Genomic DNA, 1,136,562 nt, shown 5'->3' on the forward strand with positions numbered 1-1,136,562 from the left:
TCCAGGTGGTGGCCGGACCCCAGCCTGCTCCGCTGCGGGTCCCTCCTCCAATCTGCCTCTCCAGAGGCGGCACTGACGGAAAACGGCCCATAACATTATTTACAATCCCACAAGTTCGTGGGTGGCCTGCAAGTTCTCGGCCTTGTCCATGAGTAGTCTCTCATGCAGCAACAAAACACAAAGGGTCCCTCCGGGGACAACTTGTCTCAAACGGACGGTAATCAGGCAGACAATCAGGTGAACACTCGGTTTGATTCATTCATTTACTTATTTACATGGTTAACACCTTGCACCCCTAGATGGTAGTTTCCCTGTACCTAAGTTGGGGCCTACCTAGGTTGGGGCATGTGGACCTTCTGGGCCCAATGTCGTTAGTGGAGGGCAGGGGAACAGAGAAAGCAGCTGGTTCCTCTTCCCGTGTAACAGATATGGCTGTTGGAGACCCATGGGGGTCGGGCATAGGTGCATCCCTGGGCGCTGGCTCAGACGGTTCGCTGGCGGTTCTCTCCGTTTCCATTTCTTCCATGGGTTGTGGGAACATTATCACCGGAACAAGCATCGCGCCATTCTGCACCGGCCAGTGTGCTGGAAAGTCACCCATCACTGTATGGATCACCTCTCCTTCCTTCTTCTCACTCGGTATCGGGACTGGAACTTGTCAGCCTTAAAGGGGGTGGACACCTTTTCAATTGATCTCTGGAGACCGTAGCCGCGGTTTTTCCTTTGTCGTGACTAATCCGATAGGCCTTTTCATTCTCCCATTCAGTAGGCTGGATGACATACGGGGTCTTCTCCCATTGATCATCGAGCTTACGGGTTCTTCTTTTCCGTTTCAGCACCACATCCCCGGGCTCAAAGGGGGTGGCGGAGGCCCGTTTGTTAAAGCGCTGTTCCTGTTTTGTTCGGCTCTGACACAGGTTCCTCTCCACGTATTCTTGAACCTGTCGGTACTGGATTTGCCGTCGGGCAACCCAGCCTGTAGTTCAAGGAAGGGCCTCGGGAGCTTCCATGTCCATTTCTAGGTCCACCGGCAGCTGGCCCGGTCGGGCTCTCATCAGATACGCCGGGGTACATTTAGTAGAACTACTGGGGACGTTGTTGTACATGTCAATCAGGTCAGGTAGCTTCTCTGGCCACAGGTTTTGCTCTTCCAGCGGTATCACCTTGAGGAGATCCAGGACCAGGTGGTTCATCTTTTCGCACATCCCGTTAGTTTGGGCATGATATGGCGTGGTCCTGATCTTCTTACAACCGTACAATTGACAGAATTCTTGAAATACTTCTGTTTCAAAGGCGGAGCCTTGGTCCATAAGCACCCTCTCCGGGTAGCCGTGCGGTCGGCAGAAATAGGCCTGGAGTGCTCTAGCCGCGGTACGGCCGGTCAACTCCTTGACTGGAACAACCACGATGAATCTAGAATAGTAGTCCACGATGGTCAAGGCATAGGTGTATCCGCTCCGGCTAGGTGTAAGCTTGACGTGATCCAGTGCAACCAATTCCAGCGGTTGATGGGTGACGATCGGATGTAGAGGGGCCCTTTGGCTGGTGTGGTCCTTCCTTCTCAGCGCACAGGGGCCGCACTCCCGGCACCAGGCCTCTACAGACTCTCGCATCCCACTCCAATAGAACAGTTTTCTCAGCAACATCTCCAGCTTTTTCCAGCCGAAATGCCCGGCACCATCGTGGTATGCTCGTAGGACTTTGGGCACGCTGGCCTGAGGGACCACCAGCTGACGAACCTTCTCGTGAGTTTTCGGGTTAATCAGCCCCCGATACAGCTTCCCTTCATGCAGGTATAGCCGAGCCCGTTCTTTCCACAGGCGCTGGCCTCAGAGGGAGCTGCCAGATCCATTCTGGAGGAGCCTTGCTCGATCATGGTCTTGACCAGCTGGACAGCAGGCGCTTGATCTTGGGCTTCTTTCCATCCCTGATTGGGTAACGGGTCCAGGTCCACCTGTTGTTGTTTGACGTATAGTTTTTCAACCGGCGGCCGATGGAAAGCAGGCAACTCGATTTCTTCGAGGTCGTCGTCTTCTGGCCCCCCATCTGGCAGGTGGGGCATCCGGGATAACGCGTCCGCGTTGGTGTTCTTGCGGCCAGCTCGGTATTTAATAGTGAAGTCGTAGTTAGACAACCTGGCTACCCACCGTTGCTCCAGAGCGCCCAGCTTGGCTGTATCCAGATGGGTTAGCGGATTATTGTCCGTGTAAGCGGTGAATTTTGCCGCTGCGAGGTAATGTCGGAACCTCTCGGTGATTGCCCACACCAGGGCCAGGAACTCCAGCTTGAAAGAGCTGTAATTTTCGGGGTTTCTTTCCGTGGGCCGGAGCTTTCTGCTGGCGTAGGCGATCACTTTTTCTTTCCCGTCTTGGACCTGGGACAGGACTGCTCCCAAGCCCACGTTGCTGGCATCGGTGTAAAGGACGAACGGAAGGCTGTAGTCTGGGTACGCCAGGACCTCTTCTCCCGTCAAGGCCGTCTTCAGCTGGTGGAAGGACTCTTCATGCTTCTCCTCCCACACGAACGGAGGCCCAGGGGCCCTGCCACCCTTGGTCTGTCCCATGAGGAGGTCTTGCATAGGCGCAGCCATCTTCGTATACCCCTTGATGAAGCGGCGGTAGTAGCCCACCAGGCCCAGGAACTGTCTCACCTCTCTCACGGTGGTCGGCCTCGGCCAGTCTTGGATAGCCGTGATCTTCTCGGGGTCTGGGGCGACACCTTCGGCGCTCACCACGTGTCCGAGGTACTGTACCTTAGGCTTCAGTAGATGGCACTTGGAGGGCTTCAGCTTCATCCCATATTTGGCAAGGGACGCAAACACTTCGGCCAGGTGCTCCAGGTGGGCCTCGTACGTCTGGGAGTATACGATCACATCATCCAGATACAGCAAGACGGTTTCGAAATTGAGATGTCCCAGGCAACACTCCATGAGCCGTTGGAAGGTTCCGAGGGCATTGCACAGCCCGAACGGCATGCTGTTGAACTTACAGAGTCCCATGGGAGTAGCGAATGCAGTCTTTTCACGGTCCTCGGGGGCGACCGCCACCTGCCAGTATCCACTGGTAAGATCAAGGGTAGAGAAGACGTTAGCAGTTCTCAGCACAGCTAGCGACTCTTCGATACGGGGGAGAGGATAGGCATCCTTGTGCGTTATCTGGTTGATCTTCCGGTAATCCACACACATTCTCATGGTGCCGTCCTTCTTTTTCACCAACACCAGTGGAGCTGCCCAGGGACTACAACTATCCCGAATGACCCCTGCCTCCTTCATGTTCCTCAGCATGTCTTTAGCGCATTGGTAGTGTGCTGGCGGGATGGGCCTATATCTCTCTTTGATGGGTGGATGTAGGCCTGTGGGGATATGGTGTTGAACCCCTTTAATTCTCCCAAAATCTAATGGGTGTTTGCTGAAAACCTGTCCATACTCTTGTACCACCCTGTGTGATGCATGGGTGTGGTTTCGGTGCCTATATGTAATTCCTGGCACCACGCCTCTAGGTGTTCGGAGGATATGTGGTTACTGACAGGGGATGCTGAGGTAGGTGGGGTGGCCTCGTGAATGGTGTGAGGGTCTAGGGTAAGCAACTTCGCCAGTGTGGCGTAACGGTGAAGCCTGACTTCTTCCTCCCCACAATTCAGCACTCTCACAGGCACTCTTCCTTTCTTGACATCAACCACCCCTCTGGCCGCCATCACGGTAGGCCAGTGTTCCAAAGGCATGGGTTCCACCATTGCCGGGTAGTCGCGCCCTTGAGGACCTACTGCTGCCCTGCACCAGATCATCATCTCACTTCTGGGGTGCACTACAAAGGGGGCCACATCCATCACCCTCACGCCACCAATTTCTCCACCCGTTGAATTCACTTGCTGCCGATATAGGAGGGCTCGGATCTCACGCTGCACAGCTCTCTGTCGGCCTCCTCCTGCTGTGGCGGCCAACTGCTGCAACAGACTCAGCACCTCACTCATACAATGCTCCATCACATTGGTCCCTAGGACTACTTTTGGGTTATGATCACTGGGTTCATTCATCACCACAATCATCCCTTGGTGTTTTAGCTCCGCACGTCCCACGGTTAGGGTCACTTGTTTGTATCCCATCTGAGTTAAAGGGAGTCCATTGGCTGCAACCAGGGTCAGGCTATCATCAGGGGGGGCAAGTTCATCAGTGCCCCAATACTGCTGGTACAGTGAGTATTGTATCGTGGTTACCTGTGATCCTGTGTCCAATAGGGCCATAAGCGGGATGCCGTCTACTGCCAGAGGGATGATGGGGCGAGCTCCGACGTACCAGTCTCGCCAGTCGGGGGGGCCGTTGGTGTCTACTCCTGAGGATTGGCCCTTGGCCCCAGTGGTTGCTCGTTTAACGGACACCGCCTAGAGTAGTGCCTGGGCTTGCTGCACCTGTAACAAATAGGAAGCTCATACCGTGAGTCATTGGTCCTTCTCCGCTGCATCCAGGGGACGTCCTCTGGGCTGTCGGCGAGTTGGATCCTCCCTGGGGGCTTGACGTTCGTCGGGAGCTGGAGTGCGGCGAGGATCTTGGTTAGGTCTCCATCCATGCGGCGGACCTGGGCAGCCAGCTCCTCCATCATCCCGGCGGGCGCTGCAGGGGCCGGTAGCGCCGGGAGAGTAGGCGCCACCGTGATGGGAGCAGTTTCAGCCGGCCATGGGGCCGCATCGGGGGTGTCTGGTGCTGGGGGCTGTAGGGCCTTGATGGCCCGCTCCTTCAATACTGCAAAGTCCAGATCCGGGTGCTCCAGGGCCCACAGCCGTAGCTGCTCGCGGTCCTCCGCGGACCCCAGTCCCTGCAAGAATTGTTCCACGAGCATCTTATTGCTGTCCACCTCGTTAATAGTATCTACCCGCTTCAGCGCACGGAGAGCGGTTTGAAGGCGCAAGGCATAGTCTCTTATATTATCTACAGGCCGCTGTCGGCACTGGTAAAACTGCATCCGCAGCTCCGCTTCCCTGCGGGTCTCAAAAGCGGTTTGGAGTTTCTCAAAAATGATAGTCACGAGGCCCGGTCCGCGTTGGTCCAGGTCTCCGTCTCCTGCTCAGCCGCGCCGGTTAGCTGCCCCAGCACTACCGCTGCCCGTTGCCTGTCCATCAAGGGGTATAAATCGAGGACCGGGCTAATCTTTTTCCGGAACACCTGCAAAGCATCAGGTTTCCCATCGTACTGCGGTAGCCAGGTAGCACCGGGCACATAGGGCAGAGAGAATGGCATCACCTGGGCGACCGCTGGACCCGCAGCCAGCCCCGCTCCTGCGGCCGGAGCACGGGCTGCCTCGTCTCTGTCTGCGGGTGCCACTGCGGCTGCGACCGCCGCTCCTCCAACGGCTCCGTCGGGCGCAGACATCTTCTTCCCGTCCCCACTTGGTACTTTCTAGCACTCTTTCTCTCTGGGGGGCGGGGCTTCTCCTTCGCCTTCCCTGCTCGGGGAAGACGCTCGAGCGGAAAATCTTCGCGCCAAAGATGGCGGCGCTTCAAATTTTTCTGCCGGACGCCGCCGGCGGGGACCACAAGGCGCACGTCCACTGGTAAGTGGACTGGTCAGATCCTGTTCGTGACGCCAAGTTGTCGCGGGCGGCGGGGCGCTGCGCTCGCTAACGCTCGGGTCCGGCGCTGCTGCTGCTGCTGCTCGGTGGCTCGAGCGGTGGGCCGGATCCGGGGACTCGAGCGGCGCTCCTCGCCCGTGAGTGAAAGGGGAATGATTGGTGTGGGGAGATTGTCCGTGACGCCACCCACGATGTGTGGTGACGGTGGCACCACCGGTGACGGGAATCCCGGGAGAGATGACAGGAGGGAGCGAGGATGTTTTCCACTCCGTGGGTAGGGGGGTTGGTGCTCCCGGAGCCCGATGGAATTGACGGGGAGGCTTGACTTGGTTGACTCCAATGGTTCCCCAAACGGTAGTCCGCTCCCCGGCGTATAGGTGCCATAGGAGCCCTTTTGCCCGCAGGCGCTGGCCCTTGGATCTCTAGCCTTGGCGGTGGCTGTATATCCTCACGGTGTGAGCGGTTGACTTCTAACGGGACTTGGGTTGTTAGGAAACCCCTGGGGTTCCGGTCACACTCGGTATTTGACCTTTGCTGGCGACTCCAAGCCTGGTCGGGGTCCGATGGCCCTGCCTGTGTGCTAACTTCACTCCGGTCCCCAGTTCGGTACCGGTGCGCCACCGCCCAACCCCGGTCCTACGGTTCTGCGGAGATCCGTCACTCCTGCAGACGGCCACCACCGTCTGCCAACCTTGCTGTAGGTGCGTGGGCTCCAACCCAGACACCGCAGTAGTTTACTCCTTCCACTTCCACCTCCAAACACTATCTACTCTCCTTTTCCCGCCTCCAGGACTGTGAACTCCTCGATGGGCGGGGCCAACCACCTGGCTCCGCCCCACCTGGTGTGGACATCAGCCCCTGGAGGGAGGCAACAAGGATTTTTGTTTGACTGCTGTAACTGCCTAGGGTGGGGGTGTGTGCATGTTGTTGCAGTCTGTGACCCCTGGCTAGTCCAGGGTGTCACACTCCCCCTTGGTAAAACGCTGACCGTCCGCGGGCTGCCCGTCCATCACCGGTTTTATTTTTACAACTGTAAAAGATAAATAACATTTAATATTCAACATATGTATATTTAGGAATCTTCCCTTACGGGAGGTGCATAGCTTTAACGTTGCAAACATTTTTATTAACATACGGACAGTTGTCTTCCGCTCTCCCACCCAAGCAACCTAGCCCTGGTGCTGCCCCTAAGAAGTGGGCAGCACCCCTTTACCCCAGTCCAGGTTCAGGCTGCCCGAGCGGGAACGGGTACGGTAATGCGCACCCGGATGTCACTTCAGGGGACCCCACGTCCAGGGGGATTCCTGACCCCCGGAGGATGGCCACCGGTCCAGGTGGTGGCCGGACCCCAGCCTGCTCCGCTGTAGGTCCCTCCTCCAATCTGCCTCTCCAGAGGTGGCACTGACGGAAAACGGCCCATAACATTATTTACAATCCCACAAGTTCGTGGGTGGCCTGCCAGTTCTCGGCCTTGTCCATGAGTAGTTTCTCATGCAGCAACAAAACACAAAGGGTCCCTCCGGGGACAACTTGTCTCAAACGGACAGTAATCAGGCAGACAATCAGGTGAACACTCGGTTTGATTCATTCATTTACTTATTTACATGGTTAACACCTTGCACCTTTAGATGGTAGTTTCCCTGTACCTAAGTTGGGGCCTACCTAGGTTGGGGCATGTGGACCTTCTGGGCCCAATGTCGTTAGTGGAGGGCAGGGGAACAGAGAAAGCAGCTGGTTCCTCTTCCCGTGTAACAGATATGGCTGTTGGAGACCCATGGGGGTCGGGCATAGGTGCATCCCTGGGCGCTGGCTCAGACGGTTCGCTGGCGGTTCTCTCCGTTTCCATTTCTTCCATGGGTTGTGGGAACATTATCACCGGAACAAGCATCGCGCCGTTCTGCATCGGCCAGTCTGCTGGAAAGTCACCCATCACTGTATGGATCACCTCTCCTTCCTTCTTCTCACTCGGTATCGGGACCGGAACTTCATTTGTCAGCCTTAAAGGGGGTGGACACCTTTTCAATTGATCTCTGGAGACCGTAGCCGCGGTTTTTCCTTGGTCGCGACTAATCCGATAGGCCTTTTCATTCTCCCATTCAGTAGGCTGGATGACATACGGGGTCTTCTCCCATTGATCATCGAGCTTACGGGTTCTTCTTTTCCGTTTCAGCACCACATCCCCGGGCTCAAAGGGGGTGGCGGAGGTCCGTTTGTTAAAGCGCTGTTCCTGTTTTGTTCGGTTCTGACACAGGTTCCTCTCCACGTATTCTTGAACCTGTCGGTACTGGATTTGCCGTCGGGCAACCCAGCCTGTAGTTGAAGGAAGGGCCTCGGGAGCTTCCATGTCCATTTCTAGGTCCATTGGCAGCTGGCCCGGTCGGGCTCTCATCAGATACGCCGGGGTACATTTAGTAGAACTACTGGGGACGTTGTTGTACATGTCAATCAGGTCAGGTAGCTTCTCTGGCCACAGGTTTCGCTCTTCCAGCAGTATCACCTTGAGGAGATCCAGGACCAGGTGGTTCATCTTTTCGCACATCCCGTTAGTTTGGGCATGATATGGCGTGGTCCTGATCTTCTTACAACCGTACAATTGACAGAATTCTTGAAATACTTCTGTTTCAAAGGCGGAGCCTTGGTCCATAAGCACCCTCTCCGGGTAGCCGTGCGGTCGGCAGAAATAGGCCTGGAGTGCTCTAGCCGCGGTACGGCCGGTCAACTCCTTGACTGGAACAACCACGATGAATCTAGAGTAGTAGTCCACGATGGTCAAGGCATAGGTGTATCCGCTCCGGCTAGGTGTAAGCTTGACGTGATCCAGTGCAACCAATTCCAGCGGTTGATGGGTGACGATCGGATGTAGAGGGGCCCTTTGGCTGGTGTTGTCCTTCCTTCTCAGCGCACAGGGGCCGCACTCCCGGCACCAGGCCTCTACAGACTCTCGCATCCCACTCCAATAGAACAGTTTTCTCAGCAACATCTCCAGCTTTTTCCAGCCGAAATGCCTGGCGCCATCGTGGTATGCTCGTAGGACTTTGGGCACGCTGGCCTGAGGAACCACCAGCTGACGAACCTTCTTGTGAAGTTTTCGGGTTAATCAGCAACCGATACAGCTTCCCTTCATGCATGTATAGCCGAGCCCGTTCTTTCCACAGGCGCTGGGCCTCAGAGGGAGCTGCCAGATCCATTCTGGAGGAGCCTTGCTCGATCATGGTCTTGACCAGCTGGACAGCAGGCGCTTGATCTTGGGCTTCTTTCCATCCCTGATTGGGTAACGGGTCCAGGTCCACCTGTTGTTGTTTGACGTATAGTTTTTCAACCGGCGGCCGATGGAACGCAGGCAACTCGATTTCTTCGAGGTCGTCGTCTTCTGGCCCCCCATCTGGCAGGTGGGGCATCTGGGAAAACGCGTCCGCGTTGGTGTTCTTGCGGCCAGCTCGGTATTTAATAGTGAAGTCGTAGTTAGACAACCTGGCTACCCACCGTTGCTCCAGAGCGCCCAGCTTGGCCGTATCCAGATGGGTTAGCGGATTATTGTCCGTGTAAGCGGTGAATTTTGCCGCTGCGAGGTAATGTCGGAACCTCTCGGTGATTGCCCACACCAGGGCCAGGAACTCCAGCTTGAAAGAGCTGTAATTTTCGGGGTTTCTTTCCGTGGGCCGGAGCTTTCTGCTGGCGTAGGAGATCACTTTTTCTTTCCCGTCTTGGACCTGGGACAGGACTGCTCCCAAGCCCACGTTGCTGGCATCGGTGTAAAGGACGAACGGAAGGCTGTAGTCTGGGTACGCCAGGACCTCTTCTCCCGTCAAGGCCATCTTCAGCTGGTGGAAGGACTCTTCATGCTTCTCCTCCCACACGAACGGAGGCCCAGGGGCCCTGCCACCCTTGGTCTGTCCCACGAGGAGGTCTTGCATAGGCGCAGCCATCTTCGTATACCCCTTGATGAAGCGGCGGTAGTAGCCCACCAGGCCCAGGAACTGTCTCACCTCTCTCACGGTGGTCGGCCTCAGCCAGTCTTGGATAGCCGTGATCTTCTCGGGGTCTGGGGCGACACCTTCGGCGCTCACCACGTGTCCGAGGTACTGTACCTTAGGCTTCAGTAGATGGCACTTGGAGGGCTTCAGCTTCATCCCATATTTGGCAAGGGATGCAAACACTTCGGCCAGGTGCTCCAGGTGGGCCTCGTACGTCTGGGAGTATACAATCACATCGTCCAGATACAGCAAGACGGTTTCGAAATTGAGATGTCCCAGGCAACACTCCATGAGCCGTTGGAAGGTTCCGAGGGCATTGCACAGCCCGAACGGCATGCTGTTGAACTTACAGAGTCCCATGGGAGTAGCGAATGCAGTCTTTTCACGGTCCTCGGGGGCGACCGCCACCTGCCAGTATCCACTGGTAAGATCAAGGGTAGAGAAGAAGTTAGCAGTTCTCAGCACAGCTAGCGACTCTTCGATACGGGGGAGAGGGTAGGCATCCTTGTGCGTTATCTGGTTGATCTTCCGGTAATCCACACACATTCTCATGGTGCCGTCCTTCTTTTTCACCAGCACCAGTGGGGCTGCCCAGGGACTACAACTATCCCAAATGACCCCTGCCTCCTTCATGTTCCTCAACATGTCTTTAGCGCATTGGTAGTGTGCTGGCGGGATGGGCCTATATCTCTCTTTGATGGGTGGATGTAGGCCTGTGGGGATATGGTGTTGAACCCCTTTAATTCTCCCAAAATCTAATGGGTGTTTGCTGAAAACCTGTCCATACTCTTGTACCACCCTGTGTGATGCATGGGTGTGGTTTCGGTGCCTATATGTAATTCCTGGCACCACGCCTCTAGCTGTTCGGAGGATATGTGGTTACTGACAGGGGATGCTGAGGTAGGTGGGGTGGCCTCGTGAATGGTGTGAGGGTCTAGGGTAAGCAACTTCGCCAGTGTGGCGTAACGGTGAAGCCTGACTTCTTCCTCCCCACAATTCGGCACTCTCACAGGCACTCTTCCTTTATTGACATCAACCACCCCTCTGGCCACCATCACGGTAGGCCAGTGTTCCGAAGGCATGGGTTCCACCATTGCCGGGTAATCGCGCCCTTGAGGACCTACTGCTGCCCTGCACCAGATCATCATCTCACTTCTGGGGGGCACTACCAAGGGGGCCACATCCATCACCCTCACGCCACCAATTTCTCCACCCGTTGAATTCACTTGCTGCCGATATAGGAGGGCTCGGATCTCACGCTGCACAGCTCTCTGTCGGCCTCCTCCTGCTGTGGCGGCCAACTGCTGCAACAGACTCAGCACCTCACTCATGCAATGCTCCATCACATTGGTCCCTAGGACTACTTTTGGGTTATGATCACTGGGTTCATTCATCACCACAATCATCCCTTGGTGTTTTAGCTCCGCACGTCCCACGGTTAGGGTCACTTGTTTGTATCCCATCTGAGTTAAAGGGAGTCCATTGGCTGCAACCAGGGTCAGGCCATCATCAGGGGGGGCAAGTTCATCAGTGCCCCAATACTGCTGGTACAGTGAGTATTGTATCGTGGTTACCTGTGATCCTGTGTCCAATAGGGCCATAAGCGGGATGCCGTCTACTGCCAGAGGGATGATGGGGCGAGCTCCGACGTACCAGTCTCGCCAGTCGGGGGGGCCGTTGGTGTCTACTCCTGAGGATTGGCCCTTGGCCCCAGTGGTTGCTCGTTTAACGGACACCGCCTAGAGTAGTGCCTGGGCTTGCTGCACCTGTAACAAATAGGAGGCTCATACCGGGAGTCATTGGTCCTTCTCCGCTGCATCCAGGGGACGTCCTCTGGGCTGTCGGCGAGTTGGATCCTCCCTGGGGGCTTGACGTTCGTTGGGAGCTGCAGTGCGGCGAAGATCTTGGTTAGGTCTCCATCCATGCAGCGGACCTGGGCAGCCAGCTCCTCCATCATCCCGGCGGGCGCTGCAGGGGCCGGTAGCGCCGGGAGAGTAGGCGCCACCGAGATAGGAGCAGTTTCAGCCGGCCATGGGGCCGCATCGGGGGTGTCTGGTGCTGGGGGCTGTAGAGCCTTGATGGCCCGCTCCTTCAATACTGCAAAGTCCAGGTCCGGGTGCTCCAGGGCCCACAGCCGTAGCTGCTCGCGGTCCTCTGCGGACCCCAGTCCCTTCAAGAATTGTTCCACGAGCATCTTATTGCTGTCCACCTCGTTAATAGTATCTACCCACTTCAGCGCACGGAGAGCGGTTTGAAGGCGCAAGGCATAGTCTCTTATATTATCTACAGGCCGCTGTCGGCACTGGTAAAACTGCATCCGCAGCTCCGCTTCCGTGCGGGTCTCAAAAGCGATTTGGAGTTTCTCAAAAATAATAGTCACCGAGGCCCGGTCCGCGTCGGTCCAGGTCTCCGTCTCCTGCTCAGCCGTGCCGGTTAGCTGCCCCAGCACTACCGCTGCCCGTTGCCTGTCCATCAAGGGGTATAAATCGAGGACCGGGCTAATCTTTTTCCGGAACACCTGCAAAGCATCAGGTTTCCCATCGTACTGCGGTAGCCAGGTAGCACCGGGCACATAGGGCAGAGAGAATGGCATCACCTGGGCGACCGCTGGACCCGCAGCCAGCCCCGCTCCTGCGGTCGGAGCACGGGCTGCCCCGTCTCTGTCTGCGGGTGCCACTGCGGCTGCGACCGCCGCTCCTCCAACGGCTCCGTCGGGCGCAGACATCTTCTTCCCGTCCCCACTTGGTACTTTCTAGCACTCTTTCTCTCTGGGGGGCGGGGCTTCTCCTTCGCCTTCCCTGCTCGGGGAAGACGCTCGAGCGGGAAATCTTCGCGCCAAAGATGGCGGCGCTTCAAATTTTTCTGCCGGACGCCGCCGGCGGGGACCACAAGGCGCACGTCCACTGGTAAGTGGACTGGTCAGATCCTGTTCGTGACGCCAAGTTGTCGCGGGCGGCGGGGCGCTGCGCTCGCTAACGCTCGGGTCTGGCGCTGCTGCTGCTGCTGCTCGGTGGCTCGAGCGGTGGGCCGGATCCGGGGACTCGAGCGGCGCTCCTCGCCCGTGAGTGAAAGGGGAATGATTGGTGTGGGGAGATTGTCCGTGACGCCACCCACGGTGTGTGGTGACGGTGGCACCACCGGTGACGGGAATCCCGGGAGAGATGACAGGAGGGAGCGAGGATGTTTTCCACTCCGTGGGTAGGGGGGTTGGTGCTCCCGGAGCCCGATGGAGTTGACGGGGAGGCTTGACTTGGTTGACTCCAATGGTTCCCCAAACGATAGTCCGCTCCCCGGCGTATAGGTGCCATAGGAGCCCTTTTGCCCGCAGGCGCTGGCCCTTGGATCTCTAGCCTTGGCAGTGGCTGTATATCCTCACGGTGTGAGCGGTTGACTTCTAACGGGACTTGGGTTGTTAGGAAACCCCTGGGGTTCCGGTCACACTCGGTATTTGACCTTTGCTGGCGACTCCAAGCCTGCTCGGGGTCCGATGGCCCTGCCTGTGTGCTAACTTCACTCCGGTCCCCGGTTCAGTACCGGTGGGCGACCGCCCAACCCCGGTCCTACGGTTCTGCGGAGATCCGTCACTCCTGCAGACGGCCACCACCGTCTGCCAACCTTGCTGTAGGTGCGTGGGCTCCAACCCAGACACCGCAGTAGTTTACTCCTTCCACTTCCACCTCCAAACACTATCTACTCTCCTTTTCCCGCCTCCAGGACTGTGAACTCCTCGATGGGCGGGGCCAACCACCTGGCTCCGCCCCACCTGGTGTGGACATCAGCCCCTGGAGGGAGGCAACAAGGATTTTTGTTTGACTGCTGTAACTGCCTAGGGTGGAGGTGTGTGCATGTTGTTGCAGTCTGTGACCCCTGGCTAGTCCAGGGTGTCACACATACACATCGTACCTTTCTCTAAAATTGAACGGCAGGTTGTTCAATGTTCCCGAGGTAGCACACATCGCACTGTGTGACACCCAAGGAACAATGAACAGATCTTACCTGCGTCCTGCAGCTCCCGGATGACAATGCGGAAGGAAGGAGGTGGGCAGGATATTTACGTCCCGCTTATCTCCGCCCCTCCGCTTCTATTGGCCGGCTGCCGCGTGCCATCGATGTGACGCCGAACGTCCCCCCACTCCAGGAAGTGGACGTTCGCCGCCCACTGCGAGGTCGTATGGACAGGTAAGTACGTGTGACGTGGGTTAATCGTTTGTGCGGCACGTTCAACAAATTGAACGTGCCGCACATACGATGGGGGCGTTGTAAATCGCATACGATATCGTATGCGAAATTGCAACGTGTAAAGCAGGCTTTACAGAGGTATTCCCATCTCCAAGATCCTGTCCCAATATTTAGTAGGTGTAAAAATAATTATATTAGCTAATGCTTCCAATCATAAATGTAATATAGGTCTCCTGATTCGCTGTCGCTGACCTCATGTGCAGGTAATTACAGTAGCTTAGGTATCCATGGTTACAGCTCACTCATATGGTGACAGCCAGTTACTTAGGTGCTTGTGATCGTCACCATGGAAACCTAAGCTGCAATGCCCTGCACATGAGGTAAGAAACATAGATAATCAGAAGAACTATACTACATTTCTACGTGGAGGTATTTGCTATTATTATTATTATACCTACTACATATTGGGATAGGATCTTGGAGATGATACCTCTTTAACCTGAGTTTTTCGAAGCCTTCTGTATTCTCCACTAAGCTGCTGATTTTGCTGGGCAATACCAGGGGTCAGCCACATATTTCTCCTACAGTAATCCATGATGTTTGTTTAGATGAATTGAAGGTAGGCGCCTGTAAGAAATTAACATTATTTGATGTCTGAAGTGTCAGACAACATTCCCATGATTAATGTTTAGTGAGTTTTTGATGCTGCTTACAGCAAAGTGGAAGGATTTATAGACCTCTCCGGCCACTGGGCTTCTCAGTGTAATCTAACCGTGGTGCGTGTCTCAGATCCGCAGCGTGTCCATTTCTCCTGCGGGTACACTAAATTTCTCTGTGCAGATTTTCCCCATAGACGTGTGTGACGCCCTGGCAAAACCAGGTAGTCACACATAGGCTACCGCATAACAGGCACGGTTCCTCAGGTACACAACAAACCGGGAGTGGACTCCCGTGTTCCAAACTGGGAAGTCCTATCTACAAACACCAGTGCAGAGGGGAAAGACGGCGACCACCAGCCCGGGTGGGGGACCAAAGTACAACCGGCCGCGGAGGCCGGCCACCAGCACGTTGGTTTACCAAAAGACTTGTGTGATTCATTTAAGTGTGAGTAACCAACTGTCGCGGGCGGCGGGGCGCTGCGCTTGCACTAAACGCTCGGGTCCGGCGCTGCTGCTGCTGCCGCTGCTGCTCGGTGGCTCGAGCAGTGGGCTGGATCCGGGGACTCGAGCGGCACTCCTCGCCCGTGAGTGAAAAGGGGATAGTTTTGTTTGGGGGTTGAGTCCGTGACGCCACCCACGGGTTGTGGTGAAGATGGGCACCACCGCTGCTGGTGACGGGGATCCCGGGAGCGGCGTTAGGGAGCAGCTGGGATGTTGTTCTCCCCCTCCGTGGGTAGGGGTTGGTGGTCCCGGGGCCCGGTGAGGTGACGGGGAGGCAGGGTTGGTGAGGTGCAGGGTTGCTGGGACAGCGCGGCGCGGTGCTGGATGACACTGGTGTACTCACTCAGCAATCGATACACAAAGTCTCCGGTAAACCAAACGGCTGGATGGACGGGTCCTGCAGCCGGCTGCAGTGTCTCTCTCCCCGGACAGGTGATGGCGGCTGTCTTTCCCTGCACTTGTGTAGTGTTTTGGCTCCGATGGCTTCTCAACGGCAGCCCGCTCCCTGGCGTATAGGTGCCAGAGGAGCCCGTTTTGCCCGCAGGCGCTGGTCCTTGGATCTCTAGCTTCTGGCGGTAGCTGTATATCCTCTGGTACGGACGGTTGCCTTCTAACGGATCTTTGGTTGTTAGGAAACCCCTGGGGTTCCGGTCACTCTCGGATTTGACCGTTGTCGGCGGCTCCAAGCCTGGTCGGGGTCCGATGGCCCTGCCTATATGCTTAACTTCACTCTGCTCCCCGGTTCGGTACCGGTGGGCCACCGCCCAACCCCGGTCCTACGGTTCCGCAGAGATCCGCTAACTCCTGCAGACGACTACCACCGTCTGCCGACCTTGCTGTCAGTGCCTGGGCTCCTACCCAGGCACACGCAGACGTTTTACTCCTCTCACTTTCGCCTCCAAAACTAATCTGACTCCTTTTCCCGCCTCCAGGCCTGTGAACTCCTCGGTGGGCGGGGCCAACCACATGGCTCCACCCCACCTGGTGTGGACATCAGACCCTGGAGGGAGGCAACAAGGGTTTTTGGTTGACTGGTGTAACTATCCAGGGAAGGGGGGGGGGTGGTGTTATGTCTGTGACTACCTGGCTAGTCCAGGGCGTCACACTATGGTGTCCAGTTGCCATAAATACAGACTTTACGCTCCTCTCACGGTAAACAATATAGACAGCACCGGAAGAATGTCAGTGGCACAGGATGCTGCTCATAGGCGTTACGGTCCTCCTCACCAAACTCCAACACGACTCCCCTTACAATTGACCGAAGTGTTTCCGCGGTGGCTCCTTGCTGTAACACACACCTTTAGCTTTTCCTTCTGTTCATAGACAGCATCTCCTCCGCTCTCCAAGGCCACAGCCGAAGACTGTTTTGCTATTGCTATAGTGACCAAACAGACAAAGGCAGATGCAAAAAAGCAGATGCAAAAAAACAGCTGCCCCTTGTGTGTAGTGTGCAACAATGCATGCAATGAATGGCAAATAACCATGTTGCATTGACAGTGGATAAAGCTGATCAATACACCCTCAGGCTATCAATTCATGTGACACTTGTGACAAATGTGACACTTCATGGACAAAGTACTCTAAAGGCCACTTTACACACAGAGATAAATCTTCAGCAGATCTGTGGTTGCAGTGAAATTGTGGACAATCAGTGCCAGGTTTGTGGCTGTGTACAAATGGAACAATATGTCCATGATTTCACTGCAACCACAGATCTGCCAAAGATTTATCTCTGTGTGTAAAGTGGCCTTAAGTAGTGACTGGTTTTTAGCCTCTACTTAGAGATTGGTGACAAATCTTACAGATGACATGACTTGGGTGATCCTTTGCGATGTCAAAAAAGCCCCAGGCTAAACAAGGCTTACAGTCCATGCGACCTGCAGAGCCACCACGACTTCTGCTCAGAGGCAGAGTTGTGGCTGAGGATTCAGTTCTTGATGTGCTTCCAGTACTTTGTCTCTGTCCAGGAAGACGCAACGTAACCTCGTCATCAGTAGCATCCTCCTCCACCTCCTCTGCTGACCTCATCGACTGGCTGACTTTGGTTTGAAAGTAAGTGGGGTCTCCAACCTCATCATCACCCTGTGTGTTTTCACTCCCCTTGTCCTGACTCCTCTGAGCCAACCTCTTCCTCCCCTGACTGAATAGTAAAGTTGTCGTTCCAATCAGGTATCTGAGTCTCCTCAGCATGTTCCCCATTGTCTCCACCAGGATGATTTACAGTTTGGGAATGAGGGTGTACATTATGATTAGCACCGTCTTCATCGGGTCCTGGATCCGACTTATAAAGCTTCTGGGCATCAGTGCAGATCATTTCCTTGTTTGGACTCACTGCAGCTTTGGGGCAGACCTCTGATTCCCAGGCTATTGTGTGACTGAACAGCTCTGCAGACTCAACCATCTCTGTTACCCCATACTCAGCAGGGCTGGTGGAAACTGGAGAGCTGTTAGGAAGCAAGTGCGATTGGGTTGACACCACAGAGGAATGTAGTATTTGGGATATTGAACTTGAGGTGGAGGAGAGGCCACTTTATGAAGCGCTTGAGATCCATTGAAGCAGCTGCTGTTTTGCTGGCTCATCTACATTTGTTAGCGATGGTCGTGTCTGGGAAAAAAGGGATCATAGTTTATCCAAGGGAAGAAGTACACCTGTTATTTTGGCTGGTAGTTGGTGTTACGAATCGGTGCCTCCGTAAACGCAAGCAGACTGCTGCGGTTCCAGTTGCGCCCAGGCGTAAGCTGCCATTTTGGGCTGTGCCTCGGGTCGTCCAGCTGGCTGCTTTCTCCTCCACATCTAAGTGTGGAGAGGCGGCTAGTGCGCATGCGTGTGCCGATTTACCCCAGCCGCAGCCTAAGTCCAGTGTTTTGCCTAGTGAGTATGCTCAGCCTGACTGTGCCATTCCTGACTGAGGCTAAGTCCTCAGTTCGGGCTACAGCGCATGCTCCCACACTTACTGCGAAAAGCCTCTTTGCACAGGTACTTGGACTCCATGCCGTGTCTCAGTCCTGTGTTGTGGCTAGACAGCATGCTGAAGCTGATAGTCTTTTTTCTGAGACTGTTGTTCATGCTACTGAGCATGCTCAGGCACTTACTGCATCAGAGTCTAGGTCCGGTAATGAACTCTTTGGCCCTGCCCTGTCAGGTGTCCTGATGACGTGGCCAGGCCACTCTGGACTGGCTTGCAGAGGCCCGCCCCCATGACTTGTCACCTCATTATTGTTGGTCAGACGATGACTGGTAAGGTGTTTGGGTCGTGGCTGCCATGAGGTCATCATTAAAGTGGCGGTTCCAAATAGGCTGCTGGTTATGCCACTGATGACGTGTCACTCTGCTTTTGTCTCCAGGAGGTGCATTGTGGTTCACCCTGGGTTGGGGCGGACCCAGGTTATAAAAGGGGCTGGAGCTAACAAGGAGGTGCGCAGTCTTCTATTATGCTCAGAAAGAGCACACCTCCATGTGTTGAACCCATTGCGGCTTTAGGCCAGAGGTAGGCAGAGATAGGGCGTCGGTGCAGGCCATCACCACAGTTGGTAACGCAGAATGGTTAAGACCAGTTCCTGTCCTACCAGTCCTGTTAGTGCGGCCCAGTGGCATTAACTGGGCTGCTGCTGCTGATGCGCCTGGTGTCCACTGGTGTGGCCCCTACGCACACGGACAGCGTACCCAATGGCCCCTGTGTTGTTAACCGGGAGTTCCTGTGCTGGGTGTGTGGACCCTGTGATGCTAACAGGGTTCCCAGTCTCCAGATCCGAGTTTCGTCTAACTCGGTTCAGGCTACTATTAGTTTCATAGCCACCCAGTTCTGTATCCTCCGCCTAACCTTCGTGTTGCCAGCATCTCCTTTGCCATCTGTGAGGACGGTGGACCCCGACTGGCGATTGGGATATATACCACCTTATCCTAATCTGCCAGTCCCCCCGTAACAGATGGTGTTTCTTCAGCAGATCTTACTGTGGCGTTCTGGACAAGCCAGGACGTCACAGGTACTGCAACAACACACCCCACACCCCGGTTAGGCACATCAGCCGCACACACAAATCCTTGTTGCCTCCCTCCAGGGGCTGATGTCCACACCAGGTGGGGTGGGGCCAGGCGGTTGGCCCCACCCACTGAGGAGTTCACAGTCCTGGAGGCGGGAAAAGGAAGTCAGATAGAGTTGGAGGGCAGGAGTGAAGTGGTAGTTGAGGAGCAAGAGCAGACTGACCGTGTCCGGGTACGTGGCCCGGGCATCTGAGAGCAAGGTTGGCAGACGGTGGTGACCGTCTGCAGGAGAGGCCGATTGACGCACAACCGTAAGGACCGGGGTCAGGCGGTGGCCCGCCGGTACCGGACCGGGGAGCGAAGAGAAGCCAGCACCATTAGGCAGGGCCTATGGACCCCGACCAGGCTTGGAGTCGCCGTTAAACCGGTCAAATCCGTCAGCGACGGGAACCTCCGGGGTTTCCCAGCAGCAAAGACCCGACTGAAGGCAACCGCTCAACCGTGAAGAGAAATACAGCTACTGCCACAGCTAGAGTTCCCAGGGCCAGGGCCTGCGGGCAAAAAGGGGCTCCTCTGGCAATTACACCGCTGGGGTGCGGGTTACCGGTGGGAAGCCATCGGGGTCAAAAACACAACACAGGTGCAGGGAGAGACAGTCACCGCCAACCTACCGGGAGTGACCACCGCAGCCGCCTGTGGGACCCGTCCATCCAGCCGCTTGTTTTACCAGAGACTCCATGTGCGTTACTGGCTGAGTGAGTACCACCGTGCCGTCAGGCACTGCATTGCCCCCACGACCCTGCACCTCGCCAAGCCCTGCCATCCACCTCCCAGTCGCCATCACCGGGCCCCGGGACCACCAAATCCCCCTACCCATGGAGGGGAGAGAAACATCTCAGCTGCTCCCTGTCATCGCTCCCGGGATCCCCGTCCAGAGCAGCGGTGGTGTCCCAACCTCACCACAAACCGTGGGTGGCATCACGGACTACATCCCCAAACCAAAACCACCCCTTTCACTCACGGGCGAGGAGCGCCGCTCGAGTCCCCGGGATCCGGCCCACCGCTCGAGCCACCGAGCAGTAAGCAAGCAGCAGCAGCGCCGGACCCGAGCGGTGGGTGAGTGCAGCGCCCTCCCCGCCCGCGACATTACTGTTGCTTAACCACCAAACCCACGGACACAAACTTTTTTATACTTTCCAACACACCTGTTCCACTTTCCACCAGCATATGGCCTTTTGCCACTCATTTTGTATATTTACTAATTTGCAACTCTGCAGGGGCACCATAGTCAACGCTGTCTCAGCACAGCAGCCAGCCCTCGGTCCCTCAGATGTAGACAAGTAAAAGACCATTTCCTACTAGCCATGACAAAACGTTGTGATTCCCTCTGTGCAGCACTGGTGTTTAGTGGAAAAGCCGAGCTAAGATTGCGTACCTGCTTCTGCTGATACTCCTCCATATATGCGTCCCTTTGTACGGCAGGATTTATTTTGCCAATTTTTGTCTTGTACCGGGGATCTAACAGTGTGGCAAGCCACTAGTCAGCATTACTTCGAATTAGGACAATCAAAGGGTCATGTTGTAGCTAGTGCAGCAAGAAGGCGCTCATGTGTCTTACGCATCAAGGCGGAACAAGTCCTTGCTGTGTTGGTGGCGGAGAGGTGAGAATCATGCCTCCTTCCTCTGCCCTCTTCCCCCAACCTCGCACAACCGAAATGTGAGCAAGCTCTTCCTCATCTGCTCAGTCTTCCATGCCCATCGCAAGTTCGTCCTCCATTTCTTACTGGGCTCTTACATCTTCCTCAACAGTTAGGCTGATACTATGCGCCCTTCTTAATTCATCTCCCCCACCGTCCCATGCCTGCCGCCATGGTGCTACTGACCGTCTGGACCTTGTAGATGTTGTTATCTCTTGCGCATATGACTCCTCCTGTAGTTCCTCCCATTCCTCTTGTCGCATCACCTGACTATGAATGCTGTTTAGAGTGTGCTACAGCATGTAGATGACCGGAATTGTCATGCCAATGATGGCAACGTCAGCGCCAAACATCTTCGTCGCCATTTGTAAACTTCGAAGAAGGGTGCATAGGTCCTTGATCTGAGACCACTCGAGCAGCGTGATCTGCCCCACCTCTGGATCTCTTTAGCCCAAGCTATACGTCATAACTATTGCAGCAGGGCTCGCCGGTGCTGCCACAGACACTGCAACATGTGCAGATTCAAATTCCAGCGTGTCGGCACATCGCATTTCAGGCGGTGAACCGCCAGACCAAAAGACTTCTGGAGCGATGCAAGTTGTTGGGCTGCTGGGTGTGAATGGTGGAAGTGAGCACATAGTGAGCGTGCCCGCTGCAGAGGGCCTTATAGGCGGGGATGGTGGTTTAAAAATTGCTGGACAAACAGGTTCAACACGTGAGCCATACAAGGCACGTGTGTCACATTGCCCTGACAAAGGGCCGCACCCAGGTTTGCATCATTATCGCACACGGCTTTTAAGTCACCATCGGAGTCCGCTCCATCAATTTGTACTCCGGTCGCCAGGTGACAACGTGTTCCTTTCGTAGATAGTGATGATGGGAAAGGAGTCGATGACATTCTATCCCTCTCTTTTTTTGCTTGGATCTGCACTCCCCACATTTGGCACAGGTGATTTTAATCAGCAGGAGACTGCAAGAGGGGTCAGCCTTTTTTTGCTCCCAGTCCACATATGGGAGCCAGTGGGAGGTGAGTGCGCAGCTCCTCTAACTGAGTGCTGGTACTGTGTAGTGGCCGCTGTTGTGGTGGTTTCGTGACAGTGGAGCAGTGCGGCCTGGAGTCTTGGGGGCTTTGCCTTGCAGCATGGGTGTTGTCAGGCACCAGGTTGCCTGCCCTGATGGTGCTTTGTCGCTGCAGCAGTGGTTGGTGCACAGTGCCGCACTATAAAGGTTTAGGTTAGGGAACCACTCAAGAGGTTTGCCGTGAAGTGGCAGTGGGCTTAATACAATCTGATCAGAATGGTAACAAAAGAACCTCATGTTCTGTTTATTAATTTTTTGCCTAGCGGCATTAGATCATTGTATTTTTTTGGGATGTGCGATCCATGTCTTTTTCTTTATAGCATGTTACATAGCGAGCGTGCCCGCTGCAGAGGGCCATATAGGCCGGGATGGTGGTTTACAAATTGCTGGACAAACAGGTTCAACACGTGAGCCATACAAGGCACGTGTGTCACATTGCCCTGACAAAGGGCCACACCCAGGTTTGCATCATTTTCGCACACGGCTTTTAAGTCACCACCGGAGTCCGCTCCATCAATTTGTACTCCTGTCGCCAGGTGACAACGTGTTCCTTTCGTAGATAGTGATGATGGGAGAGGAGTCGATGCCAGCGGCGCCGGTGGCCGCAGGTTCCACTCACCCATTGGGCTGGGTTACCTTTAGATATGCAGAACCACAGGCTGACTGTAGGTGGTAGGTGTCTCACAGCTGAAGTACCATCATTCAGCTACAACCAATGGGAAGACACCACACCCTTTTTTAGGCCCATCCTGTCTGCTGACCACTGCCACACATAGCTCTGAACCTCTGGTTCCTGTTCCGCCAAGTTCTGTTTTGTGATTTTGTGTGCTGACTACGGCTTGTTTCCTGACTACGTCTCCTGCCTGCTGTTTATGTACCTCGTTGCCCAATACGCATTTGACCTCTACTTGTTTTCTGATTAAGTCCTGGCCATCCGATTCTATTCCTGTTCCTCAATTCATGGTTTGACCCTGCCTGACTACTACTCTCTCGGACTGCAGCCTTCCACAGGTATTGATCACCTTGGGCCCTGTGTAATTCCAAATCCCTGTATAGGGGTTAAAGGGTTTCAGGGTTCTAGGGATCCTGCTTGGTGATTGGCTTCCCTCTAGCCTATCCTTTACAGCCCGTCTAAGTGTGTGGATCCAGGCAGGCGTTACACCGTGCCCTCTGCAGAAGGCCATGTAGGCCGGGATAGTGGTTTAAAAATTGCTGGATAACCAGGTTGAACACGTGAGCCATACAAAACACGTGTGTCACGGCGAAGGGCCGCACCCAGGTTTGCATCATTGTCGCACTTGGCCTTCCCTGGCTGCTGTTTGAGTGGAAACAACCATTGATGAAACTCGGTCTCACTCTCCAGAGCTTACCGTCCACAACTCCTCAGCGGTGTGACTAACATTTCCCAGACATTTCAAAGTAAGGAGTCGACCACCTGATGCCGTTGAGCTCTGCTGCCAGCATAGTAAGGAGGTGTGCGTGATTCCTTGTGCACAGTTACAACACCGGTGGCCTTACAATACAGGTTTTGAGCGGAGGTTGAGGATCTAGACGAGGTTGAGGAGGCAGAAGCAGTGGAGGAACTTCTACATACAGAGGAAGGATTGACACACAACTCGTGGGGACGGAAAAACCTGTACAGCAGACCCTTCTCCATCTCTCACCATAGTTACCCAGTGCCCAGTCAGTGACATGTAACGCCCCTATCCATGCTTATTGGTCCAAGTATCTGTGGTAAAATGCACCCTGTCACACACAGACTTTCTCAAGGAAGCGGTGATGTTGTGTGCGACATGCTAGTGTACCGCGGGCACGACTTTCTTGGAGAAGGAGTGGCGACTGGGCATCGGCTCTTGGGGCACTGCGATGGGCATAAGGTCTCGAAAATACTCTGTAAAAATGGTTGGAAAGGCAGCATTTCTTTACCAAACCGTTTGCAGATGCTGAAAGTAAACCTCTAAGCCATGTCATGCCCTTTGAAAATCATATAAAACACAGCAAGGAGACTCCAACCACAGTCTCCCTCGTTTCCAAAAATTGGGCCACACACACACCACTTCACTGGCATCAGTTGTCCCCCATTTTCAATCTTAAAGAGATGCTTTGCATGAAGCACTCTCAAAAATACACCAGCCTTTCGCCTCCCCTGGCTGACACAGGGGTAGAAAAGTCCTCTGTGATCCATGACTTATTCATCTTGGTTCTTTTTTCAAAAGCAAGGGGACTCCAACCACAGTCTCCCTCGTTTCCAAAAATTGGGTCACACACACACACACCACTTCACTGGCATCAGTTGTCCCCCATTTTCAATCTTAAAAAGATGCTTTGCATGCAGCACTCTCAAAAATACACCAGCCTTTCGCCTCCCCTGGCTGACACAGGGGTAGAAAAGTCTTCTGTGATCCATGACTTGTTCATCTTGGTTTTTTCAAAAGCAAGGGGACTCAACCACAGTCTCCCTCGTTTCCAAAAATTGGGCCACACACACACACACACACTCAGCTTTATATATTAGATGGGTGAATTACAGTTGCCTTTTATATAAGATTGGTCGTTAGGCAATCTTTGTGTGTTCGGATTGTCTGCATTCCCCCTTCATTGTTTTCATGGCCCCCCATGTTTCTCCTATGGGAGCTATTTTTTGATATTACAACCAAGCCCATTGAAGTAAATGGAGTCGAGGTGCAGCAGAGGAAACAGTCACTTATATTAACATTTTTATAACATTTCTGATTAAGAAAAGCAGAGTAATGTCCATTTTGCATAGTGGTGGGGTGTCCTGGAATATAAGAGACAGTGCAGAGCAAATCATCATTAGATGAGACGTTATTCGGCCCCAGAGCTAATCATCCAGCTGGCACAAGGCGGCCACCCCTCTGTTTATCCAGTGCTTCTCGGACTTGTCAGTGGGGAGCTCTATGGGGAGGACGTAGTTGGTGGAGTGTCCCGTTGTGGACAGCGTTCCTCGTCTGGCGCTGGTTTTGTACACAGGACAAAAGTATGAATTCTGTGGGACAAACTTGGAACTTTCTCCAGGTTTCAGCCATATAATGGGTAACGAGTCATAAAGAATTTTGGGAAGAGATTCTCCTAATTGCATCTTCTGTCGATCCCACCGAGCTCCTTCTAGGAAAAGTCCTTTGATATATGCGCCATCTTCTGGAGGCTTGTCTATGGTGTTCTCGTGAGAGGTCACCTGAAATTACAGATTGGGATTTGTAACACAAAAAATATGATTGGGGCTAAGATGCAACACAAGAAACAACCCAGGTAACTGTACTGTCAAGTAACGTTACAGAATAAGCTGTCCTGTGTGTATATGAAGAATAACGTTATCTCTGGTCATTCTATTACTTGTGTCCAATTTCACTAGTTTTTCCCTCTTCAGGCTCTATCTTTGTAATTGACTCTGAGATGGAGGGGCAGCATGGAAGACATTACATAACAGCAGTGATTCAAATAGATATGAAACCAATGATGGGGAGAGGCAAAAGACTTGTCAGAAAGCTCAGTATGATCTTTCTGTCTCCCTTTCCTTCTTTCTTCACCACTCCTCCCCTTCTTCTCTCCATAGATTCTAATAGGTTGAGCAACAAGACACCTTATTGTGCCGTCAGTTCATCTTGAATTGAACAGGATGGTGTTGAAGAGTTTTTTCAGAGTGGACGGTGAGTTCAGGAGTCATAGGAGAGAGCGGGGAAGTGGCTCATAAGAGGAGAAGGAAGCAGAATTCCCTGATAAGTTATATTACAAAGTATCTAATATTCGCCTGTACTATTGATTTATGTAAAGTTTATTGAAAGTACAGTTCCCATTTAATGTACTTGGTAGCAAAGTGCAATGGGATCACCATGAACCGCAGTAATCACAAATGTTACATCAGGTGACAGCTTATTACTCTGTACCGGATTAGGATTATGACATGGTCTGGGTTGAACCAATATCTTACCGCAAACTGGAATCCGATGTGGTCGATGGGAATGGTGTACTTTCTGGCGTAATTCTGGGAGACGCCTGTCAGGAATGACTGAGTGAAATAAAATCCTGAAATCCAGAACACCTTGGGCGGCCCATTGTCTATCCAGTCCTGTGAGGAGCATACATATCCCATTAGATTTCCAGATTAGTATTGGGTGGATTAAAGCCATACAAGTCACATAAATCCCTACATTGCCTCCACATTGACTACTCACACACATGGAAATATGTGCTGGCCCATCTGTCAGTGTATTGATGGCCGCCATCAGGACAGAACACCAATGTACGCCGCACGGAAACTATAAAGTTTACTTTTTAAAATGAAAAAAAGCCTTTATAATGAAGATTGCGAAGTTGGTTCCTAATCGGATGCCACTAATTTTATTTTTCATGCTGACCTTTATTACTATATTCTCTTCTCTCCTCCATAGACAAAATTTTAGGTAGCTCGAGAGGTTTCTCTTCATTTCAAAATCAGTGGGTCACGTGAACATTGAGAAGACGTATATAAGCCACCGCCTGTGTGCAAGATGTAAGCAGATGGAGATAAGAGAGGGAGTTTATGGGTCCCGATCATTTCTGACAACGGTCCCGAGCGTCAGAGTCCTGAGAACAACTACAGTTGGTGGCAGCTGGGACCCCACAATCCAATTTCTAGTGCTGTCTACGGTGGGGGGGGGGTGGATTTAATTTCCATTTAAATGAAATGGTTTCCTATGCTGCTCTGAGCGGGGATGGCAAAAGGGACTGAGAGAAGTATATGTCCACTTCTCCACGGATGAGAAACATGCCCGATATGTGCTCTGTGGTTAAGGGAAAAACCTGTGGATAGGTTCCCTTTATGAGCTGTGGCCACCACCAGTGAGCCCCTATATACAGCATTGCAGTATACTGTATATAAGAGCACAGGCCACTATGTAGAAAATAAAAATCACCTTTATAATACTCACCTAGGGGGCAGTCCGGTCCGATGGGCGTCGTTGCTCTTGGTCCGGCACCTCCTCCACATTGTGCGATCGCTGTCCTTTTGTCCAGCTCTATGTGTATGATGTGTCCTGCGTCATTCACAGAGAGGCCTCCATTGTGCTCCCGCGCAGGCACACTTTGATCTGTCATGCTGAGGGCAGAGTAAAGTACTGTAATGCGCAGGTGCGAGGTAAGGGCATGCGCACTAAAATACTATGATGTACCTGTACCGCCCCGCGCTCGGCTGCAGCAGAGCTGCTCGGATCCGGGCTCGTTGTTGGGTGGCTCGAGCGCCTCCGGACCCGGGGTCACTTCGCTCTGAAAGGGTGCTGGCACTACTTAGGGGGGTGGTAGGTAGGTGTACGGCCGGAGCCGTGTTTAAGTTCGTGACGTCACCCACGGGATGTGGTGAAGGTGTAGACACCACCGCTGCAGTTACGGGGCACCCGGGGGAGATGGTGATGCAGCAAGATGTTAACCCCTCCGTGGGCAGGGAGGATGGCCCCGGACCCATTGGGGAGAGTAGCTGGGCGGTGCAGGGCGGTGCGCGGCCGGATGGCACTGTTGTACTCACTGTTATTGACACACACAAGTCTCTGGTAAACAAAGTTGATGGTGGTCGGTGTCCGCAGCCAGCTACGTCTGGTCCCTCACTCGGTTCGGTGGTCTTGGCTTTTCTGCACCGTGTAGTGTATGTGTAGACTGCCTGCGCTTCAGCGACAGGAGTCCGCTCCCTGGCTGTGTGTATGTTGGAGGAGCCTGTTTGCCCGCAGACGCTGGTCCGTGGGATCTCTCTGCCTGTGCGGTGGTTTTCTATCCCCCTCGATGGGCTGTTGTCTTCAGTCGAGACTTGGGTGGGAAAGAACCTATAGTCCAGACCGCAATCAGTGAATTAACTCAGTCCAGTGTCTTCTGGACCTTGTTTCAGGGTCTGAGTACCCCCCTGTGTGCTCTGGTTTCCGAGTTGGTTCCCCGGGTCAGTACCGGCGGGCCACTACCCTGTCCCGGTCCACCACGGTTCCACCGAGCCATCTTCCCGGCTCCTGCAGGCTAGGCCACCGTCTGCCTCCTAGCCATGGTGTGCGGGCTCCGACCCCGGCACCTGTCAGACTGCAGCAGACCTGCTACACAGGCCTGCCTCTACTCTATTTCACTCCTGTCACTAATCTCACTAAAACTGAACTGTAAACTCAACTGACTGTGTTTCCTGCCTCAGGCCCTCTGAACTCCTCGGTGGACGTGGCCAACTGCTAGGCTCCGCCCCCCTGGTGTGTCCATAAAGCCCTGAGGGGGTGACTAATGTTTATAGTTTGGCTGGTTTTACCTTGTGTGGGACTGGTGGGGCGCTATCTGTGACTACCTGGCTAGTCCAAGGCGTCACATACCCTCAGCAGGGCAGATCAAAGTGCGCATGCGCGGGAGCACAATGGAGGCCTCTGTGTGATTGATGCAGGACACATCATCCACACGGGGCTGGACAGAAGGACGGCAACTGCACAGGATGGAGGAGGTGCCGGACCAAGAGCAGTGATGCCCATCGGACCGGACCGCCCCCGAGTATAATAAAGGCATTTTTTATGTTATACACAGCAGCCTGGGCTCTTATATACAGTATTCTAGAATGCAGTATATAAGGGCTCACTGGTGATGGCTGCAGCTTATAAGGGAAAATCCTGGTGACAGGTTCCCTTTAAAGATGAGCCTATGACCTGTTATGTACCTGAGACATTGCTCTCATGTGTTTACCTATGGGGGTCAGGTAAAATGTTATAGGCAGATTTAGATACTCAGGAGCGACATTGGGATGCATTTCTACTAAGAGCACCCCCTCCCCCTCTCTTTAGTGCAACACATTGCACTACTTGTGTTATCATTCCTAGCTCCTGTGGATGCTGTATTATCGCAAAGTCTGCATTGGACATTATGTTACACCCATTAATGCCAAAGGAGAGTATAATGTGGTGTGTTAAAAATAACTAATAATTAAATAGAGATGTTTCAATCTCAAAAAAACCTGGTAAAATATGTATTTATTGCTATCCTTATTCTAAAAAATGACAACACTAACATGTAGAAAATTACACATAAACCTATAAGTGAGTGTGCAGGTCTAATGTCCACATATATCTCATAGGTACATATACATCTAATAGGGCATGGGGCCCCAGCCGGCGGCAACCACGACCAAATAGGTTAATTAAACCAAAATTAAAATTGGTATTTTCTCAGAGAAAAGAGTTAAAAAGGTATTGTAAAAAATCACCCTTTTGGGTTTTTTGAGATTGAAACATCTCTATTTAATTATTAGTTTGCCCCTAGGCAATTTTGGGGGGTTTTTGCCTGCAAAACTAGCTGCAGATTTATACATAAACTGGGTTGAGCGCTAACCATTGTCCTAGGACATTTATATATTGTTCACTGTTAAAAATAACTATCACCAAATAATAAATAAATACTCCCCAAACCATCAAAAAAGGCTATTAAATAGATATAGGTACCGATTCATAGAAAATTAGCCAGGAACAAATATCATAAAATACACATCTTTATTAATGACAAATTTAAAAACATACAAATTAATGAGCAAGGAAATGGTGACAGGAGGAAGCCTAAAAGCACAGTGCTGATCTCCATAAATAGCGATATATGTTTTAAGTAGGAATTTAATAAGATGCAATTACACAATAAGGCCACCAGATGGCAGTATGAAGTAAAAAAACAGATCAGCGAGTGCCCACCTGCAAGGACACCACAGCAGCCACTGGAGGTATTATCCATCAATAGTGCCTCCTTTGGAGGCTGCCTACACACGGTCCTGATGGCATCAGGTATATCCATCTGCAATTGATCTTTGACTGTTATATTATTCTCATGTTCTTTATCTCATGCACTATTGATGGATAATACCTCCAGCGGCTGCTGTGGTGTCCTTGCAGGTGGGCACTCGCTGATACTTATCGCCATGACCCTTTATTTCTCTTTTAGTGCACTTTACTATTGACCACTCTTATAGCACTGATTGAGCATTTTATATATATATATATATATATATATATATATATATATATATATGTATATATATATATATATATATATATATATATATATATATATATATATATATATATATATACATATTATATATAAAAAATAATCTCGGTCTATTATATGCACTTTATATTTATATCTGCAATATTATATAGATATTCATGGAGATTTGCTTTTTTGGCTTGTGCCCATCTGTTTTTTTTACTTCATACTGCCATCTGGTGGCCTTATTGTGTAATTGCACCTTATTAAATTCCTACTTAAGGCCCTGTGCGCACTTACCGGATTTTCCGCGGATTTGCTGCATGTTTCGCTGCAGAAAATGTTCATAACATCTCTGCAGTGAATCACCAGCAAAACCTATGGGAAAAAAAAATCCTGTGCGCACTAGGCGGATTTTGACAGCTGCATGTTTTGCTGCGGGATTCCCGCAGCAAAAACAATTGCATGTCAATTCTTTTCTGCACATCGCTGCGGGATTTCACTCCATTGACTCCAATGTAATCGTGAAATCCCACAGGGAATAACGCAGGCAGCAAATTCTGTGCGGTTCACTGCGTTTTCCTGCGTTATTCCCTGCGGTATTTCGCGGTTTACCTCCGGTAATGTACATCGCTGCCGGCGGTTTTGCAGGGAAGTGATGTCATTACAGGAAGAGGAAGCCGTGCAGAGAGTAAACACACACAGATCAGACACACACACAGACATCACAGACATAGACATCACAGACACATAGAACACACATAGAAAGCAAACGGAAATATAGAAAACAAAACACGTGGGCTCCGCTGTATATTTACCGTCCAGCCGAGGTAAGCACACAGCGGCGGCCCGGTATTCTCAGGCTGGGGAGGGAGAGGGACAGGGTTAATGTCCCCCGCCTCACTCCCACCTCCCGCAGCCGAGAATATCAGCCGCAGCTGCCCCGGGACTGTCGAATGCATTATGCGGCAGTACCGGAGTGTCCCCGGCTCTTCCTACAGCCGTGTAGCAGTGGCAGTCAGGGTAATACAAGGAGTTAATGGTGGCGGATCACTGCCATTAACTCCAGGCTTGATCATGGCAGCGTCTATGTGACAGCTGACATGATCAACCCGTAAGTAAAGTGAAAAAACACACAGAAAAATCCTTTATTTTAAATAAAACACAAACAAGCCTCGTTCACCCTTTTATTAACCCCTCCCGAAACAAAGCTCCGGCGTAATCCACAGCTCCGGCGTCCTGCGCTGCTTCCATCCAGCCGCGACTGATACAGACACTGCTGAATACAGCCTCGCAGCGAGACAGCAGAGGTAACCACAGGGCATTTCCCACGGCCGGTAATGTGAACTCACTGCCGACCGTGAGAAATGCAGAGTGTGCTCACAGGGACTCTGTCTATCCCTCTATCTATCTATCTATCTATCTATCTATCTATCCCTCTATCTATCTATCTATTCTTCTATCTATTCTTCTTCTGTCTATTTCTCTATATCAGAATGAAATGACTTTTTTTTTTTTCAATGTGCTTTATTGCATTGAATGCAATAAAGCACATACCAACCCGCACGCGGCAAAACCGCGAACAATACCACGGTAAAACCGCAGCAAACCGCATGCGGTTTTTGGGTGCGGTTTGCCGCGGTTTTTTACCGCGGGTGCGGTAATCTTTGAATACCTGCGGAATTTTCTTGAGAAAATTCCATTTTCCAGTGCGCACAGGGCCTAAAACATATATCGCTATTTATGGAGATCAGCACTGTGTTTTTAGGCTTCCTCCTGTCACCATTTCCTTGCTCATTCATTTGTATGTTTTTAAATTTGTCATTAATAAAGATGTGTATTTTATGATATTTGTTCCTGGCTAATTTTCTATGAATCGGTACTTATTGGACATTATGTGTGGATTTTGATTCTTGGGAGAGACATGTGTATGCGCCTTTATTAAGAGTCCTTTGTGTGTTATTGTATTATTTGTGCTATAATTTGAACTCTTTTTTTGCACTATTGAAACACATGCAGAACTATCTTTAGCTCCCATGAATGCCCTATTATCATAGTAACTATATATATATATACAGTTAGGTCCAGAAATATTTGGACAGTGACACAATTTTCGCGAGTTGGGCTCTGCATGCCACCACATTGGATTTGAAATGAAACCTCTACAACAGAATTCAAGTGCAGATTGTAACGTTTAATTTGAAGGTTTGAACAAAAATATCTGATAGAAATTGTAGGAATCGTACACATTTCTTTACAAACACTCCACATTTTAGGAGGTCAAAAGTAATTGGACAAATAAACCAAACCCAAACAAAATATTTTTATTTTCAATATTTTGTTGCGAATCCTTTGGAGGCAATTACTGCCTTAAGTCTGGAACCCATGGACATCACCAAACGCTGGGTTTCCTCCTTCTTAATGCTTTGCCAGGCCTTTACAGCCGCAGCCTTCAGGTCTTGCTTGTTTGTGGGTCTTTCCGTCTTAAGTCTGGATTTGAGCAAGTGAAATGCATGCTCAATTGGGTTAAGATCTGGTGATTGACTTGGCCATTGCAGAATGTTCCACTTTTTTGCACTCATGAACTCCTGGGTAGCTTTGGCTGTATGCTTGGGGTCATTGTCCATCTGTACTATGAAGCGCCGTCCGATCAACTTTGCGGCATTTGGCTGAATCTGGGCTGAATGTATATCCCGGTACACTTCAGAATTCATCCGGCTACTCTTGTCTGCTGTTATGTCATCAATAAACACAAGTGACCCAGTGCCATTGAAAGCCATGCATGCCCATGCCATCACGTTGCCTCCACCATGTTTTACAGAGGATGTGGTGTGCCTTGGATCATGTGCCGTTCCCTTTCTTCTCCAAACTTTTTTTCTTCCCATCATTCTGGTACAGGTTGATCTTTGTCTCATCTGTCCATAGAATACTTTTCCAGAACTGAGCTGGCTTCATGAGGTGTTTTTCAGCAAATTTAACTCTGGCCTGTCTATTTTTGGAATTGATGAATGGTTTGCATCTAGATGTGAACCCTTTGTATTTACTTTCATGGAGTCTTCTCATTACAGTTCACTTAGAGACAGATACACCTACTTCACTGAGAGTGTTCTGGACTTCAGTTGATGTTGTGAACGGGTTCTTCTTCACCAAAGAAAGTATGCGGCGATCATCCACCACTGTTGTCATCCGTGGACGCCCAGGCCTTTTTGAGTTCCCAAGCTCACCAGTCAATTCCTTTTTTCTCAGAATGTACCCGACTGTTGATTTTGCTACTCCAAGCATGTCTGCTATCTCTCTGATGGATTTTTTCAGCCTCAGGATGTTCTGCTTCACCTCAATTGAGAGTTCCTTAGACCGCATGTTGTCTGGTGACAGCAACAGCTTCCAAATGCAAAACCACACACCTGTAATCAACCCCAGACCCTTTAACTACTTCATTGATTACAGGTTAACGAGGGAGACGCCTTCAGAGTTAATTGCAGCCCTTAGAGTCCCTTGTCCAATTACTTTTGGTCCCTTGAAAAAGAGGAGGCTATGCATTACAGAGCTATGATTCCTAAACCCTTTCTCCGATTTGGATGTGAAAACTCTCATATTGCAGCTGGGAGTGTGCACTTTCAGCCCATATTATATATATAATTGTATTTCTGAACATGTTTTTGTAAACAGCTAAAATAACAAAACTTGTGTCACTGTCCAAATATTTCTGGACCTAAGTGTATATTCTGTGCAGCCTTTCAGATCTAGGAAAGAGCATATATTTACATTATTCTCTTGAATATGCCATTGTGTGTTGTTTTAAATGTTTTTAAATGTGTGTCTATCTTTGTCCTTAATTTGTAAATAAAATAATTTGGATTTTATTTGGTGATCCCGATTTTTTGCATGCCATTCTTTTCTTAAAAAAAAAAAAGTTATACTAATTCCTGGCATGTTTTCGGCTGATCCCATCTAATTTAGTGGTGCCCTCTTTGCCACTTTAATCAAATCGAGCCTATGACCTAAAGATCAGAGCAAAATTCTTCAGTGGGAATATTCCACGTGTAGAGCACGCTCATAAAGTAGGTGTCAAGTAATTAATAATAATTAATAATTTTATTTATATAGCGCTATTAATTCCACAGCACTTTACATACATCAGGAACACTGTACCCATTGGGGCTCACAATCTAGAGTCCCTATCTGTATGTCTTTGGAGTGTGGGAGGAAACCAGGGTACCCAGAGGAAACCAACGCAGACATGGGGAGAACATACAAACTCCTTGCAGATGTTGTCCTTGGTGGGATTTGAATCAAGAACCCCAGCGCTGCAAGACTGCAGTGCTAACCACTGAGCCACCATGCCGCCCAATTTTTTACATTATATATACCTTGTGCCTAGGAAACCTCTTTACCTACCTTTTACTTTTACCTCTTAAGGCCAAATCATAAATAAACTGGAAAAAAAAATAATTCTACCCATTTTGGATATAATTGACGGTATCCTTATGGAATTCATTCAATTTCGATATGTTTAGTACTGAAATCTGCCACAAGAGGGCAGCACTTGTCTGTACCATGTATTCTGTGTGCAGGTCCCATTTTCTATAACAAAGCAGCCTGTACGTAACTGAGCGGAGTTCCTGGATAAAGTGTATGTAAATATGACCCTAAAGAACAATGGGTTAAAAACTCCGGAAAGACCCAGCTAGATCTGTATGAGGCACTAAAATATCCAATATTAAGAGGCGCAGAGTCATTGTACTCCAATAATCGCTGCTTCCAGCACAGACCGGCTGAATACTCATGAGACGGAAGAGATTAAAGTAAAAGGGTTCTCCGGGGAGTCAATTACCACTAATCCAGCTGCAGACTGGTGACAAATGTGCGCAGTCAATGAAGGGGGGCACTATATAATACACTGAACTGCTGTATAATCAATGAGATGGGATGAGCAGCGTCGCTATATATTATCAAGGGACGAGCATGATCAGCCTACTAAAATCCAGTTATAATCCTAGTCACAGTGTCAATAATAGCACTAGAGTAAATCTATACAATTTCCCTTCAGTGTGCAGCATGCTGTGCTGATTATGTGTATAATGGCTGAAGCTCCATTGTTCTTATACTGAGCTCCAAATTCACTGAAGTTAAATGGTAAAGTTCTGGCTTCCTGCAGTCACCACTAGAGGGAGCTCAGTGTATAAATAATATGCAGTGGGCTCTAAAGCTCCCCCTAGTGGTGGCTGCAGAGAGCCAGAACTGTGTTTGTTAAAGGAAACATGTCAGTCGCTTCATGCGGTCCAAACTGCAGGCAGCATGAATCAGGGCCAGGCTCCGGCTTTTCAGAGAGAAGAAACTTTAAAGACCCAGACAGGCACCATAACCTGGAGACAAGAGCAGTCCGATGCCGCAATCGACCAGCTCTTCCAGCACTGCTGTCTTAGTAATTGTAATGCTCACGGCCAGTGTATTGGCTGCGAGCGGAATTAGTAGACCCATTGGACTACCGGGGGTTCCTTCCCTTTAGTGGGAGGGGCTTAAGTAAGTGCCCACCATGAGGTGGGCAGTGACCGGAACTGTGGCAGCTGACCCCTAGGGCAGGTGACGGACTCAGGAATAGCCTGGTGTAGGTGGGGTGACTGAGGCAGGCTGGCCAGGCGGGTATGGACAGGAATAGTGGGCACAGCAGGGATAGATAAGTATGGGAAGGCAGGTACTGGAGACGGACACAGGGATAACAGGACAGGAGCTCAGGACCGGACAACTAGCTAGGCAGCAGACTGGAGACTGACTAACTGGAAGCATTGCACAGGCACCTGCCCTAATGGGAGGGTGCCTTAAATACACAGTGCCTCTCTCTTGGAAATGGCACACCGGCCCTTTAAGAGGAGGGCAGGTGTGCATGCATGCATCTTAGGTGCACTCCCAGGAACCCAGTGCGACATGTAGCGGGTCCGGGAGGGGAAGGAGGCAGCAGAACATGTGGATGGCAGGGGAAGGACGCGACCAGGCCGGGGCGGTGAGTAAGTCGGCGTCTCTGTAGAGATGCTGGTGCTACAGTAGTACTTGTATGGCACATAATGGGAACCTGGCACATAATGGGAACCTGGCACATAATGGAAACCTGGCACATAATGGGAACCTGGCACATAATGGGAACCTGGCACATAATGGAAACCTGGCACATAATGGGAACCTGGCACATAATGGAAACCTGGCACATAATGGGAACCTGGCACATAATGGAAACCTGGCACATAATGGGAACCTGGCACATAATGGGAACCTGGCACATAATGGGAACCTGTCAGGAGTCTTGTAGAGTAGTAAAACACAAGTCTAAACATACCTTCCTGGCTAAACTTGTCTTTTTCTACTATACCCAGCAATGTAACTATAGTTTGGTGACCCCTCCTCTTTAAATAACAATCAACTTTTTTAAGAAGTCTGCCAACCCTCTGTTATTCCTCCTGGAAAATACACTGACAATTGGACGTTATCATTCTCTTTGTCAATGTGGATGTGTCCTCACCCTGTCAGTCACTGACCAGTCAGTACAGAGAGTATCAGGCACACATCCAATGGAGAATGGTAACTCTGAGCTATCTAGATTTCCAGGAAGAGTAACAGAGGAATTGAATAATAAAAAAAGGTCCAGAATTATTTTTTGGGGGAAAATAAAGTATTTACATTTCATGAGAGACGATCAGTCTTTATTGTGTGCGAGCTGTAAGGTGAAATAAGACCTGGCATCACTCCCCATTACCTGTAGGAACTGCAGCCGGGACAGCAGGTCTGACACGTAGCTGCCCAGTGGCTTGAGTGACGGGTAGGACTTGGCTGCCCACATCGCGGGCACTCTGCCCACCAGCATGCTGTTGAATACGTTCTCCAGCTCCGATGACATCAGCACTTGGCCTTTCACGGCTTTGCCTAAATTGATCAGACTGCTCCGCACAACCTCAGTGAGCCTATGGCCGGGGAACCAGAGGGAGAAAAGACAGAATGAATTAGAGCTGGCAAGAAATTAGCCGCGGCATATGCAGCCTGTTTTATGTGATAAGTCAGAGAACCTCGGCTAGAACAAAGCGCGTGACGCGTCCCCAAACCCCGCGGGATAAAATGCATGCAAATCCAGCAGCAGGAGCTCGCAAGGACAAAACTGCTCGTGCCTTTTGGCTAAATCTTATGTACGTAGGCAAAGCTTCTGTGCTCCACCGGTGCCGAGCTACGTATTGGGCCACACTGTGCCGCAGCGGGCATACATAAGAGATAAGGGATCATCACCTACATGTCTCATCAGAGCTCTATGGAGAGGAACACAGTGATATCATCTGCATTAAAGAAGATGGAGGGAGACGGCAACAACAGTACCCACTGCCTCTGCATGGTCCATTGTGAAGTCAGGCCCCTCGGGCACCTGGCTATACTAGTGTTGTACATCTGAGCTCACCTTGTTGTGGTTCCTAATCTCTCAGCAGGCATTTACTATTAGAGTATCTTAATATAGAACACGAGAGCCTGATTCCAGCAATGTGTCACTTATTAGGCTATGTGTTGTAGTTGTAATACAATCAGCATTTTATCAGCAGGAGATTATCACTGCCAAACTACATGTCACATGCAGAGCAGTCAGGCTAATCTGTGTAACCCCGCCCCCCTCTCTGATTGGCAGATTGCTCACAGTGTATACAGAAAGCTGCCAATCAGGGGTGTGGGCGGCATTATACACAGACAAGAAGTCTTAGCTCTGCTATATCTACATCAGATAAAACAGGGATTTTTATCAAAACTACACCAAGCAGCCCAGTAAGTTACACATCTCTAGAATCAGGATCTCTTTCCCTACATTATCCTGTAAGTGTTATTATGTTATTATGCTGCAAGTGAGCTACTATTGTACATCTGAGCTCACCTTTTTGTATCTCCGCCATATTAGTTCCTAATCTCTCAGCAGGCGTTTGCTATTTAATATGAGAGTAGCATAATATAGAACACGAGATCTTAATTCCAGGGATGTGTCACTCATTAGGCTCTGTGTTTTAGTTTCAATACAATCAGTATTTTATCAACGAGAGATTATCACTGCTGGACTACACATCACCTGCAGAGCAGTCAGGCTAATCTGTGTAACCCCCACCTACCTCACTGATTGGCAGATTGCTGCCAGTCAGGGGTGTTGGTGGAGTTATACACAGAAGAGAAGTCTTACTTCTCCTCAGTCTACATCTACATCAGATAAAACAGGGATTCTATAAAAACTACATCAAGAAGCCTAGTAAGTGACAGCCTTGGAATCAGGCTTTCTTGCCCTATATTATGCCAATGTCATATTATATAGCAAAAACCTGCTAACAAATTTCCTTTAAAGGAGTTCAGAAATAGAAAACTATGCCCATTTTATACAAAACCAGGGCCATAGGTTATTTATGGTATACCAGCTGAGCCCAAATTACTTTAAAGGAAATCTGTCAGCAGATTTTTGCTACTTAAACTGACAGCTGAATAATGAATCGGCAGAGAGTCTGATTCCATCGAATTGTCACTTATTAGGCTGTGTGCTATACTTTCAATACAATCAGTGTTTTATCAGGAGGAGATTATCACTACAGAACAAGGTGTCCAAACCAGTCCAGTTAATTTATGTAACCTTTGCCCTACCACTAATTTGCTGCTGGATTTACATCCCCTGACCCCAACTAATGAATTACCTGTTAAAGCGGATTAGTTCCTGTCTGAGCACCGTGTTCATAGACTCCTCATAGATCACCGGGTACCTCTCCATCACTTTCTCCAGATTGAAATCACTTGGTAATTTATTTAGGATATCTCTTGCCAAATCTTCAACAATTTCCTGCCAATAAGATAGATAAAAGCATTGGAATAAATGGCGTCTTCCCTCATACCCCGAGCGACACGGCTAAAAGAGGACTGCACTGGGCTGCCATTCCTAAAGACAGAGGGCTAGCACTTTTACTAAAGGCTATAGGCACAGGATGGCACGAGGGTGGCGTTGTAGATGGAAATGTGGGGCAGTGTTTGTAGAGGAATAGGGCTAGCACGGTTGATAAAGGTATGGGGGCGACATTGGTGATTGAAGTATGTGGGTGGCATGACTCATATAGGCAAGGGTCCGGCACAAAAGATGGAAATATGGTGTTGCCACCGCAGATAGAGACACTGGGCTATCAGTCTAGGTAGAAGTATGGTGCTGGCACTGGTAATAGGTGCTTTGGCCTAGATCTGTAGGTCAGGTTCTGACACTGTTGATGGGTACATTAGGCTGGCAGTATAGATACAAGTTCTGTTCTGACACTGATGATAGGTGTTTTGGGCTGACACTGTTGATGGGTACATTAGGCTGGCCGTGTAGATAGAAGTTTTGTGCTGACACTGTTGATAGGTGCTTTCATTGGCACTGTTGATGGGTACATTAGGCTGGCAGTATAGATACAAGTTCTGTTATGACACTGTTAATAGGTGCTTTGGCTGGCACTGTTGATGGGAACATTAGGCTGGCCGCGTAGATAGACGTTTTGTTCTGACACTGATGATAGGTGCTTTGGGCTGGCACTGTTGATGAGTACATTAGGCTGGCCGTGTAGATAGAAGTTTTCTCCTGACACTGTTGATAGGTGCTTTGCTTTGGCACTGTTGATGGGTACATTAGGCTGGCCGTGTAGATAGAAGTTTTCTCCTCACACTGTTGATAGGTGCTTTGGGCTGGCACTGTTGATGAGTAGATTAGGCTGGCCGTGTAGATAGAAGTTTTCTCCTGACACTGTTGATAGGTGCTTTGCTTTGGCACTGTTGATGGGTATATTAGGCTGGCCTTGTAGATAGAAGTTTTCTCCTGACACGTTGATAGGTGGTTTGGGCTGGCACTGTTGATGGGCACATTAGACTGGGTGTGTAGATAGAAGTTTTGTTCTGACACTGGTAAGTGCTTTAGGCTGGCACTGTTGATGGGTACATTAGGCTGGCCGTGTAGATAGAGGTTTTCTTCTGACACTGTTAATAGGCGCTTTGGGCTGGGCACTGTTGATCACTGCACAGGCCAGGACCATTGATAAAAGTATGGGGCTGGCATTGTTTACAGAGGCATGAAGTTGGCACTATTGACAAAAGCACTGGGACATCACTGTGGGACTGGCACTATTGAGTGAAGCTTAAAGGGTTATTCACATCTCCAACATCCTATCCCAATATGTATTGGCAGTAATAATATTAATATTAGCAAATACCTCTAATTAGAAATGTAGTATAGTTCTCCTGATATTGCCATATCTCTTACCTCATGTGCAGGGCATTGCAGTTTAGGTATCCATTGTTATGACCACAAGCAACTAACTGTCACTATATAAGTGGCCATAACCATGGATACCTAAGCTACAATGCCCTGCACATGAGGTAAGAGACATAGCTAATTAGGAGAACTATACTACATTTGTAATTGGAGGCATTTGCTAATATTACTATTATTATTATTACGCCCACTACATATTGGGCTAGGATCTTGGAGATGGTAATAAGCCTTTGAGGCCAGTGCTGTTGATTGATACATGGGCCTGAGCTAGCATTGTTGATAGCGGCAATTGGGCTACCATTATTTATTAATTTAATGGGCCAGCATTGTAGATAAAGTATAAGGCTGACACTGCTGATGGAGACAAGGGTCTGGCACTGTTGATGGAGACAAGGGGCTGGCACTGTTGATGGAGACAAGGGGCTGGCACTGTTGATGTGGGCAGTCAGCTGGCATTTTTAATAGAGGCCTAGCGCTGGTCTGGCTGTGAGTGGACTTGAAACAGACGGGTGACAGTGATGTGTGGGGATAAAGATGGAGGACGCCTTTACTCATAGATTTTATCAATCATTTTCTATGAGACCCGTCCTCACCTGAGGGGATCTGCCGCTCCCCGTGGTTTGTCTGGGCAGAGTGAGAAGGACGCCATCAAATAACTGGTTAGTCTCCTGGTTGTCTTTAGTGATGTCCGCGTTCTCATGGAGGCCGAACACCTCAGGGTGAGTGATTATGGGCAAACCTCTAATGTAATCTACAAAGGTCTAAGAGAAAAGGAAGAAAGGGAGAAAACAAAAATGAGGTTTCTGGAAATCTGACACCACACAAGCGCATCTGAATGGTCTTTTATTTGACATGTTATAACAGATTCCTAGTAAAATCCGTCTCTGAGCAATGGCGAGTGGGCCATGATTAGTGATGAGCGGGCACTACCATGCTCAGGTGCTCTGTACTCGTAACTAGTGATGAGCGAGCACTACCATGCACGGGTGCTCGGTACTCATAACTAGTGATGAGCGGGCACTACCATGCTCGGGTGCTCAGTACTCGTAACTAGTGATGAGTGAGCACTACCATGCTCAGGTGCTCAGTACTCGTAACTAGTGATGAGCGGGCACTACCATGCTCAGGTGCTCAGTACTGGTAACTAGTGATGAGCGGGCACTACCATGCTCAGGTGCTCTGTACTCGTAACTAGTGATGAGCGAGCACTACCATGCACGGGTGCTCGGTACTCATAACTAGTGATGAGCGGGCACTACCATGCTCGGGTGCTCAGTACTCGTAACTAGTGATGAGTGAGCACTACCATGCTCAGGTGCTCAGTACTCGTAACTAGTGATGAGCGGGCACTACCATGCTCAGGTGCTCAGTACTGGTAACTAGTGATGAGCGGGCACTACCATGCTCAGGTGCTCAGTACTGGTAACTAGTGATGAGCGGGCACTACCATGCTCAGGTGCTCAGTACTGGTAACTAGTGATGAGCGGGCACTACCATGCTCAGGTGCTCAGTACTGGTAACTAGTGATGAGCGGGCACTACCATGCTCGGGTGCTCAGTACTCGTAACTAGTGATGAGCGAGCACTACCATGCTCGGGTGCTCAGTACTTGTAACCAGTGATGAGTGAGCACTACCATGCTCAGGTGCTCAGTACTGGTAACTAGTGATGAGCGGGCACTACCATGCTCAGGTGCTCAGTACTGGTAACTAGTGATGAGCGGGCACTACCATGCTCAGGTGCTCAGTACTGGTAACTAGTGATGAGCGGGCACTACCATGCTCAGGTGCTCAGTACTGGTAACTAGTGATGAGCGGGCACTACCATGCTCGGGTGCTCAGTACTCGTAACTAGTGATGAGCGAGCACTACCATGCTCGGGTGCTCAGTACTTGTAACCAGTGATGAGCGGGCACTACCATGCTCGGGTGCTCAGTACTGGTAACTAGTGATGAGCGGGCACTACCATGCTCAGGTGCACTGTACTCGTAACTAGTGATGAGCGGGCACTACCATGCTCGGGTGCTCGGTACTCATAACCAGCAGTTGGTGTTCGGGTTGGCGCTTCTCAAGCACCGTATATAATGGGAGTCAATGGGGAACTGGAGCATTTTTCTGAGAAAAAATGCTTAAGTCCCCATTTACTCCCATTATACTCGGTACACGAGTCGCACCCATTTGAGTGTCCAACTGCTTTTAACGAGTATCGAGCACCCAAGTACTTGGCAAAATTATCTTGAATGGACATGCTGTGAATTTTTATAATGTATAAGGTGACATTTTAGAGAAATTTGCAGAATTTCCGCAGCAAACTCGCTACAATTTGGTTCAGATTTGCCTACTGGAGGTTTTCAGCTAATGAAAGTCCAGTGGATAATTTCTTCTATAGTTTCATCCATCCGCATTCCACTGTTTCTGTACAGACTGATTGCAATTCCTGGACCTCAAAACAGCCTCCTATGAGGATGCAATGATAACCAATGGGAGTGTTCACACCAATGATTTTTCATATGGACCATTGAAAAAAGTGGCACCGTGCACCAGTTTTGTCCAATCTATGAACCAGACTAGTGCATGTGAATAACAGGCAACTTCTACTCTTGTCCGATATTTGCTGATGTGACTGTCCCATATTTTAGTGCAACCATCTGAACCAGGCCTTAGAGAACTGATGCAGATATGACCTATACAAGTGAATCCCGCAGAGGATCACAGCTGCGGAGAAGCAAGGAAGATTTTACCAATCTGATCTACATGCATCATATTTTCTCAATGTGGAAATTTGCGCATGGCGCAGTTTTTTACATTTGCCTGTCAATTTCTTTTGTGGAGAAATCACAAAATACAAATACAACACATACAAATTCTGCTGCTGATTTGCATTGAAATCCTAAGAGACCCTGATTCCAAAGAATTGGTGAAGTTTTAATAAAATCCCTGTTTTATCTGCTGCAGATAGCAGTTCTCTAAATGCAGAGCTCTGTAGAACCCAACCCACACCACTGATTGGCAGTTTTCTGTGTTTACTGTGCATAGGCGGAAAGAGGCCAATCAGTGGTAAGGGCGGGGTTACACATAGCAGATGAATATGGCAGCAGGTTTACTAGTCCTTTAGTGATAATCTCCTTCTGATAAAATAGGGATTTTAGCAAAACTACACTGAGCAGCCCAGTAAGTGGCACATCACTGGAATCAGGGTCTATGCCCCTACATGATGCTGCTCTCAGATTAGGTGGCCAAAACCTGATTCCCTTTATTAAAACCACTTAGCTGTTGTGAAGCCCTTGTACTACAGATCAGCATGTCTGTAGTAGTATTCTGTATGTACCCATAGAGTGCAGCGGTGCCGGACAGTGGAAACATACACTGCAAAGTGTGGGGCATATCAGTGGGATCGAGCTGGATGCACCCTGACTGCTGAGCCCGGTCTGAAGGGGTTAATTCCTCCTTCGCCATGCCCGAATCGTCCGCCCCTTGTTTGTGTCCAATCCCGTGTTTTTCCCCTCCTCCTGGTTTCCCATATAAAATCCCCCTTATTTCCTGGTTCGGTCTCTCCTCATCCGTGAGACCTGGAAGCTGCTGTGCTGCTGGTACCCCGGACACAGCAGCCTCTGGTGAGAGATGGCCGACGCGCTCGCTGCAGCGATTAGGGACAGGATCGGGAGGGAAGGGGACGCATGGCTTACCTCCCTCCTTGATGAGATGCGTCCTCTCCCTCCTGAGGCTCGGGCGGTTATCTCCGGCGGCAGGCGATCCGCTCGGCGTACACGCCCGCCGGAGCGCCTGAGTCCATCACTGCTGACGTCACGGGGCATGCGCACTCGCGCGCGCGCCTCGCGACAAGCTCCGCCCACTCCCCCTCAGCTTCCGACCGCGGCAGCCGCACGGCGTCTCTGTCCCACCGGTAACGCGGACCCACGGTCGGCAGCAGCACTGAACCTCTGCCCCCCTGAACCACCACTATACCGCTCACCACCAATCATGGGAGGACATCATAGCTGCAGCTCCTCATCTATAGAGGAGGCTGCAGACGCCGTGCTCCCACCCCCCCCTCCCTCCCACCCAGCCTGCACAAGTATCCCAAACAGCCCCAAACATTCATGCCCAACCTGCTTTATGTGCTGGGGCAGTAATAAGCCCTCCAGCACACATTAACCCCCAGATGCTGGTCTTGCCACCCATTATGCAGGGATCTGCGGGTGTGCAGCCAGCTGCGTCTGCCCACCCCCCATCTGACCTGTGCCCACTAGTTCACATTTCACAAGCCCCCGTGGTTGCCCCAGACCAGATGAATGCTGAAGCTCTCGCCCGCGGTCGTGGCCGCCGCGGCCACAGTCACCGCTCTGCCACACATTCATCTGCGTCATCTCACACCCCTGATCGCTCCGAGCGCCCTTCTAGGTCGCATGGGCGACATAGCCATTCCCGCCGTTCAAGATCCTCTCGGAGGAGCCGCCGCTCTCGCTCATCGAGGTGGCGCTCTCCTTCCGCCTCAACAACTTCTTCGGACGCATCCGTCGAGCCCCATGGACATCATCGTCGACGTCATCATCATCCGCAGAGGGAGTCGGTTCCTCCCACAGCGCGTTCGCAGCCCGTGGAATTCGTTGATCCACCACTGGAGCCTTATGTCGCCCCTATTCCAGAGGCTGGTGAGTACCAATACTCTGGGGCATGGGGGGATGGTGCGGGTATGGCAGCAGCCCTTAAAACACTCTTAGCGAATTTACAGCCTGCTGCGGGGGGGAAAATATTAGTTAACCCTTCATTTAACCCCCAAATTTCCAAACATCCTGACCCTCCCCCCCCCTCGAGCGGATATCCACAGAGATGCTTTCTTTTGTGGCGTTACCCCTTTGGGATCCCACTTGAACGAGGAGACTGTCCAAAAAATATGGGCCAATGACTATATCGATATATGGTCTTTGGTTTCCACTGATCAACATACAGTTGATAAAGAGCGGCGATCGGCGGATCGTCCTTTTGAAAGGAGGCCCAAAGTAGCCAGGTCCATTAACAACTGGCTGCAAGCTTTTGGTGTCATGGGATGTGTCATGGGACAGAAGCACCCCGAGCGTTGTTCCGAGATGTTCATTTATCTCGACACCATATACAATTCCTATAAGTCGCACGGGGATCTGCCTGGTGGCGTTACGACGAAGATTTTCGTCGTCGTTTAGCCCTCCAACCCCAGTTAGGTTGGGGGGTCAAAGCCACGGACACATGGTTGCGGCTAATGCTGGCACAGAAGGCTTATCAGCCCTTTCATTCAGCGGCCCCTAGCACCACCGCCGGCTCCGGCTCAGTGGCCGTTCGTAGACCCGGCACGTGCTGGTCATTCAACGAAGGCCACTGTCGTTTCTTTGGCCTCTGTAAATTCAAGCATGAGTGCTCTGCCTGTGGCGGTGCCCATGTAGCAGCCAAGTGTACCCGTCCATCCTCAAAATTGCCTACAAAAACGTCCAGCACGTCGGATAAGGACGCCAGTGAGCGTCCACGCGATGGGGCCGTGGCTCGACCAGTACCCCAATAAGGAGGCGGTGGCTCAGCTACGCTTTGGTTTTACCTTTGGTTTTTTCATCCCTTTTAATTTTTGTAGGGACCCCTCGTTTGCACGAAACCTAAAATCGGCGCATGAATTTCACCATGTGTTACTACAGAAGTTAGAAAGCGAATTGGCAGAAGGCAGGATCCGAGGCCCATTTTCTTCACCCCCCTTTTTCAATTTGAGGGTCTCTCCTTTGGGTGTTGTCCCCAAAAAGGAACCGGGCAAATTCCGCCTGATCCAGCATTTGTCCTACCCCAAAGGATCATCTGTAAATGATGGCATATCGGAGGCGGATGCCTCTGTGTCTTAAGTGTCTTTTGATAGAGCGGTTGTGCTTGTTCGGCGGGCCGGAAGGGGCGCGTTGATGGCAAAATCTGACATTGAGTCGGCCTTTCGGCTTCTTCCTGTTCACCCCGACTGTCACCATTTACTCGGATGGTTTGTCGATGGCTCTTATTATTACGACACGTGCCTGCCTATGGGCTGTTCGATTTCCTGCTATTATTTTGAACTGTTCAGTTCATTTTTGGAGTGGGTGGTGAGATGGGAGTCTGGCTCCCATTCCATCACTCATTACTTGGATGATTTTCTGTTTGTAGGACCAAGTGATTCCTCACACTGTCAATTTTTGTTGGATAACTTCTGTCGGCTCATGGCCATATTTGGCGTCCCCTTGTCACAGGAAAAAACGGTTGGTCCGGTTTCAACGTTATCCTTCTTGGGGATTGAAATTGATTCTGAAGCCATGATTTTTCGTCTCCCATCTGACAAAGTTTCGGCATTGCTCGCATTGCTCAAGGGTTTTTGTTCAGTTCGTAGTGTCACTTTACGCCAAATGCAATCTTTACTGGGCCTTTTGGTTTTTGCTTGCCGTGTCATGCCTATGGGACGTATTTTTTCTCGTCGCCTGGCCCTCTCCACCAGGGGTGTCAGGCTCCCCCACCACCGGATTCGGATCTCGGCGCCACTGCGCGCTGATTTGATTGTCTGGACTGAGTTTATTTCTCAGTACAACGGTCATACATGCTTCCAGGAGGATGACATAACTAATGAGGAGCTATCCCTTTTTTCGGATGCCTCTGGGTCAATTGGTTTTGGAGTAATTTTTGATGACCAGTGGTGCGCGGAACGTTGGCCAGATTCATGGCATGCTTTAGGCTGGGTTTCCAACTTAACCTTGCTTGAGCTTTTTCCCATAGTGGCGGCTGTCGCTATTTGGGGACCTGTTCTGCAGAATAAGCGCATTTTGTTTTGGACGGACAATATGAGTGTAGTTCATGCGATTAATCATTTGTCTTCTTCATCCTCTCCAGTGATTAAGTTACTCAGGTCCTTGGTTCTCAGATGTTTGGAACTTAACATCTGGTTTCGCGCTCGCCATGTCCCTGGTTTTCGTAATTCCACTGCTGATGCCCTTTCTCGTTTTGATTTTCAGAGATTCCGAGAGCTTTGCCCTCGCGCTCAGCTGGACGGCTTACCGTGCCCTGCCAGTATGTGGAACCTCCTTCTCAGCAACTGATCCCATTGGTGAGAGCTTCCGTGGCTCCTGCGACGTGGCAAGCTTATGGTAAGGCGTGGTCGGAATGGCTGAATTTTGTCGGGCAATCCCCGATTGACACTTCAGAATCTGCCCGTTTGGCAGTTACAGCTCGTTATTTGATCCATTTGCGTGATTTGGGTTTTTCCGGGTCTGTGGCCTGAAGTCGCTTAGCTGGCATTGCCTTCCATTTCAAGCTTCGCGGCTGGTCTGACGTTACAAAATTTTTTATCATCAGTCGGGCCGTTCGTGGTTGGTGTCGGTTGACCCCCCCGCCGGGAGCATAGACGGCCTATTTCCTTTGCACTGTTGTCTCGCCTTATTGGGGCCGTCCGTAATTTTTGTTCATCCCCTTTTGAATCCGCTCTTTTTGCGGCTTCCTTTGGATTGCCCTTTTTTGGCGCTTTGCGAATTGGGGAGCTCCTGTCCTTGTCAAAGCATTGCCCCGGCGGCCTCCGTCACGATGATGTTACAGTTTGCAACGGGGGTTTGCGCATTCGCATCCGGAAGTCCAAAACGGATCCGTCCGACAGGGGCTCTTGGATCCCCTTATTCTCTATTCCTGGCCCTGTTTGCCCCATTGTTTTGGTTAATGACTACTTAGCGGTGCGCCGCACTGGTGTGTCCTTCTTATCCCACGAGGATGGTTCACCACTCACGAAGTTTCAGTTTGTATCCCTCTTTCGTAAATGCCTTCGATCGTTTGGTTTAACCCCTACCGAATTTGGGACACACTCCTTTAGGATAGGTGCTGCTACCGAGGCTGCGAGGGCTGGTTTGTCCAACTCGGAGATTCAGCGCATTGGGAGATGGCGTTCTTCTTGCTTTGCGCGTTACGTTAGACCTGATTTATTGCTTTGCTAATTCTGTTTCTCTCCATAGGCGGTGCTAGGCCGGCGGTGTGGCTGTTGGGCCACTCTTACATTTTTTGGGCCGGCCAGAGAGCGGCGTATCGTCCGGGTGGAAGGCATCTTGGTTTTCGCGGCCTCGAGGTGCATTGGAGAGGCATCAGAGGCCTGATGTGGCCGCAGGTCCTCCCGGAGGTGGTTGGTATCGCTCAAGTTGCCGCGTCTCCGGTGATTCTACTCATACATGCCGGGGGCAATGATCTCTGTTCCTACCGTCTTGTGGAGCTTCTGACCACTATGAGGTCCGACGTGGATAAATTTCACGGTTTCTTTCCCGAACTGGTCCTTATTTGGTCGGAAATAATCCCCCGCATTGCATGGCAGGGGGCTCGGGACGCGGCAGCGGTTGAGCGGTCACGCCGTACTTTGAACGCGAGAATGTCCCGTTTCGTTCGCTTTAAGGGTGGCGTAGTCGTCAGACACAGGCAGCTGGAGGGGGACAACTCCAGCCTTATGTTGCCGGATGGCGTCCATCTGTCGGACATTGGCCTCGATATTTTCTTATCTGGCCTCCAAGATGGCATTGAACAGGCACTCCTTTTAATGGGTGGGGGTCGGAGCGCTGTCTAGGGACTTTGCTCCTCCGTGGCGGTCAGTTTTGGAATTGTGGAGGTCAAGCGAAGGCTGATTGCGCCGGGAGTCCGGCCTGGCATTACGCCTCGTCTTGACAACAGTATTGATTGGTTGGATATTTGCACAAATTAATGTTAAAGCTGTGACCGACCCCAACCCAGCAAAAGATGAGAGTTTTATATATGTTTGCACTTGATTATCTCTCCAATAAAGTTTACTTGTTTTATTACAAATGTGTGTTTTGTTCGGGCATGGGGGGGTTGGTTCTGGTGGTGGGTCTCAGCAGTCTATTCTTCTATACTAACCCCGTAGCATCATCATATAACCCCCTGGGCTCCTGTTCTCCATAACGTCATCATTACCATTATTGGAGTATACCTGTACAGTGTATATTATGCTCTATACCTGGTAAGTGCCATAAGGGGGGACGTAGTAAATATTTCCTTGTGAAAGCCTGTAATTGTCCATCTGTATATCCTCACTGTAGAATATTGAGAGCAGCGACAGCAGGAGACGTCTGTCCTTGTCATCTGTCACTCGCCCTCCGTAGTTACATTCACCTACAAAGACGTAATAATGCACTTATTAGTTCATGCCGAGAACAGAAAACATCATTTACAGGAAAGGACAACTCAAAAGGACATCAGCAACAGAAGTCATGGCTCCCTATAAAGTAACAAAGCTGGAGCAGCTGTTCTTAAATGTAAGAAATGTGCTGTTGTTCCTTGGTTATTCCTCCTAGAAATATTTATTATCATTATTATTATTATTATTATTATATTATTTATTGTCATTATTATGTATTATATTATTGTTTATGATTATTATTATATTATTTATAATCATTATTAATATTAATAATTAATAGTATAATGCTAAAATATTGTTATAATGATAATAAGTAATATAGTAATGATAAACAATAATATAATAATGATAATAAATAATATAATAATAATGTTAAAAAATAATATAAAAATGATAATAAATAATAATATTATATTATTTATCATTATTATATTATTTGGTATCATTATTATATTATTTTTTATCATTATTATATTATTTATTATCATTATATTTTTTTATTATTATTATATTACTTATTATCATTATAATAATATGTTAGCATTATACTATTAATTATCATTATTATTATTAATAATAAATAATATACATTTTAATAATAATAAAAAATATTAATAATATTAATAATAATAATGATAATTAATAGTATAATAATGCTAAAATATTATTATAATGATAATAATTAATATAATAATAATGATAAAAAAAGAATATAATGATAATAAATAATATAATAATAATGTTAAAAATAATATAAAAATGATCATGAATAATATTATAATATTTATTATCATTATTATATTATTTATTATCATTATTATATTATTTATCATTATTATTTTTTTATAATTATTATAATATTACTTATTATCATTATAATAATATTTTAGCATTATTATACTATTAATTATCATTATTATTATTATTATTATTATTATTGACACGGGGACTCGTGTATCCAATGGTTAGTTTGTTCATACATTTCTATGAGAAAGAACAAAGGAGTGGAGCATAGAAGAAAAGAAGCTCTGGTATCCATCGACTCTCCAGTTATATTGTCATGGGTGGGCTAGGATAGCAGGGGAGACCTGAACTGACTCTCAGGCTGGGATCCCTGCGCTGTCCCTTCTCCTAGAGGTAGGCTTGATGGTAGCAAGGTCTGGGCCCCTAGCGTGTCCCTGTCTCCTCACCTAATTCCCCCTTACCCCTATCCCTGGGGCAGGACACACCAAAATAACTCCCCTCCTCCCAAAAGACACAGACAGGAGCTAGAACAGAAAATCGATCACACTGCAAACAACGACAAATCCCTAACAATAAAGGCACAAGGGGAAATAAAATATAAAGGAGGACGAAAGGCACACCAAGGGACACTTCCACAACACACAAACAGCAGATTGCAGGTCACCATAGAGGATAGCCAAGGACACCGGATAATCGCAAGAGCATAAGCAGATGCTATCTTCAGCGACCTCCTAACAAACTAGCAACCTGTCTCTCAGAGAAGGATTAAATCCTACACGGCTGGGAGCAGTTGACACAACTCAGCCGACGCCTGGCAGAGCTGAGCACAAAAGAGAAACCAGATTACCTGTTGGACTCTGCAATGTGAACAGGGACTGACACCGTTGCTGTCACTCGCGAGTGCGGATCCAGACAGCACATGACATATAGAGAGAAGATGAGGCCTATCTTATCCAGAGCTCTTCTCAGCCCTGAGGACCCCTCACTCGCTTTTGTTACTAAGTTGTCAATTTATACAGTATTGTACAAAAGTTTTAGGCATGTGTGAAAAAAATACTATAAAACTGCTTTAAAAAATGGAAGTGCTAATAGTTTATTTTTATCAACAAAATGTAAATGTAAACTGAATGAATAAAAGAGAAATCAAATCAGTTTTTTGCCTTTACAAATTCTTCTATGTACCTGCCATATTTTTTAAAGGATTTCAGCAGGACATTTGTTCCAAACATTTTGGAGAACTAACCCCAGATCTGTGTCTTTCCATGTAATCCCAGACCTGATGATGATGATGATGTTAGATCAGGGCTCTGTGGGGGCCGGATCATCACCTCCAGGACTTCTTGTTCTTATTTACACTGAAGATCGTTCTTTGGTGACACTGCCTGTATGTTTGGGGTCGCTGTCCTGATGTAGAATTTACTTTAATGCAGACCCTCCACCATAATTCACTGCTGCTCGCAGACCCTTATTTTTGTGCCGATCTCCAGACCTTTAGCAAAAAAGCTGAATTCTGTTACGGCTAAATATTTCACATTCTGACTCATTAGTCCAGAGTACCTGACGCCTTTTCTTTGCACCCCAGTTCCTATGTTTTTGTGCATAGTTGAGTCACTTGGTCTTGTTTCCAAGTCGAAGGTATTTGACTGCAATTCTTCCATGAAGACCTCTCCCGGCCAGACTTCTCCAAACAGTAGATGGTGTAGGTGGGTACCCCTGGTTGCTCTCAGTGTCTGAGATGATGGCACTACTAGACATCTTCCAATTTTGAAGGGAAGTACCGGTAAGCATGATGTGTCTTCATCTGCTGCACGGTTTCCTTGCCCAATCAATGCATCAGTGGTCCTCATTGTTGCCCATTTCTTGTTGCTTCTTTGAAAGGCACATCTTGAAACCTCAGTTTGCTTTGAAATCTTTGCCTGGAAAAGACTTTGCTGATGCAGTATAACTATCTAGTGTCTTGTTACAGTGCTCAGTCTTGCCATGGTTTATGACCTGTGATGTGACAGACTAGCAAAGTCCTGGAGCCCCAGAAAGTGCTGATCTTAACATAATTGCGTCTGTCTGGGATTACATAGAGAGACAAAAGGATTTGCACAAGTCTCATGTGATGCCCCTGGACTATTCAGGGTGTCACAGGGTACTGCACTTCCTATTCTTTGGTGCAATACTCAATCCCTCATGGTTCTGGGTTCCCAACCTATGGTACTGCCTCCATCAGCATCCAAATTCCTAACCACACCTCACACCACACCCTGTCAGGCACACTAGTGGGCTGTCTAGCTGGAATAGGGCCGCCCACCTAGGGGTCAGGAAGACTGGTGGGAGGGAAGTAGAGCAGTGAAGTTGTAGCCCTCAATAAGCGAGGAGCTGGGGATTGGTGGCTCCCTGTTTGTGGCAGGTTGGGTCGCAGACGGTGGTCTGGGCCCGGAGAAGTCGGAGACCCGGTCGGAGGGTATTAAGGCTGGGTGCCTGGACCTGGTCTTGGAGGACGGGAGGCATCTGAGTCTAATAACCGGTCCAGGGCCGAAAGCACGGTGGGGTAAAGGACCCTAGGTCGGAGAGTAGCTTCAGGCAACCCGACAATTAACCTGTGGAGGATAGTGACTTTATGGACGGTCCCCAAGTAGCTCAGAAATCAGGGGCACTAGCGCAACAAGGGGGATAGGACTTTCCAACCCATGCAGCCCACAGAAATCCCAAGCGTGAGCCCTTGAGAGTACAGCTCTACTACTAACAAGTAGGGAGCAGGGCCCGGACAGCTTTAAGCCAACGGGCCACCAGAACACTTCTAATTTGTGCACGGAGGCAGGCTCCAGATCACCTGGCAGTACCAGAAGGGTCAGATACCCGGACGAATTCCCCCAAGAGGGCAGCGGCACCCAGAGACTTGATTTACCTTGTTGTCAGAGTCTGCTTTGCTGTCGCATCATCACCAACACTGCCTGAGTGAGTACGTGGTCCTCCCCTGCTCCCCACCGGCCCTGCGCTCCCCTGCTCCACCATCTTCCAGAATCCCGGGGCCTCCCCTACTCGTGGAGGGAACGTCATCTCGCTGCCCCACTCCATCTCCCCCAGGTACTCCCATTGGCAGCAGCGGTACTCCCCTTACCGCGAACCACGGGTGGCGTCACGAATTCTAACATTCCCTGTAAATACCCCCTTTCCATTTGAAGTGGCCGCGAGCCCCCGGGTCCGGAAACTCTCGAGCCACAGCAGACCTTCCCCGGATCTGAGTGGTTCGACCGCTGCAGGAGCGGCACACTCATACACAGTAGATTAATGGTTTGTTCTCCAAAATGTTTGGAACAACCTACTTGAGTCCCTTCAAAATCTGGGTGCAGTTGTATCAAGAAAAATTGATGCTATTTTGAAGGCAAAGGTTGGTCACACCAGGTATTGATTTGATTTGTCTAATTTTCATTCACTTTGTATTTTGTTTAGTTTACTTTTTTCAATTGTAAGATAGTGGCCGGTATGTACTACAGAGGTGGTGTAAACCTGGACGTCTGCTCTGGTACCTGTAGTGCCAAAAGATGTATTAGGGTATTCCAGGGACAGATTTTACAAGGAGCTAGAGAGGCGAGTCTGGCTATCCACATACCTCCGCCCATGGGTGTGTCTCATATGTTAAAATGGTGTTTGTTTGTTTGACAAATGGTCAGTGTGTGGAGGTTGTTATACCTCCAGAAGGAACCTCTGAGAGAGAGTGAGAATTCGCTTGACTTGACCGGGCAAGGTCAGTGTGTGGAGACTGGGATAATTCTGGGGTGAAGTTGTATCCGAACCAGTGCGAGCGTACTGCAAGTGAAACAGTGTTAAGCTGGAGGAGGGCTTATGTTATGTTCCTGAAAAAAGGTTTGTGTGGCTGAAATAAACCTGATAGACTTTTTAAGTGAAAGTGCACTTGTTGTTACCTCATGAAGCAAACTGAGTGTGTAATCCCATCACACAATTAACAATCCTATTTTTTAAAGCACTCTTTCTACACCTGCCTAAAATCTTTGCACAGTACTGTATATGCATGAACCAAATCATAACCATGTAATATTCTCATAAAATGCCTAAATTATACCTCCATACTGTCATGCTGTACAAAGGACTTGTAAGACGTAGTACAGCATATTCCCCACTAGGCGGCAGCAGAGTAATGAAGGAGAGTCAAAGTAACACTGTAACAGAAAGGAGGCTGAAGTACAGCAATGTAACTTCAGCAGGCAGTTCACAGGAGAACCACCAGGGGGAAATAGAGTAGTCAAGCAGTCAGAGTCTAGCTGGGAAATCAAGTCACTGCAGAGGGAGGATCAAGATCAGGTCAGAAAACAGAACTGAGGTCAGATGCCGGGAGATCAGGTATACAGAGGGAAACACAAAGGGCACAGGGAACAGAAGACAAGACCAGATGGTGAGGAGACACAAACATGGGAAGAGGATGAACCATGATGGGTAAACAAACGACAGGAGAGGGAAGTCAGGGACTGGGACAGATGGACGAACGGAGGAGGGTAGAGGTCAGGGCTCGGTAACAAGGAGTCAGATCAAACAGGAAATCTCACCAGAGCCAGTCACAGGCTGCAGAGCAAAACTATAACCAGCACTGGAATGCTGGTGCAGCGACCAGATATAGTGTCTCCTGAAACCAGAACGAGGCTAATGAGAGTTAACCCCTGACATGACCAGGCCGGGTCTGGGAAACTCTGGAGTGAGGAATTCCGGTCCTGGATCATGACACATACATGTAATAACTGCAAAATATTGCTCACTAGTACTGTAATGCCCTATTGTTACCCCTTAACCCTCTCTCATCCCCCTTTCCCTTTTTTACGGTTACATGGCTATTTGAGTCCTTTGACTCTCTGGTTATATCTCTATTGACTACTACAACACCATACGCAACTGTTTCTACAATTTATTCACACGTCTTTGGCAAGGATGATGCACCTTTTATCTTCTCTGCTTTAATTGCAATGTTTCCTTTTTTTCTATTGAAATGGCAGTATCCTTATACAATGGCAAACACTGAAGTGTAATTTCCTCTATTTTTCTGCTTATACATATTATGTTAAAATAAATAAAACTTTGATTAGGACAAAATAAATAATTTCGACGAGTCCTGATAGCATAAGAAAGTGAAGGTTGTTTATTTTTGTCATACAACCAGCTAATGAATTATGTGCTGTATTTCTCTTTTTAACATTTTACAGAATACATCTCTATGTAATTTATCAGCCGCTTTCAGTGCATGTTTTCGGATGAGAACGCTCAATTATATCATTGTCATGTTATTCATCCATCAGGCACCGCAGGAAAGAATAGCTGTATAGAAAAGTGGATAACAGCTAGTCACCACCCACTAGCTCAGAGACAACTGAAAATTAGGGAGAGCGCCTGCAGAGAAAACACTGCAGGATACAGGTCATATAATGGGCAGAAATATTTCTGTTCCACATATCTTTTATATATATATATATATATATATATATATATATATATATATATATATATATATATATATATATAATCTATACAGTTAGGTCCAGAAATATTTGGACAGTGACACAAGTTTTGTTATTTTAGCCGTTTACAAAAACATGTTCAGAAATACAATTATATATATAATATGGGCTGAAAGTGCACACTCCCAGCTGCAATATGAGAGTTTTCACATCCAAATCGGAGAAAGGGTTTAGGAATCATAGCTCTGTAATGCATAGCCTCCTCTTTTTCAAGGGACCAAAAGTAATTGGACAAGGGACTCTAAGGGCTGCAATTAACTCTGAAGGCGTCTCCCTTGTTAACCTGTAATCAATGAAGTAGTTAAAAGGTCTGGGGTTGATTACAGGTGTATGGTTTTGCATTTGGAAGCTGTTGCTGTGACCAGACAACATGCGGTCTAAGGAACTCTCAATTGAGGTGAAGCAGAACATCCTGAGGCTGAAAAAAAAGAAAAAATCCATCAGAGAGATAGCAGACATGCTTGGAGTAGCAAAATCAACAGTCGTGTACATTCTGAGAAAAAAGGAATTGACTGGTGAGCTTGGGAACTCAAAAAGGCCTGGGCGTCCACAGATGACAACAGTGGTGGATGATCGCCGCATACTTTCTTTGGTGAAGAAGAACCCGTTCACAACATCAACTGAAGTCCAGAACACTCTCAGTGAAGTAGGTGTATCTGTCTCTAAGTCAACAGTAAAGAGAAGACTCCATGAAAGTAAATACAAAGGGTTCACATCTAGATGCAAACCATTCATCAATTCCAAAAATAGACAGGCCAGAGTTAAATTTGCTGAAAAACACCTCATGAAGCCAGCTCAGTTCTGGAAAAGTATTCTATGGACAGATGAGACCAAGATCAACCTGTACCAGAATGATGGGAAGACAAAAGTTTGGAGAAGAAAGGGAACGGCACATGATCCAAGGCACACCACATCCTCTGTAAAACATGGTGGAGGCAACGTGATGGCATGGGCATGCATGGGTTTCAGTGGCACTGGGTCACTTGTGTTTATTGATGACATAACAGCAGACAAGAGTAGCCGGATGAATTCTGAAGTGTACCGGGATATACTTTCAGCCCAGATTCAGCCAAATGCCACAAAGTTGATCGGACGGCGCTTCATAGTACAGATGGACAATGACCCCAAGCATACAGCCAAAGCTACCCAGGAGTTCATGAGTGCAAAAAAGTGGAACATTCTGCAATGGCCAAGTCAATCACCAGATCTTAACCCAATTGAGCATGCATTTCACTTGCTCAAATCCAGACTTAAGACGGAAAGACCCACAAACAAGCAAGACCTGAAGGCTGCAGCTGTAAAGGCCTGGCAAACCATTAAGAAGGAGGAAACCCAGCGTTTGGTGATGTCCATGGGTTCCAGACTTAAGGCAGTGATTGCCTCCAAAGGATTTGCAACAAAATATTGAAAATAAAAATATTTTGTTTGGGTTTGGTTTATTTGTCCAATTACTTTTGACCTCCTAAAATGTGGAGTGTTTGTAAAGAAATGTGTACAATTCCTACAATTTCTATCAGATATTTTTGTTCAAACCTTCAAATTAAACGTTACAATCTGCACTTGAATTCTGTTGTAGAGGTTTCATTTCAAATCCAATGTGGTGGCATGCAGAGCCCAACTCGCGAAAATTGTGTCACTGTCCAAATATTTCTGGACCTAACTGTAATATATATATATATATATATATATATATATAGTGCCTTGCGAAAGTATTCGGCCCCCTTGAATTTTTCAACCTTTTCCCACATTTCAGGCTTCAAACATAAAGATAAAAAAAATTAAATTAATGGTGAACAATGAGCAACAAGTGGGACACAATTGTGAAGTTGAACGAAACTTTTTGCTTATTTTAAACCTTTTTTAAAAATACAAAAAAATGAAAATTGGGTTGTGCAATATTATTCGGCCCCTTTACTTTCAGTGCAGCAAACTCATTCCAGAAGTTCATTGAGGATCTCTGAATGATCCAATGTTGTCCTAAATGACTGATGATGATAAATATAATCCACTTGTGTGTAATCAAGTCTCTGTATAAATGCACCTGCTCTGTGATAGTCTCAGTGTTCTGTTTAAAGCACAGAGAGCATGGGTCCCCAACTCCAGTCCTCGAGGGCCGCCAACAGTGCATGTTTTCAGGATTTCCTTAGTATTGCACAGGTGATAATTTAATCACCTGCCCAGTTGATGATTCCAACACCCATGCAATGCTAAGGAAATCCTGAAAACATGCACTGTTGGCGGCCCTCGAGGACTGGAGTTGGGGAACCCTGACAGAGAGCATCATGAAGACCAAGGAACACAACAGGCAGGTCCGTGATACTGTTGTGGAGAAGTTTAAAGCTGGATTTGGTTACAAAAAATTTCCAAAATTTTAAACATCCCAAGAAGCACTGTGCAAGCGATCATATTAAAATGGAAGGAGTATCATACCACTGATAATCTACCTAGACCCGGCCGTCCCTCAAAACTTTCATCTCAAACAAGGAGAAGAGTGATCAGAGATGCAGCCAAGAGGCCCATGATCACTCTGGATGAACTGCAGAGATCTACAGCTGAGGTGGGAGAGTCTGTCCATAGGACAGCAATCAGTCGTACACTGCACAAATCTGGCCTTTATGGAGGAGTAGCAAGAAGAAAGCCATTTCTCAAAGATATCCATAAAAAGTGTTGTTTAAAGTTTGCCACAAGCCACCTGGGAGACACCAAACATGTGGAAGAAGGTGCTCAGATTAAACCAAAATCGAACTTTTTGTGAACAATACTTTGTGTAAAAGTAACACAGCTCATCACCCTGAACACACCATCCCCACTGTCAAACATGGTGGTGGCAGCATCATGGTTTGGGCCTGCTTTTCTTCAGCAGGGACAGGAAAGATGGTTAAAATTGATGGGAAGATGGATGGAGACAAATACAGGACCATTCTTGAAGAAAACCTGTTGGAGTCTGCAAAAGACCTAAGGGCGGCTTTGCACGTTGCAACATCACATGTGCGATGTCGGTGGGGTCAAATCGAAAGTGACGCACATCCGGCGTCACTTTCGACATCGCTGTGTGTAAATGCTAGATGATACGATTAACGAGCGCAAAAGCGTCGTTATCGTATCATCGGTGCAGGCTCCGACTTTTCCATAATTATGCTGCCGCGACAGGTACGATGCTGTTCCTCGTTCCTGCGGCAGCACACATCGCTGTGTGTTACGCCGCAGGAGCGAGGAACTTCACCTTACCGGCGGCTCTACGGAAGGAAGCCTGCCGTGTGACGTCGCTATGACGCCGCACGACCCGCCCCCTTAGGAAGGAGGCGGGTCGCTGGCCAGAGCGACGGTCGCAGGGCAGGTGAGTGCATGTGAAGCTGGCATAGTGATAATTTTCGCTACGCCAGCTATCACAAGATATCGTAACTGCGACGGGGGCGGGGACTATCGCGTGCGACATCGCAGCATCGGCTTGCGATGTCGCAATGTGCAAAGCCCGCCTAAGACTGGAACGGAGATTTGTCTTTCAACAGGACAATGATCCCAAACATAAAGCAAAATCTACAATGGAATGGTTCACAAATAAACGTATCCAGGTATTAGAATGGCCAAGTCACAGTCCAGACCTGAATCCAATCGAGAATCTGTGGAAAGAGCTGACAACTGCTGTTCACAAACGCTCTCCATCCAACCTCACTCAGCTCCAGCGGTTTACAAAGGAAGAATGGGCAAGAATTTCAGTCTCTCGATGTGCAAAACTGATAGGCACATACCCCAAGCGACTGCAGCTGTAATCGCAGCAAAAGGTGGCGCTACAAAATATTAACTTAAAGGAGCCGAATAATATTGCATGCTCCAATTTTCAGTTATTTATTTTTTAAAAATGTTTAAAATAAACAATAAATTTTGTTCAACTTCACAATTGTGTCCCACTTGTTGATTCTTCACCATTAATTTAAAATTTTTAATCTTTATGTTTGAAGCCTGAAATGTGGGAAAAGGTTGAAAAATTCAAGGGGGCCGAATACTTTCGCAAGACACTGTATGTTCCTTTTGGAGGTATAACAACCTCCACTGACCATGTGTCAAACAAACAGACACCATTTTAACATACATATAGACATTGCAGCTTATTCAGGTTTGCTTTAAATGATGCTATGAATGGACCGGATTCAACATGCGATTTATTGTTGTTTTCTATTCCTGTCTTGTGGCATTCGCCGATGTTTCTTTGTGTCAAATTTTTCAAAATCATGCATTTGGTTCATTAATTTGGTGCCAAATCCAAAAATGTCTCCCCTTCCGTTAACTAGTTTTTGCTACTTGTTAGCAGGAAAACTCATAAATCCTTTAAAATCCTTTAAAAAGTCGCAAAATTGAGTTCAATTGAAAACTCCTCCAGAAACCTTACTCTGGAGGAAAGAACTGGAGTGATATGAGCCAAAATATGGTAAAAATCGAAAATCATAAATGTGTCTAAAATATCTAGATAAGCAAAGTTATCAAGGCAAATAATAAGAATGCTTAAAGGGCACCTATCTCCTAGTCACCTGCTGGGCGGTCTGATACAGTCCACTCTGATGGGCGTCGCTGTTCTTGGGTCCGGGACCTCCGCTATCCTTGCGATCGCCGTCCTCTTTGCTTCATGTTGATGACACGCCCAAAGTCATCCACGCAGTGTCCTCCATTGCGCTCCTGTGCAGTGCATTTTGCTCTGCCGTTCTGGGCAGAGCAAAGTGGGCTTGCGCAGGAGCGCAATGGAGGACACTATGTGGATAATGTAGGACGCGTCATTCACATTCACATGAAGGATTGCAAGGATGGAGGAGGTTCCCAGACCCAAAGAACAGTGATGCTCATCGGACCTTACCGTATCGGACCGCCCCGCAAGTGAGTAGGTGACAGGTTACCTTTAATGAAGAAATATGACTTAAAAAGTGGCACAAAACATATAAAAAATAAAGCGTTAAATACTAAAGTCACTAAAAAAGGAGGTAATTATTTCAGAAAAGTGGAACAATGATGAATTGGGGACTATATGTGGTGTAAGATGGTGACTATGGTACCTGTAGTACTAAGAGACTCATTAGGGCATGTCTGGCTTTTCATATACCTCCACCCATGTGTGTGTCTTTTATGTTATAATATTGTATGTTTGTTTGACATATGGTCAGTGTGTGGAGGTTGTAATACCTCCAAAAGGAACCTCTGAGAGAAACAAAGGATTTTCTTTACCTGACCGGGCAAGGTCAGTGTGTGGAGACTGCTATGTCTCCACTTGGATACTTCTGGAGTGAAGTTGTGGGCGTACCTCAAGTGAAATGGACTGTGAAACTGTGTCTATGTTTTTTTAAGCTAGAGGATGGCTTGTGTTATGTTTCTGAAGAGTGGTTTATGTGTAGCTGAAAGAAACCTACAAGACTTTGTAAGTGTAAGTGTTCCTGTCACCAGGTTTTTGCTCCCTCATCTGAGAGCAGCATAATGTAGAGACAGAGACCCTGATTCCAGGGATGTGTCACTTACTGAGCTGTTTGTGAGAGAGAAAACTGGCAGCCAGTATCCAGGACTAGACTGTGAAATTCTCGATAAGCACATGTAGGTTTATATAATTTTATTGAGTTCTGTATATATCACTTATCAGGAAACTATTATTTTACCTGTCAGATAAGTCAGGGCTTGGAATGGCACCACCTCGTACTCATTGAGGAACATCTGGATCTGCCTCATGCTGATTCTCAGGTCGGACTCATTGAATTCATAAGGAATGTTCCAGCCTAAGAGAAGAAGAAGAAAAACCTTGAATAGACGCACGTCATCCATATGGAATAACACCTGAGGTGTATGAGTATTTGATGTACATATCTAGGAATAATGCAGCAAGCTTCATTGACCTATTGGTCCATCTCGGCGCTGTGTCAAGCTTTGATAAGGACGCACGTCACTGTCAGTATAATAACACGCAGCATATGACTACTGGTGTGATCCACACAATATATGACAATATAAATGGATGATCACTACCGGCAAAGACCCCCTTCCCAATACTCGCTCCATGTCTGTATGGATCTGGATTTAGATCTGACGACAGGGAAGAGTTACAAGTACATTTCCATTTCACGTCAAGATGACTCCCTAAACATGCAAAACAGTGGCCAAGCGCTCACCTACTAGAATGATACTTCGCAGTTAAAACCAGTCCAGGAATGGTTCTCCTAGTGCTGGGGACATCCAGAACCAGGGATATTAGTCTACATTTAAGTGAAGCCAGGGTCGTAACCCCTGTCTGATGGGCCCCAATGCATAACTTAGACCTGGCCCCCCACCTGCATGTTTGTCAGATGTATTGACCCATCTTGTAGCATTCCAGATCCTATGAAGACATTATACTAACAACAGGCCCAGAATGGGGGACATTATACTAGGAACGGGCCCACAACGGGGGAAATTAGAACTAAAAGTAGTCCAGGATGGGGACATTATTATAGGAATGGGTCAGGATGGAGGACATTATTACAGCAAGGGACCCTCATTATTACAGCAAGGGGCCTCCTGGATTGGGGATATTATTTCAGGAAAGGGCCAGGATCAGGAAAATAATTACAGCATGGGGGACATTATTACAGGAAGGGGCCAGGATGAGGGGCATTATTATAGCAAGGGCCCCCCAGGATCGAGGATATTATTTCAGGAAAAAATCCAGTATCAGGGACATTATTACAGGATGGGCCCAAGATGGTGGGCATTATTATAGCAAGGGTCCCACCAGGATGGGGGACATTATTTCAGGAAAGGGCCAGGATCAGGAACATTATTACAGGATGGGAGAAATTATTACAGGAATGGTCCAAGATAGTGGGCATTATTATAGCAAGGGTCCCACCAGGATGGGGGACATTATTTCAGGAAAGGGCCAGGATCAGGAACATTATTACAGGATGGGAGAAATTATTACAGGAATGGTCCAAGATAGTGGGCATTATTATAGCAAGGGTCCCACCAGGATGGGGGACATTATTTCAGGAAAGGGTCAGGATCAGGAACATTATTGCAGGATGGGCCCAAGATGGTGGGCATTATTATAGCAAGGGTCCCACCAGGATGGGGGACATTATTTCAGGAAAGGGCCAGGATCAGGAACATTATTACAGGATGGGAGAAATTATTACAGGAATGGTCCAAGATAGTGGGCATTATTATAGCAAGGGTCCCACCAGGATGGGGGACATTATTTCAGGAAAGGGTCAGGATCAGGAACATTATTGCAGGATGGGAGACATTATTACAGGAATGGTCCAAGATGGTGGGCATTATTATAGCAAGGGTCCCACCAGGATGGGGGACATTATTTCAGGAAAGAGTCAGGATCAGGTGTCGCGGGCGGAGGAGGGGACGCCGCGCTCTCCCACCGCTCGGGTCCGGCTGCTGCGGCCTGCTGCTGCTCGGTGGCTCGAGCGATGGGCCGGATCCCGGGGACTCTAGCGGCGCTCCTCGCCCGTGATTGAAAGGGGGTTTGGGTGTGGGGATTGTTTATTGTCCTTTCCTCAGCTTCTCTTCTTTGCTCCTCTACCACTTCCTTCCACTTCACTTCACTTCCCTTACACATCTACTTGTTTACTCCTTCACTTCCCTAGCTTAACTGCCTGGTTTTCCCGCCTCCAGAGCTGTGAACTCCTCGGTGGGCGGAGCCAACCGCCTGGCCCACCCCCTGGTGTGGACACCAGCTCCTGGAGGAAGGCAACAAGGATTTTGGGTTAGCTTTGATGTTCCTAACTGGGGTGTAGGGTGTGGTGGTGTTATGACCTGTGACCCCTGGCTTGCCCAGGGAGCGTCACATTCCCCCTTAGCAAAATGCAGACCGTCCGCGGGCTGCCCGTCCAACACCGGTTTTATTTTCTGAAAATATATAAAAGGTAAAACGGTAAACATAACAACTTATGACATCATCCCACATCGGGAGGTTCAGTACTTAAACGTTGCAAAACGGTTTACGGTTACGGTCTCCGCTCTCTCCCACCCAAGCAACCTGGCCCTGATGCTGCCCCTACAACCCAGGCAGCACCCCTTGACCCAAGTCCAGCACAAGTTACCCGAGCGGGATCTGTCCTTCCCCTCCAGAGGGTAGCCACCGGTTCCAGTGTTGGCTGGGCCCCAGCCGGCTCTACTGCGGGCCCTCCCTCCAACCTGCCTCTCCGGAGGCGGCACTGCGGAAACGGTAACGGTAAACAACTTATTTACAAGCCACTAACGTTTGTGGTTGCCCTGCAAGTTCACGGGCTTGTCCATGGAAAGTCCTCCATGCAACTTTGTAAACGGTCCCCTCGGGGACAACAATGCCGGCAACGGCCGGTTCCCAATCACGGTTGAATCAGGTGAACTTCATGGTTTCATTTTACTTATCATTTGCAACTTTTTCCAAACAAAACTCAGTGGTGGGCCCAACGGGGACGGTGCAGCGGTACTCCGCTGCCATTACTCCGGGTCCTCAACATCACCTGAGGGAGGGGGGCACGGCGCTTACACGGGACTCCTGGCTGCCCCTTAGCTTAGCGTCCAGCGCGAACCACCCCCCTCTCCCCACAGTGCCGGGTGTACTGCACAATGTCGCCCGGCATCAAGTTACGGCCGGGATGCTCCTCAGGCAGATGGGCATTCACATCCCGCCGGGCTATGAACACTTCGGCCTCCAGGCCCGGTTCATATATAAACCCATAGCCCCTGCGGACATCAAACCGCCTCACCTGCCCTTCGTACAGCGGGCCCCGGACACGGAACGTTGCCTGACGGAGGCTCTCTTTTTCTTTGATTGCTCGGGCCACCAGCTCCGCCTTCTTCCTCTCTCTCTCACCGATCTCCAGGCCCAGCGGTATCGGCTCCCTGTCCCAATACGGCGCTTCTGCGAGCTCCGGCGCACGAGTCGGACCCCGCGGGACATTCTGGACGCTGCCCACTGTCAGGGATCTGGGCGGCGGGTCCCGCGGTGTCTTGGCCTTGGGCGCCACCTTGCAGCGACAACCCGGCGCTACCTCAGCCGAGGTGTGGGGGATGGGCACAGGGGCTTTCCACTGCTGGGCCTCCGGCTCGGAACGGGTCATCAGCTCCGGCTCGGGGACTTTCTCGGGAGACGCCTCTGGTTCGGTTTTCGGGGCTTTCCAGGGCAACACCTCCGGTCGACTACGGGCTCCGGCTGCAGGTCGGCCCGCCGGGGCGGGCATGCTGGGTATCGCTACCGGTTGCGGTGGCAGCGGGCCTAGTGGCGGGGTCACGGCTTCCGGGATGGGTGGCGAGGGAGGCAGCAGGGGGAGAGGGCTTGGACCGGGTCCCGCAGCTGCGATGACCGGCCCTTCAAGGGCATCGGGGCGTGGGTCACTCACCCTCCCTTCCCCCGGCTTCCTCCTCGCGTCTCCGCACGGTCGCAATCACGTCCGCCATGTCGGCCTCCCACTCCTCCATGAGGAGCTGCATTTTGACCTGCAGCTTCTGGTAGAGCTGCGCGGTCCGGATCTCCACCCACGCCGCGGTTCCAGGCGCGGGGGCTACAGTGCTGCGGGACGGCATGAACATGTTGCTGGCGGCCTCTCCCAGGAACAAGATGTCTGCAGAGTCCTGGCGTCCCTGCTTTTATAGCTGCGTTCACATGCAGCCAGCCGCCATCGCGTCCCCCTTAGCTTCTTCTTGGCCCCTCCTCTATCGGGGCAGGGTCTTGGCCTTCGCGCCTCTGCTACTCGAGAAGACGCTCAAGCGGGAACTCTTCACGCCAAAGATGGCGGCTTCTGAAATTTTCTGGCCGGACACCTCCGGCGGTCACAAGGCGCACCTCTACCCAACGGCAGAGCGGTAACATCCTGTTCGTGACGCCAAGTTGTTGCGGGCGGAGGAGGGGACGCTGCGCTCTCCCACTGCTCGGGTCCGGCTGCCGCGGCTGCTGCGGCCTGCTGCTGCTCGGTGGCTCGAGCGATGGGCCGGATCCCGGGGACTCTAGCGGCGCTCCTCGCCCGTGAGTGAAAGGGGGTTTGGGTGTGGGGATTGTTTATTGTCCGTGACGCCACCCACGGTTGTGGTGATTTGTAGACACCACCGCTGCTCTGTATGGGGATCCCGGGAGTGATGGTATGGAGCTGCTGGATGTTAGTCCTCCCCTCCGTGGGTAGGGGGTTGGTTGTCCCGGGGTCCAGTGATGAGGTGGGTGATGCAGGGCTTGGTGGGATGCAGGGACGCGGGGGCAGCTCTGTGCCTTGCGGCACTGTGGTACTCACTCAGCCTGAGACGATGACACAGTTCTCGGTAAAACACACGGCTGGAAAGACGGTTCCCACGGACGGCTGCACTTGCTTTCCCCAGTAGTTGACGGTGACGGTCCCTTTTTCCTGCACCTAAGATAATGATGGTTGCGATGGGTTCCCACCGGTAACCCGCTCCCCGGCTTGGATATGGGCCGGAGGAGCCCTACTTTGCCCGCAGGCGCTGGCCCTGAGAAACTGGTGCCCTGGCGGTGGCGGTGTCTCTCTGTTACGGTTGGACTGTTGCCTTCAATCGGGACTTGGTTGTTGGGAGACAGTCGTCCCCTTCACTGACGGATTTGGCAAATTATGGCGACTCCTAGCCTTGCCGGGATCCGAAAGGCCCCTGCCCTGGTGCTGACTGCTCTTTGTATACCGCTCCGGTACCGCCGGGCCACCACCTGTCCGCGGTCCTTCCAGCAACTTCCAAGCAGTCACCCCTGCAGACAGTCACTGCCGTCTGCTGACCTTGCTGTCTCTCAGTCCGGGGCACACACCCGGACTAACTTCAGGCTTTACAAACTGTCACTTTCCCTTTCCTCAGCTTCTCTTCTTTGCTCCTCTACCACTTCCTTCCACTTCACTTCACTTCCCTAACACATCTACTTGTTTACTCCTTCACTTCCCTAGCTTAACTGCCTAGTTTTCCCGCCTCCAGAGCTGTGAACTCCTCGGTGGGCGGAGCCAACCGCTTGGCCCACCCCCTGGTGTGGACACCAGCTCCTGGAGGAAGGCAACAAGGATTTTGGGTTAGCTTTGATGTTCCTAACTGGGGTGTAGGATGTGGTGGTGTTATGACCTGTGACCCCTGGCTTGCCCAGGGCGTCACACAGGAACATTATTACAGAATCAAAGAGAAAAACTTTCAGCTCACCCATTCCATGTGCTCGAATTTATTTCTGCTGCTCGGGCTGCAGGTGCTGCTACCTGTGTGTAATGAAGAGAGAAGAGTTCTGCCCAGCGCAAGAAGGAGAGATATGCCAGTAAATTTCCAGATGCTTTATTCTGCTTGGTTTCCAGTAAAAACGATCATATAAACATATGAACAGTTAAGACAATGTCCTCCATGGATAGTGACACAACAGCGACGCGTTTCGGCTTCAAGTTTTTACTGGAAACCAAGCAGAATAAAGCATCTGGAAATTTACTGGCATATCTCTCCTTCTTGCGCTGGGCAGAACTCTTCTCTCTTCATTATTACAGAATGGGACACATTATTACAGGAAGAGCCCAAGATAGTGGGCATTATTATAGCAAGGGTTCCCTAGGATGGAGGACATTATTTTTGGAAAGGTTCAAGATCAGGAACATTATTACAGTATGGGACACATTATTACAGGAAGAGCCCAAGATGGTGGGCATTATTATAGCAAGGGCCCCCCAGGATGGAGGACATTATTTCAGGAAAGGTTCAAGATCAGGACAATTATTACAGTATGGGGGACATTATTACAGGAAGGGCCCAAGATAGTCGGCATTATTATAGCAAGGGCCCCCCAGGATGGAGGACATTATTTCAGGAAAGGGCAAGGATCAAGAACATTATTACAGGATGGGGGACATTATTACATAGGGAGGCAAACATGAATGTCTTCATAGGTTCTGGAACACTACAGGGTCCCATATATCTTATGAACATGAAGTTGGGGGCCCAGTTACAAATTCTGCATCAGGGTCCATTGGACTCTAGTTATGCCACTGGGTGTACCTCCAAGACTTCCACAACTTAGGGTCACAGGTATTTGAGATCTTGTGGTTCATTCACACAGCACAAGGGGGCACATGAGGCATAAAAAACACAAAGATGCAGTGTGGACACGTGGCTCACAGATCATTATTATGGCCACACATAGGGATAAGAACACATATACAGTATGTTAGTTTTATTAAAAGGGATGTTATGAGACAATGACTGTATTTCTTACCTTTTTTTTTTTTAATTTTCCATAACACTATTTAGAAAAACCTCTGAAATCTTCTTGCAATTCTCACTCTGGTCATTAGCTAAGAAGACTTTTTAGCAGTCATTATTATCACAGATAGAATTGCAATGACAGCTAACGCCTCTATACATAGTGGATAATAATATTTCAATTACAATACAATGGCACAGCTCACCTCCTCCCTCTCCCTTCACAATTACCTTTGCCTATATTAGAGCATGAGCAGAAAAGTCTTCTATACAAATAAAATCAGTTCTATTGCTGCTAAGCGGATACCTAAACTGCAATGCCCTGCACATGAGGTAAGAGACATGGCGATATCAGGAAAACTATACTATATTTCTAATTGGAGGTATTTGCTGATATAGTTACTGGGTTAGGATGTTGGAGATGGGAATACCCCTGTAAGTCCCCGAAATTGCACCCAGAGTGTTACTGTCTGCAGTGCTGATGCCACGTAGAAACGCTGCAGTCAATAAGCTCAGCAGCTCAACGCTGCAGTCAATCAGTAAGCTCAGCAGCTCAACGCTGCAGTCAAACAGTAAGCTCAGCAGCTCAACGCTGCAGTCAAACAGTAAGCTCAGCAGCTCAACGCTGCAGTCAATCAGTAAGCTCAGCAGCTCAACGCTGCAGTCAATCAGTAAGCTCAGCAGCTCAATGCTGCAGTCAATCAGTAAGCTCAGCAGCTCAATGCTGCAGTCAATCAGTAAGCTCAGCAGCTCAATGCTGCAGTCAATCAGTAAGCTCAGCAGCTCAACGCTGCAGTTAATCAGTAAGCTCAGCAGCTCAATGCTGCAGTCAATCGGTAAGCTGAGCAGCTCAATGCTGCAGTCAGTGAGTAAGCTCAGCAGCTCAACACTGCAGTCAATCAGTAAGCTCAGCAGCTCAATGCTGCAGTCAGTCAGTAAGCTCAGCAGTTCATGCCATCAACCAGGGCAGAGTTGCAGCACTCATTGATTGGCTACAGATAAAATTAGACACCAGGTGCAGTGGCAGAAACTCAGCAATGATCCTGGGAAGGGTGAGTAAAGCACCGACAGTTTTTTTTTAAAAAAAACAAACTGCTTCTGGGGACAGAGGTTTTCCGAAGCCAGAAAATCCCTTTAAATGCAAGAACTAATGTATAGGGAGGGACAGGGAAAACGTAGGGAAGGAATCCAGATAGAGCCAAACTTCCTCGTTTTTAGGGTATTCTTAAGGGTATTGATCTCATGATGTCAGCACCATATAAATTTCTTACCTAATGGGCCAAAATTGCGCCGTTCCTGAACAAGAGCGTGGAAGAAGCAGAGTCCAAACATGAGCTTCTGCCACATCTCTGGTTTCTGGCAGCTGCTGAAAAATACAGGGTCAGATATGGGGTCATTCAGATATGAGCGCAGCAGATTTGCTCGAAGGCCCTTCGGGGGTTCGTTGGTCATTTTGATGCCATTCTGGAGGATACTGACTGGAAACTTGTCTGAAGGATAACTGGTCAGCCATAGCCTGAAAGAAGAATTATTACTCTGCGTCAGGAACTGTCACACCGCGCCTCAGTGCTGGCGTCTGCTTCCACCACAATGCAATGACATTTCATCCAAATATCAACATTTACATAAATCCCAAACATTCGTGTATTAATAAGAACATTCAACGTCTGCAACAATTACTATGAATGTTTTAACACCGGATGCCTAGAACGAGATGTACAGAAATATAGATACGTAAAGGACTTTAAATGGTCAATGTCGTTTCCACAAACTTTGCATAAATCAATAGAACAAACGAGTATAAGAAACTTCATAATATAAATAATCTGATAAATATTCTTATTTCTCCACTTATGAGCCACTTCTCCTCCCCTGAACCCTCCTCCAATTCCTCCATCCCATTCAATACAAGACAGACTGCCAGCTCTCTGAGGAGTCAGATTACAGCTGCCCATTGAAGTCTATGGATATGGTGATAAATCATCTGGTAAATATTCTTATTTCTCCATTTATGAGCCACTTCTCCCCTAAACTCATCATTAACTCAGAAATTCCGCTAAAATCTATCTTTTACAAGACAAGACAGACTGCCAGCTTCCTGAGGAGTCAGATTACAGCTGCCTATTGAAGTCTATCAATATGGTGCTAAATCATCTGATAAATATTCTTATTTCTCCACTTATGAGCCACTTCTCTGCCCCTGAAACTCCTAGTTGACTAAGAAATGTAGCTAATATCCCTAATATCCATCTTGCTCAAGACAAGATAGCCTGCTAGCTCCCTGAGGCATCAGATTACGTCTGCCCATTGAAGTCTATGGATATGGAGGTAAATCATGTGATAAATATTCTTATTTCTCCACTTATGAACCACTTCTTTAAAATCCTCATTCACTGAAAAGCGCAGCTAAAATCCATCTTGCTCAAGACAAGACAGACTGCCCGCTCCCTAAGGTGTCAGATTACAGCTGCCTATTGAAGTCTATGGATATGGTGGTAAATCATCTGATAAATCTTCTTATTTCTCCACTTATGAACCACTTCTCCTCCCCTAAGCTCATCATTCATTCAAAAATGCAGCTATAATCCATTTAGCTCAAGACCAGATAGACTGCTAGCTCCCTGAGGAGTCAGATTACATCTGCCTATTGAAGTCTATCGATATGGTGCTAAATCATCTGATAAATATTCTTATTTCTCCACTTATGAGCCACTTCTCTGCCCCCGAAACTCTTAATTGACTAAGAAATGTAGCTAATATCCATCTTGCTCAAGACAAGATAGCTGCTAGCTCCCTGAGGCATCAGATTACGGCTGCCCATTGAAGTCTATGGATATGGAGGTAAATCATGTGATAAATATTCTTATTTCTCCACTTATGAACCACTTCTTTAAAATCCTCATTCACTGAGAAGCGCAGCTAAAATCCATCTTGCTCAAGACAAGACAGACTGCCCGCTCCCTGAGGTGTCAGATTACAGCTGCTTATTGAAGTCTATGGATATGGTGGTAAATCATCTGATAAATCTTCTTATTTCTCCACTAATGAGCCACTTCTACTTCCCTAAACTCATCATTCACTCAGAAATGCAGCTATAATCCATTTAGCTCATACCAGATAGACTGCTAGCTCCCTGAGAAGTCAGATTACAGCTGCCTATTGAAGTCTATGGACATGGTGGTAGGGGAAAAAGGAGCGAGGTGCAGAGTGAGAGAGGAAAAGACATAATACAGCAGATTTGTAATAACTGTCTTTATCTAACTTGTATGCTTGATACAGTGTTGTGTATTTACGGTACTCTTAATCCTCATTCAGAAGTCTGTCATTTTTGCAGATATATCATGCGCAGACCCGCCCCTCCCAAAAAAAAATCATGTACATGTCTGATCCGATCAAACTCGCCCATTCAAGTGACTAAGTATGTAAAAAACGATGCAATCCATGTGTCATCTTTCAATTGCCTGATTTTTTTTTTGAGAAACTGATAGCAGATGCTTTTAAAGGGACTCTGTCACCAGGTTGTTGCAACCTAATCTGAAAGCTACATAATGTAGGGGCAGAGATCCTGATTCCAACGATGTGTCACTTACTGGGCTGCTTAGTGTACTTTTGATAAAATCAACGGATAATCAGCAGCAGATTATCATTACAGGACTACTTGGTGTGCTGCAGGTAGTCCAGCATATTCATATTCATGAGCCCTGTATAACTGCTAGATCTGCAACAGAAAAAGTAAGTGACACATCACTGGAATCAGGGTCTCTGTCTCTACATTATGCTGTTCTTAGGTGGGGGAGTAAAAACCTGGTGACAGATTCCCTTTAAAACAAACATATATTAAAACCCCCCTTTTAAAAGGTCTTATAGTCATACGCCGGTGTGTTTTGGATTAATATGGGGGAAGAATTTATAGAAACCACTGACTACTTCATTTAGTCTACGAAACGGGATGTTATTGGTCATTGGCGGATTGGAAGAAGCAGAACATGAGCATTATGAAGGGGATCTCATGTGTAAGTTATGGCCGCACACACAGATAAACCATCATGTATGTTCCAGCTTGTATCCTCGCTGCCGCTGCCATTCATCTTCCCCCGCTGATGATTTGTATGACGGGTGTGAGAGAAGCTTTCTATGTTTTCTTGCTTACACTCTTATCAGTAATCTATTTGTGACATGCACATGATGGATGATACCCTAGAGCGGAAGAAAACGTCTACTCATCCCCAGCTAATCGCTGTAGGCCGCGCGCTGCGGTGACATACCTGAACTTCTCATTGGTATTCTCGGGCACAATAGTTTCCTCGCATATCTTTTCCAGGGATGGCATCCAGCTTGTGGCCAGGTGACAGTTCTGGAGGACTACCCAGGTCCCGTCCTTAATGGCTTGACTGATCATATTCGCCGCGATAGGCCCTTGGCCCTGTCCCAGTGAGATGGTTTGGATGTTTTCTCCTCCCATACCGAGGTCATCGGCAAACTTTAATAAACCTGAGAAGGGCAAACACATTAAAGACATGTAATGGAGTCGGGCTGACGATGCTAAGTTTGGCCTTTGAAGTCCAATTGTATGGCCGGAATGGATGATGTGGGTATATCCCCACCACCACCCATCTGAGATCAGCCTATGGCCAAAACTGATGATTTGGGTATAACCCCACCACTACCCATCTGAGATCAGCCTATGGCCAAAACTGATGATTTGGGTATAACCCCACCACCACCCATCTGAGATCAGCCTATGACCAAAACTGATGATTTGGGTATAACCCCACCACCACCCATCTGAGATCAGCCTATGACTAAAACTGATGATTTGGGTATAACCCCACCACTACCCATCTGAGAGCAGCCTATGACCGGAACGGATGATGTGGGTATAACCCCACCACTACCCATCTGAGAACAGCCTAAAAAGAGGCAGAACCTTGCAAACTTGATATTATTCTATACCGGACTTTATATTGGAGTGGCTAGCCTGTTAAACCTATGGCTACTATAGTCTACCCTAGTTCTTACACGTTAATTAGATATACTAGAACAGGATTACAAAGGTCCAGTTATGTTTTGAGACACTGACCATTAGGATAGTGGTGGCAACCCAACACACTATAGGGGCCTCAAATGTATTCTCTAACACCATCAAAGAAATACATTACATTCAGTGAGATATACAGATAACGGGTATATAAAACAGCACATATACAGACAAAAACATACAGAGAACACACCCTTTGGATATGGGAAACTGTCATACAGAAATATACATATTGTACTCATAACATTCAGAGAGAGCTGTCAATTACCTCTAGCAGTGTTGGGAAGAGCCGGCCTGGGAGGTGCTGGTGTGGCGCCCCTGACCTGGTCAGGCACCACAGAGTATTGCACCCATGCGGGAGCAATGCTTCCAGGTAATCTCCAAAGGCCAGGATGAGGTGCACACACAAACATATAGTGACCAGGCCTCCCACATCACCAGAGGGGACCCTTGAGTAGCCAGAAGGAGTTAACTTTCAATTCCCAGCTGGGGGTGTGTTCAGGGGCTGGTTGCTAGGAAGCAGGGCAGAGAGAGAGAGGAAGAGGAGAGTCTGGAGGAAGAAGTTGAAGTGTGTGGAAGGGAGCAGAGGAGCTCTCGTGTCAGACAGGTCCTGAGGAGTGCAGTAGCTGAAAGCGGGGGAGAAAGGAGTACCGTGGGTCGGCCTGAAAATCATCCAGAGAGAAGGGTGGCTGAGTACGGAGATCCCGGTATCCGAGCACACAAGGGGAACTAGGTCCCCAGTACAGGCAGCAGATCATCCAGAGCTGCTTAACCTACAGGTGGGGGGGGGTACTTCATGCCCTCACCACGACTACACAGAGCTTGAGCCAAGCAGCAATCACCAGGCCCATAAGGGGACAGGGCCAGAAGCCATCCCACCAAGGCCACGCTGCCGGCAGATGAGCCAGAGAGAGGGGAGCAGGGTGGTAACAGCTTCCCTGGAGGGGTCCTACCACGCTTCAAGCAAAGGATCCTCCTAAAACAGAAAGAGTGCAAGGAAGGCGAGTGGACAGCTACCCTCAGAACGGCCTCCTGGAATTCCTGGTTCAACCTGGTTATCACAGTGTCGCCCGGGCATCTCACCGTGACCTCCAAAAAGTGAGTAAACACGTTGAAAGACTTCTTGGACTGTGTTTGAGTCATTCTGCGACCTGTGGTCCCACACACCTACACAGGGCCCTGGGGCTTGCCTCACTCTCAGGAGGCTATTACAACTGACTGCACCCACCATCAGCCCCAGGCATCCCTTAATCTGCAGTGGCGGTCCCCACTGACCGCAATTCTGAGAGTGGCGTCACGACGTATCCGAAAACGAAGGTTCCCTACCTGTGACCAGACCGTCCCATCCCGTGGAGTCCCTAAGGGTAATACACTGCTGCACCGACACATACTAGCGGGGCTTCACAACTTCTGGCGTCACGAACAGGATAAGGACTAGACCTGTTCAGACAGGTGACCGTGTGCCTCAGAGGTCCGACCGCAAAAATTGAACCGCCGCCATATTGCCATCTTCAAAAGCGCGCGCTGCAGCCCGCGCGAGGGAGAAGAGCACCGCCCACGAAGAGGTGTGGCCGCCCCAGAACCCCCACAATTCGGAGAGCGTTCTGACCCAGGAAGTGGAAAGGGAGCGCGCAGATTTTTTTTGAAGAAAAATGGACGCTGCAGGAGGTAATGCCCCTGGTCAGGGCGACGCAGCCCAAGCGATGCCAGCCCCCGTCGCGCTGGACGCAGCAGCGCCTGGTGCCGGTGCCGCGGTCGCAGCCGCGCCGGCTGAAATCTCCCCCATAATGCCAGTTTCCTTACTGTATGTCCCAGGAGCGCAATGGCTGCCCCAATACGCCGGTAAAATAGACACGCTGACCGGGTTTAAGAAGAAGATCAGCACCCTGCTAGACATGCACGCGATGACTGGTAAGCAGAGGGCCGCTGTGGTGCTGGGACAATTGACTGAGCAAGTTGGGCTGCAGTGTGTACATCGCCCTGGCCAAAAACTGATGCTCTAGCAGGATACAGCTAAACCCCCACTAAGTGGAGACATCACAGGTGCAGGAGAAGCACATCACACACACACCTTCATGGAATGGAGGGGAGGTGACTGCTAGATGATAAAACTGCACACAAGTGGCTTGCATAGAGCGCTGTTCACATGCAGATGACACAGTCACAAACCCGCAGCCTATTAGGTAACGCCCTTCTATTAGATCAGGCGGGCTGCCAAGCCGTACTCCACTGTATATCATGCACGGACAGACACTCTACAATGCAAGGCCCAACAGAAAGGGGCCTGGCTGTATCCTGTACAAACAAAAAAATGAGGTTTTTGTTGGTATTTATGGCCATAAAACGTAAGCCTACACCCTCGTCAAGGGACCTCATGTCTGTAGGTCCCTACACTAAATATAAAAAAAGCAACAATAAGAGGATAATGTCCTCCAAAAATCAAGTATTACTCACAGCAAGTTGGGCTGCAGTGTGTACATCGCCCTGGCCAAAAACTGATGCTCTAGCAGGATACAGCTAAACCCCCACTAACTGTGTGCAGTTTTATCATCTAGCAGTCACCATTCCATGAAGGTGTGTGTGTGATGTGCTTCTCCTGCACCTGTGATGTCTCCACTTAGTGGGGGTTTAGCTGTATCCTGCTAGAGCATCAGTTTTTGGCCAGGGCGATGTACACACTGCAGCCCAACTTGCTGTGAGTAATACTTGATTTTTGGAGGACATTATCCTCTTATTGTTGCTTTTTTTATATTTAGACAATTGACTGAGGCAGCAGAATTGGAAGCTGAGTCCTGGACCAAGGATGACCGGAGCTCTGTTGAGACCATCTTTGCCAAACTAGCAGCTGCTTTCGAACACCGCACCGAGGGAGAGCTGAGGACGGACTTCTATAACTGCCGTCAGAAGCCCCAAGATAGTATAAGAGACTATGCCCTCAGGCTGCAGGCTGCACTACGGGCTCTCAAGCTGGTGGACCCTGTCAGTGATCAGGAAGGAAACCGGATGATGAAGGAACAATTCTTGCGGGGCCTGCGTTCTCCTGAGGATGGGAAGCAGATGAAGCTGTGGTCCCTGGAACACCCTGACGTGGACTTTGCCATTCTGAAAGACAGGGCAGTGAAAGCACTCCAACCTCCTGTGGACGCAGACCCCGTCGCACCAGCCTGGCCTGCCAGTTCCACGGCTGCAGGAGCGGAATCCTCCTCGCAGGCCCTGGTAACTGCAAAAGGACTCAACACGCCAGCAGAGACCATAAATACACTATCCTCCCAGGTGCAACAGCTCACTAAGGACGTCGCACAAATCCTGAAAGCAATACAGTTGCCCTCAGAGACCAAAATCCCTCATCGGATCCTGCTAGCTGACAACCCAGAGGACGTCCCTTGGATGCGGAGGAGAAGAGGTCCCCCAACCCGAGGCAGGAGCAGTGATCGCTATGACTCATCTGGACAACCCATCTGTCGTCGTTGCCAGGAGGCAGGACACTATGCAAGGGCCTGTCCTTTAAACGAGCCAAACCTGGGGCCGGGGGCCAGTCCTCAGGATTAAGAAGATCAGGCCCAAGTCGCTGCTGTGATCAGTACGTGGGTGGACGTCCTGTCCTGTCCATCGTCCTGGACGGGATCCCTACCCCGGCGTTATTGGACACCGGCTCTCAGGTCACCACGATCCCGTATGTCCTTTATCGTAGGTTTTGGTCGGACGACGATCTCCGACCACCGGACCCCTCCCTCACCATCTATGCTGCCAACGGACAACCTATAGACCAGATCGGGGTCAAAGAGGTAACCATAAAGGTGGGAAGGCAGGAAATGAAGGGACAAGGACTGATTGTTGTGGACACTGATATTAGAGAAAGGAACCCGCAAATGATTTTAGGCACTAATGTCATAGAAAATTGCCTAGGGGAAGTGTTGTTGTTGCTTCACCAGATTGTTGAAGGTGCTGAGGGCAGGTCGCAAAGAGCCTTGCAAAAGGAGATCCGAATCATTCTGAGGAAGCAACAGGTAAAACAGGCTGGCGGTGAGATTGGTAGTGTACGGGTGATGGATGCTAACCCCATTGTGATACCCCCACGGAGTGAAATGATGATGTGGTGTAGAGCAGCGGTAGGTCTCAGAGGACAAGATTACCAGGCTGTACTAGAGCCCACTCATTCAGACCACTGGCCCACGATTCTGACAGCCAGGGGGGTAGTTGATGTACACAAGGGACGAGTGCCTGTACGAGTGTTGAACTGTGGGGAGGAGGAAGCCAGACTACCAAGGTACGCTACCATAGCCAAACTGTTTACATGCTCAGATGACGCCATAACACCTGTAGGTCCCCTGACACAAGCTGACTCAAAAGAGGGCGAGACCTCCCAAAAGCAGTTAGAGGATTGGTGCCAGAAACTACACGTGGGGACTGACTCTACACCCGACTACCAGAAACATGGGGTTTACAGGGTCGTGCAGGAATACGAGCAGGTCTTTAGTAAGAACCCACTAGACTTTGGTAGGATCAAAGGGGTGCAACATCACATACCCACAGGCAGTCATCCTCCCATTAAGGAAAGACATAGGCCTATTCCACCAGCCCATTACCAGCGCACAAAGGACATGCTGAAGGACATGAAGGAGGCAGGCGTCATAAGGGACAGTTGTAGCCCCTGGGCGGCTCCCCTGGTCCTGGTAAGAAAGAAGGATGGCACGATGAGGATGTGTGTGGATTACAGACGGATAAATCAGATAACACACAAGGATGCCTACCCTTTGCCAAGGATAGAGGAATCCCTCGCTGCCTTGAAAGCCTCTAACTACTTTTCTACCCTAGATCTTACTAGTGGCTACTGGCAAGTATCTGTAGCAGAAGAAGATCGGGAGAAGACGGCCTTCACCACCCCAATGGGCCTCTGTGAGTTCAACAGCATGCCATTTGGACTCTGCAATGCCCCCGGGACCTTCCAGAGGCTTATGGAATGCTGCCTAGGGCACCTCAACTTTGAAACCGTCCTGCTCTACCTGGATGATGTCATCGTGTACTCCAAGACCTACGAGGACCACCTGAAACACCTGGCTGAAGTCTTTGAAGCACTATCCCGATATGGAATGAAGCTGAAACCATCCAAGTGCCATTTACTGAAGCCAAAGGTCCAGTACCTAGGTCACGTGGTCAGTGCAGAAGGAGTAGCACCGGACCCAGAGAAGGTCACAGTCATCCAGGAATGGCCCACACCTACTACCGTCCGGGAGGTACGTCAGTTCCTTGGCTTGGTAGGCTACTACAGAAGGTTCATCAAGGGCTACACGAAAATGGCAGCGCCTTTGCAAGAGCTCCTGGTAGGCCACCCAAAGAAGAGAGGAAAGATCTCCGGCCCGCCATTTCACTGGGGAGAAGCAGAAGAACACTCCTTCAGACAAATGAAAGGGGCCTTGACGGGTGAAGAGATCCTAGCCTACCCTGACTACAGTCTGCCATTCGTACTGTATACAGATGCCAGTAATGTGGGACTGGGAGCAGTGCTTTCACAGGTGCAGGAAGGCAAGGAGCGTGTGATTGCTTACGCCAGCAGGAAGCTCAGGCCTACTGAAAGAAACCCAGAGAATTATAGCTCATTTAAGCTAGAGTTCCTGGCCATGGTATGGGCTATCACAGAGCGGTTCAAGCACTACCTGGCAGCCACCAAATTCACTGTCTTCACGGACAACAACCCCCTGACCCACTTGGATACTGCTAAATTGGGTGCCATGGAGCAGCGTTGGGTAGCCCGACTGGCGAATTATGACTTTACTGTCAAGTATCGAGCTGGCCGCAAGAACGGCAACGCAGATGCTCTGTCCAGGATGCCTCACCTAGCAGACGAGGGTGAAGATGAAGATGATCTTGAAGAGATTGAGCTGCCAGCGTTCCATCGCCATGGAGCAAAACAGTGTCGGCAGTCGCGTGCCAACCGCCAAGAGGTGACCCTGAACCCACTACCTCACTACAACTGGAAGGAGACCCAGGAAAATGATCCAGCGGTAGGCTTGGTAAAGAAACTGATCAGCCAGCCTGGCGCCAGCCTTGACAAAGGAGCCCCACCTGAGGCACAGTACCTATGGAAGGAGAGGGGTCGATTATTCATCTATCAAGACAAACTTTACAGGAGCATCATTGACCCGAGGACGCATGAGAAGGTGTGGCAAGTGATTGTACCACAGAAGGATACGAGGATGGTGCTAGAAGCCTATCACAATGGTGCAGGCCACTTTGGTTGGAAGAAACTGGAGGCCCTACTTAAAGTAAGATTCTACTGGGTGGGCATGAGATCTGCCCTAGAGAAGTGGTGTCGAAACTGCGGGCCCTGCAATCTTAGAAGAAAAGACCAGCACAGCCAGAGAGCACCACTCCAGCCAATCCAAACTAAACGGCCCCTGGAGATCGTGGCCCTGGACCATGTAAAGTTGGCACCCAGCAGACAAGGCTACAACTACGCTCTCACTATGGTTGACCACTACTCCAGATTCCTGGTGGTAGTACCAGTCAAGGACTTGACCGGTCAAACTGCAGCCAAAGCTTTCCAGACACACTTCTGTCGACCACATGGCTATCCAGATCAAGTGCTCACTGACCAAGGACCAGCCTTTGAAGCTGAAGTGTTTAAGGAGTTTTGTAACCTATACGGATGCCAGAAGATCCGTACTACGCCTTACCATCCTCAGACCAATGGCATGTGTGAGAAGATGAACCACATCATTCTCGACCTTCTGAAGACTCTCCCATTAGAAGAACGAAGTCAGTGGCCGGAAAAACTGCCCGATCTAGTGGACATGTATAACAACATCCCTGTGAGTTCCACGAACTGCACACCGGCATACCTGATGAGGGCCAGACCAGGGAGATTGCCAGTAGATCTGGAAATGGGAGTTGAGACCCCTGAAGACCATCTACAAGGTGCTGATTGGGATTCCAACCGCCAAGCCCAATACAAGAAAGTACAAGAGTGTGTGGAGCGAAGCCTGACTCAGCAACGTGAGAAACAAGAAAAGGCCTACAATCGAAAAGCACCTGCTGTTCCTTTGATGCCAGGAGATATAGTTCTCAAAAGAAAGAGAAGACGTCATAAACTTGACAATCACTGGGAAGAAGAACCCTATACTGTGTTACCATCGACGCTTAGCAATGAAAAGACATGCCTTATCAGCAAAGATGGAGGAAAAACAACAGCTGTCGTTTCTAGAGATCGCTTAAAGAAATGTCCTGAACAACTAAGAATCCCTGAAGAAATTCCCAACCCTTTGCCAGTTCAAGAACCAAAAGAAAAGATGATCCATACTGTACTTGGAGATTTTCCAGCAAGTTGGCCTCAATACAATGGAGCAGTAGTTATTCCGGTTATTACATTCCCTCAATCTGGAGAAGTAAGAGACCCAGAAGAACCTGTTCAGAACCTGGAAGAGCCAAATGTAGCTGAAGCAGAAGACCATGCACTGGTATCAATACCCAGTACACCCATTATTCACATTGAGACACATACATCGGGTGGGAGGACACAACCTCAGACAGATGACAGTATAGTACTGCGTAGATCAACCCGCAGCAACTTTGGTCAGCTCCCATTACGCTATAGAGAAAGTACAGTTTAGTTCAAAGTGACTGTATGAAATGTAATGTTTAACCTGTTTACAGTTAGGTAACGTTTAAGCGAAATGTGCCCACAAGGACTATTGTGAGACCTCCTTAAAATGTTAGACCACTGGTTATGAACTGGATTTAACCACAAACTTTTGCATTGTAAAAAGTTACCTCCTTGGTATCAACCACAGAGTCTGCCTGTTGAGGGGCATGGCTCTGCACCAACAAGGGGGCACGCCTGTTTATGGGGCCTGCCCTCCAACACTCGGAAGCAGGTACGCCTGTTTATGGGGCCTACCTTACACCACTCTCCTCAGGAGAGGAAGATTGGAGGAAAGGTCTGGGGAATGTAATGGCCCAGCCCTGGTCACCAAAAGGACCGGCGACCTACCTCCTGGATGTTTTTTGGGTGGGGTTCGGACATGTGGGTGGTTGGTAGTGGAATGGTACCTGGCATGTTTAAATGTAAATAATTGCCCCTGTGTGGGAAAAGTTTGTATTTACCTTTTCTCTTGTCTTTGCAGCCCGAGGACGTGCTGATGATAACTAAGGGGGAATGTGGCGCCCCTGACCTGGTCAGGCACCACAGAGTATTGCACCCATGCGGGAGCAATGCTTCCAGGTAATCTCCAAAGGCCAGGATGAGGTGCACACACAAACATATAGTGACCAGGCCTCCCACATCACCAGAGGGGACCCTTGAGTAGCCAGAAGGAGTTAACTTTCAATTCCCAGCTGGGGGTGTGTTCAGGGGCTGGTTGCTAGGAAGCAGGGCAGAGAGAGAGAGGAAGAGGAGAGTCTGGAGGAAGAAGTTGAAGTGTGTGGAAGGGAGCAGAGGAGCTCTCGTGTCAGACAGGTCCTGAGGAGTGCAGTAGCTGAAAGCGGGGGAGAAAGGAGTACCGTGGGTCGGCCTGAAAATCATCCAGAGAGAAGGGTGGCTGAGTACGGAGATCCCGGTATCCGAGCACACAAGGGGAACTAGGTCCCCAGTACAGGCAGCAGATCATCCAGAGCTGCTTAACCTACAGGTGGGGGGGGTACTTCATGCCCTCACCACGACTACACAGAGCTTGAGCCAAGCAGCAATCACCAGGCCCATAAGGGGACAGGGCCAGAAGCCATCCCACCAAGGCCACGCTGCCGGCAGACGAGCCAGAGAGAGGGGAGCAGGGTGGTAACAGCTTCCCTGGAGGGGTCCTACCACGCTTCAAGCAAAGGATCCTCCTAAAACAGAAAGAGTGCAAGGAAGGCGAGTGGACAGCTACCCTCAGAACGGCCTCCTGGAATTCCTGGTTCAACCTGGTTATCACAGTGTCGCCCGGGCATCTCACCGTGACCTCCAAACAGTGAGTAAACACGTTGAAAGACTTCTTGGACTGTGTTTGAGTCATTCTGCGACCTGTGGTCCCACACACCTACACAGGGCCCTGGGGCTTGCCTCACTCTCAGGAGGCTATTACAACTGACTGCACCCACCATCAGCCCCAGGCATCCCTTAATCTGCAGTGGCGGTCCCCACTGACCGCAATTCTGAGAGTGGCGTCACGACGTATCCGAAAACGAAGGTTCCCTACCTGTGACCAGACCGTCCCATCCCGTGGAGTCCCTAAGGGTAATACACTGCTGCACCGACACATACTAGCGGGGCTTCACACTGGACTAGTCACATCTCTTGCTATGGACAACGACTGGATCTTTAAAAATGGTTGTCCACTACTAGGACAACCCCTTCTGATTCCACATGTTTCAAGAGGTGCTGAAGTTCGCGTTCCCGGGGCTCACTTTAGGCTGTGAAGTCATGCGAGACCTCCATTCAATCACCACCGGCTTCTGTCTCCCCGGCTTTAGACCAATCAACAGGAAGTGAGTGCTGCAGCTGTATCTCACTTCCTGTTGATTGTTCGTTTGGTCCAAAGGTGGAGAGATAGAAGCTAGCGGAGATTGGATGTGGGGCTCACGTGATTTCACAACTCAAAGTGAGCCCTGTGAATGCAAACCATCGCACTGATGGAATGATGCCGGTACGGGAGGTGAGTATAGGCTTTATTATTTTACCTGGGGGAAATGTGTGGAATCAGAAGAGGTTGACCTAGTGGTGGGCAACCCCTTTAATTAATCTTTCTACTGAAATGCCTGACAATTTCAGAGTGATATACCTGCAATTAAGCTCTGATTCATGCTTCTTGCAGTTTTGATAGCAGGAATTTCCTGTCAGGTTACCTTTAAGTGTGCTTATGGGGAGAATAACGAATAGCCTACTAGAGCCAAGTTATCATGTATGTTCTACATTGCTGGAGGATAGTTCCTTAAAGAGGTTGTTCACTACTTTGACATTGATGGCTTATCGTTAAGGGTACTCTGCACACTACAACATCGCAGGTGCGATGTCGGTGGGGTAAAATTGAAAGTGAAGGACATCCGGCGTCGCTTTCGACATCGCAGTATGTGAATCCTTTTACATACGATTAACGAGCGCAAAAGCGTCGTTATCGTATGATTGGTGTAGTGTCCGACATTTCCATAATTTCGGAAGGACCGATATTACGATGTCGTTCCTCGTTCCTGTGGCAGCACACATCGCTGTGTGAGAAGCCGCAGGAGCGAGGAACATCGCTTTACCAGCATCCCGGCTGCAATGCGGAAGGAATAAGGTGGGCGGGATGTTTACGTCCCGTTCATCTCCGCTCCTATTGACCGCCTGCCGTGTGACGTCGCTGTGACGCCGCACGACCCGCCCCCTTAGTAAGGAGGCGGGTCGCCGGCCAGAGCGACGTCGCATGGCAGGTAAGTGCATGTGAAGCTGCCGTTGCAATAATGTTCGCTACGGCAGCAATCACAAGATATCGCATGTGCGACGGGGGCGGGGACTATTGCTCTCGGCATCGCAGCATCGGCTTGCGATGTCGTAGTGTGCAAAGTACCCCTTAGGATAGGTAATCAATGTCTGATCGGCCAGGGTCCAACATCTCGCACCTCCACCGATCAGCTGTTTCCGGTCCTGGTGGCAGCAGCAGGCAGCTGGAAATGCTCAGTTCCGGAGCTGCTCCATCTTCTGATAGCGGCAGCGGCCGGGAACTGCACATCCGCCTACTATAGATTAGAATGGGAGGCAGATATGCAGTACCCAGCCACGGCCACTATCAGAAGACAGAGCAGTATCGGAACTGAACATTTCCAGCTGCCTGCTGCCGCCGCCGGGACCGAGAACAGCTGATCAGGGTGGGTGTGAGGTGTTGCACCCTGACCAATCAGACATTGATGACCTATCTTAAGGCGGGCTTTGCACGTTGCGACATTGGTAACAATGTGTTACCGATGCTGCAGCGATAGTCCCGCCCCCGTCGCACGTGCGATATCTAGTGAAAGCTGCCGTAGCGATTATTATCGCTACGGCAGCTTCACACGCACTTACCTGCCGTGCGACGTCCCTCTGGCCGGCGACCCGCCTCCTTCCTTAGGGGGGCGGGCCGTGCGGCGTCACAGCGACGTCACACGGCAGGCAGCCAATAGGAGCGGAGGGGCGGAGATGAGCGGGATGTAAACATCCCGCCCACCTCCGTCCTTCTCATTGCAGCCGGGCGGCAGGTAAGGTGATGTTCCTCGCTCCTGCGGCTTCACACACAGCAATGTATGCTGCCGCTGGAGCGAGGATCAACATCGTACCTGTCGCACCATCGGCATTTTGGAAATGTCGGAGGCTGCAGCGATGATACGATAACGACGCTTTTGCGCTCGTTCATCGTATCAAAAAGGTTTTACACGTTGCGATATCGACTGCGACGCCGGATGTGCGTCACTTTCGATTTGACCCCATCGACATCGCACGTGCAATGTCCCAACGTGCAAAGCCGCCTTAAGGATAGGCCATCAATGTCAAAGTAATGGACAACCCCTTTAAAGGAAATCTGCCACCAAGTCTATGCCTTCCAATCTGAGGTCAGTAAAAAATAGAGACAGAGACCCTGATTCCAGCACTGGGTCATCTCTGGGCTTCTTGCTGTAGTTTACTCTTATCCACTGCAGCGTTACTATTCCTCTCTTTAATGATTTGTTTAATTCTGCCCACACTGTACAGTTAGCTTTCTGCTCTTTGTCGTTACTTTATACCGCTTTCAGATAGGGTTGCAAGCGCCTGGTGATAGAGTCTCTTTAAAATAATTTTCTCATGTGGGCCCAAGGATCCTTGGTTCGCTAATCGCGTAGGTTTTCTTCAGATATGTATTCTTTTAGAGAACAATACAAATATTAATCACAGGATTACAGGGATTTACGTTCTGGAATATGTGAAATGCCTCCATTTAATGACAACCTGCTTGTACAAGCAAAAAAAGGGCAGCTTAGTCCTCTGTAATGTGAATGGAAGCGCGCACCTAATTTATGTAGCAATAATGGAACAACATTTCTATTAACGTCGTGATTCACCTGCCTTTCCGTTCCAGGAATTCAAGCACAACACACAGGGCGTAAAAGTTGTTCTATCGCAAAATTTGGTATTTTTTCCTAAAGAACTAGTATGCAAAGAAATGTAAACTCATGCAAATGAATCGGAAATACAGTGGTATATATACAGTATATATTGCCATGATCCAGGGTAGGTGGTGACAAGATGTGAAATGACATATCCGTACATAAAGGGGTTTTCTGAGATCAACATAAATTTCTGTAGTCACTCCGGGTGACTACAGATAGTCATATCTTGACAGTGTACACATTACACCCTGTTAGGACTCACCTATTTCCCTCTTTTGTGGAATTTTATTTATATAGTGACAACATATACTTTTTACAAGATATAACTCTTTACAATTAAGATACTTGCAGTCACATGAATGCCCGCCCAAGCTGGAAATAGAGGGGAGGCCTGACAGTGTGCACATGGCACACTGTCAAGATTCAACAATCTGCAGTCATAGAGAGAGACTACAGAAAATTTCTCACCAGGTTTTGCCACCTAATCAGAGCAAAATAATGGAGAGACATGACCCTGATTCTAGGTCTGATTACTGTAGTTTTTATAAAATTACAGTTTTATCAGCGGGAGATTATCACTAGAGGACTAGTAAACCTGCTGCCATGTAATCCTTCATATTCATGAGCTCTGTATAACCCCACCCACATCAATGATCAGCAGCATTATGCCTATGCACAGTGTACATAGAAAGCTGTCAATCAGTGGTGTGGGTGGAGTTATACAGGGTTGCGCACTGTGTATTTAAGGCACTCTCCCATTAGGGGAGGTGACTGCGCAACACCTTGAAATAGTCATTGTCCTGTCTAACTAGTTGTCAGGTCCCATTATTCCTGTACTCATCACCCTGTACCTGCCTTACCATACCTGTCTGTACCCGCCTGCCTGTCTGCCCCGGACTTCTCACCTGTACCTGCCTGCATCTGTGTCCGTACCAGAGTCCGTCTCCTGTCCTGGGGGTCAGCTGCCACAGTCCAGGTCACTGCCCTGGGAGTGGTACCTGGTGCCCCCCTCGCGGTGGGTGCTTAGTTAAGACCCTCCCACTAAAGGGTAAGCCTGGGTTCCCCCTGTGGTCCAGTGGGTCCACTAATCCTGCTTGCTGCCCCTACATTGGCCGCGAGCATTACATAATGTTTATTTAGAAAGCATTAGAAAATAAATATATTGCTCTTTGATTGAACTAAGATGTGGTCAATAAGCTCAGATGATGAATATTTTTTACCTGCCATAGGGTCGGCTCCAGGAGAAAGCACAAAAATCAATGGTGCACAACAGTTGGAATCATTATAACTTCCCACCAGGTCAAACGTTGGAGGTTCGATATATGTCTTGCCCATATTTTCTGCAATGAATTCCTGAACTGCAGGGACCATTTTGTCAGGGCGAAGACATCTGAGAATAACCATGCGATTCATTCCCGTTAATTTTTGCCATTCATCTGGGAAGGTTTCATCCTGGGGTCTTACGGAGTCATAGATCTTCTTCCATTTTGAAATATTGCTTTGAATGTGTTCCATAAAGCCGTTGAGCGGTTGGAGGTTGGATGCACGTACAATTTCAGACCAAGATTTATCCGACAGCCACTCAGGGGCAGGATTAGGGTAAGGATTGTCGAGGGCTACTCCACCAGTCAGGAGGAAGCGCCAGATTTCGTCATCTACTTTGTTGGCTCCTTTCATAATTCCTATGGTGAGGAGAAGTGAAAACAAGAGCTTGTCCTTCTCAAACAAAGACCGGCACACATTGTTGTAGGTGCTTTTAGTAAAATGATGTATTATGTTCGATATTCTGGTCTGAAGGTCATCGCTCTTTTCACTATGGGCGAGGGAGTGTACATAGAGGTTAATGAACCAGGTCAGAGAATACTGGTACATTGGTTCGATGTTCGCCAAATCAGAAATGCAGAAAAATGCAATGGATGAATGAATAGCCACCGGCTTGTATCCCATTCGGGTGTCATCAATTTCCTTCTCGGTTGCGGTGGCAATCTGCTGCTTCTCCGAAATTTCTTCAGACAGAAGTTTGGATGAAGATAACACTTTAATGGCGGTTTCATCTTCTAAGATGTTTCCTTTTGAGGAAGACAGAACTTCTAAAATTTTGTCCTCAATCTCCTTCAGCTGTTTCTTGTTAGTGGCACTTTCAACGATGAGTTGGTTCTTTTTGTCCTCTAGTTCTGGCTTTTCCTTTGCTGCTACTATGCCAAGAAGCTGGTCTTGAAGACCCAACGGCGTGATCATAAAATTCAGAAGACAAACCTTCACCGCCACTTCCGGGAGATAATGGGGATTTCTTAAACGTGTGGTCATATACATTCGGAAATCTTTGGAATACTCTATAATATTTTCACCAAGTCGAATATATTCAACCCCTTGTTGCTTAAATGTTTGTTTTAGTAATAGTGGCTCCAAGATGGCGTCTATTTCTTCTCCGATATTTTCGATCAACACTGGATAACCAAACTGGATGGCATTTTCTAAACTTCTTGTATAATTTGAGTCTGACAATTTGATGACCGAGAGTTTGCTGTTTTTTTCCATATTCTTAATCCACTTGTTGGCCTGTCCTTGAGGATCGATCATCAATGCCCATCGCCTGGAATTTGAAACAATAATACCGTTATCTATTGAGAATGAATCAACCGGTAGACCAGCAATTTGCCAAGCACGGATTTTGACGGGGTCGCCAAGGGTGGTACTTAAGCTGAAGTCATTTGAGCTTGGGATTTTCTTTTCTTTGCATAATACAAGCCACCTGCTTTGGCATTGTTGCCGGTAGTCTACTGTGAAGGCCCCAAGGTAGGCGACAGTACCGGAGGACAATAGGACATCACCTGTGAGGTTTGTATACTTTGCCCCTAACAATCGAGCAGCTTCTGTCCATCTATCTTTCTCTCCTCCAAGGCCACTGATAAGTTTCTCCGCACGTACAAGCTTCTGTGAGCAGATCTCTATGTTCTTCTCTAGCTCGGCCTTCTTTGCATTCATAGCTTGCAGGTCATCGTTCAGGGCTTGTAAGCGGTCTTCCACGGCTTTTAGTTCTGCTCGCTTTGTGTTCAGTTCCTTCATTTGGACGGCTAATTTCGCTTCAGCTTCTTTTAGACGTTCACGTTTTGGAGCGACCACCTTTGCGACACGATCATACACTTCCATGGCTCTGACCCACTTACACAAACCTTCACAGGCCGAAGACACGTTCTTAATGACGGAAGGTTGGAAGTCCTCATTGTTAATGAACTTTTCTCTAATTCTTTTCATAATTACAGGATTAATGTTATCCTTATCAAATGCTTTTAAGCTGTCTAGAAACTTCAGATCTCCAAGAACTTTCTTAGATGGACCCCAGAAGTCTTCCACCATTTTACCTGGTGAAAACAAGAATCAATATGAGAAGGAATCTTCAGACAATAAAACATACACTCAAACTACAAGGGTAAGGAGCGGATATGCTGCAGATTTTCTGTCCGCATCAGCAGTTGGGAGATTGGGCATGTATCAAAGTAGCAGCAATGATGGTGGATGAGATTTTAAAGGGAACCTGTCAGGTGCAATATGCAGCCAGAACCACGAGCAGTTCTGGGTGCATATTTCTAATCCCTGAATAACCATCCCTGTATCTAATAGCATAGATAAAGAGATCTATAGAAAAGTATTTCTAAAGGTCTTTTATCATATGGTACTGAGGCAAGCGACTAGTTGCAAGGGCGTTAGTTTCCATGGCTAGTCGGCCCCCTTAGCATGTAAGGACGCCACTGTGGGCGTGCCGACATGCTAATGAATGTGCAGCGCCAGAGGTCAATCTTGGCTCTCTGCTGCCACCACACCCAACGCATGGTCAGAAGTCCCAGACCCCTGGTCATGTGCGCTGTGAAGGCGGGTGTACGCGTCCTGGCTTCAAACTAGTGTAGTGCGCATGACCGGAAGTGGCTGGGTCTTCTGATCATGCGCACTGACTCAAAGTACGGCGTTTTGATTGTGTGCACTGAGCCAAAATTCAGCGGTGGCAGCGGAAGTGAGAGTGACCATGCCTCTGACGCTGCGCATTCATTAGCATGTTAGCATGCCCAAGGGGGCCGACTAGTCAAGAGAAGTAATGCCCTTGCAACTAGTCCCTGGCCTCATTAGCATATGATAAAAGATCCTTAAAAATGCTTTTCCTGAAGATCTCTTTATCTATGCTAGTGTATACAGGGACAGTTAGGCAGGGATTAGCAATATACACCCAGAACTGCTCGTGGTACTGAGTGCATATTGCTCTTAAAGGTTTCCTTTAAAAAATCTCATCCCCACACAATGTCAAAAATGTCTGTGCGGAAACTGACCTGCGGTATAGATTATAGACCCATAGCGCGTCTGTTTTTTTGTATATTTCATTGCACATTATATAACGGTAAATCTACGACAATTCCTTGGTAACAAAACATTCAGCTCTCTATTTATATCCATTTACCTTTATGTAAAGGGGGCTTTACACGCTACGACATCGCTAATGCGAACTCGTTGGGGTCACGGAATTGGTGACGCACATCCGGCCGCATTAGCGATGCCGTTGCGTGTGACACCTATGAGCGATTTTGCATCGTCGCAAAAACGTGCAAAATCGCTCATCGGTGACATGGGGGTCTATTCTCAAATGTCGTTACTGCAGCAGTAACGATGTTGTTCGTCGTTCCTGCGGCAGCACACATCGCTGCGTGTGACACCGCAGGAACGAGGAACCTCTCCTTACCTGCCTCCCGGCCGCTATGCGGAAGGAAGGAGGTGGGCGGGATGTTACGTCCCGCTCATCTCCGCCCCTCCGCTTCTATTGGGCGGCGGTTCAGTGACGCAGCTGTGACGTCGCTGTGACGCAGAACGAACCGCCCCCTTAGAAAGGAGGCGGTTCGCCGGTCACAGCGACGTCGCCAGGCAGGTAAGTAGTGTGACGGGTCTGGGCGATGTTGTGCGGCACGGGCAGCGATTTGCCCGTGTCGCACAACAGATGGGGGCGGGTACCCACGCTAGCGATATCAGTACCAATATCGCAGCGTGTAAAGCGGCCTTTAGGCTCACAAAAATGAAGGAGTCTTGTTGCATAGTTAAAGGGAATCTGTCACCAGGTTTTTGCTCCCCCATCTGAGAGCAGCATGATGTAGAGACAGAGATCCTGATTCAAGCGTCGTGTCACTTACTGAGCTGTTTGCTGTCATTTTGATTAAATCACTGTTTTCTCTGCTGAAGATCTAGCAGTTATATAGAGCTTAGGAATATGCTGGACTACCAGTACCTGCAGCATGCCAAGTAGTCCTGTAATGATAATCTCCTGCTGATTAAACAGTGATTTTATAAAAACTACATTAAGCAGCTCAGTAAGTGACACATCGCTGAAATCAGGGTCTCTGTCTCTACATTATGCTGCTCTCAGATTAAGTGGCAAAAACCTGGTGACAGATTTCCTTTAGGTTAAGCACACATATCATCCCATTCATTTTTATTTAAGCACTGACAACATACGATAATTGTCTGAATGCAGTATATATACAGTATATAGCATAACCATACTAATTTATAGCAGTAAATCTACGAAGGTTTATTCTTCATGGAAAAGGTTTGCAACTAAATACATTTTTAGTTAGCCAATCAATGTAAAAAATAAAATCTTTACCCATCGCTCACATTCAAAAGCCAATTTTTAGCTACATTTTTCCACTTTTAGTATGTGTGTGTAATTCTCAAATTTATTTGCGAAAGATGTCAAAGCAATTTACGTGCATGTGTGCAATCAATTTTCTTAAACTATTTTGTGAAAATCAATACTTTATATAAAGTGGTTATATGAGAATAGAAAAATAGGAGTATCTGTTTTGTTTTGTTTTTCTTCACATTAGCACCTGTCTAGTACATAGGCTGTGTCTGGTATTGCAACTCAACCCCATTCAATTTAAAGAGCGGTTCCAAATTGCATTTTTTTTGTAAAAAGCAAAGTAAATGCACAATATACAGAATAAGCCCAACATAAAGTTTGGTTCTTGCACCATTATCCATTTTTTTCCTCTCTATTTTCTTCCTCAATGTATCCAGCTTCATATACACTGACAAGCAAAAGGGTAACAATGTTTTGTACTTTTGACTTTCAGGCTCCATATCTCACCATACACTACAGCGTCCACTGTGAGATGACCTTCATTTTATAGACAATCATCTTGGCTATCTCATACATAAATTTGATTAGCAATTATTTAGCATATGATTAGTTATGCAGATCCTTGTTATGTCACTGCATTGTTACCGTTTTGCTCATAAAAATCTAAATTTGTATTATTTTGTTAGTATTTTGTAAGTCCACCTTTTCCTTTGAACACTGCCTGAATCATTTTGGGCATGCTATCAACTGAAATCTGCTCCCAGGTCCCTTCTACACGTTCCCGATGTTGGTGCATACAGGTCGGCTCACTTGCGGTTGAATACATCTTTTTCTTCAACTCTACCCACAAGTGTTGGATTGGGTTGAGGTCTGGGGACTTTGGGGACAATCTAGAACCTCTACTTCATTGTCATTGAACCATTTATACTCAAGAGTACGAAGTAGCGTGTCTTGTAGGATACTCACATATAGCTCAGCTTTGAGACCACCATCCATCCTGGTCAAAGTGTGAAATGTCTTTGGCTATGAAACAACCTCATATCATCAGGCTTCCTCCACAGAACTTGATAGTTCCTTCAATGTCTTGATCTGCTAGCTTTAATCCCTTGGTTCTTCCAGACCCATTTGCACCCATCAGAGAAGAAGTCTATTGACTTTCGTCTCACCTCTCCAAATCACCGTTGTGTTCAATCTTGTACTGTTGACTTTTAAGACTTTTTTGCAAACTCAAGACGACATTTCTTATGGTGATATTGAAGTCAAGTCTTCTTCGGGCCACCATAACAGACTTGTACACAGTGCTTGCATGGACGTCTGTGATCTCACTATTATGAAGCATGTGAGCCGCCTCCACTACCGTGTTTGTCGTGCCAGAACCGATAGACCTTATGATGAGACAACTTGTTGACTCCGATACTTTGCCTGGACGTCCACCTCTTGGCTTTTGACTGGATGGCCGGACTTCATTTTTGTATTCTTCCAACTGTCATGGCCTCACATAATACACTTTCTCTTTTTTTGGGAAATCTTCTTCATGGCTCCTTCTTGATTCAAACCAGTGACCTTTTGTTTGGAAATCAACATAATAACACACTGAACTATTAGGGAATGTGAGAACAGATTGTAATTATTAGTATATGGAAAGAAAAATATTTTTCCACCACTAGAAGCAAAACAGTAACAATGCAGTGACATGACAAGACTTTGCATAACTAATCATATGCTAAATAGTTGCAAGTTAAATGTATGTATGAACTAGACAAGATTGTCTATAAAATTAAGGCAGTCTCACGCTCAAAGCTTCACTGGATGGTGAGATATGGAGCCTGAAAGTCCAAAGTTCAAAACATTGTTACCCTTTTGCTTCTCAGTGTATATGTCTCCTTTGAGACCACTGTAGCCCCATAATTGAGTATATCCACTCAGCTTCCTGTATTCAGCTCGATCTTGAAGTGTCTCTTTCATTTCTGTCTCTTCTAAATACAGCTCAGCCAGAACTATATATCTACTCTCAACCACGTAGTCACAGCCTGATTCTGCAATAGAGCTTTCCATTCTGTCCCCTGTATTTATAGCCCATCCTGCAGTATATAACTTCTCTCAGCCCCCTGTATTTACAGCTCTATCCTGCAGTACATTAGTAACCACCAGACACACACTGCTTCTTTCTGGTACAAGCTTTCAGTGTAATAGAGAAGGCTCTGTCTCTTTCCAAGACATCATCACTCCCAGTAGAAGCTTAACTCTAGACTCAGCACAGCTATGATAGCAAGATACCAGCTGACAGAGACTGTATTGTGGAGGATTGTCCAGCGCACAAATCAATAAATATATGTGTACATCATTATAAAACCATATTGTGATTTTGGGAATACCTAATTAATGGGAGTTGCAATACCAGGCAAAAGTTAAGAAAAAGAGTGACGCACTTTTGACTGCTTTTTTTTAAAAAAAAAAAAAACCAAAACACTTTGACTTCCAGCTTTATTAAATTATTTTAAATTTCAAGCCTCATTTGCAGTATCCTTCACAAATATATTTTTTAAAGGCAACCTGTCACCAGTTTTTTCAGTATTGAATCAAAAGTAGCACCTTTTGCAGCTCCTGGGCTACATTCTATGAAGGTGCACCTTATTCCCTGACTCCCCTTGTAGATTACACAATTTCCTTTGTAAAATCTGCCACCACATATGTAAATGAACCGTTCTGGTTGGATGGGCATCTTCTTTTTCGGCTCTTGTCCCTCCTTTTGCCATCCTCCTTTGATGATTGATGTCTCCGTCATGATCCATGTAGCTGGGCAAAATCGCGTGCCTATGCAGTCATTCCCGTCTTGCACAGGCGCACTTCGCTCTGCCCCAATGCGGGCAGAGCCAAAAACATGGGTGCGCTTGCGTGAGCCGGTGAGTTCTCTCACAATCTCGAAACTGTACAGAGAGCTCACCGACTCGCACAAGCGCACCTATGTTTTTGGGTCTGCCCACATTGGGGCAGAGTGAAATGCGCCTGCATGAGCAGGGAATGACTGCGCAGGCACTCCTTTGCTGATTGACGTGGATGACAACTCTGTCATCATCCACATAGCGGGGCAAAATGAGCTGGGAATGACTGCGGAGACACGCAATTTTGCCCAGCTATGTGGATGATGACGGAGGTGTTATCCATGTCAATCAGCAAAGGAGTGCCTGCGCAGTCATTCCCAGCTCATGCAGGCGCATTTCACTCTGCCCCACTGTGGGCAGAGCCAAAAACATACGTGCACTTGTGCGAGCCGGTGAGCTCTCTGTACGGTTTCGAGATTGTGAAAGAGCTCACCGGCTCACGCAAGCGCACCTGTGTTTTTGGCTCTACCGGCATTGGGCAGAGCAAAGTGCGTATGTGCAAGCTGGGAATGACTGCGCAGGCACCCGATTTTGCCCAGCTACGTGGATCATGACGGAAGCATCAATCATCAAAGGGGGATGGCAAAAAGAGGGACAGTAGCTGTGTCGCGGGCGGAGGAGGGGACGCTGCGCTCTCCCACTGCTCGGGTCCGGCTGCTACTGCCGTTGCTCGGTGGCTCGAGCGATGGGCCGGATCCCGGGGACTCGAGTGGCGCTCCTCGCCCGTGAGTGAAAAGGGGTGGTTTGGTTTTGGGGATATTGTCCGTGACGCCACCCACGGTTGTGGTGATTTTGTGGACACCACCGCTGCTCTGGACGGGGATCCCGGGAGCGGTGACAGGGAGCAGCTTTGGTTGTTAATTCTCCCCTCCGTGGGTAGGGGGGTTGGTTGTCCCGGGGCCCGGTGATGGGGTAGGGATTGATGACAGGCGGGTTGCGGGGCCTGATGAGGTGCAGGGTCGCAGGGGCAGCGCTGTGCCGCACGGTACGGAGGTACTCACTCAGACCAATGATGATGACACAGTTCACGGTAAACAAGCGGCTGGATGGACGGGTCCCTCGGACGGCTGCGGTGTTGTTGCTCCCGGCAGGTTAGCGGTGACTGTCTTTTCTCTGCACCTACGCTCTCTGTACGGTTTCGATGGGTTCCCACCGGTAACCCGCTCCCCGGCTTGGATATGGGCCGGAGGAGCCCCTTTTGCCCGCAGGTGCTGGCCCTGAGAAACGGTTGCCTTGGCGGTGGCGGTGTTTCTCTCACTCGGTTGGACTGTTGCCTTCTGTCGGGACTTGACTGTTTGGAAACCCAGGAGGTCCCCTTCACTAACGGATTCGGCAAATTCACGGCGACTCCTAGCCTTGCCGGGGTCCGAAAAGCCCCTGCCACTGGTGCTGGCTTCTCTTTGCGTACCGGTCCAGTACCGCCGGGCCACCACCCGTCCACGGTCCTTACGGTAGACTCCAATCAGCCACTCCTGCAGACGGTCACCACCGTCCGCCAACCTTGCTGTCTCGCCCGGGCCACACACCCGGACGCTGTCAGTCAGTTGCTCTGCTACTACTTCACTTCTGCTCACTTTCACCTCCAACACTAAACTAACTTGTCTATTTTTCCCGCCTCCAGAACTGTGAACTCCTCGGTGGGCAGGACCAACCGCCTGGCCCACCCCCTGGTGTGATCATCAGCCCCTGGAGGAGGGCAACAAGGGTTTTGTCTAACCTTGATGTGCCTGCTGGGAGTGTGGGGTGTTGTGGTGTTGTTCTCTGTGGCCCCTGGTTTGTCCAGGGCGACACATTCCCCCTTAGTTTAATGCAGACCGTCCTCGGGCTGCCCGTCCAACACCGGTTTTATTTTCACCAACTGGAAAATATAAAAAGGTAAAACGGTGACAGACATACAGTTAAAATAACATCTTCCCACATCGGGAGGTACTCTTACTTAAAACATTGCGTAACGGTTACGGCTTCCGCTCTCAACCACCCAAGCAACCTGGCCCTGATGCTGCCCCTAAGCAAATGGGCAGCACCCCTTGACCCCAGTCCTGCACAAGTTGCCCGAGCGGGTTCTGTCCTTTCCAGGGGACCCACGTCCATGGGGAACCCCTGAAACCCCCAGAGGATTGCCACCGGTTCCGGTGGTGGCTGGGCCCCAGCCTGCTCCACTGCTGGCCCTTCCTCCAATCTGCCTCTCCGGAGGCGGTAACGGTAGAAGCCATAACAAAACATTTTTATTTACAGGCCACAAGTTTGTGGTTGCCTTGCAAGTTCTCAGGCTTGTTCATAGGAGTTCCTATGTGTAACTGGAAAAGGGGGGGTCCCAACGGGGACCAGTTGCCGGCTACGACCGGTTCCAAATCAGGTTGCAATCAGGTGACTTTTCACGGTTATCATTGACTTATCATTCATATCTTCAAAAACTTTCAAAAACTTTAAACGGTACTTTCAAACTTTAAACACACACTGGTGGTCCCAACGGGGACGGTGACAACGGGACTCCGCTGCCCTTACTCTGACTCTTCGGTGTCTGCTGGGGGAGAGAGTGCGGCGGACACCCGGGCCTCATTGCTGCCCCTCAGCTTGGCGTCCAACGCAAACCACCCCCTCTCCCCACAGTGCCGGGTGTACTGCACCAGATCTCCCGGCATCAGGTTCCGGCCTGGGTGCTCTTCTGGCAGGTGAGCATTAACATCCCGCCGGGCTATAAAGACTTCGGCCTCCAGGTCCGGTTCATAAATGAAACCATAGCCCCGGCGGACATCAAACCGCCTCACCTGCCCCTCATACAACGGGCCCCGGACACGGAAGGTCGCTTGTCTCAGGCTCTCCTTCTCCCGGATTGTACGGGCCACCATCTCTGCCTTCTTCCTTTCCCTCTCTTCGATTTCCGGGCCCAACGGTACCGGCTCCCTATCCCAATATGGCGCTGCTGCGAGCTCCGGCGCACGAGTCGGGCCCCGCGAGACCTTCTGGACATTGCCCACTGCTAGTGATCTGGGCGGAAGGTCCCGCGGTGACTTGGCCTTGGACGGCGCCTTGCAGCGGCAACCCGGCGCAACCTCAACCGAGGTGTGGGGGATGGGCACAGGGGCTTTCCTCTGCTGGGCCTTCGGCACGGAGCGGGCTGTCGGCTCCGGCTCGGGAAATCTCTCGGGGGGTGCCTCCGGTTCAGGCTTCAGGGCTTTCCATGGGAGCACCTCCGGTCGGCTACGGCCTCCGGCTACAGGTCGGTCCGCCTGGGCGGACATGCTGGGTATCGCTACCGGTTGTGGGGGTAGCGGGCCTAGTGGCGGGGTCACGGCAGCCGGGACGGGTGGCGAGGGAGGCATCAGGGCGAGGGGGTTCAGACCGGGTCCCGCAGCCACGATGACCGACCCACTAGGGGTACCGGGGCATGGGTCACTCACCCTCCCTTCCGCAACTTCCTCCTCGCGTCTCCGCACGCTCGCTATAACCTCCGCCATGTCGGTCTTCCACTCCTCCAAGAGAAGCTGCATCTTGACCTGCAGCCGTTGTTGGAGCTGCGCGGTCCGGATCTCCACCCATGCCGCGGTGCCAGGCGCGGGGGCTACGGTGCTTCGGGATGGCATGTACATCTTGCTGGCGGCCTCTCCCAGGAACAAGATGGCCACAGAGTCCTGGCATCCCTGCCTTTATAGCCGCGCTCACATGCGACCAGTCGCCATTTCGTCCCCCTTAGTTTCTTTCCGGCCCCTCCTCTATCGGGGCGGGGTTTTGGCCTTCGCACCTCCACTACTTGAGGAGACGCTCGAGCGGGAACTCTTCGCGCCCAAGATGGCGGCTTTTCAAATTTTCCGGCCGGACACCTCCAGCGGTCACACAAGGCGCACTTCCACCAATCGGTAGAACGGTAGGATCCTGTTCGTGACGCCAAGTTGTCGCGGGCGGAGGAGGGGACGCTGCGCTCTCCCACTGCTCGGGTCCGGCTGCTACTGCCGTTGCTCGGTGGCTCGAGCGATGGGCCGGATCCCGGGGACTCGAGCGGCGCTCCTCGCCCATGAGTGAAAAGGGGTGGTTTGGTTTTGGGGATATTGTCCGTGACGCCACCCACGATTGTGGTGATTTTGTGGACACCACCGCTGCTCTGGACGGGGATCCCGGGAGCGGTGACAGGGAGCAGCTTTGGTTGTTAATTCTCCCCTCCTTGGGTAGGGGGGTTGGTTGTCCCGGGGCCCGGTGATGGGGTAGGGATTGATGACAGGCGGGTTGCGGGGCCTGATGAGGTGCAGGGTCGCAGGGGCAGCGCTGTGCCGCACGGCACGGAGGTACTCACTCAGACCAATGATGATGACACAGTTCACGGTAAACAAGCGGCTGGATGGACGGGTCCCTCGGACGGCTGCGGTGTTGTTGCTCCCGGCAGGTTAGCGGTGACTGTCTTTTCCCTGCACCTACGCTGTCTGTACGGTTTCGATGGGTTCCCACCGGTAACCCGCTCCCCGGCTTGGATATGGGCCGGAGGAGCCCCTTTTGCCCGCAGGCGCTGGCCCTGAGAAACGGTTGCCTTGGCGGTGGCGGTGTCTCTCTCACTCGGTTGGACTGTTGCCTTCTGTTGGGACTTGACTGTTTGGAAACCCAGGAGGTCCCCTTCACTAACGGATTCGGCAAATTCACGGCGACTCCTAGCCTTGCCGGGGTCTGAAAAGCCCCTGCCACTGGTGCTGGCTTCTCTTTGCGTACCGGTCCAGTACCGCCGGGCCACCACCCGTCCACGGTCCTTACGGTAGACTCCAATCAGCCACTCCTGCAGACGGTCACCACCATCCGCCAACCTTGCTGTCTCGCCCGGGCCACACACCCGGACGCTGTCAGTCAGTTGCTCTGCTACTACTTCACTTCTGCTCACTTTCACCTCCAACACTAAACTAACTTGTCTGTTTTTCCCGCCTTGAGAACTGTGAACTCCTCGGTGGGCGGGACCAACTGCCTGGCCCACCCCCTGGTGTGATCATCAGCCCCTGGAGGAGGGCAACAAGGGTTTTGTCTGACCTTGATGTGCCTGCTGGGAGTGTGGGGTGTTGTGGTGTTGTTCTCTGTGGCCCCTGGCTTGTCCAGGGCGACACAGCTACAAAAGAGGACGCCCATCCGACCACAACGGTTCATTTACATACGTGGTGGCAGATTTTATAAAGGCATTTGTGGGGTCTGCAAGGGGATTCAGGGAACAAGGTGCACCGTAGAATGCAGCCCAGGAGCTGCAAAAGGTGTTACTTTTGGTTTAACACTCAAAAAACTGGTGACAGGGTCCCTTAAATACAATCCTTGCCAATATTTGGCTTTACACTACTCATAATAGGCATGTAAGAAGTGAATCAGTGGGTTGTCTGCTTGAGAACCTCCTCCGGTTGGTGAATATACTTGCATTGTCCCCTCACCTGTTCCTCCGGGGTCGGGCTTTCTGTCTGGTCTTATGCCTTTCATCACACAGATGCTCTCCATCACCAGTTTAACAGGAGCTGGGGGATTCTGCATAGATTTGACCAGAGTGATGTCAGACTGGTTCAGAGTATTAAGAGCGGATATTGCCGCCTCTAGGGCCGGCATGGCCTCTGCTAGGTCACCTTCACATTCATCCTGCAACATACATAAAACTAAAATGAAACACATTGGAAAATGTACAAAATATCAATAAACTTCACCTAAGATAAAATAAAGCAGTCAAACTATTCATGTAATTTAAGGGGTACTTTACATGCTGCGACATCGCTAGCATTTGCTAGCGATGCCGAGCGTGATTGCACCCGCCCCCGTCGCACGGCCGATATGTGGTGATCGCTGCCGTAGCGAACATTATCGCTACGGCAGCATCACACGCACATACCTGCTCTGCGACGTCGCTGTGACCGGCGAACAATCCCTCCTTTCTAAGGGGGGCGGTTCGTTCAGCGTCACAGCGACGTCACCACAGCGTCACTGAACCGCCGCCCAATAGAAAAGGAGGAGCGGAGATGAGCGGCTGGAAAATCCCGCCCACCTCCTTCCTTCCTCCTTTTCTGGTGGACGGAGGTAAGGAGATGTTTGTCGTTCCTGCGGTGTCACACATAGCGATGTGTGGTGCTGCAGGAACGACAAACAACATCGTACCTGCAGCAGCACCGATATTATGGAAAAGAATGACGTGTCAACAAGCAACGATTTTGCACGTTTTTGCGCTCGTTGATCGTCGCTCCTTGGTGTCACACGCTGCGATGTCGCTATCGGCGCCGGATGTGCGTCACTAACGAGGTGACCCCGACGATATATCGATAGCAATGTCGCAGCGTGTAAAGTACGCCTAAAGAACCACTCCAACATTTTTTTTATTCCACCGCTCTAGTGGTTGTCATGCTAGGTACAGGGAAGTACCAAGTGAGCGACGAAAGGTAAGGGAAGGGGACCCCGCGTCTAAGGAAGGGGGAGATGGTGACCCCTGACCAAACCTACTGCTGGTCCCTGGGGTCCCTCACCATCCTAGATAGGTTCTGCACCTATACGCCGAGTTGGATACCTGACCCTAGGTATCCCTAGTGCTGGACCCTAAATAGGGAACGGATGGGATGAGCTCTTTTCAACCCCACTAAACACTATAGAAGACACAAGGAGGACACACGAGGGGGGAAATGCATTAACTACATATCCATAGATAACTCACGCAGAAGTTCACCAACGATACTACAGATGAGAGCAAGCCACCTGCTTGCAACCTGAGGTAGAATGAACTGAATAATATCACCAGCACCAGTCCAAGGAAGAAGGGAGTATTTAAGCAGCAAGAGATGACTGATGATCAGCAGCTGTGTGGAAGTCGAGCTCCTGCTGGGTCCAAAAGGGTGAGAGCTGAAAATCCACCAGGAAAGCTACCTAGTACAATGAATACTAACAGCAGGAACAACAAAAAGACAGGGTGCATTTTGCGCAGCCAAACGCTGTGACCTTCTATTGCCAGAAACCACATGACTGATTGTGTTAGTGGTGCTTTAAATGCACGTCCCCCGCCCCGTGTTATACTCACTTTCCGCTGTCTTCATTTTTTTCCAGCTTCGTTGACAACTGGGGAGCCACAATTTGCAGATCACTAACTGTAAATCTATAAATTAGTATAACAGGACTGAAAGGGTTAAATCCATGCTGTCAATGAAAGAAACCAGGATGGATGAAAACCATAGTTTTTTCAGCCTATGCGTTTCAAAGCACGAGGCTCCTTCTTCAGGAACTGAAACTACATATCTTATGTCCTGAAGAAGAAGTCTCGTGCTTTGAAACGCGTAGGATCAATAAACATACGGTTTTCATCCATCCTGGTTTCCTCCATTGGCAGTGCGAATTTAACCCTTTCTTTCCTCTTATACTGATTTTTCCCACTGTTTTTTGTTTTGTTTTTTTTATTTACCATGTTCACTATACGGTAAAACTGACTTAGTAATGTGATTCTTCAGGTCCGTACAGTTAGGCAGATACCAAATATGTATTTTTTTTATTTACGTGATTAGAAAATTTAGAAATTTGTCTAAAAAAATTTGGGGGGTTGTCACCGTTGTCTGAGACACACAACATTTTCAATTTTTGAGATATGGGCTGTGTAATGGCTGATTTTTGTGCCCTGAGTTCATGTATCATCATATCACATGTTGGAGTAGATGCGCTGCTTTACGCCTCTTATTACAATGTTTTGGTGGCCAAAAACGTAATTCTGGCATTTTGCTTTTTTTTTTTATCTCGATACACTGTTTGATCAATTGGATTAATTTATTTTATATTTGGTAGTAGATCAAACTTTTATAATTGATGGGGTAAAAGATTTGCATTTTTAGATTTTTCTTCAGATTTTTAAAAACATTTTTTTTTACTTTTTACTGTAGTTAATAGTCCCTTTAGGGGACTTGAACTCGTGATCATTTGTTCGCTTGAACTATACATATCAGTGCATTAGCACTGTAATGTATAGCAAAAATCAGTCTCCTGTGAACGCCAGCTAAACGTTGGCTTTCACAGGACAAGCAACATGAAAAGCATGGGGGTCTTCCACAGACCCCTAGCTGTCATGGCAACCCATTGGCACCCTACAATAACATTATGGGTGTGTGGAATGACATGCCCTCATGCGGGTGTGCATTAAATGCTGCTGTCAGAGATGAACATTGGCATTTAACATGTTAGTAGCCAAGGGAGTGGCTCCGCTCCACACACAACTGTTAAAACCAGATGATGGCTGAATAAATCAGCCATCACCTTCCAGGAAAGTTGTGAGCTTGGTGTGCAAGTGTGCATCAAAGTCAGGGACACAACATATGTCATGAAGGGGTTAAAGGGAACCTGTTAACCCCCACCTGGCCTAAAAAAAAAAAAGAATGACCTGTCAGGGAGATTCGGATGGTGGTGTGCGAGTAAAGATGGAAAGAGGACAGAGAGCTATAAGTGCAAGACCACGCCCCCTGCACTTGTGCCTCATTTGCAGAAACACTGGATAAAGCATACCTCCCAAGTTTTAAAGAACAGAAAGAGGGATAAAGCATGCGTTGCGCTGAGGCAAATTTTGGCCACGCCCCTAGCCACAACCCAAACCACACCCATTTGGCAGTGAGGAATGTTCAGCAGATGCCCCGGACTGTGCATGCATAGCAGCCAGAACTCTCACATATTTCTATAAGCGGCACTATATGACATGTTACTTTTTTGTGTCTGTAAGGCCGTGTTCACACGTTGCATAAATCCGGTGTTTTTTGTTTTCTGCCGCTGTTCGCACCAAACTACACAATAACAATCTTCTCTGACTATTGCATCTATGCTGCATTTGTAGCACCCAGAGATATGGGGTACTCGGTTCCAGGTAGTGTACGTCTTGGGAATGTCACGGTGGTGGCCGTTACCCGGTTTCGTGCCCTGGGCCCTTTTTGTAATGGGGGATATTTACAGGGGATTGGTGAATAAAGTTTATACGTCACGCCACTTGCAGTTTTGCGGCTAAGTGTAGGGACACGCCGCTGCAGAATGTCTCTACTGGGGCTGGTGGTATTAGCAGCTAGTATGGTAGTCCCTCCGCAAGTAGGGTATTGCCCCAGTGGGTGTATGGTGCAGTGGGCGTTGAAAGAAGGAGTCCAGACAGGTATTCAGTGCAACTGGTTTACTCACTTTTCGGGTGTTAACTGGTTGCCCGAGGCCGGCTGGTTTCGCATTCAGGTCCACTTCATCCCAGTGCCTGTCTGGTTTCTCTGCACCTATCTCTGGTAAGTGGGTCCCCAGGGTATAGAACACTGGGGGCCCCCGTTTTGTGGTTTGTCCACTTCTGTCCGCTTGACGGTAGCGTGAACCCTGTGGGGTTGGAGTCTCTGGTCCTGTCCTTGGTTCTCCCTTTGCTACTGTGTCTTTGGATTCTTTAGGGTCAGCAAGGTCCTTGATGGTCCCCTTTGCTGTGCAGGTGTTAACAGGTTGGCTTGAAGCTCTTTCCTGTCCTAGGGTCCTGTACCCCGTCGGTGCGTAGTTCCGGGAGTACTCCACTGTACTCCACCGGCAACCACTTCTCCTGGGTACCAGATCACTGTTAACCCGAGTCAGGGAGTCACTTCAGTTCCACCTTCACACCTCTACAGTCACTGCTCAACTCTCCTTTCCACTGTCACTGCAATTCAGACTTAGACTGACTACTCTCCACAGTCTTCCCCTCCCACCTGGTGAACTAGTGGACTGAAGTGGCTCCACCTCTAGGCGGCCATCCATGGTCCCACCCTAGCTAGGTACCATTGTATTGGGGATTTGTTGGGGAAACTGGGAATACCTGGGTTTTTGGTGTTACCGGCACTGGGGTTCTGGGTCCCTAGGGGGGTAGGCCCTGCATCCTGGTGGGGATGCAGAACCTTGTAGCACCTTGATGGCTTCAGGGGCGCTACACATTTCTTATGCCTTTTCCCCATTATTTCTTGCGTTTTTGGTACAGATGCACCTATGCCTCTCAATAAAGCAGTGACTCAATGGTTGAGCTGCTGCTTATGGACAAAGAGCTCACAAGCTTATGAGCTCTAGCTCCAACCCAGGAAATCAGAGAGGGGAGGAGCCGGAAGAGCAGAGATCAGCGGGACTGCGGGAGAGCGCTCTCAAATCGGGACAGTCCCGCTGAATCCGGGACGGTTGGGAGGTATGGATAAGGGATTACTTTGGAACAGAGGCAAGAATTAAAAAAAAAAGAAGGTATAAATGTAATCTGAATTACAGTGACCTAACACAGACATGTTTGGTTTATGGTACAAAAATCCTGCTGAAAGGTTCCCTTTAAGAAGACGACAAGAAGCCAGGATGGGGCTGCCAATATGTTCAGGCAAAGAAATATAGAAAGCTAGTTCTAGTCATCCTGCTGTTAATAATTTCTAGTTCTATCAACTCTCCAACCAGTGCCGGTAACTACAAACACCATTTATATCAGGAAGAACAGAGGATTATCATCGATTCGTATGGTAATATGTACAGCAGGAATAAACAGTTGTATTGAACCCATAGGAGCCATGATATAAAAATAAAAATGCACTGGAAACTGTGAATCTCCTGCTTCTTAAGGAACATACTTCTGTATGCTAAGCTGACCTAAATAACTCAAGGATATCTGCAGCGCTGACAGCTCAGCAATAGGGAAGGAAGAAAACTTTTTCCTCACTAGCTGCTGCCGACTTATTTCACCTATACCATCCTCCACGGAATCATTAGCCTGAAGGTAAATACGACTAAGCCATTAGCAAGAACATAAAGTGAGTTTAAAGCCTCCTCACACTTGCAGTGTTAACAGTTTATCCTAAACACTGACCTCAGAGACAAATGCTGTAGAGGAAGAGGTTTTCTTTTTCGTGTTGCTTCTAAAGTTTCTTTATGGATTTGATACTGTAAGATGGTCACTGATAAAATCCTGGAGGAGAGATATGTTTCACTGAGGTTTATAGCCTCAGTGATGGAAATCCGGAAGCAGGGTAAAGTAGGTTAAATATTGAGGGTTAATAGGCCATGATAGTGTCACGGGGAACCAGGGTAACCGAAGCTGGACCTCTAAGCTGACCCGCAAAGTAGGGACTCTAAGCTGTCCCTTATCCCAGAGGTAAGCTTGATGGTAGCTAGGTCTGGACCCCCAGCGTGTGCCTAACTCTTGTCCTAACACTACTTCTCCCCATACCCCAGGAGAGGGCTGGGACTAGAGAAGCAAACCCCACAAATAACACAGACAGGGGAAAGAACCAAAACTCATACACACTGCAACCAGACACAAGGGAGAGACACTACAAAACCATGAGGAAATAAACACAGGAAGGGAATAAACTAACAACAGGGATATTTCCACAGCGCACAACAGGTCACCAAGTTCTGGATCACAACAATAAGGAATGATACACAACAGCAATGCTGAAGCTATATCCGGCGACCAGCAACAGGATCCAGACCTTTATAAAGGGTGAAGGTGGCTGTGAATGGTCATTAGCAGCCTGAGCTCCTAGCAATTGTTCACAAGCCAGGAGAAATTAACTCCTGCTGTACTGGAGAGCAGTGAAGCAAAACACAGCCAGCGCTCGTGACAGGCTATACAACTAAGAGATCTCAGACTGCTTGTCAGAATCTGCGGTGTGAACAGAATCCGACGCCGCCATGACCCCCAGTGAGTGCAAAGCCGAACAGACAGGGATGGGTTTTTGTGAACAGTAAAACAGATGGGTGGGATGTCTGTTCACATATCTCCACGCCAGGGTATGGTGTAGGGGTAAAATGGAGACCAGGGGATTCATTCAGGGGTCTGTGTGTATGGAGGTGTGCAGATCTCCATCGTAGTGATCGTGCTAAAGAGATGAATATTTGCCTGAGTGGGCGGACCCCCAGCAGTACATGGACTGTTAATTTCGGCTTGTTCCTTTATGATGGACCAAGGCTGTTTTGAGTGTTATTTTTCACTGGTTTATGAAGCCTAAATAAACCAGCTGCAGTTTAAATGAAAACCGTTCCTGTGATTAGCTTGACTCAAAGCCAAGCGAGCTTAACCTCCAAAATACATACACTTCTTACTTTTGAAAAAGTACATTTTCAGACTTATGCCCTATTTTTATTGCTTCATTTTATCATACAAAATGAATACAGGGCCATAGAAATACACTGCTATCTACAGATGTATCTCTATGTACCTGTATACTCTGCTTCTGGGCTTACTGCCTGCAATAGCAGGCAGTAAGCCCAGAAGCAGAGTATACAGGTACATAGAGATACATCTGTAGATAGCAGTGTATTTCTATGTCCCTGTATTCATTTTGTATGATAAAATGAAGCAATAAAAATAGGGCATAAGTCTGAAAATGTACTTTTTCAAAAGTATACCAAAGCTCAAGTATACCAAATTCTCCTTTCTTTTTTCAATGTGGTCTGTGACTTATTGTTGGAGCTGCTGCGTACAACTGTCATCAAGCCCAAAATTAGTAATGGGTAGGGGTCTATGAGATCCCCCCATCACTAATCCTATAAGTAAAAAAGAAATAAACACAAACACAGAAAAATCTTTTATTTGAAATAAAATACAGCACCCTCATTCTCCTCTTTATTAACCCCAAAAAGACCCTTGAAGTTCCGCCATTTAGCCACACGACGTCCCACGATGGTCCTGGCTCTGCTACATCCGAGCCTGGAGAGTCTGAAAACATTTCCGATCTCTCCAGGCTACGGAAAAAACTGACAAGGGGGACCAGGCTGGCAGCAGTGACGTCACTCAGTTCACCGGAGGTCATACCTGGGTTCCCACGATATGGCCTCTGGTGACCTGAAGCATTCTGGCTTAAAGTGCAGCCCCACACCCCGCCAGCCCTTTAACACTGACAGTGCCGGCCGGGGTTGGTGAGTGCAGGGCTGCCCTATACCTGACTCCCTGACCAGCACTGTCACTGTTAAAGTGTGAGGCCATGTCCCGCACCCCGCCAGCCCTTTAACACTGACAGTGCCGGTCAGGGGAAGGGGAGTGTGGGCCAACCCTGCACTCTCCGAGCCTCGGCTGGCAGTGTAACTGTTAAAGGGTGGGTGAGGTGTGGGGCATGGTCCTGCACTTTAAGCCAGAGTGCAGTACTCAGGTCACCGGAGGTCATACCGTGGGAAAACAGGTATGACCTCTGGTGAACTGGGTGACTTCACTGCTGCCAGCCGAGTCACTCTTGTAAGTGTTTCCTGGAGCCTGGAGACATCGAACATGTTTTTGGTCTCTCCAGGCTCGGATGTAGCAGAGCCAGGACAGTCGTGGGACCTTGTGTGGATTACGGCGGACCTGCAGGGTTGTTTTGGGGGTTACTAAAGTGGGGAAAGAGGGTGTGTTTTGTATTTTATTCCAAATAAAGGATTTTTTCGTTTTTTTTTTCAAATTATGTTTTTATTTACTTTCACTTACAGATCAGTATTGAAGGGGTCTTATAGACACCTGACATTTCTAATCTAAGGCTTAATTGCAGCTGTAAGATGCCGTTAACCCCTGATATTACCCCGATTGCCACCACACCAGGGCATTTGGAATAAGTCGGGTAAAGCACCGGGCTTGTCGCATCTAATGGATGCAACAATCCCGGAGTGGCTGCAGGCTGCTATTTTTAGGCTGGGGGGCAGCTTGATAAGCATTGGTCTCCTCAACCTAAGAATACCAACTCCCAGCTGTCGGGCTTTATCTTGGTTGGGTATCAAAATTGGGGGGGACCACACGCTGGTTTTAAATTATTTAAATAAAAAAAAGCCACATACGGTTCCTCCTGCTTTGATACGCAACCAAGATAAGCACATGAGAGAGAGAGAGTTGTCAGATGGGAATTTTTGTACTAATTGCTCCACCAGGGCCTTCCGGTAGCAATTTACTATCCATCTCCCCTGCAGAAAGGAGATATGAGAAGATCTCCTTGGTAGCATGGGTCGAGATGGGTGAACAACCAGTAATCAATGTTGACCAAATGTGTATAACGCAAGGGTCACAGGAAAGAGAGAGTGAGATAGACAGAAACAGGTATAGAGAGATTCTGCATTTCCAAATGCCTAACCCCTTTCTCAGTCCCACGGTGTGTATAAACCACACTTAGCATCCACATGTTTGGCATTTCTGTAGTGAGGAGAGCCCGCTTAATTTTACAGGGTGCGTGTCTTGAGAAGCATGAGCTGGGCATAATCTATGGTCACTACAATGTACTGGGCACTACAATGGCAGGTTTCCATTTTCACTCTGCAACATCCATTGCTGCTTATTTCTGGAAATCAACAATGGAGTCAAAATCATCACTACACCTGTAGATGAATTTCTAGAGGGGTGTAATTTCCAAAGTGGGGTCACTTAAAGGGGATTCTGAACGTACCCGAGCAAACCGATGCTCGGTCGAATATTGATCAGTGGCGGGCATGCTCGCTCATCACTAGTGATTAACTGATGGATAGAGGGACTGTCATTTCTCGCTGCTGTTTGTAGCAGGGAATGCGTATTGTCCCTGCATGGCCAGATACAATGAATACATTAAAGGGGGGCTTTACATGCTGCGACATCGCTAACGATATATCGTTGGGGTCACGTCGTTAGTGACGCACATCCGGTGCCGTTAGCGACATTGCAGCGTGTGACACCAAGGAGCGACGTGCATCGTCGCAAAAATGTAAAAAATTGTTGATCGTTGAAACGTCGCTCCTTTTCCAAATATCGTTGGTGGTGCATGCCGCTGGTTGTCCGTCGTTCCTGTGGCGTCACACATGGCTATGTGTGATGCCGCAGGAACGACGAACATCTCCTTACCTGCGTCCACCGGTAATGAGGAAGGAAGGAGGTGGGCGGGATGTTATGTCCCGCTCATCTCCGCCCCTCTGTTTCTATTGGGCGGATGCTTAGTGACGCCGAACGCACGTCCCCCTTGAAGAAGGGATTGTTCGGCGGTCACAGCGACGTCGCAAAAAAGGTTTGTGCGGGTGACGCTGCCGTAGCGATAATGTTCGCTATGGCAGGGAGCACCAAATGTCGCACGAACGACGGGGGCGGGTGCTATCGCTCGCGATGTCGCAGCGTGTAAAGCACCCTTAAGTCTCAACTCCATTCCAAGTCGCCATCTGGGTTAACATTCTACTCCCCTTTTTTCCGTACGTCTCGCAGAGTAGACCTGTATGACATACATTGCGCTGAATTCCTGAGGACTTACAAAATCTGACAAAAGTAGATGTAACTCCTTTAATGTATAATTCACACAACCTTTAGCGGTACAGTACAGTCCATGAAATAATGATTAGAGGAACCGCAGCCGGTGCTCTCCAGCTGATCGCGATGACAGTAACTACCGGAGTCTTTTTTATTTTTACGGCGAATAACGCAGCACCTGTCAGAATCGGATATCTAGAAAAAGTGCAGATCTGGTTTCTTACATTGCCTCTATGTAGCCCAAGAAGGTTGTCTGAGGTGTGACAATGATCATTATTAAAAGATCACCGCTGATGAAATACAAAGACAGTTCACTGCTGAGATCAATGCCGGCCTTGGAAATAATTTGCAGCCTGAAGCGGGTCCATGGTATTCTGGTACAGCCTATTAGCTCCTCACTCTGCGACCCTGCCTCTTGCTCGAGCATGTTTCACTTACCACTAAAAGGAATGTGTCACATCTGAAGACTTATATTCCTTTCATTATTTTATGTGATGTGACACTTTTAAAAAGTGGTCTGTGTCCTCCGATGTCACCACTGAACAGGTCAGCGCATGTCTGTACATGTTACAGGGTATGGACACTTTGTTGAAACATTTGTCTTCATTACAAATCTACCATTTGGTATCCAATTTTCCTTCTTGCTACGATCTTTGTCTTTTCTTTTTTTTTTCCCTCTAACTTTAATGTCAAAATAAAAAAAAGATTATCAAAATAAAAATACCGTTTTGTGTCTACAGCTTCCATTGAGACCAATGTGTCTCCATGGTAACGGACTACAAACAAACCTTGTGTAGTCTGATCTTGCAAGTCATATTGTGTCACAATTGTTTTATGCTTCTTATTAAAGGGAACCTGTCACCGTTTTTTTGCCTTATAAGCTGCGGCCACCACCAGTGGGCTCTTATATACAGCATTCTAACATGCTGTATATAAGAGCCCAGGCCGCTGTGTAGAACATAAAAATCACTTTATAATACTCACCTAAACAGTCGCTGCGGTGGATGTGGCTCAGATGGGCGTCTTCGTCCTCTGGTGCTGGCGCCTCCTCTTTTGGCCGTCTTCGTCCTCCTTCTGAAGCTTGTGTGCATGACACGTCTACGTCATACACACTCGCCGGTCCTGTGCATGCGCACTACAACACTTTGATATGCCCTGCAGATCAAAGTGCGCCTGCTCAAAACCTGAATGCCGCCGAGTGTGTATGATGTCAAACGTCATGCACATAGGCTTCAGAAGGACGACAGAGGTGGCGACAAAGATGGCCGAAAGAGGCGGCGCCGGCACCGGAGAATGAGAACGCCCATTTGACCCACATCCACTGCAGCGACTGGTTTAGGTGAGTATTATAAAGTGTTTTTTATGTTCTACACAGCGGCCTGGGCTCTTATATACAGCATGTTAGAATGCCATATATAAGAGCCCAGTGGTGGCAGACGCAGCTTATAGGGCAAAAAACTGGTGACAGGTTCCCTTTAAGCCTTTTGAATGTACAGTTGTGCTCAAATGTTTACATACCCCGGCAGATTCTGTCTGGATCCCAGAAACTCCCTCAGCTTTTATGCACACACAATGATTAGAAGCAAACAGGTCACAGGTGAGGATGTTACCTTTATTAGCCATTCAAACCCATTTGTGTCAACTTCTGTGCATGTTATCAGGCCAAAATCACCAGGCTTTGTGAACTTTTGATCAGGGTCATTTGGATGTTTTTGGTTATCATTGTAAGCTATAAAGAGAAAACACAATAAATTGTGTATTGTTTGACAATAAATGGCTTCACCCAACCAGCCAGTTCAGATCTCATACTTTGCACTGACGAGGGACAATTATCCTGAAAAGCATATCTGCAAATTGAGGTTCTGATCTGGCATAAATCCTAGGTCATATGAAAAGGCTCGTTAAAGGGCCACTTTTGACTTTTAGGATTGCTACTTCCAATAAGTGGCATTAGAGTTCGTCTCCTTCCTCACTGAAGAGACAATTCACCCAACCACTAACCATGAGTGGAAAAAAAGATATTGTGTTATCATTCATATTCTCTGAAAAAAGGCCAAGAAAGAAAAAAATCTGCCGGGGTATGTAAACTTTTGAGGACAACTGTATAAGAGGGATGAATGGATGATTGATGGAAGTATCAGTACAGGATCAAACAACACAGGCCTTGTGCGCAGTCTATTTGCATAAAAACAATAGGTCTGTATAAAAATTCTTGATACAAAATAGTAAGATTTTTTTTATAAAAAAAAAAGAATGGGCTCGATTCATCAAAGATTTCACAATAAAATTATGTCTTAAAAACTTTGAAAAATTGCAAAATTTAAGCACAACTTGGCGTTTTCATGTCAGTTTGTCCCAGTGCCAACACAATGGGAAGAGCTGGGCCGGACTAGGACGTGGTCAAGGCAAGACGCCATAACTCACCTAATTCACGATGAGCTGTGGTGTTCAGTACCTGACTGGAGTTAGATTTCTGGCATAGTGCACAGAGGCGTGGGTTGCTCATCAGGTATTTCAGATATCACATGTTGTCTGGCTCAATAGTGGCTGAACATCAGGACTACATCTGACGCTGTTCACAAAGCAGAGTCAGACACTCCACACGATGCTGCTTTTGAGTTGCACACACAGACTCAGGCATCGACCAGCTGTGCTCTGGTTAGTAATCAGGCCTGCAGGAGTTAATTTCTGCTAGCCTGGAGATTACTGCTTGAGCCACATGTTGCAGGAGACCTATCACGGTTGCCTATGCCCTTTTTAAGATGGTGGAGCCTGTTCTCCTATGCAGATGATAGCTTTATGCGATTCCGGTCCTTGTGCTTTGATAACCAGTTGCTGGTGAACTTCTGTGTGCTGTTTGGTGTGTTGTGGAAATACTTTTGCTATCTGATTATTTCCTCCCTTCCTTTAGTTTCCTCCTGATCACATATTGTCTATACCTCTATGAGTTTGAGTTTTGGTTTTTCCCCTGTCTGTTTATTTGTGTGGGATTAACCCCTCCTTTCTCGGCCCTCTCCTGGATGGAGGGAGGGGAGCCACTAGAACAAGGTTTATACAGGAACTAGGGTAAGGAAGGCGGCCAAAACATCATCACCTTCAGGTGTATCTTTTGGATCAGGGTCAGCTGGGGTCCCCCTAGCTTATGGGCCAGTTAAGGCTCTCCTGTCCCTAGTTATCCCATCACACCTCGTGACACTAGATTCATCACCTCTTCGTGAATCAGCAGCGTCTGACTCCAACATGCCCCATCATCAGGACCGACGTGAAGAACGCCGGTCCTGATAAATCGGGTCCAATGTGCACACTTACTTTATTTTCCTTCTAAAATATATTGCAGCAATGTAAATAAATGCTTGCCAAAACTCCTACAGCAGCACAGCCATTTATATGTGACTGCGTCCTGACTGCTGAGCTCTTGGAAGAAATGGATGCAAAGACGTGAAGACTTCCCAGGCTATACCACAAACTTGTCACCGGGCTTTCATGTGCAGACTGTTCTGCTCTTCTGTTTCACTATTCATGAAGGAGAGATGCATCTTCAGGACATCTTCAGCAAACGGATTCAACTTTTCAAAAATAACAAAGTTGAGACTTTTCCAGAGTGCTATAAAAAGACAACCCGAGCAAAAACAACAAAGCGAGATATTGGCAGTAAATGTTGCCGAGTGCGATTGCTAAAAGAAAGCTATAAGGAAATGTCTTATTTTTTATCCAGAGGAAGAAATGATATAGATCCCTAAGGATTTAATGAATACTCTACTATTATATGGCCAATATAACCAGTGTTAAAGGGGTTGGAAACTACTCTACAAGTCCCTTTCATGTGAAATATCTGCCAGATATATGCACTGTTATAAATACTTTGCTTTCTCAAATCGCTTTGTGACCTGAGCTGTTTTTCTGGCCACGTGATCTCTGTATGAAAATCACAACAAAATCTCCTTGAGATCTGGGCTCTGGAAACTAATGGGTGGAAGAGGCTTGCTGTGTGGGTGCTTCTATGCATACTGCTGCAGACACAGTTCTCCCTGCAGACACGGCTCTCCCTGCGGACGCGGCTCTCCCTGCAGACACAGCTCTCCCTGCGGACGCGGCTCTCCCTGCGGATGCGGCTCTCCCTGCAAACACGGCTCTCCCTGCGGATGCGGCTCTCCTGGCAGATATGGCTCTCCCTGCAGACACGGCTCTCCCTGCAGACGCGGCTCTCCCTGCAGACGCGGCTCTCCCTGCAAACGCGGCTCTCCCTGCAGACGCGGCTCTCCCTGCGGACGCGGCTCTCCCTGCGGACGCGGCTCTCCCTGCAGACGCGGCTCTCCATGTAGACACGGCTCTCCCTGCAGACACGGCTCTCCCTCCAGACACTGCTCTCCCTCCAGACACGGCCTTCTCTGCAGACACGGCTCTCCCTGCAGAAACGGCTCTCCCTGAAGACATGGCTCTCCCTGCAGACACGGCTCTCCCTGCAGACACGGCTCTCCCTGCAGACACAGCCTTCTCTGCAGACACGGCTCTCCCTGTAGACACGGCTCTCCCTGCAGACACGGCTCTCCCTGCAGACGCGGCTCCCCAAGTAGACACAGCTCTTGTACAGACACAGCTCTTGTACAAGTTCGGCTCTCCCTGCAGACGCGGCTCTCCCTGCAGACACGGCTCTCCCTGCAGACACGGCTCTCCCTGCAGACGCGGCTCTCCCTGCAGACGCGGCTCTCCCTGCAGACGCGGCTCTCCCTGCAGACACGGCTCTCCCTGCAGACACGGCTCTCCCTGCAGACACGGCTCTCCCTGCAGACACGGCTCTCCCTGCAGACACGGCTCCCCAAGTAGACACAGCTCTTGTACAGACACAGCTCTTGTACAGACACAGCTCTTGTACAGGTTCAGCTCTCCCTGCAGACACGGCTCTCCTTGCAGACGCGTTCTCCCTGCAGACACGGCTCTCTGTGCAGACACGGCTCTCTCTGCAGAAGCGGCTCCCCAAGTAGACACAGCTCTTGTACAGACACAGCTCTTGTACAGGTTCAGCTCTCCCTGCAGATACGGCTCTCTCTCCAGACACGGCTCTCCCTGCAGACACGGCTCTCCCTGCAGACACGGCTCTCCCTCCAGACACGGCTCTCCCTCCAGACACGGCTCTCCCTCCAGACACGGCTCTCCCTCCAGACACGGCTCTCCCTGCGGACGCGGCTCTCCCTGAGGACGTGGCTCTCCCTGAGGACGTGGCTCTGCCTGGAGACGTGGCTCTCCCTGCAGACACGACTCTTCCTGTAGATGAAGAGGGGAGCCAAGTGATGGTTGGCATTGCTTCATTAAATGTGTATGTCCATGTGATGCTCCTGTTGGGGTGTGCGGCACTTACAATTACGTCCGGTGCTATAGCAATCTTCTCTTGCTAGGTGCTAGTCGTAGATGGGGAGGGCAACACAAAGCACACAAGTCTCTTGTAAAACAATCAGGAACCAGTTTATTAGAGATCACCACTTCTCTCTACTTCAGACCCACAAGGCCACTCGTGCTGTCGTTGCTCTCCCGGAGGGGGGGGTTCTAGCTGGCACTCGCTCTGGGTACTATCCTCCAGCAGCAGAGTCCACTACATGCTTCCTCCCCCGGTAACCTTTCCTTGCGGCTGCAGTGTTTCACTCGGGCCCTTGGACGACTTAGCAGCTCCCGACCAGTTCAGTTGTTTTGCCGGCGGTTTCAATATACCCCGAAGTCCCGTAAATCTTAGGACAGTCTATAGCCCGTCCACAGGGTGAGGTCTTGACACACGGGAGGATTCCTCCCTTCCTGAACAGGCCCTAGCTCTTGGCCCTGTTTGCACACTTGAACTTCTGCCGCTAAACTGAACTCTAACTTCCTGTCTTTCTGAAACTACTCTGCTCACTCCTCCCTCCTTGTCTCCGTCTCCCTGGTAACCACGTTGCTACTTGCCCCTCTTCCTGCTCTATCCTAACAAACTAACTACCACTGACACCCCACTTCTGCACACTTCGTCCCTAGTTGCACTACACTAAAACATCCTATCTTATTAATACTATATCCAGTGCTTTTTTTGCGGTGGTACGCACCGGTACGGCGTACCGGAAAATCTGAAGAGCGCCTCTGGCTCTGTCCACATGGCTAATTTGTAAACTATCCAAATTAGCCATGTGGAGTGGAGGCACACGCCAGAGGCGTCTCTAGGGGGCGCTGTCGGGCTCCCTGATGCGGCGGTGTGGAAGTCTGCTGGGGTGGGAGCCGCTATTCTCTGAGCGTGGCTGTCACGCTGACAGCCGCACTCATAGAAAGTGCAGCGCGCGGCTCCCACTGCTCAATTGGAGCCGTGACGCCGGCGCTGACTTCCGGGTCAGAGCGACGGCTGTCATGTGATCAGGTCAGCTGATCAGACTGCTGACCCGGAAGCCAGCGCTGCAGCGCGGAGGCGGCAGAGAAAAGCTGAGAAGTGCTCCAGTGTCGAGCTGAAGAAGACACGGAGGAGGAACATTATTGGGTAAGAGGGGAGTATTTATGAAACTGTATGGGGGAGAGAACTATCTGTGAACACACTATGGGGGGGACAGAGGATGGGGGAGGGACCCATCTGTGCACACACTATGGGGGGGACAAAGGGTGGGGAGGGGGCAATATGTATATACATAGTATGGGTGGGGGAGGGAACTATCTGTGGACAGAGTATGGGGAGAGAAAGGATAAGGTTTCATGCATGGGGAGAGAGAGGATGAGGTTTCATGCATGGGGAGAGAGAGGATGAGGTTTCATGCATGGGGAGAGAGAGGATGAGGTTTCATGCATGGGGACAGATAGGATGAGGTTTCATGCATGGGGAGAGAGAGGATGAGGTTTCATGCATGGGGAGAGAGAGGATGAGATTTCATGCATGGGGAGAGAGAGGATGAGGTTTCATGAATGGGGATAGAGGATGAGGGGGTGATGCATGGGGACAGAGAGGATAAGGGGTGATGCATGGGGACAGAGAGGATGAGGTTTCATGCATGGGGACAGAGAGGATGTGGAGCGACCTGGAAAGAAATTTTGAGGACACAGAATAAAGAGTGACATGGTATGAGGAGCAAGTGGGCAGGATGGGGAGTGAGGTGGAAAAGTATATGGACACACAGGAGGTAGTGAGGAGACAGAAGGGATGAGAAGAATGTGAGGGGCACAGAATAAAGATTAGGTAGTAGAGGGGGGTGGTATGGAGAATGGGCAGAATGGGAGGACAGTGTGATGTTATAGCAAGGAGGGGGAGTGTGATGAGGGCACAGTATAAAGACTGGGCAGTATAAGGGGACACAGTGTAAAGGACACTGTAAACAGTAGGCTCAGTTTGGAAAGAGAGGGAATATGGAGGGCCATGTACCATAAGAGGGACAGTGTGGGTCATATTTTGTGCAGAGAATACTGTGAGGGGCCATTATTTATTCTGGGGCACAGGGTAGGGCAGATATTTTTAAGTAGGAGTATTATAATCATTGTGCTATTTTTAGGGGCATCATGTCGGGATGTGTTACAGAAGACCGGAGAAGATGTAAATCTGCAGAGATGAGATGTGAATGTGAAAAGTCATCATGGCGTCAGGACAAGATGAAGAATAGAAAGAAATGACTAGAGACAACATTATCTATAAGGTACCTGAATGTAAATGTTTATTTGTGATACTGACAATGTCTTATCATTAGGCCTTGGTCTCACTTGCGCATTGCTTCTGATGTGAGCACAATGGGATGCCCACTGATCAGCTGTTCTTGGTGCAGGTGTCCGGAAATGCTTATTTCTGGATCTGCTCCGTCCTCTGATGGTGTCCGCGGCCGGGTATTGCACATCCACCTCATTGATTATAACAGGAGACTGCTGCCACTATCAGAAGACGGAGCAGATCCAGAACTGAGCACTTCCTGCCACCACCGACACCTAGTGTAGGGAATTGGCGGGGTTGCCAGGTGCCGGACCCCGACCAGTCAGACATTGGTGACCTATCCTAAGGAAAGGTCATTAATAGTGATGAGCGAGTACTAAAAAGCTCGGGTGCTCGAGGCTCGGGCCGAGCATCCCAAGATATTCGTGTACTCGGCCCGAGCACCGAGCCCAATGTTATCCTATGGGAGACCCGAGTATTTTTGTGAACTGACCCCCAGCAGCATGTAGAAACCCTAAAAATGTCACAAAAGTCTCAGAAGAGTGCTCAAATGACATGGCAACAGCATGGGGAAGACACCTTGAAGCATTTATCACTCAAAAGTCACAGCTGTGAACAATTTTGTCCGCGTTTTACGCCATTTTTACGGACTCACCAGAAAACCTTCAAAAATGACACCAAAATGAATTTTCATGGCGGAAATGTTAAGGGCACATACCCAATAGTGAGATAGAGCTAATGTATGTTACTTTTTGAGATTAATACATGAAAGATTTTACGTAAAACATTGTGTGGCACTCCGATGTCCCTGAGAAGAGACGTACATAAAGGCCTCTGAGTCTAATGTGCCCATTTTGAGGAAGTGAGTCTTTGCAGTCCAAAATTGTGAGGTTCACCAATGCCCCTGCATACAGACGTGCATGAGGGTCTGTAAACCTGAAGTGCCCATTGTAAGGAAGTGGGTCTATTGTAGTATAGCCCTTAGGCAGGGCAGCCAAAAATTGGGAGGCTCCACATTGTCCCTGGATAGAGACGTGCATGATGGCCTGTAAACCTGAAGTGCCCATTGTAAGGAAGTGGGTCTATTGTAGTATAGCCCTTTGGCAGGGCAGCCAAAAATTGGGAGGCTCCACATTGTCCCTGGATAGAGATGTGCATGAGAGCCTGTAAACCTGAAGTGCCCATTGTAAGGAAGTGGGTCTATTGTAGTATAGCCCTTTGGCAGGGCAGCCAAAAATTGGGAGGCTCCACATTTTCCCTGGATAGAGATGTGCATGAGGGCCTGTAAACCTGAAGTGCCCATTGTAAGGAAGTGGGTCTATTATAGTATAGCCCTTTGGCAGGGCAGCCAAAAATTGTGAGGCTCCATGTTGTCCCTGGATAGAGACGTGCATGAGGGCCTGTAAACCTGAAGTGCCCATTGTAAGGAAGTGGGTCTATTGTAGTATAGCCCTTTGGCAGGGCAGCCAAAAATTGGGAGGCTCCACATTGTCCCTGGATAGAGATGTGCATGAGGGCCTGTAAACCTGAAGTGCCCATTGTAAGGAAGTGGGTCTATTGTAGTATAGCCCTTTGGCAGGGCAGCCAAAAATTGGGAGGCTCCACATTGTCCCTGGATAGAGATGTGCATGAGGGCCTGTAAACCTGAAGTGCCCATTGTAAGGAAGTGGGTCTATTGTAGTATAGCCCTTTGGCAGGGCAGCCAAAAATTGGGAGGCTCCACATTGTCCCTGGATAGAGATGTGCATGAGGGCCTGTAAACCTGAAGTGCCCATTGTAAGGAAGTGGGTCTATTGTAGTATAGCCCTTTGGCAGGGCAGCCAAAAATTGTGAGGCTCCACGTTGTCCCTGGATAGAGACGTGCATGAGGGCCTGTAAACCTGAAGTGCCCATTGTAAGGAAGTGGGTCTATTGTAGTATAGCCCTTTGGCAGGGCAGCCAAAAATTGGGAGGCTCCACATTGTCCCTGGATAGAGATGTGCATGAGGGCCTGTAAACCTGAAGTGCCTATTGTAAGGAAGTGGGTCTATTGTAGTATAGCCCTTTGGCAGGGCAGCCAAAAATTGGGAGGCTCCACGTTGTCCCTGGATAGAGACCTGTTAGGTTCTTAGTGCCTCCGTGCTTGCATTTAAAAACCGCACGTGTGTGCCTGTTGGTGGCAGCTTTCCGCTGCACTTGTGTGCGTTTTGCAAAAACTTGGATATAACGCACAAGTCTAGTGAATACACATCAGCACAGCATTGCAAAATGCGCAAGGGCGTTGTCAACGAACAAGGAAGTGGACGTGATGGTGGTGCAGGCAGAGACCGAGGTCGTGTGCAAGCTCTAATTTCGCCACAACAAAGGGCCACATCTACTCGCTCGCACATCCTGTCCCAAATTCTTGGGGACCGCAGCAGTACACCGCTCTTGAACCAAGACCAGTGTCAACAGGTTGTTAGTTGGATAGCGGATAATCCTTCCAGTCAGATTGGCACCACCACAAACACTCTGTCTTCCACACGGTCAAGTGTCAGTAGCCGTGATACTGCACCGCACATTTCAGAACCTGATCCTCCTTCCTACCACCAGGCCGAGTACACGTCCACGGACATTACTGATCCCACACTTGGACACTCGGAAGAGCTGTTCGTTCACGTTTCCATTCACACATTCTGGCCTCTCGCCAGCTCCTGTTGAAGTGGGCCATGACGAGATTGTATGTACAGATGCCCAAATATTTGAGCAGCCACGTTCTTACGAAGTTGGCAACGTGTCTCAACAAGGGGTGGACGATGATGAGACACAATTGTCAGGAGGTCAGGAGGAGCAGGGTGCGGAAGAGGAAGACGACGTGGTGGATGATCCAGTAACTGACCCAACCTGGCAGGAGGATATGCAGAGCGAGGACAGCAGTGCACAGGGGGAGGGAGGCGTAGCATCCCAACAGGCAGTAAGAAGCAGGGTGGTGGCCCCAGGCAGACGTCAGGCAACTGTTCCCCGGAAAAACACGACACAAGGTGCCTGTACAAATGTTAGGTCTTCCCGAGTCTGGCAGTTTTTTAAGTTGGCTCCAGATGATTCTAAAAAGGCCATTTGCAACACCTGCCGTGCCAGCATCAGCAGGGGTACAAAAACTAGCAGCCTGACCACCACCAGCATGATCAGGCACATGTCAGCCAAGTACCCGACTTTGTGGGATGTACAACAGAGTCGAGGAGCAGTGCTTGCTGATGTCACTGCTACGTCTTCGCTTGTTGTGCATGCGAGCCAATCCCCTGTCCATGCTGCCCGCGAACAAGCCTCCTCCGGCCCTGCACCTGCAGTTGCCCACGCAGAAATAACACCATCATCAAGCACGTCCTTGTCCCAGCGCAGCGTTCAGTTATCCATTCAGCAAACCTTTGAACGCAAGCGCAAATACACTGCCAACGCCCCACATGCCACACTTCTAAATGCTAACATTTCGCGACTGCTTGCGCTGGAAATGTTGCCTTTTAGGCTGGTTGAGAAAGAAGCATTCCGCGACCTGATGGTGGCAGCTGTCCCACGTTACTCGGTCCCCAGCCGCCACTATTTCTCCCGGTGTGCCGTCCCCGCATTGCATAACCACATGTCACAAAACATCACACGTGCCCTCAACAACGCTGTTTCAGCCAAAGTCCACCTAACCACAGACACGTGGACAAGTGCATGTGGGCAAGGCCGCTACATCTCGTTGACGTCACACTGGGTTAATATTGTGGAAGCTGGGACCCAGTCTGAGCGAGGGACGGAACACGTCCTTCACACACCAAGTTTTTCAGGCCCTACCTCAGTCAGGGTTTCACCCACACTCTACAGCTCCAGAATGTCATGCTCCTCAGCCTCCTCCTCCTCCTGCGCATCCTCATCCACTTTACCCTCCACACCAGTCCCAAGCTGGAAGTGTCGCGGGCGGAGGAGGGGACGCTGCGATCTCCCACTGCTCGGGTCCGGCTGCCGCTGCTCTACGGCTGCTGCTGCTCAGTGGCTCGAGCGATGGCCGGATCCCGGGGACTCGAGCGGCGCTCATCGCCCGTGAGTGAAAAGGGGTCGTTTGGGTTTTGGGGATATTGTCCGTGACGCCACCCACGGTTGTGGTGATTGTGTGGACACCAACGCTGCTCTGGACGGGGAACTCGAGAGCCTGTGACAGGGAGCAGCTTTGTTGTTATTTCTCCCCTCCGTGGGTAGGGGGGTTGGTTGTCCCGGGGCCCGGTGATGGGGTAGAGATGGATGACAGGCGGGTTGCGGGGCCTGATGAGGTGCAGGGTCGCAGGGGCAGCTCTGTGCCGCACGGCACGGAGGTACTCACTCAGCCCAATGATGATGACATAATTCATGGTAAAACAAGTGGCTGGATGGACGGGTCCCTCGGACGGCTGCGGTTGTTCCTCCCTGCAGGTTAGTGATGACTGTCTCTCCCTGCACCTAAGTTCAGTGTTGGTAGTGATGGTTTCCCACCGGTAACCCGCTCCCCGACCTGGATATGGGCCGGAGGAGCCCCTTTTGCCCACAGGCGCTGGCCCTGGGAGACGGTTGCCCTTGGCGGTGGCGGTGTCTCCCCTTCACGGTTGGACGGTTGCCTTCTATCGGGACTTGGCTGTTTGGAAACCCTGAGGTCCCCTTCACTAACGGATTTGGCAAATTCACGGCGACACCAAGCCTTGCCGGGATCCGAAAGGCCCCTGCCAATGGTGCTGGCTTCTCTTTGTATACCGGTCCGGTACGGCCGGGTCACCACCCGTCCACGGTCCTTACGGCAGACTCCAATCGGCCTCCACTGCAGACGGTCACCACATCCTGCCAACCTTGCTGTCCTGTCCGGGCCACACACCCGGACCAACTTCAGGCTCTTTGCTGTCACTTTTCTCCTCTCTACTACTTTCCTCCTTCCACTTCCTTAGCTTAACTCTCACTGCCTGTGTTTTCCCTCCTCCTTGGTGGGTGGAGACCAACCGCCTGGCTCCACCCCCTGGTGTGGACAACAGCCCCTGGGGAAGGCAACAAGGATTTTGTGTTTTGACTATGATATGCCTGCAGGGAGTGTGGGATGTGTAAGTGTTGTGCTCTGTGGCCCCTGGCTTGTCCAGGGCGACACAGAAGCACTGCAGCACTGCCTCGGCAAAGCGGCAACAGGCTGTGCTGAAGCTAATCTGCATAGGTGACAAACCCCACAATGCAGAAGAGGTGTGGACAGCTCTGAAACAGCAGGCAGATCACTGTCTCACACCTCTGAACCTAAAGCCAGGAAAAGTTGTGTGTGACAATGGCCGGAACCTGGTGGCGGCTTTGAGGCGAGGCCAGCTGACACATGTTCCATGCGTGGCCCATGTGCTCAACCTCGTGGTTCAGCGGTTTCTAAAGTCATACCCAGAGCTGTCTGATCTGCTGGTAAACGTTCGCCGCCTGTCTGCACATTTTCGAAAGTCACCTACTGCTTCAGCCGGCCTTGCCGGCTTTCAGCGCCATTTGCATCTTCCGGCTCACAGACTGGTGTGTGATGTCCCCACGCGTTGGAATTCAACTCTGCACATGTTGGTCAGGATATGTGAGCAGAAGAGGGCAGTTGTTGAGTACCTGCATCACCTAAGCCGTCGGGAAATGGGTCAAACTCCACACATAACACCTGAGGAGTGGAGATGGATGTCCAACCTATGTACCATCCACCAAAACTTTGAGGACTCCACCAAGATGGTGAGCGGCGATGACGACATTATTAGCGTCACCATACCGCTTCTCTGCCTTCTAAAATGGTCTCTGCTCAAAAAACAACCATGATGCATTGCAGGCGGAGCGCGATGAGTTTGAGCAAGAAACAGTAGTGGGTGTGGGTGATAACATACAGCCCAGCCTCGTCTCATCACAATGTGCAGTGGAGGACTATGACGAGGAGGAGGATGAAGACATGGAGCAACTCTCTGGCCAAATTGAGGATATGACATGCAGTCATATCCTCGGTTCAGCGTGGCTGGCCAGAGGACAGGGTAGATGATGAGGAGGAGGAGGAGGTGGAGGAGGAGGACAGCATGTTCAGTCATCGTGTTGGTCAGGATACTGAAGTGATGGCTGTTAAGAGTCTGGCACACATGGCTGACTTTATGGTAAGCTGCCTGTCTCGTGACCCTCGCGTTAAGAACATCTTGGCCGACAATCATTACTGGTTGGTAACACTGTTAGACCCACGCTAAAAGGAGAACTTTATGTCTCTTATTCCCGAGGCGGAGAGGTCAGGCAAAATGCAGCAGTTCCAGAAGGCCATAGTCACGGAAGTAGGCAAAGCATTCCCCTCACAAAACGCTAGCGGCATAGGTCAGGAATCAGTGGACAACCAAGGCGTACAGCCGAGAAGGGCACAAGTCCAATCCGCCAGAGGTAGGGGAACAGTCTTTAAGATGTGGGACAGTTTTCTCAGCCCCTCACATACCACAGCCCCTGAGGTGCGGGGTAGTGCCACAAGAAATCCTAAGTTTGCCCAGATGCTCAAGGAGTACCTTGCAGATCAAACAACTGTACTCCGACATTCCTCTGTGCCTTACAATTAATGGATATCCAAGCTGGACACGTGGCATGAATTGGCTCTCTACGCCTTGGAAGTCCTGGCCTGCCCTGCCGCTAGCGTTTTGTCAGAGCGTGTTTTTAGTGCCGCAGGTGGAATCATTACAGATAAACGCACCCGCCTGTCAACTGTAAATGCTGACAGGCTGACTCTGATCAAGATGAACAAGGGTTGGATTGGGCCAGACTTCACCACACCACCAGCAAATGACAGCGGAATTTAAAGTTTGTAACCGGAATTTGCCATGTACCTCCACTCACCCATGGTAACACACTTTTGGACTTTGGCTAATCGCTGGACTGCTCCTCCTTCTCCTCATGTGCCATCATGATGACCGTTACAATAGTTAGGCCGTTGTTTCAGGTATACCCCCAGTGGTAAATTTTTTCGCCCATTCTTTCAGAATGGGCATTACAACGACAGGAGCCCCGCTCCTTTGCAATGGGAACAATGTTTTGAAGCCCTCATGCACATCTCTATCCAGGGACAATATGGAGCCTGACGCTGCCACCGACAGGCACACACGTGCGGTTTTTAAATGCAAGCACGGACGCAATAAGAACCTAACAGGTTTTTAGGAGCGACAATTACTGAGAAGTCTGACCCTATCAGCCACTGCTGACTGACGTGTATTATACACTATACTTGTGTGTTATATAATAGTTTGTGAAAAACGCACACAAGTGCACCTGTACGCTGCCACCGACAGGCACACACGTGCGGTTTTTAAATGCAAGCACGGACGCAATAAGAACCTAACAGGTTTTTAGGAGCGACAATTACTGAGAAGTCTGACACTATCAGACACTGCTGACTGACGTGTATTATACACTAGACTTGTGCGTTATATAATAGTTTGTGCAAAACGTGCACCTGTACGCTGCCACCGACAGGCACACACGTGCGGTTTTTAAATGCAAGCACGGACGCAATAAGAACCTAACAGGTTTTTAGGAGCGACAATTACTGAGAAGTCTGACACTATCTGGACTGTTTTAGACTGTGTACACCAGCCCCAGATATGATGAAGGCTGGTATACGGTCACCACTAGGAATGGCTATATACCCTGCCTGCCTGCCTGTATACTGCTACAATAGTCCTGACAAGGACTCTTCTGGTCACTAGCCTGTATTCCGACCTGGCTATACCCTGCCTGTATATAGCAACAATAGTCCTGAGAAGGACTCTGCTACTGTACTCCGACCTGGCTATACCCTGCCTGCCTGTATACAACTTATTGTATGTCCTGAGAAGGACTTCTGGTCACACTGTTTGCAGCCCTGCTCCGGAACTAACTATAAAGGGCCGCAAACCTTTCCCTGAAGCAGCAACACTCTCCCTGCACTGACTGTCTGGATGGCTGTGAGCAGAGCACAGCGCGCCCGCCGGTATAAAGGCTCGGTCACGCTGTGCGGGCCGGCCAATCACTGCAATTCCACAACTAACAGGGCTGTGGCATTGCAGTGGTCTGCCAGCCAATCCCTGCATGAGGGCTGGCTCTCAAAAGAGCGCCAACATGCAGGGATGAAGACCACGAGTACAGCACGAGTATCGCGAGATTACTCGGTCCCCGCCGAGTAGCCCGAGTACAGTGATACTCGTGCGAGTACCGAGTAGTAACAAGCATGCTCGCTCATCACTAGTCATTAATGTTAAAGTAGTGGACAAACTCTTTAATAAAGTCTTGTGGCGTCTGACAAGGTAACGGTTACTAAGTTTTTATTTATGTTGTTAGGAGCATTAAAGGGGTTGTCCAAATTTGTGATGAGTCTGCAGCCACTCCTTGAGTCACTCTATGTGACTGCAACCTTCTGAATCTCACAGTGTGCACTCTGCACGCTGTCAGGATTCTCTGGTGCCGGCGGTGATAGTGGGAGGTTATGAAGCTGCAAGAATGCGGTTTACATAGATTTGGTCACGTGCCGAACAGACATGCTCAATGAAAATGAATTGACTGAGGCTGGACACATCATATCAGAATGTGGCCAGAAGTGTACAAATCTCATACTTGTACAAATAGATAGGGTAACAGATGGAAATTCAGTACAATGTAGAAGGCCACTCAAAATAACAATGAATAAATATAGAAGGCTGAGTTTCATATGGCCAAACATAGTTCCAAAAAATGACTAGTACACCCACGTAAATAAACAGATATTTATTACAAATAATTCACATATAAATAGGGGTACTGTTATTAAAAAACTGGATTCATGAAAGTATATAGCAGTGAAGAGTTAAAGAACTAGCAGAGATCACCCTTCCAGGGACCCAAACAGCATTAATCAAATGTTCTATATAGGCAAACATACTGCGCAATCCATAGGGTAAAGTCTCATAGTGAGGCCCACCAGAAAGTATAACACACAAAGGAACCCATGGGTTGTGCATGAATTAGAGCAACTGCTTACCCATATTAAGTGCCTATATAGTAGCTGTGTCCAGGGTCCGGTAAAGAAGAGGGAGGAACGTCCCGACGCGTTTCGCTTATAGTGCTTCCTCGGGGGGCGATGTGACCCAGTATAGTGTGTCCCATGTATATATACCCACCATAATTGTCTCCAAATGACCGCCGTCTAAATGCCGCATGCGCTGTGACTATGCCCGCACCACGCGCGTCACTTCCGGGTCTCCCGGCGGAAGTGACGCTCACAAAGGGAACGTCATCTCCCGCCGAGCGGAGCTCCTCAGTGCGCGCGCGTCTGCAGGCAGCACAGGGCATGCGAAGCCCGCGCGGCCATCTTAGGTAGTGGTGAGATCCCCATGTGAATTAAAGACCCCACTAGAGAACCTGCACAAGTAACTACCAATACCAATAGTGCCCTGTATCAGTCCGACCAAGTAAAGAGGGGAGCTCCGCCAATAGTAGAGCCTCTGGAAGACCTACGTACGTTTCTATATTAGAAATAAATAATCTTCATCAGGTCGGACTGATACAGGGCACTATTGGTATTGGTAGTTACTTGTGCAGGTTCTCTAGTGGGGTCTTTAATTCAATCACAGCTGTGCTTAATACTGCAGCAACCCTGTCTGGCGGTATGATCATAAAGTGTTTGGCAGATTATTAGGTAATATCTATATGTTGCCTTTGTACAATTGAGTGTGCTATACCCACATGCCTCATATGTATACACCTTAATCTATGTGCTATATGCTTAATACTGCAGTAATTCTGTCTGGCAGGGTGATTACAAAGTGTTTGGCAGATTGTTAGATAATACCCACATGTTGTCTCTGCACAATTGAGTATGCTTTACCCACATGCCATATATGTATACACCTTAATCTTTGTACCATGTCCTATGTGGGGGTAATCCGTCATTAATGTTTTAATCTGTTTTTAATGACTGTTTGGATACTTTCCCCACTATGTCTAATAAAATTTTGTAATCTTTTTGCACTAAAAAAACTCTTGTCCTCTTATCTCTAATCCTGAAACAGGGCTACACAAGCCCTATTTCAGGATACAGTTAGTTTGAGTATACAACTGAGGCTATGTGCGCACGTTGCGTACAAGCCCTGCAGAAATTTCTGCAGCGATCTGAAGAGCACATGTGCGCTTTAGATCGCTGCAGAAATGTCCGTAGTGAGCGCCGATTCCATGCGCTCTGCCTGCAGCTCCTGCCATAGACAGAGCAGGAGCTGCCGGCAAAGTGCAGGAAAGAAGTGACATGTCACTTCTTTTTGCGCAGCGCTTCGGCAGTAGCCGAAGCGCTGCGCTCTTAAACGCCACGTGCGCACGGCCCCTGCACAGTCTCCATAGACTGTGCAGGGGACGCAGGACGCATGCAGTTACGCTGTGCTACAAAGCGCAGCGTAACTGCATGTTTTTACGCAACGTGCGCACATAGCCTAAGGCTTAGTTTTGGAGTAGGACTTATCTTCAAGCCTACTCCAAAAAGGCTGGAAAAATCCTGCTAGGGCTTATTTTTGGGGAAATATGGTACATTTTATACTACCATGCTGTGTATATATGTGATAGTCTTCACACTTCTTGGAAATTATGATTTACTATGCACTGTCTCTGTGAGACAATACTGTTTACAACCTTACTGAAGGGTGTGAAGCTCATTTGCACATTAGTTTAAAGGATTTTGTTTTTTCCATTTACATCATTTTTTATCATTAGGCATACATCTAATGGATGGTATTCCAGGGCACCTTTTTTATTCTGTTTCTGTATCATGCTAATTACTTCTGAAATTAGTAAATGTTTCCATATAGATATTTTCTATATGGTGAATCCAGTGCTTCTCCTACCTGCTCTATACCTCCTTTCCAGTGTCCTGTCTGCTTGTGGCCTTCAGTGCTTCTCCTACCTGCTCCATACCTCTTTTCCAGTGTCCTATTTGCAGCCTCCAGTGCTTCTACTACCTGCTTTATACCTCCTTTCCGGTGTCCTGTCTGCCTGTGGCCTCCAGTGCTTCTACTACCTGCTCTATACCTCCTTTCCGGTGTCCTGTCTGCTTGTGGCCTTCAGTGCTTCTCCTACCTGCTCCACACCTCCTTTCCGGTGTCCTGTCTGCTTGTGGCCTTCAGTGCTTCTACTACCTGCTCCATGCCTCCTTTACTATCTCCTGTCAGCCTGTGGCCTCCAGTGATTCTACTGCCTGCTCTATACCTCCTTTCCTGTGTCCTTTCTGCCTGCGGCCTCCATTGCTTCTACTACCTGCTCCATACCTCCATTCTTGTCTCCTGTCTGCCTGCTGCTTCCAGTGTTTCTACTACCTGATCCATACCTCCTTTCCGGTATCCTATTTGCAGCCTCCAGTGATTTTACTGCCTGCTCCATACCTCCTTTCCGGTGTCCTGTCTGACTGTGGGCTCCATTGCTTATAGTCCTTGTTTGCCACGTGCCTTTACTGTTTGCAAACACAATGCCCATGGTCCATGTGCCCACCTGGACCTTGAGCTTTGAGAATCCACCTCACCAGGTGATCAGAAACACTTGTATGTTTTAACCATTAGTAGCTACAGATGTAGCAAGCAAAGGTACGCAAATAGCCTATTTACGTTGCGATCGTTAGCACAAAATGGACCTGTAGTTATTACAGAGGAGTTCCCGGAAGTCTTTACAAAACTCAGGGGTTACCTTAATCGCCTGAGAAGCCGCGGCCGCCTCGTTGGCCACCCTTTCATCGGCCGACACTAGTTCTCTCTTAGCGTCAACTTCCACCGTCTCCGATTCTATTTTAATCATCATCTTCTCCGTTTCGGCTGAAGTTTTAATCAATTCTGGTTGAAGCGCGGTAAGCTCTTTCTGCATAACTGAGACCTAATGCAAATTACATGAAGAGAAGCAATAATTATGGCAGCAATTGTTTGACTCAACAGACTCTGCCACAATGGGAATCATTAAATCTTATTAAACTCCGGATAAGAAAACAACGTAACGAAGAGGAGCGGAACAGCCACCTCTCGCTTATTCTTCACACCGTCATTTACACATGAAAAGGGCTTTCTTTTTATATCTAATTTTAGAAGATTAAGAGTTTAACAAGTGCGCAAAACAAATATACCGGGGAATAATAAACACATCGAGAAATCTAGGTCAGTTTACAGAGAATTAATAAAAAGGCAAGTAAACTAAGGCAAGCAAAAGATTATATCTGTCACACTGTACCCAAACTTGCCACACAAGAAACAAATCCACGTAATTCCGGCTTCTTTTTTAGCGCATTATACAAGATGTTCTAACATCATCTTCTTCTCTGGGTGACCCCATGCAGAAATTAACATGGTCACAAGTTCTTTCTTTGATGCCCCAGCAAGTAATAAGGGGGGGGTTTCCTGTTTCAGAAAAACAAATTGTGCTTTACTCACCCTCCCAAGGTTCAGCGCTGAGTCTCCGTCACTTCTCCGGCCTCCGGGTGTCTGTTATTGTCTGCAGTGCTGATGTCCTGTCGACAACGCTGCAAGCAATCAATACGCTTGTGCCGTCTACTCATCCAGAGTCGCCAAGCTCAGTTATTGGCTGTAACGGTGTCAACGCTGCAGACAATAATAGACAATGGGAGCAGCGGTGGAGAATCAGCGCTGGACCCAGGGAGGTTGAGTAAGGCACACATACTTCATTGGTAGACAGGGATTTTTTTCTAAAAACCCTTGTAGTCCCATATGAAATCTTGAGATGTTACACATGACATCATATACCTTTTTGATGTAAACAACCAAAGGAAGAGTCTATGAACAAGCAAGACTGTAAATTACGTGTAATCTGGCATCTAATGCTGGGCTGAGATGTGTTGACTGTGGCTGTTAGATGACTGCAGATCGGCTGTATAAGTCTAGTTTCACACTTGCGCTATTTTGACGCAAACGGAATCCGTCACTAATGTAGTACAGTTCATTTATTTACAGTGGAAGCGCGTTACTATGGCGCGTGTGTGTGTCATGCAGTACCCGCTTGTGTCCACACGATGTCGCGCTTCCACTGTAAATAAATGAACTGTACTACATTTGTGACGGATTCCGTTTGCGTCAAAATAGCGCAAGTGTGAGTGGGCCCTTAAAGCCAATTGTTAATCGCTTAGTGGCTGTTTAGACAGGCCAACCAAAATTTTATGTGCACAGAACAAAGTTTAAAGGGAACAAATAACCACCTTTTCATCCTATATACTATACCCTAATGGCTCTAGGATGCTGATTGAAACTATATCTTTAGTTGAGAACTCCGAGGTGTGATTGCAGAATAATCTTTGTTCATATCTTCAGAAATGACCTAATTTATGCACAGCCTTGAGCATCGGGAAAGGAGTCTGTGGGTCGGGTCCTCTGTAATGATTCCTCCTCCTGCTTTGCCTTCTTTTCTTTCGTTAAATTTTGTGCCGCCGCTGCCATTACTACTACTGTTGATGGCGTGTGTGCATTGCTATTCTGACATTGTCTTGAATAAAAAGACAACAGAATCAGCGCATGCGCGTACCACGATCTCCAGAGCCATTTTACTAAGGACACTGTGGAGATTACTATGAGCGGCGCATGCGCTGATGAAAAAATTATTCAATCTGTGCATGTGTAGCGCCCAACGGGGCAGGTGTTTTAGCCTACTCGTTGCCGGGTCGGGGGTGTAGATCCTCTGCGTCGTCATGGAGTGGCCTGGCCGAGTTCCGTTACCCTGAGGCGTACAGGAAGGAGGATTGGAGGGTGGCAGGGAGAATGGAGGTAGTAGTTGGAGGTTTAGGAAAGTCTATTAGATGATCGTGACTCCACCTGTGGTACGCATCCAGGGATGGGGGCCACCGCTGCAGGGTCTCTCACCGGGGCAGATGTTAAGTGCAGCTGGGATGGTGTCGCTCCCCACAGGTGGAGCGGGATTACCCCGGGAGGATGGCAGGGGTAGTGGTAGTCCCCATTGAAGCAGCAGCGCTGGTGGACGGCGCCGGTAAAGGAGAGGCAAAGGCAGGGGCTGCGGATCCAAGTCTTTTTACTCACAAGTAGTTCAGGCGCTGTCCCAGAGTACCGATCTCCGCCATGATGGGCTCCAGCCGATCCTGGATAGTCAGTGGTCACTGCCACTGCCCAAGAAAGTCTTTTAGTGAGGTGTCCCTCGGTTGCTATCCGGAACCCGGGCCGAGCCTCCTGCTCCAAGTCACGGGCCCATGAAGAGAGAGTAACACTAACTCCAGTTGTCAGTGCTAGGTGTTATCCGAAGCTGTGACCAGGAAGGTTCTCCCTAAAGTGTGTTGGTTGTGCCTACTTCTACCCCATATGGTGCCTGCCCCCAGTGGTTGTCCTAGTGACCGGGGAAGTCCCATGCTTCGTGATGGCTGGCTCCCCTGTCTGCCCTAGTCCAACTCCTTGTGAGTAAGCATCTGCTGTTGTGTGAGTGGTTTTGTGAAGGCACCGGCAGGTCAACCTCCTCCTGACCCGGGATAGATATTACCCCTGAAAAGTGGTGTAATACTCTGTGGTGCCTGAAGTTCAGGGGCGCCACACATGCACCAACACTGCTCATATTAGTCTCCACAGTGTCTTCAATAAAATGGCACCGGAGATCGAGGTAGGAGGTAGAAGCCTCTAGTTTGAAGAGCAAAGTCCTGGTGGTTGGTTTCCTTTATTATGATCTTTCGGTGGGCATAGACTACCATTTTATTGGCAGCACATCACCTGTACTTGCACGGGACGAAGTACTGCTAAGGACGATGATTTTTAAGCCAGTTTAAAAATCCTTGCATACAACAACCGAGCATTTATCTGGGGATTGCCGACCTGTTTAAAGGGTTCTAATGCAGTTCAAATTTGGAGAGAAAAGGGTTAATTAACAGCGCTGCTGTAGAAAGGAGGATCCATAAATATAACAAGTAGGGACAGAGTAAAGGACCATTGCCTCATATTAAGGGACTAAACCCAACACAATATCATGTCACTAAACAAAGAAAAACATGGGAATCATAGTCCAAATAACAATGACTATGATGAATCAAAGACTGATGTCTTGCAAATATATAAAAGATTTTTATTACAAGATTACATAACTACAAGACTAAATAATATCAGGGAATTATGAAGTACATAACATACAGGTAAAACACAGAGAGGGGATCCTGACAATGAACTACTATGGTCCAATCACCACTAATATGGGGGTGAAATTAGAGGTCCACATAACCATAGCTATTGGCCAGAATGCATCACAGAATATTCACCTATATTTACAACAACCATCAATAGGCATATATATAATTTACATCGATACTCTGTGTTTCCAATTAGGCACATTAATGAAAAGGTAGACTTAACTACTACAAAAAGACTGGGGACATGCCATAACAAATGTAGCAGTCAATCAACATAAATGTCCCCCAGTCTAATATTCAGCTAATCGCTGGTAGTATTCACTCACCCATGGTGGGATGGATGCCAGAGTTGAAAACGTGCCCCGACGCGCACGTTTCGTTTAGCTTCCTCGGGGGGCCGTGGTGTAAATAAAAGGAGTATCCATGTAGAAGAAATTATTTTATCTGCCTACACGTTTCAAAGCCTTATGGCTTCTTCCTCAGGACAAATCATATGTTGGTATATGATTTGTCCTGAGGAAGAAGCTATAGGGCTTTGAAACGCGTAGACAAATAAAATCCCTTCTACATGGATCCTCCTTTCTACAGCAGCGCGGTTAATTAACTCTTTTCTCTCCAAATTTGAACTCAATCAACACATGGGTTCTGCTGCTGAATTTACGCGATTACAGTGGTTGTGACTCTCATAACCACACCAGGTGAGTCTACCCTTATAGTACCTTTGCTAACAGTGTTCTAGAATAAGGCCCTATTTGTGCTTACTGTCTCTTCCAGCACTTTTAAAGGATTCTAATCAGCATTCTCCAATCATAGTTTAAATGAGACCTAAGAGCAAGGTGTGGAGAGATACTAGATATGAAAAGAAAAGATAGCTAATATCATGTAATCTACTAACACCCTGGTAGGGGGAACTTAGCCTACATTTTCTTCATATGCATCTGTATATCCAGCTCTTGGGATGGAAAGATTTATATTTCTATGTTGATCCTCTATGTCTGTCAGGCCTATCTGAATGTAATTGTCATGGTTGTCTCTTGGTTCCAGAGACTAGTGACAGGTTTTGGGCCAAAATCTCTTTGCCTCGAAACCCTGCAGTTTATATGTATTGCCTTTCCTTAGGGGAGCAGAGGGTTAATGTCTGTATTCGCTGCCAGCAAGCATTCTCAGGCTTGGACAGGAGTTAGGGTCACACTGGTGACTGAGACATCGCTACTATGAAGCGTACTTCTGAGATAAGGGACAGCGCAGGATCCCCAGTCTGAGGATCAGCTTAGGGTGCTTTCACACATCCGGTTTTTGCCATCAGGCACAATCTGGCTATTTGTGGAAAAACTGGATCCAGTGTGTGTTGCTGCCAGATCCGATTTTTTCATCATAGACTTGTAGTGGTGCCGGATTGTGCCGCATGGCATCGCGTTTCATCCAGTGTGCGTCGGATTCAGTGAAATTTCTGTGTCCGACTGCCGGAAAGGCAGTCGGACAAGGGAACGTTTTTTGTCACTGGCAAAAAAACTCACTGCGCCGGATCAGGTGCCGTGTGGCGTGTTGTAAAATGAAAGCCTATGGGTGCCAGATCAGTCGTAATGCGGCAAAAAATGCATTCCACCAACGGGTCTTGTTTTTTTAACTGAGCATGCTCAGATGTGTGAATTCCTTTCTGATTAGAAAATATCTCTCTCTGTCTGTCGATGTCGGTCTCTCTCTTTCTCTGTCGATTTTGGTCTCTCTGTCTGTCGGTCGGTCTCTCCATCTCACCCCCTCTCTCATACTCACCGATCACCGGCGCGGCGTGGTGCTGCACAGCTGTCAAAAAGCTCCCGTGGCTTATCCTGCTTTGAAAATGCCAGCCGCTCTTTATTCCAGTTCGCATTCCCTGCTGTCCCCGCCCACCGGTGCCTATGATTGGTTACAGTCAGACTAGCCCCCACGCTGACTGACAGCTGTCTCACTGCAACCAAACACAGCCACCGGTGGGTGGGTCTAAATCTTGAAGTAAAATAAATAAATAATTAAAAAAAAATGACGTGCGGTCTCCCCCAATTTTGACACCAGCCAAGGTAAAGCCACTCAGCTAAGGGCTGGTATTCTCAGGATGCGGAGCCCCACGTTATGGGGAGCCACCCAGCCTAAAAATATCATCCAGCAGCTGCCTGGAAATGCCACATCCATTAGATGCGACAGTCCCGGGACTCTATTCGACTCATCCTGATTGCTCTGATGCGGTGGCAAGCGGGGTAATAAGGACTTAGTGGCAGTTATGGGATGCCATTAAGTCCTAGCTTAGTGATGGCAGGTGTCTATGAGACACGCCCCCATCACTAAACTGCAGTAAAAGTAAATAAACACAAACACCGAAAAATCCTTTATTTGAAATAAAAGACATAAAAACACCCTCTTTCACCACTTTATTAATCCCCAAATACCCCTCCAGGTCTGACTTAATCTACACGAGGTCCTACGACGCTTTCAGCTCTGCTACATCGGAAGCTGACAGGAGCGGCCGTAGAGCACGACCGCTCTCTGTGAGCTCCACAGAGCAACTGAAGTGAGTTGCGCTGTCAGCGGGGACGTCACTCAGGTTACCCGCGGCCACAGCTGGATTCTCTGTACAAACTGCTACAACGGATCCATTTTTTTTTATCGGATCCGTCGCATCAGTGATCACAAAGTGAAATGTGCCTGACAGCAAAACCGGATGTGTGAAAGCACCCTTAGGTGGCCCACTCCTGTGACAGAAATTTACAATTTTTCTTGTAACACGATTTTTTTACCTTTGCTTTATTTCTAAATACAATTAATCTACAATTAATCAGATATAGCACTGGATAAAATAACAATATATATATATATATATATATATATATATATATATATATATAGGGCTGAGGTAGACAATAAGTGGCTTTCCTGAATAACTAGTTATTGCATAACAAACCTATAAAATCTGTGTGTAATAAGCGTCAATGTCATTCTTGGGAAGGGTATGCTTTCATTAACCACTAATTGGACAAAGCCTACAGCACTAGGGACAGGGTGCAATGAAAACTATTTTATCTATTGTAGCGATGTCCTTGCAAAAAAGGTATAATCGCCACAGCCAAGGTAATTCTCGTTTTCATTCATAGTCCTCAAGGAGAAGAGGCAATATAATACAAAGCCGGGCACATATTTCCCTTACGATACAAAGTAGAACCGAGGTCATTCAGTTTATGAGGCCAACTAGGCTCTCGGAGAATAACATTCATAGCAATAATCCAAGGACTTCACATAGTAGTACCGGAATTATCCATAAATGACCTCCTCCTGATTTTGCACTTACTTGAGAGGCTGCAAAATCTAGTTTCTCCAGACCAACAAGGTAGCGGTTCCTCATAGTATCAACTTCATGTCTTTTGCTGTTCAGCAGTGTCTTGAAGGTAAGGATGAGCTCTAAGTATGAGGTTGGTGTAACGTAGTTGTGTCTGCGCAGCGTGCCATAGTAGCTATCAGATAATTCTTTAACACTTTCTTGGAAAAGCTTGCACATGGAAACGACCCTAAGACATTGTAGAAACAGGCATACATTTGTTATTCACTATTGTAATAAATGTTATATTTTAAAGCAAAACTTCCTACTTTTTATTAGTACACAATAAAACTGGTAATTTCCTATTATTTGGAAGCCAATGCCATCCCTAACTAATGTCTGGGTGCTCTCCTCCATGTTAGGTCGGTTTCAGACGTCCGTGTTTAATCAGGTACCAGTCACACGCATGGTTATGGTCATACGTGTGTCACGCGTGTGACATCCGTGTTTGCATACATGTGACAGGTACCGGAGAAAACACTGGTCTGTGAAATAATTTTTTTTTTCCATATTTACCTGCTGTCTCCCGCTCCTGACGCCCGCTCATTATATGCATAGATTATTCACCGCACTCAGAAACTGGAAGCCGGAGCAGCGCGGGAACAGCGCCGGGGACAGCATCGCAGGGACAGGTGAGTATTCTGCAAGCAGAGTGACATCCAGGAGGTCATCGGAGTTCACAATGAAATCTGATGACATCCTGATGACCCCCCATAGCAGACACACATGGATACACCGAGCACATACACACACATAGCGCACATGCATGTATGCACTGACACACACACACACACACACACACACACACACACACACACACACACACATACACACTGCTGTATACTCATCCAGCGATGCGGTCCTCACCACTGAAGTCCCCAGCGCTGTCCCCTTTTCCAGCTCCACAGGGCACTGAATATTCAGTGAGTATAATGAGCGGGGGTCAGGAGCGGGAGGCAGCAGAGCCGGAGACAGCATCACTGGAGAGAGGTAAATATAGAAAATCTTTTTATTAAAAAGACCCCTGTTTTCTCCGGTACGTGTCACACTGATGTCACACGGATCACATAAGTGTGCGATCCGTGTGACATCCGTGCTGTCAGAGAAAAAACGGACATGCCTGCGTGTGTGCGTGTAGGGCCATGAGGGGTCACACGGTCCGTGTGAAAACACGGACGTGTGAGTAACAGCAAATAATAACATGGGTACGTGTGGCATCCATGTAAAAAACGGATGTCACACGTACCTAAAACACGGACGAAACTAGCCTTACAAAGTATCACCAGCTTTTTGGAGACAAAACCACCCATCCCAAAGGTGATGGAAGAAGAACACCTGTCAAAGGTGCTTCCTATCATGGTGGAGGCTGTTAGACCGGTCTGGTCATGTTCTCCTCCATCAGCAGCCTTTTTATGGATAGTTTGTGAGGAAAGCTGCATTAATAAGAGAAAGTCACCAATCCTCTTCAGCTGGGATCTGGACTTACAACCAGTCCACCTGGTTTTTGTTCACAGAGTAGCTGCTGGCTGAAGGAGTTAGCTTGAGGTTGGAAACAAAATTAAACAGCCAATAACTGGAGTATAAAAAATGGGAAAAATTTAGCAGATGTAGTAAAGTAAGGGGAACAGGCAGAGTCAAATACCAGGAGGAAAGTCAGAACATAGGCAAAGAAGCCAAGGTCAAAATCGGAGGAAGTCAAATATCAGACAAAAAGCGTGCTTTACACACAGCGACATCGCTAGCAATGTCACAGGTGAAACCACTAGCCCCCGTCGGTTGTGTGTCACGGATAAATCGCTGCCCGTGGCGCACAACATTGCTTACACCCGTTACACATACTTACCTGCCTAGCGACGTCGCTGTGGCCGGCGAACCGCCTCCTTTCTAAGGGGGCAGTTTGTTCGGCGTCACAGCGGCGTCACTAAGCGGCTGCCCAATAGAAGTGGAGGGGCGGAGATGAGCGGGCCGAACATCCCGTCCACCTCCTTCCTTCCTCATTGTGGGTGGCCGCAGGTACAGGGATGTTCCTCGTTCCTGCGGTGTCACACATAGTGATGTGTGCTGCCGCAGGAATGACGAACAACCTGCGTCCTGCAACAGCAACGATAATTGGGATAGGAACGACTGGTCAACGATCATCGATCTGGTAAGTAATTTTGATCGTTAACGGTCTTTCCTGCGTTTCACACACAACGACGTCGCTAACGAGGCCGGATGTGCGTCACGAATTCCGTGACCCCAACGACATCTCGTTAGCGATGTTGTTGTGTGTAAAGCCCGCTAAAGTTTTGATCTTGAATCAGATTGTGACTAAAACAAGAGGTATAGCAAACCTTAGTTAACCAAATAATATCTGGCAACTCCTGGGAGTTTAAATAGGGTGTGGTGTTGAGTTGACCTATTAGTCATAGCAGGGAAAACTAATTACACTTGCTGACTAGCTGTAAAAATCCTGGTCATCAGAAACATACACAACCTGGCTTGGTGGAACCACAATCCCCAACAATACTAATAAACTTGGTTGGATGGCAAGTACACCATCCAGTAAAGGAAGACAATTGCAACTCTGCACCACCTAGCAAAGCAGGCATCACCGCCTCATCTAACGCTAGCTTATCCATAGACTCCATGCATGGGTGCCTGGTGACAGCAGCCAATGTCATTGGAGCAGGGAGGTTGTTGCAAGAATCGTGAATGGCAGGTTGGTCAAATATTGCAGGATAGAGGGAAGTGCATGGGGCATCCACAGATTTTAGTTTATTGGTGGCAGTATTGTGTAGGTAATGATGGGAAGACGTGCTCTTCAATTTGTGGCTCTCTAGCTGTTGTGAAAAGGCAACTCAGAATACCTTGATAGCCTGCAATAAGCCATACATGTTTCAGACCTCAAAAGGGTGTAAGAAAATAGTTTATGTAACCCACAGAACGTCCTTAACCACTTGCACCACTTACTCTTTCCTAATGTCATCATCAAGATCCACATCTTCTAAGAACTTGTTTGCCACCATTTCTAAGGCATCAGTTGGCCAAGTCTGGAACCAGTCAATGGTGCAACAATTGATCAATGATGGAAACATTCTCAGACGGTTTCGGAAGGCATCACCAATGGGGCTCATTGCTGAAAGGAAAATAACATAAGATGTTGTCACAGTGCAAGGAGAAGAAGGCCTGGCTTGAACTTTGAGTTTCCTTACCCAACACAATGTGTAAATTAGCCTTGACTCTCTCGATGAAGTAGTTGTACATAGCCATAGGGGTAGCCTCAATCTTTTTCCCTTCCGTTCTTGCAATGGACTGCATTTTCTCAACTATATCTGCTTTCTCATCTGCTGGGAAAATATTAGGGACATCTCCTGTGTTTAATAACATGTTGATATCTTCAACGAACACCTCATCTTTAATTTGATTGTCACAAAACAAAAATACTGTGTTCTTCCCAGCCACCCCTGCTTGTAGCATCACTTTCTTGACGTCATCACGCCATTCGTTTATGGTATAATTCTTAGTTATTTCTATTTGAAAAAGCTCAAACGCGTTCATGAAGGTGGCCAGTTTGGTAGCGCTCTGTCTACCACTTCCCCCAATTCCAACCAGCAGCAGATGACCATTGTCTTGTTTCAACACCCGACAGATTCTTGAGATGTGTTCGATGGCGAACTTAAACATTACCAAAGACATCGGAGCCTTGCTAACATTATTAAATTCATCTAGGTAATATTCCATGACTGACGTTAAGTGTTTCAGGTCTGTTATTTCATCATATATTTTAGAGTCACTGTCAGGCTTAAAAAAGTCTCCAAAAAAGAGGCTTCGGATGTTGTCATCAACCACTTTTCCTGTTGGTGTCAAGTGACTTAGAACCTGAGAGATAAAAAAACAAGATTATTTGTAAGAATTAGTATTAGCAATCCAGTGTACCCCAGATTCTTGTACAAGGGTTAAAGGTGAAGGTAAGGGTCCTTTTGGAATCTGCCAGATGGAGTGGCTTGCACAGGTTGTCTGAGGCAACCTTTTTGAGTCTGTGGACTCTGACAGATGTGACATCAACCTCTCCATTCTTAGTATTGGGCAGTGGCACCTCCATAGAGTATGCCATAAAGCAGGGGTGGGGAACCTCCGGCCCGCGGGCCGTATACGGCCCGCGACGACTTTTTATGCGGCCCCCAGGCACATTCCCAGGGACCGCTGTGCTCTGGCAGCAGCCGCGCTTTTCCCGGCTGCCGGCCCTTTAAATCTCACTGCCTGATGCCTTGAGGGTAGATGCTAGAATGTACGGGCTCTATCCAGATCCTGACTTCCAGGACCTGACTGTAGCCCATACATTCTAGGCTTAACCCCGGCCTGTGCTAGTGTGCTACGGTGGGCGGGGTAAGCAGCACGCTGCGATATGTCACAGAAGAGCTGCAGCAGACTTACCAGCCTCCCGGACCTGCTGTGTGTGTGACTCCTCCTCCCCCTCACTGTGAGTACGCAACCCATCGCTGCCCCCCCCCCCGCTAAGTGCTGTGTACTCCCTCGTGCTCTGTGTACCCCTCAATGCTGTGTACCCCTAATGCTGTGTGTACCCCCCAGTGCTGTGTACCCCCTCGTGCTGTGTGTACCTCCCAGTGCTGTGTACCCCCTAATGCTGTGTATCCCCTAATGCTGTGTGTACCCCCCAGTGCTATGTACCCCCCCAGTGCTGTGTGTACCCCCAATGCTGTGTGTACCCCCCAATGCTGTGTGTACCCCCTAATGCTGTGTGTACCCCCTAATGCTGTGTGTACCCCCTAATGCTGTGTGTACCCCCTAATGCAGTGTGTACCCCCTAATGCAGTGTGTACACCCTAATGCAGTGTGTACCCCCTAATGCAGTGAGTACACCCCTAGTACAGTGTATACCCCTAGTACTGTGTGTGTGCTCCCCTAGTGCTGTCTGTACCCCTTGGGTGATGTCTATGCCCCCCCAGTGCTGTCCGCACCACCTAATGCTGTCCATGCTGCCACCAGTGCTGTCCATGCCACAGTCAGTGCTGTCTGTGCCCCCTTATGCTGTCCGTGCTCCCCAGTGCTGTGTGCCACCCCTCAGCACTATGTACCCCCCAGTGCTCTGAACTTGCTACTGCTGTCTGTACCCTCCCACTGCTTTCTATGCCCCCCAGTCTGTGCCCTCCTGTTGATGTCTATGCTCCCCCAGACTTCTCTGTGTCTCCCTAGTGATGCCACCTAGTGCTGTCCGTGCTGCCACCTAGTGCTGTCCGTGCTGCCACCTAGTGCAGTCCGTGCTGCCACCTAGTGCAGTCCGTGCTGCCACCTAGTGCAGTCCGTGCTGCCACCTAGTGCAGTCCGTGCTGCCTCCTAGTGCAGTCCGTGCTGCCTCCTAGTGCAGTCCGTGCTGCCTCCTAGTGCAGTCCGTGCTGCCTCCTAGTGCAGTCCGTGCTGCCTCCTAGTGCAGTCCGTGCTGCCACCTAGTGCAGTCCGTGCTGCCACCTAGTGCAGTCCGTGCAGCCACCTAGTGCAGTCCGTGCAGCCACCTAGTGCAGTCCGTGCAGCCACCTAGTGCAGTCCGTGCAGCCACCTAGTGCAGTCCGTGCAGCTACCTAGTGCAGTCCGTGCAGCCACCTAGTGCAGTCCGTGCAGCCACCTAGTGCTGTCTGTGCCACAGCCAAGGCTGTCCATGCCCCCCTACTGATGTATATGCCCCAGCCCCCTCCTGTGATGCATATGCCCCAGCCCCTCCTGTGATGTATATGCCCCAGCCCCTCCTGTGATGTATATGCCCCAGCCCCTCCTGTGATGTATATGCCCCAGCCCCTCCTGTGATGCATATGCCCCAGCCCCTCTTGTGATCTATATGCCCCCAGCATCTCCAGACGGAGACAAACCTGGAAAAGCAGCTGTGAGAAACAAGATGATCAATATCACCGAACATCACAGTCACACCAAACAGAAGCAGCTCCTGCCTCCACAGTAGGGGTGAGTTAATTAATCGTTTGACCAAATATAGCTGGGTTATTTTTCAAGTTGATAATGTTGTGCGGCCCCCAAAGGTTAGTAGGAAATTCCAAATGGCCCCCGGCAGTAAAAAGGTTCCCCACCCCTGCCATAAAGGAACAAAATGGGACAACCCCTCTTCTCACTAAGCAACGTCTTGTCATGCTCAATACTAGCAGGTTCTTTTGAAAAGTTATCATGTAGGATGCTCATGAATTATTTAGATAATCATTCACATTGTCTCTTCAGGGAGGGAGGAGACGAACTCTAGTGCCACCTATTGGAAGTAGCAATCCTAAAAGTCAAAAGTGGCCCTTGAACAAGCCTTTTCATATGACCTAGGATTTATACCAGATCAGAACCTCAATTTGCAGCCCCAGTGTTTCAGGATGATTGTCCCTAGTCAGTGCAAAGTATGAGATCTGATCTGGCTGAATGAGAAGCTCTACTGGGGTCTAAGGGGAAACATTTTCTCCTTGTGTAGACTGACAAACCAATCTGGCTGTCAGTGGTGAGTGGTGCTATAAGACGCCTCACCACTGACAGCCAGATTGGTTTGTCAGTCTCCACAGGACCGTGAAACTATACAGCTCTACAATACTTTCCCCTTCGGGACTCACGGCAGGAGCTGCTTTCAGCCTAAGGCTGAAAACCATTCCTCTGGGTCGGCGGTGACTCGAACTCCACCGACTACATGACAGGCGACTCGAGCAGAGGAGTGTTTTAGTAGGGATTGGGAATCTCCCAGCTCCACAACCAACGCTGTAACCAGTGTTGTGCAGGGTTGCACAACCTCCCCAAGTGAGCGGCTATACTATAACACCAATCCATGGTTCCCTGAAATCCTTCACATGCACTCTCTCTTTTTCCTTTTTGTGTAGTTAACACCAGTGACAAAGGCTCCTAAGCACATTAGATAAAAGTCAGCCAAACCTGACGATTTTAGCGGGATCTGCCAACCATCTAATGTATATTAATGTATATGGGGGCTTGTGGACTGTCCCCCAACAGATTATGCCGGAGGACATAAGGATCGGCCAGTTGGAATTTAATTGACCAAATGTTCTGTTTGTCAGGAAGATAAGTGTCACGGGTGTATCACATGTGACTGACCAACATGTGGTTTCTGGCCATCGTAGGTCACATCGTCTGGCTGCAATGCTCCCTGACTTTCCATTGTTCCTGCAGTCAGTATTCATTGGTATAGGTAGCTTTCCTGCTGGATTTATCTCTGCCTTTTGGACCCAGCAGGAGCTCGACTTCCACCAACTGTTGATTGTCAGCATTCCCTTGGTGTTTAAATATCCCTTCCTTCCTTGAACTGGTGCTGGTGATATTTTCAGTTCCTTCAAGCCGAGGTTGCAAGCAGGTGGATTGAACTCCTCTGTTGTATCATTGCTAAAAACTTTGCTGAATGTCTACGTAAGTCAACTGTAGATAAGCAGTTCATGCTTCCCCCCTCGTGTGTCCTCCTTGTGTCTTCTATAGTGTTTAGTGGGGTTGATGAAGAGCTCATCCCATCCGTTCCCTATTTAGGGCCCAGCACTAGGGACACCTAGGGTCAGGTATCCAGCTCGGCGCATTGGTGTGGAACTTATCTAGGGTGGTGAGGACCCCAGGGACCAGCAGTAGGTTTGGTTAGGGGTCACCACCTTCCCTTTCCCTAGATACAGGGTATCCCTTCCCATTCGCTTGGTACTTCCTCGTAGCTTGTGTGACATTGGAAAGAAAGGACAGCACTTCCCAAGTACCATTCATAATTGGTGACTCTGAATGTCAATGTTGGAAACAAAGTCCATGTGTTACGTCACCGCCGGAGTCTGCTCCAGCGACTTCTGCTCCGATCGCCAGGCGACGCCGTGTTCCTGCCGTGGATGGTGCTGGTGATGGGAGAGGAGTCGATGCCAGCGGTAAGCGCAGGCTCCGATCATCCAATGGGCTGGGTTAGCTTGGGATCTGCAGTACCGCTGGCTGACTGTGGGTGGCATGTGTCTCCAGCTGAAGTTGCCAGCGTTCAGCTACAGCCAATGGGAAGACACCACACCCTTCTTATTCCCCCTCCTGTCACATGACCACTGCCAGAGATAGTTCTGATTTTCCTGGCTCCTGTTACGTCCTATTCTGTTTGGTGATTCCTGTGTGTTGACTTCTGCGTGTTTTCTGACTACCCTCCTGCCTACTGTTTTTGTACCTTGCTGCCTGATCCGGATTTGACCTCTGCTACGTTTGCTGACTACATCATTGCCTGCCGATTCTGTCCATGTTCCGCAATTCCTGGTTTGACCCTGCCTGACTACTACTCTCATCGGACTGCAGCCTTCCACAGGTAGTGATCTCCAGGGCCCTGTGTAATTCCAAATCCCTGTAGAGGGGTTAAAGGGTTTCAGGGTTCTGGGGGTCCTGCTTGGTGAGTGGCTTCCCTCTAGCCTCCCCTTTACAGCCCATCTGAGTCTGTGGATCCAGGCAGGCGTTACACCATGGTGGCCATACGAAAGGACAAACCCACATCAATTACTGAGTGATAAAATTTCATCACATAAATAATGGGAATACTCATTTTCCCTTCTCTTTGCTTTGGCTGTGTGCTTGGTACTTCCCCGTACCTAGCGTGACAATAAGTCGCAGCAAGTATATAATTATAATGTTACATAAAATGATGATTCCATCACTCATTAAAAAATGACTGTTATTGTGAAGTTGTAATTGTTGCACCGTATAATGTATGTTCTAAGGAAACGTCTGTAATCCATATCTACATTCTCAACTTTGAACATATTAATATGCAAATTGTCTAAATCCTATTTAGTTTTTCCCGGCTATTTAACAACATAGATAATGGTTAAAGTCTTTGTGCAGTAAAATGAACACAATGAATCACTGAAGAAATTGTCCGCTATTAAAAAATTATTATCTGCAATGACTTTGTGTTTTTTTATTTTTATTTAAATAGTTGGTAACATTTCTAAGGATGATAAAATGAATAATAAAGAGAAAAAAAAACACTAAAAACTAGAAAGTGATTCACAATGTACTTTGAAAGCAGAGCTGATTCCGGCTTTCCTGCTCCATGAGGCGAGAATTGAAAAGGCGCCCCTCCCCGCGGTGCAATATAAACCGAAACACAATTCCGACATTGTTTCTTTGAAATTTGTTTTTCTGACATTCTTTGTGATATAGAAAAGACCTGCCAACATCATTTTCCAGGTCAACTTTTCCTTATGTCTCCATTTTCAAAAAACGTGCAACTTTTCTATTATTCAGTTGATGGAACCATTTAAGGAATGTATTTTTATTGATACCAATTTGGGGTACAGATGACATTTTATTAGTTTTTTTTATGCTTTTTTTGATAAGTCTATTTTTATTGAAATTTTCATCAAATCACAATCACATATAAAAGTAACTACGAGCATGAATAAAATATTGAGTAATACATCAGCCACATCTTCCTTATATCGATTACCCGATGACCCGAAGACAGACACAGTCTCTCAAACTCAGTATCTTGTCACAAAACCTTATAATATTTGTTGGAGTCCTCCGGGTTTATTTAAGATTTTCCACCTAGCTTGTGTCATCTCAGGATGTGGCTAATTAGATTACAAACAACATCGAAAAAAAAACCCCGCATTCCCATAGTAATAAGACAGATGAGAAAAGGGGGAAAGTGAGTAGAGGAAAATAAGATACCTAGAGGAATTAGACCAAGGGGTTGAGGGGAAGGGAAGGAGGGTATTTGGGTATGTGCTGTTACCGAAACAAGGCTTGGAAGTTCGAGGAGTCCTTAAACACCACCCAGGGTTGCCAGACTTTAATACATTTTTCATTACTACCCATCACCATTGCTGATAGTTCCTCCATGTGACAAATGTGTGACATCTCCGTCTGCCACTCCCCAATAGTGGGGGCCTCCGTGGTTCTCCAATGCCTCGGAATGACTGCTCGGGCTGCTATCAGGCAAAATCGTAAAAGGCTCTTCATTTGCTGCCTCACCAAGCCGGGAAGTATTGACAGAAGTGCCATTTTAATTGAGGGGGTGATGTTCTCGCCCGACATTTGGTTATATACTTGAAACACCTGAGACCAGAAGCTAGACAGTTTCTGGCATGCCCACCATATATGTGTTAGCGTGCCCTTGTCCCTTCCGCATCGCCAGCAGCATTCTGGGACTGATGGAAAAACTCTGTGTAATGTGGCAGGACACTGGTACCATCTTGCCAACAGCGTGTAGCTCTTTTCCTGGGCGCTGCAAGCTACTGAAATTTTGTGAGAGAACAGAAAAGCCTTCCGCCTCTCTTCCCCCGACAAACTGAGCCCAAGTTCCGTCTCCCATACTCGGATATACCCTGGGTCCTCCGAGCAGTGGGCCTCATTAATCAAGCGATATATGAGTGAGATCGAGTGTGCGGGCGGCGATGGTTGCAAAAATAATTTTTCGAATGGTGTAGACGTAGTCGTATCCGGAGGAGGTCCCCCTTGAGCCAAGATCGCACAAAAGAGTGCAGTTGCAAATATTCAAACCAGTTCAGATGAATGTTAGGGAATGTGGCCTGTATTTCCACGAAAGACTGCAGGTATTTGCCCGGCAGGATTTGCCCCATTCTTACATCTGATCCCCTCTCCCACCCCAGGAACCTATTCGTGTTACAACCCGGAGGGAAGCCTGGATTATCAAACAGGGGGGCTAGTGGAGTAGGGCTTTCCGAAAAGCTGCCCTTGCATTTTATGTCCTCCCAGGCCTCCAAGGTCTCCCTGAGCAGAATCCCACTCAAGTCTATCTGCTTCTTTTCCACTTCCTCCTTCTGAATCCATGGGAGTCCTCCCAGGGGGACCCGAGAAAAGGTCTGTTCCAACTCCACCTACTGCTTGGTCTCTTTATGGAATCGCCAGTCTATCAAGCGGGCAACCAGGAAAGCTCTACGATAGGCCTGTATGTCCGGTAACCCAGCTCCTCCCCTCTGCTTAGATCGGACTAGTGTCTTGTAGCTAATCCGGGGCTTACCTCCCTTCCAAACAAAGCGAATCAGAGCGGACCTCAAAGTCTTAAAAAAGGCCGGGGGTGGATTTAAAGGGACCGTCTGAAAAATATAAAGGAACCTAGGAAGGATATCCATTTTAAAAGAATTTATCCGGCCAAACCACGAAAGGGGTTTTCTATTATAGGTATCCAGGGCTTTGAGAGTTTTATTTAAGAGATTCTGGTAATTCAGGGGGTCCAGCAGGCTTACATTTGAAGGGACCGACACGCCAAGATATTTAATTGAAGTATTTTGTACAAATAGCAAATTCTGAGATCAGAAAGATAGTGCCCAATAGTCCAGTTAAGCAGAGATAATAGCAAGGACTAAAACTTAACTTTTAATTTATTTAATAAAATCGTTATTTAGTTCACAAAAGTGTAATTAGTGCAGTAAAACAAATGTGCCAAGTGGCTACAAATTAGAAGGATCTCACCCAGATCTTTTCCAAGGGTAAGGAGACAGACACACCGATCCGTAGTTGGTCATAGGCTGGAAGAACCAGGGTAGAGCGTTGGAGATGGTATAAAAACCCCTGTCATGCCCCTGTAATTGTACTTCTGCCCTGACAAGGGCAGCACCCAAGTAAGTTGTCTGCCCCGCAACCATACAAAAATAAACAGATAACCTCCTCCCGACGCGTTTCCCTCTGAATAGCCAGAGTTTCTCAAGGGAGACAAAAAAAGAGAGTGATCAACCTGCAATGGCAGGGATCACAGATCTGATCCACCAGTGATGGCAGGGATCAGAAAAGTAACCTATGTGTCCAGGTAAACGGTGGTGCATGGACACTGATCCCTCATTCCAATTAATACCCCTCTACCAATCCAATTTACCTTCAGCTGTGCAGTAAAGATTCACATGCACGATCCTCCATTAGCACTCACTGTAACAGCGTCTGAGGTCACTTCCGATCACGTGACCCATAGACTTCCGCGTTCCACTTTGGAACGCATAGGATTTCATTGGATAGGAGAGAACAGCAGGTACTCCATATGTGAGGTCATATCCGGTTCAGCGGACCTCGCAGTTCCATGTCTCAAAACACTCCCCATCCAATTGTATTGTACCAGAGGCGTGCCACCGCAGGTCAGGTGACACGCCCTGTTCAGGCCCGATAAGCACCACCCATACAGCGTGCAGCAACAAAAAAATATACATAGACGCCGCACATCAGGGCATGCAGATTAGCTACCGATTTAAGTAAAGGCAAAGCGCTGTATATTAAATGATCTTGCAGTATGCAACACATACCGCAAAGTAAAAGAGGCTGCGGAGGCAATGAGGAAACAGAGCACCAAAGCAGGGGTATTTAACCCCGTTGAGGCTCATAGAGAAGCTGAAAGTGAAAGGCATAGCATAAGAAAGGGGGGGGGGGGGGTCCAACATCATATATTAGATAGCAATTAATTGGATGCACTCCTAGATGATGTAGAAAGGGTACCAATCTATAATTGAGGAGAATACAGTGACAACCAGATTCACTGCACAAGATAGAATATACAAATAGGGGTAGAGGGGAAAGAAAAATGTCATTCCCATGTTAGAACACACTGGACCAAGGTTCACAAGGAGGGGTCCAGTAGTATTCCCCCTTTCTATTGGGCCTAGATATAGCTTATAATAAAGTGAGGGCCCACCAAGGGCTTAAAAGTAAGTGTGGTCAATGAAAACGATTGGCGCTCAAAAGGAGTCGCAAGGGGAAAGATTAGGAACACAGGTTATTAACCTTTCTGATAGAGCCCTCAATCACATGGAGATGGCGGTCCTTAGCAAGGGTTTGTCGTTTGTTCCTACAAATGACTTTTCAGCATTTGATTTCATTAAAGATCTTAATCTTTTTGCCCGCAAGTTGCGTTGGAAAAAATTCTTCAAATTGAAGGATAAGAAAATCTGTACAGATCTGGATATACCGATGGATATGATTGATGACGTGAGATTATTAGCAGGTCTGGATGATCCTGTTCCTTCTACCTCCGGTAAGGGTCCATTCACTACCCTAAAAAACCCCAGTACAAATATGCCACCTAATTTTTCTGATGTTTCGGTTATCGACATATTTTTAAATCAGGTGACGAATGATGTCCTTGCTCTGTCCAAAACCCAACTAGATAGGACTGGTGTAACCTCCGCACGAATGGAGCAGAGGAATAATCTCTCGAAAGCTGAAATGCGAGCACTCTGTGATCTAGAGAAGGATGCTACTATCATTATTAAACCCTCAGATAAGGGGGGGAATTTGGTCCTACTGAATACAACTGACTATCGTGATGTCTGTCTGAATATCCTGAAGGATACTAACACGTATTGTAAGATCTCGGGTAATCCTATTGTTACTGCTAAGAATACGCTGAGGGATATGCTCAATAATGCTGAGATTGATGGCTTGGTTAGCAAGGAAGATCGAGCATTCATGATACCCGATTTTCCACTGATGTCTACGTTTTACATTCTCCCCAAAGTTCATAAGGGGGTAAACCCCCTCAGGGGGAGACCTATTGTCTCTGGGGTGGGTAATGTCACGCAAAATGTTGGAATCTATTTGGACAAGATCCTCAACCCGTTTGTCATCTCCCTACCATCTTATATTCGTGACAGTTTGGATTTCATTAGTAGGATTGAAGATGTTGTGGTGGGGCCCAATACATTTCTGGCTAGCATCGACGTGGAAACACTTTATTCCTCCATCCCACATGACCTGGGAGTTGAGGCTGTTCAGTTCTTCCTTGCTACTAGGGGTAAACAGTTTGATGCTCACAATGAACTGGTCCTTTCTCTGTTGAAATTCGTTTTACACAATAACTATTTCCTGTTTGATGGCTCCACCTACCACCAGCTCAGGGGTACGGCAATGGGGAGCCCCTGTGCTCCCTGTTACGCTAATTTATTCCTGGGCTGGTGGGAGGACACCACGGTTTTTCAAGAACCCATGACACCATTCACTGACACGATTGATTTGTGGGTACGGTTCATTGATGACGTGTTCCTCTTATGGAAGGGTCCCCGTGATATGTTCATTAAGTTCGTGGACAAGCTGAACATGAACTCTTTGGGACTGTCCTTCACCCACGTCATCCATCCTGTTAGTTTGCCTTTTTTGGATCTGATGGTGACAATCGATCTAGAAGGCAAACTCAGGACGACGATCTATAGGAAACCGACTGCCACGAATTCGCTCCTCAGGTGGGAGAGTCATCACCCTCTATCCCTCAGGCGGGGTATCCCTAAGGGACAATACCTTCGCCTGAGAAGGAATTGCTCTGATCGGGGTGAATTTGTGGCAAATGCCGCTGACCTGAGGTCCCGTTTTTTGGAAAAAGGTTATCCAGATCGTGTCCTTAAACAGGCTTTCAGGTACTCTTTGGATCAGGACCGGACAAGACTTTTGACCCCACAATCAAAACGCAGTGACGTTGGAGGTTTAGTAAGGCTTATCACAACCTATACTAAAGGGGCCCCTGCCATCAGACATGTCTTGGAACAACACTGGGGGATCCTTGGCATGGATAGTGACATTGCCGACTATATTAAACCACAGCCAAGTATCACCTTCCGTAAAAATCGCTCATTGGGTGATAGACTGACCCACAGTCACTTTGTGCCACCCGTTGAGGGAACTACTTGGATTCCAAATAAACCACATGGCTGCTTCAGGTGCAGTTCGTGTGTTGCCTGTAAGAATATCAAGACAGGGAAGAATTACATCAGTACATCTACGGGTGAATCCCTTGACATCAGGGATTTTATTAATTGTAAAACCAAAGGTGTGGTATATTTGGCTACATGTCATTGTGGTATACAATATGTTGGCAAAACGATACGTGAGTTTTGCAGACGGATAGGCGAGCACATGGGGGATATCAGAAACGATCGTGATACCCCCATTGCGCGGCACATGAAACTACGTCAGTCAGAACAGAGAGGCCATTTTCTTCATGGGCATTTTGAAAGCCAAACTATCCCCTAGAGGTGGGAATCTTGATCGCATTTTATTACAAAAAGAGGCAAGGATGATTTTTCGTCTGAGGACCTGTCATCCAGATGGCCTTAATGACCAAATCAATTATGGATGTTTCATCTAATCTTAGCCTTCTGCAGTCGCTAGTCGTCGTGTCCTTTTTGAGCGCCAATCGTTTTCATTGACCACACTTACTTTTAAGCCCTTGGTGGGCCCTCACTTTATTATAAGCTATATCTAGGCCCAATAGAAAGGGGGAATACTACTGGACCCCTCCTTGTGAACCTTGGTCCAGTGTGTTCTAACATGGGAATGACATTTTTCTTTCCCCTCTACCCCTATTTGTATATTCTATCTTGTGCAGTGAATCTGGTTGTCACTGTATTCTCCTCAATTATAGATTGGTACCCTTTCTACATCATCTAGGAGTGCATCCAATTAATTGCTATCTAATATATGATGTTGGACCCCCCCCCCTTTCTTATGCTATGCCTTTCACTTTCAGCTTCTCTATGAGCCTCAACGGGGTTAAATACCCCTGCTTTGGTGCTCTGTTTCCTCATTGCCTCCGCAGCCTCTTTTACTTTGCGGTATGTGTTGCATACTGCAAGATCATTTAATATACAGCGCTTTGCCTTTACTTAAATCGGTAGCTAATCTGCATGCCCTGATGTGCGGCGTCTATGTATATTTTTTTGTTGCTGCACGCTGTATGGGTGGTGCTTATCGGGCCTGAACAGGGCGTGTCACCTGACCTGCGGTGGCATGCCTCTGGTACAATACAATTGGATGGGGAGTGTTTTGAGACATGGAACTGCGAGGTCCGCTGAACCGGATATGACCTCACATATGCAGTACCTGCTGTTCTCTCCTATCCAATGAAATCCTATGCGTTCCAAAGTGGAACGCGGACGTCTATGGGTCACGTGATCGGAAGTGACCTCAGACGCTGTTACAGTGAGTGCTAATGGAGGATCGTGCATGTGAATCTTTACTGCACAGCTGAAGGTAAATTGGATTGGTAGAGGGGTATTAATTGGAATGAGGGATCAGTGTCCATGCACCACCGTTTACCTGGACACATAGGTTACTTTTCTGATCCCTGCCATCACTGGTGGATCAGATCTGTGATCCCTGCCATTGCAGGTTGATCATTCGCTTTTTTTGTCTCCCTTGAGAAACTCTGGCTATTCAGAGGGAAACGCGTCGGGAGGAGGTTATCTGTTTATTTTTGTATGATTGCGGGGCAGACAACTTACTTGGGTGCTGCCCTTGTCAGGGCAGAAGTACAATTACAGGGGCATGACAGGGGTTTTTATACCATCTCCAACGCTCTACCCTGGTTCTTCCAGCCTATGACCAAGTACGGATCGGTGTGTCTGTCTCCTTACCCTTGGAAAAGATCTGGGTGAGATCCTTCTAATTTGTAGCCACTTGGCACATTTGTTTTACTGCACTAATTACACTTTTGTGAACTAAATAACGATTTTATTAAATAAATTAAAAGTTAAGTTTTAGTCCTTGCAATTGAAGTATTTTGCCATCGGAAGGGGAATTTATTTTTCAGTATTGTGACCTCCGCCGGTTTTAGGGATATATTTAACGCCTCCGTTTTGGAATAATTTATTTTGAAATTACTCAGATTACCGAACCGCTCGAATTCTTTTATTAATGAGGGGAAAGAGACCAGAGGTTGGGAGGTGTACAGTAGAAGGTCATCCGCGTACATAGCCATTTTGTATTCCCTGTGCCCAAGGCTCAGACCGTGTATATTGGGATTCCTCCTAATTGCCACCGCCAGATGTTCCATTACGATGACATAGAGAAGGGGAGATACGGGGCACCCCTGTCGGGTGCCATTTTTGATCGCTATCCGGTCGGACAGGGCGCCATTTGCTCTAACCCGAGCTGATGGTCCGGAATATAGAGCCAGGACCTTGCCAAGAAAATTCGGGCCCAACCCGATTTGGCTCAGTGCAGATCTCACAAACCCCCAATGCACACGGTCAAATGCCTTTTCTGCATCTATTGATAAGAGCCCCAGGGGTAACGATTGAGATGTTGCTCTTGCAATTAAATGTATCGTCTTGTTTTACATTGTCTCGGGCCTCCCTTCCCTGTACAAACCCAACCTGGTCTGTGTGTATTAAAGAAGGTAATAAGGGGGCCAGTCTATTTGCTAGGAGCTTAGCAAAGATTTTTACATCTATGTTTATTAATGAGATCGGGCGGTAGTTAGAAACCACCGACTGATCCTTCCCGGGTTTTGGCAGTACCGCAATATGGGCTTCCAGCGATTGAGGAACAAAAGGGGATGCATCCGATACCGAATTATAAACTCTCTTCATAAAAGGGGTAATTTGGTTCTTGAATAATTTGTAAAAAGCTGGTGAGAATCCGTCTGGGCCTGAGCTTTTCCCACTTGGGGAGTCCCCTATTGCTGCTGCTATTTCATCTTCCTCAAACCTGTCATCTAACCGTGTGATGGTCCCCGTATCTAACACTGGAAGGGGGGTTTCTGCCACATAACCATCTATGCGTTTTTGGAGGTCCTGTGGGGCCATATCCGAGTATTTCCCCTGTATACCATATAAGTCTGCATAGTACTCCTCAAAGATACCCAGTATCCTAGTGGGGTCGTGCGTGTCAATATTCTTCCGATCCTTCAGTTTAGGAATATACATGGCCTGATCCCGAGGATGAAGAAGGCGTGAGAGCGGCCGACCACATTTGTCAGAGTGTCTATACAACACCTTTCTAAATTGGGTCTGAAATTTAAGTAGTCTGCTGTCTAGTAATCAACGTAGAGCCTCCCTGGTTGTAGAAAGCTTGGCCAGCGTTTCTGGGGAAGACCTGGATTTATGAGAGGCTTCTAACGTGGAAATTTCCCTGAGAAGCAAGGAAATTTCTACAGTTTTTTCCTTTTTAATTCGTGCCCCGTGTTTAATTAGAATCCCTCGGATAACGCATTTAAAAGCCTCCCATTGGAAGGGTAAGGGCGTAGGGTCGGCTGCGTGTGAGGACACAAAAAACTCCATGGACTCTTTTACCTCCGCTATGCACCCCTCTTTATGCTTTTTTTAAGGGCTTTTTAAAAAAAAAACAAAAAAAAACAACTCAATAGTGACATTAGGATTCTTTTTTTACGCTAAAGGGTGCTTTACACGCTGCGATATCGCTAACGACATATTGTCGGGGTCACGGTGTTTGTGACACACATCCGGCGCCGTTAGCGACATCGCAGCGTGTGACAGCTAGGAGCAACGATCAACAATCGCAAAAAGGTCAAAAATCGTTGATCATTGACATGTCGCTCCTTTTCAAAATATCGTTGGTGGTGCATGCCGCTGGTTGTTCGTCGTTCCTGCGGCAGCACACATCGCTGTGTGTGACACCACAGGAACGACGAACATCTCCTTACCTGCGTCCACCGGCAATGCGGAAGGAAGGAGATGGGCGGGATATTCCGGCCGCTCATCTCCGCCCCTCCTCTGCTATTGGACGGTCGCTTAGTGACGCCGCAGTGACGTCGCTGTGACGCCGAACGCACCTCCCCCTTGAAGGAGGGATTGTTCGGCGGTCACAGCAACGTCGCTGAACATGTATGTGCGTGTGACGCTGCCGTAGCGATAATGTTCGCTACGGCAGCGATCACCAAATGTCGCACAAACGACGGGGGCGGGTGCTATCGCGCACGACATCGCTAGCAATCACTAGCGATGTCACAGCGTGTAAAGCACCCTTAAGGAATTCACCATAGCGGTTTATTAATTTTATATTTTGACAGATGAGACTTTTATGGAAGCACGCTCCAGGCTGCCAAGGCAACCCATCTGAAGCTTACTTTTGCATTGCAACAAGGGATCGATGGGAGCCGAAGGATGCAAACATCGGCGATCTCCTTCATTTAAATGCTGCTGTCAAAGATGGACAGTGGCATCTAAATGGCTAACAGCAGCAAGTAGAGCTTAGCTCTGGCCGCTGCTGTTAGAGACAGATGTCGCCAATGTAACATAGCAAGCATCAACCGTCAACGCCTGAGCCCGATCCAACCAACCCATGAGCAAGTTGAGTTTTTAGGTTGGAGACACCTCATACTGCTGCCTGAGGCAAAATGCTAATCTTCCCTAATGGCAAAAGCAGCCATGCATTGGAGGATTCAACATGTCCATGTATTCAACAGATGACACAATGTGCACCACATAATGCTTCATTGCAACTGAGGTGTTGTTTGGTCGATCTATAGATTGGAGCTGATCACTTGGGGATCGAAGCAGCGGACGATCCAGTAACTAGATAAATTCTCTTGTAGGGTTCTTATGAACAAAATGTGATTGTTTAAATCAGTGTAAAGGGAACCTGTCATATGAAGAAACACTATTAACCTGCAGATATGGGGTTAATCTGTAGGTTCATAGCGTTTTGAACCTGCCCAGCCCCTGTACTTAGAGCCCCGCTGCCGGGAGGAAATTAATTTTATTACTCCATGCAGCCTTCAACTTCCAGTCATAGAGGTGGCGCCAATCTAAGTTCAGTCACCGCCCTGTATACTATACTGACCAGTAACTGAACCAATGTTGGTGCCTTCCCTATGACAGGATCGTGTGATTAGATAAATTCTGGTGTAGTATTGTTATAATAAAATGGGATTGTTCAAATCAAATCACCGGTCATGTGAAAAAATGCTGCAGATATAGAGTTAATCCACAGGATAATAGTGTTTTGAACCCTGTCAGTGTATAGTGATCAGTAGCTGTAACTGTACCCCCTGCACTGACTGACAGCCTCCTCTAATGCTGAGCTGGCTGTCAGTCAGTGCCGGGGGAGCAATTACAGCTGCTGCTCTACTGTATATGGGCAGACACTTGGCAAATGAGATTTAATGTTGATAAATGTAAAGTAATGCACCTAGGACGGAGTAGTCCTATAGCTGCGTATACATTAAATGGAAGTAAACTCGGGGCTACAGAACAGGAGAAGGACTTGGGTATTCTCATTACAAATAAGCTGAGCAGCAGCACTCAATGTCAGGCAGCAGCTGCAAAAGCAAACAAGATTTTAGGGTGTATAAAAAGAGAGATTAGATCCCGTGATCCCAACGTATTGTTACCCCTCTATAAATCACTTGTACGGCCACATCTGGAATATGGGATCCAGTTTTGGGCTCCACATTTTAAAAAAGACATTCAGAAGTTAGAGTCAGTTCAAAGGCGGCAGCTAGACTACTACAAGGAATGGAGGCCGCCCGTATGATGAGAGGTTGAAAAAGTTAGATATGTTTAGCTTAGAAAAAAGAAGAGATCTCATTTCTATGTATAAATACATGTGTGGTCAATATAAAGGACCGGCACATGACTTATTTCTTCCAAAGACAATACTAAGGACAAGGGGGCACTCACTGCGAGTGGAAGAAAAGCGATTCCGACAGCTAAATAGGAAAGGGTTCTTTACAGTTAGAGCAGTCAGACTGTGGAATGCCGACCACAAGAGGTAGTGATGGCAGATACTATAACAGCTTTTATACAAGGGCTGGATGATTTCCTCAGTGCACACAACATTGTTGGTTATAAGTGACTTAGTGACCAAATGTAGAACTGGTGGAGGAAGGTTCAACTAGATGGACCGAGGGCTTTTTTCAACCTATGTAACTATGTATATAGAGTGGTGACTGAACTCACACCGGAACCACCTCTGTGACTGGAAGCTGAATGCTCAATGAATTTTCTTCCACCCAGCAGTGGGGCTCTGTGCCGGCGTCGGGCAGGTTCAAAATGTTACTACTTACAGATTAACCCCATATTTGCAGGTTAATAGCATTTTTTCATATGACAGGTTTTCTTTTAATCAATATACAAACTGGAATACTTGTCTAAAACCTGTAAATATAACCATATTAAAATATATCCATAATGGCTACTTTAAAAAAAGCAGTAGGGGTTTTGTTTTTGGTTTTGCAACCCTTGATCATCATTAGGTGATCTAGCACTCTCCGCACTCTCTTATATATAGCGTAATTACTTACATGCACTTCACACAACTGTTTTATTTTCTCCACACTCCAACTAAAATGTCACTCTGCTTCCTCCTCTTCTGTGCTCTGCTATCAATCCCATGATGCATCAGCACAGCATGAAATGACCAGCTAGAGCTAGAACCTACCCTATGTGCTGTGATATCATTGTAACCATTGTGAATGAGCTAACGTAATGTAAGAGATCATAGTTCAGTCTTCTGACTGTATAGTAATCATCTAACTGTGTGATAACAGTTGTGTGATCATCATCAACTGTGATATTTGTTTCTCTCCCTCACGTGTGGTACATTCCACATAATTTCATCAAGAAATTCTGGTAACTGAGATGGTGACCCCCTGAAGATAACATAGGGGGCTCGTTATGATCTGACTGAGGGTAAGTGTGCTATGAATTTTTAGATCGAAAGGAACAACTACTTAAGATAATACTAGCTGATTTATATATAGTGGGAGGCTAGTGGCAGGATGGAGTGCTACTTTAAACTTTACTTTTTTTTTACATATGAATTTACTTTCAGAAAAAGCTGGGTATGATGGCAGCAAAATGTCAAGACAAGTGGGTTTGGATTTCTCCCAAACCTCTTGGCTTTTTACCTCCTGAATATCCTCTTACAGAGCGATAATAGAAAGAGGTAATGGCTACAATCACGCTCTGGCTGTTAGCATTATTAATCAGATTTTCCTAAAAATAAACAACATTTTATGGAGTTATTTCATGAAGACAACCCATTCTGCTCTCTTAAGCCCCCTTGACACGTCAGTGATTCTGGTACGTATGTGCTAGTTTTTATACGTACCGGAATCACAGACAAGGGATGATCAAATACCTCAAATATTCAGCTTCGCGAATATTTGCTGAATATTTAAATTGCCGCTATTCGACTATTCGTGAATATTCGATGCGCAATGTAAGGCTATGGGAAACCCTGAATAACAACTATTCGGAACTATTCGGGCTTCCCATAGACTTACATTGCGCATCGAATATTCGCATAGTGGCAACCTATTCGGAAAATATTCGCGAAGCCGACTATTTGAGGTATTCGATCATCCCTAATGCAGACCCATTAAAATCAATGGGTCTGCAAACATATCCGTGTTTTTTCACATACGTGTCAAGTCAAGTCCGCCCTCTTTGGCAGCACTGATGTCACATGGACCACACGCTGATGTGATCTGTATGACATGTACCGGAGAAAATACGTGTCTTTGACATAAAATGATTTTCTATACTTACCTGTCTCCAGCGCTGCTGTCTTCGGCACTGCTGTCACTTGCTTCAGGGCCAGCTCACCATGCTCATTGCATATTCACTGCACCATGGACCCGGAAGCAGCAGCAATGCCGGAGACAGCAGCACCATGGACAGCAGCTCCAGGGACAGGTGAGTAAAATGTTCCTCCTCTCTGTGTGCTAACACAGCACACGGAGAACACACATGTACCAAAATCACGGCACACGGAGGGCCATACGCACCTTCAACACGTCCGTGAAAAAAGTGTGTGTTTTTCCACTGAGATGTGAAAGAGGCCTTAGACATAGAGGGATGTCTCCAGCATGGAACCCCCTCTTATACCAGCCCAATAATTAAGACTGGCTCCCTCTCAGTTAGTCCCAGCCTATCCATGTATTACATGGCCAGTGATTTATCTGAATGACTGTCTGGTTCCCTGCAGCCATCATAGTAATATCATAACTCCACAGTTGGTGACATCACAATTCTGAGCCATCCTCCTTAAATTATATTGTTTTATACCAACAGAACAAATCATGGAACTGCACCTTGTCAACACTCTGCTTAAAGCAATTAGAAGTTGTCTCTTTGACCATATGGAAGAACGTCTGCCTGTCGTCAGGATCAACCAAGCGGTCATAAAACACACGGTAAACCTCGTGTATCCAAAGTCTAATTAATTTATCATTGTCCTGAAAAACAAAGGAATAACATATCATAAAGATATTACAAGATATTACAAGATGATGAGATGAGAAAACAGTGGAAGATGCTGATTTTGTAGCTGGACTCTGTCTCCTACTTGAAGATTGTCTCTTCCCCCTCAGGATAAGGACATGTACACCACTCTCCAAAATGTTTGTTCTCTCCATCATCCAGGACCATCTCAACCTAAGATGTTATCTCCAACCTCCAAGGTATCATCTCTTACTAAGATAACACCACCAGATGCACCATTTTGGGTATTTATGGTACTATTTCTCCTTCCCTCAGATCTTAAAGCACCACTCCAGTGGTTCTTTATATTTTACTGTTGGAGTGGTGCTTTAAATCTAAGTCATCTGACCCCCTGTTTTATACTCACTCTTCGGCGACTTTACCTTCTATCACCGCTGGTCAAGTTGGTCTCATACAGTTTGTGACCTCTCATAGACTTGGATTGAGAACTTAGGACTAGAGATGAGCAAACACGAATAGTAAAGTTCGGGGTTTGTACCGAACACGGACTTTGCAAAAAAATCAGTGTTCGGAGTTCGGGTGCTTTACGTATGCAGACCATTTGAGTGAGCATCGCTGTGCTCGGGAACGCTCGGTGCTCATCCCAGTGCGGAGCCGCTTGGAGTATCTGAATGGCTCTCACTGGGGGTAACAACAGCGTTATCAAATGAGAAAAAACCTGCCCTCTCTCCCCTGGAAATTTTCTGTTTATGGCTGGCTGTATGTGGATAGAGAGCCAAACTGCTCAATGAGTGACTTCCAATGGGGGTTCGAATCACGTCCAGGTCTCGAACTGAACTTTCTCTAAAGTTCGGCTGAACCAGCCAAACCTGAACTTCAACGGGTCTGCTCATCTCTACTTCTGACATAACCTCTGACTTACAGCGAGTTAGAAGTTGCGGCATAAGATGGCATTGCCAACCCGGAGCGATGATGAAAATAGGTGAAACTGCCAGAAGGTGGGTTCAAGACAGGGGGCTTAGATTGAAAGCACCACTCCAGAGCTGAAAAAAAACAAATTCTGGAGTGGTGCTTTAAACTACTTCTCCTACTCCACATCTTCTCCTCCCTTTAGGTATCATCTCTCTCCAAGTATCTTCTTCTCCCTTTCGCTTAAATAATATCCCCCATCAGTGTCATCTCACTCTCCCCCCTAGTTATAAACACTCTCCCCATTCATAGGTACTATTTATCCTCCTTTTCCCCCAAGTATAATTTGCCTCCTCTAACCCCCATGGCATCACATCTCCTTACTCTTCCCTCCCCAAGATATCATCTTTCTCCCTCCCTTCAGGTATTATCTATCCCTTTTCCAACCAAGTATCATGCCCTCCATTATCACCTTTATCCAGTATAACCTATCTTCCTCCTTGAGCATTTTCCCTGTCTACTATCATTGCCCCCTCATTAGCATCTCCTCCAGATGTCACGTGTGAGAGGATACAATCAATCCATCTTGTATTCTCAAAGAAACCATCTTCTCTTATAACTGAATGATGTCATAGGGCTCAGCTAACACTGATGGGAGGGAAAGTTTCACATTTCTATACACATCCCTGCAGCTCTTATTGGTGCATAATTCAGAAGAGTTATTTCTTTGTTTGAGGTACTATAAACTGGTCACATGATGAAATAAAGCACAAACGTTCAGTATACCACACAGCTTGTGTGCTATATTGATTTCCCTAGCTCTCATAAAATAAATCTTAATAATTTGGAGTTCAATAGGCATAGAAGGAGTGTATTTCACTCACACACCCCTCTATTATTATCTCACCTTCTTACCCCATTCATAGAAAACCACTATCTTACCCACATAGGCCACATAGAATACTACAAGAGAAAGGCCGGAGTCACACTTGGGCGTATCTCACGCAAGTCTCTCATTGCATCACCCGACATGGCTGCACACTCTCCGGACAGAAGCATCTCAGGCGCACAAAAATACATGCAGCCAACCCGCTTCTGTCAGGAGAGTGTGCTGCCGTGCCGGATGATGCGATGAGAGACTTGCGCGAGATACGCGCAAGTGTGACTCCGGTCTAAGAAGCAGCTATGTGCAACAGAAGCTCTCAGCAGCACAGGCAGGCAGCTCCTGCTGCAAGTACAGTGCTGCAAGTATAAAGATAGGCTACCATGCCAACATAGAGAAGACAATCGATTTTTATGGCAAGAGGCTTTCTATTGGTAGCATTGGGTCCCCTGTACCCCTACTAAGCTAAAGCTTTCTCAGCAACTCCCACAAGGCTCATAGATACTTGCTAAAGACAAAGGGAAAGCAGTCAACACATCTAGGTCCTAATCTAAAGACTGTGTTACCTTCTCTCCCACCACGCTTCCATGAGATATGAATAGCAGTCGGGGTTTTACCAGGAATAAAAACACAACATTTTTTAAAAGGGAATCACAGCTTGAAACATGCATAGTATAATTACACTAAACCATAAAATATTAATTCTGATTTACCTGTAGGTGAGTGTGAGGACACAGCAGCACGCCTCGCACAACCCGGGAGAAATCTCGTAAGTTAAAGACATAATGAGATTTGGAAGGAGTTGGCAGGAAATTTTCAACAGCTGTCTTGTAAATGGCCATAGTTGCTTGTATCATAAGTTTTCCTGATCTGAAACAAAACACAATATTTTTCTTTCAAATCACAATTATAGCAAATTTCACTTTTAGATAATAATAATATAAATAATATAAATAATAATAATAATAATCATAATAATGAAAATGTGAACTATTCAATACCAAACTTCTCTTAATATACTGAGCATAGACTTTAAAATATAGCTATAATTTTGGCTCAACTAGCTACTTGTCATGCGATGTTCAGCTGTGCACGCACTTGGTGGCACGGTGGCGTCAGACTCTGTTCACACTACAGAGTATGACAAGCAATCTGAGGCTTCAGAATTGTTCAGCCAGAGCCGGGCGTTGGCTGATTTAGGTTCACTGGTCTCCAGCCCTGCAGGAGTTAATTCCTGCAGAATGGTGAGCAGGTTCCCAATTGCCATGTGCAGCTGTCTACTCCCTGTTTAAGGCACGGCTTTCTTCCAGCATGCGCCGATAATAGCTTTAGCATGAGCTCCAGCGTTTTCGGTCTTAGTGGTGATCCTGTTTATAGGGATCTGTGTTGCAATTTTGAGTGGTGTGAGAGTTCCCCAATTGTGCATTTACTTTTTTCCCTTTCCTTTGTTCCCTTTGTACACATTGTCTCACCTGTATATTTTGAGTGTAGTGTGTACGAGTTTTCGTTCTCCCTTGTCCGTGTCGTTTCTGTGGGATCTCGTTATTGTATTTTTCAGCCCGTCCCAAGAGTGGGGGAGAAGGGGAGTATATTCAGAACTTGGACAGGAGTCAGGGTCATGCTGGGGGCTTGGACCTGGCTACCATCAAGCCTACCTCTGAGATAAGGGACAGCGCAGGGTCTCGTGTCTGAGGGTCCGCCTAGGAGCCCCTGTTCTGTGATTACATACCCTGTGACACTACTTTGCGCTCCAATCTCTGCACTAAGAAATTCACAACCTCTCCAACCGGATCTAGAGTAACGGTTTTAGCCGGCTGCTGGTTGGAATCTGTCTTCAAAGCTCTTACAGGAGTATAACCCATGAAAAGAGAAAAGGTATCCAGATTTTAAACATACAAAGTCTTCTTTATTTGATTCCGATACAGGGCATTACACAGCAAACAGTGGGCACATGAGTAGGCCAACTCAACGTGTTTCAAGTGTGTTCAACTGACTTTGTACAGTTAGGTCCAGAAATATTTGGACAGTGACACAATTTTTGCGAGTTGGGCTCTGCATGCCACCACATTGGATTTGAAATGAAACCTCTACAACAGAATTCAAGTGCAGATTGTAACGTTTAATTTGAAGGTTTGAACAAAAATATCTGATAGAAATTGTAGGAATTGTACACATTTCTTTACAAACACTCCACATTTTAGGAGGTCAAAAGTAATTGGACAAATAAACCAAACCCAAACGAAATATTTTTATTTTCAATATTTCGTTGCGAATCCTTTGGAGGCAATCACTGCCTTAAGTCTGGAACCCATGGACATCACCAAACGCTGGGTTTCCTCCCTCTTAATGCTTTTCCAGGCCTTTACAGCCGCAGCCTTCAGGTCTTGCTTGTTTGTGGGTCTTTCCGTCTTAAGTCTGGATTTGAGCAAGTGAAATGCATGCTCAATTGGGTTAAGATCTGGTGATTGACTTGGCCATTGCAGAATGTTCCACTTTTTTGCACTCATGAACTCCTGGGTAGCTTTGGCTGTATGCTTGGGGTCATTGTCCAGCTGTACTATGAAGCGCCGTCCGATCAACTTTGCGGCATTTGTCTGAATCTGGGCTGAAAGTATATCCCGGTACACTTCAGAATTCATCTGGCTACTCTTGTCTGCTGTTATGTCATCAATAAACACAAGTGACCCAGTGCCATTGAAAGCCATGCATGCCCATGCCATCACGTTGCCTCCACCATGTTTTACAGAGGATGTGGTGTGCCTTGGATCATGTGCCGTTCCCCTTCTTCTCCAAACTTTTTTCTTCCCATCATTCTGGTACAGGTTGATCTTTGTCTCATCTGTCCATAGAATACTTTTCCAGAACTGAGCTGGCTTCATGAGGTGTTTTTCAGCAAATTTAACTCTGGCCTGTCTATTTTTGGAATTGATGAATGGTTTGCATCTAGATGTGAACCCTTTGTATTTACTTTCATGGAGTCTTCTCTTTACTGTTGACTTAGAGACAGATACACCTACTTCACTGAGAGTGTTCTGGACTTCAGTTGATGTTGTGAACGGGTTCTTCTTCACCAAAGAAAGTATGCGGCGATCTTCCACCACTGTTGTCATCTGTGGACGCCCAGGCCTTTTTGAGTTCCCAAGCTCACCAGTCAATTCCTTTTTTCTCAGAATGTACCCGACTGTTGATTTTGCTACTCCACGCATGTCTGCTATCTCTCTGATGGATTTTTTCTTTTTTTTCAGCCACAGGATGTTCTGCTTCACCTCAATTGAGAGTTCCTTAGACCGCATGTTGTCTGGTCACAGCAACAGCTTCCAAATGCAAAACCACACACCTGTAATCAACCCCAGACCTTTTAACTACTTCATTGATTACAGGTTAACGAGGGAGACACCTTCAGAGTTAATTGCAGCCCTTAGAGTCCCTTGTCCAATTACTTTTGGTCCCTTGAAAAAGAGGAGGCTATGCATTACAGAGCTATGATTCCTAAACCCTTTCTCCGATTTGGATGTGAAAACTCTCATATTGCAGCTGGGAGTGTGCACTTTCAGCCCATATTATATATATAATTGTATTTCTGAACATGTTTTTGTAAATAGCTAAAATAACAAAACTTGTGTCACTGTCCAAATATTTCTGGACCTAACTGTATGTTTAAGAGCTGGATTCCTTTTTTCTTTGCTTGGATTATGCTGTCCATGCTGAGGCTGAATTCTGAATGAAGTGAAGCAGATAATATGGTGAACTGGACTTTACACTCATTTCTTATGGGAGTAGCTTGATTTCTTCATGTAAATAAAAGAATGAAATAGTGCCCAAAGGAATGTTTAAGCAGGTTTTTGATGTCTCTTATTTATCATTTTCATCAATTTTGCAAGGTCAAATCAGTTTACATGTACCCTTTAAAGCTCGTTCATCATGCAAATCTCTTGAATATTTTCTTTTCTCTTATGGAGAGTTACTATCTACACAAAATTTTGGGTATTGTTATCAAGAATTTTTTTATACACTGAAGCCTTAAAGGGGTTGCCCACTATTTCTCCACTTAGCATTTGCCCTTCCCTTCGGGGTGGTTTGATGTAAACAGAGTATGCAGTGGAAAAGCACAGCTCCGTCCACTGTAGCGGCTATCGAGTACTATAGCTCAGCTCCTACTCTCTTCAATAAGAGATGATCCGCGGTACGAGGCAGCAGCCACTATTCGCTGTTCCGCTCCATACACTTTCCACATTCGGCCACTGCAGGTTATAATAGCTGATCAGTGGCGGTACCAGGTGTCAGACCACTCCCCTCTCAAGGGCAGGTCATCAATATATGGTATAATTAGCTGACAATCCCTTTAACAAACGGTTGCAAAAATGAACTGTTCCAACCATTAAAGAAGTGAATATATAGAGTTGTGCACATGCATGACCACTATTTTTCCCCCAAACGGTTAGTAACTGTCTCACCTAGAGGGATGGAGGATGAGGACCCCAAATAGGCGGTAGTCAGAGGTAGAAATCACATCAATGGAACATTTATGGCATATTGTAATGCTCGCGGCCGGTGTACGGGCAGCAAGCGGGATTAGTGGACCCTCTGGACCACAGGGGGGACCCGGGCTTATCCTTTAGTAGGAAGAGCTTAACTTAGGGGCACTTTGCACACTACGACATCGCAAGCCGATGCTGCGATGCCGTGCGCGACAGTCCCCGCCCCCGTCGCAGCTGCGATATCATGGTGATAGCTGCCGTAGTGAACATTATCGCTACGGCAGCTTCACATGCACTCACCTGCCCTGCGACGTCGCTCTAGCCGGCGAACTGCCTCCTTATTAAGGGGCGGGTCGTGCGGCGTCATAGCGATGTCACAGGCAGCCAATAGAAGCGGAGGGGCGGAGATGAGCGGGACGTAAACATCCCGCCCACCTCCTTCCTTACACATTGCCGGCCGAGACGCAGGTAGGAGATGTTCCTCGCTCCTGCGGCTTCACACACAGCGATGTGTGCTGCCGCAGGAACGAGGAACAACATCGTAACATCGGTATTTCCAAATTCATGGAAATGACCGAGGCTACACCAATGATACGATTACGACGCTTTTGCGCTCGTTAATCGTATCATAAAGGATTTACACGCTACGATTTCGCCTGCGACGCCAGTCGTGCGTCACTTTCAATTTGACCCCACCGACATTGCACCTGCGATGTCGTAGTGTGCAAAGTGCCCCTAAGTGCCCACCACGAGACGGATGCCAGGTACCACTCCCAGGGCAGTAACTTGGACTGTGGCAACTGACCCCCTAGACAGGTGATGGACTCAAGTACAGGCGGGATGACTGAGGCAGGCTGGACAGCTATGTACAGACAGGTATGATGGGCATGGCAGGGACAGATAGGTATGGGAAGGCAGACTCAGGTATAAGTAACGGACACAGGGATAACGGAATCTGACAACTAGCTAGACATACAGGACACTAACACAATGTGTTGCCTAGGCACCTCCCCTAATGGGAGGGTGCCTAAAATACATAGTGCTTCTCAGCCATAGGCTGAGATCATTTCCGGGAAATAGCACAATAGCCCTTTAAGAGGAGGGCCGGTGTGCACATGGGTGTCTTAGGTGCACTCCTAGGAACCCTGTGCAGCATGTACAGGGCCCAGGAGGGGACGGAGGCAGGAGAGCATGTGGAAGGCCGCGCGGCAGCAGGGGAGAATGGGACCCCGCCGGGGAAGTGAGTAAGTTGGCGTCCCTGCAGGGACGCCAGGGCTTCACATATTCTGTGCATGTTGACTGGGTTGACAATTTAATTTCCTATCTCAGATACGTGAAGACACACTGGGGTAAATTTCATAGGAAGAACAGAAGTCAACGTCAATCACTGACTAAGACCGCCCACTGGACTCCTAAGGATAGAAAGAGAAAGTATGGAAATGAAAAAAAGACAAGTTATACTGAACCTTTTCCGATAAAATACAGTTATTACATAAGAAAAGAGTCAGAATAACTTGGATTTTATTTATTAAATCGATGTTGATTCTAAGCGTAGGAGTCCAGTGGGCGGGGCTTTCATGTGGTGGAAAATAAAGTATACAATTCATAACAAATACCTCAAGAATGAAATATCAAATCCTTTGCCGAAGTGCCAGTCCGATATGGAGCAAAATATTTTAGTCAATGTTTCGTCGTCAAAGGCGTTGATAGACACTATATTTAGGTGCCGAGTGAAACGACCTGCAAAAAATAGAGGAATGTCACAGAAGGTAAATAAATCAGTTAGGATTGTCAGGAAGAGATCTGTATATAGATCTATGGTATAGAAAACTCATGCCGACATAACAGAAGGAATACACTATAGGAAACACAACGCCCGCGTAGGAGTAATTGTTTTCCGCTATCCAGCCAATGCCCTAGAGGTTAATAGTCATCGCGCAGTATATGAATATAGTAAATGCTCCTGATTCTTGCACAGTCATGTGTCGCTCATCAAATAACTATTCAGTTCTATGAGGAAACTTTTGCAAAAAGTGGAAACAGTCGGAGGTCACGGAATAAATCATCTACAGCGCGCTCCATTATGCGGCTTGTTGAGAGTCACTTCTGCTGCGCCGCTGTTTACGGGTTTCATGTTTTTTATCTGAAATTGCAGATATTTTTGAGGCCGTTTGACTCTGCTCGCTGCTCAGTTCAGTCAGACACATCATACATACTAATCCGATCATAACAAGAAGCGGAGATGAAAGAGGATACTCCAATATTAGCTGTAGAAGGAGGAATATTACTGTTATACATGCTCCGGGGCCGGGCGAAGGCACCAGACATAGGACATCACAAGTTAAAGGGAATTTGTCACCAGATTTTTGCTCCGCCATCTAAGACCAGCATAATGTAGAGACAGAGACCCTGATTCCAATGATGTGTTACTTACTGAGCTGTGTGCTGTCATTTTGATAAAATCAATGTTTTTTCTGCAGTTATACAGAGCTCATGAATATGCTGGACTACCTGCAGCACGCCAAGTAGTCCTGTAATGATAATCCCCTGCTGATTAAACATTGATTTTTATGAAAACTACACAAAGCAGCCCAGTAAGTGACACATCGCTGGAATCAGGATCTCTGCCCCTATATTGTATTGCTCTCAGATTAGGTGGCAAAAACCTAGTGACAGATTCCCTTTAAGACTTTGGGGGCAGGAAGTAATCATGCCCTAGCATGAGATAATTTCATTTATTCCGGACCATCACAAATCACAAACTAAAGAAGATGAACTGCAATGTATTCTGCATAAAGATGTAGCAGAGTTCAAACTGTCATTTCATGTAACTGGTGAATTAGTTCTGTACAGAATTAGGTGTAAAGGGAATCTGTCAGCAGGTTTTTGCTATGTAAGATGTAGGGACAGAGATCCTAATTCCAGAGATATATCACTTTCTGGGTTGCTTGCTGCAGTTTTGTTAAAATCACTTAAAAATCATGAAGGTCATATAAAATACAAACTGTAGTAGTATTTCATGTGGGAGGGGGGTACATTTTGCATCAAATTATTTAATTCATCAAAATTTTGGAAATTGTTGAGCACTATATGTATATATATATATAAATTTGGAATAAATAACTGCAATCAATCGCTTCCTATAACCATACACAAGCTTCTTAAGAGGGCTTTACACGCTACGATATCGTTAATGTTTGGTCGCCGGGGTCAAGTTGTTAGTGACGCACATCCGGCGTCATTAACGATATCGCAGCGTGTGACACTGACCAGCGACCTTAGGCGACCTCAAAAATGGTGAAAATCGTTCACCATGGAGAGGTCGTCCCAAAGTCAAAAATCGGTAAGGGTTGTTTAGCGTTGTGGTTCATCGCTCATGCGGCAGCACACATCGCTATGTGTGACACCGCAGGAGAGAGGAACGTCTCCTTACCTGCCGCCGGCCACAATGCGGAAGGAAGGAGGTGGGCGGGATGTTACGTCCTGCTCATCTCCGCCCCTCTGCTTTGATTGGCCGGCCGCTTAGTGACGTTGCGGTGACGTCGCTGTGATGCCGAACGTCCCTCCCCCTTGAAGGAGGGATTGTTCAGCAGTCACAGCGACGCCGCTGACCAGGTAAGCATGTGTGACGCTGCGTAGCGATAATGTTCGCTACGGCAGCGATCACAAACAATCGCATGCGCGACGGGGGCGGGTACTTACACGGTCGCTATCGCTAGAAATTGCTAGCGATATCGCTACCGTGTAAAGCCCCCTTTACTCCTTTCATCTGGAATCTCAGACTCTTCTTTATAAACTGCTCTGGGTCTCTCAAATTTGAAGGCGTCTTCTCTCAACAGCAATTGTAAGATCTCTCCACAGGTGACAATGGGTTTTAGATCCGGACTCATTGCTGCCACTTTAGAATTATCCAGTGCTTTGTATCCATCCATTTCTGGGGGCTTCTTGAAGTATGTTTGGGGTCATTGTCCTGCTGGAAGACGCATGACCTAGGACGCAAACCCAGCTTTCTGATACTGGACACTACATTGCCACCCAAAATCCTTGGGTAATCTTCAGATTTCATGAGGTTTTGCACACAGTCAAGGCACCCAGCACAAGAGGCAGCAAAATAACCACGAAACATCTTTGACCTTCCACCATATTTGACTGTAGGTGCTGTGTTCTTTTCCTTCTAGGCCTCATTCCATTTTCAGTAAACAGTAGAATGATGTGCTTTACCAAAAATCTCTATCTTCATCTCATCTGTCCACAAGACGCTTTTCCAGAAGAATTTTAGCTTACGTACATCCAGAAATGGATGGAAACAAAGCGCTGGAGAGTTCTGAAGTGGCAACAATGAGTCTGTATCTAAATGCTATTGAAAACCATAGAAGAGATCTTAATATTGCTGCTGGAAGAAGACGCCTTCAAGTATGAGACCTGGAGCCGTTTGCTAAAGAAGAGTCCAAAATGCCAGGTGAGAAGTATAAGAAGCTTGTTGATGGCTATAGGAAGCGATTGATTGCAGTTATTTATTCCCAAGGGTGTGCAACCAAATATTAAGTTGAGGATGCCAACAATTTCGTCTGTCCCATTTTTCGAGTTTTGTGTGAAATGATGTCCAATTTGCATTTTTTCCTCCTGCTTTGTATCTTTTGTGTTGTACAGACCAAAAGTTTGGACACACCTTCTCATCTGTAGAACAACTATTAAGAGGAAACTTTGTGCAGCAGGCCTTCATGGTAAAATAGCTGCTAGTAAACCACTGCTAAGGACAGGCAACAGTAGACACAAAGTGGATGAGGACGTCGGGCTTAACCCTAAAACGCATACCTGGGGCCTCGCAGGCCTGCTAGGATACTTGTTTTCTATGGTAGATTTCTATGGTTGTGCGTTCTAGGGTTAACTGTGCTAAAAAACCACAAATGCAGGAGATATAGTAGATTCCTTTCTTTATTTTCACAGGTCAACGCGTTTCAAAGGCATCTCCCCCTTCTTCATCAGGACAAAGAAAGAACAGCATAACCTATGCTGTTCTTTCTTTGTCCTGATGAAGAAGGCGGAGATGCCTTTGAAACGCGTTGACCTGTGAAAATAAAGAAAGGAATCTACTTTATCTCCTGGATTTGTGGTTTTTTAGCTCAGCATTAAGCCAGACTTCCTCATCCACTTTGTGTCTACTATTGCAACATCGGGGCTGCGGCTGACCACTTTATGCATTAATTTGCTCTATGCCTACAAAGGAGTTGTGCTTATCACAACTGTAACAGGTGAGTACCTGTCTTACCCTTTACACCCACCTGTCTAACGGATAAGACCCTATTTCGCTTCTCTTCCACAGCTTTGCCTGAAGGACAGGCAACAAGCAGAAGAGACTTGTTTGGGCTAAAGAACACAAGGAATGGACATTAGACCAGTGGAAATCTGTGCTTTGGTCTGATGAGTCCAAATTTGAGATCTTTGGATCCAACCACCGTGTCTTTGTAGAAAAGGTGAAGGGATGGACTCTACATGGCTGGTTCCCACCATGAAGCATGGAGGAGGAGGTGTGATGGTGTGGGGGTGCTTTGCTGGTGACACTGTTAGGGATTTATTCAAAATTGAAGGCATACAGAACCAGCATGGCTACCACAGCATCTTGCAGCGGCGTGCTATTCCATCCGGTTTGCGTTTAGTTGAACCATCATTTATTTTTCAACAGGACAATGACCCTAAACACACCTCCAGGCTGTGTAAGGGCTATTTGACTAAGAAGGAGAGTGATGGGATGCTACGCCAGATGACCTGGTCTCCGCAGTCACCAGACCTGAACCCAATCGAGATGGTTTGGGGTGAGCTGGACCGCAGAGTGAAGGCAAAAGGGCCAACAAGTGCTAAGCATCTCTGGCAACTCCTTCAAGACTGTTGGAAAACCATTTCCGGTGACTACCTCTTGAAGCTCATCAAGAGAATGCGAAGAGTGTGCAAAGCAGTGATCAAAGCAAAAGGTGGCTACTTTAAAGAACCTAGAATATAAGACATATTTTCAGTTGTTTCACACTTTTTTGTTAAGTATTTCATTCCACATGTTTTCATTCATAGTTTTGATGCCTTCAATGTGAATCCACAATTTTTAGAGTCATGAAAACAAAGAAAACTTTTTGAATGAGAAGGTGTGTCCAAACTTTTGGTCTGTACTGTATATATATATATATATATGTATATATATATATATATATATATATATACATACACAGTATAAATGTATGTTTTATTATTGCCTAAGATTAATTGCCTCATTGACTATACTTCTTAAAAATCTGCTCCCCGTTGAATGGTTCTTCAGTATGCGCCAGTCTAATTTATATCTACTCTCAAAATATTACTGAGTAATCGACAATGATTATGTTTTACTTCCAGAATATGTTATTACTTGGTGCAATATAAGGCTTCATAAATCTTGAAATATGGCTATAAACTTGGCAACGAGCGCTATATAAATTAATATGTGCAGTGAAATATTACCCCTGGGCAATGACATTACAGGTATTTACATCACGCTGGTAGGAATCTTTTTATTTTGACAGTTCAGTTAAAAATAATGAATTACATACAGTAAGACGGGGGAAGTCTATCTTCAATGGAGACTTGCTTTGTTTTCTGTATAATACATGTTTAGCTGTAATATTTTGTTATTTCTTACCAGTAATGTCATTCCTCCCACCTCCAGGGGGCCCCATAGCGGACAAAAATAAGACATCGACGATATCTAGCCGCGAGGTGTCCTTTCTGTCGTACCAGTGTCCGTGGTCTATGCACTGTCTCAACAGTTCAATTGGCGGCTGAGCTCCGTAACTTTCTTTTGCCGGCATGTTCAGATCATCTATAGGACAAAATAACGAGCCGCCATAACACAATTGAATATTTCTATGATTTCCTAAATAGTATAGTATTTGCAAAAACCTTTCTATATTCATAAAAATGTGGCATAATAGTATACTATGAAATTATTGTGGTTTCTGGCCATAGAAGGTCACGATATTTGGCTGTGCAGAATGCTCCCTGACTTTGTTTCTGCTGTCAGTATTCATTGGTATAGGTACCTCTCCTGCTGGATTCATTTCTCCCCATTTTGGATCCAGGAGGAGCTCGCCTTCCACCCCACTGCTGATCATCAGTATTCTCTTGGTGCTTAAATACCCCTTCCTTCCTTGGACTGGTGCTGGTGATATTATTCAGTAAATTCAAACCTTGGTTGCAAGCAGGTGGCTTGTACTCCTCTACTGTATTGTTGCTGAAAACTTTGCTGAACTTCTACCTGAGTCATCTGTAGATAAGTAATTAATGCATTTTCCCCTGTGTGCCCCCTTGTGTCTTCTATAGTGGTTAGTGGGGTTGATGAAGAGCTCATCCCATCCGTTCCCTATTTAGGGCCCAGCACTAGGGATACCTAGGGTCAGGTGTCCGGCTCGGTGCAAAGGTGCGGAGCCTATGTAGGGTGGTGAGGGACCCCAGTGCCCAGCACTAGGGATACCTAGGGTCAGGTATCCGGCTCGGTGCAAAGGTGCGGAGCCTATGTAGGGTGGTGAGGGACCCCAGGGCCCAGCACTAGGGATACCTACTAGGGTCAGGTATCCGGCTCGGTGCAAAGGTGCGGAGCCTATGTAGGGTGGTGAGGGACCCCAAGGCCCAGCACTAGGGATACCTACTAGGGTCAGGTATCCGGCTCGGTGCAAAGGTGCGGAGCCTATGTAGGGTGGTGAGGGACCCCAGAGCCCAGCACTGGGGATGCCTAGGGTCAGGTATCCGGCTTGGCGCATAGGTGCGGAACCTATCTAGGGTGGTGAGGGACACCAGGGACCAGGAGTAAGTTTGGTCAGGGGTCACCATCTTCCCTCTCCCTAGACACTGGGTTTTCCTTCCCTTCCCTTTTGCCGTTTGCTTGGTACTTCCCCATACCTAGCGTGACAGAAATTCCATTAGATAAAAAGAAAAGAGGGGGCAATTTAAAGGACTAAAATCCCGATATTTTATTAAGATTACATGTTAAAAAGCGATTGTGGATCAGGAATAGGATCTCACGCGTTTTGAGCGTCTTACACGTTCATAATCATAGATATATGATACATTACGTACTAATCTCCTAACAAATAGCTAAGATTAACCCTAAGGTTGCATTTTTAGTGGTAGCAGAGCTGAGGAACTTGAAGGAAGTCTATCACCCCATAAACACTAACTAAACCCCTTATACAGGTATGTAAATGACGGGCTTTTGGTGCACCCTGTATGTGGCCAATGGCTCAGAGCACCATTACACCCCCTTAGTTTGTATACTGAGTCATATCTTGATTGACAGCGCACGATGCAGCCGCCATCATATAATGTTATTGGCAGCGCTCACTATAGGCTCCTGTCTGCGGAATAAAGTAGATAGCAGCGAGCGATAGGAGCTGCCAATAGCACTATATAAGCATGGCTGCACAGTTCAGGCAGTGCTTGTGTAGCACCCACGGGGCAAGGGGTTACCCTTACTCGTTGCCGGGCTGTTGCGGGTCAGGGATGTCACAGGTCGCCCTGCCTGGTTCCATGGCCGCCAAGAGCAGTGAATTTCCCGCCATAGGCAACGGCCTGAAATGCACGGTGATGGATTTTAACAGTACTTACAATGACGCATGGTCAGGGCCAGACTTGCATTTCTGCTAATGGTGGTCATCATTAAAATGAGGCACAACGGGGGTCATCATTAAAGGGAACCTGTTAGCAGGTTTTGCAGCATAATATAGGGTAAGAAAGCGGAGGTACACAGAGGGCATTATGACTTTGTAGTGGTACAGAGGGGACACTGTTCCAGTATGGGGCACAAAAGAAGAGTATTATTATTAACACTAGAAGTCCCAGAGAGGGGTCATTTAACATGTCTACCATTGGAACCCTATGGAGCTCGAAATTCCTGGGACTTCTAGTGTTAAACAGAGCACAGAGAGCGTTATTGCTGTCTAGGCCACTGGTTATAGCAGTGTAGAGATGGAAGAATGGAAAGTGATCAGCCAAAAATGTCTGCATATTATATTCTGCAGAGTTGAGTAAAAGATGGAAGAAGAGGTCCTGGCAGTCTGGGCCAAATGGAAAACAAAAGTGATTGACTATGGTCAACGAGACCGCCACTAATATCTGCCATTATATGCTCACTGTATGGTGGTAATAGCAGTCTTAGTTTTTGCTAATGATCAGTAGGGTGGTATATCACTACTGTATATGCTGGTAATATTTGGTTATGGTTTGCAGTTATGATTTACCTCTTATATTGCAGTAGTGATGGTAAAATTGTTTTTGGTACAATTGTGTTTGGTAATGATCAATATGGGGAAATTCCATCACTATGTGATGTTATTATGGGGTCATAGGGCGGCAATAATATTTACACATATATAGCAGTATTGGTAATATTGGTCTTGCAGTATATCTTGATTTCCACCAATATCAGAGAGGGTCATATTTGTAATAGAGACTTTCATGTTGGGGGGGAATATATGGGCCTGTGTGCTTTGAAATGACTGGGATGAATTTCAGACCCAGTCAGGTCTTGTGTATGGTACAGTAAACACAGTAGGTAAAGTAGGGGCGTAATATGAGATTACTGACATCAGGCCAGTCCAAGCAGACACTTACCAGCACGATCAAACATAACAATAAAATTAATTTCTCTAGCTATGTGTCATGCGGTGTTCGGCGTTGCATTCGCTGGGTATCTTGGCGGCAGTGGACTCTGTTCACACTGCAGAGTCAAACAAACAGCCGGGGTTCCCTGAGTTGCACAGCCCGTATTGGGCGTTGGCTGGTAATGTCTTCAGTGCTCCCCAGATCAGCAGGAGTTAATCCCTGCTGGCTTGTGATCATCTGCCAGAAGCTCAGGCTGCTGCTTATTATCCTCAGCCGCCCTCACCCTTTATAAGGTTCTGGTTTCTGGGGCTGAGTGCCGGATATAGCTTCTGCTAGCTTGGTCCCTGTGGTTATCCTGTCCTATGGAAAGTTGCGGTTTTGCGTGGTGTGTGGGCTCTCCAATTGTGCATTTATTTCCTACCCCTTTTTGTGTTACTCCCCAGTTCACATAATGTCCCTCCTTTGTGTTTGAGTTCACAAGTTTTTGTTTACCCTTGTCTGTGCCTGTTTGTGGGATTTTCATTACTGGGCTTTCGGCCCGCTCCCTGGGTGGGGGAGTAGTATCAGGGCTTGGACAGGAGACAGGTTCACGCTGGGGGCTCAAACCTAGCTACCATCAAGCCTACCTTCAAGATAAAGGACACCACAAGGTATCCCAGTCTTATGGTCAGCCTAGGAGCCCCTTTTCCATCGGTACATACCCCATGACAGTATGCTACCACTATGATACCTCTATAGGCATGTTTTTGCTAAATTCCGGCAGAGCCGTGAATTTTGAACCTAGTTGTCACAGTCTTTTCTCTGTTGCAGAATTTTGTGACAGGTTCTGGGTCAGAGTCTCACTTTATTTTGTGAAACTCTGCTGATTAAATGGATTCCCTTTCCTTTTGGGAGGAAAGGGTGTTTCTGGTTGAGACCACACCCAAGTCCTAAAAATACCCTCTGCTTCCACCAGAAGGTACCGGTTATTTTCATCATTTGGTAGCTTGTCCAGGAGCAGAAAGGAGCTGGGTAAATCCTCTCACTGAGACTTGCGTTGTGGGCTGCAGCATTGTGCTTGCTGCAGCAGTTCTAGGTGTGCTAGTTGTATGGTATGGATGTTACAGTAGTCTGTTTTCTTTCCTGTCTTTCATGTTGTTTCCCTTTATTAAACCAGAGAAAGACTGGGAATCATAGTCAACACATATAAGCAATGCGTCAAAGCTAGAATCTTGCATTAAAAAAAAAAATTTATTATTATTTTTCCAAAGAGAGTTATACAGCAAGATTATAAATAGATCATATTTAATAATATATATAATTCACATATAGGTTTAGACAAGAGGGGATCCTGACATAAAACACTAAGGTCCAATACCAACAATGGGAGAGTTACAATATCCTATGACACTCACAGGGAGAAGGCCTCACATAGATTACCATCATTCAAGACATGTAGTCCAAATATCCAAGACATAATTACCATGCGGGCATTCAGAGTGTCAATAGGAATTAAAGTACATACTGCTAAAGGGGCAGGGGAGTTTCAACATGTGTTGCAATGACAGAATATAAAGTACCATCCCCTTAGTTATCCCCTAACACAATTAGCAGCAATGCAACATCAAACATATTTTACCCATGTTCAGGTGGATGCCAGCGTGGAGAACGTGCCCCGACGCGCACGTTTCGTTAGCTTCCTCGTACCAATATAGAAAGGGCCTTTGTGTTTGTATCGGCTGATGGTCTGAGGGAATACAGGATTAGGCATTACATCTCTTGCAGCACGGATTTTGTCATCTATTTAGCAAGATGCGGATGCAATTTAGCCTATGTAGGCTTAACATCTAGGCAGCTCCGCATACGCACGCAGGAGCACGTGCGCGACATTATAGCTGCAAGGGATGTGGTCAGTCTGGATTCCCTTAAGACCATCCCCCGACATTTTAAGGTATACCACGATTGCGACCCATCCTCTCTTAAGGTTCGGGGTATCGACAAACTCCACCTGGGCGCAAGAGGCGGTAATTTCAAACAAGCTTTGGCGCGCCTTGAGTGTAGGTGGATAGTCACGCTAGGGACTATGTCTCCTGGCGGGCTAAATGAACAATTGTCGTTTGCCCCTTTCCTTTGACCCATCAGACTCGTTGTGTTCTGGTTGTGCGACTTAAGGATTGTTCCTATTGCCTCGGCTTCATTTTAATTTTTGTGTTTTGTGTGTCTTTTGTAGGTTTTTATTTCTTTTCCAAAAATTCTTTTCCTGGGCGTAGGTTTCTCCTTGATGAATTAGGATTGCCATACTTTTTGATTTTTCTAAAAAATATTTATGGCGAATAGTGAAGCAGTCAGGCTGCATCTCATCTTGCTTACCAACTTCTATGAATGATGGATCAAGATTATATGAATATCCCTATATTGGATGGATTTTTTCTTCATCCTCGGTGATTTGTTTTTTGGACACCCTGACATGTATTTAGTCTAATGTAATGTCAATGTCTCTATTGTTGGATACATGTATTTATTAATTATGTATTTAAAATATGCTTTGATATTTTTCCTATATATTCAATATTTGGTACAAATGCATGTATCTATTATGATCTTATTACACCTGTAGTCAGGGGATATCTTTGGGTTAAATCAGACTATAATCTTACCCATTCATGAAAATTGCTTTACTATGTATCACATGTAAAACATATGATGAGATTTGCTTTACCTGGTCTTTACCGGGCTGTAACAGAGTGGCTTGATAGCTTTGTATATTTATATTGGGAACCTCCTTCTGGTTATGTATATAATGATGCAGTTTTTACAGTATGCTATTTTTAGTTCTACTGTTTTTCCCTGCATTGGTGAGTCCGTGGCGACGCGACGCATGCGCGGTGTTTCTCCCGACATGCTGGCGTCTGCCGGCTTCCGTACGGCGTGACGCGGGTGTCTGTGTGACGACACAGTAAACACCCGCGTCACTTCCGGGAATGCCCAATGACGCTTCCCTCTGTTGGGGATACACGCCTCCTATGCGTCCAATCAAGCGCCGCCACGTGTTCCCCTCTTCTGCATTTAAACCAGCTGCCCTAGGATGCACACATCACACCACGGCCCCCCGAGGAAGCTAACGAAACGTGCGCGTCGGGGCACGTTCTCCACGCTGGCATCCACCTGAACATGGGTAAAATATGTTTGATGTTGCATTGCTGCTAATTGTGTTAGGGGATAACTAAGGGGATGGTACTTTATATTCTGTCATTGCAACACATGTTGAAACTCCCCTGCCCCTTTAGCAGTATGTACTTTAATTCCTATTGACACTCTGAATGCCCGCATGGTAATTATGTCTTGGATATTTGGACTACATGTCTTGAATGATGGTAATCTATGTGAGGCCTTCTCCCTGTGAGTGTCATAGGATATTGTAACTCTCCCATTGTTGGTATTGGACCTTAGTGTTTTATGTCAGGATCCCCTCTTGTCTAAACCTATATGTGAATTATATATATTATTAAATATGATCTATTTATAATCTTGCTGTATAACTCTCTTTGGAAAAATAATAATACATTTTTTTTTTTAATGCAAGATTGTAGCTTTGACGCATTCCTTATATGTGTTGACTATGATTCCCAGTCTTTCTCTGGTTTAATATTGTTGCTAATTGGGTTTAGTAGTTTGGAATAAGCAATGACTCCATATTTTGTCCTTTTTCGCTATATTTATGTTGTTTCCCTTTGTGCACTTTTAGTGGCTCTTTTGTGTGTGGTTGTCGGTTGTATGAGTTGTAGTCGTTGTTACCCCTGTTTTGTCTTTATTTGTCGTGGGGTTGTAGACTTCTGTGCTTGCCCCTTTCCCCCGGTTGGTGGGTTGTGGAGGGAGGAAGGACAGGAGATAGGGCATAGGTTGGAGGCCTGGACCTCCCTATGTCGCGGGCGGAGGGGACGCTACGCTCTCCCACTGCTCGGGTCCAGCCGCTGGTGCTGCTGCTGCTCGGTGGTGGCTCGAGCGGTGGGCCGGATCCCGGGGACTCGTGCGGCGCTCCTCGCCCGTGAGTGAAAAGGGGATTTGGATTGATTGTGGGGATTTATTGTCCGTGACGCCACCCACGGCTGTGGTGATAATGGTGACACCACTGCTGCTCTGGACGGGGATCCCGGGAGCGGTGACAGGGAGCAGCTTTGTTGTTAGTTCTCCCCTAGGGTAGGGGGTTGGTTGTCCCGGGGCCCGGTGATGGGGTAGGGATGGATGGCAGGCGGGTTACGGGGCCTGGCGAGGTGCAGGGTCGCAGGGGCAGCGCTGTGCCGCACGGCACGGTGGTACTCACTCAGCCCAATGATGAAGACACAGTTCTCGGTAAAACACTCGGCTGGATGGACGGGTCCCACAGACGGCTGCGGTGTTGTTTCTCCCGGCAGGTTGATGGTGACTGCCTTTCCCTGCACCTAAGTACGGTTGATGGTTCCGATGGGTTCCCACCGGTAACCCGCTCCCCAGCTTGGATATGGGCTGGAGGAGCCCCTCTTTGCCCGCAGGCTCTGGCCCTGAGAAACGGTTGCCTTGGCGGTGGCGGTGTCTCCCACTGTTGGTTGGACTGTTGCCTTCTGTCGGGACTTGACTGTTTGGAAACCCAGGAGGTCCCCTTCACTAACGGATTCGGCAAATTCACGGCGACTCCTAGCCTTGCCAGGATCCGAAAAGCCCCAGCCAGATGGTGCTGGCTTCTCTTTGTGTACCGCTCCGGTACCGCCGGGCCACCGCCCGTCCACGGTCCTTACGGTAACTCGGATAGGCCACTCCTGCAGACGGTCACCACCGTCTGCCAACCTTGCTGTTCTGTCCGGGCCACACACCCGGACGCTGTCAGTCAGTTGCTCCACTACCACACTTTCCTCCATCCACTTTCACTGTCAAAACTAAACTGTCTGTTTTCCCGCCTCAAGGACTGTGAACTCCTTGGTGGGCGGGACCAACCGCCTGGCCCACCCCCTGGTGTGATCATCAGCCCCTGGAGGAAGGCAACAAGGGTTTTGTGTCTGACTTCGGTGTGCCTGCTGGGAGTGTGGGGTGTGTGGGTGTTGTGCTCTGTGGCCCCTGGCTTGTCCAGGGCGCCACACCTACCTTCAAGGGTACCAATGGGTGTTAAGGTGAGCGCAGGGGCCCCAGCCTTAAGGCTAGTATAGGTTTCCCTGTGTTCCCCTGGTCACCCCTGACACTAGTTGTATAAAAAAGATTTTATTCACGGTTGGTCATCCACTTTAAAGTAATAAAAGAGAAAAAATTCTATCAGTGTTAAGGGTGCGTTACATGTTGCGAGATCGCTAGTGATTGCTAGCGATGTCGCGACCGATAGCACCCGCCCCCGTCGGTGGCACGATATGTGGTGATCGCTGCCGTAGCGAACATTATCACTACGGCAGCGTCACACGCACATACCTTGTCAGCGACATCGCTGTGACCGCCGAACAATCCCTCCCTCAAGGGGGAGGTGCGTTCAGCGTCACAGTGACGTCACTAAGTGGACGGCCAATAGCAGAGGAGGGGCGGAGATGAGCGGGACGTAACATCCCGCCCACCTCCTTCCTTCCGCATTGCCGGTAGAGGCAGGTAAGGAGATGTTCCTCGCTCCTGCGGTGTCACACATAGCGATGTGTGCTGCCGCAGGAACGACGAACAACATCGCTACGTACGAGACAACGATTTTTGTTTTTTGGACGACCTCTCCAAAACCAACGATTTTTGTCTCTTTTGCGATCGTTTAAGGTCGCTCGTACGTGTTACACGCTGCGATGTCGCTAACGGCGCCGGATGTGTGTCACAAACACCGTGACCCCGACGATAAATCGTTAGTGATATCGCAGCCTGTAAAGCCCCCTTTACTCAATGGGTGATGTCCAGCAACACCTCTACTGTTTTTCCAAGATGAGCACCTCCAGTGGTTTTGTGTCATTTTCTATATAGAATACCAGAAAATGAATAAGATCTTAAGATCTCAGTGACACCACTGGGTAAATTCGATGTCTTTAACAATCATTTTAATTTAAGTTCATTTAAAGAATGGATGAAAAGAGCACACTGTGCAAACAGAATGTTCCCTGAGGGGGGCGTTTAATATTCAATACTTATTTAATCAATCATTGGAGAAGGTTCTTACCTACGAACACAACAGCTTTCTTTCCGACAGGCGGGCCATACAGGCCCTTTCTTCTACGATCCAGCTTAGAGAATATGATGTCCTGGGTCTGATTTGCTGACGTTCTGGCTGAGAAGTTGATGCAGTTGGCGATATATTTGTCTTTTGGAAGCTTTATTAAGAAGCTGTTGGTAATTGCAGATTTCCCTGTTCCCGTTGGTCCCACAAACAACAAAGGAACAGAATGTTCTACGTATAGGTTCAGGAAGAAGGTCTGTCTGGCAGTTTCCATGGTAGGTATAATAAGATCAGATACCTAGGGAATAAGAAACATATTTGGGGCGGTCTTCACAATTTTGCTCCTTCACATGTAGATATTTTCAGAGCTTTAAAAACACCATGTTTTTGCAATATATTTTGCTAAAGACGTACACTAAAGAGTAAGAAGTATTTGAAGCATTTATTAGTATTAATAATAATAATAATAATAATAATAATAATAATAATGATAAACCAAAAATCACAAAACGCTGTGGGTGAACTCAGTTTTTGTTCCCCTCAGATAGTACTGTATTATTGTTGTCATATCATCCTTCCCAACTTTTGAAAATCAATAAAGTTCTGTGGAGCCTCTGTTAGGAGTCTCAACAAAGAAAAATAGCCAGATATCCCTCCGGGAAAGACCTAGCCAAGGAGTATGGGGTGCTTTGCACGTTGCGACATCGCTACTGTGATATCGTCGGTGTCAAATCGAAAGTGACGCACATACAGCGCCGGAAACGACGTCGCAACGCGTATAGCCTAGATGCGCCGATAAACGATCGCAAAAGCGTCGTAAATCGGTGATCTGTGTAGTGTCGGTCATTTTCATAATGTCGCACCAGCAGGAGATACGATGTTGTTCCTCGTTCCTGCGGCAGCACACATCGCTGTGTGTGAAGCCGCAGGAGCGAGGAACATCTCCTTACCTGCCTCCACCGGCAATGCGGAAGGAGGTGGGCGGGATGTTTACATCCCGCTCATCTCCGCCACTGCGCTTCTATTGGCCGCCTGCCGTGTGACGTTGCTGTGACTCCACACGACCCCTTAGGAAGGAGGCGGGTCGCTGGCCAGAGCGACATCGCATGGCAGGTAAGTGCGTGTGAAGCTGCCGTAGCGGTAATGTTCGCTACGGCAGCTATCACAAGATATCACATGTGCGACGGGGATGGGTACTATTGCGCTCGGCATCGCTACAATCGGCCAGCGATGTTGCAGTGTGCAAAGTACCTCTTAGTCTCCATGCCACTGCTGTAAAGCTCTCAGACTAACGGATTATGGGATCATGCTGAAGATCTCCTCGTCATGCACAACAGGGGTTAAAATATTTCTTCACACATCCAATAATGTTCGCTACGGCAGCTATCACAAGATATCACATGTGCGATGGGGGCGGGGACTATCGCGCTCGGAATTGCTAGCCGATGATAACGATGTTGCAATGTGCAAAGTACACCTTACTCTTTTTAAGGAGACCACCATAACCACCATATTAAGTGGCCTTTTTAGTCAATATCCAACTCTTTGACGAGGTTAAAGATATTTCACTTGTCATATCTTTAAACTCATCAAAGAGTTGGATATTGACTAAAAGGGCCACTTAATATGGTGGTTGTGGTGGTCTCCTTAAAAAGAGCCACTCCTTGGCTAGGTCCTTCTTGGAGGGATATCTGGCTAGTTTCTGTGTTGAGACTCCTAACAGAGGCTCCACAGACCTTTATTGATTTGTATACTCCCCAGGGGGCAATGCACCTAGGATTTCACTGTGTTGAGCGCCTTTGCTGGCTGCCGGCAGTGTTTTCTCTGGCTGGTCTCCCCGACATCAGTGATTGTTTTGTCTTCCCAACTTTTGAAGAACAGAAAGAAAGATACATTTTGACCACGCTCCTAGCCACACCCATTTGTCAATTGGCAGACAGAGACATTCAGCAGATGCCCACGATTGCAGGGTGTAAACACAACTCGAGGCCTGTCCTCTGTATCCAGAACAGTTGGGACTAGGGATGAGCGTATTGATTAATGGGACTCAGGTCCAGAGTCCAGGTCAGTGGTCCCCGTGGCTGGACAGAGGTCACAAATCTCTTAACTTCCAGTGTCCCGAGCGCATCTTTTAAAGGCAACCTGTAAGGTGCAATATGCACCCAGAACCACTAGCAGTTCTGGGTGTATATTGCTAATCCCTGCCTAATCGTCCCTGTATACACTAGCATAGATAAAGAGATCTTTAGAAAAAGTATTTCTAAAGCTCTTTTATGATATGCTAATGAGGCTAGGGACTAGTAGTAAGGGTGTTAGTTTCCTTGGCTAGTCGGCCCCCTTAGCAGGTAAGCACGCCCCTGTGGGCGTGCTAACATGCTAATGAATAACGGAGAGTAGTGAAGTAGGGCTTTCAAAGCCACGCCAATGACCACTATGACCGATAGTAAGATTAATGTTACCTTTTATTACATATTCAGGTCAACGCGTTTCTGGAGTCTCTTCTCCCTTCCTCAGGACATACAGGAAAAAGTACATCAAATCTGCTCCATACATGCTAATGAATGCACAGCATCAGAGGCATGGTCGTGCTCACCTCTCTGCTGCCACCGCGCCTGATGCTGGATTTCGGCTCAGGGGATATGAACTAACAGGACATGAACTAACACCCTTGCGACTAGTCCCTGCGCTCATTAGCATATTATAAAGGATCTTCAGAAATACTTTTTCTAAAGATCTCTTTATCTATGCTACTAGATACAGGGACGGTTAGGCAGGGATTAGCAATATGCACCAGAACTGCTCGTGGTTCTGGGTGCATATTGCACCTGACAGGTTCCCTTTAATTACACAGGACTGGTGTGACGTCATCTGTGCCTCCTGCTCATCTCTAGTTGGATCCTGTGGATTTATTTTTTGTTTTTTCATTCATTCATTAATAGTCGTAACAGCCAGAACTTTCTCATCTTTACATAGATTCATTATATGATCAGACTGCTGCTCCCTAGGGGACCTAGTAAAATAAAAAAAAAAGTTGAGAAGTTTTATAAAATTAAAAAAAAAAAAAAAATAGAAGTTCAAATCACCTCCCATTCATCCCCTTTGAAAATTAAAAGGTTAGAAAAATAAAAAATATAAACACATTTGCTATCGCCACGTTCAGAAACGCCCGATTTATCAAAATATGAAATCAATTAATCTGATCGGTAAACGGCGTAGCAGCAAAGAAATTCCAAACACCGAAATTCCTTTTTTTCAGTCGCCGCAAATTTTGCGCAAAATGCAATAACAGGCGATCAAAACGTAGCATCTGCTCAAAAATGATATCATTAAAAACGTCAGCTCGAGACGCAACAAATAAGCCATTACTGAGCCATGGATCCCGAAAAATGGGAACGCTACAGGTTTCGGAAATGGCGCAAAAAGTGCTTTTGGACAAAGTTGTGAATTTTTTTTAACCACTTAGATAAAAGTAAACCTATAAATGTTTAGTATGTACAAACTCGTACTGACCTGAGGCATTGCACCCACACATTAGTTTTACCATATAATGACACGGTGAATAAAATATCCCAAAAACTATTGTGCGATCGCACTTTTTTTGCAGTTTTTCCACATTTAAAATTTTTTTGCTGCTTTCCAGTACACTATATGGTAAAACTTACGGTTTAATTTAATAGTACAACTCGTCCCGCAAAAAACAAGCCCCTAAACAGCAAGATTGATGGAAAAATAAAAAAATTACGGCTCTCGGAAGAAAGTCAGCAATAAAACCCCCAAAAAAACAGAGAAACGGAAAATCGCCCGGGGGTGAAGGGGTTGAACACAGAATCAAAACTTTTCAGTAATATTAAAAAAGGATTAAAATCCCAAATTCACATCTGCATAAAAAAATGCATCAAATAAAGGGGGAAACGCATAAAAGAATTGCAAGAAACGCGCAATAATCAGAGAAGATTATTATTGTGTTGTTTGGAGCAGACACCTACAGAAAAAAAGTAGTAAAGAAATACAGCATTTATTCTATGTGTGAACACTTCGTGAATGTTATATTTTTATTAAAAGTTTTTTGGCTTTAATAAAGAAAAATATTCAGTTACGTCATGTTTTTAGGCCATTTACCGATTACAGTAAATAATCTGATCGCTGTGTTGTGGGGTTGTTGTGATTACAGATACACCAACTATGTCCATATTATTTGCTGAATTGTGATGCTTATTTAAAAAAAATCATTAAAATATTATTGTAATTGTTTTTTTTTTTATTATTTCGAAGTTATCTTATAGAACAAAAAAAAAATCTCTTTTATTCTCCTTCTAGAATACAGGGACAAAGACATACAGTGCTCTGTACAATGTGTCTCTATGTACTTGTATAATTTGCCTGTGGAGTCAGAGGCTGCACTGCAGCTTCAAGATTACAGAATTCTCCCAGTGACATCAACAGAACCTGTAGCTCATTGGCAAGATTGTCAACTTGACTTGGCAATAAAAAAATCACAGACAGACAACATAGGACGGAGTAATCCTATAACTGCGTATTAAATGGAAGTAAACTCAGGACTACAGAACAGGAGAAGAACTTGGGTATTCTCATTACAAATAAGCTGAGCAGCAGCACTCAATGTCAGGCAGCAGCTGCTAAAGCAAACAAGATTTTGGGGTGTATAAAAAGAGAGATCCTATGATCCCAACGTATTGTTACCCCTCTATAAATCACTTGTAAGGCCACATCTGAAATATGGGATCCAGTTTTGAGCTCCACATTTTAAAAATGACATTCAGAAGTTAGAGTCAGTTCAAAGGCAGCAACTAGACTACTACAAGGAATGGAAGGCCTCCCATATGATGACAGGTTGAAAAAGTTAGATATGTTTAGCTTAGAAAAAAGACGTCTCAGAGGAGATCTCATTTATATGTATAAGTACACGTGTGGTCAATATAAAGGACTGGCACATGACGTATTCCTTCCAAAGACAATACTAAGGACCAGGGGGCACTCACTGCGAGTGGAAGAAAAGCGATTCCAGCAGCTAAACAGGAAAGGGTTCTTTACAGTTAGAGCAGTCAGATTGTGGAATGCCGACCACAAGAGGTAGTAATGGCAGACACTATAACAGCTTTTAAAAAAGGGCTGGATGATTTCCTCACTACACACAACATTGTTGGTTATAAATGACTTAGTGACCAAATGTAGAACTGGTGGAGGAAGGTTCAACTAGATGGACCGAGGGCTTTTTTCAACCTAAGTACAGTTAGGTCCAGAAATATTTGGACAGTGACACAAGTTTTGTTATTTTAGCTGTTTACAAAAACATGTTCAGAAATACAATTATACATATAATATGGGCTGAAAGTGCACACTCCCAGCTGCAATATGAGAGTTTTCACATCCAAATCGGAGAAAGGGTTTAGGAATCATAGCTCTGTAATGCATAGCCTCCTCTTTTTCAAGGGACCAAAAGTAATTGGACAAGGGACTCTAAGGGCTGCAATTAACTCTGAAGGCATCTCCCTCGTTAACCTGTAATCAATGAAGTAGTTAAAAGGTCTGGGGTTGATTACAGGTGTGTGGTTTTGCATTTGGAAGCTGTTGCTGTGACCAGACAACATGCGGTCTAAGGAACTCTCAATTGAGGTGAAGCAGAACATCCTGAGGCTGAAAAAAAAGAAAAAATCCATCAGAGAGATAACAGACATGCTTGGAGTAGCAAAATCAACAGTCGGGTACATTCTGAGAAAAAAGGAATTGACTGGTGAGCTTGGGAACTCAAAAAGGCCTGGGCGTCCACGGATGACAACAGTGGTGGATGATCGCCGCATACTTTCTTTGGTGAAGAAGAACCCGTTCACAACATCAACTGAAGTTCAGAACACTCTCAGTGAAGTAGGTGTATCTGTCTCTAAGTCAACAGTAAAGAGAAGACTCCATGAAAGTAAATACAAAGGGTTCACATCTAGATGCAAACCATTCATCAATTCCAAAAATAGACAGGCCAGAGTTAAATTTGTTGAAAAACACCTCATGAAGCCAGCTCAGTTCTGGAAAAGTATTCTATGGACAGATGAGACAAAGATCAACCTGTACCAGAATGATGGGAAGAAAAAAGTTTGGAGAAGAAGGGGAACGGCACATGATCCAAGGCACACCACATCCTCTGTAAAACATGGTGGAGGCAACGTGATGACATGGCATGCATGGCTTTCAATGGCACTGGGTCACTTGTGTTTATTGATGACATAACAGCAGACAAGAGTAGCCGGATGAATTCTGAAGTGTACCGGGATATACTTTCAGCCCAGATTCAGCCAAATGCCGCAAAGTTGATCGGACGGCGCTTCATAGTACAGATGGACAATGACCCCAAGCATACAGCCAAAGCTACCCAGGAGTTCATGAGTGCAAAAAAGTGGAACATTCTGCAATGGCCAAGTCAATCACCAGATCTTAACACAATTGAGCATGCATTTCACTTGCTCAAATCCAGACTTAAGACGGAAAGACCCACAAACAAGCAAGACCTGAAGGCTGCAGCTGTAAAGGCCTGGCAAAGCATTAAGAAGGAGGACACCCAGCGTTTGGTGATGTCCATGGGTTCCAGACTTAAGGCAGTGATTGCCTCCAAAGGATTCGCAACAAAATATTGAAAATAAAAATATTTTGTTTGGGTTTGGTTTATTTGTCCAATTACTTTTGACCTCCTAAAATGTGGAGTGTTTGTAAAGAAATGTGTACAATTCCTACAATTTCTATCAGATATTTTTGTTCAAACCTTCAAATTAAACGTTACAATCTGCACTTGAATTCTGTTGTAGAGGTTTCATTTCAAATCCAATGTGGTGGCATGCAGAGCCCAACTCGCGAAAATTGTGTCACTGTCCAAATATTTCTGGACCTAACTGTAACTATGTAACTATGTAACAATAATTTTACGCACACATTGGGAAACCATTATACATTATTATGATTATAAGTGATAAATATCTAAAGCCAATAAATGTGAAATAAAGACATAACCTGCATTCATAGTGACCTGTAAAAGGATAATTACAGCCAAAATAATGTATATAAGTTTCTTCAGCTTCAAAAAAATCATGGAACCCTTAAATTTATCTTATGGACAGGACAAAAAAAAGTGCCCAAATTTTGGACGGCTGGCAACCTAGGTCATAGGCTTCAGTTATTGACTACAATGTTGAAGGTTGTCGGTTCAAGTCCAATGGAGAAAAGAAGAAAAAAATACATTTCTTTTCATTGTTTTTCATTATTTTTAGCTATTTTATAGAAACATAAAAATCACCTCTGGAATACAGGTATGTAGAAATACACTGCTATATACAAATGTACTTTATAAACAACATATACATGGCTTAATTCAATAATCACTGGGGGAAACACAACCTGGAGTTCCCACAGGGGGGGGTGCCTACTTCAAAGAGCATTTTGAACAAAGAGGAGGGAAGAAAAAATGGCACCAAAAATTGTATGCAAAAAGTGTTAAATTTTATTCATATAAAATATATGAGGATACAAAATTTGTCATGGGAATAAATAGTACAATATCAAATAGAACAAAGAATAGAAAAAATGAGGAAACCTGGGGATGAGGAATGCAGGTGTGGGTAGAACACAAAAAGGGGGGGAGAAGTAAAGTCCTGCCCGTTGCCGTAACAGAGCCCTGGGGGGGGGGTGTATCGCTGGAGTGTATGAGTCCAAAAAATGGACCCCAGCCCCCCAAGGTAATAAATAACCCAGATGACCCTCCACAAAGGATGTATAGTCAAAAGTTAAAGTACATGACCAAAAGACAGGTAGACAAAGTATTTAGAAAAAGTATGAAGAGATAGTATCCACCAGAGTAGTCGTGAGGCAATAAAGAGGAGGCTGAACCGTTGTGTGTAATGAATGATTATAGTCGTGCAGCCGAGAGGTGCCCATTAGCACATATACGGCTAATAAAAAGTACACACACAATCAGGTCCTTTATGCCCGGACTAGTCGTGGAGCTGGAGAGGAAGGAAAATAAACACACATAATCAGGTCCTTTATGCCCAGACTAGTCGTGGAGCTGGAGAGGAAGAAAGGAAAATGTAAAGAGTCCCGTTAAGAGGGCAGATGAAAACATTTGGAAAGGTGTGCAGCCCAGCCCACAAAATGGACTAGTCGTGTGGCAGAGAGAGGAAGCAAGAAGGTACAGGAAAGAGAATAGTCGTGTGGCAGAAAAAGGAAGCAAGTAGGTACAAGAGAGGGAATAGTCGTGAAGCCGAGAGGTGCAGTACAGCACAATGACGGCCAAGGTGAAACAGGGAGGGAGAGGAGAAGCAAGTCTCTGGACCCACAATAGTTATGTGAGTCAAAGGAGAGTAAAAACAGAGAGAAGATGGGAAGAACAAGGACTACCTGTACGAGTGGAGGGAGGTGGCGGCAGGAGGACGGTCCCAACAGCTGTTTCGCCTGAACGCTTTTACAAGGGAAGTGGAATATAGAGTGGGGCTGACCGCTATATAACGGGGGCAGCACAGTTGTTTTCAATCAAGTAAAAATGGTGTCCAGACAGTGCGCATGCGCCGGAAGTCGAGGCCAGCGGGCGGAGCGAGCCGAGACCGCCGGGGGTAGTGCGCATGCGCGGGAGAACGGACGTCTCCATGACTCCCACGCATGCGCACAAGACGGCCGCGGCCAGACAACGCCACGTCAGCAGTCAACAGACCGGCAGATGCGCAGGGACACCAAGTGTGAGTGGAACAATGAGAGGGTAACAAAACAAAAATAAAAAAAAAAAAAAAAAAAAAAAAAAAAAAAAAAAAAATATTTTTATTCATTTTGTTTCTTTCATCCCTGTGTTTGGTTTTTTCATATAGGTTTTAGGTTTGTGGGGATATCCATTTTCTTTATTTCTTCTTTATTCCCCTTCCATTGGTGGACAACTTGGATGGCATGGATTGTCTGGATTGAAATATACCTGCATCTTATAACCATCAGTTCGCATATCCTGTTGATGTCTCGTCTCCTGATGCGTCCGTGCTGTCCATTCATCATGTCGCTCATTCCCCTATGTATTGTTCTGTATTACTCATTCCAAATGTCATTAATATTTTTGTTTTGTTACCCTCTCATTGTTCCACTCACACTTGGTGTCCCTGCGCATCTGCCGGTCTGTTGACTGCTGACGTGGCGTTGTCTGGCCGCGGCCGTCTTGTGCGCATGCGTGGGAGTCATGGAGACGTCCGTTCTCCCGCGCATGCGCACTACCCCCGGCGGTCTCGGCTCGCTCCGCCCGCTGGCCTCGACTTCCGGCGCATGCGCACTTTCTGGACACCATTTTTACTTGATTGAAAACAACTGTGCTGCCCCCGTTATATAGCGGTCAGCCCCACTCTATATTCCACTTCCCTTGTAAAAGCGTTCAGGCGAAACAGCTGTTGGGACCGTCCTCCTGCCGCCACCTCCCTCCACTCGTACAGGTAGTCCTTGTTCTTCCCATCTTCTCTCTGTTTTTACTCTCCTTTGACTCACATAACTATTGTGGGTCCAGAGACTTGCTTCTCCTCTCCCTCCCTGTTTCACCTTGGCCGTCATTGTGCTGTACTGCACCTCTCGGCTTCACGACTATTCCCTCTCTTGTACCTACTTGCTTCCTTTTTCTGCCACACGACTATTCTCTTTCCTGTACCTTCTTGCTTCCTCTCTCTGCCACACGACTAGTCCATTTTGTGGGCTGGGCTGCACACCTTTCCAAATGTTTTCATCTGCCCTCTTAACGGGACTCTTTACATTTTCCTTTCTTCCTCTCCAGCTCCACGACTAGTCTGGGCATAAAGGACCTGATTATGTGTGTTTATTTTCCTTCCTCTCCAGCTCCACGACTAGTCCGGGCATAAAGGACCTGATTGTGTGTGTACTTTTTATTAGCCGTATATGTGCTAATGGGCACCTCTCGGCTGCACGACTATAATCATTCATTACACACAACGGTTCAGCCTCCTCTTTATTGCCTCACGACTACTCTGGTGGATACTATCTCTTCATACTTTTTCTAAATACTTTGTCTACCTGTCTTTTGGTCATGTACTTTAACTTTTGACTATACATCCTTTGTGGAGGGTCATCTGGGTTATTTATTACCTTGGGGGGCTGGGGTCCATTTTTTGGACTCATACACTCCAGCGATACACCACCCCCCCAGGGCTCTGTTACGGCAACGGGCAGGACTTTACTTCTCCCCCCCTTTTTGTGTTCTACCCACACCTGCATTCCTCATCCCCAGGTTTCCTCATTTTTTCTATTCTTTGTTCTATTTGATATTGTACTATTTATTCCCATGACAAATTTTGTATCCTCATATATTTTATATGAATAAAATTTAACACTTTTTGCATACAATTTTTGGTGCCATTTTTTCTTCCCTCCTCTTTGTTCAAAATGCTCTTTGAAGTAGGCACCCCCCCCTGTGGGAACTCCAGGTTGTGTTTCCCCCAGTGATTATTGAATTAAGCCATGTATATGTTGTTTATAATTTGCTTCTTTTCTGTGTGTTTCACAGCTCCCTTTATGGCTAGCATGAACTTCCGGGCACGCGACCAGGCGTGGCTCACCCATTTGAATGAGGTCACAAAAGGATGCGGTAGCACAGCCCCCAATTTTAACACCATTGACGGGGGACCCCCTGAGGACCAGTCTTTGCGGACCCTCATGCACAAATACAAGGATCTCTACAAAAAAAGAACACGCATATGGTGGAACCGGGCTTTCCTCACAAAATATTTGGAGAGCGGTTGGATACCTCGCGGCCTGCGAGTTCAGGTTTTTCCCTCCTTCCCTGCACCAGAGGGGGACTTTAAGTCCACTTGGGAAGGTCATTTACATGCATGTTCTGTGAATCTCTTGGAACTTTTGTCCAAACAGAATACATCCACGCTTGACCATATGGAGAGCGAGCTCGAGACACTGGAGGCCTCTATCCAGAGCCTTTGTACTCCTGAGGCTTTGGCTAAATTTTATGATGAGGTGGGCCTGGACGCCCAGAAATGGGAGAAGGAGGTCTGCGACTTTAAATCCAAAAAATTCCAGCGTGACGCCAATGATTACCATACAAATAATGTATATAGGTGGAGTCATCGTTTTTCAAGGGGCAGGAGTTCATCCAGGCAGAGTCGTCCCTCTAGGTCCCGATCCACCTCGCTTTTCTCAAGTTCTTCAGCTGATGAAATACCTCCAGCTCCATCTGACAAGACACATCATTTACCGTACAATGGTGGTGTAACGACTCGCAGTCGAGGAAGGGAGCCACGAGTTCCACAGAAATCGGTGGCTGAGGCTAACACCTCCAAACATAAATTGCAGGTAATTAATTTGTCAACACGTGTCTTCTCAGATGTTGAGCTTGAGGTATTATCTATGGGTCTGAATTTCTGTCCCACGAATTCTTTTAATTTATTTTCAGCTTTGAAAGACACAAATCTCTTTGCTAGAAAAATCCTTTTTAAAAGGCTGTATTCTCGGAAACAATCACTCAGCGAGTTGGATCCGACCGAGAGGAATGCTCTGCAGGACCTCCAAGACCTTCTGGACGAGCAGAACCCCAATACTGGTAGGTCTCCTGACTTTCTCAAACCCAGGTCGACGAGGTTCCCCCCCTTGTCCCTCTGCCCAGCAATTGACATCTTCACTAGGCTTGTAACCGAAGATTTTAAACAACTTTCTACTGCACGCCGCTATGATAACCTTACTCACCATCAAAGATTGGCCATTAAACGGTTGCAGCTGTGTGATGATGTCGTTGTCAAGGCGGCGGACAAGGGGGGCAACATCGTCGTCTGGCCTGTTGATAAATATGAGAAAGAGGCCTACCGACAACTTCGCGATAAATCCACTTATGCGCGTCTCCCATGTAGTCCAATGACCTCCTTCTCCCTGGAGCTTAGGAAAATACTTTCTAAGGCCCACGACCGGGGAATTATTGACGAGAAGATGTTCGAGGGCCTGCTCACTGGCTGTCCTCGCGTTCCCACTTTTTACCTCTTACCTAAAATCCACAAAGATGCCCTCAACCCCCCAGGACGCCCCATAGTGTCAGGCATAGGAGGGGTTTGTGAACCCATTTGTAAGTTTATTGATTTTTATTTAAAACCTTTGGTTGAGTGTCTCCCCTCCTATGTCAAAGACACTACGGACGTCCTGCGGCACCTTGATGGCATCTTTGTGGATGACAGTATGCTCCTGGTCAGCGCCGACGTGGAGTCTCTCTACACCTGCATCGGACATAAGGACGGCCTGGAGGCTGCCCGCTTCTACCTCTCAACCTCCGGTCTTGATGGTACCTTGGTGGACCTTTTGCTCGAGTTGCTTGATTTTGCCCTGACCCACAATTTTTTTGTTTTTAAGGATGTATTCTATCTGCAGCAGCGGGGCACTGCGATGGGCGCGGCCTGCGCGCCGGCCTACGCCAACCTCTTCCTGGGTTTCTGGGAGAGGTTGGTGTTTGGCGATGGTTTTCCGCAGGCTAGCGCCCATGTGCAGTGCTGGCTGCGTTATATTGATGATATTTTTATTTTGTGGCAGGGCACCGTTGAGCAACTCGAGTCCTTTATGTGTGGCCTTAACAGGAATTCCTTTAACATCAAGTTAACTTATAGGTATAGTCGGACAAACCTGGATTTTTTGGATATTGGAATTTCGGTGGATCCCCAGGGGGGCATTCAGACGGACGTTTTCCGCAAGGACACGTCCGTCAATGCCCTCCTTTTGGCATCCTCTGGCCACACTCCCTCCACCATACGTGCCATCCCGACCGGACAGTTTTTGAGGATGAAGCGGGTTTGCTCCACTACTTCCAACTTTGAATCCCAGTCGTCCGATCTCCGATGCAGGTTTAGGGAGCGGGGGTACAGCAACAGATGTATAAAAAGAGGTTACCTCCGCGCCAAAAACACCTCGAGGGACCAGTTGCTCTGTTACCGACCACGTCGGCCGACCATGGATACTCACATCAGGTTTATTGGTACTTATAACCATCAGTGGGACGCAATGAGGGGGATTCTCGATAGGCATTGGCCTGTCCTGCTTACGGACCCTACTTTGGCCGATGTCCTGCCTTCGAGACCCCTCATGACAGCCAGGAGGGCAAGGAACCTCGGGGATCTTCTCGTTAATAGCCATTACATCCCCCCCCGCCTCAATCCATTTGGCTCTGGTGGCCCGATCCGTGGTTGCTATCCATGTGGCCACTGCGTGGCATGCCCCAACATCTTACGGATTTCCTCCTTTGTTTGCTCCAAGGGGAAGAGAACCTACTCCATTGACGAACGTATCACGTGTGCTTCCACACACGTGGTGTACTATGCGACCTGTCCGTGCTCCCTAATTTACATCGGTCTCACCTCACGCGAGTTGCGCGTGAGAGTTAGGGAGCACGTCAGAGATATAACTGCCGCTATTTCCGTGGAGGATGCTTCTCTCCTCAAAACCCTTCCTCGCCACTTCCGTAAATTTCACGGTTGTGACGCAAGGCTCCTGAGTGTACGTGGTATAGACATTATCCACGCGGGTATCCGGGGAGGCAATCTACGGAAGACTCTCGCCCAGCGGGAGTCGAAGTGGATTGTCTCCCTTGATACTTTGGTACCCAACGGTCTCAACGAGACCGTTAGTTATTCTCCTTTTTTGTAGAGATCTCGCCCCTTTCATCTCCATTGGCAGTTGGTGCCTTTCTTTGGACCCTTTCCATGGTCCTTTGGCCCCCTTATCGGTTCATATTTGGATATGGACCACACTTTTTTGTGCTTCGGTCCGCATGCGGGACCCCTAGGGGGTACCACTTTATATGGACACAAAATGTTTTTACATTGTTTTTAATCTCTTGTTGGTTTGTATTTTTATTCATTTTGTTTCTTTCATCCCTGTGTTTGGTTTTTTCATATAGGTTTTAGGTTTGTGGGGATATCCATTTTCTTTATTTCTTCTTTATTCCCCTTCCATTGGTGGACAACTTGGATGGCATGGATTGTCTGGATTGAAATATACCTGCATCTTATAACCATCAGTTCGCATATCCTGTTGATGTCTCGTCTCCTGATGCGTCCGTGCTGTCCATTCATCATGTCGCTCATTCCCCTATGTATTGTTCTGTATTACTCATTCCAAATGTCATTAATATTTTTGTTTTGTTACCCTCTCATTGTTCCACTCACACTTGGTGTCCCTGCGCATCTGCCGGTCTGTTGACTGCTGACGTGGCGTTGTCTGGCCGCGGCCGTCTTGTGCGCATGCGTGGGAGTCATGGAGACGTCCGTTCTCCCGCGCATGCGCACTACCCCCGGCGGTCTCGGCTCGCTCCGCCCGCTGGCCTCGACTTCCGGCGCATGCGCACTTTCTGGACACCATTTTTACTTGATTGAAAACAACTGTGCTGCCCCCGTTATATAGCGGTCAGCCCCACTCTATATTCCACTTCCCTTGTAAAAGCGTTCAGGCGAAACAGCTGTTGGGACCGTCCTCCTGCCGCCACCTCCCTCCACTCGTACAGGTAGTCCTTGTTCTTCCCATCTTCTCTCTGTTTTTACTCTCCTTTGACTCACATAACTATTGTGGGTCCAGAGACTTGCTTCTCCTCTCCCTCCCTGTTTCACCTTGGCCGTCATTGTGCTGTACTGCACCTCTCGGCTTCACGACTATTCCCTCTCTTGTACCTACTTGCTTCCTTTTTCTGCCACACGACTATTCTCTTTCCTGTACCTTCTTGCTTCCTCTCTCTGCCACACGACTAGTCCATTTTGTGGGCTGGGCTGCACACCTTTCCAAATGTTTTCATCTGCCCTCTTAACGGGACTCTTTACATTTTCCTTTCTTCCTCTCCAGCTCCACGACTAGTCTGGGCATAAAGGACCTGATTATGTGTGTTTATTTTCCTTCCTCTCCAGCTCCACGACTAGTCCGGGCATAAAGGACCTGATTGTGTGTGTACTTTTTATTAGCCGTATATGTGCTAATGGGCACCTCTCGGCTGCACGACTATAATCATTCATTACACACAACGGTTCAGCCTCCTCTTTATTGCCTCACGACTACTCTGGTGGATACTATCTCTTCATACTTTTTCTAAATACTTTGTCTACCTGTCTTTTGGTCATGTACTTTAACTTTTGACTATACATCCTTTGTGGAGGGTCATCTGGGTTATTTATTACCTTGGGGGGCTGGGGTCCATTTTTTGGACTCATACACTCCAGCGATACACCACCCCCCCAGGGCTCTGTTACGGCAACGGGCAGGACTTTACTTCTCCCCCCCCTTTTTGTGTTCTACCCACACCTGCATTCCTCATCCCCAGGTTTCCTCATTTTTTCTATTCTTTGTTCTATTTGATATTGTACTATTTATTCCCATGACAAATTTTGTATCCTCATATATTTTATATGAATAAAATTTAACACTTTTTGCATACAATTTTTGGTGCCATTTTTTCTTCCCTCCTCTTTGTTCAAAATATATACAAATGTACATAGCAAGGAGGCCAGGTTTTTTTGTAACTGTCTGTATACAAGGTGCAGGTACATTTTTACCTTTGCAGTAGGAGAAATTGTCATTTCCTCTTTGGTAATATAATCAGTCCATGTATTCCACTGTCCGCTGGAATGTTTGTGGAAATAAAAGTCATATACGGTTCCTGTGAATCAGAAGAATAATTAACGCTATACCTTTATATAGCGCCACATAGTTTTGTGGGCATTCATTATAAATGCATTGAGAGCTTAGAAGCTGCAGTGATCCCTGGGTGCAGATACCAATAAATTATGCTTGGAGACTCCACAACTCTTTAAGCTACATTTGATAACCAGATATGGCTTAAAGGGAATCTGTCAGCAGTTTTTTACTATGTAATCTACAAGCAGATGGATGTAGGGGCAGAGATCCTGATTCCAGATTCCAGCGATGTATCACTCACTGGGCTGCTTCCTGTAGTTGTAATATAATCACTGTTTTATCAATAGGAGATTATAACTAGAGGACTAGTTGTCTGGTACCATGTAGTCCTCTTACTCTGTGTAACCCCACCCCCACCACTGAGTAGCAGCTTTCTTTTTTGCTCCCACATGTGAGAGCTGCAAAATGTAGAGGCAGAGACCCTGATTACAGCGATGTGTCACTTACTGAGCTGTTTGCTGTCATTTTGATGAAATCAATGTTTTCTCTGCTGCAGATGTGGCAGTTATACAGAGCTCATGAATATGCTGGACTACCTGGCTGCAGTCAAGTAGTCCTGTAATAATAATCTCTTGCTGATTAAACAGTGATTTTATAAAAACTGCACTAAGAAGCTCAGTAAGTGAAACATCACTGGAATCAGGGTCTCTGTCTCTAGATTATGCTGCTCCCAGATTAGGTGGCAAAAACCTGGTGACAAATTCCTTTTAAAGTAGTTTTCCATCTTTAGACAGCCTTGCTATGTTCACTTGTGCCCATACATGACCTTGTGCTTCCTGTCTTTTTTTACTATTTGGACAGGATTATTGCTGTTTATTTGATTAGTTTACACCATACTTTCCAAATCTCCCGAAACATCCAAGGGGGTACTGGAAAAAGGGTAACCAAATTGGACTCCTAGTAGTGTCATCAGAGATCTGTCTGAAGTCTCCCAAAAATCAGCAATTCTGGAAAAATGTTGTGTTGGAGTTTGGAAAATTTCCAAAGGCTTGTGGTTTTTTTCTTTTTACTTATTGGGTTAGTAATGGGTGTGTCTGATAGACTCCTCTCCATTACTAACAAGCAGGTTTTGATGGCGGATGACAATACACAGCTGACATCAAACCAAATAAATATTACCTCCATTGCCACCGCACCAGGGAAATCAGTAAGAGTCAGGCAAAGTGCTAGAATTGGCAGATTTAATGTGATGTGCCAATTCTGGGGCAGCTGCAGGATGGTATTTTTAGGCTGGGTGGGGCCAAATTACTATGGATCTTCCCAGCCAAGTCACATTATATTAGACTTCATCTGTGTGCTTTACCTTGGCTGGTTATCAAAAATGGGAGAACCCCATGTCATTTTTTTTACATTTTTTTAAGCATTTAGTTTCTAGCAGAAACCATGCTGTTTACATCCATTTGAATGATTTTCTTAGCCGCCAGTCCTCCTGTTAAGGTCTTCCCCAAAATTTCTTGAGTTTCCCATCGAATTCAATTATACTCGTTAGTCTTACCAAGCCCATCCAAGCATCTGACCTGCTTGATTTGAGTAACGAGTACTCGAGCATTTTAGTGCTCGCTCATTATTATTGTCATGTCCCCACCGGAGCCCGCTCCTGCGACTTCTGCTCCGATCACCAGGCAAGTTCCCGCCGTGGATAGTGCTGAGGATGGGAGAGGAGTCGGTGCCAGTAGCTCTAGTGGGTGAAGGCTCCGCTCATCCATTAAGCTGGGTTTCCCTGGGATCTGCAGTACCACTGGCTGACTGTAGGTGGCGTGTGTCTACCAGCTGAAGTTACCATCATTCAGCTATAGCAAATGGGAAGACACCACACTCTTCTTATTCTCCCTCCTGTCTGCTGACCACTGCCAGAGATAGTTCTGTATTCCTGGTTCCTGTCCCTCCCTGTTCTGTTTAGTGATTCTGGTGTTCTGACTTCTGCTTGTTTCCTGACTACTCTCCTGCCTGCTGTTTATGTACCTCGATGCCATCTCTGGTTTTGACCTGTGCCTGATTTCCCTGAGTACACTCCTGCCTCGCGAGTTTGTCCCTTTTTGTGCCTCCTGGTTTGGATCCTGCCTGATGATCACTCTTTCCTGGACTGCAGCCTTCCATAGGCAGCGATCTCGTGGACCTTGTGTAATTCCAAATCCCTGTATGGGGGTACAGGGTTTCAGGGTTCTTGAGATCCTGCCCACTTGGTGGCTAGCCATAGTCTGTCTGTGACAGTCATCTTAGTCTGTGGTCAAGGGCAGACGTTACAATTACTTGCCTAACTGCCTATTTCCTGGATGCCACACGGCTAAAGTTGGCACACATAGTTTACACTCATTTTACAAGGACATGACAAGTCTCTTCTCTTCTTTTAGTTACAATAAAAACATTTACAATATGACTTTCCCCAAATATCAAGATTACCTCGCTCTGGAAACACATTGTTTTTTGTTAATTTAACACTTTTGGGTCGGGGGTGCTGGTCGTCCATTCCCATTAGTAGGTTACGGTAGAAAATATCAAACTTCCTTCTACTGTCTGTATTTATGGTTCCTCCAATAGTCCAGACCAAAGCAAACAGGAAAAGTCCTTGTAACCACAGTGTTATCTGCTGGCTGGACAGGGGCTCTCGGCCCTCCTCTTCAGACCTGACTATGTCATCTGCAACATAAAAAGCCATAAGCTGAGAAAGACGTGGGTATAACAGACAACGGCAGAGGTGCACCCAAGACACCAGCGCAGTATGTGGCTATGTAGACCGTAAAACATATATTGTCTAGATTTTGGTGTTTTTAGCCTGTTTTTGATTTGCACCAAATTCTTCTTTTACTTTGCACCTTTTTTTTGCTATTTTTTAAGTATTTGCCTGTTTATGTTTTACTATTCTGGCTGGGGTTTACGGTTTTGAGATGTTTTTTAGTGGATTTTTCATTTGCAATTTTTAAAAAGTCCCAGAATGTACTCCAATCTCCTCTGGAGAGATTTTATGTACACCTGCTTTTTCTTTTTGCCGCAAATATTAAAACATTTTAGTTGAACATGCAACTTTTCGCTCTAAAAAAGGAACAAAAAAAAGGTAAAAAAACATAAAAAAAGCACAATACACAAACCACTTGCACCATTTTAAAGAACTTTGCGCAAAAAAATATCAACGAACTTCACAAGATAAAAAAAATGTAACTAAAAAGGTGGCTTTAAAAAAGCCACAAAGGAGTTGGACCCCTGAGGATACACTAAAATGAGTGAAACTTTGTAAAATGGAAGATTTTGGGAATACAGTAGTGTGAACATAGGGGTAGACTATACTGGACTGTCAGTAATTGCCCAGTGTAAACCTACTCATCAGCTAAATTAAAAAAATCTTTCTACGTCATCAATCACCTCTTTTGGGCTCAATTATTGGCTGTCGGCAGGACATTTTCTCTTATAAACTGAGGATGTGCTGCTGACAAAAATGTAAATTGTATGACGGGGAGGGGGGCTGAATGATTCAACTTTTAGGTTTAATGACACAGAAAGCAGTTGCGGTATCAATTATGTATCTGCACAGATGACCGTACACATGAGGAAGCCTTTGGCGAAACAACTCTCTCCCAACCTCTACATACATATCACTTGATTGAGCATGTTTCCAATCGAGAAAGACCAGTACGCCAGACAGTAAAGGGTGGTTTACATGCTGCGACATCGCTAGCGATCTCGTTAGCGATGTGACAAGCCAGATCGCTGATAAGATTTGCCGAGAACGCAGATAGGTCATTTTTGTAGAGCCGGTCACATGCGCGATCTCGGCAAATCGTATGTGTGATCTGTCGTGTTACATCGCTAACGATATCGCTAGCGATGTCGCAGCATGTAAAACACCCTTAAGCCAGACTCTGGTACACGTCTTATCTCCCCTGAACACATAGGGATTCTTACAGTCCATTTCTTGGGAAGCCCCAACATACATCAGATAATCAACTTTCACCTAATGTGTGTGGAGGCTTTATTGAAAGTTCTTAGTAGTTAGACAAGGAGTAATTTCCATTTGAAAAAGATTTAGCCTATGAAAAAAAACATTCATCACCCATCCAGGGCCGAAAACAGGGCATTACAACTGTGACTCCTGTATGGGGCCCAGTGAGCAGAAGCCAGGAGGGGGGCCTGACTGCTGACAGCCAGGGCCCCTCTTCTTTCATCCGCCATCAGGGCAATGAGGGTGGCCCTGGCCACTCAGAGTGCTGCCCTCTCTCTTCTGTGCTGCACTAATTTTACCTGACTAGAACGGAGGCTGCAGGAGCTAAGAAGGTAAAGGACCTTCTGTCGAATAAATTCAGGACCTTCCAGGTCATCTGATTAATCATGTGCCGTATCACATGACCAAAAAGGTGAATTGAAAGTGTAGTATGTAGCTGTTCAACTGCTGCAGCCTCCGTGCAGGTCCCAGTGGCTCCTCTCCTGCTCTACACCAATCAGGAACTTCATGATGAGGTAATGTACCGTGTGTGTAAATAAATGTGACTACTGTAGGGCTGTGTGTGTCTATGTGCATGTAGTCTGGCTGTAGCAGAGCTGTGTTTGGCTATGTATATGGCTGATGATTCTGTTTGGGGCTCGTCATTTTGATAACCTAAAAAACGCTGCATGCAGTTTTTTTCGGGCTTTCAAAATGACAACTAGGGTTTAATGTTTGCTTGGTGAGGACTGTTTGCAGAATTCGAGATTTTCCAAGAGTGATGGTAGGACTGGGGAAGGTTCGAGGGGTGGAGGCAGAGCTGGGGTGGAAGCGGAGTTTCAAGGCTCAAGGGGGCCCAAAATTTTGGCAGTATGGTGCCCTGAAATATCTGGTGGCAGCCCTGCACCCATCCATACAAGATGTAATTAACCTATCACTGTGGCCCTGACTTTTCATAAAAAAAATGGTCAGTGCCATAGACAATGATTTTGTTGTAGCGAACATTGATGACCATTGCTCCATTCGAGGGCCGGCGTCAGCACCCGGCATACTTGGGCAAATGCCGGAGCCCTGGAGAGCTGGGGGGGCCCACTCGGCTTCGTCAGTTCTGCTGCCCCCGGGCCGAGTTCCGGGGACCGCAGTCCTTGGCAGGAAACTGTGGCTGCCGCCCCTTTAAGGCGCACAGACCACAGCGTTCGCTGCGTCCTCCTGGATTGAGCTTCATCTGTGGGCGGAGCTACCGCCCAGCGTCCTGCTCGGTCCCACAGATGAAGGAGGTGCAGTGCCAGCCAGCGACCCCCAGCGCAGCGCTGTTCCCGGCGCTGTGAGGGCCCCATCTCCACCGTGACGTGAGCGGTATGTGGGACACTCCCCCCCCAACTCGATCCGCATGTGCCCTCCCCGCCCCCCGATTTTTTGGGCCCTGGTGAACTGTCTGGGCTTCTCCCCCACATGATGTATACCCTGCCCCCCCTTCCCTGAAGCCGTATGTGCTGGCCCCCGTGTGTGTGGGCCCTGCAGAGCAAGGTGTGTGGGGCCTGCAGAGAAAGGTGTGTGGGCCCCGCAGAGCAAGGTGTGTGGGTGCTGCAGAGCCGCATGCGTGGGCTCCGCAGAGCCGCGTGTGTGGGCCCCGCAGAGCCGCGTGTGTGGGCCCCGAAAAGCAAGGTGTGTGGGCCCCGCATAGCAAGGTGTGTTTCTGTATGTCTGTATGTAGCAGAGCAGTATGTGTGTGTCTGTATGTATGCATGCAGCAGAGCAGTATGTGTGTGTGTCTGTATGTATCTATGCATGCAGCAGAGCAGTATGTGTGTGTCTGTATGTATGTATGCATGCAGCAGAGCAGTATGTGTGTGTCTGTTTGTATGTATGCATGCAGCAGAGCAGTATGTGTGTGTCTGTTTGTATGTATGCATGCAGCAGAGCAGTATGTGTGTGTCTGTATGTATGCATGCAGCAGAGCAGTATGTGTGTGTCTGTATGTATGCAGAGCAGTATGTGTGTGTGTCTGTATGTATGCATGCAGCAGAGCAGTATGTGTGTGTGTCTGTATGTATCTATGCATGCAGCAGAGCAGTATGTGTGTGTCTGTATGTATGCATGCAGCAGAGCAGTATGTGTATGTCTGTTTGTATGTATGCATGCAGCAGAGCAGTATGTGTGTGTGTCTGTATGTATCTATGCATGCAGCAGAGCAGTATGTGTGTGTCTGTATGTATGCATGCAGCAGAGCAGTATGTGTATGTCTGTTTGTATGTATGCATGCAGCAGAGCAGTATGTGTGTGTCTGTTTGTATGTATGCATGCAGCAGAGCAGTATGTGTGTGTCTGTTTGTATGTATGTATGCAGCGGAGCAGTATGTGTGTGTGTCTGTAGCAGTGTGTTCTGTCTGTATGTATGTATGCAGCAAGCAGTGTGTGTGTGTCTGTATGCAGCAGAGCAGTGTGTGTGTGTGTCTGTATGTATGCAGCAGAGCTGTGTGTGTATGTGTGTGTGTGTCTGTATGTATAAAGCAGAGCAGTGTGTGTCTGTATGTATGTATATATGCAGCAAGCAGTGTGTGTGTCTGTCTGTAGCAGTGTGTGTCTGTATGTATGTGTGCAGCAGAGCAATGTCTGTCTGTATGAATGCAGCAGAGCAGTGTGTGTGTCTGTATGTATGCAGCAGAGCAGTGTGTGTGTCTGTCTGTCTGTATGTATGTATGTATGCAGCAAGCAGTGTGTGTGTATGTATGTATGCAGCAAAGCAGTGTCTGTCTGTATGTATGCAGCAAAGCAGTGTCTGTCTGTATGAATGCAGCAGAGCAGTGTGTGTCTGTATGAATGCAGCAGAGCAGTGTGTGTCTGCATGAATGCAGCAGAGCAGTGTGTGTCTGTATGTATGCAGCAGAGCAGTGTGTGTGTCTGTATGTATGCAGCAGAGCAGTGTGTCTGTCTGTATGCATGTATGATGTGTATCTATGTATGTCCAGTGTATATGACTGTATAGATTTGTCTGTTTATATGTATCTTTGTGAGTTTGTCTTTAAATATGTATATGTACGTGTACGTATCTGTGTATGTGTGTGTGTCTGCGTGTTTATAGGGCCCACTGGGACTCTTCCGCCCGGGGCCCACAAAAACCTGGAGCCGGCCCTGCTCCATTCAATCAACCATCTTGTGATCAACAGAGGAATACCATTGTTTATACTTGACATTTATACCCTTTTCTGTGTCTTTTTTGTGAGTCAACTCTTTGAAATAGGTTCTTGTGTATGTCCCGGTTCTCAATCTAATGGACATTCCAAACTTGTATGGACCAACACACATGGGCAAGGTGACATAGCAGAAATATTGGCATGTGTTATCTCTGCCTCACGCAAGACATCCACAAGTCATCTTATTCTATAACTGTCTTGTGCACACAGCAATCATCCAGGTCAGAAATAGTTTACTGGGCCATCAAGAACCATTTCACTGGAATATGAGGAAATATAAAGAAAAAATATATAGCAGAATATCTCCATTTGTGATCTATTGATTGCACATTCTGTCTCGCTCCGGCTGATTTTCGTTATGGTGCTGCTAGAAAAGAAATCAAATGGTACAAATCTCCAAAGTTACAGTAAGCTGATTTTGATGAAGGCTCCTTTGGCAATCACCGGAGGCGTAGGAGTAGAGAAAGCCGAGACACCAAATGTGTCAAAACTCTGAAGGGTGTACAAATGGAGGTATTAGCTTCTCCTTTGCATGAAGTTAAAAAAAAAGTGGTCTAATCAATCACAGTCTTGATTAATCTCATACCTATGGGCTTTAGTTGTCTTCTGTGCTGGATAATATTAGGCCGTGAACAGCCATAGTTTGTCAAATAAATTCTCGCTGAGACTTTTTGCTGAGTTTTCAAATCAGAATCTGAGTAGAAACTCAAAGGGCTCATTCAGACGGTCTGAGTACGGAACGCTAAATCATGGACGGGCCCCTACTCTCCCATCCCAAGCGAGACAGCTTCCTATATTTCTATGAGATTGTTATGCTCAGGTCAGGAGACCTATGCTTAAGGGTGCTTTACACGCTGCGACATCGCTAGCGATAGCACCCGCCCACGTCGCTGTTTCTTCATGGGGGTGATCGCTGCCGTAGCGAACAATATCGCTACGGCAGCATCACACGCACATACCTGCCTAGCGACATCGCTGGAGACACCGAACAATCTCTCCTTTAAGGGGGTGGTTTGTTCGGGGTCACAGCGGCGTCACTAAGCGACCGCCCAATAGCAGAGGAGGGGCGGAGATGAGTAGCCGGAGCATCCCGCCCACCTCCTTCCTTCCGCATTGCCGGTGGACACAGGTAAGGAGATGTTCGTCGTTCCTGCGGTGTCACACACAGCGATGTGTGATGCCGCAGGAATGACGAACAACCAGCGGCATGCACCACCAACGATATTATGAAAAGGAGCGACGTGTCAACGATCAACGATTTTTTACGTTTTTGCGATCGTTGATCGACGCTCCTTTTAGTCAAACACAACGATATCGCTAATGGCGGGCGCCGGATGTGCGTCACGAACAACGTGACCCCGACAATATATCGTTAGCGATATCGTTGTGTGTAAAGTACCCTTTAGTCCATCCATTGTGGTCCAAGGTTTGACCAAAATCCACGGATGCCTACAAAAAGAGCCCATTCATCATTGCATTTCCACAACTTTTTTAGCATGAATATCTCTCAATTAGTGACATTTTTTATTTGCAACAACTTCAGCAAACAATCTGCGCCTTTTTTCAAGTTGGTTCATTTTTGTTTTCTGAATTTTAACGTCACTGTGGCTCTTAAAGGGAACCTGTCACCAGATTTTTCCCTATTAAACTAAAAGTATTACCATCTGCAGCTCCTGGGCTGCATTCTATGAAGGTGAACCTTGTTCCTGACTAAAATTGTAAACCTCTGAAATAACTTTATAAAATCTGACCGCCACGTATGCTAATGACCCGTGTGCGCCAGATGGGCGTGCTCTCTCCTACTGGCCTTGCTCGCCGTTCTTCTGTCATGATTGACATGGATGACACTCTGCCATCATCCACGTTGCTCTGCCAAATCTCGCGCCTGTGCAGAGTCATTCCCGGATCACGCAGGGGCAGTTTGCTCTGCCCCATCACTGGCAGAGCTGAAAACATAGTTGCCCTCGTGCGCGCCGGCGAGGTATTTGCGCAAGCACGAGATTATGGTCGGCGCTGTGCATGACCTCACCTGCGTCATCCTCGTACCTGACCATAATCTCGCACTTGCACAAATACCTCACCGGCGCTCGAGGACAATTATGTTTTCAACTCTGCCAACGATGGGACAGAGTGAACTGCACCTGCGCGAGTTAGGAATGACTTTGCACAGGCGCGAGATTTTTCAGAGCAACGTGGATGATGACAGAGTGTCATCCATGTCAATCATGAAAGAAGAACGGCGAGCAAGGCCAGAAGGAGAGAAAGTAGCCGAAAATTATCACGCCCATCTGACTAGATCAGGTAATTAGCATATGATCAGATTTTCTAAAATTATTTCAGGGGTTTACAATTTTAGTAAGGAACAAGGTGAACCTTCATAGAATGCAGCCCAGGAGCTGCAGAAGGGGATACTTTTAGTTTAATAGTGAAAAAACTGGTGACAGGTTCCCTTTAAAGATGGTTTAGACTGATTCATGAAATGCAACTTTTGTCGAAAGAAAGGCAAATTTTGGTGCAACTCTACTCCAGTACTCCCCTGGTGTGATATATTTCATGTATGCTAGTTAAAAAGTTACTTTATTTAACCCCTTATTGCTGAAGCCTGTTTTCACCTTCCTGACCAGGCTAAATTGTACAATTCTGATCAGTATCATTTTATGAGTTTTAGTTTTTTATGAGCTAAAAACTTTGGAACACTTCAACTGATCCCAGTGATTCTATACTGGGTTTTTTTCATGGGACATTGAACTTCACGATAGTGGTAAATTTAAATTTACATTTTTTACAATAATTTGTGAAAATATTGAAATTTTGTTAAAAATTTTAACTCCTGGGCCGAGGAGGAAATAAAAATGCATACAGACATTTCTAATAACTGCGGCAACAGTTGTTGCCTTCTCACCAAGCTGCTTGCCTATTGTTCTGTAGCCCATCCCAGCCTTGTGTAGTTCTACAATTTTTTCTCTGGTGTTCTTAGACAGCTCTTTGATCTTGGTCATGGTGGAGAGGTTGGAGTGTGATTAAGTGTGTGTGAAGGTGTCTTTTATACAGGCAATGAGTTCAAACAGGTGTATGTCACGCTGCTCTAGTGGGGGCCCTGAAGCTAGCTGGAGAGACACCTCCAATATGCAGTAAGCAGACAAACCCAGTAGAGGGTGATAGAATACAATAGAGTAGTCAGCAAGCCAAGTCAGTATCAGGATGTCTCGTCAATACCACAGAAAAAGCAAGTCGTGGTCGGGTGGGAGCTAAGGATACCAGAAAGTCTAGTAAATGATGTAAGGGAGAAACGGAGCCAAAGTCAGGAATAATAATCAAGGTCAGAAGACAGGAGGTCAAAACTACATGCAGGGATAGAGAAGTCACAGGACAGGACCTGGGTCAAAGGACAAGGTAGAGGAGACACAGGACAGAATCGGGGAGTCAGGGGTGTGACGGGGTATGCGACAGAGAAGTAAGGGATGCTAGGCCAAGGAACAATCCAAAGGGCTTTATTGGAAACACAAAGATAAAGCACCAAACATGAATATAAATCCTTAAAGTCTGCAAGGAGTCCACTACAAAACAACAGACCGGGGGCGCCTCCCGGTATTCCGACGCCAGGGAAAATTTGGCAATGGTCCTTATATGAGTTCCTTGAGTCCAACAGGGTGAACAACAAAACACAATCCCACGTGGCCACTGATCTCCAATCTGTAACCGTCCATACACAGGCACTAGGATCTAGCCTCAGCTATATATTCCGAGTTCTTCTCCAGCTGAGATCCAACTAACTGACTAACATGGGTCTCATTGTTCTCCTCTCCTGGGATCAGCCCCTTAGGTGGGCAGAAGGGCACACCTCCCCTGGACATTTGATACATGAAAGGATTCTAGACATTCTGTCTACCAAGTTGTGGATTGGAGGAGTCCCATGCTGAGAAGAACAAACAATCTCCCACCAGAAGCAGTACAAAGGAGGGACAGACTATTACACCATGAGCACAGGTGGGGGAGGGACACGCTGTTACAAGGGGAATGGGACGGATGAGCGGTACAGGGAGGACACAGGTCAGGACAAGGTAACTGAGAGGAAGGACGGATCAGAGCACACTCATGGAAGAAAGACACGCACGCTGCAGAGCAGGACTATTACTGGCAGAGTTCCGGAGGCAGCATCACCAAGATATGGCGGTATGACCTCCAGAACGAGGCAGAATGGAAAAAGCCCCTCCCATGAAACCAGTACCTCTAGAGAGAGGATACATGCTACGGCTCAGCAGCGACTGGGTCAAGCATTGATCATGACAGTGGAATTTACACAGGTAATGAGTGCAGAATAGGAGGACTTCTTAAAGAAAAAATAACAGGTGTATGAGAGCCAGAATTCTTACTGGTTGGTAAATGATCACATACTTTTTTCATGCAATAACATGCAAATTAATTATTTAAAATTCATACAATGTGATTTTCTGGATTATTTCTGGATTCTGTCTGTCGCAGTTGAAGTGTACCAACGAAAAAAATTACAGACCTCTCCAATCTTTGTAGGTGAGAAAACTTGCAAAATCGGCAGTGTATCAAATACTTTTTTTCCCCACTGTATATACACTTAGTAATAAAGTTAAGCACAAAGTCATGACCATTACATATCCAGTATGTGGATGGAAATTTCAGAATTCACATTATAAGACTAAGAATGAAATTCTGTGCATTTACTAATCTTGAGAATGAAAATGAACAACCGTACCGATCAAGCAGGTGTAAAGCCTCATCATGCTGTATGTCAGGTGGATGGGAGACGTCTGCACCAGAAATTTACATTCCAGACGGATAAAATTCAGGCATGGCTGAACGAGCCAGTTAAACATGTCATTAATCTAAAAGTAAAATAAAGCACAAGACAAAAGCTTGAAATTGGTAGCACTAAAAAATACGATAGCCTAAAATAACCCGGCAATCCTTTACGATACATCATAAAACCGGGAACACACTCCTTTGTACCTGTCAGATTTAGGGAATGATTACAAGTCTGCTCAAGAAGAAGAACACCACTCGAAGAATTCTTATTTTATAACATTCGAAAAAGTGCCTTATGGCCCTTGATGGATTGCGCCGGCAGGAGGAAATGTTTCTGATGGGACACAATCCACATATGGAATACATTGTATTTGTGGATCATTTATTAAAAGGGAATTTGTAAAATCATGTTTTTATTTTAAAGGGTTATTGACAAAAAAAACAAAACCCCACAAGTTAATTTGTAACCATAGAAAAGGGGATAAATTGATGGTCGCTATGAGTTGACAGCGGAGACCCAAGGAATCCTGAAAAAGAGACTCTGGATACCAGAGAATGGGAGCCCCGTATTGAGTGCGCACTCTTGGCCTCCACTCCATTCATTATTTATGGGACTGCTGGAAATAGCAAAGTGTACTTCTCAGATTTCTCCGGCAGTCCCACAGACAATGAATAGAGTGAAACAAAACAAGACAGTTGCAGTCTGAAATGCTAATGCTAAGCATGCAAACCATGGATGTAAGAATATAAACCTGTATTACTGCTAAAGGAAATCTAGGAAAAATTCATAAATTTAGCATACAAAAATGGCCATTTCTATATCTGCCCAGTAGCCACGTCAAGGCAATCTCATATTACGTGAAACCATGAATGTAAGAATATAGACGTGCATTACTGCTTAAGGAAATCTAGGAAAAAATGAGATATTTAGCATTTCTATATCTGCCCAGTAGCCACATCAAGGCATATTTTGTATACTGGGTATCTACTCTAACCCCTCTCTCTGGGTTAAAAGGCTCCTGCATATGGGCAACTAGGAACCTATTACTACAGAATAAAATTACCTGTGGCTAATGGGGGAGGGGTGCACAGTGAGAGGGCATGACTCCATAATCTAGACAGTTTTTCAACTGTTTAGACTGCATTTTGGGAGTGCCGTCAGTTTTTTTTGTTTAGATTATGTAGTCATGCCCTCTGACTGTGAACCCCTCCCCCATTAGCCACCGGTGATTTTATTCTCTAGTACTTGCCCATACACAGGAGGCCATTTTTGTATGCTAAACATCTCAATTTTTCCTAGATTTCCTTTAGCAGTAAAGGAACAGCCCAGACTGCTGCCCCGAAGGTGTTCAAGCTAGGGCAGAATGACTGAGGAGGTATGCTAGGCATTAGTCTCAGTTAAGGGGTTAATTGGTGGTGTTTGCTTTTGTGCGGGAAAAGTGTAGGGTGGAGCTGTAGGATCAGTTAAAATTTGGTGCACTGTAATTGGTTAGAGGGTGGTGTTTTGGGGGATGGTATATAATTCAGTTCCTTAGGGGGGATTCGTCATTCTTACCTGGAGGGTGACCAGAATCGCTCCCGCCCACCTGCCCTGTTGTGATTTTGGTCAACCGATGTGGCGAAGAGGATGCAGGTGACTTTCGTTGCAGCAGTCAGAGAAAGGGGGGGTATTTGAAGGTGGGGGTTTGCACAAAAGAGCGAGGGGTGGAACCCAGTGCAGGAACAGGTTACCCCTGGTGGTGCAACTGATTGGTGTAACATGGTTCCTTGCTGGGTTGAGTCTCAGTGGGACATTGTTTGGCCAACATTTGGCTAGGTGCCCTCAACCGGTGTGCTGCGGCTGAAGGCAGATGGTGGAGCTGATGTTGCAATTGAATGGTTTTTGGGAACCTTCATTTACCACTCCTCCTTTGGGTGCTTTCATTGGGTATTTAAAATGTTATTTATGCTTTCATGTTTTAATGTTGTTTAATAAATGGGGCTGCTGTGGCCTTTTATATCCAATGTCACGCAGTCTTTGTGTTTATGTTATATAAGAACTTGGAAAATGGGTAGGGGGCAATGGTCGGTCGAGCAAGGTAAGGCCATTTAGTCAGGCGTTCCGAAGTCATGCATTTATGGTTTGCATGCTTTAGTATTTCATAGCGTGCCTTTTTTGTTATTATATGCAATGTTCAGTTTGCATGTTGGGAGTGCCATCAGTTTTTTCTCTAGCCAATAAATACAATGGAGGCCAAAAATTTGCACCTCTGCTCCACTCATTACAGGACTCCCATTCCTGTGGCTCCGGAGCCCTGTTCTTGAGATCACTGAGGATCCCAGTAGTCAGACTAGGGATAACATGTTTTTCTGTTTTGTTTTAAATCTTTTAAATTCATTTTTCTTTTTCATTTTTTTGTGCTTCATTTCTATAGTACTATTTATATACAAAAAATAGTCCCTTTAGGAAAAAAATTCTAGACAAAAGTGAATAGTTCCTAAGTAAATAGGGTTGTCTTCTCCATGAGCTTTATAGCCTTTTATTCTGTCAGAACCAGAACCAAAGAAAAAAAGCGATCAGACTTCCTATGTGAGTAAGATATTTATTGATGCAAAGTATAGAGTACAGTGATAGACATACAAGGGGGTGTCCAATCCGGTGCGGACCACAAGAATATAATAGATTGAAATCAATATGTGGATCTCAACAAAGATAGAAGTTGTAAACAATAGCCATATCCCTGTATAGATGGCAATATCATTATGTGGAATGAGATCCATAAAAGCCCACCGCGGGAGACAGAATAATTTATAAATTAAGGCATGCATATGTATATACTAATGTTGCTTACCAAGTTGTCTCACCGCACACACAGGAAGGCACCCCACCCGACGGACGTGCGTTTCGGCGGATGCCTACGTCACCACCCCTGACGTATTATATTCTTGTGGTCCGCACCGGATTGGACACCCTCTTGTATGTCTATCACTGTACTCTATACTTTGCATCAATAAATATCTTACTCACATAGGAAGTCTGATCGCTTTTTTTCTTTGGTTCTGGTTCTGCTGTGGCGATTTTTCCATGGTCCTTATATACCACACTTTAGACTAACTTTATATTGCAGTATTTTCATTATTATAATGGTGTGGATGTTGAAAAATAATTTTATTTTATTCTGTCAGGCCTACCAGGTGCTCCTCCAGTAGTCTGGTGGGCCAGTCCCACCCTGGATCGTGCCCATCAGTCAATATGCCTTATTCAGGGCATTTAGATACAGGCTAGGGCTGAGGAACTGCCGCTTTGCCCCATGTAAGGGTAAATCTAGAAATTTCTTTGCGTATAGTCAAGTCGCGTATCATCATATCTCTTTTTCATTCATATTGTAAACATGGAAAAGGGCACAAAATCATCATATAATATACTAACCGTGTGTGGTCCTGGAAAGCCAAAGAATAAAAAGGTAAACAATATTTCAGTACATTCAGCACAATAGTATGCAAATTTACATACACGGATATGTACATATACTGTCTATAGGGAAATGTAATCATGTCTTCTGACTTTGCACCGGTATAGAGGATGGAGCCGCCGTCGGAGAACTCTACATGTGTTCAGCTTCACTTTCTGCTGCTGACATGATCATAAATTATAGATAATAAAACACATGGTTGATACAGAATCTCAGAACATCAACCATTTGGATAGGACGACCTTTATGGCACCTAGCCGACTCCACTTTAAAAATGTATAAACTTCATTGTTCTTTGATTTGTACGGATAAATCAGAACTGACTGTAATTATATCGGTATTGGGAAGAATTACAAAAACTAGTGAAAAGGAACGAGGCAGAGAACTAAAATGACGGGGCCTGTGAAATACTAGTAAAGAATCAACCTGAAACATACAGGGTTTCCTAAGTATGGTGTACAAAACAATAAAAAGGTAAATTCTACATCTACAACCAATGACAAAAAGCAAATCAAAACTATTGTGATGGTAGTGTAGGTGAAAGACCCATAGTGAATACAGGGGACTGTGATAGTGTGACGCCCTGGACCCCAGGGGTCACAGAATAACATCACACACACACACACACACACACACCCTTCCCTGGTAGGGAACATCCGTCAAACAAAACCCTTGTTGCCTCCCTCCAGGGTCTGATGTCCACACCAGGTGGGGCGGAGCCAGACGGTTGGCCCCACCCACTGAGGAGTTCACAGGCCTGGAGGCGGGAAAAGTAGTGAGTTGAGTTGTAGTTTGGAGTTGAGTGGAGTAAAAGTAGAGACTGTGTGTGTCTGGGTCGGAGCCCAGGCACCGTCAGCAAGGTCGGCAGATGGTGGTGGCCGTCTGCAGGAGTTAGTGGACATCTGCGGAACCATAAGACCGGGGTCGGGCGGTGGCCCGCCGGTACCGAACCGGGGAGCGGAGTGAAGCTAAGCACCAAGGCAGGGTACTCAGACCCCGACTAGGCTCGGAAGCCGCTGTAACGGTCAAATTCACTGATTGCGGTCTGGACCTCAGGGGTTCATTCCCACCCAAGTCCCGTCAGAAGGCAACAGCCCAACGCGTCGGGATAAGAGCCACCGCCAACGGCCAGAGATCCAAGGGCCAGCGCCTGTGGGCAAAACTGGCTCTCCCGACACGTACAAGCCGGGGAGCGGACCACCCGTGGGAATCCATAGGGGTCAAACACTTACACACAGGTGCAGGGAAAGACAGCCGCCATCAACCCGTCTGGGGAGAGTGAAGGCGCCGCAGCCGACTGCGGGCCCCGTCCATCGAGCTGTTTGGTTTACCAGAGACTCTGTTATTGACTACCTGAATGAGTACACCAGTGCCATCCGGAACAGCACTGCACCGTATCGCTGTCCCGCTTCTGCGCTGCCTCCCCGCATCGGCACCTGCACCTAGCCCCTACTCACCAACATCCATCCATTCATCCCCCCAACCGGGCCCCGGGACCAACCGCCCCTACCCACGGAGGGGCCAACACCTCAGCTGCTCCCCACCATCGCTCCCGGGAACCCCCGTCACCAGCAGTGGTGGTGCCCACCATCACACAACCCCGTGGGTGGCGTCACAACCGACATCCCACCACCAAACCTTTCCCTTTCACTCTTGGGCGAGGAGGCGCTGCTCGAGCCCCCGGGTCCGGCCCCGTGCTCGAGCCACCGAGGAGCAGAAGCACCGAACCCGAGCACCAGAGATTCCCCAGGCGAGCGGTGTTCCCAAAGAAAACCCCTCTCCGCCCGCAACAATAGCAGCAGATGAGTGGTGTATAGTGAACACTGGGGACTGTGATAGCAGCAGATGAGCAGTGTATAGTGAATACAGGGGACTGTGACAGATGTAGCTGTGCAGGGTTTACTGAATACAGGGGACTGTGAACGATGTAGCCGAGTGGTGTATAGTGAATACAGAAGAATGTGACAGATATAACTGAGTGGTGTATAGTGAATACAGGGGACTGACAGATGTAGCCAAGTGGTTTATAGTGAATACAGGGGAATGCGATAGATGTAGCTGTGCAGTGTATAGTGAATACAGGGGACTGTGACAGATGTAGCTGTGCGGTATATAGTGAATACAGGGGACTGTGACAGATGTAGCTGTGCGGTATATAGTGAATACATGGGACTGACAGATGTAAGTGAGCGGAGTATTGGGAATACTTGGGACTCCCTTTTATACGGTAATATACAGTGCCTACAAGTAGTATTCAACCCCCTGCAGATTTAGCAGGTTTGATAAGATGCAAATAAGTTAGAGCCTGCAAACTTCAAACAAGAGCAGGATTTATTAACAGATGCATAAATCTTACAAACCAACAAGTTATGTTGCTCAGTTAAATTTTAATAAATTTTCAACATAAAAGTGTGGGTCAATTATTATTCAACCCCAAGGTTTAATATTTTGTGGAATAACCCTTGTTTGCAATTACAGCTAATAATCGTCTTTTATAAGACCTGATCAGGCCGGCACAGGTCTCTGGAGTTATCTTGGCCCACTCCTCCATGCAGATCTTCTCCACGTTATCTAGGTTCTTTGGGTGTCTCATGTGGACTTTAATCTTGAGCTCCTTCCACAAGTTTTCAATTGGGTTAAGGTCAGGAGACTGACTAGGCCACTGCAACACCTTGATTTTTCCCTCTTGAACCAGGCCTTGGTTTTCTTGGCTGTGTGCTTTGGGTCGTTGTCTTGTTGGAAGATGAAATGACGACCCATCTTAAGATCCTTGATGGAGGAGTGGAGGTTCTTGGCCAAAATCTCCAGGTAGGCCGTGCTATCCATCTTCCCATGGATGCGGACCAGATGGCCAGGCCCCTTGGCTGAGAAACAGCCCCACCGCATGATGCTGCCACCACCATGCTTGACTGTAGGGATGGTATTCTTGGGGTCGTATGCAGTGCCATCCAGTCTCCAAACGTCACGTGTGTGGTTGGCACCAAAGATCTCGATCTTGGTCTCATCAGACCAGAGAACCTTGAACCAGTCTGTCTCAGAGTCCTCCAAGTGATCATGAGCAAACTGTAGACGAGCCTTGACATGACGCTTTGAAAGTAAAAGTACCTTACGGGCTCGTCTGAACGGAGACCATTGCGGTGGAGTACGTTACTTATGGTATTGACTGAAACCAATGTCCCCACTGCCATGAGATCTTCCCGGAGCTCCTTCCTTGTTGTCCTTGGGTTAGCCTTGACTCTTCGGACAAGCCTGGCCTCGGCACGGGTGGAAACTTTCAAAGGCTGTCCAGGCCGTGGAAGGCTAACAGTAGTTCCATAAGCCTTCCACTTCCGGATGATGCTCCCAACAGTGCAGACAGGTAGGCCCAACTCCTTGGAAAGGGTTTTGTACCCCTTGCCAGCCTTGTGACCCTCCACGATCTTGTCTCTGATGGCCTTGGAATGCTCCTTTGTCTTTCCCATGTTGACCAAGTATGAGTGCTGTTCACAAGTTTGGGGAGGGTCTTAATTAGTCAGAAAAGGCTGGAAAAAGAGATAATTAATCCAAACATGTGAAGCTCATTGTTCTTTGTGCCTGAAATACTTCTTAATACTTTAGGGGAACCAAACAGAATTCTTGTGGTTTGAGGGGTTGAATAATAAATGACCCTCTGAATAAACTTTTCACAATTTAAAAAAAAAATAAAAAAAGAAATAACATTCTTTTTTGCTGCAGTGCATTTCACACTTCCAGGCTGATCTACAGTCCAAATGTCACAATGCCAAGTTAATTCCGAATATGCAAACCTGCTAAATCTGCAGGGGGTTGAATACTACTTGTAGGCACTGTAACTACTCGAAGATGGATCCAATAGAGATGAACACTCCCTAGGATTTCACTATTTAGAGAAGGAAGAGAGGCTAACACAATACATTTCTTTTAAGTGTAATATATTTAGAATTTCTTTTTTTTAAGTCAGATCATACTATGAGATCTCGGAAATATCTCTTTACGCAGAAAACAAAGAGCGGAGCTACACTACCTGGATACCTGACAATCAAATATTCAGCATTCAGTCATTGTGTTATTATTTCATCCGGAGTCAGTGATTCTCTTACCAATTCCTTGTGTTCGCTCATCAGATGCTCCGGCAGAGCGCTCATGTAGGAATCTTTCAAAGGATTCCATCCAAGCTGGTGGGGCTCCATATAAATCATCCCACACCTGGATGAGAAAAACACAACACCCTCAAGCAAAAAGGATGACGCACGCTGGGAAAATAAGACAGTAACCTGACCATTTGAAGAAAAATCCAATTACCTGCTCACAGTTGCCGGAGAAGCTTGCTCCAAGTCAGCGGGCTCAAAAATTAAGCTCATCTTTGAATTCATCTGAATGATTTCACCACTCATCAAGCACAGCTAAAGGGGAGGAAAGCGGGCATGGTGCCAATTATCATATATTGACCATTCTTCACAGACGCCAAAACACCCATTTCGCTTTTCCGAGAATTCCCTCAATCATAATAAAAGCATGTGCTCTCGTATAATTTCATGGATTGTGGATGAATGTTTGCAATGTCAATTACATGTCACTAGTCACTTCTAACTAGACATCAATATACACATCGATAATAAAGAGTGAGAGGTGATATAATTATCTTACATCATCAATGAAATTAGAATAGAAGATCTCGTTACCTTCTTATTGTCGTCTAGGACCGTATTCATATTCTCAATCCAAACAGCATCTACCGGGCCGTCAAATACGATCCACTTCCGATCATCCGTAGTGGAGGACGCCTGCTCTCTGAAAGTAGTCGCCAGTACTCCATCCGTCCACTCGTGGCTCACGGGGTCAAAGCATCCATATAACTGACCCATGGTAATGGCTTTCGGATTGATCACTCTGAAGTCCACAGCAAATTCATCCATTGATTTCGCTGGTAATCAGCAAAAATAATGTCACCCAGAATCAATGTTTTCTAGTAGTTAATGTTACATTATTTAATGTCACCTGTTTTTCTTCCTTCTAAAGAAGACTTACAGAGAGCAACACATTCGACAGATATTTAAAGGGTTGTTTCACAGCAATGAAATTCATCTAAACAACAGCAGATCTGCAGTACTCAACAGCGACTACTAAGTAGTCTATAGAATCGTAGAATGTTAAGGGCACTTTACACGCTGCGATATCGCTATCGATATCGCTAGCGAGCGTACCTGCCCCTGTAGGTTGTGCGACACGGGCAAATCGCTGCCCGTGGCGCACAACATCGCTAACACCCGTCACACGGACTTACCTTCCCTGCGACGTCGCTGTGGCCGGTGAACTGCCTCCTTTCTAAGGGGGCGGTTCATGTGGCGTCACAGCAACGTCACACGGCAGCCGTCCAATGTAAGCGGAGGGGTGGAGATGAGCGGGCGGAATATCCTGCCCACCTCCTTCCTTCCTCATTGCGAGTGGACGCAGGTAAGGAGATGTTCGTCATTCCTGCGGTGTCACACATACCGATGTGTGATGCCGCAGGAACGACGAACAACCAGCGGCATGCACCACCAACGATATTATGAAAAGGAGCGACGTGTCAACGATCAACAATTTTTGACAATTTTGCAATCGTTGATCGTCGCTCCTAGCTGTCACATGCTGCGATGTCGCAAACGACGCCGGATGTGCGTCACAAACACTGTGACACCGACAATATATCGTTAGCGATGTCGCAGCGTGTAAAGCACCCTTTAGAGTTGGAAGTGACCTAGAGCCATGCTGTTCAGCTCAAACATTATAGTTGGAAGTGACCTAGAGCCATGCTGTTCAGCTCCAACGTGACGTGACGCCCAGACACAATCAGGTTGTCACAGGAGACTGCATCCATCTTCCAGATGCAGGATTCCCTCCTCCTTGGCCTCCAACACAACCCCGCACACAGGTACAAACACCAGCCACAAAGCCTAGTCACCCAGGCAGATGGTGACGCCCACCTAGGGGTCCTGAGGTGTTAGGGGAGGGAACACGTCAGTAGAGTGGAGGAGTTAGAGTTGAGCAGAGGAAGTGAGAGGAGTGGAGTGGTAGTCGGGGGTTGTAGCTCCCGGACTACCGGACTACCTGAGCTGACTAGGTGGCAGACGGCAGAGCAGGGCCACAGGCGACGGAGATCCGGTCGCCGGAGACCTTAAGTGGACCGGGGCAGGGTTGTAGCCCGCCGGTGCCGACAGCGAGAATTTGGTCCAGAGGCCGTGCACAGTCGGAGTACCCAGGGCGAGGACAGCTGCAAGCACCTTGTCAATTAGCCAGCATGTGACAAGGTTCCAGATCTTGCTCCCACGAGTAGCCCAGATAGAGCGAGACGGAAGCCTAGCGCGGGGGATAGGGCGTCTGCAAGTGCGTGCAAAGATCCCAAGGGTCAGATCTCGCGGGCAACAGCTCCCACAGCAAAGACACCGGGAGGGGACTTTTCCCGTTCCATGCGGACTATTCAACACGAGACACAAAACTAGAAGTGCAGGAGGAAGGGCCCCTGATCTGTTCACCGGTGTGCGGGACCTGAACACATCCCTCCTTAGGCTACCGGTATCCGGCACTTGGTTTACTTCTTGGACTTTGTGTGGTTTATTTAACAACAGTGAGTACACCGGTGTCATCCGGTCCAACCTGCAACCTGCACCCCAGCACTGCACTCCACCTACACCTGGGCCCCGGGACAACACCTCCCCTACCCGTGGAGGGGATACCATCCTGCTGCCCCACTCCATCAGCCTTGGGCGCCCCATGCCAAGGCAGCGGCGGTGTCACCAAACTATCACCGCAACCCACGGGTGGCGTCACTGACAAACTCTCCCCTGTAAATAACCCCTTATTACAGTTGTGGGCGACAGGCTGCTGCACGAACCCCGGATCCGGCTGCCACTCAAGCCAAAGCCACGATCCCGGATCCAAGCGCCTCGGGTAGCTTCCTCCTGACGTCGTCTGCGCCCCCGCCTGCGACACTTACATCTGTCTGACGCTGGCTCTGGTGGGGGTTCAGGGCGTTATGCGGGCGTCACACGAGACGATATATCGTGCGATATGTCGGCCGGGTCACGTCGTGACGCACATCCGGCATCGTTTGATATATCGTAGCGTGTGACAGCTACGAGCAACGGTGAATGAGCAAAAATACTCACCTTATCGTTGCTCGTTGACACGTCGCTCATTTTCAAAAAGTCGTTTCTTCTTCTCTGCGCCGGTGTGTTCATCGTACCGTGTGACCCCCCGGGAACGATGAACACAGCTTACCTGCGTCCCGCCGGCAATGCGGAAGGAAGGAGGTGGGCGGGATGTTTACGTCCCGTTCATCTCCGCACCTCTGCTTCTATTGGCCGGCCACTGTGTGATGTCGCTGTGACGCTGAACGTCCCACCCCCTTCAGGAAGAGGATTTTCGCCGCCCACAGCGACGTCGCTCAGCAGGTAAGTGCGTGTGATGGGGATTTAACGACTTTGTGCGCCACGGGCAACTAATTGCCCGTGACGCCCAAACGACGGGGGCGGGTGGGTGCGATCGCTCATGCGATTGCACGATAGATCGTCTTGTGTGACGCCCGCATTAGACCTCCGCCGATGTAAAATTGATCCTTGACTTATCCTGATCATCAATATCATTGTTGTGAAACAACTTTTTAAAGGGGGTGTCCAGTCTAAAATGAGAAGTCTGCTGTCCCTCTATGTGACTGTAAACTTGTGAATCCTCCCTGTGCATGCGCTGTACGCTGCATGGATTCGCCGGTTTCTGAGCCAGGAACAGGAGTCACGTTACCGCAATTGTCTGATATGCATGTTCTTGGCCACAACCTGATTAGTGGGCATTGCCCTACTTAATACAGATGTACTGAGCAAGACCACACCCATTAGACGACTGTGCCAACCAGTCAGATTCGCCCACTCCATACACATGTATTGAGAGAGGATGCGCCCACTAGACGGCTCTGGCTACTAGTCGGATGCACCTACTCCATACACATGTATGGAGTGAGGCTGCGCCCACTAGACTAGACTGTGCACTGCATGGATTTGCCGGTTTCTGAGCCGGGAATGGCAGCCACGTGACAGCATTGTGCGATACGCATGTTCCTGGCCAGAACCTGACTAGTGGGTGCGGCCTCCCTCCATGCAAGTGTATTGAGCAAGGTCGCGCCCACTAGACAGCTGCGACTACTGGTTGGATGTGCCCGCTCCATACACTTGTTTTGAGTGAGGCCACCCCCAATAGATGGCTGCACCTACTAGTCAGATGCGCCCACTCCATACACTTGTATTGAGCGAGGCTGCACCCACTGGTCAGGTTCTGGCTGGGAACATGGATACTGCACAAATGCGGTCACATGCCCTCCGTTCCCAGCTGGCTGAGAAACTGGCAAATCCATGCGGGCACAGGGTGTGCGCTGGGAGGATTCATGAATCTGCAGTCACATAGAGTGACTGGAGACTTAGTTTACACCCCTTTAACATGTTATGGAGGCATGTCAAAAGTTTTGGTTGGTGGGGGTTCATGTGCAGAGACTTTTACTTCTTGCTGAAATAACGGTCATGAAGCACTCTTCGCTCCCTTCAGACATGTGTTCAGATACATTCACATACTGGACATGTGGCCACAGAGTGTTTTTTTCCCCTCATAGTCGTAGGAAAAGCCGGAGGTAACCTGATGCAGAACGGATTCCATTATTTGGATCAATTCTGCCATCCAAACCTTAAAAACATATTGTAACCAGCATTGCTCTGTTCAGCTACTGATGCACAATGTGCACAATTTTATCTGTTGTGTTCGGCACAGATGTAAACACACTGGTCAGATAGTCCTGATAAATGTGGACAAACTGGGGGTGTGCCTATACTGATGCACTGAGAAGATGTGCTGGAGTAAAGCTCCTGATATCCTGAATGCCATCCTGAGGGTTTCATCCCTTCCTTGACCTCCTGTGGACCAAAACACTTGTTAAAGAAAGGCAGACACAGCTGAGCGATTGCGGGTCATCAATTTTCAGGCACCTTCCTGTTAGGGAATGTGCCCACGATCAGGACTCACTGAGTCCTGAACACAGTGAGCTCTGACCTGACCTGCAGGGCCGCGCGTCTCCTCCGCAGGTGAATGCAGGAGACCGCAGCTGCTTGTACCCACGATCAGGGTTCAGTGCGCTGCGGTCTCTCGCTTGTGTTCTCCCTATGGAGGGCACATGTGATTCCGCAGCAAACAATTGACATGCTGCGGTCTGGAAACACGCACCGCAGGTCAGTGTTTGCTGCGGAAAAACAAGCACTGTGAGCATGGGATTTCAAGAAATCACGTCCACTATGCTTGCACTGTACACTGCAGCATTTTGGACACAGCTGAAGCTTGCTGCATCCAAAACGCAGCAAACCCTGATCGTGGGCACGCACCCTTACGCAGGCTTTACACGCTACAACAAATCTAAAGAAGTGTCGCACATCCGGCATCGTTAGTGTTGTTGTAGCGTGTGACAGCTATGTGCGATTGAACGTAAAACCGTTCATCGCATACACGTCATTCATTTCCTTAAAATTGCACATCGGGTTGTTCAATGTTCCCAAGGTACCACACATCGCAGTGTGTGACACCCCGGGAACGATGAACAGATCTTACCTGCGTCCCGCGGCTCCCGCCGGCAATGCGGAAGGAAGGAGGTGGGTGGGATGTTTACGTCCCGCTCATCTCCGTCCCTCCACTTCTATTGGCCGGCTGCCGCGTGACGTCACTGTGACGCCAAACGTCCCTCCCACTCCAGGAAGTGGAGATTCGCCGCCCACATCGAGGTCGTATGGAATAGCTCTTTTTGGTGATCCGGTTCCCATGGCTCCGCTCACCAAAAAGAGCCGGCTCATTCGGATCGTTCTCGGCTCCTTATTATATATGTGTTCACCCCAGGTGAACACATATTTAAGATTATAATGACGCTGCTGAAACCACGCCCACCTGCAGCTAAACCCCGCCCACTTACAAGGGACCAATTCGATCACAGAGTGGGCGGAGTTTAGACACGGGTGGGCTGGGTTTCAGCAGCGAAAAGAGCCGTTTAGCGATTTTAGTGGCTCACTTTGGTCATCCGGCTCCTGTCGTTCACAGCAGGGAGCCGGATCTTTGTGTCGGATCGTTCGCGACCGACACATTACTACTATGGAAGGGTAAGTACGTGTGATGGGAAATAATCGTTTGTGCGACACGGTCAACAAATTGAACATGCCTCACATACGATGGGGGCGGGTACGATCGCATACGATATCGTATGTGATATCGTAAGGTGTAAAGCAGGCTTTAGACATCGAAGAAATCTGTCTGGGCCCCTGTGTTAGAGGAAGCGAAGGCCAAATTAGTGTCTGGTCCAGGAGCTGAGGGGAGGTAAGGAGTGTGTGCTGCGGAGGGAATTACTGGAGAGGCTTCTCCAAGCTAGTGTCTCCCAGCTGATTACACCTGCATGCTCAGGAGTTGACCTCATGATAAAGTGCAGTCATCCGTGTCTCCATTAACTCTGGTGAAGACCTGCTGGGCTGAGATGCTGCCGCCAAGTCCTAATGCCATTAGTTTGCCACTATCTTTCTAATGCCTAAAACATGAGTCCTCTGTAATCAGATAGGGCTAGTGACACTGTTTATGGACCTAAAGTGGTGCTTTCTGAATGAGACTTAAGGTGGCTTTACACGCTACGATTTCGCTACAGCGATCTCGTTGGGGTCATGGAATTTGTGACGCACATCCGGCCACGTTAGCGATTTCGTTGCGTGTGACACCTATGAGCGATTTTGAATCGTCGCAAAAACATTCAAAAACGCTCATCGGTGACATGGGGGTCCCTTCCCAATTCTCGTTGCTGCTGCTTGGGCGATGTAGTTCGTCGTTCCTGCGGCAGCACACATCGCTATGTGTGACACCGCAGGAACGAGGAACCTCACCTTACCTGCGTCCTGCCAGCAATGAGGAAGGAAGGAGGTGGGCGGGATGTTACGTCCTGCTCATCTCCGCCCCTCCGCTTTGATTGGACGGCTGCTTAGTGACGTCACTGTGATGCCGAACGAACCGCCCCCTTAGAAAGGAGGCGGTACGCAAGTCACAGCGACGTCGCTATGCAGGTAAGGCTGCTTTCACACTACGTTTATTTAACATGCGTCATGAACGTTTTTTTGCTGCAAAAGTGGATCCTATTTTTACAAAGAAAAACGCATGCAAACGCATGTGTTATTTTGCAGGATCCTGTCACTTGAAGTTTATGGGCGGGCATCGAAGTCATGTGATCGGGAGTGAGGGGAACTGAACGTGATAGACTGGGAGCCGGCATCTGACAGCTGCGGAGGCTCGTAACCAAGGTAAACATCGGGTAACTAAGCAAAGTGCTTTGCTTGGATACCCGATATTTACCTTGGTTACAAGCGTCCACAGCTGCTAGAAGCCGGGCTTCCTGCTCCCTGCACACGTAACCAAGGTAAACATCGGGTAACTAAGCGAAGCGCTTTGCTTGGTTACCTGATATTTACCTTGGTTACGAGCGTCCGCCGCTCTCAGGCGGGGGAGAGAGAGAGGAGAGAGAGGGGGGAGAAAGAGAGAGGGAGGGGGAGAGAGGGAGGGAGAGAGAGACTGATCACGCCAGGCTGGTTTCTGGGCATGCTCAGTAGTACAAGCAGGATCCTGTCTATCAGCATGCCAGCGTTCACATGCGTTTGCGTGCAGTATATAGATAGTATTTGGACGCAGCTCAAAAACGCTACAAGTAGCGTTTTTGAAAAAAGGTAAAAAACTGCAAGTCGCTGGATCCTCACTATAACGTACGCAAACGCATGTGAACGCATGTTGACACGAGTCCATTGCAAATGCATTGAAATTAAAACGCATTTGCACTGGATCCGTTTTTGCGTTAAAAAAACGTTCATGACGCATGTTAAAAAAACTTAGTGTGAAAGCAGCCTTAGCAGAGATCTAGAAGGCCGTTTTTTTGCTTTTTTTTTTGCATATGCAGTAATAAATTCTAATAAGTATGAAAAGGTAAATGAAGATCGGGAAATTCCAAATATAAAATCCAAAGTCTTTATTGAAGATCTATTTAAAATACATGCTCTGTTTAGCAAGTTGTCATCTCCATAAGGAAAAAAGCTTTCCCCTTAGACCCTGTTTTGCAAGAACACGTCATTCTTTACCTTTCTCTGCATAATACGCTGCGGGCAAATAACTGCATATAATGTGGTGAGTTCATTTATATTTGCTTATGCATTAATGTGTTTATTTAACCGTCCCCCAGCTAATTTAGAAATTACTTCTCCTTAAGCTACCCAGATGCTCACATTATATTTATGGGAGACTTTAATGTGGTTATGAATGATAATTTGGACAGATTTAGATTGGGAGGAACAACCCTTGTGACTAGACCCTCTTCTACTACTATGTCGTGATATATGGAGGGTAATGGATGGATGTATTTATGGTGAGCTTTCCACCCTGATACTTTATCTTGAATAGATCATGTTTCAAACCACAGCCCAGTAATACTTAAGGGGGCTTTACACGCTACGATATCGTTAATGTTTTATCGTCGGGGTCTCGTTGTTTGTGGCGCACATCCGGCGTCATTAACGATATCGTAGCGTGTAACAGTTTTGTGCGATCTAAAATGATTGCAAAAGTGGCAAAAATCGTTTGCCGTGGAGAGGTCGTCCTAAAACAAAAAATCGTTTATTTCTAATTAGCGACGTTGTTCCTCGTTCCTGCGGCAGCACACATCGCTGTGTGTGACACCGAAGGAGCGAGGAACATCTCCTTACCTGCCTCCAGGGTCTATGCGGAAGGAAGGAGGTGGGATGTTTACGTCCCGCTCATTTCCGCCCCTCCGCTTCTATTGGCCGCCTGCCGTGTGACGTCGCAGGGCAGGTAAGTCCGTGTGACGGGGGCGTAAGCGAGGTTGTGCGACATGGGCAGCGATATGCCCGTGTCGCTCAACCGACAGGGGCGGGTACCATCGCTTGCGATGTAAAGCCCGCTTACACTCCTAATGGATCAAATAGAGCATAGGCCTCCCTGGAAACCTAATCCCTTTTGGTTGACTGTCATGGGCTTCATTGAAAGGCTCCCTGATCATCTGTAATGTTTTGCAGCTGTACATCAAACTCCCTGAGATCTTAATTTATTTTGGGATATAGAGAAGGCATATTTTAGAGGTTGCTTATCTTCTACTATTTCATATATAAAGACTTCTAGAGAGTGTAGGGGGGACAAGGCTATACCAGCCCCCTTCAGAAGTAGCCAGCACACCTAAGGTTTATTGTAATGTAATATAATGTATGGTGTATCTTGTAAATGGCCACCAGGTGGCAATGTGGTAGTGACGGCTGTCTTGGCACCTGGTTAGGCAGACACAGGGTTAAGAGAAAAGGGCAGGATAGGATATAAATAGGACAGGATGCAGAAGGAGGGTAGGAGAGTCCCCAAGAGGAGATAGAAACAAGAGGCCATCATCGTTTATCAATTCAAGATCCTAAGGGTCAGCCCATTGATTCCGGACACGCGGGGTCCTGCTCTTAAGAGAACTGTCGGACCTGCATCCCCAGAAGCGGGGTTTAGTCTGGTCGGTCGGGGGTGGCGTCCATTCTTTCCTAGATAAGAAAACCCCTAAGAAATTCCCTGCGAGACTGAAGATCAGTTGGGCCCTGAACAGAGAAGGGTAAGTCCTGGCCAAAAGCATGAACAGAGAAGTGCTGTCGCACGTAGCCCTTCCAAAGCGCAAGCTAATTCTTGTGGGTGGGACGGATAGGCTTACGGACTATTTGAAGTGGTTCATGCAGCATGATGTCAGATGGGAGAATGATGGGCCTAGTGGTGTCCGATAGAGCCCAGGTGCCAGGAAAGCGGTCGATCGTGAAATTATATATGAAAGTGGAGTTTGGAGGGAACCCCATCGGAACCAGAAGTGGTGCCCGTGTTATGCGAATGCAAAATGTCCGTGATTTGAAGTTCAGTAAAGATCGGCTGTTTAAAGGAACTACACCAGTGTCTGCTTTATTGACTCAGAGAATGAATGGACTGTGGCGAAAGCATCCTTTCATTGGGGTGGCGACCGGGAGGCAGGGGGTTACCGAGTGATTGTGCTGCGGCCTGGTATCCCCTGCACACACGACTACCACTGTCTCCTCTAGCCGTCCTACAAGAGAACATGGATATAGAGTCTAATTTAGAGGAGGCAGAATGTACATACAGTGCCTACAAGTAGTATTCAACCCCCTGCAGATTTAGCAGGTTTGATAAGATGCAAATAAGTTAGAGCCTGCAAACTTCAAACAAGAGCAGGATTTATTAACAGATGCATAAATCTTACAAACCAACAAGTTATGTTGCTCAGTTAAATTTTAATAAATTTTCAACATAAAAGTGTGGGTCAATTATTATTCAACCCCTAGGTTTAATATTTTGTGGAATAACCCTTGTTTGCAATTACAGCTAATAATCGTCTTTTATAAGACCTGATCAGGCCGGCACAGGTCTCTGGAGTTATCTTGGCCCACTTCTCCATGCAGATCTTCTCCAAGTTATCTAGGTTCTTTGGGTGTCTCATGTGGACTTTAATCTTGAGCTCCTTTCACAAGTTTTCAATTGGGTTAAGGTCAGGAGACTGACTAGGCCACTGCAACACCTTGATTTTTTCCCTCTTGAACCAGGCCTTGGTTTTCTTGGCTGTGTGCTTTGGGTCGTTGTCTTGTTGGAAGATGAAATGACGACCCATCTTAAGATCCTTGATGGAGGAGTGGAGGTTCTTGGCCAAAATCTCCAGGTAGGCCGTGCTATCCATCTTCCCATGGATGCGGACCAGATGGCCAGGCCCCTTGGCTGAGAAACAGCCCCACAGCATGATGCTGCCACCACCATGCTTGACTGTAGGGATGGTATTCTTGGGGTCGTATGCAGTGCCATCCAGTCTCCAAACGTCACGTGTGTGGTTGGCACCAAAGATCTCGATCTTGGTCTCATCAGACCAGAGAACCTTGAACCAGTCTGTCTCAGAGTCCTCCAAGTGATCATGAGCAAACTGTAGACGAGCCTTGACATGACGCTTTGAAAGTAAAGGTACTTTACGGGCTCGTCTGAAACGGAGACCATTGCGGTGGAGTATGTTACTTATGGTATTGACTGAAACCAATGTCCCCACTGCCATGAGATCTTCCCGGAGCTCCTGCCTTGTTGTCCTTGGGTTAGCCTTGACTCTTCGGACAAGCCTGGCCTCGGCACGGGTGGAAACTTTCAAAGGCTGTCCAGGCCGTGGAAGGCTAACAGTAGTTCGATAAGCCTTCCACTTCCGGATGATGCTCCCAACAGTGGAGACAGGTAGGCCCAACTCCTTGGAAAGGGTTTTGTACCCCTTGCCAGCCTTGTGACCCTCCACGATCTTGTCTCTGATGGCCTTGGAATGCTCCTTTGTCTTTCCCATGTTGACCAAGTATGAGTGCTGTTCACAAGTTTGGGGAGGGTCTTAATTAGTCAGAAAAGGCTAGAAAAAGAGCTAATTAATCCAAACATGTGAAGCTCATTGTTCTTTGTGCCTGAAATACTTCTTAATACTTTAGGGGAACCAAACAGAATTCTTGTGGTTTGAGGGGTTGAATAATAAATGACCCTCTGAATAAACTTTTCACAATTTTAAAAAAAAAATAAAAAAAGAAATAACATCCTTTTTTGCTGCAGTGCATTTCACACTTCCAGGCTGATCTACAGTCCAAATGTCACAATGCCAAGTTAATTCCGAATGTGTAAACCTGCTAAATCTGCAGGGGGTTGAATACTACTTGTAGGCACTGTACATATCTAACCCTATAGAGGCAAATAAAGTGAGGTGGTTGTAGATTCAACATTTCTATACACAACATACTGATTCAAAGTCTAACCGTAAGTTGTTTTTTACTCGTCAGTCTTATTTTGACCTGACAAATCAATCTAGCAAACTATTGGCTTTTATGGTTCGTCAACATAATATGTTTAATGTTTAATGCTATTCTCAAGGTCGGAGCTATGGATGGCTCAATTGTAAGGTTTCAAATTTGAAAAATCGTAGAAAAGAGAGGGGCACTCACCCAAAGCAGGAAAAAAACAGTCCTTTATTTCACATGGTTAACAGGAGACAGAATGTGGTGGACCCGTAGAAGTGCTACTCCAAGCACGAAACGGCAGCCGTTGTCCTCGCATCCCACATCCTCTTTCTGTCTCCTGTTGTCCATGTGAAATAAAGGACTGTTTTTTCCTGCTTTTGTGAGTGCCCCTCTCTTTTCTATGGTTTTTTGAATTTGTTGCCTGTACTTTTTGGTTGGCACCCCCTGGTCCTTAGTCCTAGCTCTCCTTTCCGGTTAAGCTGCTATTGCTGAATAATTAGCTCTCATTGGAGTCAGTGGTGCTGGACTTTCTGCCTCTTGTGCCATTGCTTCAATAGTAAGGTCTGTAGAGGGCATTTTTTTCAAGCATATTACTCACATACTAGAAGGTGGCCCGATTCTAACGTATCGGGTAGTCTAGAATGTGTATGTAGGTTAGCAGATTGAATGATAAGGTAATGAATGGACTGGATGGGTTGGGTTTAATTTAGTATTCTTATAATTGTTTATTGGTTTTAAAATGACAAACAACAGAAGGAACAGTTTTAATAGATGAGTCTAATGTTTATTGATGTCCATGGCTTGTAATGAAAGAAGGCCATGAACAGTGTAAAGTTAAGTAAAAATATGCTGATGCTGTGATGTGGCCCAATGCTGGTATGTGCCCCCATCGTGGTGCAGCCACCATCCTGACATGTGCCCCCATCCTGCGGGGTAATGTGTGCGGGGGGTGGAGCCGAGCGGGGCCATGGCGCTGAGGATGTAAGTGCCGGGGACTGCATGGCTGGGGACAGGTGACTATCCAGGTGTGTTTTTGTGTGTGTGTTCAATGTATACATGCGGAGAGCGGAGTGTGGGGGGCGGAGCCGAGTGGGGTAATGTGTGGGGGGGGTGGAATGCGAGGGGGGTGGAGCCAAGCGGGGCCATAGCACTGAGGACATCAGTGCTGGGGACTGCAGCTGAGGACATCAGTGCTGGGGACTGCATGGCTGGGGACAGGTGACTATCCAGGTGTGTATGTGTGTGTTCAGTGTATACACGCGGAAGGTGGAATGCGGGGGGGGGTGGAGCCGAGTGGGGTAATGCGTGCGGGGGGCGGAGGCGAGCGGTGGGTATATGTCGGCTGGGTTGCCAGTGTGGGCTCCTGGGGGTGCAGCACTCACCGGGGAGTCGGGGCTCCGTGTGGGTGCGGGGAAAAGTGTCGGGCGTCGTCCTGTCGGCCCGTAGTTTGGGCTGTTCAGTTAGCTGAGCCGTTGGTCGCAGGCTCTTTAGCGCACGCGGTGTGGCGACGGTTGTCACTGTAATTACGTCATTTTGGAGCAAGACAGACAGACAGAAAAAGGCAATTATATATATATATATATATATATATATACAGTTAGGTCCAGAAATATTTGGACAGTGACACAATTTTCGTGCGTTGGGCTCTGCATGCCACCACATTGGATTTGAAATGAAACCTCTACAACAGAATTCAAGTGCAGATTGTAACGTTTAATTTGAAGGTTTGAACAAAAATATCTGATAGAAATTGTAGGAATTGTACACATTTCTTTACAAACACTCCACATTTTAGGAGGTCAAAAGTAATTGGACAAATAAACCAAACCCAAACAAAATATTTTTAATTTCAATATTTTGTTGCGAATCCTTTGGAGGCAATCACTGCCTTAAGTCTGGAACCCATGGACATCACCAAACGCTGGGTTTCCTCCTTCTTAATGCTTTGCCAGGCCTTTACAGCCGCAGCCTTCAGGTCTTGCTTGTTTGTGGGTCTTTCCGTCTTAAGTCTGGATTTGAGCAAGTGAAATGCATGCTCAATTGGGTTAAGATCTGGTGATTGATTTGGCCATTGCAGAATGTTCCACTTTTGTGCACTCATGAACTCCTGGGTAGCTTTGGCTGTATGTTTGGGGTCATTGTCCATCTGTACTATGAAGCGCCGTCCGATCAACTTTGCGGCATTTGGCTGAATCTGGGCTGAAAGTATATCCCGGTACACTTCAGAATTCATCCGGCTACTCTAGTCTGCTGTTATGTCATCAATAAACACAAGTGACCCAGTGCCATTGAAAGCCATGCATGCCCATGCCATCACGTTGCCTCCACCATGTTTTACAGAGGATGTGGTGTGCCTTGGATCATGTGCCGTTCCCTTTCTTCTCCAAACTTTTTTCTTCCCATCATTCTGGTACAGGTTGATCTTTGTCTCATCTGTCCATAGAATACTTTTCCAGAACTGAGCTGGCTTCATGAGGTGTTTTTCAGCAAATTTAACTCTGGCCTGTCTATTTTTGGAATTGATGAATGGTTTGCATCTAGATGTGAACCCTTTGTATTTACTTTCATGGAGTCTTCTCTTTACTGTTGACTTAGAGACAGATACACCTACTTCACTGAGAGTGTTCTGGACTTCAGTTGATGTTGTGAACGGGTTCTTCTTCACCAAAGAAAGTATGCGGCAATCATCCACCACTGTTGTCATCCGTGGACGCCCAGGCCTTTTTGAGTTCCCAAGCTCACCAGTCAATTCCTTTTTTCTCAGAATGTACCCGACTGTTGATTTTGCTACTCCAAGCATGTCTGCTATCTCTCTGATGGATTTTTTCTTTTTTTTCAGCCTCAGGATGTTCTGCTTCACCTCAATTGAGAGTTCCTTAGATCGCATGTTGTCTGGTCACAGCAACAGCTTCCAAATGCAAAACCACACACCTGTAATCAACCCCAGACCTTTTAACTACTTCATTGATTACAGGTTAACGAGGGAGACGCCTTCAGAGTTAATTGCAGCCCTTAGAGTCCCTTGTCCAATTACTTTTGGTCCCTTGAAAAAGAGGAGGCTATGCATTACAGAGCTATGATTCCTAAACCCTTTCTCCGATTTGGATGTGAAAACTCTCATATTGCAGCTGGGAGTGTGCACTTTCAGCCCATATTATATATATAATTGTATTTCTGAACATGTTTTTGTAAACAGCTAAAATAACAAAACTTGTGTCACTGTCCAAATATTTCTGGACCTAACTGTATATATAGATTATTTATTATATATTATTTCCTGGGTATGGGGAAATCGGGAGAGATAGGTGTCGGCCAAACGATCATTGGCCAACAGCTGTTTCATATGTATAGGGGCCTTAATTCAGATAGGTATTTTGAAAATGGTCACATTTCCACCCCAAAAAAATATGCGCTTTGACATCTCTTTTGTACAAGTTTTTAATCCCTACCGGTATTATGTAAGTAGCAGGTCAGTCATTTATCTTTAATACATTATACTATATGTTTTTTTAATCCCTTTCGAGTAATAGAAAAAATGCTCTTCTCTTATCTCAACTCACTAATTATTCAAAAGTTAGACCCAATTTATGATAAAGAACATGAAATTCTGATCCAATTCTTAGCTCTATTGACTTCAATAGGCAGTTTTCAGATCCAGAAATCAGAATTTAATTGACTGCTGTGATTTATTTACGAGAGATTTGTCCGAATTCAAAATTATTAATCTGAATGGGGCCAATCATTATAATAGGGTCAGTGCAGGGATGGACATACCCTTGGTATAATCTGTAAAGCCACACAGGAGTAAAGGAGGAAAAAGGGCCCATTTCTACCTCCAAAGCAGATGGATTTGTGCATTATGATGAGATATTGGACTGCAAAGGGCCCCTATTCTGGGGGCCTCTTCTGTCTGTATCCGCTCCTGGGTCACAGTCAGATTACGAGATATTTCTTATATAGACCAAAATCGGATAGGAATACCACATCATATATTAATATAATATATACTACAATTCCCCTCGGAATCAATAAAGTGTATCGCATTGTATAAAGCAAGCTAATAACCTAAGCATGTTTTGGGGAATGGGAAAAAAGCTTTGAAAAAAGCATCTTACAGTTGCAGCACAGTGGATGGGATTTATAGAAATCTAATGCCCAGTGTGGGGGGGTTTTACGCTGCATAAGCTGAACTGCAGTGCTTGGCGATGAAATCCACAATCAATGTAGATTTCCACTGCGGAAACACATACAGTATAACCCATACATGACTGTTTCAATAAAATGTCAAATATCAAGATATATAATAAACAAAGCAGCTTTAATTTAAGCATGACTTAATAAAACAATACAATACAAAAACTGCAGGGTCAAAAATGCGATAAAAACGCATGGAAAAAAAAAACTAAAAGAAAAAATGCAAGTAACCTAATTCATATTAAAAGGGGCTGTTAAAGTAAGAAAGGAGTTAACATTTTCCAACCTGCCAAAACCTGTTCTTAGGGGGTGGGATTTCACTTTTGTAACAAAGACTTGCTCAGGGGATGTGGTTTAGTTGGGTGGATGCTGGGAGTGTCTCTACTTATTGTGCAGTTATGTCTTCTACTATTTGCTATCATGTAAGAAATGCCTAAATTTATGCATAGTATATCTATATGTTGGAGGACTATAAATACATGAGGTTCATTAAAAATCATTTGGAGAGCTTTGTGTATTTCTTTAATTCTCACCGGCGCTGTAAACTGAATCCCAGAAACTTTTCATTCTAGTGGCAATTACATCAACAGGTGCGGAATCAAAAACTCACCAGATACTCATTGTGGAAACGGAAACTTAGGCGGGCTTTGCACACTACGACATCGCAGGTGCGATGTCGGTGGGGTCAAATCGAAAGTGACCCACATCCGGCGTCGCAGTCGATATCGTAGTGTGCAAATCCTTTTTGATACGATTAACGAGCGCAAAAGCGTCGTTATCGTATCATCGGTGTAGGGTCTGACATTTCCATAATGCCGATGCAGCGACAGGTACGATGTTGCTCCTCGTTCCTGCGGCAGCACACATCGCTGTGTATGAAGCTGCAGGAGCGACAACGCTGCAATGCAGAAGGAAGTAGGTGGGCGGGATGTTTACATCCTGCTCATCTCCGCCCCTCTGCTGCTATTGGCCGCCTGCCGTATGACGTTGCTGTGACGCCACACAACCCACCCCCTTAGGAAGGAAGCGGGTCGCCGGCCAGAGAGACATCGCAGGGCAGGTGAGTGCATGTGAAGCTGCCGTAGCGTTCATGTTCGCTACGGTAGCAATCACAAGATATCGCTGCTGCGACGGGGGCGGGGACTATCGCGCTCGACATCGCAGCATCGGCTTGCGATGTCGCAGCGTGCAAAGTACCCCTTAAAGTCACCAGAACCCCTATGCTTTGTTGGTTGGTACCAGTATATTTTAGGTCATCTTTACCTGTGTGTAAATCAGCGAGTGCCCCAGCCAGGACTTTATACGCACAAGTCTTTCCCCCCATAGGATCTCCAACAATCATGAAGCCGTGTCGCACAAGCATCATTTCATAGATCTGTAGTTTAAAAACAAGAAAAATGTATGAAAATAACTTCAAAATATCAGGCATGAAAACACATTTCTATGAAATCTTTTCATCTCATTTTACGGGGAAACATCTTGCAATTTCCTGGTGAGAACATAAGACTGTGCATCCTCGTTAAGACAGGAAAGGCTCCAAGACCGGCTGCTGACATTAGTAAATGGCTAAAGTCGGGATCCGATCTGTGATATGCACTTGCACCATTTATTTTCTAGGAGACAATAAGATTGAGAAATGACAGCTTCCTGTGCTTTGGTCGAATTGCTAATGTAAGCCGTAGATTAGGTTAGTACACAAAAAAGGATAATACTTTCCATGTATCTATGTAATGACAAAATAAAGAAAAAAAAAATGGTAGTTGAAATTCCAGATGCTGTAAGCAAAGTGGTAAAAAAAACCCAACCTGATATCGTTAGTAAAGAGTTGCAGAGTTGCTAGCTGAGAAAACTCCAAGAAAATAATACTACTGTGCTCAATTTCCATAATATCATCCAAAATATCCTAAACTGCTGCAGACACCTTAAAGAGGCCTTGTCGAGTTGGAAATGGTAGCTGATCTGCAGGCAGGATATTAAAGAGCAGGAGGAGCTGATATGCAGTGCCTTGAAAAAGTATTCATACGCTGTGAACATTTCCACCTTTTCTTCACAGCATGCCCACAGCCTTAAATTTGTGTTATTGAAATTTTATGTACTAATAACACAAAGTAGCAAGTATTTGTGAAGTGTAAAGGAAAATATATGGTTTTTTGAAAATGTAATTATATATATATATATATATATATATATATATATATATATATTATCTAATATACAAAACTGAGTGTATGTATGTATGTGTGTGTGTATGTATATCCGCTAAAGGAATCCGCACCGTCGCATTTACAATCACAAAATTTTGCAGACACCCCATGTGACTCAGGGAGCGTCATAGACTATAGGGTGCTTTACACGCTGCGACATCACTACCAATATATCGTCTGGGTCACGTTGTTAGTGACGCACATCCGGCGCCGGTAGCGACATCGCAGCTAGTGACACCAAGGAGCGATCATCAACAATCGCAAAATCGTTGAAAAACGGTGATCGTTGACACGTTGCTCCTTTCCTTAACATCGCTACTGCCACAGGTACGATGTTGTTCCTCGTTACTGCGGCAGCACACATTGCTGTGTGTGACACCACAGGAACGACGAACATCTCCTTACCTGCGGCCGCCGGCAATGCGGAAGGAAAGAGGTGGGCGGGATGTTACGTCCCGCTCATCTCCGCCCCTCCGCTTCTATTGGCTGGCTGCTTGGTGACGCCGCAGTGACGTCGCTATGACGCCGAACGCACCTCCCCCTTGAGGGAGGGATTGTTCGGCGGTCACAGCGACATTGCTGACAAGGTATGTGTGTGTGACGCTGCCATAGCGATAATGTTAGCTACGGCAGCGAGCACCAAATGTCACACGAATGACGCTAGCGATGTCGCAGCGTGTAAAGCACCCTTATGTGTTGATGGGACAATTTAACCCTGCGCTTTACAGTTACTTTCCAATAAAACTCCCTCCATTAAAGTTAATGGAGCTGTGAGCTACAGGTCATTAATAGCAGCTGTGATTGATTGCTATAGGAGCAAAATAAATTGTTAGGATAAGAAGCTTATGTGTGAGGTAATATGATGTCGGTGGGGAGACGGATAGAGAGAGACAGAAAGAGACAGAGACAGACAGTCAAAGAGACAGTGGCTGGCAGACAGACACAGACAGACAGATAGACAGACAGGGACAGACAGGGAAAGAGACAAAAACAGGGAAAGAGACAGAGACAAGGAAAAAGACAGGTAAAGAGACAGAGACAAGAAAAGAGACAGAGACAAGGAAAAAGACAAAGACAGACGGGCAAAGAGACAGACGGGCAAAGAGACAGACGGGCAAAGAGACAGACGGGCAAAGAGACAGATGGGCAAAGAGACAGATGGGCAAAGAGACAGACGGGGAAAGAGACAGACGGAGAAAGAGACAGATGGAGAAAGAGACAGATGGAGAAAGAGACAGACGGAGAAAGAGACAGACCTGGAATGAAACTGATCGGGAAAGAGACAGACGGGGAAAGAGACAGATGGGGAACGAGACAAACGGGGAACGAGACAAACGGGAAACGAGACAAACGGGGAACGAGACAAACGGCGAACGAGACAAACGGGGAACGAGATAAAATGGGGAACGAGATAAAATGGGGAACGAGACAGACCTGGAATGAAACTGACAGGGAAAGAGACAGACAAAGAAAGACACAGAGATAGAGAGAGACAGACACAAAGACAGACACAGAGACAGATACAGAGAGACACAAAGACAGACAGAGACAGACACAGAGACAGTTACTATCCCGGGCAACGCCCGGGTACTACAGCTAGTACATATATATATATATACATATATATATATATATATATATATATATATATACATACAGTTAGGTCCAGAAATAGTTGGACAGTGACACAATTTTCGCGAGTTGGGCTCTGCATGCCACCACATTGGATTTGAAATGAAACCTCTACAACAGAATTCAAGTGCAGATTGTAACGTTTAATTTGAAGGTTTGAACAAAAATATCTGATAGAAATTGTAGGAATTGTACACATTTCTTTACAAACACTCCACATTTTAGGAGGTCAAAAGTAATTGGACAAATAAACCAAACCCAAACAAAATATTTTTATTTTCAATATTTTGTTGCGAATTCTTTGGAGGCAATCACTGCCTTAAGTCTGGAACCCATGGACATCACCAAACGCTGGGTTTCCTCCTTCTTAATGCTTTGCCAGGCCTTTACAGCCGCAGCCTTCAGGTCTTGCTTGTTTGTGGGTCTTTCCGTCTTAAGTCTGGATTTGAGCAAGTGAAATGCATGCTCAATTGGGTTAAGATCTGGTGATTGACTTGGCCATTGCAGAATGTTCCACTTTTTTGCACTCATGAACTCCTGGGTAGCTTTGGCTGTATGCTTGGGGTCATTGTCCATCTGTACTATGAAGCGCTGTCCGATCAACTTTGCGGCATTTGGCTGAATCTGGGCTGAAAGTATATCCCTGTACACTTCAGAATTCATCCGGCTACTCTTGTCTGCTGTTATGTCATCAATAAACACAAGTGACCCAGTGCCATTGAAAGCCATGCATGCCCATGCCATCACGTTGCCTCCACCATGTTTTACAGAGGATGTGGTGTGCCTTGGATCATGTGCCGTTCCCTTTCTTCTCCAAACTTTTTTCTTCCCATCATTCTGGTACAGGTTGATCTTTGTCTCATCTGTCCATAGAATACTTTTCCAGAACTGAGCTGGCTTCATGAGGTGTTTTTCAGCAAATTTAACTCTGGCCTGTTTATTTTTGGAATTGATGAATGGTTTGCATCTAGATGTGAACCCTTTGTATTTACTTTCATGGAGTCTTCTCTTTACTGTTGACTTAGAGACAGATACACCTACTTCACTGAGAGTGTTCTGGACTTCAGTTGATGTTGTGAACGGGTTCTTCTTCACCAAAGAAAGTATGCGGCGATCATCCACCACTGTTGTCATCCGTGGACGCCCAGGCCTTTTTGAGTTCCCAAGCTCACCAGTCAATTCCTTTTTTCTCAGAATGTACCCGACTGTTGATTTTGCTACTCCAAGCATGTCTGCTATCTCTCTGATGGATTTTTTCTTTTTTTTCAGCCTCAGGATGTTCTGCTTCACCTCAATTGAGAGTTCCTTAGACCGCATGTTGTCTGGTCACAGCAACAGCTTCCAAATGCAAAACCACACACCTGTAATCAACCCCAGACCTTTTAACTACTTCATTGATTACAGGTTAACGAGGGAGACGCCTTCAGTTAATTGCAGCCCTTAGAGTCCCTTGTCCAATTACTTTTGGTCCCTTGAAAAAGAGGAGGCTATGCATTACAGAGCTATGATTCCTAAACCCTTTCTCCGATTTGGATGTGAAAACTCTCATATTGCAGCTGGGAGTGTGCACTTTCAGCCCATATTATATATATAAAATTGTATTTCTGAACATGTTTTTGTAAACAGCTAAAATAACAAAACTTCTGTCACTGTCCAAATATTTCTGGCCCTGACTGTATATATATAGATATGTAAAAATTGTGATGTGTATTCGTGTTTAGCCCCCTGAGATTGGATGTAGACGTCTGTGAACAGCAATTTTCAAGTCTTGTCACAGATTCTCAATGGGATTTAGGTCTAGACTGTGACAGGACCATTCACACACATGAATATGGTTTGATCTAAACCAACCATTGTAGGTCTGGCAGGATGTTTTAGGTTGTTGTCCTGCTGGAAGGTGAACCTACGCCCCAGTCTCAAGTCTTTTGTAGTCTCTAAAAGGTTTTCCTCCAGGATTGCCCTGTATTTAGCTCTATCCATCTTACTATCTGACCAGCTTCCATCTCCCTGCTGAAGAAAAGCCATCCCACAGCATGATGCTGCCACCACCATGTTTGATGGTGGGTATAGTGTTTTCAGGGTGATATGCAGTGTTAGTTTTCCAAACATGTAAAATTTTGCATTTATATCTTTTACATATTTAGAAAGCCATGTATCATTTCCTTTACACTTCAAAAATACTTTTATTGGCATATCACATGAAATCCCATATATTATACATTTAAGTTTGTGGTTAAAACATGAAAAACTGGAAAAGTTCAAAGGGTATGAATACGTTTTCAATGCAGGATAGATAGATAGATAGATAGATAGATAGATAGATAGATAGATAGATAGATAGATAGATAGGATACAGGTCAATAATCTCCAATGTAAGTGTAAGCCAAAAAATTAAAAAAGCAGCTGTCACGCTGGACACCAGGGGGTGACTGGATGGGAACCCCTGCACTGGCCCTCAGACTAAATGCACCCTGAGCTTTCCTTCAACCCAGAGATACATTTGATGGTAGTGAGGTCTGAGCCAACAGAGTTTCTGTATCTTCTGTCCAAGGCCCTGATGTAACTCCCTCCACACCCACCACTCAGGGGACAGGCCAGGACAGTAGTCACAAAATCTCACTGACAAATAACATAGACCGGGAAAAAACAAAAAACTCACGCACACCAGAAACAAACACCAGGGGGACCACAAAAAGGTGCGCAGGAGATAAATAAAGTAAGGAGACAGTGACTAAACAACGGGGTGACTTCCACACCAAATGACAGCATACAGCAGCAGAAAACACCGCCTTCATGCATGGTGATTGATGGGGGTTCTAGAGATTGGGTTCCCACAGATCCAGCAATTACGTCCTTTAGAAAGGAGCGTTTTAGGTGGAATACGTCTTAAAAAAATGACATAACAAGTAAATGTTGAGTAACGCTGGATTTTCTGAACACCTGACAACAATTTCCAACATTTTAGCAAAGTAATAAACGATAAGATATGAATTACTTCTTGTTCATGAGGAAGTTTGTAAAAGAAAATTTGATGGAGCAACATGGAATTAATGATGGCCCCAGTTGTAAAGATTTATGATCTCTAACCCTCAGTGTTTATACGCGCAGTAACTCCGATGTTCTAGATTTCCATAAAACAACCCAAGAGGACAAGGAAAATGATGGCTCTGCGGATGCTATGAATCACCTCATTAACCACTGTGTTTACACATTATTCAGCTACTTTATTACTTCTGAGTCTTTTGCTTCTGTCATTTACTAACAATTGAAATTGTCATTTTGCGGCAAGAAATAATGCCCGGTATCAGTTGCTTCAGCCATACATTCATTATATCCATAGTGCTAGGTAATAGCGGGAAGAAAAATGCTGGCCCACGGGGAAAAGCCGAAGAATATGGCGTATAATAAGGTAGCAGCTGTAATAAGGGATATTACTTTTGTTTGCTGACTTAAATGCTATACGCTGAGTAATCATAAATAAACTACAATTGTGTGTCCGAAGCTCAGTGTGTCTGCAGCTCAGTGTGTCCGCAGCTCAGTGTGCCCGCAGCTCAGTGTGCCCGCAGCTCAGTGTGCCCGCAGCTCAGTGTGTCCGCAGCTTAGTGTGTCCGCAGCTCAGTGTGCCTGCAGCTTAGTGTGTCCGCAGCTCAGTGTGCCCAGAGGCTCAGTGTGCCCGCAGCTTAGTGTGTCCGCAGCTCAGTGTGCCCACAGCTCAGTGTGTCCGCAGCTCAGTGTGCCCACAGCTTAGTGTGTCCGCAGCTCAGTGTGCCTAGAGGCTCAGTGTGTCCGCAGCTCAGTGTGCCCAGAGGCTCAGTGTGCCCGTAGTTCAGTTGTGCCCAGAGGCTCAGTGTGTCCAGAGGCTCAGTGTGTCCGCAGCTCATTGTGTCCGCAGCTCAGTGTGTCCGCAGCTCAGTGTGTCCGCAGCTCAGTGTGTCCGCAGCTCATAAATAGACTACAATTGTGTGTCCGCAGCAGAGTGTGCTCGCAGCACAGTGTGCCCGCAGCTCAGTGTGTCTGCAGCTCAGTGTGCCCGCAGCTTAGTGTGTCCACAGCTCAGTGTGCCCGCAGCTGAGTGTACCCGCAGCTGAGTGTGTCCGCAGCTGAGTGTGTCCGCAGTTGAGTGTGCCCACATCTCAGTGTGCCCGCATCTCAGTGTGCCCGCATCTCAGTGTGCCCGCAGCTCAGTGTGCCCGCAGCTCAGTGTGTCGGAAGCTTAATGTTTCCACAGATCACCTTTTCAACTCGATATTAGATTCACGAAGCCCAAGAATCCACATGGGACACTCACATGAAAAACTAAAAAAGTTGTGACATCATCCAGGGGTTCTTCAAAAAGTGTAACAATTTATTCTACTTTTCTTTTAATTTTAGATATATATGCACTGGGGTGTGGATGTGTCATTATACCATTTTTCCGCCAGAGAATGAGCAGAAAAGAAGGCTATAAAAGGACAAGCGCAAATAGGGTCTCATCTGAGAGGAAAAAGGGAATCAAGCTCACTGGGTTAGGGTTGTTTTGTGCCCACAACCATGAAATGTACTTGTAAAATGGCTGCTGCGGTCCCACGAGAAGACGGTAAAAAGAGGTTAACAGTCTGTGCTGCCAATGCAGGCGATGAACCATAAAGTATAATTATGTTAAGTGTTATTGGGTCTACGCTTTTCGATAGTGATAAACGTCTTCTTCAGGACATTAACTACTAGGTATCATAGTAGTTTATGTCCTGAAGAAGACATGTATCACTTGGAAATGCATAGACTCAATAAAACGACTTGGATTGTACTTTATGCTTCATCATCTGCATTTACTTTATACTCTGATGTGACATATCAGACTCTATGTATGTACCTCTTGTTATTACTGTGACTGCACACTTGTGCATAGTCAAGCACAGCATATCACTGATAGTTCCTGGCGTTAATATACCTGGGCTATCTTTGTTAGTACTAATATGTACTATACTGTATGCTCACTATGCTACATTCAAGTTACCATCTTTATGCATGATGTTTGATGTCATTTGTTGGAGATTCACCTATATTTACTTGCCCTCACTGTTGCCAGTACTCAACATGGTATTCGCGATCGCACTTCCTGGTTGCGGGATCGCGCATGCGCAGTATGGACGGCTCTCCTCCCAGCGTCCTCTGGGCGTACTGACGTCAACAAGGGAATTTCTCCCACCCAGATGACGCTGGAGCAGCCGCCCATGCTGACGCCGCGCCCCCATGCTCCATGGAACCGCGACACCTGCTGTTAATCCCACATGAGTACGACAGGTATATTAGACTCACCTTCCCCCTTTGTTGTCCACGGTCCCCTGAAGAAGTCACCACACGAAACACGTGTTGGGACTATCCCCTGGTGTGCCTGCCCTCCTTACTACTTTGGTAAGCTCTATACTGGGTGTTGGTTTTGTGCTGTGTGGTTATGTTTCAAGTGTAGCCGGTACATTGATCTGTTCAGCTGTTGACTTTCCTGGCTACACTGTTTTGTTCTAGTAACCCTTTCATAGCACTAACCACGCCAGTGAGCTACAATCGATTAATTTGATGTGATTTTGTATGCAGCCACTCTTGGGGAATTAATCACCCTCCATGTCTTTGTAACCTTTTGTATACTGACTTTATATCCATACCCTGTATTTTACTACTGCCTGTTCATTAAAGAATCTTTTATCTGCACACTTGTGCTTATGACTACCTCATTGATTTTGTGGCTATGAGGTATGGAGATACTCTGGCAAAATGAATGACTTCTATTCTCTTTGTTTACATATATGTCCCCAGAAGTCTTTGCTTCTCACCATTGATAAGATCCAATTTTACTGTTCTACGTTTTTCAATTGTATTTTTCTGTGTCTTTTCACAGTGTTGTTATTGAACAGTATGGACTATAGGGCCCGCGAAACGACGTGGCAGACCCAATTGAATAAGGTCTTTGACACCGAGGGTGAAGTGGATAACACGGCAGACTCTAGATCGCACAGGGAACTTTGCAACCAGCTTAAGCTTTTGTATAACCGCAGGATGAGACTGTGGTGGAATAAGGCGTTCATGCAGCGTTATGTCGACCGTGATTTAATACCGAGAGGCCTCAGGGTACAAGTTTTTCCCTCTTTCAATATCACGGATGAGGCCTTTAAACGAGACTGGGAGGACGCAGCCTCTGCGTGCTCTAAGTCCTTTATGCTCTTACTGATTAAAAACAACGAGGCCTCTCTCCGCGATCTTGATGGAGAGATTGCAACCTTATCGGATCGGTTACCCAAGGAACTAACGCCTCTGGAATTATCCAGTTTCAAAGAAACAATGGATAAAGAATTTGTTAAATGGGAAAAGGAGCTGGTCTCAAACAAAACTAAAAAATATCAACGGGATGTCACCGACTATAAGACTCAACAAGTATATCGCTGGAAGGGTAATGTGCGCCGTAGAAGGCATTTTGTTGGTTTGGCAGCCTCTGTATCTGCCTCCTCGATTTCTTCAGTGGAGGACGAGAACTTGACAACGCAAGCCTCATCGAGACCTGTGACCAGAGGGTTTATGGGGAAAAATCGATCCAGCAAGGCACCTTCTGGCCCCCCTAAATCCTCTTCGGGTGCAATTGCCAAAAAAGGCAATAGTAGCGAACTGGAGGTGATTAATTTGTCTCAAATTATACTTTCTGATGACCAGGTTGAAGTGCTGAAATTGGGGTTAACTTTTGTACCTGACTGTAACTTTGACCTTTTTACAGTTGCAAAGGACTTGAACCTGTTCCTCAGAAAATTGACCCTCCACAAGCTGCATTCCAAAAAGTCTGGTCCAGGCCTGCCCATCACTGAGGCTGAAGAGGAGGCAGTGCGTACACTTGAGGAATTGGAGGGCCAGGCATCTGGTGAGTTATCTGATATCTTCCCTATACATTTGCACCCGCGCTCCACCACGTTCCCCCCGCTTTCGCTATGCCCCCAGGTTCAAATCTTTCATGACCTTGTCATGGGAGATCTTAAATCCCTCTCCAAGAGCAACGTATCTAATAATCTTTCAGCAAAACATCAGCGGGCTCTTGGGGAACTGAAGAAGTTAGAAGGGGTTGTGATTAAACCGGCGGATAAGGGGGGTAACGTGGTGATCTGGCCTACCACCATGTATGAGCGCGAGGTGTATAGGCAATTGAAGAATGCTGATTTTTACCAGATGCTCCCTTCAAATCCGACTAACACCTATGTAACCCAGTTGACTCTCATACTCGAGAATGCTCTTACCGCAGGCACCATCACAAAAAAGATCTATGATGGTCTCCTTCCAAGGCTGCCGGTGACGCCCACGTTCTACCTATTACCAAAAATACACAAGAACCCTCGGGTTCCCCCTGGACGTCCGATTGTCTCTGGCATTGGAGGGCTATGCGATGCAGTTTGCAAGTTTATAGATTTCTATCTCCAACCTTTGGTTGAGACGCTGCCCTCCCATGTCAGAGACACTTCAGACGTCCTTAGGAGGCTTAATGGCCTGACGGCGGACGTGGGCGTATCACTGGTGACCTTGGACGTTGAGACATTATATACCAATATCCGTCATGAACATGGCTTGCAAGCGGTTGAGTATTTTTTGAGTATGAGCAACTGGGCACCCACCTTACAACAGCTGATTTTGGAGTTATTGGAGTTCATACTGACGCACAATGCCTTCACCTTCGGGGAACGGTTCTACCTCCAGCGGCGCGGCACTGCGATGGGGGCGGCTTGCGCGCCATCGTACACAAACCTCTTCCTGGGTTACTGGGAAAGGGAGGTTTTCGGCGGTGGCGTGCCGGCCAGCTCCCATGTGCAGTGCTGGCTCCGCTACATTGATGACATCTTTGTCATCTGGGGGGGGACCACCTCGGAGCTTGAGGGCTTTGTGCGTCACTTGAACTCCAACTCTTTTAACATCTATCTTACTTTTCATGCTGACTCCAATAAGGTGGAATTCCTGGATATTAATGTATCCATTACTGACCAGCGCTTTTTGTCCACTGACATCTATCGCAAGCCTTCCTCCGTTAATGCCCTTCTCCACGCATCCTCTGGCCATCCGAAATTTACTATCAATGCCATCCCCACGGGACAATTTATCCGTCTTAAGCGGATTTGTTCCGATACGGGGGTATTTGAGGACCGAGCCAATGAGATGCGTGATAGGTTTAAGGAGAGAGGCTATAGTGCGAGATCTATAAAAAAGGCATATAAACGTGCGAGGTCAGCTCCCCGAGATCGGCTCCTGCTGAGATTCAATCCCAACAAAACACACTGTATGGAACCCAAGATCCGCTTTGTGTCATCGTTCAACCGTCAGTGGGAACACATCAGAGGTATCCTCACTAAACACTGGCCTGTTTTACGAACAGAGCCCGTGTTTAAAGACACTCTGCCCGAACGTCCTCTCATGACGGCCCGGCGAGGCCGTAGTTTACGCGATATGCTGGTCCACAGTCATCATTTAAGACATAATAAATTACCTTTTTCTATTGGGCGACCCTTAGTTGGGTCGTTCCCCTGTGGATCATGCATGGCGTGTCGCCATGGTAATATTATCCGGGCAACATCTTTTATGTCCTCCAATGGCTCTAAGACATTTGATATACGACATTATATTTCTTGCAATAGCACGGGCGTGATTTATTACGCCACGTGTGAATGCAATTTAATATATGTCGGGCTGACCAGCCGGGAACTTAGAGTCCGGACGAGGGAACATATAAGAGATATCATGGCTGCAAAACAGGTCAAACTGGAGGATACTGACACTCTTAAGACTATTCCCCGCCACTTCAGGCTGCATCATCGATCGGACCCCTCAGGTTTTAAGGTAAGGGGGATCGACCAGATACACCTGGGACTGAGAGGTGGGGATATACATAAGATGTTGGCAAGGGCAGAGTGTCGGTGGATTTTCCTCCTTGATACCGTGATACCCAACGGATTGAACGAAAGACAAACTTTTGCGTCATTCCTATAAACCAATATGTCTCCTCCTCTGCGGTTTGTGATAGTAATTTGGTGCCTGGCTGGTTGCAGGTTCCATGTGCTGTCTATGTTTTTTCTGAGTCTTTTTAATATTTTTATGCCTATTTTTAACTTCACTTTTATGTGTCTTTTCCTTTTTCACAGTCCACTTTGTTCTTGTCTAATATCCCAGCCGGATCTTTCCATATTACCTGTTCTCAAGCTACTGTTTCAGGATTTATAACAGTGAATATACAGATATGAATAAGGAAAATGGATCTCATTATAAAAACTACTCTGGATTACCAATGCAGCGAATCCTGTGTTTTACAATATGGCTAACGCTGATGTCTGTACTTTATACTCTGATGTGACATATCAGACTCTATGTATGTACCTCTTGTTATTACTGTGACTGCACACTTGTGCATAGTCAAGCACAGCATATCACTGATAGTTCCTGGCGTTAATATACCTGGGCTATCTTTGTTAGTACTAATATGTACTATACTGTATGCTCACTATGCTACATTCAAGTTACCATCTTTATGCATGATGTTTGATGTCATTTGTTGGAGATTCACCTATATTTACTTGCCCTCACTGTTGCCAGTACTCAACATGGTATTCGCGATCGCACTTCCTGGTTGCGGGATCGCGCATGCGCAGTATGGACGGCTCTCCTCCCAGCGTCCTCTGGGCGTACTGACGTCAACAAGGGAATTTCTCCCACCCAGATGACGCTGGAGCAGCCGCCCATGCTGACGCCGCGCCCCCATGCTCCATGGAACCGCGACACCTGCTGTTAATCCCACATGAGTACGACAGGTATATTAGACTCACCTTCCCCCTTTGTTGTCCACGGTCCCCTGAAGAAGTCACCACACGAAACACGTGTTGGGACTATCCCCTGGTGTGCCTGCCCTCCTTACTACTTTGGTAAGCTCTATACTGGGTGTTGGTTTTGTGCTGTGTGGTTATGTTTCAAGTGTAGCCGGTACATTGATCTGTTCAGCTGTTGACTTTCCTGGCTACACTGTTTTGTTCTAGTAACCCTTTCATAGCACTAACCACGCCAGTGAGCTACAATCGATTAATTTGATGTGATTTTGTATGCAGCCACTCTTGGGGAATTAATCACCCTCCATGTCTTTGTAACCTTTTGTATACTGACTTTATATCCATACCCTGTATTTTACTACTGCCTGTTCATTAAAGAATCTTTTATCTGCACACTTGTGCTTATGACTACCTCATTGATTTTGTGGCTATGAGGTATGGAGATACTCTGGCAAAATGAATGACTTCTATTCTCTTTGTTTACATATATGTCCCCAGAAGTCTTTGCTTCTCACCATTGATAAGATCCAATTTTACTGTTCTACGTTTTTCATAGGTATCATAGTAGTTTATGTCCTGAAGAAGACATGTATCACTTGGAAATGCATAGACTCAATAAAACGACTTGGATTGTACTTTATGCTTCATCATCTGCATTGGTGGCGCGGACTGTTAACTTCTTTTTCCCTGATACATTACATCATTTTTTACCGTAGGTCACGTGACTATGTCAGTGCCCAAAGTTCATTGGTTGGCACTAGTAATGTCCATTCGGCCCCTACACAGGTTCCCCATGGTCGGCATATCATAGTGTTACGTGACCAAAATATACTACCACCCTTTTCTGTTCTCCTCTTCTCCCTCTGACATCCCGCTCATGCACTGTGCAGTCAAGATGCATAGAGGACATTTGGTAATCAGTGGTAATGTCCAACTGGTCCTACAACACTACTACACACGCTCCCAACCCAATGGTCGGCAGGTCATAATATGTGACCAAAATACAGTATTCTGTTCTATTCCCTGCCTGTCCATGTCGTTAGCATAGGTTGCACTGTCAAGATACCTATAAAGCTTTTGCCCGTTTACTGTCGTATACACCATTAGATAATATTGGGACAATGCTAATCTTAGCAGACACGGTATTCCATAACAGAACAGTGATCAATATCTGGTTTCTGGTCACTGGGGGTCCCCACTGCAGGGACCCCGTAATCATTACAACACTCTGAGTGAAGTGTGGAGAACTTTAAATGTTGCGACAAAAGAGGAAGCACCATACCACTCCAATAAATGGTGTGACGACTGCACATCTGGCCACTTGTGAACTATTCCTAATTATGCCAGACGTCCCTTTGTTTGGTGGATCAGGAGACATTGACCATTGTTTGTGTGGGACTGTTCGGTGTCTGCTTCTGTGTGTTAATTTGTAAAATGTCTGCCTTTAGGGGACAATTATGTCGACTAATCGAATCAGCGAACAATGAGGCTGCAGCCATGATTATTTTTCCCCCAAACCTGTGGGACACAATGCCCTAAAATGAGAGCAGAGAAACATAAAAGGGGCTTCTCCTGTCATTGTGTGTCATTTTACAGTACTTCAGCCTAGGGTCCATGGTTCCAGCTGGTGGATTATAGAGCTGCTCCACTGCCCTACACTGAGCCTACAAATTCAATTGGAGATCCCAGGTTGGGATAATCCAGTCACCTGGCTACGTACTTATCTGTGCTCAGTCAGCTTCATAAACTTGCTGCTATCTCCTCTAAGTTGTTGCCTGACAAAAGCGAGATGTTGCTGGCTGGGACAGTTGGCCCTGGATTCCCCAAAGTCACAAAGATTCTAATACCTAGCAGGCCAGAGGAAGGGTGAGACTCTGTCGTTTGTACCATCTTGTGTTCTAGCTGGGAACCTACTATATGTTGTTGACTGTTGGTGACCCAATAAAGTCTTATCGGAGTGTGGTACCTTCACCTTGTGTTATCTGAGTAGTGTTCTACCCACGGGGAAGGAGTACAAGCATTCAGTCTGTGTGGTCTCTCTAAAGTCAGCCAGGTCAACGGACTAGACCACCCACCTCGTGTCTCCACAAACGGGACTGATGGACTGGCAGGGATGGACAAGAAAAGCACTCAGCTAGTTCTTTTAGATTAACAGATACTGAAAGGAGGGGCAGGGTGCAGACTTGACCCCCAGTTAATTTAAATGCCTTCTAATTAAAGGGGCTAACAGTAAAGAGGTAATGGGCTAAGGTTCAAGTAATTGGTGGGGGTCTCAGAGATCAGATATTTATCCCTTAAGCCTGCTTTACACGTTGCAATTTTGCATACGATATCGTATGCGATTTGCAACACCCCCATCGTATGTGTGGCACGTTCAATTTGTTGAACGTGCCGCACATACCAGTAACCCCCCGTCACACGTACTTACTTTCCATACGACCTCGATGTGGGCGGCGAACGTCCACTTCCTGGAGTGGGAGGGACGTTTGGCATCACATCGACGTCACGCGACAGCCGGCCAATAGAAGCGGAGGGGCGGAGCTGAGCGGGACGTAAACATCCCACCCACCTCCTTCCTTCCACATTGTGGGCCAGAAGCCGCAGGTAAGATCTGTTCATCGTTCCTGGGGTGTCACACACTGCGATGTGCACTACCCCGGGAACATTGAACAGTCTGACGTTCAATTCTAGAGAAAGGTACGATGTGTATGCGATGAACGTTTTAACGTTCAATCACAATCGCACGTATCTGTCACACACTGCAATGTACCTTACAATGCCGGATGTGCGTCACTTACGACGTGACCCCGCCGACACATTGTAAGATACATTGCAGCGTGTAAAGCAGGCTTTATTCTGTGATAATTGTCCATTTTAGATATACCCCTTTAACGGGTGTGGTGTCTCAGGTCTACTGAGTATAAGGGTAAAGTAGTTCTCTTCTATGAATGACAGTTTGTTCCGTGGCCCAAAATTCTGGGGACTGAGACTTTATATGTGTCTTATATACTGTATATGCTGTATGTGCTTACAGATAGAGTATCGGAGCTTCTCTTATGTGGATGTGTGCGGAAAGATCAAATAACAACTAAAGCGGGCTTTACACGCTACGACATCGCTAATGCGGAGTCGTTGGGGTCACGGAATTCGTGACGCACATCCGGCCGCATTAGCGATGCCGTTGCGTGTGACACCGATAAGCGATTTTGCATCGTTGCAAAAACGTGCAAAATCGCTAATCGGCGACACGGGGGTCCATTCTCAAATCTCGTTACTGCAGCAGTAACGAGGTTGTTCCTCGTTCCTGCGGCAGCACACATCGCTGCGTGTGACGCCGCAGGAACGAGGAAGCTCCCCTTACCTGCCTCCCGGCCGCTATGCGGAAGGAAGGAGGTGGGCGGGATGTTACGTCCCGCTCATCTCCGCCCCTCCGCTGCTATTGGGCGGCGGTTCAGTGACGTTTCAGTGACGTCGCTGTGACGCCGCACGGACCGCCCCCTTAGAAAGGAGGCGGTTTGCCGGTCACAGCGACGTCGCCGGACAGGTAAGTATGTGTGACGGCTGTGGGCGATGTTGTGCGGCACGGGCAGCGATATGCCCGTGTCGCGCAAAAGATGGGGGCGGGTACCCACACTAGCGATATCAGGACCGATATCGCAGTGTGTAAAGTAGCCTTAAGTCATATCACAAAGCAAAGTAGGCCTAGTTATATAGCATTACCTGGATTATCTTCCCTATAAACCATGGAACAGGTTGCAGATTCATCTTGGCAATATTTTCTTTCAGGGCTTGAATAAAAAGGTCATAATCTGGTTTAGGCAGAACCACTCCAGGAAAAAGATCAGAAATGATGCCCTGTGAAGAGAACACAACAAGGATGTAAAGACCGCCGGACGTTAGCCATTCTTGCCATATTCTACCAGTAGTCTCAGGATCACATTGCATCAGATATGGAACCTCTGGACTTTCAATTCACTATGTGTACTGGCTCGTTTATTTGAGAGGAGCACAGCTCTAGAAGAACATTTTTTTTTGCTCTATTCTTTCCGGTCTTCTAACTGTATAATAGCTCCACAATTTTCACCTCCCCCTTATTTTTCCATGGTTTTCAAGCTTGTAGATCAGAACTTGAGGGGCATTTCCATAAGGTCACATACTTACTGTACCTGGTCTGCCTCTGCTGTTGTGCACTCCTGCTCTGATGGCGCTAGAGGGGTCAGAACCGGCCTCAGTACCCTGCTCATCATGAATATTTGTGGAAAGTTTACTATTCTGACCCGCTTGCTTCCTCTATTCCACCCAGCTACATCCCAAGGTTCAACTTGCTGATCAGTGTCATTACTGCAGTCAACCTACTGTACCTGGAAAATACAGTACAGTGGAACCTTGGTTTAAGAGTAACTTGGTTTGGGAGTGTTTTGTAAGACAAGCAAAGCTTTTTACAAATGTGTAACTTGGTTTAAGAGCAATGCTTTGCAATAAGAGCAAAAATCCTCACTGTGCACACTTCCGGTTCTATCCTTTCACTGCGCTCTGACCAGCTCTGGAGGTAACTTTCTGTACATATGCATTGTATACAGTTTACCATTGTACAGTACAGTATATACTATATAGCATGTCTATCAATTTGCATTTGTAGATACAGTATTGCACTTTTCTTTCTGCTAACCAGTGCAGCACATTACTTATACTATACCTCTCGCACACCAACAATTCTATTGTAAGCTAAAGTGCAGTTTAATTTGTTTTTATGTTTTTTACTGTATTGTACAGTATTTTGTGTTAGTGTACTGTAATAATGTTATATGAATACAGTACATTATTTTGTATTACAGTAATAAATTTGCATAAATACAGTAAATATTTTTGGGTTGTGAAACGAATTGTCTGTTTCAATTGTTTCCTATGGGAAAATTCGCTTTCATATAAGAGTAACTTGGTTTAAGAGCGCACTCCCGGAACCAATTATGCTCGTAATCCAAGGTTCCACTGTACTTATTTCCTTATAATAAGTACAGTAGAGACCAAATGTTTGGACACACCTCATCTCTAGAAAAACTATTAATAGGAGACTTTGTGCAGCAGCCTTCATGGTAAAATAGCTGCTAGGAAACCACTGCTAAGGACAGACAACAAGCAGAAGAGACTTGGTTGGGCTAAAGAACACAAGGAATGGACATTAGACCAGTGGAAATCTGTGGTTTGGTCTGATAAGTCCAAATTTGAGATTTTTGGATCCAACCACCGTGTCTTTGTAGAAAAGGTGAACGGATGGACTCTACATGGCTGGTTCCCACCGTGAAGCATGGAAGAGGAGGTGTGATGGTGTGGGGGTGCTTTGCTGCTGACACTGTTGGGGATTTATTCAAAATTGAAGGCATACTGAACCAGCATGGCTACCACAGCATCTTGCAGCGGCATGCTATTCTATCCAGTTTGCGTTTAGTTTGATCATCATTTATTTTCAACAGGACCATAACCCCAAACACACCTCCAGGCTGTGTAAGGGCTATTTGACTAAGAAGGAGCGTGATGGGGTGCTACGCCAGATGACCTGGTCTCCACAATCACCAGACCTGAACCCAATCAAGATGGTTTGGGGTGAGCTGGACCGCAGAGTGAAGGCAAAAGGGCCAACAAGTGGAAGCATCTCTGGGAACTCCTTCAAGACTGTTGGAAAACCATTTCCGTGACTACCTCTTGAAGCTCATCAAGAGAATGCCAAGAGTATGCAAAGTAATAATCAAAGCAAAAGGTGGCTACTTTGAAGAACCTAGAATATAAGACATATTTTCAGTTGTTTTACACTTTAAGTATTTCATTCCACATGTGTTAATTCATAGTTGTGTTGTCTTCAATGTGAATCTACAATTTTTAGAGTCATCAAAATAAAAAAAACTCTTTGAATGAGAAGGTGTGTCCAAACTTTTGGTCTGTACTGTATGTGCCAAATTGGGTTTTTTTCATGGGTTTTGTCTGATATAATGATGAACTAACAGAGTTAAATAGATGGGCAGAGTGCTCAAAAAGGGACTAACATGTAATCTCAACCCTATTTTAAAATGTGCAATTTTATTAATATTCATTAAAATGTATCCACAAACAGACAGACAAACATATAAATGAGAATGGATCACGTTATCCTTGTAAATAACCAAGGAGTTTTATATACACACTCACTTTAGGAAAGGGAAGGGAAACTAATATAGCCCTATAAGGGTAGTGTATCCCTACCTAACAATGGAGGGTATGACACCATAAGTTACCGGGCGCCCCCGTTCCACGTCGGCTCTCCCTCTCCCTGACCCTGATATAGGGATGGGATGGAAAGCCCTATAGTGGTGCTTGCACAGTACAATATATATGAGTTCCCAAATGGTAATACTCCTCCCTTTATTGTTTTCCTTAGATCAAGAAGGTATCAATTTACTGATCTACAACCAGGAATTCCTACTCATGATACTAGCACTGTACAAGACGTATAGACTTCTATTCCTAATAAATTATCTTTATGCAAGGTAGTGATCCATAAGAGTTATTTACAACCACATATGTTACAGGGTGGTATACCCCAAAAGTATATTACAGTCACCTAGAGTCATATCACAAGGGGCTCAGATAATCTCCCCATTATACCCCAGGAGCTGAAAGAAAAATGGGATACAGACACCCCTGCAAATTACTGCAAAATAGAAAAGGTTGCTCCAATCATATTCTATATAATATAGTATAACAGGGAGAAAAGATGAATTACTTCCCTGAGAAGCAGGAATCCAGGCCTGCCAGGCCTCAACGCGTCTCTCCTCTCCCTTCAGAGGTTCATCAGGAGGCTAAGGGGAGACGGCAGCGGGTCCTGTTCAATAACAATCCATGGCTGTAAGCCTATATAATGATGAGGTTGTGTTTTGATGAAGACAGAGGTCATTGTGTTGAAACCACTTTGCCTACGGCTCATGTCAATCCCACAACTGGGTGATTTGGACAGCAAGTCTGTAGACATTACTGGCATGTCAATATGTTTTCTATGAGTGTACACCAATCAGCCACGCCAATTAAACCACTGGGCGGAGAAGTAAATAACACTGATTATATTGTGAGAATGGCTCCTGTCAAAAGGTGAGATATATTAGGCAGCAAGTAAACCGTCACATCTTGACGCTGACATATTAGAAGCTGGAAAGATGAGCAAAGCGTAAGGATTTGAGCAACTTTGACATGGGCAAAAATGTAATTACCAAATTAATTTGTCATGTAATTTCGAAAATGAGGTCTTTTGGGGGGTTTTCTCGGTATCCTGTGGTTAGTATATACCAAAAGTAATCCAAGGAAGGTTTACAAGTGACAAGGTGATGGTCTCCCAAAGCTTATTAGTACATAAGCTCGGAGATAACTAGAAACAGGCGCTCTAGTAATTGTATCTCAGCAGAACGAGTTTAACCATTACATGAGGTCTTTTTGGGGTTTCCTCGGTATTCAGTGGTTAGTACATACCAAAAGTAATCCAAGGAAGGTTTATAAGTGACAAGGTGATGGTCTCCCAAAACTCATTAGTATATAAGCTCGGAGAAAACAAGAAACAGGCGCTCTAGTAATTGTATCTCAGCAGAACAAGTCTAACCAATCATCTTTTAAATGATGAAGTTAATAAGTGTAAATTTTACCGAAAAGCTCACAATGGACCCGGCAACGTCTTTTGCCTTACACTTTTGACATTTGAGTTATCGTAGATCACTAACTCTCATTTAGAATGTCAATAATGCCAGTCACGGAGATAATGGATGGATGCGTGAGAGATGGATCGTTCTTACACGTTCTGACAGTATAATGGGAGCATTGCAGGCTCTTACAGAGCTTAATAGACTTACTGGTATATGATATTACATGTGTGAGAAAAATCTATTAAAATAAGTGAGATGGTTTTGTGTTTTACAATAGATGACAGAAAATCCATGCACCCCCGTATTAATAAAAGTGCATTTTATTGGAGTGTTTACATCTATTAATGAAAGCGAAGAAATGTACACGGCAGTATTTTACCAAAACACTGTCACAAGTATATACCTGTGATGGAATTAGGGCAAGATAACACAAAACGGCAGAAGACCACACTGACAACACATTGTAAGAAACAACTGACGGTTCCATATGTGGTTTATATGGGTTTTATGCCGTTTCCATTCACTTTTTTAATTATTTTATGTGGTTTTGGAAAAGTTGTTATTTCTCTATTCATGAAAGTTGGATAAAATCCTCAAATGTGTAAGAAATATCTCAATTTGATAATGACCAAATTTATGTCTCTTGGTCCTTAACTTTAATTACCATATTTTTTGGATTATAAGATGCACTTTTCCACCGGAAAAATTGGGAGGAAAATGAGAGGTGCGTCTTATAATCAGAATGAACTTTACCAGGAGGTGGTGGAGAGGGGTAGCTTAGGCCTGCGGGGTGCTGTGCTGCAGTGCAGTGGGCTGCTATGCTGCGTGTGGTTAGGCAGAGGCATCCTGAAGATGTCGGTGTTGCGGGCTTCAAATAATAGCGCCCGAAGTCAGCGCTTGCGCAGATGAAGCTCTCAGCTTAAGATCTTATCTGCACACACTCCGCCTCTGGCCCATTGATCTCCCAGCAGTGGACTTAAGGAAAATGGCCCTTGGAAGTGGCGCATGCACAGATGAGATCTCGGCTTGTCATTGAACCGATCTGCGCACGCGTCACCTCCGGGTGCCATTTCTTTGAAGCCAGTTTCTAAAAGTTACCTACTTCCCAGCATCTGGGACATCCACTGGTTATACTGCCCGCAGTATGGACTTGCTCCACAACTGCCTCTGCCTCCTGTGACCCCGCTATACCACCACTGCCGCCACCCCCGCGGTAAGACAGCATTGGATTGTAAGACGGACACCATTTTTTAACCTTTTTTTTCCTCTAAATTTAGGCTGTGTCTTATAATCTGGTGCGTTTTATAAACCAAAAAAAACAGTAAGTGTGATTGTAACATAATTCCATGAAAAAAATTCTATGAAGAAGGCAGAAGTAGTTTATTACTACTTCTGTCTTCTACTTTACCAGCTATAGAGAGGTAAATGAGTGCTATGCAATGAGTAGAAGCTTCGACAATGCTGGCGATCACATATGATAGCTGGGTATCTGCCAGCATAGCAGGCCGGCTATGTTGTCACTGTAAGGAACTGATTTCCCCTGAAACTGGGGCTCCTATTGATGCCCCATTACAGTATTAGATAAAATAATCAAGGCAGAAAAAAAAAATGTTAACCAGAGACATTTTATCTTTTAGCAGACAAATAAGGTCCTTTCTTTTACCTAATTTGTTTCCTAAAAGATAAAACAAAATTACAATACATATATTATAATACAATTTCAATGTTGAGGAGTGTACACTTCTCAACATAATCACAAAGGGAAGTACACCCCTCACAGTTTTATAAATTGTTTATTATATCTTTTCATGGGACAGCACTGAAGCTCTGACCCTGTGATACAATGTACAGTGTCGGTGTGCAGCTTGTATAACAGTATAGATTTGGTGTCCTCTAAATAATTTATCATACAGCCAGTAATGTCTAAACTGCTGGCAACAAAATTGAGTACACCCCTAAGTAAAAATGGTCAAATTGTGCCAAATTAGCCAATTTCCCTCCCCAGTGTCATGTGGGTCATTAGTGTTACAAGGTCTCAGGTGTGTATGAAGAGCAGGGGTGTTACATTTGGTGTTATCACTCACACACACTCTCATACTGGTCATACTGGTCAAAAAAAGAATCGTTGCTCTACATAAAGATGGCCAGGTCAGTGCTCCAACTTGATAGCGACCCTAAACACACCTCTAACCACTGCCTTGCTAAAGAACCTGAGGGTGAAGGTGCAGGCTAGTCAAGCGTCTACAGACCTAAACCCTATTGAGCATCTGTGGGCAATCCTCAAATGGAAGGTGGAGAAGCGCAAAGTCTCTAATATCTATCAGCTCCGTGATGTTGTCATGGAGGATGGAAGAGGATCCAGCGGCTCCTGTGACGCTTTAGTGACCTCCATGCCCAAGAGAGTCAAGGCAGTGCTTCAAAATAATGGTGGCCACACAAAATATTGACACTTTGGGCACAATTTGGCCATCTTCTCTTAGGTGTGTATTCACATTTGTTGCCGGCGGCTTTGACAATACTGACTGTGCATTGAGTTATTTAGAGGGCAAACCATATTTATACTGTTACTGTCACACGGAGTTTTGCATGAACTTCACCGACTGTCATAGCAGCGTCAAGCACTGTTCACATTGCAAATTCTGACACTCCGCCCCATGGTTCTCTGGCATCTCTGATCAACAAAGCCAGACCTGGGCATTGGCCACAGGCCCCCTGCCAAGGATCGCACTTTCAATTGTATCTACATTTTGCAGATGATGATACCATTGAAAGCAATGAGGAGAGAAGTAGCGGAGTGCTCCCTCTCTCATCATTCTCCTATTGTGTCTGCGGCGCTCTGACGTGTCAGCACGGCAGAGCACGGTAGTGTCACTGCTGCGCGGCACTGTGCTGCTGAGATGTGCACTTTGTGCATAGTGGCAGAACATTGGACACGCTGAGAAAACCGGAGCAGCAGGGGAACAAGGAGAAGTGAGTATTTATGTATTAATCACGGTGGCCAGAGGACTGTGGGGGCTGCATACTACTATACGGGGGTTGCATAAAAGTATATGGGGGCTGCATATTACTATATGGGGCTGCATACTTGTATAGGAGAGCTGCATACCACTATATGGAGGAATATAAGGGGTGCATAATACTATATGGTGGAATATAAGGTGTGCATATTACTATATGGAGGAATATGTGGGCTGTATTATATTATATAGAGGAATATCGGGTGCGTTATAATACATGGAGAACTAGGAGGACTGTATTAAACTATATGAAGGACTATGGGGTGCATTATACTATGTGAAGGACTATGGGGTGTACATTATAATATATGGATAACTATGGGGAGTGCATTATAATATATGAAGAACTATGAGTGCATTAAAATATCTGGAGGACTATGAGGTGCACTATAATACATGGGGGAATAGTGGTGCATTAGGCAATATGGAGGACTACGTGGGGCCTATTATACTTTATGGAGGACTATGGGGGAGCACAGTATACTAAATGGAGGACTATGTCAGGTCCATTACTCTATTAAGGACTATGTGTGGCCCATTATACTATATGGAAGGCTTTGTGGGGCCCATTATATTATTTGGAGGACTATGAGGGAGCCTTTATACTTTATTTGAGGGCCAGTATACTGTATGCAAACATATATGCAGTGTGAAGATTTGTGTGGCATCTATCATAATGTGATGAGGGCTGTGTGGGGGCCATTAAACTATTTGGAGAGATAGTAGGGGTTATTATACTATATGTAGGCCCATTATACTGCATGAAGAGCTGTGTGGGGGTATCAGTTGGGGATCTTACTCTATCGGGGTTATCATTCATTGCCAGGGTAGTTGAAGGGGGGTACAGTAGGGCCATCATACTCTGCTTGTGTTGAATACTGTGGAGGAATTCACTGTGGGGTATCATACAGTGTTTGTGGGGCCCTTTTTGCTGTCATTATACCTTATGGCTGCAATGAAAGGGGAATATAAGGGCTTCAATAGGAGGAAAATTACTTTGTAATAAGGGCTGTAAAGTTGTGAAGTATGCTTCTGTGACCCAGCCAGATATTATTATTTTTTATTTTTTTTAGGGGGGGGGCAATTAGAAGCTCTGCTATGGGACCCAATGATTTCTATGTACGCCCCTGGTTGGTCTGTGTGTTTAGGTGTCCGAGAATATCTGGAAAGTGTTGCTTTTTGCTTGGAGTGGTTGTGCAGTTTACCAGTCGTCTTGTTTCCTCCCTGCCCTTGTTTTCCTCCTCTTCTTTTATTGTCTCATACTGCTGTGAGCACATCTTGTGTTACAGAGTTTTGGTTTCCTCTGTCTGTCATTACGGGGTAGAAAGCATACGCTTTATTTAAAATCGCACAATGGGGCATGAAAGCAATGTTAGAACTAAGTAATCAACGCAATTAAATATAATTTCCTTCTTTGAGGAATAAAATCTAGACAGAGGTGAACAGACCACAAGGAGAAAAGACTATTCGGTATACCTGCCGCATTGTAGGGAGAGGCTGTTGGACATATTTTCACGTCTTCTTACGGCTTGTGCACACGACTGATTATATTGGACGAGTGCAACCTGTGCTTTCCACAGATCGCACTCATACCCATGTTATTCTATGGAGCTGTGCACAAGTCCAATTTATTTCCTTGGGCTGAGAAAGAAAAATCGGTGACGTCTGATTTTGATCCATGTGCCAGATCAAAATTGGCAATGCAAATCTATGGATCCGTGGAAAACTTAGGACCGCACTTGGATGACATCTGAGTGTCGTCTCATTTTCATGGGCTGGCATAAAGATAGAGAGTGTTTTTTTTTTTTTTTCCTCTACCTCCGACAACAACTGATCCCACTCTGATCAGGGTCTGATGAGCATATTTTGTCTCAGGTGGAGACAAAACGATTGTGTGCACCTTCCCTAACTGCGGGATCCAGTCATGGATTATGTAGATAAGAAGGTCATGTTACTAGAGGGTCTTTTAAATGGCGCGATTATCGTCTGAATGGATGTTTGTACAAATTTTTAGTTCTCAATCCCTGCCAACGCTATGTCTAGGAACTAACCCAATTCTCATGTCCTTTGTTTTGACATCCATTGTCCTTCTAGGGTGGTTTACGCTTCATCACCATTCTACCAGCACTAGGGGTGCTGCAACTTCCTTCCCACCGACTTCCCAACATACAGTTAGGTCCAGAAATATTTGGACAGTGACACAAGTTTTGTTATTTTAGCTGTTTACAAAAACATGTTCAGAAATACAATTATATATATATATATAATATGGGCTAAAAGTGCACACTCCCAGCTGCAATATGAGAGTTTTCACATCCAAATCGGAGAAAGGGTTTAGGAATCATAGCTCTGTAATGCATAGCCTCCTCTTTTTCAAGGGACCAAAAGTAATTGGACAAGGGACTCTAAGGGCTGCAATTAACTCTGAAGGCGTCTCCCTCGTTAACCTGTAATCAATGAAGTAGTTAAAAGGTCTGGGGTTGATTACAGGTGTGTGGTTTTGCATTTGGAAGCTGTTGCTGTGACCAGACAACATGCGGTCTAAGGAACTCTCAATTGAGGTGAAGCAGAACATCCTGAGGCTGAAAAAAAAGAAAAAATCCATCAGAGAGATAGCAGACATGCTTGGAGTAGCAAAATCAACAGTCGGGTACATTCTGAGAAAAAAGGAATTGACTGCAAATGAGATTTAATGTTGATAAATGTAAAGTAATGCACCTAGGACGGAGTAATCCTATAGCTGCATATACATTAAATGGAAGTAAACTCGGGACTACAGAACAGGAGAAGGACTTGGGTATTCTCATTACAAATAAGCTGAGCAGCAGCACTCAATGTCAAGCAGCAGCTGCTAAAGCAAACAAGATTTTAGGGTGTATAAAAAGAGAGATTAGATCCCGTGATCCCAACGTACCCTCTATAAATCACTTGTAAGGCCACATCTGGAATACGGGATCCAGTTTTGGGCTCCACATTTTAAAAAGGACATTCAGAAGTTAGAGTCAGTTCAAAGGCGGGCAACTAGACTATTACAAGGAATGGAAGGCCTCCCATATGATGACAGGTTGAAAAAGTTAGATATGTTTAGCTTAGAAAAAAGACGTCTCAGAGGAGATCTCATTTATATGTATAAATACATGTGTGGTCAATATAAAGGACTGGCACATGACTTATTCCTTCCAAAGACAGTACTAAGGACTAGGGGGCACTCACTGCGAGTGGAAGAAAAGCGATTCCGAAACCTAAATAGGAAAGGGTTCTTTACAGTTAGAGCGGTCAGACTGTGGAATGCCCTACCACAAGAGGTAGTAATGGCAGATACTATAACAGCTTTTAAAAAAGGGCTGGATGATTTCCTCAGTACACAAAACATTGTTGGTTATAAATGACTTAGTGACTAAATGTAGAACTGGTGGAGGAAGGTTGAACTAGATGGACCTAGGTCTTTTTTCAACCTAAGTAACTATGTAACTATGTAACTATGACTGGTGAGCTTGGGAACTCAAAAAGGCCTGGGTGTCCACGGATGACAACAGTGGTGGATGATCGCCGCATACTTTCTTTGGTGAAGAAGAACCCGTTCACAACATCAACTGAAGTCCAGAACACTCTCAGTGAAGTAGGTGTATCTGTCTCTAAGTCAACAGTAAAGAGAAGACTCCATGAAAGTAAATACAAAGGGTTCACATCTAGATGCAAACCATTCATCAATTCCAAAAATAGACAGGCCAGAGTTAAATTTGCTGAAAAACACCTCATGAAGCCAGCTCAGTTCTGGAAAAGTATTCTATGGACAGATGAGACAAAGATTAACCTGTACCAGAATGATGGGAAGGAAAAAGTTTGGAGAAGAAAGGGAATGGCACATGATCCAAGGCACACCACATCCTCTGTAAAACATGGTGGAGGCAACGTGATGGCATGGGCATGCATGGCTTTCAATGGCACTGGGTCACTTGTGTTTATTGATGACATAACAGCAGACAAGAGTAGCCGGATGAATTCTGAAGTGTACCGGGATATACTTTCAGCCCAGATTCAGCCAAATGCCGCAAAGTTGATCGGACGGCGCTTCATAGTACAGATGGACAATGACCCCAAGCATACAGCCAAAGCTACCCAGGAGTTCATGAGTGCAAAAAAGTGGAACATTCTGCAATGGCCAAGTCAATCACCAGATCTTAACCCAATTGAGCATGCATTTCACTTGCTCAAATCCAGACTTAAGACGGAAAGACCCACAAACAAGCAAGACCTGAAAGCTGCGGCTGTAAAGGCCTGGCAAAGCATTAAGAAGGAGGAAACCCAGCGTTTGGTGATGTCCATGGGTTCCAGACTTAAGGCAGTGATTGCCTCCAAAGGATTCGCAACAAAATATTAAAAATAAAAATATTTTGTTTGGGTTTGGTTTATTTGTCCAATTATTTTTGACCTCCTAAAATGTGGAGTGTTTGTAAAGAAATGTGTACAATTCCTACAATTTCTATCAGATATTTTTGTTCAAACCTTCAAATTAAACGTTACAATCTGCACTTGAATTCTGTTGTCGAGATTTCATTTCAAATCCAATGTGGTGGCATGTAGACCCCAACTCGCGAAAATTGTGTCACTGTCCAAATATTTCTGGACCTAACTGTACATTACTCCTGCTATCATCCAACCCCAGTTTTATGAAAATTGAGAGCAGAGAGAAAAACAACCCACCTCCCTTCCTGTAATCTGTTAGGCTAGGTTCACATTTCCGTTGTTTTGCATCAGTCACATGCGTTGCTTGACGCTTGTGACTGATGCGTTGTACAACGGATGACAATAATTGGAATTAGAAAGCGTATTCCGTTGTAAAACGAGAGCGAGAGAACGATCAGCTGATCGCTCTCATTAGCCGGCCGCCGGGAGATCAGCTGATCGCTCTCAAAAGCTGGCGGCCAGGAGATGAGCTGATCACTCTCAAAAGCTGGTGGCCAAGAGATCAGCTGATCACTCTCAAAAGCCAGCCGCTGGGTGATCAGCTGATCGCTCACAGAAGCCGGCCGCCGGGTGATCAGCTGATCGCTCACAGAAGCCGGCTGCCGGGACATCAGCTGATCGCTCACAGAAGGCGTCTGCCGGGTGATCAGCATTCTAAATTCTAAGGATTCCGTTGCTCAAAAATGTTACAAGCTGCGTTCCTGCCGCCCGACGGTCAGTCGTTCCACGACTGATCAGTCGGGCGGAGGATGCAACGCAAGGGCATCAGTCGCAATCCGCCGCTCATACAAGTCTATGGGAAACAACGGAATCCACCAAACAGATTGCATTGTTTATCAGAGCGGCGGATTGTGACTGATGCAAAACAACGGAAATGTGAACCTAGCCTTACCAGTTTCTCTGTTCCTCCTACAGACAGATTACACTTGACAAAAGGCTAGGTTGCCAACAGTCCAGAAATTTCAGGACAGTCTGCAAAAATAGGGTACTATTTTGTCCTGTCCATAAAATTAAGGTCTCTGATTTTTTGGAAGCTGTAAAATCTTATACAGATTTTTTTGACTGTAATTATCATCATTTTACAGTTTAAAGTAAAGACAGCTGATGTCTTCATATCAGAATTATGGGCTGTAGATATTTATCACTTATAATCATAGTGGCTTTCTAATGTGTCCGTAAAAAATATTGCCTGGCCGTGATTTTTTGATAAGCGGTCCAGACAAAAAAATAAAAAAGTAAAACCCTGGCGGACTTTCAAAAACGAACGCAGAAGGAAAGTTTCTTTTGACTTTCCCATGATGCTACACAAAGAAGCAGTGTGTTTCAGGTGTGCATTAAAATATATCCACAGGTGAGTCTCTAATTAACTCAGATGTTGCCAATAAACCTCTCCTTCCTGAGCGGTATGATGGCTGGACATTCCCATCTTGTTTGTACTTGCATACAGTTGCTTGTACAGATGAACAATGCACCTTCAGGTATCTGGAAATTGCACCCAAGGATGAACGAGACTTGTGCAAGTCCAATCTCTTCTTGAGATCTTGGCTGATTTCTTATGACTTTCCCATGATGCTACACAAAGAAGCAGTGTGTTTCAGGTGTGCATTAAAATACATCCAGAGGTGTGTGTCTAATTGTGGCGCCCCTGCGGCTCCAGTCGTCACAGAGTACTGCACCTCATTTAAGGTGCGGTATTCGCCTCGGGTAAGGAGGGGGTTAATCACTGGTGTTTCACATTCACACTTTACATACAGCTTAGGAGCCTTCTCACTGGCGAGCTGGACTAGGGTAGGCAGCGGGTTGGCCATCACGAAGTATGGGACTTCCCGGTCACTAGGACAACCACCTGGGGGGCGGGTTCCACTTGCGGTAGAAGTAGGAGCAACCTTACTCAATCTTCAGTCAGTCTAGCTGGGACATCAGTTCTGGCCACACGACACCACCACCACCTTCTTCCTTTTTTTTCTTTCACAGGGCCTGAGGCTTGGAGCGAGAGGCTCAGACCGGGTTCCTCACTACTGGAGGGGCAACTCTTAGAAAGGACACTTTATAAACACCAGTGGCTTCTTCCAACTTATCCGAGGTCGACGAGAGCCCATCACAGCGGGTGACCGGTACTTCCCGGGTGAGCGGCATATGAGTCAGTAAAAACACCTTGAACTGCAGCAGCCGAGTCAGACTCTTATTACCGGCACTGTCGTCCCGCGCTTCGGCGCCAATGGCCACCGCCACTACAACCCACATTATCATCCTCCCCGGGGCCCGCTACACCTGTGGGAAGCGATACCATCTTTGCTGCTATTACCATCTGCCCTGGAGGAGCTAATCCCTAGCTGCGTACCACAGGTGGCGTCACGACAAACATCCACCTCCTAGCCCCCTTTTATTGTGGATACCTCAGGGCAAGAAGGCGGGCAGCGCCAACCGTAACATCCCCAACACGACATCACCGGCCTGGCGACAAGTAAGGTTAACCCCCTGCCCCCTGGGTGCCACATAATTAACTCAGATGTTGCCAATAAACCTAGCAGAAGCTTCCAAAGACATGACATCATCATATGGGCTGTCCCATATTGTTTAAATGCATACTACTCTTAAGGGTGCTTTACATGCTAGCGATAGCTAGCGATGTCGTGCGAGATAGAACCCGCCCCCGTCGTATGTGCGACATTTGGTGATCGCTGCCGTAGCGAACATTATCGCTATGGCAGCGTCACACGCACATACCTTTTCAGCGACGTCGCTGTGACCGCCGAACAATCTCTCCTTCAAGGGAGAGGTGCGTTTGGCGTCATAGCGACGTCACTGCGGTGTCACTAAACGGCCGGCCAATAGCAGAGGAGGGGCGGAGATCAGCAGCCGGAACATGCCGCCACCTCCTTCCTTTCTCATTGCCGGTGGAGACAGGTAAGGAGATGTTCGTCGTTCCTGCAGCGTCACACATAGCGATGTATGCTGCCGCAGGAGCGAAGAACAACCAGCGGTATGCACCACCACCGATATTTTGAAAAGGAGCGATGTGTCAACAATCAACGTTTTTAGACGTTTTTGGGATCGTTGCACGTCGCTCCTTGGTGTCACACGCTGTGATGTCGCTAACGGCGCCGGATGTGCGTCACTAACGACGTGACCCCAATGATACATCGTTAGCGATGTCGCAGCGTGTAAAGTACCATTTAGTGTATGTAAACTTTTGACTTTGAAGAAAGTAATAAAAATTATTCTGGCATTTGATAAATATAAATATTTTTGGTTCCTAATTGACCTAAAATGGGAAAAGTTTATTCTGATTTCATGTCAGATAGTGAGAAAAACCTGCAGATGTGTCTTTATAGATAGTGGATGTAAACTTCTGGCTTCAACTGTATTTTGCCTATTCATCACATTATCTCTCAGGTGAGATCAAATCGTTTGAAAGTATGGAAGACTATATAAGTTTTGAGTGGAAAGGCTCTTTTGCTTATTTCTGCAGTGAAGGAAAATGATGAAGGCGAGCCATTGTTCATATGATAAAGAACTTGTAACGACTCATTGTCTGATTACCTCGAAGAGAGGGACGTCTTGTGCCAAGAATTTCGCCAGGTTGACGTCTAGTAGTGCTCGCAGGAGAAGCACGCTCTCATCCTCTTCTGGATACTTAAGCTTCAGGTTGCCAGCGGCAGTGAGGACAGATTTCACGGCCCGCATCCCATAGTCGTAGTGGTGCTGAGATGACAGCTGCTCCGAGCACAGCCGGTAAGTGGCCACAATCTTCTGAGCCAGGCTGAGAAAAAAAAGAAAAGTAGATCATCTACACATGCAGAAAATCCCGTCAGGCTCATTGTTAAATATTCGGGATCGGATTTTGCTCTACCTAGTTCTATTCCACTATTTGTCACTAATAACAAACCTAATGCAAGTCTATGGAGAACCTGAGCAGTTTTCGTGAAGATTTCCCAGAAAAATGCTCGGGTTTCCCTTTGACTTGCATTAGGTTCGTTTTTGGTGATGAATACTGGAATAGAACTAGGTGTTCGGAGAGTATAATCCGAACCCGAATATTTCACTGTTCACCCATCTCTATTAATAATCTCATCAATATACAAAGAAATTACAAATAGAGAGTGCTCTTAGTCTGATGCGAACAATGATAAGTGCAGAAACTATAATAAGTTCTTAAAGGGAACCTGTCACTAGATTTGGGGCCTATAAGCTGCGGCCACCATCACTGAGCTCTTATATACAGCATTCTAGAATACGGTATATAAGAGTCAAAGGCCGCTGTGTATAACATAAAAAACACTTTTATAATACTCACCTAGGGGGCGGTCCGGTCCGATGGGTGTCGCTGCTCTCTGGTCTGGAGTCTCTTATCTCCGGTCCGGCGCCACCTCTCTGCTGCGATCTCCGTCTTCCCTGCCCAGTGTGGATTACGCGTCTATGTCATCCACACAAGTCAACATTGTGCTCCTGCGCGGGCGCACTGTGATCTGACCTGCTGAGGACAGATCAAAGTACTGTAATGCGCAGGTGCAAGGAAAGGTTAAGGACCGCCTGCGAACGCATACTACAATTCTTTGATCTGCCCTGAGTAGTGCAGATCATAGTGTGCCTGCTCAGGACCTCAATGCCAGCTAGTGTTGATGACGTAGGACACGTCATCTACACTGGGGTAGTAAGGAGGATGGCAATCGCTGCAGAGAGGAGGCGCCAGACTGGAGAGAGGAGGCGCCGGACCGGAGAGCAGTGACACCCATTTGATTTGAACCGCCCCTTACACGAGTATTCTAAAAGTGTTTTTTTACATTATGCAGCACGGCCTGGGCTCTTATATACAGTATTCTAGAATGCTGTATATAAGAGCCCACTGGTGGTTGCAGCAACTTACAGTCTCCAAATCTGGTGACAGGTTCCCTTTAAAGGGAATCTGGCACCTAATTTAAGAGCAACATCATGTAGGGGACAGAGACCCTGATTGCAGCGATATGTCACTTACTGTAATTTTCATAAAATCACTGATTTATCAGCTGATGATCAATGGAGGACTAGTAAACCCGCTGCCATGTAGTCCACCATATTCATGAGCTCTGCACACCCTCACCACTGATTAGCACCTTTCTGCATATGCACAGTGCACACAGAAAGATGCCAATCAGTAGTGTGGGTGGAGTTGTACGGAGCTCAGCATTCAGAGAACCGGCAGATAAAATTGATTTTATCAAAACTGCAGAAAGCAGCCTAATAAGTGACACGTCGTTGGAATCAGGGTCTCAGCCCCTACATTAGGCTGCTCTCAGATTACATAGTAAAAACTTGCTGACAGATTTCCTTTGCTTATTATTACACAATTAATATACCAATATTTTGCTAATAAAAAATACAAGTAAACGATGGAAGGTGGCCTTCAGCTATCCGGAAACGTCTTCTTTAGTAAATACTATTATTCCCCATAAAATAACAATTCCGGAGCACATTTTCTTAGAACTCTTCATAGTGATGTTCCTCTAATATTCCTCCTGGAAATGGATGAATAAATTATGTCGCACACGCCAGATTTAAAATCTATTGTATATACTAACATCTAGTTGTCAATTTATTCATACATTTTCAGGAGGAATTAAGGAGGATTGATGAGATCCATCAAAACGGGTTATTTTATGGAAAATCGTAGGATTTATGAAAACACACGTCATTGGCGTATAAAAGGAGTACCCACGCTCACTCAGCATTTTTCCGGGGTTCAATTTCACAAAAGATGGTCAGGATAAATGACAACTCAACTCCATAAATGTAATATTTCTATGTGGAATTGTAAAAAAGGAGCTGCTAGAATTGGTTTATCTTCTCATTCTCAAACTGCGGTGTCAGCGTCTCGGACATAGTCAATCCATAGTCAGCAGGAAATATAGATTTCCTAATGTACACGGTGAATCCACCACATTATACCATTTACACAAAGGTTCTGTTCTTATTATATACACATAGTGGAGCTGATAGTTCAACCCTGGAGAAATGAAGGATACTTAAATAAATCCCAAGGCTTATTAGAGAATGTGGACACCATAGAAGTGAGCGTGTCTTCATTTTATTAACCAAAGCAAGAAGTCACTGCAAACTGACAGACTTAATTCATCCATGGATTACACGGTTGTGCATTAATCTGAATGCCCCAATGTAATAATGGAGCTGCTGCAAAGGACATATTATCATGACCGGGACACCTAAGCTGACTCTCAAACTGCGGACCCAGCGCTGTTCCTCAGCTCAGAGGTACGCTAGATGGTACTGAGGTCTGAGTCGCCAGCATGACCCTAACTCCTGTCCAAGCCCTGGTGTAACTCCCCTCCCCCACCTCTACCCGAGGGGTAAGCCAGTACCGTAAACGCAAACCCCACAACTAACACGAACAGGGGAAAAAACAAAAACTCGTACACACAGCAATCACAGAAAAAGGAGGAACTAATCGTGCACAGGGGAAAACAATATAAAAAAGGGGGGAAAGTAAACAGACAACTGGGAAACTTCCACATTGTACAATAAGCACACAATAGACTGCTGCAGTCAGCACCAATGATGCAGCCAAAACAGCAAGTAGCAGAGAGGGCTTCTCTAGCTCCTTACACCTCGAGGCCAAGCTTCCAAATGAATGAATAACAAATAAAAAGCACCCTCTGCTGGAAGCAGAGGGTATACAGTTAGGTCCAGAAATATTTGGACAGTGACACAAGTTTTGTTATTTTAGCTGTTTACAAAAACATGTTCAGAAATACAATTATATATATAATATGGGCTGAAAGTGCACACTCCCAGCTGCAATATGAGAGTTTTCACATCCAAATCGGAGAAAGGGTTTAGGAATCATAGCTCTGTAATGCATAGCCTCCTATTTTTCAAGGGACCAAAAGTAATTGGACAAGGGACTCTAAGGGCTACAATTAACTCTGAAGGCGTCTCCCTCGTTAACCTGTAATCACTGAAGTAGTTAAAAGGTCTGGGGATGATTACAGGTGTGTGGTTTTGCATTTGGAAGCTGTTGCTGTGACCAGACAACATGCGGTCTAAGGAACTCTCAATTGAGGTGAAGCAGAACATCCTGAGGCTGAAAGAAAAGAAAAAATCCATCAGAGAGATAGCAGACATGCTTGGAGTAGCAAAATCAACAGTCGGGTACATTCTGAGAAAAAAGGAATTGACTGGTGAGCTTGGGAACTCAAAAAGGCCTGGGCGTCCACGGATGACAACAGTGGTGGATGATCGCCGCATACTTTCTTTGGTGAAGAAGAACCCGTTCACAACATCAACTGAAGTCCAGAACACTCTCAGTGAAGTAGGTGTATCTGTCGCTAAGTGAACAGTAAAGAGAAGACTCCATGAAAGTAAATACAAAGGGTTCACATCTAGATGCAAACCATTCATCAATTCCAAAAATAGACAGGCCAGAGTTAAATTTGCTGAAAAACACCTCATGAAGCCAGCTGGACGAGTGTGCTGTGTAAGGTCTCCTGCACTTACACAGCACACTCGTCCAGCGGCGGTTTGGTCCCGGCAGCATTCCCCTCCGGTTATACCGGCTTCATCCCTCCTCTTGTGCCTGACATCATAGCCTTACTGCCTTAGCATATGCTGGATTGCTCACCAGCTGACACAGCTCACATATCCCACCACCGTCCAGCAGTTCCTTCTATGTGTGGAACTAGGACCCAATAATAAGCGCCATCCTATGGTTATTTCTTTATGTTAATGTGACCGAGTATACGCTGGCCTTATATGGCACCATACACAAGGGTCTGGTTTCCATAGCGCATTTGACTATAATATCCAACATAGAGCCCTTGAGCCTGCACCAGTGCCCCTGACGCACTATACCGTATTTCCTTATGGTATGCAAGCTATCACAGTGAAGCACATATGAGACTGCATCCATTTTTGTAATTATCAGCCTCTTAGCCGAGTGTCCACGTACATTTGATATTGCATGATAATAGTCCATTGTGATGAAGGCCGGAGGCCGAAACGTCAAGTTTTTTGGACCAGATGCATATACGCTACAAAACATTAAGAACATGATCAATAAAAATTGGCATACTTTATTACCGCATTTTGCCTTTTCTTGGGAGTTGTAGTGTGCCGGGGTTGTCCTTTCTATATGTCACAGGTGACAGACAGTCATGTGGATTCGGGTAATAGAAGGTCACAGCATTTGGCTGCGGAGAATGCTCCCTGATTTTCCATTGTTCCTGCTGTCAGTATTCATTGGTATAGGTAGCTGTCCTGATGAATTCATCTTTCCCCCTTTTCGACCCAGCAGGAGCTCACCTTCCACCAAGCTGCTGATCGTCAGTATTAGTTTGGTGCTTAAATAGCCCTTCCTTCTTTGGACTGGTGCTGGTGATATTTTTCAGTTCATTCAAGCCTTGGATGCAAGCAGATGGCTTGTACTCCTCTGTGGTATTGTTGCTGAAAACATTGCTGAACATTTAGTGGTGTCATCTGTAGATAAGTAGTTCATGCTTTCCCCCCTGTGTGTTCTCATTTTGTCGTCTATAGTGGTTAGTGGGGTTGACAAAGAGCTCATCCTATCCGTTCCCTATTTAGGGCCCAGCACTAGGAATACCTAGGGTCAGGTATCTGGCTCGGCACATAGGTGTGGAACCTATCTAGGGTGGTGAAGGACCCCAGGGATCAGCAGAAGGTTTAGTCAGGGGTCACCATATTCCCTTTCCCTAAACACAGGGTTTCCTTTCCCTTTCACCATTCGCTTTGTACTTCTTTGTACCTAGTGTGACAGCAGCCATCAAAGATCTCATGGTTCTCGTGGTTCTAAGACACTGAACTTAGATGATCAGATTAGACTATTTGGTTCAGTAAAAGGCTATGTTCACACATTGCTAACCAAGGTGGCTTTTTTGTTGGGATTTTTGAGCCCACCAGAACTAAGGTGTCTGAGTGAGACAAAAAAAAGGGAACCTGATAATGACCATTATTTCTTAGGCCTCCTTCACACGTCCGTGTCTCCGATACGTATTTGGTCCATTTCCTCACGTGCCGGAGACACGGGCACACGTAGACCCATTAAAATCAATGGGTCTGTGCTCACATGCGTGTTTTGCCATGGACCGTGTGTACGTGTGGAGCATACGTGTGCCCCACTCGTAGACATGTCCGTTTTTCTCCAGCATCACCGATGTCACAGGGACCACACGGATGTGATCCGTGTGACACGCACTGCCTGTGAAATCAAAATAATTTCTGTACTCACATTCTCCAGCCCTACTGTCTCTGCCGCTGCTGTCACTTGCTTCCGACCCCCGCTCATTATGCTCATCGCATAGTCACTTCACTGCGGGACGGAAGCAACAGCAGTGGGGAGTCAGCAGGACCGGAGACCGAAGATCAGCACCACGAACAGCGACGCCAGGGACAGGTGAGTAGAAAGTTCCCATTCTCCGTGTGTTATCACAGATAACCCACGGAGAACACACGTTCACGGACGTGTGAAGGAGGCCTTAGAGAAAGAAGCACTAGAGCTTGTAAGGAGTGCCATGTAGTAAGCATGGCTACATACTATGGGGCACTCTGTGCTGTCACAAATGGACAACCAGTATGGCACACCCCCAGACCATGCACTTTAAATGCCATTTTCAACAATTTATAGAGGCATTTTAGGGGGTTAACAGCAGCAATCAGAGCTTCTCTCCTATCGCTGATGTTAATGGCAGATGCTGGCTGTGTAGGGCAGCCGACATCTGTTGACCGTTGTGTGGGATTATCTTGAAACTTGTTCCACAAATGTAAGACAGATATCAGAAAGAGGTGAAAACCTGGTACAAACTCTTTAGAGTGGTATCTACTACTAGATAATCCTTTAGCAATGTACCCAGGAAGAAGAAAAAACTTAATAAAAAATTATATTCTCCTTCGAGATGGACACTGCTCCTCCATTCTCTGCTCTATGTTACAAGCCAGTCTCCTGGCATCAACATCATGTGGGGGTGTCATGTGACCATAGCAAGCAATCAGCGGCTGTTGATCGGCTGCAGCGTTTACATTTTTTAGAGCTGAAGGAAAACAGCCATTATATAACCCCCATTGTATATTGATGGCAGGAGACTGTTAGTGTCATGGCCGTCTCTCTGTATTTTTAGACTAGTGACAGGATCAGGACTAGAGTTTCTCACTGTCATCTGAGACTCTAGATATTAAATGTGTTTTCTTTCTTCGGGTGTGGCAAGGGTTAATGTCAGTTTTCCTTGACAGCAGTTTCTGATTCCTGGGCAGGTGTTTCCGGTTTGGGACCACTACCAGTCCCTTTATTTACCCTCTGCTTTCAGCAGAGTGTGCAGGGTATTCTCTATGTCATTTAGATTCAGGACCTGGTGGTGGAAGGATCTGCTGGATCCCTTGCTATTGGTAGCTGTGTAGGCTACCACTTGTGTCTAACACTACTTGTGTCTAACTGCAGCCTAGTTGTTGGAGTAAGTCTGTTGTTTTTTGCCCCTGTCTGTCTTACCCTTGGTGTGTTGTTTCAGTGCAGGGGTGGGACTAGTGATCTTTACTTTCCCACTCATTAGCCAGGGCTCTCAGAGCTCCAGGTTCCTGTTCGGCGACAGGTGAGGAACCTTTATAGGGACTGGCTATGGGTGCAAGTTACACCGGCAGGTAAGTGGAGGAGATGTCCATCTTCCCTCTCACCAGCATAAGGACCACCATTGTTAATGTGTCCCCGGTGTACCTCTTGGTTCGATTGGAAAACCCCCTTCTGTTGTGTGTTTTACCTCATGCTGGACCTTCCCTAAGGCGGGCTTTGCACACTACGACATCGCAGGTGCGATGTCGGTGGGGTCAAATTGAAAGTGACGGACGCACATCCAGCATCGCATGCGATATCGTACTGTGTAAAGCCTAGATGATACGATTAACGAGCGCAAAATCGTCGTAATCGTATCATCAGTGCAGCGTCGGCGTAATCCATAATTACGCTGACGCGACGGTCCGATGTTGTTCCTCGTTCCTGCGGCAGCACACATCGCTGTGTGTGAAGTCGCAGGAGCGAGGAACATCTCCTACCGGCGTCACCGCGGCTTCCGTAGGATATGCGGAAGGAAGGTGGTGGGCGGGATGTTTACATCCTGCTCATCTCCGCCCCTTCGCCGCTATTGGCCGCCTGCCGTGTGACGTCGCTATGACGTCGCACGACCCGCCCCCTCAGGAAGGAGGCGGGTCGCCGGCCAGAGCGACGGTCGCAGGGCGGGTGAGTGCATGTGAAGCTGGCGTAGCACTAATTTTCGCTACGCCAGCTATCACACGATATCGCACCTGCGACGGGGCGGAGACTATCGCGTGCGACATCGCAGCATCGGCTTGCGATGTCGCAACGTGCAAGGCCGCCCTTAGTCCGTGCCATGGCAGTTAGGGAACATGGTGCTCAATTTGGAGGAGAAAAACCAGTCCAAGAGGTGCATCTTGATTTTTTTTTTTTTTCCTCCCTGGGCCCATTAATAAGTTTTTGTCCAATTATGGACAATCCTTTTCAAGGCCTTTAAATGAGTTTTACAGTTATCAATGCTCTATTGGTGCTATTGCTCCATACACAGGACTGCTTCCTCCAATGGTCTCCTGTCATCAACATCCGGAGGGGTCCTCTATCTCATGGTTGTTGTTTCTTCTGCTTAGATGAAATGTGAATTTTGCAGAGCCGATCCTTGTTCAGTAATTGTGTGCATCAGATATTGATGACAGGTAGATCGACAGGGGACAAAGCATGGAGTATGGAGGAGTGATGATCATCTGGGAGGCATCAATTTATTTTTTTGGGCCCTTTAATTAGAGATCGTCCTGTAGTGGAAAATCTCATTAAGACTGGATTTGCCATGAGAGAGAGTATGAATGAGAACTGTGATATTTTTGTTTCTCCTTTGTTCCATTTTTTTTGAAGGAAGAAAAGGAAGAAATGTGCAGAGATCACGATGCTCTAGAGACTAATAGATTGTCAGTGCTTATTGTTGCTTTGCTGACATGAACGTCAGAGCAATGATGCTAACGGATAGAGAAAGGTATACAGTTTTCCATCTTGGCTGAGGCATCTGGGAGACGAGAGCACTTTGTTGCTTAGTTGATTTTCCCAGTTTAAAGTGGATCTGTCATTTCACAACGCACGTTACATCTATCTGTAATAAGCTCGCTGCGCCTTCCTCACTTGGTGCTAATCTCCTGCAGTCCCACTCGGCCATAAATTCTGGTATAAAGGGGTTATTCAGGACCTTTTTTTTTGCTAACAATCTGCCAGTTCTACTCTGCAACGATCTTTCCCAACATCGAGCAGTCAATGACTGCTCCTATCACCGATTCTCACACTTTGTGTGGTGTCCCATTGACAGAGCAGAGCAGAAGAGAAGGAACTGCTCTGTCAAGGAAGCATCGCTGCCGACATCATGTTGAGTGACAATTGGCTCAGCCCAATACAATGTGGAGATGATGGTCAATCAACGTGATATCATCAGAGCAGAGTGAAGAGAAGTAACTGCGCAGTCAACGTGATGTCACAGGAAGCAGGAGAATTGCAGAGACGGTCAGTGACTGCACAAAGCCAAGAGAGAAAAGGGTTAATAAACCGCGCTGCCGTAGAAAGGAGGATCCATGTAGGATGAATGATTTTGTCTACGCGTGTCAAAGCCTTATGGCATCTTCCTCAGGACAAATCATATATATAGTGTATATGATTTGTCCTGAGGAAGAAGCCATAAGGCTTTGAAACGCATAGACAAATAAAATCATTCCTTCTACATGGATCCTCCTTTCTACCGCAGCGCAGTTTATTAACCCTTTTCTCTCCAAATTCAACTGCATCTCCACGTGGGTTCTGCTGCAATCGTATTTATGCCATTACATTGGTTGTGACTCTCACAACCACACCAGGTGAGTCTACCCTTATAGAACCTTTGCTAACAGTGTTTTAGGATTAGACCCTATTTGCGCTTACTGTCTCTTCCAGCACTTTTAACCAAAGCCAAGAGAGATCATCGCACAGTAGAACAGGCGGGTAGTTAGCAACTACCTGTTGATAAGTGTTTAGCCCCATAGAGAAAAAAAATCAGTCCTGAATTACCCCTTTAAGTGATGCACACATTTCTGCAGGCTTGAATTAGTGATCATACCTCTTAGCCCATGTAGTCATGCTTCATTGATGGAAAAATGAAAAAGTTGTTGATCTATCAAAACATTCATGATTGCTTCTACAAAACTTGTCTTTAAAGGTATTCTCCAAGAATGTGGCAAAATGGTGTCTCTGGTATAATTCAAACTGTATCCTTTCCTAGTCATGTGTCAGTATGAGCAGCAGACTGAAGAAATACAGCTCCCAACACCTGAGTGTCAACTCACAAGTGCTGTATCACATATACCTTAGTCAGGCGGTCATATCTAAAGAACTATATCTCTCCCTTGCTGAGCACAGCAGCTTTATCTGCAATATCTCCAAGATTATCCTTCTCAATGTTTATCTGTTTTCAAGTTGGGTGCAGTAAAGGTGGTGTCACACACAGCGACGGCGACAACGACGTCGCTACTACGTCACCATTTTCTGTGACATGGCAACGACGTCCCAACGCTGTCGCTGTTTGTGACATCCAGCAACGAGCTGGCCCCTGCTGTGAGGTCGCCGCTCGTTGCTGAATGTCCTGCTTCATTTTTTGCTCGTTTCTCTCCCGCTGTGAAGCACACATTGCTGTGTGTGACAGCGAGAGAGCGACGAACTGAAGCGAGCAGGGAGCAGGAGCCGGCGTCTGGCAGCCTGCGGTAAGCTGTAACCAAGGTAAACATCGGGTAACCAAGAAGCCCTTTCCTTGTTTACCCGATATTTACATTAGTTACTGGCACCGCCGCTCTCACGCTGCCAGTGCTGCCGGCTCCCTGCTCCCTGCACTTCTAGCCAGAGTACATATCGGGTTAATTACCCGATGTGTACTCCAGCTACGTGAGCAGGGAGCCGGCACTGGCAGCGGAGAGAGCACACCACTGGCTCCCTGCACACGTAGCCGGAGCCGGAGTACACATCGGGTAATTAACCCAATGTGTACCGTGGCTAGGAGAGCAGGGAGCCAGCGCTAAGCGTGTGCGCTGGTAACCAAGGTAAATATCGGGTAATGGTTACCCGATATTTACCTTAGTTACCAAGTGCAGCATGGCTTCCACAGCGACGTGTGTCATTATGATCGCTGCTGCGTCTGCTGTGTTTGACAGCTAAGCAGCGATCATAACAGCGACTTACTAGGTCGCTGTTGCGTCACAGAAAATGGTGACGTAACAGCGACGTCGTTGTCGCTGTCGCTATGTTTGAACACAGCTTTAGTCTCCATGCCACTGCTGTAAAGCTAAATGGGATAATTGAAGTGAGCACTAATATATATTATGAGTGCAAGCCAAAAAAATACATAATACATAAGGATAAGGCTGCACATCAAACTTAGATAATAGTATAATGCCATAAGCATACCGAAAAATATTGAAGCATACAATGAAAAATGCCACTTGCTAACTTGAAAGTGTGAATAATGAAATGCATACCTGTCATGAATATTAGGAAAAAGGAGATATTTAGCAATCGCATTGAAGTTTTTTTCTGAATGTGAACACAGCTCCGCCCCTTTCGGCCATGTTTTTTCCATCTCCTATATAAGCAAGTCCTTGGTTACCCCTCTCCACACACAGCAGTTTTTAATTGCAATGAGATGACACACAGTTAGGGTCATAGAGCTAGGGACCCCAATATAGAGATATACCTTAATGAGGTTTTGGGGCTCAGTTACATTGATCAATGCGATTGCTAAATATCTCCTTTTTCCTAATATTCATGGCAGGTATGCATTTCATTATTCACACTTTCAAGTTAGCAAGTGGCATTTTTCATTGTATGCTTCAATATTTTTCGGTATGCTTATGGCATTATACTATTATCTAAGTCTGATGTACTGCTGTAAAGATGTCAGACTAACGGATTATGGGGATGATGCTGAAGATCTCCTCATCATGAACAACATGGGTTAAAATATTTCTTCACACATCAGAACCTGAATCTGACTGAGCTATGTGTGATACAGCTCTTGTGTGTTGGCACACAGGTCTAGGAAGATATATATCTTGAGTCTGCAACCCTTACTGACAAGTGACTAAGATGAGCTGCAGTTTGAATTATACCAGGGATGCCATTTTATTTCATTTTCGGAGAACCCCTTTAAAGACAAATTTTCCTTCATCCATAACTCTTTGTTTTTTTCCATCAATGTAGTGTGACTATGTGGGTTAAGAGGTATAAGCACTAATTCAATCCTGCAGGGATTTGTGTATTACTTAAAGGGATTAGTCAGGAAAACCTCTTTAATTAGGAGAGTACAATATTTTTAAAGGGAGCCTCTCAGGTCCCTTATGCCCTCCAACCTAGCAGCATTGATACCTGTATGTCCAATTTCCCTCCCTAACCAGCCCTGTATAAAGCTATTCACTAATGTGGATGTTTAAAAAAGCAACTTATAACCCTCGCTGTCTTTATGCTAATAAGGATCTTGACTAGTCGAAGGGGCGTTGTTTCCCCAGACTAGTCAGTCCTCTTTCCATGTTTTTGCACCCCTGTAGACATGATAACATGACTTCCACAAGCCGAAGTCACCTCCAGCTCCTGGAAATCTTGTGCATGCACGTGGCTCATTTCGGCCGCAAAAGTACGCCTTTGAAGCTGGGTGAACACTTCCTGGTTTCATTAGGCATGACCGGAAGTTCAGAAGATGTGTACGTGAGCCATCTTTTGCACTTCCGGTCATGCGCAGTGCACCTAATGAAGCCGGGAAGCTAATGTAAAGTGATGGGAAAGGGGCAGTCATGGGCGAGAGTCATGGTGCTCAACTCACCCCGGCACAGTACATACACGGGGGGCAGAGTGGTGTATGGAGTGAGTGTGGAGGTCGTACCTGTTTGCAGCTGGGCACTCCGGGCTCCAGCCAACTTCCCTGGATTTCATTCACACTGTCCCCAACCAGTTAAAACTTGAACAGCTTTACTGAATATTAGGCTTAAACAAAGTTTACAGTCAATATTCACAGGCTTGTCACTACATTCTTTAACATGCAAGTTCTCTACTTCCCATTCCGGCTCTCCCATTCTGGCTGCAATCAGCGTCCCACCGGCTATCATAGAGGATGACTGTTCTGTTAGGAGCTGTGCTGCTTCCCGGATGGCTATGTGGAGGTCGCCTGAGTTATAGCTTATTTGTTCAAATGTAATAAGAATATATGTGTATATAAATAATCAAAATGTAGATGTAGTTGTATAATTATCTGTCTGTTTATGTAGCAATTGCACAGACCTATAGTATAATTCAAAGTTGTATAATCATGAAGGAGTTAACTAAAGATGATGAAGCTAGAATGTGAAGCTGTAAAAGTGTTATCAGTAATGTTCACACAGAAGGAATGTACGGGAGGGCAGGCAATGTGATGTGAGAAATTGGGGAGTGAAAGCACTCCTTGTTCTTCAAGGTTATTCGTGCTTACTTACTGTAAAATTGGATCTATCGAATTAAACTAGTTCAGTTGATGACGCTGGCTAAGAGAGAGCATGTCTGTGTGTTCATTGTCTTATATACATTGATATATATTGGCACTGATATACAGCTAATACGGCACCGTCTCTGAATATCCCAAACGAGGACTCCATTAGCAGTCTTCAACCAAATTCCTCCCTTGACAGTTTGGCGCACCAGCATGGAGCTCCTTAAAGGACGCATTACCGACCTGCAAATACCAATTGTTTGGATGTCACGGACTGAGACCTCCCTCCGCTCCAACCAGGCTGATCCCCTACAACCCTCGGTGAGTGTTACATATTTTATATTCACTGCCATTGTGGTTTTTCTTGGAGAGGAGGGAGTGATGGGCTGTGTATCCTTATCGGTGTTAAAAGGTTCATGATTGTGACTCAGGGGTAGTGCCCGCTGGAGCTCAGAGCACTGAGGTGTGGATCAAGTGTCACACGGGATCCAGAAGACAGTTGTTAGGGCAGGAAAGATGGTGGTGGCCGGATATAACTAGTTAGATATAACTAGTTAGACTGACCCGGTCTGTAATTAAAGACGCGGGGGGGGGGGGTTCCCGTGACTGAAGATAGGGATTAGGACATTAAATTTGATACAGTTGACCAAGTCCGGAGGTCGGGACATTCTTGTATATGCATGTACATTTTTGTACGTCCTCCTCCTTTCATGAGACAGATCCTCAATGAAAGAAGATAGGGATTAGGACAATAAAAAATATTGGTGCAGCTGATCAAGTCCGGAGGGAATACATTTTGTACCCCTCCTCCAAGCGCGGGATACCCTTATTACTATATAGCTGAGGAGTTCCCAGCTAGTATAGAGGTGTAGCCTTGAGTTCTGGCCCGACTCTAACGCTCACCGCATAGTCATAAATTAGTGTTCCAGACACCACCAAGATAGCAAAAATGTTTAGAACGGAGAAGATAAGGTTAAGAAACCTGAGGATTCACAGAATGGATTTAGTAAACATTCCTTAGGGAGGGGCACGTGCTGGAGACAGGTCAGCTGTGCATCTGTGCCCCGGAGATTTTCAGAGTATTATTTGTTGGTTGATGCTGAATTGTTTAACAGAATAACGCAGATATTGCTATCAGACAGATATATTGAGGTCAAAGAAGAGGATAAGCGAGGAGATGTTGTGTTTTTCTATATGTTACCCTAGATCCCCATTCTATTCCCCCATCCCGGAGATATTCACAGATGCTGCAGTCACTAGACAGCATCCCTTAACCCTTTCCCCACCCATACCCCTGGTCCCTCCCATACCTGCAATGCCGTCTCTCCCCTCACCGGCCAGTCTGCCGTCACGCTCCCCAGTTACCAATCCCCTCCCCTTGGATCCCCCTTTTTCCCCTAGGACACATAGTGAGCCTTACCCCAAACCTGACGAGGAACAGCCCTCATTTAAATATGTCCCTTTCAACCCCATCCAGTATGCGGCATTAATCCCCTGCCTGCCAGATCCCGACATTAACCCTATGCGATTTTATAGGAAGATGCTACAGGTCCACCAGTTATATTCAGCTGCTCGGAAAGACCTAGTTAATCTCACCAAGATAAATGCAGGAGACAGTTTTTGGCCCTTAATGGAACCTCATCTCCCAATGCCCCCAGGCACTGATGACACCACTTTCCAAAGTGGACAACAGTATTGTGCCGCTTTAAAAAGATGGGCTCAAGATTAATTGGTGTATACAAATGCGCCGCTGCAGCACCCGCCACAGCCCATGCCCCAACAAGGTCCAAACCCCGTATATGTAGCTCCCAATCAACAAAGCCAGCAACAGAATTGTTGGCGTTGTGGTCAGCCCGGTCACTATCAAAGAAAGTGTCACACCCCCAAATCTCAGTGTTTGGCCAGGAACCCTCGAAACCGTAACCAAAAATTGCAACACACAAATCCACAATAAAGGTGTTCCCTGTAGATTCAGTAATGATCTACCTGAAGCCAGGTGTGCCTTTTCCCAAAGTATCACAGTATCCCTTTAAATCAGTCCCAGGAGATTTCCCAAGATACTGTCCACAGCCCGGCTGCACCCAGGAGTCTGCCCCAACCTTCCCTAATGACACAGGGGGGAGCCCCGGACTGCTTGTTTTTGTTGCAGTGATTTCCAGTCCCAAGCCACCTATTTTAATGATGCTCTCGCACTCCTGCAGGGATGTGTGGGAGGGTATACAGTAGCTGCTGGTTATCACAAGTTGTAAAAGAAGAAAAAAAAAGGTAGTTTCAGCAGATTTACAAAGCTGTTTCTGTCTTATGTACTAACACGTTCTTTTTCCGGCTGGTGGAGTGGATTTTGTTTAATCCTTAGAGTTCAAAATTTCATAGGAGATTATCAATAGTATTCTGCTGCTATTTAAATAATTAAATTAATTTTGCAGGGAAAAGTGTATATTTTAAAATATACAAATTAGGTTGTTTTTTTTTGTTTGTTTTTATGGTAATGTTTTTGTTTTGTATTTTTGCATACCAACTGCCAATATTAATTAGTTTCCTTTTCTTTTGTAGATACAGAATATCTATGAACCCTGTTGTAAGGTTTCAAAATTTCCCAGTAGAGTATAAGTTATATTTATCGGTTGGTTAATCATATTGTTTACTGTTATAGACCTATACATTTTGCCAAAGTAGTATATAAAAACAAAAAATAAAAAGGGAGGAAGTAGATATCTATTAAATTTTTCCAGCAGCAGACATATTGGATAGGCTTTAAAGCAGGCCTTTCTTTTGCAACAGTTATGTCATGTTTATTGGATTATTATGAATGTAGGAATATATGTCTGTTATAGGAATGATCTAATCTATATTTCTTTTAGTTTTATTTTTATAGATGGAACAAGATGGTGGTCGATTCTGCACTGGATATGCTACAGGTTACACAACATGAGGTAGTCTAAATTTAAGCCACTCTCTCCCCTCCTATCGGTACAGGTGAAAGTGACGCATTAATGCCTCTCTAAATGGGTGGAGCAGTATTAGGTAAGAGTCAAAATGTATGTAGGATGTAGATATTTCCTCTTGTCAAATAAGCTAGGTACGCTGAAAAGAAAGTCTAGATCTGAGCTGATGGAATCGGATGGAGATCCCCGCACAGGTGCAGCTGACCAAGAAGCAGTTAATGGGCCTAGAGTTGAGGAGTCCTTTACCATGCATAAAGACCATGCCTCGGTGACAACTGTCATGTCAGTGACTTCTGTCACTCCTTGTGTTCTTAAATCCCTACAGGAACAAGCGAACCAACAAAGAGTGGAGTGCGAGACACAGGGAGCCAGCTAACTGAGGAAGGTCTGTGGATGAAGGGCGGTAAGCTTTCTCTGCCATAAGATCTCTTCTTAATGATGGCCCAAGTAACATGGACTAACATCTGTGAAAGTTGGATATCAGTGTGCGCTTTGGTGACGCCAGGGTTCAGTACCCAGGTAGGCAAACTCACCCGGTCTTGTGAAACACATTCTGAAAACAATGAGGAAAAACTGTAAAGAGTCCGTAGAAACACCCTGCACCTGCTCTACCCATTCTTAGAGACAGCAAACTGATTATAGATGTTTATCATGAGCACGTTGTATGCAAGTCTGTGCGTGTTGTGTAGATTTCTTTCCAGGTTTGGTCAGAGGCTTTCCAGTGCAGAAAACGATGTCATTGCTGAAAATCCAAGAACTAACAGAGTTAAATAGATGGGTAGAGTGCTCAAAAAGGGACTAACATGTAATCTCAACCCTATTTTAAAATGTGCAATTTTTATTAATATTCATTAAAATGTACCCACAAACAGACACACAAACATATAAATGAGAATGGATCACGTTATCCTTGTAAATAACCAAGGAGTTTTATATACACACTCACTTTAGGAAACGGAAGGGAAACTAATATAGCCCTATAAGGGTAGTGTATCCCTACCTAACAACGGAGGGTATGACACCATAAGTTACCGGGCACCCCCGTTCCACGTCGGCTCTCCCTCTACCTGACCCTGATATAGGGATGGGATGGAAAGCCCTATAGTGGTGCTTGCACAGTACAATATATATGAGTTCCCAAATGGTAATACTCCTCCCTGTATGTTTTCTTTAGATCAAGAAGGTATCAATTTACTGATCTATAACCAGGAATTCCTATTCATGATACTAGCACTGTACAAGATGTATAGACTTCTATTCCTAATAAATTATCTTTATGCAAGGTAGTGATCCATAAGAGTTATTTACAACCACATATGTTACAGGGTGGTATACCCCAAAAGTATATTACAGTCACCTAGAGTCATATCACAAGGGGCTCAGATAATCTCCCCATTATACCCCAGGAGCTGAAAGAAAAATGGGATACAGACACCCCTGCAAATTACTGCAAAATAGAAAAGGTTGCTCCAATCATATTCTATATAATATAGTATAACAGGGAGAAAAGATGAATTACATCCCTGAGAAGCAGGAATCCAGGCCTGCCAGGCCTCAACGCGTTTCTCCTCTCCCTTCAGAGGATCATCAGGAGGCTAAGGGGAGACGGCAGCGGGTCCTGTTCAATAACAATCCATGGCTGTAAGCAGCGTTCACGTGCATGAATGAGGTATTTAAAGCATGGCAGCAGGGGAAGGGGCGGTCACATGAACCAATCAGACAAAAGGGCTTCAGTGTCTGCAAGTTTCTACTGCACATGCCTGAAAAAAATCAAACACTAGATGCCTGACACACACACTGAGCATGCTCCATAGACCACAAGACATAGGGCACACAGAGGTCCAGGGGAGTGTCAGTGGTGAACTAAGCATCCAGTCATAACATGATAGGAGTGGCCACATGAAAATGTTTAACCATTGAAGCCACATACAAGCGCAATCACATGACAACGCAGCCAGAGGGCTTCAATGTCTACAGGTTAACACTGCGCATGCCTAAGAAAAGGCGAGCGTTAGGAATTTATAGCGCTCACTGCAAATGCCCAATTATCACATAGAGCACGGGGCATTAAATAGAAGCACAGATGCCCAGGAGAGTGCCAATAATGCAGGCCACATCCACACACATCAACACTGGTATGGAAATGTGAAAAACGTTTTAACAGGTGCGATCACGTGACCAAATAACGTGTCTGAAAAATGCCACTGCTTCAACACAGTAGGCAATAAATGTCTAAAAATGTGTTCTGCATATGCCCAGCAGCCTGTGGATAACAAGCGCGAGGGGAAAAACAAAACAAAACAAAACATGTCATATAACAATTGTGACAAAGGGGAGGGGCCAACAAGTGTAGAAAGCATAATGCTGCAAAAAATAATGGATCAAAATCCCCTTCCCCTAAGGGGGGTCATATTATAACGGCTTGATGTAAAAATTATTACAAAAATTGTGACAAAGGGAGGAACCAACAAATGTAGATAGCATAATGCTGCAAAACTTAAACCCTGAGGGGGTCATATTATAACGGCCTGATGTAAAAAATTATTACAACAATTGGGACAAAGGGGAGGAGCCAACAAGTGTAGATAGCATAATGCTGCAAAGATTAATGGAACAAAATCCCCTTCCCCTGGGGGGGGGTCATATTATAACGGCCTGATGTAAAAAATGATTACAACAAATGTAGATAGCATAATGCTGCAAAAATTAATGGATCAAAAACCCCTCCCCTGGGGGGGTCATGTTGTAAATGCCTGGTGTAGAAAATTATTATAACAATTATGACAAAGGGGAGGAGCCAACAAGTATAAACAGCATAATTCTGCAAAACTTAATGGATCAAAATCCCCTTCCCTAAGGGGGGTCATATTGTAAAGGCCTGGTGTAGAAAAATAATGTTAAAGGGGCCTTACCTATTTTATCAACACAGGAAGGATGGAGTATATACATCCAACCATACTGACTGGGACCAAAAACAGAACAATCTTCAGACTTATTATAACCCTATAAACTACACCAAGCTGCCCCTGCAGACAGCCCTAGACACTATTGAAAGACACTAAAATCAACCCCTTACCCTTACTCATGCCTATAAAGAGTCTCTTAATGGCAATAAGAAAAGAGACCATAGCTCAATGAAAAATTCCAGAGCTAAACTGCCGTGACTCACAAATTCCGAGTCAATGGGGAGTTCATATGCCCCGTCATACACAAATCTGCTCCTGGGCTGGTGGGAGGAAAGTGCCATCTTCACCGATGACTCCCCCTGGTGGATCCCATTGAGCCAGTTTTGGGGGAGATATATCGATGATGTTTTTATTATTTGGTCTGGCAGTAGGGACGAATTTAGGGAGTTCATGAGTTGCATAAATTCTAATCAGTTTGGATTATCCTTCACAAGCGAAATTCACGAAAACACTCTGTCTTTCTTGGATGTCACATTTACAATTGATGAGTCTGGATCCCTTGTCTCAAAAACGTATCGAAAACCAACTTCCACAAATAGTCTCCTGAGGTGGGATAGTTTCCATCCATGCCCCCTGAGGAGTGGAATTCCGAAGGGACAATATTTGCGCCTAAGGCGCAATTGTTCCTGGGACCAGGATTTTCATACGCAAGCTGGAGACTTGAGAATGAGATTCCAAGATAGAGGATACCTGGACAATATACTACGAGGTGCTTTTAAAAACACCTTATAGCGCACAAGGGAGTCTTTGTTACAAACAAAAACAGGTAACAATGATAAAGAACCCATTCGAGTCATTGGTACCTTTGACTCTCGTTCTGAACAGGTGCGCTCTATCTTCAATAAGCACTGGGGTATCCTTCTAACGGATCCGGATCTCCAGGATGTGCTCACCACTCGTCCTTCTATAACCTATAGAAGGGGGGCCTCACTAAGGGACCAGTTGGTGCATAGTTTCTACACGAGACCAACTCCACCAGGCACGTGGCTGGATAGAAAGCCATTGGGCTGCTACCGGTGTGGAAATTGCAAGTACTGCAGCTGGATTACAGTTACAAAATCTTTCTCCAGTGCCATTACCGGTAAGCAGTATGAGATAAGAGACTTCGCCAATTGTAAATCAAGTGGAGTGGTCTATATGGCCACCTGTAGTTGCCCCCTAAACTATGTGGGCAAAACGATAAGAGAGGTCCGAAGACGTATTGGTGAGCATATCGGTGACATCCGACAGAAGAGAGATACACCCCTGGCTCGTCACATCTGGGAGAGCCATGGTGGGAATGATAAGTGCGTAACGTTTGTGATATTGGAAGTCATTCGCCCTAACCTTAGGGGTGGTGATTTGGATAGGAAAATCCTACAGAAGGAGAGTCAGTGGATTTTCCGCCTTAGGTCCCAGACGCCCTTGGGTCTTAATGAAAGGCTTTCCTTCTCCCCCTTTCTATAATTTTCTGGTTCTGTTTAAGGGAGCCCTCTGAGTGTTGTGTGTGATCTTTGCTGTAGTACTGGGCTGGTGTTTTAACCTTCTGGACGGTGTTGTTATTGGGTTGAATACTTATGATAGAACCTTATATGCCCCCGTTATCGACTCGGAATTTGTGAGTCACGGCAGTTTAGCTCTGGAATTTTTTATTGAGCTATGGTAATATGACCCCGCTTAGGGGAAGGGGATTTTGATCCATTGTTTTTTGCAGCATTTTGCTTTCTACACTTGTTGGCTCCTCCCCTTTGTCACAATTGTTATATGACATGTTTTTTTCCTCGCGCTTGTTATCCACAGGTTGCTGGGCATATGCAGAAGACATTTTTAGACATTTATTGCCTACTGTGTTGAAGCAGTGGCGCTTTTCAGACACGTTAGTTGGTCACGTGATCGCACCTGTTAAAACGTTTTTCACATTTCCATACCAGTGTTGATGTGTGTGGATGTGGCCTGCATTATTGGCACTCTCCTGGGCATCTGTGCTTCTATTTAATGCCCCATGCTCTATGTGATAATTGGGCATATGCAGTGAGCGCTATAAATTCCTAACGCTCGCCTTTTCTTAGGCATGCGCAGTGTTAACCTGTAGACATTGAAGCCCTCTGGCTGCGTTGTCAAGTGATTGCGCTTGTATGTGGCTACAATGGTTAAACATTTTCATGTGGCCACTCCTATCATGTTATGACTGGATGCTTAGTTCACCACTGACACTCCCCTGGACCTCTGTGTGCCCTATGTCTTGTGGTCTATGGAGCATGCTCAGTGTGTGTGTGTCAGGCATCTAGTGTTTGATTTTTTCAGGCATGTGCAGTAGAAACTTGCAGACACTGAAGCCCTTTTGTCTGATTGGTTCATGTGACCGCCCCTTCCCCCGCTGCCATGCTTTAAATACCTCATTCATGCACGTGAACGCTGCTTACAGCCATGGATTGTTATTAAACAGGACCCGCTGCCGTCTCCCCTTAGCCTCCTGATGAACCTCTGAAGGGAGAGAAGAAACGCGTTGAGGTCTGGATTCCTGCTTCTCAGGGAAGTAATTCATCTTTTCTCCCTGTTATACTATATTATATAGAATATGATTGGAGCAACCTTTTCTATTTTGCAGTAATTTGCAGGGGTGTCTGTATCCCATTTTTCTTTCAGCTCCTGGGGTATAATGGGGAGATTATCTGAGCCCCTTGTGATATGACTCTAGGTGACTGTAATATACTTTTGGGGTATACCACCCTGTAACATTTGTGGTTGTAAATAACTCTTTTGGATCACTACCTTGCATAAAGATAATTTATTAAGAATAGAAGTCTATACATCTTGTACAGTGCTAGTATCATGAATAGGAATTCCTGGTTATAGATCAGTACATTGATACCTTCTTGATCTAAGGAAAACAATACAGGGAGGAGTATTACCATTTGGAAACTCATATATATTGTACTGTGCAAGCACCACTATAGGGCTTTCCATCCCATCCCTATATCAGGGTCAGGTAGAGGGAGAGCCGACGTGGAACGGGGGCGCCCGGTAACTTATGGTGTTATACCCTCCGTTGTTAGGTAGGGATACACTACCCTTATAGGGCTATATTAGTTTCCCTTCCCTTTCCTAAAGTGAGTGTGTATATAAAACTCCTTGGTTATTTACAAGGATAACGTGATCCATTCTCATTTATATGTTTGTGTGTCTGTTTGTGGGTACATTTTAATGAATATTAATAAAAATTGCACATTTTAAAATAGGGTTGAGATTACATGTTAGTCCCCCATTGCTGAAAATCCACATAATGCAAGTGGTATGTAAAAAAACAAACTAATAAGTTGTAAATCAATACGTGTTGTGTTTCTCTTTAGTGTGTGTTGTGTTTCTCTTTAGTAATAAACAGGTTCCAATGTAACATTTTTTTTTTTTGTCTAGCGCAAAGCACGTATAATTTTCATATGATTGATTAATTAGAGAAATAAACAAGTGTATTTTCTAATTCCAGATCCTAAATCAGAGTTAGTAGTATATGGTTTTCGGTCAGGAGACTGATTAATCCTAAAAGGACACAGAAATTTTGATAAAGCTCAACGGCAGGACAACATGGATTCACGCCCTGCATTGCAGAAGGGTCGATCCACCGGAGCTGCACTAAGTGTCCTGCTCATATTTATCCTTTACAAAAAGACCTGTACAGTCCCAAACCATCATTGCCGAAATAGTTAGAAGAGAGGACTTAGAGAACCTTGAGACATGGGAAAGTCCAACTACAAAGGGTGAGGACTCGCCTAGGGGTCCTTGGTCTCAAACCGGTGAAGAAATCCCATTCCCCTCTCCACCCATGTCTCAATGTTCAGTCAGGCAGGATTTCCCAACAGATCTTTCTTCCTCTTTTCCTAAGGGAACACAATACCCTTAGTATTTGGAAATGGCAGAAGTGAGTCAAGGGAGGACTGTTGAGGGTACGAATTGAGTAGTCAAAAATACTTAATTCAGCCATTTCATAGACCCAAAAATGTGGTTTGGTTAATGTAATCTAACCATTTACAAATGTTTTTGTCTCCTACTAACTCATATGAATATATTCAATAATTTTCCTTAATATAAAATGCTAGCTATGGATTCTCTCATCTCGGGAAAAGTTTTGGAAGAGCCTATCCCATCAGTCTGATGTCTTTCTGGCCTAGTCTGCTGAGCACTGGCAGTGACACGCAAGTTAACGTCACATCTCAAAAACCAATGGACTCGAAATAACCGAAGCAGAAAGCGGCCGCTATTCTACCCATTATGCCAGAAGGTTTTTTCCAAGTCTGCACCACAAACTGTATACATGAAGCCTCATCATGTTTTGTTGTTTTTTTTATCAAGAGCAGATAATCCAAGTTCACAAAGTGGCCCTAAGTGGACTAGCACTGAACAAGCATCTTCCTTTTTGTTTTATATCCGGAAAGAAGAACCATGAACAATTTGTAGCAAATGTCCTTTTGTTTTTTTGTTTTTTTAATTATGTGCTAATTTTTAAATAAGGTTTAGATTCAATCTTTTTTGATCAGGATAATGTGCCCTAATAAGAGTAATAACGCCAATTCTAATAGCCCCTATACATCAAAAAGTTATTTTTAATGTATAAAATAAGTATTTAAAGGGAGAGTTAAAGTCTGTAGTGTTAAATTAAACCGATCTCATGAAAAGCCCGCATATATAGATATAGATATAATTAAAGTCTCAAAGGCAATAAGTCACAAATAAGTCCCAAATAATAAAATATATCTCAATAGTAAAAATTTTAAAATTTAAGGTTAATAATATTCACAGATATTTTATTAAGGGGGGACTGTGGAGGTCGCCTGAGTTATAGCTTGTTTGTTCAAATGTAATAAGAATATCTGTGTATATAAATAATCAAAATGTAGATGTAGTTGTATAATTATCTGTCTGTCTATGTAGCAATTGCACAGACCTATAGTATAATTCAAAGTTGTATAATCATGAAGGAGTTAACTAAAGATGATGAAGCCAAAATGTGAAGCTGTAAAAGTGTTATCAGTAATGTTCACACAGAAGGAAAGTACGGGAGAGCAGGCAATGTGATGTGAGAAATTGGGGAGTGAAAGCACTCCTTGTTAGCTTCAAGGTTATTCATGCTTACTGTATAATTGGATCTATCGAATTAAACTAGTTCAGTTGATGACGCTGGCTGAGAGAGGGCATGTCTGTGTGTTCATTGTCTTATATACATTGATATATATTGGCACTGATATACAGCTAATACGGCACCGTCTCTGGATATCCCAAACGAGGACTCCATTAGCAGTCTTCAACCAAATTCCTCCCTTGACAGTTACACTACTTTCCCAGGATAAGTCATAGAGTCTTCTATCCTGCGGTGTCAGTGGCCCTGTCAGTCAACACCGACCCGCCGACTATCCGCACCGTTCACATTTGCCCATTTAAGGAGGGGGGATGCTGTCTGGTCCCTTGCTATACCTCACTGTAGCCTCCCTGCTGCCAGCTGCATCTTCTGGTCATCGTGGTTCTTCCACCTGCTGAATCTTGTCCTTGTTGACTGCCACACCACAGTGTTCCTCTCTACTACATCTGCTGCTTGTTCTTGTCTCGCTTACTCTTCCGTAACTGCCTCAAAACAGGAAATTCCTTTCCTATATCCCTTCCTGTGCTGGTGAGCTACCCCCTCACTTAACCCCTGCTGCCCTGTCACTCCCTATCCATCCCTTCTCACTAAGGGACCCGGGAAACAGTAACACCTGGTGGCAGCTGGCTGTAGTAGACAGGAGGTGATGTCATTCAATACAATACAATGCAGTAAAAGGAATTACACGCATATATACATTGCAATACCACAAGTCACCAGCTCGAAGTGGGGGCGGTAGGTCACTGGACACGTACATCACACATACATCTGGCTTCAAAGGCACACTGACACAGCCACAATGAGCTGATTGCATGTGCAAGATTTCCAAGTATTGGCAGTGACGCCAGTTTGTGGAAATCATGTTAGTACGCCCACAAGGGTGTGATAACATGAAAAGAGGGCCGACTAGTCTAGGGAAAGAATGCCCTTATGACTAGTCACAGGCCTTAATTGGCATAGGGACAGCGAGGCTTATAAGTAGTTTTTTTAAACAGCCATACTAGTGAATAGCATTATACAGGGCTGGTTAGGGAGGGAATTTGGGAATATAGGTATGAATACTGTTGGGTTGAAGGGAATAGGGGACCTGACAGTTTCCCTTTAAATTTATGGCAACATCAGAGGAGAAACTGATGACAAAAGACGCATTTATCTTTTTTATATGTATGATCAGCATTAAAAATACGCTAATCTACTAGGAGCCAGGTGATGCAAATATCTTACCATCACATCCCAATTCTACAGATCTAAATGTAAAAAATAAATAACCGTGACACTACGTGAAAGTTGCAGAAGTTGGAAGTCACACACCGGCGCCTGCTGCTCGGAAATATCACAATCCATCTTACATCTCTTCAGAAATCATTTTCCTAAAATTTGTACATTATCCCCTTGCTGTTTTCCATTACTATTCTATTCCATTACTATTACGGAAAAAGTTTATCTGCATGAAAAAGTCATTTAAGGTTCTTCTATAAAATAAGGCGTCTCAGGCAAATGGGATTCTAAATACATTTTTTATATTTCCATATATGTTGGATAACAGATAATGCTGAGAAATAAACTGTAAGAAGTTAGTGACATTGCTTAATGTATGTTGTGACTTGCGAGAAAGTTGGTAGCTAAGAACCTAACAAACATAAAGTGACAGTTAGTTCAGAAATATGTGCAAGTAAAGTTCAGCAATGCCCTGCTATTTGATTGACAGGTGCAACAGGAAGGGAATATGTGGGTCGGGTTTTGCTATCTATTCCCGCTCTTGTCAACCTATTTACGAGCATTGTGACGGAACGTTCAGAAACATTTTTGGTCCAAGTGCTGTCTGTTGTGAATGTCATCCGAGGGGGTGATGGTTTGGAGCTCCCTCTGGTGGTCAGGACTGGGGGTGAAGCTGACTGTGACTCAACAGGTGTGGGAGTTAATTGGGAGTTTGGGAAGCCCAATTACAGATCAGCCTGGGTTATATAGAAGAGCAGTGTCTGCTGTCTGTTGCCGGTGATAAATGTTTATCCTCAGTCTCTGAATTGGCTTGGAGTTTGTCCTTCCATTTATCCTGTGCCTGTACCATTCTAGATAAGTTGCAAGTTCTTTGCTTTATTGCCTGATCCACACCTAAGGGTGTTTTGTGTTTCTTTTCCTTTTGTTTAAAGTCTGTTTTCTTGCAGGAGAGGAATTGTCTTTCTGTTTTGAGGAGCATGGGGGTTCCCTCTCTGCAGGCCTCACTGCAGAAAAAGGGAGGTTCTCCTTGTTCTACTTGACTATTTGCACTTTTTTATTTCTTCTGTTTTTTTGGTATTTTGTTTCTCCCATTATTTACAAGAGTACCTGATATAGTGAGGGAGAGACCCAGTGGTCTCAGGGTTTTTGTATATCAGGAAATTGGTATTTTTCCGCAGGGTTTTGCACTAACCGCAATCAGTTATCTGTTGTGATCCAGTGACAGAGGAGGATCAGAAAAAGAGCAATAACTCGGAAACCCAGAAAATAACCAGAGTGGCTGGAACCTTAACGTACTGCAGACCTAATACTGACACACAACTAGAAGTAGCCGTGGGACGAGCCTACGATGACCTAGTCATCTCGACACAGCCGGAGAACTAAATACGCTAACAGAGAGAAATGTAGAAAAGCTAATCTGCCTCGGAGTAGTCCCCAAAGATATAGATAGCCCCCCACATGTAAAGATTACGGTGATATAGGAAAACACAATACGTAGCTAGAGAACAGAGTCAGCAAAGATGAGGCCCAAAACTATCTGCATAGGAAAGAGCACTGACTGCAGCCGTAAAAAACCCTACTAAATACCAGCACGCCTGACATGGAATAATACTCAGCCTGAACAGGCTCTCCCCCGCTTTATCAGTACTCTGGTGTTAAGGGCACTTTACACGCTGTGATATCGCTATCGATATTGCTAGCGAGCGTACCCGCCCCTGTCGGTTGTGCATTACGGGCAAATCTCTGCCCGTGGCGCACAACATTGCTAACACCCGTCACACATACTTACCTGCCTAGTGACGTCGCTGTGGCCGGTGAACCGCCTCCTTTCTAAGGGGGCGGTTCGTTTGCCGTCACAGCGACGTCACACAGCAGCCGCCCAATAGAAGTGGAGGGGCGGAGATGAGCGGGACGAACATCCCGCCCACCTCCTTCCTTCCTCATTGTGGGCGGCCGCAGGTACGAGGTTGTTCCTCATTCCTGCGGTGTCACACATAGCGATGTGTGCTGCCGCAGGAACGACGAACAACCTGCATCCTGCAACAGCAACGATATTTGGGAATTGAACGACGCGTCAACGATCAACGATAAGGTAAGTAATTTTGATCGTTACCGGTCGTTCCTGCGTTTCACACGCAACGACGTCGCTAACGAGGTCGGATGTGCATCACGAATTCCGTGACCCCCAACGACATCTCGTTAGCGATGTCGTTGCGTGTAAAGCGGCCTTTACTAAGATCCAAGAAAAACATTGATATAGAGAGGGGACTGAATATTGTACCAAGCATGACAAAACACAATACATAACAGAACATGGAGCAAGGTACACAGATACTCCCAGCAGGGAATAATCCAATTCCACCAGGAACTCCACACAGGCAAAATCACAAGAAAGTGAAAAGCCATAAGCAAAGGTACAAGACCAACTTATCTGAGAGGAGTTCTGGTAGACACAGAGAACAGGGCTGGTTTCAGGAAGTCTCTAGAACACAGGAAATACAATTGGGGACCGGCAAGGAACAAAAGGAAGCTACATAGTTATATAGGCCCAAACCAAATGGCCTGATTGCAAATCCTACTCAGCTGTCCAGTTCCCACTCAGTAAGTCAGCTGCATTACCAGCACTGACCACAAGAGGGAGCCCTAAACTGGAATCTAATTCAAATGTGTTCACAACAGTTATGTGTCTTGTCCTGTTCTATCTAGGAAGTCAGGCCTCACCTTTGCTAATCTATATTTCCTATCTGTGTATTATGTTTTCTTACATCACTGTTGGCTCTATATGTTGGGGGCTTTCTATTCCTTTGGGGACTGCTCTGAGGCAAGATAGGTTTTCTCATTTCTATCTGTGAGGTGTAGTAAGTTTCTCCGGCTGTGACATGGCGTCTAGGTGTGTTTAGGAACGCTCCACGGCTACTTCTAGTGTGCTCTGACAGATGGGGAATTGCGGTCAGCTCAGGTTCCAACTACTCTTGTGTTTTCTTTGTTTTTCCGCTGATGGCATTTTTGTGATCGTCCACGTTTACCAGATCATAACAGCTATCTGTTTCTTTTTGGCTGAAAATATGACATTTTTTTTATATGTCCATGTAAACTTAGGCCCATTGGTTGGAGACGTTTTGCAATTTTATTTTTCTTTTGTTGCCGAAAAAAATCCCTGATGGTAAAAATGGACTTACCGGCCAAACCCTGATGAAAATTGGTCTGATTTTTTTCACATACAAGAAAAAAACAAACTACCATTTGAATGAGATATTAAAAGGAGAGGATGAAAACACTGTAAAAAAAATTGCTTGGTCTAATAACGCTCAAACAGTCATTATCATTAAAGGGTTAAAAAGGATTTTAACAGCCATGGCCTATCACACGGGAGTGATGAACGCTTCTTTGTGTTTGTCGCTCTCAGGACACGCTAATAACATAGAAATCAATGTACAAGCACAACATAGCCAGGAGGCTACGTACATTGATGGGGAAAACGAGCTTGTGGAACGTGTTCAGATGTCGCATTCTTAGATACCTTTAGGGGGCGCTGTCTTATTACACTTAATTTCAGTCGGCCGGACATTGCAAATGTAATATTCAGATGAATCATGTAATACATAGATGGCTGCTGATTGTCAATGACATCCATGTATACTAATAGGGCTTATGATCAGAGGTCGTCCAGATTAGACATTGGGCTCTTTAAGGGCTCATTCACACCACAGTTTTTTTTGGTCCAAGTGCTGTCTATAAAAAACAAGACCACACTCGAACCAAAGTTATTCAATGGGGCAGTGTAGACGGGCGATTATTTTAACAGAATAAATTTGTGTGTTGAAAAAAATGGCAGCATGTACTGGTTCTGTCATGCTAGGTATGGGGGAGTACTATGCGCACGGCGGAAGGGAAGGGGAAACCTGTGTCTAGGGAAGGGGGGAGATGGTGACTCCTGACCAAACCTACCGCTTGTCCCTGGGGTCCCTCTCCACACTAGATAGGTTCCGCACCTATGCGCTCAGCCGGATACCTGACCCTAGATATTTCTAGTGCTGGGCCCTAAATAGACAATGGATGGGATGAGCTTTTCGTCAACCCCACTAAACGCTAAAAAAAGACACAAGGAGGACACACAGGGGAAAAAGCATGAACTACTTATCCACAGATGACTCAGATAGAAGTTCATCAAAGTTTCAGTACAAGCCTCCTACTTGCACCCAGATCTAGAATGAACTGAATATGACCAGCAAATGGGTGTATTTAAACTCCAGGGTAATACAGATGATAAGCAGCTGGATGGAAGAGGAGCTTTGCTGTGTCTTAAAGGGAAAAGGATGAAACCCAGCAGAGGAGATACCTAGTACAATGAATACAGACAGCAGGAACAATAGAAAGTCAAGGAGCATTGTGCACAGACAAACATCGTGACCTTCTATTGCCAGACACCACAGGACTGTCTGTCACCAGTGACAAGTTCCTTCCGTACACTGGATAATCATGTCTATGGGTGATTTTAAAAAAAAAAAAAAAAAATGGATGCTACACATATGGCATTTCATTTTTACAGATACATTGAATGCTTTAACATGGGAAACTGTAAATGTGTCTTAGCACTACAGAGTACAATTGTCTCCTTTTTGCTAATAAGAAAACCCTAAGATTCATTTCAAAGAGCGGATTATAGCCAAGTAGGAGAATACAGTATGTGACTTCTACTGACTTAATAGATTGCTTCAATCATGGATCGGAACTCAAGTTAATGTCGGCAGTACAGAGCAATTAAAGGAATTGATCGTACCGTGAAATATTTATCAGGAGGCAGATAATCAGAATGCTTAATCTTTCGTCAGCATCATTTAGTGATATTATGTACAGAATATTCCCTCTCTGCTTAATTTAATGCAAAGAGAAAAATTATTCACGTGTTCCTCTAATAGGAGTTCTGTTCCGTACTTTGTTTGATAAAGGGGTTAATATAAAAATCCCATCTCTTCTTCTAAAAAAATAAAAAAAATATTAAAAAAAATAAAATCAGTTCTCATTGCTGATGAATACCACCAGAATGAATAATCTACAACAAAATGGCCTTGTTGATTGTTCATCATCCATCTTCTCTTGGCCATGTCCCCCATCATTTGTTCGCCATTTTAGGAAGTTAATAATAATAATAATAATAATAATAATAATATTTATTGAGCACCATTGATTCCATGGTGCTGTACATGGGAAGGGGGTTACATACAGAATACATATATAAGTTACAGAGGAAGAGGGCCCTGCCCTTGTGGACTTACATTCTATAGGAGTTCAGCCTTATATTGGAGCGTGGCACCCTCCGTGGCCCCTTAGATCAGTGGCTGATTGGAGTAAGGGCTCGTTCAGATAAGCATAAAATTGGTCACTGGTCTGTGCGTGAGCAAAATGGGCACTGTGACCAATGCAAGTAAATGTGGTTTTTGATCCATTGAAGTTATCAAGATACTAAACTGTATTCTGCCTTTTATTATAAATTGTTGTATAGCAAATATAAAAATGGCTATTTTTGAGTCCATACATTATGTTAAGTTAAAAACATATTGTTGATACAGACAGACAATATATCCATTGTAACAGAAACCTTATGATTTACTTAGCTGAACAATCTGATGTTTTATGTGTTTGCTATGTACACAGACAGACAATATATCCATTGTAACAAACGCTGTGATTTACCAAGCTCAAATACCTGATGTGTATTCTTGGGAGATTTGAATGCTGTGGGTTTATTGCCCCATTGTCTGATATGTGGTGTATCTCTGATTCATCTAAGCCCAATGACTGGCCATCAATGGGCATGGATCAATAATAAGGTTTGTAATTTTTGTGCAAGTCTCTATTTTAAGGTAGCGTCACACTGAGTGACGCTCCAGTGATCCCGACAACGATATGACCTGTTCGAGATCGCTAGTAAGTCACTACATGGTCGCTGGCGAGCGGCCAAACAGTGAGATATTCCCAACGACGCAGCAACGATACAGCGACCCATGACGACTTGTGCAACGATATCGTTGGTCGCTGAGACCCTGTCACATAGCACGATTAGTAACATAGAGGCGTGCATCTACGTTGCCTTTTCCGCGCCCCCTCTGCTCCGATTGGTGGTCGTAAGTGCGTTGTGACTGGGCGGCCTTGCCTTTACTTCCATCTAACTATCAGAAGGAGGAACATGAAACGACGTGGAAGTCAGAAGTCAGAAGCCTGGAGAGCTTAAGATCCGCAAACCAGCACGCAAGTCTGGAGGTCTCTAGTACAATCTGAAAACCAGTATGTGCCCGGGAACAAAGGACGGAAGTGCGACCTTGTTGTCTTCTTTTCAAACAAAGCCGCAGTTGTGACCACCAATCGCATTTGAGGTGGTGCTGTAAAGGAAAGGCAAAACCACGCATGTGTCGCTGAGTTCTGAGTCCCCAACGAGGTCGCTCGTCGTTGATATGGCGTCAAACATGTTGCCCAGTGGGACACCAACGACCAAAAAATGGTCCAGGACATTCAGCAACGTCCGGCGACCTCACAGCAGGGGCCAGGTCGTTGCTGGATGTCAAACACAGCGACATCGCTAGCAAGATCGCTGTTGCGTCACAAAAAACGTGACTCAGCAGTGATGTCACTAGCGATGTCGCTTAGTGAGACGTGGCCTTAAGATCAGATGAAATATAGCAAAGACAGAAGCTCATGTACCTGCACCGTGAGGCGTCCGGTCCGTGTGGTATTTCCAGGAGTTCTTTGTCTATGTCATGCTTTTCTGGCTGCAGTTCCAGAAAGATGATGTTCAAAATCTCCTTGGTGATGTAAGTACTTAACCTTTGTATGTTGAATATACAAAAGTGTACGCAATATCCTACTTTTCCTTTAAGTTTGTATTTCATATTAACCTTTATAACAAAATTACTTGATTGCCTTCTTTAAAGTCGTATCTGAACCTTAGGCGGGCTTTGTACGTTGCGACATCGCAAGCCGATGCTGCGATGTCGCACGCGATTGTCCCCGCCCCCGTCGCAGGTACGATATCGTGTGATAACTGGCGTAGCGAACATTATCGCTACGCCAGCTTCACATGCACTCACCTGCCCTGCGACCGTCGCTCTGGCCGGCGACCCGCCTCCTTCCTAAGGGGGCGGGTCGTGCGGCGTCATAGCGACGTCACACGGCAGGCGGCCAATAGCGGCGGAGGGGCAGAAATGAGCAGGATGTAAACATCCCGCCCATCTCCTTCCTTCCGCATATCCTACGGAAGCCGCAGTGACACCGGTAGGAGATGTTCCTCGCTCCTGCGACTTCACACACAGCGATGTGTGCTGCCACAGGAGCGAGGAACAATATCGGACCGTCGCGTCAGCGTAATTATGGATTACGCCGACGCTGCACCGATGATACGATTACGACGATTTTGCGCTCGTTAATCGTATCATCTAGGTTTTACACAGTACGATGTCGCATGCGATGCCGGATGTGCGTCACTTTCAATTTGACCCCACCGACATCGCACCTGCGATGTCGTAGTGTGCAAAGCCGCCCTTAGTGTTAAAATAATTTAGCAAAACAATTGTAATGTAATTGGATGTTATATGGATATCATATAAAAGAAAATACTGCCATACGGATAAAATACTGATGGCATATGGTACTGACGTCAATATGGATGAAAAATCGTCTTATTTTTCTGGCTGAAAAACAGAAACTTTTGCCCATGCTCTTGTGAACCTGGCCATGCGTGTGCTCTTACCTTCTAGAATCCAAAAATCCCATTGAATAAAGGGATATTTCCCCGATAAGGGCATAGTCTGGGACCATCATAGCCACAGTCCTAAACAATGCCTGAAAAACAAAATGTATTCAACTTTATCAATACTTAATATTACAATATGTGTGTACGAACATGTAAAATCATGTTGGTCCATATAAAATAAGCTATGAAAAATAGCATTCCTTATAGCAACAAATTATAATCAGAACCATACCATACTTTATCTGTCAGCAGAAACCACTGAAAGGTGAGTGTCAAGGTCACAAAACCCACTCTCTCTGCTCAAGGAGATTATAATGAGAAAAACATCCAGAAAAAGTTATCTTTTAGCAGACGACCCTGGTTTGACTTAATATCCTATGTCATGTGACAAGGCTCTATAAAAAATGTGTAAGAGCATCACAATTTCTGTGGGCATCAATTTGTGTGGGCGCATCATACTATGTGTGGGAGCATCATACTATGTGTGGGAGCATCATACTGTATGGGAGCATCATACTGTGTGAGAGCATCATACTGTGTGGGAGCATCATACTGTCTGGGAGCATCATACTGTGTGGGAGCATCAAACTGTGTGGGGGGCATCATACTGTGTGGGAGCATCATACTGTGTGGGAGCATCATACTGTGTGGAAGCATCATACTGTGTGGGAGCATCATACTGTGGGAGCATCATACTGTGTGAGAGCATCATACTGTGTGAGAGCATCATACTGTGTGAGAGCATCATACTGTGTGAGAGCATCATACTGTGTGGTGGCATCATACTGTGTGGGAGCATCATACTGTGTGGGAGCATCAAACTGTGTGGGAGCATCATACTGTGTGAGAGCATCATACTGTGTGGTGGCATCATACTGTATGGGAGCATCATACTGTGTGGGAGCATCATACTGTGTGAGAGCATCATACTGTGTGAGAGTATCATACTGTGTGAGAGCATCATACTGTGTGAGAGCATCATACTGTGTGGGGGCATCATACTGTGTGGGAGCATCATACTGTGTGGGAGCATCATACTGTGTGGAAACATCATACTGTGTGGGAGCATCATACTGTGTGAGAGCATCATACTGTGTGAGAACATCATACTGTGTGAGAGCATCATACTGTGTGAGAGCATCATACTGTGTGGGAGCATCATACTGTGTGGGAGCATCATACTGTGTGGGAGCATCATACTGTGTGGGAGCATCATACTGTGTGGGAGCATCATACTGTGTGAGAGCACCATACTGTGTGGGAGCATCATACTGTGTGGGAGCATCATACTGTGTGGGAGCATCATGGGGGGAATGTAAAGTTTGCATATAATACTGTGGTGGGAGAATGTGGGGGAATCAGTCTGTGTGTGGGGGAATGAACAGTGGGAGAATTATACAGTATGTGTTTGAATGTAGTCTGGGCACATCATACTATTCATACTATGGGGGGTGAATGTGAGGGAATTAGCCTTTATATGGAAGAATGTACTGTGGGGGCATCATACTGTCTTCAAGGGAATATACTCTTGGGGCATCATACTATGTGGGGGGGGGAGAATGTGGAAGAATCAGACTGTGTGAGGGAATGTACAATGGCGGAATTATACTGCATGTGGGGGAATGTAGTGTGGGCACCTCATACTGTGTGTGTGTGTGTGTGTGTGTGTGTGTAGGGGGGGATCAGCCTATGTGTGGGCGAATATACTGGAGAGCCATTATACTGTGGGTGGGTGAATGTAGTGTGTGGAGGACAACATACTGTGTGTCGAGGTCTGTGGGGACATAATAGTGTGTGAGGGGCCATAAAAGCAGTATCGTGCTGTATGCGAATACTATTGGGCTTCACTATAAGCCATACAGTTAGGTCCAGAAATATTTGGACAGTGACACAATTTTCGCGAGTTGGGCTCTGCATGCCACCACATTGGATTTGAAATGAAACCTCTACAACAGAATTCAAGTGCAGATTGTAACATTTCATTTGAAGGTTTGAACAAAAATATCTGATAGAAATTGTACACATTTCTTTACAAACACTCCACATTTTAGGAGGTCAAAGGTAATTGGACAAATAAACCAAACCCAAACAAAATATTTTTATTTTCAATATTTTGTTGCGAATCCTTTGGAGGCAATCACTGCCTTAAGTCTGGAACCCATGGACATCACCAAACGCTGGGTTTCCTCCTTCTTAATGCTTTGCCAGGCCTTTACAGCCGCAGCCTTCAGGTCTTGCTTGTTTGTGGGTCTTTCCGTCTTAAGTCTGGATTTGAGCAAGTGAAATGCATGCTCAATTGGGTTAAGATCTGGTGATTGACTTGGCCATTGCAGAATGTTCCACTTTTTTGCACTCATGAACTCCTGGGTAGCTTTGGCTGTATGCTTTGGGTCATTGTCCATCTGTACTATGAAGCGCCGTCCGATCAACTTTGCGGCATTTGGCTGAATCTGGGCTGAAAGTATATCCCGGTACACTTCAGAATTCATCCGGCTACTCTTGTCTGCTGTTATGTCATCAATAAACACAAGTGACCCAGTGCCATTGAAAGCCATGCATGCCCATGCCATCACGTTGCCTCCACCATGTTTTACAGAGGATGTGGTGTGCCTTGGATCATGTGCAGTTCCCTTTCTTCTCCAATTTTTTTTCTTCCCATCATTCTGGTACTGGTTGATCTTTGTCTCATCTGTCCATAGAATACTTTTCCAGAACTGAGCTGGCTTCATGAGGTGTTTTTCAGCAAATTTAACTCTGGCCTGTCTATTTTTGGAATTGATGAATGGTTTGCATCTAGATGTGAACCCTTTGTATTTACTTTCATGGAGTCTTCTCTTTACTGTTGACTTAGAGACAGATACACCTACTTCACTGAGAGTGTTCTGGACTTCAGTTGATGTTGTGAACGGGTTCTTCTTCACCAAAGAAAGTATGCGGCGATCATCCACCACTGTTGTCATCCGTGGACGCCCAGGCCTTTTTGAGTTCCCAAGCTCATCAGTCAATTCCTTTTTTTCTCAGAATGTACCCGACTGTTGATTTTGCTACTCCAAGCATGTCTGCTATCTCTCTGATGGATTTTTTCTTTTTTTTCAGCCTCAGGATGTTCTGCTTCACCTCAATTGAGAGTTCCTTAGACCGCATGTTGTCTGGTGACAGCAACAGCTTCCAAATGCAAAACCACACACCTGTAATCAACCCCAGACCTTTTAACTACTTCATTGATTACAGGTGAACGAGGGAGACGCCTTCAGAGTTAATTGCAGCCCTTAGAGTCCCTTGTCCAATTACTTTTGGTCCCTTGAAAAAGAGGAGGGTATGCATTACAGAGCTATGATTCCTAAACCCTTTCTCCGATTTGGATGTGAAAACTCTCATATTGCAGCTGGGAGTGTGCACTTTCAGCCCATATTATATATATAATTGTATTTCTGAACATGTTTTTGTAAACAGCTAAAATAACAAAACTTGTGTCACTGTCCAAATATTTCTGGACCTAACTGTATATCTTGCCAAAATGGGCAGGTTTGGCCAACTGTTATTGTTGAGTTATTATTTATGGTTTTAAATTTGAATAAATAGAATTTTTATTGTTGGAATACAACATTAAAATAATGTCATCTGCGTACCTTTAGATTATCAGGCAGTTCAGCACGACCAGCGTAGCCGGGATTCATGGTGATGAATACAGAACATGTTGGGTTCAGTGTCAGCTCAGTTCCCTCAAATAAGAATGTTTTCATGTTTCTTATGATTGCCTGTTGTATACTGAGAATCTGCTGGGCCACTACTGACAAAACCTCCACCTGGTAATAGAAAGATATTACTTATATATATTTCATACAGTCATCCAAATACATAATGTGAGCCACATTGCATAGTACAATAAACATAATGCATAAACATGACACCTAAATAGAAAGAGCAAAATCAGCCTGTCATTCATCATTCTTCCAAATAGTGGCTTGCCATACAGACTTCACAAAGCATTTACAAAAAGTACATCCAGCTAACCTCTCTGTTTAGGATACCATCATCTGACCGTGCAGGGATCTGAATGGAGTCAGCCCGCTCCTTTGGTATCCACAATTTAAATGAAAAAATTCGATCCAGCACAGTTCCAGTAGATAAAATTAAAAGTCCTTTATTGGAAAAACATTAAAAGTCCATTATGCCATGCTGCGAGGACGCGTTTCGGACTAACTGTCCTTACTCAGTCTCAGAGTAAGGACCGTTAGTCCGAAACGCATCCTCGCAGCATGGCATAATGGACTTTTAATGTTTTTCCAATAAAGGACCTTTAATTTTATCTACTGGAACTGTGCTGGATCGACTTTTTTCATTTGAATTGTGGCTTGCCATACAGGTAGTTTCTCTCCTTGCCTCCTTTTTATGGCTTAAGGTTGCTTTACACACTGCGACATCGGTAGCGATAGCACCCACCCCCGTCGTTGGTGCAATATGTGGTGATCGCTGCCGTATCGAACATTATCGCTACTACAGCATCACACGCACATACCTGTTCTGTGACGTCACTGTTGCTGCCGAACAATCCCTCCTTCAAGGGGGAGGTGCGTTTGGCGTCACAGCGACGTCACAAAACGGCCGTCCAATAGAAGCGAAGAGGCGGAGATGAGGGGCCGGAACATGCCACCCACCTCCTTCCTTCCTCATTGCCGGTGGACGCAGGTAAGGAGATGTTCGTCGCTCCTGCAGTGTCACACATAGCGATGTGTGGTGCCGCAGGAACGACAAACAACCAGCGGCATGCACCACCAACGCTATTATGAAAATGAGCAACGTGTCAGCGATCAATGATTTTTGGCGTTTTGCGATCGTTGATCGTCGCTCCTAGCTGTCACATGCTGCGATGTCGCTAACGACACCGGATGTGCGTCACAAACACCGTGACCCTGATGATATATCGTTAGCGATGTTGCAGCGTGTAAAGCACCCTTTTGTCTTCTCAGAGTAAAATGGCTCGTCATGTTTGGGTACGTGCACACAGCAGAAATGCACTAAATACGCATATGCGCTTTTTACCAGTGGATTTTCCACATCTGATGCAATTCTATAGGTAAAATCTGCAAATAAAACTCAGCAAACTCACAAAAGAAACTGATGTTGTGGATTTTAAAGACACTGAATAAAAGAAGCACAGTGGGCATGAGATTTCTATAACTCCCATCCAATTTGTTGTAAGACGCTGTGTCACGAACAGCCGGGGAAGTCACTCAGATATCCCGCAGCTGTTCACTAATTTGTCACAGACAGGTTACTCTCTAGCGCCCCTCTTGCCGGCAGGCCACTTTTGGTACTGCAGGACAATGAACAGAATGAGGCTGCTGAGCGAATAATGCCAAATATTGGAGGTCTCACAGCAAGGGTAAATGTATATATCACCAATTCCCTCTAATGGAATATATATATATATATATATATATATATATATACCTCGGTACCCTTAATGATAGCACCCCAATAATTCTATGCAATAATAATTACGCTGCCACCACCCAACTTCTACAGGTAGTTGGTGACCCGTTTCAGATAGCAGAAGGCTTTTCGAACGGGTTTGGGTTCGTACATAGAACAGAAGGAAACTAACTATTACATTTTATATATTTAATCCGAGAATAGGCAGTGTTTAAAAAATATACAAGAATTTACAAAAGGGAACAATACAAATACATTATAGACAGTTACATAAAAATAAAAGGTATAACCGTGAAACTTACTAAACTCGTGCCATAGGTGTGACGTCCGAATTTAGGGAGGGAAGGTCTCCAAGAGAAGATGGTAGAAAGACGGCCAGCATCACCTCTTACTGATGCCTTCCAATACTGACTTTTCCCCAGAAAGGAGCTAATCGCTCTTATCCCTCAGGTAACCCACCTCTCTGTGACCTCATTTTACGGTCTCTTGTGGGCTGTGCCAAGATTGTCACAAAGTTCTTTAATTCTAGCTTTTCACATATCTTTGCCCCTGGGCCACACAGGTGAAAGATATTAGCATCATATTTTATATCTCAATTTTACATAGATACCAAACACAACGCATCTAGCATGATTTTACTGGCCAACACTCAATTGTCGTGATACCAGCGAACTCCCAGTCAAGCTAAACGGTGCGCTGGGTTCAGCGCTCCACAGGGATTCTAGCAGTATCTTTTTCATTTTTCTAGCATTAATGGGCCAGGTAAAAAACTGTATTAGGAGTTTTCCCTCCAACAGAACAAAAGGATTGTCTTTTCTGTGCATCTTTTGGCTGTAGCTCTACCCCCACCCGAGTGCTAAATACTTAAACTTTCAGGCCGATCAGATAATCGTCATGACGATCTGTGGGAGATGGTGGGGAGGGGGGTAAGGACCTTTCAAGAGTTTTACATGACACGCTGCGTTTGTTGCTCAGCGAATATACACAGTGTAAAAAACTCAACAAAAAAGCATCGTGGGCACTTGAAGGATTTGTCCACTTCTAGGACATCCCCTCTGATTCCACGTTTTCTGTCATGTGTCTTGGACAGGCTCAGGGCTAGCCTTTCCCTTACCATCTGAGACCATGCACTTTAAATGTGTTTTTTTCTTCAGGCACTTGAAGGGTTAACTACTCCTCTAGTGTAGCAGCAGTCTTGCTCAGCTATTAGTTGTTAATCACATCTGGACTGGACATAAAGTCTCTGTTTTCTAGAGAGTTTGCCGATTATTCAATTCAGTTTGGAGCTAGCTGAGGAGCAGAGAGGATGTGCTATTTGCTGTCTCCTGTGGTTTGTCGATAGTAGTGTGATTTTGTTATTACCTTCTTTCCCTTGCTACCCCTACCCATACACCTTTGGTTGCTCTTTGGTATAGATTTTAGGTATGCATGAGTTTTGATTTATCCCTTTCTGTTATTCTTTGTTGGTAGTTTTTTTTGAGATCTCTGTCCTGTCAGTCCCCTGGGTGGTGGGGACTCTGTCATCAGGGCTAGGACAGGAGTTAAGGCCAGGTTGGGGGCCCAGACCTCCCTACCTTCAAAGGTACCTCCGGGTGTGAGGGTGAGCTCAAGGTCCCCAGCATTAGAGTCTGCATAGGATCCCCCATGTTCCCTAGCCATCTGTTACACACCCCTGTTACATTTCCACCAGATAAAAAAAAGCCTATACTCACCTGCGTGGCCAGCATAGTTCCAGCAGTCCCGGGGCTCGCATTGCTGAGGTTGGGCACAGAAACAATCAACAGGAAGATGCACTCACTTTCTGTTGATTAACTGCTTTGTCCGAAGGCAGAGAGACAGAAGTCAGCGATGATTGGACGCGAGGCTAGCGTGACGTCACAAAGTCACGTGAGTGTGTCGCCCTGGACAAGCCAGGGGCCACAGAGCACAACACCTACACACCCCACACTCCCTGCAGGCACATCAAGGTCAGACACAAAACCCTTGTTGCCTTCCTCCAGGGGCTGATGTCCACACCAGGGGGTGGAGCCAGGCGGTTGGTCTCCACCCACCAAGGAGTTCACAGTCCTGGAGGAGGGAAAACAGGCAGTCTAGTTTTGGAGGAGGAAGTGGAAGGAGGTGAAGTAGAGAGATAGAGTTTGGAGAGGAAAGAGACCAGTTGGAGTAGTAAAAGTGGAAAGAGAAAAGTGACAGCAAGACAGCCTGAAGTTGGTCCGGGTGTGTGGCCCGGACAGAACAGCAAGGTTGGCAGACGGTGGTGACCGTCTGCAGGAATGGCCTATCGGAGTTTGCCGTACACAAAGAGAAGCCAGCACCATTGGCAGGGGCTTTTCGGACCCCGGCAAGGCTAGGAGTCGCCGTGAAGTTGCCGAATCCGTTAGTGAAGGGGACCTCCGGGTTTCCAAACAGTCAAGTCCCGACAGAAGGCAACCGTCCAACCGTGAAGGGGAGACACCGCCACCGCCAAGGGCAACTGTTTCCCAGGGCCAGCGCCTGCGGGCAAAAGGGGCTCCTCCGGCCCACATCCAGGTCGGGGAGCGGGTTACCGGTGGGAACCCATCGGAATCAACATAGAACATAGGTGCAGGGAGAGACAGTCATCACTAACCTGCAGGGAACAACAACACTGCAGCCGTCCGAGGGACCCGTCCATCCAGCCGCTTGTTTTACCGTGAACTGTGTCATCATCATTGGGCTGAGTGAGTACCTCCGTGCCGTGCGGCACAGCGCTGCCCCTGCGACCCTGCACCTCACCAGGCCCCGCAACCCGCCTGCCATCCACTCCTACCCCATCACCGGGCCCCGGGACAACCAACCCCCTACCCACGGAGGGGAGAAATAACAACAAAGCTGCTCCCTGTCACCGCTCCCAGGATCCCCGTCCAGAGCAGCGGTGGTGTCCACACAATCACCACAACCGTGGGTGGCGTCACGGACAATATCCCCAAAACCAAACCACCCCTTTTCACTCACGGGCGAGGAGCGCCGCTCGAGTCCCCAGGATCCGGCCCATCACTCAAGCCACCGAGCAGCAGCAGCCGCAGAGCAGCGGCAGCCGGACCCGAGCAGTGGGAGAGCGCAGTGTCCCCTCCTCCGCCCGCGACAACTTGGCGTCACGAACAGGATCTTACCGCTCTGCCGTCTGGTTACCGCCGGAGGTGTCCGGCCAGAAAATTTCAGAAGCCGCCATCTTTGGCGTGAAGAGTTCCCGCTCGAGCGTCTCCTCGAGTAGTGGAGGCGCGAAGGCCAAAACCCCGCCCCTGTAGAGGAGGAGCCGGAAAGAGGCTAAGGGGGACGGAAACAAGATGTCTGCGCCCGACGGAGCTGCTGGAGGAGAGGCGGTGGCAGCCGCAGTGGCACCCGTGGATGGGAATGGGCCTGCCCAGGTCCCGGCCGCGCTGGCGGGGGGTGCCGCGGTCCCAGTTCTCGCTCATGTGATGCCGTTCTCCTTGCCCTATGTGCCCGGACCTACCTGGCTGCCGCAGTACGACGGGAAACGTGATGCGTTACAGGTTTTCCGGAAGAAGCTTAGCCCGCTCCTAGAATTGTACCCCCTGACTGATAAGCAACGTGCAGCGGTAGTGCTGGGGCAGCTAACCGGTGCGGCTGAGCAGGAGGCGGAGACCTGGGCTGAGGGGGACCGGTTCTCTGTAGCCACCATCTTTGAGAAACTACAGACTGCCTTTGAGACCCGTACCGAAGCCGATCTGAGGATGCAGTTTTACCAATGTCGGCAACGGCCTGTGGACAGCATTCGGGACTACGCTTTACGTCTGCAAACCGCCCTCCGCACACTGAAGCGGGTGGACACCATCAATGAGGCGGACAGCAACAAAATGTTAGTAGAGCAATTTGTGCAGGGGATGAGGTCCTCGGAGGACCGCAAACAACTCCGGCTGTGGGCCCTAGAACACCCTGATGTGGACTTTGCTGTGTTAAAGGAACGGGACATTAAAGCTCTGCAACCCCCAGCTTCGGAAGTCTTGGAACCAGCCCCAAGGCCAGTTGAGACGGCCCCCGTCGTGGTGGCCCCTGCCCTACCAGCATCTCCAGTACCTACAGCTCCAAGCAGCACGATGGAAGAACTGGCTGCCCAGGTCCGCCGCATGGATGGAGACCTCGCCAAGATCCTCGCCGCACTCCAGCCTCAGACCAGATCCCAGCCTCCGGCAAAGATACAGCTCGCCGACCATCCTGAGGACGTCCCCTGGATGCAGCAGAGGAGAACCAATGACTCACGGTATGGACCCCCGATTTGTTACAGGTGCAGCAAACCCGGCCACTACTCCCGACGGTGTCCGTTAAACGAGCAACCCCTGGGGCCATGGGCCAATCCTCAGGAGTAGAACCCCATGGCCCCCCAGACTGGCGGGACCGATACATCGGGGCCCGACCCATCATCCCCGTGGCTGTGGACGGCATACCGCTGATGGCTCTCCTGGACACTGGATCACAGGTAACCACCATACCATACACATTGTATCAACGGCATTGGGAGACCGACGAGCTGGCTCCCCCAGATGCTAGTATAACACTGATTGCTGCTGATGGACTCCCATTGACCCAAGTGGGATACAAACAAGTGGCCATGACTGTGGGGCGAGCTGAACTGCAACATCAGGGTATGATTGTGATAATGAATGAACCCAGTGATCATAACCCGAAGATAGTGCTAGGAACCAATGTGATGGAGCACTGTATGAGTGATGTGTTGACCCTACTGCAGCAGCTGGCCGCCACGGTGGCGGGGAGCCGACAGAGAGCTGTGCAGCGTGAGATCCGAGCCTTGATGTACCGCCAGCATGTGAACTCGACGGGAGGAGAGATTGGTGGGGTGAGAGTGATGGATGTTGCCCCGTTGATTGTGCCCCCTAGGAGTGAGATGATGATTTGGTGTAGGGCAGCAGTAGGGCCTCAGGGGCGTGACTACCCTGCCATGATAGAGCCCATGCCCTCCGAGCACTGGCCCACAGTAATGGCCGCACGAGGGGTGGTAGATGTAAAGAAGGGGAGAGTGCCTGTGAGGGTGCTGAACTGTGGGGAGGAAGAAGTCAGGCTTCCCCGGTATGCTACACTTGCTAAGTTGCTCACTCTCGATCCCCACACCATCCACGAGGCAGTCCCCCCAACCTCACCACCGACTGCCAGCACTCACCCGCCCCAAGGAGAGTTAGATGAGTGGCACCGACAGTTACATGTAGGCACTGACGATACTCCTACACATCACAAAGAAGGGGTATACCGGGTGGTACGGGAGTATGAGCAAGTTTTTAGCAAACACCCCCTAGACTTTGGGCAGATTAAAGGGGTCCAACACCATATCCCCACCGGTGAACACCCCCCTATCAAAGAAAGGTACAGGCCTATTCCCCCTGCACACTACCAATGTGCCAAGGACATGTTAAGGAACATGAGGGAGGCAGGGGTTATCAGGGACAGCTGTAGTCCCTGGGCCGCCCCGTTGGTACTGGTTAAGAAGAAGGACGGCACCATGCGGATGTGTGTGGATTACCGGAAGATTAACCAGATAACGCATAAAGATGCTTACCCACTGCCCCATATTGAAGAGTCCTTGGCCGCACTGAGAACCGCAAACTACTTCTCTACCCTTGACCTCACCAGCGGCTAATGGCAAGTGGCCGTGGCACCCGAGGACCGGGAGAAAACTGCCTTCACCACCCCAATGGGGCTTTGTGAATTCAATAGTATGCCGTTCGGGCTGTGCAACGCCCCTGGAACCTTCCAACGGCTGATGGAATGCTGTCTGGGGCATTTAAATTTCGAGACCGTCCTGTTATACCTGGATGATGTGATTGTGTACTCCCAGACATATGAAGCCCACCTGGAGCACCTGGCCGAGGTATTCGCGTCCCTTGCCAAATACGGGATGAAGTTGAAGCCCTCCAAGTGTCATCTGCTGAAACCCAAAGTGCAGTACCTGGGGCATGTGGTGGGTGCAGAAGGTGTCGCCCCCGACCCCGAGAAGAGCACTGCCATCCAAGACTGGCCGAGACCAACCACAGTGAGGGAAGTAAGGCAGTTTCTGGGTCTGGTGGGGTACTACCGTCGCTTCATCAAGGGATACACGAAGATGGCTGCCTCCATGCAAGACCTCCTCGTGGGACAGACCAAAGGTGGTAGACCCCTCGGAGCCCCACTGATGTGGGAAGAGAGGCATGAGGAATCCTTCCGCCAGCTGAAAGCGGCCTTGACCGGAGAGGAGATCCTAGCGTATCCTGATTACAGCTACCCGTTCATCCTCTACACCGATGCCAGCAATGTGGGCTTGGGGGCAGTCTTATCCCAGGTCCAAGATGGGAAGGAAAAAGTGATTGCTTATGCTAGCCAAAAGCTCCGACCGACTGAAAGGAATCCTGAGAACTACAGCTCTTTCAAGCTTGAGCTCCTGGCGCTGGTGTGGGCTATCACCGAGCGGTTCCGCCATTACCTGGCTGCAGCAAAATTCACCGCTTTCACGAATAACAATCCGCTGACCCACCTGGACACGGCCAAGTTGGGCGCGTTAGAACAGCGGTGGGTGGCCAGGCTAGCCAACTACGATTTTACCATCAAATACAGGGCCGGTCGTGCCAACGTTAATGCTGATGCACTCTCTCGGATGCCCCACTTGTCGGAAGAAGGGTGCGAGGATGACGACCTCGAAGAGATCGAGTTGCCTGCATTTCACCAGCCACCAACTGAGAAGGTACATGTCCACCAACAACGGGTGCACCTGGACCCGCTGCCCAGTCAGGAGTGGCAGGAAACTCAAAACCAGGCGCCCGCTGTCCGCCTAGTCAAGATCCTGGTGGAGCAAGGCGCTGCTGGAATAGACCCTGCCGCCCCAGCGGAAGCCCAATGCCTGTGGCGAGAACGGACCCGGCTGTATCTACACCAGGGGAAGTTGTACCGTGAGCTGATTAACCCAAAGACTCATGAGAAAATCCGCCAGTTGGTGATTCCCCAAGCTAATGTACCCACCGTTCTACAGGCGTACCATGATGGTGCCGGACACTTCGGGTGGAAGAAGCTGGAAATGCTGTTGAGAGAGCGGTTCTATTGGAGCGGGATGCGGGAGTCTGTAGAGGCCTGGTGCCGAGAGTGCGGCCCTTGCACACTGAGAAGGAAGGACGAGGCCAGCCAGAAGGCGCCCCTACACCCGATTGTTACACATCAACCGCTGGAGCTGGTCGCCCTGGACCATGTAAAGCTCACCCCCAGCCGAAGTGGGTACACCTACGCTCTAACCATAGTAGATCACTACTCGAGGTTCATGGTGGTTGTCCCAGTTAAAGACCTAACTGGCCGTACTGCCGCTAGAGCATTCCAGGCTTATTTCTGTCGACCACATGGATACCCTGAGAAGGTGCCAAGGCCCGACCTTTGAAGCGGAGGTGTTCCATGAGTTTTGTCAGTTGTACGGCTGCAAAAAGATCCGGACAACGCCTTACCATGCCCAAACCAACGGCATGTGTGAGAAGATGAACCACTTGGTCCTGGGCCTCCTCAAGACATTGCCGCTAGAAGAGCGGAACCTGTGGCCGGAGAAGCTACCTGACTTGGTCGATATGTTCAACAATATCCCTTCCAGCTCAACGAAGTGCACCCCAGCATACCTGATGAGGGCTTGCCCCGGCCGGCTACCGGTGGATCTGGACATGGGATTGGAAGCCCCAGAAGCACTCCCTTCGACAGCTGAATGGGAAACTCGGCGGAGGGTACAGTACCGACAGATTCAGGAATATGTTGAGAAGAACTTGAGTCGGAGTCGGGAACAACAGGAGCAGCGCTTCAACCAGAAGGCGTCTGCTGGCCCTTTCCAGCCTGGAGATGTGGTGCTGAAGCGAAAGAGGAGGACCCACAAGCTGGATGATCAATGGCTGCAAACCCCATATGTCATACAGCCCACAGGATGGGATGATGGGAAGGCCTACCAGATCAGTCGTGACCAAGGGGGCACCTTGGCCACGGTTTCCCGGGACCATCTAAAGAAGTGCTCACCAGCATTGAGAGCAGCGGCTGAAGTTCCGGTTCCTCCACCAGCGGAGAAGGCAAAAGAGGTAATCCACACAGTGATGGGTGACTTCCCAGCGGACTGGCCTACACAGAACGGCGCGGTGATTCTTCCAGTGATACTGTTCCCACAACCTGTGGATGGAGAAGTGATGGAGGCGGTCAACCGTGAGCCAGTGCCAGTGCCCAGGGGTGAACCTGTGCCCAACTCCCCTATGCCTCCGCCTGTCCCACACGATAGCAGGGAAGAGGAACTGAATGTTCCCTCTGCCCCACTGCCTGTCCCCACTGATACCGGACCCCGGAGGTCCACTCGGCCCAACCTCGGTAGACCCCCACTTAGGTACAGGGAAACTGTTCTTTAAAGGGGAAAAATTGTGTGTGTGTTGAAAGTACCGTTTAAAAGAATGGTAAGTAAATGATTAAACCGAAGATTTACCTGATTGACAAGCCTTGATTTGAAACCGGTCGTAGCCGGCAACTGGTCCCCGTTGGGACCCCCTTTACAAAATCACATAGAAACTTCTATGAACATTCCTGAGAACTTGCAAGGCAACCACAAACTTGTGGCCTGTAAATAATTATGTTGTTACAGCTTCCACCGTTACCGCCTCTGGAGAGGCAGATTGGAGGAGGGGCCTGCAATAGAGTAGGCGGGGGCCCAGCCACCACCGGAACCGGTGGCAATCATCTGGGGGTTTCAGGGGCTCCCCATGGACGTGGGTCCCCTGAAAAGGACAGAACCCGCTCGGGCAATTTGTGCAGGACTGGGGTCAAGGGGTGCTGCCTATTTGTTTAGGGGCAGCATCAGGGCCAGGTTGCTTGGGTGGGAGAGAGCGGAAGCCGTAACCGTTACCGTAACGTTTAAGTAAGAGTACCTCCCGATGTGGGAAGATGTTATTTTAATTGTAAGTGTATTACCGATTTTACCTTTTCATATTTTTCCAGTTAGTGAAAATAAAACCGGTGATGGACGGGCAGCCCGAGGACGGTCTGCATTTTGCTAAGGGGGAATGTGTTGCCCTGGACAAGCCAGGGGCCACAGAGCACAACACCTACACACCCCACACTCCCTGCAGGCACATCAAGGTCAGACACAAAACCCTTGTTGCCTTCCTCCAGGGGCTGATGTCCACACCAGGGGGTGGAGCCAGGCGGCTGGTCTCCGCCCACCAAGGAGTTCACAGTTCTGGAGGAGGGAAAACAGGCAGTCTAATTTTGGAGGACGAAGTGGAAGGAGGTGAAGTAGAGAGATAGAGTTTGGAGAGGAAAGAGACCAGTTGGAGTAGTAAAAGTGGAAAGAGAAAAGTGACAGCAAGACAGCCTGAAGTTGGTCCGGGTGTGTGGCCCGGACAGAACAGCAAGGTTGGCAGACGGTGGTGACCGTCTGCAGGAGTGGCCTATCGGAGTTTGCCGTAAGGACCATGGACGGGCGGTGGCCCGGCGGTACCGGACCGGTACACAAAGAAAAGCCAGCACCATTGGCAGGGGCTTTTCGGACCCCGGCAAGGCTAGGAGTCGCCGTGAAGTTGCCGAATCCGTTAGTGAAGGGGACCTCCGGGTTTCCAAACAGTCAAGTCCCGACAGAAGGCAACCGTCCAACCGTGAAGGGGAGACACCGCCACCGCCAAGGGCAACCGTTTCCCAGGGCCAGCGCCTACGGGCAAAAGGGGCTCCTCCGGCCCACATCCAGGTCGGGGAGCGGGTTACCGGTGGGAACCCATCGGAATCAACATAGAACATAGGTGCAGGGAGAGACAGTCATCACTAACCTGCAGGGAACAACAACACTGCAGCCGTCCGAGGGACCCGTCCATCCAGCTGCTTGTTTTACCGTGAACTGTGTCATCATCATTGGGCTGAGTGAGTACCTCCGTGCCGTGCGGCACAGCGCTGCCCCTGCGACCCTGCACCTCACCAGGCCCCGCAACCCGCCTGCCATCCACTCCTACCCCATCACTGGGCCCCGGGACAACCAACCCCCTACCCACGGAGGGGAGAAATAACAACAAAGCTGCTCCCTGTCACTGCTCCCGGGATCCCCGTCCAGAGCAGCGGTGGTGTCCACACAATCACCACAACCGTGGGTTGCGTCACGGACAATATCCCCAAAACCAAACCACCACCCCTTTTCACTCATGGGCGAGGATCGCCGCTCGAGTCCCCGGGATCCGGCCCATCGCTCGAGCCACCGAGCAGCAGCAGCCGCAGAGCAGCTGCAGCCGGACCCGAGCAGAGGGAGAGCGCAGCGTCCCCTCCTCTGCCCGCGACATGAGCACCGGCACCGTGAGCCCTGGCACTGCTGCAACCGCATTGGCCACGGAGTTGAGTATAGGCTTTCTTATTTTGCCAGGAGGAAATATGTGGAATCAGAAAGAACGAGTTGTCCTTCTAATGGACAACCCCTTTGACTTCAAGGAAAAAGTATTATACTAGGAGCATTGAGTACATTGTGGATAAAATGTGGATAAAATCCACCACAGAAATTGACAAGTGGTGTCGATTTTAAATGTCAATTGATGCTGCCAATTTTCCCTAGAGATTTCAACCTTTGAAGCGCAAAGGGTGAATTTTATGGTCTGGAGCAATGTCATATCGAAATATCCATAACAAAATCTGGTGCAGATTTGACTTCTGTACCAATCCTACCACAATCCATAAATTAGTGTCTCTCCCTGCGCAGTGACACCGCGCATGCACTGTTTGCCTATCCTCACTGGCCACCATTGTGCCTCTCTGCTGTCCAGTCACCCTCCTTCTATATAATGTATCCATCAATTGTGTGTTAGATTCAGCCACGTGGTACATAATCATTACAGGGAATACCTACCTCTCTGCGCATGCTCAACCTGTGCAGCACGGAGGTGTAAAATTGCGCACGCTCGGTCTTGTTGCAAAGTAACAGAAAACACATTACAGAGGAAAAAAAAATGGTGGAAAAACTGTGACGAATGTAACTGGAACCACTGGAAACTGCGTCCAAATATAATAGGGGATACAAGCTCCCGTCACTTTTATTACCTGGTGGTCAGTGATCAAAAATATTTGAAAAATGAATATACTTAAAAAAAAAATGAAAAATGTTTTGGTCCAGGATCACTGATCCATCAATTAGACCTTGGAAATGGAAATACCCCGTTCATAGACTTTACCTCAATTCTGTTGAATTCATCGAAACAAGCCCAGGCACCAGACTGTGCAAGACCTTTGAAGAACTTGCCCATAGCTTTGTAGTCAAGGCCATCGGAGCAATTAAACACGACGCACTGCAACGGGAGACAAGAAAATAAGAATTCACTATTACATTAAACGGCTTACATTGTGATTAACATCTACACTATAATAAGTCAGGATTACTCCGTCTTCCCCCATTTAATTAAACAGGTAATTGGAAACAGGTAATTAACCGGAGGTTCTTGGACGAGACAAAACTGCAAAATGCGCAGACTAGTAGTTCACACATGACATGTAATTAGAAAAGCCTAGAAATAAATGGAACTCAGATACAAAGAGGTAAAGTCTGAAACTGGGAGGGGTAGGCATAGGTTACACGGACCTAACCTACAAGAGCAGGGCCATAGGTAGGAGAAAGGGATGGACAACCCCCCTCAGCCAACTACTTGGACAACCCCTCTCAGTCCATATGTTTCCCCACAGTAAAATAGTAGGAACACTAAGGCAGGAGTCACATGTGCGTGTGACTCAAGTGAGGGTCGCATCTCCCTCCCAGGCCGAACTGGCCACCCGCTCTCCAGACAGGAGGATGCAGCCTCATGTATTTCTGTGCAGCTTCATGTATTTCTGTGCAGCTTCATGTATTTCTGTGCAGCTTCATGTATTTCTGTGCAGCTTCATGTACTTCTGTGCAGCTTCATGTATTTCTGTGCAGCTTCATGTATTTCTATGCAGCTTCATGTATTTCTGTGCAGCTTCATGTATTTCTATGCAGCTTCATGTATTTCTGTGCAGCTTCATGTATTTCTATGCAGCTTCAGGTATTTCTGTGCAGCTTCATGTATTTCTATGCAGCTGCGCGCTCCTGTCAGGAGAGCAGGCGGCCAGTCCAGGTGGTGTGATGCGATCCTCACGTGAGTCACAAACAAGTGTGTCTCCAGCCTTATACTCATCTTCGGTGCCGTCTCTGTTCCAGCGATAATCGGCACTGGCTCTCCTGGGGCTCACGTGACATAACAAACACTACAGCAAATCAGTGGCTGTTTCACTCTCCCATCCTTCAGACGTAATTGACATCTGGAAGGTATTATAGAGCAGCCAGGGCTCTCACGTCCTTTGGATGTCTGATTTGTCTGAAAGAGGGCAAAGTGAACCAGTCATTGATTAGCTGTAGGGATTGTTATGTCACATGGGCCTCGGGAGAGCCAGTGCTGGAACAGAGCCAACTCAAGAGGTGAGTATAAGTGCTATTATTTTACTTAGGGGAAACATGGGGATTGAGAAAGAGTTGTTTAACTAGTGGAGACAACCCCTTAAAAACGAATTTTTTTTTCTTTTTAATTCTCCTAAATTAATAATAGACATGAAAAACTTTGTAATATATTTTATGAGCGATATCTGCTTCTTTCTCTTCTTTAGCTGATCGTTCATGCTCAATTCAGGGGTAAATTCAGTCTTCAGAGAATACAGATTTTCCCACTAATAAGATAGGTGGCCATTGGTGCTTAGAAAGTTCTATGGAGAACTGCAACTGTTGTTTCAGTAGAATTTATGTGTCTGACTCTAACTCCACCCCTCTCCATAGAATTTTAAAAGTACCAACTGTCCATCTCCTATCTCATTAAGGCCAGGGAAAGACAAGCATATGAAGAATCAGACAAATTATATCCATATCGCAATTCATGCATCAGTTGATTTATGTCTGTGTGACATCCATGCAGCATCTGATTTTAGATATCAACCATTTAAAACGTACAAGATAAAATACAAGAAAAAGACTGATGGCACATCCTACCTTTCTAATGTGAACAGGTGCAAACTGAACATGAAACATCGTAAGAAAAAAGAGATAGTTGCACTATGTGGTGCGAAGACATGTGGAAAAATGAATATGGGAACATAGACATGTATTACTGCTTTGAAAAACATGTAAAAATTGAGATACACACAAAAATGGCCAGTTTTATGTGAGCCCAATAGTCAATGACAAGGTGACCTCTTTTTATTGGGTCCCTACCAAACTAATGCCTCTCTTAGGGTTAAAAAACCTACAATTTATGGGCGTACAGGAATCTGCAAATAGAGAATTAGAATAACCTAGGGCTGAAGAGCAGGAGTGCTCAATTAGAAGGCATGACCCTATAATCTAAGAAAAAGACATGTCTATATTCCCATATTCATTGTTACACATATCTTAGCGCTACAGAGTACAACTGTCTCCTTTTTGTTACTATGTTTCATACTCAGTTTGCACCTGTTCACATTAGAAAGATAGGATGTGCCATCAGTCTTTTTCTTAGATTACAGGGTCATGCCTTCTGATTGAGCACTCCTGCTCTTAATTCTCCATTTGCAGGCTCTGGTCTGCCAATAAATTGTAGGTTTTTTAACCCAAAGAGAAGCATTAGTTTCGTAGGGACACAAAAAAAAGAGGTCACCTTGCCGTTGGCTGTTGGGCTCACATAAAACTGGTCATTTTGTGTGCTACGTATCTCAATTTTTGCATGTTTTCCATACCAGTAATGCATTTCTATATTCCCATATTCATTGTTCCACATATCTTAGCACTACAGAGTGCAACTGTCTCCTTTTTGTTACTATGTTTCATACTCAGTTTGCACCTGTTCACATTAGAAAGATAGGATGTGCCATCAGTCTTTTTCTTAGATTACAGGGTCATGCCTTCTGATTGAGCACTCCTGCTTTTCAGCATTAGGCTATTTTAATTCTCCATTAGCAGGTTCCTATCCAAGCATAAATTGTAGGTTTTTAACCCAAAGAGAGGCATTAGCTTGGTAGGGACCAAATAAAAAGAGATCGCCTTGCTGTTGGGCTCACATAAAACTGGCCATTTTTGTGTGCTAAGTAGCTCACTTTTTGCATGTTTTTCATAGCAGTAATGCATGTCTATATTCCCATGTTCCTTGTTCCGCATGTCTTAACGGTACGAGGATAAAATACAGTTTCCTAGGTTTATAGTGGCAATATATCCATAAACATTGGATACTACACAGGTGATCCGTATGGGTTCCGATTTTTTCTTAGGCACAGATAGACTTGAATGGGCAAGGCTAAGAAAAGAATAGCGTATGATGCAATTTATTTATTTTTGTGCTAATCAGCTCGTGGGCAGGGCCGTCCTTTAGGATTAGAGGGTGATACATGGGTACATGGAGAGTGTAAAAGTTTTAATTTGACCCTATTTTATAGTTGCTTACCAGCCAAACATTGCTGCACAGAAATAAAAGCAAAATGTTCCCAAAGTGTCCATATGCTTTAACAGTACACAGCAGTGCATAAACTGTGCGCGCGAGAAGCGCAGACATGTCACCACAAGCAATCAGTGGAAGGAACCAGATCATTACTCTTAATACAAATAATTAGGAGACAGACACATTTTCTTGCCGAGTTCTAATGATACAAATCACAACAAAAAGCAATTCTTATAGTAACAGGTCAGTCACGGAGCTAAACAAACTAATGGAGCAATTTGTCAGGCTTCATGCACTGTATGCAAAAGAAAATGAAATATAATAGTACATGAAGGATTACAAAATATCATTCACTTCAATGAACATCCCTGAGACAAAATAGACAAATTTACCCATGTTCACGTGCCTCCATCTGTATCTGTATACCCAGACTGTGGTGTATGGAGCACGACGTTTGTGTTTGAGGGGGAGGGGAAGTAATTTGAGGTTCAATGCTGTATTGATAGTTACTAGGACCTTCTAGAACGCTTGTTACAATGGCTTCTGGGAGTTGTTCTTGTTTCTGTGTATGGGCACAATTTTTTTTTTTTACTTAAAGCCCCACTCCAGTGTTTTGTTTTTTTATTGCAGAGCTGGAGTGGCACATATGTCATACGAGTGTCACGCTGTGTCTGGATACTTCTGAGGCTGTTCACACAGCAGAGTTTGACACTCAACACGATCCTGCTTTTGAGTTGCACAGACAGGCTCAAGCATCGACCAGCTGTGCTCTTGTTAGTAATCAGGCTTGCAGGAGTTAATTTCTGCTAGCCTGTGGACTGCTGCTTGAGTCACATGTTGCAGGAGACCTATCACGGTTGCCTCTGCCCTTTTTAAGATGTTGGAGCCTGTTCTCCTATGCCGATAACAGTTTTATGTGATCCTGATCCTTGTTTTTTGATATCCTGTTGCTAGTGAGCTTCTGTGTGCTGTTTGTTGCGTTGTGGATATACTCTAGCTTTCTGGTTATTTCCTCCTAATCATGAATTGTCTATACCTCTGTGTGTGATTACTGTGAGTTTGAGTTTTGTCTTTTCCCCATCTGTTTATTTGTGCAGGATCTACTACGTCTGTACCGGCCCTCTCCTAGCGGAGAGGGGGGCCACTAGACCAGGGTTGTTCAGGAGCTAGGGCAAGGAAGGCGACCCAAACATCGTCACCTTCAGACGTACCTTTGGGATCAGGGTCAGCTAGGATTCCCCTAGCCTGAGGGCCAATTTAGGCTCCCCTGTCCCAAGAGGTCTCATCACACCCTGTGACAACGAGTATGCGATTTCTTTTAATTTATTTTTATTGCCAAGAATTCATATGCAATTCATATGCTATGCGTATCTTTTCTCAGCAGCTATTGTGACGCCCTGGCCTAGTCAGGTAGTCACAGACATAACACCATACACCCCCTTCCCTGGACAGGTCACACCAGTCACACATTAAATCCTTGTTGCCACCCTCCAGGGTTGATCTCCACATCAGGTGGGACGGAGCCAGGTGGTTGACCCCGCCCACCGATGAGTTCACAGGCCTGGAGGAGGGAAAACACAGTAGTCAGTCCAGTTGTGGGCAGTAGAGTATGAGGAGTGAAACTGTTGGTGTCTGGGTTGGAGCCCAGGCACTTCCAGCAAGGTAGGCAGTCGGTGGTGGCCGTCTGCAGGAGTTGGTGACGGTCAGCGGAACCGTAGGACCGGGGTCGGGCGGTGGCCCGCCGGTACTCAGACTTCGACTAAGCTCGAAGCCAACCTTTAGTCAAATTTACTGATTGCGGTCTGGACCTCAGGGGTTCATTCCCACCCAAGTCCCGATTGAAGGCAACAGCCCAACCGTTCCGGATAAGCGCCACCGCCAAGGGCCAGAGATCCACAGGGCCAGCGTCTGCGGGCAAACAGGCTCCTCCGGCACGTATACGTCGGGGAGCGGACTACCGGTGCCCAGGCATTGGAATCAAGATACAAAACACAGGTGCAGGGAAACGACAGCCACAATCAACCCATCCAGGGAGAACACCGCAGCTGGCTGCGGGCACCGTCCATCCAGCCGTTTGGTTTACCAGAGACTCTGTCCATCTGTGTCTGAGTGAGTACACCTGTGCCATCCGGCACCGCGCTGCGCTGCACCGCAACCCTGTACCCTGCCAAAACCCATCCTGCGGAACCCTCCCTCCTACCGGGCCCCGGGACCAACAGCCCCTACCCACGGAGGGGTCAACACCTAGCTGCTCCCCTCTATCGCTCCCGGGAACCCCGTCACCAACAGCGGTGGTGCCCACCATCACCACAACCCGTGGGTGGCGTCACGAACTCTATATATACCGAAAAGTCCAATTCCACCCCCTTTTCACTTGTGGGCGAGGAGCGCTGCTCGAGCCCCGGGTCCGGCCCACTCGAGCCACCGAGGAGAAGGCACCGGATCCGAGCGTGATCTCCCCGAGCAGCCCCCGCGACGGGGAAGCTGGCCCCCGCCCCCGACACTATTATTCTACAATCATTCATAGGACTATTTATAGTGTTCTGTGCTACATAATGGTAATGTGTCAGGAGAAAATCTGATGCCATATGGGTGGTCCATGTGATGTCTACATTTTTTACCCCGCATCTATTGGCTTACATTGGCGAGTCTCGTCGGATTTACGCCACTCACAGTATACTGAGATTTGTTCCTTAGAGGCCGAATACAGTTGAGGTAAAAAAAACACAGATCTGCTCTGCCTCATTGATTAACATTGGTGTGAGTGCAATGTGTTTTGTTTTTTTATCGGAATGTACTGGGAGCAAACCCTTAGGGCGGCGTTACAAGGGACGATATATCATGCGATCGCATGAACGATCGCACCTGCCCCCGTCGTTTGTGTGTCACGAGCAATTTGTTGCCCGTGGCACACAAAGTCGTTTACCCCCGTCACACGTACTTACCTCCCGAACGACGTCACTGTAGGCGGCGAACATCCTGTTCCTGAAGGGGGAGGGACGTTCGGCGTCACAGCGACGTCACACAGCGGCCGCCCAATAGAAGCGGAGGGGCGGAGATGAGCCGGACGTAACATCCCGCCCACCTCCTTCCTTCCTCATTGCCGGCGGGATGCAGGTAAGCTGTGTTCGTCGTTCCCGGGGTGTCACAGGGAGCGATGTGTGCTGTCTCGGGAACGACGAACAACCGGCGCGGAGAAGGAGGAACGTCTTTATGAAAATGAACGACGTGTCAACGAGCAACGATATGGTGAGTATTTTTGCTCGTTCACAGTCATTCATAGCTGTCACACGCTACGACATCTCTAACGATGGCGGATGTGCGTCACAGAATCCGTGACCCCAACGACATATCGCCCGATATATCGTAGCGTGTGACGCCGCCCTTAATGGCTTATTCCCATCTCCAAGACTCTATCCCAATATATAGTAGGTGTAATAATAATCGCAAATACCTCCACTTAGAAATGTAGTATAGTTCGCCTGATATAGTCATGTCTCTTACCTCACGTGCAGGGCATTGCAACTTAGGTATCCATGGTTACATCCACTCATATAGTGACAATTAGTAAGTTGCTCATGGTTGTAACCATGGATACCTAAGCTGCTGTAATGCCCTGCACATGAGGTAAGAGACATGGATATGTGACGCCCCTGGACTAGTCAGGGCGTCATAGGGTACTGCAGGCTCTTTATCTCTTACTGCAGGACTCAACCTCCCATGGTTCGGGGTTCCCAACCTATAGTACTGCCTCCATCAGCATCCAAAATCCCAATCCCACCTTATACCACACCCTGTCAGACACACCAGTGGGCTGCAAAGCTGGAATAGGGCCGCCCACCTAGGGGTCATGCAGACTGGTGGGAGGTAACAGAGTAGTCGGCTCGAGGGAAGCAAAGGGAGAGGAAGAAAAGGTGTAGTGGTAGCCCTCGAGTAGTGAGGAGCTGGGGGATTGTGTGGTTCCTGGGGAGTAAAAGGTTGGGTTGCAGACGGTGGTCTGGACCCGGAGGAGTCGGAGTCCCGGTCGCGGGATATTGGGACTGGGTGCCTGGACCTAGTCTTGGAGGACGGTCAGCAGATCGAGTTCAATAGCCGGTCCGGGACCAAAAGCATGGCGGGGTACTGGACCCTAGGTCGGGGAGTAGCTTCAGGCAACCCGGCAATTAATCTGCATAGGATAGTGACTTTATGGCCTGTCCCCAAGAAACACAGGGATCAGGGGCACTAGCGCAACGAGGGGGATAGGGCTTTCCAATCCATGCAGCCCACAGAAATCCCAAGTGTGAGCCCTTGAGAGCACAGCTCCACTACCAACAAGGAGGGAGCGGGGCCCGGACAGCTTTAAGCCAACGGGCCACCAGAACACTTTGAATTTGTGCACGGAGGCAGGCTCCGGATCACCCGGCAGTACTATAGGGGACGGATACCCGGAAGGGCTCCCCCAAGAGGGCAGCGGCACTCAGAGACTTTGTTCACCTTGTTGTCAGAGTCTGCTTTGCGGTCGCACCATCATCAATGCTGCCTGAGTGAGTACATGGTCCTCCCCTGCTTCCAACCGGCCCTGCGCACCCCCGCTCCACCATCATCCAGAGTCCCGTGGCCTTCCCCTACCCGTGGAAGGCTCGTCATCTGGCTGGCCCACTCCATCTTCCTCAGGTACTCCTATCGGCAGCAGCGGTACTCCCCTTACTGCAAACCACGGGTGGCGTCACAAACTCTTATCCCCTGTAAATAGTCCCCTTTACATTTGAGTAGCCGCAAGCCCCCGGGTTTGGAGACCCTTGAGCCACAGCAGACCCCCGGATCCGAGCGGTTCGACCGATGCAGGGGCGGCACATTTGTCTCAGGGTAACTGGGCGCCCAGAAAGGCTAAATGCCACCATTAGTGACTGATCGAGGCATTAAAGGAATTAAGAACAGTGGTCTGAGCTCGCCTTAATGTGAGAGACAGATGCCGGCTACGAAACACAGCCATCATCTGCCATGTGTGATGTGCGCTCAGGTTCAGACACACTGACCCTCTGTATGACAGATATATAATGGAGATGTAATGGGTTTAATGACCACCGTCTTCCCACCGTTCAGTGAAAATGCTCAGTAAAGTAGTGATAACACAGATGAGATTACCTGTTTAGCCAAAGCTTTGGCCAGATCTTTTGTAGTTTCGGTTTTTCCAGTCCCAGCAGGACCCTCTGGAGCTCCACCAAGGCTTAGCTTGAGGGCCCCCATTAAGGTTCTAGAGAAAGGACAACAGTGTATTAAGAAATTCTGCTCTGCTACTGTACATACATCCTTGAGCATCTTATTCCCTTCTGAATTTTCACAATTTGGGCTGTCAACATGTATAAGATTGGCTAGTAAAAATGATGAAGCTAAACAGAGTAATATGACGTCAAAACCATGTAAATCAATGAAGTGACTGTATATCACTACTCAATATTGAAATATGACTTTCCACATTACATTAGCGCTCGTGTACATACAAGTACCCCGTACCTGTAACACCGATCAGTCAGTGGAGTAATGACAAGTCGAGGTGAATTGCCCAGATATTCATAGCCATATTTGACTTCAGTAGTGATCATTCTGACCACGACATCCCGGCCTTCCCAGTAATATCTCAGCTGAGAGATCCACTGGAAGTCACTCAGGCTGGATATGTTATCCTTCGCCAATTTAGCAACGACATCCCGGGCTGTAGAAGAAGAAAACATGTGTATTACGCATTGTTACAAGATTTCAGTTTTTTTCCTTTTTCTTTGTGCCTTTCTGTTATTTTTTTCCCTTTTGGCTTTTTCCAAAGGTGGAAGGTGCAATCACTCACTGTAGACAGATTTGTAGACAGATTTGAGCAGCTTGAGAGAATGACAGAGAACAGGCAAAGAAGCAACTTTTGGAGCTTGATTTTATGCTAAGCCCTTTGAAATCCGACCATGGGATTCCATTAGTATTATAGAGTACTGAAGCAGCGCTGATTGCGGTCATTGGCAATAGCTTATACAGAAGGATACTGGAAGCTGGTCGCCCTTGGTGTCTGGCCCCAGTAGAGACGAACAAAATAAAGACCCACAAAAAGAGACTAGATCTTCATACGGAACTTGTAGCAGACACATCCTTACATATTTCTTTAGTGAATTAAATACATCTCACTTTATTTTGTGCAGAGTTTGCAGAAGCTATTATCTCCTGAAGCCAAAAATCCCTTTATTCCATAGGAGGAATCCAATCAGGGCCAAGAGAGGGTATTTTGGTGCTCTAGGTAGATGAAGCCTATGGCACCCCTCTCCATCAATGCCTTGAAGCTAAAGTATTGGTCAGAGACTAAGGTAACAGAACTCCTAACGTATACCTCTCCGATGGGTCAGGAAACAAGATCGGATGACCACTTTTACTAACATTGTTACCTTTTTCGCTCCAAAATACCAGCAAAAGTAAAAACGTGTTGTTCTCTAGGTATGTGATTTAACAGGGAGTGCAATTTCAAAGTTAGATATATGTAAATTGCCTCTTCAGAGAGGAAGAGGACTTGAATTCTAGTGACACCTATCGGAAGTAGCAATTCTAAAAGTTAATATCAACCTTTTAGCTTGTGAGAAATTCCATTCCTGTCTCTGACCGGCAGTCACTTATGGTGCTTCGTTCTGAGAAAGTTCTCAGAACAAAGCTCCATAGGAATTGATGCATGTCATAGGACATTAAACTTTTGGATTATGTCAGAACTTCCAGGATTTATTTTTAAGTAATACATTGGTGAACAAGGACGTGTGTGGGAGTCTTAATTCAAATAAACTTTTATCCCTGTGTCTGTGTTTTTTAACTCTATACTTGCCAGGTCCTGTATATGCGCACTACAATACTTTGATCTGTCATGAGCAAGGCAGATCAAAGTGCGCTTGAGCAGGACCTCAATATCGGCGCGTGTGCATGACGTAGGATGCGTCATGCACCCAGGCTTTAGAAGAAGGAGGACAAAAATGGCCGAAAGAGGAGGCACCAGTACCTGAGAACAGAGACACCCATTCAACCAGTCTGCACCGCCCCTTAAGTGATTTTTACGTTCTGCACAGCGGCCTTGTCTCTTATATACAGCATGTTAGAATGCTGTATATAAGAGCCCACTGGTGGTGGCCGCAGCTTATAGGCCCCAAATCTGGTGACAGGTTCCCTTTAAGAATGCATCAGTTTTATTTTTTGGCACACAGAAATCCCAACTATGAGCTAAATTTATTAAGGACTGTGCACCTGTTAATAATTTTTGGCAAAACTTACTCCAGGTTTTTTTTTTTTGTTCAAGACTGGTATATGAAACGTCAATCTTGATAAGGTCACTCTTCATGATTTCACCTTCAGCCTTTTTCTTTATAACATATTTATTGAATGAAGTTGTTTGCCCGTTTTACATTCTGACAAACAAGTCAACATTATTACGGATGATTATTTAATCCCCATTATTATAGAAGACCATTTAATCGCCTGTTCACATTTACTCCTTGATCTCTTCTGAACATCTTTAATTACAGGTATTCTCTGGTAAATGCCATATAAATAAGCTGCACTCTGCAAGTAAATAATCCATTTGGGTCTTATTGCCTGCGTAAGGAGCATCATTACAAGGGCATTGGAAGGATCATGTTGGTTGATATTATTTCTAGGAGACGTACAATGGAGTGAAATGCCTAATTCTATGTCACAGTTAAATCATTTTCTGTGTAAAGATGGAGCTGGAACGGGGTGCAGCTACTGCAAGCCCGGTTGTGATGGTGGGATATGGGGGGAGGTGTATCATGTGCGCAGATTCCTATTTTAAGATTGGTTCACTGTCCATTATTTGTGCTGCTTGTGCGTACATTGTCTTGTCTGTAGGTAATCACCCCCCGTAGTGCAATGTTATAGCTTCTTTCCCTAGGTGTGGGGGGAGGTGGGCCTGGAATCCACCTATTGTAAACTCTCTGCTTACCTGGGGGGAAGAGTCAGTCTGTTTGAGAACTTGAAGAGAGAAGGAAGAAGATTGAACCTCTGAAGGAAAAGCTGCGGGTCCTCACAGAGATCTGAACATTTACCGCTTATTGGATTATATTCATATTTCTGGACTAATTTTACCCTCTGTATGGTGGTTTATGTTATGGACCATTTGATTTGCTTGGAATAAATGCTTATTGGGTTGTACAGCCACCTCTCGCTCTGTTGATTGTGTGATATGGGAGAAGGACCCCGTCACACTGGCATGACGGGTTTGAAAGAAGGAAGCTAGGAAGGGGTTAACTTTTAGTTTGGCAAGTACACCAGAGAGGTAAGTTTGTGGGGAGTGGGTTCGTTGTTAGGTCACATGGGTAAGAGAGGGTCAGGAATGATCAAGGTTAGATTATAAGGGGAGGGGTATACCAGGTTACCGTAAGATGAGAGGAGGACCTTGTGGAAATGGCCTTCACTAAGCATTCAGGACCAGTGAACATTGATGAACAGCCAGGGCCAGTGACAGGAACAACGCCATGGACCCAGCCATGATGTCCTCCTTGAAAGAAGCATCAGAGAAGCATGGCCGCGAGTGGCTGTAAGAACAGCTGGACTCTGCATTGTGCCCGTTTAGCAATCTACCGTACTCTCCTACCACATAACATCGTCCTCCGGAGAGCATGAGCCCAGATGTTCTTCACTGTTCCAGACAAATGAGGAGTCCGTCACCGCCCACTGTGATGTCGGCTGAACACACGGGAAGTGCTTCTGGTATGGGAAGCTAGAGTAGAGAGTCCCGGCAGCGGCGTGAATGCAAAGGAGGGGCAGGGCGTAGATCTGAGCGAGCCACTCTAATGGTCAAGATAGACATTGAGGCCACCTTTCATCTGTTACATGGTACATATTTCTGTTTGTTGGGTTGTATGTGGTATGGTGAATGTTATGTAGCCTGCCGCCTGCCAATGGATTGCTCCATTTCATTTTGCTACTTTGAGACTTGAAGCATATTTGTGGATCCGGTGATCAGGAGGTAATCAGGTCATCCATTATTTGGATGATTTTTTTGTGCATTGATCTGACTTTACTACATACAATTGAACATGTAGTGAGGAATTTTCGAGATTCCTCTGGTTCCTGAGAAAACGGAAAGTCCAAGAGCAGGAAGGTGCGTTTGAGGCTGCTACAGTCTCTTCTAGGGAATCTGAATTTTGGATCATGTTATGGGCCGGATTTTCTGCAGAAGATTGTCTAGGTCGGGCTATGTTGGGGGTTGCTATCCCCACTCATTTTATGCAAATGACAGCCAAACACAAAGCTAATTTGACAATTTTCATCCTTCTTTGATCTGTATAATGGTAGGTTAGTTTGGATGGCAGAGTGGGTTGAGAGTTCGCAGTTGGAGTTGTTCACAGATGCATCAGGGTGTCATGGTTTTCGTGCCTATTTTCAGGGGAGATGGTTTTCAGGTTCATGGCCAGATAAATGGAAGTTGAAAGGCTGGGTTCATAATATGACATTATTTGAGGGGGGTTTTCCAATAGTGGCAACAATCAAAGTTTGGGGTGAGATATTTAGTAATTAAATAGATAAATTCTGTTGTGATAATTTAGCGGTAGTACAGATAATCAACAATTTGTCCTTGTCTTCTGCCCCGTGACACCAGCCTCCTCAAAATTTGTGCCAAAAATCAGCAGCCATTGGTTCTTCTAAGCAGTTGCATAACAGACTCTGGAATTGTGGTAAACTGTTCTACTGTTTAGAGACACCTGCATAAATATGGCCTTCATGAAAGAGTCATCACAAGAAAACCTCTCCTGCATCCTCACCATAAAATTCAGTGTCAGAAGTATGCAAAAGAACATTTAAACAAGTGTGATGCATTTTGGAAACAAGCCCTGTGGACCGATGAGGTTAAAATAGAACTATTTAGCCACAATGATTAAAGGTATGTGTGGAGAAAAAAGGGCACGGAATTTCAGGAAAAGAACATCTCGCCAACCATTAAGCATGGAGGTGGATCAATCATGTTTTGGGGTTGTGTTGCCGCCAATGGTGCGGGGAACATTTCAAGGGTAGAGGAAAGAATGGATTAAAACAAATTTCAACAAATTCGTGATGCAAATATTACACCATCTGTGAAAAGGCTGAAGTTGATAGGAGGATGGCTTCTACATACGTATATTGATCCTAAGCACTCATCAAAATCCACAATAGACGACCTAAAAAGGAGCAAGCTGAAGATTTTACAATGGCCCTCACAGTCCCCGGATCTGAACATCATTAAAAATCTGTGGCTAGACCTCAAAAGAGCAGTGTATGCAAGATGAGCCAAAAATCTCACAGAACTGGAAGCTGAGCCAGGAATCTCACAGAACTGGAAGCCGAGCCATGAATCTCACAGAACTGGAAAACGAGCAAGGAATCTCACAGAACTGGAAGACGAGCAAGGAATCTCACAGAACTGGAAGACGAGCCAGGAATCTCACAGAACTGGAAGCAGAGCCAGGAATCTCACAGAACTGGAAGACGAGCCAGGAATCTCACAGAACTGGAAGCAGAGCCAGGAATCTCACAGAACTGGAAGACTTTTCCAAGGACGAATGGATAAAAAAGCCCTCAAACAAGAATTGAAAGATTCTTAGCTGCTACAAAAAGCGTTTCTAAGCTGTGATACTGCCAAGGGGGTGCTAGTAGGTACTAACCATGCAGGGTGCCTAATCTTTTGCATCAGACCATTTTCCTTTTTTGTTAATTTTTAAAATGTAAAAGATGAAAATATATAGATATATATATATATATATTATATAAAAATGAATGTGTGTGCGTGTGTGTGTGTGTGTGTGTCCGGGATTGTCATCTGCACTGTCGCAGCTACAGCCACAAAATTTTGCACACTCACACGTATGGACCCCGAGAGCGTCATAGGCTATGTTTCGAGGGGAAATTTTAACCCCGCGCTTTACAGTTATTCGCCAAAAAACCTGCCTCCATTAAAGCGAATGGAGCTGGGAGCCACAGTGCAGCCAGAACTTCAGAAGAATGCGCAGCCACGCCCTTATATGGAATGTTGGCATGTCACAATGCAGCCAGGGAAAGAGGCAGACACAGACAGGGAAAGAAGCAGACACAGACAGAGTAAGAAACAGACATAGACAGGGTGAGAGACAGACACAAAGAGACAGACACAGACAAACAGACAGACTGACAGGGAAAGAGACAGACAGGGAAAGAGAGGGAAAGTGACAGACAGGGAAAGTGAGGGAAAGTGACAGACAGGGAAAGTGACAGACAGGGAAAGTGACAGACAGGGAAAGTGACAGACAGGGAAAGAGATTGAGACAGACGGAGAAAGAGATTGAGACAGACGGAGAAAGAGATAGACAGGGAAAGAGACAGACATAGAAATAGAGAGATATATACAGAGGGGGAGACAGACAGAGAATGGGAGAGAAACAGAGAGACAGTTACTATCCCGGGCAGCGTCGGGTGCTATGTTGTGAGGCGAAATTTTAACCTCGTGCTTTCCAATTTACCAATCAATTTTGCCCCTATCTACATAATGGGGAAAAAGTGAAACGAAAAGTGTTGGGGGCAAATTGACAGCTGCCAGATGTGAACAAGGGAGACTTAAAGAATGAGAGTGATGGCGCCAAAGAGTATATACTGTACAGTTACTAAGGTTGGGCCCCGACATGGGATACTCACCACACTCGGGGATTAGAACACACACACACACAATGCGCCACACACTACCACGTGCTTGAACACATATATCACCCTCAGCACACATTTCACCACACATACACCAACCTCGCCACATAATCACCCTAAACACACACAAGTCTGATATTATCCTTCAAAAATAAAAATCTGATTAATAAGCAGCCAAACTACAAGAACAACAAATGTATCATATAGGAAATACGGCAGCTGTCAGCCACATGACCTGTCTATATGTGTATGTGTGAGCTAATATATACTGTCAGGGGGAGGGCTTTCTGTTGCCTGGAGATTTAGCAGGCTGCCAATAGCAACCAATCACAGCTCAGCTTCTATTTTGCTACAGTTAATTAATCTGAGCTCTGATTGGTTAAAGAAGTTGTCCAGTTACCAAAACTGATTTATTTATTTTTTTTATAAATCTTGCTATTATGTGCCTCTCCACACATCTATCACGTTATTTTACCAATATTACCTTTTATCATGCTCTAGCATAACATCTTCATTTCTGGCTCCAGCTCTGATGGAATTAATCTTTCTCTTGACTTCCTGGGTTCAGTTACTACAACTTAAATAATCCTTTGCAGTAACTAGCAATCTATCTCACACCCACTCTGACTGTTCCCTCCCCTCAGATCTCCACCACAACAGTTCCCTCCCCTCCTTCCTGTGTGCACTGCCTAATCATGGTAATAGAGCTTTTTTTTTTTTTTTTTGCTGCATTGTTCCAACTGTATACACTCTCACCTGAACAAGTCCCAGAGTGGTGAAAGATAGTGACATGCAGCACACTATGTGTCAGAGCAGAGCATGTCACTGTCTCCACTCTGGGACTTGTTGTGCAGGTGAGAGTGTATACAGTTGGTACTATGCAGCAGAAGTCAGAGTGGGGCAGTTAGTGACATGTAGCATCCGGTCACCTGCACAACAAGTCCCAGAGTGGAGACCGATAGTGACATATAGCACACTATGTGTCAGAGCAGAGCATGTCACTGTCTCCACTCTGGGACTTGTGCAGGTGACAGAGTGGAGCAGATTGGTCCCATGCAGCATCCGGTCACCTGTGCTGCTGGCAGGATTATATGATCACACTGCCGACACCACCCGCTCTCCTGACAGCTGAGCACAGCGGGCGGGTGGATAGTGTCACGCTCCCCGGGTCCTATGCTCCGCTGCCCGGGTCCCCTGCTCCGTTCCCCGGGTCCTCTGCTCCGCTCCCCGGCTCACCTGCCACGCTCCCCGCTCTCCAGCCTCCGGTGCCCGTACTTCCCAGGCCCCCTGGTCTCCGCTCCCGGCGCCCGACGGCTTCCCAGTCCCTGGCCGGCTCCCCTGCATCCTCCTCTCAGCTTCCTGCCCTGGCTTCTGGCACCCGGGCCGCGCGCATGCGCATTAGGGCGCGCGCGCGGTCACTGACCCTTTCTTAAAGGGCCAGTGTCAATTAACAGGAAATGATGCACACAGGTACAGGGTATATAGGGGGTTAATGTCCAAGGGAGCGGGGCCTGTTCTTCGTGTTTTCCCAAGCTAGGAGTCAGGTCTCCTTGTGTTCTGTGAGATACTTACCTCTCTGTCTTCTAGAGCCGATCCTGCATCGCCATCCGGTCCTGCGGTACCTCGAACCCCGAACGCTGCCCATCTGCCATCCTGACAGTCCGTATCATCTCGGATCCCTGCGGTGACCCGTCATCTCGCTCCAACGGTTCCGGACCCCGCCTGAAACCATCACGGCTTCCGAACCTGAGCCCCGTCACCCGGACCACCATCAGTGACCTCGTGGTCCCAGGGACTTTTCCATTTTCTCCTAGTGCACGGACTGTCCTGCTACCTACAGTGCTCCGGCTACCGGACTCCTTTCCCTCATCCGGGAGTTCGGCCCAGTGGATCCACCTCCAGGGTCTACCCGTCCATCTGGCCCTAACAGTAAGAACAGGCCATGGATCCCGCCGAAGCACTAGCGGCCTTGCATGAGGAACTCCAACGCCAGCGTGAAGTCCAGACCCGCATGCTGAACTTTATGACTTCCGTGGACACCCGCCTGACCACGCTACAAGCGGCAGTCATGTCTTCAACATCCCGAGCCTCCACTAGTCAAGCCACGACCCCCGCTCCCGTGGCTGCCTCTTCGGATGCTTCCAGACTGCGTTTGGCCTCACCACCCCGGTACGCCGGAGATCCCAAGACCTGCAGGGGGTTTATAAACCAATGCTCCCTCCATTTCACGCAGCTGCCACATCTGTTTGCCTCCGACCAAGCCAAGGTCGCCTTCATCATGTCTCACCTAGAGGGCGAGGCGCTGGCGTGGATGAACCCCTTGTGGGAGAAGGAGGAACCTATGACCAAGAACCTCCAGGAGCTCCTGCAGGCCTTTCGCAGCACCTTTGACGAACCCGGACGCGCCTCCGCGTCTGCGTCATCACTTCTCCGGTTACGTCAGGGAACACTGACGGTGGGTCAATACGCCATCCGTTTCCGCACCTTGGCTTCAGAACTCGGGTGGAATAACGAGGCCCTAACCGCCGCCTTCTGGGAAGGACTATCGGGTCGAATCAAAGATGAGCTGGCTGGACGTGATGTACCGTCCACCCTGGACGCCCTGATTACCCTAGCAACTCGAGTGGACATACGCTTTCAGGAGCGGTCCAAAGAGGTATCCCGTGAGAGACGTCCGGTACGGCATTCCTCTCCTCCACAGAAGTCCGCCGTACTCCAGTCAACGGCCTCTGGTGTCTCCGTCCATGAGCCCATGCAGATCGACCGTGTGCGACAGTCAGAACAACGTCGAGCAGAGCGGCTCGCCAAGGGTCTCTGCTTTTACTGCGGAGAGGGCACACACCTGCTACGCGCCTGTCCAGAGAGGCCGGGAAACTCCAAAGCCTAGGGTTGGTAGGAGAGGCCACCCTAGGTGCTGGGACTCTCTCAGACCCAGTTACATGGACTGTGCAAGTGACAACGGGAGAGACGCGGTTTACGGCTGAGGCATACCTCGATTCTGGGGCAGCAGGCAATTTCATCCAGCAGGCCACGGTGGACAAGTACCAGGTGCCTGTTACTCCACTCGCCAAACCTCTTGTGATTGCCTCTGTGGATGGGAGACCTCTCTCTGACACCATCTCCTGGATCACCAAGCCGCTTGAACTGCGTATCGGTGCTCTGCACACCGAGAACATCGCTCTCTACGTCCTCCCACATATGTCACATCAAATCCTGCTGGGCCTTCCCTGGTTGCGGACACACGAGCCTTCAGTCAGCTGGGGCACTGGCGATATCACTCGATGGGGGCCTTCTTGCCATGAGAGGTGTCTGAAGACCATACAACCCATCCGGCGACCTCCGGTTCCCGAGTCCCTACCGGGACTGCCCTCAGCCTATTGGTCCTTCGTGGACGTCTTTGATAAGAAGGAGTCCGAAGTACTTCCGCCACATCGTCCATACGATTGTGCCATTGACCTGCTCCCGGGAACCACACCACCTCGAGGACGGATATATCCACTGTCTCCAGCCGAAACAAGGGCCATGTCTACGTACATCACATAGAGCCTGGCTAAGGGATTCATCCGGAGATCCTCCTCTCCTGCTGGAGCAGGCTTCTTCTTCGTAAAGAAGAAAGAGGGTGACCTACGCCCATGTATAGACTACCGGGGATTGAACCTAATCACCGTGAAAAACAAGTACCCCCTGCCGCTCATCCCCGAATTGTTTGATCGGCTCAGAGGAGCTCGGGTGTTCACCAAGTTGGATCTTCGGGGTGCCTACAACCTGGTCCGTATCCGCTCAGGGGATGAATGGAAGACCGCGTTCAACACTCGCGATGGGCACTATGAATACTGCGTGATGCCCTTCGGCCTGTGTAACGCACCAGCAGTCTTCCAAGAATTAGTGAACGACGTGTTCCGGGACCTTCTCTACGTCTGTGTGGTGGTATATCTGGATGACATCCTTGTCTTCTCTCCGGACCTCCAGACCCACCGAGAGAACGTGCAACTGGTTCTACAAAGACTGAGAGAGAATCGTCTGTACGCCAAGTACGAGAAGTGCGTCTTCGAACAGTCTTCTCTCCCCTTCCTGGGTTACCTCATCACCGATACCGGACTGCAGATGGATCCAAAGAAGGTCTCCTCCATTCTCAACTGGCCTCCTCCTTCTGGACTGAAGGCAATCCAACGCTTTCTGGGGTTCGCTAACTATTACCGCCAGTTCATTCCTCACTTCTCGGCTCTGACTGCTCCTCTCTCCGCCTTGACCAAGAAGGGGGCTAATCCAAAGGACTGGTCACCTGCGGCCGATGCCGCGTTTGGCGCTCTAAAGCGAGCCTTTGCCTCCTCTCCTGTACTCCACCGTCCAGAGTTAAACCGCCAGTTCACCTTGGAGGTGGATGCCTCCTCCTCGGGAGCCGGAGCCGTGCTCATGCAGAAGTCCTCCTCCGGGAAGATGGTGACGTGCGGTTTCTTCTCCAAGAGCTTCTCCGCGCCTGAACGCAATTACACCATCGGTGACCGAGAGCTATTGGCGGTCAAACTGGCTCTGGAGGAATGGCGCTATCTTCTGGAAGGAGCAGTGTACCCTGTCATTGTTTACACGGACCACAAAAACCTGGAATACCTGCGGACTGCTCAGCGACTGAACCCACGGCAAGCCAGGTGGTCCTTGTTCTTTGCCCGGTTCGACTTCCAGCTTCATTTCCGACCCGCGAACAAGAATGTACGCGCTGATGCCTTGTCTAGGTCTTTCGTGCCCGTGGAACAGGAGGAAGAGACATCTCAACCCATCATCTGTCCAAGTAAGATTATTCCGGTGGCTCCTGTCACCCTGGCCCAGATACCGCCCGGGAAGACCTATGTCTCTGAGACTGACAGGCAAAAAGTCTTACACTGGGGCCATGCCTCGAAAACAGCCGGTCATGCAGGTCAGAAGAAAACATGGAGCGCTATTGTACGTCATTACTGGTGGCCATCCCTTCGCACGGACGTCGCCTCTTTTGTCTCTGCCTGCTCCTCCTGTGCCAGGAACAAGACACCCAAACACCTGCCATACGGCCGTCTTCTGCCTCTGCCCATACCCTCAGTTCCCTGGCAACACATAGCGATGGACTTTATTACGGACTTGCCATTGTCCTCCGGACACACAGTCATATGGGTCGTGGTGGATCGGTTCTCTAAAATGGCCCATTTCGTTCCTATGGCTGGACTGCCCTCTGCTCAGGAACTCGCGGACGCCTATATACATCACATCTTCCGCTTGCATGGCTTTCCATCACACATAGTGTCCGATAGAGGAACTCAGTTCACCTCCCGCTTCTGGAGGGCTCTCTGCAAACATCTGGGAGTGACTCTGGACTTTTCTTCGGCCTACCACCCTCAGTCGAACGGCCAAGTGGAACGGGTCAATCAGATATTGACCTCTTTCTTACGTCACTACGTGAACGCCCATCATGACGATTGGTCCACGCTGCTTCCTTGGGCTGAATTCTCCCATAATCACCACGTCAGTGAGTCCTCCTCCAGTTCTCCCTTCCATGTCGTCTACGGACTTCAGCCGTCTGTCCCATTGCCTGTATCCTCGTCCTCGGACATCCCTGCTGCTGATGCAGTACTCCGTGACTTTACAACCATTTGGGACTCAGTTAAGGCGTCCCTTGCACGGGCAACCCTGCGGATGAAGAGACACGCGGACAAGAGACGCCTGGATCCTCCGTGTTTCTCTCCGGGAGATCTCGTCTGGCTTGCTTCTAAGTACATCCGACTGAAGATACCATCCTACAAGCTGGGACCTCGCTACATCGGACCGTTTAAAGTCCTCGGCAAGATCAATGAGGTCTCCTACAAACTGCAGCTCCCGGCCACGATGAGGATACCCAATTCCTTCCACGTCTCCCTGCTCAAGCCGGTTGTCCTTGGTCCTTTCTCCGCTGCCGCCAGTCCGGCTCCTCCTCCTATTGCTGAAGACGACATCTATGCGGTAAGAGATATCGTGGCCATGAAGACCGGACGTGGTCGGCAGTTCTTCCTGGTGGACTGGGAAGGGTATGGTCCTGAGGATAGGTCCTGGGAGCCCAGGGAGAACGTGGGCACTCCTCTGATCCGTGCCTTCCTGTCCCGGTTGCGGGGAGGGGGGCGTGGGGGGGGGGTACTGTCACGCTCCCCGGGTCCTATGCTCCGCTGCCCGGGTCCCCTGCTCCGTTCCCCGGGTCCTCTGCTCCGCTCCCTGGCTCACCTGCCACGCTCCCCGCTCTCCAGCCTCTGGTGCCCGTACTTCCCAGGCCCCCTGGTCTCCGCTCCCGGCGCCCGACGGCTTCCCAGTCCCTGGCCGGCTCCCCTGCGTCCTCCTCTCAGCTTCCTGCCCTGGCTTCTGGCACCCGGGCCGCGCGCATGCGCATTAGGGCGCGCGCGCGGTCACTGACCCTTTCTTAAAGGGCCAGTGTCAATTAACAGGAAATGATGCACACAGGTACAGGGTATATAGGGGGTTAATGTCCAAGGGAGCGGGGCCTGTTCTTCGTGTTTTCCCAAGCTAGGAGTCAGGTCTCCTTGTGTTCTGTGAGATACTTACCTCTCTGTCTTCTAGAGCCGATCCTGCATCGCCATCCGGTCCTGCGGTACCTCGAACCCCGAACGCTGCCCATCTGCCATCCTGACAGTCCGTATCATCTCGGATCCCTGCGGTGACCCGTCATCTCGCTCCAACGGTTCCGGACCCCGCCTGACACCATCACGGCTTCCGAACCTGAGCCCCGTCACCCGGACCACCATCAGTGACCTCGAGGTCCCAGGGACTTCTCCATTTTCTCCTAGTGCACGGACTGTCCTGCTACCTACAGTGCTCCGGCTACCGGACTCCTTTCCCTCATCCGGGAGTTCGGCCCAGTGGATCCACCTCCAGGGTCTACCCGTCCATCTGGCCCTAACAGATAGTGTGATCACATACTTGCGGGACAGGGGGGATTTCAGTGGAGGAACCCCCCCCCTGTACTCCACACTGGAGCCCGTACCTCTCACAGCTGACGGATGGTAAGCGTGCGCTCTGCCTTCACCGCTCCACATTAAAGCTCTCCAGATCCTCCCCTCGATGCTGGGCTGTGACGAGCGGTAGTCACCGCCCACAGCCCAGTCAATCAGTGTGAGTGGCGCCGGCATCCTCTGACGTACCCGTCCAGTTTGAGAGCCCGGAAATGCCGGGACGTCAGAGGATGCTGGCGGCCACAGCTCCAGGGGGTCATGTGACAGGCACTGAGCGTGCAGGATAGCGCCGCTCAGTGCCAGAACTGGAAATACAAGCCAATGGAGAAGATGCATACAATCGAAAGTGACACTCATTGGGAAAATAAAAAAAATGGGTGAACCACCCCTTTAATATAGGCAACAATTTAATAATTACATTTCTATCTATTTGTTTTGTGGTTTTTGTGTGCAGAATACATTTTTATTAATACATTCTATTTTGTTAACAGCAGTTATTAACCCGGGCGAAGCCGGGTAGTACAGCTAGTATGTATATATATATATATATATATATATATATATATATATATATATATATATATTTGTGGTAAAGCCACTCACTCAGCCGTAGGGGATGAAACAGGAACACCTCAATGGTCGATTTTCACCTGGTTTATTCTTAGCAGACAGAGTCAATGAACCGGAGGAGAGCACTCCTCTCTCCAGCACAAAAAATACACAGGCCAAACAGAAGACCCCCGGTGTGTCCAGAGGCCTGACTTTTACCTCTGAGACCACACCCCAAGGTGGAGATATGCTGAACAGCCATCCCACCCATCTCATTAGCTGTTCACAACAAACCCGGCCCAGTTACTGTGGGGCCCCGAGGCTCGGTGTCGGTGCAGCGGTGCATTACCTTCAGGGACTCCACTCGGCTGGATCTCGTCACAGGTAGGAAATCCTCTATTTTGATTGTCGTGACGCCACTCTCAGAATTGCGGTCAATGGGGACCGCCACTGCAGGTTAGGGGTGCCTGGGGCTGATGGTAGGTGCAGTCAGTTGTAATAGCCTCCTGAGAGTGAGGCATGCCCCAGGGTCCCGTGTAGGTGTGTGGAACTACAAGTCGCAGAATGACTCACACGCACAAGCAGGATGTCTTTCAGGGATTTTACTCACTGATGGTGGCAGGGTGAGTAACCCGGGCGTAGCTGGGATGAACCAGGCTGGAACCAGGTGTCCTTCAGGCTGACTTATGAGGGTGGCTACCAACTCGCCTTCCTTAGCCCGTTGTGTTTTGGGGTAACCCCTGCTTGAAGCCCTGCTGGGGTCGCCCAGGGAAGTTGCTGGTGCCTCTCTCCCCTTCTTTTTGGCCCGTTTGCTTGTAGCCTGGACCAGGTCACTCCGGCTGCTTGCCTCCTGTGAGCTATGGGCCCTAACTTTGGCTACGTGGCTGCGGACTCTGTGGTGTTGTCTTGGGGGTGTAAAGTGCCCCCTCATGCAGGTTTGGCAAAGGAAAGGTGAATCTATCCCTGCACTGGGACCTGCTACCCGTTTGGGCCTGGTTCTCCCTGACAGTCTCCTTACTTTCCACTCCGTTGCTCTCGCTTTAGCTGTGTGTGGATTTCGGGCAGCACTCCCAGGTGACCGTTCTCCCCCGTCGGTAGTCACTGCGCGTACGTTGTCAGCATTGTGTAGAGCTACAGGGTCTGCTTCTGCCCTCCCTGAACTTCACCACTCAACTGTCCTCGGCTCACTCTTCCCTCCTCTCCTGTTCTTGCCTACGTCACCTAGCAACCAGGCTCTCTACCACACCCCTCGAGTGGAGATGGAGGCTTCGCCCCCTCCACCCCTCGAGTGGAGATGGAGGCTTCGCCCCCTCCTGGGATCCCCAGGGGTCCTCTCAAAGGTACATGTGTGAGACTTGATCACTATGCGCCTGTGTAGTCACACCTCGGTCAGCCTTCTGGATTACCTGTTTTGTACTGTCCCCAGCATGGGTGCAGTACTCAGTGGTGCCTGACCAGGTCAGGGGCGCCGCATTCCCCCTTAGTTATCACCAGCACGTCCTCGGGCTGCAAGACAACATTTTAAAATGCATAAAACAGTAAAACATGGTAAAACGTTTTAAAACCAACAGGTACCATACATCACCACCCTCCACCCACAAGTCCGTTAACCCACCCTAAACCCTCTCAGGCGGCAGGTCACCGGTTTCTTTTGGTAACCAGGTCTGGGCCATCAGCTTCCCCAGACCTTTCTTCCCATCTGCCTCTCCCGTTGGCCGCGCCTTCAGCCACTTCTGGCAGGATGTAGAGGCGGCTTTCATGGTCTGGTGGTTTCAGGGTATACCTGGCCTGGTGGAGCCGCGCCTTCAGCCTCTTCTGGCAGGATGTAGAGGCGGCCTCCACAGTTGGTGCTGACCAGGTACCCTCTTTGTGGTGGAGAGCCAGGCCCCATAAACAGGCGTGCTCCCTGGTAGTGGTTGTACCTCTGGGGTAACTATAAACACTGCGAGAGTTTGTGGCTATAGCCAGTTCATAGCCTTAAGGTTCATGGGTTAAAGTGCAAAAGGGTTTCTCACATAAGTTCATGTGGGCACATGCTTGAACTTGTAAACGTTGCAAAACTGTACTTTAACTTGCTGTATTTCTTACTTTACTTTACATGGACTTTGCTCCTTCTTCCTCCTTACCAGGGCTTGGGCCTGTAGGGCTGCGGCACCTGTTGCTTTCTCCATCTCTGTCATCATCTGTAGTGGTCTCATCAATGGGTTCTTTGTCTTTTCTTTCCTCTTCTTCTGTGTCTGTTTCTTTTTCTCTTTCTTTATCTTGTAGTGTTGAGACAGCAGGGTTTCTGTAGGGATTTCTGGGGCATGGTGTAACATCTAGTGCGTACCATCCGCGTTCTCCTTGATGTTTGGTGAATTCCACTGAGTCTCCTGTCTGTAGGTTTCTTCCTGGATGTCCTCTAGGTAAATGTGCTCTAACATCCCTTCTGTTCACAAAGATGCCTTCTTTCATTCCAGGTACAACTATAAAGCCATATCCTGATTTTAAACTAAAGTCTTCCACTACTCCACGACAAAGGGGGCCTCTGACCTGGGATTTAGCTCTCCTTAATGACTGCTTCTCCTCCAAGTCTCTGGCTGTGACTTCGTCTTTTCTATCTGGAGATTGCTGTGCAGGGGAAAACTTTGTTCTGCTGCGGCGCCGTGTCTTGCGGGCTGGGTCCTGCCTGGCTGCTACTTCACTGCTTGCAGGCTCCCAGGTGAGGTATCTGGGCAAATCTTCCTCAGCGGAGGATGTCGGGCCCTCTTCATCCCAGCGGGAGTACGGCAGCATCTCTGGCTCTTGGACTGGCGCTGCATCCACTGCTGATGGCTCTGGGGTCAACTTCTCAGCTTCCTGGCCTCCCCTCCCCCTTAGTTCTTCTGGGCACTCCTCTTGTGGCAGCGCTAGGGATGGATTTTCATCAGCAGGCCAGGGCGGGGGACTCTTTGGTATGAATGTTGCAGGAGTCTTCTTGTGAGTATGCGGAGGGAGCAGATACCGGTCCACCATCTCCTTTGGGAAGTGGGCCTCTAGATCAGCCTTCAGCTTCCAGTATTCGGGGTCCTCCCCCAGCAGGGACTTCCTAGCAGGGACTTCCTTGGGCTGGGGAGCGGTGTCTGCTCTGGCCTTGCAGGCCGGGGTAAATAGTTGTACGGTCTTGTCTTGGCGGGCCGAGCCTGGCATGGCAGCGGCCTGGTCTTGGCGGGCCGCGCCTGACATGGCGGCGGCCTGGATCAGCGTCGCTGTCGCAGTCTCAATCAGGGTCGCAGCTGGAGTCTTAGCAGGCATCGCTACTGTGGCCGGGTCTTGGCGGGCCGGGCAAGGCATCGCGGCGGCGGCCTGACTTGGCGTCGCAGCTGCGATGGGGTCTGTGCAGGCTGGACTGGGCGTCGCTGCAGCGATCTGGGCTTGGCGGGCCGCACCTGGCGTGGCTGCGGCCTGGTTCAGCACCTCACTTGCGGCGCGGACGAGCGTCGCTGCTGCGGTGGGGTCTTGGCGGGCCGGGCCTAGCATGGCGGCGGCCTGGGTCAGCGTCACACCTGCGGCGTGGAGGAGGGTCGCGGTGGCAGCCGGATCTTTGCGGGCCGGGCTGGGCATCGTTGCGGCGGCCTGGGCTCGGCGGGCCGCACCTGGCGTGGCTGCGGCCTGATTCAGCGTTGCAGCGCCGGGCGCCTCTTCAGGGACCGCGGGCATGGCAGCAGGGGTCGGGGCACTCGCGCTGACATGGGCAACACAGGACTCACCCATCGGTAACATCGTCGGGGCCTGAGTCGTCGCCGCTCGGTCTGGCACTCGTCGTGCGGTTCCCCTCTCGTAGGCCTGAACCGCTGCAGCCATCTCCAGAAGCTCCATACGTCCCTCTCGGATCTGCTGCACGATCCTCGCTTCCAGTCGGTTACTGAACTGGGCAAGCTTCCAGGACCACCAGGCAGCGGAACCCGGCTCTGGGCTCCTATCTTCAGACGCCATCTTCACCACGTCGTCGCCGCTCTGCAGATCTTTTCTCAGCAGCAGACCTCCGACTCTTCCTTGCAGTCTCAGTGCCAGTTCCTTCACCGCCTTGAACTCTTCTCCCAACAGCAGGCTTATCAGTTTCTGCTCTGCCTTTTCCAGCAGCAGGCTTCTGGCTCCCTTTCCTTCCCGACGTCTCTGAACGCCTCCGCTCTCATCACTTGCGAGGTCAGGACTCTCCAGGGGATCTCTGGGTAGCCACACCTCTTCGTGGGCGGTAACTTCTCCCAGCGCGGGCTGCTGTTGTTTTTCAGCGCGCTTTTCATGGTGGCAATATGGCGGCGCTTCCAATTTTCCAAGCGGACCGCCCAGGCACATGGTCACCTGTCTGAACAGGTCTAGTCCTTATCCTGTTCGTGACGCCAGATGTGTGGGGCCCCGAGGCTCGGTGTCGGTGCAGCGGTGCATTACCTTCAGGGACTCCACTCGGCTGGATCTCGTCACAGGTAGGAAATCCTCTATTTTGATTGTCGTGACGCCACTCTCAGAATTGCGGTCAATGGGGACCGCCACTGCAGGTTAGGGGTGCCTGGGGCTGATGGTAGGTGCAGTCAGTTGTAATAGCCTCCTGAGAGTGAGGCATGCCCCAGGGTCCCGTGTAGGTGTGTGGAACTACAAGTCGCAGAATGACTCACACGCACAAGCAGGATGTCTTTCAGGGATTTTACTCACTGATGGTGGCAGGGTGAGTAACGCGGGCGTAGCTGGGATGAACCAGGCTGGAACCAGGTGTCCTTCAGGCTGACTTATGAGGGTGGCTACCAACTCGCCTTCCTTAGCCCGTTGTGTTTTGGGGTAACCCCTGCTTGAAGCCCTGCTGGGGTCGCCCAGGGAAGTTGCTGGTGCCTCTCTCCCCTTCTTTTTGGCCCGTTTGCTTGTAGCCTGGACCAGGTCACTCCGGCTGCTTGCCTCCTGTGAGCTATGGGCCCTAACTTTGGCTACGTGGCTGCGGACTCTGTGGTGTTGTCTTGGGGGTGTAAAGTGCCCCCTCATGCAGGTTTGGCAAAGGAAAGGTGAATCTATCCCTGCACTGGGACCTGCTACCCGTTTGGGCCTGGTTCTCCCTGACAGTCTCCTTACTTTCCACTCCGTTGCTCTCGCTTTAGCTGTGTGTGGATTTCGGGCAGCACTCCCAGGTGACCGTTCTCCCCCGTCGGTAGTCACTGCGCGTACGTTGTCAGCATTGTGTAGAGCTACAGGGTCTGCTTCTGCCCTCCCTGAACTTCACCACTCAACTGTCCTCGGCTCACTCTTCCCTCCTCTCCTGTTCTTGCCTACGTCACCTAGCAACCAGGCTCTCTACCACACCCCTCGAGTGGAGATGGAGGCTTCGCCCCCTCCACCCCTCGAGTGGAGATGGAGGCTTCGCCCCCTCCTGGGATCCCCAGGGGTCCTCTCAAAGGTACATGTATGAGACCTGATCACTATGCGCCTGTGTAGTCACACCTCGGTCAGCCTTCTGGATTACCTGTTTTGTACTGTCCCCAGCATGGGTGCAGTACTCAGTGGTGCCTGACCAGGTCAGGGGCGCCACATTACTACAGATTAACCCTCTCAGTACCTAATGTGCTTGAGTATTACATCCAGGTTTATATCACTAAATGCAGAAGTCGCAGCGACACATATCTCCCCTCGTGCACGTCACCAGTAATCACATCACAATATATATATATGTTTATTAAAATACATAGGAAATGTGCCATCTTTAACTTTATGCCTTTTAGAAATCATTTATTTTTCAACTTGCTTAACTCTTCACAATAATATTTTGACCAGGGGTGTCCAAACTTTTGTATGCCACTTTATTCCATCATCACTCAGCGTTAAGTCGTGTATCTCTCTGGTTGAAAGTAATTCCTGAAATTATATCTATTGGCTGTGATAGCAAGATGTTGTTTTATGTCAGAGTAAATGTTATTTGGTGTTTTTATATGTTTTAATGGGTATAAAATCTATGCTTACTTTATGGGTCAATATTTTGCATTTAGAAAAAAAAATCACAGATATAAATCCATAAAGAGGGAGTTTATATAAAGCTAGGAGCTCTATGTTCGGATATAGAGCTTCAAATCCCATGCAGTGAAAGATTTAAAGGGATATTAACTTTTTTAGAAGTTACGGTATGCCCACTGATTCTGAGAACAAGAACCCCGAGTAAATGGAGCGGGGGCCTATCATGCACATTGCTGTTTCATTCACTCTTATCGGGGTGCGAAGGACCACCTGTCTCATCACTGCTAAAATTACCTTCTTGAACAGTGGACATCTTTAATAGGCAATTGATTGCTAAAAAAGGCAACTAGACTTCCGGCTCCTGCGCTGATCATGTAGGACACAGGACGCCTGAGCTCTGTCATTCCCTGCAGCTCTGACATATATACCGGACATCCCACCAGCCTCCCCCGCTCCATACCACCGGTGAGTGAAGTTGCTGAATGCAGGGATGTTCATGGGGAGCCGTGGAGATAATCACTTGAAACAGCGCGGTGAACTTCGCTCTCCCCCTCCCTCTCAAGATCTGGCAGCGTGATAAAGATGGCGCCGGAGCCTGCCCTGCACTAACATCAGATCTGTACACAGAGAGCAGGACACAGCTTACCTTGCACTCACTCCCCCAGCACTAAGCAGTTAACCGGCAGCAGAATAATAAATCTCCTGGAGTCCTGATAAGATATCAGCTGCAAACAACGCTACTGACAAGTTCTGCAAAGAGCAGAGTTAAAACGCCGGGAATCCCTGGGCCCTTCCCCCATCTTGTCCAGACCTGTGCTTAACAAGCAGGTGCTGAATCTCTAGGCATACAGAATCAGTGCAAAGCTCTGGAGAAAGTGAAAGAAGCTGAAGGAGGGAAGTTTAAACATACATCCCTGCAAAGTTTCAGGACAGTGAGAATTCATATAACTCTGGCAGGGGGGAGAAAGGGGTGAAAGTAAGAATAAACAAAAGGGGGAGCAGAATCAAGATTTGTCTGACAACCCACACTAAATCAGTGTCAAAACTTGCGTCCCTTCATTCACTATTTGATGGAAAGATACCTGCTGCGTAGCAGCTCCAAAACACAAAATCCTCATACATCCAGCGTACAGTGTGAAAAAAAGATTGTGACTGCCCATACAGAATTAAGTGTCCCTCGGTCACCTGAGAATACTCATCAGATGGAGATGGAGGATTCCACGGGGACCCCGGATGTATTCAAAACAGTGGAGGGTACGGATTATAAGCGTCTGGCTGATGAAGTCGCCAATCGTTTGCTACCTGACATCTCCGCTACAATTAAAGCATCAATAGCAAAAGCTCTCAGTGCCATACAGAACCAACTTGATGAGACGGTGGAACAGGTTGCGGCTATGGAAACCAAAATGTCGACGTTAGAGGAGGACTTCAGCTCTGACCACACTACAGTCATGCGTCTGGCCAAGGAGAATCTGATCCTGAGGGACCGTGTGGACGATCTGGAGAACCGCTCCAGAAGAAGCAATTTGCGCATTGTCGGCCTGCCTGAAACATACCCGGTTGGTGAGCTACGTACATTGTGTGAATCCACTATTCCTACAACCCTGGGAGTAGCAGGAAGGAGAAAAGTGGAAAGGGTGCACCGCATTGGTCCGCCAAGGAGAGGTGATGAGAGTGAAAATAACAGACGCCCAAGACAAGTCATAATGAAATACTTGGACTTCTCCGATAAACAGGAAATATTACAGGCATACAAGAAATTGAAACATCCCTTGGAGGTGAAAGGCTCGCGCATCTTGCTCTTCGAGGATTTTTCTGCGGAGGTCACACGGCAGCGGAGGGCATTCTCATACATATGCTCTGCCTTATTTAAGAGAAATATACGCTTCCAGTTAAAGTACCCGGCAACGTTGATTATCAGACATCAGGATGGATCCTACAATTCTTTCTCAAGTCCAAAGGAGGCAGAGGCCTTTATTGAGCGGATCAACAGTCCTCGTGACCTCAGGAATTCTCCAGGACAAGGGCGCAACGACTCACCGTACCAGAGAGTGACCAAAGGGAGCTCTGTGAAGCTCGCTACAGCTTCCCCGAAGGACCGGAGACAACAAAACAAGGAACTTAAGGGAACCTGAGACAAATAGACAAATGTCGGATGTATGAAGTTCAAGGTGGGACACCTGTTTTTGATTTAGGCTGGAGAAGCCGCAGTGGAAAAAGTTCAAGAAATCTGAGGCGGAGGAAAGGAAAGAGAACCTTTTTTTTTTTTTTTTTTTTTCTTCCTTCTCTCTTTCTTTGTAGGTGGGACACTCCTTTATATTGGTGAAATGCTATACAAGTATAAGGTTGACTGAGCTTGGAAGATGATCAGAAAAAAGTGAAGTCTGAGTATTATGGTATAGTTGGGGGGGGGAGGGGAGGGAGATGTTTGAAATGTTTGGGGATTTTGGATTCAAGTGAAGTAGCAGAGATTTTACACAGAGTTATTATTATTACTACTACTCTCGTTATTGCAAGTGAGCACTATGTTCAATTGTCTAATTGGTTGAATTTTTTTTTGGCAAAGGAGGGCAGCAAAAACATGGTAAACGAAAGGCAGGATTTCCATTTATTACATGCACTTTATGAGAATAGTCACCTGGAATGTTAAGGGGTTACGTTCCCCCCAAAAAAGAATTAAGATATTACGCCACCTTAATCGCCTCAAACCGGACATTGCGCTCCTTCAGGAAACTCATCTGGAAGGTTCAGACATGCAGAGGATGGGGAAATTGTGGGTTGGAGGAGTCTATGGGTCATCTTCAGTTAAAAGGAAAGCAGGGGTTATTACATTAGTAAGTAGGAGATTACAACATCAAGTCCTGGAAACATATGCGGACACGGAAGGTAGGGTTCAGATGGTCTCAGTGGAGATACCTGGAGGAATTTATAAAATCTTTAATATTTATGCCCCGAACGAAAACAACAAATCATTCTTTCAACGACTTGAGGCCAAAATTTTAGAACATGCCCATTTTAATCTAATAATTGGGGGGGATTTCAACTCGGTGGTATCTGTGCTAGAGGACAGGAAAAATGCTAAAGGCCCCCCAAATGTACCGCGCGGCCATGATAAAGTTATGCGTCCTCTGTTAAATGCCACGGCCTTATGGGATGCGTGGAGACTACTGCACCCTCAGGATAGGGAATTTACACACTATTCACATGCTAATAGCTCCTGGTCTCGCATTGACTACTTCCTTATTTCAGGGAACCTGGTACGTGCGCTCCACTCAGCTACTATCCAGGATTTGGTGATTTCTGACCATGCCCCGGTGGTGCTAGACCTAGCAAACATCTATCCCAGAGGAACGGACTATCTGTGGCGATATCCTTCCTTCCTTAAAGATAACGAAGATTTTTCCTTGAAATTAAAGGGATGGTGGACGGAATTTATGGTACATAATGATCAACATAAAGACACACCTATGTTATTATGGGATACGGCGAAGGCAGTATTACGGGGCAGAACGATAGCACATGTTTCCTATTTGAAGAAAAAGGCTCATCTTAAATTTACTGAAACCTCCCATAAATTGAGGGAAGCATATACTTCTTTTCAAAAGCATCCTGATAGGGACCATAGAGATAGATGGGTAATAGCCCAAAGAGCTTTTAATGAGTGGGCGGAAAAACGGGAACAAATGGCTAGGTCAATGCAAGAAGCTACATTACATCGCTTTGGAAATAAAGCAGGGAAAATACTGGCCAACTTAGCGAAAAATAGGACTATAACTCAGGGACCCATGCAAATAAAAATCAAAAGGGGGAGATACACAAAAACCCTAAGACAATAATTGAGACTTTAGGCACGTATTATAGAAACCTTTATTCGTCGGAAAAGGGAGACAAATTTCCTGATAATAATCTTTTATCTAAAGTGACACTACCTCGACTCACAGAAGAGCATCGCACTTTTCTGAATGCTAAAATTACGGGGGAAGAAGTATTGGGGACAATCAACTCCATGCATAATTATAAAGCCCCTGGCCCTGACGGATTTACGGGAGAATTCTATAAAACAGTAAAGGAAGAGATCTTACCTACATTACTAGAACTGTATAATAGCATACTAGACGGTAATGCGTCTTTCCAAAATAATAACCGGGCATATATAAAATTGATCCCTAAACAGGGGAAGGACCCGAAGGATCCGGGTTCGTATAGGCCCATATCACTTATCAACCTAGATATGAAGATAATGTCAAAGATTATGGCGAATCGTCTAGCTATAATTCTTCCCCAACTGATTTCCCCAGCACAGGCCGGTTTCATTCAGAAAAGATCAGGGACACTAAATATTAGAAAAGTTCTTCTTGTCCTGGATAGGGTTAACCTTCGGCCTCTGAAAGGAGAATCTCCCGCTTTGCTTACAATAGATGCCGAGAAAGCCTTTGACAATATTGAGTGGTCATGGCTTTATAGAGTTCTAGATGAAATGCGTTTTTCGGGGTCATTTTATACCTACATTAGAGAAATTTACACAAATCCGAAGGCTCAAGTTTACATTCCAGGATATCTGTCAGCCCCTTTTCCGTTACTGAAAGGAACCAGACAGGGTTGCCCCCTTTCCCCATTACTTTTTAATCTGGCTCTGGAACCATTGGTACGATTGTTATCTACACATAGCACCTTCCAGGGTATTTCTGTAAATAATAGACAAATTCAGTCAGCTTTTTTTGCAGATGACATTTTGCTTTTCCTTTCGAATCCAGCTCAGCAGGTCCCCGAGATTTTACAAATTTTGCGAGAGTTTGGAGCGTATTCAGGCTTCAAGATTAATGCGTCAAAGTGCGAGCTCCTATACCTGGGAGGGACAAATGTTCAAACACGGGAGCAGAACCCTTTTGAAGGAATTACAGTGGCTAAGTCATATATCACATACCTGGGAGTTAAAATAGGTAAGGTTCCGGCAACCCTTTATAGTCTAAACTATCCACCCCTTCTGAGCCAAATAGAGCAAGATCTTAAAAGATGGCACGACCTTCCATTGAACATAATTGGTAGAGTCCACCTAATTAAGATGATGTCGATATCAAAATTAATGTATCATCTTCAAACACTTCCCCTGCTTCTCAAGCATAAAGATATTGTCCAGCTAAATAGAGCTTTTTCACACTTCATTTGGAGGGGGAAACGCCCTCGTATAGGGCTTAAGAAGTTGATGGCATCTAAGGTTCATGGAGGTCTGAGTTTGCCGAACATTCGGGGTTACAATATAGCCTGTTTGACTAGATATATACTGGATTGGATTAAAGGCTCTAGGCATTATTCAGCGTTGGAGCTTGAGAGAGACTATGCACAACCTTGGGATCTGGTGGCATTGCTTCATACTAGGCAGGCTAATCTCCCAGTGAAAATCAAGCACTCTTCCTTATTTAAAGACACGATTGCAGCGTGGAAGGCGTTGAGGAAAAACTACAAACTTCCCCATAAAATATCCAAATACTTGCCTATATGGGGGAATCCAGAGTTTGTGCAGGGGACAAGCAATAAGCTGTTTGAAGAGTGGAAGGTGAGGGGTATAAGGACTGTTGCTCATCTCTTGCACACCTCAGAACCTAGATGGTTGAGTAGAGATGAAATTATAGCGCAGTATGGCCTGGGGCCTAACCAAGTAATCCAATATGACCAAGTGAGATATAGTATTATGACTCAGTTGCATGATGTGACCCAGGAGGTAGTATTTAACTCTTTTGATTGTCTGGTAAAGAACTCAATAACTTCATCATCTATCTCTTTTCTTTATGGAGCCATGCGTGATCTATTAATAGGACAGCACCCGGAAGGTTTATTTAAATCTTGGGAGAAACAATTTGAGGACCCGTCTATGGGGGTAAAAATTAGGGGAGGGTGGAATGCTCTTCGTAAATCAATTTTAAATGAGAATTGGCGAGAAACCCAATTTAGAATTATGCACAAGGCAATTTATGGTTTTAATCTCCCTCCATCAGCAACAAAGCCAGACAGGATTACGTATTGCCCTAAGTGTAAGAGTAGTGGAACTGATCTCCTTCACGGGTTGTGGTCCTGCCCCCATTTGAGTCCATTATGGTCACAGATCAAAAGTTGTATACAAAAGGTGTGGGGTCTTGAAGTTCGGCTCTCACCTGGGTTCGCTATTTTTCACCATTGGGAGGAGGGGAACGATACCAAAGGGAAGATGACTAACCCACCCAGACTTATACATGTGATACTTCTGGCAGCCAAGAGAGCGATACTAAAAAATTGGTTGGAGTCTAGGGTCTCCGCGATTGAAGAGATCTTGGGTCAGCTCATGCATCTTCTTGAAATAGAAGGATTGGATGCAGAAAGGAGGGCGGATAGAATACGACAGCACTTTAACAAATTGAAGAAATTCATACTGGCCTATTGTACTCGGGAGGAGATAGTCAGGATTATGTCACCTTTCAAAGACACAGTCTGGTATCATACTGAAAAATTGAAGGATACATTGGATGGCTTGGAGGTGGGGGAGGAAAGGCCGAAAGCTGACTAAAAGGAGAGGGGGAAATAACCGATTTGAGTGGGACTTCTTTATTATATGTCATTACCATGTTCACAAGGGTTCAATGGGGGGAATGATAAGAATGATGGGTTAAGGGGTCGCTGCTTTCCTTTGCTTTATCTTGCCATGTTACGGTTATTGATTTTAAAAATTGGTATGGAATTTGGGATGATCAAATATGACAATGTAATGTTGAATTTACAATGCTGAATTCGCTTATGCCAGTGTTATGTTATTGAAAAATTTGAATAAAAATATAGTTAAAAAAAAAAAAAAAAGGCAACTACCTGCCTGTTCTACCCGGCGCCGGAACAGAGCGGTCATTGACTTGTGACTCCCCTGGACTATCAGGTCGTCACAGGGTACTGCAAGCTCCTTCCCCTTAGTGCAGTATTCAAATCCCTCATGGTTCTGGGTCCCCATCTTACAGTGTTGCCTCCAACAGCAAATCAAATCCTATGAACATACTGCACTACACCCACCAGACACACCAGTGGGCGGCTTGAGCGGAATAGGGTCGCCCACCTAGGGGTCAGGATGGGAGGGTCAGGAGAGTGTCAGTGAAGTGAAGTGAAGGAGAAGGGAGTGAGGTGGAGGAAGCAGGCAGTGTCTGGGTTGCAGGCGGTGTCTGGGCCTAGAGGAGTCAGACCCCCAGTCGCAGGGGATTGAAGCGAGGTGCCTAGGACCTGTTAAGAGGATGGTCAGCAGCCTGGTCCTATCTACGGTCCGGGACCAAAGGCACGGCGGGGTACACGGACCCTAGGTTGGGGAAAAGCTTCAGGCAACCCAGCAATTAACCTGCGGAGAGCGGCGCCTTTATGGACTGTTCCCACTAGCTCCAGAATCGGGGCACTAGCGCAACGAGGGGGATAGGGCCTTACACATACGCAGCCCACAAGATCCCAAGCGTGAGCCCTGAGAGCAGGCTCCCACACTTAGCCACAGTGGGGAGCGGGGCCCGGCAAGTTCCAAACTACTGGGCCACTTCAGTAAATCATAACTTTGTGCCAGGAGGCAGGTCACAGAACACCAAGCAGCACTGCAGGGGACGGGACCCGGACGAGCTCCCCGTGAAAGGCAGCAGCACCTAGAGACTTGGTTTACCCGGTTGTCAGCATCTGCTTACTGGCTGAGTGAGTACATGAGTGATCTCCCAGTCACGGCACCCAGTATCATCTTCTAAACCTCCGGGGCATACCCCTACCCGTGGAGGGTAATAATACCTTGCTGTCCCAATCCATCACCCTGGGTACTCCCAACAATGGCAGTGGCGGTGCTCCTAATTACCGCACATCACGGGTGGCGTCACAAACTATCCCCTTTCACTGTAAATATCCCCTTTCACTTTACAGTGTGGCCCCAAGCTCCCGGGTCCGGAGACCCTCGAGCCATGAACGGACATTGCCCACAGATCCAAGCGGTTCGATCCGCTGCTGGGGCGGCACAGACTACTCTTGCCAGCGATTCAGCTGCCACATCAACAGAGCAGCTCTTCTTCCTGGCTGCTCTATCGGTGAAGCGTAACTGCCAGCATCATACTGATTGACAGCCGGCTCCCTGCAGTTAGGCAGCAGGGAGCTGGCTGTCAATCAACATGATGTCATAAGTCACGCCCCATCAACAGAGCAGAGCTGAACAGAAGTTGCTGCTCTGTCAACGTAACGTCAGCAGAAGCTGCAGAATTGTGATAGGAGAGGTCTGTGGATGGTCTGTGGTGGTGGAGATTAATACTGAGCACAACAGGGAGGTGGTTAGCAACTACCTGCCTGTTCTTAGGCACATTGTAAAAAAAAGAACTGGCTATACCCTTTAGGCTGTGCAAGCAGATTTGGTGCAGATTGTGGCCCAAATTTGCATGTCTATCTCTATGCCAGCTATGCCAGCAAAGTCAATGAGAATTCTGAAGTGCTGTGCGCACGTTCCTTATTTTTCGTTGCAGATAATATTGCGCAGCATGTCAGTTATTGGTGTATTTTTTCCCTGCGTTTTTTTTAACCCTTACACCCACTGACTTCATTAAGAAAAACACATGGCACAAAAACTCACCAAAAACATATGCATTTTTTGGTGCGTTTTTCAGCCAGAAGGTGCAGATTTGATGCAGAAATTTTCTGCACCAAAACAGCAATGTGTGCACATAGCCTTAAAGAAAACTGTCAACTGATTCATGCTACCCAAACTATGGGTAGCATGAATCAGAGCCTGGCTGCCAGATTGCCAACTATTATTTACTAATTTACTAAATGTAAACTGTTGTCATATGGATTGCACCAGGTAGACAATACCCCCCTTCGGCCAACATCATTTTGCATAAACACACTTGATCAAGGCCCATGGTAATAGTGTCATGCTACGTACGGGGAAGTACCAAGCGCATGGCAAAAGGGAAGGGAAACCCTGTGCCGAGGGAGAGGGAAGATGGAGACCGCTGACCAAACGTACTGCTGGTCCCTGGGGTCCCTCACCACCCTAGATAGGTTCTGCAACTATGCGCCGAGCCGGATACCTAACCTTAGCTATCCCTAATACTAGGCCTTAAATAGGGATCTGATGGGATGAGCTCTTCATCAACCTGTAACGCTGCCTGGATCCACAGACTCAGATGGGCTGTAATGGACAGGCTAGAGGGAAGCCACTCGCCAAGCAGGACCCCCAGAACCCTGAAACCCTTTAACCCCTATACAGGGATTTGGAATTACACAGGGCCCTGGAGACCACTACCTGTGGAAGGCTGCAGTCTGAGAGAGTAGTCGTCAGGCAGGGTCAAACCAGGAATTGTGGAACAGGGACAGATCGGCAGGCAAAGACGTAATCAGAAACAAGCAGAGATCAAAACCGGATCGGGCAGCGAGGTACAAAAACAGCAGGCAGGAGGGTAGTCAGGAAACAAGCGGTAATCAGCACACGAAATCACAGGACGAAACAGGAGCCAGAATTCTCAGATCTATCTCTGGCAGAGGTCAGCAGACAGGAGGGGAATTAAAAAGGGTGTGGTGTCTTCCCATAGGCTGTAGCTGAATGATGGTACCTCAGCTGGGAGACACCCGCCACCTACAGTCAGCCAGTGGTACTGCAGATCCCCAGGAAACCCAGACCAGTGGATGAACGGAGGCTGCGCCCACCGGCGCCACTGGCATCGACTCCTCTCCCATCACCAGCACCATCCACGGCAGGAACACTGCGTCGCCTGGCAATTGCAGCAGAAGTCAATGGAGCGGACTCCGGTGGTGACGTAACACAACCCCACTAAACAACTAAAGAAGACACAAGGGGGACAAGCATGAACTACTTATCATTAGATAACTCCAGTAGAAGTTCAGCAGAGCTTGCAGCAATGATACCACAACAGAGTACAAGACACCTGATTGCAACCTCGGCTTGAAGGAACTGAAAATATCACCAGCACCAGTCCCAGGAGAGAAGGGTATTTAAACACCAAGGGAATACCGTCAATGACCAGCTGGATGGAAGGCGAGCTCCTGCAGGGTCCAAAAGGGGGAGAGATGAATCCAGCAGGAAAGCTACCTATACCAATGAATACTGACAGCAGGAACAATAGAAAGTCAGGGATCCTTCTGTACAGACAAACACTGTGACCTTCTATGGCCAGAAACCACATGACTGTCTATCACACGTGACACACCCAAGACAGGTGGTCACATGACACAGCGATGGTATAGTTTCCCTGGTGTAGTCCATATGTCAATAGTTTACAATAGTTTGCAATAAATAAGCGCGTGATTTAAGGATTAAGTAATGCAATTGTGACGCCCGTGGACTATCAGGTCGTCACAGGGTACTGCACAAGCTGCCCATCCGTGCAGTATTCCGCCTCCCTCTTGGTTCTGGGTCCCTACTTAACTGGTGTTGCCTCCAACAGCAAATAAAATCCTAGAGACATCCTGCGCCACACCCACCTGACGCACCAGTGGACGGCTTGAGTGGAATAGAGTCGCCCATCTGGGGGGTCAGGGAGGGGAGATGAGGAGTGTAGAGAGTCGAGTCTGGCTGTGAGTGGAGATGGAGTTGGAAGTAGCCCTTGAGCTGAGAGGAACTCAGAGGAAGTCGGGAGTGGTGACTTCTGAAGTAAGTACCTAGGTTGCAGACGGTGGTCTGGGCCTAGAGGAGTCGGACCCCCGGTCGCAGGGGATTGTGACGAGGTGCTCAGACCTGTCGAGGAGGACGGCCGGTAGCCTAGTCTTATCACCGGTCTGGGACCGAAGGCATGACGGGGTACACGAACCCCAGGTCGGGGAGTAGCTTCAGGCAACCCGACAATTCACCTGAGGAGAACGGAGCCTTTATGATCCATTCCCACCTGCTCCAGAATCAGGGCATTAGCGCAAAGAGGGGGATAGGACTTTCCAACCAAAATGGTCCAGAAAATCCCAAGCGTGAGCCCTGAGAGCAAGCTCCCATACTTAGCCATAGTAGGGAGCGGGGCCCGGCTAGTTCCATGCTACCGGGCCATCAAGTTGAAGTCAAACTAAGTGCCAGGACGCAGGTCAAGGATCACCAGGCAGCACCACTTGGGGACGGGACCCGGACGTGCTCCCCTCAGTGGCAGCGGTACCCAGAGACTTGGTTTACCCGGTTGTCAGTGTCTGCCTATGAACTGAGCGAGTACAAGAGTGAGCCCTGCATCCCCACGTCACCCCCTCACCGAGTCCCGGGGAACCCCCTACTCGTGGAGCGTTACAACACCTTGCTGCCCCCGCTCCATCATCCCCGGGTACTCCCAATGGCATCGGTAGTACTCCAAATTACCACACACCACGGGTGGCGTCACGAACTATAACTCCCCTGTAAATACCCCCTTTTCATTCGAGTGGCCGCACGACCCCCGGGTCCGGAGACCCTCGAGCCACAGCTAACCCGGATCCGAGCAGCTCGGCTGCTTCCACGGGGGCGGTACACAATACTTTTCTGGAGGGTGATTCTTGAAGATTTAACCTATGGAGTATTGCAAGAACAATATAATGTAAATACTTTCACATTATCTTAATTTCTCTAATAATCTATCCATCGTCTATCTGTCTATCCGTCGTCTATCCATCTACCTACCTTATATTTAAAGCTCAATATAATTTTATAATGTATCTCATTTTTAATAAAACCATGAGGATACAGCTCTGTAATTTCTTACTGAAATATATTCAGGTTCTACAAGTTTTTGATCTTCCTTGGATTTTTGCTCTGCACCTTCTTACATGATGCAGAGGAGAATGTAATCATACCCAGCCATAGTGAAGTCTACTTCAATTTCAGAGAAAACTGCTAAACGTGTCATCTACAGTGGCAGTGATTTTGGAAATAGATCTTACCGTGTACATCAATAACCGTAAGGGCTCCTAAAGTTGCTCGCGCACCACCAGACAATTTTCCTCTGACCAGCTCCACTATCTCACTGATCTGCTTATTGCTTTTCTTCAAGAAATCCTGTGAAAATTCACGTAGAGAATGGCAATCGTAAAACTTATCTCCAGGAATATCGCAAACTGGTGTCTTTAAAGTGGCCAATTGTTTATTAGTCGAGATGAGGCCGATAGCCGTTGACAAATGTGCTCTGTTCAGTACCTTATATGCAATTCATGACAGACTAAATGATATAAAAATGAGCATAGTAACGGTAATAGCAGACACTGCGGGTCTGACTTACTGATAAAGTGCCCTCGGTAATAGCCTCTGATACTTCTTTAGTCCAATAAATTGAGGAAACGCATATAACGACTTGTCCAGGCCACTGAAGGACCCATTGCTTTCTCGGAACCTATGGGGACAGAAATGCCAGTGTTGTTTCACATAGAGATTGGAAGTCTAGAATTAGAATATCTCCTGATATTATACACTACCTATACATATACATTAGTGAAGAACTAGAAAAACTAAATGCCAATACAGAGGGAAAAGACAAACAAAGACAAGAAAGTCACTAGGCAATGGAATGGTCTTCCATAGGATATGACACGGTGGTTACACTCACTGCACTCCACTATGCCAACCAACGCCAACCAATTATGTCATATCCGGTCTGGGCACATAGCCAGCCTCCACTGTCACATCCGTTTCTTTCCTTATGTGACATGGCGGTTTACACTCAATGCGCTCCACAATGCCAACCAATGATGTCCTATCCGGTCACATGGTTGGATGTGACGTAGAACGCTGGGATTTTAAATAGCCATAGCTTTGTATACCCCTTAGCGCTTTTCCATAGCGGTGATTCCGCATATCCATACGTCTACATCTGTGAGCTACCATTGACCACCAATTTCGGTGAGAATATATTCTAATAAATGTTCCTCTTTGGTTTTTAGGCATTTAGTAATCCACATTTCGAACAACATCTTTATACTCTATACTGCATATGGTCATAAAAGGGATTCTTATTTCTACCGGTGGCCCTCCATGTACAAGATCCTCATCAAATATATATGTTATTTCTATGATTTTACATTTCATTTTTTTTGCCGGGGGGCATCTGAACATAAACCTCTATGGGGCCAGTGAAAAAAGGAAAAAACTCTATGTGAAAGGGGCCTAAGAAATTGGTAAAGAGGCACTGTCATCAAAGTTTTTATCCTCTTAATATATTACAATCACCATATTATACAGCACTGTGCACTTCAAATTGCTCATTTTGCCTTTTTAACTCATAAATTCTTCTCTTTTCTCTGCGCTATGTAGAAACAGGAAGTGTCTAGCCCCTGCATGTACCATTTCCCCCCTCAACCTCTGACCCAGCTGCTCCCTCCTACCCCTGTAAGGGACTTTTGTAGGGATGACTCATGCAGGGAAAAGAAACTTCCTATTTCTCCATAGAGCTTTGAAGGATTCCGTTAGTCAGTTTTTAATAACGTGATGTCATAGACCTAATGGAAAACAGAAGTATTAACTGGGTGGAAGGGCAAAATGAACAATTTTAAGATCACAGTGCTATATAATATGCTTATTGCAATGTATTAAGAGGATAAAAACTTTGATGGGAGTGGTTCTTTAATGTTTTCAGGCCTTCCAAATCTTGTAGGGCATGATAGACCTCAGGAGAACTGGTCAAAGCAAAGAACTGATGAGGAGTGTTACTAAATTTGGTGGACGCAGGTTGCATCCTTTACTTGGTAAAGCATCACTACAGTTTTTTTTTTATTGGACCACTGTAGTGGTGCTTTAAAACTAAGTCCCCTGAGACCTGTCTGATACTTACGTTTCCCCACTTTTATCCTTTTCCAGTGGCCCTTTGGTCTGTCTGCGCTGGAAAGTGACTAGCCAGCATCTCCAGTGTTTCATGGAGCGTGCCGGAGGTCACTCTTCAGTGAATCTCTATGGGAGCCTCATTCTGGCCTTGTTCTGGCTCTCATAGAGATGCATTAAGCACCTGTGACGTAGCTTTTGACTTCAGGCTGATCAGAAGCTATGGGCACAAGATGGCACCGTGGAACCGGCGCAGCGTCGATAAAGTATGAAAATAAGATGGCCCAAGGGGCTTGCACTACAGTGAGGGGGGGTGTAAAAAATGCATTTTTGCACTGGATGCTGATATTCATGAAGGGTATAAAATAAACAAGCACTCCAGAACTTTTTGGAGATTGTTGGATATCACAAGCTATGCATTTCTTATTCTCACTGCCCCCAAAAGTCTTAAATTGGAGATACTCCTGCTACAACAGCTTATACATACAAATTAGAAAAGGAAATTAGCCAGTAGGTTAGAGATTAAATTTACAGTGGCTAAACTGAATCATGACAATTACCAGCTATGGAGGTTTAAAGTAAGAAAGGTTACTGTCCAAAGATGACTTGTAGGAGGTCACTCCTATATAGAGATCAATAAGGAATGGTACGAATAGTTCAGACTGCAAAGAACCATTATAAGCTTAATAGTGGAGGATAATCAACTGATCCCCTTAAGACATGAGAACACTGTTAAAGGCATCTGGGAAGCACTGAGAAGTTGCAGAAGAAAACCAGTAAAGCAAGTTTTTTCTACTAAGAAAACTATACTGTCACGGGTTATGTATTGACGGGACATGTGCCCTAGGCTGGCACTCAGAGTAGAGTCCCTGCGCTGTCCCCTTATCTCGAAGGTAGGTTTGATGGTAAACAGGTTTGAGCCCCCAGCATGGCCCTAACGCTTGTCCAAACCCTGATCTTACTCCGTTTCTCCCACACCTTCAGGGTGGCCCAGAAAACACAAAGACAAAACCCCATAAAACAACACGGACAAGGGAGAAAGGAAACTTGTACTTACAGCACTCAAAACACACAGGAGGGATAATATGTGTAGTAGGAAATAACGTAAAAAGGGGGGAAGTAATGCATAACAGGGAAACGCTTGCACCACTCAAGCACAACAAGGATCACCATAAACAGGAAAATCACCAAGACTGGAATCATTGGAGCTAAAGCTGGAGCTATCCTCGGCACATTCAGGAAGGAAGCCATGCTTTAAATAGGGAGGAGACAGCTGCACGAAGCAATTAGCAACTTGAGCTCTTTAACTCCTGCTCCTGCAGAGCTGAAGACCAGTGAACCTGAACCAGCCGACGCCCGGCTCTAGCTGAACAAGCCAGAAGCTTTCAGGTTGCTGGTCAGACTTTGTGGTGTGAACAGAGTCTGATGACACCGTGCCAGCAGGTGTGCGCACAGCCGAACATCGCATGACATAGACAAAATGATACTCAGAATGAGAGAATAATGTGCAGACAAAATGATACTCAGAATGAGAGAATAATGTGCAGAAGCACATAAATTAATGCACAGATATGAAATGCTGGAAATAATTACACAAATGAGATCAGTGAGTGAGGATACAAGAAAACAGCAGCCTTCCCATATGGTGATTTATAAGAACACATTTACATAGATGAAGAAAGACTTGGTAAATTAAAGACTAGACTTAGCATGCAAGCTTTAGAAAATGATCAATGGTCTAAGATAAACCTCTACATCAAGGAAAACCAAGTAAATGAAGTGCTGACAAATGAGGACACAAAAAGACCGACAAAGGGATATTTCTGCTCCTTTATATGCACTATGTTTTTGTCTGTTTTGAGCAAGAAGGGAATGAATCAGGAATACTACAAATCCTAAAACAGAAGTGTGGGAGAAGAAGATGGTGTTTTTTTCTTCTAAACCAAAAGCACAAGATACAAGAATTAATTTGATTTGGATGGAAGAATGAAAAAAAACAGTGAAACCAACTACCTGAAGGAGATGAACAACCAAAGTAATTTGCTCCTTTCTCATTATCATAGTAATGACTTGGGTTGAAGATATTAGTTGCACTAATATGATGTTGATAATGAGCTTTGTGAAAGTTTTAATTAAGAGAAGTTATATATTTTGTATTTAAAAATGGGTTCTCTGCTTTAGATTACCTACTTTTACATTATGCCATGCTAGGCATACTATTAGATGTACAATTGTCACGATGATAATGGGATAGCGGGAAATCGGGGCTCCTAAGCTGTTCTTCAAGCTAGGGGGCCCTATGCTATCCCTAATCTTAGAGATACTCTTGAAGGTGGAGATGACTGAGCCTTCTTCCTGGCCCTGCTACTGACCAGTCCTGATCTGATTCCCTCTCAACTATCTCCAGAAAGGCTGGGACACCACACCTCACACAACAACAAAAAAAACTATTTCTGGCATGGGTGGAAGGATTCAATCAGCATAAATAGGAGGGGAACAGATGTGGTAGGCCTCCCCGCAACTTGTGATTAAAGAACCATGCAGACCAGCGGAGAGTAACGCTTGCTAGCCTGCCTATGAATCAGCACACAGCAGGTCAACGTCCGAGTCTGCCTGTGTTTATCCCAGACACCAGAGAAACCATCAGGCGCAGTGTCAGAATAGTCAATCTGAATGACTGTGGCCGAAGCTTTTGCAAAACTGCGTGTGACAATATATAAGCTCATAGTAAAAAAAAATATTCCTGGACAACCCCAGAAAGTTGCTAACATATTTATGTTTTTCAAATGCTATAGTAAAGGGGGTGAAACTTTGAGATTTGAGACAGAACTGGGGAACTATTGAAGCAACAAAGGCTAACATATAATTTCACCTATAAGTTTACATTTCACTGTCTGTAGTCTATGCCCATTAAGAGTTCTTTGGGACAATATGTTCTAAGACACAAAGTGGGAGAAGTAACAGCGTGAACACTAAGGCAAAGGCTTGAATTAGGTTTGCCATGCATATTAGTTGGATGTTGGCCAAATTATGCTTTTGCCGACAGCCATCTTAGTGAACTCCCGTACATAGGAGCCCTAAGTTAAGACTTTTGCTTGGCTACATCAAAATTTAAATGACGGGCAAGTATATGTCAAGTAGAGGCAGTCTTAATATAATCTTTACTGTATGACTTGAAGATGGTTTTGTAGCTCATGTTGAAATTCTAAGGTTGGGGCACACATTACTGTTTATTTGTATTTAATCTTCCTGATGCCTCCTTAAAAAATATACAGATTTGCATACATATTTATTTTTGTATCGTCCTAGTATTATACAGTCCAAATTGTCAGTGTTCAATGATATAACTGCAACAAGGCCTCCTCCTGCATTGTGTTATGGTATTCTTCACTTCACCCACACTCACTCCTTGTCCTGGGAATAGACATAGTCATGAAGTGGTGCATCTGCACCTTTAACTAAATCCCACTCCTACTCTCCGACGGACACACTATCCTCATTCAGGCACAGCGAACATATGAGTAAGATCCACGACGGGTTGAAATCTGACTACTGTTTTATGTTGTCCTCACACTTTGGAACAATTCTTTATTGCACTCAATAAACAGAGATATTTTTTTCTGCATACAAATCTTTGTGAAGTGTGGTTGTTCTCTACTTCTTTTGCTTGCACCTTTATAGTCTACCCTTAACTCTGGTGCCCAACTAATCTACCTCTCTTCTCGCTACTCTTCCACTTCTCCCCCCTAAAAATCCTTTCATTATCCCAAATATCCAGTTTAAACTACTAACACTGACCTACAAAATCAACCATAATCTCCTCCGTCTATCCTCAAACTAATCTCCTGTTATCTCCATTCCTCCCAAAGCCTCCTTCTCTACTCCACACTTATATGTTCTTCACCCAATCGCCTCCAAGACTTATCCGGAGTATTCCCCATCCTCTCTAATTTTGTGCCCCAATGTGTCCAATTATCCGCCACATTTGGAACTTTCAGACGGAACTTAAAAACCCATCTCTTCAAGAAAGCTGGAGTCTGCAATGACCTTGCTGCCACCTCACTACCACCAGGAGCTGCCACCTCACCACTGCCAGGAGCGGCCACCTCACTACCACCAGGAGCTGCCACCTCACTACCACCAGGAGCTGCCACCTCACCAACACCAGGAGCCACCTCACTACCACCAGGAGCTGCCACCTCACGATTACCAGGAGCTGCCACCTCACTACCACTAGGAGCTGCCACCTCACCAATGCCAGAAGCTGCCACCTCACAACCACCAGGAGCTGCCACCTCACTAATGCCAGGAGCTGCCACCTCACTACCACCAGGAGCTGCCACCTCACCAACACCAGGAGCCACCTCACTACCACCAGGAGCTGCCACCTCACTATTGCCAGGAGCTGCCACCTCACTACCACCAGGAGCTGCCACCTCACCACTGCCAGGAGCTGCCACCTCACTACCACCAGGAGCTGCCACCTCACTACCACCAGAAGCTGCCACCTTACTACCACCAGGAGCTGCCACCTCACCATTGCCAGGAGCTGCCACCTCACTACCACCAGGAGCTGCCACCTCACCAACACCAGGAGCCACCTCACTACCACCAGGAGCTGCCACCTCACTATTGTCAGGAGCTGCCACCTCACTAACACTAGGAGCTGGCCACCTCACTACCACTAGGAGCTGCCACCTCACCACCACTAGGAGCCACCTCACGACCACCAGGAGTTCCCACCTCACCACCAGCAGTAGCTGCCACCTTACTACCACCAGGAGCTGCCACCTCCCCGCTCGCCGGAGCTGCCACCCCAGAACCGCCAGGAGCTGCCACCTCACTACTTTTAGAAGCTGCCACCTCACCACTGCCAGGAGCTGCCACCTCACCACCAGCAGTAGCTGCCAGCTCACTACCACCAGGAGCTGACACTTCACTACCACCAGGAGCTGCAACCTCACCAACATCAGGAGCCACCTCACTACCACCAGGAGCTGCCACCTCACTATTGCCAGGAGCTGCCACCTCATTACCACTAGGAGCTGCCACCTCACTACCACTAGGAGCTGCCACCTCACCACCACTAGGAGCCACCTCACTACCACCAGGAGTTCCCACCTGACAACCAGCAGTAGCTGCCACCTTAATACCACCAGGAGCTGCCACCTCACCACTTGCCGAAGCTGCCACCCCAGAACCGCCAGGAGCTGCCACCTCACTACTTGCAGAAGCTGCCACCTCAGAACCGCCAGGAGCTGCCACCTCACTACTTGCAGAAGCTGCCACCTCACCACCAGCAGTAGCTGCCAGCTCACTACCACCGGGAGCTGCCAGCTCACCACCAGCGGTAGCTGCCACAAGCCCCAACTTACTGTCTCTTTCCCCATTATCCTATAGACTGTAATACTGCAAGGACAGGGCCATCTCCTTTCTGTCTGTCATTGTTTTTTTGATCACTGTAATTTATATTTGTATTTTGTATGTAACCCCTTTTTACATGTGCAGCACTATGGAATAAATGGTGCTAAAAAAAATAATAATTAATAACAACAACAAAAGCAATAATCATAATCATGTTTATTGCCCTGGTGCATGTGGTCATAATTTAGGACTCCAAAAGAAAACTGCAGGGAGTTATAAATGAAAATTTACTTTAAGGCTTTAAGGCACCACTCCAGTGTATTTTTTATTTCATTGCTGGGGTGGTGCGTTAACTCTACGTCCCCCGCACCCTGTCCTATATTCATCTCCAGCGTCTTTATCTGTCTCTAGCACAGTCTCAGGCAGTTTGTGACCTGCTAGCTTCTCCAGTGTTTCACGGAGCAAGCCAGAGGTTACAACTCAATGCAAGTCTATGAGAGCCTTGTTCTGGCCCTGCCTTGTTCTGGCCCTCATTGACTTGTATTGAGCGCTTGTGACGTATCTTCTGTCTTCCGGCAAGTCGGGATCAGAATGATGCCAAAAACAGGTAAAGACGCCAGAGGGTGAGTATAAGACAATGGGCAGGGGACTTAAATTTAAAGCACCACTGCAGCATTGGAAAAAAAAACAACAACGCTGGAGTTGCCCTTTAATTGTTTTCTGTGAGGCTACATTGAAGAACACAAGCTGGCTAGAAGTAAACTGAGAATGGGCCAGTACCACACGGAGAGACAAGGTTGGCGGGCACAGCATATAAACGTTCATTACAATGGTATAGCCAGATGGATTTCATTAGTGTGTAGCTCATACGATAAGCCCTTGCTGTGGCCTGTTAAGGAAAATGTTCCACCGCTGTGAGTTTACATTAAACTGTTTAATGTCTAGTGAATGCATTTTATTATGGTCAAGCTGTGCAATTCTATATTTTACTGATAGGCTGCAACAAGATACAAATGAGCTGGGCTGACGGATCTACAGGAAACTGTAGTTAATAATTCATTAAAATGTAATGTTCCTAACTCTCAAAGCTGGAGCCACGCTTCTTATCAGGCAGTGGAGAAGTGTTAATGCACCAATTACACAAAATCGTCCTTTTAACATGTTTAGGTATCAAAAACCTTAAGGTGCCACCACTCCTGTGCCAATTCTGCCCCCTCCAAATATACTGTCCTGGCTGCAGTTTGATGGTCTTACCTATAATGCAAATTATCACCTATTTTGCAACCAAAGGAAAGGTGATAGCTTGTGGATCGGTGAGAATTTGACCACTGAGAGACCCAACATTCTCCGGAATGGGGCTCCCATATGGCAGGAGAAATGCAATGAGGTCTGCGCATGTGCCTCACCGCGCCTAAAAAAATGAGAGATAGCTGAGTGCAAAAGCTTTGATGCGCTATTGGAGTGGAGAAGGTCTCCGTTCACGGGTACGCCTTGTCATTTTGCATTTAGGGACTTTCCAAGCTTCTGATTGATAGCGTCCAAGTGGTCAGAGCTTGCACTGCCTGAATTGAACCACGAATGTCTGTGGTTGCATATTCACACTGACTGAGCCCAACCGCAAGCACATAATGTCAGTGTGGCAGCAATTACAGTGTGGGCATGATTGTCGCATCCACGTTATATCTTGTATTGTAGTGGATTTACTTTCATTTGTTGCTGAAGGGGTTAAGCACCCTTCCCTTTCTGCATGAGATTACTCATAGCCTTTATCACAGCTGCAGCATCTTATCACTCCCTTCCGCCATAGTAACCCACTCCTGGCTTTACTCCATGACGGTTATACAGGGTGGGCCATAAGTGTGGATACACCCTGGGTGGGCCATAAGTATGGATACACCCTGATAAAAAAAGAGTAAAGTTGAATTCAAAATGGCGCCTTTGCAAATGGCCACCATGGGTTTCACCCGGCCTCAAATGTTTTGCCCCTCCCATGTACTAATAATATACCACAAATTGTAGGGTGTATCCAAACTTATGGCCCACCCAGGGTGTATCCATACTTATGGCCCACCCTGTAGATCTTCTATACTGACCACTTTGTAGGAGAAGTCTATGGAGAAGCTGAAGTGTTCATTATAGTTGCAGCTGTGGAGTTTCCTGCTAGAAAAACCGAGGAGTGCCATTTTTTGTGTCTTTCCCAGTCCATTTGTCCTACCTTTCTTCTTATGTTTTATTGTAGTAGTGAGACAAGCGTCTACACACTAGTCAGGGTGAGGTCAAGGACAGCGAGGGCCTAGGCACGTGATGGCGCATGGGGGAAGGACCCGTCTAGGGACATTAGGGTGTGCAGGGATCAGACTCAAGTGAGCGTTAGGACGTGACCCCACTTCCCTCTCCCTATCGCCAGGGCCTTCCTTTACATCTTTCCTGGCTTTCCCTTTGTGTTGCGCCACACGCTGGGTGTTCCCTTGCCTCGATGTGACAATGCAGATATGTCCTCCTCCCTGACTTCTTTCTGAGGCTGCCATTCGCTATACTTCTGGGTGTATCAGTGTAGCGAACGGTGGCCGTAGAGAGAAGTTGTGTAGAAGAACATGCTCTCCTAAACTGTGTGCGCCGATACTGCACTGATGCTATGTGCGTGCAGCCGGGCTCAGAGATAGCACCGACACAAGGGCTGATTCTAGACACTAGTTGCTCTGGGCAAGTGAGTGCTGTCAATCAGAAGCAGGGGGACGACCCCAAAATACTAATTGAAAGGGCGTAACTGTGCACTAAGACAAAGGTGCTCAAAAGACCAGTGTGTGCCGACATCTCAAATACCAGCACCATGGGGTTGCGTCATAATAGAATGGAAGCTCAGAGTAATTGCAATATACTATTACAGGGTGGAGTGGGCAGGGGTTAATGATCTTGTAGTCTGCACAATTCTCCATCAGGTGCTATATGTACAAATCTAGATTCCCATATATTCCTCTGTAAGCATTAGAAAAGTTTAGTACACGTCATATAATGAAGTATGACACAAAAGACACTTCTCTGGTTGCCCTATTACATCCATCATAAGGAAACATCCCAGCTATAACAGGCATTAAATGCGCCATATTTGATGAGGCTGAGCAGGTGACACCCATTTGAGATTGAAAGCTTGCGAGCAGGGCCCTCACTCCTCTTGGCATCTGAATTTTGTTTTTTCTGTACTGTATCATATTGTCTGTACATGTCCCCTTTGAATTGTAAGGTGCTGTGGAATATGTTGGCGCTATATACTGTAAATAAAAATGATTATTATATTATTATATAGGACAGGGGCCCCTAAACTGGCTTCCAGACTTGCGACCCTGCGTTGTCCCTTTGTAACACCTGCCTGGAGCAACAGACTCAGACTGGCTGTAAAGGGAGGCTAGAGGAAAGCCGTTCACAAAGTAGGACCCCGAGAACTCTGCAACCATTTAACCCCTATACAGGGATTTGGAAATACACAGAGCCTCGGAGATCACTACCTATGGTAGGCTGTAGTCCATGGTAGTCAGGGAGGGTCAAAAACCAGGAAATGTAATACAGGAACAGAATCAGCAGGCAAGGGCGTAGTGAGGAGACAAAGCAGGGGTCAAATCCGGGACTATAGCAGCAAGGTACAAAAAAGGTAGGCAGGAGGGTAGTCAGAAAACAAGCAGAGGTCAGCGCACCGGAATTACTATACAAACAGAACAGGAACCAGGAATACAGAACTATCTCTGGAAGTAAGCAGACAGGAGGGGGAATAAGAAGGGTGTGGTGTCTTCCAGTTGGTTGTAGCTGATTGAAGGTAACTTTAGCTGGAAGACACAAACCACCTACAGTCAGCCAGTGGTACTGCAGATCCCATGGAAGCCAAGCCCAGTGGATTAGCGGAGCCTGCGCCCACCAGCGCCGTTGGCATCGACTCCTCTCCCATAACCAGCACTATCCATGGCAGAAACACAGCGTCGCTTGGTGATTGAAGCAGATGTCGATGGAGCGAACTCTGGTTGGAACGTAACACCCTTATCTCAGAGGTAGGTTTGATGGTAACCAGGTCCGAGCCCCCGACATAGCCCTAACTGCTGTCCGCACCCTGATCTTACTCCTCCTCTCCCCCACCCACGGCGCAGGCTGGAAAACAGAAACACGTAACCCCACAAAACGACAAAGTCAAGAGGGAACTGAAACTTGTACGCACAGTACTCAGCATACACAGGAGAAATAATATGTGTACTGGGGAATATGAAAAAGGAGAGGAAGTAACGCACATCCGGGGAACGCTCACACCACTCAGAAGCACAGCACCGATCACCATAAACAGGAGACACAAAGACCAGGATAGCTGAAGCTATCATCGGCACAAAAAGAAAGGCGTGCTTAAGATAAGGAGACAGATGCACTTGGCAATCAGCAACCTGAGCATTAACACTAGAACTACTGAGGTAGTCATTTTGACTACTTTGCACCATGTATTTCTATATAGGTGTCACGAGTCCAGTAGTTCTAGTGTTAAGGTCCTGTCTGCAGGGATTGACTCCTGCAGAGCTGAAGACCAGTGAATCTGAACCAGCCGACGCCCGGCTCTTGCTGAACAATCCAGAAGCCTCAGGTTGCTTGTCAGACTCTGTAGTGTGAACAGAGTCTGACGCCACCGTGCTAGCAGATGTGTGCAGAGCTGAACATCCCATGACAATTGCCAGATGTTGTGATAAATCCACTTGAAAGTAATTCCTATAATAAAAACATAACCTTACCTCAATGTATCCCTCTATCCCATCATAAATGACTTGTCTCATGCTGGCCAACATATTTTCTTCCACTTGCAAAAGCCATTTTTCCACCATTCCCTGGAAGGCAAACAAACAAGCACATTATGGTGATATACCATGATACACGTACACCTTGATTAGCGCAGAGATATATTACTCATGTCAGTTCCTTACACTCAAACCATCTGATCTTCTGGGTTATGTGTAGAAAAACAATAAGGCGTTCTGTAAGAAATAACCTAATCTGAATAATTAATCTACTGAGGATTGACCAGGGGCAAGCATATAGACACATCTGTCTTCATGAATGACGGTTGCCGGCCCAGGCTCATTATTACAGGTCCATTACTGATGACTTACAGGATGGGAAGGTGTAGACAGCTGGTGGTAATGCAGCAATCTACAGTGTCCTCTGACAGGGGCAATGCACTTAGATAAGACAGAAAAAAGAGAAAAATAAAGAATATATAGTTTCTACAGGGTAATATCTAATTAATGGTCACATCATGGAATAGAACGCAACAAATGTGTGAGGATTATTAGTGAATTCTGCACTGAGTTGGAGCCTGGATTTGTAAATTATAGAACATTTCTTCTGTGAAAATAGTCATAATTTAGAGCAGCCGAGGCTTAAAAATACTCCTATCCTGGAGGGGATTCAGCCCAATTAATTGTTATTGTAGACACTAGCAGATGGATTGTAGGAAGATTAGGGGATAGGGGATACATTCCCCATCTCTGGTGCCCCACCAATTCTGGATCTACGGTTCTTCACAATGAAGGGGAGGTTGATTGTGCGCACGGCCACTCCATTCTTTCTTAATGGGACGGTAACAGGCGGGCAATGCCCCATGATGTAAAGATATTATATTTTATGTATTTACTGTTGTATATTATAAATGCATGAGCGAATACTTGAGTGCTTTAGAAGAGAATACCCTTAGGATGTAGCAGATCAAAGATTGTTCAACAGGTTATTAAAGGTTGTATCCAGCAATTGGGATAACCAGCGGCAGGGAAAGTTTAGAAGAGGTGTTGGAAAAGATAGGGTTAAAGGGAACCGATCACTGGATGTTTATAATACTCACCCAACGGTTGGTGCGGAGCAGACTGGTTGGATAGACGTCTCCATTCTCCGGGTCCGCACCTCCTCTTTCGGCCATCTTTGTCCTCCTTCTGAAGCTAGTGTGGATGATGCGTTCTACGTCATACACACTAGCCGACATTGAGGTACTGCGCAGGCGCATATTGATCTGCCCTGAGTAAGGCAGATTAAAGTATTGTAGTATTGGGATCTCAATGTCGGCTAGTGTAGATGACATAGAATGCGTCATCCACACTAGCTCCGGAAGGAGGACAAAGATGGTCGAAAGAAGAAACACGGACCCGGAGAACGGAGACTCCCATCCGACCAGTCTGCTCAGCACCGACCGTTAGGTGAGTATTATAAACATCCGGTGCCAGGTTCCCTTTAAAATAGTTAAGGAATGAAAGACAGATGACAGGGCGGATGGTTGGAAAGGGGAACTCTAGAGAGAGTCAGTCAAGAAGTGGGTTCAAAGCGAAAATACATGACCTTAGTGTAAGAGCCAGTCAGGGTACCCCGAGGTAACCTCTGGATAAGTTTCAGTAACTGGAGTCCTCAGTTAATTCAAACTTCTTTCTTTCTTTATTCCATAATTAAATTTAAATAACACTAGTAGAGCATGATAGTCCTGTTGACACGTTTCGACTTTAGGCAGAGTCTTACGACTCCAACTACTTCTCCTTACTAAAATGTATGTGTTTACCCAGCCGACAGGTGTCGGAGAGCCTGGACTGCAATGGGTCTACACAACGACACATGGTGAGCAGGACTTTATATTTATATTTTAAGTTAATCTCTGGATTTCCGGAGCATACGGCTCACCCTGGCGGGCTTAGAATCACCCTGCTAGAGAGCCGAAGGGGCCCAGAAGAGGACCAAGGTGAGTGGTATTAGGGGTAAGGAGCCACAGACCCTGGAGTATTGAAGACACAATCCAAGATAGCGGGGACAGCACAAAGAGTAGTACCCGACAGAAAGAGGAAGGACGGTCATGGCTGTCATAACAGTGTGAAGAATAAATGGAAACAAAACTGTTTGGCTAAGTGAACTCTGGTGTCGGGTATCTTACTTCATCGAGGACCGGCAGCAGGGGTGACAGGCACTGGCGTGAAGTAGCAAGTAAGTGTCATGCACCCCGCCAGAAGTCAGTTCCACACACAGAGTCTCCTTGGCGAAGGAGAGCGGCGCTAGCACGGGCTGGGGCTGGCACTCTCCTTCAGGACCACCAGAGATTTATAATTGTTGCGTTCAGCTGGTCTTTGGCACGCTAATTAAAAAAAATGGAGCGGCAGTGAGCATGATCAATCTCCACTCCATTCAGGTTCTTAGGATCGGTGGCGCCCCCAATGGTCAGACCCCTATGGATAAAGGATAACTTAGAAACTTGAGAATGCCCCTTTAATGATTGTATTCCTCAATAAATAACAATCATTATCGATCCTCTGTTATTTCTCTATGAAATGACTGACAGCTGGGTGTTACCAGTTGTGGGTATGTCTCCGCGCAAAATGATACTGATACTGTCAAATCAGTGCTGAAAGTGTTAACACTGTAGGACCACTCTCTTGGCATGTGCTCTTTAGTAAATACTTCTTAAAAGGGTTTTCCAGCACTTTTATAGTAATGGCCTGCGTAGTATTATAGATCGACTCCATTCATTCATGGCATCGGGAACAGCTGATCGGTGGTGGTGGCTGTTGTCGGATCGATCTGGTATCCTCAGGATAGGACATCAATATAACCCCTATAATTCTGAATCATCTTCTCTTTAAGCTTTGTTTTGGGCTGTTCCCCTATTCTTTCTCCTGTCTCAAAGACAAATTTGAGCAATTTTTGGGGGGTGAATACAACTGATAAATGGGAAAGAGGTGTTTTTGTCTGATAAGATATATTACAAAGTTTCTTATCTTTGTACTGTTGATGTCGGAGAAGGCAAAATAAAACTGTATTTACTATGTAAATGCAGATTTTCCATAAGAATCCTCTCTGCTTCTAGGCTACAATTGAGAATAGTCATGTGCTGAAAATCTACAATTTAAATGGAAACAACTATTAAAATCTTGTAAAAGCTACATAACAAAAAATAAAAATAAAAAAAATGAAAAAAATTGGCCTGCGTGCTGGATATGCTAAAATCTGGCAGGACACACAAATGTAATTTGTCTGGTGCTATGGATGACAGTGTGTCGTACATATGATTTATTGCTGTTAATAACATTTTAATGGCTTTTTTAAAAGGGTTGTCTCCTTTCAGAAAACTTTCTTTCGTGAACCACTGTAGGTATAAATAAAACGACCGAGTATAACTTACCCTTCCCGGATCCTGCCCTGGCCCTCTGACACTGCCCGGTCTCTGCTGTTTGTCTGCAGTACTGATGTCATGTTGACAGCACTGCAGACAATCAGTGAGCTCAGCAGCTCTTTGTGTAGCTGACATGAACCTCTGAGCTTACTAAATTGCTGCATCACTGTCAACATGATGTCAAGGGGTGCTAATGTTCCGCCCCGGTGTTAGTCGGGCTGCTCGGATCCGGGATCGTCGTGGCTCAAGGGGTCCGGACCCGGCTTGGCGGACACTTTGATCTGTAAAAGGGGGATATTTACAGGGGACAAGTTCGTGACACCACCTGCGGGTTGCGGTAATGGGAGTACCGCCGCTGCTGGAAGGAGGACCGGGGCAGATGGTGTGAAGCAGCAAGATGTCAGTCCCTCCGCAGGTAGGGAAGGCCCCGGGCTCAGGGGTTGGTAGTTTTGGGAGAAAAGGGTGCAGGGACCAGGGTGCTCACTGCAGGTAGTCGTGGTGCTGGATGAGGTTTAGAAAGGAGACACACACACTGTAGGTAAACCAAAGTCTCTGCGTGCAGCTGCCGCTGCCGGGAGCCCGTCCAAGTAACCGGTCCAACCGGTGTCACTTAGTGATTCGGAGCCTGCTCCCGTGCACAATTGTTGTCCGTTGATGGTCCCCGTGGCTTGAAGCTGTTGGGGGCCCTGCTCACTATGTGTAGTGTAGCTGTGCTCTTAAGGGCTGGCACTTGGGACCTCAGTGGGTTGCTGTCTAGAAACACCCTGTCCCCCTCGTTGTGCTGATGCCCTTAATCTCTGAGCTTGTAGGGAAGTCCTTGAAGATCCACTCCCTTTCAGGTGAATTGTCAGGACGTTGAATCAGCTCCTGACCTAGGGTCCTGTACCCCGTCATGCTTGGTACCGGTCAGTTATGTTGGTCTCTTCTGGTGCCGACAGTCCCTCCAAGACTATGTCCGTCATATCCCTGTCCAACGTCCCTGCTACCAGTCCCCGACTCCTCTGGACCCAAATCACTGATTGCGACCCAATCAGTTCTCCTTATCTCCCCAGGAGCTCACTCTCCCAGCTCCTCACTCTCTGGAGTCTACTTCCTCTCTGTCCCCCTCTTACAGCCTGCCTGGCCCCTAGGTGGGTGGCCCTTTTTCCAGCTAGGCCAACCCACTGGTGTGTCTGACAGTGACTAATGTGAGGTGATTGAGTTTTGTGGTGCAGATGGGACTGACACCGGTTTCTTGGGTACCTGGAAACATGGGGACTAGGCACTGCACACTGGGTAAGGATGCAGTTCCCTGTGGCTCCCTGATGTATTCAGCAGCGCCACACTAAGCTAGCCTTAAGGGTAAGTTCCCACAGTGCGTTTTTCGCAGCGTTTTTGTTCAGAAAACTGCATGACTTTGCTTCCCCAGCAAAGTCTATGAGTTTTCATTTTTGCTGTCTGCACACAGCAGGTTTTTTTTAGCTGCGTTTTTGTGGTGCCCACAAAAACGCAGCATGTCAATTATTTTTGCGTTTTTCACTGCGTTTTCCACCCATTGAGTTCAATGAGATGTTCAAAAACGCAATGAAAACTGCAAATTGCAAATATAGCTGCGTTTTAGTGCGTTTTTATTACTAAAAACGCAGCTATAAACGCAAGGGGTGGGCAGTAAAGTGACATGTACAGGAAGAGGATTCCTTCTGTCAGTAAACACAGAAGCGTGAATTCTCCCGATACCGTCACCGCTGCTTCGATTTCCCGCCCGGTGCCATGTCAGCTCCCGTGCAGGAGGTGGAAGCGGCTGCTAAATCAAAAGTGAACAGTAGAAAATTGTCATACTCACCTGTCTGCAGACTCCCGTTGCCATGTCCGCTTCCAGCCCCTTTCTCGGTCCCGCCACCCCCGCTCTGGCTGTGTGCCGGCTCCCAGGCACGTACGATAGCTGCATGACCTGGTCGTGAGGACCTGGCGGTGATCACCTGATGCAGTCACCTGATGCATCAGCTGATCGTAAGTCTCGCAGTGACGCCGGATTTTACCGCCGAGTGACTGATTCCCCGGCGCTTGCAGTCAGTTCATGACAGCTGCAGACAGGCCGGGGTGATCTCCGGAGTTCAGGTGGAAGCACCGGAGATTAGCCCGGGTTGTCTGCAGCTGTCATGAACTGAATCACAAGTGCCCGGGAATCAGTCACTCGGCGCTCGCTGTACAGTATCGGCTGCAGTCTGGAGCTCAGGTGAGAGCTCCGGAGTGCAGTGCAGGTACCTGAATCCATGCCTGGCATTACTGGAGATTCCTCCAGTAGCCAGTCCGACGCTGCACAGAAGTGTTGTTTTTTTTTGTTGTTTTTTTTTGCACTGATGCATCAGCTGATTGTATAAACGGCTTTTATACAATCAGCTGATCTGTGATGTGATTCACATCCTTGAACCTGACACATCATCTGATCGCTTTGCCTTCCAGCAAACCGATCAGATGATATTGGATCCGGATTGGACGGCGTGGGACCCTTGACCCAGGATTACTGCGGAGGGGGGTTCTTTATTTCAATAAAGATGGAGTCACCAATTGTGTTGTGTTTTATTTCTAATAAAAATATTTTTCTGTGTATTGTGTTTTTTTTTTTTATCCTACTAGAAATTCATGGTGGCCATGTCTAATATTGGCGTGACACCATGAATTTCGGGCTTAGGGCCAGCTGATAATACACAGCTAGCCCTAACCCCATTATTACCCAGTGAGCAACCCGGCATCAGGGCAGCTGGAAGAGTTGGATACAGCGCCAGAAGATGGCGCTTCTATGAAAGCGCCATTTTCTGGGGCGGCTGCGGACTGCAATTCACAGCGGGGGTGCCCAGAAAGATTGGGCACCCTGAATTGCGGATTCCAATCCCCAGCTGCCTAGTTGTACCTGGCTGGACACAAAAATTAGGCGAAGCCCATATCATTTTTTTTTTTTTATTATTTCATGAAAATAAAAAAAAAAGGGCTTCCCTATATTTTTGGTTCCCAGCCGGGTTCAAATAGGCAACTGGGGGTTGGGGGCAGCCCATACCTGCCTGCTGTACCCGGCTAGCATACAAAAATATGGCGAAGCCCACGTCATTTTTTTTGTTTGGGGGGACAAAGAAATCCTGCATACAGTCCTGGAAGGAGGATGCTGAGCCTTGTAGTTCGACAGCTGCTGTCTGCTCTCCTGCATACACTATTGGATGGAGGGTGCTGAGCCTTGTAGTTCTGCAGCTGCTGTCTGTTCTCCTGCATCCACTAGTGGATGGAGTATGCTGAGCCTTGTAGGTCTGCTCCCCCTGACTCTCCCTCCAGCATACAGTCCTGGATGGAGCATGCTGAGCCTTGTAGTTCTGCAGCTGTCTGCTCTCCTACATACACTAGTGGAGAATGAAGAACATATGGAAGAAGGAAATGACATCAGACCTCTTTTTTTTTTCCCAACAATCTTTAATGGCAATGTTCACTGATAAAAAAATGCAGAAAAACGCAGTGATCAAAAACGCAGCAAAACGCAGCCAAAAACGCACCAAAACGCGGTAAAAATGCACGCGTTTTTTCCATGCGTTTTTTAAAGATGCTGCGTTTCTGTGCGGTTTTAGCGCTAAAAAACGCAGCGTCAAACAAACGCAGTGTGTGCACATAGCCTAAGACTGTGGACCCTGTGCTCACCCTGACCCTGGAGGTACTCTTGATGGTAGGGAAGTCCAGGTCACCACTCTAGGCCCTGTCTCCTGTACGGCCCTGTCTTAATACCTCTCCCCAAACCACCAACCCCAGGATGGGCAGGAAACCAAGTAACAACCTCCCAAAGTAACAGACAAGGAATAGAACTGAGACACACTCACCACAGAGGAGAGACAAAACGACACCGGAGGGAATAAACCAAAAAGGGGTAGGAGTAATTCACACCAGGGAACTCTCAAACCGAGTGTCGCGGGCGGAGGAGGGGACGCTGCGCTCACCCACTGCTCGGGTCCGGCTGCTGCTGCTGCTCGGTCGGTGGCTCGAGCGGTGGGCCGGATCCCGGGGACTCGAGCGGCGCTCCTCGCCCGTGAGTGAAAGGGGGGTGGTTTGGTTTAGGGATATTGTCCGTGACGCCACCCACGGTTGTGGTGAGGTTGGGACACCACCGCTGCTCTGGACGGGGATCCCGGGAGCAGTGACAGGGAGCAGCTTGGATGTTGTTTTCTCCCCTCCGTTGGTAGGGGGGTTGGTTGTCCCGGGGCCCGGTGAGGGTTAGGGATGGCAGGCGGGTTACGGGGCCTGGTGAGGTGCAGGGTCGCGGGGGCAGTGCTGTGCCGCACGGCACGGTGGTACTCACTCAGGCAATGATCAATGCAAAGTCTCCGGTAAAACAAACGGCTGGATGGACGGGTCCCACAGACGGCTGCGGTAGCTCTCCCGGTAGGTTGATGGTGACTGCCTTTCCCTGCACCTGTGTTGTGTTACGGTTCCAATGGCTTCCCACCGGTAACCCGCTCCCCAGCTTGGATGGATGCTGAGGGAGCCCCTTTTGCCCCAGGCTCTGGCCCTGGGAACTGTAGCCTTGGCGGTGACTGTGTTTCCCTTCACAGTGTGAGCTGTTGCCTTCAATCGGGTCTTCACTGCTGGGAAACCCCGGAGGTTCGCTTCGCTAACGGATTTGACCGGTTTTACGGCGACTCCTAGCCTGGTCGGGGTCCGTAGGCCCTGCCGAATGGTGCTGGCTTCTCTTCGCTCCCCGATCCGGTACCGGCGGGCCACCGCCCGTCCCCGGTCCTTACGGTTCACTTCAATCAGCCTCTCCTGCAGACGGTCACCACCGTCTGCCAACCTTGCTGTATGTGCCCGGGCCATGCACCCGGACACGGTCAGTCTCCTCTACTACCACTTCACTTCTCCACTCCTCAAACTGATCTGACTCCTTTTCTCGCCTCCAGGTCTGTGAACTCCTCGGTGGGCGTGGCCAACCGCCTGGCGCACCCCCTGGTGTGGACATCAGCCCCTGGAGGGAGGCAACAAGGATTTGTGTTTGACCTAGATGTGCCTAGCCGGGGTGTGTTGTTGTAGTTCCTGTGACGTCCTGGCTTGTCCAGGGCGCCACACGAGCAAACAACGATTTGCTGGTCACCAAATAGAGGAATGCCATGGATACCGGGATTTCGCATCTGCAAGCAGAGACTATCTTCCGTGCTGGTACAGAAAACTACAAAGACTTAAGTAGAAGGAGACCAGCTGGAAATGGTGATTAGCAAACCTGGTTCACAAGCCAGCCACTGCTCCTGAAGTGCCAGAAGCAGAGATGAAATAACAACAGACGCCTGACAGAACAGAGCTACTTACAGAAAAAAGGTTGCTTGTTGGAAGTGTGTACGGCGTCCAAACAAGTAGTGATCCATAAACGTGGATCTGCAGGACAGGCACCACTGGACCCAGGAGGGTAAGTAATAGTTTAAGTCAGCTGGAATTATTTTATGTAGTTGCTCCTTTTTGTCTGAAAAATCATGGTAAACTTTATTTCCATTCGGTCGATGGCGATGTCTAGAGATGAGCGAACCCGAGGTTCAGCATTCGTACCAAACTTAGACTTTACCAAAAAAACAGAGTTTGGGTGCTTTATGTATGCAAAACACTTACGAGAGCATCGCTGTACTCGAGTATGATCAGTTTATCTAGAATCCAGAAGAACCCTGGAACCGAACTTCCACAGGTTCACTCATTTCTAATGATGACTGTATGGGCCTTCATGTAAAGCAAATTGTCTTAAAGGGGTATTCCCATGTGCAAGATCGTTTCCCAACATGTAGTAGGTGTAATAATATAATAATATTAGCAAATACCTCCAATTAGAAATGTAGTATAGTTCTCCTGAAAAGCTGTGTCACTTACCTCATGTGCAGGGCATTACAGTAGCTTAGGTATGGCTCAGAAGGAGGGGGCACTTGGATTTGGGAGTGCAGATTTCACTGGATTTTATTTGGGGGGTGGGAGCTGTTGCTTTACAGACTTTGTGCTACCAGTAATGTGAGAACCGCCTATATTTCCAGTGACAGATGACGGACCTGAATGGGGGCTGGGGTTTTTATTGCGGGACAATGTAACGGGGTGCCAGGGGTGCCTCGGGGGTTGTAGTCGTGGCCCCTTCTTCCATCAGGCTTACCCCCGGCTCCGCCGTCACTACTTGGACAGGGGATTGTTCTGTGGGGCAGAGTGTGGTGGAAGAGAGCATGCTGTCAGACGCAGGAAGACTTTGCAGGCGGAGATCAGTTGAACCAAACGACATGTTTATTGCACAGAGTGTTACAACAGACTCACTGCACGGATCTTGTAATACGCAGTCACACTTCCTGCCGGGAAAAGCTTTTCTTGTCGTCTCCTCTCTGAGGGGGGATGTGCCCGGCTACTCCACTTCACCTGAGCTCCCACTCCGGCTACCACAGACTTGACCCACCCAACTCTGTTTCACCATAGAGGACACTTTCTCTTTCCTTTTCCTTCGCTAGATGTCGGCTTGGCTCCCACACTCTGCCCCCGTTGCTCTTTCTCCCCTGTCCCGGACTCGACTGCCTCAAAAACCCACTTTCTTCCTTACAACACTTTCTCTCCCTCCCCCTTCTGCTGCCGGCTCCTCCTTTCTCCTGCACTGTTTCTATGGGGACAGCAGTCCCACCCGGCCACTAGGGGAAACCCATCTACACTGTACAAATGCAGTAAAACACAATTAATCATTAACATTAACAGCTTTATCTACCCCAGCGTGGGGTATCTTCAGGGGGGGAAACTGCGCCTCCTTGTAAGGGGTCCGTCCACCCCTTACATTCCTCCCCTCTTTTTGCCTTAGCCTCCCGGCAAGGCTCGCATCTGAAAAACAGAATCTTAACTAGCAAGGCAATCTTTTTATCAAACTTTAAAACCTTCATGAGAAAAGAACAACCACTGAGCGCACGAGTTCTGCGCCCGAGTCCCTCCAAGGGAGCTCCCGGTCTTTGTAGGCAGTTTGCCCGGAGGCTCTCACAGCACTCCCGGTCTTTGTAGGTGAAAACAACAGACATAAAGTCTCCATCACGGAGGGAGTCCTTGCACAGTCCGGCATCAGACTCTTCACTAAGGGGACCGGCCAGCATCTCCCGGGCCACGGTCTCGGCCAGTAACCTTTCTTGCACCGGATCTGTTTCAGGCGGCGGGGACTGTCGTCGGGTCAGGGGCGCCGGCTTTACCGGCTCCCAGAAAAATCCCCACTCATCTTCCTCAAACTCCGGGGCATGTTGCTCTCCCGGGGCCGGAACTTCTGTGGGGGCTGGAGGTCCTACCTTGACTGGCGCAACCACCTCCGGACTCTGGAGGGGTGTTCCCAGGGTTTCGCTTCCCGGCTGTAGTTGCGTCTTGTAGGTGGCCCGGACTTCAGTGGATGTTTCACCGGTCACGGCATCCCATGAAGTGACCCACGTTACTTTTGCGGGACGCTCCGGACCTCCTGGCACAGCCGGTAGCTTAATGGTAAGTGCCTCCTCAGCCACACTCTGCCTCGGGCGTCCTCTTCTCAGGCTGGTTGCCACCAGCGTGCCCGCTGCAGCTTGCTGCTTTGTCTGAGTCTCCATCTCACTCCTAGTCAGTTGCTGAGTTGGCGTCTCTTGCAGCTTTTCCTGTAATGGCGCCGGGGACAGTGGAGATACTGGGGAAGGTGGAGGCGGGCCTTCTTTTCCCGCTCTTGCATAGACTCCACCCCCAGTCTCGCACATCAAATCGACCCAGCATAAGCGACTCTTCTTTTTTTCTGCACTGCCACCCTCTTCACATGTTTTCAGTAACATCTTAGGGCCAACACCTCCCCTCTTTGGACGGCGTACTCTGTACTTCTTTTTCTTCGCCGGCCAACTCAGGGTCTTTCGTTTGGCGCCAATTCTTCGCGCGCTCGCTGTGCTCGTGAAGATGGCGGCCATCTTACCGCCATCCTGTGCCTGGTCCAACGCCTTGTTCTTCCCAATATGGAACCGGGACCCTTCGCCAATAGTCCGGATCCTGCCGACTACGCCACATGTAACGGGGTGCCAGGGGTGCCTCGGGGGTTGTAGTCGTGGCCCCTTCTTCCATCAGGCTTACCCCCGGCTCCGCCGTCACTACCGGGACAGGGGACTGTTCTGTGGGGCAGAGTGTGGTGGAAGAGAGCACGCTGTCAGACGCAGGAAGACTTTGCAGGCGGAGATCAGTTGAACCAAACGACATGTTTATTGCACAGAGTGTTACAACAGACTCACTGCACGGATCTTGTAATACGCAGTCACACTTCCTGCCGGGAAAAGCTTTTCTTGTCGTCTCCTCTCTGAGGGGGGATGTGCCCGGCTACTCCACTTCACCTGAGCTCCCACTCCGGCTACCACAGACTTGACCCACCCAACTCTGTTTCACCATAGAGGACACTTTCTCTTTCCTTTTCCTTCGCTAGATGTCGGCTTGGCTCCCACACTCTGCCCCCGTTGCTCTTTCTCCCCTGTCCCGGACTCGACTGCCTCAAAAACCCACTTTCTTCCTTACAACACTTTCTCTCCCTCCCCCTTCTGCTGCCGGCTCCTCCTTTCTCCTGCACTGTTTCTATGGGGACAGCTGTAACGGGGTGCCAGGGGTGCCTCCGGCCTTGTAGTCGTGGCCCTTGCTGACAGGCTTACCCCTGGCGTCGCCGTCACTGGGGGGACAGGAGGTGCCTTTGTGGGGCAGAGTGTGGTGGTGCAGGTGTTGTCCGGCGCACAAATACTCTTCAGGCGTGGGTCAATGCAAACAACAAACATCTTTTATTCTTCACAGTTCTTCACACTTGGCAGTAATAAAGCACAATGCTATGGCGCTTCCTTCAGCTGAGGGGGAGTCTACTATAGCGTTCCCTCAAGTGGACGACGTGCCTGACTACTTCACTTCGCCCGGCTCCCACTTCTGGCTACCCGCAGCCCGGACCCACACCGGACTGCTTCACCCTACGAGGTTCCACCTGCTCCTGTCTTCTCCGGCTCCCCTGTACTTCAGCTGCCACACTCTGCCCCTGGATGTTCCTTCTTCTTTCCTGTCCCAGAGACAACTGACTCCCTCACACACTTTCCTGCCTCCTAAACTGCCGGCTCCTCCTCCCTACTGTGGTGACAGCCGTCCCACCCGGCCACTAGAGGGTACCCTGACAACAGCATACATGAATACAATATAAAACATTTTTATTAATAACGTTTCCGGGTTAACTAGACTTCCTGGTGAGGGGTCTACCCACCCCTTACACTCCTCCCCTCTTTAACCTGAGCCTCCCGGCCAGGCTCCAATCTAAAATTACAACTGTTAAAACCACATAAAACATGTTCAATCAACTTGCGAACCTGTCCAGCGCCCGGAGGCTTAGCAGCGCTCCCGGTCTTTGGTGTGCCCGGAGGCTTAGCAGCACTCCCGGTCTTTGATGTGCCCGGAGGCTTGGCAGCGCTCCCGGTCTTTGTCGGTCACCGCAGGAACACGGAAGCTTTCTTCTCAATAACACGAAGGAGCCCCTGGCTCAGTCCAGCAAGCAGGCTCACTCCGGAATATGCAACTCAAACAACAAACTTTCTCCGGCTTAAACACGCCGGCTTCAAACAGAACAGTCCCGCCCTCCTCCGATCTCGATACTCACTCCGGGTGGAAGGCCCGTTGCCACTCAGCCCTCTGCGCCTGGATGTATTCCGAAATGGACTGCCCGGGTAGTCGGCGCAGCCGCCGGAAAGGCTCCTGACTGGTGAGTTGCTCCGCTGCTGCAGCCCCTGGCTTGGGCTCCTCAGGCTCTGACGGAGGTGAGGGGGTCGCTGCGCGGGACGGTGGCGGACTGCCCATAACAATCGTCGGGTGAGTAATAATGTTCTGGTTAATCGCCAGTACCGGCGAGGTTCCCTTCTCCGGGTCGGTACTTTGCACGGGCATGACTGCCGGAGCTACGGCTACGGTATGTCGGGGTCGGGAGGCTTCAGCCAGCACCGGTCTTCGTTGCGCTTGTCGCCGGGCCTGGTGTTCTTCCCACTCTACCTCCTGCTGCCATTGGGCAGCCTCCTGCTCAGTAGGCGTACGGTGCACCCCCACCGCAAACAAGCCCCGGCAGCCCACTTCTCTCAGGAATCGTACTTTTTCTCCCGGGTATAGGGTATGCAACCGCTGCGGGAGGCCTTCCGTATCCAAGTTGACGCGATTATAAAAGTAGTCGTCGCCGGTTTCGCCATCCCGGATGAAGCCGTACCCTTCTCTCTGGTTAAACTTGACGACCACTCCAGTGGTATACTGACGCTCAAGCTCTTCGCCGTGGGGACCCGCCATGATCTCCCGGGCGACGGTTTCAACGAGCAGCCGCTCTTGCACTGGGTCCGACTCGGGTGACGGGGATCTTCGGGTTGGTAGGGGAGACGGCAGCACCGGGTCCCAATAGAAACCCCAGTCGTCTCTCTCTAGTTTCGGGGCGTAGGTTTCTGCCGGAGTTTGGCTAGGTGCTCCAGACCCCACCGCAGCTGGCGGGGGTCTCTCTGGGCAGGGATATGGGGCTCCCAACATCCGGCTCCCCGACGGCAACTGGGCGGCGTAGGTCGCCCGGACCTCGGTTGTGGTCGCACCGGTCTCCGCGTCCCATGTTGTGAGCCACGTCACCCTACTGGCTTGCCCCGGTCCTCCGGGTACAGCCGGCAAGTAGGTAGGGAATCCCTCCGCAGACACCACCTGCTTCAGACGGCTCTCGTCCAATTTCTCCATGTTCTCGGCAACACTAGTACTCAGTAATGGCGTCTGGGTCAGTGGCGAGACTAGAGGAAGTGGAGGCGGGCTCACTTTTCCCGCTCTTGAGGATACTCCACCCTTAGCCTCGCACCACAGCTCGACCCCTCCGCGACGGCACTTCTTTCTTCTTACAACGCCGCCCACTGTACATGTCTCTGTTCGTGCCCTGGGACCGGCACCTCCCCTCTTTGGGCGGAGTACTCCGAACTTCTTTTTCGGCACCGGCCAGCCCCAGGCTCTTCTTTTGGCGCCAATGCTTCGCGCGCTTTCTGTTTCTTCACAGACGACGGCCACCTTGCCGCCATCTTGTGCCCGGTCCTTCACCTCAGGCACTGTTTCTTCTTCCCACCATGGGACTGTAAATCTTCGCTGAGAGTCCGGGTCAGGGGCCCTTGGCACCACTTGGTCTCCATCTTCTTGGAGCGGGTCCCCTTGCATATGATCCGGATCCTGCCGACTACGCCAATTGTAATGGGGTGCCAGGGGTGCCTCCGGCCTTGTAGTCGTGGCCCTTGCTGACAGGCTTACCCCTGGCGTCGCCGTCACTGGGGGGACAGGAGGTGCCTTTGTGGGGCAGAGTGTGGTGGTGCAGGTGTTGTCCGGCGCACAAATACTCTTCAGGCGTGGGTCAATGCAAACAACAAACATCTTTTATTCTTCACAGTTCTTCACACTTGGCAGTAATAAAGCACAATGCTATGGCGCTTCCTTCAGCTGAGGGGGAGTCTACTATAGCGTTCCCTCAAGTGGACGACGTGCCTGACTACTTCACTTCGCCCGGCTCCCACTTCTGGCTACCCGCAGCCCGGACCCACACCGGACTGCTTCACCCTACGAGGTTCCGCCTGCTCCTGTCTTCTCCGGCTCCCCTGTACTTCAGCTGCCACACTCTGCCCCTGGATGTTCCTTCTTCTTTCCTGTCCCAGAGACAACTGACTCCCTCACACACTTTCCTGCCTCCTAAACTGCCGGCTCCTCCTCCCTACTGTGGTGACAGCCGTCCCACCCGGCCACTAGAGGGTACCCTGACAACAGCATACATGAATACAATATAAAACATTTTTATTAATAACGTTTCCGGGTTAACTAGACTTCCTGGTGAGGGGTCTACCCACCCCTTACACTGCCGTCCCACCCGGCCACTAGGGGAAACCCATCTACACTGTACAAATGCAGTAAAACACAATTAATCATTAACATTAACAGCTTTATCTACCCCAGCGTGGGGTATCTTCAGGGGGGGAAACTGCGCCTCCTTGTAAGGGGTCCGTCCACCCCTTACAACAAGATAAGGATTTTATTTGTAACATTTTAAAGTACAGAACATATTTTGATCCCCTTTTAGTATAAGGCTGGGATCAGATTCTTGTGTTCTGCGCTGAGCACTTAAGTTGGGGTTTCCATGTAAATCCCCCAAAAATGCAATTCAGATGAAACCCAAGACGGAACCACTTACTATAATGAGGTAGATGGAGACACTTTGGATTATGTTTGGCCTCTGTTTGGGTGGTATTCATCGTTTTAGGCATGCACAAGACTGTGGTCGTTGTGCACTAAGAAGACGTCTAAAATGATGGGACACTGTCGAAACAGAGACCAGACGGAGTGAAAAGTGACTGCATCTGCCTCATTATAGTGAGTGGTTCCAGAGGGGGAATTCAGACCAGGAATCTACCAGGCCACCCTACCCAAATTACACCAGGATCTAACAGGCCACCCTACCCAAATTATACCAGGATCTAACAGGCCACACTACCCAAATTATACTAGGATCTAACAGGCCACCCTACCCAAATTATACCAGGATCTAACAGGCCACCCTACCCAAATTATACTAGGATCTAACAGGCCACCTTACCCAAATTATACTAGGATCTAACAGGTCATCCTACCAAAATTATAGCAGGATCTAACAGGCCACACCAACCCAAATTATACTAGGATCTAACAGGCCACCCTACCCAAATTATACTAGGATCTACCAGGCCACCCTACCCAAATTATACCAGGATCTAACAGGCCACCCTACCCAAATTATACTAGGATCTAACAGGCCACCTTACCCAAATTATACTAGGATCTAACAGGCCGCCCTACCCAAATTATACCAGGATCTAACAGGCCACCCTACCCAAATTATACTAGGATCTAACAGGCCACCCTACCCAAATTATACTAGGATCTACCAGGCCACCCTACCCAAATTATACCAGGATCTAACAAGCCACCCTACCCAAATTATACCAGGATCTAACTGGCCACCCGACCCAAATTATACCAGGATCTAACAGGCCACCCTACCCAAATTATACTAGGATCTAACAGGCCACCCTACCCAAATTATACCAGGATCTAACAGGCCACCCTACCCAAATTATACCAGGATCTAACTGGCCACCTGACCCAAATTACACCAGGATCTAAAAGGCCACCCTACCCAAATTATACCAGGATCTAACAGGCCACCCTACCCAAATTATACCAGGATCTAACAGGCCACCCTACCCAAATTATACCAGGATCTAAATGGCTACCCGACCCAAATTATGATGATGATGGTCATGATGATCTCAGAGTACCAAAACAAAGATTGGCACCCGCAATTGCGATCGTAGGGGGCTGATCCTGTCAAAGGGGGTCTTTTAATCCTCTTTTAACAGCTTAGGTACCACTATCATAACTGATAGCGTATACTAGCAGATAGGAAGCGGTTAGCATGGCTGCTGTCCGGTGGTCTTAGAATACTCTCTGCGCCGGGCTGCTGAATCGGGTCCAGTGACTAGTTTTGCATCATCTTTAGTTACAAGCTGATAAAGGAGTTGACTTACATATAATTTTGGCTAATGACTGGATATCCATTTTAATGCATTTTAAAGAACTGTATTTGTTTGCCATGTGCACAACTCTCCTCACAATCTTACCACATGCCAATCTAAAACTTGTCTTTCACAGTCTTATGATTTCTGCTAAAAAGATTTATTTTAAAGTCATGGAGGAAAGTGTTAGCACCTTTGAAACTGCTCCGGAAACTGAAGTATTTTCTCAGAAAATTATTGCAATTACATGTTTATTTCCTTTGTGTGTATTGGAACAACACAAAAATAAACAGAGAAAAAAAGGTAATTTTGGGGAAACAACTTTGTTTCCAGAATGTGATGCTCAATAAAATTCACCTGTGGCAAGTAACAGGTATGGGCAATATGAAAATCACACCTGAAACCAGATAAAAAGGGGAGAAGTTGACTTAACCTTTGTACTATGTTTTCCACACTAAGCATGGAGAACAGAAAGAGAAGAGAACTGTTTGAGGACTAGAGAACCAAAATTGGAGAAAATATCAACAATCGCAAGGTTACAAGTCTATTTCTAGAGATCATGATGCTCCTTGATCCACAGTGCACAGCAAAATCAAGAGGTTTATGACCAATGGCACTGTAGCTAAACTCCTTGGATGTGGATTGCAGAGGAAAATTGATGACAGGTTGTGATGCAGGATAGTCCGGATGGTGATAGGCAGCCCCAATCAAATTTCAAAGAAATTCAAGCTGTCCTGCAGGCTCAAGGGGCATCATTGTCAGCGCAAACTATCCGTCCACATTTGAATGAAATTAAATGCTATGGCAAGAGACCCAGGAAGACCCCACTACTGACACAGAGACATCAAAAAGCTAGACGGCAGTTTGCCAAAATGTAAATTAGAAAGCCAAAATCCTTTTGGGAAAGTGTTTTGTAGACAGATGAGACCAAGACAGAGCTTTTTAGTAAAGCACATCATTCTACTGTTTACAAAAAATGGAATGAGGCCTACAAAGAAAAGAATACAGTACCTACAGTCAAATATGGTGGAGGCACAAAGATGTTTTAGGGCTATTTTACTGCCTCTAGCACTGGGTTTCCTGACTGTGTGCAAGGTATCATGAAATCTGAATTGTCACAATGTAGTGCCTAGTGTCAGAAAGCTGGGAATGTGTCCTAGGTCACAGAACAATGAATCCAAACATACTTCAAGAAGCCCCTAGAAATGGATTGAAACAAAATACTGGAGAGTTCTGAAGTGGCAGCAATGTGTTTGGATCTAAATCCCATTGAACACCTATAGAGAGATCTTAAAGTTGCTGCTGGGAGAAGACGCCTTTAAATATGGGAGACCTGGAGCAGTTTATAAAGAAGAGTCCGAAATTCCAGTTTACAGGTGTAAGAAGTTTGTGGATGGTTATAGGAAGCGACTGATTGCAGTTATTTATTCCAAAGTGTATGCAACCAAATATTAAGTTAAGGATGCCAACAATTTTGGAATTTTTTTGTGAAATTATGTCCAATTTGCCTTTTATTCTCGTTTTTTTGTGTGTATACCAAAACCTGTAATTGCAATAATTTTGAGAGAGAAATTCTTCACTTTCTGGAACAATTTGAAGGTACCAACATTTTCAGCCATGCCTGTATATATCTATTTATACTGCTCTTATTTTAGTATTTAATTTAATGCAGGCAAGGTCAGTACAGCACTTTTCTAATACTGGAGAACTAGTGCACTGCGCATTAGTCAAAGAAGAGAACATGATTTATTAGCACTTATAATTCTCAGGATTGGATACAGGATGGATATATTCTAGTTGTAGCTCTATAGTAAAGTATTTTCTTTTTCCAAAGAGATAAAGTTAATAATTGGAGTAAGATGCATAAATTCAACAGAATACAAGTAACTTACTTTCGCCTTTGCAGGGTAGATCTTCTGCGTTAAAGGAACAGTTTCCATCTCGGAGCTGATAATTCCAGTGATCTCCAAATTATCGCTAAACTCCAACTTTGCAATCCCCTCAAAGCATTTCTTCAGGTGAGGTTGTACTCGTAAGGGGTCTTTCGTTTCAGACAGGATTTCAAGGAGCTCATCATTGGAGAGGAAAAAAAACCTTATTGAAGTAAATACAAAAACAATTAAAAAAAAATCCTAAAGTAGTAATTATTCTAACTGGATTATTCCTTTATATTCTAAACTAGCTGTAGTATCCACCATTGCCCGGGATAGTAACTTTCTCTCTCCCACTCTCCTTCTCTTTTGTCTGTTTGTCTCCCTCTCTGTCTGCCTCTCTGTCTGTCTCTCTGTCTGCCTCTCTGTCTGCCTCTCTAGCCATCTCGCTCTATCCATCTCGCTCTGTCTGTCTCTCTCCCTGTCTGCCTCTATGTCTGCCTGTCTCTCTCTCCATCTCTCTGTTTCTCTCTGGTTGTCTTTCTTCCTGTCTGCCTGTCTCCCTCTCTATCTCTCTCTATCTTTGTCTGTTTCTCTCTGTCTCTTTCTCCCTGTCTGCCTCTCTCTCTGTTCCTCTCTCTCTATTTGTCTATGTGTCTGTTTTTCTGTCTCTCTGTCTGCCTCTCTCTCTATCCGTCTCTCTAGACATCTGTCTGTCTATCTCTGTCTGTCTCTTTCTATCTCTCTGTCTATCTCTCTCTATCCGTCTCTCTGTCTCTGTCTGTCTCTCTGTGTCTCTCTCTATCTGTCTGTCTCTCTCTATCCGTCTCTCTCTCTCTTTGTATCTGTCTGTATCTCTCTGTCTGCCTCTGTCTGCCTGTGTCTGACTGTCTCGCTCTGTCTCTCTCTATCCATCTCTCCACCGATATATTACCTCACACATAAGCTTCTTATGCCAAGAATGTCCTTCGTTGCCTATAGCAACCAATCACAGCTCCTAATAATGACCTGTAGCTCCCAGCTCCATTCACTTTAATATAAGCAGGTTTTTTTTTGCAAATAGCTGTAAAGCGTGGGGTTAAATTTTCCCCTCAAAACATAGTCTATGACGTCCCTTGAGTCACATGAGGCGTCTATGCAAAATTTCGTGATTGTAAATGCAACGGTGCAGATTCCTTTAGCAGACATACAAACACACACACACACACACACATATACATACACACACACACACACATATACATACACACACACACAGCTTTATATATTAGATAGATGTTGGATGGTTAACTATGTATTTCTACACACATAATCCATCGATGGATGGGTGAATGTAACATTACAGCTGTCATTACTAAAATTAAATTTTAGGAAATTGTAGTATCATATGAATCCTGTTGACTTTGCCTAACATTTAGTGGCACTATCCCCAGGGTGACACTTTCTTTACCCCCTTGGTTTGCATGACTATATGTTTTTTTGTGTTATGTGTTGTTATCCACAGGATGGTTGCTATTGGTTGGAAGGTCTACTGATCTCCAGGAAAAAGGTTCCCGATTTCCCAATGTAATAAAACAGGAAATCACGATCCTTCTTCATGCAAAGTATATGGTATTGGTAGAAATTACCTAGTGTAGCGCTTAACGATTTTTATCGGTATTATAGTCAATGAATGCGCTACTGCAGCTCTGTTCAAGTACCTTGGTTCTCAGTGGAGGTCCGAGGTGTGAGACCCTCAATAATTGGTTACTTGTGGATAGACGAAAAATAGTAATTGTGGGAGAATCCCAATATTCTGCTATTTGGGGAAACTGGTTCTCCTTGCAAAGATCCAATTAGTATAAAGAGTCTTACAGCCAAAAAATAGACTTGGTGCCATACGTTTCACAGGATCAGGCCAATTAATAATTCTGTCACTGCTGTATGAGTAGCTTAAAAACCATATCTTACCTGATGGCATCTACGGCACGTTATTGGATTAGCCGAACTGGTCCGACAACACGTGCATCATGCCTCAACAATGACATTGCATCAGACTGGCTAATCATAAGAGGAGCCGGGTATACCATCAGGTAAGAGGTAAAGCCTGGAAACATGAAACACCCATATACAGCTATTTTAGAGTTCTAGCTCCTAGTTAGTAAAGAGTAGGGCACGGTCACGTACACACTCCTCAGCACGTGGTATGGAGTGCACCTGCAAGTGTTAAATTTATCTCCTCTCACTCAATCCAGAACTCAACCTCTGTTATAGGCTATAAATTGAGAATAAATTACACCCCGATACCCGTCTACACACCCTGGAGCTACACAACACACGCTACCACCACTCATCAAACACAAGGGGTGCTGAGTCCCCAAAATATACAACTGTCTAACAATCCACCAGGGGACACAATCTCTATAAGGCTATGGATTCTTTAGAGAATACAAGGAACAAACTTATTAAAGTTTTAAGATTTAATATAAAAAATTTAGTGCTTACAAGAAAGTTTTAAAAAGGGAAAAAATGAAAAATAAGCAAAAACAGTTATAAATAAAAAGGGAAAAATAACAGAAATACCTAACTGTTCCAGTCTAAAGTGATCTTCTGTTTCCTTGGAGGGAGGAGAAAAGGAATTATGGATCACAATCGGCCTGTCACAGACATCTTCCGCTATTAGGAGACTTGTGACAGGTTTGGGCCCTGAGTGTTTTTCTTTTTTTTGTGAGATCCTGGTGTTTTTCTTTCCTTTGATGTATTAAGGGTTAATGTCAGTTTTGTTGCCAGCAGCTTTATAGCAGTCCATGTCAGGTGCAGCCACTCTTTTACCACACCAACCACCTTCAAATAGTGGCAATACCCATCAACCTGTGCTGTTGATAGAATCCATTCTATCCTGGTCATCTAGATGGAAAGAGCTGCTGGGGTTCTGACCTGAGCCCATCCATCTGCTTCCTCGGAGTGTGGCTGCAGCCATGGAGTTGGTGTTGGTATCCTTTTTCCCCCTGTTTATCTTCCTACCCTTCACGTTGTATTAGTGCAGCGGTGGGACTAGTGTTCCTCGCCGGCCAGCTCACTAGCCAGGGTTAATTGCAAGGCCTGTTAGGGTTCAAGGTATCCTGCTCGGCGACAGTTTGAAAGAACCTGTAGAAACAGCCACATGGATACAGATAAACCAATGCCACCCCTCTACCGTTGTACATTTCCCTTACAGGCACTACAAGTAACTGGTCCACCTTGAAGTAGGGGAAGGTTTTGCATCACAAAGTACCAGGCCATTAGTCACAGTCATCTCATTTAAAGTTAATGTGATCCAATTCTTTACCCATTTTTCACTATCGTTCTTGAAGTTGCAGGACTCTTCTAAGTTACACTCTTTTTTTGCCAAATGTTCTCCTTTACTTTTCTTAATATAGTGAATATATAGCAGCTTGTTTTCTTCCAAATCAGTCTGCCGGCTGTACTTTGCACACAGTGTATGCAAATGATTCTCTGCAGTATAAATGTACTCTTGCACTCAGCGTAAAATTCCCAATGTGAAAACACTTCATTTGAAATGCAAAAAAAATGCACTCTCAGCATAATCTCCAAATAACGCTCCATGGGGTAATTGGAGAAATTATGACATACTGATCTATCTATACAAATGCACGTATTTCTAAGTCCACAAATTATTTATTCTCACCCTGCTTTCATAGCTTTGCCTTAAAAGGTGCACACTGTGATGGTATTTATATGGAGTCTATAAAATATATTATGGGTCTATCAGCATCCGGTTTGTCGCCTGTGGTACCTTTGTGATACACCATATGTTCTTCTAAAAGCAATGATTAAAGAGGAACATGCGTCCTTAAAAGGAATCTCCAGAGCTTATTTTAAATGAAAAAGGGACAGGTGTGAGACATGTAAGAACTGACAGTCTGCTCTCTTGATCTACACGTAAGCAGATTCTCAGGGAGATCTATGTCTGTCCTCATTTACCTATAAGAAAACATTTCTCTGGAATAAGACATTGGATTGCAGATATCAAAGTATCATTTTATTCGGGTTTCTATGACCTCCATATGCCCATATAGATGGCTTAGGATGGCTGATCCTACTGAAAGATTCTCTTATAGGGCTTACTCCACTAGATAATTTATCACCTATTCCAAGAACAGGGATGCTGGTATAATAAGCCGATTGTTATGGCTATATGCCGGAGAAGTCCTCCTTCTCGGGTCAGAGTCAGGGTGCCTCCTGTTTCTCCGCTGCCCAAGACCCATTCTGCGGGTTCTGCGCCACCTCGGCGCCGTTCTCAGTGTTTGGCCCAATCCTCCGCTGTGTTACTGGTGGCTGTTTAGCCGCCAGAGACTAAAGGCCGCTTTACACACAACGGCATTGCGAGCCATTTCGTTAGCGATGTGACACGTCCAGATCGTTGCTACAAGTTGCCAAGATCGCTCATAGGTCGTTTTGTAGCAGTCACACGTACCCATCTCACAAATGACGCTACATCGTTCAGCAATATATTGTTTGACCAAGGCGGTCGTGTGGACACCGTCACACAGCATTCCCAACGATTCCGGCAACGACAGAGGCGTATAATTGTCCATAGCATACACCCTGGCGTGACACCAATCAGAGCGGAGGAGGCGTGGAGCATTGCTCGTAACGACACGCCCACGTCGCTGATGACGGACGCACTAACGATGTTGTTCGTCGTTGGCAGGGTGTCAAACATAGCAATATGTCTGCTGCGTTTGCAACGACGAACAAAATTTTGAAAATGAACGGCGTGTCAACGATCAACGATTTTCGCTAGTTTTGCGATCGTTCGGAGTCGCTCATAGGTGTCACACGCAATGACGTTGCTAATGATGACGGAAGTGCATCACAAAAACTGTGACCCCCGACGACATGTCGTCAGATAGTGACGTCGTTGCGTGTGACACCTACGAGCGAATCTGAACGATCGTAAAACTAGCGAAAATCGTTGATCGTTGACACGTCATTCATTTTCAAAATATTGTTTGTCGTTGCGAATGCAGGAGACATATTGCTACATTTGACACCCTGCCAACGACGAACAACATCGCTAGTGTGTCCGTCTTCAGCGATGTGGGCGTGTCGTTACGAGCAATGCTCCACGCCTCCTCAACTCTGATTGGTATCACGCCAGCGTGTATGCTATGGACAATTATACGCTTCTGCCTTTGCTGGAATTGTTGGGAGGAATGCTGTGTGACGGTGTCCACATGACCGCCTTGGTCAAACAATATATCGCTGAATGATGTAGTGTCGTTTGTGAGATGGGTACGTGTGACCGCTAAAAAACGACCTATGAGCAATCTCGGCAAATCGTAGCAACGATTTGGGTGTGTCACATCGCTAACAAAATCACTATCAATATCGTTATGTGTAAAGCGGCCTTAAGGGTAGGATTCCATTTGCGAGAGACTCGAGCGTATCTGGCATCGCATCACCCGGGACAGCCTGCCTCTTTCCTGTCGAGAGCGTCTCAGCTGCATAGAAATAGATGCAACTGACTCGCTCCTGTCGGGAGAGAGGCAGGCCGTCTCGGGGGATGCGATGCCAGATACGCTCGAGTCTCTCGCAAGTGGAATCCTACTGTAAGTCTCACTCTTTGTCCACTGCGTACGCACGTGATGTGGCATCTTCGGATTGGCTGTTGGACGCCAGCTATGCTGATTGGGCATGAGCGGAGACTAGGTGGGGCTTTGGTTACATATGGACGCCGCTGACGTCGGATGGCTCTCAGTCTTTTCTTGCCTTGTGGCATGACATGAGGGTCTGTTAGGCAGGTCTCTTACAATCATCTATTCAATAATTCTGGCGGGCTCGCTTTGCTCACTCCGCTACAGAGTAATACTTGCGGGTAACGGCACTGGTTAAGCGTGTTGGTTACCGCAGTACTCCTTATATATACCAGCAGTGATAGTGCTGGGGTTACCACTGCTATCTCTAAGCCGGTCTCATCTCTACTGTGTAATAGCGCAGGTATTGCGTTCTGTTACCTAATTGCCTTTTATTTTACTAGGCAGCAGCGCTGATTAAGCGATCTGCTGACCTGCAGCTCATTATTTGTGGTAGGTGCTACAGCACTCGCATGCTTAGTGTGGCTCTGCTGCACTTTTACTAGTATTTTCTAATAGGTGCTCAGTTGTCAACCCCGCTGTGGTCGCCTTGACCCCACGGTTATTCGTACTAAAATGAGTGTAATAATAACACTGCCCGTTTTGTGCTCTATTCAGTTGAATCGAATTATACTGACGTCTGTAGTTGTCCGTCCAGCTCTCTGGGCCCTTAACATCTATATCCACCCATATCACGGTGGACCCCGGGTTTCGCTTAGAATTGTATGTCTCCAACCCCTTAACACCGATTTACGGGGGAAAATCATTCTGGGGAATGTAATTAAGGCAAAAGCCTATTTTTTTGTCAAGACACCTCCATCCCAAAAAATCTAAAATATCCTTTAGGCTACATGCGCACGCTGGTTTTTTTGTCACATTTTTGTCGCGTTTTTTGGTGCAGTTTTGTTGTCAGAACTTTCTGACATTTGACTTCCCAGCAAAGTCTATGAGTCAGGTTTGCTGTGCGCAGGTTGCAGTTTATTTGTCAGCCTTTTTTGTTTTTTTCTAAAGTTTGTGACAAAAAAGAAGCAGCGTGTTCATTCTTTCTTGAGTTTTTGTCAACATTTGTCACCCATTGAAATCAATGAGGGAATCAAAAACGCAAGGAAAAACGCATGGTTACAAATTGGTGTGTTTGGCCTGCATTTCGCATGTGTTTTACCTGCAGTATTGTCAACAAAAACGCAGCTCACCAACTTAGTTTCAGAATGACAAAATCAATGCTGGAGTGATTTGGCATGTCGGTGTCCATGTGTCGGTGTCCGTGTGTCAGTGTCGGTGTCTGTGTCTCCCTCTCTCTCTCCAAACAGTACATACTCACAGATCGCCGGCTGTCACACTGCTACGGCGGCCTCTCATCTTCTTCCGAACCCGATCTTTAGCCTCATACATATTGACTCCTCCCCCCATCTGTGATTGGTTTCAGTCAGACAGCGGTCACTCAGCATGGGGGCTCGTCTGACTGCAACTAATCGCAGCTGCTGTGGGCATGTCTACATCATACAGTACAACTGAAGAGACTCCCTCTGTCAGCAGTGTCGTCACTCAGACTAACCGCTGACTTCAGCTGGGACCGCAAACACCTGAGTGATGGCACCGCTATTCATGAAGCTCACTTCAGTCACTCAGGTAGTTTGCTCTCAAACCACCTGAGTGACTGAAGTGAACTGCACGACCAGCGGTGCAGTCACACAGGTAATTGCGCACCACCTGTGAGCGCAAATCAGGCCGCGACTGAAGTGAGCCGCAGCTGGAAGACTCACGTGAGTGATGGCACCGCCAACCACACCACTCACTTTAGCAGTGGCCTGAACCTCACAGCAGTGAATCCGTGATGTCACTGTTGCGACACACGCCGTACTGCGGGACCCATAACTGTGACGTCAGGGGTTCACTGCAGTTCATTCTGATCGCTGCAGCTCTGTCCACACTCACGGCTGGCAGTCATGCTGTATGGCCGCTCGCTGTGACAGGACAGGGATGTAGCAGCGCTGAATCGCCGAGGGACCTCGTGTGGATTACTACGGACCTGGAAGGTTGTTTTGGTGGTTAATAAAGTGGTGAAACAGGGGGCTTATTTTTTATTTCAAATAAAGGATTTCTTGGCTGTTTGTGTTTATTTACTTTCATTTACAGATTAGTGATGTGGGGTGTCTCATAGACGCCTGACATCACCAACCTAGAGCTTAGTGGCAGCTATGGGCTGCCAATAACCCCTTATTACCCCGATTGCTACCGCACCAGGACAATCGGGAAGAGCTCTCTCTGACAAGGTGCAGTTTTGGTTGCAGTTTGTGTGCAGAAAAAACTGCAGTGTGCGCATGTAGCCTTATGCAGCAAAATGGTACCAATAAAAAGAAAAGCTTGGTACACAAAAAGCAATCTATCATTGATGGGAAAAATAATAGTTCTGAGAAAATGGTGATAGAAGACAATTTTATTTTTTTTTACAAAATCACTTAAAGTAGCTAAAATAATTAGAGAAAAAAACTATATAAGTTTAGTGTCTCAGTAATACTGTAGTACTGACCTAGAGAATCATGTTACTAGGTAATGTTTACCCCACAATGAACTCTGCAAACACAAAACTCAAAAAAACAAATAGCAGACTTGTGTTTATTTCCGCCATTACACCTCACTAGAATTTTCTCCCCTCCCCCTTTTTTAGCACATTAGATAAACTTACAACTTAGTTTTGCAAAAAACAGCCTTTATATAACAATGTTGATAGAAAAAAAAGTTACGGATCATGAAAGAAGAGATAAAATAGCAAAAATAAAAATTGGCTGTGTCCTAAAAGGTTCACTTAGGGGCGTAACGAAAGCGGTCGCAGAGATCGCGACTGCAACTGGGCCCGGCAGGGTTCCACTCTTATCTGTGCGAGAGGAGCTACGCTGTTCAGTAGTAGACCACGCAGCCGCTATGGGGCCCGTGAGTCAGGAGGGCCTGGTGACAACGGCGGCATCGGGCTCCCTCAACCTCGGGCCATTGCACAAAATAATGATGAAGGATGAAGCGTAGCGCTCCGCTCCATCCATAATCATTCTCCCCCTGTGCCTGCGCTCAACATCTCAGTGCAGCAGAGCACGGTGATATCACTACAACGTGCTGCTGAGCTGAGACTGCAGAACACGGGACACTGACCGGGGGAACGAGGAGTGGTGAGGACTTGTTTATTTTTTTTAATCAGTGAGTACACAGTGGACAGAGCCTATGGGGTGTATTAAGCGGTATGGGGCTGCATAATACAATATGAAAGACACCTTATACATTGACTTTGGGGTGTATTATATGGTATGGGGGCTGCATAATATAATATGAAGTGCTATGGGGCTGCATTATAAAACATGGAGGACTATGGGGTTGCATTATAATATATGGAGACCTATGGGTGTGCATAAACAGTATGAGTGCTGCATAATACAATATGAAGAACTATGGGGGCTGCATTAAAATATATGAAGGGTTATGTGGGACCCATTACACCATATGGAAGACTATGTGGGGGCTATTATAGTATTTGGAGAGCTATATGTGAGGGGGACAAAGATAAAAGCATGGAATGGGAAAGTTTTGTGCTGAGGGAAAGAGGATCTTTCCCATGCTCTGCTATACATCTTTCCCTCAGTACCCAGCTTTCCCATGCTCGGATGTCACAGGAAAGCTGGGTGCTGAGGGAAACACCACGGTTACTTACCGGTAGCCGGTTTTTCCAGAACCCATGACAGCACCCTTATATTACGCTGTCATGGGTGAGGGGAAAATACATATATCAGAGCATGGGAAAGGTGCATGCTGAGGACAAGATGGATATGAGAACATAGGAAAGCTGGGTGTTAATAGAAAAAGGGATTTCAGATCATGGGAAACATGAGTGCTGAAGGAAAGAGCCAAGTGTCAGTGACACTATCCCATACCCTGAGTGTATGAGCCGCTTGCAGTGTTTGGACAATGCACACTGGGTGTAAAAATAGTGTGATTGGATGTAGTGTGTACAAAAAACAAATATTGAAAAATCCCACCCACTTGCCCCCGGAAGTGATCTGTTTATGGCTGGCTGTATGTGGGCGAAGACCCAAACTGCCCAATTAGTGACTAATTTGGACTAGTTCAGGTTAAGTCCAACTGCCAAACCAAACTTTCTGTAAAGTCTGGCTGCACCTGTGGCGCCTCTGAGGCTCGGTCGCCACAGTGTATTGCATCTGACTTAAGGTGCAATGCTCATCTGGGTAAGAAGAGATTAATCACTGGTGTTTTTCACTTATACAACATCCAGTGAGTGAGTCAGACAGTTCCACGACTAAGCAAGCCAGCCAGACTGGGAAATTCCCGGTTACCAGGGCAACAGCCACTTTGAGTCATCAAGAAGGTGGGGGCTGCACTGAGTAAGTAAGGAACACACAACCATTTTCTAGTCAGAAAGGTCTGAGACTCTGAAGAACACGGTTGCAAGAAAGAGTGCTTGAGAGCTTCTCTTGCTAGAACCGGGCAGACTGGAAGAGGGCGAGAGGCAACCGGTGGAGATGGTGAGACAGAGGAGAACATGGTAGCTGGAGGTCGAGCCTAACCATTCCTACAGTGCTGCGCTGACAGGGTGCAGAAGCCCTAGGGCAGATCAGACTCTATGTTGTCTTCCAGAATCTGCAGGGGATGGGGATTTCAAGAATCATCGCCCACTACCTAATTTCCCAGAGCACAGTGATACATAGGATCTGGGGTCGAGATTGCAGCCAGGCCCCACGGCGAGGATCCGCGCCACCTGCATACAAGACGGGACTCTTAACAGAGACACAGGGGTCCCCAAGCTGCTTCAAGCCACGGGGATGCACAACCAAGCACAAGGAAGGGTGGTCTCACACTCCACAGACACCTGTGATTGTCTCTGATTTACCCGGGACCAGCTGAGGCCCATGACGGCGAAGAGTGGCACCTCTGGGGCATCTTACGAACTGTGAGTAAAGAGAACTTTGAACCGCAGCCCCCTGTGTCGTCCCTGTCTTCGCGTCGGCACTCCCGTGGACTACTGCCATAATATTGTATATTACTAGGGCTGGGAACAGACATTAGTTAAACCACTCCGAAGGTGAAATAGATAAAAAAACCTTTAAAAAAACCCAACTGGAATGGTTCGTTAATGGCCTATCCTTAGCACAGGCCATCAACAGTAAATCTGTTGGGGTCAATTTCGGATCTCGCAACGTCCCAGCAGATTAGCTGCTTCCATATGAATATATATAAGAAATTCAATGGTGTTATATGATCTCTATAAGAGCAGATAAATCGTATATATATATCAGCTTTATAATAAAAATAAGATCAATGGCATATTGATCCTTACGGTACAACCAGAAGTGTCTGCATGGAAAGAAACATATCAAATGTTTGATAACTCTTATAGAAAAAAAGTATTTACCTTGGAAAAAATAATCTTTTCTTTTCCAAATAAGAATTCAATCCCTTCTGAATGTCTTCCAAGAGGATATTGGATTCCTGAAGCCTTTCTAACATGTTTGGCTGTTTGGTTGCGATAAGCACTCTGGTATCTTTAACCTGATAAACATTAAGGAGCTGGAGTTAGGAGAGGCTTCATTATAGAGGCTGTATTATGTCATGAATGCCCGTCATATCTATCACCACGCATTGCACGCCAACTTGGCCCTCGGAAGATTAATTGCTTGGGAGCACAAGAAAAGCAGAGTGGGAATATAGTGAATGGATATAGATCTGCAAAATCAAGACAAACATCAAGAACTTTAGTTCACAAGAAATGATGAATCTTCTATTGACCCTGTAAAGAACATAGGAAAAATGTAAAAAAATAATAGCTGAAAAGATGGAAAAAAAAGTAATGGGACACACGTCTTAATGAATTCAGATTTTTTGCTCATCATTACTACTGCAACCAGTGTATAACATCCAGCCCTATCACCCCCAGTGTATAACATCCAGCCCCATCACCCCCAGTGTATAACATCCGGCCCCATCACCCCCAGTGTATAACATCCGGCCCCATCACCCCCAGTGTATAACATCCGGCCCCATCACCCCCAGTGTATAACATCTGGCCCCATCACCCCCAGTGTATAACATCCGTCCCCATCACCCCCAGTGTGTAACATCCGGCCCTATCACCCCCAGTGTATAACATCCGGCCCAATCACCCCCAGTGTATAACATCCGGCCCCATCACCCCCAGTGTATAACATCCGGCCCCATCACCCCCAGTGTATAACATCCGTCCCCATCACCCCCAGTGTGTAACATCCGGCCCTATCACCCCCAGTGTATAACATCCGGCCCAATCACCCCCAGTGTATAACATCCGGCCCCATCACCCCCAGTGTATAACATCCGGCCCAATCACCCCCAGTGTATAACATCCAGCCCCATCACCCCCAGTGTATAACATCCGGCCCCTCACCCCCAGTGTATAACATCCGGCCCAATCACCCCCAGTGTATAACATCCGGCCCAATCACCCCCAGTGTATAACATCCGGCCCCATCACCCCCAGTGTATAACATCCGGCTCCATCACCCCCAGTGTATAACATCCGTCCCCATCACCCCCAGTGTATAACATCCGGCCCTATCACCCCCAGTGTATAACATCCGTCCCCATCACCCCCAGTGTATAACATCCGGCCCAATCACCCCCAGTGTATAAGATCCGGCCCAATCACCCCCAGTGTATAACATCCGGCCCCTTCACCCCCGGTGTATAACATCCGGCCCCATCACCCCCAGTGTATAACATCCGGCCCCATCACCCCCAGTGTATAACATCCGGCCCCATCACCCCCAGTGTATAACATCCGGCCCAATCACCCCCAGTGTATAACATCCATCCCTATCACCCCCGGTGTATAACATCCGGCCCTATCACCCCCAGTGTATAACATCCGTCCCCATCACCCCCAGTGTATAACATCCGGCCCTATCACCCCCAGTGTATAACATCCGTCCCCATCACCCCCAGTGTATAACATCCGGCCCAATCACCCACAGTGTATAACATCCGGCCCCATCACCCCCAGTGTATAACATCCGGCCCCTCACCCCCAGTGTATAACATCCGGCCCCTCACCCCCAGTGTATAACATCCGTCCCCATCACCCCCAGTGTATAACATCCGGCCCCATCACCCCCAGTGTATAACATCCGGCCCCATCACCCACAGTGTATAACATCTGGCCCAATCACCCCCAGTGTATAACATCCGGCCCAATCACCCCCAGTGTATAACATCCGGCCCAATCACCCCCAGTGTATAACATCCGGCCCAATCACCCCCAGTGTATAACATCCGGCCCCATCACCCTCAGTGTATAACATCCGGCCCCATCACCCTCAGTGTTTAACATCCGGCCCCATTACCCTCAGTGTATAACATCCGGCCCCATCACCCCCAGTGTATAACATCCGGCCCAATCACCCCCAGTGTTTAACATCCGGCCCCATCATCCCCAGTGTATAACATCTGGCCCAATCACCCCCAGTGTATAACATCCGGCCCCATCACCCCCAGTGTATAACATCCGGCCCAATCACCCCCAGTGTATAACATCCAGCCCCATCACCCCCAATATAAAATATTCAGCCCGTCGCTGCCCAGTGTATAAGATCCGACCCCTCACTCTGGTGTATAACATCCAGCCTCTCATCCCCCACTGTATAATATCCAGCCTCTCGTCACCCGGTGTATAATATCCAGCCTCTCGTCACCCGGTGTATAATATCCAGCCCCTCATCCCCCACTGTATAACATCCGGCCCCTCGTCCTCCAGCGTATAACATCGGGCCCCTCGTCCCCCACTATATAACATCTAGCCCCTCATCCCCCAGTGTATAACATCTGGCCCCTCACCCCCAGTGTATAAGATTCAATCCCTTATTCTGGTGTATAACATCCAGCCCCTCACCCCGCAGGTGTATAACATCTCGCCACTTGCCCCGCCGGTGTATAACATCCCTCCCATTTCCCCTTCCCCCAGTGTATAACATTTGGCCCCTCACCCCTCTGGGCTATACCAGTGGTTGGATCAGAGGATATAGAATAATTATTATATCCCACCACAACGTACACATTATAACTCTGATGAGCATGGAAAAGCTACTGATGACCTATTACAAGGATGGGTCACCAATATCATTATGAACAACCCCTTTAAGGACGTGACTGAAGAAGTCAGCCGGGGACTACAAATACAATTATGTTACTGTATCTATTTAGGCTTTGATACTTATTATCATTGTGATGTGTCCGCACATACACCATCCTACCTTTATAGTTCTTGATGTACCGTTCTACTTTTATACTTAGTAGATTGTAATTTCTGTTTATGATTTTCTTCTTGACATCAGTACTAGGGATGATCGAATACTACGATTATTCGGCTTCGCAAATATTTTCCAAATACCTCGCCGCTATTCGACTATTCGCAAATATTCGATCTGCAATGTAAGTCTACAGGAAACCTGAATAACAGCTATTTGGAACTATTCGGGCTTCCCATAGACTTACATTGCGCATCGGATAGTGGCGAGGTATTCGGAAAATATTCGTGAAGCCGAATAATCTAAGTATTCGATCGTCCCTAATCAGTACAAATGTGATTACTTTCTCAGATGGGCAATACAAGGCTAACATGCTAGTAGTAAGCATCTGAATTTATAGCAAATGTTCCCTTCCTCTGTGTTTTAGCAGGCGGTCCTCTGTCCTCTGTCCTCTGCCCTCTGTTTTGTTCGATTCATACAAATGAAAGAACATTGAATATGCAGTTATAATAATACATTACTGCTAATGAAGGAAGATAAACAGAACCATCCATGCGACTGAGCATCCGCTCGGTGGGTTTATGCTCTTGTGGAGCACATTTATCACAGTGATTACATGTCAATCCACTTAGATCTTAGGTCATTGTCAGAGACAAACCATATCTACTCTGCGCTTTCTGCCCATATCTCTGGAAAATGGTCTTTATTTTTACGTCACATAGTCAGATTTGCCTCGGGGTAATGTAAAATCTCCTTTACATACCGACTCTGACATGATGTCCTTCCAGGTGCTGTCCACGATACCAAATTTCCGTCCTTCTTCAGGCATTTGAGCTATTATGTCTTCGGAGCTGAATATGGGCTCTAGGTAGAGCCATGTCGCCTGGCACTTTAACCATGAGTCCAGGATATCTTGAATCAGGACCAGCGTCTGTTCCCATTCCTGCAGAAAATGGGAAACATATTGGATCTCATTAATATAAAATCTTAGGAAATAATTTCTCTTCATCTCTATATCCACCCATGTGTGCAGAGCTTTACAAGAATCAATCAGGAAGAAAAATATGGTCACACATTCCCGGGGAAAATGTATAACAAACGGCTGACAGACAGTCATGTGGTTTCAGGCCATAGACGGTCACAGCGTTTGGCTGCACAGAATGCTCCCTGACTTTCCATTGTCCCTAGCGTCTGGTATCAAGCCCAGCGCATAGGTGCAGAACCTATCGAGGGTAGTGAGGAACCCCAGGGATCAGCAGTAGGTTTGGTCAGGAGTCACCATCTTCCCTCTTCCTAGACACAGGGTTTCCCTTCCCTTTCGCCGTTTGCTTGGTACTTCCCCGTACCTAGCGCGACATTGGCACTCCTAAAGAAAGGACAGCCCTTCTCTAGTACCATTCATAATTAGTGACCCTGAATGTCAATGTTGGAAAGGAAGTCCTCGGTGGGGATCTGAGAGGACAAACCTCCACCAATTAGAGTGGTAAAATGGCATCACATAAATAACAGTAATACTCATATAGAGGGAGTCTGTCAGCAGGTTTTTGCTATGTGAACTGAGAGTAGCATGATATGATGGCAGAGACCCTGATTCCAGTGTTGCTGGACTGCTTGGTGGAGTTTTGATAGAGTCCCTGATTCCTCTGTGGTATATGTAGCATTGCTACATGCTCACATGATCAGCAGCTTCCTGTGTACAGTGTATATTGTCAGAAAGCTGCCAAATTAGTTGTGGAGGTGGGGTTATGCAGATTAGGTGGACTAATCTGCACAGGACCTAGTCCTGCAGTGATAATTCCTGCTGAGAATACACTGATTGTATTGAAACAAGAGAATCTGGCATGCACATTAATGCAAAGTGAGTATTTTAATTGTGGTCCAACTGTATGGTGTACAACAAGTGACGTTTCGGATCAAGATGACCTTTATCTAACGTACACTGAGAGAAGGTTTACATAGAGGATCTGGCTGCTTGATGCACAATGGAGCGAGATGTGAGCCACATCAGGGTATGAGGTAGAGACGCGGAGCAAGTGGTTGGCGATAAGGATCACAAATCGTAGTGGCGCCAACCGAAATGTCACATGTTGTACACCATTCAGTTGGACCACAATTAAAATACTCACTTTGCATTAACTTGAGCGCCAGATTCTCTTCTTGTATTCACTACGGAGTCGAATCCGATCTGGGCACCTCCAGATTCCAGGAGTGCCGTATTTCTTTTTTTTCTGTATTGAAACAACAGCACACAGTGTAATAAGTAACACATCACAACCTGCTGACAGATTTCCTTTAAATGGTTATTCCCAACATTGAAGGTTATCACCAATCCATGGGATGGGGTAAAGGCCCCATTACACGCAACGACGGATCTAACGATATATCACCGGGATCACGGATTCCGTGACGCACATCCGGCATCGTTAGCAACGTCGTTGTGTGTGACAGCAAGGAACAACCGTTAACGATGGAAAATACTCACCTTATCGTCCATCGTTGACACGTCGTTCCTTTTCATAAAATCGTTGATTGTAGTGGTCGCAAGTTGTTCGTCGTTCCTGCGGCAGCACACATCGCTATGTGTGACACCTCAGGAAGACGAACTACAGCTTACCTGCGACCGCCGGCAATGTGGAAGGAAGGAGGTGGGCGGGATGTTATGTCCCGCTCATCTCCGCCCCTCCGCTTCTATTGGGCGGCCGCTTAGTGACGCCGCTGTGACGGAGCACAAACCGCCCCCTTAGAAAGGAGGCGGTTTGCCAGCAACAGCGACGCTGCTATGCAGGTAAGTTCATGTGACAGCTCCAAACGATTTTGTGCGCCACGGGCATCAATTTGCCCGTGACGTACAAACGACGGGGGCGGGTGCTTTCACCAGCGATATCGCTGCGTATTACACCCCCTTAACACCTGCAGATTACTGGAACCCTCACTAATCCAGAAAAAGGGGTTGTGAAATGCCCAGTTGGAATGGAGCTGTAGGCATAAACGTGCATCAATGTTCCTTCCTTTATCTATGGCAGGCTGTAATCCACAATTTTATGTTCAGAATAACCCTTTAGTTACATCTCCTCAATGCGTCCTCACCTTTTTTCATTGATTTGTATTTTTGCCTGTCTTTACAAATATCAGAGTTACCGGGAGTGCTTAGGTAAAAAAAAAAGCTGCTCATAGTGCTATGTAATACTAGAGATACTGGGGCATGCTGAGGTAAGAAAAGGTCACTCACACTGCTGTGCACCCTGTCTTTCTAATCTAATACTGGAGATACCAGGGGTGCTGAGATAGGAAGAGGCTGCTCACACTGCAGTCCACTCTTTCTTTTTTATCTAATACTTGAAATAACAAAAATTTTGACTAAAGAAGAAATCACACACCGCCGTGCACCATGTCTTTCTGATCTAATACCAGAGATACCAGGTCATTGAGTTATGAAAAGGCCACTCGCACTGCCAGGAGTGCTGAGGAAAGAGACGTCTGCTCACACTGCTGTCATTGTCTTTCTGATCTAGTACTGGAGATACTAGGGGTGCTGAGGTAAGAAGAGGCTTCTGACACTGCTGTCAATGTCTTCCTGATCTAGTAATGGAGATACTAGGGGTGCTGAAGTAAGACAAGGCTGCTCACACTGCTGTCAATGTTTTTATGAACTAGTAATGGAGATACTAGGGGTGTTGAGGTAATAACAGGCTGCTCACACTGCTGTCAATGTATTTCTGATCTAATACTGGAGCTACTAGGGGTGCTGAGGTAATAAGAGGCTGCTCAAACTGCTGTCAATGTATTTCTGATCTAGTACTGGGGATACTAGGGGTGTCAAGATAAGACGAGGCTGCTCACGCTGCTGTCAATGTTTTTCTAGTTTGATCTAGTACTAGAGATACTAGAGGTTCTGAGGTATGAAGAGGCCACTCACACTGCCCAGGAGTGCAGAGGAACAAGAAGACTGCTCACACTACTGTCCACAATGGTTTCTGATCTAATACTGGAGATACCAGAGGTTTTAAGGTAAGAAGAGGCTGCTCACACTGCTGTCCACCATATCTATCTGATCTAATACTGGAAATACAAGGCATTCTGAGATTAAAAAAAAAGGCTGGTAACGATACTGTCTACTGTGTCATTCTGAACCAATACAGGATATATCAGGGGTACTCAGGTATATTCCTCTGTTCTTTTATTCTGGAAATGTCACATCCAACCAGGGATCTTGCTGAGAATGAATTTGCTATGTGAGGTGTTGAGTAGAAAAGATGGCAAAGTAGTTCACAGACAATCTTATAGGAGCAGACAGATATGTTTCTAGCAATGTACCAGGGATATAGGACCAGAATTTTTATTTTCTCTGGTCACATCTCAGAATCCGACAGAGTTTAGTAAAAGTTTCGAAATTTGAAAAAATAATATCACAATACACAAGGTACTGAAACGTTTCCTCCAACACTTCCCTGGGGCAATACACAAAAGGCTCTTATCCTCCGACATTACTTAAAATTATAAGTATGCAAAATGACTTGATATTTTATATAATTAGAACATCCTATTATTGTGGCGCTAAAATCCTACTCTAACCATGGAAAAGATCTATGACCTCTCACTGCCGTACCATCTCCTGTACCATATTAGACATGCATTGTTTACTACCCGCCGACAATAATTTTTAATCTACGTGAAGTCCTTTTTTTTTTAAAATGTTTATCTGCTATAAATAAAGATGGAGTCATTAATCAGAGAAGTAATTAAAGCACATAATGTACCCATAGCAAATGATTAGGTCATAGCTATTGCAATTTCTCCTTACCCTTGCTTCAGCTTCAATTGGTTTAATGAATGGTGAACCACACATCGTTTGGGTCTTAATAATGTGGTCGTCGAGCAGTAATTGAATATCATCAACGGCTGAGAGGATGCTTGTACTCTGTGGAAAAGAAAGGTTACGTGAAACATGTAGTTAATCACAAATGCGAGTAGGTGATTTCGGCACGCGGTGGTCCCTCCGATAGCTCAAGCCAAGAAAATAACATTTCTATTGCATGATGTTTGAAGGCAATTGCATGAATTAATAGGGTCTCCTCAGTCGACTTGATAGGATTTATGGATGATTAGAAAAATATGGCTTTTTCCAGAAACTACCCCCCATCCATAGGTTGTATCAGTTTTAGCATCTCAGCTGTTTTTGGAATAAAAGCAGATGCCATTTTCCCAATCATGTGATTGTATAAACTTTCCCTAGATATAGTTTGGGGTAGCTATTAAAATCGAGGAAAAGGAATCCTGGATATGCCGGTTGGCACTTGTGATTAGTAGGCCTGGCGCAACGTCCTGCGTGCATCAAGGTGCAGCGCTTGTAAGGGGGTGACAGGAGCCTCTCCCCGACGACCTGGCCTCTTTGGTGTGAGAAACATATGGGTGACTAGTTAATTGACAGTATGTAATGGTTTGGGTTGGGGTTTAGTTTTGCCTTCCACCACTACATGGTACAGTATCCCCATAGTTTGGTTGGGGGGAAGTGGATGAACACAGCCCAGACAGTGGAAAAGGGGAGGGGAACAAGTGAGCAAACACAGAGCTGTGAAGAAGACAAGGAAGATGGAGGCTGCAGAGTAACATGTAGTGAAGGTTAGTCGGATCCTGAAGTAGAGAAGGTCACAGGTTACCCTGTTGTTTGAGGACTGACAGGAAAGAATGTTGCTCAGGTTCCCCGGGAAGAGGGAGGTCAGCATGGCCAGAGCACCCGTATTCGTAGGGATAGGGACCGGTAAACCAGGAGGCCGATGGAAAACTCTGACAGCTGGGATAGTGAAAATAGCAAGAAAATGGATGTGTCTGGGGAAGAAGAAATGCCGTGTCTTCAGGGCCACCATCAGGGCATTACTACTGGGACTCCTGTACTGGGCCCGGTGAGCAGCAGGCAGGAAGGGGGGCCCGGACACGCTGACAGGCCCCTCCCCTTTCATTCCTCTGCTCACCGGGCCCCAGGGCAGGAGGCGTTGACAGTTCCTTTTTGCAGGGCGGGCTGGTCGTGCAGTGAGCAGGAGGCGGGGCTTGGACAAGCTGACAGCCCCCCCCCCTTTTATTGCTCTGCTCACCAGGCCCCATGTTGCGTTGCACTTACAGCACCTGCAGTCGCACAGGGGCCCCAAGCAGGAGCGGGCCCCTAGAGCCTGAAAATGTGTTAACCCCTTAGCGACCTATGATGTACTGGGTACGTCATAGCTTCCTGGTACTTAAGGACCCATGACGTACTCAGTACGTCATGGCGAGATCGCAGCCCTGGTACCTGCAATCTCTTTGCAAATATCTTAGATTCGGGGAGGAGGGGTTCTCTGCCTGACCTCAGGAGGGGTGGTGTCTCCTCCCCGGACCTAATGAGGCTGTGATTGGCTGACGAACGCCGCTCAGCCAATCACAGCCACTGTAATGTTTCAGCCATTGAAAATGGCTGAAATATTGAAATCCAGTCATGGACAGTGCACCTATAGCACCGATCATTGGCTTGAGCTGGGTGACCTCAGTTTCACCCGCCCCCAGCTCTGATTGGAGAGACCGGCCTTGTGACCGCTCTCTCCAATCACTGTGGATCTGGGGCCGGAGACCACCCCCTCAGCTTCACTCCGGAGTCTGTGGAAGGTGATGGGAGCGATTGGTAAGTTACAGACACTGTCTCCTTTCAGCCGCCGCCATTGCCCCAGCAGTCACTGCCCTTGATCCAGCGTCACTGAACCCATCTGCTGCGTCCCCTCCATCTGCCACCGACTCCCCAATCAGCCGCTGCCCCCCTTCCTCATCTGCTGCCTCCCTCACTCATCTGCTGCCCCCTCCCCCACCTCTCACCTTCCTCCATCTGCTGTGATCCCCCCACCTGCTGTGACTCCACCCCCACCTGCTGTGACCCCCCACCTGCTGTGACCCCCCACCTGCTGTGATCCCCCCCACCTGCTGTGATCCCCCCACCTGCGATCCCCCCACCTGCTGTGATCCCCCCACCTGCTGTGATCCCCCCACCTGCTGTGACCCCCCCACCTGCTGTGACCCCCCACCTGCTGTGACCCCCCACCTGCTGTGATCCCCCACCTGCTGTGATCCCCCCACCTGCTGTGATCCCCCCACCTGCTATCCATCCATCAGTCCATCCGTCCCTCCGTCCATCCGTTCCTCCGGCCATCTGTCCCTCCGGCCATTCGTCCCTCTGTCCATCCGTCTCTCATCTATATGTAGCACCCACGGGGCAGGGGTTAAATATTACTCGTCGCCGGGCCGGTGATGTCGGGTCAGGGGGATGTCACAGGTGGCCCTGCCCGGCTTCGTGGCCCCGAGGTGTACAATAAAAGGGGATTTGGATTATGGTGGGGAATGATGAGGATGATAGTCTTGTGACGCCACCTGTGGTACGTGGCCAGGGATTAGCCGCCGCTGCTGTCGCTGTCCTCCGGAGCGGATGGTGTTGCAGCAAGGATGGTTCTGCTCCCCACAGGTGGAGCGAGGTCCCGGGGAGGATGATGAGGAGAGTAGTGGCCGTTGGCGCTGAAGCGAGGGGCAACGACAATCAAAAGGCTGAATCAGATGCTGTGGTTCCAGCTGTGATGGGCCCCAGCCGATCCCAGATCCGTTGGAGGTTAGAACCGGTACGGTGGTCGATGGGCCCTTCCTTCTTGCGCCTTTAAGGATGGATCCCCGTGGCCTGAAGCTGCTTGGGGACCCCGGTTTGTGTAGTGTTAGCTCCTGTCCCGTGTATAGGTGACGCGGGGCCGCTGTGGGGCTTGACTGTAATCACGACTCCAGACCCTATGTGACACTGTGCTCCGGGATCTCGTGGTGGTCAGAGGGACATGCAATCCCCCTATCCTGCAGATTCTAGTGATACAACGTGAATCTGTTCCACCCTAAGGCTCTGCACCCTGAACCGTACTGGTCCCGCTCCTGTTCTCTCCTGCTGGAGAACACTCTAAGGCTATGTGCACACGTTGCTTTTTTTTCAGTGCGGAAAAAAACGCACCCTCTGGCAGAGGGGAGAATTGTAAACAATGCTTTTTGAGAAAAAGGCATCGAAAACGCATGCGTTTTTCATGCGTTTTTCATGCGTTTTTTTAGGTGCGTTTTTTAAGACTTGTCAGTGTTAATAAAGTTGGTTGAACACAGACCTTTGGAAAAAAAAACCTGTGATGTCATTTCCTTCTCCACATTCTGTTTGGATAAATGGGAGGGCTTGGAATGGAAGGAGCACCATTTGAATTTTGGAAAAGTTGAAATAAACTTCGCGCACCATGTCACATTAGCAGAGGCCCTTGGGCACCTATACGTCAGAAAACCCCCACAAGTGACCCCATTTTGGAATCTGCACCCCTCAAGGATTTTATTCAGGAGTATATTAAGCATTTTGAATCCACAGCTACTTCACCCAAAATGTTGCTGTAGCAACAATATTCTCACTTTTAGGCCCGTTTCACACGTCAGTGAAAAACACTGACGTTTTTCACTGGCGTGTAAAACACGCACATGTCCCTCCATGTGCCGTGAATCACGGCACACATGGGTTGTTTAAGTGCAATCCGGGCTCCGTTCTCCGTGGCCCGTGATTGCACTTAGAGATTAACTCACCTGTGCCCGCTCCCGCTCTCCATGGTGCTGATCGCTCCCGCGGTGCAGCATCCGGCCGGCGCTGACCCCCGCAGCAGCTGCTTCCGGGTCGGCTGTGTCGCACATCATGAATATGCGCGACAATAATGAGCCGGCTCAGAAGCAGCAGGGAGAACGGGCTGCAGAGGACATCGCTGGACGCCGGGTGAGTTAAAATGATTTTTATTTTAAAAGCACGTTTTTTTCTGGCACGTGTTTCACGGACCACACCACTGCGTGGTCCGTGGAACATCAGTGATGCCAGAAAAAAATGGACATGTCTCCGTGCGGCAATCACGCACACGCGGGTACGCCGCACGGAGACACGTGCAGTGAAAAATCACTGACGTGTGAGCAGACCCATTCATTATAATGGGTCTGCGTATGTCAGTGATTCTGGTACGTTTAAAAAAAAGCACAAACGTATCAGAATCACTGACGTGTGAAAGAGGCCTAAGGCTATGTGGCCATGATCCAGCGACACGGCGTCTAGTACACAGTGTCAGCCTCCTGCAGAGATGTGAGTGTTGTCCACGGGAGAACGCAGCTGCCCATGCCCACGATTTGGGTTCAGGCTGCTGTGGAGCTCTATGCTACCTGCAGAGAACACTCTCGTCTCCTCAGCATAAATTGACATGCTGAGGCTCGGGAAGCCACGCCACCGGTCAGTTTATGCTGCGGAGAAAAGAAACACAGTGGGCATGGGATCTCCAAAAATCCTTCCACTGCACAACGCAGCGTTATGGACGCAGGGAAAACACTCAGCGCCCAAAGCGCTGCAAACCCTGATTGTGGGCACACAGCCTAAAAAGCGTCAATGGATGTCAAATATATATAACGTCCCACCCCCGCCTGCATATTCTAAGCTGGCACCTTTAGTACCTTTCATGTGGCACTAAAGGGTGCCTAGCTTAGTATTTAACCAATACTGATAGCCAGTCAGGGTAAAGCAGACAGCTGTAGCCTGCAAACCACAGCTGGCAGCTTCATCTTGGCCGGTGATCAATTTGGAGGGCTCCCCAGGCTTTTTTTTTTTATTTATAAATAAAGAATTAAAAAAAAAATAACGTGGGGTCCCCCCAAATTAGATCACCAGCCAAGGTGAAGCTGACAGCTGGGGTCTGGTATTCTCAGGGTGGGAAGAGCCATGGTTATTGGACTCTTCCCAGCCTAAAAATAGCAGGCCGCAGCCGCCCCAGAAGTGGCGCATCCATTAGATGCGCCAATCCTGGCGCTTCGCCCCAACTCATCCCGCGCCCTGGTGCGTTGGCAAACGGGGTAATAAATGGGGTTGATACCAGATGTGTAATGTCACCTGGCATCAAGCCCAGCAATTAGTGATGTCACGGCGTCTATTAGATACCCGACATAACTAATTGACAGTAAACAAAAGCAAAAAAATGACAAAAAAATTTTTATTAGAAAAAACACTCCCCAAATCATTCCCTTGTTCTCCAATTTAATCAAAAAAATTTGAAAAAAATGGGTCCGCAGAAATCCATATGGACGTCCCACGTCGCCTCTGGACCTTCTAGAATATGGGGGCACGTTCAGGGAACGTATCCCCCATTTTCTAGGAGGGCAGACCCTCCATTTGAGGAGCGTGGGTGCCAAAAATCTGCACCCACTCTCCCCGGGTCACAGATGCAGAGTGCGAGCAGCCAGCACAGCTCTCTGAACACAGTGCTGGCTGTCAGCTGCTCTGCACATGTGACCGGCCAGCGTGCACTGTGAAGGAGGAGGGGGCCGCGGGGGATCAGCGCTGCGACCGGACAGGTAAGGGGGAATACCGGGGGAATAGGGGGTGACCGGGCAGGGCCTGGGGGCCATTTTTCTGTCGCATGTGTTATTGCACATGCGACAGAAATCATAGGAGCAGGGCGGCCGGTGCGCTACTGTGCGCGCGGCCATGTTGGATTTTCGGGAGGGGGGTCGGGGCGGGCACTTTGACACCGGGGGCTTTCCTGAACTTTGCCAGGAAGTGAGGTCAACAGGAAGCCTCTTGACCTCACTTCCAGGTAAATGCCTGCGTTCTGGCGTGCCGACAAAGGCCGCGGACCGCAACAAAAAAGCAGCTCACTGCGGCGTAGCTGCGTTCTGACCCACATCATTGATTTCAATGGGGGAGAGAACGCAGCTACACCGCACAAAAGAAGTGACATGCTGCTTTTCTTTCCGCACCGATTTTTGGCATCCAAAACGCTGCGTTTAGAAACGCAGCATGTGCACTGATTTTTCGGCTTTCTCATACACTTTGCTGGGAAAGCTGAACGCATGCAATTTGCCACTGAAACGCTGCGGTTCTAAACGCAGCGTTTCCGCGGTAAAAAACGCAACGTGTGCACACAGCCTAACTGTTGTGTAAGCTCCTAACTACCCCTGGTGGCTGCTTCTCCCCCGGTTCCCCGTCACTAGTGGGTGGCTGCCCCCCATGTTTGGTGACTACCTTAAGACCCGACCCTAGCCTGGTCCCCAATGGGGAGGGCAACCTGGTTGTGTATATGAGTTTGTGTTGTGGAACTGGTACCAACCTCCTCTGGATCTAGGATAAGTACTGCACCTTAAGTGAGGAGCAATACCCTGTGGTGACTGAAGCCTCAGGGGCGCCACATATCTATCCATCTATCTATCTATGATTCTCTCTAGCCATCTATCTATGATTCTATCTATCTATCCGCTGAAAGAGCCTTAAAGGGAATCTGTCAGCAGGTTTTTGCTCCCCCATCTGAAAGCAGCATAATGTAGAGACAGATACCCTGATTCCAGCGATGTGTCACTTACTGGGCTGTTTGCTTTCATTGTGATAAAATCAATGTTTTCTCTGCTGCAGATCTAGCAATTATACAGAGCTCATGAATATGCTGGACTACCTGCAGCATGACGAGTAGCCCTGTAATGATAATCTCCTGCTGATTAACCAGTGATGTTATCAAAACTATACTAAGCAGCCCAATATGTGACAATTGCTGGAATCAGGATCTCTTCCCCTATGTTATGCTGCGCTCAAATTAGGTGTTAAAAGCCTGGTGACAGAATCCCTTTGAAGGGGTTGTCAGGTCTAAATCCACAAGTCTGCATTATCACAATTTGGTTTCAATTACTTTAAAAACTGTATGTGACACATTCCCTTAAAGAAAAAAATAGATATACCAAAAATAAATATATACCAAAGAAGTTAGATTTAAAAAGAAAAAAAAAAAAAGTTAGAGTACGTAGAGTAGGACCCTGCCCAAAGAGTCCACCTTCTCGTGGTGGCAGGCTTACAAAAATCTTTTGGCCAAAACAAAATCTGATGGCTGCGTGTGTGATACGGTGTTCAATGTAAAGGGTTAATGTGTGATTCGTGCGGCTGTAGTGCAGAAGTGAAGTTTTTCCAAGAGTGGCGGTGAGACTATGGAAGATTCGTGGGCCGGAGGCGGAGCTGGGCCGGAGGCGGAGCTGGGCCGGAGGCGGAGCTGGGGTGGAGCCTCAAGGTGGCACCGAACTTTTGCAAGTATGGAGCCCTGAAATTCCTAGTGGCAGCCCTGCCTGTCTTAGAGGAAGCAGATGTCTACCACCTAAATAAAGTGAAGATGTTGAATGAGATTCCAGAGTCTGCTTCTTCTTTCTTATCGGGACTATATACGAACCTAGAGGTAAACTCCTCCACATCCCCACATCCCCTGTTTCATGAAGTGAGCTGGTTGGGGACAACATGACTACAACCCCCAGCCACGGCAGAGGCCCAGGCCGGTCCTTCATGCTGAATGTGCCAGATGAGACACCGGTAATGCCAACAGATAGGAGGAGGTTTGCAAGGCTTTGGTGGTTCAGCCATGAACTACCACTTGACTTTAGTAGCCACAGTCATGAGAAAAAACAAACATGCCCTTTTTTAATTCTATAGCTTTTATATATCAGGTACTAAAAGGAATCTATCAACAGGTTTTTGCTGTGTAAGCTGAAGCCAGCATGCTGTAGGGGTTTAAAGACAAAAAGCAACTATGCTTCTCTTATCAGGCTCCTTACTGTTGTTTACTTTAACTAAAGGCTTTATCACTTGGTGATTAACATTGCTAGGTCTAGCTGACGTGTGCTGGTGAGTTTGGCTGGCACGCCCCCCTGCTGTGAGTGAGACCTCACTGGCAATGTACAGTCTCTATACAGAGCCTGGTGTGGGCGGGACATGCTCAGCTACATGGCTAAAGCTAAAAATTCTGATTGTGTCAGAAAGGCTGTAGCCAGTAATCTAAGTGATACATAATTGGATTCAGGATCTCTTTGCCTCTATCATGCAGTTCTCAGATAAAGAAGCAAAAACCTGCAGACAGATTCCCTTTAAGAATAGATAAATACAAACTTAGTGGTATGACAGCAAGTGACAAAGTATGCCATCACTTATTTAACAAAAACTAGGACAAATTGCAGAAGCAGTGTCTGAAAAAAAATATGTACTACCTTACTGCTTTCATAGGAATTAAAAAGGAAAGTAGCCAGGTGCTGCTAATCAAATGTCCTTGATTAATAGCGCATCAGCAAATGTGGCCACCTTTTATAAAAGCAGAAGTTTTCTCAGTTTGCTGGTCTAGAGCACTCTAGCATGTGTTAACACAATGATAAGGAGGAAAGACAACAACAATGTTCTTACGGAAGAAATTGTTACCACCTATTAATCTAGGAAGCGTTATAAAGCCATTTATAAACAATCATGAGTCCATCATTCCACAGCAAGAAAGACAAGTGGAATACATTCAAGACAGTTGTAAAGCTTCCCAGAGTGGACATCCCAACAAATTCACTCAAAAGTCAGAATGTGCAATTGAGCCACCCCCCTCCAAAAAAAAACCAGAACACCAAGAACCACAGTTCAAACTCTATATACATCAGTCTATAAGTCACCTTTATAGACCACCCTGTCTTTCTAATCTAATTTTTGAGATACTAGCATTGCTGAGGTAGGAAGAGGCTGGTCACATTGCTGTCCACCCTATCTATTTTTACAAATATAAGAGATATTGAAAGTGCTTAGGTAAAAAGAAGCTGCTCATACTGCTATCTACTAATCTAATACTGGAGATACCAGGAGTGCTGAGGTAAGAAGAGGCTGCTAACACTGCTGGCCACCCTGTCTTTCTAATCTAATACTAGAGATACCATGGGTGCTGAGGTTGGAAGAGGCTGCTCACACTGATGTCCACTCTGTTTTTTTGATCTAATACTCAAAATACCAAAAGTGCTGATTAACAAAGAAATAATTCACAGTGCTGTGCACCATGTCTTTCTGATCTAAGACTCAAAATCCCATGGTGCTAAGGTATAAAGAGGCTACTCGCACTGCCAAGAGTGCTGAGGAAAGAGAAGGCTGCTCATACTGCTTTCCACAAGGTATTTTTGATCTAAAACTGGAGATACCAGGGGTGTTGAGGTAAGAAGAGGCTGCTCATACTGCTTTTCACAATGTCTTTCTGATCTAATACTGGAGATATTAGGGGTGTTGAGGTAAGAAGAGGCTGCTCATACTCCTGTCCACCATCTCTATTTGATCTAATACTGGAAATACACGGGGTTCTGAGATTTATAAAAAAAAAAAAAAAAAAAGGCTGGTAACACTACTGTCCACTTTGTCTTTCAGAACCAATACAGGCTATACCAGGGGTAGTAAGGTAAGAAGAGGCTGCTCATACTGCTGTCCCATCTGTGTTTTGGAATGCTGAATGGCTGCTGTGTTCAAAAGAAACCTTGACAATATGTGGTATAGATTATCTTCAGGCCAGAGCAGAGGAATTTCTTACTGAACATACTCACGGACTTCTTTCCTATTCCCATTTATAAGACATGATTATGGAATTTTAAGAAGCTGGCAGTTATTTTAATGTTCTAAATTCATTACCTCCCAAGATAAAACAAGTGTGATTTGCAATTTAAAAGTAATTTGTTAGTACATTTTTTTATTATTCCTTCAGAACACCTTTAAACCTAAATTTCAAGCTCTGAATTTGCAAACTATTAAAGCAACTAGTTATGCCATGTAAAAAAAATAATACATACCATTTACAATATGTCTTCTTTATGTCAGCATCATTTGTCAAACATCTTTTTATTTTGTTGGGAAGTTAGAAGGCTTGAAGAGAACCTGACATTTGATAGTCTGCCAATTCAGCTCTGTATTAGGCTATGTGCGCACTTTGCTTTTTACCTGCTTTTTTGCTGCTTTTTCTACTGCAGCGTTTAATGCCAAAATGGATGTGTTCTGCTTTTCAAACAAAGTCTATGGGAATTTGGTAAAATCAAAAAAAGCAAAGTGCGTTCTTACCCTTAAGGTGTTGTGCACAGACTTGGCTCTGCTACTTTTGGCCTGCGACACACATCCGTGCCGCCGGGACGTGTTTGTCATTTTTTACACGTACCGGCGGCACGGAGACACGTTAAGCAATGCTACCCTATTGTAGCAGGTACACACACGTAAAACCACACGGAACGTGTGTCCGTGTGCGTTTGTACGTGTGTGCGTTTTTCTAAACGCTGACATGGCAGTGTTTTCTCCGGCAGCACGGGTGTCACATGGCCCGCACCCGTACCACACGAGTGTAGTGTGGATGCGAACCCGTGTGACACGCGCCGGAGAAAACACACGTGTCAGTGAAAAAAAAACAAAACATTAACTCACCTTCTCCAGCCCTCCTGTCTCTGCCTCTGCTGCCTCTTGCTGCCGACCGCCGCTCATTATTCTCATTGAATATTCACTTCACTGCCTGGCAGCAGCGGGGAGATGGCAGGGCTGGAGCCGAAGATCAGCACCACGGACAGCAGCGCGGACAACAGGAAGGACCACGTGAGTATGTAAATTACTGGTTCTACATGTGCTATCGCGGATAGCACACGTAGAACACATGTGGCCCGCACGTACCAGAGACACGTACTTACCTGCACGCAACACGCAGGGGAAATATGTGTCTCTCGGCACGTGCGTGATTTTCACGTGAGTGTGGCAGAGGCCTTAAGGTGTGTCTGGCAACTAGGCTGCTACAACTTGCTATATCAAGGTGCATGTTTGCTCTGCTACATCAAGGTATTTGTCTTTTTACAAGACTCTACTGTTCTTAGATGCTGTTGGTACACTTATCTCTGCTATACCACTGTGCTTGTTCATATATTCTTCTCTACTGATTCTTGTTATTCCATGTGCCACCCAGCAGACCCTTGCTCCATGTACCATCTATCACAGACCTGGGCAAGGGGCGGCTCGCGGGCCACATCCGGCCCACCTACTCTCTGTGACCGGCCCGCCTGGTTCAGGGCGTCCTTGCTGGCCGGTCACTGATGAGGGTAATCCGACCTGTTGTCCGGAGCTCCAGGCTCCGGGAGGCCCGTGGTCAGATTGCCCTCATCACACGCTGCGTGCCGGGTAGGAAACAGAGGACAGATCCTGCAGCTCCGCACAGTCAGTACAGGCAGCGGAACGCAGGAATCTCTCCTCTGTTCCCTGCATCAGCATTTCTCTGTGACACACGCGCGTGAGTACGGCGCGCATGTGTCATTTGAAAAGTTCCCGCCCGGCAGGAGAAGAACCTGCAGCGGTGGGGGCCGTATGGGGAGAAGCAGAGGCTCCAAGGAATACAGCGTCGGCACAGCCTGGGCATGTGAAAGAGAAGCCACTCAGCGGGGGGCTCGTACGGAGGTGCCTGAGGAGGGGACAATAAGAAGACAGGTGAGTGGTTACTAGTAACCTGCGGGGACAATGGGGGGCGGGGGGAGGGGGTTAACTGTAAACTGTAACTCTAAATATTTGGGGTGTAGTGGTTTAGTATATGGGAATGTAGTTTTACAGGTGTGGTATATGGGGGGGGTGTAGTAGTGTACTATATAGTGGTGTAGTGGTGTAGTATAATACAGGTGTATATAGTGGTGTAGTGGTGTAGTATAATACACGTGTATATAGGGGTGTACTGGTGTAGTATAATACAGGTGTATATAGGGGTGTAGTAGTGTAGTATATTACAGGTGTATATAGGGGTGTAGTGGTGTAGTATAATACAGGTGTAAATAGGGGTGTAGTGGTGTAGTATAATACAGGTGTAAATAGGGGTGTAGTGGTGTAGTATAATACAGGTGTATATAGGGGTGTAGTGGTGTAGTATAATACAGGTGTATATAGGGGTGTACTGGTGTAGTATAATACAGGTGTATATAGGGGTGTCACTACACCCCTATATACACCTGTATTATACTACACCACTACACCCCTATATACACCTGTATTATACTACACCACTGTGTAGTATAATACAGGTGTATATAGGGGTGTAGTGGTGTAGTATAATACAGGTGTATATAGGGGTGTAGTATAATACAGGTGTATATAGGGGTGTACTGGTGTAGTATAATACAGGTGTATATAGGGGTGTAGTGGTGTAGTATAATACAGGTGTATATAGTGGTGTAGTGGTGTAGTATAATACAAGTGTATATAGGGGTGTACTGGTGTAGTATAATACAGGTGTATATAGGGGTGTACTGGTGTAGTATAATACAGGTGTATATAGGGGTGTACTGGTGTAGTATAATACAGGTGTAAATAGGGGTGTAGTGGTGTAGTATAATACAGGTGTATATAGGGGTGCAGTGGTGTAGTATAATACAGGTGTATATAGGGGTGTAGAGGTGTAGTATAATACAGGTGTATATAGGGGTGTAGTGGTGTAGTATAATATAGGTGTAAAAAGGGGAAATAGGGGTGTAGTGGTGTAGTATAATACAGGTGTAAATAGGGGTGTAGTGGTGTAGTATAATACAGGTGCATATAGGGGTGTACTGGTGTAGTATAATACAGGTGTATATAGGGGTGTAGTGGTGTAGTATAATACAGGTGTATATAGTGGTGTAGTGGTGTAGTATAATACAGGTGTATATAGGGGTGTACTGGTGTAGTATAATACGGGTGTATATAGGGGAGTACTGGTGTAGTATAATACAGGTGTATATAGGGGTGTACTGGTGTAGTATAATACAGGTGCAAATAGGGGTGTAGTGGTGTAGTATAATACAGGTGTATATAGGGGTGTAGTGGTGTAGTATAATACAGGTGTAAATAGGGGTGTACTGGTGTAGTATAATACAGGTGTATATAGGGGTGTAGTGGTGTAGTATAATACAGGTGTATATAGGGGTGTACTGGTGTAGTATAATACAGGTGTATATAGGGGTGTACTGGTGTAGTATAATACAGGTGTAAATAGGGGTGTAGTGGTGTAGTATAATACAGGTGTATATAGGGGTGTAGTGGTGTAGTATAATACAGGTGTAAATAGGGGTGTACTGGTGTAGTATAATACAGGTGTATATAGGGGTGTAGTGGTGTAGTATAATACAGGTGTAAATAGGGGTGTACTGGTGTAGTATAATACAGGTGTATATAGGGGTGTAGTGGTGTAGTATAATACAGGTGTATATAGGGGTGTAGAGGTGTAGTATAATACAGGTGTATATAGGGTGTAGTGGTGTAGTATAATACAGGTGTATATAGGGGTGTACTGGTGTAGTATAATACAGGTGTATATAGGGGTGTAGTGGTATAGTATAATATAGGTGTAAATAGGGTAAATAGGGGTGTAGTGGTGTAGTATAATACAGGTGTAAATAGGGGTGTAGTGGTGTAGTATAATACAGGTGTATATAGGGGTGTACTGGTGTAGTATAATACAGGTGTATATAGTGGTGTAGTGGTGTAGTATAATACAGGTGTATATAGGGGTGTAGTGGTGTAGTATAATACAGGTGTATATAGGGGTGTAGTGGTGTAGTATAATACAGGTGTATATAGTGGTGTAGTATAATACAGGTGTATATAGGGGTGTAGTGGTGTAGTATAATACAGGTGTATATAGGGGTGTAGTGGTGTAGTATAATACAGGTGTATATAGGGGTGTAGTGGTGTAGTTTAATATAGGTGTAAATAGGGGTGTAGTGGTGTAGTATAATACAGGTGTATATAGGGGTGTACTGGTGTAGTATAATACAGGTGTATATAGGGGTGTAGTGGTGTAGTATAATACAGGTGTATATAGTGGTGTAGTATAATACAGGTGTATATAGGGGTGTACTGGTGTAGTATAATACAGGTGTATATAGGGGAGTACTGGTGTAGTATAATACAGGTGTATATAGGGGTGTACTGGTGTAGTATAATACAGGTGTAAATAGGGGTGTAGTGGTGTAGTATAATACAGGTGTATATAGGGGTGTAGTGGTGTAGTATAATACAGGTGTAAATAGGGGTGTACTGGTGTAGTATAATACAGGTGTATATAGGGGTGTAGTGGTGTAGTATAATACAGGTGTATATAGGGGTGTACTGGTGTAGTATAATACAGGTGTATATAGGGGTGTACTGGTGTAGTATAATACAGGTGTAAATAGGGGTGTAGTGGTGTAGTATAATACAGGTGTATATAGGGGTGTACTGGTGTAGTATAATACAGGTGTAAATAGGGGTGTAGTGGTGTAGTATAATACAGGTGTAAATAGGGGTGTACTGGTGTAGTATAATACAGGTGTATATAGGGGTGTAGTGGTGTAGTATAATACAGGTGTAAATAGGGGTGTACTGGTGTAGTATAATACAGGTGTATATAGGGGTGTAGTGGTGTAGTATAATACAGGTGTATATAGGGGTGTAGAGGTGTAGTATAATACAGGTGTATATAGGGTGTAGTGGTGTAGTATAATACAGGTGTATATAGGGGTGTACTGGTGTAGTATAATACAGGTGTATATAGGGGTGTAGTGGTGTAGTATAATATAGGTGTAAATAGGGTAAATAGGGGTGTAGTGGTGTAGTATAATACAGGTGTAAATAGGGGTGTAGTGGTGTAGTATAATACAGGTGTATATAGGGGTGTACTGGTGTAGTATAATACAGGTGTATATAGTGGTGTAGTGGTGTAGTATAATACAGGTGTATATAGGGGTGTAGTGGTGTAGTATAATACAGGTGTATATAGAGGTGTAGTGGTGTAGTATAATACAGGTTTATATAGTGGTGTAGTGGTGTAGTATAATACAGGTGTATATAGGGGTGTAGTGGTGTAGTATAATACAGGTGTATATAGGGGTGTAGTGGTGTAGTATAATACAGGTGTATATAGGGGTGTAGTGGTGTAGTTTAATACAGGTGTAAATAGGGGTGTAGTGGTGTAGTATAATACAGGTGTATATAGGGGTGTACTGGTGTAGTATAATACAGGTGTATATAGGGGTGTAGTATAATACAGGTGTATATAGGGGTGTAGTGGTGTAGTATAATACAGGTGTATATAGGGGTGTAGTGGTGTAGTATAATATAGGTGTAAATAGGGTAAATAGGGGTGTAGTGGTGTAGTATAATACAGGTGTATATAGGGGTGTAGAGGTGTAGTATAATACAGGTGTATATAGGGGTGTAGTGGTGTAGTATAATATAGGTGTAAATAGGGTAAATAGGGGTGTAGTGGTGTAGTATAATACAGGTGTAAATAGGGGTGTAGTGGTGTAGTATAATACAGGTGCATATAGGGGTGTACTGGTGTAGTATAATACAGGTGTATATAGGGGTGTAGTGGTGTAGTATAATACAGGTGTAAATAGGGGTGTAGTGGTGTAGTATAATACAGGTGTATATAGTGGTGCAGTGGTGTAGTATAATACAGGTGTATATAGGGGTGTAGAGGTGTAGTATAATACAGGTGTATATAGGGGTGTAGTGGTGTAGTATAATATAGGTGTAAAAAGGGGAAATAGGGGTGTAGTGGTGTAGTATAATACAGGTGTAAATAGGGGTGTAGTGGTGTAGTATAATACAGGTGCATATAGGGGTGTACTGGTGTAGTATAATACAGGTGTATATAGGGGTGTAGTGGTGTAGTATAATACAGGTGTATATAGGGGTGTACTGGTGTAGTATAATAAAGGTGTATATAGGGGAGTACTGGTGTAGTATAATACAGGTGTATATAGGGGTGTACTGGTGTAGTATATTACAGGTGTAAATAGGGGTGTAGTGGTGTAGTATAATACAGGTGTATATAGGGGTGTAGTGGTGTAGTATAATACAGGTGTAAATAGGGGTGTACTGGTGTAGTATAATACAGGTGTATATAGGGGTGTAGTGGTGTAGTATAATACAGGTGTATATAGGGGTGTACTGGTGTAGTATAATACAGGTGTATATAGGGGTGTACTGGTTGTAGTATAATACAGGTGTAAATAGGGGTGTAGTGGTGTAGTATAATACAGGTGTATATAGGGGTGTAGTGGTGTAGTATAATACAGGTGTAAATAGGGGTGTACTGGTGTAGTATAATACAGGTGTATATAGGGGTGTAGTGGTGTAGTATAATACAGGTGTAAATAGGGGTGTACTGGTGTAGTATAATACAGGTGTATATAGGGGTGTAGTGGTGTAGTATAATACAGGTGTATATAGGGGTGTAGAGGTGTAGTATAATACAGGTGTATATAGGGTGTAGTGGTGTAGTATAATACAGGTGTATATAGGGGTGTACTGGTGTAGTATAATACAGGTGTATATAGGGGTGTAGTGGTGTAGTATAATATAGGTATAAATAGGGTAAATAGGGGTGTAGTGGTGTAGTATAATACAGGTGTAAATAGGGGTGTAGTGGTGTAGTATAATACAGGTGTATATAGGGGTGTACTGGTGTAGTATAATACAGGTGTATATAGTGGTGTAGTGGTGTAGTATAATACAGGTGTATATAGGGGTGTAGTGGTGTAGTATAATACAGGTGTATATAGGGGTGTAGTGGTGTAGTATAATACAGGTGTAAATAGTGGTGTAGTGGTGTAGTATAATACAGGTGTATATAGGGGTGTAGTGGTGTAGTATAATACAGGTGTATATAAGGGTTTAGTGGTGTACTATAATACAGGTGTATATAGGGGTGTAGTGGTGTAGTTTAATACAGGTGTAAATAGGGGTGTAGTGGTGTAGTATAATACAGGTGTATATAGGGTGTACTGGTGTAGTATAATACAGGTGTATATAGGGGTGTAGTGGTGTAGTATAATACAGGTGTATATAGTGGTGTAGTGGTGTAGTATAATACAGGTGTATATAGGGGTGTACTGGTGTAGTATAATACAGGTGTATATAGGGGAGTACTGGTGTAGTATAATACAGGTGTATATAGGGGTGTACTGGTGTAGTATAATACAGGTGTAAATAGGGGTGTAGTGGTGTAGTATAATACAGGTGTAAATAGGGGTGTAGTGGTGTAGTATAATACAGGTGTAAATAGGGGTGTACTGGTGTAGTATAATACAGGTGTATATAGGGGTGTAGTGGTGTAGTATAATACAGGTGTATATAGGGGTGTAGTGATGTAGTTTAATACAGGTGTAAATAGGGGTGTAGTGGTGTAGTATAATACAGGTGTATATAGGGGTGTACTGGTGTAGTATAATACAGGTGTATATAGGGGAGTACTGGTGTAGTATAATACAGGTGTATATAGGGGTGTAGTGGTGTAGTATAATACAGGTGTAAATAGGGGGTGTACTGGTGTAGTATAATACAGGTGTATATAGGGGTGTAGTGGTGTAGTATAATACAGGTGTATATAGGGGTGTACTGGTGTAGTATAATACAGGTGTATATAGGGGTGTACTGGTGTAGTATAATACAGGTGTAAATAGGGGTGTAGTGGTGTAGTGTAATACAGGTGTATATAGGGGTGTAGTGGTGTAGTATAATACAGGTGGTAAATAGGGGTGTACTGGTGTAGTATAATACAGGTGTATATAGGGGTGTAGTGGTGTAGTATAATACAGGTGTAAATAGGGGTGTACTGGTGTAGTATAATACAGGTGTATATAGGGGTGTAGTGGTGTTAGTATAATACAGGTGTATATAGGGGTGTAGAGGTGTAGTATAATATAGGTGTATATAGGGTGTAGTGGTGTAGTATAATACAGGTGTATATAGGGGGTGTACTGGTGTAGTATAATACAGGTGTATATAGGGGTGTAGTGGTGTAGTATAATATAGGTGTAAATAGGGTAAATAGGGGTGTAGTGGTGTAGTATAATACAGGTGTAAATAGGGGTGTAGTGGTGTAGTATAATACAGGTGTATATAGGGGTGTACTGGTGTAGTATAATACAGGTGTAATATAGTGGTGTAGTGGTGTAGTATAATACAGGTGTATATAGGGGTGTAGTGGTGTAGTATAATACAGGTGTAAATAGTGGTGTAGTGGTGTAGTATAATACAGGTGTATATAGGGGTGTAGTGGTGTAGTATAATACAGGTGTATATAGGGGTGTAGTGGTGTAGTATAATACAGGTGTATATAGGGGTGTAGTGATGTAGTTTAATACAGGTGTAAATAGGGGTGTAGTGGTGTAGTATAATACAGGTGTATATAGGGGTGTACTGGTGTAGTATAATACAGGTGTATATAGGGGAGTACTGGTGTAGTATAATACAGGTGTATATAGGGGTGTACTGGTGTAGTATAATACAGGTGTAAATAGGGGTGTAGTGGTGTAGTATAATACAGTGTATATAGGGGTGTAGTGGTGTAGTATAATACAGGTGTAAATAGGGGTGTACTGGTGTAGTATAATACAGGTGTATATAGGGGTGTAGTGGTGTAGTATAATACAGGTGTATATAGGGGTGTACTGGTGTAGTATAATACAGGTGTATATAGGGGTGTACTGGTGTAGTATAATATAGGTGTAAATAGGGGGTGTAGTGGTGTAGTATAATACAGGTGTATATAGGGGTGTACTGGTGTAGTATAATACAGGTGTAAATAGGGGTGTAGTGGTGTAGTATAATACAGGTGTAAATAGGGGTGTACTGGTGTAGTATAATACAGGTGTATATAGGGGTGTACTGGTGTAGTATAATACAGGTGTATATAGGGGTTGTAGTGGTGTAGTATAATACAAGTGTATATAGGGGTGTAGAGGTGTAGTATAATACAGGTGTATATAGGGTGTAGTGGTGTAGTATAATACAGGTGTATATAGGGGTGTACTGGTGTAGTATAATACAGGTGTATATAGGGGTGTAGTGGTGTAGTATAATATAGGTGTAAATAGGGTAAATAGGGGTGTAGTATAATACAGGTGTAAATAGGGGTGTAGTGGTGTAGTATAATACAGGTGTATATAGGGGTGTACTGGTGTAGTATAATACAGGTGTATATAGGGGTGTAGAGGTGTAGTATAATACAGGTGTATATAGGGTGTAGTGGTGTAGTATAATACAGGTGTATATAGGGGTGTACTGGTGTAGTATAATACAGGTGTATATAGGGGTGTAGTGGTGTAGTATAATATAGGTGTAAATAGGGTAAATAGGGGTGTAGTGGTGTAGTATAATACAGGTGTAAATAGGGGTGTAGTGGTGTAGTATAATACAGGTGTATATAGGGGTGTACTGGTGTAGTATAATACAGGTGTATATAGGGGAGTACTGGTGTAGTATAATACAGGTGTATATAGGGGTGTAGTGGTGTAGTATAATACAGGTGTATATAGTGGTGTAGTGGTGTAGTATAATACAGGTGTATATAGGGGGTGTACTGGTGTAGTATAATACAGGTGTATATAGGGGAGTACTGGTGTAGTATAATACAGGTGTATATAGGGGTTGTACTGGTGTAGTATAATACAGGTGTAAATAGGGGTGTAGTGGTGTAGTATAATACAGGTGTATATAGGGGTGTAGTGGTGTAGTATAATACAGGTGTAAATAGGGGTGTACTGGTGTAGTATAATACAGGTGTATATAGGGGTGTAGTGGTGTAGTATAATACAGGTGTATATAGGGGTGTACTGGTGTAGTATAATACAGGTGTATATAGGGGTGTACTGGTGTAGTATAATACAGGTGTAAATAGGGGTGTAAGTGGTGTAGTATAATACAGGTGTGTATAGGGGTGTAGTGGTGTAGTATAATACAGGTGTAAATAGGGGTGTACTGGTGTAGTATAATACAGGTGTATATAGGGGGTGTAGTGGTGTAGTATAATACAGGTGTAAATAGGGGTGTACTGGTGTAGTATAATACAGGTGTATATAGGGGTGTAGTGGTGTAGTATAATACAGGTGTATATAGGGGTGTAGAGGTGTAGTATAATACAGGTGTATATAGGGTGTAGTGGTGTAGTATAATACAGGTGTATATAGGGGTGTACTGGTGTAGTATAATACAGGTGTATATAGGGGTGTAGTGGTGTAGTATAATATAGGTGTAAATAGGGTAAATAGGGGTGTAGTGGTGTAGTATAATACAGGTGTATATAGGGGTGTACTTGTGTAGTATAATACAGGTGTATATAGTGGTGTAGTGGTGTAGTATAATACAGGTGTATATAGGGGTGTAGTGGTGTAGTATAATACAGGTGTATATAGGGGTGTAGTGGTGTAGTATAATACAGGTGTAAATAGTGGTGTAGTGGTGTAGTATAATACAGGTGTATATAGGGGTGTAGTGGTGTAGTATAATACAGGTGTATATAGGGGGTGTAGTGGTGTAGTATAATACAGGTGTATATAGGGGTGTAGTGGTGTAGTTTAATACAGGTGTAAATAGGGGTGTAGTGGTGTAGTATAATACAGGTGTATATAGGGGTGTACTGGTGTAGTATAATACAGGTGTATATAGGGGAGTACTGGTGTAGTATAATACAGGTGTATATAGGGGTGTACTGGTGTAGTATAATACAGGTGTAAATAGGGGTGTAGTGGTGTAGTATAATACAGGTGTATATAGGGGTGTAGTGGTGTAGTATAATACAGGTGTAAATAGGGGTGTACTGGTGTAGTATAATACAGGTGTATATAGGGGTGTAGTGGTGTAGTATAATACAGGTGTATATAGGGGTGTACTGGTGTAGTATAATACAGGTGTATATAGGGGTGTACTGGTGTAGTATAATATAGGTGTAAATAGGGGTGTAGTGGTGTAGTATAATACAGGTGTATATAGGGGTGTACTGGTGTAGTATAATACAGGTGTAAAAAGGGGTGTAGTGGTGTAGTATAATACAGGTGTAAATAGGGGTGTACTGGTGTAGTATAATACAGGTGTATATAGGGGTGTACTGGTGTAGTATAATACAGGTGTATATAGGGGTGTAGTGGTGTAGTATAATACAAGTGTATATAGGGGTGTAGAGGTGTAGTATAATACAGGTGTATATAGGGTGTAGTGGTGTAGTATAATACAGGTGTATATAGGGGTGTACTGGTGTAGTATAATACAGGTGTATATAGGGGTGTAGTGGTGTAGTATAATATAGGTGTAAATAGGGTAAATAGGGGTGTAGTATAATACAGGTGTAAATAGGGGTGTAGTGGTGTAGTATAATACAGGTGTATATAGGGGTGTACTGGTGTAGTATAATACAGGTGTATATAGTGGTGTAGTGGTGTAGTATAATACAGGTGTATATAGGGGTGTAGTGGTGTAGTATAATACAGGTGTATATAGGGGTGTAGTGGTGTAGTATAATACAGGTGTATATAGTGGTGTAGTGGTGTAGTATAATACAGGTGTATATAGGGGTGTAGTGGTGTAGTATAATACAGGTGTATATAGGGGTGTAGTGGTGTAGTATAATACAGGTGTATATAGGGGTGTAGTGGTGTAGTTTAATACAGGTGTAAATAGGGGTGTAGTGGTGTAGTATAATACAGGTGTATATAGGGGTGTACTGGTGTAGTATAATACAGGTGTATATAGGGGTGTAGTATAATACAGGTGTATATAGGGGTGTACTGGTGTAGTATAATACAGGTGTATATAGTGGTGTAGTATAATACAGGTGTATATAGGGGTGTAGTGGTGTAGTATAACACAGGTGTATATAGGGGTGTAGTATAATACTACACCCCTATATACACCTGTATTATACTACACCCCTATATACACCTGTATTATACTACACCACTACACCCCTATATACACCTGTATTATACTACACCCCTATATACACCTGTATAATACAGGTGTATATAGGGTTGTAGTGCTGTAGTATAATACAGATGTAGTATATAGGAGTGTAGTATAATAGTGGTGTAGTATAATACAGGTGTATATAGTGGTGTATATAATACAGGTGTATATAGTGATGTAGGGGTGTAGTATAATACAGGTGTATATAGGGGTGCACTGGTGTAGTATAATACAGGTGTATATAGGGGTGTAGTGATGTAGTATATTACAGGTGTATATAGGGGTGTAGTGATGTAGTATATTACAGGTGTATATAGGGGTGTAGTGATGTAGTATATTACAGGTGTATATAGGGGTGTAGTGGTGCAGTTTATTACAGGTGTAGTATATAGTGATGTAGTATATTACAGGTGTATATAGGTGTGTAGTGGTGTAGTATATTACAGGTGTATATAGGGGTGTAGTGATGTAGTATATAGTGGTATAGTATATAGAGGTGTAGTTTATTACAGGTGTAGTGTATAGGGATGTATTTTACAGGTGTATTATGTGGCGGGTGTAGTGATGTAGTATATGGGGATTGTGTGTGTATGTATGTATACATTGTGTGTATGTGTATATATATTATACACACACACAGTATATATGCGTGTGTGTAATATATATATATATATATATATATATATATATATATAGTAGAACCGAGTTAATTATATTAGTCCGGCCCTCTAAAACCATCCCAACTTCTCATGCGGCTCCATGGGAAAATTAATTGCCCACCCCTGATCTAGCATATCCACCTCTGCTAACCCATGCACTGTCCAGTAAATCCAACTCTACTGATCCTCGCTGTTCCATGAGCCATACAACCAATTCAGGTCCACAGCATCAAATCCTCCAGTCTGTGCTGACCTACGGCTTAGCAAATCCCCCTTCTAAGTAGAGCTATAATAAAAATATTAGCATAAATGATTGCAGAAATTATGCCTCTACGAGCTGACATAGATACAATTTTCTGGGTTGTTGACAGCCCAAAATGCACCAAATCTATTAAGAGAAATGTGTGACTTAAATGGTTTTCCACTACTTTTACATTGATGGCCTATCCTTTGAATAGGCCATCAATATCTGATCGGCCAGGTTCCGGCACCCTACACTCCCGCCAATCAGCTGTCCTCAGTGCCAGTGGCAGCAGGCAGCCGGAAATGCTCAGTTCCGGAGCTGCTCCGTCTTCTAATAGCAGCCGCACCCAAAAACTGCACATCGGCCTCCCATTCAAATCAATAGGAGGTGGATGTGCCATACCCGGCCGCTATCAGCTGACGGGTCAGTTCCGGAACTGAGCATTTCCAGCTGCCAGCACCTAGAAAAGCTGATCAGCGGTGGTGCGGGGTGTTGGATCTGGGCCGATCAGACATTGATGACCTATCCTAAGGATAGACCATCAATATAAAAGAAGTGGACAGCCCCTTTAATAAATTTAGAGCATTTTAGTCTAACAACATAAAATACCTCCCTACCTCTCCCCAATACTCTGTAATTCCTCGACCCATAAAGGAATATTTTACAAAATTGACTCTACAATATAGTAAGGAAATAGTATTGTATTATTTACAAGGCCCTTTATGCGCATTCATCATCTTTGTATTCTACATTAACCCATTACTTGTCAAATTAGCAATTTCATTTTTTTTTATTAATTGACAGATTTTTAATGATTTGGGTCCTAATGAATCAGAAACATAATTTGCCAAATTATAATTAATAATAATTATTAAATTAATAATAATTAATCGTTAATATTTTATAATTATTGTTATTAATAATAATTAATAATTATTATTAAAATAATAATTATTGGACCTAATTATAAAATCCTAGTTGCTAGAAGCAAAAGATTAGGCGTCCCAAAAAAAGGACATTGGTAGATAATAGGTTAATAGCGGAATCTTCTACATTACTTGACATTCAGAATTTTTCTCCGCACTGAGTCAGATTTTTACTTTCTGTTGTTCTGTTGATCTTTGAAACCCGCTAAACAAAGCCATTTGCTTTTCTCTAATTCCCCAATCAACTAACAGGGATCAAGGGTATTATCCATTATCAGGAGTGTGGTAAACAACAAACAGGGCTGCTGTGATTGAATTCATCCAAGATTAAGAATGTTCAACAAGCTCTCAAAGGGCAATTATGGAAAAGGTGTGAACTGTGTGGCCAGAGGGACCCGAGACCTTTTCCACAGCGCAAATCTGAAGACCATGGCTGTAATCAAAATCTGAAAAGACTTATGGACCATCACCTTCTGAATAATTATTATTATTATTATACAGCCTTTTATTCCATGGCGCTTTATATATGAAAAGGGTACACAGAATAGGGACAAGTACAATAATCAAACAAAACGAGGCAGAGACAGGTACAGGAGGAGAGGACCCTGCCCTCGAGGGATCACAGTCTACAAGGGATGGGTGAGGATATAGTAGGTGACGGTAGAACTGGTTGTGCGGCGCTGAAGTAGAATGAGGGTTACTGCAGGTTGAAGACTAGTCAGAAGAGGTAGGTCTTCTGGTTCATTTTGAAGCTTTCCAAAGTAGGTGAGAGTCTGATATGAAAAATAGGAGAAAATTCCGGCACCAGGCGTCTCTTCATTAAAATCTTCAATATTTTATTTGCATGTCAAGAATAAAAAATTAATGTGGTGACGCAGCCCCTAAACACCTGACGCGTTTTGAAAAAAGTTCTTACTCATAGGAATGATTAAGAACTTTGTTCGAAACACGTGAGTATTTAGGCGCTGCATTCCACCATGAATTTTTTATTCTTTGTTCTCAGTGAGAGAAACAAAATTAAAATTTTGTAGTTGTGATACCTTTTAATGGCTAACTATAAATAAAATGGTGTTACAAAGCAAGCTTTCGAGACTTCTCAGGTCCCTTTATGAGGCATGGTACGACAAAATATCTGAAGAAACACAGATATATACACAAACAGAGCAAAGGGATGGCATAATAAAAGGACATTTAAATAAACAAACACTGAGTTTTGAGAGTGAATCCTTAATTAGCTTTGATTAGTGGTGTGAAAGGTTTATTGTCCCAATATCCATGTAGGATCAGAGGCATGGTGCCCTAGCAGTCTCTGAAACAGACTCCTCAGATTTTGTAGTGAGTCATAAATCCTCCTGACAGGTCGAGTCCTGTGTCCACAGAGTTAAACATTTTAATAAATTTGTATTCCCAGACCCTTCGATGATTTTGTGATCTGAAGTTGCCTTTTAATATGACCACTTTCATGTGGTTTATGTTGTATCCAGAAGCACAGAAATGTATGGCCACAGGTAAATAAGGTATCACAACTAAAAAATTATAATTTTGTTTCTCTCACTGAGAACAATCAATCATTTTTCAACTGGCTAACACAGTACCAAAACTTTTTCTTTTTTTTCTTGACATGCAAACAAAATATTGACGATTTTAATGAAGAGACGCCTGGTGCAGGAATTTTCTCCTGTTTTTCATTGCTGCTTATGAGTGGTATCCAGCCACTTGTTCCAGGTACCTGTGTTCTGTTGGATTCCGATGAGGCACCACTTATCCCCTTCCTTGCTCCTGGTCAGTTGTGAGAGTCTGATATGTTGGTACAGAAAGTTCCAAAATTTTGAAGATGCACAGGAGAAATCTTGTATGCGATTGTGAGAGGAGGAGATAAAACGGGAGTAGAGAAGGAGATCTTGTGATGATTGCATGGAGGTAAGTACTGGGAGACTAGGTCACAGATGTATGAAGGAGACAGGTTGCAGATGACTTTGTATGTCATGGTTAAGGTTTGGGCATTGGGAAGCCAGTGAAGGGATTGGCAGAGAGAAGAGGTTGGGGAATAGCGGGGGGACAGTTGTATTAGTCGGGCAGCATAGTTCAGAATAGATTGTAGGGTTGTGAGAGTGTTCGAAGGGAGGCCACAGAGCAGGGGATTGCAGTAGTCCAGGTGGGAGATGATGAGGGCATGCACTAGTGTTTTTTCTGCTTCTTGGTTAAGGAATGTACAAATCCAGGAAATATTTTTGAGTTGTAGTTGGCAGGAGGTGAAGAGGGCTTTTATATGTGGCTTGAAGAAGAGAGCAGAGTCGAGAATTACCCCTAGGCAACAAGCGTGTGGGACTGGAGAGAGTGAGCAGCCATCAACTGTGACGGATAGGTCTATTGGGGGTTTGAATGAGAAGGAGGAAAGACAATGAATTCTGTTTTGAAACAGAATTTCTCAATCATTCTTCAATGAGAAATGTCCTATGTTTTACTTAGATCATCATCACCAACTTGAGACAGAGCATACACCATTAAAAGGACGTGGACACACAAATAGTGACATGAGTGAAAAGGGATACAAAGGAGTTAACTAAAAATAGTCCCAATGGGCCCAGATATCGTTAAATATATGTGCATTCCATCAGACGGATACCAGAGCTTCTACTGAGCAAGTCCTGATATGAGAGAGGGTACCTGGCAGCAGTTAACAAGCGCAAGAGCAATTTGGAGGTTTTTCCCCATCCCTTTAGGTACAATGTTAGGGAGATAGATCAAGAGATGTAATGGTACCATGAAATATAACACACTCTGAATCAGGGAGTTGACTGAGCCCCAAAACCTATTTATTTTGGACTAGGACCAGAAGAGATGAGCCAAAGTACCCAATTGGGAGCTACAGCATCAACAGACATCTGGAAATTAGGGAATAAGTTTGTGAAGGTGTTCTGGAGTACGATACCAGAACTTCAAAATCTAGCACAGATTCTCCTGCATATTGAGGTTTTAGCCGACATATTCCAGATTTGAGGCAACAATTTCCTCACCAAAAAGGATTCACATTTCTCCATATAGGAGGGCTGTGCTGGAGAGATCGACTGTGAAGCGTTAATTATCTTATAAATATCAGAGCTCAACCCCTTGGTAGATGGACCTCACCTACATAGCTTTTCAAACTTGTTTGTCTGAGGGCTCCAACACACATCCGTTAAAACCACGCACGTGTGATACGGGCCGTTTTTCGGGTCCGTTTTCCAGGTCCGTTTTTATGGTATGTGTGGCCAGCGTGTGTATCCCGTATGCTAACCGTATGTGCGTGTGGAATGTCCGTGTGTGCGTGAGTGAAATAACTGACATGTGTGTGTGTTGTCCATGTGAAATGTTCCGTGTGTGTGTGTGATGCACAATGTCGTTGATACATGTCGGCAGGCAGCAGACAGAGTTGCGCGATGAGAATGAACTCAGGTGAACTTCACCCGACTTCATTGTCATGCTGCGGCTCTGTCTGTGTGCCGCGTACTGATTAGCGGTCACCCGTGAAGGACTCACCGGTGTCGATCGGGGAACGGTAAGTATGAGAGAGGGGGGGAACTGACCGACAGACAGCTAGAGGGACAGATAAGACAGAGAGACCGACCGACAGACATAGAGACCGACCGACGGACTGAGGGAGAGAACGAAACAGAAAAAGAAAAAAGACTGACATCACATGAAAAAAGCACAAAATGTACAGGGAGCAAACAGAGATGCGTCCGTGTAACTCGGACATGCGCACAGACCCATTGACTTTCATTGGGTCCGTGCTGCGTGTTGCGTGCAGAAAACGGACATGCTGCCGTGCAAAACGCACATGTGACGCCCTGGGCAAGCCAGGGGTCACAGGTCATAACACCACCACACCCTACACCCCAGTTAGGAACACCAAAGCTAACCTAAAATCCTTATTGCCTTCCTCCAGGGGCTGATGTCCACACCAGGGGGTGGGCCAGGCGGTTGGCTCCGCCCACCGAGGAGTTCACAGCCCTGGAGGCGGGAAAACCAGGCAGTTAAGCTAGGGAAGTGAAGGAGTGAAGAGATGAAGTGGAGAGTTCAGTTTAGGAGGAGGAAGTAGAAGGAGGTGAAGTGGTAAAGGAGGACAGAAAGTGGAACAGTTAAGAAAGCCTGAAGCTGGTCCGGGTGTGTGCCCCGGACTGAGACAGCAAGGTCAGCAGACGGCGGTGACTGTCTGCAGGGGTGACTGCTTGGAGGTTGCTGGAAGGACCGCGGACGGGTGGTGGCCCGGCGGTACCGGAGCGGTATACGAAGAGCAGTCAGCACCAGTGGCAGGGGCCTTTCGGATCCCGGTAAGGCTAGGAGTCGCCGTGAATTTGCCAAATCCGTTAGTGAAGGGGACCTCTGGGTCTCCCAACAAGCAAGTCCCGATTGAAGGCAACAGTCCAACCGTCACAGAGAGACACCGCCACTGCCAGGGCACCAGTTTCTCAGGGCCAGCGCCTGCGGGCAAAGTAGGGCTCCTCCGGCACATATCCAAGCCGGGGAGCGGGTTACCGGTGGGAACCCATCGAAACCATCATCATCTTAGGTGCAGGAAAAGGGACCGTCACCGTCAACTACTGGGGAAAAGCAAGTGCAGCCGTCCGTGGGAACCGTCTTTCCAGCCGTGTGTTTTACCGAGAACTGTGTCATCGTCTCAGGCTGAGTGAGTACCACAGTGCCGCAAGGCACAGCGCTGCCCCCGCGTCCCTGCACCCCACTAAGCCCTGCATCACCCACCTCATCACTGGGCCCCGGGACAACCAACCCCCTACCCACGGAGGGGAGGACTAACATCTAGCTGCTCCATACCATCACTCCCGGGATCCCCATACAGAGCAGCGGTGGTGTCAACAAATCACCACAACCGTGGGTGGCGTCACGGACAATAAACTATCCCAAAAACCAATCCCCTTTCACTCACGGGCGAGGAGCGCCGCTCGAGTCCCCGGGATCCGGCCCATCGCTTGAGCCACCGAGCAGCGGCACCCGAACAGTGGGAGAGCGCGGCGTCCCCTCCTCCGCCTGCGACAACTTGGCGTCACGAACAGGATCTTACCGCTCTGCCGTTGGGTAGAGGTGCGCCTTGTGACCGCCGGAGGTGTCCGGCCGGAAAATTTCAGAAGTCGCCATCTTTGGCGCGATAAGTTCCCGCTCGAGCGTCTTCTCGAGTAGTAGAGGCGCGAAGGCCAAAACCCCGCCCCGATAGAGGAGGGGCCGGAAAGAGGCTAAAGGGGACAAAATGGCGACTGGTCGTATGTAGCTGCGGCTATACAGATAAGGACGCTGGGACCCCACGATCCGCCGACCCCTGCAAAGAATGTCCGCTCCCCCTAGCTATGCGGAGGCTACCGAACCGGTGCCCGGGACAGCGGCAAGGCTGAGGGCCCGGACGGCAGGGATCTGCCGACACTACCAGAACCAGATCTGCCGGCTGATGGAACAGTGGACCGCGGAGGTGGAGGATGCAGCTGCAGTTGCACGAGTGTATGGAATGGAGGCCATGATGGAGGAGCTGGTGGGTGACCCACGCCCCTATGTCCCCGAGGGACCGGCCGCTGCGGCCGAGGGACCCGGTCTACCCTTGGCCCCCATGCCACCTCTGTCCTCCTTGCCCATGCACCGCGCTGCGCCTGGCCCGTCGGGCGTACACCCCTTCGTGACAGTGGCCGAGAGAGTGACAAGCCTGGAAGCTGCGGCAGCTGGCGGCAACCCGCCTGGCGCAGAAACGGACGATATTGACTCCGGGCCTGACACCGAGCCCGTTTCGGAGGAAGATGAGGGAGTCGTCGCTCTGCAGGGCACGGAGGCCACTTACATCCCCCGGAGTGGGAACAACGGGTATCGGGCGGCCCTTCCTCGCCACGCTTGCTATGCGCTGGAGGGGCTGGTGCCCGTGTTCTTCCACCCAGAGCCGGGTGAGGAGGACGAAAGTGCACAGTAATGGCAGCGGAGCACCGTTGCACTGTCCCCGTTGGGACCACAAGTGAACATGTGTGGTTAAAGTGTGTTTTGAAAAGTTTTGCAAAAATGAAAAATTGATTACCGAACAGTAACCTGATTGTCTACCGTGATTGGAAACCGGCCGTTGTCGGCACCGTTGTCCCCGTAGGGACCGTTTGAAAAGTTTGCATAGAAACTTCTATGAACAGGCCTGAGAACTCGCAGGGTAGCCACAAACGTTAAGTGGGATGTAAATAAATATGTTGTGCAGCTACCGTAACCACCTCCGGAGAGGCAGGTTGGAGGGGGGGGCCCGCAGTGGAGCAGGCTGGGGCCCAGCCACCACAGGAACCGGTGGCTAGCCTCTCGAGGGGAAGGACAGATCCCGCTCGGGTAACTTGTGCTGGACTGGGGTCAAGGGGTGCTGCCTGGGTTTTAGGGGCAGCATCAGGGCCAGGTTACTTGGGTGGGAGAGAGCGGCAGCCGCAACCGTTTTAATGTTTAGCAACATTTAAGTACCGAACCTCCCGATGTGGGATGATGCCATAAGTTGTATTATGTTTACCTTTTACATATTTTTCAGAAAATAAAACCGGTGTTGGACGGGCAGCCCGCGGACGGTCTGCATTTTGCTAAGGGGGAATGTGACGCCCTGGGCAAGCCAGGGGTCACAGGTCATAACACCACCACACCCTACACCCCAGTTAGGAACACCAAAGCTAACCTAAAATCCTTGTTGCCTTCCTCCAGGGGCTGATGTCCACACCAGGGGGTGGGCCAGGCGGTTGGCTCCGCCCACCGAGGAGTTCACAGCCCTGGAGGCGGGAAAACCAGGCAGTTAAGCTAGGGAAGTGAAGGAGTGAAGAGATGAAGTGGAGAGTTCAGTTTAGGAGGAGGAAGTAGAAGGAGGTGAAGTGGTAAAGGAGGACAGAAAGTGGAACAGTTAAGAAAGCCTGAAGCTGGTCCGGGTGTGTGCCCCGGACTGAGACAGCAAGGTCAGCAGATGGTAGTGACTGTCTGCAGGGGTGACTGCTTGGAGGTTGCTGGAAGGACCGCGGACGGGTGGTGGCCCGGCGGTACCGGAGCGGTATACGAAGAGCAGTCAGCACCAGTGGCAGGGGCCTTTTGGATCCCGGTAAGGCTAGGAGTCGCCGTGAATTTGCCAAATCCGTTAGTGAAGGGGACCTCTGGGTCTCCCAACAAGCAAGTCCCGATTGAAGACAACAGTCCAACCATCACAGAGAGACACCGCCAGCGCCAGGGCACCAGTTTCTCAGGGCCAGCGCCTGCGGGCAAAGTAGGGCTCCTCCGGCACATATCCAAGCCGGGGAGCGGGTTACCGGTGGGAACCCATCGAAACCATCATCATCTTAGGTGCAGGAAAAGGGACCGTCACTGTCAACTACTGGGGAAAAGCAAGTGCAGCCGTCCGTGGGAACCGTCTTTCCAGCCGTGTGTTTTACCGAGAATTGTGTCATCGTCTCAGGCTGAGTGAGTACCACAGTGCCGCAAGGCACAGCGCTGCCCCCGCGTCCCTGCACCCCACTAAGCCCTGCATCACCCACCTCATCACTGGGCCCCGGGACAACCAACCCCCTACCCACGGAGGGGAGGACTAACATCTAGCTGCTCCATACCATCACTCCCGGGATCCCCATACAGAGCAGCGGTGGTGTCAATAAATCACCACAACCGTGGGTGGCATCACGGACAATAAACTATCCCAAAAACCAATCCCCTTTCACTCACGGGCGAGGAGCGCCGCTCGAGTCCCCGGAATCCGGCCCATCGCTCGATCCACCGAGCAGCGGCAGCAGGCCGCAGCAGCCGCAGCGGCAGCCGGACCCGAGCAGTGGGAGAGCGCGGCGTCCCCTCCTCCACCCGAGACACACACAGGTACGGATCACGGACACGGACAAACGGACATGCATCAAAAACGCACGTGGAGCTTTTATCATACAATAACATTGGTGCACGTTTGGCCGTGTCTCCAGTATACACGGAAACGGACCAAACACGCACGTGTTTCACGGATGTGTGTTTCAGGCCTGAGAGACACTTGAGGAAGCAAAGGCCAACAGCAATTTTAAGATATCTCCATAGGTGTTAAATGGAGGGGTCTGTAATTTTTATCGTAGGTACACTTCATCTGTGACAGACAGACTAAATAAAAAATTCAGAAATCACACTGTATGATTTTTAAAAACTTAATTTGCATTTTATTGCATGAAATAAGTAATTGATACAATAGAAAAACTGAACTTAATATTTGGTACAGAAACCTTTCTTTGCAGTTACAGAGGTCGAATGTTTCCTGTAGTTCTTAACCAGGTTTGTACACACTGCAGCAGGGATTTTGGCCCACTCCTCTATACAGATAGTCTCCAGATCTTTCAGGTTTTGGGAATTCCGCTGAGGAACATTGAGTTTCAGCTCCCTCCAAAGATTTTCTATTTGGTTCAGATCTGTAGACTAGCTAGACCACTACAGGACCTTGAAATGCTTCTTAAGGAGCCACTCCTTAGTTGCCCTGGCTGTGTGTTTCGGGTCTTTGTCATGCTGGAAGACCCAGCCATGACCCATCTGCAATGTTCTTACTGAGGGAATGAGGTTGTTGGCCAAAATCTCATGAGACATGACCCCCTCCATCTTCCCTTGAATATGGTGAAGTCATCCTGTTCCCTTTGCACAAAAGCACCCCCAAAGTATGATGTTTGCACCCCTCATGCTTCACGGTTGGGATGGTGTTCTTGGGGTTGTACTCATCCTTCTTCCTCCAAATATAGCAAGTGGAGCTGATACCAAAAAGTTCTATTTTGGTTTCTTCTGACCATATGACCTTCTCCCATGCCTCCTCTGGATCATCCAGATGGTTATAGGTGAACTGTAAACAGGCATGAACATGTGCTGGCATGAACAGAAGGACCTTGCGTGCCCTGCATGATTTTAAACCATGACGGCACAGTGTGTTACTAACGGTAATCTTTGAGACTGTGGTCCCAGCTCTCTTCAGGTCATTGACCAGGTCCTCCAGTGTAGTTCTGGGCTGATTCTTTATCGTCCTTGCTTCCCACATCCTCCCTCTGCCTCGTATGTTTTATGTGAAATAATGTGACGCCCTGGACTAGTCAGGTCGTCCCAGGTAGTCCCACATACACACACACCCTCCCTAAAAAGGTGACAGCAGCCAAACTTCAAAACCCTTGTCACTTCCCTCCAGGTTTGATGTCCACACCAGGGGGTTGAGCCAGGCGGAGGAGTTCACAGAACTGGAGGTGGGAAAAACAGTAGTTCTAAGTAGATTAGCTTTGACAGTGGACTGGAGTAGTCAAGTTCAAGGGCAGACCTGTGACCAGGCCTTCCATAGTCTACCAGGTGTCTGGGTTGGAGCCCCGTCACCTCTGGCAAGGAGGCAGACGGTGGTGGCCGCCTGCAGGAGCTGGGATTACAGCCGGTGGAATCGTATGGACTGGGGTCGGGCGGTGGCCCGCCAGTACAGAACCGGGGAACCGATTGGAAACCGGAGCACCAGGAGGGGTACTCAGACCCAGTACGATGCCCAGAAACAACTAGGTTAAGTCGAATCAACTGATTGAGGACTGGACTTTAGGACCTTTCCCACACAAGACCCGACTGAAGACAACAGCCCAACCATTAGGGTAAAGCCACCGCCAAGGCATAGAGACCCAAGGGGCCAGCGTCTGCGGGCAAACAGGGCTCTCCCGACACCCAGCAAGCCGGGGAGCGGACTACCGTTGCTTAGGCATAGGAGTCATAACGTTCACATTAAAGAGGTGCAGGAGAAAGGCGGAAAACACCAACCTGTTAAGGGGAAGCTGCAGCCGGCTGCGGGCACCGTTCATCATCCCGTTTGGTTTACCAGAGACTCCAGTGTGTTTTATCATAGTGAGTACACCAGTGCCTTCGGGCCGCGCGCCGTGCCACACGGCACCGACACGCCAGCACCATCCATTCCCCCGCCTCAGCGCCTCCCTCGGGCCCCCGTACCATCACTCCCCTACCCACGGAGGGGGTCAACACCAGCTTGCGCAACACCGTCCCTGGGAGGCCTAGTCAACGGCAGCGGTGGTGTCCATCTAATCACCACAACCCGTGGGTGGCATCACAAACTTAAATCTCCTACAAACCACCGCGGCTCCGGCCGTGGATCTCCCCACCGAGGTTCCGGCGTGTAGCGCCACACCCCCCATTTCAGAGCGACGTGACCCCCGGGCCCGTGGAAAGCTCAAGCCACCCACCGACAAGCACGGATCCGAGCGGCTTGGCAGCCGGCCGAGCCTGCGGGGCGGTGCAATAAAGGAACCTATTTTGATCTTCACGGGTGAGTGCACCTCTTCTCTCTATATATTTGAATTTGTACTCACTGCTCCGTTTTGGCCTGGCAACCCCGGTTTGATGGTTCTTAGCTCTCCTTCCCAGTTTTTTTGGCCGTTGCTGATTAAATAGCTCTCGTTGGAGTCAGTGGTGCCGGACCGTCTATTTGTTTTGTCTGGGCTGCTTCTTGCCCTTTCTCAGAATCATCTTTACCCCACAAGATCTTGCATGTAAACCCTGACCGAGTAAGATTGACAGTCATCTTGTGTTTCTACCAGTTTCTAATAATTGTGCCAACGGTTGTTGCCTTCTCACCAAGCTGCTTGCCTACTATCCTGTAGTCCATCCCAGCCTTATGCAAGTTTACAATTTTGTCCCTGGTGTCTTTAGACAGCTCTTTGGTCTTTGCCATGGTGGAGAGGTTGGAGTGTGATTGATTGTGTGTGGACAGGTGTCTATTATACAGGTAACGGTTTCAAACAGGTACAAATAATACAGGTAATGAGTGCTGAGTTAGACTTTCTTAAAGAAAAAATAACAGGTCTGAGAGACACGGAATTGTTGCTGCTTGGTAGGGGATCAAATACTTATTTCATCAATAAAAATCAAATTAATTATTTAAATATCATACAATGTGATTTTACGGATTTTTTTTAAAATTCTGTCACAGATGAAGTGTAGCTTATTTTCTCCAGTGTATGTACTTTATATGAGGAAAGAATGATCATTTTAGTGATTCCTCTGTCTCTAGTTTGTGTTAAGAGCCCAGTAAACAAGGGCCGATCAGCTGGTTATGTGAAACATATTGTGACTTACTGTATCGCGATATTGGACAAAGTTGAAGATCATTGCAGACCACTCCGATTTCATCTTTTCCATTGCTTTCTCCAAAGAATATTCTTTGCTTGCTGATGCTCCGATCTGTTCCAGCCTACAATGCAAAAATTATTCATGTACATACATATACTGTTATATATATAGATATACACACATATATACACAGTAACTGGAGATGTTATAAATGATGGACAAATCCTTATCAGTACAAGTAATACAATTTCTGCATAGAAAATACTAAATAATAAATATTTCATCTACATATCATGCACCATTACTGCTCATTTACCGAAGTTATCATAAACGACATCAAACTGTCCGAGAGATTAACTACTTTTAATTACAAAGGTTTTCTAATTTAGAAACTGCAAATACACCAATAGGAAATTTGTAATTAAAACAGAAACAGCAATAAAAATCTTCTCTAGCTCTGGTAAATCTGTGTCTGTGCAATAATCTGGCCTTCTATTGATTTCAATGGTGTAATACTTTATTTCCCCTGTGGAGGCGCTGCAGGGGAATTGAGTTCCTTCAGATTCAAATGGAGATGGAATAAACTGAGGGATCCTTTCATCTAAAGGGGTTCTCAAACTTTAGCATAAGACTGCATAGTAATATATACAGTATATATTTACAGTGCCTTGCGAAAGTATTCTGCCCCCTTGAATTTTTCAACCTTTTCCTACATTTCAGGCTTCAAACATAAAGATACAAATTTTAATGTTATGGTGAAGAATCAACAACAAGTGGGACACAATTGTGAAGTTGAGTGAAATTTATTGCTTATTTTAAACTTTTTTAAAAAAAGAATAAACTGAAAATTGGGGCGTGCAATATTATTCATTCCCTTTACTTTCAGTGCAGCAAACTTACTCCAGAAGTTCATTGAGGATCTCTGAATGATCCAATGTTGTCCTAAATGACTGATGATGATAAATATAATCAAGTCTCCGTATAAATGCACCTGCTCTGTGATAGTCTCCGTGTTCTGTTTAAAGCACAGAGAGCATCATGAAGACCAAGGAACACAACAGGCAGGTCCGTGATACTGTTGTGGAGAAGTTTAAATTTGGATTTGGTTACAAAAATATTTCCACAACTTTAAACATCTCAAGAAGCACTGTGCAAGCGATCATATTGAAATGGAAGGAGTATCATACTACTGCAAATCTACCAAGACCCGGCCGTCCATCCAATCTTTCATCTCAACCAAGGAGAAGACTGATCAGAGATGCAGCCAAGAGGCCCATGATCACTCTGGATGAACTGCAGAGATCTACAGCTGAGGTGGGAGAGTCATCAATCAACAATCAGTCGTAAACTGCACAAATCTGGCCTTTATGGAAGAGTGGCAAGAAGAAAACCATTTCTCAAAGATATCCATAAAAAGTGTTGTTCAAAGCTTGCCACAAGCCATGTGGGAGACACCAAACATGTGGAAGAAAGTGCTCTGGTCAGATGAAACCAAAACTGAACAAAATGTATATGTATGTGTCTATATATATATATATATATATATATATATATATATGCAGTGCATACACAGTGTGGAACAAAAGTATTTAGTCAGCCACCAATTGTGCAAGTTCTCCCTCTTAAAAAGATGAGAGAGGCCTGTACTTGACATCATAGGTAGACCACAACTATGCGAGACAAAATGAAAGAACAAATCCAGAAAATCACCTGGTCTGATTTGGAAAGGTTTATGTTTTTGCAAATTATGGTGGAAAATAAGTATTTAGTCACCTAAAAACATGCAAGATTTCTGGCTCTCACAGACCTGAAATGTCTTCTTTAAGAGGCTCCTCTGTCCTCCACTCATTACCTGTAGTAAGAGCACCTGTTTGAACTTGTTATCAGTATAAAAGACACCTGTCCACAACTTCAAACAGTCACACTCCAAACTCCACTATCGTGAAGACCAAAGAGCTGTCGAAGGACACCAGAAACAAAATTGAAGCCCTGCACCAGGCAAGGAAGATTGAATCTGCAATAGGCAAACAGCTTGGTGTGATGAAATCCACCGTGGGATCAATAATAAGAAAATGGAAGACATACAAGACCACTGATAATCTCCCTCAATCTGGGGCTCCATGCAAGATCTCACTCCGTGGAGTCAAAATCATCACAAGAACAGTGAGCAAAAATCCCAAAACCACACGGGGGGACCTAGTGAATAACCTGCATAGAGCTGGGACCACCGTAACAAAGGCTACCATCAATAACACCAAAAACCACAATATACAGTTAGGTCCAGAAATATTTGGACAGTGACACAAGTTTTGTTATTTTAGCTGTTTACAAAAACATGTTCAGAAGTACAATTATATATATAATATGGGCTGAAAGTGCACACTCCCAGCTGCAATATGAGAGTTTTCACATCCAAATCGGAGAAAGGGTTTAGGAATCATAGCTCTGTAATGCATAGCCTCCTCTTTTTAAAGGGACCAAAAGTAATTGGACAAGGGACTCTAAGGGCTGCAATTAACTCTGAAGGTGTCTCCCTTGTTAACCTGTAATCAATGAAGTAGTTAAAAGGTCTGGGGTTGATTACAGGTGTGTGGTTTTGCATTTGGAAGCTGTTGCTGTGACCAGACAACATGCGGTCTAAGGAACTCTCAATTGAGGTGAAGCAGAACATCCTGAGGCTGAAAAAAAAGAAAACATCCATCAGAGAGATAGCAGACATGCTTGGAGTAGCAAAATCAACAGTCGGGTACATTCTGAGAAAAAAGGAATTGACTGGTGAGCTTGGGAACTCAAAAAGGCCTGGGCATCCACGGATGACAACAGTGGTGGATGATCGCCGTATACTTTCTTTGATGAAGAAGAACCCATTCACAACATCAACTGAAGTCCAGAACACTGTCAGTGAAGTAGGTGTATCTGTCTCTAAGTCAACAGTAAAGAGAAGACTCCATGAAAGTAAATACAAAGGGTTCACATCTAGATGCAAACCATTCATCAATTCCAAAAATAGACAGGCCAGAGTTAAATTTGCTGAAAAACACCTCATGAAGCCAGCTCAGTTCTGGAAAAGTATTCTATGGACAGATGAGACCAAGATCAACCTGTACCAGAATGATGGGAAGAAAAAAGTTTGGAGAAGAAAGGGAACGGCACATGATCCAAGGCACACCACATCCTCAGTAAAACATGGTGGAGGCAACGTGATGGCATGGGCATGCATGGCTTTCAATGGCACTGGGTCACTTGTGTTTATTGATGACATAACAGCAGACAAGAGTAGCCGGATGAATTCTGAAGTGTACCGGGATATACGTTCAGCCCAGATTCAGCCAAATGCCGCAAAGTTGATCGGACGGCGCTTCATAGTACAGATGGACAATGACCCCAAGCATACAGCCAAAGCTACCCAGGAGTTCATGAGTGCAAAAAAGTGGAACATTCTGCAATGGCCAAGTCAATCACCAGATTTTAACCCAATTGAGCATGCATTTCACTTGCTGAAATCCAGACTTAAGACGGAAAGACCCACAAACAAGCAAGACCTGAAGGCTGCGGCTGTAAAGGCCTGGCAAAGCATTAAGAAGGAGGAAACCCAGCGTTTGGTGATGTCCATGGGTTCCAGACTTAAGGCAGTGATTGCCTCCAAAGGATTCGCAACAAAATATTGAAAATAAAAATATTTTGTTTGGGTTTGGTTTATTTGTCCAATTACTTTTGACCTCCTAAAATGTGGAGTGTTTGTAAAGAAATGTGTACAATTCCTACAATTTCTATCAGATATTTTTGTTCAAACCTTCAAATTGAACGTTACAATCTGCACTTGAATTCTGTTGTAGAGGTTTCATTTCAAATCCAATGTGGTGGCATGCAGAGCCCAACTCGCGAAAATTGTGTCACTGTCCAAATATTTCTGGACCTAACTGTAAGTATGGATGGCTCTATTGCACAAAAACCATATACACACCAAAAAATTATATGCAAGCCAATGTGTATAATTCGATAAACATCTTTATTATACATTACATACAGTTAGGTCCAGAAATATTTGGACAGTGACACAATTTTCGCGAGTTGGGCTCTGCATGCCACCACATTGGATTTGAAATGAAACCTCTACAACAGAATTCAAGTGCAGATTGTAACGTTCAATTTGAAGGTTTGAACAAAAATATCTGATAGAAATTGTAGGAATTATACACATTTCTTTACAAACACTCCACATTTTAGGAGGTCAAAAGTAATTGGACAAATAAACCAAACCCAAACAAAATATTTTTATTTTCAATATTTTGTTGCGAATCCTTTGGAGGCAATCACTGCCTTAAGTCTGGAACCCATGGACATCACCAAACGCTGGGTTTCCTCCTTCTTAATGCTTTTCCAGGCCTTTACAGCTGCAGCCTTCAGGTCTTGCTTGTTTGTGGGTCTTTCCGTCTTAAGTCTGGATTTGAGCAAGTGAAATGCATGCTCAATTGGGTCAAGATCTGGTGATTGACTTGGCCATTGCAGAATGTTCCACTTTTTTGCACTCATGCACTCCTGGGTAGCTTTGGCTGTATGCTTGGGGTCATTGTCCATCTGTACTATGAAGCGCCGTCCGATCAACTTTGCGGCATTTGGCTGAATCTGGGCTGAAAGTATATCCCGGTACACTTCAGAATTCATCCGGCTACTCTTGTCTGCTGTTACGTCATCAATAAACACAAGTGACCCAGTGCCATTAAAAGCCATGCATGCCCATGCCATCACGTTGCCTCCACCATGTTTTACAGAGGATGTGGTGTGCCTTGGATCATGTGCCGTTTCCTTTCTTCTCCAAACTTTTTTCTTCCCATCATTCTGGTACAGGTTGTTCTTTGTCTCATCTGTCCATAGAATACTTTTCCAGAACTGAGCTGGCTTCATGAGGTGTTTTTCAGCAAATTTAACTCTGGCCTGTCTATTTTTGGAATTGATGAATGGTTTGCATTTAGATGTGAACCCTTTGTATTTACTTTCATGGAGTCTTCTCTTTACTGTTGACTTAGAGACAGATACACCTACTTCACTGAGAGTGTTCTGGACTTCAGTTGATGTTGTGAATGGGTTCTTCTTCACCAAAGAAAGTATGCGGCGATCATCCACCACTGTTGTCATCCGTGGACGCCCAGGCCTTTTTGAGTTCCCAAGCTCACCAGTCAATTCCTTTTTTCTCAGAATGTACCCGACTGTTGATTTTGCTACTCCAAGCATGTCTGCTATCTCTCTGATGGATTTTTTCTTTTTTTTTCAGCCTCAGGATGTTCTGCTTCACCTTAATTGAGAGGTCCTTAGACCGCATGTTGTCTGGTCACAGCAACAGCTTCCAAATGCAAAACCACACACCTGTAATCAACCCCAGACCTTTTAACTACTTCATTGATTACAGGTTAACGAGGGAGACACCTTCAGAGTTAATTGCAGCCCTTAGAGTCCCTTGTCCAATTACTTTTGGTCCCTTTAAAAAGAGGAGGCTATGCATTACAGAGCTATGATTCCTAAACCCTTTCTCCGATTTGGATGTGAAAACTCTCATATTGCAGCTGGGAGTGTGCACTTTCAGCCCATATTATATATATAATTGTATTTCTGAACATGTTTTTGTAAACAGCTAAAATAACAAAACTTGTGTCACTGTCCAAATATTTCTGGACCTAACTGTATAATTACATAACAATGAATGGATCAGCCCAAAAAATATGGATGGAATAAATGGGAGACACCTGGCACTTGTTATTAATGTTACTGAACTTCCATATATAGGCAATTAATTATATCATTCTATGTCTGAGGAAACAACTTATATCTACAATCCCTCTCTGTAACAAGTAACAAGTAAAGAGTAATGTACACATAGTTATAGAGGGAAGCATCTACAATGTTATCATTTAAGTAAATAACATTACCCATAGTTCAGATGTGTAACGGTACCACGGCCTCCCACAAACACACTGACGCGCGTTTCGCACCTAAACGTGCTTCGTCCAGGAACACGCGTCAGTGTGTTTGTGGGAGGCCGTGGTACCGTTACACATCTGAACTATTGGTAATGTTATGTACTTATATAGGGACAAGGACAACTGATCCGGGTACATGAAAGAATGAATGGGGCCACGTATCGTGAGATTTTGAGTGCAAACGTCCTTCCATTAGCAAGGGCATTGAAGATGAAACGTGGTTGGTTCTTTCAGCATGATAATGATCCCAAGCACACCGCCAGGGCAACAAAGGAGTGGCTTCTCAAGAAGCATATGAAGGTCCTGCACTGGCCTAGCCAGTCTCCAGATCTCAACCCCATTGGAAAACGTTGGAGGGCGTTGAACATCCGTGTTGCCCAGCGACAGGCCCAAAACATCATTGCTGTAGAGGAGATCTACATGGAGCAATGGGCCAACATACCACCAACAGTATGTGCTAACCTTCTGAAGACTTACAGAAAACGTTTGACCTCTGTCATTGCCAACAAAGGATATATAACAAAATATTGAGAACTTTTGTTATTGACCAAACACTTATTTTCCATCATAATTTGCAATAAAATCTTGCCAAATCAGAAACAGTGATTTTCTGGATTTGTTTTCTCATTTTGTCATGGGTGTGGTCACCTATGATGTCAATTACAGGCCGACCTCATCTTTATAAGTGGGAAAACTTGCACAATTGGTGGCTGAATAAATACTTTTATATATATATATATATATATATATATATATATATATATATATATATATATATATATAAAATCTCCTTAACGTTAGAAGCTAATTTAAACAGCAGCTTGAGAAGCTCTTCTCAGTTCTTTAATTCTTCTCAGTTCTGTAATTCTTCCCCATGCAACATGTGGCGTTTACTTTTTGTTTGTGAAATTAAAATTTGCATTCTAGTGAAAAATTCCCTGTGGAGAAAAATAATGACAGCGAAACACGTTAGATGACGTGGGGGCACTCCAGCTAATCAGAAATCGTATTCACAGTTCTGGTGATTCCAGAGAGCATGGGAGATAATTGCTTTGTAACATACTCCACGGTTCAAGGCGTAAAAGCGGAGAAAGTGTTAGATCTAATAAGTGTTAGATCTGATAATCCCCAATCAGTTAGGCAATTACATGTGTTATCCCCTTATAACCATGAGCGGCATGAGATCTGGCGCTCTGCAACTTGTGGCTCTCATGGTACTGCAGGACTATAAATCTATACAAGCTGCAGCCAATCGGCCCGTTTACACATGGAGCTGCGAGCAGAATGAATCAGGGCCTGGCAGTTTGATTGCAGGTATACTTGTATTACTCTCTGAAACTCTGACATTTTAGAGAAAATATAGCTTGAAGATCTGGGTAGCGACCATAGTTGAAGACCAAATGAGTCTGGTTCTGCTACCAACTGGCTCTTCCCAGTGTAGCTCCAGATGATTGACAGGTCTTTCCCTTGTGTGTACAAAAGGAGAGATCTGTCAATCACCTGCGGCTTTGCTGTTAAGAGCCGGCCAGGAGTAGAGCCAGACTACTCTGATGATCTGGTCGGGGACCATAGCCAGACACCAGAGTATTTTTTGCCTCCCATTACTAATCTAGGGCTTAGTGGCAGCTGTGAGTTGTCATTAACCCCTTATATTATCCCGATTGCTACTGCACCAGGGCAATTGGGATGAGCTGGGTAAAGCGCTGGCCGTGATTGTGGCATCTAATGGAAGAGAAAATTCTGGGTGGCTGCAGGCTGCTATTTTTAGCCTGGGGGGCCCAATAACCATGGGTCTCCCCAGCCTGAGAATACCACCTCCCAGCTGTTGGTTTTATCATGGTTGTGTATCAAAATAGGTGTGAACCACAAGCCAGTTTTTAAAATGATTTTTTTAATTAATTGAAAAAAAAACGCATAGGCTCCCTCTTATTTTGATACACAGCCAAGATAAGTGCACGGCTGGGGGCTGCAGCCTGTAGCCATGTGCTTTTTTTGTGCTGGGTATCACAATATGGGAGGACACTAAGCCAATTTTTTTATTTATTTATTTGCTTTTTCGCCACTATAGAGAAGCAGACAGCGTGTGTGATTCCAATCAATCACACACGCTGTCACACAGGGTGGGGGTGCAATCTGACTGCAACCAATCACAAACCAGGGACTGTCGGTGGGCGGGGGAAGCAGTAAATATATATGAGGATTAATGAGCGGACCTGAAAGTAGTGTTCCAGCCATGCGGGAGACTCGGTAAGTATAGCATGCTTGCTCTAATCCCCCTAGCCCTTTCTATCACCGTTTTAAAGCACCATGTTCGGGTCCACATAGACTTATATGGGGATGGGCGTCTTGGCATATGTTCGGGTTCAAGTCCAGTCCCGAATCGTTCTTTTTTAAAATCCAGTTGGACGCGCTGAACCCGAATATCTGCAGGTTCGCCTATCTCTACCCTCAGTTCACAAAGCTTTTTTTTTTACAGTAATTTTTGAAAATGTTTGTACAACTACTTCAGACATATAACTTGTTATAAAGTGGAGGGATATTGATATCTAAATGGAAAATAGCTGCCAGTGAAACAAATTCCTCATAGATGTTCCTAAAAATCTGGACCCTGTAGCTGGGCTGCAGAGAATTTTCATTCCCAGAGGATGCCCTACTTTCTGTTCCCATCCCTCCTGTTTGTAAAGCAAGAAGACTTTGTTAGAAAGAAATGGAAAACACATACAGTAGTTCTCATCCCATAAAAATCAGTCTATTTTTTAATCATTGCTTCTTACTCCATATTTTTAATTGAGGCATTTTTTTAATATTTGAAAATTTGGTATTTTTTTATAACCCTCCCCCAATTGGGATTTGAATGTTGTGACTGCCAGTGTAACAGGCCAGAGTACACCCACAGTCCAGATTATACCTGGGGTTAAAGTGGCCTAGCCTAGATTATACTCTGGGGTATAAATTGGCCTAGGTCAAAATATAACCCTCGGGTCATATTATACCCCCATCAGTAGCACTGAGTGATATACACAAGAATTACAAAATTCTTCAACATTTTATTGGGGATTCAGCTATGTCTGGTAAGTTAAAGGGATTCTGTCAGCAGGTTTCTGCAATGTAATCTAAAGACAGCATGCTGTAAGAGTTAACACAGAGAATTCAGCCCTGAGTGTCTTATCTCATAGTCTGCTTTTGTTTACTTGCAATGTTAGTTTAAACCTCTTATCTTTATTATTAGTGGGTCTCAGCAGAGCATAGCCTGACTCCGCCCTCTTCTGTCTATGGAAATGTACACTGAGAGTCTGGTGTGGGTAGGGGTAGCTCCAAGAGCTCTCCTACAAAATCTAAAATCATTCACCGTGTGAGAACAGCTGCAGCCACTAATCTAAGTGATATATAATTTAATTCAGGACCTCTTTGCCTAACATCATACTGCTCTCAGATGAGGTAGCAAAAACTTGCTTACGGATTCGTTTTAAGTGAGAAAGCTAATGAACTTACATCTTAAAACTCGAAAACACATAGACATTTGCTACTTTAACCAGAAAAACATGACTGTTCATAATACACTGATGGGACAGCACATCTACTGTCAGTTCATTTTACACCTCCGGATATAGAGTTTATTCCCTGAGGCATAATGTGGACTGGGCCAGGCCTATACCCGGGTTCCATGTTAGATGGGTATATTGTGGTCTGGAGGGGTATAGTTAGGCCTAGGCCATTTTACACCTCGGGGTATAGTTTGGCCTAGGACAGTTAATCCCTGGGGTATACTCTGGTCTGAGCCACCTATACCTGGGCTTAATCTGGGAAGGGATTATATTGGCCTGCTACACCAGTACATCTGTGTTTCTGACACAGGGCCCTTAATAGATGGTTGTAGGATCTTGGGAATGGTGCGATATAATGATTGAGGTCCCAGTCTCAGTCATTGCATAAAATCGCTGGTAATGATTCACGGCCGGGTCAGACACTGGGTAGGAACCTATAGGAGGCATTAGAGGGGCGTTTTTTCCTTTCGGACTGGTGCTAATTTTCATACAGATTTCTAAGGGAGCTATGCCTGGTTTATAAGAGTCTTAAACTGTGCTCCTTGAGAACAAGAAAATATTGTTCAATTCAAAAGGATGCGTCAATTTTACCAAACCGTTTATTAAAAGGGACTCTTCGACAAGTAGAACTAATGTCCAATAGTTGAGCTCTCAAGTCAGCTTATGTGAAGAACCCTATGGATGCGTCAATGCAGACTTGGTTATGATTTGGAAGAAAATACTTAATCTCCAAGAAGAGCTTGAGAAAGCATACATATTTTGAATTAGGTAATCAATTTAGAAAATTCCTTTCCCAGATAATCAGACCTCTCCAGCAAGTAGTATTTAACCAAAATGGGATTCATTTTTGGCTTCATTTGATATTGTTAACAGGTTTAAGGACTTCTATGCAAATACCCAGTTATATTGTTCCGATAAGGACTTCATGATTATTTGATCCAGATTGATTTTCCTAAGTTCTCATCTGTCAAGCGGTGTTCAGCTTTGCACTCGCTGGGTGTCTTGGCATCATTGGACTCTATTCACACCACAGAGTGACAAACAACCTGAGGTGTGTTAGTTGCTTAGCCTGACTCGGGCGTCGGCTGTTTTAGCTTCTCTGCTCTCCATCGAGAGAGAGAGAGATCCCATGTTTCAGGCCATGTTTTGTACATCAAAACGGAAATTTCAAGCCGCATACAACAGCAACTGTGAAAACCGGATCCGGCGCCCAACATGTTGCGTTTTTTCATAAAAGGTAAAAAACTGCAACTCAACGGATCCGCACACTGCCGCACGCAAACGCATGTAGCGGCAAGTCCATTGTCATTGCATTGAGCTGATGTGAAACCAGCCTTACAGCCACCTTCACTCTTTATAATGTGCTGGATCCAGTTCCTCTTCGCCGAATATAGAGCGTTGCTTCAGCATCGGCTCCCTATTGTAGTGATACAGAGCCTGGTGATCTGTCGAGTGCTTTCCTGTGTGGTGTGGAAAGATCCCTGTTGATCATTTATTTCCTACCGGTGTTTTATTGCTGTGTTATGGCTCGGCCAGGCCAGGTATAATTACTTAGCTTTATGAAGCCCAGGGCTGGATCTCAGTCATAATCGCAACAGAGGGGCCCTGTAGTGTCGCTTCAGCCGCTGCACACAGCTAATTTGCATGCAAAGCCATTCTAAAGGCCACTTTACACGCAACGATATCACTAATGAGATATCGCTGGGGTCACGGAATTCGTGACGCACATCTGGCCTCGTTAGCGACGTTGCGTGTGACACCTACGAGTGTCCGCTAACGATCAGAAATACTCACCAAATCGTTGATTGTTGACACGTCGTTCATTTCCCAAATATCGTTGCTCGTTCTGGACGCAGGTTGTTCGTCGTTCCTGAGGCAGCACACATCGCTACATGTGACACCCCGGGAACGACGAACAACAGCGTTCCTGCGTCCTCCGGCAACGAGGTGGGTGCGTCGTTAATGCAGCTGCTCTCCGCCCTTCCGCTTCTATTGGTGGGCCGCTGTATGACGTCGCTGTGACACCGCACGAACCGCCCCTTAAAAAAGAGGTTGTTCGCCGGCCACAGCGACGTCGTTAGAAAGGTAAGTTGGTGTGATGCGTACCGGCGATATTGTTCGCCACGGGCAGCGATTTGCCCGTGAAGCACAAACGACGGGGGCGGGTGTGATCGCTAGCTACATCGATAGTGATGTCGCAGCGTGTAAAGCGGCCTTTAGTCATCACATGCAAATTAGCCATGTGGCGGAAACAAGGTCAGTGAAGCAGAGCAAGAGGCTCTGAAATTCCTAGTGGCAGCCCTGCCCACACCAATTAGACCTTGATGATCTAACCTAAAGATAGGTCATCAAAGTTGAAGTCTCAGACAACCCTTTTAACTCAACCTTCTTTAATCTTCGCAGGGGAATCCATTAATGTTGACCATTTTCACGATGTTGTATGTGTTGGCTATTGCGCCTATATCTCTTAAACCCTGAAAAGAAAGCAAAGTGGTGAGGATTAGGATTATCGTAGGGGACAGGACCTTTATGTTGATGACTTGATTCTGTCACTTTGGAGACCTCTGTGCTTTGAGCTATTGACAATATACTGTACATTACTCAAAAAGACACATGCACAAAGAGCTGGTTATATATCATGTAACAACCTCTAATTTAAGTGAAGGCATCAATATCATTTCTTACTTTTCTATGTACTTTGATAGTCCATATTCCAGCATGCTAATGAGTGATGTATTAGGTTCTGGGGTTATATCAAATCCTACTATTTCACCGATCTGAGAAGAAAAAAAATCAAACATGTTTGGAAAAATTAGAATGAGACAAGGCTAGCGAAACACAGACTTAGTCTGCTAATACTTGAGAACCGGAAAAGTAGCCTAAGGCCTTATTATGACAAGCATGTCCGTCTTCTGTCAGTGAGAAAAACAGATTACACACGGGTCAATGTAAGCGGATTAATGTATAAGAACTTTCCACATAGACTAAGCGTGTCTCTTCCTTTTTCCCACATTAAACTCAATGGACATGTAAAAAGACAGATGCTATACTGACACCGTCCATATAGTATCTATGTTTAATGGATCTATGTCAAATATTACATATAAAACTGTTTTAGGTCTTTGTTAAAGTTTGTTGTTTTTTGTTGTTTTTTTTAAATTCTGGATATAAAAAATGATTGTCATATGGCTGCCAAAAACAGATATACAGATGACAAATAGAAATGAAAATTTTTCCCTGATGAAGCCACATATGCTGGCGAAACGCATGGGGCCTGCTACTTCCCACTCCTCCTGGCTTACTCTCATGTTAGGGCCTTTTAACTTTGGTCACACAACTTCTTTGGTGCCAGTATCAAATTTAATTTTTATTTTTTCCTTTTTATTTTTGGGTGTTTATTGTTTGCATTGTATGCCATTTATCCATATGTATATTTTTTCTTTGCATATTCTTTTTCTGTGACCCTTTTGTCATTCATTGTTTGGCCTTGACTGATATCTGTTAAAGCAGCATGTATTATCTGGGGAGGTTGTGGAATGATTACTCTTAGGCTAAGTTCACACACTGCGTTTTTTTGACGCTGCGTTTTTGTACGTTTTTGGCTGCTAAAAACGTACAAAAACGCACCCGCGGCAAAAAAAACGCGGCAAAAAACGCATGCGTTTTTACCGCGATTTGGTGCGTTTTTGGCTGTGTTTTGCTGCGTTTTTGATCTCTGCGTTTTTCTGCGGTTTTACAATGCATTGTATGGGGGGACAACACAGAAAAACGCAGGAAAGAATTGACATGTCCATTTTTTTTTTAAGCTCAAAAACGCAGCTTAAAAAAACAGTTGTGTGCGAACAGCAAAAATTAAAACTCATAGACTTTGCTGGGGAAGCAGTCATGCAGTTTTGAGGCCAAAAACGCACCCGAAAAACGCGCAAAAACGCAGCGAAAAATGCACTGTGCGCACATAGCTATATTGTTCTATGTTTATTCACCAAATCAATTTTTTTTTGCATTCATACAGGGTATACATATTCTCTTATTTAGAGTTCCTAATCTTTGCATCCCCCCACCCCTATTTTTGCTTGTGTCCCAAGGAAAAATATGGATGTCAAGATTCCTCTGTGCAGAGCATCTTGGACAATGCACTGCTGTGTTCTTCTGAACTACTTAGCTGGCCGTATCCTGATTCCTCTGTGCAGAGCATTTTGCACTAGGAGATGCTCTGCTGTGTTTTATTGGGCTACTGAGCTGGCAGGTTGATTGATTGCTCAGGTGTTTTCATCATCCTGGTAATTGCTCTGCTTCTTTAGTGAGCATGCTATCTCTGAACCTTGCCAGTTGTACATTCTGGTTCAGTTGTTGTGCTGTTGGCCTGTCTTTCTGCTAGAATTCTGATCTTTGTTTTCTGACCACAGACTGTTGTTTGACTCCTCTCTGCCTGATCCCTGTTCCTGTCGTGACCTAATGGTTTTTACCTCGGACCGTTACCTGACCACGTCTCAGTTTACTCCCTGTATTTACTACGTGCCTTCCTGGAATTTTGACCCTCAAATTGTGACCTGATTATGCCTCTGTTTTCTCCCTGTATTCAAACCTGCCCACCTGTTACCAGACCCTGGCTTTCCTGAATGCTCTTCATAAGTAGTGTCTTTCATTACATTTACCCGTAAGTAATAACTTGCATTACAATGGACATACAGATGACATACGAATGTGCAAAAATAGACAAACAGCACAATGGCTGGATGAATTTTTTTTTTTCTGTGCAAAAAAAGAACATTTTTTATATGCTTGTCTGAACCCAGCATAAAGCCCAAACTAACAATACAAATGTAGAATATGATTTTGTCTCGTTTTCCCGACCTCTGCACAATTTATGCCATTGGTTTTACAAGATTCTGGATTACTGAGCTGTAATGTGTCAAAACTATTGCCAAATTATATAAAATCTGGGCTGTATGAAGACATATGCAGCCAAATGGTGCCTCCATAGAGTGCTACACTAGGAAAATCCAGTCTCATCACCATTATTGATGAGAACATTAAAGGGAACCTGACACCAGATTTGGCAACTATAACCTGCGGCCACCACCACCAGAATAATGTATATAAATGCCCAGGCCGCGCTGTAGAATGTAAAAATCACTTTTATAATACTCACCTATGGGGCGGTCCAATGGGTGTTGCTGCTCTCCAGGCCGGTGCCTTCTCTTTGCGGCGATCGCCGTCCTCCTTCGACCCAACCCAATATTGATGATGTGTTCTACATCATCCACACAAGCCAGCATTGCGGTCCTGCATAGGCATGCTTTCATCTGCCCTGCTCAGGGCAGATCAAAGTATTGTAGTGCGCATTTGCAGGCGGTCTTTCACCTTTCCTCGTGCCTGCACATTACACTACTTTGATCTGGCGTGAGCAGGGCAGATAGAATTGCGCCTCCGCAGGACTGAAATGCTGGCTTGTGTGGATAATGTAGGACTTGTCATCCATAGTCAGCTGGGTAGAAGGAGGACGGCAGTCGCAGCAGAGAGGAGGCGCCGGACCGGAGATAGGAGGCGCCGGACTGGAGAGCAGCGACACCCATCGGACCGGACCGATAGTAAGTAGGTATGTATTAGAAAAGGGATTTTTACAGTTTGCAGTGCAGCCTGGGCTCTTATATACAGTATTCTGGAATGCTGTATATAGGAGCTCACTGGTGGTGGTCACAGGTTATATTTGTCGTGGGCAGGGAGGACGCCGCCACGCTCGCTAACGCTCGGGTCCGGGGCTGCTGCGGCTGGTGCTCGGTGACTCGAGCGGTGGACCGGATCCGGGGACTCGAGCGGCGCTCCTCGCCCATGAGTGAAAAGGGTGGTTGGTTTTGGGGGATTTAGTCCGTGACGCCACCCACGGGTTGTGGTGAAGATGGGCACCACCGCTGCTGGTGACGGGAATCTCGGAAGCGATGGTAGGGAGAAGCTGAAATGTTTTCCCCCTCCGTGGGTAGGGGGTCGATGGTCCCGGGGCCCGGTGGTGTGACGGGAGGCAGGGTTGGTGAGGTGCAGGGTTGCAGTGACAGCGCGGTGCGGTGCGGATGGCACGGGTGTACTCACTCAGTAAGAGATGCACAAAGTCCTCGGTAAACCAAACGGCTGGATGGACGGGTCCCGCAGCCGGCTGCAGTGTCTCTCCCCGGACAGGTGATGGCGGCTGTCTTTCCCTGCACCTTTGTGTACTGTTTGACTACGACGGATCCCCAACGGTAGTCCGCTCCCCGGTGTATGGATGCCAAAGGAGCCCGTTTTCCCGCAGGCGCTGGTCCTTGGGTCTCTAGCCTTAGGCGGTAGCTGTATACCCTCACGGTATGGACGGTTGCCTTCTAATGGGTCTTTAGCTGTTAGGAAACCCCTGGGGTTCCTGTCACACTCGGATTTGACTGTTGACGGCGACTCCAAGCCTAGTCGGGGTCCGATGGCCCTGCCTGGGTGTGCTGGCTTCACTTCGCTCCCCGGTCGGTACCGGCGGGCCGACGCCCGACCCCGGTCCTACGGTTCCGCGTTGATTCACCACTCCTGCAGACGGCCACCACCGTCTGCCAATCTTGTTGTCAGTGCCTGGGCCACAAACCCAGACACTCTCCACTTTACTCCTCTCACTTCAACCTCCTCCACTGTTGTGTCTGTTTTTCCCGCCTCCAGGCCTGTGAACTCCTCGGTGGGTGGGGCCAACCGCTTGGCTCCGCCCCACCTGGTGCGGACATCAGACCCTGGAGGGAGGCAACAAGGATTTTGTGTTTGGCTAATGTTACTGTCTAATCGGGGTGGGGGTGTATGTATGTTACCTGTGATGACCTGGCTAGTCCAGGGCGCCACATATCCGCCAAATCTGGTTACCGATTCCCTTTAATCTACATATGAAGTGATGGCTCAATACGACACCTGTTTCCAATGACGCGGCTTCATCCCACGGTTACAGATGACGGAAACGATGGGTAGATGCACTTTGAACTTCTCAATTTTAAACTTGACATTCTCAGCCACTCGCTTAGGTCCGGGCAGGTCTGTAAAACTCTTTGCTAGCTTGTACAACGTTCTCCACATGTTCCCCACCTCCTCCGTGATCTCTTCTGCATTTAAATCTTGGAAGGCCCCTGAATCACGGAAGAAAGTCAAGGGAAAAAAGTTTTAGTAAGTCATCAGGACACCATTTTTCTCATTTTAGTACTTCTCTTCCTCATGACCTATTTTTTCTGATGTTTTTTTTTCCTGTAAATGCCAGATTCCTAAAGAACTCATTCATTCCTTCTGATCTGAAACGCTATTTTAGCTGAAATCAGCATGTGCTGAAGGCTCAGCCGCCCGCTCGGTTCAGTTTCGGAGATTTGCTGAGCGCCAATTCCAATATTAGTTGCATATGCGCTTTATCACACAAAGGAAAAGTTGTGCAGGTGCTAATAACAATACAAGAGTAACTTCATGGGTGTATTTTTTTGGATTGCTGGCATTTTTTTTGAAGTCTGAGTTTGAAGTGTGAAGGAAGTCTAAAGATGTTGTTACAGTGACATAGGTATAGACGGGACATAAAGGAATTTTCCACTACTTTTATATTGATACTAGAAGATGGCCCGATTCTAACACATCGGGTATTCTAGAATTTATTGTGTAGTTAATGTATGTTTTTTGTTATATATATATCGATGTTGTTGTGTGTAGTTGCCAGTGTTTGTGTAGGGCACTGAAAAATGTTCTGGGTGTTGTCTGGGTGTGGGGGTGTGTGAGAGCGGTGTTGTATGTGTGTTGCGTGTGTTGCGTTGTTTGTGGAGCGCTGTGTGTCTACAGCGTTCTGTGTGTGTGATGCTGTGTGTGTTGCGCGGTTTGTGTGGGTGTGGAGTGCGTGTGTGTGTTTTGGGGGAGGTATGTTTTGTGCAGTGTGTGTGTGTTGCGCGGTATGTGCGTATATTTGTGTATGCCGCGGTGTTTGTGTGTTGGGTGTTGTGTATGTGTGGCGTTGTCTGTGTAGGGTGGTGTTTGTGGTTCCCAGTGTGTGTGTGGTATGTTGTGCGGTGCGCGTGTGGCACTGTGTGTGTGTTTTGGTGGGAGGTGTGCACCCCCATCGTGCTCCATCCCCCATGCTGCGCACCCCCCATCGTGCTCCATCCCCCATGCTGCGCACCCCCCATCATGCTCCATCCCCCATGCTGCGCACCCCCATCGTGCTCCATCCCCCATGCTGCGCACCCCCCATCATGCTCCATCCCCCATGCTGCGCACTCCCATCGTGCTCCATCCCCCATGCTGCGCACTCCCCATCGTGCTCCATCCCCCATGCTGCGCACTCCCCATCGTGCTCCATCTCCCATGCTGCGCACCCCCCATCGTGCTCCATCCCCCATGCTGCGCACCCCCATCATGCTCCATCCCCCATGCTGCGCACCCCCCATCGTGCTCCATCCCCCATGCTGCGCACTCCCCATTGTGCTCCACAGTCACACATCAGACAGTATACACGCATATACAGTATACACATCTGATCGCATACACTCACACCCCACTTCTCCCTGTGCCCTCCGGTGGGCGGTCCCAGCAGCTTTGCTGCACGCCGTGCTCCTCTGCCGACACTCACAGATCCGATCGCATACACTCACACATCAGAACACACGCACACACCCGATCGCATACACGCACACACACACTGACGATATCGCACATACGCGCTCACACACTCACAAAATCCGGAGATACCACATGCTTCCGGCCATGTGATCCTCCGGGATGTCCTGGAAGGTCACTGCACGCACAGTATCGCCGCCGAGAAGTAAGCGATATCACTGGATGTTGTTGTGTGTGAGTGTGATCTGATGTGTGTGTGTCTGTTCTTATGTGTGTGTGTGTTCCGCCGCTGCAGGACCTTGATGCGCTCACTTGCTCCCGGTCGGCGTCTGGTGAGTATGACTGCGGGGTCTTCTTTCTTCTGTCTTCTCTCTTCTGGGGGTGCCCGCTGCCTATAATGAAGTGTCTTGCAGTGTCTTTAACTCTTTCACCGCTGCATGACACTTCATTATTGACCGCAGCGTATGCCGGCTCCCTGCACATGTGCACCGAGAGCCGGTGTACGCTGGAGCGGGGCTGAGCGGACGAAGGCGTCAGCGTATGCCGGCTCCCTGCACATGTGTACCGGGAGCCGGTGTACGCTGGAGCAGGCAATGCGTGCGGAGGTCCGGGGCGAGCGGCTAATCCATGTGGGGGGCGGGGCCAGGCCGAGGCGAGCGGCCAATCCGTGGGGGGACGGAGCCAGTCCGAGCCCAGAGAGGCTAATCCATGTGGGGGGCGGGGCCAGGCCGAGGCGAGCGGCCAATCCGTGGGGGGCCAAGCCCAACGGCCAATCCGACAGTTGTCACTTTTATGACACTTACGGTGACAATGTCACGTGACTCAATTTTGGAGCAAGGCAGACAGACAGACAGAATAAGGCAGTTATATATATATATATATATATATATATATATATAAAATATATATATATATACAACATATTAAAAAAATGTATATAATTAGATTGCTAAAACCAGAAAGAATGGCCCTCGCTCTGGAGGACTCAATACAACCATGTAGTACAAGATCGCTAATTCTTGGCTGGGGTGGCACATACTAAATTAACAAAAGGATTGACATCTAGCTAGTAAAATAAAAATCAATAAATCAATGCTTGAAAAATGGGGTAATCCTAATAATAGTTCGTCTTGGACAATGCAGGTACATTGGACATGATTGTGATTGTATATTTCACATTGTGCTAACACAGATCCATACATGTATTATTCAATACTGTTCCCTTCCAATACAGACGTGAGGATTGCAGGAAGCGAGGTGCTATAACTAATCTTTTGGGCTGGCGCATTTTAATCGGAGCTGCCAGACTGAATTAGTATATGCATTTGCATCTAAGAACAGGCCGACTATAAAAATGATCTGTGTGTAACTTCTATTCAATAAATTAATTCTGTTAAGTAATTATAACGCAAATGTTTCATTAAAAGCAAATAAACAAACAGTCGTAAAGATTATCCATGTCTTATGCACAAATCCGAGGATTTTATAGATAGTAGAAAGCAAAACAGTCTGAAAATGTCATTTATTTTTAAATGATTTCTTGGGTTTAAATGGAATGGGAATTTGGTACTATTTATTATGTAGTTTTTAACTAACAGATCAATGAAAGCGCTGGTAAAAGACACATGGATCTTGATGAGAACTGTCCCTTTAATTAGTAAAAAGTGAGTGTGTCACACTTGGTCGGTATGGTGACAGTGTCACACTTGGTCAGTATGGTGAGAGTGTCACACTTGGTCAGTATGGTGAGAGTGACACACTTGGTCAGTATGGTGAGAGTGACACACTTGGTCAGTATGGTGAGAGTGACACACTTGGTCAGTATGGTGACAGTGTCACACTTGGTTGGTATGGTGAGAGTGTCACACTTGGTCGGTATGGTGAGACTGTCACACTTGGTTGGTATGGTGAGAGTGTCACACTTGGTCGGTATGGTGAGACTGTCACACTTGGTCAGTATGGTGAGACTGTCACACTTGGTCAGTATGGTGAGACTGTCACACTTGGTCAGTATGGTGAGACTGTCACACTTGGTCGGTATGGTGACAGTGTCACACTTGGTCAGTATGGTGAGACTGTCACACTTGGTCGGTATGGTGAGACTGTCACACTCGGTCGGTATGGTGAGACTGTCACACTTGGTCGGTATGGTGAGACTGCCACACTTGGTCGGTATGGTGAGACAGTCACACTTGGTCGGTATGGTGAGACTGCCACACTTGGTCGGTATGGTGAGACAGTCACACTTGGTCGGTATGGTGAGACAGTCACACTTGGTCGGTATGGTGAGACTGCCACACTTGGTCGGTATGGTGAGACAGTCACACTTGGTCGGTATGGTGAGACTGCCACACTTGGTCGGTATGGTGAGACAATCACACTTGGTCAGTATGGTGAGACAATCACACTTGGTCAGTATGGTGAGAGTGTCACACTTGGTCGGTATGGTGAGAGTGTCACACTTGGTCGTTATGGTGAGACAGTCAACCTTGGTCGGTATGGTGAGACAGTCACACTTGGTCGGTATGGTGAGACTGCCACACTTGGTCGGTATGGTGAGAGTGTCACACTTGGTCGGTATGGTGAGAGTGTCACACACTGTCAGTATGGTGAGATTGCACATTCAATAGGTATGGTGATAGTGTCACACTTGGTGTAACACTCTGATCACCTACCATGGTTTGGCAGCTCCTCAGTGTCCCTCCTCCCTGCTGAGATCTCACACTGCTCAGTACAAGCTGACAGCTCCTCAGTGTCCCTCTTCACTGCTGAGATCTCACGCTGCTCAGTTTGAGCTGCAGGTGTCAGTCAGGCCAGAAGGGTAGAAACTGAGCATACATGACTATATGATGAGACTCTCACAATTGGTGGGTATGGTGATACTGTCACAGTTTGTGGGTATGGTGATAATGTCACACTTGGTTTCACACTCTGATCACCTACCATGATTGTCAGCTCCACAGTGTCCCTCCTCCCTACTGAGATCTCACACTGCTCAGTACGAGCTGCAAGTTGAATCTGTCACACTTAGTGGGTATGGTGAACCTGTCACACTTAGTTGGTATGGTGATACTGTCACACTTGGCATCACAATCTGATCACCTACCATGATTAGCAGCTCCTCAGTGTCCCTCCTCCCTGCTGAGATCTCACACTGCTCAGTACAAGCTGCAGCTTTCAGACAGGGCAGAAGGGTAGAAACTGAGCATACATGACTAGCGTTAGTGCAAACCGCAGGGCCCAGTCCAACAACCAGGTCAGTGATGTCTGGTCACTGGAGATGAGCCTCAAGAACAGTCTCACCCCTTACAGGCATCCTGGCTCCTCTTTTTATTAATCTGTCACATATGCATGACACCATAATGATTATGTCACACCAGGCTGGCTAATCAAAAGAAGAGCCATAGATGCCGGTAGGTAAATAGGAGTTTCTCTGGGATTACTGACCTGACTGCTGCAATTGATTCACATCAACGCTGCTTCTCTCTTTAGCTGGACTCATAAAAAAACCTAATTCTCATTTAAATATCAGGATTATACAGGAAGTCTGAAACAAATTTTCAAGGTAAGTACACCAGTCCCATCAGGTCCAGGGGAAAATCCCCAAAACATCTCATTTCAATATCAGTATTTACAGCTAGTCTAAAATGAATTTTCATGGTAAGTACACTAGTCCCATAAGGTCCAGGGGGAAACAAATTCTCATTTTAATATCCAAATTGTCTCTCCAGTAAAGGAGACAAACTCTAGCACAGCGCCACCTATTGGAAGTAGCGATCCTAAAAGTCACAAGTGGATTTTCAACAATCCTTTGCAATATGACTCAGGATATATAAGCCAGATCAGAATCCCAATTTGCAGACACAGTGTTTCGGGGTGCTTGCCCCTCGTCAGTGCAAAGTATGGGGGTGTCTGATCTGGCTCATGAGAAAGCTATGTGGGGACCACGGGGGAACACTATTCTCCTTAAGAAGACTTTGCAAGCCAGTCATTTTAATATCAGGATTATACAGGGAGTTAAATTCATTTTCAAAGTAAGTACAGCAGTCCCATCAGGTCCAGGGGAAAAAAAAATTCTAATTTCAATGTCAGCATTATACAGGGAGTCAAGTGAATTTTCAAGGTAAGCACACCAGTCCCATTAGGTTCAGGGAAAAAAGTTCTCATTTCAATGTTAGGATTATACAGGGAGTCAAATACATTTTCAAGGTACTACACCAGTCTCATCAGATCTAGGAACAAATTAATCTCATTTCAATATCAATATTATACAGCTAGTCTAAAATGACTTTTCAAGGTAAGTACAATAGTTGCATCAGGTTCACAAGATCTATTTATTAATGTGTGCAGTTTTTATGGTGAGTTTTGCTTAAAAATATATTGTAATGTGTATTTGTGCCATCTCTAAAGGACGTCATGAAGCGAGGAGTGAAAGTATCACTCAGAGAGAGGATAAAATGAATGGCTCATGATGTCAGATGGCAAATCTTACATTGTCCTGGGCTCAATAATATCTACGGAGAATTGATTAAGAATGTCATTTCAGTCCTGTATAAATGTATCATGATCTACGTTACACAATGGGGAACAGGGAGCGATCGGCAATGAAGAATGAATGGACTCACCGTTCATCCACTCCTCGGATTTACACTGGAAATTGTAAGCGTTTACCCAGAGTTGTTCGAACGGAACCTTATTTAGTATTGTCTCTTGTAACAAAGGAAATTGACTTTTCTCCCATTCCAGGAGCTCTTCTTCTTTATTGATAGCCTAGAAAATATCATTGCTGCTTTATTAGGGAGACAGGCTTGAGAAGGCTGCAATTAACCCAAAAACTGTGAATAAAGTTTACGATAGCCGCTGACCGGCAATGTGTTGAGAATAGGAGCAAATAGACATATCATGTATAAGTATAGGGTTACCTGCGACAGCATTCCACAAGTGACGTCTGGATCTCATCTGTATGAATGGTGATCAGTATCCATGGAAGTGTAATCTGCACAATAGTCAGATATAGGAAGAACTAATGCGGGCTTTACACGGTAAGATCTATTGTGCGATTGCACGAGCGATCAAACCTGCCCCCGTCGTTTGTGCGTCACGGGTAAATCGCTGCCCGTGTCGCACAAAGTCGTTAAACCCCCGTCAGACGTACTTACCTGATGAGCGACCTCGCTGTGGGTGGCGAACATCCTCTTCCTGAAGGGGGTGGGACGTTCGGCGTCACAGTGACATCACACAGCGGCCGGCCAATAGAAGCAGAGGGGCGGAGATGAGCGGGACGTAACATCCCGCCCACCTCCTTCCTTCCGCATAGCCGGCGGGTGCCGCGGGATGCAGGTAAACTGTGTTTATCGTTCCCGGGGTGTCAGACGGAGCAATGTGTGCTACCCCGGGTACGATGAACAACCGGCGCCATGTTAAATAAACAATTTTTTAAAACTTAGCGACGAGTACACGACTCACGATTTCTGAGCGATTCTGCATCGCTCGGAGGTGTCACACGAGATAACATCGTGAACAATGCCGGATGTGCGTCACGGAAACCGTGACCACGACGATGCATCGCACGATAGCTCATCTCGTGTAAAGCCTGCATAACTGCCCCACTAGCCCACATTATGGGGTCATATAACCTCTTAGCAATGAGTCTTGTAGGTGACTCTAATAAGCATGTAGTAGCATTGTGAGGGCTGCACTAAAGCTCTGCATTATACTATAATTTCATCTAAGAAGGTGTACAGTGTAGAGCCCCTGAAACCCTCAGGGTGCTACAAGGTTCTGCATTCCCACCAGGATGCAGGGCCTACCCCCTTAGGTACCCAGAACCCCAGTGCCGGTACCAACAAAAACCCAGGTAATCCCAGTTTTCCCCAACAATCCCCTATACAATGGTACCCAGCTAGGGTGGGACCAATGGATGGCCACCTAGAGGTGGAGCCACTCCAATCCACTAGTTGACCAGGTGGGAGACGCAGACTCTGGAAAGTAGTCAGAAGATAGTGTCTGATAGGCGAGGAGTGAAGGTGGAAGCGAAGTGACACCCTGACTTGGGTTACCGGTGACCTGGTACCCAGGAGAAGTGGTTGCCAATGGAGTAAGGTGGAGTACTCCCGGAACTACACACCGACGGGGTACAGGGACCCTAGGAAAGGAAAGAGCTTCAAGCCGACCTGTTAATACCTGCACAGCAAAGGGGACCATCAAGGACCTCGCTGACCCTAAAGAACCCGAAGACTCAGTAGCAAAGAGAGAGCCGGGGAGAGGACCAGAGACTTCAACCCCACAGGGTTCACGCTACCGTCAGGTGGACAGAGGTGAACAAACCACAAACTGGTGACCTCCAGTGTTTTATACCACAGGGACCCACTTACCAAAGACAGGTGCAGGAGAAGAAGGTACAAGAGAGCCAGACTGGTACTGGGACGAAGGGGACCTGGAGACGAAACCAGACAGCCTCGGGCAACCAGTTAACATCCAAAGTGAGTAAACCAGTTGCACTGATTACCTGTCTGGACTCCTTCTTCTGATGCCCACTGCACCATACAGCCGCTGGGGCAATACCCTACTTGCGGAGGGACTACCATACTAGCTGCCAATACCATCAGCCCCAGTAGAGACATTCTGCAGCGGCAGCTCCCTACACTTAGCCACAACAGCGCAAGTGGCGTCACAATTAATTTTATTCACCAATCCCCTTTTACTTAAAGGGAATCTATAAGTAGGATCAATACGTTTTGAAGGCACATTCTCCGGGAGATCCATGTCTGATTACTCTGGAATAACACATCAGATCACAGATATCGAGGTATCATTTTATCAAACTTTCTATGACCTACATGCCCATATAGATGGTTTAAAGGGCACCTGTCACCAGGTTTTTCCCTTATGAGCTGTGGCCACCACCAGTGAGCTCTTATATACAGCATTCAGGAATACTGTATGTAAGAGCCCAGGCCACTCTGTATAATGTAAAAAACACCTTTATAATACTTACTTGGAGGGGCGATCCGGTCTGATGGGTGTCACTGCCCTTGTCCGGCGCCTGCTCTCTTTTTGCGATTGCCGTCCTCCTGTCCAACCCCGTGTGCATAATGCGTCCTACGTCATTCACACAGCGGCCTCTATTGCGGTCCTGCGCAGGCGCACTTTCATCTGCCCGACTGAGAGCAGAGCAAAAAATTGTAGTGAACATGTGCAGGAGGTCTTTGACCTTTTCTCGCTCCTGAACATTACAGTACTTTGCTCTGCCCTCAGCAGGGCAGATAAAAGGGCACAATGGAGGCCTCTCTGTAAATGATGCAGGACACGTCATGCACACGGGGCTGGGCAGGAGGGCGGCGATCCAAGATGGAGGAGGCGCCGGACCGAGAGCAGAGATACCCATCGGACCAGACCGCCCCCCTAGGTGAGTATTATACAGGTGTTTTATTACGTTATACAGAGCAGCCTGGGCTCTTATATACAGCATTCCAGAATACTGTATATAGAAGCTTACTAGTAGTGGCCTCAGCTTATAAGGGTAAAACCTATTGACAGGTTCCCTTTAATGAGGTTGTACACTACTTTTACACTAATGGCGTATCCTTAGGATAGATCATCCTTATGACACCCGCACAGCCACGCCAATCAGCTGTCCTCAGTGCTGGCAGTGGCAGCAAGCAGCCCAAAACGTTCAATTCTGGAGCCACACCGTCTTCTTATAGTGGGCGCAGCTGGTTACTGCACATTCCTTACCCAATCAAATCAACTGAGCATTTCCAGCCGCTTGCTGCCAGCACTGAGAGCAGCTGGTCAGCAGGGGTGCTGGGTGCCGGATCCCGGCTGATCAATATGACGACCTATCCTAACGACAGGCCAACAATGTAAAAGTAGTGGACAACCCCTTTAAGAGACTTTATCCTACTAGGAGATTTCCTTTAAAGAGATTATCCACTGATTTGCTATAAAAAATTTTAAGGGGTTGTCCACTGCTTTGATACTGTTCACATGAGATCCTAGAATCGATCCACAGGAATCTGGTATTAGCCAGGTTAGTACTCTGCGACCACCAGGTGGGAGATCTTCCTTCCTCGTGGCATTCCTGGCTCTTCTTTTGATTAGCTTGGGTGGTGTGACTTTCTGTGTGTGTAGGAGGGGTGAGGGCCAGGGCCTCCTCTGAATTCATACCGAGGACACCACTGTCAAATGCACTGTCTGTTCTGGTCTGGTTATGTGTGATTTCACTACCAGGTGGCAGGGTTGGGACACCAGTTCTCCTGGCACCTGGATAGGCAGGGAGTAGTAGTAGTAGGAGGATAGAGGTATAAATACGAGGGACAGGATGTAGAAAGGAGGAGAGTCCCTCAGTATGGTGTAGATGTGAAAAGCCCAAAAGATGAATCTGGCCCAATGGGTCAACCCTGCGACCGGGATACGCAGGATCCAGATTGTACGAACTGCGTCTCCCAGGAGAGGGGTATAGTCCTGCGGTCAAGGGTCTGGCATCTTTTTTCCTGGTGGATAATGCTCTGAGAATCCCACACACATGCTAAAAGGTCAGTGCACCCTCAGTTGTAGGGTATGACTAGATGACCTGGGCATGGATGGAGAGACCTGTCAGTTGTGGCCCTTCTTGCGCTTCGGTATCTCCTGTGGGTGGGGTGAACAGGCTCAATAGACTTTATTACCCTGTATCGTGCCAGTGTGATGCGTTGTAGTGGAAGGAGAGGCCTAGTGGTAGTAAAGAACCCGGGTGCCAGGAAGACGGATTGCTGCTAAAGTGTATGTGTAACTATGTGAAGAACCCCTATGGGAGGAATGCCAATGCCATAAGGAACGGACCGAAGGAATACCGGAGACTGGAACGGATGAAAATAAACTTGGATTGCTGGTTTACCGTTGAGACTGTTTCTGGACTCTATTTCTTATTGTTTGTGTGCCGCAAGAGAACTAAAACGGAGTCCGTCCTGTGAGTGGTTTGGTGACGGGGAGGTGAGGGGTTAACTGCCAAGGTGTGCTGAGCCCTGTTCTTCCACTGACTGCCACAACTACACGCTGCCTGCCACGTGCCTACCACCACATGTGCGCCATGCTACAATGATGACATCCCACCAAGATGAGTAATCAAATGAAGAACAGAGAGTGCTGAGAGGTAAGGAGATTAACATGTCTCCTGTCTGGCGTCTGAGACTGCTGCAGACAATCAATTACCACTGATTGGCTTCAGCCTTCACTATTTTGTCGGCTTGGACGTCTGCTCTAGAGGAACACTTGATGAGCCAATGAAGGTAAAGAAGGAAGATAGAACCCAAAGTGCGTTGATGGATTTTTTTTCTTTTCGCTCCGAGTTGGATTTCTTTACGCATCAAAACGGATTTGAACAATTATTAAACTATTACTTCCTTCAGATGATTTATACACCTTTCAACCAAATAAATGATCCATCAAAAGAGTATGTGGAGCTTAAAGGGACTCTGCCATGTTGATGATGGAATCTGATCTGAAGGCTGGATGTAGTAGAGCAGGAGGAGCTGATCAGATTGATATAAATTTTGCGGGAAATGTTTTTTTTAAAAAAACTATTATTTTATTCTTTGTTTGTATGACTATGAGTCCAGTGGGTGCTGCTATTCAGTGACAGGACCGCCCACTGGACTCTTATAAATACACACATCAGGGATTTCAATGAATAAAATACAAGGTATACTGAATCCTTTCCTATAAACCTATGTATCATTCTGCTCAGATTCTCCTTCTCTATACCGTGCTCCTTACAGATAGGACTGCATGTTCAACGTGACAGATTCCCTTTAAGTACTTGTATCTTATCTCACAAGCAGGCAGGATATCAAGTGCATTCTCACAATCTGCTTAAGGGTATGTGCGCACGTTGCTTTTTACCTGCTTTTTACCTGCTTTTTTGCTGCTTTTTCTTCTGCGCTGTTTAATGCCAAAATGGATGTGTTCTTCTATTCAAGCAAAGTCTATGGGAATTTGGGTTTCTTGTTCACACTATGTTGTTCAAAATGCTGCCTTTTTGTGGCAGAACTTTGGTCAAAAACTCAGCTTTGCAGTGCAAAACCCAAATGGCAAAAACAATTGACATGTTGCTTCTTTGAAAAGCTGAGTTTTTGACCAAAGTTCTGCCTCAAAAAGGCAGCATTTTGAACAACATAGTGTGAACAAGAAACCCAAATTCCCATAGACTTTGCTTGAATAGAAGAACACATCCATTTTGGCATTAAACAGCGCAGAAAAAAAAGCAGGTAAAAAGCAGGTAAAAAGCAACGTGCGCACATACCCTAATGTTGTTTGTTTGCTTGGGTGATGGAACATGTTGCATTGAGTGAAATCTCCATTGACCTTTTTACATATACACTCCTGTCGCCCCACTATACATTAATAGCGGATCTGCATTCATCTTCTGAAAGCATGCCCGCTACTAAACACTAGAACATTATCCTCAAAGAGAGTACTAAGCTTAAAGAGATACTAAAAGGTTTGCTTGCTCGTTGATATGCTATAAATAGTGAAGGAGAAAATAATAAATTACCAGCCTACAAACAAAAAAAAAAAAAGTCTAAGGATCAAACTGCCCAAACGTTGCTTTATATCATTCATACACAACATGATGGACGCATCTTCAAAACTGAGATGACCGACCTCAAATTCTACAAGGGCTGCGCTCAGGTTCTTGTCCAGCTCGTTTAGCTTTTCAACATTATTCTTCATCTCGTCCATGGTCATTGTCTCCCGCTTCTTAAAGGTCTCGATTTCAGACTTGTAGCCATTCAGCAGTTTCTCAAAATCTGTGCGTCTAAAGAAAAAAGGTATAGTGTGTCATATCAGTTCATGGATTCATTATGAAATACAAAGAGACTTTAAAAAGAAAAAAAAAAAAAATCAATAACAAAAAACAACACACTAGGTATAAAAACAAACGGGCAAGGAAACAACATAGAGTTGCAGATCTGCAGCCTGAGCCTGATTTTGAACTAATGATGTTAAGGTTGCGATCACCACTCCCAGCCGCATGTACTCACCTCGGAGATCCACTCTCGCAGCTCTACCTGTCACCAAGGTGTCCCGGCAGCTCCTCTTGTTACCCTGGTGTCCCGGCAGCTCCTCCGGTCTCCCTGGTGTCCCCTCAGCTCCTCTTGTCACTCTGGTGAGCCGTCAGCTCCTTCTGTCAATCTGGTGTCCGAGCAGCTTCTCCTGTCACCCTGGTGTTTCGTCAGCTCCTTCTGTCAATATGGTGTCCCAGCAGCTCCTCCTGTCTTCCTGATGTCCCCTCAGCTCCTCCTGTCACCCTGGTGTCCCCTCAGCTCCTCCTGTCACCCTGGTGTCCCCTCAGCTCCTCCTGTCACCCTGGTGTCCCCTCAGCTCCTCCTGTCACCCTGGTGTCCCGTCAGCTCCTTCTGTCAATCTGGTGTCCCAGCAGCTTCTCCTGACACCCTGATGTCCTGGACGCTCCTTCTGTCAATCTGCTGTCCCGTCAGCTCCTCCTGTTACCCTGGTGTCTCATCAGTTCCTCCTGTCACCCTAGTGTCCCAGCAGCTCCTCCTGTCACCACTCTGTGACACTTTCCACAGTTCAGTATCACTTTGTAGTCCCCAACAAAATGGCTCTGCACTGTGATCCTAAATGTAATTCTCCCTTATCCTTTTCCAAATGCCAGAAGAGAAGGGGGAGGAATGACATTAGACACATGAGAGCAGATTCTGCCCACTTTTATTGCAGTTGTAATGTGAGCTAGTTGTACACTAGGTTTCAAGCCAAATTTGAGCAACTGCTCCCTCTAGTGTTTAAAAGTGGAACAAGTCAAACTTTAAATTATTTTTCATATTTTACGCCATCAAAAACAAATGATAATATTTAAACTGAACGTTAAACCATTAATGCTTTACATTTTTCAGTTCTTTAAATTATTTTTTTTTAATGGCACCTTCCTTTTAAGGTGGGGTGATAAACACTGCGGGGAAGTGACTGTAGGGCCATCCTCCTGTGACCTCGTGTTTGAGACTCACCTTAAACAAAATGTTACTGGAAGTAATGTAAAAAACAGATATAGAGATTAGCTGCATAGGGAGAACAGTAGGGTATTGTCTAATAAAGCGAACTACAAGAGCTTTTAAGGGTTAAAGATAGATATTTATAAAGGGCATTGAAGGTATCGGACCACCCCTTTAAGCAACTAGGTACACTATCACCACAGAGCGCTGTAGTTAATGTATTACAGATTCTTTCATCTCTGGGTATTACAGACTTGGCCCTTTCTTGGATCTCTTCATACCTAACAGACCGTATATTCAGTGTCTCCCACTCTCACACCACTTCCTCATCTCGCCACCCAAACTGTTTGTGTCCCCCAAGATTCTGTTCTTGTTCTTCTGGGCCATCTATCTCATAGAGTCCCACATCTTTCAGTATCATCTCGATGCTGATGATAAGCAGATCTACCTCTCTGGACCCGGCATCTCCTCCCTAATAACCAAAATCCCACAATGTCTGTCTGCTATTTCATCTTTCTTCTCTGTTGGCTTCCTAAAGCTTAACATGGACAAAACTGAATTCATTATCTTTCCTCCTCCTCTCTCAACCCCTTCACAAGCCTATCCATCAAAGTTGATGGCTGCTCACTCTACTCAGTCTCGCAAGCTCATTGCCTTGGCGTAACCTTCGACTCTGCTCTCTCCTTCAAGTTGCACATCCAAGCCCTCTTCACCTCCTGCTGACTACAACTCAAAAATATCTCCTGGATTAGTGCATTCCATAACCAAGAAACAGCAAAAATACTAGTGCATGCCCTCATCATCTCCCACCTAGACTACTGCAACCCCCTGCTCTGTGGCCTGCCTTCCAACACTCTTGCGCCCCTCCAATCTATCCTAAACTTTCTGGCCTGATTAATCCACGTCTCCCCTCACTATTCCCTGGCCTCTCCTCTCTGCATATCCCTCCACTGGCTTCCCATCGCCCAACGACTCCAGTTCAAAACACTAACCATAACATAGAAAGCCATCCACAACCTGTCTCCGCCATACATCTGTGACCTAGTCTCCCAGTACCTACCTGGTGGTACCTACCTGCACGCAACCTCAGATCTTCACAAGACCGCCTTCTCTTTTCCCCTCTTATCTCCTCTTCCCACAATCACATACAAGATTTATCCCACGCATCCCCCATACTCTGGAACGCTGAACCCCAGCCTCAGACTCTACCCTACTGTGGAAACCTTCAAAAGGAACCTGAAGACCCACCTCTTCCGACAAGCCTACAACCTGCAATAACTCTCAGACCAGTACACCAGTGCGCAACCAGCTCTGTCCTCACCTACTGTATCCTCACCCATCCCCTGTAGACTGTGAGCCCTCGCGAGCAGGGTTCTCTCTCCTTCTGTACCAGTCTGTTTTTGTATTGTTCATGATTGTTGCACTTGTTTTTATGTACACCTTTTTCACTTGTAAAGCGTCATGGAATAAAAGGCGCTATAATAATAAATAATAATAATAATAATAATTACAGTACATTTTGTGGTATTCTGTCCTACTCCCATTCTGGGTACTTGTATTGGTACAAGGTTAAAGCTATCTAGGAATTCATGGAAATATAGGTCTTCACAGGCTGAGGTGATGATCAATTAGCCATACAGATATCATTATTGGTTAATAAAGATCAGTAATGCACGAGTGATTTCTGATTATCCCCCTGTAAAGAGGCTCTACAGAGGAGCGCGATCCATAGATGGCCAGGCAATGTCACGCTTCCATTACCAGACATTGAGATATATATTTCTATTGAATTATTTTCTTGTTATATTCTATACTAAATTTAAAGGGAACCGGTCAGAAGGTTTTTACCAATGAAACAACAGAAATTGCCGTATAAGATTCTAGTACGATAAAAATGAGGCCTATTGTTTAGTAATCTGATGTCCTAGCGCTGAGAAATCACACTTTGGAGCCTTATTCAAATTAGGGTGTATTGAGGCACACAGATCACATCTGCACCACGCCTTATTGCACTTCCTGGCTAGTCTGCATGTGACTGGTGTACTTACTTTATAAATCTATGACATAGTGGCTGTATAATCCAAAACTGCACGTGCAGTGGCTGTTGACTGGGGAGAACATCACCACAAAGTTGCTTTGAAAGACGCCTGAATAGAGGGAGAAGTACGGAGTCGAGTACGGGAACTCCTGGTGATGAACGCACACACGTGGGAAAAAGGGCCCCAGAGCAGAAATCTATTTAGTGGAGCTGCTTAATCCTGCCGGTGGGGTGGACAAGAAGTCCCACACCAACCATACAGAACCCGCAGCATCAACAGCAACGAGGGGGCCCATAAGGAGGATCGAGCCTGGAGCCATCTTACCATTGGTCCACGCTGTCAGCAAACGGGTCAGAAAGGGGAGAACGGCAGCAGCGACTTCCCTGGACGCATCCCACGATACACTTCAAGTCAGGGGTGATTCGAAACAAAGATGCAGGAAGGCGAGTCAGCAGTCATCCTTATCTCAGCCTGAGCCTGATTGAAGTCAACCTGACTTACCTGTGGCCAGGAGATTCCCAACACGTGAAGTCCCTGAAGACCCGGAGGCGACCTGAAGGTTATGGGGCTCCACATCCTGGCGTCACAAACAGGATCAGGACTAGACCTGTTCAGACAGGTGATCATGTGCTTTGGCGGTCCGTTTGAAAAATTTGAAGCGCCGCCATGTTGCCACCAAAGAAAGCGCGCCAAGAAACAACAGCAGCCCGCGCTAGAAGAAGTTGCCGCCCATGAAGGGGTGTGGCGAGAGAATGCTGAGCCCGCGAGCGAAGAGGATGAGGGCGGATCTGTCCCGAGACGGCGGGAAGCCAGGAGTCTGCTGCAAGAAACGAAACTGAGTAGATGTAGAGAGAACCTGGTGAGCAGCGACACAAAAAGAATGGCATCCGCGCGCTGTGAACCAGAACCAGGCTCTGCTGCCTGGTGGGACTGGGAGCTCGCCCAGTTCTGCGACCGTCTGCAAGCGAGAATAATGCAGCAGGTGATGGAAGGGTGCTCAGAACTCCGGGAGATGGCTCCAGCGGTTCGGGCCTACGAGTGGTGCACCGCGCGACAAGTGCCACGCCGGGAGATGACCACCCAGACCCCGATGTTGATGTCTTTGGGTGAGTCCCACGCTGCCCCTGCCTGCCCGGGTACGCTGACCCTGCCGGCGCAGTCACCGTAAGCGACTCCTGCAGCGATGCCCGCTGAAGTCCATGCTGCGATGCCCGCGGTTCCTGCTGAGACGCCCAGTGCAGCCCCGCTACATCCGGCCAGACCAGAGCAGGCCACAGCAGCGTCCCGTCCGGCCAGACCAGACCAGGCTGCAACGCCGTCTACTCCAGCCTGCAAAGCAGAGGCAGCCACCGTGCCCCAGCCACCGACCAAAGAACCGGGTCCTGCGTCCCTGCCGGGAGAAGACCCAGAATTCCTGCGGCTCAAAGAGGAGCTGAGCGCACGTCTCTCCAAAGACCTGGTGGACAGATATATAGTCCCCAGGCAGTCACCTGGACCCGGAGAGGTCCCAGCAACTTCTGCGGCTAAAGAAAGCCCACCGCCCTTGCCTTCTGATGAACGCCTATCCCCAGCGCTGCTAACGGAGCAACCAGAGGAGTGCTCAAGATCACTAAGGAGGAGGAGAGGCCTGGAGGCTGCAGTGCCAATTCCTGAACAGCCGGAGAAGATGCAGCACCCTTGGGAAGCAAGGGAGGCCCGGAGGTTGTGCTGTTGCCCTACTCCCGCTGGGAAGAGTTTCCGACACCCCCGGCCGAAAAGAGCTGACAATCTTGATGCCCAGCCTGCATGTGACCTGGGAGCCTGCAGACAGCGAGGTGGCAGTAATGCGGAGGCCAGCCAGCAGAGTACGGCGCCGCACGAGAGCGAGACCACCCCCTGTGCAGCCTGTTCCAGACAGGCAGAAGGAAGAAGTGACAGCCCGAGATCTGCAGGAAAAACAGTCCCTCAGGAAAGCCCAGCACCAGGTTAGAGGTCCTCTCTACCGCGGAGTGGTTGAGGAATTCAACCTGAAAACTGGCTATGGCTTTATAGTGGCGCCTGGCATCAAGGAGGGAATTTTTGTAAGTCGAAGAGATGTCCGGTTCCATCTACCCAGAGGACACCCTGGTCATGATCTACACAAGGGAAACCTAGTAGAGTTTACCAGACACCAAGGCGAATGAGGCTGGTATGCACTGGACGTAGTGCCATGCCCAAGGAGCTCCAGCTACAGCCCAGCAGCTTCCACCAAGTCCCCACAGCAAGAAAAACACCCACAACAAGAAACAGACACAGAACAAGATAAAGACACAGAACAAGATAAAGATACAGCAAGCACTACAGAGGAAGACACAGAAACCTCCAGGTGTCAAAGCCCTACAGGCAAGAGCCCTGGTTATGCAAGGAGAAAGTCCATGTAAAGTAAAGAGTACAGCAAAGTTAAAGTTACCAGTTCTGCAACGTTGAAGAAAAGTTCAAGAGAATGTGCCCACAAGAACTATTGTGAGAACCCTTTGAAAAATTCTTTGCACCTTATTTGTGCATTTATACTAAGGACCATAGGCTATGAATTGCCTATAGCCACAAACTCTCGCAGTGTTTATAGTTACCTCAAGAGGTACCCACACCAGAGCACGCCTGTTTATGGGGTCTGGCCTGCCTACGACAAGGGAGCACGCCTGTTTATGGGGCCTGGCTCTCCACCACAAAGAAGAGGGTACCGTGTCTGAAGTGACCGAGAACGCCGCCTCTACATCATGCCAGAAGTGGCCGAAGACGCGGCTTAACTGAGGAGGGGCTTACCCTTAACCACCAGCCCAAGAAAAAGAAGATCAGAGGGTTTTGGTTGGGTTAATGGACTTGTGGGTGGAGGGTGGTGAAAAGTGGTACCTGGGGTGTTGTACAGTGTTTTATACTGTTTTATGATGTTTTATGCATTCAAACCTTTTTGTCTTTACAGCCCGAGGACGTGCTGTTGGTAACTAAGGGGGAATGTGGCGCCCCTGACGTGGTCAGGCGCCACTGTTGTGAATGTTAGTTATGTTTTGGCTGCTGGGAGGCTCCCTCTGGTGGCCAGGAATGGTTTGGACTTGGACCAGGTGTGTTGTGCAGAGGGTGTTTCCTTTGCTAACTCTCTGCTTATTTAAGTCCTGGTCTGATTGCAGGCTGTTGCCGGATGTCAGTTGTTCTTTGTATCTCCAGCCTGCTTAATCCTGCTTTACACCACATCTACTCCAGATAGGTGCTTGCTCTTTATTTATTGTCTGGTTTTTTGCTTATCTGGGTTTGTCATTTGTTGTGGTTGGTTTCAGTTTATTTCCTTCCAGGGATTTTCCCCCTCAGTGGATTGTTGAGGAACTCCCTGCAGTTCTGTGTGGAGTATAGCTCCTTTGGGTCCATGTGTTTGTGGCTTGTTGAATTTGTTATAATTCTTGTTTTCTGTTCATTGGTATGACAAGGGCACCTGGTATAGGACGGAGTTCAGATCGAGCGATCTGAGGGCCTTTTTGTACTATCAGGAAGTTGGTATTTTGCAGGGTTTTTCTCTGGCCACCATCAGTCCCTTTCCTGTCCTTTCCTATTTTAGTCAGCGGGGGCCTCACCTTTTGCTAATCCTGTCATCTATCTGTGTATTGTGTTTTTCGAAATATCACCGCAGTCTTTGAATGTGGGGGGCTTGCTATTCTTGTCTATTTTCTGAGGCAGATAGTTATTCATCTTTCCTACCTTTAGGATAGTTAGTTCTCCGGCTGGGTTCGCGGTGCACAGGATGTTAGTTCACTCCTCGGCTACTTCTAGTTGTGATGGTTAGTAAGGGGATGGCGGCCAGATTAGTTGCCAATGCTCTTGTCATCTTTTGCCAATGATTTGTGGTGGTCTTCCATGGTTCCGGATCATAACACGCCACTGAGTATTGCACCCACATCTGGGTCAGTACAAACAGGTATTTCCAAAGGCTGACTAGGGTGTGGACACACAACACGAAGTATCCAGGACACACACACAGCTTAGAGGGGACCCCTGGGCAGACCCAGGGAGGGGGTGTGGCCCTCGCATCCCAGCTAGTGGTGGGTAGTGGGACTGGAGACAGGGAGTTGTGCAGTGGCAGTCAGAGGAGTAGGAGTGGAGCATCCGAGTCTGGAGGTGTAGAGCAGGACACTGTCAAACCCTGCACATGCAGTGGCTGTTGACGGGGGAGAACATCACCACAAAGTTGCTTTGAAAGACGCCTGAATAGAGGGAGAAGTACGGAGTCGAGTACGGGAACTCCTGGTGATGAACGCACACACGGGGTACAGGAACCCAGAGCAGAAATCTATTTAGTGGAGCTGCTTAATCCTGCCGGTGGGGTGGACAAGAAGCCCCACACCAACCATACAGAACCCGCAGCATCAACAGCAACGAGGCTGCCCATAAGGAGGATCGAGCCTGGAGCCATCTTATCCTTGGTCCACGCTGTCAGCAAACGGGTTAGAAAGGGGAGATCGGCAGCAGCGACTTCCCTGGATGCATCCCACGATACACTTCAAGTCAGGGGTGATCCGAAACAAAGGCACAGGAAGGCGAGTCAGCAGTCATCCTTATCTCAGCCTGAGGGAAACCTGGTTCCACCTGGTTCAGCATAGCATCGCCTGGGTATCTCCCATCTACCACCAGAAAAGTGAGTAAAAAACCCTGAAAGACATTGCTGTTTGTGTGTGAGTTCTTCTGCGACCTGTGGTACTACACACTTACACCCAAGCCCCTGGGGCCAGCCTCACTCTCGGGAGGCCATAACACCAGACTGTATTACCATCAGCCCCAGAAGCTCTTTAAACTGCAGTGGCGGTCGCCCCAGACCGCAATTACCGAGAGTGGCGTCACGATTCCCATTGAAGTCAATCTGACTTACCTGTGGCCAGGAGATTCCCAACAAGTGAAGTCCCTGAAGACCCGGAGGCGACCTGAAGATTATGGGGCTCCACATGTACATGGTGGTACTGATATGGCGGTGCAGGCAGTGACTCCTGTGATAAGATGTAACTAAAAGGTTTTGCTATTTATGCAGTAAAAATGTCACAATGTGACTGTAGGATAGTGAGGGACACGGGCTCCTATACTGTCCCCCACAGTGGAGTACCCTAGGCTATTCCAGTCCTCTGGAGTACCTCTGATGGTGGAGATGAAGTAGTCTCATACCTTAATATTCTCCTGACCAGAACTAAATTATCTCCTCCCAGGGAAGGAAAGGGCAGGAGTGTGATGGAAACACAGATAAAGACAGACAGGGAAACATCAAAACTTAGACACACTGAAAAATCACAGGAACAAGCACTAAGAAACTAAGGAGAAAAGCAAGAGAAGTAAGGCAGCAACAAAAGGGCAATGAGTGTTAACACCAGAACTGCTTACAGCAATGAAATACTACAACCACCAGAAAGTCTGGATCAAAACACTTCACCAGACCAGTATAGAGAAGCTATAGCTGGCATTAAAGGAAGTGCCCAATTAGCATATATAGGAAGAAGGTGAATGTCACTGGCTCTCCTACAGAATGTGATCAAAGGAGACTAGCAAGCAGCCCAGCAGAGATTAACTGTTACTACCCTGACTATGTACTACAAGTCCATGGGTCAATGCCAGAGTCTGCCTTAGCTGAACACAGACATCAGAGAAGTTAGCAAGCAGAGTGCCAGAATCCGTAGTCTTCACCGATCCGGACACCGCCAGGACAGTCGTCGATGTTTGTAAAAACCTCATGACAAAAAATACGCTGAAACATAATACAGAAGTAGCTGCATCAACCTCATGCCCATAGGTCTGCATATGAGCTGTATACACAAAATGGCAGAATGCCTTTAACGATGACTGAAACTTTTTTTTTGTTAATTTAGATTTACTGAAGCCAAACAAAGACGAAAGAAATCGTCCGCCTTCTCCCCAACTTTATCTCATTACTATAGTCTTATTTGACAAAGTACGGAGCACCGCTGTGCCTGGTTTACAGCTCGTTCTTACAGTACATTCTCGTCTCCTTTCCTACTCCGCCAACTGTACCATATTAATCACGAGACCCCTAGGGTTCACAAATACAGGTACAGAGTAGAAAAGTAATTGATGCAATTCTTTTTCTGGACAAATACCAAGGTTTTGCTTTCAATTACTTGTCTGTACTATCGCTCAGTTATTCAACCAGTAAAAATAATACAATCCCGTAGATTGCTGGCAGGAAGGCTTCAGAGTTACAGACACTGAAGAGGCGACTATTCACAATGGGATTCCTTGACATATCACTGTTAACAAGTGTGGTATAAGAGTTGGAGGAATAGTCTGTTGTTTCTCATCGTCCCTACCCCATGCAGCGCATCCGGCCTATATTATCTGGAATACTTCTCACAACAGAATGTCTATTTCTTTTTTTTTTTTTAAATTGTGAAAAGTTTATTCAGAGGGTCATTTATTATTCAACCCCTCAAACCACCAGAATTCTGTTTGGTTCCCCTAATGTATTAAGAAGTATTTCAGGCACAAAGAACAATGAGCTTCACATGTTTGGTTTAATTATCTCTTTTTCCAGCCTTTTCTGACTAATTAATCATACTTGGTCAACATGGGAAAGACAAAGGAGCATTCCAAGGCCATCAGAGACAAGATCGTGGAGGGTCACAAGGCTGGCAAGGGGTACAAAACCCTTTCCAAGGAGTTGGGCCTACCTGTCTCCACTGTTGGGAGCATCATCCGGATGTGGAAGGCTTATGGAACTACTGTTAGCCTTCCACGGCCTGGACAGCCTTTGAAAGTTTCCACCCGTGCCGAGGCCAGGCTTGTCCGAAGAGTCAAGGCTAACCCAAGGACAACAAGGAAGGAGCTCCGGGAAGATCTCATGGCAGTGGGGACATTGGTTTCAGTCAATACCATAAGTAATGTACTCCACCGCAATGGTCTCCGTTCCAGACGAGCCCGTAAGGTACCTTTACTTTCAAAGCGTCATGTCAAGGCTCGTCTACAGTTTGCTCATGATCACTTGGAGGACTCTGAGACAGACTGGTTCAAGGTTCTCTGGTCTGATGAGACCAAGATCGAGATCTTTGGTGCCAACCACACACGTGACGTTTGGAGACTGGATGGCACTGCATACGACCCCAAGAATACCATCCCTACAGTCAAGCATGGTGGTAGCAGCATCATGCTGTGGGGTTTCTCAGCCAAGTGGCCTGGCCATCTGGTCCGCATCCATGGGAAGATGGATAGCACGGCCTACCTGGAAATTTTGGCCAAGAACCTCCGCTCCTCCATCAAGGATCTTAAGATGGGTCGTCATTTCATCTTCCAACAAGACAACGACCCAAAGCACACAGCCAAGAAAACCAAGGCCTGGTTCAAGAGGGAAAAAATCAAGGTGTTGCAGTGGCCTAGTCAGTCTCCTGACCTTAACCCAATTGAAAACTTGTGGAAGGAGCTCAAGATTAAAGTCCATATGAGACACCCAAAGAACCTAGATAACTTGGAGAAGATCTGCATGGAGGAGTGGGCCAAGATAACTCCAGAGACCTGATCAGGTCTTATAAAAGACGATTATTAGCTGTAATTGCAAACAAGGGTTATTCCACAAAATATTAAACCTAGGGGTTGAATAATAATTGACCCACACTTTTATATTGAAAATTTCTTAAAATTTAACTGAGCAACATAACTTGTTGGTTTGTAAGATTCATGCATCTGTTAATAAATCCTGCTCTGGTTTGAAGTTTGCAGGCTCTAACTTATTTGCATCTTATCAAACCTGCTAAATCTGCAGGGGGTTGAAGACTACTTGTAGGCACTGTATATACAGACACAATTAAATACTCTGAACTGTTGTGGAAGGTTAAGAAAATGAGTCCTCGACTAAAATATATTTACTGTCAGTTATTATTAGGGTATTGCTCACTAGCACCTCAACCCCCTTTTCTTATTAGGGCAGAGTGCACACCAATTTCTTTATACTAAGTTATTATTAGGGGGCAATATATTCTTCCCGACCTTGGTCCTACGCAATATAATATCTCAATCTAGGGCACTGAAGATACAACCAATTCCATAGCAGGTTACATGGGCGTACCCAGTGAGGGGCAGGGGGGGGCAGCTGCCCCCCACCCCCCTAGAAGCAGGGGCACGCACCTATTATGACTTGTCTCTATCAGGTAGCGGGTGCGTCAGGCAGCGCGGGTGGTGAGGAGAGGACAGGGCAGCATGGTGCATCGGCACCCGCCACACACTAATACCGCAGGGCAGGCTGAACGCTGCTCCCGCAGCCGCTCCTAGTAGGAGCTGTAAAATCCCATCCTCAGTGCTTGCCGGCCGCTCTGCACTGCAAATCAGCACAGCGAGGACTGGACTGGAGTGATGACATTGACATCATCACTCTGCGCCCCGTTGTGTCGAGTCCTGCAGTGCAGAGCGGCCGGCACAGTCACAAGCTGGGGAGACTGCTGGGAGGCTGAGCTGCTGCCACAAGTAAAAAAAAATGTAAAGATTAAATCAGACAGTCTGGGGGTCTGGGGAGCTGTTGTATATGAAGGGGGGGCTGAATATGGGAGCCCTATTTGGGGCCTTATGTGAGATACAGCCCCCCATAGAGCTCCTATTATGTGAGCCCTATGGAGGGGCTGTATATGATATGGGAGTGCTATGGGTGGACTGTATATTATATGGGAGCCCTATGGGGGGCTGTATACAGTATGTGTTTATGGGGGGGCTCTAGGACCCGGAAGCACCATATGACCGGTGACGTTGCCCGGTCACATGGTGCTGTTTAAGGTCCTGCTCCAGGTCCTGCGCTGCATAAATGCAGAAATACGCAGCATGTGAACGCACCTTTTTCTTTAAAACAACTAATCGTTCAAATTTATTCCAGTTATAATTTATTAGTTTGCCTTCTTATTTACATTGAGAAGACATCGAGGCTGCCTAAATGGATATAAGAAACTGGTTCCAAAAAGGTAAGTTAAGTAATTTCTGTAGGAAATGAAATTGAGAGGAAGCGACCCAGCCTAGAGACATTCAACCATAAATTCCATGTTATCCAATAGGTCTATAATAGTGATCACTGATGAGCGAGTGTAATCATTACTATTCGCTATTCGCATTATTCGTTATTCGGCCAGTATTGCTGGTGCTCGTGAGTGATGTGTCCATCAATATGGATCTGACACAATTTGACAGCTCCTTCACTACATAAAGTGAGCTGGGCACTAAAAGGTGTTTTATATAGTAGAAATGTGAAAATTTCCACTCTCCTGCGCTGTCCCGGAACGACGCGTTTTATGACCGGATGTGTGTAGGCGGAGCCTATCACTAATTGAAAATCGGGACTGGATTGAAACAAAAGTTTTGAACAAGTTTCTGCAAAAACTACAAGACCGCTATAAATTGCAACTCACCACTTCTGATTCATTTTCATGGAAAGTATAAGGTGGGGGCTCATAGCAAAGATTGTAGGGTTGTCAGCTTCTTGTGCTGGGTGTTGCACCCCACCAATCAGATATGGATGATGTATCCAAACAATAGTTTCATGCAGTGACTACTGGGGTTCACCCAGGTATAACAGAACCCCCGGTGAGTGTCGTAACACACAGGGCACACCGGAAACACAATACGGGTGCTAGGGAGAGGGGAGCAGGGTTGCCTCCTGAACTCACCTGGAGCTGTTCCCTGCCGTCCCTATACAAGTCATTCCCTTCGTAGCCCATCATGTTCCTAAGCCCTCACTTGTCCTGAACTCCACTGGCTAGTGAGAAGGCCGGCGAGAGCACTAGTCTCACCACTACAATAATACAACACAAGGAAAGGGAGACAGACAGGGGAAAAATAGACACAATAAGGAAAACACTCCACAGTCCTCCAAATAGAGCCAAGCACCATGGCTGCAATTGTCACAACACTTCAGCTTCTTCCATTTTTTTATTCGGGGGACTACAACATTTAATGAGAGGTTGCCCAAATATTTGCCAACCACTTATTGATGAGCTCCGTTTTTTTCCAGCCAGGACAGAAGGGCCAGATGTTTTTTTCCCTCTTCCCTCCATAGCTCGTTCTGTCTAGTTTCTTCTCCAGAACACTCCCATCCAGTACATTCAAGTTAACAAAAGCTGAAATCTTATTTTATAGCCTTGTGGGAACAGACACATTTTTCAAAGACTCCGTATCAAAAAATACGGCCATCTGAACCAGTTTAAAAAAAAATGAAAATCAGAAAGTTTCTTTTCCATAAGCCAAAAATCATAACCGTAAAGTTCCTGTACAGTCTCAATTGTCTCTCCTAGAATCAATAGCTCCATATCGCTGCCAATTATGGAAGAAATCGGGACCCCTGAGAATTCAGACCAGTATCCGATAAAATACGTCCATATTGATCTTTTCTTTATTTCTCTATTAGGACCCAAATTCTCTTTGTATTCTTTTTGATTCTAACACCTATTTTCAACTATGTGCATTTCATAAAATCATTTTCACCTTCTGTTTATAAAGTATTTAATCACCAAAACAATTCATTGGGTAGAATCTATAACAAGTGTTCAGAGTTATAGGTACAGTTGAGTCAGCCCAAAACTAAAAGCGGAAAATACAAGTGCAAAAAAGTATATTTTTGATTTGACATTTAGAAATTGCTAAAACTCGTGGCTGAGATGCGATGAGTATACTTGTCACGGTTGACAGACAGTCATGTGGTTTCTGGCCAAAGAAGGTCACAGCATTTGGCTGCGCAGAATACTCCCTGACTTTCCATTGTTCCTGCTGTCAGTATTCATTGGTATAGGTAGCTTTCCTGCTGGATTCATCTCTCCCCCTTTTGGACCCAACAGGAGCTCGCCTTCCACACAGCTGCTGATCATCAGTATTCCCTTAGTGCTAAAATACTCCTTTCTTCACTGAACTGGTGCTGGTGATATTATTTAGTTAATTATAGCTCAGGTTGCAAGCAGGTGGCTTGCTCTCATTTGCAGTATCATTGCTGAAGCTTTGCTGAACTCCTGAGACATCTATGGATAAGTAGTTCATGCTTTTCCCCGTGTGTGCTTCTTGTGTCAGCCTTTAGTGTTTAGTGGGGTTGACAAAGAGCTCATCCCACCCATTCCCTATTTAGGGCCCAGCACTAGGGATACCTAGGGTCAGGTATCTGCCTCGGCGCACAAGTGTGAAACTTATCTAGGGTGGTGAGGGACCCCAGGCACCAGCAGTAAATTTGGTCAGGGGTCACAATCTCTCCCCCTCCTTTACCTTCCGCTGCTCGCTTGGTACTTCCCTGTACATGGCATGACAATACTTGGTCCAATACATAGGGTAAAAGTTTTCTTTCTAACTACAGATGCACACCCAGGGTGTCATGAGGGTCATGCATCAATTCAACGGTGAGGCGCAACTCGGTTGGGTTGCGTTCCTTATATTACTAGGTGGTTATCACCGTAATGGTTGCACTCACCGTCCTACCATTTTAGCCAACAAGAGTGTGGAGAATGAACCTAGAGATCATGGAAAGAAGATATCAAGGGCAAAGCACTAGAATGTAGAAGGGTGCATTATAAACCTTTTCTATGGGGCACCCTCATCCCTATATACTCCCCATGGTAGGAACAGAAGTTACCTTTCCTACCTCCATTGCCTATTTGATTGGGAAAATTGAGCCGTGATCTTTTTTACCTATCCCGAAGATCAGCTTCAGCTTGGTCTCTCCTGGCCATTAATCGGTTGTTATTGACTTCAAATACGGTTTCTATCTGTTCCGGCCAATGGAATACTGTGCTGTTCAACTTCAGGTCATCATCTGCCAGAAATAAAACACTAATTATATATATAATTATATATAAAATAATACTGTAAAAAATGAAAAATAAAGATATAAGATATCATAAATCTGACTATTGGTTTCTAAAGAAATAAAGGATTATTACAGGACATTATCCCCTCCTCCCCCAATAAAAGCATCAACAATCAACACTAAAGACACCAAAGAAAAGACAAGCGCAATAGGGTCTTATTTGTAAGAAAAGCAATATTGCTAAATTCGCTGAGTGCTCATCTGGTGGGGGTTGTGTACCCGCAACCTAGGAATATGCTCAAAGACATGGCTGCTGCAGCCCCTCAGAAATGGATGTCAGGATAAGAAGGGTTAAATACGAGTATCAACGCTGCTGATGGACAAGAGGCGCAGAATGTGAAGAGGACAAGCCAGGTAAGTACCATCCAAGTAGTTTATTGTTTCTATGCGTTTCAAACCGAGACAGCATAGGTATGAACTATAGCCGCATAGGGAGGAGTAAAGCCTGCTTTACATGTGTCGATATGTCGTGCCATCGCACTTGCATTTGTTGCCCGTGTCGCACAAAGTCGGTAACCCCCATCACACGCACTTACCTTCCAAACAACCTCGCTGTGGGCGGTGAACATCCTCTTCCTGAAGGGGGAGGGACGTTCGGCGTCACAGCGACGTCACACAGCGGCCGGCCAATAGTAGCGGAGGGGCGGAGATGAGCGGGACGTAACATCCCGCCCACCTCCTTCCGCATTGCCGGCAGGATGCAGGTAAGCTGCAGTTAATCGTTCTCAGGGTGTCACACGGAGAAATGTGTGCTGCCTTGGGAACGATGAACAACCGGCGCGCATAAGGACGTTCGATTTTTAGAAAATGAGCGACGTGTCAACGAGCAACGATAAGGTGAGTATTTTTGCTCGATCACAGACGCTCGTAGCTGTCACACGCTACGATATGTCTAACGATGTCGGATGTGCGTCACTAACGATGTGACCCTGACGACATATCAATAGATATATCGTAGCGTATAACGTGCCCTTATGGAGTGGATATTTATAGCAGAAGGGAGTGGCTACAGCTGAGATTACAACTACCTGTGAGATCGCTGCAGGATATTAATGAACCTTAACCCCTTCAGTACTGGATGGAATTAAATACGCTCCAACTCAAGGTAAAATCACAAGCGCGCACTAAAGCGGATCCCTCCGACATCACATCAGGCCGTGACACACTCGTGACAGATATGCAATTGGATATATAGGATGACTACCATTAAGCTTCTTCTTTTGTGAGTTCTAATCACTTTCTTATATATTTATGAGGTATGGAAGAATATAAAATTTGGACACTTTTTTTGCAATGTCTCTGATAATTTTCTATATTTTCATTACTTTTTATCTAGATTCTATACTGTATATAAACATGTAATAAAGTGGCTAACTAATTGAAACACATGGCCACCTTAAATATATACAATTCATATGGATGTTAGAGAACAACTTGGAACACGCATTTTACAGCTTCCCAGTGCCGCTCCAGATTATTGTCTCTCCATCATGCGCACATGGGGAGAGACCTGTCAATCACCTGCAGCTGTGCTGAGATCTTCAAAGTATAACTTCTCTGAAACAATGGAGCGTCTCAGAGAACATACTTTGTTGCAATCGTGCAGATAGGGTGTGATTCATGCTGCCTGTGGTTTAGGCAGCATGAAACACCTGACAGGTCTCCTTTAAGATGAATGGAATTCCTATGAAGAGGGCTACTTATTGTCTTAATATTTGTGATTTTGTTATTTTGTTGTTAGGGGAAATATTTTGTAATTTTTATTATGATTTACAGTACAGACCAAAAGTTTGGACACACTTTCTCATCTCTAGAACAACTGTTAAGAGGAGACTTTGTGCGGCAGGCCTTCATGGTAAAATAGCTGCTAGGAAACCACTGCTAAGGACAGACAACAAGCAGAAGAGACTTGTTTGGGCTAAAGAACACAAGGAGTGGACATTAGACCAGTGGAAATCTGTGCTTTGGTCTGATGAGTCCAAATTTGAGATTTTTGGATCCAACCACTAGAAAAGGTGAACGGATGGACTCTACATGGCTGGTTCCCACCGTGAAGCATGGAGGAGGAGGTGTGATGGTGTGGGGGTGCTTTACTGGTGACACTGTTGGGGATTTATTCAAAATTGAAGGCATACAGAACCAGCATGCCTACCACAGCATCTTGCAGCGGCATGCTATTCCATCCGGTTTGCGTTTAGTTGGACCATCATTTATTTTTCAACGGGACAATGACCCCAAACGCCCCTCCAGGCTATGTAAGGGCTATTTGACTAAGATGGAGAGTGATGGGGTGCTACGCCAGATGACCTGGTCTCCACAGTCACCAGACCTGAACCCAATCAAGATGGTTTGGGGTGAGCTGGACCGCAGAGTGAAGGCAAAAGGGCCAACAAGTGCTAAGCATCTCTGGGAACTCCTTCAAGACTGTTGGAAAACCATTTCCGGTGACTACCTCTTGAAGCTCAACAAGAGAATGCCAAGAGTGTGCAAAGCAGTAATCAAAGCAAAAGGTGGCTACTTTGAAAAACCTAGAATATAAGACATATTTTCAGTTGTTTCACACTTTTTTGTTAAGTATGTCATTCCACATGTTTTAATGCATAGTTTTGATGCCTTCAATGTGAATCAACAATTTTCAGAGTATTGAAAATAAAGAAAACTCTTTGAATGAGAAGGTGTGTCCAAACGTTTGGTCTGTACTGTATATGCACACATTTTTAGTAAGGGTACTTTCACACTTGCGTTATTTTCCTTCCGTTACAATCCGCCCTTTTGGGAAACAGCGGAATCCGTTAACGGATTCCGCTGTTTCCCATAGACTTGTATGGTTGACGGATTGTACCAAAAGGAGCTGCGTTGCTTCCGCTGGGCGACGCTCCGTTGCTTCCGCCCAGCGGGAGGAACGCAGCATGTAACGTTATTTTGAGCAGCGGAATCCTCTGGATTTCACTGCGCATGCTCTTTTTTTTTTTTTTTTTTTTTTTTTTTTTTTAAATCAAACTTTATTTTGGCTCGCGGTGGCCGAACGTTCAGCTGAGCGCCCGGCCGTCGGCAAGCGACAGCGCTCAGCTGAATGACCGGCCACCAGCATGCCCGGCCGCCGGCAAGTCACAGCGCTCAGCTGAGCGCCCGCCCGCCGGCATGCCCGGGCGCCGGCAAGTGACAGCGATCAGCTGATCACCCGGCGGCCGGCTGCAGGGAGCGATCAGCTGATCACCCGGCAGCCGGCTGCAGGGAGCAATCAGCTGATCACCCAGCGGCCGGCTGCAGGGAACGATCAGCTGATCGTTCACTATAGTCTGCCGCTGGTAAAACCGGGAAAAAAAAAAAAAAAAAATCAAAACGAATTGCGTTGTTTTGCAGCATCCGTTGCATCCGTTGTGTCACTATATGCAACACATCCGTTGCATCCGTTACACAACGCAATGCAACGGATACCGTTCAACGCAAGTGTGAAAGTAGCCTAAATGATAAAATATTTGCAGCTATTCACATTCTCCTGATTTCTAATATGTGTAGTATTTTTCGGAAGGTATAAATATTTTTAGCTACAGGTACAGTACCACATCAATAAGTAAGATAGTCAGCCGGGGTACAAGAAATAAAACTTAACTTTTAATATATTCCTTAAAAGAAGCCGGAGATCCCAACCTCAAATAAAATGTTATCTTAAAATGGCCAAAACAACACACAAATCCCCTCATCATGTAGGGGAGAGGGGGTTTCAACGGCCAGAAGGTCACTTCAATAACAATCTGGTAAGCTGACCACTGCAATTCTACAAAAACAGGGCCGCTACCAACAGGATATGGACCACCTCAGTACCACTGGGTCACAAAAATCACTGCTTCAATATATGGAGAAAGTGGAATGGTCTCACCCAGAAACGATTCATCCACCTTTTCTCTAGACGATCCTCATAGCACTCAGGGCGTCCCAATGGTCCTTGCATGGACTGAGCATATGGTAATAACAATCTGGTAAGCTGATCACTGCAATTCAAACAATCTGGTAAGCTGACCACTGCAATTCAACAATCTGGTAAGCTGACCATGCAATTCAAACAATCTGGTAAGCTGACCACTGCAATTCAACAATCTGGTAAGCTGACCATGCAATTCAACAATCTGGTAAGCTGACCACTGCAATTCAAAATATTTTTAGCTACTGGTACAGTACCACATCAATAAGTAAGACAGTCAGCCGGGGTATAAGAAATAAAACTTAACTTTTAATATATTCCTTAAAAGAAGCCGGAGATCCCAACCTCAAATAAAATGTTATCTTAAAATGGCCAAAACAACACACAAATCCCCTCAGCATGTAAGGGAGAGGGGGTTTCAACGGCCAGAAGGTAAGTGCTCACGGTGGTGAGCACCTAAGGGACCTTAGGCTCAAAAATGATACCCCGCTGGCACGGCATGTTAATGCCATGCATTGTGGAAATTTGGACTGCATTTTCTTTCAGGGTATTGACATGATCCCTCCACTTAGACGGGGTGGGGATTGGAATAAGAGGATCCTTCAGCGTGAGGCTGAATCTTCAGGTTGAAAACTGTTAGCCCCCAAGGTCTTAATGAAACCCTTTCCTTCGCACCCTTTTTGTAATTTTGAGGTCAGTGGTAGCTAGGAGGGCCAGCCGTCGTACGAGCAGGGGCGCCACACACCGTCTTTCTAGGGTGCCGACCTCTGCTGTTAGGTAGGGGCCAGCCCATATTTAGTCAGGCATAGTGGTGGTGGTAATAGTAGGGCCTCTCTTCCTTTACCGCATAGTCTCCTTTTTAGACAAACCTCCCCCAACCCCACCCCCTTCCCCACCCTTTTTTGGGGGCCCGTTCTCCAGTGTTCTCCTCCTCCTTAAGATTCTCCAAAACACCCCCTTCCTTAGGAATGGGTCACCTGGTGTTGCCCAATGTTCTAGACCTTTCTTTCTTTTGTTTCTCTCCCTCTCTCTTCCTGTTTCTCTCTCTTCTTTTCCCTCTTTTGCTATTTATGAATCCCCTTGGGTCTCTAGGTTTTTGGTAATTCGCCGTACATCTGGTATCTTTGTGAGTGGCAGCTTTGTCTGCCTTCTCACATACTCGGCTCTAAGTCATTGGAGCCGATGCAGCGCCTAATGCAGACTGTTTATTGTATTGAGCGCTGCGATAGCCTGACGCGCATGGGTAAAAGTCCTCCTACACTGTGTGAGGAGGCGTGACGATTCGCATGTCTCAGTGCCCTCTGTGGTAGTGAGTATCTGCACATGCACTGACAACGTCACAATCAGTGACGTGTGCGCCTCAAGCGTGCGTTCCACTGTGCGTCCCGGAAGAGAGGGGCGGCGTGGATGCAGCGTCACACGCAGGCAGCTGATTAAGAATTTAAAAAATGGCGGGCGCAGCAGAGCGGTGCACAGCAGTTTGGAAGGCCCGCTGCTGCCGCTTGGTGAGTCTTTGTCAGCTATCTTCCTAGCGGTTTGCTGGATATCATGATCCTTTATTTTCAGTACTTTGATTATATATCTTTTTTGTTTTCAGCATGTCCCGCCCAGTCGTCCATGTGATTTTAGGACTGGTGTGTGTTGTTTTACTCCCCTGACGAATACTAAGTGTAGGAAACGCGTCGGGAGAACGGGGATACCAGGACCTCATTTCCTAATAAGGGGACCATATGCTCAGTCCATGCAAGGACCATTGGGACGCCCTGAGTGCTATGAGGATCCTCTAGAGAAAAGGTGGATGAATCGTTTCTGGGTGAGACCATTCCACTTTCTCCATATATTGAAGCAGTGATTTTTGTGACCCAGTGGTACTGAGGTGGTCCATATCCTGTTGGTAGCGGCCCTGTTTTTGTAGAATTGCAGTGGTCAGCTTACCAGATTGTTATTGAAGTGACCTTCTGGCCGTTGAAACCCCCTCTCCCCTACATGATGAGGGGATTTGTGTGTTGTTTTGGACATTTTAAGATAACATTTTATTTGAGGTTGGGATCTCCGGCTTCTTTTAAGGAATATACGGTATTAAAAGTTAAGTTTTTTTTCTTGTACCCCGGCTGACTATCTTATTTCTCGGAAGGGATTTCATCTGCACAGAATATTTGAGATCTTTCTGGTTCTGTAGCCTCTTTGCTGTTCAAATGATTTTGGTGGTACTGATAAAGTTACACCATCCTGCACCATCCCTGTTGGTTTAACCTGGTAAATGTGACAATCGATATTGATCACAACATTTAGGAGAGGGAGAGAGATCCGTCTCAAGTCCGATCAGCGCTTTTTTTTTTCTATAAAGCAGTTTTTATTGTTCAAAACCAGCAAAACATAAAAAAACAATATAAATATGGTATCGCTGTAATCGTACTGACCCGAAGAATAAAACTGTCTTATCAATTTTACTACACACGGAATGGCATAAAACAAACAAAAAAACCTTCCTTAATTGCCCGGTTTTTTTTTTCATTTTGCCAAATAAATATTGGAGTGATCAAAAAATATTATGTGCCCAAAAAATGGAGAACTTGGGAGAAATTAGGCAACCAAATATGGGGTCCATTTCCTGCTAATAGCCTTTTGAAAATTGAAAACTTGGGATTAAAACAGTGCATTATTGAAAAAAGTTTAACTTTTCATTTCCGCAGCCCAATGTTACACAATTTTCTGAATCCTCTATATCAGCTACACCCCTAAACAGATTCCTCTAGAGACGTACTTTCCAAAATGGGGTCACATGAAGGTGGTTTCTATGGTTTTGACACCATAGCCCTCTTCAAATGCGTCATGGTGCCTGCAGTAGTTTATTCCTGCCAAATTTGTGTTCAAATAGTGCTCCTTCACATCTGAGCCCTGCCGTGTGTCCAAACACTAAAACAGTAATTTTCCACCACAATATGGGGTATTGGTGTAATCAGGAGAAATTGCAAAACAAATTGTGTTGTCCATTTTTTTCTTGTTATCCTTGTTAGAATAAAAAAAATTTGGGCTAAAGCAACATTTTTGTGGGGAAAATGTGATTTTTTATTTTCACAGCTCAACTTTTTAAAATTTTGTAAATCAGCTGCGGGTTCAAGTTGCTCACAACACACCTTGTGAAATTCCCTGAGGGGTCTAGTTTCCAAAATGGGGTCACTTGTGGGGGGGGGGGGGGTTCTCTTTTAAACACATCAATAACTCAGCAAACACAACATGGTGTCTGTTAATGATTCCAGCCCATTTTGAGTTCTAAAAGTCAAATGGCGCTCCTTCCCTTCAGAGCTCTGCCGTGCGCCCAAACAGTAGATTTCCTCCACATATAAGGTATCTGTGTACTCAGGAGAAATTGCACAAGAAATTGTATGGTCCATTTTCACCTGTTACCCTTGTGAAAATTAAAAATTTGGGGATAAAATAACATTTTTGCGGGAAAAAATAAATTTTAATTTTTTTCCTTCCACATTGCTTAAGCACTTAAAGGGTTAGTAAACTTATTGAATGTTTTTTTGAGCAATTAGAGGGGTGCTGTTTTTAAAATGGTGTCATTTTTGGGTATTTTCTGCCACATACGTTTCTCAAAGTCACTTCAAATGTGATGTGGTCCCTAAAAAATGGTTTTGTAAATTTTGTTGGAAAAATTAGAAATTGCTGAAAAAGTTTTAACTCTTCTAACTCTCATTTTCCTTTTATATGTCTAGTGGATTAAGGAATGATTTGTCCAGGCGGCTTTAGCACTGTGTATATTATTTTTTTGAACAATATGATAAAGAGTTGCACACCAGTCACAATGTATAGGGGAATAATGAAAAGCAGAACTGCTATAGGAATACTAGACTGAAAAATACAATGGACTATCTGAAATAAGTGAAAAACATGAAAATGGTATCTGCATAACTGCTATGAAAAATAGGAATGAGAGATATTTATCCATTGTATTGATCAATGCAAAGGAGCCCCAAAACCAAACGCCAAGGTAATCTCTATTTTTGGGGTCCCTAACCTATGTGTAACCTCACCTGCAGTTAAAAACTTGCTCTGTATGGGAAGCAAGGGACCAAGCTATAGCTTTGTCTGAGAGCCCTGCCCCACCCATAGCCATGTGTCTTATTTCACACACATATAGCTTGGTCCCTTGCTTCCCATACAGAGCAAGTTTTTAACTGAAGGTGAGGTTACACATAGGTTAGGGACCCCAAAAATAGAGATTACCTTGGCGTTTGGTTTTGGGGCTCCTTTGCATTGATCAGTACAATGGCTAAATATCTCTCATTCCTATTTTTCATTGCAGTTATGCAGATACCATTTTCATGTTTTTCACTTATTTCAGATAGTCCAATGTATTTTTCAGTCTAGTATTCCTATAGCAGTTATGCTTTTCATTATTCCCTTATACATTGTGACTGGTGTGCAACTCTTTATCCTATTGTTTAGTGGTATATTTTTGAGTCTTGCACCCTGTTCACACCATTGGTGTTCCAGACATACATTCTTTAGTTATATTATTTTTTGAGCTGCTTCATTTTCTACTGATAGATGGATAGATAGATAGATAGATAGATAGATCTAAAATACACTATATAGACAAAAGTATTGCGAAACCTGTACATTACACTTAAATTACCTTTTATGAATTCCCATTCTCAATACATCTATTATAAATTTATTTATTATGCTTGCTGATAGAGTGCCATCAGCGCTTTACAGATATCATTATAACAGTCCCCATTGGGACTCGCAATGTAAATTATATGCATTAATATAGGGAGTTGGTCCCACCTTTGCAGGTACATCAGCTCCCACTATTCTGGGAAGACTTTCTACAAGATTTTGGAGGTATCCATGGGAATTTTTGCCCATTCATCCAGAAGAGCATTTGTGAATGCCTGAGGGAGAGCGCTCTCCTGTCGGCTAGCCCCTTCTCTTTAGAAGCAGTGAGGAAGCTTACCATTAGTGTGCACTGTAAGTAATCCATTGGCAAGCAGAGACAGCATATTGAGCATGCGTCAATATTTACAACCGGTGCATGCTTAGTATAGATGAAAATAGCCCAGACCCTGGTCCCAGATGACGATCCCTTTCAGAGTGAGTCCGTCATCAGCTGCAGTGACTCCAGTGCCAGCCCCTTGACCCGTGATGAGATCTTGTGTATCGCCGGCGTCTCTGCATAGACGCCGACTTACCTCCTAGGTCAGGTTGCGTCCTTCCCTGACCATCTACGTGTGCTGCTGCCTCCTTCCCCTCCCAGACCCTGTACATGCTGCACAGGGTTCCCATAAGTGTACCTAAGAAATGCACACACTGGACCTCCTCTTAAAGCCCAGCGTGTTATTTCCAGGCAATGCCTTTCAGCCTGTGGCTGAGAGGCACTATGTATTTAAGGCATCCTCCCATTAGGGGAGGTGCCTGCGCAGCGCCTCTAGTTAGTCAGTCAGTCAGTCTCCAGTCTGCTACCTAGCTAGTTGTCAGGTCCTGAACTCCTGTCTTGTTATCCCTGTGTCCGTCTCCAGTTCCTGCCTTCCCATACCTGTCTATCCCTGCCGTGCCCACCATTCTAGCCTGCCTCAGTCACCCCCACCTGTACCTGTCTGTCACCTATCCTGGGAGTCAGTTGCCACAGTTACGATCACTGCCCTGGGAGTGGTACCTGGCGTCTGCCTCGTGGTGGGCGCTTAGATAAGCTCCCCCCACTAAGGGGTAAGCCCAGATCCCCCCTGTGGTCCAGTGGGTCCACTAATCCTGCTCGCTGCCCCTACACCAGCCGCGAGCAATATATCTTGTTTGAGAATCTCCAGTGCATGCTGGGACACTAAAATAAAAAGTCATCAAATGTAAAACAAAAACATAGGAAGTTAGTGTAGAGAGAAGGGTAGGGATTTTTTTAATTGAAGTATATTTTTATAGGTTTGGTTTTTTTTACAATACAGTAATCACAGTTTTTGGACAATTCCTTTAATGTAGTTACCTTTGAGTTTAATGGGAACGATATGCAGGAAGCTCAACCTGGGAAGCCAAATGTAATTATTTAATTGTCCAGAGGATTTGATGGTCAGAATATTTGAGCCTCGATACCTGCAGTTATGTATTATAACATGTATCAATACAGAATATTTTGTTTTTATTTATAATCCATTTGATTATTCATATAGCACCAGGAGGCAATCGCTTAAAGTACAAGGCGTTTGTTCTGCAATCAATGAAATAGAAATGCAGAAGAGGAAAGAAAACCAACAGAAAGGTCAAACGCAGCCACAATTGTATGTGGATATATTTTAATGTATTTCTGAATAATGAATAAGGACACGGCTGGCTAATATGTTTACATCCTCCGGCAGGCATGTCTTTGGTGGTCTCTAACACAAACACCCATGAATGCCAAGTCCATAAATTTGATTTTATAATTCAAAATTTAGTTGTTTTTTTTTTACCTTGAATAGAATTAGAATGTCTCTTCTGTCATATGATTAGAATAGGGAATGATAAAGGGCATCATCTAGAAAAATCTGCGGTAGACGCTCGATAAATAGGCAAAATGCATTTACCGCTATGTGATCAGAGGCGCTGAACCAAATGTTATACTGTATATATACCATCATTTCACTTTGGTGATATAAAATATAGCACCACTGAGTTCAGGGCTGATATTGACAGATTATTTTAGTTCTCAATCACGGTACAGGGTTGGCTTGTCAAAGTAAGGACAGTAATGTCCGAAACGCGCAAGTGGTTTGTACAGCCTGGATCTTTGGTAGTTTTTAAAACGCATGTAAACTTTTTATGAAATTAAGACAACGCTGGAATTTTATCCATTTTTTATCCAAGATCTCCTTGGCTTTTTCGTGGATACCGACCTTGAAGATCCATGTGCACCTAGCTCAGACTCTATGGGCTTCCTATGGTACCCCTGTCTAACGGTCCCTGTACTTAGTAGCAAACATAAAGAGATCTTTAGAAAAAGTATTTCTAAAGATCCTTTATGATATGCTAATGAGCGCAGGGTAGTAGTTCCTGCACTAATTCCGCCCTCTTGGCATGTTAGCACACCCACAGGGGCGTACTGACATGATATTCAATGCAGCATCATCAGCGGTGACGTGCATACCTGTGTCCACTGTGTCATACTTTTTCTGCTGCAAAACCTGCACTCATGTAGAGACCAAAGACCGTATATAGATCCCTAACACACAGAAGGACTATAAGATTCCTGGGACAGTCACATGTTCCTCTTCCAACGTGGTGTACTTAATCCTGTGCACTATATGTCCTATTTGGGACCTCTATGTTGGAGAAACAGGACGGAGACTGAGAGCAAGGATGAGATCTCACCGCCACACAATAACAGACAAAATAATCCATTTACCTGTGGCCAAACATTTCTGTGCTCCAGGACACAACATTAACCACATGAAAGTTGTCATATTAAAAGGCAACTTCAGATCACAGAGCCATCGCAGAGTCTGGGAATACAAATTAATTAAAATGTTTAACTCTGTGGACTCAACCTGTCAGAAGGATTTATGGCCCATTACAAAATCTGAGGACTCTATTCCAGAGACTCACCAGACTTCTGATCCTACATGGATATTGGGACAATAAAACTCTCACACCACTAATCAAAGCTAATTAAGGATTCACTTTCTAAGCTCAGTGTTTATTTATTTAAATGTCTTTTCTTATGCCATCCCTCTGCTCTGTTTGTGTATATATTTGTGTTTCTTCAGATATTTTGTCATACCATGCCTGATGAAGGGACCTGAGATGTCTCGAAAGCTTGCTTTGTAACATCACTTTATTTTAATTTAGTTAGCCATTAAAAGGTATCACAAGATTATAATTTCGTTCCTCTCACTGATAACATTCAATCATTTTTCAACTGGCTAACATGGTACCAAAACCTTTTCACTCATATACTTTTTCTAAAGATGCCTTTATCTCTGCTACTAGGTACAGGGATTCTGGGTGCATATTGCACCCAACACGTTCCCTTTAAACCTTAAAGCCATGATTTTGCAAAACTAGTCATCCAGTAGAATTTGGAAGCATATACATAGATTTGGAAATCTGTCAATGCTTAACCTGCTGAGACTTTTTTGCCCTTACAACCCCTAAAGCATTGCGTCTCTTAGAAGAAGGCATAACCTGTAACATCTTCTTTCCATCAATACGTTGTATCTTGCTGGTTTAATGAGCAGGTATGTTGGAGTTAGGGCTGGTTCACACTAAGCGACAGCGACAACGAGGTCGCTGTTACGTCACCATTTTCTGTGACGTAACAGCGACCTTGTAAGTCGCTGTTATGATCGCTGCTTAGCTGTCAAACACAGCAGCCGAAGCAGCGATCATAACCGCGAGAGCAGGGAGCCTCGCACACTGCTTAGCGCTGGCTCCTTGCTCTCCTAGCTACAGTACACATCGGGTTAATTAACCCGATGTGTACTGCAGCTACATGTGCAGAGAGCCGGAGCCGGCAGCACAGGCAGCGTGAGAGCTGCGGAGGCTGGTAACTAAGGTAAATATCGGGTAACCACCTTGGTTACCCGATCTTTACCCTGGTTACAGCTTACCGCAGCTGCCAGACGCCGGCTCCTGCTCCCTGCTCGCTTCATTTCGTCGCTCTCTCGCTGTCACACACAGCGATCTGTGTGTCACAGCGGGAGAGCGGCTTTGAAGAAAATGAACCAGGGCTGTGTGTAACGAGCAGCGATCTCGCAGCAGGGGCCAGATCGCTGCTCAGTGTCACACACAGCGAGATCACTAATGAGGTCACTGTTGCGTCACCAAAACCGTGCCGTAGCAGCGATTTCGGTAGTGATCTCGCTATGTGTGAAGCACCCCTTAGTTGGTCTTGATTCATTCACAGGTGCACACCTTTTAGTGAATGAGGAGTGTCTTATAAGGAGTGTGTGCCTAAGTGCACCACACTAGAAATCTTACTCCAGTCACCAATAAGAGTAAAGGCCACTTTACACACAGCGACATCGCTAGTGATGTCGCTGCCGATCGCACCCGCCCCCGTCGTTTGTGCATCACAGGCAAATCGCTGCCCGTGGCGCACAATATCGTTAGTCCCCGTCACACATACTTACCTGCCTAGCGACGTCGCTGTGGCCAGTGAACCGCCTCCTTTCTAAGGGGGCGGTTTGTTCGGCGTCACAGCGGCGTCACTAAGCGGCCGCCCAATAGAAGCGGAGGGGTGGAGATGAGCAGGCCGAACATCCCGCCCACATCCTTCCTTCCTCATTGCAGGCGGCTGCAGGTACGGTAATGTTCCTTGTTCTTGCGGTGTCACACGTAGCGATGTGTGCTGCCGCAGGAACGACGAACAACCTGCGTCCTGCAACAGCAACGATAATTGGGAAAGGACCGACGTGTCAACAATCAACGATTAGGTAAGTAATTTTGACTGTTAACGGTCGTTCCTGCGTTTCACACGCAACGATGTCGCTAACGAGGCCGGATGTGCGTCACGAATTCCGTGACCCCCAACGGCATCTCATTAGCGATGTCGTTGCGTGTAAAGCCAGCTTAAGATTTCTGGAGTAGGGAATGCCAAAGCTCGTTATGAATTAGAAGAGTTTTGGAGTCATGCCCCTGTCTCACCCCGCCTAGGAGCTGTTGCCATAAGTTGCAAAATACTGTGACATATCAAAGAAATTTTACGCCAGCAATCTTGAGAAAATTGCTTTGATGAATCAGGTCCTATGTGTTGTATGTTGTTAACAGCTGTCTGCAAAATCAATAGAAATCAAAGGCGATGAAGTCAGGGGTGCTGGTTTACAGGAGCACAGATGGATTTTAGTGCCCCTAATAGGGACAGAAGTAAGGATCCCCAAGGGAGTAAAGGCTACGCACAGTTTAGATCGCAGAGAAGATGAGAATTACCATACTTGCAAAATATCTATGCAGATTAAAATTTGGGAAAAAGTCATGGTTGTGTCACATCTGACAGACAGACATGTGGTTTCTGGCCATAGTAGGTCACAGTGTCTGGCTGAGCAGAACACTCTTTGACTTTCCATTGTTCCTGCTGTAAGTATTTATTAGTATAGATAGCTTTCCTGCTGGATTTTCTCTCTCCCCCTTTTGGACCCTACAGGAGCTCGTCTTGCACCTATCTGTTGATTTTCAGTATTCCATTGGTGTTTCAATACCCCTTCTTTTCATTATACTGTGCTGATGATATTTTCAGTTCCTTCAAGCCGAGGTTGCAGGCAGGTGGCTTGTACTCCTCTGTGGTATTGTTGGTGAAATCTCTGCTGAACTTCTACCTGAGTCATCTGTAGATAGGTAGTTCATGCTTTCCCCCTGTGTGCCCCCCTTGTGTCTTCTATAGTTATTTAGTGGGGTTGACGAAGAGCTCATCCCATCCATTCGGTATTTAGAGCCCAGCACTATGGATTCGTTATGTCAGGTATCCGGCTTAGCGCATAGGTGTGGAACCTATCTAGCGGGGTGAGGGACACCAGGGACCAGCAGAGGTTCGATCAGGGGTCACCATCTTCCCTCTCCGTAGACACAGGGTTTCCCTTCCCTTTCGCCATGCGCTTGGTACTTCCCCGTACCTAGCATGACAAACAGGTGCACAAGCTCTATGAGAACAAGGAATAGCACTTCATAGACCTACCCTGCTTACTGTCATAATTCCCGTTGTCTCTGCTGCTAGAGATGGATTTACTCTAAGCACGGGCAGATGACAGCAAATTAGAGAAAAGTTAGACCCCTAACGGCTGGCAATTTGGAGCAATTTTATGCAGGTATGAGGTCACATCCTTCAGGAAAATGATTCACAATTCGTTTTCTATCATATTGACATAAGTTATTTGAAAGTACAGTGACAATCCTTACACTGAAGAGTTGCGTAATCCAGAAGAAATGCTAACCGGCTCACAGCCTCCGCGATCTCATCCTTCAGCTTATACACAGTGACGTCACTTGAGGTCCTCAAGAAGTCAGCAAGAGCAACCAGATCTTCGGTAGTGGCCGGCTCCTCGCTGACTCTGTCTGCTATCCGGCTGTACTTTAAACAGAGACTGGAAAGATAAAAGGGGAAAACGCATTTAGCGTGGTCAATATAAACAATGCAAACAGTTACTATTTTAGTATCTTCATGAATGGGATTGTCCAGAGGTTGAAAATTATGCTTACAAGCTCCTGTTTCGACCCTTAAGGGGGCTTTACACGGTAGCGATATCGCTAGCAATTTCTAGTGATAGCGACCGTGTAAGTACCCGCCCCCGTCGCGCATGCGATTGTTTGTGATCGCTGCCGTAGCGAACATTATCGCTACGCAGCGTCACCCATACTTACCTGGTCGGCGGCGTCGCTGTGACTGCCGAACAATCCCTCCTTCAAGGGGGAGGGACGTTCGGCATCACAGCGACGTCACCGCAACGTCACTAAGCAGCCGGCCAATCAAAGCAGAGGGGCGGAGATGAGCAGGATGTAACATCCCGCCCACGTCCTTCCTTCCTCATTGGGGCCGGCGGCAGGTAAGGAGAAGTTCCTTGCTCATGCGGTGTCACACATAGCGATGTGTGCTGCCGCATGAGCGATCAACCACAACACTAAACAACCCTTACCGATTTTTGACTTTGGGACGACCTCTCCATGGTGAACAATTTTCACCATTTTTGAGGTTGCCTAAGGTCGCTGGTAAGTATTACACGCTGCGATATCGTTAATGACGCCGGATGTGCGTCACTAACAACTTGACCCCGGCGACCAAACATTAACGATATCGTAGCGTGTAAAGCCCCCTTTACTCATTGCTAATTTCTATCTGGTTTTGTGTCGATACACTAGAAAATAGCAAAAAATGTCCAATTAACCAATCGATGCCAATAGCAATGACCAACTGATTAACAGAGCAGGTATTTCCAACCATGTCCATGTTTTATGATCAGACTGAGAAGTAGAGACCAGCCGGGCCAGGGATAAACATAAGAATGGGAATTGTAGGGGTTCAGTAAAGGTGAAAACTACTTTTTTTTTTACTTTTGTGAACCAGTCTGAGCCCTTTCAAAATATATTTAAATCGCTGGGTTGTAGAATGATGACAACTACTTTCCATACAGACACCATAGAGGGAGGACCACCCTCTATTAAGAAAAATGGAAAGCATCTGAAACCCTGAAATTGCGTTACATGGTCGGCCATTGAGCATAGTGAATAACGTCGTCAAATCGATAAATGCAACACAATTTATGGATATGTGTGTAGCGCATGCTACAGCGACTTACTGCCCCGGCCAAGTCGTGTCCTCCCCCGCACTAACCAGTCATCCACATGTGCTGCTGCCTCCTTCCCCTCCCAGAGACTGTGCATGCAGTCCAGGTCTCCTGGGAGTAAGCTTAAGGCCCCGTCACACGCTACGATATATCTAACGATATGTCATCGGGGTCACGGAATTCGTGACGCACATCCGGCATCATTAGAGATATCGTAGCGTGTGACACCTCCGAACGACTGTTAACAAGCAAACATACTCACCTTATTGTTGTTCGTTGACACGTCGTTCATTTTCATAATGTCGTTCCTCCTTCTGCGCGCCGGTGGTTTGTCGTTCCCGAGGCAGCACACATCGCTACGTGTGACACCCTGGGAACGACGAACACAGCTTACCTGCGTCCCACCGGCAATGAGGAAGGAAGGAGGTGGGCGGGATGTAACGTCCCGCTCATCTCCTCCCCTTCGCTTCTATTGGGCGGCCGCGGTGTGACGTCGCTGTGACACCAAACGTCCCTCCCCCTTCAGGAAGAGGATGTTCGCCGCCCACAGCGACGTCGTGAGGGAGGTAAGTACGTGTGACGGGGATTACCGACATTGTGCGCCACGGGCAACTAATTGCCCGTGACGCAGAAACGACGAGGGCGGGTGCGATCGCACGATATATCGTTGCGTGTGACGGGGCCTTTAGGGTGCATGTATGCACACCGGCCCTCCTCATAAAAGGGCTGGCACGCCATTTCAAGGAAATGCCTCTCATCTTATGGCTGAGAGGCACTTTGTATTTAAGGCACCCTCCCATTAGAGGAAGGGCCTGCACAACATCCTTAGTTAGTTTGGCAACCAGTCTGCTGGCTAGTTGTCAGGTCCCGAGCTCCTGTCCCATTATCCCTGTGTACGTCACCTGTCCCTGCAGTACACACCATACCTGTCTCTACCCGCCTGCCTGTCTGCCTCAGCCAACCGACCTGTACCTGCCTGCACCCATGACTATACCCGAGTCCGTCTCCTTTCCTGGGGGTTAGCTGACACAGTCCCAGTCACTACACTGGGAGTGGTGACTGGTGTCCGCCTGCGGTAGGCACTTAGTCAAGCCCCTCACACTAAAAGGTAAACCCAGGTCCCCCTGTGGTCCAGTAGGTCCCCTACTCCTGCTTACTGCCTCTACACTGGCCGTGAGTATTACATTGTGGCAACAAAAGCTACTTAACAGACCACCTTAAAATTCCATCATTAAAGGGGTAGTCCCATATTCCAATATTGATATCAAAAAGATATGCCATAAATGTTTCATAGCTATAGTCCTGCCAAAGGGACCCACATCTACCTCAATAATGGGGCTGGCAGAAGAAATTTGGTTGGGATTCCTATACAAAAGAATGGGATTTCCGATCACCTCTCCAATAACAGGGCCCTGCTTTTTGGCGCTAGATGCAGGTCCCGTAGTTTGTGGATATGCCTAAATGTGCAAGATAGGAATAACCCTTACATGAACTTTCCAATTACTCATAACACAAAGGCCAGAATATCAAATAACCAGTCCATTAGGTACATTAGAAAGAAAAAACATCCATTGTGCACTTCATGTTGATTATTATTATTATTTTTTTTATCTCACCTTAATCAAAAGGATAGAAAATCAACAACATATAATTAATAGTAACGCTCTGCTGTCATGTTAGATCACAGAGCTAACAAGTCTAAAAGGATGCATTACCGAGGAACACGGAACGGATGACAGATGATGAAAGGAAAACAAATATCACTTATGTAATCACCGGCTACACATTTATAGTGAATAATACCGTAAACCTTTGAAATGCTATAAATGAGCTCATTACAGGCTATTACGAGCATAGTCTGCTTTTTGGATTGAATGCCTGAGTTGCTTGTATAATGATACTTCCCCGATAGGCCACCTCTTTCAGAAGACCATCCCATATATATATACACACACACACACACACACACACACACACACACACACACACACACACACACACACGGCCTCAATGAAACCAGCCCCAGCATGTGCATGAGAGAAAGATATCAGATTATGTGAGTGATTATACATGACTCCGGAATGTCTGACTAAAGGCCTTTTCCATTTACCCAACATCCCATACCCATTGTGGTTCTTATCTAAAACAAACTCAAACACTGCGTGACATTGGATATAAAGGCCACAGCAGCCCCATTTATTAATAACAGAATTAAGCAACATAACAATACAAATCTTCATTGAAGAAAACCCAAAGGAGGGGGGGGTACCTGAAGGTTGACCAAAACTGTTCCTTGCAACATCGGCCCACCTCCTGACCCTCAGCCGCAACACACCGACTCGGGAGCCCTGGCCAGATGTTGCCCACACCATGTCCCGCTGAGACTCAACCCAGCAAGGACCCGTTTAACCAAACATTTGCACCGTTAGAGGTAACCCGCTCCGGCACTGGGTTCCGTCCTCTCCTCTGTGCAACCCCCACCTTCAGACACCCCCCTCCTTTCCGCCGCTGCGACAGATCACGATCTTCCTCCTCTTCGTCATCAATGTTGAATCAATCTTCAGAGCGGGCGGGCGGGAACGATTCCAGTCACCGTCCAAGTAGGAATGCCCACCCCCTCCCCTGACCTGACCTATATATGACCCCCTCCCAGTACCACCCCCTGACCAATCAAACTGACCCCTAGTCCTAACTGCCCCTTAGTTCCACCCCCAGATTTCCCGCTCAAACTAACTTTACACATTAACCCCTCACTGACCCTATGGCCTGGCATCCCTCCTAGTCATGCTGCCCTCCCTTGAGCCCCTTTGGAGCAGCAGTACGGGCTATTCCTCTGTGGTGCCATGTATACAAGAATTAAACATCCATACGCGCCTATATCTCACCTCTTATTGAGCTCCCTGTTTTCATCCACTTCAAACTGAATAAGACGATCCTTCAGTTTTTGGGCCCTGGCACAGAGATCCTCATTGAGACGCAAGGAGTCCAAACAGAACATGGCCAGAGGAACAGTAACATGCATGGATGCAATTTCTCCACGTAGCTGTGATAGGTTATTGATTTTCTGTGCATAAGAAATTAGCAAGTCTCAATTAAAAACTATTAATATTATTACAGTTCAACATACTGTTATTTTGGAAGGAATGTAATATTACTATGGTAGTTACCATCAAATAATAATAATAATAATAATAACAATGTAAAATCATGCCACAGTAGAGAAAAAATGTGCATGATAATGTCACAGGATAGGTATAATGTACAGAAAAGCTTGTCAAATCCTGTCTGATTCAGAGCAGCACTAACAAGCTCTATAGAAAAGAGCTTGTAAGTGCTGCACTCCTTGCCTAGTGGATAGGCTACCGCTGATAGGCTGCTTATGTAATTGGTAAATATGATACCATGCAAACAAAAAAAACAAAACAAAACAGATATTTTCCTATATAAACTAAAGCCAGTGCTATACTGGCACTATCATGGTGATTCTATACATACCTTTAGTATGTTTAGAATCAGCATGATAGTACCACTATATACTTATTCCCAGAGACTATACCTCTTGATGTCCTTATATCTGTGACTTATTCTTTATTTTTGAATACATTTTACACAAGTGATTTCTTTAATATCTTATCATATATAACTATATATTTTATTTTGGATAAAGCCAACTTTTATACCATTAAATATAGGACAGATCACCCAAATCTTTGAATAAATCCTAATTCTATGGCCCTGTACAAGGACATCTGAAGCAGAAACGATCCTTTCATTTCTCATTACCTTAGTGAAGGCCTGCAGTGAATGTTCTTCCTTAAGGAACCCCATAATATCTTGTTGAGCTTTATTGTTCAAAAGATCGTTGTATTTTTTATAAACATTTAGATACCTAAGGGAAAAGGAGATCGGAAAAGCTTCAAAAGCAGAATATTGGAGAAAAGTATTTTCCCATGAAATATCCCCAGTCCATAGAATTATGTGATATACCGTAATAAAGTGGAGGCCACATCAATGCTACAAAACTAAAAGATCAGTGCCTACATTAACCCCTTCACCTCTCCCAGTCTGTTTTCACCTTCATGATCAGGCCAATTTTTTAATTTCCGACCAGTATCACTTTATGAGTATTGATGGGCAAATATGTGAACGCTAACTGTGGTTAAGACACATTGTGGTGCTCACAAGGGTGGGGGGCAATTAAATTTGGAAGCGCAGAGTTTGCTGGATTTATTTTTTTTTTTTTGGGGGGGGGTGAGGGGGAAGCAAAGCACTTTTTTAGAGCTTTTGTGCTACCAGTAAAATGAAAGCCCCTTATATTATTTCCATCAATACATGACAGATCTGAGTGGAGACTTGTGATTTTGTGGGTTGAGTTGAATGCTGTTTGGTGGGGATTTTGGTACAGAGCTTTTTCGATCAGTTCACTTTTTTATCCTGTGATCTATGCTGAGCACTTACATCAGGGTTTCCATCTACATCTTCAAAATACGTGATGCAGGTGAAACCCCCGAAGGATCCATTCACTAATAAGGCAGCACAGTTACTCCGGACTCAGTTTGGCCTCTGTTCAGCAGTATCTGTCTTTTCAAAAGTGCACAAAACTGTTGTTGACCGCACTTTTGTGCATGTCTAAAAAGATGGACACCGACGGATCACAGGCCAGATGGGCAGTCCTACCTCATCAGTGAGATATCATTGGGGAATTTTGTGTGAATCACGATTTTCAGCGATTTACATGTAATTTCTGGTGTAAGCGCTTAGTGTAGAGCGCAGGATAAATGTAAGCTGAGCCTTACTGCGATCTTTGGGAGGCAGAATTAACATAACACCAACAGTTGAAGAAATGACTTTTACTATGTTTTGAGCTGTTCAGTTTGCAGTATAAGTGATAAGGCGGCTTTATTCCTCATGTCAGTAAGATTACAGTGATACCAGATTTATATACAGTGTCTTGCGAAAGTATTCAGCTCACTTGAATTTTTCAACCTTTTCCCACATTTCAGGCTTCAAACATAAAGATAAAAATTTTAATGTTATGGTGAAGAATCAACAACAAGTGGGACACAATTGTGAAGTTGAATGAAAATGTATTGCTTATTATAAAGTTTTGTAAAAAATACATAACAGAAAAGTGTGGCGTGCAATATTATTCATCCGCTTTAAGTTAATACTTTGTAGCGCCACCTTTTGCTGCGATTACAGCTGCAAGTCTCTTGGGGTATGTGTCTATCAGTTTTGCACATCGAGAGACTAAAATTCTTGCCCATTCTTCCTTTACAAATACCTCGAGCTGAATGAGGCTGGATGGAGAGCGTTCGTGAACAGCAGTTTTCAGGTCTTTCCACAGTTTCTCGATTGGATTCAGGTCTGGACTTCGACTTGGCCATTCTAACACCTGGATACGTTTAATTGTGAACCATTCCATTGCAGATTTTGCTTTATGTTTTGGATCAATGTCTTGTTGGAAGACAAATCTCCGTCCCAGTCTCATGTCTTTTGCAGACTCCAACAGGTTTTCTTCAAGAATGGTCCTGTGTTTGGCTCCATCCATCTTCCCATCAATTTTAACCATCTGCCCTGTCCCTGCTGAAGAAAAGCAGGCACAAACCAGGATGCTGCCACCACTATGTTTGACAGTGGGGATGGTGTGTTCAGGGTGATGAGCTGTGTTGCTTTTACGCCAAACATATTGTCTGGCATTGTGCCCAAATAGTTTGATTTTGGTTTTATCTGACCAGAGCACCTTCTTCCACATGTTTGATGTCTCACAGGTGGCTTGTGGCAAACTTTAAACGACACTTTTTATGGACATCTTTGAGAAATGGCTTTCTTCTTGCCAATCTCCCATAAAGGCCAGATTTGTGCAGTGTACGACTGATTGTTGTCCTATGGACAGACTCTCCCACCTCAGCTGTAGATCTCTGCAGTTCATCCAGAGTGATCATGGGCCTCTTGGCTGCATCTCTGATCAGTCTTCTCCTTGTTTGAGATGAAAGTTTTGAGGGACGGCCGGGTCTTGGTAGATTTGCAGTGGTATGATACTCCTTCCATTTCAATATGATCGCTTGCACAGTGCTCCTTGGGATGTTTAACGTTTTGGAAATCTTTTTGTAATCAAATCCAGCTTTAAACTTCTCCACAACAATATCACGGACCTGCCTGTTGTGTTCCTTGGTCTTCAAGATGCTATTTGCGCTTTAAACAGAACACTGAGACTATCGCAGAGCAGGTGCATTTATACAGAGACTAGATTACACACAGGGGGCTTATATTTATCATTATCAGTCATTTAGGACAACATTGGATCATTCAGAGATCCTCAAGAACTTCTGGAGTGAGTTTACTGCACTGGAAGTAAAGAGGCTGAATAATATTGCACGCCCCAATTGTCAGTTATTTATTTTTTAAAAAAGTTTAAAATAAACAATAAATTTCGTTCATCTTCAAATTGTGTCCCACTTGTTGTTGATTCTTCACTAGAACATTAACATTTTTATCTTTATGTTTGAAGCCTGAAATGTGAGAAAAGGTTGAAAAATTCAAGGGGGACGAATACTTTCACAAGGCACTGTAGATATAGATAGATAGATAGATAGATAGATAGATAGATAGATAGATAGATAGATAGAGCTAGCAAAACTTACTTTTGTGGGCCGATTATATTCATATTAAAGATCTCTCTGGTCTTGTTAATATATTCAGACACTAAGGATTCCTCTTGCCTTACAGAGCTCAGAATAAGGTTCTCTACTTGAAGATCTGGAAAAAGCTCAACTTCAACCTGTAAATGAAGATTAAACTTTGATTTAAGTAAGGGGATTAAGAATCTTGCAGGTCTCGATTTGTTAAGTATGACACATAACGGCTCGGCACACAATTTGCTGGAGATGTTGAGGGTCGGCAATAATGAATTTCCCAAACTACTAATATCCATGAATTACGGTATATATAATATTCAAAATTCTGATGGGAGCAGGATTATGTCCAGGGAATATATGTCTTATAGAAAATGTATTACCATACAACACGGAGTGGCAGTAATAAATCAAGTCCAGGGGGAGGGTGGATAAATATTAATAAAAGGTCAATGTATGAATAGATAGCTTCCACCTTGACATTATCAGGGCAGTGGTGTGCCAGATGGTAAATGTTGATAGATAGCATTTGTAACCAATGTGACAGATGGATGACAGGACTTCAGACTACCCTGCTTTTTTCAAAAGGTGGACCAAAGGTTGTTTATAATATTTTTCATGAACTAGGCTGGTACTTAACATGAAGACACATACTTGGCAGTGCCAAGTATGAGTCTTCACATTACAGGTTTGTGCACCATCAGTTACTAGACGTGCCACAGTCACTTCATGTGCTGGTACGTAACATATTTCATTGAAATATACAGAAAATTATGGATCTCTATTGCAGGAGACTGGATTATCTCATCAACGAGAACCCTGTCTAAAATGGGAGGGTACAAACATTTTGTACAATTATGGCAAAGCCATGGCGATCCAGCCTGTTCTGACAAGATGTAGCATTACAGATGAATGGTAGCTCAGGTTCACTAGAAAGGGAACCCAAACAGCCTCTTATATACTTTAGAAAGTTGTTGGATGAATGGTGGTTCAATGTCAGCTATCTCATCCGCGCTCTCCCACACACTCTGCTGAGCTCTCTTATGTTCTCTATGAGAGTCGCTGCTAAACATTAATGATGGCGGCTAATCCCTTAAGTCAAGATCCTGCGATGAGTTTCTTATGCTGTGGTCACAGGGCCGAGTGAAAGAGTGGGGATACCTAGGCTGGCCCTCAGACTGGGGACCATAAGCTGTTCCTTAGCTCAGAGGTACGCTTGATAGTAGTGATGTCTGAGTCGCCAGCGTGGCCCTAACGTCTGTCCAAGCCCTGGTATAACTCCCCTCTCCCTCCTACACCCAAGGTGTAAGCCAGGACCGTGGTACCAAACCCCACAACTAAACACGGACAGAGGAGAAACCAAAACTGATACACACAGCAACCCAACACAAAGGAGCGACAATATGTGCACAGGGGAAAATAGCATAAAAGGGGTAAGTAAATTGACAACCGGGAAAATTCGACATAGCACAAAAAACACATCACTGATCACCAAAAGAGGATCACCACAATAAGACCGGAATCGCTGCACAAGCTGGAACTATTAATGGCGCAGACAGAAAGAAACCAGTACCTTTAATAGGAAGGAGATAGCTGCACGAAGCAATTAGCAAGCTGAGCTCCTAGTTTCTGCTCACCAGTCTGCAGGAATTAACTCCTGCAGGGCTGAAGACCAGTGAACCTGAATCAGCAAACATCCGGCTCTGGCTGAACAACTTTGAAGCATCAGGTGTCAGACTCTATAGTGTGAACAGTGTCCGACGCCGCCGTGCCACCAAGTGCCTGCAGAGCCGAACATTGCATGACAGCTGGATATTTTTACTGCACAAAGTGTTTTTTACATAGCGAGCTGTAAGGATTCTCTGATGCCAGTTTTGGGAGCAGATGGTCATGTAATCTCAAGTATCTGATTTGCATACTTCTGGCCACATTCCAACTAGACTGTATCCACTGCCGCTGAAAGACTTGCAGTGAGCAAGGCTGCGCCCATCTAATTGGCCCGTGACTGCATGTATGCAAATTAAACACTTGTGGTCATGCACCCACTACTCCTAATGCCAGCACTGGAGAATCCTCACAGTGCACAGTGTGCGCAATGTGAGAATCCACAAGTCTGCAGTTACATAAGAGTGACTGCAGATTTGTAGCCTGAGGCCAGAAAACCCCTTTAAGGCTATGTGCGCACTAGGCGTTTTTTTCACGCTGCGTTTTTATGTGCGTTTTTGTCTAAAAAACGCACCCGCGGCTAAAAAAACGCGGCAAAAACGCATGCGTTTTTGCCGCGATTTGGTGCGTTTTTTGCTGCGTTTTTGCTCACTGCGTTTTTAATCAGTGCACAATGCCATTAAAGATTGTTGATGAAAAAAAAAAAGGTCTGATGTCATTTCCTTCTTCAAAATGTTCATTGTATGCAGGAGAGCAGACAGCTGCAGAACTAGTGTATGCAGGAGAGCAGACAGCAGCTGCAGAACTACAAGTCTCAGCATCCTCCATTCACTAGTGTATGGAGGAGAGCAGACAGCAGCTGCAGAACTACAAGTCTCAGCATCCTCCATTCACTAGTGTATGGAGGAGAGCAGACAGCAGCTGCAGAACTACAAGTCTCAGCATCCTCCATTCACTAGTGTATGGAGGAGAGCAGACAGCAGCTGCAGAACTACAAGTCTCAGCATCCTCCATTCACTAGTGTATGCAGGAGAGCAGACAGCAGCTGCAGAACTACAAGTCTCAGCATCCTCCATTCACTAGTGTATGCAGGAGAGCAGACAGCAGCTGCAGAACTACAAGTCTCAGCATCCTCCATCCAGGACTGTATGCAGTTTTTTGCCCAAAAAGAAAAAAAAAATGACGTGGGCTTCGCCATATTTTTGTATGCTAGCCGGGTACAGCAGGCAGGTACGGGCTGCCCCCAACCCCCAGCTGCCTATTTGTACCCGGCTGGGAACCAAAAATATAGAGAAGCCCTTTTTTTTTAATTATTTCATGAAATAATTAAAAAAAAAAATGACGTGGGCTTCGCCTAATTTTTGAGTCCAGCCGGGTACAACTAGGCAGCTGGGGATTGGAATCCACAGTGCAGGGTGCCCATGCTTTCTGGGCACCCCCACTGCGAATTGCAGTCCGCAGCCACCCCAGAAAATGGCGCTTTCATAGAAGCGCCATCTTCTGGCGCTGTATCCAACTCTTCTAGCTGCCCTGAAGCCGGGTGGCGAGCTAGGTAATAATGGGGTTAGGGCTAGCTGTATAGCTGGCCCTAAGCCCGAAATTCATGGTGTCACGCCAATATTAGACATGGCCACCATGAATTTCTAGTAATGATAAAAAAAAAACACAACACAGAGAAAAATATTTTTATTAGAAATAAAACACAACACAATTAGTGACTCCATCTTTATTGAAATAAACCCCCCTCCGCAGTAATCCTGGGTCAGGGTCCCGCGCCGTCCAATCCGGATCCAATATCATCTGATCGGTTTGCTGGAAGGCAAAGCGATCAGATGATGTGTCAGGATCAAGTGCCTGAATCACATCACACATCAGCTGATTGTATAAAAGCCGGTTATACAATCAGCTGATGCATCAGTGCAAAAAAAAAAAAAAAAATACATACTCACTTATGTGCTGTGGTGATTACCGGCAGCTCCTGGAGCGATCGATTGGACAGGAGTCTGATCCTATACGATCGCTGCCGGAGCTGCCGGTAATCAGCTGATGAAGTCCCCTGACGGCAGGATCAGCTGATAGCCGGCCGGGCGCGAAAAAGCCGGCGACACCGCGATCAGCTGATGCGTCAGGTGACTGCATCAGGTGATCAGCGCCAGGTCCTGCAAGCAAGGTCCTGCCCCGGGGAGACTGCACACAGCCAGAGCGGCGGGACCGGGAGGAGCTGGGAGCGGGCATGGCACCGGGACCCTGCGGACAGGTGAGTATATGACATTTTTTTTTTTCTACTGTTCACTTTGGTTTTCGCCGCTGCCTCCACCTCCCGCCCAGACATGGCGCCGCACGGAGCTGACGTGCACAGGACGGGAGGTGGAGGCAGCGGTGACGGTACCGGGAGGATTCATGCTTCTGTGTTTACCAACAGAAGGAATCCTCTTCCTGTACACGTCACTGTAGTACCCACCCCTTGCGTTTATAGCTGCGTTTTTAGTCATAGAAACGCGGCTATATGCGTTATTCATTGCGTTTTTAACATCTCATTGAATTCAATGAGTGAAAAACGCAGTGGAAAACGCAGAAATAATTGACATGCTGCGTTTTTGTGGTCACCACAAAAACGCAGCTAAAAAAAAAACGCTGTGTGAGGACAGCACTTCTGAAAACCCATTGACATTGCTGGGGAAGCAATGTCACTGCGTTTTCAGCACAAAAACGCGGTAAAAAACGCGGCAAAAACGCCTAGTGCGCACATAGCCTAAATGTAGAACTCATTAAATTCCTCATTTATACCCCCAACTCCCTTGGTTTCTCTACATAACATACTTTAGGAAGTCCTTCCGCACTCCTAATAATCTCTTGGAAGCAGCGTTTTATTAGGTTCCAACACTCCTCCAGAACAGGCTCAAAAGCTATTTTTGGTTCTTCAACTTTGAGTTTAATGATGAGAATTTGGGGGGTGAAGAATTTCATCTCGTCGTATGTTTCTCCGAAATCATTGCCATCCTGGTTAAGACAAAAATAGGAATAGATTATAATAAATTAACTGTAGTAACATATATATGATGAACCCAATTAAGCTCAAGCCATGATATTAGTATAAAGCCTGCTTTACACGTTGCAATTTCACATACGATATCGTATGCGATTTGCAATGCCCCCATCGTATGTGCGGCACATTCAATTTGTTGAACGTGCCGCACATACGATTAACCCCCGTCACACGTACTTACCCGTCCGTACGATCTCGATGTGGGCGGAGAACGTCCACTTCCTGGAGTGGGAGGGACGTTCGGCGTGACATCGACGTCACGCGTCAGCAGGCCAATAGAAGCGGAGGGGTGGAGCTGAGCGGGACGTAAACATCCTGCCCACCTTCTTCCTTCCGCATTGTGGGCCGGGAGCCGCAGGACGCTGGTAAGATCTGTTCATCGTTCCCAGGGTGTCACAGACTGCGATGTGTGCTACCCCGGGTACGATGAACAATCTGACGTCCAATTCTAGAGAAAGGTACGAACGTTTTACCGTTCAATCGCAATCGCACGTAGCTGTTACACACTACAATGTACCTTACGATGCCGGATGTGCGTCACTTACGACGTGACCCCGCCGACAAATTGTAAGATACATTGCAGCGTGTAAAGCGGGCTTTAATCTATGCATTGATTGTTCAATTCACATTGGCTAGGTAAATGGAAGGGACAGTAAAAATAATAGTTCACATTCATAATAGTATGTGTTCATATACCGCGTTTTCCTAAAGCACACCCACAACTCCAGCATTTTTTTTTTATTTCATGGCTGGAGTGGCACTTTAAATGTAAGTCTCTCTCCCCCTGTCTTATACTCATCTTCCCGCGTCTTCATCTTTTTCTAGCGTCGCTCCAGTGTTTCTCCTGTGATTTGTCACCTGCCGGCAGTTTCAATGTTTCATGGAGCGTGCCGGAGGTTAGAACTCAATACAAGTCTATCGGAGCCTCGTTCTGGGTCTTATAGAGTTGAACTGAGCATTTGTGATGTAACTTCTGACTTCCTGCCAGACAGAAATTACAAGCACAAGATGGTGTCTCAGGACCAGAGCAACATCGGTAAAAAATGAAGTCGCCAGAAGGTGAGTATATGATTTGGAGCAGGGGACTTAGATTTAAAGCACCACTCCAAGGCTGAAACCCCCCCCAAAAAATGCCGGAGTGGTGCTTTAAATCAAACATTATTTAACTATAATATAAATCTTTGCTGATTATACAAAAGCATTTGTATTCTGTCCGGCTTGGTGGAAGAAGCTGCTGTAGATTCGTCCAGAAATCGTATCTTCTCCACTTTTGTTGTTTTTCCCATGTTTGTCAAAGCTACCCTCTTGCTTTATTAGTGCAGCAGTGGATCAAGTGTACCTTACTTTCCCACTCACTAGCCAGGACTATAGTAGGGATTTTTCAGGGCTTCAGGTATTCCATCTTGGAGATAGGTGAGGAACCTGTACAGGGTCTGGATAGGAGTGCAGGGTACAGCGGCATGTAAGGGCAGGAGGTCCCATCTACCCTCTCACTAGTTCCAGGGCCCACCATTGTTATTGTATTCCCGGTCTCCCCCTTGTTTGTGGTGTTGTTGAGCTGTGTTTTTGTTGTGTATCAGACATCTTTTGGTTTGAATGCGCACGCCACGTGTAAAAGCGTGACAGGCTGTCATGCTGCATGGCCAAGTCATGGATAATGGCAAAAGCAGTGCATTCTTGGATTTGAGGGTAGTAATGTTCCAGCACCTCTAGTGCTGGCAGAATGCTAATGAAGAAGAACCACCAAGTGGAGAAGAGTGGATGGTAAGTTACAGAGCATGAGAATCGGGACAGTGTGGATCAAAAACGGTTGACACTTTTAGTGGGGGATGAGGGCAGCAGGACTATTCTTTTTACAGGTTTTGCGTAAAAAGACAAAAAGTACAGTATGGTTTAAAAAGATAAATAAGTATAAAATCTGTAGTGAAAACCTATAACCAGACCAGGAGAGTCCATAATTGCATCAACTAACCGTTCATTCTTATCGCAATATATGGATTCATTCATTACTCACAGAGAGACCTTTCTGTTCTCCACATGAAACAGAATTTATGTAAATTTTCTTCATTTTCCTTGTGGTGAAATACAATAAGCCACACGGTGCAAATCAATGGATGCAAGTTTTACAGAACAATATCTGTAGTGGGAATTAAAAGTTATTCAATCAGAGTGAAGGAGCCCACTACTGAGCCGAGAGGTGGATTCAGCGCTCCCGGGAGCCGTGCCGCCGTAGCACAGTGGTGGCCAACTGAATGCAGGGCTGACTACGTGCTGATTTCTGTTTCTCAGCTGATAACAACAGCAGTAAGCTACTTGAAGCTCAAAATTAGCTTCCAATTAATATCCAGCATTATAAACATAAAAGAATCAAACAAGAACCAATATACCACTCCGAAAACTCCAAAACAGGATGTTTTTCCTCCTTACATTACCTGGTCCTTTTAAAGCAGTGACAGTACCTAAAATATTTTCTTAATACCCCCCTCACGCCACCATCATTGGAAGTTCTACCCCAAAAAAACCCTTAAAAACATAAAGTTTGCTGTTGTGGTATGACTGGTATACGTTCTTATTGCGAATATTTCCATGCAGGCTTCAAAGACCAAAAGCAACCTCCTGGTCTTTGCTGATCAGTGTTCACTCTCCACCGATCACTAAGTCCCTTTTTTACCAGTTTCTTAGCACTAGGTGACCGTAGCACACATATGCGGGCTATGTGATATTACTATTGGTGAAACCTCTGCGGTCAACTATTCTACTTGTGTGTTTGTGGGTGTGTTAGTAATGTAGGTGTCTTTTAGACGCCTCTCCATTACCAACCCCTGGGCTTGATGCCAGCTGACATTACACAGCTGACATTAAAACCAAATGTATTTCCCCGATTGCTACTGCACCAGGGCACTCAAGAAAGGCCGGAGTGAAGCGCCAGAAATGGCACATCTAATGGATAGGGCAGATGTGAGCTGCTATTTTTAGGCTGGGAAGAATAATAAACATTGGCCTTCCATCCTGATAATACCAGCAGAAAAAAAAGATGGGGGTTCTCCCTATTTCTGATTACTAGCACAGGTAAGGCCTCAGCTATCTGCTTTACCTTGGCTGGTTATCAAAAATAAGGGGGACACTATGCTGTTTTTTGAAATGGTTTAAATTAATAATTTAAAAAAAAATGGCATGGAATCTCTTCTATTTTTTTATAACCAGCCAAGGTAAAGTAGACAGCTGAGGGCTTACCTGTGCTGGTAATCTGAAATAGGGGGAACCCACGTATTTTTTTTTCCATTATTTATTGCCTATACACCAAGCTGTTAGGGAAATCTGCAGCAGGGTGAGAAAGAAATGGCTGTGCACCACTTAATCTGTCCTTTAAATACAGGCTCGGTCACGTGGTGCACCAGCCCATCACAGTACTTGCATGGCTGTGATGGGTACGAAAGTGTCCTCAGACCAAAAGCCTGTTGATTGGCTGCACTGCAGCCTTTCCAGAAGCCTTATTTGGGTGGCAGACCCGAACAGTAAAAACACGGACTTCCATGAGATATCAGTATTTGTAGTTCAGTACTGGACACTAGGACACCATTTCAAGGTTACAAGTCCATCTTTAGAGATCTTGATGTTCCTTTGTCCCAGATGCGCAACATAATAAAGAAGTTTACAACCCATGGCACTGTAGCTAATCTCCATGGTTGTGGACAGCAGAAAAAAACTGATGAAAGGTTGCAATGTAAGATAGTTCAGATGGTGGATAAGTTGCCCAAGTCAAGGTCCAAAGAAAATCAAGCTATCCTGAAGGCGCAGGGGACATCAGTGTCAGTGCAAACTATATGTCGACATATTAATGAAATGAAACGCTATGGCAGAAGGCAGACCCAGGAGGACCCCACTGCTGACAAAGAGGCAAATAAAAAGCTAGACTGAAGTTTACTAAAATGTATGTGAGCAAGCCAAAATCCTTCTGGTAAAATGTCTTGTGGACAGAGGAGACCAAGATAGAGCTTTTTGGAAAGCTTTATCATTCTACTGTTTATCAAAAATGAAATGAGGCCTAGAAAGAAAAGAACACAGAAAACAAACATAGCAAATAAACAACAGATCGGACTGTGACAAGTCAGGCATCCATGAATTCTCTGTGTTAACCCTTGCAGTATGCAGTCTTCAGCTTACAGTGCTGGCCAAAAGTATTGGCACCCCTGCAATTCTGTCAGATAATACTCAGTTTCTTCCTGAAAATGATTGCAATCACAAATTCTTTGGTATTATTATCTTCATTTAATTTGTCTTCAATGAAAAAAAAAATAAAAAAAATTGTCATAAAGCCAAACTGGATATAATTCCACACCAAACATAAAAAGGGGGTGTACAAAAGTATTGGCACTGTTTGAAAAATCATGTGATGCTTCTCTAATTTGTGTAATTAATAGCCCCTGTAACTTACCTGTGGCACCTAACAGGTGTTGGCAATAACTAAATCACACTTGCAGCCAGTTGACATGGATAAAAGTTGACTCAACCTCTGTCCTGTGTCCTTGTGTGTACCACATTGAGCATGGAGAAAAGAAAGAAGACCAAAGAACTGTCTGAGGACTTGAGAATCCAAATTGTGAGGAAGCATGAGCAATCTCAAGGCTACAAGTCCATCTCCAAAGACCTGAAAGTTCCTGTGTCTACGGTGCGCAGTGTCATCAAGAAGTTTAAAGCCCATGGCACTGTGGCTAACCTCCCTAGATGTGGAAGGAAAAGAAAAATTGACGAGAGATTTCAACGCAAGATTGTGCGGATGGTGGATAAAAAAACCTCGACTTAACATCCAATCAAGTTCAAGTTGCCCAGCAGTCCGAGGGTACAACAGTGTCAACCCGTACTATCCGTCGGCGTCTGAATGAAAAGGGACTGTATGGTGGGATACCCAAGAAGAGCCCACTTCTTACCCCGAGACATAAAAAAGCCTGGCTGGAGTTTGCCAAAACTTACCTGAGAAAGCCTAAAACATTTTGGAAAAATGTTCTCTGGTCAGATGAGACAAAAATAGAGCTTTTTGGGAAAAGCCATCAACATAGAGTTTACAGGAAAGAAAAAGAGGCATTCAAAGAAAAGAACATGGTCCCTACAGTCAAACATGGCGGAGGTTCCCTGATGTTTTGGGGTTGCTTTGCTGCCTCTGGCACTGGACTGCTTGACCGTGTGCATGGCATTATGAAGTCTGAAGACTACCAACAAATTTTGCAGCATAATGTAGGGCCTAGTGTGAGAAAGCTGGGTCTCCCTCAGAGGTCATGGGTCTTGAAGCAGGACAATGACCCAAAACACACTTCAAAAACCACTAGAAAATGGTTTGAGAGAAAGCACTGGAGACTACTAAAGTGGCCAGCAATGAGTCCAGACCTGAATCCCATAGAACACCTGTGGAGAGATCTCAAAATGGCAGTTTGGAGAAGGCGCCCTTCACATCTCAGGGACCTGGAGCAGTTTGCCAAAGAAGAATGGTCTAAAATTCCAGCAGAGCATTGTAAGAAACTCATTGATGGTTACCGGAAGCGGTTGTTTGCAGTTATTTTGGCTAAAGGTTGTGCAAACAAGTACTAGGCTAATGCCAGCGTCACACGGGACGATATATAGTGCGATCGCATGAGCGATCGCACTTGCCCCCATCGTTTGTGCGTCATGGGCAATTCATGTGACACCGTGTGACAATACTTTTGTCTGGCCCATTTTTGGAGTTTTGTGTGAAATGATCAATTATTTGATTTTTGTTTCTTTCTCTCTTGTGTTTTTTCATTGCAAGCAAAATAAATGAAGTTAATAATACCAAAGAATTTGTGATTGTAATCATTTTCATGAAGAAACTGAGTATTATCTGACAGAATTGCAGGGGTGCCAATACTTTTGGCCAGCACTGTACATAGCAAAAACCTGCTGACAGATTCCCTTTAAGAAGTATGTTCTGTATGCAGGGAATTATATGGTGGGGATTTGTATTGTCTGTGTTTTTAAAAGAATATCTAAAGTTTTCAATAAAAAAATACAATTTGAAAAAATATATAATTAAGTTCTTTCTATGTTACAGGTTTTTAGACTGGTGGCATGGTGTCTGAGTATGAACAAAGAAAGTGGATTCTGGTTCAGCACCAGAAGACTGAAGATGCAAAGAGAAAGGCGAGCAGAATCTGAACATCTCCTCAACAAGTCTGGAAATTGATTATATCAGACATATATTTGAGGTAATGGGTTCAGTAGGTAATGCACCGAAATCCAGAAGTGATTGGTTGTCTGTGGCCAAGGAGAATGAGATGAGAATCACCCTGACATTTGTGCACAGAAGATGTCCATGCAACGTTCTGTGCATCTCAAGAGTTTGTGATGCTCAGTACGGAAATTGAAATAAAGCCATAATGTCCAAAACATTTTTGGACAAATCTCAGGAACTCTCATTTTATCCTAAACGATGGAAGTTGAAATTTTGGGTGAATTTTCCACTGAGACCATTTGATGCTATAAATTGTCAGCCCGGTAGGTGAGACAATATCAGACGGCTCTTGCCATTGTCTGAGCACCTTCTTGTTATTTTCAGTTTTCCAATGCTCCATCCAAACTCCTTACTTGAAAAAAAATATCAAGAAATAGTTATGAAAAGTATAATGAAAAATGCCATTGTGAAGGTAGCCTGGGCTATAGATTGTTTGTTCAAATGTAATAAGATTATCTGTGTATGTAAATAATCAAAATATAGATGTCACTGCATAAATATCGGTGTGTCTATATGACAATCGCACAGACGCCATAATATTATTCTAAGTTGTATGTTTAAGAAAGGGTTAACCAGGGAGAGTGAACAAATATACAAACAATGAACAGTGAAGGTCTTCATAGTGAAAGTCTTATCAGTGGTTTAACACAAAGAAGGAATTTGTTATCTGTGAGATGAAATGTGTGTTTCTATGTTTCTACGCATCTCCCTGAACCTCCCTATACGGCTTCGATTTATGAGAAAAGACAAATTTTGATACTTTGTGCATGTTTAAAGGTTGAAATGTTATACTAATATCTGAGCTATTCATTACACGGGTCAGTCGCCTATACTGGCTCAAACAGTGAACACAGTGTCTGTGATTATTGCTTCTGAGTTACTTATTATATCTGTACAGATAGCTAATTTGGCCCCGTGCCTCTGGATTTGCCCTGAACAAAGACTCCATTAGCAGTCTTACCTAAATTTCTCCCTTCACACCATGACCTGATCAATATTGTATACCTATTTCACCCCCTCCCCACATATCAAAGGGTGATTATTTTTGCTTGAACCACAAGAAGCATGTGTCACACTAGGTACCAAGCGCACGGTGAAAAGGAAAGGAACCCCTGTGTCTAGGGAGAGAGAAGATGGTGATCCCTGACCAAACCTACTGCTGGTTCCTGGGGTCCCTCACCACCCTAGATAGGTTTTGCACCTATGCGCCGAGCCGGATACCTGACCCTAGGTATCCCTAGTGCTGGATCCTAAATAAGAAACAGATGGGATGAGCTGTTCATCAACCCCACTAAACAACTATAGACGATACAAGGAGGACACACGGGGAAAATGCATGAACTACTTATCATTAGATGACTCAGATGTTCAGCAGAGTTTTCAGCAACGATACGACAGATGAGTACAAGCCACCTGCTTGCAACCTCGGCTTGAAGGAACTGAAAATATCACCAGCACCAGTCCAAGGAAGGAAGGGGTATTTAAACACCAAGGGAATACTGAAAATTAACAGCTGGGTGAAAGTCAGAGATGAATCCAGCAGGAAAGCTACTTATACCAATGAATACTGACAGCAGAAACAATGGAAAGTCAGGGAGCATTCTGTGCAGCCAAACGCTGTGACCTTCTATGGCCAGAAACCACATGACTGTCACATATGACAGCATAAATTAGAAACAGGCTCCCTTATTGCAAATATCTATGCTGGACTTCGAAAAGCTGCCATGTTTTAGCTATAATATGGTTTAAATAAGAGTTAAAAGAAAGGTGACTAAGATCAATCACTGTGTGGGGGGGTCCTCAACAACATATCCCACTCAAAACCCAGTTTGATTGACAGGTCTGTTGTTATAGACACATATAACCTTGATGATTGGCGTTCTTGTTCCCCTTTTCTGCTTAAACAGCCTGTATACGGTATATTCGGTGTTTCTGCTGCCTCTTTGCTGTTCCAGTCACGATTACAGACCTACGCGAGTTTGGATTGTAAATGGCTTATATCAGACTTCTGTTAGGGCTCAGACAGATAGAGGCTATTTCTCTGTCATCTGAGCTCATCTTAGTGAATGTTGCTCTCCACATCTAATTTTAGGGATCACTGAACATTCTGAACTGGATCTTCAGTAGATACAGAAGATAGTCCTGTTTTTTTTTACTCCGCTATTCTGATCTGGCATTAAATCCTAAAGGCCACTTTACACGCTATGATTTATCTGACGATCTCGTTAGCGATGTGACACGCCCAGATCGTAGTTACGATTTGCCGAGATCGCTCATAGGTCGTTTATTAGCGGTCACACGTAACGTTCTCACAAATGACACTACACCGCTCAGCGATATATTGTTTGACCAAGGCAGACGTGTGGATGTTGTTCGTCGTTGGCAGGGTGTCACACGTACCAATGTGTCAGCTGCGTTCCAAACGACGAATAATATTTTGAAACTGAACGACGTGTCAACAATCAACAATTTTCAACCTATTTGCGATCGTTCAGAGTCTCTCGTAGGTGTCACCTGCAACGACGTCGATAACGATGACGAAAGTGAATCACGGAATCCGTGACCCCGACGACATATCGTCAGATAAATCGTAGCGTGTGACGCCGCCTTTAGTCTTATGAAAAGGCTTGTTTAAAAAGCCAGTTTTGACTTTTAGGATTGCTACTTCCAGTAGGTGGCGCTAGAGTTTGTCTCCTTCCTTACTGGAGGGACAATTTGAATTTACTCGGTAAGAACAGCAAATCTTCTAAAACAGAGTTTAGTAAAGATCAATGGCGGCTGCAGAAGCCGCTGCAGAGTGGAAAATGCGGCTTTTGGATGGAGATAAAATAACACTTATTTGCCTAAACCTGGAAGAAGCATAAGATATAAATTACTAATTATATCTGGCATACCTTTCCAACATTTGATTAACTATTGTCTAGTCATGTGACCGCTATTGTCAATCACTTAAGGCCCCTTTCACACGTCAGTGATTCTGGTACGTTTGTGCTTTTTTTTAAACGTACCAGAATCACTGACATACGCAGACCCATTATAATGAATGGCTCTGCTCACACGTCAGTGATTTGTCACTGCACGTGTCTCCGTGCGGCGTACCCGCGTGTGCGTGATTGCCGCACGGAGACATGTCCATTTTTTTCTGGCATCACTGATGTTCCACGGACCACGCAGTGGTGTGGTCCGTGAAACACGTGCCAGAAAAAAACGTGCTTTTAAAATAAAAAACATTTTAACTCACCCGGCGTCCAGCGATGTCCTCTGCAGCCCGTTCTGCCTGCTGCTTCTGAGCCGGCTGATTACTGTCGCGCATCTTAATGATGCACGACACAGCCGACCCGGAAGCAGCTCCTGCAGGGGTCAGCGCCGGCCGGATGCTGCACCGCGGGAGCGATCAGCACCATGGACAGCGGGAGCGGGCGCAGGTGAGTTGATTTCTAAGTGCAATCACGGGCCACGGAGAACGGAGCCCGGATTGCACTTAGACAACCCACGTGTGCCATGAATCCCGGCACACGGAGGGACATGTGCGTGTTTTACACGCCAGTGAAAAACGTCACTGTTTTTCACTGACGTGTGAAACGGGCCTAAGTCTGTAATTTGCCCAACCCTGATCATGTGCTGTCAAGCCAAAGCAATGATTAGCTGCGGTGGTCAAGCAGCTAGAAAGCACATGAACATGAGCTATAACGAAAGTTCAAAAAATTAATGTGCCATCAACCAGTGATTGACTGCACTGGCCTCATGGCTAGATAACATTTCATCAGCTGTAGGGAACTACAACAATTGGTGGGGAACTAGGAATTGTCAGAACCAGAGTGGTGGAAAGTCACCCTTTTTCCCCTTTGCGGGGATCTGGCCTTTGTTGCAAAGGTTCCCGAGTTACTTCCATGGAGTAGCTGCTGGCCAGTGGAGCAAGTTGGCAGTAGTATAGACATAAAGCTAAGTGCCAGAGGCACGGGACCAAGGACAACATCAACAGACAGGTACAAAGTCAGGTAGACAGCTCAGGTCAAAACTACATGGACTTTTGTTTCTGGTTCTATCAAAGTAGCAAACTGAGGATAAAAGAATATTAGAAAATTAGCCAGTTCAGGCATTAGGAACATTAATTGGCAGAAGGAACTTATTTTTTCGCATCTACCAGCAGTAGAAAAGAAAACTTCTGTTGAAGTTCCATCATAGTCAATGATCGCCAAATGCAGCTCCGGCGACTGTGAGTAACAGTAAAGTAGAGCTATTCACAGATGACGGGTGACTACAACTCTCATCAATGTCAAAAGGTGTCACTGAGCGCAACGTCTGATGAGAGTTGGCTCAGTATCTGGTGCCTGTGAATAGCTGTACTTTATTGCTATTCACAGTTGCCGGAGCTGCATTTGTAGATCATGGGCTACGATGTAAGTTTGTGGGAACATTTTTGAGTCTTTATTCAAATAAACTATTTTTACAGTGTGTGTTTTTTTTCTTTATACTTACTGGGTTAGTAAGGGAGCTGATAGTTATCAACTCCAAAAAATATTACCCTGATTGCCAATGCACCAGGGTAATTGGGAAACGTCAGTCAAAGCACTAGAATTGGCACATTTAATAGAGGCACCAATTCTGGGGTGGCTGCGGACAGATATTTTTAGGCTGGGTAGGGCCAATATCCATGACAAATATTGAGGTAAAAAAAACCTCACCAAATACTCACCATGTGAAGGTGGCTTTATAAATGCCTATGAAGCTGTCGAGTTCTGGTTAGGAGAACCATGGCTGGTCTATGCAACACAATCCATACTGTGACTGAGAAACACATGTGTGAATCTGGCCTCATGTTTATATAGCTGCTTTCCATCTTAAAAATCCTATCCCAATATGTAATAGTTGTAATAATGATAATATTAGGAAATACCTCCAATTAGAAAGGTAGTATAGTTCTCCTGATTCGCTTTGTCTCTTACGTCTATGCAAGACATTTCAGTAACAGGTATCCATGGTTATGACCAATAGCAACTAACTGTCACTATATGAGTGGTTGTAACTATGGATACCTAAGCTGCAAAGCCCTGTAAATTAGGTAGGCAACCTAGCTAATCTGGAGAACTATACTACATTTCTAATTGGAGGTATTTGCTAATATTATTATTACACCTACTACATATTGGGCTAGGATCTTGGAGATGGGAATACCCCTTTAAAGAGGTTGTCCCCTACTTTTACATTGATGGCCTATCATTAGTTCCAGAGCTGCTCCGTCTTCTGATAGTGGTCGCGGCTGGGTACTGCACATCCCCCTCCCGTTCAGATCAATGTGCAGTACCCGGCTGCGGCCGCTATGAGAAGACGGAGCAGATCCAGAACTGAGCATTTCCGGTTGCCTGCACCGAGAATAGCTGATCGCCGGTAGCGCGGGTTGGCGGACCCCGGCCAATCAGACATTAATGACCTATATAGGTCATCAATGTAAAAGTAGTGGACAATCCCTTTAAGGATCCAGATTTGTTTTGTTCATTTATGTTTTTGTTTTGTTTTTCTAATATATAAATGAAAAGATAGAAATGATAGAATTGTATCTGATGATGGTGAAATGTTTAACACTACGACTTTGAAGCAACTTTTTGATATTATTTTTAGAAGCTTTTCGATTATTGCCTTTTACTATTTATATATCTATCTTCCTTTCTACTGTATTAATCAGTGCAAAGCGCAAACAAGATCTACCCTCAATTTTACCCGTCCATTAGTGGAACAAGATGTAGCTTAATTAGTTCTTGAAAGTAGTCAGGAATAAAGGAACAAGCACCAATTAGAAGGAAATGTAAAAATATCCATTAGCACAGTAAGGAAAAATGTTTTATTCTTATACCTAAAGGATGTAATTATTAGCATCGCACTCTTTCTTGTTTCAACAGCCAGGCTAATAACCTAGGGATGTTCCATATTTAGTCCCTAGGTTTATTGCAAGCTTCATGGCTGCGGAGTACTGAGATCAGATATTTTTGCAATGTAGAATGAAGAAAGGTGAACTGATGGGAGATGTTGACCATGAATTTGGAAATAAGATACAAACATCCAAAATGTATCTATTCATTTGTTCCCAGTGGCATAACTAGAGTTCGATGGGCCCTGGTGCAAAATTTGGACCTGGGCCCACTTTATATTGGTCAGATGTATGTATACATTTAGAATTCTAAATCTTACAAAGACATACAAGTTGCCCCTCTCCCCATTACAAAGTAATGTCCCCCATCCTTTTCTAATGTCCCCCATCCTGGGTTCCTTCCTTGTAAATATGCCCCCCATCCTGGTATATATATACCCCCAATCCTAGCATATATGTCCCCCCATCCTGATATATATGTCCCCCATCCTAGTATATATGTTCCCCATTCTAGCCCACATCCTGGTTTATATATAACCCCATCCTGGTAAAAATGTCCACCATTCTGATATATATGTCCCCATCCTGGGCCCCTTATGGTATATACTGTCCCCCTCCTGGGGCCCTCCTGGTATATACTATACCCCTCCTTTTGTATACTGTCCCCCTGGTGGGCCTCTCCTGGTTTATACTGTCCCTTTCCTGGTATATATTGTATCTCCCAATCCTGGTAAATATGTCTGTGTTCTGTCTAATGCAAAAAACTACAACATTGCACTCACCTTCCCTGGCTCCCACATTGGATAGTGTCCTCCTGTGTAGTCAGCGCACAATGGCCGGCAGCTTTTATCGGTATCAGTGCTGTTGCAATACATGATGTCATTGTCATGCATTGTAATAGCAATGCCTCAGTCACTGGGGAGCAGATGAAAGCTGCCGGCTTCTGTTTGGCCGGCAGCATGTATCACAGTACAGGGACCCGATGGGTCTCTGCATGCGATACATTTCAACTGGATGTGCAGCCTCAGATGCACATCCAGGTGAAGCAGGTACTGGGGCCAGTAGGCCCCCTGCACCCCCGTAAAAAATGAGGATAGCGCATATGAGAAGCACCCGTGGATATTTTTCTTTAGATTATAGTATAAAACTGCTCACCTTAATGGGTTTTGCGCCCTCGCACAACCTCGGTGGTGAGCGTGTAGTTCCTTTGGGGGATGAGGGGCTGAGTTGGCTTGACACTATCCGATGAATAGCTGGGTGGATCTGGACAGTTTACCGCTGTTGTCTCCTGGTTTACCGACTCCTTGATTCCTGGAGCTCAGATCGGCTCTGCGTCCTCCCGCTGGGTAGATCAAAGTGGATTATTTGGATCTCATTACTCGCAGCAGCTCTTGCTGGATTCCCTTACGGGAGTAGCCAGTGTAGATAAGAAAGATCACCGGTCTATGAGCGCTAGTAATAGATCTTAAATCTGCGATTTTTTTGTAGGTAGTAAGGCTTTATTGTTAAATGAATTAAAATAAAGCTCTTGTTTTCACTTCACAACGCGTTTCAGCAAGATCCACTTGCTTTCCTCAGGTGTAACAAGAGCCTATACACATTAAATTTATAGGTAAAACCTATAAAAAAATTTTTTTGTATATATTCCGCTTTTTAAAGGATAATTATGTTTCATGATTTTATTATATAATTATGTTCCATGAGTTTTATAGATTTTATATAACTTTTATAGATCTTATTTAATTTTATCCGACTTTTTTACAACCTATCCAAAATAATCCTTCCAATTAAGGGTTAAATTATTTGTATGTATGACACACCCATTAGCTCTGCCTAAGGGGATTGTTTTACCTATAAATTTAATGTGTATAGGCTCTTGTTACACCTGAGGAAAGCAAGTGGATCTTGCTAAAACGCGTTGTGAAGTGAAAACAAGAGCTTTATTTTAATTCATTTAACAATAAAGCCTTACTACCTACAAAAAAATCGCAGATTTAAGATCTATTACTAGCGCTCATAGACCGGTCATCTTTCTTATCTACCCTGCACCCCCGGGCCCGGTCATGGTTGCGATCCCTGTGACCACAATCGTTCCGCCCCTATTCGTTCTCATTTGTTTGTTTGCCACATTTAAAAGATATTGGAATCCTGTGCACCGTTATCCTGCTTCCTAATTACCTTGTGTATAGTGAAAAAAGCCAGCAAGTCCTGAAGCGAATTGATGACCATCCCACGCAGCTGCAGGGACATCAGGGAGGAGACGCAAGCAAAAAACTCTTGAACCTGAATAGCGGAGTCGTTGTCATTCTGCGGGACTAAATCAATCCACTTATCTTTCTCCGATTTAAACAGTGAAGCACAATGTGGTATCCATCTGCAATTACCAGAAAAGTCAAGTTAAAAAATTCCCTAAATTAAAATGACCCACATAGTGTATAGGACATGATCCAGCCCCATATAGACATTGTTATCTTCACCTTTGATGTGGCTGAATAGTTGTGATCTGGTAGTAAAGTGGGAAGAAAATTGTTAAATGGAATTTTCATTTTTAAAGGATAAATTTGGGGATAACTTGAAGTCTGTGAAGGAGTGCTACCCTTGAAGTCTGTGAAGGAGTGCTACCCTTGAAGTCTGTGACGGAGTGCTACCCTAGAATCAGCACCCAGTACCTTTTAGGGTATGTGCACACCACTGACAGACACAGACAGAAAAAGGTCGCTGGCCGAAAAACGCATAAAAAAAATGCATGTGTCTTTGACGCGTTTCGGTGCTTTTTTGCCCATGCGTATTTTCACTATATTCAATGGGAAAACGCAGGAAAAAACACAAAAAGAAGTGACATGCTGCTTCTTTTTTCTGCCAATAAAACTGCAGGCAAAAAAGAACCAACATGTGCAAAGCCTTTCTAAATTGTCATAGACTTTGCTAGGGAAGAAAATGTATGTCGTTTAGGACAACAAACTGCACCAAAAACTACACCAAAAACGCATAAAAAAGGCCTAAGACCCTGTGCGCACGGTGCATTTTTTGCCACATTTTTGGGTGCAGTTTGTTGTCCAAAACTGCATGTGTAGCGCTCAGTGTGAAGTGTGAATGTGAAGCCATCAGGGAGGTACAAGGTACTGCATCCCCACCAGGATGCAGGGCCTACCCCCTAGGAACCCAGAAGACCAGTGCCGGTAACACACAAACTCTCACAAATATCCCTGTTTTTCCCCAACATCCCCCATAGAATGGTACCAGGCTAGGGTTGGACCTATGGATGGCCGCCTATAGGTGGAGCCAAACCAGTCCACTAGTTAACCAGGTGGGAGGGGCAAACAGTGGACAGACAGTCAGTCAGAGAGACGGAGTCGGACAGTGACAGTGAACATGAGCAGACGCACTGTCAGGAGTGAACAGTGACCTGAGGGCCCAGGCGGTTAGTTGCCGGTGGAGTGCTCCCAGAACTACGCACCAACGGGATACAGGACCCTAGGTCAGGCAGAAGCTCCAGGCAGGCCTGGTATCACCTGCACAGTGACAGGATCAAATAGGACCTCACTGACCTTGAAGTTCGGGACTCAGTAGCAACAGGAGAACCGGGGACAGGATCAGAGACTCCAACTCCACAGGGTTCATGCTACCGTCATACGGACAGCAGTGGAAAACCACCTGGAGGGGACCCCAGCTGCTATACGCCTCAGGGACCCACCAACCAAAAGACAGGTGCAGGGGAAAGAAGCCACCAGGTTACTAAACTGGGACTAAGGGGACCTGAAGGTGAAAAAAGCCGGCCTCGGCTGACCAGTTACCACCAGAAAGTGAGTAAAGAACCAGTTGCACTGAAACCCTCTTGTGTGGCTTACCTTCTTCCTACACCCGTCACATCACCTATCCTCTGGGGACCGGCCCTGCTTGCGGAGGGTCTAATATCCAGGCTGTCATTAACACCAGCCCTAGTAGTGAACATTGTGCAGCGGCAGCTCCATCTACATAGCCGCAAAACCGCAAGTGGTGTCATGTATGAACATTATTCAAATCCCTTGTAAATATATCCCCTTTTCAAAAAGCACCCATGGTACGGGACCGGGCAACGGCCACCAAAGTGACATTCCCCAGTTATACACCACCCGGGATCGAGTACCCCATAACACTGGGCGAACAGACATCCAGTCCTTCCACAGCAAAGTCTATGAGAAATCAGAAAGGCTGTGCACACGTTGCTTCTTCTTTGTCTGCAATTTTGGTGCAGAAAAAAAGAGGCAGCATGTCACTTCTTTTGGCCTTTTTGACCTGCATTTTGCCATTGATAATGTTAAAAAAAATGCAGGGGAAAAACATGCCGAAAGAAGCACCAAAAACGCACCGAAACGCGATAAAAATGAATGTGTTTTTTGGATGCATTTCACTGCCAGAGGGTGCTTTTTTACTGCAGAAACAAAAAAATCAGCGTGGGCACATAGCTTTTCTGCATTTTTGACCTGCCCTTTTCCATTGAATATAGTAAAGAAAAAAAAACATGGGCATAAACACACCCAAAAACGCACCAAAATGCGGCAAAAACGCATGTATTTTTGGATGCGTTTTTCAGCCAGAGGGTGCGTTTGTCACTGAAGAGACAAAACTGCACTGTGCGCACAGTGCCTAAAGCAGCTTTTCTCTGGGCTGGGGTTGTACCTTTCATTTTGCTGCTAGAAATGTATAAATAAATTGACAACTGGGTGTAACCAACTGGAGGGGGTGTGTCTCTAAAGAAGTCAATCAGTTCTGGCAAGACCAGAGTGTGTAGAGACACACCCCTTTTCCCAAAAAAAGAATGGTAACACCCATTTGTCAATTTATTCAAAATTTCAAAATTCCGTGGAGGAATAACAGATGCAGAGTTTAAAAAATAAAAGGTTCTGGAATTCTAATTTTATGGGAATTACAAGTATTTAGTAAACAGACATGTCCGGAGCGCTGACAGGTGCCCATTATAGCCGTGTGTGTGACTTAGCGGCATTACACGTGTTCACATCCATCTCTAGGGCAACAATAATTATTTGGATCAATGTAAATCGAATTTTATTCCCTCTATTTCTTATTGCGTCGACTTACATTTGTGCAGTTTCATTAGTGACCATGTTATTAACCCCGGAGATGTGGCACCTACACTATACACGACATGGCTTATAATTAACTGGGATCCGACCAAATAATGCTGTGGAATGAGTTACATTCCCCGTTAGCAGCAGGAGCAAAGATCAGGAATAATGAGTGGCTGTGGCAGTTCAGCGGTGTTGTATGTAATTGCAGGCTAATAACTATCATTAGCGGTATAGGATATATACACTAACAATGCAGCCCACACTTGGGCACAATAAACGTACTTGTTACGCAATGTAGTGCGGGCTTCCAGGCAATGCTTTTGAACCAGGTCTTCAAACTCCGCAGGAAGCAGCGGTAAGCTCCCACACAGCAGTTCTTTCATACGCACAAATCTCAAATCGCTGAACCTAAAATATGATACAAAAAGACTCGTAGGAATGTTCTATTTTCTGCATGAAAGGACATCATAAGAAAGCTTAGAGGTGATACAAGTAAAATCTCAGAAGTGATGACACAACAGAAAAGCTTTAAAGGGAATCTGTCAGCAGGTTTTTGCTACCTAATCTGAGAGTAGCAAAGAAATTCTGAATCCAATGATGTATCACTTAGATTACTGGGTGCAGCCGTTCTGACACAATCAGAATTTTTAGATTGAGCAATGCAGCAGAGCTGAGAGAGCTGCTCCTGCCTACACCAGGCTCTCTGTATACTTTGTTTTTGCTACCTAATCTGAGAGTAGCAAAGAAATCCTAAATCCAATGATGTATCACTTAGATTACTGGGTGCAACTGTTCTGACACAATCAGAATTTTTAGATTGAGCAATGCAGCAGAGCTGAGAGAGCTGCTCCTGCCTACACCAGGCTCTCTGTATACTTTGTTTTTGCTACCTAATCTGAGAGTAGCAAAGAAATCCTGAATCCAATGATGTATCAATTAGATTACTGGGTGCAGCCATTCTGACACGATCAGAATTTTTAGATTGAGCAATGCAGCAGAGCTGAGAGAGCTGCTCCTGCCTACACCAGGCTCTCTGTATACTTTGTTTTTGCTACCTAATCTGAGAGGAGCAAAGAAATCCTGAATCCAATGATGTATCACTTAGATTACTGGGTGCAGTCATTCTGACACGATCAGAATTTTTAGATTTAGCAATGTAGCAGAGCTGAAAGAGCTGCTCCTGCCTACACCAAGCTCTCTGTATACTTTGTATATTGACAGTGAAATGTCAAACAGAGTTGGGGGATGCCAGACTGCTATGCACATAACATTGTAATCTGATCAATGATAAGTCCTGCAGGTTAAACAAACATAGCAAATAAGCAATAGATCGGGCCTTGACAATACAGGCATCCCTGAATTCTGTGCGTTAACCCTTGCAGCATGCTGTCTTCAGCTTACATAGTAAAGGGAATCTGTCAGCAGGTTTTTGCTATCACTTCAATTGCTGCCTGGATATATATAATCTCTCTTGGAGATTAGTGACAGCCAGGCTCAGGTTCGGAGTCTCTTTTGTACCCTCTTAAACGGTACAGATTAAATGTGTTTTTACTTTTCGCATTCACTGGGTTAATGTCAGATTTTCCTGGCCAGCAGCAGGCTCATTACCTGTGCTCAGGTGTATCCACTGACAACCAATCTCCACCTGGATAAATACCCTCTGCTCCCAACAGAGGGCGCCAGTTATTCAGAAGTCATTCTGGAACTTGGTCTGGAGCATGAAGGAGGTGTTTTCTGCTGTTGCTGTCTGCTGTTGTTTGGTGTTGAAGTTACCCCATTGTTTAGTTACTTTCTCCTTACTTTATTTACCTCCTCTTCCATTTTTGTAGTCCCCCTGGTGTTTGTTTCTGGTGTGCGTGAAGTTTGTTGTCCCCCCTGTTTGTGTTATTTGTCGGTGGGGTTTTGTGACTACTGTCCGGCCTGTCCCCTGGGCGGTGGGTGTGGAAGGAGTTACATCAGGGCCTGGACAGGAGATAGGAACATGCTGGTGGCTCAGACATCACTACCATCAAGTGTACCTCTGGGTGGAGGGAAAGATTAGGGTGCATGTAGTCTGAGGGTCAGTGCAGTCACCCCCAGGGTGTCCAGCGTAACAATAATATTTAAACATCCTAACCATAAAGACACAGGAGCACATTTATAGAAATTGTCATTATTCCGAGAGTGGATGTATATGATATGCACATGCACACTAGATATTGTTCTACATCTGGTAACAAGCAACTAAAAGTGCATGTTTCCACAATGCGATTGTGCTTTTTACAAAACCCTGTAAAACCATTGCTTTTTACCATGATCTTCGATGGTGTGAGCCTAGGGATGGTGATTTTAGAGGACTGATCACAGCTTAGAAGCTTTGAGGAAGCTGAGCAAATTGCTGCATAGCAATCAATCGGCAGGTGAGAACTGACTGGGATATTAGGAATTACTTTCTCTACTGCACACCATCAACTAGGGTCTGGGCCACTCTAGTTGCTGAGATCCTTATAAACAGCTGTACACTATGTAAGATAAAAACTCTCACAGCAGGAAAATGACAGCAGATAGAAATAGCAAGTCAATCGCAAACTTACATATTTTCATGCTAATAAACTAAAGCAATTTAATAACATGAGAATACCCCTGATAAGTGAATGACTGATCATGTAATGCATACACATTAGCTCTCCTCTAGAAGGAAGAAAACTGGCTCTCTAGTTATCGAACCTCGCCGTATCACTATGTATGTGTATCTTTAGATGTTAGAAGAATCTTGTTTGGCTAAACATCTCAAGTAATGTGGCATGGCTTACTAAAAGGTCAACCACTTACTAATAGGTTAGCTTCCTTCAATATATGACACTAATAATGCAGTACTGTACTATAACAACCTACATCAGACGGCAGTCACCATGAAAAGCAACAGAACTCCCTAGACTATTATATAATGCATAGTCACACCAGAGTTGTCAACTCTCTGCTCTCCTCTTTAGCTAATAAATGTCATAAGTGCATCTCACTGGGTGGAGACCTAGAGTGAATCTGATGTCAGGAGGTCACAGCGCCTTTGTGCTGGCAGGTTCACTACTGTTATTTGATAACATCGCCTTCCTTGTGGTGCTGTAAGGTTTTTTCCTGCCTAGCTGCTGGCTGTAGCTGCCAATCTCATGTGTGGCATTTTGGGATCACTCCCCTTCCCTATTTAAGTCATGTGATCTGATCACATTATGCCTGTGATAGAAACTGAATCCTCATTTCTATGTGGCCACTTTGGAAGGAGCCTGCTCTGGAAAAAGTCTGTCGAGTTGTGTGCAGCAGTGCTGTTTGCTGCACTGAGGCCACCTGGAGTGTTTTTCCTTTGCATGCCTATTTCCCGTTTGTATTTCTACCCCTGTGTTTCGCTATTGTAGTGGTGAGACTAGTGCTCTCGTCATCCTGCTCACTAGCCAGATGAGCGTAGGGCTAGCTGAGTAAATAAAGTATCCGGCTCAGTGACAGGTTGAAAGAACCTGTATATGGACACTAGGGAGTTCAGGAATCAGCTTGAGGTGAGTTCAGGAGGTGCCCCCTCACCCCTCTCTATAGTGGCAGGGATCGCCGTTGTGTTGTGACCCGTGTGTTCCCTGAGTGTTGTAACATCTTCTGGGAGTTTATCAGGTTACTAGGTAAACCTTGCTAGTCACAATTCCATGTGTTTTCCTTATAACTATCAATAGGATAACACTTTATTTGTGCCATTTATCTTTCCAGCACATCAATACAGAGAAGAATTCAGTTTGATCCCTCACTGTCTAACAAGACTTAATTTATCAGGGAAACAGGGGCCATCAGGAATAAAGAGGCACACAAAGAAAAAAATGAACAATAAAAGATTCAGGAAAACAGATACTGCCTTTCTGAGTATATGTATGTATGTTTGGTATGTGTGTATGTGTGTGTGTGTGTGTGTGTGTGTGTGTGTGTGTGTCTGCTAAAGGAATTTGCACCTTCGCATTTACAATCATAGAATTTTGCATAAACGCCTCATTTGACTCAGCGAATATCATAGACTATGTTTTGAGGGAAAATTTAATCCTGCACTTTACAGTTATTTGCCAAAAAACCTGCTTACATTAAAGTCAATGGAGCTGGGAACTACAAGACATTAATAGGAGATGTGATTGGTTGCTATAGGAAATTAGGACATTCTTAGTATAAGAAGCTTATATGTCAGTCAATATGATTTTTGTGGAGAGACGGATAGAGAGAAAGACTGGAACAATAGAAAGTCAGGGAGCATTTTGTGCAGCCAAACGCTGTGACCTTCTATTGTTAGAAGCAACATGACTGTCTGTCACCCGTGACACACCCGTGACAGGCGGGGTGGAAAATGAACCAGCAGATTGATCAATAATATCTTGCAATCAAGCCCATGGCCATATCGTAGCTCCATATAACCTCCACGTTGACTCTGAGCTATACTAAGGCATTAAAAACATCTACAAGCCATTTGTGTACCTCCATATGACTATGTGATTATGTGATTATTTAGAGACCCATAGAGGTTTGCCTAGTGGCTTGCTCCATGCCGTCCCTATGTAGAGCATACAACTTTGTAGCACGGGATCCTCCAACCAACCAAAGTCTGGTATGTAACAGTCCTATGGGTCAATGCCCAGTAACTGGCTTATAGAGACCCATATAATGCGGGACATTTTTTAAGCAGGATTTCAAGCAGCTTCACTGAAACCTATGATATCACTTACTGATTAGTCCAAAGATCTTGCAAACTCAACATCATGGGATTGATTGTGAAAAGATGTTCCTCATTCCAATTTTGGGTATCATTGTATGAAGAGTGCCAAGGTACAGGGGCACGAATTACCCGTTGAGGAAAAGAATGAGGTATGTTGCCAATAAACAGCCTTTCTCTCTCTTCTGGGTCCTTTAGAATGTAATCAACTACGAAATAGAAAAAGAAAATCAAAATTGTGAAATATTAATGTGACAGGCCATCAAACAAACGTCATGTACCTGTAACAGAGATGTACTGTAACTCTTAAGTTGTTAGGAAATACAGAAGGCATAACAAATTCACAAGATATGAGACCAAGAAGATATTAGAAAGGTGATAGGAATAATCTAGTTACTCTTATGAAACTTACTATATTTCTATATGAACCATGAATGAAGGCTCTTAAAAATGACCTATTAACTCCTAAGAAATGTCATGAGGAAGTAAAAAATAGAGATAAAAATATAAAACATCTCTCAGATATATATATATATATATATATATATATATATATATATATACACACACACAGTCATGTATATATTATTATTTTTATTAAAGAAAAGTAAAATATTTCCTTTCTGATTTGGCCCTTTAAAGATAAAGACTGGAGCTGGCAGAAATCAGGCTCTCCACTGTCTCACTATTTTCACAGGTTTGTGAGACTTCCATCTTTCGAACTGGGAGACACCACAGTGTGGCTGGAGATTGTGTAGTAAAGCCCGCTTTACACGATACGACATCGCTAGCAATTGCTAGCGATGTCGAGCGCGATAGCACCCGCCCCCATCGTTGCAACGATATGTCGTGATCGCTGCCGTAGCGAACATTATCACTACGGCAGCATCAGACGCACATACCTGCTCTGTGACGTCGCTGTGACTGCCGAACAATCCCTCCCTCAAGGGGGAGGTGCGTTCGGCGTCACCGCAACGTCACAGCGACATCACTAAGCGGCCGCCCAATCAAAGCGGAGGGGTGGAGATGAGCGGGACGAACATCCCGCCCACCTCCTTCGTTCCTCATTGCGGGAGGGACGCAGGTAAGGAGAGGTTCCTCGTTCCTGTGGTGTCACACGTAGCGATGTGTGCTGCCGCAGAAACGAGGAACAACATCGTTACTGCAGCAGCGATAATTGAGATTGGGGGGGATATCACCGATTAGCGATTTTGAACGTTTTTGCAACGATTCAAAATCGCTAATACGTGTCACACGCAGCCGGATGTGCGTCACAAAATCCGTGACCCCAACGACATCGCTTTAGCGATGTTGTAGCGTGTAAAGCGGCCTTAACTTGTAAACACCTAGGGAGATCTATGCTACAGTCTTTATACACTTAATGACGGATGTCATTACATATGTGGGAATGTCAGATGGGAGTCCTATGTTATAAAATATCAAGAGGATGAGGATAAAAAGCAGCCATAGAAGTCATATAATAATTTCTGGTTTTTGACAAGAACAAAATGGTCTACATGATTCTCTTTTTGTTCCATTTAAAAAAAAGACAAACCAAATGTACCCCATCATAATCAAGGGGACTCTTGTTTCTTTTTACATCCGTTCTGTAACAAATTGGTATTTTTTCCATGAATCCTGTTTTCTTAAAACGGAACTGAAAACGCAGGTGTGACCAGACCCTTAGTAAGTGTCACATGCACTGTGTAATGCTACCTCCAGGGAGGGCAGGTATACTGGAAAGATGTAGAGCTCCTAGGTGTAATGCGGCATCTGCCCACTAAATGTCACCAGTATCTAGACGGGGAGGTAGCAGAATGGTTGTACAAGCCAAGAGTCAAGGCCCCGTCACACACAGAGATAAATCTTTGGCAGATCTGTGGTTGCAGTGAAATCATGGACATATTGTTCCATTTGTACACAGCCACAACCTGGCACTGATTGTCCACAATTTCACAGCAACCACAGATCTGCCGCAGATTTATCTTTGTGTGTGACAGGGCCTTTAGAGCCGGAAAGGTCACATCAGTGCAAAGGAGGAAAAGGAGCCGAATCACGTGGAAGCCTAAGGTCGGTAGCCGGGAAGTGACGTCAGGTACAGATGGGGAGCAGAACCGTAGTCAGGGAGCAAGCCGAGGTCAGAAGCCGAAGGGGAACGTAAGTACAAAAAGGGGGGAAGTGGGACTGAGGGAATCTGACAAACAGAGGGTCAGGAAGTCAGGGAGCACAGACAAAACAGGCAGAGTGGAGGGCAGCAAGAGGAATCGGCGTAACGAGACAAGGATCAGAACGAACTCATGGGAACCAGAAGCGCACACTGCAGAGCAGGAACTATCACTAGTGAAGCTCCAGTGGAAACCGCCCACAGATTAAGAAAGGCGATTACCGGAAAGATGCACCAACAAGCAAGGACCCGGGGAATACAAATAACTGAGCAATTGACAAAACCCAATGGCTCTGCGAGGAGCAGAGCCAAAGGTGAATCGTGACAAACTGGAGCATATTCTTGTCCTGCTGGACAAACCTCTAACCTTCCAGTTGGTATAGTTCAATTTCAGTCACATTTAGAAACTTCATGAGCAGTTGGGAGATACTTTTGTATGTGACTTTGGAATCAGGACATCTTCAAGATGGACTGGAACCACAAAGATGCTCGTAATGTTTCCTCTGTTCCATGGTCATGGGATAAGATTTCGAGTTTAGGCTCAATCTTGTTAGCTTCTTGTAACGCATAAGGAGCCTGGTGTAGGTGTCCATCCATGCTTTCTGGTACAGCATAAAATCCTTCTACTATGGGATTATGAACGTTTGCTATGAGATCACAGAAACCCTCATGTTACAAGAAACAATAGCAGTCCGGGGATATTGACGCATTATCGACTCATATGTTCCCTGTCTTAGCATTCACAATAATCCACAATAACTATGCAGGTTGATCTATACTAGACATAAAATGCACATATAAGAAAGGTGCATAGGAATATTACAATGCGGTGCATTACAGGCTCAGGTAGCCCACATCCTCCTATTCACAATTCCATCAAGGACTCTATAAGATTTCATGCTGAAGTGTGGAAACAATTGGGTTTAGCTTTTATTATTATGCAAGGCTGAAAAGCTCATTCCAACCAGATTTTATTAAACCGCATAGGCTATGTGTTATATATTCTCCTTCTTTATTACAAACCCATTCTCTGTATGATAATGCACGATTCTGGCTTTGAGAGCTGAGTATAAATACATTGCATCGTTACCTGGCAGGTAAGGGACTTAGATTCAACTGCTGCTTCTTTAATTTGTTATTACATATGAAAATGGTATGAAAAGATGATCACAGATATGTGCTGATCCCTGCAGTCCCAAGAATACCCTGCTTAACACATTGCACTTGGTAATTCTTCCAGAGGAACAGCTGCTGGGCTAAACTCTACAGGGCCGATTGATAAAAGCTTTAAATTCCAGAAAAGTGGTGAAAAGCTTTGAAAATGTTGCACTTTGGACGTTTTTACCCCAGTTTGAAGTCAGCTCCTCGTGGGTCGAGCTGGGGAGCAGCTGAGTCAGGATTGGGCAAGCCTTGTCCACCCATCAAATCATCAAATGTACCAATGTTTTGTACACCAGAAATACTTCGAGACTGGAGCAGTATTTCTGGTGCAGCCACAGAAGCGCACACCACCTAGCAGAAGTGACTTTTAATGAATTAAGGCCAATTTACACACAGCGACATCGCTAGCGATGTCGCTGCAGATCGCACCCGCCCCCGTCATTTGTGCGTCACGGGCAAATCGCTGCCCGTGGCGCACAACATCGTTAGTCCCCGTCACACATACTTACCTGCCTAGCGACGTCGCTGTGGCCGGCGAACCGCCTCCTTTCTAAGGGGGCGGTTTGTTCGGCGTCACTAAGCGACTGCCCAATAGAAGCGGAGGGGCGGAGATGAGCGGGACAAACATCACGACCACCTCCTTCTTTCCTCATTGCGGGTAGCCGCAGGTACGGTGATGCTCCTCATTCCTGCGGTGTCACACGTAGCGATGTGTGCTGCCGCAGGAACGACAAACAACCTGCGTCCTGCAAAAGCAACGATAATCGGGAAAGGAACGACGGGTCAACGATCAACGATAAGGTGAGTAATTTTGATCGTTAACGGTCGTTTGTGTGTTTCACACGCAACAACGTCAATAACGAGGCCGGATGTGCGTCACGAATTCCGTGACCCCAACGACATCACGCTAGCAATGTCGTTGCGTGTAAACCGGCCTTTAGTAGTCTTCTACTATAGCAAGACTGGCGCAGCGCGAGCGTACGCTATGCCAGTATTGATGAATCAAACCAGACATGTACAAAACTAGAACAAATTCTAGCTGCTAAATATTTCTTGTCAGACATTAGTTATGCAAAGGTACTCAGTTAGTGTATCTTAACCCTATGATTCTGCAGGCCATGATTCATGGGGGGAATGTTTACATTTAGGGGTCCATAAAAAATATTGTAAATCATAAAATTTGTTACATTTTTAGTGGTGCAGGAAGGATTAATGCTGCTCTGCTGTGAATTGTCACGGCCGGGAAAAGAAGCTATACCGGCCGTATAGGACAACACAAAGTGAAGGGGAATGGAATGCCCTATCGCTAGGGAAATGGTGAAAGTGGTGACCCCTGACAACAACCTGCAGCTCACCCTCACTGTCCTCACCTAAATATTTAAAAATTAATTAATCCATACAGTAAATGTTATACAGAATAAAAAACATAGTGCCAGATTCCCTTTAACCCTATGATCTTGGAAAACTTGCCTGGCAGGTCACAGTAAGCTGTAAGAAGGCACAAGATGATTGCAACGCCCATATCGGCATCCTCGCAGTGACCTGCCCCCCTTCCCCGGTGATCACGTCAGTTTCGTCTCCTGTCCAGGTGTCCTGCAGCGGTGGTCCTGTCTCCGTCCCATGCTGCTGTCTTCCAGAGCCTTGCTCACGGCTTCTGGGACAGCGTCCTCCTAACCCGGAAGTGCCTCCCAGGTCAGCTGGGAGGCTGCAGGTACTGTACTTAAGGCACCTCTGCCCTATGGGAGGTGTCTGGGCAATGAGTTAGCTTCATTGCAGTTGTCAAGTCCCTCAGTGCTGCTGCGCATATTGTGTTGTCTGCTGCTGCTGACTCTTGTTTATATTTCAGTGCTGTGCTACTTCACTGTTCCTCTGCTGCCGCTACCATCCACGCTGGCCCGCTATCACAATACTTCTCTTTCCAAGTATCTATGTTGGTCGCTGCTGCTGTATCATCCAGCTGTCCATCTGTAGATCCATCTCCGCCACCTGCTGCTAAAGTCTAATGCTAGAGACTGTCGCTCTCATACCACTTGGGCAGCACCAGTCGCAACACCAATCTTACCGAGTGGCACCCAGACTCGCTCCTGCAGCACAACACCCTCACCATCAGGGGTTCTGGAGAAAACCAGGTGTAGGTTCGTAGTTAAGCCCCTCTAGGTTTTCTGTGTGCTGGGGCCCAGCGGGTTCACTAAAATCCCTGCTCACCCGGCTAGCACAACAATGATTTCAAAAACAAGAGAAACAGAGTATTTGTGCAAAAATATGAAATACTTTCTTTAGCCAATCACAAACAGGAATAAAAAATACTTAAAACCCACCACAAGAGATAAGGGGGGTACATGATGTGTAGTGGAATAAGGTCCCCACAATACTGGGTTAAAGTACTGCCAGTTACTCCACAATCAAATAGGAATTGACAAAAATTCTATCTCATTAGAAAAGTATATTGTGGATATGAGGAGGAAATGGCTAAAAAATAATATACTCATAAAGGACCAAACATTCTCATAGGGAATACACCTATAGGAATAATTAGACCAAAATCCCAGACCACTATGGAATCCCCGTGTAAGGGGTAGTCGGACCCCCGAACCGGGAAAGAGAATCCCCCCCTGAAGACGCCACAGGAGTATGCTGGCACATTGTACCATGTTATGTGTTATGTAGGGTTCTTCCCCCCCCAGGTGCCAGTGTAGTGAGTGGTTCCCCTGGTAACAGTGACAGGGAAGGAAGGGGCAGGGCAGCCTAGGAGGGAAGAGAAGGGGGGTTGGGCTCTGAATGCAGGGCAGTGTGCTGTGAGATGTAACATGGGAGAGAGCTGAGGAGAAGTGCCGGGGCAGAGTGCAGGAGTGGGTGCTGTGGCAGTGGAGCGGAGAAGTTGGAGCCGGTAAAGGAGCTGGAGAGCACAGAAAGAACGCTGTCATGAATGGGCCCCATGCATCCACACTCTGCCCCAACAACACACCTGTTTTGCAAGTAACGGCCGGGCCGGGGTTCAGCCTGCAACCCACAAGGCGAGGGGACCCGACTACACCCCCTGAGGCGCCCCCTGCCCCCGTTACATTTTGGCGTAGTCGGCAGGATCAAGCCCGCAGAAGAGAAACCCCGAGCAGAGACCAAGTGGTGCCTGATGTACTGAACAGGCCACAAGATGGCGGCAAGATGGCGGCTGTCCTCATGGATTTAGTGAAGGCGCGAAAAGTGGGCGCCAAACGAAAAGCGCTGGGCTGGCCTGTAAGGAAGAAGCCCGGAGTGCACCGCCCAAAGAGGGGAGGTGCTTGCCCCGAGATACTGCAGAGGTCTAGAGACGTGGGCGGCGCCGCAAGAACGAAGAGGCGTCGCAAACGCTGCGCCGACCTGGTGGGTGAGGCCGGGGGCGGAGTCTGTGCAGAAGCGGGAAAAGAAGAACCGCCTCCACCTTCCCCGGCGCGATTGCAACCCCGGCAGTGGAAGAAGAAGCAAACTCCAATACCTGGACCAAACAGAATGGAGAACAGAGTGTGGCGCTCTCAGCATAAGCAAGCGCTCGCTGAAGCCTGTGGGCTGAAGAGTACCCCGACGGTTGCGCCAAAAGCGGCCGCCGAACCTATGGCTTGAGACAAGCCAAGAGAAGCATCGGCATTACTGGTGATACATCAGAGTATGGTGTCGCACCCGGTAGTTGTTGTCGGCAGCCCACTGCGGTCCCGTCCAGCTACCCCCTCACCCCCGCAGGAGGCTGAAGGGCCTGAACCGGAGAAGGAAGTACCGGAGCCACCGGGTTATGAGCCGTTTCGTAGGCTACCCCGCTTACCTGGACAGTCCCTCTCCGACCATGTGAGGGCCCAGCGGGCTGAATGGCTGCGTGCATACCACCCAGCGTGAGGGTTAATCATCCGGAAGAAAAAGATCTGTTTGTTGTCGAAAGCCGGTACTGTTGGAAGCCGGTGAGTGTTTATGGTTAAAGCTACGTTAAAAGAACTGAACCCGGGAATAGAAGAATGCAGGGACTATGCATGGACTTCTCCCGCGACTGTTAAGTAAAGAACCCTTTTGTTTCTGTTGGTCGCGGCTCATCTAAGACCGGGAGCGCTTGAGGAGAGCCTCCGGGCAGAAGATCAGCCAAGACCGGGAGCTCCCCTGGAGGGACTCCGGGCAACGGACTTGTGTGCCAACCTGGTGTGCTTTGATACGTTAGTTTTAAAATGTTTTTTTTATTGATAAGAAAGAAAAAGGATACTGCTGAAGAAACGTGTGTGTGTTTTCTATATGCGTTGTCTTGCAGGTGCGGAACCTCGCCAGGAGGCTGAGGTTAAAGAGGGGAGGAATGTAAGGGGTAGTCGGACCCCCGAACCGGGAAAGAGAATCCCCCCCTGAAGACGCCACAGGAGTATGCTGGCACATTGTACCATGTTATGTGTTATGTAGGGTTCTTCCCCCCCCAGGTGCCAGTGTAGTGAGTGGTTCCCCTGGTAACAGTGACAGGGAAGGAAGAGGCAGGGCAGCCTAGGAGGGAAGAGAAGGGGGGTTGGGCTCTGAATGCAGGGCAGTGTGCTGTGAGATGTAACATGGGAGAGAGCTGAGGAGAAGTGCCGGGGCAGAGTGCAGGAGTGGGTGCTGTGGCAGTGGAGCGGAGAAGTTGGAGCCGGTAAAGGAGCTGGAGAGCACAGAAAGAACGCTGTCATGAATGGGCCCCATGCATCCACACTCTGCCCCAACAACACACCTGTTTTGCAAGTAACGGCCGGGCCGGGGTTCAGCCTGCAACCCACAAGGCGAGGGGACCCGACTACACCCCCTGAGGCGCCCCCTGCCCCCGTTACACCCGGACAAAGGTGAGGGGAAAACATGATGACCCAGGAGAAGAAGGACCTCATGCAAAAAGACCATGCGTATGAAAAATGTATCCCAGTCCACTAAATACATTGTGCAATGTAGTGCAAAAAAATCACAATGTGGACATAGGGGAACAATATAAAAAAAAAGAGAGGACTATTATTTACCTAAAGTGCAAGTGCAAAAAGGACGTTTAGGAGGCCTAATCCCACATCAGTACGGATGCCCCAAACACAGGAACGCAGGATCACCACCAACGTGGTTTCGCAAAGGTACTGTTGCTTTCTCAAGATGATTTGTAGAGATTGGACTCCTGTGGCACGGATGGAGCATACTATATAATCTGCTACTGTTCCTTTATCATCTCAGCCTTTGCTAATACTAATACATTGTGCAGGTTGTGAAATAAATGATTGGATGCTGCCCTTGTTAATATATACAGTACAGACCAAAAGTTTGAACACACCTTCTCATTCAAAGAGTTTTCATTATTTTCAGGACTCTGAAAATTGCAGATTCACATTGAAGGCATCAAAACTATGAATTAAAACATGTGGAATGAAATACTTAAAAAAGTGTGAAACAACTGAAAATGTGTCTTATATTCTTGGTTCTTCAAAGTAGCCACCTTTTGCTTTCATTACTACTTTGCACACTCTTGGCATTCTCTTGATGAGCTTCAAGAGGTAGTCACCGGAAATGGTTTTCCAACAGTCTTGAAGGAGTTCCCAGAGATGCTTAGCACTTGTTGGCCCTTTTGCCTTCCCTCTGCGGTCCCGCTCACCCCCAAACCATCTCGATTGGGTTCAGGTCTGGTGACTGTGGAGACCAGGTCATCTGGCGTAGCACCCTATCACTCTCCATCTTAGTCAAATAGCCCTTACACAGCCTGGAGGTGTGTTTGGGGTCATTGTCCTGTTGAAAAATAAATGATGGTCCAACTAAACGCAAACCGGATGGAATAGCATGCCACTGCAAGATGCTGTGGTAGCCATGCTAGTTCTGTATGCCTTCAATTTTGAATAAATCCCCAACAGTGTCACCAGCAAAGCACCCCCACACCATCACACCCCCTCCGTCATGCTTCACGGTGGGAACCAGGCATATAGAGTCCATCCGTTCACCTTTTCTACAAAGACACGGTGGTTGGATCCAAAAGATCTCAAATTTAGACTTATCAGACCAAAGCACAGATTTCCACTGGTCTAATGTCCATTCCTTGTGTTCTTTAGCCCAAACAAGTCTCTTCTGCTTGTTGCCTGTCCTTAGCAGTGGTTTCCTAGCAGCTATTTTACCATGAATGCCCGCTGCACAAAGTCTCCTCTTAATAGTTGTTCTAGAAATGAGAAGTGTGTCCAAACCTTTGGTCTGTACTGTAACTTAAAGTGTACTGTGCCAAACACTTTTCATATAAGAGGCCTACCATGGGATTTACCTGTCTACCGGTGTGCCAGTCCGAACTGCTTACTAACGTAAGAGTGTTCCAGCTTCTCCGGTCTGAGTGTGCGATATTTATTAATATGAGTATGACAGGTACTAGTCATGTCCTCTGAATATCTGCTGGTGGAGGAGTATGTCATCAGACCTGTCCATCATCCTCCTTAAATCAAAAAACATTGAAAATGGGAAAGCTATTTTTTCATTTGGGCAAATCTGATCCTACGTCACTCAATCAACTCCCAGTTGGAGAACGGGAGTTCTGAAAACGAACTTTACGAGCGTAAGTGCCTTAAAATCATGTCTGGAGCACATTTGTTGGAAATAAAGATAAAGTAGACAGCCCCTCTACGGTTTTTATCATCGTCTCTATAACATGTGATAACAGGGAACAGGTGTGGGATGTGATCGCAGTTCTCGGTGTTTGGGATTGCTCACGTTGCTTCCTGGGAATATGATTACTCCACAACTCCGAACACAGGGAAGCCATAATGAAACACAGATGAGCTTTGTAGGCAGCGTAGGCAGTCAAATTGCATATGATTAAATTGTGCCTTTATGACCCATTATATCTGTTGGCATCAACAATGCAGAATTAAATTGCTTGGCTCTCAGCTTAGCATGGAGTTAAACTGCATAACGTAGGACTGGTTTACTGTTACAATGTGCAATGATGCCCTACACTGGAAGCTTGTGATCACGAGGACAGTTGTGTCTTCTCCAAGTCTGTAGAAAATCTTGGTCTCTCTGTGTTGTAGGATTTGATGTGTTTATTAAAGAGGACCAACCACCAGGATTTTCCTATATAAACTAAAGCCAGTGCTATACTGGTGCTATCATGCTGATTCTATACATACCTTTAGTTGTGAGATCGGATGTATACTTTCTGAAATATAGGCAAGTAAAGTTTGAGAAATGCACTGTTATTTGATGAGAGGTGCAACGAAATATCTAATAGGTGGATTAGTATAGGTATTCCCACCCCTGCCTGTCCTTCCTCCCCCTGCCTGTGTTATTTATGCTATTTACATTATATTACAGATTTACTAAATCATAATCACATCATCTTATTGTTTTGTAGCCTATGTGAAGCTGGCAGGTGAGTTCCCGGGGTCACAACGAGAGCGGAAAATACAAGAGCTCACCCCTGCATCCAGCAGAGCACACCCCAGTAGTCAGCTCAGCCCACCCCAGCACCCTATGAAGCACACCCTAGGACTGAGTAGGCACTCACTTACAAAAATGTCACTTGACTGCACTTACATTATACACTTATTTAACATACAATTAAACCACTGACAGGTAAAGTGAATAACACTGATTAACTCATATTCGCTCCTGTCAGGGGGTGAGAAATTGTAGGTAGAGAGGGAGCAACCAAATCTAGAAGATGATGAGCTTAAAGCACAAAAAATGGGACATAATAAGGATCTAAGCAATTATGAGAAGGTCCAATTTGTGATGGGTGGAGAAAAAGTGGTCTATGGAAGAACAACCAGAAAAGTGGTGGAGGATCAAGGGTGCAACACAACCCCAAAGCATGATTGATCCACCCCATTCTTAATGGTTGGCAATATGTTCTTTTCCTGAAATTCTGTGCCCTTTTTTCTCCACACCTACTTTTGATCATTGTGGCCAAATACTTCTATTTTAACGTCATCGGTCCACAGGACTTGTTTCCAAAATGCATCAAGCTTGTTTAGATGTTCTTTTACATACTTCTGACCTTGAATTTTATGGTGAGGATGCAGGAGAGGTTTTCTTCTGATGACTCTTCCATGAAGGCCATATTTGTGCAGGTGTCTCTGAACAGTAGAACACTGTACCACATCTCCAGAGTCTACTAAATCTTCCTGAAGATCTTTTGCAGTCAAGAGGGGGTTCTGATTTGTCTCTCTAGCAATCCTACGATCATCTCTCACAGAAATTTTGCTTGGTCTTCCAGACCTTATCTTGACTTTCACTGTTCCTGGTAAAATCTTCTTATAACTTTCTCCTGCTTTGTGGGCCTCCCCATTTTCAAAGTGCTAGGCAGCTGCTTAAAAGAACCCATGGCTGCTGTTTTTTTGGCATACGTTTAGAGGAGGCTGGACATTTATAAAGCTGTGAAATTTCCATCACCTGACTTTTCCTAATGATAATCAACAAGTCATAACCCTAACAGGCGAATTAAGATCTGGAACTTTGGTCACAGTTATCTGAGCACACGAATCTCAAAGGGTGTCCAAACGTTTGCATCAGCCCATTATGAGAGAATACAATCCATTTTATTCTTATGGAAACCATCTTGTCTTCTAACTGAATGACGTCATAGGGTTCAGCTAACACTGATGGCAGGGAAGTTTCCCATTTCCATACACACCCCTGCAGCCATTATTGGTGCATAGCTCTGAGGAGGTATTTCTTTGTTTGAGGCACTATGTAAACTGGTATAGAAGGAGTGTATTTCGCTTAAGGGGGCTTTACACGCTACGACATCGCTAATGCGAACTCGTTGGGGTCACGGAATTGGTGACCCACATCCGGCCGCATTAGCGATGCCGTTGCGTGTGACACCGATGAGCGATTTTGCATCGTTGCAAAAACGTGCAAAATCGTTCATCGGTGACATGGGGGTCCATTCTCAAAAATCGTTACTGCAGCAGTAACGAGGTTGTTCCTCGTTCCTACGGCAGCACACATCGCTCCGTGTGACACCGCAGGAACGAGGAAGCTCCCCTTACCTGCCTCCCGGCCGCTATGCGGAAGGAAGGAGGTGGGCGGGATGTTACGTCCCACTCAGCTCCGCCCCTCCGCTTCTATTGGGCGGCCGCTCAGTGACGTCGCTGTGACGCCGCACGGACCGCCCCCTTAGAAAGGAGGCGGTTCGCCGGTCACAGCGACGTCGCTCAGCAGGTAAGTATGTGTGACGGGTCTGGGCGATGTTGTGCGGCACGGGCAGCGATTTGCCCGTGTCGCGCAACAGATGGGGGTGTGACGCCCTGGGCAAGCCAGGGGTCACAGGTCATGACACCACCACACACCCCACATTCCCTGCAGGCACACCAAGGTCAAAACACAAATCCTTGTTGCCCTCCTCCAGGGGCTGATGTTCACACCAGGGGGTGGGCCAGGCGGTTGGCTCCGCCCACCGAGGAGTTCACAGTCCTGGAGGCGGGAAAACCAGTCAGTTCAGTTGAGAGTTGAGTTTGAGAGTAGAAGGAAGTGGTAAAGGAGCAAGTGACAGGAGTGGAAGTAAAGGAAAGTGACAGCAACAGAGCCTGAAGTTGGTCCGGGTGTGTGCCCCGGACTGAGACAGCAAGGTTGGCAGACGGTGGTGACCGTCTGCAGGAGAGGCTGATCGGAGGTTGCCAAAAGGACCGTGGACGGGTGGTGGCCCGGCGGTACCGGAGCGGTATACAAAGAGAAGCCAGCACCATTGGCAGGGGCCTTTCGGATCCCGGCAAGGCTAGGAGTCGCCGTAATTTGCCAAATCCGTCAGTGAAGGGGACCTCCGGGTCTCCCAGCAGCAAAGTCCCGATTGAAGGCAACAGTCCAACCGTGAAAGGGAGACACCGCCACCGCCAAGGCACCAGTTTCCCAGGGCCAGCGCCTGCGGGCAAGAGAGGGGCTCCTCCGGCTCATATCCAAGCTGGGGAGCGGGTTACCGGTGGGAATCCATCGCTACCAACAACCGTTTCTAGGTGCAGGGAAGAGACAGTCACCGCTAACTTGCAGGGAACATCTACACCGCAGCCGTCCGAGGGACCCGTCCAACCAGCCGTTTGTTTACCGTGAACTGTGTCATCATCCTTGGGCTGAGAGAGTACCTCCGTGCCGTGCGGCACAGCGCTGCCCCTTCGTCCCTGCACCTCCACAGGCCCCATAACCCGCCTGTCCACCACCCTAAACCCCCGTCATCGGGCCCCGGGACCACCAAACCCCCTACCCACGGAGGGGCAAACCAACATCTAGCTGCTCCATACCACCACTCCCGGGATCCCCAGACAGAGCAGCGGTGGTGTCCACACAATCACCACAACCGTGGGTGGCGTCACGGACATTAATCAAATCCCCCACCAACAAATCACCCCTTTCACTCACGGGCGAGGAGCGCCGCTCGAGTCCCCGGGATCCGGCCTATCGCTCGAGCTACCGAGCAGCAGTAGCCGCAGAGCAGCGGCGGCTGGACCCGAGCAGTGGGAGAGCGCAGCGTTGACACCCTCCTCCTCTGCCCGCGACAGGGGCGGGTACCCACACTAGCGATATCGGGACCGATATCGCAGTGTGTAAAGCCCGCTTTACACCATTTTCTTTTTTGTAGTTTTTAAAATGTAAAAGACATATATAATATATATATATATATATACTGTGCATATATATATATATATATATATATATATCATTTTTTATTTTTTTTTGCTGAAAATAGAAAGAAAACGTGTCATTCTTATCTTTGTGCCTTTTAGAGATTATTTATTTTTCAACTTGCTTTGCTGTTCACAATAACAGTAATTTTGACCAGGGGTGCCCAGACTCTTGCATGCCACTATAAATACCGACAAAAAACACACTGATTTTAACTGGTGTAAACAATACCACAAGTTTCTTCCAGGCTTTGGACAGATGACATAACCTGAAAGGTCTTTCACCTGCAAGATCCATGCAGCTTTGGATATGTGCAGCTCCAGGTAGCTTTTTCTCTTGCCCTGTACTAACAGACTAGGGTTGGTCTGGAAGAGAGAGAACTGTGCAGCTAAATTGTTCTCTAAGTGATCGGGAAGCATGCACTGTCAGTAGTTTCTACCATCATAAAAAGGTGCATCTGAATTTTAAGATGCATAATTTTTTTTACCAAGATTTTTTTTTTCTAAAAAGGTGCATCTTATAGTCTTAAAAATACAGTACATTTTAATTTGTCCTTCTGAACATCACCGCTATTTGATTTCCATTTGGAAGAAACAGGATGATGTGATAAATGGATGTTTAATTTTATCAGTTTGTTCTTGCTATTAAAACTTGAGCAGCAAATTGAGTAAATAGGTCAGGCGGGCTATTGACTTGATGGTTATGAATATTTTATAGCCTTGAGATTATAGTATTGTTTATCCAATTTCTTGATTTCAGCTTAAAAAGATCATAGAAAAGACTAATCTGCCGTAAGATTACATGTCTAGTGATTAATCAGTCCTAGTAAATTCATTCATCAATCAGAATTTACGCTGTCAGTCTTGATTTGTCAGGACAGGCCAGGGGCCAGCAACGGTGGCAATATATTAATTGTGGACCAGCGGGTAAATATATATAATAAAACTGCGTGTCAATCTGTGCCCTTCAGGGAAGCAAGCTCTATCACTGTGATGAATTAAAATCTGCCTGTATACCGTGGTAAGAGCTAACTTTTATATTACTAGACTCCGGAAATTAGCTATACAGGGGAAATCCTGCTGATGGGATCCCCAGGTTTAGTAGTTTTGGTTTTCTAGGTACTGTCACAGTCCAATAAAATCTGCTGTCTGCAATAACAGAGCCACACTTAGGGGTACTTTGCACACTATGACATCGCAAGCCGATGGTAGCGATGCCGAGCACGATAGTCCCCGCCCCCGTCGCAGCTGCGATATCTTGTGATAGTTGCCGTAGCGAACATTATCGCACACGCACTTACCTGCCCTGCGACGTCGCTCTGGCCGGCAAACCACCTCCTTCCTAAGGGGGCGGGTCGTGCGGCGTCACAGCGATGTCACACGGCAGGCGGCCAATAGAAGCAGGGCGGCGGAGATGAGCGGGACGTAAACATCCCGCCCACCTCCTTCCTTCCTCATGCAGCCGGGACGCAGGTAAGGAGATGTTCCTCGCTCCTGCAGCTTCACACACAGCGATGTGTGCTGCCACAGGAACGAGGAACAACATCGTAACATCGGTCCTTCCGGAATTATGGAAATGACAGACGCTACACCGATCATACGATTTCGACACTTTTGCGCTCGTTAATCGTAGTAAAAAGGATTCACATACTCCGATGTCGACAGCGACGCCAAATGTGCGTCACTTTCGATTTGACCCCACCGACATCGCACCTGCTATGTCATAGTGTGCAAAGTACCCCTTAGCCCCCATCTTCTCGATAGGCTAAAACTATACATGGTTGTCTCGGTGAAAAAGTCTGTACAGCAAGTATTTGCATCTTCTAGTTTTCCCATATTTTGCGTGTATGTGAATTTTATCTGTTTTAAAATAATTTTCTAGGAGTGTAATATTAATTGGGTCTACCTCCAAAAGACCCTCAACAATCAACAGATTGAAATGGTCATAGGCGCTAAGAAGGGGGCAGCCCAGGGCGCTGCACTCCAATGCCAAGGAGATTCCGTGTGTGGAAGTGGCTTCGGGGGGGCATGGCACTTACTTGCTTCTTCAGGCTGTCAGTCAACACCAACAGATAGTGAGACACACAACACCAGAGTTCTCTTGGCCAAACAGTCTTATTTACGTTATTCTTCACACCATTATGACAGACATGGCCTTACTTTCTATCTCTGTGGGGTACTATTCTTTGTTCTGTCCCCAGCTATCTCGGACCATGTCCTTAATACTCCGGGGTCTGAGTCTCCTTTCCCCTTATTCCATATACCTTTGGCTGTTCTTGGCACCGACGGCTTTTCTAGCTGGATGACTCTCTAAGCCCGTCAAGGTGAGCCGTAGGTTCCGGACCTTCAAAAGTTATGTCAGGCCCTAGAACCAGGGCCCTGTCCTCTCACTTTTGAACCAACTACTATACTCCCGTTCCTCTGGAGTTCCCTCGCCTACCCATCTGCCCTGCCACCTGTCACTCCTCCTTTTTTCTACCTTAACCCTATCTTATCTGCACCTCGCTCTACCGCTGACCCAACCCGACTGCTAGATGGCAAACTAGTATACAGTCCCAACTCTATTACGTATGGAGCCTGTTCTTCAAAAAAAAAAACCTTGAATACTAACACATATGCAAAACACAGTGTTATATATATATATATATATATATATATATATATATATATATATATATATATCATGGGGGACTGGCCCCCTGCTATGCCTAAATCTTACTTTAACCTTTCCCCAGTAACATAAATAGGAGAGAGAGGCAGTACCATTCATGGCTACTACACAATGTACAGACTAGTAGTAGTTCCAATGTGTTGCGGCCCCTTCAATCAGCTGATCTGTGGGGGTACTGGCTGTTGGATCCCCACCGATCTAATGATTTTCTATCTGAATTATAAGTCACCCAGTCTTAAAGAGAATTATGTGATAAATAGTTGCCCTGGGCAGAGGTAGTTCAGGATAGGACAGCGTAAAACTTTTCCATGGATAAATATTTAGCCGCAATCTGGTGCACTGTAGGGTACAACTTGGTATTTTACTCAAATGCAAATTAGCCTTACAAATGCATTGGTGGATGTGTCAGTGCACTTGCAGTCCTCGACACCTTTTAGTTTCTCCTCGATGTTGCCACTTTCCGCTACTTGGTTGGCACATGGACTCTGCTGCAAGACGTCACTTCTCGTTTTCCCTATCAATTCAGCAGCAGAAAGTGGTGCCAACAGGGGAAGCTAAGAAGCCGAGGACTGCAAGTGCACTAATATGTCCACCAATGCATTTCTCAGTTAAATTTGCATACAAATAAAACACAGATTCCTGCATAACAGGGCACAAGATAGTGGCGAAATAAATATGTGTGGAAATGTTTTACATTGCCCTATCCTAAACTACGCCTACTAGTCTAGTGTATTCGTTACGGACAGCTTCCCTTTAGAGTTCTGTAAAATCTTTTATCTGGTATCAGCGCCGCTCCAGTTGGTCTTCTTCAGTTTGAGACCTAACAGCTGCTCCAGTATTTCATGGAACGCGCCGGAGGTCACAACTCAATGTAAGTCTATGACAGCCATGTTCTGGCCTCGTTGTGGCTCTTATAGAGTTGCATTGAGAGCTTGTGATGTAACTTCTGACTTACAGCCAGTCAGAAGTTATGATCAGAAGGTGTTGCAGCGGGACTAGGACACCGCCAAAAGAAAAAGCCAGATGGTGAGTATAAGAGCAGGGGCAGGGGACAGGAGTAATGCTTTAAGGATTCAAAGAACACTAATGACTAAAGTCATTCCCTGAACTTAAGACCCTGTATAACACATAACAGAATATCAGTTTACATGTATGATTCCTTTAGGACTATTAATGGGGTTTTCAAAAAATTGAAAGTTACCTACCCACATGATAGGGAATAACTTAGGAGGAGTCGGTCAGCAGGATTTCACCCTCTCAAACTATTTATATGCACATGTAGCTCTTGCAGAGACAAGTCCAACCAAACCTTTAGCCAGACAGTCCATATCTCCGTTACTAAGAAATATGCTTGTGAATCTATATGCAAATGAGGGTGAAGTGCTTTTAGCACGTAGAAAATTTTCACAAGCCTCTGTCACTCCAACTCTATTTCCCAACCAGTGCTCCTGTTTAAAGGGAATCTGTCAGCAGGTTTTTGCTATGTACTCTGAGGACAGCATGCTGCAGGGGTTAAACAGCAAAAATCAACTATGTCTCTCTTATCAGACTGTGTGATGTTGTTTACTTATAGGCTTTATCACCTAGTGATTATTATTGCTGGACCAAAATGTCACAAGCATGGCAGTCCGGCACACCCCCACCTATGATTGACACCTCTCAGTCAATGTACAGTCTCTATTGAGAGCCAGAAATGGGCAGGAACAGCTCTGCTGTGTTCCTGGATCTAAATTCTTTGATTGTGGCAGAATGGCTGCAGCCAGTAATCTAAGTGATACATCGTTGGATTCAGAATCTCTTTGCCTAGATTATATTGCTCTCAGATGAGGTAGTAAAAATCTGCTGACAGATTCCATTTAATTGAAAATTCCTTTGCTTGAAGTCACATATTATAGAGGTGGTCAGCCAATAGAAGAAGGCAGCACTGGGTGAACAACAGAGTTGGGGAAAGCAAAGGCTTGGCAAGAGCTTTCACATGCCAAAAGCACTTTGATGAAAATTATGATTTCTTGGTAATGGATGAATGGACTGTCTTGCTAAAGGTACAGCTAGACTTGTCCTTGCAAGAGTTAGGGGTAGTTTGCATGCTGCGAGATCGCTAGCCGATTGTAGCGATGCCGAGCGCGATAGTACCCGCCCCCGTCGCAGATGCGATCTCTTGTGATAGCTGCCGTAGTGAACATTATCGCTACGGCAGCTTCACACGCACTTACCTGCCCTGTGACGTCGCTCTGGCCGGCGACCCGCCTCCTTCCTAAGGGGGCAGGTCGTGCGGCGTCACAGCGTCGTCACACGGCAGGCGACCAATAGAAGCGGAGGGGCGGAGATGAGCGGGACGTAAACATCCCACCCACCTCCTTCCTTCCTCATTGCAGGCGGGACGCAGGTAAGGAGATGTTCCTCGCTCCTGCGGCTTCATACACAGCGATGTGTGCTGCCGCATGAACGAGGAACAACATCGTACCTGTCGCTGCAGCGAAATTATGGAAATGACAGACACTACACAGATCACAGATTTTCGACGCTTTTGTGATCGTTTATCGGTGCTTCTAGGCTTTACACGTTGCGACGTCGTTACTGGCGCCGGATGTGCATCACTTTTGATTTCACCCCGACGAGATCGCAGTAGCGATGTCGCAACGTGCAAAGTACCCCTTAGGGCCGTTCCACAAATCCGGCTTTTTGCTGGATTGCCGTATTCGGCGCACACCAGTACAGTGTGTACAGTACAATGGCAGCGCGACAAGCGCTGGTCACATGCTGTCATGTGACCGGAGCATGTGACCCGGAAGTTCCGGCGCTGCCATTGTACTGTATACACTGTACTGGCGTGCGCCGAATCTGGCAAACCGGCGAAAAGCCGGATTTGTGAAACGGCCCTTATACATGAAAATGGTTTGGGAGGGAGGGTGTGGGATGGGGTCCTGCTGATAGATTCCCTTTAATGATTGCTGGGAATCTGACTACCAGGCTCTGCTGCGATATCATGAACGGGACAGTCCAAGGAATCCATGTTTCCCAATGATTAAAAGGAACCTGTCACTCGGATCATGCTCTTCAAACCACAGGACCACAGGCGACATGAATCAGAGCCTGGCTGCTCGATTGCAGCCAGATATGTTTTTCTCTGAAACAATCCGGCGTTTCAAAGAAAACAGTTTTGAAGAGTTAGCTGGGGACGATAAGGAGAAACGAGAGGAGTGCGATGTGATCCCCGGCCAGATTCTCCCCATACAGCTTAGGATGATTGACAGGTGTTTCTCTATGTACACCAATGTGAGAGACCTGTCAGTCAACTGTGCCGGAGCGGTGAGAATCTAATTGGGGACCTCATTGAACTCATTCTTTCTCCTTATTGTCAGCAAATGGATTTGCAAACTATGTTTTCTCAGAAAAGCCTGAGCAATCACGTACCCAGGCTCTGATTTACGCTGCCTGTGTTTTGGCAGCATGAATTAGGTGACCATGACAAGTTCTTTGTAATCTACATATGATATATGCCATGTAGATTATATACTAGAGACAAAATAAGACCAAGTATACTGCCCTCATCCAAAGTTTCCACAATGATTTGTATGCGATTCCCTCTGAAGATGATGAATGAGTCCTCACCAATACTTTTCCTAAGGCTCATGTAGTAATCACATCCAATCTCTTCTTTTATTTCTTGAAGCAATTTCTCCAGAGCCGCTTTTTTCAGGAGTTGGCTGGGAACACTTGTTAAGATTCTGTCCATCTGCTGCTTCTCCTGGGGTGCCAGCATGTCGCTCTGAATCCCATGGCGCATGTAGTAGAAATACCTCTGAAACAGTTACCGAGAGTGTTTGTTTAGTATGTAGAATAAAGGGATGTGGATAATAAGATATGTATAAAAGAAGAACTTTTTCCACTGCAACTGGCAGTTTGGCCCCTGTTAACCCTGGAGGAACAAACCGCTATAGCCTGGAAGTAGAGATGAGCGAACTCGAGGTTCTGTGTTCTTACCAAACATAGACTTTACAAAAAAATACAGAGTACGCGTTTGGACAACAGGTGCCTAATGTATGCAACCACTGGCGTGTGCATCCCTGTGCTCGGGTACGCACTGAGCTCAGCCTAGTGCGAGCCGTTTAGTGTTTGAACAGCTCACACTGGGGGTAACAACAGCAGGATCGGAAGTAGTATGCACCAAAAAAAAGAAAAAAAAAAAGGAAAAATCTCGACCACCTGCCCCTGGAAGTGATCTGTTTATGGCTGCATGTGGTCGGAGACCAAAACTGCCCAATTATTGACTTCCATTGGGGTTCAGATCAAGTCCCCGAGTCTCAAAACAAACTTTATCTAAAATCAGGCTGCACCCACCGAACCAAACTTCCATGGGTCCGCTCATGTCTATCTGGAAGTAGGACTGTCTGGACACAGGTATTTATAATTTACTAGCTGTACTACCCGGCATTGTCCGGGATAGTAACTAAGTTCTCCCTGTATCTCTCCCATTCTCCCTCTCTCCTACTCTCTCACTCTCCCTGTCTCTCCCTCTCTATGTCTGCCTGTCACTCCCCCTCTATGTCTGCCTGTCTCTCTCCCTGTCGGCCTGTCTCTCTCACTGTCAGCCTATCTCTCCCTCTCACTGTCTGCCTCTGTCCCTCTCCCTGTCTGCCTCTCTGTCCCTCTCCCTGTCTGCCTCTCTGTCCCTCTCCCTGTCTGCCTCTCTGTCCTTCTCCGTGTCTACCTCTCTGTCCCTCTCCCTATCTGCCTCTCTTTCCTTCTCTCTCTCTGTCTGTCTCTCTGTCCCTCTCTCTCTCTCTGTCCCTCTCTCTCTCTGTCCCTCCCTCTCCCTGTCTGCCTCTCTGTCCCTCCCTCTCCCTGTCTGCCTCTCTGTCCCTCCCTGTCTGCCTATCTGTCCCTCCCTCTCCCTGTCTGCCTCTCTGTCCCTCCCTCTCCCTGTCTGCCTCTCTGTCCCTCCCTCTCCCTGTCTGCCTCTCTGTCTCTCTCCCTGTCTGCCTCTCTGTCCCTCTCCCTGTCTGCCTCTCTGTCCCTCTCCATGTCTGCCGCTCTGTCCCTCTCCCTGTCTGCCGCTCTGTCCCTCTCCCTGTCTGCCTCTCTGTCCTTCTCCCTGTCTGCCTCTCTGTCCTTCTCCCTGTCTGCCTCTCTGTCCTTCTCCCTGTCTGCCTCTCTGTCCCTCTCCCTGTCTGCCTCTCTCTCTCCCTGTCTCTCATTCCCTGTCTCTCTCTCCCTGTCTGCCTCTCTCTGACTCTCTGTCTCTCTATTTCTCTGTCTGTCTCACAGTTTCTCTGTCTCACTGTCTCTCTGCCTCCCTGTCTGCCTCTCTCTGCCTGTCTCCCTGCTTGCCTCTCTGTCTCTCTCTAGCCATCTCTCCACAGAAATCATATTACCTTACATTTAAGCTTCTTATACTAAGAATGTCCTTTGTTGCCAATGCAACCAATCACAGCTCCTATTAATGACCTGTAGTTCCCAGCTTCACTGACTGTAATGTAAGCAGGTTTTTTGGTGAATAACTGCAAAGCGCAGGGTTAAATTTTTTCCGTCAAAACATAACGTAGTCTATAACGCTCCCTGAGTCAAATGAGGTGTATGTGCAAAATTTTGTGATTGTAAATGCGACTGTGCGGATTTCTTTAGCGGACATACACATACATATACATACACTCAGCTTTTTATATTAGATTGGCCAATTTATAATCTGGAAACAATGTTATTTGTATTTGGGTTGAGAAGTGATCATAACTTCGCTATGGTAAGCAATGTACTCCAGAACGATGACTGTGGTGCAGCATACTCATGCTTGTGAATTCTCCACCTACATCCTGAAGGCTCCTGAATAAAAAGGAGACCTCATGGAAGAATTGAGAGTTGTCATTGCCGTGTCTACTTTTTTGGAAGGTTTAGGGAAGTTACGGCACCACATTCAGGCACTGTAGATGAGGCTGACATTCTAAAATGTTGAGCATACGTATGCAAAAATCATGTCTTTTCCCTCTGTTCTCGTGAAATGCTTGCTGAGCTCCCTGTATGTGAGCAGCCTTAGCCGTATCTTTGACACTTAATTGTGACCCTGACCTTGACCTCAGCCTTCTTACTACGTGATGCTCCTGTCTCATTCCTTGCTTCTTCATTCCTGTCTCACCCTCCAGCTTGTTTCATCCTGACTGCCATACTTATAACAGGCTGACTTCATTATTAACTACCCACTACTATACACCTGCCACCAATCAGGGACTTTTCGGGAGACTACAAGCTGGCAATTTGACAGGAGTTATGCTACATGTGCACGCTGCAGTTTTTTCTGCACACAAACTGCAACCAAAACTGCACCCAAACTGCAGCCAAAACTGCACCTTGTCAGAGAGAGCCTGGAAATGACCCAAAAAAACGGTTGCAATGTAGGTGCGTTTTTGGTGCGTTTTTGTCATTGAGTTTTTTTAAAGGAGAAACAAAATATGATAGGAAAGGATAATGGATAGGTAGCTAGAATAGATGATAGATAGAAAAAACAAAGAATAGCTAGATGGATAGATAGATAGATAAGAACATATAGATTAGATAATAAGAAAGAACAGAAAGAATACATAGAAATAAATAACAGAATAGCTTGATAGCCAATTTTTGGGAGTAAAAAAATAACATGGGGTCCCCCCCATTTTTCATATCTAGCACAGGAACAGCAGCAGCTGCAGGATGCAACCCTCAGCTCTCTGCTGTACCTTGGCTGGTTATGAAAAATAGAGGGGATCCCACACTTTTTTTTTAATTATTTGATTTATTAAAAAAAAAATGATATGAGATCCCCTCATTTTTCTAATACCAGCCAAGGTGCCGCAGACAACTGAGGGCTGATATTATTAGGGTGGAAAGGCCATCGTTATTTGGCCCTTTCCAGCCTAACAATAGCAGCCCACAGCCGTCCCAGAAGTGGCGCATCCATAAGATGCGCCAATTCTTGCGCTGGACCCGGCTCTTCCCGTTGCCCTGGTGCGGTGGCAATCGGGGTAAAAAGGAGTTAATGGCAGCAGCCCATAGCTGCCACTAAGCCCTAGGTTAGTGATGTCATGCGTCTATGAGACACCCCACATCACTAATCTGTAAGTGAAAGTAAATAACCACAAACAGCCAAGAAAATCCTTTATTTGAAATAAAATAAAAAGCCACCCTCTTTCACCACTTTATTAACCCCCAAAACACCCCTCCAGGTCAGAAATAATCCACACGAGGTCCCACGACACTTCCAGCTCTGCTACATCCCTGTCCTGTTACAGCCAGTTGCCATACAGCATGGCTGCCAGCTGTGAGTGTGGACAGAGCCATAGTGATCAGAATAAACTAGGGTGAACCCCGGACGTCACAGCTACGGGTCCCGCAGTACGGCGGGTGTCGCAGCAATGACGTCACGGCCGGGTTCACTGCGGTTCAGGCCGCTACTGAGGTGAGCCACGCGTTCATCACTCACGTGAGTCCTCCAGCTGCGGCTCACTTCAGGCCTGATGTGCGCTCACAGATGGAGGACTCGAGCTGTGACAGCAAACACCTGAGTGACGGCACCACCTATACCGCTGATCACTTCAGTCACTTGGGTGGTTTACTGTCATAGCTGGAGACCTCCACTGCTGATAGAGCGACTCTCTTTAGCGCTGTACAATTTAGACACGCCCACCGGCGGCTGTGATTGGTTGCAGTCAGACGATCCCTCATGCTTAGTGACAGCTCTCTGCCTGCAACCAATCACAGAGAGGGGGAGGAGTCAATATGTATGAGGCTAATGAGCGGATCGGCAAGAAGATGAGAGGCGGGGGAGCAGCGTGACAGCCGGTGATTGGTGAGTATGTAGTGCTTGGGGACAAAGAGAGAGAGCGCAAGGGAGACCGAGACCGATACACCGACACTGACATGGCACCGACACTCACAGACATGGGTACGGGCACCACACTGACACTGACACAGGCACCACACTGACACTGACACGGCACCGACACACGGACACGACACACAAACACCGGAATGTCAAAATCACTCCAGCATTGATTTTGTTATTCTGGAACTAAGTTGGTGAGCTGCGTTTTTGTTGACAAAACCGCAGGTAAAAAGCATGCAAAACACACCAATTTGATAGCATGCATTTTTCCTGCGTTTTTGATGCCCTCATTGATTTCAATGTGTGACAAATGTTAACAAAAACGCAAGAAAGAATGAACATGCTGCATCTTTTTTGTCACAATTGTTTGACAAAAAAAACGCTGACAAATAAACTGCAATGTGCGCACAGCAAATCTGACTTCTGATAGACTTTGCTGGGAAGTCACATGTCAGAAAGTTCTGACAACAAAACTGCACCAAAAAATGCGGCAAAAACATGGCAAAAAACGCAGCGTGCGCATGTAGCCTTAAAGATGGAGAGATTCTTTAGACACCTGCACCCCCAAACTAGCCCAAGACCATCTGATGATGGCTTGACAGATTGACTTCTCCAGTGAGAAACACTGAAGTACCCTTGACTTTCTGCCTAAAGAGGTTCTCGTGAAGACATTCATTTTTTTTACTAAGCCCTGTTAAGACAAATAAATGAGGCAGGGATGAATGGACCTGTGGATGTTCGGGTTCCCCGGGTTCAGAAGAACTATAGTTAAAAGTTTGATTTGGTACCTGAACTTGACCGATACTTGACTACAGACCCCATAGAAGTCAATGGGGCTCCAAACGTTGCTACTCTAAAATACCTGTAAAATGGTCTTAGTAAGGGCTGGAGGGTTGCAAAAGGAAGCAAAATGAGGGAAAAAGCTAACTTCATAAGAGGTATGATTAGCACAATTGATCTGATTTACTCAGATGTTAAAAAAATACGGTCGTCAGTACCTGGCCAATCACTGATTACCATTCCCTTCAATAATCGCCATTGTGAGGCTGCGCTCACTGAATGTACTGGGGGATACTCGCTTGGCTAATAGAAAACCATTCCTGTGTGCCTTAGTCTATTTAAACAGTTCAGTTGGTTTATTTACACTAATGATGAGCGAGTTTCGAAATACTCAGATTTGCGATACTCGTAACGAGTACAGTCTAATACTTGCGTATTCATTCCGAATAGTGTGTGCAATGCAAGTCAATGGGGAAAACTCGCAATGTAACGAGTAACCCGAATGCCGTACTTTTCGTGCGAGTAACAAATAGTACGGCATTCGGGTTACTCGTTACATTGCCAGTATTCTTCATTGACTTGCAGTGCACACACTATTTGAAATGAATACGTGAGTATTAGACAGTACTCGTTATAAGTATCGCGAGTATTTTGAAATGCGTTCATCATTAATTCACACACATAAACCAGCACTGAAGCAATATAACAAAGGACTTCTTGCGGCTACAAAGTAACACAAACAGGGTATATGACAGCCTGTTTCATCTGTGGGTACACCTTCACGGCTTTGGATACAATCCCTCTGAGCAGTATTCCAGTGGAGGTATAGCACTGGCCACTCACTGACCTCGGTCAGTATACAACCCTCTTTTGTGAGGTTACCTTTCTGGAGCTTGAGCAAGGCTCCAATGGACACTTAGGAAGACTGCCTCACCTCGATCACACACCAGGAACTGTGACTTGCTCCAGACACTGACTCCTGTCAGTCCAGATCCTCAGAAGGACTCCAGCTTCCTAAGCTCAGAATGACCACAAGCTCCACACACACGTGGCCTCCTAGCCAGTGTGTCTTCAGGGGAGTCTGCAGCCAGCTATTAACACACATGGACTCCTTACTGGGGGCCTCCAGGAAGTAAACTGCTTACAAGCACACACAGAGGCCATGTTTTGTGGGGTGTTCAACGTTTCACTTGGTTGACAACGTGTCATGGCTGTGTCAGACTCAGTTCACACTGCAGAGTCAGACAAACAGCCTGGGTTCACTTAGTTGCTCAGCCTCTCGTGGGCATCGGCTAGTTCTGGCTTCGATGCTCTCAAATTCAGCAGGAGTTAATCGCTGCTGGCTTATGATCATCTGCTGGGAGCTCAGGCTGCTGATCACCTGCTGCCTTCACCCTTTATAAGGATCTGGATACTGAAGCTGAGTGACAGATATAGCTTTGCTCCTCGGTTCCTGTGTTTATCCTGTTTTATGGTGATCTACAAGTTGCGGTTTTGCGTGGTGTGTGAGTTCTCCAGTTGTGTGTTAATTCCCTAATCCTTTTGCGTTACTCCCCTCTTCACATACTGCCCCCCCCTTCGTGTTTAAGTGCAGTGTGTGCGAGTTTTCGTTTACCCTTGTTTATGCCTATTTGTGGGGTTTTGGTTTCTGGGTTCCCGGCCAGCTCCCAGTGTGGGGGAGTGTAGTATTAGGGCTCAGACAAGAGATAGGGTCACGTTGGGGGCTCAAACCTGGCTACCATCAAATTTACCTTTGATATAAGGGACAGTACAGGGGCCCCAGCCTTAGGGTCAGCCTTTGAGCCCCTCTTCCATCCGTATGTACCCCGTGACACTATGTGACTAAGCAACCAGTCTCACATATCAGACCAGACACACCCATGGGTGGAGGTATGTGAATAGCCAGAGCTGCCCAGCACTCTGATAATTCGTACAACTGGCCCATAATACATTCAACAAGACTTGTGAAACTACAAGTCCCATAGTAAATTTTTGAGGTTTTACATTGCAGAAGACCTCCTCCACTGTGATACATAGCGGCCATTTACAATATAGGTGATCACGACCTCACACAGCATAATACTACAACTCTATATTGGAGCAAGGGCAGTAACTTTTCAGAATCAGTAAGATTTTCTGCTCAGCAGTATGCAAAATATTATAGACAGCCTTGGTATAAACTACTGTATAATTCACCACTTTTATCACCCACAAGGGAAGAAATAGTAGGAGTATAGACTGTTCACGGATATTGATTGCAGTAAATGAGAATGATATTTTTCGGATGCAGACTGAGCCCCAGCAGCAGACTGTTTCCTGCCTGTAAATGCAGCGGATGCCGCGATCTTATTGCCCTGTTGCGATGTGTATCGAGCTTCCCCCAAATGAAGAGCTGTTCTCGTTATGTAAATTCACTTCTCGTTAGGAGCGGTTATAATCATGCAGATTTCTCTCTTGTGAGGGATGTGTTGATTATATAATATTTCTTCTCAAGTAAACTTCTGTTTTTGCATTCACTTCCTGCAAGATTAATGTACATCATAACACTTAGCATATCTGCCGGGGGTGCACACTCAGAACTGGGGGAGTCAGCATGTCCTGAGCAGTAGCTCAGCATCAGATGTAGCAATCATCAACTCCTTTTTTACATAGTTCTGGAGTCAGAGGATATTCATGACCTACCCTTAGGAATCCCTCACACCAACGTATTTTACGCCCGAGAGTGATCCGACAAAACATCAGATTGCACTTAGACTAATGTTACTCCATGGGGCAGTGCACATGTCCGATTTTTCCTCAGACAGCGTTCTACTGGATATTCTGATGATACCTGGAGTGATTAGGTAAGACGATGTTGCTCACACTGCTGTCATCCATGTCTATCTGATCTAATACTGGAGATACCAGGAGTACTGAGGTAAGACGAGGCTTCTCACACTGCTGTCCACTCTGTCTATCTTATCTAATACTAAAGATAACAGGAATACTGAGATAAGAAGAGTCTGCTCACACTGCTGTCCACTCTGTCTATCTGATCTAATACTGGAGATAACAGGAGTACTGAGGTAAGAAGAGGCTGCTAACACTGCTGTCCACTCTGTCTATCTGATCTAATAGTGGAGATAACAGGAGTATTGAGGTAAGAAGAGGCTGTTTACACTGCTGTGCACCCTGTCTGTCTGATCTAACACTGGAGATACCAGGAGTACTGAGATAAGAAGAGGCTGCTCACACTGCTGTCCACCCTGTTCATCTGAGTTAATACTGGAGATACCAGGAGTGCCAAGGTAAGAAAAGGCTGCTCACATTGATGTTCACCCTGTCTTTCTTGATCTAATACTGGCGATAACAGGAGTACTGAGGTAAGAAGAGGCTGCTAACACTGCGCTCCACCCTGTCTCTCTGATCTTATACTGGAGATACCAGGAGTGACTGCTGACACTAATTTCCACCCTGTATATCTGATGTAATATTGGCGATAACAGGTGTCGGAAGGTAAGAAGAGGCTGGTCACACTGCTGTCATCCATGTTTATCTGACCTAATACTGGAGATAACAGAAGTCATGAGGTAAGTTCACACTGCTGATCACGCTTCTTTCTGTTCTAATACTGGAGGTACTAGGGGTGCTGAGGTAAGAAGAGGCTGATCACACTGCTGTAAACCTTGTCTTGTGAACTGTGTTCTGACTTGGGGATAGCTTGACAGAATATGGTAAAAGTTATATCCAGGCACAGGAACAGAGCTTCCTACTGTACATGCTCACAGGCACCTGTCCTATTCACACTCCAGAACTTGTTTTTGTCAGTGCAACTATTTTAATTTCATATTGATTACCTCCAAAGACAAAACATGCGTAGTTTGCTAATTAAGGGGAATCTGTCACCAGGTTGATCAGTGGTGGGGCTGGGTTATACAGAGCTCATAAATATGGGGGGACTACATGCAGCAGGTTTACTAGTTTTCCAATGATAATCTTCTTGTGATAAAACAGTTTTATCAAAATTAAAGCATGCAAACCAGTAAATTACAGATTGTTGGAATCAGGGTCTCTGTGTCTACATTATGCTGCTCTCAGATTACATAGCAAAAACCTGGTGACAGAGTCCATTTAAATGCATTTATAATGTTTTTATAAAAGAAATATTTTTGTTTTATTTATTTCTATGCCTGGAAAACCCCTTTAAGTGAATTAACATGGCAAGATGTTCTAGAGGTGAACAAAATCTCCGTATTTTGTACTCTAGAAGAGGACAACTTTCAGATGGCCTTGAAGTGAAAACAAGGTAGACTGAATAAATGGCCTCCAATACGTGGAAGGAACAGAGGATACCACATATATCAATGGCAGCCAACTAGTCCACTAAAGAAGCTTAGAGTCATCAGCTCCTGCTAACTTGACTCTTCCTACTTTAGAGCCATTTCAGTATATAAGGCTGACATAAAACTGTACCTTTGCTATCAGCTTTGCGCAGTGCATGTTAAGCCAGGCAGAAGGTTACAGTGTCAACTTAAAGAGGTTATCCACTACTTTTACATTGATGGCCTATCCTTCGGATATATCATCGATGTCTGATTGATGGGGGTCCGACACATGGCAACCCCGCCGATCGGCTGTTTTTGGTCTAGGCAGCGGCAGCAGGGGGCCGGAAATGCTCAGTTCCGTAGCTGCCGTGTCTTCTAATAGCGGTGGCGGATGGATACTGCACATCCACCTTCTATTGATTTAAATGGGAGGTGGATGTGCAGTACCTATCATGAGTGTATCTTGCTCAGGGGAGACCCTGGGTGAATCTTGTGTCAAAAGGTAACTCACAGCGCCTTGCTGCTGCCAGGTCCACTGCTGTTATTTAATAACATATCTTTCCTTGTGGAGCTGCAAGGGTTAAGCACCCTTTCATGCCTGGCTGCAGGCTGTAGCTTTCAATCTCAGGTGTGGCTCTTTGGGATCACTTCCCTTCCCTATTTAAGGCATGTGATATGATCACATAATGCCTGTGATAGAAACGGAATCCTCATTTCTATGTGGTTCACTTTGGAAGGAGCGTGCTCTGGAAGAAGTGTGTCTTGTGTACAGCAGTGGTGTTCCTGCACTGAAGCCGCCAGGAGTGTTTTCCCTTGTCTATTTCCCCTGTTTGTATTCCTTCCCTTGTGTCTCTGTATTGTAGTGGCGAATCTACTGTAGTGTATTGATTGGCCTACTCACTAGGCAAGGTGAGTTTAGGGCCAGCTGAGGGTCCAAGGTATCCTGCTCCTGACAGGTTGAAAGAACCTGTATAGGGACGCTAGGGAGCTCAGAAGTCAGCTTGAGGTGAGTTCAGGAGGTTCCCCCTCATCCCTTTGCCTAGTGGCCGGGACCTCCATTGTATCGTGACCCCTATGTGTTGTAACATCTTCTGGGGGTTTATCAGGTACTATGTGAACCCTGCTGGTCACATGCGTGACAGTACCCGGCCGCCGTCAGAAAACGGAGCAGCTCCGGAACTGTGTATTTCTATCTGCCCACTGCTGGCACCGAGAACAGCTGATCGGCGAGGGTACTGGGTGTCAGACCACGGCCAATCAGACATTGATGACCGACCGTAAGGGGTACTTTGCACACTACGACATCGCAAGCCGTTGCTTGCGATCCTGAGTGCGATAGTCCCCGCCCCCGTCGCAGCAGCGATATCTTGTGATAGCTGCCGTAGCGAACATTATCGCTACGGCAGCGTCACGTGCACTTACCTGCCCTGAGACGTCGCTCTGGCCGGCGACCCGCCTCCTTCCTAAGGCGACGGGTCACACGGTAGGTGGCCAATAGAAGCGGAGGGGCGGAGATGAGCAGAACGTAAACATCCCGCCCACCTCCTTCCTTCCGCATAGCCGGTGGAGGCAGGTAAGGAGAAGTTCCTCGCTCCTGCGGCTTCATACACAGCAATGTGTGCTGCCGCAGGAATGAGGAACAACATCGTACCTGTCGCTGCAGCGAAATTATGAAAATGACCGACTCTACACAGATCACTGATTTACGCCGCTTTTGCGATCGTTTATCGGTGCCTCTAGGCTTTACACGTTGCGACGTCGTTACCGGCGCTGGATATGCATCACTTTTGATTTGACCCCGACGACATCGCAGTAGCGATGTCGCAACGTGCAAAGTACCCCTAAGGATAGGCCATCAATCTTAAAGTAGTGGACAACCCTTTTAACTGTTGGACTTTAAATTGCAACTTGGGCACATCTAATACCTATTTAAATACATTTAAAGGGTATCCAAAAGATGGAATGGGTAGGAAAAACTTGCATTAGTGAAAGGTTGCCTTTAACTACAAATTCATCAAATCCTTAAATAAGGGTAAATGTGTTATTGAATCTGGTATGACAATATATAAAAATCTATTTAGGAATTGAGCTAAGAGACAGGATTTGGTGTCAGGAGACGTACAGAAGGTCCTCGTGTACTACCCCATTAATAATGCCGCCATCTATACGCTCTCACCTCCATGTCTCTTTGAGTCGGCTTGTCCTGTTGTTTTTCTGTATCGGCTTCATGTTGCAGCATAATGTGTAATTGTTCCTCTGGAGTAATGGGCCTACTCTCTGGGTAGGTCACGGTCTGGCTCTGTTGTGTGCTCTCATCTACAGACAGCGGCTCTAAAGAGCTATGCCTGGCTATCCATCTGCATAATAACAAAAGGAAATTATTTCTAGCCATCACATTGAGCAATTATAACAACAATACCTATTCAATGTAATATTTACCCTTGTATTTTAGGGGATTTTTTTATTATTCATCGACAACTATGTTCTCAATCAACCCAAAAGACTCATAAATATCAAAGCTTAATATTTTTGGAAGTTGGAGCGGGTTTTTTTTTTAGATTTGGCTATCTTAGGAGGATATCTGTTTGTGCAGGTAACTATTACTGTGCAGAATTGTTAGGTAACCTTAATAAAAACCAAATATATTCCCATCTCATTTGTTTATTTTCACCAGGTAAACCAATATAACTGCACAAAATTTAGAAATAAACATTTCTGACATGCAAAAACAAAACCCCAAAAAATTAGTGACCAATATAGCCACCTTTCTTTATGATGACACTCAAAGCCTACCATAGATTCTGTCAGTTGCTTAAACTGTTTACGATCAACATTGCATGCAGCAGCCACCACAGCCTCCAGACACTGCTCCGAAAGGTGTACTGTTTTTCCTTCCTGTAGATCTCACATTTTATGAGGGACCAGAGGTTCTCTATGGGGTTCAGATCAGGTGAACAAGGGGGCCATGACATTATTTTTTCATCTTTTGGACCTTTACTGACCAGCCACGCTGTGGAGTAGTTGGATGCATGTGATGGAGCATTGTCCTGCATGAAAATCATGTTTTTCTTGAACGATACCGACTTTTTCCTCTACCACTGCTTGAAGAAGTTGTCTTCCAAAAACTGGCAGTAGGTCTGGGAGTTGAGCTTCACTCCATCCTCAACCCGAAAAGGTCCCACAAGTTCATCTTTGATGATCCCAGCCCAAACCAGTACCCCCACCTCCACCTTGCTGGCATCTGAGTCGGAGTGGAGCTCTCTGCCCTTTACTGATCCAGCCTCTGTCCCATCCATCTGGCCCATCAAGAGTCACTCTCATTTCATAAGTCCATAACACCTTTGAAAAATCAGTCTTAAGATATATCTTGGCCCAGTCTTGACGTTTTATCTTGTGTTTCTTGTTCAGAGGTGGTTGTTTTTCAGCCTTCCTTACATTGGCCATGTCCCTGAGTATGGCACACCTTGTGCTTTTTGATACTCCAGTAACGTTGCAGCTCTGAAATATGGCCAAACTGGTGGCAAATGGCATCTTGGCAGCTTCACGCTTGATTTTCCTCAATTCATGGGCAGTTATTTTGCGCCTTTATTGCTCAATACGCTTCTTGCGACCCTTTTGGCTATTTGCCATGAAACGCTTGATTGTTCGGTGATCACTTTCACAGCAATTTAAAGACTGCTGCATCCTTCTGCAAGACATCTCACAATTTTGGACTTTTCAGTGCCCATCAAATCTCTCTTCTGACCCATTTTGCCATAGGAAAGGAAGTTGCCTAATAATTAAGCACACCTTATATAGGGTGTTGATGTCATTACGCCACACCCCTCATCATTACAGAGATGCACATCACCTGATTTACTTAATTGGTAGTTGGCTCTCACCCTATACAGCGTGGAGTAGGACAACATGTATAAAAAGTATCATGTGATCAAAATACTCATTTGCCTAATAATTCCGCACACAGTGTAGCTATGTGTGGATGAATGCTTAACGGTAGTAACCAACAGCCTTTTTAAAGCACCAAGGTTTTCTTCTATTGCATAGCTGGGCTTGGCACTTTAAATGCCCCCTGTCTGATACTCACCTTCTGGTGACTTCACCTTTTTCCAGTTGGTCTCCTGGGATTTGTGACCTGTCAGCAGCTCCACTGGAGGTTACAACTCATTACAAATCTATGAGAGCCTTGTTCTGGCCTCATTCTTTCTCTCAGAGACTTATATTGAGCACTTGTGACGTAACTTCTGACTTCCATCCAGGGAAAAGTTACGGGCACGAGATAGTGCTACGAAACCAGAGCAGCACCGGTATGGGGATGAAGCCTTTGGAAGGTGAGTTTAAAGGGAATCTGTCAGGTGATTTTGTAGTACAATACTAATTTTATCTTTAAATAGTGCTTAAGGAGACTTTTCAGGAGCAGTAAGTTTTATTGTTCTACCTTATCCTGCTATCTTGCTGTAAGCTCCTTAGAATTCATTGTCTCCAGCATGCTAGTCAACTGTATGTAAATACAATTTGCACATTCACTGCTCCCCCACTCCAACATTACCTAGCTATGTGTGAACTAATGCTAAACGGTAGTAACCAACAGCTTGTTTAAAGCACCACTGCAAGGTTTTCTTCTATTTAACAGCTGGAGTGGCACTTTAAATGACCTCTGTCTCATACTCACCTATGACCTCTGTCTCATACTCACCTTCTGGTGGCTTGAACTCTTTCCGGTCGATCTTTGGTGATTTGTGATCTGCCAGCAGCTCTAGTGTTATATGGAACGCACTAGAGTTCACAACTCATTACTAGTCTACGAGAACCTCGTTCTGTCCTCATTCTGGCTCTCAGAGACTTATATTGAGTATTTGTGATGTAACTACTGACTTCCGTCCAGTGAGAAGTTAAGGTCACAAGATGGTGCCATGGAACCAGAGCAGCACCGGTAAGAAGTGAAGCCTCCGGAAGGTGAGTTTAAAGGGAATCTGTCAGATGATTTTGTAGTACGAAACTAATATTATCTTTAAATAGGGCTTAAGGTGACCTTTCAGGGCCAGTAAGTTTTATTGTCAGAGGTTATGGGCACAAGATGGTGCCACAGAACTTAAGAGGCACCGGTAAGAGGTGAAGCCTCTGGAAGGTAAGTTTAAAGGGAATCTGTCAGGTGATTTTGTAATGCAATACTAATGTTATCATTAAAGAGAGATTAAGGTGACCTTTCAGGGGCAGTAAGTTTTATTGTTCTACCTTATCCTGTTATCTTGCTGTAAGCTCCTTAAGGTCCTGTTACACATAGCGATGTAGCAGCAATCCCACCAACAACCCGACCTGGCAGGGATCGCTGGAATGTCGCTACATGATCGATGTCGAGCTGTCAATCAAGCAGATCTCCACAGTGACTAGCGACCAGCCATCAACCACCAGCGACCCGTGTAACGACGGCGCCCTGCACACTCAGAACCGGCGCTGGTTGGTCTCCCGCCATCAAACACGCCGATGCGTGCTGCACAGCGGGAAACCGACGAGCAAAAAATGGTCCTGATCGTTTTATCACAATCAGCGACCTCGCAGCACACGACCGCTCTCTCCTGCTTGTCAGACACAGCGATATCGCTGGCGAGGTCGCTGATACGTCACAAAACCTGTGACGTTTCAACGATCTCGCTAGCGATCTCGCTATGTGTGATGGGGGCTTTAGAATTTATTGTCTCCAGCATGCTAGTCAACTGTATGTAAATACAATTTGCACATTCACTGCTTCCCCCTCCCACCTCCCAGGGCATTCAATATTACTGCTGAGAGGTGGGAGGGAGCATGGGTGGGAACAGCAGTGGAAATTCACCTCAGATATACTATCACTGATGCCAGCCCTTAGAAGTACATGCAGGGAGCAGTGAATATACAGTTTGTATTTACATATGCTTGACTAGTTACTACATCCCACTGAATTCTCAGAGCCTACAACAAGATAATAAGAATAAAATTTACGATCCTGAAAGGTCTCCTTAAGCCCTATTTAAAGATAACATTAGTATTGTACTAGAAAATCACCAGATAGCTTCTGCTGTACTACCATGCTCGCTCGGGTGCTCGGTACTCGTAACTAGTGATGAGCGGGCACTACCATGCTCGGGTGCTCAGTACTTGTAACTAGTGATGAGCGGGCACTACCATGCTCGGGTGCTCAGTACTGGTAACTAGTGATGAGCGGGCACTACCATGCTCAGAGGCTCAGTACTCGTAACTAGTGATGAGTATGCACTACCATGCTCGGGTGCTCAGTACTCGTAACTAGTGATGAGCGGGCACTACATGCTCAGGTGCTCAGTACTCGTAACTAGTGATGAGCGGGCACTACCATGCTCAGGTGCTCAGTACTCGTAACTAGTGATGAGCGAGCACTACCATGCTCAGGTGCTTAGTACTCGTAACTAGTGATGAGCGGGCACTACCATGCTCAGGTGCTCGGTACTTGTAACTAGTGATGAGCGGGCACTACCATGCTCAGGGGCTCAGTACTCGTAACTAGTGATGAGTATGCACTACCATGCTCGGGTACTTGTAACTAGTGAAGAGAGAGCACTACCATGCTCGGGTGCTCAGGACTTGTAATGAGCAGTTGAACGGTCTCGACTGCGTATAGTATATAATGAAAGTCAATAGGGAACTCGAGCATTTTTAGGGAAAAACCTGAGTTTCCTATTGACTTCGATTATACTTGGTACACGAGTCAAGCCCGTCCGACTGCTCTTTACGAGTACCGAGCACCTGAGCATGGTAATGCCTGCTCATCACGAATTACGAGCACCCGATTATAGTAGTGCTCGCTCATCATTAGTTACGAGTATCGAGCACCTGAGCATGGTAGTGCCCACTCATCACTAGTTATGAGTACAAAGCACCTGAGCATAGTAGTGCCCGCTCATCACTAGTTATGAGTACAAAGCACCTCAGCATGGTAGTTCCCACTCATCACTAGTTACCAGTACCGAGCACCCGAACATGGAAGTGCCTGCTCATCACTAGTTACAAGTACTGAGCACCCGAGCATGGTAGTGCCTGCTCATCACTAGTTACGAGTACTGACCACCCGAGCATGGTAGTGCCCGCTCATCACTAGTTACCAGTACTGCGCACCTGAGCATGGTAGTGCCCACACATCACTAGTTACCAGTACCGAGCACCCGAACATGGAAGTGCCTGCTCATCACTAGTTACAAGTACTGAGCACCCGAGCATGGTAGTGCCCGTTCATCATTACTTTCTACTTTGTGTTGTCACATAAAATCCCAATAAAGTACATTTAAGTTTGTGGGTGCAATGCAAAATAAATGTGTAAAAATTCACGGGGCATGAATACGTTTTCAAGGTACTGTATATGATTCTAGTAATTATCTAGAAATCATTGTACAAGAGTTAAAATATGACCCCATGTGTATAATAGTGCTTCAGAGGAGTCTATAGCAGCATTGTGTTTCTATGAGAAATAAGCTTTATTACCTATCAGTGTTACGTTTGCTCCGGGGAGACAGTTTTAACTTTTTCGAGAGGCATGAAACATCCTTTGAAGCTGAATCTATTAGTTAAGGAAACTGACAGCTTGTTCCTACAAAGGTAAGAGCATACGAACATCCACAGAGGACATGAGTCATAGTAGCTTACATTACCATCATCCTAAAATCACTATTTTTTATGTTACCAGTGTAAAGTATCATTTGCCAATTGATCAACACCACTTATCACAATGTATTCTGATCTGGATTGTAGATGGGAGGGAACTAGAGTCAGAGATATACAGCTAATAACCCTGGAAGTCAGCACAAAAATACCAAGATTCGCTGGTACTTCCTACTGGAGGCACTTAGCCTTTAAAAAGGGGATTCTACCTTATAGCTTTCTAGCCTCTAATAGCTAGTGCTGGCTTAAAATCATGCAATCAGATGTTTCTCAGCCTATGTAACTATATAACACTAGCCCAAATGAGGAACAAACGACACAAGGATTAAACAAAATAATTTTTTTTTATTAAAGGGGTTGCCCACTACTTGGACAACCCCTTCTCATTCCCCTTGTTCGCGTCCGTAAAATTAAATAAGCCCATACTCATCTCTGGTGCGGACGCGGTCCCAGCGACATCTGAAATCAAGTTCCCAGGGCCCACGTAACATTGTTATGACACACAAGCCCCACGATGGATCAGCTGTAGAAGCTGCGTGTCCACAAGGGGAGATGAAATTAGGACAAATTATTTTGGGCACTCTTTGGGCAGTTTGCTCTTTATTCGAGTCAGTGTAGGTGGTATACATTCATATTTAGTCAGCAGATTCATAGAATCATAGAATCATAGAATATTAGAGATGGAATGGACCTCCTGGGTCATTTAGTCCAACCCCCTGCTCAAAGCAGGATTCACTAAATCATCCCAGACAGATGTCCGTCCAACCTCTTTTTAAAGACTTCCATTGAAGGAGAACTCACAACTAGAGTTGAGCGGACTGGCCATAATCCAGGTCCGGCGGATCCGGATCGGGTTGACAAAGAAGTCCGGATCCGATCCGGAATCCGGCTCTATATATGTGAATGGGGGAGGAGAGAGAGAGAGAGAGAGTGAGAGAGAGAGAGAGGGAGAAAGACAGAGGGAGAGAGAGGGAGAGAGGGGGAGAGAGAGGGAGAGAGAGAGGGAGAGAGAGGGAGAGAGAGAGAGGGAGAAAGAGGGAGAGAGAGAGAGGGAGAAAGAGGGAGAGAGAGGGAGAGAGAGAGAGAAAGAGAGAGAGGGAGAGAGAGGGAGGGAGAGAGAGGGAGAGAGAGAGGGAGACAGGGAGAGAGAGGGAGAGAGAGAGGGAGAGAGAGGGAGAGAGAGAGAGAGAGAGAGAGAAAGAGAGAGAAAGAGAAAGAGAGAGAGGGAGAGGGAGAGAGAGAAAAAAATCCAGATCCGGATCGTGCAGCCGGATTCCTGGGTCCGGGTCTGACCCGGATCGGACGCTGAAACCGCGCGGATCCGGATTTTTACAGTTCGGGTCCGCTCAACACTACTCACAACCTCTCGTGGCAGCCTGTTCCACTCGTTGATCACCTTCACTGTCAAAAAGTTATTTTCTAATATCTAATCTGTGTCTCCTCCCCGTCAGTTTCATCCCATTGCTTCTAGTCTTTCCTTGTGAAAATGAGAATATTTTTTTTTCTTTCACTGTGTTGAGCATTTTTGTATATCCCTCTTACTGTAGGTGTTAACTGATCTTATTATGTTAAGCCAGTGCTGGCCAGAAAGCTATTAGCGCTAAACCACTTTAAGCCCCTTTAACTAGCTTTGTCTCAACATCAGCCAAGCAGAGACACCCATCTGCAGCAGTGTTCAGCTGGCTGAATGAGACAGCCTCGATGCACCTTCGGAGAGGATCTAGTTCTCATAAGAGCAAAGTCAGATGGCCATATAAATCAGAGCGAGACCGGAACTCAATGCACAAACTGGTTGGCAGGTCTCCCAACCTGGGTTTGACAATTGCATAGAAATACAGGAAGCTGTCACACTTGGGTAGGGAGACCCACCAACTAGTTATGGGCGAGCACTAATATGGTTGCATTCTAGTTCCTCGAGTCGAGCTGGCAAGCACGACGCTAGAAATGAGCATTATGGAATGTCAATGATTGGCCCACATACAGCCAGTCATAAAAAGAACATATCTGGTGGGGGGTAGGCAGGGCATTTTTTTTTGGTCACGCTACATCCGAGAACGTTGTTTTAACCCCCGTGAAAGCCATTCAGATACTGCGAATGGCTCACACTGGGGTGTCTGCTCACACCAAGCAGTGAAGCAAGCCTGGCATCGTGCTCATTGTTTCACGGACAACACATGTGAACACCCGTGCTACTCAGCCGAGCACCGTGAGTACCCAAGCACCTCAATACTCAATGGAGTACCAAGCACGTTCGCACATCACTACCGCCAACCAGTCTGTCCACTTTGTTCAAGTCTTGCTCCAATTTATATGGCCGTCTGATTGTGCCCTCAAAGGAGACAAGTTGTGTGTCTTATTGGTGATTCTCCATGTGGGGGAAATAAAACATAAAATGATCTCTATCCAAGAAGGAAGAAAAAAATATATATCTTTGGTGTCACCTATTGAAGTTAGCTACCCTATAAGTCAATGCAGAATTACCAATAACACTCCATACTAGAGTTGAGCAAAACAATTCGAAAGGCCCTGGTCATGCCGCCACATTGGCACTAAGTGGTTGCCATACCAGAGTAGTGTAAACTTCCTACTACTTTCACCATTTTTCAGTGGCAATATCAATGCCCAACCACAATAGCCTTAGCTTATCCTCTAAAAATATGATGGTCTACTGTAAATTGCAGGGGGTGCAGGTACAATAATGGACATGCTAAAAAGAAGTTCTATTCCGATTGTATGAAACCAGACAATTTAGCAGCAATCATTGTGTTTTTTAAGTGTTAATTTGTTAAAAATATTTGTTCATTCTTCTTGAAATTCTCTCTGAAATTATGTGGAGTCTGGGTACTGCACACATCATTACAGTCCTCTATCCAGGGGCGGACATATCATTGGTGCAACGTGTGAGGCCGCACATGGGCCCAAGAGGTAAGGGGTCCCATTTCTACCTCCAAAGCAGATGGAATTCGGCATTTTGATGAGTTATTGGACTAACAAAGGGCTCCTATAATTTTTTGCATAGGGGTCTTTTTCTGTCCGTGCCTGGCAGTGCCTTTATCAACAGAACCATTTGACAGTCTAATGTGTACAGGGGGGTCCCAGATTCTTCCATGACAGATGATATCAGAGGACATAAGAATCTGGCGTTTCCAATTTTGAACTGACTTTTGTTGTAAAAACGAAGTCGCCAGAGATGTCTGGCAGCGACTCTCTCACGTAGAGTACAGGAGACCTCAGTAGAGTATGGGAGACTCAGGTAATGTACAGTACAAACCAAATGTTTGGACACACCTTCTCATTCAAAGAGTTTTCTTTATTTTCATGAAGAGGTGTGATGGTGTGGGGGTGCTTTGCTGGTGACACTGTTGGGGATTTATTCAAAACTGAAGGCATACAGAACCAGCATGGCAGGGGCGTGGCTTGAGCTTGATGGCAGGCAGACGTGCTCTGTAGGAGCTCTTGCAAGCTGAGGTGGCAAATAACATAGCAAAGCCCACCTGGCACTCTCTAACATGCCGGGGAAGAGAGGCACAGCACCACAGACCGGACCACCAGCCCTGAGAAGCAGCAGCGCAGCAGTGGATCGTCTGTTCAAAGGGGGGAAGCTCTCTCCGGTCTCCAGGCCTGCTCCAGTAATGGCACCTGCATCCATGAGGCAGGGGCCTGCAGCAACAGCAGCCGTCAGTGGTGGCAGCGGGACAGAAGTGGCGGTGGCGATGCATGGCGTGCAGGTACAGGGCGGTACCGTCAGAGATCAGCTGGGACCGAGATCTCTGCTTTCGTCACAGAGACCAGTGGTGCAGGGGTATACAGGAGGTGAGGCTGCTGCACAGAATACTCAGAAGGAGGGGGGCGGTGGAGTTCAGGCCCCACAGCAGAGCTTGATGAGCCAGGCTGGTGAAGAGAGCAGGAATCTGGGCACTGATGGAGATATGCATGGGGGTAATGAATGCAGGGCCTCCCAGGCATGTCAGGAGTTGTCAGGCTCCCAAAGCAGACAATCCCCACACAGTCAGGGGAACCAAAATGGAGGTCAGCTCACACAAGGAGTTAACCCAGGAAGCTCCACTGTGGATACAGAGCGCATCCTGCAGCTGCTGGCTGCTCTCCCCACCAAACATGACCTGGACAATCTAGTTACTAAAATGGAGGCGGCACATGAGAGGGCTCTGTCCATTGTGAAAGGGGACATTGATGCTCTGGATACACGCACCACTGCAGTGGAGAATGATGTGTTTACACTATTTGAAAGAGTTAACACACTGGAGCAAACTCTATCCAAAGCCAGTACACACCTGCAAAATGTCGCCATCCTGTTAGATGATCAAGAAAACAGGGGGAGGCGAAATAATATTCGTTTAAAAGGCATTTCAGAAGAGATAGCAGCAGCTGCCCTCCTTAAGTCTGTAACTTTAATTTTCAACAAAGTGATGGGAGCTGCAGAGGACTCCACTTATGTGATCGACAGAGTCCACAGAGTGTTCCGCCAGGGGCCGGGTGACACAGCACAGCCGAGAGATGTTCTGTGCAGACTGCATTACTACACGGATAAAGAAGCCATACTGAGGAAAGCATGGGTCCATGGAACCGTCTCTTACAAAGGGTCTGAAATCAAGCTTTTTCCTGACATATCAGCCAGAACCCTGTATATGAGGCGTCAGCTCCTCCCTATTCTACAAAAAATTAAAGAGAAAGGAGCATCTTACAGATGGGGACATCCATTTCACCTAATAGTACGCCACAATGGAGACCAATATCTGCTGAAGCGGCCGGAGGAGGTGGAGGGTCTCTTCCAATTTCTTGATACACCGGCAGTAGAGATCCCTAACTGGCTACATATGGACAGACCCGCCGGGTTACCCCAAAGAAGAAGAGAAGGTGGACGCCGCCGTGCAAGACCTCAGAAGAGTTCCAGGGATCCCAAGCCGGCCAGAGAATCTTCCCAGGAGGAGCCAGATTGAAGACTTGGGTCTGATTGCGGTTTTCTATCTTGTGGTGGGGGGAGCGGGAGATGTGGGAGGATGGCCCCTTATAGGCCGGACGCGAACTTAAATATTGGGTTAATTGCTACTTGAAATGTATTTGTCTCTCTTTTCTTGGGTGGCAGGGAGAGAGGTGGAGAGATTATTATTCCCCCTCTATGCTCTCTTTTATCAGTTTGTGTTCCTCCCTTTTCTCTCTTTCTCTCCCTCCTCTCTCTCTCTTCCCTCTCTTTCTCCTCTCTCTTCTTGCTCCTCCTTTTCTCTCTCGTCCCTTTCTCTCTTTCTTCTCTCTCTCTCTGCTCCGTCGTTTTTCTTTCGCCCCTTTTTCTCTCTTCCTCCACTCTCTCTCTTCTTTATCTTTTTCTCCCCTTTCTTCCCCTTTTCTATCTCTTTCGCTCTCCCTTTCACAGCCCCTCTCTTTGTCTCTCTCTCCCCCTAAGGGGGTCTCACATGGACCCTTCAATTGATAATGTTGATGGATAGTCTGATAAACGTGTTGTTCTTCTAAGAAATGTGCCTCTCACTGCCCTGTCGTGTAACGGGGGGGTGAGACGTGGGTTTTCAGTTCACTATAATATTGTCATTTCTGCCTCGAGCTTGTTTAGCTTTTGCCCTTGGTCTTCCACGCACCCCAAGGGTGGTTCTCCCATCTGGAGAGCACCAGGTCTCTAAGTTCTTCAGAGACTGCATAGTTTTATTGTGTGAAACTTACTGGCCATTCCTTTAGGCCAGCTGTTACTGTTCATATTTTCTGTCTGCTAATACTTATCGCTTTTTTTTTCTTTCTCTCTCTCTGCTCTTTCTTCTCTGCTGCTAGTTCTTTTTTCTACCTGATTCTTGATCCCCCCCCCCACCCGATCCTTACCCCACTTTCCCGTATCCGGTCAGTGCTTTGTAGGGGGTTCAACACTGTTTCTGACCCAACATGCATAAACCAGGGAACTCTGAGGTGAAATGTGGGACATTGAATGTGAAAGGTTTACATAGCCCGGGTAAGAGGTCTATCCTGGCAAATACGTTAAAAAAATGGGGGTCCAAATTGCTTTCTTGCAAGAAACGCATCTGTGCAAACATAAACCGTTTAAATTGACATCACGCTGGTTCCCTGAGGCGTATCATAGCTTCTCGCCGGACCCGAAGTCTCGAGGTACTAGTATTCTTGTCTCGCGCTCCATCCCTTGGGAATTCATGGACTCTCGCAGTGATGACAGGGGACGGCTATTGTTGGTGAAGGGCAGGATCGCTACGCATATTTACACATTAGCTTCTATATACCTCCCCAATGTGGGGCAAATTGATACCCTGGCTGGATTTGTTGAAACTATGGAGGATTTCGTGGAGGGGACACTCATTATGGGGGGGGATTTCAATATCACTCTAAACCCAGCTCAGGACACCTCCTCGGGGGCCTCTGCACATCCTACATCAGCCCTCCGCAGGCTGCGGTACTTATTACATGAGCAGCAGCTCGTGGACACATGGAGATTGTTACACCCGTCTGACAGGGACTACTCTTTCTATTCAAATGCACATGGGGTATACTCCAGATTGGACTACTTTTTTGTAAAACATAAAGACCTCGAAAGGATCTCCAAAGCCCAGATAGATAGCATAACATTCTCTGACCATGCACTTTGCACTGTGTCTATGGTGCTACAGTCTCCGTTTCCACAGCAGTGGCAATGGAGACTGAACACTTCCCTACTGGAGGACCCTGAAAGCCTTCAGTCAGTACAGAACTCCCTGACTGAATACTTTACGTTGAACGCGGGTGGGGATACATCACCAACGACGGTCTGGGAGGCCCACAAATGTGTTATTCGAGGGGTTCTCATACAGCAAGGGGCAAGAAGAAAGAGGGAAAGGGAACTAGAGGTCAACAGACTGCTAACACAGCTGAGAGATCTGGAGACACAACATAAGCAGATGCCCTCGGCGGAGGTGGGGGGAACCTTATTCAAAGTCCGGGATGAGCTACGGAAACTACTCAACAGCAAGGCAAAAGGGGTCCTCAATAGATGCCGTAGACATTTTTATGAATACGGGAACAAGTGTAGCAAGACATTAGCGAGAGCACTCAGACAACAACAGGCGACAACCTTTATATCAAAAATTTCCCCTACACACCCTCAGGGATCAATATTACATTCTTCGGCAGAAATTGCGGAGACGTTCCAAAAATTCTATGCTTCCCTATATAATTTAGAGACACATGACCCCACTTTGTCAAAATCATCTATTAAAAGTAAAATTTCAGAGTACATCAGAGAAGCAAAAATGCCGCGGTTGACAGACTCCGAGATAGCCGCATTGGAAACTCCAATTTCAAATCAAGAGCTGGTGGACGCAATAGGGTCATCCAAATCGGGAAAGGCACCTGGGCCTGATGGACTCCCCCTCGTATACTACAAAAAACTTAAGGAGATTATATCCCCACACCTCCTGTCAGCCTTTAATTCTAGGGCTTCAGAGGGCTCAACTCCCAATGCAGATTCATTGAGAGCACACATCACGGTAATACCTAAGATGGGGAAAGACCCAACACAATGTGCTAGCTATCGCCCGATATCCCTGTTGAATGTGGATACAAAATTATTTGCTAAAATCCTTGCAAGCAGGCTGGCACCTCTGATCTCTCAAATAATCCACCCAGATCAGGCAGGGTTTATGGCGGGTCGTGAGGCACGCGATAACACAGTTAAGGCCATTAATTTGATATATAAAGCTAAAAGTGGGGGTCTACCCTCTATCCTGCTGTCAACTGATGCCGAAAAGGCTTTTGATAGAGTGGATTGGACCTTTATGGAAGCCACGCTCGGGTGTCTGGGGTTCGGAAGTGGAATGATGGGTTGGATCATGTCTTTATACTCGGTACCCTCAGCGAGAGTCCGAGTGAATGGGATTCTGTCGGACCCATTTAAAATATCTAATGGCACCCGTCAGGGATGTCCGCTGTCTCCCTTAATCTTCATCTTGACGCTAGAACCCTTCCTCAGACACGTACGAGCCAACTCAGATATTGCGGGTATTGGGGTGGGCCATGTTACGCACAAAGTAGCTGCATATGCGGACGATCTCCTGTTTTTCGTTTCAGCCCTCAAGATCTCCCTGCCCAACTTAATGAGGGAATTCCGGAGATACTCCAGTTTATCAAATTTCAAGATAAATTTCACGAAATCTGAGGCCCTTAACATAAATCTCTCATCCAAAGAGGTGGAAGAGTTGAAGGGATCGTTTAATTTCCGATGGGCATCCCAATCTCTAAATTACCTGGGGATACGGCTGACTGGGGATCTCTGTCTGCTCTACTCTCAGAATTTCCCGTCTCTGCTGTCTTCCATTAGGCGAGACTGTGACAGATGGGGGAAATCATTATTCTCTTGGTTTGGCAGAAGCCAGATTTACAAAATGAATATCTTACCTAGAATTCTATATCTACTGCAGGCGCTCCCAATCAAAATACCCTCAGGATTTTTCAAATCTCTGGAGTCCATTCAGTCCTCCTTCATTTGGGCAGGTAAATCGGTACGAATAAAAAGAGCTATTTTGCACAGGACCAAGTGTAGCGGGGGGATTGGGCTGCCAGACATGAGAAGGTATCATTTAGCAGGTCATCTAACTAGAATGATTGATTGGTGCAGGAACGGGTCTCAAAAGGCTTGGATACAAATTGAACAGTCCTTTTCCCCAATTCCCCTCAACAAATTGCCATGGGTGCTCTCGGAGGTCCCTGCAAGCTTGAAAACACATCCAACTATCGGGTCAACTGTGAAATACTGTAATACGGGGAAGGTGCAATCAGAAATGTTACCCAGGCAATCGAGCTTGACGCCAATCCTGAGCCATCCTGCCTTTGAGCCAGGCAGAGCGGATCCAGTTTTTCAGTCTTGGGTTCGGGGCGGGGTGGATCGGGTAGAGGACTTTGGAAACCGGGACACCTGGCCGTCGGTAGAGGGATTGGCAGCTAAACAGGATCCCAGCTCACTTGGTCATTGGAGATGCTTGCAACTGGCACACTTTTTCAGTAGCCTTCCAGCCAGATCCCTCTTTCAGCGACCCAAGACACAGTTTGAACAAATATGTATGGGACCAGGCACGATACGGCATTCTCTTTCGGCAGTATATTCGCTCTTATCTTCGCCCCCGGACCAACAAATCCCCCATTTTGCTTCACAGTGGGAACGGGATCTGGGAATCCAGCTGACACCAACACAGTGGGAAAGGGTCTTCAGATTGGCGCACACATCCTCCATCAGCTCCAGGTTTCAAGAGGCTAGCTACAAGCTGCTAACCTGATGGTACAGAGTACCTTCGAGGTTACATGCGATGTTCCCAACGGTTGATCCCATGTGCTGGCGGTGTGGCACAGCAGAGGGCAACATTCTACACGTGTTCTGGGAATGTGAGGCGATCCGGCCCTTCTGGAGGGGAGTGTCTGATATCATTTCACGGGTGACGGGTGGAGAGGAGGAATTGGGACCTGCTGCCGCCCTGTTACATCACTGCGGGACTTCTGAAAAAATATACAAAAAATCTCTGAGGAAATTCCTCATCATGGCGGCGAGAGTGTGCATCCCAGAGAGATGGAGGAGCACGGCACCCCCCTCGCTGGTTCAATGGATCAATAAGGTCAATGACCTCATGTATATGGAGGATCTAACTTCATCATTACACAACTCATATGAGAAATTTTGGGCCACGTGGAGGGAGTGGATGGACTTCCAGCACTCGGAGGACTATGGTGCTCTGGTGGGCAGTGTTGAGGCGGCTGAGGGAACCACAGAAGGTAGTACATAAGCGGATCCCCAGACCCCCCCCACCCCTTGTTACCCTCACCTGGCCCCTCCACCTCCCAGCCCCCCCACCACCCCTTCTTACCCTCACCTGGCCCCTTCACCTCCCAGCCCCCCCCCACCCCTTCTTACCCCCACCTGGCCCCTCCACCTCCCAGCCCCCCCCCCCCCACCACCCTCCTCCTTTTCCCCAGTTTCTCACTCTTTTCTATTCTTTGTTTTATTTCTCTTGCTTTCTTTCTGGTCTTTTCCTCTTTCGCTTCTTACTATTCTTGGTGAGTTACGTATGTTACCTGTTAAATGTGAATTTATTCTTTGAAAAAGCTAGATGGAACCTTGAATGTCTATACACCTGAAAGGGGGCATTTGCGGGAACATTTTCTGTCACAATGTAAAAATGTAAAGTGTGCCTTATGTCCTATTTTTTGGTGTGTTGAATGTATCTTACAAAGGTCCATTTGATCTTAAGAACTGTTACGTGTACTGTTAAAGGATTACATTTATAAATAAAAGAATTTAAAAAAAAAAAAAAGAACCAGCATGGCTACCACAGCATCTTGCAGCGGTGTGCTATTCCATCCAGTTTGCGTTTAGTTGGTCCATCACTTATTTTTCAACAGGACAATGACCTCAAACACACCTCCAGGCTGTGTAAGGGCTATTTGACTAAGAAGGAGGGTGATGGGGTGCTATGCCAGATGACCTGGCCTCCACAGTCACCAGACCTGAACCCAATCGAGATGGTTTGCAGTGAGCTGGACCGCAGAGTGAAGGCAAAAGGGCCAACAAGTGCTAAGCATCTCTGGGAACTCCTTCGAGACTGTTGGAAGACCATTTCCGGTGACTACCTCTTGAAGCTCATCAAGAGAATGCCAAGAGTGTGCAAAGCAGTAATCAAAGCAAAAGGTGGCGACTTTGAAGAACCTAGAATATAAGACATTTTCAGTTGTTTCACACTTTTTTGTTAAGTATTTAATTCCACATGTGTTCATTCATAGTTTTGATGCCTTCAATGGGAATCTACAATTTTCAGAGTCATAAAAATAAAGAAAACTCTTTGAATGAGAAGGTGTGTCCAAACGTTTGGCCTGTACTGTAGTTGGTCAAGTCGTTTGCTGGACAGCTGTCTAAAGTCAACAGAGGGGCTATATAGTAGGAGAATTTATTTAGCTCTCAGTTGATATGGACCACTTATGATGGACCCCCTCCATTAACCTAAGACCCCCACACATATTAGATTAATAAAATACATTTTTCAGCTCACCGTTTTGATTCAATCTCTGAAGTCTCTGGAGCTCCGGACAAGCTGCTGCCACGCCCAGAATAAGTCCACAAATGAAGTAAAGTCCAGCTTCAACAGAGAGATTCTTTAGTTTGCTATTTTTATTTTTATTTGGCACATATATGATGGCACATTACAGTCAGGACAGAGTCATGACCGATGTAAGCAATGTGCTTTTCGAGTGATGATGCAGAGGTTACGGAGTCATGTGATGGGGAAGAGTGGACTGCGATAGTGCCACTCAGAGGCCGAATTGATTGATAAAGGTATTTGGAAAAAGCCTCTCCCATCAGTTTTACAGAGACGTGGTCACTACTGGAAAGTAGTGAACCACCCCTTAATATAAGCCCTACTTCAAAAATAAGCCCTAGTTGCGGTTCCATATGGAAGTTACCAAGCAACTAAAAAAGTTAAAGAATACAGCATCTCTCAGAGCAAAAAATAATAAGACTCATTATTATTAGTCTAAAGGCCACTTTACACACAACGACATCGCTAGCGATTGCTAGCGATGTCGCTGGTGAAAGCTCCCGCCCCCGTCGGTTGTGCGTCAGGGGAAAATTGCTGCCCGTGGCGCACAACATCGCTTACACCCATCACATGGACTTACCTGCCTAGCGACGTCGCTGTGGCCGGCAAACCGGCTCCTTTCTAAGTGGGCGGTTTGTTCGGCGTCACTGCGGCATCACTAAGCGGCCGCCCAATAGAAGCGGAGGGGCGGAGATGAACAGGACGAACATCCCACCCATCTCCTTCCTCCCTCATTGGCGGTGGTCGCAGGTATGGTGATGTTCCTCGTTCCTGCGGTGTCACACATAGCGATGTGTGCTGTCGCAGGAACGGCGAACAACATCGTACCTTCAGCAGCAACGATATTTCAGAATAGAACGACGTGTCAACGATAAGGTGAGTATTTTTGATCGTTGCCGGTCGTTCGTACGGTTCACACACAACGACGTCGCTAACAAGGCCGGATGTGCATCACGAATTCCGTGACCCCAACGACATCTCGTTAGCGACGTTGTTGTGTGTAAAGTGGCCTTTATTTTCAGGAAAACACGGTAGATGTTGTTATTTTGTATTCTTATTACACACATACAGTATACATGTCTTCATTATTTTTGTATTTTACCTATTTTGTATTATTACTAAGAAGAAGAAGAAACTTTTCACCCCATTTTAGTTTATTAGAGGTAAATAAGGCGCAGCCTTAAAAGCCGTGGTGCACAATTTGTAGTCCTGTTATAAGAACAAGCTTCTAATAAGGCATCTCAGGAGCACAAGTTTTGCAAGTCAGAGGTGTCTATAAAAAAAGACTCAAGGCTCAAGGCAGACTTTCTGTTTCCTTCAATTATTCCTTCAGTGGCAGATCAGTGGGAATGTCTTTGAGGATATGCTTATAAAACATTAATTCACTTTTCGCGCAGATGATGCCATGCATCTCTGCAGGGAATGTCACCGAAAAACCACAGTTAACTCCTTTCATGACACAGAAAAGTCTACTGACAAACAACTTAAGGTTAGTTCATCCTAGGGCAAGGAGAACATCTAGTCACTCCTTTTGGACGTAGACTTTCCATATCAATCCATGGAAATTTTTAAAATATTATTGTATAATTCAGCAAGAATTATGGAGGTATTCTCACCAAGTATTGCTTCCTCAAGGAGCAAACATGGCACCCAAACGTGTGGGCATAGACATTCTGGCCCTCAACATAGCACTCTCCAAATGTTTCTGGTCTCACCGAGGTCTAAAGAGTAACATCTCTCCTTGTGGAGAGTGACATGCCTGAATGCCAGTGTAAGGAGACTTATAGGCCAAGCAATGCTCTTCTAAAAAATTAAATATGCAAATTACCTCTTCAGAGAAGAAGATGACTTGAACTCTAGTGCCACATACTGAAAGGAACAATCCTAAAAGTCAGTATCAACTCTTTAATTCAGCCTTGCCATATGACTTAGGATAAAAGCCAAACCAGAATCTCTGCAATCAGTATCAACTCTTTAATTGAGCCTTGCCATATGACTTAGGATAAAAGCCAACCCAGAATCTCTACAATCAGCATCAACTCTTTAATTGAGCCTTGCCATATGACTTAGGATAAAAGCCAAACCAGAATCTCTACAATCAGCCTCAACTCTTTAATTGAGCCTTGCCATATGACTTAGGATAAAAGCCAAACCAGAATCTCTACAATCAGCATCAACTCTTCAACTTGAGCCTTGCCATAAGATTTAGGATAAAAGACAAACCAGAATCTCTATTTGCAGACATGTGTTTCAGGATTTTGCCCTTCCTCAGTGCAAAGCAACATATAGTATTTGGTTGAATGAGAGGCCTCTGACTGGAGTCTAAAGGGAAACATCTCTCCTTATTGCGAGTGACATAAAAAATGGTGGAATGGGGTTGCCTGATTGCAGGCGATATTACATGGCGGCTGCCCATGCCAGAGTCCTGGACCTTTCACATAGCTCTGGGTCCAAACTCTGGGTTTGTTTAGCACAGGAATTATGCCCCTTATCAGTGCCGACCCTGCCGTGGACCTGGCCACTTCTTACCAAACATAAGATTGAAATGTCCTATAGCACTAAACAAACACTAAAGACTGTACACTCTGCACCATTGCGGAATCGCCTGATTCAGTCCAGGGGACCCCTCATGCCATTATTTGATAACCCAGAGTTTTTACCGGGGGCATCATCCAACAATTTTCTGGGTAGTACGAAACAGAGCCCCCTGAGACTGAACCAGGTGGCCCCGAGGGGATCCCTCCTACCACTACTGGAGATTGTGGAAAATCGTAATTTCAAAATGCGGTTCCACTTTGAATATGCCCAACTCAAACATTTCATAGTCTCGCAGGACATTGTCGTGGCTCACCCCTCTCCCATAACGCCTTTTGAAAACCTTTGTACTGGGCCTACCAATACACATCACGCCATATCAAAAATTTACAAGATCATAACTAGCAAGGCAGAGGTATCTCTCCCTCGCTTTTGCGTGGCATGGGAGGTAGAGCTCAATCAGACGTTCCCAGGGAATCAGTGGGAACGCTGTTTCCGTCTGACCCAGAGATCCGTGGTCGCCACCAGGATGCAAGAAACCAGCTATAAAATACTTTCCAGGTGGTACAGGGTCCCAACGTCACTCCATGCCTGGTGTCCCGAAGTACCTGATACCTGTTGGCGTTGTAGAGCACATGGGGGCACCATGTCCCACATCTGGTGGCACTGCCCGAGTTTGGCGGTCTTTTTGAACAAAGTGTTGGCAGCCATACAGGAGGTCACCAGGGTCACAGTTCCTAGCCGCCCAGAGGCAGTCCTCTTGTACATCTTTAACGTTTCGGAAAAGGCCTATAAAAAATCCCTCTTGGGTCACCTCCTTCAAGCAGCCAAGACGGTGGTTCCGCGGCGCTGGAAAGACCCTGCCCCCCCCTAGATGAGTGGGTAATGGAGGTGAACGTGATCCACCGCATGGAAATGGTGATGGCCCAGTCGCATGGACAGACGGTAGAGACGGCCACTAAATGGTTTCAATAGGATTCATTCCTTTCGGGCAAAAAATTTCTTGAACTAATTTAATCTCCGGAAGCTAGGCACCTTGGCTGTATCCCTTTCAGACAATATACATCATCCCTATGACAAGTTTTGGTACAACGGACAATGCATTAGACCCGGCCGACACTTTCTACTCTTTATCTTCCTTCCTCCTTTCCGGACTCATCCTTTCCTTTCTACTCATGGTGACTGCCCTTTTCTTAATCTCTCCTTTTTTGTTTTATTGTTTTCTGAGATTTAAAATGACTACCCAAGCATTATATTAATCATCTATATTTTGTTATGAAGTTTGCGAATGCGTTGTGTCACTTAGACTTTTGATTCGCGTCATTAGTTACAGCAGGGATCTATGTTTTCTCAATGTATGCTTTTAGAACTCAATAAAACTTTCAATTGGAAAAAAAAAAATAAAAAATGGTGGAATGGGGTTTTGGGTTTTTTTTTACAAAATTTCAGTGCATTTGGAATTTTTTCATCCATTTTAAGTAGATTTTATGGAAAAATGAATGGTATCATTCATAACTCAAAACAAGGTTGATGGACAGATATGGTCCTGCATCACCTACGAATTCAAGAACAGAAGACCAGTGAGGACAGCGGACTTACACGCAGATAATGCTTCACAAAGGAGGAGAATCTGTAATACTTATATATTAGTAAGGGTCACAAAATCAAGCCCCCCACACATTTGTTAAAATGATGATAAAGTAGTCAACCCCTTTAAGGGATACTACTAACTCCATGCTATCATTGGCTAAACCCATAGAATTAAGAACCACATATAAGTAAGAACATCTTCTCTAACAGTGTAAAGGATACGCGACGTGGCTCTGAGTCTCGGTGACATCTTTGCTGTGCCCGGCCTAGGAGATGGGATCTTCTTGGACATCTCTGGAAGCTTCAGGTCGCGAGCTGTCGGTGAGTAATTATTGGCTATGGAGTTACTGGGATTACGGTGATACCTTTGTTCTTTGAAAGGAGCAGCCAGGGTCCATGACTTGTTTTGCATTAGTGGAGGGTAGATACTGTGCATAAGAACAAGCTAAAAAATACAATAATAGAATAAGATGGATATAGGCATTTTATTTATCATTACAGAACAAAGAAGTAATCAAAAATGTGAATTGAGGGGTGTAACATTACTACTTTTAGATATATATCTGACATGACTTTGGGAAAAAATGAATATTGTCTGGCCCTATATGCATTCAAAGCTGTCACGAGTGACTAGGGGACACTGGGGGACCTATGTTGCCCCTAAGACTGGGACCCCTGCGCTCACCCTCACCCCGGAGGTACCCTTAATGGTGGGGAGGTCTGGGTCCCCGACCTGGCCCTGTCTCCTGTCGGGCTCTGACCTAATACCCCAGCACCCCCAACCCAGGGTTGGGCAGGGGCACAAAGTAATACACCTCTCACAAGACAAAGACAAGGGGGTAAAAGTGAAACTCATTCACACCGCAAATATCCACAGAGGGGAGATAAAAAGACACTGGAGAGGATAAACCAAAGGAGAAGGAGAACGTTACACCAGGGAACTTTCATATAGCACACACAACAAATCACTGGTTACCAAACGGAGGATCGCCACTGCAAGCAGAAACTATCTTTGATGGTCTCCTACTACACTCCCCAGCCTTAAATAGGAGACCAGCTGTGGAAGGTTATCAGCAACCCACTGCTCCAAAAAGGATTAACTCCTCCATGGCTGGGAGCAGTGAAACAACTCAGCCGATGCCCAGCTGAGCACTTAAGAGAGATCAGGTTGCCTGTTGGACTCTGCATTGTCAACAGAGTCAGACATCAAAGATGTCGGACTCTGCATTGTGAACAGAGTCTGACGCCGTAGAAGTAACCCACGTGTGTGGATTTGACAGCTCATGACAAAACCTACAGATAATTGCCAATAAACTCTTGTACATTTTTCACATTTAGGTTACAAGTTTTAACAGCCAAGTACTCCTTACACCAGTGGATGAAAGGAATTTATCAAAGATATCAAATTCATGTTCATGAGGATGATACTTGCTGCTGGTGGGGAGGAAACTATTTTCCAGAGGGTAAAGAATATGGTAGTTGTATCCACCTAAACTACACTGAACCTTCCTTTGTGGAATTTTAGGACAACCAAATCTAAACTACAATTGCCATCAATGACACATTAGGGTACTTTCACAGTTGCGTTAATTTCCTTCTGGCGCAATCCGCCCTTTTGGAAAACAGCGGAATCCGTTAACGCTGCCGGGCGGAAGGAACGCATGATGTAACGTTTTTTGAGAGGCGGAATTCTTGATTTTTCACTGCGCATGCTCATCTTTTTTTTTTTTTAATCACAGAAACTTTATTTTGTCTCTCGGTGGCCGAACGTTCAGCTGAGCACCTGGCAGCCGGCTTTTGAAAGCGACCAGCTGAGCGCCCGGCAGCCGGCTTTTGAGAGCGATCAGCTGAGCGCCCGGCAGCCGGCTTTTGAGAGCGATCAGCTGAGCGCCCGGCAGCCGGCTTTTGAGAGCGATTAGCTGAGCGCCCGGCCGCCGGGTGATCAGCTGATCGTTCACAATAGTCTGCTGCCGGTAAAACTGTAAAGAAGAAAAAAAAATAAATAAAAAAAAGCTTTCCGATTGTTTTTTGCGATCTGTTGCATCCGTTGTGCCATTATATGCAACGAATCCGTTGCATCCGTCACACAACGCAATGCAACGGATGCCGTTCAACGCAAGTGTGAAACTAGCCTAACTGAACACTTGTTCCCCACCATACTACTATCTCCATCAGGGGCTTCCATTTGAAGTCCAAAATAAAAGGATTCAGGTGGAAATCCCTGAGGAAGACCACAAAATGGGGTTGAAACATAGTGTGAAGCCAGCCTGAACGTTCATTTACAAAGTACGATATCCTGATGAAGAGGCAAGTGGGCCTTGAAACGTGTAGATTAATAAACAATAGAGTATTCTGAAGATTTTTTTTGAGTCACTCCATTCAGGATTATCAAGAACGAGCATTCCTACTGTTGCACAATAATCATGCAGTCTAAAAAGGTTGCCTATCTCCAGGCAATGCTTGCTCGTTGGGTGAAATGATCTTTTCTGCTGCACAAAAGATTATCATTCTTGGTAAGACTTGTGGTGCCGACAACAATGACAGCCTATGTGCACAAAGTGATCTATTCCAGATAATTCAGTATGCTTCTGAAGCTAGGTCAGCCTATACAAACAGGCTAGAAAACGTCCTCCGACTGCCAAGCATTTTGCCATTAAGTGGTTGTGTAACCATGTGCATTGCCAAGTGTCAACAGACCCCTATGTGATACTGTGTGTGCCTGGCGCCCTCAAGATAGGATCTAAGTGGCTAGATCAAAGCAAGTGGCTGGGTCAAGCATTGATTAATCTTTAGCATGCACTTTTCTATTTTTGCAGGAGCTGTCGACCTAGACAACATTTTTTTCCAAAAGAATATGAAATAACCTCATACAAATAGCATGCAGATATGCACATACATACAGTACTCAGACATGAGCACATACAATATGCAGAAATTAAAACATACATATGCAGACATGCACGCATATGTCGCGCCCCGGGGAAGCCAAGCTGCTCGGATCTGGCGGTCCGTGGCTCGAGTGGCTCCCAGACCCGGGGGCACCATCGAACAGTTTTTAAATAAAAAATAAAAATAAAAATATAGTCCAACTACGCCACTTGCAGTTTGCGGCCAGGGATAGTAGGGCCACCGCTGCGGGTTCCCGATGGGTATGATGGATGGGGCAGCGTGGATGGTGGAGCCCTCCACGAGCAGGGCTTTTCCCCAGGGGTAGGTGAATGGTTAATGTGGAGGCACACTGCAATAAATCAGTCCAGACAGGGGTGCAGGTTGGTTGTGTTTACTTACTGGGTTTGCACCCTGGAGACGTGATGGATCTCAGGTGCACCCGAGTCCTCTATAGCTGTGCCAGCGAACCTGGTGCCACTCTCCCACCGATGCACTCTGGTGTATGTCGGTCCTCCCTGGCGTGGAGCTGCTGGAGGTCAGTCTGTATCTGGGTTCTGCCACAGGCAGCTTGGACTATTTAAGGGAATATGTCCCGGTCCCCCCTTTGCTGCTAATGCCTCGGACGTTAGTGGTGGCAGATGAGTCCTGGAAACCCGGCAGAGTTAATAGATGGCTTGAAGTCTGTTCTGGGATCTGCACCCCGTGCGTGCAAAGTACTTGGAGCCCTGGATGCCCACTCCACAGGATCCCTCTGTCCTTGGAGCTTGCTCTCTCGCTCTCCAGCTACTTTCTACTTCGAGTGGCTGATCTTTCTACTCAGGTCTTTGCGGGGTCTTTGCTACTTTCACTGTGTCTCAAGATTCTGTGGTCTGTCTTGACACCTGTGCTTTTACTACTGCTCAGTTCTCTCTCCTCTCCTCTCCTTTCTCTCGATGTCTACCCAGGCCACTCACTCCTCCCCCAGGTCTGGTCCCTCCCTTCCCAGTTGACTGCCTGTTAGCTCACAGTGCCCAGCCCTGTCACCTGGCTCTTAAGGGGGTCTCCCAACCTGGTTGTGAGTGTAAATGTCCTGGTGTGCTAGTGTGTGTGTGATGACTGGCACAGTCATGTTGGACCCGAGCTATTGCTTTGTTATTACCTTATTTTACAGCACCTGGTTACTGCAGGGGCGCCACACATACAGTATGCAAATGTATGAGTACACACACAGACATGCACACAAATGCAGACCTGAATGCACAGGGTACACATACATACACACACGGTATGCAGACATGCACATACATAAACATATACATAGATATGTACACATACATATTTGAAAACATAAAGACATAAAATACCGTATTTTTCGCTTTATAAGACGCACTTTTCCTTCCAAAAATTTGAGAGGAAAATGAGGGGTGCGTCTTATAAAGCGAATATAGCGTTACCTGGGGGTCCTGTCTGTGCGGTGATCAGGCGGCCGGGTGCCTGTGTGCAAGCGGCCGGGTACCTGTGCTTGCGTGCGGTGGCAGCCGGGTACCCGTGTCTGCGTGCGGGCGGCAGTCGGGTGCTGTGTGCGGGCGGCGGTCGGGTGCTGTGTGCGGGCGGCGGCCGGGTGCTGTGTGCTGGCGGCGGCCGGGTGCTGTGTGCTGGCGGCGGCCTGGTGCTGTGTACTGGCGGCGGCCGGGTGCTGTTTGCGGGCGGCGGCCGGGTGCTGTGTGCGGGCGGCGGCCGGGTGCTGTGTGCGGGCGGCGGCTGGGTGCTGTGTGCGGGCGGCGGCCGGGTGCTGTGTGCTGGAGGCGGCCGGGTGCTGTGTGTGTGCGGCGGCCGGGTGCAGTGTGCTGGCGGCGGCTGGGTGCTGTGTGCTGGCGGCGGCCGGGTGCTGGCGGCGGCCAGGTGCTGTGTGCGGGCGGCGGCCGGGTGCTGTGTGCGGGCGGCGGGCTGGGTGCGGACGGCGGCTGGGTGCGGCCGGGTGCTGTGTGCGGGCGGCGGCCGGGTGCTGTGTGCGGGCGGCGGCCGGGTGCCTGTGCGGGCCGCAAATGGCTGCCGCCCGCACGCAAGCACAGGTACCTGGCCGCTTGCACGCAGGGTGGGCGGACAGCCTGCTGGCTGCCACTCTGTGCGTGCGGGCCGGGCGGTTGTGCAGCAAGTTACCCAGTTTGTTCGCGGTCCCAGTTTCAAATGATGGCAGCGGGCGCGTGCGCAGATGGAGCTCTTGAATGAGAGCTCCATCTGCGCAGTCGCCATTATTTGAACCCGGACCACGGACACTGGGACACTCGCTGCACCGGCCTGCTGCATGACTCACCCTCCGACACTGCTGCCGCCACCACCACGGGCCCTGCGGCTCCAGCCACCACGGGTCCCCCGGCTCCTGCCACCCCGGTTGCCACCTGCCACCACGGACCCCGCTGCCACTGACCCGCCATGCCTGCCAGCCAGCACAACCTCTGCCTCCTGTGACTCCGCTTCACCACCACTGCTGCCCCCCTCCGGTAAGAGAACACCGGATTATAAGACGGACCCCATTTTTCTTTTTTTTACCTTTTTTTTATGTCTAAATTTGGGGTGCGTCTTATAATCCAGTGCGTCTTATAAAGCGAAAAATACGGTATATACACAGTCATATACACTGACACATAGAAATAGACATGATACATGCACACACATTATAGGTATTGCAGGGCGCGCTGCTTGATGGCCGTGACGGCCATCATCAAGCAGCGCGTCCTGCACAGTCACATGCCAGCAGACATGGCGGCGGACAGTGCACTGTGTGGCCTTGTCTCCTAGCAGTGACACGGCCGGGCTGGCACTGCACCTTTGGCTGCCAATCAGGGGTTTAGCTGGGGTTATACACAGATCAGCATCCACAGCAGAGAAAGCAGGGATTTTATGAATACTGCACCAAGCAATCCAGTAAGTGACACATCCTTGGAATCGGGGTCTCAGCCCCAACACTATGCTGCTTTCAGATTCCATAGCAAAAACCTGCTGATAAATTCCCTTTAATACAATCTATTTTTTCCCGTCAGTCGTCCATCACTATCAGGATCCCATAACAATAATAAAAGGGTTTTTATATTTTTTTATGAATATTTTTTTTTACTGTACCGATGAGATTGTATTATATTCCCATAATGACAAATTGTATAGATTAATGCAATTCAAGAAAGTGTGGCAAGAAGATGTACAATGTTATGCTGTCGTCTCTGCGCTATCCTGCTTTTCCCCTGCTGAGGGGATGCCGACATACTCACCGCCGCAGCTGGACTGTGCCCTCCCCTGCCTCACCGTGGTTGTCCATGTGCTCTCCTCCTGCCTTCTTTACCTGGTGTCTATTCACGCCACACAGGTCCTTAGGGCGTGTGCTTTCTCTGCTCTTAAAAGGCCAGCGCACCATTTCCCTCTCAGCCTATGCCTGAGAGGCACTAGGTACCTAAGTCATCCTCCCACTAGGGGAGGTGCCTGAGCAACGTGTTCAGTTAGTTTAGTGTCTAGCTTGCTGTTAGGTCATGTTTATCTTGTACCTGCAACCCGTACCTGTGCCAACAACCATTTCCTGTGCCTGCCTTCCCATACCTGTCAGTATCTGCAGTGACATCCATACCTGCCTTCAGCCTATGGTTGAGAGGCCCTAGATACTAAGGCATCCTCCATCTAGGGGAGGTGTCTGAGCAATGTGCTCACTTAGTTTAGTGTCTTGCTTGCTAGCTTGTTGTTAGGTCCCATACCTATTACCCATACCTGTTCTCACTATCTTTTCTTGTGCCTGCCTTCCTATACCTGTCAGTATCTGCCATGCCATCCATACCTGCCTTCATCTGTAGTCCTGTTGTTAACAGCCCTCCCATCTATGCCTGCCTGCACTAGAGTTTGTAACAGTCCGTACCTGAGTCCATCCTTGCCCTGGGGGTCAGCTTCCAGACACTGCCCTGGGAGTTAAAAAATGTATGTCTGGAACACCAATGGTGTGAACAAGGTGCAAGACTCAAAAACATAACTATACAATAACGTAAAGAGTTGCACACAAGTCACCATGTATATGGGAATAATGAAAAGCAAAACTGCTATAGGAATACTAGACTGAAAATACTAGACTGTGTTTTGAGTCTTGCACCATGTTCGCACCATTGGTGTTCCAGACATACATTCTTTAACTAGTATGCACTTTTTGTCTGAGAACCCTGCCCCACCCATAGCCATTTGTTTCACTTCACATATATAGCTTGGTCCCTTGCTTCCCATACAGAGCAAGTTTTTTAACTGCAGGTGAGGTTACATATAGGTTAGGGACCCCAGAAATAGAGATTACCTTGGCGTTGGTTTGGAGCTCTTCTGCATTGATCAATACAATGTCTAAACATCTCTTATATTCCTATTATTCATAGCAGTTATGCAAATTCCATTTTCATGTTTTTCACTTTTTCAGATAGTCCATTGTATTTTTCAGTCTAGTATTTCCGTAGCAGTCCTGCTTTTCATTATTCCCCTACACATTGTGACTGCCCTGGGAATGGCACCTGGCGTCTACCAGCAGCCAAGCCCATCTTCACCACCTGGGGCTCTGGAGTATACCTGATAGGTATATGTACCGCCCCGGGGCTCGGCCGGCTGCTGAGCGCTCGGGTCCGTGCTCGTTGGTGGGTGGCTCGAGCTCCTCCCGGACCCGGGGGTCACGTCGCTCGGAAAGGGAGTTGGCGCTATGTGTAGGGATTTCGGTGGGGAAGGTTCATGACCGGGGCCGTGGAGTTTAAAGGTGTAAGTTCGTGATGCCATTCACGGGTTGTGGTGAATGTGGACACCACCGCTGCCGTTAACTAGGCTCCCGGGGACAGTGTTATGCAGCCTGGTGTTGACCCCTCCGTGGGCAGGGGGTGATAGTCCCAGGGTCCAGTGGTTGTGAGGTGCGGGCAAGATGGTGTGGTGCGGTGCGCGGCCCGAGGGCACTGTTGTACTCACTATGACAGATACCCCGGAGGCTCTGGTAAACCAAAGGCTCTGGTTCCCGCCTTTCTCCTGCACCTCTTTGTAGAACTTGACTGCCTATGCATCAGCGACGGTAGTCCGCTCCCCGGCTTGATGTGTGTCGGGGAACCCGTTTGCCCGCAGGCGCTGGCCCGTGGGATCTCTCTGCCTGTGCGGTGGCTTTCTATCCCCCTCGGTGGGCTGTTGCCATCTTTCGGGTCTTGGGATGGGAAAGGACCTAAGGTCCAGACCTCAATCAGTGAATTCGACGTGGTCCAGTGGCTTCTGGACCTCGTTCTGGGTCTGAGTACCGCCCTGGTGCTCCGGTTTCCGGTTGGCTCCCCGGTTCGGTTCCGGTGGGCCACTACCCTGTCCCTTACGGTTCCACCAGCCGTCTTCCCGGTTCCTGCAGGTGGCAACCACTGTCTGCCTCCTAGCCAGAGTTGATTGGGCTCCAACCCAGACACCTGGTGTTAGACTGTGGCAGACCTGGACACAGGTCTGCAGTTGAACTCCACTCCACTTCACTGTCAAAACTAATCTACTCTGTTTTCCCTGCCTCAGGGCCTGTGAACTCCTCGGTGGGCGTGGCCAACCGCCTGGCTCTGCCCCCTGGTGTGAACATCAAACCCTGAGGGAGGTGACTAGGGTTTGTAGGTTGGCTGCTGTCACCTTATTAGGGGCTGGTGTTTGTGCAGGGGGTCTACCTGTGACTACCTGGCTAGTCCAGGGCGTCACATATACCCACATCAGGCTAAGCTTGGGTCCCTCCCTTGTGGTCCAATGGGTCCATTTCCCTTGCCGCCTCATCACTACCGCGGATAACATACGGCATTTACCTCTATATAGGTACTGCATTGCAGGCAAAAAGGAGATTGTGGAATTGGCCAAAGTGTTGCGGAAATAGCATAAAGGAAAGACAAGCGGGTCCTTGCTGTTTGATGGCCCACAGCCCCTATGTTTGGCTGATATGTGAATGTCCCAAAGGTTTGATCTGAACAGATGACATTTGTCCATTTTGTGAATGTGCCATCAATGATCTTTTCTATAATACGTCCTCATCAGACTGTACTTTCCTTTCATGTGTGAGTTGACTAAGTTATCTATGTGTGTTGTGAATGGCGTGTGATTATTTTACATTTATGAGGGCAGCACATGGCACCTTAACCATCTTCCTATGATCCTTCTATCGGGCATCAAAACATAAGCGGAGAATATTGATCAAAGTATTACATTCTGGAGTCAAAGCGACACGCTTTGTGGTCTAAGAAGTGACAGATCTGTACAAAATACAATACGGTTTACTTTTCCCTTTGATTAAACGTCCTGCAGTCTTCTCATTATCCCCCAGAGACCAATTTGGAGAAAATTCGCATTCAACCCCCCCATACTATAGATCACCCCGCTGCACTACTGTACATGGTAAAGATAAGCATTTACCAGCCAACAAGGCATTCCCTGTTTTATTAATAGTAGTAATAAGAACGAGCCTGGGACTAAAAGAGCAGCGAAGACAGTGCGAAAATCCCCACTTTAAAGAAACTTTCGGAAAAAATATTCTGTTATATCAAAGAAATAGATGTTCTGTGGAAACGAAGAGCCCGGATCATTAGTTCATCATTCTCGCATGCGTCAGAGGGGAAAACCTTAAGGGCGAGCGGAAATATGCAAAATATGGTAAAAGTTACAAAATCCCCATCAGACCGGCATAGCGGGCTTACTGATCGCTTCTCAGTCCACTCATTCTGCATACAGAAATAGACAGTGCATCAGCATATAGAAGGTAGACGGTACAACATTTTTCATTAAACAAAATGCAAAAATAATTTTGAATTTAGCGTAAATTACATGCACTTAAGTATAAAAAATAATTGACCCCAAACGCAGCAACCCTTTTAATGCTGCTCCGACTATAAGGGGTAGTTGCCAATGTATGTAAAGCGCTGTGGAATTATTAGCACTATATAAATGAATGAATGAATAAATATTATTATTATTCTCATTTACAAGATCTTATCCCAATACATAGTAGGTGTAATAATAATAATATTAGCAAATACCTCCACGTAGAAATGTAGTATAGTTCTCCTGATTAGCTATGTATTTACCTCATGTGCAGGGCATTGCAGCTAAGGTATCCATGGTTACGATCACAAGTAACTAACTCCCTATATGAGTGGTCATAAACATTAGTAATGGGAGTCTACTAGACACCCGCTCATTACTAATACCGGGGCTTGATGCCAGCTGTTAATTCACAGATGGCATTAAACACATATATTACCCTGTTTGGCACCTCACCAGGGCAACAGGAAGAGCCGAGTACAGAGCCAGAATTGGGGCATATACGGTAATATAATAGATGTGTCACTTCTGGGGTGGCTGCAAGCTGCTAATTTTAGGCTGGGAAGGCCAAATAACCATGGCCCTTCTTACTCTAATAATACCAGGCCCCAGTTGTCTACTGTCCCTTAGCTGGTTTTGAAAAAATGGGGGGATCCCAAGCAATTTTTTTAAAATTATTGTTTCATATAAATTTAAAAAATCAGTATGGGATCCCCTCTATTTTTCATAACCAGTCAAGGTATTTCTAACAGCTGAGGGTTGCAGCCTGCAGCTGCTGCTGTACCTATGCTAGTTATGAAAATTAGGGGGGGCCCCATGTCATTTTTTTTTCTTAAATTGTTTATTAATTCTGATAAATAGCTGTACAAACTATCTCTCTATCTATCTATCTATCTATCTATCTATCTCTATCTCTCTATCCATCTCTCTATCCATCTATCTCTCTATCTATCTATCTCTCTATCTATCTATCCCTCTATCTATCTATCCCTCTATCTATCTATCTATCTATCTATCTATCCCTCTATATATCTATCCCTCTATATATCTATCTATCTCTCTATCCCTCTATCTCTCTATCTATCTATCCCTCTATCTATCTATTATCTATCCCTCTATCTATCCCTCTATCTATCTATCTATCTATCCCTCTATCTATCTCTCTATCTATCCATCTATCAATTTTCTGGCTTTGCACATCTTTTACACATAACAAAAACATTAATTTCAGCATCATTGTTTTTTTCTGGTATCGACCACATGGATGTCATACGGATGACACACAGGTGCCCAAAACGGGCAGTACAACACGTGTGAAGGAGGCCTAAGACAAAGATCATTAGGGACCCGTAACTAGTATGTCTCTAATGTGCTGATTTTCCCATTTTCTTGAAGAAATTTACCGTAAAGAAAAGATAAATATTCCCCTTCCTCCAATACAAGTAAACGGAGATCAATGAATCGCAATTATCTTCTCACGGGTATATAATTGTTGCATGATTTAGTAAGGCAGTTCGATTTGTGAAGAGTAATTTAGAATCCACTATATTGTCACGCTCCCCGGGTCCCGACGTCGTTCCTCACTCACCGCTCGGGTCCCCGGGTCCCCTGCCTCCAGCCACACGTCCTCCTCGGCACCGCTCCCTGCTCTGGCCTCTGGCACCCGGGCGTTGCGCATGTGCATTTGGGCGCGCGCGCGGTCACTGACCTCCTCTTAAAGGCCCTGCACTCCCTAACAGGATATTGCATCAGTCAGGGTCAGGTATATTAGGAGCTTCCTGCCTGGAGGGCGTCGTCTGTTCTAGGAGTTCTTTTATCTAGGAGTCCAGGTCCCGCTTGCTGTGTCTTGCATTTACACTGTGTCTTCCACAGAACCACTTCTACCAAGTTAACCTGGTCCTGTCCGCAACCTGCCCAAGAGGTTCTGCGGGGACTGTCCTGCCAAGCTATCCTGGCCTAGGCCACAACCTGTCCGAGTGGTCCTACGGGGACTGTCAGCTGAGACTCCACTATCTTCTCCAGCCTGAACCCGCTTCCTACCCTCGACTTCACCCGGTGACCCCTGCCTCCTTCTGGTTGGACTCTGCTCACGTCTGCCGACTCAACCTGGCACCAGTACCTGGGCACCGTGATCTAACCTGGTACCAGTACCCGGACACCGTCATCCTACCTGGCACCATTACCTGGGCACCGGCATCTTACCTGGCACCAGGAACTCTGTGTCCTCAAGGACTTCCTCATTCCTGCTTCTAGAAGGACTCTTCCCTTGCCCCGCCTTCTGCTCCGGCAACCGCGTCCCTGGTATCTCTGGTAGGCTTGCAGGACTATCCCAGCCTAGGGGTAGCTCTAGCTGCTTCGCCGGAGGTGACAGGGGCACGGCCCAGAGGATCCACCACCCGGGCGTAACATATATCCTTTATTTTTTTCTATTTTTTCACACCCCAGAAATATTTTTTTTTTATTCTTGGGGTAAAAATTCTAAAACCCTAAGGCTATGTGCGCATTTTGCGTCGAGGTAGTTGCAGTTCAAAAAGCATCCTCTGGCAGAAAGGACAATGCTTTTGACTTTAAAAATGCATGTAAAATGCAAAGAAAGTAGCCTATGCGCACCTTGCGGTTTTCATGAGTTTTTAGTGCTTTTCCGGTGCTTTTAGAAACGCTGCAGTTTTGTATAAAATTGAATGGATGGGAAACGCTGCCAAAATTGCAAAAACAATTGACATGCTGCTTCTTTAAACGCTGAGTTTTTTGCCCAAATTTATGCAAATTAAACGCAGCGTTTTGAACAGCAAAGTGCGCACAAGAAAGCTCAAGAAAGCATTTTGGCATGAAAACACTGCACCTGAAAAAGCAGTGGAAAAGCAGGTAAAAAAGCAAAGTGCGCACATAGCCTAAAAAACAAATTCTGTATAAAACATCTGGAAAAAAAATAAAAAAGTAAAGAAGCAAAAATAAAATCCTCTCAGATCAAAGTATGGGGAAAACACTATAATTTTCACATATATATATCTATATATATAATTGCCTTATTCTGTCTGTCTGTCTGTCTGTCTGTCTGTCTTGCTCAAAAATTGTGTCCTTACGGTGACAACCGTCTGATTGGCCGCTGGCTCGGCCTGCCCCCCCCCTCCACGGATTGGTCGCTCGCCTCGGCCTGGCCCCGCCCCCCCGCACGGATTGGCCGCTCAACCCGGCCCTCCGCACGCATCGCCAGACATAACCTTGCGCTGCCGGGATCGTGACGGAGCCGGTGAACGCTGGTAACCATTATACACATCGGGTAACTAAGGTCCCTTAGTTACCCGATCTGTATCATAGTTACCAGCGTTCACCGGCTCCCGGTACACATGTGCAGGGAGCCGGCATTATACTCCTCTCCCCCCAGGACTACTCCTCCTATTATAGTCCTCCTGTTATACTCCTCTCTGAGTATAATAGGAGAACTATTATAGCATGGGGGATGGAGCACGATGGGGAGTGTACAGCATGGGTAATGGAGCACGATGGGGTGCGCAGCATGGGGGATGTAGCACGATGGGGGGTGGGCAGCATGGGGGATGTAGCACGATGGGAAGTGCGCAGCATGGGGGATGTAGCACGATGGGGAGTGCGCAGCATGGGGGATGGAGCACGATGGGGAGTGTGCAGCATGGGGGATGGAGCACGATGGGGGGTGCACAGCATGGGGGATGGAGCATGATGGGGAGTGCGCAGCATGGGGGATGGAGCACGATGGGGAGTGCGCAGCATGGGGGATGGAGCACGATGGGGGGGTGCGCAGCATGGGGGATGGAGAACGATGGGGGGGTGCGCAGCATGGGGGATGGAGCACGATGGGGCGTGCGCAGCATGGGGGATGGAGCAGGATGGGGGGTGTGCAGCATGGGGGATGGAGCACGATGGGGAGTGCGCAGCATGGAGGATGGAGCACGATGGGGAGTGCACAGCATGGAGGATGGAGCACGATGTGGAGTGCGCAGCATGGGGGATGGAGCACGATGGGGAGTGCGCAGCATGGGGGATGGAGCACGATGGGGGTGCGCAGCATGGGGGATGTAGCACGATGGAGGGTGCGCAGCATGGGGGATGTAGCACGATGGGGAGTGCGCAACATGGGGGATGGAGCACGATGGGGGGTGTGCAGCATGGGGGATGGAGCACGATGGGGGGTGCGCAGCATGGGGGATGGAGCACGATGGGGAGTGTGCAGCATGGGGGATGGAGCACGATGCGGGGTGCGCAGCATGGGGGATGGAGCACGATGGTGGGTGCGCAGCATGGGGGATGGAGCACGATAGGGAGTGCGCAGCATGGGGGATGGAGCACGATGGGGAGTGCGTAGCATGGGGGATGGAGCACGATGGGGGGTGCGCAGCATGGGGGATGGAGCACGATGGGGCGTGCGCAGCATGGGGGATGGAGCACGATGGGAGGTGGGCAGCATGGGGTATGGAGCACGATGGGGGGTGCGCAGCATGGGGGATGGAGCACGATGGGGGTGAGCAGCATAGGGGATGGAGCACGATGGGGGGTGCGCAGCATGGGGGATGGAGCACGATGGGGAGTGCGCAGCATGGGGATGGAGCACATTGGTGTGCGCAGCATGGGGGATGGAGCATGATGGGGGGTGCGCAGCATGGGGGATGGAGCACGATGGGGATTGCGCAGCATGGGGGATGGAGCACGATGGGGAGTGCGCAGCATGGTGGATGGAGCACGATGGGGAGTGCGCAGCATGGGGGATGGAGCACGATGGGTGGTGCGCAGCATGGGGGATGGAGCATGATGGGGGGTGCGCAGCATGGGGGATGGAGTACGATGGGGGGTGCACACCTCCCCCCAAAACACACACACACACTGCCACACACGAACTGCACAACACACCACACACACACTGGGAAGCACAAACACTGCCCTACACAGACACCCAACACACAAACAGCGCGGCACACACAAATATACGCACATGTCGCACAACACACACATTGCACAAAACATACCTCCCACCAAAACACACACACACACCCACACAAACCGTGCAACACACACACACAGCGCTCCACAAACAATGCAACACACACAACGCAACACACAAACAACACCGCTCTCACCCCCCGCCACACCCAGACAACACCCAGAACATGTACAGCCCCTACACAAACACTTGGTAACTACACACAACAACATCTACAGTTAGGTCCAGAAATATTTAGACAGTGACACAAGTTTTGTTATTTTAGCTGTTTACAAAAACATGTTCAGAAATACGATTATATATATAATATGGGCTGAAAGTGCACACTCCCAGCTGCAATATGAGAGTTTTCACATCCAAATCGGAGAAAGGGTTTAGGAATCATAGCTCTGTAATGCATAGCCTCCTCTTTTTAAAGGGACCAAAAGTAATTGGACAAGGGACTCTAAGGCGGGCTTTGCACACTACGACATCGCAGGCCGATGCTGCGATGCCGAGTGCGATAGTGCCCGCCCCCGTCGCAGCAGCGATATGTGGTGATAGCTGGCGTAGCGAAAGTTATCGCTACGCCAGCTTCACACACACACTCACCTGCCGTGCGACGTCCCTGTGGCCGGCGACCCGCCTCCTTGTTAAGGGGGCGGGTCGTGCGGCGTCACTGCGACGTCACACGGTAGGCGGCCAATCAGAGCGGAGGGGCGGAGATGAGCAGGATGTAAACATCCTGCCCACCTCCTTCCTTCCGCATATCCTACGGAAGCCGCAGTGAGGCCGGTAGGAGATGTTCCTCGCTCCTGCGACTTCACACACAGCGATGTGTGCTGCCGCAGGAGCGAGGAACAACATCGGACCATTGCGTCAGCATAATTATGGATTACGCCGACGCTGTACCGATGATACGATTACGACGCTTTTGCGCTCGTTAATCGTATCATCCAGGCTTTACACACTGCGATGTCGCATGCGATGCCGGAAGTGCGTCATTTTCAATTTGACCCCACCGACATCGCACCTGCGATGTCGCAGTGTGCAAAGTGCCCCTAAGGGCGGCTTTGCACACTACGACATCGCAGGTGCGATGTCGGTGGGGTCAAATCGAAAGTGACGCACATCCGGCGTCACTTGCGATGTCGTAGTGTGTAAATCCTAGATAATACGATGAACGAGCGCAAAAGCGTCGTTATCGTATCATCGCTGCAGCCTCCGACATTTCCATAATGCCGGTGCAGCGACAGGTGCGATGTTGTTCCTCGCTCCTGCGGCAGCACACATCGCTGTGTATGAAGCCGCAGGAGCGAGGAACTTCACCTTACCTGCCGCTGGCTGCAATGAGAAGGACGGAGGTGGGCGGGATGTTTACATCCTGCTCATCTCCACCCCTCCGCTTCAATTGGCCGCCTGCCGTGTGACGTCGCTGTGACGCCGCACGACCCGCCCCCTTAGGAAGGAGGCGGGTCGCCGGCCAGAGGGACGTCGCACGGCAGGTATGTGCGTGTGAAACTGCCGTAGCGATAATAATCGCTACGGCAGCTTTCACTAGATATTGCACGTGCGACGGGGGCGGGACTATCGCTGCAGCATCGGTAACACATTGTTACCGATGTCGCAGCGTGCAAAGCCCGCCTAAGGGCTGCAATTAACTCTGAAGGCGTCTCCCTCGTTAACCTGTAATCAATGAGGTAGTTAAAAGGTCTGGGGTTGATTACAGGTGTGGTTTTGCATTTGGAAGCTGTTGCTGTGACCAGACAACATGCGGTCTAAGGAACTATCAATTGAGGTAAAGCAGAACATCCTGAGGCTGAAAAAAAAGAAAAAATCCATCAGAGAGATAGCAGACATGCTTGGAGTAGCAAAATCAACAGTCGGGTACATTCTGAGAAAAAAGGAATTGACTGGTTAGCTTGGGAACTCAAAAAGGCCGGGCGTCCACGGATGACAACAGTGGTGGATGATCGCCGCATACTTTCTTTGGTGAAGAAGAACCCGTTCACAACATCAACTGAAGTCCAGAACACTCTCAGTGAAGTAGCTGTATCTGTCTCTAAGTCAACAGTAAAGAGAAGACTCCATGAAAGTAAATACAAAGGGTTCACATCTAGATGCAAACCATTCATCAATTCCAAAAATAGACAGGCCAGAGTTAAATTTGCTGCAAAACACCTCATGAAGCCAGCTCAGTTCTGGAAAAGTATTCTATGGACAGATGAGACAAAGATCAACCTGTACCAGAATGATGGGAAGACAAAAGTTTGGAGAAGAAAGGGAACGGCACATGATCCAAGGCACACCACATCCTCTGTAAAACATGGTGGAGGCAACGTGATGGCATGGGCATGCATGGCTTTCAATGGCACTGGGTCACTTGTGTTTATTGATGACATAACAGCAGACAAGAGTAGCCGGATGAATTCTGAAGTGTACCGGGATATACTTTCAGCCAAGATTCAGCCAAATGCCGCAAAGTTGATCGGACGGCGCTTCATAGTACAGATGGACAATGACCCCAAGCATACAGCCAAAGCTACCCAGGAGTTCATGAGTGCAAAAAAGTGGAACATTCTGCAATGGCCAAGTCAATCACCAGATCTTAACCCAATTGAGCATGCATTTCACTTGCTCAAATCCAGACTTAAGACGGAAAGACCCACAAACAAGCAAGAGCTGAAGGCTGCGGCTGTAAAGGCCTGGCAAAGCATTAAGAAGGAGGAAACCCAGCGTTTGGTGATGTCCATGGGTTCCAGACGTAAGGCAGTGATTGCCTCCAAAGGATTCGCAACAAAATATTGAAATTAACATTTTTTTTTTTGGGTTTGGTTTATTTGTCCAATTACTTTTGACCTCCTAAAATGTGGAGTGTTTGTAAAGAAATGTGTACAATTCCTACAATTTCTATCAGATATTTTTGTTCAAACCTTCAAATTAAACGTTACAATCTGCACTTGAATTCTGTTGTAGAGATTTCATTTCAAATCCAATGTGGTGGCATGCAGAGCCCAACTCGCGAAAATTGTGTCACTGTCCAAATATTTCTGGACCTAACTGTATATATATATATATATATATATATAAAATAAATACATATATAAATATAAATAAATATTTATATACATATATAAATATGTATGTGTGTATATATATATATACGGTATATATATATATATATATATATACTAGAAGGTGGCCCGATTCTACGCATCGGGTATTCTAGAATTTACGTATTGTGTAGTTAATGTATGATTTTTGTTTTATATATATATATATATATATATATATATATAGATAGATATATATATATATATATATATATATATATATTTATATAGATGTTGTTGTGTGTAGTTACCAAGTGTTTGTGTAGGGCGCTGTACATGTTCTGGGTGTTGTCTGGGTGTGGCGGGGGTGAGAGCGGTGTTGTTTGTGTGTTGCGTTGTTTGTAGAGCGCTGTGTGTCTGTAGCATTGTGTGTGTGTGTTGCGCGGTTTGTGTGGGTGTGGGGTGCGTGTGTGTGTTTTGGGGGGAGGTATGTTTTGTGCAATGTGTGTGTTGCGCGGTATGTGCGTATATTTGTGTATGCTGCGGTGTTTGTGTGTTGGGTGTTGCGTGTGTGCGGCGTTGTCTGTGTTTGTGGGTGTCTGTGCAGGGCGGTGTTTGTGGTTCCCAGTGTGTGTGTGTGGTGTGTTGTGCGGTGCGCGTGTGGCGGTGTGTGTGTGTGTTTTGGGGGGAGGTGTGCACCCCCATCGTGCTCCATCCCCCATGCTGCGCACTCCCCATAGTGCTCCATCCCCCATGCTGCGCACTCCCCATCGTGCTTCATCCCCCATGCTGCGCACTCCCCATCGTGCTCCATCCCCCATGCTGCGCACTCCCCATTGTGCTCCATCCCCCATGCTGCGCACCCCCATCGTGCTCCATCCCCCATGCTGCGCACCCCAATCGTGCTCCATCCCCATGCTGCGCACTCCCCATCGTGCTCCATCCCCCATGCTGCGCACTCCCCATCGTGCTCCATCCCCCATGCTGCGCACCCCCTATCGTGCTCCATCCCCTATGCTGCTCACCCCCCATCGTGCTCCATCCCCCATGCTGCGCACCCCCCATCGTGCTCCATCCCCTATGCTGCTCACCCCCCATTGTGCTCCATCCCCCATGCTGCGCACCCCCCATCGTGCTCCATCTTCCATGCTGCGCACCCCCCATCGTGCTCCATACCCCATGCTGCGCACCCCCCATCGTGCTCCATCCCCCATGCTGCGCACCCCCCATTGTGCTCCATCCCCCATGCTGCCCACCCCCCATCGTGCTCCATCCCCCATGCTGCGCACTCCCCATTGTGCTCCATCCCCCATGCTGCGCACTCCCCATCGTGCTCCATCCCCCATGCTGCGCACCCCCCATCGTGCTCCATCCCCCATGCTGCGCACCCCCCATCGTGCTCCATCCCCCATGCTGCGCATGTGTATAATGGTTACCAGCGATCACCGGCTCCGTCACTATCAGAGCATCGCAAGGTTATGTCTGGCGCTGCTGGGATCGTGACGGAGCCGGTGTACGCTGGTAACTATGATACACATCAGGTAACCAAGGGTTCTTAGTTACCCGATGTGTATAATGGTTACCAGCGTTCACCGGCTCCGTCACAATCCCAGCATCGCAAGGTTATGTCTGGCGATGCGTGCGGAGGGCCGGGGCGAGCGGTCAATCCATGCGGAGGGCGGGGCCAGGCCGAGGCGAGTAACCAATCCGTGGGGGGGCGGGGCCAGGCCGAGCCCAGCGGCGACCAATCCGTGGGGGGGCGGGGCCAGGCCGAGCCCAGCGGCCGATCAGACGGTTGTCACTGTAATGACACTCACCGTGACACAATTTTGGAGCAAGACAGACAGACAGACAGACAGACAGAATAAGGCAATTATATATATAGATATATATAAACTAAAGACCTACGCATATTATGTATCGACACAACCATAGTAACCTGAAGAATCCATTTGATGTGTTATTTAGAAACAAAGAAAAATTAAACTAAAAGTTCTTTGTATTTTTCCTATTTTTGCACAGCAAACAAATGTAAAAAACAGAGTCAAAAACATTTAGCTTTTAGCGCCACTTACCGAGACTCATTCCATTTTCATTTTTTGGGATCTGGGGCTGTGTGAGGCCTTATTTTTTGCACCCTGAGCTGATGTTTTAACTGATACCATTTTTAGGTAGAGGTGATGTGTTTTTGATCGCCTTTTTTTTGCATTTTATTGTAATGTAAATTCTGGCATTTTGATTTTTTTTTCCATTACACTTTTTACTGATTGAATTAATTTAGTTACATATTGATAGATTGGACATTCCTGAATGCAACGCTTACAAATATGTGTTTGGTTTTTTTATTGTTTTATTTTCAATGGGGCAAAAGAGAGGTAATTTGAACTTGTGGTGTTTTTTTCATATATTTTAAAACTTTTTTCTCCCTTTTAATTGTATTTGCTAGTCCCCTTAGCAGTCTTGAACCTGCGATCACCCAAAATAGCAGTGTATCAGCTTCAGCACCGCTCTGTGCAGCAGAAATCCTCTCCTATGAATGCCGGCTATAAGTTGACATTCACAGGAAGATTGGTATGATAAACACAGAGATCATCAGCTGATCCCTGGCTGTTATGACCACCTATTGGCACCCCGAGATTATAGTTCAATTATTGATTCAACAAGGTCCTGTTTAAAAGGAACTGTTGCATTTTAACCCCTTCACCCGCCAGGCGATTTTTTTGGTTTTCCATTTTTTTTCTTTGCTCCCCTTCTTCTGAGAGCCGTAACTTTTTATTTTTCCGACAATCTTGCCATATAAGGGCTTATTTTATTGCGGGACGAGTTGTACTTTTAAATTAAACCATACGTTTTACCATATAGTGTACTGGAAAATGGCAAAACAATTTCCAGGTGTAGAAAAATTGCAAAAAAGAGGGATTGCAGGATAGTTTTTGAGATATTTTATTCAGTGTTCACTATATGGTAAAACTGATCTGTCGTTCTGATGCCTCAGGTTGGTACGAGTTCGTAGACACCAAACATGTATAGGTTTACTGTTATCTAAGAGGTTAAGAAAAATTCAAACGTCTGTCCAAAAAAAGTGGCGGACTTTTTGAGCCATTTTCCGAAAACCACAGCGTTCTCATTTTTTAAGATTTATGACTAAGCGAAGTCTTATTTTTTGCCACTCGACCTGACGTTTTTAACGGTACCATTTTTGCGCAGATGCTACATTTTGATCTTGTTATTGCATTTTGCGCAAAATTTGCAGCAACCAAAAAACGTAATTTTGGCGTTTGGAATTGTTTTGCCGATACGCCGTTTACTAATCAGATTAATTGATTTTATATTTTGATAGATCAGGCATTTCTGAATGCGGTGATACCAAATGTGTGCATATTTTTTTGTTTTTTTAACCCTTTAATTTTCAATGGGGCGAATGGGGGGTGATTTGAACTTTTAGCTTTTTTATTTTTTTTTTAATTTTTTAAAGCTTTTTTTTAACTTCTCTTTTTATTTTACTAGTCACCCTAGGGGGCTATAAAGGCCCTGCCACACACAGAGATAAATCTTTGGCAGATCTGTGGTTGCAGTGAAATCATGGACATATTGTTCCATTTGTACACAGCCACAAACCTGGCACTGATTGTCCACAATTTCCCTGCAACCACAGATCTACCACAGATCTACCACAGATCTACCACAGATCTACCACAGATCTACCACAGATCTACCACAGATCTACCACAGATCTACCACAGATTTATCTCTGTGTGTGACAGGGCCTTAAGAATCAGCAGTCTGATCGCTTGTGCCTTTCTGTAGATCACAGTAGCATTGCTTTGATCTGCACAAAAGCAGCTCTCCTCTCGCACATGGCGCACTGCCGACTGTACGAGGAGCTGACTCATGGTAGCTACAGGAGTCATCACATGACCCTGTGCTACCATGGCAGCCATCGGATCCACGTGATCACGTCACATGACGTTTGATGGAGCCGGGCGAGTGGGAGCTTACCGCGGCTGCGATGTACACCACGCTGTCACATTTTGACAGCATGGTACAAGGGGTTAACAGGCACGAGTGGAGAGCGGATCCACTCGTGCTTGTTAGCTGCATGTCAGCTGTTCAAATCAGCTGACATGAGCGGCAACCAGTATACCAACATGAGCCATGACGTAACCAGTACATCCAATGTCGTTAAGAGGTTAATGATAGGTACTCTTTAACCCCTTAATGACCAGGTGATTTTCCAATTTTGGGCTTCCATTTTTTTCCTCTGGAAAATGCTGGAGAGGAGACACGGGGTTAATGCCACACTGCTGCTGAAATAATACACTGTTGCCTTAATCAATTCTTCTTTATTTTACAAGCCTACGCGCTTCAGAGGTCAAAAGCCTCCTTCATCAGGACAAAAGGAAAAATCTTGCGTTTTAGATGCCAAAAGCCTCCTTCACCGGGTCAAAGGAAAAATCACACGTTTCAGATGCCAAAAGCCTCCTTCATCAGGACTAAGAAAAAATCAACGCGTTTCAGAGGTCAAAAAACTCCATCAGGACAAAGGAAAAATCATGTGTTTCAGATGCCAAAAGCCTCCTTCATCAGGACAAAGGAAAAATCTCGCATTTTAGAGGTTAAAAGCCTCCTTCATCAGGACTAAGAAAAAATCAACGCGTTTCCGAGGTAAAAAAAACTCCATCAGGACAAAGGAAAAATCATGCGTTTCAGAGGTCAAAAGCCTCCTTCATCAGGACAAAGGAAAAATCTTGCATTTTTTTTCCTTCATCCTGATGAATGAGGCTTTTGACCTCTGAAACACATAGACCTGTAAAATAAAGAAGAATTGATTAAACTCAACAGTCTATTACTTCGGCAGCAGCGCGACATTAACCCCGTCTCTCCTCTCCAGCATTGAAGTTTCACCCTCGCGGGCCTGCGGCAGCCATCGTTGTCTCAGGTTTGCATAGGAGTTGTGACTTACACAACCTCTATAGGTGAGGGTCATTTCTTGTATATCTCCCCTTAATATCTGGTAAGACCCTATTATGCTGTGCGTTTTCCTCAGCTTTTTATTTTTTCTTAATAATACTTAAATAAATATCAATAGTTAATTTTTTCAAATGGCAAAATGCAAAGTGAATAAACAAAAGAGAATTCTAAATTAAATCAAAATTAGGAATACTTGTATTTAGTCTTTGAAGGAAATTGAAAGGGTCGGAGTATAGCTCAAATTGCTAATATTTGAGGAGGATGCTGGAATCTGTCATGTGTTAGGAAGGAGTAAAAAGGGTTTTGCATTTTAAAAAAGTGGACACTAAACGATTAAAGTAATGTAAAATAACGTTAGACTGTCTCTATGTTTTAGCTGCAGCGTAGTCTTCACGTTGATACCTAACATTACAACGGCAGCCAATCACTCAGCTCAGTGGCTTGTGCCGCCAATATCAACAGAGCCGTTAAGCTCAGTGATTGGCTGCACCAGTGATGCGAACTGTAAACAGGGGTAGACACAGACAGTAGAGTACCCCAGTGTCACGCATGGAGTAGGAGATGTCCATATACACTCCCTGGCAGACGTTCTGTCACTTATCCATGTTATGTAAATAAAAGCTTATAACCTAACTTTAAATTCATCCATTGGTTTTATAAATTACTCTTTTGAAACCTAAAACCCTCCCAAATTTGGTTTAGGTTATGAAAATAAAGTTGCTGCAAAGCTGAAATATTGATCATTTAATGAACACTGACAGGTCAGATTTTGGCAAGACAAAAGTTTTGTCGCCTTATCATATAATGCACCCAATCCTAGTTTACATCCTCACCTGTGCTCACTAAATGATCACTTAATTAGTGGGTGTGTATTAAAAGAAACCCAGCACCCCAGACCTTCAGTTGAACTGCAACTTGACCTCTGACAACATGCCAAAAATCCACCCTGCAGCCAAAGCCTTGATTATCATCAAGAGGCTGAAGACCAGATCCACTGCAGAGGTGGCTGGCACCTTTAATGTGTCTCAGCGTCAAGTACAAAGAATTAAAAAAAGATATGAAGAGACTGGAGATGTTATTGACAAGCCCAGGTCCGGCAGACACCGCAAGACAACTGCTCAGGAGGAACGTTTGTTGGTTAGAATATCCAAAGCCAGCCCCTCTTCCACTGCAGCGGAGCTCCAAAAGGCCTGGTCACCTCAAGTCCCTTTGTCAACTAGAACAGTTTGTAGGATTCTGTCTTGAAATGGCCTCCATGGTCGAATCAGTGCCCAGAAGCCAGCACTAAACAAAAGGCAATTAAAAAACCGTGTGGCATTTGTCAAGTAGCACAGCCTGCTAAACAGATGGACGCTGGAAAAGTGGCAGAAGGTGGATTTCTCTAATAAATCTTCAGTTGAAATACACCACAGCCGCCACAAATATTGCAGGAGACCTACTAGAGCCTATATGGATCCAAAATACACCCAGAAAACAGTTAAGTTTGGTGGTGGAAAGATCATGGTCTGGGGTTACATTCAATATGGGGGTGTGTGAAACATTTGCAAGGTGGAAGGCAATATCAATAGCCTAAAATATCAAGAAGTATTAGCTACCTCTTACATTCCCAATCATAAAAGGGGTCAAATTCTGCAACAGGATGGTGCTCCATCTCAAACATCCATCTCTACAAGAAAGTTCCTCCTGGCAAAGAAGATCAAGGTGCTCAAGGACTGGCCAGCCCAGTCACCAGACATGAACATCATTGAGCATGTTTGGGGTAGGATGAAAGAGGAAGCTCGGAAGACAAAACCAAAGAATCTAGATGATCTCTGGGAGGCATGTAAGACTGCATTCTTTGCTATTCCTGATGACTTCATCAATAAATTATATGAATCATTGTTGAACCGCATGGATGCAGTCCTTCAAACTCATGGAAGTCACACAAAATATTAAATATGGCTCTAATAGCACCACAACTTCATTCACCAATGTTATGCAACATATCTTTGTATTAGAAGTTAATTATTTGTTTGAATTTCACATTACTTTCTGTGGGCGACAAAACTTTTGTCTTGCAAAAATCTGACCTTTCTGTGGTCATTAAATGACCAATATTTCAGCTTTGCAGCAACTTTATTTTCATAACATAAACCAAATTTGGGAGGGTTTCAGATTTCAAAAGAGTAATTTATAAAACCAATGGATGAATTTAAAGTCAGGTTATAAGTTTTTATTTACATAACATGCATAAGTGACAGAACTTCTGTCAGGGAATGTATAACGCATGACACATGGGATCAGACTTAACGGGCATCTGATGCAATACAAAAATACCACAAAAAGGGGGGAACACGGGAGTCATGATACAACAGAGGTCCCTGCCGCTAAGGAGAGGGGTGAGGGGGCACCTCCTGAACTCACCTCAAGCTGACTACTGAGCTCCCTAGCGTCCCTATACAGGTTCCTCCAACCTGTCAGTGAGCCGGATACCATAGGCTTTCAGCTAGACCTCCACTCACCCTGCCTAGTGAGTAGGCCAACGAGTACACTAGACTTGCCACTACACTAATAAACATGGAGGAAAAAGAAAGACAGACATGGGAATAAACAGAAGGATACAAAGCGCCAAACTTCACTGTAGCAGACGGACTCCAAAGTAACAAGTGGATGGTTGCAGGACAAAACCTCAGCAGTTCCTTCCACCATGCTGCCCAAAGTAGAAATGGATTCTAACAGCAGCAAGGTCTGCTGGGAAGGCTCCCGTAACCTAAATGGGTGTGGGTGCAATGCAGCTACAACTGACCTGCCCTGCTCTGAGCTGCTGGCAACAAAGCCTGAAATTAATTTAGGAGATGCCAAACGAAAGGAAACCTCGTTTTAATGAGGAGTTAAGATGGAGATGGGAGGCGCCAGTCCTAAGGCTGTTACTAGTCTCAAAACAGCAGGAAGACGACCGTGACAGGCTGTGTACCCAATCATCCAATAGCTCATCATAAAGCACCTAATTATTTTTCTCTAACAATCCTCCAGTTTTTATGAGCTTTTATGTTAATTAGCTCAGGCCCTGATGTTCAACCTAATTGATAGTAGCAAATTACTATTAAGATGACAGTGGGCCATTGAACCAATTGGGCCCTGGTGCTTACCAATGGTATGTCCGCCCTTGATGTGACGTCACCGCAACAGCCAAAACACAGAGACTGGATCAGCAGCAGGCAGACATTGCCGGAGTGGGGGAGAGTGAATATTATCTGGCTTTGTTATTTCACATCACAGGAATCATCTAGGGTACACTTTCCTAAAAGTAAAAAAGCCCTTTAAGGCTAAGTTTACATGTGCTGTAGTCATCAGTCAAAATGGATCCATTGGAAAACGGATCTTTGCCAGATCCATTTTTTTAACATGGGAGTTTATGGACAACGGATCCATTAGCGGATTGCTATTTAGCCATTCGTTATACTTGCATTTGTAACAAATCCATTGTTTTCTTAATGTTTTCTTTGGATGATAAATAGCTATCCGTTAACGGATTTTTTTGTCCATAGACTCCCATGTTAAAAAAGGATCCTGCCGCCATCTGTTACTTAACAACGGACAAAAAAGTTGTGTTTGCACAACCTTTTTGCAAACAGATCTCTAACAGATGTGTGATAATGGATGGCTACAGGGCACGTGAACCCAGCCTAAAGGGGATGTCTGAGAATTTAACATTGATGACCTATTTTTAAGAATAGGACATCAATTTCTGATTGGTGTCAGTGCCGGGTATCACATCCCCACCAATCAGCTGTTCTCGATGCCACAACCGGATGAAACTACTCAGTTGCGTAACTGCACAGCACAGCTCCATCAACGAAATAGTGGTACTGCACATCTGCCCCCTATTGATTTGAATAGGGTGCGGATATTCAGTACTCAAGCCAGGCCACTATACCGTTGACCAAGCTGTGCAGCTTGCAACTGACTAGTTCTAAACGGCGGTGGCACTGTGAACAAATGATTGTCAGTGGTGCTGGGTGTCGCACCCCCACCAATCAGACACTCATCAACCATCCTGAGGATAGGTCATTAATGTTAAAGTCCTGGTCATCCTCTTTAAAGGGAATTTGTCACCAGGTTTTTGCTCCCCGATCTGAAAGCGGCATACTGTAGAGACAGAGCCCCTGAGTCCAGCGATGTGTCACTTACTGAGCTGTTTGCTGTCATTTTGATAAAATCAATGTTTTCTCTGCTGCAGATCGAGCAGTTATACAGGAGCTCATGAATATTCTTGACTATCTGTGTAGCACCCTTGAGCCACTCAGGGCACTACAAGGAACTGCATCCTCAAGGGCAGGGTTTCTCAACTCCAATCCTCAAGCCCCCACAACAGATCATGTTTTCAGGTTTTCCTCAAGCAAGCTTTTAGGATTTCCTTAAGGTTGAACAGGTGATGGAATTATTCCCTGTCTAATATCGAGGAAAACCTGAAAACATGATCTGTTGGTGGGTCTTGAGGATTGAAGTTGAGAAATACTGCTCTTGGGGATGCAGGACCCTATCCCTTGGGACCTGGAGTACCAGTGCCGATACCACCAAAGCACAACCAAAATCCTAGTTCTCCACTCCACACCGGGCATAGAGGGTTAACCACCTAAGGGGATGGTCGCCATGGAAGGAACGAGTCCTGGGGTTTAGCCAGCCTGGTGGGAGGGGTCATAAGTCAGTGTAGAGAAGTGTGGCACACAGAGAGGTGTGCAAATGTGTTTGAGCTGGGTCCGTGCAACGGTGACCCCGGGGGCACGGGAGAGAGGTCACCAGGGCGGGTACGGATAGGTACCGCTGGGATCGGAGCACGCACGGGGCACAGGGCCATAAATCAGGCACCAGTTCTACACGGCTTGATAATTACCTGCCCGGTGAGGACACCTTCATGGACTTCACCGAACCAAATAATCCGGGGGGCATCAGCAGTTAACTAGGACCGGGGTTCGGACACTTACCTCCCCACAGTGTCCGCACTGCCCGCCGTACGGAGAAGGAGACTGTACCCCAAAAGGGACAGTCGGCTATAGGCTCAAACATGGGGAGGAAATTAAAGAGTTAATTGTAATTTTTTGTGTGTATATATTCTATTTTGAATTTTTCAAGCTAACAAAGCTCAATGCAACAAAAGGCTTTCATATCTAGAGTAACAACCCACAGACCTCTCAGATGTGTTCAAAAATAGACAATACTCGTATAGATTAACCAGCCTGTTTTCATCGTTTCGATCCGTTTATCTGCACATTCCCAACAGGATTTTCTGCTAGGAACGTGCTAACTCCAGCTGTCCTCACATTTCTAGGCGTGCAGCTGATATCCATCCCTATGAGAACAGCTTATGTTCTATGATGGCGCAGCTATTAAGTCCTCATGTCTGAAAACAGCTCTGGTAATGCATTAATGATACCCATCATCCGCCATCCTAAGTGCTATTGTGGTGGTGAACAATAGCTTTTCACTTCGCTTTACCAGGTGAATAATTATCTCTTCAGACTCGATGGATAATTTATTGCGGTATTTTAACTCATTTTTCAGGAGAGCCTCTTCCCCGCAATCACAGGCATTGTTTAACACTCAGAAGTTTTTGTGAAAACGAGAAGGTGCCTGACTTCTACAGACAGACAGAGAAATATGTATAGCGGCATGTGCACAGAAATCAGGCCCCTACTGAAGATCCTTAGTGTTTCAACCCACTAAGATACCCACTATTCTCCCGCACAGTATAATACCTCCTAAATTGCCTCCAACACACACACAGTATGATACCCCACGACCAAGCAAAATTTGCCCTACAGTAGATCCCATACACATACAGCATAATGTAACATCCAGCAAAGTATGATACCCTTACAGTGGCCTGAAAACAGTATGATGCACCCACAATGCCCATCAACGCAGTATGAGGCCCCTATAGTTCTCCTCCCACACAGTATGATGCCCCTATAGTTCTCCTCTTACACAGTATGATGCCCCTATAGTTCTCCTCCCACACTGTATGATGCCCCTATAGTTCTCCTCCCACACAGTATGATGCCCCTATAGTTCTCCTCTTACACAGTATGATGCCCCTACAGTTCTCCTCCCACACTGTATGATGCCCCTATAGTTCTCCTCCCACACAGTATGATACCCCTATAGTTCTCCTCCCACACTGTATGAGGCCCCTATAGTTCTCCTCCCACACAGTATGATGCCCCTATAGTTCTCCTCCCACACAGTATGATACCCCTATAGTTCTCCTCCCACACAGTATGATTCCAATATAGTTCTCCTCCCACACAGTATGATGCCCCTATCATTCACCTCCCACACAGTATGATACCCCTATAGTTCTCCTCCCACACAGTATGATACCCCTATAGTTCTCCTCCCACACAATATAATGTCCCTATAGGTCTCCCACACAGTATGATGCCCCTATAGTTCACCTCCCACACAGTATGATGCCCCTATAGTTCCTCCCACACAGTATGATGCCCCTATAGGTCTCCTCCCACACAGTATGATGCCCCTATAGTTCTCCTCTTACACAGTATGATGTCCCTATAGTTCTCCTCCCACACAGTATGATGCCCCTATAGTTCTTCTCCCACACAGTATGATGCCCCTATAGTTCTCCTCTTACACAGTATGATTCCCCTATAGGTCTCCTCCCACACAGTATGATGCCCCTATAGTTCTCCTCCCACACAGTATGATGCCCCTATAGTTCTCCTCCCACACAGTATGATGCCAATATAGTTCTCCTCCCACACAGTATGATGCCCCTATAGTTCTCCTCTTACACAGTATGATGCCCCTATAGTTCTCCTCCCACACAGTATGATGCCCCTATAGTTCTCCTCCCACACAGTATGATACCCCTATAGTTCTCCTCCCACACAGTATGATACCCCTATAGTTCTCCTCCCACACAATATAATGTCCCTATAGGTCTCCCACACAGTATGATGCCCCTATAGTTCACCTCCCACACAGTATGATGCCCCTATAGTTCCTCCCACACAGTATGATGCCCCTATAGGTCTCCTCCCACACAGTATGATGCCCCTATAGTTCTCCTCTTACACAGTATGATGTCCCTATAGTTCTCCTCCCACACAGTATGATGCCCCTATAGTTCTTCTCCCACACAGTATGATGCCCCTATAGTTCTCCTCTTACACAGTATGATTCCCCTATAGGTCTCCTCCCACACAGTATGATGCCCCTATAGTTCTCCTCCCACACAGTATGATGCCCCTATAGTTCTCCTCCCACACAGTATGATGCCAATATAGTTCTCCTCCCACACAGTATGATGCCCCTATAGTTCTCCTCTTACACAGTATGATGCCCCTATAGTTCTCCTCCCACACAGTATGATGCCCCTATAGTTCTCCTCCCACACAGTATGATGCCCCTATAGTTCTCCTCCCACACAGTATGATGCCCCTATAGTTCTCCTCCCACACAGTATGATGCCAATATAGTTCTCCTCCCACACAGTATGATGCCCCTATAGTTCTCCTCCCACACAGTATGATGCCCCTATAGTTCTCCTCCCACACAGTATGATGCCCCTATAGTTCTCCTCTTACACAGTATGATGCCCCTATAGTTCTCCTTCCACACGATATAATGCCCCTATAGTTATCTTCCCACACAGTATGATGCCCCATAGTTCTCCTCCCACACAGTATGATTCCAATATAGTTCTCCTCCCACACAGTATGATGCCCCTATAGTTCTCCTCCCACACAGTATGATGCACCTATAGTTCTCCTCCCACACAGTATGATGCCCCTATAGTTCTCCTCCCACACAGTATGATGCCCCTATAGTTCTCCTCCCACACAGTATGATGCCCCTATAGTTCTCCTCCCACACAGTATGATGCCCCTATAGTTCTCCTCTTACACAGTATGATGCCCCTATAGTTCTCCTTCCACACAATATAATGCCCCTATAGTTCTCTTCCCACACAGTATGATACCCCTATAGTTCTCCTCCCACGCAGTATGATGCACCTATAGTTCTCCTCCCACACAGTATGATGCCCCTATAGTTCTCCTCCCACACAGTATGATGCCCTATAGTTCTCTTTTTACACAGTATGATGCCCCTATAGTTCTCCTCGCACACAGTATAATTCCCCTATAGTTATCCTCCTACACAATATAATGCCCCTATAGTTCTCCTCTTACACAGTAATGATGCCCCTATAGTTCACCTCCCACACAGTATGATGCCCCTATAGTTCTCCTCCCACACAATATAATGTCCCTATAGGTCTCCCACACAGTATGATGCCCCTATAGTTCACCTCCCACACAGTATGATGCCCCTATAGGTCTCCTCCCACACAATATAATGTCCCTATAGGTCTCCCACACAGTATGATGCCCCTATAGTTCACCTCCCACACAGTATGATGCCCCTATAGTTCACCTCCCACACAGTATGATGCCCCTATAGGTCTCCTCCCACACAGTATGATGCCCCTATAGTTCTCCTCTTACACAGTATGATGTCCCTATAGTTCTCCTCCCACACAGTATGATGCCCCTATAGTTCTTCTCCCACACAGTATGATGCCCCTATAGTTCTCCTCTTACACAGTATGATTCCCCTATAGGTCTCCTCCCACACAGTATGATGCCCCTATAGTTCTCCTCCCACATAGTATGATGCCCCTATAGTTCTCCTCCCACACAGTATGATGCCAATATAGTTCTCCTCCCACACAGTATGATGCCCCTATAGTTCTCCTCTTACACAGTATGATGCCCCTATAGTTCTCCTCCCACACAGTATGATGCCCCTATAGTTCTCCTCCCACACAGTATGATGCCCCTATAGTTCTCCTCCCACACAGTATGATGCCCCTATAGTTCTCCTCCCACACAGTATGATGCCAATATAGTTCTCCTCCCACATAGTATGATGCCCCTATAGTTCTCTTCCCACAAAAGATGATGCCCCTATAGTTCTCCTCCCACACAGTATAATGCCCCTATAGTTATTCTCCTACACAATATAATGCCCCTATAGTTCTCCTCTTACACAGTAATGATGCCCCTATAGTTATCCTCCTACACAATATAATGCCCCTATAGTTCTCCTCTTACACAGTAATGATGCCCCTATAGTTCTCCTCCCACACAGTATGATTCCCCTATAGGTCTCCTCCCACACAGTATGATGCCCCTATAGTTCTCCTCCCACACAGTATAATGCCCCTATAGTTATCCTCCTACACAATATAATGCCCCTATAGTTCTCCTCTTACACAGTAATGATGCCCCTATAGTTATCCTCCTACACAATATAATGCCCCTATAGTTCTCCTCTTACACAGTAATGATGCCCCTATAGTTCTTCTCCCACACAGTATGATTCCCCTATAGGTCTCCTCCCACACAGTATGATGCCCCTATAGTTCTCCTCCCACACAGTATAATGCCCCTATAGTTATCCTCCTACACAATATAATGCCCCTATAGTTCTCCTCTTACACAGTAATGATGCCCCTATAGTTATCCTCCTACACAATATAATGCCCCTATAGTTCTCCTCTTACACAGTAATGATGCCCCTATAGTTCTCCTCCCACACAGTATGATGCCCCTATAGTTCTCCTCCCACACAGTATGATGCCCCTATAGTTCTCCTCCCACACAGTATGATGCCAATATAGTTCTCCTCCCACATAGTATGATGCCCCTATAGTTCTCTCACACAGTATGACACCTCTAGCTCACACTAGGTCCAGGAAGTACCAAGGGAATGGCGAAAAGGAAGGGAAACTGTATGTCTAGGGATGGGGTAGATGGTGACCCCTGACCAAACATACCACTGGTCCCTGAGGTCCCTCAACACCCGGGATAGATTCCGCACCTATGAGCTGAGCATGATACCATACTCTAGGTATCCCTAGTGCTGGGCCCTAAATAGGGAACGGATGGGATGAACAACACAAGGAGGACAAAAAGGGGGAAAATGCATGAACTACTTATCCACAGATCTCTCAGGCAGAAGTTCAGCAAAGTTTCAGCAACAACTCCACAGAGGAGTACAAGCCACCTGCTTGCAACCAGAGCTTAAATGACCTGAATAATATCACCAGCACCAGTCCAGGGAAGATGGGAGTATTTAAGCACCAAGAGAATACTGATAATCAGCAGCTGAATGGAAGGAGGTCTCCTCTGTGAAAACCCACAAGGAAAGCTACCTAGTACAATGAATACTACAACAGTAGAAATTGAGGGAGTATTTTGTGCAGCCAAACGCTGTGTCACTCTACAGTTCTCCTCCCACATGTCATCCCAGATGTTCCCCGCAAAGAACCTTCATAGTATTATACCCACACCATATAATGCCCCTACAGTTCTCCTCCCACACAGTATGATGCCTCTACAGATCTCCTTCCATGTGATCCCAGATGTCCCCCACAGTGATCCTTCACAGTATTATACCCACACAGTATGATGACCCCATAGTATGATTTTGTTATGAATGTGTAATCAACTCATGTGAGAAAGATAGGTAAAACACTGAAAAAACTGCAACTGACCCAGTTAGTTCCTGTACAGACTAAAGATTCGGACTCTGAAGTCCCTAATGAGATACGGAAAAAGGAAAAAAAGGATCCAGCCCAGACTCCAAGGAAGAGATGTGTAGGCCACTGTGTAGAATGTAAAAAACACCTTTATAATACTCACCTAGGGGCTGTCCGGTCCGAGGGGTGTCACTGGTCTCAGTCCGGTGCCTTCTCCATCTTGTGCGATTGCCTTCCTCTTGCCTAGCCCTGTATGCAGGACGCATTCAGCGTCATTTACACAGAGGCCTCTATTGCGCTCTTGCTCATGTGCACTTTGTGTACTGCAGTACTGTAGTGTGCACATGCGGGTGGTCTTTGATCTTTCCTCGCGCCTGCGCATTACAACAGTAGTTTGCTCTGCCCTCAGCATGGCAGATCAAAGCGCACATGCGCAGGAGCGCGAGCGCAATGGAGGCGTCAAGCACACGGGGCTGGGCAGGAGGACGGCGACTACACAAGATGGAGGAGGCGCTGCACCGAGAGAAGTGACACCTATCGGACCGGACCGCCCCGTGCGTGAGTATAATAAGGGTGTTTTTTACGTTCTACAGATTGGCCTGTGCACTTATATACAGTATTCTAGAATGCTGTATATAGGGGTCACTGGTAGTGGCCGCAGCTTATGAGGGAAAAACCTTGTGACAGGTTCCCTTTAAACTGGAGCTTCATAGTTTAACTTTTCATTAATTTTTCTTTCTCTTCACTCTTACACCTTCTTACGAAAAATGTGTCACAATCTGTCCATTCCGTGACCCCCGGAATGAGGCCAGGGTCCTGTTCGTTCTGGCCTCATTTCGGGGGTCACGCCGCCATATCTTGGTGCTGCTGCCTCCGGGATGTCGCCAGTGATATTTCCGGCTCTGCTATGTGCTCCGTTCCTCTGAGAAGTTCTCGGTTTCTTGTCCTGACAACCGGTACTGTTTGTCCTGACCTCCATTCCCCTTGCCCGACCTGACTTCCATCCCTCTTGCCCGACCTGACCTGATCTCTGTCCCCTCGACCTGACCACCGTTTCCCCGGCCTGTCCTATCTTTGTTTCTCATGCCCATCCATACCCCATCTCTCCTACAAGGGTGTGTCCAGCTCACCTCTTTGTTTTAGGAGACCATCATTTCACCATGCAGGGATCCATTTGGAGTCAGCCCGCTCCCTTAGTATCCAAGATTCAAAGAAGTCGATCCAGCACGGTGCATTTGATTAAAAATAAAAGTCCTTTATTGAAAAACCATTAAAAAGTCCATTATGCCATGCTAGGAGGACGTGTTTCGGACGGGTTGTCCTTACTCAGTCTCCAAGACTTTAGGAGACTGAGTAAGGACAACCCGTCCGAAACGCGTCCTCCTAGCATGGCATAATGGACTTTTTAATGTTTTTTCAATAAAGGACTTTTATTTTTAATCAAATGCACCGTGCTGGATCGACTTCTTTGAATCCCATCTCTACCACCCGACCTTTCTTCCATACCTCCCTGTCCTCTGTTCTTCTGTCCTGTGTTCCCCACGTCCTCCCCTGTACTATCTTGATCTCCCAGTATCCAACCTCGGCTCTGTTCATTGACTTTGGATAGTTTTCTCCTCGGTACACACGTGATATCCCGGCATAGACCCTGACTGTTCGACTATCCCTGATCTTGTGTAAGCGACCTCTAGAGGGCTTCTCTCTAACTATACTCAGGGGTTCTTTTCCTACCTGAGTCCCTAGTGGTAGCTTGACATAACCGGTACATATTAAGTCAAGTCAAGGTTTTATTTCATTCTGGGCAAAGGTTATTGATTCTTACATGGTTTTTTATTTGCTATAGCTTTTTTACTCCCTATGTGTACCCTGCGATGGCCCATATTTGGTGCTTTTTGAGTGGTTTTACCCCTCCAACATACCTGATACAGCTCTGACGGTTCTCTTGCCAATGCTGCCGGCAGAGGAGGTAATCCCGGCAAACCACTGGAATGACTCATGTAGTGTTCAGCTTCCACCTTTGACTAAAAAAAGTGAATACAATTATTAAAAAGGTAAAGGTAAAGTCGCCATAGGAAACAAAATACAATAATTTGATAACAATTTGTTCCAAAAATGGCAAAAACTTATATTTTGAAAAACGTAAAAACATAATGAAAGCAATAAAGAAAGCATTAAAAAATCTCTACATTTTAATATATTGTTTCAATACTGGGGACATGTTTAGGATTTCATTATAGAAAATTGCATTGTAAGTTACTGACATTGAAAAAAAAGTAATAACACAGCAAAATCAAAACTTTTATTACATAGTCCCGAATAGCTTTGGCTCTAATGGGACTAGTAACATTAAATCACGATCTAAAGTGCAAAAACAATTATTTCAATATTTCACAGGCTGATCTGTGGCAGCGGCGATTGTAGGAGTGTAACGTTAATTGAAACACATTTATAAGGAGTAAATCACTTTGTACTACTAGTCCACTAATGGAGGAGCTAAGGTAGTGGTTCACTGCTCCAGCTCATTGAGGATAGGCCTGGGCAGGTAATGGGGTAGTACAAATTTAGATTTTTTGTTCAGAAAGGGAAAGGGGTAGAAACAAATTTGGTAGTTAACTCCTATCCTATGAATACCTTCCTGTTGGTGATGGCGGTGGGTGTGACCTCTCGGACCCCCACTTAATAGGATAGGAGGACCAACATGACAGCAACGGAGACCTTCAACAGGCTTCCATGAAAATCCACTAGCACCCCATGATTGCATTATGGATAGGCCACAGGGAGCTGGTGCACTCCCGTAATAGCAATCCAGCCATTTAATTGCTGCCATCACTGATTGACATCGGCATATAAGTGATTAAGTAGCAATTATCTGCTGAACCTCCTCCATACATGCACACTGTAACAGTGGCATACACTTACATCAGGGTGTACCATTCACAGTGACGGCCCCCTTCACCTACCTCGTCATCACAGTTTTAGCGATATCTCATCATCAGGATGTGTAAACCGTTAAATAGAATGGTGGAACAAGGAGCCAATGGCTACCTTATCTACCATTCAGCCTGTACCTGTGAATATGAGACTGCATGCACTGCAGGAGCGATGATGTCACTACATCGCGTCTGTGAGTATGAGACTCCATGCACTGCAGCCGCAAAGTTGTTACTACATGGTGCCAGTGAGTCTGAGACTCCATGCATTGCAGGCACAATAATGTCATTAAATCGTGCCTGTGAGTCTGAGACTTCATGCATTGTAGACACACAACATCACTACACCATGCCTATGGGTCTGAGACTATATGCATTGTAGACACAACAACATCACTACACCGTGCCTGTGGGTCTGAGACTCCATGAACTGCAGGCACAATAATGTCACTACATTGTGTCTGAGTCTGAGACTCCATGCACTGCAGCCGTGATGATGTCACTACGTTGTGCCTGTGAGTCTGAGACTCCATGAACTGCAGCCGTGATGATGTCACTATGTTGTGCCTGTGAGTCTGAGATTCCATGCACTGCAGGCGTGATGATGTCACTACGTTGTGCCTGTGAGTCTGAGACTATATGCACTGTAGGCACAATATCACTACATCGTGCCTGTGAGTCTGAGACTCCATGAACCGCAGGCACAATTATGTCACTACATCGTACCTGTGAGTTTGAGACTACATGCACTGAAGGCACAATAAAGTACCTACATAGGGCCTGTGAGACTAAAGGGGGCTTTACACACAGCAACATCGCTAGCGATGTCGCTGGTGAACGGACTCGCCCCCGTCGGTTCTGCGTCACGGGCAAATCGCTGCCCGTGGCACACAATATCGTTAGGAGCCGTCAGATGGACTTACCTGCCTAGCGACATCGCTGTGGCCGGCGAACCGCCTCCTTTATAAGGGGGCGGTCCATGCGGCGTCACTAAGCGGCCGCCCAATAGAAACGGAGGGGCGGAGATGAGCGGCCGTAACATCCCGCCCACCACCTTCATTACTCATTGCCGGCGGCCGCAGGTTAGCTGTATTTCGTTGTTCCCAAGGTGTCACACGTAGCGATGTGTGCTGCCTTGGGAACGATGAACACCCTGCGTCCTCAACAATCAACGATTTTTTGAAAAGGAATGACGTGTCAACGATGGACGATTTGGTGAGTATTTTCCATCGTTAACGGCCGTTCGTTGGTGTCACACGCAACGATGCCGGATGTGCGTCACGGAATCTGTGACCCCAGCGATATATCGTTAGATACGTCGTTGCGTGAAACGGGGCCTTAAGACTCCATGCACTGCAGGTGCGATGCACAGACCGGAGCAGTGTATTAGAGGAACAGGCTGAAGTGAGTATTGTTTTCTTTGCGTCTAACACAAAAGAAAAATTCTATTTGTTGGAACGAAGATTAAAGACCTAGAAAAGAACATCAAATATAATGGCATCAAACAAACATCTGAACCGTCCAGACATTTTATAAGACACTTCATGGAGGTGAAAGTGCAAAAGCAAAGAACTGTAAAATTATTGACTGGTTTAATCTTGAACTGATGCCAAATAGCACTGAGACTACTTTGGATGGAAGATTAATCAACTGGGTGGAATCACTAAATCAACTCTTTGACATGCAGCAAAAATAATGCAACCAAATTTATTATGGCAAGACAATCAGGTTTGTAGGAGTAGAAGGAATACAAGGAAAAGTGCAATGAGCAGTAAAATGAACATAATACCACATTGTCATCCAGACAAATAGATGCACTTATGCAGCTTTCATTTAAAAAAAAAAAAAAAGAATTGGAATGATGGAAATCCAAAGTGTTGAAACACTGACTGACATATGCATTATAGTACAGCAGTATTTTTTTTCTAATTATTTTTTTATTTTAATTATAATACTATTTTTTAGATTTTTTTTTTCAGTCTACTCAGGGACTTTACTATTTGAATGCTTGTTTAATACATTTCAATGTTTTTATTGCAGTTTAAGCATCCTAGATTACTGTCACACGGTGTTTAGCTCTAAATTTGCTAAATGTCATGGCGGCATCTGACGCTGTTCACACTGCAGAGTCTGACACTCCTCACTATGCCTCCTTTGGTGTTTCTGAGTTTGGCCCCAACCAGCTGTTTTCTCATTAGTGATCAGGCTTGCAGGAATTAATTTCTGCCAGCCTGCTAGTTACCTCTTGGATCGCAGATTGTGGGAGACCTATCACAGTAACTACCCGCCTTTCTAAGATGGAGGAGCCTGTCTTTCAATGCCGACTATAGCTTTAGCTACACCGGTCCGTGTGCTGTCCCAGCCCTGCTGGTGATTATATTGTTTTGTGTGTGGAGTTATTGTGTAGTTCTTATTTTCCTCCTTATCACCTCTGTGTGAGCGTGCTGCGTGACTGAGTTTTTATTTCCCGTTTGTCCGTATCTGTGGGTTCTACCACTTGACGCATTCACAGGGTATGGGTGGGTTACTTGTTACCGGGTCGGTGCGGGGGTTGGGATATCACAGCAGCCGGGCCCGGTTCCGTGACTCCGGTGGTGTCAATAAATGGGGGGGATGATGATGGGGATTTTAGTTCTTTGTGACGCCACCTGTGGTGTGCGGCTATAATATGGGAGCCGCCGCTGCAGGGGATTTCCTCTGAGGGCCGATAGTAGTGTAGCTAGGTTGGTACAGCTCTCCACAGGCAGAGCTCAGGCCCACAGGGAGGTTGGAAGTAGTAGTCCATTCTAATAAAGGAGCGCGGGGCGTGGGAAGGATTGGACGACACAGCGGTTTCAGTTTAAGTTCTTTACTCACTGAGATGTCCCCGCCTTTGCACTGCCGGACTCCGCTGTGATGGACCCCAGCCGATTCCGCATAGTTTGGAGGCCAGAATCGGTGTTTTTTCCTGTGAGTCCTTCCTCCCTGCGCTGTGGTGTGTGGGTCCCTGCGGCCTGAAGCCACGCAGGGACCCGAGTCCTTAAATGGACCCCCTGCCTGTCCTATATGTTCGGCAGTGCAAGTCCGTTACTGGCGCTGTTCTCTTGTCACGACTCCTGGCTCTATATACTGCTGTGCCCAGCACGCTGTGTAGGCCAGAAGACTTAAAATACTCTGCCCGGCGGATTCTGCTGGCTGGACGTGAAGTGCCCACCAGCCTAGGGCTTCACACCCTGTGTTGTGTGCTCGGTCCTGAGGGAGCTATGGCACAGCTCTCCCCTTAGCGACCGTGTTCTCCCCATGTCTCACTTGTTCCGTGTCTGGCACTATCCCCTCCCCCTCGGGTTCCTGAACTAGTGAGCAGAGGGTCCACTACATTAGTCATGGCCACCCCCCCAAGTCTCAACCCTAGCCCAGTCCCAGTGAGAGGCCATCTAACTGTGTGTTGTGGTGGATTGTGCTGGTTTACTGGCAATGACCTCCTCCGTACCCGGGATGAATACTGCGCCTCTGGTGAGGTGCAGTACCCTGTGGCAACTGGAGCCTCAGGGGTGCCACACACTCATATCCTGGCCCTCCCCAGGGGTGAGGGAGAGGGGGTAGTAGATCAGGGCTGTCCACTAGCAGGGCAAGGCCCAGACATTGTCACCATTAGACGTATCTCTGGGATCAAAGACAACTAGAGCCCCCCTAGTCTGAGGGCCAATTTTGAAGCAGCGGTCCTCAGTTATCCCATCACACCCCGTGTTAATTACATTCCCATGATGAACTTTTGGTCAGTTGTTAATGTTGCAGATTTTCTGCAGCATTTTTGCCCTTATTAGATGTCAATTTTTTTTTTTCATCCTATTTATTCACATGCATTTTTATTGCGTTTTTGATGCTATGATTTATGTCTTTTGTTGGTATGTCACAGTTTAAGGAAAGTTGCTTTGGTTTTGATACTTCCTGTTATTTGGCTTTGACAATTTTTTATTTTTAATTTTTTATTTTATTTTTTATTTAGTCATGGGTGGATTACATGTGTTTTTTTTCTTGCAGATTTTTCCTCATCTAATGTAGTTCTATGAGGATAATCTGCAGATTTGAAGCTCGGTATCAGAAACGTGATGCAATAAATGGCGCAAACACGATGATTTCAGGTTCTTCAATAACAGCTCTGTACCTTCTTGCTCTTTCTATATCGAGATTCTATCATCAGAATAGTTTGGGGGAGGTGTTTGAGCCAGTCGCCACTCCTAATGCGTTTTGAGCTTGAAGTATATGAGCAGACTTATCTGTAGATTATAAAACTGATACAAACTTTATGTACTAATCATATAAAAGAAACACAAGTAAAAAAAGTACACGGCAACACCAACATGCCTTAGGGAGACATCAATTTATTTCTCCTGACATTCCTTTGGTATCTCCGAATAGCCGCTTGTTGAGTGCTCTTATTTGGATACGCATGCCTTTCATGTATTCATCAGGATTCAATTCAACTGTCACATCAAAGGTTTATCAACATGAATATGCATTTACTGATGTTATTTGCTTATGGGAAATAAATAGCATATGGAAGAGTTAGGGAGTGAATGTATGAAAAATAACAATCGATGGAGAGGTGGACGGCTTCTGATCCCATGTAATGTGCAGGCCAACTGAGTTTACTCTATTTGCTGGTTAGGACGTTGGTCACAAGAAAAATCAAGAAAAAGTTCAAGATGTTCTAAGCAAAGACTCAGGATCTCAATTTGCCCCACCACATGGTTCCAAATCACGAACAGCGTTAATGATAAGTCTTAGGAATTCTCAGAATAGGACAGTCGATAGATTTCTGACGGTTGGTAGGGTAGTCCGCTACCGATAGCACAGAAGGGCCTATTTTGAAAGAAGATTAAGTTCTCATGCTCAATCTCTATTCATCGTCTGTAGAACTGCTGAAATACCCAAGTGCTGTACTCAACTTTTTGGCAATCCCACACACAATGAATGTGTCACGCTAGGTATGGGTAAGTAACAAGTGCACGGCGAAAGGGAAGGGAAACCCTTTGTCTAGGGTGAGGCAAGAAATTGACCCCTGACCGATCCTACTGCTGGTCACTGGGGTCCCTCACCACCCTAGATAGATTCTGCACAAACGCGTTGAGCCGGATACCTGACCCTAGGTATCCCTTGTGCTGGGCCCTAAATAGGGAACAGATGGGATGAGCTCTTCATCAACTCCACTAACCACTATAGATGACACAAAGGGGACACATAGGGGGAAAAGCATGAACTACTTATCATTAGATGACTCAGGTAAAAGTTCAGCAGAGCTTACAACAATGATACCACAGAGAAGAAGAAACCACCTGCTTGCCACCTCAGCTTGAATGAACTGAAAATATCACCAGCACCAGTCCAGAGCAAGGAAGGGGTATTTAAACACCAAGAGAATACTGATGATCAACAGCTGGGTCCAAACGGGGGAGAGATGAATCCAGCGGGAAAGCTATCTATTACAATGAATACTGACAGCAGGAACAATAGAATGTCAGGGAGTATTCTGTGATGCCAATTGCAGTGACCTTCTATAGCCCGAAAACACATGACTGTGTCACCTGTGACACACCCTTGACAGAATGGAATGAATGTTCTAGCATGCAAATTTGCACAACATTCAAGATGGAGCTCCATTTTTGGGATCCACAATCCATTTCTGGGTTATCTCTGGTTTTCCCAACTGTCAGACCCCAGAGATCAGAAAGTCCCCTAAGGTAAAAAATTTTACATTCTGGAAAAAAACTTTTTAAAATGGTCACTTTTTTTAAAAAAAGTTTTGGTTAAAGTTTTTTTAATTACTAATAAAACAATGAACGCAACGTAAAAATACAATAATATTGTGTCTGACATTCTTTCGACCACATATAAAGTATGATCACCTTTTTCAGCATCACATAACACAAGCAGGTAGGACAAAGCAATCTGAATGCAATAGTGGCATAAACTAAAGGTAGATGCAAATTTCCTCTTCAGGGAAGAAGGAGATGAACTCTAGTGCCACCTACTAGAAGTACAGTTAGATCCAGAAATATTTGGACAGTGACACAATTTTCGCGAGTTGGGCTCTGCATGCCACCACATTGGATTTGAAATGAAATCTCTACAACAGAATTCAAGTGTAGATTGTAACGTTTAATTTGAAGGTTTGAACAAAAATATCTGATAGAAATTGTAGGAATTGTACACATTTCTTTACAAACACTCCACATTTTAGGAGGTCAAAAGTAATTGGACAAATAAACCAAACCCAAACAAAATATTTTTATTTTCAATATTTTATTGCGAATCCTTTGGAGGCAATCACTGCCTTAAGTCTGGAACCCATGGACATCACCAAACGCTGGGTTTCCTCCTTCTTAATGCTTTGCCAGGCCTTTACAGCCGCAGCCTTCAGGTCTTGCTTGTTTGTGGGTCTTTCCGTCTTAAGTCTGGATTTGAGCAAGTGAAATGCATGCTCAATTGGGTTAAGATCTGGTGATTGACTTGGCCATTGCAGAATGTTCCACTTTTTTGCACTCATGAACTCCTGGGTAGCTTTGGCTGTATGCTTGGGGTCATTGTCCATCTGTACTATGAAGCGCCGTCCGATCAACTTTGCGGCATTTGGCTGAATCTGGGCTGAAAGTATATCCCGGTACACTTCAGAATTCATCCGGCTACTCTTGTCTGCTGTTATGTCATCAATAAACACAAGTGACCCAGTGCCATTGAAAGCCATGCATGCCCATGCCATCACGTTGCCTCCACCATGTTTTACAGAGGATTTGGTGTGCCTTGGATAATGTGCCATTCCCTTTCTTCTAAGGAACAGGATGTGTCGTTGCTTACCAGTTAATCAGAGAATCAGCAAAGCAAAGGTACTAAAATTGTGGTCACAATTAAAAATTAACTTTTAATATTTAAATTTTTAAAAAGAGAATTTATACCACACACCATAAATGGTTGTAAAACCAACCAACTAATTAGAGCTAATGTTCAAGCTCCTATCATTACCCAGTCAAGGACACTGTGTAGCCAGTAGTGATGGTTCTACTGGAATAGCACCAATTGAGACAATTGTCCCATATGTAACATATAGATTAGTAATCCATAGCATAGACTAACATTTAAGCAGGTGTAATCCCACTATAATAACGATGTTAGAGACCAAAAGATATTATTGTCTCCCAAATATTATACAAAAGCTGCAATCTGACACAAGAACATTGAACCAAAGCACATCTCGCATCAAAAATCAACGCCACTCCATATGGCACATAATATTAGGAAGAAGAAATGGAGCTTACAAGGCTGTTAATGTAAAAATATCCAAGTTTTTATTATACAAAATTCATATTATATTAAAATAGTTTCGATCAGTATAGAAAAAGTACATATACGGTGCTACATAGAGAAAAAGGTGAATTACCACACATAAGTGGGAGAGCAAAGGTGATAACACCCCAAATAGAAATAAAGGGGCAAAGGGTCATAAATAAATATAGATGGCTGGCTAGTGACTATGGCGCCTCTGTCTTAGTAACAACCATAATTCTATATAGCCCAATCAGCATAGATCCATAAGGCAGGACAGAGATTTGCCAAATATCAGGCTAATCATGACAAAAGTCACAGAATGACTAACAAATATGGGCCCTCACCCTGGCTGGACACATAAGGTAGTGTAGCCAAATCGGCATAAGTCCGTTTTATGCCGGATAGGGATCGCCAGTACAAAGCCAGTCACATAGAGAAGACCCTAAGAACCCATAACTTACACATGGTTAAGAAGAGGGGCGAACACCAGAGCGTCCCAGGACAGTGCCACGAGCCTTCCTACGCGCGTTTCGCACGGTTTACATCTGCTGGCTTCATCAGGGAAGCCAGCAGATGTAAACCGTGCGAAACGCGCGTAGGAAGGCTCGTGGCACTGTCCTGGGACGCTCTGGTGTTCGCCCCTCTTCTTAACCATGTGTAAGTTATGGGTTCTTAGGGTCTTCTCTATGTGACTGGCTTTGTACTGGCGATCCCTATCCGGCATAAAACGGACTTATGCCGATTTGGCTACACTACCTTATGTGTCCAGCCAGGGTGAGGGCGCCATATTTGTTAGTCATTCTGTGACTTTTGTCATGATTAGCCTGATATTTGGCAAATCTCTGTCCTGCCTTATGGATCTATGCTGATTGGGCTATATAGAATTATGGTTGTTACTAAGACAGAGGCGCCATAGTCACTAGCCAGCCATCTATATTTATTTATGACCCTTTGCCCCTTTATATCTATTTGGGGTGTTATCACCTTTGCTCTCCCACTTATGTGTGGTAATTCACCTTTTTCTCTATGTAGCACCGTATATGTACTTTTTCTATACTGATCGAAACTATTTTAATATAATATGAATTTTGTATAATAAAAACTTGGATATTTTTACATTAACAGCCTTGTAAGCTCCATTTCTTCTTCCTAATATTAAAAGCTGCAATCTGCAGCGATCAATAACCAAAAATATGGTCAATTGAAGCAAAAACTTGTTTTTAGTTGTCCAGTAGCAGGGGGGGGCACAAACACGGTGGTGGGCGTTTCTGTTATCCGATAATTGGCTTATGACCGATCACTCTTTGTGGAGGGACGGTGCTCTCAGCTTTGCTTTGCTGATTCTCTCATTCCCTTTCTTCTCCAAACTTTTTTCTTCCCATCATTCTGGTACAGGTTGATCTTTGTCTCATCTGTCCATAGAATACTTTTCCAGAACTGAGCTGGCTTCATGAGGTGTTTTTCAGCAAATTAAACTCTGGCCTGTCTATTTTTGGAATTGATGAATGGTTTGCATCTAGATGTGAACCCTTTGTATTTACTTTCATGGAGTCTTCTCTTTACTGTTGACTTAGAGACAGATACACCTACTTCACTGAGAGTGTTCTGGACTTCAGTTGATGTTGTGAACAGGTTCTTCTTCACCAAAGAAAGTATGCGGCGATCATCTACCACTGTTGTCATCCGTGGACGCCCAGGCCGTTTTGAGTTCCCAAGCTCACCAGTCAATTCCTTTTTTCTCAGAATGTACCCGACTGTTGATTTTGCTACTCCAAGCATGTCTGCTATCTCTCTGATGGATTTTTTCTTTTTTTTCAGCCTCAGGATGTTCTGCTTCACCTCAATTGAGAGTTCCTTAGACCGCATGTTGTCTGGTCACAGCAACAGCTTCCAAATGCAAAACCACACACCTGTAATCATATTGCAGCTGGGAGTGTGCACTTTCAGCCCATATTATATATATAATTGTATTTCTGAACATGTTTTTGTAAACAGCTAAAATAACAAAACTTGTGTCACTGTCCAAATATTTCTGGACCTAACTGTAGCAATCCTAAAACTCAAAAGTGACCCTTTAACCAGTCTTGTCATATGACTTTGGATTTATGCCAGATCAGAACCTCAATTTCCAGACACTGTGTTTGGGGTGATTGCCCCTCATCAGTGCAAAGTATGAGATATGATCTGGCTGTATGAGAAACTGAGATGGGGTCTAAGGGCGGCTTTGCACACTACGACATTGCAGGTGCGATGTCGGTGGGGTCAAATTGAAAGTGACGCACATCCGGCATCGCATGCGACATCGTACTGTGTAAAGCCTAGATGATACGATTAACGAGCGCAAAATCGTCGTAATTGTATCATCGGTGCAGCGTCGGCGTAATCCATAATTACGCTGACGCGACGGTCCGATGTTGTTCCTCGTTCCTGCGGCAGCACACATCGCTGTGTGTGAAGCCGCAGGAGCGAGGAACATCACCTACCGGCGTCACTTCAGCTTCCGTAGGATATGCGGAAGGAAGGAGGTGGGCAGGATGTTTACATCCTGCTCATCTCCGCCCCTCCGCCGCTATTGGCCGCCTGCCGTGTGAAGTCGCTATGACGCCGCACGACCCGCCCCCTTAGGAAGGAGGCGGGTCGCCGGCCAGAGCGACGGTCGCAGGACAGGTGAGTGCATGTGAAGCTGGCGTAGCGATAATTTTCGCTACGCCAGCTATCACACGATATCGTACCTGCGACGGGGCGGGGACTATCGCGTGCGACATCGCAGCATCGGCTTGCGATGTCACAACGTACAAAGCCCGCCTAAGGGTGAGAAACACATGGAATATATGTCAGGTTAGATAAATGTGCATGAATTATAAACCGACAATCAATTCTAATTCAATCACAGTCACAAAATTTAGGATTAATTCACACATCAACATTTTCAACAATATTTCATCAGTATTTGTATGTCCAAACCAGAAGTGGCTCCAAAACAGAGAACTGGTGGCAATCATTCAAATATAGTTTTTCTGTATAAGTTCCACTCCAGGATGGAGGTTATTATAGAATGGGGCCCAACATGGAGGGCTATATCACAGAAAGGGCCCCCCGGATGGGGAACATTATTAGCAGAAATTGCAAAGAGGACAACATTATTACTGAAAGGAGCCAGGAGCGGGACATTATTACAGCACGGAGCCCAGAATGGAGGACATTATTACCAGAAGGGGCTAGTAGGGGGACATTATTACAGCATGGAGCCCAGGATGGAGGACATTATTACCAGAAAGGGCTAGTAGGGGAACATTATTACAGCACGGAGCCCAGGATGGAGGACATTATTACCAGAAAGGGCTAGTAGGGGGACATTATTACAGCACGGAGCCCAGGATGGAGGACATTATTACCAGAAAGGGCTAGTAGGGGGACATTATTACAGCACGGAGCCCAGGATGGAGGACATTATTACCAGAAGGGGCTAGTAGGGGGACATTATTACAGCACGGAGACCAGGATGGAGGACATTATTACCAGAAGGGGATAGGACGGGGACATTATTACAGCATTGGGCCGAGGATGGGGAACATTATTACTGGAAGGGGTCAAGAGGGGGATATTATTACAGCATAGGGCAAGGATGGAGGACATTATTAGTCTAAAGGACAAAGAGGGAAATATTATTACTGAAAGGAGCCAGGAGTGGGACATTATTACTGGAAGGGGTTAAAAGGGGGACATTATTACAGGATGGAGCACAGGACGGAGGACATTATTACCAAAAAAGGGCAAGGAGTGCAACATTATTACTGAAAGGGGCCCAGGATGGGGAACATTATTACTGGAAGGGGTCAAGAGGGTGACATTATTATAGCATAGGGCCCAGGATGGAGGACATTATTAGAGTAAAGGGCAAAGAGGGTAACATTACTGAAAGGAGCCAGGAGTGGGACATTATTACTGGAAGGGGCCAGGGGGGACATTGCTACAGAATGGCCCCATAATGGAGGAATTTATTACTAGAAGGGGCCAGGAGGGCAACACTATTACTTAAAAGGGTTGGGAGGGGGACATTAAATTGGAAGGTGCCAGGCAAGGGACATTACTTCTGGAAGGGGTCAGGATGTGAGACATTATTACATGGGGGGGGGGGCAATATGCATTTTTTTATAGGATCTAGAAGCTTACAAGGGCCCGTAAATGTGACTAACATGAAGGTAGGGGCCCAGGTCCAAAGTGCGCATTGGACTTTAGTTTAGAAACTGCATGGGAAAAAGCCCTTACGTAAACACATTGCCCTTCAAATCTCCCATCTCTCGCTCCACCATCATGCATAACTATGCACTCGGATCCAAGTGCGGTCTGATTTTTGGCACAGGACAATATATTTACATTGGGGATCTTGAGCTGACATTTGGGTCAAAATCTGACATGTCTTTCCACGGACCGCAAGCTCAGCGACAAATCATGGACATGTGAATGGCCCCATAGGAGTGAAAAACAGGGATGTTACTTGTACGAGAATGTCTGATTGATCCCTTACATTTACTCTGAGGAATCTTAACAGTTACTTGAAATATATTTTTTAATAAAGATTCAGAAAAGTCAGGAAATGAGTTTTGCCTTCAGAAATCTGTTTATTTGTTTTCAGCAGCCTCTTAATGCAAATCACAATTCAGGAATTATGAGCTAAGACGATGCCGATTTGCAATTATGGAAGACCCGCAGAGAACGTTTATTGTCTGATGGTCTGATATAGAAAAAAACGAGAAGACGAGACAAGAACATATTCATTTCCATGATCACATGGAAAGCTGTGTGCCTGGAAGATAATAACCGTAATGCCTGGAACGGAATTGGAAATCCACAAGATGGAAATCAATGACACGCGTAGACGGTAAAATTGAAAATATTTTTTTGAACCTCCGTTTACTATTCAATTTGTTCAAATTCATTAAAGAACATGTCCAAATTCAAAAACCGTTTTACGTTCCACTTATCTAGCCTGTAATATAGTCCAGAGCTGGAGTCACAGCTCCTTGCCGGCTCGGTGTCGGCACATATCCTGCACTTGTGATTTGCATTCTGAGAGGCGTCCTCGTTACCCAAATCCCATTTGTTTTATAGGGGCTTATCTGAGGCTGAGTTCATTTTGCACATTTGGCCTGTTTTACAAATGAACTGGGAAAATCGGAGTCAGTGACGGATGCTCAACGGTGACATTCATCAACAATGGCCTGATATGGGATCTATTGGATACATTGTAAGCTTTTCGTGACATGTTCATTAAAGTGATGCCAGTGTAAGTTATGGGTCACCCATAGGCTGTAATTGCTTCCGTTTAATGGAAACATCAGGAAAAGCCCAGGATGTATCCATTAAAGAGATGCTTGTTATAGATGTCACAACACCAATAGGCTAATATGGTATCCATGTAACAGATATGCGTTCTCACCGTTTATGGAAATAGGCAAGTCTCATATGATTCCTTACTACATTTATCAAGGTGTAGAAACGACACACAGAGGTTAAATGACCCCTACGGAGATGCATGCTAAACGCAGGGAAAAAACAGTGTAGACCCAGCATGGGCTAGCTAAATGTATTATATATATATATATATATATATATATACACACACACACACACACACACATTATATATATATATATGTATATATATACACATACATATATATATATATATATACACGGTATATTTTATATATATATATATATGCATATATATATATATATATATATATATATATGTACTAGAAGGTGGCCCGATTCTACGCATCGGGTATTCTAGAATTTACGTATTGTGTAGTTAATGTATGATTTTTGTTATATATATATATATATATATATATATAGATGTTGTTGTGTGTAGTTGCCAAGTGTTTGTGTGGGGCGCTGTACATGTTCTGGGTGTTGTCTGGGTGTGGCGGGGGGTGAGAGCGGTGTTGTTTGTGTGTTGCGTTGTGTGTGTTGCGTTGTTTGTGGAGCGCTGTGTGTGTGTTGCGCGGTTTGTGTGGGTGTGGGGTGTGTGTGTGTGTTTTGGTGGGAGGTATGTTTTGTGCAATGTGTGTGTTGTGCGGCATGTGTGTATATTTGTGTGTGCCGCACTGTTTGTGTGTTGGGTGTCTGTGTAGGGCGGTGTTTGTGATTCCCAGTGTGTGTGTGGTGTAGTGCAGTGGGGGGAGGTGTGCACCCCCCATCGTGCTCCATCCCCCATGCTGCGCACCCCCATCGTGCTCCATCCCCCATGCTGCTCACCCCCCATCATGCTCCATCCCCCATGCTGCGCACCCCCCATCGTGCTCCATCCCCCATGCTGCTCACCCCCCATCGTGCTCCATCCCCCATGCTGCGCACCCCCATCGTGCTCCATCCCCCATGCTGCTCACCCCCCATCGTGCTCCATCCCCCATGCTGCGCACCCCCCATCGTGCTCCATCCCCCATGCTGCTCACCCCCCATCGTGCTCCATCCCCCATGCTGCGCACCCCCCATCGTGCTCCATCCCCTATGCTGCGCACCCCCCATCGTGCTCCATCCCCCATGCTGCACACTCCCCATCGTGCTCCATCCCCCATGCTGCGCACTCCCCATCGTGATCCATCCCCCATGCTGCGCACCCCCCATCGTGCTCCATCCCCCATGCTGCGCACCCCCCATCGTGCTACATCCCCCATGCTGCGCACCCCCCATCGTGCTACATCCCCCATACTGCGCACCCCCCATCGTGCTACATCCCCCATGCTGCGCACTCCCCATCGTGCTCCATCCCCCATGCTATAATAGTTCTCCTATTATACTCAGAGAGGAGTATAATAGGAGGACTATAATAGGAGGAGTAGTCCTGGGGGGAGAGGAGTATAATGCCGGCTCCCTGCACATGTGTACCGGGAGCCGGTGTACGCTGGTAACTATGATACACATCGGGTAACTAAGGGACCTTAGTTACCCGATGTGTATAATGGTTACCAGCGTTCACCGGCTCCGTCACGATCCCAGCAGCGCAAGGTTATGTCTGGCGATGCGTGCGGAGGGCCGGGGCAAGCGGCCAAACCATGCAGAGGGCGGGGCCAGGCAGAGGCGAGCGACCAATCCGTGGGGGGGCGGGGCAAGGCCGCTGGGGAGCCGGTGTACACTGGTAACTATGATACACATCGGGTAACTAAAGGACCTTAGTTACCCGATGTGTATAATGGTTACCAGCGTTCACCGGCTCCGTCACGATCCCAGCAGCGCAAGGTTATGTCTGGCGATGCGTGCGGAGGGCCGGGGCGAGCGGCCAATCCATGCGGGGGGGCGGGGCCAGGCCGAGGCGAGCTACCAATCCGTGGGGGGGCGGGGCCAGGCCGAGGCAGCGGCCAGACGCTTGTCACCGTAAGGACACAATTTTGGAGCAAGACAGACAGACAGACAGACAGAATAAGGCAATTATATATATAGATATATATAAAATATACCGTGTATATATATATATATGTATATACAGTGTGTCCACCCATATCCTGTCCACCGCCATTAACTTGAGAACGGCGGCAGCTATAAGCATAGAAGTGGTGTCTAGGTATAGTAAAGTATCCATGCGCTATGCAATGAAACCACCTATAGCGCCACCTGGTGGAAAGCAACGGAGTTAGCATTTTTCTTTCGAAATCGGAACGAGATAGAGAAAAAAAGTGAATTACAAAGTTGTAGGGCATCATCAATTTAATATGAATCGACACCTTGAATACAGAAATCCTATGATTAGAACGTGTAAAACTCACAAGGCTGTGGACGTGAAGCGATACCTCATGGAGACCTTCCTACAAGTCATTGGGTATGGTGGCTGCGTGGAGTGGCCTCCACACTCACCTGACCTGACCCCATTGGACTTCTTTCTGGGAGGTCACATCAAACAGCAGGTGTATGTGACCCCTCCACCAACATTGCAGGACCTACGACGTATCACAGATGCTTGTGCAAACGTGTCACCTGCCATATTGCACAGCGTGCAGCAAGACAAAGTATGCTGTGCAGAGTCCAGATTTGCATTGCAGCTGACGGGGGCCACTTTGAGCAGGAAAGTTAAATGAGCGCCATACGCGTGACAAGCATTCAATGTTTTGGGGGGATCATGGGTTTCATATCATAGCATTTCTGTATGCAAGGTGTCGATTCGTATTGAATTGATGATACCCTACAATTTTTTAATTCACTTCTTTTCTCTATCTTGTTCCGTTTTTGAGATAAAAATGCTAACTCTATTGTTTTCCACCAGGTGGCGCTATAGGTGGTTTCATTGCGTAGCGCATGCCTACTTTACTATACCTAGACACCACTTCTATGCCTATAGCTGCCGCAGTTCTCAAGTTAATGGCGGTGGTCAGGATATGGGTGGACACACTGTATTATCAACACCCCGGTGATTTTATAGAGTTTTTGGGATGCATTAGTAATGTGTCATTGTAGAATTTGTAATGCACTGGATTAATGTTGCTTTAGTAATGAGTCAATTTAGGAATTGTAATGCACTGGATTAATGTTTCATTAGTAATGTCATTTTAGAAATTATAATGCACTGGATTAATGTTGCATCAATATTTTAGGAAACGGCCACACAATGCCCGCTGCGTCTGTGAGTTTAGCTATTGCTGCAATAAGCAATAACCATGTATTTTCCTGCCTATAGTAAATGCGGAGATGCAGTCACAGGAGAGTGGATTCGCTTCATGAACTCTTCTGACAGTTATCGGGTCTTCTGCAGCTTATCAGCTCTCATGTGACAGAAATCTGGCATTTTTCATGCCTGGTATGAACAGAAACCCACAGCATAATAATACACTGAGCCTCCGCTAACAAGACGTGGTCCAACGGTAACAAGTGCCAAATATGTTATATGTGCACGGCTAACTCAGTGGCCTTAAATTAGAGGATGCCACAAATTTAAAGGGCCCAAATGTTTGATGTTTTGTGTTTAGTTGGTGCTTGAAGTTCTATTAATCCTCAGTGTGTCCCCCCCCCCCCCCACCACCCACCGGTGCTCATCTCTGCAACCACTACATATAAGGGATTCTCTAACATCTAGATAAATGGTCTGTGCACACATGGGAAACATAATGCTTTTCTAGCTACATATATCACTCATACAGGAGGCAGATACGGATGTGTGACGAGTATTAAGTAAGAGAATCTATCACCTCCCGCAGCTCAGCTCCTAAGGGAGGCATTTTAATGCACCGAATAATAGAAAATGGAGGCAATATTTGTAGTGCTTTTATTAAAGGGGTGGTTCACAACTTATTTTTCCAAGCCACATCGATATAATGTTGAGAAACAAGGCTACTCTCAAATACCTTGTGTTGCCAATAGTGCCTGTAAGCAGCGCTATTGCGGTCCATTCATCCCCATCGTGTGACCCCCCCGGGGCTCCATTACTTCTGATGTCCGGTGATGTCACGTCAACTTCCAGTTGACGTGACATGACCGCGGCCGGCCCCAGTCTTCCTGAGTGACTGGACTGTGGACAGCGTTTCACCGCTCATCAAGCCAAGCATCGCTCCTGCTTGCGTCGCTCTGCAGAGAAGGATGGAGCAGAGAGACGCTGGGCTGTGATGCTGGGGTGTGATGAGCAGTGAAACGTCGCCCATAGCCCAGTCATTCAGGTAGATTGGGGCCCGTGTCGGTGATGTCAGGTCAACTGGTTGTTGACGTAACCTCACTGGACATAAGAGGTCACGGAGCCTGGGGGAGTCAGGAGAAGGGGATGTGCGGACCGCAATAGCGCCACTTGCAGGCACTATTGACAACACAAGGTACTTGAGAGAAGCCTTGTTTCTCAACATTATATTGATGTGACTTGGAAAAATAAGTTGTAAATCATCTCTTTAGGTTGTTATTAGTAAGATGTACCATGCCCAGAGGTGGACATATCAACCTTAGCAGCAACACAGGCACCCAGGAGGTCAGAGGGCTCATTAACATTTCCAAAGCAGGTGGACTTGTGCATTATGATGAGCTTTTGGGCTGTAAAGAGCCCATATTTTGTACTTGTACAGGAGCCCTTTTCTGCCTGTGTCCACCAGTGACCATGCCCCTATCCTTTATACTACATCTACGCTTGGGCTCAAATGCAAAGTTAAAGCTCAAATTCGGCAAAAATGCCATGTCAATTCTCTGTAGCATTTTCACCAGACATCGCAGGGACATCCACAGTGGCAAATCCACATTGAAATCGATGTGGATTTGTCTGCAAATGTGCTATTTCACATAGGTTAACCATCCTGAGAACAACCAGACACATTCAGTCTGCGTTATACACTGCATAATAAAGCAGCTTCTCATGACCGTGCAGCTGTGCGAGCAGGGACCTGGCTGTGAGACACAGCCAGACTCCCCGTAGAAAAGGCAGAGACAATTTATAACCGTATTTGTGTACCGCCCCCCTGACAGCCGATGGGCTGCTCGGATCCGGATCCGCAGTGGCTCGAGGGGTCTCCGGACCCGAGACGGGGTTGCGTGGCCGCTCAAAATGAAAAAGGGGGTGAAAGGGTGGGTTGGATAGTGTTCGAGATGTCACCCATGGGTCGTGGTAAAAATGGGATACCACCGCTGCTGCGTTTAGGAGAGAGCGCCCGGGAGCGATGGGATGGCAGCTGGTGATGTTAACCCCTCCGTGGGAAGGGGAAAGGTGTCCCGGGGCTCGGTGATGGCAGGCTGGGGACCCGTTGGAGGCAAAGGGGCAGAACGTACTCACACAGTCCAGAGATGCTGACACTGACACCAGGTAAACCAAAGTCTTGAATGCCCTGCAGCCTTAGTTCGAAGACGCTGGGTCCGTGCCCTTTTGGCGTTGCTGGTTGGTCTGAAGCCTTGTCCCTTGGCACTGTGTTTAGTCTTGGTGGATCCCTTTCGCCTAAAACTACTCGGGTCCCGCTCACCTGCGTGGCTAGCAGGGTGAGCTTGCTCTCAGGGTTCACACTGGAGATTTTCTGGACGATTTTGGGAAGTCCTATCCCCCTTGTTGCGCTAGTACCCGGATTTTGGAGCGGGTAGAGAGCGATTCATGAAGATTCCGTCCTCATTGGGTGAATTACTGGGCTGCATAAAGGTACTTCCCAGCCTAGGGTCCGTGTACCCCGTTGTGCCCTGGCCCCTGCCCGGTTGTAGCACAAGGCCGCCGAACTGCCCTCCGTGGCAGTACCGTGCCCCTTTCCACTACCCCCTGCGACCGTTGTTCCAGCTCCTTCCAGGCCAGGCCAACGTCTGGAACCTGGGATGGGTACAGGAGCCCAGCTCCGCAGCGTTACCTTTTCCTGTCACTGCTCACTGACACTCTCTGACTACTACTGACACTTCTGGCCCTCCTTCTACCATCCCTCCATCTGGGCGGCCCTATTCCCCGCAGGCTACCCAATGGGTGTTTGGTGGGTGTGGTGCAGAGTGTTCCTCAGGATTTGTGTATACCTGTTCTTAGCAACACCAAAGGGACAGGACCCGTAACCAAGGAGGAGCAGGTACCATGCAGAAGGGCAGATTGCACGACAGCCTTGTGACAACCTGATAGGCCAGGACGTCACATTTGCCTTCCTGATCACTGTGTACATAGCGCTGAACAACCACTGCATATAGAAGATATCAAAAGTGCTAATGGTGGTTCCTCCTCTGGACCAAGAAGTCATATAATCACTGAGTGTAGGGTAGGAGCTGCTGGGTTTTTTAGGTCAGTGGAGCTGTGTGAGAACTTGATTTTTTTTTTTGCTCCCTGAGCTGACACTTTTATTGTTACCATATAAAGGCCACATATGACATAATCGCTTTATATGGTATTTTTTTTTTACAGAACTGCTAGAACAAAAAAAGTGGCAATTCTGGTGATTTTTTTTCTCACTTTTAACCTACGGTTTAAATAATTTTATATATGGTAGATCAGATTTTTTTCTGTCATTGCGATAACAATTCTGCTTTTTTTGTTATTTTATTTCTTTACTTTTGAAGAGGTAAGATGGGGGTGATTTAAAATTTCATTTTTTTATGTTTTATTTTTTTAGTGACTTTAGTGGACTTGAATTTGCAATTGTTTGATCACATACCACAATTTTCAAAACCACAGTACTATTAATACCACAGTGAAATTCCAGCCCTCTCTCAAATTAAAGAGGTGGTTAGTTTTCCAAGCCACCTTGATATAACTGTGAAACAAGACTTCTCTCAAATACCTTGTGTTGCCAATAGTACCTGTGAGCGGAGCTATTGCGTTCTGCTCATCCCCATGAAGTGACCCCCGGGGCTCCGTGACCTCTGATGTCCGGTGATGTCACGTCAACCTCCAGTTGACCTGACATCACCGAAGTGGGACCCAGTCTCTGTGACTGACTGGGCTGTGGGCGGAGTTTCACCACTTGTCACAGCCCTCCCTCTCTCTCCCCATAAATCACCCCTCACTCTCTCTCTCCCAATACTGTGTCCATAGATACTTCCCCTCCCCATCCTCTCTCCCCCATACTGTGTGCATAGATATTTCCCCTCCCCATCCTCTCTGCCCCCATACTGTGTCCACAAATACTTCCCCCTCCCCATCCTCTCTTCCCACACTGTGTCCATTGATACTCCCCCCTTTCTTCGCTCATACTGTTTAGCATTCCTCACCCTCTCTACCCCCATACTGTGTCCACAGATACTTCCTTCTCCCCATCCTCTCTTTCCACCAGTGTCCACAGATACTGCCCCCTCCCCTCCCTCACTCCCCCATACTGTGTCTATAGATATTTCCCACCTCATCTTCCTCTGTCCCCCATAATATGTCCATAGAGACTGCCCCGCTCACCCCATACTGTTCCCCTTCGGTGTCTTCAACTCACACTGGAGCACTAATCACCAGCGTTGTTTGCCGCCTCTGCGGCAGCTGACCTGATCACACTACAGTCGTCGCTCCGATCTAGAAATCAGGGCTGGCAGTCACCGCTTCAATTGTCATTGTGTCTGAAAGATATGAGGACAATTGATCAGCGGGACATGGTGCGCTATACTTTTTTTGAGTCTTGGTTGTCAGCTTGACAGCCGGACTCAGAGAATAACTGACTGCCACTACAGGGCAGCAAACCGCAGTCATTGAGAAGACTCAGAGCGCCGCATCAGGCGGCCCGATGATGCCCCCTGACAGTTGCGCCCAGGGCACATGCCCCGCCAGCCCACCCCTAGATACACTTCTGCATAATCTAAAAGCCCTTTCCAGATATTGATGACAGTGGCATTTAGATGGTTAAAATGCAGCGATGGGAGCAAGCTTCTGTCACTGCAGATACCGGCTATGTCACACAGACGGCATCTTCCCTGTATGACCTAGTCTCGGCTGCACACTTTCCTTAGCCAACCATGATGAAAATGTATGTCATAAGGCTTTAAAAGGATAAATAGGTTATCTGGTCGCATTATATTGATGACCTTAGGATCCTGAGGATAGTCATCAAGATCAGGTCGATCAATGTGCAGCAGCAACTGCCCAGTACTGCAGCTTAGCTCCTATTCTCGTCAACAAATACAAGGGATTAGTGCAGCTCCATTTAGTCAAACACTTGTTACAGTTAATAATAGCTGGCCAGTGGGGGTGACGGGTGTCGGACCCTCACAGATCTGATGAGTATGCCTTAGAATAGGTTTTCAATATCATGTAATGAGGCGTCCCCTTTTGTTAGAGAGTACCAAGGATTTTAGTGTTGGGTATTCTTTGGGATTTCCATATTAGAACATTATAGTGCCACATCTCCTCCGTGACTGCCCTTTATCTTGGTGTAAATGTGCTTGTGACCGTGGGGATCCACTCTGAGTGACATATTTCTCCAGGCAAACAACAAAGTCTAGTACACGACTGACATGACATGATCCGGAAATTGCTTCAATATATGAAAATAAATAGAGCTTCACCGCGGAAAACAAACACATAACTCTTTCCATTAGGAACAGTTTTCTCAGATTTTTAGCATAATATTGGAAAATATAAAGAAAAAAAAAATCTGTTACCATGACGACACTACCATTGCATGTGATGGTATAAATATTGGACTGTCTGGTGTACTGTGGATTTAATGAGGCATTATCACCTGCTCAGCCGCTCTATGTGTAAGAACTTCTAATAGTGAGAACTTTTTATTTCTGTTTATTTTTACACCTTCATCTTGTATATGCTCATAATTAAGTTACAGTATTGTTTTATTATACATAGGATGGAGAAATCCCATCAACCCTGAATTAAAGGCGATTGGTAACCTCTATGTCACCTAGAAAGTACCAATCAAACCATGGAGGAAGAGAGCACTACATATGCTAATAAACATGAGGTGGTTCATAATATACGGTATCTAGTCAATAAATGACTTGCTTTTATGAGGATCCAAACTCTCAACCTGTAGCATGACAGGCAGCAGTTTTAGGGCGGCGTCACACGCTATGATATATCGGGCGATATGTCGTCGGGGTCACGGATTCTGTGACGCACATCCGGCATCGTTAGAGATATCGTAGCGTGTGACAGCTACGAGCGACTGTGAATGAGCAAAAATACTCACCTTATCGTTGCTCACTTTCAAAATGTCGGTCCTCCTTCAGCGCGCCGGTTGTTCATCGTTCCCGAGGCAGCACACATCACTCCATGTGACACCCCGGGAACAACGAACACAGCTTACCTGCGTCCCGCCGGCAATGAGGAAGGAAGGAGGTGGGCGGGATGTTACGTCCCGCTCATCTCTGCCCCTCCGCTTCTATTGGGCAGCCGGTGTGTGACGTTGCTGTGACGCCGAACGTCCCTCCCTCTTCAGAAAGAGGATGTTCGCTGCCCACAGCGGGGTCGTGCGGGAGGTAAGTGCGTGTGACGGCGGTCACCGACTTTGTGCGCCACGGGCAATGAATTGCCCATGACGCACAAACGACGGGGGCGGGTGCGATCGCCCGATATATCGTCCCGTGTGACGTCGCCCTTAGAAGTAAGTCAAAGATTGCACTGCAAAGGAGGATTTTCTCTGCCCAAAGCTCTAATTAGTAATTTTCTTTAGTACAGTATTAGTATATGGAGCTGTATCGCTATACACTAGTGTATCTTTATGGCTATAGGGTGTCACGCTAGTTACAGGAAAGTACCAAGCGAGTGGCGAAAGGTAAGATAAGGGAACAAATTTTCAACAAGTGAAGTTCAGACAGCTCCGACTAATTGTCAGTATAACGCAGCTGCGGTGCTCCAAACTGTTGGGGGAGACCCCCAGGGAGTCTCTCTCTCAGGGTCTCAGAGGAGGATTCCAAATCAGAACTGTGCAGATGAATCAGGAGAAATGACCACACAGAGACATGTCTCTATCCGGGACAAGCTCAATATTCTTCTGACCCTTGTATTCAACACATAGCAAATATATACAGCTTACTGAATACATTCACGTTATCTACTAACCATCCAGCTAGCCGGGCATAGTTCATTCCTTGTTCGAACAGTCTTAGGCTATGTGCACACGGTGCGTTTTTCTCGGCGTTTTTGCGCGTTTTTCGGGTGCGTTTTTGGCCTCAAAACTGCATGACTTTGCTTCCCCAGCAAAGTCTATGAGTTTTCATTTTTGCTGTCCCCACACAGCGTTTTTTTTCAGCTGCGTTTTTGTGGTGACCACAAAAACGCAGCATGTCAATTATTCCCGCATTTTTCACTGCGCTTTTCATCCATTGAGTTCAATGGGATGTTGAAAGACGCAATGAGAAACGCAAATAGCTGCGTTTTGGTGCGTTTCTAAGACCAAAAACGCAGCTATAAGCGCAGGAGGTGGGTAGTAAAGTGACGTGTACAGGAAGAGGATTCCTTCTGTCAGTATATACAGAAGCGTGAATCCTCCCGGTACCGTCACCGCCGCGTCCACCTCCCGTCCTGTGCATGTATGCTGCCGTGCGGCGCCATGTTCGGGCGGGAGGTGGAAGCGGCTGCGAAATCAAAAGTTAACAGTAGAATAAAAAAAAAAAAGTTATACTCACCTGTCTGCAGCCTCCCGGTGCCATGCCCGCTCCCATCTCCTCTCACGGTATCGCCACCCCCGCTCCGGCTGTGTGCAGACGGCCGGGAAAGCTCCGATGGATGCAGGACCTGGCGATGGATCACCTGATGCAGTCACCTGACGCATCAGGTGATCGTAAGTATCGCGGTGACGCGAGCGCCCGGCCGGTATCAGCGGATGCGTCAGGAGACTTCATCCCTGATTACCGGCAGCTGCTGCAGCGATCGGACAGGATCAGACTCCCGCCCCATCGCTGCAGGAGCTGCCGGTAATCAGCACATAAGTGAGTATTTTTTTTTTTTTTTTTTGCACCGATGCATCTGCTGATTGTATAATCGGCTTTTATACAATCAGCTGATGTGTGATGGGATTCAGGCCTTGATCCTGACACATCATCTGATCGCTTTGCCTTCCAGCAAACCGATCAGATGATATTGGATCCGGATTGGACGGCGCGGGACCCTAACCCAGGATTACTGCGGAGGGGGGTTTATTTCAATAAAGATGGAGTCACTAATTGTGTTGTGTTTTATTTCTAATAAAAATATTTTTCTGTGTTGTGTTTTTTTTATCTTTACTAGAAATTCATGGTGGTCATGTCTAATATTGGCGTGACACCATGAATTTCGGGCTTAGGGCCAGCTGATAATATACAGCTAGCCCTAACCCCATTATTACCCGGCGAGCCACCCGTCACCAGGGCAGCCGGAAGAGTTGGATACAGCGCCAGAAGATGGCGCTTCTATGAAAGCACCATTTTCTGGGGTGGCTGCGGGACTGCAATTCACAGCGGGGGTGCCCAGAAAGCATGGGCACCCTGCACTGTGGATTCCAATCCCCAGATGCCTAGTTGTACCCAGCTGGACTCAAAAATTGGGCGAAGCCCACGTCATTTTTTTTTTTAAATTATTCCATGAAATTCATGAAATAAGTTAAAAAAAAGGGCTTCCCTATATTTTTGGTTCCCAGCCGGGTACAAATAGGCAGCTGGGGGTTGGGGGCAGCCCGTACCTGCCTGCTGTACCCAGCTAGCACACAAAAATATGGCGAAGCCCACGTCATTTTTTTTTTGGGGGGGGGGGCAAAGAAATCCTGCATACAGTCCTGGAAGGAGGATGCTGAGCCTTGTAGTTCGACAGCTGCTGTCTGCTCTCCTGCATACACTATTGGATGGAGGATGCTGAGCCTTGTAGTTCGACAGCTGCTGTCTGCTCTCCTGCATACACTATTGGATCGAGGATGCTGAGCCTTGTAGTTCTGCAGCTGTCTGCTCTTCTGCATACACTAGTGGAGAATGAAGAACACATTGAAGAAGGAAATGACATCAGACCTTTTTTTTTTGTTCACTGATAAAAAACGCATAAGGACGCAGTGAGCAAAAACGCAGCAAAACGCAGCAAAAAAACGCACCAAATCGCGGCAAAACGCGTGCGTTTTTTGCTGCGTTTTTTCGACGCAGGTGCGTTTTTGTGCGTTTTTAGCGGCCAAAAACGCACAAAAACGCAGCGTCAAAAAAACGCAGCGTGTGCACATAGCCTTAGCACCATTCGTTAGCAAAACATTCAAGTGTGTTTAGACATAGATGAGAGTCTATGAATGGAACAATGTCAGTTACTTATTCTCTTCTATTCAAGAATGTCAGTTAGCCATCTGAAACTACAGATAAGCATTCCTCTATGAATAGAAGAATGCTAGTTACCTATCTGAAACCACAGATAAGTATCTCTTCCATCCATGAATGTCAGTCACTTATTCATGAACTAAAACTTATTCTACTTAGCCCTGAGGATAATTTGTTTTGGTTATACATTCCGTTAATATTTCAGTTAGGTATATGTGGAAAAGCAATACATAAAGCATTTAAAAGGACAGATTATCTTATTATTATACTGGACAAACAATTCATAGCTGCCCTAGGCCTTCACAAAACTACAGGCCGGTTCCTGGATCCATGGAAAAGGCAAAAAAGATTTGTATCCGGCATCTGCATGTGGATCTTTTTTGCCGTATCCTAAGGGAAGGTGACACCTGTGTCTAGGGAAAGGGTAGATGGTGATCCCTGACCAAACCTACCGCTGGTCCCTGGGGTCCCTCATATCACCCTAGATAGGTTACGCACCTATGCGCCGAGCCTGATACCTGACCCTAGGTATCCCTAGTGCTGGGCCCTAAATAGGGAACGGGTGGGATAAGTTCTTAGTCAACCCCACTAAATGCTAAAAGAAGATACAAGGAGGACACATTGGACATGGGATGAAATGCATGAACTATTTATCCACAGATGACTTCAGCAACGATGCTACAGATGAGAGCCAGCCACTTGCTTGCAACTAGAGCTAGAATAAACTGAATAATATCACTAGCACCAGTCCAGGGAAGAAGGAAATATTTAAGCCCAAGGGGAATATTGATAATCAACAGCTGGACAGAAGACTAGCTGTCCTGGTTCCTAAAGGAGAATAGATAAAAATCCAGCAGGAAAGCTACCTATTACAATGAATACAGACAGCAGGAACAACAGAAAGTCATGGAATATTTTGTGCAGTCAAATGCTGTGACCTTCTACTGCCAGAAACCACATGACTGTCTGTCATCCATGACATAGGGGTAAAATAAAAGTCAGAGACTTTTATTTTTTATAAAATACTAATTAATGAGAAACAATTTTTAATACAGACTTTAATAGACTTTTAAAAAATAAATGTCCAAAACTAGTAAATAACTGGGACATATTAGCTATCGATTTAACCATAACAACCCATAGAATACAGTGAACACATTATTTATGGTGATCGGTAAGATGGTGTGATTGTTTTTATTTTTCTTTCTGTAAACCCATAAAAACGGTTAATAGAAATGTGTTGCCTACATGCATGGTTGGCAAAATGCTTCATAGTGAAGCTTATGTAGAAAACTAGAAGGTGGCCCGATTCTACGCATCGGGCATTCTAGAATTTACGTATTGTGTAGTTCATGTATGATTTTTGTTATTTATATATATATATATATATATATATATATAGATGTTGTTGTGTGGAGTTACCAAGTGTTTGTGTAGGGCGCTGTACATGTTCTGGGTGTTGTCTGGGTGTGGCGGGGGTGAGAGCGGTGTTGTTTGTGTGTTGCGTTGTTTGTGGAGCGCTGTGTGTCTGTAGCGTTGTGTGTGTGTGTGTTGCGCGGTTTGTGTGTGTGTGGTGTGTTTTGGGGGGAGGTATGTTTTGTGCAATGTGTGTGTTGTGCGGTATGTGCGTATATTTGTGTGTGCAGCGTTGTCTGTGTGTGGGTGTCTGTGTAGGGCAGTTGTTTGTGGTTCCCAGTGTGTGTGTGTGTGTGTGGTGTGTTGTGCAGTGCGCGCGCGCGTGTGTTGGGGGGAGGTGTGCACTCCCCATCGTGCTCCATCCCCTATGCTGCGCACCCCCCATCGTGCTACATCTCCCATCCTGCGCACTCTCAAACGTGCTCCATCCGCCATGCTGCGCACTCCCAAACGTGCTCCATCCGCCATGCTGCACACTCCCAAACGTGCTCCATCCGCCATGCTGCGCACTCCCCATCGTGCTCCATCCCCCATGCTGCACACTCCCAAACGTGCTCCATCCGCCACGCTGCGCACTCCCCATCGTGCTCCATCTCCCATGCTGCGCACTCCCAAACGTGCTCCATCCGCCATGCTGCGCACTCCCAAACGTGGTCCATCCGCCATGCTGCGCACTCCCAAACGTGCTCCATCCGCCATACTCCGCACTCCCCATCGTGCTGCATCCCCCATGCTGCGCACTCCCAAACGTGCTCCATCCGCCATGCTGCGCACTCCCAAACGTGCTCCATCCGCCATGCTGCGCACTCCCAAACGTGCTCCATCCGCCATGCTGCACACTCCCCATCGTGCTCCATCTCCCATGCTGCGCACTCCCCAACGTGCTCCATCCGCCATGCTGCGCACTCCCAAACGTGCTCCATCCGCCATGCTGCGCACTCCCAAACGTGCTCCATCCGCCATACTCCGCACTCCCCATCGTGCTCCATCCCCCATGCAGCGCACTCCCCATCTTGCTCCATCCCCTATGCTGTGCACCCCCCATCGTGCTCCATCTCCCATGCTGCGCACTCCCAAACGTGCTCCATCCGCCATGCTGCGCACTCCCAAACGTGGTCCATCCGCCATGCTGCGCACTCCCAAACATGCTCCATCCGCCATACTCCGCACTCCCCATCGTGCTGCATCCGCCATGCTGCGCACTCCCAAACGTGCTCCATCCGCCATGCTGCGCACTCCCAAACGTGCTCCATCCAAACGTGCTCCATCCGCCATGCTGCGCACTCCCAAACGTGCTCCATCCGCCATGCTGCGCACTCCCAAACGTGCTCCATCCGCCATGCTGCGCACTACCAAACGTGCTCCATCCGCCATGCTGCGCACTCCCAAACGTGCTCCATCCGCCATGCTGCGCACTCCCAAACGTGCTCCATCCGCCATACTCCGCACTCCCCCTCGTGCTCCATCCCCCATGCAGCGCACTCCCCATCTTGCTCCATCCCCTATGCTGCGCACCCCCCATCGTGCTCCATCTCCCATGCTGCGCACTCCCAAACGTGCTCCATCCGCCATGCTGCGCACTCCCAAACGTGGTCCATCCGCCATGCTGCGCACTCCCAAACATGCTCCATCCGCCATACTCCGCACTCCCCATCGTGCTGCATCCGCCATGCTGCGCACTCCCAAACGTGCTCCATCCGCCATGCTGCGCACTCCCAAACGTGCTCCATCCAAACGTGCTCCATCCGCCATGCTGCGCACTCCCAAACGTGCTCCATCCGCCATGCTGCGCACTCCCAAACGTGCTCCATCCGCCATGCTGCGCACTACCAAACGTGCTCCATCCGCCATGCTGCGCCAGCATCAGCCTCTCTGCCCGCAGCATCAGCCTCTCTCCCCGCAGCATCAGCCTCTCTGTCCCCAGCATCAGCCTCTCTGTCCCCAGCATCAGCCTCTCTGTCCCCAGCATCAGCCTCTCTCATCCCAGCATCAGCCTCTCTCATCCCAGCATCAGCCTCTCTGTCCCCAGCATCAGCCTCTCTCATCCCAGCATCAGCCTCTCTCATCGCAGCATCAGCCTCTCTGTCCCCAGCATCAGCCTCTCTGTCCCCAGCATCAGCCTCTCTGTCCCCAGCATCAGCCTCTCTCATCCCAGCATCAGCCTCTCTGTCCCCAGCATCAGCCTCTCCATCCCAGCCTTCCCCAGGATCAGCCTCTCTCCCCCCAGCCTCCTCCAGCACGCCATGCTCCTCTGCCGACACTCACACACCCGATCGCATACACTCACACACACCCACACACACCCGATCGCATACACTCACGCACACACACATTGACGATATTGCACATACGCGCTCATACTCACAACATCCGGAGATACCACATGCTTCTGGCCATGTGATCCTCCGACAGGTCCTGGAAGGTCACAACAGCACAGTATCGAGGCCGAGAAGCAAGCGATATCGCCGGATGCTGTGAGTGTGTGGATGCGATGTGATGTATGTGTGAGGTGTGTGTGAGAGTGAGTGTGAGCCGGTGTACACTGTTAACTATGATACACATCGGGTAACCAAGGGACCTTAGTTACCCGATGTGTATAATGGTTAACAGCGTTCACGGGCTCCGTGAAGATCCCAGCATCGCAAGGTTATGTCTGGCGCTGCTGGGATCGTGACGGAGCCGGTGTAGAAGCAAGCGATATCCCAGGATGTTGTGAGTGTGTGGATGTGATGTGTGAGGTGTGTGTGAGAGTGAGTGTGATCTGATGTGTGTGTGTGTACTCACCTGGGAGTCGGAGCTACGTGTCAGTTGGGCAAGAGCGAGCGTGCATTGCGTGAGGGGGGCGGGGCCTGCAGAGAGCCGGGGCGAGAGGCCAATCCATGTGGGGGGGCGGGGCCATGGCGAGCCCAGCGGCCAATCAGCTTTGTGTCACCGTAAGGACACAATTTTGGAGCATGACAGACAGACAGACAGACAGATAGACAGACAGACAGACAGACAGAATAAGGCAATTATATATATAGATAAAACATTATGGCTGTTATAAATGAATATGAATTAATTATTAATCAGCTTTGGTTTTCACAAAGTTTACTGCTTTAGTGTTTTTAAATCTTTTCGGCAGATGTTTCGATGATTACTTAAAGCACCACTATTTCAGCACTGAAGCGGCTCTTTATCCCTAGAACGCGCAAGCAATTCAATCAACCATAGAAAACAAATAACCTAGCAGGCCTGCGAGGCCCCAGGTATGCGTTCTAGGGTTAAATATAAGTCTCCTGCCCCCTTATTATGCTTACCATTGGGCGGATTCATCCTGTTTTGGCGCTGCTCCGATCTCACGGCCCTTTAACTTCAGGAAATCAGAAGTTACGCCACAAACGCTCAATTCAAGTGTATGAGAGCCAGAACGGGGCTCTCATAGAGTTATAATTACATTGATTTGTGACCTTGAGTATGCCCCAAGAATCACTGGAGACTAACTGGAGCGATGCTAGAAAAAGATGAAGAGGGAAGCAGTATAAGAAAAGGGACAGGGAACTTACATTTAAAGGGCCTCTCCAGCTCTGGGGAGGTGCTGTAAAAAAACGGTATTAAAATACAGATATGGGGTTAATCTGCAGGTTAATTATACAAAAAGACTGACCCGCACATCCAACAGGTGTGAACAGGTGCTAGCTGAAAAACACATTATAACTACTAAACATATACAGCTGCACACTAAAATGCTAACAATGAAAAACTGAACTCTGGCATTGCATTACTGCTAGAGGAATATTTGGAAAAAAAAAAGAGATGTTTAGCTTATGATTTGGCCAATGCATGTGAGCCCAATAACCAACAGCAAGGTAATCTTTGTATATCGGGAACCTAACCTGAAATGCCACTCTGAGTAACAAATCTCCATGTCTGGGCAAAATGTCGCTATCTGGGTTAAAACCTCCATGTCTGGGCAGCTAGACTCCTGCTATAAGGGGAGTGAACAAAGACTGGTCAGAGGGTGTAGTGCTCATTCAGAAAGAGTGGCATTTCAAGTTAGGTTCCCAATAAACAGAGATTACCTTGCTGTTGGTAATTGGGCTCACATGCATTGGCCAATACATAAGCTAAACATCTCTTTTTTCAAATATTCCTATATCAGTAATGCAATACCAGAGTTCACTTTTTCATTGTTAGCATTTTAGTGTGCAGCTGTATATGTTTTGCAGTTAATCTGCAGGTTATTACTCACAGCAAGTTGGGCTGCAGTGTGTACATCGCCCTGGCCAAAAACTGATGCTCTAGCAGGATACAGCTAAACCCCCACTAAGTGAAGGCATCACAGGTGCAGGAGAAGCAGATCACACACACACCTTCATGGAATGGAGGGGAGGTGACTGCTAGATGATAAAACTGCACACAAGTGGCTTGCATAGAGCGCTGTTCACATGCAGATGACACAGTCACAAACCCGCAGCCTATTAGGTAACGCCCTTCTATTAGATCAGGCGGGCTGCCAAGCCGTACTCCACTGTATATCATGCACGGACAGACACTCTACAATGCAAGGCCCAACAGAAAGGGGCCTGGCTGTATCCTGTACAAACAAAAAAATATGAGGTTTTTGTTGGTATTTATGGCCATAAAACGTAAGCCTACACCCTCGTCAAGGGACCTCATGTCTGTAGGTCCCTACACTAAATATAAAAAAAGCAACAATAAGAGGATAATGTCCTCCAAAAATCAAGTATTACTCACAGCAAGTTGGGCTGCAGTGTGTACATCGCCCTGGCCAAAAACTGATGCTCTAGCAGGATACAGCTAAACCCCCACTAAGTGAAGGCATCACAGGTGCAGGAGAAGCAGATCACACACACACCTTCATGGAATGGAGGGGAGGTGACTGCTAGATGATAAAACTGCACACAAGTGGCTTGCATAGAGCGCTGTTCACATGCAGATGACACAGTCACAAACCCGCAGCCTATTAGGTAACGCCCTTCTATTAGATCAGGCGGGCTGCCAAGCCGTACTCCACTGTATATCAGTCACCTCCCCTCCATTCCATGAAGGTGTGTGTGTGATCTGCTTCTCCTGCACCTGTGATGCCTTCACTTAGTGGGGGTTTAGCTGTATCCTGCTAGAGCATCAGTTTTTGGCCAGGGCGATGTACACACTGCAGCCCAACTTGCTGTGAGTAATACTTGATTTTTGGAGGACATTATCCTCTTATTGTTGCTTTTTTTATAATCTGCAGGTTAATAGCATTCGGAGCCTGCACATTGAACCCAGCTGGTGATAGGAAAAGAACTTCATTCCCCCAGGCAGAGTTCAGGTTTCAGTCATCGGAGCGGTGACGGCATGGGTTCAGCTACTGCTCTGTATATAGAGACAGGTGGCTGTTTGTGTGGCCGCAGCACTGACTGACAGCTACTCAGCAATAGATGAGGTTGGCAGTCGGTGCAGGGGGTTTGGTTATTGCTGCCTCTCTATATACAGAGCAGTGACTGAACTTGCACCGGTGCCGCCCCTGTGACTGAAACCTGAACACTGATGAGGGGAATAAAGTTAAATTCCTACCTACAGCAGTGTTCAATATTCAGGCACTGGGCAGATTAACCCCATATCTGCTGGTTAATACATTTTTCTGTGTTTTTGTTTAGCCACGCGTTTCTGAAGATTGAGCGTAGCTCATCAATGGGAATGAGATCTGTGGACTTTCCTGGCCATGGACTCAAAACGTCATTGTTTTGTTCACTGAGCCACTTGGTTATCACTTTTGCCTTGTGATATGGTCTCCATCATGCTGAGAAAATCATTGTTTATCTCCAAGTTCCTCCAGAATTTTTGGGAGACGTTGCTTTTTTAGGAGGTTTAGATACCATTATTTATTTAGGGCACGGTTTTGTAAGCAACATTGTGATTGAGTCCATTTTTTGGGATAATGAGCAACATCACACATGAATGGTGTCAGGATGCTTTACTGTTCACATGACACAGGACTCATGGTAGCACTCACATTTTCTTCTCCAGGCAATCATTCTTCCAGATGTCCCAAGCAGTCTGAAGTAGTACTCATTAAACAAGAAAACTTTATACCATTCCTTTGCAGTCCAATCCCTCTATTTCCTGCAGAATGTCAGTCTGTCCCTCTTGTTTTTCCTTGGAGAGAAGATTCTTTGCAGTTCTCCCCGACACCAGGCCAGCCTTAGCCACACTTACCATGGAGGTGCTCTGACACCTGCCTGCTGCCATTCCAGAACAAGCTCTGCACAGGTGTTAAACTGATCCATAGCTGAATCCTTTTTAGGAGATGGTCTTGACTTGTTAACAGTCTTGTGTGTCTTGAAGCCTTCTTCACAGCAAATTAACCTCTCTCTTTAAGGTTCTTAATTATTTGATAAATGGTCAATTTAGGGGCAATCCTACAAGCAACTTTTGATACAAAACAACAATAACAGCACTTATTTCCAAGGCTAAAGCCGGGGCCACACGGAGATTACTGCGATCCCCTTGCATGAAACTCGGCTCACGCTGGCAGTACAGCAGAGCCGAGTGTGATGTTAGTGTCCCTGCGACTGAGGTCCCATCGTGCGAGCGGAACTTACCTGCAAGGGGCGGGCCAGCACTGAGGAGGGGCAGGCCGGTGCTGCGGAGGGGCGGGCCGGTGCTGAGGAGGGGACGGAGGGATTCATCTCCCTCTCTCCTCTGTAGCCGGCTATTGCTACTCTCGCCCTGCACTCGCGGTACACCGGTGTAACGCGAGTGCAGTGCGATTTTTTTCTCGCCCCATAGACTTAAATAGGTGTGAGAGAAAACAGGATCACATTACAGTCGCAGCATGCTGCGATTGTTTTCTCGGTCCGATTAGGGCTGAGAAAATAATCGCTCATGAGTGCTGGCACACAGGCTAATATTGGTCTGAGTGGAATGCGATTTTTTTTTTTTTATTGCACTCCACTCGTACCGATTTTGATGCCGTGTGTCTCAGGCCTAACAGAAGAGGAGAATGACTTCAACAATCAACCCTCTTAGCAACTAGTCTGATCTAATATTATAATCAATAGAACAGAGTGCTATCACCTGGGTTCTTGTTTGCCTGACATATCCATAAGAACTGATGAACTGATACCGGTAAGTCCAAGAATAGGCACATTCTACATGCTGCCCAAAATTCACAAATCTGGAAACCCAGGAAGACCCATCATTTCATGTGTGGGCACCCTCACTGAACAAGTCTCTGGATGGGTAGAGGGTATCCTTAAACCCTTGGTAAGGCATACAACCAGCTACATCCAGGACACTACTGACCTATTGAAAAAACTATCAGCAATAGGTCCTCTTCCAGAGGGAACCATCCTTGCTACCATGGATGTGGAATCCTTGTACTCGAATATTCCACACCAGGATGGATTAAATGCTTGCAAAATTTTCCTGGAAAATACAGGAACTGATGAAAATTCTGTGGTGAAGCTTACAAAATTCATCCTCACCCATAATTACTTTGCATTTGACAATGACATATATCTACAGGAGACTGGGACTGCAATGGGAAGCAAAATGGCACCACAATATGCAAATCTTTTCATGGCCAAGCTTGAGAGTGACTTTTTATCCTCTTGTCCTATAAGGCCTCTGGCCTACTACCGTTACATTGACGATATTTTAATCATCTGGACAGAGTCGGAGCAGCAGCTGAAGACCTTCCATGAACACTTTAATCAGTTTCATCCCACCATCAACCTAACACTCAACTACTCCTGCACTGAAATCAACTTCTTGGACACCATCATTAAACTACGGAACAATGAAATAGAGACATCCCTGTACAAGAAGCCAATTGACCGTCCAACATACCTGAAATGGGACAGTTTTCATCCAAAACACATAAAAAACTCTATTGTATACAGCCAGGCTATCAGGTACAATCGAATATGTTCCAACAGTACAGATAGAGACAATCACCTTGAGGGCCTCAGAAAGACCTTTCTGAATCAAGGCTACCACCCAAGAACAATTGAAAACCAGATTACAAGAGCCACCAGAATATCAAGAAACCATCTCCTACATTATAAAACTAAAGAAGAAAACAACCGGGTCCCTCTTATAATCACCTACAATCCACATCTGGAGGTGTTTAGAGGAGCTGCACGGAAACTACAACCATTACTGCAAAAAGATGCCCGGTTAAAATCTATTTTTCCAGACCCCCCACTTCTGTGTTTTAGACAGCCCCCAAATCTAAGAAGCATCATTGTCAGAAGCTCCCTGTCCTCTCCAACACCAACAGGAACATTTCCCTGCAACCAGAAAAAATGTAAGACCTGTCCATTAATATTGACAACGGACAAGATAAAGATTCCCAGATCACATCAGGACTACAAGATCCCAGGTACCTTCAGCTGCACCACAACCAATGTGGTGTACTTAATTATATGTACCAAATGTCCAACTGGGGGTCTGTATGTAGGGGAGACAGGACAACAGCTCAGGACAAGGATGAATTCTCACCGCCACACAATTAGAGAAAAAAGAATAGATCTACCTGTGGCCAAACATTTTTGTAACCCAGACCACAGCATCATGGACATGAAATTGCTGGTATTGAAAGGAAATTTCAAGTCCCAGAGAGATAGGAGACTATGGGAGTACAAACTTATGATGACCTTTGACACATTCAGAGCAGGAATGAATGTGTCTCATGGATTCATGTCTTTTTACATCAGTTAAAAGATGTGCTCCTCTGACCATCCGAGCGCGTCACAGCCCGGACCAGACCCTTATCAGAGGACAATAAAACTTTCACACTGAACTGCAGCAATATTTATGGCCACAACAGTTTGCCCCCTGCCATAGTGATAGTTCTGTTTCATATAACTTGTTTTTTTTTGTTTTTTTTTTACTGCACTATTCTATGTCCTGTTGTGTATAAATATGTGACTCTTCAGATTTTGTGTTATACCATGCCTGATGAAGAGACCGGAGTAGTCTCGAAAGCTATTGCTATTATTACCATCTTTTCAGTTAGCCATTAAAAGGTATCAACCACTGAGGACTTCAGTTCTTTTAAACAATTTTTTTATCACCTGAGTTGTCATACGAACATTTGCTCTTGAGCTAAGAAGATTACTGAAATGATGTAAGCAGGTCATTTTATGGTAGGGGTGAAATTCAGTGGAAACTTTTTTTGTGATTAAGTTAATTTTCATGGCAAGGAATGACTTTGAAATTCCGAGTTAATGTAAGTTGCCAGTATAAAAATTAAGCAAAGGAAGAAAAAAGGAACGGCACTCACCGGTAATTGCTGTGAAGTGTTCAGATTTATTTCATAGTCTTTTTGTGCTAACCATCCTCATTCCCTCCCTGTAACGCCGAAGCATGTATCCTCTGACCATGAAATAAATCTGAACACTTCACAGCAATTACCGGTGAGTGCCATTCCTTTTTTCTTCCTTTGCTTAATGTTCTATGCTCTGATGCTTTTGGAACAAGCACCCCGCAGCTGTATTCAGTATAGTCCGACCTGGAAGTCTCCTCTGGTCGCAGCAGAGATCAATAGCACCATGTGTGCTTTCCACAACTAGCTGCTGATTGTTTGATGTGGACAGTCCTCAGTGAAAGTAGTGCCCCGCAAATCCTTCTTGCTACTACTGCCAGTATAAAAATGTAAGCTATAAACTTGATTTTCACATTGCAGAGCTTGTGACAGGAAAGCATCACACTGTAAAGCAGACTGAGAGGAGAGAAGTCTGCGCTGCAATGTGATGATCATTATATGGTATATCACATAGCTTGATCTGCACATCGCAGCGCTTGTCACATCAAAGCACCGTACTGTGAATCAGGCTGAGAGGAGAGTGAAGTGTGATCTGGGCATGCGTGCACAGACTGCTGTCAATCATAGAGCAGCTGCCCGGCCCCCACCAGTGACTATTCTGGTCAGTTGGTCCGATTCTGCTCGCCTGACCAGAAGGATCAAAGCTAAAACAACAACATAAGGATATAGGCGATGCATGGGTGATCAGGTTATAGGAGCAGGTTAGGTAGCAGAAGTATATTCGGAAACTTAATTAGGAGTTAGAATAAATACCAAGGGGGTCACATAAATAGTGGAAAACCCCTTTAACTTTAAAGGGAACCTGTCAGCAGATTTGGGGCCTATAACCTGCGGCCACCACCAGTGGGCTCTTATATACAGCATTCTAACATGCTATATATAAGAGCCCAGGCCGCTGTGTAGAACGTAAAAAACACTTTATAATACTCACCTAAACGGTCGGTGCGGTGCAGACTGGTTAGATGGGTGTCTTCGTTCTCCGGTACCGGAGCCTCCTCTTTTGGCCATCTTTTTCCTCCATCTTCTGAAGTGTGGATGACGCGTCCTACGTCATCCACACAAGCCGACACTGGAATCCTGTGCAGGCGCACTTTGATCTGCCCTAGGCAGGGCAGTTCAAAATATTTTAGTGGGCATGCGCGGAACCTCTATGTCAGCTATTGTGGATGACGTCGGACGCGTCATGCACCCAGGCTTCAGAAGAAGGAGGACAAAGATGGACGAAAGAGGAGGCGCCGGTACCGGAGAACAGAGACGCCGATCCAACCCATCTGCTCCACAGCGACTGTTTAGGTGAGTATTATAAAGTGATTTTTACATTCTACACAGCGGCCTGAGCTCTTATATACAGCATGTTAGGATACTGTATATAAGAGCCCACTGGTGGTGGCCGCAGCTTATAGGGGACAAATCTGCTTACAGGTTTACTTTAATTGAAACCGTGTAATTGCCCTAGCAAAGAACAGGACATGTTGAAATAAAAAATACATGATTATTCTTAGACAGACTGTTTGTACCCATCTAGTTTTATTATTCTCATGAGCACATCCCTTGTTTACACGGGGGAGAAGTGCTGAAAAAGCACAATGGTCTTCCTTTATTTCTGCATAAACGATATGGGTGAACAAAAATTGATGCTCAGATATGTTTGTACAGTGTTCGCATGAGCATCTGTTTGGTTAATAATCAGTTAATCCAAATTGGCCTTTAAAGGGAACCAATCACCAGGATTTTCGTATATAACGTAAAGCCAGTGCTGTACTGGCACTATCAGACTGAGTCTATAAATATCATTAGTGGTCAGCTTGGACGTTTAGGTTTTTAAATCCAAGAAAGTAAAGTTTATAAAATCAGTAGCTGCTTGATTGACAGCAGCTGAGGATTAGCTAATATCTGGGGGGTATTCATAGTTATCCCCTCCCCTTATTAAAATTAGCATAAGTATTACACCATCAATTTAACTTTTCACTAGGAAAGACCTGTGTGAGGTCATACCCATGTGACCAGAAGGGGGTGGGGCCTCAGCAAACAGAAAAATGTTGCTTCGTGGTATCAGCTTTGTTGGTTGAGGCCTCGCCCCTTCTGGTGACATGGATATGACCTCACACACTTCCTAGAGAAATGTTAAGTCAATTGTATAATACTTATGCTAATTCTAACAGGGAGAGGTGATAACTCTATATATCCCCCAGATATTATCTGCTCCTCAGCTGCTGTCACTCAAGAAGCTGCCGATTTTATAAACTTTACTTTCTTGGATTTCAAAACCGATACATCCTAGCTGACCACTACAGGTATGTATAGAATCAGCCTGATAGTGCCAGTATAGCACTGGCTTTTGGTTCCCTTTAAACGAGTTGTCCGACAAACTCCCAAAAAATTTTTAAGCTAATATGTGCTGTATTGTCATATAAAACATTCCTACATTTTTTTTTATTTTTGTTTTCTAACTTTTGTTCCTTTTGAATTATCACAAGACATTATTCAACAATTAGATTCCAACTTTGTTGGTACAGTTTGGAGAAGGCCATTTTGTGTTCCAGCATGATTGTGCCCCGGGTTCACAAAGAAAGGTCAATAAAATTAACTTTGGTTGATTTGAATCAATAGATTTTTGGAATAATAATAAGTTCCACAATTAGAGATGTGTTTAAAAAATGTAGACATAACAGCACGGGATCATAGATGATTCTTTTTGTGAGGTAAAACATTTCCCTACTAGAGATGAGCGGACCTGTGGAATTTTGGTTCAACAGGGTCAGACAAATGTCAAGTTAAGATCGGTTTGGGACTTGGACTTGATCTGAACTCCAATGTAAGACACTAATTGGGCAGTTCGGGCTCTGTCCACATGCAGCCAGCCATCAACAGATCACTTTTGGGGGAGGGCTGGTGGGGTTTTTCCAATTTTATTTTTTTTTGGGGGGGGGGCGAAGTGCACACTACATTAATTCATGCTGTTGTTACCCCCAGTGCGAGCCGTTCAAACACTGCAAGTGGCTCGCACTGGGCTGAGGAACAAGCATACCAGAGCACAGCAATGCTCGGATGAGTGGTGTTCATACGTCAATCACCCGAACTCTAAATCTGAATTATGCTTTTTGTGTAAAGTCTGTGTTTGGTACGAACACCGAACCCCAATTTCACTCACCTCTATCCCTACCTGCTTTTAAAAAATGTTTTACCTCAAAGAAAGAATAATTTACAGTCATGTGCTGTAATGTCTGTATACTCTCTTTTCAGTCCTCCCCAGCCCAGGAGATGTGGTATGATCAGACCATGTCCCTGTACGGTCAGACACAGCCATTACACAGCACATAGCAGGGACACATACTGTGTTTTCTGGATTATAAAACACACTTTTTTCCCCCCCAAAACTGGGGGTAAAATGGGGCTCGTTTTATAATCAGGATATGGCTTACCAAAGCGGTGGTGGTGGAGCGGAGTCACAGGAGGCAGGGTTGGCGATACTGAGGTCTCGGAGGAGGGTGTGTCACTGCAGTGGAGTGACTAAGGAGGGTCACAGGACGGCGGGTTGGCGATGCGGCGGGCGCCATTGATCTGACAGCGGGCTCCATTGAAACGCCCATGGTTGATGCGATGGACTTGAAGAAAATGGCCACGGAGGCGGCGTCTGCACAGATTGATGTAATGGACTTCAAGAAAATGGCCGCGGAATCCTATCTGCGAATGCGCTGCCTCCGCGGCCATTTTCTTGAAGTCAATCTTGTCAACTGTGGGCAATTCAATGGAGCCAGCAGTCCGCTGGCAGGTCAATGGCGCCTACCTCAGCAAAACCCCTGAGCCTGCAGCATCGCCGACTCTCCGTCTACTGACCCTCCTGAGTGGCGACACTCCCTCCTCATAGCCCGCAGCATTGCCAACCCTACCTCCCGTGACCTTCCTGAGCCGCTCCACCATCTCTGATTACCCCTGGTGAGATATTATAAGACACACTAGCATTATAAGACGGACCCTCATTTTAACATTAAAATTATTTTTCCCTATTTTCTTCCTCTAAATTTGGGCTGCGTCTTATAATCCAGCGCGTCTTATAAAACGAAAAATATGGTATATAAGATTATCTCAGCACAGGAACATTTTTTTTTTAACACATCCAATTGTGGAAATTATTATTATTCCAAGATCTATTGATTAAAATCAACTTTATTTGTGGGGAAAACCTCTTTAAAAAGACATAGTTGGGGGGAGTTTGGTGGGAAAGAATTTCAGTAGTTGCTCACAGCTCAGACCTCACCTCTTCTGGATGAAAATGCAAAATTCCCATAGACACGCAACATCTTGTGTAAAGTCTTTGCAGAAACATGCAAGTTGTTATAGCTACAAAAGGAAGCCAACTCCATATTAATTGATCCAAAGGGAGGTAGCAGTTTTTTTATTTTTTTCATATGACGAGAGGGTACGAGTGGTGGGGGGAGGGTGAAGGGAGGCTCACAACGTCGTACAACAGCGAGCCGTTTCGCACTTCTTGTGCTTCAACGGGTCCTGTGATGACCCGTTGAAGCACAAGGAATGCGAAACGGCTCACCATTGTCCAGTGTTGTGAGCCTCTCCTCACCCTCCCCCACCACTTGTACCCTCTCCTCATATGAAAAAAATGAAAAAATAAAATACTATTTGGATGTCGACGAGTGCCGCCTGTCTCTACATCCCTTTGGATTTTATACATGGTCTGCATTCTTCTGAGACGTGCACCCGACACTTAAGGTATAAGGAGTGATCTAACAGCTCATTACCGCTTGAATTAACTGTGCCCGGTTGTTCTACTATCGCCAATCCATATTAATGCCTATGGATTTAGGATGAGATGACAGAAAAGGATAAGTTACTGTATCTTCATTGCGGCTGTCTATTCAGTATTTTCTGAGGATTCCATTGCAAAACTTTAATTTTGCAATGTTCCCAGCATATTGCTGCTTCAGTAATGTCCCAAAATCAATCTCCACCTAACGTAATAAAAAGCTTTATCATTTCTGCAAATAAATTACAAATAAATTGGAAGAAGAGAGGGTTAAAGTGGCGTTTTATTTTCTCGTAAGGCGTCTTTTATAATAGGTTTTTGTCTTCTAAATACCTAATGAAGCCTTTTGTATTGTCATGCAATCTATAGCACGTGGGTGTAATGAGCGGCTTTTTAAGGTGTTCTTTTCACTCGGAACTCATGAAAATAAAAGGAGGTGATTGGAAGTGAAACACAATTATGTATACAACCTGCTGTATCCCCGTCACCACTATGTGGAGTTAAGAAAGGTTGATCTGGAAATCGGCAAGTTGAATCCACAGTCAATTTAGATCTCATAAATTGTAGAAAATAAGTAAGGAACAAAACATTGTCGTCTAAGAATTTCCTGATATTCAGATATAGAATTTGCATAGAAATTAAAAGAACAAAATAGAAACACAAGGCTTTAGTATGAAAGACTCATTATTATTAGCACAATACTATAGCTGGGCTTCATCGTAATGTCACATTCATGTTGTAGGACGTCTAAATATTCTCATTATAATGAATTATTGTACAGGTAAAACTATTCTCATCAAGGGAGAAAATGGTAAAGAGTACTGAAAAGAAAAAGATGTAAAGAAAAATTCAAATCATTCAAGAAGATATGAACCACAATCAATGGCTATGAATGGTGCCATACTTAAAGGGATTGTCCACTATTTGGACAACCCCAATTATGCCCCATGTTCTCCCCTGTAAAAATAAATAAACCTTTACTCACCTCTGGTGACTGGTGTGATAGCTAAAGCTGCATTTCATAGTTATGAAACGTGATCCCCGCGATCACTCAGTGCCCGGCGTAGGTCTCCCCACCTTTGAACATTTGACCAGGATGTGAGCGCAACGCGGACTTTCTGCTCAAATGTCTAAAGGTGGGGAGAAGGAAGCTGGAGCTGATTGGTTGCGGGGCTCACGTGTCATAACAATGTCACATAGGCCCCCAGAGAGTGGCTTTAGACATTGCTAGAACCGCGGCCGCATCGAAGGTGATTATAGTCTTATTCATTTTTACAGGGGAATTATGCGGGCGTCACACGAGACAATCTATCGTGCGATATGTCATCGGGGTCACGGTTTTCGTGACGCACATCCGGCATCGTTTGCGACGTCCTCCTGTGTGACACCTACGAGCGACTCTGAACATTCGCAAATCGGTTACAAATCATGTATCGTTGACACGTCATTAATTTTTAACAAATCGTTTATTCTTCTTTGCGCTGGTTGTTCATCGTACCAGGGGGTAGCACACATCTCTCCGTGTGACACCCCGGGAAGGACGAACACAGCTTACCTGCATCCCCCCGACTATGCGGAAGGAAGGAGGTGGGCGGGATGTTTACGTCCTGCTCATCTCCGCCCCTCCGCTTCTATTGGCCGGCCGTTGTGTGACGTCGTTGTGATGCTGAACGTCCCACCCCCTTCAGGAAGTGGATGTTCGCCGCCCACAGCGACATCGCTCAGCAGGTAAGTGCGTGTGACAGGGGTTAAACGACTTTGTGCGCCTCGGGCAACTAATTGCCCATGACGCACAAACGACGGGGGCGGGTACAATCGCTCGTGCGATCGCACCGTGTGACGCCCGCATTAGAAGAAGAATTTGAAGGGGTTGTCCAAGTAGTCGACAATCCCTTTAAGGATATCCTAGCCAAGAATTTAGGAGAAAAGTGTCTACCAGATAAAGATCATGAAGAATAGCACTGTACAAATCCCATATTATTCCATTCACAATTCTTCAGATTAACGCTACCTGTAATGGTATTCCTGTCCTCAAAATAAATTTGGGTTCCTCTGTGGAGATTACGGAACGATTCCTTGATGATATACGGTAACTTTCTTAAATTGCTTTGTCCATTTGCATTTACAGAACCAAGTTGCACAGAGCCATTGTAAGGGCCATCATTCCCTCTCCATTTATCATACAAATTATTATGCAGCTGGATCAATATCCAGTGGAAGGAGATTTACTGAATCCAACTAAAGTTATATATACTCTAATACAGGACCAGGGGATATTTCCACACATTTTGATGCAAATGCCAGTCAACGGGACTTTAAAGGGAACCTGTCACCACTTTTTTGACGTATAAGCTGCGGCTACCACCACCGGGCTCTTATATACAGTATTCTAACATGCTGTACATAAGAGTCCAGGCCGCTGAGAACATAAAAAACACCTTATAATACTTACCTAACGGTCGCTCGGTTGGTAAGATGCGTGTCTTCGTTGTCCGGCGGCGGTGCCGCCTCTTTCAGCCATCTTCGTCCTCCTTCTGAAGCCAGTGTGCGACGCGTCCAACGTCATACACACTCGCCGGTCCTGCTCAGGCGCACTACAAGACTTTGATCTGCCCTGCTCAGGACCTGAATGCCGGCGAGTGTGGATGACGTCAGACGCGTAATGCACTGCGGCTAGAGAAGAAGGAGGACGAAGATGGCCGAAAGAGGGCTCTTATATACAGCATGTTAGAATGCCTATATAAGAGCCCGGTGGAGATGGTCGCAGCTTATAGGCCAAAAAAGTGGTGACAGGTTCCCTTTACCATTGATGTCTTATCTTTTGGATAGGTCATCAATATCTGAGTGATGGGGGTGAGACACCCAGCACCTTCGCTGATCAGCTCTTTCCATTGTCAGCACTGCTCAGTTGCACAGCTGCACAGCATGACTCGTTTGACTGAAAAGTGGCCACGGTCGGGTACTGCACATCCGCCTTTATTGATTTGAATAGGGGGCAAATATGCAATATCCAACCGTAGCCACTATACAGGTGACGGAGCTGTGCTGTGCATCTCCAAAAGTAAGCAGTTCTGGCAGCCATCGACATCGGGAAGAGCTGATCGGCAGGGGTGTCGGATGTCGCACCCCAACCAATCAGGCATTGTTGAACTATCCAAAAGATAAGGTATCTATGTTAAAGTCATGGGCATCCCCTTTAAGGCTGTGGGAGGCAACACTTATTCAAGCTGCTGTGACGCCCCTGGACTAGTCAGGTCGTCACAGGGTTCTGCACAATCTTTCTCTCCCCGTGCAGGGCTCAACCTTCATGGTTCTGAGTCCCCATATTGCAGTACTGCCTCCACCAGCATTCACAAATCCTAGTTACACCACACACGACACCTGTCAGGCACACCAGTGGGCTACTTAAGCTGGAATAGAGCCGCCCACCTAGGGGTCAGGCAGAGAGGTGGGAGGTGACAGAGTTGGCTCCAGGGGAGCAAAGTGAGAGGAAGCTGAGAGTTGGAGTTCCCACAGGAGAAGCAGCCTAGGTCGCAGACGGTGGTCTGGGCCCGGAGGTGTCGGAGACCCGGTCGCGGGAAGTTGTGACTGGGTGCCTGGCTAATCTTGGAGTATACCCAGCAGCTACAGTTCAACAGTCGGGCTGGGACCGAAGGCACATCGGGGTACACGGACCCTAGGTCGGGGAGAAGCTTCAAGCAACCCGGCAATTAACCTGCGGAGAACAGGGACTATATGGACTGTACCCCCCAGCTCAGAGATCGGGGGCACTAGCGCAACGAGGGGGATAGGGCTTTCCAATAAAGCAGCCCACTGAAATCCGAAGCATGAGCTCCTGAGAGCAAGCTCCTCTTGCTACCCATAGTATGGAGTGGGGCCCGGAAAGCTCCAGGCTGACGGGCCACATTGGACAATCTAAATTCAGGAGCCAGGAGAGAGGCCACAGACCACTAGGCATTGCTGCAGGGGACAGGACCCGGACGAGCTCCCCTCAGGAGACGGCAGCATTCAGAGACTTGGTTTACTACGTTGTCAGTGTCTGCGTTCTTCTGAGTGAGTACCTGATTAACCCCTGCAACCGGCGAGCCTGCGAGCCCCTACATTCCCAAAGCACCATCTAGAGTCCCGGGGTAATCCTCTACCTGTGGAGGGTCACGTCATCTAGCTGCCCCACTCCATCGCCCCGGGTACTCCCAACGGCAGCGGCAGTATCCCCATTATCGCACACCGCGGGTGGCGTCATGAACTACCTAACTTCCCCTATAAATAACCCCTTCAGTTGGTACCTGCGCGATCCCCTGGGTCCGGAGACCCTCGAGCCACCCGAGCGGTGGCGTCCGGATCCGAGAGGTCCCACCGCTTCTTGGACAGGGCACACCCGGGACACTGCCATGATAGCCAAATCATTAGGAATCCAGGTTAGAAAATGAACATTTTTAAGTGCACCTGTCATCTCGAATGACTTAAGAATAAGCTGTTGTGTCTACTTAAAGACACAACAGCTTGTGTCTACATTATTTCTGTTGTAGTTCTGATGTGTCGACATTATTTCTGGTCACTATATGAGTTGTATTCTGCATTTATACCAATTTCCCCTTCTGCAGATTCTCTCTAATTTTCAGTTGTCTCTGAGCTACTGGGTGGAAACTATCTGCTGTAAGGTCTCCAACGCACAGTACACAGAGATATGAGATATTTCTGCTTTCCTGTTTCTATGGTCAAAAGCAATGCTGCATGGAGAACATTATACAGCAATATTGAGCAGGGATGCCGTGAATCCAGCTCTAGGGGTGAGACAACACTTGATAGAAAGAAGCAACACAGGTCTGTGTGTTTGCCGCTGCTCCTTCTTCCTCCTTGCCTCTCCATAGACCTCAATAGACAGCTGCAACCTGAAATTTCAGTGATCTGCTAGTTCATTTTGTTTTGAGCAGGAGAGATTTTAGCAGTTTTTCAGAGTGGATGATGAATTCAGGAAGAGAAGGAAAAGAAATGACTCTTAAAGGGTTATCCGGCTTATTTTGAGTTTTTTTCATTATTACCCTATTGGGCTACATTGGGGCAGGTAAGTAGATAGTGAGCACTTACCTGCCCTGCTGTCAGCCCCTCTCCCCCGGCTCAGAGTGGTCATGTGACCGCTCCTGCCGCGATTTTGCTGCTTCCGGTCATTTCATGTCAACATGGGCAGGGCCATGTTGACACGCAAATCTGGAAACAGCATCTCGCCTACCTGCTGGGCGGGTACAGTGCGATAAGCCCCGCCCCCCTTCCTTGCACCCTCCCACACATTCCCCCACACCCCGTACTCTGCCCACAACCTCCCCCTGCACTACTGTGGGACCCGTGACCTGGGGGAGGGGCCTGGCGGCGGCTGCCGTGGTGTCAGCGCCAGCACCGGGCCCCCTGCTCAGGATCGCACATTCAAATATACCGGCATCACAGATCACAGATGCCGATATATTTGAAAACGCTGATGAGAAGGAGCGTTGCGCTTCTCATCACTGCCCCGCTGTCTGTGCTCTCTTTAGCACAGCGGTGACGTCACTACTGTGCTGATGTGGCCAGAGCACAGACAGCGCGCGAACGTGCAGGAGCGGCGGGGACCGAGAACGGGTGTGTATGTACTCCCTATGGGGGGGGGTCGGTGCACAGCCCGATGTGTGTGTGTATGCGGTGCACAGCCTGATGTGTGTGTGTGTGTGTGTGTATGCGGTGCACAGCCTGATGTGTGTGTGTGTATGCGGTGCACAGCCTGATGTGTGTGTGTGTGTATGCGGTGCACAGCCTGATGTGTGTGTGTGTATGCGGTGCACAGCCTGATGTGTGTGTGTGTGTGTGTATGCGGTGCACAGCCTGATGTGTGTGTGTGTGTGTATGCGGTGCACAGCCTGATGTGTGTGTGTGTATGCGGTGCACAGCCTGATGTGTGTGTGTGTATGCGGTGCACAGCCTGATGTGTGTGTGTGTATGTGTGTATGCGGTGCACAGCCCGATGTGTGTGTGTCTGTGTGTGTGTATGCTGTGCACAGCCCGATGTGTGTGTGTGTGTGCATGCGGTGCACAGCCCGATGTGTGTGTGTGTGTGTGTGTGTGTGTATGCGGTGCACAGCCCGGTGTGTGTATGCGGTGCACAGCCCGGTGTGTGTGTGTATGCGGTGCACAGCCCGATGTGTGTGTGTATGCGATGCACAGCCCGATGTGTGTGTGTGTGTATGCGGTGCACAGCCCGATGTGTGTGTGTGTGTGTGTGTATGCGGTGCACAGCCCGATGTGTGTGTGTGTGTATGCGGTGCACAGCATGATGTGTGTGTGTCTGTGTGTATGCGGTGCACAGCCTGATGTGTGTGTGTATGCGGTGCAGAGCCTGATGTGTGTGTATGCGGTGCACAGCCTGATGTGTGTGTATGCGGTGCACAGCATGATGTGTGTATGCGGTGCAGAGCCCGATGTGTGTATGCGGTGCAGAGCCCGATGTGGGGCTGTTATTTGCAAAGCTGTAGTGATGAGAGGTCAGTGCTGGGGCAGAATATACTGACAGGGAATGTGTGTGCAGGGGGCGGGCAGAGGGTGGGGCTGGACACTGGGGTGGGGCTGGACAGTGAGGCTGGGCGGTGCCAGCTGTGACTGGGAGGTTCAGCACAGGAAGTGGTCAGTTTGCTTGTGCTGAATGTAAACAAGGAGCTGCAGAGAATAAAGGGTGAATTCAAAAGGAACAAAAGTTAGAAAACAAAAAATCACAATGTAGGGGTGTTTTATATGACAATACAGCACAGATTAGCTTAAACTCAAACATTTTTGTTATGTCTGACAACCCCTTTAAGTGGAGAACAAAGCACATTTATGTAATGCAATTATAAAGTATTTGCCTTTTCTTTAAATTAAACTGTATCAGTAACCAGACATAAGCAATCTTAGCTATGGAGAAGATATGGATTTTACCAATATAATAATTCCTTAGCGGCGATGTCCACTACCTCGAAAACCCTTTCTCAAGCCCTGTTTGCCCCAGTAAAATAACAACATTTACATTGATGACATATACAAAAGATAAGCCATCATTGCTAAAGTCCCGTCAACCGGCATATGCAGCATGTAGCACTGGCGTCCCTGTGCTCTCCATTCTCCTCCCTGCAGGGATGCATGCTAACTAATTGCCGCGGCCTCCAGTGCCAGTGCATTTCCAGTGTTGTTGGCACTGGCTCTCCTGGGGATCGCCTGACTTTTTTTTATATCACATGTTCCCTCTGGCCAAATGACATACATACGGAGGAAATGAGAGAACAGCAGCTCTTGCTTCTTCCAGATGTACATGATTCGTCTGAAGGGAAAATTGAAGTCGTTACTGACTGGCCAGAGGGAAGGCATGACATAAAGTCACGCTATCCCCAGGAGAGCCCATGCGACATCACTGGAAAGTTGCCATGACTGAAGCAGAGGCGAGTGTAAATGTTGTTATTTTACTGGTTCAAAAACAGTGATTGAGGAGGGGTTGTCTGAGTAGTGGACAACCGGTTTAAAGGGGTCTTTCAGTGTCAGTGAGTCTAAGTTAGCGGTTTGTATCTTCTATAAAGCCACTTCTTTATACGACTCCCTTCCATTTGTGGTGGTCTGGGATGTGGGTCCATGGATTTGTTGCAAGTCCCATTCATACCAATGGGACAGTAACTTTAAATCTGTCATGTGTGAATTCACCCCAAAGGGTCTCATTGAGCTGTAATACATTTGGTTGTGAGAAAACACTTTTTCATGTACTTATCGTATTAGTTTTGGAAATTTTTCGTTGCCGTCTAACTTCTAAAATATGTTTTTGAATTCACATACAAGCCACCAGAATTCCCACCGCATATGTGACCTTAACCTTGCCATTTATTACAGTATTTCTTATTCATTGATGTTCCTTTTCTTCCACCTTTGGAGGTCGGGCATTGCCAGTGCAGTATAAATGATAAATGAGAACAATTCATGAAGACTAACATTTTGTGCTGCTGGCCTGTAAGCATTAATATGAGATGGTGTGGCCCTTTATGTTGTTTTTTTTTTGTATATGGGGTCCCATAGGAGTCCCATCTGCTCAGTGCCCACTTTCTTCTAAGGTCGTTCTATGATAGACTGTGTTTCTGAGAAGGACTCTTCTATATTTCCCTTGGGTTTCCTTGTATACAGATTCAGTGTTTGCTTGTCCTTTCATCTTATTTTCACATCATAATGATAATTCCAAATAAAGGTTAAATCTAATGCAGCAATGCCGCTTTTGTCTTATCACTTCGAAATTACCGTCAATGTGCAGCAGAAATCACAAAAGAAAGAAATCAATGTCTGTATATGAATAATGCTTACTATGTATAGAAAATATATGTATATATTGTATTTTTCGGTTTAAAAGACGCACTTTTCCTCCCAAAAATTTGGGAAAATGAGGGGTGTATCTTATAATGCGAATGTAGCTTATCGGGAGGTGGAGAATGGGTGCTGTGCTGGCTGCGGTGGGGGCTGTGCTGGCTGCGGTGGGGGCTGTGCTGGCTGCGGTGGGGGCTTTGCTGGATGCGGTGGGGGCTGTGCTGGATGCGGTAGGGGCTGTGCTGGCAGCGGTGGGGGATGTGCTGGATGAGGTGGGGGATGTGCTGGATGCGGTAGGGGCTGTGCTGGCAGCGGTGGGTGCTGTGCTGGCTGCGGTGGGGGATGTGCTGGCTGCGGTAGGGGCTGTGCTGGCTGCGGTAGGGGCTGTGTGGCTGCGGTAGGGGCTGTGCTGGCTGCGGTAGGGGCTGTGCTGGCTGCGGTAGGGGCTGTGCTGGCTGCAGTAGGGGCTGTGCTGGCTGCGGTAGGGGCTGTGCTGGCTGCGGTAGGGGCTGTGCTGGCTGTGGTGGGGGCTGTGCTGGCTGCGGTGGGGGATGTGCTGGCTGCGGTAGGGGCTGTGCTGGCTGCGGTAGGGGCTGTGCTGGCTGCGGTAGGGGCTGTGCTGACTGCGGTAGGGGCTGTGTGGCTGCGGTAGGGGCTGTGCTGGCTGCGGTAGGGGCTGTGCTGGCTGCGGTAGGGGCTGTGCTGGCTGCGGTAGGGGCTGTGCTGGCTGTGGTGGGGGCTGTGCTGGATGCGGTGGGGTATGTGCTGGATGCGGTGGAGGCTGTGTGGAGCAGGGTGGTGCGGCGGTGAGATGCTCTGCCAGCAGTGCGGGCTTCAAATAATGTTGCCCGAAGTCGGAGCATGATGGAACTCTCGGCTCAAACTCATCTGCGCATGTGTCAACTTCGGCCCATTGATCTCCCAGCAGCGGACTTAAAGAAAATAGCGCCCAGAGGTGGCGCATGCTCAGATGAGATCTCGGCTTGCATTGAGCTGAGAGCTCAATCTGCACACGTGCCAACTCCGGGTGCCATTTCTTTCAAGCCTGCACCGCCGACAGAGCATCTGTGACACTCAACGTACCACCCTGCTCCACACAGCCAGCACAGTGCTCGCAGCCAAGCACAGCCACCACCACAGCCAGCACAGCCCCAATGCAGCCTGCACAGCCCCCACCGCAGCAGCATCTGCAGCATTGCCCCACTCCAGCATCACCCCCAACTCCTGTGATCCCGCTACACTACCGCTGCCACCCCCCCCCCAATCCGGTAAGAGACCACTGGAGTAGGAGACGGATGACATTTTATTTTATCTTTTCTATCTCTAAATTTGGGGTGCGTCTTATAATCCGGTGCATCCTATAAAACGAAAAATACGGTAATTTGTCAGGATTTATGCTGATTACTAAATGTTTTTAGACAACTCGATCTCATTTGAAAATGTGAAAACAGAGAACCTGCTAATTATTTTACTTAAAAATCACTCTAATGTGTCAAAAACATGGTGACTCTTTAGTCTAACTTGCTTTCGCAGCCTGTTGGCAAGTATCCAGCATCAGAAACACTGGGAAAAATTACAGATGGGGAGGAAGGGTTTGACTCTCTGCATCTGCTCTCCTCGTTCTCTATCTGCATACAGGCAGAGCAGCAAGGGGGGCAAAAGCAGGTGAAATTCTGGAAAAGAGAGGAAGGAATTTCCAACACCTATAGTGTTGGCAGTAAGCTGATGAAGTGGAACTACCCACTTGAAAATGGAATATGGCAGGAGTATGAGAATCAGGACTATCCCTGAACAAATTAGATCATTGCTCCCAAAAGTGAATTGAACTTAAAGGAGTTTTTCACTAATAATTTGTCCTAACTATTCCAAACTTAAGGGGGCTTTACATGCTGCGACATCGCTAACAATATATCGTCAGAGTCACGGTGTTTGTGACGCACATCCAGCGTCGTTAGCGAAATTGCAGCGTGTGACAGGCTGGAGCGACCTAAAACGAAAAAAGACAATCGTTTGTTTTGGAGGTCGTTTAATTACAAAAAATCGTTGTCAGGTAAGTAGCGATGTTGTCCCTCGTTCCTGCGGCAGCACACATCGCTATGTGTGACACTGCAGGAGCGACGAACATCTCCTTACCTGCGTCCACCGGCAATGAGGAAGGAAGGAGGTGGGCGGGATGTTATGTCCCGCTCATCTCCACCCCTCCGCTTCTATTGGCCGGCCGCTTAGTGACGCAGCAGTGACGTCGCCATGACGCCGAACGCACCTCCCCCTTGAAGAAGGGATTGTTCGGCGGTCACAGCGACAAGGTATGTGTGTGTGACGCTGCTGTAGCGATTATGTTCCCCTTTCCTGACAGTACTTAATTGAGAGGACAGGAAGTATAAGTCTAAAAAAGGCAAAGTGGCCAGTGTGAGAATTGCAAGATTAATATTTATTTGGTTTGTATGTCTTTAAAGAGAGATCATAAAATGAAAAAAAAAAAAAAAAAAAAAATAGTCAAATTAAAAAAAAAATAAAAATAAATATATATGTGTAAGAAAAAAGCAGATTTAAGCAATAGGTTATTTTCTGATGAAGAAGAGGTTATCTATAGGGAACAACCCCTCACATAATCTCAAACTTTCTCACAATCCCTGCGTGAGCCTGTCCTAAAAGCCTGCAATCTTGATTACAGGAATAAATATCAATTAAAAGTTACTTTTTATGAAAACCGGAAAAAATGAGGAGTATAATAATAGTAATAAGAGATGTAAAACAATAGAGTGTTTTGCATTCAGCTTACCAACCAGCAATTAGTGCAAACAAATGCACCCAGACCATATGCCAGGCTGAAACAGAACCTCCACATTGCCGATCCGAACACCCACCCACACAGCATTTGGCAGGAAAGCAACTCCGTACACAAAGAATTACCATTCTGAAAGATACCATGCTTGGGAGTGAATATAGGCCGCTGTAATTGTTTCATTTCTGGCACACAGATACATTGTATGATCCTGTAAATACTGCCATCTGTACTGAAAAATTAGACGGTTTACCCAAAATATATTGGGACGTCTCGGCAAACAATGAGCAGAAACTGAAGCATAAATGGTAATCAAATGACTCAAACAATACACGGAAAAATATTAATAAAAATAATAAAAATACCCCGAGTATTAAAGAAAAGAATGAAAAATTATACAAAAGTATGAGAAAATCAAGAATAGTAAAATAAATAATTAATAAAAAGAACCATTGATTACAAATCCTTCCGCTTTAGAAGGAGTTATGCCAGGCTACAGCACTCATTCTCTTTTAAAAGTTTCCCCTGTGGTCCTGTGCAGGGATCAGTGACACAGCCCCATTTACTTGAAGGGGTTATGCTTCTGTAAAAAGGAATCAGTCAGGTGATTTTGTAATACATTACTAAAGTTATCTTTAAATAGGGCTACATGAGACCACTCATTTGCTGCACTGCCCCCCCCCTGAGGAAGTCTAACGCAAGACGAAACGTGCGTCGGGCTGAAGGCTGACGAACCCCACGGACACTATTCCTACGTATTTAATATCCCTCTCTATTGCATCATCCTTGCAGTCTCTGTTGCAGTATTTCTATTTGAGCACTATGCACCTTACTATCACATAGATATCTGCTATTGGAACCTTAATAACCGAAATGCACCACATTTAATTCTTTTTCTAGCCCTTTTTTGTTGTTATTTGATGGATATTTAATTATATTTAATTAATTGATGGATATTTAATAATATTTAATTAGCCTTTAGTGGTCCCTCTGGTATTTATTCCCCTCATCTTTTGCCTTTGTGGAATAACCCTGTTTTTTTAAGTATTTTTTGTTCCCAGTAATTATAATGAAAAGTATCGTAATATTTAAATTATTTCTAAAATACTTTTTCTAATAAAAGATATATTTTTTAATATTTTTATCATATGGTGTTTTGACTCTTGTGAGCAACTTCATGCCTGTTATTTGTTTATGGGTGCGTTTTGAATTTTTTTTAGTGTTTTTTGAGCACCTTATTAGGGAATCTTTAGGATTAAGCATTCAGGATCTGTAAGGTTTATAGCTCTACCTTATCCTGCTATCTTGTTGTAAGCTCCATAGAATTCAGTGTCTGGTGCACACTAGTCAAGTGTATGTAAATACAATTTACATTTTCACTGCTTCCCTCACCCACCTCCCTGTGCATTCACGATTACTGCTGAAAGGTGGGAGGGAGTATGTGTGGAGGCAGCAGTGCAAATTCCGTTCAGAGTTACTATCAGCACTAGCCAGCACTGAGAGGTGGGAGGATGGAGCAGTGACTATGCAGTTTGTATTTACATATGCTTGACTACTTACAATGTCACATATGCTTGAATATTTACAATGTCAGACTGAATTTTAGGGAGCTTACAACAAGATAACAGGAAGAGGGAGAGCTATAAAAGTTACTGATTCTGGAATGTCTCCTTAAGCCCTGTTTAAATATAACATTCTTATGTATTGTACTAGAAAATCACCTGACAGATTCCCTTCAAAATATGTCCTAAAATCTTTATTTACTATGTCACACTGAATTCTATGGAGCTTACAACAAGATAACCGGAAGAGGGAAAACTATAAAAGTTACTGATTCTGGAATGTATCCTTAAGCCTTATTTAAAGATAACATTAGTATTGTATGACAAAGTGACCTGACAGATTCCCTTTAAGGGAACCCAGATGTAAACTGGTGCTACAGACCCTTTCTTTGCAAGATTAAGGGTTTATTCAAATGTCTAATTTTCCATGTATGAGAAAAACATTATGATTATTTTAATAAGACATTGATCAGAGTCTTCCTCGTATGTGAAATCGGACCGCATTCAGATGTCATCAGTGTGGGGTCCGATTTTTTTTCACGGACCCATTGATTTGCATTGTTGATTTTGATCCGACCCTCCGATCAAAATGAAACATGTCTCTGTGATTTTCCATGAACCACTCCATGAATGGCCCCATACACTATCACCGGTACGAGTGCTAACCGTGAAAATCATGGATAGTACTCATACAAGATAATTGGACATCTGAATGGTTCCTAAGGAGGAAACCCCAGAGGTTGGATAAGGCTGCTTTCACACCTCCGGTTTCTGCAATGCGGCACACTCCGGCACTTTGCAGGAAAATCGCAACCGGTTTTTTTTTGCTGCCGGTTGCGATTTTCCTGCATAGACTTTAATTAGTGCCGCATTGTGCCGCATGGCCTTGCGTTCCATCCGGTTTTTGCCGCATGCGGCAGATTTAGCCGATACGGCGGACGGATGGAACGTTGCCTGGCACGTTTTTTCGTGCGGCAAAAAAAAACCGCATCGCGCCGCATTCGGCCAATGCGGCGCATTTTTCAATGCATGCCTATGGCGGCCGGATGCGGCGCGATGCGGCAATAACCGCATCCGTCCGCCGCATGCGGTTTTTGCCACTGCGCATGCTCAGTAGCATGCCGCAAGCGGCAAAAACCGGACTGGCCGCAAAGGAAAAACTTATGCAAAGGATGTGGTGTTTTCACCGCATCCGTTGCATAGCTTGCACAGCCGGATTGAGCCGCAGAGCTCAAGCCGGATGTGTGAAAGCAGCCTAACCATCAATCACAAAGTAACAGCATATCCTAGCCATATACCATGGCTTTAAAAGTGGTCCTCTGGCTTGGTCAAGTGTCCAGTCCATTCCCCCATAGCAGTCAGACCAAGGCAATCTTCATATCATTGTCCGTCATCCTCAACCTGGCTTCCTGGGCACCTGAGGCTTTACAAGGCCCTGTGGTGTGGTAACATTGTGGTGTGACACTTCAGAACTTTATGTGAGGCCTAGTGGCATCGTGGCACCTAGTAAATGGAAGAGGCGCCCAAGAACACCGTCTGCAAAAATGACCAATGCCCTGGTTCGGCTTCCAAGATGGCCCGGAAAGGACGCTGGACCAGGGATGTGCAAATCTTTTTGGACAACTCTAGAATACTCCTTTAATTTACAAGTCTCTATCATAGGAGCAAAATTACCTTAGGCCTTTTTCATGGTCAAACCACAGACTGATGTCCGGAATGGCCGCAGGTCTTATGACCCAAATTAGGCAGCCTGTAATATATGAAGAGTCAGACGGAAGAACGATCAAGGTCCAAAAAAAAAGAAAAGCTGTTTGCTTTGTTCTTTCTACCTGGACTCTGATTGTTATTCGATCTGACTACATATTTGCATTCGTAAAATAAAACTGGACCATGATCGTTTTTTCCGTTTCAAGGGTAGCGTATTGGTACAATTACCATTCACCAGGTGGTACTAGTATCTCAATTTGAAAATGTATGGACCCTGATTGTTCTTATATCTGACTCTTCATATGGCTATGAGACTTATGAGAGACCCCAGCCAGTCAAATCATGACTGTTCATACTTGCACAATGAAACATGGATGTGTGAAATCAGTCTAAGTCGAAAGGCTAATTAGTAAAGATGAGCAGACCCCTAGAAATTGGGGTTCGCCGGGTTAAGCCAAACTTTAGATAAAGTTCAGTTTGGGACCTGGACTTGACCTGAACTTGATCCCGGAGCCACAACCTCAATGATTTGGCAGTTCAGCTGGTCGCCCACATACAGCTAGCCATAAACAGAGTATTTCTGGGGAAGGGTGGGTTTTTTCTGGGGTTTTTTGTTTAGACACAGCATCTGAAAATGTTTTTTCCCCCATTGAGAGTCATTCAAAGGCTGGGGCCACACGGGGATCAACTGCGATCCTCGCATGACACTCGGCTTACGCGGGTAGCACAGCAGGAGCCGAGTGTCATGCAAGTCACTGCGACTGAGGTCTGATCATGCGATCGGACCTCAGCTGCGGGGGGCAGGCCAGCACTGAAGAGGGCAGGGCCAGCGCTGAGGAGGGGCGGGCCAGAGCTGCGGAGGGGAGGGAGGGATTTATCACCCTCTCTCCTCCGTAGTCGGCTATTGCTATTCTCGCCCTGCACTCACGGTACACAGATTGTTCTCTCACCCCATACACTTGAATGGGTGTGAGAGAAACAAGACTCGCATTACACCCGCAGCATGCTGCCATTGTTTTCTCGGTCCGATTAAGGCTGAGAAAATAATCGCTCATGGATGCTGGAACACAGACTAATATTAGTCCGAGTGGAATGCAATAAAACATCGCATTCCACTCGCTCCGATTTTCATGCCGTGTGACTTAGACCAAAGACGAAAAATGGCTCTCACTGGACCGTACACCGAGCGTACCGATGCTCGATCAAGTGGTTAGCATATGAAGAGCATCAGAACTCTGACATTGAGGGTTTTTTTTAAAAAAAAAAGTCTATGATCGGTACAAACGCCCGAACTTTATAGTTCAGGTTCACTCATCTTCACTAATTAGCCAATTACGACTATATTAACAGCTGCCATAATCAACTTCAAAGGAGCCTCTCCAGAAATAACTCGATAGAGGAAGAAGAGGGAAGGATTTATATTTTAGGAGGATTTCTTTATTTTTAGTAGCTTGATTCTTATACCTTTAACTGTATTGTTCTGCTCCAATGGAGACCTGGTACCTGAAGGTTTACGATTAAGATAATATATGCAGCAAAGCGGCATCAAATTTGTCAAAAAAGGGTCAAATTCGACATATCTGCTCAGACTTGACAGCTCTTCTGTGTGATACCTGTCATATATGCACGTGCAGAGGTTGTAGACTGAAAAAAAGACACTTTGTGCCGCATCACCCCCCCTCCCCCGCCTTCTTACTTTTGCAAGAAGCTAAATGGTGTATCCGCGCTCTGGTGAAATTTCTGCATAGGAAACACTAAACTGCCTCATTACTAAGCACAGCGCACACTTAGAAACCCCCCGATAAGTACAATGCTGAAATACAGGAAAATTTGCAGCCTGAATCTGTATTGGAGCTAAATGCTTTCAGTTCCTATAGAGCAGGGGAGGATGTAATGTATGTTAATCAATTCATCACTTTGGACGGGGCAGTCCGTATCTGATATATCAGTGATTTTCGAGGATGGAACACGTACCTACAGTACAGACCAAAAGTTTGGGCACACTTTCTCATCTCTAGAACAACTATTAGGCTATGTTCGCACGTTGCGTTTTTTACCGCGTTTCTGCAGCGTTTTTGGCAGCAGCGTTTTTGGGCAAAAACGCATGCGTTTTTGATTTCCAGCAAAGTCTATGGGAAAAGCAGAAATCCTGTCTGCACTTTGCTTTTTTTTCAGCTGCGTTTAATTTGCATATTTGTGGTCAAAAACCATGCTGAAAAAGAAGCAGCATGTCAGTTGTTTTTGCCATTTCTGCAGCGTTTCCTTAACATTGGAGTCAATGAGAAATGGCAAAAAGCAACCAAAATCACAGTTCCTGCGTTTTTCATGCTTTTTACCTGCTTTTCAACTGCGTTTTTGGCTCCAAGAACGCATGCTTTTCTGGGCAAAAATTAATGGGTTCTAATGTTCCTTTACACACACACAATAACCGAAAATTTAAATGTAAAAAAATAATAAACTTTAGCTATTTTTCTGTTAAAATGTGCATAACCACTATTATTACATTAAAATTGATAATTTCCCATATAATTTTATTAAAAGTTAATTTTATACTTTTTTTCTCTTTTTCATTCTTTTTGACTATTTCAACTTTATTTCTCAGTGTCTTGATCTCAAAAACGCATCTGCAGAAACGCAGGTGAAAACGCAGGTAAAAAGCGCTAAAAACGCACTAAAAACGCGGTAAAAACGCATGCGTTTTTAGCGCTAAAAAATTGTCAAAAGCCATTTGGTCAATAACCAAGGGAAGGAAAACGTGCAGAATAAACTGCAGGTACTCCGACGCAACGTGCGGACATAGCCTTAAGAGGAGACTTTGTGCAGCAGGCCTTCATGGTAAAATAGCTGCTAGGAAACCACTGCTAAGGACAGGCAACAAGCAGAAGAGACTTGTTTGGGCTAAAGAACACAAGGAATGGACATTAGACCAGTGGAAATCTGTGCTTTGCTCTGATGAGTCCAAATTTGAGATCTTTGGATCCAACCACCGTGTCTTTGTAGAAAAGGTGAACGGATGGACTCTACATGGCTGGTTCCCACCGTGAAGCATGGAGGAGGAGGTGTGACGGTGTGGGGGTGCTTTGCTGGTGACACTGTTGGGGATTTATTCAAAATTGAAGGCATACAGAACCAGCATGGCTACCACAGCATCTTGCAGCGGCGTGCTATTTGTTAGGGCCAGGTGGACGGGCAGACCCAGGAGGTGGATCCACTGGGCCGAACTCCTTGATGAAGGCAAGGGGTCCGGTAGCCGGAGCACTACGGGTAGCAGGACAGTCCGTGTACAAGAGTAGAACGGTGAAGTCCCTGGGACCACGGAGTCAGAGATGGTAGTCCGGGTGACGGAGCTCAGGTTCGGAGGCCGAGATGTTGTCAGGCGGAGTCCGGAACCGATGGAGCGAGAGGACGGGTCACCGCAGGGATCAGAGGTGGTACGGACTGACAGGATGGCAGATAGTCAGCGTTCGGGGTTCTGGATTCGGCAGGACCGGATGGCGAGGCAGGAACGGCTCTAGAAGAGAGAGAGGTGAGTATCTCACAGGAACACAAGGAGACCTGACTCCTAGCTTGGGAAACACGAAGAACAGGCCCCGCCCACTTGGACACTAATCCCCTTTATACCCTGTACCTGTGTGCTTAATTTCCTGTCAGTGGACGCTGGCCCTTTAAGAAAGGGTCAATGACCGCGCGCGCGCCCTAATGCGCATGCGCGCGGCCCGGGTGCCAGAAGCCAGGGCAGGGAGCGGTGAGGAAGAAGCAGGAGAGCCGAGCTGGGGCTGTGTAACCGACGAACGCCGGGAGCGGGGACCGGGGCGCCTGGAGACCGCGGGCAATGGAGGCTGGAGACCGGGGAGAGAAGCAGAGACGCCGGGGAGCGTGGCAGGTGAGCCGGGGAGCAGGGCAGGGGACCCGGGGAGCGTGACAGTACCCCCCCCCCACGCCCCCCTCCCCGCAACCGGGACAGGAAGGCACGGAGCAGAGGAGTACCCACATTCTCCCGGGGCTCCCAGGACCTATCCTCAGGACCATACCCTGCCCAGTCCACCAGGAAGAACTGTCGGCCCCGTACGGTTTTCATGGCCACGATATCCCTTACCGCATAGATGTCATCATCGGCAATTGGAGGAGGAGCCGAACTGGCAGCAACGGAGAAGGGACCAAGGACAACCGGCTTGAGCAGAGAGACGTGGAAGGAGTTGGGTATCCTCATCGTGACCGGGAGCTGCAGCTTGTAGGAGACCTCATTGATCTTGCTGAGGACTTTAAACGGCCCGATGTAGCGAGGACCCAGCTTGTAGGATGGCAGCTTCAATCGGACGTACTTGGAAGCAAGCCAGACGAGATCTCCTGGAGAGAAACACGGAGGGTCCAGACGCCTCTTGTCTGCGTGTCTCTTCATCCGCAGGGAAGCACGTCCAAGGGATGCCTTGACAGAGTCCCAAATGGTAGCAAAGTCACGGGCTACAGCATCAGCAGCAGGGACATCCGAGGAAGAGGATACAGGTAACGGGACGGAAGGCTGAAGTCCGTAAACGACATGGAAGGGAGAGCTGGAGGAGGACTCACTGACGTGGTGGTTATGGGAGAATTCAGCCCAAGGAAGAAGCGTGGACCAGTCGTCATGATGGGCGTTGACGTAGTGACGTAAGAAGGAGGTCAAGATCTGATTGACTCGTTCCACTTGGCCATTCGACTGAGGATGGTAGGCTGAAGAAAAGTCCATAGTCACTCCCAGATGTTTGCAGAGAGCCCTCCAGAAACGGGAGGTGAACTGAGTTCCTCTGTCAGACACAATGTGTGATGGAAAACCATGCAAGCGGAAGATGTGTTGTATATAGGCGTCCGCGAGTTCCTGGGCAGAGGGCAGTCCAGCCATAGGGACGAAATGAGCCATTTTGGAGAACCGATCCACCACGACCCATATGACTGTGTGTCCGGAGGACAGGGGCAAGTCCGTAATAAAGTCCATTGCAATGTGTTGCCACGGAACGGAGGGTATAGGCAGAGGCAGAAGACGGCCATATGGCAGATGTTTGGGCGTCTTGTTCCTGGCACAAGAGGAGCAGGCTGAGACAAAAGAAGCGACGTCCGTGCGCAGGGATGGCCACCAGTAATGACGTACAATCGTACTCCATGTTCTCTTCTGACCAGCATGGCCATCTGTTTTCGAGGCATGGCCCCAATGCAACACTTTTTGCCTGTCGGTCTCAGAGACATAGGTCTTCCCGGGCGGTATCTGGGCCAGGGTGACAGGGGCCACCGGAATGATTTTACTAGGACACATGATGGGCTGGAATGACTCCTCCTCCTGTTCCATTGGCAGGAATGATCTGGACAAGGCATCTGCGCGTACATTCTTGTCCGCAGGTCGGAAATGGAGCTGGAAGTCGAACCTGGCAAAGAACAAGGACCACCTGGCTTGCCGTGAGTTCAGTCGCTGAGCGGACCGCAGGTATTCCAGGTTCTTGTGGTCCGTGTAAATGATTACGGGGTACACTGCTCCCTCTAGAAGGTAGCGCCATTCCTCCAGAGCCAGTTTGACTGCCAATAGCTCTCGGTCCCCGATGGTGTAGTTGCGTTCAGGCGCTGAGAAGCTCTTGGAGAAGAAACCGCAAGTCACCATCTTCCCGGAGGAGGTCTTCTGCATGAGCACTGCTCCGGCTCCCGAAGAGGAGGCATCCACCTCCAAGGTGAACTGTCGGTTTAACTCCGGACGGTGGAGCACAGGGGAGGAGGCAAATGCCCGCTTCAGAGAGCCAAACGCGGCGTCGGCCGCAGGTGACCAGTCCTTTGGATTAGCCCCCTTCTTGGTCAAAGCGGAGAGAGGAGCAGTTAGAGCCGAGAAGTGAGGGATGAACTGGCGGTAGTAGTTTGCGAATCCCAGAAAGCGTTGGATTGCCTTCAGTCCAGAAGGAGGGGGCCAGTTAAGAATGGAAGAGACCTTCTTCGGATCCATCTGCAGTCCGGTATCGGAGATAACGTAACCCAGGAAGGGAAGAGAAGACTGCTCGAAGACACACTTCTCGTACTTGGCGTACAGCCGATTTTCCCTCAGTCGTTGTAGAACCAACTGCACATTCTCTCTGTGGGTCTGGAGGTCCGGAGAGAAGATCAAGATGTCATCAAGATACACCACCACACAGATGTAGAGAAGGTCCCGGAACACGTCATTCACCAATTCCTGAAAGACTGCCGGTGCGTTACACAGGCCGAAGGGCATCACACAGTATTCATAGTGCCCATCGCGAGTATTGAACGCGGTCTTCCATTCGTCCCCAGAGCGGATGCGGACCAGGTTGTAGGCACCCCGAAGATCCAACTTGGTGAACACACGAGCTCCTCTAAGCCGATCAAACAATTCGGGGATGAGCGGCAGGGGGTACTTATTTTTCACGGTGATTTGGTTCAATCCCCGGTAGTCTATGCATGGGCGTAGGTCGCCTTCTTTCTTCTTAACGAAGAAGAAGCCTGCTCCAGCAGGAGAGGAGGATCTCCGAATGAATCCCCTTGCCAGGTTCTCCGTGATGTAGGTAGACATGGCCCTTGTTTCGGCAGGAGACAGCGGATATATCCGTCCTCGAGGTGGTGTAGTTCCCGGGAGCAGGTCAATAGCACAATCGTAAGGACGATGTGGCGGAAGTACCTCTGATTCCTTTTTGTCAAAGACGTCCGCGAAGGACCAATAGGCCGAGGGCAGTCCCGGTAGGGACTCTGGAACCGGAGGCCGTCGGATGGGTTGTATGCTCTTCAGACATCTCTCGTGGCAAGAGGAGCCCCATCGGGTGATTTCACCAGTGCCCCAGCTGACTGACGGTTCGTGTGTCCGTAACCAGGGGAGTCCCAGCAGGATGTGATGGGACATGTGTGGGAGGACGTAGAGAGCGATGTTCTCGGTGTGCAGGGCACCGATACGCAGTTCGACCGGCCTGGTGATCCAGGAGATGGTGTCAGAGAGGGGTCTCCCATCCACAGAGGCAATCACGAGGGGTTTTTCGAGTGGAGTAACAGGCACTTGGTACTTGTCCACCGTGGCCTGCTGGATGAAATTGCCTGCTGCCCCAGAATCGAGGTACGCCTCGGCAGTGAACCGCGTCTCTCCCGTTGCCACTTGAACAGTCCACATAACCGGGTCTGAGAGAGTCCCAGCACCTAGGGTGGCCTCTCCTACCAACCCTAGGCTTTGGAGTTTCCCGGCCTCTCTGGACAGGAGCATAGAAGGTGTGTGCCCTCTCCGCAGTAGAAGCAGAGGCCCTTGGCGAGCCGCTCTGCTCGGCGTTGTTCAGACTGCCGCACACGGTCGATCTGCATGGGCTCGTGGACGGAGACACCAGATGCCGTGGACTGAAGTACGGCGGGCTTCTGCGGAGGAGAGGAATGCCGTATCGGACATCTCTCACGGGACACTTCTTTGGATCGCTCCTGAAAGCGAATGTCCACTCGAGTCGCTAGGGTAATCAGGGCGTCCAGGGTGGTCGGTACGTCACGGCCAGCCAGCTCATCTTTAATTCGACCCGAGAGACCTTCCCAGAAGGCGGCGGTTAGAGCCTCATTGTTCCACCCGAGTTCCGAAGCCAAGGTGCGAAAACGGATGGCGTATTGACCCACCGTCAGAGTTCCCTGACGTAACCGGAGAAGAGACGAGGCAGACGCGGAGGCGCGTCCGGGCTCGTCAAAGGTGCCACGAAATGCCTGCAGGAACTCCTGGATGTTCGTGGTCACAGGATCCTCCTTTTCCCACAAGGGGTTCATCCACGCCAGTGCCTCACCCTCTAGATGGGACATGATGAATGCGACCTTGGCTTGGTCGGAGGCAAAGAAATGCGGCAGCTGCGTGAAATGGAGGGAGCATTGGTTTATGAATCCCCTGCAGGTCTTGGGATCTCCGGCGTACCGGGGTGGTGAGGCCAAACGAAGTCTGGAAGCATCCGGAGAGGCTGACACGGGGGCTGGAGCCGTGGATTGTACAGTAGAAGCCCGAGATGCTGAAGATGTAACCGACGCTTGTAGCATGTTCAGGCGGGCGTCCACAGAAGACATGAATTGCAGCATGCGGGTCTGAGTCTCACGCTGGCGTGTGAGTTCCTCCTGCAAGGCTGCTAGTGCTTCGGCGGGATCCATGGCCTGTTCTTACTGTTAGGGCCAGGTGGACGGGCAGACCCAGGAGGTGGATCCACTGGGCCGACTCCTTGATGAAGGCAAGGGGTCCGGTAGCCGGAGCACTACGGGTAGCAGGACAGTCCGTGTACAAGAGTAGAACGGTGAAGTCCCTGGGACCACGGAGTCAGAGATGGTAGTCCGGGTGACGGAGCTCAGGTTCGGAGGCCGAGATGTTGTCAGGCGGAGTCCGGAACCGATGGAGCGAGAGGACGGGTCACCGCAGGGATCAGAGGTGGTACGGACTGACAGGATGGCAGATAGTCAGCGTTCGGGGTTCTGGATTCGGCAGGACCGGATGGCGAGGCAGGAACGGCTCTAGAAGAGAGAGAGGTGAGTATCTCACAGGAACACAAGGAGACCTGACTCCTAGCTTGGGAAACACGAAGAACAGGCCCCGCCCACTTGGACACTAATCCCCTTTATACCCTGTACCTGTGTGCTTAATTTCCTGTCAGTGGACGCTGGCCCTTTAAGAAAGGGTCAATGACCGCGCGCGCGCCCTAATGCGCATGCGCGCGGCCCGGGTGCCAGAAGCCAGGGCAGGGAGCGGTGAGGAAGAAGCAGGAGAGCCGAGCTGGGGCTGTGTAACCGACGAACGCCGGGAGCGGGGACCGGGGCGCCTGGAGACCGCGGGCAATGGAGGCTGGAGACCGGGGAGAGAAGCAGAGACGCCGGGGAGCGTGGCAGGTGAGCCGGGGAGCAGGGCAGGGGACCCGGGGAGCGTGACACTATTCCATCCGGTTTGTGCTTAGTTGGACCATCATTTATTTTTCAACAGGACAATGACCCCAAACACATCTCCAGGCTGTGTAAGGGCTATCTGACTAAGAAGGAGAGTGATGAGGTGCTACGCCAGATGACCTGGCCTCCACAGTCACCAGACCTGAACCCAATTGAGATGGTTTGGGGTGAGCTGGACTGCAGAGTGAAGGCAAAAGGGCCAACAAGTGCTAAGCATCTCTGGGAACTCCTTCAAGACTGTTGGAAAACCATTTCCGGTGAAGACCTCTTGAAGCTCATCAAGAGAATGTCAAGAGTGTGCAAAGTAGTAATCAAAGCAAAAAGTGGCTACTTTGAAGAACCTAGAATATAAGACATCTTTTCAGTTATTTCAGACTTTTTTAAGTATCTCATTCCACATGTATTAATTCATAGTTTTGATGCCTTCAATGTGAATCTACAATTTTTAGAGTCATGAAAATAAAGAAAACTCTTTGAATGAGGAGGTGTGTCCAAACTTTTGGTCTGTACTGTATAGCTATGGAACTTTTCACTTCTGTATTTTTTGTGGATAATGTCAAGGATCAAATTATCCATTCAAGTATATGGGTCTGTAAAATTCGGTGATGGTACATGGCTGCCATCTGTGTGTAGTCAATGTGTCCTTCGTTTTTAAGGCCTCTTTCACACATCTGTGCATTTAACGCACATGTGTGACGGTTTGTGGGGAAGGTACGTAAGGCCATCCGTGTGTCCGTTTGTGTGTTCTACATGTGTTATCCGTGTTACACACGGATGGCACACGGACAGCATGAGCTGGTATACTTACCTGTCTCCGATGCTGATGTTACTTCCGGGTCCTCAGTCAGTGCAGTGAATATTCATGAGCATAATGAGCGGGCCCGGAAGCAACAGCAGAGGCAAGTATAAATGTATTTATTTATTTATTTTTTAAAGGGAACAGGTGTTTGCTCCGGTATGTATCACACTTATATAATACGGATCACATCAATGTGCAGTCTGTGTAATACCTGTGCTGCCAGCAGAAAATTAACATGTCGCTGTGTGGAGCACACGGACATGGTCAATGTGAAAACACAGATGTGTGCGCAAAACCATTGAATGTAATGGATCTATATGTGTCCGTGTCTCCGAAACGGCCATGACACATACCGGAGATACAGATGTGTGAAGGAGGCCTAAGGGTCAGTACGCACTTTGCGTTCTCCTACTTGCAGTTCTAAACGCATGTTTTGGGCTTAATTGATTTGACCAAAGTTGCCTTTTTCAGAACTTTAGCGCTAAAACTCCATGCGTATTTACCGCGTTTTAGATGCGTTTTCAGCGCTTTTTACATGCATTTACACCTGCGTTTTGACAGATGCGTTTTGAACATCAAGACACTGCTAAATAACGTTTAAAACAGTCAAACATAATGAAAAAAGAGAAAAAAAAAGGATCATATCGATATTAATGGGAAAAATAATGAAAATAGATATATTTCATCAAATTATAGCGGTAATATACATTTTATCGCTAAAATAGCAATAAATGCATATTTTTCTTAACTGTAATTGTCGGATTATGTGTGTGTGTAAAGGGACATATACAATCATTATTTTGATGTCCAAAAAACATGTTTCTGCACTGAAAAAGCAGGTAAAATGCAGGAATTTGAAGGAATCTTGGTTTTTGCTATTTCTCATTGACTTTAATGTTACCAAAACGCACCCAAAATGGCAAAAACAATTGACACGCTCCTTCTTTGAACGCATGGTTTTTGCTACAAAATATGCAAATTAAACGCTGCGTTTAGAAACGCAAAGTGGGGTCTAGAAATCCCCATTTTCCATAGACTTTGCTGTGAAATCAAAATGCATGCCTTTTGGCATGAAAAAGGCGCTTCTCAAAACGGACCTAAAAGCACCTAAAACGCAGGTGGAAACGCAAAGTGCGTTCTTAGCCTAAGGCTGTGTGCGCACAGGGCGTTTATTGCTGCAGATTTGGTGCAGCTTTCCCTCAGATTGTGGCCCAAATCTGAATGTCTATCTTCATGCCACCTAGGCCAAAAAAAGTCAATGAGAATTCTGGAGTGCTGTGCGCACATTGCTCATTTTATACTTGCAGAGTTGGTGCAGAAAATAATCTGCAGCCTGTCAATTGTTGGTGCGTTGACTTCCATTGACTTCATAAAAAAACCGCATGATTTTTTGGTGCTTTTTTCATCCAGAAGGTGCAGAACATTTCTGCACCAAATCTGCAGTGTGCGCACATAGCCTATATTAATGGGTAGGAGAAGTTACAATTTTTTTTTTTTTTTTTTAATAAAAATAAAAATACTGATAGTAAAAATCGACCACACACTGCTGAAAATCTGTTCCAAAACCGAAGGTGGATGAAAATCAATCTTTTTTTTTTTCACATATCAGAAACAGATATCTCCATGAGGTCTAATGGGTGGGATAGGTTTTTGGATTTTTGTTTTTTGCATATGAGAAAATCGGATGACAGCAAGATGATAAAAAACTGACCCCACAGATCGATAGTGCCATTCATTCTAATAGGAGCAGCAAAGAGCAGTGGAGCTGGGGGTCAGCGTGGGGGCCACAGCGGTCACCCAGCGATTGGAAATGGGGATAACGTTTAAAATTAAAAATATCCCTTTAAGTCAGAGTATTTAGGTAACCTTTACTTCAGATGAAAAAAAAAATATGCCTACGACTCTACGGTCAGATAATTATCACATAATCCTTATAACAAAAAAGGGATTGTCCAAAGTTTGAAGGGAATCTCTCACCAGGTTTTTGCCCCCTAACCTGAGAGCAGCATAATGTAGGGGCAGGGATCCTGATTCCAGTGATGTGTCACTTACTAGGCTGCTTAGTGTAGTTTTGATAAAATCACTGTTTAATCAGCAGTAATTATCATTACATGACTACTTGGCCTGCTACCAGGTAGTCCAGCGTATTCATGAGCTAGATATGCAGCAGAGAAAACATTGATTTTACCAAAATGACAGCAAACAGCTCAGTAAGGGCCGTTTCACACATCCGGCTTTTCGGCGCACTCCAGTACAGAGTGATACAGTACAATGTCAGCGCGACAAGCTCCGGTCACATGCTGTCATGTGACCGAAGCATGTGACCCAGAAGTTGTCGCGCTTCCATTGTACTGTATCACACTGTACTGGAGTGCGCCGAATCCGGTGAAAAGCCGGATGTGTGAAACGGCCGTAAGTGACACCGCTGGAATCAGGGTATCTGTCTCTAAATTATGGGGGGAGCAAAAACCTTTTGACAGATTCCCTTTAATAAAAGTATAATATGATGCAACTTTCGGGTGATCGCCGCCTTCCAATATATAAAGATGGGGATGATCATTTGACTTTTTTACGGGTTTTGTGACTCGAAATTCGGAACATTTTCATCTTGTGATCGGCGCTTTGTAACAGGGGGAATATTAAAAACTGGATAAAATAAAAATGCAAATCGGCATTACCTTTAGGATCCTAGGAGAGAGTGAAGAATCCATGGTGGATCGCCTGGATCTGGTGGGATCTGTGACTATCGGATCCCCTCTGTCCCATATAGGATGTATCGCAGCTCTCTATAGGGCTCTGCTCTGTTGTGGATTTGCAGAGGCACAAACTCAGGTAACCAAGTAACAGTCAATGGGACCCAGACCACAAGGTGTGTTTGTGTAGCCGTGCAATTAACCCCGTCAGTCACATATAATCCCTGCAGACGGGAACAGGCGCAGCCCCCTGTCCTGTATGTATCTGCACCTTGGAAAGGGAAACCTGCTGAATACACAGAGGTGGTTGGGTTGCCATGGCGCCTGTGTACAGACATCATGGCTGCCTGTAGCTTCCCTGCTCATGTGAATGGCCCTGTAGTTTATTAGCATAAGAAAGCCTTAGTGGTGGGAGTGTGAGGGGACCAATCCTCTCAGGAAAAAAAAAGGAGCCTTTCCTCTATAAAGAGATTCTGTCAAGTTTTTCTTGTTGTCATCCACTTTACTTATCAAATCTGACTGGTTATAAAAATATGCAGCCATTAGAGATGTAACACTTCCATTCAGGAGCCAGGGAAAGCTGAGTGATAACTCTTGTAGCTGCCTTATCACCCAGCTTTTCCAGAAATAAGACCCCTTCCCGACCTTGCGATTTTTCAGCTTTCTCCTCCCCTCTTCTTCCAAGAGCCATAACCTTTTTTTGTGGGGGGGTCAGTATAGCCATATGAGGTCTTCTTTTTTGCAGGACGAGTTGTACTTTTGAATTACACCATTCTTTTTTGCTATATTGTGTACTGAAAAATGGGAAAAACATTCAAAGTGTGGTGAAATTTTAAAAAAAAAGTTACATTCCACGATAGTTTGGTGTTTTTATTTATCATGTTTAATATATAGTAAAACTGAGCTGGCAGTATGATTCCCCAGGTCACTACGAGTTTGTAGATACCAAACATGTATAGTTTTCGAAGTGAAAAAAAATTCAGAAGTCTGCCCCCCAAAATATTGTTTTTGGCGCCATTTTATGAGACCCGTAACGTTTCTCTTTTCAGGGCTCTGTGAGGCTTATTTTTTGCGTCCTTAGCTGACGTTTTCCTGATACCATTTTGGCGTAGATGCGATGTTTTGGTCGCCTCTAATTGTATTTTATTGCAATGTTGCGACAACCAAAAAACCCTAATTATGGCATTTTTGATTTTTTTTATGTTACATTGTTTACCGATCGGATTAATTTATTTTATATTTTGATAGTTCAGACATTTCTCAAAGCAGCGATACCAAATATGTTTATTTTTTATTGTTTTATTTTCAAAGGGGCAAAAGAGTGTTGTGTTTTTTTTTATTTTATTCACATTTTTGAAACCTTTTTTTTTCTGTTTTATTGTGTTTACTTGTCCACTTAGGGGAATTGAAGCTGCAATCATACGATCATCTATGCTATTGTCACACAATGACTACCAGGGTCCTGCCAGGTGTAAACAGGACTCCTAGCGAGCACTGCAACATACAGTGTGTCCACCCATATCCGGTCCACCGCCATTAACTTGAGAATGCGGGAGCTATAGGCTTAGAAGTGGTGTCTAGGTATAGTAAAGTAGCCATGCGCTACGCAATGAAACCACCTATAGCGCCACCTGGTGGAAAACAACGGAGTTCCATTTTTATCTCGAAAACTGAACGAGAGAGAGAAAAAAAGTGAATTACAAAGCTGCAGGGCATCATCAATTCAATATGAATCGACACCTTGCATACAGAAATGCTATGTTATGAAACCCATGACCCCCCCCCCCAAAACATTGAATGCTGGTCACGCATATGGCGCTCATTGAACTTTGATGCTCAAAGTGTCCCCCGTCAGCTGCAATGCACATCTGGACTCTGCACAGCATACTGTATCTTGCTGCACGTTGTGCAATATGGTAGGGGACACGTTTGCACAAGCATCTGTGATACGTCGTCGTAGGTCCTGCAATGTTGGTGGAGGGGTCGCATACACCTGCTGTTTGATGTGACCTCACAGAAAGAAGTCCAATGGGGTCAGGTCAGATGAGCGTGGAGGCCACTCCACACAGCCACCATACCCAATGACTTGTAGGAAGGTCTCCATGAGGCATCGCTTCACGTCCACAGCCTTGTGAGTTTTACACGTTCTAAACACAGTATTTCTGTATGCAAGGTGCCGATTCGTATTGAATTGATGATGCCCTACAACTTTGTAATTCACTTTTTTTCTCTATCTCGTTCCGTTTTCGAAATAAAAATGCTAACTCCGTTGTTTTCCACCAGGTGGCGCTATAGGTGGTTTTATTGTTTAGCACATGGCTACTTTACAATACCTAGACACCACTTCTATGCCTATAACTGCCGCCATTCTCAAGTTAATGGCGGTGGACAGGATATGGGTGGACACACTGTATAAGGTACACCGGGGAAACAATACAACAGAGGGCCCTGGGTCTAGGGAGAGGGGAACAGGTCACCTCCTAAAACTCACCTGAGGCAGAGTCTTACGCTCTATAATGGTCCTTCCCCCCGCCGCCAATCATGTGCCTAGGGTCTCCCTGGCCTTGAACTCACCCTGACTAGTGATGACCAGTGAGATGCTAGTCTCACCACTTCAGATAAGACAACACAAGGGAGGTAAGATAAACAAGAGGGGAAAGATACAACAATGAGTTATCCAAGGTTTCTTCAGTAGGAGCTTCACAGCTGCAATTGTAGCAACACCACAGCTCTACAGAGACAAGCTCCTACAACATGGACAGCTAAGGTTTGAGCTATAGCCGACATAGGGTGGAATTCGGAGCGGATATTTATAGCAGAAGGGAGTGGCAAGTCTGAGTATGCATTAGTATTTTTAACTCTTTAACGCCCTATGATGTCCATTTTCGTCATAGGTCGCTAAGGAAAATAGCAAGAGCCGTTGGAAGCTGAGCCTGCTTCATATGCAACAGAAGCTGCTGTGGTACATAGCCAGTATCTGTCTGTAACTGCAGCGACCAGAATTTGCTGAGATCGCTGCATTTTGCCTATTTAAATGCTGCTGTAAAATTTTCATTATATATTTCAACACTATTGAATTGCAGTATATAGTATAAGTGATACAAACAGTGCAAATGAAGAAAAAAAAAAGAATAAACAGATTAGCTTTATTCAGGAGTTTTAGTAAGGCACAAGACTCAGGCATCTCCACTATTAGTGGTAACCCTAATATAGGGTCCCTGAGCCTGAGGGCCAGCATAGGAGCCCCTTGTCTCTTGCTATCCTACAGTAACATAGTGACACCCAGGACCCCTATTTCACTTATACAATCCCATGACACATTGCTTGAAAGGTCTGGTACAATAAACTATTGGCATCATGGATATATAGATGTGCGCAAGGGCAATTTCCATTATGATTATCTTAGGCCTGATCTTTTGTTCTTTCCTCAAATGGCCTGCGGAAACTATCCACATGGCCAATGAATGAGTGTTTTACCGATATCTACACGATTGCTTGTTCACCAACTATCGACCCACGTAAAGACGCATTTGCCAAAGTAACAGGGAAACCGATGGGTATTGATTAGGGATGATCGAATACCTCAAATATTCGGCTTCGCGAATATTTGCCGAATAGGTCGTCGCTATTCGACTATTCGCGAATATTCGATGCGCAATGTAAGTCTATGGGTAACCCGAAAAACAACTATTCGGAACTATTCGGGCTTCCCATAGACTTACATTACGCATGGAATATTCGCATAGCGGCGACCTATTCATCGGATATTCACGAAGCCGAATATTTGAGGTATTCGATCATCCCTAGTATTGATGAGTTATGATATTCTTGGAGGTATACTGCTGCTCATAGTATTCACAACTTCACATTAAGCCATCATCCTTTACTGAATATTAGCTACATACGTGGCCTCTGAGTCAAATTTCCAATAGGCACATGACTCGCTTGGTTGGGCAAAAATAATACCTACTATTATCTCTCCTGCTCCTGTTTTGTGTAAGAACAGTGAAATTTATCTGATCTTTATATGTACAATATACGATTCCAGCATTCTTTATGTAATATAACATTCTTCATATAAAATGATGTCCACAAACAACAGCCTCACTTGAATTTCCTGAACAAAACTGGAAAATCTGTGCGCCCATCTGCATATACCATTTATATTACTGGTGTGTTCCTTTTTGGCAGAGGAACCTTTGGACCCCCCGCTGCATTACAGTCTGGATGCAGCTGCCGGGGCTTAAATTGCTTCCTATATTCTTATACCAGAACTCCCCCGGTTGCGATGTAATTCCATTAGAATTGCATAAAATATTCATTATGTTATCTAGATTGTAATACAGATATTAGATACTTTGGACATGATATGTCCCAGTGCACAGCACATAGCCCATTTGCTGTTATAATCTCGGTATTCATAGAATGAGCTCTTTATTTGTAATCTCTGAATGTAATTACTAATACAATGAATTTGGTAAACTTCTCGCAGGCTCGCTTCCAGGAAATCACGAGTATAAATACAGCACAAAATGAATAAGCTGTAGGAAAATGCTAATGATAAAAGAAAGCCACACCGGACCATATCTGGGTATTGTGCCACATTTTAGGATTGTGAGTCTCGGTGCAAATTTACTTTCTTCTCTAACTGTAACATTTGCCGCCGGAGATGGTGAAGCGGTGAGCTGAAGTGGACCCACAGGACCACAGGGGAACCTCGGGCTTATCCTTTAGTGGGAGAGGTTTGACTTAACACCCACCTAAAGGAGGACGTCAAGGGCAGTGATCAGGAGACTGCGGCAGCTAACCCCCAGGGCAGAGACAAAGACAGGTGCAAACAGACTTAATCTCTATTGTAGACAGGGACAATCAGGATAGCTGAAGCAGACAGCACAATCAGGATTGGGAGGCAGAGTCACTAGCAAGGACTGGAAGTGTGGCACCCCTGAGGCTTCAGTCACCACAGAGTATTGCACCCAGCATTGGGTGTAATGCTAAACCCGGTTCCTGAGGAGGTCAGTCCCGGTTTCACCACTTACACACTCAAATACACACCAGGTTGTCCTGTTCCCACTGGCAACTGGGTTACGGTTGGGTAATAAAGGGGTCACCGACAGAGAGGCTGTCGGGCCCCGGGTACGCTGTGTCGGTGCATTACCTTCAGGGACTCCGCTGTCAGTCTGGATCTTGTCACCGGTAGGAAATCTTCTGTTGATCGTGACGCCACTCTCAGTATTGCGGTCAGTGGGGACCGCCACTGCAGGTTGAGGGACGCCTGGGGCTGATGGTAGGTGCAGTCAGTTGTAATAGCCTCCTGAGAGTGAGGCAAGCCCCAGGGCCCTGTGTAGGTGTGTAGAACCACAAGGCGCAGAATAACTCCACACAAGCAGAATGTCTTTCAGGGGTTTTACTCACTTCAGATGGCAGGGTGAGTAACCCGGGCGTAGCTGGGATTAACCAGGCTGGAACCAGGTATCCTTCAGGCTGACTTCTGATGGTGACTACCAACTCGCCTTCCTTAGCCCTTGGTGGTTTGGGGTAACCCCGACTTTTAGTCCCTATGGGGGTCACCCAGGGAAGTTGCTGAAGCCTCACTCCCCTTCGTTTGCCGTGTGCTTGTTGCCTGGGCCAGATCACTCCAGCTGCTTGCCTCCTGTGACCTGTGGGCCCTAACTGTGGCTACGTGGCTGCGGCTTTTGGTTGTTGTGGTGTGGGCTTTGAGGGCCCCACACCGGCAGGTTTAGCAGGGAAAGGTGGATCTATCCCCGCTCCGGGATCTGCCGCCCGTTTGGGCCTGGTTCTCCCTAGCAGTCTCCTTACTTCCCACTCTGTGCTCTCTCTCTAGCTGGAGATGGGTTTCGGGTAGCCCTCCTAGGTGACCGTTCTCCCCCGTCGGTAGCCACTGCGCGGACGCTGTCAGACTACAGCAGCCCACGGGATCTGCTCCTCTCTGAGCTCCCTGGACTCTGCACACTGAACTGGCTCACTGCCCCTCCTCTCCTGTTCTTGCCTACGCCACCTAGCAACCAGGCTCTCTTACCACACCCCTTGAGAGGAGATGGAGGCTTTTGGCCCCCTCCACTATTCCAGTGGAGGTCAAGGCTTTTCCCCCTCCTGGGATCCCCAGGGGTCCTCTCAAAGGTACATGTGTGAGACCTGATCACTATGCGCCTGTGTAGTCACACCTCGGTCAGCCTTCTGGATTACCTGTATTGTACTGTCCCCAGCATGGGTGCAGTACTCAGTGGTGCCTGACCAGGTCAGGGGCGCCACAAGGCATTTACAGGATGCCCTCAACAGGGGCCCCAGTCCCACTAGCTTAGGACCTGGTAGGGGGGGGGGGGAGTTGCAGCCAGTAGGGGGTGTCAGGAGCCAACACAACAGGAAGGGAGTGTGCCGCCTCGGCGACAGCCGACGGGCTGCTCGGATCTGGATCCGCAGTGGCTCGAGGGGTCTCCGGATCAGAGGCGGGGTCACGCGGCCTCTCGAAAATAAAAGGGGGGAAAAAGGGAAGGATTGGATAGTGTTTGTGACGCCACCCACGGTTCGTGGTAAAAGTTGGGATACCAACGCTGCTGCGTTTAGGGGAGAGGGGAGCGCCCGGGAGCGATGGAATGGCAGCTATTGATGTTAACCCCTCCGTGGGAAGGGGGAGGTGTCCCGGAGCTCGACGATGGAAGGCTGGGGATCCGTTGGAAGCAAAAGGGCACAACGTACTCACACAATACAGAGATACTGACACCAGGTAAACCAAAGTCTTGAACGCCCTGCAGCCTTAGTCCGAACACGCTGGGTCCGTGCCCTTTTGGCGTTGCTGGTTGGTCTGAAGCCTTATAACTTGGCACTGTGTTTTCACTTGGTGGATCCCTTTCGCCTAAAACTACTCGGGTCCCACTCACCTGCGTGGCTAGCAGAGTGAGCTTGCTCTCAGGGTTCACGCTTGGGATTTTCTGGACGGTTTTGGGAAGTCCTATCCCTTTCAGTGCACTAGTACCCCGATTTTGGAGCGGGTGGAGAGCGGTTCATGAAGATTCCGTCCTCGTCAGGTGAATTACTGCTCTGCATAAAGCTACTTCCCAGCCTACGGTCCGCATACCCCGTCGTGCCCTGGCCCCCGCCCGGTTGTAGTACAAGGCTGTCAATCTGCCCTCCGTGGCAGTACCGTGCCCCCTTTCACTACCCCCTGTGACCGGGGTTCCAGCTCCTTCCAGGCCATGCCAACGTCCGGCACCTGGGATGGGTACAGGAGCCCAGCTCCGCAGTGTGACCTTTCTGTCACCGCTCACTGGCACTTCTCCCTCTCTACTCCTCTAACTCCTCTCCTGACACTTCTGGCCCTCCTTCTACCATCCTTCTATCTGGGTGGCCCTATTCCCCTCAGGCTGTCCAATGGGTGTTTGGTGGGTGTGGTGTGGAGTGTTCCTCAGGATTTGTGTATACTTGTTCTTAGCAACACCAAAGGGACAGGACCCGTAACCAAGGAGGAGCGGGTACCATGCAGAAGGGCAGATTGCACGGCACTCAGTGACGACCTGATAGGCCAGGGCGTCACCAGAGTTCTCCAGCAAAAGAGCAGCAGAGCACACGTGGCCCACAGGTGTTGCGGTGGGAAGGAGGAGAAGTTCGCAACGGTTGCCACAGGGAGAGGGATCTCTGCTCCTCACGGAACTGATGCCACACAGGGCGGCAGGACCCTAGGGAAGATCATACTTCACGTTGGTTTTCCAGAATCTGCCGGGAAAGTTTCAAGCTTACCTCCCACACAGCGCCCAACAGCACAGTGCCATATAGGATCCGGGGCCTCGCTTCAAGCAGGACCCCACATCGGAACCGCAGCACCTGCAGATAGGGACAAGAGTACATCTCGTGAAACCCAGGGTCCCCTCGTAGCTTCAAGCCAGGGGATCCACAGACAGGCGTTACAAGGAGAAACCCACCAAACCGGACTGATCTCTAAAGGGATTCGGATTTGATGGAGTCCATCATAACAAGTGAGCAGCATTGCACAAAAGTGAGTAAACAGTCTGGAACCGCAACCATAGACTCTGACTCTTTATTATCCGTACTGCCGATCCCCGCCACCATTACTAATGCCCTCATCATCCTCCCCGGGGCCCGCTCTACCTGTGAGAGCGATACCATCCCTGGCTGGTACTACCATCTTCCCCGGAGGACAGCGACAGCAGCGGCGGCCCAATCCCTGAACGCATACCACAGGTGGCGTCACGACAAACACCTCACTACTACCCCCATCATCCTTCCCCTGCCATATTCTGTACGCCTCGGGGCAATGGAACTGGGCTAGGCCGCCCATGACCGCGACAGTCGACGGCTCAGTGACGAGTAGGTTAAACCCACCTGCCCCGTGGGGCGCTATAGAAGCATGGGGGTAGCTGAAGCAGACAGCATGGCCAAGAAGGACAAGCAGAGCCACTAGCAAGGACTGGAACAACCGGGGTAGCTGAGACAGACAGCACAGCCAGGACGGACACAGTCACTAGTACCTATAGGGCTGGACAGACAGGTAGAAGGTACCAAAAGGACAGGACGGACTGGTATCAGGTGTGAACAGGTCAGGACTGACTGAAGCCAGGTACCAACAGAGCTGGATGTATTGGAAGAAGGTACCAACAGGACAGAACAGACTCTGACCAGGTGCCAACAGGGCAGGATGGACAAGGGGAACTGTCAATTAGCTGGCTAGGGAAACTAAACACTAACTAAAACATTGATTTTATATATATTATATACAAAGAAAGTTCCCCCGTGTGTCCGGTAGACATTACTAATGTATTCCGGACAGACAGGGGGGAACTTTCTTTGTATATAATATATATAAAATCACATGACTTGTAATGTGAAAAATGACAGCTAAATAAACTAAAAAAAAATGCTGGAACTAGATGTAATAATAATAATAATGATTATTTCTATATTCCGCAGTAAAATGACACCCCACAAAAACACAAATTGCCAAAAAAAGCAAGGTTACATTTTATGTGCCAAAAAAAAACCAGCAAAAAAATTGTCTAAAGGTAGTCATAAAATATAATACATAATAGATTCCAGCTATGCAGAGCAGCCATTACTAGCCACGTTCCTACATGCTCTGTATCAGGTCTATTTGTTTAAATATAATGGTAGCTAAGAAAGTTCTATGTTGATATTGTATTATTCATGCATCAGGGGGCACAGGATGAACATTATTTGATGCTGGTACTGGAGTGCACAGAATTTGGCAAATTCATAACAAATGAAAAATGCAATTAAGCTGATTATTTCCATGAAACCCTATAGATGTGGTCCTAAGCCCAACATATTCCTCGGGGACAGAGTCATTATATTCCTTTGTTAGGCTATAGTTACTGATCATCATCTACATCATTATGAGACTGTCCATCCTACAAAACTCTCCATAGTTTGTTCTTAGGAGATTTATACATCTAATCATGGATTTTCAAGCCGAAGATTAATGATTTAAGACCTAATCTTTTTAATAGTACCATAATAAGCTTATGGAACCAAGTAGTAATCTGATCCAGTGTTGTAACTGATGATCTTCCTATGTGTCTTAGGGCAGCGTCACACGCTACGATATATCAGGCGATATGTCGTCGGGGCCACGGATTCCGTGACACACATCCGGCATCGTAGCATGTGACACCAACGAACGACTGTGAACGAGCAAAAATACTCACCTTATCGTTGCTCGTTGACACTTCGTCCATTTTCATAAAGTCGGTCCTCCTTCTGTGCTCCGGTTGTTCGTCGTTCCCGAGGCAGCACACATCGCTCCGTGTGACACCCCGGGAACGACGGACACAGCTTACCTGCGTCCCGCCGGCAATGAGGAAGGAATGAGGTGGGCGGGATGTTACGTCCCGCTCATCTCCGCCCCTCCGCTTCTATTGGGCAGCCGCTTTGTGACGTCGCTGTGACGCCGAACGTCCCTCCTCCCTTCAGGAAGAGGATGTTCGCCGCCCACAGCGAGGTCGTTCGGGAGGTAAGTACGTGTGACGGGGTTAAACGACTTTGTGCGCCACGGGCAGCTAATTGCCCGTGATGCACAAACGACGGGGGCGGGTACGATCGCTCGTGCGATCGCATGATAGATCGTCCCGTGTGACGCCGGTCTTAGGGTACCGTCTCACTAAAGACGTACCAGCGATTCCGACCACGATACGACCTGGTCAGGATCGCTGGTGCATCACTACATGGTCGCTGGTGAGCTGTCAATCAGGCAGATCTCACCAGCCACCAGCGACTCGTGGAAACGATGCTGCGCTTGGTAACCAAGGTAAATATCGGGTAAAATGCTTGGTTTGGTTACCCGATATTTACCCTGGTTACCAGCGAGCCAGGGTACACATCGGGTTAGTAAGCAAAGCACTTCGCTTAGTTACCCGATGTGTACTCTGGCTATGTGTGCAGGGAGCAGGGAGCCGGGAGCCAGTGCTGGCAGCCTGAGAGCGGCGTACGCTGATAACCAAGGTAAATATCGGGTAACCAAGCAAAGCGCTTCGCTTGGTTACCTGATGTGTACCTTGGTTACCAGCGTCCGCAGCTTCCAGACGCCGGATCCGTGCTCCCTGCACATTCAGATCGTTGCTCTCTCGCTGTCAAACACAGCGATGTGTGCTTCACAGCGGGAGAGCAACGTCCAAAAAATGAACCAGCACTGTGTGTAACGAGCAGCGATTTCACAGCAGGAGCCAGATCGCTGCTCAGTGTCACACACAGCGAGATCACTGATAAGGTCACTGGTACGTCACAAAAACCGTGACTCAGCAGCGATCTCGCTAGCAATCTCGCTATGTGAGAAGTACCCCTTAGTAAAATAAAATGCTTGACAGGACGACTTGCAGACATTATTTATTACATCTTCAAGTTGCCCTCATATACATTAATAATATTTTATCTAAATTATTAGTGATTGTGTTTTTTTTGTTATTTCAGAAGAGTTTTCTGGCTTTATACCATGCTAGGCCCCCTTGATACATCCATGTTTCCGGTGTTCCTGTTTCTTGTGTCCGATTTCACACGTAGCGGAGACACTTTCACACAGATCCTCATTAAAATCTATGGTGCTGTTCACCCCTCCGTGTTTTCACACAGACACATGATGTCCATGTGATCCACACGGAGACATGTCCATTTTTTACCCGTAGCACGGATGAAACACGTATAGCACACAGGTGACATCTGTGTTTAAGATTGCAAAATATAGGAGAAGGTTTGTAATTTCATTCTTCCTTTAATCCATACCAGAAAAACATGGACGGCACGCACACGGATGGCCACACAGATGGACAAAACGGATGGTTTAACACATACATTTTTTTAAATGGATGTGCGAGGTGGGCCTTATAATGTAAAATTATAAAACTATTGGATATACATTATGCCTAATGTTTTTAGAATTTCCAAGAACTCTGCTTATTAGTAGTCAATGGAAATTCACAGTATTCTGTCTAGAAATCTACTTTGAAAATGTGTTCAGAAATCTCAAACAGGGATTAATCAGAATCTTTCAGTAGGATCAAGCCTCCTAAGGCGTCTATATGGACATGCAGGTCACAGAGAGCTGAATAAAATGATACTGTAATGCAAGCCACTTCTTACGGGTAGTACAGATGGAAGAGTAGTCCAGAAAGCCAGGATCTGGTAACAGAAGGACACGTATGGACACAGGGAGAATTCAGGCTTAGTAAGGTCACGATCTGGGGTCAGTATTCCAGGAAGACACGTAATAACTTCAGGGAGAAAACTGAAATGTAGTCAGATAACGGTCCGGGGTCAAAAGCCAAGAAGTCACGACAGGTACAGGCAAATAGAAGTCAAGCAACAGTCTGGGGTCAGAAAACAGAGATCAGAACAAAGTAAAGACACAGGTTAACAGCACAACTACCAAACCAGAATGTACGACTGGCAAGGTTCTGGGGGAGCATGCTCAGCAAAGAAACAGGGCAATTACCAGAAAGATGAAACACCTGAGCACACACCTCCCAGAACGAGAATGGAATCCTGCACAGTCAATCAACCTGCCAGCTCAGCAGTCCAGGAAACACAGCAGAGCATCTCCAGTGCAAGATGCTCTGCACTGAGGAATACCTTGTTATTTGCGATCCGATATCTTCTTTCAGAGAATTGCGTATTTTTCTTAATAGTTAAATGAACTTCTAATATAATGAGAAACCAACTCTACGCTGTTGCAGGGGCGAGTTCTTATTCCCCTGCATGTTTCTGCTGGTACGTCGTTCAGTGTGACGGTACCCTAATACTCGGACAACCCCTTCACAATTCATATGCTTTGGCCAAGTAAAATAATAACACTTATAATCTCCTCCGATGCCATTCCAGTGATTTTTGGCTCTGGCTCTCCTGGGGTTCCAGTGACATAATGCCTGTGTTCACTCAGCAGTCAGTGCACTGTGTCGTCCTTTTGACATAATTGACATCTGGAGAAGGTTAGAGCTGCGGCTGCGGTTTCACGCCCTCCTAATTTGTATGACGGAAGGGAACAGTGAAGCAAGCATTGATTGCCCATAGGGGACTGTGTGACATAATATAATGTTATCCCAAAGAGAGCCAGTGCCAACGTCGCTGGAATGGCGCTGGCACCGGAAGTGAGTAAACATAGTGATTGATTACTAATAAGTAGATGTCTCATCGGCACCACCAGTTCCAAACCGGGGCAACTCCATAGGACAAGAGACACAGCAGGTACACAATCTACTTCTAGACAAGGTAATGAGGAGAACAGGTAGGTAGACTCCATAATTCCAAGCAGAAAATTAGCTGCACTCGATACCAAATATAGTACTAACCTTTTATGAAACCGTATGCGAGCTGTGCCTAGCAGACACCGTCTACAATCATTCAACGCAGTTTCATGTGAACACATGCTTCCTCAAGGACCACTTCCTTTGGATGTCTGTTTTGCCTGAATGGACAATGAAGCCAGTACATATTGGCCACAGGGATCGTTTGACATAATGTCACGCAAACCTCAGGAGAGCCAGTGCCAACATTGCTGGGACAACGCTGGCACCGGAGGGGAGACTGGCTGTCATTATTTTTCTTGGGGGAAACTGTGATTGTGAAGGGGTTTTCTGAGTAGTGGACCACCCCTTTAACTATGATTTGTCCTACTGCAGATAGACAACAAAGACTTCTGAAGCCAGTTATTTTACAGACATACGAAGGACAGTGAGTACAAGAGAAAAATACAGGAAAAGTTTCTTTATATACTACTTATTTTTTATGATAATATGTGACAAAGAATTGCTGGCATTTGTTTTATTATTTTTGTGCATTTTTAGGTTTTCAGTATTCATTTAAGGAGCCTAAAAATATACCACTGTTTTGCACATAATGTAGATCTCATGTTCAGACCTTTAAGCCTGCTTTACACGAGACGACCGATCGTGCGATTTTTTATCCGATGCGTCACGCCCATGTCTTTTTTTTTTGATCGCACATAGGTTGTAGTCTATGCGTCACACGTTTTGTTTTGATCAACGACCCAATAGCGATCAGCGATGTATTGATTGTCCATGGCGGTCGTGCCAAAGGCTTCACACATGTTTTGTTTTAGTCAATCTGTCTTTCGTAGGGGCGTTTTAATGTAAACTATACACCCCTCTGTGACGTTGTCTATAATCTATCACGCCCAGAACCTTGTTTTCCAGCACACTCCTGTCTTTATTCTTTAGCTGATTGGTTGGCTTTAATATAAATCATCTCTCGTGTGTCCGTCCTCGTTTTTCCGTTGTATCTGCGAACATTTTTTCCTGGCATCCTTCTCTTGGAGAATTTTGTTTGTCTTGCATCAAAGTTTTTTTTTAATTTTTTTTTTTTGGGGTTGGTTTTTTTAATGTTAGGTTTTACTATTGTTCAAATAATATTTTGTTTAGGAAAATTTTTTTCCTTATTTTTGTTAATTTTTTAAGCAAAAGTTTTTACCTTTATTGACATTTTATGTTGTTTTACATAAAAAAAAAGGGTGCTAAAATAAAACTTACCACAAATACGGTTGCAAAAGGACACAAGCAGAGGAATCCCGAAAAAAACAAAAACAAATAAGTAACACTGTACTATTATACACACTGCGCCAAGGCTACCTAGAATGGACAAAAGTCAGAACACTAGCTCCGGCTTTTATTTCGTGATTAGCAAATCAAAACGCATCAGCGACAACCAATCACAACATATTAGGCGTGTCTATTTTAAATAGCAACTACGCCCTGGACGCTGATGACGTTTCAAAAAACGACGAAGAAGGACGATGAAGGGGAGTCACACTTACCAATGTGTCGTTCTGAAAGCCTAAAATAAACGATATTATGGAAAAAACGACGAGTACACGATGGCCGATTTTATAATGATTATTGATCGTTTGGAATCGCATGGAGGTGACACATGCAAAGATGTCGTTACGAACGGCGGAAGTGCGTCACGAAAACCGTGACCCCAACAATGCATCGCACAATAGATCGACTCGTGTAAAGCAGCCTTTAAGCCATCACGGTTACAGACTGTAATCCACCTCTGTGTATTTTGATCCTGCTGTCATATTTGCAGTGATCAGAACTGTTTCTGGAAACACATGATCCTCATATGACAGCAGCAGACTTTTCTTCTAAGTAAACAATGAACCTTAATCTTACGAATTAGAAACAGCAATTAAATTAGAAAATTGTATAACAGTACACTTAAAAGTAATAAAATCAGCTTTTGCAGTATACCAATGTTTCAAAGCCTTGCATATGTCAGGTTAATTAATATGGTAAGATTATTCTTATTGGTATCGATGAAAATCAGTATAGAATTAGTATTTCTCACAGCTGTGGATTTGCTACAATTGTAACCAGTTTAAACAATACTTTTTTTTATTAGGCCCCCTTCACACGTCCATGCCAAAAATGCATATTGTTCACAGTTGGTGTTGAAGGGGCATATGCTCATCTGTGTGCTGTGATATTGGCACACGTGTGTTCTCTGTGTGCTATCCATGATAGCACATGGAGATCAGGGACTTTTTACTCACCTGTCCCTGTTGCTGAGGTCTCCGGCGCTGCTGCTGAGTTCGCGGTGCAGTGAATATTCATGAGCATAATAAGTGGGCCCGGAAGCAAGTGACAGCAACACTGGAGACAGCAGCGCTGGAGACAGGTGAGTATAAAAATTGATTTTATTTCAAAGACACGTGTTTTCTCCGGGACATGTCACACGGATCACATCAGTGTGAGAAAACAGGAATGAGTGTGAGGTCTGTGTGACAACCATGCTGCCGGAGAAAAACGGATTGCCTCCATGCAGAACACACAGACACATGTCCGTGAAAAAACACAGATGCGTGCGCAGGCCCTTTGATTTTAATGGGTCTGTGTATGTCGATGTCTTCGGTACGTATTAAAACGGACGTCATACGTGCCGGAATCATGGACGGGTGAAGGAGGCCTTAGCTAAAGGACTCTAGGTTGATATAATGTATCAGTGTAGGTAAAATATAACACCATTGCACTGCTGACCAGTTTAACTTTCATACGGGGCGACAATGATTGCGGTCGCAGAGGGTGCATACACAAGAGGGCCTGTGCAGGAGTGGGGCCCACCCACTCTAATTTTATCTGGATGTGTGTCCATGAATGCACATTTAGCTAAAATGTATTGCTGCGCAGAGATCACCGACTCCAAGACCCGCAGGCTTCCTGCACTGCAGTATACACTTGCAGCCAATCAGAGGCCGGCAGTAGACGTCAGCTTGCCAGTGACAAGCAGCGCATCACAGTGACATGATGCCCTGCCTGTGCCGGCACACAGAAGGCAGCTGACTGAGCAATAATTATAATTAACTGTTACACCCTCTAGCCATAAACTGGTCAGTCCGGTCTGGTTCATTTATTGTTTAACGCATACTTGCTCACGTTTTAGGCCCTGTGCGCACTAGAAAAAGGATTTTTCTTAGAAATTTCTTGAGAGTGAAGGATTCGCGCACCTGCATTAAAAAAACACACCAATAACGCACCAAATAACGCATGCGTTTTTACAACGTTTTGGTGCGGTTTTTTTGCAGGTTGGGCCCTGCGTTTTTTAATGCTTTAACAGCAATAAATAATATAGATAATAGATAGATAATTGATAGATAGATAGAAATATGGATAGATGAATAGATAGATAGAAAGATGGATAGAAAAATAGATGGATTGATAGATAATGGATAGATAGAAAGATGGACAGATGAATAGATAGATATATACATAGATAATGGATAGATAATAGATAAATAGATGAATAGATGGATAGACAGATAGATAGATAGAAAGATGGATAGATGAATAGATAGATAGAGGGATAGATAAATAGATGGATAGATAATCAATAGATAGAGGACAGATCAATCAATAGATAGAGTCCCTGTGAGGACACACTGCAGTTCTCGCGAGCGGTAATGTGTTTATATTACCGACCGTGAGAAATGACCTGTGGTTACCTCTGCCGGCTCGTTACGAGGCTGCATTCAGTACAGTGTGTCAGACACGACTGCAGCAGTCTGCAAGCGTCGTTGGACCTGTGTGGATTACGCCGGAGCTGTGTGTTGGGGGGGGTTAATAAAGTGGTGTAAGAGGGGCTTTTTTGTTATTTTATTTAAAATAAAGGATTTTTCGGTGTGTGTGTTTATTCACTTTACTTACGGGTTAATCATGTAAGCTGTCTCATAGACGCTGCCATGATTAAGCTAGGACTTAGGCTATGTGTCCACCCTGCTTTTACCTGCTTTTTTGCTGCTTTTTCAACTGCAGCGTTTAATGCCAAAATGGATGTGTTCTGCTTTTCAAGCAAAGTCTATGGGAATTTGGGTTTCTTGTGCCCACTATGCAGTTGAAACTGCAGCCTTTTTGTTGCAGAACTTTGGACAAAAACTCAGCTTTGCAGTGCAAAACCCAAATGGCAAAAACAATTGACATGTCAATTGTTTTTGCCATTTGCGTTTTGAACTGCAAAGCAGAGTTTTTGCCCAAATTTCTGCCAGAAAAAGGCTGCAGTTTGAACTGCATAGTGGGCACAAGAAACCCAAATTCCCATAGACTTTGCTTGAAAAGCAGAACACATCCATTTTGGCATTAAACGCTGCAGTTGAAAAAGCAGCAAAAAAGCAGGTAAAAAGCAACGTGGACACATAGCCTTAGTGGCAGCGATACGCTGCCATTAACTTGTTATTACCCTGATTGCCACTGCATCACGGCAATCGAGAAGAGCCGATAACACACGGGGACTGTTGCATAATGGATGTGACATTCTCAGGGCAGCGGCGGGCTGATATTCTCGGCTGCGGGGGGGGGGGGGGGGGCATTAACCATGGCCCGCGCCCTCCCCAGCCTGAGAATACCGGGCCACGGCTGTGTGTTTACCTTGGCTGGACGGTAAAAATACGGCGTAGCCCACGTTTTTTTTTCCCGTTTTTTATTTTTGATATGTACGTTTGATTTCTATGTGTATTCTATTTGTCTGTGTGTGAGTGTGATCTGTGTGTGTTTACTCTCTGCTCCGCTTCCTCTTCCTCTCCTAGTGACATCACTTCCCTGCAAAACGCAGGGCAGTGATGAACATTATGTCCCGAAAAACGTGAAATAACGCAGGAAAACGCAGTGAAATGCACAGAATTTGCTACCTGCGTTATTCCCTGCGCTATTTCATGATTACATTACAGTCAATGGAGTGAATAAAGCAGTTAGCTGCAGAAAAGAAGTGACATGCTCATTCTTTTTCTCAAGAAAATCTACTGAAATAATTTTCTTGAGAAAAAAAAACGCAGTCTGCGCACAGCTAATTCTTTTTCCATAGGTTTTGCTGGGTAATGACTGCAGAAAGGTTACAACCATTTTCTCAAGAAATTTCTGCTTCAAAAACGCACAAAAAACATGGGTAATAAAACGCAGTGTGCGCACAGGGCCTTACGTTGGTTCTTCTAGTACAAAAGGACCAATTCCAGGGATAACCGCTTTGTGGGAAAATTGTTAAAACTGTAATTTGGATAGTACGTAACGTTGTTAAAAAATCCCATTGATGGCCTCTTTTACTACTAGGCGCCTATGTAAGCATAAGGCTGCGATCCCACAAAGCAGTCAACCAAAACCAGGAGTGGAGCAATCAGAGGAAAAGTATAATAGAAACACGGGCACCATTTCTGTATTTTTACCCACTCTTGGTTTTGGCTACAAATACTGAGGCAAAAAACTCAAATACTCAACGTGTGCACGTGGTCTAAGGGAGGAAGGCTGCAGTACCCACACTAAAGCCATGTCCACATGTTGAGAATTTGGTGAGTTTTTTACCTCAGTATTTGTAGCCAAAAACAGGAGTGGGTAAAAATGCAGAAGTGTTGCCTGTGTTTCTATTAGGCTATGTTCACATTCTGTTTTTTGTATGTTTTTTTTTTGCAAATTTAAAGCTGCTTTTTATAGTACCAGCAAAAGCTATGAGATTCCAGAAACCTCATGCACACATACCTACTTTTTTTTTCCCCCTGACTGAAATGGAAAACTACTGCGTTATTGAAAGAAGCAGCATGTCTTTTCTTTCAGAGTTTTTGCAGCTTTTTTCACCATTAAAAGCAATGAGAAAGTGCAAAAAAGCAACTTTGTTTTTTTAGGTGTTTTTGCTGCTTTTGTGGTGAATGAAACTAACTTTATTTAAACATATATTGCACACAAATGACATACCAAAAAAGCAGCAAAACCTACTTTTTGGAAGCAGCTTTTTTGCTGCCAAGGGAGCCATTTTTGCTGCAGAAAAAAGCGCAAAAAACTTATATGTGAATATACTCATACTTGTTCTACTCCTGGTTTGGGCTTACAATTTACTGAGTTAAAATACTCACCAAATACTCAATGTGTGTACAAGACCTAAGACCGCTTTCACACTGCGTTCCTATCCCTGCTCAGTGGTCCCATCGGGGCTTCTGGCCAAACCTCCCACAAAACAGGATTCGGACATACGCGTCTACGGGGCCACTGACTATAAAAGGTGCAGACGGAGTCACTGTGTGCTCTGTCGCACACCATTTATAGGCGTTTACGCCTATTGGAGACGTATACTCCCGAAAATGGTGCACAACAGAGCACACGGTCAGTCTGTTAGCAGCATTATAGTCAGTTGCCCCGTCGGCGCATGCGTCCAAATCCCATTTTGCGGTTGGTTTGGCCGGAAGCCCCAACGGGACCACTGAACGGGGAGAGGAATGCAGTGTGAAAGCAGCCTTACAAATACTGAGATAAATAACTCACTAAATACTCAACATGGGCACATGGCCTTACAAATACTGAGGTAAAAAACTCACCAAATACTCAATGTGTGCACATGGCCTTACAAATACTGAGGTAAATAACTCTACAAATACTCAATGTGTGCACATGGCTTTACAAATACTGAGGTAAATAACTCACCAAATACTCAACGTGGGCATATGGCCTTACAAATACTGAGGTAAAAAACTCACCAAATACTCAACATGGGCACATGGCCTTACAAATACTGAGGTAAATAACTCTCCAAATACTCAATGTGGGCAGATGGCCTAAAAAAGAAATGAACTTCTCCTTTAGGACTAGAAATATTCTCAGCCTTGGCTACAGTTTAGCAGCCAGCGTGAAATTGATTATACTGTTGTAGGAGAATGGTGCGGTACCCTCTGGCACATATATAAATATATAGCGTATCTGTATTGCTGAGCTATCCAACCGTCTTTATTTATCCTGCTTATAAAAGACAGGGGCGGAGAACTTTTTGGCTCTGCTATTATTGTGACTTTAATAACAGCCTGTGACTGTGCAGGAAGAAAAGTGTGCAAAGCCAGACAGACAAGGAAGGAGGAGTGATCAGGCAGGCGCTGTAAGGAGTTCCCCTCTATGAAGGCCGCTCCTGTGAGCAGAGCCCTGGGGCGGGGAATGGATAGGAACTGCTGTTGTCCCTTGTGTTAGTGAGTATGGAGGGGATCTGACAGGCAGCTCTGAGAGGTAAGAGGAGGGAGGGTTAGGTTACTTTTCTAGCATTCACTTGTTGTCGCTGCCTGCTGCTTCCTTACATGCTGATTTCCTGAACACTGTACCCTCTGAATGACCTAGGTTTTGTGTGTTTGGCACAGGAGCTGACTATCAGAGCTTACGATATAAAGTTATGTTTCAAAATTTGCTTTAATTAAACAAATGATTGTATTTAGCAGATATGTCCTAATTCGAGGAATCGCACCTGGGCTCCTATGCCTCCGGGCCTGACGATACCAAGCTACACAGTGCCGAGGAGATTCAGCGCTGATGGGACCCCGATATTATCATCCAAACAATTGTAGAGAAACAAAACAGCTCCAAAGACAATAAAGTTAATTTTAAATATATATTTATGTATTCAATTTTCCATCGCATACCAATGAAGATAAAACGGGAACATCCATGTATCAAATATATTATTATTATTTATTATTATAGCGCTATTTATTCCATGGCGCTTTACAAGTGAGAGAGGGTATACGTGCAACAATCATTAAGGCCGCAGTCACACTTGTGAGTAACTCATGTGTGACTTACGCGAGTCTCACATCGCATCACCCGACACGGCTGCACACTCTCCGGACAGGAGCAGATTGACTGACTGCATGTATTTCTATGTAGCTGAGATGCTCCTGTCCGGAGAGTGTGCGGCCGTATCGGGTGATGCGATGCGAGACTCGCGCAAGTCATGCATGAGTCACTTGCAAGTGTGACTCTGGCCTTACAGTACAAAACAGACTGGTACAGGAGGAGAGAGGACCCTGCCCGCGAGGGCTCACAGTCTACAGGGAATGGGTGATGGTACAATAGGTGAGGACAGAGCTGGTTGCGCAGTGGTCTACTGGACTGAGGGTTATTGTAGGTTGTAGGCTTGTTGGAAGAGGTGGGTCTTGAGGTTTCTCTTGAAGCGTTCCACGGTAGGGGAGAATCTGATATGCTGAGGTAGAGCGTTCCAGAGTATGGGGGAGGCACAAGAGAAATCTTGTATGCGATGTGGGAACAGGAGATAAGAGAGGAGTAGAGAAGGAGATCTTGTGAGCATCTGAGGTTGCGTGCAGGTAGACACCGGGAGACTAGGTCACTGATGTAAGGAGGAGACAGGTTGTGGATGGCTATATATATATATATATATATAATATTTCATTCCAAATACAATGCATTATATCCAATGATGGGAAAGAAGATATATATTTAATACATGAATGGTCCGGTTTAATCCTCAATGGTATACGATAGAAATTTAATATATATAGATATTTATTCAAAGTTTAACTTTATTGCGTTTGGAGACATTTTTTTTCTCGACTTTTTTTTTTTGACGATTTGGTACGGTGTGTTTGAACGGCTAGCATGGTGAAATATTTATAATTAGCCTGGTTACATATTGTGACCCCCAATATAATCCCACAAAGGGAATCTGTCACCAGGTTTTTCCACCTAATCTGTGAGCAGCATAATGTCAGTGCAGAGATCCTGATTCCAGCGATGTGTCACTTACTGGGCTGCTTAGTGTAGTTTTGATAAAGTCACTGATTAATCAGCACTAGATTATCATTACTGGACTACTTAATGGGCTGCAGGTAGTGCAGCATATTCATGAGCTATGTGTAACTGCTGGATATGCAGCAGAGAAAACAGAGATATTCTCTAAATGGTAGCAAACAGCTCAGTAAAGTGGGCTTTACACGCTACGATATTTCTAGCAATTGCTAGCGATATCGTACGCAAAAGCACCCGCCCCCGTCGTGCATGCGATATCGTGTGATCGCTGCCACAGCGAACATTATCGCTACGGCAGCGTCACACGCACTTACCTGGTCAGCGGCGTCACTGTGACTGCCGAACAATCCCTCCCTCAAGGGGGAGGTGCGTTCGGCGTCATGGCGACGTCACTAAGCGGCCGGCCAATCAAAGCGGAGGGGCGGAGATGAGCGGGACGAACATCCCGCCCACCTCCTTCCTTCCTCATTGCGGGCGGGACGCAGGTAAGGAGATGTTCCTCGTTCCTGCGGTGTCACACACAGCGATGTGTGCTGCCGCAGGAACGAGGAACAACATCTTTAAACAACCATTAACAATTTTTGGTTTTGGGACGACCTCTCCATGGTGAACGATTTTCACCACTTTGGACGACGTTTAAGGTCGCTGGTAAGTATCACACGTTGCGATATCGTTAATGTCGCCGGATGTGCGTCGCTAACGACGTGACCCCGACGATAAAACATTAACGATATCGTAGCGTGTAAAGCCCCCTTAAGCGACACATCGCTGGAATCAGGGTCTCTACCCCTACATTATGCTGCTCTCAGATGGGGGAGCAAAAACCTGGTGACAGATTCCCTTTAAAATAAGCCCTAATATGCGGCCATATATTCTCTCATTCAAGGGAACCAGGCCAACTATGCAAATGACACTCAAACCATCTCCAAAAATTATAAATTGTGCAAAAAGTCTGCACCATGTTCATCAAAACTAAAAGTTAGGTGTGGTGTTTCGTGATGCGGTGTGCCCAACAACTTTTAGAGTATGTGATAACCGTGACTTTTAGATGCACACGTACCCGCTGAGCGTTGCAAACAGAAGACCCTTCAGCTGTCGGCACCTGCATGATCGAGCTTTGCAGCCAGTATTTAGTTTTGCTTGTATGTATAAAATAGTGCGTGGCGTCCAAGCGGCGGCTGCCTGAAGAATGGTCCAGAATTTTTTATTTTTTTTAACCGCTTAACCCATTACTTGCCAAATTAGATTTTTTCATTTTTATTAAATGAGAGATTTTTAATGAAAAAAAAATTAAAAATGAAAATGAAATTTAAGCAAAATAAATGAATTTAATGTATAAATTAAATGAATTAATTAATAATTAATTTAATGAATTTTAAGCAAAAGATTAGGCGTCCCAAAAAAAGGACAATGGTAGATCAGCAAGCCCTTTAGAGACATAAACGCATTCATTGTTTTGAGCTTTTTTTTTTTTTTATTTTCTATTTTCAATCCACCTGAAAAAGACCTTGTGTGCACAAAACACTAAGAAAAGACTTCTAGGATATATTCCGTTTGTAAAGTCATGAAGTTGTTACAATAGGTGACCCGACCATTCTTCAGGTGGCCTACACTCACCATTTTATACGTAAAAAATTGCCAGTGGCAAAGCCATTGAAAAGGGTGGTCGAGAAGATACTTTCGGAAAAACACTGTTGGCGCTTTCCTGAAGCGTCTCCATACCCCATACAGATTGACCTTTTTAAGGACCAGGACATTTTTTTTCATTCTGCACTTTTGATTTGTTTGTTTGTTTTTTTTTTCCCCTCACCTTCTCCACTATTACTTATGGGGTATGGTCTTTACAGTGTTCATTGTGCAGTAAAAATGTCCTGGATACATGGCTGTCCAGGTAAGTCCAATCAATTACACTGAAAAAGAAGACAGTCTCCAACTTGTAATTCAGATTGGGTTTGTGACTGAGAAGAGAGCGGAGCGCTGGCTTAGGCTAGGTCACATTTCCGTTATTTATGATCCGTCTCAATCCGCCGCTCTGATAAACAACGGAATCCGTTTGGTGGATACCGTTGTTCCCATAGACTTGTATGAGCGGCGGATTGTGACTGATGACGCTGCGTTGCATCCGCCGCCCGACTGACCGTCGGGCGGCAGCAACGCAGCATGTAGCGTTTTTTGAGCAGCGGAATCCTTTTGATTCCGCTGCGCATGCTCTCTCTCGGCGGCCGAGCGATCAGCTGATCGCCTGGCTTCTGTGAGCGATCAGCTGATTGGCCGGCTAATGAGAGCGATCAGCTGATCACCCGGCGGCCGGCTAATGAGAGCGATCAGCTGATCACCCGGCGGCCGGCTTCTGTGAGCGATCAGCTGATCGTTCTCTCCCTCACGTTTTACAACGGAATCCGACAATGAATTCTATTCTTGTCACCCGTTGTACAACGCATCAGTCACAAGCGTCAAGCAACGCATGTGACTAATGCATAACAACGGAAATGTGAACCTAGCCTTAGGTGCAAGGTGTTACCAGATATCTCATTAACTCCTGAATGTCTGGAGACGATGGCTCGTATTTGGTACTAGGGTGAGCATCCATGTTTCCTCCGACGGAGTATACAGATGTGAAGTTTGGCTGTGGGAAGAAGTAGCAAGACTGTTAGAAACCACACATTTAAGCCAGGAGGGTCAGAGTATAAGGGTATGTGCGCACGTTGCTTTTTACCTGCTTTTTACCTGCTTTTTTGCTGCTTTTTCTTCTGCGCTGTTTAATGCCAAAATGGATGTGTTCTTCTATTCAAGCAAAGTCTATGGGAATTTGGGTTTCTTGTTCACACTATGTTGTTCAAAATACTGCCTTTTTGAGGCAGAACTTTGGTCAAAAACTCAGCTTTTCAAAGAAGCAACATGTCAATTGTTTTTGCCATTTGGGTTTTGCACTGCAAAGCTGAGTTTTTGACCAAAGTTCTGCCACAAAAAGGCAGCATTTTGAACAACATAGTGTGAACAAGAAGCCCAAATTCCCATAGACTTTGCTTGAATAGAAGAACACATCCATTTTGGCATTAAACAGCGCAGAAGAAAAAGCAGCAAAAAAGCAGGTAAAAAGCAGGTAAAAAGCAACGTGCGCACATACCCTCAAGGACAGACTTAAACAGGGATAGATCAAACTGGGAACCAAAAGAAAGTCCTGAAGTGAGTTGTAACCTAGGAAAGAAGGAAGGCAAGAAATTGTCTTTTTCGCATGTGTCGTATTACTGTTTGATTAAAGGGAATATGTCACCAGGTTTTTGCTCCCCCAACTGACTGCAGCATAATATAGAGACAGAGCCCCTGATTCCAGCGATGTGTCACTTACTGAGCTGTTTGCTGTCATTTTGATAAAATCACTGTTTTCTCGGCTGCAGATCAAGTGGTTATACAGAGCTCAGGAGTATGCTGGACTACCTGCAGCACGCCAAGTAGTCCTGTAATGATAATCCCCTACTGATTAAACAGATTTTTTTTTTTTTTTTAATCAAAACTACACTAAATGTGACGCCATGGACTAGCCAGGTAGTCACAGACATAACATACACACCCCCTTCCCTAGACAGTTACACCAGTCAGACAAAAATCCTTGTTGCCTCCCTCCAGGGTCTGATGTCCACACCAGGTGGGGCGGAGCCAGGTGGTTGGCCCCACCCACTGAGGAGTTCACAGGCCTGGAGGCGGGAAAAGCAGACAGTCTAGAGTAGTCTAGTTTGGAGGTGAAAGCGAGAGGACAGAAACTGCAAGTGTCTGGGTCGGAGCCCAGGCACTGACAGCAAGGTTGGCAGATGGTGGTGGCCGTCTGCAGGAGGTTGTGGACCTCTGCAGAACCGTAGGACCAGGGTCGGGCGGTGGCCCGCCTGTACCGAACCGGGGAGCGGAGGGAAGCTAAGCACACAGGCAGGGCCATCGGACCCCGACCAGGCTTGGAGCCGCCGACAATAGTCAAATCCGAGTGTGACAGGAACCCCAGGGGTTTCCCAACAACCAAGACCCGACAGAAAGCAACAGTCCACACCGAGAGGATATACAGCCACCGCCATAGGCTAGAGATCCAAGGGCCAGCGCCTGCGGGCAAAACTGGCTCCTATGGCATCTATACGCTGGGGAGCGGACTACCGGTGGGCAACCACAGGAGTCAGAACATTCTAACAGGTGCAGGGAAAGACAGCCACCATCAGCCGTCCGGGGAGAGCACAGCAACACTGCAGCCGGCTGCGGGACCCGTCCATCTGGCCGTTTGGTTTACCAGAGACTCTGTCAGTGATTGTCTGAGTGAGTACACCAGTGCCATCCGGCACTGCGCCGCGCTGCCCCTGCACCCCAGCGATCCAGCCTCCCCGTTACACCACTGGGCCCTGGGATCACCAACCCCTACCCACGGAGGGGACAACATCCCAGCAGCGGTGGTGCCATCATCACCACGTCCCGTGGGTGGCGTCACAAACTCTCTCCCCAAACAAACCATCCCTTTTCACTCACGGGTGAGGAGCGCTGCTCGAGTCCCCGGGTCCGGCCCACCGCTCGAGCCACCGAGCAGCAGCAGAAGCCCCGGACCCGAGCGTGGCGAGCGCGTCCCCTCCGCCCGCGACATAAACAGCCAAGTAAGTGACACATGGCTGGGATCAAGATCTCTGCCCCTACATTATGCTGCTCTCAGATTAGGTGGCAAAAACCTGGTGACAGATTCACTTTAAAAAGAGTATTCAGTAAAGTGAATTTTGAAGAAGAACTTTTGGTGTTCGGTGATTCATTTGTGGCCGACTCTGACTGCCAAAACTTGGAAGATGGCAGCAAAATACAAGAAACCTGTGAGTGTAATGCACCACACTCAGATCAACACACACAACCAACTATCCATTTTCAATGTGAGGTGCCAGGGTGCCACAATATGGCCTCGCCCATGACCGCCACCCTCTGGCACCTTACAGTTGGCGCTAAATACAGGGCAATTCTGGAGGATATTGTGGCATGCAAGCATTTGGGCTCCCTGGTCAAAATTACTGTTATGGGGAACGGTTAAGCAAGTTGAAGATGAAATGATCTATAAAAGGCATACAGTTAAACATGACCTATTTCCTTTTTTATTTTGGGCAAAAAGAATATAATCATCTTTTACATTTTTAAAAACTACAAAAAAGAAAGTGGGCCAATGCAACAGTTTGGGTACCCTTGGAGATTTGTGTGCTCAGATAACTTTGACCAAGGTTTCAGACATTATTTAGCTTGTTAAGGGTACTTTACATGCTGCGACATCGCTAACGATATATCGTCGGGGTCACGTCGTTAATGACGCACATACGGCGCCGTTAGCGACATCGCAGCATGTGACACCAATGAGTGATGATCAACGAGCGCAAAAACGTGAAAAATCGTTGCTCGTTGACACGTCGCTCCTTTTCCAAATATCGTTGCTGCTGCAGGTACGATGTTGTTCGTCGTTCCTGCGGCAGCACACATCGCTATGTGTGTGTGTGACATCGCAGGAACGAGGAACATCTCCTTACCTGCGTCCACTGGCAATGAGGAAGGAAGGAGGTGGGTGGCATGTTCCGGCCGCTCATCTCCTCCCCCTCCTCTGCTATTGGACGGCTGCCGTGTGACGTCGAACGAACCGCCCCTTTAGAAAGGAGGCAGATCGCCGGCCAGAGCGACGTTGCAGGGAAGGCAAGTCCGTGTGACGGGTGTTAACGATGTTGTGCGCCACGGGCAGCAATTTGCCCGTGTCGCACAACCGACGGGGGCGGGTACGCTCGCTAGCGATATCGGTACTGATATCGCAGCGTGTAAAGTACCCTATAGGGTTATGCCTTGTTCACTATATAGCATTAGGAAAGGCCAAGTGATACAAATTTCACAGCTTTATAAAAAAATCAAAACAGCTTCCACTAACCTAGTGCCAAAAAACAGCAGGCATGGGTTCTTCTAAGCAGCTGCCTAGCACTCTGAAAATGGTAGAGGCCCACAAAGCAGGAGAAGGTAGTAAGATGATAGCAATGCATTTTCAAGTTTCCCGTTCCTCAGGTTGAAATATAATTAAGAAATGGCAGTTACCAGGAACAGTGGAGGTCAAGATAAGGTCTGGAAGACGAGCAAAATTTCTTAGAGAGGCAAATCAGAACCCCCGCTTGACTAAAAACAACCTTCAGGAATATATAACAGACTCTGGAGTTCTGGAATATTGTTCTACTGTTCAGAGACACCTGCACAAATATGGCCTTTATGGAAGATGCATTAGAAGTTAGAGGAAAGCCTCTCCTGTGTCGTCATCATAAAATTCAGCGTCAGAAGTATGCAAAAGAACATCTAAATAATACTGATATATTTTGGAAACAAAATAGAACTTTTTGGCACAATCATCAGACGTGTGCAGAAAAAACGGCACAGAATTTCAGGAAAAGAATATCTCGCTAATCATAAAGCATGGAGGTGGATCAATCATGCTTTGTGGTTGTGTTGCATCCAATGGCACAGGAAACATTTCAGACAGAGGGAAGAATGGATTCAATGAAATGTCAACAAATTCTTGACGAAAAAAAAAGCATTATTTTGTAAAAAAGCTGAAGTTGAAAAGAAGATGGCTTCTAGGAATGGATAATGATCCTAAATGCACATCAAAATCCACAATACATGACCTTAAAAGGCCCAAGCTGGAGGTCTTACAATGGCCCTCAGGCTATGTGTCCACGGTAGAATGTTGCTGCGGATTTTTCTGCATGAAAATCCGCGGCTTTCCCGCAAAATCCGCACCTTTTCAAAGGTGCGGATTTACCGCGGATTTTGGTGCGGATTTTTTTTTTTTCCCAATTCTGAAGCCAAAATCCGGATCAAAATCCGCAACAATAATTGACATGTTGCAGATTTTTCTGGATCAAAATCCACACCAAATCCGCCGCGGAAAAATCCGCAGCATGGGCACAGCATTTCCAAAATGCCATAGAAATGGCTGGGAAGTGCCGCTGCTGCAGATTTTCGGGAAATCCGCGGCTTTTCCGCGAGAAATCCGCGGCAAAATCCGCGCATTTTCCGTAGGGTGGGCACATAGCCTCAGTCCTCTAATCTGAACATCATTGAAAATGTGTGGCTAGACCTCAAAAGAGCAGTGCATGCAAGACGAGCCAGGAATCTAACAGAACTGGAAGACGTCTTCAAGGAAGAATGGATGAAAATCCCTCAAACAAGAATTGACAGAATCTTTGCTGGCTACGAAAACCGTTTACAAGCTGTGATACTTGCCAAAGGGGGTGAGGTACTAACCATGCAGGGTGCCCAAACTTTTGCATCAACCCATTTTCCTTTTTTTGTTAACTTTAAAAACTGTTCACAATAACAGTAATTTTGACCGGGGGCGGGGGGGGGGGGGGAGTTTGTGTGTGCAAACTTTTGCACACCACTGTAATATGGGCTTTATTAGGTAGTCAGATAACAAAAATGTATTATAAGCCTTACAAAATGTTTTACAAGAAAATAAAAATGCCACTTTAACCCTCTCTTCTTCCAATTTTTTATTTTATCTTCAGATATGATAAATATCCTTATTACGTTAGGTGGAGATTGATTTTGGGACATTACTGAAGCAGCATTATGCCAGGATCTTTGCGAAATTGAAGTTTTAGAATGTAATCAGAAGAAAATGCTGAATGGACACAACTGCTATATACCATGTTTTTCCAAAAATAAGACAGTCTTCTACCTTTTTTTTTTTTTCTTTTTTTTTTGCCCCCCCCCAAAAAAGCGCTAGGGCTTCTAAAAAAAAAAAATCAGATCCCTCCCCATCCCTTTTTTCTCAGGAGAATCCTACTTACAAGACATCTGTGTGGCTCCCATGTCCTTCTGCGACCTTCAGCGATAGCTCCCAGCAGGTATACTGCACGTGGTCCTTCCCTGCTTCTGGCTGGCACTCCCATACATCAGATAGCGAGCAAGCACGCACACACACACACTCATACTCATGCACACACAAACATCAGGCCGCACACACAATCACACATCAGATCGCACACCACACTCCCCACATCCAGCGATACTGATTGCTTCTGGCCGGCAGAGGAAGACTGGATGCAGTGCGGTGGAGCGCGAGAGCCTGTGAGTGCTCCATGTGTTCCACCGCAAGTCCTTGCGCTCCACTGTACTGCATCCTAGGTTCTTCTGCTGGCCAGAAGCAATCGGTATCGCTGGTGTGTGTGTGTGTGTGTGTGTGTGTGTGTGTATACGGTCCACTACAGGTCCTCCCATTCGGCATCTGGTAAGTATGATTGCAGGGTCTTCTCTCTTCTTTATTCTCTCTTTTGGGGGTGTCTGCTTTCTATAATGACGTGTCCTGCAGTATTCGTTAACTTTTTTAGCTGCATAAACACTTTAATATTAACCACAACTATGGCTTATTTTCGGGGTAGGACTTATATTTAAGCCTTATACTGAAAATTCCTGCTAGGGCTTATTTTTGAAAAAACTGGGTACCTACAGCAGCTTAGTCTTGTATGACAGCGCATCCTAAATCCACAGCATTAATATGGAGTTGGTTTCCTCCTTCGTAGCTATAATAGCTTCCACTTTTCTGGCCACAAGACTCTCTACAAAACTTTGTCGTGTCTTTAGGAATTTACCTTTTTTTTAATATTTTAACAGTACAATAAAAATTAGAAACGCCCCACACACACCCTTCTCCATTGTCCAAATGCCGTTTAGGAAAGGTATGCCGCCAATGAAACCACATATTAATTGGACTACCAGTTCTCTATTTTATTTGTCCAAACCGGGCTAAAGAAAGCAGCCATTACTCCACCAGGTCAGGGGGTCCCTTTTTAAGGAAATTCATCCAGTTTATTTTTTTTCTTAGTCCTTCTATTCTCTTCCATCCTTCTTCTTGCCTCATTGTTCTCCCTTCCACTTTTGCTTGTCTTTGTTTGTCCCTGACCTTGTGCTGTTTTTTATTTTTCTCGCCAATGCTTATTGCATATTTAACCCATAAACCATCAACATGTTTAGCTATAGACTAATTTCTATCATCTTCCCTCCGCTCTGGGACAGTTATATGGATTGGCATTCCTTGTTCTGTCGTCTGTTGATGTTAGTGGTGGACTTGCCTTTGACCCACTCTTATATACTGAAGGCCTTAACTAATCCAATTATCTCTTCAGCTTTTTGGCCTCTCTGACATAGAGCTTATTAATGCAAATCCCATGCCTGTTATTGCAACCAGGCCGGGACCCGGTGTCCCCATGGTCCACTTAAGCTTTACTCTTTTACAATTTGTTTGCTGTAGGCAAAATCATGACTTGACTTGTCTTTTGACTTGCTCCATGAGACTTAAGTGTGTGATTCCCTCTAGCCAAGGGGTATATAACATTTTCCACTATTGTTTCCTTTATAATGTGGATTGTGTTCAATTAGAAATACAGTAATATTTCTATTGTTTTATTAGATTTGTCTGGGATTGGAATGACTTGACATGGTCACATCCAAACTCAGCTTAACTTTTTAGCAGTATATTTATTGCCATCCGGATCTCCAGTTTGGCAATACGCCACCAAGTCTTGTCTCACAGCTTAGCTACTAAGGATGCAGCGAAGTCTAGCAATCCTTGTCTTTAAAATGGAGTGGTCCGGTACAGGATTGTAACTCTAAGCATGTGGGCACAAAATCAGTCCCTGGTCCCTGACACGTGCTAAGCGCCATAACATAATTCTGTAAGGGACCATTGGTCATCCTAAGGTACAAGAGCTAAAGTTTGACTGCTACCTTTGCACCAACTATCAATATACCCCCGGTCAGAAAGGACATCCCTAACAACCGGATTGTGTCAGATTAGTCAAGCATTTAAATCGTGACCCATTTATTTATTTTTTTTTTTTAATTTTATTTTTAGTTCATAAATGTTTTGCTCGCCGGGCGAGCAGGGGTTTCGTGAACCCACTGGGCCACAGTACACAGAAAACCCAGAGGGGCTTGACTGCGGAACCAAATCTGGTTTTCACAAGAGCCTCTAATGGTGAGGGTGTTACGCTGCAGACGGGAGGCTTGGTGCCACTCGGGAAGACTGGTGCTGCGACGGCTGGCCCCAGGGGTATGGGAGCAGTAGTTCTCAGGAGATTGGTAACAGCGGCAGAAGGTGTCAAGGTTTCGACCAGGATGGATTGATGGATAGATACGGTAGCAGCAGCTGGTGAGGACACCAAGCAGCATAGGTTAGGGATAGCAGCAGCAGTACACTGAAACCCAAACATATGTCAGCAGCAGAAACTAGCAAAACACAACAGCAGCAGTGGAGACAGCAGCACAGTGCTAGGGGACCTGAGAACTAGCAATGTATAAGACTCATTGGCCAGGCTTTTACTAAAGGGAGGAAGTACTTTAAACAGCTGCAGCCTCTCAGCTGACCTGAGAGGCACATCCAGGTTAAGGGTACACTGGTCCTTTAAGAATGAGGGTGTGACCGTGCGTGAACCCCTAGGGCAGAACCAGGAAGCCTGCGATGAGTATGCAGCCTCCGGGAGACAGCAACATGGGACGGGAACGGGGTAGCTACTGCAGGAAGGCCAGACTGGTGAGAAGGCCTACGTCCCCACAGGGGGAGGGGGGAAGAACAATCCGGGAATGCCGGTATGAGCATTACAATAAATCAATAGAACACATGAAAGTAAGAAACGTTGAATACATCCTATTAGAGAAATGTACTTCTTTCTCCTTCTGAACTGATCATTTGTCGCGGGCGGAGGAGGGGACGCTGCGCTCTCCCACTGCTCTGGTCCGGCCGCTGCTGCTGCCGCTGCTCGGTGGTGGCTCGAGCGGTGGGCCGGATTCCGGGGCTCCTCGCCCGTGAGTAAAAAGGGGATGATTCTGGGGGTTTATTGTTATTGTCCGTGACGCCACCCACGGTTGTGGTGATTTTGGTGACGCCACCGCTGCTCTGGACGGGGATCCCGGGAGCGGTGACAGGGAGCAGCTTTGTTGTTAGTTCTCCCCTCCGTGGGTAGGGGGTTGGTTGTCCCGGGGCCCAGTGATGGGGTAGGGATGGATGGCAGGCGGGTTACGGGGCCTGGTGAGGTGCAGGGTCGCGGGGGCAGCGCTGTGCCGCACGGCACGGTGGTACTCACTCAGCCCAATGATGAAGACACAGTTCTCGGTAAAACACTCGGCTGGATGGACGGGTCCCACAGACGGCTGCGGTGTTGTTTCTCCCGGCAGGTTGATGGTGACTGCCTTTCCCTGCACCTGTGTACGGTTGATGGTTCCGATGGGTTCCCACCGGTAACCCGCTCCCCAGCTTGGATGTGGGCTGGAGGAGCCCCTTTTTGCCCGCAGACTCTGGCCCTGAGAAACGGTTGCCTTGGCGGTGGCGGTGTCTCCCTCTGTTGGTTGGACTGTTGCCTTCTGTCGGGACTTGGCTGTTTGGAAACCCAGGAGGTCCACTTCACTAACGGATTCGGCAAATTCACAGCGACTCCTAGCCTTGCCGGGGTCCGCATGCCCCTGCCAGATGGTGCTGGCTTCTCTTCGTGTACCGGTCCGGTACCGCCGGGCCACCGCCCGTCCACGGTCCCTCCTCTGATAGGCCACTCCTGCAGACGGTCACCACCGTCTGCCAACCTTGCTGTCCCGCCAGGGCCACACACCCGGACGCTGTCAGTCAGTTGCTCCACTACTACACTTTCCTCCTTCCACTTTCACCTCCAAAACTAATCTGTCTGTTTTTCCCGCCTCCAGGACTGTGAACTCCTTGGTGGGCGGGACCAACCGCCTGGCCCACCCCCTGGTGTGATCATCAGCCCCTGGAGGAAGGCAACAAGGGTTTTGTGTCTGACTTCGGTGTGCCTGCTGGGAGTGTGGGGTGTGTAGGTGTTGTGCTCTGTGGCCCCTGGCTTGTCCAGGGCGCCACATTCCCCCTTAGTTAAATGCAGACCGTCCGCGGGCTGCCCGTCCATCACCGGTTTTATTTTCACCAACTGAAAAATATTAAAACGGTTAAACTGTAAACATATTTACAAGTATAATAACATCTTCCCACATCGGGAGGTACTCTTACTTAAACGGTTGCAAACGGTTACGGCTTCCGCTCTCTCCCACCCAAGCAACCTGGTCCTGATGCTGCCCCTAAGCAAACAGGCAGCACCCCTTGACCGCAGTCCTGCACAAGTTGCCTGAGCGGGTTCTGTCCTTTTCAGGGGACCCACGTCCATGGGGAGCCCCTGAAACCCCCAGAGGATTGCCACCGGTTCCGGTGGTGGCTGGGCCCCAGCCTGCTCCACTGCGGGCCCTTCCTCCAATCTGCCTCTCCGGAGGCGGTAACGGTTGAAGCCATAACAACATTTCATTTACATGCCACTAAGTTTGTGGTTGCCCTGCAAGTTCTCGGGTTTGTTCATAAAGAGTTCTTTATGCAACACTTTTTAAACTGTCCCCACGGGGACAACGGTGCCGGTAACAACCGGTTTCAATCAGCAGTAAATCAGAGGGCAATCAGGTGACTTCATCGGTAGATTAGCTTATCATTTTTGCAAAACTTTCAAACTTTAAACACTGGTGGTCCCAACGGGGGACAACTGCCACGGCACTCCGCTGCCCTTACTCTGATTCTTCTGAAGAGGCAGCCCCATCTTCCGCCACCAGCATATCAAACATGCAGTGGCAGGCCTGCTGTGAAAGGGGTGCCCGGTATCCGTTTCCACCATTGCACGGGGTGTAATAAACCACCGGCTCTCCCACGTAGCAGGGGCACTTACTTGCCGCCGCGCTTCCAGGGGTGGGCTCAGCACCGGAGCTGGAGTCAATGGAGTCACTATCACTTGTCTCTGCGTCAGGCGGGTTGCCGCCAACTGCCGCAGCCTCCTGGCCTCCAGCATCCAGCACATCAGGTCCTTCTGCGGTAGCGTGGGGTAGTAGGTCAGGTTGGTTAACGCTGAGGCGCCCCAAGAATAGTGGTAGGGATGATACGAGGGCCGAGACAGGGCCGAGCCCCCCAGCCGCAGTGACCGGTCCTGGTAGGACATGGGGACGTGGGCTACCCATTGGCTCCATCACATCTACGCCCTTCCCATACATTGGGGCGGTTGCAACCAGCGCTTCTACTTCATTGGTCCACTGCTCCATCATGAGGAATATCTGACTTTGTTGGCGTCGGTGGAACTCCATCACTCGGGCCTTCATCCATGCCACGGTCCTGGGCTCGGGGTCCGGTGCAATCACTGCCGGGGTTTCTGGCATATCTTCATTAAGGGGCCGCGGTCCCAGCGGCTCCCACGGGAGCGATTCAGGGGAGTCCTGAGCGTCTGCAGCCAGTTGGTCCGCCGGGGCGGGTTGGCAGGGTATCGCTACCGGTTGGACAGGTAGCAGGCCTAGTGGTGGGGCGGCAGCAGCTAACGCGGGTAGCGGGGAGGGAGGCAGGGTGAGCGGGTGCAGGCTGGGCTCCTCAGCCGCAGTGGCCGATCCCTCGGGAATACAGGGGCGTGGGTCTCTTACCCGCTCCTCCAAATCCTCTTCCACCTCGCGTCTCCGCATAGCAGCCACCACGTCCGCCATGTCGGTCTCCCACTCCTCCAGGAAGAGCTGCATGTGGGCCTGCAGACGGTTACTCAGCGGGACGGTCCGGTCCCTCAACCACGTCGCCGTGCCGGGCGCAGGGGCTTCCTCGTTGGGAGTTGGGTTATGCATCTTGGTAATGAGGTCTTCCAGGAACCCAATATCGCTGCAGAGTCCTGGCGTCTCTGCTTTTATAGCCGCGCTCACATGCGACCAGCCGCCATTTCGTCCCCTTTGTTTCTTTCCGGCTCCTCCTCTACAGGGGCGGGATTTTGGCCTTCGCGCCTCCACTACTCGAGGAAATGCTCGAGCGGGAATTCTTCGCGCCAAAGATGGCGGCTTCTGCAAATTTTCAGCCGGACACCTCCGGCAATAACAAGGCGCACCTCTACCCAACGGCAGAGCGGTAGGATCGTGTTTGTGACGCCAAGTCGTCGCGGGCGGAGGAGGGGACGCTGCGCTCTCCCACTGCTCGGGTCCAGCTGCTGCGGCTGCTCAGTGGTGGCTCGAGTGGTGGGCCGGATCCCGGGGACTCGAGCGGCGTTCCTCGCCTGTCAGTGAAAAGGGGGATTTGATTGTGGGGATTTGATTATTGTCCGTGACGCCACCCACGGTTGTGGTGATAATGGTGACACCACCGCTGCTCTGGACGGGGATCCCGGGAGCGGTGACAGGGAGCAGCTTTGTTGTTAGTTCTCCCCTCCGTGGGTAGGGGGTTGGTTGTCCCGGGGCCCGGTGATGGGGTAGGGATGGATGGCAGGCGGGTTACGGGGCCTGGTGAGGTGCAGGGTCGCGGGGGCAGCGCTGTGCCGCACGGCATGGTGGTACTCACTCAGCCCAATGATGAAGACACAGTTCTCGGTAAAACACTCGGCTGGATGCACGGGTCCCACAAACGGCTGCGGTGTTTTTTCTCCCGGCAGGTTGATGGTGACTGCCTTTCCCTGCACCTGTGTACGGTTGATGGTTCCGATGGGTTCCCACCGGTAACCCGCTCCCCAGCTTGGATGTGGGCTGGAGGAGCCCCTTTTTGCCCGCAGGCTCTGGCCCTGAGAAACGGTTGCCTTGGCGGTGGCGGTGTCTCCCTCTGTTGGTTGGACTGTTGCCTTCTGTCGGGACTTGGCTGTTTGGAAACCCAGGAGGTCCCCTTCACTAACGGATTCGGCAAATTCACGGCGACTCCTAGCCTTGCCGGGGTCCGCAAGTCCCTGCCAGATGGTGCTGGCTTCTCTCTGTGTACCGGTCTGGTACCGCCGGGCCACCGCCCGTCCACGGTCCTTACGGTAACTCTGATAGGCCACTCCTGCAGATGGTCACCACCGTCTGCCAACCTTGCTGTCCCGCCCGGGCCACACACCCGGACACTGTCAGTCAGTTGCTCCACTACTACACTTTCCTCCTTCCACTATCACCTCCAAAACTAATCTGTCTGTTTTTCCCGCCTCCAGGACTGTGAACTCCTCGGTGGGCGGGACCAACCGCCTGGCCCACCCCCTGGTGTGATCATCAGCCCCTGGAGGAAGGCACCAAGGGTTTTGTGTCTGACTTCGGTGTGCCTGCTGGGAGTGTGGGGTGTGTAGGTGTTGTGCTCTGTGGCCCCTGGCTTGTCCAGGGCGCCACACATTCATCTCCTATCTCAGTAATATAAAAATCTGTATTCACTGAAGATGAAAACTGAGAATGAAAGATCAATCTATTAGGAGAAAAAAGCATCTCTCTGATAATATAGGTTACAAAGTTCCTTATTTTCATATGTACTATTGATTTATGAAATAAAAATTAAAACAATGGCTACGCAGAACTGAAACTGAGACTTGGCATGACATCTCATAGTCTGTGACCCTTAAAAATTGAGGTCGTTTTAAAAGAGCAGGAGTCAGACGTTGGCAATATATCACTGACTACTTAAATAATGTTCCCTGGAGCTGATCTAAGCTGAGATGAAACTAGCAATGAGATTTGAAGTGACATGTAAGCTGTCACAGGTTGGACGCCTCCATGCCCCTTCTTGATGGGGAGCAGAGATCTTGTAGTAAGGTCTTTTTTTGGTAAGGCCGTGGTTAGTATTTCTTTCACGGAAGCACTGCCAGCCACTAATATCTTAGCTCCTCTGTGTCTGCTACTTTCTCATATAAGGGTCTCCCACCCCATTTTTAACGTTGCGCAGAGTATTGTATACTCATCACACTACAGACAGGAAAGGACCCTCAGGTTCCTGGGTGTGGGTTGCGTTGTTTCAGTGAAGGAGACCTCCTTTCTTACTTCTGCCTCACTTAGTGCAACACCGTTTCCTTTGGACTTCAGGCTGAGGAAACCAGATCAGTTCTCGTTACTAACAACCAGCATCCAATACAGGGAATAGCATATATAACACACTCCTCCTGAATATACAACAGCAATAAAGATTACTGCAGAACTACACAGCCCTAGGGTTGACTCCTTTGTCTTAGAACCGTGACGTAAGGGAGCTCTTGCTACCATCCTACTGTTCCTGTTACCAGTCTGTCCTGGATCCATCTTCAAGGTTGTCCACAGTCCCGGTACTCTACCACAGTAATGAAGTCTAGCTACGGGCCTGATTGATGGATACTGCTCTGTAACTTGTCCTTTGCTGTTCCTATTTCCCTGTATTCGCCACACCCCTAGCAAGGGGAGCAACGCTGGGTATGTCCGGTGTCTAAGTCTTCATCGCTTCCCAGCTAGAACCCTTCTCATCCCAAATATTTCCTTTGTCTCCTGACACACTCCTCTATGTCTCTGGCACCACTGCACAGTCCTTTAACCCCTCCCACAGAGGGTTAACTCTGCAATGATTCTGATTCTATTGTGTTCATAGGGTTGAGACACAATGGAAACGCTGGAACCCACCTAGTATATTATGGTCATGGGTGACAGACAGTCCTGTGGTGTCCGGCTATAGAAGGCCACAGCGTTTGGCTAAGCAAACTGCACCTAGACCTTCTATTATTCCTGCTTGGTGTATTTGGTATCCTATATATCTCCTCTGCTTGGTTTTCATCCCTTTTGGACCCTGTGGAGTTTCTCGCCCTTTCAGCTGTTTTCCATCAGCACTTCCATTGCTGTCGTTATATACCCTCATTTCCCCTTAGTCTGTGCTGGTGATAGGTCTAATACTCTTAACAAATCTTCAGTGCAAGCTGTCGGCTTGTATCCTGGAAAAACCTTGTTGTTTGCAGTTCCTCTTCCTGAGTCATCTGGAGAAAAGTTGTTTACTTTCCCCTGTGTGTATTCCCTATGTCTTCTTCTTTACAGCTTAGTGGGGTTGACTAAGGGGTACTTCGCACATTGCGAGATCGCTAGCGAGATCGCTGCTGAGTCATGGTTTTTGTGACGTACCAGTGACCTCATTAGCGATCTCGCTGTGTGTGACACTAAGCAGCGACCTGGCCCCTGCTGTGAAATCGCTGATCGTTACACACTGTTCTGGTTCATTTTTTGCTCGTTGGTCTCCCACTGTGCAGCACACATCGGTGTGTTTGACTGTGGGAGACCAACGAGCACCGACTCTGTGTAAGCAGCGTACGCTGGTAACCAGGGTAAATATCATGTAACTGTCGCGGGCGGAGGAGGGGACGCCGCGCTCTCCCACTGCTCGGGTCCGGCTGCCGCGGCTGCTGCGGCCTGCTGCTGCTCGGTGGCTCGAGCGATGGGCCGGATCCCGGGGACTCTAGCGGCGCTCCTCGCCCGTGAGTGAAAGGGGATTGGGATTTGGGATAGTTTATTGTCCGTGACGCCACCCACGGTTGTGGTGATTTGTTGGCACCACCGCTGCTCTGTATGAGGATCCCGGGAATAATGGTAGGGAGCAGCTAGTTGTTGTGTTGCCCCTCCGTGGGTAGGGGTTGGTGATCCCGGGGCCCAGTGATGAGGGGGGTGATGCAGGGCTTGGTGGGATGCAGGGACGCGGGGGCAGCTCTGTGCCTTGCGGCACTGTGGTACTCACTCAGCCTGAGACGATGACACAGTTCTCGGTAAAACACACGGCTGGAAAGACGGTTCCCACGGACGGCTGCACTTGCTTTCCCCAGTAGTTGACGGTGACTGCCCCTTTTCCTGCACCTAAGATGATGATGGTTGCGATGGGTTCCCACCGGTAACCCGCTCCCCGGCTTGGATATGGGCCGGAGGAGCCCTACTTTGCCCGCAGGCGCTGGCCCTGAGAAACTGGTGCCCTGGCGGTGGCGGTGTCTCTCTCTAACGGTTGGACTGTTGCCTTCAATCGGGACTTGGCTGTTGGGAGACAGTCATCCCCTTCACTGACGGATTTGGCAAATTATGGCGACTTCTAGCCTTGCCGGGATCCGAAAGGCCCCTGTCCTGGTGCTGACTGTTCTTTGTATACTGCTCCAGACCGCCGGATCACCACCCGTCCGCGGTCCTTCCAGCAACCTCCGAGCAGTCCCCCTGCGGACTATCACCGCCGTCTGCTGACCTTGCTGTCTCTCAGTCCGGGGCACACACCCGGACCAGCTTCAGGCTTCACAACTGTCACTTTTTACTCTTTCTCTCCAGCTCCTCTACCACTTCACTTCCTTCTACTTTCACTTCCTTAACTCATCTAGCTGTTTACTCCTTCACGTCCCTAGCTGCACTGCCTGGTTTTCCCGCCTCCAGGGCTGTGAACTCCTCGGTGGGCGGAGCCAACCGCCTGGCCCACCCCCTGGTGTGAACACCAGCTCCTGGAGGAAGGCAACAAGGATTTTTGGGTTAGCTTTGGTGTTCCTAACTGGGGTGTAGGGTGTGGTGGTGTTTTGACATGTGACCCCTGGCTTGCCCAGGGCGTCACATAACTAAGCTAAGCGCTTTGCTTGGTTACCCGATATTTACCCTGGTTACCAGCGTACACCGCTTACAGGCTGCCAGCGCTAGCTCCCTGCACACGTAGCCAGGGTAAATATCAGGTAACTAAGCAAAGCACTTTGCTTAGTAACCCGATATTTACCTTTTTTACCAAGCGCAGCATCGTTACACGAGTGGCTGGTCGCTGGTGAGATCTGCCTGATTGACAGCTCACCAGCCACAATGTAGCGACGCACCAACTATCCCTGCCATGTCGGATCGCCAGTGGGATCGTTGGTGCATCGCTATGTTTGACGGGACCCTAAGTCCTCTTCCCATCTGTCCCCTACCGAGGGCCTATTTCAGGGTCATCCATAGTCAGGTATCAGGTTCCACACCTATGCCCCAAGCCGATCTAAGGTGGTGAGTGAAGCCAAGGCCCAGCGACAGGCTTGGTCAGGGGTCACCTTCATCTTCCCCTTGCCTAGACTCGGGGCTTCCATATCCTTTCGCTGTTCACTTGGCACCCCCCCACCCCCAAACCTGGTGTGACAACTATATATATTCACACATTTGTATTAAAACAAATATGTTTTCGGGAGCGCGGGTGAACATGTCAACCTGACCACCTTTTTACACATTCATAAACCATCATGCCCTAATCTGGTATTTTATACTGGGGGGGGGACTTAAAAACCTGCCTTCCCTGTACATTATTAGCGCTGTGTGGGTTGATGCTTCAAGTACCTTTAATCATCATCGTTGCCATAGAAATTGCTTATTTAATTTTTGAAATAAACAATTATAGCAACTCCCAGCAAGATAGAAGCATTGCTATTCATCTATTGTCTGCAAATTAATCACTCCCTGGTACAAATAATCTGCACACTTCTGGATAGTACGACGTATTATTTTCCTCGTTTAATGCATTTCATGCTGATTTGTAGTAAGGGCTGTTTGACAGCTGAGAAAATGCTATATCTACAAGCTGAAGTGTTTCCCTCATTCCTTATAAGATGAAGTAACACCTACACCATTTATTGTACTGGAAAATAAACATATATTTAAAGTGATCACTGTCATTTCAACAAGCTTTACATAAAATAGTACAGGCGAATATATGAAACTTTGTAATATATCTTCGCAGAAAATTAGCTTTTTTTTTATCTGCACAAGATACTCTTTTCTCCAACTAAACCCATCATTCACAGATCGAGTTGCAGTTGCAAGCAACTATTGTACATCACTCTGGTGCTGGATATGTGTCGCCCTGGACAAGCCAGGGGACACAGGTCACACACCACCACACCCCACACTCCAGGTAGGCACATCACAGCTAACCAGAAATCCTTGTTGCCTTCCTCCAGAGGCTGATGATTAACACCAGGGGGTGGGCCAGGCGGTTGGCTCCGCCCACCAAGGAGATCACAGTTCTGGAGGCGGGAGAAACCAGGCAGAAAGCTCAGGGAGGAGCAGGAGTGAGGAGTCAGCTCAGGGACGAGCTTGAGTAAACCACAAGATAGCCCCGGGGAGGGCAAGAGTGAAGTCTAGCTGAGGGCTAGAAAAGAGTAAACAAGCAGTGAAAGTAGTGAAAGTGGAAAAGGAGGAAAGCAAGTGAGGTGACAAGAAGAAAGGAAAGCCTGAAGGTCCAGCTTTGTGTAGGGCCAGAACAGCAAGGTCAGCGACGGCGGTGACCGTCTGGAGTGGGACCATTTGGAAGTTCCTGGAAGGACCCCGTTGGCTGTGTGCCCGGTGGTCTGGAGCAGTGTTCCGAAGGACAGTCAGCACCAGGGCAGGGGCCTCTCGGACCCCGGCAAGGCTAGGAGTCGCCAAATTTGCCGAATCCGTCAGTGAAGGGGACGTAGATCCCCCAGCAACCAAGTCCCGATTGACGGCAACAGCCCAACCTGAAGCAGAGAGACACCGCCACCGCCAAGGCACCAGTTTCTCAGGGCCAGCGCCTGCGGGCAAAGTGTAGAGCTCCTCCGGCCCAGATTGCAGCCGGGGAGCGGGTAACCAGAGGGAATCCACCGCTACCATCAGTAAAACATAGGTGCAAGGAAGAGGGACATCACCGTCACCTACCGGGAGTGCAGGTGCAGCCGTCTGTTTTACCGTACAAACTGTGTCCATGTCTCAGGCTGAGTGAGTACCACAGTGCCGCAAGGCACAGCGCTGCCCCCGCGTCCCTGCGCCCACCAGGCCCCGCACCTCACCACCCATCACCGGGCCCCGGGATCACCAACCCCTACCCACGGAGGGGCAACACAACACCTGGCTGCTCCCCATCACCATCCCCGGGATCCCCACCCAGAGCAGCGGTGGTGCAATCACCACAACCGTGGGTGGCGTCACGAACTATAACAATCCCCGCACCCAACAAACCCCTTTCACTCACGGGCGAGGAGTGTCGCTCGAGAAACCCCGGGATCCGGCCCACAGCTCGAGCCACCACTGAGCAGCTGCCGGACCCGAGCAGAAGAGGGTGAGCGCGGTGTGCCGACACCCTCCTCCCTGCCCGCGACAGATACAGTCACACAGCTCAGTATATTAGACATCACTCCAGTGCTGCATTCACAGTCACACAGATCAGTATATTGCGCATCACTCCAGTGCTGGATTCACAATAACACAGCTCAGTATATTGGACATCACTCCAGAGCTGGATTCACAATAACACAGCTCAGTATATTGGACATCACTCCGGTGCTGGATTCACAGTCACACAGCTTAGTATGTTGGACATCACTCCAGAGCTGGATTCACAGTCACACAGCTCAGTATATTGACATCACTCCAGTGCTGGATTCACAGTCACACAGCTCAGTATATTGCACATCACTCCAGTGCTAGATTCACAGTCACACAGCTCAATATATTGGACATCACTCCAGAGCTGGATTCACAGTCTCACAGCTCAGTATATTGGACATCACTCCGGTGCTGCATTCACAGTCACACAGCTCAGTATATTGGACATCACTCCGGTGCTGCATTCACAGTCACACAGCTCAGTATATTGGACATCACTCCAGAGCTGGATTCACAGTCACACAGCTCAGTATATTGACATCACTCCAGTGCTGGATTCACAGTCACACAGCTTAGTATATTGGACATCACTCCAGAGCTGGATTCACAGTCACACAGCTCAGTATATTGACATCACTCCAGTGCTGGATTCACAGTCACACAGCTCAATATATTGGACATCACTCCGGTGCTGGATTCACAGTCACACAGCTCAGTATATTGGACATCACTCCGGTGCTGGATTCACAGTCACACAGCTTAGTATATTGGACATCACTCCGGTGCTGGATTCACAGTCACACAGCTTAGTATATTGGACATCACTCCAGTGCTGCATTCACAGTCACACAGCTTAGTATATTGGACATCACTCCAGAGCTGGATTCACAGTCACACAGCTTAGTATATTGGACATCACTCTGGTAGTGCATTCAGTCACACAGATCAGTATATTGTACATCGCTCCAGTGCTGGATTCACAGTCACACAGATCAGTATTGCTGCATAATGTCAAAGCTGCTGCAAGAATCCATCTGTATGTTTTTTTGTTTTTATTTTTGTATAGGAGACATCATAACAATTAGTATCCACCTAGTTGCTCAAACTGCTGTTGCTTTTTGCCATATCCCCCACTCTATGAACAAAGTTCTTTTCTCATTTCTATCGATATACTTTGACAGTCAGTACTTGCAGCCCCCCTGATTGCTTGTACTGCTCTGTAATATGTTGGTGCTTTATAAGATATTGATAATAACTGTGGCTTTATGGCTCTTATGTTATTCTGATTGTAATGGAGATGTTTTGCACCTTTGTGCCAAGAAGTAGTACTGAGACTCGGGTCTTGTTTGTACTGTACTGTCGGGTTTCTGGAAATCCTATATTTGTATTTAGTTTACTATAAATGTATTAAACCTGGAACATTAGGGTCACTTGTCACAATTACCACCACTATTGGTATGACGCCATATTACTAGGAAATGTATATTTTTCATCTTTAAATCATTTTGAGTGAAGAAGAGTAATTAAAAGTGGAATTATTAATCGATATAATGACCGGCTCGTTATGTAGTCCTCTAAATTAATCAATAGAGTGATGTTGACAGGCAGGATATCCTTAATGAGTCTTCAGTAGCTAGATAGGGCACATATATGGCCGGAGCAAATACATGACTTTGAAATAACGGAGTATTTAGGCCCCTATTAATTTCACTATAAAAGCTGCAAGAATTCCGAGAAAATATATTTAGGGGTCATCATATGTGATGAGACCCTTTAAGTGCTAACTAAGCTTGAAGGGCTGCAGATGGGATAATACCACCATGTTTATTAGTCATTTCTATCACTGTTAAGTTTTTTGCTGCAATTTATTGAAATAACATACGTGCAGATTTTTTCACAGCATGTATTTATCATACAGTTGAAACCAGAAGTTTCCATCCACTATCTAAAAAGACACATCTGCATGTTTTTCTCACTATCTGACATGGAATCAGAAAAAAACCTTTCCTGTTTTAGGTCAAATAGGACCCAAAATATTTATATTTGCCAAATATCAATGAGAGAGAGAATGTTTGAAGCCATTTTTATTACTTTCAGCAAAGTCAAAAGTTTACATACACTAAGGGGCACTTTGCACACTATGACATCGCAAGCCGATGTTGCGATGTCGAGTGCGATAGTCCCCGCCCCCATCGTACATGCGATATCTTGTGATTGCTGCCGTAACGAATACTATCGCTACGGCAGCTTCACATGCACTGACCTGTCGTGTGACATTGCTCTGGCCGGCGAACCGCCTCCTTCCTAAGGGGGCGGGTCGTGCGGCGTCATAGTGATGTCACATGGCAGGCGGCCAGTAGAAGCGGAGGGGCGGAGATGGGCGGGACGTAAACATCCCGCCCACCTCAGTCCTTCCGCATAGCCGGCGTGAGCCGTGGTGACGCATGTACGCTGATGTTCCTCGCTCCTGCGGCTTCTCACACAGCGATGTGTGCTGCCGCAGGAACGAGGAACAACATCGTACCATCGCTGCAGCGAAATTATGAAAATGTCGGACACTACACCGATGATACGATTACGACGCTTTTGCGCTCGTTAATCGTATCAAAAAGGATTCACATACTCCGATGTCGACAGCGACGCCGGATGTGCGTCACTTTCGATTTGACCCCACCGACATCGCAGCTGCAATGTCGTAGTGTGCAAAGTACCCCTAAGAGTACTATACCTTTAAACAAAATGGGACAGCCCATATAATGATGTCTTTGTAAGGTTCTGATAGGCTTACTGGCAACATCTGAGTTACAGACACACCTGTGGATGTATTTTAATGCACATCTGAAACACACTGCTTCTTTGTGTAGCATCATGGGAAAGTCAAAAGAAATCAGCCTCAGGAAGAGAATTGTAGACTTGCACAAGTCTGGTTCATCCTTAGGTGCAATTTCCAGATGCCTAAAGGTGCCTCATTCATCTGTACAAACAATTATAAGCAAGTAAAAACAAGATGGGAATGTCCAGACATAGGGGATTGAGGGAAGTGTGTTGATTTGCCTTACATAAGTTAGTCATTATGAACCCTCCCATCAGCGTCACCATGGATCCACCCTGATGTCATACCCACCCATCAGCATCAACAAACCCGCCTACGATGACACCCACCAATCAGGTCATGGACTAACACATTGTTCAATCCATTGACCAATGGACACATCTGGGCATACCCCTTTCCTAGGTTATACAAGGGCATGTTCTTGGAATAAATCAGTCTGTTCTGAACCACCTCTGATCTAGGAAAGATGAACATTTGACTCTGTGTGTCTAATGTCATTTTTCAAGCATGCACGTGATCCAATACCAATTAGGTCATGCAGTAGGCAACACGAATGAACCCTGGTTAAGTGTTCACCCTAACAGTGAGAAGCAAGTTACATAGTTACATAGTTACATAGTTACATAGGCACTAAGGTTGAAAAAAGACCTAGGTCCATCTAGTTCAACCTTCCTCCACCAGTTCTACATCTGGTCACTAAGTCATTTATAACCAACAATGTTGTGTGTAGTGAGGAAATCATCCAGCCCTTTTTTGAAAGCTGTTATAGTATCTGCCATTACTACCTCTTGTGGTCGGCATTCCACAGTCTGACTGCTCTAACTGTAAAGAACCCTTTCCTATTTAGCTGTCGGAATCGCTTTTCTTCCACTCGCAGTGAGTGCCCCCTGGTCCTTAGTATTGTCTTCGGAAGAAATAAGTCATGTGCCAGTCCTTTATATTGACCACACATGTATTTATACATATAAATGAGATCTCCTCTGAGACGTCTTTTTTCTAAGCTAAACATATCTAACTTTTTCAACCTGTCATCATATGTGAGGCCTTCCATTCCTTGTAGTAGTCTAGTTGCCGCCTTTGAACTGACTCTAACTTCTGAATGTCCTTTTTAAAATGTGGAGCCCAAAACTGGATCCCATATTCCAGATGTGGCCTTACAAGTGATTTATAAAGGGGTAACAATACGTTGGGATCACGGGATCTAATCTTTCTTTTTATACACCCTAGAATCTTGTTTGCTTTAGCAGCTGCTGCTTGACATTGAGTGCTGCTGCTCAGCTTATTTGTAATGAGAATACCCAAGTCCTTCTCCTGTTCTGTAGTCCCGAGTTTACTTCCATTTAATGTATATGCAGTTATAGGATTACTCCGTCCTAGGTGCATTACTTTACATTTATCAACATTAAATCTCATTTGCCAAGTATCTGCCCATTCTGACATCTTATCTAGATCTTTTTGTAATATTATACTATCAAGGTCAGTTTTTAATATCCTACATAGTTTGGTGTCATCAGCAAAGACTGACACTTTACTATCAATCCCATCCACAAGGTCATTAATAAAGAGATTAAAAAGAATTGGTCCTAGCACAGATCCCTGCGGCCCCCACTGCTGACTATGGCCCATTTAGAGAATGTTCCATTTATGACTACTTTTTGTTTCCTATCTATTAGCCAATTCCTTACCCAGTTGCATATAGTTTCCCCCAGTCCTTGCTTCTGGAGCTTTAGTATAAGGCTATTATGTGGTACAGTATCAAATGCCTTTGCAAAGTCCAAATAAATCACATCAGCTGCATTACCAATATCCAGGTTTGCACTTACCCCCTCATAGAACCCCAAAAGGTTGGTTAGACACGACTTATCTTTCATGAATTCATGCTGTCTGTCAGTTATTATATTATTTTCTGCAACATATTTTTGCATGTCATCCCTTAAAATACCCTCAAAAACTTTGCATACTACTGATGTCAGGCTTACTGGACGGTAGTTGCCTGGATCTACCCTCTTACCTTTCTTAAATATCGGTACCACATCAGCAATCCTCCAATCCTGAGGCATGAACCCTGTTACAAGCGAGTCTAAAAAGATGAGATCCAGCGGTCTGTCAATTACGGAGCTCAATTCCCTCAATATTCGTGGATGAATGCCATCTGGCCCTGGGGATTTGTCAATGTTTCCTTTACTCAGACGTAGGCGTACTTCTTCTTGTGTTTAAATTAATTATATCGGGTGGTGAACTTTGATTTTTCACTTGTTGAATAATGCCTGGTACAGTCAGTTCCTTGGTGAACACAGATGAGAAATGCCTATTCAATATCTCAGTCTTTTGTTTGTCCTCTATAACTAACTTGTTATTATATTTTAAGGGGCCAATACTATCCTTTGTTTTCCTTTTGGCATTAATGTATTTATAAAAGAGTTTGGGATTTGTTTTAATGTCATTGGCGATTTTTGTTTCAGTAGCTAGTTTTGCTTGTTTGATTTCTTTTTTGCATTGCCTATTGATATCTTTATACTCCTGCAATGCTATTTCTGTATTCTCAGCCTTCAAGATTTTAAACACCCTTTGTTTTTGTTTTATTATACTTTGTACAGTCTTATTTATCCATAGTGGTTTCTTTTTATTCCGGGACGTTATATTACCAGAGGGTATAAGTTTATTACAGGATTCTAGTAGTATATCCTTAAACTTTCCCCATTTATGTTCAGTATCCCCAGTTACCATGACTTTGTCCCAATCTACACATTTAAGCTCTTCCCTTAATTTGTTGAAATCAGCTTTCCTAAAATTCCAGGTTTTAGCATTCCCCCTTTGAAATGTTCTATTGAATATTACGTTGAAGCTTACCATATTATGATCGCTGGTGCCCAAGTGCTCCCGGACCTGTACATCTGAAATTGTATCCGGTCTATTTGACAGGACCAAATCTAGCAAATTATCTCCCCTCGTCGGTTCATCTACCATCTGAGAGAGGCAATGGTCTTGAATGGTAGATAAGAATTTACAGCTTTTAGCACAACCAGAAGATTCTATGTCCCACTGTATGTCTGGATAGTTGAAATCCCCCATAATAAGAACCCGATTATTATTATTAGCTGCCTTTTCAATTTGTTTCAGCATTTCACCCTCTATTTGTTCAGGTATGTTAGGAGGCTTATAGCAAACTCCAATTAGCATTTTTCCATTATTCCCCTCCCCATGTACATTTACCCATACTGACTCTACATTGTTGCAGTTCCCCCCAATGTCATCATTCAACACAGGTTTTAGGTTAGATTTAATAAATATACACACCCCACCACCTTTTTGGCCTTTCCTGTCCTTCCTAAATGTACTATAACCCTGTATGTTTGTCACCCAGTCATGGCTTTCATCCAGCCAGGTTTCCGTAATGCCCACCACATCATAATCCATGGTTGACATAAGAGTCTCCAATTCATTCATTTTGTTTGCAAGACTTCTTGCATTTGCCAGTAGACATTTAATCCTATTAACACCTTTATTACTCCTAGCCTCCCTATGTTCCTTGCATCTCCCATCCCCCCCTAATCCTTCATTGACCCCTACCATCTCACTGTCTCTATCTGCTCTATCTATCCCCTTTTTTGCTCCACTATCCTCCCTCCCCCCAGATCCTAGTTTAAAAGCTCCTCCATCCGTCTGACCATTTTCTCCCCCAGCACAGCTGCACCTTCCCCATTGAGGTGCAGCCCGTCCCTACCGTAGAGCCTGTAGCCGACTGAGAAGTCAGCCCAGTTCTCCATGAACCCAAACCCTTCCTTCCTGCACCAATTTCTAAGCCACGTATTTATCTCCCTAAGCTTCCGCTGTCTTTCTAGTGATGCTCGTGGCACCGGTAGTATTTCTGAACACACCACCTTGGAGGTCCTGGACTTCAGCTTCTCTCCTAGTTCCCTGTAATCATTTTTAAGGACCTTCCACCTGCCTCTAACTTTGTCATTAGTACCAATGTGCACCATGACCGCTGGGTTTTCCCCAGCCCCACCCAGCAATCTGTCTATTCGATCCGCAATATGCCGAACCCGAGCACCCGGCAGACAACACACTGTTCGGCATTCACGGTCTCGGCGACAGATGACCCTGTCTGTCCGCCTAATTATAGAGTCCCCTACCACCAACATCTGTCTGGGCTTTGCTGCACTCCTATTTCCCTCCTTCCTACAGCAATAGTTTTCCTGGTTGCTAGGAGCAACGTCCTGCTGTAGTGACCCTAGTCCTGGCCCTTCATTCCTAATATCAGCCAAACAGGCATATTTACTAGGTTGCGCCAGGTCAGGACTAGGCTCCCTGACACTTTTCCCCCTACCTCTTCTTCTAACTGTTACCAAACTACCTACCTCTGGGTCCTGATCTTCTCCACCTCCACCCTCCTCCAGATCACTGGCCCCAGCCAGAGAAAGCTCAGTGAGCTCTAAACTCCTCTCCAGGTTTGTTAATAGTTGTTTTTATTTATTGCTGTATTTTTTAATTTTAGACTCTTAGTCGTTAGTATAATATGCAGTGCCTTGCGAAATTATTTGGCCCCTTTGAATTTTTCAACCTTTTCTCACATTTCAGGCTTCAAACATAAAGATAAAAAAATTCTATTTTATGGTGAAGAAACAACAAGTGGGACACAATTGTGAAGTTGAATGAAATTTTTTGCTTATTTTAAACTGTTATAAAAAATAACTGAAAATTGGGGCGTGCAATATTATTCGGCCCCCTTAAGTTAATACTTTGTAGCGCCACCTTTTGCTGCGATTACAGCTGCAGTCGCTTCAGGTATGTCTCCATCAGTTTTGCACATCGAGACTCAAATTCTTGCCCATTCTTCCTTTGCAAACAGCTGGAGCTGAGTGAGGTTGGATGGAGAGCGTTTGTGAACAGCAGTTTTCAGCTCTTTCCACAGATTATCGATTGGATTCAGGTCTGGACTGTGACTTGGCCATTCTAACACCTGGATACGTTTATTTGTGAACCATTCCATTGTAGATTTTGTTTTATGTTTGGGATCATTGTCTTGTTAGAAGACAAATCTCTCAGGTCTTTTGCAGACTCCAACAGGTTTTCTTTAAGAATAGTCCTGTATTTGGCTCCATCCATCTTCCCATTAATTTTAACCATCTTCCCTGTAACTGCTGAAGAAAAACAGGCCCAAACCATGATGCTGCCACCACCATGTTTGACAGTGGGGATGGTGTGTTCAGGGTGATGATCTGTGTTGCTTTTACACCAAACATAACATTTGGCATTGTGCCCAAAAAGTTCAATTTTGGTTTCATCTGACCAGAGCACCTTCTTCCACATGTTTGGTGTGTCTCCCAGGTGGCTTGTGGCAAACTTTAAACGTCACTTTTTTATGGATATCTTTGACAAATGGCTTTCTTCTTGCCACTCTTCCATAAAGGCCAGATTTGTGCTGTGTACAACTGATTGTTGTTCTATGGACAGACTCTCCCACCTCAGCTGTAGATCTCTGCAGTTCATCCAGAGTGATCATGGGCCTCTTGGCTGCATCTCTGATCAGTCGTCTCCTTGTCTGAGATGAAAGTTTGGATGGACGGCCGGGTCTTGGTAGATTTGCAGTGGTATGATACTCCTTCCATTTCAATATGATCGCTTGCACAGTGCTTCTTGGGATGTTTAAAGTTGTGGAAATCTTTTTGTAACCAAATCCCGCTTTAAACTTCACAACAGTATCATGGACCTGCCTGTTGTGTTCCTTGGTCTTCATGATACTCTGTGCTTTAAACAGAACACTGAGACTATCACAGAGCAGGTGCATTTATACGGAGACTTCATTACACACAGGTGGATTATATTTATCATCATCAGTCATTTAGGACAACATTGGATCATTCAGAGATCCTCAATGAACTTCTGGAGAGAGTTTACTGCACTGAAAGTAACGGGGATGAATAATATTGCACGCCCCAGTTTTCAGGTTAATCTTTTTCACAAAAGTTTAAAATAGGCAATAAATTTCGTTCACCTTCACAATTGTGTTCCACTTGTTGTTGATTCTTCACCAGAACATTAACATTTTTATCTTTATGTTTGATGCCTGAAATGTGGGAAAAGGTTGAAAAATTCAAGGGGGAGGAATACTTTCGCAAGGCACTGTATATGTATTTTGAATATCAAGAGCCTGGCTGTCCCCAAGATCATTATACCTCAACTGTGAGTATTATTTTCTTACTGACAAGTTCCTGCTGCCTTAATGCTTCTAACGTATGATGAGGAACCTGAACTGTAAAGTTTGGGGTCCGTACTGGACACCTACTGTCTGTTCATGGAAGTCTGTGTTACTGTTTGGGTTTGGCCACCCATAAAAATAAAGTTAAAAGGAAGCAAAACGGGGATTAAAACATTAAAATTATACTTTCCAAGTCTCTGCAAGTCTGTCACACTACTTCCAGGTCCACTCATTAGCTTTCATGCATATTCACTGCTTCCCCTGCCCACCCTCTGTGACAGTGTCTGTGATTAGTTGCAGTCATACTGCTGATATCTGTGATTGTTTGTGGAGTGTAATAAGAAATAATTGAAAAAAAAATGGTGTAGAGACTCACGTATATTGATACTTAGCACAGATAAAGCAGACAGCTACAGACTGCAGCCCTCAGCTGTGTGCTTTATCTTGACTGTGTATCATGAGGGAGCTCATGCGTTTGTTTGTTTTATTTTCTTCTCTTAACTATGTAAATAAAAATAGTGTGCGGTAATTCCCCCCTCCCCCCAGTGTTGGTACTCAGCAAAGATAGAACCGACAGCTGAGGGTTGGTATTCTCAGGCTAATAAGGCTCATGGTTATTGGGCCCTCTCCAGCCTAAAAATAGCAGCCCGCAGCTGCCCTGGAATTGTTGCGCCTATTAGATGTGCCAATTTCCGCACTTTACCAGGCTCATCCCAATGGCGGTGCGATGGCAATCAGGTTAATATAAGGGGTGACAGCTGTGAATTGTCAAAAAAATCACTACCACCAAGCCTGAGGTTAGGATTCAGGAGGGGTGTATGAGACACCCCCCCCCCCCATTATTATCCCTGTAAGTAAAAGGAAACAATGTGACCGCGCACAGCAACATCAGGTGTAGCAGAGTCGGTATCATTAGAAAATGTGACCTTTAACTACGGCTGAGACACACTGACAGAGCCGCAGCTGTTAGTGGTGATGTCAGTGAGTTCACCTGATGTCACAGCTGGGGTTCCCACGGTACCCCAGCTGGGGTTCCCACGGTACCCCAGCTGTGACCTGAGGTGAACTTACTTGAGTTCACCTCAGTTAAGTTCACATCAGGTTACAGCTGGGGTACTGTAAGAATCTCCAGCTGTGACCTCAGGTGAATTCAGTGACATCACTGTTCTCACATCTGTGGCTCTGTCAGTATGTCCCTGATACTGCACTTAATGGTCACGTTTTCTAATGTGCCCACGCACTACGACTTCAGATGTAGCAGAGCCGGAATCGTCGTGGGATCTTGTGTGGATTACGTCGAACCTACAGGGTGTTTGGGGGTTAATAAATTGGACAAAGTGGGTGTTTTTGTTTTTTTTTTTTAAATGATTTTCTCTTTTTTTCCCTTTTTAATTACAGAGTTAATGGGGCTTTACACGCTACGATATCGTTAATGTTTTAACGTCTGGGTCACGTTGTTAGTGACGCACATCCACATATATTAACGATATCGCAGCGTGTAATACTTACCAGCGACCTTAAGCGACCTCAAAAATGGTGAAAATCGTTCACCATGGAGAGGTCGTCCCAAAATCAAAAATCGGTAATGGTTGATTATCGATGTTGTTCGTCGCTTCTGCGGCAGCATACATCGCTGTGTGTGACACCGCAGAAGCGAGGAACCTCACCTTGCCGCTTAGTGACGTCGCGGTGACGTCGCTGTGATGCCGATCCTCTCCCTTGAGGGAGGGATTGTTCGGCAGTCACAGTGACGCCGCCAACCAGGTACAGAACAGACCAACAGTTTGGACACACCTTCTCATCTCTAGAACAACTATTAAGAGGAGACTTTGTGCAGCAGGCCTTCATGGTAAAATATCTGCTAGGAAACCACTGCTAAGGACAGGCAACAAGCAGAAGAGACTTGTTTGGGATAAAGAACCCAAGGAATGGACATTAGAGCAGTGGAAATCTGTGCTTTGGTCTGATGAGTCCAAATTTGAGATCTTTGGATCCAACCACTGTGTCTTTGTAGAAAAGGTGAACGGATGGACTCTACATGGCTGGTTCCCACCGTGAAGCATGGAGGAGGTGTGATGGTGTGGGGGTGCTTTGCTGGTGACACTGTTGGGGATTTATTCAAAATTGAAGGCATACAGAACCAGCATGGCTACCACAGCATCTTGCAGTGGCGTGCTATTCCATCCGGTTTGCGTTTAGTTGGACCATCATTTATTTTTCAACAGGACAATGACCCCAAACACATCTCCAGGCTGTGTAAGGGCTATTTGACTAAGAAGGAGAGTGATGGGGTGCTACGCCAGATGACCTGGCCTCCACAGTCACCAGACCTGAACCCAATTGAGATGGTTTGGGGTGAGCTGGACCGCAGAGTGAAGGCAAAAGGGCCAACAAGTGCTAAGCATCTCTGGGAACTCCTTCAAGACTGTTGGAAAACCATTTCCGGTGACTACCTCTTTAAGCTCATCAAGAGAATGCCAAGAGTGTGCAAAGCAGTAATCAAAGCAAAAGGTGGCTACTGTGAAGAATCTAGAATATAAGTCATATTTTCAGATATTTCACACTTTAAGTATTTCATTCCACATGTTTTAATACATAGTTTTGATGCCTTCAATGTGAATCTACAATTTTCAGAGTCATGCAAATAAAGAAAACTCATTGAATGATACGGTGTGTCCAAACTTTTGGTCTGTACTGTAAGTGCGTGTGACGCTGCCGTAGCGATAATGTTCGCTACGGCAGCGAACACACGATATCGCACACACGACGGGGGCGGGTGCTATCATGCTCGATATCGCTAGCAATTGCTAGCGATATCGTAGCGTGTAAAGCCCCCTTTAGCAATGGAGGTGTATCATTACAATCCTCAGTCCTAATGACAGCAGTGATTTTTTTTTTTTTTTTTTTTTTTTGCTGGTACGCCCATCTCTACTCCAGCCTTAACATGCTTTGTCTGTGTACTTTTTTTTTTTTTTTTTTTTTAAATCTCATTGGTGACTATGATGCCGCTTTCCTGTCTGTGAGTCTAAAGGAATCTAAATCTGAATATAGATTTTTATTGTATTGTGGGGACACGTAAGCTCTTTGTGGTAAAGGGAGTGTATTATAGTTATTGCAGACTATATATACAATGCATTAAAATACAGGATAGAGTGAACAAGAAGCCGGTGGCACTTCTGTGTGATTACCATTGCATTTATCTATGTACCCCGCTATTTTTAAGTGAGGGGGGGATCTGTACAGAGCTACTATTTGCCCTCCAATTAACAATAGAAAAGTGTAGTCTATGCCTTACCCTATACATTATATACTAGTAGAAGGTGTATTAGACTCCTGCTGCTTCTCCCAGCCATCCCTCGGGTGTGATATTCTCATGGTACAGGCATTAGGAGCACTTAGAGGGAAATGATATGTTTTCTTCCATTTTGTAGATGTCAATGTTAAAATTATATAGTTATGAGCCTTCTTTTTTTTTAACTTTTGCAGCTTTATCATCCATATATTATATAATACTTGCATCCATGAAAGTCCTTACACATCTGTTTTATTGCCTTTTAGACGTTTTGTATGCTATTGTATGTTGTCTTATATTTTACAGCTTGAGAGACATCTATGTGCTACACACACTAAAATCCAAAGCACAATGTGGGTCAATAGAATCTTAAAGGGAACCTGTCACCAGATTTGGGGCCTATAACCTGCGGACACCACCAGTGGGCTCTTATATACATTATTCTAACATACTGTATATGACCCGCAACACACATCCATGTAATTTGTACGTGTGCGGTACATATTTGCACGTACCGGAGACACGTACACACGGAGACCCATGTTATTCAATGGTAGATGGCACACACACGTAAAATCACACGGAACATGTGTCCGTGTCGTGAGTACGTGTGTGCGCTTTTCTACACGGACGACATGTCAGTTTTTGGCCGGCAGCACGCAGGCACGGACCCGCTTTAGTCTATGGGTCCGTGCCTGCACGGACCACGCACGGAGTATGTCCGTGTTCAGCACGTATCGTCCGTGTCCGTATTTCATCACAAAATTGGAAACACTTGTTACCAATCTCAGGTCAATTGAAGGCAAACAACAACACCAGGATCTCATGATGAATGATTGAAATCGTTAATTGGGTAAGAATACGGATCTGAAAAAACGGACAGCACACGTACGTATTTTATGTTAATACGGACATTCCACACGCACACACGGCTCGCATACGCCATCACACGGATGCCATACGTACCGGAGAAACGCCCCAAAAATACGGAACACGGACCCGAAAAACGGACCGTGTCATACAGACGTTTTTTTTTGCGGAAGTGTGTTTTAGGCCTATAAGAGCCCAGGCCGCTGGATATAACCTAAAGATCACTTTATAATATTCACCTAAGAGGCGGTGCAGACTGGTTGGATGGGTGTCTCCGTTCTCCGGGTCCAGCGCCTCCTCTTTCGGACATCTTTGTCCTCCTTCTGAATCCGAGGTGCATGACGCGTCCTACGTCATCCACACTCACCGGCATTGAGGGTCCTGCGCAGGCGCACTTTGCTCTGCCCTGAGCAGGGCTGACCAAAGTATTTAGTGCGCCTGCGCAGGACCTCTGAGCAGAGACATGGAGGATTCCTGCTTGTTCAGAATTATCAGTAGAATTGAGGACATTATACACAGTATTGGTCAGTGTAGGAGTATATGATGAGATAAACACTTACTAGAAAGTGTCAGCATGATCTGTTTGTGTTTGCAGCTGTTTCTCGCTCCGCTCCTCCCTACTTCCCTTCCCCTCTCTATAGACCTGTTCAGCTGTAATCTGACCCCTCAGTGAGCTGACAATCCATTTTATTTTGAAAAAGACTTAGGCAGGGGGAGAAGAAGTGGCTCATAAGTGGACAAAGAAGTATATTTGCCTTATCTAATATATAAAGGTGTGTGTGTGTGTGTGTGTGTGTGTGTGTGTGTGTCCGGGATTGGCATCTGCACCATCGCAGCTACAGCCACAAAATTTTGCACACTCACACGTCTGGACCCCGAGAGCATCATAGGCTATGTTGTGAGGCGAAATTTTAACCCTGCGCATTCCAATTTACCAATCAATTTTGCCCCTATCTACACAATGGGGGAAAAGTGAAATGAAAAGTGTATCCGCACCGTCGCATTTACAATCACAAAACTTTGCACAGACACCTCATGTGACCCAGGGAACGTCGTAGACTATGTTTTGACAGGAAAATTTAACCCCGCGCTTTACAGTTACACTCCAAAAAAAATGCCTTCATTAAAGTAAATGGAGCCTGGAACTACAGGTTATTAGTAGGAGCTGTGAGTGGTTGCTATAGGAACAAAAGACATTCATAGTATAAGAAGCTTATATGTGGGGTAATAAGATGTTGGTGGGGAGACAGACAGAGAGATAGAGACAGACAGGGAAAGAGACAGAGACAGACGGTGAAAAAGACAGACAGAGACAGACCTGGAAAGAGACAGACCTGGAAAGAGACAGACCTGGAAAGAGACAGACCTGGAAAGAGACAGACCTGGAAAGAGACAGACAGACATGCAGACAGAGACAGGCAGACAGGGGAGGAGACAGCCAGAGAGACAGACAAAGATAAATGGGGAAAGACACAGACCTAGATAGAGACAGACGGGGAAAGAGACAGAGAAATAGAAACAGACAAAGACAGGCAGACCGGGAAAGAGACAGACAGGAAAAGACACGGACAAAGAGACGGGGAGACAGACGGGGAAAGACAGACCTGGAAAGAGGCAGATGGGGAAAGAAACAGAGAGAGACAGGCAGACCTGGTACGAGGCAGACCTGGTACGAGGCAGACCTGGTACGAGGCAGACCTGGTACGAGGCAGACCTGGTACGAGGCAGACCTGGTACGAGGCAGACGGAGCACATTACTTGGCCAATTTAGTTAAATCTGTGTGGAATATCTGTGGCGTTGAAATATATGTTGTGAAATGCTTCTATTAGCTTAGTTTTTGCCTTTTAATAATTACATTTCTATTTGTTTTGTGGTTTTTGTGTGCAGAATAGATTTTTGTTAATACATTCTATTTTGTTAACAGCAGTTATTAACCCGGGCGAAGCCGGGTAGTACAGCTAGTATAATATATTTCAAACTTTTCGATAATTTTTTTTTTTTTTTCTTTTAAGAAATTGCTGCAGTCAGAAACTCGCTCTTAGATACTGACCACAAGAAATCGGCATGGCCAGTCCAGAAACTACGTGTGGAGAGAAAATGAATGAACTACAGAAGCAGATAAACTCTGTCATGAGGACAATCAATAATAACTCCAAGGTTCTTCTCCTTTTACATTTCTTTGACTATTGAAGTTTGAATAAATGTTATTTACTAACTAAAATGTAAGTGGGAATGATGATCTTGTCATTGCATTCCAAGCTCATCCTGACCTTGTGCCAGAGCCTGTACGATAATGCACAGAAACCTTGTAGCTCTGAAGAATGAACTGTGTAGCCTCCTTTTGCTGCCCTACAAGCTCGGGAATACTCCATTTGTGTTAACTGTTGTGGCTTCTTGTAGATAATACCTTGATACTGTCATGGTCGTTTCTCTGCTATAAGATTTTAGTGACAGGTTCTTGGTCTGAGTCTCAGTTTACCTTGTGATACTCTATTTAAATGTATTCCCTTTCCTTTGGGGAGAAGAGGGTTAATGTCAGTATTCCTTGCCAGCAAGCAGTTTTATAGCTATCTCAGATGTTTCCGGTTTGAGACCACTCCCACTCCCTTTATATACCCTCTGCTACCAGCAGAGGGTGCCGGTTATTCTTATCTGATTCATTTATGCTTGGCCTGGAGGTGTAAGGAGCTGGTGGAGCCCTCTCTTGATATTGCTGTAGTGGATGCAGTCTTGGTTCTGACTGCAGTAGATATTTGTTGTTTTTCCCAGTCTGTCTTCTTTCCCTGGTGTGTTGTTTCAGTACAGCGGTGGGACTAGTGATCCTTACCTACCCAAACCCTAGCCAGGAACAATTATAGGGATTTTTCAGCGCTTCAGGTTCCTGCTTGCCGACAGGTCAGGAACCTCTATAGAGACTGGCTAGAAGTGCAGGGTACAGCGGTAGTTAAGTGTAGGCGGTGTCCATCCTCCCTCTCACTAGTGCTGGAGCCCAGCATTGTTAAAGTGCACCCCCTGTTTGTCTTGGTTTTACGCCTGTTTAGTTGTATATTTGGCCTAATGACGGACCTTCCCAAGTCCGTGACGTGACAGATACATGCACGTTACGGTGAAAAGTATCATAGCTTATACAATTTGTTAGAAAAAAAAATCGGAATAACATTGAGGGCACATGGAAATTCTCCAATGACCTCTATGGCAGTCCTATTATGTTTTGTACAAAACTCTATGTGCATAAGCTCTAACACGGTCTAGTCTAGGGAATTTCTTTACAGAAGATCACAATAATAAACTGATGTTTCCAGTGAGATCAGTGGAAAAGATGAAATCCTAAAAGGTTGCAATCCTTTCCCTATTAAAACCAATATTGCTTGGATTTGGTTTCCAGATGTCTATTGATGTGACTCTTCAGACCTCTCAATTAACTGGTCATTAGACAGTATTATTAGAATTCACACACTTTTCTCAATTTTTTGGGGAGCAAAAATGTACAAGTGCATCTCAATAAATTAGAATATCATCAAAAAGTTAATTTATTTCAGTAATTCAGTACAAAAAGGGAAACGCATGTATTATATAGAGTCATTACACACAGAGGGATCTATTCCTATATATTATATAGAGTCATTACACACAGAGGGATCTATTCCTATATATTATATAGTCATTACACACAGAGGGATCTCTTCCTATATATTATATAGAGTCATTACACACAGAGGGATCTATTCCTATATATTATATAGTCATTACACACAGAGGGATCTTTTCCTATATATTATATAGAGTCATTACACACAGAGGGATCTATTCCTATATATTATATAGAGTCATTACACACAGAGGGATCTATTCCTATATATTATATAGTCATTACACACAGAGGGATCTATTCCTATATATTATAGCGTCATTACACACAGAGGGATCTATTTCAAGTGTTTATTTCTGTTAATGTTGATGATTATGGCTTATAGCCAATGAAAATAAATATATATCAGAAAATTAAAAGAATTATCCTATTTTGGTATAGTGGTGTCCACAAACATCTGATCTATCAAAATATAAAATTAGTTTAGCCCTATCGGTAGATATCAGAAAGATAAAGAAAAATTAACACTCCAGAATTCCAGTTTTTCAGTTGACGCAAAATAAACCCATTGGCAAGGAGTTAGGCCGGCGTCACATGGGACGATCTATCGTGTGATCGCACATGCGATCATAACCGGCCCCGTCGTTTGTGCGTCACGGGCAATTCGTTGCCCGTGGCGAACAAAGTCGTTTACCCCCATCACACGTACTTACCTCCCGGACGACGTCACTGTGGGCGGTGAATATACTCTTCCTGAAGGGGGAGGGACGTTCGGCGTCACAGCAATGTCACACTGCGGCCGGCCAATAGAAGCGGAGGGGCGGAGATGAGCAGGACGTAACATCCCGCCCACCTGCTTCCTTCTGCATTGCCGGCGGGACGCAGGTAAGCTGTGTTCGTCGTTCCCGGGGTCTCACACGGAGCGATGTGTGCTGCCTCAGGAACGATGAACAACCAGAGCACAGAAGGAGGACCGACTTTTTGAAAATGAACGAGCAGCGATAAGGTGTGAGTATTTTTGCTCGTTCAGTCGTTCGGAGGTGTCACACGGTACGATATCTCTAACGAAGCCGGATGTGCGTCATGGAATCCGTGACCCCGACGATATATCGTACCGTGTGACGCCGGCTTTAGTCAAATTTTTCTTGGTTGATCGCGAAGAGCAGAAAATTTGTAACTTTTGATACTAAACATAATTTGCAAAGAAGGTGGAATAATTTTGATTTATTGCAACTGTAACAACATTAGCTGTAAAAAAAGAAAAATAAAAATCAATGAAATCTTGAACTCTTATTTTAGTATTCTTCTGCACTTGCACCACTGAGGGATCCAGGCACTTTAGAATTTCACTTTTTTGCATTATTTGAAATAAATGCTTCATTTGTAAGTACTGCAGCTATTTATAATACACTATTCGGAACGTGGGAAAATTGCTGACTATACTTATACATTCTCCAGGCTGAATTAGATACTCTGGAAAATAAAAAAAAATGGGTCCTCCAAACCTAACCCTAGCATATGGGTTTTATGATACGAGGATCTAAATGCACATAGGACAAATGCTTTAGTCCAGGGCTTATTCATTTGGAATTTTTGCTGGTCCAGCACCCTTCAGAAATAGTCTAAAACCTCAAAGAATATGAGCAAAGAAATGACTCTCCCAATCCAAAAAATATCTTCTGCACATAAATATTATGGACCTGTGCGGTACAGATGTGTAATATGTCACCCGTAGCATGCTGCGTGTCCCTATTGTGTTACTGTGACTTTCATTTAAAACATAAATATCTCCATACATTGGTAAATTTGAAGTTAGAGCACAAGCGGGAATTCTGTCTTATGTACCAACAGATATTTGCACTTTTCTTTTTTGTTGTGCCGTCATGTAATTAAGTATTACAACAGCAAGTGCAGCAATATTAGATGTAGCCTCTTAATTTGCTTCTTGGAAACTGATGGTAAAACTGTCGTCAAATATATTAACAGAAGGATTCTTTCTCATCAAGGATTTTTTATTAAATTTGATTAAGAAAATTAGGGGTATTTGGCTTTTACTTAAAGAAAACCAACCATCAGGATTTTCCTATATAAATTAAAGCCAGTGCTATACTGGTGCTATCCTGCTGATCCTAGACCTATACATACCTGTTATGACGTGGTCAACGTCGATGATCACAAAAATCCCATCAGCAGACAAAACCCAAGAGTAGTTGGAACCTGCGCTCTGAGCTGACCGCAATCCCCTATCTGTCAGACCACACTAAAAGTAGCCGTGGAGCATTCCTAAACACACCTAGATGCCACGTCACAGCCGTAGAAACTTACTACACCTCACAGATAGCTTTCCTCATTTTCTATCTTGCCTCAGAGTAGTCCCCAATGGAATAGCAACCCCCAACATATAAAGCCAACGGTGATGTAAAATACAATAATACACAGATAAGAAACATAGATTAGAAAAGGCGAGGCCCGACTTCCTAGATAGAACAGGACAGATAACTGATTGCGGTCAGTGCAAAACCCTGCAAAAAAAACCAACAATCTCCTGATAAAAATACTGAGACCACACGGACTCTTCCCCCCCCACTATATCAGGTACTCTTGTAAATAATGGGAGAAACAAAATACCAAAAAAACCTGCAAGAAATACAAAAGAACAAATAATCAAAAAGAACAGGGAGAATCTCCCTTTTCTTGCAGTAGGACCTGCAGAGGGGAAACCCCCATGCTCATCAAAACAAAGACAATTCCTCTCCTGCAAGAAAACAGACTTTAAGCAAAACCTCAAAGAAAAACACCCTTAGGTGTGGATTGGGCAATTAAGCAAATAACTTGTAACTTATCTGGAATGGGACAGGCACAGAAAAATGGAAAGACAACTCCAAGCCAATTCAGAGACTGAGGAACAAAATCTATAACCGGCCCCAGCCAGCAGACACTGCTCTTCTATATAACCCAGGCTGATCTGCAATTGGGCTTCCCAAACTCCCAGTTAACTCCCACACCTGTTGAGTCACAGTCAGCTTCACCCCCAGTCCTGACCACTAGAGGGAGCTCCAAACCATCACCCCCTCGGATGACATTCACAACACATACCTTTTAGTTGTGAGGTCGGATGTATAGTTTCTGAAATACAGGCAAGTAAAGTTGTGAAATGCTCTGTTATTTGATTGATAGCAGCTACAGAATATGTAATCGGTGGGTCAGGTTGTGCCAGTTATTCCTGCCCCTGTCTGCCTGCCTGTCCTTCCTCCCTCTTGTCTCTGTTAAAGTATAACATTGGATCGAATGCCATCTGATAAAACATCAGGTGGCACTCGTCTGAGTTATACACTTGTGTGAGAGAGCCCTTATACTAGTCATTATGCAATGTTTGTGTTATGATCATCAAGTGCTTTACCCCTTTAAGTGTTTTCAGGTGGAGTTAATTTTGAAGAAGAGGTCTATAATCAAAAACTGAAAGCTATTTAAAAGTAAATAGCAACAGAAGAGATGTGTAAGAATATGAGATATTATGGCGATTATTGCAATTTATCTTTAGCTATTAAAGTCTAATCACATTTTCTTTTCATTAATTATTGCCAGAACTGTTATTCTTTGTGCTGCCATATATCGTGGATCTTAGACCCCCCCCCTCCCTAACATACCTGGGAGTTCGGGTGAATTGCAGCTATAAAACAATATATCAACATAATGCATGGCAGACATATCATTGGGAAAACCTGTGCCCCAAGAAGGTCAAGGGGCACATTGCTGCCTCCAACACTGGTAGAATTCTGCATTATGAGGAGCCTTTGTACTGCACAGGGCCCATATTCTCTCCCTGCACAGGGGTCCCTTTTCATTCTGTGTCCACCACTGAATATAATTATCCCCATTTATTCTTTGAACTTAAGTGACTAATACCTGGAAAAGTCTTCCGCTGTCTTTGTTCGGAAGAATTTCAGAGGCCTAAATGACCATACTTCCAAAGTCCCCATGGTGGTTATTTTTGTACTCCTGCAAATCCCAGCAACAGACTGAGCTTTAGGCTGTGTGCGCACTTTGCGTTCACTTCCTCAGCGTGTAAGTCACTGCCTGTGCGTCTCAGAACGCAGCCGAAAAAGCTGCGTTCTGAGACGTATTCCGCAGAATGCAACGTGCGCACATTCCTCCAGAATTCATGCGTTCTACCGTAGATGCTTTCTCTGCCATAGACCGAGTGGGAAAAGCATCCAAAACGCACATTTTTTACAGTGCGGTCCCACTCGGCTCTGCTGCATCCCCATAGACTTGCAGAAGAGCCGAGTGGGACTGCACTGTCAAAAAGAGCGTGGCTGGCTGCGAGACAGTGCCGCATGATCAGAATGAACTCGGATGAACTTCACTCGACTTTATTGTGATCGCGCGGCTCTGTGTATGTGCCGCGGCTTGATTTGCGATCACACGTGAAGGACTCACCGGTGACCGCAAATCCCCCTGAGTGACTGCAGTGAGCCGTGCGATCAGCTGTGCTTTCACTCAGGTTACTCGCGGCCACAGCTGCAGTCCTCCCCCTGAGAGCGGTGGCGGCGGGTAACTTCAGTGACAGGACAACTGATCGCGCGACTCAGTTCAGTTGCTGCATGGAGCTCACAGGAGCGGCGGTGTTCTACTGCCGCTCCTGTCAGCTTCTGATGTAGCAGAGCTGAAAGCGTCGTGGGACCTTGCGTGGATTACGTCGGACCTGGAGTTGTTTTTGAGGGGTTAATAAAGTGTTGAAAGAGGGTGTTTTTTTGTCTTTCATTCCAAATAAAGGATTTTTTGGATGTGTGTTTATTTTCTTTAACTTACAGCTTAATCATGGAAGGTAACTCGGGGAGACTCCTGCCATGATTAAACTAGGACTTGGTGGCAGCTATGGGCTGCTGCCATTAACTCCATATTACCCAGTTTGCCACCGCACCAGGGCAATTCGGGAAGAGCCGGGTAAAGTCCCGGGACTGTCGCATCTAATGGATGCGGCAATTCCGGGTGGCTGCAGGCTGATATTGTTAGGCTGGGGGGCTCCTCATAACATGGAGCTCCCCATTCTGAGAATAACAGCCTTCAGCCGTGTGGCTTTACCCTGTCTGGTATCAAAATTGGGGGGGGGGACCGCACGTCGGGTTTTTTTTTCTTCAATTATTTATTTATTTATTTTTTTTGTACTGCTCGATATAGGCGCGCCCACCGGTGGCTGTGATTTGGTTGCAGTGAGACAGCTGTCACTCAGCGTGGGGGCGTGTCTGACTGCAACAAATCATAGGCGGCGGGGGAAGCAGGGAATACGTGATGGATTAATGAGCGGCTGGCATTTTCAAAAGAAAAGAAGCCACCACAGTGTGAACGCCGTGCAGCGCCGCGCAGGTGATCGTGGATCGGTGAGTATGAGAGAGTGGGTGGGAGGGAGAGACCGACATGGACAGAGAGAGAGAGACCGAAAGACATGCCTTTATGTTAAAAAAACATGCGGATCGCAACAATAATGCAATGGAAGCGTACTGCTTCACATTTTGGCTGCGATTTTCTACAACTCATTGATTTCAATGGGTGTAGAACGCAGCCAAAATGGCAAAAACAATTGACATGCTGCTTCTTCAAATGCAGAGTTTTTGCCAAAATTTCTGCAACTAAAACTCTGCGTTTGTAAAACCATCGTGCGCACAAGAAATCCCTATTTCCCATAGACTTTGCTTGAAAATCAAAACGCATGCATTTTGGCATTAAAATGCTGCAGCTCAAAACGCTGCAGAAACGCAGGAAAAAATGCAAAGTGTGCACACAGCCTTATAGGAGACTGTAATTTTAGCTATGTGTGCAATACAATTAATTGCAGATTCAATCCAGCTAAAAGGACTAAAGTACATGTAAAAAAGTAAAATAAACAAATAACAAAAAATAAAAAAATTGGACCACTCATTCTTGCCTTTTTTTTTTTTTCCACTTGGGGACACTTTCAAAGTTTTCCCAATTTTTCGGACTGAACGACCTTCATTTCTTAAAGTAATGATGGCCACTCGTTTTTCTTTACTTAGCGGCTTTTTTTTCTTGCCATTAGGCCGGCTTCACACTTGCGATTAACGCGCACGAGTGCAATGCTAGAAATTCTCGCATTGCACTCAGACCAATGTTAATCAATGAGGCAGCTCCCATCTGCTATTTTTTTTTCTCAGACCAAATCGGACTGAGAAAAAAATCGCAGCATGCTGTGTTTTGGTGAGTTTCTCGCACGAGTCTCTTTAATGCAAGTCCATGGGTGCGTGAAAAAAAAGACGGTACATACACCATCCTAGTGACATCCGTTTTTCTCAATACATTTCACGCATGTAGCAGAGAACACTGTAAATGCTCCTGTACATAACAGTACATGAATAGCAGCTGCTGAGGGTAAAAACTGATTGCACACTGATGAAATGTGAGAAGAAATCGTCCCACTTTCTAGCATGAGAATCGGACCGATTTTACACTCGCAAGTGTGATTCCAGCCTAATACAAATTCTATCAGTCTATTCAGTAGGACTATCAGCTGTGTATCCACCAGGCTTCTGCACAACACAACTGATGGTCCCAACTCCATTTATAAGGCAAGAAATCCCACTTATTAAACCTGACAGGGCACACCTGTGAAGTGAAAACCATTTCCGGTGACTACCTCTTCAAGCTCATCAAGAGAATGCCAAGAGTGTGCAAAGCAGTAATCAAAGCAAAAGGTGGCTACTTTGAAGAACCTAGAACATAAGACATATTTTCAGTTGTTTCACACTTTTTTGTTACGTATTTCATTCCACATGTGTTCTATCTATCAAATTATCTGTCTTCAAATAATAGACATAATATGGAGGCGTATATATTATACTGTATATGTGCCCCCATAGCTTAAGAAGTTCTATTATTTGAAGACATATATATATATATATATGTCTTCAAATAATATATATATAATATTTATTAATTTATATAGCGCTATCAATTCCACAGCGCTTTACATACAATGGCTCACAATCTAAGTTCCCTATCAGTATGATTTTTTTTTTTTTGAGTGTGGGAGGAAACCCACACAAACACGGGGAGAACATACAAACTCCTTTGCAGATGGTGGGATTTGAACCCAGGACCCCTGCTCTACAAGACTGCAGCGCTAACCACTGAGCCACCGTGATATATATAATGTATATATCTGTACTACCCGGCTTCGCCCGGGTTAATAACTGCTGTTAACAAAGTAGAATTTTATTCTACTCAATTATTCTATTCAAAATTTATTCTGCACACAAAAAACACAAAACAAATAGAAATGTAATTATTAAAAGGCAAAAACTAAGCTAATAGAAGCATTTCACAACATATATTTCAACACCACATATATTCCACACAGATTTAACTAAATTGGCCAAGTAATGTGCCCTGTCTGTCTCTTTTTCCCCGTCTGTCTGTCTCTTTCTTTGTCTGTTTCTCTGTGTTTCTTTCCCCGTCTGTCTCTTTCCCTGTCTGTCTCTATTTCTCTGTCTGTCTCTCTCTATCCTTCTCCCCACCGACATCTTATTACCTCACATATAAGCTTCTTATACTATGAATGTCTTTTGTTTCTATAGCAACCAATCACAGCTCCTACTAATAACCTGTAGTTCCAGGCTCCATTTACTTTAATGGAGGCATGTTTTTTGGAGAGTAACTGTAAAGCGCGGGGTTCAATTTTCCTGTCAAAACATAGTCTGCAACGTTCCCTGAGTCACATGAGGTGTCTGCGCAAAATTTCGTGATTGTAAATGCGACGGTGCGGATACACTTTTCGTTTAACTTTTTCCCCATTATGTAGATAGGGGCAAAATTGATTGGTAAATTGGAACACACGGGGTTAAAATTTCGCCTCACAACATAGCCTATGATGGTGTCGGGGTCCAGGCGTGTGAGTGTGCAAAATTTTGTGGCTGTAGCTGCAACGGTGCAGATGCCAATCCCGGACATACACACCCACACACACACATATACACACATTCAGCTTTATATATTAGACTAGCTGTACTACCCGGCTTCGCCCGGGTTAATAACTGCTGTTAACAAAATAGAATGTATTAACAAAAATGTATTCTGCACACAAAAACCACAAAACAAATAGATAGAACTGTAATTATTAAATTGTTGCCTATATTAACCAATCAGAGCTCAGATTAATTAACTGTAGCAAAATAGAAGCTAAGCTGTGATTGGTTGCTATTGGCAGCCTGATAAATCTCCAGCCAACAGAAAGCCCTCCCCCTGACAGTATATATTAGCTCACACATACACATATAGACAGGTCATGTGACTGACAGCTGCCGTATTTCCTATATGGTGCACTTGCTGTTCTTGTAGTTTGGCTGCTTATTAATCAGATTTTTATTTTTGAAGGATAATCCCAGACTTGTGTGTGTTTAGGGTGATTATGTGGCGAGGTTGGTGTGTGTGTGGTGAGATGTGTGTTGAGGGTGGTATATGTGCTCAAGCACGTGGTAGTGTGTGGTGCATTTTGTGTGTGTGTTCATATCCCCGAGTGTGGTGAGTATCCCATGTCGGGGCCCCACCTTAGCAATTGTACGGTATATACTCTTTGGCGCCATCGCCTCATTCTTTAAGTCCCCCTTGTTCACATCTGGCAGCTGTCAATTTGCCCCCAACACTTTTCGTTTCACTTTTTCTCCATTATGTAGATAGGGGCAAAATTGATTGGTAAATTGGAACGCGCGGGGTTAAACTTTCGCCCCACAACATAGCACCCTGTGCTGCCCGGGATAGTAACTGTCTCTCCGTTTCTCTCCCATTCTCTGTCTGTCTCCCCCTCTGTATATATCTCTCTGTCTCTCTCTCTATCTCTTTGTCTGTCTATTTCCCTGTCTGTCTCTGTCTCTTTCTCCATCTTTCCCTGTCTGTCTGTCACTTTCCCTGTCTGTCTCTTTCCCTCTCTTTCCCTGTCTCTCTTTCCCTCTCTTTCCCTGTCTGTCTCTTTCCCTGTCAGTCTGTCTCTTTGTCTGTGTCTGTCTCTTTGTGTCTGCCTCTTTCCCTGTCTGTGTCTGTCTCTTTCCCTGGCTGCATTGTGACATGCCAACATTCCATATAAGGGCGTGGCTGCGCATTCTTCTGAAGTTCTGGCTGCACTGTGGCTCCCAGCTCCATTCACTTTAATGGAGGCAGGTTTTTTGGTGAATAACTGTAAAGCACGGGGTTAAAATTTCCCCTCAAAACATAGCCTATGACGCTCTCGGGGTCCAGAAGTGTGAGTGTGCAAAATTTTGTGGCTGTAGCTGCGACAGTGCAGATGCCAATCCCGGACATACATACACACATACATACATACATACATACATACATACATACACACATTCAGCTTTATATATTAGATATATATATAGATAGATAGAGAGATGTGTATATATATATATATATATATATATATATATATATATATATATATATATATATATTTATTAATTACACCGTATCTCCAGTGGTAATTAAAGAGCTGTGGGGTTTTTTTAGATGTAAGATCACATGAAATTACCATGACCGTCTTCAAGTAATAGAACTGCAGACCTTATTAGGCTATATAGGCTATATATGATATCATGTGTCCTTAAATCTGTCCTAAAAAAAATGGAGCATCATCATAACCACTGGCAGGGACAGTTATATGAAGTCAGCCCACATCCCTTTTGCTTTAGAATTATAATGAGAGGCCACAATTAACATGTCTGCTTTTTTCCATTTTCTAGGTGGTCGCCTTTATGAACTCCCCTGTTGGACAGTACTTGGATGAGCGTCCGTTTCTGTCCCTGTCACTCCTGGTCTTTATTGCACTGTCTGCTGTTCCTGTTGGCTTATTTATGACCGTAATTGCCGTAACAGCAGTGACCGCCTGTCTTGGGCTGATAATTTTGGAAGGTAAGAGACATTTGGGTTTATTGTAATTTATTTTTTTTGCTAAATCTGTATGTCTGTATGTGCAATTATAAATAATATTTAGTGTATTTATGTCATATCTTTTTATACAACAGAATATTGCCAGAGGTTTAGCTCTAGGGGTACACAGAAAGTCATCACACCAAGATCCTGATGCCTTAGGTGGCCCAAACAGTCCAACTGCTAAAGAAAAACAGTTTTAAAGGAGTTCTACCATGAATATAAAACTTTTCTACATACAGTCATATGAAAAAGTTTGGGCACCCCTATTAATGTTAACCTTTTTTCTTTATAACAATTTGGGTTTTTGCAACAGCTATTTCAGTTTCATATATCTAATAACTGATGGACTCAGTAATATTTCTGGATTGAAATGAGGTTTATTGTACTAACAGAAAATGTGCAATCCGCATTTGAACAAAATTTGACAGGTGCAAAAGTATGGGCACCCTTATCAATTTCTTGATTTGAACACTCCTAACTACTTTTTACTGACTTACTAAAGCACTAAATTGGTTTTGTAATCTCATTGAGCTTTGGATACACCTGCCTATGAAGTTCAATCATGAGAAATGGTATTTAAGGTGGCCACTTGCAAGTTGTTCTCCTATTTGAATCTCCTATGAAGGGTGGCATCATGGGCTCCTCAAAACAACTCTCAAATGATCTGAAAACAAAGATTATTCAACATAGTTGTTCAGGGGAAGGATACAAAAAGTTGTCTCAGAGATGTAAACTGTCAGTTTCCACTGTGAGGAACATAGTAAGGAAATGGAAGAACACAGGTACAGTTCTTGTTAAGCCCAGAAGTGGCAGGCCAAGAAAAATATCAGAAAGGCAGAGAAGAATGGTGAGAACAGTCAAGGACAATCCACAGACCACCTCCAAAGACCTGCAGCATCATCTTGCTGCAGATGGTGTCAATGTGCATCGGTCAACAATACAGCGCACTTTGCTAAAGGAGAAGCTGTATGGGAGAGTGATGTGAAAGAAGCCGTTTCTGCAAGTACGCCACAAACAGTCGCCTGAGGTATGCAAAAGCACATTTGGACAAGCCAGTTACATTTTGGAAGAAGGTCCTGTGGATTGATGAAACAAAGATTGAGCTGTTTGGTCATACAAAAAGGCGTTATGCATGGAGGCAAAAAAACACGACATTCCAAGAATAGCACTTGCTACCCACAGTAAAATTTGGTGGAGGTTCCATCATGCTTTGGGGCTGTGTGGCCAATGCCGGCACCGGGAATCTTGTTAAAGTTGAGGGTTGCATGGATTCAACTCAGTATCAGCAGATTCTTGACAATAATGTGCAAGAATCAGTGACGAAGTTGAAGTTACGCAGGGGATGGATATTTCAGCAAGACAATGATCCAAAACACATATATTAATGTGCCTCCTGATAGAATAGAAGTTATGTTTGAAGTTGTCCTGACAAGAGCGTATGATCGTGGCCGGCTTCTCATATGAGCGCACGTGGCTTGCTTGGCTTGCATTGCACATATGTCAGCTTTCTTGATAGGCTGTGGAGCGCATAGATAATGTTATTGCCAGCACTTATCCTCTCTTTTGATATCGTGCACAATGCAATCATGGTTCCTTACATCCTGGGGAGCATGTGTACACTATACATTATCTTGACGGAAATAATGTATCATCTATATATGCTCCCCAGGGTGTCAGAAACATCTACTGCACTGTTCAGAAGATCAAAAGTGGAGGATACGTGCTGGCAATATACACTATCTAGAACTCCAGAGACACAGAGGAGCTCATAGACTGTGTATATTGTCAGCACATATCATTCCCTTCTGTTCCTAAAAATTTCTTCTCAGTGTGCCACCATTTTGATCCTGTAGAACAAGGCTCCTGTCTACCTAGGAAGCCCATGGATGCTATATATTGCCAGTGTACCGCCCCTGTGTCAGCAGCCGGGCTGCTCGGATCCAGATCTGCGGTGGCTCGAGGGGCGTCCGGACCCGGGGGTCTCACGGTCACTCGAATAGAAAAGATGGAGTATTTACAGGGGAGTATTGTATGGAATAGTTCGTGACGCCACCCATGGTTTGTGGTAAGGTGGAGTACCACCACTGCGGCTGGGAGTACCCAGTGGCGATGGAGTGGGCAGCCAGGTATTTAACCCCTCCACGGGTAGGGGAATGCCCCGGGACTCGGTGATGGTGACAGGGATGTGCCGTTGGGGAGGTAAGGGTCATTTGCGTACTCACTCAGTCCAAGAACACTGACACCGACAACTGTAGTAAACCAAAGTTCTGGACACCGCTGCCGCTTAGGGGGAGCAAGCCTGGGTCCCGTTGGTGTTGCCTGTTGATCTGTGACCTTTCCCTTGGCACCTTGTTTCTCTCTGGTTGGTCCCTGTAGCCTGAAACTAGTCGGGACCCGCTCCCCAGTATGGCTAACTGAGGGAGCTTGCTTTCAAGGTTCACGCTTGGGATTTCTTGGACCGTATTTGTGGAAAGTCCTATCCCTTTCGTTGCGCTAGTACCCCGATTTTGGAGCGGGTGGAGAGCGGATCTTTAAGGCCAGCGACCGGGGGTCCAGCTCCTACCAGGCCCAGATCAAAGTCTGCTACCTAGTACATCACGGAGCCCAGCTCCTGACCTCCTCTCACTTTTACCTCCAACTTCAACTGAACTACTCCTGACACTCCTGACCTCCCCTTAATCAACCCCCCAAGTGGGTGACCCTATTCACTCAGGCCGTCCACTGGTGTGTCTGGTGGCTGTGGTGCAGAGTGTTCCTAGGATTTTGATTGGGTGGTATTGGCAACACCATTGGTTAGGGACCCGTAACCAAGGAGGAGGTGAATATTGCACAGAAGGGCAGATTGCACAATACCCTGTGACGACCTGATAGGCCAGGGCGTCACACCAGCACTGTACAACTCTTTCGATCTAGTAAATCTGACACCTTTGAGGGCATGTATAGTCTAATTGCGTTTCCCAAAGTGTCAGGATCAATGGCTACTTTGCTTTATAACATGAAAAAAATGTGCTGTCCCTAGGGCAGAGGTCCCCAACCCTTCCAACCTTGAGAGCCACCTTCAGGTTTGAGCGAGGGTCGCAAGACCCATCTAGCTCCTGCCCCCTGACTGTAGTGACACTCATAGACCCCATTAATAGTATAATGACAGCCAAAGCTTTTACACAGAAATGACACCGAGGCAGTATACCAAGATCCACATGTTCCTACCTTACTCCCATTCAGATTTGCTCTTCGTTTGGGGCTACTCACATAATTCATTATCTGGAGTCCTGCTCTTCATAGCCGTTTTTAATACCTGGTGCTACTACACTATGCTGTAAGAAGCCGCGAGCCACACATCACTTGCCCATGAGCCACATGTGGCTCCCAAACCATAGGTGGGGACCCCAGCCCTTCTGTATCAGGAGCCCTGTTCTAAGAGATAAAAACGGGAACGCGCCTCGAAGTAGGAAACTAGGTAAGAACAGCCTGGAAACGGTCTGTTCACCCACCCACCGGCAGTCCTGTAAAAATTACGGGAATATTCTGTTGACTGACGGCCTGTAAAAACACAGATTTGTGGTAGGAAAATGCATACTATCCTTTTGTAGTGCATATAACTCACATGTAGGCTGTGTTTTTGTCAACTATGTTTGTGGGAAAATCCCTTTTAACAGTATACTTCACTATTCTGAAGGCCTCCATTCACATTACGCTAAAGTCATTGGGATCCGTAGACGGTGTAATGGGGATTCGCAACTCTTCCCAGACAGATATTAGGCAGAGAAGAATCGGTGCATTGAAATATCAGCAACCGAGCCTTTTTATTTTCCCTTTTAGTTATTTATTTATTTAATTAGATGGCACGATGGCTCAGTGGTTGTTTTCCCTGAAGATAAGCCACCACCAGGGGAGTCTGGCAGCCTCTTGCTCCTAGAGAAGACAGGTCATGAATTTTCTTGTGTAAGGGGATGTTGGGTGTGATAGCGGTCTCCTGAATGTCTTAAAGGGAACCTGTCACTATATTTTGCCTTCTAAACTAAAACTAGCACTTTAAGTATCACCTGTGCTCCATTCTATAAAGGTGCACATTATTTCCTGATCCTCCCTGTAGACCGCAAAAATACCTTTATAAAGTCTCCCGCCCTGTATGTAAATTGTCCGGTCCGTTCTGATGGGCGTCCTAATCTGCGCCTCCTGTCCCTTCTTTCGCCCTCCTCCTGTGCTGATTGACGGGGATGACGCCTTGGATGCCATTCACGTAGTTGGGAAAAATCTTCATATTCCTAGCTTGCGCAGGCATACTTTGCTCTGCCCTGTTGCGGGCAGAGCTGAAAACATAGGTGCGCCTGCGAGAACCTGCAAGTGCGAGATTTTGCCTGGCGATGTGGATGAAGCGGGTGACATCATCCACATCAACGGACAAAATCTCATGCCTGCGCAGAGAACTCGCTAGGAACTGCGCAAACTGGGAATATGGAGGTTTTGCCCGCCTACGTGGATGATGTCCAAGGTGTCATCCATGTCACACAGCACAGGAGGAGGGCAAAAGAAGGGACAGGAGGCACAGATTAGGATGCCCATCGGACCGGACCAGACAATTTACATACATGGCGGGAGATTTTATAAAGGTATTTGTGGGGTCTACAGGGGTGGTCAGGGGGTAACGTGCACCTCTTATAGAATGCAGCACAGGGGCTGCTTAAGGTGCTAATTTTAGTTTAGAAGATCAAAATCTGGTGACTGGTTCCCTTTTAAGACCGGAATGGGGAAAGTCAATAGACGGTCAAATGTGAGTAAATACAACTTTACCGCCATATTTACAGACAGTCTTGAATGCAGGTGAAAAATCCCTTCATTTGCGCATTCTGTAGCATAATTGTAGCTCTTGACTGTTATCCCATAGCTGACTTTTCAAGCTTTCTGACCCCATTGAAGATAGGCTGGATCACAAGAACCTGAAGAATGGTGATGGTCCAGTATTGCCATAGGAGACGTTTTTATGAGGCCTTGTGGTTCCAGAAGTTAATCAATCCTTCCATAATGACATACAGTAGGCGCTGTTTACCCCCACGTAAAATACCTTAATTTTATTCACATATACAAAAAATCCAGGTTATAAAAACCAAGCTCCTGGCTTCCCAATCTCTTGCTCAACCATGGGTTTCGCCTCTTGACTTCTTCCAGGGCAAGCTAAGCATGCACGGTACAAACTGCTGAGATTTTAATTCAGGACATGGAAACCAGATGCATCCGATGATGGTCACGGGAGTGTTGTTTCTGTAATTTGCCTCCAGCTATATAACAGATCTGTATTTCATCTGAATTGTTTCGCTCTCCATAGAACATAGAAATATAACTCAAAAACGCAGCCGTCAATTGAGTTCTATACAATAATCCTGAAACGGCTGTCTGTAGTCGAGTTTCTGGTGTGGCATTTATCTCTGGTCATGCTGCAGGCCTTGTTAAAGCAACAGACATTGACTTACTGTCACGTCCCCACCGGAGTCCGCTCCTGCGACTTCTGCTCCGATCGCCAGACGACGCCATGTTCCCACCATGGATAGTGCTGGTGATGGGAGAGGAGTCGGTGCACGAGATTCTGCGGAGCACAGGCTCCGCTCAACCACTAGGCTGGGTTTCCCTGGAACCTGCAGTACCACTGGCTGACTGTAGGTGGCGTGTGTCTCCCGGCTGAAGTGGCCAACATTCACGTGCAGCCTATGGGAAGACACCACACCCTTCTTATTCCCCCTCCTGTCACATGACCACTGCCAGTGATAGTTCTGTTCTCCTGGCTCATGTGCTGTTTGTATTGTGATTCCTGTGCGCTGACCTTTGCTTGTTGTTTGACTACCCTCCTGCCTGTCGTTTTTGTACCTTGCTGCCAGTTCCGGATTTGACACCTGCTTTGTCTCCTCACTACGCCCTTGCCTGCCGATTCTGTTCCTGTTTTGCATCTCCTGGATTTTGACCTTGCCTGACGACCACGGACTACAGTCTACCACAGGTAGCGATCTCTGAGGCTCTGTGTAATTCCAAATCCCTGTAAAGGGGTTAAAGGGTTGCAGAGTTCTTGGGGTCCTGCTTTGTGAGTGGCTTTTCTCTAGATTCCCCTTACAGCCAGTCTGAGTCTGTGGCTCCTATCAGGCATTACACTTTCTGGGTAGTTAGTACTTTTAAAGGGAATCCGTCAGCAGGTTTTTTCTATGTAAGCTGAAGCTAGCATGCTGCAAGGGTTAACACAGAAAATTCAGTAATGCCTGTGTTGTCACAGTCCGATCTGCTCTTTATTTGCGATTTGTTTAAGCAGAAGGACTAGAGTTGAGCAAGTACATTACTATTCGTACTCGCTATACACCTAACGAAAAGTGTCTACTACTCGCGTATTCATTCCGAATAGCATGTGCAATACATGTCAATGGGGAAAACTTGCAATATAACGAGTAACCCGAATGCCACACTATTTGCTACTCGCACGAATACTGCGGAATTCGGATTACTCGTTACTTTGCAAGTTTTTCCCCATTGACTTGCATTGCACACGCTATTCAGAATGAATATGGAGTATTAGACAGTACTCGTTGTGAGTATAGCGAGTACGAATAGTTAGGTACTCGCTCAACTCTAAGCAGGACCCATTTCAAGGCTCGTTAAAGCATCAGATATTGACTTACTGGGTAGCTAGCTAGTACTTTTAAAGGGGATCTGTCAGCAGGTTTTTTGCTAAGTAAGCTGAAGCCAGCATGCTACAAGGGTTAACACAGAAAATTCAGTAATGCCTGTTTTGTCACAGTCCGATCTGTTGTTTATTTACTATTTGTTTAAACAGCATGATCAGTGCCCAGACTACAAAGTTACTCACATGACAGTCCAACACACCCTATCCTCTGACACCTCACAGACAATGTACAATCTCTATACAGAGCCTGGTGTGAGCAGGGGCAGCTGTCTCAGCTCTGCTACATGGCTATAACTAAAAGCTCTGATTGTGTCAGAATGGCTGCAGCCAGTAATCTAAGTGATACATCGTTGGATTCAGGATCTCTTTGTCAATATCATGCTGCTCTGAGATGAGATAGCAAAAACCTGCTGACAGGTTCCCTTTTTAATATAGTTTTCCCTATTTCAGGAGTTACGTTACACACTTTTCCCTTTTGCTAACATTTTTTGACATGCCCTATAACATCGTAGGCACAATAGGAACTAGGACAGAGCTGTAATATAGTTGTATGCATGAAACATTTTGTACCGTTTTGTTGAGAGGAAGCCTAATAAAACACTGTGCCTGGATGTAATGTAAGCAAATATCCGTGACTTGATTTAAAGCCCTGGTTTGTACGAACAAGACAAAGATTAATGGAATTCATTCAAATTCTGCGCGTTGCATACATAGAATTATCTTGGGAGCCCCATACAAGTAATGTCAGTGGGTGGACAAGAAGCATGATTGCTTTTGGTTAACTCAACAATGCGTATTATTGACTCTTCATTGGCCTATCTTCACCTGTATGCACTGATTTTAGTTCCTTTTTTCTTTTTAATTTTTCCTATTTCGGTCAATTGCAGAAATCGCTTTGTATTTGTTTCGCATAATTATCTATGAAAGAATCTGTCATATTTTTTTTTTTTTTCCCATCACATTCCTGTTGCATTATGTTACACTGCCTTGAAAAAGTATTCATACTCTGTAAACTTTTCCACATTTTTTTTCATGTTTATACCCACAAACTTAAAGGGGTTGTTCATTACTTGGACAACCCTTTATACGCCCCTGTAAAATTAAATAAGCTTATACTCCCCTCCAGCCGCGGTTACAGCGATGTCTGAAGTATCATTCCCAGGGCCCATGTAACATTGCTATGGCACACAAGCCCCGCAACCAATTATCGCCGACTTCCTTCTCCCCAACTTAGGACATTTGAGCAGGAAGCCAGCACTGCGCTCACATCCTGCTCAAATGTCTGAAGGAGGAGAGATCAAGGCCGGATGCTGATTGGCCGTGGGGCCTGCATGTCATAACAATCAGCTCCGGCTTCCTTCTCCCCGCCTTAGGACATTTGAGCAGGAAGCCAGTGCTGCGCTCACATCCTGCTGAAATGTCTGAAGGTGGAGAGACCAAGGCCGGGTGCTGATTGTTATGACACGCAGGCACCAAGGCCAATCAGCACCCGGCCTTGGTCTCTCCGCCTTCAGACATTTCAGCAGGATGTGAGCGCAGCACTGGCTTTCTGCTCAAATGTCCTAAGGCGGGGAGAAGGAAGCCGGTGCTGATTGGCCTTGGTGTCTGCGTGTCATAACAATCAGCACCGGCTTCCTTCTCCCCGCCTTAAGACATTTGACCAGGAAGCCAGTGCTGCGCTCACATCCTGCTCAAATGTTCTAAGGCGGGGAGGCAGATGCTGGGCGCTGATTGGTCACGGGGCTCGCTTGTCATAACAATGTCATGTGGACCCTTGGAATGCAACTTCAGACATCACTGGAACGGGAGGGGAGTATAGGCTTATTTTTTATTTTTTTTTTTACGCAGGCGAACAAGGGGAATGAGTAGGGGTGTCCAAGTAGTGGACATCCACTTTTAAATGGATTTTATTGCAATTGTATGCGATTTACCAACACAAAGTAGCAAGCATTTGTGAAGAGTAAATGATACATGGGATTTTAAAAATATGAATCTGAAACCTGTGTTGTGCATTTGTATTCAGCCCCCGAAATTCAATGTTTTGTACGACTAACTTTCACTGCAATTACTGCTGCAAGTCTTTTGGGGTATGTCCTACCAGCATTGCACATCTAGAGGCTGAATTTTCTTTCCTATTGTTCCTTGCAAACTATCTCTAGCTCAGTGAGGTTGGATGGATGGAGATGTCTGTGAACAACAACTTTCAACTCTTGTCAGAGATGCTCAATGGGATTTAAGTCTGGATTGTGACTGGGCTATTCACACACACATATGAATATGTTTTGACCTAAACTATTCCATATTCCATTGTAGCTCTGACAGTATATTTAGGGTTGCTGTCCTGCTGGTAGCCTCTAACAGGTTTCCTCCAGGATTGTCTTGCACTTGGCACCATTTGTCTTCCCATTAACTCTAACCAGCTTCCCTCTCTCTGCTGAAGAAAAGCATCCCCACAGCATGATGCTGCCACCACCATGTTTGACGGTGGGGATTGTGTTTTTAGGGTGATGTGCAGTATTAGTTTTCTGCCATACATAGCAATTTCCATTCAGCCCAGAAAGTTATACTTTAGTCTCCTCTGACCAGAGCACTTTCTTCCATATGCCAGCTGTGTCCCCTAAATGGTACGTATCACTATGGAACTAGCAGCTACCTAACGTGGTTCCAGATGGCAATTTAACCAAGGTACAGCACGCTGTCATCTCCTACCAATAGGATAGGGATCAATTTATTGAGAGGCGTCCAACCACTGGGACCCCAGGGATCCTGAGAACAGGGAGTACAGCACTTGACTTTCTCAAAAAATGGAGGGAATTAGAAAAAAAATAATAATAAAATATCCCCGTGGATTTCCTTATCTATTAAACAACAAACTGTTCAATTTTCCAACATCTCCAAAACTTCTTACAGGTGATTTTTTTTTTTTTTGCTTTTTTTTTTTTAACTATTTATGATTTAATTTACTAGTGTTTTTATTTTGATAGGTATTGTCATAGCTGTGTGCGGTATCACCTTGCTCTGTGTCCTATGTGGACTTGTGCTTCTGTCGTTTGGGGTGTCCGGAGTCCTAAGTGTCTGTTACTTGGCAGTGTCTAGTATTATAAACTACATGCACACATCCAGGTAAGCACATGTATTAAATAATATGGTATTTGTGCTGCATATTTAAACTACTGTGAACACCTCAATGTACCTCCCGAGTTTGAAGGTTAGGACAAAGGGACACCTACTGCCATCTTTATTATACCCAATGCCACTTCTCTAACCTCACCACAGCACTTTATATGTGCCCACACAGAAATATTACTTCTAATGAGGATCATTATTGTTCCCACACAGTACAATTGTATGTCTCTCAGAGGTCTCGCCACACAGAGTAAGATGCCCATTAAGGTCCTCCACACAGTATAATACCCCTACAGTCCCACACTCACAATGCCCACAGTTGCCCCCACACACAGTATAATACCCCTACAGTTCCACACTCATAATGCCCACAGTTGCCCCCACACACAGTATAATACCCCTACAGTCCCACACTCATAATGCCCACAGTTGCCCCCACACACAGTATAATACCCCTACAGTCCCACACTCCTAATGCCCACAGTTGCCCCCACACACAGTATAATACCCCTAGAGTCCCACACTCACAATGCCCACAGTTGCCCCCACACACAGTATAATACCCCTACAGTCCCACACTCACAATGCCCACAGTTGCCCCCACACACCGTATAATACCCCTACAGTCCCACACTCACAATGCCCACAGTTGCCCCCACACACAGTATAATACCCCTACAGTCCCACACTCACAATGCCCACAGTTGCCCCCACACACCGTATAATACCCCTACAGTCCCACACTCCTAATGCCCACAGTTGCCCCCACACACAGTATAATACCCCTAGAGTCCCACACTCATAATGCCCACAGTTGCCCCCACGCACAGTATAATACCCCTACAGGCCCACACTCCTAATGCCCACAGTTGCCCCCACACACAGTATAATACCCCTACAGTCCCACACTCCTAATGCCCACAGTTGCCCCCACACACAGTATAATACCCCTAGAGTCCCACACTCATAATGCCCACAGTTGCCCCCACACACAGTATAATACCCCTACAGTCCCACACTCATAATGCCCACAGTTGCCCCCACACACAGTATAATACCCCTACAATCCCACACTCATAATGCCCACAGTTGCCCCCACACACAGTATAATACCCCTACAGTCCCACACTCATAATGCCCACAGTTTCCCCTTCAGTCCCACACTCATAATGCCCACAGTTGCCCCCACACACAGTAGAATACCCCTACAGTCCCACACTCATAATGCCCACAGTTGCCCCCAGACACAGTATAATACCCCTACAGTCCCACACTCATAATGCCCACAGTTGCCCCCACACACAGTATAATACCCCTACAGTCCCACACTCATAATGCCCACAGTTGCCCCCAGACACAGTATAATACCCCTACAGTCCCACACTCTCATAATGCCCACAGTTGCCCCCACACACAGTAGAATACCCCTACAGTCCCACACTCATAATGCCCACAGTTGCCCCCACACACAGTATAATACCCCTACAGTCCCACACTCACAATGCCCACAGTTGCCCCCACACACAGTATAATACCCCTACAGTCCCACACTCATAATGCCCACAGTTGCCCCCACACACAGTATAATACCCCTACAGTCCCACACTCACAATGCCCACAGTTGCCCCCACACACAGTATAATACCCCTACAGTCCCACACTCATAATGCCCACAGTTTCCCCCACACACAGTATAATACCCCTACAGTCCCACACTCATAATGCCCACAGTTGCCCCCACACACAGTATAATACCCCTACAGTCCCACACTCATAATGCCCACAGCTTCCCCTTCAGTCCCACACTCATAATGCCCACAGTTGCCCCCACACACAGTAGAATACCCCTACAGTCCCACACTCATAATGCCCACAGTTGCCCCCAGACACAGTAGAATACCCCTACAGTCCCACACTCATAATGCCCACAGTTGCCCCCAGACACAGTATAATACCACTACAGTCCCACACTCATAATGCCCACAGTTGCCCCCACACACAGTATAATACCCCTACAGTCCCACACTCATAATGCCCACAGTTGCCCACAGACACAGTATAATACCCCTACAGTCCCACACTCTCATAATGCCCACAGTTGCCACCACACACAGTAGAATACCCCTACAGTCCCACACTCATAATGCCCACAGTTGCCCCCACACACAGTATAATACCCCTACAGTCCCACACTCACAATGCCCACAGTTGCCCCCACACACAGTATAATACCCCTACAGTCCCACACTCATAATGCCCACAGTTGCCCCCACACACAGTATAATACCCCTACAGTCCCACACTCACAATGCCCACAGTTGCCCCCACACACAGTATAATACCCCTACAGTCCCACACTCATAATGCCCACAGTTGCCCCCACACACAGTATAATACCCCTACAGTCCCACACTCATAATGCCCACAGTTGCCCCCACACACAGTATAATACCCCTACAGTCCCACACTCATAATGCCCACAGTTTCCCCTTCAGTCCCACACTCATAATGCCCACAGTTGCCCCCACACACAGTAGAATACCCCTACAGTCCCACACTCATAATGCCCACAGTTGCCCCCAGACACAGTATAATACCCCTACAGTCCCACACTCATAATGCCCACAGTTGCCCCCACACACAGTATAATACCCCTACAGTCCCACACTCTCATAATGCCCACAGTTGCCACCACACACAGTAGAATACCCCTACAGTCCCACACTCCTAATGCCCACAGTTGCCCCCACACACAGTATAATACCCCTAGAGTCCCACACTCATAATGCCCACAGTTGCCCCCACGCACAGTATAATACCCCTACAGGCCCACACTCCTAATGCCCACAGTTGCCCCCACACACAGTATAATACCCCTACAGTCCCACACTCATAATGCCCACAGTTGCCCCCACACACAGTATAATACCCCTACAATCCCACACTCATAATGCCCACAGTTGCCCCCACACACAGTATAATACCCCTACAGTCCCACACTCATAATGCCCACAGTTTCCCCTTCAGTCCCACACTCATAATGCCCACAGTTGCCCCCACACACAGTAGAATACCCCTACAGTCCCACACTCATAATGCCCACAGTTGCCCCCAGACACAGTATAATACCCCTACAGTCCCACACTCATAATGCCCACAGTTGCCCCCACACACAGTATAATACCCCTACAGTCCCACACTCACAATGCCCACAGTTGCCCCCACACACAGTATAATACCCCTACAGTCCCACACTCATAATGCCCACAGTTGCCCCCACACACAGTATAATACCCCTACAGTCCCACACTCACAATGCCCACAGTTGCCCCCACACACAGTATAATACCCCTACAGTCCCACACTCATAATGCCCACAGTTGCCCCCACACACAGTATAATACCCCTACAGTCCCACACTCATAATGCCCACAGTTGCCCCCACACACAGTATAATACCCCTACAGTCCCACACTCATAATGCCCACAGTTTCCCCTTCAGTCCCACACTCATAATGCCCACAGTTGCCCCCACACACAGTAGAATACCCCTACAGTCCCACACTCATAATGCCCACAGTTGCCCCCAGACACAGTATAATACCCCTACAGTCCCACACTCATAATGCCCACAGTTGCCCCCAGACACAGTATAATACCCCTACAGTCCCACACTCTCATAATGCCCACAGTTGCCACCACACACAGTAGAATACCCCTACAGTCCCACACTCATAATGCCCACAGTTGCCCCCACACACAGTAGAATACCCCTACAGTCCCACACTCATAATGCCCACAGTTGCCCCCACGCACAGTATAATGCCCCATACAGTCCCACACTCATAATGCCCACAGTTGCCCCCACGCACAGTATAATGCCCCTAAAGTCCCCCTCTGACACAGTATAAGGCTACATGCGCACGCTGCGTTTTTTTGTCGCATTTTTTGTTGCAGTTTTGTTGTCAGAACTTTCTGACATTTGACTTCCCAGCAAAGTCTATCAGAAGTCAGATTTGCTGTGCGCACGTTGCAGATTATTTGTCAGCGGTTTTTTTTTGTCAAGTTTGTGACAAAAAAGAAGCAGCGTGTTCATTCTTTCTTGCGTTTTTGTCAACATTTGTCACCCATTGAAATCAATGAGGGCATCCAAAACGCAAGTAAAAATGCATGCTATCAAATTGGTGTGTTTGGCCTGCATTTCGCATGCGTTTTACCTGCAGTTTTGTCAACAAAAACTCAGCTCACCATCTTAGTTCCAGAATAACAAAATCAATGAATGAGTGATTTTGGCATGCCGGTGTTGGTGCCGTTGCCGTGTCGGTGCCCTTGTTGGTTTCTCGGTCTCTCTCGCACTCTCTTTCTCCCCAAGTACTACATACTCACCGATCACCGGCTGTCACACTGCTCCTGCGACCTCTCATCTTTTTCCGGACCCCCTCTTTAGCCTCATACATATTGACTCCTTCATCAGTCTATGATTGGTTGCAGTTAGACGAGCCTCCGTGCTGAGTGACAGCTGCCTGAGTGCAACCAATCACAGCTACCGGTGCGTGTGTCTACATTGTACAGCACCACTGAAGAGAGTCAGCGGTGCCGTCACTCAGGTTAGCCGCTGCCACAGCTTGAGTCCTCCAGCTGTCACAGCAAACCACCAGTTACTGAAGTGAGCTGCACGATCAGCCGTGCTGTCACTCAGGTGTTTGCGGTCACAGGTGGAGTCCTCCACCTGTAGCGCAAATCAGGCCATGACTGAACTGAGTTGCAGCTGGAGGACTCACGTGAGTGACGGCTCACTTCAGTAGCAGCCTGAAGCACAGTGAACCAGTGACGTCATTGTGCTGCGACAGTATGATGCCTTCACATAGCCACCCCCACAGTATGATGTCCCCCACACAGTATGATGTCCCTTCATACAGATTCCCCCCCCCACACACAGTATGATGCCTTAACACAGTCTCCCGTCACACACAGTATGATGCCTTCACGTAGCCCCCCCAACACAGTATGATGTCCCTTCACACAGATTCCCCCCCCACACACACAGTATGATGCCTTAAGGCTAGGTTTACATTTCCGTTGTTTTAAATATGACAGGTCCGTCAGCAATGGATCAGTTGTTTTTTAGATGTCAATTGACGCAATGGATGTGTTTTTCACAGGATTCATTTCCCAGGAATACTGTGAAAAAACTGATCCGTCGCGTCCGTTACATCCGCTATGCGTCCGTTTTTTGACGGATCAGTCATAATCTGTTTGTGTTTGGGACAGCTCAGTGGGTGTGCTAAACATGCTGGGCATGCTCAGTAGAGTATGACGGAATCCAGCGCTGGATTCCGTTGTAACACGGATTACGACGGAATCCAGCACCATAGACATCCATTGCAAGCATGACTGATGGCGACAGATTCCTGCGCGGTGGCTTAATTTTGACGGCCAGAAAACCGTTACATTCTGCGTTGCTCCCGCCCGGCGGTCAGTCAAAAAACGACTGACCACGACGCAGCGGATGCAACGCAAGGTCATCAGTCGCAATCCGCCACTAATACAAGTCTATGGGACACAACGGAATCCGCTAAACGGATGCTGTTGTTTTACCATAGCCGCGGATTGTGACTGATACATTTTAACGGAAATGTGAACCTAGCCTAACAGTCTCCCGTCACACACAGTATGATGCCTTCACATAGCCCCCCCACACAGTATGATGTCCCCCACACAGTATGATGCCTTCACATAGCCCCCCCACACAGTATGATGTCCCCCACACAGTATGATGCCTTCACACAGCCCCCCCCCCTCCCATTTTTATTAATCATATGTAATCCAGCACCACATCAATCAGTGGGGGTAGCATGTAATTACTAACTTTCAAAAGAAAAATGTTGAAAATGTGGAAATATTTCTCATATATATATATATATATATATATATATATATATATATATATATATATATATATATATATATATATATATATATATATATATATATATATATATATATATATATATATATATATATATATATATATATATATATATATATATATATATATATATATATATATAGCCTTATTCTGTCTGTCTGTCTGTCTGTCTGTCTGTCTGTCTGTCTTGCTCCAAAATTCTGTCGTTACCGCGACAAGCGTCTCATTGGCCGCTCGCCTCGCCTCGGTTCCGCCCCCCCCGCACGGATTGGCCGCTCGCCCAGGCTCCGCCCCCACACGGATTGGCCTCTCGCCCCGGCCCCCTGCACACATTGGCAACTCGACCACGCCCCGCCCCCCTCACGCATTGCACGCTCGCCCCCCGCACGCATTCCCCAAACCGACACGGAGCCCCGACTCCTAGGTGAGTGCTGTACCCCCGGGAGCCCACACCAGCGTACGCCGGCAACCCAGCCGACACATACCCTCGCATTGCTGGGGTTGCCGGCGTACGCTGGTGTGGGCTCCCGTGCGTGCGGGGGGCAGGGTACGCTGGTAACCATGGTACACATCGGGTAATATTGTGTAGCATGGTTACCAGCGTACACCGGCTCCCGGTACACATGTGCAGAAGAGAGAAGACAGAAGAAAGAAGACCCCTGATCATACTCACCAGAAGCCGACCGGGAGCAGGTGAGCGCATCAAGGTCCTGCAGTGGCGGAACACACGCACGCACGCACGCACGCACACACGCACAAGAACAGATACACACACACACACACACACACACACACACCAGATCACACTCACTCTCACACACACATCAGATCGCATCCACATACTCACAACATCCAGTGATATCGCTTGCTTCTCGGCGGCGATACTGTGCGTGCAGTGACCTTCCAGGACCTGCCAGAGGATCACATGGCCGGAAGCATGTGGTATCTCCGGATGTTGTGAGTGTGAGCGCGTATGTGCGATATCGTCAATGTGTGTGTGCGTGTATGCGATCGTGTGTGTGCATGTATGCGATCGTGCATGTGTGCGTGCGTGCGTTTATGCGAGCGGATGTGTGCATGTATGTGATCGGATGTGTGCGTGTCGGCAGAAGGCAGAGGAGCACTGCACAGCTGCTGGGACCGCCCACCGGAGGGCACAGGCAGAAGTGGGGTGTGCGATCAGATGTGTGCGTGTATACTGTCTGATGTGTGACTGTGGAGCATGATGGGGAGTGCGCAGCATGGTGGATGGAGCACGATGGGGAGTGCGCAGCATGGGGGATGGAGCACGATGGGGGGTGCGCAGCATGGGGGATGGAGCACGATGGGGGGTGCGCAGCATGGGGGATGGAGCACGATGGGGGGTGCGCAGCATGGGGGATGGAGCACGATGGGGGATGCGCAGCATGGGGGATGGAGCACGATGGGGCGTGCGCAGCATGGGGGATGGAGCACGATGGGGCGTGCGCAGCATGGGGGATGGAGCATGATGGGGGTGCACACCTCCCCCCAAAACACACACACACACTGCCACACTCGCACCGCACAACACACCACACACACACTGGGAACCACAAACACCGCCCTACACAGACACCCACACACACAGACAACGCCGCGCACACACAACACCCAACACACAAACACCGCAGCATACACAAATATACACACATACCGCGCAACACACACATTGCACAAAACATATATCCCCCCAAAACACACACATGCACCCCACACCCACACAAACCGCGCAACACACACAGCACCACACACAGACAACACTGCAGACACACAGCGCTCCACACAAACAACACCGCTCTGACACCCCCCCACCCAGACAACACCCAGAACACTTACAGCCCCTTCACAAACACTTGGCAACTACACACAACAACATCTGTATATCTGTATATATATGTGTGTGTGTGTGTGTGTGTGTGTGTATGTATATGTATATATGTGTGTATATGTATATATGTATATATATATATATATATATATATATATATATATATATATATGAGAGAAATATTTCCACATTTTCAAAATTTTTCTTTTGAAAGTTAGTAATTACATGCTACTATATACAGTACAGACCAAATGTTTGGACACCTCTTATTCAATGGGTTTTCTTTATTTTAAAGACTCTGAAAATTGTAGATTCACAATGAAGACATCAAAACTATGAATGAAAACATGTGGAATGAAATACTTAAAGTGTGAAACAACTGAAAATATGTCTTATATTCTAGGTTCTTCAAAGTAGCCACTTTTTGCTTTGATTACTGCTTAGCACACTCTTGGCATTCTCTTGATGAGCTTCAAGAGGTAGTCACTGGAAATGGTTTTCCAACAGTCTTGAAGGAGTTCCCAGAGATGCTTAGCACTTGTTGGCCCTTTTGCCCTCATTCTGCGGTCCAGCTCACCCCAAACCATCCTCGATTGGGTTCAGGTCTGGTGACTGTGGAGGCCAGGTCATCTGGCGTAGCACTCCATCACTCTCCTTCTTAGTCAAATAACCCTTACACAGCCTGGAGGTGTGTTTGGGGTCATTATCCTGTTGAAAAATAAATGATGGTCCAACTAAACGCAAACCAGATGGAATAGCACGCCGCTGCAAGATGCTGTGGTAGCCATGCTGGTTCTGTATGCCTTCAATTTTGAATAAATCCCCAACAGTGTCACCAGCAAAGCACCCCCACACCATCACACCTCCTCTTCCATGCTTCACGGTGGGAACCAGCCATGCAGAGTCCATCCGTTCACCTTTTCTGCAAAGACACGGTGGCTGGATCCAAAGATGTCAAATTTGGACTCATCAGACCAAAGCACAGATTTCCACTGGTCTAATGTCCATTACACACACACACACATTCCGCTTTATATATTAGATATATATATATAGATATAGATATAATATATTATATTATATTATAATATCTATATCTCTATCTATCTATCTCTATTTATTAATGTAAGGTATTATATGAGAACATTTTACCAAAGTTGTGAAAACATAAAATGCATGAATAAACGAAACTGAATGAAAATTATTCAATGTATTAAATATAATTCAATTCTAAATATGTAAAGATTCCTAGTGATTTATCCCATTTATAATTACAAAATGTCTTGGGACATACAGTAAAAATTAGTGAAGAGATGAATAAAATGACTAATCTGTTGAAGATGTGCTAAAATTTACACAAAAAGTAACATAAACCAAGAAGAAAAATATAAACATCGTCGATAAAATGAACTGAAAAAGTCTAATTCTTTTTATCTGTTCTGCTTGGAACGTCTTATATATTGCCTATTGAAAGAAAATCCGCCCTCCCTATCACTTTAGGGGATTTCTCAAGTGCAAAAGTGATATAAAAACAGTTCAGGCATGACCAGATTAAATCAACAGTTTGTTGTAAGCAATTTGTCTTTTTTTTCCCTACCCTTTTAAAGAGAATAAAATTGGTTTTGCAATGATAGTGTGTATAGGAACACCCCAGAGCTTTTTTCATATATCAACGCGATTCTAAGAAAACTAAATTGATGGCATTAGGGATGAATATAACCCATACTATTAAGATTGGAGACTTGCTCTTCAAAATTGATTTTTCTGGTAGATGTAGTATTGGAGCGCCAGAGAGAGCAGACAGGTTACGTCCACGAGACAGTAATCATATTGTCATTTAAAATTTGTAAGTATCCAATCTTCTTTTACAAAAATGACCGATCGCACTTGAGGGAACAAATAAAAAAGAAACTTGGGCAATTTTAATTAAAAGAGCAAACTAATCAGCCATTTTTGTATCCTATCATCCCTTATATTAAATTTGACACCCTTATTATGTAGTGGTAAAGTAGGATGTGGGTTTTTGTGGTTGTGGTTGGGTTTTTTTGTTTTGTTTTTTTTTAATATGCCTCCACCATAAGACTGAAGCTACACAGTGACTTTGGCTGCAAATCAAGGTGTGCGACCAGAGACCGCTCAGTGTTGCCACTGCATGGCAGCTTAATGCGGTGAATGGGGTCTCGTAATTCGCGAAAGGTCAGACTCAATTAGATTTTTTGTAACCTGACCGGTTGACCAGAGTCTTTCCATCTGTCTTCTGGTGAACATGTAACATAGTGATGGCAGACCTTTTTCGTCTTACATAGTACAACCCCTTTAACTCTTAAGCCCGCCCCATCATGTGTGACGCCCTGGACTATCCAGGTTGTCACAGGTAGGCCCTTACACAAACACTCCCCCCCCGTTTAATAAGGTGACAGCAGCCAAACTACAAAAACCCTTGTCACCTCCCTCCGGGTTTGATGTTCACACCAGGGGGCGGAGCGAGGCGGTTGGCTCCGCCCACCGAGGAGTTCACAGGCCCGGAGGCAGGAAAAACAGTGTAGTCTAGTAGAGTCTAGTTTTGAAAGTGGAGTGGAGTGAAGTTCAAGGGCAGACCGGTGCCTAGGTCTGCCATAGTCTACACCAGGTTTCTGGGTTGGAGCCCAGTCACCTCTGGCAAGGAGGCAGACTATGGTGGCCGCCTGCAGGAGCTGGGATTACAGCCGGTGGAATCGTAGGGACCAGGGACGGGCGGTGGCCTGCTGTTACCGAACCGGGGAACCGATTTGAAAACCGGAGCACCAGGAGGGGTACACAGACCCAGTATGAGGCCCAGAAACAACCGGGCTGAGTCAAATCAACTGATTGAGGACTGGACTTTAGGACCTTTCCCACCTAAGACCCGACTGAAGACAACAGCCCAACCATTAGGGTAAAGCCACCACCCAGGCATAGAGACCTGATGGGCCAGCATCTGCGGGCAAACAGGGCTCTCCCGCCACATACCAAGCTGGGGAGCAGACTACTGTTGCTCAGGCATAGGAGTCGACATTTCTACATAAGTGAGGTGCAGGAGAAAGGTGGAAACCACCATCCTGATAAGGGGAAAACCGCAGCCGGCTGCGGGCACCGTTCACCATCTTGTTTGGTTTACCAGAAACTCCAGCGTGTTTGTAATAGTGAGTACAACAGTGCCTTCGGGCCGCGCACCGCACAGACACGCCAGCACGCATCCGTTCCCCCGCCTCAGCATCTCCTTTGGGCCCCCGGGACCAACATCTCCCTACCCACGGAGGGGTCAACACCAAGCTGCGCAACACCGTCCCCGGGAGCCTAGTCAACGTCAGCGGTGGTGTCCATCCATTCACCACAACCCATGGGTGGCGTCACGAACTCAAGTCTCCCTGCGAACAACCGCGGCTCCGGACGTGGACCTCCCCGCCAAAGTCCCTACGTGCAGCGCCAACCCCTTTCAGAGCGACATGACCCCCGGGTCCTTGAGGAGCTTGAGCCACCCACCGATGATCACGGATCCGAGCGGCTCGGCAGCCGGCCGAGCCCTGGGGCGGTACACATGCGCAGTACATAGATGTCAATTGAAGAACGTCTCAGCCGACACTGTTTCTCCTGAATCCTCCAAACATGGATGTGCTCCAATCAGGGGGTGCTCCTGGGTTCTTTATGAGAAAACATCTGCCAGACTCCTCCTGTGGCGGCTTATTTCAAGAATAAAAGAATTGGTAGTGTAGAGTCAGGTATGCTGGATCGTTACGTCCCTTGACATCATCTGTAGGAGAGCCAGGAGACTTCTACACCTATTAGACTCTTGACCGATACCGGCAGCCTTTAGGGTGTGTTTACAGTACCCAACGTAAGGGATTAAATGACCACTGATTGGCGATTTGTTTTGTTTTTAAACAAGCAATTAAGCAATCACTGATCTCAGAGAGACCAGCCTTAGAAAACACTGCCGGCAGCCAGCAAAGGCGCTCAACACAATGAAATCCTAGGTGCATTGCCCCCTGGGAAGTATGCAAATCGAAAAGGTCCGTGGAGCCTCTGTTAGGAGTCTCAACACAAAAAATAGCCAGATATCCCTCCGGGAAGGACCTAGCCAAGGAGTGGCTCTTTTTAGGAGACCACCATAACCAACATATTAAGTGGTAATTTTAGTCAATATCCAACTCTTTGACAAATTTAAAGATATGACAAGGGAAATACCAAGGCCAGGTATCCATCCACAGACAGCTGTTTCGGGGTATTGCCCCTTTTCTGTGTTGAGACTTCTAACAGAGGTTCCATGGAAGTTTTTGATTTGTATTAATTGCTTGGTTAGACAGACTAAGGAGTGATCGTAATAGACTGCTCTTTGTGCATAGACTCGTCATTCGTATAAAGTAGCGCTAGTCCTATTTATACAGCAAAATGTGCTATCGAGAGCACTGGCAGCAGGGCTCGCGTGACATAACAATCAGCGACCACTTTACTCTTCCCTCATTTGGACAAATCAGATTTTTGGATAAAGTGAGAGTTGCCTAAAGGAGGGGAGCGGGAATCTGCGGCTGGGCTCGGGGCAGGTGAGCGTCAGGAGAGCAGGTGCGAGCACCGCTAGAACCAAAGGTGTGTATATTATTTTGTAAGGGGGGGGGGAACATTGTGATTTGAGAATGGTTGTCAGAGTATTAAGACTGTAAGAATACCTCTATTGTAATCTCTTCTAATTGCTTCTCAACTACAAGTCTGTGGACGCTTTCATTTTTACACATACAGATCCACTTATAACTATAGATGCTCATGGAATGGTAGAGTTGGAAGGGACCTCAAGGACAATCTGGTCCAAAAGCAGAACAATTTACTGGAGTCTTGAAAACTACTGTTACTCATATCCCGAGCTATGGTTATTAACTCTTGTATGACTTGGGTCTACCCTTTAAACCTTAAAACTATGAAGCTATAGGAGCCACAAAACTATACTAACAAGCATTCTGGCAAACTGTTATGCGGGTGTGTCGCCCTGGGCAAGCCAGGGGACACGGGTAACAACACCACCACACCCCACACTCCAGGTAGGCACATCTGCTAACCAGAAACCCTTGTTGCCTCCCTCCAAGAGTCTGTTGATGCACACCAGGGGGTGGGCCAGGCGGTTGGCTCCGCCCACCAAGGAGCTCACAACTCTGGAGGCAGGAAGTAACCAGGCAGTTGAGCCCAGGGAGGGCAAGAGAAAGGAGCAGTCTAGTCAGGGAGGAGGAAGTGGAAGGAGTGAGGAGTAGCCCAGGCAGGGGCTAGAGTAAAGAACCAGAAGTGAAAGTGAAGGAAAGGAAAGTGGAAAAGGAGGAAAGCAAGAAGTGGAGAGAGCGCAGAGTGTGCGCAGAGCCTGAGAGCCCAGCTTTGTGTAGGGCTAGAACAGCAAGGTCAGCGACGGTGGTGACTGTCCGGAGGGGGACCGTTTGGAAGTTCCTGGAAGGACCCCGTTGGCTGTGTGCCCGGTGGTCTGGAGCAGTGTTCCGAAGGACAGTCAGCACCAGGGCAGGGGCCTCTCGGACCCCGGCAAGGCTAGGAGTCGCCCAAATTGCCGAATCCGTCAGTGAAGGGGACGGAGATCCCCCAGCAACAAAGTCCCGATTGACGGCAACAGCCCGACCATTACCGGGGAGACACCGCCACCGCCAAGGCACCAGTTTCCCCAGGGCCAGCGCCTGCGGGCAAAGTGTAGAGCTCCTCCGGCCCAGATTGCAGTCGGGGAGCGGGTAACCGGAGGGAATCCACCGATACCATCAGACAACATAGGTGCAAGGAAGAGAGACGTCACCGTCACCTACCGGGAGTGCAGGTGCAGCCGTCTGTGGGACCGTCCTACCAGCCGTTGGTTTACCGTACAAACTGTGTCCGTGTCTCAGGCTGAGTGAGTACCACAGTGCCGCAAGGCACAGCGCTGCCCCCGCGTCCCTGCGCCCTCCAGGCCCTACACTTTACATCTCTTCACCGGGCCCCGGGATCACCAACCCCTACCCACGGAGGGGCAACACAACACCTGGCTGCTCCAATCACCATCCCCGGGACCCCCACACTGAGCAGCGGTGGTGTCATCACCACAACCGTGGGTGGCGTCACGAACTATAATCCCAACAAACACCCCCCTTTCACTCACGGGCGAGGAGTGTCGCTAGAGACACCCCGGGATCCGGCCCGCAGCTCGAGCCACCAGGAGCAACTGCCGGACCCGAGCAGAAGGGGTGAGCGCGGTGTGCTGACACCCTCCTCCCCGCCCGCGACAACTTGGCGTCACGAACAGGATCTTACCGCTCTGCCGTCTGGTAGAGGTGCGCCTTGTTACCGCCGGAGGTATCCGGCAGAAAAATTTCAGAAGCCGCCATCTTTGGCGCGAAAAGTTCCCGCTCGAGCGTCTTCTCGAGCAGTAGAGGCGCGAAGGCCAAAACTCCGCCCCGAGAGAGGGGGGGCCGGAAAGAGCTAAGGGGGACGCGATGGCGGCTGGCGGCATGTAGACGCCGCTATAAAAGCAGGGACGCCAGGACTCTGCAAACATCCCGTTCCTGGAAGCAAACGAACCAGCCGTCATGTGGATGCCGTCCCGCAACACCGTGCCCCCCGCGCCTGGAACCGCGGCGTGGGTAGAGATCCGGACCGCGCAGCTCTACCAACGGCTGCAGGTGAAGATGCAGCTCCTCATGGAGGAGTGGGAGGCCGACATGGCGGACGTTGTAGCCACCGTGCGGAGACGCGAGGAGGAAGCGGAGAAAGGGAGGGTGAGTGACCCACGTCCCGACGCCCTTGAGGGGCCGGTCATCGCGGCTGTGGGGCCCGGTCCAAGCCCTCTCCCTTCGCTGCCTCCCTCGCCACCCGTCCCGGAGGCCGTGACCCCGCCACTAGGCCTGCTACCACCGCAACCGGTAGCAGTACCCAGCGTCCCCGCCCAAGCGGGCCAACCTGTAGCCGGAGCTCGCAGCAGGTCAGCGGTGTTGCCGTGGAAGACTCCGAAGACCGAACCGGAGGCATCCCCTGAGAAACTCCCCGAGCCGGAGCCGAAGACCCGCTCCGAGCCGAAGGCCCGGCAGCGGAAAGCCCCTAAGCCCATCCCCCACACCTCGGCTGAGGTAGCGCCGGGTTGCTGCTGCAAGGCAGCGCCCAAGGCCATGACACCGCGGGATACGCCGCCCACCTTCCTGACGGTGGGTAACGTTCTGGATGTCCCGCGGGGCCCGACCCGTGCGCCGGCGCTGGCAGCAGCGCCGTACTGGGATAGGGAGCCGGTACCGCTGGGCCTGGAGATCGCCGAGAGAGAGAGGAAGAAGGCCGAGCTGGTGGCCAGAGCGATCCGTGAGAAAGAAAATCTCCGGCAAGCGACCTTCCGTGACCGGGGACCGCTGTACGAGGGACAGGTGAGGCGGTTTGATGTCCGCCGGGGCTACGGGTTCATCTATGAGCCGGGCCTGGAGGCCGAGGTGTTTGTAGCCCGGCGGGACGTGCATGCTCACCTGCCCGAAGAACATCCCGGCCGTAACCTGATGCCGGGAGATATTGTGCAGTATACCCGGCACTTTGGGGAGCGAGGATGGTTTGCGCTGGACGTTAACCTCAGAAGGGGCCCGGAGGCCCGAGCAAGCGCAGACCTCTATCCCTTGCCAGCAGCCCCAGCGCTTGAAAGACCGGAGTAGGGCAATGGAAGCCCGCAGCACCGTCCCCGTTGGGACCATCTGTTTGTTTGAGAAAGTTTTGAAAATGAAAAATGATTACCGAAGTGTTACCTGATTATTTGTTGATTTGCAACCGGCTGGAGCCGGCACCGTTGTCCCCGTGGGGACCATTTAAGTTTAAAAATGCATGGGAACTATCCATGGACAAGCCCGTGAACTCTGCAGGGCAACCACAAACGTTAGTGGCTTGTAAATATGTTGGGTACCGTTACCGTTTCCGCCATACCGCCTCCGGAGAGGCAGGTTGGAGGGAGGGCCCTGAGCAGAGCAGGCCAGGGCCCAGCCACCAAAGGGACCGGTGGCTACCCTCTGGAGGGGAAGGACAGATCCCGCTCGGGTGACTTGTGCTGGACTGTGGGTCAAGGGGTGCTGCCTGGGTTTTAGGGGCAGCATCAGGGCCAGGTTGCTTGGGTGGGAGAGAGCGGAAACCGTGACCGTACACCGTTGTAACGTTAAAAGTAAAATGTGCCTCCCGTCTTGGGAAGAGTTGATTAAAAATGTCATGTATGTTTTGTTTAACCCTGTTATCCCCTTTTTGCAGAAAAATAAAACCGGTGTAGGACGGCAGCCCGCGGACGGTCTGCATTTTGCTAAGGGGGAATGTGTCGCCCTGGGCAAGCCAGGGGACACGGGTAACAACACCACCACACCCCACACTCCAGGTAGGCACATCTGCTAACCAGAAACCCTTGTTGCCTCCCTCCAAGAGTCTGTTGATGCACACCAGGGGGTGGGCCAGGCGGTTGGCTCCGCCCACCAAGGAGCTCACAACTCTGGAGGCAGGAAGTAACCAGGCAGTTGAGCCCAGGGAGGGCAAGAGAAAGGAGCAGTCTAGTCAGGGAGGAGGAAGTGGAAGGAGTGAGGAGTAGCCCAGGCAGGGGCTAGAGTAAAGAACCAGAAGTGAAAGTGAAGGAAAGGAAAGTGGAAAAGGAGGAAAGCAAGAAGTGGAGAGAGCGCAGAGTGTGCGCAGAGCCTGAGAGCCCAGCTTTGTGTAGGGCTAGAACAGCAAGGTCAGCGACGGCGGTGACTGTCCGGAGGGGGACCGTTTGGAAGTTCCTGGAAGGACCCCGTTGGCTGTGTGCCCGGTGGTCTGGAGCAGTGTTCCGAAGGACAGTCAGCACCAGGGCAGGGGCCTCTCGGACCCCGGCAAGGCTAGGAGTCGCCCAATTTGCCGAATCCGTCAGTGAAGGGGACGGAGATCCCCCAGCAACAAAGTCCCGATTGACGGCAACAGCCCGACCATTACCGGGGAGACACCGCCACCGCCAAGGCACCAGTTTCCCCAGGGCCAGCGCCTGCGGGCAAAGTGTAGAGCTCCTCCGGCCCAGATTGCAGTCGGGGAGCGGGTAACCGGAGGGAATCCACCGATACCATCAGACAACATAGGTGCAAGGAAGAGAGACGTCACCGTCACCTACCGGGAGTGCAGGTGCAGCCGTCTGTGGGACCGTCCTACCAGCCGTTGGTTTACCGTACAAACTGTGTCCGTGTCTCAGGCTGAGTGAGTACCACAGTGCCGCAAGGCACAGCGCTGCCCCCGCGTCCCTGCGCCCTCCAGGCCCTACACTTTACATCTCTTCACCGGGCCCCGGGATCACCAACCCCTACCCACGGAGGGGCAACACAACACCTGGCTGCTCCAATCACCATCCCCGGGACCCCCACACTGAGCAGCGGTGGTGTCATCACCACAACCGTGGGTGGCGTCACGAACTATAATCCCAACAAACACCCCCCTTTCACTCACGGGCGAGGAGTGTCGCTAGAGACACCCCGGGATCCGGCCCGCAGCTCGAGCCACCAGGAGCAACTGCCGGACCCGAGCAGAAGGGGTGAGCGCGGTGTGCTGACACCCTCCTCCCCGCCCGCGACACGGGCTTTACACAAGACGATATATCGTGCGATATGTCGTTGGGGTCACGGTTTTCGTGACGCACATCCGGCATAGCGCACGACGTCGTCTCGTGTGACACCTCCGAGCGACGCAGTATTGCTCACAAATCGTGAGTCGTGTACTCGTCGTTAACTTTCAGAATCTCGTTTATTTTCATGGGTGCAGGTTGTTTATCGTTTCCGTGGCATTACACTTTGCTCCGTGTGACACCACGGGAACGATTAACACAGCGTACCTGCGTCCCACGGCACCCGCCGGCTTAGTGGAAGGAAGGAGGTGGGCGGGAAGTTTACATCCCGCTCATCTCTGCCCTTCCGCTTCTATTGGCCGGCTGCTGTGTGACGTCGCTGTGACGCCAAACGTCCCTCCCACTTCAGGAAGTGGGCGTTCGTTGCCCACAGCGAGGTCATCCGGAAGGTAAGTGCGTGTGACTGGGGTTAAATGAGTTTGTGCACCATGGGCAACGATTTGCCTGTGACGCAAAAACGACGGGGGCAGGTACGATCGCTCGTACTATCGCACGATAGATCGACTCGTGTAAAGCAGGCTTTAGACCAATGCTACGCTCTAGCCCTTTATGGATTGTTTATTCAAGAATCCCACCGCTACCCACAAATGTTTTATAATGGATTTGTAGATGTAAGACCCAATGGTTTCTTACATCTGTGGCTACATGACGTAATACAGTTTACTAGCATAATAAAAAATTCATATAGGAAAATATAAATAGTAAAAGATGTACAAAAGATAATCTGTATAACTGACCAGACAAGATATCAAGAGAGGCACAATAAACATGTATAATATTAAGCCCCCATATCTGAGGGCGTCCTTCCTTCGCTTTCCAGCCCAGGGGGGCCCAGATTGACAGAGCAGAATATTTTATGGGTAGAATCAAGCTGAACCATTATTTAACCTTTTACAATAGAAGTGAAAGTATGAGGAATGTAGTTTGTACTGGTCCCTGCTGGCTCTTCTGTTAGAAGATGCGGCTCATACAAAGAATAGGGAGCCGGATAATAAATATTTGAAGGACATGTCAAGATGTGCAGGTCTTTAGCTATGGGAGAGACCTATCAATCACTTGGAGCGGCGCTGTGAGAAGCCGGCCTGGAGTAGTGCCTGAATAGTCTCGACTCCGACTATGGTTAACATTGAGATCTTCTAATTATATTTTCTCTGAAATGTCAGAGCAATATACCTGGGGGCAATTGTGCAGCCATGCTCTAATTCATTATGCCCATGGTTTAGGAGGCATTAAACAGCATACAGGTTCCCTTTTAAGCAGAAGCAATAGATATAGCTGACACAGTAGAGTAGCTACCGAGGGGGCGGTTTCCCTGAGCCATCGACCTAGAGGTCGATTCAGAGCTGCTGCTACCCAGGGATGTATTAGCCACTAGGTGTCTAGGGTAGCAGTTTTTTTTATTTTATTTTTGAAAATCCCCTTCCCCTTCTCCAGCCCAAGTAAGAAAACCAGTGATTTTTTTTTTTTAATTTATTTTTTTATTTATTTTTAAGGGTAGGGGAATTCTGTACATGAGCACGCTGCAGGGGCACAGGAGGAGCACTTATCAGCTCCTGACAACACTGAAGTAAACGCCTCCTACCATGGTATCAGACCTGCGATCTCATGCCCATGTAACAAATGTGGGAGGAGCCACAAAGTTTTACCGGCTGGAAGCAGGAGGAGGTAAAGGAGAATCTGGAGGAGATGGGGGCATATGTTACGGGTAATGGGATAGAGGTGGACATGGGGGGGGGGGGTGCAGGTAGTGTGGCTAGAGGGGAGCTTACTGGTGCAGGTTGGGAAATGGGGGGAAAGAGAGAAACAAACTGAAGCCACTAGGATGACCGATAAGAAAAAAAATTCAGTCCGTGCCTTGGATTGTAACACACGGATGTGTGAGGATTGCATCATGCTGTCGAGTATGTTGATATCTCCAGGTTTGGCTATCCTAGTCTAACGTGTATGGGAGGCCTTAACTGCCTCATTGGATAACATTGGTCTGAGTGTGATCAGATTTGTTATTGGATCGCAATTGGACCGAAAATACGGTCATTTGCACAAGCCTCTAGGGTGCGATATTATAATTGTAAACATGGTTACCTGGTTAGGGGCCAACTGAGAAATTTCGTCCCTTCCTGAGCCGAACACCTGGCAGCTCCTTTGAGCCGCCTGCATCAAGAATAGACCTTAAACAGGCAAACCTGATCATTCCTTTATAATAACATTTACCATTTTCCACCATTATTCTTTTCCCTCTCACTTTACTACCCACAGTTGGAGCCAGCAGATCTGTATCATACATAACCCTTCATTATCACCTACACCTTGTCTGTGCAAATAGTCCCTCTTGGAAAGGCAATAGGAGAGAGTCTGTTGCTGGCTGCGTATATTATTTATTTGGGATTGCATGACCCAGAAAATGGAGTACATCAGATAAGTGTTTGTGTTTTTATCCACCCCCAACTACTCTAACATATTTAGTGTCTTTAGCATCCAAATGTACGAGGGAGATTGTACTTATTCTGTTATTAATAATATATCTTTTTAAATTTTGGTGTTTTTTTTTTTTTTTTTTTTTTTTTTTAAATTGTCAAATTTTTGTCGCAAAGTTAAGGTGATGTGTAGAATGGAAAGAAAACCAGAATACAATTATTTGGAAATGTGTTAAAGCCACATACGCTGTGAGCTCCACAAAGATGGTGCCGATCTCCTCCCTCTGCTGTGATCTGGACAGCCCAGGGGGAGTGTCCAGCAGAATCATTGTCCGTGTTTGTATAGGGTCGCAGCCCGACAACTGACTGTCATGCACAGGGGCTGCCATATTTGAGGTGAGTAAAGGCCGCTTTAGACGCTGCGACATCGCTAGTTAATGCTAGCGATGTCAAGCATGATAGCACCCGCCCCCATTGCACGGCCGATATGTGGTGATTGCTGCCGTAGCGAACATTATCGCTACGGCAGCATCACACGCACATACCTGCTCTGCGATGTCGCTGTGACCGGCGAACCGCCTCCTTTCTAAGGGGGCGGTTCGTTGAGCGTCACAGCGACGTCACTAAGCGGCCACCCAATCAAAGCGGAGGGGCGGAGATGAGCGGGACGAACTTCCCGCCCACCTTCTTCCTTCCTCATTGCTGGCGGGATGCAGGTAAGGAGAGGTTCCTGCGGTGTCACACATAGCAATGTGTGCTGCCGCAGAAACGAGGAACAACATCGTTACTGCAGCAGCAACGATATTTGGGAAGAGGGGGGCATGTCACCGATTTTAGCGATTTTGAACATTTTTGCAATGATTCAAAATCACTAATAGGTGTCACACGCAACGACATCGCTAAAGCGGCCGGATGTGCGTCACAAATTCCGTGACCTCAACGAGATTGCTTTAGCGATATCGTAGCGTGTAAAACCACCTTAACTGTCATTACACACAGCAAATCCAAGATGGCAGCCCCCAGTGCTTCAGTAAAACTAGAATTAAGTAAAAACTAAATAAACAGTGAATTTAATATTGTATTAAAAATACTTGATTCCATAATTACTATTATTTATACAAAAATAAAGTGAAAGTGACACCTTCCCTTTAACTCCTTTAGAAATTGAGGGCAGAAACACATCTCAAAAAGCTGGGACAGGCCATGTATACCATAGTGTAGCATTCCCTCCTTTTTACCACAGTTTGTAATCATCTGGGAAGTGAGGAGACCGATTACTGGAGTTTTGGAAGATGAATGTTGTCCCATTCTTCTCTGATAGGATTGTAGGATTCTTGCTGATACAAGGTCCTGGGGCTTCATTTGGTAGATTTTTCATTTTATAAGGGGCCAAATGTTTTCTATTAGTGAAAGGTCTAGACTGCAGTTGTGAGTGAACTTTACGAAAGAAAGTTTAATGCGGCACTCACCAGTCTCCAGTGCTTCTTTACCTTATCCAAAAGGGAGTCCCATCCAGTGATCACAAACACTATGCAGACGACCGTATTTTTGGTGAAAATGTTAACCACCGACAAAAAGCAGCTTGCACTTGGATCGGTGCTATTCAATGAGGTTGTGCATGTATCTGCTTGTTTTCCTCTGACTGCATGGTCTAAGTAAGAAAAAATCGTAGCTTTTGACTCCAAGAATCAAGGATATGTCGCGGGCGGAGAGGGGTTTTTTGGGAAACGCCGCTCGCCTGGGGGAATCTCTGGTCCAGTGCTGCTGCTCCTCGGTAGCTCGAGCACGGGGCCGGACCCGGGGCTTGAGCAGCGCCTCCTCGCCCACGAGTAAAAGGGAAGGTTTGGTGGTGGGATATCGGTTGTGACGCCACCCATGGGGTTGTGGTGATGGTGGGCACCACCGCTGCTGATGACGGGGGTTCCCGGGAGCGATGGCGGGGAGCAGCTGAGGTGTTGGCCCCTCCGTGGGTAGGGGCAGTCGGTCCCGGGGCCCCGGTTGGAGGGGTGGTGTTTGGTTGGATAGATGTTGGTGGGTAGGGGCTAGGTGCAGGTGCGACACGGTTCAGCGCTGTGCCGGATGGCACTGGTGTACTCACTCAGGTAGTCAATAACAGAGTCTCTGGTAAACCAAACGGCTGGATGGACGGGGCCCGCAGTCGGCTGCGGCGTCTTCACTCTCCCCGGACGGGTTGATGGCGGCTGTCTTTCCCTGCACCTGTGTGTAAGTGTTTGACCCCTATGGATTCCCACGGGTGGTCCGTTCCCCGGCTTGTACGTGTCGGGAGAGCCCGTTTTGCCTGCAGGCGCTAGCCCTTGGATCTCTGGCCGTTGGCGGTGGCTCTTATCCGGACGGGTTGGGCTGTTGCTTTCTGACGGGACTTGGGTGGGAATGAACCCCTGAGGTCCAGACCGCAATCAGAGAATTTGACCTTTACGGTGGCTTCCGAGCCTAGTCGGGGGTTTGAGAACCCTGCCTTGGTGTTTAGCTTCAGTCCGCTCCTCGGTTCGGTACCGGCGGGCCACCGCCCGACCCCGGTCCTGCGGTTCCGCAGACGTCCACTAACTCCTGCGGACGGCCACCACCGTCTGCCGACCTTGCTGATGGTGCCTGGGCTCCGACCCAGACACACACAGTCACTACTTCACTCCTCAACTCCAACTCCACTCCAAAACTCAACTGCAACTCAACTCTCTACTTTTCCCGCCTCCAGGCCTGTGAACTCCTCGGTGGGTGGGCCAACCGCCTGGCTCCGCCCCACCTGGTGTGGACATCAGACCCTGGAGGGGGCAACAAGGGTTTTTGTTTGACGGATGTTCCCTACCAGGGGAGGGGTGTGTGTGATATTATGTGACCCCTGGGGTCCAGAGCGTCACACTCCCCCTTGATAAAATGCAGACCGTCCGCGGGCTGCCCGTCCACCACCGGTTTTATTTTTCTGAAAAATATAAAAACAAAACGGTATGCATTTCAAATCTTCCCTTACGGGAGGCATGTCACTTAAACGTTTCAAACATGAACAATAAAACATTTTTAATAATAACGGACGGGTCCCATTTCTTCCGCTTCCCCACCCAAACAACCTAAACCTTGATGCTGCCCCTAAGAAGTGGGCAGCACCCCTTTTCCCCAGTCCGGAAAATAGAACCTGGTTCAGGTTGCCCAAGCTGGAACGGGTACGGTGTCTCGCACCCGACTCTCATTCAGGGGGCCCCACGTCCAGGGTAACCCCTGACCCCGGAGGATGGTCACCGGTCCTGGTGGTGACCGGACCCCAGCCTGCTCCGCTGCGGGTCCCTCCTCCAACCTGCCTCTCCGGAACTCAACGCAACTCAACTCTCTACTTTTCCCGCCTCCAGGCCTGTGAACTCTTCAGTGGGTGGGGCCAACCGCCTGGCTCCGCCCCACCTGGTGTGGACATCAGACCCTGGAGGGGGCAACAAGGGTTTTTGTTTGACGGATGTTCCCTACCAGGGGAGGGGTGTGTGTGTGTGTGTGATGATGATCTGTGACTCCTGGAGTCCAGGGCGTCACAGATACTCAGCCATTCACGCCTATGGGTGAACGAGTGCAGTCTAAGGACGGCGTCACACTTGCGATTGACTCGCACGAGTGCAATGTGAGAATCTCGCATTGCACTCGGACCAATGTTAATCAATGAGGCTGATCTGCTTATTTTTCATCAGCTCAGATTGGACTGAGGGAAAAATCGCAGCATGCTGTGATTTCTAGAGTTTCACGCAGAGCTTCCCTCTCGCGGGCCCTCACCGCCGCTGCCGCGCTCCTCACCTCTATCAAAGCAGCCGTCCCAGGAGCAGCATCTTCTGTCGACCAGTCGCGTTGCTCCGACATCTTGTTGCTTCGATGTCCAGGAACTTTATGAGCAGAGTCCTGGCGTCCCTGCTCCACTTCCGCTGCTACATCCCATCACGCCCCCTTGGTTTTTGGCAGCCAGCTCTCCAGCTTCCGCCTGCGCTCTCTAGCTGAGGGGCGAAGTTTCATCTTCGCACTCTTTTGGTCGGGAAGATGGCGTTTAGGCGCCAAAAATGGCGGGAACTGAATTTTGACACCGCAGCTTGTGTTTTTCAAGGTGCACATCACCCAGGTTAGTGGCTCCAGTCCAAATCCTGTTCGTGATGCCAAAGTTTTCGAGGTGTACTGCCCCTGCAGCAGTCGGACTGCTCGGATCCGGGGTTGCTCTGGCTCGAGGGTCTCCGGACCCGGGGGCTTGGGGTCACCCAAAAGTGAAAGGGGGGCTATTTACAGGGGGGTAAATGTTCGTGACGCCATCCGTGGTTTGCGGTAAAGGGAGTACTGCCGCTGCTGATGGGAGTACCCGGGGGAGATGGAGTGGGGCAGCCAGATGACGTTCCCTCCATGGGTAGGGGAGGCCCCGGGACTCTGAATTGCGGAGGTGTAGGGGAGCGTGGTGCAGGCCAGGCAGGGATTTTCAGGGGGAGAGCAATGTACTCACTCAGGCTGTATGGATGTTGGTGCGACCATTAAGCAGACTCTGACACAGAAGTAAACAAGTCTCTGGGTGCCGCTGCCGCTTTAGGGGGAGCTCGTCCGGAAATCCATCCCCGTGGGTATTGTTGTTGGTTCTGGACCTGCCTCCATGCACTAATTTAGAGTGTTCTGAGTGACCCCACAGCCTGAAGCTTTCGGGGTCCCATTCCCTACGGTTAGTTAGAGGCACTGTGCTCTCGATGGCTGACACTTGGGATCTCAGTGGGCCACATAAGCTGGAAAGCCCTATCCCCCTCATTGTGTTGATGCTTTCGATCTCTGAGCTCATGGGGAAAGTTCATAAAGCGTTTCCTCCACAGGTTAATTATCAGGTTGCGTGAAGTTACTCCCTGATCTAGGGTCCAGTACCCCACCGTGCTCGGTACCGATTCGGTTACTAGATTTTCCGGTGTCGACCGTTCTCCCACAGTAAGTCTGGCACCCCTCTCTAATACCCTGCGACCGGGTTTCCGACTCCTCCGGTCCCAGACCACTGTCTGCGACCTAGCCAACGTCTCCCAGGGAGCTCCAATTCCTCACTCTGAGGGCTACCACTGTTCGGACTCAGCTCGTCACACCAGTCTGCCTGACCCTCAGGCGGGTGGTCCTATTTCAGCTAGACCAACCACTGGTGTGCCTGACAGGGTGTGGTGTGAGGTGTGGCTAGGATTTGAGTGCTGATGGAGCAATACCAAAGGTTAGGATCCCAGAACCATGGGGGGTTGAGCTCTGCACCAAAAGAGAAAGGAGTGCAGTACCCTGTGACACCCTGACTAATTCAGGGGCATCACATATGTGTGAGGTAATCTGATTTCAGTAGAGAAACAGACTGACAGAGATTAAGAGAGAGAGAGATTGAGAGAGACGGACAGAGATTGAGAGAGAGAGAGAGAGAGAGAGAGAGAGAGACGGACAGAGAGAGAGACCGAGAGAGAGACGGACAGAGAGAGACGGACAGAGATTGAGAGAGAGAGAGAGACGGACAGAGATTGAGAGAGAGAGAGACGGACAGAGATTGAGAGAGAGAGAGACGGACAGAGATTGAGAGAGAGAGACGGACAGAGATTGAGAGAGAGAGAGACGGACAGAGATTGAGAGAGAGAGAGACGGACAGAGATTGAGAGAGAGAGAGACGGACAGAGATTGAGAGAGAGAGAGACGGACAGAGATTGAGAGAGAGAGAGACGGACAGAGATTGAGAGAGAGAGAGACGGACAGAGATTGAGAGAGAGAGAGACGGACAGAGATTGAGAGAGAGAGAGACGGACAGAGATTGAGAGAGAGAGACGGACAGAGATTGAGAGAGAGAGAGACGGACAGAGATTGAGAGAGAGAGAGACGGACAGAGATTGAGAGAGAGAGAGACGGACAGAGATTGAGAGAGAGAGAGACGGACAGAGATTGAGAGAGAGACGGACAGAGATTGAGAGAGAGACAGACGGACAGAGATTGAGAGAGAGAGAGACGGACAGAGATTGAGAGAGAGACGGACAGAGATTGAGAGAGAGACGAACAGATATTGAGAGAGAGACGGACAGAGATTGAGAGAGAGAGACGGACAGAGATTGAGAGAGAGACGGACAGAGATTGAGAGAGAGACGGACAGAGATTGAGAGAGAGAGACGGACAGAGATTGAGAGAGAGAGACGGACAGAGATTGAGAGAGAGAGACGGACAGAGATTGAGAGAGAGAGACGGACAGAGATTGAGAGAGAGAGAGACGGACAGAGATTGAGAGAGAGAGAGACGGACAGAGATTGAGAGAGAGACGGACAGAGATTGAGAGAGAGACGGACAGAGATTGAGAGAGAGACGGACAGAGATTGAGAGAGAGACGGACAGAGATTGAGAGAGAGACGGACAGAGATTGAGAGAGAGAGACGGACAGAGATTGAGAGAGAGAGACGGACAGAGATTGAGAGAGAGAGACGGACAGAGATTGAGAGAGAGAGACGGACAGAGATTGAGAGAGAGAGACGGACAGAGATTGAGAGAGAGAGACGGACAGAGATTGAGAGAGAGAGACGGACAGAGATTGAGAGAGAGAGACGGACAGAGATTGAGAGAGAGAGACGGACAGAGATTGAGAGAGAGAGACGGACAGAGATTGAGAGAGAGAGACGGACAGAGATTGAGAGAGAGAGACGGACAGAGATTGAGAGAGAGAGACGGACAGAGATTGAGAGAGAGAGACGGACAGAGATTGAGAGAGAGAGACGGACAGAGATTGAGAGAGAGAGACGGACAGAGATTGAGAGAGAGAGACGGACAGAGATTGAGAGAGAGAGACGGACAGAGATTGAGAGAGAGAGACGGACAGAGATTGAGAGAGAGAGACGGACAGAGATTGAGAGAGAGAGAGACGGACAGAGATTGAGAGAGAGAGAGACGGACAGAGATTGAGAGAGAGAGAGACGGACAGAGATTGAGAGAGAGAGAGACGGACAGAGATTGAGAGAGAGAGACGGACAGAGATTGAGAGAGAGAGACGGACAGAGATTGAGAGAGAGAGACGGACAGAGATTGAGAGAGAGAGACGGACAGAGATTGAGAGAGAGAGACGGACAGAGATTGAGAGAGAGAGACGGACAGAGATTGAGAGAGAGAGACGGACAGAGATTGAGAGAGAGAGAGAGACGGACAGAGATTGAGAGAGAGAGAGACGGACAGAGATTGAGAGAGAGAGAGACGGACAGAGATTGAGAGAGAGAGAGACGGACAGAGATTGAGAGAGAGAGAGACGGACAGAGATTGAGAGAGAGAGAGACGGACAGAGATTGAGAGAGAGAGAGACGGACAGAGATTGAGAGAGAGAGAGACGGACAGAGATTGAGAGAGAGAGAGACGGACAGAGATTGAGAGAGAGAGAGACGGACAGAGATTGAGAGAGAGAGAGACGGACAGAGATTGAGAGAGAGAGAGACGGACAGAGATTGAGAGAGAGAGAGACGGACAGAGATTGAGAGAGAGACGGACAGAGATTGAGAGAGAGACGGACAGAGATTGAGAGAGAGAGAGACGGACAGAGATTGAGAGAGAGAGAGACGGACAGAGATTGAGAGAGAGACGAACAGATATTGAGAGAGAGACGGACAGAGATTGAGAGAGAGAGACGGACAGAGATTGAGAGAGAGAGACGGACAGAGATTGAGAGAGAGACGGACAGAGATTGAGAGAGAGAGACGGACAGAGATTGAGAGAGAGAGACGGACAGAGATTGAGAGAGAGAGACGGACAGAGATTGAGAGAGAGAGACGGACAGAGATTGAGAGAGAGAGAGACGGACAGAGATTGAGAGAGAGAGAGACGGACAGAGATTGAGAGAGAGACGGACAGAGATTGAGAGAGAGACGGACAGAGATTGAGAGAGAGACGGACAGAGATTGAGAGAGAGACGGACAGAGATTGAGAGAGAGACGGACAGAGATTGAGAGAGAGAGACGGACAGAGATTGAGAGAGAGAGACGGACAGAGATTGAGAGAGAGAGACGGACAGAGATTGAGAGAGAGAGACGGACAGAGATTGAGAGAGAGAGACGGACAGAGATTGAGAGAGAGAGACGGACAGAGATTGAGAGAGAGAGAGACGGACAGAGATTGAGAGAGAGAGACGGACAGAGATTGAGAGAGAGAGACGGACAGAGATTGAGAGAGAGAGACGGACAGAGATTGAGAGAGAGAGACGGACAGAGATTGAGAGAGAGAGACGGACAGAGATTGAGAGAGAGACGGACAGAGATTGAGAGAGAGAGAGACGGACAGAGATTGAGAGAGAGAGAGACGGACAGAGATTGAGAGAGAGACGAACAGATATTGAGAGAGAGACGGACAGAGATTGAGAGAGAGAGACGGACAGAGATTGAGAGAGAGACGGACAGAGATTGAGAGAGAGACGGACAGAGATTGAGAGAGAGAGACGGACAGAGATTGAGAGAGAGAGACGGACAGAGATTGAGAGAGAGAGACGGACAGAGATTGAGAGAGAGAGACGGACAGAGATTGAGAGAGAGAGAGACGGACAGAGATTGAGAGAGAGAGAGAGAGACGGACAGAGATTGAGAGAGAGACGGACAGAGATTGAGAGAGAGACGGACAGAGATTGAGAGAGAGACGGACAGAGATTGAGAGAGAGACGGACAGAGATTGAGAGAGAGACGGACAGAGATTGAGAGAGAGAGACGGACAGAGATTGAGAGAGAGAGACGGACAGAGATTGAGAGAGAGAGACGGACAGAGATTGAGAGAGAGAGACGGACAGAGATTGAGAGAGAGAGACGGACAGAGATTGAGAGAGAGAGACGGACAGAGATTGAGAGAGAGAGACGGACAGAGATTGAGAGAGAGAGACGGACAGAGATTGAGAGAGAGAGACGGACAGAGATTGAGAGAGAGAGACGGACAGAGATTGAGAGAGAGAGACGGACAGAGATTGAGAGAGAGAGACGGACAGAGATTGAGAGAGAGAGACGGACAGAGATTGAGAGAGAGAGACGGACAGAGATTGAGAGAGAGAGACGGACAGAGATTGAGAGAGAGAGACGGACAGAGATTGAGAGAGAGAGACGGACAGAGATTGAGAGAGAGAGACGGACAGAGATTGAGAGAGAGAGACGGACAGAGATTGAGAGAGAGAGACGGACAGAGATTGAGAGAGAGAGACGGACAGAGATTGAGAGAGAGAGACGGACAGAGATTGAGAGAGAGAGACGGACAGAGATTGAGAGAGAGAGACGGACAGAGATTGAGAGAGAGAGACGGACAGAGATTGAGAGAGAGAGACGGACAGAGATTGAGAGAGAGAGACGGACAGAGATTGAGAGAGAGAGACGGACAGAGATTGAGAGAGAGAGACGGACAGAGATTGAGAGAGAGAGACGGACAGAGATTGAGAGAGAGGGAGACGGACAGAGATTGAGAGAGAGGGAGACGGACAGAGATTGAGAGAGAGGGAGACGGACCGAGATTGAGAGAGAGGGAGACGGACCGAGATTGAGAGAGAGGGAGACGGACCGAGATTGAGAGAGAGAGACGGACAGAGATTGAGAGAGAGAGACGGACAGAGATTGAGAGAGAGACGGACAGAGATTGAGAGAGAGACGGACAGAGATTGAGAGAGAGACGGACAGAGATTGAGAGAGAGAGACGGACAGAGATTGAGAGAGAGAGACGGACAGAGATTGAGAGAGAGAGACGGACAGAGATTGAGAGAGAGAGACGGACAGAGATTGAGAGAGAGAGAGACGGACAGAGATTGAGAGAGAGAGAGACGGACAGAGATTGAGAGAGAGACGGACAGAGATTGAGAGAGAGACGGACAGAGATTGAGAGAGAGACGGACAGAGATTGAGAGAGAGACGGACAGAGATTGAGAGAGAGAGACGGACAGAGATTGAGAGAGAGAGACGGACAGAGATTGAGAGAGAGAGACGGACAGAGATTGAGAGAGAGAGACGGACAGAGATTGAGAGAGAGAGACGGACAGAGATTGAGAGAGAGAGACGGACAGAGATTGAGAGAGAGAGACGGACAGAGATTGAGAGAGAGAGACGGACAGAGATTGAGAGAGAGAGACGGACAGAGATTGAGAGAGAGAGACGGACAGAGATTGAGAGAGAGAGACGGACAGAGATTGAGAGAGAGAGACGGACAGAGATTGAGAGAGAGAGACGGACAGAGATTGAGAGAGAGAGACGGACAGAGATTGAGAGAGAGAGACGGACAGAGATTGAGAGAGAGAGACGGACAGAGATTGAGAGAGAGAGACGGACAGAGATTGAGAGAGAGAGACGGACAGAGATTGAGAGAGAGAGACGGACAGAGATTGAGAGAGAGAGACGGACAGAGATTGAGAGAGAGAGACGGACAGAGATTGAGAGAGAGAGACGGACAGAGATTGAGAGAGAGAGACGGACAGAGATTGAGAGAGAGAGACGGACAGAGATTGAGAGAGAGAGACGGACAGAGATTGAGAGAGAGAGACGGACAGAGATTGAGAGAGAGAGACGGACAGAGATTGAGAGAGAGAGACGGACAGAGATTGAGAGAGAGAGACGGACAGAGATTGAGAGAGAGAGACGGACAGAGATTGAGAGAGAGAGACGGACAGAGATTGAGAGAGAGAGACGGACAGAGATTGAGAGAGAGAGACGGACAGAGATTGAGAGAGAGGGAGACGGACAGAGATTGAGAGAGAGGGAGACGGACAGAGATTGAGAGAGAGGGAGACGGACAGAGATTGAGAGAGAGGGAGACGGACCGAGATTGAGAGAGAGGGAGACGGACCGAGATTGAGAGAGAGGGAGACGGACCGAGATTGAGAGAGAGAGACGGACAGAGATTGAGAGAGAGAGAGAGAGACGGACAGAGATTGAGAGAGAGAGACGGACCGAGATTGAGAGAGAGAGACGGACCGAGATTGAGAGAGAGAGACGGACCGAGATTGAGAGAGAGAGACGGACAGAGATTGAGAGAGAGAGACGGACAGAGATTGAGAGAGAGAGACGGACAGAGATTGAGAGAGAGAGACGGACAGAGATTGAGAGAGAGAGACGGACAGAGATTGAGAGAGAGAGACGGACAGAGATTGAGAGAGAGAGAGACGGACAGAGATTGAGAGAGAGAGAGACGGACAGAGATTGAGAGAGAGAGACGGACAGAGATTGAGAGAGAGAGACGGACCGAGATTGAGAGAGAGAGACGGACAGAGATTGAGAGAGAGAGAGACGGACAGAGATTGAGAGAGAGGGAGACGGACAGAGATTGAGAGAGAGGGAGACGGACCGAGATTGAGAGAGAGAGAGACGGACAGAGATTGAGAGAGAGGGAGACGGACCGAGATTGAGAGAGAGGGAGACGGACCGAGATTGAGAGAGAGACGGAGACGGACCGAGATTGAGAGAGAGAGGGAGACGGACCGAGATTGAGAGAGAGGGAGACAGAAAAACAGACAGAGGGATTTTTCTTTCTTGTGAACCGCACAAAACTTGAGCATTTAAAAGACCAATAGACGGGAATGAGTAATATATTCTGTCCAAAAAAAGAAACTGCGCATATGGGTCAAATGGATGTGTGAATGGGGCCTTATGCTGAGCTCTATTTGGGGGAAAACATGGGGCAAATGCCTGAAGGTTTCATGTTCATTTTGCAGTATCCCCATGATATTCCTCTATAATCTTCGTCATTTCCCTCTAATCCCTTTTGTGTATACATTAGATGTATTAAAAGTGCAGCCACCTACCTATATACTGTATCCAGGCAAAATGCCATGGCTTAGAGTTTCATTTGTAGCATGAGGTGATTTGGCATTAATATGATATTAGTTTGTCAAAGGTACTCACAGCACGACGCTTTATAGCACAGAGGGGAGCTGTGAACTTCCGCTTGGTAGCGTACCATGTTCGTATAGCAGGTAGGCCTGTATTCTAGGGAAGAAAAAATGTCTTGCAGAATAAATCCTCTAAACTCTATTTACTTTCCCCCGGCAGGAGACCTTTGTCACATTCGGTGGAAATATTAGCTTTGCCCGAACAATCTCGCTTGTTGTAGGCATCACAGTATGAAGCCGGCCATATCTGTTCTCTAAAGTGCTTATTACTGACATTCAAGGCTCATATTATAAGCCGAATAAACTGAGAAGTTCTAAAGTAAAAATAGACTTCAATAAATGTCAATTATTGACTAATAATATTAATTTCTCGCTGGTGGCATTTATGCATTTTTTATATGATTTATATAAACCTTAAAGGAATTGTCTACTTGGCACAATCCTCTTTATTTGTTTTTCTTTTTTTAAATCTTTTAAATTCAAATTTGAAGTGTCTTCTAACCGTTAATTAGCTGCATGAGGTCCATTGCCCCCAAAGCAAGTTTGTTTTTGTCATAGTTCCTCAAACCGTAGCCGTCCATTTTGGTAGTTTCCTAGCTATAATTACTTGTTAATATTAATAATGTGCCGTCCCTGTAGCGGATCGAACTGCTTGGATCCGGGGGTGGTGATCGTTCGCGGCTCGAGGGTTTCCGGACCCATGGGCTTAGGGGCCACACTCAAATGGAAAGGGAGTATTTTCAGGGGATTTGGTATAGTTCATGACGCTACCCGTGGTGTACGATAATTGGGAGTACCGCCGCTGCAGTTGGGAGTACCCGGGGTGATGGAGTGGGGCAGCTAGGTGACGTTTTCCTCCACGGGTAGGGGTAGGCCCCGGGATTCTGGTGGGTGAGATGCGGGGACACAGTGCAGGGGTCAGTCGGGTACTCACTCAGCAATGAAGCAGATGCTGACAACAAGGTAAACCAAGTCTCTGAACGCCATTGCCTTTCGAGGGGAGCTCGTCCGGGTCCCGTCCCCTACAGTACTGCCGGTGGTCCATAACCTGCCTCCTGGCACTAAGTTTTAGATTGTCCGTTTTGGCCCGGTAGCTTGGAGCTGTCTGGGCCCCGCTCCCCACTGTGGCTAAGTGAAGGAGCCTGCTCTCAGGAGCTCACGCTTGGGATTTCAGTGGGCTGCTTGTTAGGAAAGCCCTATCCCCCTCGTTGCGCTAGTGCCCCCGATCTCTGAGCTGGTGGGAACAGTCCATAAAGGCCCTGTCCTCCGCAGGTTACTTACCGGGTTGCCTGAAGGTTCTCCCCGACCTAGGGTCTGTGTACCCCATCATGCCTTCGGTCCCGGACCGGGGATAGGACTAGGCTGCTGACCGTCCTCCTTGATGGGTCCCAGGCACCTAGCCTCAATCCCCTGCAATCGGGGTTCCGACTCCTCTAGGTCCAGACCACCGTCTGCGACCTAGTTTTCCTCTCCCCTGGGAGCTCCAACTCCCAGCTTCCTCAGAGCTCCTCACAGCTTGAGGGCTACCACTGAACTGACTTGGTACCTCCCTGTCTGACCCCTAGGTGGGCGGCCCTATTCCTGCTTAAACAGCCCACTGGTGTGCCTGACAGGTGTGGTGCAAAGTGTATCTAGGATTTGTGAATGTTGATGGAGGCAGTACTGCACGATGGAGACCCAGAACCATGGGGGGTTGATTACTGCACGTGTAGGACAGTTTGTGCAGTACCCTGTGACGACCTGAATAGTCCAGGGGCGTCACAATTACTTCTGTTTTCATAGTGCAAAAGTAGACTTTTTTTAATGTTTGCTGATTACTAAAAAGTTTAGATTACCTTCCTAAATAAAGGAAAATATTTCTTTTAATATAGGTTTTATTTTTCAAATCTGAAAAATGGGGTCCTATTGACCCCAAGCAACTAATAGTGTAAGTATTTTGGTGCTGGGACTCCAAGGAAGTCGTTAGTAATCAGTAGGGGAATTCAGCCACAAGGGTTCGATTTTCCTGCAGCTCTCCCGCAGGAAATACTGAAGTATTGCATAGTGCTCAATGAAGTCAATGAGTTCTTACAAGAGTTTTCTCATGTTCCTCCTTGAGTAGAGATGAGGGGACCCATGAATGTTTCGGTTCGGCTGGACTTTAGTTAAAAGTTCATTTTGGGTCCTGAACTTGTTCCCAAACCCCATATAAGCCAATGGTGACCTGAACTAACTGGCTCGACTCAAGTAATGAGTATAATGGGAGTCAATGATTGGGCAGTTCGGCTCTCCGTTCACATACAGCCAGCCCTAAAAAGAGCATTTCTGGGGCAGGGAAAGTGTTTTTTTGTTTTTTTTGGGGTTTTTTTTGGGGTTATACACACCCACTGGTGGGCACAGACAGAAGAGTGCAGCAAGAACAGTGTATGGGCCCTTTGCAGGCCAAGAGCTCATAAAAATTCAACATTACATCTGTTTTGGAGATAGAAATGGACCCCCTGACCTCTTTTGCCCCTGTAAACACACATAGGTTGCACCAATGATATGTCCACCCCTGTACACACCGCTTCCAAAAATATTTTTACCCCCAGTGAGAGCCAGTCAGCCAGCCACTGTAAACGGCTCTCACTGGGCTGAGCACTAATGTACCCGAGCACAGAGATGCTCAAGGGAACTCCAATGATCTCTTGGACGTCACTGCATACAGACTTCTTGCTGAATACTCACCTGTTACCTGTGATGCTCCGGCTTCCAGGTCCTCAGTGCAGTGAATAATCAATGAATATAATGAGTGGGGGTCAGACGCAGGAGACAGCAGAGGCGAAGAAAACACCACTGGATACAGGTGAATATAGATCTTTTATTTCAAAGACCCGTGTTTTTTCCAGTACATGTCACACTGATGTCACACAGATCACATCCGTGTGCGATCCGTGTGATGCCGGAGAAAAAACGGACATGTCTCCGTGTGTGCGTGCGGGGCCACGAGGGGGTCACACAGTCCATGTGAAAACACGGATGTGTGAGTAACACCACAGAATAACATGAGTACGTGTGGCATCCGTGTTAAAAACTGATGTCACACGTACCTGAAACACGGAAGTCTGAAAGAGGCCTAAGATAATGTTAGGTCTTCCAAAGTAAGAAACACTAAATGGAGCTGCTCTACACACTGGTTAAGTGTGGCTCAAACAGATGATCTGCTTGTATTACAGTTGTTTTTTATTTTTATTTATTTTATTTACATGTATAATTTTTTTCTTTAGGTTATGAGTATATTGGTGAAACCTCTAGGACCTCACCAAAAATAAGAACGAGGGGCCAATACTGTCCACCATTCTGTACTTCCCTGCAATGCAGGGGAACCATAGCTGATAAGCAGACATGTGCAGCTAACAATCGCAAGTGGATCTGAGATCCACCCATGCCTGTTAATCCGTTAGGTTGTGCTCTCAAAATCTGACAGCACGATCTAACGCTCTCCAGGAGGGTTTGTGCTGTTTGCCGCCGCCATTGGTGGCCCTGTGGCGCAATCATGGGGTTCCAATGGGTTGCCATGACCGCGTCGAGTCAGATGATGAGTCCTGTCACTGCCAAGACCTGTTTCCTCTGATGCCAGTAGAGCGCCGGCACACACAGGAGGGCTGCATTTCTCCTGATCAGAAGAGACTAACAGTCATAAAATGCCTAGGGGGACTAGTAAAATCGGTGTGTGTGTGTGTGTGTGTGTGTGTGTGTGTAATATAGATAGATATAGAGATATATATATATATATATATATATATATATATATATATATATATATATATATATATATATATATATATATATATATATATATATAATATTTTAGTTTGTGTGTATATTGTATGTATGTATAATATTATACTATGTATATTAGTATATAATGTGTATGTATAACGTTTAAAAAAAAAAAGGCAAATATAATAAAGTAAAAAAAATCTATAATTTCAAATCACCCCCCTTTTGCCCCATTTTAGGATGAGGCCATAATAAAAAAAAAAAACCCCTTACATGTTTGGGCATTTCTGAATGGTGCAATACCAATCTATCAAACATAAAATCTATTAATCTGATCGGTACATGGCGTAGCAAGAAAAGAATTTAAAACTCCAAAATTACGTGGGGTTTTTTTTCTCCGCAACATAGCATTAAAATGCAATAACAGGCGATCAAAACATCTCATCTCCACAAAAATGGTATAATTATAAACGAAAGCTCAAAACTCAAAAACGAAGCCATCACGAAGCGCCAGATACCAAAAAATAAGAACGCTACGAGTCTCGGAAAAGGGAGATGAAACCCAATTCTTTTTTTGGACAAACTTCTGAATTTTTTTTTTAATCCCTTAGTTAAAAGTATACATATTTGGTATCTGCAAACTCGTACCGATGTTGGACATCATACGGACACATCCGTTTTACCATACAGTGAACGTGGTAAAAACAAAATAAAATGCGATTGCACTTTCTTTTGAGTTTCACCGCACTTTCTTCTCAGCACACTATATGGTAAAACTTATGGTTTCATTCAAAAGTACAACTTGCCCTGCAAAAAAACAAGCCTTCATATGGCAAGGTTGACGGAAAAATAAAAATGTTATGGGTCTTGGAAGAGGGAGAGATAAAAACGGAAAATCGCTGGGGGGGGGGATGAAGGGGTTAATGTGCGATGAGGTTAAATAACACAAGTGCAACCTAACGATCAGAGGTGCTGTTTCTATAGAGTAACCCAACCCCTAACTTTTAGTCCCTAGTCCTATACATCCCATTCCCACTTTGAGGAGCTGAACTAGATTTGCCTTTTATATTAATATTTGTTTATTTTTTGTCCTCTTATTTAGACTGTTATCCAGGACACCAAACCAGATCTATCCTGGCTCTCAGGCTGGAGACGCACAAATTGGCAGAAAAATTTCAAAGGACGACAGTCACATTGACTAGAAGATGCGTTGCGACTACATTCGTGGCCATTTCTCTTCCGCGGTGTCTCTACTCTTACTGACTGTTACAGTTCTATGTTTACATGTTCACATAACTGTTTTGGTTGGATTTTGTGTTACATTTAACTCCTCCCATTTACTTTATATTATATATAATTTTTAGGGTACTTGCACGTGTGTCGTTTGCACTGTGCAATTTAAATGTTGTAGTTAAGCCGCACATATCGTACTTTGCATTGCAAGGAGTGAAATCCGCAGCATAAATTGGCACGATGCTGGTTACTGACCATCTCCGGTCAATATACACTGCAGATATTCTCTGCCGCCTGTATAACATTTCTTAAAATCAAGTAATCTGCTACTTATCCCCCCACCACATATGAACATAACCTAAACCCACTCACTAGAACACATCACAAATAAGCACGACACCTGGTGTTCCTATATAGAATGATTGGGTCTTGTGTATAATGTAGACTTATGTTTAAAGGGGTTTTCAGGTCTCTTATTAAAGGGGTTGTCCTCTACTTTTACACTGATGGTCTATCCTTGAGAAAGGTTATCAATGTCTGATCGGTTTGGGTCCAACGCCCGGCACCCCCGCCTATGAGCTATCCTAAATGCTCAGTTCAGATACTGCCTCGTCTACTGATAGTGGCTGTAGCCAGGTACCCCACATCTTACTCCTTTTGATTAGAATGGGAGGCGGACATGCAGTACCTGGCCACAGAAGACTGGGTAGTGTTGGAACTGAGTATTTCCGGCTGCCGCCGCCAGGGTCAACAGCAGTTGATCGACGGTGTGTTTGGACCCCTTCCGATTAGACATTGATGACCTATCCTAAGGATAAATCATCAATGTAAAAGTAGTGGACAACCCCTTTAAAGTTGACATAGCAAAACCTTATAAAAGTAATAAAGAAGTTATAATGACCACCATAATCTGCCCCTGGCTGCAGCTCTGCTGAACTGGAATGATGAGGTCCCCACTGACAGTCACTAACGCTGCAGCCAATCCATCATCTCAGAGGTCACGTCACTGGTGGTCGTGAAATCATCACTTCTGTTCCTGGCTGATTCTGGTGACAAATATGGCTTCATTTTACCTTTTAGAAGGATGTTTCCCTATATAAGATGTTATAAATGAGTAGAAAGCCCCTTTAAGTGACTGTCAGGCAATCGCATCCCTTTTGCTTGTTTGATATAAGCTTCAGATGGTCATAAAATAAACATTTTATACTATGTATTGCTGCACTGGTTGTCATTACTTTTTATTATGTTTTTAGTATTTGAGTGCTACCACAGAGGGCAATAATATTGATCACTTTCTAACAATATGACCCTGTTCACTATTGTAAACCATTGCCTTGGGTGATATTAACTCCTTTACTTTTCTAGACCACCAGGAAACCTGATAATAAACTGTTAACAGCCTTTTTATTGCCCTAAATCAGTAGGCATGTAATCATAAATAGATCTTCTGTCCTAAACCACAATGGATGCCACCATTAACCCTTTTTATCTCTTCTAGACCACCAGATTTTTACTATTTTGACCCCCTCTATCTAAATTCTTTAGGCTTAGCCCCCATATCTATATTGATATTTTAGGTGGACATCCTCTAAAGGGTTATTCCCATCTCCAAGATCCCATCCCAATATGTAGTAGGTGTAATAATAACAATACTAGCAAATATCTCCAGTTAGAAAGGTTCACTGTGTCGCTTATCTCATGTTCAGGGCATTGCAGGACCTTGGGTATCCATGGTTATGACCATGCATATAGTCAGTTAGTTGATCGTGCTCGTCCATGGATACCTACGGTCCTGCAATGCCCTGAACTTGAGGTAAGTGACATAGTGAATCAGGAGAACTATACTACATTTGTAATTGGAAGTATTTATTAATTATTATTATTACACCTACTACATATTGGAATAGGATCTTGGAGATGGGAATGCCCCTTTAACTTAGGTTTCTTCTAAAGCATTGTAGTAAGTTAAAGGGGCATTCCCATCTCCAAGATCATTTTCCAATATGTAGTAGGTGTAATAATAATAATAATATCCAATACCTCCAATTATAAATGTAGTATAGTTCTCCTGATTCACTATGTCACTTACTTACCTCAAGTTTAGAGCATTGCAGGACCTTAGGTATCCATGGATATGAGCACGAGCAACTAACTGTGACTATATGCATGGTCGTAACCATGGATACCCAAGGTCCTGCAATGCCCTGAACATGAGATAAGCGACACAGTGAACCTTTCTAACTGGAGATATTTGCTAATATTACTATTATTACACCTACTACATATTGGGGGATGATCAAAAGAAATCGGGTTAAATGCTGCGCTAAAAACCACAATCCAAAGATATATCGTGAAATCCTTTTCTTTATTTTCACAGATCAACGCGTTTCAAAGGCATCTCCGCTTTCTTCATCATGACAAAAGTCAGAAAAGAACCGGTTATGCTGTTCTTTTCTGACTTTTGTCCTGATGAAGAAGGCGGAGATGCCTTTGAAACGCGTTGACCTGTGAAAATAAAGAAAAGGATTTCACGATATATCTTTGGATTGTGGTTTTTAGCGCAGCATTTAACCCGATTTTCTTTTGATCATACCCCATCTTGTTGCAACATCGGGGCTGCAGCTGACCACTTTTGTATTCATTTACCATTTTCCGTGCTGACAAGGAGTTGTGCCTGTCACAACTCAAGCAGGTGAGTACCTGCCCTATTCCCGGCACCTATCTCTATTGGTTAAAACCCTATGTGCGCTTTCTTTCCACAGTTTTTGCGATCACCTACTACATATTGGGATAGGATCTTGGAGATGGGAATACCCCTTTAACTTATTACAACGCTTTAGTAGAAACCTTTCTCTTTAAGGGGTTCTCGAGGAATATTAAATTAAACTAATAACTGAAGGAAATGTCATTATATATAATTTCCAACAAATCATGCTAGTTTGGTCTATACATTTTAAAATGTCTGCCATCTTGTGACAGAAACCTGTTCTAGAATGTTGCTAGGTCAGGTGTCTATAAGCATATGCAGTAGGAAGCACCTCCAAATCTCTTCATATGTGGGAAATTGTGCTCTTAGTGGATACTCAAAACTAGTACTGGATATCCAGGGTTGCTGAGGTAAGATGAGGCTGTTCACACTAGTGTCTTACCTTACCTATCTGATATAATACTAAAAATAACAAGTGCTGAGGGGAGAGGCTGCTCATACTACAATTCACCATGTCTATCTGATCTAGTACTGGAGATACCAGTGGTACTGATGTAAGAAAAAGTGGCTCATATCTCTGTCCATGTCTTTCTAATGTATTACTGGAGGTATCAGTAATACATCAGAGTGCTGAGGTAAGAAGAGGCTGCTCACACTGTTTTCCAAGATGTCTATATGATCTAATACTGGAGATACCAGGGTTGCTATGAAAAGAGGCTGCTCATACTTAGGAAAGGCTGCTCACATTGCTGTTCACATGTCTATCTGTTCTAATACTGGAAATACTAGAGGTGCTGAGGTAAGATGCATCTGCTCATACTGCTGTCCATCATATCTTTCTGATCAAATACTGGAGATACCAGGGTCGCTGAGGCGAGAACTTTCTCACATGCCTTTCTGAATCTTGCATGGTTGCTGTGATTTTGTGATATTTCGTCAGCTTGGGGTATAGCTTATGTCAAAGCAACCATTCACCATTCAGAAAAACAAAGTGGACAGCAGTGTGAGCAGCCTCCTAGCCCAGGTACATCCAGTATTACATCAGAAAATCCACTGGGAGTACCTCTTCCTACACATGGAGGGGCTTCCACTGCACATGCTCAGAATGTTAATAGTACATAAGCCTTTAATCTAAGACATATTTTTGTTAGTGTGACAAGCCATTGGCCATTTTAAATTACTTTTAATTGCCTCTCCAGACTAAGTGAATCCAAACTTGAAATTACCAGTTATCATCCCCTTGTAGTGGTGCCGCAGTAAATCCAAACTTGAAATTACCAGTTATCATCCCCTTGTAGTGGTCCTGCAGTAAATCCAAACTCTTGAAATTACCAGTTATCATCCCCTTGTAGTGGTGCCGCAGTAATGGGTTGGCATACCCCTTTATAATGCTTCAACATGATATTGGCACTTCACACAATAGTTGCTCTTTCGAGAATTTATTTTCATTTTCTCATATTCCATCATGACGCGTTTCGGCTTAGAAGTATAAGCCTTTCTCAAAATGAAAATATATTCTTGAAAGAGCAACTATTGTATGAAGTGCCAGTATCATTTTGAAGCAGACTAAATGAATGTGATTTGATAATTTTAAAGATATGTAGGGATTTATTTACAATTACATTTACTTTAAGTTTTTAGGTTTTTTTTCTATTTCTGGAGAGCCCTTTAAACCACCAAATGTACAATACAGCTTCCCTGCTTTACGCAATGCTTGACATGAATTCCAGAGAAAAATATGCTGAGCCTTGGGTGCAGCTAGTTTGGAAAGTCCAGATAAAATATCGCAAGTGGATCCAGTGGGATGTTAATATGATAGGTATTTGATTGTTAACATTTCACTGAAAAATCTGAAAAAATGATCAGTTATATAATTGTTTAATCTTTCTTTATTAAAGTAAACAAGAGAATTTACAGGAAGAAAAAAAAAAAAAGAAGATTCAAATACGTGGTTACTTCATGTCAACTTACAGAGAAGAGTATAAGCCACATCCTAACTAACACCTCTTCTCTTACTATCATAAGGCACGCATATGACATGTAACCACCTTTTATAATACAGACAATCTCCTTCCAATTGAGAACTACACCTCAAATAAGGTGAGGCTACTGCCGAAAACAAAAAAGAAAAGGAAAAAATGTGAAGATTTAACGAGAACCAGAGAGAAAGGAAAGTAGCAAGGGGAAAAGATAAGGAAAAGAAGAGAAGGAGAAGGGGGAGAGAAGAGCAACAGAAAGAGAGGGAGGGAAGGCATGGTAGGGATTACTTCCCCAGTACTCGGGCCGCTACATTGGACTAACGTAACACGCGTCATGCGTTACCAATAAGGTTCTGAAATGGTAGAGAGTCAAGAGCCAGGGTCCAGGGGGTCCAGATCCTAAGAAATTTATCCACTGAGTCATTGGTTTCTGCTGTTAGGGACTCCATCCTGTGGATGATGGCCATCTCCGCAAACCACTCCCTCACAGATGGCACCCCAGTCGATTTCCAGTATCTCGGGATCACCATGCGTGCCGCCGTAAGACAGTATCTCAGAAGGCTCGCTTTCTGTGATTTAAGCGATCCCGGGAGAATTGAAAGCAGCGCCATCTGAGGGGAACCTACCAACTGCTTTCCGCAAATCACAGCGTATGCTTTGAACACGGACCTCCAGAAAGGTTGTATCAATGGGCAGTCCCACCAGATATGCAGCATTGTCCCCCTTCCCCTTCCGCACCTCCAGCAGCTATCTGAGACCCCGGGAAATATTGCGTGTAGAGTATCCGGACACCTGTACCAACGGGTCAGAATCTTATAATTTTTTTCCTGTGCTGCACAGGCGATGGAAAATTTATGAGTGAGGATAAAAAACTTTTTCCAGTCCTCCTCAGGAATGAAAGTCCCCAAATCTCTATTCCACTTCTCGTTATATTTAAGGTCTCCTATGTCCGCCTCTGTAATCAGGAAGGAGTAAACCAGAGACAAGAGATGCCCGGGAGACTCCTCCTGCAAAAACAATTGTTCAAATTTTGTGGGCTGAGCCGCAAAAAGCCCAAGTCTGTTGTCAACCATCAAGAAGGACCTAAGTTGAAGGTATTCCAGCCAAGCCGTTGGATGCCGACCCTCTGGGAGCAAAAAGGCCGAAAAGGGGGGTACTTCCAAACCGTGCAAAGTCTGGGCTATCCGTGTGTCCTCACCCCTCCTCCAACCTAAGAAATGCTAGACTCCCATCCCTGGGGGGAACTCCGGGTTAGAGAAAAGCGGTGAGAGTGGACCAGGACCCCTTGAGGGAGATCCCCGCCTGCACTCAGCGTCCCAGACCCTCAGGGATGCCCTGAGAAACTTCGCCTCTCCATCTATCCGTCCCCTCCGCAGCGGTGTGATCCACGGGAGGAACCGCAGGGGCGTTTCGGAGCAAACCTGCTCCAGACTCACCCATTGTTTAGTGCTCCTATTAAATTGCCAATCCATTAGTCTTAGCAGAAGAGACGCCTTGTGGTACTTTTTAAAGTCTGGCAACCCTGCCCCCCCCTCTCCCTTACCTCTACTCAACACTCTCCTCCCCACCCGAGAACTCCTCCCTCCCCACACAAATTTGTTAATAATTGACTGTATTCTGGTAAAGAAAAACGATGGTAGTGCTATAGGGGCCGTTAGAAAGATATATAGAAAACGAGGGAGAACATCCATCTTGATGACATTAATACGTCCAAACCAGGACAGTTTCTGTCTATCGATTTGTTTAAGATCTCTTATAGTGCGTTCCAACAAAGGGAGGTAATTGAGGTGAAAAATCTTGGTACTGTCCCGTGGTACCGCCACCCCCAGATAAGTCAGGGCCGATGTCTGCCATCTAAAAGGAAAGTTGGATGCAATATGATCTACTTCCCTCCCCGGCAGAGTGAAATTCAAGGCTTCTGATTTATTATAGTTAACTTTAAAGTTGCTTATATGTCTGAACTTCTCAATTTCCTTAACCAAGGAGGGAAAGGATATGTGGGGCTGTGTAATGTATAGGAGGAGGTCATCTGCATACAAGGCCGCTTTACAATGATGCTCTCCCACCTCTATCCCTTTTATATCTGGGTTCTGTCTAATGGCCAAAGCCAAATGCTCCATTACGAGAACAAATAGAAGGGGGATAAGGGACAACCCTGTCTGGTACCATTTTTTATGCTAATTGGCGCGGACAAGGACCCATTTACCTTTATTCTGGCAGTCGGTGTACTATAAAGGGAGGCCACTCCTCTAAGGAACCTGTCACCTATCCCCACCTGTCTCAACGCTGCCAACATGAAACTCCAGCTGACCCGGTCGAAGGCTTTCTCCGCATCTATGGAAAGTAAACACATAGGTAGTGCCTTTGCCTTCACCCGAGCCAGCAGAAGAAACGTCTTATTCGTGTTGTCTCTTGCCTCTCGGCCCCCCACAAAACCCACCTGGTCCGTGTGTATCACGTTTGGAAGCAAAGGTGCCAATCTATTGGCGAGAGCTTTTGAAAAGAATTTGACATCTATATTAATCAATGATATGGGACGGTAATTGGAGATATTAACCAGGTCCTTCCCTAGCTTCGGAATTACACATATACAGTTAGGTCCAGAAATATTTGGACAGTGACACAAGTTTTGTTATTTTAGCTGTTTACAAAAACATGTTCAGAAATACAATTATATATATAATATGGGCTGAAAGTGCACACTCCCAGCTGCAATATGAGAGTTTTCACATCCAAATCGGAGAAAGGGTTTAGGAATCATAGCTCTGTAATGCATAGCCTCCTCTTTTTCAAGGGACCAAAAGTAATTGGACAAGGGACTCTAAGGGCTGCAATTAACTCTGAAGGCGTCTCCCTCGTTAACCTGTAATCAATGAAGTAGTTAAAAGGTCTGGGGTTGATTACAGGTGTGTGGTTTTGCATTTGGAAGCTGTTGCTGTGACCAGACAACATGCGGTCTAAGGAACTCTCAATTGAGGTGAAGCAGAACATCCTGAGGCTGAAAAAAAAGAAAAAATCCATCAGAGAGATAGCAGACATGCTTGGAGTAGCAAAATCAACAGTCGGGTACATTCTGAGAAAAAAGGAATTGACTGGTGAGCTTGGGTACTCAAAAAGGCCTGGGCGTCCACGGATGACAACAGTGGTGGATGATCGCCGCATACTTTCTTTGGTGAAGAAGAACCCGTTCACAACATCAACTGAAGTCCAGAACACTCTCAGTGAAGTAGGTGTATCTGTCTCTAAGTCAACAGTAAAGAGAAGACTCCATGAAAGTAAATACAAAGGGTTCACATCTAGATGTAAACCATTCATCAATTCCAAAAATAGACAGGCCAGAGTTAAATTTGCTGAAAAACACCTCAGGAAGCCAGCTCAGTTCTGGAAAAGTATTCTATGGACAGATGAGACCAAGATCAACCTGTACCAGAATGATGGGAAGAAAAAAGTTTGGAGAAGAAAGGGAACGGCACATGATTCAAGACACCCCACATCCTCTGTAAAACATGGTGGAGGCAACGCGATGGCATGGGCATGCATGGCTTTCAATGGCACTGGGTCACTTGTGTTTATTGATGACATAACAGCAGAGAAGAGTAGCCGGATGAATTCTGAAGTGTACCGGGATATACTTTCAGCCCAGATTCAGCCAAATGCCGCAAAGTTGATCGGACGGCGCTTCATAGTACAGATGGACAATGACCCCAAGCATACAGCCAAAGCTACCCAGGAGTTCATGAGTGCAAAAAAGTGGAACATTCTGCAATGGCCAAGTTAATCACCAGATCTTAACCCAATTGAGCATGCATTTCACTTGCTCAAATCCAGACTTAAGACGGAAAGACCCACAAACAAGCAAGACCTGAAGGCTGCGGCTGTAAAGGCCTGGCAAAGCATTAAGAAGGAGGAAACCCAGCGTTTGGTGATGTCCATGGGTTCCAGACTTAAGGCAGTGATTGCCTCCAAAGGATTTGCATCAAAATATTGAAAATAAAAATATTTTGTTTGGGTTTGGTTTATTTGTCCAATTACTTTTGACCTCCTAAAATGTGGAGTGTTTGTAAAGAAATGTGTACAATTCCTACAATTTCTATCAGATATTTTTGTTCAAACCTTCAAATTAAACGTTACAATCTGTACTTGAATTCTGTTGTAGAGGTTTCATTTCAAATCCAATGTGGTGGTATGCAGAGCCCAACTCACGAAAATTGTGTCACTGTCCAAATATTTCTGGACCTAACTGTATGCGCCTCTAGAGACTGAGGAACAAAAGATGCTCCAGCAGGCACCGAGTTAAAGACCCGTGCCAAAAAGGGGACAATCTGTTTCCTAAAAACTCTAAAAAATTTAGTTGTAAAACCATCCGGTCCCGGGCTCTTACCTACTGGAGTGTCTCTGATAACCGAAGATATCTCCTCTTCCGTAAAATCTGACTCCAGTGTCTCAATTTCTGATTGCGCTAGCCTAGGCAAGGCAGTCCGCTGGACATAGTCCTCAATCTTATTATTGAGTGCCGTCGGTGACATATCAGTAAACTGACCCTTTATGTTGTACAGTTCCCCATAAAAGGCTCGGAACTCTTCAGCTATTTTAACTGGGTCCTGAATCATATGTCCTCCTCTGTCCTTAATTTTCGGGATATGATTTGTGAGTTTCCTCGGGTGAATAAACCTAGCTAATGCCCTTCCACACTTGTCTGCATGTTCATATAAGTATCTCTGTAAACGTACCCTCTGTGCATAGTATTTTTGATCTAAGAGCCCCCTAAGTTCCTCTCGGGATCCCACCAATTCAGCGTACACCGAGGCCGATAAGGATTTTTTGTGGGATGCCTCCAAGGTCTGTATTCGTTGAACCAAAGAGGTAATCCGAGAGGCCCTCTCCCATTTAAGTCTTGATCCATGCTTTATTAATATACCCTGCACCACACATTTAAGTGCCTCCCACTGTGTTGGCAAGGCCGTCTGGTCCTGAGCGTGAATTTCCAAGAAATCACTCATCACCTGTCGTATTTCCACTACACATAAGTCGTCTTTAAGTAGATGTTCATTAAGACGCCACGTCCATGGTCGCTGCGAACCGGCTGGGGGAGTGAGTTGGACGAACACCGGTGCATGGTCCGATAGACATATAGACCCTATGGAGGCCTGGGCTCGCCATGGCATGGCGTGTTGGCTAATCCACAACATATCTATACGGCTGTAAGATGAATGAATTGGGGAGAAAGAAGAGTAATCCCTCTCCGTGGGATGCAGTGCCCTCCAAATATCAACCAATTGTAATGCTTGCAACTTTTTCCCTAGTGCCAACATCCTTTTTTGTGAAATAAAACACCGCCCCGAGGAGGTATCAATTGCCGGTTCAAAGGTGAAATTAAAGTCCCCCCCAGCTATTAAAGTCCCTTCTGCAAATTCCGCCAGTCGAGACAGGAGGGAAGAGCATACCACAGTGGGTCTGGAGTTGGGTAAATACCAGTTAGCTACGGTATATACACCCACACCAATCTGGAGCTTCAGAAATATAAATCTACCCTCAGGATCCACCAAAGAGTCGATCACGGAGAACACCAATGACTTATGGAGAGCAATGGAGACCCCCCCCGGATTTAGCAGTCAGGTTAGGGCTGTGAAACCATGTTGTGTAAAATCTATCCCTAAGAACTGGGACCTGGCCTGCTTTAAAATGGGTCTCTTGTAATAACACCTGAGTCCTCTGTTTATGCATAGCATAAAATATTTGCGATCTCTTTTGCGGCACATTCAACCCTTTACAATTAAGGGATCCAAAATTTAGTTGCGTCATGCCGAGCACTGGGGTCCCACACCTAAGGATAGGGGTGAAGAAGGGGAAAGAAAGATGACCAGAGTAAGGAGCAAGAAACGCAGCAAGAATCAAGAAAAGATTAGGCTGTGAAATAGAGAAAAAGAAAAGGGAAAACAAAGATTACAAACTGTAAGGCCAACGAATGCCGTAATTCCTGGGTATTGCGTTCAAGAGTCACTCAATCCGCGACGTGTAAACCCAAAAAAGGCGTGTGCTTTCCAGGACGGAAGCTCCCCCCCTCCCAGGCCTCATTATAAACCCCAAACCACAGACAAACCCCAGCTCAGATGCGCGCCCCGCAATTTCCACCACCCCCCCACGACCCACCCCCCTCAAGGGAAGGAAGGGAGGAAGAAGAAAGAGGTAGAAAGAGAAAAGAAAGCAAAAAAAAAAAACAGGGGGAAAGGAAAAAAGGGGGGAGGAAGGGGGGGGGAGAGGAAAAAAAAAAGGGGGGGAAGGAAAAAAGGGGTGGGAGGAGAGAAAAGAAAAAAAAAAGGGGGAAAGGAAGAAAGGGGAGGGGGGAAGGAGAGAAAAAAAAAAGGGGGGGATGGGGACAGGGGGGACACAGATTCACAGGGGGCAAGAAGAAAGGGGGAAGAGAGAGGTCGAGGAGCACGGGCCCGAAAAGAGGCGATAAAAGGCCAAAGGGGACACAGAAGGAGGAAGCGGAAAGAAACATGAAAAACGGGGGGGGGGGGTGTTAATCATAACCATACATGTCCTATATGAAAATGCTAGGAATTCTGTAAAAGCATGAAACTACAAGAATCGGGGGCAGGAGGGCAAAATTGTAGCGGCAGAGAGAGGGGACCGTTTCGACTCACGTCAGTTATTATATCTAGCGTTAAACCTCTCCCATGACTTCATTAACTTAAACTTAGCCCCTCAATCAGCCCTCCGCATCCAACCCCCAAATAACAGTACTACTCAAGTACAGTATAAAGTGTGAGAAGCATACAAGCCCCGTCTTGACGAACATCAGTACTTGGTAGAGGGACGACCTCCTCCTCCCGTCTTCCTCTCCCCGCGATTACTTCTTGGAGGACACTGAGGAAGCGCCCGCGAGAATTCTCTTGGAATAGAAGGCCAGTCCTCAATTTCAACTCTGGGGAGATTCAAGGCCTCCGAAAAGGGTGTCAGATCCTCTGGTGAATGAAGAATGTGCATTCGGCCGCCACTGCGGACTTCAAGGCGAAAAGGGAAGCCCCAGCTGTACACCAAGTCCCGTGACCGAAGGAGCTCCAACAGAGGCTGTAGTGCTCTCCTCCTCTGGAGAGTAAGACGAGAGAAGTCGGGTAGGATCTGCAACTTAATCTTTTGGAAAAGGATCAGTACCCCTTCCCGGAGCTTCAGCAGAATAGACTCCTTTTGTAAATAATGGTGGACCCGACAGATCACGTCCCGCGGGAACTCCGAGTCCGCTGGTTTGGGTCCCAAGCATCTGTGTGCTCTATCAAGTTCGATCTCCGTGGCTGGAGGGAGCCCCAATATCTTGTTGAAGATTCTTTGGAGGACACGTGGGAGTTCCCTGGAATCAACGGACTCCGGCAGACCCCGTACTCTCAAGTTGTTGCGTCATCCTCTGTTCTCTGCATCGTCCAGTGCTTCAGTCAGGTAGTGGAGCTGGCGAGATTGGGTCTCTAGCAACTCTTTATGAGAGGATAAGTCCTTCTACATTTCTTGTAATTGGGTCTCCTGAGACAGGACCCTTGCATCTATATTCTGCACACTGGAACGCACTTCTGTCAGCTCTGACCTGCACGCCTTCTCCAATCTGGAGATATAGCCTTCCATGTCCTCTCTGGATGGCATGCTGATGATTCTTGCTCTGAGCTCCCTTAGCTCCCTCAGGACACCGGAACCTTCCTGCCCCAGCCCCAGAGTGCTGACATGCTGAGAAATCTGGCTGGTGGAGTGCTCCATACTCTCCATATCTTCTATATTAGCTCTGATCTCTGTGCCTGTCACAGCAGCTGCAGTGCCACTGAGTAGCAAAGGGCTGGAGGTCCAGGGAGCCCCATCCTCCTATCCCTCCTGGAGCTCCATTAACAGTGAAGGGCTCAGGAGCAAAGTCAAATCCCTCTCCCCTCCTCCAGGAGAAGCTGCAGAGTCTGCAAGGCCCAGGCCTCTCACCTGCCGCCCGTCCACCTCCTCTCCCTCTGCCAGGACCTGCTCCCCATGCTGTAAAGACACCAGAGCCTGCTCCCTCCGAGTACCTGGCTCCTCAAACCCCCCTTCTCCTCCAGCTGCACAGGATCTGTCACCGTCTGGATTCCTGCCTCCACCTTCTGCTCCTTGGGCTGTTCTCTGCTGTGGGCCTCTGACAGGTACTCTGTGCGCCCCCTCCCCCACTGCCACTGCTGCATAGCTGACAAGGCCAGCGGCCATCTTACTTCCCTCCAGCTCCATCTGTGCCACTGTTGGTTTAGCCAGAAATCGCTGGATGCTGCCTTGATTCAGCCTGGAAAGGTGTCCCCGAGCTCCCCTCCGCCTCCTCGTGCTCATTGTCCGGGATAGAGGGCCGAAAAAATTAATGTAGTAGCTGATTTCCTGGGAGATAAAGGGGAGCTGAGGCAAAGCACAACCTCACTCCCTCATGGCCAGGACACGCCAGCCAATTAAAGATCTAAAGTAGATATTTTAACAATGGAATAACCATTGAATTTACATCGCACTGAAGCCAGTTTGTACTCCACCTGTACTTTGCCAACCAGTAGCATCAATGCTCAGTGTATGAATATATATATATATATATATATATATATATATATATATATATATATATGTATGTAATTTATTTATTTATATATTTATTTTTTTTTCCTTACTTTATATTATTTATTTCTGTGGATGCCCAGACATGTGTTAAGCACTTGTCCCAGGTATTCTGGGCTCCACTTCCTTCCCCTGGGGCCGCTGCCCTGTGTTGGTCTCCACATTGCATTTTGAAAATTGCCCGCTGTGGCACTAATTTCGCCTTCATAGGCCTCTTAAGTCCCACTGAGACACACACCTATCTTTTAGGATTAAAGGCCACTTTACACGCAACAACATCGCTAACGAGATATCGCTGGGGTCACAGAATTCGTGACACACATCCAGCCTCGTTAGCGATGTCGTTGCATGTGACACCTATGAATGACCGCTAACTATCAAAAATACTCACTTGATCGTTGACACATCGTTCCTTTCCCAAATGTCGTTGCTCATTTTGGACGCAGGTTGTTCGTTGTTCCTGAGGCAGCACACATCGCTACGTGTGACACCCCGGGAATGACGAACAACAGCGTTCCTGCGTCCTCCGGCAATGAGGTGGGCGTGACGTTAATGCGGCTGATCTCCGCCCCTCCGCTTCTATTGGCAGGCCGCTGTGTGACGACGCTGTGACGGCGCACGAACCTCCCCCTTAAAAAAGAGGTTGTTCGCCGCCCACAGCGACGTTGCTAGGAAGGTAAGTATGTGTGACGCGTATCGGCCATATTGTTCACCATGGGCAGCGATTTGCCCGTGACGCAGAAACGACGGGGGTGGGTGCTTTCGCTAGCAACATCGCTAGTGATGTCGCTGCGTGTAAAGCAGCCTTAAGACTCCTGTTTGCTGTGTCCCACTATTAGTATGCTTTTTCTTCCAAACCCACAGCAATCGTGCATACCTTCAACCCAGATGGTTTACCTTCACCTTTTCCTGAAATTACCCACTGGTTGTAGTAAATAAATGAACTATTGCTGGACTCATTCATACTGCATTCATCTTTGCTTCTTGTTTTCCTCTTCATCTGTTCTTCTTGGTCCTGTGATTCCTAATTGTCGAAGTCCTTGTGGGTTCATTTGGCCTTCAGCCAGTAGAAAGAGTATCCTCTTCTATTTTCTTTTTTTGGGATCACCATGCACTTCAGAGCTGTCTGCTCCTTTTCATATAACAAGACTTTCTTTTCATTTTAAAAAAAGAGGAGACGGTTCGAAACGCAGCATGGCATAGCCTCTCTCCGCTGGACATCTGAATGTATCAACAGTTTTTATATTTTGACCTGCGGCGACAATTTATATGTCCACCTAGATTCAAATTGGATCGCTATTTTTGTTAATAGTATTATGAAATGCTTCCTACAAATGTTGCGTTTTCCACAAATGTACATGCAGTTCACTGTTTGATATTAATATATTACGCAGCAGAATATATATATATATATATACAGTGCTGGCCAAAAGTATTGGCACCCCTGCAATTCTGTCAGATAATACTCTGTTTCTTATTGAAAATGATTGCAATCACAAATTCTTTGGTATTATTATCTTCATTTAATTTATCTTCAATGAAAAAAAATAAAAAAATTGTCATAAAGCCAAATTGGATATAATTCCGCACCAAACACAAAAAAGGGAGTGGACAAAAGTATTGGCACGGTTTGAAAAATCATGTTATGCTTCTCTAACTTGTGTAATTAACAGCCCCTGTAACTTACCTGTGGCACCTAACAGGTGTTGGCAATAACTAAATCACACTTGCAGCCAGTTGACATGGATTAAAGTTGACTCAACCTCTGTCCTGTGTCCTTGTGTGCACCACATTGAGCATGGAGAAAAGAAAGAAGACCAAAGAACTGTCTAAGGACTTGAGAATCCAAATTGTGAGGAAGCATGAGCAATCTCAAGGCTACAAGTCCATCTCCAAAGACCTGAAAGTTCCTGTGTCTACGGTGTGCAGTGTCATCAAGAAGTATAAAGCCCATGGCACTGTGGCTAACCTCCCTAGATGTGGAAGGAAAAGAAAAATTGCCGAGAGATTTCAACGCAATATTTTGCGGATGGTGGATAAAGAACCTCGACTAACATCTAAACAAGTTCAAGCTGCCCTGCAGTCCGAGGGTACAACAGTGCCAACCCGTACTATCCATCGGCGTCTGAATGAAAAGGGAATGTATGGTAGGATACCCAGGAAGACCCCACTTCTTACCCCGAGACATAAAAAAGCAAGGCTGGAGTTTGCCAAAACTTTTCTGAGAAAGCCTAAAACGTTTTGGAAGAATGTTCTCTGGTCAGATGAGACAAAAGTAGACATTTTTGGGAAAAGCCATCAACATAGAGTTTACAGAAAAAAAAGAGGCATTCAAAGAAAAAAACACGGTTCCTACAGTCAAACATGGTGGAGGTTCCCTGATGTTTTGGGGTTGCTTTGCTGCCTCTGGCACTGGACTGCTTGACCGTATGCATGGCATTATGAAGTCTGAAGACTACCAACAAATTTTTCAGCATAATGTAGGGCCCAGTGTGAGAAAGCTGGGTCTTCCTCAGAGGTCATGGGTCTTCCAGCAGGACAATGACCCAAAACACACTTCAAAAAGCACTAGAAAATGGTTTGATAGAAAGCACTGGAGACTACTAAAGTGGCCAGCAATGAGTCCAGACCTGAATCCCATAGAACACCTGTGAAGAGATCTCAAAATGGCAGTTTGGAGAAGGCACCCTTCACATCTCAGGGACCTGGAGCAGTTTGCCAAAGAAGAATGGTCTAAAATTCCAGCAGAGCATTGTAAGAAACTCATTGATAGTTACCGGAAGCGGTTGTTCACAGTTTTCGGCTAAAGGTTGTGCAACCAAGTATTAGGCTAAGGGTGCCAATACTTTTGTCTGGCCCATTTTTGGAGTTTTGTGTGAAATGATCAATGATTTGATTTTTGTTTCAGTCTCTTTTGTGTTTTTTCATTGCAAGCAAAATAAATGAAGATAATAATACCAAAGAATTTGTGATTGCAATCATTTTCAGGAAGAAACTGAGTATTCTCTGACAGAATTGCAGGGGTGCCAATACTTTTGGCCAGCACTGTATATAAAATAAAATATACTGTATGTATAATACAGTTTATTTCTGTTTGTGCATTGTCTGTTCACGTCTTTCATTTATGGTTAATGTAGATCAAGGATCAGTAATTATACAGTACAGGAAAGCGGGAATAAACGGATGTGAAGAATATTACTTTCATGTGTGTGTATATATACTTTGTCATAAATGACACTTTTATTATTCCCCATCTTCTGCAGTTTCTGTCAGATACCATCATGTAGACTCTTCAAGTGAGATTTCACACTACAATTATCTGTAAAGTGTATTTGAATTTAATCTTGAAACGTATAGCGCTGGAACCATGGTTTATGGAATGTAAATCTGGAGAGAATTGTGACCTGGTATTTGTAGGATTATTCAATATGATAAAAAAATTGCTATTCAACTGTTCATTTATAAGAAAGGAAGGGAAGAAAAAAAGACTGTGGAATCCAATCCTAAATCTGTGTTTTCTTATATGGCTAAACGTCTTTTGGGCCCCCATCAGGCAAAAGGACCCAAATGCAACCGCTACCTCCACACCATATACAGAACTTTTCCTCTTCTAAAAACGACTGGATATACCCAACAGTAATACTCCGCTTCATATTATGTATATATCCAACAGTAATACTCCGCTTCAAATTATGTATACAGTGTGTCCACCCATATCCTGTCCACCGTCATTAGCTGCTGCTGTTCTCAAGTTATAGGCATAGAAGTGGTGTCTAGGTATAGTAAAGTAGCCATGCGCTACACAATGAAACCACCTATAGCGCCACCTGGTGGAAAACAACGAAGTTAGCATTTTTATCTCGAAAACGGAACGAGATAGAGAAAAAAGTGAATTACAAAGTTGTAGGCATCGTCAATTCAATACGAATCGACACCTTGCATACAAAAATGCTATGATATGAAACCCATGACCCCCTCAAAACATTGAATTCTGGTCACACGTATGGCGCTCATTTAAATTTGATGCTCAAAGTGGCCACCATCCGCTGCAATGCACATCTGGCCTCTGGACAGCATACTGTATCTTTCTACACGTTGTGCAATATGGTAGGTGACACGTTTATACAAGCATCTGTGATACGTCGTCGTAGGTCCTGCAATGTTGGTGGAGGGGTCGCATACACCTGCTGTTTGATGAGACCTCACAGAAAGAAGTCCAATGGGGTTAGGTCAGGTGAGTGTGGAGGCCACTCCACGCAGCTACCATACCCAATGACTTGTAGGAAGGTCTCCATGAGTGTTACGAACTGGCTCCGCCATAGCCGCAATGAGCCTGCTGCGGTTCCTGTTGCGCGCAGGCGCCGGCTGCCGTTCTTGGCCGTGCCTCGGGTCGTCCAGTTGGCTGTTCCTTCCACCACGTCTAAGTGTGGAGAGGCGGCTAGTGCGCATGCGTGCGCCGATTTACCCCAGCCAGAGTCTAAGCCCGGTGTTTTGCCTAATGAGCATGCTCAGCCTGATTGTGTTATGTCTGAGACTAAGTCCTCAGTTCAGGCTACTGAGCATGCTCCCACAATTAACCCTAACAGCCTCTTTGCACAGGTACTTGGACTTCGTGCTGTGTCTAAGTTCTGGGATGTGCCTACTGAGCATGCTCAAACTGATAGTCTGCTTTCTGAGCCTGTTGCTCAGGCTACTGAGCATGCTCAGGCACTTAGTGCATCAGAGGCTAGGTCCGGTAAGGACCTCACTGAGCATGTCCGTGAGGTGGCAGGCCCTGATAGGGCAGAGAGTGTCAGGTGTCCTGATGACGTGGCAACTCCGGACTGGCTCGCAGAGGCCCGCCCCTATGATCTGGCACCTCACCATTGGTCGTCAGATGATGACTGGTGAAGTGTTTGGGGCGTGGCTGCCATGAGGTCATCAATGACGTGGCAGTTCCGGATAGGTCGCATGTGACGTCACTGATGACATGGCACTCTGCTATTGGACCTTGGTGGTTCCACCCTGGGTTTGGGGCGGACCCAGGTTATAACGGGCTGGAGACAACATGGAGGTGCGCAGTCTTCATTTAGAGTCCTTGGTGGCATAAGCCTTGTTGGAAGCGGTAGGTAGGGCTAGGCGAACGGTGCCTGTCACGCCAAGATTCGTGGCTCAGCACATGAGGGTCAGGCGCCGTGCTTCCTTGCTACCGTTCCTGTTGTGCTAGAGCAGTCCAGTGGCGTTAACTGGGCTGCAGCTGCTGCGTCACCTGTTCAGTTGTGCCTCCTACGCACACGGACAGAATACCTGTTGCGTCACCTGTCCGAGAGTGCCCTCTACGGACACGGACAGTGTACCTGCTGCGCCACCTGTCTGGTTGTGCCCTCTACGCGCACGGACAGCGCACCCCAGAACCCCTGTGAAGTTAACAGGGTGTTCCTGGATTGGGTGTGTGAACCCAATTATCCTCCTCGGCTTCCCAGTCAAATGCTACTGGTGTGACTACCTGGTCTGACGTGTCCTTTGCACACGTGGCCAGTCGAGTGGTGGCCAGAAACGCTAATCGGAGCACCGCTCGGCCTGACGTGTCTTACACACGTGGCCGACAGGGCGCTGTCGCAGCGGTCTTCTCGGTCAACGCTAACTGGTTACCATCCGGCCTGACGTGTTGTTACACACATGGTCAGAGTAGCGTCCGCTCCACCGAAACGCTAACTGGGTTGTCGTCCGGTCTGACGTGACCCTACACACGTGACCAGTTCCTCGAGTTATCTCAGAGCCGTCCAGCTCTATAGTCTCCGCCTAACCCACAGGGTGCCAGCAGCTCCATTACCATCTGGAGCACGGTGGGCCCCGACTGGCGATTGGGATATATACCCCTGGTCCTAATCTGCCGGTCCCCCCGTAACAATGAGGTATCGCTTCACGTCTGCAGCCTTGTGAGTGTTACACGTTCTAATCATAGCATTTCTGTGTGCAAGGTGTCGATTCGTATTGAATTGATGATGCCCTACAACTTTGTAATTCACTTTTTTCTCTATCTCGTTCCGTTTTCAAGATAAAAATGCTAACTCCGTTGTTTTCCACCAGGTGGCGCTATAGGTGGTTTCATTGTGTAGCGCATCGCTACTTTACTATACCTAGACACCACTTCTATGCCTATAGCTGCCGCCGTTCTCAAGTTAATGGCGGTGGACAGGATATGGGTGGACACACTGTATACCCAACAGTAATACTCCGCCTCATATTATGTAACCACCACTTTCAACGGGAAGCTGTCAGTCCAATCTAAACTATGAGCATGCCAATAAAGTGTAAATAATAGAGGGCTAAACTTGTCCTTGGATGTATTAACGGTTTTCACATGATGCAGAAACTTATAGCTTATAACTAGTGGGAATGTCATTGGAAATAAATTCCTAAATAGCTTTAATTAGCAAATCATGTTCATTTGTTTAGGGAGGTAATTACTATAGAATTAAATTAGCCATCATCTTGTTACACCAACAGAAATATATCCTAGTGTGCTAATAGGACAGGAACCCATGAGCATGTGCAATAAGTAGCTCTGTTACTGTGACATAATTACATGGGTTGAAAAAAGGCAGATCCTTCAATTTCTACTTTTCAATCACTATTTATACATTATTGATCGCTAGCTAATGTATATCCCACAATGTCATTCATTAGAATAGCGCCTAATCCTGCCGTAGTTTCTGCTTTGGCCGGGAAATAGCTTTTCAGCATGTGGTATATCATTTATCTGCACATCAAACTCTCAGCATTCAGAAAGAAATGGTGGACAGCATTCAGAAAGTCATGCTGGACAGCAGTGTGTGCAGCCTCCTCTTACCTCAGCAGTCCTGGTATCTATAACGCCAGCTTCCTTAATGCACCAGCGCTCTGCGGTGTGCTAACGTCCTGTCCCTGCTCCCTCCTCTTTCCTGCACGGCCATCGTCATGTTGTGCGGTCCTCTGCTCACCTACATAACCACCCATGTGTGGTGTGGTCCTCTGCTTCTCCTCATTGTCGTCCATGTGTTGTGCGGTCCTCGGCTCAACCTCCCTGTGGATGCCAACGTGAATATCGGTCCTCAGCTACTGCCTAGGCCCCAGGCACTGTGCATGCTGCATGGGGTCTCCTGGCCTTCAGCCTAGGGGGTGGGCTCGCATGCTTCTTGTCCCTTTAAGAGGAAGCATGCATACCTTGCTAAGGTGCCCCCATCTTGTCACTAGGAGGCACCAAGTACTTAAGGCTCTCTCCCCCCTGTTAAGGCCAGAGCAATGCATTAGCATTCAGATCCTACCTGTGTTTTGGTCCTGCCTGCTCTGGTCTCCCAGCCTCCAGCACCAGTCCTGCATGTTACCAGTTCTTCTCTGCTGTGTTTGTCCTGTTTCCCTTGACCTTTCTTGTCTGTTCCCTAGTACCACCCTTTGTTCCACACATGTGTCCCTTCCCGCCTGCACATGTCGTCCTGTCTGCCTCAGCTGTCCCTGCTGCACTTGTGTCCAATCTCCTATGCCCTGTGATCTGTGCCAGATGACCAGGACCCTGATGACTGGAGTTCCCACAGATGTCGTGTCCCGGCTGCACCAGTGTCTGATGTCCTGTGCCAGATGTCTCATGCCTGGTGACCTGAGCCCGATGTGGAAGTTCCTTACCTGTCCCTGCCTGTCCAGCCTGTTCCCTTACAGACTGTGTTCCTGTTCTGCCCTGTTTCTCCTGCCAGTACTGTTTTTCCTGCCTGTGCCTTTCCTATCCGTTACGTCTCCCTGCTCCGCTCAGCTGCCACAGTCCTGGTTACTGACCTGGGATTGGCACCTGGCGTTCTGCCTCACGGCGGGCGCTTGGTAAAGCCCCTCCCACTAAAGGACAAGCCTGGGTTCCACCTGGGGTCCAGTGGGACCACTCTTTCACCAGCGGTGAGCGTTACAGTATCCCTAGTTTTAGCTCAGAAACACCAGGTGGACAGCAGTGTCAGCCACCTCTTCTTCCTCAGTACCCTTGGTATCTCCAGTATTAGATTATGAAGACAGGCTAGATAGCAGTGTGAGCAGCCTCTTCTTACTTCAGTACCCCTGGTAATTTGAGTATTAGATCAGGAAGACAGGCTAAACTGCAGTGTGAGCATCTTTTTCTTAAATTGGCACCCCTGTTATCTCTAGTAGTAAACCACATATACAGGGTGGACAGCAGTGTGAGCAGTCTCTTTTTACCTGAGCACCCCTGGTATCTCAGTAGTAGATCAGAAAGATGTGGTGGAGCAGCCTCTTCTTATTTCAAATATCTCCAGTACTACATTAAAATATTCCCAAGGAAAATATTTTCCTTTACATCCAGAAGTGGACGGCATTTACTACTGCAAATGCTCACAGGCTTAACAATTTAGGCCATTTTTCTGTCAGTGTAAGGCTATGTGCGCATTTTGTATGTTTTTCTTGCGTTTTGGTTGTGTTTTAAACTGCACCGTATCAATGACAAAATGCATGCATTGTGCTTCCCCAGCAAAGTCTGCTTCCCCCGCCCACCGGCGCCTATGATTGGTTGCAATAATCAAAATGAGCTCGGGCACACAGTGAAAAGTGAGAGTCCGAAAAACAATGCTTTTTTTGAATGCAGTAGATTTTTTATTGATGCAAAGGACTAGACAAATCTCAAATCTGACGTTTCGGCCAGCATATATAGGCCTTCCTCAGAGATGGTCTGTGATACAATTTTACAGAAAAGAAAAAAAGCAAAATTAGTATATGTACAGACACCCATACATTATGCACACATCCTAGTGTAAAAATAAACATGTTAGCATCAATAGACATATATATACACTGATAGTAGAAAAAACAGGTACATTGCGAAAAAATTATATCATACGAGATGTATTGAGTACAGAGATACATATAAATAGAGAAGGTTCATACTACTGAAGATCCTCCTAACTTGGACAATATAGAACAGTGGGGCATACCTATATGAAAAAATGGAAGGGACACGTATTCGAGTTAATACTCAAGGTGATGCCGTCATGATAAGCAGGAATGCCTAAAAATAGACACATGTAAGTATGCTGAACCGGCTTTAGGTGAAGAATTCAGGTGAAGATTGAGGATATAAGTGAGACCACGATTATGACAAAGAGAGAGAGCAGAAGTCAAGAAAGAAATATACAAGAAAGTAAAACGTTAGAGCAAACAAGAGGGAGAACAGAGGAAAGGACAAAGAAAGTGGAGGAGAAGACGTGCAGAGGAACAGCGGAGAGGGTCAAAGGGAAGGGGAAGAGGGCACAGAGAGTAGTGATATGAGAGAAGTCAGGAAAAAAGAAAAAAAAGGAAAGAATAAAGAATAAGTACTATATCCCGCAAATGGGAACAAATGTAAACGATACCTTTGTAAACATCAATAGCTCCAATGGATTATACCCCGGTAGTCTATAGCTACCAGTGGGAATCAGTATGATTGATACTATAAAAGAGATGTGTGAATTATACATAATGCCATATATCCACCATAATGATGTGAGCCGTAATTACTTGTGAAGTATGTACATACCTAATGGAGAAATATAAGATGGCAGAACTGCCAGTATGGCATGTGCTTGTGATCAAAGTATGTCAAAATGGACAAAGTCCACTAGTAACACTCTCATATGATAGGGGAATCATGTAGCCAAAAGGTCACACATACCGCTCAATGGGACTATTGTGAGAGCACTTCTGACCCACACTAAAATAACGGGCCACTGCCCAAGGGCGCACAGCGCTTAATGTTTATGATCTGTGGATATACAAAACAGTATATAAGAGCAAATCTATAGCACCCGGACTATTAACTATAGGGATAAGTCTAATGATGAATGACAAACCTTATTGTTAGTATGCAAAGAAAGCAGTCAGTCCTGGAGCAGGAAATGAGATTAGAGGGATGAAATAAGTTCCTATGAAGATAAAGCAAAGACAAGATGAGAATTCAGACAATAGCCAGGGTGACCGGCATTCACTGTCCATCAATGGTTACGTGCACAGACCGGCTGTGGCCGTCGTTGGCGCTTGCGCGGATGGATCCTTGTGGTCTCTCTGCGCTCGGGCCACTGACGTACCACGATCCGGTCCTGATTTTCTACAACAGGTGTTTTCTTTTAGTAATCGGGCACCTCTTAAATAGGCCCCACTTCCTTGCCACCACGTGCACTTCAGGACTCATACCGGCATTCACACAGGAGTTTCTCCATATCAGGTATCAATCTTCTCCCTCCGGTCACCCTGGCTATTGTCTGAATTCTCATCTTGTCTTTGCTTTATCTTCATAGGAACTTATTTCATCCCTCTAATCTCATTTCCTGCTCCAGGACTGACTGCTTTCTTTGCATACTAACAATAAGGTTTGTCATTCATCATTAGACTTATCCCTATAGTTAATAGTCCGGGTGCTATAGATTTGCTCTTATATACTGTTTTGTATATCCACAGATCATAAACATTAAGCGCTGTGCGCCCTTGGGCAGTGGCCCGTTCTTTTAGTGTGGGTCAGAAGTGCTCTCACAATAGTCCCATTGAGCGGTATGTGTGACCTTTTGGCTACATGATTCCCCTATCATATGAGAGTGTTACTAGTGGACTTTGTCCATTTTGACATACTTTGATCACAAGCACATGCCATACTGGCAGTTCTGCCATCTTATATTTCTCCATTAGGTATGTACATACTTCACAAGTAATTACGGCTCACATCATTATGGTGGATATATGGCATTATGTATAATTCACACATCTCTTTTATAGTATCAATCATACTGATTCCCACTGGTAGCTATAGACTACCGGGGTATAATCCATTGGAGCTATTGATGTTTACAAAGGTATCGTTTACATTTGTTCCCATTTGCGGGATATAGTACTTATTCTTTATTCTTTCCTTTTTTTTCTTTTTTCCTGACTTCTCTCATATCACTACTCTCTGTGCCCTCTTCCCCTTCCCTTTGACCCTCTCCGCTGTTCCTCTGCACGTCTTCTCCTCCACTTTCTTTGTCCTTTCCTCTGTTCTCCCTCTTGTTTGCTCTAACGTTTTACTTTCTTGTATATTTCTTTCTTGACTTCTGCTCTCTCTCTTTGTCATAATCGTGGTCTCACTTATATCCTCAATCTTCACCTGAATTCTTCACCTAAAGCCGGTTCAGCATACTTACATGTGTCTATTTTTAGGCATTCCTGCTTATCATGACGGCATCACCTTGAGTATTAACTCGAATACGTGTCCCTTCCATTTTTTCATATAGGTATGCCCCACTGTTCTATATTGTCCAAGTTAGGAGGATCTTCAGTAGTATGAACCTTCTCTATTTATATGTATCTCTGTACTCAATACATCTCGTATGATATAATTTTTTCGCAATGTACCTGTTTTTTCTACTATCAGTGTATATATATGTCTATTGATGCTAACATGTTTATTTTTACACTAGGATGTGTGCATAATGTATGGGTGTCTGTACATATACTAATTTTGCTTTTTTTCTTTTCTGTAAAATTGTATCACAGACCATCTCTGAGGAAGGCCTATATATGCTGGCCGAAACGTCAGATTTGAGATTTGTCTAGTCCTTTGCATCAATAAAAAATCTACTGCATTCAAAAAAAGCATTGTTTTTCGGACTCTCACTTTTCACTGTGTGCCCGAGCTCATTTTGATTATTGTGAATTTTTTTCTCGGAGGCACCTACTATATTTGAGTGAGCCAGACTCTCTCTTTTGCATTGACTGTATTTTTAGTCTGGGCTCCTCTTTGATATCAATTTTTTCAAAATGTCTTTTTCTACCCTCTCATATAATGAGGAGGAAACCTCTTCAATTTTGGCTAAAGTTACCACTCCTAACACTTTTTTGACCATTCCGGCTGAAGAATCAAGATCAAGGGACTATGAGAAAATTCTCCGCAAACAAATTGCCTTCGATTTGCATTCCATAACCTTGGCGGAATATCATAAAGCCAAAAGAATACCCCGTGGCCTACGAGTTCCCTTACGTCCCACTCTGTTTGCAGACAATACCACCTATTGTGATAAATTCGAGAGCATATTAAATAAGTGCTCCATGGATATCATTATTCTTACCATCGATTTCTTACAACAGGAACTCCGGGATGTCAGTGAGAGTATCCGTAGTATTGAGGAACAACTATCCAACACTTTGCCAACGGCTGAATGGAACACGATGAAGACACGGACTCAGGACTCCATGATGGACTTTAAGAAAACATTGCAGGATAGAAAAAGATCCAAATATATTAGGGATCAGGATGACTATTCTAGAAATCGTGTTTATAAATGGCGTTTCATGGAATCTCATGACCGTCGACAACCATACCAGGCTTCATACCAGGGCTCGACTAGCTCCGATAGTGATCATAGCCAGTCTCGGGGGTCTTCCTCTTTTTCTTTTTTAGGACCAAGACGCCCTCAAAGGGAAAGACGAGGCGTGGGAAAAGGAAACCAAAGTGCCCCATACAAAGTCACGACTCGGTCTCAGGTAGGACCAACATCCTCTATAATATCTCCTCCTATCATCTGTCCCCGACAGAGTCCGAGGTTCTGCAGAAGGGTCTTTCCTTTTGCCCCACCCCCACCTTCAACGAATTTACCCTTGATCAGGAACTCAGGAGGTTCTTTCGGTCCCTCAGACTCAAGACCCATTTCCAGTCCCTAGATACTAGCAATCAGGTGGTACATACAGCCACCCCGGGAATGTTCCATCTTAAGGACCTCAATCTAATGACACGTAGTTCTTTTCAACCACCTAAAACTTACCATCCGGTTGAGACCTTTATAGGTCTTGTTAGCTCCGATATACAGGGGGTTATACATGACATAAGGAACGGTCTGTTACGTGTTCGTCATAATCTCACACCTACAGAGTCTCAAGCCATTGAGGGCCTCAGGAGTAACCAGAAATTAATCATCAAACCAGCAGACAAGGGTGGTGCTATAGTGGTGATGGATAGGAGTTATTACATATCCGAGATACAGGGCCAGCTTGACGACCGCACCACATACAAGCCCATTCCACGTGATCCTACTTCCATGATTAGGGAACTCATTGGCAATATGATCACGGAACATCTACGTCTTGGTACTTTGGATAAAAAGTTGGCTGAATTTTTGGTTAAAGAATCTCCTATAACACCATACTTTACCTAAAATCCACAAGAATCTAAATAGACCACCTGGACGGCCCATTGTGGCCTCCACTGATTCTATTTTATCACCCTTGGCCATCACACTTGAAAGAATTCTGAATCCCTTTGTACCACGTATAAGGTCATACATTAAGGATACCAATGATTTCCTACATTTTCTTAGGACAACCAATTACATTTCCGGCGATGATATTCTAGTTACCCTTGATGTGACAAGTCTATACACAAGTATAAATCATACACAAGGCATTGAGGCTGTCGATTCTTTCTTGGATCAACAAGACGCATTATCTATTGATCAAAGAAAGTTGGTCATTGATCTTTTAACTATAGTATTATATAATAACTTTTTTATGTTTCAAGATCAATATTACATGCAAGTACAAGGGACTGCAATGGGATCAAATGTAGCGCCCCCCTATGCTAACATTTTTATGGCGCATTTTGAGGACACCTTCGTTTACTCTCATCCTATGTTCTCGTCACATGTCATCGCGTGGCGGAGATACATAGATGATATTTTTATGATATGGCGCGGTGACTCTTCTAGTTTATATACATTCTATTCGGATCTAAATGGTTGTCTGCCCAATTTGAGTTTCACCCTACACTCAGACCCTCATGAAATAAATTTTCTTGATGTACTCATTTTGAAGTCCCCAAGTGGGGTCATTTCTACCGATTTATACACTAAGCCCACGGACAGGAACAGTTTGTTGCATTTTACCAGTTCCCATCCCAGTCACATCAAGCGGGCCCTTCCAATATCCCAGATAAAACGAGTTGAACGTATAGTGTCTGATCCCCTTCTTAGAGGAAGACGCATGGCTGAAATGAGCAATAAATTTGTTGCTAGGGGCTATCCACAGCAGGTTGCCATACCAAAACCCACTACTAAATCATCTAGTTCACAATCAGGCCCTAGAGTACCTTTTGTAGCTACCTATCACCCCTTTCAGGCGCAAGTGAGGGGATCTATACTGAAACACTGGTCACTTCTAGGCAAAGCATACCCGAATATTCCAGAGTTCATCAATAGACCCCTATTTTGCAACAAGCGCCCCAAAAATTTGAGGGATACGCTAGTACGGGCGGATATTGGCTCACAAAAGAAAGAGAAACGACAAATGACACTGCAAACAGCTCGTTCTGGGAACTTCCCGTGTCTACACTGTATACAATGTTCCAACATCACTAAAGGCAATACTTTTACCCATCCCCGGACAGGACGGATTTTTCGCATTAAGGATTTCTTTACGTGTGATTCATCTTTTGTTGTCTACATGATCAAATGTCCTTGCGGTCTCGGATATGTTGGGGAGACTACCCAACATATCCGAGACCGGATCAGTAAGCACAAATCTACAATTAGGTGCAAACAGACGCTCTTACCCATTCCTGCTCACTTTATACAAGCTGGTCATACTGTGGCGCAGTTACGCTACCAGATCTTGGAACAAGTTCTAGCACCCAGGAGGGGGGGGAATAGAGTACAGAGGTTGAAGGAGCGCGAAGCTTTTTGGATCTATACACTACAGACATTAGAGCCATTGGGCTTGAACCGTGAATATGAGGTTTTCTATTAACAATAATTTTTTAATTTCCCTACTGTGAAAAATCTTTCTGAGCTATTGTCATTCTTATAAGTCTCTCCTCTGTTGGCATTTCTTTATTCATTTCCCTTTTTAAACCTTTGTGCTGTCTTCTCTTTTTTAATAGTACCCTCTTGTATTTATGCATGGGTTCTTATCATATGTCTTTTTATCTTTCAGGCGCTGTAAATATCCCATCCACGATCCCGTCACGGCACTGTATCCCTGTCAGCAACATCCACCATCTTCTGGACGTCGGTGTGCCTGCGCGTGCGCGGTCTTGGCCGGTTCTCCGGCCGGTCTGCGCCTGCGCTCGGCCCACTCCTTCCATCAGCACTTACACTCCGTGGCCGCTGCTTGCGCATGCGCCGATCGGTCTCTTGACCCTTCTGCGCATGCGCGACTGATGCGTTCCACGGATGCGGTTCACGCTACTTCCGGCATTCACTGTCCATCAATGGTTACGTGCACAGACCGGCTGTGGCCGTCGTTGGCGCTTGCGCGGATGGATCCTTGTGGTCTCTCTGCGCTCGGGCCACTGACGTACCACGATCCGGTCCTGATTTTCTACAACAGGTGTTTTCTTTTAGTAATCGGGCACCTCTTAAATAGGCCCCACTTCCTTGCCACCACGTGCACTTCAGGACTCATACCGGCATTCACACAGGAGTTTCTCCATATCAGGTATCAATCTTCTCCCTCCGGTCACCCTGGCTATTGTCTGAATTCTCATCTTGTCTTTGCTTTATCTTCATAGGAACTTATTTCATCCCTCTAATCTCATTTCCTGCTCCAGGACTGACTGCTTTCTTTGCATACTAACAATAAGGTTTGTCATTCATCATTAGACTTATCCCTATAGTTAATAGTCCGGGTGCTATAGATTTGCTCTTATATACTGTTTTGTATATCCACAGATCATAAACATTAAGCGCTGTGCGCCCTTGGGCAGTGGCCCGTTCTTTTAGTGTGGGTCAGAAGTGCTCTCACAATAGTCCCATTGAGCGGTATGTGTGACCTTTTGGCTACATGATTCCCCTATCATATGAGAGTGTTACTAGTGGACTTTGTCCATTTTGACATACTTTGATCACAAGCACATGCCATACTGGCAGTTCTGCCATCTTATATTTCTCCATTAGGTATGTACATACTTCACAAGTAATTACGGCTCACATCATTATGGTGGATATATGGCATTATGTATAATTCACACATCTCTTTTATAGTATCAATCATACTGATTCCCACTGGTAGCTATAGACTACCGGGGTATAATCCATTGGAGCTATTGATGTTTACAAAGGTATCGTTTACATTTGTTCCCATTTGCGGGATATAGTACTTATTCTTTATTCTTTCCTTTTTTTTCTTTTTTCCTGACTTCTCTCATATCACTACTCTCTGTGCCCTCTTCCCCTTCCCTTTGACCCTCTCCGCTGTTCCTCTGCACGTCTTCTCCTCCACTTTCTTTGTCCTTTCCTCTGTTCTCCCTCTTGTTTGCTCTAACGTTTTACTTTCTTGTATATTTCTTTCTTGACTTCTGCTCTCTCTCTTTGTCATAATCGTGGTCTCACTTATATCCTCAATCTTCACCTGAATTCTTCACCTAAAGCCGGTTCAGCATACTTACATGTGTCTATTTTTAGGCATTCCTGCTTATCATGACGGCATCACCTTGAGTATTAACTCGAATACGTGTCCCTTCCATTTTTTCATATAGGTATGCCCCACTGTTCTATATTGTCCAAGTTAGGAGGATCTTCAGTAGTATGAACCTTCTCTATTTATATGTATCTCTGTACTCAATACATCTCGTATGATATAATTTTTTCGCAATGTACCTGTTTTTTCTACTATCAGTGTATATATATGTCTATTGATGCTAACATGTTTATTTTTACACTAGGATGTGTGCATAATGTATGGGTGTCTGTACATATACTAATTTTGCTTTTTTTCTTTTCTGTAAAATTGTATCACAGACCATCTCTGAGGAAGGCCTATATATGCTGGCCGAAACGTCAGATTTGAGATTTGTCTAGTCCTTTGCATCAATAAAAAATCTACTGCATTCAAAAAAAGCATTGTTTTTCGGACTCTCACTTTTCACTGTGTGCCCGAGCTCATTTTGATTATTGTGAATTTTTTTCTCGGAGGCACCTACTATATTTGAGTGAGCCAGACTCTCTCTTTTGCTATGATTGGTTGCAGTCAGATGTGCCCCCACGACGTCGTGACAGCTGTCTCACTGCAACCAATCACAGCTGTTGGTGGGTGAGTCTATATTGTGCAGTACAATAAATAAATAAAAAAACACGACGTGCTGTCTCCTCCAATTTTGATCCCCCGTCAAAATAAAGCTACATAGCTGAGAGCTGGCATTCTAAGACTGGGGAGACCCACGCTATTGGGAGTTCCCCAGCCTAAAAGCCAGCAGCCACCCAGAATTTCCGCAGCCATTAGAAGTGACAGTCCCAGGACTCTGGGGAGACCCACGCTATTGGGAGTCCCCCAGCCTAAAAGCCAGCAGCCACCCGGAATTGCCGCAGCAATTAGAAGTGACAGTCCCGGGACTCTGGGGAGACCCACGTTATTGGGAGTCCCCCAGCCTAAAAGTCAGCAGCCACCCGGAATTGCCGCAGCAATTAGAAGTGACAGTCCCGGGACTTTACCGGCTCATCCCGAATGCCCTGGTGTGGTCGCAATTGGGGTAATAAGGAGTTAATGGCAGCCCATAGCTGCCACTAAGTCCTAGCTTAGTGATGGTAGGCGTCAATGAGACACCCCCCCATCACTGAACTGTAAGTGAAAGTAAACATGAACACCAAAAAAATCCTTTATTTGGAATAAAAGACAAAAAAAACACCCTCTTTCACCACTTTATTAATCCCAACACAACCCTCCAGGTCCGACGAAATCCACACGAGGTCCCACAGCGCTTCCACTACTACTATATCTGACACTCACAGCGAGCGGTCATAGAGCATGACCGCTCACTGTGGGCTCCACGCAGCAACTGAAACGAGTCGAGTTATCAGCGGTGACGTCACACAAGTTATCCGTGGCCACAGCTGGAGTCTTCCACCTGTGACAGCAAATCACCTGAGTGACTGAAATGAGCCGCGAGATCAGCGGTGCCATCACTCAGATGATTTGCGGTCACAGATGGAGTCCTTCACATGTGACCACAAATCAGGTTGCGACACGGAGACAGAGCCGCATGATGGCAATGAACTCGGGTGAACCTCTGATGTCACAGCCGCGGGCCCTGCACTACTGTGTCAAATCAAGAACGCAGCGTGTGGACATAACCTAACAAGGTGGCGGCCATGGGTGGGACATCAATCAAAGCTAATTTGGTAAGCTAATGAGGAGGAGACCATGATTGGTGACCTCTGCAGCAACACCCATAAGACTGGAAGTAGCGGAGTATGTCCATTCTCTACATTTTCCTAAGGTGGTCCATTCAACTCGGGACATGATTTAGTGAAGTCGATCAAGATGACAGACTCTCCTTTTAAGTAACACACATGTAAAATAACTAAAAGATATTTAAACAGCCATTGTGTATCCAGTCGTACAATCACTGAGATGAATCTTTTTAGAATATGTAAGCATGTTATTTATCTAATGCCTGTGTTACAGTTTTTACATATGAAAAATATTCATGAGTATGTTCAGCGAATCCTTTAATAAATAATACAAGCGTCGTCTTTTGGGTTTTCCATGTTAATGGTTATTTAAAATGTATTCATTTGCAGTCACATGAACATGAAGAATAAACGGATTTAATGGGATTTTATACATTATTAATATACCCTGTGTTTACCAACCGTGTTAAAATTGTCATCTTGTGACAATTACAGCCGATCCCTTAAGAAATATCATTATAGATGATTTATTGAAGTTCATGCTAAAGATGACACAAATAATGAATAAAAAAAATGAGAAAACTGATGGTACTTCCTAACAGACAAATGTGAACAGGTCCAAACTGAACATGAAATATACTTTCTTAAATATACAGCTGCTCTCTGAGGTGCTAAGGCATTAAATGTCTGCTGTAGGTTATGTTAATGTTTGTATTTATTTTCACTTACAGATTACTAATGGAGGAGGTCTCATAGACACCTGCCATTACTAATCTAGGGCTTAGTGGCAGCTGTGACCTTCATTAACCCCTTACTATCAAGATTGCCACTGCACCAGGGCAATTAGTGATGAGCCAGGTAAAGGTCCGGGATTGTCGTATCTAATGGATTCAACAATTCTGGGCAGCTGCAAGCTGCTATATTTAGGCTGGGGGGCCCAATAACCATGGGCCTTCCCAACCTGAGAATACCAGCCCCCAGCTGTCAGCTATCAAAATTAAGGGGACTACACAAGTTTTTTAATTATTTATTTAAAAAAAAAAAAAAAGCTGCATAGGATTCTTCTTATTTTGATACTCAACCGAGATGAACACACAGTTGGGAACTGCAGCCTGTAGCTGTATGCTTTATCTGTACTGGGCATCATAATATGGGAGTACTCTATGCCAATTTTTAATTTAGTTTTTACACAACGATAAGGACACACACAGTGTGTGACGCTGTCTGATTGTTTGCAATCACACAGAGGGTGGGGACACTGTCTGACTGCATCCAACCACAGACATCAGGACTGCCGGTGGGCAGGCAAAGCAGTGCATATGCATGAGTTTAATGAGTGGCTCCTGATGTAGCGTTACCTTCGCATGGGAGACTGGTAAGCATAACGTGCCTGCTTTATTCTTATTTTCTTTCTTTTTTTTAATTACCCAGGTGGTCGATTCTGGATAATTACCCCGAGTTCCTTGAGAACTCCGGGACTGGGATCGATGCACGGGTACTAGGTAACCTGCGCGGATCTGGACTTTTACAGTCTGGGTCTGCCCATCGCTGGTAGAGTCCAACAAAAGAGATACGCCTTGTCGCTGGCTGTTGGGCTCACATAAAGCTGGCCTTTATTATGCACTAAGTGTTTCTATTTATTTTTACATATATTTCCTTCTCAGGAATTCATGTTCAAATTCCTAAATTCAATGTTTGCATACCTTAGCATCTCATATATATTTGTTACAAATAACGTAATAGACATCTGTGTGTGTGTGCATGTGTGTGTGTGTGTGCATATATATATATTTATATACCGTATATAAATTTATATTTATAAAATATATATTTTTTTTATATGTATATAGCAAAAATATATATTTTTATCTATATATCTATATATCATATATATATATATAATATATAAAAGAAATATATACAGTACAGACCAAAAGTTTGGACACACCTTCTCATCTCTAGAACAACTGTTAAGAGGAGACTTTGTGCAGCAGGCCTTCATGGTAAAATAGCTGATAGGTAACCATTGCTAAGGACAGGCAACAAGCAGAAGAGACATGTTTGGGCTAAAGAACACAAGGAATGGACATTAGACCAGTGGAAATCTGTGCTTTGGTCTGATTAGTCCAAATTTGAGTTCTTTTGATCCAACCACCGTGTCTTTGTAGAAAAGGTGAACGGATGGACTCTACATGGCTGGTTCCCACCGTGAAACATGGAGCAGGAGGTGTGATGGTGTGGGGGTGCTTTGCTGGTGACACTGTTGGGGATTTATTCAAAATTGAATTCATACAAAACCAGCATGGCTACCACAGCATCTTACAGCGGCATGCTATTCCATCCGGTTTGCGTTTAGTTGGACCATCATTTATTTTTCAACAGGACAATGACCCCAAACACACCTCCAGGCTGTGTAAGGGCTATTTGACTAAGAAGGAGAGTGATGGGGTGCTACGCCAGATGACCTGGTCTCCACAGTCACCAGACCTGAACCCAATTGAGATGGTTTGGGGTGAGCTGGACCGCAGAGTGAAGGCAAAAGGGCCAACAAGTGCTAAGCATCTCTGGGAACTCCTTCAAGACTGTTGGAAAACCATTTCCGGTGACTACCTCTTGAAGCTCATCAAGAGAATGCCAAGAGTGTGCTAAGCAGCAGTAATCAAAGCAAAAAGTGGCTACTTTGAAGAACCTAGAATATAAGACATATTTTCAGTTGTTTCACACTTTAAGAGAGAGTTAGGTCCAGAAATATTTGGACAGTGACACAAGTTTTGTTATTTTAGCTGTTTACAAAAACATGTTCAGAAATACAATTATATATATAATATGGGCTGAAAGTGCACACTCCCAGCTGCAATATGAGAGTTTTCACATCCAAATCGGAGAAAGGGTTTAGGAATCATAGCTCTGTAATGCATAGCCTCCTCTTTTTCAAGGGACCAAAATTAATTGGACAAGGGACTCTAAGGGCTGCAATTAGCTCTGAAGGCGTCTCCCTCGTTAACCTGTAATCAATGAAGTAGTTAAAAGGTCTGGGGTTGATTACAGGTGTGTGGTTTTGCATTTGGAAGCTGTTGCTGTGACCAGACAACATGCGGTCTAAGGAACTCTCAATTGAGGTGAAGCAGAACATCCTGAGGCTGAAAAAAAAGAAAAAATCCATCAGAGAGATAGCAGACATGCTTGGAGTAGCAAAATCAACAGTCGGGTACATTCTGAGAAAAAAGGAATTGACTGGTGAGCTTGGGAACTCAAAAAGGCCTGGGCGTCCACGGATGACAACAGTGGTGGATGATCGCCGCATACTTTCTTTGGTGAAGAAGAACCCGTTCACAACATCAACTGAAGTCCAGAACACTCTCAGTGAAGTAGGTGTATCTGTCTCTAAGTCAACAGTAAAGAGAAGACTCCATGAAAGTAAATACAAAGGGTTCACATCTAGATGCAAACCATTCATCAATTCCAAAAATAGACAGGCCAGAGTTAAATTTGCTGAAAAACACCTCATGAAGCCAGCTCAGTTCTGGAAAAGAATTCTATGGACAGATGAGACAAAGATCAACCTGTACCAGAATGATGGGAAGAAAAAAGTTTGGAGAAGAAAGGGAACGGCACATGATCCAAGGCACACCACATCCTCTGTAAAAAATGGTGGAGGCAACGTGATGTCATGGGCATGCATGGCTTTCAATGGCACTGGGTCACTTGTGTTTATTGATGACATAACAGCAGACAAGAGTAGCCGGATGAATTCTGAAGTGTACCGGGATATACATTCAGCCCAGATTCAGCCAAATGCCGCAAAGTTGATCGGACGGCGCTTCATAGTACAGATGGACAATGACCCCAAGCATACAGCCAAAGCTACCCAGGAGTTCATGAGTGCAAAAAAGTGGAAAATTCTGCAATGGCCAAGTCAATCACCAGATCTTAACCCAATTGAGCATGCATTTCACTTGCTCAAATCCAGACTTAAGACGGAAAGACCCACAAACAAGCAAGACCTGAAGGCTGCGGCTGTAAAGGCCTGGCAAAGCATTAAGAAGGAGGAAACCCAGCGTTTGGTGATGTCCATGGGTTCCAGACTTAAGGCAGTGATTGCCTCCAAAGGATTCGCAACAAAATATTGAAACTAAAAATTTTTTTTTGGGTTTGGTTTATTTGTCCAATTACTTTTGACCTCCTAAAATGTGGAGTGTTTGTAAAGAAATGTGTACAATTCCTACAATTTCTATCAGATATTTTTGTTCAAACCTTCAAATTAAACGTTACAATCTGCACTTGAATTCTGTTGTAGAGATTTCATTTCAAATCCAATGTGGTGGCATGCAGAGCCCAACTCGCGAAAATTGTGTCACTGTCCAAATATTTCTGGACCTAACTGTGTATGTATATATATATATATATATATATATATATATATACGTGTATGTGTGTGTGTGTTGTTTTATTTTATATTTTTAAAACACCCTAATTAAAGAGAAACTTTAATGGCATAATCTTTAAAACCATTTGATTGCTCCATTGCACAAGGGCATACTGTACGTACCGTAGTAACTTTGCAAATAGACTTGACTTACAACTTCCTTTTTTTGTGTATGCAGCTTCTATGCAAATGTTTGTGTTCCATAGTTACAGATTACAAACAAACCATGTAGTACTGTATTATCCTGCAGGCATATAACCTCCATCTCTGCCCTATTTTTTGTTAGCTTTCGTTTAAGCAGCATTTGTTTAGTTATCTCTGTATGAACCTGTATAAAGAAAGCTGTCAGTCACTGACCGGACCATCCACTAGACATGATTTCGGCTATTTAAAGCCTTGATCTGCGGTTTACAAAAGAAAAATCAAGTATTGCCTAGTACCATTTCTCACAATCCTGAAGGATCAGAGAGCACGCAGAAATCATTTTGCATTGCCTTGAAGGCATTTCCATAATGTCCAAGCTATAACATCTTATGGGTTATCATGCCTTGTACAGGGGTGATCAGTACCTGGGTCATCAGAGATTAGCCATTCACAGCAGAGCACTGTGTGGCAGAGTTGATTTTTCTTTCCAGAGTCACAGGGTAAAGCGGGCTTTACACGCTGCTACATCGCTAGCATTTGCTGGTGGTCGAGCGCGATAGCACCCGCCTCCATCGTACAGCCGATATGTGGTGATCGCTGCCGTAGCAAACATTATCGCTACGGCAGCGTCACACGCACATACCTGCTCTGCGACGTCGCTCTGCCCGGCGAACCGCCTCCTTTCTAAGGGGGCGGTTCGTGCGGCGTCACAGCGATGTAACACGGCAGGTGGCCAATAGAAGCGGAGGGGTGGAGATGAGCGGGACGTAACCTCCCACCCACCTCCTTCCTTCCGCATTGTCGGTGGAGGCAGGTAAGGAGATGTTCCTCGCTCCTGCGGCTTCACACATAGTGATGTGTGGTGCCGCAGGAACGAGGAAAAACATCGCTACGAAGCAGAAAACGATTTTTAGTTTCAGGACGACCTCTCCGCGGCAAACGATTTTGACCGCTTTTGCAATCCCTTAAGGTTGCTCATAAGTGTCACACACTGCGATCTCGTTAATGAAGCCGGATGTGCGTCACAAACACTGTGACCCTACGATAATTCATTAACGATATCGTAGCGTGTAAAGCCCGCTTATGTCTTTCTCTTCTGTAGAAAATAAGCTCTTGTGGTCAACAGGGTCTTTTCTCTCTCCTCTCCTCATATTTTACAAGCATTCCATTATTGAGATTTGGGTAAATATATTCAACGCAAATCAAAATATTTGAAAAAAATTGGCAAAGTCAGTAAATTTGAATTTCAAAATATCCGCTGATCTCTAATTACAAAACTTTTGACCAAACATACCACTCCAGGCTGTGAAAACAGAAAACTATGATTTATGAGACCTGCTCTAAAAGATTTATAAGAGCAGCTCATCAGAAGGTAAGCGGGAGGGAAGTGAGCAATAACTGCTATATAGAATTCAGTGAGCTGGAAGGAAGCGTCTGGCATGTTGGGAGTTAACCCCTCTCCTGGGTTGTAACTATTGTGCACTGTTGGCCAAGGTCTGGCCAAGCTCTGGTGGCCATACTCTATGGAAACCAACTGCAAACTATGAAATACAGTGGAACCTCAGTTTACGAGTAACTTGGTGTGCGAGTATTTCGCTTTACGAGCAAAGCTTGCTGTAAATTGTAACTCCGTTTACGAGCAAGCTTTGCTGTACGAGCAAATACTCACCGCACACACTTCTGGTTCCATACTTTCACCGCGCTCTGACCCGCTCTTGTAGTCTGCACAAACACGTACAAACACACGCACACACACACATGTTATGCTCACCTTACCTTCCGTTCCCTTGCCGGCCTCCTGGTTCTTGTAGTCCGCCGGTACAGGATGTGTATCGGGTAACCATCGCGACCAATGCCAAAGCTTCTGCTGCCAGCGCACTGACGTCAAAGGCAGGAGCCGCTTGCCTCTGATTGGTTAGCGTGCTGCCTTTGAGAAGCGGCTGACAGCGGAAGTTCCTCCATCATCACGATGGTTATCCAATACACATCTGCTTCTCAAAGGCAGTGCGCTGACCAATCAGAGGCAAGCGGCTCCTACCTTTGACGTCAGCGTGCTGGCAGCAGAAGCTTCGGCATCGGTCAGGATGGTTACACGATCTACATCCTGTACCAGCAAACTACAAGAACCAGGAGGCTGGCAAGGGAACGGAAGGTTAGGTAAGCATAATATGTTTTGTGTGTGTGTGTGTGTGTGTGTGTGTAATGGCACAATAGGGGACCAAGATGGGACATTGAACAAGTTGTGGAACGAATTGTCTGAGCTTGCATTATTTCCTACAGAAAATTTTGCTTTGCCAGACGAGTAACTTAGTTAACAAGCACACTCCCAGAACGGATTGTTCTCGTAAACCAAGGTTCCACTGTATAAAAGCTATCATTGCAGCAGAATGACAGTAGATAGAATGAAAATAAGTAAGTTTGCAATTGACTTGCTTATTCTAATTAATTAAAGCAATTTAATAACATGACACTACCATTTGCTAGTGTAAATAGACTGTAAAATTTGTAGATAAGGCTAAATTTGAGCCTTAAGGCTGCTTTACATGCAACAACATCCCTAGCGAAAGCACCCGCCCCCGTTAGTTGTGCGTCACGGGCAAATCGCTGCCTGTGGCGCACAACATCGCTTGGACCCATCACACATACTTACCTTTCTAGCGATGTCGCTGTGGCCGACAAACCGCCTCCTTTCTAAGGGGGCGGTTCGTGCGACGTCACAAGGCAGCGGCCCAATAGAAGCAGAGGGGCGGACAGCAGCCGATAGAAAGTGACTCCCACCTCGTTGCCAGAGGACGCAGGTACGGTGCTGTTCCTCGATCCTGGGGTGTCACACATAGCGATGTGTGCTGCCTCAGGAACGACGAACAACCTGCGTCCTGCAACAGCAACGATATTTGGGATTAGAATGGCGTGTTAACGATCAACGATTCGGTGAGTAATTTTGATCGTTAGCGGTCGTTCGTACGTTTCACACACAACGACGTCGCTAACGAGGCCGGATGTGCACTCACGAATTACGTGACCCCCGACGACATCTCGTTAGTGATGTGGTTGCGTGTAAAGCCCCCTTTAGAGTTCTTCTAAACAACCCATTTGATAGATACTAGCTGGCAATGTAGGTCATTGTGATGTCCTTCCATCATCGATTTACTATGAAAACGCAGAGCTATAGTCATTGTACCTCGCATTCCCTTGTATTCTGGAACTTAACAATAGATTCAATTATCATTATGCAAATAATGCGCATGCATATTTCTGTTGTGGAGAAGACTTTTGAGTAAAGATTGAATAAATTTGTAATTTGAAAAGATTCTGAACAAAGAGATGAGGAAGGGAATAGCTTCTGGTCTCTGGAAGTTTGTGCTCAATAAACAAGCATCGTACAATATACAAAGTATCATATTCAGGTATTGATGAGTTCCACTATGCTAATTGCCTCGTTACTGGCTTAAATAACATGTGATTAGTATACAGATTGCTGGTGAGAATGAAAGCAGTCACAGAGCGATATCAGAGGTCTGTACTGAAATTGCTGAAATGAATGTGGATTGCCAAGGGCTTTCCAAAGGAGAAAAGCAATTCCATTTTCTGTAATTGCTTGGAGATAGACATTGAAGAAATAATATTATGGGCCAAGGATATAGAATAATGGCCTGTGAGATGTGATATCTATAAAACGCTAGTGTATTTTAAAGCCTAATAATGCAAAAGCTATGAAATATTATTTTTCTACAGCTAAAGGGTAGTTTCAACATTACACGATATCACTTATCCACAGCTTAATAACTGTCAGGGGTGTATCACTGGTGACAGACAGTCATGTGGTTTCTGGCAATAGAAGGTCACAGTGTTTGGTTGCGCAAAATGCTCCCTGACTTTCTACTGTTCCTGCTGTTATACAATGAATACTAGGTAGCTTTCCTTCTGGGTTTGCTTCTCTTACCCTTTAAGACCCATTGGCACTCCCCTTCTGTCCAGCTGCTGATTATCATTATTCCCCTTGTGCTTAAATATTCCCATCTTCCTTGGACTTATGCTGGTGATATTGTTCAGTTCATTCAAGCTCTGGTTGCAAGCAGGTGTTTTGTACTCAGCTGTGGTGTTGTTGCAGTTACTTTGCTGAACGTCTACCTGAGTCATCTGTGGATAAGTAGTTCATGCACTTTTCTCCTGTGTGTCCTCCTTGTGGCTTCTATAGTCTTTAGTGGGGTTGAAGAAGAGCTCATCCCACCCGTTCCCTATTTAGGGCCCAGCACTAGAGATACCTAGGATCAGGTATACGGCTCAGCGCATAGGTGTGAAACCTATCTAGGGTGGTAAGGGAACTCAGGGACCAGCAGTAGGTTTGGTCAGGGTTCTCCATCATCCTCTTCCCTAGACACAGGGTTTCCCTTCCCTTTTGCTGCCCGCCTGGTACTTCCCCGTACCTAGCATGACACGATCTTCTCCATACATCTGTGATCTAGTCTCCTGGTACCTACCTGCATGCATCCTCCAATCCTCACAAGATCTCCTTCTCTACTTCCCTCTTATCTCCTCTTTATACAATCGTATGCAAGATTTATCCCGTGCATCCTTCATACACTGGAGCTCTGAACTACACCATATCAGCCTCTCACCTACCAGGGAAACCTTAAAAAGAAACCTGAAGACCCACCTCTCCCGACAAGCCTACAACCTGCAATAACCCTCAGTCCACTGTACCACTGCATGACCAGCTCTACGCTCACCTACTATATCCTCATCCATCCCTTGTAGACTGTGAGGCCTTGCGAGCAGGGTCCCCCCTCCTCCTGTACTAGTCTGTGTTTTGTATTGTTTCTGTTTATTGCACTTGTTTTCACTATATATACACCTTTTCACTTGTAAAGTGCTATGAAATAAATGGTGCTATAATAATGTCCTCATGCTGGGCCCCATCCTGGTATACATGTCTCTATGCTGGGCCCCATTCTGGTATACATGTTTCCATGCTGGGCCCCATCCTGGTATACATGTCCCCATCCTGGTTTGTATGTCCCCCGTTCTGGTATATATGTCTTCATGCTGATCCCCTTCCTGGTATATATAGTCCCCGTACTGTCTCTAATGTATGAGAAAAAGACACCTCACCTTCATCGGCTTCCCCGCTGGGCTGCATGGTTTCTTTCTGTGTAACCATTGCAGTGGCCGTCACCTGACATCAGCATGCCTGCTTTTGTGATGCATGATGTCACTGTCCTGAGCACACCGATGTCAGCAGGCGACTTTTGTTTGGCTGGCAGCATGTATTGCAGTACAGGGACCTGATGGGTCTCTGTGCCGCAATGCATTTCAGCTGCCTGGGCGTCTGAAGGTCTCCATGTCCAACTTCTATTGATCTAAAAGCACTAGATAGGTCCCTCCAATATGCTCAAAACCGTATAAATAAGCCACAAAAGTTTTTGAGGCCATAGTTCTGTGCTTATTTTAATGAGGCAGATACTTGGAGAGATCTATAACCCCTACATGTCCATATAGATGGTGTAGTAGGGTTGATTTTTCTGACCAATTTCCTTTAAGGGCTTATTCATACATCAATATTACTAAGTATATTCATCAGTGTTTGTATGTCAAAACCAGAAGTGGAACAGTCATAAAAAATGGTATAAATGAAATATTGACACCTCTTCTGTGTTTTGGAGACGCAGACGTTTTGATTAAACATGAGCTTTATACGAGTTTCTAAACTTTACAAAGTTCTATAAAAGGATCTATCCGCTATAATCATGCAATGTTATCATTTCCACCATGTGAGTGACTGTTCCCATTATCACGCACCAATGCCTTGAGATGGGTGGAAATTACAGATGAACAGATGCTGGGATGTTAAACAAAAAGAAATGGCATAAATTAAAGTGATCTGTCATCCATCAGAAAACAATATTAATTAGCAACTTCCCAGTTTTACATGTTTTACATTAGCATTACTATTCCTCTGACCAACACTAGCAATATCATATTAGTGTTTCAGCACATTATGGGATTTCGGATGTTCTTTGGCATAGGTTACACTGGGTCTTAGAAGCCGTTATATCATTGCCGTTTTCCATAGCTGAAATAACATCTCATCAGGAGATGGCACGAAGCTTGGTGAAGTTTGCACACTGTCAGGATTTGAAAACCATGAACAATCCACAGCTGCCACCAATTTGTCACGAAACGGCACATACGATGCCACACGTCTCCCGTCTTTCCCAGGGACTTGATAGATACCCTCCTTGCACTTTGGTATACACAGGGTAACACAACCAAGCTTCAGGATCTGTGGGTAAATTTAGAGCAACAAGGAACAAACCTATCAAATTTTAGATTTACTATACAAAGTACAGTGCTTAAAAAACTTACAAATGATGGAATAATAAAAAGATATATACATGCAAAAATAGTATGAAATAAAAGATATAAAATACAGATACAGTGACAAGCAAAAGGGTAACAATGTTTTGAACTTTTGACTTTCAAGCCCCCTATCTTACCATCCACTACAGCTTTGAGTGTGAGATGACCTTATTTTCATAATCATCTTGGCTGTCTCATACATACACTCCACGGACTTTTTTGATTTGCATATTTCCCAGGGGGCAATGTACCTAGGGTTTCAGTGTGTTGAGCGCCCTCGCTGGCTGCCGGCAGTGATTTCTCTGGCTGGTCTCTCCAAGATCAGTGATTGTTTTATCTTGTTGGTCTACTAGGCATTTCTCCCACCTGGCCAGAATCCTACTCCACACTGATGAGGGGCAATACCCCGAAACAGCTGTCTGTGGATGGATACCTGGCCTTGGTATTTCCCTTGTTATATCTTTAAACTTGTCAAAAAGTTGGATATTGACTAAAAGTGCCACTTAATATGGTGGTTATGGTGGTCTGCTAAAAAGAGCCACTCTTTGGCTGGGTCCTTCCCGGAGGGATATCTGGCTGGTTTCTGTGTTGAGACTTCTAACAGAGGCTCCACGGACTTTTTTGATTTTCCCACATAAATTTGACTTGCAGCTATTTAGCATATGAGCATAACAAAGACCAAGTAGAGCGGACCTCATATTTGTTGTAGTATACATAGACCCCATAGAATACATACAGAAACCTGTGGACAAGAAGGGGTATTTATCATGTTTTTGAAGTAAAACTTCTGTACCACAGTTGTGAAAAAGTATACAGTTTTTATTATTACAAAAAGTGCAAATATCAAAATCGCATGTGATGACAGTTAGTAGTTAGACATACATAGTTTAACTATGTATGTCTAACTATTAACTGTCATCACATGTGATTTGGATATTTGCACTTTTTGTAATAATAAAAACTGTATACTTTTTCACAACTGTGGTACAGAAGTTTTACTTCAAAAAGATGATAAACACCCCTTCTTGTCCACAAGTTTCTGCATTTAGCATATGATTAGTTATGCAGATTCTTGCATTGTTACTGTTTTGCTCTTGGTGGTGGAATAATCTTTTTCTTCTTGTGTACTACATACCATATTACAATCTGTGCGCACATTCCCTAATAACTCAGTGTGTTGTTAGGTTGATTCCCAAGTTAAAGGTCTCTGGTTCGAATCGAGAGGCAGCTATTAAGAAGATGGCCAAGAAATGAGAAACAGCATCATCCAGCTCATAGATAGCAGTCTCTCAGCCAAGAAAATTGCCAAACTGCATCATGTGAGGCCATGACAGTTGGAAGAATAAAAAATGAAGTCCATCCATCCATTTAAAAGCCATAAAGTGGACGTCCAAGGAAAATATTGGCGTCAAGAAGTCGTCTAATCACAAGATCTATCTTCACGGCAGTGGAGGTGGCTCGTATGCTTTGTAATAGTGAGATCACAGATGTCCATGCAAGCACCATGTAGAAGAATGTAGGATGGAGGTTCTGGAGGAGATACAGAATCCAGACTACGTGACAGAGTCAGCCTTCACATTCTTAGACCCTGGCCTGAACGTGATGGTAAAATTAAATCTAGAGAAAAATAATGACCACCTGGCCTGTCTAGGGGTCAACCGTTTGGCTGATTCAATATAAGCTAAATTAATATGGTCAGTAACAACTGTGATTTGATGAACAGCACCCTCCAAAAAATGCCTCCATTCCTCAAACTCAAGTTTTACAGCAAGCAAATCACGATTTCCAACATCATAATTTCTCTCTGCAGGCTAGAATTTTTTTGAGAAAAAGGCACATGGCCACAAGTAGGTTAATGTTTTAGGGCCTTGAGACAATACAGCTCCTACCCCAACTTTAGGAGCATCTACCTCCATGATAAACGGTCTCATGAGGTCCAGCTGAACAAGAACCGGAGAGGACAAAAAATAGTCCTACAACTATTAGCCACTTATTTACTGTGTGCACACTCCATGTCTGCTCTCCATCAGATAACCTCCTTCAAGTACCTATTCACAGTGGGTGGTGGAGGCAGAAATCCATGGCTCTCCAGCTCTTGAGCTACACAATTATAACTATATTTACCACTTAGGGTGATAACTTGAGATTTGATATGGGTCTGACTGCTGGTACCCCATGATCTTGAGAACATTATTATTTATTATTATAGCGCCATTTATTCCATGGCGCTTTACAAGTGAAAGAGGGTATACATACAACAATCATTAACAGTACAAAACAGACTGGTATAGGGGGAGAGAGGACCCTGCCCGCGAGGGCTCGCAGTCTACAGGGAATGGGTGATGGTACAATAGGTGAGGACAGAGCCGGTTGCGCAGTGGTCTACTGGACTGAGGGCTATTGTAGGTTGTAGGCTTGTTGGAAGAGGTGGGTCTTGAGGTTCCTCTTGAAGCTTAGCCCTAAAATGCCCCAGTGGAATGAAGCAGTGGCAAAGCATCCACTCGTTCTCTATGTGACTGAGAGAGATAGATGAGTAGAGTGCTCGACTTTCTACATCTGGCCCATAGAGTATAAATAGAGTGCTGTTGGGTGTACGCAATAGTTGTTCTGTCTCAATAGAGCATTTTTGCAGATCGGTGGGAGTTTCATCACTTTCGCCCCCTTGTTTCTGGAATCCGTGAGCTTTCGGTACCTTGACCCCTATCAATCAACACTTTTTATATATTTTTATGAAATGTCCAAAATTTTTAATGTATTTATGTGTATGCTTTGAGCAGATTTTTGTGACTGTCCCATACAGCTAAATGGAATTTGTAAAAAAAAAACAAAAAACTATAAATGCCTCAGAAACAACACAATTCATACAAATCTGCTACATGTGAATATTAGACATAAAGTATGTACTGTAATACTAATTTATTAAGTATATTACCGGGGCAGGTGATGCTGCAATGTTATAGAAGACCATGTCCACGGATTCTTTTTGCAAATGTATACCAATAATTCATTTTTGTTTTTGCTGCTATTCACGAGAATCTATAGTTTAATCCTGTTCTTATTTAATAAGCTTTTCTTTTTTCCAAACTTTTCTATGTACAGGAAATAACTATATAACTATTTCAAGGAAACAATAACTGTAAAGTAGAAGTCATGTATAAGATGTACAACTGTTCTTAGATTCTTTGAGATCTGAGAATATTAAAATTTTCTTCCCTAACTTTTACAGGTGGCGATAGGAGAAAAATAAGATACAGTTTTGAAAATCTTATTTAGTTCAGTAGTATTATATGAGATACAGTTGAAACTAGAGGTTTCCCTCCACTATCTATAAAGACACATATACTGTACATGTTTTTCTCACTATCTGCAATGAAATAAGAATAAACCTTTCTCGTTTTAGGTCAATTAGGAACCAAAATTATTTATACTTGCCAAATGCCAGAATAATGAGAGAGAGAAGGTTTTAAGGCGTTTTATTACTTTCTGCAAAGTCAAAAGTTTACATACACTAATGCGGGCGTCACACGAGACAATCTATCGTGCGATATGTCGTCGGGGGTCACAGTTTTCGTGTCGCACATCCGGCATTGTTCATGACGTCGTCTCGTGTGACACCTACGTGCGACTCCAAACGATCGCAAATCGGTAATAAATCGTGGATCGTGCAGTCGTCGCTCATTATTAAAAAATCGTTTAATCTTATTTGCGCAGGTTGTACATCGCTCCGTGTGACACCCCAGGAACGATGAACACAGCTTACCTGCGTCCCGCCGGCAATGCGGAAGGAAGGAGGTGGGCGGGATGTTATGTCCCGCTGATCTCCGTCCCTCCACTTCTATTGGCAGGCTGCCGTGTGACGTCGCTGTGACGCCGAACATCCCTCCCACTTCAGGAAGTGGATGTTCGCCACCCACAGCGAGGTCATCCGGCAGGTAAGTACGTGTGACAGCGGTTAAACGACTTTGTGCACCACGGGCAATTAATTGCCCGTGACGCACAAACGACGGGGGCGGGTGTGATCGCTTATGCGATCGCACGATAAATCTTCCCGTGTGACGCCCGCATATGAGTACTGTGCCTTTAAACAATATTGGACAGCTCATATGATGATGTCATGTCTTTGGAAGCTTCTGATAGGTTTATTGGCAACATCTGAGTTATATAGAGACACACCTGTGGATGAATTTTAATGCACAACTGAAACACACTGCTTCTTTGTGTAACATCATGGGAAAGTCAAAAGAAATCGGCCAAGATCTCAGGAAGAGAATTGTGGGCTTGCACAAGTCTGGTTCATCCTTGGGTGCAATTTTCAGATACCTGAAGGTGCCTCTTTCATCTGTACAAACAATTATACACAAGTACAAAAAGGAGGAGAATGTCCAGCCATCATACCACTCAGGAAGGAGACTGGTTCTGTGTACCAGAGATGAACGAGCTTTGGTCAGACGTGCATATCAACCCAAGAACAAAAGCAAAATACCTTGTAAAGATGCTGGCAGAAGCTGGTAAGATTGTGTCATTATCCACAGTGGCAACATCTGAGTTAATTGGAGACACTCGTGTGGATGTATTTTATTGCACACCTGAAACACACTGCTTCTTTGTGTTTCAACTGTATAAACATATTAAAACGTTGGTCCGCTTGCTCCTCAAAAGGCTTCAGCATCTTTTCATCACGGTACGGTGCACAGAAATCGAGGACGGTTCTTGGTTGCAATGCTGATTGAGTTGAAGTGTGAAGAGCATCCAGCACCCACAAAAATTACAAAATCTTGTCAATCTACTAAAAACATACCTTTATTTATGCCATAAACAAATATATAAAAACAGATCAATGGCAGACAGAAATGTATCCAGTTCACTATAATGACAAAGGGTGTTTCACTCAAAACGCGTAGATGCAACATGCCATTTACTAATTTTTAGACATATTTGTGTCTGGATTTTAACTTTATGGATTGATTCTCAATAAATTCTATTTCATCCATGAAGTTGGAATTATTATTTGTTATTATAGCGTCATTGATTCCATGGCGCTTTACATTTGAAAAGGGTTTACATAAAAACAAGTACAATAATCATGAGCAATACTTTGATGGTTACACAGGAGGACGCCATGCAGCGGGGAAGTCGAGGAAGATGAGGTGTCTTTTTTATGCGTTGGAGACAGAACAAACGCAATATATACCTGGAAGGGGACCAGGATAAAGACATATACACCAGGATAGGGGATATATAAAACAGGAGTGGCCCATCATGGTGACATATATACCAGGATGGGGCATAGAACGGGGACATATTATTCATTATTATAGCGCCATATATTCCATAGCACTTTAAAAGTGAAAAGGGTATACATAGTTAAAACAAGTACAATAATCATGAACAATACAAAGCACAGACTGGTACAGGAGGAGAGAGGACCCCGCCCGCGAGAGCTCACAGTCTACAGGGAATGGGTGACTGATTGCGTTGTGGTATAGTGGACTGAGGGTTATTGTAGGCTTGTCGATAGAGCTGGGTCTTCAGGTTCCTTTTGAAGGTTTCCAAAGCAGGTGAGTCTGATATGTTGGGGTAGAGAGTTTCAGAGTATGGGGGAGACGTGGGAGAAATCTTGTATGTGATTGTGGGAAGAGGAGATAAGAGGGAAGTAGAGAAGGAGATTTTGTGAGGTTATGTGCAGGTAGATACCGGGAGACTAGGTCACAGATGTATGGAGGGGACAGGTTGTGGATGGCTTTATATGTCATGTTTATTGTTTTGAACTTGAGTATTTGGGCCATGGGAAGTCAATGAAGGGATTGGCAGAGTGGCGACGCAGGGGAAAAGTGAGGACAGAGGAGGATTAATCAGATGGCAGACTTTAGGACAGATCAGGGGAGTGCAAGAGTGTTAGAAGGAAGGTTAAAGAGTAGGAATATGTAGTAGTTAAGGTGAGAGATGATGAGGCCATGAACTAGTGTTTTTGCTGATTCTTGGTTATCCCTTTTCTCCTCTACTACAATGTTGGAAACACATTTCTTTTCTCCGTATACTAGGAACTACATATGAGAAGGAGCTGGACTTAAATTTCTGTCCACAAAAGAAGCCAAAGAGAAGATGAGGTGGACTTGTACTAACAACCATACAATTGTCTAGTGCCGTGAAAAGCGTCATGTACTCTATGGAGCACAGGAGCTGAAGGCACACACAACAATATGGCTGGTGTGCACAAAAGAAGAATCAACCCCTACAAAATATCCTCAAATTGAATAAATCTCCTGCGTGCCTAAGGGGAAAACTTCAAAGACTAAATCAAAAGCAGGTCTGGCGCTAAGGAAAGCAGTGTCATAGAAGAGCTTCGACCATGGACACGATTAGATTGTTGGAATATAAAGTAATTGGCTGAGCATTCTAGGTGAATTGCTACTCGCTAATAGAGTTGAGCGCGGTTCTAGGTTCATGGTTCTCCAGTTCGCGGCTCGAGTGATTTTGGGGGCTGTTCTAGATCGAACTAGAACTCAAGCTTTTTTGCAAAAGCTCGATAGTTCTAGATACGTTCGAGAACGGTTCTAGCAGCAAAAAAAACAGCTAATTCCTAGCTGGCTTTCCGCTGTAATAGTGTAAGTCACTCTGTGACTCACACTATTATGAAATTTCAGTGTATAGTGTGCGGGAACAGTGCGTTCAGATCACTGCTGTATGGATAATGGCGATCGCCATTTTTTTTTTTCCCTTGTCTTCCTTCCCTAAGCGCGCGCGTGTAGTGGGGCAGGCCAGCATGTCAGCCAATCCCAGACACACACACACAGCTAAGTGGACTTTTAGCCAGAGAAGCAACGGCATGTGTGATAGGATGTCCATGTCACATGTCCCTGCATTATAAAAACGGACATTTTCCTCCAGCACGCCATTATCTGCCTTCTGCGTCCTTGGTGTCAGACATCACTGGCGCAGCTCCGTCCTGAGTCCTATCGCCGATACTGCTGTATGCGCTCCATACACAGCGCTGGACAGCTTAGGGAGAGCACTTTCTATCAGTCCTTTTAAGGGCTCGTACCGGCAGGGTCAGAGCCATAGGTGACAGGTCCTGAAAACAGAGTTTAACAGCTACACAAGATGACAGCGTCTGTGTAGCTAAGGTCAGGGATTTCCTCGCTGCATTTCCCCATTAGGAGGGATAGAAAGGCAGGCTTCCTTTCCTCTACCCAGAGACCCACAACCCTGGCACTGTACCCTCCTGTCCTCTGCACACTCCAACTCATTATAACTAAGCCATTATACTAGCAAACACTGAGTGTACCTAGTGTCATCCTAAACGTGGCTATTGGACTTCTGTATAGTCCCAGTAGTGCACAGATATTTGCAGCACGTCTGCCTGCATTGCACACTCCAACTCATTATAACTAAGCCATTATATTAGCAAACACTGAGTGAACTTAGTGGCATCCTAAACGTGGCTATTGGACTTCTGTATAGTCCCAGTAGTGCAAAGATATTTGCAGTACGTCTGCCTGCATTGCACACTCAAACTCATTGTTACTTACTAAGACATTATAATACCAAAAATTGAGTAAACTTAGTGGCATACAAGAAGTGGCTGTTGTACTCCATTAGTACCCCACTGGTGCAAATCTATGTGCAGCACCTCTGCATGACACCCTCCTGCTCTGTTTTTAATAAGCTATATTGATAGCAAAAAATGCTGCCATTTAGTGGCATCATAGAACTGGCTGTTGTATTCCATTAGTGCCCCACTGGTACCAAGCTATTTCTAGCACCTCTGCATGACACCCTCCTGCTCTGTTTTTAATAAGCTATAATGATAGCAAAAAATACTGCAACTTAGTGGCATACAAAAAGTGGCTGTTGGACTCCTTTATTGTGCCACTTGTGCCAAGCAATCTCAAGCACCTCTGCATTCTACCCTCATGCACATTTTGCTATGCTAATTTTATAGCAAACTCAGGGAATTCCTTGCTGCATTTGATCATTCGGAGGGATAGAAAGTGAGGCTTCTTTTACTGTCCTGGTACCCACAGAACACGGCCACTGTACCCATCTGTCCACTTTTGCCACGCTATTTAATTTGCCCAAAGAGCTGACTCTTTTTCTGCCATCCTAAAATTGTCTGGAATACTAAGTTAGTGTTCCTTTGCTGCCAAGCAAGGTACAACACATGTGCATTCTACACTCCTTTCCATTTCTGGAATGCAATTATTAACTGCAGGTAGTCCAGCCAATCTGTGACGAAGGTGCAGGCGTGGATATAATGTAGCCTGCATCCAATGATGGTTCTCTCGATGTCTGACAGCTCAACAATACCTTCTGTTTCCACTTCCAAAACAAGTGATGACCTGCCAATCACACTCCCTGTTGCGGGTTAAGGAGTGGAAGTTCAGTGTGAAAAACCATGTGTGACTGCTGTCCCCACAGTCACAGAGGATGAAGAGCACGCAGATGCACTTGATGGGGCAGGCAGTGGTTGCACAGGCACGCTAGGCCGCATTGTAGCACAGTGAAATTCACATTGCGACGTATGCTTCATTTTAAGTCGTGTACAGGGTGGGCTCCCCAGTATGCAGCAAAACCAGGCAACAGGAAAAGGACTCTAGGCAGTTGGGTTGATAAATGATTGTTTAACTTTACCAAAACAAAGAATAAGAACCATGCATACAATTTAAATAATTGAACAATCTATTCTGTTGCCTACTACCTGCTAATCCCTCTGTGTAGCAGTAATTGTGTGTGCGTGTGTGTGTGTGTGTGTGCGAACACGACTTGCCAGTGGCACATGACAAGAGCTTCCAAGTTACCTACCTAAACATAGACAAAACACATTACCCCCCCTGAATACCCTTGTTAGCTGAAGCCTCACAGATAATGCAGATGATAACAGTGTGAATGCAAACCACACAGCTCTGCAACACAGTCATGGAAATCTTGAAAAGCAACAGTCAATGCAAACATGTGTTGCTGTCCCTCTATGATTTAAACTGTACATGACAATTTGACAGTGCAGAGGCAGCAAGTCTTATTGTCTATAAATAGTCGGCCTACCCAGAACAGATATGTGTTTTGCTAATAAAGCAAAGTGTTGCGTGCCCCCATTATTGTCTGGGCACAGCCTACCGTACCCGGGTACTCTGATGTCCAGTTGCCAGAAATACAGACTTTACGCTCCTCTCACGGTAAACAGTATAGACAGCACTGTAAGAATGTTGGTCTGTGGCACAGGATGCTGCTCACTGGCATTACGGGGCTCATCATCAAAGTACAACATGACTCCCCTCACAATTGAACGAAGTGTTTCCGCGGTGGCTCCTTGCTGTAACACACACCTTTAGCTTTTCCTTCTGTTCATAGACAGCATCTCCAAGTCCACACCCGAAGAGCAATTTGATATTGCTATAGTGACCAAACAAAAGCAGATCCAAAATAACAGCAGCCCCTTGTGTGTAGTCTGCAACAATGCATGCAATGGCAAATTAGCATGTTGCATTGACAGTGGCTAAAGCTGAGCAATACACCTTCACGCTATCAATTCATATCCATGTGACACTTCATGGAGGAACTACTCAAAGGTGTGAGTTTTTGCCTTCTACTTACAGATTGTTGTCAAATCTTACAGATTCCATGACTTGGGTGATCCTTTGCGATGTCCAAAAATTCACAGGCTAGGCAAGGCTTACAGCCCATGCGACCTGCATAGCCAACACGACTTCTGCTCAGAGTCAAAGTTGTGGTCCAGGATTCAGTTGTTCACGTGCTTCCAGTACTTTGACTCTGGCCAGGAAGACGCAACGTAACCTCGTCGTCAGTAGCATCCTCCTCCACCTCCTCTGCTGACCTCATCGACTGGCTGACTTTGGTTTGACAGTAAGTGTGGTCTCCAACCTCATCAATAACCCTGTGTGTTTTCATTCCCCTCGTCCTGAGTCCTCCGAGACAACCTCTTCCTGCCCTGACCGAATAGTAAAGTTGTCATTCCAATCAGGTATCTGTGCTCCTCATCATGTTCCCCATTGTCTCCACCAGGAGGATTTACTTTTTGGAAATGAGGGTGTAGATTAGGCTCAGCACCTTCTTCATCGGGGCCTGGATCCCACTCACAAAGCTTCTGGCCATCTGCGCAGATCATTTCCCCTGTCTCATGGAACTCGCTACCTCAACACGTCAGATTATCTGCTACACCCGCAAGCTTCAAACTGAATCTGAAAACTCATCTGTTCAGAAATGACTATAACCTTCAATGACACCACCACCATACGTACTTGACGCTCAACCTACACCACTCCTACTGTCTCCTCCCAAAAATCCTTTAGAATGTAATCCCGCAAGGGCAGGGCCCTCTTCCCTCTGTACCAGTCTGTCTATAGTTACTTGTATATGTATTCTGTATGTAACCCCCTTCTCATGTACAGCACCATGGAATCAATAGTGCTCTATAAATCAATAATAATAAAAATAATAATAACTTCCTTGTCTGTACTCATTGCAGCTTTGGAGCAGACCTCTGATTCCCAGGCTACAGTGCGACTGAACAGCTATGCAAACTCAACCATCTCTGTCACCCCATACTCAGTAGGGCTGGTGGAAACTTGAGAGCTGTTAGGAAGCAAGTGCGATTGGATTGACACCACAGAGGAATGGAGTATTTGGGATCTTGAAATTGGGGTGGAGGAGAGGCCACTTTATGGAGCAATTCAGATCCATTGAAGCAGCTGCTGTTTTGGCCTCATCTACATTTGTTAAATTGTTAGCGATGGTTGTGTCCATGAAAAAAAGGATCATATCAGATTATCCATGGGAAGAAGTACACCTGTTCTTTTGGATGGTATTTGTTGTTACAAAACCTGTAACCTGAAGCCTGCTGCAGTTTCATTTGCGTCCAGGCATCAGCTGCCATTTAGGGCTGTGCCTTGGGTTGTCCAGCTGGCTACTTTCTCCTCCACGTCTAAGTGTGGAGAGGCAGCTAGTGCGCATGCGTGTGCCGATTTACCCCAGCCGCAGCCTAACTACAGTGTTTCGCCTAGTGAGTATGCTCTGCCTGACTGTGCCATTGCTGAGGCTAAGTCTTCATTTCGGGATGCAGCGCATGCTCCCACACTTAGTGCGAAAAGCCTCTTTGCACAGGTACTTGCATTCCGTGCCGGGTCTAAGTCCTGTTTTGTGCCTAGACACCATGCTAAAGTGATAGTCTTTTTTCAGAGACTGTATTTCATGCTACTGAGCATGCTCAGGCACTTACTGCATCAGAGACTAGGTCCGGTAATGAACTCTTTGGCCCTGCCCCTGATGTGAGGGTCCCATATAGACCACAGGGCATCAGGTGTCCTGACGATGTGGCCAGGCCACTCCCAAATGGCTTGCAGAGGCCCGCCCCTATGACTTGTCACCGCATTATTGATGGTCAGACGATGACTGGTGAGGTGTTTGGGTCATGACAGCCATGAGGTCATCATTGAAGTGGCGGTTCCAAATAGGACGCTAGTTATGCCACTTATGACGTGTCACTCTGCTTTTGTCTCCAGGAGGTGCATTGTGGTTCACCCTGGTTTGGGGTGGACCCAGGTTATAAAAGGGGCTGGAGCCAACAAGGAGGTGCGCAGTCTTCTATTATGCTCCGAAAGAGCACACCTCCATGTGTTGAACCCATTGCGGCTTTAGGCCAGAGGTAGGCAGGGATAGGGTGTCGATGCAGGCCACCACCACAGATGGTAACGCAGAACGGTTAAGACCAGCTCCTGTCCTACCAGTCCTGCTTGTGCAGCCCAGTGGCATTAACAGGCCTGCTGCTGCTGATGCGCCTACTGTCCACAGGTGTGGCCCCAATGCACACAGTCAGCGTACTGAATGGCCCCTGTGATGTTAACAGGGAGTTCCTGGGCTGGGTGGGCGTGTGGACCCTGTGACGCTAACAGGGCTCCCAGTCTCCAGATCCGAATGGCGTCTAACTCGGTTCAGGCTACTATTAGTTTCATAGCCACACAGCTCTGTATCCTCCACCGAACATTCCAGTTGCCAACCTCTCCTTTTCCATCTGGGAGCACGGTGGACACTGACTGCTGATGGGGATATATACCTTTCTCTTTCTTTTCTTATTAATTTTCGTTATATAGCGGTAACATAGTATATACCACCTTATCCAAATCTGCCAGTCCCACCGTAACAGATGGTGTTTTTTCATCAAATGTTACTTTTGCTTAACCACCAAACCCACGGACCAAAACTTTTTTCCCCTTTCCAACACACCTGTTCCCCTTTCCACCAGCATCTGTCCTTTTTCAACTCATTTTGGTATATGACCAAAAGTGCAACTCTGCAGGGACACCGTACTCAACGCCATCTCAACACAGCAGCCAGCCCTCGGTCCCTCAGATGTGGACAAGTAAAAGACCATTTCCTCCTATCCATGACAAAGCGTTGAGATTCACTCTGTGCAGCACTGGTGTTTAGTGGAAAAGCAGATCTAAGATTGCGTACCACATTCTGCAGATACTCCTGTATACGTGCGTCCATTTCTATGGCAGGAATTATTTTGTCAAATTTTGTCTTGTACCGGGGATCTAACAGTGTGGCAACCCAGTATTCAGGATTACTTTGAATTCGTACAATCCGAGGGTCATGTTGTAGGTAGTGCAGCAAGAAGGCGCTCATGTGTCTTGTGCATCCAGGAGGACCAAGTCCTTGGTGTGTTGGTGGCAGAGAGGTGAGAATCGTGCCTCCTTCCTCTGCCCTCTCCCCCCAACCTCGCACAACCGAAATGTGAGCAAGCTCTCACTCATCTGCTGAGTCTTCCATGCCCATCGCAAGTTCGTCCTCCATTTCTTCATGGGCTCCTGCACCTTCCTCAACACTTTTTGCTGATACTATGCGCCCTTGTTAATCCCTCTCCCTCACCATGACTGCCGCCTAGGTGCCGCTGACCATTTGGACCTCGTAGATCTTGTTATCCCTTCCGCATATGACTCCTCCTGTACTTCCTCCCCTTCCTCTTGTCCCAACACCTGACTCCGAATAATAATTACAGTGTGCTCCATCTTGTAGATGACCAGAATTGTCACGATGAGAATGGCATCGCCAGTGCTAAACATCTTCGTCGACATTTGAAAACTGTGTAGAAGGGTGCATAGGTCCTTGATCTGACACCACTCCAGCAGCGTGATCTGCACCACCTCTGGATCAAGTTATCCCAGGCTATATGTCATAACGTATTGCAGCAGGGTTCTGCGGTGCTGCCACAAACGCTGCAACATGTGCAGATTCAAATTCCTGCGTGTGGGCACATCGCATTTCAGGCGTTTAACCACCAGACCTAAAGACTTCTGTAGCGACGAAAGTTGTTGAGCTGCTGTGTGCGCACGATGGAAGTGAGCACATAGCGAGCGTGCCCGCTGCACAAGGCCATGTAGGCCGGGATGGTGTTTTAAAAATTGCTGGAGAATTAGGTTCAACACGTGAGCCATACAAGGCACGTGTGTCACATTGCCCTGATGATGGCCCGCAGCCAGGTTTGCATCATTGCCGCACACGGCTGTTAAGTCACCAACGGAGTCCGCTCCGTCAATTTGTACTCCGGTCGCCAGGTGACAACGTGTTCCTTTCATGCATAGTGCTGATGATGGGAGAGAAGTTGATGCCAGCGGCGCAGGTGGACGCAGGTTATGCTCACCCACTGGGCTGCATTATCTTGACAGATGCAGAATCTCTGGCTGAATGTAGCTGGTGGGTATCTCACAGATGAAGTACCATCATTCAGCTACAACCAATGGGAAGACACCACACCCTTTTTTATGCCCATCCTGTCTGCAGACCACTGCCAGACATAGCTATGAACCTCTGGTTACTTTTACCCACAGTTCAGTTTTATGAGTTTGTGTGCTTGTTACCTGACTACTTTTCCTGCTTGCTGTTTATGTACCTTGTTGGCCGATCCGCATTTCACCTCTGCTTGTTTTCTGATTAAGTCCTGGCCGTCCCATTCTGTTCCTGTTCCTCAATTAATGTTTTGACCCTGCCTGACTACTATTCTCTGGAACTGCAGCCTTCCACAGGTATTGATCACCTTGGGCCCTGTGTAATTCCTAATCCCTGTATAGGGGTTAAAGGGTTTCAGGGTTCTAGGGGTCCTGCTTGGTGAGTGGCTTCCCTCTAGCCTATCATTTACAGCCCATCTGAGTGTGTGGATCAAGGAAGGCGTTACACCGTGCTCTCTGCAGAAGGCCATGTGGGCTAGGATAGTGCTTTAAAAATTGCTGGACAACCAGGTTCAACACGTGAGCCACACAAGGCATGTATGTCACATTGTCACAGCGAAGGGCCGCACCCATGTTTGCATCATTGTCGCACCCGGCCTTCCCTGGCTGCTGGTTGAGTGGAGACAACCATTGATGAAACTCGGTCTCCAGAGCTAACCGTCCACAACTTCTCAGCGGTGTGACTCACATTTCCCATACATTTCAAAGTAAACCTTTGACCGCCTGATGGCATTGAGCTCTGCTGCCAGCATAGTAAGGAGGTGTGTGGTAGTCCTTGTGCGCAGTTACAAGGAAGGGTGGCCTGACCACACAGGGTTTGGGCCAAGGTGGAGGACCCACACGAGGTTGAAGAGGCAGAAGCAGTGTATTAACTTCTACATACAGAAGAAGGATTGACACAACTCGTGGGGACGGCAAGACTTGTACAGCAGACCCTTCTCCATCTCTCCCCACAGTAACCCATTGCCCAGTCAGCGACATGTAAAGCCCCTGTCCATGCTTACTGGGCCAATTATCTGTGGTGAAATGCACCCTGTCACACGGAGTTTCTCAAGGAATCAGTGATGTTTAGTGCGACATGCTGATGTAGCGCGTGCACGCCTTTGTTGGAGAAGGAGTGGCGCCTGGGCATCGGCTCTTGGGGCACTGCGATGGGCATAAGGTCTCAAAAATCCTCGGTTAAAAAGGTTGGAAAGGCAGCATTTTGGTAGCCAACAGTTTGCAGATGCTGAAAGTCAACCTCCAAGCCATGTCATGCCCTTCTAAAAGCATGTAAAACACAGCGAGGGGACTCCAACCACAGTCTCCCTCGTTTCCACTAACTGGGCCACACACACCCCACTTGACTGGCATCAGTTGACCCCCCTTTTGAAAAAGAAAAAGATACTTTGCATGAAGCACTCTCAAAAATACGCGTGCCTTTGCTGTCCCCTGGCTGACCCAGGGGAAGAAAAGTCCTCTGAGAGCCATGACTTGTTCATCTTGGTTCTTTTAGAAACACAGCGAGGGGACTCCAACCACAGTCTCCCTCGTTTCCACTAACTGGGCCACACACACCCCACTTGACTGGCATCAGTTGACCCCCCTTTTGAAAAATAAAAAGATGCTTTGTATGAAGCACTCTCAAAAATACGCGTGCCTTTCCCGTCCCCTGGCTGACCCAGGGGAAGAAAAGTCCTCTGAGAGCCATGACTTGTTCATCTTGGTTCTTTTAGAAACACAGCGAGGGGACTCCAACCACAGTCTCCCTCGTTTCCACTAACTGGGCCACACACACCCCACTTGACTGGCATCAGTTGACCCAATTTTCAAGATGAAAAAGATGCTTTGCATGAAGCACTCTCAAAAATACGCGTGCCTTTCCCGTCCCCTGGCTGACCCAGGGGAAGAAAAGTCCTCTGAGAGCCATGATTTGTTCATTTTGGTTCTTTTAGAAACACAGCGAGGGGACTCCAACCACAGTCTCCCTCATTTCCACTAATTGGGCCACACACACCCCACTTGACTGGCATCAGTTGACCCAATTTTCAAGATGAAAAAGATGCTTTGCATGAAGCACTCTCAAAAATACGCGTGCCTTTCCCGTCCCCTGGCTGACCCAGGGGAAGAAAAGTCCTCTGAGAGCCATTTCCACATTGTCAGTGGACAGACGCGTGTGCTTATCTGCCAGCAGACCCCCAGCAGAACTGAAGACAGGTTCTGAGAGAATGCTGGCTGCAGGACACGACAAGATCCCCAAGGCGTACGTGGCAAGCTCAGGCAATTTATCCAGATTGGAAGCCTAAAATGAGCAGGGCTCAAGTTGCACAGTAATGGCATCGATGTTTCCTTGCATATACTCATATATCTGTGTGTCCTCCTCTTTTTCCTTGTCCAGCTGTTTTGTTTTCGCATGAGTATATGTCCTTGTCACTTTCCCATGTGTTTGTGTTGTGTTGTGAGTTGTTTATCACCTTTTGGACACCTTTGAGGGTGTTTTCTAGGTGTTTTTATGTGTTTGTGATTGCCTGCCATTGTTTCCTATGCAGTTCGAGTTCGGTTCGACGAACGTTCGACGAACCGAACTCGAATGGGAGCTCCGTTCGGCGAACCGACCTCGAGCCGAACCGCGACCGGTTCGCTCATCTCTACTCGCTAATAAAGTCGTGTCCGTGTGTGTTTGTCTGTGTGTATTGATAATCCCTTTAAATTCGGAATGCAGATGGTTGAGAATGCCTTTGCTTCGGGAAGCCTTTTCCACTGATGGGCAGGTGTTTGTTAATATCTCACCAATTATTTTATAAGTAAGTGTTTTGACCTTGTGGTTGATCGTACAACATTTACTACCGACGCTGCTGCACATGAAATCTCCTTTGGTAATTGTTTGTTGTTCATAATTTGAACAGTTTCACCCTCCTAAATGTAATCCTCAGGCTTTTGCCACAGCTTCCTTTAAAAAAGTGTCATTAACGAGGATGTGCCAATGTTTTCTTATTATTTTTTGTACATATTCATATTGATGATTCTAGGTTACAATGAAAATTGGAAGCATCTCTTTGCTTAACATTTGGCTGTAAACACTGTTTTGGCTTAGGGCCTTTGCTTTGTTGTAAGCTGATTTGATAGTGTTATCTGGACGTTCTTTTCTCTTTTTTGGAACGATCTGGTCATTATCCTACTATGAGTGATAAAATCCTCATCCTGGTGAAATTTCTCCATAATATTTTGTATTGCCTAAATGGCACATTTGTTTTACATTTTTTTTTATAATGATGGCTGTTAAATTTGATTAAGACATTTGAGATTACTTTTTATTGGTGTTTGAGCAATTAAAACTGAGGTCAAAACTGTTGCTGTAGAAATGCCTAACAAATTCTAGCTTTCACTGACTCGTCCCAAATCAGAATTTTTTTTAGTTTTTTTAATTTATTTTAACTATATTTATATGTATTTTTCTTCTTATCTCATTTGTTGTTAGCTGAGTTGTGATCTCTAGATAGTCTCTCATTTCTGGCATAGCCACTTCCGGGTGCCATTTTCCTTAAATTTGCTGCAGGGAATCAATGTCCCGGGACGGCGAGTGTACAGATGAGATCTTGAGCCGAGAGCTCCATCAGCGCATGCGCCAACTCCGGGTGCCATTATTTGAAGCCCGCACTGCCAACATTTTTAGAATGGCGGCCCCCGCCTCACCACCCACAGCACACCGCCCAGCACAGCCTGCCGCCCACAGCACAGCACCCGTGGCTCACAGCATCTCCACTGACTCCTCTGACACCTCTCCGTCAGCCCCGGTAAGCTACATTTGGATTATAAGATGCCCCTCTCATTTTCCTCCCAAATTTTTGGGAGGAAAAGTGCGTCTTATAATCCTAAAAATACGGTTATTTTCTCCCTAACAATTAAAAGTGACACAACGATTGCTCTCTTGGTTAGCTGATATAGTTGTTTCATGCAAAAAAACGAGTCTATTATGTGCTATTGTGAAGCCCCACAGGTGTTGTGTCGGTGCATTACCTTCAGGGACTCCACTCGGCTGGATCTCCGTCACTGGTAGGAAATCTTCTTGTTTGATCGTGACGCCACTCTCAGTACTGCGGTCAGTGGGGACCGCCACTGCAGGTTAGGGGACGCCTGGGGCTGATGGTGGGTGCAGTCGGATGTAGTAGCCTCCTGAGAGTGAGGCAAGCCCCAGGGCCCTGTGTAGGTTTGTAGTACCACAAGTCGCAGAATAACCACACAGGCAGGAATGTCTTTCAAGGGCTTTACTCACATTTGATGGCAGGGTGAGTAGCCCGGGCGTAGCTGGGATGAACCAGGTGGGAACCAGGTATCCTTCAGGCTGACTTTATGAGGGTGACTACTGACTCGCCTTCCTTAGCCCTTGGTGGTTTGGGGTGACCCCGACTTTGAGTCCCTATGGGGGTCACCCAGGGAAGATGCTGCAGCCTCTCTCCCCTTGTTGTTTGCCGTGTGCTTGTTCCCCGGACCAGGCCACTCCAGCTGCTTGCCTCCTGTGACCTATGGGCCCTCACTGCGGTTACGTGGCTGCGGCTTTTGTGGTGTTGTGGTGTGGGCTTTAAGAGCCCCACACCGGCAGGTTTAGCAGGGAAAGGTGAATCTATCCTCGCTTCGGGATCTGCCGCCCGGTTGGGCCTGGTGCTCTCTAGCAGTCTCCTTACTTCCCACTCCGTTGCACTCTCTAGCTGAAGCTGGCTTTCAGGCAGCACTCCTAGTTGACCGTTCTCCCCCGTCTGTAGCCACTGCGCGGACGCTGTCAGATTGCACAGCTCCAGGGATCTGCTCCTCACTTGAGCTCCCTGGACTCTACACTGCACTGGCTCACTGCTCCTCCTCTCCTCTTCTTGCCTACGCCACCTAGCAACCAGACTCTCCACCACACCCCTTGAGAGGAGATGGAGGCTCTACCCCCTCCACTATTCCAGTGAAGGTGAAGGCTTGCCCCCTCCTGGGATCCCCAGGGGTCCTCTCATGGGTACATGTGTGAGACCTGATCACTATGCGCCTGTGTTCCACACCCCAGTCAGCCTTCTGGATTACCTGTATTGTACTGTCCCCAGCATGGGTGCAGTACTCAGTGGTGCCTGACCAGGTCAGGGGCGCCACATTCCCCCTTAGTTATCACCAGCACGTCCTCGGGCTGCAAGACAACATTTTAAAATGCATAAAACATTAAAACATGTAAAACATTTTTAAAACCACCAGGTATCAGACATCACCACCCTCCACCCACAAGTCCGTTAACCCACCCAAAACCCTCTCAGGAGGCAGGTCACCGGTCCTTTGGTAACCAGGTCTGGGCCATCCACTTCCCCAGACCTTTCCTCCAATCTTCCTCTCCCGTTGGCCGCGACTTCAGCCACTTCTGGCAGGATGTAGAGGCGGCTTTCATGGGCTGGTGGTTTCAGGGTATACCTGGCCTGGTGGATCCGCGCCTTCAGCCTCTTCTGGCAGGATGCAGAGGCGGCCTCCACAGTTGGTGCTGACCAGGTACCCTCTTTGTGGTGGTGAGCCAAGGCCCCATAAACAGGCGTGCTCTCTGGTCGCAGGTGAGCCAAGGCCCTATATACGGACGGGCCCCTCCTGGTTGCAGACGAGCCAAGCCCCTAAACAGGCTGGCCCTGGTGGTGGTGCCACTGGTGTAACTATTTACACTGCGAGAGTTTGTGGCTATAGCAAGTTCATAGCCTTAAAGTTTATTTCTCACAATAGTTTTTGTGGGCACATGCTTAAACGTTGCAAAACAAAACTTTTCAAAACTGGTCAAAACAGTAACTTCTCTTCTTACTTTACTCCTCGGTAAAGGGGTCCTCTGACGTGGACTCTAGACCTTCTCAGTAATCTTTTCTCCTGCAGGTCTCTGGCTGTGACCTCTCTCTGCTCTGGAGACTGTGGTGTTGGAGGATACTTTGTTCTGCTGCGCCGTGTCTTGCGGGCTGGGTTCATGCCTGCGGGCTCCCAGGTGAGGTCTTTGGGCTGATCTTCGTCAGCAGACGGGGTCAGGTCTTCCTCATCCCAGCGAGAATAGGGCAGCATCTCTGGCTCTGGGTATGGGTCCACTGCTGGTGGCACTGGAGTCAGCTCCTCAGCTTCCTGGCCTCCTCTCCCCCTTAGTTCTTCGCTGCACTCTGGTTGTGGCAGCGCTGGGGATGAGTGTTCCTCAGCTGGCCCAGGCGGTGGACTCTTCAGCGTGGTTGCTGCAGGGGTTGCCTTAGGGGTGTGCGGAGGGAGCATGTATCTGTCCACCATCTCCTGTGGGAACTTGGCCTCCAGGTCAGCCTTCAGCTGCCAGTATGCGGAGTCTTCACCTATCAGGGATTTCCTAGTAGGGACTTCCTCAGACCGGGGAGCGGTATCTGCTCTGGCCTTGCAGGCCGGGGAAAATGATGAGGTAGTCTTTTCTTGGCGGGCCGCGCCTGTCATGGCGGCGGCCTGGTCTTGGCGGGCCGGGCAGGGCATCGCTGCGGCGGCCTGGTCTTGGCGGGCCGCGCCTGGCATGGCGGCGGCCTGGTCTTGGCGGGCCGCGCCTGGCATGGTGGCGGCCTGGATCAGTGTCGCTGTTGCAGGGGGCTCTGTGCAGGCTGGGCTGGACGTCGCTGCAGCGATCGGAGCTTGGCGGGCCGCACCTGGCGGGGCTGCGGCCTGGTTCAGCATCTCACTTGCGGCGCGGACGAGCGTCGCTGCTGCGGTGGGGTCTTGGCGGACTGGGCTCAGCAGGGTGGCAGCCTGGGTCAGCGTCACACCTGCGGCACGGATCAGTATCGCAGTGGTAGTCGGACCTTTGCGGGCCAGGCGGGGCATGGCTGCGGCGGCCTGGATTTGGCGGGCCGCATCTAGCGTGGCTGCGGCCTGGTTCGGTGGCGCCGCGCCGGGCGCCTCTTCCGGGACCGCGGGCGTGGCAGCAGGGGTCGGGGCACTTGTGCTGGCCGGGGCATCACTCGACTCACCCATCTGTGGCAGCATCGGGGTCTGCGTCGTCGCCGCTCGGTCTGACATGCGTCGCGCGGCTCCCTCCTCGTAGGTCCGCACCGCCGCAGCCATCTCCAGGAGCTCCGTGCGTTCTTCCCTAAGCTGTCGCACGATCCCGGCCTCCAGCCGGTCGCAGAAGATGGCAAGCTCCCGGCACCACCAGGCAGCAGAGCCTGGCTCTGGGTATCCACGTCTGGACTCCATTTCCTCTAGCACGCTACTGGCTTCTCTTCTGCTCCGCCGTCTCTGGACGCTTCCGCTTTCTTCATCAGCGAGGTCAGGACTCTGCAGAGGATCTCTGGGTAGCCACACCTCTTCGTGGGCGGTAACTTCTTCCAGCGCGGGCTGCTGTTGTTTTTCAGCGCGCTTTTCATGGTGGCAATATGGCGGCGCTTCCAATTTTTCAAGCGGACCGCCCAGGCACATGGTCACCTGTCTGAACAGGTCTAGTCCTTATCCTGTTCGTGACGCCAGATGTGAAGCCCCACAGGTGTTGTGTCGGTGCATTACCTTCAGGGACTCCACTCGGCTGGATCTCCGTCACTGGTAGGAAATCTTCTTGTTTGATCGTGACGCCACTCTCAGTATTGCGGTCAGTGGGGACCGCCACTGCAGGTTAGGGGACGCCTGGGGCTGATGGTGGGTGCAGTCGGATGTAGTAGCCTCCTGAGAGTGAGGCAAGCCCCAGGGCCCTGTGTAGGTTTGTAGTACCACAAGTCGCAGAATAACCACACAGGCAGGAATGTCTTTCAAGGGTTTTACTCACATTTGATGGCAGGGTGAGTAGCCCGGGCGTAGCTGGGATGAACCAGGTGGGAACCAGGTATCCTTCAGGCTGACTTTATGAGGGTGACTACTGACTCGCCTTCCTTAGCCCTTGGTGGTTTGGGGTGACCCCGACTTTGAGTCCCTATGGGGGTCACCCAGGGAAGATGCTGCAGCCTCTCTCCCCTTGTTGTTTGCCGTGTGCTTGTTCCCCGGACCAGGCCACTCCAGCTGCTTGCCTCCTGTGACCTATGGGCCCTCACTGCGGTTACGTGGCTGCGGCTTTTGTGGTGTTGTGGTGTGGGCTTTAAGAGCCCCACACCGGCAGGTTTAGCAGGGAAAGGTGAATCTATCCTCGCTTCGGGATCTGCCGCCCGGTTGGGCCTGGTGCTCTCTAGCAGTCTCCTTACTTCCCACTCCGTTGCACTCTCTAGCTGAAGCTGGCTTTCAGGCAGCACTCCTAGTTGACCGTTCTCCCCCGTCTGTAGCCACTGCGCGGACGCTGTCAGATTGCACAGCTCCAGGGATCTGCTCCTCACTTGAGCTCCCTGGACTCTACACTGCACTGGCTCACTGCTCCTCCTCTCCTCTTCTTGCCTACGCCACCTAGCAACCAGACTCTCCACCACACCCCTTGAGAGGAGATGGAGGCTCTACCCCCTCCACTATTCCAGTGAAGGTGAAGGCTTGCCCCCTCCTGGGATCCCCAGGGGTCCTCTCATGGGTACATGTGTGAGACCTGATCACTATGCGCCTGTGTTCCACACCCCAGTCAGCCTTCTGGATTACCTGTATTGTACTGTCCCCAGCATGGGTGCAGTACTCAGTGGTGCCTGACCAGGTCAGGGGCGCCACACTATCATTTCTTTATAATTTCTTATTCGACTATAAAACCTTGAATCAAACATTTCTCATTTGTGAAAAAAATGACTTATTTACATATTTGCATATTTTTGAACTTCATATCTGGAATTAGCGCGTTTCATTTTCGTAAAATCAGCCAAAATACTTTGGTCAGCAGAATTTTTTTTTTAGCAAATGTAGACTAGTCAATTATTATGGTATCTGTTATGGTTCATGTTATGGATTATATTTCTTTTGTGCAGATAAATGAATTAGTGAAGTTTCTGGAAGAGCGAGCTTTTACTGTGTACATCCACGTCAGCAAATAGGTGCTACATCAAACATGAAGATGAATGACCCTAAAGCAGACTGGACTGGTCATCTCTAGGGCTCTGCCATATCCATCATAATCTGATATCCACACTATCCATGGATATATCTGTGATTGGATGACATAATAGCTTCTGTGGGTTGAAGCATTATGATATTCGGCCTTGAGAAACCACTAAATTGTGATATCAAGATGAATTATGGATATATCATAGTCGTGTTGGTGTTGAGTATGTTGATATGCTAGGTAATATTGTGGTCATAATATTCCGCTAAGAGGTTTCTGTGAAAAAATATAACATAAATAAGTATTCTGTCTTCAACCCATCTTTAAGTTCATACAATTAGACATCCTCTCTCCTGACCAGAAAAACTCATTGTCAGATCCAGGAGAGACCATATAAATTGTAAATCTGTCCTAATTTCGGTGGTGACTTCTCAACAAAAAATCGCCTATGTATCTAATCTATAAGGGCTTTTAGTTATACACTTTTGTTTTATACTTGTGATGCCAAACACCCAGGTGTAATGAGACGCTAAACCACTAGAAGTCGCTAGATACACCAATAGAGGAGATCTGTGGGTAGTCAAACAAGTCAGGGATCAGGAGCCAGGAGATCACGTCAGTAACGGAGGGAGAGAAAAAAGCCAAAGTCAATGTGTGAGCTGTTAACCAGGAAATCGCTTCAAGTACCAGGAAGAGAGCGGAGCCGGGGACGAGGTACGAGCCAAGGTTGGTAGCCAAGAGGACATGTTGGGTGCACGGGATAGAGCTGAGCTGGGTTCAGGAAACAAGCCGAAGGTCAGGGAGGCAGGGAGTCAAGTCAGAGTAGGGGAGGAGACGGGATGGGGTACGAGGAACGAGGTAGTGGAACAAGATCAGGTCAGTCACGGGAATCAGAGATGTGCACTGCTAAACAGGAACTATCACTGGCGACGTTCCGGGTGAAATTGCACCCAGATAAAGCAAAACAATCACGTGGAACGAGGCTCCAAAGAACAGGCCCCTCCCACACCACACAGGACTAGACTGGGAACAACGAGTTCACGAGAGGAAAATATGAGGCCCAGTATAGGCTTTTACAGGAGAGCATTGTTTTGCTTTGTGAATGTCTTTTTTTTACTTTATTTTTTTTTTTACATTTTAAAGGGGTTCTAGAATTGTTATAAAATAAATAAATAATACACATTTAAATATTGTTTATTTTTCGAAGTAACCTCATTTAGCAAAGAGGAGTGCTTTATCTAGCGCACTCTGTCAGGATTTTAAAGATGGTAACTACCATAAGTCATTGTCCAGCTGCCCTAGATTGCAGAGGGCATGCAGTAGGATAGTCTGTATAAAGAACCTTTGTTTGAGACATACGTCAGGTCAGAGCAGCATTCTGTCACTCATCATGAACTCACAATCCTCTGTTCAGTCAGCCTGACAGTTTTAGTGCAGTGCATGGAGGCTGTTAGTCTCAGGCTACACACTGCTAGATGGAAGTTACCATCTTTAAAATCCTGACAGAGTGCACTATATAAAGCATACCTTTTTGCTAAGTAAAGGTATTTAGAATTTTTTTTATTATTTAAAATTATTTTATTTATTTACTTTTACATTTCTCAGAAAATCCCTTTAAGCTATATACCGTTTTTCTGTTCTTAAAAAGGGAAAGACAAGCAGAACCTAAAGGCTCTTTCACATCTCTGTGCAATTTGCTGCAATGTCAGATCGCAATGCACGGACTGTCCGAGGCTTTCCCGACCCGAGTGAGACAGCTTAAGGCTGTCACGTTGGGAGAGCAGCAGCAACTCCGTACATTGCAATCCGGCATTAAAGCAAAAGACCTATGATAGAACCCTAAGGGGTACTTTGCACGCTGCGACATCGCAAGCCGATGCTGCGATGCCGAGCGCGAAAGTACCCACCCCCGTCTCTGCTGCGATATCATTGTGATAGCTGCCGTAGCGAACATTATCGCTTCGACAGCTTCACATGCACTCACCTGCCGTGCGACGTCGCTCTGGCCGGCGAACCGCCTCCTTATTAAGGGGGCGGGTCGTGCGGCATCACACGGCAGGTGGCCAATAGGAGCGGAGGGGCGGAGATGAGCGGGATGTAAACATCCCACCCACCTCCTTCCTTCCGCATAGCCGACGGGAGCCGCGGTGACGCAGGTAGGAGATGTTCCTCGCTCCTGCGACTTCACACACAGCGATGTGTGCTGCCGCAGAAGCGAGGAACAACATCGGACCGTCGCGTCAGCGTAATTATGGAAATCGCCGACGCTACACCGATGATACGATTACGACGATTTTGCGCTCGTTAATCATATCATCTAGGATTTACACACTACGATGTCGAGAGCGACGCAGGAAGTGCGTCACTTTCGACATGACCCCACCGACATCACACCTGCGATGTCGTAGTGTTCAAAGCCCGCCTAAGGGTAAAGACACAAGCAGCCGACTGCCATAATTAAAGCCAGTCATTGTCGATGGTTCTTATAAACTTGAAATAAAGTTGCTTTTTGGTTTAGCGTTGTGCATTATTATTTTCAGTGCTCTATATTTGCAGATGACAGGATACGTATTGCTGACTTGTTGTTTCCACTACTGTCTCTATTGCTGAGGGATTCCAGATAAACATCATGAATATGATCATCCAATTAATTCATGACATGAATCCCAAAACTGGAGCAGCTAAGCAGAAAACATCAGATTTTTTGCAAAGGGATAATTATATTTTGTTTCCTTTGTTTGTCAAAGCCCATGTTGTTATTTCTGTCCTAAAAAAGATGCAGGTAATTTTGATTGACATGTGTCCTGTTTTACTAGCCATGCACGAGCAGTTTACCACCATGTATCAAATGTGCTGAGATTATGAAAAGCTTGTATATATCCTTGTTTACACCACTCCAGTGTTTGTTTGTTTTACAGCACCGGAGTGACACTTTAAATCTAAGTTCCCTGCCCCGTCAGATACTCACCTTCTAGCGAATTCATCGTTTTGTGGTGTCTCTTCAGTCCTGCGGCGCCATCTTATGCTCATGACTTCTGACTGGTTGGAAGTCAGAAGTTACGTCACAATGTCACAAAGTGTAAGAGAGCCAGAACGAAAACCACTATAGATGGTACTGCGGCAAGCAAAAGTGGATCCACTGGACCACAGGGAGAACCGGGCTTGCCATTTAGTGGGATGGGCTTGACTAAGCTCTAACATTGAGGCTGACACCAGGTACCACTTCCAGGGCAAAATCTGAGACTGTGGCAGCTGATCCCTAGGGCAAGGATGGACACAGGTACAGACTAGTAGAGTCACTGGTGCAGCAGGTGCATCCGGGATGGCTGAGGCTGACAGTATAGCTAAGCTGGATGGACAGAGACACTTGTGCTAAAGGGACCACCGAGACAGCTGAGGCAGATGGCACGGCCAGGGAGGGCGGACACAGTCACTAGTATGGCGGAGTCCAGCGGGACAGAAGAGGTAGATGACGGCCTGTGTGGGCAGGCAAAGTCACTAGAAAGAAGAAGTCCTCTGTGGCAGATGAGGCATATAACATGGACAGAGGGGGGGGAGGACACAAGGATACAGGGAGCTGGCAAGGAACACTGTATACTGGAAGGGAACATACAGCGGACAATGGGACCTGAGAACTAGCTGGCCAGGGCACAGAACAACTTACTAACTTATCTCGTTGATCAGGCACCTCCCCAAGTGGGAGTGCCTTAAGTACCCAGTGTCTCTCAGCAATAGGCTGAAATGCACTTCCTGAGAATGACACACTGGCCCTTTAAAAGGAGGGCAGTGGTGCACACACTAAAAGCACTCCTGGAGGCTCTGAGGCCCCGAGAGGGGGAAGCAAAGAGCACATACATGGAGGACCATGGGGAGGCCGGGCAGTGTGGTGAGAGCCAGCCGCGGTGGTGAGTAAGAGCGCGTCCCTGCAGGTAGGAAGCAAGGAGGGCAGGGATGCCAGTGTTAAACTCTCATAGAGTTACATTGATTTGTGACCTCCGGCGCATTCTATGAAACACTGGAGCCGCTGGTAGGTCTCAAATCACTGGAGAACAACCAGAGCGCCTTTGGAAAGAGATGAAGATGGCGGCAGGTGAGTATACGACACAGGGCAAGGGACTTAGTAGTAAAGCACCACTCCAGTGGTTCAACAAAAAAAAAAAATAGAAGGGTAATGTAAATACCCACCTGTACCCATAATTTCTAAGCAATCAGGATACAATAAGAAATTGTCAAATTCCTGGCAATATCCCGAGATGTCACGCTTTCATCATACTTCTGTCCAAGAGTGATTCAGCCAGAAAGATTGATTCATATTGCAAGCAACAATTTAAGAGCGATGCCTATATAGACATGGGTGAAGATTGCCATTGATTCAGACAGTCAACAAATAACTTTGCACTTTAATTTGCAGTAAATCTTTGTTTATTACCATTGCTATATAAAAATAATGGCTCTAATATATATATATATACAGTTGGGTCCAGAAATCTTTGGACAGTGACACAATTTTCGCGAGTTGGGCTCTGCATGCCACCACATTGGATTTGAAATGAAACCTCTACAACAGAATTCAAGTGCAGATTGTAACGTTTAATTTGAAGGTTTGAACAAAAATATCTGATAGAAATTGTAGGAATTGTACACATTTCTTTACAAACACTCCACATTTTAGGAGGTCAAAAGTAATTGGACAAATAAACCAAACCCAAACAAAATATTTTTATTTTCAATATTTTGTTGCGAATCCTTTGGAGGTAATCACTGCCTTAAGTCTGGAACCCATGGACATCACCAAACGCTGGGTTTCCTCCTTCTTAATGCTTTGCCAGGCCTTTACAGCCGCAGCCTTCAGGTCTTGCTTGTTTGTGGGTCTTTCCGTCTTAAGTCTGGATTTGAGCAAGTGAAATGCATGCTCAATTGGGTTAAGATCTGGTGATTGACTTGCCCATTGCAGAATGTTCCACTTTTTTGCACTCATGAACTCCTGGGTAGCTTTGGCTGTATGCTTGGGGTCATTGTCCATCTGTACTATGAAACGCCGTCCGATCAACTTTGCGGCATTTGGCTGAATCTGGGCTGAAAGTATATCCCGGTACACTTCAGAATTCATCCGGCTACTCTTGTCTGCTGTTATGTCATCAATAAACACAAGTGACCCAGTGTCATTGAAAGCCATGCATGCCCATGCCATCACGTTGCCTCCACCATGTTTTACAGAGGATGTGGTGTGCCTTGGATCATGTGCCGTTCCCTTTCTTCTCCAAACTTTTTTCTTCCCATCATTCTGGTACAGGTTGATCTTTGTCTCATCTGTCCATAGAATACTTTTCCAGAACTGAGCTGGCTTCATGAGGTGTTTTTCAGCAAATTTAACTCTGGCCTGTCTATTTTTTGGAATTGATGAATGGTTTGCATCTAGATGTGAACCCTTTGTATTTACTTTCATGGAGTCTTCTCTTTACTGTTGACTTAGAGACAGATACACCTACTTCACTGAGAGTGTTCTGGACTTCAGTTGATGTTGTGAACGGGTTCTTCTTCACCAAAGAAAGTATGCGGCGATCATCCACCACTGTTGTCATCCGTGGACGCCCAGGCCTTTTTGAGTTCCCAAGCTCACCAGTCAATTCCTTTTTTCTCAAAATGTACCCGACTGTTGATTTTGCTACTCCAAGCATGTCTGCTATCTCTCTGATGGATTTTTTCTTTTTTTTCAGCCTCAGGATGTTCTTCTTCACCTCAATTGAAAGTTCCTTAGACCGCATGTTGTCTGGTCACAGCAACAGCTTCCAAATGCAAAACCACACACCTGTAATCAACCCCAGACCTTTTAACTACTTCATTGATTACAGGTTAACGAGGGAGATGCCTTCAGAGTTAATTGCAGCCCTTAGAGTCCCTTGTCCAATTACTTTTGGTCCCTTGAAAAAGAGGAGGCTATGCATTACAGAGCTATGATTCCTAAACCCTTTCTCCGATTTGTTTGAATACCTACCTCTATTTAAGCTGTACAAATACCCTGCACATTGGCAGCTTCTTCGGGCACCTGAAGGTTGATCCCTGGAGAAATCTAGAGAATCCATTGTATGTTGCAGATAAGTAAATAATGAAGTCAGCCATATGCAGCGGGTCACTTTGAGATGTTGTACAGCAGAGTATGCAAATGAGTTGTTCGAAGGACGATATCATGTGGGATAAAGAACATGGATGAAAATTAAATGACCCGAATTAGCAATGTATATCCTCGCTGGCTGCCTCACCACTCCTTGTAGTCAACCAAGCAGAGACAAAGTGGATCTAAAGGATATTCACACCTTCGGGTCAATTTTTGTTATACTAAAGTGTTTGTAAATAATTTTATAATTTTTGCATTTGTATTTTGTTAACCATTTTGAATTGTTTGCTTAGCTTATCCTCTTTGCTGCAGAATGAGTTAAAGGTTTATTCCCAAAAAACAGAAGTCATCGCCTACCTACTAGATAATGGATAACTTGAGGATTTGACCACCGAGATTCCAAGTAATCCTGAGAATGGAGAAAAACTTTTTAAAATGAGAATCTGTCAGTCTATTTGTTCTAACAAAGAGTTTGTAACTCTTTTATCTGTCTACTGAGCTGTTTTAAACTTATTTATGGTCACATAAAAGTTCAACTCTCCCTAGATTTGGTCTGGGGCAAAAAAAAAAACCAAACAGCTAAGAGAGGAGCTGGAAAGAGGGGAGGAGCAGGGAAAGAAAACAAGAAGAGGGAGGCAGCAAAAGGTTGTGCTGAGCTTTCTAACAAGTCTTTTAGCTCATCCTATAGCAGATTTGTATCCAGACAGTTCAACTTGACTGTATAATATTCTCAATGTTGCTGCAGATTATCAATGTGTACTAAAAAAAATTATGAATAGCAAGAATCCCTCTTTCTGTGCTAGGTTTGTGTCACGGCAGAGTATAGAAGCTATACCAGCCATATAGTACCACACAAAGGAAGGGGAAAGGAATGCCTTATTGCTAGGGAAAGGGGAAAGAGGTGACCCCTGACAATAACCTGCAGCTCACCCTCACTGCCCTCACTGATCCTATAAAGGTTCCACACCTGTCGCCGAGCTGGATACCTGAGGCTCTGTCTTCCCCTTGCAAAAGGGCCTTAAGTAAGGATGGTAGGTATGAGTGCTAGTCAACATCACTAACACTAAACGAAGACACAAGGAAACTGTACAAGGGAAACACGAGTGCTGCTGTCACCTGAGCCCAGGTAGATGGCAAAAAGTCAACACTTATCTGATGAGCAGAAACCACAGAAGTTTCTGGGACAGAAATTTCTGGGACAACAGGAGACAACCACTGCAGAGCACAGCAAGGCGCAAACGATAAACCACACCCAAACAACCCTAGGGTGAGGTTAATAAAGGAAGTCAGAGGAAGGACTGATAATTCCCCAGGGTCATAGAGTCTGCATGCTGTAGAAACATGGAACTGTCAGATAACAACCTGTGATCTTCTCGCACTCACTGCCACTGGATTGTCAGCCGGCCGTGACACCTCTGTGACAGGCCGTGACACCTCTGTGACAGTTTGTCAGAGATTGCAGCACCTAGTCTAGTCTTACAACTTAAAGAGATAGACCATGTAGAGGGAAAAACAAATGGAAATGCAGGATACAAGTCATATAATGGCCAGAAATACTGATATTTTACATATACATACACAGGACAGTTTATTTTGTAAGGTTACTTGAAAGTATGGTTATTTTTCAAGTTTTGGGAGCTTGTATTGACTGTCAAGTCTTAGGGTTTTAGTTGACTATAGTAATTATAAGGTACAAAAGCTTTTAGCAGTAGATGTGTGAGGTTAAACCTTTTACATTGCTGTGATGAGAAGGTCATTAGTTGCATAGAATTACTATCATTTAATTGCTACTTAGTTTTTCTCTTTTTTTTGTTAATTGCAAAAGTTATGATACCTGTGTATAAGGAGGAAATTCACTGTATTGTTGTCAGCACTGACTTTAGTCATATCATTTTTTTTAATTTACTGATGGAAAAAATCAATTACAGTCTCTAATTAAATAGATTAATTAATGTCTTAGGGGGAAGATGTGGCTGAGCAAAATATGTCGTTAGTCAATTTTATGCCATCATTTTTCACATTTCTATAACGTGTGATCTTGTGGCAGGGATGGAAATTAGAGAAAGCATTTCTTAAAAACATACTTCCATCAACGTTTTTGTCCTTTTAATATATTGCAGTCATTATATTATATAGCACCGTGGGCTTACAATTTCTCATTTTGCCTTTCTACCCAGATAATTCTCTTTTTCATTATGTCTATGACATCACGTGATTAAAAAAGGACTATCTGAATCCTTCGAAGCTCTATGTAGAAACAGGAAGTCTCTTTTCCTTGCAGGAGTCATCATTAGAACTACAACTCTAGTTTGTAGTTCTAATGATATCTCATGCATAGGAAATAGACTTCCTATTTTTACATAGAGCTTAGAAGGATTCAGCTAGTCAGTTTTTAATTACATTATATTATAGACCTAATGGAAAAGAGAAGAATTAACTGGGTAGATAGGCAAAATGAGCAATTTTAAGCACACAGTGCTATAGAATATGATGACTGCAATATATTAGGAGGATAAAAACTTTGATCTGAGTGCTTATTTTATATAAGACTAGGATTTTGGTGGATTTAAGGAACATACATATTTGACTGTTAATGTTCACGGTGAATATTACCACTAAATAAACATATGCAATTTGCTTAATAATTGTCAGAACTAACCAACATTTGACACTTAAAGTGAAGTACCAGCTATTAGTATTTATAGTGTACGGCGATAAGGTACATTGCATAGATATATAATATATATATATATATATATATATATATATATATACATGCACATAAGTTCAAAGATAGCATTTTATAAACACCACTAAGGGGAGTTTGAGATATATGAGCCATATTCTGTATTTCAAGTGGATATGTTAGCAAATTTTACCATCAAAGCTATTTATAAGGGCATCTAGCTCTTTTTAAGAAAGGAATATTTTTATATGGCCAGTCCGTTTCTCCATTACTGAGAAATCAACAGTTGAATTTATATGTAAATGCAGCTGAAGAGCTATGTGCAATTGTTACGTCCCCACCGGAGTCCGCTCCAGCGACTTCTGCTTCGTTTACCAGGCGACGCCGTGTTCCTGCCGTGGATAGTGCTGGTGATGGGAGAGGAGTCGATGCCAGCGGCGCTGGTGGGCGCAGGCTCCAATCATCCACTAGGCTGGGTTTCCTTGGGATCTGCAGTACCACTGGCTGACTGTAGGTGGCGTGTGTCTTCCAGCTGAAGTTACCATCATTCAGCTACAACCAATGGGAAGACACCACACCCTTCTTATTTTCCCTCCTGTCTGCTGACCACTGCAAGAGATAGTTCTGTATTCCTGGTTCCTGTCCCGCCCTGTTCTGTTTAGTGATTCTGATGTTCTGACTTCTGCTTGTTTCCTGACTACCCTCATGCCTACTGTTTATGTACCTCGTTGCCCGATCTGGATTTGATCTCCGCTTTGTTTTCTGATTACGTCCTTGCCTGCGTGATTCTGTCCCTGTTTTGATTTCCCGTTCGACCCTGCCTGACTACTTTTCTCATTGGACTGCAGCCTTCCACAGGTAGTGATCACTGGGGCCCTGTGTAATTCCAAATCCCTGTATAGGGGTTAAAGGGTTTCAGGGTTCTATGGGTCCTGCTTGGTGAGTGGCTTCCCTTTACCTTGTCCATTACAGCCCGCCTGAGTCTGTGGATCCAGGCAGGCGTTACAGTAATGCTTGACGCAGGAGATGGTAAAGCTGCGAGCAGGAGCGGACCCACTGGACAACAGGAGGGGCCCTGTCTTACCCTTTAGTGGGAGGGACTTGACTAAGCACCCACCATGAGGCAGACACCAGGTGACTCCCAGGGCAGTGACCAGGACTGTAGCAGCTGACCTCCAGGGCAGTGACGGACAATGGACAAAGGGACCTGACAACTAGCTGGCTAGGGAACAAACCACTAACTGAGAGCGTTGCTCAGGCACCTCCCCTAGTGGGAGGATGCTTTAAATACCCAGTGCCTCTCAGCGATAGGCTGAGATGCACTTCCAGGAAATGGAGCACTGGCCCTGTAAGAGAAGGGCAGTGGTGCGTACGCGCACCCTAGTTGCACTCCTGGAGGACCTGTGCAGCGCATACAGACCCCAAGAGGGGGAAGAAGTGAACACCCACGTGGAGGACCGCGGGAAAGCCAGATAGCGTGGTGCGGACTGTCCGTGGTGGTGAGTGAGTGGGCGTCCCTGTGGGGAGGAAGCGAGGGACGCAGGGATGCAGTGCTACACTATGGTAGATCAGAAGCCTCTGTCACTCCAGTTCTTGCACTCCAGGTTCATCCATTGATGAAGATGAGTAATGGTATTTTGTCTTGTGTGATGAGTTGTATTTTGTATTGGAAGGATTATGATGTAAATACTACTTTTTGTTAATTTTTTAAGCTATTTTTTTTTAAGGGGATGACAAACAAACAGCAATCGTGATATTTCTTTTCCGGTACTTCCTGTGCATTGAGCACGAACACATGCAGCCGCCCTCAGAAAATCCCTAATAAGATGGAAAGAAATGAAGTATAATCTAGGAAGAGATTGTATCTGTAGAGATTTATCCACCTGAGAGATTTGTCTTTATAAGTTTGGCCTGTCATTTCCCTGCATGTGATTAAAATGTGGATTTTCATCAGTTTTGTTTATTTCCCTAGAGTTTAATGCCGTAAATTGCAGATGATAAAACATCTATCTGAAGGACATAACGGTCTATAGGATAAACAGCTTAGCTAATAAGCTCAGATGCATAAGGCATTGAGATGTAAAAGTCCAATCTCATATTTGCTCATTGAGATGTATAAAAGATCATCGTTAATGTTGGTGTAATCTCCTCATTAGATTACCATATTACCCACCTATAAATTGAGATGATATGTTTTGCATTAGTAAGGTGAAATTTTAGATTCTACAACAAAAAATGATTCTGGTCATGTGTAAAGGGGGTGTTACACGCAGCGATGTCGCTGGTGAAAGCACCCTCCCCCTTCGTTTGTGCGTCACGGGCAAATCGCTGTCCGTGGTGCACAATATCGTTAGGAGCCGTCACACGGACTTACCTGCCTAGCGACGTCGCTGTGTCCGGCGAACCGCCTCCTTTCTAAAGGGGCGGTTCGTGCGCCGTCACAGCGGCGTCACTAAGCGGCCGCCCAATAGAAGCGAAGGGGTGGAGATGATCGTGACGTAACATCCCTCCCACCTCCTTCCTTCCGCATTGCCGGGGCCGCAGATAAGCTGCAGTTTGTCGTTCCCGAGGTGTCACACGTAGCGATGTGTGCTGCCATGGGAACGACGAACACCCTGTGTGCTCAACAATCAACGATTTTTTAAAAAGGAACGACGTGTCAACGATGGACGATTTGGTTAGTATTTTCCATCGTTAACGGTCGTTAGTGCGTGTCACACGCAACGATGTCGCTAACGATGCCGGATGTGCGTCACGGAATCCGTGACCCCGGCGATATATCGTTAGATACGTCGCTGCGTGTGACGGGGCCTATAGAGTTTATTTCTCACTTTGCATTTCCTCCTATTCCACTAATAAAAAATGTAGGGTTCCAGATCTTGGAGAGGCTCCGGTTGCTTCTTCCAGATGATGGTAACCTTGGTCTGGAATAGTTTGTTGTCATGATCCTTGATATCTTCATCCATGATTACACCTCATTCTGCAGGATCTGGTGATAGCTTTGTCTTTATTCTTAAGATAGGTGATTTTGGAACAGATTTCTCTTCATCTTTATACTCTCATCATCTAAGAGGCAAAATAGACCACTGCTAAGGGGCCAGTGGTAAGACGGGAACTCCGCTTTGAACTACTATGTCCTTCCAATTTAGTTTGCAGGGCACTCTGAGTTTTTCACCTTCGTGCCCCCTGACTGCTGTGCCCTGTGTAGGTTGAGAAATGGTTAATACCCATCCCACGTAATATCCCCTGTTCCTCCTCTATGATGCGCCTTTCCCCTCCTACTTCATGCTCCTTAAATTCTCCTGCCTTTTCCTGCTCCTGCCTCTCCTCCTTTGCGAGGCCCGGAGCTCATCTCCCACCTTCCCTCCCTCCCTCATTTCTTTAAGTTTACTATTATGCCTTACCAAGTCATGGTGGTTTCTAGGCTAAACACGAAGACGTCCGTGCATCGGGAGTACGGTCGGAGCACACCGCTTTGTCGCTAATGGTTTTCCAGGCCGTTTGCCTGATGTTGAGAGTCGGGACTTCCACATCCACAAAATATGAGAGTATTATTGTTTTACCTAACTCTCTAGTAAAAGCTACGGTAAAGTTACACATGTGTGGTGTGGTTATTACATGGGACTTTGGTTCAGTCTGTTGGGTTGCGGCAGTCATAGCACTTTTCTATAGCCACCAGTAGGAGAGCTTAGCAGATAGAAATTTCTACAACTTCCCCTTCAGTTCAGTGGTGCCTGTCTAAACTCCAACATAGGGAGGAACAAACGCAAATGGTAAAGTTCGGGGGTTGTACCAGACACTGGGTGTCTGGGTCTCGAACTAACATGAACTTTTTAAAAAAAAAAAAAAAAAAAAGTCTGTGCTTGTGTGTTGTTTATATGCTAATAAAGTTTATTGAAAGGCTGCAGCACAGCCAATCAACAAGCTTTATTGCATGCGGAAGATGTCTGTACTCTGTTGTGAACAATAAAGAAAGAAAAAATAAATGACGTGGGCCTATTTTTGATAACCAGCACAGGTAAAGCAAACAACTGCAGGCAGCTGTCGGCTTTACCTAGGCTGGTTATCAAAAATAGACAGGATCCCATGCCATTTTTTTAATTATTTAACTAAATCATTTTAAAAAAATGGAGTGGTCTCTGCCCAATTTTTTGATAGCCAGGAAAGGTAAAGCAGACTGCTGGGGGCTGGTATTATCAGGCTGATAGGGATCATGGTTATTTGGCCCTTACAACCCTCAGAAAGATTTTTTTCCTTCCGGTAGGGGTAGAATATACTAATTCAACCAAAACAACTACCCCTTTTCTTGTATAAAGTATAAATTTCATTCAAAACACATAATTAACAAAGTGCAGGTTAAAAGACAATCTATTAGTGCATAATATACTGTATAGTCAGGGGAGGGTCCTTGGGCACCTTCCCTGTCCTCTCCCTTCCTATCAGTGGGGGTCGGCACCCTTATGTAATACGCCGTGGTGCCCCCACTCAAACGTTGACTGATCCTAGATGGCCCTTTACTATATTCTGTTTCATGCCGCTAGCCTTAATGAGGGGCCTTACAAAAAAGTATAGTGATTCACACTCATACCACTCATTATACGAATATATTGGTATCAGTTAGACCAATAATATCCCCTTGTTATATTTTTATAGTTTTGTTTAACATTTGGGGTATAATATTGCTCAAAGGTAACCATAGGGTACAATCATTTTCTTATGCCCCTATTCATCAAAGAAACAGCTTTGTAGCCCGTCCTTCACCACTCTCGGCGGTTCTCTGCACAACGCGTTTCCCCTCCAGGACTTTCAATCAAAACGGAGGTTCCTCAGGGGCTGTTCATATATTTGGGATCATTTATATAGTAGACTGTAACAACAATATGTCTTTAATTAATAAAAAAGCTCGGTCAAAAACTCCCCCAATATTTCAGTATCTCTAGATTCTCTAGTCAGTCAGTACTCACATTATATTCAAAATGTCAGGGAGTTAAATCCATCCTTCAATAAGGAGTCCTCAATTACTGAAATACACATTAAAAATACGTTCTCAGAAAAATCCCCTTAAAATCCAAAGTATGTCTCCCACTCCTCAGGTACTCACTTAGCAGTAGGCATTTAGTGGCAAACTGTCAGATATCTGCCTGTCACGCAGTAATGGAATGATGCCTGCTTGTTGTGTCCACCCACAGAGTATAGTCACTCCTCCAATGTGGAGATTTTAGTCACTGAAATACACATGTATATATGCATACTTATGGTATCCCCTTCACATCATACAGATAACATGTTTCCCCATCAAATTAGGTACTTACAGGTCTGAATTGCTGTGTGTCAAATGAGGGCTTCTGCCGATGTGGCTGTAGATGGTGAGCACCTAGTGATTATGGCCACTCATGGGGTTTAAATATCCCACCATCTATATGTAATTTTCGGTTCCCCCGGCTGAGGAGGCATTCCCATTCCCCTCCTCATCCAATCAGATCATGTGATCGCTTGGATGACAGGTCACATCACTTCCTATCTGTATGCTGTATTCCAAAGGGAGCATTGCGATACGTCATTTCCGGTTTGTAAATCCCTGTTTTTAAGTCTCTGAATGAGAAGTGGCTAATCGTCATTCCCACTCCCAGCATACATCCGGATGTGGGTGAGGGCTCTTATTTGGCCCTTATCAGCCTAAAACCCCATTAGATGCACCAATTATGGCTTTTTGCCTAGCTCTTCCTGATTGTCCTAGTGCGGTGGCCATCAGAGTAATGGTTTATGGGGTTGATTTCAACTGTGAATTGACAGCTGGCATCAAGCCCAGGGGTTAGTAATGCATAAGCATCTATCAGACACCCTCATTACTAACCCAGCAAGTATAGAGTTATAAAACAGAAACACATAGGAAAAACAATTGGAAAGACACATCCACACTCCCCCATTCACCAATTTATTAATTAAAAATAAATCCTTGAAGTTCTGACGTAATCCAATGGTGTAATGTCTCACAATGTCCATCGATTCTTATGGAGCTTTGTTCTGAGAACACTTTCAGAATGAACTTCCATAAGTCGCTCCCAGTCGCCAGCAGTGAAAAATACTGGGCTGCCGCTGACCAGCAGTCACCTCTGGAGCCTCATTCTGAAAATGTTCTCAGAACGAAGCTCCATAGGAATTGATGGGCGTATATATTGTGTGAGTAAATATATATTTATATATATATATATATATATATATATATATATATATATATATATATATATATAAAAATAAAAATTCGTTTTACATATATATATATATATATATATATATATATATACATATATATATGTATTATATTGCAATAATTAGATACTATCCTTCTCTGGCTTTGGTCTCTGCTGTACATACTGGTATCACCGCCGAGGATTTAACATGTATTTTTTTGTTTGTTTTTTTGAGATAGGATTCATTGCTGGTGAAGAATATATATAAATTCTGAATAATCCTAGCATTTTTAGATTAAGTCTTATTCCTTAGGGGAGAAATGTGCAGAAACTGGTACAGAAGATTTATTGTAAAATCATAGAACAGTTGTCAATGGGGGATAGTGTCCAAAGTTTTCAAAGAAGATGAAAGCAAAAGAACCTTTGATATCTTTACAGTATAGAGTCCTGGTTTAGAAAGAACGAGGAGCCAAATAGGGCACACAGGCCACATAATAATACAAAATATGTGGGGTCAAATGCAGGGCACTAGTGGTGTACGAGTAGGAGTGATGATTGATAGGGTTGAAAATGGGCAGGATTATGGGGGGCAATAAAAGATATGGAGGTTGGTAATTTCTTTTGCATCTTCAGGAACTGACAGCCCACCCCCTTGCCCTTTTGGTTTGACTTAAAAAAAAAATCTTTGGGCACAGCAGCAGGGATGTGGTCACAAGGGGGAGGATGATAAGAGGGATTGGTCTTGTTAGAGGCTCGTAATTGGTAATATCTTTTAGTGGGAAGGCCCTACTGGGGAATAGTGATTTCTGTAGCAAGCAGGTGTAGGTCCTTCAGGGCGAGTGGTATTAATTAAGTGATATTTAGACCTCACCGCTGGGCTGGGGCGGTGCGTCCAGGGAGATTCGTAAAGTTGTGGGGTTCTCCACTGGACCAGACCTATTAGCTGTTCATAGTTATTTAATATTTACATTGTATATGATTTCTGGGTCACCATTGTTGTGGCCGCTCTGTTTTTTTGTGAGTAATATTTAATAAAAGGCTAATGTGGCCATTTTACCCAAGTCGCATGCAGTCATGTATTTATTTTATATACATCGGTTGGGGTATGGAGGTGGATGGGTTAACAGTGATAAAATGATCAAATCCCCTTGTTAAGTCTGTCTGTTCTTATCTGTCACTCTGTTCACAGAATATCTTCTCTCCTTGCACAGAGTCTTTCCTTGTACACAGTGTATGTACACAGAGCAGAACACTGTACCTTATCATGCAGTGAGGGAGGAGGAGGGGTGAATTCTGTACTCGGACACTTCTCTCCTCTATAAGTCTGCTGCACAAAGTTTGCTTTTGAATTGTCATGAGCTGTTCTCCACTCCTGACAGTCTCTTTCCTGGATTGACTGATGTCTGTAGCTTGACTCTTCTCAGAATACATACACTACACCTTCTAAGCACTGCTCCTTATTTACAGAGAGCCAAAAACACTTATTTCCTTTTGCAGAGAGGTAAATACACACTCACTGCTTCCCAGCCACCCCCGGGTCACTGCTGGATACTTCATGTTTCCTGCTGTGCCTTAATTCCACAGTTGCTGGATTATTTTAGATTATTATCTGTGCAGTTCCTACTTGTTACATATGTTTATCATAAACTTGTATGTTTATACATATGAAGTACATTCAGGGGATCTCAAGATTGTTAAAGTGCTTGCACCTTCATATAGGGAAAAGTGGAGAGAGAAATAGTCACAGTTGTCATTGCATACATGGCAATTGGATAATGGTCCTTGCGCAGAAGATCACCACTTTTCCCCCAAACTAGGAATAAAGAAGTCCAACTTCCATGCATGTTGTATAACTCAAGATATAAATCTCATGTCCTCGGGAGGGTGCATTTTATTTTGTTTAATGACACAAACTTTATTTGTGCCTATTGTGAAATTCTATTCTGCACGCTGCATTCTTTTTTTTTTTATAGTCTCGTCATTTTAGAATGCAAATCGTGTAATGTGTTTTCATACTCCAAAAGAGACCTTGGAATTTCTATTGAATTGTTGGCAACTATGTCAAAGGACTTAGTAAAATTTTTAAGAAGCGGAAACAAAGTATTTCTAACATCAGTATTCAAAATTAATCTAAGCCTTTCAGCGGTGTGATCTCTAATCCCCCGCGAGGTAACACATTTATAGGACAAAAAAGTAGACCACAGATGACGTGGCCTATAAATATTGGAGCCGCTATAAAGGATCTGAACAAGCTACATGAAAGTGAGGAAGAGAGAGGAAATCTGATCCACGATATTTAATTCATTGTAGCTAATCATACATCCAGAGTTTACTGGGCTATAGTCTTTCATTGCTTATAGAGCATCCTTCACTTCCACTATGTATGTAGGGAAGCTTCCGTAAAATCAGGTTTCCTAATGTAATTATTCATTAAAAAGCAACAACTCTTACATGTAATACATCGTCCGGATCATTGTGTTGGCATCTGTCAATCTGCAGCCGTGCTCTGGTTATAGAGGATATAGAAATGCAACCTAGGTTCAAATAAAATGGATTGAGGTCGGGGAGGGGGGGCGCCAAATTACTGGATATTCTGGATGAACGGATATTTAGATAACAATCATTCTTACATACAGTGAATGAAATAAGTATTTCATCCCTTGCTGATTTTGTAAGTTTGCCCACTGACAAAGACATGAACAGTCTATAATGTTAAGGGTAGGTTAATTTTAACAGTGAGAGATAGAATTTCCAAAATAAAATCCAGAAAATCACATTGTATCAATTATATAAATTAGCAATTTGCAGAGAGAAATAAGTATTTGATCCCCTACCAACCATTAAAGGCCCCGTTACACACAACGACATCGCTAACGAGATGTCATTGGGGTCATGGAATTTGTGATGCACGTCTGGCCTCGTTAGCAACGTTGTTGCGTGTGACACGTACGAGCGACTGCTAACGATGCAAAATACTTACCAAATCGTTGATCGTTGACACGTCGTCCATTTCCTAAATGTCGTTGCTCGTTTAGGACGCAGGTTGTTCGTCGTTCCTGAGGCAGCACACATCGCTATGTGTGACACACCAGGAACAACGAACAACACCGTACCTGCGTCCTTCAGCAACGAGGTGGACGTGACTTTCATGCGGCTGCTCTCCACCCCTCCGCTTCTATTGGACGCCTGCTGTGTGATGTCGCTGTGACGCCGCACAAACCGCCCGCTTAGAAAAGAGGCAGTTCGCCAGCCACAGCGACGTCGCTAGGAAGGTAAGTATGTGTGACGGGTACTAGCGATATTGTGCGCCACGGGCAGCGATTTCCCCGTGCTGCACAAACGACGGGGACAGGTGTGATCGCTAGCGATGTCGCTGCGTGTAAAGCCCCCTTAAGAGTTCTGGCTCCTACAGACACTCAGACACTCCTAATCAATTTATTACCTGTATTAAAGACAGCTGTCTTACATTGTCATCTGTATAAAAGACTCCGGGAGAAATCTTGGATGCGATTGTGGGAAGAGGAGATGAGAGGGGAGTAGAGAAGGAGATCTTGTGAGGATGGAAGGTTACGTGTGGGTAAGTACCGGGAGAGTAGGTCACAGATGTAAGGAGGAGACAGGTTGTGGATGGCTTTGTAGGTTATGGTTAGGGTTGTGAACTGGAGTCATTGGGCAATGGGAAGCCAGTGAAGGGATTGGCAGAGAGGAGAGGTCAGGGAAAAGCGACGGGACAGGTGGATTAATCAGGCAGCATAGTTTAGAATAGATTGTAGGGGTGCGAGACTGTTAGAAGGGAGGCCACTAAGCAGGGAGTTGCAGTAGTCCAGGCGGGAGATAATAAGGGCATGCACTAGTGTTTTTGCAGCATGGGAAAGGAATGTACGAATCTGGGAAATATTTTTGAGTTGGAGGCAGCAAAACTGACCCAACAATGTGATTCTCAAGGTCAGTACGAATTACGTGGATACCAAGCATACAATGCATAGTTTTGGTTTCTTTAATTAAATAGCGAAAAAATTTCGAAATTGGTGGAAAAAAAAATGTTTCTTGTGTTTTCCGAGACCCCTAAAGTTGTCAATTTTTAGGTGATGCAACATCTGAATTAGGCCTATACAATAGATAACAGATGTGTCTGCATCTATGGAGGGACTGGGAAGCATTGCTTTCCCAAAAAAGATATAACAGAATAGTACGAACAACACAGGTTTAAAATCAGAATGAACTAATCCAGCAGAGGTGTCCCCTGTGATATTCGATTAGAGTAGGGGGGCACAACTCTTATGTTTTATATATCTGTATACAACTCTTGGCATCTATAGCAATCGCCCTAATTTCCCCATAGTCCAAAACGCTGTTTCAATTTAGTACCCTTCAGGCAATCCATTTGACATTTTTATGGCTGACTTTATCTGTATATTTATGTTTACTTCATGTACAACTTGGAAGTATCCTAAGACATCAAGAAGGTGAATCACCCGTGAAAACAGCGTATTTCCCCCAGCTACGCTCTGCCACCTTTCCTCATTATACACAATGTAGATTGAATGAATCGTAGAGGAATTTTGCACCTTTAATACTCAGGAGTAAAATTGGTCATTCTAGAGTTTACACGTCTCGTATAAGTTGTGTGAAATATGCTGACGGCAAAAACCGGATGAATAGTCATGATGTATCTACTTATCCAAGGGTTCCACGGTAGTGCGAGTAATAAATGAATGGCACGTTTCCTCAGCAGCGTGGCCCATCTAACACTTTATTATAATGCTAGAGAACTTAGAAGTCCTAGAAACACATTGCCATCATTCCCCTGATTGTTTGATGATCGATATCACCGTAGCTTACCATAGATATGGGACACCAATGGCCATTGTAGTAATTATCGTATTTTTCGGTTTATAAGACGCCCTGGATAATAAGACGCACTCCAAATTTAGAGGAGGAAAAAATAATTTTTAATGTTAAAATGAGGGCCCGTCTTATAATCCTAGTGTGTCTTAATCATAATGCTCACCAGGGAAGAGCGGCGGTGATGGAGTGGCTCAGGAAGGTCACAGGAGACAGGGTCAGCGATGCTGAGGGCTCAGAGGAGGGGGTGCTCAGGAGGGTCAGTGAATGGAGGATTGGTGATACTGCGGCCTCGGGGGTATCGCGGAGCCATTGATCTGCCAGCGTGCAGCGGAGGTGTCACTACAGAGGAGGGTCACAGGACAGGGTGTCGGGGTGTCACTGTGGTGGTGGCGGCGGTGGCTGGATCTGACTGCAGGCTCTATTGAATCTCCTGTGGTTGACGTGATGGAATTCCAAGAAAATGCAGCAGAGGTGGCGCATGCTCAGAAAGGCCTACGCAGCCATTTTCTTTAAGTCCATCATGTCAATCTGCACATGCGCCGCCTCCGCCGCCATTTTTTTGAAGTTCATCACATCAGCCACGGGCAATTAAAATCAGATCAGGCAACCACGCCGCCGCGAGACTGCAGTGAAACGCTCAGTATCGCCGACCCTGCCTCCTATGGCCCCGCTCTACCACTGCCGCCCTGGTAAGCCATATCCATATTGCAATACGACTCCCATTTTACCCCCACCCAGTTTTGGGCAAAAAAGTGCATTTTACAATCCAGAAAATACGGTAGCTTACAAGTTCTCTATGGATTTTTAGAGCTTTGCCTCAAGCTTGTCATGGTAAGAGCTCACAAGTCGTATTATGAGGTGAGCCATTGGAGGACTGGACTGGAGCTGAGGTAACTGGACAGGTGAGGGTGGAGGTGAGTATAATTGTTTTATTTTTCAACCCCTTCAAGGCCAAAAAATAATCCAAAAAATACCTGCCAGTAGATTTTTTGAGTGATTCAAATCGGGTTCTGGTGAATCCAAATTGTTTTGCGAAATTCTATGTAAACTCTATTTATTTTGAATCAATTATTTTATCTGCTTCAGTTCTGCAGCCACACAAATATTAAGGGAGCAACAAAAAAATCTATAGGACCAGGGGTGGACACAGATGGAACAGGGTTCCTATAAAATAACAGTATATGGACCCTTTGAAGTCCAATAATGTGTCTGTGGCAGAAGGTTCTTACTGTTTTGAGGTGGAAGTGAACCCCCTTAACCCTTGGGCCCCTATTCAGCTGAACAAGTTGCACATTGGTATGTCCACCCCTTTGTATGATCCCCTTTCAGGTAGCCTTTGGCTTGAGTGAGTACTTGCCCCAGGATTTAGAAACAATGTGATTCTCCCCAGGCTCATTGCCGAATTAAGGTTAACCAAAAGAAAATAATTTACTAAATATAACAGGTGTGTCACGCTTGACAGACAGTCCTGTAGTTTCCAGCTGTAGAAGGTCGCAGTGCTTTGCTGCACAAACTGCTCTTTGACTTTCCCTTTTTTTTCTGCTTCGGGTTTATTACTTTCTCTTTAGGACCCTGCAGATTTCCCTCACATTTTCAGCTGTTAATCATCATCACTTCCCTTTGTGTCTTTAAATACTCTCATTCTCCCTTACCCTGTGCTGGTGATAGCTCTTATACCCTTAACAAGTTTTGAGTGCAATTAGTCGGCTCGTATTCATGTGGAGAATCTTTGTTGTTGTTTCAGTTCCTCTCCCAGAGTCATCTGGAGATAAGTTATTTGTTTCCTTCTCTTGTTTGTTCCCGTTGTGTCTTCTTTAGAGCTTAGTGGGGTTGACTAAGCACTTATCCCATCCATTCCCTACCCAGGGCCTATTTCAGGGTCAGCCAGGGTCAGGTATCCGGCTTGGCGCATAGGTGCGGAACCTATCTAGGGTGGTGAGGGAAGCCGAGGCCAGCAATAGGTTCAGTTAGGGGTCACCATCTTCCCCTTTCCTAGACACAGGGTTTCCCTTCCCTTTCACCATTCACGTAGTACTTCCCCGTACCTAGGGTGACACTAAAATGTTGGTCTATAGCAATGAGTGGTTAAGGTCAGCAGGGGTTCACACATAGTACAGAACAGAGGAACAGCATCATAGCCAAACACCGGCAAGATCAGTAATATGGTGAGTTTTGAGAGTCACGGGACAAGCGCACACCAGAATTTTTGGGTTGCTTCAGCAGCATTTATTTTTCTTGAGCTCCAAAAGATGAGATGAAGGAAGAGTGAATTGCTCTGTAGCTGCTTGTAATTGAGACAATGAATAGCTAATAGATTAATAGCCTAAATCAGACCAGCGCATTTCACATCATCTAGTATATAATTCAATTAGTTTCTGCTCATTACTCTTTTACGTGAGTTGATGAAAATATTGCTTGATTTTCTGACAAAAGCATTAAACTTCTCCATACACATTATACTCTAGTGTATAGACCGGCATTCTACATACAAAATGGCTGGCATCTCATCCAACTTCATTGTATTAACTAATGCAGTTAATTACCTCATAAGAGCTAATATTTCAGAATCCTAGCTCATCAACATACCTATACACGAGCACGGTCATCTCCTACAATAGGCTATGTGCAAGTGAAGGGCCCCTGAGCAGGACTTGTTTGTTTCCCCCATCAGGACCCCCCTGTGTAAACACACGTACATTTACATTCATATGCACATTAGGGCCACGTACACACATTCAGTATTGGTTCAGTATTTTACCTCAGTATTTGTAGCCAAAACCAGGAGAGGAACAATCAGAGGAAATGTATAATAGATACACGGGCACCACTTCTGCATTTATTACCCACTAGCTGTAGTGTCCGGCATTGCCCGGGATAGTAACTACAGTAAGAGTTTCTCTGTCTCCTTTTCTGTCTGTCTCTCTCTCTCTGTCTCTCTCTCTCTGTTTCTCTCTCTCTGTTTCTCTCTCTGTCCATCTCTCTCTGTCTCTCTATCCGTCGGTCTCTCTGTTTCTCTCCCTGTCTGCCTGTCTCTCTCTGTCTGTCGCTGTCTCTCTCTCTGTCTGCTTCACTCTCAGTCTCTCTCTCTATCTCTCTGTTTCTCTCTCTGACTGTCTCTCTGTCCATCTCTCTCTATCTGACTCTCTATCCATCTCTGTCTCTCTATCCATCTGTCTCTCTCTGTTTCTCTCTCTGTCTGCCTGTCTCTCTCTGTCTGTCGCTGTCTCTCTCTATCTCTCTGTTTCTCTCTCTGACTGTCTCTCTGTCCATCTCTCTCTATCTGACTCTCTATCCATCTCTGTCTCTCTATCCATCTGTCTCTCTGTTTTTCTCCCTGTCTGCCTGTCTCTCTCTGTCTGTCGCTGTCTCTCTCTGTCTCTCTCAGTCTCTCTCTCTATCTCTCTGTTTCTCTCTCTGTCTGTCTCTCTGTCCATCTCTATCTGTCTCTCTCTATCCATCTCTGTCTCTCTATCCATCTATCTCTGTTTCTCTCGCTGTCTGCCTGTCTCTTTCTATCTGTCTCTCTCACTGTCTGTCTCTCTCTCTGTCTTTCTTTGTCTCTCTCAGTCTGTCTGTCTCTCTCTGTCTGTCTCTCTCTGTCTGTCTCTCTATTTGTCTCTCTCTATCTGTTTTTCCCTCTCTTTCTGTTTGTCTCTGTCTGCCTGTCTCTGTCTCTCTCTGTCTGTTTGTTTCGATCTGCCTATCCCTATCTCTGTCTCTCTCTGTCTGTCTCTGTCTGTCTCTGTCTGTGTCACTCTCTCTCTCTGTCTGTCTCTCTCTCTGTCTGTCTGTCTCTGTCTTTCTGTGTGAATGTGGCTTACACAGAATAATTAAATATGCACACTGCACACATATGATCAGCAGTTCACTAATTTACTGGTGTTTGCAGATACATTTAGGATCAAGGTAGGAATTTTACACTGTATTACAAAGTCAAATGTACCCATAGGCTGTAATGCTAGTGGATGAGAGAGGGGAGGTAGACCCACTGAGCCGCAGCCCTGGCTCAACCTGGAGGGGCATAACTAATCGACTACCTCATCTTCACTAGAGCCTCTGTTTGTGAAGGTAGGCTTGTGCTGAAAGATAGCCATCAGGTGCTGCTCCAGGGAATCCCAGTAATGCGACATCTGACCCCAGGGATTGGGGATACAGAAACTGACAGTCTCTGATGTAGGCAGGTGCAGACTGGACAGGTAATTTACACAGGTGCAGCAGGTGTGGCAGGCATGGCTAGTAGCGATAGGTGCAGTAATAGGTATGGCAGGTACAGCGGGTACAGCAGATAGTAGGGTACAGATACATGTTACAATACACAGAATAAGACCTCAGCAAATGGAAAAGGACCTGACAACAAGCAATGGGTTTCTAAGGATAGAATATGTATCCCAGGCACCTCCCATAGGGGGAGGATGCCTAAGATATAGAGTATCTCTCAGCCATAGACACTTTCGGTTATGGCGCGCTGGACCTTTATGAATAGGTATGCGAGCCCTAAGAGCCCTCCCAGGAGATGTGCGTGGCGAGTGCAGGCCCTGGGAGACGGCAGAAGGGACCAGCAAGTCACCACTGGGCAGCCGGGAATGTAAGTGTGCCGGCGTCCCCGCCAGGGAGGGGAGCAGGACAGTGCAAGAATGACGGTAACGGCATAGCATAGGCTACAATTCACTTCACAAAAGCCTACATGTGTGGCATTTTAGCCTTCATCGGGCCAGTATAGAACTGATTGGTGGTGTGCCTGGTGTCCCACCCCTAACAATCAGATATTGATGACCTATCTCAAGGATAGGCCATCTGTATAAAAGTGGACAACTCCTGTACAAACCACAGTCGACACATGTACACTTAGCGTAAAGCATTAGAAAATTGATAAACCAATTAAAACTGCAGGCACTGCTGCTGAATGTATGACCATGTTTATACTCAAGATTGGACGTTATCCCCAAGCCATAGGATACCGATAGCTAGGGATCCTACTGTTGAGACCCCCAGCCACCCTGACAACAGACTTCTGAAACCCGTGAGCCGGGTGTACAGAGCTGTGCTTTCTTTGGGCTGGAGGTGTGCATGCTTAACTTCCACTCCATCTATTGGCTATGGGACTTCTGGAAATACTTTCTCCTGCAGTCCAGAGGCTTGAGCTTTTCTCTACAGACACCTTTTGGCTTCATAATGAGTCTGACATGACTGCAGGGTTTTGAGGCTAAGGCAGGCACAGAATAGAAAACAAGCAAAATTGTCTTCTTTAATTCTTGTCACAATTACTCCAATCTGCTGGATAATTTCTATTCTTATAAGAGAGACTATTGTAAAGTGGAAGAAGTTCAATTTTACTAAACACAAATGCAAATACAGTGGCACATAAATGCGTTATGGTGACTGTCACTTCAACGGGCACAAAATGCGTGACAGTTTCAGTTAAATTAGCAATTATTCTGAAATTCTGCAAAAACAAGACTAAACTGAATGAACAGAATTAATGGGAATGTGTCATCAGAAAATGACCTATTGTGTAAATTGGGTTTTTATATTAAATACATTTTTAGCAATGTTTTTTATATCAATCTTTGAAATAAAAAAAATCTTGTTTTTTTTTACACTGTCCACTCCAATCAACATTTACATTGGCAGCAATGAACAGAGTCTGACCCTATCTTTTGTACTGATGCATCAAATGAGCGTGTGCAATGATCATTGAGAAGGGAGTGGGAGCAGTGTTACCTATTGCATCATGTATTGCGAACTTTGCAATCCTGCCTCTGATGATAAGGAGACTGCTGAAAACTCATCCTAAAAACATGGCATGGTATCTATTTGTCTATAATAGTAACTCGAGTTAAGAATTGATTTAAACACAGGTCACTTTCTGATGGTGTTCCCATCAAATATGGAAAATCCTCTTATTCAGGCCATGCACTGTGTTGCTTTACACAGTCTCACACCCCACACTGGGTTTCAGCTTCTAAGGAGGCTGCCACCTAATTTAACATGTATAATGCGAGGACCCTCTATTCTAACAGGGCCAAGAATAGGCTACTCACTTTATAGGTCCCAGAAATGTGGAAGGAGTGGTGAGTTATGTTGCCGCTGTCCACAGTCCAAGTGTAGAATCCTTATTAATAGAGCCAATATTGCAATGAACCTGCAGAGCGGAATTAAATTATAGTTTTGGGGAAAATGCACCTTTTTGGTTTATTCTGGAATCCTATGTACGTGTATATGTATATATATATATATATATAATTGCCTTATTCTGTCTGTCTGTCTGTCTGTCTGTCTGTCTTGCTCCAAAATTGTATCCTTACGGTGACACAAAGCGGATTGGCCGATGGGCTCGCCATGGCCCAGCCCCCCGCACCGATTGGCCGCTCGCCCAGGCTCCGCCCCCACACGGATTGGTCGGCCGCTCGCACAGGCTCCGCCCCCCACTCGGATTGGCCTCTCGCCCCGGCACCCTGCACGTATTGGCAACTCGGCCACACCTCGCCCCCCTCACGCAATGCACGCTCGCTCTGGCCCCGACCCCCGCACGCATTCCCCGAAGCGACACGGAGCCACGACTCCCAGGTGAGTACTGTACCCCCGGGAACCCACATCAGCGTACGCCGCCAACCCAGCCGACACATACCCTCGCATTGCTGGGGTTGCCGCCGTATGCTGGTGTGGGCTCCCGTGCGAGCGGGGGACGGGATACACTGGTAACCATGGTAGCATAGTTACCAGCGCATCAAGGTCCTGCAGCGGCGGAACATACACACGCACGCACATCAGATCACACTCACTCTCACACACACCTCACACACACATCACATCGCATCCACACACTCACAACATCCTGGGATATCGCTTGCTTCTCGGCGGCGATACTTTGCAGTGAACTTCCAGGACCTGCCGGAGGATCACATGGCCAGAAGCATGTGGTATCTCCGGATGTTGTGAGTGTGAGTGCGTATGTGCGATATCGTCAGTGTGTGTGTGTGAGTGTATGCGATCGGGTGTGTGTGAGTGTATGCGATCGGGTGTGTGTGAGTGTATGCGATCGGGTGTGTGTGAGTGTGTGTGTGTGAGTGAGTGTATGCGATCGGATCTGTGAGTGTCGGCAGAGGAGCACGGCGTGCTGGAGGAGGCTGGGAGGAGAGAGGCTGATCCTGGGGAAGGCTGGGAGGGGGAGGCTGATGCTGGGGGAGGCTGGGAGGAGAGAGGCTGATGATGGGGGAGGCTGATGCTGGGGGAGGCTGATGCTGGGGGAGGCTGGGAGGGTGTAGGCTGATGCTGGGGGAGGCTGATGCTGGGGGAGGCTGATGCTGGGGGAGGCTGGGAGGAGAGAGGCTGATGCTGGGGGAGGCTGATGCTGGGGGAGGCTGGGAGGAGAGAGGCTGAGGCTGGGGGAGGCTGGGAGGGGGAGGCTGATGCTGGGGAGGCTGTTAGGAGGGAGGCTGGGAGGAGAGAGGCTGATCCTGGGGAAGACTGGGAGGGGGATGCTGATGCTGGGGGAGGCTGGGAGGAGAGAGGCTGATGCTGGAGGAGGCTGGGAGGAGAGAGGCTTATGCTGGGGGAGGCTGGGAGGAGAGAGGCTGATGCTGGGGGAGGCTGGGAGGCGGAGGCTGATGCTGGGGGAGGCTGATGCTGGGGGAGGCTGGGGGGAGGGAGGCTAAGAGAAGAGAGGCTGATGCTGGGGGAGGCTGAGGCTGGGGTAGGCTGGGAGGAGAGAGGCTGATGATGGTGACAGAGAGGCTGATGCTGGGGACAGAGAGGAGAGGCTGATGCTGGGAGGAGAGAGGCTGATGCTGGGAGGAGAGAGGCTGATGCTGGGAGGAGAGAGGCTGATGCTGGGGGCAGAGAGGCTGATGCTGGGGGCAGAGAGGCTGATGCTGGTGCAGCATGGAGGATGGAGCACGATGGGGGGGTGCGCAGCATGGGGGATGGAGCACGATGGGGAGTGTGCAGCATGGGGGATGGAGCACGTTTGGGAGTGCGCAGCATGAGGGATGGAGCACGATGGGGAATGCGCAGCATGGGGGATGGAGCACAATGGGGAGTGCGCAGCATGGGGGATGGAGCACGATGGGGGGTGCGCAGCATGGGGGATGGAGCACGATGGGGGGTGCACAGCATGGGGGATGGAGCACGATGGGGGGTGCGCAGCATGGGGGATGGAGCACGTTTGGGAGTGCGCAGCTTGGGGGATGGAGTACGTTTGGGAGTGCGCAGCTTGGGGGATACAGCACGATGGAGAGTGCGCAGCATGGGGGATGGAGCACGATGGGGAGTGCGCAGCATGGGGGATGGAGCACGATGGGGAGTGCGCAGCATGGGGGATGGAGTACGTTTGGGATTGCGCAGCATGGGGGATGGAACACGATGGGGAGTGCGCAGCATGGGGATGGAGCACGTTTGGGAGTGCGCAGCATGGGGGATGGAGCACGATGGGGAGTGCGCAGCATGGGGGATGGAGCACGTTTGATAGTGCGCAGCATGGGGGATGGAGCACGATGGGGAGTGCGCAGCATGGCGGATGGAGCACGATGGGGAATGCGCAGCATGGGGGATGGAGCACAATAGGGAGTGCGCAGCATGGGAGATGGAGCACGATGGGGAATGCGCAGCATAGGGGATGGAGCACGATGGGGAGTGCGCAGCATAGGGGATGGAGCACGATGGGGAGTGCGCAGCATGGGGGATGGAGCACGATGGGAGGTGCACACCTCCCCCCAAAACACACACACACGCGCGCACTGCACAACACACCACACACACACACACACTGGGAACCACAAACACCGCCCTACACAGACACCCACACACACAGACAACGCTGCACACACACAACACCCAACACACAAACACCACGGCATACATAAATATACGCACATACCGCGCAACACACACATTGCACAAAACATACCTCCCCCCAAAACACACACACACACACCCCACACCCACACAAACTGCACAACACACACACACACAACGCTACAGACACACAGTGCTCCACAAACAACACAACACACGCAACACACATACAACACCGCTCTCACCCCCCACAACACTCAGAACATGTACAGCGCCCTACACAAACACTTAGTAACTACACACAACAACATCTATATATATATATAACAAAAATCATACATGAACTACACAATATGTAAATTCTAGAATACCCGATGCGTAGAATCGGGCCACCTTCTAGTATATATATATATATATATATATATATATATATATACATACATATATATATATATATATATATATATATATATATATATATATATAAAATATATAAAGCTGAATGTGTGTATGTATGTGTATGTATGTATGTCCGGGATTGGCATCTGCACCGTCGCAGCCACAGCCACAAAATTTTGCACACTCACACGTATGGACCCCGAGAGCGTCATAGGCTATGTTTTGAGGGGAAATTTTCACCCCGCGCTTTACAGTTATTCACCATAAAACCTGCCTCCATTAAAGCGAATGGAGCTGGGAGCCACAGAGCAGACAGAACTTCAGAAGAATGCGCAGCCACGCCCTTAAATGGAATGTTGGCTGTCACAATGCAGCCAGGGAAAGAGACAGACACAGACAGGGAAGTAGGCAGACACAGACAGGGTAAGAAACAGACACAAAGAGACAGACACAGACAAAGAGACAGACTGACAGGGAAAGAGAGGGAAAGAGATATAGCTATTGGATTTTTCAAGTCAGTATTCACACAGCAGTTTCTGCTATTTCATGTATTCCCCTTACATAGTCACCTTATCTCCCCATAGTGATGTTTTTTTTAGGTTTTTGCACCCAGTTCGGACTTAGAATGGTGTTCCAAACGTTATTCCTATTTGTTAGTATTTTTTCGTTTGTGAACCCTCCCCAACCACACCTATTGCCAATCCATATCATACGCATAACTAGCCTGGGTCTCAGCTTCCCATACACGGTAAGTTTTTTAACTGCATGAGAGGACACACACAAGCTAGGGACCCCAACGTAGAGAAATACTTTGGCATAGTGTTGGGGCTCTTCTGCATTGATCAATTCAGTAGCTAAATTTCTCTTGATTCATATGTTCATTGCAGTAATGCAGATTCCATTTTTCACATTTTCACTCTTACATATAGCTATTGGATTTTTCAAGTCAGTATTCACACAGCAGTTTCTGCTATTTCATGTATTCCCCTTACATAGTCACTGGTGTGCATACCTTATCTCCCCATAGTGATGTTTTTTTTAGGTTTTTGCACCCAGTTCGGACTTAGAATGGTGTTACAGACAAAGAGACAGACTGACAGGGAAAGAGACAGACAGGGAAAGAGAGGGAAAGAGAGAGACAGGTTAAGAGACAGACACAGACAGGTAAAGAGATAGACACAGACAAAGAGACAGAGACAGATACAGAGAAACAGACAGACAGGGAAAGAGAGGGAAAGAGACAGACAGGATAAGAGACAGACAAAGACAGGTAAAGATACAGACAAAGAGACAGACACAGGGAAAGAGACAGAGGGAAAGAGGGAAAGAGACAGACAGGGAAAGAGAGGGAAAGAGACAGACAGGGAAAGAGAGGGAAAGAGACAGGGAAAGAGACAGACAGGGAAAGTGACAGAGATAGATAGACAGACAGGGAAAGAGATTGAGACAGACGGAGAAAGAGAGAGAGACAGTCAGAAACAGACAGGGAAAGAGACAGACAGACAAAGAGATAGCGAGAGAGACAGAGAGATATATATAGAGGGGGGAGACAGACAGAGAATGGGAAAGAAACAGAGAGACAGTTACTATCCCGGGCGTTAATACATTCTATTTATACATTCTATCCCGGGAATATTAATACATTCTTTTTTGTTAACAACAGTTATTAACCCAGGCGTGTGCATGTATGTGTGTGTGTATGTATGTATGTATGTATGTATGTCCGGGATTGGCATATGCACCGTCGCAGCTACAGCCACAAAATTTTGCACACTCACACGTCTGGACCCCAAGAGTGTCATAGGCTATGTTGTGAGGCGAAATTTTAACCCCGCGCGTTCCAATTTACCAATCAATTTTGCCCCTATCTACATAATGGGGAAAAAGGGAAACGAAAAGTGTATCCGCACCGTCGCATTTACAATCACGAAATTTTGCACAGACACCTCATGCGACCCAGGGAACGTCGTAGACTATGTTTTGACAGGAAAATTTAACCCCGCGCATTGCAGTTACTCTCCAAAAAACATGCCTCCATTAAAGTAAATGGAGCCTGGAACTACAGGTTATTGTTGTTTCTTTAAGTCTGTTTTTTTAATCAGTTGTCAATAAAATCATGTTTTATCTGGCTCATTCACTCAATTCTTTATAGGTTTTATTACAGGTTATTAGTAGGAGCTGTGAGTGGTTGCTATAGGAACAAAAGACATTCATAGTATAAGAAGCTTATATGTGAGGTAATAAGATGTCGGTGGGGAGACGGATAGAGATATACAGACAGGGAAAGAGACAGAGATATAGAGACAGACAGGGAAAGAGACAGACAGAGACAAACGGTGAAAGAGACAGACAGAGACAGACGGTGAAAAAGAGAGACAGACCTGGAAAGAGACAGACCTGGAAAGAAACAGACCTGGAAAGAGACAGATGGGGAAAGAGACAGACAGACATGCAGACAGGGACAGAGACAGGCAGACAGGGAAGGAGGAGACAGCCAGAGAGACAGAAAAAGATAGATGGGGAAAGACACAGACCTTGATAGAGACAGACGGGGAAAGAGACAGAGAAATAGAGACAGACAAAGACAGGCAGACAGGGAAAGAGACAGACAGGAAAAGACACAGACAAAGAGGCAGACAGACGGGAAAGAGACAGACCTGGGAAAGAGATAGACCTGGAAAGAGACAGATGGGGAAAGAAACAAAGATAGAGACAGACAGAGAAAGAGACAGACAGGGAAAGATACAGATGGGGAAAGAGGCAGACGGGGAAAGAGGCAGACGGGGAAAGAGGCAGACGGGGAAAGAGGCAGACGAGGAAAGAGGCAGACGGGGAAAGAGGCAGACGAGGAAAAAGGCAGACGAGGAAAAAGGCAGACGAGGAAAGAGGCAGACCTGGGAAGAGGCAGACGGGGAAAGAGACAGACCTGGAAAGAGACAGACCTGGGAAGAGGCAGACGGGGAAAGAGACAGATGGGGAAAGAGACAGACGGGGAAAGAGACAGATGGGGAAAGAGACAGACCTGGAAAGAGACAAACCTGGAAAGAGACAAACCTGGAAAGAGACAGACCTGGAAAGAGACAGACCTGGAAAGAGAAAGATGGAGCACATTACTTGGCCAATTTAGTTAAATCTGTGGGGAATATCTGTGGTGTTGAAATATATGTTGTGAAATGCTTCTATTAGCTCAGTTTTTGCCTTTTAATAATTACATTTCTATCTATTTGTTTTGTGGTTTTTGTGTGCAGAATAAATTCTTGTTAATACATTCTATTTTGTTAACAGCAGTTATTAACCCTGGCGAAGCCAGGTAGTACAGCCAGTATATATCTATCCATATATATATATATATATATATATATATATATATATATATACAGTATATAAAATTGAAACCAGAAGTTTCTATCCACTATCTATAAAGACACATATACAGGTTTTTCCTCACTATTTGATATGAAATCAGAATAAGCCTTTCCCGTTTTAGGTCACTTAGGAACCAACATTATTTATATTTTCCAAATTACAAAATAATGAGAGAGAATGTTTAAGGTATTTTTATTACTTTCTGTGAAGTCAAAAGTTTACATACACTAAGAGTATTATGCCTTTAAACAATATGGGACAGCCCATGTGTCATCTCTTTGGAAGCTTCTGATAGGTTTACTGGTAACATCTGAGTTAATTTTAGACACACTTGTGGATGTATTTTAATGCACACCTGAAACACACGGCTTCTTTGTGTAGCATCATTGGGAAAGTCAAAAGAAATCAGCCAAGATCTCAGGAAGAGAATTGTGGGCTTGCACAAGTCTGGTTCATCCTTGGGTGCAATTTCCAGATACCTGAAGGTGCCTCGTTCATCTGTACAAACAATTATACACAAGTAGAAACTAGATGGGAATGTCCAGTCATCATACCACTCAGGAAGGAGACTGGTTCTGTGTACCAGAGATGAACGTACTTGATGAACGTGCTTTGGTCAGACATGTACATATCAACCCAAGAAGAAAAGCAAAATACCTTGTGAAGATGCTGGCGGAAACTGGTAAGATTGTGTCATTATCCACAGTGAAACAAGTGGATATCAACATGGACTGAAAGGCCACTCTACCAGGAAGAAGCCATTACTCCAAAAGAAATATAAAGCCAGATTAATGTTTGCAAATGCACATAGGAACAAAGACCTTAATTTTTGGAGACGTGTCCTGTGGTCTGACGAATCTAAAATTGAACTGTTTGGCCATAATGGACATTGTTACATTTGAAGCCTAAGAACACCATGCCAACAGTGAAACACGGGGGTGGCAGAATCATATTGTGCGGTTGTTTTGCTGCAGATGGGACGGGTGCACTTCACAAAATAGATGGCATCAGGAGGAAAGAAGATTATGTGGCAATACTGAAGCAACATCTCAAGACATCAGCTAGGAACTTAAAGCTTTATCGGAAATGGGTCTTCCAAATGGACAATGACATAAAGCATACTGCCAAATTGGTTACAAAGGGGCTTAAGGATAACAAAGTCAATGTTTTGGAGTGACCATTACAAAGCCTGATCTCAATCCTATTGAAAATTTAAGGGCAAAGCTGAAAAGGGCCGATGCAAGCAAGGCGACTTACAAGCATGGCTCAGTTACACTAGTACTGTCAGGAGGAAAACGTTTTATCCAAGTCATACAGTGTAAGGGCAATGGTACCAAATACTAAAGAAATGTATGGAAACTTATGACTTTGCAGAAAGTATTAAAAATGCCTTAAAACATTCTCTCTCTCATTATTCTGGCATTGGATATTATAACTAAATTTGGTTCCTAATTGACCTAAAATGGGATGGAAACCTCTGGTTTCAACTATATGTATATATAATATACATCTATCCAGAAGAAGAGCCGAGTGAGCTGGGCCATTGCTTCGTGTCCAGACACACAGTACTGAGTGGGAACTGAGTCGTGCTTTGGTGAGTGAAGGCGGCCGTTGTGCTACATGAGGGAAGTTAGCCAATAAATTGAACTTACAGCCTAGCGGGTAGTTTGGTACCTCCTATTGCGACTTACGTGCCGCTTTGCACATTGGTTAGGCACTTGGTACGACAATGTTGACAATACTTATTATTTAATGATTGAAGTGATAGATAAAAGAAGAGTGTGTGTATACTATGTATACCTAGATTGACAAATTTCTTGTAAGAGTATGAGATGTGTAAAATAAATGTTATTTAAGTTACCACTTAGTTGTCCTTTTCTGTGCTGTTGCATCCTTGAACCCCTGTTTACACCTCTTGTAATGGATCTGTTGCTAAACAAGAATGAAAAATGTAAGTATTTACTGTATATCTGGAAGTGACTGCAAACTGTAGAGCCCCAGGCAATGGTGGGGCAACAAGCAGAGCCAAAGAACCATGCTGGGGCTGAAGGATATGTCTTTATGTATGATGCTTTCCATGACTTGGGTGTGCAAGGTGTAGCCTGGAAGGATGCCGGATTGCAATCTGTGCACCCCCAGTAGCAATATCAATGAACATCTTGATAATATATTGTCCATTGAGGAATTAAAAAAAGGAATAAACAATTCTGCACAAAACTGTGCTTAGTTAACCTTTGTATATCTTATTTACTCTGCCTCAGAGATGATTGTTTTTCATCTTATGTTTGTTGTGCTACTTATCTATTTAATTGTCATCTGGCCCCCTAAGGTAATATTTCTAATAATACCATCTGCCAGTTTTACTACCCACCAAGGAGTTATTACCAATTAAAACCTCATTCTATACATCGCCTAGCAGACACCGAGCTTGCTGTATATGTCGGGGGCGGGGGCCAGCTTTCCCCGTCGAGGGGGCTGCTCGGGGAGATCTCACTCGGATCCGGTGCCTTCTCCTTGGTGGCTCGAGCGGGCAGGACCCGGGGCTCGAGCAGCGCTCCTCGCCTACGAGTGAAAAGGGGGTGGAATTTAGATTTGGGATATATACAGAGTTCATGACGCCACCCACGGGTTGTGGTGATGGTGGGCACCACCGCTGCTGGTGATGGGGTTCCCGGGAGCGATGGCGGGGAGCAGCTAGGTGTCGACCCCTCCGTGGGTAGGAGCAGTTGGTCCCGGGACCCGGTAGGAGGGTTGGGTTCCTCGAAGGATGGGGTTCACAGGGTGCAGGGTTGTGGTGCAGCACAGCGCGGTGCCGGATGGCACTGGTGTACTCACTCAGGCACAGATGGACAAAGTCTCTGGTAAACCAAATGGCTGGATGGACGGGGGCCCGCAGCCGGCTGCGGTGTTCTCCCTGGATGGGTTGATGGTGGCTGTCGTTTCCCTGCACCTGTGTTTTGTGTCTTGACTCCAATGCCTGGGCACCGGGAGTCCGCTCCCCGACGTATACGTGCCGGAGGAGCCCTTTTGCCCACAGACTCTGGCCCTTTGGATCTCTGGCCCTTGGCGGTGGCACTTATCCGGAACGGTTGGGCTTTTGCCTTCACTCGGGACTTGGGTGGGAATGAACCCCTGAGGTCCAGATCGCAATCAGAAAATTTGACTAGAGGTTGGCTTTAAGCCTAGTTGGGGTCTGAGTACCCTGCCTGGTGCTTGGCTCCAATCGGCTCCCCACCGCCCAACCCCGGTCAGACGGTTCCGCTGACCTTCACCAACTCCTGCAGATGGCCACCACCATCTGCCGACCTTGCTGGACGTGCCTGGGCTCCAACCCAGACACCCACAGCCTTCACTCCTCACTCACTCTACCGTCCACAACGGGACTCTCTGACTTACTCCTCACTGACTACTCACTGACTACTGTGTTTTCCCGCCTGCAGGTCTGTGAACTCCTCGGTGAGCGGGGCCAACCGCCTGGCTCCGCCCCACCTGGTGTGGACATCAATCCTGGAGGGTGGCAACAAGGGTTTCATGTGTGACTGGTGTGACCTGTCCAGGGAAGGGGTGGTGTATGATGTTGTGTAGTGACCTGTGACCCCTGGGGTCCAGGGCGTCACATATATTCATCACAAAGGAGACCCTGAGACTCTGCAGTATACATCACATAGGAGACACCGAAACTGCTGTACACATCAAATAGGAGACACTGGGACTCCTGTATATAAATCACAAAGGAGACACTGAGACTGCTGTATATACATCCCATTGGAGACACTGAGACTAGAGATGAGTGAAATGGTGGACGTTCGGCCCAGCGGGTGTAGTCGGACTTTGGATAAAGTTCGGTTGTGGATACCCTGACTACATAGGGTTAAACATTTAAATAACTTGCCTCTAATATGATGGTTGGAACTGCTTCTCTTTGGTGAGGTGTGTGATGTTAGGTGGTATTGATGATGTTGCTACTCACAACTGCTTTTCCATCACAAAAGAGACACTGAGATTATGTTGATACATAGCCTAGGAGACACCAAGTTTGCTGTATATTCATCACAGAGGAGACCCTGAGACTCTGCAGTATACATCACACAGGAGACACCGAAACTGCTGTACAAATCACATAGGAGACACTGGGACTGCTGTATATAGATCACAAAGGAGACACTGAAACTAGAGATGAGCAAACCGGTGGAAGTTCGGTTCGGCGGGTGTAGTCGGACTTTAGATAAAGTTAGTTTTGGGACTCAGACTTGACCTGAACTCCAGTGGAAGTTACTAATTGGGCAGTTTGGGTCTCCACCCACATGCAGCCAGCCATAAACAGATCACGTTTAGGGGGGGTGGGCAGGGTTTTTCTATTTTTTTTTGTATTTGGGTGCACACTACTTTCGATCATGCTGATGTTACTCCCAGTGCGCAATGTTAAAACAGTGGGCTGAGGATCAAGAGTACCCGAGCACAACGATGGTGGTGCAAGTTGTTTTTATATGTAAAGCACCCGAGCTCCAAACTCAAACTCTGTTTTTTGTTATGCCTGTGTTTGCTACAAACATCGAACCTTGGGTTCGCTCTTCTGTAACTGAGACTACTGTATATACATCACATAGGAGACACCAAGACTCTTGTATATACATCACATAGGAGACACCAAGACTACTGTATATACTATACATCACATAAGAGACACCGAATCTGCTGTACATACATCACATAGGACATAGTGAGACTGCTGTATATACACCACATAAAAAACAGAGACTTCTATATATATCAAATAGGAGACACCTAGACTGCTGTAAATACATCACATAGGAGACACCAAGACTACTGTATATACTATACATCCCATAGGAGATACCGAGTCTGCTGTACATACATGACATAGGACATAGTGAGACTGCTGTATATACACCACATAAAAAACAGAGACTATTATAGGAGACACCAAGACTGCTGTATATACATCACATAGAAGATAGTGAGATAGCTATATATAAATCACATAGATGACGCTAAAATTGCTGTATACACCATATAGTATATGTTGAGTCTGATGTACAGTCACCTTGGAGATGGTAGGAAATTTGAAGACTGCAGCCTGCCTGGCTCCTGCAGGATGTGGTTCAGATCAGACCGGCTGCAATGGCATGATCAGCATGGGAGCGCAGAGCATGTCAACTCCTCCCACAAAGAGCATCATGATGCTGGCAGTAGCCAGCATTGCACATAAATTTGCAAAAAAATTAAAGGGTCATCGGACAAAAAAATGGGTTGACGTTCCCCACCCCTGACCTATAATAATCTGATTTATTTGGTCAATGTTTCTAAACTAAAAAAAATCTCTAGTACAGTGAACCATTGACAGTCAATAGGGAGGAGAGGGATGAAGCTCCTGTTTTTCACTGTATGTTACAAAGAAACAGCGAGAGGAAGAGAAACAGGACCAATGTGGAAGTAGCACCCCCACCAGTCAGACATTGATGACCTATCCTCTGGATAGGTCATCAACATTAAAGTCCCGGACAACCCCTTTAATCTACAGCAGCACACAGTTTTGTTCTTTTCTTTTAGGAAAAGAGAAACTTCAGGAAAATCATATCTGCTACATACACATGTATGAAAGCAAGAATAGCAAGGACAGCTTTAAAAACCATAGACCATTAAACAAAATGTGAGACAGATCCGTCTAGTTAAAGTTCACGATCCAAACTAGATGTCGGAAATGAGACTATAGTAGTAGTGCTTGTTTGTTCGCTTGAACGCCCCCCAAGCAATCACAAAAATGATGTTTGTCTCTTTGTGAATGCTATATGAACCAGTCATCCAACCAGTATCTTGTACAAATATAGAATAAAGAGCAGTGGAGAGAGGAAATTGCAGAATACGGCAATGATAAGACCGGTTCACTTCAATTTCTCAAGGGGTTCCCCGTGTATATGTTTCGCCCGGGGACCAGGGGGTACTCAGATCCGGGCCACAGAGTCACTTCTGTGGGTATCACGATGGCGTGACCCGGTCTGTGATCCCAGGCTCCACAGTATAAAGGGGATTTGTTAAGGGAGATTGTCTGTGACGCCACCCACGGTTGTGGTGATTGTGGAACACCACCGCTGCTTTGGATGGGGATCCCGGGAGCGATGAGATGGAGCAGCTAGATGTTATTTTCCCCTCCGTGGGTAGGGGGTTGGTTGTCCCGGGGCCCGGTGATGGGGTAAGCAGGGGGCAGGGCGCAGTGCTGCAGTGCGGTGCCCGAGGGCACGGGTGTACTCACAAGAAAGTCACACGGAGTCACTGGTGAACTAAGAATTGCCGGTGTCCGCGGCCTCCGGTACGGGGGTGTTAGTGTCCCACACACGGTGCAGCAGCCCTTGTTGTTTCCTTCCCTGCAGCAAAGTGCCTTTTTCTCCTCTCTCTCTTCCTCTTTCTCCTCAGCCGGGAACGGGGAATCTACTCCCCTGTAGTGATCCGGGTACCCAGGTACCGAGGGGCCACCGCCCGGCTCCGGCTACCTGTTCTGGCCCCTTCCTCACTACGGCCTGCCCCGGCCCTTTTGGAGAACGCTTCACTCCCAGCCTGGGAGCTAACTCCAGACCTCTATCCTGTCTGCCCTCCACACACTCTCTGCTCCAGCCCCTCCCCTCCTCTGCTTTTCCCTTACACTGGGGCTGTGCTTGTCTGGCTGCACCGGTGTGAGATCAGATTACCAAGGAGGATTAACTCTTTCTGTGACAACCTGGCTGTGCCAGGGCGTCACACACCCCCTTGGTAAAACACGGCCCGTCCTCGGGCCGTCAAGGCACCAACATTTTATTAAACTGGAAAAGAATAAAACATTTTAAACATTTTCACACATGCATTTTCAATAATAGCAACGTAACGAGTCCTTTAGTCACCCACCCAAACAACCTAGCCTTGGTGCTGCCCCTAAAACCCAGGCAGCACCCCTTGACCCCAGTCCAGGAACAGCCCCAAATTGGTCAACGGGACCGGTACTTCGCTGCCGTTGCGGCCGGGCGGACTGCCGGAGCCGTCGTCATCTCCGTCGCGGCCGGGCGGACTGCCGGGGCCGGTGGCAGGGTGGTGACAAAGGTGAGGCCTGGGGACCCCAGGTCTGGGTCCTCCCCAACAGGCGCTGCGGGCTCCGCTACCGGTAACAGGGGTAACGGGTCGGTGCATCGCTGCGGCGGCCTCTCCAGGAACCAAATGTTGGCAGAGTCCTGGCGTCCCTGCCTTTACAGTCCTTGTCACATAAGCTGCGGTTCCTTCTTTCTGCTCCCCCTTGGTACTCGGGAGCAGTCCTTCCAGCAGCTTTTAAAGTTTCTCTTTTGCTTCCGGTCCTCCGGAGCTTCACTTCCGCCCGCGTTCTCAGGGGGCGGAGCCTCTTTTTCGCGCCCGCCGCTTGGGGAAGAAGGTGCTGGGCGGGAGATTTTCGCGCCCAAAATGGCAGCAAAGATGGCGACTTTAAGATTTTTGCAGCGGATCACCGCTGACAGTCCAGAATAAGGCGCACTTCCTCCAGGTAACTGGATGGGTTCGATCCTGTTCGTGACGCCAAATGTTTCGCCCGGGGACCAGGGGGTACTCAGATCCGGGCCACAGAGTCACTTCTGTGGGTATCACGATGGCGTGACCCGGTCTGTGATCCCAGGCTCCACAGTATAAAGGGGATTTGTTAAGGGAGATTGTCCGTGACGCCACCCACGGTTGTGGTGATTGTGGAACACCACCGCTGCTTTGGATGGGGATCCCGGGAGCGATGATATGGAGCAGCTAGATGTTATTTTCCCCTCCGTGGGTAGGGGGTTGGTTGTCCCGGGGCCCGGTGATGGGGTAAGCAGGGGGCAGGGCGCAGTGCTGCAGTGCGGTGCCCGAGGGCACGGGTGTACTCACAAGAAAGTCACACGGAGTCACTGGTGAACTAAGAATTGCCGGTGTCCGCGGCCTCCGGTACGGGGGTGTTAGTGTCCCACACACGGTGCAGCAGCCCTTGTTGTTTCCTTCCCTGCAGCAAAGTGCCTTTTTCTCCACTCTCTTCCTCTTTCTCCTCAGCCGGGAACGGGGAATCTACTCCCCTGTAGTGATCCGGGTACCCAGGTACCGAGGGGCCACCGCCCGGCTCCGGCTACCTGTTCTGGCCCCTTCCTCACTACGGCCTGTCCCGGCCCTTTTGGAGAACGCTTCACTCCCAGCCTGGGAGCTAACTCCAGACCTCTGTCCTGTCTGCCCTCCACACACTCTCTGCTCCAGCCCCTCCCCTCTCCTCTGCTTTTCCCTTACACTGGGGCTGTGCTTGTCTGGCTGCACCGGTGTGAGATCAGATTACCAAGGAGGATTAACTCTTTCTGTGACAACCTGGCTGTGCCAGGGCGTCACATATAAAGTATATTTAAAGAATTGGAGGAAATTCCAACTCATTTCCCCACAGTTTCTGGCCAGATTGGAAATTATAGTACATACACCTGTCATTTTAGCTGACTTTCCAGAGTGGCCATTAGAGGTTTCTACATTGTATACTAATGTTTTCCTCTGTATCTCTAATCTTCAGTTGTCTCTGAGCTAGGGGGGCATAGATTTGCTACTATAATGTCTCCTATACATAGGGCATAAAGACATGAGAAATTCCATCTCACTTGTCTCTATGCAGCGCACAGGCAAGAGCATAAGTAATATGGGGGACATTACAGAGCAGTGTATCTGTGAGTCCATCTTTGGGGTGAGATAAAACACATGTGTATCTCCCTATCATTTACTCTTACCTTGCTCCTACCTTTTGCCCTCTTCATAGACTCAAATAGGCAGCTGTGATTCAACCACTCCATGGGCTGGCAATTCCTCTTACTGTATATTGAGTAAGGTGGATTTCAGTTGAATTTCTGAATGAAACGATTAGTTCAGGAGAGGAGTGGGAAGGAAGGAGCTCATAAATGGAGAAAATGTCACACTTCTCTAATAGGATATATTAAAATCTATTAATTTACGTTGCAAGGACCATGATTGTTTAAAAAGGTATAACCATCGTGGACATTTAAGGCATGAGGGATGATCCCCTAGCAGACATTTACTGCATATTATATGGTAATGCCACAAATGTCCATGATCTGAATGCCTCTTTGAAAGATTAAAGGGGTTGTCCAGGTTTGGCACAAAAGTCGTCAGTCACTCTCTGTGACTGCACGCTTGTGAATCTCACAGCGTACATGGCGCACTATCAGGATTCTCTGCTGCTGGTAGCAGGTAGTCAAGTGACTGCAAGTATGTGTTATGCATACATCAGCCACATGCCAACTAGACGTGAGTCTTTATGAGAAACCAAGGAAAAAATTGTGAAAACATACCCTGCTGTAACTAAATAAAAGCATAGTGCATATAAACATAGGGTACTTAGTAAACACTGTTTTTGATCAAAAAAAGCATAAAGCGACCGGGTCCCAACAGGATACACAGTCAGGGGGATTCACAGATTGAAATGTCCAGCTCGCTGAGAAGGGGGCCACTCCCTGTTTGTACTGAATACAAAAAAACTACATAAAAACAAAAAAGTGAGCCGGAGTATGAGATGGTATACATGGAGCTTGTGAGACCATGTTCACACTGGCCATGAGACAAAGAGAAACCAAGGAAAAAATTGTTACAGCAGGGTATGTTTTCACATTTTTTTTCCTTGGTTTCTCTTTGTCTCATGGCCAGTGTGAACATGGTCTCACAAGTTCTATGTATACCATCTCATACTCCGGCTCAATTTTTTGTTTTTATGTAGTTTTTTTGTATTCAGTACAAACAGGGAGTGGCCCCCTTCTCAGCGAGCTGGACATTTCATTCTGTGAATCCCCCTGACTGTGTGTGTCCTGTTGGGACCCGGTTGCTCTCAGCCCTTAGCCACATTGAGGCCTATCTTAGACCCATGGTAAGGTTTTAATATTAGAGAGTGTAGGTACTATCCCAACTGGGTACACCTTGGCATTGGTGGGATAGCTTTATGCTTTTTTTGATCAAAAACAGTGTTTACTAAGTACCCTATGTTTATATGCACTATGCTTTTATTTAGTTACAGCAGGGTATGTTTTCACAATTTTTTCCTTGGTTTCTCTTTGTCTCATGGCCAGTGTGAACATGGTCTCACAAGTTCCATGTATACCATCTCATACTCCGGCTCACTTTTTTGTTTTTTTGTTTAGACGTGAGTCTCTATGCATCATTATTCTCCCCCTGTGCCTGCAGGGTGACGTCACTCCTGTGCGACTGCTGTACTGAGAGCACAGAGCGCATGGAGGGAGGATGCTGACCGGAACAGCGGGGGAACGGAGGAGAGGTGAGGACGGAGCAGAAGGGGAGCAAGGAGAGAGGTGAGTACTTATTTTTTTTATATATATATATATATATATATATATATATATATATATATATATATATATAAATTAGTGAGTATACAGTGGCCAGAGGCCTGGAAGGCTGGCTGCATTATTATACATGGAGGCCTGGGGGGCTGCATTATATATGGTGGTCTATGGGGCTGCATAATAAACATGAAGGACACCTTATACATGGACTATAGGGGTGTATTATACATGGAGGTCTAGGGGACTTCATTATACATGGAGGTCTATGGGGATGCATTATACAACATGAAGGACACCTTATACACGGACTAGGGGTGCATTATACATAGAGGAGTATGGGGCTGCATAATACAAAATGAAGGACCCCTTATACATGGAATATAGGGGTGCATTATACATGGAAGAGTATAGGGCTGCATAATACAATATGAAGTTTTATGGGGTTGCGTTATAATACATATAGGACTATGGGGGATACAGTATATATGGAGGACTATGGAGCCTACCTTATACATAGACTATGGGGGTGCATTATAAAACATGGAGGTCTATGTGATGCAGTAGGATATATGGAGTACTATGGGATGACTTATAATATATGGAGAATTATGGGGTGAATTATAATACATGGAGAACTATGAGAAATTCATTATAATAATTGAAGGGCTATGAGGGCTACTTTATACATGGAGGACTATACAGTCCCTGACATAAGTTCTCTCGCTTATCCATGTTATGTAAATAAAAGTTTATAACCTGACTTTAAATTCATCCACTGGTTTTATAAATTACTCTTTTGAAAGCTGAAACCCTCCCAAATTTGGTTTAGCTTATGAAAATAAAGTTGCTGCAAAGCTGAAATATTGATCATTTAACAAACACAGAAAGGTCAGATTTTGGCAAGACAAACGTTTTGTCATCTTGTCATATAATGCCCCCAATCCTAGTTTACATCCTCACCTGTGCTCACTAAATGATCCCTTAATTAGTGGGTGTGTATAGAAAGAAACCCAGCACCCCAGACCTTCAGTTGAACTGCAACTTGACCTCTGACAACATGCCAAAATCCACCCTGCAACCAAAGCCTTGATTATCATCAAGAGGCTGAAGACCAGATCCACTGCAGAGGTGGCTGGCACCTTTAATGTGTCTCAGCGTCAAGTACAAAGAATTAAAAAAAGATATGAAGAGACTGGAGATGTTATTGACAAGCCCAGGTCCGGCAGACACCGCAAGACAACTGCTCAGGAGGAACGTTTGTTGGTTAGAAAATCCAAATCCAGCCCCTCCTCCACTGCAGCGGAGCTCCAAAAGGCCTGGTCACCTCAAGTCCCTGTGTAAACTAGAACAGTTTGTAGGATTCTGTCTCGAAATGGCCTCCATGGTCAAAACAGTGCCCAGAAGCCAGCACTAAACAAAAGGCAATTAAAAAACTGTGTGTCATTTGCCAAGTCCCACAGCCTGCTAAACAGATGAACGCTGGAAAAGTGGCAGAAGGTGGATTTCTCTGATGAATCTTCAGTTGAATTACACCACAGCCACAGGAAATACTGCAGGAGACCTACTGGAGCCCATATGGATCCAGAAAACAGTTAAGTTTGGTGGTGGAAAGATAATGGTCTGGGGTTACATTCAGTATTGGGGTGTGCAAAACATTTGCAAGGTGGAAGGCAATATCAATAGCGTAAAATATCAAGAAGTATTAGCTACCTCTTACATTCCCAATCATAAAAGGGGTCAAATTCTGCAGCAGGATGGTGCTCCATCTCATACATCCATCTCTACAACAAGGTTCCTCCTGGCAAAGAAGATCAAGGTGCTCAAGGACTTGCCAGCCCAGTCACCAGACATGAACATCATTGAGCATGTTTGGGGTAGGATGAAAGAGGAAGCTTTGAAGACAAAACCAAAGAATCTAGATAATCTCTGGGAGGCATGTAAGACTGCATTCTTTGCTATTCCTGATGACTTTATCAATAAATTGTATGAATCATTGTTGAACCGCATGGATGCAGTCCTTCAAACTCATGGAAGTCACACAAAATATTAAATATGGCTCTAATAGCACCACAACTTCATTCACCAATGTTATGCAACATATCTTTGCATTAGACGTTAATTATTTGTTTTAATTTCATATTACTTTCTGTGGGCGACAAAACTTTTGTCTTGCCAAAATCCGACCTTTCTGTGTTCATTAAATGATCAATATTTCAGATTTGCAGCAATTTTATTTTCATAACCTAAACCAAATTTGGGGGGATTTCACCTTTCAAAAGAGTAATTTATGAAACCAATGGATGAATTTAAAGTCAGGTTATAAGCTTTTATTTACATAGCACGGATGAGCGACAGAACTTCTGTCAGGGACTGTAATATATGGAGGACTATGTGGTGCAGTATAATATATGTAGGACTATGGGGTGAATTATAATGCATGGAGAACTATGGGAAATGTATTATAATACATGGAGGACTATGGAGGTGCATTCTAATATATGAAGGGTTATGTGGGACCCTTTATACTATATGGAAGGCTATGTGGGGGCCATTATAGTATTTGGAGAACTATATACAAGGGGGGACAAAGATACAAGCATGGGATGGGAATGTTTTGTGCTGAGGGAAAAAGGCTCTTTCCCTCAGCACCCGGCTTTCCCATGCTCTGCTATACATCTTCTCTCACCATCCAGCTTTCTCATGCTCTGATTTGGGAAAGCTTGGTGCTGAGGGAAAGATGTACAGCAGAGCATGGGGAAGCTGGGTGCCGAGGACAAGATGGATATCAGAACATAGGAAAGCTGGGTGCTGATAGAGGGATTTCAGATCATGGGAAACCTGGGTGCAGAGGCTAAGAGCCAAGTGTCAGCGTCATTATCCCGTAGCCCGAGTGTCAGTGTCATTATCTCGTACCCCAAGTGTCGGTCGGTGTACATGGAGAGGGGGGCCCAGGTCTGAACTTTGCACTGGGGCCCATCAAACTGTAGTTACTCCACTGTAAAGACAAATGCAGACACTGCTATTTCTTGGAACAGCCCAATGTTCATTTTTTGATATTGCCTGTAAAGTAATTAAAAATTATATACATTTCTCTGCATGTTTTGATTTAGAATGCATGGAAATAAAAACGATTCTAAAGATTTTGGGCTTAATTCATGTTTTTGTACATACTGTTATTATGTTGTACACAACTGTATGGATTTTCTTCCTTGTAAATCGTCACTGTCAGAACAATTTTACTACTGAAACTAGTAATATGGCTCTATAGGACCTTATACAATAATACATATGATACCTGTCTTGTAGAAATCCAGTGCTAGTGCTGAGAAATGAAGCTTTAAAGCCACATGCAAATTACCCTGGAAGTGCATTGTGGGTGTGACGCCCCTGGACTAGTCAGGTCATCACACGGTACTGCACGCTCTTTATCTCTAGTGCAGGATTCAACCCCCCATGGTTCTGGGTTCCCAACCTATTGTACTGCCTCCATCAGCATCCAAAATCCCAATCACACCTTACACCACACCCTGTCAGACACACCAGTGTGCTGCTGAGCTGGAATAGGGATGACCACCTGGGGGTCAGGCAGACTTGTGGGAGGTGACAAAGTAGTCGGCTCGAGGAAAGGAAGTAAGGGAGAGCCCTCAAAGAGGGAGGAGCTAGGGGAGTCAGAGCTCCCTGGGAGTAAAAGGTTGGGTTGCAGATGGTGGTCTGGATCCGGCGGAGTCGGAGAGCCAGTCGCGGGATATTGGGACTGTGTGCCTGGACCTAGTCTTGGAGGCCGGTCAGCAGTTCGAGTTCAATAGCCGGTCCGGGACCTAAAGCACGGCAGGGTACTGGACCCTAGGTTGGGGAGTAGCTTCATACAACACGGCAATTAACCTGCGGAGGATAGTGACTTTATGGACTGTCCCCACAAAGCTCAGAGATCAGGGGCACTAGCGCAACGAGGGGGATAGGGCTTTCCAACCCATGCAGCCCACAGAAATCCCAAGCGTGAGCCCTTGAGAGCAAAGCTCCCCTACAAATAGTAGAGAGCGGGGCCCGGACAGCTTTATGCTAACGGGCCAACAGAACAGGCTCCGGACCATCAGGCAGTACTGTAGGGGACGGATACCTGGATGGGCTCCCCCAAGAGGGCAGCGGCACCCAGAGACTTGGTTTACCTTATTGTCAGAGTCTGCTGTTCATCACCGATGCTGTCTGAGTGAGTACATGGTCCTCCTCTCCTTCCAATCCGCACCCCGCTCCCCAACACCACCATCCAGAGTCCCGGGGTCCCCCCTACCCGTAGAGGGAACGTCATCTGGCTTCCCCACTCCATCTCCCCCAGGTACTCCCATCGGCAGTGGCGGTACTCCCTTTACCGCGAACCACGGGTGGCGTCACGAACTCTTATCCCCTGTAAATAGTCTCTTTTACATTTGAGTGGCCGCAGCCCCCGGGTCCGGAGACCCTCGAGCCACAGCAGATCTCGGATCCCAGTAGTTCGACCGCTGCAGGGCGGCACATGGGCATGTCTACGCACTTGGACCTTACTGGCATATCCCCAAAGCACTTCCAGGCTAATTTACTTGAAATTTACAGCTTGATTTCTCAGTGCAGGCACATCCAATTATTACAAAAAGATATTTTTATTGTTGTACTGGGACCTCTATAGACACACCACTGGTTTCAGTAGAAAAAATAAGTGTCCTGCAGTTGCCCTTTAAATCCAATGCAGAATTTAGAGGGGGTAAACAGTTAATAGCAATTATAGAGTCACTTATGTTGACAATTTAGGACATTGTAAGCTACTTAGAACAACGAGTGAATATATTAACTGAGGATTTTCTTTTCCTGTGTCAGTAGAATACAAATAGGCAAAGAAGTTTATATGACTCTCCAGGAAATCATCATTTATGGCCTATCCTTAAAATAGTGTCCAAATCAATGCAAAAGTCAGCATCGGAATTAAAAGGAATCTGTCACGTTAAAAAACGCTATTAACCTGCAGATATGGGGTTAATCTGCAGGTTAACAGATAGCACATGTACCAAAAGACATTATTGTGAAAAAGTCCTAAAGGGAATTTATCAGTAGGATTAACCCTCCTAAACTGTCTATAGGGACACGGAGGTCATAGAACGTTTCCCTAAGATTCTGACTCTGGAGCTTTTTTTAAATGAAAGAGAGCATTACCAATGTGAGACATGTAATGACTGACAGTCTGCTTTCTTGATCTACATGGCTCATAGTAGTAACTCCCTCTTTAATTTAAAACAAGGTCTGGAGGCAGATTCGCTGGGAAATCCATATCCGGCCCATAGATCTTACCAGCTCATTTACATATTAAGAAAAACATGTATTTCTCTGGAGTAAGTTGTACAATCACAGATATGAAGGCATAAGCTTACTCAACATTCTATGACCTACATGCCTGTCATGATTGACTCCTGGCTCAGCTGGAGCTGAGCCTTTTTTTTAGTTTCACTTCTGATGCAGGTCACGTTAGGGGTTAATCCTTTCTGCCTCGTTCTAGAGGTCAGGCTGCTTTATTAGGGCACTGTGTCTCTTGGACTTCGCCAGTGATACTTCTGGCTCTGCTGTGTTCTGCTCTTGAGTGACCTGTTGTCTGCCTTGCCCCCTCCTGACCTCCGTGTTCACCTGACCTGTTAACCTCCTCTGTTGTCTGTTTCCATCAGTGTCTCTCCCGCTGTCTCCTTGTTTGTTCCTTATCTGTTTACCTTAATTCTGTCTTGTCTTCCCACTCCCCCTCGCTTCTAGGCTCTGATTTCCCGGCTACTGACTATTTGCTTCCCTCTGACTACGTTTAGACTTTGCCCTTGTGTACTTACAAGACCTCATGTTGTGACACGGCTTTCTGACGATTCTACTGCCATCTGGTGGGCTTGACTAGTATTACCTCTGCTAGGGAATTCCCTGCTCATACGTTTCCTCCACTTTTACGCCCCCTAGTGGTTTACCAGCTAACTATCTTCCCAGATAGTTTCAGGAATCCTCTCAGTCCCATATTACTGCGCTGTACTGCTATTGTACATCTTAGAGTACAGCGTGACAATGCCCATATAGACGGATTAGGTAGGTGGATCCTACTGACATATTCCTTTTATTGGGTAGAAGAAGCTAATGATTTATTTTTTAGACAAGAAAAACAGATGCAACTAAGATAGTAAAAACTGAAAAACAGATGAAAAATAGTTAATAGTTCAAGCACTTAAAGGGAACCAGTCAGGTGCAATATGCACCCAACACCACGAGCAGTTCTGGTGCATACTGCTAATCCCTGCCTAACTGTCCCTGTTTCTAGTAGCATAGATGAAGAGATCTTTAGAAAAATTATTTCTAAAGATTCTTAATAATATGCTAATGAGCCAGGGACTAGTCTCAAGGGTGTTACTTCCCTTGGCTAGTCGTCCCCCTTAGCATATCAGCACATCCCTGTGGACGTGCTCACATGGTAATGAATCCGCAGCATCAGAGGCATGGTCGCTTTCACCTCTGCTGCTTCCGCTGGTTTTCGGATCAGCATGCACGATAAGAATGTCCCCAGACTTACGGTCATGCGCACTACACCAGTTAAAAGCCAGGATATGTACACCCGGCTTCATAGTATGCATGACTGGAAGTCCGGGACTTCTGATCATGCACACTGAGTTAAAAATTAGCATCGGGCGCAGTGGCAGCAGAGAGCGCTGAGATTAAACATCCTCTGACACTGCGCATTCATTAGCATGTTGGCACACCCACAGGGGTATGCTTACATGCTAATGGGGCCGACTAGCCAGAGGAACTAACGTCCTAGGGGAAATAACGCTCTAGGACCCCTTCTCTCCTTATCCCGGATTGAGCTGCTCCAGCTCCAGACCACAGGTCTTCACTCCTCAGCTGCTACTGTGGCACCCCTGATGCTTCAGTCGCCACAGAGTATTGCACTCAAATTTGGGTGTAATGCTAAACCCGGATCCTGAAGAGGTCAGTCCGGTTTCACTACATTACACACTCAAATACACACCAGGTTGCTCTTTTATTACGGTGGACTGGGCTAGGGTTGGGTAATAAAGGAATCGCCGACAGAGTGGCATTTACAGGATGCCCTCAAACAGGAGTCCTAGTCCCACTAGCTTAGGACCTGGAAGGGGGAGATGGAGTAAGCAGGGGGAGTCAGGAGCCAACAGAACAGTTAGAGAGTTCTCCAGTAGGAGATGAACGGAGCAGTCGCATCTTACAGGTGCTCTAGTGGGAAGGAGGAGAAGTTCACATGATTGCCGTGGGGAAAGTGAACCTGCTCCCCACGGAATCGACGCCACACAGGGCAGCAAGACCCTAGGGAAGATCATACTCCACGTTGGTTTTCCAGAATCTGCCTGGATGGGGAAAGTTTCAAGCTTCCCTGACCACAAAGCGCCCTAGAGCACAGTTCCATATAGGATTCGGGGCCTTGGATGACTTTAGACCCCACAGCGGAACCACGACACCTGCATATAGGGACAAGAGTTCTACTCAGCGCCCACCATTACTACTCCCCTCATCATCCTTCCTGGGGGGAGTGATACCATCCATAGCTGCTACCACCATCTGCCCGGAGGACAGCAGCAGCGTTCCATTCCCTAGCCACATATCACAAGTGGCGTCATGACAATCACCTCACCACTACCCCATCATCCTTCCCCAGCCATCTTCTGTACGCCTCGGGGCAACGGAGCTGGGCTAGGCAGCCCGTGACAACGACAGTCGACAGCCCGGCGACGAGTAGGCTAACCACCTGCCCCATGGGGCACTACACTACCTCTCGACCCTAACCTTCTGCAGTGTCCTCCCACTAACTAAACCCCATCCCCAAGCCAGCTGTGTCAGAACCGTGGTCTAATGGGGTGTTGCTAGATAAAAGTGTCTGCCGAAACGTGCGTAGGCGGGACCTGGCGTCATCTCAGCGGTGAGTGTTAATGTTATCCGGTTGTGTACCTCTCCTTACATATAAGTCCCTTTTGTGATACTACCCACCATGGGGTGTACAATTTATCCCTGGTACTGGGCTTCCTTAAGGCTATATTGAGCTGACTGTTTACCTTCTTAACCGGACACTAGGATTTTTTCACCGCTTATGTACGCCACCTTGTGCACTGTCATGAAATTACACCCCTGCCCTGTTTTTACCTTGTATCAATAAAGATTAATAATTTTTTACTGGAATCCTTTGCTCTGATTCATGTGTGTGGATTGGTAATATATGTATGTGTAAACCGACCTATGACCTCCTCCTTATCCGGTAATGGGATACCACACCTCTGGCTGAGATGCAGTACCTCTGTGGCGACTGGAGCCTCAGGGGCACCACACATCCACCAAAAATACAAGATTAAAAACATATTGTAGCTCATGCGGACAAACATGTTTCGGATTACAACTAATCCTTAGTAATTGTGTGTCATGAACACGGTGGTGGTTTCTCCCCAGAATATCTCTGTATGCCCCGAAGTATTCAGCTTTACAGTGGTCTCTATAAGTCACTAGTAGCTCAGTGGCTGAGTCTGCAGGGCACTGGTGCTATTAGACACCTCCTAAAGGAATCGCACTTACCAGACCCCAAACAATTAAAGTTGGCAAATGAATGGGCTCTCACATACAAATCTGTGTCGCTGTCAGGTCCCCCAGCATTCTACAATGATTGGCTCGACCTGGTGGCCAGAAGTAGTATCACTCGAACAGAGGGATACTGGTATCCACACTATTTGTGAGAGCTGCATTGCAAAGCAGCTGGAACGGTGAGGGACCTGACAGCGACGTAGATCTCTGTGTGAGAGCCCATCCACTATCGGCACTTGCCAACTACAATTTTTTGGGGTCTGGTGAGCTTGATTTCTTTTTTTTTTTTGGAAGGGCTGCTTTCTTTTGGGGCGTATGCTTTCTTTGATAAAGTGTCCTGCTGTTTTCTTTAACTGTTTTTAGCTGCTTGGACACTTCCTTATGGATTCACAACTAGTGCTTATGTTTGGAGTAGGGCTTATTTTTTAAGTATACTACAAAAAGCCAAAAAATCCTTCTAGGGCTTATTTTGAGGTAGGTTTTATTTTCGGGGAAACAGGGAATTGGTAGTGATGGACAAGTGTGCTTGCCACTGCTCTATATTTGATCGAGCATTAGGGTGCTTGGTTACACTGAGTGCTTGGTCGTGTATCGCGGGTGCTCGGATGTGTCATTCTTGAAACATTAAACACAAAGTACATACTCCTATCACTAAATAATGGAAGCCAGTACCGCAGTGGGAGCCACTTGCAGTCTCTGAATGGCTCTCACTCGGGGTAAAAACGTTTTCGGTTGTAGTGTGTACAAAATTAAAACTTCCACCCTTCCTCCCTTCGAAATGCTTTTTTTATGGCTGGCTGTATGTGTGGTAGAGACTTTATGTGGGGCAGAGAGCTAAACTGCCCAATAATTGACTTCCATTATACTCGTTACTCAATTTGACCCCGTCCAACCGTCTGACTAGCTCTATTTGAGTAAAGAGCACTCGACCATCGTAGTGTTCACTCATAATTTTGAGCACTCGACCATCGTAGTGTTCACTCATCATTTTGAGCTCTCGACCATCGTAGTGTTCACTCATCATTTTGAGCACTCGACCATCGTAGTGTTCACTCATCATTTCGAGCACCTGACCATCATAGTGTTCACACATCATTTCGAGCACCGAACAACCGGATCATCATAGTGTTCACTGATCATTTTAAGCACCGAGCACTGACCATTTTAGTGTTCACTCATCATTTCGAGCACTGAGCACAGAGCCAAGGCATGGGAGTGCTGGTGTACACATTGACACAGTTAACCCCTGCAGGGCCATCTGCATATTCACACTTTAGACACTGAACCACTGATGACAGTAAACTCTGTGATCAAGGCCATTCTGGCCGAAACATCGCAGTAAAAATCTGTCGATTGTTGTTCATCTCCCTTGCACGTTTTTTGGCTCTTTTTCATATAGTAACAAAAAAAATATATATTTTTTTCATTAATCAGTAGATTAATAATGTGCAGCCTATTTGATTATACACTCATCATTTCGAGCAACCAACTATCGTAATGTTTACTCATCTTTTTGAGCACCCGACCATCGTAGTGTTCACTCATCATTTTGAGCACCATGCACCCAACTATTGTAGTGTTCTCTCATTATTTTGAGCACCCTACCATTGTAGTGTTCACTCATCATTTCAAGCACCCAGCACCCGACCATCGTAGTGTTCACTCATCATTTCAAGCACCGAGCACCCAACCATCGTAGTGTTCACTCATTATTTCAAGCACCGAGCACCCAACCATCGTAGTGTTCACTCATCATTTCAAGCACCCAGCACCCGACCATCGTAGTGTTCACTCATCATTTCAAGCACCGAGCACCCAACCATCGTAGTGTTCACTCATCATTTCAAGCACCCAGCACCCGACCATCGTAGTGTTCACTCATTATTTCAAGCACCGAGCACCCAACCATCGTACTGTTCACTCATCATTTCGAGCACCACCCGACCATCTTAAGGGTGCTTTACACGCTGCGACATCGCTAACGATATATCGTCGGGGTCATGTGGTTAGTGATGCACATCTGGCGTCGTTAGCGACATCGCAGCGTGTGACACCTAGGAGCAACGATCAACAATCGCAAAAACGTAAAAAATCGTTGATCGTTGACACGTTGATCTTCATAGTATCGTTGGTGGTGCCTGCTGCTGGTTGTTCGTCATTCCTGCGGCAGCACACATCGCTACTTGTGACACCGCAGGAACGACGAACATCTACTTACCTGTGTCCACCGGCAATGAGGAAGGAAGGAGGTCGGTGGGATATTCCGCCCGCTCATCTCCGCCCCTCCGCTTCTATTGGACGGCTGCCGTATGACGTCACTGTGATGCCACACGAACCGCCCCCTTAGAAAGGAGACGGCTTGCCGGCCATAGTGACATCGCTAGGCAGGTAAGTCCGTGTGACGGGTGTAAGCGATGTTGTGCGCCATGGGCAGCGATTTGCCCGTGACGCACAACCGACGGGGGCGGGTGCGCTCGCTAGCGATATTGATACCGATATCGTAGCATGTAAAGTGCCCTTCATTGTTCACTCTTCATTTCAAGCACCCAAGCATGATAGTGTTCACTCATCATTACGAGCACCTGACCATCGTAGTATTCACTCATTATTTCGACCACCGAGCCCTTGTCCATCGTAGTGCGCACTCATCATTTCAAGCACCCAAGCATCCTTAGTGTTCACTCATCATTTCGAGCACCTGACCATTGTAGTGTTCACTCATTAGTTCAAGAACCCAAGCATTATTAGTGTTCACTCATTTCGAGCACCCGACCATCATAGTATTCACTCATCATTTAGAGCACTGAGCACCCGACCATAATAGTGTTCACTCATCATTTCGAGCACCGAGCACCCAACCATCGTAGTGTTCACTCATCATTTCGAGCACCGAGCACCCAACCATCGTAGTATTCACTCATTATTTCGACCACCAAGCACTTGTCCATCGTAGTGCGCACTCATCATTTCAAGCACCCAAGCATCCTTAGTGTTCACTCATCATTTCGAGCACCTGACCATTGTAGTGTTCACTCATTAGTTCAAGAACCCAAGCATTATTAGTGTTCACTCATTTCGAGCACCCGACCATCATAGTATTCACTCATCATTTAGAGCACTGAGCACCCGACCATAATAGTGTTCACTCATCATTTTGAGCACTGAGCATTATACTGTTCATCCATCACTACTCAGTTTAAAAAAAAATAGTCACAGGTCCTCTTTAAGAATCTGCTGAGTATGTCGCATACACATTTCGTGATCTGTACCCTTTTGTGTTTCAGAAGCCGAGTGACTAATTTCGCCTTTGGGTGGAGGCTCGCTCTTTAATTAGCTTATGTTTTTCACATCGGCTACTAAACAGGGTTAATTAATTTTTGAAAAGAAAAGATTTTTTTTTACGTCACTACCAACACTCAGAATTTCAGGATTACCATAGTAAAAAAAAAATTGTCACAAAGACAAAGTGGATAATCCAACTCCGTTCCTAGGGGGCCCATGTAGGTTATTATTCGGCTTCGGTCCCAGGGTAGCAATTGATTACAGCAATCTTTGAAATTAAATGGAATGCTAATTAGAACATCGCATACCCTCGTGATTTCAGTTAAAATCTACTAGCAGCCAATCCATCACAGGCCAGCGCAATTTTCTCTTTCGGCCCCCTTCTTGCTATGCTTACACCGAGGACTTTTGGATCCCCTGCGGAAAATCCAGTTTGGACTCTCTTCTATGTGTTCCTAATTACCCGTAAGCAACAGCACGGGAGGCGCCTTTGAACTGACGCGTGCTGCCTCTGGGAACTGCCATGGTTAATTAGAAAGGTTCCATCAAAAAAAAGCGGAGAAAAATTTTGTACTTTTAAAATCTGAAATAAAAAAGTGTAAAGGTAATTTAGATACTCGGAGAACGTCTTCAGCTTCTTGACTGCTAGAAGAATACACATTTTCACGCAGCTTCTCGATTTGGACAGTGGGGATGCTCCGATGGGCTCGGATGCGATGAATTGTATATATTTGGATGGCAGAAGAATTGGGAATCTGTATTGATTTCCGCTGTGATATGACGAAGACACCCCTTGCTCCATCCAGATGACAGCTCGCTTTATTAAGGAATGTTGTCACTTTAGCCAGAGGGTGGTGCAAGGAGCTGGAGGAATCGCAGCTCAGATTGTGCTGTATTCTGCACAGCAGCTTCTGGGGAGAGCAGGTTGGATCCAGAGATGCTGTCTGCCACATGCTCTGCCTACTCCTGCAATGGGCTACTGCAGCTAGCAGGGACTTAGACAGATGCCAGCTGAGGAGGAGGCCAATAAACTGTATTGAAAGGTTGCCAGACCAGAAAAGATGGAGGTCCCCGCAGATCTGGAAGAGGAGATCAGCCTGCAGGAGAACAATTCACAGATTTTTCACAACTTTTCCTCTTTTGGTAGGTAGTTGCATGAATGGATCATATTGCAGTCTGTGTTGATTGTCCTATATTCCTGTATCTCTACAGTTCTGGTCCAAATCTAAAATTGCTCAATGATGTAGGGTTAGTGGAACTGAATGTTTCCAGTATAGCAGAGATGAGTGGTTTGTTACAACTCATGATGTCTCGTGGTTTTGTTTGGTTTTTTTTTACATGGGACTGCAGATAAAACTGTAAGCATGTTTATTTTTACATGGGACTGCAGGTAATACTGTAAGCATGTTTTTTTTTTTACATGGGACTGCAGGTAATACTATAACCATTCAATTTGGAAATACAACAGATAGATGACAGCACGGTCTGATCTTAGGTGGGCGCTCATGTGTTGTTTTTTTTTTTTTTACATGGGACTGCAGGTAAAACTGTAAGCATGCTTTTTTTACATGGGACTGCAGGTAATACTGTAAGCATGTTTTTTTTTTACATGGGACTGCAGGTAATACTATAACCATTCAATTTGGAAATACAACAGATAGATGACAGCACGGTCTGATCTTAGGTGGGCGATCATGTGTTTGTTTGTTTTTTACATGGGACTGCAGGTAAAACTGTAAGCATGTTTTTTTTTTACATGGGACTGCAGGTAATACTGTAAGCATGGGTTTTTTTTACATGGGACTGCAGGTAATACTATAAGCATTAAATTTGGAAATACAACAGATAGATGACAGCACGGTCTGATCTTAGGTGGGCGCTCATGTGTTTTTTTTTTCTGCAAAAAGTCGCGTTACGTTTTTTTTCCTCTTAAATCGTGGCCAAAACGGGGTTTTATCGCAAACGCACCGTGACGTGACGTGTACACACAGAGGTTTTTTTAATTGGGATTTTTAAGCAGATCCGTCTCAAAATCTGAAAAGGTTGGATCTTGAAGCGCTAACAATTTCCGCAGCGCTTTACGTACATCGGCAACACTGTCCCCATTGGGGCTCATAGTCTAAATTCTCTATCAGTATGTCTTTGGAGTGTGGGAGGAAACCGGAGAACCCGGGAGAACATACAAACTCCTTGCAGAGGTTGTCCTTTGTGGGATTTGAACCCAGAACCCCAGCGCTGCAAGACTGTAGTGCTATCCACTGAGCCACCGTGCTCCCCATTATGTGCATGTCACCTTACACTATTGAAGGAACATTAATCCTAGTGTGTGTCCGAAGAGCTTACAATCTAATTTCAATGCTATAGTCAAACACAGGTTATTATGATCAATTTAGAGAGAAGACCTGTATATCCAAAGACTGCGTCCAATTTTGTATCTGCAAAGTGGGAAACAGATAGCACGTGGACAGCTTCCACGTGTATTCCGTTTTTCCTCTTTCCCATAGAACTTAAGTCTAATTCACAAAAATGGACCAAAATAGGACATGCGTGTGTTTTACGAGCTTGTGAAAAATACGGAAATGCAAATAGCCCATATGATTTTGGGAATAACCAGTTCCTTTGGTTTGGGAGGTGAGGGTTCTATATCATGGAGCAGTTGGCATATCTCCACCTCAGTACTAGATGCTATGTTCAGTATTGGTAGAGAGAAGCTGTTACTATCTTTCTTGCCTTCGTCCCATTGATTTCAACTGCTCAGTACCACACAAGTATATACAGTACATGTGAATGGTACGGAGCTGTGTTTTGCTGAGGAGCATCTCTAGGTTATCGGGTGGTATTGCCTCATGTAATTCCCTCAGCCGTGAGTGAGAATTTCTATGTGATCATTGACCGTTCTGTTCCGGAATGTAGAATCCCCTTCTTTATTGAGAATATCACAGATGAAAGGATCATCGTCAAGAGCCTACCTCATTTTCTAAAGATTACAACTACATGTGCACTAGAAAGTCAAGTATGTTGGTTTATATTTATGACTAGGACATGGCATTGTGGTACCATGGGGCAATAAGGTAAATTGCCCCCCTCCCACTACTTGTGATTGGGTCATTGGCAGTGAAGGGGTTAATAGGTTCATTTCTGAACTTCACCTAGGTGTCCAGTGGTTTACTCACCTCTCGCTCCGATTTTGTCTCAGACCCAAACACAGCTGAACGTATGGATCTGACTATCGGGAACAGTCAGTACCACTCACATGCTCTTCTGGAAAGCTGTGGTCAGCCTCACACTCACAACACAGAATATATACCCACTTAGGCTATGTGTCCACGGGAGAATGTAGCTGCGGATTTTTATGCATGAAAATCCGCAGCTTTCCCGCAAAATCCGCACCTTTTCAAAGGTGCGGATTTACCGCGGAATTGCCGCAGATTTGATGCGGATTTTGGTGCGGATTTTTTTTTTCCCCCCCAATTTTAAAGCCAAAATCCGGATGAAAATCCGCAACAATAATTGACATGTTGCAGATTTTTCCGGATCAAAATCCGCACGAAATCCGCTGCGGAAAAATCCGCAGCGTGGGCACAGCATTTCCAAAATGCCATAGAAATGGCTGGGAAGTGCCTGAGCTACAGATTTTCGGGAAATCCGCGGCTGTTCTGCGAGAAATCAGCGGCAAAATCTGCGCATTTTCCGCAGCGTGGGCACATAGCCTTATATAGTCACACACACTATACACCCTTAGTTTTGATTGATGATATCGATACAGACCCAAGAACAAACCTCCTAAACAACCAGGCTCCGTAAACTATTACAGCCACCATATTATAGCCACCTGATCAGACCAGAGCAAACTAAATACAGACCCCAAACCAGACACCCTAAACAAATACTGTACATACCCAGACCAGACCCCCTACACAAATACAAACTCCATACCACTCAAATACAGGTTCCAGATAAGATCCCTAAATACAGACCATAGGTCTCACTTCAACTAATGGAGTCCTCAGACTAGATCCCATACTCTTAGGCAGCAACTAACACTATTGTGTCCTACTCTGGGACACCTTGCTGCTCTGCCCCCTTGCTTCAGGATTTGGGACCAGTACACATGTGGGCTCGTGCACACAACTGTAAATATTGGATGAGCGCTATCCTTCGTTTTGATGGATTGCACTTTTCCCCATGTTATTCAATGGGGACATCCACATGTCCAACTTTTTATTTGGACCGAGTCTGCAAGGAAAAAATTGGAGCATGCAGGATTTACCTCTGTTAATCGGATCACTTTTGACGATGCAAGATAGTCGGTCCTTGAAAAAAAAAATTGGACTGCACTCAAATGACATCCAAGTGCAGTCCAATTTTCACGAACAAACAGAATGGGAGAAAAAAAAAATGTTTCCCCAGTCTTCTACACATCTGAGAAAATCGGATCCCACTCTGATCAAATTCTGATCAGCGTGTGGTTAGAATAATCTGACTGATTTTCTCATATGACAGAAAAACAGTTGTGTCTCCCCAGCCTATCTGTGCATGTTCCACTACATTATGGCCCCATTCACAAGCAATGGAAAAAACTGCACTTAAAACTGCAAGAATAAGTAGTATGTTACTTAAAGGGGTTGTCCAGTACTTTAATATTGATGACATATCCTTACCACCATGCCTGACTGTAGGCAGGACACACTTGAACCAAATAAGTTTATCTTGGTATCATCAGACCACAGAACATGGATGCAGTAATCCATGTCCTTAGTCTGCTTGTCTTCAGCACACTGTTTGCGGGCTTTCATCTATAAAAGAGTGTTCCTTCTGGGATGACAGTCATGCAGACCAATTTGATGCAGTGTGTGGTGCATGGTCTAAGCACTGATAGGCTGTCACCCCCCACCACCCTCTGTAACCTCTGCAGCAATGCCGGCAGAACTCATACATCTATTCTAAAAAGACAACCACTAGATATGACGCTGAGCACGTGCACTCAACCTCTTTGGTCGACCATGGTGAGATCTGTTCTGAGTGTAACCTGTCTTGTTAAACCGCTGTATGGTCTTGGCCACTGTGCTGCAGTTCAGCTTCAGGGTGATAGCAAATTTCTTATTGCCTTGGCCATCTTTATATAGAGCATCAATTCTTTTTTTCAGATTCTTAGAGAAGTCTTTGCCATGAGGTTCCATGTTGATCTTCCAATGACCAGTATGAGAGAGTGTGTGAGAGATAACACCAAATGTAACACCCCTTCTCCCAATTCACACCGAAGATCTTGTAACACTAATGAGTCACATGACACTAGGGAGGGAAAATGTCTATTTGGGCACAATGTGTTCATTTTCACTTAGGGGTGTACTCACTTTTGTTGCCAGCGGTTTAGTCATTAATGTCTGTATGCTGAGTTATTTAGGGGGCACCAAATTTACACTGTTATACAAGCTGCACACTGACACTGTACATTGTATCACAGTGTCAGATCTTCAGTGTTGTCCCATGAAAAGATATCAGAAAATATTTACAAAAATGTGAGGGGTGTACTCTCTTTTGCGATATACTGGATGTAACTATATATAACTTTAGGGCAAAAACATTTTTTTTGTATTTATGTATTCAATACTAATGATTACTTTATTATTGTTAGCGCTGGCACATTCAATTGTATCTGCATCTACCCCCCTTCCTCTTGAACCCAATGATGTCTTATGAATCTTCAGTCTACCAAATCTTTTCTAAATTGAATCTTCAGTCTACCAGATCTTTTCTAAATTGACATACTAATCTGACGGAGGAGAGTTCTGTTAGAGGAATATGAAACTTCAGGGAGAGACCAAGAGAATTGCCCTACCTTGTGAAAAATGTATATAATCAAATTACGGTATATATACAACCCTTGGCAAAAATTATGGACTCACCTGGCTCTGAGGATGTTCATTCAGTTGTTTACTTTTGTTTAAAAAAAGCAGATCACAGACGGCACAAAACTAAAGTCATTTCAAATGGCAACTTTCTGGCTTTAAGAAACACTAAAAAAAATCATGAAAACATAATGTGCAGCCAGTAATGGTTACTTTTCAAGACCGAACAGGGGGAAAAAATATGAAATCACTCAATTATGAAGAAAAAATTATAGAATCACCCTGTAAATTTTCATTCCCAAAACTAACACCTGATCAAATAAGATCTGCTCATTACTCTGCATCTAAAAAGGAGTGCTCACACCTTGGAGAGCTGTTGCACCAAGTGGACTGACATGAATCATGGCTCCAACATGAGAGATGTCAATTGAAACAAAGGAGAGGATTATCAAACTCTTAAAAGAGGGTAAATCATCACGCAATGTTTCAAAAGATGTTGGTTGTTCACAGTCAGCTGTGTGTAAAATCTGGACCAAATACAAACAACATGGGAAGGTTGTTAAAGGCAAACATACTGGCAGACCAAGGAAGACATCAGAGCATCAAAACAGGAAACTTAAAGCAATATGACTCCACAACAGGAAATGAACAACAAAACAAATGAGAAACAAATGTGAGGAAACTGGAGTCAATGTCTGTGACCGAACTGTAAGAAACCTCCTAAAGGAAATGGGATGTACATACAGAAAAGCTAAACAATAAAAAGATGACTGCCCGAAGAGAACATGTAAATTTCCACAGTCATTGATGATATGGGGCTGCATGTTAGGTAAAGGCGGCACTGGGGAGATTACATCTTCAATAAATGCCCAACTTTGAAATTTTGGACACTTTTCTTATCCCATCAATTGAAAGGATGTTTGGGGACGATGAAATCATTTATCAAGATGATAATGCATCCTGCCATAGAGCAAAAACTGTGAAAGCATTCCTTGAAAGAAGACACATAAGGTCAATGTCATGGCCTGCAAATAGTCCGGATCTCAATCCAATTGAAAATCTTTGGTGGAAGTTGAAGAAAATGGTGCATGACAAGGCTCCAACCTCCAAAGCTGATCTGGCAACAGCAATCAGAGAAACTTGGAGCCAGATTGATGGAGAGTACTGTTTGTCACTCATTAAGTCCATGCCTCAGAGACTGCAAGCTGTTATAAAAGCCAGAGGTGGTGCAACAAAAGACTAGTGCTGTATTGGAGGGTTCTTTTGTTTGTTTGTTTTTCATGATTCCATTATTTTTTCCTCATAATTGAGTGATTCCATAATTTTCCCCCCGTTTGGTCATGAAAAGTAACCGTTACTGGCTGCACATTATGTTTTCATGATTTGTTAGTGTTTCTTAAAGCCAGAAAGTTGCCATTTGAAATGACTTTAGTGTTGTGCCATGTCTGTGATCTGCTTTTTTTTTTTAAAACAAAAGTAAACAACTGAATGAACTTCCTCAGAGCCAGGGGAGGCCATATTTTTTGCCAGGGGTTGTATATATCTAGATATATAAACTGTATGTATCTTTTAAAAATATATACGTTAAACAATGTAGAAATGAAAGAATGAAAAGCACTTACCTGGAAAGTATAAGTGCAGAGAGGCAGGATGGAGCCGGACCCGTAAAGCAAGCTCTCATCCTTGTATTATGCGTTACATGAAAGGCACATAAGTGTATATTCAACTTTTGTTTAAACTTCAAGTGCCCTCATTGATTTTCACAAAGGGCATCCTCTGCCATTGATGAGTCCATTATTAGAATATTGTACATACAGTATTAAATGCATAAGAAAAGGTGTGTGAATAGGGACTTCCGGACACTGGAGAGCTAAACCCCAGAGTGCAGTTACTATCTGTCCTATAACAATAAGTGCAGTTATTAAAGTGGTTGCACACTACTCAGACAACCTCTTCTCAAGTGACACATCACTGGAATCAGGGTCTCAGCCTCTACATTATGCTGCTTTCAGATTACATAGCAAAAACCTGCTGGCACATTCTCTTTAAGACTTTGCTTTGCAATCAGAGCTTAAGAGCATGTGAAAGAACAATAACTAATAGTTGTAAAGTGACAACCTCTTCTCAAGTAACACATTGAATCAGGGTCTCAGCCCCTACATTATGCTGCTTTCAGATTACATAGCAAAAACCTGCTGGCAGATTCTCTTTAAGACTTTGCTTTGCAATCAGAGCTTAAGAGCATGTGAAAGAACAATAACTAATAGTCGTAAAGTGACAACCTCTTCTCAAGTAACACATTGAATCAGGGTCTCAGCCCCTACATTATGCTGCTTTCAGATTACATAGCAAAAACCTGCTGGCAGATTCTCTTTAAGACTTTGCTTTGTAATCAGAGCCTAAGAGCATGTGTAAGAAACATGAAAAATAGTCTTAAAGTGACGACCTCTTCTCAAGTGACACATCACTGGAATCAGGGTCTCAGCCTCTACATTATGCTGCTTTCAGATTACATAGCAAAAACCTGCTGGCACATTCTCTTTAAGACTTTGCTTTGCAATCAGAGCTTAAGAGCATGTGAAAGAACAATAACTAATAGTTGTAAAGTGACAACCTCTTCTCAAGTAACACATTGAATCAGGGTCTCAGCCCCTACATTATGCTGCTTTCAGATTACATAGCAAAAACCTGCTGGCAGATTCTCTTTAAGACTTTGCTTTGCAATCAGAGCTTAAGAGCATGTGAAAGAACAATAACTAATAGTCGTAAAGTGACAACCTCTTCTCAAGTAACACATTGAATCAGGGTCTCAGCCCCTACATTATGCTGCTTTCAGATTACATAGCAAAAACCTGCTGGCAGATTCTCTTTAAGACTTTGCTTTGTAATCAGAGCCTAAGAGCATGTGTAAGAAACATGAAAAATAGTCTTAAAGTGACGACCTCTTCTCAAGTGACACATTGCTGGAATCAGGGTCTCAGCCCCTACATCATGCTGCTTTCTGATTACATAGCAAAAACGTGCTGGTAGATTCTCTTTGCGACTTTGCTTTGTAATCAGAGTCTAAGGGCGGCTTTGCATGTTGCAACATCGCACGTGCGATGTCAGTGGGGTCAAATCGAAAGTGACGCACATCCGGCGTCACTTTCGACATTGTAGTGTGTAAATTCTAGATGATACGATGAACGAGCGCAAAAGCGTTGTTATCGTATCATCGGTGTATTCTCCGACATTTCCATAATGGCGGTGCAGCGACAGGTACGATGTAGTTCCTCGTTCCTGCGGCAGCACACATCGCAGGAGCGAGGAACATCACCTTACCTGCCACTGGCGGCTATACGGAAGGAAGGAGGTGGGCGGGATGTTTACATCCTGCTCATCTCCGCCCCTCCGCTTCTATTGGCCGCCTGCCGTGTGACGTCGCTCTGACGTTGTACGACCCGCCCCCTTAGGAAGGAGGCGGGACGCCGGCCAGAGCGACGGTCGCACGGCAGGTGAGTGCATGTGAAGCTGCCGTGGCGATAATGTTCGCTACGGCAGCTATCCCAAGATATCGCTGCTGCGATGGGGGCGGGGACTATCGCGTGCGACATCGCAGCATCGGCTTGCGATGTCACAACGTGCAAAGCCCGCCTAAGAGCATGTGTAAGAAACATGAATAATAGTCTTAAAGTGACGACCTCTTCTCAAGTGACACATTGCTGGAATCAGGGTCTCAGCCCCTACATCATGCTGCTTTTAGATTACATAACAAAAACCTGCTGGCTCATTCTCTTTAAGACTTTGCTTTGAAATCATAACCTAAGAGTGACACACCGCTGTAATTAGGGTCTCAGCCCCTACATCATGCTGCTTTCAGATTTCATAGCAAATACCTGCTGGTTGATTCTCTTTAAGACTTTGCTTTGTAATCATAACAAAAGAGTGACACACCGCTGTAATTAGGGTCTCAGCCCCTACATCATGCTGCTTTCAGATTACAAAGCAAAAACCTGCTGGTAGATTATCTTTAAGACTTTGCTTTGTAATCACAGCCTAAGAGCATGTGAAAGAAACAGGAATAATAATCTTAAAGGGGTTCCATGATAAGTGGAAGGAGGCATCCATGATTTTGCAGACGTATTGGGAGATTTTGATATTGGATTTGGACTTAGAGGGCCTTCTACTGCCAAATGCCCGATGATGCGGTGGTTTCCTGGATGACGCAACCACACGTGATTGGCTGGTAAGGCCGGCTCGCGTGATTAGTCGATTGGGGAGGTGCGTCATGGAAGTGGGCGGGTACTTATTTATTTCTTACCATTCAGGACCACTAAAGAATATATGGCGCTGTGCCACGTCCAGCGTGTCCTTGTCACGGCTTATGGACTCTCATGAATTGGCCAATTTGTGCGCTAAGTACCTTCATTTTAAACATATTTCCTATTGCAGTAATGCAGTCCCAATTTCAAATATTCAATCTTTGAACATTATAGCATTTACAGAGTGCAGCTGTATTTTCTTTTTTATATATCGAATATATATATATATATATATATATACACTGGAGATCAATGCCTGATCACTTGCTTTTTCAGAAATAATGTAATCTACATTGATCAAATTTTGAAGGTTTTTTCTTGTAAGGGGTGCACCATGCCACTAGAATAGTTTTACAAAAGATCCAAAGATTATCACCATTAAACCTTTAATTTGCCCAAAACGTGATGATCATAATTAGAGAACAGCAATGATTGTAGCACAGAGAGAGATAACAAAATTTACAGAAGGTAACAACAGTCACGATCAGTAGGACGTGTACAGACCGTCGCTGTGAATGAAGTCAGGCCATCTGCAGCCACAGGACATCACTATCTCTCACACTGCTCTGGTGGGATTTTGGTCCACTCTTCTTCCAGTCTCTCCCACAGTTCTTTGACTGTTGTGGGTTTCTTGGCCATAACTTTGTTACCAAGGATTTTCCAGTGGTTTTCTGTTGGGTTTAGATCAGGACTCTATGCGGCCATTTCATTATTTCAATGTTTTCTGTTTCAAGGAACTGCCTTACCCGTTTTGCTGTGTGACGGGGGCATTGTCCTGCATAAAAATTGCTGACTGAGTGATGAACGCAAGTAATGAACCACGTGTTGTTGAAGAAGGTTCTGATCCACACTTGCATTCACTCTGCCATGTAGCTGTATGAGAGGTCCAACTCCTTCTGCAGCAAACATTCCCCAAACCATGACACTTCCTCCACCACCTTTCACTGACTTCTTAATACACTTTGGGTTCAGCCTTTACTCAGTTTGTTGACAAACATAATGTTTTCCATCAGACCCAAATAAATTAATTTTGCTTTCTTCACTAAAATGAAGTGGGACCACTTCTCCTCTGTCCACACAACATGCTCCTCAATAAAGGCGAGTCTAGCCTTGTGATTCTTTCTGCTAATGAGAGGTTTGGTCCCTGCAGAGAAGGCTTTCAGTCCAAATGCTCTTAAACGCCGTGACACTGTATGATGAGACAGATCCTTACCCTGTTCAGTGCTGAACTGGCGAGCAATTCCAGCTACAGTGTTGAAACGATTACCCATGGAGATTCTCCTCATTATCCTGTTCTCTCTTGCATTTGTCTTTCGAGGGCGACCAGCCATCTTGGGGACTTGAAAGAGTTTGTGATGTTGTAAAGATTCAATATTCTCGAAATCACAGACTTAAAATGATCAACTTCTCTTGCTATGGCTGATAGGGTCACCCCTTTGGCCTTCATCTGGACAACCTGCTGCTGGAGGGTTTCAGTCACTTTGGAACAGCATGCCATGTTTGCAAAGTCAGTGCAAACTGGAAAGATAGGCTGCCAGTTACACAGGGTTTGTCAGATAATTAAATAAATTAGCACCAGGTGCCAGATTAACACCAATAACTTGCAGGTATCTGAAAGTATTCTCTAATTTTGATCAGTGTCTTTTACATTTATCTCATTTACATTTCTATTATGTACTTTTGAAAAAAAATCAATTTATGAAATAAGCGTAAAATACTGCGACTTTCCTCATATTAGAGTATAATCACATAGAACTACACAATGACCGCAACATTTAGGAAATGGTGTGCTGTTATATATATATATATACATATATATGTATATATATATATATATATATATATATATATATATATATATATATATATATAATACACACACACACACATCATTTGTTCACACTCGTCTTCTGCTTGGAGGTGTTGTTCAGTTCTTTTTATATATATATATATATATATATATATATATATATATATATGCAAATCACGCTTACGTCACGTCACGTGACCACTCCTCATTTTGGCAATACCGGGGAGCACTGTCGCAATTCAGAACTCTGCGGTCATATCAAGTGCCTGCAGACTGGCTCTCAACTGTGGATAAGCCCTTTAAAGTGAATTTGTCAGCAGGATTTCACCCCAAAAATATTTATATGAGCATGTAGCTCTTTGCAAGACAAGTCCAGCAACATGGCCAGTCCATTATTCTGTTACTGAGAAATACTGTAAATGCTTGGATCAATATCTTAATGAGCCTGATGTATTATGGTAGATCTGAAGCCTCTGTCACTCCATGTCTATTCCCCACCCAGGTTCTCCTCCTCCTGTTTGACTGACAACCTTTATGCAGAAACAGGAGTCAGCAGTCATGCAGGAGGAGGTGGTGCTGGGCGGGGAATAGAGCTGGAGTGACAGAGGCTTCAGATCTACCATAGCCATTCATTTGTATATCCATACAAAGTCTGGTTTCTCATTAATGGAGGAAAGCACTGAGCATCTAAAGGTATTGCTGGATTTGTCTTTGAAAGTTACTTGAAATCACAAATATACCACACTCTTTACAGGGATTGCCCAATGGAATGAATGAATGGCCCCATCCATATTCTCAACTAGGGCTTATGGACATCATATAGAAGAGGGGTTTTCCTGCTCTATTAGTGAGCCAGATATTATGTATTCTAAAATGTGTAGCTACCTAGTGCTAATGACTAGCCCGGCAGCAATCTGACCAAACATAGTCTTTTCCTATGTCCTGCGTTAATATCTTAAGAAGCTTTATCTATATTTCTCTTTAGTCACAAAAAATCTTGACATCTGTATACCTGGTCAAGATAGTATAAAAAAACCTATAGTGCAATACATTGTAGGCATAGTTTATTTTTCTAACCCCGTATCTTTCTCATTACAGATCCTAGTGGCAATGTCGCCTATGCCAACGTGATAATGCCAACTGTTTTTGGAATTATTTGCTTGTTGGGAATTATTGGCAACAGTGTCGTCATCTATACCGTCTTCAAGAAATCCAAATTCCGGTGTACCAGCAGTGTTCCTGACATATTTATCATCAACCTTTCAGTGGTAGACTTACTCTTTCTTCTTGGGATGCCCTTCTTGATTCACCAACTCCTTGGCAATGGTGTTTGGCATTTTGGAGAAACCATGTGTACGCTTATTACAGCACTGGATACCAATAGTCAGTTTACCAGCACTTATATACTCACAGCCATGTCTATCGACCGATACCTTGCAACGGTTTACCCCTTCACCTCGGCAAAGTACAGGAAGCCACCTATAGCCATCATGGTCATTTGCATCCTATGGGTGCTGTCGCTTCTAAGTATCACTCCGGTTTGGATGTATGCTAGACTTATTTCCCTTCCTGGTGGAGTCCTGGGCTGTGGCATCACCCTACCCAATCCAGAAAGTGATATTTATTGGTACACCTTGTATCAGTTCTTTTTGGCTTTTGCCATCCCATTTATAGTTATTTCCTTAGCTTATAGGAGAATTCTGCTGAAAATGGCTTCCTCAGAAGCCCTCACGGCTCAGAGAAGCTCCAGGATAAGGACCAAAAAAGTGACGAGGACTGCTATAGCTATCTGCTTGGTGTTCTTCATCTGTTGGGCTCCATTTTATGTACTACAAATAATTCAACTGGTCATGGATCAGCCTACGCTAGCCTTTCATTATGCTTACTGTGTGGCCATCAGTATGGGCTATGCTAATAGTTGTATCAACCCTTTCATCTACATTATCTTGTGTGAAACCTTCAGACGTAGGTTTATCGTTTCTGTTCGACCAGCAGAAGATCTTCCACCCGGAAGGATCAGGATGAAGTTTGGCACAGATCCTCCATCAGGTAGTGGTCAACCATTGCTTCACCTTGTCCCCGTTTCTTCTGGTAGCTAAGGAAAAGGATTTATAAAGGGTCTCCAATGAACTTTTCTATGGGAACATCTAGATGCATCATGGTGAATATCACGATTTTGTGTTAAACTCTTCTATAGAATCCCGTGCCAAGTACTTGGGCAATATTCTTTGGCTCATCCTCTGTTTACATGTGCTCCTGTAAACTTGTTTTATAGGCAAGCGACATTTATTGTGTTTATGGGCACATCTTGGCAAGATTTTGCAGCTTCCACCTTCTGCACACTGTGAATATATAATGTCTTCACTCATGAAGAATCAGTTTGGAGTTGACAACTCTCAGCCTGCGGCTTCTTATCTGTGCACTTGACATGGCTACAGCATAACAAATGACTATTGATTTTTTTTTCACAGCTGGTCAAAATGTATTTTTGAAGTTGTTTATTTTGTTTATTTCACGGTAGTTGAGCTACAGTAATCTATCATAACTGAAATAGAAGAAAAAGCAAGCGTACGGAATGTCCTGGAAACCATAACACACATATCGATGGTTATCTGAAGGCATTAGGCGTGTGACAAAGGTTTTAAAGCTCTTTGTTTCAGTAAGAGAATTGAAACATTACCAAAGGATTCCAATTTAAGGATTGAAACATGACCAAAAGACGTCGGTTTTGAATAGTCTCTTTTTTGTGAAAAGAGTTCCTTAATGGTTTGATGATCAAAGGGCTCAACTGCAATTTGTGTTCAATTTCCATACAATGCCAACATGGGAGAAGCGAAGTATTACACAGTTCTTATTGAAGCCAATGGATGTCCATGTAACAAAATGAAACCCTCACTGGCTTACTAATGAGTCCTGAATAGGAAATCACCATTTATTAATCCAGAATGTTCTAATTTTAAAACAGATTGGGTTTTTTTTAGCTTTGTTTTCTGGTAGCTAATATGAGAATTATTTATTTCTCTATGTACTGCAAGGGAAATTTATCGCCAATTTTGAAAAATTATGATGTATGCCATTTTTGTGAAAAAAAAGATAAATTGTTATTTTTCTTGCCAATTTTCCCTGAGGAAGTTAATACATGAAACGTACGTTGGGGTGGTAGGACCCTCTTATATTATACCAAATCCCTTCTTCCACTATGGATTTCAAAGCCAGAGAAAAAAACTGGCAGACTAAAGCAAGTAATATGTTTGGTAGTGGTATTGCGGGTAATTTTTAAGAAGTCCAAGATAATTTTATTGAGTCTAAAAAAAGTATATACTAGCCTAAGTTATAAGAAAACATGATTATGGTGGACCAAAACAATTTTGAAAAGTGTCCATGAAGGGTCATGTTCAGCAACATGTACTTGTAGCCATAGATTTCACCTTCTGTCTCGAGGACAATCCAAGCCCCAATTTTACTCCAATTAGGTTTCATCTCCCCTTGCTTGAGGCTTTTTTTGCACTTGTTTGCCTCTTAAGTTTTGAACAAGCCAAACTTTTTCTACGCATGGTGTTTTTAAAGTTGTGATGCGGCTATGCTCCCTTCCATATCCGAACTGAACAAGACCAGTAACATTTTGTCTACAGGTATCTGCTGGGTCATGTGTACAAGCGGCAGGTGTCGTGAACGTATCCTATTTTAATGATTCTAAGCATAAGCGATAGGTATTGCACACCTGTATTATTCATTAAGCTAGGACAGGTGTGTGATACCTACCCCTCATGCCCAGGATAGGTGCACAATACCTGCTACTTTCACTCATGACCCAGCAGATATCTGTAGACATCACATGAGTAAACCTTGCTCTCCTCCAAATGTGGAAGTGAACTCATCAGGATTTCCCCTTTAAAAGATGATGTTTCATGGACAAAGTACATTTCAATTATTAGATCTTAGAATAATAATAAGTTCCACTATTGGATGTTTTAAAAAAATGTTCCTGTAAGATAAGCCTCGAAATGTACCCCTGCTTTATACTGTTATTTGCTTTGTCCAACCTTACAGAGCTGCTTCAGTTCATGGTTGGCACCAGGGCCGGCTCCAGGTTTTTGTGGGCCCCGGGCGGAAGAGTCTCACTGGGCCCCATCCACACGCAGACACGCACATATAGACACGCACACACACACAGGCATACACACATATACATATTTGAAGAAAAACTCACAAAAATACTTATAAACAGACAAATCTATAGTCATATACACTGACATACATAGATACACATCATACATGCATACAGACACATACCCGCTTGTCTCCATCCAGCTCCTCCTAGACATGTGGCTGTGCTGCATGATGGTCGTAACAGACATGGCCGTGCACAGTGTACACTGACACTGCTGTATATACATCACAGGAGGGGCAGGGGGTATAGACATTACTGGAGGGCATAGATGTTACTGGAGTAGCAAACAGCTCTGGGGGTATACACATTACTGGGGTGGGTTGCACATACGGCTCTGGGGGGCTGCACACATGGCTATGGGGGGCCGCACGCACAGCTCTGCTACACACCCCTTGATAGCACTGTTGCACACATCTCTGCTGCATATGTACAGACACAAACACACACACAGCTCTGCTGCATATATACACATCACTGCTGACCGAAGACTATATATACACACAGCTTTGCTGCACACATCTCTGCTACGCTGCCCAAACAGCACATAGTCACAAAGCTCTGCTGCTCAGAGTAAATACACACTCTGCTGCCCAAAGAGTATATATACACACAGCTCTACTGCACACATACACACGCAGCTCCGCTGCAGACACACACTCGGCTCTGCTTCACCCGGACACCCACTTGGCTCTGCTTCACCCGGACACACACTCGGCTCTCCTGCACCCTGACACCCACTCGGCTCTGCTTCACCCAGACACACACTCGGCTCTGCTTCACCTGGACACCAACTCGGCTCTGCTTCACCCAGATACACACTCGGCTCTCCTGCACCCAGATACACACTCGACTCTCCTGCACCCAGACACACACTCGGCTCTGCTTCACCCACACTCGGCTCTGCTTCACCCAGACACCCACTCGGCTCTGCTTCACCCAGACACCCACTCGGCTCTCCTTCACCCAGACACACACTCGGCTCTGCTTCACCCAGACACCCACTCAGCTCTGCTTCACCCAGACACCCACTCGCCTCTGCTGCACCCAAAGACACACTCGGCTCTGCTTCACCCAGACACCCACTCGGCTCTGCTTCACCCAGACACCCACTCGGCTCTGCTTCACCCAGACACACACTCGGCTCTCCTTCACCCAGACACCCACTCGGCTCTGCTTCACCCAGACACCCACTCGGCTCTGCTTCACCCAGACACCCACTTACTTTTGTAGTTATCTCCTTTTAATGCAAGGGGTTTTAGATTATGATGGGACATGATCTGAGACATGTGCAAACACGGCTCTGGGGGCCCCACACACTCAGCTCTGGGGGCCCCACACACTCGGCTCTGGGGGCCCCACACACTCGACTCTGAGGGGCCCCACACACTCGGCTCTGAGGGGCCCGAACACACAGCTCTGGGGGCCAGCACATAGCTGGGGGCCAGGACCTACATCTCCCGGGAGGGGGGGGGGAGCCAGGATATACATCTCCTGGGGGAAAAAGCCCATGCAGCTCACTGGGGCCCATAAATCGGGGGTCGGGGAGGGTTGTAGAACATACCACTCAAATCACTGTGGAGAGGGGGCCCACACAGCGCTGGAGGGCAGCGTTGTGCTGGGGGTCGCTGGCTGGCTGGCACTGTTCCTTGTCTTCATCTGTGGGACAGTGACTGCATCAGGTGGCATCAGACACTGTTCACACTGCAGAGTCTGACAAGCAACCTGAGGCTTCTGGATTATTCAGCCAGAGTCGGGCATCACCTGATTTAGGTTCTCTGGTCTTCAACTCTGAAGGAGTTAATTCCTATAGACTGCTGAGTAGGACCTAAGTGCTGAGGTTGCTGATTGCCAAGTGTAGCTGTCACTTCACTATTTAAGGCACTGCCTCCTTCCAGGGGGTGCCGATGATAGCTTCAGTTTTTACTCCAGCGATCCTGGTCTTGGTGCTTTTCCTGTGTATGGTAATCCATGCTGCGCCTCTGAGTGGTGTGAGCGTTCCCCTGTTGTGTATTACTTCCTCCCCTTTTTCGTTACTCTCCAGTACACATACTGTTTCTCCTGTGTGTTTTGAGTGCGGTATGTACAAGTTTCAGTTCTCCCTTGTCTGTGTTGTTTTATGGGCTTTTGTCTTTGTGTTTTTCGACCCACCCCGAGAGTGAAGGAGAGGGGGAGTAAGATCAGGGTCTGGACAGGAGTTAGGGTCATGCTGGGGGCTCGAACCTGGTTACCATCAAACCTACCTTCGAGATAAGGGTCAGTGCATGGTCATAGTCTTAAGGCCCTGTCACACACAGAGATAAATCTGTGGCAGATCTGTGGTTGCAGTGAAATCATGGACATATTGTTCCATTTGTACACAGCCACAAACCTGGCACTGATTGTCCACAATTTCACTGCAACCCCAGATCTGCTGCAGGTTTATCTCTGTGTGTCACAGGGCCTTTAGGGCTAGCCTAGGGTCACCTGTCCAGTATCCATTTACCCCGTGACAATTTCCCTTTTTTATCACAGGAGAGAGTGTTTCTTCCACGTCACCAGTACTGTGAGCTCATCATAAATCAAGTCAGTGACATATAAGCTCGGCGGCTACTAGAACTCCTACAGCACTGACTTAATATATCATGAGCTCTTATTGGATATGGGGCCGAAACGCTTGCACCTGTGATAAAATAGGAATATGTGTTCCTTCAGTCAGGGAAATGTGTTACCACTGAAAGGGGCTGCGATTCCCTTCTCTTCATCTATATACTCGCTTATCATAAGTGACTTATTGCCAGGGAATGTGATATGAGTCAATGATGAATAGGCAGATTTGCACAGTTGAACACAGCACATAACACTATAAAATAGGGGAACACTAAGATTATCTCAGCATTGTAATATTTTTTTAACACATCTAATTGTGGAACTCATTATTATTCCAAGATCTATTGATTAATATGTACTTTGTTTGTGGGACAACGGTTTTAGGGATATGTGGCACACATCATTGTCAGGTAGATTCCGTCTGGAACCCACCTGAAAAAGCTCTTAAAAGACATGAACATATGCACTGCAACGTCAAATTGACTTTCTATACATATATTCAGTCTTTTTTAGCTTCTTTTATCCTTTTTGGACTTTGAAAGCTGTGAAGTGGCTAAAAAAAGCTGACCTGGACGGCTTCCATTTGGAAGCAGCTTGTAAGTTTAAAAAAATAAGTCTCTGGCGGCAAAGATGCCGAGAAAATACCGTAACCAGGAAGGTCCCAAAGAAATGCTTCAGGAGAAACACAGCTGGTGTTTTCCCTAACCATCCTCTGCTTCAAAGACTCTAATTCGCCGGCGTCTATATCCTAAGGCTGATGATTTGTAGCTGTAAACTTAAAATTTTAACAAAAACACTACAAAAATATTCCCTTCTTTTGTAATTTGTCTCGTCGTTTTTCAGAGTGTTTTTTATGGTGTTTGGTGGCCTAAATGTACCAAATCTATTATACCATTGGATAAGAAAGGCTGAGTTCAAACCTGCATTCGGAATTCTTTTATCTGTTTGTTTTAGGAACCAACAAAGGGAATTCATGACCAAAATACAGTAGATCAGTTGTATACCTGACACATGGGTGAAGAAGGACCTCCATTAATTACTTTCGAGTCCGTGTGAGTTCTGCTATGAGTTAATTATTGTAATGGAAAAAAATTCTGCCTGATGCATGTTTTTGTTCAATTAAATTGACATATAGCGTAACATAGACAGACCCCATATTAATCAATGGGACCCCACTGCTTCGATTTACATCTGTTATACAATAGATCTGATTTGGAATTTAATTTGGTTTGTATTTTCCTAAAACGGAACAGGCAAAATGAATGCCCAAACCTTGGTGTGATCCTTGCCAAAACATTTGATTTAAAGGGAACCTGTCACCTACTCACCTGCAGGGCAGTCCGATATGTTATGGTCCTATGGGCATTGCTGGTCTCGGATCCGGTGCCTCCTCTATCCTTGCGATCATCGTCCTCTTTCTTGCTTTGTGTGGATGACACGTCCTATGTCATCCACGCAGTGCCCATCATTGAGATCCTGTGCATGTGCACTTCTCACTGTCCTGCTAAGAGGGCAGAGCAAAGTATTGTAGTGTGCATGCGCGGGTGGTGTTTGACCCTTCCCCGTGCCTGCTAAGGGGGCAGAGCAAAGGGTGGTCTTTAGGCCAGAGTCACACTTGCGAGTGCCTCGCATATAACTCGCGCGAGTCTCTCATTGAATCACCCAGCACGGACTCGCACTCTCCTGACAGGAGCAGGTCGGTTGCATGTATGTCTATGCAGCTGAGACGCTCCTGTCCGGAGAGTGTGAGTCCATGCCGGGTGATTCAATGAGAGACTCGCGCAAGTTACACGCGATGCACTCGCAAGTGTGACTCTGGTCTTAACCTTTCCCCACACCTGCTGAGGGTAGAGCAGAGTATTGTAGTGCGCATGTGTGGGCGGTTTTTGACTTTTTCCCGTGGTTGCAGAGCAAAGTATTGTAGTGTGCATGCGCAGGCAGTCTTTGACCTTTCCCCGCACCCGCTTAGGGCAGAGCAGAGTATTGTAGTGCGCATGCACAGGCGGTCATTGACCTTTCCCCGCACTTGCTGAGGGGGAAGAGCAAAGTATAGAAGTGTGTATGCATGTGCGGTCTTTGACCTTTCCCAGCGCCTGCTGTGGAGGTAAAGCAAAGTATTGTAGTGCGCATACGCAGGCGGTCTTTGACCTTTCCCCGCACCTGCTGAGGGTAGAGCAAAGTATTGTACTGCACATTCGCGTGTGGCCTTTGACTTTTCCTCACACTTGCTGAGGGTAGAGCAAAGTATAGTAGTGCGCCTGTGCGGGCAGTCATTGACCTTTCCCCACACTTGCTGACAGAAGAGAAAAGTATTGGCGTGCGCATGCGCAGGTGGTCCTTCGCCTTTCCCCGCGCCTGCGCTTTACAGTACTTTACTCTGCCATCAGCATGGCAGAGAGAAGTGCGGCATGCGCAGGAGCGCAACGGAGGACACTATGTGGATGTCGTAGGAAGGAGGACGCGATTGCTGGGATAAAGGAAATATCGGGAGTGTGAAGATCAGCGAACGCCCATCAGACCAAAAGGGATCGGACCACCCAGCAGGTGAGTAGGTGACAGGTTCCCGTTAATTTGATTGTATAAAAAAAAAACGTACTGCAGTTGTGGTGAGATCCGCAAAAATGAATCAGATGTATTCTTAGATTGGTCTGGGCCCACATGACTGTGCATTAGTCTGCACTACTGTTCTGTGTTTCAGCGTTGTCAGTGTTTCTATTTTTGATAAAGTTAAATGTGAAAAATAAATGTGACGTTATATTGTAATGTTATTACTAATGGACATTGGGTTAGACCTCATTTAAGACAAAATGGGTATAAATAACATTAAAGCCTTAAAAATTCAAGTAACAAACAGAAAACTAACCTTTTTGTGCTTAGCAACCAATCAGAGTGAGGTTTTCATTTTTCCATACCTGTTTTAGAAATGTTAGCTGAGCGCTCATTGGTTGTCACGGGCAACGAGGCCTGTTTTCTCACAGATACATTTGAGAAATAAGTGAGGCCTATTCTTCATTGTTTTCTATTGTTTAATAATAGATAAAACTGTAGTTCATTCAGCTTTTCTATTATTCTGTATAAAATGAAGAAAAAAACATTACAAAGCTGCTTGGCTCCGTTTTTATCTTCTACTCTGCTGTCATCTGTACCTGCTTTTTTTTTGGCATGGATGACAGCAATGGGATGAATGAAATGCCTAAGGACATGCTGAAGCTTTTCATCGAGTCTCTGTGAATGGTTTTCAGGATGATTTTCCTCAGTTTTTCTGAATATTCACAAAAAAGCAGCACAAAAATAGCAAAAAAAAGAAATAAATATACTGAGTATATATATATATATATATATATATATATATATATATATATGCAGATGGAAACAAGATAGGACAGACTGCACAAAGCTAAATTGAGTGAATTACCATTTTTATGAATGGGGTGAAACTTTTACAGGGTTCCCCCTACCTACTATGTGCAATTTTTAGTGTATGGACCTATGACCAGAGATTGAACCCAAGGTCAAACAGCGACTTTACCTAAAAAACAGAGTTCAGGTGCTTTACGTATTCAAACCACTTGCTTGAGCGTCGCTATGCTTGGGTACGCTCGGTGCTCGGCCTAGTGCGAGCCGCTTGTAGTGTTTGATCTGCTCGCACTGGGGGTAATTTGATGTAGTGTGCACCCCCCCCAAAAAAAGAAAAAACCCCATTCTTGCTCCTCTAGAAGTGCTCTGTTTATGGCTGGCCGCACGTGGGTGGAGATTTGAACTGCCCAATTAGTGACTTCCATTGGGGTTGAGGTCAAATCTGAGTCCCAAACCGAACTTTAGCTAACGTCCGGCTGAACCTGCCGAACCGAACATCCACTGTTTCGCTCATCTCTACACATGATGTCTTTTTCAGGTGGGTTTACTTTGAAGACCCCCTAAAAAAGCGCCCAGAAAATGCTCAAAAGAATTAACACATGTATGTCTAAACATACCACTTATTGAACGCTCATTGGCTTGTATATAGTCGTTCATTTAACGGCTGAATGTCGCAGGTGACCTGTGTGCGAGGTTACTTTTTGGAAGTTAACATTTTAAGGGCTAGGACACACGGCGATTAAAACGCTGTGAGTGGAATGCAATTAAAAATTGCATTCCACCTGGATCCGTGTTACTCTATAGGGATGTTCCCATCTGTGATTATTTTCCCAGCCCTAATCGGACTAGAGAAAACAGTTGCTGCATGCTTCGGGTGGAATCTGTTTTCACTTGCACCCATACAAGTCTATGGGTGCGAGTGAAACATCGCATTGCACTCGGATAACACTGCAGTACACTGCGATAATGGCATCAGCTGGCAATGGAGGAGATTATTATAATTATTTATTATTATTCATTATTATAGCGCCATTTATTCCATGGCGCTTTACATATGAAAAGGGGTATACATAGTAGGGACAAGTACAATAATCATAAACAAAACAAGGCACATACAGGTACATGAGGAGAAAGGACCCTACTCGCGAAGGCTCACAGTCTACAAGGGATGAGTGAGGATACAGTATGTGAGATTAATACCTCCTTCTCCTCCGCAGCGCCCGCCTTCACCTCTGCAGCTGTGATCCGAGTGGCTTGACACTTGGGTTACACTCGCAGCACAGCGGGAGCCGTTAGTTGCATCTAATACTCTTGCATTGAATGTCATACACTCGTGTGGCCCCAGCCATTACAATGTCAAAAGCAGATCTGGAAATGTGGTCTTTATTACCTGTGAATAGCTGTTAACAATAACTTTTATTGGCCACTTAAAGGGATGTTTCACAATTAAATATATCACCTAAACCTAATACATTTTTCGATAGGAATCATGAAAATGCTTGTTAGTTTAGGGCAGGGGTCCTCAACCTGTAACTTGGGAGCTACATGTGGCTCTCGGGCCCATGATGTGTGGCTCGTGACTGTCTACCAGCTTGATGCATTAGCACCACGTCTACCAAACAGATATGAAGGGGTCTTACCAGGTCTACTAAACAGATATGAAGAGGTCTTCAGATGGTGACCTTTGCAAGTAGCCCCACACAGAAGAGCAGATCTGAATGGGGGGTATAGTGTGAACCCCTGGTTCTTTGTAAACTGTCTCAGCGTGATTTCTGCAGAAAGGGTTTGGCTGCCATTGTAGTACCGGTAGTAATGGGGGCTGTAAGTGTCACTACTGTGGGGGGTGGTTGCTGGATGTGGCTTGTGAGCCTCTCTCAGAGATGAATAAGTCTCTCAAGGTCATATAAGTTGGGGACCTCTGATCTAGGTAGTATTTTTGTATCCTGGCTATGGCACCCCTGGTATTCTTTTGAAGAATGCCCTACCTATGCCTAGTGCTAATGCTCCCACATGCTTTATAACTTAGTCCCATAGCCATAAATGGGGGATAAAAAAAAAAAATCAAAGAAATTAAAACGAAGCAAGCCAAAAGTATTATAGCAATTTCTGAATACTGGAGTATTAATTTATAACGACTCCTATTAAAAAAAAAGCGTTGGGCATGATCCAACAAAAATGGAAAGGGTGCTTTAATTATATTGCAAACACTGTATTCTAGTGCGTAGATATGAGCAGCTTCTCTTTAGTGGGTATTGTTCATTAGAAGCAAAATCTGCAATGCAAGTCATTTAGATAATTAATAATGCACGCTTTTGCACCATAATAGTTTCTCTATACAATTTAAGCTCTATGTGTTATTCCAAAAATATTACAAAGCCTTACTGATATAAAAAATTATGCACTTTTGGAAATGCAGGTTGAGCAGTGGACTCTTTAAGGGGTAGTCCGGCCTTAAGGAACTAGTCTGCATTCACTCTATGTGACTGCAGACTTGTAGAGTCTCACTGTGTGCGCATTGCCCACTGCCAGGATTCTCCAGTAATGGCGCTGGGAGAATGCGGTCATGTGACCACAAGTATGTGATTTGCACACTTCTGTCCACATTCCAACTAGACATATCCAATCTTTCTCAATTCACTTGTATTAAGTGATAATGCACATGTCTAGTTGGTATGTGACTGCATGTTTACAAGTCACATACTTGCAGTCATTTTCCTTGCTCTGATACCAGAGAATCCTGACAGTGTGCACTGCACACAGTGAGGATTCACAAGTCTTCAGTCATGAAAAGAGATTGCAGACATGTATGCTAAAGGCCGCTTTACACGCAACGATGTATCTAACGATATGTCATCGGGGTCACGGAATTCGTGACGCACATCCGGCCTCGTTAGCGACGTCGTTGCGTGTGACACCTATGAGCGACCGCTAACGATCACAAATACTCACCAAATTGTTGATTGTTGACACGTCGTTCATTTTCAAAATGTCGTTGCTCATGCTGGACGCAGGTTGTTCGTCGTTCCTGAGGCAGCACACATCGCTACGTGTGACACCCCGGGAATGACCAATAACAGCGTTCTTGCGTCCTCCGGCAACGAGGTGGAAGTGACTTGAATGCGGCTACTCTCCGCCCCTCCGCTTCTATTGGTGGCCCACTGATTGACGGAAGGTAGCGATATTGTTCACCACGGGCAGCGATTTGGCCGTGATACACAAACGATGGGGGCGGGTACGATCACTAGGCAGCGTGTAAAGCGGCCTTAAGGCCAGACAACCCTTTTAAAGCTGTGTTCACAAACTTTCCACATTTCTGCTCCCCTTTCTCTATGGAAGCATGCAGCTTCAAACATTCACAGATAAAAGGATAAACTCAATATCTAATTACACAGAGAGAGTTCGATACTCTTGTAGCCCTTTTTACGAGCCTATCCAGGTCATTAAATGACGCCCATTGACTATATAGAAGCTGATCAGCAGTTGTTTATTGACCTTTTTAGACAACCCAATGATCATTCTATGCATCCAGAACAATCTTTAATTTGATCGTTCTGTCAACATAAAGTATCAGGTTATTGGCAGCTCTTCTATTTACACAGGACAATGGGCTGTTGAAGACAATGATTCTATGCTTACATAACTTTCTTTGCACCCTACGAAGGAGCATGATTGCCGGTGGTTAGGTCAATAGTTTTTGGCTAGTTTCAATGGGCCATTAGTTTTGAACCGTTGTTAATAGGACATGGTCAGGGCAAGCTTTATGCCTTAAGCGGGCTTTACACACTGCGATATCGGTCCCGATATCGCTAGTGTGGGTACCCGCCCCCATCTGTTGTGCGACACGGGCAAATCACTGCCCCCGTGGCGCACAACATCGCCCAGACCCGTCACACATACTTACCTGCCCGGCGACGTCGCTGTGACCGGCAAACCGCCTCCTTTCTAAGGGGGCGGTCCGTGCGGCGTCACAGCGACGTCACTGAGCGGCCGCCCAATAGAAGCGGAGGGGCGGAGATGAGCGGGACGTAACATCCCGCCCACCTCCTTCCTTACGTATTGTGGCCGGGAGGCAGGTAAGGAGAGCTTCCTCGTTCCTGCGGTGTCACACGGAGCGATGTGTGCTGCCGCAGGAATGAGCAACATCCTTGTTACTGCTGCAGTAACGGTAATCGAGAATGGACCCCCATGTCACCGATGAGCGATTTTGCACGTTTTTGCAACGATGCAAAATCGCTCATTGGTGTCACACGCAACGGCATCGCTAATGCGGCCGGATGTGCGTCACCAAATCCGTGACCCCAACGAGTTCGCAATAGCGATGTCGTAGCGTGTAAAGCCCCCTTTAGACCTATTATACCCCACATCTTTCTATTGTATGACATCTGAAGTGTTGGCACTATTTTAGTATGCTAGAACTGGGGGTTCTATGGTTATATTTTTGGTGTAGTGGGGCTAAAGGGATGACATCCGAGACGTTATCCATGTCAATCAGCACAAGAGAGGGAAAGGAGGGACAGAAGATACAGAATAGGACATTCAATGGACTGGACCAGATAATTTACATACCTGGCAGGAGATTATATAAAGGTATTTTTGGGAGCTACAGGGGGTGTGTCAAGGGGTAACATGCACCTTCATGGGATGGAAGGCAGCACAGGTGCTACTTAAGGTGCTAGTTTTAGTTTAGAAGTGTATGGGATCCTCCTGACTCCCCCTTGACAACTATACATATGATATAAGATTCTATACTATATTTCCTCTCTAGGTTCAGAAACTACAGAACCTGATCCTGAACTGTAGTATAAGCTGAAAACATTGATCTTACAAATACCCCACCAACCTCATCTTAACGGTTCTTTAATCCTCTAAAGTCGTGGTTTATTGGTCACAGCAATATCGTGCTGTTCTCAACAACCAATCACTGGCTACAGTTTGTGAGCTGACGGATACTGGTATGGCCAGTGATTGGCTAACATGGTCATGTGTCTAGAATAACTAGTCATCATTGGCTCTCAATAAACAAAGACTGTCACGTTAAGGTAAAAGGTAAGGTAAGGGGGAAATGGTGAACTCTGATCATTCCTAATGCTGTTCCATGGGGTCCCTCACCACCCTAGATAGGTTCCGCACCAATGCACCGAGCCGGATACCTGACCCTAGGTATCTCTAGTGCTGGATCCTAAATAAGGAACAGGTGGGATGAGCTCTTCGTCAACCCCACTAAACACTATAGAAGACACAAGGTGGACACACAGGGGGAAAAAGCATGAACTACTTATCCACAGGTGACTCAGGTAGAAGTTCAGCAAAGTTTCCGCAACGATACTACAGAGGAGTACAAGCAACCTGCTTGCAACCAGGGCTAGAATGAACTGGATAATATCACCAGCACCAGTCCAGGAAAAAAGGGAGTATTTAAGCACAAGGGGAATACTAATCAGCAGCTGGACAGGAGTTTAGCTGTCCTGGTTCCTAAAGGGGAAGAGATAAAAATCCAGTAGGAAAGATACCTAGTACAATGAATACTGACAGCAGGAACAACAGAATGTCAGTGAACATTTTGTGAAGCCAAACGCTGTGACCTTCTATTGCCAGAAACCACATGACTGTGTCACCCATGACAGACTGGGACTCCAGGGTCACCAGTGCAGGTGCAGTTTAGGATTTCAACTGTGAAAATCTCTTATTTCTATTTATATTGTTACTCATACTGAGGTTTTTTTGAGATTGTTGGAAAACCCCTTTAATATAATTTACTTATGCAATTAACCAGATGCCAAACAATAAAGACATTTTTAACTGTAGGAGATCTAGACAATGGAGATTTTATGTAAATATGCGGGCGCACAAAAACAAGAGAGAGTAGAGGTAACAGAAGAAAAATTAGGAAGTCTTGAAATTTCAATCGAAAAAGTGTCTCAGGAACTTGGAGACCTAAAACAAGCAACTGAATGACGAATTATCAGATCTTCAAAACTGGTCTCGAAGATTGAATGTGAAATGTCTGGGGTTCCTGGAGGAATCAGCAGGAAAGAATACGGTACAATTTATGCGAAAGTGGTATAAACAAAACTATTGAGAAACTTTTTCTTATTTTCAAACTAAAGGCACAAAGTATTTTTTTTAAATCCCCCATATATTGGGTTCTTTGCCAAAAACTATTTTGATAAAGATGTTGATGAATACAGAGATAAAATCTGAAGACCAAATTTCAGAGAACAGGAGTCAAGATGGGCTGGAAATGCAATAAGACTCTTTAAAGGGAACCTGTCACCAGTTTTTTAGTGTATGAGCTAATCCCACCACCTTCTTTAGCACATATGCTGCATTCTAAAAGTGGTATATTATGCCCTGACCCCCCCCCATTGCATATCCCGAAAAAACCCTTTTGACTAGCTTCCGCGCTGTATGCAAATGCGTCCCGTCTGATGGGTGTCTTTGCCGCGGTTCCTGTCCTCCTACCAGCTGGTAATTGCCATTCCCTTGATACGATTGATGTGGATGTGTGTCATCTATATAGCTGGACAAAATCTTGCGCTTGCCCAGGGAGATTGTTGTTTGTGCAGGAACACTCTGCTCTGCACTGATGCAGGTTGCTGCCGACGCATGCGCAGTTAGGTTTCAGGGCAAAGGAAAGTTCGCCTGCACAAACAGATGTAAGATTTTGTCCATCTATATGGATGATGACGCAGGGCGCATCATCCACATCAATCACATCGGAAGGACAGTGATTACCAGCATGGAGGAGGGACAGGAGTCGCGGCAAAAACACCTATTGGACCGAACCGGTTACAATTGCATACAACGCGGGAGCTATTCAAAAGGTTTTTTGGGGGATATGCAGGGGGGGTCAGGGTATAATATACCACTTTTTAGAAAGCAGCATTGGTGCTAAGGAAGGTAGCGGGATTAGCTCACACACTAAAAAAATGGTGACCGGTTCCCTTGAAGGACAGGGAATATAAAAGTCGCCTATGGGAACAAAATATCAAATACTTGCATCTATATCATGGCAAAACTGAAGTTGGCCTAAAAGGATAAATGTAATTTCAGTTCCAAAGCAATGGACTTGGTAAATAGGAATTTGGGAATGAATGGTCCCATGCAATAACATGGGGTTTGGCAGGCACCATGCTAAGTAACGAGTTGGCCTTGGTAAGTATTAGGTCGAGTTTGGGAAAGGAGATTTCTGTTTGTTTTTCTTTTTTTATGGTTAAATGGTTGAACTTATTTCATGGAACATTAGAGGTATAAGGGATAAATTGAAGAGGTTGTCGGGGTTTAACTTGCTGCAATTATACATTCCGGATGCAATCTGTCTTAAAGAGATGCACTTGACTAGGGCGAAACTAATTGGGTTAGGAGGCATTAGAGGCATTATAACAAATTATATTTCTTGGTTTTCTTCATACTCTAAGGGGTAAGCATTTTAATTAAAGTACACGGAAATTCGGGCATCGTGTACAATGAATACGTAAGAATGGAAGATCTGGGGCGCTACATTGCACCATTCAAATTTGTGATTACGGTGGTTTCTCGATCTCCAGCCTTCAAGATCGAAGAGATGAAAATTATTGTAAAATTTATCTGTAAAAACTAACTCTGGAAATGTAATTTAATAGTTTTAGGGGATTTTTAATGGAGCGCTAAATGAGAAAAAAAGAAAGATTGTATCTAACCAAAGGAAGCAATGAACGAAATAAGGGTTCTAATCTTTCCGAGGTGTGTAGAGTTGGTTTGCATAGATATGTTGAGAATCAGTAACTCAGATGGAGAAGCGTTCCTGTGTTACTCCAAAACTCATAGATATAACAACTAAGGTGCCTAAGGGGTACTTTGCACGTTGCGACATCGCTACTGCAATATCGTCGGGGTCAAATCGAAAGTGACGCAAATCCAGCGCCAGTAACGATGTTGCAACGTGTAAAGCCTAGATGCGCCGAGTTACGATCACAAAAGCGTCGTAAATTGGCGATCTGTGTAACGTCAGTCATTTCCATAATTTCGGGACGACCGATGTTACGATGTTGTTCCTCGTTCCTACGGCAGCACACATCGCTGTGTGTGAAGCCGCAGGAGCGAGGAACATCTCCTTACCTGCGTCCACCGGCTATGCGGAAGAAAGAGGTGGGCAGGATGTTTACGTCCCGCTCATCTCCGCCCCTCCGCTTCTATTGGCCGCCTGCCGTGTGACATCGCTATGACGCCGCACGGCCCGCCCCCTTAGGAAGGAGGTGGTTCGCCGGCCAGAGAGACGTCGCAGGGCAGGTAAGTGCGTGTGAAGCTGCCGTAGCGATAATGTTCGCTACGTCAGCTATCACCAGATATCGCTTGTGCGACGGGGGCGGGTGCTATCACGCCCGGCATTGCTAGGATCGGCTAGCGATGTCGCAGCGTGCAAAGTACCCCTAAGGGCACGTGCCCACGAACAGGGCCCGCTGCATCCTGGACGCGTCAGGGACTCCTGACCTGTGGGGCCGTGAGTCTGCTCCACTGGAAACTGCAGGAGAAAGGAGCTGCTCGTACCCACGATCCGGGCTCGGGCGGTTCCGGTCTTGCTCTTCTGTTCTCCCTGGAGAGAACGCTTGTGACGACGCATGCTCACAGCTCAGAAAGTCGCACCGCAGGTCATTTTTCGATAGAAATCCTATCCACTGTGCAGTTACTGTATAACACACAGTTTTGGATGGAGCTGAGGCATGCTGCGTCCAAAACGCTGTGAACATTGATCGTGGGCACGTACCCTTATGGCACAAAAGTCCTCACTAACCACACCTCTGGCAAAGAAGATTTAGAAAACAAGAAGAGACTTACATCAGGTAGATAAACGCTCATTAGATGCTTCAGTACAAAACACAGGGGCAGAGGCAGTCTATTGCTGCTCATGTACATGTGTATTTCCTAAAAGAACATGAAGAAAGAGTCTAAAATAGCTCCAGTGTGAAAATGACAATATTTATTTATATTTTTAATACAGATCCTTAATTAGTTTGCAAAATTTGCTGAAGTTGAAACAGGAATTTGACGTAAAAGGGTGTAGAATATATCAAATTCCAAACTTATTGAATAAAGAAAAAATATGGAAACATTTCTGGGTGTAAACAGGAAATTTCCATTAAAGAGAAGACATTTTTAAGAAAGTGTATTTATTTTTTTTAAATTTATCCTCCAACTGTGGGGGGGGCAGAGGGGGAGGGGGAGCTGGCAGGATAGGGTTCACTCTTATTGATATATGTTTATGTAATTGATTAAATTCAGTAAAGCTTTTAAAAGAAAAAAATAACAATAAAATATATATATATATATATATATATATATACACAATATATATATATATATATATATATACTATATATATACATATATATATATATATATATATATATGAACAATTTTACAGAAGTGCATTACCAGGTGTTGGCCTCTAGGTGGTACCAAGAGCTCTTTCAGAATTTCCAACTATTTGCATTGTAAAAAAAAAAAAGTTTATGATTATGAAAAATATATTTTTTCTATTTCATTGCCTGTAACAATATCTGATTTTTTTTAATAATTAAAATATTATTAAAGATTATTGCGCAATGATGTAACAAAATTTGCACTTTTTTTATTGTCTGTGATTATATGTAAGCATATTGTTTGACATCTGGATACATTGCTTAGGTACGGAATGTACAGCATGCATGTGCAAGATGCAAATATCTGTAAGAAGAATGCAAGTGTACAAAGACCGAAATAAAAATTGTTGTTTTTTTGCATTACCATTGTACATGCAATGTCGCCTGTAATGGTTAATGTAGTGTTAAATATAGACATGCCAATGTTATGCATATGGTTAAATATATAGTGTATATGTATATGATGGTGCTGTGCTTATACACATTCACTCATATAGTCACTGTTATACCTACCATATTGATGGCTCACTGGCGGACACAGCCACTGATACACTGCAACGAGGGGTACAACTACAATAAGTGCAGGGGTTGCAATTACACCTGGGTCCTGGAGCCTCAAGTGTCCCCGAAGACCTTTTGGCCTTTATGAAAAGACCATTGTTTTTAGCCTAAGGTGCCCCAAAAGTCCCATTGGCCTTTATGAAAGACCATTGCTATTGACCTAAGGTGCCCCAAAAGTGCTTTTGGCTTTTATGCAAAGACCATTGCTATTAGCCTAAGGTGCCCTAAAAGTCCTTTTGGCCTTTATCAAACGACCATTGTTATTAGCCTACAGTGCCCCAAGAGCCCTTTTGGCCTTTATGAAAAGACCATTACTATTAGACTAAGGTGTCCCAAAAGTCCCTTTGGCTTTATCAAAGACCATTTCTTTTAGCCTAAGGTGCCCCAAAAGTCATCTTGGCCTTTATAAAAGACCATTTCTATTAGCCTAAGGTTTCCCAAAAATCCTTTTGGCCTATAAGAAAAGACCATTGCTATTAGCCTTAGGCGGGCTTTGCACACTACGACATCGCAGGTGCGATGTCGGTGGGGTCAAATTGAAAATGATGTACTTCCGGCATCGCATGCGACATCGTAGTGTGTAAAGGCTCGATGATACGATTAACGAGCGCAAAAGCGTCGTAATCGTATCATCGGTGCAGCGTCGGCGTAATCCATGATTACGCTGACGCGATGGTCCGATGTTGTTCCTCGCTCCTGCACATCGCTGTGTGTGAAGCCGCAGGAGCGAGGAACCTCTCCTACCGGCGTCACCGCGGCTTCCGTAGGATATGCGGAAGGAAGGAGGTGGGCGGGATGTTTACATCCTGCTCATCTCCGCCCCTCCGCTCCTATTGGCCGCCTGCCGTGTGACGTCGCTATGACGCCGCACAACCCGCCCCCTTAGGAAGGAGGCGGGTCGCCGGCCAGAGCGATGGTCGCAGGGCAGGTGAGTCCATGTGAAGCTGCCTTAGCGATAATGTTCGCTACGGCAGTTATCACAAGGATATCGCCGCTGCGACGGGGGCGGGGACTATCGCGCTCGGCATCGCAGCATCCGGCTGCGATGTCGCAGCGTGCAAAGTGCCCCTTAGGTTTCCCAAAAATCCTTTTGGCCTATAAGAAAAGACCATTGCTATTAGCCTAAAGCGGGCTTTACACGCAATGACATCGCTAACGAGATGTCGTTGGGGTCACGGAATTCGTGACGCACATCCAGCCTCGTTAGCGACATCGTTGCGTGTGAAACGTACGAACGACCGCTAACAATCAAAATTACTCACCTAATCGTTGTTTGTTGACACGTCGTTCTAATCCCAAATATCGTTGCTGCTTTTGGATGCAGGTTGTTCGTCGTTCCTGAGGCAGCACACATCGCGACGTGTGACACGTGTGATATCACTGCGTGTAAAGCAGCCTTATGGTGTCCCAAAAATCCTTATGGTCTTAATGAGAAGACCATTATTATTAGCCTAAGGTGCCCCAAAAGTCCCTTTTAGAACTTGTTGAGCTTCAGGTTACATCGCTGCTGGCTGTAGCTCACCAATATTCCGTCAGAGCGGTCATGTATGCATGGTTGCAGCTGGTCAGCTGCTGTGGATTGGCTGCAGCAGTCACATGATGACAAAAATTTCAGCCATTAGTAACATGGTCACCCACACCACTTGGCGTTGATGCTGCAGAAGATGGGTATTCATTATTGTTACTGTTAATGGCTGCCAGAACTGATTAAGCAGGGGTTGTTTAGGTATCTAATATTGATACGCCATCAATATGAGATTGGTAGAAGTCCGCCACCCAGAACTAACACTAATCAGCTGTTATTTGCTCCCGCGGTGGAAGGAAATAAACACTGAATGGAGCTGAACAGCACTGTCCCATTCAATGTGTAGCAGTCGCTGCCAAGTACTGCGGATCACCTCCTATTCGGTAGAGGTATTTGCAGTTTGGACGCACCTGAGCTGACTAAGAAGTTTTTGTCACAGGTGACAGACCGTCATGTGGTTTCTGGCAATAGAAGGTCAAAGCATTTGGCTGCACAAAATGCTCCCTGACTTTTTGTTGTTCCTCCTGTTAGTATTCATTGTACTAGGTAACTTTCCTGCTGGATTTTCATCTATTCCCCTTTAGGACCCAAGGGAGCTAAACTTCCGTCTAGCTGCTGACTATCAGTATTCCCCTTGTGCTTAAACACTCCCATCTTCCCTGGACTGGTGCTGGTGATATTATTCAGTTCATTCTAGCTCTGGGTGCAAGCAGATGGCTTGCTCTCATCTGTAGTATCGTTGCTGAAACTCTGCTCAACTCCTACCTGAGTCATCTGTGGATAAGTAGTTCATGCTTTTTCTCTCCATGTGTCCTCCTTGTGTCTTACTTTAACGTTTAGTGAGGCTGACGAAAAGCTCATCCTACCTGTTCCCTATTTAGGGTCCTGAACTAGGGATACCTAGGGTCAGGTATCCGGCTCGGCGCATAGGTGCGGTACCTATCTAGGGTGGTGAGGGACCCCAAGGACCAGTAGTAGGTTTGGTCAGGGGTCACCATCTTCCCCTTCCTTAGACGCAGGGATCCCCTTCCCTTACCTTTTACCGCCTGATTGGTACTTCCCCGTACCTAGAATGTTTTTTATTAAAAAAACCCCAAAAAACGAATAATTTTAACCCCTTAATACCGTACATATTTTACCTTGTTGCATATACTGTATATGGAATGGTGATAGTTCAGCGACATAATCCAGTGTTTCTGCAATGTAATGTGTGATTTTTCTCATTCAATAGTTTAATTACTGTACAACTTTCAGTCCTAGGTTATTGTACTAAGGAAGCATTTATTTATTTGGTATATTTAATTTAAAGTATTACCGCTGGGCCCCGACAGTTCTGCTGAAACCGGAGCCCCCTGGGGTCTGATTTGCAGCATCTACGAGCTACTAATTTTCACTGATTCTGTTCATTTGCCTGCATCAAAATTTCGGCTAGAAGAGTATAAAATTAGTATATTAAATATATAATATGAAATAAGAAGGAAAGATACTCTTAGAAATATTGCCGTGGATATTCAAGACACCAGAGAGTACAGTGAACGTCTATAATGTTCCTACTTCAAACATATTCAAGGGGTATTTTTTTTAAATAAATGCCTATCCTGACTATTTTACAAATCGATTCATGAAAAATAAAGTCATAGATATAAAGGCAGATCCAGATGATCATCACCCAGTGATGAGACCGAAAAGGTAAAATCTAAAATGCTCTCCATCCAAATTTCATCTTGGTTTTGTTTTTAGTGTTAGACCGGTTTTACACATCCGTAAGAACACAGGCCAAGCTCGAATCGGAATACTCGGAGTTGGCCCAACCACTGTTCCTCGAGGCCCGATCTCAACAGCATATGAAGCTGGTAAGATGAAATCAGGGAACCTTTGGTCAATCCATTGATTACGTTCTATGCTTGGATCATAAATCACGGATGTATGAGATTGATCTTACTTAGAATAATACGACACAGAGAGGTCTCTAAAAATGTTAAGTGACCTTAAAGGAGTTGTCCTCTTTATCGGTCAGTGGCAGAAGAAGACAATAGGCAAGAATCCACTGGATCTTCACCACCATCAAGAGCAACATGGGAATGACCATTGGCAACTGAATGTAGTAACGTGCGATAGAAGTACCTGCCAATCGATGATCCAAAGCCATAGAATGGCCAAAAGTCGTTCTTGACTGAGCGGACATGATTTTGTGGCACTAACATATGAGTTACAGGTTCTCTTACATTTGGTAGGGATGCTTTCCTCACTGACTTTTCAGCTTTCTTATTCTTAACAGTTATGGAGGAGCATGTTAACTGACATGTCCATCAGCCTCTATAAAAAAACAAAAAAAACACTGTACATGGGAGAGCTGCTTATCAATTGGAGGAGGCTGATGGACAGGTTTGGTCATATGCTTCTCCATGGCTTTTTTTCCCTTAACAGCTATCTTCAGGAGCACGCTGTTCCCAGCTTGTCAATCTCAAGGTAAGGGGGATGGTTGGTGCTCTTGATTGACTGACCATTAAGGCCAGCAATAATTCAGCACTGTTGGCATGAACATGCTCTCTTTCAGATAATGGGGGGAAACAAAACAATCATTGATCTTGGGGAGACCAGCCAGAGAAAACACTGCCAGCAGCCAGCAAAGGAGTTCAACACAGTGAAATCCTAGGTGCATTTCCCCCTGGGAAGTATGCAAATCAAAAAAGTCCATGGAGCCTCTGTTAGGAGTCTCGACATGGAAAATAGCCAGATATCCCTCCGGGAAGTACCTAGCCAAGGAGTGGCTCTGTTTAGGAGACCACCATAACCACCATATTAAGTGGCCCTTTTAGTCAATATCCAACTCTTGACGAGTTTAAAGATATAACAAGGGAAATACCAAGGCCAGGTATCCATCCACAGACAGCTGTTTCGGGGTATTGCCCCTCATCAGTGTGGAGTAAGACTCTGGCCAGGTGGGAGCAATGCCTAGTAGACCAACAAGACAAAACAATCACTGATCTCGGGGAGACCAGCCAGAGAAAACACTGCCAGCAGCCAGCAAAGGCGCTCAACACAGGGAAATCCTAGGTGCATTGCCCCCTGGGAAGTATACAAATCAAAAACGTCCATGGAGCCTCTGTTTGGAGTCTCGACATGGAGGGATATCTGGCTATTTTCCGTGTCAAGACTCCTAACAGAGGCTCCATGGACTTTTTCGATTAGCTAATGGGGGAGGTGAGCAGTAATGAAAATTGGCACCTGGGCTACTGTGCATGCCCAGGAGTTGTACTATAGAACTGAAGTAGACAGTAGAGAGGTGGTAGAGCTAGGAACTTCCAAGATCGTTGTCGGTGTAAGTCTAAACTGCATTGTTCATGTTTGACCACTGCTAAAAGACAGCTGTGGTTGTTATGTGCACTAACATGGATGTGTGGTAAATAACATAAAATAGGGTCTTCTTAAAAATACTGCACCTGACCTGCCTGGTTGTTGTACAGATCAGAGGTCCCGGCTGGCACAGGCTCCTGCACAGACTGAAGCATCCCTAACTGATTCCTCCGATGACCACTCAGACCTTTGCTTCCTGAGTGGACATCAAGGGTTAGACGTACCTCCTTAAGAATCCGGGAGAAGATGAAATCTGCCAGGATAGAAACCCAAGACAAACATGCTGTGGTTCCAAGCAGGGTCTACTTAAAAAAATATCACTAGAGGGAAATGGAAGCCCGGGGAAGTTTTAGTTAGTTACACTTGCTCGGTTATAGAGCAGACTAAATAACAGCATTGGAAACACTTGTTGGCAAAAAGGTAATGAACACACAAAGTGTCCAACCAGAGACAAAGAGTTCAGAACCAGGACAGCAACTGAATCTGACTGTGGCTCAGTGGAGACAGAAACTGATCACAGCACAAGAGGATGGTGGATCAAATATGAGTCATGATAGCAGCAATCAGTTATTTGGCAACAAGCAGTAAATAATAAAACTCAAATGAATACATAGGGCAACTGTCTAGTATTTTTAGCCAAGTGGGTGTGGTAGACAACTCTTATTTACATGAGTCTTTGTGAGGAACATGTGCACAGTTGACAAAAATACTGGGAAGAGAGCTCCATTTTTCAGAAATAGAGATAAGCAGGAACAACATAAAACAATGCCAAATTCATGAGAAAACAGTCGCAACTGCACCAGGGAGAAAAATTACATGCTATATACTTATGGCAACTGCAACATCCACTTTAACAGTGACATCATTTCACTATCTCTACTATGCCTTTATTAAAGGGGTTGTCCAGGGAAATTAAAAATGATTTGAATCATTGACAGATAGGAATTTAATTAAACTTACCAATATGCTTTAACTATGAAATCAGCACCAATGTCCCAATTGTGGACTATGTTAGAACGCATGTGGAAGTGGATCTGCCGAAACATCGACAAGGGGTATGGAAAAAAATAGTTTGCGGCTAATTTTATAATTAAATTTTGTTTGCTATTAAGAAGTTCAATTAATTTATATTTGTATATTATTAAAATGACCTTTTATGTCTGAACAAGATTTTGTGCTCATATGTATAGCGTTGGAACTTAGCATAGGTGCTTGTAGCCTGATAAAAAAAAAATGTTTTTTAGAGATCTAATGGGTCAGTCAGGAACAACTTAGTGTAGAAATCAAAGAAAAATCAGACTTGAAGTACATTGTGGGGCGTCAATGCCAAAGGGAGAAGCAGTCCAAGTGCCTAATTTGCATATGACTACTAAATTAGATTTTTCATGACTGGAACATGGAATTTCTGTAAAAAGATATTTTTTATTGTAAGTTAAGTGCCTGAACAACCATAAAACTACTTCCACAGGTAAAAAACATGCTGACAGGTTTACTTTAAAGGGCCTCTGTTAGCAGGTTTTTCCTACCTCATCTGAGAGCTGCATGATGTAGGCAAAGAGATCCTGAATCCAGCAATGTATCCCTTGGATTACTGGGAGCAGCCGTTCTGACACAATCAGAATGTTTAGATTTAGTCATGTAGCAGAGCTGAGAGAGCTGTCTCGCCCACACCAGGCTCTCTATAGAGATTGTACATAAATAGTGAGGTGTCACTCACAGGAGGGGGCGTGCCAGGCTGCTCTGCGTGTGACTTTGTAGCCCTGCAATGATAAGGGTCCTGCTGCTTAAACAAACAAAGCAAATAAACAACAAATTGGACTGTGAGAAAACAGTGTCATGTGGTGTACTGCTCTGCACTCAGTAGGTTGTTAAGGTGGCGTAGGTCTCTGTTCACACTGCAGAGTCTAACAGGTAATCTGGTGTCTGTTAGTCTTTCAGCCAGAGTCGGGCGTCTGCTGTTTCTTGTTCACAGCTCATCAGTCCAGCAGGAATTAATTCCTGCTGGCTTGTGAACTGCTGCTAGGAGCTCACAGCCGCCCCCACCCTTTATAAGGTGCTGGATTCAGTTCCTCATTACCAATTACAGCTCCAGCATTGCTCCAACGATTCCGGTCTTTAGTGTGTGAGCCAGTTTCTGGTGATCAGTTGTATGATATCTTGTATGATGGGGAGATATTCCTGTTGTCAGTTTATTTCCTCCCTGTATCTTATTTCTTCCTGTTCACATGTTGTCTCTCCCTTGGGTCTGATTGCTGTGTGTATGTGTTTTGGTTCTCCCCTGTCTGCGTTCTTTGTGGGGTTTGTCTCATCAGTCCTGGCCCTCCCCAGGGGTGCTAGACCAGGGGTTGGACTGGAGTTAGGATCTCGCTGGCAGTCCAGACCTTGCCACCATTGAGTGTACCTCTAGGATAAGGGACAGTCCAGGTGCCCCTGCTCAGTTACTCAGCATGTGACTAGCAAGGTTTACTTAGTACCTGGTAAACCCCCAGAAGATGTTTCAACACACAGGGATTACGATACAATGGAGGTCCCTGCTGCTAGGGAGAGGGGTGAGGGGGAACCTCCTGCACTCACCTCTAGCTGACTCCTGAGCTCCCTACCATCCTTATACAGATTCTTGCAACCTGTCACTGAACAAGAAACCTTAGGCCCTCAGCTAGACCTTCACTCACCGTGGCTAGTGAGAAGGCTGATGAGATCACTAAACTTGCCACTACATTACAGTAACACAAGGGAAGGAATAAAAACAGGGGAAATAGACATGCAAAGAAAAATACACCCCAGGCGGCTTCAGTGCAGCAACACCACTGCTGCACACAACACAACAAACTTCTTCCAGAGCAGGCTCCTTTTAAAGTGGACCACATAGAAATGAGGATTCAGGTTCTATCTCAAGCATCATGTGATCAGATCAAATTACTTAAATAGGGAAGAAGGGGAGTGATCCTGAAGAGCCACACCTGAGATTGGCAGCTACAGCCAGCAGCAAGGTGTGAGGCAAATCCCGGGAAATGAAGATGAATTATGACTCCAGTCATAATCCCTCATCACTCCCTGGCAGTGCCCCCTCCCTTCTTGTTCTCAGTGTTCCACTTACACCTCCATGGCCATCTCCTGTGATATGGAGACGAGGTGGTGTGGGAACAATGGACACAGGATGACTCCCTGCCGTCACCCTGTAACAAGAGTTGTATCTCATTAGCAAGGCTATGGAAATAGCCAGACAGAACGACTCCAGTAAAAAATGGTTCATATCTCGCAAGCCATATTTCCGATAAATATGGCAACCATAAAAATGGTGTCTCCGCATGCGGACGATGCCGGCACACCCTTTTTATGGGAGCAGGACATTGGGAAATGCCCCAGGCGTGATATCAGCCAATGGGGAACTGGCAGACAGGTCATGAGTCCCCTCGTTCTGTAGCTAAATTCATAACTGTCACAATGAGAGCGTTGGCGTCCGCCTACGACGCTCCCAGGCAAAGTTATGGCCATATTCCATGTTGTGGATTTTGTCCATAACTCCAGCCAGGGGTGGAGCAGTGCTCCCTCTGAGGTCACTAAGGTAGGAGGGGACCTGGATCTGCCCAGGTTGATAACCCTACTTCGGCCATTTTCCAGGGTTCTTTCGCTGGGGGTCACGTGCAGGAAACATCTGCGGGAGTTCCTAGAAACCTGGTCTACAGCGCCCCCCTGTGGCCAGACGCACAAGGTAACTGATTGAATTGCATACCTGTTGTAAACCATGCTTTATCTGTAACTGTACTCTGACATATGTATATTCTGTAGATTCCCTATTGTATATATTGTAGTTTCTAGTGTGCTTTAGGCTGATTAAATTATATAATTAATCTTGGGCTGTTCTGTTATCTCGATCTTGAATCCCACGTCTGTGTGTTCGGCTAATAGTTACCGTAAAGCGGTTGGTGGCAGCGAGTTGTGCCAAGGATTATTGTGGGGAGGCCAGTGAGATTCGGGAAGATATTATATATTCCGCCCGCGGAGGTCGGGGGAATATATACCCTACTCTCACTGGGGACCCTTCAATAATCGGCATAAGTAGTATAGCGGCCTCCTTGCTTATTGTCGGGCAATTCCATAATTGGCCTGACTATAAAAGGGGCGCTAGAGAGCGCGTCACGTGCTCTGTCTGTCGGTCGGGAGGTATAAAGGAGGGGTGACCCCCACTTGTTACCCCCCGATTGTGACGTACTGGTAGCCAGCGCGGGGGATTTCTGAGTGACCCCCCCGGTGGTTTGTGACATATTGGTGGCAGCGGTGGGATCGAGATAATAGTGTGTGTGAGTGTGAGACCCATACTCCCAGACACTAAAGACTGCCTGCAGCAGCTGTGGCTGCTGGGGTCTTCAGACTAGCTCAACACTAGAGTGTCAGAGTGCAGATACTGTAAGGTGTGTGGAGGCATCAGGTGTCAGTTCTGTGTCAGTGACCAAAAGTCTGCAAGAATGGCTGATGGCACCAGGAGCAGAGCTATGCAACTGGCCAATGCTAAAGCAGGAGCCGAAGAGAGGGAGGACGGTGCTGTGGGCAGTAATGAGGAGGTTGCCCACGAGTCCTCCAGGAGCTCGATGCCAGAAAACCGTTCTGCAGAGGACAGCGCACAAGCTGGCAATTATGGACAAGATGAGGAGCAGCTCACCCAAGGGTCCTCAACGAGCCAGATGCCAGCCCTCCGCTCTGCAAGGGACAGTGAATCACCAGGCTCCGCAGCGGGCCGCAGATCACCACGTGCCATTCCACCGAGCCTGGGAGGCTCGGATAGCCTTCTTCAAATGGCTATGGCCCTTCTCCAGGCTGGAGACCAGGAGGGCTACAAGGGACTCCTGGCAGAGCGCAGGGCAGAGCGGCACGCAGAGCGTGAGGCTGCGGAGCGAGAGCGGCAGGCAGCGCGTGAAGAGCGAGAGCGACAGGCAGACCGTGACTACCAGCTGCAGCTAGCTCAGCTCCGGCCCTCATCAGCCACATGTGACCTTCGAGACACCAAACTTCCAAAGGTCCGTGTTGAGGACTTCCCAGTGCTGGAGAAGGATGGAGACTTGGACTCTTTCTTGACTGCTTTTGAACGGACTTGCTTGCAGCACCATCTGGACAAGGACCAGTGGGCCAAATACCTGACCCCCCGTTTAAGGGGTAAGGCCCTGGATATCCTTGGGGACTTGCCTGCTGAGGCAGATCAGGGCTACGACACCATCAAGCGGGCCCTGATCCAACAGTACAACCTCACTCCAGAGTCCTACCGCAAGAAGTTCCGGAGCCTACAGAAGGGACCAAAGGACTCCTGGGCTGACCACCGGCGGGCACTTGCCCGAGCTGCCGACCACTGGACCCAAGGCCTGCAGCTTTCCACCGGACCGGAGATCCTGGACTTGTTCATCACGGAGCAACTCTTGTGGAACTGCCCTGAGGATCTCCGCCAGTTCATCCGAGACCAGAAGCCAAAGGGATCCACGGCTACAGCTGCCCTTGCCGATGACTACACCAACAACCGGGCCCCTGAGGCCAGGAGAGCGGCCACCAGCAGCACCTGGAGAGGGGGTAAGATGAATTCTGCGACTGCCCCACCTGCCCCTAGACTGCAGGGGGTGTCCCCCTCAACTCCCCTCTCCAGGCCCGTGGCGGAACCAAGACGGTGCCACCAGTGCAACCTACCTGGACACTTCAAGGCCATGTGCCCTCAGCGTCCCAAGGCCCCGGCTCCGTCCCCGTCCCAAGGGCCGCCCAAGGTGTATTGTGTGGGTGGGGGTGGTGGTAGGTCCCTGGACAGCTTCCAACCTGTCACCGTCGGCCGGTCTGTGACCATAGGACTGCGAGACAGCGCCTCGGAGGTGACTCTGGTGCGGCCTGAGATGGTGTCCCCCCAAGACTTGATCCCTGGAAAAACCCTCGCTGTCTCCGGGATTGGAGGCACTGACCCGGCGCTGCCTGTTGCTGACATTTATGTGGACTGGGGCGCAGGGCGGGGGGTGAGGGAGGTGGGGGTAACTGATCGGATCCCTGCAAACGTGCTACTTGGGACAGATTTGGGGCAGATAACCTCCCAGTTTGGGCCCCCCCCAAGGGCTGAACCTTCAGCCCGTACTGACATGACTCCTAACAATGTTAATGTGTTATCTATGAATGATGTAAGGGAGGAGGGAGTGAACTCTGATATTTCTGCTTGCACAGACACCATAGACACACACGCAGCTGCAGCTGTGACAGGAGGGGAGGGGGTCAGAGAAAGGTGTGACAATGCCTCTACAAGTAACCAGCCTGTGAGCTGGGATCTGTTGCCCTCTGCAGGGATAAGCAGAGAGCAGGGTGCTGCAGGGGGAGGACCAGTGTGTGGGGTGGGGGCTACCACAGCAAATGTGGGGTCCCCAGAGATTTCACAGCGGGGTTCTGTTGCTGCAGGAGGGGAACAGGCAGGTGAGATTGGGGCCGGTCCAGGAGCGGAAGTGCTCCCAGGTAAGATCTCGGTGCATGGTTCCCCCACAACCGGGGTGTCAGGAAGCCAGGTAGGTCTGCCTGAACCGGCGACTTGGTCAGGAACGGAGGAGGAGCAGGCACGACCCACGGTCGCAGCGGCTGTGGCCGCTGTCACCCGCAGTGGGAGTGCTGGAAGCCAAGGGGCCTCCCGGAGGTCCGATAGCTCTTCCCCTTCTGACCAAGTGGCAGCCGAGTCAGGTGGAGGCCAGGACACAGGTCCCGGGGTACTGACTGAAGATGTGACAGTCTCGTCGATTCTGGCCACATCTAGTCAGGGGTTTCAGGCAGCGTTAGAAGCTGACGACAGCCTGAAAGCTCTTAAGGAGCAGGCGGCACAGCCTCCCTCGGACTCGGACCCGGAGCGAGTGGTCTGGGACCAAGGACGGCTGTACCGGGCCACGGTCCAGCAGGGTTCACCGGAGGCGTGGCCCAGGGACCGACAGTTGGTGGTACCCTATCCGTTCCGGACGGAGTTGTTGCGGATCGCACATGAGATTCCGATGGCCGGACACCTAGGGATCGCTAAGACCAAGGCCAGGTTAAACCAGCATTTCTACTGGCCAAAAATGGGGGCCGATGTGGCTGCCTACTGCCGTTCGTGTGAAACCTGTCAGAGAGTGGGGAAGGCGGGGCCACGCCCCAAAGCCCCACTAGTATCTCTGCCAATCATCGATGAGCCTTTCAGGAGGGTGGCTGTGGATCTGGTCGGCCCGCTGGCCATCCCCAGCAGCTCCGGGAAACGCTTCCTACTGACGGTAGTGGACTATGCCACCCGGTACCCAGAAGCAGTGGCCTTGTCGTCCATTCGGGCTGACAAGGTGGCCACTGCATTGCTGGAGATTTTCTCCCGAGTGGGTTTTCCCCAGGAAATGCTCACTGACCGGGGGACCCAATTCATGTCCCAGCTGATGGAGGCCCTCTGTAAGCAAGTCCAGGTGCGACATCTGGTGGCCAGCCCGTACCATCCACAGACTAATGGCCTGTGCGAGCGGTTCAATGGCACCTTAAAGCAGATGCTTAAGATGTTGGTCGACTCCCATGGGCGTGACTGGGAGCGGTATCTCCCACACCTGTTATTTGCTTACCGGGAGGTTCCACAGGCCTCCACAGGATTCTCACCGTTTGAGCTCCTGTACGGGCGACGTGTGCGGGGCCCCCTGGCTCTGGTGAAAGAGGCTTGGGAAGGGGATTTGGCCACCCCTGGAGTGTCGGTTATCGAGTATGTCATGCGCTTCCGGGACAAAATGCAGGCCTTGACGCAACTGGTACACGACAATATGGCTCAAGCCCAGGCCGATCAGAAGCGTTGGTACGACCAGAACGCTTGTGAGAGGACCTACCAAGTGGGTCAAAAGGTGTGGGTACTGGTCCCCGTACCACAGGACAAGCTTCAGGCAGCCTGGGAAGGCCCATACCTCGTGTACCAGCAGCTCAACCCTGTAACGTACCTGGTCACCCTGGACCCTGCCCGTGGAAGGCGGAAGCCCTTCCATGTGAACATGATGAAGGCACATCATGAGCGGGAGGCATGTGCGCTCCCAGTGTGCAACCTGCCCGAGGAGGGAGAAGCGGAAACCCTCTTGGATATGCTAGCCCAGGTTAGGGCAGGCGGATCCATTGAGGATGTGGAGGTTGGCCACCAGCTCTTGGAAGACCAACGGTCCCAGCTGTGGGCCACCCTCCTCCCCTTCCGGGGGTTGTTTACCAACCAGCCCGGAAGGACTGACTTGGCTGTCCATCACGTGGACACTGGGGATCATCCCCCGATCCGGCGTTCAGCATATCGGGTCTCCCTGGAGGTGCAGCAACACATGCGCCAGGAGATTGACGAGATGCTGAAGCTGGGGGTGATCCAGGCATCCAACAGCGCTTGGGCCTCGCCTGTAGTCCTCGTCCCTAAGAAGGACCGAACCACTCGGTTCTGCGTGGACTACAGGGGGCTCAATGCGGTCACGGTCGCCGATGCGTACCCAATGCCACGCATCGATGACCTGCTCGATCAGTTGGCCGGGGCTCAGTACCTGACCATCATGGATCTGAGCCGGGGATATTGGCAGATCCCCCTGACTCGCAAGGCCAGGGAACGCTCTGCCTTTATTACCCCATTTGGACTGTACGAGTCCACGGTGATGCCATTCGGGATGAGGAATGCCCCTGCCACTTTCCAGCGGATGGTCAACACCCTGCTCAAGGGACTTGAAGGGTACGCGGCCGCGTACCTGGATGACATTGCCGTCTTCAGTCCCACCTGGGAGGACCACCTAGAGCATCTAGCACAGGTGCTCAGGCGGATCCACCGGGCAGGTTTGACCATCAAGCCGGGAAAGTGTCAGCTGGCCATGAGCGAGGTCCAGTACCTCGGTCACCGGGTAGGTGGGAGAACACTGAAGCCCGAGCCTGAGAAAGTGGAAGCCATCGCATCCTGGCCCACCCCCAGGACCAAGAAGCAGGTGATGTCCTTCTTGGGGACCGCTGGGTACTATAGGAGGTTTGTTCCATGCTATAGTAGCCTGGCAAAGCCCTTGACGGACCTCACCAAGAAGAAGCTGCCCTCTGCAGTCGATTGGACAATGGACTGCGAGACAGCCTTCCGGGCCCTAAAGGACGCCCTGTCCAGCCCGCCCGTGCTACAGGCAGCCGACTTCACGCGGCCGTTTGTAGTACAGACCGACGCCAGTGACTTCGGCCTCGGTGCGGTGCTCAGCCAGGTGGACTCTGCGAGCCAAGAGCACCCAGTCTTGTACCTGAGCAGGAAGCTGTTACCAAGGGAAGTGGCCTATTCCACGATGGAGAAGGAGTGCCTGGCCATAGTGTGGGCCCTGCAGCGTCTGCAACCCTATCTATACGGGCGCCACTTCATCGTGGAGACGGACCACAATCCCCTCAGCTGGTTGCACACCGTCTCTGGGACGAATGGGCGATTGTTGCGATGGAGCCTTGCACTCCAGCAATACAACTTCACCATTCGCCACAAAAGGGGCCGTGACCACGGTAACGCAGACGGGCTGTCCCGACAAGGAGAGGTCGCGGACGGGCGCACGGGGGAACACCGGAGTGTGCTGCCCCCTAGCGCCCTCAAAAGGGGGGAGGTGTGAGGCAAATCCCGGGAAATGAAGATGAATTATGACTCCAGTCATAATCCCTCATCACTCCCTGGCAGTGCCCCCTCCCTTCTTGTTCTCAGTGTTCCACTTACACCTCCATGGCCATCTCCTGTGATATGGAGATGAGGTGGTGTGGGAACAATGGACACAGGATGACTCCCTGCCGTCACCCTGTAACAAGAGTTGTATCTCATTAGCAAGGCTATGGAAATAGCCAGACAGAACGACTCCAGTAAAAAATGGTTCATATCTCGCAAGCCATATTTCCGATAAATATGGCAACCATAAAAATGGTGTCTCCGCATGCGGACGATGCCGGCACACCCTTTTTATGGGAGCAGGACATTGGGAAATGCCCCAGGCGTGATATCAGCCAATGGGGAACTGGCAGACAGGTCATGAGTCCCCTCGTTCTGTAGCTAAATTCATAACTGTCACAATGAGAGCGTTGGCGTCCGCCTACGACGCTCCCAGGCAAAGTTATGGCCATATTCCATGTTGTGGATTTTGTCCATAACTCCAGCCAGGGGTGGAGCAGTGCTCCCTCTGAGGTCACTAAGGTAGGAGGGGACCTGGATCTGCCCAGGTTGATAACCCTACTTCGGCCATTTTCCAGGGTTCTTTCGCTGGGGGTCACGTGCAGGAAACATCTGCGGGAGTTCCTAGAAACCTGGTCTACAGCGCCCCCCTGTGGCCAGACGCACAAGGTAACTGATTGAATTGCATACCTGTTGTAAACCATGCTTTATCTGTAACTGTACTCTGACATATGTATATTCTGTAGATTCCCTATTGTATATATTGTAGTTTCTACTGTGCTTTAGGCTGATTAAATTATATAATTAATCTTGGGCTGTTCTGTTATCTCGATCTTGAATCCCACGTCTGTGTGTTCGGCTAATAGTTACCGTAAAGCGGTTGGTGGCAGCGAGTTGTGCCAAGGATTATTGTGGGGAGGCCAGTGAGATTCGGGAAGATATTATATATTCCGCCCGCGGAGGTCGGGGGAATATATACCCTACTCTCACTGGGGACCCTTCAATAATCGGCATAAGTAGTATAGCGGCCTCCTTGCTCATTGTCGGGCAATTCCATAATTGGCCTGACTATAAAAGGGGCGCTAGAGAGCGCGTCACGTGCTCTGTCTGTCGGTCGGGAGGTATAAAGGAGGGGTGACCCCCACTTGTTACCCCCCGATTGTGACGTACTGGTAGCCAGCGCGGGGGATTTCTGAGTGACCCCCCCGGTGGTTTGTGACACAAGGCATGAAAGAATGCTTAACCCTTGCAGCACCACAACGAAGGAGATGTTATTAAATACAGTAGTGAACTTGCCAGTGGCAAGGCGCTGTGACCTTCTGACACCAGGTTCACCCGGGGTCTCACTCGAGCGAGATGCCCTCATGACGACATAGCAAAAAAACTGCTGACCAAACTTTGCTCACAATATGGGCGAATGAACTACACTTTTTCACTTTTTAGTAGAATAAAACTGAAATTCTGAGGTCATTTAATTAAAAAAAAGTGAAACTTTTTTAAACTAAATTGCTTAGCAATAGGTGGGCTAATACAAATGCCTTACTAAAAGATGATTATATTACCTTTTATGATGAAAATTTTTACAAAGAAATCAATTATATCAGTATGACAATTTCCATCAAGAGCATACACTACCATAACTATTATTTTTGTATTTTTTTTTAAATGCAATTACTAAAGCAGCATGAATTAACAGCTGTGATGGAGTCATTATAGGTGGTTGATAAAAAATAAATGCAGTTTTGTTCTTAGCAATTAACTGGAGGTTGGTATTTATCAAGGAGAACCTCTTCCAGCGCTTGTGTATGTTGCGGAGCGCATCACTCGATTTCCCAGCATGCTTTCTGGTCATTTAATATATTGTTCACATTTTCTTTTGCTACTGATAAAAAAGATCAAAGCGACACAAGACAGAATATAAAATTCAAAGAGTCGAACCTAGGAAGGAATAACATCAGTCCGCTTTACAGGTTCCATATTCATATTTCCAGTTCAGGCATTTTAGAATATCAAATACTGGAATGACTTCAGCATGAAAATATGTTAAGCTTATTTTTATAGTTATTTTATTGCTTGGAATGCAAAGGCTAAAATAAAGCAAGCGGCATTCATATCACAGTGAGCTACTGCATGAAAACAGCTAACGGTTCCACTAAGTCTCTAAAGAGAATCTGATTAATTATATATATATATATATATATATATATATATATATATATATATATATAGGGAACGTCATAGACTATGTTTGAATGGTAAAATTTAACCCCGTGCTTTACAATTACTCTCCAAATATCCTGCCTCCATTAAAGTCATTGGAGCTGCGAGCTATTAGGTTATTAATAGGAGCTGTGGTTGGTTGCTATAGGAACAAAATTAATTGTTAGTATAAGAAGCATACGTGTGAGGTAATAAGATGTTGGTGGGGAGACGGAGAGAGAGACAGAAAGAGACAGACAGTCAAAGAGACAGACAGAAACATAGACAGGGAAAGATACAGGTAGAAAGGAAAAGAGACAGACAGGGAGACAGACACAGACAGACAGGGAAAGACCCAGGCAGACAGGGAAAGAGACAGAGAGACAGACAGAGTGTCAGGCTTCCGGGATTTCCAGTTCTCTTTTGAAAGAGCTTGCCCTCGGTTAACATGGAGTTTGCTGTTCTGTTGCCCTACTTCCTGTCCAGCTGTATAAAAGGCCGCCTCTAAGCTTAGTCCAGTGCCTGAGTATACTACTTGCTGTGTACTCCTGCTTTGCTGCTCTGGGTTCCTGATTGACATTTTGGATCCTCCTGAAAAACAACCGACACCGACTCTGGACTTTACCCGGTCTCATCAAGCTGTGCCCGGACTCCGTCTGCCGTCTTTGGTCAGCACTTCTGCCCGGTTCCTTCCGGTTCGTAACCACTCTGGACTCTCATCCCGTGCGGACATTTTGGACTTTACCTATTGCCCCTTGTGTCCCGGCTGCTGCGCATTTAGGCCTTCTGGGGTGATTGCCAGACAGTCCCTGTATAGGGGTTCGCTCTTGGTGGTCTCCCTGGGGGAGTCCGGTGCGTGGCCCCGGGAATTCCCTTCGCTCCGATCCTGGAAGGTATTTCTTGTGTTTATTGTGCTACTGTGTTTTGTTCCGTTTGTGTACCTATCGTTGGTTACATATTATAAACATCTCTGCACCAAGAACTCGTCTCTGGTTGTCATTGCCCTAACGCTATCGAAATCCTCAGAACATACAATAGTATTACATTATACTCAGGCCATAAAAGGATTTCGCTGGGGCAATGACTGAGACACGAGTAGATCAGCTTTTTTCCATGATTAACTCCTTGCAGCAGGAGATGGAGGCAGTGCAAACTAAGCTTAGAGATGTGGAGGCACAGCTGGGCCATGATCACCAGGTACTGGGTCCGGCTATTCAGGATTTGCAAGTCAGAGTGGAGGCTCAGGAAGCCGTCCCCACTACGTCCGTATCAGCTGCCGGTATGCCTAGGTTACCCCCATTTCGTTTCAGTGGTGATCGTAGTCAGTTTCGTGGATTTATTAACCAGTGTATACTGTTTTTTGATGTACATGCTGATTATTACCGTTCTGACCGGTCAAAAGTGTTATGTATAATCATGTTGTTAACCTCACGAGCACTGGCTTGGGCTAATCCTATGATAGAGAATCGGGATATCCGTTTAAATCACCTGGATGACTTTCTGACCGCAATGGCGCAAATGTTTGATGATCCGAATCGCCGTGCTACCGCTGAATCGGCTCTCCTTTCCTTACGTCAGGGAAAGCGGTCTGTCGTTGAATACGCCACTGAGTTCAAGAGGTTAGTGGTAGACACCGACTGGGGAAACAATGCGTTATTGTCAGTTTTCAGAAAAGGTTTGTCCGGTACCATCAAGGACGAGTTAGCTCGTTCCGAATCTCCAGGGGATTTTGAACTGTTTCTCCAACACTGTGTGCGTATTGATACCCGCTTGACGGAACGTAGACAGGAAAAATGGGCAGCTGTAAACCGGGTAACCAACTTTGCGTTTCCTTCCAGAGAACCCGCTCTCAGGACGCCACGGGAGGCCGAGGACGTTCCTATGCAAGTGGACTCTCTGCAAAAGCGAGAGACCAACGAACGTCGTGAACACCGGCTCCGTGAGCGTTTGTGTTTCTATTGCGGTCAATCGGACCATTTCTTGATTGACTGCCCAAGACGTCCAAATCGCCCAAATAAGGTATTGGCAGCCATGGCAGAGTGTGACAACACGGACGCAGAGTCCGATATCTCTGAGGCAAGTGGACACCTGGATGCGGTATTTCCCTTGACTGTAATGTCAACATCACCTAAGGACTCAGAAGGGAAAAACACCCATTGCTCGCTTCCCATTCAGATTCGGTGGGAGGGACAGTTAATATCTACATCTGCTATGATAGACTCTGGGGCAGGGGGTAATTTCATGGACTCTTCTTTTGCCAGGAAACACGGTATCCGGACGCAACAAAGATCCTCACCGGTTACCATGGAGACGGTAGATGGATCTCCGTTAGTTTCTGGACCAGTTGATCGGGAAACAGTACCCCTAGAATGTGTGATGAAGCCAGGTCAGCAGGAGACCCTTGTTTTCATGTTGATTTCTTCTCCCCATTTTCCGATTATTTTAGGAATTCCGTGGCTACGGTCTACAAATCCAGTCATCGATTGGGAGACTAAGGAAATATCCTTCCCACCGCAGAGTGGTCCGACCATTAGTCCAACTGTACCGGTTCCAGTAACACCGAATGCGGAGGGCACTGTACAGGTACCTGTTCTACCCCCGGTTTATCATGACTTCGCTGATATATGCGACACAAGAAAAGCAGATCGGCTTCCCCCGCATAGACCGTATGATTGTCCCATAGACTTACTCCCAGGGGCGGAGATCCCGTTTGGTCATGTCTACCCGTTGGCGGCACCTGAGCTAGAAGCACTAAAGGATTACATCGATGAAAGTCTAGCCAAGGGATTTATTCGCCCTTCTACCTCACCAGCAGGGGCACCCATCTTTTTCGTGAAAAAGAAAGAGGGGACTCTGAGACCTTGTATTGACTACCGGGAACTAAATAAGATAACCATCCGGAACCGGTATCCGTTACCGTTGATTCCTGAGCTATTGGAGAGAGTCCAACAGGCAAAGATATTCACTAAATTGGATCTCCGTGGGGCATATAATCTACTCCGCATACGTCCCGGAGATGAGTGGAAGGCAGCGTTCAGATGTCGGTATGGACATTATGAATATCTAGTGATGCCTTTTGGACTTTGTAACGCTCCTGCGGCTTTCCAACACCTAGTCAACGATATTTTTAGGGATATAATGGACCAATTCATGGTGATTTATCTGGATGATATCCTGATCTTTTCTGATTCCCTACAGGAACACCAGGAGCACGTCAAGACAGTACTTACCCGTCTGAGGGATAACCACCTGTACATTAAACTGGAGAAGTGCGAATTCCATTGCTCACAAATACAATTTTTAGGATATGTCATCTCTCCTCAGGGACTGAACATGGAGTCTGGCAAGATACAAGCAATTCTAGACTGGCCGGAACCGGGAAACATCAAGGAGGTACAACGCTTTGTCGGTTTTGCCAACTTTTACCGACGCTTTATCCGTAACTTTTCAGAGATCGTCCGTCCCATCACTCTGTTAACCAAGAAAGGACAGAAGTTTGTGTGGTCCGCCCAGGCCCAGGAAGCTTTCAATCGTCTCAAGGTTTGTTTTACCTCAGCGCCAATACTAGTACACCCGAATCCCGCACTCCCCTTTATTGTGGAAGTCGACGCTTCCGATTATGCATTAGGGGCAATCCTTTCTCAAAGGACTGGGGACAAGAGTCTTTTGCATCCGTGTGCTTTCTTTTCTCGCCGGTTGTCCCCTGCAGAAAGGAACTATGACATTGCGGACAAGGAATTGTTGGCGATTATTTCAGCTTTTAAGGAATGGAGACACCACTTACAGGGAGCTGCGCAGCAAGTGATAGTACTCACAGATCATCGTAACCTGGAATTTCTTAAGTCTGCCAGGTGCCTGTCTCCACGGCAAGCCCGTTGGAGCTTATTCCTTAACCAGTTCAATTTTATCGTTACATACCGTCCAGGTTCACGTAATGGGAAAGCCGATGCCTTGTCCCGAATCCACGCCATGGACTCCGTGCCTGGAACCCCGTCTCAGACCGTGTTATCAGATGCCAATTTCGTTGGAGTAATCCAGGACCAGGACTTGTGGAAGGACATCAAGCTGGCCTATGATGGTGACGTATTTCTTGCTGCCCCCCCGAAGGATGTGACTCTTGTTCTTCGGAATGGTGTGTGGTTGAGAGAGCGACGTATTTATGTCCCGGAGGCCGTAAGACTTCGGGTTCTCAAGTTGGTCCATGACTCCGTGTTGGCTGGTCATAGGGGGGTACAGAAGACGCAGGAATTTCTGAGCCGCTTTTTCTGGTGGCCTACCTGTTTAAAGGATGTAAAAGACTATGTCCACTCATGTGTGGTTTGTGCCCGGTGCAAGGTTCCTCGTGTGGCTCCTACGGGACTCCTCCAACCGTTACCGTTCCATCTCGCCCTTGGGGATCCATCTCAATGGATTTTATTGTGGAGTTGCCAGTCTCAGGCGGTCACAATACCATTTTAGTGGTGGTGGATCGGTTGACAAAAGCTGCTCACTTTATTCCGTGTACCGGTCTTCCCTCAGCCGCAGAGACAGTGGATTTGGTTATCCAGAACATATTCCGTTTGCATGGGGTACCAGATGAGATCATCTCTGACCGGGGCGTGCAGTTCACGTCTAAGTTCTGGAAGGGGTTTTGTTCGGCACTCCAGATTGATGTCTGTTTATCTTCTGCATACCATCCTCAGACAAATGGGCAAACCGAACGGACTAATCAAACCCTGGAACAGTACCTCCGATGTTATGTCAGCCATCTGCAGGACGATTGGTTGAAGATGCTTCCTTTGGCGGAGTTCTCGTATAACAACACTCAGAGCAGCTCCACTAAGGTAACGCCCTTTTTCGCTAACTTGGGTTACCATCCGAATGTTTTGCCTAGGTCACCGGTTGCGGTTTCGGTGCCAGCGGTGGAGGACAGATTGACGGAGCTACGACAGAATCTGGAGGTTCTAAAGGACACTGTGGCTTCGGCTCAGGAGCGTTACAAGAGGTCGGCAGACACTCACCGGAAATAGGCACCCATGTATAAGGTAGGGGACTCGGTGTGGTTATCCACCAAAAACCTGAGATTGGGTGTTCCTTCGCAGAAGCTGGGACAGAAATTCATCGGTCCGTTTAAGATCACCGGGATCGTGAGCCCTGTGGCCTGTCGGCTGCGGTTGCCGCACCATTTAAAGGTACACCCGGTCTTTCATGTTTCTCTCCTCAAACCCGTTTCCCCTAATACGTTTCCTGGTCGTGTCGTGCCTCCTCCTCCGCCTGTGATGGTTGACGGCGAGGAGCAGTTCGTGGTTGAGGACATTATTGACTCCCGGCTCCATCGTCATCGGCTTCAGTATCTGGTACGTTGGCAGGGGTACTCCCCCGAGGACGATTCCTGGGAACCGGTGGGTAACATTCGGGCGCCCCGGAAGATTGCTCAGTTTCATCGGCGGTACCCGGACAAGCCAGGCCCTGATCCGTCCTGAGGCCGTTTCTGGGGGGGGGGAGTACTGTCAGGCTTCCGGGATTTCCAGTTCTCTTTTGAAAGAGCTTGCCCTCGGTTAACATGGAGTTTGCTGTTCTGTTGCCCTACTTCCTGTCCAGCTGTATAAAAGACCGCCTCTAAGCTTAGTCCAGTGCCTGAGTATACTGCTTGCTGTGTACTCCTGCTTTGCTGCTCTGGGTTCCTGATTGACATTTTGGATCCTCCTGAAAAACAACCGACACCGACTCTGGACTTTACCCGGTCTCATCAAGCTGTGCCCGGACTCCGTCTGCCGTCTTTGGTCAGCACTTCTGCCCGGTTCCTTCCGGTTCGTAACCACTCTGGACTCTCATCCCGTGCGGACATTTTGGACTTTACCTATTGCCCCTTGTGTCCCGGCTGCTGCGCATTTAGGCCTTCTGGGGTGATTGCCAGACAGTCCCTGTATAGGGGTTCGCTCTTGGTGGTCTCCCTGGGGGAGTCCGGTGCGTGGCCCCGGGAATTCCCTTCGCTCCGATCCTGGAAGGTATTTCTTGTGTTTATTGTGCTACTGTGTTTTGTTCCGTTTGTGTACCTATCGTTGGTTACATATTATAAACATCTCTGCACCAAGAACTCGTCTCTGGTTGTCATTGCCCTAACGCTATCGAAATCCTCAGTACATACAATAGTATTACACAGAGACAGACAGAGAAAGAGACAGCCAGACAGGGAAAGAGACAGGAAAATAGATAGAGACAAGGAAAGAGACCGGGAAAGAGACAGAGACAAGGATAGAGACAGGGAAAGAGACAAACGGGGAAAGAGACAGACGGGAAAGAGACAGACACAGGGAAAGAGACAGACACAGGTAAAGAGACAGACAGGAAATAGACAGATGGGGAAAGAGAGACGGGGAAAGAGACATACGGGGAAAGAGATAGACTTGGAACGAGACAGACCTGGAACGAAACAGACGGGGAAGGAGACTAACAGACAGATAGAGACAGAGAAAGAGAGAGACACAGAGATAGAGAGACACAGAGATAGAGACAGACAGAGAAACTGATACAAACAGACAGAGACAGACACACAGAAACAGACAGACAGAGACAGACAGAAACTCGAGGAGAGACAGGGAGACAGATACTATCCTGGGCAACGCCCGAGTACTACAGCTAATATCTATATATATATATATATATATATATATATATATATATATATATATACGGTATATATATATTTATTTATTTTTTTAACCTGCAGTTATGAGGTTAACACCTTCACCCCCGGGTGATTTTCCATTTTTTAGTTTTGTTTTTTCCTTCCTTTCTTCCAAGAACCATAACTTTTTTATTTTTCCGTCAATATAGCCATGTGAGGGCTTATTTTTGCGGAATAAGTTATACTTTTGAATGTCGCCATTAATTTTACCATATAATGTACTGAAAACAGGAAAAAAAATCTAAATGTGGAAAAATTGTGAAATTCTACAATGTTTTTGAGGGTTTTTATTCACCCTGTTCACTATATGGTAAAACTGATGTGTCCATATGATGCCTCAGGTTGGCACGAGTTGGTTGATACCAAACATGTATAATTTTACTTTTATGTAAGAACTTAAAAAAAAATCAGTAATTTGTCCAAAAAACAGAATTATGCTTTTATCGCCATTTTTCGAGACTTGTGGATTACTCATTTTTCAGGATCTGGGGATCAGTGAAGGCTTATTTTTTGCATCTTGAGCTGACGTTTTTAATTATACCATTATTGGGTAGATGCGATGTTTTGATCGCTTGGTATTGCATTTTAATGACCAAAGAAACCCATAATTTTGGCGTTTGGAATTTTTTTCTCGCCACGCTGTATACCAATCAGATTAATTGATTTTATACTTTGATAGATTGGGCATTTGTGAAAGCGGTGATACCACATATTTGTATATTTTTGTTTTTTCAATTGTTTTATTTTCAATGGGCAAAGGGGGATGATTTGAACCTTTAGCTTTTTTTTATTTTTCATAATTTTTAAAACGTTTTTTTTTTTACAGTTTTTATTTATTTTACTATATTACTGCACAGTCCGATGGCCTGTGCATTTTTCCTGATCAGAGCAGCATCGCTCTGATCAGGAGCAATGCTAATCTCCTGTGATTGCCGACACTCCATTGGCTCTCACAGGAAGTGAGTCATTGTAGGGAGGGAAAGAAAGGCGCAAAATAGGGTCTTACCCGGTTTATGGGTTTAGGAAAGTAAAGGAATGAATACACTCACCTGGTAGGGTTGTGCCAGTCACAACCCCTGTGCAGACATATGTGAGTGCTGGAGTGGTTCAGCAGCGGCCCCGTTGAGGAAAAACGGTGCTATAGATGTTCAGGATAGAAAACGGGTTTCATGCCGCACTATAAACCATGAGCTGGTGTTATTAAAAATAGATATTCTTTTATTGAGTCATCCTACGCGTTTCAGAGGCAAGATGATTTCTTTACCCTGAAGAAGGAGGCGCACATGCCTCTGAAACGCGTAGGAATGACTCAATAAAAGAATATCTATTTTTAATAACACCAGCTCGTGGTTTATAGAGCGGCATGAAACCCGTTTTCTATCCTGAACTTCTATAGGAAGTGAGTCATGGCAGGATCAGGGGTCATCAGCTAACCCCCTGCTACCATGGCAACACATTGGCACCCCATGATCACGTCACAGGGCCACCGATGGTGACAGGGAACAGCGCGAATCCCCGCCGCTGCACTTTAAATCACGCTATCAGTGTTTGACGGTGTGATCTAAGGGGTTAAAAGGCATGGGTGGATCAGAGATCCACCTCTGCCTGATAGCTGCACATTTCTGCTTATCAGATCAGCAGACATGTGTGAGGATTACGATGGGCTCACCGCCAGAGCCTAAAGTAGACAACCCATGATGTAATAGTACATGATTGGTCGTGAAGGGGTTACTATGCAGGTTAATAGCATCCTTACTTCTTCCTAGCATATGGCTGAGTCTACGTTTTCATTTTTTTAAAACAAAAACAGATCATGTTGGATCCATTAAAGTATGTAATTGAGTTACCAGTGTCATGAGATTATATAACATGCTACCTATACCATATCCACACATTTTAACTAATAAAAATGACTAAAAACAAAACACAAATAGGTGAACAAAATTACATGCCACTGTCCGCTATGTGCTCTCTGCATTTACTATCTCTTCATAGATCAATCTGCAAATCAATTGGTTTAAAATTGATAGTGCCTTTATCCACCCAACCCCCCCGAAAAGTCCCTCCAAAGAACCGGGCGCTCATTGCATCCTTTTGTTTAACTTATAGGCAAGCTAGGTGTAGCACATGCTGGATGTTCTGTGAGGGGCACATTGCAGGCAGTAGTAGTCGTGTGTGCAGGGGATACCATGCCGCAGCGAAGCGCCCTTGCCTCCCAGTTGCCGCTCCACTACAAGGATGACTTCGCCACAGTCCATACTTCAATCCATTCTCTCCCTGAGACAATATAGTGCACACCGGGCCATTCTCTTTTCACAACGGAACTTTACTATTCCTCATTACAGATTCTATTTTCACTTGTGCTACACAGGCACTTCTTCTGGTCCCGATGGGGCTCCCTCCAGACTCCAATTCCACATATAATTGAATGGCCAACCACTTTCCTGGCACCGGGGCTCTATCAGACACTACTAGGTCCCTCACTCTTCTGTCTGATATCATGCTGCATGAACCGATTCAAATAGTTCTTAAGCCTATCCATCCCACCCACAGGGATTAGCTCGCGCTTTGGAAGGGCTACGTGCGAAAGCACTCCTTCGTTCATGCTTTAGGTCAGGACTAACCCTTCTTCGTTAAGGGCCCACTGACCTTCGGTGTCGCAGAGGATTTTTTTGGGTTTCCAATCCAGGAAAGAACGGATGCCACGCTGACTGATCAGACTAAACCCCGTTTCTGGGGACGTAGTTCCAACAGTCCTCTTAAGAGCAGCACCCCGCATGTCCGGGATCAAAGGGCTGACCCTTATGCCGGCGTCACACGGTACGATATATCGGGCGATATGTCGTTGGGGTCACGTCGGTAGTGACGCACATCCGGCATCGTGTGACATATCGTACCGTGTGACACCTCCGAACGACTGTGAATGAGCAAAAATACTCACCTTATCGTTGCTCGTTGACACGTCGTTCATTTTCAAAATGTCGGTCCTCCTTCTGTGCTCCGGTTGTTCATCGTTCCCGAGGCAGCACACATCGCTCCGTATGACACCCCAGGAGCGATGAACACAGCTTACCTGCGTCCCGCCGGCAATGCGGAAGGAAGGAGATGGGCGGGATGTTACGCCCTGCTCATCTCCGCCCCTCCGCTTCTATTGGGCCGCCGCTGTGTGACGTCGCTGTGACGCCGAACGTCCCTCCCCCTTCAGGAAGTGGATGTTCGCTGCCCACAGCGACGTTGTCCGGGAGGTAAGTACGTGTGACAGGGGGTTAACGAGTTTGTGCGCCATGGGCAACTAATTGCCCGTGACACACAAACGACGGGGGCGGGGACGATAGATCGTCGCGTGTGACGCCGGCCTTAGGATCTTGAATTGATAATGGTTATGGCCTCTTGTCACTATCTCCTCCTTGAGACTCTCCTACCCGCCTTCTACATCCTGGCCTATATATACACTATCCTATCCTCCTCCTTTCTCTTAACCCATTATTTACCTCACCAGGTGCAGCCGTCACAAACTCACACCGCCACCTGGTGGCCACTTACAGAATACACATACAGTTTACTACAGCAGATAAACCGATTCTGTGTGGCGGCTACTTCTGCAGATTGAGTGGCGTAGCCTTAACCCCCCTACAGTTCCAGCACTAATAGTGCTGGCAGTGTGCTGATGAAGAGGAACTAGTGGCTTATATAGAGTAAATATCCAATTATATTTAAACACTTTTACGGCATATTAGACTGTATGGGCAAACAATTTTCATTTGTTTGAGGACTTGAGGGCAGCATTTTGTGTGCAAGGATAGGGAGGCTGCTCTGCCAACTAATGTACATCATCAAGAATTACTCTTGTCTGAGTATTTATGGATAACAAATGGAGAGAAATAAGTTCTAAGGTGAATGATGGATATATTGGATGATTAGGGAGTGACGACTCTTGAAATTGGAATTGTGCTGTCATCAGAGAAGGCTAGAAACAGAACGGCTGCGATCAAACCGTGACATCCCCCTTCTCAACTGCTGTTTAAATATAAATTCCCTTAAAAATATATATATTTGGTGACTCTTGTTATTATTTGTCAGCCGCGCTGCAGTACTTTGTATTTATTGCGCTCAATTTGGCAAGGCAGCAAGAAAATGCAAAGGATCCTTGGCTTCCAAGTCACATTCTAAGTCATTGGGTCACCACCTGCCACATATTGCAGCGGCGCGCTCCTAAACTAAAACGCCAGCATGCCCCTGTAGGATAAATCGTGCCCATGTCCTACAGAGAAGATGACGGATCAGATAACCGTTTTTTAAACAAGCAGTATCTGTAGCAAATGTATTTTCTAAGATATAGACCTTGATGTCACCAGCAACCTCATTTTTCTTTTGCCAAAGCAGAATCATCCGACCTCTTCAAATTATGCTGACAAATTGACACATCACTCCGAGGACCGAGACCGTAGACGCATTGTTCTCACTACAGCCTGCAGCAATTAGTTTGATGACTGCGATGGTTAAAACATTGGAGAGAAGCACACGCCGGAGACCAATCTCCACCGTGCAGAAAACTGCTAATGTGATTTTCTCCTAGAAAAGTTGCTTATTAATAGACATCGGTGTTTTGTGCCGCGCTGCCGGTTTGCATTCGTCCCATAGTAAACTACGGTCCACTAATGATATCCCCCCCCAGCACGAGTGACTTAGAAAGAGCTGATTACCACTCTATAAATGTCACTGAAACTCAAAATAAAAAACATACAAAAATTAGCTGGTAATAAAAAAGTGCTTCGTAGAATATCTATTTGTGTCCGGAATAAAAATAACAATGTAAGTGTGACAGCGAAGTGACTGCACTTCATAAACCCATGAGTCATCATCATCTATATATTATACCTACTGTATATATATATACTAGCTGTAGTACCCGGCGTGTCTCTCTGTCTCACTACCGCACTCTCTCCCTCTCTGTCTGTCTCTCTCTAAATCCGTCTCTGTCTCTTTGTCTCTCTGTCTGTTTCGCTGTCTGCCTCTCTCTCTCTCTGTCTGTATCTGTTTCTCTGTCTGTCTCTCTATCCATTTTTCTCTGTCTCTTTGTATCTCGCTCTCTGTCTGTCTGTCTCTCTGTCTGTCTCTAAATCCATCTGTCTCTTTGTCTGTCTCTCTGTCTGTTTCGCTGTCTGCCTTGCTCTCTCTCTCTCTCTATCCTCTCTCTATCTCTCTATCCTCTCTCTGTCTGTCTCTGTTTCTCTGTCTGTCTCTCTATCCATCTTTCTCTGTCTCTTTGTATCTCGCTCTCTGTCTCTCTCCCAGTCTATCTCTCTGTTTCTCTGTCAGTGTCTGTCTGTCTCTGTCGCTCTCTATCTCTCTGTCTGTCATTCTGTTTCTCTCTCTGTCTTTCTCTCTCTCCATCCGTCTTTCTCTGTCTGTCTCTTTGTCAGTGTTTGTCTGGCTCTCTGTTTCTCTCTGTCGCCTTGTCTCGTGCTCTCTGTCTCTCTCTCTTTCTCTGTCTCTGTCTGTCTGTCTCTCTCTGTCTCTGTGTGTCCGTCTCTCCACAGAAATCATATTACCTCACACATAAGCATCTTATACTAAAAATGTCCTTTGTTCCTATAGCAACCAATCACAGCTGCTATTAATGACCTGTAGCTCCCAGCTCCATTGACATTAATGTAATCAGGTTTTTTTGTGAATAACTGTAAAGCGCGGGGTTAAATTTTTCCCTCACAGCATAGTCCAATGATGTTACCTGAGTAAAATGGGGTGTCTGTGCTAAATTTTATTTGATTGTAAATGCAACGGTGTGGATTCCTTTAGCGGACATACACTCTCACACACACACATATTCACACACTCAGCTTTACATATTAAATTTTGCATTATGCTTTTGTAACGCAGTATGCCACATTTTGTCTAAGGCTATGTGCCCACGCTGCGGAAAATGCGCGGATTTTGCCGCGGATTTCTCGCGGAAAAGCCGCGGATTTCCCGAAAATCTGCAGCACAGCTACTCCCCAGCCATTTCTATGGCATTTTGGAAATGCTGTGTCCACGCTGCGGATTTTTCTGCAGCGGAAAGCGTGCAGATTTTCGTCCGGAAAAATCTGCAACATGTCAATTATTGTTGCGGATTTTCATCCGGATTTTGGCTTTAAAATTGGGGAAAAAAAAAAAAATCCGCACCAAAATCCGCGGCAATTCCGCGGTAAAGCCGCGGTAAATCCGCACCTTTGAAAAGGTGCGGATTTTGCGGGAAAGCTGCGGATTTTGATGCAGAAAAATCCGCAGCTACATTCTCCCGTGGACACATAGCCAAAGATATGAAATATATAGCTAGATATATAGCTAGTTGCCACTAAAAACAGCGCCACAACTGGATATAGGTCTCTTAATGGAGCTGAACTGTAATATCAGGCACAATTCATAGACAGAAGTGGAGCTACTTTTAAAAGGAAACCCATGTATTTGGAATTCAGGATGATATCTTTAAAATCCCCATTGTATTACTAAATTATAAAACAACTAGAAGGTGGCCCGATTCTAACGCATCGGGTATTCTAGAATTTATTGTGTAGTTAATGTATGATTTTTGTTTTATATATATATATATATATATATATATATATAGATGTTGTTGTGTGTAGTTGTCAAGTGTTTGTGTAGGGCGCTGTAAATGTTCTGGGTGTTGTCTGGGTGGGGGTGTGTGAGAGCAGTGTTGTTTGTGTGTTTCGTTGTGTGTGTTGCGTTGTTTGTGGAGCGCTGTGTGTCTGTAGTGTTGTCTGTGTCTGGTGCTGTGTGAGTTGCGCAGTTTATGTGCGTGTGGGGTGTGTGGTATGTTTTGTGCAATGTGTGTGTGTTGTGCGGTATGTGCGTATATTTGTGTGTGCCGCGGTGTTTGTGTGTTGTGTGTGTGCGGCGTTGTCTGTGTGTGTGGGTGTCTGTGTAGGGGGGTGTTTGTGGTTCCCAGTGTGTGTGGTGTGTTGTGCGGTGCGTGTGTGGCTGTGTGTGTGTGTTTTGGGGGGAGGTGTGCACCCCCCATCGTGCTCCATCCCCCATGCTGCACACCCCCATCGTGCTCCCTCCCCCATGCTGCGGACCCCCCATCATGTTTCATCCCCCCATTCTGGGCACCCCCCATCGTGTTTCATCCCCCCCATTCTGGGCACCCCCCATCGTGCTCCATCCCCCCATGCTGCACCCCCCATCGTGCTCCATCCCCCATGCTGCTCACCCCCCATCGTGTTTCAACCTCCCATTCTGGGCACCCCCCATCGTGCTTCATCCCCCATGCTGCGCACCCCCCATCGTGTTTCAACCTCCCATTCTGGGCACCCTCCATCGTGCTCCATCCCCCATGCTGCACCCCCCATCGTGCTCCATCCCCCATGCTGCGAACCCCCCCCCCCATCGTGTTTCATCCCCCCATTCTGGGCACCCCCCATCATGGTCCACCCCCAATGCTGCACCCCCCATCGTGATACATCCCCCATGCTTCACCCCCCATCATGCTCCATCCCCCATGCTGCAAACCCCCCAGAGAGTACTATAATAGGAGGAGTATAATGGGAGGAGTTGTCCTGGGGGGAGGTGTACAGGTGCCCAAAGTGTGCGGGGGGCGTGGCCTAGCGGCATAGTGGGGGCGTGGCCTAGCGGCATAGTGGGGGCGTGGCCTAGCGGCATAGTGTGAGGGGCGTGACCTAGCGGCATAGTGTGAGGGGGCGTGGCCTAGTGCCATAGTGTGAGGGGGCGTGGCCTAGTGCCAGTGTGAGGGGCGTGGCCTAGCACCATAGTGTGAGGGGCGTGGCCTAGCAGCATAGTGTGGGGGCGTGACCTAGAGGCATAGTGTGAGGGGCGTGGCCTAGTGCCATAGTGTGAGGGGGCGTGGCCTAGCGCCATAGTGTGAGGGGGCGTGGCCTAGCGGTACCGCGTGAGGGGCGTAGCCTAGCAACACCGCATGAGGGGCGTGGCCTAGCAACACCACGTGAGGGGCGTGGCCTAGCGTTACAGCGTGAGGGCGTGGCCTAGCGGCACCGCGTGCGGGGCGTGGCCTGGCCAAACGACCAATCCATGCGGGGCGGCGGGGCCAGGCCGAGCCCAGCGGCCAATCAGTGTGGGGGGGCGGGGCCAGGCCGAGCCCAGCGGCCAATCCGACGGTTGTCACTGTAAGGACACAATTTTGGAGCAAGACAGACAGACAGACAGAATAAGGCAATTATATATATAGATAATAATAAATACGTATTTCAATCCTGTTTCAAAAGTGCCTTGTTCTCTTCATAATGCCTCCTTACTTACCCTCATTGTTTACAGTTCATTGTCCGTAGTTACGTCCACTTTTGCAATCCAGCAGAGGTGGCCACACATGTCTGTCCCCAGCCAGGAAGAGGCATTTTAGTATTGGTCCTGGGCAGATACAGGTTTGTGTGCAAGAAGAAGCATACACACACACACAAACTCAACATTGACCTATGGGGCAGCAAGATGCAGGTGAAAAGACAGATAATCTTAAAGATAACCTATCAGTATGATTTTGTAATGTAAAGTAAAGACATGGCTGTTATGTCACTGTAATACTGATGATTAAATTGATATCTTTGGTGAAGAAATGAACTTTGTGGTTCTTCTTTAATCACCATTTGAAGTTTTCTGCTAAGTAGATTTTGGTGTACAGTGGCCAGACTATACACTGGGTCTTCTCCTCCCTGTCTGTGATTCCCCGACCCTCCGCTTGCCTTTATGTGAATGACAAGTCACTGCTGAGATTTTAAACAGAGGAGGCAGGTCATTCACAGACCAAAGGTAGGCTAAGGGGCGGGCGTATCACAGACAGGAGGCAGGCAGAGGGGCCAGGGTATCACAGACTGGAGGCAGGCAGAGGTGCTGGGGAATCACATACCCGAGGCAGGTGAAGGGGTGGGAGAATAACAGATTAGAGGCAGGCGGATGATATTGGGAATCACAGACCAGAGGCAAGGAGAGGGGATAGGATATCACAGACCGGAGACAGGCGTAGCGGAGGAGCTGGGGAAACGAAGACTGGAGGCAGTCGATGGGGCCAGGGAAATCACACACCACAGGCAGGCAGAGGAGCTGGGTAATCACAAACCAGAGGCAGGGGGAAGGGCTGGGGAATCACAGACCGGAGGCAAGGAGAGGGGCCGGGGAATCACAGACTGGAGGCAGGTGGAAGGGTCGGGGAATCACACACCAGAGGCAGGCAGAGGAACTGGGTAATCACAGACCAGAGGCAGGTGGAGGGGCCGGGGAATCACAGACCAGAGACAGGGGAGGGGCTGGGGAATCAAAGACCAGAGGCAGGCGGAGGAGCCGGGGAATAACAGACAAGAGGCAGGCAGAGGAGCTAGAGAATCACAGACCAGAGGCAGGCAGAGGGGCTGCGGAATCACAGATCGGAGGCAGGTGGAGGGGCTTGGGAATCACAGACCAGAGGAAGGTGGAAGGGCCAAGGAATCACATACCGGAGGCGCCAAGGAATCAAAGCTGAAGGCAGGCAAAGGGATCGGGGAATTACATGTTAGAGGCAGGCGGAGGAGCTGGGGAATCACAGACCAGAAGCAGGCACAGGGGCCGGAGAATCACAGACAGGGAGGAGAAGACCCACAATACAGTCTGGCCCCTGTATGCCGAAATCTAATTTGCAGAAAACTTCAAAAGGTGATTAAAAATGAACAACAAAGCAGATTTCATCACCAAAGGTATCACTGTAATCTGTATTACAAGGCCAATCACAGCCATGCCTTTACATTACAATATTGTGCTAATAGGTTCTCTTTAAATGGTCAGTAACATTTCAACCAACTTTGCATTAATCAATAGTACAAACTTTTATAAGAAAATTTTGTAATATAGATTTATAAGAGAAATAGGTTTCTTTCTCCACTTATGAGCCACTTCACCCATCTTTCTTTCCTCCTGAATCCATCTGTCACTATGAAAAAAAAAACAGCTTAGATCTGTCTTGTTGAAAACAAGACTGTAGACCATAGAGAAGAATTAGAGACACTTTGGGGATGCTAAGACCTTTAGCAGATAAGGATATTTGTAAAAATTGTGACCCTCATTTTTCAATATTTTTGAACTTCTTACAGATATCCGGTGTCCATGTACAGCATAAACTGGGAATGGTTGTATGGTATGGGCTCCGAGGCTAAACCTGCCACATATGCAGCATATAATGGACCCACCAACTAATGTTAACCTGTTAAATGCCAGAGGTGTCCATCTAATAGTGTTTTCATGAATGCGGCAATTTTATCACATAAGAACGTGCTGAAAGAAAGTCCCGAGATTCCTGGAATTAATAGACGAAGCTGTCATGTCATCCATAATTCATCTGAAGAAATCTCGTGCTGACAATGGCTTTCTGATACTCGCTATACGGAAGAATAGGGATGACGGAATCTTCTGACGACCAGGTACATCTCGATGAATATTATGGAATGATGTGAACGCAGTCTTCTACACGGTCGTAAAAGAACAGAAATGTTTGCCTGTTACAGACTTTCCAAATTTGCCGGAGGGGGCTCTCAATAGTCCATTTTGCAACGTTTGAAATGATATGAAGGTTATCTGTCTGTGCGAGGCTAGCAGTCATATTTATTCTAGGAGCTTAAATTGAAGAGATTAAGCCAAATATGCCAGGACTCAAGGGGCTGCCGGTAATGATGCAGAATGAGGCAGCTGTTTCAGACAGCGGATCTGTCCTAATTTGAATAATCTTAAAATATTTAAGAATTGTCATTTGTAGCGGGAACTACTATATTGCAAATATTCCCAGTGATTTGTATACGACAACATGGTATGAGATCTGGTGAAGATACGTTGCGGCCACCACCAGTGAACTCTTATATACAGCATTCCAGAATACTGTATATAAGAGCCAAGGACACTGTGTAGAACTTCAAAAACACTTCTATACTCACCAAGGGGGCAGTCCGGTTAGGTGAGTGTCATTGCTCTCTGAGGCGATTGCCGTCCTCCTTCTACCTAGCACACTGTGGATGACTTGTGCTACGTCATCAACTCACACCTGCATTGAGGTCCTGAACAGTCCCACTTTGATCTGCCCTACTAAGGGCAGATCAAAGTACTGTAATGAGCAGGTGCAAGGAAAGGTTAAAGACATCCCACATATGTGCACTACAATAGTTTGATCTGCCCTGAGCAGTTCAGATGAAAGTGCAGCTGCGCAGGACCTTAATGCCGACTAGTGTGTATGATGTAGGACGCATCATGCACACGGGTCTCAGAAAAAGGAGGACAGAGATCGCCACAGAGAGGAGGCGCCAGACCGGAGAGCAGCGACACTGTCCTGGCCAAGGATAGAACCTATACCGGCCGTAACAGACAACACACAGGAAGGGGGAAGGAATGCCTTAAATCTAAAGAATGGGGGAAGTTGTGACAACTGTCTATGACCTACAGCTCACCCTCACAGTCCTAATAGACCCTATACAGGTTCTGCACCTGTCGCCAAGCTGGAATACCTGGGGCCCGATTTCACTCTAGCAAATGGGCCCTAAGTAAGGATGGAGGGTATGAGCTATTTGTCAACACCACTATCACTAAAGGAGTACACAAAGAACAACAATACAAGGAAAACACAAAAGCTATCACCAGGGCCCTGGTAGATAGCAAGGACAACACTTATCTGAGCTACAGCAACCACAGGAGTCTGGAGCAAGAGAACAACATGACTTCTCCACAGCTCAGTCAGGAACAAACTATAAACCACACCCAAATATACCCAGAGTGAGGTTTATAAAGGGAGTCAGAGGCTGGCAACAGAGAGGAAAAACTAACAGATTCCCAGGGGCCTAGAGTCCACAGCTGCAGAAATAGGGAACTGTCCGATAACAACATGTGCTGCCAATTTCTGGGATTTTCTTATAGTCGCTGCCACAGGATTGTCAGCCAGCCTTGACACATCTGTGACAGACACCCATCGGACCAAACCGCCCCCCTGGTGAGTATAATAAATGTGTTTTTTTAAGTTCTATATAGAGCGACCAGGTCTTTAATATACAGTATTCTGGAATGCTGTATATAAGAGCCCACTGGTGGTCGCCACAGCTTATAGTCACCAAATCTGGTGACAGGTTCCCTTTGTTGTATTGTTCTAAAAAAAATAAGTGGACTAAAGATAAAGGAGAATAGTGTACCATATACATGGCATGACGTCTACGAATGTATCTAGACAAAACTGTTTACACTTCATTAGAGACCAAAAAAATTGTGGGGCGGATAGTATACAATACATACTGGGGGCACACATTTCCTAGTAGTAGAATACACAATCATAGCATAATGTGAAGGGAGAAAGATAAATCATGTGTTAAATCATCAGCTATATCCCGACAAACTTCCCCATTTCCTATAATAAAATATATCACCTCATGTCATTAGCAACAAATACACTTCTTGCAAAAAGTTTATCTTTTGCGTGAAATTTATGTAAAACGCGTGTTGCGTGTTCACGCTACAGTGATATTTTATTATGACTGTAGGGCATTTAAATAGAAGTAGCAATGGTGATTTCCTTATCTCGTTCAATTTATTGAAACAAACGCCAACAACAGTGGTGGGAATACCCCCCAAAATGTCACTGTCTCAATAAATTGTCATGTAGTCTTAAGCATCAATTACATCTTGACAACGGCATCTTCTGCAGGTCACAAGTGGAGTTAGTGTCTACGGAATGGCATTCCACTGTTCTTGAAGGGCGGCCCCCAGGTCATTGAGGTTCTGGGGTTAAGAATTATAAGTCTCTATACAGTGACTCAGATGATCTCATAGGTTTTCTAAGGGATTCAGGACTGGAGAAATTGCAGGCCTCTCGATTTGAGGTCCCCCAGTCTCCAGCAGCCGTTCCCTAATGATGCGACTTTGATGAGCTGGAGCATTGTCGTCCATGAAGATGAAATTAGATCTGTGTTGTCCACGGAGTGACACAATGACTGAATTAATGATGATATCCCAGAAGTAAGGCCTTGTCACTGTACCATTCACAAAGAGTAGGGAAGTTCTGTATTGACTAGACACACTGACCCACATTGTAACTCCACCACCACAAAAAGCTTGTCTGGTGACATCAGTGGCTGATGCATAGCGCTCTCTTTGACATCGCCAACATCGTTTCTGCTCAGCGTGAATCGGCTTTCATCAGTGAATAGCAGTGAGACACACTGGTCCCTCGTCCAGCGTGGATAACGCCTGTACCTGATGGTGTGATCGCGTACTCTTGATGGATGTCTATGATGCAGACCACACTGATGCAAACGGTTTTGTATGGTCTGACGTGGCACTTGGGTGCCTCTCTCCTCCCTTACATGTGCCTGGAGTTGTGTGGCAATCATCATCCGGTTCTGAAGGGCAATGTTCAAAATGAAGTGGTCATCAGTGTGGCATGTGGCCAATGAATGTCCACTTCTCTGCCTTTCTGTAACTCTTCCAGTCTCTCTGTATCTGTGTTGCAACCTGCTGGTGACACTCTGTGACACTCCAAGCTCAGTGGCCACTTCCATCTGACAACATCTTGCTTGAAGCCTCGCAATGGCGCGGTGCTGCTGTTCAATTGTTAGATGTCGTCTTGGTCTCATAATGTCAAATTGTAAGCAGCATGATGAGGATTACTGTTTAATACCAGTTCTAATTGAACCCTGAAATTTATTAGGCGATTCATGGATCAAATGCCTGTTGTGAATTTTGCCATTAAGCTCCTTGTTAGAGAACAGCTTTGCAAGTTGGGCAAAATGTCCACCTGAAACATTGAACAGTTGGACATGTGCATCTAATTGATTAGAGTTCACATTAGGTTCACTTGAAAAGGTTAGAGGGCATGTTAGGATCATCCTGAAACTTTTCCGGAAAAATGCGCGAGTTCCTCGTTGACCTCCATTATACTCGGCAAACGAATCGAGCTCTTCAGATCTTCCAACTACTTAGCCTAGTGCTACAGTCCAATTCTTGATAGTTACTTTCACGTTCCGCAGCTCCACGCCTATTCTGGGCTCTGGGTGTTTGCCAGAAGGAGTAAGAGTAGTTTTTAGCTCCTAGAAGCTTAGGGAGACTCCAGTGGCTCGAATGACATATTTATGACGTGAGCCCTACAGTCAGTCGGCGGCCACTATTGGACTCCCTAGTTCCGCTTGTCCAAGTTCTGTACTAGGAAAGTGAGTGTGCAGAACTGATTAGCAGCCACTGATTGGCTGCAGATCTCACAAAGACATAATAATGTCACACGAGACCTAGAGCAAATATCATTGGAATGGCGCCAATGCGGAAGATAAGTACAGTATATGTTATTTTGATTTTACAAGAGAAAATGCTTTGTTGAAAAAGAGACTGTCTAAATAATGGACAACTCCTTTAAAACTTGTAGTAGTTTGGAGCCGTATAAGAGCTTAGTTTTATTGGTTCATAAGTTGGTGTTTTTCTCTTTACCATTTAGGAAACATGTGATTCTTACATAGCCTAATTGATAATATAATACACTGGAATTATAGAGAAGATTACAAAGATTTGCAGAGATATTGGGAACGCATTTCTTCTATATAAGCATCTATACAGTGTTTCCACCCATATCCTGTCCACCGCCATTAACTTGAGAACGGCAGCAGCTATAGGCATAGAAGTGGTGTCTAGGTATAGTAACGTATCCATGTGCTACGCAATAAAACCACCTATAGTGCCACCTGATGGAAAACAACGGAGTTAGCATTTTTATCTCGAAAACGGAACGAGGTAGAGAAAAATAAGTGAATTTCAAAGTTGTAGGGCATCATCAATTCAATACGAATCGACACCTTGCATACAGGAATGCTATGATTAGAACGTGTAAAACTCACAAGGCTGCGGACGTGAAGCGATACCTGATGGAGACCTTCCTACAAGTCATTGGGTATGGTGGCTATGTGGAGTGGTCTCCACGCGCACCTGAGCTGACCCCATTGGACTTCTTTCTGTGAGGTCACATCAAACAGCAGGTGTATGTGTGGCGCCCTGGACTAGCCAGGTCGTCACAGGAACTACAACACAACACCCCCTACCCCGAGATAGGCACATCAGTCAGACACAAATCCTTGTTGCCTCCCTCCAGGGACTGATGTCCACACCAGGTGGGGTGGAGCCAGGCAGTTGGCCCCACCCACTGAGGAGTTCACAGTCCTGGAGGCGGGAAAGGAAGTCAGTTGAGATCTGAGTAGGAGTCAGGAGAGGAGTGAAGTGGCAGTAGAGGAGCAAACTGACTGTGTCCGGGTACGTGGCCAGGGCACCGAGAGCAAGGTTGGCAGACGGTGGTGGCCGTCTGCAGGAGAGGCAGATCAACGGGGAACCGTAGGACCGGGGACGGGCGGTGGCCCGCCGGTACCAAACCGGGGAGCGAAGTGAAGCCAGCACAAACCGGCAGGGCCTGCGGACCCCGACCAGGCTTGGAGTCGCCGTTAAACAGGTCAAATCCATTAGTGACCGGAACCCCAGGGGTTCCCAAACAGCCAAGACCCGATTGAAGGCAACCGTTCAAACAGCAAAAGGGAAATACAGCTACCGCCACAGCTAGAGTTCCCAGGGCCAGAGCCTGCGGGCAAAAGGGCTCCTCCAGCATATATCCAAACTGGGGAGCGGGTTACCGGTGGGAAGCCATCGGGACCGAGCACACACAAAAGGTGCAGGGAAAGGCAGCCACCACCAACCGTCCGGGAGAAGCCACAGCAGCCGGCTGCGGGACCCGTCCATCCAGCCATTTGTTTTACCAGAGACTGTGTATCCATTTGTGGCTGAGTGAGTACTACCGTGTCGACTGGCACCGCGCTGCGCAGTCCAAGTGACCCTGCACCTTGCCAGCCCTGCTTCCCCGTCACATCAACCGGGCCCCGGGACCACCAACCCCCTACTCACGGAGGGGGAAAACATCTTAGCTGCTCCCTAACAACGCTCCCGGGATCCCCGTCACCAGCAGCGGTGGTGCCCACTTTCACCACAAACCGTGGGTGGCGTCACGGACCAAATTCCCAAACCAAACCACCCCTTTCACTCACGGGCGAGGACCGCCGCTCGAGTCCCTGAATCCGGCCCACCGCTCGAGCCACCGAGCAGCAGCAGCAGCGCCGGACCCGAGCGCCAGCGAGAGCGCAGCAGCGACGGCTCCTTCCCCGCCCGCGACATATGCGACCCCTCCACCAACATTGCAGGACTTACGACGACGTAACAGATGCTTGTGCAAACGTGTCACCTACCATTTTGCACAACGTGCAGCATGATACAGTATGCTGTGCAGAGGCCAGATGTGCATTGCAGCTGACGGGGACCACTTTGAACATCAAAGTTAAATGAGCGCCATATGCGTGACCAGCATTCAATGTTTTTTTGGGCGGGGGGGGGGGTCATGGGTTTCATATCATAGCATTTCTGTATGCAAGGTGTCGATTCGTATTGAATTGATGATGCCCTACAATTTTTTAATTCACTTTTTTTCTCTATCTCGTTCCGTTTTTTAGATAAAAATGTTTTCCACCAGGGGGCGCTATAGGTGGTTTCATTGCGTAGCGCATGGACACTTTACTATACCTAGACACCACTTCTATGCCTATAGCTGCCGCTGTTCTCACGTTAATGGCGGTGGACAGGATATGGGTGGACACACTGTGTACCACAATCACTAGCAGTTAAACTGTGAGGATTGGTGACCTCACCTCACAGTTTTAACAGAAGCTTGGCTATGTTTGCAGTCCAGGCTGCCGTAGCCAGGCTTGAACTGGCCCACAGGAAAACCGGAGAATCCTCTGGTGGGCCCCTTACCCCCCTAACATAATCAGTACTTGGCACAATACACTTCTTACACTATGCACAGATAAAGGAAGCATCTCATCATTCATTTTACAAACTACACAGTATAGTATTATATAGAAGCATAGGTAAATCTGTGAATGTATTTGCATGTAGTTGATCATTAGGTCCCCAGCATCAATGCTACTGGTGGGCCCCGTTGCCCCAGTCTGACACTGTCTGTAGCCGATCATTTTAGTATAGAGGCAGTCCCGGATATATTCATTAGGTAGCGCTGATTAAACTGCGTTAGGGGGTTAATAAGATATAGGAAACTGCACAACAACTTTGAACAGGATCTTAAAGGTAATCTGTCAGCAGGTTTTTGCTATACAATCAGAGACCAGCATGACGTAGGGGCTGAAACCCTGATTCCAGCGATGTGTCACTTAAAGGGAATCTGTCACCAGATTTTTGCTCCCTCATCTGAGAGCAGCATAATGTAGAGACAGAGACCCTGATTCCAGCGATGTGTCACTTACTGAGCTGTTTGCTGTCATTTTGATAAAAATCAATGTTTTCTCTGCTGCAGATCTAGCAGTTATACAGAGCTCATGGATATGCTGGACTACCTGCAGCACGCCAAGTAGTCCTGTACTGATAATCTACTGCTGATTAATCAGTGATTTTTTTCAAAACTATACTAAGCAACTCAGTAAGTGACACATTGCTGGAAACAGGGTCTCTGCTCCTACATTATGCTGCTCTCAGATTAGGTGGCAAAATCCTGGTGACAGATTTCCTTTAATACTCTGTGTGTTGTCTTTTTTTAAAAAAAATAAGTGTTTTATAAGCAGAAGATTATCACTACTGGACTAGCTGTCTTGTGACACCTAGACAACCACCTATGCACCACTGATTAGCTGTTTTCTGCCTATGCACAGTATACTCAGAAAGGTACCAAACAGTGGTGTGGGTGGGGATATACAGAGCTTAGCATTCAGAACACTGATAGATCTGCAGCAGATAGAACTGCGATTTTATCACAAATGCTGCACCCAGTAAACTAAGTGATACATTGTTGGAATCAGGCTGTGTGCTCCTATATCATGTTATTCTCACATGGGCTAGCAAAAAGCTAGAACAATAATTCCACATATACAGTCATCAAAACGTTTCTTCACATACAATATTGTTGTATATAAGATTTCATGGATGCGATTTTCTCTTGTTTAAATGTCTTATAGAGTAAAGCATGTCCTGAATTTCTACCATCCAATTACATTGGTATAGAACATTGCTTCAAAAAAAAATCCTTGCAAATTAATATTTGAAGCTGACTTTACACTACAGAACGGCTTAATTAATGCTCATTGTTGGCCTATCAGACGGCAGATCTCTAAATCCTAACGGTCTGGAATAAGCACATTTTAATTATCTACTATTTCTTATTCTTCAAGGACATAATTTGATATGCAGTGAATGTATATAGGCCACTTATCTTATTCTGTTTCCTCCAAAACATGCAGGCTTAGTAATGTCTTATTATTTGATATTGTAATTCTGAGGTTGCTTGTGTGAAGAGTGAGCCGTGTGTCCTCCATTCACTACACGTGGATTGAGTAAGTATCCTTTAATTGTTTTCCCGTTTCTTTAAATGGACTGAGTTTTCTGAGTGGTGGTTCTTGCTTCTGTCTGTGAATTACATTGCTGTGTAAATACAAAATTGCTGCAGATTACAGGATGGCGTGGAAATAAGAAGCCGAAAATACTGATTACCAATTCTGTTAGCCTTAATCGGCGGCCGGAACATCGCAGTGCAGGGACCCAACGAGTCTCTGTGCTGCGATGTATTTCAGCTGGATGCACGCCCTAGGCCACACATCCAGCTGAAACCGGCGACCGCGATTGTTACGCCCCTGCTCTTAAGGCCATATGACTCCGCATAGCAGGTTAAAATACAAATTGTAGTTTAGTTAGAGGATTAATTCTAAAATACCAAGTCAACCTTTAACCATAGAATAGGGAATAACTTACTGATCACTGGGGGTCTGACAGCTGGGATCCCCCTGCAATTCTCTTGAAAGAGCTCTGCAGAGTCCCATCTTGGATGGAGCAGTGATACGCATGCTCGACTTATGCGGGATTTACACGGTATGATCTATCGTGCGATTGCACGAGCAATCGTACCCGCCCCCGTCGTTTGTGCGTCACTGGCAATTAGTTGCCCGTGGCGCACAAAGTCGGTAACCCACGTCACACGTACTTACCTGCTGAGCGACCTCGCTGTGGGCGGTTAACATCCACTTCCTGAAGGGGGAGGGACGTTCGGCATCACCGCGACGTCACACAGCGACCGGCCAATAGAAGTGGAGGGGCGGAGATGAGCAGGACGTAAACATCCCGCTCACATCCTTCCTCCGCATAGCCGGCCAGTGCCGCGGGACGCAGGTAAGCTGTGTTCATCGTTCCCGGGGTGTCACACGGAGCGATGTGTGCTACCCCGAGTACGATGAACAACCGGCGCCATGAAAAATAAACATTTTTTAAAACTAAGCGATGTGTACATGACTCACGATTTCTGACCGATTCTGCGTCGCTTTGAGGTGTCACAGGAGACGACGTCGCCAACGAAGCCAGATGTGCGTCACGAAAACCGTGACCCCAACGATCTATAGCACGATAGATCGCCTCGTGTAACACCCGCATAACTCCATGCATTGCCTGTTGGGGATTCCTGAAATAGCTTAGCTCTGCACTCAGCTTTCTCTAGCAGTCCCATATATAATAAATGGAACAGAGCGTAAGCATACGTACCTCCATTCAAGAGGTGGTTGCAGAGCTCCATTCTTTGAATCACTGGTGGTCCAAGGGGTTAGGTTTCCAGAAGTCAGCAAGCTATCCAACTATCCTTCTATTTTGAAAATATTCCTCTACAGGGAACCTGTCACCAGATTTAGCTGCTGTAAACTGTTTGTCCAATTCACAAGTTTGTCTAAAAAAATGGTGCACTTTTTGCGCCATTTTCCGAGATCCGTAGCGTTTTCATTTTTAGGGAACTATGGCTCAGTGGCCCCTTGTTCCAACTGTACTAAATCCATCTACTTTCAATGCAAGATAGAATTTAAAATAAATCCCCTCTCTGGACCCCAGTGATAATGAGTCTATTTTTTGCACAGTCAGATAAATTTGTAAAGTAATTTTAATGTTATGTTACAATATTTTTTTATTTTTGGGCTTAATGTAATCAGTGTGAGGCCTATGTTATAACTTTTTACTGGGGGATATATATTAACTTTTATGAGGTATCATAGCCCATGTCATAATCAGTGTATCAGCATTAGGAACCTTCTTATATTATAAATATTTTTAATTTGTATAAAAGTTGCTGTTCTCCTTAAAGAGATTTTCCACTACTAATGTGACGCCCGCTTTCTTTTATCCTAACTCTTCCTAACTAACAATTTCCAAATATACTTCTGCTATCTGCTCTGCTCATGTAAGCTTATCTCTAAGAGGTTCGTAAATACCTTTATTGTTGTTGTAGCTGTGATCATTCCAGCTGTAGATTAGAATCAACCAACTGAGCAGGGCATGTCACTGGTGGGGGTGGGGCTGCCTCTCTGAGTAACAGCAGTTCGGGCACACATGCCCAGATCACATTTTTCTCTCCTCTCAGCCCCCGCCAGTGAGGTTCCCTGTGCAGTTGGTTCGATTCCAGTCTGCAGTCGGAAGGATCAAAGCTACAAGAACAATAAAAGGTATTTATGAACCTCTTAGAGATAAGCTTACAGGAGCAGAGCAGATAGCAGAAGTATATTAGGAAAGTGTTAGTTAAGGTGGTGTCACACACAGCGACAACGACGTCACTGCTAAGTCACCATTTTCTGTGACGTTGCAGCGACGTCCCGTCGCTGTCGCTGTGTGTGACATCCAGCAACGACCTGGCCCCTGCTGTGAGGTCGCCGGTCGTTGCTGAATGTCCAGCTTCATTTTTTGGTCGTCGATCTCCCGCTGTGATGCACACATCACTGTGTGTGACAGCGAGAGAGCGACGAAATGAAGCGAGCAGGGAGCAGGAGCCGGCGTCTGGCAGCTGCGGTAAGCTGTAACCAGGGTAAACATCGGGTAACCAAGGGAAGACCTTTCAAGGGTTACCCGATATTTACCTTCGTTACCAGCGTCCGCCCTCGCTGCCAGTGCCGGCTCCTGCTCTCTGCACATGTAGCTGCAGGACACATCGGGTAATTAACCCGATGTGTACTGTAGCTAGGAGAGCAGGGAGCCAGCGCTAAGCAGTGTGCGCGACTCCCTGCTCTCTGCACATGTAGCTGCAGTACACATTTGGTAATTAACCCGATGTGTACTGTAGCTAGGAGTGCAGGGAGCCAGCGCTAAGCAGTGTGCGCGGCTTCCTGCTCTCTGCACATGTAGCTGCAGTACACATCGTGTAATTAACCAGATGTGTACTGTAGCTAGGAGAGCAGGGAGCCAGCGCTAAGCAGTGTGCGCTGCTCCCTGCTCTCTGCACATGTAGCACAGCGTCGTTATGATCGCTGCTGCTTCTGCTGTGTTTGACAGCTAAGCAGCGATTATAACAGCGACTTACAAGGTCGCTGTTACGTCACAGAAAATGGTGACGTAACAGCGACGTCGTTGTCGCTGTCGCTATGTGTGAACCCAGCTTTAGGAAGAGTTAGGACAAAAGAATGGGATCTCATTAGTAATGGAAAACCTTTTTTTTTTTTTTTTTTTTTTTATTCCTACACCTCTCTTTTTCAAGATATGCGCCATCTTCCCTGTATATAAACATAGTATTTTTAGCCAGCCGGGTGTGGTCCTCAATAAGACACCCACATGGAAAAATTGAAAGCTACAACAACAATAAAGGTATTCACAAGCCTCTTAGAGATAAGCTTACAAAAGCAAAGCAGATAGCAAAAGTATATTAGGAAAGTGTTATTTAGGAAGAGTTAGGACAAAAGAAAGGGGATCTCATTAGTAATGGAAAACCTCTTTAATATTTATTATTTTTCTTTTTATTCCTGCTCCTCTCCTTTACAAGATATGCTCAATCTTCCTTGTACATAAACACAGTCTTTTTAGCCAACTGGGCATAGTCTTCAAGAAGACACTCACAGAGCAAAAATTGAAAACCATGTCCATTTGGCTTAAAGAAATTAGCTTTACATAGAGGTTAAAGGGGGTCAAATAACACAGGAACAGAGGTGCAGGAACAAAAGAAAACTCCAGATTCAAAAGAACAGTGACATTTACACCAGGGTTAAAAAAAATGACAAGTGGCAGGTCCTCCTTAAATAAGACATGTCCGACGATAATGCCCCTTTATGGAATATTTGCTGTAAAAATAAATCAATTTAAAGAATTTCCAATACCAGAATTTTTTTTTTTAAATAAAAGCCGTATTATATATAACATTATTCCCACTGGTATATCTTCTGTATTCATTGCGATCCTTCATTTATTTATCGTAATTGTCTCAAGGTTGGTAACTGCTGTTCTGTTCCTTCTTTTAGCACAAGTACAATTTGTCAGATGATTACTTCCACCATTTTGAGCATACATGCTATCAGAAGGTACCAACAAAAGCGAGGGTCCCTCCTATATGCCATTTACTTGGCAGCAATTAATGACAACTGCACCGCGGCAATCCTTCCTTAATACACTCCATGTTCTCATTATTTTCAGTCTTTCCAAATTATTATTAGTCCATCGCACACAGAGTTTTCATTACATTGTGCGCCGCAATCAGCTATTTAATGGGCCGATAAAGCTTATTATGAATGTAATCTCTGCATTTTGTTCCCAACAATTTCTTTTCTTGCTTACACAAATAATGGGAAGAAGATACCTAAAGTTATTATGTCCTTACAGTAAGTGATAGAATTGGTCCAGCATTATCTTAAACGGGTTCTGTCAACTTCTTAAATGGGTGAAATTGCAAAGTGCTTGTAAAAACAATCAACTTTGCAATTTACTCTCTTATTAAAAATCCTCTCCAGAGGGATATTTAAAGGGGACCTGTCACCAAATTTGGTGACTATAAGCTGCGGCCTCCACCAGTGGGCTCTTATATACAGCATTCTAGAATACAGTATATAAGAGCCCAGGCCACTGTTTATAACATAAAAATCACTTTATAATACTCACCTAAGGGGCAGTGCGGTGTGGACTGGTCAGATGGGTGTCTCCGTTCTCAGGTACCAGCGTCTCATCTTTCAGCCATCTTTGTCCTCCTTGTTCTGAAGCCTGGGTGCATGACACGCCCTACGTCATCCACACTAGCCAGCATTGAGGTCCTGTGCAGGCGCACTTTGATCTGCCCTGCTCAGGGCAGATCAAAGTATTGTAGGTATTGTATGTATTGTATTAAAGGTCCGGTGACACTGGCAAACTGTGCACCCGAAAGTACACGCATGAATAACAGACATAAACATACATAAATTAACCATGACATCTTCAGGGGGGTTGCAGGGTACCAGACACCCTCCTAGAGTATCGTGCTCCATCCTTGTCCCCATTTCACTAAAATAAAGTGCTGACGTTGGCGGGCCCTTGGACAGGTCCATAATTGTCGAGAGGTCTACAGTGCCTGTGTTGCGGGCCGGGGCCGCTGCCGCTTCTTCTCTCAGGGGCCTGCTTGGATCTGGATTCGCTGCTGCGGCTCGAGTGGTGACCGGACCCGGGCTCGCACGGCCGCCTGTCCTCACAACCGTCGGAAAAGGGGGTATTTACAGGGGAGGTGTTGTGTCTGTGACGCCACCCGTGAGGGATGGTGGCACCGCCACTGCCTGGTGATGGGGCGCCTGGGGCTGATGGAGCAGGGCAGCAAGATGGGATCCCCTCCACGAGTAGGGGAGGTATAGTCCCGGGGCCCAGAGGATGGTGTGAGATTGCAGGGAGCAGGAAACTCACAGTTCGGTTGTCGTGGTGCTGGATGAGCTGCTGATGACTTGGACAGTCAGTAACCACACACAGTCTGTATTGTAAACCAAATTGCCAATGGCCGGTCACCTTGTCGGGTGTCTTCGGGTCCCACACCCAGATGTACAGCCAGGGGCCCTTTATTCCACACTCTCTGTCTGTCTCTTTCTTGTCTGGACTAGTCCCCTTGAACGGCCTCTGGACCGGATCCCCTCTCTTGGTACCGGCGGGCTACAACCCTGCCCCGGTCGGCCTCAGGTTCCCCGCGACCGGTTCTCCGTGCCTGTGGACCTCACTGCCACCTAGTCCGGTAGTCCAGGGCTCCAACCCCGACTACCAACCTCTCCAGGGAGCTCCAACTCCCTCCTGTCAGCGCTTCACTGACTACAGCTCAAACTGAAACCAAACTCCTCTCTGCACTTTCTAAGCTCTTCTCGATCGTTCCCATTTTCCTGGGGAGGGGGTGAGTAGGGCCTGATTGGCTGGTGTATATCTGTGTGGGGACTGTGTTGGTGCCAAGGAGGAGAATGGCCTACACTTTGGTGGATTTATGCAGGCTCTGTGATAACCTGGTTTTGCCAGGGCGTCACACCTGCAAGCCGCATGAAGCAGTCTGGGGGGCCGCGTGTTTGAGACCTCTGCTCTAAAGTGTGATGAGACTCCATTCTTCACCATCTTGGCCTCACAAGAATATGAGGAGAATTTCGGCATGCTGCAGTCCTATCATAGAGAGACTCGACTCTTCACAAACCTACTCATTTGTAAGTTGACTCAAAAAGACTTGCTGAAACCATCTGCTCTCTGAGGCAACTCATCGAGTAAAGGCTACTTTACACACTGCGATATCGGTCCCGATATCGCTAGTGTGGGTACCCGCCCCCATCTGTTGCGCGACACGGGCAAATCGCTGCCCGTGTCACACAACAGCCGTCACACATACATACCTGTCCGGCGACGTCGCTGTGATGGGCGAACCGCCTCCTTTCTAAGGGGGCGGTCCGTGCGGCGTCACAGCGACGTCACTGAACCGCCGCCCAATAGCAGCGGAGGGGCGGAGCTGAGCGGGACGTAACATCCCGCCCACCTCCTTCCTTCCTCATAGCGGCCGGGAGGCAGGTAAGGGGAGCTTCCTCGTTCCTGCGGCGTCACACGCAGCGATGTGTGCTGCCGCAGGAACGAGGAACAACCTCGTTACTGCTGCAGTAACGAGATTTGAGAATGGACCCCCATGTCGCCGATTAGCGATTTTGCACGTTTTTGCAATGATGCAAATTGCTTATCGGTGTCACACGCAACGGCATCGCTAATGCGGCCGGATGTGCGTCACGAATTCCGTGACCCCAACGACTCCGCATTAGCGATGTCGCAGCGTGTAAAGCCCGCTTAAGTAGGGATTACGTCACACAAACAGACATCTGCCCCATCTACTAAGCATCTCAAACTCCCCACTCCCTATTTAGAAGCACATACAAAGCCAAACCGTATGGAACTTACCTTTACCGCTGCATGCCCCTGCCTAAAACAAGAACCAGTAAAGATGGTCATCAGTAACCTGAAGGTCAGGGCCTATTTTCCAAAATGTCTTACCACCTAACACCCCCAACTAAAGGGGAAAGTTGCAATTTAGCAAAAAAAAGCTTAACGAAATATACATTAAAACAGTTCAAACAATAAGATACTGTGGGAAAGACAGAGGGTAATTTACAAATCCCTACAAACATACAACTGTGAGACAGGTGTATAGCAGCATTATGGCTGGAGTAGTAGGCGAAACACCGATTTTAAATGCTAAGAAAGGTAGAATATGAATATCAAATACTACAACTCTCATTACCTTAAAACCATTTACTTTATTTTAATAACACATATGCCACAAACAAAGTACACACATTTATTTTTTGTGATAAGAAGAAAGGTGGGAATTATATGCGTCTTAAGGCCCCATTACACGCAGCGGCGTATCTAACGATATATCACCGGGGTCACGGATTCCGTGACGCACATCCGGCATAGTTAGCGACGTCGTTGCATGTGACAACAACGAACGAGCGTTAACGATGGAAAATACTCACCTTATCGTCCATCGTTGACACGTCGTTCATTTTCAAAAAATCGTTGATTGTGGAGGACGCAGTTTGTTCGTCATTCCCGAGGCAGCACACATCGCTCTGTGTGACACCTCGGAACCGATGAACACAGCTTACCTGCGGGCACCGGCTATGCGGAAGGAAGGAGGTGGCCGGGATGTTACATCCCGCTCATCTCCGCCCCTCCGCTTCTATTGGGCGTCCGCTGAGTGACGTTGCTGTGACGCCGAACGTCCCTCCCCCTTCAGGAAGAGGATGTTCGCCGCCCACAGCGAGGTCGTTTGGAAGGTAAGTACGTGTGACGTGGGTTACCGACTTTGTGCAACACGGGCAACTAATTGCCCGTAACGCAAAAACGATGGGGGTGGGTGCGATCGCACATGCGATTGCATGATAAATCGACGCGTGTAACGGAGCCTTTACTCTCACCCTTCCTATCATACGGGAGTCGGCGTCCTAATTGGTCCCCGTTCCTCGTCGACTAGAATCCTACTGACCCTCCACTCGCTCTGTATATACCCCGTGCTCCTATATATAAGTGGGTAAGGTGTAACACCCAAGATAGAGCCCACAGGGATAGTTTGTGCAAAAATGTATAGAGATTATGTCCGTCAATATTCGTCTGTCATAATCTATTGGGATGGGCCTGACTTAGTCAACTACCAGTAAAATTGCCGACCCCTGTATGATAGGAAGGGTGAGAGTAAGGCGGGCTTTGCACGCTGCGACATCGGTAACAATGTGTTACCGATGCTGCAGCGATAGTCCCGCCCCCGTCGCACGTGCAATATCTTGTGAAAGCTGCCGTAGCGATTATTATCGCTACGGCAGTTTCACACGCACATACCTGCCGTGCGACGTCCCTCTGGGCGGCGACCCGCCTCCTTCCTAAGGGGGCGGGTCGTGCGGCATCACAGCGACGTCACACGGCAGGCGGCCAATTGAAGTGGAGGGGCGGAGATGAGCAGGATGTAAACATCCCGCCCACCTCCGTCCTTCTCATTGCAGCCCGGAGGCAGGTAAGGTGATGTTCCTCGCTCCTGCGGCTTTACACACAGCGATGTGTGCTGCCGCAGGAGCGAGGAACAACATCGCACCTGTCGCTGCACCGGCATTATGGAAATGTCGGAGGCTGCAGCGATGATACGATAACGACGCTTTTGCGCTCGTTCATCGTATCAAAAAGGTTTTACACGTTGCGATATCAACTGCGACGCCGGATGTGCGTCACTTTCGATTTGACCCCATCGACATCGCACGTGCAATGTCGCAACGTGCAAAGCCGCACTAAGACGCATATAATTCCCACCTTTCTTCTTATCACAAAAAATAAATGTGTGTACTTTTTGGTGGCATATGTGTTATTAAAATAAAGTTAATGGTTTTAAGGTAATGAGAGTTGTAGTATTTGCAGTAGTAGGGGGCAAACTTTTGCCCAAAATTTACAAAAATCGAAAAGTCACTTTAACATATAAGAATACCTATAAAATGAAGTTATATACAAGCAACTGAAATGTTTTTTTCTTTGTGCAGGAGTAATATACATACAAGTTAAAGACAATCTTCTGAAAAATGATATAGAGTCTAACTAAACATCTGCTTAAGATTCCGGCTTGTTACGAGCTCGAAGGGTTCCAGTTGGGAAGATAATGTATTTTTGTTTCCCCTGATGATGGGGGCTGAAATATTTATGAGGCTGTACACAAATCCATTTGTATTTGCTTATCTTAAATATATGTTTGCTATTATTTAGTATTCGAGTTTCGTGTCTGCTGCATTGCTCATTATGCTGAGATAGAATAATTCCCAACTCCTGCCTCTGACGATATATGGGATTCTGCCATTCAAATATAATGAGTCATTCGGTTTGAAAATCCACTTATACGTAATCTGAAAACTTAATCCAGATACATCATTTATTTTTTATGGAGTTCACAAATGTTAGTAGGCAATGAACAGGGATTTATTAGCATAATATTAATAAATTGCACCATATCTAGTTCAACTGCTCTGCAAATCCCAATTTCTTAGTTGTTACTAATTCCATTTATCTGGATGTGAGAAGTGTTCACGAGAGGCCATTTCTTTTTCGTCATTCAGCAGCAGCACCAATGGGGATACTATCAATGCAAGAGACTAGTAAGTGGCAGCAGCATCGCCCCCTGATGACATCCTGTTCCAGGAGGGCCAATAGAATCTGCAAGGAAGAAAGTGCAGCCCCAGCTTTCTGTGATATCCCGTTAGAGACTCCTCTCAAAGGAAACATCACAGGATATTCAGTAAGAAAAACACAATCAGGGATTAGCTAGATAGGGAAAAGTGTAAAGTAGGGCATTTTATTATAAAGGTAAACATTAAAGTGGGTAGGGTGTAAAGATAAATATTTGGAAAGGAAATTGTAAGTGCTGAACCCCAGTACTATTGCGGGGGTTCCAGCTCTGTACCCATGCGGTCGCCTGATCTTACAGCCGGGACCCGGCTCTCACTGCCAGGCGCAGTGCCCGCATTGTTCCCAGCAGTTTAACCCTCTAAATGCTGGGATCAGTGTGATCGTAGCATTCAGGAGGCAGGGAGAGGAATTGCTTACCTCTCTCCGGTTTTCGGGTCCCTGTAATGCAATCACAGGGACCCGATCGCTGTCATGGTAACCCTGGTAAGACCCAATTTGATCTGCCTTCTACAGTTTTTCCGGCATCTTCTATTGAAAGTGCAGGAACAGCGCAGCTCCTCTCTCACTGACAGGAGTTGGCTTTTTCTCTGCAGGTGGGCATCGGGCCCCTAACCTGCTGGGCCCGGTCGCGATGGCGACCTCTGTGGCCGCGGTCGTTACGTCACTGCTGATTTTCCTGCAGGATTGTGTTCTACTACTGAACATTACCATCTCTTATTCTTAAGGTACCCTTCTTCTATTTCAACATAAACTTGGAATTACCTATCATTTTTTCCAGACACTTCTTCCAATGAAAAGAGGAGACTGCACTGCCTTGATATGGGCCGAGTCTTTAAAATCGATGTACATCAAACCATTGAGTCAAGGAAGGAAGCCAAGGTGTCTACTTCTTCATTTGGGAGAATCAAGGCAGAATTTACACATTTCTACGCCCTTGACCAAACCACATATTTTTGTCGACCTTCCCTGATGGTGCTGGTGTCATTCACCGCTACTAACTTATGATGTCTTCTGTCACAGTTAGAAACTATAGCATTGGTGGAGATAGAAGCAGATAGCTGGCGCTGCACTCACTCACATCTTCCACAGCATCTATCACCCAGGATCCAGGATGTCGTCAGAGGGGGCAGCAATGCAAGAAGTCAGACGACGTCACAAGCTGTAGAGATGGACAAAGTATTGATTACCAATCGAGTAGATTTGTAAAATGTCCTCTAGGAACTCATCTCACATCTTTGTAAATAATTACAGGCTGGTTATCAGAAGTTCTGGAGAATCAGCCATATTAGTGAAAGTAGATTACCCATTAAGAGGGGCATTAAGTCCTCATTTGTGCTGCTGCTGATGGATGACAAATATAGTGTAATTTCTTACAGTAAATTCTTTTTTCCGTTAGTCTATAGCAATGGCACATCTTTCCCTCCCGATATCCATATTGTCTTTCCTCAGCAGAGCTTGTGTTGTTTTTCTGCGTAGTTCTTGTAAGCACTCAATGAGGGTGCTCAGTTGTAGGTCCATATAGGCTGACAATATCTGATGAATTATCACCTGTCCTATTTATTTCCAGAGGATCGAATCCCCAATTGTTGCTGCTGCTTTGGATTAATGGAAAAAGAATTTATGATAGGAAACTACACTATTTGTAACAAGTGTCATAAACCTAAACCAAACAAGAAAAAACTGCTTGCAGCATCGACACATTTTGCTATCACACACCTTTCCCATGAAACCAAAACCCAAGATTCTGAAGGGCCATACCACCATGTCATGGTGCAAGGCAGGTAATATACTTTTTGCCTCTTTTCCGTGATAGAAGTGTATAAAACATCATCATCATGTAGAACCATATTACGCTTAGATGGGCTTGACTCGATTAATGAGTATAATGGAGTGTAACGCCGGCGTTCCCTGCATTAACCATCAGAGATGCAGACACACTCTTCGTTTTGCTCACGGCCCTGCCGTTTCCTCCAACGTCTGTGCCCGCCATGGCTCCCGGCCTCCAGGGCCCGTACATGCCACGTGGGTTTCCTTGCCGCACACACTCCTTGCTTCTTAAAGGGGCAGCACATGCACACCTCTTGTGTTCCCAACCTATTGTTGGGGAGTACCAGGTAATACATGATGTGTTCCCAGCCTATCCCTAGGTACTACCAGGTAAAGCCTGATGCGTTCCCAGCCTATCGCTGGTGAGTACCACGTGAAACCTGATATGTTCTCAGACTATTGCTGGGAAGTACCAGATATGTAAAGGACTCCCCTATCGGGAGGTGTCTGTGAAACATTGTTTCCAGTAGCCACTGTGCCCTGTGGCTGCAAGCTCATGGTCTGGTCCCTCAATACGGGCCAGATTTGATACTCGCAAGAACTAGTCTTGAAATCAAACCTGGCCAAGTGCCTGAAGTTGTTCCAGCCTACCAGTCTCTGTCTATGTTAATGAATACATTCCTATGTCCCGGTGTAGGGGGGTCAAGGCTACCCAACTTTCCCTCTCTTTCCCTGTCTGTCTCTTTCCCTGTCAGTCTGTCTCTTTGTCTGTGTCTGTCTCTTTGTGTCTGTCTCTTACCCTGTCGATGTCTGTTTCTTACCCTGTCTGTGTCTGCCTCTTTCCCTGTCTGTGTCTGTCTCTTTCCCTGGCTGCATTGTGACACGCCAACATTCCATATAAGGGCGTGGCTGCGCATTCTTCTGAAGTTCTGGCTGCACTGTGGCTCACAGCTCCATTCGCTTTAATGGAGGCAGGTTTTTTGGCGAATAACTGTAAAGCACGGGGTTAAAATTTCCCCTCAAAACATAGCCCATGACGCTCTCGGGGTCCAGACGTGTGAGTGCGCAAAATTTTGTAGCTGTAGCTGCGACGGTGCAGATGCCAATCCCGGACATACACACACACACACACACACACACACATTCAGCTTTATATATTAGATGGCCCCCAGGTGGTAATATGGCTCAGAGACAGTGTCCTGGCACCTAGTTAGGTAGGAAAAGGGTTAAGTAAAAGGAGGAGTATAGGGCATAAATAGGACAGAATGTAAAAGGAGGGGAAAGAGAGAACAAGCCAAGAGATTTGATTAAAGATCCTAAGGGTCAACTCTTTGACACTGGATACGCGGGGTCCTGCTCTTAAAAGGACTGTTGTAACTGCGTTCCCAGAAGAGGGGTTGAGTTCGTCTGGTCGGGGTGGCGTCCATTCTTTCCTGGATCGAAAACCCAACAAAATACCCTGCGAGACTGAAGGTCAGAGGGCTCTTAAAGGAGAAGAGTATGTCCTGGCCACAAGCACGTCAGAGGAGTGCTGTAGTAATAAACCCCTTCAATAGCACAAGCTAATTTCTGTGGGTGGGATGGAGAGGGTAAATTACTTTTTGTTGGCTCGTGCAGTGTGAAGTCAGACAGGAGAATGAGAGGCCTAGCATTATCCTAAGGAGCTCAAGTGCCAGAAAGCGGTCAGCCGGTAAATTCTATTATGGAACAAAGTCTGGAGGGAACCCCATCGGGGTCAGAAGCTGTGCCCGTGTAATGCGAGATGAATGTTTCCCTGTAAAGAATTCAAGTAAACTTTCGCTGTTTGAAGAAAGTAAATTTGTGTCTGATTTATTGACTCAGTGGAAGCGGAGACTGAGGTGAAAGCATCCTTGCAGTGGAGTAGCGACTGGGAGGCAAGGGGATATTGAGCGGCTTTGCTGCGGCCTGGCGACCCCTGCACACATGACTACCACTGCCTACCTCGTCCCCTCCACACCGATCCCAGCCTGAACTCCTAATCAGTTCCTTTGTCCCAGTACCAGCCTGGATTCCTGATCCGTTCCTGTGTCCCAGTACCAGTCTGAGATCCTGATCTCTTCCTGTGTCCAAGTACCAGCCTGAACTCCTAATCTGTTCCTTTGTCCCAGTACCAGCCTGAGTTCCTGCTCCATTCCTGTGTCCCAGTACCAGCCTGAGTTCCTGTATCCATATAATATTTGAGCAGCCATGGTCACAAGAAGACGACGGTGGGGAATGGCAATTTGTGTCTCAAGAGGAAGATGATGATGAGACACAGTTGCCAATAAGTTATATTGTTAAGTTAACAAGGCAGGAAGAGGAGGTGATAGATGATGAAGTCCCAACCTGGGAAGGTGCCGCGCAGCAGTGCAGAGAGGGAAAGATCCGTAGGAAGAATTAGTGGGGTGGCCAGAGGGAGAAGGCAGGTAACTGTTCACAATAGCACCCACACGTAGCAAGTTCCCAGGCCAATAGTTAAATGTTCCCCAGTCTGGTGATTTTTTAAAGAAAGTGTGGACGAGAAAGGAATGGTCATTTACAACTTGGGCAGTCCCAAGTCAAGCAGGAGCCTGACCTCTTCCCCAACCTGACCACCACCAGCATGCTCAGACAACTGTCATCAAAGCACCGACTAGGTGGGCCGAATGCCTTGGTCTTCAATAAGTGTCTGCAGGTGACACAACTACCTCTTGCCCTGTGCTACATGTTTGCAAATCCCCTGTCCAGGATGCAGGCACAGATGCCTCCTGCCTTGCACCTGAAGTTACACATTTGCAAGCACCATCAGCAGCCACGTCTTAGTCTTTGTCCCAGGGCAGCTATCAGCTGTCTCTACCCCAAGCCTTGGAACGCAAACCTAAATACCCAGCGACCCCCTCACAGGCCCAAATATTAAACAGGCACATTTATGGCTTGAAAGTGTTGCTATTTAGGCTTGTGGGCACTGAATCTTTCTGCAACCTCATGGTGGCGGTCGGCCATTGATACTCTGTCCCCAGCTGCCACTATTTTCACTGGTGTGCCATTCCTGCTTTATATCAGCACATGCCTCATAACATCATCCGTGCCTTGACCAACACAGTTACTGGGAAAGTGCTTGTGGCCAGGGATGCTACATTTCCCTTACGACACACTGGGTGAACCTTGTGGAAGCTGGGACAGGACACAAGTTCCATCAGGGTTTCCTCTACCTTCTACACCATATGTGTAATGCACATGGGTGTGTACCCACTACGACACAGGCCAGGCTTTCGCTCTAGTGGCGTGACTAAGTGACTACTGTGTATTCACTACAGCCTCTGATGGTGAGGTTGGACTTGGCTGCCATAGACACCAGTACCACTCCAAGGCAGTCTCCGGACTGTAGCAGCTGACCCGAGGGTCAGGGACGCAGGTAAGGACACAAAATATTAGGCAAGACAGGATCAGGATTCTAGACAGTGTAGATACTTGCACTGGTTGAGATGGGACGTCTGGTACAGCTGGAACAGGTTTCGTTTCAGGGACAGACGGAACAGGATCAGGTGCAATAAGAAGGAGAAGACCTCGCATCACCTCCTGTCATAGGTGCTCAGGAGAAAAATATATAACAGTTAATAGAGGTTAACTCCGGCACACTATTAATTTCCCATAGAATAAATGAACGCAATAGTTGGATAAAAAAATCCTTTTCTTTTATTTTGTTAGTGTTACACGTGAAAAAAGTGCTGTACAATTGTCCGCCAGGTGTCGACGTTTCGGCTAACAAGCCTTCATCAGGTCGGACAGACTTAACCTTAAACTGGAATCATAATCAGGTAAGTATGTAAGTAGCTGTGAGATCACATACGGAGACTGCCTATATAGGGTCCCTGGGAATGTCGGTATATAGGATCACATCCTATAAGGGTACATTGGACTGAGGGAAGGAGTCTTGGCAGTCATGTGTGTCTCTTGTTTGAAGTGGCCGGAGATGTTATAATCGTAGGAGTATCAGGAAGAAGGCAGCTCCTTCAGAATGACACTCTCACTCTTAATTTTTAGAGGGTCATCATGCAGCTCTTGCTCTTCATTTTTACAGTGTCATCAGGCCGCTCTTGCTGTTAACTTTCATAGGGTCATCAGGCCGCCCTTGCTCTTAAATTTTGAAGGCTCATCAGGAGGCCCTCACTCTTAATTTTTAGAGGCTCATCAGGCCGCTCTCGTTCTTAATTTTTAGATGCTCATCAGGTGACCTTTGCTCTTAATTTTTAGAGGCTCATCAGGCGGCCCTCGCTCTTAATTTTTAAAGGGGCATCCTGCGACCCTCGCTCTTCATGTTTTCAGGATATGTATGAGCCCTACATCTACAATTCTCTTACATATATAGATGTATACACCCCAAGAATAAATGTTTTTCAGAGCTAGCATAGGCTATACTAGTCTAGGAGACCCATTTCTTAAAAATGGGAAAAAAACATTTCTGAGGCTCTCCGCTACGTGTCTTATAGTGTCTTACAGGGTGTAATGTAGTCCTTCATTTTACATTTTATTTATTTATGAGTCTTAGGGCCGCTTTACACGCTATGACATAGCTAAAGCGATGTCGTTGGTGTCACGGAATTTGTGACGCACATCCGGCCGCGTTAGCGATGTCGTTGCGTGTGACACCTAAGCAATTTTGAATCGTTGCAAAAACGTTAAAAATCGCTAATTGGTGACATGGGGGTCCATTTCCAATTATTGTTGCAGGTACGATGTTGTTCGTCGTTCCTGCGGCAGCACACATCGCTATGTGTGACACCGCAGGAAAGAGGAACCTCACCTTACCTGCGTCCGCCGGCAATGAGGAGGGAAGAAGGTGGGCAGGATGTTACGTCCCGCTCATCTCCGCCCCTCCACTTCTATTGGCCGGCCGCTTAGTGACGTCGCGGTGACGTCGCGGTGATGCTGAACGCACCTCCCCCTTAAGGGAGGGATTGTTCGGCAGTCACAGCGACGTCGCTGAACAGGTATGTGCGTGTGACGCTGCCGTAGCGATAATGTTCGCTATGGCAGCGATCACCACATATCGGCTGTACGACGGGGGCGGGTGCTATCGCGCAAGACATCGCTAGCAATTGCTAGCGATGTCGCAGCGTGTAAAGCGGCCCTAAGAGTCCCACTACCTAACAATTTTAACAGAATGTATATGAGACCCTCATTTATGGCTAATAAATGGTACAGTACATCAGAGTCCCTCTTCCTTATAATTTTTGTCAGTTCTTGCATTGTCTGCATTGGCTTTGTAAGTTTCAGAGTCCCGCCTTCATAAATAAATCAGGATGTGTCTGACTATGTCACACACGCCACATGCCCAGATAAGGTAGTAAAATGTTAAAATTACATTTACCATTGACTATCCGGGGATGTAGCTTTATTTCCCCCTCTACTATGTCATCTACTGTCGTCATAGGCGACAAACAAAATATGGTAAGAGATGGCCCAGCTATTAAGAGGTGGAGGAGGCTTTTTTTTTTCTTTATTTTTAATTTTGCCTTATGTATAAGTCATTATACAGGCAAGAATGTTTCCTAGCATTTTTTCCTGTAAAACCATTTTGTCTTTGGTTTTGTATGTTTTATTGTCAGTCCGTAAAGGAGGAGCAAGGCAATACACCCTGCTTATATGCTGGTAACAGTGGTTTTACTAGAATAAAAAATAGTATGTAGTGCTCAAGTTCTATTTTTTTTAGTTTGCAGCAGTATAGGTATAGTAGGACTGTAAGCTAATAAATCCAGCCTATATGCCTGCTCCAATCCAAAACTATCTCTCCTCCACCAGCTATCCCTATAGTCAATGGAGGGAGCAGTGGTTTTACTAAAGAAAAATCAGTATATCGCCCTGAAAAGGACTTTTGGTTTTAGGTTGCAGCAGCAGTATAAGTAAGGAAGGACTGTAAGGCAATAAATCATGCCTCTATACCTGCTATAATCCAAAACTATCCCTCCTCCACCAACTATCCGTACCCTCAGTGCAGGTAAGAGTGATTTTACTAAAGAAAGGGCAGTATGTTACCCTGAAAAGGACTTTTGGTTTTAGGTTGCAGCAGCAATATAAGTAAAGAAGGACTGTAAGGCAATAAACTGTGCCTGCATGCCTGCTTTAAGCTAAGCTCCCCCTCCTAGATCAACTCTCCCTGAACTGCAGTGTACTGAGCATCACGCCCCTGGGTCTTATGAAGCGATGGCCGAGAGAACCACCGCGGTGCAGAGTAGGTTACAGTACACAAGACGAAGTGCGAACAAAAAGGGTGTATTTATTAACAGGCGGGGAAAGATGTGGAGAAGGTGTGGCACCCCAGGGTTGCCACAGTAACAACACAAAGGGTTAACTCCCCACACACAACACCAAGACCTCCTGGCCAGAAGGGGGAGACCAAGCTGCTTCCCTGTACATTCTGCTGGGAGGGAGGAAATGGTCAGAAGTAGTTTCAGAGTAGTTTCAGTTTGGAAGTTCAGTGCAGAGCACTGAGGAGAAAGGGTCTGCAGTTTCCCGGTGAAAAGGCTCTACCCGTGGGGAGCCGTCCCATCTCAAGCTGCCTTCCATCACCCCGGAGGTTCTGCAGCAGCGGTGGTCATCTCTGATCACATTCCACGGGTGGCGTCACGAACACAACCCCCCTTTTTATTGTGGAACCAGGGAGCACAGACCGGGTCACGACACCGTGATCCCCTTTCCAGAAGCGACCCTTGGCCCGGTTCTGGGTATCCCCTTAACCCCTGGCGACACAACTTTGGCGTCACGAACAGGATGCGGACTGGACTCGGCTGCAACCCGGGTGACGTGTGCCTGTAAAGACTTATTGCATCGCATAAAAGACTTGCAGTGTGAATTGTTGCAACAAAGAACGGACTTTAAACTTTGCAAAGATACCTGGAAAAATCCAAAAACATCATTGGTAAAATTTTCCAGGCGCCATCTTTAATCGCGCCATTAGCTGCTACGCGCGGGAAAACATCGCGCCTAAACTAAGACTCCGCCCACGGCTTGCAGAGGAGGTGCGCTCGGTGCTGCGACCCGAACGAAAACGCAGAAAAGTGTCCCAGGCTTGCTGTCAAGAAGACTGGTGAAATTAACTAAGGGGGCGCAAAGATGTCGCAGCAGGGAGACGCTGTTGTACCCGGCGGTGCAGCGGCACCTATCATGCCGTTCCTGATGCCATACACCCCGGGTGCAGTGTGGCTGCCGCAGTACTCAGGTGAGCCCAACACACTTAATGACTTTATCGGAAAGCTAAAAATCTACTACAGCATGTACCCCCTGACAGAAGCTCAGCGTGTTGGTATGCTTATGGGACAGTTAACTGGCAATGCCCAGCGGGAGGCTACATCCTGGCCGGACGATGCAAAAGACACTGTAGAGCATATAATAGCTGGACTAAAAGCAGCTTTTGAATCCACTGCCGGCAGCCGGGCTAAAATGAGGTTCTTTGGATGCAAGCAAAAACCTAGAGAGAGCGCAAGAGACTTTGCCTTAAACTTACAGGAGGCGCTCAGAGCACTTAAATTAGCAGAACCTGCCTTAGCCCCTGGAGCAGATAAGCTGCTGATAGACCAATTCCTGGATGGACTCTCATCCCCTTCCCACCGGGGACAACTGAGCATGATGGTGATCCAGGATCCAGGACTAACATTTGCCCAGCTAAAGGATAGAGCCATCCGCCTCCAGCAGGTGGAGGAGCCGCAGGATATAGACTCTGTTCAACACCTTACAGTGGCACCCCAGCAGCCAGTAGTGCCGGTGACATCGGCCATGTCAGCGGCTGCTGCTAAGCACCTGGAGTCGATCACTAATGAGGCTCTACATCAAAAGCTTGAAGCCCTTACAGACACTGTTGCTTCCATGGCTAGAATCGTCCAGGAGCTGCGTGGATTCAAGTCTGCACCCAAGATTGAGCTGGCGACCAGCAAGGAGGATGTCCCATGGATGAGGCCTAGGAGATACCAAGCGACGAGAGGACGACCCAGCGACCGCTACCAGCCGGATGGACAGCCCATTTGCCGCCGTTGCAATGAGCCAGGTCACTTTGCCCGTGAATGTGCTTTAAATGGGGATCCCCTGGGGAGGCGGGCCGCTCCTCAGGAATGAACTCTCAAGGTCCTTCACCCTGGCACGACAAGTATGTGGGGGGACGTCCAGTCATCCCCATCGTGCTGGATGGCATTCCGCTCAACGCCTTGCTGGACACTGGTTCCCAAATATCATCAATTCCGCATGTCCTTTACAAGAGGTACTGGGCTGATTCAGACGTTAGCAGTGGTCCATCTAATGTTGCATTGAATATATGGGCTAGCAATGGTGAATTAGTACCACAGGTTGGTTTCAGAGAAATGACCATTAAGATTGGGAGAGTAGAATTGCAGAATCAGGGTATTATCATTGTTGATGTTGACCGACGAGAACGTGAACCAACTATGCTGCTAGGAATGAATGTAATTGAAAATTGTTTTGCAGAGGTAATTACTGTCTTGCAGCAGATCGTCGAGACTGCCAAACCTGGGCAACAGAGACTCCTGCAGAAGGAAATTAAAGCCTTGATGCTGAAGCAGCAGGTAGAAATGTCAGGAGGTGAAATTGGCAGTGCAAGGGTAAGTGACCCAATACCCATTGTAATTCCTCCCAAAACTGAAATGCTGGTCTGGTGTAGAGCTGCAATAGGCATCAGAGGGCGAGACTATCAGGCCCTGGTAGAACCCGTGTACTCAGACAGTAGGCCCACTGTACTGACGGGCAGAGGAATAGTTGAGGTACACAGGGGAAGAGTGCCAATACGCCTTCTAAATTGTGGGGAAGATGAGGTCACCCTACCAAAGTATGCTACCATGGCTAAGCTATATACGGTTGATAACAACGCCATCACCACCGTTGAGCCCTTGAAGCCGTCAAATCAGGCGGAAGACAATGGCTCAGAGGGAAAGCTGGAGGATTGGTGCCAAAAAGCTACATGTAGGCACCGATTCTACACCCTCCCATCAAAAGCATGGAGTATACAGGGTAGTGAAAGAATATGAACAAATATTCAGCAAACACCCATTAGACTTTGGGCAGATCAAAGGGGTAGAGCACACTATACCCACAGGTAACCATCCACCCATAAAGGAGAGGTATAGACCAGTACCACCGGCTCACTACCAATGCGCCAAAGACATGCTCAAAGAAATGAAAGAAGCAGGGGTAATAAGAGACAGTTGTAGCCCCTGGGCAGCCCCACTAGTGCTAGTTAAGAAAAAAGATGGGACCATGAGGATGTGTGTAGACTACAGACGGATCAACCGCATTACACACAAGGATGCATACCCATTACCTAGGATAGAAGAGTCATTGGCTGCATTAAAATCCGCTACTTACTTTTCCACCCTAGATCTGACTAGTGGGTATTGGCAAGTTCCTGTGGCAGAGGCTGACAAGGAGAAGACAGCGTTCACCACGCCGATGGGCCTCTGTGAGTTCAATTGTATGCCGTTTGGACTCTGCAACGCACCTGGAACCTTCCAGCGACTGATGGAGTGCTGCCTAGGACATAAGAACTTTGAAACTGTCCTCCTGTACCTGGATGACGTCATAGTCTACTCCAAGACCTATGAACAGCATCTACAAGACCTGGCAGAAGTGTTTGAAGCCTTATCCGGATACGGCATGAAAATCAAGCCATCCAAGTGTCACCTTCTAAAGCCAAGGGTACAGTACCTGGGACATGTCGTGAGCTCAGAAGGGGTAGCACCAGATCCTGAAAAAGTTACCGTGATCAGAGATTGGCCGAGACCCACCAGCGTGAAAGAGGTGAGGCAATTCCTGGGACTGGTAGGCTACTATAGAAGATTTATAAAAGGGTTCACGAAGCTAGCAGCTCCCCTACAAGACATCCTGGTAGGACAGTCAAAGAAGTCTGCAGCCCGAAATCCTCCTTTCCAGTGGAGTGATGAGAGAGAAGAGTCCTTTAAGAAGTTGAAGTGGGCACTGACAGGAGAAGAGATCCTGGCATATCCAGATTACCATCAACCCTTCATTTTGTACACGGATGCCAGCAACGTAGGACTGGGAGCAGTATTGTCTCAAAAGCAGGAAGGCAAGGAGAAAGTTATTGCCTTTGCAAGCAGGAAGCTCCGGCCTACAGAAAGAAACCCAGAGAATTACAGCTCCTTCAAGTTAGAACTACTGGCAGTAGTTTGGGCTGTAACAGAGCGTTTCAAACACTACCTGGCAGCTGCAGAATTTACCATCTTTACTGACAACAATCCGTTGACCCACCTGGATTCTGCAAAACTAGGTGCGCTGGAACAGCGATGGATAGCCCGACTGTCAAACTACAACTTTGTCATCAAGTACAGGGCAGGCCACAAGAATGGGAATGCAGATGCCTTATCCCGGATGCCACACTCGGGGAACGTGGAAGAGGAACCGGAGGGACTGGAAGAAATTGAGCTGCCGGCCTTTCACCGTCCTAAGGTGGGACAGTATCAACCGAGTGTCTACCAAAAACAACAGCAGGCAACTCTCAACCCATTAGCACACCATGGATGGGCTGACACACAAGACAGCGATCCAGCTGTGAAGCTAGTGAAAGAACTGCTTACACAACAAGGTGCATACCCTAATCAGAATGCCCCAGCTGAGACACAACATCTCTGGAAAGAGAGAGGTAAATTGTTCCTGTACCAAGGGAAGCTCTGTAGAAGGCACACCAATCCAAAAACACATGAGTTGGTCTGGCAGATCATCGTGCCCAAGAGAGACGTCAAGATGGTTCTGGAAGCTTACCACAATGGTGCTGGTCATTTTGGTTGGAAAAAGTTGGAAGTGCTCTTAAGAGAAAGATTCTACTGGGTTGGCATGAGAAAATCAATTGAAGATTGGTGTAGAAAATGCGGACCGTGCAACCTCAGAAGAAAGGATCAACAGAACCAGAGAGCTCCACTCCAGTCCATAGTAACCAAGCAACCACTCGAGCTAGTCGCATTAGACCACGTCAAGTTGTCACCAAGCCGGTCCGGCTATGTCTATGCCTTAACCATCGTGGACCATTACTCACGCTTCTTAGTGGTGGTACCCGTGAAAGACCTTACAGCTAGAACAGCAGCTAAAGCATTCCAGACGTACTTTTGCAGACCCCATGGTTACCCAGAACAAGTCCTTGCAGATCAAGGTCCAGCTTTCGAATCACAGATCTTCCAAGAATTCTGCAACATGTATGGCTGTAAAAAGATCCGCACAACAGCATACCATCCCCAAACAAATGGCTTATGTGAGAAGATGAACCATATTGTGATTGACCTGTTGAAGACCTTACCAGAGTCAGAAAGAAATCAATGGCCAGAGAAATTGCCAGACTTGGTGGACTTGTACAATCATGTCCCGGTGAGTTCTACAAACTGCACCCCCGCTTACCTTATGCGTGCAAGGCCCGGTAAACTGCCAATTGATTTAGATATGGGAATTCTGAAGCCAGATGCGGAAGTTCAAGAATCCAATTGGGATACCCTACGTCAGCAGCAGTATCGCCAAGTACAAGAGTGCGTAGAGAAAAGTCTCCAACAAGCTAGGGGAAGACAGGAGAGAAACTTCAACCAGCATGCTCTAGCAACCCCATTGCAACCTGGTGACCAAGTTCTCAAGAGGAAACGGCGCACAAACAAATTGGATAATCAGTGGGAAACCACCCCATATACAGTCTTACCATCCAGTATGGATAATCCCAAAGTGTGTCTCATCAGTAAGGATGAAGGAAGGACATCAGCTGTCGTTTCAAGAGATCAACTCAAACCGTGTCCTGAAACCCTGAAGACACCAGAAGTCACCTTACCCGTACAGGTACAACCTGTCAAGAAGGAAGAAGATGTATTCCATACAGTCTTAGGAGATTTCCCAAAAACATGGCCAAATTACTATGGAGCGGTAGTAGTCCCAATGATCGCCTTCCCTCAAGTGGTGGAACCACAATCAGAACCCATACCACAAGAAGTCTCAAGACAAGAAGAACTGGAAGTTGAAACCGTAGAGGAAGAACAGATTCCTGGTCCCAGTGAGCTTGCCAGTCCTACAGTCAGTCCCCCATCCTCACAAGTACCAGAAACACCAAATAGGTACACTTCCACTCACACCATTATGCTAAGTACACCCAGTACAGCAGCAGTACGCAGGTCACAGCGTAGTACTCAGGGTCAGATACCAGCAAGATATAAGGACTAATGTGAAATTGCATATAAAATGTACATATGTTATAATGTTTATATGAAAAACCGTAACAGTTTAGTGTACAGAAAAGGTGAGAGAAGAGTGGTGTAAGGTGGCAGCACGGAGAGTTACAACTTGATCACATTGTTGGTGGCCCGAGGGCCGTGAGGCCTACTGCACTTATGACCAGAGTAGAGACACCTTTAAGAAGTGTTTGTTGATTGAAATGTTTATTTAATTGCAACGTTAAGACCAAAAGCCCAGTACCTACAGAGACTATACTGTATGAACACTTATATATTTTTGAACATTTTGGACTCTTTTTGAGCTTTAAGGTTTTTGTATTTTTTCCTTTTGAGACTCTGTATATATACAATTGTTGTGATAACTTGTTTGTTTGTTTCACAGTCCCGGAGTACTGTTCTTCACTAAGGGGGAATGTGGCACCCCAGGGTTGCCACAGTAACAACACAAAGGGTTAACTCCCCACACACAACACCAAGACCTCCTGGCCAGAAGGGGGAGACCAAGCTGCTTCCCTGTACATTCTGCTGGGAGGGAGGAAATGGTCAGAAGTAGTTTCAGAGTAGTTTCAGTTTGGAAGTTCAGTGCAGAGCACTGAGGAGAAAGGGTCTGCAGGTTGGAAGCTGGCTTTAGCTCACCTCAGGATCCACTGACCAATTCCAGGCCTAGCTGAGGGTCTGAGGAAAGGAGACAGATTACACAGAGGAACATTCCTGGGAGACAGAGCATTGCTGAGATTATCCCAGTGGAGCACACAGAACGGATGCTGGATCCGAGACTGCAAGTTACATACTGCACAGTTACCACCAGAGAAGTGAAGATTCCAGATCTTTCACCTGTACCACAGACACAAGCAACAAGCGCAGAGTTCAGGAACATACTAGTAAGGACTCGAGTTGCCTGTCATGTCGGTACCGAGGAGCACAGGGCCGGCTGCATAGTTCACACAGCGGCAGGGCCACAGACACACAGTGCAGGCAAGGAAGCCAAAACGGCCCGGCTGGGTGGGAGAAACCCTGAACCCCTCACAGACTCCGTGGACAGTACTTTGCTGAATACCATCACCAGTAAAAGACAAAGAAACTGCAAAACCGTGAGTCTGCCTGTTTATTGTGCTCGTGTCCTGCACTCCCCCCATAGACTAACATACTGCCCCGGTGAAAAGGCTCTACCCGTGGGGAGCCGTCCCATCTCAAGCTGCCTTCCATCACCCCGGAGGTTCTGCAGCAGCGGTGGTCATCTCTGATCACATTCCACGGGTGGCGTCACGAACACAACCCCCCTTTTTATTGTGGAACCAGGGAGCACAGACCGGGTCACGACACCGTGATCCCCTTTCCAGAAGCGACCCTTGGCCCGGTTCTGGGTATCCCCTTAACCCCTGGCGACACAAAGGCAGGTTCAGGCACGGGGTATACAGTGGCAAAACGGGATTTAACAACACTTTTGTATTCTCTAGCTGGTCCGCTCAATAGCACGGTGCTCCAACTATTACAGGTTCAAGAAACACAAAAACAGTCAGGTACAATGCTACTCTGCACATAACCTCTCTGGCCTCTGCTAAACGGGCCACACGGATGCCGTGTTCTACCTACTGAAGCCTACTTTAGCCCCTAGTATGTGCACAATATTCAACTCACAGTGATGCTGGGGATGTGGATCCAGTCCCGGGGCCCCCCAACAACAGTCTCATCTGAAGGTGCGCACTTCTCCTGGGCCGGGTTAAGGAGATCAAAATCTTCTTCTTGCTTCAGATTCCTCGCTTGTTCCCTGTTATCTGCAAGTCTCTCTCTCGATTCAGAAGAAAAACTCCAATCCTCCGAGACACACCGGCTGTGTGTTCCTTCACCCGCTTCTAAAATCAAAACAGAAACTCACTTCTCTTTTTACACTCGGGCTGTCCATTAGCACACTTTCTGCAGGGGGAGCAGAACATTTCATTACCCCTCAACACGGGGAGGTTTCTGTCTCTTAAAGTGGCAGCGTGTTTCTTATTGTCCATAGCAGTAGCACCCCCCAATATGCCTCCCCACTTAATGATGGTCATCCTCGGCCATCACAGCTTCGAGCCTACTGTGTTTTGAAGGAAGGTTCAAACCTGTAGAGGAGACAACAATGGCAGTACAGCAGACCTAGTACATTGTTCAACATATCGGATTGGTGGAACCCCTGCAGTAGACTTCTGAGATCTTCTAAGATCTTGACTATCAGGCCCGGCTTGACTAGCTTCCGGAGGAAAACTTGCTGTGGGAGCTGCAGTGGAATCTTGGCTGGTCTCTTCTTCCCGTGGCGGTAGTGGCTCATCCATGGGATCTCCGTTTCCGGAAGGCTGAGCGTCCCCCCCTGCATCGGGGACTGTCCACCAGTCATCATCGACTTCACACACAGATGACGTAAGTTCAGGGAGTGGGGCAGAGACTGCAGGAGATCTTGGCATAGAAAGAGCTTCAGACCGGCATGGTCGCAACATATTTCTGTGTAGTACTCTAGGGCCGGACGCTCCATTCTCAATTTGCACCTTGTAGACTGGGCCGTCAGCATACACCCGTTCGATTACTCTGTAGGGTTGAACTTCCCATCTTTCACTCAGTTTACCCTTGGGGCGTTTCTCTCTGACTAACACTCGATCTTCAGGTTGAAGCGGTAACTCTTGAATCGGTTTAGGGCTCATATGTTCTTTCTTCTGTAGCTGTTGACAAGCCAACCGACGTATCGTCTGTAATCGTTGTCGATGTTCTTTCACCCAGGAAGTGACAGTTCGTTCCATGAAATCCTCTGGCTGCTCCAAATTCAGCTCGATGATTTCTCGCCCAACTCTTCCAAACAGCAGTAGATATGGGGTGTAACCTGTAGTGGAGTGAACTCGGTTATTGTAGGCCCAGACCAGTTCTGCCAGGTAATCCGGCCAACATGCCTTCTTATCTTCCTCTAATGTTCTCAGCATTTGAAGTAGAGTTCGGTTGAAGCGTTCACATGCTCCATTGCCTTGGGGATGGTAAGGTGTAGTCCGAGATCGCTCGATGTCATACATACGACATAATTCCTCCATCACCTTGCCTTGAAAACATGCACCTTGATCGGAGTGGATCCGCTTCGGGCATCCATACACCCGGATGAAGTCTTGGCAGATGGCCCGTGCCGCCGACTCAGCAGTCTGATCTCTAGTCGGGGTGACTACAGCGAACTTGGAGAAATGGTCGGTCATAACCAAACAGTATTGTAGTCCCCGAGTGGAGTGTCCCACGAGGAGATAATCAATCATCAACAGTTCTAGCGGTTCTTTGGTCTGTATGGTCTGAACGGGTGCCCTTTGTTCGGTGCTTTTAACGAGGTCGCATACTCGACATTGCCGGCAAACCTCTTCCACCACAGACTCCAACCTGGGGCAGTACACGTACTGCTGTAACCATTGGTAGGTCTTTGCAGGTCCGAAGTGAGCGCCAAACTCGTGAGCTTCCTTAGCTACCTCTTGAGCCATTTTTCCGGGGATGACCACCTCAAGCTCTGGGCCGATGTTATACACTTTCAGGGTGCTCTGCAGCCGGGACACCCAGTCGCACAGTGCCATGTTATTGCCATCGAATTTTGGTAGCACACTAAATATGGTGCCCATTGGAAGTGTCCTTGCAAGGGTTTCACCATTGCCCACAGCACCCCCATTAATATTAGCGTTCCCGCCGTTGCTGTCTGCTGCCTCCATCTTGGTGACCGTACCCTGCTCGCAGCGCCACTTGAAGCGATGGCCGAGAGGACCACCGCAGTGCAGAGTAGGTTACAGTACACAAGACGAGGTGCGAACAAAAAGGGTGTATTTATTAACAGGCGGGGAAAGATGTGGAGAAGGCAGGTTCAGGCACGGGGTATACAGTGGCAAAACGGGATTTAACAACACTTTTGTATTCTCTAGCTGGTCCGCTCAATAGCACGGTGCTCCAACTATTACAGGTTCAAGAAACACAAAAACAGTCAGGTACAATCCTACTCTACACATAACCTCTCTGGCCTCTGCTAAACGGGCCACACGGATGCCGTGTTCTACCTACTGAAGCCTACTTTAGCCCCTAGTATGTGCACAATATTCAACTCACAGTGATGCTGGGGACGTGGATCCAGTCCCGGGGGCCCCCAACAACAGTCTCATCTGAAGGTGCGCACTACTCCTGGGCCGGATTAAGGAGATCAAAATCTTCTTCTTGCTTCAGATTCCTCGCTTGTTCCCTGTTATCTGCAAGTCTCTCTCTCGATTCAGAAGAAAAACTCCAATCCTCCGAGACACACCGGCTGTGTGTTCCTTCACACGCTTCTAAAATCAAAACAGAAACTCACTTCTCTTCTTACACTCGAGCTGTCCATTAGCACACTTTCTGCAGGGGGAGCAGAACATTCCATTACCCCTCAACACGGGGAGGTTTCTGTCTCTAAGGCTATGTGCGCACTAGAGCTTTTTACCCGCGGATTTGCCGCGGAAATTTCTTGAGAAATGTCTGCAATCTTTGTGCAGACATTTCCCAGCAAATTCTATGGAAATAAAAAATAGCTGTGTGCACTGGTGCGGATTTTTCTCAAGAAATTTCCGCGAGAAGAATTTCTCGAGAAACTTTCTTGAGAAAATGAACATGTCCATTTTTTCCGCAGGTACCCTGCGGATTTCGGCAGTACAGCCTGCAGAAATCCGCAGGGAACCACCCGCGGGAAAATCGCGGCAATTCCGCGGCTAATCCGCGGCAAATCCGCGTCAAATCCGCATGCGGATTTGGTGCGGATTTTTTTCCGGAGGTCCGGAAATCTTTCACTCCCAGAAGTTTCTCGAGAAATTTTCTTGAGAAACTTCACATCTCTAGTGCGCACATAGCCTTAAAGTGGCAGCGTGTTTCTTATTGTCCATAGCAGTAGCACCCCCCAATACTTACATAAGACCTGATGACACAATAAGGCTTGTCAACACAGTAATGCTAGAAGCCAACATGGCCATGACATTACTGTTGATGGCTGGTAATTCGCACATGTTGATTAGCTGTCTAAAAGCTGCAGAACATGAAGAGTGGAGACAAGAATGGAGCGCGAGCACCCGGGTTACTTGATCAAGCATCGAGCAGCACATAGCATGCTCGCACATCACTAATTGTAATGCATATATACAGCTTGCAGTGATTACAACCGCGTCTGTAAAATCCTTTAATGGAAACCAATTTGTATTATTTTTTGTGTGTGTTGTGCCTAGATAGCTTGGTGCTAATTAGACTACTTTGCATCCTCTTTTCTTTTGATGATGGATGCTATATTTAGGCCTTATTCTAATTTGGATAAGTTCCTATAAAAAACAATGTTTGATCTTAGTAAATTGAAGACTATACTGGACAAAAATATAAATGCAACACTTCTGTTTTTGTTCCCATTTTTCATGAGCTGAACTGAAAGACTTAAGGGGGCTTTACAAGGAGCGACATCGCTAGCGATGGCACCAGCCCCTGTCGTTTGCGTGTCACGGGCAAATTACTGGCCGTGGCGCACAATCTCGCTTGTCCGTGTCACACGTACAGCCCTCCCTAACGACGTCGCTGTGGGCGGTGAACAAACTCCCCTGAAAGGGGGAGGTTCGTTCGGTGTCAGAGCGACGTCACAGAGCAGGCCGTCAATAGAAGCGGAGGGGCGGAGAGCAGCCGCATCTCCGTCACTCCAAACTCGGTGCTCGTTGAGGACACAGGTACGCTGTAGTTCGTTGTTCCCGAGGTGTCACACATAGCGATGTGTGCTGCCACAGGAACGACGAACAACCTGCGTCCTCAACATCCAACGATTTTTTGAAAATGAACGACGTGTCAACGATGGACGATTTGGTGAGTATTTTCCATCGTTAATGGCCGCTCGTTGGTGTCACACGCAACGACGTCGCTAACGATGCCGGATGTGCTTCACGGAATCCCTGACCCCGGCGATATATCGTTAGATACGTCGTTGCGTGTAATGGGGCCTGAAGACTTTTTTTTATGTACAAAAGGATTTTGAACGGTCAAAAGAATCCCTTTTCTACACTACAACCTTTAAGTAAGGATCTTTGGATTTTTACAAACACACATATATATATTTATATATATATATATGCTTACATCCATGTACTTTTCACCTTCATAATAAGGGATAGGTGCAATATCATAGGCCTCCTTGACGAGAAAAAATATAGACTTTCTGTCACATCCAGGCCTTATACTATACGTCTTTAATGACATTCTGCTCATACCGTTTCTTCATTGTAGGCATGTACTCCTTGCCTATACATGACTCTCTGTGCTGATAATCTTGCTACTTGGTAATTCATTTAGGTATGCGGTTTTCATTACATCTATGTTATTACCATTTGTGCCTCTGTCCGTGATATAATTGTCCTTGAATATCACAGTTTAATTTAGACCTTCGTATACTTAGCCATGTTTACCCATATGGTTTTGATATTATCATGTTTTTTTACATTCTTATCTATGTATAAACTTGTTATATGTTCTAGTTTTCCCACATTGTTCATGAATGTCAAGTCTATTCTTTTGGTTATATACCGATAAATTTCCTTAAAAAAGGCTTATGTGGAGCCAAAACGTTGGATTAACATTTATTTTTGCCTGTATAATAAAATTACTACTTAAAGGGGATCTCCATTACTTGGACAACTCCTACTCATTCATATTATTCACCCCCGTAAAAATAAATAAGCTTATACTAACCTCTGGTGCGGCCACGGTTCCAGCGATGTCTGAAGCATTCCCTGGACCCATGTGATATTGTCATGATATGCGGGGTCAATCAGTGCCAAGCGTCTGTTTCCCCACCTTTGAAGATTTGAGCAGCATGTAAGGGCAGCGCTGACTTCCTGCTTAAACATCCGAAGGCAGGGTGAAGGAAGCCAGCGCTGATTGGTCGCAGGGGCTTGCATTTCATAATAATGTAATTTAGGCCCTAGGAACACAGCTTCAGACATTGCAAGAAAAGAGGCCACACCGGAGGTGAGTAAAGACTAATTTGCTTTTACTGGGGCAAACAAGAAGAAAAAGAAGAGGTTGTCCTAGTAGTGGACAACCCCTTTAAGAGAATTCTCTTATTCCTCCTATCTTATTATACGAGTGCCGAAGTTTATGTATATTTATTTATTATTTTTATTTTTACTTCGGAGTACCGATAGCAGTAGTTGAGCCTAAGGCTGCTTTCACACATCAATTTTTTGCAATCAGGCACAATCCGGTTTGTGCCTGATGCAACGGATCCATCTCAGAGTGTGTAAAAACTGATGGGACAGATCCGGTAAAAAAACGGATCCATTTTTTTTTTTTTTTTAAAAAAAGCTGAGAGAGAGGGAGAGACCCCATCATCACCGCACACACCCCGACACTCCCGCACGCATCATCACCACACTCACCCAGGCACTCCCGCACGCATCATCACCGCACATGCAGGCACTCCCGCACGCATCATCACCGAACATGCAGACACTCCTGCACGCATCATCACCGCACATGCAGGCACTCCCGCACGCATCATCGCCGCATATGAAGGCACTCCCGCACATATCATCACCGCACACACCCAGGCACTCCCGCACGCATCATCACCGCACATGCAGGCACTCCCGCACGCATCATCACCGCACACGCAGGCACTCCCGCACGTATCATCACCGCGCACACCCCGGTACTACCACACACATCATCACCGCACACACCCAGGCACTCCCGCACGCATCATCACCGCCACGCAGGCACTACCGCCCAATCATCACCACACACACCCAGGCACTCTCGCACATATCATCACCGCACACACCCCGGCACTACCACACACATCATCTCCGCACACACCCCGGCACTCCCGCACGCATCATCACCACACACACCCCGGCACTCCTGCACGCATCATCACCACACACCCCGGCACTCCCGCACGCATCATCATCACCGCACACCCCGGCATTACCTCAGTGACGTCACTGCTGACAGCGCGACTCCCTTCAGTTGCTGCATGGAGCTCACAGTGAGCGGCGGTGTTTTACTGCCGCTCCTGTCAGCTTCATGTAGCAGAGCTGAAATCGTCGCGGGACCTCTTTGGATTACGTCGGACCTGGAGGGGTGTTTGGGGATTTTAAAAAAATGGTGAAAGAGGGGTTTTTTTGTCTTTTATTCCAAATAAAGTAGTTTTTCGGGTGTATGTGTTTATTTACTTTCACTTACAGGTTAATCATTGGGGGTGTCTCATAGACGCCTGCCATGATTAACCTCTTATTACCCCGATTGCCACCGCACCAGGGCAATTCGGGATGAGCCGGGTAGAGTCCTGGGACTGTCATATCTAATGGCTGCTGGCTGATATTGTTAGGCTGGGGGGCTCCCCATAACGTGGGGCTCCCCATCCTGAGAATACCAGCCTTCAGCCATATGGCTTTACCTTAGCTGGTATCAAAATTGGGGGGGACCGCACGCCGTTTTTTTAAATTATTTATTTATTTATTTTACTGCAAGATATAGACCCGCCCACCGGCGGCTGTGATTGGTTGCAGTGAGACAGCTGTAACTCATCGTGGGGGCGTGTCTGCCTGCAACCAATCATAGGCGCCGGTGGGCGGGGAAAGCAGTGAATACGAGATTGAATAATGGGCGGCCGGCAATTTCAAATCAGGAGAAGCCACCAGAGCAGTGTGACAGCCGTGCAGCGCCGCGCCAGTGATCGATGAGCGGGTGAGAGTGAGTGAATGAGTCAGTGAGTGTGAGTGTGAGAGAGGCTGGGGCCACACGGGGCACTACGGCGATGCTCGCATGACACTCGGCTCGCGCTGGCAGCACAGCAGGAGCCGAGTGTCATGCTAATGTGTTGTGAATGTTAGTTATGTCTTGGCTGCTGGGAGACTACCTCTGGTGGCCAGGAAAGGTTTGGACAGAGACCAGGTGTGTTGTGCAGTGGGTGTTTCCTTTGCTAACTCTCTGCTTATTTAGGTCCTGGTCTGATTGCAGGCTGTTGCCGGATGTCAGTTGTTCTTTGTATCTCTAGCCTGCTTAATCCTGCTCTACACCACATCTACTCCAGATAAGTGCTTGCTCTTTATTTATTGTCTGGTTCTTTGCTTATCTGGGTTTGTCATTTGTTGTGGTTGGTTTCAGTTTATTTCCTTCCAGGGATTTTTCCCCTCAGTGGATTGTTGAGGAACTCCCTGCAGTTCTGTGTGGAGTATAACTCCTTTGGGTCCATGTGTTTGTGGCTTGTTGACTTTGTTATGATTCTTGTTTTCTGTTCATTGGTATGACAAGGGCACCTGGTATAGGACGGAGTTCAGATCGTGCGATCTGAGGGCCTTTTTGTACTATCAGGAAGTTGGTATTTTGCAGGGTTTTTCTCTGGCAACCATCAGTCCCTTTCCTGTCCTTTCCTATTTTAGTCAGAGGGGGCCTCACCTTTTGCTAATCCTGTCATCTACCTGTGTATTGTGTTTTTCCTATATCACCGCAGTCTTTGAATGTGGGGGGCTTGCTATTCTTGTCTATTTTCTGAGGCAGAGAGTTATTCATCTTTCCTACCTTTAGGATAGTTAGTTCTCCGGCTGGGTTCACGGTGCACAGGAAGTTAGTTCACCCCTCGGCTACTTCTAGTTGTGTTGGTTAGTAAGGGGATGGCGGCCAGATTAGTTGCCAATGCTCTTGTCACCTTTTTGCCAATGATTTGTGGTGGTCTTCCATGGTTCCGGATCATAACACTAGTGTCCCTGCGTCTGCGGTCCGACCGTGCGAGCGGACCACAGTTGCGGGGGGGGCGGGCAGGCTCTCAGGAGGGGCGGGCCAGCGCTGTGGAGGGACGGGCTGGCACGGAGGAGGGGAAGGTGGGATTTCTCTCCCTCTCTCCTCTGTCGCCGGCTATTGCGACTCTCGCTCTGCACGAGCGGTACACCGGTGTATCGCGAGTGCAGTGCAATTTTTCTCTCGCCCCATTCACTTGAATGGGTGCGAGAGACAAGAGTCTCACATTACAGTCGCAGCATGCTGCGATTGTTTTCTCGGTCCGATTAGGACTGAGAAAATAATCGCTCATGTGCACTGACACGCAGGCTAGAATTGGTCCGAGTGGAATGCGATGTTTTATCGCACTCCACTCGCACCGATTTTCTTAGACCAGAGAGAGAGATTTTCTGACAAGCAATGATTTATATCACTTCTGGGCATCCTCAGAAGTAAAAACCAAATCCGGTACATGCTTCCGGCGTTTGATGCATGCCACCGGATTCGGCATGCATAGACTTTCATTATGCACCATGCCGCTATGCGTTTTTTTGCCGCTGGCAAAAAACGGTCCTCTCTGCGTCCTGTGCAGCCGCCGGAGTGACGATTTTTGCCGCAACCGGCAAAAACCGGATCAAACGCAAGTACATGCGGCACAATCCGGCGCTAATCAAAGTCTATGAGGAAAAACCGCACCCGGTGGCAAAAACAACCGGATGCGTTTTTTCTGCAAAGCGTCAGATTGTGCCGCACAGGAAAAACCTGATGTGTGAAAGCAGCCTAAGCTCTTAATTCACATTTATACTGTGATCTGCACTGAGCACTTACAGCAGGAGTTACCTGTAAATCTCTGAAAAACACGATTCACACAAAACCAAAGGAAAATTCACTGCAATGAGGCAGAGGGAGTCACTTTGACCTCCTGTCTGGACTGTGGTCCTGCAGTGTCCATCTTTTTATGCGTGTTTTCAGGCGTGAACAAAAGTGCGGTCAACAACAGTTTTGTTCACCTTTGAAAAGACAGACATGGCTGAAGAGAGGTCAAACAGAGTCTGCAGTAACCCTGCTGCCTCATTTTAGTGAATGAATCTGTCGGGGGTTTCACCGGAATCACGTGTTTTGGAGATGTAGATACAAACCCTGATGTAGGTGCTCAGCATAGAACACAGGATAAATGTGAACTGGTCCAAAATGTGCTGTACCTCCAATTTCCACAAAATAGTATTCAACTAAACCCACAAGTCCCCACTCATGTCAGTCATCTGTTAACAGAAATATTGGGGACTTCCACGTTACTAGTAGCAGAAACACTCTGGAAAGGAGCTATGGCTCCCTCCAAAAAGAAAGCCAGCAAAATCTCTGCTCCCAAATCAAAATGCCTTTTTTAGTCTCTCAGTGTGCTTAAACTGCATTTAATGTCCACTACAATGTACTGTGCACTACAATGGCAGATTTTTCTAAATTTTCCTTTTAAGTTTGATCTATACACCTTAGTAACCTGTGACTGTATGCACCATGATTAATAACTTCAGCCACACTTAGCTTATGGATCGAGGAGCTCAAATATTTAACTTGTCTTCACCCATGCTATTTTGGCATTTCTTTACCTAGTCAGTAGTTTGGGGGTTAATTTCCTTGTAACTAGCCTTCATATCCATTCACAATATGATTTATTTTTACTTGACTGCACTGATAAATCCTTACATATCAAGTAGTTCAGTGCACTAAATCAAGTGACCTGTCAATGTTCTCACCATGATTTAGCTCCTCAGCCACATTCAGCTCATGGAATACGGATTTCAAACTTCACCTATGTTACTTTTGAAGCGACCGGTGGTAGGGCCGCAGGTGTGTGTGTATGCTCTATTCCAACAAAATCCCCATACTCAGATTTTACCGGTAGTAACATTTCTTTACTAGGAAGCATATTTATAATACAATCAACCGAACTATCTGCGCACATGTGTATAGTGGAGTCCACGGATCTTCACTCCTTCTGGGTACGTAGCAAGAAGAAAGGAAAAAAACAACAAAGAAATGGCGGCAACTTTCCCTAACTTTCCCTACAATCACGTACCAGTCTATCCCAGAAGAAGATGCCGCTCCCACGTCGCAGGCCTGGAGTCTCACGATGATGGGTCCCGGTGCAGCGCTGAAGGGATGCAGCTCCTCAGTCTTTTCCTTTGATCTTCTCCCACTGGTAACAGATTCTAGTCAGTCTTTTAGTCCCGGGGCACGCCGAACAGAAGAAGGGAGGTCACAGCCCCTGCACTTGCACTCAGGGTGCAATGCTCTGCAGTCCGGTTAGATCCTTGGTGAAAACAGAGTCCTGCAGACTGGGAATGGCAGAAACCACTTCCACAGGGTGATTCCTCCAAGACTCCGGTGGCAAAAGAGCCCTCTGTTCAGGAAGACCACACGCAGCTCTCCTCTGGCTGAGCTCCGGAGCTGAACAACCTTCCCGCACTTTTTTCTTCCTGGTTCAAACACACAAGCTGCAGTAGGGGATTTCCCACCTCTGTGTTTGTGGTTGCACAGTCTGACACTGCCCCCTTGTGGGCAAGTGCTGAAGCAATATTCAAATCCACTTCTACATTAATGATGCAGTCTGAATTGTTGATCCCATTACATACCCCCCCCACTTAAAGGTTGGCAGTCCCTGTCAACTACCGTCGGTTCCCAGGCAGCGATGACTGCAGATGTCACAGGGGTTGGTTGAGAAGTGGGCCATACATACTGGTCCCTGTAAGACCGCCCGGGCGGGATCCCAGCAGTGGTGCGGTCAGTGCGTCTCAATGGTCGGTTGTTCACTTCCCTGTCACTGTCTTTACGCCCCACTTCAGTCAGCACTCCGGGGGAAGAACTGGGTTGTGTAGGTGGGTCACCGGTCTCAGAGTCGACGTGATCACTATGCTGGGAAAACGTCCGTGACGTCAGTCGTGTTAGCAGCGTCACCCCCTCCGGGTACTGTGGTAGGGGAGTCAGGCTAGGATCGGCAGGGACGCAACATATTTCAGTGCACAGTGCGAATGTTGCAACTGTCTTCACCCTGCACTCGGTATACATGCCCGTTGGGGTAGGGGCGTTCGATTACCCGGTAGACTTCAGTCTCCCACTTGGCTCTAAGTTTCCCTTGTGGCTTCTTGATACGGAGCAAGACTAGCTGTCCTAACTTCAAGGGTTGCTCTTGCACGGGGAGTGGGTCAGCATGTATCTGGCCCCGGATTTGTTGGCTCACCAGCCGGTGTACAGTCTCCATCTTCTGTCGGTGAGCATTTAGCCAGGAGGGGTAGTTATGGCAGACATCATCTCCAGGGCGGAATAGGTTCAGGTCATGGACCCCTTTTCCGGGGCGGCCAAAGAGAAGGGTGTGTGGGGTGTAACCAGTCACGGAGTGGACCTGGTTGTTGTAGGCCCATACTAGATCGGGAAGGAATTGGGGCCATTGGTCTTTCTTATCATCGGCCAAGGTGCGGATCAGCTGGAGTAGAGTCCGGTTGAAGCGTTCACATGCACCGTTCCCTTGTGGGTGGTAAGGAGTGGTCCTCGACTTCTGGATCCCATACATCCGATGCAGCTCTTCGATGACTCGGCCTTCGAAACAAGCCCCCTGGTCGGAGTGCAACCTCTCCGGGCACCCGTAGACATGGATGAACTGTCGACAGATGGCCCGAGCAGCCGATTCAGCCATCTGGTCTTTGGTAGCGACCGCGACAGCGAATTTTGTGAAGTGATCCACCATGACTAGGCAGTACTGATAGCCACTGCTCGCCGTCCCAATCAGCAGATAGTCCACCATCAACAGCTCAAGGGGCCTGGATGTTTTAATTGTCTGAACAGGTGCCCGCTGCTCAGGGGACTTGTGTAGTTCACAGGTGCGACAGGTCTGGCAGATGTCTTCAACCAGCTTGCGGAGCCCCGGACAATAAATGGACTGTTGAGTCCACCGAAAGGTCTTGTCTATTCCGAAGTGCCCATTCATTTTGTGGGCTTGGGCCACCATCTCACGGGTCAATTGATCAGGCACCACAACTTGTGTGCATTCCTCCAGCATGTGCGACAAGAGAACCTTCCGGTATAGCACTCCTTCTCTCAGAATCAGCCGGTCCCACTGACTGAGCAGGGTCAAGGTCCCGGTAGACAGTCGTGCCCGTATATCGGCGGGAGGCTTCTGCTGCCGCTTCACCCATTGTTTGAGTAGAGCCCATTCAGGGTTCTGGTCCTGGAGCCTGCACCACTCCTGGGGTGGCAAGGCGACCCCCACTGGAGTTCCAGCTTCGCCCACAACGAACTGGCGGTAATCCACCATCTGTTGGGCGAGCTTTGCAAAGTCAGGCGTCTCGTCCCCTTCTAATTCTTCATCCCGGTCTCGGTTGAGTAAGGGGTATGACACTCTAGACAGGCTGTCCGCATTTTGATTCTCAGCTCCAGCCCTATATTTGATCTTGTAATTGAACTTGGAGAGCCGAGCCATCCAACGCTGTTCCATGACTCCGAGATTCGCATTTTCTAAGTGGGCCAACGGGTTGTTATCGGTCAGGACTAGTACTTTAGCCCCCGTGAGGTATCCTGCAAATTTCTCCGCCATAGCCCACGTTAGGGCCAACAGCTCCAGCCGGAACGAGCTATAATTGGTGGGGTTCTTCTCGCCTTCATGTAGGGACCGACTGGCATAGGCTATGACCCATTCCTTGCCTTCTTGGACCTGTGAAAGTACTGCCCCTAGACCCTGTAGACTGGCATCGGTGTGTAGTTGGAAGGGCAGGTTATAGTCCGCATATGCCAGGATGGGGGGAGACGTTAAGACACCCTTTAGGGATTGGAAGGACTCTTCCTGGCTGGGTCCCCAGCTGATGGGTCGTCCTCTGGGGCTGTTGGTGGTCCCTCGAAGCAGGTCATGCAAGGGTGCAGCAAGCCGGGCGAAGTTTTTGACGAACCGGCGGTAGTAGCCGGCCAACCCCAGGAAAGCCCTGACCTCCTTGACGTTTGTGGGCTGCGGCCAATCCCGTACGGCGGATATCTTCTCTGAAGATGGCTGGACACCTTCGGCTGAGATCCGGTGGCCCAGGTAATTGATCTCGGGCTGCAGAAGACGGCACTTGCTGGGTTTCAACTTCAGGCCATGTGCTCTCAACCTACTGAACACACGGCCCAGCTGCTGCAGGTGTTCTTCAAATGTGGCCGAATAGACTACAATGTCGTCCAGGTAGATGAGGGTGAAGTCGAAGTTGAAGTCTCCCAAGCAGCGCTCCATCAGCCGCTGGAAAGTCCCCGGCGCGTTGTTCAGACCAAAGGGCATCCGGTCGAACTTGTACAGGCCCATGGGTAAGATGAAAGCAGCCTTCTCTCTATCTTTCTCATTCATAGGTACTTGCCAATATCCGCTGGCCAGATCCAACGAAGAGAAGTATTTGGCTTTCTTCAGGGCTGTCAGGGATTCTTCGATCCTTGGCAAAGGGTATGAGTCCCGGATGGTGCAAGCATTCAAATGGCGGTAGTCCACACAGAATCTCAGGGATCTGTCCTTCTTCTTGACTAACACCACCGGTGCAGCCCAGGGGCTCTGGCTTTCTCGTACCACTCCAGCGTGTAACATGGAATTCAGGAGATTTTTCACTTCTTGGTATTGCTGGGGAGGAATTTGGCGGTACCTTTCACGGATAGGAGCAGTGTCACCGGTGGAGATTTCGTGCTTGATACTGGTGGTGCACCCAAAGTCGGTGTCATGCCGGGCAAAGGACGCCTGATGCTCTTGAAGTAGCTCTTCCACCTGGGATACCTCCCGTTTGGAGTATTGGGATACGTCCAACTGACACTTCTCTCGTAGTTCTCGCCCCGCGTTGGTGTCACCCGCGACAGCGGCCATGGCAGAGACCGTCACTGTCCAATCTCCCTCTGTAGACGGTACAAACTGGAGGGGGCTCATAGGGTTCACCTCTTCGGTTAGAGCGTAGACTCGGGCGAGCTGTGTCCCGGCTTCTAGGTCAACGCTCACGTTAGCCGTGTTGCCCAGCCTGACAGGAATTCTTCCCTTTCTCACTACTGCTAGAGTTCGAGCGACGAGTGGATTCAGCTTCCCTTCCTTCGGGGTGCGTGGCTCAATCAGCACCTCCACGCCTTCAAGCTGTCTCGTGGTGCTAAGGGGTAGTGAGATAACTGTCTCTTTCCCAGCCGGTAAGGTGATCCTAGTATGGCGGGGTACGGTGATCGTAGCCAGCGGCAGTTGTTCTTCTGTCATTCGCTGGAGGTTGCAGGTCCGGATCACTTGCTGAAAGGCACGGCGGGTGGCCCTATGTGCGGTCACTTCTTGCCAGTACTTGGGCCCCCTCTTGGTAAACAACACCAGATTCAGGTCTTTCAAGATGTTCATCCCAATAATCATGGGCGTTTCTGATCCAAAGCCTTCCCTGACCACGATTATCCCTCTCTTCCCGAGATCTTGGCCACAGATTTCGGTGTTCATCCAGGCAACTCCCGTCACCGGAATGGGTAGATTATTGGCTGCTTTTATCTTGATGGCGGTATCAGGGTCATAGGCAACCCGCGGCTTTAGACATTCTCCGTAGAACTGCTCAGAGATGGTGGATACCTGAGACCCAGTATCCATTAACCCTTGTACGGCGATCCCTTCCAGTAATACCTCCAGGGTGGGGCTATTTGATGCAAGTTTGTTCCGTGGCTGGCTCTGTTTTCCTACACCCCTCTCTTTGGCATCCCCTGCCGAGTGAGCCTCTTTGGCAGGGACGTCTAGTTTAAAGGCGGCCACTGTTGTGGGACATGACTTGCTGGTTCTGGTAGATCGGACTGTGGATTAACTTGAAAGTTCTGGGGGCAACGGTTGGCTCTATGGCGGGGATCGCCGCATGTCCAGCATCTTCCCATCGGCCGGCTGGGTTGTTGTCTCGCTTGCCGGCCCGCCTGTTGGTCTAGGGTGAGCTGTAACACTTGTTTCTGCAACTCTGCCACCATCTGTTTCAGTTCTTCCGTGTTGCTGTTCGGAGTCCCGATACCAGATATGGACCTGCAAGCCGCGGTATATGTCTGTGTCTCCACGACAGGTCCCCTTGAACGTTCTATAGCTTCTTGTTTGACCTCAGCGAATGTAAAGGCCGGATTTATCCGGAGTAGATCTTGCAATGAGCGGTTAAGGTACGGGTCTCTCAATCCGGTCACAAACTGATCTCTCAACACCAGGTCACGGGCACCCGTACTAGCTATCTGTTCTTCTTTTCTACAGGCTTGTTCTAGCAGCACTTGAAGGGCATTGGCATATTGAGGAATGTCCTCCGACTCGAGTTGAGTACGCCGGAAGAACATATAGCGCAACGTTCCCGCATATGTGGTCGGCCCATAGGTGTTCTCCAGCACCCGCACCAAGTCATCCAACGTACGCTGGCCCCTAACCGTCTCCAGCCTGACTGTCGTCCACGCTTCCCCCTCTAATGTTAGCATGGCCATTTCTGCTAAGGTCTTAGGATCAGTGTTATACATTTCCCCCACTATCTTAAGTTGTTCAGTCCATTCAGTTACAGGATAGTTCCGTCCGTCAAACTTTCTCACCTGATTGACAATAGACGGCGGGGGAGCTGTCCGGTTATAAGTTACTACCGGGGGATGATTTTGTTGGTCACACATCCTGCCGACTACGCCACATGAAGTGACCGGTGGTAGGGCCGCGGGTGTGTGTGTATGCTCTATTCCAACAAAATCCCCATACTCAGATTTTACCGGTAGTAACATTTCTTTACTAGGAAGCATATTTATAATACAATCAACCGAACTATCTGCGCACATGTGTATAGTGGAGTCCCCGGATCTTCACTCCTTCCGGGTACGCAGCAAGAAGAAAGGAAAAAAACAACAAAGAAATGGCGGCAACTTTCCCTAACTTTCCCTACAATCACGTACCAGTCTATCCCAGAAGAAGATGCCGCTCCCACGTCGCAGGCCTGGAGTCTCACGATGATGGGTCCCGGTGCAGCGCTGAAGGGATGCAGCTCCTCGGTCTTTTCCTTTAATCTTCTCCCACTGGTAACAGATTCTAGTCAGTCTTTTAGTCCCGGGGCACGCCGAACAGAAGAAGGGAGGTCACAGCCCCTGCACTTGCACTAAGGGTGCGATGCTCTGCAGTCCGGTTAGATCCTTGGTGAAAACAGAGTCCTGCAGACCGGGAATGGCAGAAACCACTTCCACAGGGTGATTCCTCCAAGACTCCGGTGGCAAAAGAGCCCTCTGTTCAGGAAGACCACACGCAGCTCTCCTCTGGCTGAGCTCCGGAGCTGAACAACCTTCCCGCACTTTTTTCTTCCTGGTTCAAACACACAAGCTGCAGTAGGGGATTTCCCACCTCTGTGTTTGTGGTTGCACAGTCTGACACTGCCCCCTTGTGGGCAAGTGCTGAAGCAATATTCAAATCCACTTCTACATTACTGATGCAGTCTGAATTGTTGATCCCATTACACTTTTTCTACCTAATGAGCAGTTTAGGGATTAATCTCCAAGTAATCAGTTCACACATTTGTGAATTAGAAGGTTTCCTATGGCTCAATGGTACCGATTAATCCTTAGATAGTGTAGTCAGGGAAGGATAGTAATGGTGTCTATCATCGTATCAGCTTCCATTCTATGTACAATGTACAATGGTGTATATCCATTCTACAATCAAATATTTTTCAAACCTTAAGTCCTTAGTCCAGTTTGCTTAGGTGCTCAACACACTCACTTCTCAGCAAGTTACCAACTTCTCACAACTGTTCGCACCTGGACTCTGCAATAAAGGTAATGCTGAATTTTCAGTTTGCCTATACTTCTTTGCATTCCCATATTTAACCTTTGATCTTCTGGTAGATACCAGACTACATTTACTTCTCTATTAACCATCGCCTTGCTTGAAGATACCAGGCTGCATTCTGTTTTTAAATGCTTCCCTGTTGGAGAATATCAGGAACCATAGCAAAAAAGGAAAATATAAGTATCCTAAAATCTGATTCTGCTTAATCTATACTATCCGCTCTACTTGTCTGCTGCCCTGAATACCCTGCTCTCCTGGTCCTTGCTAATCCACACGTCGTCCATCAATATCCACCCCGCTGCACTGTTGCCTCCAGTCCGAGATGCTCACCCAAACTTATGGCTTAGAGAATCCAGGTCACCAGGTGAGCCTGTAACAAGTGCAGCACTTACATGCTCTTTGCTTTAGAGCTTGAAAGAATTCCTCTGAATCTGACTAAATCGTTTGATCCAGTGCTCCTCCTCTACTTTGAAGCTGGAGAAGCAAAGCTGCCCCTGTCAGCACCGCTGGAGAGCATATAAATTCAGACCAGACTCACAGCCATTCTGCTGGCATGAACTAGCAATCAAGTGTTGCGGGCGGGGGCCGCCGCCGCTTCTCTCTCGGGGGGCCTGCTCGGATCCGGGTTACTGCTACAGCTCGAGTGGTGACCAGACCCGGGCTCCCACGGCCGCCCGTCCTCATAACCGTCTGAAAGGGGATATTTACAAGGGAGGTTGTCTGTGACGCCAACCGTGGCTTGCGGTGAAGGATGTTGGCACCGCCGCTGCCTGTTGATGGGCGCCCGGGGCTGATGGAGCAGGGGGCAGCAAGATGGGATCCCGTCCACGGGTAAGGGAGGTGTAGTCCCGGGGCCCGAGGGTCGAACACGGGAGTGATAGCTGCTGGAGATGGTGCGCCGGACCAGACCGGGGGACAGTGGTGTACTCACATTTCAATAATTTCACACAAGTCCAGTAGTAAACCAAGTTGCCAGTGGCCGGCTGCCTTTGGAGGGTGCATTCGGCTCCCGCACCCAGACTGATGAGCAGATATCCCTTCCTCCTGCACTTTGTGTTTCCTTTCTCTTTTGGACGACTTTGCATGGAACGGAGAAGTCCACTCCCAGTTCTATTTGTGTTGGGAGCTGTGGCCCACGATAGTTGACCCTTGGGATTTCAGTGGGTTCTTGGCGGACACTCTATCCCCCGCATTCAGCTTCCGTTTCGCTCTATCTGGGCAGTAAATTGGGACAACGTCTGGAATCTTGTCCCTGGCTGGTTAATTGGAGAGGGGCTTGCAACCTTCCTCGTCCTAGGGTCCAGGCACCCGGCTGTGCACGGCCTCTGGACCGGATTCCCGCTGTCGGTACCGGTGGGCTACAATCCTGCCCCGGTCCACTTTAGGTCTCCGGCGTCCTGATCTCCGTTGCCTGAGGCTCTGCTCACTGTCTGCCACCTAGCCAGATAGTCCAAGGGCCCCTACCCCTGACTACACTGCACAGTCTGTACTTGACTCCTACTTCCACTTCAAACAGACTCCACTCCACTCAACTCCACTCAACTCTGACTTGACTTGTGTAAACTAGACTGTTGTGTTTCCGCCTCTGACACCTCAGGACCCCTAGGTGGGTGTTCTCATCCACCTGATCCCGCCCACTGGTGTGTCCCTATTATCATGAGGGGGTGGCTAGGGTTTAATGGCTGTGTGTTATACCGAAGTGCGGGTTTCTGATGGTAACAAGGAGAATGTACACATTTGTGACTACCTGGTTTTGCCAGGGCGTCACACAAGCATGAGCAAGCAGGAAGGCAGGGGGAGCGGTGCACTTCTGACAATCAATATGAGACAACCCTTTTAAAGAGAATATGTCACTAGCTTTTGCAATGTAATCTGAGAGCAGTAAGATATATGAGCTTAGACCCTGATTCCAGCAATGTGTCACTTACTGATGTGTTTGCTGTCATTTAGATGCAATAACTATTTTCTCTGCTGCAGTTCTAGCAGTTCTCTGAATGCTGAGCTCTGTATAACCCCACTCACACGACTGATAAGCAGCTGTGGGTATAGTTACCTAGAGCAGGAGGACAAGGAGACAGGAGGCCTGAAACCTACATGTCTTGGAAGAGCCTTATTCATGGTTCAAGCAGAATTGTTCCTTTTTTGGAATCTTGTCCTTCCTTCCTACTCCGATGCTATTTCATGCCTGGGCCAGGGCGTCTCCGTGGTGAGGATCTGTACAGAGGAGTGAGCTGACTTTTTTTTCCTCCTTCCTTTTTGTAAGGAGACACAAGACACCTAGTCGTGTAGTGATAATCTACTGCTGATAAAACACTGCGGAAACACACAGGCCAGTAAGTGACACATCAATGGAATCAGGCTCCCAGCCCCTACATCATGCTGCTCTCAGATTATGTAGCAAAAACCTGCTGACAGATTGCCTTTAAGAATGGACCACTATCTCAGGGCTGAAGCTATGTGTTTGCCCAAGGCTATAGGCAGCCTGATAAAACACTGATGAGTTTTAGACAGAAACACACAGGCTAGTAAGTGACACATTGCTGGAATCAGAGTTTCAGCCCCTACATCATGCTGCTCTCAGATTACATAGCAAAAAGTTGCTGACAGATTGCCTTTAAGAATGGATCACTATCCAAGGACTGAAACTATGTGTTTGCCCAAGGCTCTAGGCTGTCTTTGGACAATATGAGATATCATACCATGTGTTATAGCTGCATGCTGTGACTCATATTATATGTATATTATATGTAAATTAGTATATTTATATAAAAACATCCCTGATTTAAGTATGACCGGGCAGCCTGCCACTGGGTAGCAGTTGTGAGATCTAATGTGCACGAAGAGTTATTACACTAAGCTTGATGTTTAAACTGGTGAGTCATGAAAATGCGAGGATTCCGTTAGCAGTTATTCTCATGCTCCATGGGTGTCTGCAGAGAGCTTAAATGCTATGGACACATTCCACATGGAAAAAATATTTTTTACATATGCCCATGGTTATTTTTAGGTTAAGTTCTCATGGTGAGTTTTTGACGCTGCATATTTATGCTTAGCAAAAAACGCTGCATCTTACAGTTCCAAGAAAGTGGATGGGATGTATAGAAATCTCACAAGGATCTGCTGTGCACGTTTAAAATCCGCAACATGTCAATTCCTCTTCCGGGTACGCGAAATTGTATATACAGATTTTCCCCATAGAACTGCATTAGATTCAGCAGGTAAAAAACACATGAGTTTTTATTGCATTAGAGCTGCATAAAGTCATTTTAAAGACATCTAATCCACACAAAACTATATCAATAAAGTTTCACCAAAGCCAGATACCAAGAAATATTCATTTAAAACATGACATAATAAAAGAAGGACAAAACAGGCAGCGTCAAAGTCATGAAAACGCATGTAACGTAATTTAGCTTAAAGATGCAGAAAATTGACAATATGAAAAATTTAGTTAACAAAATTGCTCTAAGTTTCCGGCTTTATTCATTTTCATATTCACTGATTGCAGTTAGCAGCCTGATCCAAGATTTTCTCTTGTGGGAGTGTCTCTCCCAGTAATATAGGCTGGGTATGAGCTCTGTGTGTCTCTCCCAGTAATATAGGATGGATATGAGGTCTGTGTGTCTGTTCCTGTAATATAGGCTGGATGTGAGCTCTGTGTCTCTCCCAATAATATAGGCTGGATCTGAGCTCTGTGTCTCTCCCTGTAATATAGGCTGGATGTGAGGTCTGTGTGTCTCTCCCAGTAATATAGGCTGGGTATGAGCTCTGTGTGTCTCTCCCAGTAATATAGGATGGATATGAGGTCTGTGTGTCTGTTCCTGTAATATAGGCTGGATGTGAGGTCTGTGTGTCTCCCCCTGTAATATAGGCTGGATGTGAGGTCTGTGTGTCTCCCAGTAATATAGGCTGGATGTGAGCTTTGTGTGTCTGTCCCTGTAATATAGGCTGGATGTGAGGTCTGTGTGTCTCTCCCTGTAATATAGACTGGATGTGAGGTCTGTGTATCTGTCCCTGTAAAATAGATTGGATGTGAGGTCTGTGTGTCTGTACCAGTAATATAGGCTGGATGTGAGGTCTGTGTGTCTATCCCAGTAATATAAGCTGGATGTGAGCTCTGTGTGTCTCTCCCTGGAATATAAGATGGATGTGAGGTCTGTGTGTGTCTCCCTGTAATATAGACTGGATGTGGGGTCGGTGTGTCTCTCCCAGTAATATAGGCTGGATGCGAGTTCTGTATGTCTATCCCAGTAATATAGGCTGGATGTGAGGTCTGTGTGTCTCTCCCAGTAATATAGGCTGGATGTGAGGTCTGTGTGTCTCTCCATGTAATATAGGCTGGCTGTAAAGTATGTGTCTCTCTCCTTGTAATACAGGTTGGATATGAGGTCTGTGTATCTCTCCCGGTAGTATAGGCTGCATGTAAGGTCTGTGTGTCTCTTCCAGTAATATAGGATGGAATTGAGGTCTGTGTGTCTCTCCCAGGAATATAGACTGTATATGAGGTCTAATAAACAAGAGAACAAGAGTAAAGTGCAAAAATAGACAACTTTTATTGAATACACAACAAGACAATTATTTCATTAAAATGGTGCACTACCAGTATATCCTGGGGATGCCAGCATAGAATAGACCAGTGATTATAGCCAACGAAGTCAAAAAGACCAATTAGTCAGAATCTATGTATATGGCAACAACTAGCCTAAACAGATCACAGTGATTGGGACCATACCCAGAACCAAAGGAACTGCTGTGTGGAAAGTGAGAAAATGGTCAGATCAAACCGTGATTGCCCACCGTATAAGGGTGGGGAATCATGGTGATGCCGCTGGCTATGCTGTTGATGAATATATGTGCACAGCAGGGAATCAGCATGCAATAACTATATAGCACAAGTGTGCAATTTAGGAAATGTTCCCTTACCTAAAGTGCTAAAGTGCAGATCAAACCAACGCAGGGCAGCCAGCCGTGGACACAAGCAGTTCCTATGGGGTGTGAGAAGGCATCCTCAGGTCATCCAAAGGTCTCCATCCGACGCGCGTTTCGCGGGGATAGCTTTGTCAAGGTGGAAAACCAAAGTAATGACCCCATGACCTGCATGCCAGTTTTATATACCCCTCCTAATGTAAAATCCAACAGCTGAGTGGCCGGAAATGGCATGGAGACAGGAAGTGACATCGCTTAGTAACAAGCTTATGTCGCCATCGTACCTCAAAGTGGTTAAAAGTACATATAATCTGCGGGTCCATAGTGCCTCCAAACTAATCTTGATTAAACCGCTGGAAATTGGAACTGAATTAAACATCAGAGATCTGGCCCTGGCATATATCGTTACTACGGACGCACTTCCTGATACAACCAACAGGAAGTCGTCAGCACAAGGGGCAGGGAAAGTCCAGTGGCCGCTATGTACGCTGGCGTGTCGTAACTATAGACGCTATTCCGGATCGTTACCGGAAGTCGTCATAGGAAGGGGCGGGAAGATCCCACGTGTCCGCTATGGACGCTGGTAGCTAAGGAAGCTATGGATACACTCCGGTGAGACAGGAAGTCATCATAGGTCCTGAAGTCAACTCCACCCTATCGCCAGGTGAGTGACGCATGAATCGCCCAATAGCAATCCAAGTGCGGACATACGGGGATCACCACAAAGGAGGGCGGGGACAAGGAAAGGCCATATGACCGCAATGCAGCGTCCAACCTAGGGCCACGCCTCTCCTATCCCTGACTAATACAGATACAGATAGAGCGTACATCCCTGTTATAATAACTCATGCCACATTGGGTAACTAGACGGGCAGAAAAAGTAATGGTATTACTACCGAATGATGTGGTAATCAGGAAGGCCGATTATAAATAGCACCCGAAATAACTAAAGAAAGAAAAGAAAGAGAAAAGAACAGCCCACATCTCCCCAGACTTCGGCGCAATATGTGAACACTCATAGCGGTCCAAAGACAAAGGTCAAAGGCATTGACTGAAGTGGATTTACGATGGACACTAGTCTGAATCATTGACAAAGGGTCCACTTCGATGTTAATATCCAAAAAGTCAATGCACCTGCTGCTGTGTTTGTATGTTAATTTAATATTAAGGTTATTGTTATTCAATTGCCCCATGAAATCGTCAAGCTGCTCCACTGTGCCCTGCCAAAAAAACAAAACATCATCAATATATCTGAGCCAGCACTGCACATGGGAGCTAAGCCCAGTGCCACCCTCGCCAAAGACCTCCCTCTCCCACATGCCGAGGAAGAGGTTGGCATACGCAGGGGCACAGGCCGCCCCCATGGCAGTGCCGCGTTGCTGCAGATAAAATTGGTCCTTAAAAATGAAAAAATTATGTGTAAGGGCAAAGTGGAGCAGCTCAAGGATGAATGTATTAAGTTCGCTATCCCGACCGGCCATCCCCAGAAACAGGCGGGTGGCCTCCAAACCATCATGGTGGGAAATACAAGTGTACAGGCTCTCCACATCAGCTGTAACAATTAGCATGTTCTGATCCATAAAGATGCCATCGATCCGCCGGAGCACGCCAGTCGTGTCACGGACATAGGAAGGCAGGGTTTCAACTAGGGGCTTAAGATGGTAATCAATGAATTTGCAGATGGGATCGCACAAGCCTCCTATGCCGGACACGATGGGGCGCCCCGGAGGGCAGAGGGCATCTTTATGGATTTTAGGTAACAAATAGAAAGTGGGTATCGTAGGATATTTGGTGGAGAGCCCGCACACCATTTTATTGGTAATTAAGCCAACCTCAGAAGCCGACTCAAGGATCCTGGAAAGGTCACGAGAAAAGGACTGCACAGGGTTGTAAGATAGCTTAGAGTAGGTACTCCTGTCACGCAGCTGCCTCAATGCCTCCTTCTCATAACTTGCTACCGCCCAGATCACAATATTACCCCCCTTGTCCGCTGGTTTTATCACGATATCGGATATGTTGTTTAATTCCTCTAACGCCAATCGCTGTCTATGAGTAAGGTTATCATGCCGTCTCCGTGATGAAATTTGTTTGAGATCACTAGACACTAGGCGAGTAAAGATTTCAATAGCAGGACAGAGGGACAGGGGGGGAAAGCTTGTAGATCTGGGCAGGAGTGGCCTGGGAAACACACCTACTGTGGCACTGGACTGTTCTTCAAGCAGGTCCTCCAATACCTGCAAGGCCTCCCTCTCCGCGGGACTATCCAGTCCCGTGTCATCCCGTCTGTGGTGGAGTCTCTTAAGTATCAGCTTCCGTGCAAAAAGGTGGGTATCTTTCAAAGCTGTAAAGAAATCAAATTTATTGACAGGGGAGAAGGTTAGACCCCTTGATAATACCTCCAACTGATCGTTGGAGAGTATGTGTGTGGAAAGGTTAATCACCTGGAGTCTATTCCTCCCCCCCTGTCGGGTGGCCTGTTGCTTGTTGCGGGTGGTTTTTACTCGGGCACCGACACTCGATTCGACCTCACTGCCGCCACCCGATGCCTCCGATGATTCACCAAGAGAAGTGAGGGACGAAAGGGATGCAGACTGGCCACGAGTGATGGTTCGTCCCCGAGGGCCTGTTCTGGATCTAGTTTGCCATCGATATGCAGTGGAACTGGCATAATCACTCAAATCCCTGTTGAATTTTTTCAGTTTCTGACCACAGACCTCTTTCTCCAATTTGGACAGCTCTTTTTCAATTTCGGCCTCCATCCCAGTGACAACATCAGCTGTGCAGTTGCTTTTAATGGTTTTCTCAAGCTCCTCTAACTCAGCCTCCATGGTGGAGAGGGTCATTGTATTATGCTCCTTCAACAGAGACAGGAATCCCAGGGAGCATGTCTGGGCCAGACACTCCCACCTCTCACGGAAGGAGGGATCCTCCACCGGAAAGGATGGGAATATCTGGACCCGCAGGCCCCGAGGGATCATGTCTCTGTCAAGGTATTTAGAAAGTAATGCGCGGTTCCAGCAGATTCTCAATCTCCTTTTAAGCAACTCCTTATATTTAAAAATCAAAATATCACTGTTAGGCGTATTGACATCGCTAGTGGTATCCTTGTTGTGGTCTTTCAGAACATTATCGAAATGTGCTGACCAAGCCCGATCACGGGCGCGGAAATCCATGCTCGGATGCAAGTAATCTGTGAGAAGCACAGAAACACACATTAACATAACATAACTCACATCAGGAGCCATTAGAAAATAAGCACCGAGCCTCCCTTAATTAGGTAGGGAAGGTGCCGGCACTACTCATTATGGGAATAATAAACAAGAGAACAAGAGTAAAGTGCAAAAATAGACAACTTTTATTGAATACACAACAAGACAATTATTTCATTAAAATGGTGCACTACCAGTATATCCTGGGGATGCCAGCATAGAATAGACCAGTGATTATAGCCAACGAAGTAAAAAAGACCAATTAGTCAGAATCTATGTATATGGCAACAACTAGCCTAAACAGATCACAGTGATTGGGACCATACCCAGAACCAAAGGAACTGCTGTGTGGAAAGTGAGAAAATGGTCAGATCAAACCGTGATTGCCCACCGTATAAGGGTGGGGAATCATGGTGATGCCGCTGGCTATGCTGTTGATGAATATATGTGCACAGCAGGGAATCAGCATGCAATAGCTATATAGCACAAGTGTGCAATTTAGGAAATGTTCCCTTACCTAAAGTGCTAAAGTGCAGATCAAACCAACGCAGGGCAGCCAGCCGTGGACACAAGCAGTTCCTATGGGGTGTGAGAAGGCATCCTCAGGTCATCCAAAGGTCTCCATCCGACGCGCGTTTCGCAGGGATAGCTTTGTCAAGGTGGAAAACCAAAGTAATGACCCCATGACTTGCATGCCAGTTTTATATACCCCTCCTAATGTAAAATCCAACAGCTGAGTGGCCGGAAATGGCATGGAGACAGGAAGTGACATCGCTTAGTAACAAGCTTATGTCGCCATCGTACCTCAAAGTGGTTAAAAGTACATATAATCTGCGGGTCCATAGTGCCTCCAAACTAATCTTGATTAAACCGCTGGAAATTGGAACTGAATTAAACATCAGAGATCTGGCCCTGGCATATATCGTTACTACGGACGCACTTCCTGATACAACCAACAGGAAGTCGTCAGCACAAGGGGCAGGGAAAGTCCAGTGGCCGCTATGTACGCTGGCGTGTCGTAACTATAGACGCTACTATTAATTTTCGATACATTACCTTTTAGATATATTCCTCCTTTATGCGGTACGAGTGATTGTGTGCCGTAAGGCTGAAGCATGGCCTGGATTTCTGCCAGATACCCAATAGTGGGACGAATTGAAGGATTATCATCATCTTACGGAGAGAACAGCTCGATTCGTATACTCCGGCGGCTCTTTGCATATCTAAGATTTATTGAAGCTCAATTAGCATGTCCTAAATTGGTGTTCTGAGTAACTCTAATTGTACCATGTTCTCCATGTGTTCCTTTTTGCCATGCAATTTTGATCACCTTGGCACTTTATATTTGGTTTATAACAACTCTGTGATATGGGGGAAAAATGCTTTTCAATTTTGATTCTTCTTTATTCCCCCATGATGTTCCTCGGTACCTATCTTGTACACATGTACACCCTGTCTCCGGGGATACGTGTCCCTCGGAACAGGTGGTCTTGTGGTGACAGGACTTAGGACACAATGTGGTGGCTCATGGTCTGCGTTGGGTTTTGTCGTCCTGATTGGGAATGGTGGTGCGTGGTTGGGGGGTGACACGTCCCCACTAGCCACGTGGGGCCTTCCCACCAGGTATGAGAACTGATGATACCTTTGTCTTTGGACCGCTATGAGTGTTCACATATTGCGCCGAAGTCTGGGGAGATGTGGGCTGTTCTTTTCTCTTTCTTTTCTTTCTTTAGTTATTTCGGGTGCTATTTATAATCGGCCTTCCTGATTACCACATCATTCGGTAGTAATACCATTACTTTTTCTGCCCGTCTAGTTACCCAATGTGGCATGAGTTATTATACTTTACAGCTTTGAAAGATACCCACCTTTTTGCACGGAAGCTGATACTTAAGAGACTCCACCACAGACGGGATGACACGGGACTGGATAGTCCCGCGGAGAGGGAGGCCTTGCAGGTATTGGAGGACCTGCTTGAAGAACAGTCCAGTGCCACAGTAGGTGTGTTTCCCAGGCCACTCCTGCCCAGATCTACAAGCTTTCCCCCCCTGTCCCTCTGTCCTGCTATTGAAATCTTTACTCGCCTAGTGTCTAGTGATCTCAAACAAATTTCATCACGGAGACGGCATGATAACCTTACTCATAGACAGCGATTGGCGTTAGAGGAATTAAACAACATATCCGATATCGTGATAAAACCAGCGGACAAGGGGGGTAATATTGTGATCTGGGCGGTAGCAAGTTATGAGAAGGAGGCATTGAGGCAGCTGCGTGACAGGAGTACCTACTCTAAGCTATCTTACAACCCTGTGCAGTCCTTTTCTCGTGACCTTTCCAGGATCCTTGAGTCGGCTTCTGAGGTTGGCTTAATTACCAATAAAATGGTGTGCGGGCTCTCCACCAAATATCCTACGATACCCACTTTCTATTTGTTACCTAAAATCCATAAAGATGCCCTCTGCCCTCCGGGGCGCCCCATCGTGTCCGGCATAGGAGGCTTGTGCGATCCCATCTGCAAATTCATTGATTACCATCTTAAGCCCCTAGTTGAAACCCTGCCTTCCTATGTCCGTGACACGACTGGCGTGCTCCGGCGGATCGATGGCATCTTTATGGATCAGAACATGCTAATTGTTACAGCTGATGTGGAGAGCCTGTACGCTTGTATTTCCCACCATGATGGTTTGGAGGCCACCCGCCTGTTTCTGGGGATGGCCGGTCGGGATAGCGAACTTAATACATTCATCCTTGAGCTGCTCCACTTTGCCCTTACACATAATTTTTTCATTTTTAAGGACCAATTTTATCTGCAGCAACGCGGCACTGCCATGGGGGCGGCCTGTGCCCCTGCGTATGCCAACCTCTTCCTCGGCATGTGGGAGAGGGAGGTCTTTGGCGAGGGTGGCACTGGGCTTAGCTCCCATGTGCAGTGCTGGCTCAGATATATTGATGATGTTTTGTTTTTTTGGCAGGGCACAGTGGAGCAGCTTGACGATTTCATGGGGCAATTGAATAACAATAACCTTAATATTAAATTAACATACAAACACAGCAGCAGGTGCATTGACTTTTTGGATATTAACATCGAAGTGGACCCTTTGTCAATGATTCAGACTAGTGTCCATCGTAAATCCACTTCAGTCAATGCCTTTGACCTTTGTCTTTGGACCGCTATGAGTGTTCACATATTGCGCCGAAGTCTGGGGAGATGTGGGCTGTTCTTTTCTCTTTCTTTTCTTTCTTTAGTTATTTCGGGTGCTATTTATAATCGGCCTTCCTGATTACCACATCATTCGGTAGTAATACCATTACTTTTTCTGCCCGTCTAGTTACCCAATGTGGCATGAGTTATTATAACAGGGATGTACGCTCTATCTGTATCTGTATTAGTCAGGGATAGGAGAGGCGTGGCCCTAGGTTGGACGCTGCATTGCGGTCATATGGCCTTTCCTTGTCCCCGCCCTCCTTTGTGGTGATCCCCGTATGTCCGCACTTGGATTGCTATTGGGCGATTCATGCGTCACTCACCTGGCGATAGGGTGGAGTTGACTTCAGGACCTATGATGACTTCCTGTCTCACCGGAGTGTATCCATAGCTTCCTTAGCTACCAGCGTCCATAGCGGACACGTGGGATCTTCCCGCCCCTTCCTATGACGACTTCCGGTAACGATCCGGAATAGCGTCTATAGTTACGACACGCCAGCGTACATAGCGGCCACTGGACTTTCCCTGCCCCTTGTGCTGACGACTTCCTGTTGGTTGTATCAGGAAGTGCGTCCGTAGTAACGATATATGCCAGGGCCAGATCTCTGATGTTTAATTCAGTTCCAATTTCCAGCGGTTTAATCAAGATTAGTTTGGAGGCACTATGGACCCGCAGATTATATGTACTTTTAACCACTTTGAGGTACGATGGCGACATAAGCTTGTTACTAAGCGATGTCACTTCCTGTCTCCATGCCATTTCCGGCCACTCAGCTGTTGGATTTTACATTAGGAGGGGTATATAAAACTGGCATGCAGGTCATGGGGTCATTACTTTGGTTTTCCACCTTGACAAAGCTATCCCCGCGAAACGCGCGTCGGATGGAGACCTTTGGATGACCTGAGGATGCCTTCTCACACCCCATAGGAACTGCTTGTGTCCACGGCTGGCTGCCCTGCGTTGGTTTGATCTGCACTTTAGCACTTTAGGTAAGGGAACATTTCCTAAATTGCACACTTGTGCTATATAGTTATTGCATGCTGATTCCCTGCTGTGCACATATATTCATCAACAGCATAGCCAGCGGCATCACCATGATTCCCCACCCTTATACGGTGGGCAATCACGGTTTGATCTGACCATTTTCTCACTTTCCACACAGCAGTTCCTTTGGTTCTGGGTATGGTCCCAATCACTGTGATCTGTTTAGGCTAGTTGTTGCCATATACATAGATTCTGACTAATTGGTCTTTTTGACTTCGTTGGCTATAATCACTGGTCTATTCTATGCTGGCATCCCCAGGATATACTGGTAGTGCACCATTTTAATGAAATAATTGTCTTGTTGTGTATTCAATAAAAGTTGTCTATTTTTGCACTTTACTCTTGTTCTCTTGTTTATTATTCCCATAATGAGTAGTGCCGGCACCTTCCCTACCTAATTAAGGGAGGCTCGGTGCTTATTTTCTAATGGCTCCTGATGTGAGTTATGTTATGTTAATGTATATGAGGTCTGTGTGTTTGTCCCAGTAATATAGGCTGGATGTGGGGTATGTGTGTCTCTCCCAGTAATATAGGCTGGATATGAGGTCTGTGTGTCTGTCCCAGTAATATAGGCTGGATGTGGGGTATGTGTGTCTCTCCCAGTAATATAGGCTGGATGTGAGGTCTGTGTGTCTCTCCCTGTAATATAGGCTGGATGTGAGATATGTGTGTCTCTTTCTGTAATATACCGTAGGCTTGATGTGAGGTCTGTGTGTCTCTCCCAATAATAAAGGCTGGATGTGAGGTCTGTGTGTCTGTCACTGTAATATAGGCTGGATGTGAGGTCTGTATGTCTTGCCCTATAATATAGGCTAGATTTGAGGTCTGTGTGTCTCTCCCAGTAAGATAAGCTGGATGTGAGCTCTGTGTGTCTCTCCCTGTAATACAGGCTGGATGTGAGGTCTGTGTGTCTATTCCTGTAATATAGGCTGGATGTGAGGTCTGTGTATCTCCCAGTAATATAGGCTGGATGTGAGGTCTGTGTGTCTCTCCCAGTAATATAGGCTGGATGTGAGCTCTGTGTGTCTCCCAGTAATATAGGCTGGATGTGAGCTCTGTGTGTCTCCCAGTAATATAGGCTGGATGTGAGCTCTGTGTGTCTCTCCCTGTAATACAGGCTGGATGTGAGGTCTGTGTGTCTCCCAGTAATATAGGCTGGATGTGAGGTCTGTGTGTCTCTCCCAGTAATATAGGCTGGATGTGAGATCTGTGTGTCTCTCCCTGTAATATAGGCTGGATGTGAGGTCTGTGTGTGTCTCCCTGTAATACAGGCTGGATGTGAGGTCTGTGTCTCTCCCTGTAATATAGGCTGGATGTGAGGTCTGTGTGTCTCCCTGTAATATAGGCTGGATGTGAGGTCTGTGTGTCTCTCCCAGTAATATAGGTTGGATGTGATTTTTGTGTGTCTCTCCCAGTAATATAAGCTGGATGGGAGATCTGTGTGTATACAGGATTCTCATGTATTAATACTATATTATTATAGTTTAATCCGTAACCAGTATACTGTACAGTAAGCTCCTTAAATTCCTTTAGTGGTTATACCAGGAAGTGAAAATTATACAATTTACCTTTTAGGGAAATTTGGATTTCTGCACCAAAAAGGTAAATTTATCCTTATAAAGATAAGTTAAGAAATGTATCACCACAACATGAACTTTTTACAACTAGACGTGCGATGGGTACAACAAGGAATTCTCTACGTCTAGAGGAAAGAAGGTTTACAGATGCAGATTCTTTACTGTATAAGCAGTGAGACAATGGAACTCTCTTTTTCTCAGCTTCCTCTCTACTGTTTGTCAAACTGCATATAGGTATAATGTAACAAAAAGGCAGGATTTCATCTTAAGGCATAATACAAGGGGCTGCTGATAAGTCTTTGTCTTTACCCAGAAAGAAACGAGATAGGATGATGAAACTTTACATTTATTCCACAAACTCTCCACTGATGTCTTTACACTCCTTACATTGGTATTCTAAGTTCTGTAAGCCTAGCAAAAAGAAGGTTTTCGATTGTGCCTCAAACCAGGCATCTGTAGCAGCCATGGCATCAGAAATGGTGTGAAATTTGGTATCATTAAGGTGTTTCTTCAGGTTTGGAAACAGATGATAGTCGGAGGGCGCTAGATCTGGTGAATAAGATGGGTGGTCCACCAGCTGGAATCCCAGCTCTGCCAGTTTTACCATGGCCGCTTGTGCAGTGTGAGCGGAGGCGTTGTCTTGCAGGAAGAAGATTCCTTTGGACAGCTTGCTGCGCCTTTTGGCCTTCAGAGCTGCCTCAATTGGTCCAAAAGTTCAATGTAATATCTTGCATTGATGGTGGAACCCTTTTGAAGGTAGTCCACTAGCAGCACGCCCTCCTTATCCCAGAACACAGACGCCATCACCTTAGTGGCTGGTTTTTGCACCCTGAACTTCTGTGGACGAGGAGAACCACTGTGCCTCCACTCTTGACTACTCCTTGTTTTCAGGGTCATACAAATAAATCCAAGTCTCATCCATAGTGACCCGTCGATCCAGGAAGTTTTTATCAGTCCAGAAACGCTGACAAATGGACCAGGAAGTTTTCACTCGCATGCTTCTCTGATCTGTTGTCAAACATATGGGACCCACTTTGCAGATAGTTTCCTCATGTCCAAATGTTCATAGATCATGACACAAACACGTTCACGTGAAATCCCCATGATGTCTGCTATTGCTTAAGCTGAAATTCGTTGATTCTCCAGTATGAGGTTGTGCACAGCATCGACGATCTCCGGAACAACAACAACTACTCTCGGTCGTCCAGGACATTCCTCATCATTGGTGCTTAAGGGGCCCGTTTTAAATTTGGCAACCCAATTCTTAACTGTGGAATATGAAGGGCACTAATCCTCCAATGTCTGCGACATCACCATGAATATCCTTTGCAGACTTTCCCTGCAGAAACAAGAATTTTATCCCTCCTCTGCTCTCAGTTGCTGTGAATATCGCATTAGACTCCGCCATTTTGTTTTCCCGTGTCTGTAGAACACTGTTGCCATAAGCAACAAACACAAAATTTTGAAAACACATATTAGACACATATGGCTTTCATGTGATGTAACATTCGTTACAAAAAAAATCACAAACCCAAAGACTTATCTGCAGCCCCTTGTACACGTTGGGAAGTGAAGTAATGGAAGGTCCAGCACCTGTAGTGCTGGCAGAATGCTGATGAAGATCCGCTCACTCAAAAACCGTGCATGAGAATCTGGAACTTTCTTCAACATGTTAGATTAGTATGCACTCAACAAGAAGTTTTAAATTTTTGTGCGGGGGAGGGCAGCTTGGCCAACGCAATAGTTAACATATGTTCTCTCTACCTTGCTCTGTATAAGATTCTGTCATACTGATATCATGAATTTTGGAGAATGAAGTACGGTAAATTTTTAGCATCTTAGTATTCATACCTTAGCACACTGTGTGCTCCTCTTTGGGGGGCTGTTAGTTATTGTGATGGGTTAGTGCATTTGATTCACCATTTATACAGAAGCGGGGTTTTTGAGCAACAAACTATAAGTGCTAACAACACAGTTCTACTTCAGCAAAGCTTAATGTACTTTTCTGTGGAAACCGCTGCGCTTGCTGCATTTCCGAAAACTAAATTTCCCAGTAGATTAAAGCAGTGGAGAGGAGATTTTAACTTACAGCTGTTTGATAGTCTCTAAACTATTGTGAGTCATACCATTTACAGCACCGGCAGACGCTGCATAGCATCCCGTCTGTATATCTTTATTTTTGCTATATCCTAATTAAGAATGTACAGTACATACCATATACAGTTCTGACAAAAACTAAGAAACTCTCTGACTCTGGCATTGTCGATACTCCAGTGCAATGTCTACCTTCACCTATCCCGTAATAAACCTCTACGCCCCCGACCATAGATCAACCAATAAACACACTGACACATAAGTTTGGATAATTTGGCCACAGGAGCTTTTTAGTTAACATGTTGAAAAATTCAAAAATGTTTATTATACTGTATATGATTGGTAGGGTACTTGAAGATACAAAATCTGGTGATTACCAAAAACAATTGCGTAAACCATAATTACTCACAGTCGTAACCGCACAGGTTTCTTTCAAAAATCCAAACTTCCGAAGACCCAACATTCCATTGCCGTAATCCCCCACAAAAATCACCATACCAACAGACAATGTTATACCATTTGAGGGACCCATTTCTTAATGAATCCCCAGGAACCTCCCAATGACCTAAGAGCCACCCCCATGCAAACCTCATGTAACTAGGAAGGGTATGCGGGACTGATGCGGCCCCTGAGAGCAGGATTGTCATGCAGTGTTCAGGTTCAGACTCATTAGGTGTCACGGCGGCATCAGCATCTGTTCACTCACCAGAGCTTGACAGGAAACATGAATCAGTTGTTCAGCCAGAGCTGGGCGTCTGCTGTTTCATATACTCTGTTCCTCAGTCCTGCAGGAGTTAATTCCTGCTCACCTGGGGAACTCTGCTAGTAGCTCAGGTTGCTAATTACCAATTATATCTGTCTCCTTCCTATATATGGTTTTGGACTTTTCTACTCAGCGCCGATTATAGCTTCAGCTTTGCTCCAGCGATTCCGGTCTTTGTGGTGATCCAGTTTTTGGTGATCTGCAATTGCTTTTTTGCTTGGTGTGAAATCTCCCCTCTTGTGTGTTTACTTCCTTCCCCTTTCTTTATTCCTCTGTACACATATTGTTTCTCCTTTATGTTTGAGTGCAGTGTGTACGAGTTTTCCATCTCCGTTGTATGTGTCATTTCTGTGGGGTTTTGTTACTGTGTTTCCGGCCTACCCCAAGGGTGGGCGAGAGGGGGAGTAAGATCAGGGCTCGGACAGGACTCAAGATCATGCTGGGGGCTCAGACCTGCCTACAATTAAGCCTACCTCTGAGATAAGGGACAGTTCGAGGTCTCAAGTCTGAGGACCAGCCTAGGAGCCCCTGTTCTGTCATTTCATACACCATGACAGGTATAATGTTAAAACCCCCTGTTGCCCCTTGTAAAACTGCCTTCTCCTGACTGATAACTCCTCATCATCATGCCGGCCTTCACCCACAGCCAGGGGCTGAGTTTCCGGCCTTCTTTAATTATATGGTTTTACATATCAGGACATAAAAATAATCTCCTTAGAAAGTTTTAAAAAACGACATGGTATACCACTGGTATGTACCCAATTTTAACAAAAAACTAGACAAAAATGCAAACGTAAAGTGTGGAAAATCAAGTACACATAGGAATTAAGGCTAGGTAGAATCCATGTGTTGCAAATCAACTACCCTTTATTAATTATCAGAAAGTGGGATTTTCCCATCAAAGCCACCTCTATAAAAGCAGAAGTTTTGGCAGTTTGCTGATCTGAATCATTCAGATGTGTGTAACATAATACTAAGGAGGAAAGACATCAACAATGATCTTAGAAAAAGCATCAATCTGGGTTTATACGGCCATATCCAAACAATTTAAGGTCCATCATTCTACACTGAGAAAGATTGTAATTGTTATTATGTAATATTTCCACTTGTCAAGTGGTAAATATTCAATACAGTTGTAAATTTTCCCAAGAGTGGATGCCGCAGCAATTCCCTAAGTCAGTGTCACAGTGACTATGGGATAGCGGGGGAATCGGGCTGCCTAGGCTTTCCCTCGAGCTAGGGGGTTCTATGCTATCCCAAACCTCAGAGATACTCCTGATGGTTGAGATGCCTGAGTCTCCTTCCTGGCCTTGCTCCTTAACAATCCTGATCTGATTCCACCTCCCAGAGAACAAAGTGTCACAACGGTAACCATTGATTAGCTTCACCATTCAGGCGAATAGGCTTGAAGAAAAGGATAGGGGACAAGCAACAGGTCCATGGGTAAACATGTGTTGTTCCTTTTTTTTTTAGTAGCACACTTAGGAAACCTCTTTAACCATGTCAATGTGAATGCATTTTTGTGGTTAAGATGACCTTACTGACCAGTCTATAAATTATAATTATTCAGATCAATAGGGCCAATCCTATGATCCCACTCTAGTTCTAATTTATTGTTGCTTTTAGATGACTTTCTCTTCCATCAACGTAAAAAAATTAGCCTTTTTTCCATGCGTGAACCTGAGACTTTCACTCAAGTAAATGAAGGCCTAATTAAAAGCCTATGTGCAGCACTTTTCAAGCCTCTTGCTAAATGGGTTCATGTAAATCTCATAGTGTCCAAGCCACAAAACCTTCATTCATATATTTTTCATGTGATTTAGAATTGTCAAGAAAGAAATTCCAGTCTATCAATTAAAAAAATTGTTTAAAAGAACAGAGAGTCCTCAGTGGTTGATACCTTTTAATGGCTAACTGAAAAGATGGTAATAATTGCAAGCTTTCGAGACTACTCAGGTCTCTTCATCAGGCATGGTATAACACAAAATCTGAAGAGTCACGTATTTATACACAACAGGACTTAGAATAGTGCAGTAAAAAAAAAAAAAAAAAAAGAAAAAAAAAAAAGAACAAGTTATATGAAACAGAACTATCTCTATGGCAGGGGGACAAGCTGTTCTAGCCATAAATACTGCTGCAGTTCAGTGTGAAAGTTTTATTGTCCTTTGATAAGGGTCTGGTCCAGGGCTGTGACATGCTCGGATGGTCAGAGGAGCACATCTTTTAACTGATGTAAAAAGACATGAATCCATGAGACACATTCATTCCTTCTCTGAATGTGTCAAAGGTCATCATAAGTTTGTACTCCCATAGTCTCCTGTCTCTCTGGGACTTGAAGTTTCCTTTCAATACCAGCAATTTCATGTCCATGATGCTGTGGTCTGGGTTACAAAAATGTTTGGCCACAGGTAGATCCATCCTTTTTTCTCTAATTGTGTGGCGGTGAGAATTCATCCTTGTCCTGAGCTGTTGTCCTGTCTCCCCTACATACAGACCCCCAGTTGGACATTTGGTACATATAATTAAGTACACCACATTGGTTGTGGTGCAGCTGAACGTACCTGGGATCTTGTAGTCCTGATGTGATCTGGGAATCTTTATCTTGTCCGTTGTCAATATTAATGGACAGGTCTTGCATTTTTTCTGGTTGCAGGGAAATGTTCCTGTTGGTGTTGGAGAGGACAGGGAGCTTCTGACAATGATGCTTCTTAGATTTGGGGGCTGTCTAAAACACAGAAGTGGGGGGTCTGGAAAAATAGATTTTAACCGGGCATCTTTTTGCAGTAATGGTTGTAGTTTCCGTGCAGCTCCTCTAAACACCTCCAGATGTGGATTGTAGGTGACTACAAGAGGGACCCGGTTGTTCTCTTCTTTGGTTTTATAATGTAGAAGATGGTTTCTTGATATTCTGGTGGCTCTTATAATCTGGTTTTCAATTGTTCTTGGGTGGTAGCCTTGATTCAAAAAGGTTTTTCTGAGGCCCTCAAGGTGATTGTCTCTATCTGTACTGTTGGAACATATCCGATTGTACCTGATAGCCTGGCTGTATACAATAGAGTTTTTTATGTGTTTTGGATGAAAACTGTCCCATTTCAGGTATGTTGGACGGTCAATTGGCTTCTTGTACAGGGATGTCTGTATTTCATTGTTCCGTAGTTTAATGATGGTATCCAAGAAGTTGATTTCCGTGCAGGAGTAGTTGAGTGTTAGGTTGATGGTGGGATGAAACTGATTAAATTGTTCATGGAAGGTCTTCAGCTGCTCCTCAGACTTTGTCCAGATGATTAAAATATCATCAATGTAACGGTAGTAGGCCAGAGGCCTGATAGGACAAGAGGATAAAAAGTCACTCTCAAGCTTGGCCATGAAAAGATTTGCATATTGTGGTGCCATTTTGCTTCCCATTGCAGTCCCAGTCTCCTGTAGATATATGTCATTGTCAAATTCAAAGTAATTATGGGTGAGGATAAATTTTGTAAGCTTCACCACAGAATTGGCATCAGTTCCTGTATTTTCCAGGAAAATTTTGCAAGCATTTAATCCATCCTGGTGTGGAATATTCGAGTACAAGGATTCCACATCCATGGTGGCAAGGATGGTTCCCTCTGGAAGAGGACCTATTGCTGATAGTTTTTTCAATAGGTCAGTAGTGTCCTGGATGTAGCTGGTTGTATCCCTTACCAAGGGTTTAAGGATACCCTCTACCCATCCAGAGACTTGTTCAGTGAGGGTGCCCACACATGAAATGATGGGTCTTCCTGGGTTTCCAGATTTGTGAATTTTGGGAAGCATGTAGAATGTGCCTATTCTTGGACTCACCGGTATCAGTTCATCAGTTCTTATGGATATGTCAGGCAGACAAGAGGCCAACTTGTTAAGTTCCTTGTAATAGTCCTGTGTAGGGTCAGACTCCAATTTCTTATAGTAGCGTGTGTCCATCAGTTGTCTGTGTGCTTCCTTCATGTAGTCTGATTTGTTCATCATGACTATTGCACCCCCCTTGTCTGCAGGTTTAATGATGATTTCTTTGTTGGTTTTCAAAGATTTTATGGCCCTTCTCTCCTGGGCACTGATGTTGGATGGTTGCCTCCTGTGTGTGTCTAGGAAAGTGGATTTTACCAAATGTCTGAAAGTGTCTATATAGTTATCCAGATGAGGGTTGCGTCCTGGTGGAGGTGTCCAATCTGATCTTTTCCTGGTTGTCAAGATCCGTCTTCCTTCAGTCTGGGAGGATTCTGAAACATCTGCATCGCTAAAATATTCCCTCAGACGTAGTCTCCTGAAGTAATCTTCCATGTCGCTGCAGAGTTCAATTTTGTCTAGAGCTTTAGTCGGACAAAATGAGAGTCCTCTAGAAAGCACAGCAACTTCCATTTTGTTTGGTTTGTAATCCGAGAGATTGATAACACAGTTAGATGCTTTTGTGCCTTGAATGGACTTGGTTTCCAAGTTGTCAGGTTTTGGCTTTGTTCTCCACCTGTTTGTATTAAGTCCTGAATTGAGGCGCAGTCTGTGTAGCTTCTTTTCCTTGTTGTGGATCAGAAGGGTTCGTAGTCTGTAGTAGTATTGTTGTACTTCTTGTTCTGTGCTTTCTGGAAGTGTCTTCCTTTGTGTTTCAAATTCCCTCTGGATTTTACTCTTGATGCTGTAGAAGACATGCAAAAGGTGATTCCTTAGTCTCTCAGAAGTCCTGTGACAAAGGTTTTGTGCATAATGGGTATTGTAGGTATGTAGAATTGGGTTTGTAATCCAGAGTCCTTTGGGGATCAGATTCTCCTTTTTGCATTTGGATAAGAAAAATATGTCGCTGTCCAGTTGTGCGCGTTTCTTCAGAAGTGTCTTTAGTTCCATAAAGATGCGGTACATTCTGGTATCCTCCATTTTGATACAAGTAAAATATATCTTTGTACCGTGTTAGCCAGTAGAGATAAAAAAATTGTTTAAAAGAACAGAGAGTCCTCAGTGGTTGATACCTTTTAATGGCTAACTGAAAAGATGGTAATAATTGCAAGCTTTCGAGACTACTCAGGTCTCTTCATCAGGCATGGTATAACACAAAATCTGAAGAGTCACGTATTTATACACAACAGGACTTAGAATAGTGCAGTAAAAAAAAAAAAAAAAAAGAAAAAAAAAAAAGAACAAGTTATATGAAACAGAACTATCTCTATGGCAGGGGGACAAGCTGTTCTAGCCATAAATACTGCTGCAGTTCAGTGTGAAAGTTTTATTGTCCTTTGATAAGGGTCTGGTCCAGGGCTGTGACATGCTCGGATGGTCAGAGGAGCACATCTTTTAACTGATGTAAAAAGACATGAATCCATGAGACACATTCATTCCTTCTCTGAATGTGTCAAAGGTCATCATAAGTTTGTACTCCCATAGTCTCCTGTCTCTCTGGGACTTGAAGTTTCCTTTCAATACCAGCAATTTCATGTCCATGATGCTGTGGTCTGGGTTACAAAAATGTTTGGCCACAGGTAGATCCATCCTTTTTTCTCTAATTGTGTGGCGGTGAGAATTCATCCTTGTCCTGAGCTGTTGTCCTGTCTCCCCTACATACAGACCCCCAGTTGGACATTTGGTACATATAATTAAGTACACCACATTGGTTGTGGTGCAGCTGAACGTACCTGGGATCTTGTAGTCCTGATGTGATCTGGGAATCTTTATCTTGTCCGTTGTCAATATTAATGGACAGGTCTTGCATTTTTTCTGGTTGCAGGGAAATGTTCCTGTTGGTGTTGGAGAGGACAGGGAGCTTCTGACAATGATGCTTCTTAGATTTGGGGGCTGTCTAAAACACAGAAGTGGGGGGTCTGGAAAAATAGATTTTAACCGGGCATCTTTTTGCAGTAATGGTTGTAGTTTCCGTGCAGCTCCTCTAAACACCTCCAGATGTGGATTGTAGGTGACTACAAGAGGGACCCGGTTGTTCTCTTCTTTGGTTTTATAATGTAGAAGATGGTTTCTTGATATTCTGGTGGCTCTTATAATCTGGTTTTCAATTGTTCTTGGGTGGTAGCCTTGATTCAAAAAGGTTTTTCTGAGGCCCTCAAGGTGATTGTCTCTATCTGTACTGTTGGAACATATCCGATTGTACCTGATAGCCTGGCTGTATACAATAGAGTTTTTTATGTGTTTTGGATGAAAACTGTCCCATTTCAGGTATGTTGGACGGTCAATTGGCTTCTTGTACAGGGATGTCTGTATTTCATTGTTCCGTAGTTTAATGATGGTATCCAAGAAGTTGATTTCCGTGCAGGAGTAGTTGAGTGTTAGGTTGATGGTGGGATGAAACTGATTAAATTGTTCATGGAAGGTCTTCAGCTGCTCCTCAGACTCTGTCCAGATGATTAAAATATCATCAATGTAACGGTAGTAGGCCAGAGGCCTGATAGGACAAGAGGATAAAAAGTCACTCTCAAGCTTGGCCATGAAAAGATTTGCATATTGTGGTGCCATTTTGCTTCCCATTGCAGTCCCAGTCTCCTGTAGATATATGTCATTGTCAAATTCAAAGTAATTATGGGTGAGGATAAATTTTGTAAGCTTCACCACAGAATTGGCATCAGTTCCTGTATTTTCCAGGAAAATTTTGCAAGCATTTAATCCATCCTGGTGTGGAATATTCGAGTACAAGGATTCCACATCCATGGTGGCAAGGATGGTTCCCTCTGGAAGAGGACCTATTGCTGATAGTTTTTTCAATAGGTCAGTAGTGTCCTGGATGTAGCTGGTTGTATCCCTTACCAAGGGTTTAAGGATACCCTCTACCCATCCAGAGACTTGTTCAGTGAGGGTGCCCACACATGAAATGATGGGTCTTCCTGGGTTTCCAGATTTGTGAATTTTGGGAAGCATGTAGAATGTGCCTATTCTTGGACTCACCGGTATCAGTTCATCAGTTCTTATGGATATGTCAGGCAGACAAGAGGCCAACTTGTTAAGTTCCTTGTAATAGTCCTGTGTAGGGTCAGACTCCAATTTCTTATAGTAGCGTGTGTCCATCAGTTGTCTGTGTGCTTCCTTCATGTAGTCTGATTTGTTCATCATGACTATTGCACCCCCCTTGTCTGCAGGTTTAATGATGATTTCTTTGTTGGTTTTCAAAGATTTTATGGCCCTTCTCTCCTGGGCACTGATGTTGGATGGTTGCCTCCTGTGTGTGTCTAGGAAAGTGGATTTTACCAAATGTCTGAAAGTGTCTATATAGTTATCCAGATGAGGGTTGCGTCCTGGTGGAGGTGTCCAATCTGATCTTTTCCTGGTTGTCAAGATCCGTCTTCCTTCAGTCTGGGAGGATTCTGAAACATCTGCATCGCTAAAATATTCCCTCAGACGTAGTCTCCTGAAGTAATCTTCCATGTCGCTGCAGAGTTCAATTTTGTCTAGAGCTTTAGTCGGACAAAATGAGAGTCCTCTAGAAAGCACAGCAACTTCCATTTTGTTTGGTTTGTAATCCGAGAGATTGATAACACAGTTAGATGCTTTTGTGCCTTGAATGGACTTGGTTTCCAAGTTGTCAGGTTTTGGCTTTGTTCTCCACCTGTTTGTATTAAGTCCTGAATTGAGGCGCAGTCTGTGTAGCTTCTTTTCCTTGTTGTGGATCAGAAGGGTTCGTAGTCTGTAGTAGTATTGTTGTACTTCTTGTTCTGTGCTTTCTGGAAGTGTCTTCCTTTGTGTTTCAAATTCCCTCTGGATTTTACTCTTGATGCTGTAGAAGACATGCAAAAGGTGATTCCTTAGTCTCTCAGAAGTCCTGTGACAATCCACATCTGGAGGTGTTTAGAGGAGCTGCACGGAAACTACAACCATTACTGCAAAAAGATGCCCGGTTAAAATCTATTTTTCCAGACCCCCCACTTCTGTGTTTTAGACAGCCCCCAAATCTAAGAAGCATCATTGTCAGAAGCTCCCTGTCCTCTCCAACACCAACAGGAACATTTCCCTGCAACCAGAAAAAATGCAAGACCTGTCCATTAATATTGACAACGGACAAGATAAAGATTCCCAGATCACATCAGGACTACAAGATCCCAGGTACGTTCAGCTGCACCACAACCAATGTGGTGTACTTAATTATATGTACCAAATGTCCAACTGGGGGTCTGTATGTAGGGGAGACAGGACAACAGCTCAGGACAAGGATGAATTCTCACCGCCACACAATTAGAGAAAAAAGGATGGATCTACCTGTGGCCAAACATTTTTGTAACCCAGACCACAGCATCATGGACATGAAATTGCTGGTATTGAAAGGAAACTTCAAGTCCCAGAGAGACAGGAGACTATGGGAGTACAAACTTATGATGACCTTTGACACATTCAGAGAAGGAATGAATGTGTCTCATGGATTCATGTCTTTTTACATCAGTTAAAAGATGTGCTCCTCTGACCATCCGAGCATGTCACAGCCCTGGACCAGACCCTTATCAAAGGACAATAAAACTTTCACACTGAACTGCAGCAGTATTTATGGCTAGAACAGCTTGTCCCCCTGCCATAGAGATAGTTCTGTTTCATATAACTTGTTCTTTTTTTTTTTTTCTTTTTTTTTTTTTTTTTTACTGCACTATTCTAAGTCCTGTTGTGTATAAATACGTGACTCTTCAGATTTTGTGTTATACCATGCCTGATGAAGAGACCTGAGTAGTCTCGAAAGCTTGCAATTATTACCATCTTTTCAGTTAGCCATTAAAAGGTATCAACCACTGAGGACTCTCTGTTCTTTTAAACAAATTTTTTTATCTCTACTGGCTAACACGGTACAAAGATATATTTTACTTGTATCAAAATGGAGGATACCAGAATGTACCGCATCTTTATGGAACTAAAGACACTTCTGAAGAAACGCGCACAACTGGACAGCGACATATTTTTCTTATCCAAATGCAAAAAGGAGAATCTGATCCCCAAAGGACTCTGGATTACAAACCCAATTCTACATACCTACAATACCCATTATGCACAAAACCTTTGTCACAGGACTTCTGAGAGACTAAGGAATCACCTTTTGCATGTCTTCTACAGCATCAAGAGTAAAATCCAGAGGGAATTTGAAACACAAAGGAAGACACTTCCAGAAAGCACAGAACAAGAAGTACAACAATACTACTACAGACTACGAACCCTTCTGATCCACAACAAGGAAAAGAAGCTACACAGACTGCGCCTCAATTCAGGACTTAATACAAACAGGTGGAGAACAAAGCCAAAACCTGACAACTTGGAAACCAAGTCCATTCAAGGCACAAAAGCATCTAACTGTGTTATCAATCTCTCGGATTACAAACCAAACAAAATGGAAGTTGCTGTGCTTTCTAGAGGACTCTCATTTTGTCCGACTAAAGCTCTAGACAAAATTGAACTCTGCAGCGACATGGAAGATTACTTCAGGAGACTACGTCTGAGGGAATATTTTAGCGATGCAGATGTTTCAGAATCCTCCCAGACTGAAGGAAGACGGATCTTGACAACCAGGAAAAGATCAGATTGGACACCTCCACCAGGACGCAACCCTCATCTGGATAACTATATAGACACTTTCAGACATTTGGTAAAATCCACTTTCCTAGACACACACAGGAGGCAACCATCCAACATCAGTGCCCAGGAGAGAAGGGCCATAAAATCTTTGAAAACCAACAAAGAAATCATCATTAAACCTGCAGACAAGGGGGGTGCAATAGTCATGATGAACAAATCAGACTACATGAAGGAAGCACACAGACAACTGATGGACACACGCTACTATAAGAAATTGGAGTCTGACCCTACACAGGACTATTACAAGGAACTTAACAAGTTGGCCTCTTGTCTGCCTGACATATCCATAAGAACTGATGAACTGATACCGGTGAGTCCAAGAATAGGCACATTCTACATGCTTCCCAAAATTCACAAATCTGGAAACCCAGGAAGACCCATCATTTCATGTGTGGGCACCCTCACTGAACAAGTCTCTGGATGGGTAGAGGGTATCCTTAAACCCTTGGTAAGGGATACAACCAGCTACATCCAGGACACTACTGACCTATTGAAAAAACTATCAGCAATAGGTCCTCTTCCAGAGGGAACCATCCTTGCCACCATGGATGTGGAATCCTTGTACTCGAATATTCCACACCAGGATGGATTAAATGCTTGCAAAATTTTCCTGGAAAATACAGGAACTGATGCCAATTCTGTGGTGAAGCTTACAAAATTTATCCTCACCCATAATTACTTTGAATTTGACAATGACATATATCTACAGGAGACTGGGACTGCAATGGGAAGCAAAATGGCACCACAATATGCAAATCTTTTCATGGCCAAGCTTGAGAGTGACTTTTTATCCTCTTGTCCTATCAGGCCTCTGGCCTACTACCGTTACATTGATGATATTTTAATCATCTGGACAGAGTCTGAGGAGCAGCTGAAGACCTTCCATGAACAATTTAATCAGTTTCATCCCACCATCAACCTAACACTCAACTACTCCTGCACGGAAATCAACTTCTTGGATACCATCATTAAACTACGGAACAATGAAATACAGACATCCCTGTACAAGAAGCCAATTGACCGTCCAACATACCTGAAATGGGACAGTTTTCATCCAAAACACATAAAAAACTCTATTGTATACAGCCAGGCTATCAGGTACAATCGGATATGTTCCAACAGTACAGATAGAGACAATCACCTTGAGGGCCTCAGAAAAACCTTTTTGAATCAAGGCTACCACCCAAGAACAATTGAAAACCGGATTATAAGAGCCACCAGAATATCAAGAAACCATCTTCTACATTATAAAACCAAAGAAGAGAACAACCGGGTCCCTCTTGTAGTCACCTACAATCCACATCTGGAGGTGTTTAGAGGAGCTGCACGGAAACTACAACCATTACTGCAAAAAGATGCCCGGTTAAAATCTATTTTTCCAGACCCCCCACTTCTGTGTTTTAGACAGCCCCCAAATCTAAGAAGCATCATTGTCAGAAGCTCCCTGTCCTCTCCAACACCAACAGGAACATTTTCCTGCAACCAGAAAAAATGCAAGACCTGTCCATTAATATTGACAACGGACAAGATAAAGATTCCCAGATCACATCAGGACTACAAGATCCCAGGTACGTTCAGCTGCACCACAACCAATGTGGTGTACTTAATTATATGTACCAAATGTCCAACTGGGGGTCTGTATGTAGGGGAGACAGGACAACAGCTCAGGACAAGGATGAATTCTCACCGCCACACAATTAGAGAAAAAAGGATGGATCTACCTGTGGCCAAACATTTTTGTAACCCAGACCACAGCATCATGGACATGAAATTGCTGGTATTGAAAGGAAACTTCAAGTCCCAGAGAGACAGGAGACTATGGGAGTACAAACTTATGATGACCTTTGACACATTCAGAGAAGGAATGAATGTGTCTCATGGATTCATGTCTTTTTACATCAGTTAAAAGATGTGCTCCTCTGACCATCCGAGCATGTCACAGCCCTGGACCAGACCCTTATCAAAGGACAATAAAACTTTCACACTGAACTGCAGCAGTATTTATGGCTAGAACAGCTTGTCCCCCTGCCATAGAGATAGTTCTGTTTCATATAACTTGTTCTTTTTTTTTTTTTCTTTTTTTTTTTTTTTTTTTACTGCACTATTCTAAGTCCTGTTGTGTATAAATACGTGACTCTTCAGATTTTGTGTTATACCATGCCTGATGAAGAGACCTGAGTAGTCTCGAAAGCTTGCAATTATTACCATCTTTTCAGTTAGCCATTAAAAGGTATCAACCACTGAGGACTCTCTGTTCTTTTAAACAATTTTTTTATCTCTACTGGCTAACACGGTACAAAGATATATTTTACTTGTATCAAAATGGAGGATACCAGAATGTACCGCATCTTTATGGAACTAAAGACACTTCTGAAGAAACGCGCACAACTGGACAGCGACATATTTTTCTTATCCAAATGCAAAAAGGAGAATCTGATCCCCAAAGGACTCTGGATTACAAACCCAATTCTACATACCTACAATACCCATTATGCACAAAACCTTTGTCACAGGACTTCTGAGAGACTAAGGAATCACCTTTTGCATGTCTTCTACAGCATCAAGAGTAAAATCCAGAGGGAATTTGAAACACAAAGGAAGACACTTCCAGAAAGCACAGAACAAGAAGTACAACAATACTACTACAGACTACGAACCCTTCTGATCCACAACAAGGAAAAGAAGCTACACAGACTGCGCCTCAATTCAGGACTTAATACAAACAGGTGGAGAACAAAGCCAAAACCTGACAACTTGGAAACCAAGTCCATTCAAGGCACAAAAGCATCTAACTGTGTTATCAATCTCTCGGATTACAAACCAAACAAAATGGAAGTTGCTGTGCTTTCTAGAGGACTCTCATTTTGTCCGACTAAAGCTCTAGACAAAATTGAACTCTGCAGCGACATGGAAGATTACTTCAGGAGACTACGTCTGAGGGAATATTTTAGCGATGCAGATGTTTCAGAATCCTCCCAGACTGAAGGAAGACGGATCTTGACAACCAGGAAAAGATCAGATTGGACACCTCCACCAGGACGCAACCCTCATCTGGATAACTATATAGACACTTTCAGACATTTGGTAAAATCCACTTTCCTAGACACACACAGGAGGCAACCATCCAACATCAGTGCCCAGGAGAGAAGGGCCATAAAATCTTTGAAAACCAACAAAGAAATCATCATTAAACCTGCAGACAAGGGGGGTGCAATAGTCATGATGAACAAATCAGACTACATGAAGGAAGCACACAGACAACTGATGGACACACGCTACTATAAGAAATTGGAGTCTGACCCTACACAGGACTATTACAAGGAACTTAACAAGTTGGCCTCTTGTCTGCCTGACATATCCATAAGAACTGATGAACTGATACCGGTGAGTCCAAGAATAGGCACATTCTACATGCTTCCCAAAATTCACAAATCTGGAAACCCAGGAAGACCCATCATTTCATGTGTGGGCACCCTCACTGAACAAGTCTCTGGATGGGTAGAGGGTATCCTTAAACCCTTGGTAAGGGATACAACCAGCTACATCCAGGACACTACTGACCTATTGAAAAAACTATCAGCAATAGGTCCTCTTCCAGAGGGAACCATCCTTGCCACCATGGATGTGGAATCCTTGTACTCGAATATTCCACACCAGGATGGATTAAATGCTTGCAAAATTTTCCTGGAAAATACAGGAACTGATGCCAATTCTGTGGTGAAGCTTACAAAATTTATCCTCACCCATAATTACTTTGAATTTGACAATGACATATATCTACAGGAGACTGGGACTGCAATGGGAAGCAAAATGGCACCACAATATGCAAATCTTTTCATGGCCAAGCTTGAGAGTGACTTTTTATCCTCTTGTCCTATCAGGCCTCTGGCCTACTACCGTTACATTGATGATATTTTAATCATCTGGACAGAGTCTGAGGAGCAGCTGAAGACCTTCCATGAACAATTTAATCAGTTTCATCCCACCATCAACCTAACACTCAACTACTCCTGCACGGAAATCAACTTCTTGGATACCATCATTAAACTACGGAACAATGAAATACAGACATCCCTGTACAAGAAGCCAATTGACCGTCCAACATACCTGAAATGGGACAGTTTTCATCCAAAACACATAAAAAACTCTATTGTATACAGCCAGGCTATCAGGTACAATCGGATATGTTCCAACAGTACAGATAGAGACAATCACCTTGAGGGCCTCAGAAAAACCTTTTTGAATCAAGGCTACCACCCAAGAACAATTGAAAACCAGATTATAAGAGCCACCAGAATATCAAGAAACCATCTTCTACATTATAAAACCAAAGAAGAGAACAACCGGGTCCCTCTTGTAGTCACCTACAATCCACATCTGGAGGTGTTTAGAGGAGCTGCACGGAAACTACAACCATTACTGCAAAAAGATGCCCGGTTAAAATCTATTTTTCCAGACCCCCCACTTCTGTGTTTTAGACAGCCCCCAAATCTAAGAAGCATCATTGTCAGAAGCTCCCTGTCCTCTCCAACACCAACAGGAACATTTCCCTGCAACCAGAAAAAATGCAAGACCTGTCCATTAATATTGACAACGGACAAGATAAAGATTCCCAGATCACATCAGGACTACAAGATCCCAGGTACGTTCAGCTGCACCACAACCAATGTGGTGTACTTAATTATATGTACCAAATGTCCAACTGGGGGTCTGTATGTAGGGGAGACAGGACAACAGCTCAGGACAAGGATGAATTCTCACCGCCACACAATTAGAGAAAAAAGGATGGATCTACCTGTGGCCAAACATTTTTGTAACCCAGACCACAGCATCATGGACATGAAATTGCTGGTATTGAAAGGAAACTTCAAGTCCCAGAGAGACAGGAGACTATGGGAGTACAAACTTATGATGACCTTTGACACATTCAGAGAAGGAATGAATGTGTCTCATGGATTCATGTCTTTTTACATCAGTTAAAAGATGTGCTCCTCTGACCATCCGAGCATGTCACAGCCCTGGACCAGACCCTTATCAAAGGACAATAAAACTTTCACACTGAACTGCAGCAGTATTTATGGCTAGAACAGCTTGTCCCCCTGCCATAGAGATAGTTCTGTTTCATATAACTTGTTCTTTTTTTTTTTTCTTTTTTTTTTTTTTTTTTACTGCACTATTCTAAGTCCTGTTGTGTATAAATACGTGACTCTTCAGATTTTGTGTTATACCATGCCTGATGAAGAGACCTGAGTAGTCTCGAAAGCTTGCAATTATTACCATCTTTTCAGTTAGCCATTAAAAGGTATCAACCACTGAGGACTCTCTGTTCTTTTAAACAATTTTTTTATCTCTACTGGCTAACACGGTACAAAGATATATTTTAGTCTATCAATTAGTCAGTATGAGTGTGACGCCCTGGGCAAGCCAGAGGTCACAGGTAATGACACCACCACACCCTACACCCCGGATAGGTACACCAACGCTAAACCAGAAACCCTTGTTGTCTTCCTCCAGGGGCTGATGTCCACACCAGGGGGTGGGCCAGGCGGTTGGCTCCACCCACCGAGGAGTTCACAGTCCTGGAGGCGGGAAAACCAGGCAGTTGAAGGGAGATAGAGTTTGAAGTGAGAGGGAAGTGGTAGAGGAGCAAGTGAGAGGAGTTGAAGTGAAGGAGAAAGTGACAGTTTGGAAAGCCTGAAGTTGGTCCGGGTGTGTGCCCCGGACTGAGACAGCAAGGTTAGCAGACGGCGGTGACCGTCTGCAGGAGAGGCTGATCGGAGGTTGCCGAAAGGACCGTGGACGGGTGGTGGCCCGGCGGTACCGGACCGGTATACAAGGAGAAGCCAGCACCATTGGCAGGGGCCTTTCGGATCCCGGCAAGGCTAGGAGTCGCCGTGAATTTGCCAAATCCGTCAGTGAAGGGGACCTCCGGTCTCCCAACAACTAAGTCCCGATTGAAGGCAACAGTCCAACCGTAGGAGAGAGACACCGCCACCGCCAAGGCACCAGTTTCTCAGTGCCAGCCCCTGCGGGCACAGAGGGGCTCCTCCGGCCCATATCCAAGTCAGGGAGCGGGTTACCGGTGGGAACCCATCGCTACCAACATTACACTAGGTGCAGGGACAAAGACTGTCACCGCCAACTACCGGGGAAAAGCAACAGCAGCCGTACATGGGAACCGTCTTTCCAGCCGTGTGTTTTACCGAGAACTGTGTCAACGTCTCAGGCTGAGTGAGTACCACCGTGCCGTGCGGCACAGCGCTGCCCCCGCGACCCTGCACCTCACCAGGCCCCACATCTGGCCTGCCATCCATCCCTACCCCATCACCGGGCCCCGGGACAACCAACCCCCTACCCACGGAGGGGAGGGATAACAACAAAGCTGCTCCCTGTCACCGCTCCCGGGATCCCTATACAGAGCAGCGGTGGTGTCCACACAATCACCACAACCGTGGGTGGCGTCACGGACAACAATAAATCCCCAAAATCAATCCCCTTTTCACTCACGGGCGAGGAGCGCCACTCGAGTCCCCGGGATCCGGCCCATCGCTTGAGCCACCGAGCAGCAGAGGCCGCAGCAGCAGCGGCAGCCGGACCCGAGCAGTGGGAGAGCGCGGCGTCCCCTCCTCTGCCCGCGACAACTTGGCGTCACGAACAGGATCTTACCGCTCTGCCGTTGGGTAGAGGTGCGCCTTGTTACCGCCGGAGGTGTCCGGCCGGAAAAGTCCAGAAGCCGCCATCTTTGGCGCGAAAAGTTCCCGCTCGAGCGTCTTCTCGAGTAGTGGAGGCGCGAAGGCCAAAACCCCGCCCTGATAGAGGAGGAGCCGGAAAGAGGCTAAGGGGGACGCGGATGGAGAAATGGCGGCGTCCTCAAATTGGAGCGCGGGAATACCCGCCACCGGGGGATCCAAGCTCTGGGGGAAACGAGGAGGAGTAGCCTTTGAGGACTGCGGCCCGGGTGAGCTCCCTGCCGGGACCGCTGCGTGGCTGGAGCGGGAATTGGGCCGGTTCTGCTTGAAGGTGAGGGCGCAAAGCCTGCAGCAGTTGATGGATTGGAAAGCGGAGATGCGCAGAATGGTTGCCATAGTGGGGGCCCGTGAGCAAGGGGCCGCTGCAGCCGTGCCGCATCGCGATCAGTCCACCCAAACCCCAGAACTAGCCCTGATTGAGTGGGAGACGGAGGCCAGCACCGCGGCCGGGGGTCCGGAGAGAATGCCGTTGATGGAGGAGGAGGTCCCAAGTATGCTGCCTCCACCGCCGTTCCTAACGGCTGTCAGTGGTTCAGGGTTGAACTGCCGATGGAAGGAGAACCCCATGTGCCGCTCGGTCCCTGAGTGGGCCGACCCCCTGCGGTGGTAGCCGCCTCAAGGTCAGCGGAGTCCCGCTGCAGTTGTCCCCGTTGGGACCACCATTGTGTTTAAAAGTTTTGAAAGTTATGAGAAAATGAAAATGATCACCGAAGTCTCATCTGATTGTCAGCAACCGTGATTGAACCGGCCGTTGCCGGCACCGTTGTCCCCGTGGGGAACGCTTAAAGTTGCGTAAGGAACTCCTTACGGACAAGCCCGTGAACTTGCAGGGCAACCACAAATGTTAGTGGCATGTAAATAGTGTTTTGTTGCAGCTTACCGTTACCGCCTCCAGAGAGGCAGATTGGAGGGAGGGCCCGCAGTGGAGCAGGCTGGGGCCCAGCCACCACCGGAACCGGTGGCTACCCTCTGGAGGGGAAGGACAGATCCCGCTCGGGTGACTTGGTTCAGGACTGGGGTCAAGGGGTGCTGCCTGTTTCTTAGGGGCAGCATCAGGGCCAGGTTACTTGGGTGGGAGAGAGCGGCAGCCGCAACCGTTACCGTAACGTTTAAGAACTGTGCCTCCCGTTGTGGGCTGATGTTCTTCTACTTGTATGTGTTTTTATCTTTTTCAGAAAAATAAAACCGGTGTTGGACGGGCAGCCCGCGGACGGTCTGCATTTTGCTAAGGGGGAATGTGACAACCTGGGCAAGCCAGGGGTCACAGGTAATGACACCACCACACCCTACACCCCGGATAGGTACACCAACGCTAAACCAGAAACCCTTGTTGTCTTCCTCCAGGGGCTGATGTCCACACCAGGGGGTGGGCCAGGCGGTTGGCTCCACCCACCGAGGAGTTCACAGTCCTGGAGGCGGGAAAACCAGGCAGTTGAAGGGAGATAGAGTTTGAAGTGAGAGGGAAGTGGTAGAGGAGCAAGTGAGAGGAGTTGAAGTGAAGGAGAAAGTGACAGTTTGGAAAGCCTGAAGTTGGTCCGGGTGTGTGCCCCGGACTGAGACAGCAAGGTTAGCAGACGGCGGTGACCGTCTGCAGGAGAGGCTGATCGGAGGTTGCCGAAAGGACCATGGACGGGTGGTGGCCCGGCGGTACCGGACCGGTATACAAGGAGAAGCCAGCACCATTGGCAGGGGCCTTTCGGATCCCGGCAAGGCTAGGAGTCGCCGTGAATTTGCCAAATCCGTCAGTGAAGGGGACCTCCGGTCTCCCAACAACTAAGTCCCGATTGAAGGCAACAGTCCAACCGTAGGAGAGAGACACCGCCACCGCCAAGGCACCAGTTTCTCAGTGCCAGCCCCTGCGGGCACAGAGGGGCTCCTCCGGCCCATATCCAAGTCAGGGAGCGGGTTACCGGTGGGAACCCATCGCTACCAACATTACACTAGGTGCAGGGACAAAGACTGTCACCGCCAACTACCGGGGAAAAGCAACAGCAGCCGTACATGGGAACCGTCTTTCCAGCCGTGTGTTTTACCGAGAACTGTGTCAACGTCTCAGGCTGAGTGAGTACCACCGTGCCGTGCGGCACAGCGCTACCCCCGCGACCCTGCACCTCACCAGGCCCCACACCTGGCCTGCCATCCATCCCTACCCCATCACCGGGCCCCGGGACAACCAACTCCCTACCCACGGAGGGGAGGGATAACAACAAAGCTGCTCCCTGTCACCGCTCCCGGGATCCCTATACAGAGCAGCGGTGGTGTCCACACAATCACCACAACCGTGGGTGGCGTCACGGACAACAATAAATCCCCAAAATCAATCCCCTTTTCACTCACGGGCGAGGAGCGCCACTCGAGTCCCCGGGATCCGGCCCATCGCTTGAGCCACCGAGCAGCAGAGGCCGCAGCAGCAGCGGCAGCCGGACCCGAGCAGTGGGAGAGCGCGGCGTCCCCTCCTCCGCCCGCGACAACTTGGCGTCATGAACAGGATCTTACCGCTCTGCCGTTGGGTAGAGGTGCGCCTTGTTACCGCCGGAGGTGTCCGGCCGGAAAAGTCCAGAAGCCGCCATCTTTGGCGCGAAAAGTTCCCGCTCGAGCGTCTTCTCGAGTAGTGGAGGCGCGAAGGCCAAAACCCCGCCCCGATAGAGGAGGAGCCGGAAAGAGGCTAAGGGGGACGCGGATGGAGAAATGGCGGTGTCCTCGAATTGGAGCGCGGGAATACCCGCCACCGGGGGATCCAAGCTCTGGGGGAAACGAGGAGGAGTAGCCTTTGAGGACTGCGGCCCGGGTGAGCTCCCTGCCGGGACCGCTGCGTGGCTGGAGCGGGAATTGGGCCGGTTCTGCTTGAAGGTGAGGGCGCAAAGCCTGCAGCAGTTGATGGATTGGAAAGCAGAGATGCGCAGAATGGTTGCCATAGTGGGGGCCCGTGAGCAAGGGGCCGCTGCAGCCGTGCCGCATCGCGATCAGTCCACCCAAACCCCAGAACTAGCCCTGATTGAGTGGGAGACGGAGGCCAGCACCGCGGCCGGGGGTCCGGAGAGAATGCCGTTGATGGAGGAGGAGGTCCCAAGTATGCTGCCTCCACCGCCGTTCCTAACGGCTGTCAGTGGTTCAGGGTTGAACTGCCGATGGAAGGAGAACCCCATGTACCGCTCGGTCCCTGAGTGGGCCGACCCCCTGCGGTGGTAGCCGCCTCAAGGTCAGCGGAGTCCCGCTGCAGTTGTCCCCGTTGGGACCACCATTGTGTTTAAAAGTTTTGAAAGTTATGAGAAAATGAAAATGATCACCGAAGTCTCATCTGATTGTCAGCAACCGTGATTGAACCGGCCGTTGCCGGCACCGTTGTCCCCGTGGGGAACGCTTAAAGTTGCGTAAGGAACTCCTTACGGACAAGCCCGTGAACTTGCAGGGCAACCACAAACGTTAGTGGCATGTAAATAGTGTTTTGTTGCAGCTTACCGTTACCGCCTCCAGAGAGGCAGATTGGAGGGAGGGCCCGCAGTGGAGCAGGCTGGGGCCCAGCCACCACCGGAACCGGTGGCTACCCTCTGGAGGGGAAGGACAGATCCCGCTCGGGTGACTTGGTTCAGGACTGGGGTCAAGGGGTGCTGCCTGTTTCTTAGGGGCAGCATCAGGGCCAGGTTACTTGGGTGGGAGAGAGCGGCAGCCGCAACCGTAACGTTTAAGAACTGTGCCTCCCGTTGTGGGCTGATGTTCTTCTACTTGTATGTGTTTTTATCTTTTTCAGAAAAATAAAACCGGTGTTGGACGGGCAGCCCGCGGACGGTCTGCATTTTGCTAAGGGGGAATGTGACGCCCTGGGCAAGCTAGGGGTCACAGGTAATGACACCACCACACCCTACACCCCGGATAGGTACACCAAAGCTAAACCAGAAACCCTTGTTGCCTTCCTCCAGGGGCTGATATCCACACCAGGGGGTGGGCCAGGCGGTTGGCTCCACCCACCGAGGAGTTCACAGTCCTGGAGGTGGGAAAACTAGGCAGTTGAAGGGAGATAGAGTTTGAAGTGAGCGGGAAGTGGTAGAGGAGCAAGTGAGAGGAGTTGAAGTGAAGGAGAAAGTGACAGTTTGGAAAGCCTGAAGTTGGTCCGGGTGTGTGCCCCGGACTGAGACAGCAAGGTTAGCAGACGGTGGTGACCGTCTGCAGGAGAGGCTGATCGGAGGTTGCCGAAAGGACCGTGGACGGGTGGTGGCCCGGCGGTACCGGACCGGTATACAAGGAGAAGCCAGCACCATTGGCAGGGGCCTTTCGGATCCCGGCAAGGCTAGGAGTCACCGTGAATTTGCCAAATCCGTCAGTGAAGGGGACCTCCGGGTCTCCCAACAACTAAGTCCCAATTGAAGGCAACAGTCCAACCGTAGGAGAGAGACACCGCCACCGCCAAGGCACCAGTTTCTCAGGGCCAGCGCCTGCGGGCACAGAGGGGCTCCTCCGGCCCATATCCAAATCGGGGAGTGGGTTACCGGTGGGAACCCATCGCTACCAACATTACACTAGGTGCAGGGACAGAGACCGTCACCGCCAACTACCGGGGAAAAGCAACAGCAGCCATCCGTGGGAACCGTCTTTCCACCCGTGTGTTTTACCGAGAACTGTGTCAACGTCTCAGGCTGAGTGAGTACCACCGTGCCGTGCGGCACAGCGCTGCCCCCGCGACCCTGCACCTCACCAGGCCCCACACCTGGCCTGCCATCCATCCCTACCCCATCACCGGGCCCCGGGACAACCAACCCCCTACCAACGGAGGGGAGGGATAACAACAAAGCTGCTCCCTGTCACCGCTCCCGGGATCCCTATACAGAGCAGCGGTGGTGTCCACACAATCACCACAACAGTGGGTGGCGTCACGGACAACAATAAATCCCCAAAACCAATCCCCTTTTCACTCACGGGCGAGGAGCGCCACTCGAGTCCCCGGGATCCGGCCCATCGCTTGAGCCACCGAGCAGCAGAGGCCGCAGCAGCAGTGGCAGCCGGACCCGAGCAGTGGGAGAGCACGGCATCCCCTCCTCCGCCCGCGACATGAGCAGAATCCGGCTATTCTGCCTATTGGGTAATAACAGAAATGGACCTCGTTGCTAGAGAAAAAACCCTTAAACCTCAGTCAGAAAAGTCCATTGTACCTAGACTTGACTTCTTTGCTACACACAGAGTATATTTTCTTTGCTTGTATTCATGTGATTACCCTAAAGCCGGCTTCACACTTCCGACATTCATGGTACGGGTATGGACTGCAATGTATGCACAGGCTGCAGGTCTTCAGACTCAAAATAAACATCCTTCTATATGCTGTAAGATGGTGGATCTGGTACCTATACTAATATGAGACTTATTAGGGTGTGTCTACTTATTCACATACCTCTCCAATGGTTGTCTCTTGTGTGATAATGGTGACCGATTGTTTGACACATGGTCAGTGTGTGGAGGTTGTTGTACCTCTATAAGAAACCTCTGAGAGAGTGAGAGGGTTCGCTTATTCTGACTGGGCAATGTGTCTGTGGAGGCTGCTATGTCTCCACTGGGATACATCTGGGGAGAAGTTGTATCCAAACCAGTGCGGTTGTACCCCCAAGTGAAATGGACTGTGATACCATGTTTGTGTTCTTTTGAAGCCCAAGAAAGCTTGTGTTATGTTCCTCGAGAGCAGTTTATGTTTTGTTGAAAAAACCTGCTGGACTTTCTAAGTAAAAAGTGTTCCTGTTGTTACGACAAGGTGCAAGCTGAGTGAGTAACCCGTCACAATGCCTATGAGGCCGTTGAGTTTGAGTGAGGAGACCTGAGGAGGGTCTCCACATCATGGTCCATACCCGACAGTGAATAATCGATATGTGAAGGTGTTTGCATTTCTGACAAGGCAGTAAATCGATGGCTCAGTCAATATTTAGACTAGGAGGCCAGTGTCTAAGGGGTACTTCACACACAGCGAGATCGCTACTGAGATCGCTGCTGAGTCACGTTTTTTGTGACCTCATTAGCGATCTCGCTGTGTGTGACACTGAGCAGCGATCTGGCCCCTGCTGTGAGATCGCTGCTCGTTACACACAGCCCTGGTTCGTTTTTTTATTGTGTGTGGCAGCAAGAGAGCAACAATCCTGAATGTGCAGGGAGCAGGAGCCGGCATCTGACAGCCTGCGGTAAGCTGTAACTAAGGTAAACATCGGGTAACCAAGGTGGTTACCCGATATTTACCTTCGTTACCAGCCTCCGCAGCTCTCACGCTGCCAGTGCCGGCTCCTGCTCCCTGCACACGCTAAGTTAAGCGGTGTGAGCTGGTAACTAAGGTAAACATCGGGTAACCATACCCGATGTTTACCTTAGTTACCAGTGTCCGCAGCTTCCAGACGCCGGCTCCGTGCAAGCGCAGCGTCTCTTGCACGTCGCTGCTGGCTGGTGGCTGGTCACTGGTCACTGGTGAGATCTGCCTGTTTGACAGCTCACCAGCAACCATGTAGCGATGCAGCAGCAATCCTGACCAGGTCAGATCGCTGGTCAGATCGCTGCTGCATCGCTAAAGTATGAAGGTACCCTAATAGAAAGTGATTAAAGTTAGAGTAAATATTCCTCCCATGCCAGGGTCTCCCAACCCTTGGAACGTTATCTGGCCTAAGAAAAGGTCAATGTGGATTTGACGCAAACAGGAGATTTTAGGCAGCAAAAAAAAAAGATAAAAATCAAACACACCCATTACCCATCTTACCCCTTAGTGGCCAAAATTTTCTGCGACATTTAAGTTCCAATCATCCTGGTAAAGACCACTATTGGGCAAGGTTCACATAAGCTCTGCAGTTTTCAGCCCACGAGTTGCGGGAAATCCGGGAGAGTTGGCAACTGTTACCCATATTAAAGTGTTACCTACATACAGTATTGGAAGGTTTGCCTGCGAATGTCACCTATCACCCGGCATCAAACTCCGTGAGGCCTTAATAAATACTGATCATAGCACCACAAATAATATCGATCAGTAGGGCTGGCCTCTTTAAGGACTGCCTTGGGCCTAGCAAAGTCATGTGAGAGTTCCAGTTAAGGTATACCACAGGTAAATGTAAATATTGAGAATGACATTGAAAAAATTGTAAAATTAGTTGCTTATATTTCACTAAAACATAAAAAAAATAGTTAACCGAATTCTCGATAGAACTATCATAAATAAATCTCTAACAACCTATGTCAAATAGGTCTAAGGGATAATGCATAACTCCATAATACATGAGAAAACAAGAGAACAAGGAGTATATCATGCAATAAATTTTTATTTGTTGATGTATAAAAAGTGTTTCCCTCTATTTTCATTTACAGTGAAAAATATCAAAAAGATTAGACATACATAAAACAAAGGGACAGTGAACATGTAGAATTCATGGTCATGGCTACTAGTGGGTAATGGGGTGGGGGGTATAAGATATATAAATAATATGCAACTAAACTTCCTTATATAAAGTGCAAGTGCATGTATCAAAAATGAGAAGGAATCCCAGGAGAGTACCAATGTTATAATCTGGTAGGCAAAATGCCAGGAAAGTGAAGGCTATATTGAATGGGTTTCAAAATTAATTGTCATAGTCCACATTAGAGGTAGCAAACCTGGGAGAAAGAGGCATATTAGGTGGAACCAATTACCACCCCCCCAGTAAGAAATACCCCCAACGTACGTTTCACAAATTTCTTGCCAAATAAATCAACCAGCTTCATCAGGGGGATACTGGGACTGACCGCTGTGTGAGGCTATATAATCGCCATGATTAATTCATTCCTAACAGCTGAATATGGCACGCCGACGAGTCACCACAATGGTCATATCCAGCCGCGTGTGTGGCGCATGCGAGGACTGATGAGCGGGAGGAAAAAACAGACCAGGGATCCCATGCACCACGGCGCATGCGCGGCATCCAGGACTCGTCACCAAGGAAGCCACATGCCCACTGGGGAACCCGGAAGTACTGCTCATCCCACTGGTCGGTGGCCCGAGCACGCGCGCCCTTGTTATATGTATCTCTGATCTTTTTGATATTTTTCACTGTAAATGAAAATTGATGAAAACACTTTTTATACATCAACAAATAAAAATTTATTGCATGATATACTCCTTGTTCTCTTGTTTTCTCATAAAAAAATAGTGTGGACCTCACACTGTCTTTACTAATATGTGAACTGAGCACACCTACTGCTCCGTTATATAGAATAGGAGTATGGTGTCTCATGGTGGAAAATGTTTTTGCAGATATTGTCATGGGGTGTGACAAGATTACTAGCTGTCTCTGTTCCCAAAGATACGTCTAATGGTGATGATGTCTGGGCCACCTTCCTAACCCTAGCTCCTGATTCCTGGTCTATATTCCCGGGGAGGGACAGGACAGGAGTGGTTTTATCCCACACAAATACAAAGGGAAAAACCAAAACTCAAACTCACTGCACACACACAGAGGTAAGACAATACGTGCTCAGGAGGAAATAAAGAATCAAGGAAGAAATAACAGACAACGAGGATATTTCCACAACTTGTCAAATAATGCACAGGAAATCATCAAAACAGGTTATCCGCAGCACAAGGACCGGGGTATCGCAAATGAAGCTATAATAGACGAGGAGGAACAGGCTCCACCATCTTTTAAAGGGCGGAGGCGGCTGTGATAGGTCTCCAAGTAACCTATGACCCTAGCAGCAATTCACAGGCTAGCACAAATTGACTCCTGCTAGACTGATTGCTAGTAAGCACACAACTGGTCGATGCCTGAGTTTGACTGTTCAACTCAAAAGCCTCAGGTGGCGTGTCAGGCTCCGTAGTGTGAACAGGATCAGAAGTTGCCATGACACTAGGTAAGTTTAAAGAGGCATAGGGGAACAGTCTCCACCATCTTTTAAAGGGCGGAGGTGGCTGTGATAGGTCTCCTGTAACCTGTGACCCTAGTAGCAATCCACAGGCCAGCAGAAATGAACTCCTGCTGACTGAGCACACAACTGGTCGAAGCCTGAGTCTGACTGTTCAACTTAAATGGGTGGCGTGTTAGATTCTGTAGTGTGAATAGTGTCAAAAGTAGCCATGACACCTGGTGAGTTTGGAGCTGAACAATGTGTGACAGATATGGTCTTAAATATGTGATATAATTACATGTTAAACATTTAACTTTAGTTTTTTTACCTTTCGAGTTGTAAAAGGGTTAAGGATATATAGGAAATTCTGTAAATTTTAAATCCTGCAATCATCACAGAAAATATGGAAAGCTCCATTCAGCGGCTTTGTAGTGTACGTTATTGCGGATCAACAAAAGAACAGATTTGGAAGCCTGCCATGTGGATAATGAACAGTTACAGGTTTTTTATCTGTAGGCAAAGTGACTTTCACAATAGGTTGGAACTTTTTTCAGGTCAATTCAATTCAATTCAGCTATAGAGAGCAGTACTATTTTTATGATCAGCATCTTGCCACAGGCTCTCGGCTATCCCAATTGCAGGTTTTCATAAGTTTGCAAGTAGACCTGCCAATCAAATTCGGATTTTGAGTCTTTTTTTTCTCCTAAAAGTCATATTGTTCTTTTAGAGTTCTAGGAGAAAAATAACTCTTATAAAACCTCATTACGGGGATGAGTCTTCAAGGACAGGGCCAGTGTGGATGCTTTAATTTGTTTCTTTTTTTAACTCTTAGGGGCACTTTGCACGCTGCGACATTGCTACTGAGATATCGTCAAGGTCAAATCGAAAGTGACGCACATCCGGCGCCGGTAACTATGTCGCAACGTGTAAAGCCTAGATGCGCCGATAAACGATCGCAAAAGCGTCAAAAATCGGTGATCTGTGTAGTGTCGGTCATTTTCATAATGTCGCACCAATAGGAGATACGATGTTGTTCCTCATTCCTGCGGTAGCATACATCACTGTGTGTGAAAACGCAGGAGCGAGGAACATCTCCTTACCTGCTTCCACCGGCTATGCGGAAGGAAGGAGGTGGGCGGGATGTTTACGTCTCGCTCATCTCCGCCCCTCCGCTTCTATTGGCCGCCTGCCGTGTGACGTCGCTGTGACGCCGCACGACCCGCCCCCTTAGGAAGGAGGCGAGTCGCCGGCCAGAGCGACGTCGCAGGGCAGGTAAGTGCGTGTGAAGCTGCCGTAGCGATAATGTTCGCTACGGCAGCTATCACAAGATATCGCATGTGCGACGGGGGTGGGGATTATCGCGCTCGGCATCGCTAGCCGATGCTAGCGATGTCGCAATGTGCAAAGTACCCCTTACTTTCACCACTTAAGGACTTGGCTATGATGCTAGTCACTACGTACAGGTAGTATAGACGGAAGAGTAGTCAGTCAAGCCGGGGTCAGGTAACAGGAGAACACATCAGGACACAGGGAGTAAACAGAAGCGCAGTCAAGTCACAGGCCGAGGGTCAGAATTCCAGGAGAGTACGTATAGAATCAGGGAGCAGACAGAGACGTGGTCAGGGAGTGGTCCAAGGTCCAAAGCCAAGAGGTAACGAAAAAAACAGGGAACGGGCAAAGACGTACTCAAATAACGGTCCAGGGGTCAAGAAACTTAGATCAGAACACCAGCACTAACACAAGCCAAGAGCACAACTGCAGAACTGGGAAGTACGACTGGCGAGGTTCTGGTAGAACATGCTCAGTAATGAAGCAGAGCAATTACCAGGAAGGTGGAACACCTGAGTAATCAGCACCTCCCAGAGCCTGCAAGAAATCCTGCGCTGTCAAAAAACCTGCTAGCAAGTACTCATAGAAACACAGCAGAGCATCTCCAAATATGCAAAATGCTCTGCACAGAGGAATAATGTCATTGCCGGCTCTGTAGTGCAGCAGAGCATCACCTGAGTGCAAGATGCTTCGCAAAGAGGAGTTGTGACAGCAGCAATTTTTCATCTTCCAAAATCCATAACTTTTTATTATTCCATAGACATAGCCATGTTTTGTGGGACAAGCTGTAGTTTGCAATGACACCATTTATTTTACCTTTATGTGTAGAAAAAGTGAAAAGAGTTATAAGTGGGGTGAAATTTATATTTTTGTCTTTGTATGTTTTTATAGTTAGAAATAAAATTCAGAATTTTGAAAAATTTTGTCGACATATTTTGAGAGCCGTAACGTTATAATTCCTCTCGAGAACTTGTGTTGTTGCGCGTCAAGCTGACATTTTTATTGTTATCCTTTTTCGACATTTGAAAGTGGTGAAGTCGGTGATCACGCCACTTGTCGCTGGCGTCAATAACCAATATGAATGGGAAGTTCCCTATCGTAGTGGAATTAAAGATGTATTAGAAAATCTGATAGAATTATTAAAAGGTACAACGTGTTTCGCCTATTATAGGCCTTCATCAGCTAAGATACAAGGTGTTTCGCCTATTATAGCCTTCATCAGGTAAGATACAACGTGTTTTGCCAATAAAGACCTTGATCAGGTAAGGTACAAGGTGTTTCACCTTATTATAGCCTTCATCACGTAAATTTAGCGTTTTATTAATTTGCATTATATTTTAAAGGAGGAATCACTGAGAATTCAGAAAAAAATTTCTGGCATTTTGATTTTTTTATCCCCCTATTTTGGCATTCACCATATGGGATAAATATTTTAATATTTTATTCAGAAAATTATGCAATACCAAATATGTTTATCCCTTTATTTTTTTAGATTTCACTGTTTATTTTGGTAAAAAGTTAGGTGATTTATAGCGTTATGTTTTAGGGGCTTGTTTTTATATTTTCTAAAAATATTTAAGTTTTTTTTTTACATTTTTAAATACTCATATAGGAGACAACCATGTGAACAATTAATAGTCTCTGGAATACTTTTGCAGTGTTTCATGAAATCGCAGGCTCCTATGAAGCCAAGCCACTGGCTGGGCTTTATAGGATATTTCAGATAGATAGCAGACATACTGAAGGCTTCCAGCTGCAATGGAAGCTGAACAATACCCCAGAATGGTGTCATGTCGATGGCGGTCAGAAATGACAACCACCATGTTGAAGCCTGTTATATACCACTGTCAGTAGCTTTTAAGAGGTTAGAGTGATGTCACTGGAGCTTGCTCTGATTGTATCAGTTACTGATGAGTACCAGGTATGTAGCAGCCAACATGGGCTGTAAGAAGCAGACTCAGCTGCAGAGCCTGCTACATGAAGTAAAAGCTGTCCATGTTAAGGGTTTAAAGGGGTTGTCCACTATTTTTGATATTGATGACAGATCAATATCAGATCGATGAATCCCATTCCTATTCGGAACGAGCAGCTGGACACTCACACGGGCTCAACTTGTGTATTGATCAACAGATAAATAAACAGATGAATACTGGTGTACCAATAAACAGATATCTGAATCACTAGGACTGGCACGAGGGCGGTAACCTCGTAGTAGTGTGACACAAAGTGCCAGCCAGAGGCAGATGTAGAAGATGGCAGGAGATCTCTGATGAATACCCAACGTGCGTTTCGCATTTCTATTTGCTCGATTATCAACTGGCACTTTGTGTCACAGCACTACGGGGTTACCGCCATTGTGCCAGTCCTACTGATTCAGACATCTGTTTATTGGTTTTACTATGCAGGGGGGGTCAATTCTGATTAGCTCTTTATTCTTTGGTCTCATGAGTGTTCATTTTTACAGGCATGTCAACCTATACTATGTGTAATTTCTGGATATCCTTGAGGGCCATATATATGTTACTGCAATTCTGATGTAATTTTATGCAACTGCAGGGAAAGAGGACCCTGAATGTTTGGTATGTCACGGTTGCTGTTCTGGCACAAGGGTGCAGGGGGGAAGTTCCCTGGGTGGTCTACAAGACTCTGATATTCCCTGATATCCTCCCCACACAGTATCCACAGTCGATGGACTGACTGATCACAGACACTAGTTTCGTGGATAACAGTCACTTTACTACAGCAGGAATGAAGAAATCCAACACGGAATATATGTTTCACAGTCTCTCTTGGGTAGGCCATGGCAAATACAAGTTGGGGTTGAATACTGAAGTGCAATTAGGGTTCGGAAGCTTTAAGAGAATAAATTGTTTTAGATGTAATACTGGTATGCTTTTAGAAAAAGGTTCAGAGTCTTTCGTAGGTTAGAATAGGAGGGTAGGTATAATAAGAAGATTGTACAAACCTGGAATCCTGGGGTTGATATCACTGCTAGTCCAGGCACATGCAGAGGTACTTGTACGCAAATGTAGAGAGTTGCCCAGTGCGTTACAGGGACTGGACGACTGGTGTGTGGACAATGGCGTGCAAGCCACTAATGTTGAGGTGGGACGGGAGACCCTCAAACTTTCCCAACCTGCGTGTAGTAGGTTCTTATATATACTCAGTTTGCCCTACTGTCTGTAGATGCACAGTGTATATCCGGACAGCGAGGATTCAGGATACAAAGCCGTCAGTATATTGGCTGTGGAGGTCAGGAAAAGATGAAACGCTAGGCCTTAGGCCTGGCAGGAAATCTTCTGGTGAAGAGACTCTCTACATGGAGTCTACTCCCAGAGGAGTCTTGGGCAGAACTGGTCTGTGTAGCCAGACAGAGGCTGGAAGTAGCTCCACCTATTAAGCCATGTGACCAAGTCACTGGTCATAGGACAATACCCAATGTATACTTCAGATTCTTACAATTTCATCAGTAGATGGTGCTGTTACACAAGAAATGCATTACATATAGGTGCATTTAGCTAGAAGTGCATATTCTAAAGCTCACACATGGAAATTACTACACGCAGAGGGGCAGCTGGGGAGTGAGTTGTAGTGTGCGGGAGCTACTCACAGTCCACGGGTAATTAAAGGGACAGACACAATCTGGACTGGGCCACTACACACTGTTAAATTGTGCTATTAACCCCCTCATGACCTTGGACGGATCTATCCGTCATAGATCGTGTCCCGTTAAGCCCCACCCCCTGCCGCGGGCAGGCGGCAGCGGTCGGCACACATATCAGCTGTTTTCAACAGCAGACATGTGTGCCTGCTAGCCGCGGGTGGAATCGCTTCCACCCGCGGCCATTAACCCCTTAAATCTTGCTGCCAAAGTCTGGCAGCAAGATCTAAATGCGCGCGGCCATGTTTTTTACTTACCGCCGCCCCCACCGGAAGTCACGTGCGTGATCACGTGACTATCGGTGGTTGCCATCGTAGCACAGGGTCATGTGATGACGCCTGCAGCTACGAAGTTTCACTTTCGTTTTTCCTCGGCCGGGAGCAGAGGGAAAAAGAAAGTGACTATTTCTGCTGTTTACAACTGTATAGCTGTGATCAGCAGATAGCGATCAGAGATCGGATTGCTGATCCCTATAGCCCCCTAGGGGGACTAGTGAAATAAAAAAAAAAAAAAAAAGTAAAAAAAAGGTATTAAAAAATAAAAAAAAACAAACTAAAAGTTCAAATCACCCCCCTTTCACCCCATTGAAAATTACAGGGTTAAAAAATAGATAAATATACACATATTTGGTATCGCCGTGTTCAGAAATTCTCGATCTATCAACATATAAAATCAATTAATCTGATTGGTAAACGGCGTAGTGGGAAAAAAATTCCAAACGCCAAAATTACGTTTTTTGGACGCCGCATGTTTTACGCAAAATGCAATAACAGGCGATCAAAACGTAGCATCTGCGCAAAAATGGTACCATTAAAAATGTTAGCTCGAGATGCAAAAAATAAGCCATCACTGAACCATAGATCCCGAAAAATGAGAACGCTACGTGTTTCGGAAAATGGCGCAAAACGTACGCCCCTTTATTGGACAAACTTGTGAATTTTTTTAACCCCTTAGATACAAGTAAACCTATACATGTTTGGTGTCCACAAACTCGCACTGACCTGAGGCATCACATAGATACATCAGTTTTACCATAAAGTGAACACGGTGAATAAAACATCCCAAAAACTATTGTGCGATCACACTTTTTTTTGCAGTTTTTCCACACTTGGAATTTTTTTGCTGTTTTCGAGTACACTATATGGTAAAACCTATGGTTTTATTTAAAAGTACAACTCGTCCTGCAAAAAACAAGCCCTCATATGGCAAAATTGACAGAATAATAAAAAAGTTACGGCTCTCGGAAGAAAAGGAGCAAAAAACAAACGCAAAAACGGAAAGTGCCCGGGGGCTGAAGGGGTTAATTGATTTATCTATAGCTACATTGCTGTTGTTTTTCTCATTTCATGTGTGTGTTTTTGAATATCCATTCATTTTAATTGAATTTATTGAAAGTGTATGTTTTATTCAGCACCAGACTTGTTGTCCACAGTTTCTCCCTAACCGATATAGCACTTGAGTTATAAGTCTGGGATGTGCTGGAAATATGTTTGTGATGCTATATCTTCTTTAACTCTTTCATAACGTGCAAAAATTCCATGTATGACCAGGTTTATGTCTCTGCAATAACTAATAACAGGATTATTGAGATTTAAAATCTCATTTTCAATGATCATTTTATGGAATTCTGAGTTAAAGGAGAGTGTGTGTGTGTGTGTGTGTGTGTGTCTGTGTGTATATATGTGTATATATACAGTTAGGTCCAGAAATATTTGGACAGTGACACAATTTTCGCGAGTTGGGCTCTGCATGCCACCACATTGGATTTGAAATGAAACCTCTACAATAGAATTCAAGTGCAGATTGTAACGTTTAATTTGAAGGTTTGAACAAAAATATCTGATAGAAATTGTAGGAATTGTACACATTTCTTTACAAACACTCCACATTTTAGGAGGTCAAAAGTAATTGGACAAATAAACCAAACCCCAAAAAAAAATTTTTATTTTCAATATTTTGTTGCGAATCCTTTGGAGGCAATCACTGCCTTAAGTCTGGAACCCATGGACATCACCAAACGCTGTGTTTCCTCCTTCTTAATGCTTTACCAGGCCTTTACAGCCGCAGCCTTCAGGTCTTGCTTGTTTGTGGGTCTTTCCGTCTTAAGTCTGGATTTGAGCAAGTGAAATGCATGCTCAATTGGGTTAAGATCTGGTGATTGACTTGGCCATTGCAGAATGTTCCACTTTTTTGCACTCATGAACTCCTAGGTAGCTTTGGCTGTATGCTTGGGGTCATTGTCCATCTGTACTATGAAGCGCCATCCGATCAACTTTGCGGCATTTGGCTGAATCTGGGCTGAAAGTATATCCCGGTACACTTCAGAATTCATCCGGCTACTCTTGTCTGCTGTTATGTCATCAATAAACACAAGTGACCCAGTGCCATTGAAAGCCATGCATGCCCATGCCATCACGTTGCCTCCACCATGTTTTACAGAGGATGTGGTGTGCCTTGGATCATGTGCCGTTCCCTTTCTTCTCCAAACGTTTTTCTTCCCATCATTCTGGTACAGGTTGATCTTTGTCTCATCTGTCCATAGAATACTTTTCCAGAACTGAGCTGGCTTCATGAGGTGTTTTTCAGCAAATTTAACTCTGGCCTGTCTATTTTTGGAATTGATGAATGGTTTGCATCTAGATGTGAACCCTTTGTATTTACTTTCATGGAGTCTTCTCTTTACTGTTGACTTAGAGACAGATACACCTACTTCACTGAGAGTGTTCTGGACTTCAGTTGATGTTGTGAACGGGTTCTTCTTCACCAAAGAAAGTATGCGGCGATCATCCACCACTGTTGTCATCCGTGGACGCCCAGGCCTTTTTGAGTTCCCAAGCTCACCAGTCAATTCCTTTTTTCTCAGAATGTACCCGACTGTTGATTTTGCTACTCCAAGCATGTTTGCTATCTCTCTGATGGATTTTTTCTTTTTTTTCAGCCTCAGGATGTTCTGCTTCACCTCAATTGAGAGTTCCTTAGACCGCATGTTGTCTGGTCACAGCAACAACTTCCAAATGCAAAACCACACACCTGTAATCAACCCCAGACCTTTTAACTACTTCATTGATTACAGGTTAACGAGGGAGACGCCTTCAGAGTTAATTGCAGCCCTTAGAGTCCCTTGTCCAATTACTTTTGGTCCCTTGAAAAAGAGGAGGCTATGCATTACAGAGCTATGATTCCTAAACCCTTTCTCCGATTTGGATGTGAAAACTCTCATATTGCAGCTGGGAGTGTGCACTTTCAGCCCATATTATATATATAATTGTATTTCTGAACATGTTTTTGTAAACAGCTAAAATAACAAAACTTGTGTCACTGTCCAAATATTTCTGGACCTAACTGTATATATATATATATATATATATATATATATATATATATATATGTATATATAGCTGTACTACCCGGCTTCGCCCGGGTTAATAACTGCTGTTAACAAAATAGAATGTATTAACAAAAATCTATTCTGCACACAAAAACCACAAAACAAATAGATAGAAATGTAATTATTAAAAGGCAAAAACTAAGCTAATAGAAGCATTTCACAACATATATTTCAACACCACAGATATTCCACACAGATTTAACTAAATTGGCCAAGTTTTGTGCTCCGTCTGTCTCTTTTCAGGTGTCTCTTTCCAGGTCTGTCTCTTTCCAGGTCTGCCTCTTTCCCTGTCTGTCTCTTTCCCCATCTGTCTCTGTCTGTCTCTTTCCCCGTCTGTCTCCTTCCCCGTCTGTCTCTTTCCCCATCTGTCTCTTTCCCTGTCTGCCTGTCTCTGTCTGTCTCTTTCTTTGTCTGTCTCTATCTCTCTGTGTCTTTTCCCATCTGTCTCTTTCTATGTCTGACCCTTTCCCAGGTCTGTCTCTTTTCCCGTCTGTCTCCCCGTCTCTTTGTCTGTGTCTTTTCCTGTCTGTCTCTTTCCCTGTCTGCCTGTCTCTGTCTGTCTCTTTCCTTGTCTGTCTCTATTTCTCTGTCTCTTTCCCCGTCTGTCTCTATCAAGGTCTGTGTCTTTCCCCATCTATCTTTGTCTCTCTGGCTGTCTCCTCCTTCACTGTCTGCCTGTCTCTGTCCCTGTCTGCATGTCGGTCTGTCTCTTTCCCCATCTGTCTCTTTCCCCATCTGTCTCTTTCCCGGTCTGTCTCTTTCCCGGTCTGTCTCTTTCCCGGTCTGTCTCTTTCCAGGTCTGTCTCTTTCTGTCTCTTTCACTGTTTGTCTGTCTGTCTCTTTCCCTGTCTGTCTCTCTCTGTCTCCCTCTATCCATCTCCCACCAACATCTTATTACCTCACATATAAGCTTCTTATACAATGAATGTCCTTTGTTCCTGTAACAACCAATCACAGCTCCTACTAATAACCTGTAGTTCCAGGCTCCATTTACTTTAATAGAGGCATGTTTTTTGGAGAGTAACTGTAAAGCACGGGGTTACATTTTCCTGTCAAAACATAGTCTACGACGTTCCCTGGGTCACATGTGGTGTCTGTGCAAAATTTTGTGATTGTAAATGCGACGGTGCGGATACACTTTTCGTTTCACTTTTTCCCCATTATGTAGATAGGGGCAAAATTGATTGGTAAAGTGGAACGCATGGGGCTAAAATTTCGGCTCACAACATAGCCTATGACGCTCTCGGGGTCCAGACGTGTGAGTGTGCAAAATTTTGTGGCTGTAGCTGTGACGGTGCAGATGCCAATCCCGGACATACACACCCACACACACACACACATACATACATGCACACATTCAGCTTTATATATTAGATATACATACTAGCTGTATTACCCGGTGTTGCCCGAGATAGTAACGGTCGCTCTGTTTCTCTCCCAGTCTCTGTCTGTCTCCCTCTCTGTCTCAGTATTTTTCCCCTGTCTGTCTCTCTCCCTGTCTGTATCTTTCTCTGTTTGTCTTTTTCCCTGTGTCTTTGTCTTTTTGTCTGTTTCTTTGTCTGTGTCTATCTGTGTATGTCTGTCTCTTTGTCTGTCTGTCTCTGCCTGTCTCTGTCTGTCTGTCTCTTTCCATGTCTGTCTCTTTCCCTGTCTGTGTCTGTCTCTTTCCCTGGCTGCATTGTGACACACCAACATTCAATTTAAGGGAGTGGCTGCGCATTCTTCTGAAGTTTTGGCAGCACTGTAGCTCCCAGCTCCATTGACTTTAATGAAGGCAGTTTTTTTGGCAAATAACTGTAAAGCGTTTGGTTAAAATGTCCCCTCAAAAATTAGTCTATGACGTTCCCTAAGTCAAATGGAGTGCCTGTGCAAAATATTGTGATTGTACGTGTGACGGTGCGAATTCCTTTAGCGGACATACATACTGTACATACATACATACATACATACTGTACATACATACATACATACATACACTCAGCTTTATATATTAGATATATGGATTTTGTGTCTCTAACAATACTGTCCCTTAATCACACCAAGGATACACCAAACAACCTCATTTACATAAGGAATAAACAATTAAGTGAAAATATAATAGATGTACATTTCATAGGGGCTTATACTATCAAAGTGAGGGACAAAAAAGTTTAATCTAAATTTTAAGGGTGACAGGCTTCCTTTTAGGGGCGGACATACCATTGGTGCAACCTGTGCGGCCGGTGCCCAGGGACCTAAGAGGGAGCGTAATGAAAGCAACATATAAAACTATGGATTACATATAGAGAGTTTGTACACACTGTTAATGAACAAGTATTTAATTATCATCATCATCATCATCATCATCACACTAAGCAGTCAGAGCTGTAGAACTCTCAATATCACCTCACTATGCCGAGCTGGAAGCGTCACAACCAGGAGCCGCCAGCTGCAATAGGGAATTCCTGTGCCGAGTGTGGGTGGGATGCCAGGAACAAAACTTTATACAATCTGCACGCCTCAGGGCAAATCATAATCATGTCCCAGAACTCAGCCATTGTGAAAGAACAGGGCACGAACTCCATTATTAGAACAATGCTTAAATTAATTTTCTTTCTCCTGCGCTTTGCTATCTGACGTTATAGAAGCTCATGTAATATGCATCATTGTGAATATAGCCTAAAGTAAACTCTAAAAAGAAAACACACACAGAAACATATAATAAATAAATAAATATATATATATATATATACATATATATATATATATATCTATATATATATATAATATAAAGTTTGGACACACCTTCTCATTCAAAGAGTTTTCTTTATTTTCATGACTCTAAAAATTGTAGATTCACATTGAAGGCATCAAAACTATGAATAAAAACATGTGGAATGAAATACTTAAAAAAGTGTGAAACAACTAAAAATATGTCTTATATTCTAGGTTCTTCAAAGTAGCCACCTTTTGCTTTGATTACTGCTTTGCACACTCTTGGCATTCTCTTGATGAGCTTCAAGAGGTAGTCACCGGAAATGGTTTTCCAACAGTCTTGAAGGAGTTCAAAGAAATGCTTAGCACTTGTTGGCCCTTTTGCCTTCCCTCTGCGGTCCAGGTCACCCCAAACCATCTCGATTGGGTTCAGGTCTGGTGACTGTGGAGGCCAGGTCATCTGGCGTAGCACCCCATCACTCTCCTTCTTAGTCAAATAGCCCTTACACAGCCTGGAGGTGTGTTTGGGGTCATTGTCCTGTTGAAAAATAGATGATGGTCCAACTAAATGCAAACCGGATGGAATAGCACGCCGCTGCAAGATGCTGTGGTAGGCATGCTGGTTCTGTATGCCTTCAATTTCGAATAAATCCCCAACAGTGTCACCAGTAAAGCACCCCCACACCATCACACCTCCTCCTCCATGCTTCACGGTGGGAACCAGCCATGTAGAGTCCATCCGTTCACCTTTTCTACAAAGACACGGTGGTTGGATCCAAAGATCTCAAATTTGGACTCATCAGACCAAAGCACAGATTTCCTCTGGTCTAATGTCCATTCCTTGTGCTCTTTAGCCCAAACAAGTCTCTTCTGCTTGTTGGCTGTCCTTAGCAGTGGTTTCTTAGCAGCTATTTTACCATGAAGGCTGCTGCACAAAGTCTCCTCTTAACAGTTGTTCTAGAGATGAGACGGTGTGTCCAAACGTTTGTACTGTACACATGATATTATATACATACACACACAAATATGTTATGTTTTACACACACAGTACTGGGTATCTGTACACAAAATGAAATCCCAACCGTCAGACATGATGCTAACAAAAAGGAATAAAATGTTATATGCCACTACATGTAAGGGATGATTCAAGCAGCACCAGTTAGAGTAAATCATTTAAATTTTTTCATAAATCAATAATGCAAATAAAAATAAGAAACTTTGTACTACATGTAGTAGCGTAGGTAACGGGGGACAGAGAGGGCGGTCGGCCAGGGCCCCGCGATCACAGGGGCCTACCCGGAGCTGCTGCTAACTAAACTACAGTCATATGAAAAAGTTTGGGCACCCCAATTAATGTTAACCTTTTTTCTTTCTAACAATTTGGGTTTTTGCAACAGCTATTTCAGTTTCATATATCTAATAACTGATGAACTGAGTAATATTTCTGGATTGAAATGAGGTTTATTGTACTAACAGAAAATGTGCAATCCGCATTTAAACAAAATTTGACCGGTGCAAAAGTATTGGCACCCTTATCAATTTCTTGATTTGAACACTCATAACTACTTTTTACTGACTTACTAAAGCACTAAATTGGTTTTGTAACCTCATTGAGCTTTGAACTTCATAGGCAGGTGTATCCAATCATGAGAAAAGGTATTTAAGGTGGCCACTTGCAAGTTGTTCTCCTAGTTGAATCTCCTATGAAGAGTGGCATCATGGGCTCCTCAAAACAACTCTCAAATGATCTGAAAACAAAGATTATTCAACATAGGTGTTCAGGGGAAGGATACAAAAAGTTGTCTCAGAGATTTAAACTGTCAGTTTCCACTGTGAGGAACATAGTAAGGAAATGGAAGAACACAGGTACAGTTCTTGTTAAGCCCAGAAGTGGCAGGCCAAGAAAAATATCAGAAAGTCAGAGAAGAAGAATGATGAGAACAGTCAAGGACAATCCACAGACCACCTCCAAAGACCTGCAGATTCATCTTGCTGCAGATGGTGTCAATGTGCATCGGTCAACAATACAGCGCACTTTGCACAAGGAGAAGCTGTATGGGAGAGTGATGCGAAAGAAGCCGTTTCTGCAAGCACACCACAAACAGAGTCGCCTGAGGTATGCAAAAGCACATTTGGACAAGCCAGTTACATTTTGGAAGAAGGTCCTGTGGACTGATGAAACAAAGATTGAGTTGTTTGGTCATACAAAAAGGCGTTATGCATGAAGGCAAAAAAACACGGCATTCCAAGAAAAGCACTTGCTACCCACAATAAAATTTGGTGGAGGTTCCATCATGCTTTGGGGCTGTGTGGCCAATGCCGGCACCGGAAATCTTGTTAAAGTTGAGGGTCGCATGGATTCAACTCAGTATCAGCAGATTCTTGACAATAATGTGCAAGAATCAGTGACGAAGTTGAAGTTACGCAGGGGATGGATATTTCAGCAAGACAATGATCCAAAACACCGCTCCAAATCTACTCAGACATTCATGCAGAGGAACAATTACAATGTTCTGGAATGGCCATCCCAGTCCCCAGACCTGAATATCATTGAAAATCTGTGGGATGATTTGAAGCGTGCTGTCCATGCTCGGCGACCATCAAACTTAACTGAACTGGAATTGTTTTGTAAACAGGAATGGTCAAGTATACCTTCATCCAGGATCCAGGAACTCATTAAAAGCTACAGGAAGCGACTAGAGGCTGTTATTTTTGCAAAAAGAGGATCTACAAAATATTAATGTCACTTTTATGTTGAAGTGCCCATACTTTTGCAACGGTCAAATTTTGTTTAAATGCAGATTGCACATTTTCTGTTAGTACAATAAACCTCATTCAATCCAGAAATATTACTGAGTCCATCAGTTATTAGATATATGAAACTGAAATAGCTGTTGCAAAAACCCAAATTGTTATAAAGAAAAAAGGTTAACATTAATAGGGGTGCCCAAACTTTTTCATATGACTGTAGTTTATCTGTGAGGCAGACACGATCTACTTGCACTGCCCCTCTCTGTTCTGTAGACCAGAGTGCACTGTCACTTTCCCCTACCAACCCCCCATATAGGAGGCCCTATTCCCTTCAGGCCCCCCAATGGCGTGTCTGGTGGGTTCGGTGTAAAGTGTTTCTAGGATTTTGACTGGCTAAGCTTGACACCAAAGGACCAGGATCTGTAACGAAGGAGGAGTGGATACTGTGCAGAAGGGCAGTTTGCGCAATACCCTGTGACGACCTAATAGGCCAGGGCGTCACACGGCCAACAAACAGCCGCCGCTGCGAGATGTTGCTTTCCTCCGGGGTTGATGGTAACACAACTCAGATGGTCCAGCTCCCCACAGGTAGAGCTCGGCCCCAGGGAGGACAATGGTGGGGGGTAGCGGCCATTGGCGCCGGAGCGCGGGGCGACGGCAATGATGGGACGACACCAGGACTGCGGACAAAGTTCTTCTTACTCACGGTCAGGTTGACACCCCTTGGAGTGCTGGTTTCCGCCGTGATGGGCTCCAGCCGATCCCGGATGATTCAGAGGCCACCACCGATGTTGTGAAGCTGTGAGATCTTCCTTCCTTGTGCTCTGTAGTGTGGATCCCCGTGGCGTGAAGCTACTTTGGGACCCCAGTGTCCTTGGGTTTAGTTCCCGCCCCATCCGCAGGCAGCGCGAATCAGATGTGGAGCCGACCGGGTCTTGACTCCTGACTATGTGCTTCTGTGCCCCAGGACCTATGTGGTGGCCAATGGGACATGAAATCCCCCTTCCCTGCAGATTCTGATGGCGCAATGTAGAGTGTACGCCACCCTAGGGTTCTGCACCCTTACTGCACCGGTCCTGAGGATGCTGTTAGGCTCACTTCTCGGCTACAGTGTTTCTCCTTTGTCTCTCCAGCTCACCCAGTAAACTCCTGCTTCTTCCAGTCCAACCTGTCCTAACTAAGGAACCTCTGAAACACTCCTTAGCTGCCGTGTTACTGCGAGTCCCTGGATGTTATGGTACTCTTGTCCTCCCTCTAAGGAAACTCTAAAGCACTCTCCTTGGTTGGTCTTTCTCAGGTGCTTCAAAGCACTCTCCTTAGTGACCGTCTTGTTTCAGTTCCCAGACTACTCTGAGCTAAAAGTCTGTGTTCTCTCACTTGCCCTGCCCCCACCTTCCTGATGACTGACTGGTGGCTAGGAAAACCCGTTATGGTGACCACCCTTAGCCCAGTTCCAGCAGGAAAGCACCTGGCTTAGTGTGTTGTGTAAGTGAAAACGAGTGGTTAACCTCTTCCTTACTCAGGATGAGTACTGCACCTTAAGTGAGATGCAACACCCTGTGGCGACAGCCTCAGGTGCGCCACAAAAGCGCAATGATCTGCCAGCAGTGGCACCATCAGGAGCCTGTAACCAAGATTAGGTGAGTACAGGATGTCTCAATTTTTATTTTATTGCAGAACAAGTAACATACACTAGAATTTTGCCAGGATGGGAGAAAATATACCAAGATAGAAGTTATATACCAGGTTGCATCAGAAAGGTGGGGCACAGAATGAGGGACATTACTCCGTAATTAATGGGGGGGGGCACACAACTCTTGTTTTTATAGGATTTAGAATGCTACAATGGCCCATACATCTGACCAACCCTTATACAGCGTGGGAGCCAATGCAGAGAGCTGTTTGTTTAACTTTTGGGGGGAATTATACAGCTTTGGGGGCTATTTTAGAGGCCCTCAGTATGGAGTCTACTCTGGAGGTCATAGTGCAATGTGGGGAGTTACTGTGAGGACCAATAAACTGTGGTGGCTACTGTATTATACAGTGTGTAGACCATTGTTTTGGACAGAGGAGCTGTACATGTTGTGGGGGGGGGAGATTAAATGTTAAGTGGACTCTTAAGTCTTGTTCTAGGGGCACTCAGGGCATTGAGACTTAAAACGTATATGGGGCATTATTACTTTCTAGGAGCAAAATGTGGACACTTTTCTGGTGTACTTTCACAGGGCATTATTTTCTAGGGGGAAATTTTACCATCTAGAGCAGGGGTCTCAAACTCGTCAGAGTAAGTGGGCCGCACATAAAAAAAATTTAGGGCAGAGGGCCGCATTCCTTTCAAATTTAATACAATACAATATAATTGTTAATCAATTATTTCAACTATTATAACAATGCTACATTAGTATGCGCTGAGAATCAAAAATACCGTGAAGCGAAACATCATTTTTTTATATTATTTGTCAAAGAGAGTGGGCATCTGTGATTGGCATCAGCATCAAAATGTATAAGCAGATTCCAGGTTATTCCAACAGCCAAGCACAGACACTCATTCTCTGTCACAGCATCCGTGATTGGCTGTTGGGTCTGTCACACATAGTAGTGTAAAAAGAAATACATAAAAAAATGACATAGCACTCCGCAGTATTTTTGATTCTCAGCGCAGATAAAGTTAGCAGCTACGGGCCGCTACCCCCAGCTGCCTGGCTTTACCTTAGCTGGCAATCAAAATACAGGGAAGCCCAATTGTTTTTTAATTAAATAATGAAAAAAAAATGTGTGGGCTTCCGACATATTTTGGTCACCAGCCAGGTAAAACCAGACAGCTGAGGGCTGGGATTCTCAGCGTGGTAAGGCCCAAGCATTTTTGGCCCCCCATGCTGAAAATCGCAGCCCACAACCGCCCCTGGAAATGGCGCATTCATCACAGCGCCATTTCCAGGTGCTTTACCTGGCTCTTCCAGCGTCCCTGGTGGCAGTGGCACGCTGGGTAATAATGGGGTTAATACCAGCTTTGTATTCTCAGCTGGTAGTAAACCCGAAATTCATGGCGTCATGTCAAATTAGATGTGACCACCATGAATTTCTAGTAAACAGTAAAAAAAACACAACACAGAGAAAAATATTTTTATTGGAAATTAAACAAAAAACACATTTAGGGACTCCATCTTTTTTAGAAAAAAAAAAGCTTCCCTCTGACGTAGTCCAAAGTCAATGTCAGCTCAGCTCCATCGCTCTGAACAGATGAGCGTCTGTCCAGACCGACAAGAAGGCTGAGACCGAAAGTAACATTTTCCGGTCTTCCAGTCACCATCAAAATTATTTTTATCATCATCATACAAACACACACGTCAATCATCATCATCATTATACACACACACACAGAGCCAACATCATCATCATACACAGCCATCGTCATCATCGTCACTCACAAACAGCCACCACCACGATCATCATCAGTCACACACAGCCACCACCACGATCATCATTAGTCACACACAGTCACCACCACCATCATCAGTCACACACAGCCACTACCGCCATCATCATCATCATCAGTCACACACAGTCACCACCACCATCATCATCAGTCACACACAGCCACCACCACCATCATCATCAGTCACACACAGCCACCACCGCCATCATCATCAGTCACACACAGCCACCACCACCATCATCATCATCATCAGTCGCACACAGCCACCACCGCCATCATCATCATCAGTCACACACAGCCACCCCCGCCATCATCAGTCACACACAGCCACCCCCGCCATCATCAGTCACACACAGCCACCACCGCCATCATAATCATGTCGCACACAGCCACCACCATCATCAGTCACACACAGCCACCACTGACATCATCATGATCAGTCGCACACAGCCACCATCACCAGTCACACACAGCCACCACCGCTATCATCATCAACACACAGCCATCATCATCATCCACACATACATATAGCCATCATCATCACCATCAACACACACAGCCATCATCATCATCATCATCATCCACACACACACAGTCATCATCATCCACACACACAGCCATCATCCACACACACATACACAATTATCATCATCCACACACACATACAGCCATCATCATGCACACACAGCCATCATTATCCACACACACACATACAGCCATCATCACAATCAACACACACAGCCATCATCAACACAGCCAGCCATCATCATCACCATCAACACACACAGCCATCATCAACACACAGCCATCATCATCCACACACACATTCAGCCATCATCATCACCATCAACACACACAGCCATCATCATCCCCACTCACATACAGCCATCATCATCACTATCAACACACAGCCATCATCATCAACACACAGCCATCATCATCCACACACACATACAGCCGTCATCATCCACTCATCCACACACACACACACACACACACACAGCCATCATCATCACCATTAACACACACAGCCATCATCAACACACACACATACACAATTATCATCATCCACACACACATCAGCCATCATCACCATCCACACACACACACAGCCATCATCATCACCATTAACACACACAGCCATCATCAACACACACACACATACACAATTATCATCATCCACACACACATACAGCCATCATCACCATCCACACACACACACACACACACACAGCCATCATACACACACACCCACAGCCATCTTCATCATCCCCCCACACACACAGCCATCTTCATCATCCCCCCACACACACAGCCATCATCATCATCCCCACACACACAGCCATCATCATCATCATCATCCACACAGCCATCATCAGCCACACACACAGCCACACACACACAACCATCATCATATACACACACACTCTTCATCATATACACACACACTCATCATCACACACACACACACCACACAGACAACACAAACATTCTAAAGTGCCTTATGCTCTTGTTCCTTCCGCTGCACCCGCCGGCAAAGCAGCTGACGTCAGCGCTGCTGAGCTTGAGTTGAACGCCGCCGTCGATTGTTTCGCCCTGACATCTGATTGAATGCCGCATTTGATTGCTTCTCCCTGGCAGCATCTCCAATGCGGAAGTGCGGCTGGCCGCGGCTGCAATGTGAAAGTGCGGCTGGCGACCGCTAAATGACTGGAGGCAGTGGAGGGCAAATATCAAGTGTTCTGCACTGTGTGTCTGCAGGCCGCATAAATCAGACTGGCGGGCCGCATGTGGCCCGGGGGCCGCGTGTTTGAGACCCCTGATCTAGAGGGTACAAAGGAAGCATTACCATGTAATGGGCATAGTGGTGGACATTATGTGGGGGCAGTAGGAGGAGCACTGTTTTTGTACAGCACAGCAGGTGCAGTAATAGGGACACATACGGCAGCAGCGGCTCAGTATTGGGGGGTGACAGTGTGACGCCCTGGACTAGCCAGGTGGGCACATACATACCAACATACACCCCCCCACCCTAGGCAGTTAAAACAGTCAACCAAAAACCCTTGTTGCCTCCCTCCAGGGTCTGATGTCCACACCAGGTGGGGCGGAGCCAGGCAGTTGGCCCCACCCACGGAGGAGTTCACAGGCCTGGAGGCAGGAAAGGCAGTAGATGAGTTTAGGAGGTGAAAGTGAGAGGACACAAAACTGCAAGTCTCTGGGTCGGAGCCCAGGCACTGACAGCAAGGTTGGCAGACGGTGGTGGCCGTCTGCAGGAGTTGGTGGAACTCTGCAAAGCCGTAAGGACCGGGGTCGGGCGTTGGCCCGCCGGTACCGAACCGGGGAGCGGAGTTAAACTAAGCACACAGGCAGGGCCATCAGACCCCGACCAGGTTTGGAGAAAATCCGAGTGTGACAGGAACCCCAGGGGTTTCCCAACAACCAAGTCCCGAAAGAAGGCAACCGCTCACACCGTGAGGATATACAGCCACCGCCACAGGCTAGAGATCCAAGGGCCAGTGCCTGCGGGCAAAACGGGCTCCTACGCCACCTATACGCCGGGGAGCGGACTACCGGTAGGCAACCATAGGAGTCAGAATATTCTAAAAGGTGCAGGGAAAGACAGCCACCATCAGCCGTCCGGGGAGAGCACAACAACAGCACTGCAGCCGGCTGCGGGACCCGTCCATCCGGCCAATTTGGTTTACCAGAGACTCTGTCAGTGATTGTCTGAGTGAGTACACCGCGCCGTGCTGTCCCTGCAACCCTGCACTCCCAGCCATCCAGCCTCCCCGTTACACCTCTGGGCCCCGGGATTACCAACCCCCCTACCCACGGAGGGGACAACATCCTAGCTGCTCCCTACCATCTCTCCCGGGATCCCCGTCATCAGCAGCGGTGGTGCCATCATCACCACGTCCCGTGGGTGGCGTCACGAACAATCTCCCCAAACAAACACCCCTTTTCACTCACGGGTGAGGAGCGCTGCTTGAGTCCCCGGGTCCGGCCCACCGCTCAAGCCACCGAGCAGCTGCAGCAGAATTCCCAGACCCGAGCGTGGCGAGCGCGTCCCCTCCACCCGCGACAACTTGGCATCACGAACAGGATAGAACCGATCTACCTACCGGTAGAAGTGCGCCTTGCAGTCCCCGCCGGCGGCATCCGGCCAAAAAATTTGAAGCGCCGCCATCTTTGGCGCGAAGATTTCCCGCTCGAGCGTCTTCCCTGAGCAGGAAAGGTGTGAAAGCGAAGCCCCACCCCCAAAGAGGAAGTGCTAGAAAGAACCAAGGGGGGGCGGGTGAAGGCCTGCCTAATGTAGCCAAGGGAATAAAAAGCAGGGACGCCAGGACTCTGCAACATATCGGGTTCCTGGAAGCCTGCCAGCAAGCATGTCCATCCCGTCCGGTGATGCCGAAATTCCCGAGCCCACGCCAGGAACGGCGGCGTAGGTGGAAGCCCGGACCGCACAAATGTGCTGCCGCCTTCAAACCCAGGTCCGGTTCTTGATGGAGCGCTAGGTGGCCGAGATGGAGGAAGTGGCGGCGGTAGTGCGGAGACGCGAGGTGGAGGCAGTGTTGGAGGAGCGGGTAAGCGACCCACGCCCCTGTGTCCGAGAAGGACCGGTCGCTGCGGCTGAGGGGCCCGGTCTGCGTGCGCTCACCCTCCTGCCTCCCCCACCATCCGTACCAGTTGCTGTTGCCCCTCCGCTCGGTCCGCTACCCCCAACATCGGTAGCGGAATCTAACCCGTCCGCCCTAGAGGACCGGCCTGGGGGCGTTGTCCGTGAATGGCCCGCATCCCTCCCGCTGCCATGGAAGATCCCGTGGGAAGTGCCGTCTGCGACAAGAAGCCGTCGGCCCCGGAATTGGCCGCACTGACAGAGGACCCGGCCCAGCAGTCCGCCCGGCCGCGGAAGAACCGGCCTCTGCGAGCCCGAAGGCCCAACCGGTGAGGCCATCTGTCCCTGAACTCCCTGCCTCGGCTGAGGCTGCGCCGGATCGTTGCTGCAGGGCAGCACCTCAGGCCACGTCACCGCTGGACCCCTTAAAGAGCATGCTGGTTGTAGCCGGCGTGGGGGCAATCCAGCGGGGCCCGACCCAAGCGCAGGGGTATACCAACGCCCCGTACTGGGACAAACAGCTGAACCCATTGGGCCAGGAGATAGCCGCCAGGGAGCGGGAGAGAGCCGACGTGGTGGCCCGTACCATACGGGAGAAAGACCACCTCCGGAACGCCACCTTCCGGGTGTGGGGCCCACTCTATGAAGGCCAAGTCAGGAAGTTTGACCTGCGAAGAGGGTTCGGCTTTATCTACGAACCGGGCTGGAGGCCGAAGTGTTTGTGGCCCGCCGCGATGTGAATTCACATCTCCCAACAGGCCAACCAGGTCGCGATCTGTTGCCGGGCGACCTGGTGACCTACACTCAACATTGCGGGGAGAGGGGCTGGTATGCCCTGGACGTGAAACAGAGGGAAAGCCGCGGTGTGCAGATGCAGCCCCAGCCCCCTCCCCCACCGTGCCATCCGGATGTCGAGCTGGAGGAGGTTTTTGATGAGTGTGACCTCAAGTAATGGCAGCGGTCCACCGTTGTCAGCAAAGTTGTCCCCGTTGGGACCCTGTGCAGCATGTTGATTGTTCCAGTTGTGAATGAATGAACACTAAATCAAACCGAAGTTTTACCAGATTGCTGTCCGTTTTAAGACAAGTTGTCCCAGGAGGGACCCTATATGTTTTACCGTCCGCATGAGGAACTGCTCATGGACAAGGCCGAGAACTAGCAGGCCACCCACGAACTAGTGGGTTTGTAAATAGTTTTGTGGGCCGGTTTTCCATTCCGTGCCGCCTCCGGAGAGGCAGATTGGAGGAAGGGCCCGCAGCAGAGCAGGCTGGGGCCCGGCCACCACCTGGACCAGTGGCCATCCTCTGGGGGTCAAGGGTCCCCCTGGACGTGGGGTCCCCTGAAGTGACAGCCGGGTGCAAGATACCGTACCCGCTAGGGTAACCTGGACCTGGACTGGAGTAAAGGGGTGCTGCCTGTTTCTTAGGGGCAGCACCAAGGTTTAGGTTATTTGTTTGGGAGAGCCGATGACCACGAACCCGTCCGTGTAATAAAAATGTTTACTGTTTAAAACATTACAGTACCGTACCTCCCATAAGGGAAGACTCCTAAACATGCTTATTTTGAATGTTTTTATATGTTAATTTACCTTTTGCAGTTTGAAAAATAAAACCGGTGATGGACGGGCAGCCCGCGGACGATCTGCATTTTACCAAGGGGGAGTGTGACGCCCTGGACTAGCCAGGTGGTCACATACATACCAACATACACACCCCCCACCCTAGGCAGTTACAACAGTCAACCAAAAACCCTTGTTGCCTTCCTCCAGGGTCTGATGTCCACACCAGGTGGGGCGGAGCCAGGTGGTTGGCCCCACCCACGGAGGAGTTCACAGGCCTGGAGGCGGGAAAGGCAGTAGGTGAGTTTAGGAGGTGAAAGTGAGAGGACACAAAACTGCAAGTGTCTGGGTCGGAGCCCAGGCACTGACAGCAAGGTTGGCAGACGGTGGTGGCCGTCTGTAGGAGTTGGTGGAACTCTGCAAAGCCGTAAGGACCGGGGTCAGGCGTTGGCCCGCCGGTACCGAACCGGGGAGCGGAGTGAAGCTAAGCACACAGGCAGGGCCATTGGACCACAACCAGGCTTGGAGCCGCCGTCAATAGTCAAATCCGAGTGTGACAGGAACCCCAGGGGTTTCCCAACAACCAAGTCCCGACAGAAGGCAACCGCTCACACCGTGAGGCTATACCACCACAGGCTAGAGATCCAAGGGCCAGTGCCTGCGGGCAAAACGGGCTCCTACGGCACCGATACGCCAGGGAGCGGACTACCGATGGGCAACCACAGGAGTCAGAATATTCTAAAAGTTGCAGGGAAAGACAGCCACCATCAGCTGTCCGGGGAGAGCACAACAACAGCACTGCAGCCGGCTGCGGGACCCGTCCATGTACTGAGTGAGTACACCAGTGCCGTCCGGCACCGCGCTGCGCTGTCCCTGCAACCCTGCACCCCCAGCCTCCCCGTTACACCACCGGGCCCCGGGATTACCAACCCCCCTACTCACGGAGGGGACAACATCCTAGTTGCTCTCTACCATCTCTCCCGGGATCCCCATCATCAGCAGCGGTGGTGCCGTCATCACCACGTCCCGTGGGTGGCGTCACGAACAATCTCCCCAAACCAACCACCCCTTTTCACTCACGGGTGAGGAGCGCTGCTTGAGTCCCCGGCCCACCGCTCGAGCCACCGAGCAGCTGCAGCAGAAACCCCGGACCCGAGCGTGGCGAGCGCGTCCCCTCCGCCCGCGACAGGGGCAGTAGGAGAAGCACTGTTTTTGTATCGCACAGCAGATGCAGTAATAGGGACACATACGGCAGCAGCGGCTCAGTATTGCGGGGCGACAGCAGGATAAGGAGTTTGTACAAGTGGGGGAATAGGTGCACTCTGGGCAGAAAATGTGTGTCATGTCATGTCACGCGATGAGAATGAACTCGGATGAACTTCACCCGACTTCATTGTCACCCCGCGGCTCTGTCTGTTGCGTCCTGGTTAGCGGTCAACCGGTGAAGGACTCATCGGTGACCGCAAATCCCCTGAGTGACTGAAGTGAGCAGTGCGATCAGCGGTGCCATCACTCAAGTTACCCGCGGCCAGCTGGAGTCCTCCATCTGAGACCGCAACTCACCTGTGATGTCATCGCTGATCGCGCTGCTCACTTCAGTCACTCGGGCAACTTGCTGTAACAGTTGGAGGATCCAGCGGTGGCCGCGGGTAACCCGAGTGACGTCATCGCTGATCGTGCGGCTCACTAGAGTTGCTGCGTGGAGCTGATAGAGAGCGGTCTGGTCTGTGACCGCTCCTGTCAGCTTCATGTAGCAGAGCTGGATGCGTCGCGGAACCTCATGTGGATTACGTCGGACCTGGAGGGGTATTTGGGGATTAATAAAGTGGTGAAAGAGGGTGGGGTTTTTTTGTCTTTTATTCCAAATAAAGGATTTTTTGGATGTGTGTGTTTATTTTCTTTAACTTACAGGTTAATCATGGAAGGTATCTCATGGAGACGCCTGCCATGATTAACCTAGGACTTAGTGGCAGCTATGGGCTGCCATTAACTCCTTATTACCCCGATTGCCATCGCACCAGGTCAATTCGGGATGAGCCGGCACGTCGTTTTTTTTAATTATTTATCTTACTCCACAATATAGACGTGCCCACCGGCGGCTGTAATTGGTTGCAGTGAGACAGCTGTCACTCAGCGTGGGGTCGTGTCTGACTGTAACCAATCATAGGTGCTGGTGGGCGGGCAAAGCAGGGAATATGAGATGGAATAATGAGCGGCCGGCATTTTCATAAGAGGAAAAGCCGCCGGAGCAGTGTGAACGCTGTGCAGCGAGACGCCAGTGACCTGTGAGTATGAGAGAGGGGGGGGAGACCGACCGACAGAGAGAGAGACCGACCGACCGACGATAGTACAGCTAGTACACACATATTTGAAGAAAAATTCACAAAATTCACATAAACAGACGTAAATCTACACACAGTCATACACACATCATACACACAGACACATTAGAGGTATTAATTTGGGGAAGTCGGCAGCAGCCTTACTCACCTCCCCCGCTTGTCTTCGTCCAGCTCCTCCAGGGTATGTGGCTGTGCAGGCCGCACTGTGTGATGGCTGGGGGCAAATACAGCACAGGGGGCATAGACAGCACTGGGTGGACATATATGTTACTGGGGTCACCAGGGGATATACATATTACTGGGGGTGCATAGACATCACTGGGGGCATCCATGTTACTCGGGTGGCATAAACATTACTGGGGTCAGTGGGGGGGGGGGCATACACATTACTTGGGTCCGTGGGGGGGGCATACACATTACTAGGGGCATAAACATTACTGGGGTCAGTGGAGGGGGCATACACATTACTGGGGTCCGTGGGGGGCAAACAAATTACTAGGGGCATAAACATTACTGGGGTCAGTGGGGGGGGGGGCCATACACATTACTAGGGGCATAAACATTACTGGGGTCAGTGGGGGGGCATACACATTACTAGGGCCTGTGGAGCCTACATACTGACAGTGGTGGCCTGTGGGGCATACATACTGGCCCTAGGGATGCTTAGGGCACAGGCTGGAAGACGCTCAGGGCCCAAGCTGGCAGCACTGGAGGGTGCTGAGGGCATAAGCTGGCAGCACTGCGGGGAGGGCGCTGAGGGCACAGGCTGGCAGCACTGCGGCGGGGCTCTGAGGGCACAGGCTGGCAGTACTGGGGGGGAGGGTGCTGAACACACAGGCTGGCAGCACTGGGGGGCACTGAGGGCACAGGATGGCAGCACTGGGGGGGCACTGAGGGCTCCTCTGGCTGCTTTCTCTGAGTCCCCTCTGTTTCTGCTTTTTCTATTGCAGGTACAGGGGGACCTGAGAAGACAAGTGCTGTACTTTCCCCTGCTCCCCCCTTCTGCACTGTCCTCCTGCAGGCACACTGCTCCCCCTCCTGCAGGCACACTGCTCCCCCCCCCTCCTGCACTCACTCTGCACTGTCCTCCTGCACTCACTCTGCACTGTCCTCCCGCACTCAACTCTGCACTGTCCTCCTGCACTCAACTCTGCACTGTCCTCCTGCACTCACTCTGCTCTCTCCCTGCTGCTGCTCTTACCTCAGTTGCAGAACAAACGAAGCAGCCGCTGTGGAGAGCCGGTCACATGTGAGAATCCTGGGCAGAAGAGGCAGGCAAAGGGGGCGTGGCCAGCATAGAGCGAGCAGCAGGAGGGGACAAGGAAGACATCCCGAGGAGTGTGTGTGTCCAGCATTCAGAGAGGGCGTGGACGACAGCAAAGCGGCGTGCCCAGCAGCATAGATGCCATGGAAGGCATCCAGAGATTGTGGTCGGCAGAGTACGGGGGCGTGGCAGCTGCCTCTCACTACACTGCGGGATTATGGAGCTCCCGGGCGTGAGAACGGAACTGGACTATAAAATCAGGGCTGTCCCGCTATATCTGGGACGGTTGGGAGGTATGCCAACACACCCCACACTCCCGGTCAGGCACACCTAAGTCAGACAAAAACCCTTGTTGCCTTCCTCCAGGGGCTGATGTCCACACCAGGGGGCGGGACAGGTGGTTGGTCCCGCCCACTGAGGAGTTCACAGTCCTGGAGGCGGGAAAAGCAGATCAGTTTCAGTTTAGTTTTAAAAGTGAAGTGGGAGTTGAGCAGTCTGAAGTTGGTCCGGGTGTGTGGCCCGGACGGTACAGCAAGGTTGGCAGACAGTGGTGACCGTCTGCAGGAGAGGCCTATTGGAGCTAGCCGTAAGGACCGTGGACGGGCGGTGGCTCGGCGGTACTGGACCGGTACGCAAAGAGAAGCCAGCACCATCCGGCAGGGGCTTACGGACCCCGACAAGGCTAGGAGTCACTGTGCAATTTGTCAAATCCGTTAGCGAAGGGAACCTCCTGGGTTTCCCAGCAGCCAAGTCCCAATAGAAGGCAACAGTCCAACCGTTAGAGGGAAACAGTCACCGCCAAGGCTAAAGTTCCCAGGGCCAGAGCCTGCGGGCAAAAGGGGCTCCTTCAGCACATATCCAAGCTGGGGAGCGGGTTACCGGTGGGAACCCATTGGAACCGTACACACTACGCAGGTGCAGGGAAAGGCAGTCACCATCAACCTGCTGGGAGGAGAAACACCGCAGCCGCCTGTGGGACCCGTCCATCCAGCAGTTTGTTTTACCGGAGACTGTTCATCATTGGCTGAGTGAGTACCACCGTGCCGTGCGGCACAGCGCTGCCCCCGCACCTCACCAGGCCCTGTAACCCGCCTGCCATCCATCCCTACCTCCCCCACCGGGCCCCGGGACAACCATCCCCCCTACCCACAGAGGGGAGAATCAACGACTAAGCTGCTCCCAGTCATCGCTCCCGGGATCCCCATCCAGAGCAGTGGTGGTGTCACCCTCACCACAACCGTGGGTGGCGTCACGGACAATATCAAATCCCCACAATCAATTCCCCCTTTTCACTCACAGGCGAGGAACACCGCTCGAGCCACCACTGAGCAGCAGCACCCGAGCAGTGGGAGAGCGCAGCGTCCCCTCCTCCGCCCGCGACACAGCCTCTGTCAGTCCAGCTCTATTCTCCACCCAGTACCAACTCCTGTTCAACTTTTCTTTTTGGCAAAGATAATCAGTCTAGAGGCTGTCAGTCAAGAAGGCGGCAGTGCTGGGCCAGGAATAGAGCTGGAGTGACAGGCTTCAGACCAACACTTGAGCTGATTTGCAGAAAAATGCAAACTGATTTCTAAGTAGCAGAGAAACACTGACCATGTAAAAAAAAAAAAAAAAAAAAGTTGCTGCTGGACTTTTGAGAGCTACAGTTCAAAAGGAAAAATAAAATATTGCTATCAGATCTGTCATAGTTACAAGATTTGGTGACTAAGCTGTGGCCACCAGTGGGCTCTTAGAATGCTGTATATAACATGCTGTATATTAGAGCCCAGGCCACTCTAGCGTAAAAACCCTAACCACTTTATAATACTCTATGGGTGCCTCCGGTACCAGCCCCTCCTCTTTTAGGCCATCTTTGTCCTCCTTCTGAGGACTGGGTGCATGATGCGTTCTACGTCATGCATATGAGCTGGCATTGAGGTTCTACATAGGTGCACTTGAGTAGGGCAGACCAAAGTATTTTAGTGCATGGGACCTCAATGCCGCTAGTGTGGATGACAGGATGCGTCATGCACCCAGGCTTCAGAAGGACAAAGCTGGTCGAAAGGAGGCACTAAACCCAGATACCAGAGACACTCATCTAACCAGTCTGTGATGCCAATTTAGGTGAAAGTTTTGTTTTTTGTTTTTATTTAACATTCACACAGCAGCCTGGGCTCTTAGGCCTCTTTCACAGTTTGACATCAGTCAATCCTTTGACTTTAAAAAAAACAAAACTTGCTGGATCCTTTTTTCTCATTGACTTGTATTAGAAATGTGTCCATCGGCTGGAGACTGTCCACAGTAACGTTTGGGAGTTTAAAAAAAAAAAAAAAAAAAAGCGATGAATGTTTTATATTGGAGGCCTATGGGTGCAGGATCTGGTTTTTTTTTTTACCAGAGCATTCTCAGATGAGGTGCAAATTCATTTCAGCACTGTATTAGCCTCTGGTCCCTGATGACACTAGTGTGGTGAAACCTGTTGGGGAGGCTACTGATTTAAATAGCCAATGCTGTGGTCAACTATAGGACTATATAAATCTATACTACAAATAGAAGCCTAACTAGGGACTGATAATGTCTGATTGCTAGAATGACTGCTTATATGATCTAAGAGATCACATAATTCAGATTAATAATGTTGCATATCCTTTGATCTTTTTAAAAGATTCAATTTTAGACTAGTCTTTATTTTTGGGATTTAGTTGCCATTGGCAAATTGCAAACTACAACTAGCACTGGTGTTTGACCATTTAAAATGCTACCAGTTACTGATGTCCAATTTAAATGAAGGTTGGTGATGGCCAAGGACCCATAGGGGCAGCTATCTTTGTCCTCCATTAAAATGGTCAACCTTTAAGACCATACTGCAGCCCTTGATGAAAGCCATATCTAACCTGATAATTGTGAGTAGTCACTTGAAGACCACATTATGACACAAGTGTTTAATGTCCTATTTGACTAGATTGGCAGTCAAGAATCCATACTGATACCTTTCAAATTATGGGACTGCAGATGTTCTAACATTTCCACACATTTAAATGTAGAATTATGCATAGATTCTCACCACTCAATTCACATGGAGGAAACACAAGATGCCCTTGTTCTTTGATCAGTAGGATTCCAATGATTAGTGAGGGGCACGTTTGTCTGCCACTTGAGAACCACATTCAACAGTTCCTACTCTTGGGTTTTATACATGAATTTAAACCAATTTGCATGCTAAAAAGCTAAATCAAGGATTACTGTATAATCTTTCTGCAAAATGTTCTCAAATAAGCAAGCCACTATAGGCTCTTCCTTACCATCCAAGAGACAATCAGATATGAAGGCCAACATGCAGTTGACCCTTCTTGGGACCTTGGAGGGCAAATGTTCTTATACATACACCTTTTAATGTAAATCTTAGATAGCTAATGGTTGAGATCTTACCTACATAGTTGTATTAAAGGACACAAGTCATTTGTTACACATTACAAAAAAAAGTTTATTTTTAAGACTTTGATTTCTGTTGAAAATAAATCAAGGCAGCTACAAGGACAATCACAGCAACCAGTGCGAAGGCAGGCAAGACACCAATAGTGACTTGCTTTATAACATCTTGCTCATCTAGGACGGAGAAAAAGAAGAGTTAGCACTTGCTCAGTTACAGATCAGACCAAACTGCAGGTTAAAGTCTTACCATTAAAATTCAGAGAAGGCTCAGAATCCAACAGTAATATCGGACCAGGAAGGCTGGCCAAGGTAGAGTGCCTGTTCAGGAAGAGTTCATCTAAAGAAAAAGGATCCTGGTTAGTATTTTTGTTTTGGTGTAATGTATAGTAAGTTAGTAAAATGTTAAACACTTACCCCTTCTACTCCTGCTCGGGAGACATCTCCTCGTACAAAGCAGAGAGTCTGGGGAATTGATGTTGCATATAATGGCGCTGCAGTGAAAGTAGACCTGAAGAAAAGCCACAGCTTGTTAAATGAATAATGTCTTGAGGACCACGGATATGGTATTTGGCAGTTCTCCAAATATTTTAGTTAAGCGTTAGTCACTTACCAATTTGTTTGATAGTTGCCCACCCTGCATAAAAGCAAATGTTTTCACTTCAAACCGTTTGCGGTGTGTAGCTTTTGGCACATTGACATCAACAGGATGAAAGACAGTGAGATAGTTATCTTGATTTTCTTGGCAACTATGGAGAATACAAACAGGATTCAAATTGGATAGAAAAACTACTCCCTGCCACAAGTGCCAATAGCAAAACTTAAGCCATATATGTTACAAGTGCCAACACTGAGCAAAGTTATGGTGAATGCATCCTGTCACTATTACATCTGTAGCCACCTTCATTCCCATTAAGGCTTTGGGTCTACTGGTGCACAAAGATCTGTCAGTCAAGAAATTCACTTTGTACGTATACCCTCTCACTTTTAAAGCACCATGGAATAAATGGTGACACTATAATAAACACTTACCCATCAACTACAACATTCCACTGGGGTAAAGCATTTGCGTCTTGAGACATTGTTGCCCAACAGTCATCCAAGACCAGCTCAATGTTTGGATCATTACGATTCAAAATCTGAACTTCTAAGAAGATTGGCTCCCTTAGGATCTTCACAATTGGATATTGATCTTCACTGTAGGGTGTTTGGTAGGAGAGATCTTTGAGAGAAAAATATAAGTTGTTGGCTTGTGCTGCAAGTGTACTGTCCAGGAGGTCCTAACTAATATCATACCTGGGTAGATATTGATCACAAGTAGAAGAGGTCCATCATTTCTAGTGGAAACTGGAGGTGGTAGAGTGACCACAGTTGCATTAATAGTTTTAGAGTCAGAGCCATCGTAGAAACACCAGACAGTCTCCCTGTTGAAGATAAAAAGTTGATGTATTGAATATTTAACCCTAGAATGTACAACCATACCATCTACCATAGAAAACAAGTAACCTAGCAGGCCTGCGAGGCCCCAAGTATGTGTTGTAGGGTTAACCATCTTAACGAACTTGATGATTTCTAGACAATACCTTAATTCACTGTCTCTTGAAATACTCCTAGGTGGTAGATTCTTCCATAGGGCGCTGACTTCATTCTCATAGAAGAGCTTTCCATCTAGATACTAGAGTTACATGTTTAGTGGAGAGTCAGAACATTATAAATTCCAGAAAGACCAAATCTAGAGTGCAATACACTGGCAAGAGATGGCTTCACAATGACAAGTGGAGTGAGTGAGGCACGATTAATGAAGTCTATACATTAACACGGTATGTGTATTTAAGAATTTCTTTTGCACCTTTCTAGTTTGGTCATTTTTAGTTTACCATGGTGGTTTGGATAAAGGCTTTCCACCTGATTAGAAATCTGCTAGTTACAGAAAATTTACTTGTGAGGAATGTCATTGATACCTGCCAATCCATATTGATACACATACTGTCCAAGACAGGATAGAAAGCCAAGACCTTGGAACAAACAAGTGCCAGTTACTAGCAAGGAAGCAGCCCTTTGCTACAGCAAGTCCCCCTGCTGACAATTCAGCTCGGGAAGTGGGTGGGTAACTGCAAGTTTCAGAGGAGCTTCAATGAGGACTTTAGACACTGGCTCCAGTGCAAGTACAATATTGGGGAGTGCGTAGCTCTACAAACATTGCAGACATTTCTAGCCTCAGGACTGTAAGATGCACAACACATTTTTCACTTAGTGGGATGTGTTTTAGCCCATATCTGAGGGAAGACATTAGACCCCACCATGTTTCCCCAGCTATGGATCTTTCATATCCTAACTAAACATGGTAATTTCTTCTGCATGGGACACTCAGAGGCCGAGATATAGGAAAAACAGTCCATTTGTAGTTTTCAGGAGCTTCAAGGCCCATCCCTGCCATAAATCACCAGGTGGGAGACAACAAAAAAAAAAAAAAAAAAAAAAAAAGTGTTTGTGATGCCCCTGGACTACCAGGTTGTCACAGGGTACTATACAAACTGCCCTTCCAAGTCCTTCATGGTTCTGGGTCCATAACTAAATACTGTTGCCTCCATCAGCAAATCAAATCCTAGATACACCCTGCACCACACCCACCAGTGAACGGCTTGAGTGGAATAGAGTTGCCCCAACATGGGGTGGGGGAGTGTAGTGAGTGTGTAGAGTCGAGTGAGAGGAAGTTGTGAGTGGTGGCTCCTAGAGAAGCTGTCTAGGTTGCAAATTGTGGTCTGGGCCTAGAGGAGTCAGACCCCTGGTTGCAGGGGGATGGTGGCAAGGTGCCTGGACCTGTTTGAGGACAGCCAGCGGTCTAGCACCATCACCGGTCTGGGACGGACTGAAGGCATGATGGGAAAGAGAGTGTGAGTGTGAGTGTGAGTGTGAGTGTGAGTGTGAGTGTGAGTGTGAGTGTGAGTGTGAGTGTGAGTGTGAGTGTGAGTGTGAGTGTGAGTGTGAGTGTGAGTGTGAGTGTGAGTGTGAGTGTGAGTGTGAGTGTGAGTGTGAGTGTGAGTGTGAGTGTGAGTGTGAGTGTGAGTGTGAGTGTGAGTGTGAGTGTGAGTGTGAGTGTGAGTGTGAGTGTGAGTGTGAGTGTGAGTGTGAGTGTGAGTGTGAGTGTGAGTGTGTTATATGGACCCTAGGTCGGTGAGAGTGGCATCAGCCAACCCGACAATTCACCTGAGAACGGAGCCTTTATGATCCGTTCCTACCTGCTCCAGAATTGTGGCATTAGCACAACGAGGAGAGGGGGGGGGGGGGGAAATAGGACTTTCCAATCCAAAATGGTCCAGAAAATCCCATGCGTGAGCCCTGAGAGGAAGCTCCCGAACTTAGCCACAGTGGGGAGTGGGGCCCGGCAAGTTCCATACTACTGGGCCACCACGTTGAAGTTAAACTTAGTGCCATGAGGCAGGTCACGGACCACCAGGCAACACTATAGGGGGATGGGACCCGGATGAGCTCATGGCACCCAGAGAGTTGGTTTACCTGGTTGTTAGCATCTGCTTATTGACCGATTACGAGAGTGACCCCCTGCATCCCACACCGAGTCCTGGGTTATACCCCTACCCATGGAGGGCTACGACACCTTGCTACCCCACTTAATCACCCTGGGTACTCCCAATGGCAGCACTCCAAGTTACTGTACACCACAGGTGGCATCACAAACTATATCCATTCCCCTGGAAATACCCCCCTTTCATTTGAGTTGTCACACATCCCCGGGGCTAGAGACCCTCGAGCCACAGCAAAGCCAAGCAGCTCAGCTGCTTCCATGGGGGAAGTGTATTATACAGTGTGCCCACAGTGATTAGATATATAATTTAATACTCTGTTTTATCTTGAGCCACAAATCCAATGTCATTGAGCTCAGTTTAGTATTACATGCTACCTTAGCTGGTTTCTGGCCCAATATAAGCCTGGTCTGTTGGCAGGATTATATCTAACGAGGAACTGGTGGCAGGCTGGCAGTTATTGTTTCTCTGAGGCTAGGGAAAAGGTCAGTCAGGGCTATGAGTGAGGTTGCGCAGCCCACTTAGTCTCCGTGTGGACAGGAGGTGCCAGTGTAACCCTGTGCCAAGTTGACCTTATGTACCCCTTGGTGTACAAATGACTAAAGTATACTTCCATTGTTAACAATTTTGTCTAGAATTATACATGTTTTCCCTCAATTCCCAAGTCAAACAGATGTAGTCTTACAACCCACATTTTACCTTTTTACTAGTGCCACAGCTACTTAGAGGAAATTTAAATAAGATCCTGCTGCTGGTGACTTCTTGTGGCCGGCATGTAGGGTCTCTTACAGTGACAGTGTTCAGATCCAAACTGGGTCTGGTGTTTGTTGAAAAGACTTCAATTTCCATGAAACCATCTTTTGTGCACACTGCCATTCCTGGATAGAAAGTAGTCGTCATCTCAAGTTTCTCAGTTTAACAAACCACTCAAGCCTTTTACTTACGAGACGTACTGGTGTTGTCGTCAACCAAACACTCAAGACTTAATGTCATCGGTACATCCATCTCATCAACAGTAAAGGTCAGTGTCAGAGATGGCAAGCTGTAAGACTTTCCTCCACGTACTGTTGTAGACTGCAAAAAAGTATAAGATTACTATGGTTTATCAAGTGTCACTACTTGTACCAGTCTCACTTTACAGTACCTGAAGTTTGGTCAATGCAATGTACAGCTGGACACCATTTGTAGAATCTAGTGTCATTCCTTGTTGTTTAAGTGCAGAACTAGTCAACGGAACGTCTTGGTCAGAAACAGCAATATGATGGAGAACACCATCAAAACGAGGAATTGATAGAGTCATGTGTGTTCTGTTGCATGTTGGAGGTCCTAGGTGAAAAGATTAAAGTCAGTTTTAATGTGCACCTTCTAGAGGTCCACAGCTAGCAGCCTTGTAAGATGCTTAAATCTCAGAAGAAGTCAGCCCATTACCTCTAGCACAAATAATTTTCACATCGATAGTAATCTTTGGGTTTCGCCTCTCCTGGAGCAATGAGACATTTCCACGGTAGAACTTCTGACCTTGAGACTGAGGGTTTACAGCAATTAGTAAGACATGTCATTTCATTCCAGCTGAAGTATTGTAAGATTAGGACTTACAATGACTTCTTGGAGTCCAAAGGCATCAAATCTGCAACGGATCATTAGATAATTTTTATCACTTGTCAGGGTATATCCATAAGTGGTAGCAGAGGCTGCATTGAGTTTCACGAGTGTGCCATTGTTAATTCCAACGGTCCATGATGATGCAGGAGATGGTGTACTGATTATCTGCAGAAGCAGTTACACAGAAGAAGTTAGAAAATGGATCCCAAGATAATATAGGTGCAGTTATGAACAGTGAGTCTGTAGGTCCATCTGCACAGCTCCAAAATTAAGGTAGGAGTACAGTGCTGTACAAACCATAACCCAACATTACCTGCATAGCATTCTAAACACTGCTAAAAATAAAGCAAGGTCTCTGTAGGTGGCAGCCACAGTATTACCCTCAACGTTTCCAGTTCTCTTGTCACTATTAAGGCAGTAGCTGCCCATATAGGTGGAAGTGGTTTAGATTAAGGATGAAACATCTATACACCAAAATTTCATTTATGAGATATATAGTGTGCATTTCAGTTGAAGATCCTGACTAGTCTCCATCGTCAGTACTGAAAGCATTGGGTAAATTGTTAGCTCATGAAATTGAAAGCTCATGCTATGAAACTTGAAGGTTAACTGCTCATCACCCAACAAAGTACTTTTTTGGTGAAGATCTTTTGGTTTAAACTTGACAATATGCAGCAGAACCAAAAACAAACCCACAAAAGTCAAACAGTACTGTATACTGCCAAGAACAATGGCCACCTATTCTTACAATACTGGTCATTTGGTGGGTATCTGAAGCGTAGCTTGATTGTGTATACAGGTGAATATTTACCAATTGGCAGTCATGTAATTCACAATTAAGTGATTTAAAACAAGTCTTAATTTATCCAAACCCTACCTCATCATCAAATCCAGTCAGCGTTCTTGGTATTGTTGCCTAGAAGTGAGAAAGTGAAGTTTGACAGCAAATTTAGGATAATGGAACAAAGACTAAATAAATGACAGTTACACATGAAAATAAACAACTTCTAGTATAAAGTGATAAAGAGTTGCTTCTGCTAGGATTGGTCATTATCAAAATTCATAGTGGAGGTAAAAATCCCCCCCAATCACTGAGATATTCTCATCAGCACCAACTGCCATCTATGAGGGGGAAATTGTGGAGCCAGAGCTCTTGCCCCCTACATAGAATCCCATTAGCACCAACTGCCATCTTCCATTTCACTAATTTGAAAAGTTACCACCTCAGAGTTGAGACGTGATAATGACTCGATTGTCTAAGGAAATTTGTCTGAGAAGATAAGTGCTTATGAAATTAAGCAACTTTCAAGAATAAAGGTCCAGTCACACTAAGCAACTTACCAGCGATGCCAACAACGATAGGGATCGCTGGTAAGTTGCTAGGAGGTTGCTGGTGAGATGTCACACTGCGACGCTCCAGCGATCCCACCAGCAACCTGGCAGGGATCGCTGGAGCGTCGCTACACGAGTTGCTGGTGAGCTCACCAGCAACCAGCCCCCAGCGCTGCGTGGAAGATGCTGCGCTTGGTAACTAAGGTAAATATTGGGTAACCAAGGACAGGGCTTCTTGGTTACCCAATGTTTACATTGGTTACCAGCCTCCGCAGAAGCCGGCTCCTGCTGCCTGCACATTTAGTTGTTACTGTCTCGCTGTCAGTGATTTGTGCTTCACAGCGGGAGAGCAACAACTAAAAAATGGCCCAGGACATTCAGCAACAACCAACGACCTCACAGCAGGGGCCAGGTTGTTGCTGGATGTCACAGCAACATCGCTAGCAACGTCACAAAAGTTGTTTGTTAGCAGCGATGTTGCTAGCGATGTTGCTTAGTGTGACGGGGCCTTGATAGTTAATTTTAAATCTTGGAGGTTTGATCATAAATATTCGGTACACAGTATAGCCAGTAGACACCCTGCATGAGTGCAGGGATCTAGGAAAAAAAATTGTTAGTACTTTTGTTAGTGCTCCTTAAGAAATTGAGTGCCAAGAGATGGGGAACCACCCCACACTTATTTACCAAGATGTAGTCCTTGGTACATTGTATAACTGGAGTCATGTAGTCAGAGTCGGCCTGGTCACCATTACACCATATCCTATAGACCGTCTCATTAGACATATGAGCATTCAATGATACGTGGGCAACACGTCTTCCAGTCTGAAAGAAAAAAAACACCATTAGTCAGAACTGCAAGGTCAGTGTAAAAAGTTATGACTATTGTTTAAAGCCTAAAATATAAGTGGCTATATCATGTTCACTACACCATTGACGTGCAGTGTTTGTTTACTGTCCTGCAAGTGTATGAGAGGCCATACTGTGCTCTGCCTTTAAGAGGCTGACATGCCCAGGATTATACTGGGAACAAGTGATTGGGTAAAAGGTTGAGGGACCAAAACAAAAAAAAAAAAAAAAAAAAAAAAAAAGTAAAAAAATAAAGATTAATAGCATTGTAGGTGTAGTCAAGGAAAAGGTGGGGCTATAAGGGTTGGTCTGTTATTGAGGGTATCCATTTTAGGCAGAGTTAGCAATCTTGTTTACATTAACCCCCCCCCCCCCCAAAAAAAAATTAAAAAAGTAAAATTCTCATTTAGGTTAGTAAATGGAGGAGATACTATAATAGTATTATCAGAAGCATAGCGAGAGGAGGAGGGTCCTCAAAGTAGGAATTTGGTGGGTATCCACCAGGTTGTGGACATGTGCTGGCTGGTAGAGTAATTCCTGTTATAGGACTGGATGGGCCGTAGGTTGGGGGTTTTGTTCGTACAAAGCCAGGGTTTCGGTTTTTTAACTGGTGTTTGAACAGTTGGAGGTAAGATCAGCCTGGCTACAGTTTCATTAGAATACCTGTCAGCAGGTTTGGGGCTTTGAGGACCACCCTTTGTTTTTGTATATTTGTTGTGTTTATGTCAAAATAAAAGGTTTGTGGCCAATTAATCCATATTTTGTTCAGTCTATGAGGGGGGGGGGGCATTTGAGGTATTCCTTTAATGATCTGACTACCTGTTATCATGTAAGGCTATGTGCAATTGAGTATTTGGTGAGTGGGAAAGTATGGCAGATGCAAGGACACATTCTTGAGCAATATGGCAACATTACCTCATGATTCACGCATCTCTCAGGGATGGTCACCAAGCTGCTTTGAGGAGACACCTGACAGGCATCCACTTCAAGTCCTGAAGAATCTGTTCAATAAAAGGTTTAAGTATTAGTCAGCGTGCAGATGATACCCAAGTATAATATGGAGACTCCTGAAGAACCAGGGCCATCATGTTGTGTAGACTTTGATATAAGTGTTGGTAATTGTGAATATCATGGGCCTGGTAAACCCTCCTGAATAATTTGCTGTATAGTCCCATTATGAGAGCCTACACTTTTCATAAGTGATGTGTGCAAGCAGGTTGGTTGAGGTTACCAATGCAACATGGCAGAGCGACCCTACACAAACTTATTGTAGGTGGTAAAAATAATATGGCTCCTCAAGTAAGGGTGGACATAACCACACTGCTTCAATGGCTGGTTGCAGTTTACTTGTACAGCAGCACTGGCCACAACCTTAACCTGGGAGACCACTCGTGACCCAGATTGACCAATATTATGTCCAGGAAACCCTTTATGGTTCTACCATACCACCCCACACAAGGTCAACTCTTTAGTAGGACATCACTGCCTTCTGAGTTATGTCTGGAGATTTGTTTTGTATGCTTAAGGCTGCTTTCATATTGTGTTTATTTACATTCACTGGTCCTGTCGTGGACTCTGCCTGAACCCCCCCTCCCTCTGCAAAACGTGACACACGCCGACAGGGCCACACGCCGACAGGGCCACACGCCGACAGGGCCACTGACCGACAGGGCCACTGACCGACAGGGCCACTGACTGACCAGGCCGCCAGCGTCTACTCGCCTTATACCATTCTCCAGCATATACATTTTCTGCAGGCAGACACCCAAACGTAGTCTACTACGTTTGGGTGGCAACATGCAGAAAAATGTATATGCCTGAAAATGGTGCAAGGCTGAGCACACGCTGACTGTCTGCTCATAGTCAATGGTCCAGTCGGCATATGAAACTCGTTGGGAGGTGGAAATGTATGCTCTGACAAGACTAGTGAACATAGGTAAAAGCAGCCTAAGAGTCAACCTACGGCCATCTTAAAGGTGCCAGCAGCTTCCCATTACAGTGAAAATACAAGGACTAAGCTACCAAGTATTGGGGATGTGCACAAAAAAAAAAAAAAAAAACCCACATACCCAAAGAGCATATTTAGAACCACCTACCCACAATGCTGAGACTCTGCCAGTCTTGCTGCTTAACATCTTTAGGCTTCTTTATTTGAATTTCACCATCAAGACAGAAAATTGACCCTAGGAGGGAAAATTTATATAACTTTAGCTTAAAAGAGCAGATGGCAAAAGTGTGGAAGGGGAGCTGCCGCTATCGGGAAGCTTGAACTACAGACAATGTCCCTATGCAAGACGCTTAAGTAGACCCTTTGCAGGCCAATCGCTCATGGTAAACAAAACCCACACATACATCATAAAATAACTTTAGACTGGAATTAGTTGGATAAAACAGCCCTGTTTTTTTTCTTTATTAAGAGTGCCATAAGAACTATTAAGTTTAATAATAAAAAGACTATAATTCCAGGGAAAAATAAATATATATTTCCACCCATAGCAAAAGGGCAATTTTCTCCAATCTTGAAAAAAAAAAAAAAGCCACAAGAAAATTGATAGTATAAGGGAGGGTAGATCTCCCTGTCCACCAGCTGTGAATGACAGTCAACTGATATATCATCTAATTGCACTTTCACACTAACCCAAAAATTGTGGGGGGGGGGGGGGGGGGGAGGAGAGAAGCTAATAGGCAAGTTGTTGGTTCTGCCAGTGTTACCAGGTAGGGGGGGGGGGTTATGATATCCCAACACTATTGGGATTATTCATTATAATGCACATTTTCTCCGACTTTGGAGATAGAAATGAACCACTGTGCAGCTGCACCATTGAGGTGTCCACTCCTGGCTTAAACCCAGTGGTGCAACTAAACTCCAGTGCAAGATTTACATCCAACCCTCTCCATGTTGGTCAGATGTATGGGCTACTGAATATTGCACCACTCCCCATTCATTATGTTATAATGTACTAGAGTAAGGCTACTTTCACACATCCGGATTTTTGCTCTGCAGCACAATACGGCGTTCTGCAGAAAAACCGCAACCGGCTTTTGTAACGCCGGTTGCGGGTTTTTTTGCATAGACTTACATTAGTGCCGTAGGGGCTTGCGTTCGGTCCGGTTTTTGCCGCATGCGGCAGATTTAGCCGATGCCACATCGAACGTTCCCTGCAACGTTTTTTGCTCCGGCAAAAAACACCGCATCGCGCCGCTGCGGCGCATTTTTCAATGCATACCTATGGAGGCTGGATGCGGCGCGATGTGGAAAAAAACGCATCCGCTCGCCGCATGCGGTTTTTTCCACTGCACATGCTCAGTAGCATGCCACAACCAGAAAAAAAACAGACGGGCCGCATGTAAAAACTTATGCAAAGGATGCGGTGTTTTCGCCACATCCGTTGCATAGTTTTCACAGCCGGATTGAGCCGCAGTGCTCAAACCGGATGTGTGAAAGTAGCCTAACCCTTCTGTTAACCACCCCTACAAAAAAAAAAAACCCAACATAAACTGCCCCAATAGATGTGGTAGATCGGTGAAACAGATCAGCCCATCAGTGCTTTAGCAAAGGTAATAAGTGCAGTTTACAAAAACCACTTTGTACATGCTGCAAGTTAATATTTCTGCTTTCCCCAATTTTATTTTTGACCCATCCAAACCACATTAGCAATTTTTTGGGTTTAGTTATCACACGCATAGTTAGAATTGGTAACCCCGCAGTAGCAGTGGATGAGATGTTATATGTCTTGTGAAGGTTCTCAGCATAGAGTTACCAGTGGTGCAGATACCGTACACATCACGCTTTGCAGGGCTGTTTTTTTGCTGCAGAATATCTGCTACGTAGGCACTTTACATGCCATAAAATATTTATTCCTCACTTGTGTTTTATAAAGCGGTAACTAGCAGAAAAATTAGTCACCCCATCTCTATACAACAGTCATTTACCTGGGAAATCCGTCATCTTCACAGCATCAGACAACACAAACAGAAGACACCAGAGCAAGAACCTGGAAGAGATCACATTAAATATTAAACTAGAACTTAAGAAAACTAAAAAAATAACACTTCTATCAAATTATTACCTCATCATAGAGCCCTTCACATTAAACACAGGCACATTAGCGCCTTTGATCCGGCACCCCATCAGGGAAACCTAAGCTGGCTTCTCCAACAACAGAACACTCAGCTCCAGCAACAGGAAACTGAACTGAGCATGTGCTGAGTCTGGCCCCAGGAAGCCTATTTATGCTCCATGGTCAGGTGCAAAAAATTACCGAGTCACAACCCATTACTCCAAATTAATTCATTAGCATCACATTTGTACATGTTCCAGGCAATACAAAGTTTAAGGCCGGTTTCACATCCGGCTTTTCGCCGGTTTGCCAGATTCGGCGCATGCCAGTACAGTGTATACAGTACACTGGCAGTGCAACAAGCGTCAGTCACATGCGTCATGTGACCAAAGCATGTGATCCTGAAGTTGCGGCGCTGCCACTGTACTGTATCATACTGTACTGGCGTGCGCCGCATGCGTCAAACCGGCGAAAAGTCGGATGTGTGAAACTAGCCTTAGCTGCTTTCTACATCAGTTTTTTGGCATCAGGCACAATCCGGCGAAAAAACTGATGCAACGGATGCGTCGAAAAAACTGATCCGTTTTTCCCATCCGTTTCTTCCGTTTTTCGATGGATCCATTGTGATACTGCACATGCTCAGTTTAAAAAAAACGCAATCCGTCTCTGCATTGCGTTTTTTGCTGTATTACGACAGATCCGGCGCCCATAGGCTTCCATTATACAACACGCCGGAAGGCGCCGGATCCGTCGGTGTCCGTTTTTTGGTTTTTCACCAAAAAACTTTACTTTTTCACATTTTTTTTTCTTCAGGTACAAACCGGTATGTGCCTGATCCACGCAGATTGTGACAAAACTGACGTGACTGACCAGGCAAAAATCAGTCTCATTTTTCCCCTTCCAGCGAGAGAGTTTTTTTTTTTTTCTATTTCCAGAAGTGCATTTACATATGTTCTGGGCATGCCCAGTGACAAAAAAATAGGACCCGTCGCTTGATTCCGTTGTTTTACGGATGGCGATGGATCCGGCGCCCATAAGCTACCATTGTAAAAAAAAAAAAGTACAGCGCCGAATCTGACGCAATTTGTTTTTTTGCCAGACACAAAAAACGTTGCATTGTGCGCTACTTCCGGCGGCCGCACAGACACATTTTGCCAGATCCGTCGCACGCTGGATCAAAACGCAAGGCCCTGCGGCAAAATCTGGCTCAAATACAACACTTTGAGGGAAGAACTAATCCAGCACCGGATCCGATTTTTCCAAAAAAGTCCGGATTGCGCATGATGGCAAAAAGTGATGTGTGAAAGAGGCCATACATGATGCGTACTGTCCGGCGGCCACAAAGACAACTTTTGCCGGATCTGGCGCACCATTTTATCTGTTTTTCGCCAGATTGTGCCTGATGCCAAAAAACTGATGTGTGAAAGCAGCCTTAGATCTCAATTCATTATTGTATTTGCATTTTTTCTCTACTTTTTGGTATTTTTCACCTGTTTTTCTTCATTTGCACATTATTCCTTTATTTTATATTTGTTCTTCTTTTTGATTCTTTGTTTGTCATTGTTGACAGGGTTGAAGTGATTTTATGTACTTTTGAAATTTTTGCGCTAAAAAGTTGGCAAAAAGCAGCACATAATGATCTTTGCCCGTGCCATCTGCATCATTGCCAAAGTGGCCAGTAGCCCCTGCCTTAGGCCTCATTCAGACGTCCGTCTTGCCCATCCATGTTGTATCCGCTTTTTTCACAGATGCGACACGCACTCATTACTTTCTATGGTGCTATCTATGTTTTTTCATTGACCATGTGTCCGTGCAAAACTCAGGACGACATGTCTGTTTTTTTTTTCCAGCAGCATTGATAATAACACGGGCCCATACAAGTCTATGGGTCCGTGAAAAACACATACGGCGCACGGATGGCAAAAAAAAAAAAAGAAATTTATTAATGGCTTTATATTATTGACTTTTAGTGTGCACCATAATTTGCGACTTTCTATAGTTTTCCGCAGCTCTCGCAAACTTTTGGCGCTGCAGACAGGAGAGATAGAGAGGGGGATGTTTGGCACATTTATTATAGTGACGCAAAACAACATAAAGGATAACGCTGATCATTGTCAGCTCATGTCTGGCGTGGATTTGTGGTTTTTAGTGCAGAGTTGGAAGAAGAGTGCACCTTTTATTATGCTTGGAGCATCTTCTTTTGGTGTGTTTCATATTAAAAGGATCCTGTCAGGTCCCTATGCCCTCCAACACCCAGTAGCATTCACATGTGTATGCCAAAATTCCCTCTTTCCATGATATCACGCCTTTGACTCACGGAAATCTGGAAATCTTGCGCAAGCGCGCGGCTCTTTTCAGCAAGCATCAGTGCGCCTCCAAAGCCGGGTGTACGTGTTCTGGCTTCAGATAGGCACACTGTGCATGATCAGAAGTGCGAAAGCTGTTCTTCTGATCATGTGCAGTGTGCCTCTATGAAGCCGGGATGCGTACTCCCGGCTTTGGAGGCTCATTGACGCTGCCGATATGAGCCTCGCGCATGCGCAAGATTTCCAGATTTCCATGAGTCATAGGCATGATATCATGGAAAGTGGGAATTTTGGCATATACGTGTGTGCTACTGGGTTGGAGGGCATTGGGGACTTGAGGTGACGCCGGCTTGTGGAAATCATACTATCATGCCCACAGGGTCGTGATAGCAAGGAAAGAGGACCGGCTAGTCTGGGGAACAAACACCCTGTGACTAGTCAAAGGCCTAATTAGCATCTAAACAGCGCACTTTATAAATACTTTTTTTTTTAGCTTTATGCAGGGTTGGTTAGGGAGGGAATTTCGGCATACACATGTGAATTTTGCTGTGCTGGAGGGCATAGAGGACCTGACAAGTTCTAAGCTGAATCCATGAGTGGGTGAAAAATGCAGAAGTGCTGCCCGTGTTTCTAATAGGCCGGAGTCACACTTGCAAGTGCCGCATGCATATGCCGCATCGCATCACCCGGCATAGCCGCACACTCCTAGCAGGAGCTGGTCGGCTGCATGTATCTCTATGCAGCTGAGACGCTCCTGTCCGGAGAGCGTCAGGCCGTGCCGAATGATGCGATGCAAGTGTGACTCCGGGCTTAGGCTAGGGCCCCACTTTGCATTCACCTAACTGCAGTTCTAAACGCATGTTTTGGACTTAATTGATTTGACCAAAGTTTCCTTTTCCAGAATTTTAGCGCTAAAAACGCATGCGTATTTGCCGCGTTTTTGATGCGTTTTCAGCGCTTTTTACATACGTTTCCACCTGCTTTTTGCCAGATGCGTTTTGTAAATCTTGACACTGCTAAATAAAGTTTAAACAGTCAAAAATAATGAAAAAAGAGGAAAAAAAAAGGATTAAATACATAATTTCAGAAATTATAAAGAAAATAGAAATATATAATGAAATTATAGTGTTTATTAGAAAAATAGCAATAAATTATAAATTTTCTTTAATTTAATTGTCGGATGATGTGTGTGAGAAAAGGGACATATGAAATCATTAAATTAATGTGCAAAAAGCATGCGTTTTGTAAGTCCAAAACGCATGTTTTCTGCACAGAAAAAGCAGGTAAAATGCAGGAATTTGTAGGAATCTTGGTTTCTGCTATTTCTCATTGACTCCAATGTTAGCAAAACGCACCCAAAATGGCAAAAACAACTGACATGCTGCTTCTTTGAACGCATGGTTTTTGCCACAAAATATGCAAATTAAACGCAGCGTTTTAAAACGCAAAGTGGGATCTGGAAATCACATTTATCCATTGAATATCATGGAAACGCAAAACGCAGGCCATTTGGCATGAAAAAGGTGCTTCTCAAAACGCTGCAGAAACGCAGGTAAAAACGCAAAGTTGGGCCCTAAGGCCGGTTTCACACATCCGGCTTTTTGCCGTTTTGCCGGATCCGGCGCTCTCCCGTACAGTTAATACAGTACAATGACAGCGCAACAAGCGCCGGTCACATGCTGTCATGTGACGGGCGCATGTGACCCGGAAGTTACAGCGCTGTCATTGTACTGCATTAACTGTACGGAAGAGCGCCGCATCCGGCAAAACGGCAAAAAGCCGGATGTGTGAAACCGGCCTAACCTAATACTTTTCCTCTGATTGTTCCACTCCTGGTTTTAGTAATCAAATACTGATGTAAAATACTGACCAACTATTGAGCATGTGAATGTGGCCTAAGGCCAGGGCTTCATGGCTACTTGATTTTTGTGACCTCAAATCACAATACTATTTTTGCATCTTAGGGCCGTTTCACACATCCGGCATTTTGCCTGATTGACAGATCCGGCACACTCCAGTACAGTGTTAATACTGTACAATGGCATTGCGGCAAGCTTCGGTCACATGACATGCCGCGATGCCATTGTACTGTATTACACTGTACTGGAATGTGCTGGATTCCGTCAATACAGCAAAATGCCGGATGTGTGAAACAGCCCTTATCTGTAACTTGCTGTCGCTCAATTATTTTAGAGCAGTGACTTGGTCCCAAAAATACTTTAGAAATAATGCATGTAGCGTTATCTCTCCAATGATGCAATTTCCCAAGCCACTACACTATCCTCATGTCGCCTTGTAGTCCCAGCCAAATCTTGGTATAAAAATCACCATTCTTGATAACTTCTCCCCATTGTCTTCTGATCCACTCCTGGCTTTGTCTTCAAAATCTGCATAAAAACTTCCAGGTATGTCCTCATTAAGTTTTTTTGTCGTGGATTTGTCTGCTTTAAAAATCTACTTAAAAAAACACATTGAAAAAAAACACGTTTTTTGGGAGGGTTTTCAATGTGGCTTTCTGATATAGTTTTATGTATAGGTTTTTTCTTTCAATTAGGTCAATAATCAAATTTGGAATCTTTTTTTTCAAGTGAAACACCTAAAAAATTAATGTTTTTTCCCCCCAAGTGTTTTTTCACATGGAAAAAGAAACAACAGCCTCCATGTGCACCATAGGTGTGTTTTCTTCAATTGGTATACACAGATTTTTTCTATTTGGATTTTGTATGTTGGTCCACTTCAAAATCCACACCCAAAATCTTTTTGTGAACATACTCTAAGGCGGGCTTTGCACGTTGCGACATCACAAGCCGATGCTGCGATGTCGCACGCGATAGTCCCCGCCCCCGTCGCAGGTACGATATTGTGTGATAGCTGGCGTAGCGAAAATTATCGTTACGCCAGCTTCACATGCACTCACCTGCCCTGCGACCGTCGCTCTGGCCAGCGACCCGCCTCCTTCCTAAGGGGGTGGGTCATGCGGCATCATAGCGACGTCACACGGCAGGCGGCCAATAGCGGCGGAGGGGCGGAGATGAGCGGGACGTAAACATCCCACCCACCTCCTTCCTTCCGCATATCCTACGGAAGCCGCGGTGACGCCGGTAGGAGATGTTCCTCGCTCCTGCGACTTCACACACAGCGATGTGTGCTGCCGCAGGAGCGAGGAACAACATCGGACCGTCGCGTCAGCGTAATTATGGATTACGACGATTTTGCGCTCGTTAATCGTATCATCTAGGCTTTACACACTACGATGTCGCATGCGATGCCGGATGTGCGTCACTTTCAATTTGACCCCACCGACATCGCACCTGCGATGTCGTAGTGTGCAAAGCCCGCCTAAGGCTATGTGTGCACTTTGCTTTTTTACCTGCACTGCTTTTTCAACTGCAGCGTTTTCATGCCAAAATGCATGCGTTTTGATTTTCCTGCAAAGTCTATGGGAAATGTGGATTTCTTGTCCGCACTTTGCGTTTCCAAACGCTGCGTTTAATTTGCATAATTTTGGGCAAAAACTCTGCGTTCAAAAAACAGCATGTCAATTGTTTTTGCCATTTGGGCAGCGTTTTGCTAACATTAAAGTCAATGAGAAGTTGCAAAAAGCAACAAACATCAAAATTCCAGCGTTTTACATGCTTTTTAGCTGCAGAAAACATGCGTTTTGGACTACATAAACGCATGCGTTTCTGACATCAAAATAATGGAATGATATGTCCTTTTACACACACACATAGTCCGACAATTAAATTAATGAAAAATATTACTTTATTGTTTTTTTTTAGCAATAAATAGTATAAAACTGCTATAATTATGTTAAATATAATTATTTTCGTTATGATATAAATAATTATATTTGTTTAATTTTTTTTTTTCTTTTTTTCATAGTGTTTGTATGTTGAAACTTTATTTAGTTGTGTCTTTGTGATCAAAACGCATCTGACTTTATGCAATGAAAAAGCATGTAAAAAGCGCTAAAACGCGTCTAAAACGCGGTAAATATGCACGCGTATTTATAGCGTTTTGAAAGTCAAAAGCAACTTTGGCAAAAGCAATTTCTGCCAGAGGATGCGTTTAGAACTGCAACTAGGACGACGCAAAGTGCGGACATAGCCTTAAAGCACCGGAAAAGCACTAAAAACTCATGAAAACCGCAAGGTGCGCATAGGCTACTTTCTTTGCGTTTTACATGCATGTTTAAAGCCAAAAGCATTGTCCTTACTGCCAGAGGATGCTTTTTGAACTGCAACTACCTTGACGCAAAATGCGCACATAGCCTTAGGCTGTGTGCACACAGTGCATTTTGATGCAGATTTGTCCCAAATCTGCAGTCCTTTCTTTATGCCAAAACAGTATGCGAGCAAAGTCAATGAGCATTCTGAAGTGCTGTGCGCACGTTGCTTATTTTTCCCTTGCAGATTTGGTGCAGAAAATAATCTGCAGCATGTCAATACCTGCTGCTTTTTTTTCCTGCAATTTTTAGCCCTTTCACCCATTGACTTCATGAAGAAAAACACCTGGCACAAAAACTCTCCAAAAATGTATGTTTTTTTGGTGCATGTGTCTGCCACAAGGTGCAGATTTGATGCAGAACATTTCTGCACCAAATACTCAATGTGTCCACATATCCTTATAGTTTTAAAAACATTTTTAATGTGAATTTTGGAGTAGAATCAGCTCCAAAATCCACATAAAAAAATTCTGTGTTCCAAATTCTGTGTCAAAAAGTTGGTTTCCGAATTTTCAGTTGAAAGAAGCAAAATCAGATGGAACATATGCACATCAGTGTCATCTTGAGTGATAAGGTGGTCAAATGGGTTCATAGGTTTGGAAAAATGGCTTTCATGGTGAAAACAGACATGAGGGTGCCTTTCATTTGTTGCCAGTTCACCCTAAGGGCTCATTCAGATGTCCGATGTTTCCATTTACGAGAAAAAGGCTATGTGCGCACAGTGCGTTTTTCGCGGCGTTTTTGCACGTTTTTCGGGTGCGTTTTTGGCCTCAAAACTGCAGGACGTTGCTTCCCCAGCAAAGTCTATGAGTTTTCATTTTTGCTGTCCGCACACATCTGTTTTTTTTACCTGCGTTTTTGAGTTAAAAAAAAAAAATGGACATGTCAGTTCTTTCCTGCGTTTTTCTGCGTTTTCCCCCCATGCAATGCATTGGAAAAACGCAGCAAAACGCAGAGATAAAAAATGCAGCAAAACGCAGCCAAAAACGCACCAAATCGCGGCAAAAACGCATGCGTTTTTTGATAAGTTTTTTCGACGCAGGTGCGTTTTTGTGCGTTTTTAGCGGCCAAAAACGCAGCGTCAAAAAGACGCAGTGTGCGAACCTAGCCAAACTGAGCCTTTTTTTGGATCAGACTTTGATCACAGTTTGTTCAGAGTGTGCTCTGAGTTTCATCAGTTTTTCTTGTAAGTGGAAGTAGAAAAAAATTCTCCATCTTCTATTTTCTGACCATCTGTGATAATCGGATCCCACTCAGATTTTTTTAAAGAGTGATCCGATTTTTCCACGGACACACAATCTTGCATTGCCAATTTTGATCTGATTCAAAGAAGTGACAGGTGCGACTGCTCTCTGACTTCCTTCAAATGTCAGTTCGAGTGAAGCATCCGCTGTACAATGTCACCCAAGCCCCAGGAGGGCCAGTGCCATCACCAGAGGTCAGTATAGGCAGTTGTTATTTTATAAGTGGGAATATAGCAATTGAGAAGAGGGTTGTCTGAAAATTGGACAACCCCTTTAAATAATTTTCTGTGTACTGGACCAGCTGGGTTATTGGTGTGCTCGGTTATGCTGCGAACACTAGAGAAGGTCGCTGGTCATTTCAACATTCAGCTGGCAGTTAAGTAGACATTGGGTCCATCGACTGCGTTAAAGCGGATGAAGCACCAGGATTTTCATATATGAACTAAAGCAGCCAGATCTATATTGACACTATCATGCTGATTCTATACATACATTTAGTTGTGAGATCGGATGTATACTTTCTGAAATACAGGCAAGTAAAGTTTGTGAAATGAACAGTTATATGATTAATAGCAGCAACAGAATATCTAATAGGTGGTTCGGGTTTTGCTAATTATTCCCACACCTGTCTGCCTGTCCTTCCTCTCCCTGTCTCTGTTATTACAGGGGAGAAGGGAGGGAGGAAAGACAGGCAGACAGGGGTGGGAATAACTGGCAAATCCCAACCCACCTATTAGCTATTCTGTAGCTGCTATCAATCAAATAACAGAGCATTTCACAAACTTTCCTTGCCTGTATTTCAGAAAGTATACATCCGATCTCACAACTAAAGGTATGTATAGAATCCGCATGATAGCACCAGTATAGCACAGGTTTTAGTTTATATAGGAAAATCCTGGTGGTTGTTCCGCTTTAACTCAGTCGATGGACCCTCCGTCTACTTGGGTGCAGCAGAATGTTGAAATGACCCGCGACATCCGCTCTCACAACTAAAGTTATACTTAGAATCAGCATGATAGCGCCAGTATAGCACTGGCTTTAGTTTATATATGAAAATATCCTAGTGGTTGATCCTCTTTAAACATTTGGGCATTGAATTAGACTATGACAGAATGGAATATAGAATGCCAGCGGACAAGTTCCAGGATTTAAAAATGTGCATTCAGGAGACACAGCAGTCCAAGAAGTTGCACTTACACCAGTTTCAATCATCATTGGGCAAGCTCGGGAGTAGCGATCACTGTTGCAGAGGTTGCAACTGCGACCGGGCCCTTGCGGGAGAGGGTCCTGTGTCGCCCTGGGCAAGCCAGGGGACACAGGTCACACACCACCACACCCTACATCCCAGTTAGGAACACCAAAGCTAACCAAAAATCCTTGTTGCCTTCCTCCAGAGGCTGATGATTCACACCAGGGGGTGGGCCAGGCGGTTGGCTCCGCCCACCGAGGAGTTCACAGCTCTGGAGGCGGGAAGAACCAGGCAGTTAGAGCTCAGGGAGAGCTTGAGTAAACAACTAGAGGAGTTAAGGAAGTGAAAGTAGAAGGAAGTAAAGTGGTAAAGGAGGAAAGCAAGAGTGGTGACAGAGAGAAAGCCTGAAGTAGTCCAGCTGTGTGCAGGACAGGTCAGCAAGGTCAGCAACGGCGGTGACTGTCTGGAGGGGGACCGTTTGGAAGTTCCTGGAAGGACCGCGGACGGGTAGTGGCCCGGCGGTCTGGAGCAGTGTTCCGAAGGACAGTCAGCACCAGGGCAGGGGCCTCTCGGACCCCGGCAAGGCTTGGAGTCGCCAGAATTTGCCAAATCCGTCAGTGAAGGGGACGTAGATCCCCCAACAACCAAGTCCCGATTGAAGGCAACAGCCCAACCAGTGTAAGAGAGACACCGCCACCGCCAAGGCACCAGTTTCTCAGGGCCAGCGCCTGCGGGCAAAGAGTAGAGCTCCTCCGGTCCAGCTTGAAGCCGGGGAGCGGGTTACCGGTGGGAACCCATCGCTACCAACACTGAAACAAAGGTGCAAGGAAAAGGGACATCACCATCACCTACTGGGAGAGCAAGTGCAGCCGTCCGTGGGAACCGTCTTTCCAGCCGTGTGGTTTACCGTAAAACTGTGTCAACGTCTCAGGCTGAGTGAGTACCACAGTGCCGCAAGGCACAGCGCTGCCCCCGCGTCCCTGCGCCCACCAGGCCCTGCACCTCCCAAACCATCACCGGGCCCCGGGATCACCAACCCCTACCCACGGAGGGGCAACACAACACCTGGCTGCTCCGCATCACCATCCCCGGGATCCCCATATTGAGCAGCGGTGGTGAAATCACCACAACCGTGGGTGGCGTCACGGACAATAAACACTTCCCACACCCAACAAACCCCTTTCACTCACGGGCGAGGAGCGCCGCTCGAGAAACCCCCGGGATCCGGCCCACCGCTCGAGCCACCACTGAGCAGCAGCCGCCGGACCCGAGCAGAAGGGGTGAGCGTAGTGTGCTGACACCCTCCTCCCCGCCCGCAACAGTCCTATTTCACCTATTTCCTATTTCAGCTGCATATGTGTGTAAGGATACTTTGTAAGGCTAGTGAGGAGGTTTTGTCTTTAGCTGTGAAATGGGAGGATGCCTGGGCTGGCCTTTTTATTCAAACTGGTAGGAAAGATATTATTTGCGATGAGCGTGCACTAAAATGCTTGAATGCTCGATGCTGGAATCGAGCAGATTGGATGCTCGTGTGGCGCCCTGGACAAGCCAGGTCGTCACAGAACAACACTAACACACCCCACACTCCCGGTCAGGCACACCAAAGTCAGACAAAAACCCTTGTTGCCTCCCTCCAGGGGCTGATGCTCACACCAGGGGGTGGACCAGGCGGTTGGTCCCGCCCACCGAGGAGTTCACAGTCCTGGAGGCGGGAAAAGTGAGGAGTTCAGTTTGGAAGTGAAAGTGAGAGGAAGGAAAGTGGTAGAGGAGCAGACTGAAGTTGGTCCAGGTGTGTGGCCCAGACGGATCAGCAAGGTTGGCAGACGGTGGTGACCGTCTGCAGGAGTGTCCTATTGGAGCTAGCCGTAAGGACCGTGGACGGGCGGTGGCCCGGCGGTACCGGACCGGTACGCAAAGAGAAGCCAGCACCTTCTGGCAGGGGCTTACGGACCCCGACAAGGCTAGGAGTCGCCGTGAATTTGTCAAATCCGTTAGCGAAGGGAACCTCCTGGGTTTCCCAGCAGCCAAGTCCCGACAGAAGGCAACAGTCCAACCGAGAGAGGGAAACACAGTCACCACCAAGGCTAAAGTTCCCAGGGCCAGAGCCTGCGGGCAAAAGGGGCTCCTTCAGCACCCATCCAAGCTGGGGAGCGGGTTACCGGTGGGAACCCATTGGAACCGTACACGTTACACAGGTGCAGGGAAAGGCAGTCACCATCAACCTGCCGGGAGGAGAAACACCGCAGCCGTCTGTGGGACCCGTCCATCCAGCCGTTTGTTTTACCGGAGACTCTGTGTACATCATTGGCATCATTGGCATCATTACCACCGTGTCGTACGGCACAGCGCTGCCCCCGCGACCCTGCACCTCACCAGGCCCCGTAACCCACCTGCCATCCATCCCTACCCCATCACCGGGCCCCGGGACAACCAACCCCCTACCCACGGAGGGGAGAGCTAACATCCAGGCTGCTCCCTGTCATCGCTCCCGGGATCCCCCGTCCAGAGCATCGGTGGTGTCACCAATCTCACCACAACCGTGGGTGGCGTCACGGACAATACCAAACCCCCACAATCAAATCTCCCTTTACACTCACGGGCGAGGAACGCCGCTCGAGTCCCCGGGATCCGGCCCACCGCTCGAGCCACCACCGAGCAGCAGCAGCAGCCGGACCCGAGCAGTGGGAGAGCGCAGCGTCCCCTCCTCCGCCCGCGACACTCGGAACGGCTCATTTCGAGTAACAAGTATAATGGAAGTCAATGGGAAACCATTTTTACTGAAGGAGAAGAGGAAAAGAGCACTCAAAGGAAATGGGTACAGCATGGGGAAGATGTCTGGACAAACCTCTGACTCCCAGGTTGCTGCTGGGAACAATGTTATCTAAGGCTACTTTCACACATCCATTTTTTCCTGTGCGGCACAATCCGGCGCTTTGCAGAAAAAATGCAACTGTTTTTTCCACTGCGCATGCTCAGTAGCCTGCCGCAAGCGGCAAAAACCGGACGGGCCTCATGTAAAAAACTTATGCAAAGGATGCGGTTTTGTCGCCACATCCGTTGCATAGGTTTTAGAGCCGGATTGGCCGGCTCTGCTAAAACCGGAGGTGTGAAAGCAGCCTAACTCCACTTTTACGGACTGAGAATATAACATACAAAACCAAAGATAAAAAGGATTTTACAGAAACAAATATGAAGAGACATTCTTTCTTGTATAATGACTTGTAAATAAGGCAAAATTAAAAAGAAAAAATGCCTCCACCACCCCTTAGACTGTGTTCACACATAGCATTTTTGCACTTTTGCATTACTTTCAAAGGTAAAAAAACCTGCAAAAACGCTGAAAGATATGACGTGCTACTTCTTTCAGAAACAAAGAAGTTTTCCATTTTAGTCAGGCCAAAGTGTGCCACCCCCACGTCAGTAGCAGCCGGGCTGCTCGGATCCAGACCCGCAGTGTGGCTCGAGGGATTCTCCTGACCCGGGGGTCACACGGTCACTCCAAATAAAAGGGGGACGTATTTATACGGGATTTGCCGTAGTCAGTCTGTGACGCCACCCACGCTGTGTGGTGAAGTATGGCACCACCGCTGCTGCTGTGGGACACCCGGGGCAATGGCATGGCAGCTGGTTGCTAACCCCTTCGTGGGTAGGGATGGTTGCCCCGGGACCCGGTGACTTGGTGGGGGACCGGCGCACCTGGTCAGACCAGGGAGTCTCAGCTTACTCACGGTTAAAGAAATCAGACAAGTCCAGTGGTTAACCAAGGTGCTGGTGGCCGGCCGCCGCGGCCTGGTGTACTCTGGTCCCCCACCCGGGCTGGTGGTCTGTGTCACTTTCCTCTGCACTGTTGTGATGTGGTGGACTTCCCGGTGTGGAATGCGGGAGTCCGCTCCTGGTACTATTGTTGGGAGCCCTGCCCGCTGACGCTGACCCGTGGGATCTACCAGACCCTGATGGATGCCCTATCCCTCTCTGTGGGTGGTTGTCTGCTTTTGGGACTTTGGTTGGGACAGAACCTATAATCCTGCCCTCAATTGGTTAATTAGGTAGGCCGTTGGTTCCGGTCCTGGCTTCAGGGTCCAAGTACCGCCTCTGTGCACGGTTTCCGGGTTGGCTCTCCGGTGTCGGTACCGGCGGGCTCCAACAATGCTCCGGTCCAACTCGGATCTCCGGCTGCCGTCTTCCCGTCTCCTGCTAGACACGGATCACCGTCTGCCACCTAGCGAATGCACCAGGGCTCCAACCCCGGCGCCTGTCAACTTGAGCCTCAGACTTTGACACTGATCTGGACTCCACTTGAGCTACAGACTGTTCTGACTGTTTTCCCGCCCCGGGCTCTCCAGAACCCTAGGTGGGCATTCTCCATCTGCCTGTTCCCGCCCACTGGTGTGCCTGTCCTTCCCTGGGGGAGGTGAGTAAGGTTTCAGGTCGGCTGTGTGTAACCCGTGAGGGAAGGTGTTATGCGGGGGCCTATGTGTGACTACCTGGTTTTGCCAGGGCGTCACAAAAGTCACCGGCATCATGCAGCCTGCACGGGTGTACTGCCCCATAGAACAAGTACACACAACAGCCAGGACCCCCACTTTCATGCAACTTGCCAGGGCATAAAAGATGAGTACCTCAACCACAGCTACCGCCCGACACCACGTTACACACAAAAGTTTCTCAGTCACATTGTTGCTTGCTGTTTCGGCTTGCTTGGTGTGGGAAAGACTGGACACAGCTGGACACTCTATGGAGGCTTAGGCCAGAGTCACACTTGCGTATGACTCAGCGAGTCTCGCATCAGTATCACTCGACACGACCGCAAACTATCAGATAGGAGCGGGTCAGCTGCATAGAAATACATGAGGCCGACTTGCTCCTGTCCGATAGTGTGCAGCCGTGTCGGGTGATGCCGATGCAAGACTCGCTAAGTCATACACAAGTCATACACAAGTATGACTCTGGCTTTAGGGTAGAAATACAGTATGGAAAAAGGCAGAAAGACTGGTGGGACAGACAGGTACCAATGGAGGAATGTTCGGAAAGGAAGGCTCCTACTCTTCATTCTGCAGCCTCTTTTTCTTTTTTGTGCATGTCAGGCTTTTTAGTGCATGTACAGTACAAAACATGGAAAGTAATCATTGACGGTGTTTTTCTTTTCTGCCAGACCCTCTGGACAGCAGAAAAAAACATGTTTTTGCAGACTTTTTGTAAATTTATGGACGGTTGGCAACCCAGCTATTTGCTTCCCTTTTCGAGATCCTCCGCTCGAGGTCTAGCTGCTGTATTTTGGCTCCAGTACAGTAGTTCCTTGTTGACTTGTTGAGAATTGGGATGCTTCTTTTTGGTAGGGACTTAAGGGTACTTTACACGCTGTGATATCGGTACCGATAACGCTAACGAGCGTACCCGCCTCCGTCGGTTGTGCGACACGGGCAAATCGCTGCCCGTGGCGCACAACATCCCTTACACCCTTCACATGGACTTACCTTCCCTGTGACGTCGCTGTTGCCGGCAAACTGCATCCTTTCTAAGGGGGTGGTTCGTGCGGCGTCACAGCGACGTCACACGGCAGCCATCCAATAGCAGAGGAGGGGAGGAGATGAGCTGCCGGAACATCCTGCCCACTTCCTTCCTTCCTCATTGCCGGTGCACGCAGGTAGGAGATGTTTGTCGCTCTTGCGGTGTCACACATAGCGATGTGTGCTGCCGCAGGAACGACGAACAACATCGTACCTGCAGCAGCAATGATATTTGGAAAAGGAGCAACGTGTCAACAAGCAACGATTTTTCACGTTTTTGCGCTCATTGATCATCGCTCCTAGGTGTCACACGCTGCGATGTCGCTAACGGCACCGGATGTGCGTCACTAACGACGTGATCCCGACGATATATCGTTAGCGATGTCGCAGCGTGTAAAACACCCTTTAGCCTTCTTCGCCATAAGCCTCCCCACTGCAGACATCTCACTATCCATCTCTGTCGAGGAACGGCTAGAACTCTAAATCACTGTCTTTACTTCAGCATTACTTAGGCAGACAGCTTCCCTATATCCTCAGAAAATTAATCTCTGCGTCCCGTCATCAGTAATAATTTTCTTGGCAATTCCTTTTTCTATTCCCCTTCACACAGTCATGTCACTTACTACCAGTGACTATATATATATATATAAGTAAGAATGGTTTAACAAATAGAAATGTTAATAGTTTATTTTTATGGATTAATAAAATGCAAAGTGAAAAGAGAAATCTAAATTAAACAAAGTATTTGGTGTGACCGATCTTTGTCTTCAAAACAAGATCAGTTCTTCTTGGAAGGCTCACAAAATGTTGAGGGAGCTCAGCAGGAAGGTTATTCCAAACACCTTGGAGAACTAGCCACAGATCTTCTGTATATTAGTATCAGGCTTGCTCAAATCCTTCTGTCTCTAGTCTTTATGTAATCCCATACAGACTGGATCGTGTAGAGATCAGGACTCTTTGGGTCCATATCATCACTTCCAGAACTCCTTGTTCTTCTTTACACCCACGATAATTCTTGTTGACATTGGCTGTGTATCGTCCATACTGACATCCTTGCGCTGTCCTGCCCCCTCCCACAGCAGGGACGTCAGCACTTTCACTTTTACGGCCCTCCAGTGATGGTTGTCCATTCCCCGGTCCATGCTGCTTTTCCCTGGGGCCTCTGCATGCCACACAGGCCTCCTGGGTATACCCGTAGGGTGTGCATGCGGCAACGCCCTTTTCTTAAAGGGCCAGTTTGCATTGACCCAGAAGTGGCCTTTCAACTTGCTGAGAGGCTGCAGGTATTTAAGGCACCTTCCCCTTAAGGGAAGTGCCTGGGTAATGAGTTCCTAACATTGCTAGTTTTCAGGTTCCATTGTGCTGCTGCTGCTATCACTGTGCTGTATGCTGCTGCTGATTTGTGTCTATCTTTCAATACATTACCAGTCCGCTGCTGCGATCATCCATGCCGGCCAGCTACTATGATATCCGCAGCTGCAAGTATCCACTCCAGCCGCCTACTACAATACCCAATGCTGCAAGTATCCTCATCGGCTGCTGCTACAGAAGCCATCCATCCATACCGGTCAAATCCATGACACCAGCTGCTGCTGTCACTACAACCAGGGACTACCGTATTTTCCGGTGTACAAGATGACTTTTTAACCCTTGAAAATCTTCTCAAAAGTCATGGGTCATCTTATACGCCGAGTGTCGTCTTATACGGCGGTGCATGGTGCCATTTTTTACACACAATAAAAGATATTCTCACCTCTCCTCCGTCCGATGCACGAAGTGGCCGCTGCAGGATGTCGTCATGGCTTTTCTGCAATTGACTGCTTTACGGCACCACAAATCATTCAACTGCAGTAAAGCCATGATGACATTCTGCAGCGGCTGCTCCGTACACCGGACGCTATCACAGAGGGGATCTGTGTGCGTGCGGTCTGCAAGAAACAGCTGGATGCATCGTGGGCATGGAGGAGAGGTGAGAATATCTTTTATTGTTTGTAAACAATGCCATCATAGGGGACAGGAGGGAACCAGCAGGAGGACATTATTAAACAATGGGCTCATTACTACAAGGGACATTACAGCAGGGGACATTACAGCAGGACACATTACTAGACAATGGTGACATTACAGCAGGTGACATTATTAAACAATCGGGAGATTACTCGGGTCGGCTTACACTGGAGTATATACAATATATCCCAAATGCTATATTTTAACTGGAAAAGTTGGGGGTCGTCTTTTACACCCAGTCGTCTTATACGCTGGAAAATACAGTATATTTATTCCATGGTGCCAGCTACTGAGGTACAACAGATCCCCTGAGGCTGCTCTCTGCTGACCGCATACCAGCGTGTGTGCCTGTCACCGCTTTCAGTGACAGTAAAGACTGAGCGGTCAGTCCAGTTGGCTCCTCAAGGCCAGTAAACTGTGTTTTGGGTCCAGTGGACCCACCCGTGCTTGCCCCGCGAGTATAACAGGCTGTATGTTTGTGTTCATTGCCGTGCTGCAGAAATAATTTGGAGCCAATCAGATGCCTCCATGGTACTGTTTGATTGATAAGGATCTTCCTAATTTTCTCAGTATTGAGTGC

The 1,136,562-nt window shown here is 46.5% G+C and overlaps 4 protein-coding genes across 4 annotated transcripts; 2 read left to right on the top strand and 2 right to left on the bottom strand.

Annotated features, from left to right (window-relative positions):
• Nucleotides 1–24,314: 24,314 nt before the first annotated feature.
• Nucleotides 24,315–618,500, bottom strand: DNAH3 (dynein axonemal heavy chain 3). The gene is made up of 61 exons (XM_075319752.1): nucleotides 618,486–618,500; nucleotides 617,486–617,587; nucleotides 582,578–582,800; nucleotides 566,970–567,039; nucleotides 561,661–561,841; nucleotides 550,161–550,350; nucleotides 529,968–530,163; nucleotides 525,526–525,651; nucleotides 522,353–522,548; nucleotides 507,839–508,018; nucleotides 503,363–503,499; nucleotides 500,502–500,607; nucleotides 499,604–499,782; nucleotides 495,337–495,521; nucleotides 480,371–480,494; nucleotides 465,346–465,499; nucleotides 459,327–459,471; nucleotides 453,031–453,242; nucleotides 448,804–448,895; nucleotides 436,605–436,719; nucleotides 401,914–402,030; nucleotides 397,876–398,055; nucleotides 394,250–394,386; nucleotides 383,240–383,441; nucleotides 364,397–364,489; nucleotides 352,744–352,854; nucleotides 352,409–352,523; nucleotides 320,910–321,108; nucleotides 320,541–320,649; nucleotides 312,180–312,293; nucleotides 299,208–299,384; nucleotides 295,576–295,667; nucleotides 262,619–262,838; nucleotides 247,654–247,788; nucleotides 231,549–231,660; nucleotides 214,902–215,143; nucleotides 214,522–214,622; nucleotides 214,320–214,425; nucleotides 206,721–206,850; nucleotides 197,285–197,521; nucleotides 194,743–194,846; nucleotides 179,189–179,483; nucleotides 170,105–170,284; nucleotides 165,057–165,180; nucleotides 159,676–159,832; nucleotides 157,041–157,184; nucleotides 137,470–138,136; nucleotides 137,228–137,393; nucleotides 134,249–134,465; nucleotides 127,503–127,685; nucleotides 98,466–98,664; nucleotides 85,794–87,935; nucleotides 71,735–71,960; nucleotides 68,741–68,985; nucleotides 60,938–61,054; nucleotides 48,865–49,019; nucleotides 40,489–40,656; nucleotides 38,301–38,443; nucleotides 36,356–36,560; nucleotides 25,583–25,720; nucleotides 24,315–24,829 (listed from the first exon to the last, which is right to left on the bottom strand). Exons 1-61 carry the CDS (start codon nucleotides 618,498–618,500, stop codon nucleotides 24,476–24,478), a joined length of 12,186 nt encoding a protein of 4,061 aa, XP_075175867.1. The 3' UTR covers nucleotides 24,315–24,475.
• Nucleotides 618,501–705,540: 87,040 nt separating this feature from the next.
• LDAF1 (lipid droplet assembly factor 1) lies at nucleotides 705,541–802,455 on the top strand. The gene is made up of 5 exons (XM_075319159.1): nucleotides 705,541–705,715; nucleotides 743,327–743,471; nucleotides 754,650–754,818; nucleotides 764,485–764,623; nucleotides 801,114–802,455. The coding sequence occupies exons 2-5, from the start codon at nucleotides 743,379–743,381 to the stop codon at nucleotides 801,211–801,213; spliced, it is 501 nt and encodes a 166-aa protein (XP_075175274.1). The 5' UTR covers nucleotides 705,541–705,715; nucleotides 743,327–743,378; the 3' UTR covers nucleotides 801,214–802,455.
• A 119,128-nt stretch (nucleotides 802,456–921,583) lies between these two features.
• On the top strand, nucleotides 921,584–938,421 carry LOC142246137 (melanin-concentrating hormone receptor 1-like). Its single transcript, XM_075319160.1, has 2 exons — nucleotides 921,584–921,991; nucleotides 933,907–938,421. The coding sequence occupies exons 1-2, from the start codon at nucleotides 921,910–921,912 to the stop codon at nucleotides 934,905–934,907; spliced, it is 1,083 nt and encodes a 360-aa protein (XP_075175275.1). The 5' UTR covers nucleotides 921,584–921,909; the 3' UTR covers nucleotides 934,908–938,421.
• Nucleotides 938,422–1,108,179: 169,758 nt separating this feature from the next.
• Nucleotides 1,108,180–1,119,572, bottom strand: ZP2 (zona pellucida glycoprotein 2). The gene is made up of 18 exons (XM_075319753.1): nucleotides 1,119,511–1,119,572; nucleotides 1,119,374–1,119,435; nucleotides 1,117,537–1,117,623; nucleotides 1,116,356–1,116,441; nucleotides 1,115,279–1,115,416; nucleotides 1,114,140–1,114,178; nucleotides 1,113,257–1,113,427; nucleotides 1,113,089–1,113,185; nucleotides 1,112,805–1,112,986; nucleotides 1,112,605–1,112,734; nucleotides 1,112,360–1,112,538; nucleotides 1,109,702–1,109,793; nucleotides 1,109,415–1,109,542; nucleotides 1,109,151–1,109,340; nucleotides 1,108,732–1,108,867; nucleotides 1,108,536–1,108,629; nucleotides 1,108,369–1,108,458; nucleotides 1,108,180–1,108,295 (listed from the first exon to the last, which is right to left on the bottom strand). Exons 1-18 carry the CDS (start codon nucleotides 1,119,570–1,119,572, stop codon nucleotides 1,108,180–1,108,182), a joined length of 2,079 nt encoding a protein of 692 aa, XP_075175868.1.
• Between the last annotated feature and the right edge of the window lie 16,990 nt (nucleotides 1,119,573–1,136,562).

The sequence above is a fragment of the Anomaloglossus baeobatrachus genome, chromosome 7 (assembly GCF_048569485.1).
Source record: "Anomaloglossus baeobatrachus isolate aAnoBae1 chromosome 7, aAnoBae1.hap1, whole genome shotgun sequence".
Lineage (NCBI taxonomy): Eukaryota > Metazoa > Chordata > Amphibia > Anura > Aromobatidae > Anomaloglossus > Anomaloglossus baeobatrachus.

Bases quoted from the DNA above. Each gene is read 5' to 3' on its own strand.
- DNAH3 (XM_075319752.1), bottom strand. The intron at 398,056-401,913 runs GTAAGGAGAAAT...CATTTTCTGCAG, and splicing joins CAATTGAAGCTGAAGCAAGG to GAATGGGAACAGACGCTGGT. The intron at 215,144-231,548 runs GTAAAGATGACC...GCTGATTACCAG, and splicing joins ACTCGCTGATTTACACACAG to CGAAATCAATGGATGAATTT.
- LDAF1 (XM_075319159.1), top strand. From the start codon at position 743,379: ATGGCCAGTCCAGAAACTACGTGTGGAGAGAAAATGAATGAACTACAG. The intron at 754,819-764,484 runs GTAAGAGACATT...TTATTTTGATAG, and splicing joins TGGGCTGATAATTTTGGAAG to GTATTGTCATAGCTGTGTGC. The intron at 764,624-801,113 runs GTAAGCACATGT...CCTCTTATTTAG, and splicing joins AACTACATGCACACATCCAG to ACTGTTATCCAGGACACCAA.
- LOC142246137 (XM_075319160.1), top strand. From the start codon at position 921,910: ATGGAGGTCCCCGCAGATCTGGAAGAGGAGATCAGCCTGCAGGAGAAC. The intron at 921,992-933,906 runs GTAGGTAGTTGC...TTCTCATTACAG, and splicing joins TCACAACTTTTCCTCTTTTG to ATCCTAGTGGCAATGTCGCC.
- ZP2 (XM_075319753.1), bottom strand. From the start codon at position 1,119,572: ATGGGGTGCCGGATCAAAGGCGCTAATGTGCCTGTGTTTAATGTGAAG. The intron at 1,117,624-1,119,373 runs GTAAATGACTGT...TTTCCCTCCTAG, and splicing joins GAAGATGACGGATTTCCCAG to GGTCAATTTTCTGTCTTGAT. The intron at 1,114,179-1,115,278 runs GTAAATAAGTGT...TCTCACTTCTAG, and splicing joins GTACCAAGGACTACATCTTG to GCAACAATACCAAGAACGCT.